Genomic DNA, 1,060,175 nt, shown 5'->3' with positions numbered 1-1,060,175 from the left:
CTTTAAATGTTTTAATTCTCCTGAAAATGCTTATTAAAGCATCTTCAATCATCTGATCTGATATCTCCTTCTGTGGTTAGGTGTCAAAAATACTTTATTGATATTTCTCTTACTAGATGCCTTTAGGCATGTAGCTGCATTAAGTCACTTTAAAATGCACATTTTTGTTGTCCAAGTTCATTATCCTCTTCCCATTTACTGCCGATAAATATAAACAACAAACAATCAACCAGGGTTAAATATTGAACTACAGCTGCCTGAATCATTATCTGTGTGATTCTTTTGTGAACTAGAATCATGGATTTATTAAGGTATACCAGGTAGGAGTACTAGTTTCCCTTTCCCAAAGGCTATTAGTATTATTAATTGTTTTTTTAACAACAAACCAGAAGCATTTGTTATAAACTTATACTGCCAACCTAAACTGACCAGATTTGTGGAAGTCCTCATTATTGCCTAAAATGCTGGAAGGAATCCCATGAAGTCCTATTCCAGATAAGCCATTGTTAATTCAGCATACTTCAGAATAAGTAATGATATTCATAAACTATTATTTTAACTATACTTATTTAATTCCTGATGAGTTGCTTACTGTTGAATCCATATAAATACTGAAATAATCCAAAATAATAAGTCATTCTCATAAAACCACACAGATAGCATTACTAGTTGATTTACAACAATCCACAAGAATAGCTTAAAGTTACAATCATTACAATGGCAGGATCAATGTTTTCTTTCATATTTTTGGAAAGAAATCAGGTTCCATTGTGCCGTGGTTATTCTCATATACTCCGTTACTTTAATGAATAGAGCTCACCTTATCCTTTACCCTATTTTCTGATATGTTCCTCATTTTAAAAGAAAAGTTATCTATAACTAAAAGTTAAAACCAATTGGTGGTTACATTCACATAACCATCAAAAGCAAAATTAATATTCATTTCCTACAAATTCAACTATCATTTGCTATTTATTTTTAGTGCGATAGTAGTATAGTAGGGTGTTACTAAACCTTACAAAGCAGGAGCCTAGAGTAATGATCCATTAGTTCAAATCCCTCTATGACAGCTGGACAATTTTAATTTTGCTAATTAAATAAATCTGGAATAAAATAGCTAGTGTCAGTAAGGTGACCATGAAGCTAACCAGACTGTCATAAAAATCCATCTGGTTCACCAGTGTCCTTTAGTGAAGAAAATTTGTTGGTCTTAATCCAGTATTTTCCTGATTCCAGCCCCATCAGTTGACCTTTAACTACACTCGAAAATGGCCCAGCAAGGCACTGAACCAAATGACTACAAATGAGCGAAGTGGCTCACCACATCCTTCTCAATGGTCGTTTGGGAAGCGCATTGGGTACGGACTTCAGCAGAGATGCCCGTATCTTCATGAATTAATAACAACAGAGTTGGTGAAGCCTGTTCAGAACTTGTAGAATGACAGGAAAATATGTAATGGTAGAACAAATAATAAGTACTGCTCAGTAGAATGAAATTTTGAGTACTGTGCAAAGAATAACTGTGCACCATATGCTCCTTTAATGACATTAGATTAATTAAAGGCGAAGTTGAAAGGCATCTGAGAGTGTTTGGAGGCTCAACAGTGCATGTACAGTCACTATATTGTGGCAATTAATACATTAAATAAAGCATTGAACAACTACAGCAGAAGAGTTCAAATTAGAGGAAGTCAAATTTTGTGCTCCAATCAGCCCATAAGTGTTGAATATTTCTGTTGATCAAGACACAGGAGATATGGTAGAGAAGGTTGTCAAGGCTGATCCCTATTGACTATTACCTAACTCAAGAAGTTATAAGGTAAAATCCATACTCTAAAGAATTAAGCAAATATTCCAGGCTGATATTTACGGCATTCTGAGTGATTGCTACACTGTTAGAAATATTCGTCAAGAAATTATATCACATAGTGCAATATGTATGCACTATACTACTGAATTTTGTCTAGACATTATTTGACATATATGGTAGAATTGCAAATTTCTTCAGGCTTTAAACACTGGAGCAGACTCTTAATGGAGGATGAAGTCCTATTCTAGTTTTACTCAAGACTCATACTGTAAGCCAATTGAGTAGCAATACCTTCTTCCAATACCTTTAATAAAACCAGGTATTTATTAAGACTGCCTTCTCAAAATTTGTTTCAGCAGTCTAGGTCATCATGATCTGTGCCCCAGTTTTAACTTTCAATGCAATGATGTCTTAATTTTGTCAGACATCTGGTAGTCAGCACAACTGCAGAACAAATTTATCTGACGGTGGCACAACAAGTTGAAGCAGCAGTTGTATTTGGAAATGTTGTTTCACAAACTTCAGCAGCAAAATTTACACCTTACATATTTTATTTGTAGTTACTATGAGTGTCTACAATACACAATTATTTTACGAATTACTTTTTCTTTATTTGGCATTTCACTGTGCCCTAACATGACTTAATTTCAGTCCAAGTCTTTGATAATGAGTCAATATTGGATCTGAAGAGGAAGCAGAAGGTACTTAATGAGGTATGTTTGTTTCCTGGGCTTCTATGTGCTTTCAGTGAAGACATTCAAAGTTCTTAGCCCAATTCCAGATGTTTCTTCTCCAGTTTGACCACATGTGGCTGGGGATTGTCAGAAATCAGTAAAGTTGTTACAATTTTTCAAAAACCTTTAAGAAACTTTATGAATGATTTCCTTTGTCCATTTGGTGACCTTTTGTCATTACAAAATTCAGAAAAGAGTGTGTGTTTAGAAGTCTGACATCAGGCACGTGAAAGCTACTGCTTGGCTATTGGTGCTAGTTGAATGTAAGTAGAGATTTGTTGCTGACCTGTTCAGCTTCCTTTGTCATCGAATTTGGAGAATTTTGTATTGACCACAATGACGATACCTCTCCAGTGCTTTGAAGTACCTGCTGTAGGTAATCTGTAGGATTATTACTATCTGGTAGACCAAGAGTTCTGAACTGGGTTTCAGCTCTTGATCTTCAAACATCCTATTCCCCAGAAGGCCTAAGAATGTGCTAGTGCAGAGGAAGTATTGGTGAAATTCATCATTGATGTCTACCAACCCCATACACATGGGGGTCAACCAAAGTCATGGCATTGCTCCAAAACTTTTCATGACCTTTCTTCATCACAATTATTCACCTTATCTCCAATAAGCTTTCTACTGGAGTTGAACCAACAGAACGAGCAAATGAGGAACACTTCAACCTTCAATGGCACCGCTGCAATACCCATGTCATTTTAATGTCAGTTATTGATATGCAATACACAGAGAATGTGTACACATTTGGAGGCTGTGTTCCAAATCATCATTGATTAATCTACTAGAGGAAAAGAAAAACTGAGTCTTACACTGTACGTCTATTTACCAGACTCTCTATGGAACTGCCCCTGCTGCACAACACTGCCCTCTAACAGTAAAGGTCATGACAAAAAGCTGAAAAATATAGACTTTATATTTTTATATATTGGAAATCAATACATAGGGAAGGAAGACTTTGACCAACACCAAGCATTATTCACTTTATGCCCGACTGCAGCCTCAAATGAAACCAGCGCCATTCTCCCACCCAGTGCACACTTTTCTTGGATTTAATCAGCTAAAAGATTTCTGGCCCAGTGTCCTTTGGCTTATTGTGACCTATTGCCCTCTTATTTGCATGTTAAGACAGAAAATGAAATAGGAAGCTTTCCTGGCATATTAGTTCAAATTCTCCCTTATCCAATATTACCAATAAATACTGTCTGGTCATCTCATAGACTCATGGGAAATTTATATTCAGAGAGGAAATATTTGATTATTTATGTCAGCACTGGTCAAAAATGGCCTTACAGACTACGGCCACTTTCCAAAGCAAGGTCCATATCTCTGCAGGTCACTACTATTCAAGTCCTTTTTAAAGGTAACAAAAATTTTTGCCTGTAACACTCTTTCAGACAATGACCTCCAGTATCCTATTGTAATATATATTACAAAAAGCAGTTCACTGAGTAACTGAGCCCTGGAGAACACCATTGATAGTCTTTCAGTTACAAAAATACCCCTTTATTGTCTCATGCCACTGAGGTAATTTTGGATCTATTTCCTGCCATTTGGAAATCTGTCCAGTGTCTTGCTAAAACCCATGAAGTCTATATCAAATGCATTACCCTCATTGATCAGGGATAGTCAGCATGACCTTGTTAAGTGGAGGATCCATATGACTAATTCGATTTAATTTTTTTGATAAGTGACTGGGCGTGGTGATGAGGGTAGTGCAGTTGACTAGAAAGGTCCATATGGGAAATTGGACCAAAAGTAAGAGCTCAGCAGATTCAGGGGAATTTGGAAAGTTAAATTTGAAATTGGCTTGCTTATAGGAAGCAGAGGATGATGGTTGATGATATATGTTGACATTGGAACTATATGACCATGAGATTGACACCAGGACCCTTACTGTTTATTATAAACACTAAAGATCTGAATGTAAATGCAGGAGGTATAATTAGTAAATTCACAGATTAGATGAAGATTGATGCTACTGTGGAAAGTAAGGAGGGTAAGTCTTTAGTATGAAGTAATATTTATCAGTGGAGAAGATGGCCAGATGGAATTTAATTGTGAAAAATCTGAACAACATATTTTTGTGAGGACTAACAAAACTAGGAGTTTCTAGGAATGGTTGGACCCTAGGAATTATTGGAGAACACATGGATCTTGTATATGTCTAAGATCCCTGATGTCAACAGCAAAGTAGGTAAAGTGATAAAGAAAGCACATGGGACACACAATTTCATTAGTTGTGCATAGAATATAAGAGCAAGGAGTTTATGGCAAAAATGTACAAAACATTGGTTAGGCCATATCTGGAGTACAGTATGCAACTCTGGTTGTCACACTCTACTTTAAAGTAACTAGCCTGATATTTCCTCCTATTTTAAATAGTGGTACACGATTATGACACTGTGCAACAAAAGCTGGATATATAGCAGTAGACAATTAGTATTTGGATGTATGGTGGATGGCAAGGATGACAAATAATATAAATGTATGTTCTTCCCTGTTTTTCAGCCTTGATAGATGCTATCTGAAGTGAAATAAAATAAGGGCAAAGGCAAATCTGCAGGGTTACATTATATTTAACCACAAGCAATATTAAAATTCAGATAATAGGCCATATATTCAGACTATTATTGGGGAATTTTAGAATTGATTAAAACATTCTATTTTACAGAAAGATGATCAGTATCTTGAATGGTCTTCAAGAAACTGAAGGGTAAAATCTGGATTTATTTAAGAGCCATATAGATATGGAATGGAAACTTTAGCATCATCCGAATAAATAACTCCAACAGCAATATGGCAAGTATCCTATGTTATTTCACTCAATGTAAAATATACTACAACGGCCAATAGGTATCTGTCACGCATTCTGCATATACACAATTCAACCATACTAATCAAAGCAGCAGGCCAATGCTGCATGCACACACACAAAATGCTGAAGGAACTCAGCAGGTCAGGCAGTATCTATGAAGGAGAATAAGCAGTCAACATTTCAGGCTGAGACCCTTCATCAGTACTGGAAAGGAAGAGGCAGAGGCCAGAATAAGATGGAAGGAAAGAAGGGAACTCCTCCCCCACCTTTTTATTCTGCTCCCTCCCTTTCTTGTCATGATACGGGTGAAACGTCAACTGTTTATTCCTTTCCCTAGATGCTATCTAACTTGATGAGTTCCTCCAGCATTTTTCAGCACCTGCAAAATCTTTTGTGTCTATGGTGGTGCTTAGAGGAACTGAGTTGTACAAAACCCCGTTATCAGTACCTCAGAGCATATTTACTGTAGTTCTATTATCTCCCCACTGTGAAATATAAGGTAAAATATCTGTATGTCTTTTGATATACAAATGAAGTATTTGTATCCCCATTGTGAATTCTGTTTTATATGTAACACAGTACACATATAAATTATTCAATGTTGCATTTTAACTGTTTTGGTTACACTATAAAAAATTCTTTTGTCAGTTTCCAGTGTTTAGCTTTGAGCTTATTTTTCAGGAGAGCTGCTGTCTCTTCAGATGCATATGATGGACATACAGTACTTTTAGTCATACTTCAAAAAAGCAATTCTGTCCATCCTGGCAGGCTGGGAAATTTGGTTGGAAACTAAAATAAAATATTTAGTTAACTTTTTAGTGATGAGCTGAACTTTAAATATAGTTTCTTGACAATAAAAAGTTAATTTTTGAAAATTCTGGTACATCAAAAATAAAAACTGGGCAAAATAATTGTTTTACAATGTCAAATACTAATCAGAGAGAGAGAGAGAGAGAAAAAGACAGGAAAGAATAAAAACTAGGCAAAAATACCAAGAACAATTAAGAAAAGACAATTTAAGAAAAATAGAAACAAGATTTTAAAATATTTTTAATTAGAATTGTCATTAGCCTTTACTTTAATTTTATGCAGTTGATATTATGCAGTTAATTGTGCATGAGCTAAGAATTTGCAAACCATTTGACCCAGGCAGTCTTGTCAGCAGTATTTCATTACCCTTTATATCTGGAGACTCTAAACAGTACTATTTTTTCATGATTAATAAATGAATTTGAAACATTGTTTATGTCACTATAACAGTCTTAAACCCTGCATAGAGAAAGAGATTCAGGTTTATTGAGCTGTATGTGGGAAAGAAAGTAAGATATAACAAGCATGATTAAAGGGGTAGAGATAAAATTGAAAACACAAATCCAGATAGAAAGTATAATAAATATTTTAGTACCGACAGTAAGGAAGAAATCACGAAGAAAATGTAAAGAAGCAAGTTTGTATAGTATATTCTGAATGATTACGTTTCTGGTTATTTGGATATAAAACACACTTAATGACTTTGATATAATTGAGACAGAAGTCCCAGAAAGGTTAGAGATAAGAAACAAAACATACCTAGAAAATTATTGGAGAGACAAGGGGGATTGGTGAAACATTATGAGGATGCCACTGGACAATGACACTAGATGTGGGAGAGATTAATATGTTACCTATATTTAAGAGGTGTGCAAAATCAGCAAGTGATTTATATGAGTTTGAATCCTCTGGAAAATAATGGTTAATAGTTAAATGAAGTTTTGATTATCTGTAAAGCATCTACAGATACGTGCTTCTGTTATTTTACAGAAGCTTAAATGAACCCTGTGCTTCAGAGGATGATGCTAGGACAGATGATGAATCTGGCCTTTCTCAGAAATTTGTAGGGAGATTAGAGAAGGATACGAGATGTTTAGGCATGAAATTCAAGAGAATGGGGCATAGGCACCTATAGGTCACTAAAAGTAGCCTGAAAGCAAGATGTCAAAAGGGAAGTGTGGAGAAATGGAACAGATTACATAGGATAAATTAAAATAGATCATTAAGGTCTTAATAACAATGCAAAGCATGTCTAACTTTTGAAAAATAGCGATTAGCAATATGTATAGAATTCAAAGTGATATAGGCAAAACAGAAGGTAAGCTAATAGAAAGACACAGTCAAACTTCAACTTTGCATGGCATATTGAGACTAAGACTAAAGTCTTTCATGGACAGATGAAAGTTCATGAAAAGTTTCAAAGCATGTCTGAATATTTGACATCAGATTATAAGGGGAAGTAAAAAACCTTGATCTTTATCATCTTAAAAGCAGATAGTAAAAGCTATTCCCATAAAGCTACCTGTATCGAATAGCAACACAGGTAAATCAGGATAATTAAGCACAGCGCCTTAGCATCAAATTAATGAAAAGTGGGTTACAACTGATATAAAGACCTCCTTCACATTAAAAAATGTTCAATGTGCAAATTGACTTTGACATAGAGTGGGTAAATATTTCTGTCATTTGAGAAGTAAACGAATAATACCATGAGGCAATGGTTATTAGACTGAGGGGATTTAACAGTAATTTTGACCTGAAATGGGTAAATGACCTGAAATCCTTGTAATCTTAAAACCGAATAGTACTTTTCACAGGGCAAGCTTACTCAGCCGTCCATAATCTAATATAATTGACGGGAGTCCATTGGAGGCTTTGTCTGAAGTATCCAGTACCCTGTACAACTAGTTCTAATGTTACATAACCACTGCTTTGTACTGTGGGTGTCACTTTAAAAACACCTGAATGAGGCGGGTCTATGACATCAGTATACCAAGCTGCGACAGACCGCTGGGACCTTCAGAAAGAGAGGTAGAGAGAGTGGAAGTTTGGACTGCAAGCTGCTGGCAGTAGTTTTGCTGCAACAATGGGTAAAGTCTGATATTTTCCCATGCCCAAGATTGGGTTGATTGATGGTACACATTGATTGGATGAGTGACTGTCACTTCGGATGATCCGTATGTGGATTTTGTTGGGAGTATCCTGTGGCCACCACTTTCTGGATTTGTGTGTGTTATGTGGAAACCACTTGTGCAAAGGGATATTCCATGACTGTCACCTTGTGATATATCTACATGGATTTCGGAACGACTCGATGGATAAGATCTTCGGCAACTGTTACTTCGTTTACCCAGTGTGGAGTCTATGGAATTCTTCGTAATTGCCTCCTTCTCTACGTTTTAATGCAGATTTACAAATCTCTCCCTTTCATTTATTTTGTGGATTACTGGACCTTTTCTACTTTGCCATCGTAATCTTAAGACTTTAAGAACTGTTCCTAAGCTTGACTGTTTGGGAGCCACACACACACACACACACACACGCGCGCGCGCGCGCCACTATTACCTTCTGTTTATTTCATTTAATTTTCTATATTATGAGTAGATATTAATAAAGATAATGGTTTTAACATTAAAACTTGACTCACATTTTGTGATCTATTGCTGCTGGTACGTAACACTAATAAAACGTCTCAGCATTCTGAATGGTCAATGAATATCTGAGAACATCTAAAAATATAATGGTATGAACACTATTAATACAATTATCATTATTAACATTTAATGTGTTCTGTTTTCAGAGCTCCTGATGAATTACTCAGATCTTAAATATTGGTAAGCAGAGCAGATTATAAGACCATGAAACACAGGAACAGAATTAAGCCATTCAGCCCATTGTATCTGTTCAGCCATCCATCATGGTTGATTTATTATCTCTTTCAACCCATTCTTCTGCCTTCTCATAACCTTTGATGACCTGACTAATCAAGAACTTATCAACTCCACTTTAAATATACTCAATTACTTGCCTTCCTCAGCCATCTGTGGCAATGAATTCCACAGGCTAATTACCCTCTAGCTAAAGAAATTCTTCCTCATCTCTGGTCAAAAGGGATATCCCTCTCTTCTCAGGCTGTGCCCTCTGGTCCTAACTCGCCCATTATTGGAAACATCTTCCCCACATCCATTCTATCTAGGCCTTTCAATATTCGATAGGTTTCATTGAGATCCCTCTCATTCTTCTAAACTCCAGTGAGTTTAGACCCAGAGTCATTGAACAGTCCCTATTCCTTAACCATTTCATTCCTGGAATCATTCTCATGAACCTCCTCTGGATCCTCCCCTGGACCCTGAACCTCCCAGCAGATCTTTTCTCAGATAAGAGGCCCAAAACTGCTCACAGTACTCGAAGTGTGATCTGACCAATGTCTGATAAAGCCTCAGCATTACATTCTTGCTCTTATATTCTAGTCCTCTTGATATGAATGCGAGCATTGCATTTCCCTCCCTTACCATTGAGTCAACCTACAAATTGACCTTTAGGGAATCATCCACAAGGACTCTCAAGTCCCTTTGCACCTTTGTTTTTTTAAATTCTCTCCCCATTTGAAGTACAGTCTACACCTTTATTTGTTCTACAAAAGAGGATGACTGTACACTTTCCTACACTATATTCCACCTGCCACTTCTTTGCCCTTTCTCCCAATCTGTCTAGGTCCTTCTACAGACTCCATGCTTCATCAACACCACCTTACCCCTCCACCTATCTTTGTATCATATGCAAATTTGGCCACAAAGCCATAAATTCTGCTATACAAATTATCGTCATATAACATGAAACGAAGTGGTCTCAACACCAACCCATGAAGCACATCATTATTCATTGCCAGCCAACCTGAAGAGGCCCTCTTTTTTCCCCACTCTTTGCTTCCTGCCAGTCTGCCAATCTTCCATCCATACTAGTATTGTTCCTGTAATACCATAGGCTTTTGTTAAGCAGCCTCATGTGTGGCACCCTGTCAAAGGCCTTCTGAAGATGTAAGTAAACAACATTCACTGACTCTCCTCTGTCTGTCCTGTCTATTTACTCAAAGAATTCCATCAAATTTGTCAGGAAAGATTTTCCCTTAAGGAGACCATGTTGAATTTGGCTTACTTTATCACGTGCCTCCAAGAACCCTAAGATCTCATCTTTAAAAATGGAGTCCAACATCTTCCCAACAGCTGCAGTTAGGCAAACTAATCTATAATTTCACTTCTACCTCCTTCCCTTCTTAAAGAATGGAGTGAAAGCATCTTCTCTTTAGTAATAGTAACTACACTCACTTCTGCCCCTTGACACTCTTGAATTTCTGGCATATTGTTAGTATCTTCCATAGCGAAGGTTACTGGAAAATACTAATTAAGTTTGCCTGCCATTTCTTTGTCCCCCGTTAGTACCTCTCCAGTGTCATTTTCCAGTGGTCTGACATTCACTCTTGCCTTTTTTACTCTTTATACATCTGAAAGAAACTTTTGGTATCCTCTTTGATATTATTAACTAGCTTTCCTTCATATTTCATCTTTTCTCTTCTTACAGATTTTTTTAGCTGCTTTCTGTTGGGTTTAAAAGCTTCCTAATCCTTATCTTCCCACTAATTTTTGCTATATTATATCCCCTCTCTTTTGCTTTTATGGAGTCTTTCACTTCCCTTGTCAGCCACAGTTGTCTCAGCCTCCCATTAGAATACTTCATATTTGGTATATACTGTATCTATCCTGTGCCTTCCAATTAGCCCTCAGTATCTCCAGCCATTGCTATTGACCATAAGATGTAGGAACAGAATTAAGCCATTTGGCACATTGAGTCTGCTCCATCATTCATTCATGACTGATCTTTTTTCCCCCTCCTCAGCCCCACTCCCAGCCTCCTGCCCTTCTCCCTGTAACCTTTGATGCTGCGACTAATCAAGAACCTATCAATCTCTGCCTTAAAGCACCCAGTGCCTGGCCTCCACAGCTACCTATGGTAATAACTTCCACAAATTCACCACCCTCAGGTTAAAGAAATTTCTCTGCATCTCTGTTTTAAATGGACGTCCCTCCACCCTTAGGCTGTGTCCTCTTGTCCTAGACTCCCCCACCATGGGAAACATCCTTTCCGCATTGACTCTGTCTAGGCCTTTCAACATTTGAAAGGTTTCAATTAGATCCCCTCCACATCCTTCTAAATTTTAGCAAGTACAGGCTCAGATCCATCAAATGTTCCTCAGATGATAACCCTTTCATTCCCAGAATCATCCATGTGAACCTCATCTGAACTCCCTCCAATGCCAGCACATCTTTTCTCAGATAAGGAGCCCAAACTGTTTACAATACTCAAGGTGAGGCCTCACCAGTGCCTTATAAAGCCTTAGCATCACATCCCTGCTCTTATATTCTAGACATCTTGAAATGAATGCTAACATTGCATTTGCCTTCCTCACCACCAAATGAACCTGTAAGCTAACTTTTAGGGTACTCTGCACAAGGACTTTCAATTCCCTTTGCATCTCAGATTTTTGGATTTTCTCTCCATTTAGAAAATAATTAGCACATTTGTTTCTTCTACCAAAGTGCATGACCATGCAATTTCCAACATTGTATTTCATTTGCTACTTTCTTGTCCATTCTCCTAATCCGTCTAAATCCTCCTGCAGCCTTCCTGTTTCCTCAACGCTACCTGCCCCTCCCTCAATCTTCATGTCATTTGCAAACTTCGCAACAAAGCCACCTATGCCATCATCTAAATCACCATAAAAAAAGTGGTCCCAACGCTGACCCCTGCGGAACATCACTAGTCACTGGCAGCCAGCTAGAAAAGAATCCTTTTATTCCCACTTGCTGCCTCCTACCAATCAGCCAATGCTCTAACCATGTCAGTGACTTTTCTGTAATTCCATGGGCTCTTATCTTGGTAAGCAGCCTCATGTGTGGCACCTTGTTAAAGGCCTTCTGAAAATCTAATATACAACATCCACTGCATCCCCTTTATCTATCCTACTCGTTATCTCCTCAAAGAATTCCAACAGGTTCATCAGGCAAGATTTTCCCTTAAGGAAACCATTCAAACTTTGTCCTATCTTGTCCTGTGTCACCAAGTACTCCATAGCTTCATCCTTAACAATTGACTCCACCATCTTCCCAACCATTGAGGTCAGACTAACTGGTCTATAATTTCCTTTCTGCTGCCTCCCCTCCTTTCTTAAAGAGTGCAATTTTCCAGTCCTTTGGAACCATGCCAGAGTCCAATGATTCTTGAAAGATCATTACTGTTGCCTCCAGAATCTCTACTGCTACCTCTTTCAGAACCCCAGGGTGCAGTTCATCTGCTCTGAGTGACTTATGCACCTTTAGGCCTTTCAGCCTTTTGAGCACCTTCTCCCTTGTGATAGTAACTGCACTCCCTTCTATTTCCTCACACCCTTCAACTCCTGGCATACTGTTAATGTCTTCGACAGTGAAGACTGATGCAAAATACTCATTTAATTCATCTGCTATCTCCTTATCCCCGACTATTATTTCTCTGGCCTCATTTTCTAGTGGACCTGTATCCATTCTCATCTCTCTTTTATTTTTTGTATACTCCAAAAAGCTTTTTCTATCCACCTTGATATTGTTTGTTAGCTTGCTTTCATGATTCACCTGTTCACTCCTAATTCTTTTTGTTGCTTTCTGTAGGTTTTTAAAAACTTCCCAATCCTCTATCTTCCAGCTAATTTTTGCTTTATTATATGCCCTCTCTTTTGCTTTTACATTAGCTTTGACTTCTCGTCAGTCATGGTTGTACTATTTTGCTATTTGAATATTTCTTTGCTTTTCACATACATGTAGCCTGCACCTTCATGTTCCCAGAAAAATCAAAGTCATCCCTGCTAGCATTTCCTTCCAATTTACTTTGACCAGCTCCTCTCTCATGCCACTGTAATTTCCTTTGCTCCACTGAAATACTGCTACAAGAGACTTTATTTTCCCCCTATCAAACTTCAAGTTGAACTCAATCATATTGTGATCACTTTCTCCTAAAGGTTCTTTTACCTTAATCTCCCTAATCATCTCTGGTTGATTAAATAACACCCAATCCGGTATAGCTGATCTCCTAGTAGGCTCAACAACAACTGCTCTGAAAGGGCAACTCCTAGGGATTCAACAAATTCACTCTCAAGATCCATTACCAGCCCTGATTTTCCCAATCTACCTGCATGTTAAAATCTCCCATGACTATCATAATTTTGCTCTTTTGATGCTCCTTTTCCATTTCACATTGTAATCTGTAGTACACATCCCAGCTACGGTTTGGAGGCCTGTATACAACTGCCAAGAAGTTCCTTGTACCATGGCAGTTTCTTCAATCAACCCACAAGGTTTCAACATCTTCTGATCCTATGTCATATCTTTCTAATGATTTACTAGTGAGAACCATGCCACCCCCTCTGCTTACCTTCCTATCCCTCTGATACAATGTGTAACCTATTCTACCATCTTCCATGATAGTGTCACTTTCCAATCAACTTTGGTCACTCTTCTCTCGTGCCTCTGTAATTCCCTTTACTCCAATGACAAATTAAGAAGTTAAAGTCTGTCCCAAGCCTTATAGGCTCATCAGGCCGGTGCTTATACCAGTTTCCGTGGCGTGAAGTGACTGAGAGTGCAAGACTCCCACTGATACATCAGAATCAGATTTAATATCATTGGCATCTGTCATGAAATTTGTTAACACAGCAATACAATGCAATACACGATAAATATAGAAAAAAAATAAACGAATTACAGTAAGTATATAATATAGATGCATTCTAAATAGGTCAATTAAAAATAGTAGTGCAAAAAACAGAAATAATTAAAAAGAGAGGCAGTGTTCATGGTTTCAATATCCATTTAGAAATTGGATGGCAGAGAAGAAGCTGTTTCTGAATCGCTGAGTGTGTGCCTTCAGGCTTTTGTACCTCCTTCCTGATGATAACAATGAGAAGAGGGCTTGTCCTGGGTGAGGATGGTCCCTAATAATGGACCTCGCCTTTATGAAGCATTACTCCTTGAAGATATCTTGTATACTACAGTGGCTTGTACCTGTGATGGAGCTGACTAATTTTACAACTTTCTGTAGCTTCTTTCGGTTCTGTGCAGTAGCGCCCCCCCCCCCCTTTACCAGTTGGTGATGCAGCCTATCAAAATGTTCTCCATAGTAGAAATATAGAAGTTTTCAAGTGTTTTAGGTGACAAACCAAATCCCCTCAAACTCCTAATGAAATATAGCTGCTGTCTTGCCTTCTGTATAGCTGCATCAATATGTTGGGGCCAAGTTAGAGCCTTAGAGATATTGAAACGCAGGAACTTGAAATTGCTCACTCTCTCCATTTTTGATCCCTCTATGAGGATTGGTTCATGGTCCCTCCTCTTACCCTTTCTGAAATCCAACCATCTCTTTGGTCTTTCTGAAGTTGAGTGCAAGATTGTTGCTGTGACACCGCTCAACTAGCTGGTATACCTCGCTCCTGTGTACCCTCTCATCTTCATCTGAGATTCTGCCAAAAATAGTTGAATCATCAGCAAATTTATAACTGATGTTTGAGTTATGTCTAGCCACAGTCATGAGTACAGAGAGAGTAGAACTGTGGACTAAACACACATCCCAGAGTTGTGCTAGTGTTGTTCATCACCGAGGAGGAGATGTTATTACCAGTCCACACAGATTGTGGTCTTCCAGTTAGGAAGCTGTAGATCCATTGGCAGAGGGAGATACAGAGGCCCAGGTTCTGGAGCTTTTCGATCAGGACTGAAGGTATGATGGTGTTAAATGCTGAGCTATAATCAATGAACATTATCCTGACTTGGGTGTTTGTATTGACATCTGTCTTTATCTTTTCCCTGTCAAAATGCACAGGGAATCCTATCAAATTATGATAATTATCTCCTAAGGTTTCCTTTACTTTAAGCTCTCTAATCAAATCTAGATCATTACAGAACACCCAATCTAGAACTGCCTTTCCCCTAATGGGTTCAACCACAAGCTGCTCTAAAAAGCCATATCATAGGCATTCTACAAATTTCCTCTCCTGGGATCCAGCACCAATCTGATTTTCCCCAATCTACCTGCATGTTGAAATTGCGCTTTTGACATAAATATAAGAAGTATACATAAAATGCTGGGGAATCTCAGCAGGTCAGTCAGCATCCATAACATTTTAATTCTGATTCCCATTCCCATTCCAACATGTTGGTCCATGGCCTCCTCTTGTGCCATGATGAGGCCACCCTCAGAATGAAGGAGCAACACCTTGTATTCCATGTTGGTAGTCTCCAACCTGATGGCATGAGTATTGATTGCTCCTTCCAGTAAAAAAAATTCCTTCCCTCTCCCCTGTTTTTCTAGTTCCACTGGCCTGTTAACTCTTCTCACCTGCCTGTCACTTCCCCTGGTGCCCCTCCTCCTTCCCTTTCTCCTATGGTCCACTCTCCTCTATCAGATTCCTTCCTCTCCAGCCCTACACCTTCCCACCCACCTGGCTTCACCTATTACCTTCTAACCTTCTAGCTAACTCTTTCCCCTCTCCCCACCTTTTTATTCTGGCATACTCCCCCTTTCCAATCCTGAAGCAGGGTCTCAGCCCGAAATATCAACTGTTCATTTCCATGGATGCTGCCTGAGTTCCTCTAGCATTTTGTGTATGTTGCCCTTTTTACATGTCTTTTCTACCTCCCATTGTAATTTGTACTCCACATCCTGGCTACTGTTTGGAGACTTGTATATAACTCCCATCAAGGTCTTTTTATTCTTGCAGTTTCTTAGAATCCACAAGGATTCTACATCTTCCAATCCTTTGTTATCTCTTTCTAAGCATTGATTTCATTTTTTAACCAACAGAGCCACACCATCTCCTCTGCCTACCTGTCTGTCCTTTTGAGACAATGTGCATTCTTGGATGTTAAGCTTCCAACTATGATCTTCTTTCAGTCACAACTCAGTGATGCCCACAACATCATACCTGTCGATCTCTAACCACACTACAAGATCACCTATGTTTTTCCATATGCTGTGTACATTCTAAATAATACCTTTTCTTCTGTATTCATTGCCTTTTTCAATTTTGCCCTCATGTTACACTTCAGCTCATCCTACTGAATGCAATTTTGCCGTATCATCTGTTGCTCCTCACAGTTTCACTGCATCTTCTTGTATACCAACTGCACCATCCTTAGCCCTATGACACTGATTCACACCCCTCTGCCAAATTAGTTTAAACCATCCCTAACAGCTCTAGCAAACCTGCCCACAAACGTGTAACCCGTCCTTCTTGAATTATAATGAATTGCAAAAGACAGCATGAATATAATAAGGAAATAGACACCATAGAAAAGCGTATTACTTGTATGGAAGCGATGTCAACTAATGATACAAATTAGTGGGGAACTTTATTCTAGTTAAATAATAAAAAGAATAACTTACTATAAAGAACCAAGTTCCAATATCATGTCAAAGGATATGAGCAAGAAGTTATCTTAACAGTCCTGTAAGCCAGGCAATCAAGGAAGTATAAACTTGGGAGGAGATTAAAGAAAATGAAATTGATTTTATCATACATTTTCAGAATCCAAATAAGGTTTATTATCACCCATACGTGTCATGAAATTTGTCAACTTAGCAGCAGCAGTGCAATGCAATACATGATAATATAGAAACAAATAAATAGGTAATTCAATTACAGTAAGTATATGTATATTAAATAGTTAGATTAAAAATAGAGCAAAACAAATAATATTATTTAAATAATATATTTTCACCAGGGTTTCTGAAACTAATATTTGAAAATTATTCTTGATACAGATTTGATGTACAAGTTGATATCTAATTCATGGATCAATTTTTACTACATAATAAGAATGTTTTCTTATATGGATTAACCAGACATGTTTCATTGGAAATTATTAAATATCTTACTGATCTAAGATACTACTATAATACAAGGAAAATATTTACTGTCAATGGGTATCTTAGCCTTGCCAAATCAGTTTCTTTGATATCAGAGCATAAGAGCAAACTGGAGTAGGCCATACAATCCCTTAAGGCTTTTCTGCCATTCAACATGGTCAATCTTACTCCTAAAATCTACTTTCCTATCTGATGAAACAGATTATAAATATCAGTCATCCAATGTAGTCCAATGCATTGTGATTTGAGGATGTCCAACAGAGCAACAGAACTTTAATAAAGTATTTTTACTGTGAAGTATTGGTTTGGGACCAATAACACCATATTAAATGAAAATGTATAAAAGAGGAAAAACATATCAAGACTTTATGTTCAGATGACAGTTAACAAGAGTTTCGAAAGGTTAAGCTTTTCTGCTCTCATCTATTTCTGTGTGTCTTATCAATATTAGTAATTGTGATGTTTGCTTTTAGTTACCATCATTAATATATGGTGATGATCAAGCAATAATTAGGAGTGAACTGTTTTTCCAAGTCTCAAATTAAAATGAGAATAGACCTCTGATTCCCTCTCCTGAAATTAAAATCCCTTTCATATTTTACACACATTTACAATCACCAGCTAAACACATATTATGTATAATCAGTTCAGGTCAGTATATATGCTTTTCTCCCACATCCACAGAACCTTTCTATGTTTCAAATCTACTTGATTAAAACATTTTTAAAATTCCATAGAGTTCTACAGCATAACATGGGGCATTTCAGAATACCACATCAATGCTGATCTTCAAGCACCCTAAAGCTGTTTTCCCTGTCACATCCCCATCACCTCCCCTTGTTTCTCCTACCAATAATCTTCACTTGGGATTATTAACAGTGATGAATTAACCTACAAGCCAGCGTGTTTTTGGCATTAGGGAGGAAATCATGGCCCCTGGGAGTCATGCAGTTGCTGGGAGAACATGCAAGCTCTTCATAGACAACACCCAAAGTCAGGGTGGAGTCCAGACCTCTGGTGCTGCAAGGTGTCAGCATTATTGTCAATCTTAATGCTAGAATTTAGTGGGATTTTTCTATCGATATCTCAGTTGCCAATATAGTTGTGGGCCAAATGTGACATCAGCACCTTCATAGATTCTGCCTCAGCTGCCAGTAGTCCTTATGAAGTCCAGCAGGTCAGTATGAGCTTCCATTGGCTTCCCAGCTCTCAGGCTGTGAAATCTATTTGCTGAGTCTATGGTATAGGAACAATATATATATATTCAAATGACCGGGGAAAAAAGATAAATGGAGCTTTCTTCTATAAATATCTTTGAATGTGTGCATTGCAGGTGTGTGTTAGCATATTAACTTAAATTTTAAATAGTTTTTGACAGTTCCAAGATATCTTTGAATGTGTATGAATACCCTTGTTAGTCTGGGGCTGGGCTTCACCAACTATCACAGCCAATCTGCATGTGCATCAAATTTTCTGCACTGATATAGCTCCAATGATGAATTGTTGAAAGAAATAGCATACCCTAAGAGCAGGCATAAAGCAATTTTGGGCAAAGGTGTTCATGGCTGTAGCTTAGACTGAATAGCCTGTCTTCTAATGCCAGAAAATCATATTTAATTAGGCCACTTTAAAGTTTACATTTTCTTTAAAAATGTTGAACAGCTTATTATAGGCAATGCAGTACTAAAATATATCGCATGCTGGCTCATTAATTTATAGCAAATGATAAAATACTTATGTATAGTGGTATTTTCCCCATTGCAAAGTACTTAAACTCAGAATAAGGATAACTATGATAACATTAAGCAGGCAGTCTTATTAGTGTCTAGAAAAGTGTACCCAATACAAATTTTCTAATAGTATCTAGATTATGTGTAGTATACCCAACAATTTCTCAAACAGATGTCTGTGCTATCTTGAAGATTCTTTAAGAAAGGCGAAATGGAAAGAATGGAGAGATTCTGAAAAATAAATCTTCTTTCAAGAGAGAGAAAGTTTGACTATAGTTTCTATTCAAAGTGGGGAAAAAGTCTGTTGGGCCATATTTGGTACTGTGGTTTCATTCAGCCATTAAAATGAAAGTATATCCCAACTTATGCACACATGCCATGTGTCAACAACTTATTGAGTAACAAATGGTCACATATCTAGCACTACAAGGAATCCAATGCTGGGGCTCATTCTTGGTGATATTCTCAGTGTTACACTAAAAATCACCTCACCATTCAATGCCAAAATCTGACCCCTTATTTCATCTAGCAGAGTTTCTAGTGCTAAACTTGATGAGTCAATGAAGGAGGAAAAGTTTTAAAAATTATTTTGCTCCTGATTAATATGCTTAATTATGTTTAAATATTTCACGATTTTCAATTTAATTTTTAAAATATATTTATTTCAATTGTTTTAAGATTTGGCATTCCAAAGCTATTTAAATCACTCACAACTTTGATAGAAGATTTAAAATAGAAAGGATTGATTTCTAATTGCCTTTTGTAAGGTTTGGTACATATTTTGACCATGAAGTAGTAATAAGATTGTATCAAAATCTTGTTTAATTCCACTTGGAGTACAGAATAATACTGTAATCTCTGCACTTCCATTTCTAGAGAGGGTACACTTTGGGGCCTGGATTTAATTCTATAAACTATGAAGGGAGCCTACAGATATTATATTTACATGAACAATGGGAGGATCATGCTGAACTAATCAAGATAATATGAGAAATATAATCATTTTTATCCAGAAAAGGACAAACTTTGCTGCTCTTGAGAATACATTGTTTTGGGCCTCATTTAAATCAATTTAATCAAGGATATAAAATTTCACTCAAATTCAACCTCAATACAAAGAAAGCTATACTAATCTAAACAGAAGATTAAAGAGAAATAGATAATTTAACAATTTTACAGAAAGGATGGGGAGAATAGATATAACCTTCCAGAAAAGCAAATGAGTTTGAGTAATTCATGGAAAGACAATAGGCATTTGGCAGAGAATGATAGAAGAGTTAGGAGACAAGTATATGGTAACTTTTAAACTTTGGAATTAATTGGGTAGGAACTGATTGTCCCATCCAATTAGTTCCACTTACAGAAATAATTTTTGATTGTTATGAAGTCTGGGGGCAGTTAAAGGTTCTACATATAGCAAAGTTCTTACAGAAACTAACATAGTGCTCTTAAAATAAAATAGAAAAGGCAGGGAATGCCCAGATAGTTCCGATGAAGCATCAAGTTGAATGTTAACCTTTTTGCTCTCTATCCAGTGCTGCTGCCTTAAGTACTGAGTATTTTCTGAATTTGTGTGTTTTCATAAGATTTTCAGCAACTGCAGTTTTCCTTTTTGTTTTAAGTCCTCAAAGTGCTTTAATAATAACAATTTTCTAGCCCAGCCTTTAACTGTGTTCAAAATTAGTTTAAATCTGTGGCTAATTTTGTACAGGTGTGACCTGTACAAAAAGGATGAGTTGCACCTGAATCCCAGGGGGACCAATATCCTGGCGAGGAGGTTTGCTAAGGCTATTGGGGAGAGTTTAAACTAGAACTGTTGGGTGGTGGGAACAGAACTGAAGAGACTGGAGAAGAGGTGGTTGGCTCACAAATAGAGAAAGTGTGTGAGGGAGGATAGGCGAGTGATAGAGAAGGGATGTGCTCAGATGGCCGGTTTGAGATGTGTCTATTTTAACGCAAGGAGTATTGTGAACAAAGCGGATGAGCTTAGAGTTGGATCAGTACTTGGAGATATGATGTGGTGGTCATTACAGAGACTTGGATGGCTCAGGGACAGGAATGGTTACTTCAAGAGCCGGGTTTTAGATGTTTCAGAAAGGACAGGGAGGGAGGCAAAAGAGGTGGGGGTGTGGCATTGTTGATCAGAGATAGTGTCACGGCTGCAGAAAAGGTGGACGTCATGGAGGGATCATCTATGGAGTCTCTGTGGGTGAAGATTAGGAACAGGAAGGGGTCAATAACTCTACTGGGTGTTTTTTATAGGCTGCCCAATAGTAACAGGGATATCGAGGAGCAAATAGTGAAACAGATCCTGGAAAGGTGTAATAATAACAGAGTTGTCATGATGGGAGATTTTAATTTCCCAAATATCGATTGGCATCTCCCTAGAGCGAGGGGTTTAGATGGGGTGGAGTTTGTTAGGTGTGTTCAGGAAGGTTTCTTGACACAATATGTGGATAAGCCTACAAGAGGAGAGATTGTACTTGATTTGGTATTGGGAAATGAAACTGGTCAGGTGTCAGATCTCTCAGTGGGAGAGCATTTTGGAGATAGTGATCATAATTCTATTTCCTTTACAATAGCATTGGAGAAAAATAGGGACAGACAAGTTAGAAAACCGCTTAATTGGAGTAAGGGGAATTATGAGGCTATCAGGCAGGAAATTGGAAGCTTAAATTGGGAATAGATGTTCTCAGGGAAAAGTACAGAAGAAATGTGGTGAACGTTCAGGGAATATTTGTGTGGAGTTCTGCACAGGTACATTCCAATGAGATGGGAAAGTTATGGTAGGGTACAGGAACCGTGGTGTACAAAGGCTGTAATAAATCTAGTTAAGATGAAGAGAGAAGCTTACAAAAGGTTCAGAGAATTAGGTAATGTTAGGGATCTAGAAGATTATAAGGCTAACAGGAAGGAGCTTAAAAAGGAAATTAGGAGAGCCAGAAGGGGCCATGAGAAGGCCTTGACAGGCTGGATTAAGGAAAACCCCAAAGCAATCTACAAGTATGTGAAGAACAAGAAGATAAGATGTGAAAGAATAGGACCTATCAAGTGTGACAGTGGGAAAGTGTGCATGGAACTGGAGGAAATGGCAGGGGTACTCAATGAATACTTTACTTCAGTATTCACAATGGAAAAGGATCTTGGTGATTGTAGTGCTGACTTGCAGCAGACTGAAAAGCTTGAGCTTTCAGGGGTTACAGCGGAGCATCGATTGGACACAAAATTGGGCTGAGAAGAGGCAGATGGAGTTCAGCCCAGATAAGTGTGAAGTGGTTCATTTTGGTAGGTAATATATGATAGCAGAATATCATATTAATGGTAAGACTCTTGGCAATGTGGAGTATTAGAAGGATCTTGGGGTCTGAATCCACAGGACGCTCAAGGCAATTGCACAGGTTGACGCTGTGGTTAAGAAGGCATATAGTGTATTGGCCTTCATTAATCGTGGAATTGAATTTAGGAGCCAAGAGGTAATGTTATAGCGATATAGGACACTGGTCAGACTCCACTTGGAATACTGTGCTCAGTTCTGGTCGCCTCACTACAGGAAGGATGTAGAAGCCATAGAAAGGGTGCAGAGGAGATTTACAAGGATGTTGCCTGGATTGGGGAGCATGCTTTATGAAAACAGGTTGAGTGAACTCGGCCTTTTCTTCTTGGAACAACAGAGGATGAGAGGTGACCTGATAGAGGTGTATAAGATGATGAGAGGCATTGATTGTGTGAATAGTCAGAGGCTTTTTCCCAGGGCTGAAATAGTTGCCACAAGAGGACACAGGTTTAAGGTACAGAGGAGATGTCAGGGCTAAGTTTTTTACTCAGAGAGTGGTGAGTGCATGGAATGGGCTGCCGGCAATGGTGGTGGAGGCGGATATGATAGGGTCATTAAAGAGACTTTTAGATAGGTACATGGAGTTTAGAAATATAGAGGGCTATAGGTAAGCCTAGTAATTTCTAAGGTAGGAGCATGTTCAGCACAACTTTGTGGGCCGAAGGGACAGTATTGTGCTGTAGGTTTTCTATGTAATTGTGTCAATTTAAACAATGGTAAAACAAATTCAAACACATGATTATACAAACTGAAAATGTAATATCAATCACTCAATGACCGAGAAAAGACAATGTATGATATTTCAGATGCATAGAATCTATAGGAATTGATAAATTTTACATAGAACAATTCAGCACTGGGCAGGTCATTTGGCCTGCAGTGTTTTACTGATGTTGGCAACAATTTATACCAAATAACCTCCTCCTCTATATCATCCATATCCCTCGATTCTGTTCATATTTGTATATCCAAATGCCTCTTAATTTCCACTAAGCTGCCTGCTTCCACTACTATCCCAGTAACCCATTCCAGCCACCTACTACTGTCTGCATAAAATGTACTCCTCACGTGGCCCTTAACCTCCAACTTAAAAGCAGGTTCTTTGGTCTTAAATATTTCTAACCTGTGGAAAAGATTCTGACTATTTATCCAATCTATTCATCTCATAATTTAAAAAACCTTCAACAGGCATGCTCTCAGCCTCCAACACAACTCAAGTTTGTTCAGCTTTTCCTTACATCTCATACCCTCTAATCTAGGCAGCATTTCAGTGAACCTCTTCTACACCCTTTCCATAGTCTTCACATTCTTTCTATAATGGGCAACTAGAAATGCACCAGAACTGTGGTCTGACTAAAGTTTTATACATATAGCTGAATGATGACTTTCTTGCACTTACACTGAATATCCCTACCAATTACAGCAAACTAAGGACTTGGATCCTAAGATTCAATGCTATTTATGGGCCTATCATTGACTGTATACTTTCTCCTTTTATTTGACTTCCCGAAGTACAACATCTCACACTTGCCCAGATTAAACTCCATCTACCACTTCTCTGCCCATATCTGTAAATGATCTATATTGTACTGTACTCTTTGATAATTCTTTATTTTGTCCACAAATCCCCTGATTTTGGTGTTATCTGCAAACTTGCTAATCCAGCCACCTACATTTTCATCCAAATCATGGCATAAACAAGAGAGGTCCCAGCACCAATAATTGTGGAACACCTCTGGTCACAGACCTCCAGCCAGAAAAACACCCTTACACCCAGCCAGTTCCAAATCCAAACCTGCAATTCAATTCATTTTGGATCCCATGTATCTTTAACTTCTAAATCAAGGGACTTTATCCATTGCCATGTAGGCCATGATGTCCATTGCCTTACCCTCACCAAGCACTTTATAATTTCCTCAATAAAATCAGTCAAATTTGTAAGGCATGACCTGATCTACACAAAGCCATGCTGACCGTACCTATGCAATTATAATTGCTAATAGATGCTGGAAATCCAGAGCAACAAACACAAAAAACAGGAGGGACTCAGTAGGTCAGGTAGCATCTTTGGAAATAAATAAACTATTCATTTTTTGATGCTACCTGATCCCCTGAGTTCCCCCAACATATTGTGTATGTACCTTCGCAAGCCATGCCTTGCCAAATGCACAAAAATAATAACACTAAGAATCCTTTTTAATAGCTTCCATACCACTGACCTGGATTATCACTAGTTTTCCTCTTGAACAAAGGCACAATATTTGCTACTCTCCAGTGCTCCAGAACTTGTCTATTACTAGTGAGGACACAAAGGTTAATTTTAAAGATCCAGCAATCTCCAGTCTCTTTCAATATTCTGGGATGTATGCCACTAGACCCTTGGAACTTATCTACCTCAATGTTTTTCAGAAGACCTGGCAATACCTCTTCCTTAATCACAAAATATCCCAGCACATTTAGCATGTGCCACTCTTTTTTTTTTCTATCCTCCCAATCCTTCTTCTTGATAAATACCAATGTAAAGTACTAATTTGGTACCTCAGTTACCTGCTCTGAGTCTAAGCTCAAATCCCCTCCTTTACCCTTGATTGGACCTATCCTCTCTTTAATTATTCTCTTTTTTCTTAATATGAGTATAAAATGCCTTGAGATTCTCCTATATTTTGCTCACCAAGAACATTTCATGGCCCATTTCGGCCTTGTTAAACACCTGTTTGAGTACTTTTTCGCTACCTTTATATTCCACAAGGGAACAGTCTGATTTTCACTTCCTAAATCTTATAATATGCTTCCTTTTCCTTCCTGACTATATTCTGGACCTCTTAGGTCATCAAAGGTTACTGTATCATACCATCCTTGACCCGACTCCTTACTAGAATGTGCCAATCCTGAACTCTGATCAGCTGGTCTCCAAATAATTTTCACATGTCAGGCATGGACTTGTCTGACAGCAGCTGCTCCCAATCAATGCCACTTAGTTCCTTTTAACCTTTCAACCTTTTGAAGCTATTCAACCTTTTTCTTATTTTATCCTGTAAATTTATGTTAGTTATATTAATTTTACAAAGAAAAACAAATGATTACTTCCATATATGCAAAACTTCCTGTAGGAAGGATTCAAACTTGAATTCCTGAATCGCTTGTTCTTAATGGCTATTCCTAGAGCAGCTGTTTGAAATGTTACTATCTCTGCTCTCAGAAAGCAACTCTTATAGCCCTTTTTGAGTTCTTCATTAATATTCATGAAATATATCACTGAGGTGTTTCTAATATATTTTCTTGTCATAGAAAACCAATGAAATGCTGAAACTATTCTCTCATGCATAAGTATAATAAATGTTTCAACTTGTTACACTTTACATCCATTGAATATACCATCAACTTTAAAGATCATCATTACCATTACATAAACTACAGACTCAAGAATCTAGGGTAGAGTTACATAAAAACTGTATGATTTATAAATAACATTTAATAACTCTTATTGTATTTACTATTTTAATAAGTTGTGTGTTATAACAAGTTTAATAACTTGTGAACTTATGAAAACTAATATTTTCCAGTAATCCCGATAAGTAGACCAATAAATATATATAACTTCGTTTTGAAACCTTGAGATCATTTTCTGTGTGTTAAATGATTTGCTTAATCTGCTTCACTGATAATGGGTCTGTTCCAGAATCAAACCTGCTGTAGATATCTTCCTGGATTTAGTGACATCAGTCACACACTTGAGCAGGCAAAGCAATTTTTATCTATAAGAGCTAATTCATACTGTGTTAGATCTATATTTATAGAAAAAGGACCCAGGACAGTAACAAATCTAGGAATCATCTGGACATTCCAGTACATCCTTATTACAACTTCTTCAAAGGCAAATATAACTGCTGAGATATCTAGTAAGCAACTTTACAGGGAAGAGAAAGGCCTGACCAGAGTTCACTTGGTATAAATCACGTTTGGATAACATACAAAATAAGGAACATGTGATGCCATTCCTTTCAGTTGCTTTTTATAGTGAGTTTAAGAAATCCACAATCTGGCCCATTACCTGCTCTCCATAAATACAAGAGTTTCTGCAGCTGCTGGAAATTTTGAACAAACAAACAAAATACCTGACTTGCTGAGTTCCTCCAGCATCTTGTGAGTCTTACATTACCTGGTCTCTGTGTTTCTTTTTTCTATAGATTATTAGATATTAAACCATCAAAGGATTAAAAGGGCTAGAGTATGAGAGTAATGCTGAGTTAAACGATCAGCCATGATCCTAATGATTGGCCGAACAAGTACAAATGACCAAAGGACCTATCTCTGCTCATATTTTCTATGATTTTATGTTCCTATGCCTGCTCTTTAAAATTGTACAAACTGAACATCTACAGTGTATTGTACATATAACCAAAGCACTGTGATCCATGTGGCAACAGGTCCTCAGGTGGTAGATGCAGAGGACTGAGCCCTAGGAGCCTAGAGCAGCTTTTGCTGCCAGATTTGTTGTCTCAGTTAATAATCTGCCTTCCCAGATGTTTCACTTCATTTCTTCCTTGTAAAATTTACAGTTAAAGACACTATCCTATCACTGAATGTGAGTTTTTATTTATTTTTATCCCTCTCAACCCCATTTTCCTCCCTTTGATAACCCATAACCTTTGATGCCCTAACTAATCAAGAACCTATCAACTTTGCTTTAAATATACCCAATGCCTCCATAGGCATCTATAGCAATGAATTCCACAGATTCACTACCCCCGGTTAAAGAAGTTCTTCCTAATCTCTGTTCTAAATTCACATCCCTCTATTCTGACACTATGCCCTCTGGTCCTAAATTCACCTGCTATAGAAAACAAGTATTCCAGTGTACATTTGAAAAAACATCATACAATGAATCTCTTGTAAGTGAAGTGAAATTATTGACACAGTTAAATGATATAGTATCATGAGAAAGAAAGAGTGAAGTTAACATGAAGCTGCTCAGATTGAAGGATGTGAATAGTGATCTGCTGCCAAAATATGTGGTAGGCCCTCAAATTTCCACAATGGTTTTAGCCACCTGGATGATAGGATAGAAAACCACATATCCAAATTTACCAATGACACAAAGATAGACGGCATTGTCTACAGTGTAGATAGAACCATTAAATTACAAATCAATATCAATAGATTAAAGCAAATGGATAAAACAGTGGCAAATGGATTTCAATGAAATCGTCCACTTTAGACCTAAGAAGGATAGAATGGAATACTTTCCAGATGTTGAAAAGCTGAAAACAATGAAGGTCCAAAAATACTATATTTTAGGAATAATGTAAAGAGAGAGAAAATGACAATCTCCTTATTATAACCTACCTTCATCAAATTCACTGGCAAACAATTAAGATGTCACATGTTTATGCTACTAAGCCATAGGATGAATATCTGGGCTTGGCATACAAGAGTACTTGAAAATGTTATAGACAAGTTAAAGAAATTTATCATGTTAATGAATGATGGTTTTTATATATGAACTGGAATGGAAGGGTAGAATTTTGCTATATTGGTTGTTAATTTAAGATATATTAGTGGCAGAATAAATGCAAAATAGATTTAACTGACTGCAAATGTTGAATAACAAGGAGAAAACTGGCAAAACTAAAGTTGTAGTCATTGAAATTTAGTAGATTAAGGAGTTGAAGTTCAAGATATTATAGGGAATAGGATAGATCGAAGCATCATTTAAAAACTGGAGTCGTCTTTCGAGAGTCAAATTAGGAAACATCTTGAAAAAATTATTTTTAAACTTTTCAAACAGTATATAATACCAATTCAATTGTTAAGTTTAAATCAAATTGACAGATTTTTGTTACCAAGCCAATTAAGGGAAGAAACGGAAAGAAATGCATTATAGTATTAATTCACAGATCAGCCAACAATAAGTTGAATGGCAGAGCAAACTCCAGACCCATACTTGTCCAGTAATAATAGTCCTCTCCTTGTTTAATTGTAAGGTTGGTGATGTTGATTACTTTAATTAATGCATAATAATACATAAAATATACTTGAGGAAATTGTTTCTGTTTGGGGGCAGAGAGTGGTGAGGGTGTGTGTCTTAATTTTGGGCACACCTGATAACAGTAACATCTCCTCAGGAAACTTCTGATAGTTAATAAATTCACTGAAATTTGGGTTATGGTGAAGAGGAAGAAGGTTTCAGCTGAAGCTTCAAAAGTTATTCATTCTGCTATCTTATTAGGTTATAAATATTGGAGAAGATAAGCTTGCAAAAGAACAAGGAGCCGGTGAATCCCAGCAAAATGTAATTACTTAAGCATCATCTCGCAAAAACGTAAGTTTCATATAAGGTGAAACAACAATATGATGGTAAAGTAAAAGGCGCTGACCCTCCAATCTCACATTCACAAATGTTAAATTCTACTTTATTCTTTGTTGGGTCCTTTTGGGAAAAGGTCATAATTTAGATTTTTTGCAGTTGATAAATGATCTTTGTGTTTGTGTTCACACGCACCGATTGATTTGTTATAGTGAAAATGTTGTTTCCATAATAACACGTAGTGCCGTTAGTTATTAGGTAAACAGAAGACTAGCTGTTATCCAGCTGGGAAGCAAACTGAAACAGATAGCACCTCTTTATGGGCAATAAAATGTCAAAGAGATGCCTTATGTTGGGAGGTAATCAATTTCACCCGGTCTTGACACATCAGCTGTTCATATTTTTTCCTTTCACCCAACCTTTTGCAGCGGCCTGAACTCACTTCAACAGCGAAGGAGGCTATCGGTGTATCTGACCTGTGCTGAAACTACTGTTTAGCTCCCTGATAAATCTGCAGTGGTAGAGGGTTGTCAGGGCAATTTTCCCGCCATTCCCAGCCTGGCTAAGACTGTTGTTTCCGGGCATTGCCTATGCATTATGCAGCAGGGTTGCTTTAAACTGACAGCCCCTCAGCCAACATCCACTTGAAAAGCAATGGCGCTAATCAAAGTAGACATATTTGAATGTCCAGACACACACACAGAGAAATTTACTAATCAAAAAGTGTATTTCCTAGGGCTGTCTCCAGAGAAATCCGCGGGAAGAAATTGGAATAATTTATTAGCTTACAAGTTTTCGTTGACAGTTAGCCCAAGGCTATTTATCTCTGTAATAGAGAACGTCTCCAATGTGGCAAAATTGACCAAATCAAACAGCTTTGATCAGAAAATGAATCTGGCAAGCCTGTCTGTCTCTGTGTCCCTGGAGGATGGCGGGAAACAAACAAAAAGATTTAACAAGTGGTCAATATGAGAGAACGAATTTGCAGTTCTGGAAGCCAAGCAACTGTGGAACATTCTCACAAATAGGAATGATCTTTGAAAGCCAAAAGATGAATTCACTCTCCGATTATTCCCATTGGCATTCAGTTTCTCAGTACTGGTCAACGTTGGAAGGTCTTCCAAAATACTTAATGCTGTCTAAACATCTATGTTTTGGGCTAATGTGTAATTTTAAACAACTAAGCAGTGCGGTCCTTATTAATTTATCGTCCTCTGATTAAAAAAATACTCCCTCCTCTGGCTTCTTATGGGCTCACCTCACGTAACCTGTTTTAAACTCCATTTGGAACTGTGCCTACAATCACCTTTGCAAAATCTCTCAAGTAACCGCGCAGAGTCTAATTAGTATGCATTATCAATTAACAAGCTTAATAGCCGGCAGATTGATTAGATCCTCTGTTGTAGGGACAGAACTCATGCGAGACAAAGAATGAAAAATCGTCACATGCTCATGCTGCGAGGTTTTGCTGTTTTGTAAGCGGCCCCCTATCCAGCGCCAAATTCCTCTATTCCGGTAATTAATGGTTATACAGACTGTGAATGGAGAACAAACGAGTTCGCTTTTAATTCTTAAATAAAACTCTGCCAAGTAATGAGACGGACCGCTATGGCTAGTTTGTCTCTAATTGTGGTTTCCATTATTACAACAATGCCTTGAGTTGCCTCCGCTTAAAGGCACGACAGAGCAGTCAGTCAATCAGTGGGAAGCAGTTAACAATGTTCTGAATATGTAATACATATCAACAAGAGAAAGAATGTAAAGGAGTCAATAGGAGTGGTGAGGTAGACAGATATGACAACAAAACCGGAAGGTCAGCAACATCTGCTCAACAGAAATCGGACAAAAAAAAGGTACGAAAGTTGGCAGGTGGATACGAAAACCTTGCAAAACTGCGTACCCGAAATGTTTCAGAAAAAATGCTGGAGTTTTAAAACCAATTCAATTATATGTATAACAGTAAATGTGCAAGATCCACCATTTCTTCCAAGGACATTGACTAAGAGTGTTGAGATCAAATCCAGCATTGGCAAAGTGCGATTATAACAGCTGGACAGATCAGTAAACTCTTCCTAAATCAAGGATGGCTGCAGATATGGGATCATCCCAGGCGAGGTTACCTATCCACACTTATTTCGGGACATGCTAACATGAGTATTCGTGGTGTTCGAGAGAGTACTTTTACCGTGAACAAAAATAATCTTCCTTGTTAGTTGAAATATGCATTTCCATAAGAGATAGGAGCTTAAGCAATTCGGCCCATCGATTCTGCTCCGCCATTTCATTTTCCTTCTCAACCACCTTCTTCCGCTTTCTCCCTGTAACCTTTCATGCTCTGCCTTAAATACACCCAATCTCATTGTGATTAACCACATTATAACAACAGCAAATAAACACAAGTAAATTAAAAACCGTGTATGGAGCCAATTTTAAGTGTGTATATCATTGTCCTGATATTGATTCATATTGAACAATAAAGACATTAATTCAAAATAGCGCTGATCAATTTGATTTTTTTCTTGACGATCCAGGGCACTGTTAAAATATAAACATTTCCAAGTCGCTTATTGAAATCATGCAAAAAACTCATTATGCTCCACACAGTTCTAATCGAAAATTGTAATAATACACTTGTTCCATACACTGTTCATAAAAAATACTGGAGGCTCTATTTAGGATTCATTTAATGTAATATTCTCCTCTGTGCTGCTCTGTGGCCTAGTTTGCAGTCAGTTCATTCAGCACTGATGTATATTTCATTGTCCAAGACTTAATTTTGATTTATTGTCCATCCATAAATTAGAAAAATATGCTTTGGAATTCCATACCGCGGAAAAGCTGTGCCTGTTGTCAAGGGAATGGGTGATATTTAAGATGTCAGAAATACATATTGGATTAGTGTGCTTTGTTTCCCCACAACAGCAGGTGTTTAATCATATCTGATGGCTGAAGTTAAATGCATTAGGACAGCACCAGCTAAAGAGCAGAGATTTTTTTTGTAAATCTTTCACAAGGCAGAATAATAATTACAAAAACCCAGTAATTTACTCAGAAGGAAATGTTTATAAAATCTATTTATATTGTTTAAAATATTATGCAAATTATCATTACTCTGAATTTTTTTTTATCAGCCTCCTGCATTTTGCTGTTTCTTTAAGTCCTGGAATTTCCAGATGGGGGCCGAAGAGAAGATGTTCAAGAGCGCAAACATTTCAAGGTCAACTGGTGAACTGTAACAAGCCAGTGAGATTCATGGCGAAAATTGTGCATTTTGACACAACAACGCTTTGATTAAAAAGGAAACTAATAGTTTTAAACAGGCGCTATGAGGATGTAGCCAGACTTTGTTAGCTTTCCGCAAATTACTTAACAGACCGCCGTTAGAACAGAAATTGTGTTATACCTGATAAAGAAAACATACTGTATGCTGATGCACAACATCTCCTATAAAATGCATGACCTCTTATGGTGCAGTCATTTATATAAAGCAGTAGGATTATCAAAACAATCAGAAGTTAGGATTCACTCCAGTTTATTAATTTATAAATACCATATTTGCTGAGTATATGTAAATAGGAAGGGAGCACGATTACTGTCTTCAGAACAGATGTCTGGTATTCACAACACAGTAAACACATTACTCAAATGTTATTTGAACTGATGTTCTATTTAAACACTGATTTCAGAAGTCATATATTGCTGTTAAATATTGTAAGGCATTATGGAATAATAATAAGGGAGTACATTATTGGTAAGTAACGCCTTTCAGAGATAGATTTAGGAGTCCATCATTCTGGAATAGTGCATACATTTTCATTCATTGAAGACCAATGACTATGGTAACTTTTTAAACGTCCATGCAATTAATTTAAGATGGATGTGCCTATTCATAACTCCTACAGTTATCATTTTGATTATCTATATTACAGATCTTGAAACGTGCACATTGTTTATTTGATACTGAATTTATTTTATGGGTTTGCGTTTTGAAAATTAAACGCAATAAACCAGGAACCTGTCACCTTTCAAAATATTTATAATCAGAGACGAACAGCAAAAGAAAGTCTACCGATGTAATAGGGAGGGGTCGGGTGGTGTGGGATGTGAAATATTTGCATATATTATCTGTAGCTACTGTAATCAAGTAAACTAGTTTAGATGTTTATATAGTTCAGAATATCAATGTTTCATGTTTCACTAAAATTTAATTGAACATCCATTTGTAAATAAAGTAATAGCAAAAAATCTTTAAAAACGAAAAAAATTGAACTTCTAGCAACTCATCAATCTTAAAAGGAGCGTGTCCAAATGTTTTCGAATAATTCTTTCAAGCCGAATTGCTATGTTGGGAAATTTATCCTACACAATTGTTAACAATTAGGAAAAGAATATACCACATTATTGTTGATGGTCGAATCTCCCTGCGTCTTCACGTGTTTCTATTTGTCTTTGGGCATGACTGCATATTGTTCAAATATTTACCTTTGTATGTTAACATATTACATCTGTATAAATTGGCGTATAGTATTTGCAGTCTTTCTTCCACTCACCCCCCCCCCCCCAATCTTCCCCATTATATGTCTGTCCAGTTTTTAGTCGCCTCTGGTTTGTTTCCAACACAAGAGGGCTGCTATTTCTTTCTCTTCAGCATTACTCAGCTCAATGACACAAAGCAAATTGCATTTAATAAATTAGCTTAATGGATTCCGCAATTGGCTTGTGAGCGCAGTGCTTCCTCTGGTTAAGCAAAACATTTATATTCTATTCCATCCCTTTGCTTATAGGGTTTAAATCCCTGCCATGTGGCTGGAAAGCAGTTAGTCTGGGTATTTTATTTGGCCGCCCGGGGCTGTTTTGGCTGCTAATCGCCGCTAATCCTTCAGCCGCTTGTTTATCCGATGCCCGAGGCCAGAAACCGCGGGGGTTTGATAAATTGTTGTACGACATGTTTAATTTCCCTTTCTCACAAGATTTGCTAAAAACACTAATGAAATATTAATTCCTTAAGTAAGTGGAAAAGGGAATTGAATGCGTTGATCGGATTAAAGTGGCAGCCTGTGGTGATTTAAGAGCACTGATAATTGGTTAATAGGAACTGGGTGAGGAAAGAGGGTGAACGGTTATTTGTTAACCCATAGCCGCGAGCGAGAGCAATGAACTCGGATCCATAGACACTGCCACCAGTAACGCTCTGGCCTAAGGGAAAATAGTCAAACACTTGCTGGATGTTCGGTGTTGCTTGCTTCCAAAACATGAATCTGATCATAAACACAAGGGATTCTGCAGATGCTGGACAATTTGAGCAACATACACAATTTACTGGAGGAACTCAGCAAGTCAGGAGGATCTATAGACGGCAATATGATGGTTTGTTTATAATGCTTACACTTTGATACTTTGCTTAAAAAAAGTCGCCCTGCACCAATAATAAAGAAGAACCCTAACTTGTTCATAGTATTGTCCCAGTTCGAAGTGCCAAATCAACTATAATGGGAAGAACACGAATATATTCGTATTTGCACATCTGTTGGAAGAGAAAACGTTGAGCAACTCGTCGGAATCTTATCAAGGAAGATGAAGCTGCTTCCATTCCACTGTGCTAGGAATAAAACTAGAAAGAGAATGTAGATGCCAAATAAAACTTGAAGTGCCTTTGAACGCCGAATGAAAAGCTTCAACATTTTTTCTGTGCGATCCTCGCAGAAACCCGAGAGGACTGGATGCAGCATATTTAGTTTCGGGCTTTTCAGCCAATATAATACTCAGTTTTAATCATGGCTCGTCTTTAGTTACGAACTTATAAAGTCCGTTACTCCAAAACAACATGCGCTTGCTTTCTTTGATTTCCATTTCAAGTCTTTAAGAAGTGAAGTCATAAAATAAGAAGCCAACTTGAAACAATAACTTTCAAATATGTTTTATTTGAGGTGGAGTATATCTTACATTTTGTAGGAGTACAACACAAATAATGTATTATCTATTTACAGATGTTTCTTCAAACTGCCCACTAGCACCAGTAACAAAGTTCAAAGTCGATTTATTATCAAAGTACAGTACATATCACTTACATAAAACCCCGAGATTCATTTTCTTGCGGGCCTATATATACTATGATAATCAATAAAAGACTTGGACTAACTTGGACGTTCAACCAGTGTGCAAAAGACACCAAACTGTGCAAATACAAAAATAAAGAAATAATAAAGATAAATCAGCAATAAATATCGAGAACACGAGGTGAGTCCTTAAACGTGAGTCCATAGGTTGTGTGAACATTTCAATTGTGGGATGTGAAGTTAAGTGATACCCCCTTTGGTTTAAGAGTCTGTTAGCTGCGGGGCAATACTGTTCCTGAACCTGGTGGTGGGAGTCCCGAGGATCCTTACCTTCTTCCTAATGGCAGCAGCGAGACTAGAGCACGTCTTGGGTGCTGGGGGTCCCTGATGATGGATGCTGCTTTCCTGCGACAACGTTTCATGTAGATATGCTCAATGGTGGGGAGGGCTTTCCCCGTGATGGACTGGGTCGTATCTACTACTTTTTGTTAGATTTTCCATATAAGAGTATTGTGTTTCCATACCAAGCTGTGATGCAGCCAGTCAATATACTCTCCACTACACATCGATAGTTTATCAAAGTTCTAAATGTCATGCTGAATCTTCTCAAACTCTTAAGGAATAAAGCCGTGCTTTATTCGTAATTGCACCTGCGTGCTGGGCCCAGAACAAGTCCTCTGAAATAATAACACCGAGGACTTTAAGGTTGCTGTCTTCCCCCCCCCACCCCCTAATCTTACTATGACTGGCTCATGAACCTATGGTTTCCTTCTCGTGAAGTTAATAACCAGCTCCTTGGTCTTGCTGACATTGAGTAAGAGGTTGTTATGGCTGTATATTTGAAATTAATTACTAAATCGGATTCAGCGGGACCTCGTTAGGGCATCACTATAAACCGTTTTTATCCTTTTTAACAGTCACACAGTTCATAAGCTGGAAATAGATTAATGATTTTCAACTCCATGAAATTTCAGAAAGACTTAAAAGTACTTCGATATATGATCTGCACTTACAAACTGCTTTTTGTTGTTTTAACGGAATGAATTTCCCTATTGATCCCCTTTAAATTCTAACACCAGTGCAATATTGTGTGAAGGAATATCAAAACATTTACATTGTCGACTCAACTTCTGCCGACTCCGCCCCTTTCCATCTCGTTGCCTTTTCTTTTTACTATCAATTTAACACAGTTGGCAACGTTCTACTTGAGAAGGATTAAATCCACACCAGGGCTCCAGACAATAATCTAAAGTGATACTTCAGTGCTGTGGTGGTGGAGTATTATATTGACAGGAGATCCTATCCCTCAGATGAGTGTTTGAAATAAGGTCCACTGTTGAATATAAATCATGAGGGGGTTGTGCTGAGAATCTTGGAACCCCATTGTTAATCAGTTTTGGTCAGCAAGCCTTTAAGACCATAAGATATTGGAGCAGAATTAGGCTATTTGGCCCATTGAGTCTGCTCTGTCATTTCATTGTGGCTGATCTATTTTCACTCAGCCCTAATTTCCTGCCTCCTTTCTGATCCCCTCTACCCCAACTAATCAAGAATATGTCAATATCTACCTTAAATATAGCTAATGTCTTGGCCTCCAAAGCTGGCCATGGCAATGAATTCCACATATTTTTCATTCTTTGGCTAAAGAAATTCCTCCTCATTTCTGTTCTAAAAGGACATCCTTCTATTCGAAGGCTGTGTCCTATGATCTTTGACTCCCCCACCATAGGAATCATCCTCTCCACACCCACTCTGATGAGGGTTTTCAACATTCAATAGGTTTTAATGAGGTCAAACTTCATTCTTCTGAATTTCAGTAAGTAGAGACCCAGAGCCATCAAACAATCTTCACATGATAAGCCTTTCAATCCTGGAATAATTTTCCTGAACCACCTTTGAACCGTCTCCAATGTCAGCACATCCATTCCAAGATAAGGGGCCCAAAGCTGCTCACAATACTCCAAGTGAGGCCTCAACAGTGCCTTATAAAGCTTCAACATTAAACCCTTGCTTTTATTTTCTAGCCTTCTTGAAATGATGCTAACATTGCACTTGCCTTCCTCATCACTATTTCAAGCAAGGTGGCATGCCTGAATGACTATCGACCTGTGGCTCTGACTTCAATTGCTATGAAATGCTTCGAGCGATTGGTTATGGCACACATCAATCATAGCCTATCGGTCAACCTTGATGCTTTGCAATTTGCCTACTGGAGCAACAGGTCAATGGCAGATGCCATCTCTCTGGCACTACATTCCTCCTTAGAATACCTGGAGAATAAAGACCCATATGTAAGGTTCCTTTTCATTGACTACAGCTCTGCCTTTAATACCATCATTCCAAATAAACTGATTCCTAGGCTCCAGAACCTGCGTCTTAGCACTCAGATCTGCAGCTGGATCTTTAACTTCCTTACAGACAGAACCCAGGCTGTAAAAATAAGGGACAAGCTCTCCTGTACAATCACTCTGAGCACCGGTGCCCCACAAGGCTGTGTACTCAGCCCCCTGCTGTACTCACTATACTCCCATGATTGTGTAGCCAAGTTTCTATCAAACTCAATATATAAGTTTGCTGATGACACCATAGTTGTAGGCCGCATCTTGGGTAATGATGACTCTGAGTACAGAGAGGAAATTAAGAACCTGGTGGCATGGTGCAAAAACAATAACCTATCCCTCAATGCCAGCAAGACGAAGGAACTGGTTGTTGACTTCAGAAGGAGTAGCAGACCGCATGACCCCATCTACATCGGTGGTGCACAGGTGGAACAGTTAGAAAGGTTTAAGTTCCTCGGGGTGAATATCACAAATGACCTGACTTGGTCTAACCAAGCAGAGTCCACTGCCAAGAAGGCCCACCAGTGCCTTTACTTCCTGAGAAAGCTGAAGAAATTTGGCCTGTCCCCTAAAACTCTCACTAATTTTTATAGATGCACCATAAAAAGCATTCTTCTCGGGTGCATCACAACCTGGTATGGAAGTTGTCCTGTCCAAGACCAGAAGAAGCTGCAGAAGATTGTGAACATAGCCCAGAACATCACACAAACCAATCTTCCATCCTTGGACTCACTTTACACCGCACGCTGTCAGAGCAGTGCTGCCAGGATAATCAAGGACACGATCCACCCAGCCAACACACCTTTTGTCCCTCTTCCCTCCAGGAGAAGGTTCAGGAGCTTGAACATTCTTATGGCCAGATTTGGGAACAGCTTCTTTCCAACTGTGATAAGACTGCTGATCGGTTCCTGACCTGGGTCTGGGCCGTACTTTCCAAATATCTGGACTTGACTTGCATTACCTTACTTTCCCTTTTCTATTTTCAAATTATGATTTAAATTTTTATTATATTTACTTCGATCTGTACTTCAGGGAGTGCGAAGCGCAGAATCAAATATTGCTGTGATGATTTTATGCTCTGGTATCAATTGTTTGGTGACAATAAAGTAAAGTAACCTGCAAATTAACCTTCGGGGAATCCTAGATGAGGAGTCCCAAATCCATTTGCACCTCAGATATTTGAATTTTCTCTCCATTTAGAAAATAATCCACTCTTTTATTTCTTCGACAAAGTGCATGACCATACACTTCCTGACATACACTCCTCTGACTTCTCATCTTGTTTTTCTTCAGTCCTGATGAACAGTCTTGGCCCAAAGCATTGACTGTACTCTTTTCCATGGATGCTGCCTGGTCTGCTAAGTTCCTCCAGCATTTTGTGTGTGTTGCTTGAAATTTGAACATCTGCAGATTTCCTCTTGTTTGAGCATTGTTATGATAGTTAATTCTTTCCCTCTATTTCTCTCGCCTTCTGTGCATGGTTTGATAATGAAAGTTAGAGTTAAGGGAGAATAAAGAGGAAAAAAAGTTTAAAACAAAATTAAGTTTTCATTTTTTTCTGAATCTTAAATATTTAAAATCTTACAAAATGAGAGTCCATATTTGTAAAATATAATTTTCCAAACTGAGCAATGATCTAGTAATACTTAGGACATTAAAATATACAGAACAGAAGTGGACAGCTTTGTACTTTCTCTGACATATTTGTTGAGTATTTCTTGTGTAGTTGTGGATACCACTTTGTTTCAAGTCTCTCAGTGTGAATATCAAAGTTAAATACTGTCAGAGAAAAGCTTGTCAAGGAGCAGGGTAACCAGGACAACAATTTTCTGGTCACTAGAAGTTGCTGGCCAATTTGGACTTAATAAAGTTGAACATCTCTCGCCTCAACACTATTTCTACAGTCTTTGTTGGTTTATGAAATTGTAGCCTTTAGATTAAGCATTGCACACAAAAGCATATCTGGAATTCAAGTGAGTAGTAATCTATATTTCATCTTCATAAAAGTGCATATTCAAAAGTTACATTCAAGTTACTTGTGCATTTTCTGGTAGGTGAGATGCACACTGATATATTTTAGTTCCACGATAAGACAGGAGCAGAATTGGGTCATTCACCCCATTGAATTTGCTCTGCCATTTCATCATGGCTGATCCATTTTCCCTCTCAACCCCATTCTCCTGCCTTTTCTCCATAACCTTTCACATCTTGACTAATAAGACCATAACACATAAAAGAAGAATTTGGCCATTTGGCCCATCAGTTCTGCTCTGCTATTTTAATGATGTAACCAATTAAATCTCTGCTGCTAGAAAAAAGCCAAATTCTTCTAAATATTAGTGTCCAGCTTATTGACACCAGACAAGAACCAAAATAGTGCTAGCATAGAAAAGCATAATAGATGATTCTTTGAAAGGGGCATTGTAGGTAGAAAGGGTTATGATGAAGGCTTCTTCATCAGTCAGGATGTTAAGTACATTCTATGTTGCAGTTATATAAGATGTTGGTGAGGCCACATTTGGAATATTGTCATAAAATCCTAAAACACTATAGCACCAAAACAGGCTCTTTGATCCATCTAGTCCATGCCAACCTGCACTCCCATCCATGTTCAAATTTCTCTTAAATATTAAAATTCAACCCACGTCTACACTCTCAGCACCTTCTGAGTGAAGAAGTTTTCCCTCATGTTCCTATTAAACATTTCACCTTTCATCCTTAATCCATGACCTCTAGTTCTAGTCTCACCCAATCTCAGTGGAATAGGCCTGCTTGCATTTAATTTATCTATACCCCACATAATTTTGTATACCTCTATCAAATCTCCCATCAATCTTCTATGGTCTATAGCATAAGATTCTAACCTGTTCAACCTTTCACTATAATTCAGCTCCTCATATCCCGGCAACATCCTTGTAGATTTTCTCTGCATTCTTTCAATTATATTGATATTTTTCCTGTAGGTAGGTGACCAAAACTGCATACAATACTCCAAATTAGGCCTCACTAACATCTTATACAACTTCAACATAGCATCCCAACCCCTGTACTCAATACTCTGATTTATGAAGCCAAATGTGCCAAAAGGTTTCTTAATGACCCTCCCTACCTATGACGTCACTTTCAAAGAATCATGGATCTGTACTCCCAGATCTGTCTGTTCTGCTGTACTCTTCAGTGTCTTACAGCTCATCATAGAAGTCCTACCCTGGTTTGTCTTCACAAAGTGCAACACCTCGTACATGTCTACGTTAAATTCCATCTGCCATTTTCAACCCATTTTTCCAACTGGTCCAGATTCTACTGCAAACTTTGATAGCCTTCCTAGCTGTCACTACACCTCCAATCTTGGTGTCATTCGATTGGTGTTTACTACATTATCATCCAGATCATTCATATAGGTGACAAACAACAATGGACTGAGTACCAATCCCTGTAGCACTCCACTAGTCACGGCCTCCAGTCTGAGAGGTAACCATCAACTACTGCTCTCTGACTTCTCCCACAAAGTCAATTCCTAATCCAATTTTTCTACATCATTTTGAATACCAAGGGACTGAACCTTCTTGACCAACTTTCCATTGTGAGGGACCTTGCTAAAAAGGCCTGGCTAAAGTCCACGTAGACAACATCCACTGCCTTGTCTTCCTAGTGAAAAACCTTGTAAGATTAATCAGAAATGACCCACTATGTACAAAGCCATGTCAACTATCCAGCAATGTGGAAATTTGCCCAGGTATGTCCTGTACACAAGAAACAGGAAAGTCAAACCTCACAATTACTACCCTATCAGCCTACTCTCAATCATCAGTAAAGTAAAGGAAGGGGTCATCATGTAGCACTTACTTAGCAAACAACCTGCTTACAGATGCCCAGTTTGGGTTCCATCAAGACAACTCAGCTCCTAACCTCATCACACTCCTTGGTCCAAAAAAAGAGCTAAATACCAGAGGTGAAGTGAGATTAATAAACCTTGACATCAAGGCAGCATTTGACTGAGTATGGCATCAAGGTGCTCTAGCTAAAATGGAGTCAATGGGAATTAGGGGGAAAACTCTCCACTGGTTGGAATCATACCTGACACAAAGAAAGATGGTTGTAGTGGTTGGAGGTCAATCATCTCATCCTCAGAACATCACTGCAGAAGTTCCTTAGGGAAGTGTCCACTTTCAGCTGCTTCATCAATGACCTTCTTTCTGTCATAAGATTCGAAGGGAGGATTTTCGCAGATGACTGCACAATGTTCTGCACCATTTGTGACTCCTCAAATAGTGAAGCAGTTCATATACAAACCAACAGGACCTGGACAATATTCAGGCTTGGGCTGACAAGTAGCAAGTAACATTTGAGCCATGTAAGTGCAATGACCATCTCCAACAAGAGAGACTCTAACCATCATCCCTTGACATTCAATGGCATCACCATCACTGAATCCCCTACTATTAACATCCTGGGGGGTTACCATTGACAGGAAACTGAACTGGTCTAGCCATATACACACCATGGCTATCAGAGTAGGTCAAAGGCTAGGAATTCTGTGGTGTAACTCACCTCCTGTCCACCGTCTACAAGTTTCAGGTCAGGAGTGTAATAGAATACTCGCCACTCGCCTGGATGAGTGTAGCTCCATCAACACTCAAGAAGCTTGACACCATCCAGTACAAGGCAGCCCACTTGATTTGTACCCCTCCCACAAGTATCCAATCCCTCCACCATCAATGAACAATTGCAGCAGTGTGTACGATCTACAAGATGCACGCAACAACACACTGAAGTTCCTATGGCAGCACCTTCCAGACCCATGACAGCTACCGTCTAGAATGACGAGAACAGCAGATACCTGGGAACATCACTTGGAAATCCTCCTCCAAGCCACTCACCATCCTGACTTGGAAACATATCACTGTTCCTTCATTGTCACTGGGCCAAAATTATTGGAATTCCCTCCCTAACAGCACTGTGGGTATACCTACACCTCAGGGACTGCAGCAGTTTAAGTAGGCTACCTTTCTCAAGGGCAACTAGGGATGGGCAATAAATGCTGGCTTAGCTGGCAATGCCCACTTACTGTAAAGGAATAAAATAAAATCAGTCCCTGTCTCTCCAAATATTTATATATCCAGTTCCTTAGAAAACCTTCCAATAACTTACTCAATGCTGATGGCCTATATTTTCCTGGCTTATTCTTCAAGTCTTTCTTAAACAATGGTACAACTTTAGTTATCTTCCAATCCTCCAGCAGCTCACCTGTGGCTAAGGATGTTTTAAATATCTCTGCTAGGGCCCCTGAAATTTCTGTACTAGGGTCCATGGAAACACCTTGTCAGGTCCTGAGGATTTGTCTACCCCAATTTGCCTCTTTTCTTTTTCTTTTTTTCCAATCTTTTTATTAATATCAAAATAATGGATATAGATAGTTTTGTTACACTATTGTTGGGATTACATTGTTAATTGATAACATATATAGTTAATATTTGCCTTAAGACAGCAAATGCCTCCTCTTCTATAATCTGCATTAGGGACCATGACTTTGGCTCACTTCTACAGTCCCTAATGTGTGCAGTTTGCAAAGCCAGCTATAGGAAAGATGTCATTTATAGGTGGCATGGTAGCATAGCCGTTGCTGTTGTTGTTGTTCCTTTCTGCCTTGCAGTGCATCGGGCAGCAATCTTGCTGTTTCTTTAGCATTTTGCCTGTCTTTTACGAGGCTGAGTTGCTAGATCGACGTTCAACCCAGGACGGAGGGACGAATGGAAAGCACACAAAGGGTTGGCTGGATTTGAACCTTGGACCATTCGCTTCAAAGTCCTGTGCAGATGCCACTGCACTACCGGCTGGCTATAGTACAACGGTTAGTGTAATGGATTCCAGCACCAACGACTGGGGTTCAATTCTGCCACTGTCTGTAAGGAGTTTGTATGTTCTCCCCGTGGCCTCATGGGTTCCTCCAGGTGATCTGGTTTCCTTTCACGTTCTGAAGACATATGGGTTAGTAGGTTAATTGCTCACTTGGGTGTAATTGTGTGCAGCTGGCTCATTAAGCTAGAAGTGCCTGTTACTGAGCTGCAGCTCCAAAATAAAATAAAAAATAAAAGCTGGAAAGAGTGAAGACAAGATTTACAAGGACATTTCTGGGACTCAAGAAATGGAGTTATGGAGAGACATTTGGTAGGTTTAGTCATTTTTACTGGAACATGGGGTAATGAGGGGTAATGTCCCCCAAATCAAGGGGCATAGATAGGATGAATGTGCATTTCCCCCCCCCCAGGATTGGGGAATCAGGAACTTGAGTATATGGCTTAAGGTGAGAAGGGAGAAATAAGGGGCAACTTTTCAACCTCAGTTGCAACCTGAGGGGCAACTTTTTCATCCAGAGAGTGGTCAGTATACGGAATGATCTACTGCAGGAATTAGTTGAGGCATGTACATTAACAACATTTAAACGGTACTTAGACAGGTACATGAATAGGAAATGTTTAGAGGGTTATGGGCCAAATGGGAATCTTTCACATCATGAGCCATTGGTCCAAAGGGCCTGCTTCAATGCAGTATGGCTCTGTGTTTCTACAGTGTGCCGAGGGAGCGTAGAATTAGCCTTTCAGATAAAGAAGCTGGTCATCTGCATTGATTTTGCTTTGTCTAGACAGCAGGACTATAATTGGTCTCAGCCCCTCTAGATCAGAGATGGGAATAATCACCTACAGCCCCTGCCCTGGTTGTTGTCTGGTGATTTTAATAGATATCTGTGTGTGTGAACTTCAGTGAGGTACAAGTTTAGCATCAGGCCCGATGCTGAATTGCCTTCAGGAGAGAAAATGATCAGGAAGAGTGAATACATCATTCCACATCAAGCTAGGAAGGGCAGTTTTATTACTTGTAAGAATTTTGAATGATTAGGAATAAAATAGCTTTATCTGAAAGTATATCCATACAGAGACATCTAGAGAATAAATCTAAGAGCTTCCTGTGGATCCATACAGCAAGACGTATTAACGTAGCAAATTTAACTGTAGGAATTGGCAAGTTTCTTCAATCACAGTTTCAAAACATGCAATGTTCACCATGACCATCATTAACTTTAATCCCAATATGTTTGCCCATGTTTCAATGTGCCTATATTCTCCTGTAGTCCATTACCATCCTCTTCACTGTTTACTGCACTTTAACGTTTTGTGTTATCTGCAAATTTCAAAATAATTTCCACCACAACCAGCTCATTAAAGACCATCAAAAAGAACTGTGATCCTAATAGCAATCTTCAGAGGATATGACAGCACACTTCCCTCCTGTTTGACAAAGTATCTGTTCACCACCGTTCTTTGCTAAACCAAATGTGTAACAAAATAGACCCTTCCCTTTTAATCCCTTGGCCCTCATTTTTATAATTTAAAATGGTTAACATGGCCTTACAAAGGAAAACAGGAGATAGGGTGGAAATTGAGATTGGAAAGGGATTTCCAAGATAGAATCATCAGGAAATAGCCAGCACATGGGTGATCATGTCTCACAAATCTGACTGAGTTTTAGAAGAATCAACCAAGAAAGTCAAATAGGGCAAGGCAGTAGATATAATCCATACAGATGTTAGTAAAGCTGTTGATAAGGTCTGGCACGGCAGGCTGCTATGGAAAGCTACATTGCATGGGAGCCAGGGAATGCAAACTAATTTGATAAACAACTGGTTTGTTGGTAGGAAGCAGAGGGTGATGGACTGGAGGCCGAAGACTAAATGATGCTCTGGAAGGGTCACTGCTAAGTCCATTGCTATCTGTTGTCAGTAACAATGACTTGGATGAGAATGTTCAAGGCATGATTAGTAAGTTTGCAGGTGACTTTTAAAAAGGTGGTGTTGTTCACAATGAAGATGTTTGTGAGGGTTTACAGAGGGATCTTGATCAGCTGGGTTAATGGGTCTAGGAATGGCAAATGGAGTTTAATTTGGATAGATGCAAGGTGTTGCATTTTGGGAGGAACATACAAGCTGGGATGTTACGTTGTAACTGTACAATACATCGGTGAGGTGGCATTGGGAATATTAGGTTCAGTTTTGGTCAACTTGCAGGATGCAACAAAGCAGGAATGAACACAAAGGAAATTTACAAGAATATTGATGTGATGAAGAACTAAGTTATGGAAGTTGAGTCTCCTCCATTAGAGTGTCGGAGTGAGGAGTGATCTTATGGAGGTGAGCAAAATGATGAGGGCACACACTGGCTGAATGTTCACACTGGCTGAATGAAGAACTAGAGGGCATAGGTTTAAGGTGAGAGGAAAGAGATTTAATGGAAGCTGAGGAGAAACATTTTTACTCAGACAATTGCTAGTATATATAATGAGCTGCCAGAGGCAGTGGTCAGTGATCCAATGATACACTGTTCTCATATTCAAGGTAACTAGCATACAATTGGGAATTTTCCCAAGTATTGCTTTGGAATTTCCTGGGAACCATGAACCACCTGTGTTCATCAGCCTCCTAAACCAGCTCTTACCTTAGTAGATTCTTCAGTGTTCAGTTGGCCCTGACCAAATCAATAAAATAAGAAGGACCAAAGGTTCCTCCAATAATAAATCCCCTTGAAATGCTTTAACAGCTGTCCTCAGGTGTACTCTCTCTCTGGTATTCACAAGTATTTGTTTTAAGAGTCACAAATCATTAAAAATAAATTATGAAAATTTACTCCTTAGAAATATTAGGTAAATAAGTAAACTTAACCATTAATGAGGAGAAATTTAAATAAACTGTATAGATCTGAAACTTACTGTTCCCCACTGTAGACGTTCCTCTACCTTGATGTGAATGGAGTATCTGAACCTCCACAAGTCTAATCTGGCACAAATAAAGCAGGCTGATTTCTCAGTGTATTTCCAGAATGATGCCAGTCAACACCTGGACTCCATGAAAAATTGTAATGAAATTTGTGATTTCTGTGCTTGTGCAAGTTAATGCAGAAGTTCAGGCATTTACAGATATAAAGACTTCTAGGAATCTTTGGACCATTAACTTTTAATGCAATATTTTCTGTGCAAGCTAAATTTTGTTCACTGATGTGTAACTAAGTTTTTAATGACATATCAAGTTATAATTACTTTTAAACAAAAGACTTTTTATTTAAACAAAATACGTGTTTTTACAATTTCCTCAAGATATTACACCTTCTTCCTCAATCTATGTCTATACTGTAAGCTATACTTTGTACTCTGCAATGTTTAAAATATCTTTTAAAGCTTTGAGACTTTCTTTTAAACCGTGCCATGGACTGCTCTTTATCAAATTACGGTATTGCTTTGCACTGTTGAAACTATGTGTTATAATTATGTGGTCTCTGTCAGTTAGTCTTTTATCAATTATGGTTTTGTCTGCACTGTTGAAGCTATATGTTAACTATAACTATATATATATTGTGTAGGTCTTGTAGCTTTAGGTTTGTCTGATGGGTTTGTAGTTCCTTTCCGGGGAACGTGCTAAGACAGTAGCGCGATATCAATATGCAGCAGCCTCTCCGGACTGGATTGGGGATTACCAAACATTATGTGGTTTTTCTTGTGTGGTCTGTTTTGTGCTTTTTTGTGATATCATTCTGGAGAACGTTGTCTCATTTTTTAACTGCATTGTATATTGTGGTTTATAAATTACAATAAACTGAATCTGAAAGCATTTTACTTCCTGACTTGCACTTCATCTGAAAATTTCAATCTGATTGGCTACTCAGGAAATATACTTCAATATTAACTCAGTGTTACTAACACCAAAGAGGCATCTGACAGCAACTGATAAGAGAAATGGAAAATCCTATTCAAAGCTGGTTGAATCCCTGAAGTCATAGACTGCAACAAGGTGGAATCCTTTCTCGCTGACTGAAAAATGTAAATCCACTTCAATTTCACAATGAGATTATCTATATCTTAAATCCCAACACCTTTCTTTAATGTTGATTTTATTGCTTTAAAGAAATATCTCGTTAGTCCTTCGAAGAGTCTCTGCTCCTTTATTTTCTATTTCCTTCCATAAATCATCTTGGAGTTTATGGAAGGACTCTTTTCCCCCAATGCTCACTCTCCTATGAGTAGAAGACCCAAAGGAGCAGACTGCCCAACACAATCACAAGAAATTTTGCAGATGCTGGAAATCTTGAACAACAGACACAAAATGCTGGATAAACTCTGCAGGTCAGGCAGCATCTATGGAGGGGGAATAAAAGTCAAAGTTTGAGGCCAAACGCCTTTATCAGGACTGGAAAGGTCTTCTTCCATTCCCTGTTCTTGTTTCCTTCTCACCCCTTCTCTTCTCCTCACTGCCTGTCACCTCCCTCTGGTTCCCCTCCACCTTTTCTTTCTCCCGTGGACCATTGACCTCTCCAATCAGATTTCACATTCAGCCCTATACCTCTTCCACCTTTACCCTCTCAGCTTCTTACTTCATTTCCCCTCCTCCATCCACCCACCCACCCACCTCCTCACCTGGTTTCACCAATTACCTGCTGGCTTGTAGTCCTTCTACTCACCCAACCTTCTTATTCTAGCTTCAGCCCCCTCCAGGGGCGTATCTACGGAAATTGTGCCTATGGCAAGCACTGAAATTATGCCCCCTGTCCAAGTATCTGACACCCATCTTTTTGATAACTTTACCATAATATCAGCTCAAAAATACGACAAGCTCGATAATCTTTTAATTTATAAATTATGGCACTACATGAAAATTATAACTGCTTTCACTGATGCAAATTGATCTATGATGTGATCAAAGTCAGTTTTTTCAATTTCTTCTCTTTCTACACTCAGCAGAGCAAGATCACAGAGTCTGCCTTGACCCATGGAGGCTCTCAAATATGAAAGTATTAGTTTTAACTTGCTGAATGATCTTTCACAGCTGGCGATGGAAACTGCAATGGTTAGTGTTATCTGAATAGCAATGTGAAGATTGGGGAAGATGCTCTCATCTCCATACTGAGCAATAAATTCAAGAAGCTCTTCAGGTTTTGATATTTTCATGTTGACCCACCTTGATGGCAACATTCTGCAATCCAAAATTTCTTCATAAAGCTGCTGTCCATCATCATCAGAGCTGCACAATTTTCACACTTCTTCTTTAGGTCGTTACTGTCGGCACTGTAACACTGTCCCTCGACATCGAGAAGGAACCCAAACTTGGCGTCAGTGTCATGCAAACGAGTGAACCTTTCGTCCATTTCTCTGTGAAGATGGTTGAGTATTCCCTTCATGACTCTTTCCATTTCCTCCTTAGCTGTTAACCCCGCGTCTCTCGAGTTCTCATCAGCCATTCGTTTCTTTCATCTCTGACGTCTTTCAACTTCAATATTTCATTCTTGATGGAGACCCACTCCTTCTTCGAGTGACTCGCTGAACAACACTTCTCTTTCATCATAAAAATGATCTCGGAGGGCTTTCAAATCCAGGGCAGCATCGTGGAAGTTCATGCTAGGATCCTGCAGCCTCTTTTGAATATGGTCAATACGAATGAGTACTTTGTTCCAAAATCCTAGCAAAATCAGAAAATCATAACTCAACATGCAGTTGCACAGCTGCCTTGTGTCCCTTCTTGTTTCATTGGTCTTATTTTCATTGTCTATCATGTCCTGGAGAACTTGAAGTATCTCCTCAAGGTACTTGTTGACAGGCTTCACTGCTTCTGTCCTTGCACTCCACCTGGTTTCGGACTCTGACTTAACAACCACAGGCATGGCATTTTTGAGTTTTTCCCAGCGCTGTGTTTAATGAGAGAAAAACATGTAGAGAGCTTCGATGGTTCCAAAAAACCTGACCGTCATTGTATCCTGCTTGGCTGCATGTACACCCATCAAGTTGAGTGAGTGATTGTCGCAATTCACAAACACTGCCAGGCTGTTTTTCTCACTTATTCTTTGATGAACACTATTTCTGTGTCCAGCCATCACAGCAACGTTGTCATAGCACTGTGACCGACAATCTTGTAGCTCTATTTCATTCTTCTCTAGCTGTTTCAAGATGTCTCAGCATCCTCCTGGCTTATCTGGATAAAACCAAGGAAGGACTCTCTAACACGGACTGTTTTCATCTCAAAATCAACTTCCACATATCTCACTACTTCTGACATCTGCTCACGGTGTGCCTGATCAGGAGTCAAGTCGAACATGAGACCATAGTACTTGGCTTTATGAATGCTTCTCAGTAAACTCTGGCAAACAGTGGGTGCCATCATGTGGATTAATTTATTCTGGAATCCCACTGAAAGATAAGACGTGGATCCCGGATGACTTTCCAAATGAGTGAGGTGCTCTTTTATGACAGGGTCAAAGATGGCCAATAGTTTCAGTAAGCCAAGAAAATTTCCTACGTTGCAGTCATCGTCTAGCTGAAGTGACTCCTTATGTCCTCACAAAGCCAGGTTCTGAGTCACAAGGAATTTTATGCGGTGAAGGATGATTCTTGTCAAGATATCACGCCGCTTCTGCTTTTCCTTCTCAATCTGTGACTGAAATATTGCGTCAATTACTCCTCTGTTTCCAGCTAAATTTCTTTCCATTTCTTTCCACTGTGTGAAGCATTCCCGATAATTCTTGGCATTTTCATGAATACTAATCCTTTCAGGTGCTTTCCACTGGTTGAATCCACTTTCTTGCTCCAATGAGGATTGATGGTCTGACCGGGAATAGAGAAGACAACAGGTACAAAATGCAGACTTTTTAGAAGGGGAATAGACCAGCCATGAGCGAGTCTCTTCCTCACCACAACTATTTTCCAATTTCCTCTTGAACCAAGTTTTGTTCATTGAGCGGTTATTTGTGGGTAAGAGAGGCCCCTCGCTGTTCTGGAAATACTTTGAACCCAGTTTTATTATCTCTATTCTCAATGCATCAGGCAGAATTGCTTTTCCAGTATCCTTGTTGAACTTCAGAAGTCCAATGTCATGCTGTTCAATTACTTCTGGTATGACAGTTCGAGGCTCTTTGACACCATCCAGTTCACTAGGTTCAGTGTCGTCGGGTTCAATCTCGTCAATAAACTCAACGTCACCACCACCACCATCGTCTTCCCCTCCTGTCACGTCCACATTCTCTGCTGTAGCCTCACTCTTAATCTCATCATACTCAGGTTTATCTGATTTGACTTCCTCCTCAGGTTGTGATGCATTTGTAATTGTTCCACCTTCGGATTCTAACAAACTTGTAGCGGGTGCAGGCGACTCCATGGAATGTGTCGAACTACTTGTTCCGGGCTTTTCAAAGAAGGGCATGAAGAACTTGCTCGACTTCTTGGCTTCCTCTGCCTCCAAATTTCGTCTCTTCCGACCTTCAGCTCCACTTTCCTTCTTCTTTGTGAAGAAATGTTTCATGGTCTTCTTACACAATGCTCTAAAATAAGGCCATCCTAGTGCTTCTCACCCATGATAATCAAAGACAGATCATACATCTGAAGAAAATTCTTTTTTCACTATCTGAGGATGGCTTGTCTGACTTTAATAGAAACTGCTCAGTGGCGCCCCCTTCAAGTGGCATCCAGGGCACGTGCCATACCTGCCAAACATTAGATACACCACTGGCCCCCTCCCTTTCCAGTCCTGATGAAGGGTCACGGCCCAAAACATTGACTGCTTTTTCCTCTTTATAGATGCTGCCTGACCTGCTGAGTTCCTCCAGCATTTTGTGTCTGTTGCCCCAGAGGTTCTGCTACTGTTGGAGCCTGTTATCTACATTCTGGCGGTGTGTCTTTGGGTCAGTCAGGCGATCTGGCGCTTTGCTGTCTCTGAGAGTGTTCCATGAGGCTGCAAGCGAAGTGCTCAGCACAGGGGACGGGAAGCCTGGAGACGGGGCGGGGACCCATGATCGCTTTCATTTCTTGCCGATTAAAGTGACGAGGAAGATTGAAATCATGGAGGTGTGTGCAGACGGTAAGCGAGTGTTCAGTGCCGCCTACCAGCCTCTCGTTCGCTGCTGATGGAGGAAGGTGATGGTCTCTTTCTCTCCCTCTCCTTTGCTGCTTCCGAGGGAAGCACCTTGCGATCGAACGGTCTCTCGATGTTGTCGGAAGATGCTGCCTGAGCAAGGTAAATCCACGGGATTTGTGGAGTGGACATCGCATTTCACTTTATGACATGTTCTAGTTCTGGTTAATACTTTAGTTTGTTGTGATTTTTTGAATTGGCCTGTAAATAATGAACACTGAGCTGAACTGAAATATGCCTTTTGATCTTGTGTTTTTATATTCTGTGGTTTCGTTCATATTTTTGTTGCCATTTGCACAATTTTTTTTGGTGTGTTGATGTTTTTTCTTTGAATGAGTTCCTTGGTTCTTCTTTGTTCCGTGGCTGTCTGTGGGGAAGACAAATCTCAGGGTTGTATACATATTTTGATAATAAATGTATTTTGAATCCTTTTACCTTGGGATTCAGCTGCAGAGATCCATTTCTAGCACTGGAGTCAATCTGAGTCAGAAAGTCATCAGTGGAAGTCCATGAGACCATAAGACATAGGAGCAGAATGAGGCCATTCAGACCATCGAGTCTGCTCTGCTCATGTCTAATCCTGGATCCCACACAACTGCCTTCTTGCCATATTGTTTCATGCCCTGACAAATCAGGAAACGATCAACTTGCACCTTAAATATACCCACGGACTTGGCCTCCACCGCAGTCTATGGCACAGCATTCCACAGATTTACTACTCTCTGGCAAAAAAAATTCCTCCTTACCTCTGTTCTAAAAGGTCACCCCTCAATTTTGAGGCTATGCCCTCTAGTTCTAGATACCCCCACCAGAGGAAGCATCTTCTCCACATCCACCTTATCTAGTCCTTTCAACATTCAATAGGTTTCAATGAGATCCCCCAGCGTTCTTCTAAATTCCAGTGAGTACAGGCCCAAATCTGCTCCTCATATGTTAACCCCTTCATTCCTAGAATCCTCTTTGTGAACCTCCTCTGGACTCTCTCCAATGACAACACATCCTTTCTGAGATATGGGGCCTAAAGCTGTTGACAATATTCTAACTGCAGCCTGACCAGTGTCATATAAAGGCTCAGCATTATCTTCTTGCTTTTATATTCTATTCCCTCTGAAATAAACGCCAACATTGCACTTGGAGTAGGTATAACGATATAACAATCACAGCACGGAAACAGGCCATCTCGGCCCTTCTAGTCCATGCCGACGCTTACTCTCACCTAGTCCCACTGGCCCACACTCAGCTCATAACCCTCCATTCCTTTCCTGTCCATATACCTATCCAATTTTACTTTAAATGATAATACTGAACCTGCCTCTACCACCTCTACTGGAAGCTCATTCCACGTAGCTACCACTCTCTGAGTAAAGAAATTCCCCCTCGTGTTACCCTTAAACTTTTGCCCCCTAACTCTCAACTCATGTCCTCTTGTTTGAATCTCCTTTTGAATCTCCAATATAGATGAGATGTCAGGGGTAAGTTTTTCATGCAGGAAATGGTGAGGGTGTGAAATAGGCTACCAGCGACAGTGGTGGAGGTGGATACGATAGGGTCTTTTAAGAGACTCCTGGACAGGTACATGAAGCTTAGAAAAATAGAGGGCTATGGATAACCCTAGGTAATTTCTGCAGTAAGTACATGTTTGGCACTGCACTGTGGGCCAAAGGGCCTGTATTGTGCTGTAGGTTTTCTATGTTTCCATGTTTGCCTTCTTTACAACAGATTCAACCAGTAAATTAACCTTCTGGGAGACTTGCATGAGGACTCTTCAGTCCTCTGCATCTCTGATATTTGAACCTCCTCCTCCTTTAGATAATAGTCCACACTATTGTTCCTTTTACCAAAATGCATTATCATACATTTCTCAACCCTGTATTCCATCTGCCACTCTTTTGCTCGTTCTTCTAATTTGTCTTTGTACGGCTGCAATTGTATTGCTTCCTCAGCACCACCTACCTCTCCACCTATTTTCACATCATCCGCAAACTTTACCACAAACCTATCAATTCCATTACCCAAATCACTGACAAACAATGTGAGAATTAGCAGTTCCAATACTGACCCCTGAGGAACACCGCTAGTCACTGGCAGCCAACCAGAAAAGGCCCTTTTAGTCATTGTGCTATCTGAGCTGATATCTTTCCTGTAACGCCATAGGATTTTATCTTGTTAAGCAGCCTCATCTGTGGCACCTTATCAAACACTTTCTGAAAATCCGAGTAAATGACTTTTACTGCCTTTCCTTTGTCCACCCTGCTTGGTGTCAGCAAGATTTCCCTTTACAGAAACAATGCTGAGTTTGACTTATTTTATCATTAGTGTCATAAGTACCTTGAAACCTCATCCTTAATAATAGACTCCAACACCTTTCCACCCACTGGCCTATAACTTCCTTTCATTTGTCTTCCTCCCTTCTTAGAGTGGAGTGGCATTTGCAATCTTCTAGTTCTCTGGGACAGTGCCAGAGTCAAATGATTCTTGAAAGATCATGACCAATGCATCTGTTATCTCTTCAGCAACCTCTCCCAGAACCCTAGGATGTAGTCCATCTGGTCCAGGTGACTTATCCACCTTAATATCTTTGAGTTTGCCTGGAACTTTTTCCTTTGTAATAACAATGGCACTCTCCTGCTCTCTGACACTCAAGATAGATGCAAGGTACCCATTAAGTTCTTCTGCCATTTCTTTGTCCCCCATTACTACCTCACCAGCATTATCTTCCAGTGAAAGCTCCTCTTCCACCACCTCTCACCCTCATAGACCCTACTAGCTGCCAGAATGAATCCCATATAGAGTTATATGGGGGAAAGCATGACAGAACATAGAACAGTACAGCGAAGGAACAGGCCCTTCTGTCCATTAATTAAAAAGATGTCTAGTTGAACTAATCGCTTCTGCCGGCATAAAGTCCATGTCCTTCCATTCTCCGCACATTCAAGTGCCTATCTAACAGCCATCACAGGACTTCATGCAGAGAAATCTGCACCTGAGCCGGAGTCTGTTACACCAGGCAGAAGCATGGCAGACCCCAGTCAAACGAAGAGGAAATATCCACTCTGCGGAGAAAGGTAAGTAGGTAGGAAGTGGGTTTTTCAGTGTATCACTGGCACATCCCTCTCCACCACCAGCAGGAGGTGCTGCCTAAAGAAGGCAACATCCATCATCAGAGATCCTTACCATCTGGGTCATGCTATCTTCTCAAAACTACCATTGGGCAGGAGATACAGAATCCTGAAATGCCACATCACCAGGTTCAAGACCAGCTACTTCCCTTCAGTCATTAAGTTTTTGAACCAAACATTTGACAAAACCCTAGTCATCAGTACAATTAAGCAGTTCCAAGACCATTCTGATCAATTGGCATTTAACTCAAGTTTGTTTATTTTTGCTCTAATTGTGCATTTTTCTTGTAAAATTGTGTATCATTTATGTTTTTCTTGTGTATGCTGCTTATATGATGCTATGTGCTTGCGATGCTGCCACAAGTAAGCTTTTGAGAGCATGTATGCATACTTGTATAGTACTTGTGTATATGACAATAAACTTGACTTTTCCTAAGCACTTCAAAAAGCTATGGGCAGTAATGGCTTTTCTTATTTACCATTGGTCAAAACAGTCTTCCTATGGATTCCAAGGTTCACTACTTTCCAAAGTACACCTGGAGATAGACATTGAATGGTCATAATGTCAACAAGGTCTATATTCCAAAAAAGATCAGAGTGTTATCTCCAGAGGAAACAAGAATGATTTCAAAAAGAGGTAATCGTGCTACTTTGTGCAGCACAATTGCACAGCAGCTGGTGCATCGCTTTACAGCGCCAGCGATTATTGATTGGGGTTCCGTTCCCGCTGCTGTCTGTAAGAAGTTTGTGCGTGAGGTTCCTTCAGGTGTGCCAGTTTCCTCGCACTTTCCAAATACGTACGGGTTGGGGTTGGTAAGTGGTTAATATGTTGGCACCTGAAGCATGGCAGCCCTTGCAGGCTGCCTCCAGCACATCCTTGGACTGAGTTGGTCGTTGACGCAAAAGATGCATTTCACTCTATGTTTCGATGTGCAAGTGACAAATAAAGCTAATCTTTAAAATCTTTGTAAGAGATGCTGAAATCTAGTATTGTTACTGTTAAAGGATTACAATGATTTAAGTAACTGGGGCTTTATAATAACACTCATTGCTTACAATTTACAGCATGTCAAACCCATCAGAAACAAATTAAAATTAAATATTATGACATATTGGCATATAAAAAAATATATTACACCATTTGAAAACTTTAAAGATTTAAGTTACGTTTTACCACTGATGGAGATGATGTGTTTGTGTATGATATGGGGTGGAAGTGTATTGATGACTATAGATAGGGAAAAACTATTTTGCTTTGATTAGGAGAAAGAATAAGGGGATGTTCTGTCTTCCTGCCTGGGATCATTTGCTGAAAATCTCAAAGAACTTTATAAACCAGGGAGTTTCCAGAATGCTGATGGAAAGGATGAGATTCAGCAGATGACGACCATTGACTAGTCTGCCATGCTGAGTTTATTTTGGGTGACTGACTGACTGGCTGCTGTCACATTTGTCATTTTGTCCTTTTAGGTGAGCTTCAGTTCCATTTGGTTCTGAACTGCTTGACTGTTTATCACACTGCTGCCACTTACAAATGGCTGAAGGACAGGCAACACAATGGAACTAGTGTGATTTTTTCCGTACATAGAACAATTACAGCACAGTACGAGCCTTTTGGCCTTTGAACTTATTATCTTGTAGAGATCTATCAAATCACCTCTCAACCTCCATCATCATCGTCATCACTGCGTGCTGTGTCATATGACACAGGCGATCGTGATCTTGGCAATTTGTTCACCATTGCCTTCTTCTGGGCATTGTCTTTGAAAAATGGGTAGCCCCAACCATACTCTTCAGAGACTGTCTGCCTGACATCAGCAGATGCAAAACCAGAACTTGTGATATGCACCAACTGCCCATACGACCGTCTGCTACATGCTCCCATGTTTTCACACCATCCTGATCGGGGGAGGGGTGGTGCTGAGTAGGTGCCCAAGAGTGACCTGCTGGTTAGCGGAGGGAAGGACCGCCTCACACCTCCTTTGGTAGAAACTTACCTCCACCTCACCACCCACACCCACATCTTCCTTCACTCCAAAGAAAAAAGCCCCAGCTCACTTAACCATCTGTCAATGACTCATGGATGCGCAATGTACAGTAGAATACAGAGGGGCCGCATGTCTTTTGTGAGGCAGCAAGAGAGTACATGAACAACTGTTTACAAATGTCCAAAGTGTTTCAATTACTGGCCACTAAGTTGAGAAATATACTTACTTTCAAATTTACGCTTGGTTTTCAGTTGAATTTTAATTGCATGTTCATGTTGTGAGATGGGCAAGGGATTAACTTTCTGGCTGAAAGGATTGTGAGTGGGTTTTGAAACACCCTGGTCTCCTTGGCTGCATAAGTCCAGGGAAGACAACTTCAGTCCCCGTCAAATTGTGAGACCAGAGGTGCGGTCGATCACACCCCAAACCCTAGTTTGTGTGGATGCTGTGTCCTTTGCTACCCTGTTACAAATTAATGCCACAAAATAACAGACAGTAAGCTGCATATTATTAAAGGAATTATATTTATGAATCTTAACTAAACGGTTAGTAAAGAATAACTAAAAGAAAAGGGCTGATACTAATTAAACAGTCAAATGTGCACAAGTTGGAGCCCGTCTTGAGCTTCTCTGTCACTCACGCGCTGGGCCCTCGGTCAATGTGAAAGCACACACCACCTTCCGAACATCGCTCGCAAACCATCTCGAACAAACAGGTCTCATACCGATCATATGCTACGACTGGTTCTCCCCTGCATCTTCTCTCTTCACTTCCTCTCGAACAAAAGCTCCAAGCCCAACCTTAGAGTCCCCCACCAGAGAAACCTCCCCTTAATTTGACCATTCTAACTGGATGGCACACATTTCTCCTCTCTCTTATCTTCAACAGTAACCCAAACAAGCATGAAAACAGAACAGACTGCTCTTACAGAGCTGACAAAATGAAATACAAATACAGTAAAAATATGAACTGGGCATTACAGTTTAAAATTCGCAAAGTATTTAAATGTATGCTCAATGTCAATAGTCGAGTTTATTGTCAAATGCACAAGTACATATATGTACAAATGCAATGAAAAACTTGCAGCAACATCAAATGCACAGGGCATTATATATGAAACATTCTCAAGAAAAGCATAAATTATGTGCAATTTTTACAAGAAAAATGCAGTTAGAGAAAAAAATAGTGAAGTGGTCAAAGTGTTGTTAAACAGTAATAATTAGGGTTTTGCTGGTTGGTTCAAGAACCAGATGGTTAAAGGGAAGTAGTCAAGTGGAACTTCTATAGCTCCTGCCCAATCGGAAGTTATAAGAAGATGGTATAGCACAGATGGTGAGAATCTTTGATAACAGATGCCACCACCTTGTGGCAGTGCCTTCTTAGATAATGACCAATGTTTGGGCAAAGGGGATGGTATGTGACCTCAATGTATTGGGCAGAGTCCACTTCTCATCAGCTTCTCACATTCCTGTGCATTTGAATTGCTGTGCCAGACCATGATGCAATCAGTCAGGATACTTCGCAGAAATTTGTTCGACTGCTTGGTGACAAACTGAACCTCCTTAACTTTCTAAGAAAGTAAAGAAAGTTTATGTAGTAACAACAGAAGCTACTGTTTCACCTTTACAGAGATGAGGTACAATTCCTGCACTGCTGCCTAGTAAGTAGGAATGATTCCCTACAAATGAATCTAATCCAAATGCAATTCCTTCTCAGAGAAGATGGCAAATCTTTGGAATTCTCTGCTCCTGCAGTGGTGGAAGGTGGATCATCGGGGGTAGTTAAAGTGGAGGTGGATAAATGTTTGACAGATTGAGGAATAGAGAAACAGCAACACATGTTCATCAATCAGGAGCATTTGATGGTAATCACTAGAGTTTAAATGAATGGGGGGGGGGATCTTATTGTGAACTACCAAATATTGAAAGTGCTGTATAGAATATATGTGGAAAGGATGTTTCCATTAGTGGAAGAGTTTTGTACTAGAATGCACTACTCAAAATGCAAGGATGTCCCTTTAGGAGAGTTGAGGAGGAACTTCTATAGTTAGAGGGTAGTGAATCTGTGGATTCACTGACAGTTGTGGAGACATATTGAGTATAGTTAAAATTGGAGGATGCTAGGTCCGTAATTAGTAAAGGCATTAAAGGTTCCTGGCAAAAGGTGATTGAGAGTGAAAATAAATCAGCCAAGATCAAATAGCAGAGCAGACTCGATGGGTCTACTTGAACGGCTTAATTCTGCTCCTATGTCTAATGGCCTAATGGTATAAAGGAAGAGTACAGGCCTACATAGATCAGCCAGGATCAGGTCAGTTTGTGGAGAAGGCTTGAAGGCCCAAATGGCTAACACCTGCTCCTATTTGCTTGTGTTCTTGTGTGTGACCTGAAACACAGTTCTAAAGTTTACTAGGACCTCATTTGAACCTCTTCAGGTCACTTTGAAACATGGAGACTAGTTTTAAAGTATTAGAGAAAGCAGCCTCAGCTGCACGCATTCTTCAGACAGCTATATTTTAACCAAGAGAAGATTAGCCATGTATGTGTTTTAAGCACAGAAACATAAAGCTGACTTCTGTGCAGCCTAATTACATTTGGAGACAAACTGTACAAATTAGTTACTGTCTGGCTGGAAAATGTGCGTCATTTACCGGTTTTGCTGGAGAAATGAACAAAGGCAGGTTTTGTTCTTGATATGCTAAGAAATTTCAGTTCAAATGTTATGGATAAATCCAAAGTTCATCCTTGCTCTGGACATTTTTATTTTGTCTCTCGGGTATATATACCACCAAATTTCAAAATACTTTTCCTATTTTGTTTTCTCCACTTTAAATTCTTCCACTCAAATCTCCAAGGGAACCTGCTGATATAGACTTGCTCAGCTGCAGTAATGTAGCATCAAAAATAGATTCAGAGCAGGAAATGTGGTCCTTTGTATTCATCATTAATATCATGGCTGATTATAGGACCATAAGACATAGGAGCAGAATAAGGCTATTCAGCCCATCAGGTCTGTTTCAGTATTTGATCAAAGCTGTTTTATTTTCTCTCTCAGTCCAGTTCCCCTGCCTTCTCCCTGTAATCTTTGACATCCCTGCTAATCAAGAACCTATCAACTTCTGCTTCAATGACTTGACCTCCACAACCATCTGTGGCATAATTATCTATCTATTCCATAGAACTCATCACTGGGTAAATGCGATCCATACCCAGACAGCATTTTGAGACATTTGATCACTTGGCTGCCCTCCTCCTACCTGCATACAGGCAGACATTAAAGAGCAAGGCTCCAGATATAAGGAAAACAAAGCGGTGGTCGCAGAGATCAGAGAAAAGGTTATGGGATTGCTTCACGTCGATGGGCTGGGCCATGTTCAGGGACTCATCTGAATGAATATACCATCGTTGGCACAAACTTTATTACAGCAGTCATGAATGTGTGTATCTCCACAAAATCATTCAGTCTTCCTCAATCAGAAGCCCTGGATGAACCATGAGAACCACAATCTGCTGAGGACCAGATCAGTGGCATCCAGCTCTGGCAACCAAGTAAAATACAAGGTCCAGTTACAATCTCTGGAAAGCATCTCATGTGTGAAGTGGCAATTCTGAACCAAACTTGAGTCACTGGGATATGCTCAACAGCTGTGGCAGGGCTTGAATGCTATTACCTCTTACAAAGGGAAACCAAGTGACATAGGTGACAACAAAGCTTCACTCCAAGATGAGCTCAATACCTTCTATACTCACTTTGACCATCAAAACATGGAGGAACCATTGCAAACTCCCATGCCCCCGATGACTTCAGTGACTTCAATCCTTGAGGCTGACGTGAGAGTATCCTTCAGGAGAGTGAACCCGTGGAAAACATCTGGCCCAGATGGGGCACCTGAGAGTACTAAAGACCTGTGCTGATCAACTGGCTGGAATATTCACCGATACCTTTAACTTCTTGCTCTGGCAGTTTGTTATATCTACCTGCTTCAAGCAGGCTTCAATTCTACCAGTACCTAAGAAGAACGTGACAACTTGTCGCAGTTACTATCATCCAGTAGCACTTACATCCACTATGAAGTGATTTGGGAGGTTGGTGATGAAATATATCAACTCCTGCCTGAGAAGCAATTTGGATCCCTGAAAACTAAGCTACAAGCTTCAGACTTTGACCTCAACACCTCCCTGTGCAATTGGATCCCCAATTTCCTCACTTACAGACCCTAGTCAGTTTGGATTGGCAATAGCATCTCCTCCACAATCTGCATCAGTACAGGTGTACCACAAGGCTGTGTGCTTAGCCCCTTGCCCTACTCACTTTACACTTATGACTGTGAGGCTAAGCACAGCCCCAATGCCACATTTAAGTTTGCTGATGACAGCACTGTCTTCAAAGCTGAATCAAAGGTGGTGATGAATTAGCATTCAGGAGTGAGATTGAAAATCTAGCTGAGTGGTGTCACAACAACAACCCCTCACTCAACATCGGCAAGCTCAAGGAGCTGATTATTGACTACAGGAGGAGGAAACCAGAGGTCCATGAGTCTATCCTCATAAGGGGGATCGGAGGTGGAGAGGGTCAGCAACTTTAAAATCCTCAGTGTTATCATTTCTGAGGATCTGTCCTGGGCCCAGCATGTAAGTGCAATTATGAAGAAAGCATGGCAGAGCCTCTACCTCCTTAGAAGTTCGTGAAGATTCAGCATGGCATCTAAAACTTTGACAAACTTCTAAAAGTGTGGGGTAGAGAGAATATTGATTCATTGTATCATAGCCTGATATGGAAACAGCAATACCCTTGAATGGAAAATCCTACAAAAAATAGGGGATTTGGCCCAGTCCATCACAGGTAAAGCCCTTCCCACCACTGAACACATCTACACGGAGTACTGTTGCAGGAAAGCAACATCCATCTTCAAGGACCCCCACAACCAGGCCATGTTCACTTCTTACTCCTGCCATCAGGAAGAAGATACAGGAGCCTCAGGACCCATACCACTAGGTTCAGGAATATTTATTACCCCTCAACCATCAGACTCTTGAACCAGTGGGACAACTTCACTCAATTTTACATGCCCCATCACAGAACTGTTCTCACAACCTATGGACTCACTTTCAATGACTCTTCTTCTCATGTTGTCTATATTTATTTATTTATTTATTTATTTATTTTCTCTGTCATATTTGCATAGCTTGTTATCCTTTGAACGTTGGTTGTTCGTGCATTCTGTTGGGTGTGGCCTTTCATTGATTTTATGGTGTTTCTTGGATTCACTATGTATGCCCACAAGAAAACTAAATGAACCTGAGGTTGAATATAGGCATATCCTGTATATGTATTTTGATAATAAATATACTTTGAATTTTGACTTTAAAGAAATTCCTCCTTGTCTCAATAGACAGGTCTTTCTATTCTGAATCTGTGCCCTCTGGTCCATTACTGGAGACATCCTCTCCACATCCACTCTGTTGTGGTCTCACTCAATCTATCACACCTTAAGACCTGCCTAATGTTCATATCACTAGATTCCCACCTCAGTCTGGGGTGTACAATATGTAACTGAACATGTGTGACTCCCTGGTTTGAAGAACCCAAAACATTCGTAACTTTCTGCTGCCTACCTCCAACTCCTGAGCAACTTTGCTCTACATACAAGATGATCAGCCCCTGTTTCTAGATTTTCTAACCAAAGAAAACAGCCTCTCATTGTTCTTACTGTCAATCTACCTTGATGTCATTTCTTATTCTCCCATACTCTTGTGATGCATTGCCCTGGACAGAAAGACAACACTTGACTTAGAATGGCATTGGGGGTCTCAGAAGAATCCAGGTCAGTGGGATTCAGAGGGAAAACTAATCACTGGCTTCATCATACACAGTTGTGGAGGCTAGCACTTGATCATCTCAGACCCAGCAGTTTCTTAGGGAACTGCTCAGGCACTGCTTCATTGATGATCAGAAGTGGGCATATTTACTGATGATTGCACAGCACTGAGCTCCACTGGAGCTCTTCAGATAATGAGGAGTTTAGCACCCATGTAGAGAGCCTGGACAACATTCAGGATTGGGCTGATAAAGGGGAAGGAAATAATCATGCCACAGACCCCCTCAGATAATGGCCATCTTCAAAGAAGGAAGTTCAATGTTCAAAATAAATTCATTATCAAGGTATGTATATGCCACCATATAGTACCCTGAGATTCATTTTCTTGCAAACATTGTTACATTCTCATAGTTTGAAACAGGACAGTGGGATGATGTAATTGTCTCATGACAGTGGGATGATGTAATTGTCTTGTGAGTGGGATGTTGTAATTGTCTCATGACCGTGGGGTGTTGTTATGTCACGTGATGGCATGATCCAAATGGTATTTAAGCCAAGCCCACGGTTTGTGACGCAGTTCTCATTTTAATTTTTGTGCAACGTTGTTGTTGCAGGTCGGAGTTGTGGAGACCCCACTGGTTTTGTTTGTTACACGTTTATTTTTCCCTTACAGTCCAGTATCAGAGAGTGAAAGCATTACCAGAGTTAATCGAGTTCAAAGGATTGAATAAGGTTAATGTTGTTCAGCGTTTTGGGAATGATAGACCTTTGTGACTTTGTTCAGGAATTGTGGCATGCTCGTTTGAGTTGAACCCCTGCAAGGCTGGGAAGGTTTGTGCAGTGACCACCCTCCAGTCAAAAGGTCAGTTTCTTTTATTTCCTCGTGATTTCTTCGAACAAGGCATCTTTCGGTTGTGGGATCGGCAGATTCGTCGTTACTTCGAAGGAGTTGTTGTTTCAGGGAAGTCTCTCCTTAATGACTGTATAAATCACATGGACTTTTAAATTTACCACTTTAAGTCTGTGCTTGGATGAAAACTCGTTAAGAACAGTTTCTATGTTTGACTGTTTGTTAGATCTTGCCACCTATTAACTTTTGGTTCAGTTAGTCGTCTATTAACTTTCCCAAGTTTTGAGCAGAGGTTAATAAATCTCAGGTACAAACTAGCTGGATGAACTCAGCAGTTCGGGCAGCATCTGTTGAAATGAGCAGTCAACGTTTTGGGCCAGGAGCCTTCGTCCTGAAGGGTTCAAGGGCCTGATGGTTGAACAGTACTACTGTAATCATTCCTGAATCTGGTGGAGGAGCACCTAAGATACCTGTACCTGCTTCCTGATGGCAGCAGCAAGAAGAGAGCATGATCTGGATGGTGGGGTTCCTTGATGATGGATGCTGCTTTCTTGGGATAGCGCTCCTTGTAATGTGCATGAAATTCAACTGCTGCATTTTTTCAGCCTCCCCACTCTCCAAACATTTTGTGGCTCAGCACACCAGAATCAACCACATGAACACTGTGGCTACAACAGCAGGGCACCTGCCAATGCTCTAATCTCTTTGTTAGCATCTGCCAGGTGTAAGCCAGGTGTGCAATGCAGTAGTCTCCATTTGTCTCATTAATAGCAATCTCAAAAATAACCATGAATGCTAATATCATCCAGAAGGAAGTAACCACTTACCATGAAGCATCCATGCCAGCCAAAGTTGATGTATGCAGAGTGTGCCAGGTGCAAAATGATCTTGGTACAATTCATCATTTGGGAAATACAAGTCGTAGCAGTGCAGCAAGACTTCAAGTATGCAAACCAAAGCAACGATATCTCCCATCTAGAAGAATAAGCAGCAAGTCTATATAAGAAGACAACCACCTTCAAGTTCCTCTTCAAGTTGACATGGAAATCTGTAGCCAATTCGGTATATGTGCTGGATCAAAACTCTGCAGGGAACACCTTCTACACATGGACTAGAGAGGATCAAGAAGGAAGGAATTAAATTTAATTCAATCGCTTCACATAGGACTTCTCCCTCATCCCAGTAATCTGACTCGAAAATCGATGTTGCATAACTTCAAGGAAAGTACATGTAAGTACATAAATCAAAGCATCACACAACACTTACAAGTTACTGTAAAATTATTCCAACTCATGCCACTTATCATCTGAATTCCACTTTCAATTCTCTGACATGAGTTAATATTTAACAGTTCTTGATTATTAATACACTAGATTATAAAAGTTGAATCCCTTGTATTAATCTCATCATGTCCCTTTAAAGCAACACAACAACCTGAAAGCAACCCATGTATTTCTATTCTGTTTAGTGGGATTTAATAAACCCTTTTCCATAGTGTTAATCAGAAGGAAATCAGGCCACTCAGCTCAGTATCTTCATGTGGACCAATGAGCACACATGCATCCCACCTTCCAATATTTGGTCTTTGATCTTCTATGCCTAGGTGATTCAAGCACTTGTCTGGACACTTCATAGATGTTGTCAGTGACTCTGTTTTTACCACTCTTTAAGCATTGCATATGAAATACACCACTCAATGGGTAAAAAAGCTTCCCTTCAGATTCCCTCTAAATCTCTGTCCCTGAGTTTTATCATCTGCTGTTATGGGAGAAAGGTTCCTGTAGTCCATGTCATTACACCCTGTATATACTGTACATACCTCAGTCACATCCCCTTTTAATGTTTTCTTCAGATCGCCTCATAACTAAAACACTCCACCATAGGCAAAATCCTGGTGAGTCTCCTCTACACCCTCTACAGAGCTAGCACATCTTTCCTTTATTATGGTAAACACAACTACATGCAGTACTCCAGCTGAGGTCTTACCAATGTTAAATAATATTGGATCATATGCTTGTTGCTCTTATATTCAGTGCCCCAACTTGTGAAAGCCAATATCTCATTAGCTTTCTGCACCATATTACCTCCTTGCATTGCCATGTTCAGGGATATTTGGACTTGTACACCATGTCCCCCTATTCCTCAATACTCTCTAGAACCCTATCATTCATGTGCATGTCTTGGCCTCATTAGTGTTCTCAGATGCTAAATATTACTGTTAATTCTATGTTCATATTTTACAGTATGTACAACTTTTTGAGATACATTATCAAATGCTTTTTGAAATTTTAGATTTATTAGATCTATTGTATTCTCTTTCTTTACCCTGCCAATTACATCCCTAAAATTAAAAACAAATTTCTTCTTCAAGAGGACATACAAAGTTCCAGGTCACTTTTTCAAGGAAGACCAAAATCTGGTATCCTGACCAATATTTATATCCCACTGAACTGTGGTGTTTAAGGAACATCATCTAAGTTGCCCACCATATTTCCTGCATTAGAAGAATGACTACTCTTCAGAAATACTTAGTTGGCTGTAAAGCAATTGAAATGTTAGAAAAACAGAATGAATGAAACTATACCACAGCCAGTCTTTTTGATTAGATTTATCAAGCATAATTCCCTTTTGTGAAAACATGAGGATTCTGCCTAATCATGTGATTTTCCAAGATCCTCACAACATTTCATTTGCAAATTCATATTTTAATTTAACATCTTCCATTCATTGGCAAAAAAATGCAGATAAATTATGCTAGAATCAGCTCCATGTCTCTAACTTTCCATTTTGCTATAACTAAAGAAATGAAGTGCTTGCTTTAAATGACAGTTTTTATAATCTCAAGGTTTTACAAAATTCTCAAAAGGAACAAATTAGTTTTGAAGTTCAAACTTTTGTTGTAGTGTACAGAAATTTGGCCCAGCAAGGTCCTAAATAACACTAAATCTGAATCAGAATCAGATTTAATAATGCTGGCATATATTGTGTAATTTGTCGATTTGTGGCAGTGGACAATATATTCAAACACTATAAATACAGTAAGATATATATGTATATACAAAAAATTAAATAAGCAGTGCAAAAAGAGAGAAAAATAGTGAGGTAGTGTTCATGGGTTGGTTCACTGTCCATTCAGAAATCTGATGGCGGACAATGGGGAAGAAGCTGTTCCTATAATGCTGACTGTGCAGATGACCAGCTCTTCTCTCAGGAAGACCTGGTCTAGACTCAGCACATAAGTACAATTACAAAGAAAGCACAGCAGTGCCTCTGCTTCTTTAGTTTGTGAAGAGTTGGCATGACATCTAAAACTTTGACAAACTTCTATAGATTTGTGATGGAGAGTATATTGACCTGGTACAGAAACACCATTCCCTTGAACAAAAAACCTTACAAAAAGTAGTGGATATGGCCCAGTCCATCACAGGTAAAGAGCATATCTACATGGAATGCTGTCGCAGGAAAGCAGCATCCATCATTAGAGACCCTCACCACCCAGGTCATTCTCTCTTCTCACGGCTGACATCAGGAAGAAGATACAAGAGTCTCAGGACTCAGACCACCAGGTTCAGAACAGTTGTTACCTCTCAGCCACAAAACTCTTGAACCACTACGACAACTTCATTCGACTTTGTATGCCACATCACTGAACTGTTCCCACAACGTATGGACACACTTTCAAGGACTCTTCATCTCATGTTCTTGATATTTAGTGCCTATCTATTTATTTTTTGAACTTGCACAGTCTGCTGTCTTTTGTACATGGGTTGCTTGTTTGTCCTATCGGGTGCAGTCTTTCATGGATTCTATAAAAGTTCTTGTATTTACTGAGAATGCATGCAAGAAAACAAATGTCACGGTTGTAAATGCTGACATAAATGTACATTGATAATAAATTTACTTGGAACTTTTTACAGCAGGAAACATAGGCAGCCTTAGAAAAAAGATGGAAAATTAAGAAGAAAGCGTTAGATGGAAAGTCAACACAAATTAACTTCAACTAGTACACACTGAAGCTAACAAGAAAGTGAAGAGACTTGTTAAAAAGGATAAGAGAGTCTACAGGGAAGACCTTGCAGACAAGGCTGAAGCAGCAGCCAATCAAAGTAATCAGGAAAGTATATATAAGATTTCAAAATTGGTATGTGGAAAGTTCCCGGCCAGACCCAGTGGTCTTGTGAGAGATAAGAATGGTTTGATTTTGACAACTGCGAAAGACCAAGAAGCACGATGGGAATTACTGAAAAGGCCACCACCAAATGAAGAACTTGACTTTAAAGAGGCAGCAGAGGACCTCAACATCAACACAGATCAACCCAAAAAAGAAGAGACTACTGCTGCAATTAAATCATGAAAGAACAGCAAAGCTCCAGGACATGACAATTTGAATGCCGAACTGTTCAAAGCTGAACAAATAGTTGCAACAGCCATCCTGCAATCACTGTTTACTATAATCTGGGAACAGGACAAGTACCCAAGAACTGGAAAAAGGGAGTTATTGTTAGGATCCCCAAGAATTGAGAACTAAGTGATTGCAACAACATGTGTGACATCACACTTCTGTCAGTGCCCAGCAAGATTCTTGCTGAAGTCATTGTCCAGTGGATTACAGATGCTGTCAATGTGTACTTGAGGAAAGAGCAAGCTGGCTCCAGGAGAAATAGAGGCTGTGTTGACCAGATTTTCATGCAGAGTAACATCATAGAACAGTGCACAGAGTGGCAGAGACAACTGCATGTGAATTCTGTGGACTTTGAAAAGGGTTTTGATAGCATCCACAGGGCAAATTCTCGTATCATACAGGATCCTTTCCAAAATTGTCTAGCTTAACTAGAGTTTCCATACTAACTTCACCTGCACTGTTGGAGACTGCAATTAGAGCTTTGAAGTTGAGACAGTAGTTAGGCAAGGCTGTGTGATATCAGCAATATTATTCAGCCTGGTGATTGACTGGGTTATGAAGCAAACAATGAAAGATAAGCAGAGAGGTATTAGGTGGACTATTCTCTACTTTAGAAAACCTTGACTCTGCAGATGACTGCACATTACTATCACATCCACACCAATACATACAAGAGAAAACTCGGCACCTGTGCACCTTTGGTGGACAGCTTGGACTCAGAGTCAGCCAGAGAAAGACTGAAACCATGACTCTCAATGTAGAGTCTCCTCCTCCCATCAAGGCATGTGGTGTCAGCTTACCCAGCACTGTCATATTCATCTCCCTGGCAGTGTTATTTGGCAGGATGGTGAGGGACCAAGGACAACATCCAGTGCAGAATTAGCAAAGCTAGAAATGTCTTCAGATCAATGATCAACATTTGGGATCAGCCAAGTACAACACCCACCCCAAGGCGAAGCTGTACCAGAGCAGTGTTCCGTCCACACTCTCGTATGGATCAGAATGCTGGTGCATGACAGAGAATGACTTCACCAAGGTGTTGTCATTCCACACCACGAACCTCCAGGCAATCCTCCCTATTTTCTGGCCAAGAACGATCGCCAACCACACCCTACTCCATCAGTATCACCAAGAGGACATGGCCACCATTAACATGAGAAAATGTTGGAGATGGATTAGGCACATGATGAGAAGAGAAGCCATCATCAAGATACCACTTCATTGGACCCCTGAAGGGTGGAGGTAACACGGGAGACCAAAGACAACTTAGCACCATACCCTAAAGGCAGAAATGAAGACCCTGAACCACACCTGGGGCATAACAGAGAAGATGACCAAGGACAGACAGAGATGGAGGACCTTCATTGTCAGCCTAAATACCAGTGGGGTAACAGGCAGTAACCAACTATCTATGAAATTTTAAATTATACTATTGATGGAAACAGATTACTCAAGGCATCAAATTTGCAACTGGTAACATGTTAACTAAAGGAGCAAGAAGGAACTTTGGCTAAGTATCTTATCTTCAACACAACAGCATCCTGCTATTAAAATGTTGGTGTGATTTGAGTCTTGAATCCACAATCTCTAGAAATTAAAGCATAAACACTGAACTTCAGCGGTATCAACAGCAAATTAAAATATAAAATCAGAGTAATGTTGAAAAATAAGAATAAAAGGCTTTGACCCTAGAAAGGCAATTAAATTACTTTTCTTCTCACCTGAGGATTATTTGATTTTGAGTTCTCATGTGCATTATTATACACAAATACACATACTGTACTTACAGTAAATAGTAAAGCTCCTGCATTAACTTTTATCAAATTAATCAATAGTGACAAAATGAAATTCTGAAATGTCGTTATATTTCCAATGATTATTTCTATTCACATTTTCCAATTTACTTACTCATGTCTTTTGACATTAGGTTTCTTCTTCTATTTCGCACACACCAGCCTAGAGGGTGTTTAAGTGACAGTTTGCTGAGACTCTATCCACTTGCTGTGTGATAACTCAGGTAATTGAGAGATGACAAAAAATAATTGGAACACAATTTCCATTTTGAATGATGTATAAAGGGTGAAAATGTTTGTAGGGATGGGAGAGGTTGTGCTAGGATCATCTCCTGTTCAGTAAACAGACAGTGGAGAAGTGCCATCAACTTGAGTTTAAACATCTGGGCTGTCAGAGTTGTGCTCAGATTTCCATCTCTCCTTGCACTCCTCTTTGAACTTTTCAGATGTTCTCTCAGCGTAGGGTATATCTATTTTCTCCTTATCTCCTTAGACTTCTATGATTTGTTCCATCCAACTATCTCCTGCTCTGTTAGTAAGTTTAAAACTGATTACTTTTCATTTCTGTGAAATGTGTTTTATTTCTCCTTCCTGCCTTTGCCTTGCTCTGATCCTTATCACAAAACATTTTTCAGTTATACTTCCCTGTTCTGTTACAGAGTTACATCTGACACATTAACCTTTTTACTCTCCCTGCAGACGTTGCCTGACCTGCTGAGTGTTTCAAGCATTTTTTTGCTGTTTTATTTCAAATTTACAGTATCTGCAGTTTTCTTCTTTTGGCCTTGAGATGGGACCTGGGAACTACAAAAGAGAAGCTCAATGCTGGTCCTCCAATTGTCCCTTTCTCCCTGTGGGGAAAGCAGCTGTAAACTCTGTTCAGCTTCCTCCCTGTAGCAGAGCAGAGATTGAAAACTCCTCGCATGGGAAATCACAGGCACAAAGCCTTCATCCTGTCATAATGTGACACAATTTATTGGTGCTCTGATGATCCACTTTCCCATGGCCTGGTCAATGTCACACAGAAAATCACTGAATCACAATTGATTTTGACAAAATTTTGAAAAGGTACAGGTTCTGAGAAAACAAAACCACTAACTATCCCCCAAGTCCAAGTTCTTTCTAAATGTGAGGATAGGGTGTTATGTGCTTTTACTCCAGAAACTAATTAAAAGAAAAAGACAGGAACCCAGAATATTTGTCCACTTACTTTTTCTTTCCTTTTCTTTAGTAAGACACTCACATATGACATGGCGGCATAATGACGTAGACCATTCACATGCTTCTTACATATAATGCATAATGAATTTTGTAAACAAATAATGCTTTAACTAAACTATACACAACTAAAATTGTGTATAATATTACACAAATATTCTAAAATATTAAATACACAACACTCCTCCCTGCTCAGCTATAACCTCCAACTCAGAATGCATCTTAAGTCAAGTAAGTAACATATTGCTCTCTAGTCACTTTGCGTGTGTATACATATTACTGTAATATATATATTACTGAGCAAAAGAAGTCTTAGGCACACTTAGGCACATATAAATAGCTAGGGATTGTAAGACTTTTGCACAATATTGTAGTAGTAATTCTATGTATTGCACTGTACTCTGTTGCAAAAATAATTTTTCATGACACACGTGAGTGATGATAAATCTGATTCTGATATGGCTCTCTATTGTGGACTGAGAATGGGAAGGGGACAGGGAGAGGGGAATCATGGCTGAGAAAAGGGGAAGGGAGAGGGAGAGGGAGTGGGAAGCACCAGAGAGACACTCTTCACTGATCAATAAACCAATTGTTTGGAAATAGATGATCTTGCCTGGTTTCTCAGGGCGGGGTGTGTCTGCAGCTGCGTCACCCCCTGCCCCGGCACTCCTTCTCTGCCATGTGTTCCACACTCCTCCCACGGCACCCTCACTACTCCCAACATCCTTTTTATTCCTGTCAGATTTACAAACTCGTTCTTCACTTTGACAAATACAGTACTGTGCAATGATATTGGCTATAAACTGTATACAGTATGCAGTTAAGACTTTTTCACAGTATTATATATAGACACATACTATACTATACTAATTACTATACTATGTAGACATCCACAGCATAGTAAATTTTAACGTCCCTTTCAGGCCTAAAGATTTAATTTCTGACTCTTGTGGGATAACGTCTTTCCTGACAAGGGGCTTGGCAGTGAAATCTGTGGCTGTGAAACAATCTCAGATTCTAGGGCCTTCCCCGTGGTGGTTGTAGGAGTTGATTCTTGGACTGCAGGAAGTGGTTCTGACAGGTCTGGCCACTTTTCTTTTCTAATAATTCACCCTACTCTCCTTAAAAGATTAATGTGTCGTGTGCAGTTGACATCTCACAGAATCCTCGCTATGCAGGATAGTGCTCTAGTTCTGTCCTTAACCTTTCCAAGTACTCACTTTTGATCACCTCTGTAGTTCCTCACCAGGTCTACTTGTCCAGGAGTGAGACATCACCCTCCTTGTTTGAGGATGTTTGTCTCGTTTGTTTATCCTGCATACTCCTTCTGAGACTGGGTTTGAGGAGATGACTGAAATTGTTCCACATCAAACTTTGGTCCATTGTGACTAAATGTTTTGGAACACCAGTTGAGAAGAAACTTCTCAAAACATCAGCTGTGTGTTAGTCTGTAGTGGAGGCTATTGGGAAAACTTCCGGCCACTTTATATCTGCATCCGCTATTGCCAAGAAATTTCTGCCCATGAATCACATGAATCCACATGGATCATCTGCCGGGGCAATGCAAGCCATTTCCAAGGATGGAGAGGTGCTGCTCTTGGCTTCTTCTGGATGTGCTGGCATCCCAAGCAATGCATGGTGAGCTACTCAATCTGCTGATGTATCCTAGGCCACTGGAGAAAGTTTTGAGCCAACACCTTCATTTTGACCACATTTAGATTACTCCTTCAACACTTTAGCTCTAAGCTTGGATGATGGGACAACTCTCAATCTGGATACAAGGCAATCTCTATCATGGGCAAGTTCATACAGCATAATTCCCAATAAAAATGGGCAAAATGGATTTTCTGCAGAACATTCCAGCTATTGCAAGAGGGAGGATAGGCATGTGATAGAGAAGAGATGTGCTCAGACCAATGGTTCGAGATGTGTCTATTTTAATGCAAGGAGTATTATGAACAAAGTGGATGAGCTTAGAGCATGGATCAGTACTTGGACCTATGATGTTGTGGCCATTATAGAGATTTGGATGGCTCAGGGGCAGGAATGGTTACTTCGAATGCCAGGTTTTAGAAGTTTCAGAAAGGACAGGGAGAGAGGCAAAAGAGGTGGGGGAGTGGCATTGTTGATCAGAGATAGTGTCACGGCTGCAGAAAAAGAGGAAGTCATGGAGGGGTTGTGGAAGTCATGGAGGGAGTCTCTGTGGGTGAAAGTTAGGAACAGGAAGGGGTCTATAACCCTACTGGGTGTTTTTTATAGACTACCCAATAACAACAAGGAGATCGAGGAGCAGATAGAGAGACAGATTCTGGAAAGGTATAATAATAACTGGGTTGTCGTGGTGAGAGATTTTAATTTCCCAAATATCAGTTGGCATGTCCCTAGAGCGAGGGGTTTAGATGGGGTGGCATTTGTTAGGTGTGTTCAAGAAGGTTTCTTGACACATATGTAGATAAGCCTACAAGAGGAGAGGCTGTACTTGATCTGGTATTAGGAAATGAACCTGGTTAGATGTCAGATCTCTCAGTGGGAGAGTATTTTGGAGATAATGATCACAATTATATCTCCTTTAGGAACAGACAAGTTAGGAAAGCGTTTAATTGGAGTAAGGGGAAATATGAGGCTATCAGGCAAGAACTTAGAAGCATAAATTGGGAACAGATGTTCTCAGGGAAATGTACCGCAGAAATGTGGCAAATGTTCAGGGGATATTTGTGTGGCATTTTGCATTGGTATGTTCCATTGAGACAGGGAAGGGATGGTAGGGTACAGGAACCATGGTGTACAAAGACTGTTGTAAATCTAGTCAAGAAGAAAAGAAGAGCTTATGATATGTTCAAAAAAACTAGGTAACAATAGAGATCTAGACTATTATGAGGCTAGCAGGAAGGAGCTTAAGAATGAAATTAGGAGAGCCAGAAGGGGCCATGGGAAGACATAAGCGGACAGGGTTAAGGAAAACCCAAGGCATTCTACAAGTATGTGAAGAGCAAGAGGATAAGACATGAGAGAATAGGACCAATCAAGTGTGACCGTGGAAAATTGTGTATGGAACCAGAAGAGATAGCGGAGGTACTTCATGAATACTTTGCTTCAGTATTCACTATGAAAAAGGATCTTGGCGATTGGAAGGATGACTTACAGTGGACTGAAAAGCTTGAGCATGTAGATATTAAGGAAGAGGATGTGCTGGAGTTTTGGAAAGCATCAAGTTGGATAAATTGCCGAGATCAGATGAGATGTACCCCAGGCTACTGTGGGAGGTGAGGGAGGAGATTGCTGAGCCTCTGGTGATGACCTTTGCATCATCAACAGGGACGAGAGAGGTTTCGGAGGATTGGAGGGCTGCGGATGTTGTTCCCTTATTTAAGAAAGGGAGTAGAGATAGCCCAGGAAATTATAGACCAGTGAGTCTTATTTCAGTTGTTGGTAAGTTGATGGAGAAGATCCTGAGAGGCAGGAGTTACGAACATTTGGAGAGGCATAATATGCCAAGAGGTAATGTTGCAGCCCTATAGGAACCTGGTCAGAGCCCACTTGGAGTACTGTGCTCAGTTCTGGTTGCCTCACTACAGGAAGGATGTAGAAACCATTGAAATGGTGCAGAGGAGATTTACAAGGATGTTGCCTGGATTGGGGAGCACGCCTTATGAGAAAAGGTTGAGTGAACTCGGCCTTTTCTCCTTGGAGCGATGGAGGACGAGAGGGGACCTGATAGAGGTGTATAAGATGATGAGGGGCATTGATCGTGTGTATAGTCAGAAGCTTTTTCCCAGGGCTGAAATGGCTAGCACAAGAAGGCACAGTTTTAAGGTGCTTGGAAATAGGTACAGAGGAGATGTCAGGGGTAAGTTTTTACACAGAGAGTGGTGAGTGTGTGGAATGGGCTGCCGGCAATGGTGGTGGAGGCGAATATGATAGGGTCTTTTAAGAGACTCCTGGATGGATACATGGAGCTTAGAAAAATAGAGGGCTATGGGTAACCCTAGGTAATTTGTAAGGTAAGGACGTGTTTGACATAGCTTTGTGGGCCGAAGGGCCTGTATTGTGCTGTAGGTTTTCTATGTTTCTATGTTTTCTATTTTGATTTGCCAAGAAGACCTGAGGCATTGTTGGATATTTTCTGGTGTCCCTTTGGATCATCTCTGATGTAATAGGAATACTTTTGATATGCATTAAAGAGACTACATCAAGAGGAGCATTAAAGAGAATACATCAAGAGGAGTATCCTCTTTTGTCAATTTTTCAACTACTTCTTTTTCCAAGGGTAGACAAGAGAATCCATTAACATTTTCATGATTAGTTGTCCTCTTGAATTTGATCTTGCAATTGTGTCCTCCAAGAAAGAGTCCATCGCTCCATTCATGCTGCTGCTGTTGGTGGAACACCCTTCTGTGGGTTGAAAATGGACACTAATAGTTAATGATCAGTAATGATGGTAATCTCTCTCCCATATCAGGACTGGTTGAAAAGTTTTACATGCTAATCTGGACTCAAGGCCTCTCTGTCGATCTGAGCATAATTTTTATCTGCAGCGGTAAGGGAACATGATACAAAGTCTATGGGGAATTCACTTCCATCACTCATAACATGTGACATTACAGCATCTTTACCATAAGGTGAAGTGTCACGAGCCTGCTTCACTGGAAGATGTGGATTATAATGTGTGAGTGAGATGTCTGATGTCACCATTTCTTTTGTCTTTTAGAAAGCCACCTCACACCTCTTTGTCCATTTCATTTCTTCTGGTTCTGTAGCAATGAGTTCAAAGGGTGTAGCACAGTAGCCAAGTTTGGCAGGAAGTTGTTTTAGCAATTGACAAATCCTAAAAAAAACTACTTATACCTTATTTATGTTCTACCCTTACTGATTCTTTCCAGGTGGGTAGGTTGCCACAGTCTTTTTATGAAGCTTCCATTTCGCTTATTCTTAAAAAGAATAAAAATCCCACTGAATGCTCTTCATATAGACCAATCTCTTTACTCAATGTTGATGCTAAGATGCTATCTAAAGTTCTGGCCCGTAGACTCGAAAATATAGTACTTTCTATAATATCTGATGATCAGACAGGATTTATTAAAAATTGATATTCCCATTTTAATATAAGGTGACTGTTAAATGTTATGCATTTTCCATCTAAGGATTTCTCTGGATGCGGAGAAGGCCTTTGATCAAGTTAAATGAAATTACCTATTTAAAACCTTAATTTTGGGCCCAATTTTATTCATTGGATTAAATTACTTTCATTTCGGATCTCCCCCTCCCCCTCCCACTTAAAAATCTCTTACTATCTTTTCTTTCAGTTAGTCCTGACGAAGGGTCTCAGCCCAAAATGTCAACTGTTCTTCTTCCTATAGATGCCGTCTGGCCTGCTGCGTTCCACCAGCATTTAAGGATGTCCATTGAGTCCTTTGCTTTTTGATTTGGTATTAGAACTTTTAGCAATTGCCTTTTGAGAGTCTAAAGATATCAGCAGTATCTTAAGGAAAGGTACTATTCATTAAGTTTCGCTTTATGCTGATGACCCATTGCTTTTTATATCTAATGTTACAACTTCTTTACCCTCTATGTTTCTTTTACTGACTAATTTTAGTCAGCTTTCAGGATATAAATTGAATTTGCAGAAGAGTGAATTGTTTCCTTTAAATAATTTGATACCAACCTATATTAACCTTCCTTTTAAAATTGTAAGAAAACAATTTACATATTTGTGTGTAAGATTCACTAAGAATTATAAAGATCTATTCAAAGAAAATTTTCTAACCTTAATGAATTATGTGAAAAAGACAGTTTCTAATTGGTCGCTTCTCTATTTATCATTTTGGTCGAATCAGTTCTATTAAAATGAATATTTTACCTAAATTTATATACCTTTTTCAAGGTGTACCTGTTTTTATTCCAAAGTCTTTTTTTTTATTCTTTAGTTTTGATTCTTTCTTCATATATATGGAAGAACAGAAAACTCCAATTAAATAAAGCCCACCTTCAAAAAACTAAAAAGAATGGAGGTCTTGCTCTATCCAATTTTAGGTTATATTATTGGGCAATTAACATATGAAATCTTGCATTCTGGTTATATTATATTAATCGTGAGGATTGTCCAATATGGGTCTTTTTGGAAGCCAAAACTGTTACGAAATTTTCTATTATTTCTCTTAGAAACATAGAAACATAGAAAATAGGTGCAGAAGTAGGCCATTCGGCCCTTCGAGCCTGCACCACCATTCAGTATGATCATGGCTGATCATCCAACTCAGAACCCTGTACCTGCTTTCTCTCCATACCCTCAATCCCTTTAGCCACAAGGGCCATATCTAACTTCCTCTTAAATATAGCCAATGAACCGGCCTCAACTGTTTCTTGTGGCAGAGAATTCCACAGATTCACCACTCTCTGTGTGAAGAAGTTCTTCCTCATTCTGGTCCTAAAAGGCTTCCCCTTTATCCTTAAACTGTGACCCCTTATTCTGGACTTCACCAACATCGGAAACAATCTTCCTGCATCTAGCCTGTCCAATCCCTTTAGAATTTTATATGTTTCAATAAGATCCCCCCTCAATCTTCTAAATTCCAGTGAGTATAAGCCTAGTCGATCCAGTCTTTCTTCATATGAAAGTCCTGCCATCCCAGGAATCAATCTGGTGAACCTTCTCTGGCAAGAATGTCTTTCCTCAGATTAGGGGACCAAAACTGCACACAATATTCTAGGTATGGTCTCACCAAGGCCTTGTACAACTGCAGTAGAACCTCCCTGCTCCTGTACTCAAATCCTTTTGATATGAATGCCAAATCTTCTTGGATCCTCTCTTCCTTTATCTTTAAATAAATTAACTGACAGTTTGGTGGTTAAACACACTTTTGAGGATTTTGCTACAGTTCAGAAAACATTTTGGCTTATTGAGATTTTCCCTCTCTAGTCCTATTTTTCTAATTTTTTTTAAATCATCTATGACCGATCTGTTTTTTAGAGAATGGGATAGATTAGGCATTAAACAATTTCAGGATCTGTTTGTTGGAGGGACTCTTTCTTCTTCTGAGCTGCTCTCAGTGAAATATAATCTACCAAATACCCACTTTTTTCGATATCTACAGATTAGTGATTTTTTAAGATCTAAGCTACACATATTTCCTACCAGCCCGGATAAGAACATAATAGATGTAATTTTTAATTTGAAACCTTTTGATAATGGCTCAATACCTTATATTTATGGTCTGTTGTTGGATTGAGAATGGCTCCTTTAGACAAAATTTAAAAAGATTGGGAAAAGGGTTTACGGACTTCATTATCTGATGAGACCTGGAGGGTTATTTTCAAAATGGCTAATTCTTCATCATTATGTGCTTGTCATTCCTTCCTACAATTTAAAGTGGTACATAGGGCTCATATGTCTAAAGACAAGCTCTCTCATTTTTTTGCAGATATATCTCCTTATTGTGACAGATGTAATAATGGAGAGGCTTCATTAATTCATATGTTTTGGTCATGTTTGAGCCTTGAAAAATATTGGAAAGATGCATTCCAAACTTTTCCTGTACCTTTTAAAGTTAATTTTAAGCCCAATCCTTTGACTGCCTTATTTGGTATTGTTGAGGAAAGAGATACAATTTTGGAGCCTTCTTATTTATGGGTACTGGCTTTTATTTCTCTTATGGCTAGGAGGGTGATCTTACTTAAATGGAAGGAGGTTGCCCCCCCCCCTTTACACATGCTCAATGGTTATGTGATGTTATGTCATGTTTAAATTTAGAGAAGATTCGTTGTTCGGTTTCTGATTCTAACCAAGAATTTCAAATGCTTTGAGGACCCTTTCTGAACTATTTTAAAAATCTTTGAATTGTTATTGTTATTAAAATATAGATCTGGGCTATTATTATAAAACACTATATGGTAAAGTACACTTTTTTTCTCTTGTTTTTTTTACCTACCAGCTTTGCCTTGGTAGTGGGTATAGATTTTTTTAATAATATAATTAACCATATTATTATTGTATTTCATAATTCAATTTATTTTATTTGAATAATCATGAATATGGAATACCATGATTGTATCAATGTGATTTATATATAGTGCATTTTGTGCTATCTTATTTTGCTTAATAAGTATCCTTATGAATTCTGTATTTGTGTATATGAAATGTAATAAAAATATTGGAAAAAGAAAAGAAAGAAAAAAAAGACTACAACTGTGATATGTCCTTTGGCCTTGAGATATCAAGTATAGAAGAACATTTGTTATGAAAGAATGTATAAATTATATACCTTGAGATTTGTTTGCTCACAGGCAGCCACAAACCAAGAAACCTGAAGAACCCAATTAAAAAAAGAAAGACATAACCACTGTGCAGAGAAAGAGGGAAAAAACATTTATCCTCCCAACAAAAGTCTGCACTCTGAACAGACCGAGTCCTCCCCAGAGCAGCCAAAGTAGTAGACCCAAGCCTCGATCTTAGCTCATCACTTTAATGGGGTAAAAATGCCACAGAACTGGCAGTGAGAGGAATGCACAACGCAGGAGAGCAAGCAAAATCAGCCTGCCTTTCACCTCTGCACTCGGGCTTTCCAGGCTTCCTGGGCTGGCGCTTAAACTGTCTAAGGCCTGGGTGCTGCCTCACTGTAGGACTTGAGGCCCCAGTGCACTGACACATCCAGGCCGCACGGCACAAAGCTGTTCTCGATCTCACCAAATCGTCTCGGTGCTTGGAGCAATCCAAACTCGCAATCAGGTTAGGTGGACAGCACCAAAACTCATTCATATCAACTCCTCTTCGACAGTGACATCAATACCAACTCCTTCTGCGACCGTGCCTTGAAAACATTGCATTTCCGCTTTGCGATACACCAGTACGTCCCATCCTTGAAATCAGCTTCGCCTCTGCTTGCTTCTTCATTGTTTGTGGTGATAGTTGACCACAATTTACTTCAGAGAAAGTGCTTTAGTAATGTTTTTAGTTGTCTATCTTGCCTTCTGAAGCTATTGTACAACTTCAGTAGTGCCATCATAAACCGGCATTCATCACTGCTTGAATTTTCTCAGCATACTTGTATAATGCTTGTGTGCCAATAGTGTGACCACAGTAAGTAACGCTTGGTTTAAACAATTGACGCTTGTTGCAATATGCTCTGAGCCCATAATATTCTTATGTTTTTAACACTGTCTCTGAGATTTTAGAGACGTTCCTTGTCATCCTTATGAGTCACAATGATATCATCCAGGTAACACTGTGCACCTGGGCAGCCTTACGGCTCATGGTCCACAACTTTCTGCAGAGTACAGTTGCAGATGCTACTCCAAAGTAAGTTGATTAATGTGATAAAGCCCTTTGCAGTGTTTATGGTGAGAAACACTTTGGATTCTTCTTCCATTTTCATCTGTAGGTAGGCCCCAGCTAAGTCCACTTTGCTGAAGTGTTTTCCTCCAGAAAGGTTTGCAAAGATATCTCCTATCCTGGACAAAGTGTGTTGGTCTATCTTCAGTTGGACTCCTATTCCTTTTAATTCCGCTTATGAAACCTAAGGCATTCTGCAATCAAAAATGTTTTTGGTGTTAAATGTTCCTGCATTGTTTTCATGATATCAGCAAAGTTCATTTCGGTTGGTTTGGTTGGAGCAGTTGAACCCCTAAGCAAACCATGCCTTTCCACCCAATGCATTCAGCAAAACAAGCACTCACTTTTCATTGCCTATTCCATTTGCTTTAAAATACTGCTCAATTCACTGAGTATACTTTTGTGTAATTGCATGCTTCTATCTTTTCGACGTAGCCAGCCATTTCAGTTTCTTTTATATTTATGATTATTATCACCCAGTACCCACTGTTTATGAATCCATGAATTTTGTCCATTTTCTGCCTTTTTTTTAAACTCGCCTGTCACTGCCCCTTCCTGAAGAAGCACTTGGTGTATTTTTATTTTAACTCAAACATCTCACTACGCTTTGTAAAATTTGAACATCTTGCTGTGTTTCAACAGCTAGATGGTAGTCCTCAGTTTGTTTAAAATGTCCTCATCACCATTTTCATGATTTGTAACTGCAGAATTTGTGTAGGCTTCATTTTTTATTCATATTGAGGCATGCATTTACAGCATGGTGGCATAATAACGTATGCCATTCACATACTTATACATATAACCCGTAAAGAATTATGTAAACAACAAAGAATGCTTAATAAAACAATGTTTACAATATTACTCAAATATTACTGTGATATTAAATGCACAACAGTTGTGTTGTTCAATGAGCCCCTAACCTTCTAATCTTTTTAACACTGCTTTGAGATTCTTGGAGATGTTTCTCATCATCCTGCATGGTAACAATGATGTCATCCTGGCAACACCGAGTGTCTTGGCAGCCTTGCATTACCTGGTCAATAACTTTCTGCCAGAGTGCAGTTTAGTGCAGATCCTACTCCAAACATAAGCCCATCATAGCAATAAAGCCCTTTGAGAGTGTTTATGGTGAGAAACACATTGGACTCTTCTTCCACCTCCATCTATAGATAGTCTCAGCTAAATCCACTTTGCTGAAGGGTTTTCCGCCAAAAAGTTTTGCAAAGATGTCCTCTATCCTGGGCAGAGGGTATTGATCTACTTTCAGTACTGACTTGACAATGACCTTAAAATCACCACAAATCTTGACAGAGCCATCCTTCTTAGCTGCTGGGACCACTGGCATTGCCCATGCGCTCCACTTTAACTTGGAAAGAATTCGTTCACCCTCCATAGGTTGTTAGTTAGATACCTGCAGGCTTCAGTTCAGTACCTTTGAAATGCCATTCAAACTCATTTAGTGGAATGGCAGGGTTCAATTCCAGTTTTATTAATTTGCTGTTCATTTCTGGAGTAAGCCATTTCCTTGCCTTGTTAGTTTACACATTGTAAATCACAAGGCTCCCCAAACCTGTGTTACTCTCATCATTGTCATATTTTTCATCAATAGCATGCAGATTAGTGCTCTTTTTGAAAGTGCAACTTAACTTTTTATCTTTTTCTCTTCCCTGTGCAAGCCGGTTATTTGTGTCTGCCTGACATGCTCTTTGTACTTGTCTTACAGGTTTCTGTTTGGACATGGCAATTCTGTTCATGCTCACTTTCATTCCTGACTGCAACTCATTTGTGCCTCTGGCTGCTTTTCCCACTTATGAAACCTAAAGCATTCAACAATCAACAATGTTTTAATTTCCTAAATGTTCCTGCATTACACTCACAATATCAGTAAAGCTCGTATTGGAGGGTTTGATTGGAATAGTCAAACTTCTATGCAAACTGTTTGTTTTTCCACCTATTGCACTCAGCTACACTGGCACCTGTTTTACATTAGCTATTTCATTTACTTCAAACTACTGCTCAATTTGTTCAGTATACAGCATCTAGTTATCTGTTGTGCAATTCAATGTGTCTATCTTTTGGATAGACAATTCTTCTTTTTTCCCCATTTATTAATATCATCCAGTACTCACTGATTATAAACCCAAGGCATATTCACGTCTTGTCAATTTCATCTATTTTCTGCCTACTTTAAAACATATCTCTCCCATACTGAAAAAATGTGCTGTGCTTGTTTTTAAACTTGAACTCCTCTCTTCCCTTCCAAAGAAAAGCATGTGGCACTTTAAAAAAAACTTGAATGTCTTTCTCCATGTCCAATGAAAACTGTGCTACACTTTAAAAACTTGAAAGTCTCTCTCTCTCTCTCTCTGTCCCTCCCTCCCTCCCCCCCCTTCCCTGCTGCACTTCAACAGATCTGTAGTTGTCTCAGGTTCATTTTAAAACTTCGCCATCACCACTGTTATGTTTTGTAACTCCAGAAACTATTTGAAAGAAAAACAGAAGAGCCAGAATATTTGTCTACCTAGTTTTTCTTTCCTTTTCTTTAGTGAGGTGCTCACATAGTATATGACGTAGTGGCATAATGATGTATGCCATTCACGTACTTCTTAAATGATGTACCCATAATGAATTAAGTAAAGATGCAAAGAATGCTTAATCAAACAATTTATTTATAATATTACTGAAATATTGAATACACTACATTGGGAATTCAGGATTAGTGATGAAGACCATAAATACGTTTAACAAGTAGCTTAAAGGATGGGGGAAAAATAGATATCAATGCACAAGTAAGGATTATAAACCCTAAGGGCACTTTGGGCCAAAGGCTCTGCTTCTGTGTCAGAATTACATGAATCATTAAGGGAAATAGAAATACCCCAAGATGCTTGAATGTGCAGCAAAATACAAACTGTTGGAGGAACATAGCGGGTTATGCAGCATCTGTAGGGGAAAAGTGCAAGTCCATAAGACATAAAATCAGTTAGGCCATTCAGTCCATTGAGACTACTTTGCCATTTATTTGATCATGGCTGATTTATTTTCTCTCTCAACCTCAGTGGTTCTGACTGAGACCCTATATCAGGACAGATTGTAGAGGGAGGATAAAGAGGGGAGGGGTGAGAAGCAGGGACCAGAGGGTGAAAGGTTGACCTAGGTGGAGTGAGGGTGATGGGAGGGGTAGAGTTGGGAGACAGAGGAAGGTGTAGATGGAGCCAGAAGGGTTAGGGTGGGAGAGTGAAGAAACAAGTAGTGCATGTGATGGACTCTGATAAATAAGGGAGGTGATGAGTGGGAAACCAGGTAAGAAAGGATTGATAAACAGCTCTGCTTAGGGATAGGAAACTCTGTGGGAGAAGCGAGTAGGTGATAGGCTGATGGTATTCTGTTGGGGAGGTGGAGATGGTATGGAAAAAATATGGTGGGAGGACCTAAGTGGATCAGAAGGAAAATAGTGGGTAGGAATGAAACAGAGGTAAGGGTTACCTGAAGTTACAAAGTTCAACATGCATGCCACTGGGTGGTATACCATCCAGGCAAACTCTTCCCACTCCTCCCCTGGTTTACGTCCAGTCAGGCCAGCTTTGGGAAGGGCTGAGATTGGTGTGTGAATGGGAAAGGAAGCTGCAGACAGAGTATGGGTGCTCTGCAAACTGGTGGCTATGTTGAGAGCACTGAACACAGATGGTCAGGATAAAGGAGGTGCATGCTTAGGATTAACCCCTTGACTAGTCCGCCTCAACCTTGGACCTGTCAGGCTTCTCCATCCTCTACCCTACCACTACAACCACTAGGAACTCTCTTACTCGCTGTGATGCCAGCTGTCTTTGCCCTCATGGAAGGGCTGTTTTGGTCACTGGATGGTGGTGTAGGAACGTGTTCTATCCCCTCCCCGTCCGATTCCAGCTTCTCACCAGTCCTCTTTCACCTAGCTCTATTACGACCCAAGTCCAGCACAAGTGGTTCCTCTAATCAGCACCCAGCCCTTGCTTCTACCTTCAGAGACTCCCCATCACCATCCCCTGCCATGTTTTCCCCTTCTTATCTACCTCTACTCCCACCTGGCTTAATCACCTTCTCTGCCCTTTAGACTGGCTGTCCGCCCTTTGTGCTCTCCTCCTCGAAACGTCAAACTATTCCTTCCCCTCACCCGATTGTGTCTGGACTTTCCAATCGGCGAAGAACAGTTGCCTGTTCGTGTGCAAATGGCTCTGATCGCATCACCCCTCTAGCGAGCAAATGATCAGCTGGTAAACAGTCGCAGAGCGTCTCCTGATAATGGGGTTAGAATTCCTCATGACTTTATTCCAGGCTTGGAGAAAAGTTAACCTTTTGACCGGTCCGGCCGAACTGTCAGGTCATTCCTTCCTCTGTCCAGCCACCGCGAAGCGGACAGCGGCCACCAGCTGCTCCTGCAGACACGCTGTTCCTTGCCACTGTCGATGCCAGGCCTGTTTGCACATTAATCCAGTAACAATTAGGTGCCAGCAAGCGATGGAGTTTGCTTGATGATAGCCTTGGGCTGTGCGCTTGAAGCCTTAATCAGGAGTGTAAACTCAGCTATATTTCAATTTGGAGAAGCGCTCTTCCGCTTAGAGGCCCGCGGCACTGCGATAAATAAAACGCCTATTTGCTTCATCGTCAACACTTAGACATCTAATGCACTTACCAGCATCTCCCTAATAACAGGCAATGTGCAAACCCGGGCGTAAATCAACCTTATATGCTTAATGATTAGTGAAGCCATTTTCCTAACACCTGACAGAGAGAGGAAAAAAATGCTCACCCACATTTAGAGGATTTGTTTTATATCAATATGATCAGCGTACACCGTTCCCAGAGGTGTTGGGGGAAATGAGGTGTACATAGAAACCTAGCGACGCACATATAATCAACAAATAAGGTCAGAAACACAACAACTTTTGTTGGAAAAGTATACATTTAAAGAGCACATGTAAAAACTCTATAGTTGTAGCCAGCGACCACGCGAAAAAGAATGGGTGCAAAAATGGACGAGAGAGAAAGGTGGGGCGGCAACAAATGAATGAAACGAAAGGGTGGTGGCCGGGGGGGGGGGGGTGATAAACACATAAGAACAAAGCCCTGGTCGTATTTTTGAATTATTTGGGGATTAAATAATTCATACAAAATGTATGGCACTTCCTCAACCTTGCTGAAGCAAGTAAAGTCATCATGTTGCCGGTAGGTCGTTTATAATCGGCAAATCAATAGCGGACCCCACGGATGATAACAATGAGGGTAAACGATTCCATAAACATTCATTAAGTGGCGCAAGTGACAACAATCAGAAGAGTTGTAAAGTGCACCTTTACTTGGAGGTGGGTGATGTAAATCTGCTCAGAATGGTCCGCTGCCAAGAGTGTTACAGTATCGGGCGTTTCTATTGAAGATGTTGCATATTTCAGTTTCGGTGCCTTTAAGCAGGACTACACAGGGTAGTGAGTGGTACACCAAGGTTGGAGGGGTGGGAAGTTCCGTGGACAAAGCGGTTGTGCAGTAGGGTAAAATAAACCCGGATTGTAACCAAGTAAAATGTCTCCATAATAAAAAAAAATTCAAAAGCGATTTTATTGCCTCAATTTAAGGTCATTATCATCGGTAATGCATGTGCTTCGCAGGAAGCTGAGTGAGACCCATTAACGGCGAGGCAGTTTCCTGAAAAATTACCCCAGCGAGATAAATCCAGAAATAATGTCCTCGTCCCTTGTTACTGAAATAAACAATAATTCCGGGAAACAGCATAGCCACTTGCGTCCGGGAGTTAGTACAAGGTAGTTGCTGATCGCTTAATTGTAATTTTTATTTCACCTCCTGGCTGCGAGCGAAAGAAAGCAGTTACTAAACACTCCAATGATATACGACATCATTTATTGAAACACAAAATGTATCCTCGTGTTACAAACAGCAGTAAAATCTACACCCATCTATTTTGTCTGAAAGGCGCATTTTAATGACTTACTTCCAACGCAACAATAAATTACAATTGGCAGCATCACTCGAGTCTAATTTACACGTTATATAATGAATAAAATAGTCAGAGTAGCACGTGGAAGTGTAAAAAGAGGCGCCGCTTTACTACCTCCCCCCCCCCCCCTTACTCGTCCTTTCAGATTGTACAGACAAGTCAATCATCCAACCCTTGGGTTTCTTGACCTGCTTTCAGTAGTTCTAATCTTAAACAGGGTGGATTTAAGTGAAGGACTGCAGATAATCTCTATTGAAACATTACCTTATGACAACTGCCTACCTATTAAAGACGAGTCTGTATCCATTCCCAGAGTACAATCAGATACCACCGGGGGAGAGCATGTCAACAAAGAAATGGTTTAACGTATTTCATTTTCAATAGTGCCAATGGGCCACGATTTCCTTTTAATTTTTGGACAGATCTCAGGTGGAATTACACGGATTAAAGGAGGTAGCAAATGAGGCGAGTGTATAAAATGACTCCGGGAGAGAGAGAACCCGGCATGTTCCGTAAGTGGAAATGAGATGCACATTTAAATCTCATCCATCCACCGCCTGTGGCCACAGCCATGTACCTGCCTGCTTAGCCCAAGGGTTAATTAATTGAGGCTTCAGAGGACTATTGGAAGAGCATTATTGCATTTGATACCCTACATCTGTGATTTAAAGCTCTTTCAGTTCCTGTCCACAAGGGAGGATTCTTAACAAGGAAATTAGCATTCAGCTTAGAGTATGGCACTGATGCGGTAAAGGGGATGGAAATATTAATGATGCCGGTCCGCCAGCCAGTTCCATAAATCCTGACCCCTTCTCAGCACAGCTACACTAACCATGTAGCCCTGGGGAGGTATACACACGGGGCATTTCCTAATAAATGCAATTTTTAAAAAAAGAAACTGAACTGGTAGATAAGCACACATATTGTATTTGTTAAATAATACACAAGACACCAAGTCTTGTACAATGTTACCCCTAAGCTGTAAGAGAAAACCTTCAGGAAGTGAGCCCAGTATTTACACCACACTAGGAACTGATCCAACAATGCTGCTACACGTCCCCCAATGAGTTGTTAATAGTAACTTTTTTTAAATAAAGCACAAAAACACATTTCATTCTCTCTACTGAATTAAATCTGTTCAATATTAATTGACAGCCCACTGGATGGAGAGTGAATCTGACGAACCAGCTGGTAATCAGGCTACTCGCTCATGTCTTGGCACTTCATTTATTGCCACAATGCATGTGCTCAGATTTACCTATTTAATCCTCTAAAATGTTGAATTGAAGGTACATCACACTAATGCTTTCTATCTTCTACAAACTATAGATCCAGCTTCCATAACATTTTGTGGTTGTTTACCTTCTGATATTACAATCCCTCTTATGGGCATTCTTCCTGCAGGTTTCTTTATCTTTGTAACCAATTTGCATTCTCACTTGTGTACTTGTCTGCAGTTTAGAGGCTTCCTGATTATGTCTAGCTCTTCCTTTCTACAGCAGCATTTCATCATTTTGCCCCTGCTTTACTTTTGGTCTGCTTTGACTCATTATTCTGTTTCTCCAAATCCTACATGTAGAAAAACAGCCAAGTAACCGACCAGAGGTCCTCAGCATTTTAACCCATCACTTTATAGCTTTTCAAAGTATTGGCTCCATTTCATGAGGAATAACATTCAATATATATTTTTTTAAAAGTTCAGTGAAGTACACAGGGCTGAAATCAGAATCAATGCACAATCCCAGTTAATAAGATGTAATTTTTATCTACTGATTAAATATCTCTGTGCACAAAGAGTATCAACAGAATTGTTTTATATTTAGGATTAGAGTCAAGAGGTGTGAATCAATCCAGCTGGAAGAAGAAATTAATTATTTCTCATTTCTAATTTTTATGACTTTGAAGGAGCTTATTCAACCCTTCGTGATCTGTTGGCTTTTTGAGCATTCCCATCAATCTCATACCCCCACCCAGCTCCTGTACCTGCAGCCTATTTTATCCTGCATGTATACGAGCTCTACCCTAATACTACTACCACCCACAAGTCTACACTTCTGGTTTATAGTAGTCCATTAACCTCCTCCAACCAGAGGAAACCAGAGGAGCCAGAAGAAATCCATATATTCAGAGGGAACATGTGTAAAGGCATATCATGAAAGGTAAGAGTTACACATAATAAATTTGCTATGAGGAGGTAACAAGCAAGGTTGACAGTGGGGACCCTGCAGGTATAGTGTATGCTACCTTACAGAAGACATTTGACAATACAATCCAACTAAGAGCTCATGATATGAAGGAAAGAGTCTCAGCATGGATTGAAGACTGCTTTCCACTGAGACTAAACAGGTCTTTTTCAAGATGGAGGAATTTAACCAAAGGAATGTCCCAAGGATCAACTCTTGGCCCTCAGTTACGTATCTACCATTTATTTTAATGATTCTGGAAGAGGGGGCATAATATAAGATATACAAGTTCACTACTGACATGAAAATATGTGGAAGGGCATATTGCAATAAGGATATCAAAACTCTGCACTGGATGTGGATAGATTGAATTAATAGGCAAACACTTGGCAAATTAAGTTTAAGGTGGAAATGTTTGAGGTTTAGCACTTTGGTAAGAGGAACCTGAAGACAGATTTATGTAAACAGAGAAACATCACAGATGAACAAATAATACAGAGGGATTCAGGTGTTCTTGTGCATATTGGCCTTTATTGCGAGAGAGCTGCAGCATTATTACGTATGTACAGGGTACTGGCAAGGTCACAACTTGAGTCATGTACAGAGTTTTGGTCCTCTTACTTAAGAAAGGGAATATTAGCATTGGAGGCAGTCCAAAAAGAATTCAGTAGGTTAATTTCTGGGAGGAGGTTGTTATCCTATCATAAGATATTTAGAAGAACGTGGGGTGATCTTATTGAAACATAAAACATAGTGCAGTACAGGCCCTTTGACTCTCAATGTTGTGCTGTCCATTTAACCTAATCCTTTTCTCTCAGGTAGCCCTCCAGCCCTCTGTCTGCTTATCTAAGAGTTTCAGGAATGTCCCTAATGTATCTACCTCTACTACTATCTCTGGCAGAGCATTCCACACACCTTCCACTCTGTGTAAAAGACTTAACTCTGACATAAGATCATAAGATATAGGAGCAGAAGTAGGCCATTCGAACCATCGAGTCTGCTCCACCATTCAATCATAGGCCGATCCAATTCTTCCAGATAGCCCCACTCCCCTGCCTTCTCCCCATACCTTTTGATGTTCTGGCTAATCAAGAACCTATCTACCTCTGCCTTGAATGCACCCAGTGACTTGGCCTCCACAGCTGCTCGTGGCAACAAATTCCATAGATTTACCACCCTCCGACTAAAGTAATTTCTCCGCAACTCAAACATGCCCCCTATAATTTCATCCAGTTGCCTTCAAACTATGCTCCCTTGTATTAGCTATTTCTGGCCTGGGGGAAAAAGTCTCTGAAACATACAGTATCAATAGAGAGAATGACAGGATCAATATTGAGGTTTTTCTGTTAATGGGAGAATCTCAAACAAGGAGGCATTGTTATAATATTAGAGCACAGACATTTAAAACGGAGATGTACAGTAATTTTTTCTCACAGAGGATAGTGGATCACTGGAATTCTCCATCATGGAGGGTCATGGAGAATTGAGGGTTAACCGGAACAGTGGAGGAGATAAGGCAGTTCAACCATGATCTCCGGTTCCTGTTTACTTATGTTCAGGGTAGAGGAGGAAAGGATTGAATCTCAGTTGCTGGAGCACAAGAAACTGCAAAGGATTATGATAAAATGTTAACAGGCCAATGACTATTAGCTGGAATTCAGTTTCTGCACAGAAGTGCAACTTTAAAGTGCAGATTTGAAGAACTCTTATTGCTTTGAAAAATTGGAGGGATTTACGCATTTAGGTTCTCTTGTAATTTATAGTATTTTTAATGTATTGTCCTGTACTGTGGCCGTAAATCAACAGATTTCATGACATATATCAGTGATATTAAACTTGATTATGATTCTGGAGAGATTGGACCCTTAATTGGCTTGGTGTTATTAGTCAGTGAGTAGTGATGGATGGTTATTTACTGACAGGCCGTCTACAGCCAGTGGTGAACCATAGGGATTGGTGCTGGGACCTTCTGCAAATGAGAAAATCTGCAGATGCTGGAAATCCAAGCAACGCACAGCATTCTGGAGGAACTCAGCAGATCAGGCAGTGTCATAGGAAGTCATTCCTACCTGTGGCCATCAAACTTTACAACTCCTCCCTTGGAGTGTCAGACACCCTGAGCCAATAGGCTGGTCCTGGATTTATCTCCACTTGGCATGATTAACTTATTTTTATTTAATTATTTATGGTTTTATATTGCTATATTTCTTCACTATTCTTGGTTGGTGCAGCTGTAATGAGACCCAATTTCCCTCAGGATCAATAAAGTACATCTGTCTGTCAAAAAGTTAACAGTTAACATTTTGAGCCGAGATCCTTCATTCATGAATCTCGATGAAGGGCCTCATCTCGAAATGTGGACTGTTTACTCTTTTCCATAGATTCTGTCTGGCCTTCTGCATTCCTCCAGCATCTTGTGTGTGGTGCTGGGACCTTTGCCATATATCGCATATAAACGACTTAGATGATAATGTCTGTGGCTTAAAGTTTGCTGACACCACAAAGAATGGTGGAGTTGTAGTTAGTTGCATTATAGTACAGAGGAATGTAAATCAACTGGAAGGTTGAGCAAGGAATGGCAGAAGGAATTTAATCCAGTCAAGTGTGAAGTAATGAATATAGTAAACAACAGGAACTTTTAGAAGTGTTAACGTTCGGAGAGATGTGAGTTCATAACTCCCTGAATGTGTTGATGGATGGATAGGGTAGTGAAAAAGACATTTAGCTTGCTTGCCTTCATACGCAGGGAAACTGAGTTAAGAGTTGGGACTCTCTTGTACAACATGTTCATTAGGTCGCACTTGAAATATTATGTGCATTCTGGTCACCAGGATGTGGTGGTTCTGGAAAGAGGGCAGAAGAGATTCGCCAGAGTGTAGCCTGGAGTGGAGGGCTTTAGTTCCAAGATAGGATTGGATACTCTGGGGCTGGTACTGGTAATGGTTTATTGTCATCACATGGACCAAGTGAAAAGCTTGTCTGGCATACTGTTTATTTAGGTCAAATCTTTACACAGTATGTCGAGCCAGAATAAGTTAAACAATAACAATGCAGAATAATGTGTAAAGCAACCAAAAAAGTGCAGTCCATGTAAACAATTAAAAGCAAGATCATAATAAAGTAGATTGTGAGGTCAAGAGTCCATCTTATCATACAAGAGGTTGAGAGGGATAACGAATCGGCCATGATGGAATGGCAGCACAGACTCGATGGGCTGAATTGCCTAATTCTGCTCATATGTCTTATGCTCTAACTCCATCTACAAGTTTGCAGATGGTACAAAATTGTGTACTGGGAATAAAGTAGGGGGCTAAGGATGCAATCAGTGTTTAGAGTATTTGGGGAGGGAGTGTTGCTGCCCATCATTACTGATTGTGATCTGTTTGTCAGGAAGTCAAGAATCTACTTAGAGACAGGGTGTTGACTCTGAGGTTCCAGACTTTAGTGATGAGTAATAGTATTGAAGGAATAGGTGTCTTTACTGTCCAGTTACTCCAAGGATGAGCGTAGGGCCAGGGAGATAGCATTCTCCATTGACCCGCTTTTGTGGTAGGCAAAGTGGAGTGGGTCAAGATTGTTTTCATTGGAATGCAGGAGGCTGAGGAGTGACGTTATAGAGACTCATAAAACTATGGGAGACATCAAAAGGATAGAGATTCACGTTCTTTTTCCAAGGGTAGAGGGGTTTAAAACTAGAGAACATGGGGTTAAGGTAAGAGGGAAACATTTAAAACAAATCCAAGGGGTAGATTCATATGGGGGGTGGGGGTATGTGGAACAAGCTGCCAGAAGAGGTGGCAGAGGCAACTACAATCACAGCATTTACAAAGCAGGTACATGGCCAGGAAAGTAATAGGGGGATATGGGCCAAACGAAGTATATATAGATAGGCATCTCAGATGGCATGCATGAGTTGAGCTGAGGGGCTTGTTTTTATGCTCTATGCTGTACAACGTAATGACTCTGTGACTTTAAATTTAAGGCACAGTTCACTTTTGTTAATTGACTTCCTTCATTCAATGTACTTAAAATATTTAAAACTAGAAATCAAATATAATAAATTTGATATAAAATATATTAAGCCATTGTAAATTTAAAGCTTAAAAAGGAAACATAGATTCGGGTTAAGCCCTTTGTTTTGTAACATCTCACTGATGACTGTAACACCATATAGACGAATGGGATTGTTACCTGTGAGTGAGCCAGGGCTGCAGCAAAGCAAAGAGATCAGAACTGAATTGTATCTGCTCATCTCAGCCCAGTGCAGGAAGAGAGGACCAGCTGTGCCTACATCTCTCCTCCATTATGTTTCCTACTTCTGTCTTGAAATAAGCAGACACAGATGTGGAAGAAAGCCTGAATACTACAGAGCAATAGGTGGCTGTTCCATACAGAACTTCTGCCGATATCCGAGCTTCCTTCACCCCATCAATGCAACCTCAATAAATTGGATTAAAGTTGTTATTTTCATTTGCTTTTAAAACTCTCTTCAGATGAACTGAAGGGTTCATTGGCTCAGTAGCTACTTAATTAAGCAACACATACGTTAATGCAAATATCTAATCAGTCAATCATTTGTCAGCATCACAATGCATAAAAGCATGTGGATATGGTCAATAGCTTAATTTGTTATTCAGACCAAACATCAGAATGGGGAAGAAATGTGGTCTCAGTGACTTTGACTGTGGAATGATTGTTGGTGCCAGACAGGGTGGTTTGAGTATTTCAGAAACTGTGATCTCTAGGATTTTCACACACATCAGCCTCTTGAGTTTACAGAGAATGGTGTGAAAAACAAAAAACATCCAGTGAGCTGTGGTTCTGGGGGTGAAAACGCCTCATGGATGAGCGAGGTCAGAGGAAAATGACCGAACTGGTTCAAGCTGATGGGAAGGCGACAGCAACTCAAGTAGCCTTGAAGTGAATGAGCTACAGAAGCAGCAGACCACACCGGGTTCCACTCCTGTACCTAATAAAGTGGCCACTGACTGTACATTCTCCTATTTCTCTTGACACTATTCCTTTTATCTGCAGAGACTGTCCAGGGACAAGTTACCCTGCGAGGAAGTACCAGCGTCTGACCAGTTCTCTACATGCAGATGGAGCTAAGATGTGCCCATTAATTGATAGCACAACATTACACAAACTGGCTCTAATTGGTGGAACCACCTTCCTATCATCAATTTAAAATACTCTAGAAAGGATTGGTTTCAAACAGTGAGCAGAAAATTAAGTGCACTTGAGCAATTAATTGAGGTATTAATATAATTCCCAGCTCCGCCCCCAGCCCCTCGCCCTGCCAGGTCTGTAGTGTCATAAGGAAACAAAACTCGAGCAGCAGGTTTAACGTACTGTTGGCTGCTCAAAGGGACATGACTCCAGCCTCCCAGAAGCAGATGAAGTATGAAACTACACCCATCAGTTAAGAACCTGCTGAGTACATCCTTTTGATGAATACAGATACACATTATAAAGATAAGCCAGCAAGTTAATTTTACCCACTCTTAATGGTGGAATCACTATTGGGCTCCCATCTTTCAATTTTTAGTAGTCAGTACAGACCAACATTGACAAATGAATTCCTTCCGCTTTTCAGAACGCAAATTGCCAAGTAACTTGGGTGGACGAAAATGAACAAAAAGCATCCAATAATATGATAGGATTCTGTTAAATCACCAAACAATAGCTTGAAATAAATATTGATAATAACTTGTATTCATAGGCAGTAATTGCCTTAAAGTAATGTACTCACAGAGGGGTAAAATCAAACGCATGTCCATGGAAGAGATACAAGGGGAGGTTAGCAAAAGCTCTATTGAGTGGGTTTCAAGGAGGAGAGAGAGGCTAAAAGCTTTGGGAAGAGAGTTTCAGAGGGAAGGACCACATTGGCTGAAGTGAGAGCCACCAGTTTCAGAACAAAGTGATTGAAAGAGGCAGAGTTTTGGCAATGTAGAGATTTTACAGTAGATGGCCACAGAGTTAATGATGAATCCCATGGTACGGAGGAATGGTGTGAAGAAGGAAGAACTTGTGAATCTGAGCTGTTGGGTGCCCTGAACCCATATATGTCAGCAAGGGAAGAATGATGGTGGTCAGATTTGTTGCAGGGGAGGATATTGGAAAGAGAGCTCTTGATTTTTATGGAGTAAGGAATACGTTGTCCGGACGATCCTAGGAAGTAAAAGGATTGTAGTACAGGCCTGGCTAAGATTCTCGGACGAGGAAGGAATAAGGTAGCCGCAGATACAATTAACGGCAGCTAGTGAATCCCTTTTTTGGATTTTGTTTCATCAGTACGAACTCCCTATTTGAGCATTTTCAGTCAGAGAACCTAGTCTGGGTTTGAACAGGCTGCCCAGTTTTCAAAGATTTTGTTTCATCCTGAGGTGTTGTGCAGGGAAGAGTGTGGAGTTAATAGCAAAGGCCCAGGGCCCTTGCTGACGACATTTCCCATGTTAAATTGGAAGTAATTGAACTCACAAAGAGCATCATCGGAAAGGTAGGGGGAGGTAGTGGATGGGGTTTGGCTGGGTATCAAATTGTACTTATGGAGTCTCTTGCCTTCTCTTCAGATGACGTCACTAATGGCAGCCATTTGCGAGGAAAGACAGGGCCTCTCTGAGGAGACGGAGTCATTTACAAAGTGCAATTAATATTCATTAATCAGTTGACAGTGAATAGATTAATAATGTTATGCACTATTACGTGGTGCAGAACAATGGCCAGATCATGTCGCCTTGTGGTCATTGGTCAATGTATATCATTCAGATACAAATACTGACTCCTAGATGGAAGGTCCAAATTTTCCCATGGCCAGGTGGATTAAGCTGTATTGATAGTCATGTAACATATTATGATATCACACAAATAAACTGACCAATTGAAAGATTATTTAAAATTTTGCTCGATGAAGTAATTAGTTTTTAAACTGCTTCAGAATAATATAGTGTTTATTTTGTGCTGCTTGAAGAATTCCAGAATTTCAGTTCACATGCTTTCTTTGCCATAGAACACTACAGCACAGAAACAGGCCTTTTGGTCAATCTGGTCCATGCCAAACCTATGCCTGAAGCATAGACCTCCACACCCCTCCCATCCATGTACTGATTCAGATTTCTCCCAAATGTTGAAATTGAATCCGTATCCACCACTTATGCTGGCAGCTCGTCTACACTCTCTGAGAGCAGAATTTCCACATCATGTTCCCCTTAACATTTCACCTTTCACCCTTAACACATGACCTCAATGGAAAAAGTCTGTTTGCATTTACCCCATCTATACCGCTCATAATTTTGTATACCTCTATCAAATCTCCACTCAGGCTTCTATGTTCTAGGAAATAAAGTCCTAACTTATTCAACCTTTCCCTATAACTCAGGTCTTAAGTCCCAGCAACATCCTTGTAAATTTTCTCTGCATTCTTTCAATCTTAGTTACAGCTTTCCTGTAGGTAGGTGAGCAAACCTGCACACAATTTTCCATATTAGGCTTTACCTACACGGTATACAATTTCAACATGTGATCCCAACTCCTGTACTCAATACATTGATTTATGAAGGCCAATGTGCCAAAAGCTTTCTTCATGATTCTATCTACCTGTGCTGTCACTTTCAAGGAATTATGGATCTGTAATTCAAATCTCTCTGTTCTACCACACTCCAAAGTGCCCAAACGCTTACTGTGTAAGACCTACCCTGGTTGGTCCTCCCAAAGTGCAAAACCTCACATTCATCCACATTAAGTTCCATCTGCTATTTTTCAGCCCATTTATCTTAGTTGGTACAGATTCCACCACAAGTTTTGATAGTCTTCTTCGCTGACCTTGACATCCCCAACCTTGATGTGACCTGCAAATTTGCTAATCCAGATTGTTGATATAGACAAACAACAACAGGTCTAGCACTGATTCCTGCCGCACACCACTAGTCACAGACCTCCAGTCAGAGAAACAACTATATACTACCACTCTTTGGCTTCTCCCACAAAACCAATGTCTAATTCAATTTACTACCTCATTTTGAATGCCGCGTGACTGAACCTTCTTGACCAACCTCCTATGCAGGACCTTGTCAAAGGCCTTGCTAAAGTCCATGTAGACAACATCCTATGACTTGAATTCCTCAACTTTTCTGGTAACTTCCTCAAAAAACTCTACAGGATTGTTTAGACATGATCTACCATGTACAGAGCCAGGGGTTGACTACCCTTAATCAGTCCCTGTTTAAATACTTGTATATCCAGTCCCTTAGAATACCTTCCAATAACTTTCCCACTACTGATAACAGACTCACTATAATTTCCTGGTTTATTCTTAGAGCCTTTCTTACACAAAGGAACATCATTAGCTATCCTCCAAACCTCCGGCATCTCATCTGCGGCTAAGGATATTTCAAATACCCTGACAGGGCCCTGGCAATTTCTGCACTTGCCTCCCACAGGATCTGAGGAAACACCTTATCAGGCCCTGGGGATTTATCCACCCTAATTTGCCTCAAGACAGCAAATACCTCCTCCTGTATAATTTGTATAAGGTCTATAACCTCACTCCTGCTTTGCCTCATTTCTATAGACTTTGTGTCCGTCTTCTGAGTAAATATAGATGCAAAATATCAACTTAAGATCTCCCCCATCTTTTTGGCTCCATGCATATATTACTATTCTGATCTTCCAGAGAACCAATTTTGTCCCTTGCTATCACTTTGATCTTAATATATCTGTTGAAGCCCTTAGCAATCTCCTTCACCCTGTCTGCTAGAGCAACCTCATGTCTTCTTTTAGCCTTCCCGATTTCCTTCTTAAAGTGTTGTCTCACATTTCTTCTACTCCTCAAGTAACTCGTTTGTTCTTACCTGCTTACACTTGCTATGCACCTCCTTCTTTTCCTTAACCAGGGCCTCAATATCTCCCAAAAACCAAGGTTCCCTAAACCGGTTATCCTTGCTTTTTATTCTGATAGGTACATACAAGTTCTGTACTCTCAAAATTTCACTTTTAAAGGCCTCCCACTAACCAAGTACAGCTTTGTCAGAAAACAACTTATCCTTGACAAATCCTTTCTGATGCCATCAAAATTGACCTTTCTCCAACTTAGGATCTCAGTCCGAGGACCAGACCTATTCTTTTTCAAAATTACCTTGAAGCTAATGGCATTATGGTTACTGGATGCAAAGTGTTCCTCTACACAAATTTCTGTCACTTGCCCTGTCTCATTCCCTAAGAGGAGACCTAGTATCACACACTCTGTAGCTGGTACTGATTAAGGAAACTTTCCTGAACACATTTGACAAACTCTTTTCCATCTAGTCCTTTTACAGTATGGGAGTCGCAGTCAATATGCAGTAAGTTAAAATCATCTACTATCACAACATTATGTTTCTTGCAACCGTCTGTGATTCTTTACAAATTTGCTTCTCTAAATCCCGTCAGCTGTTGGGTGATCTGTAATATAACCCCAATAACATGGCCATACCTTTCTTATTCCTCAGTTCTACTCATAAAGCCTCACTAGATGTATGTATGTATCTATCTATCATTACTGTACCTGCACACTGGTCTTCATTTGCTCATTGGTTTTGCCTGTCAGTCTTTTCATTACATTTCTTTGTTCTACTCTGAACTCCTGCAAGAAAATGAATCTCAAGGTAGCGTTTGGTGACGTATACGTACTTTGTGATAAATTTACTTAGAACTTTGAACTGTGTTTTAAACTCTTTGGGATTTCCTAAATTAAACACAGTTGGTCACTCAAAACTTCCTCTTAAAACCACTGAAAGTTATATAACGATGGATGGGTCACTATTACCAGCAGCAAACCACTACCATATATTTAATACTATTACTTTACAGGTTATGGGTATGGTTAGCCTTACCCACTTTTAATTGCCTCTGAGGTGGTGACGAGCCAGCTTCCTAAATTGTTGTAGTCCTTGTGGTGAGGGTCAGTGTCGTTCTGTGGAGAGTTCCAGATACAGAACCAGCAATATGTTTTCAAGGCAGAACGCTGTGTGATTTGGAGGGTAATTTTGTTTATGCCTGCTGTATTTCCCTTGCTAGTAGCCCCAAATCCAAGAGCTTGTGTGGGTGTTCTATGTAGAGCATTTTGTAAATGCTAAACACAACAGCCACAATATGTGATTGGCTATATGAGCAGATACCTCCGAGGGTGCATAGTGTCTGAGTAAGCACATAATCAAACAAAACGTCTATTAAGATTTAAGACTCAAGTTTATTTATCAAGTGTACATCGAAACACACAATGAAATGCGTTGTTTGTGTTAACAACCAACACAGCCAAGGGTGTGCTGGGGCAGCCTGTAAGAGTTGCCGCATATTCCGGCACCAACATAGCCTACCTGCAACGCTCGACAGCAAAACACAGAGCACAACGGGCAACAAAACAAGCCCGGTTCCTCCCTCCCACCCACACGCACACACAGTTCTCCAGCCACAGGACATTTGACAGTGGACTCGGACTCGCAGACATTGAGCCTTTGACTTCCCCAGCGGACTCAGAGATTCGCAGACTCACAGCTTTTATTGAAGGCAATAACCCTCAAGTAAAGCTGGGTTGTCTATACACTTAAAAATATTAAGAGTCATAGCATGTGATACCATTCATACAAGCATCTCCACATACGGCAAAGCACAAAATTTTAAACTATTTATGCATATAAATTTTTATAGTGGATAACTATTGACTTTAATATAGATTTGTAAATTCAAACAATTATGAACTCATTCAATCTTCATTCACTGAACTATTCACAGTACTTCACACCTGTGAAGTGTCCACTCTAAAGCACTAGTAATTCCAGTGGATTGTTCCTCCCGGTTGTACATTCAGTTTCACAGATAGTTCGATCCTTCCTTCATACGGTTTCTCTTCATGACCTGAAGACCTTAATATGTATTATAGAACATGGTACAGTACAACTCTGAACAGGCCATTCGTCCCGTTTGGATCAGCATTGTCTTGGCGTCATTAACTACATTGAGCTGTCCACGTTGACTAATAACTCCTACTAGACACTGTATTTGGTATGTTATTGAGTAATGTCAGGTACTCGGTTGCAACAATCTCTGCTTCAGCTGTTTATTATTAAATAAGCGTTCCCATCATGTGCTTTCAACCACTTTGAATCCATATTCTCAGAATGACCCAGTGTAGATGTGCACCTTTCCTCTTTCAAAAGCAAACTATTGCAGATGTTCTAAACCTGACAGAAATAAAAAAAAACAGCTGGATATTCTCAACAATTCAGAATCTGTGGGGAGAGAAATACATAGACTTAATATTTAATCTTTTATCAAAACCTTTCCTCTTTGCTACTATCTCTTAAAATTTATCTCATCCTGCTTTCCACTTTTGAAATAACTCCAAGGGTTACAACTCTGATATGAATATAATAGTTCTATTATTATTACATGTATTAAGATACAGTGAAAAGCTCTGTCTGTGTGCCATCCAGATTATTCCATGCTGAAGTACACTACATAGAGCTGGTACAAAGGAAAACACTATCAGAATTCAGAATGTAGTGGGCCAGTTACAGAGAAAGTGTGGTGCAGGTAGACAAATAAGGGCCAACATGAGGTAGTTTGAGAGATCAAGAGTCCATCTTTATCGTACAAGAGGTCCATTCACGGGTCTTATAGGATTGAAGCTGTGCTTGAAGTTGTGTGTTTCCAAGCTTTTGCTTTTGCTGGGAAGTTGTTGGAGTAAAGTGTTGGAGGAGCAAAACCTTATATTCTGACTGGGTAGCTTGCAACCTGATGGCATGAACATCAATTTCTGGAACTTCTGGAAATGCCCCTCCCCCTTCACCATTCCCCATCCCTCTTTCCCTCTCTCACCTTATCTCCTTGCCCACCCTTCACCTCCCTCTGGTGCTCCTCCCCCTTTTCTTTCCTCCATGGCCTTCTGTCTTCTATTAGATTCCCCCTTCTCCAGCCCTGTATCTCTTTCACCAATTAACTTCTCAGCTCTTTACTTCACCTGTCATGATTTCACCTGTCACCTTGTATTTCTTCCTTCCTTCTCCCCACCTTCTTTCTCTAATTCTTCATCTTTTCTTTTCCAGTTTTGATGAAGGGCCTCGGCCCAAAACGTCGACTGTACTCTTTCCCATTGATGCTGCATTGAATCCCAATAGCATGAATGGCAATGAACTCAACACCTTCTATGCACGCTTTGAAAGGGAGAACATAACTACAGCTGTGAGGATCCCTGCTGTACCCAGTGACCCTGTGACCTCTGTCTCAGAGGCCGGTGTTAGGCTGTCTTTAAGGAGAGTGAACCCTCGCAAGGTGGAAGGTCCGGATAAAGTAGCTGGTAAGACTCTGAAAACCTGTGCCAACCAACTAGTGGGAGTATTCAAGGACATTTTCAACCTTTCACTGCTACAGGTGGAAGCTCTCACTTGCTTCAAAAAGGCAACTGTTATACCAGTGCTTAAAATGAATAATGTGAGCTGCCTTATTGACTATCGCCTGGTAGCACACACATCGACAGTGATGAAATGCTTTGAAAGGTTGGTCATGACTAGACTGAACTCAAGGCCTCAGCAAGTCCTGGACCCGTTGCAATTTGCCTATCGCCACAGTAGGTCAACAGCAGATGCAATCTCAATGGCTCTTCACATGGCCTTAGACCACCTGGACAATACAAGCACCTACGTCAGGATGCTGTTCATCGACTATAGCTCTGCAGTTAGCACCATCATTCCCACAATCCTGATTGAGAAGTTGCAAAACCTGGGCCTCTGTACCTCCCTCTGCAATTGGATCCTTGACTTCCTAACAGGAAGACCACAATCTGTGCAGATTGGTGATAATATCTCACTGACGATCAACACTGGTGCACCTCAGGGGTGTGTGCTTAGCCCACTGCTCTACTCTCTCTATACCCATGACTGTGTGACTAGGCATAGCTCAAATACCATCTATAAATTTGCTGTAGATACAATCATTGTTGGTAGAATCTCAGATGGTAGAAATGAGAGGGCATATAGGAGCAAGATATGCCAACTGGTGGAGCGGTGTCACAGCAACAACCTTGCACTCAGTGTCAGTAAGACAAAAGAGCTGATTATGGACTTCAGCAAGGGTAAGATGAAGGAAAACATACCAATCCTCATAGAGGGATCAGAAGTGGAGAGAGTGAGCAGTTTCATGTTCCTGGGTGTCAAGATCTTTGAGGATCTAAACTGGTCCCAACATATCAATGTAGTTATAAAGAAGGCAAGACAGTGACTATACTTCATTGGGAGTTTGAAGAGATTTGGTATGTCAACAAATACACTCAAAAACTTCTATAGATTTACCGTGGAGAGCGTTCTGACAGGCTGAATCACTGTCTGGTATGGGGGGGGGGGCTACTCCACGGGGCCAAAAGAAGCTACAGAAGGTTGTAACTTTAGTCGGCTCCATCTTGGGTACTAGCCTACAAAATACTCAGGACATCTTCAAGGAGTGGTGTCTCAGAAAGTCAGCATCCATTATTAAGGACCTCTAGCACCCAGGGCATGACCTTTTCTCACTGTCACCACCAGGTAGGAGGTACAGGAGCCTGAAGGCACACACTCAGCGATTCAGGAACAGCTTCTTCCCCTTTGCCATCCGATTCCTAAATTGATATTGAACCCGTGAACACTATCATACTTTTTAAATATATATTATTTCTTTTTTCTGCACTATTTTTTATCTATTCAATATAGGTATACTGTAATTTATCTATTTATTTTTTCCTTCTTCTTCTAGATTATGTATTGCATCAAACTGCTGCTGCTAAGTGAACACATTTCACATCTCATGCTGGTGATAATAAACCTGATTCTGATTCTGTGCATTAGAGCTCTGAGGAATGTGGTATAACAGGGATCAGGGAATATAGATACATAATTCCCGGAAAGTGGCGATACAGGTAGATGGGGTCATAAAGAGAAATTTTGGCACTTTGGCCTTCATAAGTCAAAATGTTGAGTACAGGGGTTGGGATGTTATGCTGAAGTTGTATAAGATGTTGGCAAGGCCTAATTTGGAGTACTGTTTGCAGTTCTGATCATCTACCTTCAGGGAAAATATCAATAAGATTGAAACAGTGCAGAGAAAATTCACAAGGATGTTGCATGGGCTTGAAGACCTGAAATATAGGGAAATGTTGAACAGGTTAGGACTTTATTCCCTAGAGCATAGGAGAAAGAGGGGGGAATTAGAGAGACATATACAATATTATAAGGGGTTTAGATAGGGTAAATATGACCAGGTTTTTTCCTCTGAGGTTTGGTGAGACTAGAACTAGAGGTCATTGGTTAAGGGTGAAAGGTAAGATGTTTAACGGGAACATGAGGTGAAATTTCTTCACTCAAAGGGTAGCGAAAGTGTGGAACGAGCTGACAGTGTAAGTGGTGGATGCTGGTTGATTTCAATATTTTAGTGAAATCTGGATAGCTATATGGATGAGAAGGGAATGGGGGGGGGTCTCTGGTCCATGTAGAGGTTGATGGGACTAGGCTAATTGATAGTTTGACATGCAGTAGATGGCCAGAATGGCCTGTTTCTGTGCAGTAGTATTCTATGACTCTGTCTCTACCTCAGAACCATTGATACAGACAAGGCTATGTATTTTGCTCTGTTTCCTGAAGTCAATGACTTGTCTTGCTGACATTGAGGAAGTGGTTGTTGTCATGGCCCAATATGATGGTGTCATCTGCAAACTAGTAAATGGGATTAGAGCAAAATTTTCCCACACAGTCATAAGTGTATGGGGAGCTGAGGACGCAGCCTTGAAGGGCACCAGCATTGAAGATCTGTTTTCAGTCTGCCTTATTGCTTTCTGGCACCATTATATTGGACTGATATTAATATGATGTGCTTGATGTAGCTTAATCAGAGACAACTCAGAACTTTGAAAATGCCTCTACTTATTGATGTCATTTTCCCTGAAAGCATAAAACTCAGTCTGCACTTGATTCAGTCCATTCAGCAGTCCTGTAAATAGCACAAGCTTGTCAACGGTCAGACCTTTGCTAAATCCTTTGTCTGCATTGACTTTAATCAATATCATTCACCTCACCGCCGGACTTGTGCTGAGTCTGTTGTTTCTCACATTGTTTGTGGACTCTTCTACAGATGTAGCAGTTGCCTTAAAAAGTCCTTGAACTGTTTCTCTCATACTGCTCAAAGAGATCACAGATCTGTCCTCTCTCATCCTGCTTTGACCCAAGCCATCCTCTACTGGTCCTGGGTTCAGAATGTATTTTGCTCTGGGCACTTCATCTTGATCTACTGTATTTCTCTAACCAGTTATATTACTTGGCTTTGCAGATCTGCTTCTCAACCTCATGGTGGTTCATCAAATACTTTTGTAATCATTATCTTCTGGGTGAAAAGTTTCTTTTTTACATCCCTTCTAAATTCCTTACCCTAACTCTGCACCCTCTGGTTTTAGCTACTCCTGAAACAGGGAAAAGTTCCATGCTCTCATTGCTCCTCATCATTTTGTATACCCCTCTCAGGTACCCAGTCACCACCTCTGCTCCGAGGACACCGGGTCCAGACTCTCCTCATCAATGAAACACCTCATCTGAGACAAGGTGCTAATGAATTTACTCTGCACCATTTGCATCCAATGTGACTGTACTTTTTCCACAGTGTGCCACCCAGAAATGCACACAGGATTCTGGCTCTGAACTATACATCGTACAATAATCTCCCTCCTTTTATACTCTGATGACGAGCTGGCCATTTGGAGTCTGAATTGACTTGCCCATAGAAGACAGAGGTTAGGTCTTTGATCTATTACAAACAGCAAAGGTTCCAGTACAGGTCCTTGTAAAACATCACTAGTCATGGACCTCCAGCCAGAATAAGACCCATTGACTCCCCTCTGTTGTCTATAGGCAAGGCAATTCTGAATCCAATTAGAGCGGCATGTTAGCGTAGCAGCTAGTGCAATTGCTTTACAGTGCCAGCGTTCATTCGATTCCTACAACTGTGTCTGGAAGGAGTTTGTATGTTCTCCCCCTGACCGTGTGGGTTTCCTCTGGGTGCTCTGGTTTCCTCCCACAGTCCAAAGACCTAAGGTTGATCTTGGTAAGTTTTGGATGCGCTACGTTAGCACGGGAAGTGTAACGACACTTGCAGGCTGCCTCCAGCACAATCCTTGCTGATTTGGTTTGACACTAATCATGTTTTGATGCACGTGACAAATAAAGTTAATCTTTAATTTCTTTAATGAGCAATCACAGTAGATACAAGAAACACAATAGAATTAATGAAAGACCACACCCAACAGGACAGACAACAACCAATGTGCAAGTACCAAAAGAGAAGAATAATAATCATAATAATAACTGGTATCATCCCAAAGTCACTACGTAATAGCATAAGCAATTAGGACTACACAACAATATTTATGTAAATCTTCAGAAACCAGAATACTAAACACCAGTAGACTTGTCCAAAGGTTTTTAGCGATTGAGAAATGAGTGTGCTTGGCTATGTCCGTGTCTCAGGTTTTTCTGAGCATGATCATAGAAAAAATAAAAATACAATAATAATAAATAAATATGTAATAAATATTGAGAACATGAGAGGAAGAGTCCTTGAAAATGATTCCAGTTCAGTGATGGGGTGAGTGAAGTTATCCCCACTGGTTCAAAAGCCTGATGGCTGAGGGGCAATAACTGTTCTTGAACCTGGTGGTGTGGGCTCTGAGGCTCCTGTACCTTCTTCCTGATGGCAGCAGCACGAAGAGAGCAAGGCCTGGATGATGGATGCTGCTTTCCTGTGACAGCGCTCCCTGTATACGTGCTCAGTGGTGGGGAAGGCTTAACCATAATGGACTGGGCCATATCTACTACTTTTACTGCCTGTTATTTGTCTGCTTGTGCTAGATTTCAGAGAATTAATAACCAGGTTCCTTTAAAACTAAAAGCAATAGCAAAGGTGAATAAGTCTTTGTCTTTCCTGTCTTACTCAATGTTCTGTGAGGTAAACTTCACTTTAATTAGAAACCTCATAGTTGAGTTGCTTTACATGTGGTAGTTAAAGCTTTTCCCTCCCTACAGTTTTTTCCTACCCTGTCTTTTCAGCTGCTAACTCATTTTCTCCCTTTCCCAGTTCTGAAGAAGGACCCTGGACTCTGAATAGCTAATTGTTTTTCTTTCCTCAGATGCCACCTGACCCGCTGAGTGCTTCCGACGTTTTACATCAGGTGTTCAACATCTGCAGTTCTCCGTTTTTCGAAGGCTATTGCTTGTCCCCATTTGCTAAGCAGCCGGAAGCAGACTGTGCCTGGTTTTACAGGCTTTCATACAGGGCGGAAAGCTACTGAAACCAAAGGAATATGTTAAAGTAGGTCTGAATAAAGCACCAGACATTTTTTTTTGTTCTTTTATTCAGATAGTGTCATTCATTTGCTGCCAGAAATAAGTAATTGGAAATTTGAGACCAGAGGAGGATGATAAAATGATCATAGAACATTGACACTTTCACATTACTAACCACCTGTGTACACTTACCTGTGTGTGACATTAAAAAGATGTGTCACAACGGGCAACAGCCTAAGCGGTTTTAGGCTATTCAAACAGCGACTTGAATTTTCAAGATAGGCTGCAGAATGATAAAGTGCTTTTATTATACATTATAAATTATCATGAAGCAATTGCCCAATGAAATTGCTTCATTTACAGTTATGAAGCACCTTATAATTCTGCACACAGTAGTGTGACACAGACTGCTCTAATGTGGAATGCCATTTAGAGAGAAGCCAAGTACATAGAACATTCTTAATATCCTATTTAAAATAGGTTGGCTCTCATTTGCATTGGGGTGAAAATTGGTTATAACAAATCTTAACCTGAAAGAAAAATTCCCAATTTAATTGATAAAGAACAATTAATTTAAATCTTGACAGTCAAGCTTGGTATTTTCTCAGTAATATAGAATATAGCACATTTATACCAAATGTACTTGCTGATCTCTTGTAACCCAGAGATAATGCTCAGACCTTCTCTTTCACAAATAAAAAGATAATTTAATATATTCTAGCAGGTTTACCACAGCAATGATATGAACTAGTTTCTGGATAAACTGTATTGTCCCTTCTTGAAGGCAAGTAACGCTTGCTATACAACTCATATGAATACACGTTTTGCATGAATACGATAATAAAATGAAAAGTAAATCAAATTCGGGATTTTGCACAGACAGTGCAACAGCAGGAGGTTTAATTGTATATCATCGGCTTTTCTATCCAATGTGCGAATTTGAGAATAGGTAAATTTCAGGTTGAATCTGGCTTTTCTACCATTGTTCTGCTCAGTCAGACTTTTTGGATCAGAACCCGCTGGAAGCACAGATCTATAACATTACGGTGAGGACAAGCACCTGGGTTCTTAGTATTGCTCCTTAACAGATGATATTTAAGAACTGCTATAAACTGAACTGAGAGACAAGGAGGAAGAACAAGAAATGAAATGATTTTGTGAGAATTCAAAACAAAAAGGCAAATAAAAAAGTGGAATTTCACAGTTTTTAAAACCAATAATGAGAATAACCACTTCCACAGACTAGTTATCTGTTAGTTGTAATTATACTGACCAGTGGCAGAGGTAGTTTCTTTTTTTTATTTTTTTTTATTAGTTTTTTTTATACATTTTCTACATAACTACAAATTTAAAAAACCCAGATCAAAATGAGGAACATTGATACAGTGCAAAATTAACTATACAATGACAATATGATACAAAGAAAGAGAATTTTAAAAAAGCACCTAAATTGAAGACAAGTAAACTTAGTATCCTCCCCAAGCCCCACAACACAAAAAAAAACTCCAGACCAACCACAACACAATATAGAGAATATAAATCAGGACAATCAAACTCCCAGACTGTGAATACACTTGGCAACAGAGGATAATAATGCCTACTACCAAAAAGAAAGGGAGCTGAAAGCAAGGGACCGAAAAAAACCCAACAAAAAACCCGAGTCAAGAGGAAGGTTATGAAAGTACTCGATTAAAGGTCCCCAGACCTTATGGAACTTTAAATCCGAATTAAGAGCTGAATAATGAATTTTTTCGAGGTCCAAGCAGGCCATAATGTCGTTAAGCCATTGAGCATGAGTGGGTGGGGCAACATCTCTCCATCTGAGGAGGATCAAGCGTCTAGCCTGGAGAGAGGCAAAGGATAGTATTTGGCATTTGGTCGGACTCAGACGTAAATCTGTCTTGCACCAGAAACCGAACAAAGCAATTAAAGGGTTTGGTTCTAGGTGGTAATTCAGAATATATGATAACGTAGTGAAGACATCTTTCCAAAATTTCTCCAACCTAGGACAGAGCCAGTACATATGAATGAGAGAGGCCTCGCCCCTCTTGCACTTATCACAAAGCGGACTGCAGAGGTGGTTTCTGAATGAATTATTTTTGCATAGGACTAAACATCCAGGGGTGAAGCCAAATACCAAAAAATTGTTTTGTTTCTTCATCAAAGAAATTAATTTACATTTCAATTACAATCACTAAGTTGTTACAGATACCACATAGTTAAATTTTGGGACTATGTTAGTGTGATGTGCGTAATGGGAAATTAATGTACCAATCCAGCACTTATTAAAAATTGAGAAGTTGGACCAGGACTCACTTTGATAATCAAGGTTTATGTGCAATGTCATTTGGCACTGGGAGTAAAATTAATTCTTTCAGAAATTGACTCATCCAATGGTCAATGTGACTACAATTAATAGATAACTAGTCTGTGGAAGTGGTTATGTTACCCACATGCAAAGGCATGGATTAGCAGCTCAGAAACGCAGGTTCAAAGCTCACTACTGCAGCTGGAGAACAAACGTTCTGTTATTGGTGTACTCAGGAATTAAGAGGCTAGTCTCAGTAATGATGAATATCGACCATACTGGATTGTCATTAAAAGCCAATGTAGTTCATTCCTTCAGGAAAGATAATTTACTGAATGATAATCAAAAATGATAAAGGATCCTGAAAATGAGATGCTACATGTTTCTCTTTCCACGGATACCTGTTGAGTGTCTCCAGTACTTTTTTTTTGTTTTAAGCCCATTGCTCAATCTAGACTAAACATGGTTCCAAAGTGACTCATGACTGCAGCTAAATAGTCACACAGTCCTAGGGCAATTAAGGATGGGCAATAAATGCTGGCCTTCCTAACCACCATTATCATAAGCACAAGAGATTCTACAGAAGCTGGAAATCTTGAGCAACACACCTAAAATTCTGGAGGAACTTAGCAGGTCAGGCAGCTTCTATGGAGAAGAATAAAGAGTCGATGTTTCCGACTGAGTCCTGAAGAAGCGTCATTTGGTTACTCCCCTCCATAGAAGCTGCCTGACTTGCTGAGTCCCTCTGGCCTTTTGTGTCTGTCACTCAGCTACCATTATCACTATAATAGATTGAAGATAATTGATTATGTTAAAATGACCAATGTCAAAATATCATGAATATTACAATACTCCAAGAAGTCGAGGATTTGCTCCTAATTCAGTATCCAAGGTGTAAAAATAGAGCTACAATCAGCCAAGATTCAACCTAATGGTGAAAATAAGATCAAGGAACCAAATGCCTCTCTCCTCTTCCTGTCTCCAGGATTAAGAAAGGTTTATAATAATCTGATAGATAGTTTTAGTTGATCAGTGTTATGGCAATAAGAGGTCAGAACTAAGGGGGTTTGAGAAATTTTCTTGACATGGACAGGGATGAGGAAAGACAATTTTCTGTCAGAAGTCATTAGCAAAAATGAATCTATAAATTATTATTTTCGAGATAATCAGCTTCTTTCTTGAGAAAGGACTACTAAAGGGAAAGAGTTTGGGAGTAGATTGCCTGGCCCCCGTGCAGAAAGCAGTGGTGCATAAGCGATAACCAACATACATTGTTTCTATGATGCAGCATTCTAGTTTTAGTTTGCCTTTCCGAAAGGGTGAGGAAGACCTTTCCAGGAAGGACGTGATTGTGCTGGAGAGAGGGCAGAGGAGAATCACCCAGTTGTCATCTGGACTGGAGGATGAATTATGGGGAGAGATAGGATCTGCTGGGCTTCTTCTCCCTGGAGCAGAGAAGGCTGAGGTGTGAACCTAAGAGCAAGTTATGAGATTAAGTGGGCATAGACAGGGGAGATAGTCAACATTGGTTTCAAAACCTGGGGGGGGGGGGGAATCAATTTTAGTGTGAGAAGTAGGAATTTGAAAGGGGATATGAGGAGTGAATGTTTTTTAACATAGAGAGTAGCTGACATCTGGTATTCACTGGGAGAGGTGGTGGAATAATACCATGAATATGTTTAAGAGGTTTTTAGACAGACAGTTAAATAGGCAAGGTATAGAAGGGTATGATGCTAATGAGAGCAAATGACATTAATGTAGGTTGGCAGAAAAGCCCAGCATGGACATGAGGAGCTGAAGTGACCCTTTCTGTGCAGTTTGACTCGAGACCATGACCATGGTCTCATATACCATGGACCAGTACCAATCATTAAACAAGTGGTCCGTGGACCCAGGTGGGGAATCCTGCTCTACAGGAACAACTTCTTTCTTTAAACATGAGAAAGTCTGTAGATGCTGGAAATCCAAAGAAGCACACACAAAATGCTGGAAGAACACATCAGGTAAGTCAGCAACAAAGGAAATGAATAAACAGTCAACATTTACGGTCGGAGACATTTCTTCAGGATGGAAAAGGAAGGGGGAAGATGCCAGAATAAAAAGTGAGGGGAGGGAACATCTTTCTTTCTTAGTTTGTCCTACACTGTGACAGATAAAATATGATTTAACTATCTGGGGAAATGCAAATATTTAAATAGAAGAATAAATGTTTCATGTCATAGACTCAGTGGAATCAGGTGTGGTCTTCTGCTATTGTAGCCAATCCACTTTAAGGTTTTATGACCTGGTTGGTCAGTGGTCTTCTGTACTGATATCCACTGTTGTGATGTGTGGTTGCTTCAGTTAATTTCACCTTCAAGTCTGTTTGAACCAGTCCAGCCATTCTTCTCTGACATCTCTCACTAACAAGGCATTTTCACCCAAAGAACTGCTGCTCACTGGATGTTTTTGTTTTGTTTCCCACACCATTCTTTGTAAACTCTAGACACTTGTGTGTGAAAATTCCAGGAGATCGACAGTTTCTGAGAAACTCAAGCCACCCTGTCTGGCACCAACAAACATTCCACGATAAAAGTCACTTAGGTCACATTTCTTCCTCACTCTGATGTTTGGTCTGAACAACAACTGAACCTCAAGACCATGTCTGCATGCTTTTATGCATTGAGTTGCTGCCACATGATTGAATGATTAGATATTTGCGTTAATGAGCAGGTGTACCTAATAAAGTGGCCACTGAGTGCATAGCAACCTTTGGAGCAGTGGGAATAAAATCTTTTGATCTTTTACTGAAAAGTTCAGGTGACCTTGTCATTTATTAATATTGTCTCTGTATAAAATGTTAATATTACTAGCTTCAAATGAAAGGGAGTACATCTATTGGTCTTTCATTGAGCCAAAGTTGATCAAAGGTGCAACATCAGCACAGTTTTCTGGATCACGGTTCAGAGGAGAAACTATTTCCACTGTGCAGCAGCCTGATAATGACACCTGAGTGGCAATCCAAACCTTATACTTGATCCTGACCTGGTCAATATTGTGCCCGATGGTCCATTTTCCCATTAGGCAATTGAAAAAACACTGGGGGACTCCTATTAATATCGTTTACCTATTCTTGTTATAAAACATTATGATATACTTTGCTGATTGCATTGTGACAAGAACAATGCAGATGACTGATACAGCAGTTAAATTTTGTTCTGTATTTTATATCGAAGGAGCTTCTAAGGTCTTTAAAGTTCAAGCAGTAAAATATTTGGTAATAAAGCATGAATGAGACAGAGAAGGAAAAAGCTTTTAGAATGTATACTGAAATTCCCCTGCTAGATTACGTCCATGATTGATATTCCATCTATTCCATTTCCTAATGCATAGTTTTGGAACAAGTAAGCCTCTTTTCAAAATACAGACGTCTACATATCAACTCAATTTCTTTAAAAAAATACACGTTTTTAATTTCCTTTTCAAGTTACTGTTCTTTTATCTTGCTTTGTATTCAGTGCCACACTCAACATGTTCCTCCATGACTGATTTCTCTGATCCACACACAGTGGCCACTTCATTAGCTACCTCCTGTTCCTAATAAAGTGGCCACTGAGTGTACATTTGTGGTCTTCTGCTGCTGTAGCATCCACTTCCAGGTTCGATGTGTTGTGAGCTCAGAGATGCTTTTCTGCACATCCCTGTTGTAACATGTGGTCATTTGAGTTACTGTCGCCTTTCTGTCAGCTTAAACCAATCTGGCTAGTTTCTTCTGACCTCCCTCATTAACAATGTCTTTTCTCTCACAGAACTGCAGCTCACTAGATGTCTTTTTGTTTTTTGTATCATTCTCTGAAGCAGGGTTCCCAACCATTTTAAAGCCATGGGCTCTGACCATTAACCAAGGGGTCTGAGGACTCCAGGTTGGGAACCCTTGACCTATAGACTGTTGTGGATGAATAACACAGGAGATCTGCAGTTTCTGAGATACTCTAACCACCCGCCTGGTACAGACAACCGTTCCATGTTCAAGTCATTATCAGACTTACCCTTTCTGATATTTGGTCTGCATACCAACTGAACCTCCTGACCATGTCTGAATGCTTTTATGCATTGTGTTGCTGCCACATGATTGGCTGATTAGATATTTACATTAACAAGCAGGTGTACAGGGGTACCTAATAAAGTGGCCACTTAGTGCACGTCCCCTTTATATTTAAAATCCTGTTATTTTTTATATGATTTGATGAAATCAACTTTATCACACGTTTACAGGCAAAAAACTAAACTTTTTAGCTTCCTTCTTTATTCAGACACCTAACTCAAGAGACTTTTGACCATCTTAATGTTCCTACAATTAGCTTTCCGACTTGCTCTTAATATAAACTTGAGTTTATCCCTTCTTATATCCAAACTCAGAATCAAGTTTTTCAAGAAAGAGGCTTTGTCCTGAGCAAGGAGGAGCTTGAGAAACTGTTACAAATGGGACTACTAAAGGGGAAAACTAGCTAAAAGGTACGTACATCCAAGGTTGCTGATGGCAGAGTTTGCAGAGTTGATGGCTTCAAATTATTTCCAATTGTTCAAGGATAGAGGTTTGGTGCCAGAGCTGAGGATTAAACATACTAAGTTCTTGTTCAAAGGATAAAACTGGCAACTACAGGTTGATGGGGAATAATCATTTGGAAAAATTAAGAGCCTCTAGGTGTTGGGTTAAGAAAAGCAAGCCCACACTGATTTCTAATGGAAATACAATTCGACTACATTGATTAAGATTTTTTTGACAAATTAATAAATAGGGTTTATATGACAAAGGGCAGTATAGTGACATAGATTGCATGAATTTTCAAAAACAACTGACAATAAAAATCAGGGATTCTGTAAAAGGCTACTTAGCAGACAAAGGTGAAGTGTACCGTGGAGTTTTGTTTCATATAGTGGATGAGAGGAAATGATATGTACTGTACCACATGCTATCTTATTAAAAGGGTAGAAGGAAAGAGATGTAGAGATGTATGTGCACAAACCTTTGATGCATGACTGGATAGCAAAGTACATGGGTTCCTAGAGTTTAAGCCAAGGCACAGAGATCAAAGATGCATTTTCTTTACTATGGGAAATGTGGGTATTGCAGAATGAACAGTTTTGGGAGGTGCCAGAAGAACTTACAATTCATTGACAATGAGGGAGAAGGCAGAATGGTTGGTAAAATGGCTTGAGCACGACAGCTTGAGAAACAACATGGACAAGACTACAGAGATGATTGTGGACTTTAGGGAGCTGCAGTCTGACTACTCCTCACACAAATAATTGGCTCCTCCATAGAGAGAGTTAGGAGCACCAGGTTTCTGGGAGAGTGTGTAATGAACAACGTCACCTGGTCCATCAACACCAGTCAAGGAAGTGCAGCAGTATCTTCACTTCCTGAGGAGAGTAAGCTGATCGAGGAACTGCTCCACCGCCATTCCAACCAATTTTTGCAGGAACACCATTGAGAGTATCCTGACCAGCTGCTTCATCCTCTGGTACAGGATTACAAGGCACCTGACCTCAAGTCTCTACAAAGGACTGCGAAGCCTGCTGAGAGGTTTCTTTTCCATCCACCAGAGATATTTATCAGGAGCACCGCATATACAGGGCCCTTAGCATTTTCAATGATCCTTCCCATCCATCCAACAATCTCTTTCAGCCCCCACCATCAGGCCGGAGGTACCACAGCATGAGGACAAGGACTGTTAAGATGGGAAGCATCTTCTTCCCCCAGGCTGTGAGACTACTGAACTCCCTGCCACCATCCAGATCTCACCACATATTTCAGCAAGTGTTGTCAATGCACCTTATTATTTGTTAATTTATTTGTGGTAATATTACTTTGTGTGTGAGTTATATGTACAGTGGTGTGCACCTTGGTCCAGAGGAACATTGTTCCTCATGCATGTGGTTAAATGACAATAAACTTGAACTTGAACTTACCAGACTGGTAGCTTGGACAAGAATTGCAGTTGGAGTTGATCTGGAGATGCAGAAACCAAGAGGAAACTTGGTGAACAAGCTTATTTTGTTGTTCAACTTTGGGGGCTCAGCAGCAAGGCAAACATTTATTGACCACCCCTAGCTGTTCTTGAGAAGATGGTGGTGAATCTTTGCAGCCCTTCTGGTAATGCTTCTCCCACAGTATTGCTGGGAGTTCTAAAGATCAGCTTTATTTGTTACATGTACATCGAAACACATGGTGAAATTTGTTGTGCATGGGTCAATTCAACTCATTGAGGATTGTGCAGGGCAACTAAAAAGTGTCGCAATGCTTCTGGCTCCAACATCGCACTCCCGTAACCCACTAACCCTAACTCGTACATCTTTGGAAACCAGAGCGCCCCGAAGAAACCCACTTGGTCATGGGGAGAATGCACAAAAACAGCAGTGGGAATTGAAATTTGATCTTGTAGCTGGCACTGTGATAGTGTTATGTTAACCATTATGTTATCATGCCAATTAGCTCCAGGACTCAGACCCAGTAACCACGAGGAATGGCTACTTCGGAAATCCATTTCCAAGTCAGGATGGTGGTGGTGATGACGATAGTGCACCGTAAGTCCTTGTCCTTCATTTTATTAATTGCAGAGGGCTTGGGAGGTCCTTTCAGGATAGTCAAGGCAGGTAACTGAAATTCATTTGCAGCTACTGTGCACCAGTGGAGGAGGGAGTGAACGGTTTGGGTGATGGATGAATTATTATTCAAGTGATTGCATGTTTCAGATGCTGTTATATTTCAGTGGTGTTGGTGCTACACTGGAGATGGTTCATCACACTCTCTGGACTTGTGTTCCAGGAGTGAAAAGGATTGGGTGTCAGGAGCTGCTCTTTGTGGCTACACTACTTATATGGTTGGTTCCATTCAGTTTCAGGTTAATGATAATGCCCAGGATGTTGATGTTGGGAAAGTCTGCATTGATAATGCTGTCAATTGTTCCTCCTCCCATCTTGTTGAAGGTGGACTTTGCCTGGGATTTTTGTGACACAAATGTTACTTACCATTGATTGAATGTTATTGAGAGCTAGACTGCTATATTTCCTGATGATTTGTAAGTGGAACTGAATTATTGTGCAATTATTTGTGAGTATACCGGAGTCTGATGTACCAATGGAAACAAGGACATGGTTGAAGAGATTTAGGGATAGGACACTGTGCTGAGGAAATTTCTGCGGCGATTGCCCGGCGATTGCCCAGCGATGTGATGGTTGACCTCCAAAAACATCAGTTTTGTACATGATAAAGTTCTGAACATTGAATCCCTTTCTCCTCAATGTCCATTGACTTTAGATTCATCAGGGCCCATGGGTAAAAGGGACTTACGTTTCTTACTATTACAGTTGTATAATTTTCTTTACTTATACTTTCTTATCCCAAATATTTGTTACTTACTTACTGTGCCATTTTAGATTCACCACTGCTAGGGCTTCTTGGTACCACACTCAGTAAAAGGCAGCCTTGATGTAGAGCAGCCACTTCCTCTCTGGAATTTGACTCCTTGACCCATCCCTAGGCCAAGGTGGTGGTAAAGTCTACAGCTTCTGGTCTTGACAAACATCAAGCAGGCATCAATGAACATGTTTTTATTGAGTGTTTCCGGAAATGAGTCAGTGACCCTTCTCTGTTACTTTGTTGATGATTATGAGAAGATGGATTGGGAAGGAATTTGTCTTGCCTTCTGTGAGTAATATACACCTGGACAATGAAAATCAGACATAAGATAACAAGCATTTTGTATGAATTACCCCTGTGACCAAAGGTTGTTATTTTTTCTATCAGAATCAACAATATCTCTTAACCAAACCATGAAGAAGGATCATCAATCTAGAAGCAGATCACTAAGAGTGGTGTGGAGCCAGTGTTACAGTCAGGTGAAGGGCTGAACACTAACCTGACCATAAACCGGATAAAATCCTCAAGTAATAATACATGCAACATAAATAATAAAAGCAAATCTATAAAATAGCAGGCTTCCAGGCATTTTATATGCTGTGGAATGCATGATACTGTGATGATTACTACAGTAAAATACAGAGTGGCTTAGAACTATAAAATCTTATGGGGTATTTAAATACATAGTTTTTATGCTACCAACTGTCTGATAAGTTCAAACACCCATAACTAGAATGGCTTTTAGATCTGAGTTGTGTTAGAAGAGATGAGAACAGAAGAGAAAGACACAGAGTTGTAAAAGGGATCAAGAAAATGATTTGGTCACTGAATTATGTTAAAAACAAGGAGGGTCTTTAAGTTAAAAGCCTGGTTGTTAGATTCTTCACAAATAGTCTTCACAAATGAAGATTCTGGTCATTGGCAAAGTCCAGTCACTTTGGGTCAGGATTCTATAAAGCAAATATGAATCTGTGCAGTGAAATGATTTAAGAAATTAAACATCAATTAGAGATCTGTTAGATGAAAGGGGAAATAGCGAGATTCTGGTTGATGGCTTCAAGGCTCCACAAATACACAAGATATACCTGAGCTCTGACAGCTTGGAATTAACACCTTGACATTCAGAAAGTGGGAGACCACAGTGAGTTGAACATCTGTAGTGTGAAAATGGTTGAGAGCATTATTTGGGAGTTATCAATGCTTATCCGAAGAGCATAAAGACAACAGGGGTAGTCAGCACAGCTTTATTACCTCAGAAACATGCCCAAGTGATTTACTGGAATTTGTTGAGGATTTAACTAAACCAGTTAAATGAGGGGTGCTCAGTGGATATAATGTCCTTGCATTTTTGTATCGTGCTGATAAAGTTTCCACAAGTGAGAAGGAAATTATTGGCTAATTAGCTAGCTGAATTGAAAAATACCCAGCATTAAAAAGCCTAACCAGGTGATGGATGGTAAGTGGAAAAGCTTGGTCAGGAGGCCAGGAACTAATAATGTTCTGCATTAATTTTTCTGGATTTGTCAACTATAACCTGATGAGCAACTAGGTTAACTGCTTAAATAAATTGGTTAAATTAAGAGAAAAATATGGATCTTAATAGTTGAAATACTTATTTTTTTAAAAAATTGGAATTATAGTCATACAGCATGGTGAAGAAAGGGGTTGGCCACAAAGAACCAAGGTGAGGAGAAATTTCTTTACTCAGAGAATGGTAATGATATAGTCTGGAGTGCTTATCACTGAATATATTACAGATTAAGATCAATTCATTTTTGCACATTGAGAGAATCAATGGATATTGGGAACAGGGGGCAAAGTAGACCAAGAGGAGGAGGTGGTCAGCAATGATTTTAATGAATGGTCATGCAACCTTGTTCCTGTTTCTTGGAGACCCATTACTGCTCCACTTCTGTTATCAAATATGTCTGATTGATACAGAGCAGCAATCAGTGCTGAAAGGATAAACTATCTACACGTATTATCAGGTAACAGAACATAGATTAGAGTAGGTAATGTCAAGCTAGTGTGTTTACTATCAGAAAACAGTGGAAAGAACAGCCACCAACCAAAAATAATTGCTGCTGATCAACTCAACTCAAAAGAACTGCAGTAAGTACAGAGACAAGGAAATCTGCAGATGCTGGAGTTCCAAAGCAACACACACAAAATGCTGGAGGAACTCAGCAGGCCAGGCAGCATCTATGGAGTTGCCTATTTACTCTTTTCCATAGATGCTGCCTGGCCTGCTGAGTTCCTCCAGCATCTTGCGTGTGTTGAACTGCAGTAAGTAACTAGTTATCCAAGATCCTGGGATTGCTGCTGTGTTTGGAAGTTGGCAGCCATTGACTGAATGCTGTCAATGACAGGGTAGATGAACATTGTAGAGTCTTACTTGAAAGCCCTACTTGACCAAAGATCAAATTTATTTGGCATATACTGTACATGAATTCAGAATTTGCTGTGTGTGTCGGTATGACATGCAACAAAAAACAACATTCAACAATAATAAAGTATTATATAAAAAATAAAGTTATTGTTTCAAAGTATGAAAATGAAATAACATGCACATAAATACCAGCATGTACAGTATTTCCAATATGAACAGCATTATAAATAGTGATTTACAGTGTCTAGAGTGCAGAGCAGTGACTGGGGTCATAGACAGACGGAGGTGGGTTGGGGGGGGGGGGTTAACTAGAATGGTTGATCGGATTAACTACCTGGGGTAAGAAGCTTTTAATATGGCTTGAAGTTTCTATTTTAATGGCCCAATGGCACTTTCCAGAAGAGAGCTATTGGAGAAGGCAGTTTATAGGGTGGATAGTGTCCGGAACGATATTTCCTGTCCACTCTTTGTCCTGCACACATACAAGTCCTGCAGAGATGGGAAAAGCCAATTACCTTTTCTGCAAACCTGACACTAACATAATGACATAATGATCTGACAGTTCCATAATTACCACATCTTGATATTTAATTTCAACATTATGTAAAAATACTTTTATTATGTTGAAATTAAACTGTCAAGATAGGGTCCTCAATACATGTGGCTAGTTAGAAAGGATTAGACTGGTCAATTTCCACTGCATATGTCGGTACCCTTCCACCCACAACAGATACAACAGTTCCTTCATCATAGTTCACAGTTAGAAAACTACATTAAGCTACAGAATTATAAAGAACCAAAATACCAACTAACGTTAAAGTACTGATTCTATCCCAGATCCAGCTGAATTGTTGATTAAATGACTGAGTTGCATTGTAACACTACAGAACCCATCCATGATTCTATTTGTATAGATATTCCTCTGAATAGCTGCACATTTCACTGCTTTAGAGGCTGACAACTTGGTGACATCAAGGTGATTGTACTTCACTGAAAGTGTTCGTCTTGTCTTGTGAACATGGGGCAAAAGACTGATAAATTTTTTTCATTGTCCCAGCCATCTGAAATGCAATATAGAAATAAAACTCAGATTAAATAAAACCAAAACTGCTGGATCTTTTACATCAGAGTTTAAATCCAAATAAATACCCAAAAGGGAGAAGCATTTCACTTCACAATTCCTATTGTTAGTTTATATATAGAATGTCAACCCTAATTAAAACCCAGAGGCCTTGAAATATCACAACCAAATATTGGCACACTTTATTTTACAAATCATTGCACTTTTCTTTCTAAACACAAGCCTTGATTTTCTCTATTTTATTTATTTTTCTACAATATATTTGGTGCTTGAACAAACTACGCAGCACATTCTGCCTTATTTCCTGACTGCTTTATTAACAAAAGGAACAAATCATGTAGGCTGTCACAATATTGAATTCTTTTTGTAGCTCTTTAAATGATTTCCTCTCAATATTCTTTAATAGAGTAATGAGTTTATTGTGGTTGCCTTAAGTAAACGAAACACAAAATAAGCATGCATACAAATAGGGGGAAAGCTATGGAAAGACACTTCACATTGAATTCTCTTTACAATGACAGGACATTGTCCTTCCAATATATGGAATTCAGATCTCACATTTGCTGGGATTTTTAAAAAGTACAGTTAATTAAGGTAGCATAAGAGAGTTGGTTAGAAAAGCCAGCTTTCTAACCAATGAAGGGTTGGTAGCAGCTGGTTGAATGCTCTTGTTAATGTCTCTCATCTTGTGCCAGTATCAAAAGTGCACACGTGGTGCATGAAGTGGTGAGAAGTGTGCCTCTCCAAAGTGCTTTCACCCCTACCGCACACACCTGTTTTACTTCCAACAGAGCGGTCTATATTCCATCATTTAAATTACCACTGTCATTCTATGGTACACCCCCATAGTTTTATCATCAGCTTTCTATACTTCATATTTCTTGAAAAATTCATGTCCTATTAGACTATAAGACATAAGAGCAGAATTAGGTAAATCCACCTATCGAGTCTACCCTGCCATTCCATCATGGCTGATTTATTATCCCTCAACCCCATTTCTCCTGCCTTCTTCCCCTCCGTAACCTTTGACGCCCTGACTAATCAAGAACCAATCAACCTCCACTCTAAATGTACTCAATGATGTGTCATTAACAGCTGTGAATTCTGTAGATTCACTATCCTCTGGCTAAAGATATTCCTCCTCATTTCTGTTCTAAAGTGAAATCCTTCTATTCTGAGGCTAATATTGAAAATATTATTTGTTAAAAATAACATTGAGAAGTGTTTAATATTTGAATTATGCTGGTTAATATTTCAATATCTTATATCCTCGGCAGGAGTACAGAAACGGACGGAACCCGCACGCCGCCATTCAGCTGTTTATTTATGTAACAGATTTCCCCCAAGCCACTGGACTACAAACCAACTGCCCTCTGCTGTGCCTATTGTCTTGTTTATTATTTATTGTAATGCCTGCACTGTTCTGTGTACTTTATGCAGTCCTGGGTAGGTCTGTAGTCTAGTGTAGTTTTTGTATTTTTCATGTAGCACCATGGTCCTGAAAAACATTGTCTCATTTTTACTGTGTACTGTACCAGCAGATATGGTCGAAATAACAATAAAAAATGACTTGACTTGACTTATCCAGGATAATGCAATTATTAATCACTTTCAGTTATAATATGGATGTGTATGCATATGGTTCAAAAATGGTTCAAAAGATTTGTAGTTACATATATATTAGGTTTATAAGCATAGGAGCAATTAATTAATATTTCTATTGACCATGGACTAACACAATTGCTGCTGAGGTATCAGTCCAGGAGTTGTGCAAATCTGAACAGTTGTTACGGTTTGGTATTCTCAATAAATATCAGGAAGCAGTTTTAGTTACATTAAGGAAATTTACCAAGATGTAATGCCATTAAGGAATCAAAAAAAGACACAAAAGGATAAAAGATATAGAATGATAAGGAGCGATAGACCAATAAAAAAAGATATGGAGTCAGTGTGAGGGGTGGGGGGGGCACATTTTCCTGAAATTGCTTATGGAGGGCTGTCAATGTCTTCACTACCTCAAACCACTGACACAAGTTAACAAAGCATTTACAGCTTGGATGGGGAGAAGGGGAAGCAAAATAGCTGAAGGGATTTGTAGTTAACTAATTCAGTCTATTCTAGTGGGATTTGGAATCCTTTTGTGTTTGTTAATCTATGGAAGTATTCCTTGCAGAGATCACAATGTCTTTCCCAATCTGTTCTGCCATGTTTGAACAATTTGATATTTATTAAAGCCTTGTTGCTCTATACAATAATTGCAACATCTAATCTAATAAACCCCTTAGCAAAGGAAGAAATCACCCACTTTGATGGTGGGTGAGCTGAGTTCTTCCACGCAGCAACAAATGGTGCTGTTATGTACATCCAGTGTGCCTCACGGAAAGAACTGAAACAATTTGGAACCTAAGTTAATTGTCTTATATTTCAACCTCCACAGAAATATAAATTCAAATTTCCTTTGCAATGGTCCACGTTCATTCAGCATCATAACATTTCATGAATTTCTTTGCCAAATGTGCTCAACGTGCAATTCGATTCTATCTGATGTCTGAAGGTTTATTAGTGGTCTCTGGGTGTGAGTATAGATGGCATTCGTACAGGCCATGGTACAAAGTTGACACTTTATTGTTCTTGCTCAACAGAAATCGGGCAGCTGGCAGATAAATTGGCATGTGGGAAGCTGGTTCCAATTGAACCCGGCTTTCCTCGCGGAAGTGACAACATCCGTTTCTATTTGCTGTATCCCCGGTAAAGCCTGCCTACATAGCAGTTCACCACATCATGAGAGGAAAAGCAGCAAAAAATCTACTGCTGCTGGAAAGCCAAAATGCCAGGGATCATCAACAGGTCCGAAGCAGCTCTGAAGACAGTAGCAGAGTTAAGATTTCTAGTTGATGACATTTATGTCGATGAATTCTGGAACTTTTGCTTTGCTCTACACAGATCTGTCTGACTGTAAGTATCCACACACTTTTCCGTTTATATTTTAATGGTCTAATAGTTTTCATTTCATTATTACTTCAGTGAAAGGATTAACTCAAATGTTTTAGCCAGCTAACTTTATGGTCAAGATTTAGTTAATTTAGTTTAACCAAAGTGTATGTTACATTTTTTCTAAGTTTAAATCTTTTTTAGCAAGGACACAAATGAAAGTCAGTAGGCTTTAGTATCTTTAGAGTTGGACTCAAGGGCAGAGAAGTGAAGGACTGAAATGTGAAAAGAGAGTAAGGATTGATCTACATGAGAGGAAAGAGGAAAAGATAAGATTGGTAATGATGCAAGAGATATACAGTACTGTGCAAAAGTCTTAGGCACATATATAAAGCTAAGACTTTTGCATAGTACTGTAGTAATTTTATGCATTGCACTGTACTGCTGCTACACAAAAAAAAACAGATTTCATGAGGTGTGAGTGATGATAAACCTGCTCCTGATGTACTGTAAGTCCCTGTTGTGGATGGAGAATGGGAAGGGGTAGGGAGAGTGGAAGGAGCGGGAAAGCACCAGAGTGATATTCTGTAATGATCCTGTTCAGAATCAAATGATCTTGCCTTGTGTCTCAGGGCTGGGTGTGTCTGCACTTGCGCCACCCCCTCTCCCCGCCCTGGCACTCCTCTGCTACCTGTCTCACACCTCTCCTGTGATGCTCCAAATCCTTTGCCTTCGCCAGATTTACACACTCACTCTCGGCTCCACCTTGACAAATATAGTACTATTCACAATTCTGAGGCGCCTTTTCTGAGACTTCAGCACAGTAGTCTACAAGGCCTGAAGTGAATGAGAGAAAGAATAAAACGGGAGTACTAAAGGAAGGCAGTGGTGGAAAAGAATTTGAGGCAGCTAATTTAGAGTTTTACTGAGATTCACATTGTCAGACAATAACTATCTGTTGTCTGCATGTTTTAATGTTTCTATGTTTTACCCTCTCAATTCCTATGGGAAAAGGTTAATATATTTTTAACGATGATGCTTAACGTTCAGTCCATACATTTTGGTACCAGATTTGACTTTCAGAAGCATAAAAAAGCAAAGTATTTGGTTGATTCTAACCCAGAACCTCATTAAATCCCTGATTTCTTCTGCTTTAAAGATTTGTTTTCTTCTGGAACTTACTGTACTTTCTTCAGCGGCCTCACCTGGAAATTCGTTCAACAAGTTCGAGAAATCAATGTTCATGCCATCAGGTTGGAGGCTACCCAGATGGAATATAAGGTGTTGTTACTCCAACCTGAGTGTGGCCTCATTGTGACAGTAGAGGAGGCCATGGATAGACATATCAGAATGGGAATGGGACATGGAGTTAAAATGTGTGGTCACTTGGAGATCCTGCTTTTTCTGGCAGGTGCTCGGTGAAGTGGTCTCCCAATCTACGTCAGGTCTCACTGTTATACAGGAGGCCACATCAGGAACACTGGACACAGTAGATGATCCCAACAGACTCACGGGTGAAGTGTCACCTCACCTGGAAGTTCTGTTTAGGTCCCTGATTGGTAGTGACAGAGGAGGTGTAGGGGCAGGTGTGGTACTTGTTCCGTTTGCAAGGGTAAGTGCCAGGAGGGAGATCGGTGGGGAGGGATGAATGAACAAGGGAGATATGTAGGGAGCAATTCCTGCGGAAAGTAGAAAGTTGGGGGGGGGGGAGGGAGAGAAAGATGTGATTTGTGGTAGGATTCCATTGGAGCCCTGTTTCTGGTGGGTTGGCGGGAGGATGGGATGAGGGCTGACTTGCAGGAAACGGAAGAGATGTGGTTGAGGGCGGCATTGATGGTGGAGGAAGAGAAGCCCCTTGCTTTGAAGAAGGAGGGCATTTCCTTAGTTCTGGAATAAAAAGCCTCACCCTGAGAGCAGATGTGGCAGAGACAGAGGAATTGAGAGAAGGGGATGGCATTTTTACAAGTAATAGGGTGGGAAGAAGTACAGTCCAGGTAGCTGTGAGAGTCAGTGGGTTTATAGACAATAGACAATAGACAATAGGTGCAGAAGTAGACCATTCGGCCCCTCGAGTCTGCACCGCCATTCTGAGATCATGGCTGATCATTCACTATCAATACCCAGTCCCTGCCTTGTCCCCATATCCCTTGATTCCCCTACCCATCAGACAGCTATCTAGCTCCTTCTTGAAAGCATCCAGAGAATTGGCCTCCACCGTCTTCCGAGGCAGTGCATTCCACACCACCACAACTCTCTGGGAGAAGAAGCTCCTCAACTCTGTTTTAAATAACTGACCTCTTATTCTCAATCCATGCCCTCTGGTACTGGACTCTCCCAACATCTGGAACATATTTCCTGCCTCAATCCTATCAAATCCTTTAATTATCTTAAATGTTTCAATCAGATCCCCTCTCAATCTCCTCAATTCCAGCGTGTACAAGCCCAATCTCTCCAATCTCTCTGCGTAAGACAGCCCTGCCATCCCAGGAATCAACCTAGTGAATCTACGCTGCACTTCCTCAATGGCCAGAATGTCCTTCCTTAAACCTGGAGACCAAAACTGTACACAATATTCCAGGTGTGGTCTCACCAGGGCCCTGTACAAATGCAAAAGGACAGCCTTGCTCTTGTACACAATTCCCCTTGTAACAAAGGCCAACATTCCATTTGCCCTCTTCACTGCCTGTTGCACTTGTTCATTCACCTTCATTGACTGATGAACTAGGACTCCTAGGTCTCTTTGCATTTCTCCCTTACCTAACTCTACACCGTTCAGACAATACTCTGCCCTCTTGTTCCTGCTTCCAAAGTGGATAACTTTACATTTATTCACATTGAATGACATCTGCCAAGTATCTGCCCACTCACACAGCCTATCCAAGTCTCCCTGTATTCTCCTAACGTCCTCTTCGCATGTCACACTGCCACCCAGTTTAGTATCATCAGCAAACTTGCTGATATAGTTTTCAATGCCCTCATCTAAATCGTTGACATAAATCGTAAAGAGCTGTGGTCCCAATACAGAGCCCTGTGGTACCCCACTAGTCACCTCCAGCCAGTCCGAGAAACACCCATTCACTGCTACCCTTTGCTTTCTATCTGCCAACCAGTTTTCTATCCATGTTGAAACTCTGCCCCCAGTGCCATGAGCTCTGATTTTACTCACCAATCTCCTCTGTGGCAACTGATCAAATGCCTTCTGAAAATCTAGGTACACAACATCCACTGGCTTACCCTCGTCTAACATCCTTGTTACACCCTCAAAAAACTCCAACAGATTAGTCAAGCATGATTTGCCCTTGGTAAATCCATGCTGGCTCGGCCTAATCCTATTACTGCCATCAAGATGTGCCACTAGTTCGTCCTTAATAATGGACTCACGACTGACGTTAGGCTAACAGGGCGATAGTTCTTTGTTTTCTCCTTCCCTCCCTTCTTGAAAAGTGGGACAACATTAGCCACTCTCCAATCTTCAGGAACTGATCCTGAATCTAAGGAACATTGGAAAATGATTACCAATGCATCCGCAATTTCCTGAGCCACCTCTTTTAGAACCCTCGGATGCAGACCATCTGGACTCGGGGATTTATTAGCCTTCAGTCCTACCAGTCTACTCATCACAGTTTCTTTCCTAATGTCAATCTGTCTCAATTCCTCTGATATCTTATGACCCTGGCCCATCCATACATCTGGGAGATTGTTTGTGTCCTCCCTGGTGAAGACAGATCTAAAGTACGCATTAAATTCTGTTGCCATTTCCCTGTTTCCCATAACAATTTCTCCCAATTCATTCTTCAAGGGGCCAACATTGTTCTTAACTATCTTCTTTCTCTTCACATAGCTAAAAAAGCTTTTGCTATCGCCTTTTATATTCCTGGCTAGACTGAGCTCATACCTGATTTTTTCTCTCCGTATTGCTTTTTTAGTTAAGATCTGCTGTTCCTTAAAAGTTTCCCAATCATCTGTATTCCCACTCATCTTAGCCCTGTCATACTTCTTTTTCTTTAATGCTATACAATCTCTGACTTCCTTTGTCAACCACTGTGGCCCCTTCCCCCTCTTTGAATCCTTCCTTCTCATTGGAATGAACTGCTTTTGCATCTTTTGTATTATCCCCAAGAATATCTGCCACTGCTGATCCACTGTCTTTCCTGCCAGGGCATCCGCCCATTTAACTTTGGCCAGCTCTTCCCTCATGGCTCCGTAGTCTCCTTTATTTAATTGCAACACTGACACCTCTGATCTGCCCTTATCCCTCTCAAATTGTAGATAAAAACTTATCATGTTATGATCACTACTTCCTAATGGCTCCTTTACTTCAAGATCACTTATCATTTCCTGTGCATTACACATCACCAAGTCCAAAATAGCCTCGTTCCGGGTTATAAAAGACATCAGCAGATAAGCTGTCTCCAGAGACAGAGACAGAAAGATGAAGAAAGTAGGGGGAAGTGTCAGAAATGGAGCAGGTAAATTTGAGGGATGGGTGGAAGTTGGAGGCAAAGTTGATGTAGTTGATGAGCTTCACGTGGGTGCAGGTAGCAACAGCAATGCAGTCATCAATGTAGGGCGGGAAAAACTGGGGAGAGATACCAGTGTAGGCTTGGAACACAGACTGTTCCACGTAGCCAACAAAAAGGCAGACACAGCTGGGACCCATGCGAGTGCCCATGTTTCAATGAAGTTCAACAAACCTTTTGTTTCAATGAAGTGGGAGGAGCTGAAGGAGAAATTATTGTAAGGAACAGTTCCACCAGATGGAGGAGAGTGGTGGTGGGGAACTGGTTGGGTCTGGCACACAGAAAGAAACTGAGAGCTTTGAAGCTTTCCTGGTGGGGAATGGAGGTGTATAGGAACTTGACATCCATAGTGAAAATAAAATGATCGGGGCCAGGGAACTTGAAATCATTGAAAAGATCAAGAGTGTGTGAAGTGTCATGCATGTAGGTAGGAAGGGTCTGAACATGGGATGATAAAACTGAGTCGACGGATGCAGATATAAGTTCAAGATATAAGTGGGGCAGGAACAAGCAGAAACAATGGGTCTTCCTGAACAGGCTGGCTTGTGGATCTCGGGTAGGAGGTAAAAACGGGTTGGAAATCCCCAGAGTTTATAAGGTCATTGATGGTGTGAGAGACAATGGCTCCTCAGTGGGGTCCCGTTCAAGGGGTAAGTGAGAGGACGTGCCTGAGAGTTGTCGCCTGACCTCAGCAAGATAGAAGTCAGTCCGCCAGACTATGTCAGCACCCCTCCTGTCTGTGGGTTTGATGGTGAGGTTAGGATTAGTGCAGAGAGAGTGGAGAGCAGTGCGTTCGGAAGGAGTGAGGTTGGAATTTGAGAGAGGAGTGGTGAAGTTGAGATGGTTGATGTCTCATCAGCTATTAGTAATGAAAAGATCCAGAGCGGGCAGAAGACTAGGAAAGGAGGAGGGTTGAAGATGGGTGAAGGGCTCATGAGTGTGAGCTGGAAAGTCTTAGCCAAAGAGGTAGGCATGGAGATGGAGGCAGCAGAAGAAAAGCTCTGCATCATGGCGGGTGCAGAACTCACTGAGGTGTGGGTGCAGGGGGACAAAGGTAAGGCCCTGATTGAGGATAGAATATTCCGCCTCAGAGAGGGAGTCAGAGGGGATGGTGAAGATCCGGCACAGATGACAGCTGGGATCAGAAGGAGGGGGAGGGGCTGGTAGTGTCTGTGGAGAAGGGGGAGGTTGGGGTGTTCAGGGAAGGTGGGGCAAGAGGAAGATGGAGTCTCCGAGGACCCAAGAGCTGGCGGTGGGACCTCAGAAACTCGGGATTGCAGAGTGGTGGTGAGGGACCTCATCTCTGTACCAACTGGATGTTCCTCTAGTCTGAGGCTGTGCCCTCTGGTCCTAGACTCACACACTACAGAAACATCTTGGCTACATCCACTCTATCCAGATCTTTCCATATTTGTTAGTTTACAATTATATTCCTCTCCCTCCCCAATTCTTCTAATCTCCAGCAAGTACAGTCCTAGAGCCATCAAATGCTCCTCATACATTAACAATTTCATTTCTGGAATCACTCTTGGAACCTCCTCTGGACCCTCCCAATGCCAGCACTTTCTTAAATAAGGGTCCAAAATTGCTCACAATGCTCCAAGTGTGGTCTCACTAATGCCTTAAACGCCTCAACATTACATCCTTGCTCGTATATTCTAGATCTCTCAAAATGAATCATAATGCTGCATTTGCCTTCCTTACCAACGACTCAACCCACAAATTAACCTTTACGGAATCCTGCACAAGTACTCCCAAGTCCCTTAGCACCTCTGATGTTTTAATTTTCTCCCAGTTTAGAAAATAGTCTCCACCTTTATTCCTTCTACCAAAGTGCATGACCATGCACTCCCTACACTACATTCCATTTGCCACTTCTTTGCCTATTCTCCCATTCTGTCTAAATCCTTCTTCATTCTTCGTGCATCAACACTTATTTACCACTACAGCTATCTTCATTTCATCCACAAACTTGGCCACAATGCCACCAGTTCCATCATCTAAATCATTGACATATGTGAAAAGCAGGAGTCCCAACACCAACCCCTGCAGAACACAACTAGTCAACAGCAGCCAAACAGAAAAGCCACATTTTTTTCTCATTCTTTGCCTCCTGTTATTCAGCCAATCTTCTTTCCATGCTAGTATTACATTCCTGTAACACCATGGGCTCTTACCTTGTTAAGCAGTCTCCTCTGCAGCACTTTGTCAAGGGTCTTATGAAAATCCAAGTAAACGACATTCATTGGCTCTCTTTTGTCTATCTTTCATGTTATGTGCTCAAAGAATTCCAACAGGTTTGTCGGGAAAGATGTCCCCTGAAGGAAACCATGCTGACTTTGGTCTATTTTATCATGTGCCCCCAAGTACCCTGAAACCTTATCCTTAAAAATGGATTGCAACATCTTCCCAATCATCCTGAAGTCAGGGTAACAGGCCTATAATTTCCTTTCTTCTGCCTTCCTCCCTTCTTAAAAAGTGGAGAGACGTTTGAAAAATTTCAGTCCTGCGGAACTATTCCAGAATCTATTGATTCTTGAAAGATTATTACTAATGCCTCCATAATCTCTTCAGCTACCTCTTTCAGAACCCTGGGGTGTACACCATCTAGTCCAGGTGATTTACCTCCTTCATCTCCTTTCATCTTCCCAAGCACCTTCTCCTTAGTAACAGCAACAAAACTAACTTCTGCCACCATGACACTTACAAATTCCTACCATGCTGCTATTGTCTTCCATAATGAAGACTGGCCCCAAATAATTATAAATTTCTCCACCATTTCTTTGTCCCCCATTACTACCTACCCAGTGGCATTTTCCAGCTGTCAGATATCCACTCTCGTCTCTCTTTAATCTTTATACAGTATATTTGAAAAATGTTGGTATCCTCTTTGATATTATTGGCTTGCTATCCTTCATATTTCATCTTTTCTCTCCTTATGGTTTTTAGAGTTGCCTGCTGTTGTTTCCTTTAATTTCCCACTAATTTTAGCTATATTGTATGCTCTCTCCTTTGCTTTTATAGTGTATTTAACTTCCCTTGTCAGTCACAGTTACTTCATCCTCCCTTTAGAATACTTAATCTTTGGGATGATCTATCCTGTGCCTTCCAAGTTATCCTTACCCTCAGAAGCTTCAGCCCTTGTTATTCTGCCATCATCCCTGCTAGAGTCCCCTTCCAATTTTGCCAGCTCCTCTCTCACGCCTCTCTACTTCCCTTTACTCCACTGTAATATCGATAGATTTATCTTCTTCCTCTCAAACCGCAGGGTGAATTCGTTCATATAATGATCACTGCTCCCCTAAGGGTTACTTCACCTTAATCTCTCTAATCAAATCTTGTTCATTACGCAACACCTAATCCAGAATTGCCTTTCTTCTAATAGACTCAAACATAGGATGCTCTAAGAAACTATCTCATAGGCATTCTACAAATTCCCTCTCTTGGGGTCTAGCAGCAACCTGATTTTCCCAATCTTCCTGCATGTTGAAATCCCCTAGGACTATCGTAACATTGCCATTTTTACATGCCTTTCCTATTTCCTGTTATAATTGCTATCCCACATCCTGGCTACTATTTGGAGGCCTGTATATAACTCTCATCAAGCTAGTTTTGCCCCTACTTACTTACATACTGCCTGTTTCATTGCAGTTTTTTAGAGCAGCAATGAAGGTACTCCATTTCTGGTGACGTTCATGTCTTTCTTCATCTTGTCAGTAGCTTCTTCTCAATTTTCATTACTATCAGTCGTGCAAGTCCCAGGAATACTGTCACACTCAAATGTAGAAGTATTCTTCATTGTTGTTTCCATAACAATTTTATTTTACCAGTCAGGGTTGCTAGCCCTGAGTTGAACCCCCAAACCTAGAAGACTGGTGGACCACTCTTAGTCTGGCTTCTACACTTTGGCCTGTTTGGCATGGGTGACCCTATCAAGAGCCAAGGCATAAAGCCCTGACTGCTGCCAACATAGCTCTCTGGGTCATTGAGGCACACCAACCTTCAAACCATTGCAATTGTGGTCCTCTTGGAGGTTTTTACCCTTGCAGTTTCTTAATGCCATCCACAAGGATTCTACATCCTCCATTCCCATATCACCTCTTTCTAAGGATTTGATTTCATTGTTTGTTTTTTACTGACAGAGCCACCCCTTCCCTGAGTCTACCTGTTTGCCCTTTCAATATTATGTGTATCTTTAAGCTTTCAACTATGATTCAAGTGACTCCCACTTGAGTCATAAGATCTGCCAATCTCTAATTTTGCTCTGGTATCATCATCCTTATTCTGTATCCTGTGTGCATTCAAATGTAACACCTTCAGTCCTGTATTCATCACCTTTTTTGACTTTTCCCCCGTTATACTTCAACTCATCCCACTGACAGCAACTTTGCCCTACCTATCTGTACAGAATTATAGATAGACTCTAAGGAAGAAGACAACTGTACTTCCAACAAAAGGAGCAGAGGTTCTGGAGGAGCAAGCTTCATGCAACTGTAACAATAGTACAATAGCAGGAAAGATACATAGATGATGATGTCTTGCTCTAACATATAAAAGTCCATTCTTTCCTCCCATTTGCTGATCTCAATTGTTGATAGAGACAGGCGTTCATTAACTCACTCTGTCCTTTAGGATCTTTCTGTACCCCTATTCAGAAAGACATCTGCATTGATTAGAGGTGAAAGCTTTGTATTAATTTGTGGGCAAAGATGAAATAATAGGGAAATGGAGATAAAATTGCGTAGTTCAATTCTTAAAATTTAAAAATGATCATGAGACTAGATGGATCTCTTCATTGCAACGAAACTCTCAAATTGACCATGATTAAGCATCACTTTGAAAGATGGAGAAGGAAAAGGTGAATGATAAATGAATGTTGCAGCAGAATTAATTGAAAAATTAGTTGTTCATGACATAAATACACGTGATTCTTCTATTCAGTCTCATTTTCATGTCCTACATTGCATTCACATTGATGGGGGATAAGAGCTGAAGATCTCTCTTTTGAGTAGAATGTGTGGGCTTTTGTATTGGCTAATTTATTTTGCATTGTCTGCTGCACACTCTGACATTTGGGATTTCTTAAGTATGAAGCTGCTATACCATCCCATTGCACCTCTTCTTCGGAGCTCATGTTCTACTGCCATCCCACTGCTCACCAACATCCTGTCGCTCACTATGGGTCAGATCTTCAATTGCCCCAAGATCATTGGCAGCCTTCCGCTGATCCAATGCTGTTCCTTCTTTGGTGGAGTCCCCTCTTGGATGCCCAGGCTCCAGCACATCACCTGCAGACTCATCGCTGTTGAAGCAACACCCTTTGTTTTATTTTTCAAGGTGCACCTGTTTCTGTCAAGGCCAGTATTTACTGCCCATGCTCAACCACTCTCAAGATGTTGGTGGTCAAGCACCTCTTAAACCACCGCAGTTCTTCTGAACATACGAGGGGTGATTGATAGAAGGCTTAAGGTAGAAGGCGTCAATTTTAGAAAACCTAGCACATTTATTTTTCCACAAAGTCCCTTCCTACATTTACACACTTAGTCCAGCGGTTGTGGAGCATACGGATCTTGGACCTCTAGAAAGTTTCCACAGCAGGGGTGATTGATAAGTTCGTGGCCTAAGGTAGAAGAAGATGAGTTATACAACTCTCATTACATGCACACGCAGTTCAACTCTTTGAGTGATCATGCAGAAAGTTTGAAGTTAATATCTCCTTCTACTGTAGGGCACGAACTTATCAATCACCTGAATGTTATTAATTTCAAACCCTGCATAATCACTCAAAACTGCACGTTCATGTAATGAGAGCTGCATAGCTCATTTCCCTCTAACTTAGGCCACAAACTTATCAATCACCTCGTACTCCTGGAGTGCTTTTGGGAGCTGAGTTTCAGAATTTAGATACTGTAACAATGAAGGCAAAGTAATATATATTTAATAATATATATTATATATAAAGTAATATATCTCACCTTCTCATTATTTAGTGCTATTTATTTATATTTGCATTTGCACAGTTTGTTGTCATCTGCACTCTGTTTGAATGCCTTAGTTGGGCTGTCTTTCATTGATCCTGTTATAGTTACTATTCTATAGATTTGTTGAGTATGCCCACAAGAAAATGAATCTCAGAGTTGTATATGGTGACATGTATGTACTTTGATAATAAAATTTACTTTGAACTTTGACAGGGCATTGTGTGCCTTACATGGGATCACTCAGATGGTGGTGATTTACCTGCTGCACATTTGATTCATGGTACAAAATTTGAGGGATGATATTGGAGTAACCTAGGCAGTCCACTTTGCAGTAAACATAGGCAGGGGAGAAGGCATCAAATCAAGCAAGTGGGCCAAATTTATCGAGTGCAGGCTGGTGGAGATAATTTCATTGCATTCCTGACCTGCGGAAGGGGTTTAGTAGTTCATTTGCCAGAGGATAATCAGACTCTCAACATCAACAGTATTTATACCATGGGCCCAGCTGAACTTCTGCACCTTACACGTAAATATTGTGACTATAGGAGTGGCTCAGAGGCCGGGTATCCATCATGGCAACAAGATGGGCAGCTAGACTCTTTTCTAGAATGGTCATTTGTCTGATAGTTTTGTGATTCAAATGTTACTTGCCACTTTTCAACACAAGTCTGAACATTATCTACAACCAGCTGTGTGCAGGTACAGGCTGGTTCATTAAATTTTAAAAAATAATCTACATGGACTACTCTTGAACTAAACATTTGAGATGTCCTCCCTAAAAATGGCAATTAAACATAGTGGATAGAGGAAAATGATGCTACTAATTTAGATCAAAAATTGTGTAGTCTGAACATACCTAATATAACCAACTTGCCTTCACGAGAATACATGTAATATAACAGAATGGGGCACAGGGCATACAGACCCTGATAACAAAAAGATCATGGCTAATCCTTCACCTTGTCCAATTTGCCACCCATTCCCATATCCCTTGATTGCCCTCAAAATATCTCAGTCTTGACTATACTCAACTTCAGAGACTTCTGGAGTAGAGAATTTCAGAGGTTCCTGATCCTTCAGGAATCAGGAACTGCTGGCTAATATTAAAAAGTTCAAGACCAGAATTTTTGGGAGGGATTGAGAAATGCAATCAAAAATCTTAATGGAGTTATTAGAAACATCACGATAACCTATTAGTCAAAAACATCAGTTTAGTTGTTGGACAGTAAACTGAGAGAAAAAGTTGTAGGCATTTTAACTGTTTTGAAATACACATCACCTTTGGTAGGACAGGCAATTATGTTAGGCCAATGTTGTTAATTAAAATTTCAATTTGGCTACCACATGGTGGTAGCACAGGGAGTATTGTATGACAGGTAATCGCTGGCATTATAATATTAGAAATGCAACTGCAAATGTTTACCTATGGTTCTGCAGGGCAGCATGTTTAAATAGGGAATGGGGTCTGTGTATGGAGATGTACTTAACATTTTACAATACTTGGTTAGATAAATGCTTCAGTATAGTGTGGGCATACATTAAATGCGGGTGGGATTAAACAAAGAATGGGAAGAGGTTAGAACTGGTGTCTTTATGGCATACATTCCAACTTCTAGGAGAGAGCTATCTAAATATCTTAGAGCTCTTCATGATGAATAAATCGGTTCTAGTCTTATTGTGGAGAGGCGCTCTGTGATGTAAAGGTATGATGTTTAAAGGAAAAGCATGATTAGTACTTTGCAGGGTTGCTGAAGAGGTTAACACAGGTCGGTTTAGAAATCTGATCCAAAGGGTTTAACTGTCATTTTGTATATGCTCTGTCCTGTTGACAAATGTCTTCTGCCTATAAAAATATCAATCTGGACGATATCGGTTTGGTACAGCAGCCAGAGGCGGAGGGGGAGGGATGGAAATGACCAGAGATAGCCACCAGAATGGAAGAAAAGAGAGAGGCTATTTGAATACTGATATGTCCCTCAACAGCTTCCATTTCCATTAATGACATGCTCATCAAGGGCAAACAATAGGACCTGCTGCCGTTGATTTCCCTGTGCTTGTCAGTGTGTGTGCTGGTAACGCCATTCTGTCAGTCCCTGGCTGCAGTTAGAGACCTGCACACTAATGAGAAGTGCTCTCTGCCATCAGCACAGACAGGTGCTTCCGTAGCTGGGACATGCTCCATTCCCTTTCCCTAAACCGCTCTTTCTCCTTCTGAACGCCCTGACAGACACCGTGAAATGCAGAAATTAACAGCCCCATCATGTCGTGCTGCTGCTCGCAGAGAAAGCAGAAAATCAAGTTGTCACACTGCGTGCGGTGATAAACCTGCAGATGCACTCTATCGCTGCCCTATAATAGCAGGAGCCAGACAACTCGATGCATCATAGGCTGCGATATTAGCTTCAGCTGCATTTACCATATCATTAACACCTCGTACTTTCACAGCTTCCTCCAGTGCCAGAATTGCCACTAAGATTGAGCTTCCCGTAAACAAGACACATAATTGATATCGCTCACACTGTTAGCGATCTATGGATAGGGTATCTTTATAGCGTCAAATTAATTAAAGGACTGATTGCCCCAAATAACATAACAGCACACGTCGAAAGCGCTGAAAACCTGAACTGATAAATCCGTGCCAATGCTCGGGATTTCTGTGGCAACAGCCACGCGAAGTGAGAAATCGAGGATACTCGGCAGTGTATGAAAACACTCCAGTATTTAGTTTACAGGTTTGAATACCCTAAGTACGAATGAATACAAAAAAAAACAACGAACAGAAGATCAATTAAGTGTGTTGCAATAAAAAAGTTTAGTGTTTAGCATGCACACCTTAGTTAGTCTCACTTTATACGAATTAATCTTCTTCCATTGTACAAAAGGGACTGCATTTCTGCCAACACTACTGCCAGCAGACTATTAGGAGCACAAATCCACTGACGGCTGAATTGCACCCAGATTTACCATTCTAGCTGTAATGCTGAACATTTGCCTCCTCAGATCAGCGAGCCGGGGCATGGAAGAAGGCGACCAACCAACCAACGCATTGGGGGGGGGGGGGGGTGGTACCACCGCAGAACATTTCATTCTTCAGAAGTTTTAGCATGAGCATTGCTTAATATTTTCCAGAAATTGCCTTCTGAAGAGCTATCAAATTCTAACCCGGCATCGGTGGCATTATTATTGCCGATATGGAAGTGTAGAATTCAACGTTAATGTTCATTAGCTTTAAGCAAATGATAAGAGGCGTTAGCACACTAACACAACTTGAACTTCAAGAATTGTGGGTGGCAAAGTAATAAACATATTTGTCCACAACCTTAAAATGACTGGTGTCACAATTGGAAGAAAAATGAAGCTACAAGGGAAGCCAGAGGCTGAAGTTCCAGATTAATAAATTGACTTTCACAAACCAGTTGAAAGTAGTTAATACAATTACAAAATCACGTCTGTCAGTCATAAAATGTACAACACTTTCAATTGGATATTTCAGGAGTATAAAGTTATATTTGCACGATTACATATTAACCTAACATCTAATGAGAAAACTTTATTGTAGAAGAAAACATAATGTAGGTCTTCGTAACTCCGCATATTACCATATTACGTATCTTTTCCTTCAAATCATCACCACCACTACCACTTGTTTAAAGGTGTCAGATCACAATTTTATTTAATGCTAGACAGGTTGGAAAAAATCAATACATCAGAAACACTCATTTTATCACCGAGGTTGAGAGACTATGTCTTTAAAATAAGAGAAGCTCAAGATGGCTGCTCACAAATCAGTTTGTGACCATAAATAGATTCAATGGATTGAAAAGGACCCATGGAAAATATAACAAAGCCTTACTAGAATCAATTTTCAATCAGGTGGCAAAACCAACCCAGACAAGATTAATGAGAATGGGAAAATTATTTTAATTAAAGTTGCTCTTAACACTCAGCACACAGATACAGAAAGAAATTTTGAATTCAGTTTTAGTCTGAATGTGCACTTAAACATTTAGATGACAGATGATCACTTTAGGACGAGGATTTCAGTCTTTTCAGTCGTGAGTGCTAAAAGCCACAAACTTGTCAGTTAGATTGTCTTAGAAATATTACACTATCTGGGCAGCGTAGGCCATCATCATGCATTAAACATCATCTTAATATGTGTGTGTGTGTGTGGGGGGGGTCAGATTAAGATGATTGGAGCTGGTGGTGAAAATGAAAGTCTGATATGATTTCATGAAGCCACAATGCTCAGGGTTCAAATGTATATTTAACATAAATAAAGAAGTCAGACTTCTCAAGCAGAATGCTCATAAAAAAGGACTCACATCATTGATAACTTTGATATTATAAACCAACCATTTCTTTAAAATGCCGGTGACTAGATTGACTTTTTTTGTAGTGCATGTGGTCAATAGACTCAATAACTAACCCCATTGATTTAGCCAAGCAGTCACCTACAACAAGTGAAATGTAAACATACCGTGTTTCATTCAATAATTCTGTTCATGAAATACCTTATGCCTTCCTAAAGTAAATATTCTACAGTTCACTGTCTATATAACTGATATATATGCGCCTCCTGTAACTACAGCAGTTAGACAGACAGCTGTCTGCAGTGAAGTGGAGAATATGTTCTCTAGAAATGCAATATTACTACAATTGTGGAATTGCTAGATGAATCGTGTGTGAATCACCGGTGAAATATAGCACATTCTTGTTGCACCCAGTAAATACTGCCGAGTCTGTTCCCATAAATGTTGCTGCCAAATTGGGTATGACAAAGCATTAAACAAATGAGGGGTAAAAAAAGAACAAAGATGGAAAGGCTATTCAAAAATGAGAACATATAGAAAGATACCACTTGAGAAATGTTACGCTGTTAAGGCTAACTAGATGAGGGAGTGGGAGAAGAAAGCGTATTCATAAATACTATTTAAGTATTTGCAGATTATGTTGAATTAGGGGATCTTTTGGCAAAGTTAGTGTCCAGAATTACCATAGAAATACTGGAAACCATCAAGAATGGGCATTGGATAAACATTAAAAGGAAGCACAGACATTTAGAATTTCCAAGCCAAAATCATAAAATAACTAAATTGATCAGTCTTTAATTTTAAAGATACATATAAAATTGCAAATGACTCCTTTATCTTCCCACTTAATTGGATTCCCCCCCCCCCGTAAAGCCATTTTAGCAGATCTATCCACTCTATTAAATACTGCACAAGAACCCTTGCCATTTCAGAATAAATTTGACTTGTTAACGCAGCAGTCTTTGTTTACCAAGCAAAATCTGCCAATAACAAATATGGTTTAATTATCATGTCAGAACTGGCTCTGAGGTTCACCAGCCTCAATAATCCTCTAGGTTTTTAAATCCAATAAAATCAAATGAGTGAGAAAAGCCATCAGTCCGTTAAAGTCGAAAGACATGCCATCTCATCTATAGAGAAACAGACCATTTCCATGTCTAGGCTGACAGAGCTGTCTGCACTGGGGATAGTACTATTCTATTTGATTTATGGTATAATAGTGTGACAAATGATGACAAAAATAAACTTTTACTGCAGTGAACTGCTCCTTTATTTATGAAATTTTGCCAAGTACTGAAATCTTTTATCTGCAAGTTGTACACGGAGTGGAAACAAGTGATTATGGTGCAGTAATAGTAATGCAGTGATGGAGGCAGACTCTGCTGTAAATGGATTGAGGTAAAATAGCTACCACACCATGATAAATGTGAACAGCGCTTTGCTGACAGATGATCTAACAGGTGTTCATAACAACTATATAAGAGGATTTATTTATGACTGGCCACAGCCACAGTACTGTAAATCAACTGAAGCAGCTGTACACCAGCAAGCACAAGTCCCTAATGTAACAACTACACAGAACAAGGGGAAAAATACTGTTTGGAATCCTAATCATTAAATAATTACTGCACACATATAGACCAAATCTAGCTGCAGCACTCAGAGCCATTTGGAAATTTAATAAGCACACTTTTGCATTTTACTTCCAAAACAAATGATGGAGGAAGAAAATAAACAGCATTACAAGCATCTCCAAGTACTGTTAGTGACTATTCTCAGTAGACTAACAATAGTAATTGGAGAACTGGCACATAATCAAGATTAAGATGCAAGCAAGCTGTTCCATAAACAGCCATTTCCCCCTTTTACTTTGACATGGAAGAAAAAGCTATCAAGATTTATTACATTATTTTCCAATTCGCTCTAAAACAAAATAAATCAAGCACAAACTGTACTTTCTTCCCATTTATGATTAGGAAAAGCTGCGTACTTCAAACTCCAAGAAATTTCATTCTGCAGAAGTCGTTGAGAAAAATCTAAACAGTAAACTCTATAAACTTCAATCATTATTGGTAAAATATCATTGGTAAAGCATTTTAAAGCATGTTTACTGTCAATTACCTCATTGAAGATGGTTTCTACTTAAAACCATATCAGTATTTTTTAAGATCTTTAGGAATGGCATGATTCTGAACCATTACGGAATATCGTTCCTCTTTGCAACACTGCTTGATGGTGACTCCTTTCCATCTTCCAAAGTGTACTTAACGAGCCAACCACCAGGAGGCGCTTTGGAACAATTTGAAGCAGGTTCCCTAATGAAAGAGAAGGAATCTGAAGGGAAGTGTCTGAAGGGAACTCTCTGTCAAAATCTGACACATGGGTCTGTTGGTAACAGGATCTTGTTTAGGACATTTGCATAATGCATTTTACTACTAGATCATAACTGATCAAATTCCAATAATGACTTATAACCAATCAAATCGATATTTCTTGCATTGTACTTTTACGAAGTAATGTTAACCTGAAATCCAGTGTTTTACTTTCTTTCCAACTATCCAAGATGTGAAAGGACTTTATCTGACCATGATCATATAGACACATGAGACAAAGTATTGAGATAAGCTCTGAATTGCTATAAGATTCTTAATACAGCATTAAAACAAACAGTAAAAAGGACTTTTGGGCAAAAGTATAAATTTCTTTAGATAAAGTTTACTTTTGGTTCAGAAGATATAATGGCACATCATCTTTATCTTTAATTCTTCTCAATCAATAGCTCTCAAAAAGAATATACATCTGGGTATGATTTTTTTGGTACCGACTTTAGTTTCAGATGCCTTTCTTGGAATCATAATGTGCTATGATGAGTTGTTACGCACATCTCTGGAGACAGTCACGCTAGAACAATAGATCACAATGTCAACTGCGCTCAACATTTGCCCACACAAAAGAAATACCCTAAACAACGTATGGGAATAATCAATGCATAAACATAACCAATTCCGAAGTTAGTGTCTCAAGAGTTTAGGTAATTATATGGAAATGTGTTGGTTTATCAATAAGAAAAGGTAAAAGTATGAGTTTAGGTAAATATTGGAATTTCAAAGGGACGCAAGACTGCAAGTATTTAATGAAGGGGAAATTATAGATGAAAAAATTATAGCAGTGGCTAGCCAGCACACCCTCTGCCAGACTCTTGCTTGTAGATCTACCCTGTTTACTCTTGAGACAGCACAGTCTTAAGTTCTCGCAGCAGTACAGAACCAATCACAGTCTTTTCCGTGTTTATGCTGAGTTGTACTGTTGAGCCTTCCTTTGCTTGAGTCGTGATTAGCACCAAAGCTCCACTGTTCACAGTTTTAGCTGCAAATCTAAAAACAAGAGTTAATTTAGTAAATTAATACATTTTTTTCATTTTAATTAGAAACACTTGCAGATCTTTCACAGACACGCACATGTAGCAAAGTATATACTGTATGTATGTATGCATTAAGACAACAGTGGGATGTTATATCCACTCACCTATACAACCACTAAAGATAAAAAATCTTGAACTGGAGCCTACTTTAACTAATTGTAGGGAGGTTAACCATTTAACACAAGTGAAAATGTCATCACAATGCATGACCATTCCTAAGTTTTGGAGAGTCTGAACTGCCACCATCTTTGCTGCGTTAAGCTTTTAATAAGGTTTCTGTTGTGGACTTGGTACGTACATCCCTTAAGCACTACAAACAACAATAACCAACCACACTCATTGTGACATTTCAATTTGTTATCTCATCTGTTGTTTGCCTTACATTTGCTTAGGGAGAAACTGCCTGAATGAACACTCAGCCTGGGAAAGCTACTTATTTAAAGCTTTAGCAAAAGCTTTAAGTAAGTTAACAGCATTAACATAATTCAATTTGCTTAGCTTTACTGCTTCACATTTGCTAATAAGGACAGCACTTCAATCTTTTTTAGAATCACTTGTTAAAGTTGCAGTAAAAGATGAATTGGAAGTACAGCTGAATGGCTTGTTCAATCTCAAACTCCAATACCAAGTGATGGTTAATCTGCCTATTGTTGAGACAAGTCTGGAGATTTTTAATATTAATGTTGTGAGGATGCCTTTATAGTTTGAAGAAAAACCAGCACAAAAGGATTGTCAAGGAATGGAATATCACACCTACAGAATAATGACTTGGGACTTCTCAGTTGGTATTTTGGAATCGAGAATGATTCATGGGTTAACAGATCAATGTTCCACAGATAGGGCAGGAGTCCATTGCTACTGTCAGGGGTATAGGAGCCTGAAGACACACACTTAATGTTTTAGTAATATCTTCTTAACATCCACCATCAGTTTTCTGAACAATGAACTAACCCATGAACATGGTCTCATTTTTTTTGCACTATTTATTTTTATACATCTATTCTTATTGTAGCAGTTTTTAATGTATTTTTCTGCTGCTGCTGCAAAGCAACAAATTTCCTGACTTATGTCAGTGATTCTGAGTTTGCAAGTTGATAATCTCCTTTTCCTGCTTCCATGTGTTCTGGACATACAGACTTCAGGATTCGCAGTACCACCCTGAATGCACATTCTCTGCTTTGAGTAGTCATGGGTCAGAACTCCCAGAGACAATTTAGGATGCTGCATTATCTTCAAGGCTGCTTTGAGCACATCCTTGAGTCATTTGCCTGCCTGGTACTTTCCTCTGGAGACAGAGGTCAGAACAGAATGTGTTTTGAGTACTAAGCTGTGAATGGTTTGACCAGACCAACAGAGCTGATTGAGTGTAATTAATGTCTAGGTGCTGGGGATATTAGCCTGGGAGAACACACAGACATTGTCCTTCCAATGGAGAATTTTAAGAGATACCACCAATCCAAAAGTGCCCTAAGGTATTCTGTAGGCTGTGCAGATTTCAGCAACTTAGAGTGAGGCAGGGACCAAGAATTTTGTGCTAGATCTTGATCTTCAAACACCCTCTTCCTAAAGTGGCCAAAGGCCATGGTAATTCATTGCCAATGTCTGCCTTTTACTGAAGAGTGGAAACTAGTCCCTATTTTGCAACACCACACTATGGACCTTTATTGCCACAGGGGAGACTTGTGCAGCAGAGGAAGATGGGGGCTGGTGTTGTAAAGGACCTTCAATCTGGAATGGCTGAACACAAGACCCAACTCTTCTGGGTATTTTGCAAATAAACTTGGCTTCTGAGCACAGGCAATACAAGAATTGTTTTCGTACTGTTGCCTAACTACAGAGGTTGGGACGACCTTGCTTCTGCAGTGTAGTCTCTGTAGGTTGAAACCCTTCCTATAATGATCAGCTCTGTGGCCACACCAGTCTTAATTGAGTTGGCTCTGTTGCACATTTTTTGGTTAAGATCATTGTTTGCATGGCATCATAAAGTGGTGATCTGTGGGTAGCTAAATTAGAGGAGGGTGTTCTAATCTTTCCCAAATGATGGAATTAACACTTCCAGTGAGGTCAAAATTGGTCAGTTATAATGACTAGAGCAGCTTTTGGCATCTGTGTTGAGTATAGCTTTCCCGGAAAACGACCAGCTTTGCACCTCAGATATGTGAAGCACTCACAAATGAAGATATTTTGTAATGCTATAGTGTTCCATTCTTCAAAATAAAGGAACAATGCATTTTATTTCATTTCACATGTAATTTAGAGTAAAGAACACTTAAACAACAGTTTCCAATGTCATATGCAAGCTTGACACTGAGCTTTGCAGTCAATATGTTTTGCTAAAAGATTTTTACAAAACTGTATTGTAGCAAAACCCTTGCTGTTGGAAGGATGCTCATTGCTTGTTAAGGGTGCAGACAGGACACATTGGTCCCCACAGTCTCCACTCTATCAACCTCTACCGTTACCTTACAAAACCGAGAACATGCTCATTATGAAATCATTTCATTGTGACTGCGGTTCCTTCAAGCAACACATGTGGTGTTAACTAGCAGTTTTTCCAATAAGCCTGAAAAAAGTCAATACTTATAAAAATTGCTTTTGTCTCAGTCTGTGCTGAATTAACCGATCTTGACTAGAGTACCAGGCACTGCAGAAGTGTTATCGTGACTTAAGGAGGAAGGAGTTTCAGCCAGGATTCTGGCATTTGGTTGGTAAGCTGCATTAAGAAAAGCAGGTTAGTTGAAGGTAGAATCAGAATCTGGATCTACAGTAAGGTGCAATCACTCACTATTCAGTCCTCAAATTCTGAATAGCGAACTGGGCAACAAACCAGAGACTAAGCTACCTGCAGAACCCCCGCCAACTGGGAGAACCAATAATGAGAGAAGGAAAAGGAAAATTGTGAGATGAGGTGGTGGGGAGGAGTCTTACCTAATGTTAGCCCAGTCCAGTGACCAGGAAATGACTTGGGTTGTCAGTCCAATAGGTAGGAATAAAATCAGGCATTTGTGATCATACCCAGATGAACAAAGGAGAGAGGCACTGGGAAGAGCATGGATAGCATGATCAATTATATCGAAGATGATTACATCTGTGAGCATCATACAGAGTGTCGTTTCTGACTTTAACAAGAACACTCTCAGTGTCGTAGCTGTTTGGATATGCACTGCTAAATCAGCGAGTGCCTCACACACAGCTGAGAGTTGAATGTGCAGGAAATGGGGAGAGGGGTTAAGGGAAGGGGGGGCTTGTTGTAGAAGGAAAAAAAAATCAGGATTAACTTTGTGAGCCACAATGCTTGTAGATTAGTGAGCATACTTGAAGCAGTTCTGTAACTTAACAATAACTGCTATATAGATTAGAAAGGTGATACAGATAGACCTGTCAGGCAAATGGCCAAAAATGTTGTCGACCTTTCCCATTCATATCTGTGCTTCCCGGAGAAAGAGACAGTTTACTACTCAGTCACACAGACATTGGAACACAACCCAGAAGTGTCTTGGTATACACAGCCTCTGAACATGTGCATTTCCTGAAAGGATTACTGAGTTCTGTTAACCAATGAACTAACATGTACAATACAATACAATCTTCAATTCAGAATTTCACTGCTTCAAATCATCTAAACCTTGACAAGCTAACTGAGGTTGAGTCCCTCACCCTTTTCCACCATTCAGTTAGATCATGCCAATCCCTCCCCTTAACTCCACTTTCCTCTACTAGTCCCGCTCCCTTCCTATCCCCAAATCTATGGAACAATCATTTGCACCTCTCTTGGTTAGTGAATCTTCAGAATTCTCTCTCTCACTCTAGGAAGAAGAGTCTTCACTGCATCAGTCTTCACTGTAGTTACTATTACTAGGAAGGTGCTTAGGGAGCCAAAAGGTTTTGAAGGTATTTAAGTCACCTGGACCAAATGTACTACACCCCAGGGTTCTAAAAGAGGCAGCTTAAGAGCTAATGGAGGCATTAGTAGTGGCCTTTCAAGAGTCACTAGATTCTGGGATGATTCCGGAGGACTGGAAAATTGCAAATGTGATGGGGAGAAAGGAGAATGGTGTTGAGAGGGATAATAAATCAGCCACAGCAGAATGACGAATCAAACTCAATAGGCCAAATGGCCCAATTTTGCACATATGTCTTTTGGTCTTGGAAATTTCTTTTCATCTTTGTCTTTAATGGTTAAACCCCGGTTTTCAACATCCTAGCAAGGGAGAAATAATTAATTGTTTGGAAAAAAATCAGTGGCTTAGTCACTATATTTTTGATAGTTATTCAATAGAATTTTCGAAGTCCAATTCTTGGAAGATATTTAACACAGTATCTATGTTTACTTCCACCTTTGAATCAACACATATATATATATATACACAGAAAGGTGACAGCAATACCATGAAGGATCCCACCCACTTTGCTCATGGACTGTTCGTCCCACTCTCATTAGGGAGGAAACTGTGTAGCATCCACACCTGGTCTACCAGTCTCAAAAACAGTTACATGCTATCTTGTTATATGCGTCTTCAGACTATGCATTTCCACAGTTATGTGAGGAATCTATTTCTACCAACGTCTCCTTATATGCATCCATAACTCAAGAGTTATATGATGAGCACTGCTTTCCCGCCAATACAAGTCATGTGCGCACGCCTCACAGTCTCACTCCCGTCAGTCTCACATTGGCTTTGGCAAGGTGTGGATGTGCGATCTTGCGCTCTTAAACTTTTGTTGGTTTTACCTACGGTGCAGTGATTTTGAGCTTGAAATATTTAACTATGCCTCCTAAGCGTCCGATGTCATGTCCTGGGCCATCAGCCGAGTGGCAGAGAACCGCTTTAACACTTGAAAAAAGTTGGAAATTATAAACAGCGTGGTATCAGGTGAAGATAACACAGCTCTGGGACGCTACTGCCAGGAACAGAATCTTGCCTTTAAAGTTCTTTTGTTGCTTGACAATGCGCCAGCCCATCCCAAACATTTGGAACAGCATTCATCCTAACATAACAGTGCATTTCCTGCCGCCTAACACAACATCGCTGATTCAACCACTCCACCAAGGTGTGATCCACATTCAAGGTTTTTTTTAACAGCGAACTATCTCTCAGATGCTGCAAGCAACAGACGATTTTGAAAATCCCGGGAGTTTACCAACGGTGAGGGAATGGTGGAAGTTGGAACACTTGGCACAAATGGCGATGGACATGGACCCAAGTTTAGAATGGAGTCAGCATTTCCGTCGTTCTCTGCCGTCAACCCTTCTTCCCTACAAGCAAATTTATGCTGAAAAACAAACTGCTGCCAAGCAAACAACCCTCACCACTTTCTTCAAACTGGTGTCATCTCCTGCTGCTGTTCTGTGAGTTTTCCTTCACCCCTTGCTGTGCTCGATGTCTATCTTATCCTGCCACTGCTGGTGAGTACTGTACACCCTAGTAAGTTAACTTTCTATGATTTATTACATTGAATATTACCTTAAATTGATGAAATATCAAAGGAATGTTGCCTTGTGGTACTGCTTTTGTGTCGTATTGGTATGAAAATGTGAGTAAATTACAGATAAAACATATTTAGGAAGCCCTCTGGAACACATCCTTATTTTCTCCATTTAAACAATTATTCACATTATGCTATTTCATATTATGCGTCCACTGTGAGGAACATATCCCCCGCATATAACAAGGATAGGGTGTACTTTCCTCAAGCAGTAAGGCTGTTCAACGTCTCCACCCACTAACCTTACTCCTCCAACCAACACTACTTATATCATTTCCTGTCAGTCACCTTATGTACAAACAATCCTGTGTCTAGCGTAACCTTATGGACATACAATCAATGTATACAAGTTATCTTACATATTTATATTTACTCTGTTAAACTATTATTGTGTCCTTTATCTTTGTGTTTTTCTTGTGTTGCGTCAGATCCAGAGTTCATAAATGACATAAAGCAATCTTGAATCTTGAGATGATCCACTGTTATCCAAAGAATCTAGGCCTGCACTTAAATGCACCATTGAAGGACTGCTGCTCCTTCAAAAGTTTACTTTACAAGAAACTTTCAAGTGCATGTTAAAGATCTTATGGCACAATCTGAACAGGAGAGGGATGTGCGCAACTTGTCCCAACATTTCTCCCTAAAGTGAAGCCAACAATCATTCAGTCCTCATAAATCCTTGTGCATAAATTGGCAACACTTAATGCCTTCCTAATAAAAGCGACTACACTTCAAAAGTAATCCTGAAGTATAGTTATCTGAATATTTATAACACAGGTGCAAGCTTTTTACTTTGAAGGCATTCTTAGGTACAATATTAATTATGTACAAATGATTAGCAACTAGAAGACTACATAAGATTTATTGTTGATGCCTTCTAAATACATATTGAACTGAATCATTAAAACAAATTCTCTGGACTTGCTTCATTCCTAGAGAAGGAATAGATGCAGTTGTAAAGCCACAAAAAAAATAACAAACTTTATTTTGGATTTAATCTTACACAATTGAATTCCAAGACACTGGAAACCAGCTAATTACATGGGATTAAAAGCCAAACTGTCTCTTCAGCATTGCAATTGACTGAAAAGCCATTTTAGCCACAATAAACTTCTGTCAATCCTGCTAATTCTTTCTGCATGCAAAGCAAGTCACTAGGGAGACAAGTGAAAGGACAGCACAGTACCAACAACCGCCTATCTTCCACATCCAGACAATCTCCTTTTGTTGTTACTGCAAAACAAAAAGTTGTCGCACATGGGTCTTTTGAAAACACTAACAAATGTAGAGCAGTCCCTGACCTGCAGTGACCCCACTCTACAGGCCGATCTCATTTTCCCCTTTCTGAATGACACGTGTCTGAAGCAGAGCCATCTGCCTCAATTTGCACAACATCTTTAGCCACAATAGGTCCCAGTTAGCCCTGACAACAGCTCACAATACTCCAACATAAAACACTACTGGGCTGACAGCACGCCGTCAGCTATTCAACAGCAAACCAACTGGTCAGTGTCTCACATCTGACAATTAATGCAGGCCCTGCATACTGCCTGTGGGAGTCCACTGGGAGCTGCTTAATTATCATCACCACAAGAGAGGGAGTTTATCAGCAGATAATCAAAAACTTTCACTTCAGATATAATTAGAATATTAGCCACTTAAGCAGGAAACAGATTCTTTTTAAATGAGCTGCAATATTCTATCAGCCATTCTACCATAGCAACAAGATTACCTATCAAAAAAGAAAACTAAAACTGACACTGAAAAAATAAAATTTTACTTTTGTTTAACACATTTGGTAAAAAGCAGAAAAACTGAAGCAGCATTCAATTCAGGATATTGAATACAGCTGAAATGTTGACTGTACTTTTTTCCATAGATGCTGTCTGGCCTGCTGAGTTCCTCCAGCATTTTGTGTGTGCTGCCAGGATATCGAATATTAAAGAGGATTTTCCATAGTTAACTAACTATTCCTCTAATCCTTTGATCTGATTTTAAAATCCGGAGCTAAATCATTCATAATAAACCAGCTTAAAGGCCATCAGTAAATCAGATCTAAATCCTCTCCTAAATAATACCTTTCTTTACCCTGGTTAATAGCCACTGTGAAATTATTTTATCCAAAGGTTAAGCAGCTAAAATCTTACAAAGAAATCACTGCTTAATTTGGAAAACAACTTTCAATAACACTCACCTTTATTCAATTAACAAATTATTTTCATTACAATTAAAAATCATAACTGCAATGTTCTCTCTCATGAACTATGCAATGTGAGTACAAACAGCTTAATGTGTACATGAAAGAGCTCTGACCTGAGGCATTAAATCTCCTTCACCCTCAACAAATGCTGCCAGACCTGCTAAGCATTTCTTTAATTTTCTGTTTTTAATGTCAGATTCTTTATTATTGTTTTTCTTAAATTTATTATTGGTTTAATATATTGTGCTAATGGTGCTTGGCTTGCTGGTAACTATACTGTGGATAGCTCAGGCTCACTGACAAAAAAACATTACAAATCGGTATTACAAATGAATTTAGAGATACACAATTCCAGAAATGATGGAAGATGAGGAGAATTAATTGCAGGACTTCAACAGGAAAAGTGAAGAGTGAATAGGGCTGATGCGATTGGTTTGCTGGGAGTTGACAGGGATCCAATCAGCTGAAAGGGCTTCTTCTGTGCCAAAGAAAGCAACTAATAAGTTCTAAAATAAATTGCATACGCAATGTGCATATGCTGGGTGTGCATATTCAGTACTGAAATACCCTTCAAATGAGTTTCCATTTTTATCAGATCAAAATATTCTTTTTTTAAATTATCTAATTATAATGGGAAATATATTGTTAAGCCGAGGAGGGTGCAGAAAACTGCCACAAGAACATTACCTGGATCAGAGGATATATGTTATTAGGAGATTGGATAAACTAGGAATGTTTTCCCTGGAGCACAAGCAGGCTGGGAAGGGTTATGCTAGGGGTATATAAAATTATGAGAAGCATAGATAGGGTAGGTAGCCACAGTCTGTTTTCCATTGTAGGAATGTACATCTTAGTGTAGGTTTAAGGTGAAGTGAAAAGGAGGTTTAAGGAGGATCTAAAGAGGCAAGTATTTCACGCAGAGAGCAGTTGTTACCTGGAATGAGCTGCCAAAGGAATTAGTGGAAGCAAGAACAGTGACTAAATCATATTTATTACCACTAACATAAGACACAAAAGTTGTTTTGAAACAGCGATAGAGTGCAAATCTATAAATCACATAAATAAATCAAAAAAATAATGAAACGAAAAGCAAAAGGATAATGAAGTGGTGATCATGGACTCTGTAAAATCTGATGGCAGAGGGGAAGAACCTGTTTCTAAGTTATTGAATGTAGATCTCCAGGCTCCTGTCTCTCCTCACTGATGGTAGTAATGAGGGGAGGGTGTGTCCTGAATGGCAAGGACCTCAATGATGGATGAGGCACTGCCTCTTGAAGATGGTCTTGATACTTAATCTGGACAGGTACTTGAATAAGGTAGACAGAGGTATACGAAATTAATGCAAGCAACTGGGATTAGTACAGACTGGCAAGACAGTCGGCATTGACACTTTGGGTCTGTTTCTATTCTGTACAACAGTATCTCTCAGAGAAACATCTGTCCATTCCCTCTCCCCTTGACACATCTTTTGCATCAGTAATTAATAACACTAGTTCCGGAATATCAAACAGGAGTTCTGCGCATCATACAGTTGCAAAATATTCACCTGGCTTTGTCGATGTAGCTTTGAACCTTATGTTTCCACAACTTTTTTCTCTTATATCAAATGAAAAAAGATTATAGGTGCCTTGCAAATTAGTGTACTTATCCATATTTAATAGTTAAACTATATTTGCACAAATATTTCAAATTTAATCCCCAATCTGAACAGTAGAACAGCTTAGAAGGGCTAGAAAGAAGTGGTTCTGTTCCTGTTCTGATATTCCTAATTGGTCTGGCTTCAATGCTAAATGAAGGTTAGGTGCAAATGTGATGGTGACAGATTTTAAGCTTAACATAAAAAGCTAACTGGAAGAAGCTCCACTCTCACTGCCTTTGAAACAGGATGAATGTATCAGGTGAATTTCAAGAGAGTCAAGTCAAACTTCTGTCCTCTTTCTTCTTACATTTTTTTAACGTGACATGAAAAGCCTCCCAGTTGGATGCCCATTCTATCAATCCACTCAATGCCCATGCAGCAGATGCCTATCGGGCAGACTGAAGTAACATGTCCAATGGTTTGGTACGCATGCCCACAGTTCTACTTGGATCAATGCACAACTGGCTACAATGTATGTAGCCAGTGCAGATTACATCAAGAGCTGCCCATAGTCCCCAAAAGTGGTGGAAGCCAAGTAACTTAATTGTAGGCTCACTGATGAGTGGGTTTGCATATATACTGGTTTCTATTTCACAGAACGGCTGGTATGTTTCGAAATGGTTTTGTTCTCATTTTGTCTGTGTAAGTGGGCAAGGCTCCTGTTATGCAAGAAATTTGCTGCCCGGAAGAGGGCAATGAAATTGCTGCAGACAGCAGTTGGGCAGTGTGGGCCAGAACCAGCAGTCGCTTACAGCTGAAGTTCCTGCACCACCCAGGTGACACCACTTTCCTGCACTTCTGCAGAGGTTGCAGGATCACAGAGTGGCTGATATGACACAGCGTGGCATTCACAAACTGCTTTCCTGCCATGTTCTGGCAAGTTTCTGAACCACGTTTACTCCTTTAATTCATTGATTATCTTTGTCACTTGAATCTCTCCTACTTTCCAATCTTACACTTTCCCTTTCTTTCTCTGAGTGGAAATACTAGCTCTGTTTACCCTCCATGGAAATTGCCCAATCTGTATGCATTTCCAAATAGTCTGTTTTCGTTCCGTTTTATTAGTTGCTTTATTTACAAGAGGATACAACTGCACAGTCACACGCACAAGATGCTGGAAGGGTCTCAGCAGATCAGGCAGCATCTATGGAGGGAAATAAACTGTCAATATGTCAGACTGACATCCTTCATCAGGATTTCCAGCATCTGCAGCATCTCTTTTGTCTACAGCTACACAGTTCTGGAGTTAAAATGTGTATTTATTATAAGAATATTTGGGAGTCTTTATTTTACTTAAATCAGATTCCCTGTACTGTTGCCACTATATCATTTATATGACAAGAAGTTAGTTGTTATTTTTCTGCAAAATAGAATAAATATCCTCAAATCTGTCAATTTCTTTTAATCTTTTAATCTTTGGTACCAATTTAAGTGCAGTGTTCCTTGGCATTTTTAACTGTTTCAAAATAATTTTCCTACTTTCAATCTACCTTTGTACAGTTATACAACATAGAACAAATTTTCTATAACGATGTTGTGTTTGTACCGCCAGGATGACTCTTAACTATTTCAATTCTAAATGTATGAAAAAAATCATTTATTCATCATTCTCCTTTGCTCCCAATACAGATATTATTGTCCCCAAACACTTTCAGCTTTTAAATCCCAATGCCTTTCTATTTGGTTTTCAGGATATTCTGTGAAACCTGTCATCCAAAACATCAGCCAAGAACTCACTAAACACACTCCATGGAAGACCTTATAACCTGCAGTCCTAACCTTCTGCTTCTTCCCTTTGCAAAAAGTACTTTGACGAAAATTCTTTTTAAAGAAGAATTCTCATTCTATACCTAGAAAAGTTAAAGGATGTCATATATACTGGTCTGCTGCACAAGATATAAAGGATCCATCAACCGAACCAGATGCAGTCACAAACATTGCATTTATAAAACCTGACAAAACACTTCATCCTATTACAAGGTGGACAGTTCATTTTGAAACTGTTGATCTCATATTCAACCTTGGTAAATCTGTGCCAAGTGTTGAGAGAAGAAAAAAAAATAAAGTTCCCTCCTTTTTGAGCTATAGTTATGCTCAACAATTTTACTGCCAATTGAATTAATTTCTGTGGAAGCACTTAGAATTTAAATTAGTGATTTGATGATTCACCAAACCACTTAGATTTGGAGGAGTTACAATAAACAGTGTAGAGAATTTTGCTCAGGCTTTTGCGTGTGCAGTTTCCCTTCAGCTTCTTCTGTCTGTCAATCTGTTTTTAGTTGAATAGCTCAGTTTTATATTTGTTGGTTACCAACAGCTGTGACAATGGCCCTTGGAGGGTAACAATTTTTTTGACATGAATCCTTCAATTACTGATTGCTGAAGCAGACACAATCCTATTAGCAAGAAAGATGATCACAGGACGCATTGCCTTGCCCTGGGCTGTACTAAAAATAATTAGCCCAAAGTTGGCAAATGTTGAACAAAACCACAGAAAGACAATGCAAGAACAGCTTTACAAAAAAGGAATATTGAAATTTTCAGAAACTGATGACCAGGCTGTCTATCACACCTGAAAACAAGCTTGTACCAATTATTGATGTAAAACATTAGATATTTAAAGCAGTACAAATGTTTATTACAGGATTGAATTCAATAGTACAAGAAGCAAAATGTCCCACTTTATCAAGCTAAACCCATTAAAATACTTAATCAAACTGCTTTGAGTTGAAAATTTCAAAACTGATTTTTTAAAAAACATGTAATGTTAAGATAGGGAGAGGGAGGACATGTTCTCATTTAGGTAACTGCTTCATTTTATTGAGGAAAATGAAAATTTGACAGAAGTTAAAAATATGATATAGCATCAAAAAATGTAAAAAGAAAAATCACACAATACTTGGAAAAACTATATGCTTCTGATTCCAATGTAACCAAATTCTGCAATGGATTCTAAAGCTTACTGATCCCAAGCAGACTCTTCAAATAGAAGCAGTGTTGCCCCCTAATGGTTCAGATACAGTATGTGCTTTCAATGCTTTAGTAATGGGATTTCTTTATTGTTGCAAGTTTACACCTGCTGGCAGGCAGGGTAGTCAGTCATGGTATTATCAATCAACATTTAAAAAAAACACAACAGCACCACACATTGGCCAATTAATCTAAACTCACACATAACTTCAACTACTTTACCTTTTTATTACATTCCCACATTTTATATAGAAGCAATTACCCTGATTTCTCAATTAGAAGGCACTTCTTTGATACCACTGAATTAAAAAAAAATCAGCCAGATAAACTATTAGTACTTAAAAGACTGGTGTCTTCTTTGTCACGAATAAGGAATAAAATTGATAAACAGTACCTCTGGGCTATTGTCTTTCAAAGAATGGTGAAGAAATTAAAAGTCAAGTTCAAGTTCAAATTTAATTGCCATTCACCATACACAAACACCCATGAATACAGCCAAATGAAACAGTGTTACTCTGAGGCCGAGGTGCAAAACACAGTATCAACAGATACACAGCACAAGGCACACATAGGATAGCAGTAAAATACAGTCTTGCAAAAAATATATAGTCGAAGTCCCTGAGTCCATGAACGCTGCTGCAATCTGCAGTCAGACACAATACATTTTGGCTTCTGCTGAACAAAAACTGGGGAGCAGCACCGACTCCAACATGTAGATGCTGTGTCACCCTGCCTCCGGTGGAGGGCACCGACTCTGATCCCCTCCCCCCTCGCAGTTGCAGAAAGGAGACACCACAGCATGAGGCCTAGTCCTCGCCACGACCGTGGCCACAAAACCATCCTCTCCCGTTATTTGCCAACAGATCAGTGAACTGGACATGCACCATCCTGCACTGACTATATCCAACATGGTCTTGCAATCACAAGAAAAGCGACCAAGGCGATGACTCGCTGTTAGACTGCGCACCTCCTTCTTTGTCACAGGCAGCACCACAACCCACACTGTCCAGCTCCTTCACTTTCGCTGCCAATCAGCAACTCACTGATGGAGTAGACCTGCAGTACTTTGAGTTCTTAATGTCCAGCAGGATCTTGCGATTGTGAAAAATACATTAAAAAAAACACCTTTGGTTGGTCCTGTAGAAGCCACTGCATTTGAATGTGCCACCATCTTACCAGAAGACAAAGCTTTCAGACTTAAGTACTTGATGATGAACTGTCTGCCCTTTATATTGTAAAAAACAATATTAAGAATAGACAGTTTTGACTCAAGAAATCCAGCTGGAATTCTAAAACAAGCTCTATCTGACTAGAATTCCTTAATTGTTGCAGTGTTGAACTCATTAGCTACGCTGCAATAAGCTTACACTTTATCAAGCATAATAAAATTAGATGGGAGTTTAAGGAGAAGCACTCATCAGACTTAACCTGCACGATTTGTTTTGTCGTAGTTTAACCTTTCCATTCTTCAGATTTGCAGCAGTTTCCATGTGAACCGACAAGCCAGTTCAAGCTTTCTTAGATTATGGCCTAACAGCTGCTGGGGAATTCCACTCCAAACAGAAGGAATTTAAAGCAGCCATGCAAAAATCCAAATTCAGCACTAAGGCAAATCTTAAAGTAAATTACTTGCATGACAATTTGGCAGCAATTTGAGAAATTACATCAAATTCATTTCTTCATTCAAAAATTTTTTTTGAATGTGCATTTTTCCCCCTCTCTGGTCAGCTGGGATTAACACTTTACAACTATACTGGTTTTGAAAGTGAGGATTTTAGAAATAATTCCCCAGCAATAAAGTTTCTAAAATGTCCTGTGAAACATGGATTTAGGTGATGCTACAGGCTTCAAAATTGTGGTTGCCAATTGAGATCACTGGGCGTCAAAGATAAAATTTTTAAAAAGCCATGTTCAAATTTTAATCATTTACTGAAGGTTCAAATATCATTCACTTCAATTTCATAAAACGTGATAGCTTTCAAATCACTTTCTTAGTTGCTACATCTAAATATGAGATCAGCTTTCAAACACGAAATTAATCCACAATTCTGCACTAACTTTTTTCCCCCGCAAAAGTATTTTCAAAAACGGTGTCAAGAAAGAATTCTAAGAATGAGTTACCTGTGTATGTTATCTTGGCTAGAAGGCACCATTCCAATATTAGCCATGCTTACCACCTTATTCACAGTTGCCTGGCAGGAATTGTTCTGTGGAGCACCTGTTATAGTCGTCGAATTTTCATTCATTCCTGTCAGTTTCCCTGCAAATGTACAATTTGTCTGGTTACGTAAACTGACAGTTAAACATTAGCAATGTATTAACACTCAACTTTGCCAACACTTCCCCACACAAATTTAGAAATCAGTGCTTCAACAATGCTGAATTTCTTAGCATAATTTAAAAATAGGCAGAGTCTTCCTGATAATCAGTATTAGAAATGTTTAGAAAAGTGTAATCAACAGAAAACAGAAGCCAATTCCAAAAGGCAGAAAGATAATTATATCAAACAAAATCCAGATCACTCATGTATATACATCTTCTGATATGTACTTTATTCTGAAACCAAACATACAGGTCACCAGTTATTGAAAGAAGAAGAAGCAGTTACTACTATTTGGCATGGTAATGTCTAAGCAAAACATTTTTCTAACAATGTATATTTTAATGACTGAACTATGGCACTGCAAGTGATTTTGCAGAAGAGATGAAGATGAAAAAATGTATGTGCAATTTTTTTTATTTGACACTTAAATGACACTTTTATGAGGTCCCAGTGCAGATATATGCATTAAATCAACAGCGCAAAAATCAAATGCAACAAAATGACTGACATCAGTATGAAGATTCTTTCCTTCTGCCTTCAAATATCACATATCATAAAGTTAAAGCATCAGTAAACAAAGATAGCCAAGTTTCAACATCAATTTCTCAGCTGCTCCCATCTTAGTATTTTTAAACCAACCATATATTCAGGTTTCCATTCCTGAGTTTCTCCTTCAGAATCAGGAAGTCTGGACAGTAATTATATTTAAACTTGTCATCTTGAGTAGCATGAAGTTAAGGAATGATAGGGAATTAAAATAATAAAATTGAAACAAAAATAAGTTAATCTAAATGCCCTATGAATTTTTAATTAAGTCTTTCCATCAAAGGAGATGTAAACTTCCATACTTCCATATACACAGTCTTCTATAATAAAGAGAAATTCTTAAGCATGTGAACTAATCAGGCTCAATGGGTCATAAATACAGAATGCACTACGTCAGGGAGTGAAATAGGAATTTTATTTCTATGTGAGAGTTATGATGCATCTCATGAATGGAAATAAAAATCCACAATTCACTGCTCTCCATATATTCTGTTTTAAATACTTTGACAAATCTTTTTAATATACATTAGGGTAGCTTTAATGAGGACTATTACAAGCATGGATATAAGCTTCAATTATTCCTATTAAGACAAGATATGACTTTATTCCTTACATCCAATATATCCAACTGCCATCTTGAAAAGCTCCCATGCATGAACTCTGCACTAAGCTAATGAGATATCTGGTCCAAGAACGACAGGTTCTATCAAAATATTAGGAAGGATTTGAACTGAGTCTCGAAATATTTCTTTCCAAATGTGGACAATGCTAGCTAAGGTATAAATCTGATTAAGGGTGCTTTCTGTAGAAAAGCAATTCTGTCAAGTCACAAAACTATATTAGGATTATTTCTCCATTTGTAGGCAATTAATTTTATAAATTTAATAATTTAAATTAAGTGTACGGGAAAATAACTTGGTTATAAATTCCATATATTGCTTGCAAATGTGTCTATAGTATAAAGCAATCCTATTAACCACCTTTCCAAAGGACTGAAATTTCAATAAGCCAAAAGTTTAATTTAAAAGCAAGTTTGTGGCGAAAGAATGTGTACGTGAAGACACTTTTCAAACAATTAGAATGCCCATGAGATAGGGCACAGTGAAGAAAATGTTAACACTTAATATTTCTTTCTAAATGATGTTTCAACTCTTGTTAGATTGCACACAGCAGCCTGCTCCAATTCCACATGTAAAAGACTTTGTTGTATTGCAATTTAAGAACTAGCATAACTGCAATAATATACTGTAGAACAACAAGAGTATGGCAATGGAATTACTAGCTCTGTAATCCAGAGACTTGAGACAAGTTCAAATCTCAACACGACAACTAATTAATTAAATAATCTGGTAAGATATATTAATTCGAGTAATGAGGAACTTAATGTCATTACAAAATGTATTTTTCATAAATGCCCCTTCACAAGTCTGGTACAAATCTACAGCAATACACACAATGCACTGCAGGAGCTCATTAGGTCAACCAGCATCTATGGATGGGAATAAACAGTCAATGTTTCAGGCCGGGACCCTTAATCAGGACTGGTCGGCCCAAAGTGTCAAATGTTTATTCCCATCTATAGATTATACCTGACCTCCAGCGCATTGTGTGTAATGCTCTAGATTTGGGGCATTTGTGTGTACTGCTCTAGATTTCCAGCATCTGCAGAATCTCTTGTGTCTATGGTACAAATATGACTCCAGACACTGGGCTTTAACAGGTTTAGAAATTCATTTGCTACATTTGAATGGTGTTTACAAACTGCATTATGCATTAACCGAATGCTGCTTTTAGATGTTCCTTTAAGAAAGCCTGCTGTGAAGTTCCCAGGACAGAATTATTAAGTTTTTTTGCATAATCCCAAATTGTGAGTTAAAGTGTGTGATGTTGTTTTGAACTATTGTAAGTTCTCACAACTGCTGGTATTTAGCCTGCCTGCTTTCAAAGTACATGACAAAAAATAAGTAGCACTCTTTTAACTTGTGAAGACTATTTAAACAATGAATAATGGGGTTAGTGCACTCAGGGAACCTGAAGAAAATGGACAACAGGTGAAGACATATGCAGGAGGCAAATGCTTTATGAATAACAGCCCATGGGGAATGTCCAGGGCCAAAGAAATGTGTTCCAGGCAGGAAAATGCTAGGGGAAATTTCTGTAGGGAATAATATTAAATTGGTGAAGGCTGAGAATGCATTATTTTGGAAGCCTGCAGAGCAACCAATGCCTGCTTCTGTGGGCTGAGGGAAAGGGATCAGAAGTTTTCTCCTCTGAGTACAGAAGCTCAGGAACATCTCTATTGCAACAAAGAGCAGCAAAGTGAAGTATGAGATTGGCAGCAGCAGTGTGGAATAATCCCGTGGCTACGAAGCTGGAAGCGTTAACAAGTATGACTAGCAACATAATCTAAGTGCACGCTTGCCTGCCAATTTGGTTCACAGGTTACAGTCTTAGGGAGAATAAGGAATACAAATTGAGTACTGGCCCATTAAGTTCCAGTTCCACGGAATGGGAGTTACACTAGATTTCTCAAGGTGCTGGAAAGATGCACCATTTCCTCTGCAAATTCGTCTATATTCAACAGAAGAACAAGTGAACCAACTTCAGTATCTGTTCCCAAGACAATAGCCACAGCATTGAAACCCTAGTTACTCGCAGTCAACTCCCTTGTGCAGTCCGCATCCTTCTCACTTCAGGCTCCCAAAAAAGACATTCCATTCTGAGCTCTGTCATGGGAAAGATTGCCAGGACAACAGAAGAAGAAGAAAGATCAGCTCAAATCATCCTTGAAATGTACATCCACGATCCTAGAGCTCTCAAAGTGGAGGAACAGCATCCAGAACCTCAAGTTCCTGAATCAGCCCTGTGAAAGGAGGAGGAGGAGGAGGAGTATCAGGCACATCTCCCCCATCTATGAAGGAGACTGAGATTCATATACTGCCCCCTCATTACAAATGACAGAACTAGCAAAGCCAGAGTGGAAGGAAGTCACCCTCAATACTTACGACCCAAGTGACAACAACAGGTTAACCACTCGACAAAAATCCAATATGAAATAATGGAAAAGTTCATAGCTGCGAATATGTGCAAGGGCTAGGCACTTAAACAGGTATTTCTCATGTAGAATATGTATATCTACAGGTTTTTGATTAGTAAGGGCGTCAAAGGTTATGGGAAGGAGGTAGGAGAATGGGATTGAAAGGGAAAATAAATCAGCTACAACTGAATGCTGGAGCACAACTGATGGACTGAATGGCTTCTTATGTCTTATAGTCTAATATCATTGCTGAGATTGACTATTTTGTGACATGGATAATCCTTATTATTCAATCCGTGTTAACACAGATCTTACAAGAACTTTAAATTCTGAAGTCACTACTTAGCCTGCCAATTTAAGAATCAGCAGTATGAGATTAAGGAATATATTATCGACGCAAAACATTAACGCACTCAAGAGGGAAAATAAAAGATCTGGACACTGCTCCACTGCAAATTACAATCCTATAATTTAGAGCCTTAAATTTAACTTGTACTGTAATTAATATTACATAAACATAGAAAAATATAATCATTATACATTTCAAGAATGTTGTTTTAAATTATTGTAAATGTCATGCAGTGGCTGAAAAAAGGTTAAGCAGATATTTAACATTTAGTAGATGCAGGCAAGCTTGGTACAAATTTCTGCACTCGCTTATGGTTTAAACCACCAGCATCAAGCTCTATTCAGCAGCAAATGCTGAATAAATTAATGTAACCATGTTTATGCTAAAAGCCTGCTCCCTCAGCATGTAATTAAAGGAAATGTTGCACAAAGCCTGTACTTTTGTCAACCTCCTGTAAATTGAAAGATGGATAGCACTCAGACAAGTGAAGGCAATGCTTCATATTTAACCTTAACGCTCTTGTCATTAATGGTTTGCCTAACTTGTTCTTTAAAAGACAAGGTACTGCTCCATTGAAGTAAAATTAAAAATCAACTATACCATGCTTTTCAGAACAGAAGATTCATTATCTTCAGCTAATGTATTGGCATAAAACACAGTAACATCCTATCAAGTGAGGCGCACATTCAATCTGCCTTTTACTCGTGCTGTTTTATTGTTATAGGCAATTTGTACCACTCAGCATGACAGTGTAAACTGAATCAAGATTAATTTACATGGAGAAGAACACTTAGAGGAGCAGCATGGTAAGCAAATGTATTGTCTTGATTGCTGAGGTGGAAAAGAACCAGGAGAGAAAGAGTGCACTATAATTAAGGAGCATCAAATGTGACTGCTTTAAGGTAGCTTGATGATATAAAAGCAAAGTTTATATTTGCCTATTCCTCCCACTGCTTCCTTACTTGTACAAATATCAGCCTCAATGGTGGAGCTGTCCATATAGATTCACAGATGTTAAATATATCAAAGACATTTGAAAAACTAATCCCAGATCTTGATATACAGATTCCCAAAAATCTTTGACGTTACTGTGGAAGGTGCTGAAGAAAACTTCAATTGTGTTTTGGTATTTAAAAAGGCAGTATTTGAACCTAGTACAGAAAAAAAAGGTAACAGTTTTTATATTAGGAAAATGAATTTCAAGACCAGAAATGCCTGAATTGCACAGCAAGCACAGCAAGATTAAGCCCACTTGTGAACTTGCTCATCATCAATAAAAGCAGTTTTGTAACGTAACACTAGGTATAAAACTGTTGAATAATAAAGCAATTTACTGCAGACATAACTGAATATTTCTTTCTAACTTCCTGGTTGCATTGATTCTACCAAAATGAAATTGCCCTCATGACAGTTAAATAAATTATAAGTCTCTGCTTAAACTGACAACTTCTTAGCACTAATCCTGATCAGAACTGAGTTCTGCTAAGTATGATAGTCTTAAGTGCCTACGAGAGGAACAGTGCTTCTCAGAAATGACTAGCCCAACACTACATCCAATATTTGAGTGGAAAGGCAGTTTTGAAATTCTGCTTAATCATTTGCCTAAATTGTTCTTTAAAAGACAAGGAACTGCTCCATTGAAATATTTGAGAGAGAGGCAGTTTTGACAGGATTTGGACAGATATTTTTAAAATTAAGTACACAAGGTGAAGAAGAATCTGAAGTAAGAACAGAAAATTCTGGAAATATTTAGCAAGTCAAGATGCATCTGCAGTTGTGCAAACCAGTAAAGCAACACACACAAAATACTGGAGGAACTCAGCAGGTCTATGGAAATGAACGTTTTGGGCAGAGACTCTTCTTCAGGACTGAGAAGGAAGGGGGGAAGAAACCATAAAAACTCCAAGTGACCACAAGTTACAAGTGATGGGAAGGATCTTGTTTTTAAGTACATAAGCAAGGAAAAGGAAGCAGGAGAGAATAAGAACACAGTTTGTGATAGGCAGGTGTGTGCGCAGGGCAAGATAGACCTGTAATAGGAAAAGTAAGCGGAACATGGATAGGTTAGAGGAACTGTAAAATGACAATAGAATACTTATCAACTGCTGCTGTCCTCAAAATGAACTCGGGTGGTTATAATCCAGAATCCGAACTTTAGTCTGGAAGGCTGTAAAATACTAAAATGAAAGATGAGGTGCTTATCCTTGAGCTTCTGTTGAACTTCATTGGAAAAGCGAATGAGGCAGAGGTCAGAATGAGTTCGGCTCGGATAATTAAATTTCAAAAAGTTTGCGACCAAACAGATGCCAAACAAAATGACTCCAGATGCATTTATCTCCCCAGTGCAGAGATCACACCTTGGCCAGTAAATTCAAACTACGATTAGAATTTTGCTTTACCAGACAGGACTGTTTGGAACAGTATGAAGAATGGTTGAGGAAGTAAAAGAGCAGCATGGCATGCATCCACAGAAAGGAATCATGGGAAGAGGAATAGATAGCGGGAAGGAAGAGTCTCGTGGAGCAACAACTTCTAAGGGATTCTTGGTTGGGAATGTCGGGACACAGGTGACACAGAAATGATATTGCAGAAAGGATGATGTGTTGAATGTACAGACTATAGGGTGGAAGATAAATACTCTACAATAGCATGAGAAGTGAGGGCAAGGAACAAAGGTAGGAATGACCCCATCTACTGCAGAGGAAGTGAAGGTTTAGTTGAGCCAAGTACAAGAAAAACCAAACATGGTGAAGTGGAGACAGTGAAGCTGGGAGAATAGAATGAAATGCTGAAAAGTAGAGGTGAGAAGTAAAAATGACTTAAAATTAAAGATTGCATATTGCATAATTATTCCTTCCATTAGAATTGAATGAGAGGAAATGCTCAGATTTTTTAATTTTCCATAAAAGGCATACAATATGTAATTGTGCAATAGTCCACTTAATTCAAATGCCAGCTAATTTAAACTGCTGTAGATTACAATTTTTTCCCTTGTGTTACAACTTTCTTCATTTAACTGAAATAAATGGAGAAAATCCACTGAAGCCACAAGTGTAATGCAGTTAAAGCTTGATAAACATAACTAATTTGCCAATAAATGTTATCGTTGGTTCAGGATGTCTAGTTGTGTAATGAAAGGGAATGAGAATAGTAAACTGGAATATCCTGCTTCGACCTACTATTTATTGGAGTACATGGTAACCCTTTGTACTGTGGTATTATTTAGTACATATCTTTATCTGCTGAATGCTGGCAGTGTTCTATAATTAGATTGCATACAAATTGGATCAGGGCTAATACAATGAATGAAACAATTGCTAAAATAATCCCCATAAGCAGCAAAAGATCAATTTATCAGTCGTGTGGCTTGATATTTGAAATCCCAACATAGTCTTCACAGAGAGATTGACTCCCGCTCAGTGGAACTCACTGCATTAGAAATATTGCATAAAAACATAACTTATGAAAAACCTTATTCAGAGTAACCTTTCTGGTCGATTAAACATAGCACATAGCTGCCACATTTACTCACAGAAGGAATCAACAACCATAGAAGGAGAATAGTGAAAGACAAAGGAATTTTGGCAACAACTCCGTCGAGGTTCACTGTAATTCCCTGTGAGCACTTCTGTGAACTGATGGTTCTGTTTGACTAATCAGAAAAGTGGCTCACTTACAACAAAAGCAAACAAAATGTAACCAAAAATCTCAGCGCACGAAAAAAAAAGTACACAGAGATAACAAATCTTCAGCAGGTAAGGGTTTTCCTACATTTGTAAACGTTAAAAAAAGCAACGGGTAGTGGTTCAGAGCAGACTTTGCAGTCGGGCATGCACTCACCTGTTATTGCAGAACGGGGAAGCACAAAGACAAGCTTTTGCCAGCAAAAGAATAAGAAAGGTGATGTTAGTACGATTGTCTTTAGATATTATAGATAATTTTTCTAATGGGTATCATTAATTTCATATTACCGGTGCTGCTTAACAAATGGATGGAGGTGAAAACACTCCTTAAATGGTGGAAAACGTTCATCATTTGCAAATTAATATGAGGAAATAAAGACATTTCTGAACACATTGCTGGGTCTTTCCCTCGCTTCCCCCACCTTTTTTGTATTTGTAAGAGAAATGAATTCTATGTCCAAAATACAGATGCAATTTATTTAACAGCAGCAGAATAGTAGGGTTTCTGTATGAAAAAGAAGAATACACTTTCTATACACTTTCAACAAGTTACCGACTGGTCGGAAAAATACACAGACTTAACATCTGAATTCAAAGCAGCCAAATAAATGCTGTTTTCCTTTCCATTTGATCTTCTAGTAAACATTCATTCAATTTTATTCTCAAGAGAGATCAGAATGCAGATAATTTAGTGATGGCAGGTAATACTACTTCTTTGTTGAAACTAGTCAAGCTAGTCTCCAGGGATAACATACCAAGCCTCCACCATCAGATGGATGAATGGATCTCTCTCAGTTGGGAAAGCCACTTTCTGAAATATTATCTGTCAGGCCGACTCACCCATGTGAGCCATGCAAAACTTCTATGAACCATTCTCGTCAACTCATCAACTGGATCACAAGGAACTAGAATAAACTCATGTAAAAAGGCCATGAAAACCAAAAGACAAGTTCTGGTGTTAGAAAGTTAATGGTTTACAACAACAGACTCAATAAACTATTGTCCTTCAGAAAATAAATAATTTTCTCAGCCACGAAAACCTAAATTCTTGACAAACAAATTCTATTTATCAAATATTCAATAAACTGGACTAAAGAGAGTTTTGGAGAAAATAAATAATTAACATCAGAAAATTATAGATACTTTGGCTTCATGATGAGAAAAGGCAATTAGATCCAAAATGCAAGAGATGCTGGAAATGCTGAGCAACACATACAAAATGGAAGAGAAACTCAGCAAGTCAGGTAGAATCTATGGAAGGGAGTAAAGAGTCATCTCCATAGATGCTGCCCGACTTGCTGAGTTCCTGTAGCATTTTGTGTGTGTTGCATTAGGATATATTAGGATAGTTCCCCACTTCTTTTTATTATACATATCCTTATATCAACCCTTCCTTCAGCCATAGGAAAAAGTAATGGGAGAAATCAGTAGCTAATTCAGGATTTTCCTCTACTCCTTGTAAATACCCAATGAGGCAAACTTCAGAATGCTTCAAAATGTTATTTATCTTAATCTTACCTTTCCTCAACTATAAACTTGCCCTTTTCTAAAAAGTATGACAAACTATTATATAATTGTAAAGAAGCAACACTCACTACAGACTCTTCATTATAGTCTCATTCCACTGGCTAAATCACCATTTAAGAAAATGTACTGCTCCAAACTCCTTCACCTCATATTATCCAGCTGTTGCTTATATATTCCTTCAGTAATTGTAAATACTTTACACAGCCTTTCCAGTGAATCCAAACCCAAGACACAGAATTTATCTGCACATTTCATTACCGCTGTTGTTCACAGTATTTTTTTTCAAGTTTTGAAAAGAAAGACATTTGTCCTGCCTATTAATATAAGCACAAGTATGCCAAGATTGCAATTACAGGGTATAGAATTGTGTCCTATCTGACATTCAAAGGTGATTGTCATTTGAAAATATCCATTATATATAATCCTTGTTCTTTCCACCTTCCTAACCCCTCCCTAGACACCTCTGTAACTTAAACCATGTTCATTAATTCATTATTCCATTTCTGATGAAGACCTTTGACCTTAATTGATAATTCTTCTCTACAGACGCTGCCTGGCTGGCTGGCCATCCCTAGCAGATACAGAATATTGTACTCTGGAGTTCTAGTGTAAGTAGAAATGCCAAGATCCCATCTACTTGGAGAACTTGGGGGGAAAGTACTAGCAATGTCATTGGCTGGGCATTTATCTTTGAGAAACATTTTGATAACAAATTGCAAATGAAAGAAAAAGCAATTTAAAAATAGAATATGTTGCAATTATTCTGCCCACCAGATGCAATCTACAGAAATCAAAAACTACTGAATCAAAAAATGACATAGCAAATTTCTCTCTGGGAGAACTAGTTTACTGTAAACTTGTTCAGTTTAAATATATATACAATTTTCTTTTTCCTGTTACTATTAAACCTACTCTGAAAAAATTTTTAAGGCAGTGTATATATGATTTCAACCTATTGCTAAAAAACTCTTACTCACATTGCCTCTTGCTCTTTTGCCAATCTCCATAAACCTATATGCTATAGTTACTGAACCTTTTGGCACTCAAAACAATTTCATTTATGATTTTAAAACAGCTCTATCTACTCTAAGGATAATAATAATAGCTTCTTCATTCTCACTGCTAAACAAATGCATTACTACTGATTTCATTCTATTTTAGTAAATTTGAACAGCATCTTTACTAATAATTGACATTCTACTTCAACAGAGAACACCTAGAACTGAAAACAAACTACCACCTTAGGCTTATAACTAAGTGCTTGTTAATTAGAATCAGTGCCTGACTTTTGCACCATATTACTATAAATTAAAAATACAACATAGTCTGCTGGTCAGATAGCATACAATAAGATTGAAGACAAATCATGGAACCACCCTCACAAAGAATGACACAAGAAGTCCATTAAAATTTTTTTTAGTAATATCAGAAAATGCTGGATGTACTCAGCAGGACAGTCAGCATCTGTGCAGACAGAGAAGGAGTTAGCATTTCAGGTTGGTGAACTTTCATGAAAGCTAGAAAGCATATGTTTAAAGTTGTAGAGAAGGGTAGGAGTGGAGAAATCAAAGGCAGAATATAGTTAACTTGACGAAAATCCAATCAAGTGATTGAATTATGCTTTGTCATTAACAATCTCAAGCTGACATTCACTTATTTTTTTTATTACTTTCATCCTATCTAATAATGCAACTACTTCCATCTTGTCTACCACACTGTAAACAAGCTCTTCTCTGGTGAAGACAGACAAAGTATTCATTAAATATTTCTGTCTTTCCCTCTATATCCTTTTGGGAACAGCACCTGTAGATTAAACCACTAAATACACCTGAAAGCCTGGTGTATCGATCCAGAGATACAAACACAAGTGTGGAATTTAAACTGAAGTAATTAAATAGATCCAGAATTTAAAACAGAAGAAAACACTAAATAATCATTATTATAAAGGCATCATTTTGCATTTGTCTTAATCCCTGAAGTATCTTGATTGATCTAAAAACATACTGGGGGTCACAAATGTCTCTCAGGGAAATAAACTTGCCACCCTAACTAGTCCAACTTATCTGTGAATCCTGGGTCCATTGCCGTGACTGCACCTGAAACTACTTATTAAGGGGTAACTGGAGATGAACAAGAGCAGAATCGTGCAAAGTACAGGGCTCACTCCTTACCTTGTTCTTTTAGGAAATCCTTTTCAGACATTGCGACTGGCAATAGCAGCTCACCTACTGGAGGCTGGATGCTCACACTGAACTGATCATCGTTTGCGCTGTAAAATATTAAAGACATGAATCAAATGTGATCAAAGTGAACATCCAAGTTCTACTGACACATTAATTTGGGGATTACTCTATTTTTCACCTGAATGAACAGGAATGCATGTTTATTTGAGGATTTTGTGCAAATGAAAAAGGCATCATTCATCACAGGGTCAAACAGGCCCTTTTACACCTCAGGTCTGTGCCAACCATCCAGCACCCATGTTCGTTAATCTTACACCCATGTAATTTTAGTCTCCCCACAGTCCTATCAACTTACTCCCCCCAGATCCACCTGGACACCAGAGGCAATTTACAGTAGCTAATTAAACCCCACACACACATCTTTTGGGAGAATGTGATGGTAGAGAAAGCTGAGATAATCACAGGCAACATGAACAGAGTCACTGAAATCATGAAGCAGCTGCTCTGCTACCTGTACTGTATCATTATGTTGCTAAGATAAATTCATTGAAAAGGTGCATTTTACAAGACTCTATAAAATGTCAGTACACAGACAAAGTTGAAGCAAAAAAAATTAACATTGAGCTCAACCTTATCCTTAAGTAATATACCTATTTGGGCTCAAAAGTTACTCTGCAAAGAGACAGAACTCTCCCTTCTTAAACAACTAAGTCAGAGAGGTCAGGTTTTAATGCTGAAACTATTCTTGCCTGTAGGGTAGAGTCTTGCATTGAATGAACCTATTGCTATACAAGATAATCTGTCCAAGGATAATTTTTAAAGCACCAGTTACAGGTAGCTATTGCAAACTGGACTTTTTCCGCTAATCTATCTCTAATAAATACAAAAATAGGTTCACACTGGATTAACAGTTTCAGTTTATTACCAAACAAAAGCATTGGGATATAAATCACAGAATTTCAGGGAAAGGCACAATTTCTTCCTGGCTCTTCTTGTTGCACAGAAATCTAGAGATCCACTGCAGTCAGGCAAAATGTTTGGCATGCAAAACCATGCACAATGATTGACACCTCGGGCCAATTGATCTCACTATAACCTCCATCTCCCCTGCCCCTGCTAGTATTGCTCTAAAGCTATTGATCGGAACACACAGCCGATCAGTTTCCATTTTCTGATTTCAGGCAGGCCAATTAAGGAGGTGAGTAATTGTGATTACACTGCTAAAAGATCAATCGAATTTGCTGGAAGATTCAATACTTCTTCAGAGGGACCAGAAGGCAAGCATGATGAGCAGTGGTATTCAGAGATACTTTAAAATAAAATGAACTTTTATTTCTACATTCCTAACCATACAAGTGCACTCCAAGTTCAAAATCAATAGAAAAATACAAGAGGTGTCACATATCGCTGCTTTTCGATTAAAACCCATTACATTTTGTATTCATATCTATAACAGTATTCAGCTTAGAATTTATTTTTGTAGTTATGTTACATCAAAAACACACACATTGAAACCTACTCATATTGAATTCAATTTTGAGATGGCAGTTCTTGTGCATTTTGAACAGAATCACATTTTAATCACAGCTCTGCTTGATCATTCAGCTGACAGTTTAAAACATTTTAATAAAGACCTCTTTTTGATGTCTGTGGCAAAGCCATTTATAAACACCTTAACTCAAAGTTCAAAAGTTCAAAGTTCAATGTACATTTATTATCAAAGTACATGTACATCACCACACACAACACTGAGAAATGTTTTCTTGTGGGCATACTCAATAAATCCAACAACCATAATAAAATCAATTAAAGACTGCACCCAACTGGGCAGACAACTAGTGTGCAAAAGTCAACAAACTGTGTAAATATAGGAAAAAAGTAATAATAATAATAATAATAATAATAATAATAATAATAAACAATAAATATCAAGAGCACAAAATGAAGAAACCTCGAAAGTCCATCGGTTGTGGCAACAGTTCAGTGGTGGGGCAAGTGAAGTTGAGTGAAGTTATCCTCTCTGGTTCAAGAGGCCGATGGTTGAGGGGTAATAACTGTTCTTGAACCTGGTGGTGTGAGTCCTGAGGCACCTGTACCTTCTCCCTGATGGCAGCCATGAGAAGAAAGTATGTCCTGGGAGATGAGGTCCACTGATAATGGATGATGCTTTCCTGTGTCAACTCTCCATATAGATGTGCTCAATAGAGGGGAGGGCTTTACCTGTGATGAGCAGGGCCATATCCCCACTACTTTTTGTGGGATTTTCCATTCAAGGGCATTGTGCTTCTGCACCAGTGTGTGGTACAGGCAGTCAACATACTCTCTACTACACATCTAGAGAAATGTGTCAATGTTTTCGATGTCATGCTGAATCTTTGCAGACTTCTAAGGAAGTAGATGCGCTGCTGTACTTTCTTCGTGATTGCACTTACATGTTGGGCCCAGGACAGATCCTCTGAAATGATAACACTGAGGAATTTAAAATTGTTGACCTTCTCTACCTTTGGTCCCCCAATAATGAACGGTTCATCGATCTCTGGTTTCCTCCCCCTTAAGTCAATAATCAGCTCCTTGATCTTGCTGACATTGAGTGAGAGGTTTTTGCCGACACACCACTCAGCCAGATTTTCATTCTCCCTCCTAGATGCTAATGCATTACCGCTTTTCAATTGGCCAAAAACAGCGGCATTGACAGCAAACTTAAATATGGTGTTGGAGCTATGCTTAGCCACACAGTCATTAACTACAAAACAAGTTGAGCAGGGGGCTAAACACACAGCCTTTTGGTGCATCTGTGCTGATGGAGATAGTGGAAGAGATGCTGTTGCCAATCTGAACTAACTGGGGCCTGCAAGTGAGGATATAGAGGATCCAATTGCACAAAGAGATATCAAGGTCAAAGTCCAGAAACTCATTGATTGGTTTTGAGGGGATGATAGTATTGAATGCCAAGATGTCGTTGATGAAGAGCATCCTGATGTATGATTTTTGCTGTCTACCTATTCCAGGGCTGAGTTAAGAGCCAATGAAATGACATCCACTGTGGATTTGTTGTGCCAGTAGGCAAAATGGAGCAGACCCAAGTTGGTTGCCAAGTAGGAGTTGATATGCTTCATCACCAACCTCTCAAAACACTCCATCACTGTGGATTTAAATGCTACGGGACAATAGTCATTGAGGCAGGTTACCACATTCTTCTTAGGCACCGGTATCATTGAAGCCTGCTTGAAGCAGGTAGATACCTCAGAGTGCTAAATGAGTGGTTAAAGGTCTGTGAACACTCCAGCCAGCTGATCAGCACAAGTCTTTAGTACTTGGCCAGGTACTCCCTCTGGGCCGGATGCTTTCCATAGGTCAGCCTCAGAGACTGAAATCACAGGGTCAATTGGGGGGGGAGTGGCTGTGGGAGTTCATGATGGTTCCTCCATGTTCTACCAGTTAAAGCAAGCACAGAATGCATTGAAGCCCTATTGTCACCTATATCGCTTGACTTCTCTTTGTAAGAGGTGACAGCATTCAGGACCAACTAAAGATTAGCATACTCCATCATTGATTTGGAATTTATGTGACAAATAAGGAATAAACAATTACTAACCAACACTTCAGAAACTTAAATGTTTATGCATTCTTAAAATCATTATCCTTACTTGTCAAAGAACACTGATTTACATGAAACTTACAAAAATAAAAAATGCGACAAGATTTTAAGTCCCAGTCTGATTTCAAAACACACACACAAACCTGTGCTATAGCACTTAACACAATGCACATCTTTGCTGATTGCAAGTTTACAAAATTAGTGCAGAACAAATCAGATGCCAATGTCTCAACAAAATAGTAAATTTTAAAATGTCTGTGTCACTGCCAGTAGACTATATCGTTGATAATATGTTGCTGATTGCATTAATTTAAAATTAAAGGATCAGAATTTCAACAAGCACAGTTTGAGCAATTGCAAAATTAATATCCACAATATGAAAGAACTGAAACAGAATTTTGCCTAACATTCAAAATTTGGGAGTTCAAGCTGTTAACATGGCTAATCAAAACAGGGTTGTTACAGAACTTGAAAAATGTATGCATGCCTCATAATGCAGAGTAAATTTATCGCTTGATGGGTTAGTATATATACTACAAAATATTTGTTCTAATTAGTTCTCTGAAGCATGCAGCAGTGTTATTGCACTCCCACTAAATGAGATGAACACTTGATTTTATGTGATAGCTATAATTTTCAAACTGCAGTGCAATGATTTTTATTACTGCACCAGTACAATGTATTCTTTTATTCATATCTGGTCTCACCCACATCCCCAAAGTGGTATCCTTCCAACAAAAAAACTCCAATCTGAAATCTCATCCCATATAAGCATAACATTCGACTCAATTTTTTTTTCCATCAAATCCCAGTTTTTATTTGTGCTGCTTTAAATATTTAGACAGTAATGCACAGTGGAAGCATACGCAAGATTTGAGTCATTTGGCTGACTGAATAAAAACTTGCCCATGATATTGCAATTCTCCATCAAAAGTAAATGTGGACCAATGGTTAATTAGACGCAGTCTGTGATTTATGAAAAGGATATTCATCACAGGAAAATGTTTTGATAAGCAAATTTTGTAAATTGAAATGATTGAACAAAATGCATTGTGGCATTTCAGGATGGTATTTTCTTCCCACCTAAAGTGCTGTACGATTTATTATATTTTAAAAAAGCTGCAAAAATCAAAGAAACATACCCAAAAAAATCAGCGACAGTATAAAACAAATTCTTAAACATAGATTCATAAACTGAGGAATTACTTTATTGACTAAGCGTTTACTAAGTGATCTACATGTATCTAAAAAGTGGCTCCAAATGGCCAATAAATGAAACATAACATAATTAGCCACTAAAATGACTGAATCTTGGAACTGACCGAATAAGACTCCAGGCTACCACTACCAATAAAAATGTAGTAAACCTGAGAATTGGAAACAGATTTAAGATTCCTATAAGCAAGCTCCAATTACAAACATAATTAAAAATTCTTTCCACTTAATGGATGTTAAGAGTGATTACCATTTTTTTTCTGTTTATTAATTCGTGAATTAATGATCATGAGAAAATGAGGACCAGAAATTACATTGGCCAGGGGACAAATAGGCAGATCCAAGATAGATTCAAACTGTATGATTCTATGAACATACTTCTGCAGAAATGATTAAGGTTTAAGTCTACTTTAATTCATATCCAGCTCTGGTTCCCACTATGTCACCAATTTCTGATTGTTAAAAATTGATGCTCAACTCTGGATTGGCTGATTCATGGGTTTAATCCACTATAAATATGCTCAACACTAAAACTAAAAATTAGACTCCTGCTATTTAGATTGATGATGTTGCATATTTCCCTTGTTCTGTCACACAGTCAGTAGAGTGTGAATACAGTTCTGATCCATTGCTTATGCTATTTAAATTCCGCTTTATACATTTTTCAAGTGCAATGTTGGAAATTCTATAAAGGACATGTCCAAAATGAGAATCACTTAGAATCTGTCAGGTTCAGCACTCCATTCAATTCTCCAAATTTTTAAATGTTCCAGGAGTATCAACCATAAGGAATGTTGAGGCATCCTTGTTCACTTAGCAAATCTTCAGGAACGATGGTTATGACGTTCTTCAAATTTTTAATGCAGGTGAATTGGGTCTGTAGTGCAAATGAGATGCATTCAAGAATACATACCTTTGAAAATGAGAGAATAAGGCATCACTGTAGCATAGCGGTTAGTGTGCACTATCGCAGCTCGGGGCGTCAGAGTTTGGAGTTCAATTCTGGCAGAAGTTTGTACGTCCTTCCTGTAAGTCTCCTACCACATTCCAAATTGCACCAGTCATTGTAAAAATTGTCTTGTGTTTAGGCTAAAGGTTAAATTGGTGCTTTGCTGGCCAATGCAGCTTGTTGGGCTGGAAGGGCCTGTTCTAAATAAATGAAATAAATAAAAGTGGTTTTGGACTTGAGGCATTGAAAGACCGCTTAACTCTTTTATTGGATGGCAATGTAAAAGGTATCATTAAGCTGAAACTCTGCTCATGTACCATTAAAAGGCATGGGCAATGAAGAATTAAGTAAAACCACCTCTCTGTCACCAGGAAATTGCACCATAGGCTGTAGATAACAGCGCTTCAGCAGTGATTTATGGACTACATTGTGTGCAAGGTGAAAATATGCAAAATCCAACTGGGCCATAAGGAGTCTCCTTATTTTAGATATACCAAACTATGAGGCCCCCTGTGCAAATATCAAAACTGTGTTCCTGCCACTGCAAGTAACACCGATTATGCAGTAAACCGATGGACAAGTGCATTATAGTCTTCTTTAAAGTCTGAAAGACTTCCTGACTCTCATTCAGGTAAGGGAAAGAGTTCTGGAAGAAATTTCACAAAACGGATGTTGTTGACTTCACAGGTGCTGCATATGAGGAAGCTTTACAAACAGCACATAGAACATGGTGTTCCTCATAGCAGTGTATGAATTAGTTGGCTTCAAACCAAGAACCATTCAGAAAGAGTCAGTGATTTTGGTATGACAGTTGGAATTTGAGGAAAATGAAGACGATGCTGTATAGCGACTCGGGCCTCTCACTAACAAGAACCTGGCAGGGCTTCACAAAGTTTTCGATGAGAATTACCATAACAACCTGCTGCTGAAAATGAAACAAAAGCATTCATAAAGGGTTTTCAGGTGTATTGATGAGGCTACAAGCATTATTAGGTGTTGTGATCATCTAGTAAATAGCTGTAGCAATGTACTACATACAGAGCTAGAAACAACGGCACAGTCGGTAAGTCGTTTCGAGACTAGTTTATTCAAACTTCGCAGTGCTGGCTTTTAATCCCTAGTTCCCGCCCTCTCCGGGCGGAAATGACGTCAGAAGTGCATTACCAAAGTCTCCCCCCGCACGCTGGCTATTTGTGAGCCGGTTCGCCTGTGCAGAAAGTGAGTCGCCACATAACACCCCCCCACCCCAGAACCGGCAATACACCCCCCAATGCCCACAGTCTGGATCAGTCTCTGTTTGGCCATCTGCCTCTGCGCCACGGTGCCTGAACCTCGACTGGCTGCGCCAAGTCCACATGGGTTGGTTTGAGTCGGTTCATTGTGAAAACCTCCTCTTTCCCCCCAATGTCCAGAATGTACATGGACCCGTTGTTGTTGATCACCTTGAACGGCCCCTCGTACGGCCGCTGTAGCAGTGCCCAGTGTCCGCCCCTTTGTACTAACACAAACTTACAGTGCTGCAGGTCTTTGGGTACATGGGTCGGGGTCCGTCCGTGCTGTGAAGTCGGTACGGGGGCCAGGTTGCTGAGCCTTTCGCGTAGTCTGTCCAGGACTGCTGCGGGTTCTTCTTCTTGCCCCCTTGGGGCTGGTATGAACTCTCCTGGGACGACCAGGGGTGGACCATACACCAACTCGGCCGACGAGGTGTGCAGATCCTCTTTTGGTGCTGTGCGAATTCCAAGCAGGACCCAGGGAAGCTCGTCCGCCCAGTTAGGTCCTCTCAGGCGGGCCATGAGAGCCGACTTCAACTGACGGTGGAAGCGCTCCACTAGTCCGTTTGACTGTGGGTGGTAGGCAGTTGTGTGGTGTAGCTGCGTTCCCAACAGGCTGGCCACAGCCGACCACAGGCTGGAGGCAAACTGGTCGCCTCTGTCGGAGGTAATGTGGGCCGGTACCCCGAAGCGTGCTACCCAGGTTGCAATCAGTGCTCGGGCGCAGGAATCGGCAGATGTGTCGGTGAGCGGGACCGCCTCTGGCCAACTCGGGAACCGGTCTACCATATTTAGGAGGCACCGTGCTCCTTGGGACACTGGTAAGGGTCTCACAATATCCACATGATGTGGTCGAACCTCCAGTGGGTGGGTTCAAATTGCTGCGGTGGGGCTTTAGTGTGCCGCTGCACCTTGGCTGTTTGGCACTGTGCGCATGTTCTGGCCCATTTGCTGACCTGTTTGCTAAGTCCGTGCCACGTGAACTTGCTGGAGACCAGCCGGATGGTTGCCCTGATAGATGGGTGCGCCAAGCCGAGCATGGAGTTGAAAACTTGCCGCCGCCAGGCTGCCGGGACGATGGGGCGAGGTTGGCCGGTATCCACGTCACATAGGAGGGTCCTCTCACCTGGGCCTACGAGAAAGTCCTGCAGCTGCAAACCCGATACTGTGGTCCTGTAGCTGGGCATCTCGTCGTCTGCCTGCTGCGCCTCCACCAGTGCTGCACAGTCCACCCCCAGGGACAGGGCCTGGACAGCTGGTCTGGAGAGTGCGTCTGCCACGACATTGTCCTTTCCCGAGAAATGCTGGATGTCTGTCATGTACTCAGAGATGGTAGGACAGATGTCGCTGCTGACCAGGGATCAGACACCTTCGTGAACACGAAGGTCAATGGTTTGTGGTCCGTGAACATAGTGAACGGCCTGCCTTCTAAGAAGTACCTGAAATGCCGGATTGCTAGATACAGTGCCAACAGCTCCCGGTCGAAAGCACTGTACTTGAGTTCGGGTGGTCGTAAGTGCTTGCTGAAGAACGCCAGGGGTTGCCAGCGCCCCTCGATGAGCTGCTCCTGCACCCCACCGACTGCTGTGTCGGATGCGTCCACCGTGAGGGCAGTCGGAACATCCGTTCTGGGGTGCACCAGCATCGCGGCATCTGCCAAGGCTTCCTTGGCTTTAACGAAAGCAGCCGCAGCCTCTTCATCCCAAGTAATGTCCTTGCCTTTACCCGACATCAGGGTGTACAAAGGGCGCATGATATGGGCTGCTGAGGGGAGGAAACGGTGGTAGAAGTTCACCATACCAACGAACTCCTGCAGGCCTTTGACTGTGTTGGGACGGGCAAAGTGGCAGATCGCATCAACTTTGGTGGGCAGAGGTGTTGCCCCATCTTTGGTAATCCTGTGGCCCAGGAAGTCGATGGTATCGAGACTGAACTGGCATTTGGCCGGGTTGATTGTGAGGCCGAAATCACTCAGGTGGGAGTAGAGCTGGCGGAGGTGGGACAGATGCTCCTGGCGACTACTGCTGGCTATAAGGATGTCGTCCAAATAGATGAACACAAAGTCCAGGTCGTGTCCCACCACATCCATTAGCCACTGGAACGTCTGTGCGGCATTCTTCAGGCTGAACAGCATTGGGAGGAACTCGAACAGGCCAAACGGGGTGATGAGTGTCGTTTTAGGGATGTCTTCAGGGTGCACTGGGATTTGATGGTATCCCCGGACGAGGTCTACTTTGGAAAAGATTCTTGCCCCGTGCAGGTTTACTGCAAAGTCCTGTATATGTGGCACAGGGTAGCGGTCTGGAGTTGTAGCCGCGTTCAGTCTGTGGTAGTCGCCACATGGTCTCCAGCCCATGTGCACCATGTGCAGGGGGGAGGCCCATGGGCTGTCGGACCTGCATACGATCCCCAATTCCTCTATCCTCTTGAACTCCTCCTTCGCCAGGCAGAGCTTTTCCAGGGGGAGCCTTCGTGCGCGTGCGTGGAGGGGTGGTCCCTGGGTCGGAATGTGGTGCTGTACCCCATTTCTGGGCATGGCTGCTGTGAACTGCGGTGCCAGAATTGATGGAAAGTCCACCAGGATTCTGGTAAATTCATTGTCTGACAGCGCGATGGAGTCCAGGCGTGGGGCCGGCAACTTGGCTTCACCCAGGGAGAACGTCTGGAAAGTCTCGGCATGTACCAGTCCTTTCCCTTGCAAGTCAACCTGCAGGCTGTGAGCTCGCAAGAAGTCCGCCCCCAGGAGTGGTTGGGCCACCGTGGCCAGTGTGAAGTCCCACGTGAACCGGCTGGCGCTGAACTGCAGCTGCACTGTGCGGGTGCCATAGGTCCGTATCGTGCTGCCATTTGTGGCCCTCAGGGTGGGTCCTGGCTTCCTGTTGCGGGTGTCGTACCCCGTCGGGGGTAAGATGCTGATTTCCACTCCAGCGTCAACGAAGAAGCGGCGTCCCGACTGTTTGTTCCAGATGTACGAGAGGCTGCCCTGGTGGCCAGCCACCATAGTCATTAGTGGCAGCTGACCCTGGCCCTTGCAGGGCGGGCTACAACGGCGGGCTTCTGTACCCCACCGCTGGTGGTAGAAACACCACTGTTCACTGGCCTCCTCACTCCTGCCTCTGTGTTGTGTGCGCCCCCTTGCTGGGCCTGGTCTGGTCTGCTGTAGGACGTGTGGCTTGGTAATCTGACCGACGGACGCCACACTCTCCCTCTTGGCTTTCCACAGCACGTCTGCCTGAGCCGCCACCTTCCGGGGGAGGTCACTGAAATCTGTGTCGGCCAGTAGCAGATGTATGTGCTCCGGCAGTTGCTCTAGGAACGCTTGCTCAAACATGAGGCAGGGCTTGTGTCCGTCAGCCAGGGCCAGCATTTCGTTCATTAATGCTGACGGTGGTTTGTCTCCCAAACTGTCCAGGTGAAGCAGGCGGGCACCCCGCTCACGCCGTGAGAGGCCAAAGGTTCCAATGAGCAGCGCTTTGAATGCTTCATATTTGCCTTCTTCCGGGGGCGACTGTATGAAATCCACAACCTGGGCGGCTGTCTCCTGGTCAAGGGAGCTCACCACGTAATAGTAACACATGGAATGAGAAGATATCTGCTGAATCTGGAACTGAGCTTCTGCTTGGCTAAATCACACGCGTGGTCGCAGCATCCAGAAAGTCGGCAGATTTAGCGAAACTGCACGAACAGATGACGAGTTGGTCATCTTTGGTCCAAATCCCTTTTGGACTGTCGGGGTCATCGATGTAGCGATGTACTACATATGGAACTAGAAACAACGACACGCAGTCGGTAAGTCGTTTCAAGACTAGTTTATTCAAACTTCGCGGATCTGGCTTTTAATCCCTAGTTCCCGCCCTCTCCAGACAGAAATGACGTCAGAGGTGCGTTATCAAAGTCTCTCCCCGCGCGCAGGCTACTTGTGAGCCTATGCAGAAAGTGGGTCGCCACAAGCTCTGCCAAATCAGTCAGGCTTGTCATACTATGGAGAGATTTATGATACCAAGCTACAAGAAAGCAAGCAGTCAATGGTGGATGTTTCCTTTAAATGAGTAAAAACTGCCAAATCAGAATCATTCACAGAAGAACTAGGAACCTCGAACCTCCAAATGAAGACAATAATGAAGACTGAGGAACAGACCAGGCATTCTGAAGACACTATAAAACCTGTTGCACAGAAAGAACAACGTCATCACTGTTGGATGTTGAAATGACAATGGATGGCCCTCCATCTGCACTGCCACCCCACTCCTTTTCCATTAATAACACCTCCTGTACACATTTCCTGTAAACCAGCTGAGTTCCCTTCCATTTAAATAAAATTATGTAGGAAGTCAAATGTTATTACACATGTATGATGGCACAGTATCTAACCAACTCTTACTGCACTATTTCTTCTGGCTTGGTAATCCAGATAATTATCACATAGGCAGAACGTATCTCATGTCATTTCACTAATTCTTAAGGGAAATTATTCAGAGTTATATGTATTTACATTATTCATGAACCTTTCTGGAATGCACTGTTGGAGGATAACAAGAGCTCCCTGTATTATGCTGCATTATCACAAGTGACTTCTCTCAGTTGAAGACAAGCTCCCAAATGCTCTCAGGTCAATGCAAAGGATCTCAGTGTATGCTCTCAAGGAAAACCAGTGCAACCAGTGCCTGTGGCCTGGCCAATAATCAACTCAAGCAACATTACTACATTGGATTTTCCAGTTATATTCATAATCTTCTGAATAGTACTGAGGGAATTGTGGTGAACTACATATACCTGTCTGGATACGCCCCTCTACTGACTGCTCCTGTGGCTCCTCCCACTGACCGTGGCTCCTCCCACAGACCCCGGATTAAAGGCGATTGAGGCCTGAGCCCGGCCCTCAGTCTCCAGGATGTAGTATGGTGGTCAACTACTACTTGTTCTTTCTTCCAGTCAATAAAAGCCGATATCTCGCCTCACGTCTCAGAGAGTTATTGATGGTGCATCAGGAATCTTGCACTACGCACACTGACTGCTTCTTGAACACTGCCAAAGAGACCACATCTCAAAAGTATTTTAGTGGCTACAAGTTGGATTCGGGTGTTCTGAAATTCCAAAAGGTGTAATATAAATGTAAGCATCTTTCTTTCTTGGAATGATAAACGGAACAACTTTGTTTTTGTCTCTGATCTCCAGCAGTTAGAATATTTTGGTTTCATATCAGCTTCTTGCTCCAAAAGCACAAGGACAGGCCAAACTGTCTTATGATTTTCATTAAAACAAGCTTGATAATGTTTTTATTTACTACCAAGGTAGCGATAATTATAGATAAGTAATTTCGCCTGCCAGAATTTTCTAAACAAATATGTTAAGCTTCAGTGCAGGGGAAAAAAAAAACTGGTTGATTTTAATATATAAATTAATTCCATAATATTCAAGGAAGTTTCCACTCAAGCCCCTCAGAACCTCATGAAGTGCACTGAATAGAAATGAATATGAAGTGCTCCAGTATGACCTTTCCATTATCACCCTGATACTTCTATACCCAATCTCTCTATTTATGAAGCCTAAATCCCAAATGCTTTGCTAACTGCTCTCTCAATATGATCTGCCAGCTTCAAAGATTTTTTCGCACAAATCCATATGAATTTCTTTCCTTGCATTTCTTAGCAGCCCATCCATTTCTTTTGCTAAAATATATCATCTAACACTTCTCTGTCCACCATATTAACCTGTCTAAAGTAAGAAGCTGGTGCCTGGGTAGAGAAGATTCGGTGCTCGTTCTACTGGCCTGGGTGTGAGGTTGGATCACTTTGGGTGTTGAGCTGATTTGAAGAGCCTGAGAGCGGCTTCAGGCTGGGCAATGAAATCTGGGCCTGAAGCGATGCAGTCTAGGCCCGGAGCCTTGTACTGCAGTTGGGTCCTAGTGCGAGGTACGCTTTGCCTGTTTGGACAATTTAAATGCCAGCCCAGATCAGAGGTGAGAGCCAATTTCACTCGCTTTCCATGATGTTCACTTCTCTCTGAAGGGCAGAGGAGCCTTTTGCTGACCGCTGTTGGGTCAATTTAAATGCCGGCCCAGATAGACTGAAAAGACAGTGTTTCGGGATCCGAGGTGAGAGCCTTTTTTCACTCATTCTCTGTGATGCAAGGCAATGGCGCTGAGGCAATGAAGACTGCTCCGTGTCCATTAATATGATGAAGTGATAAGCGAGGCTTTGGTCTACTCCGGGGTTTGGATTAGAGGACATTTTATTCTTACTTATTTTAAAAAATTGGGTTCTTTTGGGTTTCTTGCTTCGTGACTACCTGCAACTAAGCAAATCTCACGGCTGTATAATTTATACATTCTAGACAATAAATGAATTGAATTAACCCATTTTATGTACTGCTGCAGTCATTTATACATATCAAAAAACAGACAGTGCTTCCAACACTACTTGATGGAGAACACTGCTGTCCATCATTTTACACTGTGAAAAACAGCCAGTTACCACGATTCACTTTTTTCTGTCCTTGGGCATTTATTTTTTATCCAAGTTGACACAAACCCTCCTATTCCAAAAGCCTCAATTTTCTTTACAAGATTTTTATGTGATAGTTCAGCAAACACTTGTTTGGAAATATAGACAGACATTTCCCATCACATAGCTGAGTTTCTGCTTGAAAAATTCACCTGACAAGCATCTTCTTCATCCATCTTCTGTCAGCTAAAAACAAACTACCTTTTACAAATCTACGCAAGCTGTCCTTAATTAATTCAAAGCTCTACAGGGCCTATTAATTTTTTGCTTGGTAACTGTTTCTAAACTTTACCTACCGCTGATTATCAGCAATGTCCTTGTATCCTTTCCTGAACAATAATGCTGCATCTGCCTCTTTCCAATACTGTGGCACTTGTTCCACATTTAAGGACGGTTACTAGCCCTCTCTTAGTAACCTGTAATGGGCATGTGGTGAGGGGCTGTGTGCACATGCAAAAGTGAACTGCGAATAGTAAAACTGCCAACAGTAAATACCCTAGGATAAATAATAATCAATTGCCTGGAAATCTTATCTTCTGTGTTGCTCTAGTGTACCTAAACCTTTTAAAAATCCGATCCCATCTCTATGTTTCTGCTTTATTTCATTCAATGCATCAAAATTTTGTCTACTCTTTTTGTCAATCAGCACATTCCCCTGGTTTGCTGGCAAGAGTGCCAGGAAACTGTTTTTAAGTGCCATCTGTACGATTGGTGTTTGATTCTTGACACTGTTATAGGGCGCCATAGTAGCATATTGGTTGGTGCGATATGATTACAGATCAGAGCATCAGAGTTCTGAGCATAATTCCAGACATCGTCTATGAGGAGTTTGTGTGTTCTCCCCAGTTTCCTCCAGGTGCTGTGGTTTCCGCACACAGTACAGTTTAGTACATTGATTGGTCATTATAAATTGTTAAGCTAGGGTTAAATAGGTGGGTTACCAGGCAACGTGGCTCATTGGGCCGGAAGCCTGTTCCGTGCTGTATCTCTAAAGAAATAAATTAGCAAACCTCTGGACATTTTGCAGTGTTGGCAACTTGAACAAAATTCTTTTCCAAAATACTTTAGATAAGTAAAATAATGATAATTTTCATTATGAATTTTATAAAATAATGATAATTATTTTTCAAAAAATTCAGCACCAGTCCCTAGCCCTGTGGTTAAAAAGACGTTAAATACCAAACAAATGCAGCCTGTGATTTTGAAATATGTATCATCACACAGAAATAAATAACTTTAAAACAAACCCATCTACTTTTAAAGAAATTTGCATTTGTTTGTTTAATTAACAAATACACACTGATTTAGTTTCATAAAGATTAGCTGCATTTTCAATGATTATTTACTGATACAGATAGGGAACAGGTCCTATGTCTAAAGTATTTCTGCTGCTTTCAGTAACCTACCATAGTTGAAAGTTAGCAGTTTGTGTGGAGTCACAGAAATCAATGCCCATTGAAACTGTCTTTGATGTCCCAGGCTCAAGGCTGTCTGCAAAAAGAAAATATATATATTTTTGTATCTAAGACAATGGAAGACTAGCTCACAACAAGACACATTGTGATCTTTACCTGTGTTGCATCATCCCATGCTACCAAGACAACGTGTAAGACTATGACTTAACTTTTTGAAGTCTACCAAATATTCCTATTCTTCCTAATAACATTCGACCATTTCAAACAAACTTGTATGGTAACTGGTCCAAATGATCATTCTTCTCATCCTAGCTTACATGGTAACCTTATTGAACCAACAGATATACCACAGTCAAGTCCCATTTTGCCCAGAATTGAGATTTACAAACACATTTCTATCAGGATTAGGTATACAATGAGGGATTAGGATGCTAAAGGCAAATACCTTCAACTATTCACCAAAACCATCAGTAAATTCTGTAAATACACAGAGGATATTTATAACTATTAGGTGTGTTGTGACCCAATAACTTAAAGCCTTAGCCAACACAATTTTATGGAAAATGTATCTGAATTTCTTTAAAAATAATCTGATTTTTCATAACAATTTTCCCCTCCACAACTTTGCTCTGTTTTTCATTTACTTTATTACAGTAAATATAGTTTTTTTTTTATAAATGTTGATACTAAACTACTCCAATTAATAAGATTATCATGACCTCAACTGCATCCCAAAGGAAAAGTGCAAATTAGGAGAAATCTCACAGGCAACTGGGAAAAAATTAGCAAAGTTAAGATAGAAATATGCACACATACATATAATACTGCTTCATTCCTCAATTTTAGTAATGAACAAAGGTTAGAAATGTATTTGGCTTTCTTATAGTTAGAAAACATGTCACAAAATGAATCAAGAAATATGCTACCTTATACAACATTGTACAGGATATCACACAAATGCTGTATTTCAGTACCTATTTCATGGAAATCATGCATTTTCATCCCTGACGCAAGCTTCCGCTCCCCGACTTGGATATTCCGTTTTTCTTGGTCAGAGCTGTTGGTGAATGTGATATGAACAGATACCATCTTGGGGTTATAAATACATGGTTGACGTGGAAAGTGATATCGTGCACCAAGACCCTTTCCAGACATTCGATGAAGTAGCTCGTATGATTTTGCTGGAACAAATACAGGAGTTGTAACCTAAACATAAAAACACACACACATTAATTTAAATAGGAAACATATAAACAACAAAAACACTTTTTCAAATAACTTACATTTCTAAGTGGTTAAAAGATACAAAAATATGGGGTGCCTTCTTTGAGCTGATTGTCAAAAGTCAAATTCGGTACAGAAAGTTCAATTTTCTTACTTCATTTGCAGCCCCTTTCCATTTGGAATTAGAATATTATTGTCTCATGCATTGAGATATAATGAAAAACTTGTTTTGCAAGCTATCCAGACAGATCCTGCCGTGTATAATTACAGGTAGTAAAAAGAGACCAAAATACAAAATACAGTGTTGCATTGACAGAGAAATTGCACAGTAGGTAGACAAATAAAATGCAAGGAGCATTAGGACTTAGATTGGGAGATCAAACATTCTTCTTTTACCGCGTGAGAGGTCTGTACGAGTGTCTAATGACAGTGGTATAGAAGCTGTCCTCAAGTTTGGTGATCCATTTTCTCAGGCTTTTGAATCTTCTGCCCGATAGGAGAGGGGAGAAGTTAGAATAACCAAGCTAGAAGAGATCCTTGATGATCTTAGCTGCTTTCTTGAGGCACCCGGAAATGGAGATGGAGTCAACAGGGTGAGTTTGGTTTGTGTTGGACTGGGCTGCATTCACAACTTGCTGCAATTTTTTTATGAAGTGCAGTTGATATTGTGCTTATAATATTTAGCAATACTTTTGCTTAAGTTACATATAATTAATGTTAGTATTATAGAAGCGTGACATTATAGCTAGAAAACACACAGAATAGTGGTAAACAGTTGATTTCCCACTTGGGAGTCACTCAGAAGCTAATATTACGATCAATGGACTTTTGATATAGATTGATTTCATAAACTTGGGAATGGGGCTTTAAGTGACATAAACCTAGATATGAAGCTAATAATTACAGAGATATATTAGCAGAATTTTAGAGGACACAGACAGAATGGTGAAATGTACTGACAACATAACAGATAAGTTTTAACGTAGAGATGTGCAAATTAACAGATTAAGACAAATGAGACTCAATACAAATTAAATGATGCAATTTTAAAAGGAATATGGAAAAAGACAGGATTAGGCTGAACACAAATATTATTTAAGATGACAGAGCACGTCCATGTTTGACTCATAGGAAAAAAGTGACATCACTGCTATTATATCGAAGCTACATAAAACGAAAGCAAAAGGATAAAAATTAGGGTAACCCAGCAAAGACATCTGAAGGTGATAAATATTCAGGAGGAGTAGAATTTGTTTTAAGATACACTGAGTTATAATAATCTGGAAAGTCTTCATGAATAAAGATGCAGCTTTAATGGTAACCATCAAAATAGAACAGTGTTTACACTTGAAGGAGAGAAGTATACAGAATGATAGGGAAACAGGTGATTGAGCCTAATTGGATAGCACTTCCATCTTGTGCTGTAAACGTCAATGTTTTCAGCATGCATTTTATATAACCTAGAAATAAACAATTGAGTTAAGCTGTTGAATTATTGCACTTGTTTTATTTTGTCTTTTTGGACAATTAGATGAGCAACACAATGACCTTTAAAAAGCAATTCAAGAGCAAAGTAAGTATTTCAACAACAGTGCTGCACAAGTTCTACTCTATTGGATATTCCCTAATTATCTTACTAATAAAACTTCTGTCAGAAAAATTTATGGATTATAACAAATATTGTACCGTTTCCCTAACAATGCACAATTAGTAAAAACTGGGTATTTTTGATCCATTGTTATCAATATTTGCAAATTAATTTAAGGAAATTTCAAACGACAATGATTTGTTGTTCTACAGGATGTAATCTGAAATCTTTAAAATTGTTACAACTACAACAGCCTGCTGCTAGGTTTTGTAAATTTTTTTTATTCAGCTGCTGTTCACACTATGATTATTCCTAGAATATTTGTTCTAGGATGCATAAAAGTAGAGATATCTGAACAAAACACTTTGAATGAGAAACATCACAGGAACTAGAAGGCCTAATGCACTGAGAGGATACCACAGACCATTCACATATTTCATCTGTTTATTGCGATAAGCAAATAGCCCGTGGAATGACAGCGCACATAACTGTCAAATGAGTAACACTTAGGTTTAGTGAAACATTTATATGGGCCTTTACCTCTCTTAAAAACAGACAGCATCTCTCAATGTCATCTGAAAGAAAAGTCTTACATTTTTAACACTTCACTAAAAAATAACTGAAGAGTGTAAAATGACAAATACCTTGTGCAGTTAGCTGGTAATGGACCATACTCTCAACTCATTTAGATTTATGCAATATAAACTTGTCACTAATAATTAATTTATGAGACAGCTGTTCCCAGAATCTTCCAAGTCTATCGTTATGGAAGCTCTTAAGCTATACCTTCAAAAACTGGAGGAGGTTTCAAAGCAATCTTTTAAATAAATAGACAGATCTCTAATAATCTAAAAGCAAAGTAAAATCTTAAAAACAACAGGTAGCACAATGAACTAAATTAGGTTAACTGGAAATAATATTACTGAATGCACAACTAAGCACCTCTGAAAATTAAAGGCTCTGAACGTCTCCACATATGCTTTTAGGTAATGGTAACTTACTGTGGCTCTGTTTGTAAAGCACTTAGTGTCACTTATAGTTAGTGCAAGCAATAGTTCAAACAATTTGTCTATTTTGTATGAAATAAAAATCTATTTGCAAGTTTCTGAGTTTTATGAGGTGATGCCATTGCTTCATTAATAATCAACAGTTCACCGTTCCAGTCATTTTTCACAGGAATTACACCCAAAGACAAGTTTTATTTTTGAATTCCTTTTTTAAGAAGCTGTGCACCGTATGTCATATTGTTAACATAACACATTCCACATGTCGTACTGAACCAGTGGTTTGCTTAAGTTAATTTTTAAGCAGCCAGTTCTAAGATAGCCAAGGATGATAGCAAGTGAATGAAGCGCTTGGAATGAGGACCAGTCAGGACACTGACACAGCTTTCATTTCAGTAGCATGCTACCTACCAATATTATGCACATAAACCAATTCCTCACATAAACTTGGTGTAGAAATGTGGATAGAAAACTTAATTCACTAAGGAAAATATAACAGCAAATTGTTGAGGGCTAAATCTCTCTAACAGCTTTTGGAGGGGTATGATTTGAATGGGTAACATTGCATGCAAACTGAAATATGTATGAGGAAGACCCAAAACTTTCATCTCTATTCTACATAATTAAACATACAGCTACATAACTTGCTTTCATTACTTCATAATATTGTCCTGAGCAACTCTATCGATGATGAAAGTAGAGGGAAATCAAGGAAGTGAGAGAAAGCCAACATGAAGCACTGATAAGTGGAGAACTAATCTTCAGTGATTAAGAGCAGAAAAGCTCATTAGATGCATACTAGGACCTTGATAATGAGTCCAGAAAGCTATCCGCCATTATTGGAAGGTAGATAAATAAGAAAGCAAATTTATCTTATTCTCAAATGAAGTAAGAAACATGTAGTCACTTAACTATTCAACTAGAACCAATGAGACAACTCCAACAAAATATAAAACATGATCTGGAGGACTTCCCTTCACACAAAATACTCCAGTGTTAAATTCTCAAGCCAAATGGTAACCAAAGGCAGTAAATGGTCCTTAGTGTAATCACAAGACTAATTAACCAAAGATTTTCCAGATGCTTTTAAAGCAACTGCAATTGCACTATTATACACAAGCTAAAACACAATCTTATATAAATTCAAAAGACAAACATTACTATAAACTTTAGCTTCAAATTTCAGTATACACATTTATAATATACGTGAGCCCATTTGCAGGGTTCTTCAGGAGAAAGGGATTGTATTCATAGAAGGGGGCCTGTATCATGTTTTTTCATGACACAAAGCCTTATTTGTGTCTATTTATTTACTTTTTTTTAAAACACAAATTCAGTAAGAGTGAACTTTATTCTGTATCTTAAATTTTTGGGCAGTGATTTGTGAGAGTGAATTTCTGCAATCCAAATGACCATATTGCAAGGGTCAGGGGTCAGAAAGAGTGCCTCATAAGTTTATGTTGTCAGATTAAATATGCAAATGACCTTATACAAGAAATAATACAAAATAGAAAATGTTTCACTTTAAAACAGGTATTGTCTGATTATTGAATACCAGCACATTTTAATTTTCATCCCACTCTTCAACTGTCACTTCACCCAGAACAATACTTAATCTTTATTTTTTTAAAGGAGAATTACAGCAGGTGAACCATTAGAAGGATAAACAAGCAGAACAAACCAACCTCTGGTTTTGTACATACAAGCCAAAGAGCTTTTGTTCAATATTTTTTATTTGAAGTAAAATTTTTGTCACTTAAAGTAAAATTGAAAAATTGGATAGGTATATGGATAGGAAAGGAATGGAGGGTTATGGGCTGAGTGCGGGCCAGTGGGACTAGGTGAGAGTAAGCGTCGGCACGGTCTAGAAGGGCCGAGATGGCCTGTTTCCATGCTGTAATTGTTATATGGTTAATATCTTTCAAGGAGCACAATGCAAAGTCCCTGCCTCAATAACCCAATCTGTGGAAAAGGATATTTAAATTTGCAGACTGGCATATCTCATGTTTACATTGAGAGCTGCGTAGAAAGTGAAAATATGCATTATAATCCCACGTTCTTCATTGTTTGCTACTTTTATTTTCTTCCTGTGAACTATTAGCTTACTCTGTTCAAACAATACAAATTCTTAAATCACCAATACAATATTCTTAAAAGAAGCAGATGGTTGCCAAAGCCAACTTTGCACACAATGTCATTACTTTTGTTGATTATAGGTATACTGCTAAAGTATTGAACAACGTGCCTTTCACAATATCTTCCACATTTGCAGCTTCTGCCACCTGGAAGCACACAGACAGGAGCTACAGTACATGGAACACTTCTCTCTAACTCACATGATATCCCACAAGCTTTTATTATTCTTTCTCTACCAGAATCAGAATCAGGTTTAATACCACTGGCATATGTCGTGAAATTTGTTAACTTTACAGCAGCAGTACAGTGAAATTCATGATAAATAAATAGAGGTAAAAACCAGAATTCCATATATATACACACTAAGTTAAAATAAGTAGCACAAAAAAAACAGAAATAAAGGAAGTAGTGAGGTAGTTGGGTACTACGGAGTACCCAAGATGGAGCTGAATAATTCTACAAGTTTCTGCAACTTACTTCAATCTTGTGCAGTAGCCACCCCTCCTCCCATACAAGACTGGACTGCCAGTCAGAATGGTTCTCCATGGTACATTTGAAGAAGTTCTGACAAACCACCCCTCCTCAAACTCCAACTGTCTTGCCTTCGTTGGGATTTTCTGTCTTCATTGTGCGGTTGCGTTTTCTAACAATGCTGTTCCAGACAGATAAACTTGCAATAGATAGACTGACAAGAATGATATCATGTGGATTTATGTCTTGTGTTGGTTTCATCACACACAAAAATACTGGAGGAACTCAGCAGACCACGTAGCATCTTTGGAAAAGAGTAAACAGTCAACTTTTTGGGCTGAGATCCTTTGTCAGGTCCTCAGAGGCCATATAAACAAGTTAACACTTCTGAATATATTGACATTAACGTAAAAGGTTTGCACTGTTTCCTTTAAACACAAGACATTCGCCTAATGCTGGGCTTTAACAATACACACACAATATGCTGGAGGAACTCAGCAAGTTAGGCAATATCTATGAAGGAACCCTTCCCGATGAAGGGTTTGGCCAGAAAGACCAACTGTTTATTCCCCTCCATAGATGACAAGATGATCAAACTGCATTCCATGCTATTGCAGGATGACACTCAATTTTTTAAAGATCATGCTCTACTTTTCTTAGTTGTTTGTGAAAACCAGAGGCCAGTGACATGAATCATATTAAATAGTAACATAAAATCTCCGGCTAAGGTGCATTTCATATAAAAGCATCCAAAGAATTAAAACATTTACCAAATAATTTCATTATCCTGGTTGTATCTTTGCAAAAGAAGAGTTTCAGTATTATTTGTAGACTTATACTACAGTAGTTTATATTCTGTATAGGGGCAGAGTTCATCTACAATTTCTAGCATTACCACAGTAGTCAAAGACAAATTGTACAACATGCTAAAAACACCCTCAGAAATTAAACAACAGCTTCTGTATCACATTAAGCAGAATGATTCTTCCATTGTGGAATTATTTCATTAAAGTGTGTCTAGATTATGAAACCATAATGGTAATGACTCATTCACTAACAAAGCAGAGTACAGCCAGAGAGGATGGAGCTAATAGGTAATTATGATAATCTGAAAGGAACTGCCTGAAAGATGAGCGAAAACAAATTAAGCTCTTATTTCAAAGCAAACCTGATTACAAATCTGAAAAACAGAAATAAATACAGCACTACTGGAGGGAAAGGTTCAAGAGAGTGAAGCCCAAAGAGATCCTCTTTTGAAAACCCAATGGCTTATTGGGCAGAAAGGTCAACACCAAGACAATTGGTTCACAGTCTTATGATCTTGGAAAGTACGATTCTGCAAGCGTGTACATACCTTGCTAAATCAGAAAGCCACCTCTCAAATTTAATCAATCCTCAGAAAATAAATCTTAGTTAAAATTGTAAAGCAATCCCAATATTTTAATCATTATATCTGTGCTTTAATAGATATCATATTCAGTGACTAGTACACAGCCAATTGAAAATGCAGGGTTATAAAAATGAAATATTGAAGAAATAAAAGATATAAAAGCTGTCTTAATATAGAGCTCTGTTTACATATGGGCAACATATAGCTTCTTAAAGGTAATGCTATTTAAACTGACCTTGCAAATACAAGGTGGATATTCATCACTGCTGTTTGACTAACTCATTTTGTCTGTCAATAAGTAACATCTTAATCTTTGCTTTAGCTTGTCCAGAATTACAGCTCAACAATGCTGTCATTTTTCAAGGTCTGAACTTAGCTTCAACTGCATATCATCACCAGTTGACAAAATGGACATCCAGCAAGCCCTTATTTTACAAACTCTCTTCGCCCCCTGTAATGTAACTATAATTCAGAACAAATTACTTAGCCTTGACTTAGCAGTCTATCTTTGATTTTTCACCAGTTCTTTATGAACAAGTGATAAAGCATTTGGAAATGTTGATTGAGGGGCTCTATTATGCTTCAACTTAAAGCTAAGGTGATTGATGCAAGAAGTAGTCACCTTCTGAGCATGCTACAAGGCAGATATCCTTTCTGTCAAATGACCTGAAAATCCTGCTGACGTTCTAAAAGAACCTTCAAGGATACCAGGTAAGAGAATCACTTTCATATTATACATAAAATGTCCTGATGCAGGAGTAGTTTTTGTTTCAATAACCTTCCTGTGATGTTCTGTTTGAAACATGTAAAATAAAAATCAAGGAATTAAATTATTTCAATTTCTGTCCTTAGGCACTTCTTCCCACTGCTGTAGCATTCATTTTGTCCTGAACTAAACAATTCATTGATCGATTCTTCCTACAGCAAACCTTAGTTTAATCTGAACAATTAATATCTTCATTCTAAGGTGAAAGGATTTTGAGGAAAGCACTCAGCAAGTTACATCCAAATTACTTCTACAGGCAATACCACATGACCCCTCTCTCTAAATTTTCAGGAGCTATCGACTAGCAAATTACTAATCAGAACACTGTTTAGCAAAATAATTCACCTGAATTATCTCATGAAACCAGTCTGATGATACATAAATGCAAATTATTTTATGCTAATTGCCTTACACCAAGAATTTCTACCAATGTGGTAATTTTGGTCAGTTTTTCCCGTGGAGGTCATTAGCCCTTTCAAAGAACTCTCTGCCTCTCCATTGGTGTCTTCTTCCTTCCAGCCCTACTTGAAATCCATCTCTTCAACAAAGCATTACCTCTGCTCTTTGTTTCAACCAGCTATTTTATGTTTGATTTTGCTTATGGATTTGCTGTTTGACTTTTAAACATTTTGAAAATATTAAGGCTTGCTCCAATTTTCCATTCTCCTGCCTTGATGTGAAATAATTGCAATGGACAATGGGTTCTCCAGATTTTATGAAGACCTCTAACTTTCTCTCAATTGTCAGCACTTCCTACCCTCCTCCCAGTGAGTCTAATCCTTTCTGCCTCTAATGAAATAAGCACAAGTATTTTCAAATGCTTTACTATCTTCAGCCAGGTCCACGTGAAGTCCAAATGTTGTTCTTATTACATGTATGCCTCAAATAGCTCTAGACATCCACTGTTGTGATTAGAGGTATAAATTAGAGTGCCATACTCTTAGCAATAACTTTATTCATCTTTTGGGATTTAAACACTATTAGTCATCTCCACCTTCTTGCATTCTTATACTCAATCCAACATGTGAAGGTACTCCAACAGTGCTATTGGGAAAGAATTTCCAGGATTTAGACCCCATGAAGAAAATTTTATTTTTGTCAATGCTTAAACCCAGAATATTAATGGTGGGACTCAGCAATGGTAAAGCCAAGTGCAGACTCTGTTTTGCTGGAGATGGTCATCTTTGTGGCACAGATATTATTTCCCATCCATTAACCCATGGCTGAATGTTGTTGGGTGTTGGGCTGAAGTTAGAGTAACAGAGGTAGAGAAGGAAAATTTGAAGAGCTTGTCTTGGTTCAAGTACAAAGGTTTGTTGAATTAAATAATGGTCTGTTTTCATCACATCAGTCTGGGCACAGATCCCAGGATGAAAACTCAAATCTAACCCACGGTATCAAACACACAGACTGCAAAACAGATTACAAACATGATTGAATGTGCCATTTATTGCATTGGCAAAGGTGACCTACATAAACAATTAATGTCAGCTTGTCATTTTTCTGTGATCTCAATGATTTGTTTTATTTTTATGTGGGATGACAAGGGATGGGGAAAAAAGTCAAAACAGTTTCTGCAGTATGTTCAGCCAGTTCACAATATAGTAAATTCTGTGCAATTTCTTAGCCTGAAGATTTGGACAAAACAATAGTCTAATGTTTCAGTACAATTCCCAAATTTGTGAGATACTTGAATAACAAATTTGCAAAAATTACTCTAATAAATCCACATGCAAATTCACACAGGTGTGCAAAAGACTGCATCAGCTCAGACTGAATGCAGAGGCAAGAGTTTGAATGGATACTTGGTGGTATCTGTGCAGTAGAGAAGGTGATGTAGATGACCGGCATTTGGCCTCAGTCAGATAGAGAAAATCATAGAACCTGGAAGGCTTTCAGGTGTTTCACCTGCACAAGTAAAACACAGCAGTCTTTATAACACTTATACCTCACTCTCCATTGCTATTATATTGGAGAAAACATTGAGAACCATATAAATGCTGGAAGGACTCTGCAGGGCAGGAAGCATCCATGGAGAAAAATGAACAGTGTTTCAGGTTGAGATCTCAGACCGAATTGTTGACAGTTCATTCCTCTCCTTAGATGTTGCCTGAGCTCCTCCAGCATTTTGTGTGTATTCTTCCAGATTTCCAGCATCTGCAGAAACACGTGTTTAGAACTAGATGCTCGAAACGAAATGTATCAGGTTACCCAGTTATCATCTTGGCAAATAAATCAAATGACAGAATTAAATACTGTAATTGGTAGAAAACAATTAACAAAATTGCACAACCCTCTCCAATATATTACCATTGACATTTTGCAAGAAAGCAACCAATTTTATTTTACATCATCTATAATTTAGAAGCAAACCTGTTTACATTCCTCATGAACAATTTTGGCCATCAGTATTAAGTAACTGAAAAAAATTCATTTTAAATGTTCTTCTTTTAAATAAGAATCTGAAAAGGTATTTTAAACAAAATTGAAATAATGGCTGTGTGGAAAGTAATGCAAATAGCAAAAAATCCAATTACTGAGTTTGTGATTAAGTATGGGAGCCTTTCCAATGATCTGACAAACAATATTAATGAACATTGTGTATTGTGCCCTTTGGTATCGTTAGCAATTCAAAACAATGGAATGTAATTCGCACAGTGAAGCATACTTAAGACAAGCTCAACAAAAACTCCTCTCATTCAAGATGAATTCTCATTGTACTATCAAGTATCAGAATACTTAAATTCTGACAGATACGGTTTTTAGTGATAACATTGTAATGTTCACAATAAGCAAAATGAATAAAATTTTCAGATAGAATGAAACAGTTTTACTAAGGATTTACTAAACAGTTGCATCATCCAGTCAAATGCTTAATAAGAAAGCAAGATTCTGCACTCGTTAAGACTCTGACCACTACACTAAATACGATTCCGTTTAATTAGGCCATCAGTTAATTGGGGCAGCTGCTTCATTGGGACAACTCTTAAGGAACAAAAACGAATCAAGAAAATAGTCGGGATTCCCTCTGTTTATTTGGAACATTATGCCACTTAATTGGGACAGGGGACTGTTGCCCAACGATTTCTAATTAGCATCAGTCACAGGCACTTGTGTGGCCATTAGACACTACAGAGCAAACACTTTTTAAATAGTGTCACTTGTATTTGCTTGTACTATGTTATCCATTTGGGCTGACATTTACAGATTCAAAAAGCAGGGAGTTTTAATAATTTAGTTTTTTATTCTGACTGCGTAAGGCGGCAAGAAGGCAGTCCATTATCTGCACTAGGGGTCTGTGCTGACCTTGTTCATTTACAATCAACCAAAAGAACATGCAGATTACGCTGGATGAATTCCTCTGTTGATAACTATTAGGAACTAATACATAGTTTTATAGTACTGTAACGATATTGATAGTTACTCATTTTATATAGCTATACAATGCGGAGTAGGTCCTTCCAGCACTCTTGAGCAATGTTGCCGCAGCAACCCACGTTCTGGTTGTTGTGTACTTCATCTAAATGCATAATTTGCTACTCAGTTAAACAGTGTGGCCCTCTGTTGGTCAAAGTCAACCATGGCTGTTGTATCCCAGCTATCTACATTGTGGGTGCAGTGCCATCTGTGGCTGACGAGACCAATGCAAAAGTGGCCGTCTCTTTTGCAAAGGTCGCATCTCTTACTAGTCTCAGCTCTGCTGGAGATGCAGCTTTCCTTTCTGTGGGCCCATTTGTCTCCTGCCGCATTAAGGAATTTTTCCTTGCCTGACTTAAGGTGTTGTTTCTGCAAATTTCTCCATCTGGTGCGGTTGGCTGCAAATTCTTCCTAGGACTCAATGTTGCTGTCCAGCGCCTTCATGTCTCGCTTGCAGAGTCCTTGTAGCGCAGATGCGGGTGGCCAGCTTTGTGCTTGTTGACTTTTGCATTGAAGGAGAGGTTGTCACTGATGATGGACCCCATATATATGATCAACCACCAGTGTGTAGTTATCAACGATAATTATCTGGTGGTGTCTCCCACATCTTATCATAAGATGTTTCCCTTTTTCAGTCTGATAGTCAGATCAAATTCCTTGCAGTCCTGGGAGAAGTGCTGCATCAAGATCTGGAGGTTCTGTGGGGTGTGTGGTGACTGCTGCACCATCAGGAAACAGCATATCTTTGATCATGGCCTCACACAATTTGGTTTTCGTTCTTAGGCAGGCGAGACCAAAAAGTCTGCCTACTGATCTGGCAATGTGTTCCTACAAAGCCTACACCATTCTCTGTGGGCCCTTCCCTTGCCAGAAAAAGGTGGACTTTTTCTCCTTCAGTGTTCCTGGAGAGTAGCTATGTCCACACGAAGTCTCTTGAGCTCCTCATTTATTAAAACTGTCTTTCTGACAACATTGATATCTTGGAGGTTATCAGAGAGGAAGGTCATCATTGTTCAAACTTTTCAACATCCCAGATTTACAGCTGGCTTCTTTTGCATGTTGTCTTTTCTGGCTCAGTGTTTTCAAGTCTGCAGTACGGATAATACCTAATTCCCATGTACCCAATAAGGAAAGGAGACTGGGGACTGGGGCCTTTTTGACTGGGGGCTGTCCAGTGAGAACCAAGAATTTCTCCCACTGTCAGAATCAGCCCCTGGCACCGTGTTCTATGTCGAATGTGCGTAGTGACTTATAACCTGTAAATGCTGCTTCCTATGGCTGCATCCACACTAGAATGGATAATTTTGAAATGCCGATTTCGCGTAAAAACGATAGGCATCCACACTATGTGTTTTTGAAAATATCTCTATCCACTTTGAAATGGAGATTTTGTCGAATCTCCTCCTACTGCGCATGTGCAGGACACATCTATAGAAAACAAGCGACGCGTTTGGTGTTGAATCTCGCTGTGAAAGACGGTGCACGTTTGTTCAGTTACAGACTAGAAAAACTTAAACGACAGACAGCTGTTGGCTCTCGCGCAGGAGGACTTAAAAGTAAAAAAAAAACAAATACTGAAGCGTACGGAGGCAACTGACAGGGAGTTCACAGATTGTATGACCTGGCTGACAACGAACATTGAAAAACTGACCAACTCTGTTGCATTAATAAAGCACCTTGTTAAATGTGTAAAACATGTCTGCATCAGTGTTATCTTGTATTTCCATACAATGTTACATTAGGCTGTTACACATCTATTGTTCAGAGAAGTAGATGAATAAATGGAAGCCACCTTCATACAAGCAAGGACAGAAAACAGGGCAAAGTGAGTACAGTATACTTATTTATTCAGTAAGTTATGGGTCAAAGCATTTGGTGAGTGCATTTCTAACTCTTCTGGCTTCAGTCTCGTTGCTGTCTGTTCTGAAATTGTTAGGTTGCGTTGAGGAAAACAATGAAATAGCGTGCTGCCGTCTGACAGCGTTTTCAAATGTCTCCGGTTACCCCGTCCACACTGATCTGCCCGAGCAGCGTTTTTAAAAATACCCACCCTGGAAAGCGTTTCTGAAAAGCTCTGGTTTTGGAGGACAAAAACGCCGTTTTAGTGTGGACGGAGGGTAAAAAAGAAGAGAAAAAGCTTCGGTTACGGATTTATCTGGCGTAGTGTGGACGTAGCCTATGTTGTGGCCTCTCCTGAACAGTGTTTTCATGCTGCCAGGTGAAGCCAAGCCAGAGGAGTACAATACGGAGAGCAAACCATTGCCCATGCAGCTGATGAATCCAAAGGAATGGCAGAGATCAATACAGACTGGAACCAGCGGTACCTCAGAAGTTGCCAGTCAGCGTTCAACTAAATGTAGGACAGCCTTAGAGACTCCACCTCCTGATGTTTCCTTGGGGTTTACTCCTGACACCTCCCCTGTGAGCTGCAAGGCAGCGGAGGTTTGAGATCAGAGTTTCCCTTCTAGATGACCTACCAACCACATTTGAAGAGCCCCATCGGCCTGAAATGACTGGTTTTAGGGCGTCAGCAACCTGCCTTTGCCCCTTCTCCTGACAGTAGCTAAGCCACACGTGGACTTGCTTGTTTGAGGTTATTTGAGACACAAGTCGTTGGGAACATTTAATAGGCAGTGGGAGCTTATCCCCACTAGCCTCTCCAATACCACCCGCCCCCCCCCCCCCCCATGGCTATGACAACCTTAAGGAATGGTAGTTTGTTTCTTTTTTATACCTTTGAACTATTTTCATGAAACTTCAACTAATTGGGGTGGAAGCTTAATTGAGTCAAAATACACTGCTCCCAATGTGTCCCAATTAACCTGAATCCACTGTACATTATTTCTACAGTGAACCAGTGAAGTTCTTATAACACAATGAAGTTTCAGGATCAGGACATTAAAGTTTGACAGCGAGTATTTAGTGTAAACTGCCCAATAGCGTCAATCCACTTGAAGAATTACCCATATGCAGCACAGTTGTGAAGTAATTACATGCCCAACTAATTCCACGTACAAACTCAAAGCAATATTTACATTTATCTTTGATTTGGAAGATTTGGTTTCTTGACAGCTTAAACTATGATACCCCCTGAGAAGGATGTATTAAGAGAATTTAGAAAATCATCTATGGCTCAGGTGATGTACCATTTCAGATTCTTTGGTCTTAGCAGTTCTGAGGCTCAGTTTCTGGGTATGACTGTCTCAGAAAACGCAGCAGTGCAACTCCGTGTGTAGACCTGGGCTATTTCGAGCTGTCACCTTGCCCTAGCCTACTCCTCACTGCACAAACAACAGCTCACACTTACCTGAATTAAACTCTATTTGCTATCCTGCAGCCCACTTAATGACAAAATCCCCTGTAATTTTTGCTAACTTACTTCATTGTGCACTGTACCACCTACTTCAGTGTGATCTGCAAAGTTAAAACCTTGTGCATTCTTACCCAGATCATTGATATTGATGACAAACAACAATGGGCCCAGCACAGAGCCCTGAGGCATACCATTGGTCATGGGTCTCCAATCTAAGAAACCACTGTCCACATCATCCTCTGCTTCCTGCCACCAAACCAATTGGGTATTCAATTTTAAGCCCTCCCTGGACTTGAAGAAATATGCAAGCATTGCTTTATGATTATGCTGTTTATGCCTAATGTGCCACAGCTGTTATTTTCAGTGGAGGTTAGAGCACAATAACCTTATTTAATGTATTTTGGCCTATTAATAAATGAATCTGTTTTTTTTTAAATAGTATTTTAACTTTTGACTGAGGCACTTGACAGTCACTGGATCATCTATTATTTAAATGTTGAAGTCTGAAGTATCTGAGACCATGTCAGAATCTCACAAAACTGAGTATGACATGTTACGCCTGTGCCCAAACTCTGAGGGGCCGAAGGGTACAAAGTAGCCCCCTCCTTTTTGAGAATTGCAAGATTGCTATTAATTCAGGTCAGGAGACCCAGGAAATGAGAGAAAGACACGCAGAATCCACAAAGGGGTTTGGAATGTCCTGGCCCCTCAGCGATACAAAGCTACGGGAAACGGCCATTGTCTCTTGGAGACGGAATTGTGTATTGAGTACTGTACTTCATGGAAGCCCTCAGGGAATGAACCGAGGGGGAGGTTGGTGGAGGGATTGCATCATCCCAATCTGATTGACATCTGAGACCCCGTGAGTCAGGATAAAAGAGGGTCTGGGGAACAGCCCCTTTAGACGCACCCGGAGAAACGCTAGAAATCCTGTGACAGCGTTTAATAGCAACAGCCGGTGGGGCTCGCGTGCGTCCTTTTCCTTGGCCTAGGAATTGGCAGGCTTCCACGGAACGGCTTAGCTAAAAGGACCGACTACAAAAACGGAACTCTCGAAGGATTGACATCGTAAAAAGGAAAAGCTGGCAAGTTTAAAACATCTGTCTCTCTGGACTCCAACCAAAGGCTGCAGCCTGAATGAGCTAATGACTTTTATATTTCCATCGGACAATACATTATCCCCTAGACAACGATAGAGCTTATTTCTTATTGATTATTATCATACCCGCACTGTTAGAGTTAGTATTGATGACGTATATTATCTGTATGTTTGCATTGATATTATTTTTGTGTATTTTTACCAATAAATACTGTTAAAAATAGTATCATCAGACTTCAACGGACCTCTCTATCTTTGCTGGTAAGTGACCCAGTTAAGGGGTACGTAACAGACAAAACTGCAATGTAGAACTCCTGATAGCCTTGGATTCTCATGTAGATAATTCCAAAGATTAACTATTCCCCATGAGAAGGTATTTCTCGTTATCTTACAGACTAAATCTCTTAACTGAAAGAATATGCCCTAGTTTTGGAGATTCCCAGGTTTGCTTCCAGGTTTTGGGACTCTACCACCACAGAAACATCTGTACCAAACATATCAAAACCCCCCTCAGAACCTGTAATGTTTAATTGAGAGCTCTTCTGATCTCCAGGAAGTATATCCAGGTTCTGTCCCATCACCCAAGAATCCATTAAACCACTACCTTTTTCAAATGTATCCTTAAGAGACTAATACTGTACTTGGCACTTTAGGTCTTGGATCAATCAATGCTCTGTATAGTTATAGCAGTAATTCCTAACTCTTTAAATTTGAGAAGGACAGTGGTTTAATGGGTTGATTCTTGGGTGAAGAGATAGGATATGGTTATATTTCCTGGAGATCAGAAGAATGAGAAGAGACATCAATTAAAAATTAAAGGTTCAAATCCCCCTCAGTACTTTTAATGTTTAATTACGATCTCTTTTCATTCTTCTTATATTCAGGAAGTATAATCATGTTCTGTTTCTTCACCCAAGGATCAATCCATTAAACCATTGCCTTTCTCAAATTTATCATTAAATATAGAGACTAAAACTGAACTTGGCACTGCACAGTTAAAGCAAAAATTCTTTTACTCTATTCTGCTCTAAATAAAAAACAAAGTCAAATTTACCTTCAGGACGTGTTTCTGAATTGGTATCTGTTAACTTCCTGGGCTTTTTGTTTAAGAACATACAAAACTTTCTAAATGCCACTGACGTGTCAATACTTTTAAATAACACTCTTCCTAGTGAAGTAAATAACCTCATATTTGGCCACCATATGTTACAAATGTCATCTTTATAACAAATACTTGTCCAATCCTTTGCTGACCTTTTCTCCTGATCACTTAATTTTCACCTATTTTTGTGAAACCAATAGAAAATCTGGCAAATCTGGAACAGAGCCCCTAAGGGGGCTGGACATCACTGAACCTCCTTCCGGCACCCGGAGCCAAGCTGATGCCAAACCTGTTGCTTCATAACCTTTCCTTTGGACTACACTGGTGAGGCTGAGAGGGGGATTTTGACGACTGGGCATCTCAGGATCTCCATACCTTCCACCCAGGCTTGTGATGGTGATCATCACCCATTGTCCTTCAAAACAGATGGACACCAACCATCACGTTTTCTGTCCTTTAACTAATCCTCTATCCATGCGAACTTATTAACTTATAAACACAAAATTTACTCTGCACAGTATTTTGTTTTGATGTGGCATCTTATCAAATGGTTTTCAGAAATCCAAACGTACTCTATCCATTAGCATCCCATTACTTACCTTTCTATTTACATTTGCAAAAAAAATCAGTTAATGATAAATTTCCATGCTGACTATATTAAAATTATTCAAATAGCATTTCCTTAAAAATGAGCTCCAGCACATCCTTGACAATGGATGTTAGTCTAATTGGTCAACCATTTTCCATTTTGTCTCTTTGGCTTTTCTTCAATAGCCATGTTATAGTCATTGTTTGCTAACACGTTGGAATCTCAGCATAATACAAACATTCACAATCAATTCATCCACTCAGCCACCTCTAAGATGGCATATTTCAGAACATCAGTCTCAGGAATTTGTTAACCCATAACCCCATGGCTTTGCTTCTCCAGTGATAGTTACTGTTGCAGGTTCCTTTGTTCCTTTTGATCCTCTGCTACCTACCATTATTGGTACAGATACTTTGTTTCTGTTAGTTCCTGTTATTGATTCCTGGGTCTAAGCTTTCTGGGGGGCCAAAAAATTAAGGAATTACTTTTTAATCATTAATATGTCTTGACACTACGCTCACTTGAACTAGCGAGTGGAGTATGCCACTGGTTAGTAAGATACCACGTGCAAAAATTAACTCTATATCCAAAATAAGGTAACTTAATGTTACAGATGGAGTGAGTCCCAAAGTCTTGTCACTTGTGAGCTAATTGGACCACATGGGTATTTTGCCCTCGTACGCCTCTGCCCTGGAATAATGTGGCATGCACAAGTTAACCATGTAAGTTGGTTAAGATGACTGTATTTGATATCTAAGAAAGTCAAGGAGAGTGAGTTTACACTAAAAGGGGAAAAAAATCAATTTTAAGAAGGCTGAGGAAACACGTCAACAAGAGAGTTTTATTTATCCAGAGAATTAAGCACTGTCAAAGGCTCTCTTGGACAAGTGGCCTGCTACTATGGTGTAACTCAGTTGGATTCCAACAAAAGTTAGAAATAATGAATGAAGAACTTTAATTACATGTAGTTAGCTACCAACCACCATATCTGGCTTCCTCTGTGTTTCTGCATTCAAGTATTTCCTGCTTGTTTTTATTAGCTCCCTTTACCTGAACTGGAATATCACCATCCCAACATGTAGAAAGATATTCATGAACAAATAGTGCTTGCGTTTCATTTAAAGTGCCTTCCACTGTAATTGTTCAGATCAGACCATGTGGAGAAAAATTTTAAAAAAATTAAGCCTCAAAAATAAAAGATTTATTAGTGGAATTTTGAAAATAAATAGAAAAAACAGAAGGTTAGTTAAAGCAAAAGGTGCTAAATGAAAGGAGTTTGGTCGGTCATAATTCAGTTATTAGGCAGAGTGAGCATAAAATTGCTAAAACTTCAGCACTAATTATGCAATTTCAGTCAGACAACCCATAAAAATAGCTGATGTGGAAAATGGAAATGTCATAACACATTCAGTGTGGTGGGGTTAAGGAAGGGTGGTCATTCCTATTTGGGTAAAGGGAGTTAGTAAAAGCAGGCAAGGAACAGCTGACTGCAAAATGAGCACCAAATACGATTTGAGATTTAATGAAGAAATGTGATTACCAGGATATTCACCTATAAATCACAGAAACCATGGTTCACTACATGTAAAAAAAAGATTCTGTTTCAAAAAGGTCTATGCCATTGTCAACATCACATTAGAGGAAGAAAACAGATGTTGTTTATGCTTATGCGTGCAACACACAGCACCATTCCTCAGGGCGTTTATTACCTGTTAAAAAACAATCTTTTGGTGAGTGGCAGTTCAGGGTTTTTGAGAGCAGGCTGCAATATTTCTTCGGGTCTGCTGAGTCATAATTAAAGCTGAACCAAGCGGAATTGGAGAGGGAAGGTCAGCAAGGTGGCGTATGAGAGATGAGGCTGGGCTGATGGGCACCAAATGAACAAATTATGATGGGCCCCACTCAATGTGATGAGGTCAAATGCTTGTTTCTACCCACTGACAGTTCAATTTCCCTGAAATGTCTCTTGATTCACTATGACCTAATTATGAATGAAAAGTTATCAACTGCCCACACTAAGAAGAGCTTAAATACTATTTTGCCAGAGCTCCTAATGTCAAAATGTTATTAGACACAGCATGTTGGCCTCGAGTTTTTCAAACACTGTGTGAGTTAATCTAAAACACAAGTGATTGCCATGTAATAATTTTCTAAAAGGGTGAGCTGTACACTCAGAATCATTAGATTTGATTAAGTAAAAGAAAACATAACATATAATTGGAAAATATTTAAATTTCCTATAAAAGTTGTTTCATCTAATACATTCTTCAAAGTTTCTCCAATGTTTCACTCAATTTAGTTATAAAACTGAACCTTTTCTGGAGCTAATTAAGATTAAATAGTTAAACTTTTTTTTGCTTAATATAAAAGATTCCCCAATGTGCCACACAGTTTAAGTACTATTTCATTCCAGATAAGATTCAACCCTTGAGACCAATTTTTTTCTTATTAATAATAAAATGAAGTTAATCTTAAAAGATCCGTATTGCATTTAATTTATCTGCCATCAATATGATGGATCACAATTAAAAATAAAACTACACAAATCCAATAAAGAAACTATGCCAAACCTAAAACGAGCTTTATTTTAGGAGGAGGTTTTATAATGATTTTTAAAAATCTGCTCTTGCTTTTTCTCATTTTGCGCAGATTCATTATTTGACTATGGTTGCTTAACAAATAACACATTCAATTATTTTCTGCATAAGAAAGAGCACATTATAATTAATCAACCACAAAGCAGAATTAATCATCCAGACCATTGTGACAAAAGTATCCAAGAGATGTACAACCCATTGGTTCAGTAGCCTTTCTGAACTCATTACTTTCACATACTGAAGTGCTTTTCCCCTCCCCATACATGAATCTAAATATGACCTTTAATTTATACAATGAAGCAAGAAAATTGTCTAACATGCAATAATTGAGAATAAGTACATTTTTAATTTCAAATGTAAAGGTTTATACTTGTTTTCCAGTGTATACAGAATGGATGTGATTCTCAAGTCAGGATCATCACAACTCTCCCATATAAAGGCTAAAATGAGTATACGTGCACACTAACATACATGTTTCCTATTCAAGACGTCTGTTCTTAGCCTTTATATTCATCTGCAGGGACAATATAAAACTGGACAGACGCAAGTACAAGTAGCTGGACAGAAAGGTGACATAAAATCGTTAACATCTCAAATCAGGACTTTCCAGGGCACATTGCCGTGATTTGTATATGGTTCACATATACCTACAGGGTTTTACAAGCTCCAAGATCACACTGTTTGCCAGAGACAGTACTACTGGGCAAAGCAATAATTGCGCTTGTACCATGTTTTCAATATATATTTAACCAAGACAAGAACAGAAATTATGTTTAACGTTGATCACAGCCCTTCAGTATGATCTAATGTGGTGTACCCTTAATTCAATTTTCAGAGGCAGTTGTAAGAATTTGGATATATATTTTCTTCCATCATGAACACAAGAGATTCTGTAGATGCTGGAAATCCAGAGTAACACATAGAAAATGCTGGAAAAACTCAGCAAGACAGGAAGCATCCATGGAGAGGAATAAGGAGTTAACGTTTTGGGCCGACACCCTGATGAAGCAACAACTGAACAGCTGTGGTCCTTCCAATGGTGCTATTAGAAAGGGTGCCCTGAGATTCAGACAAAGCAATCATGAAGGGCATTTTCCTACCTCAAGATAGATGCCATGGTTTTGGGAGATGCTGTTAGAGTAGGCTGTGTGGCTTAATTCAGGGCATTTTGCAGAAAGTCACTGTGCACAGGCAATGCAAGGAACAAATGTTTTAGAGTGGTTGATGGGGCATCAATGACACTTCAGATTTGCTTCTTGTTTACACGAAGACTGTACTTAAGCATCAAGAAATAAGAGAATGAAGCCTCTGATCTGCTCCTTTACTTCCTGTAGTTATGTGACTGGTCTAGCCAATTAATGACAGCCCCCAATATGTTCGTGGTGAGTGATTCAATTATGGTCATGTCATTGAATGTCAACAGCAGGTGATTAAACTCTCTCTAGTTGGAGATGGTCACTTATAGGCCTAAACCTTTTCTAGGCCTTACAAAAGGGAGGCATAATTATATGATGGCTAGATTAGCTGCAAAGCAGCAAATGATATCTGGGCCTGAGACACTGTCCTGATGAGCTCCTGCAGTGATATATCAAGGCTGGAAAAATTGACCATTAATAACCACAGGTGATAGCCCTCCAACCACTGGTGCACTTTTCTCTTGATAGCTATTGGCCACAGTTCTGCCAGGGTTCAATGATGCCTTACTTGGTCCAATGTTACTCAGATTATCAGGGAAACCTCTGGAACTTTGGTTTCCTGAAATTACTGGGATAAAGGCTGCAATGAGCTCTAGTGCCAAGTTGTCATGGAGAAAGCCAAAGTGGGCTGTAATCAGCTGCCTATTGGTGAGTACGTGCTGCATGACAGCGTGGTTAATGGCACCTTCTATCACACTGTCAATGACTGACATTAGTCCAATTCAATGGTAATTTGCCGGATTGCATTTTGTCTTCCTTTTTGTGAGCAGAGCATACCTTGCAATCCTCCATATTGCCGAGGAGACAGCACTGCTGTAACGCCTTGCCGAGAAGTCAAGATGGTTCTGAAGCAGAAGCCTTCAACAAAACTACCAGGTCCCATCGCCCTTATCCAGTCCTCCTAACCAATTATTGATGCAACATGCAGTGAAGCAAACAGATTAAAAGCCAGTTTCTGTAATTAATTTTATGTCTGTAGGAACATGAGATGGACCATCTATTTGCACTTCTGTCTGAGTATGAAGCAAAAAAACAAACTGCTAAAGGAAATCAGCAGGTCAAATAGAATCTGTAGAAGGAAAAGGGAAGTTGATGTTTCAGGTTGTGACCCTTCATCTGGATGATCCCAGCATCTGCAGTCTCTTATGCCTCCGGTGAATGTACTTGTTGATGCAGACACAAGAGACTGCAGATGTTGCAGTCTGGAGCAACACAGAAGAAATTCAGCAGGTCAGGCAGCATCTATGGAGGGGAATGGATAGACAATGTTTCAGGCCAAGACCCTTCATTTGGACTGGAAGATAGAAGGGAGATAGCTGGTATAAAAGGCAAAGGGAAGGAATAGAGTAAGAGCTAGCAAGCATTACAGGTGAGGAGAGGTGTAAGGCAAATGAAGCAGAGAAGAATGAAAATATTGACAGAAGCTGGGAGGTGCTGGGTGATTGGTGGAGGTGACAAAGGTGACAAGAGTCAATGCTTCAGCCTTTATCATTTACATGCTAGCCCCTGCCATCACTGATCCGCTTGTTTGATTACAAGTATTTAGCCATGAGATGACAGAACACGACAATAGATAGTTCAGCTTCTGCTGATGACCCAGAACATCTCATGGATACTAAGTTTTGAACTGTCAGATTTACTGCGAATCTATGCTATTCTGCAGGATCATATCATATAATATGTTAAGACGATGGCCTTGGTTTGGAAAAGCTACTTCATCTCAAACAAGAGAAAATCTGCAGATGCTGGAAATCCCAACAACACACACAAAATGTGTGTTTAGTGTGGAATATTACTTTGTCTCAATGAGGATTGTGTGGCCGATCACTTTATTGATGCTATCATGGACACACTGGGACTAGTGAAGATGAAATCAAATAGGTTTATCCCTTGTCCTGGTTCACACAAAATGTCAAACATTCCCCAGTCTAGGAACTACCTCCTTCCAGCTTCAGCCAGCTCTGGTGCAACCAACGACTCCTGACGATGAATACTGAACTACTTCATCCAGTGTATGTTTTGTGCCATTGCTAATTCCAAGTGGAAAAAAAACATTGATTTATCAACTGAAGGAGGATGGTAGGTGAAATCAAGAGATTTCTTGACCATGCTTGTAATGATGCCATGAGATTTCATGGGCTCTTTCTTGCACTAACCCATATCTCTTTATTCTTGTAGTATCTAAAAAATTATCAATCTGTTTAGAGTGTACTCAGCAACATAATCCCCATATCCTTGTTTGGCAGAGAATTCAAAAGATCTATATCCCTTTTAGTGAAGAAATTTCTCATTTTCTGCTCTATGTTGCCAACTCAATTTTGAGACTCCTGCCTCGGACTTAAACATGCCAGATTCAAGTCCACTTGCACAAGGGTTCAGAAACTAGACCAAAATCCTCAATTCATATCCACTTCCAAAGCATATTTCTAAGAATGCAAGTTCCCCGTGTCTCATTGTTAACTCTGGCTAAGAAGTTCATTTTTGCTCTCTTGAACCACATCTATTGTCTTCTTTGATACTTGCATCTTTACATGAGAGGTTGATTTACCTGGCAGGATATTATATTAGCTAGATTCAAGGCCACAGAAGCACTTTCAAAAAACACCATGGTAACAGTAAAAGGAACTGAGAATATAAGAATTAAATTGAGATACAAAACAAGTCATTTTGGGGGAAAACATTAAGTAGCCTTCAACATTTTCATTGTGACCCTGTGGCAAATGTGACAGTTCTTTGAAAGCACAAAGCTTGTTTCAATTTTAGATGATGTAATTGAAGGTTAATTCAATGACTCAGGAATAACAGGAAAAAGAGCTACTGATGGACAAGCAGTTGCCTTTCATTTTGTGGCATTAAAACAATAAAATTACAACAGAAATTATAATCATCAACCTCCAGAAAGGTCCAGCAACTCATAACTGCAATGCGCAGATACTTAGATGCAAAGAAAACATTCAGCTTTTAAGATAGCCAAGTGTAATTCTTGAAAATTTGATCAATTTGCAAAAGCCACCTTTGATATTACACCAATGCATGTTGATTCTCTAGCATATTCTTATTTAATACTGCCTGCAAATATTATATTCTGTCTGAATAGCCTCCAACTTAATGGCATGAATATCAATTTCTACTTCTAGTAAAAAAAATCCCTCCCCCTCCCTTCTTCTATTCTCTGAACACTTCTCACCTGCCTACCACCTTCCACTGGGCCCTCTCCTCCTCCCCTTTCTCCTATGGTCCAGTCCCGTCTTCGATCAGGTTCCTTCCTCTCCAGCCATTTACCTTTCTCTACCCATCTATCACCTTCTAGCTAGTCCTCCTTTCCCTCCAGTACTGGAGAATGGTCTCGGACTGAGGTGTTGACTGTTTGTTCATTTCCATAGATGCTGCCTGACCTGCTCAGTTCTTCCAACATTTTGTGTGTGTTGCTAAGAATCATGTATGACTTATTAGCCACTTTCTCCACCTATCTACAACATTCAACCTATATACCTGGGTTCCTCTGCTCCTGCATCCTTTTTAGAAAGATATCCTTTATTCTACATACTGTAGCTCCTCCTCATTCTTCTCACTAAAATCCTTTACCTCATATCTCTTTGCATTTGTCATGAGTTTGCACAATTTAATCAGCCTGTTTATAACTTGCTGTACTTTATTACTGTCCTCTGTGCAGATCACAATACTTCCAACTTTTGTGTCCCACAATATTAGAAGTTGTGGCTTACACCTGCAAGTCTAGATCTTTTAATGGATAAGACAAAAATGCTCCTAATGTTGATCTCCGGGAAACATGACTATTTCCCTTCCTTCAGTTCTGGAGAATAACCATTCATCATAACACTTATTGCTTATGACTTACCCAACTTTGTATGTACCCTAGTTATCAATGCTCTTTTCATGCCTTTTGCTGCAAATTTACAAAATTATCATACAGCATCTTATCAAAATCTTTCTGTTCCCATTTGGGATATATAAAGTGTACTTTATTATTATTATAACATGCACAACTACTGCATTGAGGTCATCAACTCAATCCATTACTTCACGAAAATTTTTATCTAATTTGTTAAACATAGTTTGCTTTTTTAACAAATCTATGCTGACGGATTATTTAATTCATTTTCCTTCAGTTGACTACTATTTTTGCTGAGACCAACGTTTCCAAAAAGTTTCCCACCATTGTCTTGGAGATGTTGGGGTTATCCTCTCTCCTCTTCTGAACAAAATTCATGCAAAGTGTTCATATGATACATTGATACTTCCACCATTCATGTGCAAGTTCCAATTTTTGTCCTTAAAAGACCACATGCCTCCATGTACTAGCCTTTTATTTCTATATTGATAATGGTATTTTATGTGCACACGAGTTTAACTACCTTGCCTAATGAAAAATAAACAAAATTCACACTCATAAATGCGGACGTTGAAGAAACCCTACAAATTGATCCTTTTTTTTTAAGAAACAAGGTAATCCACCAAAATTACATTAAATATCACTTGCAGCTCCTCAGGAAAAGCAATCCAGTCCTGCATACAGCTAGACATCATTCAGGCACAGGCAAGTAAAATAAGTGATGGTCGTTACAAATAAGAGTTTTAACTACCTTGACATTGCCACTGCTAAATCTCTCAATACCAACATTCTTGGGGCTCACCCATGACAAGGAACTTTTCTGGATACTTAAAGCAGATCAAATGTGGAGTGACTCATTTCCCAAGATTATCAAGGTTATTTTAGTGTAAGGCAGACCATACATCACTGAATGTTAAAAGCAATATGGTGAATTGGAAGAACTGCTGCCTCATTGTTAAGGTCCCTGAATAGTGAAAAGGACAGAGATAAAAGGGCAAGTGTTTTATGGGAAAGTACCGTGAATATGAATGTAAGAATGGACCAAGAGGTCAAAGAGGCAACAGTGGCTCTTGAATGCTGTAAGTGGAGGGAAGCTGCATCTGGTGGTGGAATCCCATGGGGGGGGGGGGGGGGGGGGGGAGAGAGAAGCTGACGGAGAATTAACACGGAATAGGGCACTTTTGGGATTGAAGATGACTCAATCCTTGTTCTAGCTCACAGAAAATAACACCGTCAACACTTATGTCTTCTGAAATGCTGTGGCCTATTTCAGGTGTCATACCAGAAATCTCCCAAATCAGTTTTCAAGGATATAATTTATATTTTAGGTACAAAGTAACTTCTTATTTGAAGAGCAAGTGAACAAATTCTAGCTGCAGAACCAATATCCGTACTCCTTAAGGACACTATCACTCATTTCCAGACTTGACTCATCTTAGAACCTAGAATGGAACAGCAAGAATGCAGGCCATTCAGCCCACTATGTTATACTAAAAAGCAAATCAAAAGACACCCACTCACCCCTCCTACCTACATCATGTCCATATCCCTCCATCATCCTTACATCCAAGTACCTATCCTAACATCTTAAAAGCCTCTTATGTACTTGTCCCCACCACCATACCCGTGTAGCACATTCTAAGCAGCCAACACTCTCTGAGTAAAAAACTTACCCTTCGTATACGATTTGAATCTACCCTCCTTACCTTCCATGCATGCCCTCTGGTATTTGACATTTCAACCCTGGGAAACAGATATTCTATCCATTCTACAGAATTTGTCCATTCTATCTATGCCTCTTATAATCTTGTAAACCTTTATCTGATCTCTCCTCAGCCTCTGGCGCTCCAGAGAAAACAACCCAAGTTCATCTAGCCTCTCATGACAGCACATGCATCCAGACAGCATCCTGGTAAATCTCTTCTGCACCCTCAACATCATTCCTATAATGGGGTAACTAGAACTGTATATAATACTCCAGATGTGCCCTAATCAGAGTTTTATAAAGTTGCAATACAACCTCATGACTTCAGAGCTCAATGTCTCGACTCATAAAAGTAAGCATTCCAAAAGCCTTCTTAACTTCATATCTTAACTTAGATATCTTACTTTAGCTTCAACATCAACAACTGTAGGTAGCAAAATAATGCATCTGAATCAAAAAGTCAAAGTAACAGTTCCAGTGGTCCATTACATACATGCTGACCATCCAGTAGCCATCTATTAATCCTATTTAATAGTACTTGGTCTGTAACCTTCTGTGGCTTGGCAATCAAGTGCTTCTACTTTATAAATGTTGAGAGAGTACATGCCTCCATTTCTACAAGGCAGTACATTCCACATTCCAACCATCTTTTTGTTGAAAAGGTTCTTCATCCAATTCTCTCTAAACCTCCTATTCCCTTCTTTTGACCCGTGCCCTATAACTTTAGATACATCTGCTGTGGGGTAAAGTTTCCTAATACTTACCTTATGTGTCCCTTATTATTTTGACAGGTTCCTTCTTAGCCTCCTCCACTTCAGGGAGAATGTATTTCATAACTGAGACACACCATCCTAGGAAACAAGCTGGTAAATCTTCCCTGCACCCTTCCCATCCATAGCAATCATATCCTTCTCATAGTGTCATGCTGATATTGTACACAATACTAAGTGCTTTATAAAGCCGTATCATGACACTCTTGACTTTGCACTCTGTGCCTAGGCTAATAAAAGCAAATATCTTGAGCACCTTATCTAGCTGTGCTGCCATCTTCAAGGACATGCACTTGGTCAACAATACAGTATTTCATACAGCTCTACCATTCACTGTGTACATCTTACTTTTTTAGTCATTCCAATTGCATAAGCAATCTTCTATCAAAATCATCTTTCCTTTATTGCCAAATCAACTTTAGAGCTAACATTTCAGCTTCCTCTGAAGCACATGCGGTTCAACCATTCTGACCTGCCTCCCACATGGGACTTTTTGAGGTCTTACTAAAGTTAAAATCAAAATTTTTCTCCACAAATTGTAATTGAAATTATAAATAGAATTTGGGGCTTGTTTCTCTAGAGCATAGGAAACTGAGTGATGATATTACAGAGGTTTATAAAAACCATGAGGAACACAGATAGGGCGAACGGTTACAGTCTTTTTCCTAGGGTAGGAGAATCTAAAATGAGATGGCATGAATTTAAAGTGAGGGGGGAAAATGTAAAGAATCAAACTCAGATTTATTATCACTAACATATGTCATAAAATTTGTTGTTTTGCAGCAGGAGTCTCACTCGATACATAAAAGCCGCTGTAAGTTACAGTAATTAATAAATCAGTGCAAAATGAGAGCAAAATAGTGAGGTAGTGTTCAATCACTGTTCAGAAATCTGATAGAAGAAAGGAGGGAACTGATGCCTAAACACTGAGTGTGGGTTTTCAGGCTCCTTTACCTCCTCCCTGATGGTAGCAATGAGAAAAGGATCCTTAATGATGGATGCCACCTTCTGGGGCACACCTTGAGAAAATGTCCTCAATGGTGGGGACATTAGTGCCCATGAAGAGGAAATGAGGCCAACTTTTTGAAACAGAGGGTGGTGGATTATATGTGGAATGATGTGCCAGAGGAAGCAGCAGAGGCAGGTGCAATTGCAATGTTTAAAAGCATTTAGACAGGTACATAGATAGGAAGGTTTAGAGGATGTGGATCAAATACAGACAAATGGGACTAACTCAGGTAGGCAACTTGGTCAGGATGGAAAATTGAGCCAAGGGAACTGTTTCTATGCTGTACAATCCCATTATTCCAAGAACAAATGGTATATAATTCAGAGCTGCAGCATACTAGCAACTGCATTACATGCATATATTTTGGGACAAATTAAAGCAAATGCTTATTGTATATTTCTTCATAGGATGTGTCGCTATTACTGTCAAGGCCAAAATTCATTGCCCCTTCTTAATTAGCCTTGACAAGAGTAATTACTCTTAATTGAACTACTACAGACATATAGCTAAGGCACCATTGAGCAGAAAACATGCAGGTTTTTGAACCAGTGCAAAAAGGATCCATGCCTCACAAGCACATGTCAGGATGATGTGAGACATGGAAAATTTTCAGGTAATGGTAAAACCTATTTGCTGTCCTTGTTCTTTTTAAGTTTTGGGTCTGCTGCCTTTGGCTGTATTTTGAAGCTTTGGAAAGGTTTTGGATGTTAATTTTAAATTCTTAATGATAATAATCCTTAATTCTTGAACGTTGCTGGAGCTACACTCATTAAGTGGAGAGTATCCATCATATCCTAGGTGTTCCTTATAATAATTGAAGGGTTTTCAGGAATAAGAAAGTAACTTGCAGCTAACTTTTCAACCTTTACCTGACACTTTGACATATTGCTTATGTAGTTTAGTTAAGTATCTGGTTAATGCCAATCCCAGCGATAAATATTCTGGGAGGTTTTCAATAGCAATGTCATTAAGTCAAAGGGGTATAATTATTTGTTGGTGATCCTTATTGTACATATGTTACTTATTATTTTTCAGTCCAAACCCAAATGTTGCTGCATAAACGCTTTAACAAACACGACCATTTCAGCTAAAGCAACAAAGTCTGTCCAGGATACTGCTCTTGGGAAGTTTGACTGCACTGTCATAGCATAGCCAAGATGATCATGCTATGATCACCTGATCCACTCCAGGTTGCTTGTTCTGTGCCTCACTGCTTTGTAAGGGTGTGTCATTTCTTGGAACTTGGGTGATGTGGCAGATGGAACATCACCCAAGCTCCAAGAAATGACAACAGAGGAAGCTGGAAGATCGACATGTAAGTCTTACTACAATGCCCATTGTGTGAAAGTTCAGTGAAGCATACGAATGTTAAAAACAAAACACGACTTTGAATATTGTTGGCAGATGAGACACACAGAAAATTCAATATCATCAAATTCAATAATATCGGACATGATATTTGAAGGTCCATTCACTGACCCTGACTAGTCCTTTACGGCAGACAAACTTATTGTGGCACTGCACCAAAGTCCATGGGGTTATATTCCCAGAAACCACCTTTTTTCTTTTTATTCTCAATACCTATTTCAATGGCCTTGTGGCACCTGCAAATCAAGGGTGCATCTCTTATTTTCCAAATTCTTCACCAGGACTACCAGTGAATGTGAAAAGAATGAAGCAATTTTGTTTTCATATTTGTCCCAGTCAGCTTCGCTGGTAGAACACCTGTCAGCATCAGCTTAGTACGGTTCCTGTTTCACAGGTGCAAGCTACCACTAAGCATTGGAGCCACTTAGCTGCTGTATCAGCCCATTACTGGTGCATGAGGCCATCCTTTGTGCAGGACGGATGCTTCAATCACTGCAGCGTGCAAGCAGCATGAAGTTGGCATGAATCCTGCTGTCAATGGACAGGGGCTAATTGTACACTACAATCCTTGGCCCTTTTTTTGGGGCTCTCAAGTTTAGTGTGAAGCTATTAAAAACCCAACAGAGAATTATGAAAGGCTTTCATAACTGAGTAAACTGGCTATCAGGAGAATCAGTAACAAGAGACCATAAATTTAAAAAAAACAATACAAGAATAACCAGGTTAGACATTTTTAAAAATTGTGTTGCATTCAGAAAGAATGGCAGAAATATCACTAAATCTTATTAGATCACAAACAAGAGAAAATCTGCTGAAACGAGGAAATCTACAGATGCTGGAAATTCAAACAACACACACAAAATGCTGGTGGAACACAACAGGCCAGGCAGCATCTATAGGGAGAAACACTGTTGACGTTTCGGGTCTGATGAAGGGTCTCAGTCCAAAACATCTACAGTGCTTCTCCTTATTGAAAATCTGCAGATGCTGGAAATACAAGCAACACACACAAAATGCTGGAGGAATTCAGCAGGCCAGGCAGCATCTATGAAAAAAAAGTATAGTTGATGTTTTGGGCCAAAACCCTTCTTGATTGGTCAGGGCATGAAGAGATATGGGGGGGGGAGGGGTGGCAGAGGCAAGTGAGAGGAAAAACGGATCAGCCATGATGAAATGGTGGAGCAGACTACAAATGGCCTAATTCTGCTCCTATATTTTATGGTCTAATACAATCTACAACAGGTGTTATAAGGGATAAATAATCAGAAGTTAGGAATTTTTAAAGCTATGCACAAACACAGCCTGCAGAGATGTGAAAGGCCCAAGTGGCTCAATGAGTGTTGAAGAAAATGATTCATTGGGTCTGGCTATTTATCAAGTGCAGCAGAGGGAGCATCTGAACTGACCTCATTGTACAGGGCAATGACAACAGCAACAAAACAAAAGGAAACCAGTTTATACAGCGATTGCCATCTGAAGAAAAGTACCCATCGACTTCACCAGAGGGCAAGAAAGGACTTAGTTATAATATCCTCCAGCATTAAATATTCTACTAAATCATTGCTGTGGAATAGAGAGGCAACCAAGGTCATAAAATAAATGCCATTTTCTGGAGCAATGTTTCTGAGAATAGAGATCCATTTTCTCCTCAGCACAACAGAATTTTTAGGCCGTGTATAATTTGTCGTCACTCATAGCAGGCAGAAGGTGATGGTCGAGAGCTATTTGTGCAATTGGAAGACATTGAACAGTGGTGTACCACAGGGCTCAGCACTAAGATCTTTGGTTATCTATTTCCTTATGACATAGATCAACTATTCAGCCCATCAAGTCCATGCCAGCTCTCAGATCACCCACCTACTTATTTTCCTGTAATCTATTCCTTCTTGCATACTCACCAGCTCCCTTCTAATTCCTCTGCCACTCACCTACATTTGGGGCAATTAAACAGCCAATATGCCTTTGGAAATGGGAGGAAGGCAGGACATCCAGAGGAATCCCAGGTGATCAAAGGACACTTAAGCTTTGGATCACAACCTGGGTCAGTGGAGCTGTAACTGCTGCATCAAATGTTATCATTAACAATCTGGGATCTGAATAGAGGAAGTATGTATGTGAAGCTTGTGATGTTGGTAGTGAAGAGGGCAGTCTCCACCCACAGAATGGTAATGATCAGTTGGCAAGGTGGCATTTAGAGAGCCAGGGTGGAAGGCTATCCTGGGCGGCAGAGTAGCGTAGCAGTTAGTCCAATGCTTCACCTTACCAGCTGTAAGGAGTTTGGACATTCTCCCTGTGAACGAGTGGGATGCCTCTGAGTACTCCAGTTTCTTCCCACATTCTAAAGACGTACAATACAGGTTAGGGTTTCATGAGTTGTGGGTATGCTGTTGGTGTCGAAAGTAAGGTGACACTTGCTGGCTGCCCCAACACTATCCTCGGACTGTATTGGTCATTGATGCAAACAAAGCATTTCACAGTATGTTTCGATATTTTGATGCACATGTGGCAAACAGAGCCACTCTTACCTTCTCCAGGAAATATTCATGATGAACAGAAGGAGAAATCTGATATAAAACCAAAATAAAGAGCCCATTCCAATAAAAACAAATTACCACTGCTACATTTTCTTACATTTTCACTGCCACAAAAGAAATTATGCATCTAATTGGAAAAATACTTTTCTAGACATTGGCCAAGTAATTCAAACAACTAATTTATTCTGATTAAGAGATAACAAGTTAACTATAATTGTCTAGAGATTGGACTGCAGTAATTTAGCACTAACAGCCAATCAAATCTCTTTCATGAATACTGGAAAGACATTACCCAATTTTGTGTATCTTCTGTCAATTACCCAAAAAGCAGTCAGAGAATGATGCCAACCGTTAAAGAGCCACCACTCACAACAGCTACACAATTTAACTCCTACAAAAGATTCAAAGAAAATGAAAATTTGAGACAAAGGAGATGCACCTCATTGACTAGGTCTTGCATGACTAATGGAATGCTTTGTCTGCTATCATTCACTTTAAGAGAGGGGCAGAAGGTGACTGTAGACATCTTGTCCAGAAGACACAATCTACTCACTTGGATAGACTGGCAAGAGGCAAATAGTGGGGATAAAAGGGGGACCTTTTCTGGTAGTGACATTCCGCAGTGGTCTGTGTGGGACTGCTTCTTTTCACGTTATTTGTCAATAATTTGGATGATGGACCTTTTGTTGTTGTGGCCAAGTTTGCAGATGCTACAAAGATAAGTGAAGGGGCAGGTGAAGCGGGGAGTCTGCAGAAGGATTTAAACAGATTGGGAAAATGGGCAAAGAAGTGGCAGATGGTATATAGTATTGAGAAGTGTATGGTCATGCAGTCTAATATAATAAATAAAGGCATAGACTGTTTTCTAAACATGGTGAAAATTCCGAAATCTGGTACTGGAGAAGGCCCAGAGGAGGTCAACAAAAATTATTCTGAGAATGATAACATGAGAGGAGTTTGATGGCTCTGGGCCTGTACTCACTGAAGTTCAGAAGAAAGAGGAGTGATCTCATTGAAACGAATCAAATATTGAAAGGCCTAGATAGAGTAGATGTGGAGGAATTTCCTTAGCAAAAGGATAGTGAATCTGTGGAATTCATTGCCATAGACAACTGTGGAGGCCAAGTCATTGAGTCATTCAGTAAGACTGCTGAACAGATCCTGACCCAGATCTGGGTCATACCTTCCAAATATCCGGACCTCACCTGCACTACCTTACTTTCCCTTTTCTAATTTCTAATTATGATTTATAATTTAAAATTTTATTATATTTACTTTGATTTGTACTTCAGGGAGCACGAAGCGCAGAATCAAATATTGCTGTGATGATTGTACGCTCTAGTATCAATTGTTTGGTGACAATAAAGTAATACTTAAAGCAGAGATTGATATATTCCTGATTAGTCAGAGTGCCAAAGTTTATGAGGAGAAGGCAGGAGAATAGGATTGACAGAGATAATAAATCAGCCATGATGGAATGTCGGAGCAGACCGAGGGCCAAATGGCCTAATTCATCTCCCATGTCTTATGGAACAATGCTGAAAGTGATTTCATAACCTCTCAAGATATGACAAGATGTTTGGTGCCTTGTTAACGCTATGTAGAGTGTAGAATATATTTCCTCATGCAAAACATACTGTACGTAGTTATCAGAGTTTCCTAAGGAAGAGTCCACTGAATTGGAGCAGGGACTCATTCATACTCAATGTAGATTGATCCATACTGCCAGAAGCAAAGGGGACTTTATTCATCACTGGGCACACTTGCCTATTAATGCTACACTCTGCTGGTTTTAAGGACTGTAGTGTGGAGATGGTCCTGTTTTGCAATGGGGAATGTTATTTAGCAACAGCGACTCCTTTGCTTGCATCTTTGGAAACAGCTCTACTTCCACCTTTAATATCTGTTTTTCCCTTTCAGGGTTCTTTTGAAGATCCTGGCCTGGAGTTACACACAGGGTTCAGTTCTTTGTGGGAATGGGACCTGTTCTCGGGGTTCCACAACTGGCCGTTATTCGACATGCCAAGGGTTTGACCTGAGAGTCTCAATCACGTTTGGAAGCCTAAGATCTCAGGGCTCTGGAGACAGGTGGAGCGAGGGTCGGTGTCACAGCAGGAGACTCATGTGTCATCAGAGAGGCCAGAAAATCTTTTGCAGTGGGCCCAAAGACCTGAGGTCTTTGTGATCTTTGGACACAGAGCTTGAAAAAACGCTCGCTGTGAAAGTGGGGGGCACCTCCCTCTCTCTTACCAGGGAGAGAAAGAACCTGAGGTTTGTCGAATGTCAGATGAAATGCGAAGCCTTTGGGATCTGTGTCTTTGCTATTGGTTAGCACACGCTTGGGCTCAGTGACAGTACCGATGCACTTTTTTTTGCTGGTGGGGGGAAGGGGGATTGTTGCTTGCTGCCATTTACACACAGGAGGAGAAAACTGGGGGGATGGGTACTTTGGGGTTCTCATATTAACTGTAACTCATTCTTTGGGGCACTTCTCTGGTTTCGTGGATGTTTGCAAAGAGAAAGCATTTCAGGATGTATATTGTATATTTCTCTGTCATTAAATTCGACCTTTGAACCCCCTAATGAAAATCAGCTATCAGGGCCAGAGCTTTATCTCATGAAGACAGTGCCTCATACTTTGGTTCGTTGGTTACTCATCCTGCTCTTGCTGATCTTCCAGATTCCAAATCTCCTTGCTCTTCCTCTTTAATCTTCATCTTCAGGTGGCAATGTGGTACAGCTGGCAGCACACAACAGTCTCCACATCCTGCTTGAAAAGCACCCCACGCTGACGCGAGCAACAAAATCTAGCATGTCTTTTTTACTGCGATCCTTGTCTGGCGGTTGTCATGCCTGCAGCTCAGCTGGTGTGGCTGAGAAGCACATTAGCAAAAGATATAAGAACACTAGATAACCATTTGTTCCCCAGGATCCACTCATTCCAGGCAGTGCCAACAGATGGAAGTGTCCGACGGTGCAGGATCTCTCAGGAATCACATTGGCTTCTGATAGGTGGTGATGAGAGAGACATCCAATAATGCCCACACCCATCAGACCAGTCATGTCTCAACATTAAGTGGCCACACCACTCATCGTAGCCAGCCAAAACATATCAACTATTTGACATGGCTTCTCCAGACTAAGGAGCTGGAGCAATGCCTGTGAAGTGGAGGGGCTCACACAGATATCACAGCACACAGGTGGTAGGTATCTTTTTTAAAAGTATCTACTTCAGAGCATGTGGACTGATCAAGAATGCTAGAGTGAAACAATATTTGGGGGTTATGTGGAGTAACCACTGTATAATCTTTTCATAAACTAAGGCAGCATCTATCTCCAACCCAAATCTCCTACCAATCAGTTTGCAACAAACAGTGTAGAATGCCCAGTGTTTAGAATCATCGCCAACAATCCCTGGACCAAACACTGAGGACATCACTCACTAGGAAACCTGTTTGTTTTGGATGGGAACTAGAGATGGACAGTGGCAAAGCACCAAGGCTCCATGATGAAATTTCCCTGTCAGGCTGTACACCTTGCCAAGTTGGGAAAGGGGCTTTGGCAGCTGTGACGAGTCATTTTACATCTTACAGATTATTGCATTCGGTACACATTCTAGACTTCACTGCCAAGTTACCAGAAAGCAAGTTGATGGGAATGTGAAAAGGTAGTTTTTAGGAATGCGGGAAGAGTAGAAGTTGTCCCATGATCTAATTGTTTATATGGAAAAATTATTGGGAATAAAAGTGTCTGATCAGTGAGCAGGGACAGATGCAAACGGACCAAAATGAGCTCCTTCTTCATCATAAGGAATTGATAAATATAGAAAACATTGTTAATTAAGAAATCCAGTTATTAATGCACAGAAATACAAATGCATATCAGTCCAAATTATCATTTGACTTTAATCACAATTTTATAATATGTTTAAAATTAAAACTGGCACCTTGAATCTGAGAGGTTGTAATTTATGCTGTATAGCCACAGAATAGAAGCACAACAGAGTCAAGCCAAAATGCAGATATTAATATGCACTCTCCTCTAGCTTCTCAAAGAGTCTATTCAAAGTCCAATCATCAATATTTTCAGCTTTGCCTAATCTGGTCAGCTATCAACTTCCACTATCCAAAACGAATACTATTTTGCCCAATAGCACTTCGAACCTCAGTGTTCTTAGCTGCATCAGTGAGGGTTAATCATGTTCTTATTCAAGTTAATTTCAAATTGGAATCAGAGTTTCTATCTTAATTGTCCTTATCAGGCTGTGAGCTCCGGAAGCAAACCATATCACCATGCCTTTCAAAACCAATACAATAACCCTTGCATGAAAAATGGCCTTTACTGAACAACCAGCGACCTCCTCATCCAGTTTGTGCTCACACTGCTTAGGGGAGTAGTGTTTAGGAAGGATCTTTTAAGCATCATTATATTTTATAGGAACTAAGTTTTTTCTTCCAAGAGACTTCCTGCCACAAGCATTCACGCGCATCAATGACAGGTAAAGGCCATTAGAAGTTGTATACAAGAGTAGGGGAAAACTATACATACTGTTTTGTAAAATTATTACAGTCTAAATTTATAAAAGTGAGAGATATTCAAAATTATATATTTTACAAATGTTAATTTTGCACACTTTGAAACTTTGATATGCTATGTTCACAATTTGAGATTTGGCAACAGATAATATTAACTATGCTTACGAGAATCAAATGACTTCCGAGGTATAGTTCCCAAAAATCTCCATCATTGGTGTTTTGCTAAGTGCATGTTAACATCTGTTTTACGTTGGTTAATTTCCGTCCACAATACTCTGCTCCATTATGGAATCACGGTGGACGTAAGTTGACAGGCAGGCACGTAGACAGTGCTGTGATCCAGCAATTGTGATGAACTCAAATCCACTCGCCATTCAAAAATACAGCTTCAAATAACCCCTGAACTTACATTTATGACAGAAGAATCACCGGAAAGTGATAATCCTTCCAAATCAGTGGCCAATCTTGAAGTCATTGCTGTTTTAGGCACAGCTACTGGTGTTGAAACATCAGAAACTAAAATGAGAACAAATCTCAATTAGAAATCAGAAAAGAATTCTAATCTAATAAAGAAAAAGGAAACATTCTTGAACAAATTATTTGTGTTGTCCGCCATTGACACTGTAAAACATAATTAAGAAAATTAAGTCATAATTTTACTGAATCAAAAAAACTATAAAACTAGATGGACCACAAAGCATTTTCTGTGATTGACAAAGAATTGAACGCAATTGATTAGAAGCTGAAAAGTCTACATCCACCAAAGGTTATGATCATTTATATGGGATTCAACTGCTAACTGCCCAGTTCCAACACATTACTTTTCATGTTTTAACATAAATACTTACGGTCAACCAAATCAAGCAGCGAAACTTCCTGCTTGACAGTGCCTTTGACTTGTGGCATCGTTTTACTCTTTTTCTGTTAAGCAAAAAAAAAGTTTTCATCAATGGAAGTTACTATTCGAATAGATGAAGAAAGTAAAATTTAAATTCTTCCTAAAAAGCTTTTGTAGCTAAATGGACTAGAGACAAAACAAACATAAATTTAGGATTTCTTAGTCAACTGCTGGCATTAAAATGGATACTGAAATAGGCAAGATATTGTTATGCAGCTCAAAGCATTTTGATAACACTACATAATTTTTTCCAAAGAGGATTATGAATATTTTTAAATATTCATTTAAATAGGCTGAACTGATTAAACAGAAGACTTATATCACATGCACTAGTAACTTAGTACAATTTCAACATTTTTTCCTTTAAGGCGCTGTCATGTAGTATTTAGTAAAGTAGCATATTGTCACGTGTATATGGTTGACTTAGAATCTGCAGTTTAATCACATCAAGATTTGGTCACAAATCATATATAGTCTGAAGAGATGACAGTCTCTTAGTGATGCCAGAAAGGATCTAAAGAAAAATGAGTTTGGACAGTCTCAATACAGTTTCTCGGAGGGCATAGGTCCACAGCAAAAAGAAACTGCCTGTCACTTAGCAGTCCCAGGTTAGCTGATGTGATAAATTGAAATGTCATACTAGTGAATCAGGGATGTTCTTAAATTCAAGTTAAGACACAATATTGGACTGACTAAAATTATAATTTTCTAATCTCAGCTATAATCTGTAAATCAAAACATAGATGTGTTTTCTATATCATGAGTGCCTTCAACTTAAGCAATCAAAGTCACCATTACTTTCTGCTAAAAAGTGCAAGTAAAGTTCAAAAGGTGAAACAAAAATTTTCAGAATTTAAAACCAATTACTTTACACCAATTATATCTCCAGTTTGAGATGGTGCTGGTGAAGCCCAGCAACTACCTATCGGTTGTAAACAAAACAGAGAAAACAACTGAATAATTTATTAATAGCACTTTTTCTGGTAAACAATCACCACAAGCTGTGGAGAGGCGATCGGAGGCAAGGCAGAGTCGAGGGTTGAGGCAAAGGGTGCAAGGCAGAGTCAGGGTGAATGGAGGTGAGGCAGAGTCGGGATGAAGCCCGTCATCCAAAATAGAAAGCGAGGAAAGGTTTGATCAATCAAGTGCCAGGCCAATTTCCAAAGATCAGGTACAGGCTGAAATGTGGTGGTGGAGACCAGGGCCAGAGCACACTGGAGCAACAGAGCCCAGGACCTATGGCGAGGAATGAGCCAGTGCTGGGACAATTTGAAGACCGGGCCAGATTGAAAATGCAGGGCACCTGGACCAGAGGTGAGGGTTGGGTTGGTTCTGCTTGTTTACTCAGCTCTGTGCTGAACGAAGGCTGTGGCCGTCTTCGCCTCCGGCTGCAATACCTGGCTTTGTGTTTGTGGTCTCAGGCTCATTCTGAAAGCTGTTTGCTTACTTGTATTGTTTGCATGATTGATGTTTCTTTTTCTCTGCACATTTGGAGTTTGACAGTCTTTTTTTTAAACAGGTTCTTTTGTTTTTCTTTTTTTTAGTGGCCGCCTCTAAATCTCAAGGTTGTACAATGTACACATACTTCGACAATAAATGTACTTTGAATTTAATAAAAGCTAAAAATTATTCTGAAACTCAGCACAGCTCCTTCTAACCAATTGTATGAGATGCAGCCATTTCTTAGATACAGTTTTTAGCATGACAAAACAATATACCAATGACAGAAATAAATGAGCCCAACTGTGTACACTTTTATTTCCTTTACTGAAAACTCAGGTCTAATACATACAGACCCACATATTCCAGATCCTTCCCACAGTGAATATTCTGCACATAAGCAAAGGCAGTGAGAGCTGACAAAACATTCAATTTTGCTCAAATCAACACCTTTTGTTTTGCTTTCATTCACATGTACTTCTCTTCAGAGAGGCTGGCTTATTAGCAAAGAATCATAGCTTTGCTTCCTCTCTCCAGCTCAAGGATGCTGAAGCAAAATGCTGCAATGCCCTAGCTATACTAAGCTACATACATTAGATGCATTAAATGTAAAGCATTTTAGATGCATTGCACAACCATTCATAGTCATTTAGGAGGACCTCTCTGGCCTTTTAGAGCCAATAGTGTCCTACCCTTTTGCAATGCCATTTAAATGCTGGAGCAGCTAATCCGTCATTCCAGGAGTCTGGATAGAGGAAAATTCTGGCATCATCTGGGGAATTCTTTTCAGTTCTGGTCACCTCATTGTTATGAAGGGATGGAGGAACTGGAGAAATGCTGCAGGAGAACTACAGTAGGTCCTGGGATAAGGGACCACAACTACTAGAATAGATTGGAGAGGTTGGGAATATTTTCTCTGAAGGTGGCTATAAAATGCAGAGAGCTATACAATAATGATGGATCTGGAAAGAATGGATAGTAACAGGCTATTGCCTTTGGTGAAGCCATCAAGGACTTGAGGTCATAAGTATAAAAGAAAGGGAAGGGAATTACTAATGACAGGAGGTGGGGAGGGGGCTTTGTGGTCCTAATGTTTTCTAGTCATTTATTCTTCAGGGGTTTTCTTCTGTTTTGTGGATATCAGCAGTGAGTATGAATTTCAGGTTGTACATTGTATACATTTTCTGATATCAAATGGAACCATTGAACCATAAAGCCTAAGATGAGACCAATACAGATAATGGGCAGAAAAGAATGGAAACTGGGAGATAGCATGCATGCTTTAGGAAAGAGACAAAGGATAATTGTTTAATTTCTCATTATTTGTTGGAGAAAATGGCAAATCAGTAGTGGAAAGCTCAGCTAAGGAAGTCCAGTGTCAATGTGCATGTGGTATGTGATGTACTATTTTAGGCTAATGTATTGTAGTGAATGTGCATCTACGTACAGCCAACTTTTTATGGAAGGGATAAGGATGAACACTGGTATGCAGAAGTGCTAATTCAAAAATGGAAAGAAATTAATTTCCAATTTGTTCTCTGGCTATAAAATGGTAAACAAGAACAAAATTAGAAGCAAAACATTGTAAATCAGTAAGTAAAAGCAAAATGCTGGAAATATACTGTTACTTAGGTAGCATATGGGCAGAGAACATAGGTAATGCAGGACACAATGTAAAATTATAGGAACAGAGAAGACAATGCACATAAGGCCTACTGAATTGGACCTTCATGGGCTGAATGCAAATGTAAAGGTCACACCCATGAAAAAAATTGAAGCAGAAGGATGAAAATTTAAAATTTGCCTATGTAATTCCATGAAGACATGTAACAGAAAAGGGCAAGGATTTCAAACAAGATGCACATGATGTAATGCAAAGTAGAGGTCATAGCAACAAAATGTGGGATCAGCCATTCTGGGCAGAGATGAGAAGAATCTTTGTCCAGAAAATAGAAAATCTGAATATTCATGTGATTCACATTGAGGTCAGACAATAAAACAACACCCACTATGGTGTGGCGTCCCCTGCAGCAGAGTACAGCTCTCAAGTGTGGTTAAATTAGCCGCTGCCCAGCTGAGATCCTGTATGAGACTTATTATTGACCTGTTCAATTTACTTTCTTAAATCTTCAAATGCATCTTTTTCTTTGACTACCCACACTTGGTTCAAAAAGAAACTAGATTGCCTATTAGAACAGAGGGTAAAATTGTCACTGCAAAGCAGCCTTCGTTTATTTACACAAGAAATTTAGCACTTGTTGGAAATCCAAACCATAGATGCCAGGCAACATCCATGGCAATGAACAAACAGTTGACGTTTTGAGCCGTCACCCTTCTTCAGGGCTGGAAAGGAAGAGCGAAGACGTCAGAATAAAAAGGTGTGGGGAGGAGAAGGAGGTTAGAAGAAGTTAACATGCAAAAAATGCTTGAGGAACTCTGCAGGCCAGGCAGCATTGATGGAAAACAGTGCAGTCAATGGGAGGGACGCTTCAATTACTTATCCAATTTCCTTTTGAGAAAAAGGGCTGTTGGGGAGGGTTTAAACTAAATTCGCAGGGGTATAGGAACCACAGTGATAGGGTTGAGGATGAGGCAGTTGATATGGCAAACCTGCAGTCATGAGTTGAAGTGTAACATGGGGGCAACATTGAAAAGGGTGATGAATACAGGACTGAAAGTGTTATATTTGAATGCACACAGTATATGGAATAAGGTAGATGATCTTGTAGCACAGATGGAGATTGGCAGGAATGATGTTGTGAGCATCACGGAGTCACGACTGAAAGAAGATCAAAGTTGTGAGCCTAACATCCAAGGATATACATTGCACCTAAAGGACAGGCAGAGAGGCAGAAGGGGTGGGGTAGCTCTATTGGTAAAAAAATGAAATCAAATTCTAACAAAGATGTAACACTGGATCGGAAGATGTAGAATCCTTGTGGGTAGAGTTTAGAAAATGCAAGGATGAAAAGACCCTGATGGGAGTTACAGACAGGCCTCTGTACAGTAACCAGGATGTGGTCTACAAATTACAATAGGAAACAGAAAAGCATGCGAAAAAGGCAGTGTTATGACAGTCATGGGGGATTTCAATATACAGATAGATTGGGAAATTCAGCATCCCAAGAGAGGGTATATGTAGAATGCCTTTGAGGGGGCTTTTTAGAGCAGCTTGTGGTTGAGCCCACTAGGGGAAAGACAATTCTGAATTGAGCGTTGTGTAATGAACTGGAATTGACTAGAAAGCTTAAGGTAAGGAAACCCTTAGGAGACAGTGATCATAATATGATAGAATTCATCTTCCAGTTTGAGGGGGAGAAGCTTAAGTTTTATGGTGGAGAAAAGGGAACTGCAAAGGCACAAGAGAAGAGCTGGCCAAAGCGGACTGAAAGGGGACACTGTTAGAGATGATGGCAGAAAAACAATGGCTGGAGTTTCAAGGGGCAACTCAAAAGGTGCAGGACACTAGCAGGCATAATGGTAAAACAGCAATGGAGTTTCTGGGGGGGGGGTGCAATTCAGGAGGCACAGGTTAGATACATCCCAAAGATGAAGATGTTTTCTCATGGGAGCATGAGGCTACTTTGGCTGACAAGAGAAGTTGAAGATGGCATAAAAGCATAAGAGAGGGCATATAATATAGCAAAAATTAGTGAGGTTAGGTTTGGAAAGGTTTTAAAAAGTAACAGAAAATAACTTTTTAAAATCCATAAAAGAGCAAAGATGAAATATAAAGGTAAGCTAGCCAATAATAAAAGTTACCAAAGTTTTAAAAAAAGATGTATGAGAAGTAAAAGAGAAAAGGGTGGATATCAGACCGCTGGAAAATGACACTGGAGTAATGGGGGACAAAGAAATGGCAGATGAACTTTGTGTCAGTCTTTACTGTGGAAGATACTAGCAATATGCCAGGAATTTGAGAGTGTCAGGGGCCAGAACTGAGTGTAGTTGTTATTCATATGGAAAAGATGCTTGGGAAGCTGAAAGGTCTGAAGGAAGATACTGTAAGTCACCCAGACTAGATGAACTACAACCCAGGGTTCTGAAAGAGATGGCTGAAGAGGTTGTGGAGGCATTAGTAATGATCTTTCAGGAATCACTGGATTCTGGAATAGTTTCAGAGGACTAGAACATTGCAAATGTCACTCCATTCCTCAAGAAGGGAGAGAGGCAGAAGAAAGGAAATTATAGGCCAGTTAGCCTGACTTCAGTGGTGGGAAGATGTTGGGAATCCGTTACTAAGGATGAGGTTTTGGAATATTTGGAGGCAAATGATAAAATAGGCCAAAGTCAGTATCATTTACTTAAGGGGATATCATGACTGACAAATCTGTTGGAATTTTTTGAGGAAATAACAAGCAGGAAAAGCAAATGAGAGTCAGCTGATGTTGTTTACTTGAATTTTCATAAGGTCTTTGACAAGGTACACATGAAGCTGTTTAACAAAATAAGAGTCCATGGTATTACATGGAAGATACTAGCAAGGATAGAAGACTGGCTGACTGGTAGGAGTGTGGGAATAAAGGGGCATTTTCTGGTTAGCTGCCAGTGACTAGTGGTGCTCTGCAGGGTTAACGTTAGGACTGCTTCTTTTCATATTATATTTCAAGGATTTTGATGACGGAATTGATGGCTTAGTACAGAAGTTTGCAGATGATACAAAGATAGGTGGAGGGGGAGGTAGTTTGAGGAAGCAGGGAGTCTGCCGAAAGACTTAGATAGATTGGGAGAAAGGGCAAAGATCTACCAGATGGAATACAATGTAAGGAAGTATATGGTCATGAACTTCTGTAGAAGAGGTAGACTATTTTTTAAATGGGGAGAAAGTTCAGAAATCTGAGGTGCAAAGGGACTTGGGTGGTTAGCAGTTTGAGTTGGTGGTAAGGAAGGCAAGTGCAATGTTAACATCCATTTCAAGAAAACTGGTATATAAAAGCAAGAATTTATAAGCCATTGGTCAGACTGCACTTAGGAGAATTGTGAGCAGTTTTGTGCCCCTTATCTAAGGCAAAATATGCTGGCATTGTATAGGGTCCACTGGAGGTTAACAAGAATTATTCTGGGAATAAAAGGGTTAATGTACGAAGAGCATTTGATAGTTCTAGGCCTGTAATTGCTGGAGTATGAAAGAATGTAGGGGGGGGGGGGTAGAAACTCATTGAAACCTTTCGAATATTGAAAGGCCTAGATAGAGTGGATGTTTCCTATACTAGGGAAGTCTAAGACGAGACAGGATAGCCTCAGAACATAGGGGCATCCATTTACAACAGAGATGAGGAATTTCTTTAGTCAGAGGGTAGTGAATCTGTGGCATTCATTGCCAGAGAAGGCTGTGGAGGCCATCTTGAAAGCAGAGGTTGATAGGTTCTTGATTTGTCAGGGCGTATAGCGGCAAGTCTGGGGAATGACGGAGAAGACTCAATGGGCAGAATGGCTTAATTCTGCTCCTATGTTTTATGGTCTGAAAGAAAAATCAAGGATATTGTGAAAGGGTAGGGTAGAACAAAATTACTTGTTAGGCTAAATGGTCTCCTGTGCAGAATCATTACATGATTCTATAACCATGCAGATTAAGAGCTACATTTCCGTTTGTACAACCTTTACGCCATGCACCAATCATATCAAAAATGAAAAGGCAGTAATATATCAATATCGCTGTGAAATGAGTGACAAGCAGATACAACAGATTGATCCTTAAGGTGGTGTCCACTCAGGCCTTTCAGCCAAGGCAACATTGGCACTTCTCAAAAAGTGGCAAAATAAACAACAGCAAGGCTTTTTAATTAGACTTATGTGATAGGGAGAAATCAAGGTTGCAAATTGTCACAGTATTCAAGCTGATCCAGACTGTACAAATTTTACTACTTAGAAAGAAGTGATAAAGTAATCCATTGCTTGCTACCAACTGAGAAAGTTTTAAATTTCAACATTCTTTAAAAAAAACACACCAATTGTTTCAAAGTGATAAATGTTCATGAGGGGAAGAACTTTTAGTTAAATAGAGAAATGTTTAAATAAATTGTGTAATACTTGACGGGAAATCGTACCTGCAAACATCTGAAAGCAGATACCTGATTTAGGATTGTTTAAATTTCTGCATTTCAATGCAAGTGCAGTTGGAAAGTAGCAATGTGGCATACAAACAATTAAATCTTTCAGACAACAAGTTAAATTATGCTTCAAGCATCACTAGAATTCAAACATATGGCATCTGTTGGTTAATAGGACATGATCGGCTGATTTGAGCATTTTTGTATTTTTTTTGTTCAATGTAAACCTCATTACCTTATGGTGTACAATTCAACTGATTTTAATAAATTCTAATTTGATTCACTTGAGGATTGGTCAGAACAAGATTAAAATCAGAATTCAGCAAATTAGCTAGGCATTTTTATACTCAATGTGCTTAATAATCATAACTGGTTTTCAAGCTTTGACAGATAATCCTGGTTCTACCATTTGGTTAATTTAGGCTTATCAGGATCCTCATCCTTTTCCTATATAGTGTATAAAAACTGCTTTATCATTTTTATACTGCTGGTGTGTCACAACCAATCTGACATCTCCATATTCTTTGTTTTCAATTCAAAATAAATTTTTGCTGTAAGTACATTTCAAAGACAAAAATATAAAATTACAGAAGACAATCAGAAAGCTGTAATGCACAACAGAATTCTTGGCTTTTATCTCAAGAGGGGCTAAGTACAAAAATCAGGAAGGATTGCTTCCCGGTTATGTGCTCTGGCAGTAGCAGGAGCACAAGTTCAGGTTTGGGCACCGCATTGTCACAGACAGATAATGGCCCAGTATTTCTCATTAATCACAGGCCATCTATGTCAGTTGTTCACCTATCCACTCATCTCACAAAACTTGGGTAAATTCTCCAGAGGCAACTTCCCTATGGAAGCATGTGGCCTTCCTGACATATATTCCATCAAACCAATGAACACTCACAAAGCTGAAAAAAAGCTTGACAGCTAGCTCACGACAGGGGTGACAACGTTTTCAGGGAGATGGAAAAACTGACCTGGGGGGTATTACATGCTGGAACAGACTTGAGAGGATGAGAAATCCTTTATCCACTTTCCTTGATCTGCTAAGTCATATCCAGTGAGGGAAGAGTTCTAGACGTGTGATTTGCTAATTATATTGCATGGATGAACTTCTAACAATTATTTTCATTTAATGGATCTTAAATCTGCTCTACACACAAAAAATGGATGCATGGTTTAACAAAGCATAGGTCTGAAATACCAAGAGAGTGACACCTTCAGTGGGATGTTAAATACCTCACATGTGTATTTCCCAATGCATTTGTCTAAAGTGTCAGATGCAACTCTTTCCATGCCTTTTGATGATAAAAAATCTATTAAAGAAGAAAAATGCATGACATTCCAGTCACCAGCTATCCAGATTTTCCTGTGACAGGCAGACAAGTAACTGTCATCAAAAAGGCTTAATAACAGAAACAAATAATGAAGTTAAAACCATATCTGATCAAATATTCCTGAATCAGAGATTCATCTTAGTAATAGAGATGGAACCTAGATAAAGGCATTTGTGGCACAAAGCAGGAAACTGAGGATTTCTCTAGCTCAATACATAATTCATAGCCCTTTGCTTGCAAACTGTGTAAAATGAAAATTTCACACCACAGCATGAGCAATGGAGCTGCTGAGAAGGCAAATGAAATCGTATTTTACTGTGCAAATTTTATTTCTTACTCTGCCCACATTTATACACAATCATTGACAAACCAAATGCATTGACAGGTCTCCCACTGATACCACTTTGTTCACACTTATAAACAGATCGGGCAGAAAGATATAGACAATTTGTTTCTTTTTATTTAAAAATATGGATCAGAGGTTTTTTTCAGCACTCAGTACCTACATAGATTCATTCATGAATAGCTTATGCTATTTTCTTTGTATCACCATACAGTTTTCATTGCTACTATCTCTACTGAAATTATGGATTTGATTAGTTTTTGTTTTAAAATTCATTTTTTATACAGTACACCAAATGTGAAACAGGACATCAATACTTTTAGTTTTAAATTTTCAATATGATTTACACATTATTTTAATAATTAGCATAAACAATATTCAATCCACTTAATTCTTTACTTTAATTGAATTTGAAACTTATCAATCTTATTACACAAAAAATTAACCTTCTCTGACTGGTTCTGATATTTTATTGCTATTCTAATATTCAAATTTAAATAATCTTTTCTTTGTGAGATTTCAACTCTTAAACTTATAACATTGGCACAAAAAATATACACAGAAAAAGCAGGAGCTGGAACAACTACTTTGCCCCTTGTCTGTCCTGCCATTCAGTATGATAATGATTTATCAGCCCTAGGCCTCAATACTTCTGTGTCTAGTGCACTGATAATTCAGCAACTTTGTGACTTTGGTGCTGCTGGCCTAGCAGATTTTCCAGACAACTGGATATTAGTCCTAGTAATGTGCCAAAACTCTTTAAAATCATCCATTTTGAATTATAACAAATTCTCCAGATCACCAGATGCATTTAAAGGGAGCACAGAAAGAAGGAGTACCAGCATGTTTAAAGTGAGCGTGAGAATGAGATACCAGAGTATTTGGAGGGAGCATGGGAACCGTGTCTTGTTGAACCAGATGCTGAACCATTCTGAAAATGGGATACAGGATTTTTGCAGTTTTAATGTGGCTATTAATTCCTTGAATGTGTCTACTTCCTCTTCAAATATCTCTTGTGATCTAGCCTCCACAGCCTTCTGCAAAAGAGAACTCAAGAGATCTGCCATCCTTTATGACTCAAAAGAACTTCACACTTCAGCTTTAAATGAATGTGCACTTATGATGTTCTCTCACTTGAGACTTCCATGCTAGAGTAAAGAAATCAACATCTATTTCTGTCATCTTTTCTTAGGAACTAATGTACTTCAACATAATCACCCTTCATTCGTGTAAAGCTCCAAAGTATCAAGTTTTACTTCACTGTTTGTGAAAGGCAAGCCTTTCATCCCAAAAATTAGCCAACTGAATTCTGGACTGACATCAGTGCTGGAGTTTCCAAGTACAATTGGATCAACACTCCACGCAGTATTCGAGGTACAGCTTCAACATGCTGTATATCTCTGATATTTTTGAAGTTGAGTTTAATGGCTGATGTATATGTACATATATGTGCAACTGCTATGAAAAAGTTACTTGCAGAAGCATCAAAGGCACATGGCATCACATTAGCAGCATTCACAAGAAAAACAAATTATACATACGTTTTACAAGAAAGAACATAATTAGGAAAAAAAGTCCATTTTAGTGCAAACTAGTCGAAGTATTGCTAGACCATAATGATTAGGGGTTTGCAGTTGGCTCAAGCACTGATTGTTTGAAGGGAATTAGTTGTTTTGAACTTTTGAACACTAACCCCACAATTGTAAAGGACAACATGCTTTTTTTTAAGCTGTTATTAGCTGCTCTCTTTGGCTGCACTTCATGTTAACTTTGTGTTTCATCCACAATTAAACTGAGATTTTTATGTACTTCACTCATTTTGTAGCCACTTAACATTTGCACAACCATCTGCATTGGATTATCCTACCCAAATGAATAACCTCACACAACTTCAGTGATGATAGGAGATTCCTTAATCAGAGCAAGAGGCAAGGCTCCATGAGCACAAAAGGGACACCTGGATGGCAAGCTGCTTTCCTGGTGACAGCTCCGGGAATGTCTCAGATTGGTCCATGGCATTCTCAAGGGCGAGGGTGAGCAGCCAAAAGTCTTGGTACATATTGGCACCAATGACATAGGTAGGAAAGGTGAGGAGGTCCTGAAGAGAGATTTGAGGTAGGAAGCTGAGAAATAGGATGTCCAGGGTAGTAATCTCTGGATTGCTGCCTGTGACACATGCCAGTGAGAGCAAGAGCAGGATGATATGGCAGGTGAAAGCATCGCTGAGGAACTGGTGCAGGAGGTAAGGGTTCAGGTTTATGGATCATTGGGATCTCTTCTGGGGAAGGCATGACCTGTACAAAAAGGATGGGTTACACTTGAACTCAAGGAGGACAAACATCCTTGTGGCCAGGTTGGCTAGAGCTGTACAGGTGGGTTTAAACTAATTTGGCAGGGGGATGCAAACCACAGTGATAGTTCTGAAGATGAGATAGTTGGTTTACAAACAGAGGCAATATGCAGTGAAACCCCTAGTAAGGAGAGGCTGATGATAGAGCAAAATTGCAGTCAACAGGATGAAGTGCAACGCAAAAGGTGGACAAAATTGAAAAGGGTGAATACAAGACTGCAAGTGTTATATAAAAAACAAACTGAGGGCCTGTCATCACAAACTTGGATACTCTACACTTTGGCTCCAAAAACAGTGGGAAGTTAGAGGATTGGGAAGCTTTTAAAAACCAGCAGAAGACAACCAAACAAAGTCGTTAAAGTAAAGATGGAATACGAAAGTATGCTAGCCAGTATTAAAGAAGATACCATAAGCTTCTTCAGATACACAAAGTGTTAAAGAGAGGCATGAGTGGATATCAGATCACTGGAAAACATTGCTGGAGAGGTAGCAATGGGAGATAATGAAATGGCAGACAAACTGACTAAGTATTTTGCAACAGTCGTCACTATGGAAGACACTAGGAGTCTGGTGCAAGTTCCAGGTGGCAGGGGTCATGAAAAGTGTGAAGTTATCCCTAACAGAAGAGTAGGTTCTTGGGAAACTGAAAGGTCTGAAGGTAATTAAGTCACCTGGTGTACACTTCTGAAAGTTCTGAAAGAACTTTCTGAAAGAGTTCTGAAAGATGCCTGAAGGGGTTGTGCAGGGATTAATAATGATCTTTCAAGAATCACTAGATTCTGGAATGGTTCTGGAAGACTGGAAGATTGCAAATGTCACTCCATTCTTCAGGAAGGGAAAGAGTTAGTCTGACCTCAGTGGCTAGGAAGATGTTGGAGGTGATTATTAAGGATAAGGTCTCAGGATACTTGTAGACATATGATAAAATAGGCTGTAGCCAGCAATAGTCAGCATGGTCTCCTCAAGGGAAAATCTTTCTTGTTAAATCTGTCGGAATTCTTTGAAGAAATAACAAGCAGGATTGGTTGATGTTGTGCAGTTGGATTTTCAGAAGGTCTTTGACAAGGTGCCACATGAGGCTGCTTAAAAAGCTACGAGCCCATGGTATTACAGGAAAGATTCTAGCATGGATAACGCAGTGGCTGATTGGCAGGAGGCAAAGAGTGGGAATAAAGGGAGCCTTTCCTCACTGGCTGTTGGTGAATAGTGGTGTTCCACAGTGGTCGTGTTGGGACTGATTCTTTTAACTTTATATGTCAATGAGTTGGATGATGGAATTGATGGTTTTATTGAAATGTTCCAGACGATATGAAGATAAGTGAGGAGCAGGTAGTTTTGAGGAAGTAGAGGAGCTACAGAAGGACTTAGATTAGGAGAATGGACTTAGAAATGGCAGATGGAACACAGTGTCAGTAAGTGTATAGTCATACACTTTTGAAGAAGAAATGAAAAGGGTTGACTATTTTCTAAACGGAGAGAAAATACAAAAAGCTGAGGCACTAAGGGACTTGGGAGACCTCTTACAGGATTCTCAAAAGGTCAATTTGCAGGTTGAGTCTGTGGATGTGATGTAGGCATACGTTTTGAGAGGACAAGAATATCAAAGCAAGGATGTAATGGTGAGGCTTTTTAAAGCACTGGTAAGGCCTCACAGAGTACTGCAAGCAGTTTGGGGCCCCTTAACTTAGAAAGATGTGCTGAAACTGGAGAGGGTTCAAAGGAGGTTCAAAAAATTATTCCAGGATTGAGTGGGTCATTATATGAAGGGCGTTTGATGGCTCTGGGCCTGTATTCACTGGAATTCAGAAAAATGAGGGGTGACCTCATTGAAACCTATTGAATGGTGAAAGGCCTTGATGGAGTGGATGTGGAAAGGATGTTTCCTATGATTGGAGAGGCTAAGACCAGTCTAAGCCTCACCACAGAGGGGTGTCCTTTTAGAACGGGGATGAGAAGGAATTTCTTCAAGCAGAGAGTGGCAAATCTGTGGAATTCGTTGACGCAAGCAGCTGTGGAGGCCAAGTCTTCATGTATATTTAAGGCAAAAAGGATGTTAGATTCTTGATTGGTCTGGGCATGAAGGGATGTGGGGAAAGAGGGGAGGCAGGAGATAGGGGCAGAGAGGAATAATGAATCAGCCATGATGAAATGGCAGAGCAGACACTAAGCGCCAAATGGCCTAATTCTGCTCCTATATCCTATGGTCTTAAGGTGCTGTGAATCTCTAATTGCCAGACTTGTAGCATCTACATATATTCATCACAGTATACCCTCTCAATTAGTTTCCCATTACAAATTCCCCAGCTTCACTCCCCAAGTGTTGCACTCTTACCTCTGCCTTTTGAAGATCCATAAAATCTCTTGCTGTTTGTTTTGATATTTCTTACTACTTTACATATAATCAATTTTCTCCCTTTTCATAAATTTTTTAATTCTGCTGCTTCTGGTTCCTGAAAAATTGCTAGGCCTCTGGCCCACCACTAGATTTTGGTATTTTGCTTTAACTTTTTCATTTAACATTCTACTGAACCTCCTTGATAAACATAAACACCGAATTTTTCCTTCTGATAGGGGTAAATTTCTGCTGGGTTTTATGAAATAGTTACCACCGTTCATGCACTGACCTTTAGCCTACTCGAGATGATTCTTCCTTCATAGATTTACAATTGCCCTTAAAGTAGGGGACACCACTTTCTACCCAAGGTGTTCTTTAAATTTTACCATGTTGTGATGACTACTCCTTAAAGTATCCTTAACTACAAGATTTTTATTAATCCTAATCCACTGCACATGATTAAATCTAAAACAGTCTAGCCTGAGGTAAGTTCTGTAACATACTGCTCTAAGAAAGGTTCCCTGATGCACTTCACAAGTTGCTTTCCCATGGTAGCCTGGCAGGTAATATGTCCAATCAAGCACAAAATACTGAAGGAACTCAGCCGCTCAGGCAGCATCTACACAGAGGAATGAACAGCTGACATTTCCGCTGAGTTCTTTCATCAAGACTTCATCCCGATGAAGGGTCCCAGCCCAAAACATCAACATTTATTCCTTTCCATCGATGCTGCCCGACTTGCTGAGTTCCTCCTCTGGATCCCCAACATCTGCAGAATCTTTTGTGTTGCTGATAAATCCGATCAGTTGGCAGAACAAAATCACTCATGTTCTGTTTTTACATGCCACTGATATTTCATGGCTTACACATTTGTCCTACTGTGAGGCAACAATTTAAGGGATTTACAGACCCAGCAATATCTCCTTGCCGTACTATTCCAGACTTCTACCCGATTACACTTCATGATCTACTTCTCTCATTTCATTAATCAGCACAGATACCATCCTGAATTAGCAACCCTCTTCCTTTCCCTCTTTGCCTGTTCTTATGGAACAACAAATAACTTGGAATATGGAGTTCCCAATCCTAGTCACCCAGCAACCACATCATTGTAATAGCTATTAAATCAAACTCATTTATTTCGATTTGTGCTGTCAACTCATCTATCTTGTTACAAATGCTGCATGCATTCAGATAAAGAGCCTTAAGCTTTGACTTTTTACAATTGTTACTCCGATTCCAATTGCTGCTGCACACTTCTGCTTATATTTTCTGCCTTTCCTGTCAGTTTTGATTTTCATTCACCCCTTAACTTCTCTGTGCCACTGCCCTCTCATTTCTTTTTGATTTATTAAACTTCCCATCTCTTGAAAAAACACCTCCACCCCCCAAATTAGTTTAAAGCTGTGTCTATAAATCCGAGTGATGCCATTCATCAGAACACTGGTCCCAGCATAGTTCAAATGAAGTCCGTTCCAGTGCCCCAAAAGGCAGAAACCATTACTCCTACACTAATGTTTGAGCCACACATTTAACTTTTCTAATCTTATTTACCCTCTACAAATTTGTAAAAAGTAAAATAATTGCACAAGATTAAAAAAAACAAAAGCACCTTTCAATAATGATTAACCTTACAATAATCAAGGTTAAACTTTGCATTCCATCCTTCAAGTTTTGCAGCAGTGAAGCTTGCAGATCGCTCTGCGCTGACATTCAATGCCAAGTACATAATGGATGTGAAAGCCCAAAATGACTCTGAAATATCTAGACTGAGACTTCCTAAACTAGAGGATAGCTTGGCCACAGCAACAAGTTCAGTCCATGTTTGGTGCGTAAGTTATAAACCAAAACTTATTTGCATTGATGATAAAGATATAATGCAAATATAATTTTAACCTCATATGTGTAAGATACATAGGTGTTCCTACAACACTTCCCTTGGTCTAGAACAATGACCAACAACAAAACTGAGATGCAGAGGAATTGCGTCACTCAGAATGATATAAATTTTAGAAATTTTCTGTCCTTGAGGGCCGAATAATTATACTTAAGGCTGAAAAAAAGAAGAATTTTAAACCGTATGGAGCAGTGATTTATGGGGATTTGGCTGACGAGAGAGCCCAACTCACAGGTTACTTCTGCCATTTTACTGAATGGCATCTTAGGCTCAACAGGTCCACTTCTATTTCTAATGTCATTAGAAAATGCTGGAAACACTCAGCAAGTCAGGCACCATCTGAGAAAAGAAAACCAAAGCTAATATTTCAGATGGGAGATCCATAGTCAGATTCAAAACATTAATTTTGCTTCAACTTTCAACAGATGCTCCCTGACCTGCTGAGTGTGCCCAGACTGAAGAGTTATTGTTAACTGAAAAGATTTCAGAAAATCTTAAGTTTCAAATTTACACTTTAGAAAATTAAAACTTTGCAAACAAAAATTACAAGTGTCATAAAATTCCATGAGCGCTTCCAAGTATAAGCATGTGGACAACATATAAACTAACTAAACTCAGTATTTTTCTACAAATTCATGATGTATTATCACTTCACTAAGTTGTGAAGCATTTTCTGATGTGGATAAAAATACTGTAATGCACTAGAATTTTCATTTCAGCTACTAGCAGTTCATTTTCCATATTTCAAGTCAAAATACACTTCCCACTGCTCGCTTACTGGCAAAGCTGGTCCCTGCAGCACCGCTGATAGTAAAGAATCACTGGCTCCTTTCGTCAATTAGCGCACACCCTGAATAGAGGAAGGGCTGTGGCTTGTGCATTACAAATGCTTAAGGGCTTCCCATGAGGTAAGGGAGATCTGGAAAGCAATGGGCTGTTGAGCTCAATTTGAGGAGACCTTGGAGTGCGTGGGATGCTATAGGAGAAGGTAAAGTGAAAAACCTGTGAGACATGTTTATAATAATTACATGCTTTCATCAATTAGTTCTATTTATTACAATGCTTGTGTAACAAGCATATGAATTATTCAGTCACCCTGCATAGCAAAAAGGTACAAAGTAGAAAAAAGTAAAATTCCACTAAATATGCACTGTGACAGCTTTCAAGAATTGAATTTATATAGCATAACAGAGATGAGAGACATTGTAACAGACAGCTGTGGAGGCCAAGTCATTGGGTATATTTAAAGCAGAGGTTGATAGGTTCCTGATTAGTCAGGGCATCAAAGGTTACGGAGAGAAGGCAGAAGAATGAGGTTGAGAGATGCTGGAATAGGAGAGCAGACTCAATAGGCTGTAAGGCCTGATTCTGCTTATATCCTATTGTAAAGGGGGTTTCTTCTTTTTTCTTTGTTACTGTGATGTAATCAAAATGGCTTCTTTGTTTTGTTAAAAGCAGGAATGCTTCTTTGTTGCGAGAGAGTGCTGGAAGCTTGTTTGGGTTAAAATTTACTGATAACGAGAATTGTATTCCTTTGTAAACCAATTGGGATTAATGTTGTTCTTTCTTCTGAGTCTGTAAGCTATTGTTGGCGGGCTTTTGGGGAGATCAGCGTGAGGGGCTGAGAGAGAGAGGGCGTGATGCTGTAAGCTGGGCGAGGAACGGACCCCAAGCGGGGGTCCGAGGCCAGGAAGTACTCCGAGGAGAGGAGATGAAGCTAGATGTGCTTGGTTGACCACTTCGGATGGTCCTAAGCTGCGAGTCGAGGAGTTCGGAGGGGATCGAATGGTGGCCAGAAGACTTCAGTAATTGAGCTCCAACGGTTGTGCACGAAGTTTGGTGATAAGTTTGGCGCCTTTTCTTTATTTTTTTCTTCATATATACTGTATCGTTATTAATCATTTAGTTATAGTAACCTTTATAAATTGTACTCATTTAATCGCATATGGTGTACTGTCTGTTTTTGGGCGAGGCGGGGACATCACACAGCATCCACACCAGCTGATTACCCAGTTTGGCGGGGCCGAAGGCTGCTCCCCCTAGACGAGAATGAGCTGAGCGAGCCTGAGGCGACCCAGGGGGTTAAACTATGGTTTTATTTAAAATTCTATGAAGGGAAAACTGCATTTCAGGGCTCCCTTGCTGAAGCAGAAATTATTTAGGAGTCGATGTCTGTATGTGATTACTAGAATGCCACATTTAAGCCAGAACTGCCCATTTTGAACAGCAAACACAAATTGAAATAATATTTTCTGCAATATTAACCTCAACTCTGTGTGTTATAACTTAGTTGAGACTACAATTACATTTATAGTGATAGACTTCAATAAAATTATCTTTTTTGTTACTTACACTATACTATAATTTTGTTACACTTGCCCAGCATTAGCTAGCATTCCCTGCTAAATGGATCGCCAGGTAATTCAGTAAAATTATACTGAATTTGGGTTCTAGGAGTAACAGAAGTGATCTAAAAGAATTGATTGCTTTGTTCTCTCATCTGTTTACAGCAATGTTCCTTTCTTCCCTCGATGCCTTCGCACCGCACAAGACTTCACCACAAAAGTAACAGGCAATGAGTATCACCACCAACAGAGAATCCAACCCACTAACTTAGACAATCACTGACAGCCTACCACCAACAACCTGACCATAAACTTAACTGGACCAAGAAAATAAGTAATGGGGCTGAAAGAGCTGATATCCTGCGGTAATGGCCCACCTCCTGACACGTCTGAAGCCTATCCTAGGGACAAGTCTGGAAAATGATGCAATACTCTCCACCTGAGTGGGTGAGTGCAACTCCATCAAGTCAGGAAATTGAACATCATCTAAGAAAATGCAATCTACTTAACTGATCTTCATCTATCACAATGAGTATTTCTTTCTTTCACCACTGGCACTCTACGACTGTAGTCCCTTACTTAAGGCACTTTGCCAGCACCTCTCAAACCCACAACCTGGATCACAAAGGACAAGTATACCAGCTGCAAGGAAACTCCAGTAGCTACAAGCTCTCTACTAAATTACACACATCCTGACATGATAATCTACTGCCATTTTTTCCATTGTTAATCAAATAACAATGACATTGGTAACGATTATATAAAAACCATCCACCCAGAGGGCTTATCCCTGTTTATCCAATTAACAAATGGTTAACATTACCTTTTGGTCTGCGATGTTGTCGACTTCAGAGTCACTCTCAGATTCAGATTCTGAACTATCCTCTGATGAACTCTCCTCTGACTCACTGGTACTTGCAGATTTTATCCTTCTGGATTTAGTTTTGCCATTTTCTGTCATGGAACTTTCACTGAAAACATTGCTGAAGAAAAATCAGGATTAAAATCGATAACATGTTTGTCATTTTCAATTGACGTGCTTCAAAAAAATCTTCAATTCAGTTTCTGCGTATAAAGATTAATACTTGGAATATTATTGAAGTATAATAATATTGAAGCAAAATAATGTTTTTCCTTTAAGTATTCATATGATGAACAACTGTAATGGTAACTTCTTTTAATTTTTATAGAAGTGAAAAGACAGATATAATTTAAACAATTTTGCTGATCAAAATAATATCTATTTATACTTAAGTGCTTTCATAAGTAGGTAGGACTTGCTCAAAAGATTAACCAGTGATCATTTACGGCTTTCAAGATTACAAATGGTCCGGAGAGGGACAAATATGATAAGACTGTTTTCAGTTGTGACAAAATGGTGATATTATGATATTAAATATGAGACAAAAGCAGTATTAAGGAGAAATTAAGAAATACTCCTTAAATGGAGATTGGTGAAGATTTTTTTTTAACAGAACACAATGAAGGAGAATTAAATTCTTGAATATTAAAGGCAGAAGAGATGTGATAGAGAATACTCCACAGCAAAATATGTGTGAACATTATTGCAAAAATTAAATGTATCTTAAAGCTACATTTCTCCACCCTGAAACCACAGGAATGTGTGAATGACTAAGTGCTGACTTTTCTACACTGTCAATTGTATTCAATATCTGCATGACTACACTATTCAGTGCTGAGTTAGAAGGAGTTTTAATGGAAGCAGCAGCCATCATTTTGTGAAGCATTAGAGTGCATGGAAGCACAGCAAGTTAACACTTGACTGATCAATCAGCTATATGAAACACCAGTGTGAAAATACGCCTTGCAAATACATTGAGCGTGTAGAAACGACAGTGAATCCTATTAACATCTTTTGGAGAAAAATATGTAAACCCAAGTTCTTTAACAAAAGATACAGAACTTTTCAAATTCACAAGTCAGCCAAGTGGAAAACTGATGCATTTCCTCTCCCTCCCCTACTGATTAATAGTGTTGATCTTACTACAGATAACTTCTAACAAAAATCTAAAGAATAGACTTTATTGGTACGTGTATTTTGTTTTAAATTTTAGAGAAATGAAAAGACAGACATAATTTAAATTATGGATATCATTTGTTCCATACAAGAAAAACAATATAAATCATTTTTAAAATCATTAAGATCTGACTTAAATTAATAAAGTTATAATTAGGGCATTATGTTGTATTTGTTATGAGGTGGCAGGGCAAGCTGCCTTAATTACTGTCTATAATAGATGGAGCAGAGTACGTGCTATACCCCAATCAGTGCTGTCAGCTACGAAAAAGAGCCAGGCAGTACATCAACAGCATCAGCAGCAATCAATGAACGAAAAGGGCAATGATCTCTGCAATTTCCGACAGGCAAGAATGCAGCCCGTCAAGTAAGGTTCTTAATTTGCAAATTAGTAGTACATACGTACTTCTTAATATCTGAAACTGCTATATTAAATGCTTTCAATCAGAAAAGGACCAAAACCATACGAATCACATAATTAAATCAACAGCATAAATTTCAGTTCCAGAGGCACCCAATTTGCCTTGCCCTTAAAAACACAGTCTTTCGACTAGATGAACCTCGGTTCACATTTTGAGGATCTGATCACTTACTTTAGTTAAGTCACAAGGTAAAGTATTTTGACTAGGGCTGGCAGCACTTAATGAATTTAATGGAGCTACAATACTATGCAATATATGACATATACGAGTAACGATAAGCTTGATTCTGATATGTGTCTCTATTGCAGACTGAGAGTGGGAAGGGGCAGGGAGAGGTGAATCACGTTTGTGAAAAGGAGGAGGGGAGAGGGGAGGGAGCAGGAAGAACCAGAGATATTCTGGAATGATCAATAAACCAATTGTTTGGAATCAGATGACCTTGCCTGGTGTCTCAGGGATTGGTGTGCCTGCACTCCTTCAGTGCCACCTGTCCCACACCTCTCCTGTGAAGCTCCACCCTTGCCATCCCCAACATCCCTTGCTCCCGCCAGATTTACAAACTTTCTCTCTCTGCTCCACATTGACAAATACAGTACTGTTCAAAAGTCTGAGGCACCCTTATTATATATTCAGTGCCTATTAAAAATAATCACTTTGTATCACTGGTTGATACACTGTCTGGTACAGAGAGGCCACTGCACAGGATCAGAAAAAGCTGCAGAACGTTTAAAAATCAGCCAGATCCATCATGGGCACTGGCCTCCCCGGCATCAAGGACACCGTCAAATTGCAATGCCTCGAAAAGGTGGCATCCATCATTCAGGACCCACATCACACCCTCTTCTCATTGCTACCATCAACATTTCAGGAACAGATTGGACCTATGAACACTACCTAACTTTTTACATTCTCCTTTTACACTACTTATTTAATTCATACATACACACACAGGTTTTTAAAATTATGTATAGCATTATGGTCCTGCTGCAAACAACAAATTTCACAACATATGCCAGTGATATTAAACCTGATTTTGATTCCCATTTACCAGTGATAAATTGGAATAACATGCCCTATCTCTAGGGAAGCTATTAGAGTTATCTATTTAATTAGCCTTGCATTCTGACACATATTATCACAAAAACAATACCCTGCCAAGATAGGAGTAAACACCCCCAGATATGGTGAAAAGCTTGAGCATTAATGAAAGCATGATTGCACATTGTAATAACCTGTGTTTGGGATTTCAATTCCCAGATAGCAAATTTCAAAGTACTAGTCATCCAAGTTGATTACAAGTTGGAAAGATAATTTTTCCACTGCAACATCATTTTTTCCCCATTGCCACAGTCTAACATTGAGTCAAGGCTGACTATTGCAACGATTGCCTAAACAGTTTTATAGCAATGTACATTGGGAGCGTTTGACAAAATAAATCACAATTCATCTCATTTGCCAGTGGCCAGCCCAATGGTCACAGAATACAATCAAGGCATGGTTAATAAGTTTTTAAACTAAATATGGTGAACAATCTCTGACAAAAGACTTAAAAGTGAAAATGTGCAAAGTCCCAAGTTGTTAGGTCTCAAATTACTCATGGCCTGTATCCTAAGATATATTTTTCTGAATGTATTTAGGCTGGTTTTGAATCAGTCAATATTACTGCCATTCCTTGCAAGGTAGCTTCATTGATTTGAGACTTGTTCAGTGTGGTATTTTGAACAGATTCCTTCAAAAGCAGGCCTGGTTCTTCAGATATGAACAATACTGCAGTGCTATACTTTACCTGACTTCATTTTTTTTCACTTTTTCTGATTCACTGTCACTTGAATCTTCGCTTGAACTTGCACTACTATCGTCACTCTTGCTGTCAGTTTCACTCTCATTACTTGATGTACTGCCTGGAGAACGAATGGTAAGTGGTTTAAAAAACTTTTATTTCTGTCATTTCAAATTTCAGAACAAATTCACAAATGGTACAGAACCATTTCATAACCGTCAAGGCTTAACTAAAATAAAGGTTTTAAATAAAAATACTTCTATAAATAGCTCAGTTATTTCAAGATGCTCAAACGTAAGTACTAATGAAAATTAGACTGTAAGACGCAGGAGCAGAATTAGACTATTTAGCCTATCGAGTCTGGTCCGCCATTTTGTCATGGCTGATCCATTTCCCGCCATCTCCCCACATCCCTTCATGCCCTGACTAATCAAGAGTCTATGCATTAAATATACCCAATGACTCAGCTACCTGTGGCAACAAATTCCACAGAATCACTACTCTCTGGCTAAAGAAATTCCTCATCTCCATTCTAAATGGACATCCCTCTATTTCGAGGCTCTGTCTTTTGGTCCTAGACTCTCCCATAATCGGAAACATCCTTCCCCATATCCCCATTTGCCTTTCAACATTCAACAGGTTTCAATGAAATCCCCCCCATCATTCTTCTGAATTCCAGTAAGTACAGCCCACAGCCACCAAATGCTCCTTTTATGATAAGCCTTTCAATCCTGGAAACCTCCTTTGAACCTTCTCTGATGCTAGCACATCCTTTCTTAGATAAGGGGCCCAAAACTGCTCACAATACTCCAAATGAATCCTCACCAGTGCCATGTAAAACATCAACATTGCATTCTTGCTTTTACATTTTACTCTTCTGAAAATGAATACCAACATTGTATTTGCCTTCTTCACTGCCAGCTCAACCTGTAAATTAACTTTCAGGGAATCTGTACGAGGACTCCCAAATCCCTTTGTAATTCAGATTTTTGAATTTTCTCTCCACTTAGAAAATACTCTATGCTTTTATTTCTACCAAAGAGCGTGACCATACACTTCCCAGCACCGTGTCAATCTGCCACTTCATTGCCCATTCCCCTAAAGTGTCCAAGTTCTTCTATAGCCTCCCAGCTTTGTCAACATTACCTGCCCCTCCATCTATCTTCATACTGTCCATAAACCTTCCCACAAAGCCATCAATTCCATCATCCAAATCATTGACATACAACATAAAAAGGAACAACACTAGTTACTGGCAGCCAACCAGAAAAGGTTGCCAATCAGTCTATGTGAGTATCTTTCCTGTCATACCATAGGCTCTTAGCTTGTTAAGCAGCCTCATGTGAGGCACCTTGTCAAACACCTTCTGAACATCCAAGTACACAATATCTACCAATTCTCCTTTGAAAATACTGCTTGATATATCTTCAAAGAATTTCAACAGATTTCTCATTCAAGATTTCTGCTCAATGAAACCATGCTGACTTTGTCTATTTTATCATGTGCCTCAATTGTCCCCAATTGCATCCTTAACCATCAACTTTAACTTCTTCCCAACCACTGAGGTCAAACTAACAGGCCTATAATTTCCCTTCTTCTGCCTCTCTCTCTTTATGGAGTGACATTTGCATTTTTCCAGTCCCCCAGAACCATTCCAGGATCAGGTGATTCTTGAAAGATCATCACTAATGTCGCTACAATCTCATCAGCTACCTCTTTCAGAATCCTGGGGTGTACACTATCTAGTCCAAGTGACCCATCTACCTTCAGACCTTTCAGTTTCCCAAGAACCTTCTCCTTAGTAACGGCAACTTCATTCACTTCTATCCTGTGATACTCTCGAACTTCCAGCAAACTGTTAGTGCCTCCCAGTGAAGACTAATGCAAAATACTTATTCAGCTTGTCTGCCATTTCCTTGTCCCCTATTACTAACTCTCTAGCATCATTTTCCAACAGTCCCATATCTATTTTCACCTCTCTTTTACACTTTATAGACCTGAAGAAATTTTTGGTATTCCGATTTCTTATTATTGGCCACCTTTTCCTTCTTTCTGTTAATTTTTTAAAAGCTTCTCAATCCTCTAACTTCCAAGTACTCTATTATATCCCCTCCCTTTGACTTTTACGCTGGCTTTGACTTCTTGTCATCCAGCCTTTAAAATATTTATTCTTCTTTGGGATGTATCTTTCTTGCACCTTCCGAATTACTCCCAGAAACTCCTGCCATTGCTGTTCTGCCATCAGACCTGGTAGTGTTCCCTTCCAATCAATTTTGACTAGCTCCTCTCTAATTCCCTTTTCTCCACTCTGACACTGATACACCCTTCTTAACTTTTCCTCAAATTGCAGGGTGAATTGTATCATATTATGATCATCATCACTTAAGAGTTCCTTTACCGTAACCTCTCTAATCAATTCTGGATCATTGCACAACACCCTATCCGGAACAGCTGGTCCCCTTGTGAGTTCAAACATAAGCTGCTCTAAAAAGTCATTTGCTAGGCATTTTACAAATTCCCCCTGTTGGGATTCAGCACTAGCATGATTTTCCCAATCTATCTGAGTATTGAACCCCCCCCCCCCCCATTACTAACGTAACATTGCACTTTTGACATGCATTTTCTATCTCCCACTGCCATTTGTAGACTTCATCTTTGCCATATTGAGGCTCCCATTGGGATCTTTTTATTCTTGCAGTTTCTTAGCTTTATCCATGAGGATTCTACACCTTCCAATCCTGTATCACCTCTTTCTAAGGATTTGATTTGATATTTTACTAACAAAATCACCCCACTCCCTCTGCCTACTTGCCTGTCCTTTCCATAGGACGTGTATCCTTGGGTGTTAAGTTTCTAGCTATAATCTTCTTTTCACCATGATTCAGTGATGCCCACAACATCATACATGCCAATCTGTAACTGTGCTACAAGTTCATCTACCTTATTTTATTTGCTGCATGCAAATATTATACATTTAGTCCTGTGTTCATTACCCTTCTTGATTTTGTTCCCCTTTTACACTTCAACTCATCCTGTTGATTGCAATTTTGCCCCATCATCAGCGAGCAGTTTCACTACATATTGCCTCTGTTTATAAACCAACTAGCCCACCTCAGCCCTATCTCTCCAGTTCCCATCCCCCACCAGATTCTTTAAACCCTCCTGAACAGCACTAACAAACCTGTCCCAAGGATATTGGACACCCTTGGGTTCAGGTGTTAATGTATCCCTTTTCTATAGGTCATACCTTCCCCAAAAGAGATCCCAATACTCCAGAAATCTGAACCCGTGCCCCCCCCCCCCCGCTCCAGTTCCTCAGCCACGCATTCATCTACCAAATCATCTTATTCTTATCCTCACCGGTGAGTGGCACAGGCAGCAATCCAGAGATAACAACCCTTAAGGTCCTGCTTTTCAGCTTTCTGCCTAGCTCTCTAAAAGCTCTCTTCAGGACCTCCTCACCTTTCCTACCTATGCCATTGGTGCCAAAATATCCCAAAACCTCAGGCTGCTCAACCTCCCCCTTTAGAATGCTATAGACCCGATCGGAGACATCCCTGAACCTGGCACATGGAAGCCAACATATCATCCCTGTCTCTTTATTGCACCATAGAATCTCATCTCTATTCCTCTAACTATGGACTGCTGCAGTCGTCTTCACTTCTTGTCTTCTGAGCAACAGCACCAAATGCAGTGCCAGAGACCCGGTCACTACAGCTCCCCACCGGTAGGTAGTCCCCCTACTATCCAAAGCGATGTACTTATTATGGGGAACCAGTCAAGGGTACTCTGCCTTTGCACCCTGTTGTAACATTGCAACAAATCTGAACAGGATATTTTGTCTACAATTGTTTGCACTTGAACACCTATTATGTGGGATAGCTAAAACAATGAACTAGGTACACAAGATCTATCCTTTCATAAATGCAGTAAGGAATAAATTACAAAATAGATCAATATTCAATTCCTAATATGATGAATAAGTCACTGTTCAAAGATGATTCACCATTTCATTCTCATGATTCTATAAGACATTGGAGCAGAATTATGCCATTCAGCACATTGAGGATGCTTCACCATTCCAGCTTGGCTGATTTATTATCCCTCTCAACCTCATTTTGCTGCCTTCTCTCCGTAACCTTTGACACCCTAACTAATCAAGAACCCATCACCCTCCTCTTTAAATGTACCCAATGACCTGCCCTCCACAGCTGTCTGTGGCAATAAATTCTACAGATTCACTACCCTCTGGCTAAAAAAGTTCTCCTCATCTCTGCTCTAAATGGATGTCTCTCTATTCTGAGGCTGTGTCCTCTAGTTCTGAACTCCCCCACTATGGAAAACATCTTCTGCAAATCCACTCTCTCTCTGGGCTTTTTAATATCTCATAGATTTCAATGAGTTTTTCTGTCATTCTTCTAAGCTCTAGTGATTACAGGCCCAGAGCCATCAAATGCTTCTCAAACCATTTCCTTCACGATATCAATCTCGTGAACCTCCTCCGGACCCTCAGTTTTCTTAGATAAGGAGTCTGAAGCTGCTCGCAATACCTAGTACAGTCTGATCAATGCTTTTTGAAGCCTCAGCCTTACATCCTTGCTCTCATATTCTTGTCCTTCTGAAATAAATGCTAATATTTCTTTACCACCACATAACATGCAATGCAACTTTTAAGGAATCCTGCACAAGTCCCTTTGCACCTCTGATTTTTGAATTTCCTCCCCATTTAGTAAATAATCTTCTACCAATGTGCATGACCTGACACTTCCCTATATTCCATCTACCACTTTGCCCTTTCTTCCAAACCATCTTAGTATTTCTGCAGATTCCCTGCTTCTTCAACACTACCTGCCCCTCCACCTATCTTCATATCGTCTTTAAATAAACTTGGCCACAAAGTGACCAATTCCGTCATCCAAATCATTGACATACATCGTGAAAAGAAGTGGTCCCAACACTGACCCCTGTGCATCACAATTAGTCACTGGCAGCCAAACAGAATAGGTCCCCCTATATTCCTACTCTTTGCCTCCTGCCAGTCAGCTAGTCTTCGATCAATGCTGGTATCTTTCCTGTATGACCTTGACTTGTTAAGCAGCCTCATGAGCAGCACCTTATCAAAGGCCTTCTGACAATACAAGTAAACAACATCCGTTGACTCTCCTTTGTCTATCTTGTTATTTTCTCAAAGAATTCCAACAGATTTGTCAGGCAAGATTTCGCCTTATGGAACCAGGCTGACTTCAGCCTATTTTATCATGTACCTCCAAGCACACTGAAATTTTATCCTTAATAATGGACTGCAACATCTTCCCAACCACTGAAGTCTGGATAACTGGCCTATAATCTCCTTTCTTCTGCCTCCCTCCCTCTTTAAGAGTGGAGTAACATTTGCAATTTTCCAGTCCCCTAGAACCATTCCACAATCTATTGATTACTGAAAGATAATTACTAATACCTCCACAATCTCTTCAGCTATCCCTTTCAGAACCCCAGGGATTTCCTTAATTACATACTGGTTTTTTGATATTTGCTATATGATGTTTGGTAGTCTCTTGAGTAATGTTAGGAAAGCATTATAATAGTTGCCTTGAACACAATGCTTGGACACAGTGATAATAACAGCAAATACATATATGTCTTGATCTCCAAAATAAATTGGAAACTTGAACGGAAACTTTTCCAAAGGGGTTATCTGATCATTGAGATGACAAAATCTATGCCCCTGAAGAAGACATCAAACAGCAGCTAAAATGGATTTGGAGCAGTCCCTCTAAACAATGACTCACCTTCGCTGGATTCCTCCTGCTCCTCTGAGTCAGAGTAAAACTTGTCCTTTGAAGAGTCCTTCTTTGCTTTTGGCTTACCTACAGGCATTACCACTTCCTTAGTCTGCATAGAAACACAAAGATGGTTCAGATTTGCTGCAGCATTAAAGAAAATCTTCAATAAGTAATTAGAATGAATGCGAGCTACAGAAAGCAAAATGGAAAAGAAAAGAGAGAAAACAAGGCAAATGGGTGCAGGATGGAGCAAGGATTAAAAAAAATCTAGTCAATACCAATTCCATGGTTGCTATTTATTTCTAAGAAATGTCTAGAAGAGAAAGTGATACATTAGGGTTATCATTTCTAATTAGTGTCCAGAAATTTCCTGTTGAAATGAACCTGCATGGACAGTCTGTATTGTTCTTTTTATTCAAACACTTCTAAATGTTCATGTTTCCAGAATGACAATTTCAGAATAGTGACACACTGCTTGCTCAAAAATGGAGGGGCGTCAATAAAATTAGCAGGCAAAATAGTGGCCTTAGATCAAACAATCATTGAAACCCAGACAGTTTAGCAAACACAAGGACTTCATACTCCACAACATATGCTAATATTTACATAACTGTGTCGTCACATTAAATAACTATGTAGATAACTATATTGGATGGAGTATTTCAAGAGCATTTCTATAGAGACATCACACATGACATCACTACAGAATCTACCAAGTGTTTTGTCTGATAATCACCAAGCAAATGAGAAATTCAAAAAAAAGCTACATTCTGAATTGTAATGTTGTATCACAATGCTCAAAGGCCTTAGTTTAATCTACAGAGGATATGAAGCATTGGATTTGTAACAGCGCTTGATTTTTTTTCATCTGGTATAAATATTTTGGTAGATTTTAATGTTTTCATGGTGATCTGAGTTACAATTATAAATCACTTGTATTGTAAGGGGTTGCTGTCTGATTCTGTTGTAAGAACATGGAAGTAGAACAAGATTGTTGCAAGGATGCAAACTTGTGCTGCAGTATGAGCTGAAATACAGACAGCTGGTGGTTTACTGGCATCCACACTTGTCTTCGAGGGGAGTGGTCCTGGGTTCAAGTCTGGCCAGCTCCCTGCACACTTTTCATCCGTGCTGGGGTTGAGCGTTGAGCTAGCGACTTGTTAAAAAAAAGGTTCTGCTCGATGCACCACAAGGTGCAGGAAGGAACAACAAGAAGCCTAAAATCAACATGTACAAACAAGCTGGAGGAACTCAGCAGGTTGGGCAGCATCCGTGGAAATGAGCAGTCAACGTTTCAGGCCAAGACCCTTTGTCAGGACTGAAGAAGGAGGGGGCAGTGGCCCTATAAAGAAAGTAGAGGGAGGGGGCAAGGTGGGGGGAGGAAGTCTGAAATATAGGCCACTAAAGGATGTGCTCAGATATGATTAGACATTTGTGTTTTTGAGATTAAGTAGCAATATTTATAATAATCTAACACAAACTAAGAAAAATAAATATTACAATATTAAATATTGGAATATACATACAGAACATTAACCTTGTTGCAGTTACATACGTTATAAATGTTAATGTATAAAGATATAGTAATTTATTACATTATATTTTTATATGGTACTATAGACAAACATTTTAGACAGACTCAGCAACTTTCTACAGCATGTAATTAGAATTGGCTTTATCTTCTGCATCATTGCTTTCTTCTCTGCTACTTATATAATCTAACTAGGTTATCAACAATCAGTAAAATAAGAAAATCATACTGCCTGAATGACTTCCACATTTCGGACAGAAGGGTCGGGGGCTGTCCTCGGCCAGTCTGGAAGCTCTAGATACCCATCTGCTTTAGTATTCAGCGAGTGCGATAACGTACTCAGTTGGAAACGATCTCTATCTGTTGATCAAGGGGAGAAAAAAAAGAGAAAAATAATAATATGGACTTTATGTCAGGGCCTTAATCAGCACTAGTGATAATTGGTGCTGCATTATCTCAAATGTCATAGTATAAATAAAAAGGGGAGATGATTCCTCATAGGTCAGAAAACTGATTTCAGACCATAGATTACAATAATCTCACCTATAATGGTCAATAAAAAAGCTAATCATTCAGTGTGTTTGGAGGTGTTGCTGTGAAATGCAGCTCCTCTAAAAATTACTTTACTGTGAATATTAAGAATGACAGCACAGTTAAACAATCCGCATACATGCCTTGGAACAAAACTCACTCAGAATTTTAATACTATTTTGCTGCCAACAAAACTGCTCCTTGGCTTCCTATTAAAAGTTAACTATAATGTAAACAGATTTATTAATAGCAATATGTGACAATAAACTATGAAAGTATACCTGCAAGATTAAATAATTGAAAGTAAAAACCAAAAACAAAGCTTACAGGGGTACCATTAAAATCTGAATAAAGTGACACAAATAGAGAAAAATTTGCACTATATCATTTTGGGAGACAATTAAATGAAAATGAATTTGAAGAGAAAGGTGACAGACACTCCACAGTTTACTCTTAAATTCAGTTTATATTATAAAATACTTTTGTTCTATTTACAGTTTAGCATAACAAACCAACATTCACAAATAAGCTAATAAAGACTGTAAAAGTATTAAACCATTTTGCAGACGGGTATACCACACTATCCTGTTCCTGAGAAAGCCTTAAATTACCAGTAAACTACATACACATTAACCAGCTGCAGAAAGGAGATAGGAGTCGAATTATGTACTGTCACCGAAAAAAAATGTTGTCACTTGCAGAGATGACCAAAAATAGGAGCCATAAACATAAAAAAAAATCAATTGGGAATTCAGCAGAAAAGTGCTTACTTAGAGAGTGGTTAGGACCTGAAACTTGCTACTGCAAGCATTTGAAACAATCAGACTGGAGCTTTTAAGTAGCTGTGAGATAAACACAAAGTGAGAAAGCAATAGAAAGGTGCATAATGTGGTTAAAAGGGTTGGAGTGGGGTGGAGGGGCTATCATAAAACCCAGCATGCACCTTTGGGCATTTTCAACTCTTTATTGTGTTAGAGTAGCAAGCACCATCAGTGGCCCACCCTCAATCATTTTGTTCTTTTTCTGAATCTACGTATTGCTGGTAAAGCCACAAATTGCTGATCTCTAAATGTTCTCAGGAAGACAGTGTTGATGCATTTTTTTAAACCACTGTGGTCATATTGCAGCGGGTCCATCCTACAGTATGGGTTGGGTAGGAAACCCTAGGATTTGGACCCAGCAGCAATTGAATAGAACTTGCCCTTCCCCATTTTGGTGAAAGAGACCATTGATTTGGGAGGTGCCATTGCCATAAGAACCTGTAGCACGGGTGGCCAAGATGGACATGTGCAAAAATGTTGTTAGCATGCAGTGATAAACCTTATTTCTTTAAACTCCGCACAGAATAAAAAGATACACATTGATTATCTTTACTGACAAATGAAGTAGCAAATGATTGTTTATAACCCGAGAGCAGTGAGATGTTTTCACAGGAAATGCCTTACTCCAGCTTGGTAACAGCTAGACCGTTGCTAGAACATAACGTTGGATGGTAAGTTTTGAAATCCTCACAGATCTGGTGTAAGCAGTTGGGTCAGTTGGCACTGGCTTTAGTCAGGTTCACCTGCATCTCCTCCATTTGTTGAACATCTGCCTCACTTCATCCTCCAGCCGCCATAACTGGGATAGGGGCCCCCTTATCCTTCTCCATGAGCCGCCATATCCAGCACATTATACTCCGTAACTGCCACCATTTATAATGGGATCCTACCACTAAGCATATCTTTCTTTTTCCCCTCTCCCAATCTCTGCTTTCCATAGGAATCGCTTGCTATGTGACTCTCTTCTCAATTCGTCCCTCCCGTGATCTCACACCTATCACTTATCTCCGCGAGCAGGACCAGTGCTACACCTCCTCCCTCACCACCATCGGTGAGACCTGACATAGAGTGGGGCAACACACACAAAAGGCTGAAGAAATTCAGCAGGCCAGGCAACATCTAGGAAAGAGAACAGTCAATGTTTTGGGCCAAAACCCTTTAGCAGGTAGATTGGGAGATGGCTTTGTCGAGTGCCTTCACTCCGTCCACTGCAAAAGGTAGGATCTACCAGTGGGCACATTTTAATTTGAATTCCCATTCCCATTCCAACATGTCTGTCCATGGCCTCCTCTACTACCACAATGAGGCCACACTGAGGTTGGAGGAGCAACACTTCATTTTCCTCCAGCCTGATTGCATGAACATTGATTTCTCTAACTTCCAGTCTACCTTCAGTTTCTTACTTCATTTCCCCGTTCCTTTACCCCCACCCCAACATGGTCTCATCTATCACCTCCCGGCATGTACTCCTACCCCTCCCCCCAATTTGTTATCCTGGCTTCTGCCCACTTCTTTTTCAGTCCTAATGAAGGGTCTAGGCCCAAAACATCAATTGTTTATCCCCCTCCATAAATGCTGCCTAACTTGCTTAGTTACTCTAGTATTTTCTGTGTTCTCCTTATACTTTACTTTCTGTCAGTATAATAACAATACTATTTAGAAACGATGCTATTTTTCAAATGTCCTTTGAAAATTTTTGAACAGGTTTTCGAAAATGCTTCATTTATTTCAATCTGTCTGTTAATAGTAAAACAATGAATATACATAAATAAGGAACAGGACTCATCCTTTTTCCTTAAAGATGTCCATGATTATTGTTACAAATTCATTAATCAATGATAATCTCTGCTTAAAACAAACATGGCACACAAAATAGATTTTTAAAAATTATCATCAATTTGGGCACATGCTCTCAATAAGAGTTTGCCTGAAGTAGGTGATTACCTGCAGTTCATTTTATGGAAAATACACCCTAAAGTCACTGCACACCAATTAAGCATCATATAAGCATCTATGGTAGCCAAAGCACAAATCAAGCTAGCTACCTTGACCTGGATGCTGTTAAGTTTCTTGAGAGTGGTTCCATGGTGCATATCAGGGAAGTAGAATGTTACTGAGTCGTGCCCTGTAGATGGTGGTGTGTCAGGAGGTGCCCAGCGTCTGACCTGCTCTTGCAGCCGTGGTATTTATGAGGCTGGCCCTTTGGAGTTGCTGGAGGGAAACTCCAAAGGATGTTGACACTGGAGGAGGACCTAAATGCTGCTGCATGTCAAGATTAGGTTTTCATTGCTTGTCACTTTTGATGGGCAAATGTTACTTGCTACTTATCAACCTCTGCCTATATACTGTGTACAAATTACAGCACTTACTGTGGGTTTGAGCTGTTTCACTTGCTGACAAGCTGCAACGGGAAACAAAGCATTATTCACTCATCAGCAAATATCTCCACTTCCATCCTTAAGATGGATGAAAGGTCATCAATGAAGCAGCTTAGCTTAGCATATTGCTCTGAGGAACTCATTCAGTGATATCCTGAAACTGGGATAACTGACCTCCAATAACACAAACACCTTTGTGCAACTTTTGATTCCAACTAGTGTTACCCCCATCACTTTGTGTTGAATGAAAGTAGATCATCAGGGCAGTATCATGCTAGACTGCCCAGCTGATGACAGCATTGTAATTACTTTGGAACACTTTGCCTAAAGGTACAACCATCCCTGAAGCACAGGTCGTCAATACACTGGTCTTCAATACACTAGGTGGGATGTTGTCCAGTTGCATAGTCTTTATTCTATCCGGTGCTTTCAGCTGTTTCTTAATAGCAGTGGCAAGCTTATGCAGGACTGGTAACTCTCTCTAAACTAATCTATGGATTTGTTGTTCATTTTTTAATGTCTCGTGCTCCAATCTTCAAACCGACCCAATAAATTGAATGAAGACAAGCTTGTCAACATAATCTACTAAAAGAGTAGATTATACTAATGTACTAATTGAGTAGATGAAACTAAGATAGGTGGCATTGCGGACAATGAAGTAGGTTTTCAAAGCTTGCAGAGAGATTTAGGCCAGTTAGAAGAGTGGGCTTAAAGATGGCAGATGGAGTTTAATGCTGATTAAGTGTGAGGTGCTACCTTTTGGTAGGACTAATCAAAATAGGACATACATGGTAAATGGTAGGGCATTGAGGAATGCAGTAGAACAGAGTGATCTAGGAATAATAGTGCATAGTTCCCTGAAGGTGGAATCTCATGTGGATAGGGTGGTGAAGAAAGCTTTTGGTATGCTGGCCTATATAAATCTGAGTATTGAGTATAGGAGTTGGGATGTAATGTTGAAATTGTACAAGGGATTGGTAAGGCCAAATTTGGAGTATTGTGTACAGTTCTGGTGACCGAATTATAGGAAAGATGTCAACAAAATAGAGGGAGTACAGAGAAGATTTACTAGAACGTTACCTGGGTTTCAGCACCTAAGTTACAGAGAAAGGTTGAACAAGTTAGGTCTTTATTCTTTGGAGTGTAGAAGGTTGAGGGGGAATAGGTATATGGACAAGAAAGGAATGGAGGGTTATGGGCTGAGTGCAGGTCAGTGGGACCAGGTGAGAGTAAGCGTTCGGCATGGACTAGAAGAGCCGAGATGGCCTGTTTCCATGCTGTAATTGTTATGTGGTTATAAGAGTGGGATGGTGCAATAGGAAGACGAACAAGAGGAAGTATTTAAAGGTACGCAATATTTATAAAAAAAAGTGTAGGAAGAAAGGAATGTAAATTTTAGTGAAGACATAGGATGCAAATTGGGTAATAGTAAACCAATGAAGCATTAGTCATTGTCCTGGGTGAAAGCTGTGATAGCAGTGAGAGCACAATACCCAAAAGCATCTCAAATAAGTAAAAACTGTTTGGAGCAGAAGTGTAAAGTCCTTGGAAAAATAATTAAGTGAATAATCTAGAGTCAAAGTCTCTTGTTCTACACTATAATGTGTTTTTTCTATCAAGCAGTTTTTCAGCACTGTGCATAAGTCTTAAGACACCCTAAATTTTGATATGATTTCCGATGGTGTGGCCTCCACAGAGTCCTGATCTCAACACCATTGAGGCTGTCTGGGATTACCTGGAGAGAGAATAGAAAGTAGGAGAACTAAAGTCCGCAAAAGAACATGGCAAATTCTCCAAGATCTTTGGAACAACCTACCAGCTAATTTTCTTATAAAACTGCACAACAGTGTATCGAAAAGAACTGATGCAGTTTTGAAGGCAAAGGGAGGTCACACCAAATATTAATTTAATTTAGTTTTTTTAAACTGTTTACTACTTTTTAATAGTACTTTTTTATTATTTAGAAATTTTTCATTTCATTATTTTTGAAAGCATCTTTGTTTTACAGAATTTTTTTTACATGTGCCTAAGACTTTTGTACAGTACTGTATCCTGGAGGAGAAAACTCGGAAAATATGACAACATATAAATGGTAACATTATGTTTTCTCCAGTTATTGCCAGGTATTTTTTTAGTGGTTCTTACTGAAAATATTTTCAACTATTTACCCTGGTTTCTTACACCTTTCAAAACAACAGCAATATTGTGCGGTAAATTAACACTGCTCACTGCAATGTTATTCCTACCTTAAAACTTAGTTGGAAGTCAATTATAAAAATTTTAGCTGACTAAACAAAAATATCTGTGGTACTCTGGAGGTTTGCTTTAAATAGCGAAGCAGTTCAGAGCACTTTGCTTGGGGAGGTGGTGGGGAAGCAAAATACAAAAGGACAGAAATCCATGGAAACAGGCTTCTCGATCCTAATCTTTGACCACAATCCTAATATTACTTCCTTGTTCTGAATACAAACAATCATAACATAGCAGTAATCTGCTTCATTTACGAAATAATGGATGATTGTGTATACACAAAATATATGTATATACAAGACACGTTAGCTCCTCAGCTATTATTGGGCCTTGTTGCATAATTGAAAACAGTACTTTCAAACCACAGAGGAAAGTTATAAATATATAATTGAGTGACAAAGGGAACAATGAGAATAAGCTATTAATTTTTGCCTTAATAAGGACTTCAATGGAATACAATTTGGCCCAAGTCAAATTGTATTCAATTCACTGAATTCTGGGCAGTATACTAAGATGGCAAAGTTTTGCAGTTGCATACAAGGGATTTATGGTTAACATCAGAAATTTATGTTCCACAATAATCTTTAGTTAAATATACTACCTGCAAAGTTTATTGTAAAGTAGCTTATGGCTTTTTATATACAGTGGATTTGGGTTAATTGAGATACTGTACATTTTGGCCCAATTAAGCAGCTGCCCCAATTAGCTGAAGTTCCATGGAAATAGTTAAAAAGGTATTTTAAAAAAAACAAACCACCATTTAATTGAGTACTAATTATGTATTTAAATGAAATACAGATACTACATTATTACAAAACTGTGTATTCATAATAGTTATCAATGGAGGAATTCATCCAGTGCTCTCTGATGCATTCTTTTGATTGACTTCAAATGAACAAAATCAGTGCAGACACCTAATGCAGATAATGGGCTTGCGTTCATACAATGCTTTCAACTATTGCATCCTCCAAATCTTTATTTTTACTGTAACATTCATGGCGACTGTCAAAACCTTCAAATTCTTTGTAGTCCCTAACTTGTTGAAGTAGTGAAATCATTTCATTTTCACTTCCGGCCATTTCTGGAATCTCCAAGCCTGAATTCTTGAAACCACAGTGAGCAAAATAGTTCTGAATTACATTACTGTTTATTTCTCACCAATGGTCAGTAACAAAAATCACTGCTTTTTGAACATAAGCAAATGTAACTGAGGCTATTTAAAAACTGTCGTGTCTTACAGCCACACAAATGCACATGCCTAATGCTAGTTAGAAACTGTTTGGCACCAAGTCTCTTGTCACAATTAGCAGCAGCATCCCAAATAAATGAGGGGAATCCTAACTATCTTCTCAATTAGTTTTTGTTCATTAAGAGATGTCCTAAATAAGCAGCTGCCCTATTAACCAATGGCCCAATTAACTGGAGTTCACTGAATTTGTTTACATTATAGTTAACTTACAAGTACCCACTTTTAATGGTAAAGTTATGAAAAATATCCTCTTCTGAATATTGGATATTATTTCATTAAGCATCTTCTATCTGTCGCCTGATCTTTTTATCTAATAACTCTAAAATACATGATATTGTAGCTGCTCACGAGTATAAAAATAAGCCATAACTACAATAAAATGCTCTTATGATCATCTACACATTAGAGGAAGTCAAATAGCCTGCCAAGGTGCACTGAAGTGGAAAACATCAACAGTTTTGCACTTTATAGCATTCACAATTAAAATATACAGTAATGGGCGCACTTTCCCTTTATGACAGAAAAAGCAATTCTACTCATCAATTCACACAGATAAAGCCAGAGTTTGAAAAGTATGACTTTCTTTTTTTAAAAAAAGTACCTTTAAATGGAGATTCGAGGACTGGTGCTGGTTTCTGGACAAGGAATATTTTCTTAGCATATTTACTTAAAGCTCCACTCTTCTCATTTGGAACTATCAGCTGCTTGATAAATCTTGTACGATCTCTAATGTCATAGTTCTGATCATACTTGGCTACATTTAATATGTACTGCATAAGCAATTTTGTCTGTTGGCAAAACAAAACAAGAAAATAATATATGTTATTTACGATTATTGATAACACTGAATAAACATATTCAGAGCTGTAATAAGAATGAATGGTCATGGCCGACAAATGTGGCTCCGTTGGGAATACACATTCCAGAGGCAGCAAATGGAATTTTAGCTAAGGCACATGTCCTCATCTGTGCTGAGTAGGTGAATGCTGAATCCTGAGAAGAAGCCAGGCGCTAGATTATTAAACTGCTGAAGTGGAAAGAAAGGCATCATTAAAAAATAATCATATATGGCAAAGCTGGTGAAGAGTCTACATGAGGATAATGAATGTAGAAATATAACTAAAAACACAGCACTCAAAACTTAATCTGAAAAATATGCAGGACATCAACATATCAGATGATATTAGGCTAGGCACATTTCTATGAAAGAGGTAAGGTTTACGAAACAACACTGCCCCAAAGCATGCACAGTGCCTGGAGCCTGAATACACTTAGCTCGTACTCACTGAATTATGAACCATTAACTAAGCCATATGAATCAGTGAACTGTATTATTGCTGATTATTGGCAATGTATTTAGCCATTTCTATCTCAGGGTAACTCACTGATGTCCTTTACAACCAAGCTAAGTGACTCACTGTCATGGGTTCCGTCAATCATTACCAGTATTTCTGAAAGAAAACAGCCCTGCTGTCAATCTATTCGGATTTTATTTCTGAGAATTACCGATCCATCCTGTCTAATCTGAAACAACATGGCAAGCTTGTACTTTTAACATTTTGCTTTAGGAAGCCACATGGCTTTATTTCTATAAAATTTTGTCACTATCACCAGGAATAAACAAAGAATACATTTCCAGATGTTAACAAAAAAATTCCAAAGTTAGAACACTTCTGTGTATTGTTTTTACTGAATTGAATGAGACTTGTAAATATCAAAAACATGGAGCATAATTTCAGTCATTTAATATTTCAAATGATCAATAATTTAGTTTTAGAGTTCATTTTCCTGTTCAAAATAATTACATTCTTCTGCTTCGTATAAATTTAAAAATCTCAAGTAAAGCACAACATCACACTGCTCATAATCAAGCTACTTCCTTTAGTCTAATGCCTCTGAACGTGGGAAAAAAAGAAAATCGCAGGGATTCTGCAGGTGCTGGAAATCCAGAGCATTACAAAAATTTCTGGAGGAACTCAGCAGGTCAGGCAGCATCTACAGAGAGGAATAAACATTCAACATTTCAGGCCATGACCCTTCATCAGGACTCAACATTTGATTGTTTATTCTCTGCACCAATCTTATACTCTAAGGTCATGTTGTGTATCTAGATGGTAAATTGAATATTTTCCAAACTTTAAGCTTCCACAAGAAGCTGTAGGCCATCAGTAACATCTAGTTGCCCAATAATCTAGAATCACCCGGGCTTGGATAGTCCTCAGTCACTATCAAGCAAAAGACTACCCATACAAGTACACCCAACATGCTTCACTGTAACTCAGCAAAGCTATAGGAAAGCACTTTATGCACGCTGGACAACAGAAGCGGCTTGCTTAAAGAACGGTGTTGCTATTTTACAACTAATGGATCTGATGAAAGCTCTCCTGACCTGTCACATCCAGTCATGAATAATAATGAACAATTAAACAACTAACTGCAGAGTTCAGAAGCAGGAGAGGCCCACAGTGAGGTGACGACAAGAGCTTAAATCTTAGCAGGCTGGAAATTAAAGATAAATTACAAATAAAAAGAAAACAGTATTAACTATCAAGAATGCTCGGATTTTAAGACAAATGGTTTATAGGCGACAATTCATAACTGACAATAAATACCAGGGAAGATTGTATTGAATTGACTTTTTTTTTTACATCCTTCACGTACATGAGGAGTAAAAATCTTTAAGTTACATCTCCATCTAAATGTGCCATGTGCAATCACAGTAATTTATAATAATTTATAATAAATAGAACAGTCAGTGTAATATAGAGTACACTCAAATCAGTGTGAGTTCATCAGTCTGATGGCCTGGTGGAAGAAGCTGTCCCGGAGCCTGTTGGTCCTGGCGTTTATGATGTGGTACCGCTTCTCAGATGGTAGCAGCTGCAAAAGATTGTGGTTGGGATGGCTTGAGTCCCCAGTGATCCTACAGGCCCTCTTTACATATCTGTCCTTGTAAATGACCTGAATCATGGGAAGTTCACAACTTTTGATGCACTGGGCTGTCCGCACCACTCTCTGTAGAGTCCTGTGATTAAGGGAATTACAGTTCTCATACCAGGCAGTGATGCAGCCAGTCAGGGTGCTCTCAATTGTGCCCCAGTACAAAGTTCTTAGGATTTGGGGGCCCATACCCAACATCCTCAAACGTCTGAGGTGAAAGAGACGCTGTCGTGCCTTTTTCACCACACAGCTGGTGTGTACAGACCGGTGATGTGAACTTGAAGCTATTCACCCTCTCAACCCCATATCCATTGATGCCAATAGGAGTTAGCCCGTCTCCATTCCTCCTGTAATCCACAACCAGCTCCTTTGTTTTTGCGACATTGGGGGAGAGGTTGTTTTCTTGACACCACTGGGTCAGAGAGATGACCTCTTCCCTGTAGGCCACCTTGTTATTGTTTGAGATAAGGTCAAACAATGTAGTGTCATTGACAAATTAATTATCAGATTAGAGCTGTGGGTGGCGATACAGTCATGGGTATATAGGGAACAAAGGAGGGGACTCAGTACGCAGACCTGAGGGGCTTCTGTATTGAGTCAGAGGGTTGGAGGTGAGGGAGCCCACTCTTACAACCTGCTGGTGATCTGACAGGAAGTCCAGGATCCAGCTGCACAAGGCAGAGTTCTCTGAGCTTCTTCTCGAGCCTGGATGGAACTACAGTGTTGAATGTTGAACTGTAGTCCAAGAACAGGATTCTCACATAAGCATGCTTCTTCTCCAGATGTGTAAAGATGGTATGTAGAGCAGTGGCTATTGCGATGTCTGTCGATCGGTTGTGTCGGTAGGTGAATTGTAGGGGGTCCAGTTTGGGTGGTAGCAAGCTGCTGATGTAATCCTTGAACAGCCTCTCAAAGCATTTGCTTACTATTGAGGTGTTCCTTATTATTAACGACAGGACACCAGTCGTTCAGGCATGTTACCTTGATCTTTTTTGGCACAGGGGCAATGGTAGATAATTTGAAGCAGGAGGGTACTCTACACTGGGAGAGGGAGAGATTAAAAATATAACCATATAACAATCACAGCACGGAAACAGGCCATCTCGGCCCTCCTAGTCCGTGCCGAGCTCTTAATCTCACCTAGTCCCACCTACCCGCACTCAGCCCATAACCCTCCACTCCTTTCCTGTCCATATACCTATCCAATTTTACCTTAAATGACACAACTGAACTGGCCTCTACTACTTCTACAGGAAGCTCATTCCACACAGCTATCACTCTCTGAGTAAAGAAATACCACCTCATCTTTCCCTTAAACTTCTGCCCCCTAACTCTCAAATCATGTCCTCTCGTTTGAATCTCCCCTACTCTCAATGGAAACAGCCTATTCACGTCAACTCTATCTATCCCTCTCAAAATTTTAAATACCTTGATCAAATCCCCCCTCAACCTTCTACGCTCCAATGAATAGAGACCTAACTTGCTCAACCTTTCTCTGTAACTTAAGTGCTGAAACCCAGGTAACATCCTAGTAAATCGTCTCTGCACTCACTCTAATTTATTGATATCTTTCCTATAATTCGGTGACCAGAACTGCACACAATATTCTAAATTTGGCCTTACCAATGCCTTGTACAATTTTAACATTACATTCCAACTTCTGTACTCAATGCTTTGATTTATAAAGCCAGCGTTCCAAAAGCCTTCTTCACCACCCTATCTACATGAGACTCCACCTTCAGGGAACTAGGCACTGTTATTCCTAGATCTCTCTGTTCCTCTGCATTCCTCAATGCCCTACCATTTACCCTGTATGTTCTATTTGGATTATTCTTGCCAAAATGTAGAACCTCACACTTGTCAGCATTAAACTCCATCTGCCAACGTTCAGCCCATTCTTCGAACCGGCATAAATCTCCCTGCAAGCTTTGAAAACCCACCTCATTATCCACAACACCTCCTACCTTAGTATCATCGGCATACTTACTAATCCAATTTACCACCCATCATCCAGATCATTTATGTATATTACAAACAACATTGGGCCCAAAACAGATCCCTGAGGCACCCCGCTAGTCACCGGCCTCCATCCCGATAAACAATTATCCACCACTACTCTCTGGCATCTCCCATCTAGCCGCTGTTGAATCCATTTTATTACTCCAGCATTAATACCTAACGACTGAACCTTCTTAACTAACCTTCCATGTGGAACTTCGTCAAAGGCTTTGCTGAAGTCCATATAGACTACATCCACTGCCTTACCCTCGTCAACATTCCTCGTAACTTCTTCAAAAAATTCAATAAGGTTTGTCAAACATGAGCTTCCATGCACAAATCCATGCTGGCTACTTCTAATCAGATCCCGTCTATCCAGATAATTATAAATACTATCTCTAAGAATGCTTTCCATTAATTTACCCACCACTGATGTCAAACTGACAGGTCTATAATTGCTAGGCTTCCTTCTAGAACCCTTTTTAAACAATGGAACCACTTGAGCAATACGCCAATCCTCCGGCACAATCCCTGTTTCTAATGACATCTTAAAGATCTCCGTCAGAGCTCCTGCTATTTCTACATAAACTTCCCTCAAGGTCCTGGGGAATATCCTGTCAGGACCCGGAGATTTATCCACTTTTAAATTTCTTAAAAGTGCCAGTACTTCCACCTCTTTAATTGTCATAGGTTCCATAACTTCCTTACTTGTTTCCCACACCTTACACAATTCAATATCCTTCTCCTTAGTGAATACCGAAGAGAAGAAATCTGTAAACACATCTGCTAGTTGTGCTGCGCACATCCTAAGATCACATCCAATCAATAAAAATTCTACTTCAATGCACATCTCAATTGAAAATGGTGGCTCAAACAGGATATATTTATACATACACACAGAGTGCCACCTTCCATTGCTGCCACGGACAATCTTCAGCATCACCCAAACCCGCAAGCTTCACTTCTATCAATGGCTGTGACGGAGAGACACATAAATTCACCAACATGTCTCACAAGAAGTCACATAGTAAACTCAACTGGCAATATATAGGCATGAGTGAATCTAAATCCTGGAACACACTACCCAATAACACTGCACATCTTCATCACAACACTGTCCATGGCAGCAATGTAAACTGGCTCTCTGAGTGTATATGTATATATATCCTGTTATCTCCACTAATCTGAGAGAAATCAAAGAAATACAATAAATGCAGGCTTTGTCCACAATGCCCAAGATCTAGAAAAATAAAAGGTCAAATTAAAATATGCCAACATCTTCAATACCCCTCAGAAATTATGAATGACACCAATAAACTTCGTGGCATCTGTCTGATTGTGATCCAGGCAGTAGGCCATACCTAGGACCAGCAGCTTCAAAAGATTACCATCAAATTGACAAAAAAAGCAGCTGAAAGTTGTTTTTAACTAATATGATTCAATGTTAATTCCACTGTTTGGAAGGATATGGGCACTTTGTACAAGAAACACACGGTTAACCAATAATAAATAAGGTAACTGGAATGTTGGCCTTAACCGCAAGGGAAAGGGAATACAAAAGTAGTGAGGTGTTAATACAACAGTAAAGGGCTTCGAGGAGACTGGACTTGCAGTAGCGAAGGGCAAAACTGCACATAGATTTGAAAACAAGGATGAATATTTTAACAAACTTCTGCTTAATCTGGAAACAAATGTAAATCATCAGAGAGCGAATGGGAGGGAAAAAAGGAACAAGGTAAGACAAGAAAAAATGAAAAGCGGTTTGGACAATCTATAGTGTATAAAAGGCAAATCAAAATAGAATGCCTAAGAGTGCAGAAGATTTGTTAAGTTTTGTGATGAATGTATGAACAAGGCTTTCAGCAGCATGTCCGATGATGTTCCGAAGAGAACTCTTAATAACGCCACAGATATCTGGTCCAAGACCTAGGCTTTTGCCTGGGTAACACTTATAGACAGGAGGCTGATTGCTATCAATGATGATTTCTGGTGGGGGTTGGGGGGGGCGGCAAGTGTACTGAAGACATTGGCACTTAATAAGACAGTGAATTCCAGTTATTTGGGCCATTGGTTAAATGGGGCAGCCGCTTATTTGGAACAACTCATGAAAAACAAAAACTAATCAAGAAAATAATTGGATTCCCTTCATTTATTTGGGACACTATGCCACTTAATTGGGTCCGGAGACAGCTGCTGAACGATTTTTAACTAGCATCAGTTGCGTGCACTTGTACGGCTGTTAGAAGCTACACCATACTGAGAGTGAACAGTTTTTAAATAGCGCCAATTGCATGAGTTTTTGTTCAAAAAGCAGTGAATTTTGTCACTGATAATTGGTGAGAAATAAGCAGTAAGACAGACCAGAATTGTTTTGCTCACCACAGTTTCAATACTGAACAAGTTAGGACCTACAAAGAATTTGAAGTAGCTTGAATGTTACAATGAAAAAGAAGACAATCCGTTTTCTGCACTAGGTGCCTGTGCTGATTTCGTTCATTCACAGCCAATCAAAAGAACGTGGCAGCATACTCTGGATAAACTTATCCGTCGAATACTATTAGGAACTAATATACAGTTTTATAGTTCTGTAGTAGCATTGGTAGTGTTCCAGATAGTTCTGAATTTCATTTAAATACATAATTTGTTACTCAGTTAAATGGGAGCTTGTCTTTATAAACCTTTTAAAATATTTCCATGAAACTTCAACTAACTGGGGCAGCTCATTAACTGGGCCAAAATGTACCCAGTCCCAATGTGTTCCAAATAACCAGAATCCACTGTATTTAGTTGAAGCAATTTTGTGCTCATCTTGTACTGCTGGTTAAAAAAGTCATCTAGTTTAGAGGCTTGACTAGAGTCCTAACTGGATGAGGTGAGCTTAAGATGGGGATCGCTAACCTACATACAAAACTGATGCTTTCTTTTCAAATGTTACAACCAATGAGAATGCTGAAGACAGGAAATAGGATTAGAACCAAAAATTGACCTTTGGTGGGTACCAGATCTATAAGCCCTCATTGCAGCTAATTCGCTAGCTACAGTTGGATTACTAAGATTGAAACCAGACAAATACAGCCCCATGAAGTTGGACAATTATGGAGGAGCATCAAACATCTTGAGCAACAAATATCAAAGGCAACAGATAGGTCAAGGAAAATGCAGAACTGTAGATTAAAATTTGCAACAATCATGAAAATACAAACATACCATTTATACCAGTTATTTATCAGAATAAATTGTTCATATTTTGTATCATATTGTCACGGCTGCAATGAAGGTAAAAATATGAAATCTTTTCACAGATCAAAACAGAGATTCATAATTATTTCAAATATTTAACAATTTTTGTGTTTTAGTAAGTTATCAATCACAATGAAATTATGCAACTAACATATTCCACATCCAAAAACAAAGGGGAAATGAATTGTCAAGACAACCTGATTTAGTAAATCAATAAATGATAAGGCAAATCAATTCAGAAACCTAAATGCCAAAACTTAACTTTCTGTGTTTGGTGCCTGTTTCTTCCACAATTATATATAAACCTGCCAGCCAATTCCTAAGTAATAAATGAGATGTAACAGTTTAAGATCATTCATCAAGATTGTAAAGGCCAACTTGCAACTCTGAATGGCTCTGAAAGAGGAATATTATGCACTCATTCAGTTCTTACCTGCTTGGGGTTTGTGAGATACAGCTTAGCTCCCAGATTTAGAATTTGCAGTTTCACTATCTCCTCTTCATTTATAAAGCCTTTTGCCATTTTCCTCAGGACATCCGGTGCAATCTTTGGTACGTGCTCACAGTATTCACCTATCAGCCACAGGATGCTAGCACGAGCCATGGACACCTTGTGAGAATGACAGAGACATGGAAAATGTTGGAAGAGGAAGCCACAGAGAAAGCAAGAGAAATATAAAACCTGAGAGCAGGATGTGATTGGGAATCTCAAATGTAATAGAACTACAAATCAACATTCTAGTAATGAAGGACTGATCTATTAAAATCTGTAATGCAAAAACTAATTTGGAAAAGGCCAATCATAAAAATTCTTTAACATGACTTCATAATAAATAAATAACTTGAAATGAAAACATATAAAAGATTAATACCCTAAAACTCTCCAGCACTAATTAATTTTATCAACACAAGCATGAGAAAATAAATAGAATAAAAAATAAATCTAGTCCCCACATACAAGCATAAAATGCTAAACAGATATCCAGAAGAGTTTCCCTGAACCTTGAAACAAAAGAAGAAATAATGGCAACACCCTATGTAACCATGAAGTCAACAGTGCACAGGAACTTGTCAGAGGATTCATTGCCAAAGGAGCAACAGAGAATTGTCTTTTCAAGTTGAGGGTGACGCAAAGCCAAAAGGAACATTAAATTGCGTGAATGGAAGAACGTTGTTGCAAAGAGACACGTAGATTAAAATAATGAGTAAGATTATTTCAGATGCAGTTCAATATGGAGAACTTTATGGTTTTAAAATAAACAGACTTCTTAACGTAAAGTCTTGGAACTATGGGAGAGTTATAGAATGTAAGTGTCTATAATTCAGGGCAAAAGGCAAGAAAGTAATGAAATTATGTAAATGTATTGGTACTCACTTTAAATAAACATAAGCTGTCTGGAGATATTGGGGAAAAATTATCCAATTTACAAAATCGGGCAATGTTGATCTCAAATATAAAGTTTCTGCCTCGAATTTGCGACGAGATAAGTGGAAGGGAATAATTGCTCTTCCTATTATAATGGAGAAATTTGATAGCCACCACCAGAGCTAGCATATGTGTAGAAGTCCAGAGAGTACTGTCAACAATTTACTGTATCTCCATCAGGCACACTATTGTGTAATATTCTTCAGTTTACATAGTGAAATGGCAAGAATATCAAGTATTCACAAATGATTCTCACCTTAAAATGTCACGTTTTGTGCAATTCCTCAAAGATTCACAAATTCCAAAGACATTAATAGTTGATTTCAGTTAACCTACCTTTATTTCATATTTTATTTTGTTATTTTGTAATATTTTCTACTTTCTGGTTTGCAGTCAGCAAAATATTCAATGTCCAACTTGTATGACGATATTACTTGTGCTATTGTTCAATTTTAACAAACAACACGAGATGGGGAGGAGTAAAATCTGCCACTGAAACTGATACACCCAAATGAACTGTAGTCTTACGGGTCACAAAAAATTTAATTTCTTAAAGAGGTAACTTTAAAAAATTATTAGAAGGGTAACTTTTTAAAATACTGCTTCAGACAAGGGACTGAAAAAAAGAAATCTGCCATGTGGGGCAATAAACACATTTCAAAATACTGGATATTATAATTATAAAGTTAAGATCCAGAGGAGTAAGCTTGGATGATTTAAATGATCTACAATTATATCACAAACATCTTTAATCATGGCATGGTACATGTTAGATCATTCACAGAGTGTTGGGAGATAGGGAGAAAGGATTTAATGGCACCAAATGCATTGCTTTATTTTATCAACTTGCACAGGAAGTATTGATTCTGCGCTTCAGTCTGGCATATATCAATTTTTGATATTAGAACACTCTAAATAGCGAAAAAAAACTCAAGCCTGGCAAAACTATAGTTTTTTTTGTAATTTATTGATTTTGTTCTACTATGTTGAAGTTACGTGAATGACTGAGATGAGAGGAAATAGCAATAAGGAAATTCTCTGCAAGCTACCTCTGTGTATTAATACAAAAATCAATAAGTCATGAATAAAATCACAAGAACTGGAACAGCAGGATATCACATATCCAAATTAACAGCAGATATTGTGATAAATTGAAATCAGTTGAGTTTACGATCAGGGAAGCATTTCAGATGATGCGTCACTCAACCAAACATCCACTAGCGAGCATATGGGCTAATACACTATAACTGTGGATGAGTAATAAAACACAAATTAATGCAACTCCTGGTACTGTCAGCAAATAAACATGAAAACCCATTGTCCTTTAACAGTTAGAGTTGAATATACACTTACTGTAATTTTATCTAGAAGCTTGGCCATATGTTTGATGATTTCACTGTGTTGTGATGGCTGAGTCTGAAGCAGCTTCTTAATGACCACTACACTTTCTGCAACAACGTTTTCTGTAGAAAAAAATAAAATCTTTTAGGGAAAAAGAGGAAGCTCATAGGAATCTACAAGTCAGTTATCCTTACGTAAAGTTTGTAAACATTTTGAATGAGTTCACCTTATCCCAGAAGTAGCTGAAAATTAGAAACTGGAAAGAGTGTAGAAACTCAGGAAAATTACAAATACCAAGGACCTTGTACTGAGCAGATTGTTGGAGCTGTACGATAACAAATCCCCAAGTTCAGATGGATTTCATCTCAGGGCCTTAAACGAGGTTGCTGATACTGTTGATACATTGGTTTTAATTTTTCATCAGATTGGAAAATAACAAATAACTATCCTGTAATTTCCTGCCCTTCTTCCCTTATATATTCAAAAAAGAGGAAGAGGGCAAGGAAGTACAGCCAGTTATCTTTAACACATATCTTTTGGGAAATTTTAGAAGCAATTAAATGGGATGTTGCAGCAGAGAATAAAATTCAAGAAAACCAGACAAAGTCAATACAGTGACATAAAAGCAAATTTAAAAAGTGTATTTGAATTTTTTTTTTGGAATTCTTTGAAAATGTAATATGCGTTAAGAATAAATGGGAACCAAAGGAAGAGTTTCAGAAAGAATGAGAAGATACTGCATCAAATACTGTTGCAGAAAACAAAATTCATGTCCGAATAGGAGCACAATTTGGAGTGGATAGAAAATCGGCTAGTTAACAGAAAAGAGAGAGTGGCGATAACTAGGTGTTTTTCTGATTGACATGAAATAATGAGTTCAGTTTCAAAGTGCAAAGTAATCAAAGGATCAGTGCTAGATCCTTAACTTGACTCATTGTGCCCACTCTCAACCTCACTGTAACTCACTAAGGTACAGTGGAAAACTTGCCTTAAATTGAACAGTATGCAAGTTTTTCCACAGTACCTCTCTACATGTGATAATAATAAACCAAAAGGAAATGATTGTTGAGTATACTGATTACTCCAAGATAGATAGGAAAGTAAGTTGTGGAGAGCTGGAGGAGAAGGCTACAAAGAAACGTAGACAGGTTCATAGTGGCCACAATTTGGCAAATGGGTTATTATTGCAAGAATTTGGTAAATTGGTTTATCATTGTCACATATACCCCGATATAGTGAAAAACTTGATTTGCTTACCATCATTTCATTACAGTATGCATTGAAGTAGTACAAGGGAAACAACAACAGAATGTAGAACAGTTATAGAAAAAGTACAGTGCAGGCAGACAATAAGGTACAAGACCATAGCATTTTGAAACAGTTAATTAAAAACATTTTCTGAACATTTTTGGCACAGACTAGATGGGCCAAAGAGCCTGTTTCTGCGCTGTAGTGTTCTATGGCTCTATGAATATGAGAGGTATTGCAGAGCTTAGAAATGCAAGGGATTCTGGATTTCCGATGTACAAGCCACAAAAGGCCATTATGCCGGTACAGCTGGTAATTAGAAAAATTTACAGGTGCTTTGAGGGTCCTGTGTGAGCCTTGCATATTGATTAATGAAAGTGAACATGCAAATTATCAGGAAGGCAGGTAGTACATTAGCTTTTTTGCAAGAGGATGAGAGTACAAGAGTAAAAGCATCTCGTTTTAATCATAGACTCCGGGTGAGACCATGCCTGGAAAATTTGTCTCACTATATAAAGAACAATAAACTTATTATAGAGATGTGTAGCTGAAGTTATCAGATTCATCCTTGGCATGGTGTTTTTGACAAATTAGGACCAACTAGCAGACAGGGCCTAGAAAATGAAGTTCAGATGAGTATGTGATTTTATTGAAAGGTACAAAATTCAAATAGAGTTGTACAGGAATGCATCAGCGTTGCAAATTCACACTGAGGTTGGCCTTTCAGGACAGAAATGAGGACAAAAAAAATTCTTCACCCAAAGGCCAGACAAGGCTGGATAGATTTTTGCATTGTAGGGAAATTAAAGGTTATGGGGGAAAGGTAGATAGGTGGAGGTGAGTCCACGGCCAGATCAGACATACTCTTACTGAATAGCAGAGCAGGCCTGACGGGCCAGATGGCCGACTCCTGCTCCAATTTCATATGTTCTTTTGTTTACGATAGCAAATCTCTGGAATACCATACCCAAAAGGATTGTGGAAAATCAGTCATTCAGTACTTTCAAGGACAGAGATCAAAAACGTTTTTTGAATGTTATGGAAATAAGGGGAAATAGTGCTGAAAGATGGAGCAGGAATAAGGGGCCATATAGCATAATCCTGCATCTATAATCTGATGATGAAAGGAATGTCTCCGATGATCAGCTGAAAATGATTAGATACAAGCCTCCGGAGGAGTTTGAGCAATGAAGTTTCAGGGTTGGGATTACTAATATTTTACAACTATTAGCATCTTCCTCTGAGAGAGACATGACTAAAACTGCTATAGTGTATTACCCTCGATTGCCTTTGACAATTATACCAGGACTCCTTGATGCCACACTGGTCAAATGCTGCTTTAATGACAAACAGATCTTTGGAATTCAACTCATTGGGCCACGTTTGGACCAATACTGCAAAGTAATCTGGAACCAAGTGGCACTGATAAAACTTGAAATGGGCAACATTGAAAGGAAATCAAAACAACTACACATATTGGAAATTTGAAATGAAACAAAAATGCCGGAAACAGTCAGAATCTGTGGAAAGAAACAACAGAATGAGTCGGTGTCGTGGCAGGCACAGAACCCGCTGACGGATGGGCAAAGGTAAGACCCTTGCTGGGGTCAGAACAACAGAGAGGGGAAGTTTGAAGGGAATAATGAAAGCAGCAGGGATTAGAGCTGGGATCAGAAGGGGGAGGTGAGTAAGTGGTGTCAGAAGAAGGTAAGGTGGGGAAGGATGGAGGTCTGAGGACCAAGAGGTGCCGGTGAAGCCTGAGAGACCCAGGGTAGGGGAGTAGTGATGGGGAGAAGGGGAGCCCGGCTACAGTGAGGATGGTCTTGGCCTCCAGCTGAGGTCGATATGGTGCTGGGGATTGACACTGCTCAATTCGCAGTCTGAAGCTGCCCGGGGTGTCGGAGCTGGAATTAACAAAGGTGGTATCTGCGGTCTGGAAGCATACAGGGCCGTTGGATATGGAGTTGGAGTCAGCGGGATCCACGGTCTGGAGTAATCTGATCAAGTTGATGTGTGAGTGGGAGGCAGCAGGGGATGCAGTCTGAAGGCAGGCAATCCTCCTTTCCTTCCTGGATGTGAGGGAACCGGTAGATGAAAGCATAGATCTGGTGGAGGATGAAATATTGGAGGGGTTCAAGGCAGATGGAGAAGAGTGAGGCCCTGAGCTGTGGCAGAGACTGAGACAGAGAAGGTGGTGCATAGGATTTGGAAGGAGAAGCAGTGGTTGAACAGTCAATTGAACGCAGGCATCCATGTGGTGGCCAAATTGGAAGACAAGAAAATGCAGCTGGAAGCCACGTGGAACAAAATGGTGGCAAAGCTAAGTTCCCAGGAAGAATACGTGGTTTCTGTAGCCAGTCTGGGAGAGTGCTTGGCTGAAGAGTTAGAAGGCAGCAGAGATCACAGAGGGAGAGCAGTGAGAGGGGTCTCACTGAACTCTTGTTGAAGAGAGAATTTAAATACAAGAGATTCTGCAGATGCTGGAAATACATAGCAATGTACACAAAATACTGGAGGAACTCAGCAGGTCAGGCAGCATCTATGGAAATTAATAAAAAGTCAACATTCTGGGCTGAAACCCTTCATCAGGACTGGAAAGAAACAGGTAAGGTGCCAGAATAAAAAGGTAGGGGGAGAGGAAGGAGGACAAATCAGGTGGTGATAAGTGAAGGTCGGCGGTAAAGGGAGAGGGAATGAAGAAGTTTCATTCAATGTGGGAGATGAGAAGTGGAAAAAGCCAAGGCTGAAGAAGGGAAAAAATTACCAAAAGTTGGAGAAATCAATCTTCTTGCCATCAGATTGGAGGCCTCAACATGAATTCTGTCTAGGTAGCCTCCAATCTGATGGCAAGAGGATTTCCTCCACCCTGAAAGTGGCCTCAACATGGCAGAAGAGTAGGCCATGGACCAACATGTCAAAACAGGAACTGGGATAGGAATGAAAAAAACACAAAATGTTGAATAAATGCAAATGCTTATGTCAGGAATGAGGAAGAAAAGGAACAGTGAATAAAGTCTATTGAGCGAAACGTTCATACTAAGGTTAAGTAGCCAGGACCCTGTGAACAACTGAAGACAAGCTACCAACAGTCTAAATGAGATTCAGTGAATGGTGTCAAATAACATCATGGACTGAAGGGAGACTGAGAAGATACTGCATCGAAAATCCATTTTGAGATTTGAATTTAGGCTGTTTCATATGGGCTAAGTGCAGGCAAAAGGGGCTATCTCAAAAAAACACCTTGGTCGGGCTGAAGAACCTGTTTCCATTCTACGATTCCAATTAATATCGTCTCACTTCAACAGACAGAAAGACACACCTGGACAATGAGAAAAAGTACAAGCTCACCAGAGAGAAGGAACTCAACAGTATGCTTAATACTGGGGAGATTATAATCACATCTTTGACAGAAACAATAGACTAGAGGTTGATTCACAGATTAAGACAGAAACGATGAACATTCTGCACCACACAGTACTCTAAGGTAGACTCATCTTGAGAAAACGATCACAAGGAAACAAAGGCCGAGGTATATTTGCATACTGTGGTTAAATAATCCTGGTATTCTTTTTACTTGCTGCCATAGTTTGACTTTATTCTATCAGGCCTTCAAATAATTTCACTTGAAGTATTCTCCGCGACATGACCTTTCAAAGGAATGTGAAATTTGATAAAGCACCGTCTAATTTCCTGAAAATTATCAATGTACTTCCCATTGTACAAATGATAGAAATTTCTTATGTACAGATGCACTTCAATTTATGAATAATAAAAAAAACCTCGTTGTTTATGGTAGAAATAACCAAGTAGCAGCCTTTAACCCATTTTTATTGTTCCCCATATTGACACCAGGACCTTCCACTATACCATTAATGATATAAGTTATAATTGACAAATGAAATCATAGATGCAGCTGTGTCATCCAGATCCTATCTGTTAGCTTGACAGCTGTGCTGTGTTGACAAAGAAACCATGAACAGACTGTAGCCACTTGACATAATGGGTTCCACTTGACATAATTGGTCCTTGAAAGCAACCACAATATTTACACAGACCAGACAATGGAAGGCACTCTCTGAAGGAAAGAGTAAATGGAGACAGAGAAAGGGATGCCTGATAGAAACATGCCCTTTGGTGCACCAAGTCTGTGATGGCCATCAAAATCCCATTTTTGTACTAATCTTACCCTAATCCATTTTATTCTTTCCACGTTCCCATTAACTCTCAAGAATGTATTACTCGCTTACACAATAGGGGCAATTTATAATGGTCAATTAACCCACACATTTTTGGAAGCTGGGAGGGAACTGTAGCACCTGGAAGAAACTCACAAGATCAGACAGAAAAGTTGCTAACTCCACACACAGGTCAGCAGAGGTCAGGATTGAACAAAAGTCATTGGAACTCTTGAGACGTGTCATGATGTGGTATGGGATATCTTCATTCATTTAGTACAGACTTTGAAGTCAACTTTTATTGGTCGTCGTAGGCTGCAGAGGATTTGTAGCCACAAGGCTACTCCAGGAGTTGGGAGTGCGAGGGAAGACCTCTCCAGAGCTGCTGAAAAGGGTAGTCAGTGGCTCTGGATGAAGAAAAAGAATTCCATCTGGGCCCCCAAGTGAGTGAACGGCATCTAGGGGGTGAGCCCGGGACGCCAGGATTCACTGCTGAACCCTCCGGAGGTGTCGTGGGCCTATCAACTGAGGAAAGAAGGCGCCCACTTGATACCCCAGAAGATGCCACCACTCACTTGGCTACCCCACAGAGTCTATGAGGCATGTCTCCGGAGTGCAAATAAGGGATATTAACATCTAGTCCTACATAACATACCTGCAAAGATAATAATAGCAAAATAATTTTTAAAAGATTAATCATATAGTTAGTGATCAAAAAGAATGACATGTGCCCCAAAGTTTGTTAATGATCATGGAAGAAGCAAAACTATTAGACCAAGACTTGCAAATACAAGGGATTCTGGTTAATTAGGACACATTGGGCACACTTTGGCCCAGTTAAATGGCTGCCCTAATTCTGCAGAAGTTTCATGGAAACATTTAAAAAGGTATTAAAAAAAGACAAAGCACCGTTTAGCTGAGTAATGAATTATGTATTTAAATAAAATACAGAACTAGAACACTACCAATACTACTACACAGTACTATAAAACTATATACAGTATCAGCTTCTAACAGAAATCAATAGAAGAATTCACCCACTGAAACACTGCTGTGTTCTTTTGATTGACTACAAATGAAGAAAATCAGTGCAGACACCTACTGCAGATAATGGACTGTCTTCATGCAATGCAATGAATGATTACATCTCCAAATCTTCATAGTTCCAAACTTGCTGAAATAGTAAAATCGTTTTATTTTCACTCCTGACCTTTTCTGGCATCTCCAAGCCTGAATACTTGAAACTGCAGTGAGCAAATAGTTCTGAATTGTCTTACTGCTTATTTATCGCCAATGGTCAGTGACAAAAATCACTGCTTTTTGAACACAAACACACACAACTGATGCTAGTTAGAAACTGTTCGGCAACTGTCCCAATTAAGCAGTGTAGTGTTCCAAATAAGGGATGGGAATCCTGGCTATTTCTGTGAATAGTTTTTGTTCTTTTAAGAGTTGTCCCAAATTAGCAACTGCCCCAATTAACCGATGGCCCACTTAACCAGAAAGTACATGAAGTAAATGGGTACAATTTTATTGACAATATGGAAATGTCGTTGCACTGTGATCAAATATACAAGGTATTTGACATTTAGAAAAAACAGACAAAAAATAAAAAGGTGTGTTTATAGTACCAATTATAAAGGAAATCAGTGCAATGGTGAGAAATGATCTTGGATTGACAGATCATGATGTATAATTAGTAGCAACAAAGGACAGAAAACATTCATAGAAATATTAAGCTTCACAAGAGTTATTAAAAGTTCATAGAATGAGATGCTTTTCTAGATTAAGAATTACCTTGGAAAAAGGCTATTTTGGACCCAGTTTTATGTAATGTAAAAGGTTAATTGGTAATCTATGGCAAACAGCCTTTGCAGAGGAATGCTCAAAAACTATAATGGAACCTAAAGATGGAGTTAAATTCAAGAAAGGGAATTAAAAAGTTAACAGAAACACTACTTTCTGGGGATTGGGAACAGAATCCACAGAATCGACAAAAGCAAAATAGAATAAGAGAACAGATGGGCAACAAACAAAATTACAAGAGTTTTTATAGGTCTCTACCAATGAAAAGAGCTGTGAGGGTATGTATGAGACCCTTACAGAAACCGAGGAATTTATAGTGGGGAGTAAGGGAATGAAGGAAACTATTTTGACTGCCTTCAAAGAAGACAAACAGATACTCCATGAATTACAGAATGAAGGAACTAAACTATGAAGTGTTAAATATTAATCAAAAAAGAACTGGAGAATTTGGTGTTCTTGGAATCTAATAAATCCAAAACATTCAATGATTTACGTTCCTTTCGCTCTGATTATCATATCTTTCTTCCAGAATTGATACTGAAATTGATGTTGTGGAAGGAAGGACAGCAAATGTGATCTTACTATGAGAGGTGATTGATAAGTTTGTGGCCTAAGGTGGAAGGAGTCAATTTTAGAAAACCTAGCACATTTATTTTTCAACATAGTCCCCTCCTACATTTACACACTTAGTCCAGCGGTCGTGGAGCATACGGATCTTGGACCTCTAGAAAGTGTCCACAGCATGGGTGATTGATAAGTTCGTGGCTGATGGTAGAAGGAGGTGAGTTATACAGCTCTCGTTACATGCACATGCAGTTCAACTCTTTGAGTGATTATGCAGAAAGTTTGAAGTTAATAACTGATCTCCTTCTACCTTAGGCCATGAACTTATCAATCACCCCGATGTGTTATTGATTAGTGTATTATTTTTGTTTTGTACAACTTTAGAGTGAAAAAAAATGAGCACCATGCAAAAGTTTGGGCACCCCAAGAGATTTGAGCTCTAAGATAACTTTTACCAAGGTCTCAGACCTTAATTAGCTTCTTAGGGCTATGGCTTGTTCACAGTCATCATTAGGAAAGGCCAGGTGATGCAAATTTCAAAGCTTTATAAATACCCTGACTCCTCAAACCTTGTCCCAACAATCAGCAGCCATGGGCTCCTCTAAGCAGCTGCCTAGCACTCTGAAAATTAAAATAAATGATGCCCACAAAGCAGGAGAAGTCTATAAGAAGATAGCAAAGCATTTTCAGGTAGCCGTTCCCTTAGTTCGTAATGTAATTAAGAAATGGCAGTTAACACGAACAGTGGAGCTCAAGTTGAGGTCTGGAAGACCAAGAGAACCTTCCCAGAGAACTGCTTGTAGGATTGCTAGAAAGGCAAATCAAAACCCCTGTTTGACTGCAAAAGCCATTCAGGAAGATTTAGCAGACTCTGGAGTGGTGGTACACTGTTCTACTGTGCAGCGACACCTGCACAAATATGACCTTCATGGAAGAGTCGTCAGAAGAAAACCTTTCTTGTGTCTTCACCACAAAATTCAGTGTAAGAAATTTGCAAAGGAACATCTAAACAAGCCTGATGCATTTTGGAATCAAGTCCTGTGAACTGATGAAGTTAAAATAGAACTTTTGGCCGCAATGAGCAAAGGTATGTTTGGACAAAAAAGGGTGCAAAATTTCATAAAAAGAACAGCTCTCCAACTGTTAAGCATGGGGGTGGATCAATCATGCTTTGGGCTTGTGTTGCAGCCGGTGGCACGGGGAACATTTCACTGGCAGAGGGAAGAATGAAATCAAATAAATATCAGCAAATTCTGGAAGCAAACATCACACTGTCTGTAAAAAAGATGAAGTTGAAAAGAGGATGGCTTCTACAACAGAATAATGATCCTAAACACACCTCAAAATCCACAATGGACTACCTCAAAAGGCACAAGCTGAAGGCTTTGCCATGGCCTTCATAGTCACATGACCTAAACATCATCAAAAATCTGTGGATAGGCCTCAAAAGAGCAGTGCATGAAAAACAGCCCAAGAATCTCACAGAAATAGAAGCCATTTGCAAGGACGAAAGGGCAAAAATCCCTCAAACAAGGACTGACTCTTAGCTGGCTACAGAAAGCGTTTACAAGCTATGATACTTGCCAAAGGAGGTGTTACTAAGTACTGACCATGCAGGGTGCCAAAACCTTTGCTTCGGGCCCTTTTCCTTTTTTGTTATTTTGAAACTGTAAAAGATGGAAATAAAAAAGTAATCTTGCTTAAAATATGAAAGAAATGTGTCATCTTTTACTCGCTTAGCTATTCACAGTAATAGTAATTTTGATCAGGGGTGCCCAAACTTTTGCATGCCACTGTATAGATGGTTGGGCTGTCCACACCACTCTCTGTAAAGTCCTGCGATTGAGGGAAGTACAGTTCCCAAAGCAGGCAGTGATGCAGCCAGTCAGGATGCTCTCAATTGTGCCCCTATAGAAAGTTCACAAAGTAACAAGATCACAAGACAAAGGAGCAGAAGAAGACCATTTGGCCCATTGTGTCTGCTCTGCCACTCCACCATGAGCTAAACTATTCTCCCATCTAGTTCCAATTTCCAGCTTTTTCCCCACATCCCTTGATACCCTGACTAATTAGATAACTCCTTAAACACCCTCAATGATCGGGCCTCCACAGCTGTATGTGGCAACGAATTCCATAAATCCATGACCCTCTGGCTAAAAAAATTTCTCCTCATCTCAATTTTAAATGGGTACCCTCTAATTCTAAGACTGTGGCCCCTTGTCCTGGACTCACCCACCAAGGGAAACAGCCTTTCCACATCTACTCTGTCCAACCCTTTCAACATTCAAAATGTTTCCATGAGATCCCCTTTCATTTTTCTATACTCTAATGAATACAGTCCAAGAGCCAACAAACGCTCCTTGTATGTTAGTCCCTGCATTCCAGGAATCATCCTTGTAAGGATGCTTCTGTTGGATCTGGGGGGCCCACACCAAACATCTGCAACCATCTGAGGTAAACGAGGCATTGTTTTCACCACACAGCTGGTATGTCCAGACCACGTGAGATCCTCAGTGATATTTATGCCAAGGAACTTAAAGCTGTTCACCCTCTCAGCCCCAGATCGTTTGGTGTCAATAGGGGCTAGCCGGTCTCCATTCCTCCTGTAATCCACAACCAGCTCCTTTGTTTTTGCGACATTGAGGAAGAGGTTGTTTTCTTGACAAGCAATTAACAGAGAAACACTGTATGTCAGGCTTTCTTTGAGAACATGTGAAAACAGAAGCAAAAATGTCTTACTGTAATTGGGCTTTTGGGAGACTGTATTTGGAGTACTGTATTGCTGCAAGATTGAAATCACCGGAGAAAAGCACTGGCAGATACAAAGCAGCTTCTTTATTTAACAAAACAAGGTACAACAGGCAACATATGGAGATGCTTTCAGTCAAAAGGATTCACTGGCCCAAAGTGGGGCTTGGTATTTTATCTGCTAAACATCAAAGGGCAATTCCATATGTACAACATATGGACAATGCTTCCTATGAAACTGCAGAGAACCTTCACACCTCCCCATTCACATGCACACCACTGCAATCCAAATGAATTGTCTGGACTGGGATTCACAGCTTTTAGGAACCCAAAACTGCATTCCAAATTAAGTCCACAATACATTTTCAGATGTGAAGACTGGTAGCCAAAGTCACTTGCTAAATGTACATGTCCTAAATCCAAAAATCGCTCTAACATACTGCATATACTTTTGACCTCATCTAAGAAAGGATACAACTTGCCACATAGAAAGTACTGGTCTTAGGGATGGTGAATTTGAACTCTGAGCAGTGTATGAGTTCAGTGAAGACTTCTGCATTCTCTATAGATCAGAAGAACAAGATGAGATTTCATCAAAACTTACAAAACTCTTTGAGGCTTGACAGGTTAGGTGCAGAGATATATTCCATGGCTGCTGAGTTTAAGACCGAGGCCAAATTTTTGAATAAGGACTAGGCCATACAGGACTGGGATAAGAAGAAATTACTCAGTGTGGTGAAGATTTGGAATTCTCCAACTTGGTGAGTTTTAGAGACTCAATAATTATTTCATTCAAAGTGCACATTGCTACATTTCTGTTAATTAAGGGGAAAATACACAAAAAATGGCACTGAAGTAGAATGTCAGCCATGATCTTAATTAATGGTGGAAGACACTTGATAGGCCAATGGCCTACACCTTGCTCCTATTCTTATGATCTATTAACTGTAAGTTTAAACCTTTTCTGATCTTTCCCTCAAAGGGTTCTAAAAGAACATTCAACAGTTAATCATCCCATAGTATTCCCAATAAAAAAGCCAGGATTACAAAATATATCACATTTTTTTCCTCTCCTTCATGAAACAATATTGTGCAACGACTAATCGGGACAATTCAACCTATCTTCATGAAGAATGCCTTTGTACATTTAATATGAAGGACTTGGCCAACAACATCCAGGTACATTTGTTGCCAACGTCACTTCATGGGCCAGAGTGCTATCTCCACAATTAGGGCTTAATAACTGCAATACAAATTGAGGTTTGTCTTTTCAGAGTCTGGCAGCAAGAAACTGAGAAGCATGGTGGTGTATCGCTATTATATCTCCAGTGACCCAGGTTCAATTCCACTGTCGTCTGCAAAGAGTTTTCAGTCTCCCTGTGTGGGTTTCCTCTGGGCCCTCCGATTTTCTCTGTCACATCAAAGATGTATGGGTTATGAGGTTAGTTGGTCACATGGGTGTAATTTAGTGGTCTTTGGCCCAGAAGGGCCTGTTACCATGCTGCATCTCTAAAATATAAAGAAGTTCCCTTTTAGGAACACTGTAGATCATATCAGTGCCTGTTAGATGACATAGCCCTTACAAACAATGCACAAGCAAAATTCTGGCCAGAGTGAAATCCACTGAGTAGGATTGTAAAAAACATAATGTTGACTTACAGGAACGAAGTGACAAAGAACTGGAATCTTCAGCAGAGCTCACAAGAAGCAGCTGATATGATCAAAACAGTTCACTACAAGAGGATTTTGAGCCATTCAGCCACATCAATAAAGCAAAAACCTTTTTTGAAGCTTACAAGCTCAGCCTGAAGCACAGCTTTAGAAGTGACAGCAATACGGAAGATGTGATTTTGCAATGAGCATGACAAAGATGAGAAGAGAACTATCCTGATCTCCACTGTCTATTTTTAAAACTCCAACCAAAGAAAATTAACTCCAAAATCCATTAAGATCTGATTTGCTAGTACCTCTATAACCTAAGCACCAATGACATCTCGTGTTTCTCACCTCCTCTGTTGCCACTTCCACAATGCAAAACCACTAACAATTATGTATTACGACTTGAATTAGGAGCCAGAGCATACCACTAGGCCTCTTGAACCTACTTCACTGTCCAAAGCAATTATGGCTGATTTGACAAGTTCAACTCTGCATTCCTATCTATAAGACCATAAGATATATTGTAAGAGTATAATGAAGCCATTTGGCCCTTCAGGTCTGCTCCGCCATTTTATCATGGATGATCTATTTTCCATCTTAGCCTCAATCTCCTGCCTTCTACCTGTATCGCTTTATGCCCCGACTAATCAAGAATCTGTTAACCTTTGCCTTAAATATACCCAATGTCTTAGCCTCCACAGCTGCCAGTGGCAACAAATTCACAGATTCACCACACTTTGGCTAAAGAACCCTCCACTTCTCCATTTTAAATGTACATCCCTATATTCCGTGTGTTCTAACCTTAGACTCCCCCACTACAGGAAACATCCTCCCCACATCCACTCTATCAAGGCCTTTCAACATTCGATAGATTTCAGTGAGATCCTCCCTCATACTTCAGAATTCCAGTGAGTACAGGCCCAGAGCCATCAAGAGCTCCTCATATGATAAACCTTTCAATCCCAGAATAATTTTTGTGAACTTCCTTTCAACCCTCTCCAATGTCAGCACACCCTTTCTTAGATAAGGGTTCCAAAGCTGCTCACAATACTCAAAGAGATGCCTTATAAAGCATCAATATTACATCCTTGTTTTTATATTCTAGTCTTCTCGAAATAAATGCTAACATTGCATTGGCCTTCTTGAAGGGTGAAGTGACAATTGCAATTCTCCAGTCCTCCAGAACCATGCCAGAATACAATGATTCTTGAAAGATCATTATTAATGCCTCCACAATCTCTTCAGCCACCCCTTTCACAAACCTGGATGTACACCATCTAGTCCAGGTGACTTATCTACCTTCAGATCTTTCAGTTTCCCAAGCACCTTCTCTCTAGTAATGGCAACTTCACATGCTTCTGACCCCTGACACTCTCAAACTTCCAGCATATATTCCACTGTGAAGATTGAAGAAAAATATTTATTCAGTTTGTCTGCTTTTTCCTTGTCCATCACTTTCCAGCAGTCCAATAACCATCTCACCTCTCTCTTACACATTATATATCTGAAGAAACTTTTTGTGTCCTCTTTAATATTAATGGCTGGCTTACCTTCGTATTTCATCTTTTGCTTCTTTATGATTTTTTTAGTTACCTTCTGTTGCTTTTTAAAAGCTTCCCAATCCTCTCGGTTCCCACTAATTTTTGCTCTATTATATGTTTTGCTTTGACTTCTCGTTGGCCATGGTTGCGTCATCCTGCCTTAAGAATACTACTTCTTTGGGATGTGTCTCCCGAATTACTTCTAGAAAACCAGCCATTGCTGCTCTAGTCAGGAAATCTTTTTATTTACTTGCTTACTAAGAATCTACCTCAAAGTCTCAGCTTGGAAATATTTCTTCTTTTTTCAAAGACACATGACCCTTTGAGAGGTTAAAATTACTTTGGCTGTCTTATTACACTGCATAGTGACTGCTAATTCTATATTCTACCCCAAGAGGATCTGTCCAATCTATCATGACCTCCAAGGTTTCTGTACGTTTCAACGCCTCTATAGAATATATGATACATGCTTTTATTATCTTCAATACTATGATGTCATATACAGTACCTCTGTGGCAGAATTTTTAAGCACTTGGGTTTCTTTGCCTGAAATTCTTGAGCTGTGGAATATAACCAGTTTTTACATTGAAAATAATAGGAAACTATTTATTTTACAAACTCTCACTTGATATATTGTTTTACTGTAACATAAACTTTGAAAATTGAGAAATTACTGAAAGGCATCTGAAAAGTAACATGTATACCTCAAATACCAACACAATGCTTCAATTTTCACAGTATACATCTAATTCCTCCCTAAATATAATGGCTGAAATGTAGCAGTGCTTAGCCATAACCTTCAACAAAAAAACTAACCACTTTGATTGCAGTGGAATATTGTCAATTCAAACCATTAGATTTTCTTAGTGACCTTGATAAACTAAAACATCACTACAACCAGGGACTGGTATGAAGCATAAAAAAAGCTGAAGTATTAAAGAATATCTAATGGTTTAATTAAGATTTAGATTAATCCCCAGGACTTTCTCCTGTGATGCAGTCCAAGGAGCAAATGACAAAACCATCCGAGTTTTGTTATTTTGCTGCAGGATTGAAAGCTCTGTAATTTTCTGCTCCATCAGACCTGCATTTAAAACAATACATGTGCTATAAATAAAGAAAAAGTAATTCTTGGGGGTCAGATATTGTACAATCTGTGCATATAGATTTGTTCTAAGAAATTACGTGGCTTTCCATGGTGCTTTAAAATTTTCCACTCATTATATATCGTCTTCCAATTTTTCATGAAATGAAGCTAACCAGCAGCTTGGTTTAAGTTGCTTGATTTCCACCATAAGGAAACAAGTGCGATTTTTAAAGACTGCCCTCCTTCAAGAAAGCTTCTTGAAATCTGCTTCAATTACAGAACACACAGTGAATATACAGGCAGTCCCTGGGTTACGAATGAGCTCCGTTCCTGAGTATGTCTTTAAGTCGGATTTGTACATAAGTCGGAACAAGTACATCTGGTATTATTTAGCGTCAGTTAGTCAAACACTTGTCTTAGTATATAGTGTATATATTTTACCTTTCTATGCATATAAAGCACTTAAGAAACGTATGTATTCCTATAATTAAACCACTGAGTTGCTTAGTAAAAATTGTAGCTCTCATCGGGGCAGGGGCTTTCACATGATCCATTATTCTCACTTTATCCTTTAAAATTGTTCCGACTGTTGACCGACTGTAGCCTAACACTTTTCCACTGACTGATGGCGATTCACCTTTTTCCGATCGCTTTATTATTTCCACTTTATTTTCAATCGTGATCGCTTCCCGTCAACGGAACAGAAACACTGCAGGCTGTGGGTCCCGAGCTCTGCCAGGTCCTAAGGACCACTGCACCAAATGCCCCGGGTCCTAAAGTCCACCGCACTGCAACAGGTGAAATGGAACAAGTGGGGGCTGTGCTGGGCTTGGGTATTTGATCCTCCACAATATTCCGCGTGGGATTTTAAACTGGAGGTGGCAATGTTTTTTATTTTACGAGGTCGAGTTATGAGCTCAACATCAACCTGGCACGGATGGAGAGCGCGCTCGCGTGCGGTGTGTCACTGGATCAAAAGTGGGAACCTCCGTTCTCGAGCCCGGTGCTGATCTCACTGCGTCATCAGCTGACCGGAAAAGAGGCGGTGGGGTCAGCGTGAATCTTTAAGATTCATCTTTAAGAAAAATTTAAGCCAAATACAAAGTTACACACTCAACACAGTGTCAACGGCAATGACTTAAAATGGCGAACGGCGTTCTCCTTCCTCAGTTCATAAGTACAAGCTATTTGTAAGTCGAACATTCATAACTCGGGGACCACCTGCACATCATATGGAAATCCTACAAGTTCTTCTCATGCAACCTTAATTTCATTAAATGCAGAGCCTGCTGAGTTGGTTGGCTCTGCATATCAAAGTATGGATATATACTCATGTCCCAATCAACAAGGATCAAAGGAGAATGAAGTTTACTTGAAAAGTAACATCCAGATGATTTTGGATCAAATAGATACATCAAAAATTACCACGGGGTAATATTTTCATCATATACAGAGATTATTTCAATTAAGTACTGCATTGATATGTATGTGCAGGGTGTTCCCAATAATCCAACAGTACAATTAATTTTGCAATGAATCTCTAATTTGTGAAGATTTGTTGGGTACTTTCAAGGAATCAGTCTCATTTCTGGTTGATACAGCAAAGATTATACAGAAGAGTTATTCTGTGGACGTGAACAGGACACTTGGATGGTATGTTGCCTCTCAGGTGCCAGGGTCAGGGATGTCTCAGATCGCGCCTACAACATTTTGGCAGGTATCGTTGAGGAAACAGGTAGAATACAGGACTTAGACAGATTAGGAGAATGGGCAAGAAACTGGCAAATGAAATACAATGTTGGAAGAAGCACTGTCATGCACTTTGGTAGAAGAAATAAATGTGCAGACTATTTTCTAAACGGGGAGAAAATCCAGGAATCTGAGATGCAAAGGGACTTGGGAATCCTTCTGCAGAACATCCTAAAGGTTAACTTGCAGGTTGAGTCGGTGGTGAGGAAGGCAAATGTCATGTTAGCATCCATTTCAAGAGGTCTAGAATACAAGAGCAGGGATGTGATGCTGAGGAACTTGTTTTCAGAATGGTCTATTTTTCTGCAATTCAAGTTCAGGTTTCACAGGCAATCATTCAAGTCCCAATCTTGCAAGCCATATTTTGCTGTTCATTTTCAAAACTACGTTCTGATGTTAGATACCTAGTGGAGATCCTCAATGCTGCAGCAATTCCCAACAGTTCGACAGTTCAAACCTACCCCAAGAATGGCGACTCATTCATGTGAATACAGAACAATGGCTGTGATAAAGGTAATCTGAAAATAAATTTCATTTGAGGAAAATTGTTCTGAAGTGTTCTTAAAATAAACTTCATTTACATTTTAATTTGCTAAAAATTGTTAACATCTGCTTGATTTTTAATAGCTTTCAAACACTTTTAATAACATTAGAAACTAGCAATATCATCCAATATATTTTTGAAAGGGGCATGGCTTAACTAACTATCCAAAGTTTTTTAGCTAATGCCTGGGTAATACTTGCTAACTCTTCAAGTAACAGCATTTACATATGCAAAGGCCTTTACTTGGCAGGGTCTTTCTACTGAAGGTTGGGCTGGAACCGAGCAGCAATTTGAAATCAGAAAAAGAAGATAAACTTGACGATTTTTGCTCAGCTGGCTCGATGTTCGAAGTTCAGAGTAAATTTATTATCAAAGTACATACACACAACCCTGACATTAATTGGTATAAAATTTTGACCCATAAGACTAAGTTATAAGAGCAGAATTAGGTTATTCGGCCCATCGAGTCTGTTCCACCATATCATCATGGCTGATCCATTTTCTTTCTCAACCCAAAATTCCTGCCTTTTCCCCACATTCCTCCTTGCCCTGACCAATCAACCTCTGCCTTAAATATACCTAATGATTTAGCTTCCTTAGCCACCTGTGGTAACGAATTCCACAGATTCACAGCTCTCTGGCTAAAGAAATTCTTCCTCATCTCCACTCTAAAAGGATGCCACTCCATTCTGAGGCTGTGTCCTGGTCTTAAACCATTGTACTCGACGTTCTGAATGGTAGAAAGAAGAAATGGTCGAAGTCCAAAGAAAATTAAAGTCTAAGCAAAATAACATGGAGGAAGATTGATAAAATGTTCTGTGCAACAGCCAGAAAAGTAAAATTGACTACTAGTTCCAGCCTTTTCCCCACTCCCTGTCTGATAAGTAAGCATTATGATTCCTGTGTACAAAATCCAGGGACAACCACACCCACAGCGCAATAAGCAGTTTTGCGCATTGTCAACTTTGACATAAATGATATAGGATTCCAAGGGGAAATAAAATAACATACCCAAGTTTGCCTTTCCTGATGAATGTTATAGTATTTTAGCAATGGCATTAAATTAAGAACTGGGAAAATAAAAATAAAACAATTAAACTGAAAATACCTCAATAAATTAAACAAATATTGCTGACAAGGTAGAGGCAGGTACTTACACAACATTTAAAAAGTATCTGAGCAAGCACTAATATCACCAAGGCAAAGGTTACAGATGAAATACTGATGGTCAGCATGGGTATAGTGAGCTGAGGGTATAGGGTAATGTAATGAGTGTTAGATGACACATTGTTCATAACAGAAACTGTTCTACATAACTCTCAAACACTGTCATTGAGTAGTATTCACTTTAACAGACTGGGCCTGACTTAACGACTGCAATGTAAGGGGATTGCTTTTATTTTGTTTGTAATTGAAGTAATGGGTTACAGCTTTTGCTAAGAACATAAAACGACTCTCACATGTCTTATTCACAAAATCCTACAAGGAGCCTGCTTCTGTGTACCATGATTCTAAAACCCAGCCCGAAGAGTCCAAAACTAATAGAACTGACATCTGGTGTTCCAAGAAGTAGAGTTATAGAAGAACACCATAATTTCACTGATTACACTTCCTTTGTCAAGTGGGAACTCAGGAGGTCTCTCATAATTGGAATCATGGGTAACGATGAGGCCATTTCAGACAACTGATTGTGTAGACTATATAATTTAGAGTTCATCCCATAGATTATGTATGTGTAAATAGAGAATGAGTGTTCCTCAAAGAGCGTAATTGGAATTATCAGCATAGGTCTTGGAAGAGTTTCTCAGCTTTCTTGGGAAAGTGACAAAAGATCAGGAAACCAATATAGAGATTCATAGAACTGAGGGCTGTGTATACGTCTATGTGCACAAACAGCAAGCAAATTTTTCCATGATACTTTGCTGCCTTGTCTGTGCAGGAGTCAGGAATAGCATTTAGCAGCACTGTATATTCTAGGAAGTTGGGGATAAAAGATAAATTTGGTCACAGTCCAAATTTACACTACTATGGATAGACACAGACACGCGTCTGCATAGGAAGAATGAAGGCCATAGATTTTGTCATCTTATTTTGGGAAATAAATTTATAAACATGATCTCAAAAAGTGGTAGGCACAACATTATTACACTTGCCAATGAGTACAGAATTGGCAAGGTGTTAGAGACAAACGTGCAGCTGTAAGAGGGAAATCTTTAGATTCTGGGTTTGGGAAACATTTCTGGAGAATAAGAAACCTGGATCAGCCAGAATGTATTTCTAGAGGATTAGGACAAATACTCTTGTAGGATAGTTAGCTCAAGCTGTTACAATTAGTAAGTAGAAAAATAACTTTAGAAATAGCAAATAAATTTAGGTGGAAAGGGAAAGTAAAATTGAGGAAAGAAAAAGAATCTGGCAGTGCAAATATCAATTCAAAACATCTAGTTATAAACAATGACAATTGTCTTTTAAATGTTGCCTTGATGTTTTTAATACATTGCAATTGAGAGTGATGAATGACTTTACCCCCACCCCCAACACTGTTGCCTGCAATGTCCACTTCATTCAGATCATGTAGCTGCTCAATGTTGGTCTATTTTTGGCTTTCTCCATTTATTTCCAGTCCAAATGAGAGAGATTAACTTTGGATAATCCCTATTGCAAGCAGCAGCAGCTCAAGCAATTCAACAAGCAGGACAACATTAGATGTGGTCCAATCACCCTGTTACCTCTTATCACACCCAGCAGGCTTAGGTGCCCTTGTGATGCAGATTTGGTCCATTAGATTCAAGAGAATGATGCGGCAAGGGACTGGATGAGTCATGATCTTACTAACAGCAGGTTTAAGTGACAACTGCCTTGCTCCCACTTCTTAGGTGAACATTGAAGTTAGTTGCCAATGTGCCAGCTGAAGCGAATTCATGCACAGATACTGGTTTCCTGCTCTTGGTGCTGAACTAAAGACTCTCCAGTTCATAGATAGTGATCAGTTAAACCAGTTAAAATCACGTGAGGAAGGCCTTCAACTAGACCAATTCTAGATGACACAAGTATACAGTAGAATTATTTATTTAGATCTTAGAAAGTTGTAAGGGAAGCTTAATGTTAGCAATTGTAAGTAGAAACATTTAGTAAAGAAAATAACAGCTATAGTGATATACAAACAGCAACTGAGTGAGTGACAAGATTATCAGCCACATTCATGGAATGAAACTCTGGCCAGAACATGAAGGTTTATGACTCCAAGCACTACCATGAGATGTTTGACACCCACCCTGAAGGACTAATTGAGCCTTAGCATGATATCTCATCTGAATGATGGCACCTCTAACAGCCTCTTTTCTCAACAGAGCAACTTAAACCCAGCAGTTTCTGTGAGAGAGCACATATGAAAGCACAAGAGATAGAGAGAGAAGGACAGAAGTACCATTCAGTCAGGATAGAGCTTTGCCAACATTAAAATTGAACACAAAGTTGAAGGGCCTTAGACCAAAACATTGCCTGTTTATTCACCCTCCATAGATGCTACCTTACCTGCCGAGTTCCTTCAGCATTTTGTGTGCGTTGAATGGAAATTTTGACCATTTGGGCCTAGTTAATCTTTCAACATTTGTAATCTTTCTGCATTTTAGTTATACCACAATGTAAAGCCATGGTTAAGACTTCTACTGCTATGCTGTAGGTATTTCATTTTAGCATCATTCTGCAAAAACAGTGTGTCCTGCTGGTGGAATGCTTTTGCTAAAGATAAGACAACCTGCTGTCCAACTTTGGAAAGTTGTGTCAACCAATCAGGATGGTGGGATCTGGAGAACGTTCTAGAGAGCATGGGGTGGAGAGAGTTTTGTGATGGACAGTTATCCGCTTTGGAGTTTTTTGCAGGGGCTATGGAGCGGAGCAGATGGAAAGATAACGTAGAATGCCTTTGAAAGGAGAGGCCCCATTGCATGTAGTGCTTTGTGCAGATTAATGACTCCAAGGAGGAAGGGCCAATACTCCTGAGAGAAAGCCAGTTTGTTCGAGTTGGACATCAAGGAAAGTTCGGACTGTGGTGGGTGTTGTTTCACAGACTGGGTTTGGCGCTGTGAGTAATGGTTATACCCGGCTTTGGTAGAGATGAGCTCCAACGGTCATGTGCACATTTAGACTGGTCTAATTGCAATGGGTCCTTTTATTTTTTTCTTCTTTCTTTTAATAACTGTTTAATAAAGCTGAAATCAGTAAATATATTTTCTTTATAATTTTATACAGTGCACGATCTGTTATTTCTTCTCGACAGATAATTATGTATGGGCAGTACTAACATAGCATTCGCTCAGATCGAGGTTTCTTTAAACAGAACATCGTACCATTCCTGTTTGGTTGATCCCCAAATAGTACTGACACTAGATAAATCTTGTTCATGAAAGGTGGCCTTCTCACCATTGAGTCACGTGGCAGATAGCAGAGGTAGCTAATGAGCCAAATTTGTATATGAGCCCGGTGAGAGGTATAACAAGGTCATATTTAAACACATCTACAGAAACAGTCCAACTCATTCATGTAAGGAAATCCTTCTCCAAGTGTCTAATTAAAAAAGATGAAGTTTTGACTCTAAGTATGCAGATAATAATAGTAATGTTTTACCATCTCTGTTGGACAGCAGATAGACCAACCCAGTAAGACAGGTATCGGTAACTTCAGAAATATTTGTAGCACATCTTCCAATTGCCTGAACTGCAGCTGCAGCAAATTGTTTGTCCTGACTTTTCACATAGGTCTGAGCGTGAAAAGAAATAAAGTGACTATTAACCACTTTAACTTTATTGTTACAAGCACAGCATTACCGAAATCCCATAACAAAATAAGTGACATTTGTAAAATACGACTTTTAAAATTCTCGTCAATTATTGATATCTAGATATTAATTTTATTATATTTTGACAAGACTGTATGAAAAATAGCCAATAAGTACATGATTGAGCAAGAGCAGAATACACTGACATACTGTGCCACCAAGTGGCAAAATACAGTCTCTCACCAACAATTCCTTGTTCTTAGGTCATCTAAGACTATGATCATTGGTCAACTTATTTTTAACTCACCTTGCCAAAATTTTATGCTACAGATCAATTCTATTTTTAGGCACCATTTTCTAGCTCTTCAACAGTAGTGTGTGCAATACCCTGAGAACAGATTACTATTCTTCACTCTCCATTAGGGAATTAAACCTGGGTGTATGGGAGATATGACATACATCTCCCATACACCCTCATCTATGACACAAATCTCTTTAAAATATTTTGTGCACTACATAGCTATTGAAGTTTCCCTGATAAACCAGACAATAAGAATTCAAGAAAGTTACATAAATAATGTTCATATTTATCATCTCTATGCCTGACAAAAGATTACTAAGCAGAATTACAAAAGCTATGAGGGCATCAGTCACATCAGGCATTAACCACTACTGTTCTCACCTGAAACTCTCGTAAGACTGCAGAGATGTTGGCTTCATTGGCCAAGTTTGTCAGAATCTCGAGCTGTACACAACAATAAAACATCTTAAGAGAGTAACAAAATGCTCCACAAAGCATACCACAGTTTTAACACAGAATAAAAAAAATCACAGGCACATTTATTGTACAGATATTACTTCCATCCCAATTGCATATTTTGATCAAGATGGCAGACTTACTATTATACTACTAATTAATGAAATACAATTTGATACCTTCAGAACTTTTATCTGGGTTGGATCGGTTGACCGAACGTAAAAGCTTTTCAAGTATGGCTCAAACATTCCCTGAGAAGAAAATTAGTTTCTTTAAGATCTTGTTAAGGCTAAAAAGAAAAAATTAGATGTGCCTTTCTTTACAGCTATATAAAAACTAACAAAATCTTACCTTTTTTTTTATAGACATCGTAGCAATGTTCTGTAAGACAATGTACTGCACTTCTCTGCATGTTAAAGAGAAAAATTAGTGTTAGCAAACAGCAAATTTCTATCAGTCAGTAAAACCTTTTAGGTAGTAGGAAGTATAGTTTGAGAAAACCCGTCAAGTGAAGAATATACATTTTTGTAGGAAGAAAATACTCTCCCAGCTCTTCTAACTTTAACCAGAACAATAACTAGCATTATCAAAAAAAGATTTACACCTTTATTTCTTTTCACAGCTGCTCAAGTGACAGATTACAGCTGGGTATTATCATACTTTAGCAGCCCCATTCATTTTAATGGAGTGTGCCACTTCAGATTGGCCTAGAATCAACATTGAGCCCCTTAACACCATAAGAACCAGTAACAGTTTAGAATCCAAGGTAAACTACTGGAACACAGCTTCACAAGTTCCATCTCAATTTGGAATGAGTCCAAGCTGCAAGCCACAATTAAAATTAATGAAATTGCTCAGGAGCAAATATTCTTATAAGGAAAAAAGTAGTCAACTTTGGTGCACTTCATCCTGAAAAGTTCTCAGCCAACAAGGGATATCTTGTAAACCACCTTAACCTTATTTATCCAATATTTACTAGTGAAGATTTTTAGAAGTTTATGAGTGGTAATTCTTTGATAACCCACACTAATCAAGTCATCTTCCTTCACCAATTGAGATTTGTTAACAAAGTACAGAACAGGCTTTGAAACTCGGAACTTTCCGAGCCGAATGGCTCAACAATACACTCCTAACAAGACGGGGCAGTGTTAAATCACCTCAACAGAGCTGCAGAAAACGCAAAACAAAACATAGATTTCTAAAGCTGCAGATATTTACTGAAGCCAACAACCTATTTTCACAATTTAAGTTTGTCATCAATCTTTATTTGATAACTTCAAATGAATGAAACCTTCAACACAGAGACTGGAGAAGTGCCACATTCTTGCAAATAGATTTAAGCAAGTAACTCACCTATGGTTTCGAAGCAATCGAACCAAAGACTTTGCAACAATGTTGACCTCTGACTTCGGTGCAAGATACCAGTAAAGCTGAGCAACCCCCATTACAACCTAAAGATAAAAAAGCAGACCTCAGCAGGGAACTTTTAAAGCCCAATTATTAAACATCACCAGCAATTTATTGTGAGCATGTGAGGTCATTGGGTGAGGAAAGGAATTGTCTCAAATATTTTATGAAATAAGTGTCCTACAGCACTCAAAAAAAAAACTAACGCTCATCACAACCAAAGTCATGGTTGAAGAAATACATCTGAACTTGATTTTAAAGATGGAAAAAGGAGTTGAAGGACCATTTAAGCTAAAGGCTGATGTATCTACCATTGAAGGTACAGGAAGCCAAGTTTCAGTATATCTGAAAGCCTGAACTGATTTGCAGACCAGGGAAAACTGCCACACACCCAGCCTTCCATGGATTTGTAGCCAAGACAAAATTCTTTCAAATTCATTGAAAAAGTGAGGGATTAAGGAACAAAAGGAAAGAGAGATATGAATGAGCTTAAGAGAAAGGTACCAATGCTCTTACTTTGGATGAGACCATGACCGATGGGTGAAGAAACATTAAAAGTATAGGACCTATCAAGTGTGACAGTGAGAAAGTGTGTATGGAACCGGAGGAAATAGTAAAGGTACTTAATGAATACTTTACTTCAGTATTCACTATGGAAAAGGATCTTGGTCATTGTAGTGATGATTTGCAGCAGACTGAAAAGCTTGAGCATGTAGATATTAAGAAAGAGGTTGTGCTGGAGCTTTTTGAAAGCATCAAGTTGGATAAGTCGTCAGGACCAGACAAAATGTACCCTAGGCTACTGTGAGGGGCGAGGGAGGAGATTGCTGAGCCTCTGGTGATATTCTTTGAATCATCAATGGGGACGGGAGAGGTTCCTGAGGATTGGAGGGTTGTGGATGTTTTCCTTTATTCAATAAAAGGGCGTAGAGATAGCCCAAGAAATTATAGACCAGTGAGTATTACTTCAGTGGTTGGTAAGTTGATGGAGAAGATCCTGAGAGGCAGGATTTATGAACATTTGGAGAGATATAATACAATTAGGTATAGTGAGTATGGCTTTGTCAAGGTCAGTTCGTGCCTTACGAGCCTGATTGAATTTTTTGAGGATGTGACTAAACACATTGATGAAGGAAGAGCAGTAGATGTGTGTGTGTGTGTGTGTGTGTGTGTGTGTGTGTGTGTGTGTGTGTGTGTGTGTGTGTGTGTGTGTGTGTGTGTGTGTGTGTGTGTGTGTGTGTGTGTGTGTGTGTGTGTGTGTGTGTGTGTGTGTGTGTGTGTGTGTGTGTGTGTGTGTGTGTGTGTGTGTGTGTGTGTGTGTGTGTGTGTGTGTGTGTGTGTGTGTGTGTGTGTGTGTGTGTATGTATGTATATGGATTTCAGCAAGGCATTTGATAAGGTACTCCATGCAAATCTTATTGAGAAAGTAAGGAGGCATGGGATCCAAGGTGGACATTGCTTTTTCTATCCAAAAATGGCTTGTCCACAGAAGGCAAAGAGTGGTTGTAGAGGGGTCATATTCTGCATGGAGGTCGGTGACAAGTGGGGTGCCTCAGGGATCTGTTCTGGGATCCTTTACTCTTCGTGATTTTTATAAATTACCTGGATGAGGAAGTGGAGGGATGGGTTAGTAAGTTTGCTGATGACACAAGGGTTGGGGGTTTTGTGGATAGTGTGGAGGGCTATCAGAGGTTACAGCAGGACATTGATAGGATGCAAAACTGGGCTGAGAAGTGGCAGATGGAGTTCAACCCAGATAAGTGTGAGGTGGTTCATTTTGGCAGGTCAAATATGATGGCAGAATATAGTATTAAGGTAAGACTCTTGGCAGTGTGGAGGATCAGAGGGATCTTGAGGTCCAAGTCCATAGGATGCTCAAAGCTGCTGCACAGGTTGACTCTGTGGTTAAGAAGGCCTATCGTGTATTGGCCTTCATTAATCATGGAATTGAATTTAGGAGCCGAGAGGTAATGTTGCAGCTATATAGGACCCTGGTCAGACCCCTCTTGGAGTACTGTGTTCAGTTCTGGTCGCCTCACTACAGGAAAGATGTGGAAGCCACAGAAAGGGAGCAGAGGAGATTTATAAGGATATTGCCTGGATTGGGGAGCATGTCTTAGGAGAATAGGTTGAATGAACTCAGCCGTTTCTCCTTGGAGTGACGGAGGATGAGAGGTGACCTGATAGAGGTGTATAAGATGATGAGAGGCATTGATCGTGTGGATAATCAGAGGCTTTTTCCCAGGGCTGAAATGGTTGCCACGAGAGAACACAGGTTTTAGGTGCTGGGGAGTAGGTCCAGAGGAGATGTCAGGGGTATGTTTTTTTACTCAGAGAGTGGTTAGTGTGTGGAATGGGCTGCTGACAACGGTGGTGGAGGTGGATACAATAGGGTCTTTTGGATAGGTAAATGGAGCTTAGAAAAATAGAAGGCTATGGGTAAGCCTAGTAATTTCTAAGGTAGGGACATGTTCAGCACAACTTTGTGGGCCGAAGGGCCTGTATTGTGCTATAGGTTTTCTATGTTTCTAAAAACTTGTGAACAGTTTACTATAGCATTCTGAAGATAGCAGGGTGCAGACAAGATATTGAGTGTCTTTGGTAAGAATATCAAGATGAAAGACAAAGGTGAGTTTATTATCACATGTACAAGTATACATACGCACAGGTGCAGTGAAAAACTTACTTCCAGCAGCATCACAGGCACAGAGCATCACATAAGCAGCAGTAATAAGAAAAACAAATTAAACAAATTATACACAATTTTTACAAGAACACAACTTGAACAAAATAAAGTCAATTTTAGTGCAAGGTGATCAAAGTAGTCACAGCATTGCTGTACTCTGATTTTGATCAATTGGTTCAAGAACTGAGGGTCTGACGGGAAGCAATTCTTCTTAAACCTGATAATTTGGGACTTCAGGCTTTTACACATACTGCCTGATAACTGCTGTGAGAAGATGGCGGGTAATGGTACAGATGCAACAATTTAAAAAAAAAGGATTTTAAGCTTTAGTCAAAATCAGCTGAAGGCACAGGATTGGGGTTAAGAATTGTGAATTATGTCAAGAGCATAAGAAACGATCTTCAGCTTGCTTATGCTTCATCAACAACTGTACTATTGCAGAATCAGACAATGCAGTGTTCAAGATGCAGGTCTCGGCCTGAAACGTTAACCGTTTACTCTTTTCCATAGATACTGCCTGGCCTGTTGAGTTCCTCCAGCACTTAGTGTGTTACTGTGGATTTCCAGCATCTGCAGACTTTCTCCTGTTTGTCATGCACCACTTCCTGTCCTATTACAATTATTTATAATACTTATAAATCCAAATGGATCCAAAGCTCTCCAAACCTTCATTCCCCTCTTCCAAGGCCACAAATCTCTTGCTTTAATCCACATCTTTCATCATGCTCCTCCTCCTGAATGTCTTACTTTCCTTCCATCTCTCTTTCTTTTTCTTTCATACTACCCTCAAAACTTGTTCCTGATTCCCCTCAGTCTTCGTCTTCCACACAGCTTATACTCGAAAGATGGTTGGGAAAGCTACCTATATTAAAACCTGACATAAAGTCAAGCTTCCTCATGTGGACTGGAAATGGGGGGTTTCAATGTTAAGTGGTAGAAAGAACAATGATTTGATTTGAAGTAGTAATATGAATAGTGTTCTAAGATGGTGGAAGAATTAGCACCTTCTTTTCAAAAATACTACACTCAATTATTTTTAGATTGCAAACAAAATTAGTTCAATTAACCATACTGATAATTTTGTTTTAAAAGCCAAACAATGAATTTTGTTCCACCCAACCAAATCGGGAGTTTTCTTTACCATATTCATGCTCACAGTTTAATTACTTACTTACATTATAAGAGGAATCCCATCAGCCCCAAGCCTCCTCTCCTTGCTTTTTCTATGGTCTGCAACATAATCTCTCACATACGCTATCAAATCCTCCAGTTCTTTTTTTCTACCCATTAAGCAGCACAATCTTGAGGCCCACAGTAATGTAGCAGGCGGTGTGCAGCAGTCTCACAGCTATTGCAATCCACGTTAATCCTGGCCCCCACAGCAGTGTGTGTGAAATTTATACGTTCTCTCTTTGACCACTTGGCCTGAAACATCAACTGCTTATTTCCCTCTACTGCCTGCGTTCCTCCAGCATTTTGTGTATGTTATGCTGGATTTCCAGCATCTGCAGAATCTCTTGTGTCAATGGATTCAATGTAGCCTTTTTCATCATATAGTGGTATCCATGAAACGTGCAAACACATACTCTATCTCTTAAGAAAATACACAATAAGGGGAAACCAATTAACCTTCAAGCATTTCTTTTTCAGGGTTTGGGAGGAATCCCACAGCACTCTGAAAATCCATGCAGTCATGGGTAAAACATGCAAATTCTATGCAGTTATTTCCCAAGGTTACTGCACAACCATGCAACATTTTGGTATTTGTGTAAAAGTAAGATTTTGGTCACCAGGCTAATTATCTCACATTGTAAGTGTTTAAACCTTATTCTTCCAAAGGCCCTTGCTTTAAGTATAATAGTAATGACAATTTTGCTGAAATCTAATAATCCCCTTATTTTCAAATGACCTAAATAAGTGCCAGTACAAAGCTGATAAAACATTTCTTTTCCTATAAATGACATGTAGTTTTTTTCCCTCATGTCCACACAACGTGCAAACAAGTCTAAAGTGAAAACTGGCAGGCCAGATGCTCCAGTGTCACATCAGAGCCGTCTTCCCCTGTAAAGTTACGTGCTTCTGCATACACGAAGTGGCAATATACATATTGCAGCTAATGGGCATATTTTATTATTTAAATGTCACAATTCTACTGCACTATTTAACTTCAATTATGGTTGAAATCACTTGAATACTGCAAATGGTTAATCAGAGTTGGAGGTAGATCATAACTAAAAGTAGTTTGTATGTGTGTGGCCCTATCTTAACCTGATAGACAGCAATGCCAGTCAAACAGCGTAACTGTTCTTCCTCAACTTTCACTTTACCATTGAACCTAATCTAGAGATAATCTGTTTAGAGGAATGTTACATTACTGTCTGTGACATTCTCCTTTCCTGTTATTTTTACACACCAAAACTGACACAAATTTACCAATTTTATAATATTTTAAAATATAAGGTATTATGATACATACTGCAGCATTTCTGCTTTGTAATAAAGGCCTGGTGTTACGGAGGAGCAGGCGGTGATCTGGGTCCATCACATATGGTACCGGTATATCAATGCCATCATTATCATCCTTTTCTTCATCAGAATCATAGAATTTTTTTTCACGGTTTGCTTCATGCAACTCTTCCTGAGAGGCAAGAGATCATTAATTGCAACAAACCAAACAATATTTCAGTAAGACTTACAAATTCTTTCAGTATTTAAAACATACATAACAACCAAAGCCAGGAGTGTTTAATCACAATGCTGAGGAGAAGTCAATGGAAAATATTAAGGTTTTTTTTTATTCTGTCTGCTTGCAATATCCATAATTTCTCTAAACCAGACCACATTTGCCTCTGGTAAAGTGCCAATAGACATTGGTTAAAGAGTTTCATTTCTTGCTGTAAACTCCTATAGTATTATTTCCATATCCAGTATACAACTTGACATATTGGGTATACTGCTAAACAAAATTCAAATAAAATGTTCACTGCAACCAGCATTATTCCATAAAAGGACAGATTACAATCCATAGTCATGGACAATCTATTATATAGTCATTAAAAGCTTTAGGTAACACCGGTCACAACGCATCATTAAATATTTTTTCATAAATGTGAAGCATTCTGCACTATTAATGGGGTTATTTCAAGATTATTCATTAACTCACCACATAAACTTTGTCCAAAAAGACACGTTTTCTTACATTTATTTTTCTGTCTAGAACTGCTTGTTGCCAACACTGCAGGTACATGACTACTTTTAACATACAATTAAATTACTTCTTGAAAAATACAATAAAATGCTTAGGCAAATAGTAAAACCAACGCACTCATTTGAAACGTTACTACAGATGCTCTTTAAAAAACACTCCCGTCATGGGACCAATTGCCTTTACTGTCAAAAACCACAATAAATGAATTGAGTGCTGTTAGTGAAGTAAAAGCAAACCTAAGTCAGTCCCTTTGAGAACCCAAACAGTGCACAACCTGAAAGTACGCCATTTTCACAGTAACTGGCTGCAGCATGGCTGTTCAGTGCTTTAGATGACAGCAAGCCATCAACTCCACTTAGTAACAGTAAACTGTACTCTGTTGTTGTACATAAACGTCAATAATCTTCAATTAGGAGTCAGATCCAAACTGGTAGAAATATTAACTTAACGAGAGCAGAAATTCTCCAGCATGGTTGTCAACTATTTTTTTCAAAAAAGACTATTCCAATGCTGAGAAAATGCAAGTTTTCTCCCAATTTATCCTTATCATGATCTAACCTTCTGCTTAATATTTCAATACATTAATTCTGCATCTATACAATCCTTTTGATTACAGAAGTAAAACCAAGCAGCAGTGCCAACACACTGACAATATTTTATGAAAACTATGAAAAAACAGGGTTCTGGAAATTACGGTTCTATTAAGTCTACCTAGCCTGATCCGCAAATTGATAATACATTTGCAAGATCCTTTCCATGAGTAACGTTACAGTGCTTACTGAGTTAACTGTGGTGTGAAAATCATGCTGAGATCAAGAACACTCTACAATTTTAAAAATAATTATACAATATGATATACAAATTTCACAAATGTCTGCAAATAAAAATCTTTTAGCTTAATCTCACAGAACACTAGCACACTGTGCCACAATAACCACAGTATTTGTGAGCAGAGTTTTTAAAAAGCAATGTAAAATCTTCAGTGAGGAAGTGCAATAAAAGCTCTGTCAAAGGAACAACAGTGAAGATCCAATTGGCAAATGAAAAAAGTAGAGCAACAAAGCTCAACACAAAACAGTAGTAATAGAGATTTTATTCAGATGGCAAGACTTTGTTTGCTGGCAAGATTTAATTGAAGATCTACATCATATCAAGGAATAATATACCTACAGCAATAGGTTCCCACAGAGACGTAACTGCTTAGACCATTTCAATTCAACTTCACATTCCCATTCTGGCATCTCTTAGCCACCTCTACTGTCATAATAAGGCCAAACTCAGGTCGGAGGAACAACACCTCATATTCTGTCTGAGCAGCCTCCAACCTGATGGCATGAACTTCTGATTTTCAATTTCTAATAATTTCTACTGCTTGCTACTTCTTTTTCCGTTCCCCACTCTGGTTACCCTCTCACCCCTTCTTTACTCCTCACCTGCCCCCTGTCCATCACCTCCCTTAGAGGCTCCTCTCCTTCATTCCTTTCTTTCATGTTCCACTCCGATTCCTTCTTTTTCAGCCCTTCCACCTATCCTCTCCCACCTTTTTTATTTCACTCACCTTCCCCCTGTTCCCACTTATCCCCTCCTCTACCCACTGCCTGGTCTCACCTATTAGTACTCCTTCCACTCCCCCCATCTTATTCTTGGTTCTGTCCACTACCTTTCTAGTATGATGAAATGTTTTGTCCCGAAACATCATCTGTTTATTCCCCTCCGTAGATGCTGCCTGACTTGCTGAGTTCCTCCAGCATTTTGTGTGTGTTGTCAGATGATTTTAAAGTCTGTTAGACAAACAGAATATGGAATATGACATATGACTCTATACTTACATGTCTTGCGATTTACTATCTGGAACTGAATCCATACCCAGTTAAACTCACAATGACACACTCCTCTCTGCTTCTACTAGCACTTCTGGATAAGATTAATTTGGAATTACACCACCGTTTTTTCAATAAAAGGTGGCAGTAGGTGAAAGGTTCAAAGAAAGATGTACTCCACTGTTAAAAGATAAGGCCCATTGACGTGATCACCATCTTTTCTTCAAGAAATTTTCTCAAAATTAATTTTATGCAAAATGCAAATGTAAACCATTAAGAAAATTTAACCATATTATATTCATTGACTGAAACTGCATAGATTCTGATTAGCAGAAAGAACTTTTACAACTGATCATTCTTAATTTCACTATCAAGCTAAGAAAGAGGCGAACTTAAAAGCTGTAAAATTGTTAACAAGTTTTTGGAAAAATTATTTCTCAAGAATAAAACCAGCAGGGAATACTTAAGCAACACACACAAAATACTGGTAGAACGCAGCAGGCCAGGCAGCATCTATAGGAAGAAGTACAGTCATTGTTTCGGGCCAAGACCCTTCGTCAGGGTCTTCTAACGAAGGGTCTCAGCCCAAAACATCGAATGTACTTCTCCCTATAGATGCTGCCTGGCCTGTTGCAATCCACCAGCATTTTGTGTGTGTTGCTTGAATTTCCAGCATCTGCAGATTTCCTCGTGTTTGAGGGAATACTTAAAGATACTAAGGGAAATGTTTTGAGACTTGGGGAGTTTGTGGAAGTTGGAACACAACAGGAATTACTTGGGTATATCTGATGTTATAATGGGGGGGGGGGGGGTGGAGTAGAAAAGAGTCAACATCCTTACATCAGAACTGAGAAATATGTAAAATAAATACTGAGAATGCAGCGAAAAAGAGGAGCAGTTGAGACAACACAAAAGTCTGCAATAGGGAGGGCAACAGACAGGAAACAATAAAAAGGGGTGACAGCTGAAGAAGAGATCAGTGAAGACATTAGTTAATGAAGTTAAAGGATTCAATACAGTCTTTCATTGATTCCATTGTTGTTTCTATACTATTATGGATTTATTGAGTATGCCCACAAGAAAATAAATCTCAGGGTTGCATATGGTGACATATATGTGGCTTGATAATAAATTTACTTTGAACTTGGAAAATGAAGAGCTGGTGGAGATTAAAAAATAGGAGACAATGGAGAGAGTATAGGAATATGGTGCTGAGACAATCACTGAATTGAACTGAATTTATTTAAATCCTACATCCATTTCACAATGTGAAGGAGTAAAAATCTTTGCGTTATGGCTCTGTCACAATGTGCAGATATGTCAATTTATAAGTTAAATGGCTTGTAGAAAGAAGCTGTCCCATAGCCAGTTGGTCCAGACGGAAGCAGCTGAAACAGTTTGTGGTTGGGGGTGACTGGAGTCCCCGATAATCTTCCAGGCCTTCTTTAAGCACCTGCTGCTGTAAATGTCCTCAATGGAGGGAAGTTCACATCCACAGATGCGCTGGGCTGTCCGTACCACTCTCTGCAGTGCCCAGCGATCAAGGTTGGTGCAGTTCCTGTACCAGGCTGTGATGCAGCCAGTCAGGATGCAGTCATCAATGCTGAGAATGGAGCAGCACACTCAAAAGGCCAAATGGCCTGCTCCTTCTCCTGTTTTCTATGTTTTATGTTAACAATTGATATAGAAAGAGAAGAAAACCAATGTGATTCTTTCAAATGAAGAACAAAGATTTCAATGGTTGATGATCTGAAACAGCAGTACCAGAGAAACTTTAGGCTATAATGTGTCCTTGTGCCCATAAGCCAGCCAGCCCTGAAACAGGTTAAAAAAAACCTCAGTCGTGGTATGTACAACGGCAATGTGAAACAAAAAGTTAACTTCACAATTAAGCAAAGAATATACATTTTTTCAAGCATCTATACTGGGAGGGGGAAAACACGATTTAATTATTAGACTATCTTAGAGGCAGTCTAAGATACCTGTTACCCATATAGATACAAATCTAGATTATAAATTGGAAGACGATCATTACTTACAAATGCTCAATCCACATTATTTGTGATTTATTACAGTTGATTGTTACAGATAAATGGTTTGACTCTACTTTTTAAACATGTGTGTCATTAGAATACAAAGATGCGTGGGAACACCACCAAAGTAATTTTTTTCTCCAAGTCACCTATCATCTTGATTTGGAATCTCAGAACTTCGCAACACAAACTGCAGCAGTGTAGGGTGGTGGCCAATTTGAGGACCAACAATAAAACATGGCTCAAGCCCATCTTCCTGAAATTCAGGTAATAACTACAAGTAAAAAAATTTAAGCAGAATCAGGTTTATTATCACTGACATGTCATGAAATTTGTTACACAGCAGTAGAGTGCTACACATAAAAGGTTACCATACATTAGAAATGTAAAGGAACAGTGCAAAAGACAAGTAACAAAGTAGTTTTCAGTGACTATTCAGAAATCTGATTGCTGAGGGGAAAAAGTTGTTCCTAAAATGCTGCATGTGCATCTTCAGTTTCCGCCATCTTCTTTCAAATCTCTCCTCCATCTAATCAGGATACTTTAGCCAAAATCCTAAAGCGTCCAGTGATCTGTTACTATTAAATGTGAACTTCACTTTTGTCATGTTGAATAATGTATTATCACATTCTGCAACTACATGCATACCCCAATACACACACACACACACACACACACACACACACAAATTTTTTGCATCACGATCCTCAAACAATACAAATTACTTTTCTTGGTTCACAACATGGGAGATAGCTTCATCAGTGGAATACAAATGCAAAATGTAGTTTGTGGAAAAACTGTATAGAGAATCCCATTTCCAGCATTAACCATGCATGATTGGATCAATGACAATGTGATCTCTTGGGGTAGTTATCAGACTGTTTCCCTGGGCTACCTTAATGCAGTAGGAGGTATTGAATTATTTACCTATGTGACGGTATCGATTATCAATTGGATATTTTGTATTAGGACATTAATGCTACCCCAAAGCAATATTCACAGCTACAACCTGCTCCAATATTTTCTTCTTCAAAACATTCATTTGGAAAAAGTTGCTTTAATCCTTTAGGAAATATTTGTATGATAATGTCCAAAAATAGCTAATAAGGCAATATTAAAATTAACACAGGGGCTCAAAGGTATGAACAAAAAGTGTAATAACTTTGCTTTAATAAATTACAAAAAGCAAACAAAAAGACCATTCATCCCATCATAACACTCTCTTCCCATCCATTTCATCACTCACAAATAGAATTCAATTAACCCTATACATTAATATGCTTTTCAAGTGACCTGCAAATCAATCCTAAATTTACTTTTCAGCAATTCCAATTCCAAATTCAGCTTTTCGATACAATTTAATTTTGAGGCCTAGGAGTCCAAGTTTTGGTTTATCTACACACTAGTACACATCTTCCCTGGTTTACAAAGGCCCGACCTACAGAATGCACAAGAATGAACATTTGGGAGACCAGCGGTATGGATTTGCCAGTGCTGTGTGGGAACTTGATTAATGGCCACATTTCTGACTTGCAAACTTCAGGTTACCAACAGTTTATAGGAACAGATCCCTGCTGTAACCTGAGGTAGACCTGTAATCATCCATGTGGCTTTTCTTTCAACTCCAAGGACTCAATATCTACTTTTTGCTTCAGTGACTAAAAGCAAACAGCACTCAGACTGCACTATGACCAAAGGAGCGCACAGTTTCAGCACAATACTCTGACTTTCTTTCTGCTGCTCCATCTGTATAATTCATCATCCTATTTCCTTCATTGATTGTTGCGCCACAATAACTGGACATCTTAAGTGCCAAGTGTATTACCATCCCTAAATCTTTTTCAGCTTCACCCTTGGCTAATTCAGCAAACATGCTATTTTTTTTCCACTCTGCAACATACCTAAAAAACAGTGTGAATTTAATCTACCAAGAACTATTCAGCCATCCATGTCTACCTCATGAATTTACATTGCTGAAGCCAGCAGCTTCTTTACCCTGAACAACTAATGCTTATATTGAGGATTTAATGTAGAGGAAAAATATGCAATGGCCTTTCACAGAAGGATAATCAGACAAAAGTGAATGCCTGGCCACAGCAGATATTGCCAGAGGTTATGTGATGCTTTTGGATTTTAAGAGTTACAAGAAGAACAAACATGATGAAGAACACAAAAAATGTTCCGCGGTGAGCAGGAGGTGAAAGATTGAGAATTAAGAGGTTAATGAAAGATTTAGAGTACGACAAGCCAATAGATGTCAAACGTATGACAGCATAAAGGCACCAGAGTTTTCCAAGTTCAAAGTAAATTTTATTATCAGAGGACATACATGTCACTACACATAACCCTGAAATTCTTTTTCAGCAAATCTACAGAATAGTAATTATAACAGGGTCAATGAAAGATCAAGAAGAGTATAGAAGATAAAAAATTGTGCAAATGCAAATATAAATAAATAGCAATAAATAACAAGAACATGAAATAACAAGATAAGGAAACCTTAAAGTGAGATCATTGGTTGTGGGAACATCTGAATAGAATGAGTGTAGTTATCCTCTTTTATTCAAGAGCCTGATGGTTGAGGGGTAGCAACTGTTGCTGAACCTGTTTGTGTGAGTCCTGAGGCACCTGTACCTTCTACCTGATGGCAGCAGCGAGAAAAGAGCATGGCCTGGGTGGTGAGGATCTTTGATGATGGACGCTGCTTTCCTACGACAGCATTTCATGTAGATGTGTTCAATGATTTTGGATAAACTTTTTATGAAGTTCAGATAACAAGAAGTTGTTGTGTCTTACAGCACAGAGATAGGCCCTTGGTGTGCTGTAGATACTTGACGGTCAGCATGGGCAGAAGTCTAGAGAATATTCCAATAATAACGTTTGCAGGTAACACAGACAATAATGAGTGACTTCTCAACATTAAACTGGACTATATTGATTATATTCATGCAGCATAATATACAGAAAAATAATATTTTGATCAGGGATGTAAATAATCATTCAGTAATAAGGAGTATAAAAGTCGCAGTGGTTGCTCATCCCGGTATTCAGGATTCAAAGACCAATACTGTTATTAGAAACGGCTCCCTGTCAAAGCCTGCTGGTATTTTATTACACAAGTCTAATTTGGGTTTGGTTAATTATCAAAAAAAGGTTTAAGTAGAGGTAACATTACAAATTTGATCCCTTATCCAAATAAACCTTTAGTAAACGAAGTAAATCAATTGCAATTGCAAAAATGCAGGGGAACAGCAACTTTCATCAGTAACCTGCTAAGAGTACAGTAACAAAGCTATCAACTATTGATTTAGAGACATCAATTTGAATCCCTCAAGAGCAGTTGGGGAACTTAAGATCAATAAATCAATAAATGAAAAACTGGTAACATTAAGGGTGGTCACGAAACTTCTAGATCAGCTGCATTTACATCACCTAACTTTACTGCACCCGCTCCCCTCAGCAGTTGTGAGGCGCTGCCTCAGAAAGACAATATCTATCCCACCACCTGAGCCACGCCAACCATCGGGCAGGAGGCACAGGAGCCTGACAACCCATGCCACCAGCTTCAGGAACAACTACTTACCAACCAGCACAACCCTCATCACTATTTCAGCACAGCAGGACTACGACCATTTAGCTCTATGATGGACTCCAGTTTATTGTTTCTCTCTTATATAATTGTGTGTAATTTGCTGTTAATTTGTTTTTCTTATGAATGTCGCTCTTTCCGAGCAATACCTATCAAACTACTAACTGCAAAGGGAAATTAGGGACTTGTAGCGGTGTGCTACAAGCAGCGCTAAAATTACGACACGGAGTCGGTAACTGCAGTCGAAGGAAAAACTTTATTCGAAAACTTCAGCCTCACTTTTAAGCCTCTGTCAACCGGCCCCCCATGGCGAAGAGGCTCCAAAGCTCTGTGCTCCCAAACCCCCGTAGGCTATCTAATTGTGAGTCGGTTCGGATACGCTAGGAAATGAGGCGCTACATAACCCCCCCCCAGAACCGGCGATACACCCCCCAATGTCCACAGCCTGGGCCAGAACCTGCTTGGGAGGTCGGCCTCTGCGCCGAGGCGCCGGAAACTCGGCCGGTTGCGCCAGGTCCACATGGGCCGGCTTGAGGCGGTCCACCGTGAAAACCTCCTCCTTCCCCCCAACGTCCAGCACGAACGTGGACCCGTTGTTCCGGAGCACCGTAAACGGCCCCTCGTATGGCCACTGCAGCGGTGGCCGATGCCCGCCCCTTCGTACAAACACAAACTTACAGTTCCGTAGGTCTTTGGGTACGCAGGTCGGGTGCCGCCCATGCTGTGAAGTGGGTATGGGGGCCAGGTTACCGAGCTTCTCGCGAAGTCTGCCCAGGACTGCAGCGGGTTCTTCCTCTTGCCCCCTCGGGGCTGGTAGGAACTCCCCGGGGACGGCCAGGGGCGCGCCGTATACCAATTCGGCCGACGAGGCGTGCAGGTCGTCCTTGGGCGCTGTGCGGATGCCGAGAAGGACCCAGGGAAGCTCGTCCACCCAGTTGGCTCCTCGCAGGCGGGCCATGAGGGCCGACTTCAGGTGACGGTGGAAACGCTCCACTAGCCCGTTCGACTGTGGGTGGTAGGCAGTGGTGTGGTGCAGCTGAGTCCCCAAAAGGCTGGCCATAGCTGACCACAGGCTGGAGGTGAACTGGGCGCCTCTGTCGGAGGTAATGTGGGCTGGTACACCAAAGCGGGATATCCAGGTGGCGAGCAGGGTTCGGGCGCAAGATTCGGAGGTGGTGTCGGTGAGCGGGACCGCCTCTGGCCATCTTGTGAACCGGTCCACGATAGTCAGGAGGTAACGCGCTCCGCGCGACACTGGCAGGGGGCCCACGATATCCACATGAATGTGGTCGAAACGCCGGTGGGCGGGATGGAACTGCTGCGGTGGGGCTTTGGTGTGCCGCTGAACCTTGGCCGTCTGGCAGTGCATGCACGTTCTGGCCCATTCACTGACCTGTTTGCGGAGACCGTGCCAAACGAACCTGCTGGAAACCAGCCGGACAGTTGTCTGGATGGAGGGATGCGCCAAGTTATGAATGGAGTCGAAAACACGTCGCCGCCAGGCTGCGGGGACGACTGGACGGGGCTGGTCGGTGGCGACGTCACAGAGTAGAGTCCTCTCACCTGGGCCCACGGGGAGGTCCTGGAGCTGCAAACCAGAGACTGCAGTCCTGTAACTCGGAATCTCCTCATCTACCTGCTGTGCCTCTGCCAGTGCCTCAAAGTCTACCCCTTGGGAAAGGGCATGAACGGTAGGGCGAGAAAGCGCATCCGCCACGACATTGTCCTTACCCGAGACGTGCCGGACATCCGTTGTGTATTCAGAGATGTAGGACAGGTGGCGTTGCTGGCGGGATGACCAGGGGTCGGATGCTTTCGTAAACGCAAAGGTAAGCGGTTTGTGGTCCGTGAACGCGGTGAAGGGCCGACCTTCTAGGAAGTACCTGAAATGCCGGATTGCCAGGTAGAGCGCCAACAGTTCCCGGTCAAAAGCACTGTACTTGAGCTCGGGTGGCCGCAGGTGTTTGCTGAAAAACGCCAGGGGTTGCCAGCGACCTGCGATGAGCTGCTCCAGCACCCCACCGACTGCCGTGTTTGATGCGTCCACTGTGAGGGCGGTAGGGGTGTCCATTCTGGGATGTACTAGCATTGCGGCGTCAGCCAAAGCTTCCTTCGTTTGAACGAAAGCGGCGGCGGACTCCTCGTCCCAGGTAATGTCCTTGCTCGGACCCGACATCAGGGCGAACAGGGGGCGCATGATCCGGGCAGCTGAAGGGAGGAAGCGGCGGTAGAAATTGACCATACCTACGAATTCCTGAAGGCCTTTGATCGTGGTGGGTCGGGGGAAGTGGCGGACCGCATCTACCTTAGCGGGCAGAGGGGCTGCCCCGTCTTTAGTAATCCTGTGGCCCAGGAAGTCAATGGTATCAAGTCCGAACTGGCATTTGGCAGGGTTGATTGTAAGACCGTACTCACTCAGTCGGGCGCAGAGTTGACGGAGGTGGGACAGATGCTCCTGACGACTGCCGCTGGCTATGAGGATGTCATCCAAATAGATGAACGCGAAGTCCAGGTCCCATCCCACCGCGTCCATTAACCGCTGGAACGTCTGTGCGGCATTCTTCAGGCCGAACGGCATGCGGAGGAACTCGAAGAGGCCAAACGGGGTGATGAGAGCCGTTTTGGGGACGTCGTCAGGATGCAACGGGATTTGATGGTACCCTCGGACAAGGTCGACCTTGGAGAAGATCCGGGCGCCGTGCAGGTTTGCCGCAAAGTCCTGAATGTGCGGCACAGGGTAGCGGTCCGGTGTGGTAGCCTCGTTCAGCCTGCGGTAGTCGCCGCACGGTCTCCAGCCCCCCGTCGCTTTGGGCACCATGTGCAGGGGGGAAGCCCAGGGGCTGTCGGACCGCCGGATGATCCCCAATTCCTCCATTCTCTGGAACTCCTCCTTCGCCAGTCGGAGCTTGTCCGGGGGAAGCCGCCGAGCACGGGCATGGAGGGGTGGTCCCTGTGTCGGGATGTGGTGCTGTACGCCGTGCCTGGGCATGGCTGCTGCGAACTGCGGTGCCAGAACCGATGGGAACTCCGCCAGGACCCTGGTGAAGTCGTTGTCGGACAGCGTGATGGAGCCGAGGTGAGGGGCTGGCAACTGGGCCGCGCCCAGGGAGAACGTCTGAAAGGTCTCGGCGTGTACCAGTCTCTTCCTGGGCAGGTCAACCAGCAGGCTGTGAGCTCGCAAAAAATCCGCACCCAGAAGCGGTTGGGCTACGGCGGCCAGTGTGAAGTCCCACGTGAACTGGCTGGGGCCGAACAGTAGCTGCACCTGACGGGTGCCATAGGTCCTTACTGTGCTGCCATTCGCGGCCCTCAGGGGGGGACCCGGTGCCCTGCTGCGGGTGTCGTAACTCGTCGGAGGTAAAACGCTGATCTCAGCCCCAGTATCGACCAAAAACCGGCGTCCCGACCCTCTATCCCACACATACAGGAGGCTATCCCGATGGCCAGCCGCCGTAGCCATCAGCGGCGGCTGGCCCTGGCGTTTCCCGGGAACTTGCAGGGCGGGCGGCAACGGCGGGCTTCTGCGCCCCACCGCTGGTGGTAGAAGCACCAGTGGTCATTGGGCCGGGGGTTAGTGGGCTCTGCGGCCGGGCCTGGACTGGTTTGCTGCCGGGAGCGTGGCTGGGAGATCTGTGCGATGGACGCCCCGCTCACCTTTTTGGCGTTCCACAGCAAGTCCGCCCGGGCTGCCACCTTCCGGGGGTCACTGAAATCCGCGTCGGACAGCAGCAGGCGTATGTCCTCGGGCAGCTGCTCCAGGAATGCCTGCTCAAACATGAGGCCTGTGTGTCCCTCGGCCAGAGACAACATCTCATTCATTAAAGCCGATGGAGGTCTGTCGCCCAAGCCATCCAGGTGCAGTAAACGGGCAGCCCGCTCGCGCCGTGAGAGTCCGAAAGTCCTGAGGAGCAGGGCTTTGAATTCTGTGTACTTGCCGTCTGCCGGGGGCGACTGTATGAACTCCGCGACCTGGGCAGCTGTGTCCTGGTCGAGGGAGCCCACCACGTAGTAGTAGCGGGTGTCTTCTGAGGTGATCCGGCGAACGTGGAATTGGGCTTCGGCTTGCTGGAACCATAGGTCCGGGCGCTGTGTCCAGAAACCCGGCAGTTTCAACGAAACCGCATGAACAGAGGCGGCGTCGGTCATTTCTGGTCCAAAAATCGTTTGGACCGTCGGGGTCACCAATTGTAGCGGTGTGCTACAAGCAGCGCTAAAATTACGACACGGAGTCGGTAACTGCAGTCGAAGGAAAAACTTTATTCGAAAACTTCAGCCTCACTTTTAAGCCTCTGTCAACCGGCCCCCCATGGCGAAGAGGCTCCAAAGCTCTGTGCTCGCAAACCCCCGTAGGCTATCTAATTGTGAGTCGGTTCGGATACGCTAGGAAATGAGGCGCTACAGACTGATGTTTTTCTTATTTATCCAGTCAACAAATAAGAAAAATAACATTTAAAAAATAATTTTGTGATTCCCATAACCAATGAGATCTTGGGCAAAAGATCAGGCATTTCTTTAAATGGCAGATTATTAATGATGGAGCAATAACAATTAAAACTTTGCTTAGACTTAATTCAACAAAATAATCTCAACAAAAGAACTTGGAAACTCTCAATCTGTATATGTATTTTTTTTCAGGAACAAGGGTCCCCACAATTTAAAAAAAATTATTTCTAACATTCTTCTGTTCCAAGTGTTAAACCAGTTCCCAGATCTATATACAATAAAGTGGTAAAGAACAACGAACACCTTACATTATTCTGTCCTCTTATTTTGTCTCCAATACAGGCAACCTAAAAGCTAGTGCTTGTAATAAATGCCCAATCCTAAATTTAAAAAAATCAAGATATCAAAGTGTTCCCTTTAAAACCCATAGAATGAGAAATAAGCCAAAGACCAATGCAAGGAAGGAATAGACATAGGATTGAATCATACCAAAAGCCTCAAATGAAATATTCAAGCAGTTTATCTTCATTCAAAAGTTCAAAGATCCAATTTAATGTCAGAGAAATGTATACAATATACACCCTGAAATGCTTTAATTTAGCAATGTATTTCAAAACTCTCTTTTAACAATTATTATACCGGTCAGTGCTTGGGAACTTAAACCATAAACCAGTTGTCGTTCCGTATTTGGCACAGAAAACTCCATGGCCGTAACAGATAACATTTTTCTTACTCTTATCATAAAATTTTAATGCTAGCCTAAGATAATAAACAGTACTTACAATTATGTTGCTCATATTCAAGATATTTTTAACTAGTAAAAATTATTAAACAAACTCTATTCAACATTTGAAATTTATGTACTTTTCAATCATAAGCACATGATTTTAACAATAACATTTTTAAACATTTAAAATTTGGAAACCCAAAGATTTACTTTATCAGACTTGCAAATTTATTAGCTTAAAAAGATTTAATCTCAGTTTTCCTACATTAGCTCCATTTATAATTGTCAAATTCGATAAATATGTTTTTATTTTCTTAGAGTCAAGGACCCATTAACAAACCTCCTCATTAATATGTAAATCTAAAGTCAATCAGTCTTCTCTTTGACAGCACTATGAATTCTGAGTAGTGCACTGTGTAATCGGCCTTACTTAAGCTGGAATATTCATCATAAAAGTTGTCATTTAAGAAAAATTGCTCAAAATATACCATAATTGACTGCTATCTAGTTAATAGCCCTTTAATTGTGGCAAAAAAAGCACATACTGCTGCATTTGATGTTGGCAAGTCAAATCTATAGTTTATGTAAAAATAGCTAAATAAGAAAAATGCAACTGAAGTTTGTACAAATTTTAATGTAATCCCCCCCCCCCCATTTATTATTTGTCTCAGCAATTTACTGAAAACCCAAAGAGCCCATGAACAGATTTAATGGGATAGTTTCAGGATACAAAGACTTCCATTAGTGGCAAAGTTTGCACAATTTGGGGGATAAACAAGGAAGCAGACTCAACAGCAAGCTTTAAAATTAGAGTTTGTTTGATGGAGTCAATATGGAGGGAATATTTGTACAGGTAGTCCCCCGAGTTACGAACGTCTGACTTACGGACAACTTGTACTTACGAGCCGAGGAAGGAGAACGCCGTCCACCATTTTTAGTCGGATCCCAAAGCCGTCTGCCATTTTGTATTTAACTTTGTGTTTGGTTTAAAATTTTCTGAGTAAGATTCACCCTTACCCCGCCACCCCCCATTCCGGTCGGCTGGTGGAACAGTGAGATCAGCGCTGGGCTGGAGAATGGAGGTTTCCGTGTCGGGTTGATGTCGATCCAGTGTCTCCCGTACCGTCTGTGCTGGTTTGATATCGAGCTCGCAACTCAACCTCGTAAAAAACAACACTGCAACCTCCAGTTTAAATTCCCACATGGAATATTGTGGATGATCAAATACGCAAACCCAGCACAGCCCCCGTTTGTCCCATTCAGCCTGTCTCAGTGCGGTGGTCGGAACCCGCCGCCCGCAGTGTTTCTGTTCTGTTGACGGTGTGTGGTGGTCCTTAAGATCCAGCGGACCTCAGGAGCTGGCGGAGGTTGGGACCCACCGCCCGCAGTGTTTCTGTTCCATTGATGGGAAGCAATCGTGATTGAAAATAAAGTGGAAATAATAAAGCGTTTGAAAAAAGGTGAAACGCCAACGGTCATTAGAAAAGCGTTAGACTACAGTCAGTCAACGATTGGAAGAAATTTAAAGGATAAAGTGAGAATAATGGGGCATGTGAAAGTCCCTGCCCCGATGAAAGCTACAATTATTACTAAGCAACGCAGTGGTTTACTTATTGGAATACATACGTTTCTTAAGTGTTTCATATGCACAGAAAGGTAAAATATATACGATATACTAAGACAAATGTTTGACTGACACTAAATAATACCGGATGTACTTGTTCCGACGTACGTACAAATCTGACTTAAATACAGACTCAGGAACGGAACTCATTTGTAACCTGGGGTTAAGTATGATTCACTCCTTCCTAATTAAGTGTATCCAAGTCCTGACGAAGGGTCTCGGCCTGAAACATCGACTGTACTTCTTCCTATAGATGCTGCCTGGCTTGCTGTGTTCCACCAGCATTTTGTGTTTGTTGCTCCAAGTCCAACAATGGATTGTCTATCCGTTCTTGCACCAATACTTTAAGGCCTTAAGGATCCAGGTTACTTTTCATACCATATAACCCTAATGTCCACAAACTGTCCCAATTATCTTCAGATAAAAGACAAGATTTCTCATAAAACCCAGCCTACTGTTGAGGCCACTCTTAAGAGGCAGTGCCTCAGGAAGGCAGCATCCACCATTCAGGATGCTCAGCACCTGGGAGTACCCTCTTCTCGTTACTCCCATCGGGGAAGAGGATCAAGAGCCTGAGACCCAGACTTAACAAATCAGGAACAGTTTCTTCCACTCCACCATCAGGTTTCTGAAAGGTTCATGAACCTCAACCCATACAAAATGATGGACAGGAATTGGACAGAACAGATAAACTTGAAACAAAGGATCCAAGTAAACTGGAATGATGTGTTAAGCTGCGGGAGCATAAACAGATTGTACAATTGCATTTATTAGGTAGTTTTTTCAATAACAGTGGCTCAACCATTTCATAAGACCATAAGATTTAGGAGCATAATTAGGTCATTCAGCCCATCGTGTCTTCTCCAGCATTACACCATGGCTGATTTCTTATTCCTTTTAATCCCATTCTCCTGCCTTCTCTCCATAACTTTTAACACCACCCAGAACCTATCAATCTCCACTTTAAATATACTCAATGATTTGGCATCCACAGCCATCGTGTCAAGGCAATAAATTCCACAGATATAGTAGCTGCTGGCTAAAGAAATTCCTCCTCATCTCTATTCTAAATGGATGATCCTCTAAGCTGAGACTGTGTCCTAGACTCATCCTTTGTAGGAAACATCCTCAATACATCCATTCTATCTAGGTCTTCCAATATTCGATAGATTTCAATGAGATCATCCTTATTTTTCGAAACTCTAGTGCAGGGCTTCTCAACTGGGGTTCCGTGAGAAGTCACTAGGGGGTCTGTGAGAGGTTGTAATTGGAAAAAAACTAAACATCTTTTTTGAACTTAGCACAACATGTGATGCTAGCGCTCGCAGTGGTGGGCAATGACCAAGCAGCCCCATTAGCAATCTAGTTAGAGGTCCCTTAGACCAGGATGGCAGTGTGCAGTAGGACCAGACCATGTTTATTTGGTTGACTCGAGATAGGGGAGGCCGTTGATAATAGCTGAGCACTCTATTGCACAGAGGGGAGGATGGGAGGCTGACGAGGAATATGAAGTGTGCTTCCGAACATTGAATGGACTCACTGCAGTTTTCAACTTCTTACATGTGTGAGCAAGGTTTTTGTGTTTAACAAGCATTAAGGGCAATGAAAATCGTCTCATTTCAGTTAAAGGTGAAATCCGTGTGTGCTTATCTCAAGTTCAACACAGAATTGAGTATTTGTGCAGCAAACAACAAGCATAAGTTTCACATGCTAGGCCTATATTTGAGCCTGATCATGAAGTAAGAAAATACTTCTTCAATCTCTTGTAAAATTGTGTCTTCAGCTATATTTTTATTCATATTACTTCGGCTTATGGTTTTTATTAACTTTACTATTCAAAATTGTCAATAAATTTCATGTTGTAAATTCATTAATTAAAATCAATTTAAACTATTATTTAAATTAAACCCAGTGAGCCTACCTTCAGAAAAATTAAATCCAATTTTGGCTTAAGCCTGTTATTTAACAGAAATTTATTATGTTTGCCTTACGAGTTTTTAAAAATTATGAAATGGAAAGAAAGGGCTAATTTCAAGAAAGGTAAGCAAAGCTTAAATATCTGTTTTTTTCAAGGAAGGTTGGTTAAAAGTTCAATCTCTTCTCAACAGTACTGACAATTATTTTTGGATTATTATATCTACAATTTACTGATCATGCTAATGTTACATGAGCTGATACAATAATTCTTAGATAAGGGGCCCAAAAACTGCTCTCAATACTCCAAGCGTTATCCAACCAATGACTTATAAAGCCTCAGCATTATATCCTTGTTTTTATATTCTAATCCTCTTGAAATGAATGCTATCATTTGCCCACCACGCAGATTGGAGCTCTTTTTGAAACTGCAACTTGACTTCTGACCTTTTTCTTTCCTGTCAGCCCAACATGCTCTTTGTATGTGTCCTACTTTGTTGTATTTTATGCAAGTTTTCATCTTTAAATCTATATTGGTCTGGTGTATGTGAACCACTACCACAGTAATACAATTTGTTCAGCCAGGCTGGTCTCTGCTTAGACTTCGCAATTTTGTACACACTCACTTTCATTCCTGATTGCAACTCAATTGCATCTCTGTCTACTGTTCCCACTTGTACAGAGATTTCAACTGCTCTTTTAAATGTGAATTCTGCTTCAGTTAGGAGCCATTTTTGAATGCTTCTTTGTGAGATTCCACTAACTAAATGATCTCTCAGTGCAACATTAAGCCTATCACGGAACTGATAATGCCACAGACTCTCTTCAATTCAGCTACACAAGCAGAAATGGACTCCCCTTCCTTTCAATTCTGCTTATGAAACCTAAAGTGTTCTGCAATCAACAAAGGTTTCAGGTCTAAATGTTCCTGCATTATTTTCATGATATCAGCAAAGCTCATTTCACCTGGTTTGGTTGGAGCAGTCAAACTGTTAAGCAAACTGTAAACCTTTCCACTTAATGGACTCAGTAAAACTGGCACTTGTTTCTCATCGGCTATTCCATTAGCTTTAAAATAATGCACAATTTCCTCAGTATACATCAGCCAGACATCTTTTGTGCCATTAAATGTATCTATCTTTCCAATATAGCCAGCCACTTCTGCTTTTTTTAATATTTGTAACCATTATCACCCAATACTCACTGTTTATGAATGCATGAATTCACCCATTTTCTGCCTTTTTAAAAATTCAATCATCTCAGTCCCTTCCCAAAGAAGCCCATGTGCATTTTTTTTTATTTCTCACAGTGCTTCAACAGGTAGGTAGTCATCTAGGTTTTGCTTAAAACTTACTTGTCACCACTATTACATTTTGTCACTCCAAAACATAAAACTAATCAAAGGAAAAACATAAGTTGGAAGATGTGAGTACACTTTGTTTTTCCTTGTGGTGAAGCATGAAAATATGACGTGGTGGTGTGATGACATAGGCCATTCACCTACATTTACATATGAATTATTTGAACAAATGAAGAATGCTTAATCTAACAATATACTTACAATATTACTCAAATATTACTGAAATATTAAATACAAAAAAGAAACCATGCTGAATTTGCCCTATTTTATCATGTGCCTCCAAGTACCTCAAAACCTCTTTTTAATAATGGACTCCAAAATCTTTGAAACACTGAAGTTAGGCTAACTGGCCATTAATTTTCCTTCTTTTGCCTCCCTCTCTTATTAAAGAGTGAAATGATATTTGCAATTTTCCACAACTCTGGAACCAGTGATTATTGAAAGATCATTACTAATGCATCCACAAACCCTTAAGCTGCTTCTTTCAGAACCCATCCAGTCCAGATGACTTATCTACCTCCAGATAAGGTTCCCAAAACCCTTCTCTTTAGTATTAACAACTACACTCACTTCTGCCCCCGACACTCTTGAACTTCTGGCATATCGCTAGTGTCTTCCTCAGTGAAGAATGATACAATATACTTATTAGGTTTATCTACCACTTTTTTGGCCCTCATTACTACCTCCCCAGCATCATTTTCTAGTGTTCCAATATCCACTCATCTCTCTTTTACTCTTTATAGAGCTGGAAAAAAATTCAGTATCCTGTTATGTTATTGGCTAGCTTACCTTCATATTTCATTACTTCTCATTATGGCTTTTTTAGTTGCCTAACATCGGTTTTTAAAAGCTTCCCATTCCTCTAACATCTCACTAGTTTTTACTATATTATATGCCTTCTCTTTTGCTCTTTATGTTGTCTTTGATTTCCCATCCCAGTAATGGTTGCCTCATCTTCCTTTTAAGATACTTCTTCATCTTTGGGATGTGTCTATCCTGTGCCTCCAGAATTGCCCCCAGAAACTCCAGCCATTGCTGTTCTGCAATCATGACTGCTGGTGTTCTCTTCCAATCAAAGTTGGCCAGCTCCTCTCTCATACCTTGGTAAGCCCCATTACTCCTCTGTAATTAATTTAACTTAGTTATCTAACATTATATCTAAAGTTATCTAACTTTATCTTCCTCCTTTCAAACTGCAGGGTAAATTCTATCATATTATGATCACTGCCTCCCGCTTTACTTTTTATCAAATCTGGTTCATTACACAACACCCAATCCAGAACTGTCTTTCCTCTAGTGGGCTCTCTACAAGCTACTCTAAAAAGCCATCTTGTGGGCATTCTATAAATTCCATCTCTTGGGATCTTGCACCAACCTGATTTTCCCAATCTACCTGGTACTGAAATCCCCCATGACTATCATTACATTGCCCTTTTTATATGCCTTTTCTATCACCTGATATAATTTGTATCCCACAACCTGGCAACTGTTTTGAGGCCTGTCTATAGCTCCCATCAGGGTCTTTTTACCCTTGCAGTTCCTTAACTCTATCCACAAGGATTCTACATCTTTTGATCCTATGTCACCTTTTTCTAAGGATTTGATTTTATTTTTTAACAACAGAGCCACCCCACCCCCTCTACCTACCCTACTGTCCTTTCAGTAAAATGTGTATCCTCGTATGTTAAGCTCTCAACTATGATCTTCTTTCAGCCACATCTCAGTGATGCCCACGTCATACTTGCCAATCTCTAAACGCCGTACAAGATTATCTACTTTCCATATACCACGTGCATTCAAATATCATGCCTTCAAGTCCTGTGTTCATCACCCTTTTCTATTTTGCTCCTTAGTAGCACTTAAGCTCATTCCACTGACTGCTATTTTGCCCTATCATCTGTCTGTCCTTCCTTAGTCACACTACACAATGCATCAACATGTCTACCAACTGTTCCATCTTCAGCCCCATCACTCCATTTCCCATCCCCCTACCAAATTAGTTTAAACCCTCCCCATCAGCTCTAGTAAATGGCCCGCAAGGATAATGGCCCCCCTAGGGTTCAGGTGTAACCCAATCTTTTTGTATATGTCATATCTTCTCTAGAAAAGATCCCAATGATCTAATCTGAAACCCTGCCCCTGCACCACTTCCTCAGCCAGTCATTCACCTGTAATATCCTATCCCTACACTGAATAGCACTACCTTAAAGTCCTACTCCTTAGCCTCTCCCCTAACTCCCTATACTCACTACACAAGACTTAATACCCCTTTCTGCCTTTGTTATTGGTGCCACAATGTGCATCAAGATCTATGGTTGCCCACACTCCTTCTTGAGAATATTCAGCAGCCACTCTGAGACATCCACACAGCTTTGCCAATATTTAATCAAACTGTACTTCAATGCTTCAGACTCAACTGATGACAATATTGGATAATTCAGTTTCGTTTAGAAATCATCCACAGAAATGGATATTGAGAACACCATATTTTGTAGAGTCAAGTAATGAGAATGTAATTTTAACTACGGTATTCTTTTCATTATGTAACTTACTAGTAACCAGTGGTGACTGAAATTTAAACTAATCATTTTCATAATCACAAACAACTCGATACTCAATTTATCACTTCATGCCCTCTAACATTCACAAAGCAGTCAACCAACTTGCAAACAAACATGTATGAGGCAATTAAAAAGACAGTTCTTTTCTCAACACTTTACTCACCTCTTTCCATGGGCTTAGAAACTGGGTTCGGGCATAACGAGTGAGCATGTTGATTATCACGACCTGTCCCCACTCCTCCACATCTACCAATAAGTTACATAGCTTGCGGTAATTCTTGTGAATCAGGTCAATTCGCTCTGGGCAGACTTCCTCAAATGACATTACAACACTTCCAGCTACTAGCTGTGAACAAACAACACAAAACAACATGAGTGAAGGGAAATCTGAATAGATTTTTGAAAATATATCACTGTCCAGAGCATCATCATAGGCATGAAAATGTTTCATAGAACATAGAAAACCTACAACACAATACAGGCCCTTCAGCCCACAAGGTTGTGCCGAACATGTCCTTACCTTAGAACTACCTAGGGTTACCCATTGCCCTCTATTTTTCTAAGCTCCATGACTATCCAGAAGCCTCTTAAAAGACCCTATAATTTCCACCTCCACCACCGCCGCTGGCAGCCCATCCCACACACTCACCACTCTCTGTGTAAAAAACTTACCCCTGACATTTCCTTTGTACCCACTTCCAAGCACCTTAAAGCTATGCCCTCTTGTGCTAGCCATTTCAATCCTGGGAAGAAGCCTCTGACTATCCACACGATCGATGCCTCTCATTACCCTGTACACCTCTATCAGGTCACCTCTCATCCTCCGTCACTCTAAGCAGAAAAGGCTGAGTTCACTCAACCTATTTTCATAAGGCATACTCTCCAATCCAGGCAACATCCTTGTAAATCTCCTCTGCATCCTTTCTATGGTTTCCACATCCTTCCTGCAGAGAGGCGACCAGAGTTCAGCACAGTACTTCAAGTGGGATCTGACCAAGCTCCTATATAGCTGTAACATTACCTCTCGGCTCTTAAACTCAATCCCACAGTTGATGAAGGCCAATGCACCGTATGCCTTCTTAACCACAGAGTCAACATGCATAGCTTTTCTCCAAGTTTTTATTAAACAAATTTTACAAACAGCATAAGTTAAGTTAAATCAAACAGAAACATAAATTAAGTTGCAAAGAAAAAAAATCTTTAAAATCTAACTGTGAATTAAAAAAGCTCCAGATACACAGATTTGGGAAGCATGTCGATATGAACATTTTTAAGTGTTCAAAGCCATTCAGAACTTAATGAAATATCTAAATACTTGTGGAAGACATCCAAAAATAATAAGATATCTAGAAAAGAACAGGACTTTAAAAATATTCAGCAACAGCAAAATGCAAACTCAATTCATAAGAACTTGTGCAAAAACAGAAATCTATGAAGGAACATATAGCAGATTTTTAAAGCCAAGAGTCCAGATAAAAACGATACAAAGCAAATAGCATTCAATTTTAGTAAATGTTAGAGTTGTAGTTAAAAAAATGCAGATAAAGTGATTTAAAATAAATATAATCAGAATGGAACGACTAAACGGGAAGTAGCTATATGCTATAGAAGAGAGTGTATGTACATAAAACAGAGCATCTCTCAGAGATAATCAGCAGGCACAGGATAGATACATCCCAAAGCTGAAAAAGTACCGTAAATTCCGGACTATAAGCCGCTACTTTTTTCCCACGCTTTGAACACTGCGGCCTATACTACGGTGCAGCTAATGCATGTTTTTTTTTCATGCCGCCAAAAACATTTTGCCTCGTAACAGTAGACCAATAAAATTGATGAGTTCACAGAGGTCCAATGAAATTGTACGATAAATCAAGCGCACTTTCACAATTAGATTATTGTAAATCAGTCATTTGTACTCACCCTCATCAACATGGAAAACACTCGAAGAAAAGCATATGATGCAGTTTTTAAGTTAAAGGCGATCAATCTGGCGGTTGAAGAAGGAAATCGAGCTGCTGCACATAATCTTGGCATAAATGAATCGATGGTGAGACGGTGGAGACACCAGCGTGAAGAACTGAGTCAATGCAAAAAGACGACAAAAGCTTTCAGAGGTAATCATAGCAGATGGCCCGAACTTGAAAACTTTCTTGAAGACTGGGTTAACACACAGAGAGCAGGCGGCCGCGGTGTTTCCACCGTGCAGATCAGACTGAAGGCTAAAGCAATCGCCACCAGAATGAAAATCGAAGATTTTAGAGGTGGGCCATCGTGGTGTTTTAGATTTATGAGACGAAAAGGCCTGTCCGTCAGGGTACGCACGACTCTGTGTCAGCAGCTCCCTCCCAACACCACGAGGAAAAACTTGCTAACTTCCGCACATTCACTCAAACAAAGATAGCGGAGAATTCCATCGGGCCAGATGATATCATAAGTATGGATGAAGTACCTTTGACGTTTGACCTGCCTCTCACTCGGACTGTTAATAAAAAAGGTGACTCGTCCATCACACTGAAAACAAGTGGCCATGAGAGAACGCATTTTGCTTGTGTTCTGAGCTGCACAGCATCCGGACTAAAGCTTCCACCAATGGTGATTTTTTAAGCGGCTGACAATGAAAGTTCAGTGAAAGCTGCCATCAAGAGTACAAACTCAGTTCCAGCTGTGATTCCTGGGGGCACCACGAAGTATTTGCAGCCAGTGGACATCAGCGTGAACCGGGCATTTAAAGTGGCGCTGCCCGTTGAGTGGGAGGCTTGGATGACGAGCGGCGAGAAATCCTTTACCAAAACAGGACGCGTGTGAAGAGCATCTTTAACTCAAGTCTGCCAGTGGATCCTAAATGCGTGGAGCCGTGTCACAACATCCACCATCACCAGCGGGTTTCGAAAGGCTGGACTGCTGCGTGATGAAGAGGACCGCGTGCGCTCAAGTGAGAGCGACAACGAAGAGACTGAAGTGAGTGACGAGATCCTGAGGTTGTTCAATTCGGACACTGAAGGACTTTGATGGTTTTAGTGCGCAGGAGGAAGATGAAGAAGGCGATCAATAACTTTTCCTGGTAGGCTGCAGTATATATATTTTTTTTACCAGTCGTCAGGAGATATTGGAATGTTGTTTGTGCACTGTTCAGTAAAAAAGTATACGCAACGTAATTTGTGTGTTACCGATACGTATGTATATTTAAAAGTAGCTGTGTTACAGGCACTGTTCGAAAAAAAGCATTTGCAATATGTATTTGTTTATTTTACCATTCGGATTTAATTAAAAATTAAAAAATCCTCACGTGTAATATCTTTCTGTGTAAATATCTCATATTACAACGTGGGACACCTGCGGCTTAAAATCCGGTGCGGCTTGTACAAGTACAAAATTGATTTTCTTTCTAAAATTAGAGCGTGCGGCTTTTAATCAGGTGCGCTCTGTAGTCCGGAATCTACGGTATTCTGAAAGGAAAATGAAACAACCATGGGTGACAAGGGAAGTCAAAGACAACATAAAAGCAAAATTGAGGGCATAAATATAGCAAAAATTAGTGGGGAGTTAGAAGATTGGGATGCTTTCAAAAACCAACAGAAGGCAACTAAAAAAGCCATAAGAGTAAAGATGAAATATGAAGGGTAGCAAGCCAATAATATAAAAGAGGATACCAAAAGATCCTTCAGATACCTGAAGAGTGAAAGAGAGGCGAGGGTGGAAATCGGACCACTGCCAGATGATGATAGAGAGGTAGTAATGGGGACCGAGAAATAGCAAACAAACTTAATAAGTATTTTGGTGTAGACCTTCACTGTGGAAGACACTAAGTATGCCAGAAATTTAACAATGTCAGGGGGCAGAAGTCAGTGTAGTTGCTATTACTCGGGAGAAGGTGCTTGGGAAGCTGAAAGGTCTTAAGATAGATATGTCACTTGGACCAATTGGACGTCTCAGGGTTCTGAAAGAGGTACAAACAAGCTGGATGAACTCAGCAGGTCGGGCAGCATCCGTTGAAATGAGCAGTCAACGTTTCCGGCTGAAACCCTTTGTCAGGACTCTGAAAGAGGTAACTGAAGAGACTGTGGAGGCATTAGTAATGATCTTACAAGAATCACTATATTCCGGAATGGTTTCAGAAGACTGGATAACTGCATATGTCACTTCACTTTTTAAGAAAGGAGGATGGCAGAAGAAGGGTAATTATAAGTTAGTTAGCCTGACTTCAGTGGTTGGGATGATGCTGGAGTCCATCTTTGAGGATGAGGTTTCAGGGTACTTGGAAGCACATGATAAAATAGGCCTAGGTCAGCAAGATTTAAATCTTCCCTGAGAAATCTGCAGGAAATCTTTGAGGAAATAACAGGCAGGATAGACAAAGAAGAGTCAGTGGACGTTGCTTATTTGGATTTTCAGAAGGCCTTTGACAATGTGCTGAACATGAGGCTGCTTACAAGGTAAGAGCACATGGCATTATAGGAAAGATACTAATGTGGATAGAAGATTGCCTGACTGGCAGAAGGATAAAAAGTGGGAATAAAGTGGGCGTTTTCTGGTTGGCTGCCAGTGAGTATTGGTGTTCTGCAAAGGTCGGTGTTGGGAACACTTCTTTTCACATTATATATCAATGATTTGGATGGCAGAACTGATGGTTTTGTGGTCATGTTTGCAGAAGATAAAATGATAGGCAGAGGGCAGGTAATGTTGAGGAAGCAGGAAGTCTGCAGAAGGACTTATACAGAGAAATGTATGACCATGCACTTTGTTTGCTAGGAGGAATAAAGGAATCGACCATTTTCTAAATAGGGAGCAAATTCAGAGATCGGAGGTGCAGAAAGACCTGGGAGCTCTTGTATAGGATTCTTTACAGGTTGAGTCAGTGGCAAAGAAGGCAAATGTAATGTTAGCATTCATTTCAGGGGTCTACAATACAAGAACAAGGATGTAATGCTGACACTTTTGAGGCATTGCTGAGACCACACGGAGTTTTGAGAGCAGCTTCGGGGCCTTTATCTTAGAAAAGCTGTGCTGGCATCAGAGAGGGTCCAGGGAGGTTCACGAGAATAATTCCAGGAATAAAAGATTAATGTATGAGGAGTGTTTGATGGCTCTGTTCTCATTCCACTCACTGGAGCTTAGCAGAATGTGTTGGGGCGAGGGGTATCTCATTTAAACATACAAAATATCAAAAAGCCTAAATACAGTAAATGTGGTGAGGATATTTTCTATTGTGTGCGAGTCTAGGACCAGAGGGCACAGCCTCAAAATAGAAAGGCATCCATTCAGCAAAGAGACAAGGGGCAATTTCCTTAGCTAGGATCTATGCAATTCACTGCCACAGATGGCTGTGGAGGTCAAGTCATTGTGCATATTTAAAGTAGAGGTTGATAGGTTCTTGATCAGTCAGGGCATCAATGGTTATGGAGAGAAGGCAGGATAATGGGGTTGGGAGGGATAATAAAACAGCCATGGTGAAAAGACACGATGGGCTGAATGGACTAACTCTGCTCCCATGTCTTATGGCCTTATGTTCTTGTGGATTTCTCTATTCAAAAAAAGAATAGTTTTAATTGTCATGGAAACATCAAAACATACAGTGAAATGCATCAATGACCAACACAATCCGAGCATGTGTTAGGGGCAGTCTACAAGTGTCGCCATGCTTCCAGTGCCAACTTAGCAAGCCCACAACTTACTAAACCATTACATCTTTGGAATGTAGGGGGAAACTGGAGGACCTGGAGGAAGCCCACATGGTCACAGGGAGAAATATACAAACTCCTCACACAGAGCGATAATTGAACCCCTGTCGCTGGTGCTGCGAAGTCTTATGCTAGCCCTTAACACTACCATTTTGTCCAAATTAAAGAGTGATAAGAGAGATAAAATGATCTTATGTAAATGGTGCTCATGATTCCTTTCAATGTCCTCAATGACTTCATATGGTAGAAGAGAACTAAGCTAGCTAAAGAGTAGGGACAAAATAGTTATCAGGATGTTGCCTTCAATAAGGAAATACGAAAATGGTTTGAGTAATTGCATCTTTTGCCCCTGCCCACCCCAAACCCCTTTTAGAACAATGCAGATTACAGGATGATAATTTTTAACATTATGAAAAGATGATACATGCTTCTAGTTGACATTTCCAATGGCTTCTAATAGCTTCTCAATTTTCTGTTTTAATTACAACTAGATGAGAAATGACCTTAAATAACTCCAATTCCTACTGACTCAATTAATTCCCACTTTGACATAATTTTACAAGGTGCCACTTAAATACAGACAAGAATTATGAACAGCCTTTAACTAGTTTAACAAGTAGCATACACATCAATTAGTTCCCACCTAGGCCTCCTCTGTGCTAAAGAAAATAGCCCAAACCTTTTCATTAGCTAAGATTTTCCAGTTCTGGCAATGTTCATGTAAATTCATTTATCCATAATAAAATAGAAAATTCCAAAAATGCTCAGGTCATCCCACATCTTCATCAGACACTTTCTGACGAAAGTCCTTTGATCTGAAAAGTTAACTGTTCATCTTCCCACAGATGCAGCTTGCCCTGCTGAGCATTTCCACTTTAGATTTCTAGTATCTGCAGTTTTAATATTTTTTTACTTCTGTTTACCCATGCCATTGCAATACTGTTTTTTGAAAATGTAGTGACCAGGATTGTACACAGCATGCTAGCCTTAGTCACGCTAAACAGCTCTTGTTCTTAAATTACATGTCTCCATTGGAAGTAGCCTGCATCTCTCTTGAATTGGCTCATCTTCCTGTATTACTTACTCCCCTCAGAGATCTCGAGACAGGCAGTTCATGGCCCCTCTGGACTTCTAGTTAATTTTGTATCCTCACACTTCGTTTGCTTCCCGAGATGCAAAAAAAAACTTGATACTATCCTTAGTAAGGATATTCCAAGGTAAAGCAAGCAATTCACCTTGGTTCAAAGCCAGTGGCTGAAAAACTTATTCATAGAGGTTACACATATAAAGTGACCATCGGAAAGCATGCCAAATTATTACTTGGGCTGTGTAATTCCACTAAGAATCACTTGAAATGGTTTCAAGACATACAATTTTAGCTGAATCTGAGATGACTAGGTGACTAGAGCGCACATCAAGGCAGAATGTGAAAATCAAAACAAGCTGCAGATTCTGAAAGTCTGGAATAAAAACAGGAATTACTGAATAGACTTAACAGATCAGGCAGCACCCTGCAAGGTCTTAAACATTAATTGTTTCTCTTTCCACAGATGCTGTCTGAAATATTTCCAGCATTTTTCATTTTTATTTTCAGGATAAAGTGTGTTCGGAAATTTTCACTCAGTAAATCCGAGAATCAAAACTCTCTTGGCAATAGACTGTATGACAAAGAATTATTACAATCTATATCAGTTGCCATATATTCTGTAAACTTGATTTTCTGACAATCAGATTACTTTCAGAACTGTATGCACATCAACAATGGCGGCTTCTCCAGTCTGGAGACTGGAATGAACTGCAGGCCGCTCAGAATAAGGCACTAAGCCAGAGTCAAATTATTTAATATATTTAAATTAAAGTGCTTACTTTAGTGATATAAGCAAACTCTCTAGCCCCACTTTAAGAAGTTTGTACAGATTCAGCATGTAATCTAAAACTCTGACAAACTTCTACTGATGCAAAGTGGTGAGTATCCTGACCAGCTTCATCACAGCCTGGTAAGAAAACACCAATGCCCAAGAATGGAAAAGCCTACAAACAGTGGTGGATACAGCCCAGTTCATCACAGGAAAAGCTCTCCGCACCATTAAGCACATCTACAAAGAGCACTGCCACAAGAATGCAGTGTTCATCGTCAAGGACCCCCATCATCTGTGCTCTCTTCTCGCTGCTACCATCAGGAGGGAGTTACAGAAGCCTTAGGTCCAATACCTCAAGGTTCCAGAACAGTTAAGAAACATAGAAAACCTACAGCACAATACAGACCCTTCGGCCCACAAAGTTGTGCCGAACATGTCCCTACCTTAAAAATACTAGGCTTAACCATAGCCCTCTATTTTTCTAAGCTCCATGTACCTATCCAAAAGCCTCTTAAAAGACCCTATCATATCCGCCTCCACCACCGTTGCCGACAGCCTATTCCACGCACTCACTACTCTCTGAGTAAAAAACTTACCCCATCTCCTCTGTACCTACTCCCCAGCACCTTAAACCTATGTCCTCTTGTGGCAACCATTTCAGCCCTGGGTAAAGGCCTCTGACTATCCGCACGATCAATGCCTCTCATCATCTTATACACCTCTATCAGGTCACCTCTCATCTTCCGTCGCTCCAAGAAGAAAAGGCACGTTCACTCAACCTATTCTCGTAAGGCATGCTCCCCAATCCAGGCAACATCCTTGTAAATCTCCTCTGCTCCCTTTCTGTGGCTTCCACATCTTTCCTGTAGTGAGGCAACCAGAACTGAGCACAGTACTCCAAGTAGGGTCTGACCAGGGTCCTATATAGCTGCAACATTACCTCTCAGCTCCTAAATTCAATTCCACGATTGATGAAGGCCAATACACCGTACGCCTTCTTAACCACAGAGTCAACCTGCACAGCTGCTTTGAGCGTCCTATGGACTCAGACCCCAAGATCCCTCTGATCCTCCACACTGCCAAGAGTCTTACCATTAATACTATATTCTGCCATCATTATTTGACCTACCAAAATGAACCACCTCACACTTAGCTGAGTTGAACTCCATCTGCCACTTCTCAGCCCAGTTTTGCATCCTATCAATGTCCCGCTGTAACCTCTGATAGCCCTCCACAACACCTACCTTTGTGTCATCAGCAAACTTACTAACCCATCCCTTCACTTCCTCATCCAGGTCATTTATAAAAATCACAAAGAAAAAGGGTCCCAGAACAGATTCCCGAGGCACCCCACTGGCGACCAACCTGCATGCAGAAAATGACCCGTCTACCACCGCGCTTTGCCTTCTGTGGGCAAACCAGTTCTGAATCCACAAAGTTATTATCCTTCAACCATTCGGCTCCTGAACCAGCATGAGCAGCTTCCCTCACAACACTCACTGATCACTGAACACAACTTACGGACTCAGTTTCGAGGACTCTACAACTCGTGTTCTCAGTATTATTTACTTATTATTACTCCGTCTTGTATCTGGGCAATTTTTCAGTCTTTGTGTATAGTTTTTCATGGATTCTATTGTACTTTTGCTTTGCTGTGAATGCCTACAAGAAAGTGTATCTCAGGGTAGTATTTGGTGACATGTACAGCAGATACTTTGATAGTAAATTTACTTTGAACTTGGATGAGGCAGCATGCCAGCAGACTTTGGGTTCTCAAGCTGGGGTCCACAGACCCCTTGGTTAATGGTGGGGATCTACGGCACAAAACAGGTTGGGAATCTGTGCTTTAGATTGTATTTGCAGCAACAGGACTGTAGTGATATTGGTGCTTTATAAGCTTCATGGAATTGGTGTTTCAGAGATTTCTGCTACATATTCTGACTATTTATCAAAATACTATTAAGCATTCAGATCTCACTTTTTAATTTCATGACAACGAATCATACTTGCACCAAGTTTGTACAGTTAATTACACCTATTAAACACTTCAGTTTCTAGCTGGGCACCATACAAGCAAATGAAAACCCTGAATAATACCTTGAGTAGATACATGCACTTAGATGATATTCCAGAAGCTTCAGTAAGACTAATAGCATTAATAATTTTAAATGTTTTCAATTTTGACTCTGTACTTAAAAGGTCATTATCTTTAATGTTATTCACAACAGTGGACATTATCAGAAGGAAAACATCTCTGAATACAGCTTTAGTCATTATTCTAGACGTTGTTTTGATCATGCTGGGATTTTATGCATTGCCTGTTGAGAATAAACGTGGAGCTGCATTTATTGACTATAGTGATCTTTCACTCTCAAAATTCTAGTTTAAATTCCTCCCAAACACATTTTCTCATCAAATCAAAAGCCAAGAAGCTTTCATTTCTCCCACAAAGGCTGTTCAATTATTAGCTTGGTTTTCATATTCTTTAAAAGCTTGCGTACAGGAATGCTAACTACACATACACACACAGATATTTCATATGTACACATACACACACACAGATATTTTATATGTACACATACACACAGATATTTCATATGTACACATATACACACAAACATTTTTTCTTATTGACATGCTTTCATTGATAGTGTCAAACAAATGTACCAACAAAAAGAACTCCAATTTTAAACTGAACTCCAATTATTTTATTCTATGGTTCCTCATTCTCTGGATCAGCTGGGACATTTACTACCTTGCAAGGTTATTAAACCAGAAACCAGAGAGAACAAATACAGGTGGTTCATCCAGAATGATAAATAACCTGTTTTTAAACTTAAATGCTCAAAAGCTGTTCTAACAACAACATGCTTTAATATCATGTCTGTCTTTAATATTTTCTAACAAGGTGATTGGAGGAGACACAACTGACAAAAAGATTCAAAGAGATCGAGAAGAAAAAGCTTTCATGCTCTGTGGAGGTAAGAATTTTTACTCTCTTCTACATACAGTGGAGTCAAACTGATTGCTGCTAGAAAAAAAATCTTGAAACAATATATGAACTAACAAGTGGGAAGATTAGCCCAAATAGCTCTTTTGGGCAACAAGGATTTGTTGACTTCCTTCAATGTCATAATATTTACGGCTCCAGAATGTTAACAGAATGTGTCAGGCACGAGAAACAGCTTACAGAGCTTTGCGAAGTGAATTAACTAACTCATCTAATTCATCAGAGCACACACTAATTCTAATTAATTTTATTTAGTTTTCTGCTAACAGACACCCAAAAAGTAGAAACACTGAACATAACAAACCCCCTTCATATTATAATTTCCCATTTAGACCTATTTAATTACTCCATGCTCTCAGGCATCACTTTCCACTTAAAAGTAGGTAGGATATTGCTGGTTTGATGTCAAACAAGTTGAACTCCAACCATGCTTAACTCACAAGTTTAGTTGGCTGTGCCAACACACATATGTGCTCAAAGCAGGAGGAAAAAAAAAATCAATAAAAATGAATCTTCACAAGGTTATTTACCTAATTCTCCCAATAGTCTAAGTAGTCAGTCAGATTTAAATATAGGTACAAATTGACAGAGAGAACCATTCATCCACGTGGGACAAGGGCAAAAAAAGTAATGAAAGTGAGTACTTCATATCAGTCTTCAAGAAGGACGATGATACTGTTCGTACTGTAAATCAGCTAAAAACCAATGTAGGTACTAGAAGGGCCAACTACACCTAAAGTGGATAAATCATTTCAACCTGACAAATGCGCCTCAGTTTGCTGAGAGGAGGGAGAAACTGCAGAGGCTTTCATCATAATCTTCTTAACATAAATAAATTTACATTGTGCTCATGGACTGGCAAATTATAAATGTTAACCTGATACAAGGTTAAACCCAACAATCACAAACCAGTCTCTGTAACCATGGTGGAGGCGAAGTTCTAGAAACTAATAATCGCTTCGCAAGGCACAGACCGAGAGAAAGCCAGCATGGATTTGTCAAAAAGCAAATCATATTTAACTAACTTTAGAAGGTTTGCAATCAATAAGAAAGGGTCAATCAGAGAAATCCAATTGATATATTGTGTACTGAGTCCTAAAGTGTGTTTCACAAGCTGCCATTTTAGAGGCTCCTCATTAAGACTGAAAGCCATGGAACAAAAATGAGCTGCAGCAATACAACCATAAAACTTGGGCAAGGAACAGGAAATGGGGAGTAGTGAATAGTTTGTTTATCAAATTGCAGTATACAGCACAGTTCAGTACTAGGACCACTGTTTTTCTTTAATGAATTATATAGAATTGGAAATTCCCAGATTAACAGGTAACCCAAAACTAGACAGCTTAGGAGACTTGCCATGGACCTTAAAGCCCATAAGACACAGGAACAGAAACAGGCTATTCAGCACATCTAGTCTAGTCTGCTATTCCATCATGGCTGATTTATTCTGCCTCTAAAGCCCATCCCTGCCTTCTTTCTTTAAGGAGATACTGACAAGCTGGTGGAATAGGTAGATAAGTAGAAAATGAAACTTATGGTTGAGAAATGTGCATATTTTGTGGGAACAATGAAAGAAGACAATCAAACTAGAGGGAAAATTGTGGTGCTTATAAGAGGAGACTGATATTTACATAGTCCACTGAAAATGAGAGGCCAAATTAGAGATACAAAAGCACGTGATATTGGGCTTTACAAACCAAAGCACAAAGTGTAAAGGCAAGGAAGCCATTCAAGATTGTTTAATGTAATTTTCAGTAGACAAGTGTAAAGGAGAATAAAATAATTGTTACTCAAGATCCAATGCAGCACAAAAAAAACAATAAATATAATTACATAGATAGCTTATATACATTGATTGTGTGTACATAAAGTGATGCTAAACACAGGAGTGCTTGTACATAAGGTGACTCTCGTAAGAAATGATAAAGTGGTGGTGGTGGTGGTGGGGGGGGGGGGTGCTGGGGTAGGTTAGTAGGTGGAGGTGCTGATCAGCCTTACTGGTGGTCCTGGTGTGGATGCTACGTAGTCTCCTCCCCAATGGGAGTGGGACAAAACAGTGCATGAGCAGGGTAGTTAGAATCCTTCATGATAATACTGGTCTTTTTCCGGCACCTTTTTGAAAATATGTAGGTAGGCCCTAATGACAGTGTTGCATTGTGAAGCCTTCCTGCCCACTGCAGTACGGTTTCCATCCAGGCAGTGATGCAGCATGTTAGAATGCTCTCTACTGTGCATTCGTTGAAGGCTGTGAGTATTGATGTGCATAATTCAGCTCCCTTTAGCAACCTCTGAAAGTAGAGGCATTGTGAGCTTTCTTTACTGTGTATGATGTGTTTTGGGACCAGCAGAGGTTGAGCGAGATGTGCTCTCCCAGGAATTTGAAGTGCTTGCGGTTTCCACTGCTGTGCTACCAAACTAAAGAGGAGTGTGAGTGGTGCTAGTTCTCCTGAAGTCAGTAACCATCTCCATTCTCTTGTTGACATTGAGAAGGAGGTTTTTTGCCTCTTCCAGCTCCTATCTGTGGGCTATCTTACCATTGCTGGTGACAAATCACTACGAACATCAGACAGTGATTTCTCCACAAATGGGGCATTCAGACCAATTCTGAGTACTGCACCGTAGAAAAGAGACAAGAGTTCTGAAGATGGTGCAGCAGATAATCAAAATGATTCCATTAATGATGTACTTTTATTAAATGGACAGAATGGAGAAGCGGACGTTACTCTCCTTCAAAGAGATTACAGGGTACTCTAAAAAGATATAAATTAATGAAAGGTCCAGACAGGAATGTTTCCATTGATAAAGGGGGTCAAGAATTGGGGATATAAAATGAAATGAATGAAAATAGATTTCCAGCAGCTGAAGAAACTCTTGTGTTTTCAATAATGATACAGAGTAAATAAACTCTAAGTGATTAGGGTTGGAATATCTGTCATATTAAGTAAAGGCAAGATCAATTGTACTTTATCAAAAGGAAGCTTAATAAACCTCAGAAAGGAAAGCATTTGTAGGGCCTTAAGAGAAAAGGGAAAAATACTAGGTCAAGTTGAATTACGTATTTTTGTGTTGAGTCAGTATGGATTAACAAGTCAAATGACACCCTCCTGCTCTGTAACCACACAATGACTTTGTGAGTGGAAAAAAGTTCTTAGAACTCAAATGGCATAAATAGGTAATCAGGCAGCAACTTACAAACTTATTCAGTGCACACTTAAGTTTATAATCTAAAGTGCATCTTAACTGTCAAACACAATTTCTCAGTCTGATTTTTAACCATTATGTTCAGCAAATGTTTAATTAGAGTTTTGCTATATATCTGTTTTAAAATTTGTCTTCAAATATCTTTTTAACAAGAAATACATACTATATTTTCTCTTGGTTAATATGACAATGATTTACATGGATGAAAAGTTTTACTTGTATCAAGTAATGCATTTTTTTTTTACAGCAAATTGTGGCTACCGGATTTCCATTTGAGCGAAGAGTTCAGCTAATATTAACAGACAGTTAAACATCTTGTAGTTTTCAAGTACATTTTTAACCAATTCAGAAATTTAGGAAATAAATCTGTTTACACTTGCTGCTCCCTTAATGCATGTAAACACACTTGGTTTTGCAAAAGCAGTACTTCCACTGTAAAGAAACACATGTTGAATGGCTGGGTTTGAAGCGAAACAAAATCAGCATATTACACTTATCCAAATGGAGATTACAATATCCCTGATAAACTGGAACTTTAAATCTGCATCTACATTAAGGTTCTTCAACATTACATCACACTGAGATATTAAGAGCAGTTAATTGTTGGTAGATTTGAAAGCCAGCCAATCTTGGCCAAGGAAGTGGCTTTTTCTTTAAAAAGAATCTGATATGGTGCAATTTCAACCTGTCAGCTTTTCCTCAGGCAGCAATCATTCATACTGTGGAAACTACAAGCATCACATGGATGCACAGATAAAAAGAATTTTAATTTCTCTCTCACTGGGAACACAATGGATTTTAGAAGGAATAAAACTCACTCCCAACAAAATCAGCAGTAAGCTTATCAAATTGAAATTGCAATTTTTCATTTATAGCTTTTTTGCATTAACCCAATAAACATGGTTCATTTTTCTTCTAGCAGAGACTGCTGATTTTCTGTGCTGTTGCTAAGAACTTCAGCCATTAGCTGGGCTCCTAGGTAAACTACATGCACCATCAACAAAAGTGACACCCAATCTATGGAGTTCATATTTTCTCCAGATTATCTATGCTAGTTGACAAGCTGGTAATGGAAAAATCACACGAAGCAAATGGTTCCTCTAATAACAATAAATTTCCTATAAAATTATGAAGGGTACAAAACGTTTCCTTGCATCTATTTTGTCATGAATTCTAATTAGCGCTTCACAAACCTGAGAGTGCTAGGTCATCACGAGAAGAGTGGTGTGATGTGATTGATAATAGAGTACAAGTCAGCCCTTTCTGCCAACGTTCCCTTCTCCTAAATTAATGGCCATCCCACCTGCCCTAATCATACAGCCCAAATGATATTCCCTCCGTATTTCAATTTTCTGCAGGCATGGAAAACTGGAAAGATCAGTCATTTATCTTGTAATAGCTGGATAATAGATCTATCACAATGAAACATCTGCACAAACTCACTGTATTTTTTTCACAACAGTGAACAGTTACAATCAAATCAATGTATATGAACAGTGAATTAACATATATCTGACTGAATAAGCAAAAGTTAAACTAACATATTACATACAAACATGCATGTGTACACTTCAAAGGCAGTACTTCAATCTGTTTTGTAAAACTTCCTTTTGCTTAACATGTTTGCAATTGTCACTTTCAGTTTATTTTGTATTATTTCAAGATGATATTTTTTTTAATCTGCAGCAGGCTTTTAATCAATAACTAGATTAATGCAAGATTAATTTTCAATTGAAACAAAATATAAATCAATTTACTTTGGTCCCCTATTTAAACAGATTGAACAAAAAAGGTTTAAAATATAATCTAGATGTATCTTCTGTCTTTAATATAAATACAACTGAGATTACTGCAAACTAAAGTGACAATGCATTTATAAATGTTTTGTATCAAGTGACTGTATGATGCTCCACAATGCAGCTTTCAAACATTTTCCATTTTAATTGTACTGATTGACATAGTGTCATGTTTAATGGTATAAAGATCAGCCACGGGTTCACATAATGGAAATTTATTCGTATTCAGGTGGAATCACAATCTCTGCTGTGCAATATTTCACCTGGGAGGGGCTGAGGGGGTGGAGGTTCTTCTGTTGGATTGGCAAGGGTACAAAGTATTGTACACTTGGACTGAGGTCTACATTGAAGAAAGTAATCTTGGCAGCTGAGACCATTCACAAGTCAAATGACACAGCCACAAACAACATACCTAGCAGAACAAAACTTGCCTACTAAATTCCTGTTAAAATTAAGGGGCATGGACCTCAACATATTAAAATTGAAATGATAAAAAAACATTACTTTCATTCCTTACAGCAATAAAATCCCCATGGAAATGAAGGAGCTAGGAGAACAGAATGTCCATTGTGAAGACTAAAATACCAGCAAGCTTCTGCTCTGCTGTTGGACTCTACCTTGACATTCAATGACTGGAGATGATCAAAGCCCAATTATGTAAAGTGAGAGCACCTGCACTCACTTCCTATGCAAATTTCACAGGCAATGCTGCCAAAACTTTACAATAAAACTGAAACACAATTCATATCTACCCTGAACTCCTGTTGGAAAATGAACATACTTGAGAAATAAACGTATACAGCAAGAACTCAATTGAGATGCATTCCATGTTCAACAGCTGAACAGCTAGGCCATTTCCTGAATGCTAGGGTACTCCATCTTAAACAGAGAATATCAACTTGTTTAAGCACCAGAAATGCACTAGTGGCTACTGAAGCATAACGCCAGCAACTTCAGAAAAGCAGAAGGGATATCAAAAAGATCTGACAAGAATTATTAGATAAATCAAACCATGAATCAAGATAACTTCAAATGTTCAACGTTACCATTGCTAATAAATGTTAGTTTGCTGAGAAAGATTCCACACCCCAGGCTAAAAGCTGAAATTAATTCAGTTTAAGGTAAATTATAAGAGGATGTACTTAAAATGTATAATTTTTATAGTTGTAATTTCTTAAATATTTTATAACATGTACTCATTTCATTAATTTACCAAACTTGCTTTTAACTCCTCTTACATTAGATATTTAACAGATACAAGTAAACTAATTGAATTTGTCACCAGGTAACATGCAATGTGTAAGTGCATAAGGAGGGGTCAACAAAGGCTCAATTTACAACTAAAAAAATGAACAAATTAGGGCAGAATTAGTTCACATAATCAGCACCCTTCTTAAATTGTAATGTTGATGAAGCCAGAAGAATTATTCTAGCTCAACATTAGTTTGTATTTAAACAAAAAAGCTATTTGGACATCACAAAAGCTGTATGATTTCTCTCCTGATCTATCTAAATTCTCTCAGCAACCAACTACACCCCCCCCCCCATTACTTTACCTTCCCTTACAAAGTTCCATCTGCTCATCTCCCACACATTTAACCAGCGAGTCTCCTATCCTCCTCAAGTTCCATCCCCCTCATCTGCTTTCACTTTAGATTCCAGAATCTGCAGCCCTCTGTTGTTTCCATGTGTTTCCTTCTAGCCACTGACTCTACCACCACTCTCCTCTCCTCCAGCCTAGCTCATCTACCCATCATGCCCCTCCACACTCGTTTCCACCTATCACCTGCAGGTCCTGCTTCACTCCTGTGACCTCATTTCTTCATACTGGCTACCTCCCCTCTATACTCTCCCAGCCCTGATGGAAGTTTCTGGTCTGAAAGATCGACTATCCCCATTGCCTCAGATGCTGCTTGAGCCAGGAGTTCCTCCAGCAGTTAGTTTATTGCTCCAGATTTTAGAATCTGCGATATTTGTCTCTCTCTCAAATTGAACCACTGCTCGACCAGCATGCAAGTAGGCTCGGGAGCGCAAGGTCATTGGGTAACAAGGATTTGAAAGTCGGTATGAAAGCAGATGTCCTCAGGTTTACCAGGGGTTGTATCAAAGAGAGTAAGAAAGAGTCTGTTTGAATAGTCATAACTCAAGGTAATTAAGGCAGGGATGAACATTTCAGTAGCTGAACTGAAATAGGAATGGAAAAAGATATATCGATAATGTATCTCAAACAGTGTCCAGTTTCAAACAAAGGCAAGGGGAAAGGAAGGAGTAAATCATTAGAACATGGAAACACTGATCCTTATTTCCTAACATGAATACTAAGTGTCAAAATTTGAATTACACAGTTCCTATTCAGCAATATTACTTAGTATTATTTCCATTAGAGAAGCGTGTCAATGGCAAGGCTTGTGTACTATCAGTCCATGGTGTACGGTGATTGGATAGAGGTTTATGTCATGCCATCGGGAACAGAAGAGAATTACTGCATATGTTCTCATTCAAGAAATGACATTAGTGGAAGGAAAAACAAAACCAAACTAAAATTGGAAAAAATAATTGCAATAACCACTCCACTTGTCTTTGAACTGATTTATTTTGGGCACAACAGATGCAATGACTGATGTTATTTCCCCAAACTAAAATAAACCTGTACACTTCAGCAGCCTGTTGATTTGCATAGTAACTGATATGTTGTTTAACAGGCACACGTTTAGTGTTGAAACAACAGTTTACAAAGACAGATGAAAATTACACTGTCAGGCAGCTCAAACTAAAGAAAATAGGTTACATTAAACTACTTTAAAATGTCAGGTTAGTTTGGACTTTCACTGTCAAAGCCCATTAATACAGGAATAACACCAGCTCTGTTAAATGGCTTTGTCTGGTCTGCCAGGGTTGAAAAAAAAAATCAACCTCCTAATAATTAAGGATTTAAGTTTATTTCATTGGTTTAGCTTCAGAACTTCTTCAACCAATGGATAATCATCAGTAACTGAGTGACACAGATAGATCAAATTATGATCATTTGAAATGCAAGTCAAATACCTGCCAATGTAATGAAAACTATATTACTATTTGCAGAAACCTTCAAATAAAACAATATTCACTGATTCAAACTGAAAATAAAGCTTACAAAATAAAAACTATGTGTAACTGTACCTGGACCGAAGTTCTAGTCCCTTCCCCCAACTGCTAACCAATCCCTTCCCAATATCAAATGATGCTAGCTATAATTCAATTATTAATATAATTTTCCCCACAGACTACTTTAATTTGTGCAAGAGGTGTTTCTGTGTAGTTTAAAAAAAAACATATATCCAAAGATTTCGTCACAACATACTAGTGATATTTATTTTGCAAGTACGCCATTTCCTAGAGACCAGTTACTCCATCTGGGTGGCAGGATCCAAAAAGACAATAACTTTGCATGTCATCAATATGGAATCACAAAAAAAAAACAATAAAACGATTCAAAGGGCAATCAAGAAGCCAAAGAAACAATAATTGTTCGATGTGGTGGAGTGTCAAAAATAATCAACTTACATCCATGTGTAAATGAGTACAAAACAGAAGGGAAGATTTTTGTAAATCTTTTGTAAAGATTTTCAGAAGGGATGGCATGAGAAAGCTGCATCTTGGTATATCGAACAATAACATACCAGTTACCAAAAGTCTACAAAAAAAAATAGCAGCTTGGGTGATCTCCCGTCACACACAAGCAATAAAAAAAGGACATCCCTTCAAAGCAGTAAAATGTACATTTAAAACTGATTTTTTGAGGGAAAAAATCCTGACTAAAGAGGTGACAAACATTTCCAATGATTTACCAGGCTAGACATTGATGTAAAAAGGAGCTTCAAGTTGCAGTTGAACGCTAGGCTGAGCAAGTCGAATTTCTTGAGGGACAAATCCAGTGGACCTAACATCTTTTGTCACCTTCCAGTTTCTCTTACTATTATATTAATAGCATCTGTCTGCTAGTTGGAAGGGCAGAAACTTCTTGTTGCTTTCTCTAGTAACTATCTGAAGATAGATGTAATTGATATCAGCCTTCAGCAGATGATACAAACGCTTTGACAATGATATATATTTATTAAACAACACGAGTGAGACTCTTGCGGCAATAGCCATAAAAAAACAGGGCAAACCAAGTATTCTCCAGAATAGAGGCAAGAGCAGGAGAGACAAATAGCAAGGAGCTTAAACTGAGCTGGAGGATTAGTGGAATAAATTGAAACCTATTCTGATTTTGAAGATGAAGGGTCTTTTTCTATTGCATTACTCCAGAGCACAGGTCAAATTTCTTGTTATTTACTGTAACTTAAGAAAGCTAGGAAACAAAACAAATTATAAAGAAAACGCAAGTTGTTCCTCCATACTTAGGGAATGAGTAGAAGTGAGGGCAGGGTCCACCTGGCCATTAACTGCACATTGGGCTCTTTCAAGTTCAGAAATAGAGCATCAAAAAACAGAAAGGTTAAATATACCATTGTGCGTGATTTTAAGTTTTGAATCATTTTACTAAACTACAAAGACACTTAATACTGCACCGTAGATCTAAAGTCTGGCTTTGTTATTCATTTTTTCTCAATGCAGTTGCCAACAATCAGCTCTGAAATAAACTGAGAAATGAAAACAGATTTTTAACAAAAATTGGAATTTACAGCCTGGATCTTAATTAAGTACTTACAAAGAAATTGGTAAATTGCATTTTTAAATCATTTGATTGAATTATATCCAAAAAGGTAGAAAACAGAAGTATTTCTTCGGACTACCACATAGTCAATAAACCTTTAGTTACTTCTAAGTAAAGAGAAAATTCACAGCTTGTCAATATTACCACTACAGTAACAGAGTGCCTGTATGACATAAACCATAGGTATTATGACGAAAATCTGTTCCACTAAAACCCACACATTTTAGAAATCTAATGATGACCTGCTGGAAAATCAAGCTCATGTAGGAGCCTAAAGCAAATAATGTAAAAACCAGCTGAAGCATTATACTTGTTTTTGGCCCCCCCTACAGATATGGAGGGCTTTAGAGGGAGGAAGGAGGAAATAAACACACACAAAATGTTGGAGGAACTCAGCAAAGCAACATCTATGGAAACGAATAAACAGTGAACGTTTTGAGCCTAGATCCTTCTTCAGGACTGGAAAGAAAGAAGAACAAAAGGATGTCAGAACAAGAAGGTAGGGGAAGCAGAAAGAGGATAGCTAGAAGGTAATAGGTGAAGCTAGGTGGGTAGGAATGGCAAAGGGCTGGAGAGGAAGGAATCTGATAGGAGAGGAGCGTGGGCCATAGGAAAAAGGGAAGGAGGCAACAACCCAGGGGAGGTGAAAGGCAAGTAAAAAGAGGCCAGTGTGGGGAAATAGAAGAAGGGAGGAGGAGGTAATTCTTTTTTAAACCAGAAGGAGAAACTAATATTCATGCCATTAGGTTGGAGGCGACCCAAACGGAATACAAGACTCTTCCACCCAGAGGGTGATCTCATCATGGCACAAGAGGAGGCCATGGACTGACATGTTGAAGCAGGAATCAGAATTAAAATGTTTGACTTTATTGAAAGGAAAAAGTCAGAGTTGGGCAAGAGACCAAAACACTACCAGGACTCATGCCATAACTGTCAACTAGATTCTTGCCCATAAGGAGACAGGGAAAATGAAAAAGTGACAAAACAAATTACCTTCTTGCAACAATACCAGTTTCACCATGGAAATGAAAGTAAATCATCCATGTCCTTCAAACAGACACTGAGCATGGAAACTAAATGTACAGTGGCTTGGTGACATAAAAGACTGTAAAACCAACAACTGAGAATTTCAGATATCTCCAGCTTCCTATAAAGTACTTTACTTCCAGAGCACGAAAGCAAAAATAAAAAGTACAATTGTAGAATAATGTCTCCTCCTACAGGTATGCTCAGGGTACTACTGGGAAATAACTATTAAAAACTAATACCTTCCATCCCTTTTTTATTTGACAATGAAATAACTGGTATTTTATAGTACAGATTACAACATATCTGCTCAATTTTATTAATTATGACAGACATGCATCAAGAAGTATTAAATTAAAATCAGAAGAAAAAACTTTAATAAAAATGTGCGTGCAATAGTGCATCTGTATTTTTAAATACAGCAAAACTAGCATCATTATTTTCAAACTGAACTTTGGAAGACTGGTTATAAAATACAGTTTTATTGTTTAATATTGCCTCAATTATATCAATAACAAATAATTCTACTTAAGTTTTACAGGTCTATAACCTGTAAGAAGTTGCCGACCTTTAACTTTGTTATTGATGTCCAGTTATCAGTACACCTGAGCGTATATACCCAGGATAACTATGATCACTGCACTGTGATCAAATGGGTACAGCTGCAAACCTTGAACCCTGAAGGGCAGTACTGTAGTATACTGGTTAGTGTAACCTTATTACAACACCAGCAAGCCGGGTTCAATTCCGCTGCTCTCTGTAAGACCATTAGATATAGAAGCAGAAGTAGGCCATTCAGCCCATTGAGTCTGCTCCATCATTGAATCATGAACTGATCCAATTCTTCCAGTCATCCTCACTCCCCTGCCTTCACCCCGCACCCTTTGATGTTCTGGCTAATCAAGAACATATCTATCTCTGCCTTAAATACACCCAATGACTTGGCCTCCACAGCTGCTCATGGCAACAAATTCCACAGATTTACCACCCCCTGACTAAAGTAATTTCTCTGCATCTCTGTTCTAAATGGACGTCCTTCAGTGCTGAAATAGTGCCCTCTTATCCTGGACTGCCCTACCATGGGAAATAACTTTGCCATATCTAACCTGTTCAGGCTTTTTAAGATTCAGAATGTTTCTATGAGATCCCCCCTCGCCCTCCTGAACTCCAGGGGAAACAGCCCAAGAGCTAACAGGAGCTTGTAGTTTCTCTCTGTGACCATTCTGGGTACTCCAAATTCCTTCCACACTCCAAAGCCGTACGGTTAGGGTCACTGAGTTGAGGGCATGCCATGTTGGTGCCAGAATCAATGTGACATTTGTGGGCTGCCCAGCGTATCCTCACCAATTAGATTTGACATAAACAATGCAAATCTATGCTTTGATATTTCAATGCAAATATGACACATAAAGCTAATCTAAAGATTTTAAGAATATTGACAGTGAAATAGTTTGTAACCTCCATCTAAATTGGACATAAATATTCCACAACTCTCAACCCTGAAATAACTGGGCAATGTAGGTGGCCATCACTCACCGTACTTTTGTCTTTCAGTAGCTGTTCAATGACCTCCACTAAAGGCTCCTTCTGCTCTGGATCTAGACTGTGGGTAAGAACAAAAATAATTAGTTATAGAAAATGTCCAGATTTTAACTTTGACTAGTGTAGTGAACTTTAACACAACTGGCGAAATATTCTTGGCCGCAGCTGATCTTTCTGAAGGGATCAATTAGTATTGCAGACTTATTCGTGTTCAGACCCAAAACTCACTGTCCAACATCTGCTGCTCCATCTCTCATGGCACCCTGGTTTTGGACTCCACAAAGTACCTGACCTTGTTGAGAATACCTAGTATAATTTTGGGGCGGGGGTGAAATTGTGTACACACCATTTCATACATTAAAATCATAAAGTACATAAACATTAACATTCCTATGAATAGGAATTGATAGCCTGGCAATTTACATAGGCAAGTGAGTTTTCAAAAGCAAGTATTTTAATTTAATTATTTTTGTGGTTAATTAAATATTTCCCTACAGTTACATGAATGTTAATAGATTTGAAATGTTTATTAATGTTAAAGATTAATAAGTTCCATCTCAATTTGGGGAGGGCACATGCTGATCTTTGCCTTCTTTCAAAGGCTTGTCTAAAGCATTCTGGCCGCTCAGGGATTATTACATCTCACTGGAGTCTTCCAACATTCCCACAATGAATCTGTACTAGATCACTTAGGGCACAAAAAGTAAGCCAGGCAAGATTTCCCTAATTGATTAGATTATTTAGTTTTTAAAATGTGAACTTAATCAAAGGTTTTGTTTTATTCAGCAACTACAGGATATTGGATGCAACACGTTTCAGTAACAAGTAGGAAAAGTAACTGTGTATACAGAACAGCAAGAGTTAACACTGGTGAACTGCAAATGGAATACTGAAAGGGAAGACCAGATTCTCCATAATAATTTCTTAATAGCCTTCTAGGAAACTACCATTATAAACAGAAGCCTAACCAAAACTTTACTAATAATTGATAAATGGAGATTGAAAACTAACATAATCAGAAATGCTTTTTCTGGATAAATACATTACCAAATTCTATTACACTGCTCCAGAACTTGTCTGGAAATATAAAGAATCTTCAAAGTAAATAAACTACCGATTTTTGTAATCTGAGGAACATTACGATAACCCTAACTCTGCAGTTGACAGTTCACACAAATTCCTGCACACAGGTCCAAAGATTTAGCTACAAAAAACACTAGCACAAAATTTGCACAAATGTTTTATAGGTAAGCCAATGGCAACCAAGTAGTGAGACATTAGAATGTGTTATCAATTCTACTGACCACAACAACTATACAGTGTGATGTATTCTGTAAAATTACTCCAGCAATGCAAAATTAGCACATAAAATTTAAAGTGTATCAAAATTGAAAAGGATATCAATTGGAACTTTTCACCTGCTCATATTCGGTATTGAATTCAAACTACAGACATATTAGATACTGGTTGACCTACAAAGTAGTTCACGTATATTAATTCCCAGCTCTTTATTTCAACTCCTCTTCCGGATTTATCTATCACCTTGTACTTTGTCCTCCCTTCCCCTCACATTCTTATTCTGACTTCTGCTCCCTTCCTTTCCAATCCTGATGAAAGGTCTCAGCCCGAAACAGCAACTGTTTATTCCCATCCATAGATGCTGCCCGACCTGCTGAGCTCCTCCAGCACATGGTGTGTGTACTGCTCCAGATTTCCAGCATCTGCAGTACCTCTTGTGTCACTTATTTTATTTTATTTTATTAACCAAAAACAAAGATTGGCATGTGTCCTCACCCTAACTCAAGGAACATTATGCCACCCGATGTCTCATGGAGGATTATAGTTTGGACTTTCATAAAACAATTCACTACTTTCTTTGTTTCAGATAACTATTTTTGTCCACTTTCTGACAAGTATCAGAATATTCCACCACCCCTGAATCTTGAAATTACCAATCATCATCTGACCATAAGACATACAGTGGCCTGCAAATGTTTGGGCACCCTGGTCAAAATTTTTCACTGTGAATAGTTAAGTGAGTAGAAAATGAACTGATCTCCAAAAGTCATAAAGTTAAAGATGAAACAGTATTTTCAACATTTTAAGCAAGATTCGTGTATTAATTTTGTTTTGTACGATTTTACAGTGAAAAAAGGAAAGGAGCACCATGCAAAAGTTTGGGCACCCCAAGAGATTTGAGCTCTCAGATAACTTTTACCAAGGTCTCAGACCTTAATTAGCTTGTTAAGGCTATGGCTTGTTCACAGTCATCATTAGGAAAGGCCAGATGATGCAAATTTCAAAGCTTTATAAATACCCTGACTCCTCAAACCTTGTCCCAACAATCAGCAGCCATAGGCTCCTCTAAGCAGCTGCCTAGCACTCTGAAAATTCAAATAAATGATGCCCACAAAGCAGCAGAAGGCTATAAGAAGATAGCAAAGCGTTTTAGGGTAGCCGTTTCCTCAGTTCGTAATGTAATTTAAAAATGGCATTTAACAGGAACAGTGGAGGTCAAGTTGAGGTCTGGAAGACCAAGAAAACTTTCCAAGAGAACTGCTCGTAGGATTGCTAATAAGGCAAATCAAAACCCCTGTCTGACTGCAGAAGACCTTCAGGAAGATTTAGCAGACTCTGGAGTGGTGGTGCACTGTTCGACTGTGCAGCGACACCTGCACAAATATGACCTTCATGGAAGAGTCATCAGAAGAAAACCTTTCCTGCGTCCTCATCACAAAATTCAGCATCAGAAGTTTGCAAAGGAACATCTAAACAAGCCTGGTGCATTTTGGAAACAAGTCCTGTAGACTGATGAAATTAAACTAGAAATTTTTGGCCACAATGAGCAAAGGTATTGTGCTTTGGAGAAAAAAGGGTGCAGAATTTCATGAAAAGTACACCCCTCCAACTGTTAAGTACGGGGGTGAATCGATCATGCTTTGGGCTTGTGTAGCAGCTAGTGGCACGGGGAACATTTCACTGGTAGAGGGAAGAATGAATTCAATTAAATACCAGAAAATTCTGGAAGCAAACTTCACACTGTCTGTAAAAAAAAAGCTGAAGATGAAAAGAGGATGGCTTTTACAACAGGATAATGATCCTAAACCCACAGTGGTCTATCTTAAGAGGCGCAAGCTGAAGTTTTTGCCATGGTCCTTACAGTCCCCCAACCTAAACATCATCGAAAATATGTAGATAGACCTCAAAAGAGCAGTGCACGCAAGACTGCCCAAGAATCTCACAGAACTAGAAGCCTTCTGCTAGGAAGAATGGGCAAAACTGAAAGACTCAGCTGGCTACAGAAAGCGTTTACAAGCTGTGATACTTGCCAAAGGGGGTGTTACTAAGTACTGACCATGCAGGGTGCCCAAACTTTTACTTCGGACCTTTTTCCTTTTTTGTTATTCTGAAACTGTAAAAGATGGACATAAAAAAGTAATCTTGCTTAAAATATTAAAGAAATGTGTCATCTTTAACTTTATGCCTTTTGGAAATTAGGTCATCTTTTACTCGCTTTGCTATTCACAATAACAGAAATTTTGACTGGGGTGCCCAAACTTTTGCATGCCACTGTAGGAGCAGAATTAGGCCATTTGGCCTATCAAGTTGCTCTACCATCCAATCATGCTGATCCTTTTTCCCCCTCCTCAGCCCTGCTCCCCGGCCTTCTCCCCATAACCTTTGATGCCCTGTCCAATCAAGAACCCATCAAGCTGTCTTAAATACACAGCCTCCACAGCTGCTTACGGTAACAAATTCCAGATTCACCACCCTCAGGCTAAAGACATTTCTCAGCATCTGTTTAAAATGGACACCCATCTATCTTGAGGCTGTGTCCTTGACTCCCCATTCACAGGAAACATCCTTTCCAAATCTACTCTATCTAAGCCTTTCAACATTTGTTAGGTTTCAATGAGATTCACCACCCCCCCCCCCCCCAAACCAATTCTTGTAAATTCCAGTGAGTACAGACCCATAGCTATCAACCACTCCTTGTACGATAACCCTTTCATTCCTGGAATCATTCTTGCAAACCTCATCTGAACCCTCTCCAATGCTAGCAAATCTTTTCTCAGATAAGGAGCCCAAAAAACTGTTTACAATACTCAAGATGAGGCCTCACCAATGCCTTATAAAGTCTCAGCATCACATCCTTGCTCTTGTATTCTAGACCTCTTGAAATAAATGCTAACATTACATTTACCTTCCACACCACCAACCCAACCTGCAAGATGACCTTCAGTGTGTTCTGCACAAAGACTCCCAAGTCCCTTTGCATCTCAGATTTCCGGATTTTCTCACTGTTTAGAAAATAGTCTGCACATTTATTTCTTTTACCAAAGTGTATGACCATGCATTTTACAACATTCGAATGTTAGAAACTAGAATTCAATTACAATTTAAAAACTTAACACTTACCTGTAAAGTTTCTGAATAGCATGGGCAGCAGTTTTCCGGACATATGGAGACAGGTCACTGGCAGCTTCCTTAATAGACAGCATCATTATTGGAACAATGATTGATACTCTGATACTGGACAGGACTCGCAAAGCACTTGCCCGAATCAACTGATTAGGGTCCTAGGATAAATTAGAACAAACAATAAACTAACTTAGTGGAACAATGGAACTCCTGTCCCTATCTAAATTGCTTCTTTTAAAGTTTCACTGATGACAACAATTTTTTTGGCATCTACCTTGATGAATTACTTTCTACTTTCATCTCAGAAGCAACAGTGAGACTTTTCACAATGGCCTGGATCCAGCACTTACACCCACTCAGGCTACAACTATGTGATGAATCCTGTTCTCCAAGACAATCCTAGAGCCAAGTAGCAAGTCCATGTTTAGCACAAAATCCCCAAATGGCACTTTGCACTAAAAAGGACTTGTTTTTTGTTTCAGTTGTGTTTTCTTGTAAATTGTGATAATTTATGTTTTTCTTGTGAATGCTGCTTATCTTCTATGTGCCTGTGAGGCTGCCACAATTAAGTTTTTCTTTGCACCTGTGCATATGACAATGAAGTTGATTTTGAAATAGACCAGGGCCAAGTCCCTCATAAAAAAATTCGCCGAAACCCTTTGTCAAGACAAAAGCCATATACAGTATCAAAGCTACTAAAAACTCTCAATGTTTCTTACTATCAGGATTAAAGAGCCATAAAAAGAAAATTCCCTGAAAAAATTAAGAATGAAACAACCATTTAAACTTACAATTCACCTCATTCTTAACTTGCTCACAGCTGAAGAAATGCCATTCAAATGATGAAATTACCTAATCTCACACAGGTCAAACCAGTTCCCAAAAGCAGATTCTGCCCTTGGATTCCATGCGGAGCCCAATACTTCCACTGGAATTCCATATGTTTGAGACAGTAACTTGGGTCAAAACATCCTATCCCATCAGTTTAGCATAGTTAAGCTCAATCATGCTTACAAAAGGGTATATTAAATGGCAACATTCATGAAGTTGATGACACCATATTTAACCAAGGAAATTGGACAGCAATTGCAGAATCTCAATTAAAAACTGACTGGGATGTCAGAGCATGAACACTTTAAACTTCAAAGCCATTTTAAATACAGTTATAAGGGAAATTCAAAGTGCTCCTTTCAAATTTAAAACTTCAGATTCCAAAATCATGCATGTTCCCATTATGTACTATGTACAATGTCTTCCAAATAAAGGCATTCAACATTAAAAATTAAGGGAAGCCCCAGGAATGCATGTGGAATATGACTTGGATCCACAAGTAGAATTCTTTGCAAAATGTGGTGAGTAGTATTTGAATGGAAGGAGAAAGATTTTGTAATATTTTGAACAAAAGTAATAAATAACTGAATTCAGAAAAGGTACACAAAAATGAACTAATGACACCATAAACCTAATTAGCAAAGAAGCATTGCATCCAAAATCCAAATTACTTGGTTAAGTTTAATTTGAATCAATTTTCCACAAACACTGTGCCAACCCTTTGGCAACACTAACCTTCAACGCACGCTGAAATGTACTTATTGATAACAAGGCCAAATCTTGTTGCTCCTCCGCATAACGCACAAGGTAAACATATACCAATTTCTTCAACTGTAAAAGGAGAAAAGAAACTAAATATGTTTTGACATATACCATATGAAGGGCATTTCAGGAAAGATCAAATTTGTGACAATCATCATAATGACATTAAGAGCAAATATTATACAATAGTTACAAATCAAAAGCTTAAGGTGCTAGAAATCCAAAATAAAAACAGAAAATGCAGCATCTCCAAAAAGGGAAACAAAATGAATGTCTTTTGTCAAAGATCAGAACTAACCAGAGGGCACATATGTTAGATGAAAGGGGATAAGTTCAAAGAAGAAGTGTGGGGCAAGGTTTAAACACTGAGTGATGGGTGCGTGCAATGTGCTGCTGGTGATGGATGCAAATATGATAGACAATCAGGAGGTTTGTAGACAGGCACAGGAATGTGTAGGAAATGGAAGGATATGGGCATTGTGTAGACAGAGGAATTAGTACAGTTGGGCCTTTGATTACTAATTGAATTAGTGCAGCTGAAGGGCTTGTTCCTGTGGTGGACAGTTCCATGTTCTACCCAAAATTTTACTGAAGGACAGCTTGACCCAATGAAAGCTCGTCAACCTGAAATATTGATTTTGGTTCTCTTTATTTGGATGCTTACTGACCTGCTGGGAGTTTTCAGAAATTTCTGTTTCTATTAGTTATACAACTTCTTCTGGTGCAGATCAGTGAAATTAAGTACTCATTAACTGAATGTGAATGGTATTATTCACTTTAAAATCCATTTGAGAAATATACATGTGCTTTAAAATGGCCTACCCTCTTCAAGCAGAAGCTTAAACCAGAATGGAGAAATGGACTTTGACCTAGAACTCTCACTGTTGTCACAGCAACTGGGTGGAGAAAGATTACAAGCTGAAGTGGGAAGACTTTGAAGGGGGAAGGTAGCATTGTTGGAGGAAAATCGTGACTTTCTCAACATTGATACTGCCACGACCGTACCACCCTTCCTCAATAGCTTTTCTCCAATGACAGCTTAATATGGCTGCTGTAAAATGGTTTCAGCCCCACGGTGGGCTTGATCCTGAACCCAGATCCTTTCTAATTCCATCCTTTCCATCTACATGTCAATTACTCCCAAATTCATGAGGTTCAGCTCAATTCTCCATCATTCAGACTGCACTTCCAGCAATCAAGCTGCACTGGCAGCTAGCTGTTCCAGTCAAACTTTGGGAATGCTGAAGACCCCGATTTTGCAGCCTGCTTGTCACCACTTCCTACCCAGGAGAACTCACAGTCACCACAAGCGAATTCCTGGAGATGGCACAGGGGCACACTGGATACTGCTTTACACCAGGAAAAGCTTTCAGGTAAAAATCTTAACAATTCATGCTAATCAGAACACTTGAACGAGGTTTATTGATATGGTAAATTCAAGCAAGTACCTTAGCATTCAAACAGCCTAAATGGTTCTGATTGTTAGAAATATTTGAACACAGTGCCTGGTGATAGAAGAAGCAGAACTGACTCACTCATCAGAGCCCACTCCACCTTGCCAAATGCCTGTCTAGTGTGAAGAACGCAGCTCTCCAGTGGGCCATATCTAGACACGTGGATGGCAAGTCCAGGCAGCAGGCCTGGTACAGGACAATCTGGCCCAACAGTTACAAAAATCCAAAGTGGAAGAGACTAAAGCTACAGTTCAGATCCTGAAAGTGAAGGGTCTTCTTGCTATCTGGAGTAACAGCACCAAGCTGAAGAAGTCAGTGGTAGCACAGAGGTTTGCACGACGCTTTACAGTGTCTATCTGCAGGAGCTTGTCAGTTCTCCCGGTGACCTCGTGGGTTTCCTCCAGGTGTTCCGGATTCCTCCCACAGTCCAAAGACCTACCTAAGACCTAGGTTAATTGGTCATTGTAAATTGTCCCGTGATTAGGCTAGAGTTAAATCAGGAATAGGAGGGCACCGTGCTTAATCCATTATGTACCTCAATAAAATATTTAAAAATTAGTCAAATCATATAAACTCTGATAACTTCCACTCATTATCTCTGAAGCCAGTGGTTGGCAGAAGTTAAGACATCAATGGTTTTTTTAAAAAAAAAACAAAGAATAGAACAAATTTTAAAAATGATATGAAAAATTTTGTAAAATGCAGTTGAAATAAAATTGATTTCACTAGTAAGCGAACTAAATTGATCTAATGGAAGCTACAAGTTTTTGTTACATTGCTTCCATTTAATAATTTGATATTTGCTTCCAGCCCACAGTGACAGCATCAAGTTGTTTAGTAATTAAAATACTAATTTTAATTTCTAAAATTTATGATTTTTGAAGGAAAGATTTTCAAAATTCTTCACCATGTTTTTTTTTTGCACAGCTACCAATATTAAATCACTGAAGGTTGCAAAACAGTCAATTTGCTCTTGCCCAGGTTTAGATTAGATAAAATCAATGTTAGCCATGAGAGACCCATATAATCTAACTGCAAATCTGCAGCAATAGCTGCCTTTCTCAAAAAAACAATGTGTGACCAGAAACAGGAACATGCAGGATGACGTGACTATGCTCCTAGACTAAGTGTTATTTCACTCCATGCTGTTATGCTTCCTGATGTGATGTTAATCATAATACTACTGTGTTCAGCTTTAAGAACTCGGGCAGACCGTACTAAGCAAGCAATTTAATTAATCCATCAATTCTAGTGCAGCAAACTCCGTGACATTCTGCTCAAATCTTCGATTTTTAAAAAACTGTATACTGGTGATTCATTAATGTGTTATTTTTGCATCATCTTCTATTCTATGAAAACCCTAATCTTATGACTGAATATCACATACTCAAACAAGAATCTACATAATTTCAACTACAATCACACTTTGCAGAAGATAAAAATTGATTCAACAAAATGAGATTTCTATTACTAACCAAAGAGAGGATGAAAAGATTGAACCCACAATGTTTATTTAAATAGAAATAAAGCATAAGGTGTGACTTTTGATGGAACAAATTTTAATAAAGGATATTTTCTTTGCATTGAAAGTTCACGATAAGGCATTGACATTACACCCATTTACATGTGTTGAGTTATTCAGTCTATTCACAAAAATCACTGGAAAAGAAAACAAAAAGCATTTATACAGTAAATGGAACATACCTCAATGTTTTTACTGGCCACATTCTTCACCACAGCAGGAAATAACTCCGAAGCATTTTTTCCTTTGGCAATCATCTGTAACATGAATTATAGTCTCCATTACAAAGCCAGATTTATTTTTCTACATTAATTACATTGTGTCGAAAAGGCATGATAATCCACTTAAATTTGAGGATGGCTTTTGTTTAAGTTAACACAAAGACACAGAAGCTTTGAACAACTTTTCGGGCACAGCTGATTCCTATGGACAGATAGTAATAGGATACTATATGGTTAAATAAAAGGTAATTCCAGATTTAATGTCTCATTCCATTTTACATTAAATGGTAGGCTATGGTTCTTGGCGCCACAGTTGCTTCTATAATCCAACAAACCAGTGGTGTAAAAACCAAAATTTAACTAGAATTACAGATCCCAGATGCCATTTCAATTATGTAAACAAGAAGCCAGAAAACCACATTGAAAATGACAAGAGAAAACCTAAACAATGTGATGCTTTTTGAACACAGATTCACAGCAAGGTCATTATAGCTTTACATCCCCATTGATTTTTTTTTGTTTGTTTAACAGAACAACAGAGCATCTCAGTTACATCACACTAAGAAGCTCACAGATTTCTTCAAATCTTTTCCCCCTCCCCAATTTGGTAGCTAAGTCCAAAACCACTGCAGACCCATGTGCATGTTGGCCTCCCAAATGCCTCATTTTCATCACCATCAATTTTTTTCTGCACAACATTGTCCTCATTTTATATCTTCACAGCTTCACTCACTTAACTCCACTCCTAATTTAAATATGAGCTGCTTAGTTTTTTCAAATTTCACTGTTTTGTTGTCATATTGCTTTCAACTGCCCAAAATGCTAAAATGTTTACATTCTGACCAACAGAAAAATGTGGCTTATAATCAGTAAAGGTAGGCAGCCATACTTCTGCCATGGTTATTCTAAATACTGGTGCTCCACAAGGTTGAGTTCTCAGCCCCTTACTCCACACCCCGTGCACACGACTACATGGCAAAGTTCTGCTGCAACTCCAGCGACAGGTTTGCAGGTGATACCACTGTGATGGGTTGCATCTCAAATAACAATGAGTCATAGTAAAGGAAGGAGGCAGAGAGATTTGTGACATGGTGCATGACAACAGCCTTTTGGTCAACGTCAACAAAAGAACTAGTCACTGATTTGAGAAAGGAGGGCAGTGCACTTGCATCTAAAGCATCAAGTGTTGAGGTTGAGAGCTTCGATCCCCTATGAGTGAACGTCATCGACAACCTGTCCAGCTCCAAATCACGTTAATGTCATGGCTAAAAAAGTTCATCAACACCACCACTTCCTCAAGAAGCTAAAAAAAATTCATCAGGCCACCCACTATTGACTCTTACCAACTTATATCTTAATCGATGCACTATAGAAAGCATTCTGACTGGATGCATAACGGCTTGGTACAGCTACTGCTCTACACTTGACCACAAGGAACCTACAGTGTTGTAGACACAGCTTAACACAATATAGGAAACAGCCTCCCCTATGGACTTGGTCTATACCTCTTGCTGCCTCAGTAAAGCACTCAGCATTATCTTGAACATTCTCCCTTCTCTCCTCACTCATAAGGCAGAAGATACAAACAGCTGTAATCATGCAGTACCATGTTCAAGGACAGCTTCTATCTCACTATTATCAGACTCTCAAATAGAACTCTTGTACAACAGTAAGATGTACCCATGTACATGATCATGCACCTTATCATATACCTGCACTGCTTTTTTTGGTTGCTTTTACTCTTTATTCTACATTGTTAATATCTCATCTTTTCTAGCTCAATGCACTGCGTAATGATTCAATGTCTTATAAACAGTAACCAAGAATCAGAATTTAGAATCAGATTTATTATCATCGGCATGTGCCATGAAATTTATTAACTTAGCAGCAGCAGTACAATGCAATACATAATATAGGAAAAAAAGTAAAAATAAATGAATCAATTACTGTATATATATATATATTGAATAAATTAAAAATCATGCAGAAACAGAAATAATACACATTAAAAAAGTGAGGTAGTGTTCACTGTCCATTTAGGAATCTGATGGCAGAGGGAAAGAAGCTGTTCCTGAATCACTGAGCATGTCCCCACAGGCTTCTGTACCCCCTACCTAGTGGTGACAATGAGAAAAGTGGCATGTTCTAGGTGCTGGGCATCCTTAATAATGAACGCTGCCTTTCTGATACACCACCCTTTGAAGGTGTCATGGGTACTTTGTAGGCTAGTACCCAAGATGAAGTCGACTAAATTTACGACCCTCTGCAGCTTCTTTCGGTCCTGTGCAGTAACCCACCGCCCCCCCCCCCCCCCCCCGCATACCAGACAGTGTTGCAGTCCATCAGCATGCTCTCAATAGTACATCTATATAAGTTTTGAGTGTTTTTGTTGACATACCAAATCTCTTCAAATTCCTAATTAAGTATAGTCGCTGCCTTGCCTTCTTTATAGCTGTATCGATATGTCGGGACCAGGTTAAGTCCTCAGAGATCTTGACACCCACATACTTGAAACTGCTCATTATCTCCACTTCTGATCCCTCTAGGAGGATTGGCATGTATTCCTTCATCTTACCCTTCCTGAAGTTCACAATCAGTTCTTTCGTCTTACTGACGTTGAGTGCCAGGTTGTTGCTCCCACACCACTCCACTACTTGGTACATAAAAGTCATGGTTTGACAGACTGTCTAAACATGCAGATCACATTCAGACAGGCATTGCAAACCCAGCAGAAATAGTGGAGACGACTTACAGATGAATGGTCAACATGTGTTGCTTCCTCAGAATCTTTGTTTATGATAGACCACTTGTAAGCTGAACACAACAGACTACTTGTATCACGTAGAAATTTGGAGAAACAAGAAATTAACTTTTATTGAATAAAACGTGTTTAATTACATAATGGTGCTGACACTTTGCAATTGTTCAACCAAACTAAAAATGTTTTATCATTGATTTTCATTTCTACTCAGCATCTAATGCTTCTTGCTTAAGTGTCCAACACTAATCGGCACTGGTGGATTCCAGTTGCCCTGATACTGTTTCTCCATGACCGCAATGTCCTGGTGAAACATTTCACCATGCTTGTCATTAACAGCGCCATGATTTGCAAGTAAGAAGTCTAAACAGGCAAGCAGAAAATGGATCTTTAGTGACATGTTTGTGTATGCTTGAAGCATGTTATCAGCCAGATGCACGTGTTTTGGTGCTCCAAGGAAGTTTTCAACAACATCCTTGAATGTCTTCCATGCAATTTTCTCTGGTACCACAAGAAGTTCTTCAGATTGGAGTAATGAATAGTAAACACAAAGTGCACTGCAGATGCTGTGGTCAAATCAAGACGTACAAACAAGCTGGATGAACTCAGCAGGTCGGGCAGCATCCGTTGAAGGAAGCAGTCAACGTTTCGGGTCGACCCTTCGTCAGGACTAAAGAAGGAGGGGGCAGGGGCCCTATAAAGAAGGTGGGGAGGGGGTGGAAAACCAATCAGAGGAAAGATCAAAGGGTGGGGGAGGGGAAGCAGGGAGGGGATAGGCAGGAGAGGTGAAGAAGGAATCTAAGGGAAAAGCATTATGGGTAGTAGAAGAAGGCAGAGTCATGAGAGGTGATAGGCAGCTAGAAGAGGAGACAGAGTGAAGGTGGGATGCGGGAAGGGAGAGGGAGGGAATTACTGGAAGTTGGAGAATTCGATGTTCATACCAAGGGGCTGGAGACTACCCAGACGGTATATGAGATGTCGCTCCTCCAACTGGAGTTTGGCCTCATCATGGCAGTAGAGGAGGCCATGTATGGACATAACTAAATGGGAATGTGAAGGAGAGTTGAAGTGAGTGGCAACCGGGAGATCCTGTCTGTTGTGGCGGACGGAGTGTAGTGCTCTACGAAGCAGTCCCCTAACCTGCATCGGGTCTCGCCAATGTAGAGGAGGCCACACCGGGAGCACCGGATGAAATAGATTACCCCAACAGACTCACAAGAGAAGTGTTGCCTTACCTGGAAGGACTGTTTGGGGCCCTGAATGGTGGTAAGAGTTGAGGTGTAGGGACAGGTGTAGCACTTACGCTTGCAGGGATAAGTGCCAGGTGGGAGATCTGTGGAGAAGGACGTATGGACCAGGCAGTCGCGGAGGGAATGATCTCTGCGAAAAGCAGAGGGGGATAGAGAGGGAAAGATGTCCTTAGTGGTGGGGTCCTGTTGAAGGTGGCGGAAGTTCAGAAGATAATATGCTGGATCCGGAGGCTGGTGGGGTGATAGGTGAGGACAATTCCCTGTTGTGGTGACGAGAGGATGCCTGTCATTGATGACCTGTTTTGATTTATGGACCAACAAAAAAATGCCTTCCTTAATTTTGGACAAGAGAAATATGCAGATGCTGGAAATCAAAGTATATTCAGCAGGCCAGGCAGCATCTGTGGAAAATAGTGAACAGTTGATGTTTAGGGCTGAAGCTCTTCAGCAGTCCTAACGTCGACTGTTTACTCTTTTGCCTAGATCAGGGGTCGGCAACCCGCGGCTCCGGAGCCGCATGCGTATCTTTCATCTCTGTGCTGCGGCTCCCCGTGGTTTGTTAGTTTTTGAAATGTAATTCGAAATTTGAAGATTATGGTGATCTTGTACAATCTAAATAAAACGTTGTGGCGACCCCATTTCCTGGCACATCCGAACCGGCTCACAATTAGCCACCATTCCGGCTAAAGGAGATAGCCTACGGGGGTTTGTGAGTACGTGTCTTTTGGAGCATCCGCGCCCACGGGGGGCGGGTTGAGGGAGGCTTTAAAGCAAGGCTGTTTAGTTCGAATAAAGTTATCTTTGACTGCAGTGTCGTTATTTTAGCGCTGCCTGTAGCACACCACTACAAAGTGTTTTTTATCGCTATTAATATACGTCACCACTGCCAACGCCTGACACCCGCCAGTGCGCAATTTCTTTTAATTTTTCGATCCAAGGTAGGCTAACTATGGAGTAACCTTCAACCCAATGTCTTTTTTTCGGAGTTCAAAATGTTTTTGTTGCATGCAGAAATGTAATTTCGTTTTCTCTGCAGGAGTTCATCAATTTCATAAATGCAACACATTATAGTTTGTTTATACGTAGCATAAAGGCAAAAAAAACCGTTGTATGCAGTGTTATTTCATTTTAAATGTCAAACGGGTTTTGTGGCTCCCAGTGTTTTCTTTTCTGTGGGAAATGGGTCCATATGGCTCTTTCAATGGTAAAGGTTGCCGACCCCTGGTAGATGCTGCCTGGCCTGCTGACCCTCCTCCAGCATTTTCTGTCTATTCCTTAATCTTGGCATCAGTTATTCTGACTTGAATTATGAATTGAAATAACAAATATAGGCAATTTCAGAAAAATGGTGTGTGATACAGAAATTTATTGGTGATTTTCATGATCAGCAGCCCAAAATCCGTAGGATACACCCAAACATATTCAGGAAGCAAAATCTTTGTAGTCCAGTGTATTTAATCCTAGCTACAAACCTCTCTTCAGAATTCCACAAACTTCTCAGTGAGTTAATGAACTTTCCTTTACCAATTAACTGATTTGGACAAACCCCAGTTAGCAGCAATGAAAATTACAAATTGAAAAGACATCAATTGGTTTATGGTTAATTGACAAAAATTATTTACCGAATCACGTCAGAGTAATTCAGCATTAACTGCTTACTGATTGCAAATTTACAGTTGAGATTGATATAAATTGATGAGCTTAATTTGGAATTAATTTCATCAAATAGTTGACAAATTAACAGCACTCAAATGCTTGTCCACTGATCATTCTGGTTCTATGTTCATAGCTAGGTTGTTTACCATATCTATACACCCATGCGCACACAGTCCTTGGAGTGATGGAGGATGAGAGGTGACCTGATAGAGGTGTATAAGATGATGAGAGGCATTGATCGTGTGGATAGTCAGAGGCTTTTTCCCAGGGCTGAAATGGTTGCCACAAGTTTAAGGTGCTGGGGAGTTGGTACAGAGGAGATGTCAGGGGTAAGTTTTTTTACTCAGAGAGTGGTGAGTGCGTGGAATGGGCTGCAGGCGACAGTGGTGGAGGCGGATATGATAAAGTCTTTGAAGAGACTTTTAGATAGGTACATGGAGCTTAGAAAAATAGAGGTCTATGGGTAAGCCTAGTAATTTCTAAGGTGGGGACATGTTTGGCACAGCTTTGTGGGCCGAAGGGCCTGTATTGTGCTGTGTTTCTATGTTTCTATGAACCAACATGAAATGGGGGTGGGGTAAATTATTTGAGGGCAAGTAATGAACCTCCATCTGCAGCTGGAATCTATATACTTTGGTAAATATATGCCCCGTGCTAAATCTCACCTTCCTTTACTTCACAATTTCCGTACCCAAGCGATACATTCCCCACAGCTTGGATGAAAAGCTTTAATAATCTACTACCCATGATCATTCTCTGCAAAACATACTTTCAATTTATTTGAAAACAAAAGAAAACTATTAAACACATACAGTGGATTCCGATTAACTGGTACACATCACGAACAGTATATTTTGGCCCAATTAAGCAGCTGACCCAATTAGCCTCAATTGCATGGAAATAATTAAAAAGTATAAAAAAGACAAACTATTATTTAACTTAGTAACAATTTATGTACTTAAATTAAATAACAAATTAGAACACTACCAATACCTTCACAGTACTGTAAGGGGATTGCTTCTTTTGTGGGGGGGGGGTTTGTGTAAGGGGGTTCTTTTGTTACTGCGTATGTTAATCAAAATGGCTTCTTTGTTTTGTTAAAAGTAGGAATGTTTCTTTGTTATGATAAGTACTTTTCTCGCAGTTTTGTTTGGGTTAAAATTACTGATAACCAGAATTGTATTCATTTGTTAACCAATTGGGATTAATGTTATTCTTTCTCTTCTGAGTCTGTAAACTATTGTTGGCAGGCTTTTGGGGGGTCCACACAAGGGGGTGAGAGAGAGAGGACGCAATGCTGTAAGCTGTGTGATGGAACAGACCCCGAGTGGGGATCCGGGGCCAGGATTGTCAGTGAGGAGAGGAGACAAAGACAGACAAAAAAAGGGGGTGCTTGGCTGATCACTTTGGGTGGTCCTGAGCCACGAGTCGAGGAGGTCTGAGGGGATCGAATGGTGGCCAGAAGACTTCATTAATTGAGCTCCGATGGTTGTGCATGAAGTGGTTTGGACTTTGATAGGTTTTGGCTCCTTTTCTTTATTTTCTTTTCCTTCATATATACTGTATTGTTATTAATCACTTAGTTCTAGTAAGATCTACAAAGTGTAATCATTTAATCGCATATGGTGTGCTGTCTGTTATTTGGCGTGTTGGGGACATCACACAGCATCTACACCAGCTGATTACCCAGTTTGGCGGGGCTCCCCCTAGACGGAAACGAGCTGAGCGAGTCTGAGGCGAGCCAGAGGGCTACACTACAAATAAACTGTATTAGTTTTTTACTAGTCATCAATGGAAGAATTCATCCAATTTATGCTGCTGTTTCTTTTGATTGACTTTAATAAATGAAAAAAAGCAGCTCAGATTATTAGTACAGATAATGGACTGCTTTCATACAATACTTCCGATGATTACATGCTCCAAATCTTTGTTTTCATTTTAACATTCAAGATGATTGTCGATACCTTCAAATTATTTGTAGTTCCTAACTTAAAGTGAAATCGTTTCATTCTCACTACTAGCTGTTCCACTTGAAACTGTGGTGAGCAAAATAGCTCTGAAATGTCTTACTGCTTATTTCTCACCAACTATCAGTAACAAGATCAATAACTTTTGAACACAAACACACATAACCGATGCTATTTAAAAACTATTCACTTTAAGCATGGTGTAATTTATAATGGTTACTCGAGTGCTCACGAGTGACATGAGTTAGAAACCATTCGGCAACAGTCTCATGTCTGAATTAAGCGGCACAGTGTCCCAAATAAACAAAGGGAATCCTGGCTATTTTCTCAATCGGTTTTTTTTCTTTAAAAGTTGTCCTAATTAAGTGGTTGCCTCATTTAACCGATGGCCCAATTAACCATTATCCATTGTATATGGAACAAAAATCTCAATGAGAACTATTGCAACTGATTTGAGTACTTAGAAATCTCACTGCAAGAATTAATGAATAACACTTCAGTGTTTTGCTGGGTTTGCAATGCCCATCTGAATGTTTGGATTAATTTGCGTCATCTGAATTTAAATGTTATATTAGTGGTCATATGGATATTTGTTTTGGGCTCTGGAGCCCTAGAACAGATAGTTATCGCAGTTATATTTGTATTTTCATCCATTTTTTTTATTTTACTCAGGCATACAGCGTGGAACTGCTCCTTCCGGCCCAACAAGCTTGCTACCCAGCAATAGACCTATTTAACACTAAACTAATCACAGGACAATTTACAATCATCAGTTAACCTACTAAGCAGAACATCTTTGGACTGAGGGAGAAGAATGGAGTCTCCAGAGGAAACCATGGTCATAGGGAGAACGTACTAACTCCCTACAGGCAGTGCAAGAATAGAACTCCAAACTCCAACGCTCCAAGCTGCAACAGATTCTAACTGTGCTTAGAAGTATCATATCCAACGTATTATCCTCCGCAACTTCCGCCACCTCCTACATGATCCCACCACCTGCCACATCTTCCCCTTCCCCCCCCCCACTCTCAGCTTTCCACAGGGATCACTCTCTATACGGCTCCCTTGTCCATTCATCCCCCCATCCCTCCCCATCGACCTCCCTCCAGGCACTCATCCCTGCAAACAGAAGAAATGCTACACCTTCCCCTACACTTCTTCCCTCACCACCATCCTAGGCTCCAGACAGTCCTTTCAGGTGAGTCAACTGGGGTGATATACTGTATCCGGTGCTCCCGATGTGGCTGTTTATACATTGGGGAGACCCGCTGCAGGCAGACTGGGAGACAGTTTCGCCGAACACCGGCGCTCAGTCCTCCAGCAGTGGTGGGATCTCCCTGTGGCCACACACTTCAATTCCACAGACCACTCCCACTCCGACATGTCTGTCCATGGCCTCCTCTACCGTCAAGATGAGGCCACACGCAGGTCAATGGAGCAACACCTTATCTCCCGCCTAGGTAGCCTCCTACCTGCTGGCATGAACATTCAACTCACAGACCTCCGTTGATACCCTTGCCCCCCCACTATTTTAGTCTGGTTCTCTTTCTCTCTCTTTTCCCCCCTCACTATAATCTCCCCCCAGCCCTACCTTTCTTTCTCTTTTATTTCCCATAATTCTCCACCTTCCCCCAGCCCATTTCCCTCCAGCCTATCACTTCCCAGCTCTCTACTTCATCCCTCCCCCCACTTCTTATCCCCCCTCGACCATCCCATGTTACTTTACTCCTGATGAAGGGTTTCGGCCCAAAACGTCGTCACTACCTCCTCCCACAGATGCTGTCTGGCCTGCTGAGTTCTGCCAGCATTTTGTGTTTTTTATTTATTTCCAGCATCTGCAGATTCACTCATGTTGCCTTAGAAGCATCAGGAGTTCGTTTGGAAAGGGAAGAAGTCATAATATATTGTTCCTATATTGTAAGAGGTAAAGGAAGCAGCTTTAAATCAATTGCTTACCCCTTTCCTTCCACAATCTTGAATATACTATTAATTATTGTACAAAAAGCTGAATAAAAGATGGCAAGTTTGATACACAAGGAAGTCTACAGATGATGGAAACTTGCAGCAACACACAAAATGCCAGAGGAATTCAGCAGGTAAGGCAGTGTCTATGGAGGGAAATGGACAGTCAACATTATAGGAAGAAACCTTTCATCATGTGTTTGTTTTGCTGCATATTTGAAATAAAACAAAATATAAAAGTCACAACTTCAATTTTTCAGTCTCCCTTGCTAGCACCATCCAATTCAATCATACGGATAGTAATTTCCAATTTGTGCTGCACATTTCACGTCAAGGTTTGGGACTGCTGTAACCACACTATGAAAGAATTTTCTTCGTAATCTAAAGCACTAAAATTAATTACCAATATAAGATTCATCATTTCATTCAACCTGCTTTTATCAAACAGGCAAACACGAGGAAATCTGCAGATGCTGGAAATTCAAGCAACACACACAAAGTGTTGGTAGAACACAGCAGGCTAGGCAGCATCTATAGGGAGAAGTGCTGTCGAAGTTTCGGGCCGAGACCCTTCGTCAGGACTGACTGAAAGGAAAGATAGTAAGAGATTTGGAAGTGGGAGGGGGAGGGGAAAATGCAAAATGATAGGAGAAGTCCGGAAGGGGTGGGGTGAAGCTGAGAGCCAGGAAGGTGATTGGCAAAAGGGAGACAGAGCTAGAGAAGGGAAAGGATCATGGGACGGGAGGCCTAGGGAGAAAGAAAGGGGGAGGGGAGCACCAGAGGGAGATGAAGAACAGGCAGAGTGATGGCAGAAAGAGAGGGAAAAAAAAAGGAGGGGGGGAAGCTAAATATATTAGGGATGGGGTAAGAAGGGGAGGAGGGGCATTAATGGAAGTTAGAGAAGTCAATGTTCATGCCATCAGGTTAGAGGCTACCCAGCCAGTATATAAGGTGTTGTTCCTCCAACCTGAGTGTGGCTTCATCTTGACAGTAGAGGAGGCCATGGATAGACATATCAGAATGGGAATGGGACGTGGAATTAAAATGTGTGGCCACTAGGAGATCCTGCTTTCTCTGGCAGACCGAGCGTAGGTGTTCAGCGAAACAGTCTCCCAGTCTGCGTCGGGTCTCACCAATATATAAAAGGCCACACCAGGAGCACCGGACGCAGTATACCACACCAGCCGACTCACAGGTGAAGTGTTGTCTCACCTGGAAGGACTGTCTGGGGCCCTGAATGGTGGTGAGGGAGGAAGTGTAAGGGCAGGTGTAGCACTTGTTCCACTTGCAAGGATAAGTGCCTGGAGGGAGATCGGTGGGAAGGGATGCGGGGGAAGAATGGACAAGGGAGTCGCGTAGGGAGCGATCCCTGTGGAGGGCAGAAAGGGGGTGGAGAGAAAGATGTGCTTGGTAGTGGGATCCCGTTGGAGGTGGCGGAAGTTACGGAGAATTATACGTTGGACCCAGAGGCTGGTGGGGTGGTAGGTGAGGAGAAGGGGAACCCTATCCCGCGTGGGGTGGTGGACGGATGGGGTGAGGGCAGGAAATGGAAGAGATGCGTTTGAGAGCAGAGTTGATGGCGAAGAAGGGAAGCCCCTTTGTTTAAAAAAGGACGACATCTTCATAACAGGAGGTGCTTCATGCAAATTCAAACTGCCTTTTGATTTACAAACCACGTACAGCCTTGTTTCCACACCCTCTCCCCAAGACCCAGTGTACATTTATTATTGCAAAGCCATCAGGACTATTTGACATTATTCTGAGAAGGTGACAGAAATCTACACATCCTCACTGCCATATGTGATTAGAAATGCAAAGAAGGTTGCCATCATTGATAACCCTGTCCCATCCCATCACAACACAAAGATTGCATTTATACACTAATGTAATCTTTACAAATGTAATCAATAGAGAATTATGAATGTCAACATTTTACGCACTATTAGCACTGTTAAACATAGAAATTAAGTTTTGCTGAATGAAGTGTAGCTGCTGCTTATCAACCTCTTTGCACATGAGAAACTAGTTGTACACGTATCATTCCCCACACGTTTCCAAATTCTCTAGGTCTTAATAATAATGTTTGAATAATTAAATAATTTGTTTTCCCATGTGCATCATTTTACCCGAAGGGAGCAGGTCTATTAGCATACCTTAGGTAGCAATTCCCATACTTTTTCTTTGCAGCAATGCACATAACTTTATATATGGTATACTTACCCCTTAAACACAAACTGTCTGCCCAGTATCTTATTGCCATTCCCCTTCATAGAATTCTCTTCACAACCACCTCTCAAAAATAGCCACAACTTTAAGAATCCACCGTCGCACATTCCAACCATTTCTCCCCCACCCTTCACCTGGGAAGTCATGCCTAGTTTGGAGCCCTTTAAGTACAGCAACATAAAACAGACCAACTTCTGCAGATAAACTGAGGAACAGACTTAATAGGTCTATTCTTTCAGTATGCCGCTCTCAATTACATTCAAGTTTTGATCCTGGCATAACTTCAAGTAACATGTTTACTAACTTAATATTTAAATAAAAAGTCCATTTATCTCTACCCTGCTAGAAGTGGTGTCCTGTTATCAATGTTAAATTATCACTCACTGCAACAATTCGCTTCATGGCTTCCAGTTTAAGTGAATCCTTGTTGCTCTCCAGCATCTGATGCAGATCTTCATTCCTGAGGAAGTAAAGAAAATGATCAGGAGAAAAAGCAAATCCAGTACTTTTCCACAGTTTGTTATGTTTTCATCCTAAAATATTCAAACGCATCGGTGGTGGTGGGGGGGGGGGGGGGGCAGTGATAAAAATGGAACAGAGAAAATTCACATTCATGAAACTTGGCAATCAGTTAATAGTTATGACTTAAGATCGTAACAGGACAAAGAAACATGTAAATTTGGCAGCTGGCCTTCAAAATTCGGCATCTTGAAATTGCTACCATCTACTCTTGTACCTGTCTTCTGCCATCTGCCACTTAATATAATAAAATCAATTAAGGAGAGAGTGGATATGAAACATGAATGGAGTATGTTACATACTCGTGACACATGGCAGTGGTGCCCTTGTCATGTGACTGGGGTTGAAGATGTACTGGTCTTGAGGTGATGGTCTTGTGATGATGGAATGACGTCATTTTCCCGCCAGTACAGATCATGTGACAGGTTTTTTTTTACAGGTTATAAAAGGTAGACCCCACCCTGTGAGGATGGGCAGTTCGTGGCTGGATTTGCCAGGTTGACTTCATGCTACTGCGTGTTTTAAGTGATGACGCAGTTTAGTTGAAGGATGAAGTTTTTATTTAATGCCTAAAGTTTAAAAGGTCATTGCCAGCAGGTTCTTTATGATTCTGCTAGTTCGAGAAATTAGTGGAGAGTGAAGACTGGAAGTTCGGAAGTTAAAGATCGAAGAGAATCGCTTTCTACGGTGAAACGGGGCCGACCTTTGTTTGATCCTTATTTGGAAGGATTTCGTTGACTATCTTCGTGTTAATCCCTAGGTTTAACTAGAAAGGATTGAAGGTAGTGGAGAAGGAAAGGTCAGTGCCTTTAAGCCGTTCTGTTTCGTAAATTCTTCGTGGGAAGTTCGACGTCGGGGATCGAAGCAAGCGACGTGAAAGAGAACCTAAATCGTCCTATAAAGTCTCTCCTTTTAAATGGACTGTGAGCATATCGAACTTTTGGCAATACCACTTTTAAGAACTATTTTTGGAATATCACTTTAAGAACTGTTTTTGGAATATCACTTTAAGAACTGTTTGGGCTGCCACTCAGCAGCTGTTTCCAGTTACGGTAGTGTTTGTTTACTTTTGGGGGGTTTGTTTTCAGTGTTCAATAAACGTGTTGTTTGTTATAAGAAACCCTTGCCGAACTCATATATTTATTGTTGCCTGAATACGTAACAAGTAAGATGTTCAAAAATCATCTGTGCTTTTTAGAATCTGGACTATTTTAGAAGCTGGTTTATTGTCACTGACATAAGTTATGAAATTCGTTGTTTTGCAGCAGCAGGTCAATGCAGGCATTTTTTATTGCAACTTATAGTAATTTATTAAGTATTACCAAAGAGGACTAGCAAGGTTGTGTTCGTAAGTTGATGGACTGTTCAGAAATCTGATGGCAGAGGGGAAGAAACTGTTTCTAAAATGGTGAGTGGAGGTCTTCAGGCTCACGTACCTCCTCGCTGATTGTAGTAATGAGAAGAGGACATGTCTCAGATGGTGAAGGTCCTTCATGATTGATGCAGCCTTGTTGAGGATTTGTCTTTTGACAATGTCCTTGATTGTGCCTGTAATGGAGCTGGTTGAGCCTGTAAGCCTCTGATACATCTCACAATCCTGAGCTTTGACACCTCCCTACCAGATGGCATTGCAACCAGTCAGGAAGCTCACTGCAGAAATTTGCCAGAGTCTTTGCTGACATACCAAACCTCCTCAAACTCCTAATGAAGTAGGAACGCTAGCATGCCTTCTTCATGACTCCATCAGTCATTGGGCTCAGGATAGATCGTCTGAGATGCTGATGCCCAGGAATTCAAAGGTACTCACATTGTCCACAACTGACCGCTCAATGTGTCCTCCCAAGTTCCCCTTCCTGAAGTCCACAAACAAGTCTTGCTAAAGTTGTTTGCAAGATTGTTGTTGCAACACCATGCAACCAGTTGATCTATCTAACTCCTGTACACACCTCACTGCCATCTGTGATTACTCCAATGATCTACTCAGTAAATTTAGATGGCACTTGAGCTGTTCCTAGACACAGAGAGACCAGAGCAGTGGCACAAGCACACATTCTGATACAAGCAGTCCACATTTAAATATGTAATGTAAATGCTTTAAAATTGTTAACTTGGTAAAATGATACTTATAACCAATAGAAGTATTCATAATCAGGTTAATCAAACACCTGCAAGTAACCAAGATTTTGAGTTATTGAAAATTACTTTAAAAACTCAATAATATTGGGTACATAGAGAAGTTTTAGCAAGATTCTTTAAAAATCACAACACTCAAAAATATTTTTAAATATTTCCACTGGTTTCCTTTTACCCAGGTGACCTTTGAGCTCTCTCACAAATCTGCCACAAGCACAAGTGGTGAAATCACTATCGGAAGTTTAACTCAATTGATATAGCAGAGGTGTAGCCAACTATGTGGGTAGGGCTGGCATCTAGAACAATGGTCTTCAAGTTGACATAAAATATTAAATAAAAACCGATTTCACATTGATCATAATTTGTGCTCAAAGCTCCTTGAAATATTGTGCTAATTCTGAACGCATTTCACAAAAAAAATTAGTAAGTGGAAACCCAGGTCATTAGTAACGTAATCACAACTGTAGTGACAGTGATCTGTCGAAACATACCCAATCAACTGAAGTTCACTTCCACTGGTACTACCTCTTAGTCCCTTTTCTTCTGCAGTCTGCTGTGTCTTCAGTGTTAGCTGAAGACTGTCTGCGGCTGCCAGTACATTTTTCACTGTAGCCATTAAAACAGTTCTCAATTAACCTCCAGACTCTTAGTCAAACACAGCTTCTGTTTGGCTTTTGACAGGTTTGTGCAATGATATGGATCCTTAAAAGTCACATGACTGACAAGTCAGTAACAACGAACATTCCAGTTGGATGACTTCACTTTGCTTTCGTTACACCGTTCACCCACATCTCAGCACCATTTCCATTCCATTCACAGGCATTCTCTACCTGTCAATAATATGCAGAGGTTCTCGACACTCAAGTTAGTGACTCCAGCCACATGCTCACTTGTACGACTTTGGAAACTTCATTGTTTTAAATATATTTAAGAAAATATAAAATGCTATTCTTTCAAAGTACATTAAAAACATAAAAATGTCAATAGAGTTTTGGTTATCATTGATACACAATTTAAAAACACATGCACTTTAACAAGCTGACAGGAAAAAAACATATCCAACACATGCTTAACTGCAAACACTGATAAAGTGGTTCCTTACAAATAACTAATGAACAGGGACATTTTAAAACTTAGATACATGGGGTGGACACCAGCAATCACTCAACTCTCTTATTAAGCTACAGAGTTACAAACCCGAATTTCAAATATTTTCAAAACACGCAGTTATGCTAACATAATTCCCAAACATCCAGTGTTTTCCTCTCCTTATCATTTGAAACAATTCCTGACAAAACAATAACCATTGTCTTGCTTATCCGTTAACTCCCCACCCCCCCCCCCCCCCGCCGTGCATTCTCAGAGGGTTATATTAGAAAATCAGGGGGCATAATGCCCTGAGCTGCACTTGGAAAATTATGACAAGACTAACACACTTTTCAACTGTATACTTGCTGAATAAACAGAATGAGATTTATTCTGACTGTCTTATATATGACGTGAGATCCTGTGTCTTGTGGCAACTTAGAACAGTACAGCATAGGAACAAGCCCCTTGCCACACAATGCTGTGCCAAGCCAATTAAATTAGTAATCAAACAGCTAATTTCCAGCATCTGCAGATTTCCTCATGTCTGCGAGTTAACTAAACTAATCCCTTTTGCCTAAACAATATCCATATCCTTCCATTTTCCTCACATTCATGTGCCTATCTAAACAGCTCTTAAAAATCTCCAATGCATCTGTTTCTACCAGTGCCCAAGGTTTTTAAAATCAGAGAGTGCTGTATGCTGTGAATTCCAGGCACCCACCACTCTGTGTCAAAAGCTTACCTCTCACATCTCCTTTGAACTTACCCCCTCTCACCTTCAACGCATACCCTCAGGTATTAGACATTTCAACCCTGGGGAAAGGATGCTGTCCATCTACTCTATCGATGTCTCTCATAAACCTTAAAAACCTTTATCAGATCTCCCCTCAGCCTCTGCCACATCAGATAAAACAACCCAAGTTTCTCCAACCTCTCATTCAATACATGTCCTCTAATCCAGGCGGCATCCTGGTAAAGCTCGTCTGCACTGTCTCTAAACCCTCGACCGGAATGTATGCAATACTCCAGATGTGGCCTAACTCGGGTTCTATGAAGCTGACTTTCGAACTCAGTGCCTCAACTAATAAAGGCAAGCACGCCACAGGCCTTCTGAACCATCCTGTCAGTGGATCCACTTTCAGGGAGCTGTGAACTTGGACACCAAGATCTCTGCTCACCAACACTGTCTTGCCCTTAACAGTGTACTGTCTCTTCTCATTTGACCTACAGCAGTGCAAAGCACATAAACATAGAATTACTATAATGTACAAAATCTACAGTGCAAAAGCAAAGAATGAAGTAGAGTTCATTGATCATTCAAAAATCTGGTGGTAGATGGGGAAAAGCTCTTTCTGAATCTCAGGAGAAAAGTCACACTACTGTACTTCATCTAATACCTGGTTTTATAGGCAGTTGTCCTGCTTGCCAGTTAATAAGAACAGCTTAAGTGCTTATAATATAACCATATAACAATCACAGCATGGAAACAGGCCATCTCGGCCCTCCTAGTCCGTGCCGAACTCTTAATCTCACCTAGTCCCACCTACCCGCACTCAGCCCATAACCCTCCACTCCTTTCCGGTCCATATACCGATCCAATTTTACCTTAAATGACACAACTGAACTGGCCTCTACTACTTCTACTGGAAGCTCATTCCACACAGCTATCACTCTCTGAGTAAAGAAATACCACCTCGTGTTTCCCTTAAACTTCTGCCCCCTAACTCTCAAATCATGTCCTCTCGTTTGAATCTCCCCTACTCTCAATGGAAACAGCCTGTTCACGTCAACTCTATCTATCCCTCTCAAAATTTTAAATACCTCGATCAAATCCCCCCTCAACCTTCTACGCTCCAATGAATAGAGACCTAACTTGTTCAACCTTTCTCTGTAACTTAAGTGCTGAAACCCAGGTAACATCCTAGTAAATCGTCTCTGCACTCTCTCTAATTTATTGAAATCTTTCCTATAATTCGGTGACCAGAACTGTACACAATATTCCAAATTTGGCCTTAACAATGCCTTGTACAATTTTAACATTACATCCCAACTTCTGTACTCAATGCTCTGATTTATAAAGGCCAGCGTTCCAAAAGCCTTCTTCACCACCCTATCTACATGAGACTTCACCTTCAGGGAAATATGCACTGTTATTCCTAGATCTCTCTGTTTCACTGCATTCCTCAATGCCCTACCATTTACCCTGTATGTTCTATTTGGATTATTCCTGCCAAAATGTAGAACCTCACACTTCTCAGCATTAAACTCCATCTGCCAACGTTCAGCCCATTCTTCTAACTGGCATAAATCTCCCTGCAAGCTTTGAAAACCCCCCTCATTATCCACAACACCTCCTACCTTAGTATCATCTGCATACTTACTAATCCAATTTACCACCCCATCATCCAGATCATTTATGTATATTACAAACAACATTGGGCCTAAAACAGATGCCTGAGGCACCCCGCTAGTCACCGGCCTCCATCCCGATAAACAATTATCCACCACTATTCTCTGGCATCTCCCATCTAGCCACTGTTGAATCCATTTTAATACTCCAGCATTAATACCTAACGACTGAACCTTCTTAACTAACCTTCCATGTGGAACTTTGTCAAAGGCCTTGCTGAAGTCCATATAGACTACATCCACTGCCTTACCCTCGTCAACATTCCTTGTAATTTCTTCAAAAAATTCAATAAGGTTTGTTAAACATAATCATTAGGAGGCTGTAGGAGTTGACTTGGCACATAACAAAAGAATGAATTAAAGGAATCAAAAGGAATCAAACGAATGTTTCCGTGGTGTAATTGTTATATGAATTATACTTCGGTTGCCATTCACAAAGAGACAATCCAACAACAGTGTGGATGTGCTGATGATGGACAATTATTTATACAGTGAGAAAGCACCTTACATACACACACACAGCTGGAACAACTCAGCAGGCCAAGCAGCTTCGAAGGAAAAGAGTAAACAGTCGACGTTTCGGAATGAGATCCTTCATCAGGACTTAGTCAGAAACACTGATGGTTTACTCTTTTCCATAGATGTTGCCTGACCTACTAAATCCCTCCAGCATGTTGTGTGTGTTGCTTTGGATTTCCAGCATCTTCAGATATTCTCGTGTCAGTAATCTTAATTCACTGTTTACTTCCATTAAATAATATTCTATTAACTAATAAGATGGTGCTAATGAATGTGTGCAAAACTTTCTGGTGGTCAAAAAGCTAAGAAATCCAACTAAAAACATTACTAAAAATACCTTTCCTGAGGCAAATTGTGTTAAATTATTGCACAAACAGTGAAAGGGAAAGTGATAGCAAGGTCAGTTCAGGGGATGAGCTGAGATAGTGTGTTACAGGATTGTTCCAGATGGCCTGAGAGCGAGGATGGATCACTCTGGACACTGAAAGGAGGAGATGGGGCTCAGGCAGAGAAGTTCGATGCTCATTCAACTAGCCCAGGTGCAAGGTTGGATTGCTCTGGACACAGAGCTGATTTGAAAAGCTTGAGTGCAGTTTCGGGCTGGGCGATGAAATCTGGGCCCGGACAAGTCACTGGGCAGTGAAACCTGGGCCTATGGTTTTTTTGCAGCAGTGGTGCTGGGTCCTAGTGCAAGATAATTGTGGTAACTTCTACTTTACAAAAAGACCACTTGACAACTTGATGGCCAAAAGAGCATCTTATCTGGGACGGCAAATGAAATTTACAACATAGAGGCTTCCAGGTACCTCGTGCGGCCTGGGTGGAGGAACTATATACAATGTATACTGGGAGTAAAAAGAGCGGAAGTAAAGACCCCGCCAACCCCCGATCCCACCTCTTGCTACCAACAGCTCCCCGATTAGTATTAACTTACTTTTAATAATACTCACATTTCAACAATAATGATACGCTGTTTAGATCATTTAAACACTGGCCTAGATCAGAAGTGAGAGCCAATTTCACTCACTCTCCACGACCTTCACTCTCCAGGATGCCAGAGCCTTTTGCTGTTCTGTTGTTTGGTCAATTTAAATGCCAGCCCAGACAGACTGAAAAGACAGGGTGTTGGGATCCACAGAAATGGTCCATGGTGCTGAGGCTGTGAAGACTGGCCCGGCTGTGTGTTACCTGCCTGCTAATATAATGAACTGATAAGTGAGGCTTTGGGCCTACTCCTGGGTTCAAACCAATGGACTCAATTTTGGTTCCAAATGCTATTGCTCACTTCAATTGTTTGCACAAGTTTTTTTCTTTTGTCTTGCTGGTTTGTTGGTTTTCTATTTTTATTTTTTTATTCTTTTTTTCTTTAAATGGGTTATTTCAGGTTCCTTGCTTCATGGCTACCTGTGAGCAAGCAAATCTCAAGGTTGTATAATTTATACGGTCTTTGATAATAAATATACTTGAATCTAACTTAATCTCAAAAGAAATTTTCATCATTAATAATAAATTCTTGGAAGGTATCTGAACAGTATTTTCATCAGTGCGACAGATTACTCAACACACTCAGCAAAGATATTCCAGAAGGAGCAGCTTTGATCGCAATCCAATTAGAGGAGAACTTGACTTTGGGTGAGCAGTTGTATTAGAATGCCTATTTCACAATGCAACAACCAAAACGTGTTTATACGGGGTTTAATCAACAAAAGTAACAGAGTATCGATAACTTCAATACATATAATGCTGAATGAGCCAAAACAATGAAGAAGCCTTCAACAATAAGGCTGCACATACAATCTAAGCGTAAGCAGATGCTGGAAGGGCAGGACTTGAGACAATTAGATCACATTTTTCCACCTGGGGAAAAAAAAATGGAGTATGTGTAGGTGTTAACCACAAAATTTACAGATTGCTTGATTATAGCCAGCAGCATCAACATCTTGAAAAAAATTTGCATACAGCACTGGCTTCTGTGGAATAACTCAAATAGGAAATGTGGCAGATATTTACTAAGTTTATCCTGCAAGGGACCGGAGATCAATCATAAATGAATTTTTATTTAAATTGTGGATACTAGAAATCTAACATAAAACCTAAAATGCTGGAAATATTCAATAGGTTAAGAGAAAGAAAAATATTAGAGGTTGAACACTCTATGTCAGTCAGATCAAATTTTTAGTTCCATTCAAACAACAGGTGGATGTGGGGAGGGGAAGTAAAGTGTAGTGTAGTGAAATAATGCTAACTTCCCAAAGAGCAATGAGTTGCAGCACAGTAAACCTAATTACTCAGCAAGTTAACTTACAACGTCAAGGTTTAAAGCACCCCAAGCACTTATAGAATTAAAATATTAACCCTTTTATTCACTGAGGTATGAGATCACTCCAGGGTGATTAGAAATCAGATGGGTGCTGCTATGATGAATGCGGCAATCTTTCTGGCAAAGATCTCCATCAGTGCCATCCCATTTCCCCTTCCCTTGTCGACATCAAGGGGCAAGTTATGGTAATCCTTTAGCCATTTGCAAGCCCTTTGGGCAGGGATATAATCAGGATCACCGGCAAAAACCATGCTACTTATTACAGAAAGCAAAGAGAGCAGTAAGTAATTTCCACAACGTAATGTCCACTGCACTCAAAATAACCGAGCAGTGTAATACCAATCATACTTCCTTTAACAGTTTCCAAAATACAGGAATAATTCATAGTAATCAATAATACATGGTTTTGGGCTATTGGAAGAAATAGGAGCACCAGCTTGAAATCCACACAGCCAGAGGGTTAACACACAATATATAGGAACAGAATTAGGCCATTTGGCCTATCATTAAGCGTTACTGCTTGTGGGAACTTGCAATGTGCAAATTGGGAAGTTACATTCCTTGTATAATACCAATATTTTATTGAGTTCTGGGAAGTTGGGATAGAATTCCAACACTTAAATGTACATTGTTATGTTTTCAGAAGTAATTTGAGTTTATGAATCATAACAAATAGATCCACCTTTAAATATGCTGAGTGTGTTTTGGGAATGCACGGGTATAAAAGATTGTTCAAAATCTTACTATATTGTTTTTTTAATTTTAAGCAATTTATGCTTGAAATTATCTTTATCTTTTCGAAAACTGACAAGAATTACTCATATTCTGGTGCCCTGGGAGAGGCAGATCTTAATTTTTGATGCACATTTATTTTATTTATTGAGATACAGTGTGGAGTAGGCCCTTTCAGCCACATCACCCAGCAAGCCCCCAATTTTACCCTAGCCTAACCACGGGACAATTTACAATGACCAATTAACCTACCAAATGGTATGTCTTTGGAGTGCAGGAGGAAATCGGAGCACCTAGATGAAATCCATAGTCAATGCTTTTATCTCAATTGGTGACTTTATTAAGCTTGTGCTATATATGGACAGAAACACTGAGCATTCACACACAAGATTTGTGATGCTATTTAAAGCTAGCAACTAAAAGCTCAATTAATCTAGTTTCTATATGGGGCTTTCACAGGTTAGCAAGATCTTTGGTATGACCCATAATAATGAGGAGAAGAAAACTCTTAACTTGGAAGATTGACAAAAGCAGCAGTGATCTCTTTGGTCCCTAATGCCTGCTCCACCAATCTGGACAATTTTGGCTGACATTTTACCTCAGCGCCACTTTTGTACCCTAACCCCTTGATTGCTTTAACAGGGTCAATGGATTTTTAAATGTTTAAAAGAGCTTTGGTTCGATTGACATAAGTTTCTATCCACTATAGTGAGATGTACTTGCCATTGTAAAACATTAATAAAAGCTTTGCTAGAATTTTTCATTGCTACATCTAATTTTTAACTCTTTTTGCCATTTTGGAAGGCAGTATTTTTATTTATTCATTTAATAGCAGAATCAGGGCCAAGCCGTTCTGTCTCTATTTATCAAACATGGTTTGTGACCAAGTTGTCCTACTTTATATTAAGTTTGCCTGAGATTGCATTGAAGTTTAACAGTTAATAAAAGATGATCATGTGCTACACATAATAGACATTCCAGAACAGTCCTATACTTATTCAAAATCTTAGATGTTTCGTATTATTTAACTTTTGGAAGACAAATAAAGGAAAATTTGTTCTGCTCTAAAATATAATTGGAATTAATGTGCATTTGTGTATGCTACCACAGTTCAAATTTAATCAACACCTTTACCACAAAATGCCCCAACATTGGAGAGAGCTGTGCAAACAGATATTAGGGCAATTGACCAAATACTCAGCTAAAGGGTTCTGAAAATAATCTAAAAATAGAGGTGAAAAAATACAGTGAGGGACTTGCAGAGCATTGGCATACATGTACTTGTGCATTTTACGATAAACTTGACTTTGACTTCTTGATCATTGCTGGCAATGTTGCTTTATTGGCAAAATGGCAGAGAGAAACTTTTTCCAGTCTTATCATAACACCAGACTAAGTTTTGTTCTATCTAGTTTGAACATCTACAGATAAACCAAAACTTTTGGTCATGAAAACCAACCCAAGAAAGACTCAACAGAAACCCAACAGACACTCATCTGGCTGTTTGTACAACTATATATGATCTGTAACATAAAAAAAACATTAAATGGTTCAAATGAGCTGCTGCCAAGAGAACAGATTCATCCGTAAGAAGTTTAATTATGTTAAATCTCAGCTCTCTCAATAACCAAAGTCACACATTTTAGGTGCTCTGCAGTCGTCTCAAATTCAGCTCCGTTATTAAAAGTGTTAAGTGTCAATGCACTGCCAATAAATATTAGCTTGATTCAAGGCACTGGTTAGTTAGTATCTTTAAAATTTTTGTACTTTCCAGACTGATTCCTGCAAATTGTAGGATAGTACCTTTGGAGCCCCACTATTGCCGACATGATGGAAAGAGAAAATGGGAATCAGCAAGAGGAAAATGACTGGAATCTATAATGAAGGAAGTTGTAACAGAACAGAACAATAGAATTCAGATAAGTCGGCATGAATTTATGATGGGAAAATCATATTGGAGTTCTTTGAGAACATAACAAGTAGAAAAGAAGGAATCAGTAGATGTGCTGTTTATTTAGATTTTCACAAAACTTTCAATAAAGTCCCACACAGGTTGGTCAACAAGTTTACAGAACATGAAACAGGTATAAATTGAGAATCGATTAACAGACAGAAAGCAAACAGTGGAAGTAAATGGGCCTTACTCAGGTTGGGCATGCTGTGACTAGTGGGAAATCAGAGGAATTGGCTGTTCACAATCTATTTCAAAAATTTCACTGTGAGCAATCAAATGTTATGTTCTTAAGCCTGCTGCTGATACTAAACAAGGTGGAATTGTAAGTAGGAAAACTGCTTCAATGGGATATAGAAAAGCTACATGAAAGGGCGAGACCAGAGCAAACAGACTATAACATGGGTTTGGGGAAAAACTGAGATCAGTCTCAAACAGATTCAGAATCAGGTTTAATATCACTGTCATAGAATACCGTAGCATAAAGGAGCAGAAGTAGGTCATTTGGTCCACCGAGTTTGCTCCACCATTTCACTACGGCTGATCTATTTTTGTTTTGCAGCAGCAATACATTGCAATACACTTTTTAAAATTACAATAATAGGGCTGTGTGCTTAGCCTCCTGCTCTACCCAATATACACCTATGAATGTGTGTCCAACACCATACTCAAGTTTGCTGATGACACCACTATAGTGGGCTGTATCAATGGTGGCGATGACAGGAGTAAGACTGAAACGGGCTGAGTGGTGCCACAACAACAACCCCTCAGCAAGATGAACGAACTGACTGCAGTCTTCAGGAGAGAGAAACCATCACCGGAGGATCAGAGATGGGGAGGGTTAACAACTTTCTGGGTGTTACTATTTCTGAGAAGCTATCCTGGACCCAACAGGTAAATGCAATTGCGAAGAAAGCACAGAAGCACCTCAACTTCCTTGGCACGACATCTAAAACCTTGACAAACTTCTATAGATGTGTAGCAGAGTGTATCGGCCGGCTGCGTAACAGCCTGGCATGGGAACACCAGTGCCTTTGACGAAAAATACCACAAACAGTAGTATATTTAGCCCAGTCCATCAGAATCAGAATCAGGCTTATTATCACCAGGATGTGATGTGAAATTTGTTAACTTACCAGCAGCAGTTCAATGCAGTACACAATACAGCAGAGAGAGAGGAAAAAAAACATAATAACGAATAAACAAAACAATTACATATATTGAATAGAATACAAAAAAATTAGCAAAAACAGAAACACTGTATATTAAAACAAATGAGGTGGTGTCCAAAGCTTCAAGTACCTCCTATTTGATGGTGACAGTGGGAAAAGGGCATGCTCTGGGTGCTACAGGTCCTTAATAATGGACGCTGCCTTTCTGAGACACCACTCCCTGAAGAAGTTCTGGATTCTTTGTAGGCTAGTACCCAAGATGGAGCTGATTAGATTTACAACCTTCTGGGGCTTCTTTTGGTCCTGTGCAGTAGCCCCTCCATACCAGACAGTAATGCAGCCTGTCAGAATGCTCTCCACAGTACAACTATAGAAGTTTTTGAGTGTATTTGTTAACATGCCAAATCTCTTCAAACTCCTAATAAAGTATAGCCACCGTCTCGCCTTCTTTATTACTACATCAATATGTTGGGACCAGGTTAGATCCTCAGAGATCTTGACACTCAGGAAATTGAAACTGCTCACTCTCTCCACTTCTAATCCCTCTATGAGGATTGGTATGTGTTCCTTCGTCTTTCCCTTCCTGAAAGTCCACAATCAGCTCTTTCGTCTTACTGACGCCGAGTGCCAGGTTGTTGCTGCGTAAAGCCCTCCCAACCATTGAGCACATCTACATGAAACGTTGCCATAGGAAAGCAGCATCCATCAAAGATGCTCACCACCCAGACCATGCTCTTCTCACACTGCTGCCATCAGGGTAGAAGGTACAAGGGCCTGAGAACTAGCACCACCAGGTTCAAGAAAAGTTATTACTCACAATCATCAGGCTCTTGAACAAATGGGGATAACTACCGTCACTTGCCCATCCAATGATCTCACTTCGAAGACTCCTTATCTTGTTATTTCATGTTCTCGTGATTTATTTATATTTGCATTTGCACAGCTTGTTGTCTTCTGCACTTGGCTGATCTTTCCCTGATCCTACTATAGTTACCATTCTACAGATTTGCCTGGTATGCCTGCAGAAAAATGAATCTCAGGGTTGTATGTAGTGACATATATGCACTTTGGTAATATAATTTAATTTGAACTTTGAAATACATATTAAAAAATTAAATCAGTAATGCAAAAAGAGAGCAACAAAAACAGTGAAGTAGAGTACATGGGTTCAAACCTGATGGTGATGCTACCAGCCTACTGAATGACCACAGTACTTCACAATACAAGAGGAGAGGCTGTACTTGATCTGATTTTGGGAAATGAACCTAGTCAGGTGTCAGGTCTCTTAGTGGGAGAGCATTTTGGAGATAGTGATCACAATTCTATCTCCTTTCCCATAGCATTGGAGATAGATAGGAACAGACAGGTTAGGAAAGCGTTTAATTGGAGTAAGGGAAAATATGAAGCAATCAGGCAGGAACTTGGAAGCATAAATTAGGAACAAATGTTCTCAGGGAAACGTACGGAAAAAAAGTAGCAAATGTTCAGGGGATATTTGTGTGGCGTTCTGCATAGATACGTTCCAATGAGACAGGGAAAGGATGGTAGGGTACAGGAACCGTGGTGTACAAAGTCTGTTGTAAATCTAGTCAAGAAAAAGAGCTTATGAAAGGTTCAAGAAAACTAGGTATTGATAGAGATTTGGAAGATTATAAGGCCAGCAGGAAGGAGCTTAAGAAGGAAATTAGGAGAGCTAGAAGGGGCCATGAGAAGGCCTTGGTGGGCAGGATTAAGGAAAACCCCAAGGCATTCTACAAGTATGTGAAGAGCGAGAGGATATGATGTGAGAGAATAGGACCAATCAAGTGTGACAGTGGGAAAAAGTATGTATGGAACCGGAGGAGATGGCAGAAGTACTTAATGAATATGTTGCTTCAGTATTCACTACAGAAAAGGATCTTGGCGATTATGGGGATGACTTGCACAAGACTGAAAAGCTTGAGCATGTAGATATTAAGGAACAGGATATGCTGGAGCCTTTAGAAAGCTTCCAATTGGATAAGTCACTGGGACCGGATGGGATGTACCCCAGGCTCCTGTGAGAAGCATGGGAGAAGATTGCTGAGCCTCCGGCAGTGATCTTTGCATCATCAATGAGGATGGGAGAGGTTCTGGAGGGTTGCAGATGTTGTTCCCTTATTCAAGAAAGGGAGTAGGGATAGCCCAGGAAATTATAGACCAGTGAGTCTTACCTCAGTGATTGGTAAGTTGATGGAGAAGATCCTGAGAGGCAGGATTTATGAACATTTGGAATAGTCAGTACGGCTTTGTCAAAGGCAGGTCGTGCCTTACGAGCCTGATTGAATTTTTTGAGGATGTGACTAAACACTTTGATGAAGGTAGAGCTGTAGATGTAGTGTATATGAATTTTAGCAAGGCATTTGATAAGGTACCCCGTGCAAAACTTATTGAGAAAGTAAAGGCTAATTTATACTTGTGCGTATGGTCTACACCATAGCCCTGATTTTCACCTCTGCATCACTCTACGCCATAGCGAGCTTGCGTTGGTGTGTGCCAAAACGCTAGTTGGCGGTGGGGTTTCTATGCCACTGTGTTGAATTTCTTCATGAGAAACATGGATGAGGAAACGCATTTCAAATATTTTTGTATGTCAGCAGGTAGATTTGACGATTTAGTTCATCTATTTCGTATCAGTGTACGCACAGCCTACAGACATGGTGGAGAAGAAGCAACCGGAAATGCGATGCTACCAAGCGGACCAATCACAGTTGTTGCGGTCTGCGTCGCCACGACGTGAGTAACTTTTCTGGAGAGGTGCACGTCACCCCATGGTGTCGGGTACAGCATAGATACTGCGTAGGGTATGCGTTACCTACGGCGTTGATACGACGCACAAGTTTGCTGATTACACAAAGGTTGGTTGTGTTGTGGATAGCGTGGAGGGCAGTCAGAGGTTACAGCGGGACATTGATAGGATGCAAAACTGGGCTGAGAAGTGGCAGACGGAGTTCAACTCAGATAAGTGTGAAGTGGTTCATTTTGGTAGGTCAAATATGATGACAGAATATAGTATTAATGGTAAGACTCTTGGCAGTATAGAGGGTCAGAGGGATCTTGGGGTCTGAGTCCATAGGACACTCAAAGCTGCTGCACAGGTTGACTCCGTGGTTAAGAAGGCATACGGTGCACTGGCCTTCATCGATCGTGGGATTGAGTTTAAGAGCCGAGAGGTAATGTTGCAGCTATATAGAACACTGGTCAGACCCCACTTGGAGTACTGTGCTCAGTTCTGGTTGCCTCACTACAGGAAGGATGTGGAAACCATAGAAAGGGTGCAGAGGAGATTTACAAGGATGCTGCCTGGATTGGAGAGCATGCCTTATGAGAATAAGTTGAGTGAGCTCAGCCTTTTCTCCTTGGAGCGACAGAGGATAAGAGGTGACCTGATAGAGGTGTACAAGATAATGAGAGGCATTGATTGTGGAGATTAGTGGTGAGTGCATGGAATGGGCTGCTGGTGGCAGTGGTGGAGACGGAAACGATAGGATCTTTTAAGAGACTCCTGGATGGATACACGGAGCTCAGAAAAATAAAGGGCTATGGGTAAGCCTAGGTAGTTCTAAGGTAAGGACATGTTCAGCACAGCTTTGTGGGCCGAAGGGCCTGTATTGTGCTGTTGATTTTCTATGTTTCTATACAGACAGGCAGAATATTTTTGAATATTTGAAGATCGGGAAATGCTAAGGTAACTTAGCACGTAAGTCACCGTATGTGAATACAAAGGTGCTATACACAAATCAGGAAAGCAAATGATACGTTGGCCTTTATTATGGGTGGATTAGAATACAAGAGTCCAGATGTTATTACTGTAATCTTGGGAGAGACTACATCTGGTCTATTGAGCAGCTTAGGTCTCCTTATGTCAGCTTCATTATGCGCCCTGTTGTATGACATATGTTGTATATGTTGTATGGTCTGTGACCATAATTGTTCTTAGCAAACTTTTCTACAAAACTGGTTAGCCATTGCCTTCCTCTGGGCAGATGGGTGACCCCAGCCTTTATCAATACTTTTCAGAGATGTCTACCTGGGGTCAGTGATCGCATAACCAGGGCTTGTGATATGTACCACTTGCTCAAACGACCATCCAACTGCTCCATGGCTTTGCGTGACCCTGATGGGGGGGACGGGGTGCTCAGATGCTACACCTTGCCCAAGAGTGACCTGCAGGCTAACAGCTAAAAAAGGTATATGTGCCATAAAGGACTGCAGTTAAGACTCGCCAGACTGGTTCCAGGATTGTTAGATTAGCTGTACAAGGAGAGATCAGAAATCCCAGGCCTGCATTCTCAAGAGTTTAAAAGGAGGAAAGAAAACAGCAGTAATCTGTTGAAACTTACAGCTTGGATGGATGGATGCAGGTTAGAAGTTTTTCCTTATGGGTATTCTATAGAGTTTGACCCAAGCAAGAGTATCACAATTAATTAGTGCCAATAGACAGAAAAAATAGATATTTCTCAAAAGTCCGCCTTAAAAATGTACTTATATGAACTACTATCCAAGGATGGAGTTAAAGAAATGCCACATGTTATTACATCATTTACCAAAAAATAAAAGATTTCAGACTATCTACCTATATTACTCATTTAAATAAACTGCATGCAGGATAAAAGGAAAGAAACCAAATAGATTAGAGATGTACAGAGAGTGGCTGGCTTCCTGAATAAGGAAATTTCCAAAGATACTGATTTAAATAAATTTATTATCAAAGTACATATATGTCATCATATACTCCTGAGATTCATTTTCTTGCAGGCATTCACAGTAAATATAAACATAATAGAATCAATAAAAATAAATGCACACAACAAAGACAAACAACCAATGTGTAAAAGACAAACTGTAAATACAAAAAATAATAAGTAAATAAGCAATAAATATCCAGAACAAGAGATGAAAATTCTTTGAAATTAAGCACATAGGTTGTGAGATCAGTTTAGTGTTGGGATGAGTGAAGTTATCCTCTCTGGTTCAGGAGCCTGATGGGCAAGTGGTAATAACTGTTCCTGAACCTGGTGGTGAGAGTCCTGAGGCTCCTGTAGCTCCTTCCTGATGGCAGCAGCAAGAGAATGTGCCCTGGATGGTGCCTAATCTCAGCTGCTGTCTATAATTCGAATGCCAACATCTACATATTGAACTTTGTTTAGTAGAACTTTACCTGCTTGAAGGAAACATCTGTTGACTATTATTTTGAAACAGTCCCTTTCTTCAATTCACAATGAAGTGGCACCACCTGGTGGCTCTAATTATATTTACAGTTTTAAGCAATGCCTAAACCTAGTTCTGCAGGTAATTGCAGGGCAGATAAAAATTACCATTTCACCATAGGTTATGGAAGAGCTACTTGATGTCAATAAATTTGATTGCCTTTCATCAGACCTGATGAGGTAAAGTTCTCAAGGGGTGGGGTAGTGCAAATGTTCAAATTGAAACTGTAGGAGACCAACACAAAACAGTCAGGATAAGTTAAAAACACAAAATGCTGGCAGAACTCAGCAGGCCAAACAGCATCTATGGGAGGAGGTAGTGACCACGTTTCGGGCCGAAACCCTTCTGCCAGCATTTTGTGTTTTTATTTATTTCCAGCATCTGCAGATTCACTCATGCAGTCAGGATAAGTTTTTCATTTTGATATAGGAAGTTTAATAACTAGTGGGGTGCTACACCGATTAGTCTGTCTCAAAAATTTACTACTTTGCTACATATTACTAATAATATATTAACATCTTAGATAAAGGGACTGAGAGTATTGTACCTAAATTTGCTGATAATAGATTGATAGGCGGATTGGCAAGATATAAAATTGTCAGAAAAGATCCAAAAAGTGATAGACAGACAAGTGGGTAAGAAGTTGGCAAATGTAAAGTTATCCCCTTTCAAAAGGATGAAAATGCAAATTGTTGTACAATGGATTGCAAAATACAGTAGTACAAAGAGATTAGGAGATCCCAGTACATGAAATACAATGAATGATATGCAGGGTCTAACAATTAGGATGGTGAATTAAAATGTTAGGCTTGATTGCAAGGAACATGAAACATAAAATTAGGTTGGTTCAATTACAATTTTAACAGGGCACTCAAGAGTCCGGAGTACCATGGACAGTTTTGGATTTTTGGTAAAGGAAGGATTGTAAATTGACCCTATCATCCCAATACTGAAGAAAAATAATGCATTTTAATTGCCCTGGTGGCTCTAACATCTACCATCATGAAGTACTTTAAGAGGCTGGTTATGGTACACATTAACTCCAGCCTCCCAGGCTGCACTACAGAACAAGTCCACAGCAAAAGCCATCTCCCTGGCCCTATGTTCATCCCTGGAGCATCTGGATCGTAAAAGACAACTACAGCAGACTATTAGTTATTGACCACAGCTCTACCGTTCATATCATAATTCCAAGCAAACTCATCTCCAAGTTCCTAGACCAAGGGTTCAACACATCCCGATCAAACGGATGCTTGATTTCCTGACAAACAGACTACAATCATTAAGCCAACAATTATCCTCAACACTGGTACTCCTCAAGGCTGTGTCATAGCCCCCTACTTTAATCCCTATACACTATCGACTGTGTAACCAGATTTTTCTCCAATTCCATCAACAGGTTTGCAGGTGACACGACTGTACCTGGCCAAATTTCAACCATCATTAGGATAGTCAAGGCCTGATCAGAAATACAAACACGAGGAAATCTGCAGATGCTGGAAATTCAAACAACACACACAAAATGCTGGTGAAACGCAGCAGGCCAGGCAGCATCTATAGGAAGAAGCACTGTCGACATTTCGGGCCGAGACCCTTCGTCAGGACTAACTGAAAGGAAAAATAGTAAGAGATTTGAAAGTGGGAGGGGAGGGCGAGATCTGAAATGATAGGAGAAGACAGGAGGGGGAGGGATGAAGCCAACAGCTGGGAAGTTGATTGGCAAAAGGGATACAGAGAAGGGAGAGGATCATGGGACAGGAGGCCCAGGGAGAAAGAAAGGGGGAGGGGAGCACCAGAGGAAGATGGAGAACAGGCAAGGAGTGATTGTGAGAGGGGCAGAGAAAGAAAAGAAGGTTGCCTGATCAGAAATAGTCAGCATGGCTTTGTGGTTTGGAGGTCAGATATGACAAATCATTTGGAGATTTTCAAAGAGGTAATGAAGAGAATAAATGAAGACCTTTGATACGGTTCCACATGGCAGGCTGATCTGTAAAGGGTAGGTCACATGCAATTCAGGGAGAGCTAGCAAGGTAGATTCAGAATTGGATCAATGATAGGAAGCAAAGGACTATAGGTGATTCTTGAACTATGTCTCCAGGGTCAGTGTTGGGAACTGTTATTTATTATTTATGGATTTGAATGTATATGGCATCATCAGCAAGTTTGCTGATGATACTGAATTAGGGGGTTTTGTTGATAGTGGAGCAGGTTATAAGAACTATAGAGATCTTGAACAGTTAGGAAGATGGGCCAAGGAATGGCAAATGGATTTCAATTTAGACGTATCAGGTGATGCATTTTGAACATGTAAATCCAGGTAGGACCTATATAATGAACGGCAGGGCAATGACAAGTATTGTGCAACAGAGGGACCTGGAAGTACAAGTGCATGGTTCAGTGAAAGCAGCCACGCAAATACACGGGGTGGGCTTCATCTGCCTAAGGTCTGCAGCTGCTGCAAACCACGTACTACACTCATCTCAAAATCTGACTCGGCCACATTGCATGCTGTTGCATATACCACATTATTTAATCATTCAGCCACTGTCTAAACCCTCAATCACTATCGTCTGTTGCATAACAATGAATGCTATCACTGCTAATTGAGGACAAGGCAGAACCCTGTGACTGCAAGCCAGTAATCCAGGAGCAGAAATAGACCAGTCTGCCCATCGAGTTTGCTCTGCCATTCCATCATGGCTGATTTATTATCCTTTTCAACCCTATTCTCCTGCCTTTCCCCCATAACCTTTGGGTGTCAAGAACTTATCAACCTCTGCTTTAAATATACTCAATGACCTGGCCATCACAGCTATCTATGGCAATGATTTCCAAGGATTCACCAACCTCTGACTAAAGGGATGTCCTTGTATTCTGAGGCTGTGCCCTCAGATCCTCCCTATATAGGAAACATTTCACTTCACATCCACTGTATCTAGACTTTGATAGGTTTCAATGCAATCCCCCCCTTCTTCTGAACTCCATCAAGTACAGGGTCAGAGACATCAACCGTTCCTCATATGTTGCAAGTACATTATCAAAGTACGTATACATTATACAACCTTGAGATTCGTCTCCTTAAAGGCAGCTGCAACACAAGAAACCCAAAAGAACCCATTTAAAAAAAAACAAACACCCAATGTGCAGAGAGAAAATAAAAGCAAATCATACAAACAACAAACAGCATTCAGAATGAAAGTCAGTCCATGGACACCAAGCCCGGAGCAGGCCCACAGCCTCAGCGCAGCCAAGAACAGAGCAAATGTTATGGATCAGCAAGCAGAACTGGCCTAGCCCTCTCCTCCATTCCTGACACCCTGCATTTTCAATCCACCTGGCCCAGTGCAGACATCCCACCCTTCAAAAACTCATTTCAGGGAGGTAGCGCCATCAATTTGCAGGAGACTCCCGGAAGAGGTGAGATGTCTGCAATACAGTAGCTCCTTAGCAACTAGCCAGCTAGCTTAAATAACGTTAGCTATGCTAGTGAACGAATGACACCTGTTAAACTCACCTCAAGATGTCTTTTACATTTTAACCCACCATGGATAATAGAAAAGTCACTGCTGCAAACAGTGCAGTGAGCAACATTGTCATTACTTTTGACCCCTATTGGGCAGGAGTACACTTTAGTGAAGTACGTTTTATATTTTCTTTTTTTTGGAATACTCTGCCATGGTGCACTCTCTCGCTCTCCCTCTGCCTCTCCCTGAAAAAAAAATCGATTTTCGGGATATTGTATATAATTTGGCGGGCGTCGGGGAGCTGCTATCAATATGTGGGAAACTCCCAGAGCTTCCGGGAGAGGTGGGATATCTGCCAGTGCTTAAGTCATCCAAACGCTGGGTCGTTCCTCGCTCTAAGACCCCGAGCCCCCTAGCATCAATACAGTTTGGACATGGACCCTGGCGCCACCTTTCAGCCTATACCTTTCCAAATCAGCCCAGGGCTTAAGATCAGTCAGACCTCGCTCCTAGTTTAGGTGGACGGACTCTGAAACTCCTCCGCTCCGCTTTTTCTACACTTCCCATGTCCCAACTCCATCCCAAGTGTGTCTTGACCTTTCTCCCACCACTTCTTCTCAGAGGTGCCTCACTTGGACTTTGTATTGCACCCGAGTGCCTCGACCCTCTAGTCAGCCTAGTCTTCACTTGCCTCTTCATTGTTTGCAGTGATCATTTACAACAACTTTTTTTTTACAGAAGAAATATTATTAATGTATTTAATTGCATTTCTTGCATTGGGAACCACCAGTAAGTTGTCACCCACCCTCAGTAGTACCACCTTCAACCAGAAGGTAAGAGATACTAAAGAAGGATTGAGATGCACACACTAACTATTGGACAACTCTTCACTAAAACTGAGGTGTAATTGGCTGTTGTCATCAGATTAAATGCAATTTACAGACTTTTATTGGTTATTAATGCTTGTAAGAGTGTCTTGTGATTGCTTGCTTGCATACATAGGATAAAATTCACCAATTAGAAAGTGTGAAAGATTTCAATTGGTCAATAACTGTATAAAAGTGACAATTCTGAATGCAAGTTTTCGAGCATTTCAGTGACTAGCCTGGACTATTCTCCTTGAGCAAAAGTAAATAAAGTGTGACTGGGAAGTGAACACTATCAGTCTAGTTGATTGGCAAAAACAGCTGAACATTGTGGGAATAATTCAGGAAGTCAAGAAAACCTTTTTTGCTTTCTGTTCTTGCTTTACTCTAACTTCAATCTGCAAGAGTGAAACCACAATCAATGTCACCATAAAAGCAGTAAACGTTAAAGGAAGCCAGCAGGCCAGGCAGCTTCTATGGAAAAAAGTACAGTCCACGTTTCGGGCCAAAACCCTTCTGCAGGACTGGAGAAAGAAGCTAAGGAGTAGATTTAAAAGGTGGGGGGGAGGTGAAATCCCTCCCCTTCAGATTTCACCCATCACTTGGTGTTTCTCTCTCCCCTCCCCCCACCTTTTAAATCTACTCCTTAGCTTTTCTCTTCAGTCCTGCAGAAGGGTCTTGGCCCGAAGCGTCGACGGTACTTTTTTCCACAGATGCTGCCTGGCCTGCTGCCTTCTTTCAGCATTTTGTGTGTGTTGCTTGGATTTCCAGCATCTGCAGATGTTCTCATTTATGAAACGTTAGAGGAAGACTACCTCACAGGATACGTAAACCAGAAAAAAATACTATTCATTCTCCCCCCCCGCCCCGCCCCAGAGATTTCACACAACTATTGAAATCAAAACTTAGATGTATGAGGGACGGGAGCTACCGCACACTGCAGAGTTGTAAAATTAGTCATCACCATCATGGGCACCTGACTTTGTAGTATCTAGGGCATCGTCAAGGAGGAGTGCCTTAGAAAGGCAGCATCCATCATTAAGGATCCCCACCACCCAGGACATGCCCTTTTCTCATTGCTACCATTAGGGGAGGTACAGAAGCCTGAAGGCACACACTCAGCGATTCAGGAACAGCTTCTCCCCTCTGCCATCTGATTCCTAAATGGACATTGAACCCATGAACACTACCTTACCACATTTATATATATATATATATATACTTGCCATATATACACTTGCTGTAATTCAGTTTTTTTCTATTATCCTGTATTTCACTCTACTGCTGCAGCAATGCTATAATAATTCACCATAGCCGGTGATATTAAACCTGATTCTGATAATAGCAACTCCTTTGCAGGTAATCCAGTTGTGTCCAGTTGGCTTTGAATGTCAGTCTTATATCTGATTAAAATTAATGCAAAAAAAATGTGTAGACTGGCCAGAACACAATGCTTTGACACAACTTTGTTCATTTTGCCTTTAGGTCCTGTATAGCAAGTAGATACTTTGAACGTTGTTTAAAAAAATTGTTGTCTATGCAAAATAACCTTCCAATGTTTTGGCAATATTCAAAAATTGATGTATGTGTAAAGCAAGCATTTATTATCTGCTTCAAAGTGTTCCATCATTTTCCATCAAGTCGGAGGTTCCAAACTCTCCTTATGTCATTAAGCCTTACCATTAAACAATGGGTCCATGGACCCCAGGTTGGGAATGCCCGTTTTAAGTGTTCCAAGATTTACGAGGTGCCTAACAGAAAATTATTTCAATACTGCTGCATTTGTAATAAATGCAAGCAACTAAAATCTTTTTTTTTTCAAAATTATAATAAATTTAGCATAACTTGCTTATTTTGGAAGATAGATAGATCCCAAAGGAAATTACAGTGTCACAGTAATGAGAAGGCCTTGGCATGTAGGATGAAGGAGAGCCCCAAGGCGTTCTATGCGTATGTGAAGAACAGGAGGATGACAAGAATGAAAGTGGGGCCACTAAAGGACAAAAGGCAACATGTGCCTGGAGGCGGAGGAGGTTGGGGAGGTCCTAAATGAGTACTTTGCTTCAGTATTCACAAGTGAAAAGGACCTTGATGAGGGTGAGGTTGAAATAGAACAGGCCTGTATACTGGACAATGTGGAGATTAAGGAAGAAGTGTTGGATCTTCTGAAAAACATCAAGATTGATAAGTCCCCAGGTCTGGACATGATATACCCCAGGTTGCTGTGGGAAGTGAGAGAAGAGATCGCTGGAGCAGTAGCTATGATCTTTGAATCCTCTTTGGCTGCAGGGGAGGTGCCGGAGGATTGGAGAATGGCAAATGTAGTTCCCTTGTTTAAAAAAGGTAATAGGGAGAATCCTGGGAACTACAGACCGGTGAGTCTTACATCAGTGGTCTGCAAACTGTTGGAAAGGATTCTTAAGGATAGGATCTATGTGCATTTGGAGAAATACAGTCTACTCAAGGATAGTCAACGTGCCTTTGTGAAGAGAAGGTCGTGCCTCACTGGCCTAATTGAGTTTTTGAAGAGGTAACAAAAGAAATTGATGAGGGTAGCGCGGTAGATGTGGCCTACATGGATTTTAGCGAGGCATTTGACAAGGTCCCCCACGAGAGACTCATCCAGAAAGTCATGAGGCATGGGATCAGTGGAACCCTTGGCTATTTGGATAAAAAATTGGCTTACAGGAAGAAAGCAGAGGGTAGTAGTGGAAGGGAAGTATTCTGCCTGCAGGTCAGTGACTAGTGGAGTGCCACAAGGATCTCTCCTGGGACCCCTGCTCTTTGTGAATTTTATAAATGACCTGGATGAAGAAGCAGAGTGATGGGTGAGTAAGTTTGCGGATGACACAAAGATTGGAGGAGTTGTGGATGGAGCTGCAGGTTATTGAAGTTTACAAGAGGACATAGACAGGATGCAGAGTTGGGCAGAAAAGTGGCAGATGGAGTTCAATCCGGACAAGTGTGAGGTGATGCATTTTGGAAGGACAAACCAGAGGCTGAGTAAAGGGTTAATGGTCAGTTACTTAACAGTGTGGATGAACAGAGGGACCTTGGGGTTCAAATCCATACATCCCTCAAGGTCACTGCACAGGTTGAAAGGGTAGTTAAGCAGGCCTATAGGATGCTATGCTTCATTAAAAGAGGGATTGAGTTCAAGAGTAGAGAGGTCATGTTGCAACTCTACAAATCTCTGGTGAGACCACACTTGGAGTATTGTGTTCAGTTCTGGTCACCTCATTATAGGAAGGATGTGGAAACTATGGAGAGGGTGCAGAGGAGATTTACCAGGGTGTTGCCTGGATTGGAAAACAAGTCTTATGAGGCAAGGTTAGCAGAGATGGAACTTGATGGAGGTTTACAAGATTATGAGAGGCATAGATAGGGTGGATAGCCTGTACCTGTCTCCCAGGGCATGGACAGCAAACACCAGAGGGTATATGTACAAAATTAAGGGAAGGAAGTTTGGGGGAGACATTAGGGGTAAGTTGTTGTTGTTGTTGTTCTTTTTTACACACAGAGGATTGTGGGTGCCTGGAATGACTTCCCAGGGCTGGTGGTGAAGGCTAAAACATTAGGGGTATTTAAGAGCCTCTTGGACAGGAACATGGATGAAAGAGGGTTACAGGGTAGTGTGAGTTTAGGGCTTTTTTAAAAAAAGTAATATATGGGTCAGCACAACATCAAGGGCCAAAGGGCCTGTATTGTGCTGTAGTATTCAAGTGTCTAGTAGCAGTACTAGTGCACAGATATACAAATATTAGAAAAGAAGCAAGAAAGAATAAAAAATAAGTTACCTCAGTCCAACAGGAGGGTTCCTCACTTCCCCAGCTCATTATAGACTCATTATAGAGCCTAACAGCCGAGGGTAAGAATGACCGCGTGTAGCGCTCTTTGGAGCAGCGCAGTCGTCTTAGTCTTTCACTAAAAATGTTCAGCCGAAGTGGCATGCAGGGGGTAAGACACGTTGTCCAGAATTGCCAGGATTTTCGGTAGGGTCCTTTGTTCTAACACAAATATATTGTACACTATTACAATAAAAGATGACGCCTTTCACTCCTCATTACTGCGATACTGTCCTAAAGCAAATCAAGAGCAATGCACACAAAGTGCTGGAGGAACTCAGCTGCTCAGGCAGCATACGTGGCAGGGAATAAACAGTTAATGTTTCATCAGAGCCCGAAAGGAAGAGGGATGAAGCCAGAGTAAGAAGGTGAGGGAAGGGGTGCTGTGCAAGGTGAAAGGAGAAACCAGGTGATGAAGGTGAGAACTAAGTAAGAAGCGGGAGGGGGGGGGTGATAGGTGGAAGAGATAATGGGTTAAGGCAGCAGCAAGCTGAAACGACAGGATAGTGGACCATGGAAAAAAGGAATGTGTGGGGGGGGGGGGCACCAGAGAGAGGTGATGGGAAGGTGAGGAGAACAAAAAGGGTGAGAGGAACCAGAATGGGGAATTGAAAAAAAGAGAAGTGGGAGACAGAATAATTTAACATAAGCTAGAGAAATTGATGTTTGTGCCATCCGGTTGGAGGCGACCCAGACAGAATATGAAGTGTTGCTCCTCCAGCCTCATCGTGGCAGTAAAGGCCGAGGACATGTCGGAATGGGAAGACAAATTGAAATAGGGGCCACTGGGAAATCCCATCTGTTATGGTAGGCGGAAGGAAAGTGCTTGATGAAGCCGTCTTCCAATCTACGTCATGTCTGACCGACGTAGAGGCCATAACGGGAGCACCAGATACATACAGTAGATAATTCCAACAGACTCGCAGGTGAAGTGTCTCACCTGGAAGGACTATTTGGGGGGCCTAAATTCTGGTGAGGAAAGAGGTGTAAGGGTAGACATTCCCACTAGCAATGATACATGCCAGCAAGGAGATCAGAGGGGAGAGACGGTAGTTCAGGTGATTTTTAATCAGAGCAGCCTGCAGATTAGAAACACTGAGCTGGACAGAATTATGCCTTTTGATTTTGTGTTTTATATTCTGTGCTCCTCACTCGATTTTGTTGCCACTTGCACGATTTGATTTTTTTGCGGGGGGGTGGGGTTGATGGTTTTATTCCTTTGAACGGGTTCCATGGTTCTTCTTTGTCTTGTGACTGTCCGTGGGGAAGACAAATCACAGGGCTCTATGCTGCATGCATATTCAAATCCTCGAGTTGACAAGGTAGTCATATGGAGGGCAATCCCTATGGGGTTGGGGAGGGAAAGATGTGGTTAGTAGTTGGATCCCATTGTAGATGGCAAAAGGCTATGGAGAATGATGTGTCTTTCCCCCACCCATCCACCTTACCATTCACCTAGTTTCACCTATTACCTGCCAGCTGGTACTCCTCCCCCCCCCCCTCCCCCAACCTTCCTAGCCTGGATTCTTCCACTTTCTTTCCAGTCCTGATGAAGGGTCTCAGGTCGAAACGTCGACAGTTTATTCCTCTCTATAAATACTGCCTGATCTGCTGAGTTAGTCCTGCATTTTGTGTGTTGCTCTGGAATTCCAGCATCTCTAGAGTTTATGATCTGAAATAAATTATTGTTTTTTTTTCCCCAAAAGACTTATCAGAGATGTATCCAAAGATATTAGATTGATTATACTTCCTGTGGCAAAGAATGTAAATGGCAAGACTGAAAACTTGCAACATACTAAAAGGGATCAGAATCTCCACATGTTGAATTTCACAATAGCGCATTATTAATGCGCTTGATTGAAATCATAATCTAAAATCCACTGGACACATTATTTATTTCTCTAAAATCCTGCGTTACAATCAACTGACAACACACGCATTTAAACTAATTAACACGAACAAAGTTTTCCAAGAAATCCATGTACCTTCAATAATAAAACGACAATCAGGTTTTTGAATGCCATAAAGAGGAGGGTCATACTGGCTGACTTACTTCTTGTAGTCTGCGCTGAAGAGCCGAAAAGCCGCGCCGGTCACTGTTCCTGAAGTCATCGCCGTTGCTTCTTGGCCCAATTCGGTCGATTCCCCTCCCAGGCCCCGGTCCCCCTGATCGTTATATGACACGTTGTTGCTGGCCATAGTTCAGCTGGTCCGATCCTTCCGCGTCGTTGGCACTTCGCTATGAGACCGGCAGCAAATATTTAACTTGAAGCTTTTTTTTTAAGATTTACTTAGAATTTTTTTCTTCTTTCCTTGCTAACCCCTCTCAAAAAAAACCGGAAACCCAAGAGTAGGGTGAAAGATCACGTGATTGCTGGATCATATGACGCGGTAGCTGCCTTGGAAATAGTCTTTAGCTGAGAACCGAGGGAGTTCTAAAGTTACCGTAACTCAATGGGCATCGGTAAAGTGCGAGTAAAAGGTAGATTCCTGAGGGAAAACAGTCAAATTTAAGGGGAGTTTTTAACAGTTCTTCTCAATTGATACACCCAAAGGTGCTGGTGAAGTTGAAAAATAGTTATGCATATTGATTGTTATTGCTCCTTGCAATTCTCCCGGAGTTGTCTCCCATTGAAGGTCAAATCCCCAGTGGCTCTAGATCGGGGTACCCAACCTAGGGACAATGGACCCCTCGGTTAATGTTGGGGTTTCCCTGCCATTGACAGAATTCACACTGTGATTCAGGGTGCAGCTCTTTGTCCACTGGTCATAATGACACGCAAACCTAACTGAAGGGTCTATAACAGAATCAGTCTCAGTGCAGACTTGTGCAAGATTATGTTACTGCCCGAGTTTTTAAACCTGTTGTTCCTTATACTACAGTTCCACCTGTAAAAGAGTAGTGAATGAGAACACAAAAATACAACTGCAGATGCTGTGGATCAAAGAATACCTACACAACGCTGGAAGAACTCAGCAGGTCAGGCAGGATCCGTGAGAAAAGAGTAGCCGACGTTTCGGGCCGAGACCCTTCATCAGGAATGCAGTGTGAATGAGTGTGAATCAATAGTGAATGAGAAACTGTTCAGCTTACTTAACCTTTACCCCTAAACCAAGGCCAGTACTCAGAGCTGCAATGTGTATTTAGAGGCTGAGCTCCAAACCCTCACTGACTCATACACTGAAGCATTGTCAACATCCACACAATAACATTCAAGAGAGTTTCCAAAATTTCCTTGAAATGATAGAAGGTCGCCCATTGACTCCAGGAATCAAGCGAATAGGGAACAGCAGGGCTTCGCTTCCAGATGAGTTTAATGGCTTCAATGCTCACTTTGATATTCAAAGCACAGAGGAACCATCATGAACTCCCACATCCCTCAATAATCCTAAGATTTCAGTCTCTCAGGCGAGAGCAGCCTTCAGGAGGGTGAACCCACGGTAACCATCCAGCCCAGATGGGGTATCTGGCCAAGTACTAAAGACTGGACTGATCAACTGGCTGGAGTGCTCACTGAGATCTTTAACCTCACGCTTCAGTTGTCTGAAGTACCCACTTGCTTCGAGCAGGTTTCAATTATACCGGTGTAAGAAGTGTCCTCAATGACATCACCCAGTAGCACTTACATCCACAGTGATGAAGTGTTTTGAGAGGTTGGTGATGAAACATATCAACTCTTTCCTGAGAAGTGACTTATATCTGCTCCAATTTGCCCAGAGGAGCAACAGATCCACAGCAGATGCTATTTAATTTGCTCTTCACTCAATCTTGAAACATCTGGACAGCAAAGATCAGGATGCTCTTTATCAAGTACAGCTAGGCATTCAATATCATTATGCCCTCAAAACTAATCAATAGATTTTAAGCCTCAATACCTTCTTGCGCAATTGGATCCTTGATTTCCTTACTTGCAGGTCCCAGTCAGTTTGGATTGGCAACAGCATCTCCCCCACAATCTCCATCAGCACAGGTGCACCACAAGGTTGTGTGCTTAGCCCACTGCTCTACTCATTCTACACTTATGGCTGTGTGGCTAAGCACAGCTTCAATGCCATTTTCAAATTTGCTGACGACACTACTGTTGTAGGCTGAATAAAAATTGGTGATGAATCTGCTTATGGGAGGGAGATTGAAAATCTAGCTGAGTGGTGCCACAGCAACCACCTCTTGCTCAATGTCGGAAAGACCAAGAAACTGATTATTCACTTCAGGAGAAGGACACCAGAGGTCCATGAGCCAGTCCTCATTTGAGGGTCAGCAACTTTAAATTCCTCAGTGTTTTATTTTGGAGAAGCTAACCTGGGCCCAGCAGATAAGTACAATTCCTAAGAAAGCATGGCAGCACTTCTACTTCCTTAGGAGTTTGCAGAGATTTGGCATAACATTTACAACTTTGACAAACTTCAATGGGTGCATAGTGAAGAGTATGTTAACTGGCTGATTGCAGCCTGATATGGAAACACCAAAGCCTTTGAACTTGTCGTGGATATGGCACATTCCATCATGGGTAAAGCCCTTCCCACTGAGAACATCTACATGAAATGCAGTCGCAGGAAAGCAGCAACCATCATCAGGGACCCCCACCACCTAAGGCATGCTCTCTTCTCTCTCTTGCCAACAGGAAGAAGGTACAGGAGCCTCATGATCCACACCATCAGCTTCAGGAACAGTTATTACCCCTCAACCATCAGGCTCTTGAACCAAAGAGGATAACTTCACTTAAGTTTGCTTGTGCCATCATTGAAATGATCCCACAACCAATTGACTTACTTTCAACGTCTCTTCATTTCATGTGTTCCATATTTATTGTTTGTTTATTTATTATTATTATTATTTCTTTATTTTTGTATTTGCACATTTGTTGTCTTCTGCACTCAGGTTGAATGCCCAAGTTCAGCGGTCTTGCATTGATCCTGCTATGGTTATTACTCTATAGATACAATGAGTATGCCCACAAGATTGTATACGGTGACATAAGTGTACTTCAATAATAAATTTACTTTGAACTTGGGAATTCCCAACGCATGACTGCTCAAAGTATAGAAAGAGCATTCAGATGGGTTTGGAGAACATTTTCCATGTGCTTGAAGTACAAAATCCCAGTATAAATGACAACAGGAGCATACCACATCAGAAACTACTCACTGGCTAATCCCTGAAGACTCCTCCATCCCTTCCCTGCTGATACCTGTGGGTCACATTTTGGTCTCATCTCTCACCTTAGACTTAACATCCTTAATCACAGGAGACCACTTAAGAAAACAATGAATAAAAGACTCATAAAAACACAAGAGATTTTGGAAATCCAGAGACACACGAAATGCTGACAGAATTCAGCAGGTCAGGTAGCGTCTATGGAAGTGAATGAACAGTTGATATTTCAGGCTGAGACCCTTCTTCAGGACTGGAAAGGAAAGGGGAAGATGCCAGAGTGAAAAAGTGGGGAGAGAGGTAGGAGGGCACGTTAGAAGATGATGGGTAAAGACAGGTTGGTGGGGGAGGGAAGAGGAAGTAAAAAAAAAACTGGGAGGGGTCTGGTGGAAAAGGCAAAGGGCTGGAGAAGAAGGAATCTGATCGGAGAGGAGAGGACTATGGGAAAAAGGAAAGAAAGAAGGGCACCAGGGGAAGGTGAGGAGAAGAGGTAAGAGGCGAGACTGGGGAACAGGAGAAGAGAGAAGGGGGAGGAGGACATTCCTGGAAGGAGAAATTGATATTTGTGCATCAGGTTAGATGGAATATGGAGTTTTGCTCCTCTACTCTGAGTGGTCTCATCATAGCAAAAGAGGAGGCCATGGACTGATATGTTAGAACAGGAATGGGGATAGGGAGTAAAGTGGTTGGTCACTGGTAAATGTTGCTTTTTGAGGATGAAGCCAAGGTACTTGGCAAAGTCTCCCAATTTACATTGAGTCTCATCAATGTAGAGGAGGCCGTGTCAGAAGCACTGGATTAAATTGTCAACCCCAACAGATTTGCAGGTGAAGTGTTGCCTTACTTTTTTGAAGGACTCTTTGGGGCTTGAATGGAGGTGAGGAAGGAGGTGAATAGGCAGGAGTAGCATTTCTGTCTCTTGCAGGGATACGTGCTAGGAGGGAGATTAATGGGGAACGATGAATGGGCAAGAAAATCAAAGTGGGAGTGATCCCTGCAGGAAGCTGTGAAGATGTGATTAGTGGTAGGATCCTGTTGAAGGTGGCAGAAGTTGTGGAGAATGGTAAGTTGGATGTAGAGGTACATAGGTGGTAGTTCAGGTAAGAAGAACTCTATCCCTGTTAAGGCATTGGGAAGATTGGGTGAGTGTGGATAATCGGGAAATGAAGAAGATGCAGGTGAGGCAGCATTAATGTTGAAGGAGCAGGACATCTTTGATATCCAAGAAAAAAGAGCCTCATCAGTGGAACGAAAGTAACTGAGAAAAGGGGTTAACATTTTTACAGGAGACAGGATGGGAAAAGGTAGACCCAAGATAGCAGTGAAAATTGGTAAATTTATAAAACGTATCAGTAGACTGTTTGTCTAGAAAGAATTGGGGAGCATTACTGGGGAAGGCTTGGAACATGGAATGTTCCATGTAGCCAATGAAAAGGCAGGCATAGCTGGGGCCCATGCAGGTGCCCATGGCTTCTCCTTGAATTTGAAGAAAGTGAGAGGAGCCGAAGAGAAATTGTTGAAGGTGAGGATCAGTTCTGCCAGACGGAGGAGGGGAACTTGTTGGCTTTTTTGAAACCTTCTTATAGAAGTGCAGAGGGACTGGACATTCATGGTAAAAATTAGGCAGTCAGGACCAAGGAATTGAAAAGTGTTGAGATCGAAAGCATGTGGTTTCCCAGATACAGGTGAGAAGGACTGAACCAGCATCAGTGCCTCTTTTGAAGGGTGGGAAACACTATTTAGGGGTGTTGTAAAACTTGAAAAAAGGTATTTAAAACCAAAAAAATGTTAACTATAAAGCTGCAGGCATTTAGAACAAAATTAAGATACATTTTTTGCAAAAACTTCGGTAGTTTAGACAAATCTCTTGTTAAATTCTTCAGAGCACATTTAAAATGAAACACAAGATGGCGCTGTATTCCCAGCTCCTGTAATCAAGTTTTTGCTGTTGGTAAATACAGGTAAATTGCTAAACGTACTCGAGCAGCAATTCTGACAGTGATGCAGGGACCATTCCCAGTGGAACCATCCAGCATTGATTATGCAAAGTTCTATCATTTAATTACCTCAGTAAAAAGACAGACTTCAGTCCATTTAATCCCTCAGAAGCATCCACAACAGAAATCTGTGCAATTAACATGCCCTGGATTTTGGAAAGTGTCTCAAAGCATTTAATAAGTGTATCACAAACAAAATTTGATTCCAAATCAATGAAAAGATTTAGGGAAAGATACCCTAAAGCTTTGACAAAGATGTAGCTTTTAAAGAATCAATTACAGACCAAAAGATATAAATTGGATTCTTGTTAATTGTGACTAGTACATTTTGGCCCAGTTAAGCAGCTGTCCCAATTAGCTGAAGTTTCATGAAAATAGTTATAAAGGTATATAAAAAAAGACAAACTATCATTTAATTGAGTAACAAATTATGTTTTTAAGTTGAATACAGAACAAATTGGAACACTACCAATGCTACTGTGGAATTATAAAATTCTGTTTTAGTACCTAATAACTATTGCAGAGGTATTCGTCCAGTGTAGGTTGCCATGCTCTTTGATTGACTGTCAATTGACAAGATCAGCACAGACATCTCATGCAGATAATGGACTGCCTTCATGCAATGCTTTTGACAATTGCATCCTCCAAATCTTCATTGTTTCATCGTAACATTCAAATTCTTCATAGTCCCTAACTTGTTGAAGTAGTGAAATTGTTTCATTTTCACTCCCAAACATTTATGGCATCTCCAAGCCTGAAAGCTTAAAACTGTGGTGAGCAAAACAATTCTTGTCTTACAACTTATTTCTTGCCAACTATCAGTGACTAAAGGCACTGCTTTTTGAACAGAAACACACAATTGATGCTATTTAAAAACTGTTTGCTCTAAGAATGGTGTAGTGTCCAACAGCTACACCGATATACATGACTGATGCTAGTTAGATACTGTAGGGTATGTCCCAATTAAACAGCATAATGTTGTAGTAAATGATGGAAACTCTAGCTAATTTCTTGATTAGCTTTTGTTCTTTAAGAGTTGTCCCAAATAAATGGCTGCACCAATTAAGCAATGGCCTAATTAACTGGAATCTACTGTATATGTTTGTAGAATGAATTTAGGCCTTAACAGCTGAAGGCATGTTATCCATGGCAGGCAATTAAAATCCTGGATGATCAGCAAGCCATATCAGGAGTAGCACAGATATGTCAGGGAATTATAACTGTTAAGAGATTATAGTGGCGAGGAAGAGCAAGAGGAAGAAAGAAAATAGGCCAGATCAGTTATTATTTCTTTATTCAGCGATACAGTGCAGAGTTGGCCCTTCCAGCCCTTCATCACGGCATCCCAATAATGTCATTTTAACCCCAACCTAATTTTGGGACAATTTACCAATTAACCTACCTGGGCAGCTTTGGATCGTGGGAGGAAACCAGAGCACCCAGGGAAATGCCACACATTCCACGGGGAGGATGTACAGACTCCTTACAGAGCTGTAATAGTGTCGCACTAACCTTTATGCCACCTTGGCATCCTTTGTTAATAATCCTAGCCTGTATGTCCTTGGAACGAAGGAGGAACCAGAGCACCCAGAGAAGCCCACGTGCTCACAAGGAGGATGTACAGACAGCAGCAAGAACTGAACCCCAATCGGTGATTGCTGGAGCTGTAAAGGGATTGTGCTAACCACAACACCACCGTTCCACCTCAGTAAAAGTGACATCACCAGCAGGAAAAATGCTAGAATCTAATGTAAAGGAAGAAATAACAAGGGACTTAGAAAGTAATGACAGAGTCAACATGGTTCTATTATCTGTAAGATACAACAAATTTTGATGAAGTTATGAAGGGTCTCAACCTGAAACATTGACTGTTATTTTTTTCCATAGATGCTGCCCAGCCTGCAGAGTTCCTCCAGCATTTTGTGTGTTGCTTGGATTTCCAGCATCTGCAGATTTTCTCTTGTTTGTGATTAGACAAATCTGTTTATTTTCATCTTCTTTCATGAGAAAAATGGAAAAACAGACTTTTTAAAAATAATGAGATATTGAAAGATGGAGACACAAGAGACTGCAAATTCTGGAATTTGAAGCAACAAACAAGACGCTGGACAAATTGAACGGGCCAAGCATTGGGGGTGGGGGGGTGGGGGGAGAACATTCAAATGTTACGTACTCGTGACACATGACAGTGGAGCCCTTGTCATGTGACTGGGGTTGAAGCTGTACTGGACTTGAGGTAATGGTCTTCTGATGGTGGAATGACGTCATTTTCCCGCCAGTAGAGATCATGTGATGGGTTTTTTTTACAGGTTATAAAAGGTAGACCCCACCCTGTGAGGAGGGGCAGTTCGTGGCTGGATTTGCCAAGTTGACTTCATGCCACTGCGTGTTTGAAGTGATGACGCAGTTTAGTTAAAGGATGAAGTTTTTATTTAATGCCTAAAGTTTAAAAGGTTAATGCCAACAGGTTCTTTATGATTCTGTTAGTTTGAGAATTAAAGGAGAGTGAAGATTCAAGGTTGGAAGTTAAAGATCGAGGAGAATCGCTTTCTACGGTGAAACGGGGGTGACCTTTGTTTGATCCTTATTTGGAAGGATTTCGTTGACTATCTTCGTGTTAATCCCTAGGTTTACCTAGAAAGGATTGAAGGTAGTGGAGAAGGAAAGGTCAGTGCCTTTAAGCCGTTCTGTTTCGTAAATTCTTCGTGGGAATTTCGACGTCGGGAATCGAAGCAAGCGACGTGAAAGAGAACTTAAATCGTCCTGTAAAGTCTCTCCTTTTAAATGGACTGTGAGCATATCGAACTTTTGGCAATATCACTTTAAGAACTGTTTTGGAATATCACTTTAAGAACTGTTTTGGAATATCACTTTACGAACTGTTTGAACAGCCGCTCAGCAGCTGTTTCCGGTTACGGTAGTGTTTGTTTACTTTTGGGGGGTTTGTTTTCTGTGTTTAATAAACGTGTTGTTTGTTATAAGAAACCCTTGTCGAACTCATATATTTATTGTTGCCTGAATACGTAACACAAACAATAAAAGTAAGCAAATAGCAATCAGAACTGAAGTTCACAAAAGTGAGTTCACACTATGATAGTTGCAGAACACAGCCACAGTTCAGTGCAGAGATGAGTAAACCTCGTGGAGTAACGAGTTGAAGTTCAGCGCAGAGCCACACATCTGTGACAATAGAGGGGACAGCATTTTTTTCTTCAAAGCACAAAGTTGATATGACTAGATTGTATAGCCTGCAAGAGTTAGGGATTCTTAAGCATGGTACCAATCTGGCATCTCATTCACAGCTGTTCAACATGGGAATCCTTGAAGCACGCAAGTCTCCAGACAACTTCAATGTGTTGATCCAGATCATGGAGGTATTGTTAGTACAAGGAAGGTAGAACCATTTTTTTTTTAACATGCTCTCCCTACGATTCTGCCAAACCCTAGTCCTCAAGCTTAACCCTTTCCTCCATACATGTACTAGGCCTGTCTCCAGGGAATGAATTCTACTGTCAAGAACCTGGTGGTATTGGTGAAGGGACACCACAGCATGGTTCTCAGTCACCTTTGTTTCCTGTCTCTAGACTTCTGAGATAAGTGTTCCTCATCCAACAGAGCAGGAGTGAGTTGGGCAATGCTCCTGTAGTTATTCTCAATCTTTTTGAGCCAAATTGCATTTGTGTGTGACAGATGTATTGCATCTTGTTTCTCAAAACTATGTTGTACTAGCTTCCTTCCTTCAGTTGCTGGTTCTTTACTTCTCCATTGCCATTCCTTTCTTTTTGACGCATATTTTTCACTCAACTTGCCCATGAACGTTCATCTGTTTGTAGCTTTATTTTTTTTATTAATTATCACAACACTTTGCTTTTCATAGACATTTTAATGTCATTTCTTAAAAGTCAACCAGTACCAATGCATTTGCTACAAGATGAAGAAACAACTGACGACAATAAACAGACCACAGTTGATCCAGTCCTGACGCAGGATTTCAAACAAAAATGTCGGCATTCCCTTTTTCTCCCACAGATGCTGTTCAGATTCCTCCAGCGGGTCGTTTGCTGCAGCCGCTGAGTAACTGGAACGCGAGTAGAAAAGGCTGGTGATGCTCAGCACGTCGGGCAGCGACTGTGGAGGGATGTTTTCCGTGGAAAGACGAGGAGATCTCAGAGGTCCGCCTCCGCCGAGCTCCCCTCGCCGCTATATAGGTGAAGTGACAGTCGGACTGCAGCTCCACGGGCCACGTCCGCGCACGGCGGACTCGCCACGGATGTGCCGGTCCCGCGGCCCCAGCGACCGGCCTCGCCGCCATCGGCCTCCGCCCCGCCTGAGCCGACTGGCGCACGGGAAGAATGACGTAATGTAACCCACCCGACCCTCCCGCGCTCACTTCCGGCGCCGCCATTTTCTCATTCTCTAATGTGAGCCGAGTGCGGGGTAAAGCGGGGGTGAGGAGAAGCCCGTTAATCGGCGCTGCTGGAATTGACGCGGAGCGGAGGGAGCCATTAGGTAGCGCGGAACATGTCAGACTTCGACAGCAATCCCTTCGCGGATCCAGAATTCAACAATCCTTTCAAGGTAAGCGACGCCGCATTTTGCCGCTGTCATGTGAAAATGTTGTTTGTCGGCGGCCAGCGCAGGGGTGCTGAGGTGACAGCGGGACCGAGCGGGTCTCCGGGGAGGAGGGAACCGAAGAGGGCAGGAAGATCGTGGGCGAGAGGATGCGCCAGTGGCCTGAGGGTGGTGGAGAGGGAAGAATGTTCATTGGGGGGTGAGAGATGGATCGAGTGAGGAATGGGGGGGGGGTAAGAGTTCCACCATTGGGGGGGAGGGAGCGCCATGTAGAATGGGGGGCGTGGTGTCTGCGAATGAATTATGACATACCTGTCTCCGCCACTGACATCTCCTTGCAGTATCCGAGTTGTCTGTTGGGGTTTTTAAATATGTCAGCCCCGGTGGGGGTGTCCGCCGTGTCGAGCTCGACCGTCACGCACGGAAGACGAAGTGATCGTCGCAGCCGCCTCGCTCCAAGGGTTCCCCATTTGTTCTTTGCAGGCACTCCTGCTCCCAGAGGTGCAGAATGCTGAGAAACAGGCCATGAATAACAACGTGTGTTTATAATGCTCTTTTAGCGTACTTAGACGTCACAAGGCTCCAAAGAAGAGCGGTGTCAAAGAAAATTTGACACCAAGTCATTTGGCAACAGTGGTGGACATTATAAGCCAGTACGGTGCACCACTTCTGAAAGTTGCTGACGCTATAGTTGCATTGCGACCAAACTGGACAAGAAAATAACGTTCTTTTCTCTGCTAAGCAAGGGAAAAACTAGGTTTTAATTTTTAAAGAAGTGTGTATGCACTGATTTTAATGCAATTCCTTTGAATAGTGCAAATGATTTTACAGTCACTGCAAAACTTTTGAATATAGCTTATAATTTTAGACGAGTTGTAGACAGGTGGAGTACAAGGTTGAAAACGTGACGTTATCTGCTTCAGTAAAACAAAGGAGCAGATATTGAGAATTTTCAAAGGTGAGAAATTTTGGAGAAACATTGTCCAAAGTTACCTGGAAGTTATTGCTGCTTCAAGCTATCATGTAGGTGCAAAAGTCAAAGAGAATATTGGCCTTTTGTGGCAAATAAGATTTAAATGTAAGAATAAAGATGGCCATAAAATATGAAAACATGCCCTGTAGCACACCTTGTCCATGCCAGTTATCAGTTATCAAGTACAAATTTACACTAGTTCCTTGTTAATTTCCCTGCAATTTTATAAACATTTTGCCACTTGCCAGCTTACTAGGAGCAATTTACAGTGGCAAGTTAACTTGCCAGCAATCTGAGGAATGTGGAGAAAACCAAAGGCATTACAAAGCAATGTGAAACTTCACTCAGCACCAGAGGTCAGACATGAATCTTGGTCACTAAGGCAGCAGCTCAACTAGCTACACTAATGTGCTGCTCAATATTACAATATGCATTTGGCCTCTTCAAGCTGCAGTCTGGAATGTGCTCTGCTTGTTTATAAAAATAATTTATGTACAATGATTGCAGCAAAGATCCACATAATGTTCCCGCAATTATAGATATGAAGAGAGATTTTGTAGGCCAGACTTGGGTTGTCTTTTGTTTAGAAGAGATGAACTCACTTAAGACAAAATGCTTAGAGGGTTCGACAGGATAGAAATGGTGACAGAATAGATGGGTATCGACTCCATCTCAAAATAAGAGCTTGGGCTGATAGTGAGTTCAGAGTTTATTTTTAATAATTCATGAAGTGATGTATCTTTGGAATTCTTTACCCAAGTGGGTTGTTTAGGGCTCAGTCATTGATTGCATTGGTAACAAACAGGCTGCCAGGTTTTTGGGTATTATGAATATAAGGGCAGGAAACCAGCCACGATCTTGATGATTTAGAAGGTCAGCCATGATCTTGATGAATGGTGTAACTGACCTGAAGGGCCAAATATCCTATTTTGCTCTTAGTGGTCAGTTTGTCCACAACAAGTCATGTACACAAAGTAGTTCTGTAATGTCAAGATAATCAGTTTTGGAGTCATTTATTAAAAGTAGCATGATGAGAACAGACAGAATCTCATTTTAAAGTCTTGTACAAATCCCTGGAATAGTGGTTTTCAGGAGGCACCAAATATTCTAAGAGCTTTATGGAGCTGTAACAATGTATTTTTGTTGAAAAGTACACCGAAGTGGAAAATAAACAAGTATTCTTGACATATTGGCTGCCTGGCCTTGAGGCTGCCAGCTGTCCCCAGGAATCTACAGAGTAGTCCAAGCTCCTTAAGTGTTTCTTGACATTATCAGTTTATCTTTGCCAGAGACACTTTATGGGGTGGGAACAAATAAATGACTTTCATTCAGAAATGTTGGGCTCTCTGTTTTGGTGACCACTTCTGATAAGAACCTACCAAGAAAGACCAATTTGATGATTGTGCCTTGTTCTCCTTTCACTAAGATGCTCTGTCTTCACAGTGTTTAGCTTAAAAAATTTTCAGGATGTCAGTGAAACGCTGGAGAGGGAAAAAAACAAGGCATCAGTCAACATTAGCTGTTTATTTCCTTCCATAGATTCTGCCTGATCTGCTGAGTTCCTCCAGCATTTTGTGTATTGCTCAAGATTTCCAGCATTTGCAGAATCTCTTGTTTGTGAAAAATCAGAAAATGCATGGGTGAATTGTGTTGAACAGCTTGGTGGGTATTGTTAGTGTGTATTTGAAAACTGATAGAGTTTTCTTGGTATATACTTTTCCCTTGAATGGACATTAGGTAAATGAGAAATAGGCTAAGAAAAGATCTGTTTGGGAGATTAGAGAAAGGTTGTGTGACTTGGTGGCTTATTGAAATGTATAACATTTTACCTTCATATCCCCAGCAGCCAGAAAGTTGGCTGAATGTTTTGGGAGTGATATTGATGCTGATTATTGATTTATTGTTTTGAATATTCCACTTTCTTTCCCCTCCCCCACTACTTATATTCTTGTAGAGAGTCAGATCATTAAAAAAATCTTGCACACTGAAGAGGGCCATTCAGCCCATTGTCTCAGCATCAGCTGAGACATTTCCAATGTATTCCTGCTTTCAATAACTGATTTATCTTTCCATAGTTCTTTGCTTCTTAATCATACATCCACACACCTGTATAGATTTAAGACCATAAGATACAGGAGCAGAGTTAGGCCATTTGGCCCATTGAGTCTGCTCTACCATTTCATCATGGCTGATCCATTTATCCCTCAGTCCCAGTCTCCTGCCCCCTGTATCCCTTCATGCCCTGCCTAATCAAGAATTTGTCAACTTCTGCCTTAAATATACCCAATGACTTGCAACAAATTACACAGATTCCCCACTCTCTGGCTAAAGAAATTTCTCATCTCTGTTCTAAATGCACAGCCCTCTGATCTTGGGCATTCCCACCTTAGAAAACATCCTCTGCACGTCCACGCTATCAAGGTCTTTCAACATTTGATAGGTTCAATGATTTTCCCCTTCCCCCCCAATCCTTCTTAATTCCAGTGAGTACAAGCCCAGTGCCATCAAATACTCCTAATATGATAAGCCTTTCAAACCCAGAATAATTTTGAACCTTTGAATCTTCTCCAGGTCAGCATATCCTTTCTTAGATAAGGGTGTCTAACTAAAATAGATTACAACAGTAAATTCTGGACTCCTTTTATCTTTAGTCTGAAATTTTTTCTGGAAGAACACTGATGTATTTACACATCTTTGAGAAGTAACTATAGGTGGTAGTGCTCCTGTGTCTGCTACTGCCATGCCATTTGATGGTAGAGGTTGTGGATTTGAGAGTGCTGTTGGAATAGTGCAGATGCATTTTGTTACTGTTACTGTGCATTACTGGTGGAGGGAATGGCCCATCAAGTGAGTTGATTTTTTTTGAGTGGTACAAACATTAAGTTCTTAGAAGAGCACTCGTTTAGCCAATGTAATCTATTCTTGACCTGTGTTTTGAGATAGTAAAGGAACTTTGGGTAGCCTTGTCTCTTGACACCCACTCTTGTCGCCAGTGTATTTTTGTGGATGGTCCACTGAGCTAATCGATGGTGACTTGTGCTACTGATGAAGGAATATTTTATAACACTGGCATTTTCATCACCATGGTTGGATGGATATATTCTTCAAAATAATCATTGACTGGCACTTAGGCACAGATGTCATTTGCCACTTTGAGCTTTGCTTCAGTGTTGCCTAGGCTTTAACGTGTAACAATATACATTGATTCCTATGCTGAGCAATTGCCAATGGAATTGAACATTGTGTAGTTATCAGCAAATACTCTTCTGTATGGCATGCATGAATTGTGGTGACTTTTTGGATTATATCATTGTCTGAGTGAGCAACTGCCAGTGTGTCTGCATGATCAACATTTTTTCACCAATTAGAGCGCTGAGGAAGAGTGAAACATCAAGGTGAGTGCAGAAGGTGAGCAAGTGTTCAGCATCATCTCCAGTCTTTTACTCACTGTTGCTGGAGGAAGGTATTGGAGTGTGATGGTCTCTCTCTCCCTTGATGCTTTTGGGGATGGTCCCAAAGTTCTGGGTCTGCAGTTTATGGATTGGACTAGAACACTGAGCAAGAAGGGAGGAAGGCAGAAGAAAGAAAATTATGGGCTGGTTAGCCTGACCTCAGTGGTTGGGAAGACATTGGAGTCGATTGTTAAGGGCGGTTTTCAGGGTATTTGGAGGCACGATAAAATAGACCAAAGTCTGCATGGTTTCCTTAAGGGAAAATGTTGCCTGAAATCTGTTGGAATTGTTCCAGGAAGTAACAAACAGGATTGACAGAGTCAGTGGATGTTGTTTACTTAGAGTTACAGAAGGCCTTTGACAACTTCCTGCACATGAGGGTACTTAACAAGGTAAGAGCCCATATTACAGGAAAGATACTAGCATGAAGATTGGTTGATTGGCAAGAGGCAATGAGTGGGAATAAAGGGAGCCTTTTCTGGTTGGCTGTTGATGATTAGTGGTGTTATGCAGGGGTTGGTGTTAGGACTGTTTCTTTTTACATGATATATTAATGATTTGACAAAATTGATGGACATGTGGAAAGATAGATGGAGGGGCAGGTACTGTTGAGGAAGGAAGGAGGCTGCAGAAAGATTCAGCCATATTAGGAGAGTGGGCAAAGAAGTGGCAGATGGAATAGTATCAGGAAGTGTATGGTCATGTGTTTTTCTAAAGGGAATAAAAGTAATTAGTATTTTCAAAACAGGGAGGAAATTTTACAAATTTATGGTGTAATTGGACTTGGGAGTCCTCATGCAGTATTCCCTAAAGGTTAACTTGCAGGTTGAGTTGGAGTTGAGGAAGGCAAATGCAATGTTAGCATTCATTTTGAGAAGACTAGAATATAAAAGCAAGGATCTAATGCTGAGGCTTTATAAGGCACTGGTGAGGTTTCACTGGATGGTGACCAGTGGTGTTCCACAGGGATTTTTTCTGGGACCCCCTCCTCTTTATGATTTTTATAAATGACCTGGATGAGGAAGTAGAGGGGTGGGTTAGTAAGTTTGCTGATGGCACAGAAGTTGGGGGTGTTGTGGATAGTCTGGAGGATTGTCAGATGGTACAGAGAGACATCGATAGGATGTGGAACTGGGCTGAGAAGTGGCAGATGGAGTTCAACCCAGATAAGTGTGAAGTGGTTCATTTCAGAAGGTTAAATTTGAAGACAGAATATAATATTAATGGTAGGACGCTTTGGCAGTGTGGAGGATCAGCAAGATCTTGGGGTTCGTGTCCATGGGACACTCAAACCCCTCTTGGAGTACTGGCTTCAGTTCTGGGTCACCTCATTACAGGAAGGATGTAGATACTATAGAGAGAATGCAGAGGTGATTTACAAAGATGTTGCCTGGATTGGGGAGCATGCCTTATGAGAATAGGTTGAGTGAACTTGGGCTTTTCTCCTTGGAGCGATGGAGGATGAGAGGTGACTTGATAGAGGTACATAAGATGATGAGAGGCATTGGTCGTGTGGATAGCCAGAGGCTTTTTCCAGGGCTGAAATGGCTAACACAAGGGGGTATAGTTTTAAGGTGCTTTATAGTAGGTACAAGGGGAATGTCAGAGGGAAGTTTTTCCACACAGAGGGTGGTGGGTGCATGGAATGCACTGCCAATGACAGTGGTAAAGGTAGATACAGTAGGGTCTTTTAAGAGACTCAGAGAGAAATACACGGAGCTTAGGAAAATAAGAGGGCTATGCGATAGGGAAATTCTAGGCAGTTTCTAGAGTAGGTTACATTGTCAGCATGACATTATGGGCCGAAGGACCTGTAATGTGCTGTAGATTTCTATGGCCTATAAATACTGTGAGCAGTTTTGGGCCTCTTATCTAAAAAAGGATGTGCTGACATTGAAGGGGGTTCAGAGGAGGTTCATGAAAATAATTCCAGGAATGAAAAGGTTATCACACAAAGAGTGTTTGATGGCTCTGGTTCTCCTCACTGGAATTTAGAAGAATTGGGGAGAGAAATTTCACTGAAACCTAACAAATGTCAAAAAGTGTAGATAGATGTGAAGAGGGTTTCTCCTATAGTGGGGGAGTCTAAAAGCAGAGGGCACAGCCTCAGAATAGAGGGATAATCATTTAGAGTAGAGTTGAGAATGAATTTGTTTACTCAAGAGTGGTGAATCTGTGGAATTCGTTGCCACAAGCAGTTGTAGATGCCAGGTGATTGGTTGATGCTAGGTTCTTGATTAATCAAAGCTTGAAAGGTTACAGGTAGAAAGCAGGAGAATGGTGTTGATGCAGAAAATGGATCAGCCATGATGAAATCTTGGAGTAGACTCGATCAGCCAAATGACCTAATTCTGCTCCTACGTCTTATGGTTTTACGGTTATCTAACCTAACCACAAATTTGCTAGTATTTATTCTCATTTACACCCCTTGGCTAGTCCCCATTGTGTGGCTTTGTTACTCCTATTTGCATCAGAAAAATCTCAGATCATTATTACATTGTTCTTCAGCCAGTTATCCCTTATGCTGCTAAACACTAGCTTCTGAGCCTTTCCATGTAAAAGTTTCTGCCCATTATTACCTAGACCAGAGGTCGGCAACCTGCGGCTCCAGAGCCACATGCGGCTCTTTGATCTCTGTGATGTGGCTCCCCGTGGTTTGTTAGCTTTTGAAATGTAATTCGAAATTTGAAGATTATGGTGATCTTGTACAATCTGAAAACTTTGCGGAGACACCGTTTCCTGGCACATCCGAACCGGCTCACAATTAGCCACCGTTCAGGCTAAGGGAGATAGCCTACGGAGGTTTGTGAGTACGTGTCTTTTGGAGCATCCGCGCACACGGGGGGTGGGTTGAGGGAGGCTTTAAAGCAAGGCTGTTTAGTTCGAATAAAGTTACCTTTGACTGCAGTCTTTATTTTAGCGCTGCGTGTAGCACACCGCTACAACGTGTTTTTTTATCGCTATTAATATACGTCACCACTGCCAATGCCTGACACCCGCCAGTGCGCGCATTCTTTTAATTCTTCGATCCAAGGTAGGCTAACTATGGAGTAACCTTCAACCCAACGTCTTTTTTTTCGGAGTTCAAAATGTGTTTGTTGCATGCAGAAATGTAATTTCGTTTTCTCTGCAGGAGTTCATCAATTTCATAAATGCAACACATTATAGTTTGTTTATACATAGCATAAAGGCAAAAAAAAACCCGTTGTATGCAGTGTTATTTCATTTTGTGGCTCCCAGTGTTTTCTTTTCTGTGGGAAATGGGTCCATATTGGCTCTTTCAGTGGTAAACGTTGCCGACCCCTGACCTAGACACTGGCAAATGGGCTTTAAATTGATAGCAAGATTACCAAAAGCAGAATGAGGAAGTAATTGGGAGGGGTCGGGTTCTGAAATAATAAAAAGACTACATGGTTTTCAGTAGCAAAGTTCAAAATAAATTTATTATCAAAGTACATGTATGTCGCTATATACAACCCTGAGATTCATTTTCTTGCAGGGGATCACAGTAAATACAAGAAATGCAATAATTTTCAATGAAGGACACAAATGAGCTGAAGCAAAAATGAAGTGATGGTTCACATGATGTCTAAAATTAAGTCTATTGTGACACCAGCTTCTGCTAATGTCTGGTTTTGTTTCAAGTAGTTGCTGAGAAGACAGCTGGTTTCAATTGACTAAATGGCTGGAAACTTGTGATGGGGACTGATGCCAATAGCTGCAATGCTTTAGTTGATGGAAATTTTCTATTCATTCAGTGTTGCAAGTCTGACAAGTATTTAGTAATTAATATGGCAGATGCTTCCAAATGGAAGTAGCTGCAGTAAAAGTGAGTCTCATCACTTACTATCAATTAATGCCCAATATTAGCCATTCCTTACTTGCTGTTTACTTTTTAAAAATATAGCTACTTATTAAACAATAGCCATCCCATAACTCATACTTCAATGATTTCTTTATTTTGATTTAAGATGGTTTTGCATTAAAACAAATCACCTTCAATTGATTATTACCATCATTTCCCTCAAGGCTTTTAACTACCTGTTCATCAATTATCTTTAGGCACACAGTGATCACAGTACTAGATCCAACTGGCCTGTTCCCTCATTGGTTCCTCCCACATGCTAATCTTAAAAAATATATATATTGTACATTTCATGAATTCTCCACATCATTATTGTTTACTTAATTTGCCTGGCCTGTATGTAGATTGTCAAAATTATCAATTGACACAGCTGTTTCAATTTTGTTAATTCATACAATGGCTTGCATTACTATTAGTGGTTGTAACTCCATTTATTATTTTCCTTCCCTATTTTGTTTTGGTTCCACCCAAAGCTGATTCTAGTGCTAAAATCTTTGCTTCTGCCATACCCCCAATCTTCAACATTAGGACTACCCTGCCTCCTTTACCATTTTGCCTATTTTCTGGAAATAAGGTATCCTGGAAGATTTAATTTCCAGGCTTGGTAAATTACAAACTCATTTCTACAATGGCTATTAGATCACACAGGCATGGATAGCCGAATGGCTGACAGGCAGGAGGCAGCGAGTGGGAATAAAAGGGGCCTTTTCTGGTTGGCTACAGTGGTGTTCCTCAGGGGTCGGTATTGGGACTGCAGCTTTCCACATTGTTTGTCAATGATTTAGATAATGGAATTGATGGCTTTGTGGCAGAGTTTGCAGATGATAGATAGGTAGAGGGGTAGGTAGTGCTGAGGAAGCAATGCGATTACAGCAGGACTTGGGACAAATTGGAAGAATGGGGAAAAATGGCAGATGGAATACAGTGTTGGGAAATGTATGATGATGCATTTTGGTAGAAGTAACAATAGTGTGGACTATTATCCAAGTGGGGAGAAAGTTCAAACATCAGAGGGACTTGGGAGTCCCCGCACAAGACTCCCAGAAGGTTAATTTAGGTGTTGAGTCTGTGGTAAAGAAGGATAATGCAATGTTGGCATTTATTTCAAGGAGAATAGAAGATAAAAGCAAGGAGATGATACTTAGCAATTATAAGATATCAGTCAGGCTGCATGGAGTATTGCCAATGGTTTTGGGGGCCCATATCTCAGAAAGGATGTGTTGTCGTTGGAGAGAGTCAAGAGGAGGTTCACAAGGATGATTCCAGGAGTGAAGGGGTTAACGTATGAGAAGTGTATGACAGCTTTGGGCCTGTACTCACTGGAATATGGAAGAATGTGGGGGATCTTGTTGAAACTTACCAAATGTTGAAAGGACTAGATAGGGCGGATGTGGTGAGGGCATCCAGAGTTAGAGGGCAGAGCCTCAAAATTGAGGGGTGACACCTTAGACAGATATAAGGAGGTTTTTTAGCCAGAGAATAGCACATCTGTGGAATGCTCTGCCACAGACTGCGGTGGAGGCCAGATCTGTGCGTATATTTAAGGCAGAAGTTGATCATTTCCTGATCGGTCAAGGAATCAAAGGATATGGTGAGAAGGCTGGTACATGGAGTTGAGTGGGATCCGGCATTAGCCACAATGGAATGGTGGATTGACTTGGGCTGAACAGCCTAATTCAGCTCCTATGTCATATGGTCTTATTTGGTGATTAATTTGCTCCATGTCATATGGCGATTAATTTGATTCTTTAATTTGTAATAACTTGGTTAATGGCTGAATGAGAACTGGCATCTTTTCCCTTTCACATGGATATGAGACAAAATTAAATCAGAATTTTAACAGTAATGAATGTATTACAAGGTTTGTATTTGTGTTCCTTGGAGCTGAGGAGGATAAAGAAATGCTTGAAAGGGGTATATAGAATTATAAGAGTAGAAAGAAACTTCTCCCTTCCCCCCCAATCAGAAGTCCGAAGTGAGTAGAAATAGGTTTAGTGTAAGATGTAGTAGGTTTGGAAAGGACTTGGGGAAAGTTTTCAGAGGGTGCTTAGAATCTGGAACCTATTGAGGAGGTGGTAAAGCCAGGTAGTCTCACACTATTGAAGAAATATCTAGAGGAGGATGTGAGTTACCTAATGCACGAAGGCTTTAAGACCAAGTAGTGCTGAATGGGATTTATATAGAAGAGCGTTTGCTGGTTGGCATTGACATTGTGAGCCAAAAATCCTGCTTTTGTGTGGTATGACTCTTGACTTGGGCACTTGTTAAGAGAGGAACAGCATTAATATTTCAGGTCAATGACTTTTTTTTTAGAACCAACATGTTGAGTATTTCCAACACTTTGTTTTTAATTTTGAATTTCCAGTATCTCACATTTTAATGCCAGTGATTTACACTTTTCTAAATGTCTTGTTTGTTTCTGACAAGAAAGCTATGCTGTGTACAATTAACTTACTAGAATCCATCCAGGTATTTCAGCCAGTCTTGTCGTGCAGTTGTTTAATGTAGTGTCAGGCACTGAGAAACATTAAACAAGTTGGCTTTCTCTAGTGATAAGTCTCATTTAGAAATTAATTTGAAGAATTTGCAAGATATTCAGTATCTCCTTTAACTACACGGCCTTTAAGTTGAAACATTTTTATTTCTTTAACAGCTAGTGACCAAATTACAAGTGTTTATGAATGAAGTTTATCATTTCAACCAGAAGAAGGGGAAAATAGTTAATGCATCTTTCTATTAAAGGTTTCAAATTTACTTGCAGAACTACATAGCATGTACCATTATATAATCACTGAATTATATTCGACTTTCTCTTGTGTATTTCTGTGTGGCAGTTCTGGAAACTGGAGAAGTGGCGGTGAGAATGTTGCACATTATTTTTATTTGAACAGATAATGGTTGTTTTTAAGCACTATTGTCCTTTCAGTTTGCATCAACCTAAAAAGCTATCTTTCCTGTTTTGTCTGTTACTTAACTGTTAATTTTTGAGGAGAGATTGCCAGATTGCTGTATGCTTCTAAAGATTTAATGTCCTGAAACACAAAATGATTACAGCATGGAATGAGGCCAGTTAATCTCCATAAATTCTTTTGTAAGAGTAATCCACCCATTCTCATGTTCATGCTCCTGGTTCTCACACCCCCTCCCCCCACCCAGATTTATCTAGCTCGTTTGAATGCCACAATTGAATCTGCGACTGGCAGTGCATTCTTGACCCTAATCACTTGCCACTTTTTTTGGTAAATGTTTTGTCTTGATGACAGGCCTGTAAGATGGCGATGATAATATCCTTTGGAATTCCACAAATAACAAAACCAAATTTCTCTCTTCGACCTTGTGTAATTTAAATTCTCTCAAGTTAGTTAACTCATTCTGTCTTTAACTAATCCTCTCTGGCTTTCTCTCACAAACGAGAAAATCTGCAGATGCTGAAAATCTGAGCAACACGCAAAATGCTGGAGGGGCTCAGTAGGCCAGACAGCATCTAGAAAAAGAATAGATGTTTCAGGCTGAAACCTGCCAAAGGGTTTCAGCCCAAAATGTCAACTGTACTCTTTTTCTGGATGATGCCTACCTTGCTGAGTTCCTCCAGCATTTTGTGTGTGTTGCTCTGGCTTTTTCTAATCAATTCACTTTGTCCTAATGACTGTCTATTCTGTCCACAGAATTTAAGCTGATTGTCCTTTTAAAATGCAATTTTGGATTCCTTGGGGAGCACTACTGCTACTACTGGACTTGAAAATATCGGGCAATAATGGCAAGGGTCTCCACAGTTTTTCCCTAATTCTTTCAGTAGCACATTTAAGAATTACCTACCCAAGCGTTCCTCACCACTACCACCACCCATCCTTAACACCATTCACTAGAATTTCCAATGTGGATGAAGGAAATGCAGCATTTATCCTTTTAGTTTCTTGTTGCATACTGTTGAGATTGTCAAGTATGCTACATAGTGCCCACATAAAATAGTGGTTTTATTTTACTTTTTTTCCTATTTGGAGTACTGCTTTGAATTGGAGCTACCAAATGTATTTGGATGAGTGTTTTCTAGAACACTTCAAATGCATTTACAAAGTTCACTTTAATATTTTTCCCAAGTACATTCTAAACTTCCTGATGGACAATTTATAGGCAGGACTTCTTAATTCACAGATGGTATATTACAGCCATCTGTACTCATGAGTTCAACGATGTATTGGATACAGCTGTACCTTATGTAGCAATACCTAAGTATAGTGATTCATTATAGCTCACTTGGTCCACTAGTTCAAACATGCACAAGTATTTACCATCAGTCTCAAGTAACCAGTAACAAAAACTTTAGAGCCATTTCCTAAGGTTGTTCAATATTATTAAAAGGACCTTTTACAAAACCATACCCTCAGCTGTGCAGTGCTATTCTAGGAACCTTGAGCAAACCTCTGTTCTTACACTCGCAGCAAGAATTTCACCTACAGTTTAATGTGGTTTAGCTGCCTATGAGGGCCATTATTGGGCTGACTGGGATAATTGGCATAGCTGCAGTGTATTATTCAAGGTTTCACACCTCAGTGGTAAGGTAGATGCAGAGCAGTATTTGAAATTGTTAGTGTGCTTTCATACCTCCCCAACTCCTACAGTCCACCCATTTTCTCATGTTGAATGTGAAGGAAGCTCTGTGTTCTTTTCTTTTGCTCTTCCCAGCCCTGATATTTCCCTACAAGCTCAATAGTGGCCCTGGCTCTTCCATTCTTAATTGTAGGGGCTGTATTCTGTGAGATTGCCAGCAGAGGGCAGGGGTTTGCATACTTTTTGGCCATCATTAAGGCGTTTTCCCCCTTTTATTGCTGTTTCCTTTCCTAGGAACACATTCTGAAAGCTAAGCATGGCACCAGTGTAATAATTCTGCTATTTTCTTTTAAACTCTAGTAGATCCGTATCTATATTTCAACACTTAATTCATTACCATGCTAATGGTTGCTATTATGATCTTCTGAGTTCCTCCACCATTTTGTGTGTGTTACCCATTACTATCATCATTTCTTTTTGCATGTAATCACAATTGTCTTGCACCCTATCATGGGCCTTTTATATTTCCTTTTGTTTATTTTTCTTTGTACCCATCACCAACATGGAACCCTTCCTTGCTCTTTAAGCACTTAGGATTTTTCTTGTTCTGATAAAATATTGTTGTCAGAAACACACTGAGTCTCAGCAATTTGCAGAACGGTAAACTTTATTTTTCGAGTCTGCAGAGTCGGACCCAACCAGCTCCTGCTAGATTGAGTGCCGAATTACACTTTGCACAGTTTTTTATACCCTACTTGTTTACGACTTTGTGAGTTGCACCCATGTGAGGTGCAGACATTCTTCCTTAATCTCATTACAAAATTACAAATGTGATAACCCTTTGGCCCACTTATCAGCCTCAGCGCATTAACACCGTTATTGTTCAACCATTAAGCATGTCTTCCCGTTACCCGTATCGCTTCTTTCATCAGCAAGCTATTGTTTCATCCTGATTTTGCAAATTGGTTTATACGTTGCCCTGCAAGTTGCTTTGCACGTTCTTTCTGTGTCAGCACATTCTAAATGGACTCCTTAAGAATCATTTCTCTCAATTGTTAACTGGATCAGTTAACTGTTTCCCTCATTGCAAATTGATATTTGGAGCTGTTTATAGTAGTTCCATATTGACAACATCCACTCTACCCTTGTTAATCATCTGGAACACTGAACGGTACAGCACAGGAACAGGCTTTTCAGCCCATCACGTCAGTGTAAACCATAATGCTAATCTAAGCTCATCCTATCTACCTGCACAAGGACTGTATCCCTTTATTCTCTGCCTCTTTGTATATCTATTTAAATGCCTCAAACAGTGCGATCATATCCACTGCTAGAACCTTCCCTGGCAGTACATTCCAGACACCTGCCACCTGCTGAGTATGTATATTTTAAATAAACTTGCTTTATAAATCTCCTTTAAACTTTAACTGCTTTCTTAAGTTTGTCCAGGTAATTACAGTTAATTCTCTCCAATACAGGCAGTGACATTTTTGGCTTGTAACATCTGTTCTTCTAAAGTAGATCTTGATTTGAAGATGCCTGTTAGACTGTATTGTTGTGCTTCAGAAAGTCAAAGTTTGGCTAAATCTTAAATAACGTTACATTAAAGCATATCACAGCTTGATATAAGTAATCCAGTTGATAGCAAAAACACCAGTGATGTCCCAATTAACCAATTTTTATTTTATACCAATTTGTAAAGTTATCTTTATCTATCCTGCTGCATTGACAAAAGTACAAACCTGGAGAAGGTGGAACACTTCTAGTATCTGAGGAGTCACCTCTCAGCAAAGATAAGATTTTGAAGTATGTGGTGAATTTCATAATCAATACATCAGTGCAGCCGTATCAGAATCAGGTTTAAAATCTCCGACATTTATCGTGAAATCTGTTGCTTTGCGGTGGCGGTACATTGCAATACGTAATTAAAATTATAAATTACTTTAAAAAGTACTAAATTAAATGAGTAGTTCAAAAATAGAGGTGAAAAGTACTGAGGTAGTATTCTTGGGTTCATTGTCCATTTAGAAATATGATGGCAGAGGGTAGGAAGCTGTTCTTGAAATATTGAGTGTGTGTTTTCAGGCTCTTGTATCACTTCCCTGATGGTACCAGTGAGAAGAAGGCATGTCCTGGGTGATGGAGGTCCTTGATGATGGATGTTGCCTTTTTGAGGCATCGCCTTTTGAAGGTGTTCTGGATGCTGGGGAGACTGATGGAGTCAGCTGACTTTACAACTTCATGCAGCTTTTTCCGATCCTGTGCAGTGGCCACTCTGTACCAGGCAGTCATGCAGCCATGTCTGAGATTCCTTTGTACATTTCAGAGAAAACATGCTTGAAGATCTCAGACCTGGCATAAAACTTGTAGCTTACTGGGCAGCAATGATTTCCCCATTCTCCTTTCTTTATGCTACTAGGATTAATGCACAAATATAGATTGTATTTAAATCTCTGGAGTTTATCTCGACTATATAGCCTCTGTATCTTTACTTTTAGATTGTCTTGCAGCATAGGTGCCCTTTTGGATTTCTTTATAAACTGATCATCTGTAATAGTCAAACTAAATGGAAGTTTGCTGAATTCTCTCCTTTTTTTTATTTTGCCCCCAAAACAACAGCTTAATTTTGTTTCTCTTTCTTTCCTGCCCTTCCACTGTCCACCAAATCTGGTTTGCTCTTGTTCCTATTCTTGTTCACCTTCATCTATTCCAGTTCCAGCAAACTGATCTGTTATTTTACTCTATTTATTCTTGCTCATACCATCATAGTTTATTTTAGTATATGGAGTTATTCGAATTCCATTGTATTTGTCAGAACAAGACTTGCTTAGCAGCCTATTGAGAAAGATTAGATGGCACCTGAGGTGAAGTCAGCATAATTTTAGGCAGAGGAACAAATTATGATTTTTGTAATTAAATATTTAGAATACAGAACTTGTGCAATTATTGGGAAAGTGCTGTCGACGTTTCGGGCTGAGACCCTTCATCAGGTCAGTCCTGAAGAAGAGTCTCGGCCTGAAACGTCGACAGCGCTTCTCCCTAAAGATGCTGCCTGGCCTGCTGTGTTCGACCAGCATTTTGTGTGTGTTGTTGTTTGAATTTCCAGCATCTACAGATTTCCTTGTGTTGCGCAATTATTGATTTTTTTTCTTCTTTTTATCTTAGGATCCATCAGTTACGCAAGTGACAAGAAATCCTCCTCCAGCATTAGAGGAATACAATCCATTCACAGATGGGCGCAAAGTATGAAAGCTTCAGATTTTTATGTACTTCTGTGCAAGTTTGAGAGCACATGTCTACTAAGTGTGACTATTAAACATTCCACATCAGAGGAAGAAAGATTATGTTACAGAGAACACATGTAGCCAACACAGAACTATCAGAGCATTTAAGAGCTAGTTACCCGGGATTGCATTCCATAGGGGTCATTGACTCAAAAGTGATAATGTAAAATGGCTAGTAATAATGGCATATAGGTTTTAGGACTACAGAAATTATTAGATCAGAGCACTTGAAGATACACTGTGCATTTATCTGGTTTGGTTAGCTTTTTCTGTGAAAGTCCCAACTTCCTCCCAAAATAGTGATTGCCTAGTTAATCCTTAAAATACACATAATTACTATCTAGGTGCATTAGAATTAGAGCTGAGGTAAGTAAAATATGTTCATATGCCTTCTTTATACTAGTCCATGTTCACGAGTTCAATCTCATTCAGTAGGTAAATAATTTATGATTGATTTGTTTTGCTAAAACAATAAGACAGCAGAAAGAAGGTCTTTCAGCCCTATGGCCTTTTACGAACTTTAAAGATCTCCAATTATTTGCCTTAGTAAGCAGCAACACTCAAGGTTTCAATGTAATGTTCACTTTTATTGAAGAATACAGTATTTTAACTTACATTTTCTGGTACAAGGGTATGTCAAAAATCTTTGCATCTGAAACACCTTTTTTTTAAAAATTGCACTGACACCTGTAGATGGCACTTGAGGAGAAGTCAATATAATTTTAGACAGAAGTATAAGTTGTGATTTGTAGCTAAATCCCTTTTGAAATGAACTTGCAGTATTTTTGTTTTATAGCTATTTTTCAGCTAATACTCTTTAATGTAGTTCATCCCAGATTGCAGCAACTTGGTTTTGCCAGTTACTAGAAATTTGTACACCATCCCTGCCATTTAATCTTTTCTCAGCTTAGCTTCTGAAAATGAAGCATGGATTTGAACTGTCGCACTAACTCTTCCCATAACATTAACCAACATAAGGAGAATACCCTGTTTCTATTAAATCCTGTATTTCTCAATCCATACTGGGATATTTGATTATAGCCACAATTATATTCTCCAGAGTTAGTTAGACATAGTACTCTACCTGAGGCTTAACTTTTTCTATATGGAGTGCCTATAAAAAGTATTCACCTCTTTGGAAGTTTTTATGTTTTATTGTTTTACAACGTTGAATCACAGTGGATTTAGTTTGTCTACTTTTTTGACACTGATAACAGAAAAAAGACTTTGTGTCAAAGTGATAACAGATCTGTACAAAGCAATCTAAATTAATTACAAATATAAAACACAAAGTAATTGCAGAAGTATTCACTCCCTTTAATATGACACACCAAATCATCACTGGTGCAGACAATTGGTGTTAGAAGTCACGTAATTAGTTAAATGGAGATCACTGTGTACAGTCAAGGTGTTTCAATTGATTGTAGTAAAAATACACCTGTATCTGGAAGGTCCATCTGCTGGTGAGTCAATATCCTGGCCAAAACTACACCATGAAGACAAAAGAACACTAAGCAACTGTGAAAAGCACAAGCCAGGGGATGGATACAAGAAAATTTCCAAGTCACTGAATATCCCTTGGGAGTACACGTAAGTCAATCATCAAGAAATGGAAAGATGTAAATCTGCCTAGAGTAGGCCATCCTCAAAAAACTAAGTGACCATGCAAGGAGAGGACTAGTGAAGAGAGGCCACCAAGAGTCCTATGACAACTGGAGGAGTTGCAAGCTTCAGTGGCTGAGATGGAAGAGATTTTCTTGCAACAGCTGTTGCCCCAGTGCTTCACCAGTAGCAGCTTTATGGAGAGTGGCAAAGAGAAAGCCACTGTTGGGGGAAAAAAAACACAAATGAAATCTCAGCTGGAGTTTGCCAGAAGATACGTGGGAGACACTGAAGTCAGCCGGAAGAAGGTTCTATGATCTGATGAAACCAATATTGAGCCTTTTGGCCATCAGGCTAAAACGCTATGTTTGGCGTAAACCAAACCACACCACACATAATCAAAAACACACCATCTCTATTGTGAAGCATGGTGGTGGCTGCATCATGCTGTGGGGATGCTTCACTGCAGCAGGCCCTGGAAGGCTTATCAAGGTAAAGGGTAAAATGAACGCAGCAAAATACAGGGAAACCCTGGAGAAAAACCTGATGCAATCTGCAAGAGTACTGCAACTTGGGATTTGTTTTCCAGCAAGATAATGACACCAAACCTAAGTTACACAGTAGTAGCTTAAAAACCACAAAGTAAATGTCCTGAAGAGGCCAAGACTGAGTACAGACCTCAATCCAATTGAGAATTTGTGGCTGGACTTGAAGCGTTTGTCAGTCACGATCCCCACACAATCTGACAAGAATGGGGTAAAATTGAAGTGTCCAAATATGCAAAGCTGCTAGAGACCTATCCATACAGACTCAAGACTATAATTGCTGCCAAAGGTGCATCTACTAAGTACTGACTTGAAGCGGGTGAGTACTTGAGCAATCAATTATTGTGTTTTGTATTTGTAATTAGATCACTTTATAGAGATCTGTTTTCATTTTGCCACTAAGAAGTCTTTTTCTGTTGATCAGTGTCAAAAAAGCCAAATTAAATCCACTAATTCAATGCTGTAACACAATAAAACAAGAAAACTTCCAAGAGGGGTAAATACTTTTTATAGGAACTGTACTTGACTCAGTAAAATTTTACAACCCTATGGCTTCTTCATTATCTGTTCATAAATATTCATTCATAAATCCTTGGATCTAGTTTTTTGACAACTTTCAAAATGATTCGTTTTCAAATGCAAGTATAGTTGTATCAACAAGTGTCTGTTCCTTCTGTATTTGACTTAATTAATTGTTTTTAGAATATAGAGCTGTGCTACTCACCCAGTCTGGTAGTTTTAATTCCATTTCTATCGGAATGTGTTTGCTCTGTGAAATGGCAAAACCAGCCTGTTAAATGTATAAACTGCTGCAACAGGAACATAGCATGAGTTTCAATTGCAAAAGACAAAACACAATAAAAGCACTTTCAATTTTCAATTGATCTTGCGGTCCTTCTTATTAATTTGCTTATGATTGTCTCACAAATTGGCAGAGATCACCTCAGTTGATTCAAGTAGCTTATAAACTGATCATACTCATAGAACTGTTACTTTCAAGCAATGTTTTTGATTTCATCAACTTTGAGGATATTATTTTAGATTTTGTTCTTAAACACCGAGAAAAAGGAATTTCAAACATGTAGATGACTACTCTTGATATGAAGCAGCATTTGGTCCAAGGACTGATCAAGGAGGTCATTAATATTTGAAAATGTTAGGGACAACTCGCAAGAAGTGTATTTTGAACAAAGGGTCACACTTGGGTTGGAGGAGCAACTCCTTGTATTCAACTGGGTAGCCTCCAACTTGATAGCATGAACATTGATTTTTTTTTGAACTTCCAGTAATTGCTCCTTCTTCCCCCCCCCCCCCCCAATCCCCATTTGTGTTTCCCTCGCTCTCCTGTCTCCTTAATTGGCCATCACCTTCCTCTAGTGCTCCTCCTCCTTTCCTTTCTTCCATGATCTTCTACCCACTTCTATCAGATTCCCTCTTCTTCCGCCCATTATCTCTTTCAGCAATCAACTTCCCAACTCTTTACTTCACTCCTCCCCCCTCCCGGTTTTATCTGTCACCTACTACTTCGTACTTCCTTCCCTCCCCCACTACTGTACTCTGACTTCTCATCGTTTTCCAGTCCTGATGAAGGGTCTCGGACCAAAACCTTGAATGTTTGTTAATTTCCATAAATGCTGCCTAAGGCTACATCTACACTAGACCGGATAATTTTGAAAAAGCGAGTTTCACGTAAAAACGATAGGTGTCCACACTATGCGTTTTTAAAAGTATCTCTATCTACGTTGAAACAGAGATTTCGGCAAATCTCCTCCTATTGCGCATGTGCAGGATACATCTTCCAAAAACAAGCAACCTGTTTGGTGTGGAATCTCGGTGTGAAAGTGCGCATTTGTGTAGTTACAGACTAGAAAAACTTAGACGACAGCTGGTGACTCTCACGCAGGAGAACTTAAAAGTTTAAAAAAAACAAATACTGCAGCGTACGGAGGAAACCGACGGAGTTCACAGACTGTATGACCTGGCTGACGATAGAAAAACTGACTAAGTCTGTTGTATTAATAAAGCCCCTTGTTAAATGTATAAAACATGTCTGCATCAGTGTTATCTTATAATGTTACATTAGGCTGTTACATGTCTATTGTCAGAGAAGTACTTGCATAAATAGGTAAACTACCTTCATACTAGCAAGGACAGAAAATATGGCAAAGTGAGTATACTTATCCCTTTCTCTTCACCATCTACACCTCGGACTTCAACTACAACATAGAGACTTGCCATCTTCAGAAGTTTTCTGATGGCTCTGCCATAGTTGGATGCATCAGCAAGGGAGATGAGGCTGAGTACAAGGCTATGGTGGGAAACTTTGTCACATGGTGCGAGCAGAATCATCTGCAGCTTAATGTGGAAAAAGACTAAGGAGCTGGTGGTGGACCTGAGGAGGGCTAAGGCACTGGTGACCCCTGTTTCCATCCAAGGGGTCATTGTGGACATAGTGGAGGATTACAAATACCTGGGGATACGAATGGACAATAAACTGGACCGGTCAAAGAACACTGTGGCTGTCTACAAGAAAGGTCAGAACCGTCTCTATTTCCTGAGGAGACTGAGGTCTTTTAACATCTGCCGGACAATGCTGAGGATGTTCTACGAGGCTGTGGTGGCCAGTACTATCATGTTTGCTGTTGTGTGCTGGGGCAGCAGGCTGAGGGTAGCAGACACCAACAGAATCAGCAAGCTCATTCGTAAGGCCAGTGGCGTTGTGGGGGTGGAACTGGACTCTGACGGTGGTGTCTGAAAAGAGGATGCTGTCCAAGTTGCATGCCATCTTGGACAATGACTCCCATCCACTCCATAATGTACTGGTTAGGCACTGAAGTACATTCACCCAGAGACTCATTCCACCGAGATGTAACACTGAGCGTCATAGGAAGCCATTCCTACCTGTGGCCATCAAACTTTACAACTCTTCCCTCAGATTGTCAGACACCCTGAGCCAATAGGCTGGTCCTGAACTTATTTCCACTTGGCATGATTAACGTTATTATTTAATTATTTATGGTTTATATTGCTATATTTCTTCACTATTCTTGGTTTATGCGGCTGTGAAGTAACCCAATTTCTCTCGGGTTCAATAAAGTATGTCTGTCTATTTATTCAGTAAGTTGTGAGTCAAAGTATTTGGTGAGTACGTTTCTAGCTCTTCTGGTGTCAGTCTCTTTGCTGTCCGTTCTGAAATTGTTAGGTTGCGTTCAAGAAAACAATGAAATAGCGTGCTGCCGTCTGACAGCGTTTTCAAATGTCTCCGGTTACCCCATCCACACTGATCTGCCCGAGCAGCGTTTTTAAAAATACCCACCCTGGAAAGCGTTTCTGAAAAGCTCTGGTTTTGGAGGACAAAAACGCCGTTTTAGTGTGGAGGGAGGGTAAAAATGAAGAGATAAAGCTTCGGTTACAAATTTATCCAGTGTAGTGTGGATGTAGTCTTGGTTCCTTCAGCATTGTGTGTTTGTTGCCTTTGAACAAAGGAAGAAAACTTGCCATTGTTAAGGAACAACCCCCTTGGCCCCAGGGTGACATTGTAGGAGTTCTTTGGAGCAGTGTCCTAGGCCCATAACTGCTTTATCAGTCAAGTTTCTTCCATCAAGAAGTCAACAGTAAGGATGATTGAAGTGAAAGGTGCTATAAAGAAGAAGGTGAAATAAAAGAAAACAAGTGAGAAAAATCAACACTTCAGTTACTTACCGTTAATCAGAATTATTAAACTAACTACATGCGGACGTTTGCAAATTCAACTGCATCCTGCGTTTATTTACTACTTGGTCAATTCATACTTGGATTTAGAAAAACCTGGATGATAGCAACACACACAGCTTGATGGAGGAACTCAGCATCTATAAAGGATCTCAGCCCAAAACAGCGACAGTTTACTCTTTTCCATAGATACTGTCTGTCATTTTGTCTATGTTAACATAGAAATGTAAAAGCATAGAAAGCCTACAGCACAGTACAGGCCCACAAGGCTGCGCCGAACGTGTCCTTGCCCGAGAAATTACCTAGGGTTATCCATAGCCCTCCATTTTCTGAGCTTCATATATCTGTCCAAGAGTCTCTTAAAAGACCCTAACTTACCTGCCTCCACCACCGTTGCCGGCAGCCCATTCTATGCACTCACCATTCTCTGTGTAAAAAAAAAACAAACAAGCCAACAAACTTACCCCTCATATCTCATCTGTACCTACTTCCAAGCACCTTAAAACTGTGCCCTGTCATGCAAGCCATCTCAGCCCTGTGAAAAAGCTTCTGACATGATCAATGCCTCTCATCATCTTATACATCTCTATCAGGTCATCTCTCATCCTCCGTCACTCCAAGGGGAAAAGGCTGAGTTCACCCAACCTATTCTCTTAAGGCATGCTCTCCAGTCCAGGCAACATTCTTGTAAATCTCCTCTGCACCCTTTCTATGGTGGTTTTGGATCTCCAGCATTTTGTATATGTTGTTTTGGATCTCCACCATCTGAAGATTTTCTTGTGTTTGTGAAAATCTGCATGATGTTTGGGTCTGGGCTGATGGTTTCCAATAATGCCTTGAGAAGCATCTTAATTGCCATTCATATATAACTCCACACCCCCCACCGCCACCATCATACCACTGACATGCTGTGGTATTGACCATCTTGCTGAATGCCCTGATCTGTTCCAGCAGGGAACTGTAGGTTAGCCTTGATGAAGGATCTCAGCCCAAAACTTTAACTGTTTACTCTTTTCCATGAATGCTGCCTCACCTGCGGAGTTCCTCCGGCATTTTGCGTGTGCTGATCCTTATTTCATCAATCAATTACTACATAGAAATGCCCCTTTTACCAAAATGCTTATATCTTGTTTCAATCCTGAAGCATCAAAAAAATCTTATCTTGCAGCCATTGAAAAAGAAACTGTGTATGAGATATGTATTTCACAATTCTTTAACCATTATCTAATTAGCATATACTCCAGAAGAAGCATATACTACAGCAGAGCAATCTAATTAGTTCTATTCCCTCTCTGATTTGCAACAAATTCTTCCCCTCATTCCCATCAACCTTCCTTTGTTTCTTTTTTTTACTACTTATGAATACTAAAGGCTGATTTACGGTTGCCAGGTAAACACTCAAATCGTTTTTGGTGTTTGGGGCCTGGGAGGAAATCAATGCATCAGAAGAAAACCATGTGTTTACTGGAGAATATGTTGACTCCATACAGATATCAACCTGGTCAGGATTCCATCTGTAACTGTAAGCTAATAGCACTACTTGCATGAGACCCCTGCTGTGTTCTTGCTGCACCTAATTACAATGAAAGGCAAAGAATAGTTTGTTTGGTACCACCCAGCCTTGATTTTCTCTCTTCAATATTGCTTCATTCCCTTAATTTCTTGGTAGCCAAACTCCAGTAATGAGATTTCCTGTTCCCAGAACTCCTTGTACTCCAAGATTTAAATGAGGCCTTCTGTTGGTTTGGGTTATCTGTGGATATTGCATCCCACCTATCTACATGATATGCAAACTGGTATGCAATCATGGCTGTACAATATGGAGAGCAAGCTTTTCAGATTTCCAAGTCTTCAAGTGGCAAAATTAAATTCTTGTTTCATGATGTTATAACAAGGTTTAGCTGCTCATTCTATCAAGTTGCATTGTTGTCTGATAAACTCTTTACTTTTACAGCCACCGCCAGGAAATATTGAAAAGCCCCCAATGCCCAGTACACAGCCAGCTATCATGAAACCTACAGAGGAGCCTCCCACATATGCTTCACGGACACAGGCAAGTTTGAAGTCACTAGTATTTGTAACTTCTCATAGAAATTTGTAGCAGAGTAGTTTAATATTGGGAAGAAAAGTGGCCTTTTCTGGTTGCTGCTGGTGACTAGTATTCTGCAGGGGTCGGTGTTGGGACCACTTTTTTTCATGTTATATGTCAGTGATCTGGGTAACAGAACTGATGACTTTGTGGCAAAGTTTGTGGATGTTACAAAGATGGAGGGTTAGGAAGTGTTGAGGAAGAATGGAGTCTCCAAACGGACTTGGACAGATTAAAAGAATGGGCAAAGAAGTGGCAGATAGAATACAGTGTACGGAAGTGTATGGTCATGTACTTTGGTAGACAGAATAAAGGTGTGGACTGTTTTCTAAATGGAGAGCAAATTCAGAAATCAGAGGTGCAAAGGATTCCCTCAAGGTTACCTTGCAGGTTGACCAGATGGTAAGGAAGGCAAATGCAATGTTAATATTCATTTTGAGATGACTAGAATATAAAAGCAAGGATGTAATGCTGAGGCTTTGTAAGGCATTGATCAGAGCGCACTTGAAATATGGTGAGCAGGTTTGGGCACCTTGTCTAAGAAAGGATATGCTGACATTGGAGAGAGTTCTTAAATTGACCCTGAGAATGAAAGGGTTAACTTATGAAGAGTGGTTGAGGGCTCTAGAACTGTACTCATTGGAGTTAAGAAGAATGGGGCGGGGGGGGGGAATCTCATTGAAACCTATTGAATATTGAAAGGCCTAGATAGAGTGGATATGGGGAGGAGTTTCCTATAGTGGGGACTCTAGACCCAGAGGCCTCAACCTCAGAATACAAGGACATCAGTTTAAAAGCAGATGATTTCTTTAGCTGGAGGATGGTTAATCCATGGAATTCGTTGGCACAGGTGGCTACGGAGGACAGATCATTGGATGTATTTAAGGCAGAGGTTGATAGATTCTTGAATAGTCAGGGAGTGAAAGGTTACAGGGAGAAGGCGGAAGAATGAGGTTGAAGGGTATAATAAATCAGCCATGATAGTGATGGGGCAGACTCAATTCTACTCCTGTTTCTTACAGTCTGTACTTAGTCAAGAAAGAATCCTGTATGTTTTCTTTTGAGGTTTTGACATTATGATAATTCCTTTTGTTTTCGTGGTATTCCATCTTTTTGCCTAGTGTGCAAAATATTTAAAATTGAATTTTAAAGAAATCACACAAATTCTTAGTAATTTCACATCAATGACTATCCATTCAAAAGCAGGCACAACACCTTTAGCCAAGATCTTTTGGTGTTGATGGTGGACAGTTCATTTGTTAGAAGCTTGTTTCTTTCTGTCATCCTAGATCAGTTTCTTAACCTTTTTTTCAATTCCTTTGGCAGTCCAGTGAAGCTTACTGGATCCCTTTACAGAATAATGTATTTAAAAATATAAAATAAACTACATAAGATTACAAAAGCAATTATATTGAAATAGTTATCAAAATATTTTTAAAATAAATTAGTGATATAGCAATATGTGCTTTATTAATGCATTAAATAACGGCTATACATTTAAACTATAGGCGAGTTAAAATTAAATTTTCTTTGTTAAAGACATCATTGAGAAGGCTGTTATTGCTCAACTTGAATAAAAACATTAAACTGTGTGGTGGCCTTTGAAAAAGCAACACACACGTCATATTAGACATCCAACTGATTTTAATTTTTTGTTTTAATGTTTAGAAGTATTGAACCTGTATTTTGTATGGTTTTTATATAATTTATTTCATAAATCTGCAAAGAAATGAGTAATACATATGTTAGTTAAGTGAAGCGCAAGATATTCAAGAAACTTATATGCCAAGTAAAATAAATATGATTTTACAATTTATCTTAAGTTTCATCGCTTTTAATGGCTTTTAGATACTCAGATGGACACAATAGACAACAGACAGTAGGTGCAGGAGTAGGCCATTCGGCCCTTCTAGCCAGCACCACCATTCACTGATCATGGCTGATCATACACAATCAGTACCCTGTTCCTGCCCTCTCCCCAGATCCCTTGACCCCACTATCTATAAGAGCTCTATCTAACTCTCTCTTGAATGCATCCAGAGACTTGGCCTCCACTGCCTTCTGGGGCAGAGCATTCCACATATCCACCACTCTCTGGGTGAAAAAGTTTTTCCGCATCTCTGTTTTAAATGGCATACCCCTTATTCTTAAACTGTGGCCTCTAGTTCTGGACTCACCCATCAGCGGGAACATGCTTCCTGCCTCCAGCGTGTCCAATCCCTTAATAATCTTATATGTTTCAATCAGATCCCCTCTCATCCTTCTAAATTCCAGTGTATACAAGCCCAGTCGCTTCAATCTTTCAACATATGACAGTCCCGCCATTCCGGGAATTAACCTTGTGAACCTACGCTGCACTCCCTCAATAGCAAGAATGTCCTTCCTCAAATTTGGAGACCAAAACTGCACACAATACTCCAGGTGGGGTCTCACCAGGGCCCTGTACAGCTGCAGAAGGACCTCTTTACTCCTATACTCAATTCCTCTTGTTATAAAGGCCAGCATGCCATTAGCTTTCTTCACTGCCTGCTGTACCTGCATGCTTGCTTTCATTGACTGATGTACAAGGACACCTAGATCTCATTGTACTTCCCCTTTTCCTAACTTGACTCCATTTAGATAGTAATCTGCCTTCCTGTTCTTGCCACCAAAGTGGATAGTCTCACATTTATCCACATTAAACTGCATCTGCCATACATTTGCCCACTCACCCAACCTGTCCAAGTCACCCTGCATTCTCATAACATCCTCCTGACATTTCACACTGCCACCCAGCTTTGTGTCATCAGCAAATTTGCTAATGTTACTTTTAATCCCTTCATCTAAATCATTAATGTATATTGTAAACAGCTGTGGTCCCAGCACCGAACCTTGCGGTACCCCACTGGTCACAGCCTGCCATTCCGAAAGGGACCTATTAATCGCTACTCTTTGTTTCCTGTCAGCCAGCCAATTTTCAATCCATGTCAGTACTTTGCCCCCAATACCATGTGCCCTAATTTTGCCCACTAATCTCCTATGTGGGACTTTATCAAAAGCTTTCTGGAAGTCCAGGTTGTGGTGAACTACATTTACCTGTTTGGACACGCTCCCCCCCCCCCCCCCCCCCGCTGACTGCTCCTGTGGCTCCTCCCACAGACCCCTGTATAAAGGCAATTGGAGGCACTGCTCCTCCCTCAGTCTCCAGGATGTTGTGTGGTGGGCTCTGGCTGCTTTCGCTGCTTTCTTCCAGCTAATAAAAGCCTATCTCGACTCACGTCTCCAAGAGTTATTGATGGTGCATCACAGGTATACTACATCCACAGGCTCTCCCTTGTCCATTTTCATAGTTACATCCTCAAAAAAGCTCCAGAAGATTAGTCAAGCATGATTACATCAGGCGTTGTGTTCTTGGAATTCGACTATCATTCCGCATGGAGTCGCGTGGTATTAGAAAAGGACATGCAACCTTACAGAGTTAGGAATTCTCATTTGAACTGTCCAGTTTTGCAAAACTTTAACGACCAGTAAAACCAACTCACCTCCTTCTATGGATTGATCAACAAGCAATTGTCGATAATGAATAATGGAAAGCAATGTTGATGTCTGGGTCACAAATATGAGAACACACAGCTTTTTGAATGGGTTTAGCTACTATAAACTCTGATCATTATCTTGGACTTCCCTTTTTCAGGCTTCCTTTTAGTTTTTTGAGGCAAAATTTTATAATCTGTGTCCTAAATTTGTACTGTATCTTTAAAACTTCCTTCTTGTAGAGGAATTTGGGACTATTGTTGCTGTATTGTAGTAGATTTCTCTATTTTATCACTCTTCCATCTGCACAATTGTATTTTCAATATCCTTTCATAAAATTCATCTACAAAATAGACATCGCATTAAGATGGCCATTAAATTGTTGAATTAATCTTGGCATAGCTTTCACTTTCTAAAATTGGATAAAATGAACTTGCATATTCTTTGTTTTAGGAAACTGCTGCAGCCCAGGCTGAGTTGTTGAGACGTCAGGAAGAGCTAGAGCAAAAAGCAGCTGAACTTGATCGGCGGGAGCGTGAAATGAAAAATCTCACCTATGATCGTACGTTGTCAAATTTTCCATTGCATTTTGACATGAAATTTCTTACGTTTCTAGATTTATCTTTTCAGTTCATAGATGTGTCTGCAACATAGTTAACAAATTGGTTAATTGTTATCATGTGGCGACCCACTTCCCAGCGCACTCGAACCGGCTCACAAAGCAGCGCGCGCTGGCACTGAGGCAGGTCCCAAAGAGGGCGCCAAGCCTGCTTCACCAGCAAGGGGAAAAGCCTGCGTGTGGTACGGGACTGTGAATACGCGGCCCCTACAGCATTCCCGCCAGGGGAGGGCGGGATCAGGAAGGCTTTAAAGTGAGGCCACGAAGTTTGAATAAACCTCTTTTATAACTGCAGCTCACCGACTCCGCGTAGTTATTGCAGCGCTGCGTGCAGCACACCGCTACAATTGGTGACCCTGACGGCCCAAACGATATTTGGACCGGAGATGACGCCGCATCTGTTCATGCAGTTTCGTTAAAACTGCCAAGCTTCTGGACGCTGCGACCTCACCTATGGTTCCAGCAAGCAGAAGCCCAATTCCACATTCGGCAGATAACCTTGGATGCCACACGTTACTACTACGTGGTGAGCTCCCTCAACCTGGACACAGCCGCCCAGGTTGAGGAGTTCGTACAATCGCCCCCAGCGGACGGCAAATACACAGAATTCAAAGCCTTGCTCATAAGGACTTTCGGACTCTCTCGGCGCGTGCGAGCTGCCCGCTTACTGCACCTGGATGGTTTGGGGGGACAGGCCACCGTCGGCTTTGATGAATGAGATCCCTGGCTAGAGGTCACAAGCCCTGCCTCATGTTTGAGCAGGCATTCCTGGAGCAGCTGCCCGAGGACATACACCTGCTGCTGTCCTACGCAGATTTCAGTGACCCTCGGAAGGTGGCGGCCCGGGCAGACGTGCTGTGGAAAGCCAAGAAGGAGAGTGGGGCATCTGTCACACAGATCACCAGGCCACACTCCCAGCAGCAGACCAGACCAGGCCCGGCAGCAGAGCCCACTAACCCCAGAGGCAGGACTGAGGAGACCAACGAACAGTGGTGCTTCTACCACCAGCGGTGGGGTGCAGAAGCCTGCCCTGCAAGTTCCCAGGAAACGCCAGGGCCAGCCGCCGCTGATGGCTACGGCGGCTGGCCATCGGGATAGCCTCCTGTATGTCTGGGACAAGCAGTCGGGATGCCGCTTTTTGGTCGACACCGGAGCCGAGATCGGCGTCTTACCTCTGACGAGTTACGACACCCACAACAGAAAACCGGGTCCCACCCTGAGGGCCGCGAACAGCAGCACAGTAAGGACCTACGGCACCCGTACGGTGCGGCTACAGTTCAGCTCCAGCCAGTTCACGCGGGACTTCACACTGGCCGCCGTAGCCCAACTGCTCCTGGGAGCGGAATTTTTGCGAGCTCACAGCCTACTGGTCGACCTGCCCAGGAAGAGACTGGTCCATGCCGAGACCTTTCAAACGTTCTCCCTGGGTGAAGCCCAGTTGCCGGCCCCTCACCGAGACTCCATCATGCTGTCCGACAACGACTTCACCAGAGTCCTGGCGGATTTCCCATCGGTTTTGGCACCGCAGTTCACGGCAGCCATGCCCAGACACAGCGTACAGCACCACATCCCAACACAAGGACCACCCCTCCACGCCAATGCTCGAAGGCTTCCCCCGGGCAAGCATACCCAAAGACCTGCAAAACTGTAAGTTCGTTTTTGTACGACGGGGCGGACATCGGGCACCGCTACAGCGGCTCTACGGGGGGCAGTTTACGGTGATCAGAAACAACAGGTCCACATTCGTGCTGGACGTTGGGGGGGAAAGAGGAGGATTTCACGGTGGAGCGACTCAAACCGGCCCATGTGGACGGCGCAGCCGATCGAGATTCCAGCACCGCGGTACAGAGGCAGTCCTCCCAAACAGAGTCCGACACAGACTGAGGACATTGGGGGGTGTATTACCGGTTCTGGGGGGGTGGGGTTATGTGGCGACCCACTTCCCAGAGCACTCGAACCAGCTCACAAAGCAGCGTGCGCTGGCTTTGAGGCAGGTCCCAAAGAGGGCGCCAAGCCTGCTTCACCAGCAAGGGGAAAAGCCCGCACGCCGGACGGGACTGTGAATACGTGCCCCCGACAGTATTCCTGCCCTGGGAGGGCGGGATCAGGAAGGCTTTAAAGTGAGGCCGCGAAGTTTGAATAAACTTCTTTTGCAACTGCAGCTCACCGACTCCGTGTCGTTATTGCAGCGCTGCGTGTAGCACACCGCTACAATCAAATATTATAATATTTATTTTCAGATTATTAATTATGAGCCTGCTTAAACTAGCTTTGGTGTGTTTCATTCTCTTTTGTGCTGAAAGCAAAATCATTTTTTTTTCTATGTCAAAAGAGTTTGGAAAAAGCACAAGCAAATAGTGGTAATTAAGTTCAGTTTTGGTGGTTTAACATTGTCCAATTATGAATCTAATATAACATCCAGAGAATTGTAGGTGTTCATGCACAGAATCACTAATGTTCAACTAATCTCAATCATGGAGTTGGTTAGGATAGTGATTACAGAAGTAAAATAACAGCTTGTAGGGTATTACCAATTTTAGTAACTCTTGAATAACTTGTAGATGAATGGAATGATCCCCACTGGACAAATGGAGTACTTTTACTTTCTATGCCTTCATTATAGTTGGCTGAAGTATTTTCCCACCCATTGTGAAAAATACTCATTGCTGACAAAGATGGAAATGGTTGAGTTTTAATATTTCTGATTTTAGTTGGTCTGCAGAAGTGGTCATAATAAGTAATTACTTTCTCTTCAGCTCGGAAGAACAATTGGCCTCCACTTCCTGAAAAATGTCCTGTGGGACCATGTTTCTATCAAGATCTCTCTGTAGATATCCCTGTTGAATTTCAAAAGACAGTCAAGATGCTCTACTACCTATGGATGTGTATGTAAATTTTGCAGTTTACTTCATTAGTGTTTTATATTTGTAAAATATTAGTATGTAGCATGCAAATTTTTAAAACATTTTCATGGTGTGCCAGGTTAACTGATTCATTGTAATTAGTGTTGCATGTTCTTATTAAATTTACTGTAATTGCAATTTTGTGAGTATTCACACATGGCATTATCAATTATAAATTGAATTTCTCAAAATATCACATATAACAAATAAAGAAACCCTACTGTTTTGTTAAATAGTATTTAAATAATCAAGAGAAAAAATATGTTTTGATGTTTCTCTTTTTTCTACCATTTTCCCCCATCCCATTCCATTTCAGAGTCTGCAAGGTTCAGTGGCATTTTAGTAAAAAAATTTTCAATTATGCTTTCTAACTTAAGTTCATTAGTTTTAGAACTTCAAGTTAACTAGGCAGAATGGGAATACTAAATAGATTCTGTTCTACACGTTAAGAACCTCTTAGTGAACTGGCACGTTAGGTGCACGTGGAGGCCATTTGACTTCACAAACCTCCTCCATCATTAAATAAAATCATGGCTGCCCTGATTTTTAACCTCTGCACTTCCCTGATTACTCTCAATCATTTCTCACTCCTTGGCTTATCAAGTATCCATTTTTGCTGAAAATGTATTAAGTCTCTGCTATCTCTCAATATCTTAAAGAGATGAGCCTTATTTTAAATGGTGATCCCTTAGTTTTAGATTCTCCCTCAAGATGAAGCATCCAACCTGTTATACACCTTAGGAGACTTGTATAATCTCTCCAACCTTTCTTCAGAGGACAAACCATTACACATACTAGCCTAGTAAATCACCTTTGAACTGCCTCCAGTGCAGTAGTATTCACCCTTAAATAAGGAGATCAGTGCTCCAAACAGTTCTACGGATGTTGTCTCTCTAGGACAGTATGTTTTCAAAAAAAAAGCATAACTTCCCTTCTATATTCAGTTCCCCTAGTGATAAGGAAGAACATTTTTGTTAGCCTTGCTGGTTACTTCTTGTATTTGCATACCAGCCTTTTGTATACCAAGTGCCAGAACTCACTGATCCCTCAGTTTCTCTATTCTAATCTTCTGTCATTTAGATAATATGCCTGTTCATCCTTTTTCTTGCCAAAATTTACAATATTTAGTTTTCCTACAACTCCATTTTTCCAATGCATATTGAATAATTTTCATAACTTCATGTTGAATATAGTGGTATTTTGTATAAGTAGCATACAGAAATGCATGTAATTTTGATTTGTTTATAGCATATGGTGAATATGAAGTTCTGTTGTTGCATAATTTAAACAATTTAATTTCTGCTACAGTAATAAGTTTTTACGTACTTATAAACAGTTCTGATTTAAGATTTATTTTTTCTTTTCACCCTACAGTTCATGCAGTAACACTACTGGTAAATATTTTTGGTTGCCTTGCCTGGTTCTGTGTTGATAGCTATCGAGGCGTGGACTTTGGTCTGTCCATTCTCTGGTTCTTACTTTTTACCCCCTGTTCGTTTGTTTGCTGGTACAGGCCACTTTACAAAGCTTTCAGGTTAGTAAATTGACCTTTTCATATGCTGTATTTATAAAGTAAAACTGGTAAAGGTATAACCATCATAATTTTAAAAGAACCTGAAGTTGAACTTTTATGTTTTGCAAGAGTAGCCTGCACACCACAAATAATTTTTTTTTGAGAAGAACTTTAACTCTGGAAATTGTAATCTTATTCCTGCAATTTTTCTGACTTAATGCTAATGTTTATTTCATTAGTATATCATTATCCAAGTACTGATTGAAGCATACTGACATACCAAGACTTGCTTTATGATTTAATTTAATCATACATTTACTTGCACTATTCATTTTTTAATATATAGATATCCATTGTTCTTTCTATCTCAACCTCAAATTTGGTTCCCAGCTTTGACCTCCAAATAACTGAATCTCACTTGATACCTGTTTATTCCAATTTTGTTTGATACTTCATTGATTTTGAATAGATACTTTTATAAAATATAAGAACTCTATGTCAAAATATCTTTGTGCCACCTTTCTTAATATAAACGACAGTTCTTAAGTTATTAGTATCATGGTCTCAGCTTTTATTAATTATAGACTGAAAGAATCGAATTGTGTGCATTGTTGGAGATTATCAATTATGCAAATGGAAGCAGTAAATTATAATTGAATGTGGAGAAATTAGAAAATGAATTAGAAAACGCTCTGAAAGATGGAGCTTTATGGCTGAGCAATGAGGTATTCTATTCAGGATGTTAGAAAAATAAATCAAATAATTCCTAAATAGCATAAAACTAGGAGCTGTATCGGTACAAATAAATTTTGGTGTCTATGCGTACAGATTGATGAAAACTTTGCACATGTATAAAAGTAATCAAAAAAGTCTTTTGACAAATAATACTTTATTTTAAGATGACTTGAATCCATAAACAGGATTTTGTGCTTCATTTGTTCAGAGCTATGTTTAGACTTCTGAGGTATTTTTAGCAATTCTTGGAAAGCTTGGTTTGCCTTGTACAGGATACTGCACTTCCACCAGATAAAGCTATAAAAAATTAATTGAGAGCAAGGTTACCTTGTATTTCCTTAATTTAAAATTTCATTTAAGATTTAAATTCAATAAAAATTATTGAGATTCAGCATGGTAGAGGGGTTTAAAAATATACTTTCCTGTTGAAGGAATTGTGTTCAAGAGGAAATAGCATTCAGAACTGTCAACTAAGAATGAAGAAAGGAACTACTTTTTCTGCTAAGGCAGTAGGAAATTAATATTTTTAAGATTATGATTGGATATTTGTTATTTACTGGCGACAAGGGGGAACACAGGAAATGCTGGTATGGCTAGCCATTTTTTAAAATGGTTTGAATCTTAGTATGCTGACAGTTTTGCTCAGCACATCTGTTATCTATGCTGAAGTTGAGAATTTCAATGCAAAAATAGAAATCAAGGCAGCTGATCATCAGGGATTTTTGAACTGTGCTCCAAGGTTGTACTTCTTGTGAAGTCCAGAACCAGAGCTTAAATTTCCTAAAATAATCTTGCATCTGCACAGGTACTGTACTTCAGCTCACAGTTCCTGTGCCAAATTTAACCTGGTGCAAGGACAGCAAAGTCATTCATTTGATGGAAAAGAATGACTATAAAGGTGATGAGTTGATTCACATTTTATAAGTTAAATTTGACTAAAATAATTTTGCCTCATTTTTTAATATACATTTCAACTTGTTACAGCTAATAAATCAGTGCTGTGGCTGAAAAAGCTCTGAAAGCAATTCTGTGAATGTAGGGCCTTGTTGTCCATCTCAGAATCTTAGAAGGAGTTTGCATCAGGAGTCTACTGTACAATAGTTATGGATGATGAACAGCTCGTTGGATAGTCTGAACTATAGACAAGTTCAAAGAGCCTTTGTCTCTTTTCTGATTTCTCAGTCTCCCTTTTTATATCCTCCTGTTTTGGATTTAGATTCCTCGTCTTGGGAATCAATTATGATCCACTGACTTTCCTGTCAGAATTTTTAATTACATTCTAAACTTTAATCTAATAAATTCTGACCCAGTTTATTATTTTTTATGTGTTCTTATACAGGGGCTCCCTGGGCTCTGGAAGACTGGACTTGTAGATATCTAACACAACACAAATTCTTAAATGTTTAAAGGCTCTTTTTCAAGATTGGGCAGTTAAATACAGAAATACAAGTTATGGAAGTGTGGGTAGCAGCTAAAAACAAAAAATAATATTTACTTGTAACCTCTTGCAGTAATCAGACACAATTGTCTTTTAAGAATGAGATCGTAGTTAGTTCATAGTAGGAAACCACTTAAAGGGATTTGTTTTAGAAACTGATAAGGCATCCTCTTCCATGGATACTTGTAAAGTACTTTATCAAACATTGTAATATCCACTGATAATTTTAAGACTTTCAAAGCTAGCTATTAGCAGTAGGCAGTCTAAATCTGTACCATTTTAACTTCACAAGAAGGTAATAAATAGAAGTTTGTGTTAATCAATCCTCATTAAAATTGTTTCAAGCTTACAAAAAATCAGCTTAGAGTTTTCAGGAAACTGTCAGTACTCTTACATAACTTGAGGACTGCTATACATGATTTCAACCTTATGAAATAATTAGCATTATACAGACACAATGTGTTAACTTAATGCTACAGATTTTTTTATATTTGATACTATTTTAAGTAGCTTGCTCTTTTATATTTGTTTTCCTCTTTAATATTAAAATCATTTCTAAAAGGGGTTCTGCCATTTAGTCCATAGAATATCATTTTGAACTTTTTTCATGATTTTATTTTGACATGTGAAATAGACTTTTATGATGCTGTGCCCCAGTTCAGTTTCCCCTTCACTCTCCTTCAAGAATGTAGAAATCTAAGGTTTTGCAGAGATCATGGAGGGTAAATATCTTAAATAAAACTGACAAAGGTGCATTATTATTTCAGGAGTGACAGTTCCTTCAGCTTCTTTTTATTCTTCTTCGTATTTATCTGTCAGTTTGCTGTCCATGTTCTACAGTCAGTAGGAATTCCACAGTGGGGGAACTGGTAAGTATTACTTATAGATTTCAGTAGAATTGCCATCTGATAGATGTCAGTAGTCAGTATGACATTATTTTCTTGGCTGGATGATTTGTTGTTTTAATTAAATTAATTCTTAAGGGACATTAATTGAGTCTGGAGGAAACCTGCATGCATTCATTTGATTATGTGGTGTCGCTGATTGGCTCATCTCATGCTTTTAACCATTTCCTTGCAGAGCCACTTACAGCCAAGGCTAATTTGCCCTTTTTAAACCAGTGTTTGCATGTTTAGTTTTGGAGCAATGGTCACCAGACTGGGCTCAAGATTGAAAAATTGGGATTTTCTAACACCTTACGGCTGCCAAGACTTAATGTGTTCCTAAATAGTATATTTTATACCAAATTTACCTATCATGGGCCAGAGATCAAAACTTGAGACTTTTTTGGTCTGGATTTATCAGTGGTACAGTATATTTCAGCTTTTGGGACGTCCACAAGTGTTTTGTAGCTTCAGGAAAGAATGTGAAACATTTTATGTATTCTATAATGAGGGGAAATGTTTTGTGCTTTAATTTGTAAATTATTTTTGAAGTATTTAGAAAACCTTGATTTTGTAGATCTCTGTAGAAGTATTGTTACATAGTTTGCATTTTAAAAGATTACATTAAAGTTGTGTTTTTCAGTGGTTGGATTTCAGCACTAACAGCTCTAAATAGAAGTATTCCTGTCGGTGTTCTGATGATGATTATTGCAGCAGCTTTTACTGGTTCGTCTGTTGTCTCATTAATTATGTTTAAAAAGGTAAGCAATTGCTATGTATCAATTGTACAGTAGCACTTCATTTCATCCTGCTATTAATAAATTAATTATTAATATTGAAAACGTTATCACAGGAAATATTTATATCACTTTTTATTACCTTGCTTGCAAATTGAAAAAAATGAATGTGGAAATTTTCCAAAATTCTTGAGTTATTATAAAACTGATATCAAAATAATAAATGTGAGTCTTATGAATTGTGCAAAATCTCAGTAAGTATTCAGGGAAAACTTGCTGTTTTACTTTTCTATTTTACAGATTCCTATTTTGAACTAATGCCTTTTTTGATTAATCTATAATATAAACCTATTGATTAAATAACTGCCATAAAATTACATTATGTTTCTGTAATAAAATTTGCATAATGTGATACAAAAACAATAGTTAATTTTTTGTCCTAAGTGGTTTCCTTTATACTTGAGTTTTTTTTTCTTTTTAGGATAAAGACTGAGCAATCTTCTGTTACTCAAACCACAGCATTTGTCCTCCAAATTAAGACTATTACATCTTCCTTTGGTAGTTCATTGAAGCTGAATAATCCTTGTGGATTTTGATAATCCCTAAATCAATTTGAAACGATTGAATGCTTAAAGCCTGTACTTCCAGAGCTATTAAGTCTTTTAAAATCGAGCAGTATTTGTTTTTTTGCTGAAATCACAGCTACTATACATTTTTTTATTACTGATTTCATTCTGCCCATCATGGGTTGAGGCAGGTTTTTGCAATCTTAGGCATTTAATCATAACTGAATATTGACCCCATATAGTTCCCTGTTATAAATGCACCCCACTTGCAATTCAAGAATTAATCTCTTCCATTCACCTGAACCAAACATATATAATTATTGCACTGGCTTTGTTGCTAGCCTCTTATGCCATATCTTCTGTAACTTCCAACTCCTCAAACTTCGCTGATTTTATCTAACACTAAGTTCTGCTCCTTTGTTATTTTGCCAACCAACTCATAGTCACTTGTTTCTCCAAAATCTCAATGCAAATTTTTCACATTTACATTTAAGTCACATAAAAACCCATTGCTGTCCATCTTTTTGACTTTTGAAGATCTTCATGGAGTTGTCTTTCATTTCTACCTAAGATTGATTTTAAAAACACAGCTTCCTGCAGTGGATGCTAACTTGCAAATTTCTGAGATTTTAATTAATAGAGATTATGGGCACCCCTGGCAAGGCCAACATATATTACCATTAAATGGGGTAACAATATACCTTCATTTAATGGCACTCCCACGTCACTGTTGGGTAGGAGATTCAAAGATTTAGATCAGCTGTGAAAGGAATGGCACAGTATTTCACATGAAGGGCGTGAGTGACTTAGTGGAAGTCTCTCAATTTGACCTCTTGCTCTATCTCCCAGCTTTCCTTCTCACTCAGACGTCTGTCTTTTCTTAGGTGCCATTGAACATTATGGGTGGGATCTTTAAACATTATTTTGTTGCGAATACTTGCTCACTCATGTATGTTACTTGTCACAGCACTCTATGTCTGATGTTTATCTAGTTCTTGTTATGTGTATGCATTTAAGTATTGCATTTCTTGAGGGGCTGCAAATGAAATTGAATATTTTGCATTCATCTGTGAATATTCACAGTTAACTTGATTGAAAGGAAGCAGCTATCTTTCTTTGACTTGCATTTTAGCAGGGTTCCTTTATGTATTATTCTTTTGTCATGTTTGTATTAAGGCTGTAATGAGAACTTGATATATTTAGTCAAGTATGGTGGTGAACACTTAAGTTTCTAATAGGAAGAAGCGTCTGTAAGATTGTTCCCATCCTCAACAGTGGTTGAGTCCTTCTTGTGAGGATAAAAAATGAGGCTGATGGAATATATTGATCGGCTGCATTGCAGCCTGATATGGAAACACCAATGCCCTTGAACAGGAAATCCTACAAAAAGTAATGGATACGGCCCAGTCCATCACGGGTGAAGTCCTTCCCACGGAGCACATCTACATGAAGTGCTTTCGCAGCAAAGCAGCATCCATCTTCAGGGACCCCCACCAGCAAGGAGGTGCTCTCTTTTCATTGCTGCTATCAGGAAGAAGGTACAGGAGCCTCAGGACTCAGCATCAGGTTCAAGAAGAGTTATACAGTTAGCCCTCCTTATCCACGAGTTCTGCATGTGCAAAGTCAACCAACCGCGAAGGGAGAAAACCCAGAAGTGCTCTTCCAGCACTTGTTGTTCAAGCATGTACAGACTTTTTTTCCTTGTCATTATTCCCTAAACAATGCAGTATAACAACTATTTTACATAGCATTTACATTTTATTAGGTATCATAAGTGATCTAGAGATGATTTAAAGTATATGGGAGGATGTATGTAGGTTATCGTGGATCGGGATCAAGAAAAAAAATTGGAAGTTCTCTTACTAAGTAAGTCGGAACAGGTACATCCGGTATTATTTAGCGTCAGTCAAACGTTTGTCTTAGTATGTAGTGTATATATTTTACCTTTCTATGCATATAAAACACTTAAGAACATATGTTTCGGTGCTGGACTCGGGGAGTTTGATCCAGTGACAGATTGCTCCCTAGTGCGCACTCCATCCGTGCCTGTTTGCTGTGGAGGATCAAAAACCCAAAGCCCAATAATCAAACCACTGCGTTCCTTAGTAATAATTGTAGCTTTCATCGGGACAGGGTCTTTCTCCCTTTATCCTTTAAAATTGTTCCGATCATTGACTGACTGTCGCCTAACGCTTCTCCAATGACCGATGTTGCTTCATTTCTTTCCGATCGCTTTATTATTTCCACTTTATTTTTGAACGTGATCGTGATTATTTTCGTGAACAGAAACACTGTGGATTCAGAGCTCTGCTGCCAGGTACTACTGTCCACCTTGCTGAGAAGGTTAAATAAGGTCTGGGGTTCTGCTGTGTTCTAAGATTCCACCTTATTGTGACAGGTTGAATAAGGGACTTGAGCATCTGTGTTTTTTGGTATCCGCGAGGGATCCCGGAACCAATCCCTCGCAGATAAGGACTGTACCCCTCAACCATCAGGCTCTTGCATCAAAGGTGATAACTTCACGTAACTTCACTTGCCCTATCATCGAAATGTTCCCACAACCAATGGACTCACTTTTAACAACTTTTCATCTTAATGTTCTTGATATTTATTGTTTGTTTATTCATTATTATTATTTCATTTTGTATTTGCAGTTTGTTGTCTTTTGCGCACAGCTTGAACGGCCAAGTTGTGTGCTCTTTCATTGATTCTGATATGGTTATTATTCTGTTATGGATTTGTTGAGTACGCCTGCAAGAAAATGAATCTCAGGGTTGTGTATGGTGACATTTATGTACTTTGATAATAAATTTACCTTAAACTTTAGACATGCCAAGTTTCTTTAGCTTTCTGAAGAAGTAGAGGCACTTGGTGAGCTTTCCTGGATGTAAGTCTGTGGTTGGACAGGGTCAGGTTACTTATTAGTGATGTTCTGTCCTGGCAACTTGAAGCTCTCAGCACTCTCAACCTCAGCATCTTTGATGGAGATAGCATGTGCACCACTCCTCTTCCTGAAGTCAATGAACAGCTTTTTTGCTGACATTGAGGGAAAGATTGTTGTCTTAACACCATGCAATTAAGCTCTCTATCCTTTTTTTAAGATAAGACTCACCATTATTTAAGATATGGCCCTCTACAATGGTACAATCTACGTCGTTATAGATGGAGTTAGAGCAGAATTTGACCATGTGGTCTTGAGTGTACATGAAGGAGAAAAGGAAATTGAGGATGCAACCCTGTGGAGTACCAAGTCTTCAGAATAATTGTGGCAGGGACGTTGCTTCCTATCCTTACTGATTGCATACTATTGATCCAGTAGCAGGGGGAGGCACTGACTCCCAGCGTCGAGTTTCATGATGATTTTTTACTCGGAGTAATTGTATTGATGGCAGAACTGTAGACAATAAACAATACAGTAGTCTGTATGTGTCTTCATTCTCCAGATGCCCCAGAGATGAGTGTAGGGAGATGGCATCTTCTGTTGACCTGTTTCAGTAGTAGGAAGACTGTGGATTTGATGCATGTCATGACCAGCCTCTTGAAGCACTCCATAATGGTAGATGTCAAAGCAACTGAGCAGTAGTTGTTTAAATGTAGCGGTAGTTGTTTAAATCTTATTTTTCTTGGGTACCAGGATAATAGCAGTCTTAAAGCTGGTGGGAAACACAGATTTAACCAAAAGGGTCAAACATTTCTGCAAATGCACCCACCAGCTGGCTGGTATTCTTCTGCCGTTAATCAGCAGGTGGTGGTTTTGGACTCATTTGACCAATGAATACTGACACTGAGCCATCACTGAACTAATTGTGTTTCCAGAACCATATCCATAATCAGTCCTTCTAAAAGCGATAAATTGCCCCATGTTTCTAGTTTTTAGTTACTATCCAGAGATCACAGTTAGTGCATGTTACAGCTTTTAGATAAACATTTTCAACCTCATGGTTGGATAATCTATGAATATTGAATATCTGTTGAATCTCACATCACAACAGAAGTTAAAGCAGGCATTAATTTTTTTTAAATCCAAAACCTGTTAATGAGCAAAATGGGAGAAATTTCCTGATAATAAGATATTTTTGTTTTGACAATATTACTCTAATGCTGGGAATGTGTGCATAAATTGCTTTTAAAAATAGTCTTTTAACTTGGAGAAGAAAGATTATGTCCTCATTTCAAATATAGTGATTGGTTGGAATTGCAATCTTTTAAGAGTGTATTAATTTGTGATTACAGTTTGTAATTACAAACTAGATCTGTAGGTGGCATCCTGGTCACCAATATAGGTACTGTGGCCTAAGTTTCACTTGAAAATAGCCTGTGTAACATTTTTGATGTTGAAATAAATGTTATATTCTGTGAACTTTCCATTTATTATTGGTTTGAATTCCTGATCATATTTGTCTGCACTATTTTGCTTTTGAATTATTAATTAAAAAATTTTCCTCCTTAGGTGCATGGAATGTATCGTACTACAGGAGCTAGCTTTGAAAAAGCTCAGCAAGAGTTTGCAACTGGAGTAATGTCTAACAAAACTGTACAAACTGCTGCAGCAAATGCAGCCTCTTCTGCTGCTCGTGGTGCTTTCAAAGGCAACCAAATTTAGAAGAGGAAGGGAAGCACACCATCTCTTCAAACACATTTCACCTAATCCATGTACCACTCCAGTCATTACAGCCACACTGATATCTATGAACATGATCTCGTCATAACTTCAGCATGAACCTTTATATGGGGAAAAAGTTAAAAAAAAACAACTTCACATAGCCCTTGAATTAGGTTTCGCATGGGCTAAAAGATGAGAAACTGTACTCTTATACTTGCTTGACAGAAACATTCTTTTTTAATTGCTTTTTATTTTCCATAGATATTTTGGATCGTTCATACTGATCTGTTTCAATCCTTTGTTGGCTAAGCTGTAAATAGCATGTTTCACTGTCTCCTTAATATTGTATTTCTGAATTACTGGAGAATCTTGCGTCTTCTGTGTTACACTGGATTGCTGTCTAATTTGCACGCAACTTTGTGATTTGAAGAATTGTTTGTACTACCAGTGTACATTTGGATTGGGTTTTTTGTGTGAAGCATCATCTGTAGCTACCCTAAAAAAAACACTTCCAAGTTGATGCTCAACTACTTTTAACCATGTTTAATTGTTTGCAATTTTTCTCTTTACTCTCCTACATTGTCTATTAACTAAAAATGCCATTCATCATTCTTATACATTTTGGTGGTGTAATCACATGGTTGATTTACTATTTCTATTGTAATTGAATACAAAACTGTAACTATAGATCCTAAATTGTTGGAGTACGAGCTTTGTAGCAAAGTGTAATTTGATATTGTCAAATACAAGTGGAGTGAATTTATGAAATGTCTTCTGGAAATTGAACTGCAATAATTAAGTATGTTGTGCCTTCAACTAATACAAATTAACAGTGCAAAACCAATTCCTGCCATAAAATTTTTTGAGAAATTCCAATTCTACTTGTGAAAATGGTTGTACTTGCCCATTTTAATCGGATCTATAATTTCAACTATTGGCATGTTGAGTAGTGTTTTGGGCTCCTGCTGGGCATTTTGTTTCATTGGATCATTTGTTGGGAAAAGTATATTTTTCCACTTAAAATAATTGCTTTAATTAGATTTCTGAAGGCGGTGTGAATTGAAGAGAAATAAAATGGTTGAATTGACAGCTTTTTAAAATGACAGAGTAAAGCAACAGATTGTACTACTGTTAAATGTTACAGTCTTGTTGATCAATGAGATTATTTCTTGCCTTCATGATGGATGTTATGATTGGCTCTTGATTATGTGTCTTACCCTTTTGCAGGACTAATTTTGAAGTGGTGATGTATATTCTTGTTACTAGTGGGGTTTTTTTTTACCACTGTGCTGTTTCCTTAAATCAGCAATACCACTGAAGAAATTCCTGCTTCTATGAAGGGCCTGAAGAAAAAAGTACTTTTAATTTTGAAGAATGGATACTGTATTATATGGCTGAGTTTGGTAAAGTAAATGCAGTTTCTGAAAGTGAAATTGTACAAAGTTATTTTGTGTGTACAGAATTCTTTAAGTTAATTTAAATTTCAATCTGAAGGGCTCATCAGATTTGAAAAACTAGATTTAGTCAGCTAATCTAATTGTAGAAGTGTTTGTAAATTGCAGACACTTCTGTACTGTATTTGCAATCCTATTTATTACAGCATAATGTTACAGATATTCATGAAATATGGATTCCTCTTTGTTTTCCAGTTTGACTCTGAAGAGCTATTGAAGTGTGCAGTTTAGGTTTTTTCTCGTGTGTATGTTAGCTTGACTTTTAGTTAAAATTAATGTTAAGTCATTTATTTTATTTCACATACATCAACATTTTTTAATTTGTTGTATAAATTGAATTTTGAGGGATAATGCATACAATTGATTTTGAAGGCAGTTAAAACAATTTCTTCCAGAATCTCTAGGCATAATGTACATTGTTTATAGTATTATGACTTAATGTTGAAATAGGTTGTTTCAATTGTGTGTACAAGTACCATAAAATTACCGCTATTTCATTGCCTGTGACTATTAATTAATACTTTTGAACCAGTCAAGAGAAAGCAGGTTTTGTTTATTCCACAGATGGAGCTTGACATTTGACGCAACCAAGCACATTCTGCAGCTCTTGGCCACTGCATCATCCATTCACTAGAGGGCACAGTTAGAATTTATTGAGAAGTCGTGCTTACCTGTGAATGAGTTGAAATGAATATAGGATGTTAATCGCAAATTTTAATAACCCTCTCCCAAGTTTAGGAAAAAATACATTTGTAATAAGCATTTCTTCACAAAATCTTTAACCAAATGGCAATTGAAAATAATTCTAAAAATGTGAATGAAATATTGATTTATACAATAGTTAAGGCTGACTATGAATGTGGGAATGGAATGCTTTTTAAGTTATCATTATGACCAAATATCTTTGGATAGAATCAATGCATACAAATGGTAAGTAACAAATTGTTCTGTTACTTACACTTCTGTTAAGTGTTACAAGAGGCACTGAAGGAAATATCATCCTTTGTTTTTAACGTAATTAGTGATATTGCTATATTTTCTACCTGTGCAGTACTGTGATAGACCTTATCTAATTAGTAAAATTGTGCAAAATACAATATTTGCTTATAAACTTTTGGGTATGCAAGACTCAAATGTCAATGAAATTTCTTGCATAGAGAGAGTAAAGAGCAGAGAGAGTAATTCGAGGAAGCCTTATCATCCCACACTGTTGCATATGATTGTGGAAGGTTGACTCAGTGTAGATTTGGACTCTAAAGTATTTTGGTGGTGAAAATTTGAGTGTATGCATCCTTCTGGGTAGCTAGTGTCTTAAATTAATTGGCTTTGTTAATGAATGAAGTTACTGATATGACAAATTTGGAAATCTATTTCTCAGTGTTAATTGCGACATGTTGATTTGTATACTTTTAGGAATTTTGGTGGCTTATATTTGTAGCCTTGTCTGGGAAAATATGCAGGATCTGAAAGAAGAAACAAATGATGACGGAGCATTCCTATTTTTCTGTTTAAAAGGTGATTTATTTGACTACAGTGTAAACGAACTATATTTCGCTTAATAAATGGAGAAGTGTTCAAGATCTGTATATCCTTTTTACTAAAAAAAATGTCAATCAGGAGAGAGGCTTAATTTGATTTATAGACCTTGTGGTAATATATGTGAGCCCTAGCTGTCTGTCAGCAGCTCATAGTTGTAGTTGAATCATCTGATGTGACATGGAGCTGTACCAAGTAACTTGTAATTGGGAGCACATGGATCAAAAATTGATAATGCTGAGAAACTGCAGCAACTGTTATTAATCTAGATTTCAGACGTGTTTCCTTTTGCTTGTTAGGGTAGAAAGAGAATAACTGTGCACTTAGACACTATGAAAGAAATATGCGTGTTTCTGTTTGCTCCCTTCGGGCTTCAAAGCTGCACAGACATGGAACATTCCCAAGAGTTTGTCAAGAAATAAGGAGCTGACACTAAAAGGATGAGGAAGCCACTGAATAAAGCGGATATAAATGAACAGGCTAACATGGTTTACAGTTAAACACGAAAGAATTATCTATTGGAAAAATTGTGATCAAAGCAGAAGGCTGAAAGGCAAATAGAAGTTGAGAAGTATGTTAAGGAACAGCGTTTGAAGGTTGTCCTCCATAGATTTGGAGGACAACTTTAACAGGATACAAAATGTATGGATTCAACATAAAAAAAATTGTACCATCCGATGTGCTGTGAAACCATGCACAAGGACAAGAAGTCAATCCTTAATCTTGGTTTGCTGAAGTCAGCACGATAACAAAATTGAAAATTTAAGAAACAGCTGATGCTGAAAATCTGAAGCAAAACTGGCAAATGTTGGAAACACTTAGCAACTCAGGCAGCACCTGTAGAAAGAGGTAGTGCTTCACACTGGAAACCCGTTGTCCAACTGAAAATTTAATTCTTTGATGAAAGTGCCTGTTATGTGGAAATGAGGAAAGATATTTAAGTTTGCTTTGTGCCTTTGGATGCATTCCAAACTGATGTGGAAAAGAATTATTTGGGCAAATCAGCTGAAAAACTTGATTCCCAGAAATTTGTATGTGTCTAGAGAGGAAACTTTAAAAAGCTTTGTGTAGCAAAAATACCTAAAGAGAAAAACAAAAGCTGGATGACAACCCTTCCACTTGAAGTGCTACAATGACAGTTTTATGTGATTAAAAATAGAATTGCAGGTTAGGAAATTTGTTGACATTGTTACATGTGTCTTTCTTTGGGCTTTGAGGAATAGCGTGTAACAAAATATCAAAGAACAGTTGCGTTTGGATCACTCAACTATAAGATTTTCTTCAGAGTTTCTAAATTATCATGTTATAATGGGATCTATTTTGATTTATCCAAAAAATAATGGGAGCTTATTAAGTCCTCTGAAAACTTGTACAGTAAAAATGGAGGAAGACTTTGAACAGACCTGAATTTCGGAATTAAGCGTTTAAAAATGTTGGGCATTTGTCACACCCCACTTTCATTATAACAAACTGATGCATAATGTTTTTTCTTGCTCCATCTAGTTGACAGTATGAATCAGCAAATTTATCTTGCCTTGAAACTTTTTAACCTCACTTCAAGCAGATTGACCTTTCTACAAATGGAAGTGGTACAGAATATGTCATATTTACTTAATTAGACATGCTATCTTGATTAAATACTTTGAGTCCAATGAATCTACAGTTCTCAGGCTTGTGAAAAGCTGCAAAATTAATTTTTGCAACAAAACATTAAAATATTGGGTTTTTTTCTTGTTACCATGCTTCAGTTGCTATTTTTCCCCCCCTGGATCCTGCATTGCCATTTTGTTTTTTTTATTTTATACTTTCAGAAGTTCCATACAGTGTGTGAAGAAAAAAGATTTCAGGATGTATATTGTATACATTTCTCACACTAAATGTACCTATTGAGCAGCAACTAGACAACCAGATTGGAGAGGGCCATGTTCAATTTTAAAATCTGATAAGAATGCTGGCCATTTTTATTTTGATTGAAAATCTCTGGCTTAGTTGAATGCTGGGATTTGACAGTTAAAGGCTGATTGTAAATTTACAAACTGATACATACGCAGCCAAAGTTTTGCAATTCTGATGAAATATTCTTTTCCAGAATGTAGGACTTTTAGAAAAAAAACTGGATGAAGTAATGAGAAGTAGTTTTTCTTAAAGAGTGAAAACAAATCGACCAAGCAGATGTTTTCATTCAAGCCAATCTTGTGAAATTTTTCCAAATTCCATTACCATGGCACTAATAACATTTTTTGAAGTCTGTAGACTCGAGTGCAATGAAATAAAGCAATATTTGACCAAGAAATTTTGCAAAATGATGTATTTCTGGTCTAATTTGGCAGAATGTATAAATTTTTGCACAGTTGCTAACGTTTTCAAAATGCATTGTTTTACCTTCTTTATATCAACTGATCATATTATGATTTCTAAAGTTATGCATCAATAGCATTTTTTTCCAAAATAATGTAATGTTCATACTTCTATAGTAGCCTGTTAAGCCTGGGTTTCTTTAATGGACTTGAAATGCTGACATTAATATTTTAAGTATTAAGTCCATAATCATTTTGCATTGATTTGGATTTTTTAAAATCACAGGTATTTATTTGTATATTTTGTAAATTGCATTCTGCCATTGTTTGGAGTTGCAGTACACTGTATAAATGCGCTTTCCACCCTATAATAAAAACAAACCTCTGAAGAATGGTTCTAAGTTTTTTTATTGGTGGTGTTTACTTTTCAGGATGTGGCAACTAAGAAAGAAAAAGTATTTAGCATAATTAAGCAATTTTGTATTTTCATACAATTAATACAAATTCAAGACTTTCACGTTAAAGGACAGAAATACTTCTAAATTGCAGGATTGCACATTGAACCTTTTGCATCTCTTCGAAAGAACAAGAAAGGAATGTGAAATATGGTAAAATGTAGAGCTCTTGGAAATGCCTAGCAGTTCTGACTAGAACTAGAGAGAGTGAAATCAGCCAGCATGACAGATGGATGACTCACTGTAGAAATGACCAGTTGTAATAGAAGTAGAGAAAGCAAGCACCTGAAGTTGAATTTGACAATATAGCCTGGGATGTTGTAACAAAACAGAAGAGGAAGTGCTATTCCTCGAGCTTGTATTATAGAGAGAAATCTGGATACGGAGAAGGTACAATTGCTGGTGAATAAACCGATGTCCTGGAGGTGCAGTCGTATCAAAGTGCTCGGTAGGGGGGAAAGGAAGGGAAGAATTGATCGACAGTGGATGTTCTCTACATGGATTTTAGTGAGGCATTTGACAAAGTCTGTTGTCTGAGGCTAACCCATGGGTACATGGCGAATTGGTTGTTAGGCTTCAGAATTGGCCTGCACGTACAAAACAAAGCGTAGTGGTTGAATAGGAGTTATTCGAGCTGGAGGTCTATAAATCAGTGGTGCTCCACAGGTAACTGCTGGGACCTCTGCTGTTTGTGATGTATATAAATGACCTGGGTGAAAACATAGATGGGTGGTTAGTTGGTTTACAGATGATATCAAGGTTGGTGGGCTTGTGGATAGTGTGGAAGACTGGCAACAAATACAGCACAATATAGATAAATTGCAAATTATGTGCAGAAAAATGGCAGATGGAGTTTAACCCCAATTGCCCTCAGTAGGGCAAACGTGCGGAGACAGTACACCCTTAAGGGCAAGAGTGTTGTTGAGCAGGGAGATCTTGGGAGCTCTTTGCAAGTGGCTACATAGGTTGATAAGTGGTTAAGAAGGTTTATGGTCAAGGTATTGAGTTCAAAAGTGAAGAGGCTATGTTGCAGCTTTCTCTGGTTAGGCCATATCTGGGCTATCGCATTCAGGTTGATGCTTTCAAAAGGGTGCAGAAGAGGTTTACCAGGATGCTGCCTGGTTTAGAAGACAGGTGCTATCATGGAGCAATGCTTTCTCTGGAGCAATGGAGGCCGAGGGGCTCTCTTGTTAGAAGTTTATGAGATTGAGAGGCATAGATAGATTAGACAGGGAGTATTTGTTTCCCAGGGTTGAAATGTCTTAATACCAGAGGGCATGCATTAAGGAGATAGGGTAGGTTCAAGAGGGATGTGTGAGGGTCAAAGTTTTTTTTACTCAGTCATAGATGCCTTGAATGTGCTGCCTGGTGTAGTGGTAGAGGCAAATACATTAAAGCAACACACAAAATGCTGGAGAAACTCAGCAGGCCAAGTTAGCAGATATGGAAAAAAGTAGTCACCATTTTGAGCCGAAACCCTTCAGGACTGGAGAAAAAGTGCTGAGGAGTAGATTTGAAAGATGGGGAGGAGGGGGGAGAGAAATGCCAGGCAATCGGTTAAACTTGGAGGGGGAGGGATGAAGCAAAGAGCCAGAATGTCGATTGGTGAAAGAGACAGAAGGCCATGGAAGAAAGAAAAAAAGGGGGGGGGGGGAGAGAAGAGCACCAGAGGGATGCAATGGGCAGGCGAGGAGATAACATGAGAGAGGGACAAGGGGGTGGGAAATGGTGAGGAGGGGGGAGGCATTACTGGAATTTTAAAAAATCAAGTGTTCATGTCATCAGATTGGAGGCTACCGAAACAATATAAGGTGCTGTTTCCCTGACCTAAGTGTGTCCTTATCCCAACAGTGGAGGAGGCCATGAAATGGGAAGTGGAACTAAAAGTTCCTCCAGCATTTTGTGTTTTGCTCAGATTTCCAGCATCTGCAGATTTTCTCGTTTGCAAATACATTAGAGACTTTTAAGAGACCATTAGATCAGCACCTGGATGTAAGGAAAATGGAGGGATATTGACATTGTTGTAGGTATGAGGGATTAGTGTTTGTCTGTTTTTGATTTGCTTTTTAGCTGGTTGGCACAATGTTGTGGCCCATATCGCCTGTTCCTGTGTTGTACTCATCTATAATCAATCACAGACAGCTCGACTTTGAGTGTTTTTTTAATTTTAAAAAGATGTCCTCACAACAGATTGTGTTGCACTAGATATCTGCATCAGCTTCAGTGAGGCTGGTGGGAAACTGTTCAGAAAGGTTAGAGCCCATGGTATCTATCCAAAGCACATTGATAAATTAGCTCGGTAATTAGAGGCAAAGGGTGATGGTGGAGGTTTTGTTTTTGACAAAGCCTGTGGGTCACTATAGAATTCCATTAGTTGATGCATTAAATCATTTGGATATGTAATGGAAGGTAGGATTAGTAACTTAGCAGATGGCATGAAAATTGGTAGCATTTTTAATGAAGGGACAGTCCATCTTAGGCTACAGAATGAACACAATCAGTTGGTTAAGATGAGTACAGCAACAGCATATGGAATCCAATCCTATTTAAATGCAGAGTTGTACACTTTGGGATGACTGACAAATAGTGCACATATAGTGAATGATGGGGCCCAAGGCAGTATTAAAGGGCAGAGTGATCTTGGAATAAAAAGACCAAGGATTCCTGAATTTAGCAGCATTGCTGTTCTTTAGTCAAAGTCCATCATCAACTCTTCTGTGATCTTCCTGGCCTTTTAACCCTACAGTACAGCCTCTTGACCCTCTCAAAACAATATTGTATTTACCAGGTTTCACCTGAGTGTTGCATCTCTTCACTGCTCTTCATTTCCTTAATCACCTTAATAGCTTCTTATTGAGTGTAAATGCAAGAAGTGTGATGAAGAATACATCTTTTACAGGATTAGCTGTGTTCCCAATATTACTTCCTTTTATAGTTGTTACCACTCCAGTTAGTTTCGGGCTGCTGTTGTGAAAAAGAAAAGTTGCACAACTGAAAACCCCATTGCAATTATGAAATGCAGAGCTTTAATAATCCAGATTTGCATTCAAATTTCAGCATTTTAGAAACATAAAAAGAAATACATACAGCACTGCTGAATTTTCTCATTAAGTAAGCGATACGATAAATGGCCAGCTTGGACAGTTTCTGGGTTACTTTGGCTCAACCACTAAACTAGGTTTTCAGAAATGAAATCTTCATATGTAGTTACATACACAGTTGCAGTGTGGTAAGTGGTTTCTCTAATATTTGTATTGGAGAGCTGAGATTAATATTTACTTTGGAGTTTGCGTTTAGTAAGTCTCATCAGCAAACTACCGAAGAATAGTAAGAAACTCTGACTGAGACCGTACTATATAACATTATATCCAGCTGACCATTTAACAATAAACTATCACAGTATTTCATCATGATGGCAGAACTCTTATCATTACAGTGTAAGTAGCGTGCAAAGTAACCTTGAAAGAGAGCTGAATAAAACCATTATTCATTGAAATTTATTACACCAATTTCCCAATTCGTACCTCAGCATCTAACAAAGGTTAATATAGCAGAAATGTTGTTTTATAACAATATTGATTGTTCATGATTAGTGGTTGAATGTCACACCCTTTTCTCAATCATTCTTATATACATATTAAATTTGGTATAATAAAACAAAAAAAAGAGAAGTTGAGGAAAACCACTGATTTATCAAAGAGCATGATGGCAGTTTAAAAAAAAGCACCAGCACCTGAAAGGTTCTTAAAGCATTTTTGCTCTTTTTTGATTCCTACAAATTCTACACCACACCATAATAGATGCTCCTTACCCTAGGAAGGTGGGTATATGGAACAAACTGCCAGAGGAAGTGGTAAAGGCAAGTACAATTACAATGTTTAAAAGACATTTGGACAGGTTCATGGTTAGGAAAGCTGGAGTGATTATAGGCCAAATACAGTCAATTAGGACTACTTCAGGGAGACATGGGATTTGGCAAAGATGAGTTGAGCCAAAGGACCTGGTTCCATGCTGGATTAATCTAACTCTCCAAAGGAAGGTCCTGAATCTGCACCTTAGGTTAGTAAGGGATAACTCAATTAAGGGTTACATCTACCTCCCTTTACTCAGCAGCAACTGTTGTTTGGTAGCTTTGCTCAATCCAGCAAGTGCTTTTGGAAAACCAAAGCACAAAGCTCAGGCGGAGGTGTTGACTGGAGTTTGGAATTCTGGATATTCCACTTTGACATGACAAAGTGAACACCTGAGGTCACTAGTTTAATAATACTGTTAAGGAATTGCTGGATAAAGGGATATATATAGTGGCTCCCACAACAAAAATGAGTAAGTTCCTTTGCATCAGCCTGAATCAAAGTCTGTTCTCTTTTTACCATGCACAAATGCTCTATAAACAATTTCAATTTCTTTATTAATTATTGCACATATTTCACACATGGTGTAAATTTTAAATAATGGCTAAAATCTTAAAAGACTATGGCACGTAACATTAAACATTTTGAGCTATGTAATGAATACCAGCCAGAATTCTTTTTTATTTAAATGTGATCAATATAGAATCACAGAACAAATAAACACAGGTTTATTGGCACAGATAATATTTGGCGAGCCAGTTTCTGCAGCCCATTCGTTTTTCTTACAATCAGGCAGTAAGTCTTAGGAAAGAAAGACTTCCTTATTTCCTTCCAATTTTCTTCCAAAATAGTTTAATTCTGTGGTTACACCACCTAGTCTTTGATGCATGTTGCCGCCAGTATTTTATTATCACATAACAAAGCCAGTTAGTCATTAAGAATACACTATGGTTGCTTTGGCTTCCCAATCTCCATTCTCCCCATTGCAACACTTTCACAAAATCAATTATGTTGGTAATCTTGAAAAATATCAGTTCTTGAATGTCCATGAAATGATTATAGGGGTGAATTTTTAAAATCAAAATCAACTGAAATTCTTACACCTCACAGTATTATATGTAATTAGCAGTGGATCATAACAAAGTCAATCCAAAGAGTAATTTTGATGGAAATGGCAATGAATATACCCAGTGGCCGTTTGCATTGAAAGTTGCTCATGTAAATATCATTTGAAGTGACCAAATACAGGCAATATTAAAAGGTGTAATGGTTCTCAGACATTCACACTGGTATTAAGCCTTAAATGAGGAAATACTAAAGAGCATCAAAATTGAAGCAATGAAAACTTCTGGCGCTGAGTAATTGGTACTGATGGTAAATACCAACTTCTAAACTTCAAGTTGCTTACTAAACAGGTTGAGGTTTTCTCCAAATAGGGCAGATTCACAGTTCATTTAACGTTAGCTTCATGCTGACCTTGGACTGCTGTTGAGCTACAAGGTTAAATCTATTATGACCATCTCAAAAGTATTACATAAAGGTGGAGTGCATTAAAACAAGTTTTTTTCTAGCTAATATTCCGTTGTCCTAATATTTAAAACAAAATGTCCCACTGAAGAGATTTGTATCTAGGTCATATGTGAATTGCCTCCTTATTTTGAACGTTTGTCTTACTTATGCTCCTGGGCACATAATTACGCCATAAAAACTTTTCAGTCAGTCCACTTGTACTTACCAAGAAGGGTAATGTGTAACAATTTCATGCATTGTACCTAAATAGTTTGGGTGACTTTCTTACTAAGGTGCAAGCCACCCATTTAATTAAAATATGATATTTTTGCCATGGTGTTAGTAAAATTGGAGATAAGATCAATGCTGCACATGTTGTTACAGAAAGACTCATGGTTGTAATATTTAATGGTGCAGGCTGCATTCAACAGTGAATGAAATTTTAGACTGAAAATTTGTATCCTTTGACAATTTAAAATATTTTCTTAATTATCCATCAGTGTTTGATTGCACATGAAAGAATTTTGATCACCTCTAATGTGAGTTGGCTTTGACTTTTAACTCTTTACATATCCAATACTGTGATGCAGACAGGCTTTTAAAAATGAAAGAGCAAGATAATCATTTTCATCATGAAAGCTTTGGTTTGGTATGTGACACTTCTCGTATTATATCGATCTTGGATTGGAAGTAAGGTCCAAATCGTTGCCACTTATGCACACACATACACATGAATTATAAATTCAATGTGGAGATAGTAAGTCACCAACATTTCTGGTCCCCCATTTTTAAAAACAAAAAGAAAAGCTACCCCAAAAGCTGAAATAGAAGGCGTTTTCTCACAGCAAACAGATGAGATTCTTCCCTTCTTCAATTTCTTCCTGTACTTTATCACTTGACGTTGCAATCTCTGCTTGTGCAGATAACACTGCACAAAGGAATGTGAGGACTGTGCCACCAACTGCTGTGTAAAAGGCCCAGCCCAGCGAACAGGCACCTAATTGATAAGGTGAAACATCTGGTCCACAATAGCCCATGACCTTCTGAGAACCCCATCCAGCAGGATACAGGATCAGGCCGAGAATTAGGAAGAGGCCTGAAAGAAATAACAAATGAAATACTTAAATACACAATCCAAAGAATTGCTGTTCAGACATTGTGCTCACATCAAGCTGAATGATATATTTTTCTAAGATTCGTTCACTTCGTTCACTTTCCCTCGCTAGGCAGAAACAATTGGTAACCATTAGTTATAGAGGCAAAATTACTATTTTGTTATGCATAAAGCCATATCAGTATTTTCTTATTGACTGTGTGATCACTAAAATTTAACACAATCCTGAGCTTGTCAGATGTCCACCATTAATTTCTGCAGAGGCTTCAATGGATAGAGCAGGTCCATAGGCTGAACCGTCCAACAGAGACTGCAATGCAGTATCTCTAGCCCGAAAGTCCAGCTACTGCCCTTATTCATCTCTGATGCTGGTCACCACAAAACAGCTCCAAATTACCAGAGTTACCTTGCCAAAGGTGCAGAAAAAAAAACTTTTCGTACTGTTAGATTCAACAGACACAGATGCACAAAATAAAAGCTAAAAATTGTGGCCAGAAGCCATAATTAAAATGCTATACAACTTGATAAATATTTGAGGACCACCTGAAGACTAATTGATTTACTTTGATTTAAAACATTCCTTGAATGTATTTGATAGAATCTCCTTCATTCATTACATACAACCTACAACAACGAAGTATTTACATTTCTCAAGCAAATTATTTCAGCAATATTTCTCCTGTATTTTTCTTGCCTGCTACAGAAAATAAACATGAGAAATATTCTACTTTAAGGGAAATTTATATATAATATTTTACTCCATTTTAAACAAAAATGTTAAATTAAAATAATATGCACCATAATGCTGTATGCACTCAGAGGCTACTTTATTAGGTATATCTATATAAGTGTATACACCCAGATAAATGTGAGGTGGTTCATCAAATATGATGGCAGAATATAGTATTAATGGTAAGACTCTTGGCAGTGTGGAGGATCGGAGGGATCTTGGGGTCTGAGTCCATAGGACACTCAAAGCTGCTGTGCAAGTTGACTCTGTGGGTAAGAAGGCATACGGTGCATTGGCCTTCATCAACCGTGGGATTGAGCTCAAGAGCTGAGAGGTAAAGTTACCGCTGTATAGGACCCTGGAAAGACCACACTTGGAGTACTGTACTCAGTTCTGGTCACCTCACTATAGGAAGGATGTGGAAACCATAGAAAGGGTGCAGAGGAAATTTACAAGGATGTTGCCTGGTCTGGGGAGCATGTCATATGAGAATAGGCTGAGTGAACTCCGCCTTTTTTCCTTGGAACAACAGAGGATAGGAGGTGACCTGATAGAGGTGTACAAGATAATGAGAGGCATTGATCACGTGGATAGTCAGAGGCTTTTTCCCAGGCCTGAAATGCCTAACATGAGAGAGCACAGTTTTAAGGTGCTTAGAGGTAGGTTCAGAGGAGATGTCAGGGGTAAGTTTTTTCTTACACAGAGTGTAGTGAGTACGTGGAATGGGCTGCTGGCGACTGTGGTGGAGGCGGTAGGGTGTGGTAGACTGTGGTAGGGTCTTTTAAGAGACTCCTGGATAGGTACATGGAGCTTAGAAAAATAGAGGGCTGTGGGTAACCCTAGGTAATTTCCAAAGTAAGTACATGTTCAGCATTGTGGGCTGAAGAGCCTGTACTGTGCTGCAGGTTTTCTATGTATATACCTGTTCGTTAATACAAGTATCTAAGCAACCAATCACGTGGCAGCAAATCAATGCATTAAAACATGCAAACATGGTCAAGAGGTTCAGTTGTTCAGACCAAACATCAGAATAGGGAAGAAATGTGACTTTGACCATTGTTGTTGGTGACAGACAGGACAGGACAGCTGGAATTTCTCCGAAACTGTTGATTTCCTGGGGTTTTTCATGCACATCAGACTCTAGACTTTACAGAGAATGGTGCAAGAAACAAAAAACACCCAGTGAGTGGCAGTTCTGTGGGCGAAAATTATCTCTTAATGAGAGAGGTCGGAGGAGAATTGTCAGACTGATTCCAGCTGACAGGAAGGTGACAGTGACTCAAATAAGCACGCATTACAAGAGTTGTGGTGAACACAACACACCAAATTTTGAACTGGGTGGGCTACTGTGGTGAACTACATATACCTGTCTGGACACGCCCTTCTGCTGACTGCTCCTGTGGCTCCTCCCACAGGCCCCTGTATAAAGGTGGTTGGAGGCACTGCTCCCTCCTCAGTCTCCAGGATGTTGTCTGGTCGTTTCTTGCAGCTCATAAAAGCCTATCTTTTGCCTCCCGTCTCAAGAGTTATTGATGGTGCATCAGCTACACCATAACGGAACGTTACTATGAATGGCAATTTTGGAATCTTGTTTGCTTTGTTTGTTGTCTTTTCTCTAAATTCATTTCAGAATTTGAACAGAATACTACCTACAACAAATTTGCAGACATGCATGAAAATAATTGTGGCATAACTGCAATCTGGTAATTATATCTGAAATTCTTGTTAAAAGTTTGTAAGATTTTGTATTGAAGTGTTACATTACAGGATGGAGGGGGGAGAAACATTATCCTTCACATAATGTATTATATTGAAATGCTAAGAGATTATGAGATCTAGACGAGTACTGGAATCGTCAAGGTGTAGAAGGCTATGGATCAAGGGCTGTTGAATGCAATTAGTAAATATAGGCACTATATGCTCAGCATGTATACGGTGGCCTAAAGGGCCCATTTCATGCAATAAAACAATCAATAGACAGGTGTATGACACAAAATAAAAATTTACTTTAATCTGGTTCTATAAGAAACAGGGAGGAGCTAGTGTTTCTTAAATTGGAATTAAGTACAGATATGAGGTCCTTAGTAAAAGAATAGTGAGCTCCAGATTGAGGTGGTTTAGGGGATGGGGGTGGGATGGGGTAATTGTATGTTCTTTATAATAATTTCTTACATATATTCATGGGTACAGAGCCTGAATCCCAAAAACATTCTTATTGCAGACTGTGTGTTTTTTTTAAATCAAGGCTCAGGAGGGATGAAATAACAGTAAAAATTTTACTATTCATCAAAACTGACAACTCGTAATCTAATGAATTCAGTATGGAACTACGCAATTTTCAGTGCTACTTTAAGAAAGTCGTGGAGATTGCCCACATCCATTTCATGTAAAACACACACCACTAGCAGACAAAAGATATTGTTATGTTTTCTTTGGAATCTAAATTTCAGGGGAGAGTACAACACCCAGAAAGAATATGTCTGCTCCATTCTCCATAATCTAAGACTGATTCTTCACTTTGAGGTGGTTCAGTATCTCATTGTATCACCTTAGTATCTTTTGGTATAATTCAAACATTACAAAACATTGCCACAAGCAGCTTCTTCAACATCTTGACTCAACAAAATCAGGAACATTTATTTCCAAGCAGAGCCTCTGCATTAAGAAATGTACTTAAGAGATTTTGTATTTTATCAAATTAAACACTTCAGAACATTAGGACTTGGATGCAAATTTAAGAAAAATTCATAAATGTAATCTTGAAGCAATGTGACAGCCAAGAAGATGGGATTAAAAACTGGTACCACTAAAGTGCCCATAAGGCTATCTGATCAGTATCACCAAGCAAGTTCACCAGTTCTCTTTTCCTGACAGTATCTATCCATTTACGACTCCAGGCTAATGCTGCTACTGCGTTCTGAAATTTTTTAAATTTAGCAATACAGCGTGGAATAGGCCTTTCCAGACCAGACTATCTCAGCAACCCCACAACCCTGATTAACTCCAATCACAGGACAATGTACAATGACCAATTATCCTACCCAGTAGGTCTTTGGACTGTGGGAGGAAACCGGACCACCCAGGGAAAGCCCACACACTCTAAGGGGAGGACGTACAGAGTGGCACTGGATTTAAACTCCAGACTCTGGAATATCTCGAGCTGCAATAACATCTCAGCTACCATGAGGTACACGTTCTTGCAACCTAACTTAAATTCTGCTCTAATAACACTGGTCTTGCTGGTTATGGCATGCACAGAAATGAAGAAGAATACACCAATTCTTAATTGCTGTAATTATGATGTAGTTCCCTTCATAACAGAGTTATAATTAAATGGAAAATGGACACATCTTGTAGACCCATTAACAGCAAATATCCTCGTACATATACTTACCACAAAGATCAGTCAATTGTTTACTTCTACTAAAAACAAACATTTGCTAAACAGGTCCCACAGCTAGTAATTTATTAGCTACAATGATCAATAATTAAGCACTAGCATGCATCTTCATGTTCCTATTACATTAAAGATTCAATAAATAATGTTTAGTTTCCAAGCATGCCTTTCTCCTTTAATTCTTTGTCAGAAGACAGACTTAATCACTCATTGGTCTTAATGCACTGACGCAGTGGTTAAGATTCTGACAGAGTAACAAAGACAATACACAAGGTTCATAAAATTAGAGAAATGTGCACCAACAGCATATGACATTGAAAAAATATTTAAATAACAGGGCTCTTTGTCCTGTATTTTCCCCCTATTTTGGATGAGAATTTAACCTGATTCAGCTAGTATAGCCGAAGATCAAAGTGACAATGATAATTGATGGGGATATTGTTCATTCAGAAATGGAGGAAATAGTTTGATAAACTATGAACAAATACTGAACAATTAACAGATAGGAAATAGTGATAACGCAATTGTTTAAGATAATTTTTCAAAAGCTGCTTTTAACAATAAAAGTTAAACATTTCAGAGGTATAAAACACAATTAAATTCATTAAGATATATTTCAAGTTCCTGCGAAAAGAAACAGATGATGACTTGATATTTATCAACCGTGTAGTTTATCGAAATACTATGCCATGAATGTGTTACACTGTGCAGACAGTTGGGCAGTCAGATGTAACCACTGAATATCGTAAATCTGCCTAGGTTAAACAGAAAACATTATAGCATTGTACAGGCTCTTGGGCCCCTGATGTTGTGCGGGCCATTTCATCTAACCTCCTCTACAATCAGTCCAACACTTCCCTCCTACATAGTGTCCAGTTTTGTAACAACCATGAGCTTCATGTTGCATGTGTATGAGTCTGTACATTCTGCAGAGATACAAACTCACTGAGTACACACACATATTACAGTGACAATGAAGGTGGGATAGCAAAGAACCACAGTCTTCAAAGTGACATCAGAGCAATTTGAATGACTGCATGATTACGTTGGTGGGACAAGACTGAAGTACATACTCTTTCATGGAAGAAAGGTAGCAATGCCAACCTTTGTTCTGGACAAGCTTTGTAGCTAGTGCAGCGAAAGACAGGAAAAAAAAGCCAGTTCAGCCCAGATAACTTGTATTCAAAATCTTGGAGGTTATGGCATGCATAGAAACATAGAAAACCTATGGCACAATGCAGGCCCTTTGGCCCACAAAGCTGTGCTCAACATGTCCTTACCTAAGAAATTACCTAGGGTTACCCACAGCCCTCTATTTTTCTGAGCTCCATGTACCTGTCCAAGAGTCTCTTAAAAGAGCCTATTGTATCCGCCTCCACCACCGTTGCCTGCAGCCCATTACACGCACTCAGCACTCTCTGCGTAAAAAACTTACCCCTGACGTCTCCTCTGTACCCACTTCCAAGTACCTTAAAACTATGCCCTCTCATGCTAGTCATTTCAGCCCTGGGAAAAAGCCTCTGTCTATCCACATGATCAATGTCTCTCATCATCTTACACACCTCTATCAGGTCACCTCTCATCCTCCGTTGCTCCAAGGAGAAAAAGCTGAGTTCACTCAACCTATTCTCATAAGGCATGTTCCCCAATCCAAGCAACATCCTTGTAAATCTCCTCTGTACCCTTTCTATGATTTCCACATCCTTCCTATAGTGAGATGACCGGAACTGAGCACAGTACTCCAAGTGGGGTCTAACCAGGGTCCTATACAGCTGCAACATTACCCCCGGCTCGACTGATGAAGGCCAATACACCGTATGCCTTCTTAACCACAGAGCCAACCTGAGCAGCTGCTTTGAGCGTTCTATGGACTTGGACCCCAAGATCCCTCTGATCCTCCACACTGCCAAGAGTCTTACCATTAATACTATATTCTGCCATCATATTTGACCTACCAAAATGAACCACTTCACACTTACCTGGGTTGAACTCCAACTGCCACTTCTCAGCCCATTTTTGCATCTTATCGATGTCCCGCTGTAACCTCTGACAGCCCTCCACAATTTCCACAACCCCTCCAACCTTTGTGTCAACAGCAAATTTACTAACCCATCCCTCCACTTCTTCATCCAGGTTATTTATAAAAATCACCAAGAATAGGGGTCCCAAAACAAATCCCTAAGGCACACCTGTGGTGACCAACCACCATGCAGACATGACCCATCTACAACCATTCTTTGCCTTATGTCTTCTGTGGGCAAGTTCTGGATCCACAAAACAATTTCCCTTTGGCTCCCATGCCTCCTTACTTTCTCAATAAGTCTTGCATAGGGTACCCTGTCAAATGCCTTGCTGAAATCCATATACACTCCATCTACGGTTCTACCTTCATCAACGTGTTTAGGACCTCTTCACTCATCTATCCATTTCAGAGAATGTTGTTAGTTCTAGGGTTAGGGCAAAAATGCTCAGAGTGACACCACATACAAACAACAAAAGGTAACTTTTAGTGGAATGGATTAATTTTATTGATGCAAAATTATATGATTGATATCCCTTTTTAGTAATGCAATAGATGACAATTTCAACCCAAATGCATCAGAAACTGCAAAAAGTTAAAAATGCGGATTCCACTGCTTGACGTAGCGACAGTCTTCCAGCAACTCTCCATTTTTTCCAAAAAAGATCTGCTGGAGCATATGGTTTTCGACATGGCATTGTGGGGTTTCTTGTGTTCAGACTAAATTTTGTGCACATCTAGTCCAAATTAGTATACATGGAATATCTAATGCTCAAACAGGCATGGAAGATAGATACCTCCATAGTAATGGCTCCTAAATAAACTAAGGAATTTTAACAGGCAAACAACTTTTAGTGTAAATGTGGTTTACAGACCCTCAGCAGGGAACTAATAGCAAGACTCAAACTTCTGTGTCTTGTCATGGCCATGAGCAGCATGAAAAGTAGATGTGTGGCACCCGTCAAGGATGCCCTTTAAGTCCCTTTCTCTTTGATTTGGCTATCGAACCTCTGGCGATAGCATTCCGAAGCTGTCCTGAACTGACCAGGATTTGGAAGGGGGGTGTTGAGCATAAAGTTTCTCTTTATGCTGATGATTTATTACTTTTTCTTTCAAATCCGTCCACATCCTTACCTCCAATGTTTTCATTTCTTGATCAGTTTAGCCAGTTTTCTGGCTATAAACTTAATTTACGTAAGAATGAACTTTTCCCAATTAATAAAGAAGCACAAGAATTAGCATTTCGTGACCTCGCTTTTAAAGTATTTCATAATCTATTTACTTACCTTGGGATTACAGTTACAAGGAAGTTTAAAGATCTTTTTCGTGAAAATTTTGCCAGTCTTTCATATACTACAGTCTGTCACAATGGTCACCTCTATCTATGTACTTGGTAGGTCGTATTAATGTAGTTAAAATGTATGTTCTCCCTAAATTTTTATATTTATTTCAATCTATCCCAATTTTTATTCCTAAAACCTTTTTTGATTACTTATATCCTATTATTTTGCCATATAAGCGTTCTATTATTAATAAAGTTTATCTTCAAAAATCTAAAAAAGAGGGTGGCATGGCCTTACCTAACTTTCGTTTATATTATTGGGCAGTTAACATACGTTGTACCACTTTTTGGTCTTTTTTTCATAGCCAACCCAAGTGCCCTAATTGGGTGGCAATGAAGTTGAATTCCACTAAAGATTTATCTATTTCTGCACTTCTTGGCTCTGCACTCCCTAGTAGTTTGTCTAGACTAATTGTTAATCCTCTTGTCAAACACACTTTGTGAATATGGGCTCAGTTTAGGAAATTTTATGGTTTTTCCCTTTCTAGTCCTATCTTACATGATCCCCTTTTTTTTTTACCTACTATGTATGATTCAACATTCTATGATTGGTATAGGAAGGGCATTAGAGACATTTTGAAGATCTTTTTATCGATAATCGCTTCGCATCTTTTCAACAGCTCTCTGCTAAATTCAATCTGCCTAATGCCCATTTTTTCAGATATCTCCAAATTAGACACTTTATTAATCCTTTAATTCCTAACTTCCCTGAAATGCCCGAGAAAAATGTTAGGGATTTATTTCTTTCTATTAATCCACTGGGTAAAGGTTTAATATCATTTATTCGTGATAAATTAGCATTCTTATGGCGTGCCCCTGTGGATAAAATTAGAATGGCTTGGGAGCATGATTTAAATATCTCTTTATCTTATGAGATTTGGGAGTCGATTAGCAAATCGGTTAATTCAACCTCTCTTTGTGCTCACCATTGCCTTTTACAGTTTAAGATTGTTCACAGAGCCCACATGTCTAAATCTAAATTATCTCGATTTTACCCTAATATTAGTCTTTGTGATAAATGCAAAAGGGGCGAGGCTTCTCTTATTCATATGTACTGGTCCTGGCCTAGCTTAGAGAAATTTTGGAAAGATATTTTTATAACTTTATCCAGTATTCTGAATCACCACTTAGAACCTAACCCTTTAATTGCTCTGTTTGGTTTTTTGGGTGAGACAGATATACATTTGAGTTCGACTAAGTGTCAAATATAATCTTTTGCTTCTCTCCTGGCTAGACGTCTAATCCTCCTTAGATGGAGAGATGTTACCCCGTCCACGCATGCTCAATGGCTTAATGATATTATGTTCTGTATAGACCTTGAAAAAATTCATTATTCAATTCTTAATTCGGATATAAAGTTTCATAAGGTCTGGGGACCTTTTATTGAGTACTTTCATAACCTTCCTCTTAATTAAGGTTTTTTTCCAGTCCCTTACTTTCAGCTCTTTTTTTTTTGGTAGTAGGCATTATTATCTTCTGTTTTCAAGTGTATTTACAGTTTTGGGGGTCTGAATGTCCTGATTTATATTCTCTATATAGTGTCGTGGTTGGTCTGGAGTTTTTTTTGTTGTGTTGTGGGGCTGGGGGAGGATACTAACTTTACATGACTTCAATTTGGGTGCTTTCTCAATTATCTTTTTTGTATTATATTTTTATTGTATGTTTATTTTTGCACTATTAATTTTTTTATTTTGGTTTGGGTTTTTTTTTATTTGTAGGGAAGGAAGGAGGGAGGGAGGGAAGGAAGGGAGGAAGGGAGGAAGGGAGGAAGGGAGGAAGGGAGGAAGGGAGGAAGGGAGGAAGGGAGGAAGGGAGGAAGGGAGGAAGGGAGGAAGGGAGGAAGGGAGGAAGGGAGGAAGGGAGGAAGGAAGGAAGGAAGGAAAGAAGGAAGGAAGGCTTTCAGAGTGAAGGTTCCCGAGTTCGAATCCAGCCGACTCCCTTGCACACTTTCCATCCGTGCTGGGTTGAGCGTCTAGCTAGCAACTCGGCCTTGTAAAAACAAGAAAGCCTGCTAAAAAACCGCTGTCATGATGGTGTCCCAATGACTCCACTCGGAGTTAAGGGCTTTCTTCTTCTTTCTATTGTTATGTAGCCCTCGGGTTCATATTTTCTGTGGACAATCACTGTAAAATGTCAGGAAAATGAGACTGACTTTTGGACACTGTTTGAGCTATTACAAAGAGAGGGAGGGAAGTGTCCAATGCAATGAGAGAGAGAGACAGAAACTGCTTGAAAGATTGATGTTATGGTTTCTCTACAAGTTGTTTACCTTTCCACAAGGACACTTGCCTGCTTGTAAAGTTCTTACAGAGAGCGGAGGGCGGAGCAGGTTGATGGACAGCTGGGTCCAACATGTAGAGATAAATACCAGGTCCAATGACACACACAGACAGACACATGGTTTCGGACACTGAACGAGCTTTGTTGCATCCACAGGAAGGTGGGATTTGGAGGATTGATTCAGGGAAATCGATCGGTGGCTCTCGCAGTGTAAAAAAGTGTGACCGGTAGGGAATTATTTCTGTGTCCACCCTTGCCTGAGTGCTAATTCCATCACTGAAGAATAGTTGCACATGTTATGGTCATAGTTGTGACTACAACAGGATTTCGGAAGACAACAGGAAGATCAATGGCATCAGCTCACCTCTCACCCCTCTCTCTCTCCAATGTTATTAAAATAACTACCTCGAACTGAACCCAACTCTCTTCATCATCGTAAGACTATATCCATCCACCCCTAGGTTTGAAAGAGCCTAGTTACTAATAAACACTATTAGTTAATAGCAATACCAGACTCCAATGTGTTTTCCATTTCTGCTGGTTCTTTAACCCGTCACGGGGTATGTGACACTACTCATTTTAATTCCACTTCCCATTCCCAACATGACATGCCAGTCCATGGCCTCCTCTACCACCATGATGAAACCACTCTCAGAATGGAGGAGCAGCACCTCATATTCTGTTTGGGTAGCCACCAACTTGACAGAGTGAACATCCATTTCTCTAACTCCAGTAATTTCTCCACACTCTCCCTTCTCTCTTGTTCCATTCTGGCTCCCCTGTTACCCCTTCTCTTCTCCTCATCTGCCTACCAACTCCCTCTGGTGACACTCCTCCTCCTCTTTCTCCCATGGTCCACTCTCCTCTCCTCTCAGATTCCTTTTTCTTTAGCCCTTTACCTTTTCGACTTACCACTTTCCAGCTTCTCACTTCACCACCCCTTCACTCACCCACCCACCCACCTTCCCCCTCGCCTGGCCTCAATTAACACATTCCTCCCCTTCTCCACTTTCTTATTCCGGCTTCTTCCTCCTTCCTTTCCAGTCTCAATGAGGGGTCTCGGCCCAAAACAGCACTGGTTTATTTCTCGCCATTGATGCTGCCTGACCTGCTGAGTTTCTGCGAGTGTTCAATAAATTAAAGCAGTATCAATGAAGCAGTGTCTCAAAAGAAAGGAAACATTTGTACAACAGAAAACAGTCTGTGTAAAGAGGCTAATGTAGGTACTGCATTTTTAGACAACAAACATAATACCATTGACAATACTAAAAAATAAAGTTAAAGATTAATAGTCAAGATATCCATTTGAGTATGGCACTGTCATTGAATTCTTCACCATGGAGTGACACCTGTAGAATCACAACAAAAAGCACATTAAGGCTGAGGACATATTTAGATGAGACATGGAGAACATTAGGACAAATATAACATGTTGCCTTTTATCAATGTAGAAAGGGAAGCTCCCACTAAAGCAGCTAATGATCTGAGCAGACCAACTCGGCTACAGAGAGACCCTCAAAGTGTGAAGTTGGGATTGCATTTAATATGAATAGTCCATTACCAGGTGTAAAGACAATGTGAAGAAATTCAAGGATATTAACACAGACATGTTAAAAAAAAATCAATTTGTTATAAACCAAAATAAATGCACTGCAAGCTCTGGTGTGTTACAGGTTATTGGTGGAAGTGTCACAAAGAGATTGAGCGATATTTATTGTGGTGCTATTGAAGGCAATTGGGCTTCGTAAAATCTATAAAGTGATTCTTAATAAAATAGGTAGATAATGAACAATGCTCTCTTCCCAAGTCTCCAGATAGTCACTGCAGATTCAGTGGGCTGTAGAATACATTTCTAAGTAGCATCTCTGTGATTTTTGCTGAATCCGGAAATGTTTCGTACTCTAACAACACTTGGATACGTGGTTATTCTTCCAGTTCAACACAATATCTTCACTCCACATACCAGCATCAGTAAACGTGAGCATCTGCTCAATTCGTAAATACATTGCATCAGTTTATTTTTCATTTAAGAAAGGGAAACAATGCAATATACAGTGCCTATAAAAAGTATTCACCATCCTGGGGAGTTTTCATGTTTTATTGTTTTACAACATTGAATCACGGTGGATTTAATTGTTTATTTTTGACACTGATCAATAGTTAAAGTGAAAACAGATCTCTGCAAAGTGATCTAAATTAATTACAAATATAAAACACAAAATATCTGTTTGCATAAGTATTCACCCCCTTTAAGATGGCACACCAATCCATCATCGGTTTTAGAAGTCTCATAATTTAGTTAAATGGAGATCTGGTTTCAGAGACTGTGTGCAGTCAAAGTGTTTCAATTGATTGTGGTAAAACTACACCTTGGAAGGCCCAACTGCTGGTGAGTCAGTACGCTGGCGAAAACTACACCATGAAGACAAAAGAACACTCCAAGCAATTCTGTGAAAAGGATATTAAAAAGCACAAGTCTGGAGATGGATATTAAAAAAATCCAAGTCACTGAATATCCCTGGGAGTACAGTTAAGTCAATCAAAGAATGTGGCAGAGCTGTAAATCTGCCGAGAGCAGGCCATCCTGAAAAACTGACTGACCATGCAAGGGCACTAGTGAGGGAGGCCACCAAGAGGCCTATAATAACTCTGGAGATGTTACAAGCTTCAGTGGTTGAGATGGGAGAGTCACCAGCCGCAGCTTTACGGGAGAGTGGCAAAGAGAAAACCTCTGTTGAAAAATCACACATGAAATCTCCACTAGTTTGCCAGAAGGCATGTTGGAGACCCTAAAATCAGCTGGAAGAAGGTTCTATGGTCCAGTGAAACTAAAATTGAGCTTTTTGGCCATCAGACTAAATGCTATGTTTGGCTACATCATGCTGTGGGGATGCTTCACTGCAGCAAGTCCTGGAAGGCTTGTAAAGGTAGATGGTAAAATAAATGCAGCAAAATACAGGGAAATCCTAGAGGAAAACCTATGCATTCTGCAAGAGAACTGTGACTTGGGAGAAGATTTGTTTTCCAGCAAGACAATGCCCCCAAGCATAAAGCCAAAATTACACAGGAATGGCTTAAAAACAACTAAGTTAATGTCCTGGATTGGCCAAATCAGAGTCACGACCTCAATCCAATTGAGAATTCATGGCCGGACTTGAAAGGGCTGTTCGTGCACGATCCCCATGCAATCTGACAGAGCTTGAGCAGTTTTGTAAAGAAGAATGGGGTAAAGTTGCAGTGTCCAGATGTGCAAAGCTGATAGAGACCTATCCACACAGACTCAAGGCTGTAATTCCTTTCATAGGTGCATCTACTAAATACTGACTTGAAGTGGGGGTGAATACTTATGCAATCAATTATTTTGTGTTTTATATTTGTAATTAATTTAGATCACTTTGTGGAGATCTGTTTTCACTTTGACACAAGTCTATTTCTGATGATCAGTGTAAAAAAAAATCAAATTAAATTTAAATCCACTGTGATTCAATGCTGTAAAACAATAAACCATGAAAACTTCTGGGGGGGGGATAGGGAGGGGACGAGTATTTTTGTAAACACAGTATGTAAATGCATGACATCACTTATGCAGGTTGTCATGAGTGTATTGCTGAGTGCAGGTCCAGAGTATAACCTTTTGTTTCTCACATGTATTAAATTGATATGTGCAGCAATATACTTGTTAGAGATTAGGAACTCGCTGCATATGCACCTTTCATATCCTTTCTTTAATGATAGAATGATAGAATCTCACTTCTGTTCAACTTCACACTGTTAGCTGGTTTGATAAAAGTACTTTTGTATCGACGGACTGACTTCGTGAAATTGAATAAGATGTTGACGTGAAGTAACTGATTAAATTTTAACTGAGTGCACACTAATACACTTCATTAGTTTGTTTCTAGCAGGCAGCTGATCCAAGCCAGAAATCACGATGTGAGTGTTACAACGATTAGTCCTAAGCACATAATTAAACTGAATGTACATCCACAATGATTACTTAACCAGTTAAAATAACCTGAGAACCAAATCAGTGACAGCCTGAGGTTTCTCTTCTAGATCCTCTTGGACTTGTACCAAGATTTGCTGTTGAGTTCTGTGTGGTGTTAATTCCAGCACGAATTTACAAGCTAGAGGTAAGACCACCACCTCATCAGCTGATGAATGGTGTTATTTCCTTCATTCTGCCAGGTCATTTCTGAGCAGAAGGGTAGGAGTGAGTACAGACCAAGTGGTTCATTAGCTCTAGCCAACAAACAGGAACTCACCACAGTGGAAAGAATGGAACTACATCAATATGCTAATCCAGCTAAGAATCAAAAGTTTATTTTGTAGAATACTGTATTTAACAGAGGCCAAAGTAAACGTTGCACCATACTGGGATATAATGCTTGCTGCCCTATAACCGCAACTCACCTTCAATTTCCCAAAGATAGTGATTAATCCCGGAATAGCACCAACAATAAGCTGTTGTCCTTGTGTGAACTTCTGTTGAATGCCAAGAAATCTTAGCCAAAAAAAGTTCTGTTGCATAGTTGAAATTTTTACACTTAAACATAAGAATTTTATCAAATAGTCTTCAGATACACGGACTTCCAGATGCATTGCATTCAACTCCTTTAGCTATCTGGAGTGCATCTAGAGTTCAACTGAGAGCTGTGAAAACTGTGGACTTCAAATGGTGAAACAGAAAAGGTGCATAACAGTGAAAAGATTGTCAGCCCCTCAATTGCTGAATATCTAAAGCAGAAAGATTTCCTATTTGGAAATAAAACAATTAAGAGTCTTCAGGCTTAGCTGGAAGCACCTGGTTCTTTCACGGGAAAAAAAAACACAGCTGCTGTACGCTGAATCAAAAATGTGTAGCAATACAGAAATTATTAAATGAGCACCCAGAAATAGTTCAATGAATATTCACCATAGTGTCGTCAAGAACAACCTACTCATGCTTACATCATGATTTTTCTGATGGAAAAAGCCTTTCCATAGCATCACAACTATCCCAAAAGATCAAGTGTTTAATCGACATGTTTATGAAAGGATGCTTAGCTGCAGTGCAAACTATTTGTCAAGCAAATGTGTTGAGATTAATAAAAAGTTCAGTAGCAGTTCAAAGTACCATGGAAGGAAGAATATTACTCACCCAGAAAACTCAAACAGAAACTGTTGTTTGAGACCAGAGAGCTCTCTTTATTAATGTTTACTTCCCCAATTAAAACCATTGAAGAAATATTTTCAGACCTTTTCATCTCAGTGAAAGAAATACCTGTGGTATTTACACCACAAGAAGGGTTGCTGTTCAGAAGCCATATGAACATAGAACACAACAGCACAGTACAGGTCCTTCCGTCCTTGCCATTGTGTCGAATTTTTAACCTACGGTAAGATTAATTTAACCATTCCCTCCTATATAACATCCCAATTTTTCCGATCATCCACGTACCTATCTAAGAGTTTCTTAATTGCCCTTGTTGTATCTGCCTCTACCTGGCAGGGTGTTCCACACACCCATGACTCTCTGTGCAAAGGACTTACCTCTGCAATCCCCTCCCCTATGCTTTCCTCCGGTCACCTGAACATTTGGCACTCTTGTATTGGCCATTTCTGCCCTGGTGAACAAGGGGTTATTTTGTGACTTTGCAAGACGAGCAGGTGTTCTTGTGTTTAATATGTTGGATGAATTGTTGGGACAGACAAAGAGGATTTGTTCCCCCCACTGGGAGAATAAAGAACAAGGAGCATGATATTAAAATTACAACGAGCCTGTTCAAGAATGAAATTGGGAAATTGATAGGGGAGAGATTCATTGGCACCCACCAGCATTAGATGCATAAGAGAATATAAGCCAATGGCTTCACACACAGAAGGCACTGACTTTAATTAGGTTAAGATAGTCTCATGATACATTATGAGAAAATTGTTGAGAAATGAACATGCACAGGTCATTAAACTAAAAAGCTTGAAGCATGTTTTTTTCTGTTTTTATCAACTATTGAGACGAGACTGCAAGTTTTTTTTAAAACCACTTTTGAAACTCGAAATCACTGACCTGTCACCAAGGAAGAGGACAGAAGGACCTAAGGAACATTGCCACCTGCCCATTCTCTCCAAGTTAAATTATGACTTGGAAATAAGATTGCTTGCCCTTCATTACCACTTCCAGTAAATGCTGGGTTTATCCTTATTCTCATATTTGAATTCGGAGTTAACTCTTTATACCCAAGATGTATCTCAGTAAAGCAGTGTAATTTATCCACTTTAAGAGGAAATCTGATTCAGAACCTCATTCTTATTCATTTTTAGTGCCCTAAACAAGCCCAGGTCTCAAAGCAGCTCAGAACACATAATCTGACTGCTGATGCAGTAGCTCTATTGATTCTGCTTCGATTTCAATGTCTCCTATCTACCTGGTCTTCAATCCACACTCATGATCCATTCAATATCATCCCTTGTGTCTGAAACTTTTTCCACAGTGTATTCCAGAGATGCACTTGGATAGTCCTTATTCTTCATGGCTGGCCCTGAGTGGGAGTGCGATACTCCTCCAAGTGACAGCATGCCAGTAATGCACTCATGTGGAATCCATCAATGAAGAGTGGGGACAGATGATCCATCAGCAAACCTTGGACTTCTGCCATCACCAACAAACCTGTGGTTGTCAGAGATTTCCACGGTTGCAGTGACTGAGAGCAGCGGATCAGAACTTCTTGATTTGAGCACTAAGATCTGACTCACAAGGCAATTTTGCTTAATACACTTCACTCTGGAATTTAGTTCAAATTCAGCACATTAATACCAATACTTACAGCTCGTCAATAAATTAGAAGCACTATCACCCTTTCATGGCACTGCTCAGGGCCTATACTAATGTGGACATTTAGGACACATTAGCTGGACAACACACACAAAATGCTGGAGGAACTCAGCAGGCCAGGCAGCATCTAAGGAAAAAAGTACAGTCGACATTTCGGGTCAAAACCCTGCCCAAGCCCTGCCGAAGGGTTTCAGCCCAAAAAGCCGACTGTACATTTTTCTATAAATGCTGCCCAGCCTGCTGAGTTCCTCCAGCATTGTGTGTGTGTGTTGCTCGGATTTCCAGCATCTGCAGATTTTTTTCTTGTTTGTTAGCTGGAGTGCTGGCTGGGTTATTGACCAAAACACTGCACTGCTCACTTACACCAAGGTCCTTCGTGGGCAAAAGGAACAGAAAGTCCTCCCAAGTTCTGGTTGCAAGCCTGATAAAATCTGGAGAAAACTGAACATCTTCCAATGAGCTAATTACTAATGCTCACTCATTTCATATATCTTATTTTTATTACTAAATGAAATAAGTGATCCGCTCGGGTGATTTACCCCAGTATGTCTTTAACCAACAATTCCAGCACTCCCTCATTGAGCGTTGGAAACAAGGGACCTAAGTTGGTATGCAGTTTGAGCAATATCAACATGCCAAGCAAGAAGTCCAAAACCTCCAAATACGGAGGTGCCAACAGGCAAAACAGTAACACCTAGCAAGCAATGTGCAGCAAACTTCATTATTACTTTTCTAAATAATTACTAATGTCACGGACAGGAACTGATCTTATTTGGGTTTTCTTCATGACATAATTCCACAGCATTAAAAAACTCATGATTAGAAAAATGGAGGGTATATGGGAGAGAAGGATCAACCTCGGAGTAGTTTGAAAGGTCAGCACCACATCCTGGGCCGAAGGGCCTGTACTGAGCTGCACTATTTTATATTCCATGATCCACTCCTCTCCACTTCATCTTGTACAATTCCATTGCTGATTAAAGGGAGGGGGGGAACCTACGGGAACAAGAGTTAAAACTGGCCTGCTTCTGCTACCGAACACCATTAATAATGAGCAGCTGAAGAGTTTATCAGGCTGATACTTGGAGTTAAATGCCGTTCTGTTATTCACTTGGTAAGCTGAGGCCACTTTAATGGCCAACTATGGGCACTTCGTCTCATAAATCCAACCGGACATACAGCAGAGACCGCAACAGTAAGCATAAGGAATTAAAATTATTATGGGCGGAGGCGCAGAAACGAGAGAGAAGAGTTGTGTTACTCTAGATTACATATGGATGGTTGATATGTAAAATAAAACTAATCTCTCAGAATACATCTTCCTGCCAACTATAATAAAAAGAAAACTGGCTAAAAATCCCTTCAGATATTACAGTCATTTTCAGCATCATGGGAACAAAGAAGAAATGAATTAGATAAACACAATTTCCAGTCATGCTGTGTCATTCCAGAAACTTAATCAGACATGAGTCACCTTTGTGCTCCTGACAAGATTGCTACATCAGACACAAAGGATGACCTTGGAGTGTTGTGGGGAAACTTGAATCACTATCTTCTGGGAACAAATCGTTGGGTACTCACAGGAAAACATGGGAGTCAAAACTGGCCGCCAACTTAGCTTCATTTTTTTCAAGGCCCTTCTCAAAATGACAGTTGATTCTCTTACCAAATATTGATCCACCACCTCACATGCTTCTCCTGTTTGTACAGCACTGACCACAAAATGGCATTGCACCACACTGCCCAATATCCTTCCCCCATCCATTCATTATTAATAATATAGTGAACTCACTCAGCATCACCTTGCAAATCCAAATATCACTGCCCTTCCAAATACCACTGTTCCAATCCTCATCTGTTCTATCTAACCATTGCTGCCTCTACTGTCTTTGTTCATCAATGTGATGTCAAGAATGTGCAGTACTGTACTCAAATGGTTTTGGTGCATGTTGCAGATGCAAACGGGGAATGGGAGCTGGAGGGGTCAATGATTACAGTCATTGCTTTCTACTGCTACAGTCACTAGAGTGCACTGCTTTCTCTGCAACTTTTGCTACCTTCAATGGAACCCTATCACCAAAAGCATCTTTACTGCCCCCCCCCCCAACTCTCCGCTTTCCACAGAGATCTCACCTTCTATGATTCCCTTGTTCATTTGTCCCTCCACTAAATCTCCCTCCTGGCACTTATCCCCGTAAGTAGAAGAAGTGCTACACCTGCCCATTCACTTACACCCTCACCTCCATTCAAGGCCCCAAACAGTCCTTCCGGGTGAGGTAACACTTCACCAGTGAATCTATTGGGGTTGACTACTGCATCCAATGCTCCCGATGTGGCCTCCTCTACACTGGTGAGATCTGACATAGAATGGAGGACCGTTTTGTCAATCAACTTTGCTCATCTGCAAAAGGCAGGATTTCCTGGCAGCCAACTATTTCAATCCTAACCCCAATTCCCATTCCATTTTGTCAGTCCATGACCTCCTCTTCTGCCATGATGAGGCCACTTTCCAGTTGGAAGAGTAACACCTTATATTCCATCCAGGTAGTCTCCAATCTGACGGCATGAACAATGATTTCCCCAACCTCTGGTATATTTCCCCCCTCCTCCACACCTCTTCTTCATTTCCCACTCAATCTTCAGTTTTTCCTCACACTTCCCCCTGGTGCCCCTCCTTCTCTTTCTCTCATAATCCACTCTCCTCTCCTATCAGGTCCCTTCTTACACAGACCTTTACCCTTTCCACCTGTCACTTCTCAACTCTTCATTTCATCCTCTCCCACCCCCCCACTTTGCTTCACCTATCACTTTCTAGCTTGCATTCCTACCCTGCCCCACCCCCCACAACTTCTTATTGTGGTATCTTCCCCATTCCTTTCCAGTTCTGACGAAGGGTCTCGGCCCGAAACCTCAAGTGTTTACTCCTCTCCATAGATGCTGCCTGACCTGCTGAGTTCTTACAACATTTTATGAGTGCTGTGTCAGAGTACACTGAGATTTCTAAGCTTGTTTACCCCAATTTGAAGTATGCAATTCCACAAAAGATTAACTATGAATACAGAATCTGTTGCATGCTTTATTAGCCTGTGTACTTCGCACGTTACTGTGTATAAATTCCTATACATTTATAATATTAGTGGTCCACACACACTGTGCTCAGGCTCTGACGATTTCTGTTATTATGTGACAACTTTAGTAAGCCATTTCCAATATAAAATTTGAGATAAGAATTGACATTGTTTGCCACACATGTGCACAGGTGCATATTTTAATTAGTTTCCTGGCAACCTGGGCCAGTGGTTCGAGCCTTCACCTGAACGGTGGTCCTTAGCTTGAGGGATGTAGCAGGTAATTGCTGGATCATGCAACTGGACAACAAAAGCAATCTTCACCAGTCATCATAAACTACCTGCCAATCAGAGCATTCCAATGCCAGTTTAATTGGCCTGTTTTAAGAATAACTCAACCATTTACCTCAAAGTAAATCTATTATCAAAGTACATATACAGTACGTCACCATACACAAGCCCGAGATTCTTGCTCCTGCGGGCCTAGTCAGTAAATCTATAGATAGAAACTATAACAGAATCAATGAAAGATCAACTAGAGTGCAGAAGACAACAAACTGTGCAAATGCAAATATAAATAAATAGCAATAAATAAATAAATAATGTTGTCTCCCCTGTCAATGTGAAAACAGGGACACCTCGGTTTCTACTATTAGGGAGAGAGAGCCTGTGGTATGTTGAATTACTGGGTGTGTGAGTAGTCTTTGGGGCACTGCAAGCCTGTGTCTTTACTGAAGCTTTGCTGCACGCTTGAGTGCAAGGTGGGGGTGCCGATGCTCTTTTGCTGGTGGGGATCGTCATTTTACAGCTGTTTAACATGTGGAAGAGGGGAGCTGGGGGGGTTTGGGGTTCTAACATTTAACTGTCATTCATTCTTTGGGGCACTCCTCTGACTGCATGGATGGTGTGAAGAAAAAGGAATTTCACGATGTACATTGTATACATTTCTCTGACATTAAACGTACATTTGAAACCTTTGAGAACATGAAATAACAGTCCTACATCTCCGTGAAAGGGCAAGTGAGCGTACAGCCTGATGGTTGAGGGCAGTAACTGTTCTTGTACCTGCTGGTGCAAATTCTGAGGCTCTTTTACCTTCTATCAGAAGGCAACAGCAAGAAAAGTGCTTTCCTACAAGAGTGTTTCATGTAGATGTGCTCGGTGTTTGGGAGGGCTTTACCTGTCACGTACTGAGCTAAATCCACTACCTTTTGTAAGATTTTCCATTAGAAGGCATTGGTGTCGAGGCATACCAGGCTGTGATGCAGCCAGTCAATACACTCTCCACCACACATCTGTAGAAGTTTGTCAAAGTTTTAGATGTCATGCCGAATCTCCGCAGACTCCTATGAACGTCTATGTAGAATTTAAGGCTCATGTCTTTCGGGAAATAAGGAGGCTGATTGTTTTCCACATTTTAACCTCACCTACATAAAATAGGTTAATGATTACTGCAGTTATAAAAATTTAAGTAGAAAATGCATTGCAGAATTCCCCTTTGCAAATGCAGCACTGACCTTTGTAACTTCAGAATGACAGTAATAGCTGTGGAACACATTTCACAACCACTCCAGAGCACACCCAATGCTCAGAAGCAACATGGTTTGCATATGCTGGGCATATTGGAACACGAATTAACACACCACACTGCATTGTAACAGAGTCAGGAATAAGAGTCAATATTATGTGGTGGATTCCTGCATTCTCCAATCCATCCCTGCAGGCACTGGGAAAGTGGTAAACCGCAGGTTTCTAAGTGGACAGCGCAGATTCAGTGGAAATCCCTTCTCTCTGCTTTAAATAGAGATCCCATCCAAATCGAGTGCTGGAGTGGTACAAACTATAGGAAAGATGTGTCCTGGTTCTTGTTGCGTTACGCAGGAGGCAGCATTCCAAAACCTCAGCCAGAGATTAGGCTGCATATGTGAACTAGTATAATGCTGATTTATTCAGGGCATTATGGTGAAAAACAATTCTGTTCATCAGTGCCTCAGTAGGGGTCTTTTCCTAATGAACACTCACTGTTATTACTCTTTGGGAAGTCATTAGTGCTGATGTTAATTGCAACACCCATGTCTTCACTATGGCTTAGGTTAGCTAACTCAACATAAATTAGAAATCAAAACAAAGAAATGTCTAGTTCTGTAAACTATTAAGCAACTGAGCTACCAAATCAGAAAGTAACACAGAATTATTTTTTCACCACTGTACACAGAGCCACTGCAGAATATCTGATTCCTGGCTCCTGAACCAGCATAGATACAATAACCTCAGTCACCTTAACACAGAACTGGTTTCACAGCCCATGGACTCACTTCATAGTCACAGAATTAATTAATTAATCTGTTTATTTATTATCTGGGTTTTCTTTTTGTATTTTCAGAGTTTGTCTTGCATGCACACTGGTTGTTTGTCAGTCTTGGTGTGTAGTTTTTGGTTGGTTACATTGAACAATACAGCTCAGGCCCGACGACTCACAATGTTGTGCCGAATGAATTAAATTAGTAATCAAATGGCCAACTCATTGACTTCCGTTTTGTCTAGACCACGCCCTTGCATTTTTTTGTTTAATGATGTACAGCTGCAAGAAACTGGATCTTGGGGATTATATGGTGACATATAATCCATGTAAATTGATAATACATTTACTTTGAACTTTGATGTGAACCTCACTAAAGCAAAAGAGAGATAAGCGGTATTCACGTCCCCCAGGTTAAGGGTAGCTTAAAAAAAACCCTGAATATTGGGCTCCCTAACTTTCCAAATGCATTTTCACCTCCCTCTGATCAGCATTGGAAAAGTGATAGGAAGTTCAACAAATTGATCTCTTTGGAAATACAACATTAGGCAATAAGCCACACCACAGTTGTGAAGAATAGATTAAAGCTAATTGCTCAGATTAATGGATCAGGGTATTCAAGTAGATGAATTGGATTGGTTTCAGCCACCATGCCTGAAACAAAGCAGTGGCTTGTCTACATTTACTTCCTTGGTTTCTATGTGAAGGCCAGCCCTTGACTACAGCAGTGAATGGTCTTGCTGTGACCTTCCTTTTCTACATGATGTCTGGTCATTAGACCTTCGCTGGTCACTGTCACTTCTCCACTTCCTGAGTCATGTTGTTGTCATAGGTTAGGCTAACAATTTAGAAACACAATCTGGGAAATATTCTGAAACCACACAAGATTCATACTAATCCTACTGTTCCCATATAATTTTATATCTTCACAAGAAAGTTGTCCTTCTTTGTTATGTTAGCCCACTGATCTGAGCTTTGTTCTATTCACTGTAAGCATATTCAGCCACAGAACCCCTTTACCCATTGGGATTAGTGCTTTACCTTGCTGAGTATTCCTGACACAAACACTCTCCGGTTATATATGCTGCATTCACTTTCATTCTCTGGGGACAGATCCATTTCAGGTATCTCTGCTCCATTGCAATTCCCAAGAATTCATGTACATTACCTCTATACAATGATATTTGTCTCATTTCTAGCCCCTGGTGACATTATCTTTCTGAATCAGGGTCAGTTGATCCCTCCTTCTTGGCCTGCAATTCAGTCTAGTGTAAGATCAAATTTCCACCTCACTCCCTACCGTCCCATCTTTTTCGTGGCCTCGAGGTTTTTTCTAATTGTTCGCACTTTGTGTAGATTTAGCTCATCTCTCTCGTGCCTATTGGTCCTGAATGTACTCTTTATTTATGACAGGATTATTACTGTTTTCACATCAGAATGCCATTCTCAAGTTTCCTTGATGAACTCCTTCCTTCCCAAATATCTGAAGACAAGATAAATGTATTTTTAAGCTTTATTATTACCATTTGCTTTCATTTCTCAAGGTAAATTGCTCCAGCCCCAGTGACAATTTACGACCTCATTGTCCTTTCAGCATGCAAGCCTATCATCCTATGTGCAATCACTATCAGTGTTAAAAATCACTGCCTTTTGAACACAATGCAGGCAAATCAACACTGCTTGCTCTAAGCATGGTGTAGTATCTAATGACACAGAGGGAGATCCATCTATGAGGGCTGCCACACAATACCTGAAAAGGCTTCTTGAAAGTCACCCTTTTTTTTCCCACACAGAGCTCTCTGCTTCAAGCACTAAAACAATTCTAATGAAAAGGTACTATTCAATCTAAAATGAAGGATTTGCATTTTTAAAGCTTTCACAACTTCAGGATGGCCCAGTAACTTCAGAATTTTTTTTTGGGAAAAAACATTGTTTTCATAGATGATCTGATTTCTCAAAGCAAATTTTAATTGGAGTCCTTTTTCAACTGGGCCACATATCCTAGGTTCAATGTAATGCCCTCACCTCTGCATTGAGAGTTATGAGCTCAAGTTCCGCTCCAGAGCCTTTTCGCAAACTGAACATCAGTCCAGTAATGAGGGAAGCTGCACTGTCAAAGTTCTGCAGAATAAGATATTAAAATCCAAGTCCTGTCTTTCATTAAGGTGGCAGTAAAAGATCAAGGGCACTTGAGTATACCAACATAATAAAAAAATATTTTTAAAAGCTTGTTTGTATGAGGATTTGTTTGGAACAGACAGGACTAAATGCTCAATTTGAATTCCAGAGTGAGGCTCCCTCACCTCTGCCCCTCAATGCAGGAGCCCCTCAGGGCTGTGTCCTAAGCCCCCTCCCTTACCCATGATTACATCACCACCCACAACTCCAATGTGCTAATTAAATTTGCTGATACTACATTGATTGTTCTTATCTGAAATGATAACGAGGCAGCCTACAGAGAGGAAGTCATCACCCTGACACAGTGGTGTCAAGAAAACAACCTCTCCCAAAGTGTCACAAAAACAAAGCAGCTGGGTGTGTACTACAGGAAAAATGGAGACAGGCTAACCCCTATTGACATCACTGGATCTGGGGTTGAGAGGGTGAACAGCCTCAAGTTCCTTGGCATACACATCACTGAGGATCTCACGTGGTCTGTACATACCGGCTATGTGGTGAAAAATGCACAACAGTGCCTCTTTCACCTCAGACGGTTGAAGAAGTTTGGCATGAGTCCCCAAATCCTAAGGACTTCCTACAGGGGCACAATTGAGAGCATCCTGACTGGCTGTATCACTGCCTGGTATGGGAACAGTATTCCCCTCAAGCGTAGGAATCTGCAGAGAGTGGTGCAGACGGCTCAGCGCATCTGTAGGTGTGAACGTCCCACTATTCAGGACATTTACAGAGATAGGTGTGAAAAAAGGATCATTGGGGACCTGAGTCACCCCAACCACAAACTTTTCCAGCTGCTACCATCTGGGAAACAGTACCGTAGCATTAAAGCCAGGACCAACAGGCTCTGGGACAGCTTCTTCAGACTGATTAATTCATGCTGATACAATTGTATTTCTATGCTATAAATGACTGTCCTGTTGTGCATACTGTTTATTACAAAGTACTATAAATTGCACATTGCACATTTAGACAGAGACATAATGTACAGATTACTCAAGTACGTGAATGATGTTAGAAATAAAGTCAATCCAATTCAATGTGAAACACTGAGAAATGATCAGATCCTACCTACAGCGCAAGATTCATCTTTCAAATGTTTGAGGAGCAGTATTTGACATTTTACAAACTATAGCTCCACTATTCCTAAAATATCGGAGTTAAAATACTGTAGAAATTTTAAACGTATAACTCAAACTTTCTAAAAGTATAAATGCACTGACCACTAGGTGAATGACCGACTCCAGATGTTTGAAACACAGTTGGCAAAATGAAAGACAAAATATCTTTAAACTCCTGGGAGTTAGAAGTTTGGACACGATGACAGCAGCAATAGGCAGAACTGCCACTCAGCAGTCACATGACACAAAATACAAGTGATGTGATTCATGTGTTCTCAATCACCAACTTGCTGGAATTCTAGGCAATACTGCAAAGAGTTAAAGAAATACAGCCTCATTGCTACACCACCAGGCATTATCTCGACAACTGGTCACTGTTGTTTTCATAACACTCATAAACATAAAAATGCTAAGAGCTTATCTTTTACTTTTCCGGTGGTTTTATCTTTCCTGAACTTCAGACTCCTGATTTAACCAATTGGTGTCTGAATTTTTTCCACCATATTTTTATAAAATGAACAATATTATCAGATGTGAAAATTCAGAAAACTCAAAACAACAACAGCTCATATTATGAATGGCTTGCATTCATGCTGGTTTAGTCTTTATATGTAGTTATTTTATTGTATTTTGGTATACAGTGGATTCCAGTTATTTGGGCTAACAGTTAATCAAAGCAGCTGCTTATTTGGGACAACTCTTAAAGAACAAAGACGAATTGATAAAATAGCTGGGTTTCTCTTCGTTTATTTGAGAGACTATGCTGATTAACTAGGACAGGAGACTACTGGCGAACTGTTTCTAATTAGCGTCAGTCACATGCCATTGTACGGCCATTAGACACTACACTGAGCTTAGAGCATACACTTTGTAAATAGTGTTGGCTGCACATGTTTCTGTTCAGAAAGCAGTGATTTTTGACACTGATAGTTGGTAAGAAATAAGCAATAAGACAATTCAGAACTGTTTTGCTCACCGCTGTTTCAAGCATTCAGGTTTGGAGATACCAGAAATGGCAGGGAGTGAAAACGAAACTATTTCTCTACTTCAACAAGTTAGATTTAGATGATGCAATCGTCGAAAGCCTTGTACGGAGGTAGTCCATTATCTCCACGAGGTGTAGGCACTGACTTTTTTAATTCACAGTCAATCAAAAGAACACACCAGCATACTCTGGATTAATTCCTCCGTCAGCAACTATTAGGAACATAGCACTGTAGTAGTATTAGTACTGTTCTAATTTGTTCTGTGTTTCATAACTAATATATAATTTGTTTCTCAGTTAAATGGTAGATTGTCTTTTTTATATCTTTTAACTATTTCCATGAAGCTTTGACTAATTGGAACAGAATGTACAGGCCCTGATGTGTCCTGATTAACCAGAATCCACTGTAGTAGTATTTGCAGAAGGAAAGCAGTTTCATATAGCGAATGTGTATAAAGCTTTAAGAACTATGTTTTCTGTGTGGTACGCCTTTAACACATTGTTCTAACTGCCAATGCAGTCAGTTAGTTGAGTGTTTGCTGTTAATGAAGGACTTTGAATATTAGCTCACTCCTCGTTACTTCTCGTGCTAACCACCCAGAGCTCTAAACACGCCTCAATAGACAAAACAGATAGAAAAAGCAATGGGAAAGTATGTTGCTTCCAGCCTGCCAGGCACTAAGATCATAGCTGATCCTCAATATCAAGAGGAGTTTCCCTTACATACATATCCCACCCACTGTGTGGACTACTTGCCCCACTCCATTCAGGGAAGAGGCTACACAGCATCCACACCAAGACCACTAGATTCAAAAACAGTTACCTCCCTCAAGCTGTCAGGCTGATTACACCTCCACCCATAAGTCCACCCCATCAACCCCACCACCAGCACATACACATCACCTAGTGTCACTTTATGTATACACAAACTGTATGTAAGTTATTTTGCATTTTGTTTTATAGGATTGCTTTTATATTTATTTTGGTTTGTATTGGATCCAGCATAATAGTCATTTTGATCTCCTTTACACTCGTGTACCGAAGACTGGCAATAAGGAATTTTGAATTGTCACAAACATCTGAGCCACTGGATTCTTCTAAAGAGTGACAACCTCAAGAATGAAGGCTTTTTCCACATTGTAAAGAGCTGTGTTGCTGTCAGGAAACAATGACCCTCATTACCCTGCTAACCACCTCATTGGTCCCTCATACCCCAGCTGGTAGGACAATGGAAACCTCTCATTGTGAAGAAAGTTCCATTTTAGCTTGAACTAATAACTTCAAATTCATTATGAAAGCAACACACAAAATGCTGAAGGGTCTCGGCCCAAAGCATCGACTATACTCTTTTCCATAGATGCTGCCAGGCCTGCTGAGTTCCTCCAGCATTTTGTGTGGAACATCAAAACGTCAAGCAATATCTATGGAAAGGAATTAACAGTTGATGATGCTGGGCTGAGACCCTTCTTCAGAACTGACTTATAAATGACTTGCTAGCTAAAGTCCTTTGGCAATTGGAGTGAGATTCCCTTGATTATATTTTTCTCAGGCACTCTAATACAAGAGAAACTGATACCACCATGCTTCCCTCTTCACTGTGATGATTGCTAAAACAGGTAGAAAATGCGAAGACTCTGAAGAGATTACAAAGAAGCAAAACAGCAAATGTAGTGGGAACTATGAAAGCAATAATATGCAAATTTAAAAAAATGTAAACCAAGTTTTGCAATTTCACTGTTAACACTTTAACGGATTAAAATTCTTAGGGATAATTATAATCGCTCTTCTTGATTGTGGTTCAGTGGTAAAGAATAGGGTGATTTAGGGTCTTTTCACGATTGCAAGGCACTGCTGGTTATCCAGAACATCAAGTATAGCAGGTCTGCCCCACTAGTAAGCTGCCCGATGGTGGCGGAGCAGGACTTGCTGCAAACCGTGTCACAGCCCGGTTCAGCCGCCCAGGGAAGATGATGTCAGGTCGGTGCACGATCCACAAAACAGTGGGAATGATTGGCTTGGATGTTCTTATTGTGTTCGTAAATCCCCGTTGGACATCAGTAATACAGAACACTGCGAGTTTGATTCACTGGGTCAATTGTGAAACCGACGGCAGGGGAGCTGCATGGCCTTGGTTGTGGTATGGACTAGGCCCGCATGCCTCAGGGTTGCCCCCTGCAGCTACTGGTGCTGGCTGTGCGCTACTGGATTCCATACTGGGTTGGGGGCCGGCCCCGCCCATCAGGGCTACCTTCCAATGTCCGCTTGGTAAAAGACAACCTGGAGTACGTTCGTCTGCAGCTGCACCTATATGAGATGAGGAACTGCTGCAGGCCTGTTCTTGCCAAAACGTGGCTCCACAACACCATCCATGCACCATCAGTCTGCAGGCCATGACACTCAAGGCCTGAGCTACACAATTATTTTTTAATTTGTGTTTTCGTAACCTGGGTTTTCTGCAAGCATAATTATATGTGCCACACGTGTTGTGTGACTGTTGATTCTGTGTTTTGCACCCTGGCCCCAGAGGAATGCTGTTTCGTTTGGGGCTGTATTCATGTGTGGTTGAACAAGAATTAACTTGAATTTGAACTTGATATTGCCATTGAACGACTAACTGCTACAACATTACTATTCCAAAGTTATCTGACTGTAACTTGGCAGAGGCTTGCTCTGATAGTGAAGCAATGGGATCCCACACACAGACAAATACTCAATAGTATTTAAGCTCTCTGCTCCTATATCTTGCATAGTTATAAAAGTACTCCACATGCTCTCTGCCTGAACCACTGCAGTAGCTTCACAGTCAGGCTGGGAATGACACTATTGCAGATAAATGACTGGACTTCCATCCAGAATCCTGACTACCAATCTGAGACACGGGTTTGAATTCCTTCATGCCAACTGGGAGTCATCACAATAAATTTACAATAAACAAACCGGCATCTGAAATGGTGACTCTGTCGAATCATTGACTGAAACTTCTGGCTCACTGAGGTCAGTGAGGGAAATCACCCCTCCTTACCATAATGGTCCATGTACAATTTGCAAATCAGCAGTGTGGGTGACTTTTAACTGCACTCTGAAATGGTTTAGTAAACCATTCACTCTAGTAGCCAGTCACAGATGAACAATAAATGCTGCCCTGACCAGCAGCATATAAGCCCCACAGATGAATAAAAAAAGCTCCTGAGGGAACAGTAAGGATTTGAAAGAACTCAAAAAGCACAAAAATATAGAAACAGGAAATAGGAACTATTCCCTTTAAAGCCCGTTCTGTCAATCAGTACAATCATAGCTCATTCCTTATCAGATTCTCCCATTATCTCAGCAATCTCTGCATCCACATGTTTAGAATTCCAAAGATTTACAATCCTCAGGAACAAAGACGTGATTCCACATTGCAACAAAACCAGGATCCCTTTATTTCACACTCTCGACATCTACCCTGGCAATCCATCAGAATCTTGTGTCCATCCTGGATAACATCTTGGGGTTCACCACAGGGCTGGATGTGACACTTACACAAGCTGTTAATCTACAGACCCTACAGAGTCACAGCGGAAACATTCTAAAAGACCAGCATTTTACTAGAATCCACAAGAAAATGTTTTAAAATTACATTAAGGAAAAAAATTAAACGAACATGTGGACTTAGTGAATATTTATACAATGAGTCATCAAATCGTACGTGGGATGATTATTATCATGGAGATGGTTCATAAGTGGAAAACTGGAGGATCTGACGAAATGTGCGTCTTGAGCTTTAACCTGTGCTTAGTCATTCCCTTCGCACAGTTGATTATGTGGCATTGCATGGTTGCAATCTGAGGAAAAAATGTTCTTTAAAGCAAACAGTTCATGTAGAAAATAGAACATAGAAGTCTACAGCACATTACAGGCCCTTCGGCCCACAAGTGTTGTGCTGACCATGTAACTGATTTTAGAAACTGCTGGGAATTTCCCTGCTGTAGAGCCCTCTATTTTTCTAAGTGCAATTAGAATAACAGAAGGAAAGCTTGGAGAAGCACATATTTTTCATTAATTGTTCAGTTATTAGAAATTAGTCCTCTATAATTTGACATGGAAAACTTATTGTGCTCTAAAGACTGAAATAAACATGGAAATGTTCTTTCACACATTCATATATTTGTATTATAAAAAGGCAGTTGTTAAGACCAATTATGAAACTGCCAGAGACCAATAAGAAACAAAATAGATTTATACTGACATTGTCACAATCAATTCCACCACCCCAGACATTCTGCTTTCTCCCCCCTTACACAGGGCAGAAGATACAAAGAGCCTGACAGCATGCACTAGCAGGCTCAAGAACAACTTCTAACCAGTTATCTTAAGCTATTAAATGGCCCCTTAGGATGATAAAGTGGACTTTTGACCTCACAATCTGCATCCTTTTGGCCTTGCATACTTCCTCTGATACTATAATAATCTATTCTGCATTCTGTTATTGTTTTATCTCCGGCTATCATTGCTATAATGAGTATGACAGCTGAACTACCCACAGTACCTCAGTATAAGTGACAAAAATAAACCCAGTTACCAATATTCAAGATGCAATATGCTGAAAAAATCTGTCAATTTCAGCGCATTGCTTATCAATACTGCATGGCATTTTCACACAATTTTACAGCATTTGGATCCAACCAGTCCATGTCAGCCATCTATTCTAACTTTCACACTGAAAGTAGTTGCAATTTAACAGCCTCCCATCTCCTCTAAAAAGGTGGTAGTTCTGCAAGGAAATGTTAGTTTGGAAAGTTAACAATGGGATGGGTGTGTAGGTTGTCATATTAGGTTGTTGTGGTCTGCAATATGGACAAGTCAGGACGGCATGCTGGAGATTAGGATGGTGTAGATTAGGATACTTTTGGATGGCAGACATCCCGTCCTGTGTTTCTGGGGAAACCAGGATGCTCCAGGAGTTACTGATTGCTAATCTTGGGAAAACATGGCTTACGTCATCCTGAAGAACTCCAAACAGAGCTTTGAACAGAGAAATATGCCCTGAGTGGAGATTGTGTCAGCTGTATAGCACTGAGTCCAGCCTCAAAGTATAATTTCTGAAATGGAAATTGTTAATGCATTTTGCATCAAAAATGTGTTTTATTTCTTAATTATATAATATTGAGAAACAAACAATATGCTAACTACTAGTCACACATTTTAAAACAACTACTTATAGTAACATACCACATTTGGTACCCTGTTCTAGGAACCTACCATCATCTGTGTAATAAAACTCGCCCCCCTGTATAATCAATTATTATGGACATGTCTCTGTTCTGGCAGTGAAAGTGTTGATCCACCAGGTTTATGAAGTGCATTATTTGTGTTCTGGACAAAATCATTCGGCACCCTCAAATACCGCTGCCAGATAACTTGCTGGAACATTACCTCTTTGTGGCACTTCTCTCCGTGCTGGAGTACTCGACCAACAGCTTTGCACCCACCTCACCCACGGGAGACAAACTGAGGCAGAGTCCGTGTTCTCATTCAGGAGTGTGCTGCACATGTTCTCAGCTGGAATGTGGAGGGATTGACCCAGGGCGGCAAAGGAGGGGAATGTGCCGCAACTGACCCAGGGAAGGGGCTGGGGGGTGGTCTAGACATTGCTCATATTGCCTGCTGCAAACTCAGGTGTTGAATACATCCAGTTCAAATTTACTGAGGCCACAAACAATTGGCACAACTCAGTTCTATACCTGGCTCTGAATTCACCTGGGACGCTGAACTCTGAACAGTTAATAATTAACAGTTAGTACCTTTTATTAGAAAAAAAGGCTCCTGATAAAACAAGTGTAATTTTTATATGCAGCACACGCACACAAAATACTGAGAGGAACTCAGTAAGTAGGGCAGCATCTATGACTCTCAGACTCTAGACTCTCAGTGTGAAACGTCAGCTGTTTATTCCCCTCCATAGATACTGCTGGACTTGCTGAGTTTCTCCTGCAACTTGTGCATGTGGCTCATGGTTCCTAGCACCTGCAGAATTTATTCTCTTTGCAATGTTCTTGGTATGAATATAAATAGAGTGTGGGAAGCACACTCTGTACTGATGGAGGAAGGTTGTAAATGCTGTACTAATGGAGCAGGACAAGTGTCAGCTGGAGCAGAGCAGCTGCAGTGCCATGCCGACGACACCACTGTCACAGGCCGAATCAAAGATGGCGATGAATCAGCATGCATGAGGGAGATGGAAAATCTGGCTGAGTGGTGGAATAAAAGCAACATTTCACTCAGTATCAGCAAGTCCAAAGAGCTGATTGTTGACTTCAGGAGGAGGAAACCAAAAGTCCATGAGGCAGTCCTCATCGAGGGACTGGAGGTGGAGAGGGTCAGCAACTTTAAATTCTTTTGTGTTATCATTTCAGAGGACCTGTCCTGGGCCTGGCATGCAAGTGAAGAAAGCATGGCAGTGCCTCATCTTCCTTAGAAGCTTGTGAAGGTTCAGCACGACATTTAAAACTCTGACCAACTTCTATAATTGTGGGGTGGAGAGAGTATATTGACAGGCTGAATCACAGCCTGATATGGAAACACCGATGCCCTTGAACAGAAAATCCTATAAAAAGTAGTGGATAGGGTCTAGTCCATCACGTGTAAAATCCTCCCCACCATTGAGCACATCCACATGGAGCCCTGTCGCAGGAAAACAAGACTCCCACCACCCAGGACATAGTCTCTCCTCATTTCTGCCATCAGGAAGGTACATGGGCCTCAGGATTTATACCACCATGTTCAGGAGCAGTTATTACCCCTCAAACATCAGGCTCTTGAACCAGAGGGGATAACTTCACTCAACTTCATTTGCCCCATCACTTTAAAAAAAACTGTATCAGGCACTGCCATCTATGGAATCAATAGGGCGAGGCACGACATATTGGAAATACATAAGAGGCTTTATGTCTTAAGGTCATTTTATCTTTCAAGGAAGGAACCACGAACAATGAACATTGTATACAAGGTCAGGTATGCAGTGGAGTGCTGCTCTTGAAAAAAAAACACGCGTTTTGGAAATCTTGACAGACTGTGTAATAATGAGAGCAAACTTCAACAAACCCCACAAATCACCTGAGGGTAGTCCTAGATACAAGACAATCGGGTAGTAATTCGCTGCTGAGTTGGGTTAAACAGATGTATATATGATACCACCTTACAACAATTGTTCTGATTGAACAATTACTATCAACATGGACAACAGCAGAATTTAAAATTACACTAACAAATTTATCTTTCCTAAAAAATAAAGAATTCCTAAGTGGTCTATGGAGGTACAGTGACTAATCCCCATGAAGTAAAACTTACCTGCAATTCCTTGTAGTAATCCACAAATGTTAAAAATACTTTTCTTCAGGAAACTCTGTACGCACATGGTAAAGACGGACACAAAAGCCACAGTGCATAGAATGAGAATCCCTGTCGCCAGGAAAATAGCAGTGGCTCGCCAGAATCCACTGGCAATTTCATTAAAGCTTTCGGCGTACGGACCGCACAGACTCCCTCGCTTTGAGTTGACCTGGTGGGTCACCTTGATGCAGCGGCTGTATATGCCCAGAGTGGGGCGGTAAGGATCGTTGGAAGTGCTGGAGCGGTTTACCGGAGCAGGCGTGCCGTTGGCCTTTGGTCTGCCCACCAGCCAGTCTGCACTCATGAATGCAATCAGTTCAGCAAAGGCCACCACTATACTCAGCAGGGTCCATAGCATTGAGCGGCAGGTAACAATCACATGACACATGATTTAATCCCAACAGGTGCTAGGCCCTTCTGCACGCAAAAAAATATCTAGGAAAGTATTTTTCAGCTAATGAAAAAAGAACCAGAATTGAATGTCCTCCAATAGTTAAGATGTCAGTGACAAAGTAAATCCTTACTTCAACGGAATTAAATCAAATGCCACAAATCTCTTCAGCTATGTTCATTGACCAACTGGATCGTCTTTCAACTTGGTGCTCAGTGGTTGCTTCTTCCTCTGATCCTTAGCTTCCAGAGGTCTGCCTCTTTATCAGCGTGCAGGCTGGTACATGACGTGATATTCCACGAGAGAATGTTTCAAGGTCTGCCCACAATTCCGTTCATTATTCGTAATAAACACACCTACAAGGAAATAGAGAGAGAGATTACATGTTACATTGGTATAAACCCCGCCCAGAGAGGGAAATTGACCCAACTTTCTGTTAAATTCTAAAGTATACCCCATGAGCTTTAACAAGAGGTCAACGAGAAAAACTGACTAGAAACCTGCAACACTAAATTGTTTGTATTCTATGCTTGCTTGTTGCTTGGAAACAAGTCTCTGCTGCTTTAGGGATTAGTACACTTCAGAATCATAATTCATTGGACAGATTTTTCCTTATAGTTTTCAGCACAGTATTTTTAAGGTAAATTGCTGTACATAATCAGAGAATGAATGAGTGAACGTTTCTCTTCTATGTGACTCGGGCTTGGGGACTGCCTGCCTTCTTAGAGATCAGATTTGGTGGAAAGGACTAGACTTAATGAATGGAAAGTCCCACCAGGCTTCATCTCATTCATACTTAGAGGAAGGCAAAATACAGGGAAGTATTCTGTATTTAAAGCCCTTACATTTTTAAAAGATTAACCTCAACCATTTGTTTGCAGGGATTTTTCATCCAGCCAGTAGTCTTATTTTACAAGCTTCTTCCAGATCCAGGGTTTGTAACTTGACAGTGCCTTCCGGGTGGAACAGCACTAGATTTTGAGGTTCGTACTGTTGAATCCATTGGATTGAAATCAAGGTGAAAGACTCAAATTAGCATGCAAAATACAAGTTAGAAATCAGACATTCCAGTTTGAATATTATTTCATAATATGAAATGAGTCCTGTTAAATAAGGTGTGTTGTTGTTCAGATGTTGAGTCCGACTCTTTGTGACCTCATGGACCATAGGTTTTTCATGGCAAGATTGGCAGGCCTTTCCTCTGCACAGATACTGCTGCTGCCCAGGTTGGGACCCAGCTAGGTTTGAACTCAGGTCCAGCTGCCTTGAAGTCCAGTACTGCTGCCACTGCACCACCAGCCATATAGTTTTGCTAAATATACCCATTGAAGTTAATTCTTTGAATGTCTATTTGGATTGTACCTTCCTTTCCACCCAAGGAGGCACTGAATGAGACTGGGTTACATCATCCTTGGTGCAGGCTCATCTTGTATTTCACCTAAATGTGTCTCAGACAATCCGGATTTAAAAGGGTCATTCAACTGCGAAGGCGATCACGGCTGAATCCATTTGCTAATGCAGGTCATTGGACAATATTCAGGAGCATGCCTTTCTGACTTTCTCCCAACAACCAATACCACTTCCAGCTCAGTTCAGATGAGCTAACTGCATACAGAGCAGATTAGTCCTGAGGCCTTGAGTAATGAAGAGACCTAGATTCAGAAATAAGGTTTATTATACAGACATATGCTCAGTGGCCGCTTTATTAGTACACCTGCTCATTAATGCGACTATCTAATCAGCTAATCATGTGGCAGCAACTTAACAATAGACAATAGGTGCAGAAGTAGACCATTTGGCCCTTCGAGCCTGCACCGCCATTTTGAGATCATGGCTGATCAACTACTATCAATACCCGGTTCCTGCCTTGTCCCCATATCCCTTGATTCCCCTATCCATAAGATACCTATCTAGCTCCTTCTTGAAAGCATCCAGAGAATTGGCCTCCACTATCTTCCGAGGCAGTGCATTCCAGACCCCCACAACTCTCTGGGAGAAGAAGTTTTTCCTTAACTCTCTCCTAAATGACCTACCCCTTATTCTCAAACCATGCCCTCTGGTACTGGACTCTCCCAGCATCTGGAACATATTTCCTGCCTCTATCTTGTCCAATCCCTTAATAATCTTATATGTTTCAATCAGATCCCCTCTCAATCTCCTTAATTCCAGCGTGTACAAGCCCAGTCTCTCTAACCTCTCTGCGTAAAACAGTCCAGACATCCCAGGAATTAACCTTGTGAATCTACGCTGCACTTCCTCTACAGCCAGGATGTCCTTCCTTAACCCTGGAGACCAAAACTGTACACAATACTTCAGGTGTGGTCTCACCAGGGCTCTGTACATATGCAAGAGGATTTCCTTGCTCTTGTACTCAATTCCCTTTGTAATAAAGGCCAACATTCCATTAGCCTTCTTCACTGCCTGCTGCACTTGCTCATTTACCTTCAGTGACTGATGAACAAGGACTCCTAGATCTCTTTGTATTTCTCCCTTACCTAACTCTACACCATTCAGATAATAATCTGCCTTCCTGTTCTTACTCCCAAAGTGGATAACCTCACACTTATTCACATTAAACATCATCTGCCAAGTATCTGCCCACTCACCCAGTCTATCCAAGTCACCCTGAATTCTCCTAACATCCTCATCACATGTCACACTGCCACCCAGCTTAGAATCATCAGCAAATTTGCTGATGTTATTCTCAATGCCTTCATCTAAATTGTTGACATAAATTGTAAACAGCTGTGGTCCCAATACCGAGCCCGGTGGCACCCCACTAGTCACCACCTGCCATTCCAAGAAACACCCATTCGCCGCTACCCTGTGCTTTTTATCTGCCATCCAGTTTTCTACCCATGTCAATGTCTTCCCCCCGATGCCCTGAGCTTTGATTTTACCCACCAATCTCCTATGTGGGACCTTATCAAATGCCTTCTGAAAATCTAGGTACACTACATCCACTGGATCTCCCTTGTCTAACTTCCTGGTTACATCCTCGAAAAACTCCAAAAGATTAGTCAAGCATGATTTACCCTTGGTAAATCCATGCTGGTTCGGCCCAATCTTATCACTGCTATCTAGATATGCCACTATTTCATCTTTAATAATGGGCTCTAGCATCTTCCCCACCACCGATGTCAGGCTGACAGGTTGATAGTTCTCTGTTTTCTCCCTCTCTCCTTTCTTAAAAAGTGGGATAACATTAGCCATTCTCCAATCCTCAGGAACTGATCCTGAATCTAAGGAACATTGGAAAATGATTACCAATGCATCCACAATTTCCAGGACCACCTCCTTTAGTAGCCTAGGATGCAGACCATCTGGACCTGGGGATTTGTCAGCCTTCAGTCCCATCAGTCTACTCATCACCGTTTCCTTCCTAATGTCAATCTGTTTCATTTCCTCTGTTACCCTATGTCCTTGGCCCATCCATACATCTGGGAGATTGCTTGTGTCTTCCTTAGTGAAAACAGATCTAAAGTACTTCTGCCATTTCTCTGTTTCCCATAACAATTTCACCCAATTCATTCTTCAAGGGCCCAACATTGTTCTTAACTATCTTCTTTCTCTTCACGTGCCTAAAAAAAGCTTTTGCTATCTTCCTTTATATTCCTGGCTAGCTTGCGTTCGTACCTCATTTTTTCTCCCCGTATTGCCTTTTTAGTTAAGTTCTGTTGTTCCTTAAAAACTTCCCAATCATCTGTCCTCCCAGTCACCTTAGCTCTGTCATACTTCCTTTTTTTTAAATGCTATGCAATCTCTGACTTTCTTTGTCAACCACTGTGGCCCCTTTCCCCCCTTTGAATCCTTCCTACTCTGGGGGATGAACTGATTTTGCAGCTTGTGCATTATTCCCAAGAATACCTGTCATTGCTGTTCCACTGTCTTGTCTGCTAGGATATCCGTCCAGTTAACTTTGGCCAGCTCCTCCCTCATGGCTCCATAGTTTCCCTTGTTCATCTGCAACACTGACACCTCCGAGCTGCCCTTATCCTTCTCAAATTGCAGATAAAAACTTATCATATTATGATCACTACCTCCTAATGGCTCCTTTATTGCAAGATCGCTTATCAAATCCTGTTCATTACATAACACTAAATCCAGAATAGTCTTGTCCCTGGTTGGCTCACGTACAAGCTGTTCCAAGAATGCATCCCGTAGGCACTCTACAAACTCCCTATCCTGGGGTCCAGCACCAACCTGATTCTCCCAGTTCACCTGCATGTTGAAATCCCCCATAACTACTGCAACATTACCTTTGCCACATGCCAATGTTAACTCCCTATTCAACTTGCACCCAATATCCATGCTACTGTTTGGTGGCCTGTAGACAACACCCATTAGGGTCTTTTTGCCCTTACTGTTCCTCAGTTCTATCCACACAGACTCTACTTCCCCTGACCCTATGTCCCCCCCTTGCAAAGGACTGAATCTCATTCCTCACCAACAGGGCCACCCCACTGCCCTCATTTCTGTCCCTACGATAGCATGTATACCCTTGTACATTCATTTCCCAGGTCTGATCTCCCTGCAGCCATGTCTCCGTTATCCCAACAACAACATAGTTACCCATTCGCACCTGAGCTTCAAGCTCATCCGCCTTATTTCTGACACTCCGTGCATTCAGATATAGAATTTTTAGCCCATTTCTCCTCTCTCTGTTTGAATCGCTACCTATTGTGCTTAACCCAGCTCCCCGAACTCCCATCGGGCTATACGCTCCTAGAATTTTGTTGTCCTTCCTAAATTTACTTATTCTTTTAACACATTTAACTTTATGTTCCGTCAGACCATCCCTCTGTACATGTCCTCCTTATCACTTGTTCCACCTCACCTTTCTCTACTACACACTTAATATTCCGGAACCGTGTAGTCCCCACCTGTCCTTTATTCTTCATCTCGCTATCCTCTCTCGCATCCTGGATCCCTGCCCCCTGCAAATTTAGTTTAAACCCCCCCCCCCCCCAAGAAGCACTAGCAAACTTCCCTGCAAGAATGTTAGTACCCTTCGGAACAGATCCCCCCTTCCCTGGAACAAAGCCCAATTATCTACAAACCTGAAGCCCTCCCTCCTGCACCATCCTCTCAGCCACGTATTAATCTTTCTGTTCCTTCCCTCACTCGCACGTGGCAATCCTGAGATTGTTACCCTGGAGGTCCTGCTCTTCAGCTTCGCACCTAACTCCCTGAACTCCCTACACAGGACCCCCTCACTCATCCTACCCACGTCATTGGTCCCTACATGGACCACAACATCTGGATTCTTGTCCTCCCTCTCGAGAATAACCTGCACCCGATCGGAGATGTCTCGGACCCCGGCACCAAGGAAGCAACATACCATCTGAGACTCCCGATCTCCCCCACAAAATCTCCTATCCGCCCCCTTGACTATAGAATCCCCTATCAATACCGCTCTCTTCTCTTCCCTCCTCCCCTTCCTAGTCGAGGGTCCAACCTCAGTGCCAGAGACAGGACCACTGCAGCTTGTTCCTGGTAGGTCATCCCCACCAACAGCATCCAAAACGGTATACTTATTTTTGATGGGAATGGCCACAGGGGTGCTCTTCTCTCTCTGTCTGCTCCCCCTGCCTCTCTTGACTGTCACCCATTTGCCTACCTCCTGTCTTTTCGGTGTGACTACCTCCGCATAAACGCATAAATGAACGCAGACATGATCACAAGGTTCAATTGTTGTTCAGACCAAACATCAGAATAGGAGTGAAATGTGATCTAAGTGATGTTGACTGTCGAATGGTTGTTGGTGCCAGATGGGGAGGTTTGAGTATCTCAGAAACTGATCTCCTGAGATTTTCATGCTCCACAGTCTCTAGAGTTTAGAGAGAAAGGTACGAAAAATAACATCCAGTGAGCAGCAGTTCTGTGGGCAAAAACATTCTGATAATGGAGAGATCAGAGGAGAAAGGCCTGACTAGTTCAAGCTGACAGGAACTAAAATAACCACACGTTACAACAGTGGTGTGCAGAAGGGCATCTCGGAATGCACAACACATTGAACCTTGAAGTGGATTGGATACAGCAGCAGAAAAGTGCGAACATACACACAGTGGCCACTTCATTAGGCACTCCTGTATATCCCGAAATTTGTTTTGTATAGACATAAAAAAAAAACTATAATCTACAATAAATAGCACAAAAGAGGCCTTGTTCTGAGATCTTGGGCTCGGATTTAGAAGCCTAAGATCTTGGGGCTCTGAAGACAGGCGGATCAAGGGTCAATGACACAGCAGAAGACCCATGTGTCCTCGGGGGAGTCAGAAAATCTACTGCTGTATGTCCAAAGACCCAGGATCTTTGAGATCTTTGGGAACAGAGCTCAGAAGAAGCGACGTAACAGACTTTTAACATCGGAAACCAGCGAGTTGTATGCCATGTCTCCCCATGCTCTGCGGAAAACAGCGACACCTCCTTTACCCTTATTAGGGAGAGAGTGAGCCTGTGGTATGTTGAATGCCGGGTGAAACGTGGAGTCTTTGGGATAACTGCAAATCTGTGTGCTTGGTGATGGCTGCCGATGCTTTTTTTTTGCTGGTGGGGGGAGGGGGATCGTTGCTTGCTGCTGTTTACGCGCAGGAGTGAGGGGAACTGGAGGTATTTTGGGATCCTTACATTTAACTGTTGTTCATTCTTTGGGGTACTCCTCTGTTTTTGTGGATGTTTGCAAAGGAAAAGTATTTCGGGACATATATTGCATACATTTGTCTGACATCAAATTGGACCTTTGAACCTTTATACCCTGGAGTGAAGGAGAAGCTGAAGAATGATGCTGTGGAGGTACAGTACATAAAATCACGAAGAGCACAGGCAAAGTGAACATTACAGTACGGTAGTGGTGCTGCAGCTTGATGACCTTTGGCTCATGAGGAAGAGTGAGGAGGCAACGAGACAAGAGCTACAGGGAAAAGTTACCCCGAGGTTGCAGGGGACAGGTAACTGTAAGGAAGAGGAGGGAAAATGTACACCTGTGGCCATTCCCCTCAACAATAATTATAGATACTATTGAGGGGACAAACTACCGGGGAGAGCCACAGTGACCAGGTGTCTGGCACCGAGTCTGGTGCTGTAGGAGATTCTTTAGTCAGAGGAACAGAGACGAGGTTCTATGGGCACGATGGAGATATCTAGACAGAATATTGCCTCACCAGAAACTTACTTGGACCTGCAGCCACAAGAGCAAGTCAGAGCCTGGGAATTCTACTGCAATGATTCAATTTTGACTCATTAAAACCCAACAAAATTCAACATGACCCAGATTTCACCTCAACAGGTCATGTGACCTCTAACTGGCAAATGACAATCAAAAGCTTCAGTTGCTGGAAACCTGGACCAAAAATCAAAAAAATGCTGGAAGCTCTCAGGCAGACAAGCATTCTCAGTGGAAAACCCCTAATCAGAATACAGAAGGACAGAAGGACAGTTATCCTTAAATTGTGGAGGATAAAGGGATAACTGAAAACGTGAGGTCATAGATTGCCATGGGGATAAAATTATCCGTGAAGTCACCTAGTTATTAGATTAATGAAAAGAGGGTTAGTATTAGTGAGTGTAAAGTGTCACAACCACAGATTTGGCAGCGCAATAGATATGGCAATTGCGCTTGTGAATTTGCAAATGGAAGGTAATAATTATTTAATCGCGATAGTGTCCATTCTTGTCATCTTAGTGCTTGTCGAGACTTGGACAGAGCATAGCAATGCTTCGCTGCTGCTTTGCATTCAGCCTTCCCTGAGATATTGGACTTTCAAATCAACTGACTCTGAAGACTAGTGATATTTTTTTAACGTTTAGATGTTCTTTTCAACTGCAGTGTAGGCTTCATTTTCCTTTTGAGAGTTTTAGTTAACAGCCCTCTTTGGCCTAGCGTTTATCGCTTTATTTCCCCTTTAACACCGTTCGCATTAAAGTCTGTGAACTATCGACCTACTTCAGTGTCTCTCACTCCGCACTTGGGCCATATCCGAACACGGTAACAGAAAGTGGTCAGCTCAGGTTGATCAGGTTCCTCGGTACAGGGATGGATGTGAAACTTACGTGGAAGCATTGTGTCAATAAAATACTGGGAGATGGAAGGCTGTCCTTAATGTGCTTTGGAGTTTGATGGGGAGGGGGGTTAATAGGGCACCTATGATTACTTTGTATTATGAATTGATTAGAGCAGTGTTCGATTATGGCTGTGTTGCACATTGGTCTGTTGCTCCCTCACTGCTGGATGTTATTCAAACCCAGGTTTTATGTCTGTGTTGTGTTGCTGTTAGGTCTTCTGTCTCTGTTCTGCAGGACGAAATGTCAGATGCCATTGTATTGGCAAAGATTGCAGAGGGCTATGAATTATTGGGTACACCTCAGTGGTCACGAGGATGATCATCCAACTATGAAAATATTGAAAGATTATCGAGAACATTAAGACTGCAAGATTTGCAGCTTTGGGTGGGAAGGAAATGATTAGGTAGAGAACGTGGTTCAGTCTAATACTGCCTATGTTCCTCATGTGGCTTTATCCATTATTTCTCCCTGGCTATTTCCTTTACTCAGGGTAGACTTGACTCTTCAGGAGAGACTGTCACAACATTTACCTAAGGTAGATTTGACCCGCTAAGAGAGGCTGTCAGAACATTTATCTAGGGTAGATTTGACCCTCTGGGAAAGACTGTCAGAACATTTATCTAGAATAGATTTGACTCCTCATGACAGACTGTCAAAACATCTACCTAGGATAGATTTGACCCTCTGGGAAAGATTGTCAGAACAAGCCCAGAGTGTATCTTAATAAGTAGTGGTGAACATACGTGCACCATCAATATTATGGAATGGTTCCAGTGTTTGCAGATGGCTCTAAAGACCAGTGTCACATAACACCAGGATGTCAATTAGAAACATGTCATCTAATATACTTAGAGCATTGAAATGGTCTCAATCCTTCTTGCATTGCAGTGGATAGATGATGTACAGCCTAACTATGTTGTCCTGATTTCATTTCTGTATTGTGTAGTCTTAAGGTTGCTGAGTCCAATAGCTGTCCAGATGTTTTGTTGTAAGTTAGTCAAACATTATATAGGAGTGAAGGAGGCCCGGGAAGGAGGGAAGATATATAAAGGAGATACTGAGTGAGGTAGTTCTCTTTTGGAAGAGGACAGCGAGGCTTGAGAGGAAGTGCGGCGGCGGCCATTTTCAAATTGTCCAATTGCTTCTCAGATCGGAGTTCTGAGAGGCGGGACTGCGCAGGCGCGTGAAGGAGGCCCGGGAAGGAGGGAAGATATATAAAGAACGCCGCCTTAAGAAGCGGGCAGCTTCGTTTGCGGGCAGTGGAGTGAGCCGGGCGCAGAGTGTAGGGCTTGGGCTCAGAGGGCTTAGGCAGAAGAGGGCACAGTAGGCTTATCTTTTTAGTTCTTGTATTTTCAGTTATTTGGGAGGTATGAGTGTGAGGGCAGCTTGTTGTTCTCGGTGTCGGATGTGGGAGATCCTGGAGTCTCCGAGCCTCCCGGACGTCCACATCTGCGCCAGGTGCACCGAACTGCAGCTCCTGAGGGACCGAGTTAGGGAACTGGAGCTGCAGCTCGATGACCTTCGCCTGGTCAGGGAGAGTGAGGAGGTGATAGAGAGGTCCTGCAGGTGGTCACTCCAGGACCACGGGAGGCAGATAGGTGGGTTACAGTCAGGAAGGGGAAGAGGCAGGTACTAGAGAGTACCCCAGTGGCTGTACCCCTTGACAATAAATATGTTTGAGTACTGTTGGGGGGGACAGCCTACCTGGTGGGAGTGACAGTGGCCGGGCCTCCGGCACAGAGGACGGCCCTGTAGCTCAGAAGGGTAGGGTTAGAAGAAAGAGGTCCATAGTAATAGGGGACTCAATAGTCAGGGGCTCAGACAGGCATTTCTGTGGAGGTGACCAGGAGTCCCGGATGGTAATTTGCCTCCCTGGTGCCAGGGTTCGGGACGTTTCTGATCGCGTCCAAGATATCCTGAAGTGGGAGGGTGAAGAGCCAGAGGTCGTGGTACATGTAGGTACCAATGACATAGGAAGGAAAGCGGAAGAGGTCCTGAAACGAGAGTATAGGGAGTTAGGAAGGCAGTTAAGAAGAAGGACCGCAAAGGTAGTAATCTCGGGATTACTGCCTGTGCCACGCGACAGTGAGAGTAGGAATAGAATTAGATGGAGGATGAATGCGTGGCTATGGGATTGGTGCAGGGGGCAGGGATTCAAGTTTCTGGATCATTGGGACCTCTTCTGGGGCAGGAGTGACCTGTTCAAGAAGGACGGGTTACACTTGAATCGTGGGGGGACCAATATCCTAGCGGGGAGGTTTGCTAGGGCTACAGGGCGGACTTTAAACTAGTAAGATGGGGGGGCGGGAGACTATTTGAGGAGACTATGGGAAAGGAGGTTAGTTCACCAGTGGAGCAAGTAAATAGACAGTGTGTGAGGGAGGAAAGGCAGGTGATGGAGAAGGGATGCGCTCAACCCGAAGATGTAGGGGAGAAGAAAGAAAAGGATAATAAATTTGAATACATTGTTAGGGATGGAAAGAGAGGAGGAGATGGAGAGTATCTTAAATGTATCTATTTTAATGCTAGGAGCATTGTAAGAAAGGTGGATGAGCTTAAAGCGTGGATTGATACCTGGAATTACGATGTTGTAGCTATTAGTGAAATATGGTTGCAGGAAGGGTGTGATTGGCAACTAAATATTCCTGGATTTAGTTGCTTCAGGTGTGATAGAGTAGGAGGGGCCAGAGGAGGAGGTGTTGCATTGCTTGTCCGAGAAAAATCTTATGGCGGTGCTTAGGAAGGATAGATTAGAGAGCTCCTCTAGGGAGGCCATTTGGGTGGAATTGAAGAATGGGAAAGGTGCAGTAACACTAATAGGAGTGTATTATAGGCCACCTAATGGGGCGCGTGAGTTGGAAGAGCAAATGTGTAAGGAGATAGCAGATATTTGTAGTAAACACAAGGTGGTGATTGTGGGAGATTTTAATTTTCCACACGTAGACTGGGAAGCTCATTCTGTAAAAGGGCTGGATGGTTTAGAGTTTGTGAAATGTGTGCAGGATAGTTTTTTGCAACAATACATAGAAGTACCGACTAGAGATGGGGCAGTGTTGGATCTCCTGTTAGGGAATGCAATAGGTCAGCTGACAGATGTATGTGTTGGGGAGCACTTCGGGTCCAGTGATCACAATAGCATTAGCTTCAATATAATTATGGAGAAGGACTGGACTGGACCTAGAGTTGAGATTTTTGATTGGAGAAAGGCTAACTTTGAGGGGATGCGAAGGGATTTAGAAAGAGTGGATTGGGTCAAGTTGTTTTATGGGAAGGATGTAATAGAGAAATGGAGGTCATTTAAGGGTGAAATTATGAGGGTACAGAATCTTTATGTTCCTGTTAGGGTGAAAGGAAAGGTTAAAGGTTTGAGAGCACCATGGTTTTCAAGGGATATTAGAAATTTGGTTCAGAAAAAGAGGGATGTCTACAATAGATATAGGCAGCATGGAGTAAAGGAATTGCTCGAGGAATATAAAGAATGTAAAAGGAATCTTAAGAAAGAGATTAGAAAAGCTAAAAGAAGATACGAGGTTGGTTTGGCAAATAAGGTGAAAGTAAATCCGAAAGGTTTCTACAGTTATATTAAAAGCAAGAGGATAGTGAGGGATAAAATTGGCCCCTTAGAGAATCAGAGTGGTCAGCTATGTGTGGAACCGAAGGAGATGGGAGAGATTTTGAATGATTTCTTCTCTTCGGTATTCACTAAGGAGAAGGATATTGAATTGTCTAAGGTGTGGGAAACAAGTAAGGAAGTTATGGAACCTATGACAATTAAAGAGGTGGAGGTACTGGCGCTTTTAAGAAATTTAAAAGTGGATAAATCTCCGGGTCCTGACAGGATATTCCCCAGGAGCTTGAGGGAAGTTTGTGTAGAAATAGCAGGAGCTCTGACAGAGATCTTTAATATGCCATTAGAAACGGGGATTGTGCCGGAGGATTGGCGTATTGCTCATGTGGTTCCATTGTTTAAAAAGGGTTCTAGAAGGAAGCCTAGCAATTATAGACCTGTCAGTTTGACTTCAGTGGTGGGTAAATTAATGGAAAGCATTCTTAGAGATAGTATTTATAATTATCTGGATAGACAGGATCTGATTAGAAGTAGCCAGCATGGATTTGTGCATGGAAGGTCATGTTTGACAAACCTTATTGAATTTTTTGAAGAAGTTACGAGGAATGTTGACGAGTGTAAGGCAGTGAATGTAGTCTATATGGACTTCAGCAAAGCCTTTGACAAAGTTCCACATGGAAGGTTAGTTAAGAAGGTTCAGTCTTTAGGTATTAATGCTGGAGTAATAAAATGGATTCAACAGTGGCTAGATGGGAGATGCCAGAGAGTAGTGGTGGATAATTGTTTATCGGGATGGAGGCCGGTGACTAGCGGGGTGCCTCAGGGATCTGTTTTGGGCCCAATGTTGTTTGTAATATACATAAATGATCTGGATGATGGGGTGGTAAATTGGATTAGTAAGTATGCCGATGATACTAAGGTAGGAGGTGTTGTGGATAATGAGGTGGATTTTCAAAGCTTGCAGGGAGATTTATGCCGGTTAGAAGAATGGGCTGAATGTTGGCAGATGGAGTTTAATGCTGAGAAGTGTGAGGTTCTACATTTTGGCAGGAATAATCCAAATAGAACATACAGAGTAAATGGTAGGGCATTGAGGAATGCAGAGGAACAGAGGGATCTGGGAGTAACTGTGCATAGTTCCCTGAAAGTGGAGTCTCATGTAGATAGGGTGGTGAAGAGGGCTTTTGGAACGCTGGCCTTTATAAATCAAAGCATTGAGTACAGAAGTTGGGATGTAATGCTAAAGTTGTACAAGGCATTGGTAAGGCCAAATTTGGAATATTGTGTGCAGTTCTGGTCACCGAATTATAGGAAAGATATCAATAAATTAGAGAGAGTGCAGAAACGATTTACTAGGATGTTACCTGGGTTTCAGCAATTAAGTTACAGAGAAAGGTTGAACAAGTTAGGTCTCTATTCATTGGAGCGTAGAAGGTTGAGGGGGGATTTGATCGAGGTATTTAAAATTTTGAGAGGGATAGATAGAGTTGACGTGAACAGGCTGTTTCCATTGAGAGTAGGGGAGATTCAAACTAGAGGACATGATTTGAGAGTTAGGGGGCAGAAGTTTAAGGGAAACACGAGGGGGTATTTCTTTACTCAAAGAGTGATAGCTGTGTGGAATGAGCTTCCTGTAGAAGTAGTAGAGGCCAGTTCAGTTGTGTCATTTAAGGTAAAATTGGATAGGTATATGGACAGGAATGGAGTGGAGGGTTATGGGCTGAGTGCGGGTAGGTGGGACTAGGTGAGATTAAGGGTTCGGCACGGACTAGGAGGGCCAAGATGGCCTGTTTCCATGCTGTGATTGTTATATGGTTATATGGTTAATGTATGTCTGCTTTTTGTGGATCTCAACTCATGTAGGGGTAGAAGAAAGTGAAGTAGTCAATAGGCTGGCAAAACAATCTATGAAAGTCAGTGCTATTCATAATGATATTCCACTAAGAAAGTGGGAGGCAAAAGTTTTAATTAAGAACCATGTTCTCTCGATCTGGCAGGGACTGTAGGACAAACAATTGAAGGAGAAACATTTATATGAAATTTAAAATAAGGTTACTTCACATTGGAGGAGAGAAGGGCCAGAAGGAAATTATAATTTCTCAGCTTAGACTTGGCCATAGTGGTTTAAATGCCACATTGGTAAACATTCTTCAGGTGAATGCAGTCAGTCTCATCTTCTAAAGGCAGTCTCACAAAAGTGTTATTAAAAACAATGGAAAATCTGCAGATGCTGGAAATCCAAGCAACACACACAAAATGCTGGAGGAGCTCAGCAGGCCAGGCAGCATCTATGGCAAAAAGTACAGAAGCCATTTCAGGCCAAGACCCTTCAACAGGACAGAAGAAAAAAAGACGAGGAGTTAAAAGGTGGGGGAGGGGAGGGAGAAAACAAGGTGATAGGTGAAACCAGAAAGGGAAGGGATAAAGTAAAGAGCTGGGAAGTTGATTGGTGAAGGAGGTACAGGACTGGAGAAGGGGGAATCCGATAGGAGAAGAAAGGGCAGAAGGCCATGCAAAAAGGAAAATTGGGGAAAAACACCCGGAGGCAATGAACAGGTAAGGAGTGGGGAGGGGGGGGGGGGGAAAGGCAGACCCTGGTAAGTAATATTGTTACTTTTTAAAAGTTTAGTAGGGCAAGGACAAAAAGCACAAGAGAGGCATAAACAAGTATTTAAATTCTTGGATTGATTAATACAATTTAAGTCAATAGCACTGGGGGTTTATATATTGGTTATTATTATCCTCATTATATGTAGTATTTCTTCTTGGTGAGCGTTGGTGTTAGAATCACTCCGCTGAACCCTCCTCCCGGGGTCAGTAGGTGGCAGTAATGCACCTTTTCAGTTGGTCTGACAACCGCAAGTAAAGGCAGTTGGAGGAGGTCAGGTCCGGTCATTTGGGGGAGAGACAAAGTCCATATTATAATAGATGACTTGCAGTGGAACTAGTTAGTTCTGATTCTACAGAGAAAACAAGTTACCCAAGTTCAGAAGGCTGCATTATTTGCAGATGGGAGAAGAAAATCTGATCTTCATGCTTGTATTATAGGCCTTGTTACAGTACAAAAGATCACAGATGGGAAGTTCAGAGAGGGAGCTGGATGGAGAACTAATTGTGAATAAAAGCCTAGAGAAGTGTAAAAAAGCCTTTAATGTGCTTAGATGGGTGTGATTGAGGTGCAAGAAGAAGATCACTTTAACAAATTGCTTTAACCAAATCTATCTTTAATTGTGGATGTATTACTTATGGGTCAGCCTCAGCAGTGGTCTTAAAGACCCCAGTTAAAGTTCAAGCTCAGGCATTGAGATTATGTTGTGGTGCTACTAAAGTTCAGCATTACTGGTAGAAATGAGTTAAGAACCTTTATATGTAAGCAACACGCACAAAATGCTGGAGGAACTTAGCAGGCCAGGCAGTATCTATGGAAAAGAGTACAGTCGACATTTTGGGCTAAGACCCTTTGGCAGGACAGCTGAGTTCCTCCAGCATTTTGTATGTATTACTTGGATTTCCAGCATCTGCAGATCTTCTCGTTTGTGATTGGATTACCTTTATATTTACGCAGATATGGTTAGTAATGGTTTATTGGGTTAACATAAGAGGACATAAAATTGATAATCTAATACTGGCAATCTTAGTAAGGTGCTGGGAGTACTGTAATTAAAAGGTCATCAGTTTTGCGTGGATGGGAAATGAATGGGCACAAAATCTTGGGTTGTTTAATGTGAAATATGGTCCCAGTGTACTCCTTCATGGTTTTCCCCTTTGCCTGTGGTTGGTTTAAGCTTTCAAGAAAAGATAACAATGAGGAACGATTGTATATCAGTGGCACAGGAAGTTCAGCAATGTATGCAAGGCTGATATAATGGCTTCTTACATATCTGCACAGATTATTCAAAAGATCCAGTGACAGGTTTTACAGAAGTTTCTGTTAATGTTGCAAAATTTCAGGTGTGTATTCAGAAAAGATTATCAGACAAAGTATCAGTATTCACGTCAGAGATGGTTGATATCATTTTAGCCTTGGAATGGGTTGAAGAAGTACATCCTGATTATGTAAAGTACTTCCATGGTCTGATTCATCAGTTTTTGACATCTATTAAAACATATTTCAAACTGTAGGCCAGTTATTCTTCTGGAGATTGAGCCTGCAGGGTCTGGTCTTGTGTATCCAGTTCTTACGGGTTCCTGCCCGTATCAAGGCAGAGGGAAACCAGATGGGAGACACTCTAGTCAAGCAATCACTTAAAATTAATGATATAAATATAGTGGTGCCTTTGCATAAGGGTGTGGAGGAGAAAGCTATAATTAAAAATTCTATTCAATCACAGTGGCAACAAAGTTAGGATCAGGAAAAGAAAGAATGGCATTTACATAAACTTCAGAGGATGGTAGGAACTCAACTGGAAGCTGGGTATAAAAAGAGGGACGAAGTTATACATTTACATATTGGACATACTAGGTTGAATAATTTCTTGTTCAGAGTTAATAAGTATGATACGGCATTAATAGGAAGTTCACTTGTCAAGAAATGTTACAGCATAAGTTGTTTGAATACCATTCATAAGATGTGCGAGGGAAACATCGAACTGTTGAATTAAGATTTTTGGGGCAGACACAGATTAAATGGAAAATTTGTTAGAATATCATCACCATCATATTGTAAATAGTGTGCATTTGTCTTTCTGAAAAGCATTAGACTTTTTGATGTTATTTTAATTGTTTTGGGGGGGGGGAATTTAGTGGGTATACATCCCATCTTTCTGCTCCACACTTCAACTCAGTGGGTGGTGGTAATGCACCCTATGTTGGTCTGCCAACCACCATTAAACTTCACAAGAACTAACGTGGCAAACAACAGCAAGCTCAGTGTGCCCTGTGTAGGTGCTCCAACCAATATTTGCTCGTGTTTTTCTCTCTCCACTCACACTGTCAAACCTGGGCACTTCCTACAGCTCAGTATTTTTCTGCTGTCACATTCCATTGTGTTTGCTCTCTGTAGCCCTCATTCATCTAATGACCTTTGTAAACCTGCTCTCCGATTATAAAGATACTCATTTTGCCCTAGCCATTCAGTGATCAATAACCAATTTGTTTCCCCACCCCCCACACTTCCGAGTACCTTCATTGTGAAAATTTAACTGTTTCTTTTCCCACAGAAACCACCCAACTTGCTCAGTATCTTCTGTTCTTATTAAAAACAACAAAGACTGCTTTTACTTTGAAAAAGGTCCCGTGTTAGATTTTACTATCCTATGTGATGTCGTCATATGCATGTTCAGGGTCCTCATGCTCCTCATCGGAGAATCCTGCTGCTGATGCTGAAGACTGAAGCCCAAGGTTCAACTTGAAGCCCAGCGGCCAGAACCCTGGGGAAGTCGAAGGCCCAATGACTGAGTCCACGAATTGAATGGAGGTGGTAGACCAGAGATCGTGGGCTCGGAAGGCTGTCTGTACGGGTGGATGGGAGGAAGAAACGGGACTTGTGTTGCTGTTGCTCGTGTTGCTCTGTGGGCATGCTTTGTTGGCACTGGAATGTGTGCTGACACTTGGCCCCAGCACATCCTTAGGTTGTGTTGGTTGTTAATTCACTATATGAACACACAGTGCATGCTCACAGCATGTTTTGCTCTACATGTGGTAAATAAATAAATCGGAATCTGTTGAACTTCTTGACCTGGTTGAGTGATAGGCGGCTGCTGATTCATTATGCACTGGGACAAAGCCACCCTGCCTGCTGGACATCCATTGCTTGTTCATTTTGATATTTGGCAGAAGTTACTGTGGTACAAACAACAGAAAATGAAAGACTGCTTCATACTGTTACCGTTGAAAGGCAAATCTGCAGACGGTTGCAGTAAATACAACAAGAACCTCCACTTCCTGATATGATCAATACTAATAGGTCTAACAAGTCAACAATCCCCATAAATATATATAATCTCTTGAATTCCCATCTTCATATTTAAGCTCAAAGTTCAAAGTACATTTATTATCAAAGAATGTATAAATTATACAAACTTGAAATTTGTTTGTTTACATGCTGCTGCAAAGCAAGAAACCCAAAAATCCAGTTTTTAAAAAAAGAGACCAAACCCAGCCTTCTCTGTGCAGAGAAATAGAAAAAAAACAAATCATGGAAACAATGGAATCGAGCAACAGCAGCAGCATTTCAAACCAAATGGAGTCCTTAGATCCGATTCCCCGGAGCAACCCAGAGTAGACCCAAAGCCTTGGTTCCTCACATCACATTGGTGGCAAATTTCCACATACAGAAGCTCATTCAGGAGTTCTAAGCAGCTATCTGCTCATAGGCAAACTATCAAAAGTGAGCCAAATCTACTTTTATTTAAAACACATTCACTCACTCCAGAGCGAGGATTGCCAATGTCAATTGAACCTAAATTGATCACTGCCTTTAAGACTAGCTATAAGCAGGCAGGAAATACTTTCCCCTTCTTTCTTAATGGCAGAATGCTTTTCCTTCAAGCTGGCCACTGCCTGATTGAATGTGATGGATAGCTTGCTACTCCGATCATGTGACCTCTATATTGACATTGAGATGAAGGACTAGAGTTGAGAGGGTGAACATCTTTACATTCCTCGGCATACACATCACCGCGAATCTCCTGTGGTCTGTACGTACTGTCTGTGTGGTGAAAAAGACCCAACAGCACCTCTTCCATCTCAGATGATTGAAGAAGTTTGGTATAGCCCCCCAAATTCTATGAACTTTCTATAGGGGCATGATTGAGAGCATCTTGACTGGCTGCATCACTGTCTACTTTGGGAACTGTACTTTCCTCAATCGTAGGACTCTGCAGGGAGTGGTATGGACAGCCCAGCAGATCTGTAGATGTGAACTTCCCACTATTCAGGACATTCATAAAGACAGGTGGGTAAAAAGGGCCCGAAGGATCATTGGAGACCTAAGTTACCCCAACCACAAACTGTTCCAGCTGCTACCATCTGGGAAACGGTGCCACAGCATAAAAGCCAGGACCAACAGGCTCTGGGACAACTTCTTCCACCAGGCCATCAGACTGATTAATTCAGGCTGATGTTACTGTGTTTCTGTTATATTGACTATCCTGTTTGTACATAATATTTATTATAAATTACTATAATTGCACAGTTGAACAAAGATGTAACATAAAGATTTTTACTCCTCATGTATTTGAAGCACGTAAGTAATAAAGTCAATTCAATTCAACATGTGCATAGTGTTCTCTGATTGTGGGTGAGCTTGGAGAAGATACTCGTTGAGTATTAAATCCAGCACCCACTCACCTTGTCCACTGCACTGGTCTTAGTGTAAGTGAAACATCGCTTCACTGAAGAGACAGGCATCAGGGCATCAATAATCTCCTATATTGTGAAGGATCTTCTGAAGTCAGTGAAGGTAGATGATGCAGCATGGAAACAGGCATCTCTGGCCACAAAGTCCACATCGACCAGCAGAGAGGCTCAAGGTTTTGTTGGGAGGTGAACCCGGATGACCTGAATCTAGACATCTTTCTGTCAGCTGCTGTCAAAGATTCTAACTACCAAAGTGCATTTATTATCAACAAATGTATAAATTATACAACCTTGAGATTTGTTAGCTTAACAGGCGGTCGAAGAGCAAGGAACCCAAAAGAATCCAATTAAGAAACTATAAGACCAACCCCACGTGCCCAAAAAGAAAACACAAAACAGATCACGCAAACAAAAGAAGCAAGCAACAGTCGATGGATGGACCTGTGGAGTCTCGCGAAGGCATCAACTCTTTGAGAGGACTAGCTACTGAAGCAACATAGAAACATAGAAACATAGAAAACCTACAGCACAATGCAGGCCCTTCGGCCCACAAAGTTATGCTGAATATGTCCCTACCTTAGAAATTACTAGAGTCACCCATAGCCCTCTATTTTTCTAAGCTCCATGTACCTATCCAAAAGTCTCTTAAAAGACCCTATCGTATCCACCTCCACCACCGTTGCCGGCAGCCCATTCCACGCACTCACCACTTTTCAAGGTCTGCACTTGGTAGACTTGTGTCATGCTTCTGGTCCTGTGGTTTGCATGGTTTGTCTGATTATAGGACTTAGTCCTTTTCGGACAGGAAAGAGTGGGTCTTCAGCAAGTGATTGCTCTTCAGAGTGCAGAGGGATGAACTTAATGATGATATCTGTAGCAGTTGAATCCGGTTCATTCAATTGTGACTCAAAGCATTCCTTCCGTCTGGTTCTGGAATCTTCCCTGAAGGAGCATCAACCTATCATTAGCTTGGGGTGCTGTGGATCCTAAATGGTGGTCTGAGGAAAGCACCTCACATCACACTTACCTATTCAAAGCTTTAGCTGCCACCACTTACCTTTGATGAAAAGGACTCTCTTTGCGCTTCAACCTATATTAGACAAGGAGCCCAGGTACTTGCATTCTGAAAGGCACAGAGTTCCGACTTAACTGACGGGTCTACAACGATTTTGTTAATGGTTCCTTGTTCACAGCCGATGGAAAAAAAATCATTTAATCTGAACTTGTCCCCTATGCATTGCTACTAGATGAGAAACTCCTGCAGCTCACACACACTCACAAAGAAAGGAACCATTGTCTTGCTATTCCACAGACACGGAAACAAAGGCAAAGGCATTTGCTAATAGTTGCTGTATAAACGTTGAAAATTACCACCCAGTACTGTATCCAGCCTAAACTATTTTCCCTTAAATTCAGAAATATTAATCCTCAATTCATTAAGCTGTCCATTCTTTGGCCAAGGTCAAAGTGAATGACTTGCCAGCTGTAACAATGAGTGCTATTTTGCAGCTCTAGTGTATTCGAGGGTACAGAGTTGTGTTCTGCCAATTTTGAGACTCCAGACAAAGAACAGCATATGGCCATCAATGCTACTCTGTCAGCTGACTTACAGTAAATCACAATCCAATTGGTGGTATGGCAGGTTGTCAGTCTTAACCTCACTGAACACTCTTTCAGTTCAAAGCACCCGGTCAAGTTGCCCTAGTCACAAAGAATCTCACTCAGCAAGAACCAGAACATGGGACTTAATATTCAGTGCTTTCTGGTTGCAGATAAAATGCACAGCGTCATAAAATCAATGAAAAGAGAGCTCACAGAGTCAATAAATCAACCTGGCAGCAACACCAACATCAGCTGCAAACCCAGCAAATAGAAGAGAAAGGGAGGGTGTATTCCCTGTGCATTTCCTCAAAAGATGTATTATCAAGAACTGCGGAACTGATTTAGAATTAGGATCCCAGAAATTCAAATGCACACAATATAGAAATGAAAAACAAAATAATGACCATTATTTCATAGGGGTTGGAATTCCTGTCTTTAAACCACTTATCTTTGTGCAAGACAGTGGCACCTTGCTAAAAAGGAAGAGAATGAATCTGGACATTCTCTCAAACCCGTAGCTCAGGTAGCCCAAAGCTGGACATCCATGAGGTGTAGCAACCCATCAACAGCAGTAAAAGATATACCATACCACAACCTGTAACCTTATGATAGATATGGTAGAGCATATCCCCTGCTCTACCATTGCCACCAACCTCAGAAATCCTTCTGATTCACTGAGGGCAGAATGGGAAGCCAGAAGCAGCATCTGATGTACCCAAGATTGAGGTGCCATCCGGTAGAATAGCAGGTATTATACAACATTTACTAAAAGGAGGTGGTGGCTCCAAAGACATCCCCATCCTCGATGGTGTCAAAGCTCAGAATTCCTGTGCAAAAGCTGCTGAGAGATTTACACAGCCAGGTTCAGCTAAAAGTGCCGGGTGGATGATCCATCTTGGACTCTTCCTATCATCACCACCATTTCAGGGGCCACTCTCCAGCCAAATCAAGTGACATCAAAAGATGGTTGAAAACACCAGATACAGCAAGGGCTAAGGGGGCATGCTGACTGTGGTATATTGAGGAAGTGCTCCTGAACTCTCAAGCTTCTAGCCAATTCAACCAGCCAATTATTATCCTGGAATTACCAAAAAAATGTGCAAAAGTGTAGTTACTTCAATACTCAACCTTATTGATTGGCAACCTCTTCACTCCTTGATATGCAGTAGCTGTAGTGTGCATAACATTTACAAAATGCACCGTATTTATTCACCAAGCTTCTCTGACAGTACTTCCCAAATCAGACATGGGCTTTATGAGTGAAGCCAGAGAGTATTAGTAGATGGTTGCCTCTCTGACTGGAGGCCTGTGACCAGTGGAGTGCTGCAGGGTTCGGTGCTGGGCCTATTGTTGTTTGCAATCTATATCAATGATCTGGTTGATGGTAGTTAACTGGATCAGCAAGTTTGCCAATGACACCAAGATTTGTGGGGGGTGGAAGGCTATCATGGCTTACAGCAGGATCTGGTCCAGCTGGAAAAATGGGCTGTAAAATGGCAGATAGACAAGTGTGAGGTGTTGCAGTTCAGTGGGACCAACCAGGGTAGGTCTGACACAGTGAACGTTAGGGCACAGAGGAGTGCAGTAGAACAAAGTGATCTGGGAATAGAGGTCCATAATTCATTGAAAGCTATGTCACAGGTAGATAGGGTCGTAACGAAAGCTTTTGGCACATTGGCCTTCATAATTCAAAATACTGAGTACAGAAGATGGGATGTTATGTTGAAGTTGTACAAGACATTGGTGAGGCCTAATTTGGTGTATTGTGTCCAGTTTGGGTCACCTACCTACAGGGAAGATATAAATAAGGTTGAAAGAGTACAAAGAAAATTTACAAGAATTTGGCTGGGTCTGGAGGACCTGAGTTATAAGGAAAGATTGAATAGGTTAGAACTTTATTCCTTGGAATGTAGAAGACTGAGGGGAGATTTGATAGAGGTATACAATATTATGAGGGGTATAGATAGGGTAAATGCAAGCAGGCTTTTTCCCACTGAGGTTGGGTGGGACTACACCAGAGATCATGGATTAAGGATTAACGGTGAAAAGTTTAAGGGGAACTTGAAAGGGGAAACTGTTTCACTCAGAGGGTCGTGAAAGTGTGGAATAAACTTCCAACATAAGTTTAGATGGATACATGGATGGAAAGGGTATGGAGGGCTATGGTCCCAGTGCAGGTTGATGAGAGTAGACAATTTAAATGGTTTGGCATGGACTGGATGGGCTGTTTCTGTGCTGTACTTTTCTGTGACTCGATCAGCTACCTCTACCACCAATGCTAAGGGTTTCAGATACACGGGAACACCATGATGAGAGGATTCCCCTGCAAGTCACAAACTGTCCCAAATCAGAAATACATCACTGGGTTCAATCCTTGGAACCCAAAACTAACAGCACCATGGGAGTACTTCACCAGAAGTTGAAGATGGCAGCTCACCAGTACTGGGAGGAGCTCAGAATGCTGGCATAAAGGCAGTAGCCACATTTCGAAAAATAATATTTTTAGAAACTATTATTTTATGGTGGAGAGCCTTTCATTTGTTTTTTGACACCAAACCTCAGAAACAATGTATGGGCTTGTGCTCATTCAGAAGTATAATATGAGCGCTTAAAGTGTTAAGTTATGAAGGTATTGTACAAAAATGCTGGCTTTCTCTTCAGTTTGCAAGGTCAAGGGGTGGTCTTAAGACATTTTAAATAGTGAAGTTTTTATTAAAGTTCTTTGTAGTTCTCTATTTTCCATGGCAAAGGGATCCTGAACATGACAGCATAGCATTAAGCACAGACTATTCATAACCAAATCTCTGTTTTCACATGAAGGCAATTAAAATCTGGCACACACATATTCCTAAAATACCACTGTTACTGAGTTAACTACAGCTTTCAAAGGCCACATCAATGGTGATGTGTAACAAAGGCAAGAAACTGCTATTGAGAGACACAGTAGACAAGATCTCACGAAAGGGCAGAATAGGGCAAGGGGGCTGGAAAGCCCATTTCTGCACACACAGTGGAGAGGTTAATTCAATCACATTCAACGTCAAGGTGCAACTTCTGACCAACATTACACAGGTCAGCGAGAGCCAAGTCATTCCAAAACGAAAGCCATTCCAATGTTCAGAGAGCAGTGCTCCCTCGGCTGTACGACTCCGCCAGGCAGCAGCCTGCCTTTGAATGATAGTCCTCTCTCACTGCAGCAAATCAAAGTTTGTTAACTGTTCACTCCAGCAGCCATATTCTCGCAACATGTCTTATGCCCCGTAACTGCACATACATTTCACGGAGTGCTGACTTGCAGGAAAATAAAATTCTAAACATGACTGCGTTGCTTGCCAGTGTGGTTTTATCAGCATGAAAAAGCTATTTATTTTCCATCCGCATGTAATCCATTTATGGGATACATATGGCTCGCACTTACATAATTGACAGCAGAACTAGAGCTTGGCCATTCGGAATGCCAAGTGATACGTGTTCAAGATTAGACAATACAGCTTCACGACAGCACCGAGTCAGAGCTCAAGGGCAAAGGTGCAACTTACCGAGATTCGGTCAGCTGGAGACGGTGCATGAGCCATTGCGCTCAAATCTGAAGCAGGACGAGTTTATGATGCTGTCTGGTTTCATTACACATCATCAGATAACTCAACTCAGAGATGGTTCACCAAAGCAGCATGAATATTTAAGGGGAAACCCACGAACCCAGATGCCACATGCATTACATGCATTAAAGCACCACTCCAGTTTACACTGTTCATTGATGTAAATTTGAAACAACTTCAAATACCAACAAGGACAGAAGCTCTTTAATCAATTATATACTGTGCAGTGGAAAAAAAAACTGCCTAGGAGTAGCAATAGACCATTATTCACTATGGTTCGTTGGTTGGTGGGGGAGGGGTGCAGATAAATCAGAAATGGCAATTTTGAATTCACACTGCAAGTTCAGTATATTGATTTACAGTTTAGCAGTTTCTCTGGCAATAAGGAACAGATCAAGGAGTAGATCCAAAACATCTGCACTTTTCCCAGCATAGCGAGAGAGAGTGAAACCGGCTTAAAGATGGGCAATCTTCCCCCATGTTCCTGTGCTCCCTTCAACCCCATGTAGTAACAAGTTGTCTGTAGGTGCCAAAGACATGAACATGTCTTTATTTCTGTAGCTCAAGTTAGGAGAACAGCTTGTGAAAATCAGGACAGGACAGGAGGGAACAGACAAGCCAAGCAAGTACCAAAAAAAGGGATGGATAAATAAATAAATAACTAATGTTGAGGGCATTAGCTGTAGAGTCCTTGAAAATAGTTCTATAGGTTGTGGAATCAGTTCAGTGTTAAAGTCAGTCCAGTTACCCACACTAGTTCAGGAGCCTGATGGTTGAAGAGTAATAACTGTTCCTGAACCTGGAGGTCTGGGATCCAAAGCTCCTGTACCTCCTTCCCAAAGGCAGCAGCGAGATGAGAGCATGGGTGGATGATGGGGATCCTTGGTGACGGATGCTCCTTGTAAATGTGCTCAAGGGTGCCAAGTCCTGAACTGGGGAAGGGCCACTCATAGGGCCTGGAATCCCACAAATGCCACACAAGCATTATATGTTAGCAACATGAAGTACCTCGGACTGGAATGTCAACTGTGTACGTTATGCTTTGTAACTCCAAAACTGATGGAAAGAAAAACACAAGAGCAGCAAGAGGTCCCGGCAGCACTTCCACGGTGATTGTAGGAGCTGATGCAGGAAGTGGTTCTGACAGTGCTGACCACCTTTCTTTTCTTACAATTTACTCTGCCCTCCTCAACTGATCGATGCATCATCTCCAGATGACATCATATACAATCTCCACGGTGTAGGAGAGTGGTCCAGTTCTGTCCTTAACCTTTCCAAGTGCCTACTTCTGATCACCTCTGTAGTTCCTCACCAGGACTGCTTGTCCAGAAGTAAAACATCAAACCTCCTTGTTTGAGGAGCCCTCACTTTGCTCTGCCATTTGACTGGCATAGTCCTTCTGAGATTGTGTTTGAGGAGATCCAAGCATGAACACAAAGGATGACCCAGGAACAACACAGCTGATGAGTTACTGGTTGTGGGATGTACTGCATTGTGAGATGCAAAGAGGAAATTGGGGAGGGAGATTCTGATTCAGTGTCACTGTAGTGTGCTCTTTAGACTCTGGACAAGCCTCTTTGTCAAGTCATTTGTAGCTGGCCGGTACAGTGCAGATGTAATATGTCTTATTCCACTCACTTTCAGGAATGACTGAAACTGTTCCGTAACAAAAACTGTGGTCCATTGGCACTGGCTAAGAGTTCTGGAACACCAGTCCTTGAGACGAGGCTTCTCAACACATCAGCAGCGTGTAGAGGCTGTAGTGGAGGCCATTGGGAACACTTCTGGCCACTTTGTAGCTGCATCACTACTACCAAGGAATTTGTGACCATGAGTGGTCCGGTAAAATCCACATGAATCCTCTGCCAGGGCAATGCAGGGTATTTTCAGTGATGGAGAGGCATTGCTCTTGACTTCTTCTGGATGTGTTGGCATTCCAAACGGCACAAGGCAAGCTGCTTAGTCTGCTGACCAAGCCTAGATGACCGGCGTGTAGCTCCTCCAACACTTCAGCTCTCTACTTGGGTAGTACAACTCTCAATCCTTTCATAAGGCAGCCCCCCCTTCCCCCCCAACCCACCCCAAAGAGCAAGTTCACCTCGGTGCTGGTAAGAATGGGGCTGCACTTTCCAACCATCTTTGGTGACCATGTAGACCCGAGACAGTGTGGAGTCTTTCCCGGTTTCCCTTTGGATCATCCAAAGGTGTGTGTCTAGAATGGGCTGCCGGCGGCAGTGGTGGAGGCAGAAATGATAGGGTCTTTTAAGAGATTCCTAGATAGATAAATGGAGCTTAGAAAAATAGAGGGCTATGGGTAAGCATAGGTAGTTCTAAGGTAAGGACATGTCCGGCACAGCTTTGTGGGCTGAAGGGCCTGTATTGTGCTGTAGGTTTTCTATATTTCTCTGTTTCTATGTTTCTATCCCTGCCCATAATGAAGAGACTGCATTTGGAACAATGGGCACAATAGATGATCCCAGCAGATCCACAGGTGAAGTGTTGCCTCACTGGGAAGGACTGTTTGGAGCCCTGAATGGAGGTGTACGGGCAGGCATACAACTTGGGCTGTTTGCAGGGATAAATGACTGCATGATTAGTCATCCTTTTGAATTCAATCCTGCTAATTGTGTCATCCAGGAAACAGAGCACATCTCTGCATTTATGCTTCTGCTGTTGGTGGAAGACCCTTCTGTGGATTGAAAATGGACACTAGTAGTTGATGATCAGTAATGAGGGTAAACTCACTCACATACAAGTGCTGGTTGAAACGTTTTATACCCCAAACCAGACTCAATGTCTCACTATCAATCTGTGTGTGAGTTTTCTCTGCAGCAATAAGGGAACATGATGAAAAGCTATGGAGCATTTACTTCCGTCACCCATAACATGTGAGTAGTGTCTGATGGCACTACTTCCTTTACAGTTTGGAAAGCCACCTCACATTGCTTTGTCCATTGCCATTTCTTTCCGATGTACAGTAACAGGTCCAAGGGCTGGAAGAGTAGCCAGGTTTGGCACAGACGTGTTATAGTAATTGACAAATCATAAAAAGGACAACAACTAAGACACATCCTTTAGCCTTGGGACATCCTCCACTGCTTGAATTCTCTCAGCTCACTTGTGTAATCCTTGTGCTTCGATGGTGTGACCACAATAAGTGAAGCTTGATTTAAAGAATTCACACTTGTTATGTCATGCTTGGAGCCCATAATCTTCTAATAGTTTTAAAGCTGTCTTGAGATTTTGGAGATGTCCCTTGTCACCCACACCACTATCAATGATGTCATCCATGTAGCACTGAGAGCCAGGACAGCCTTGAGGCACTTGGTTTTTAGCTTTCTGCTGGAGTGCAGGTGCAGAAGTTACTCCAAATATAAGTCTATTATAGTGATAAACCCCTTTGTGTCTGTTTATGGTGAGAAACACTTTGGACTCTTCTTCCACCTCCATCTGTAGGTAGTGAGCTTTGCTGAAGTGTTTCACTCCAGAAAGTTTTGTAAAGATAACTTGGGAGTTGCAGTTTCCAACTTGGTTTCAATAGTCACTTCAAAACCCCAGAAAACCAGAGTGGAAGCAATTCCAAAGAAAAATTTCCATGAGAAAGACCAAGAACCTCCTGATGACCTTCAGCTCACTACTGATAAGTCACTGTGGGCAGATGAGGCTTGTCAGCCATGGTTGGCAGCTCAGCTAGGAGAAGGAAAACCCTGATCTCAAAGCTCTGGGGAAGGTTTCAGGAGTAAATCACAGGGAAAAGTCAGAAGCTGGAGTCCCTAAGGCAGATCAACGCTTACTGGCAACTCCTGCGATGTCTCTGTCGTTCCTCGTGATTCATCAGCTGCACGGAGACAACAGCTTCTCTCCACATTGTACTGCTCTGCCTTGCGTATCATATAGGCAGCCAATCCACGGTCGACCACGAGCAATGGAAAGTCTCAAAAACACATATATAAAGATTTGTGAATGAAACACATGAACATTTAAGCTGGCTCTACCCACACAAAAAGATAGAGATCTCATGATAATATCTTCATAACAGGATTCAATACCTCTGTGACTTAATTAGGAATTGAGACATCATGGAAAGCAATGGGATTATGTCATTACTAAAAAGTTTCTAAATTATGTTAATTGTAGCACCTGGAACCTTCCCAACTTGTACTCTATGAGCATGTGATATAAAGTAATACTCCCACAGTTAATCTTCCATTGGTTTAAAAACAAAGTACGAAGAGTGAAGCCGTAAATTGTTTCAATTGCCAAGTGTTTTTCTACAAGAGTATGACAAAGGAAAATTCTCTTCTCATGAGCACAGTAGATTGTCAGTGAGAGCCACTGTAAAAAAAAATCATTCTTGGCATTCGGAAGCTAGTGGAAACATATTTGAATGGTCAGCACTTGAAAAGTACAGGATATGCTATTAAACATGGCAAGAGGAAATGGGTTCTAAAAGTTTCCATAATATCCTGCAGCACCTACAGCATTTATTTCCTGATCACTGAACCTATTCTGTAGATAACAATTAGGTTTTCTTTATCAAAGCAATCTAATTGGAAAAGATGACCAGCTGACAGAAAGGAAGATTAGCTTCTCAAATCCTGTAGTAGGAGCAAGTTTTATTTCCAGTGACACGAGTCTAGGATGTTTCCCAGAGACAACTGCTCTCCACTATTCCGTATGGCACTTGGCCGAAGGTTCTGCCTCCCATCAGCTCTTCCACAGCCATTAACTAGGCCGAGTGATCTCATCGTCATATGGCTCACTGTGGAAGTTACGAAGGCAACATAGAATGGTAGTTGGTGCAAATGAGTGTGTTATCATAGAGGAACCACCTCCAACAAGAGGTGACGGAGGAGCCTAGAGGATATCAGCTGTCTGTCAGTACAAGAAGCAGGTTGCGTCAGTGCCCAGGAATTGACACCCTAGTTAGGAAGCAGCTCACTGCCTGGTGGCCACATGCCTCACCACTCAGCCGACACCAGCTGCTTCACAATGTCCAGTTTGAGTTTTCAGACAAGATGAGTGGAGGAGGTGAAGAGGTGGGAACAACAATGTGAAAGAAAAAATATTGCAGCTGTGAGATGGGATGAGATTTTAGTGGAACGAGATGTTATGGGGTGAATTAATAATGTGAAGTTATCCTCTTCGAGAGAAAACAGAGAAGCAGATTATTTTTGCTGTGAGAGATAGACAGTGTTGCATTCAGTAGGACCAGGGTGTCCTTGTACACAACTCACCAAAAGCTAACGTGCAGGTGTAGCAAGCATTGAAGACAGACAGTAAGTTTGCCTTTATTATAAGGACATTTGCATAAATGAGTGGAGATATCTTGCTCCTGTTATTAATGGCTCCAATGGTGGCATCACGTCTAGAATACCGTGTAGAGATTTGGTGTCCCCACCTTAGGATGAATAAACTTGCAAAAGAGGGAATTCAGTAATGGTTCAACAGGTTGATTGCTGGCAGGAGTGTGTGCTCCTGGAAGACAGACTAAGTAGACTGGGCGTCCACCATCCGGAGTTTAGGTGAATGAGAGATGATCTCATTGAAGCACAACTATTTTAAAAGTGTAACAGGTTAGATGCAGGGATAATGCTTTCCTGACTGATTTGTTTTACGTTGCAGTATTAAAGGGTCAACTGTTCAAATCTGAGATGAGGAGAACTTTCAGAGTTACTTAAAGTTTGAAGTTTGGTCACTGAGTAGATTCAAAAGGAGATCACTAAGATTTTCCAAATGAAGGAAATCAAAGAAAATCGAATCAGTAGAGGGAAATGTCATCAAGGAAGATCAGCCACTCTCCTCTCTTACCAGATTTCTTTTTCTTCAGCCCTTTACCCTTTCGATCTATCGCCTTCTAGCTTCTCACTTCATCCCCTCCCCCACCCACCTACCTTCTCCCTCTCCTGGTCCCACCTACCATCTTCCAGTCTTCTGCTGCCCCCTTACTTTTCACTCCTGATGAAGGGTCTCAGCCCAAAATATTGACCATTTATTCCTCTCCACAGATGCTGCCCAACCTGCTGGATTCCTCCAGCACTTTGCGCATGTTGCTCTGCAAAAGATCAGCCAGGACTTTACAGAATGGTGATTCAGTCACAAGGCCTATTCTGCATCTGTTTTTTATGCTTGCACACCAGCTTTGTCCTCATGACCAGGGTTGAGCAAACTTCTTTCTTAGAGGCAAGAAAAATAGTTGATATTTCATGTCAATGAGCAATCATCATGCTTTTGGACTTTCAAACCTGGACCTCTGCCAAGACAGGCTAGTGAAGACAGATCAGATCAGCATAATTCTTTAAATTGTCCTCTGAGACTTCCTCCACAAAGCCACATTGCCGAGTCAAATCTTATAGAAATGAGCAGAATTCTGTTTACCTTGGGACTCATATTTGTCAAACTAAAGTGTCAACTGCCAGTAAATTTCATAGAATTAACCAATACCTCAGCCAAAATGCTTTATGCTGATGTTTAGATTCCTCCAAAGCCTCATCCCTAGTTACTTCATTTTACCCTTCTATCGTGTTCCTCTTAAGTACACTCCAGTAACCAGCTTCATTACTCCACCTGGCGGCAAGTTACTAACTAACATCCTCACCAGGTAAATCAGTTTACCCTCTGGATTCTATTGCATGGTTTCACAAGTAAAATGGTGGAGAGCATTTATTGAAGAGCAAATACTGAAACAAAGCACATCAAAAATCCTTTACCTTTGCATCAGACCAGCCTTTTAAAGTGAACCCCAACCTAATGTTAGTGGTTGTGAATTCTGTACGTTTCCACCAATTACATTACCCAACACTATAATCACTTACCTGAATGGAAACTTATTTGCAGTTTATGAGTTTATTACTCTGCTGCGCAAATATTGAAATTATACCTCTAACTCTTGGTGCCTCGATTACACAATATATCCTTGTAGGCACAACTCTCAGTCCTGGTAAGTCTATTCCCCCCACCCCCCAACTTCATCAATGTCTCTGCATAAAATGGAGACTCTGCTTAATAGTACTTGTCCCAGCAGAGGTCCCCTTTGAACACCCCACTTCCCATCTTCTCCAGTGTATGCAATGACTTTTGACCCAAAGCGGAAAATGCTAGAAACATTCAGTAGGTCTGTCAGCATCTGTGGAAGGAGAAACAGTTAATGTTTCAAATCTGGATCATCAGAATTGGTTCTATCCATCTACTCACCAGCTTCTCTCTAATGAAAACTAATTCAATTTTCTCTTTCCCAGTTGTGATCAAGGGTCTCAGACCTGAAGCATTCACTGTTTGCTTTTTCAAAATGCTGCCTAACTCGCTGAATGTTTCCAGCATTTTCTATTATTTACTTTTGACCCCTAGAGCCCACTTTGTTGGTAGCTAGCAATTCATTCCATGACTTGCTCTCTAATCCACTTGCTAATGACTTTAGCTACATGTGCCTTACAGACCTTTGAAAGATCCAGTTATGCACCACGTTCACTTCACCACCTTATCTGTAATTTCTGTTGCAAATAATAAAGAAAGGCAAGTATAGGATTCCTTCTTTCCCATTGATAATGACCTATAAAGAATTATATCCAAAATTATATCAGGTTAATTTAACATCTTATGAGTAACCGATAAGAGTTTGGTCAGAGTTATCCTACAGGACCTGGAACCTAGCCAGATATTTTTGCCTTGTTTAAGATTAAGTGAGTGGATTTCAAATACCTTGTAGTTAGTATGTTTCATTTGAAATAATTTTGATTTAAGCATTTAAATGATGAGCATACAGCCATACCTCACGGGGTACATACAGTACAGACCACTGCAGTGCACAGTTCCTCAGGGCAACCAGTTGCCATTAGAGTCTACAGGTCCACAGGCCTCAACTGATACGATGCTCAATCTGTTAGAAGCATAAACAGAAGCACATCATATCAGATCTTTATTCGGAGGGAAGGCTACCAAGTTGAAATATTAACAGTTAATCTGCATGGGAATGCCACATAATTGCATTAATTTTAAAATTAAAACAAAGATGCCTTGGAATATTACTTTCTTCTGCCTGGACTGGTTCAGAGTTTACTCCCTTAATATCCCTTAGACAAAATGATATTGATCAAATGATTTTGCAAATTAAACCCATGCTCATATTCCTTAACTGTGCACTAAAAGCTTCCTGCTTGCTCAAAAATGTAACATCTACTTTGTATGTTGACTATATTCCCAATTCATGAAGTTTTTATAAATCTTGTCAAGCTGTTTGCCTTAACCTTGTGCAACACACTTATGCCAGCTTTACTCTTCACAGTAAGCCGTCCTGAGCCATATCAATGGGAGCTGAGCATTGACATATGAGTTTGTTTTTAAAAAGCATTTGATTTGAATTGCACTTTAATCATCAGTTTTCTTTCTTCATTGACGAGGTAATGAGAGAGACAGGGAGGTAACGAGAGAGAGAGAGAACGAGAACAACACTAAACATTAAAAACTTGAATGGAAAAGAATATGTGGTTTAATACTGTGGAATTCTGTGATATTAAACGAGTTGGGACATGGGGGAATGATGATAGATAGCAATGTATTAAAGCAATTCACTGCATTAACCACCTGCACAACACAGCATTCTACGTACAACTTCAAAAGATATTCAATGTTTTATTTTAAATATGTTGCATGACTTCTGTTTGGGTATATTTTTCTAGAATGATTCAGAATCTTTGCCACAATTATTCGTGGAACTACTCAGTGTTCACGATCTACACAATTTTGACAACATTCATATTTGAATGATATAGGAGTTAATGCTCCCGCAACCCAAATGATCAACCCAAACAAGAGACCCTCTAATTATCTGCAGAAGATTTTAGATAAGGACACACATAAGAGATTGTGGGATAAGGGTTAAACACTTGAGATTGAAGGCAATTTATTAAAACTAAATACAACTTACTGATCTGGATAGGAAATCAATGATGGAAGACCACCGTATGGCATGGCCAGATATTCAAGTATTGACCAGTGGATTTGTGGTGTTCAACTATGCACTGCATCTACAAATGGCCTTGAAAGCCAAGAATACAAGCTTGACAGTGAAACAAAGTAAGCTGGAAACAGAAAACTAAAACAGTAAGAAAATGTGCAAAATAGCAACAGATGAAATTTAATGCTGCAAATGCAAGCTAAAGCCATAAGACATACAGTAGGAGCAGAACTAGGCTATTCTGCCCATCGAATCTGCTTCTCCATTACAACATGGCTGATTTACTATCTCTCTCAACTCCATTCTCCCACCTTCTCCCCATAACTTTTGATGCCTTGACTAAACAAAAACCCATCAATCTCCACCTTAAATGTACCCAGTGACATGGGCTCCACAGCTGTCAGTGGCAATGATTCCACAGATTCACCACCCTCCGGCTAAATAAATTCCTTTTCATCTGTTCTAAATGGATGTCCCTCTATTCCAAGGCTGTGCCATCTTGTTCTAGATTCCCCCACTATTGGAAACATCATCTCCACATCCACTCTATCTAGGCCATTCAATATTTGATAGGGTTCAATGAGCCCTCCCCCACACCCCCATTCCTCAGTGAGCACAGGACCTGAGCCATCAAATACTTCTCATACATTAAGGCTTTCATTCCCAGAATCATTCTTGTGAACCTCCTCTGGACCATCTCCAAATTTCAGCGCTCCTTTTCTTAGATAAGGAGACGTAAACCTCTCACAATACTCCAGGTGCGGACCGACCAATGCCTGATAAAGCCTCAGGTCTGGTTTTATATTCTAGTCCTCTTGAAATGAAGGTTAACATTGCACTTGCCATCCTACCACTGCCCGTCTTTTATCTACCTTTCCTGTAATTCCGTGGGCTCTATCTTGTTAAGCAGCTTCATGCGAGGAACCTTGTCAAAGGCCTTCTGAAAATCCAAGTTAACATCTGCTGATCCTCCTTTGTCTATCGTGCTTGCGATTTCCTCAAAGAATTCTAGCACTTTGTGTGTCAAAATAGCATAGATCTTAAAGAGAATGGTAATTTCCAAATAGTGAAAAGCTATTTTTTTTATTCTTTCTGCTTCTCTTCTAATAGTTATATCTATGGATTTCAAATGCTACTGTGAAACTGTAATTTTATTTGGGATCAATAAAGTAGCCCTACAAGAAGAGCGCTCATAGAGACAAGTGACATCGAAAAACAACCAGAAATCTGGCAGATCACAAGGAAAATGAATGGGAAGCCCAGTGGAGATAAAAGAGTCTCTGCTTGCTGGAATCTGGAGTAAAATGATGGAAGAACTCAGTGGGTCATGCAGTGTCAGTGGAGGATAGTGGAGAGCCAATGTTTCAGCTCAAAACTTTTCATCTCAATGAACGGAAAATACTGCCTGGATAATGAGCCAGCAGTTTAGGTCCTGACAGAAAAACACTTAAGAAAGCTCAGTGTAGGAAAAGTACTGGAGTTACTTGACAAGAATACTTCACAGCACCACCTAGACCCCTGATCATTAAGGATAACAAAGACAGCACATCACACGAAGACACTACTGCTAACATTACATCAACCCTCACACCAGCCTAACTAAGAAAATCTATTGTTAATGGGTTCAAGCGCAGCAACTCCTTACCAGACAGCACTGCAGGAATAGCTCCACTACCAAATGCAGAAGCTCAAGGCATGAGAATAGTCGGATGGACAGCATATGCTGGCCTTGACTGTGAAAGCCAGGCCCAATGAATAACTAATACAAATGAAACGTGTTTCTGAAAATGTGCTGAAATAGTACAAAGCTTCCTCAATGACCCCTGTGATGAATGCAGCAGAAATCAGGAAAGTCCTGGCCCCAAGCTATGGGGTTTGTTTTTTGTCAATTTCGCTAATCTTATTCAACTCTTCCCAGTGGGCGAGATACTGAGCTGTTGAATAGAACAGACCACACAGTTCAAGGTTAAATCTTTTGCCTGTGTTCAGTTAGCTAACGTTGGCTGGAGAAAAAAGGAGACCGTGGGGTGGCTATAATTAGCCATAGTAACGCTGTCTTATGGAATGAGGAAAAAGGAGTTCCTGACTGACTGCTATTTAACAATTCTTGTTGCAGAGGGTAAACTGAATGAGAATAGAATTTGGCATCCTGCCAGACCACCATCAATTCTCGTCTTAGCTGGTTACCAGGGCAGAATTTACAATTGCCATAGATTTTCTCTCCTGGCTCATTGAGGAGACCCTTACACATTCCCAACAGAAGAGCTGGTACAGGAAAACCCAGCCAAGTCATAATGTCAACTGTGCATTCAAGGTTAAGGCATTGGTGATTATGTTGGGAGGCACAGTACAGAGACATGGATTGCTAGTGTGAACCAGGACCAGGGTGGGTTGGCCCTTGTCAGCTAAGCTCCACAACTTGCTGTACGTTCCACTTCAGATTCAGTTTCAGTTTATTTGTTATTTAGAAACCACTAATGCAATGCAGTTAAAAAATGAGACAACGTTCCCCCAGAATGATATCACAAAAGCACATGACAAAACAGACTACAACAGAAAATCCACATAACGTTTGGCAATCCCCAATCCAGAGTCCGGAGAGGCTGCTGCATATTAATATCGCGCTACCGTCTCAGCGCGTTCCCTGGAACAGAGCTCCAAATCCACCAGACAAAACAAGACCAAAAACTAAAGCTACAAGACCTGCACAAAACCACATAGTTACAACATATAGTTACAACAGTTCAATAGCATAATTGATTAAAAAAAACCAGACCATGGGCACAGTAAAAATGGTCCAAAGATGTTCAAAAGAAATCACCACATAGTTTCCACAAGTCCCCGGGGTCCCGACAGACTCGCCATCCCACGCCGGTGGCAGCAGGGAATACCCCCGCTATGGACTTCCACGGTGCTGCCCGACTCAGCCTCACAGACGCAGCACACAGTGAAAGTGAACTGACCAGAGCAGATTCCAAGTCCATCAAACCTCCAAGCCGACGACCATCCCCTCCGGTGCAGCTTCTCCGAGTACCATCCTCTGCCGAGTGTATTAAGACGGCCCCGCCAACGCGACCCCGAGGACTGGGGGCCTGTTCTTCACAGCAGAGTCCCGGACATCACAGCAGCAGCAGCAATGAAGAAGGTCTTCCTGGAGATATCCCGATGTTCCTCCGTGCTCCCACGTCTGCTTTCAATCGATTATGATTGCACAAGGCACCCCACTTCACAAATAACAGATAATCAGCTCCGGAGTGGCCGCTGCAAGCTGCGTTGCGCCGCCATCTTGGATTAGGATCACTAGCACTTCATTTACCTTCTCATTCAGAATTGTTCTATCAATCACTTTATTTTAATGTACATGATTATTGTGGGAAAAATGCTCAGTTATAATAACAGCATTTGCATTTGCTGATTGACAGAGAACGGGATATATACCAAGTCAGTCACAATGAGAAATCATCCCAATGAGAAAGTGTAGGCAATGTGCGCTGACTGCCTCCCCTTCACCATTTGGTTCTCTGCTCACTTCCTGAACCATAAGCACCTGAGACACCAATCGCACCTTACTGCAGATGGGATGAAAAAACACAGAAATTTTCTCTTAAAGTTCTGCAGATTTCTTGCTGTAGCTTCAAAGGATGTGCTAGTTTTTTTTCTGGACTTTTCACACATCTTGGAAAATCCCACCTAAACTGTAAAGTCTTAATATCAGCATTCCTTGTTATCAGCTCTACCAAATGAAACTCGATTGTAAAGAGATATTGTTGCTCTAGTTTGCTTATTAGTCATCCATTGCACAATTCCATGTTGCCCAACAGATGAATGCTTCCTAGCCACAGTTTAACTCATGATAAAGTGTTACATGTCTGCTTCACATATACACGTACAAATTTATTCCCCTGCTTGTGTACACTTTGATATATTAAACATAAAGGACGAAATTCAGCTCACAGAGGGTATAGGTGCTTTTGACAAGACTAGTTTATATTGCCTACTCAGTTGAGTGGTAAGATGAGCCATTTCTGAGGGAAGTGAAAATTCTGCTGTACTTCTGTGGATTTGGAAGCCAGATTGAGCAAGGGCATGAATTTTCACTTCCACAACACCATCTGTGAACCAAATCAAGAATCTGCTAATTTTCTACTCACTATTAGTGACAAATAAAAACATAATTGGATGGCCGGGTTGTGGATGCCTATGGTCACAGTGCAGGTCAATGGGAGTAGGCAGTTAAAACGGTTTAGCATGGACTAGATGGGCCAAAGGGCCTGTTTCTGTGCCGTACTTTACTTTGTCTGTATAATTACTCAAATTCCGGTAGTCACAATGTTGTATTAAAATCAGAGAAGCAGAGCAGCACAATAATTGAGTGGCGGCTATAACTCCAGCAACCCAGGCTCAATTCTGACCCCACGGTTGTCTCTGTGGAGTTTGCATGGTCACATGGGATTCTTTCAGGAATTTTGGTTTCAACCCACATCCCAAAGGTTGGTGGATAATTGGGCTCTGTAAATTCCCCCTAGTGCACAGGCAACTGGTAGAATCTGTCAAAATCAAATCTGTAATCCTTGACATATGTTGTGAAATTTGTTGTCCTGTGGCAGCGTTATAGTGCAAGACAAAAACAACAATAAACAGACCATCTAAAGGAGTCAATATTTTCAGATGGGATCAACAGTGAATGGTGGTGAGAGGAGCAGTGTGGGGGCGGGGGAAAGAAAGACCAAGATACATGGTGGTGAGGGGACCAGGACTTGTGAAGGCAGGTGGGGGGGGGGGGGGGGTTAGGAGATGACAACCAGGATTCATGACAGTGAGGGAGGATGAACATCTAAAGATTCAAGTATTTTCCTTCTCAATTATCACCTTTCTTCATTTCCCCCAACTTCTGCACTTGCTGCCGAATTTTAAAAATTAGCATCTTTATTTATCCTTTTTTTAAAAAAAAGTTCAGTTCATTTTGAAATTCTTTGAATAGGCATTTACCATTCTATCCAGGATTTCTAATTCTGGGTCTAGCCTCCAAACTGCTGGCTTTAATTCTGCTTTCACATTTCACACTATGTGTACCCAAAGGTCAATTTACCAACACAGAGCCCTTTTTGTAGCATCTCAACAACAGCTGTGGCCCTCACCACTACTGAAGAATAATTCTCCTTAGATTTTACCCTCCACAGTAACTTCATTACAAAGGACACCTGCCAGATTAAGATCAGCAGCTTTTCTTTACACTGAAGTTAACATACAATAGGGTAAAAAGGAGAAATCAAATGATTTATAAGTGCTAGAAGACTGGAACATTTAGGTAATAAATCCTTTCAGACTTGGTTAAAAGGAAAGCTGTAAATATGAATGTTCTGCACACACTGCCTGGACTTCTCAATCAATCTCAAACAAAAATCAAAACATAAAATTTGTTGCACTGTGCAACACTTGTATGTGTTTATACATTGAGCATTTGCTTATTGTCAGGTCAGACTTCAGGCGTGCTTGTGAATGAGCTAATATTCTCCAAATGTCAAAGTAAATTTATTCTTCAAGTACGTATATGTCACCATATACTATCCTGCGATGGACAGGCAACCAATATCCAAACTGTGTAAATACAAAAAAGGAAAAATAATAAATAAATAATAATGAGAATAGTCCTTGAAATTGAGTCCATAACTTGTGGAATCAGTTCAGTGTTGAGGTGAGTGAAGTTATCTACGCTGGTTCAGGAGTCCGATGATTGAAGGGTAATAAGTGTTCCTGAACCTGGTGGTTAGGACCCAGGCTCCTGTACCTTTCTTTCCAATGGCAGCGGTGAGGAGAGAACATGGCCAGATTGGTAGTAGCCCTTGATGATGGAGCCGCTTTCTTGTGGCAGCACTCCTTGCAAATGTGCTCAACGGTGGGGAGAGCTTTTCCAGTGGTGAATTTTGCCGTATGCACTACTGGTAACAACTGGTTCCAAGCAAAACATTACAGACCTGAACTTAAAATACTAAAACAGATTTTTAAAAAAATATTAAAAAGTCTTGATGTTCAATCCAAACAAAAAATTCTCCACATCACATTTGTGGAGGCTGATTAATTTTAATAATTTTCCTCATTCACTTGCTTGGATAAAATGAATATTTGAAAGGGAGGGGGCCATGTTCCAGGTGTGGGTCAATAGGACTAGGCAAAAAACAGTTGGGCATGGACTAGATGGGCCAAGGGGTCTGTGCTGTAGTGCTCTATATTCTCACTCTCAGTAAGCTTTTTAAATAACACAACACCTGGTGGAACTCAAGCCAGTGAAATGAAAGTGTGTCACGCTGCTGTAGAGTGAAAGGTCAGGGTAAAACCACTGAAATTATCTGTCCCAATACTGCCACTTAGGAGTGTCCGGTGATTGAGTTGCCTAAAAGCTGAAGGAAGACACTGAGACAAGGTAACTGAAGTCAACCAACCAATTTGTACAAACTTATTCTGTTGTTCTTGTGCTATTGGCTGAGTTATTAAATAGCCTACTAATATGAAGATCAAGAAACTGCTCAGCTGCCTTGGCAGATACAATGGTGAATTTAACTATGAGCAACAACACTCTTTCATGTTAAGTCAAGCAAAGACAACTTTGTGAAGAGGAAAAGTCACGAGAGCTGACAAAGAGTGTAGATAAAACCCCATCGTTCAAAAGCAATACACTTGCCAGGGATTCTTTATTCAGAGCAAAATCAGATGGGTTTAAACACAGCATATAGCAAACTTTCTGACTCAGGATGTAAAACACACAGAGTAATTCTTCATGTATATAAACACATGGCTATCTTTCTTATACGTAGCATGCTTTGCTGCAACTCTCCAAAACGCATGCACGCACAGTTCTTTCAAGCTGCACACCTTCATATATAAAATGTGATCAATGTGCAAAATAAAGCTGATTCCTCATATACTCATGTGCGATGACCCACCATGTAGGACCACTGTGTATACACATTTGCAAGTTATATAATGATGCATCATACACACATCCATGCAGAAATCCATTACAAACACAGCACTCTGAGATTCTTCATGTATTTATTTACTCATTTAGAGATGAGCACTGCGAGATGGCCTACTGGTTCAATAAGTCCACACCACCCAATTACACCGATTAGCCCCCATGTCTTTGCAATGTGGGAGGAAACCAGAGTACCTGGAGGAAACAAGAAGAACACACAAACTGCTCACAGGTAGCAATGGAATCAACTTGGGATGCCGGTGTTGCAATAGCATTATACTATTCCCTATGTTGCCCTTCACTAATGTTCTTTCAAAAGCAAGAACTTATGTAAAAATTCACAGATTATTTCCTGAACTCTATTCAAAACAATTTCTATGCATTTTGGAAATAAGCTTAGAAACTGCAACAATGTTTTCAACATTTTATCCGTATACCAATGAGTTGGTAATACATGTTTCTGTTCACAAGAAGCTCCATGCATAGCTGAAATATAGCTATTCATCACCCACTGTGCTGGTGAGCCACATTAACTGACAGACTATGCATTGTTTGACATAGCAAGCCGGCAGGCACAATATAGTCAGTATTCACTAATTAACCATTAATGTTAGTGCATTAAGAACTATTGATAAATAACAGTTTTACCCAATAAGTGAAGGAGTAATTGAGGATATAGATGTGACCAATTGTATTTTTGATTCTTAAGCAAAAGCTGATTCATTGTGCCAATGGTTGGAGTTGTGCTGTGGTAATACACTAAACACTGTGTGCATTCACTTTTTTTGATGGTTCAATAATTACAGAATTAGCAGAGGAATACTTTCAACAAGTCTTAGAAAGCAAGAGTAATACAGCATGGAAAAGGCCCTTCAGCCCATCTTGTCAATGCCAACCAGAGTACCTACCAAGCTAGTCCCATATACCTCTAAACCCCTCCTAAATACTTACCCAAATGTCATTGTATCTGCCTCAACCACTTCTTCGGGCTTCTTGTTCCAGGCTTTCTCTCCTATAAAGTGTGTTTGTTCTCGTTAGATTTAGCCAGCTTATTGCCTTTAAATCCGAATCTACTTTTGCAACAATTTGCATGGTTGTCTGTTATAACTCCAGATGTCCTTTATAATCAATGGACTGCACTGATAAACTTCACAAAACTATAAAATACTTCAGGGCCAAGTGTGCTAAAGGTGCAGGAGCAGAATTTTGAATGGCATTTGTGAGCTTTAATAATACTTACAAACAATTCAGGAAATTTGAAGTGGACCGGCTTGTATTCAAAGAGCAAATCGCCGTTTCCCTCCATTCGAGACAAGATTTACAACATGCACTCAGGGGAGTTGTTTACCTGTGGGTCAAACTCTACATTTACCCTTCCTTTTGCAAATCCACTGGGCATTCTAGAATCTAGAATAGTCTCCGTTATTTCCCCAACAGTACTAGCTCCTTCTGCTGGCCATTCACCTTGTGGTCTTGGATATCCCCACTTCTCCCCATGGGCTACAAGTTGCAACCATCTCTTTTATTGTCATTTGTGTCAAATTTGTTTTCCCAATTTCTTTTATTATGGTTACCCCCTTCACCAAAAAATCATGGGTGATCTTAGAGAATTTTACATGTGCCCCAGTAGTATATGTATATCAAGGAAGTTACCCGAGAGAGCCTACACAACTTCACCTCTATTGAAGAACAGATGAAAAAGCTGCAAGACGAAGAAAAGCAGCAGTGGTGTAGCTAATACAGCTTCTGCCTCAGACTTCCAACAACCTAGGTCAATCCTGACCTCTAGTGCTGTCTCCGCGGAGTTTGCAAGCCCTCTCTGTGTTCACACATTTCCTCCAGGTGCTACAATTTCTCCCCCAACTGACAGCCCATTATAAATTGCATCTAGTGTGCAGGTAAGGAATAAAGTCTGGGGAGGACTGATGGTTAGGATGGTATTCATATAAAAACATGTATTGTCTGGTCAGAGGCTCAGTGGGACAAAGGGCTTGCTCCCAAGCTGCATTTCTCTAGGGTTCTATGAAAAGTGACTCATGGCCAAGCTCGAAACAGTCTCATACACACAAAAAGCAGGAGGAACTCAGTAGGCCAGGCAGCATCTATGGAAGAGAGTAAACAGTCAATGTTTTGGGCAGAGACCCTTCATCAAGACTCAGCAAACCTCAAAACAATACGTACTCTTAATCTGAAGGAAGAGCTAACACGCTGACTGCTTATAAATGGAGCAAAAAACATGGCATTACACTGCAAACCTTTTCACAAAGTCACCAGTGTTTCTGAATTCATAGCAGTTCTATATATGAAACATCAAAAGGGAAAATGTATAAATTATCCTAATTATATTTGATATATTACAGTACTGTCAATTTGCAGAATATAAGAATTTACATTTTGCTACGTCTGACCAAAGCTAAATTTCAAAATATAATGCTGTGCCCTACATTTTATTCCATTTTATTTCTGACAAATAATCTTGAAAGCATCTAGAATGATGTTCTGTATCCTTCCTTGCTCCAGCCCCAAAGTAGTAAGTGGTGCTTTGATAATCTTTCTTTTCAAATCCTTCCCTGGCCTTAGTCTCTTCCAGATATACAACCTTCAGATCTTCACACTTCCTATGGCCCTGACCTCTTGATCATCACCAGTTAATAGAATCAACATTCTTCAGGAGGCAACCATCTACATAGAGATTTTGCACTAAGTGCAGGATAGATGGGTGGTGGAAGGTTTTGTAAACTCTTGTGACCTGGACAGATATACTGTAGTCCCTCAAACCATGAGAACTTTGGACCAAGCCAACTAAGCTGCAAATCATTAAATACAATAGATTGTACAGATACTGGAAACCTTGAGCAACACAAATAAAATCCTGGAGGACCTCAACAAGTCAGGCAGCATCTATGGAGGGGAATAAATAGTCGACATTTTGGGCCAAGACCCTTCATGAGGACATGGACAAGCCTCAATTTATACCTAAATATGCATCTTAGATCATTCAGCATGCTTCCTATGGCAACTTCTCCCCCATTTATGAAGGAAACTGTAGATAGAAACTTGTCACACTGTAATTACACCTCCCCAGCAGCAGCAAGGTATGATCTCTGCTGCAAGTTCATCCACTCCCAGTTTGCAACGTAGAAAATCCAGCCTCGGTAGCTCATGTCTCCCCAAAGTATTAGAAACGTTGAATAAGCTTTCTGTAAAACTGTACACAAAATGCATGGTTTAAAATGGGCTACAAATTGTGCTTGCAGACTCTGTCCAACTCTGCTACATTTTAATCTCACTTGTCTGAAGATTACAAATATTGAAAGATTTATAATTTGAGTAAACTGGTGCACAGATCCCAGAAAGAATAAACAAAACCATTGAAAAAAGGAAAATATGAGAATTAGGACTTTGCAAAGAGCGAAGTTATATAATATTTATCAGATATCTACTCATGGAAATAATCATCCTGCAAACTAAGTTGACTTGACTAAGTCAGAACTATCTGCATATTAATCAATCTTAAGAGACCACCACCCACTTAGAGGAAATATCTCATCTAAAACCTGCTTAATGTTAAGCTTCACCAGATGTATCTGAAGGACCACCAAAGCTTGACAAGTGTGGTCTGTTTATACCCTGAGGTTTAAATGTCTTTCTATCCGATGATGTAACTAACACCCACTTGACATGTGAGCAACCAGAACACAGTTGTTGAACTTTCCATTGCTTTTCATACACCAATACAGAAGGCATTTTAAAAAGGCAAAATATCATCTTAATATCAAAATTAATACCAGAAAGCTTGTATTAAAAATATATGAGCTTAATGATCCTGAACATCTGACCTACTTTTCAAGGGAGAATATGATGGAATCACTAACTAGCTGCATACCAGTGAAGCCAATTTTTCTGTACAACTGTGGGAAGAGGAATCTCCCAGCTTTTTTGCCAAATGATATCTGCTGGCAACAATTCAGGCTCCATCGGTGCCCTTAGCCACTAAATAGTTGGAAGCTTCTGGCAGAGCGAGATCCTGGCAAGGATCAGAGAATCCAGCTCCATCTGGGATATTGGGGGGGGGGGGGGGCGGTGGAATGGGGCAGGGTGGAAAAGGTATTGTCCTTAAAGACTGAAGTATGCTGTGGCAGCAAAGAGGTTGGGCTTCAGTCAGCACAGGTTCAACACCTCTGCATGAAGATCAATTCGGTCAGAGTCCCTGATCTTCCTCCTAACTTCGAGTTCAAGATTTACCCATGAGCTGTCACAATTGCCCTGCGCATTCAGAACAGTATAATGCAAAGACAAAAATCTATAACTTACAACAATAAATGAAGAATACAAAGAAAAGGAATAATAAAATAGTGTTGATGGGTTCATGGTCAGTTCAGAAATCTGATGGCAGAGAGGAAGAAACTGTTCCTTTGAGTGTGGGCCTCCAGGCTCCTGAATCTCATCCCTGATGGCAGTAATGCAAAGGGGGCACGTGTTGGATGGTGAGCATCTTTAATGATGGATACTGCCTTCTTGAGGCACCACTTCTTGAAGATGTCCTCCCTCTATGGCAGAAAGAATGGAATGGGCTCAATATATCACCCTCAGCAGTCTCATGAAATTCCATGTATTGGAGCCTCCATAACAAGCTGTGATGCAACCAGTCAGAATGCTTCTCACCATACATCCATAGGAATTTGCAGGAGTCTTTGGTGCCATACCAGATCTCCTCAAACTCCTAACCATGTAGAGCCCCTGGTGTGCCTTCTTTGTGACCTCAATCAATGTGTTGGGCCCAGGAACTTGAAAGTACACACCCTTTCCTCCACTGACCCTTCATTGAGGACTAGCGAGCATTCTCCTGACTTACCATTCCTGATTTCTACAATCAATTCTTTCACCTTGTTGATGTTGAGCGCGGGGTTGTTGTAGTGACACAACTCGAGCAGCCAATTTATCTTACTCCTGTAAGCCTCATCATAGCCATCTGAGATTCTACCAACAATAGTGGGGTCATCAGCAAATTTGTAAATGGCACTTGAACTATGCTTTGCCACACATGAACGAACACAGAAAGAATTCAGCAGTGAGCCAAGCCCATCAGGTGCACCTGTGTTGATAGTTGCCTCCTGAATAACATTGCAACTTGCATTGAACTATCCATTTAGGATTACTTAGCACCAAGTCAGAACTTGATTTGAAAAACCTGTTGACTGATGGGATACTGGGTGCAAGAGGGGAGCAGGGAAGGGGGAAAGCTACCTTTGGGATTGTTTGCACCGATGCTACCAATCTTGCATCCCCTGAGACAAGAACAGTGCAGGATTTAATGCAAGTAAATTCCATCAAAAGCCACCAGGAGTTGGTCAGTCTTTGCAAGGCTTTGTTGAGTGATGAGCAATGTGCCCATTACCCTTGGACAAGAATCCAGCAAGAGGGGTTGGGCCGGGGGGGGGGGCATGAATTCTTCAATCACAGATTTAAATCAGACACATTTCTCTATGCATCTGATGTAGTCAACTCTTTGGAACCAAGATCCAGGGCAAATTGTCAGCAAGAACTCATGGGAAACTGAATATAATTCAAAGCACATTTTCACACAAACTACATCATTGCTCATGAAAGCCTCATGACAGATTATTGTACAGTACTTCCCAACACTGAATTAGTGTGTTTATTTACTCAAATGGACTATAGGATACAAGGCTGCAATTATTTACTGGGCAGAAAAACAACAGTAAGCCTGCTCTAAGACAAATGTCAAGTGTAATGTTAGGAAGTATTTAAAGATGATTCTTCATTTTTAATGAAACCTTTCACAACTTAAGAACATCTAAAAATTCATACAGTCCTGATGGAAGTTCAAGACACAAAACATCAACTGTTTATTCTGCTCCACAGATGCTGCCTGTGTGGGCCTAGTTTGAAGTAGTTCCAAATCCTTCAAGGTTTGTACATACTAGCAAAAGTCAAGGGCCTAAAGATTCACTTTCTTGCAGGCAGCCACAGAACAAAGAAATGCCCAATAGGCAGTTTAAATGGTTCCGCACTGACTAGATGGCTGCAGGCCAGTCATGGAATCAGTTCAGTGCTGTGCCGATAGTTACAGGCCACATCCACAGTCATTTCAGTGCTGAAGAACCTTGACCAAATCACCCAAATAGTAAAAAGTGAAGTGAAGCAAGCAAAAACACAAGGAACATGAACTGCGGCGACCCCAGCTATGGAGCACCTTCAGCACTGGGGCGTGTGAAGCCCATCCAGGAGTCCAATGGCTGCAGGGCATCAGCTACTCCCGAACCCAGCAACACAGGACCCAAGACTCCTGCACCTTCCGCCCACCAGCAGTAGCAAAAGACCGATCAAATCCATGCAGATGGAGTCTGTTGGGGTCGTCTACTGCATCCGGGGCTCCTGGTGAGCCCCGATGCAGATTGGGAGACTGCTTTGCCTGGCACCTATGCTCCATGTGCCATGAAGTGGGATTTCCCAGCAGCCACCCATTTTAATTCCAATTCCAATTCCTGTTCTGACATGTCAGTTCATGTCACAATGAGGCTACAGTTCAGAATAAGTGTACTTAGGAGAGTATCTAGTAGTTTTGTGAGCAGTCTGCAGGACTGCAGTCACTGGCACCATTTTGCCAGGGGAAAAAAAGAAATCAAAAAGCAAAAAATAAAGTCTATTTCATTTATCACAGCAAGCTCATAGAAGCGAAGAGAGCTTTTTGTAGTTGAAGGAAAAGGAAAAAGGGCCTTCGTTGGGGTGTTTGCTGAAGTACTCAGTGGAATTGGCAACACTGCAAAAAAAACCCACATGGCTTATACTTTCAAAGTCGGATTCTGTCAGGGTTCCACAATATCTTTATGTATAAGCTGCCGACTGGTAACTGTCAGTGATAGTGTGTCCACATTACCCTTGATCTGGTGCCTGTAAATGTCATCATGCCGGTGAAACTAGTGTGGTTACCCACTGCCAGAAACTTATCCGGTGCCCATCAATCAGCCTTCAGCCAACAAACAACACAAGCTCTCTGGCTCTCGGATTACCACTTCACGTCAATCCTCCCAGCAGAGTTTCTTTTCCACATCTGTTAATCAGATTGCTTTTAAACCCACTGGAAAATTAAACCTATTTAGGTGCAGTGTCAAACTCTTAAGGTTAAACTGACCCATTTATGGTCAGCTTTGCTGTGCAGCACACCTCAAACCCTCATCTTTCTCCTTTGACCTAGCCTTATGTGGGATTACACACACACACACACAAAATCACCAATTGCTGCAGTTGTGCAGAATCAGGTTTATGGTCACTGACATATGCTGTGAAAACTTATTCTTTTGAGGCAGGAGAACAGAGTAAGACAAAAATATACTAAAAGTTAAAAGTTAGTGCAAAGAGAGAGCAAAAATAGTGTTCATGGACTATTCAGAAATCTGATGGTAGAGGAGAAGAAGCAGTTCCTAAAACAATGAGAAATAAGCACGTTTGTGGCTGCGTGAACTACATCCACTGGAAGAAACAATAGAAGAATGGGACTCAGAGGAAGACTCCACACACCGCAGTGTGCATTTATTTTTAAAATACTATGGAATTGGCCCGATTTTCTCTATTCAGCATAAACACCGGGCTCTAGGGGTTTAAAATAGACTATTGTAGAATGTTTTAATACATAAAAGCACATACAATTAGCATTAATACATCCTTCTAATTGCAGCGTAATTGTAGAATTATAGAGAGAGCAAGGAAAGGGTAAAACAGTTATTAGCCAGGAAAAAAATACTCCAGTGGGTGGAGTCCTACCTCACACAAAGGAAAATGATTGTGGTTGTTGAAAGTTAATCATCGCAGTGCCGGGACATCCTGTAGGAGTTCCTCAAGGATTTAGCATGGGTCTAAACATCTTCAAATGCTTCATCAATGACCTTTCGATCATCAGGTCAGAAACAAGAATGTTAAATTCAATTCCATTCACAACTCCTCAGGAAATTACAATATCCTTGCCAACACACAGTGAGACCAGAACAACTTTCAGGCATAGGCTGAGAAGTAACACCGGCAAAACTCAAGTGCCAAACTCCGACCACTTCCAGCTAAGGAGATCCTAGCCATAGACTCAGTAGCCACTTTATTAGTTATCTCCTGCACCTAGTAAAGTGACTACTGAATGCATGTTCGCGAACTTCTGCTGTTGTAGCCCATTCTATAGGGTTCACTGTGTTGTATGTTCAGAGATGTGTTTCTGTTTGCCACTGTTGAAATGCTTGATTATTTGAATTACTGTCACCTTCCTGTCAGTTTGAACCAGCCTGGCCATTCTCCACTGGCACCTCTCACTTACAAGGTGTTTACCCCCCCCCCCCCCCCCCCGCCCACACAAAACTGTCACTCATCAGACATTTTTTAAAATTTTCCACGCCATTGTCTGCAACTCTAAAGACTGCTGTGTGTGAAAATCCCAGGATATCAGCAGTTTGAGATACTCAAACTACTCAAACTACCTTGTCTGGCACCAACAAACATTCCACAGTCAAAGTCTCTTAGATCACATTTCTTCCCCATTCTGATGTTTGGTCTGAACAACAACTGAACCTCTTGACCATGTCAGCATGCTCTTGTGCAGTGAGTTGCTGCTATGTTTGGCTGATTAGATATTTGCATTAACAAGTAGGTGTACCTAAAAAGCAGCCACTGAGAGAGTTTTAGATTTGCATTACCAATCTCATCAACTGTGCAAGTCCCCTACAATCAATAAACTCAACTGCACCAAGCACAGCTATAGTGCAACCACAAGAGCATGTCTGAAAGTGGTTATTTGTAGTGAGTCACTCACATCACAACAGCTCAAAACATTTTGCCCATTTACAATCATGAGTCTAGACTTGCTGGAATACTGTCCATTACCCGGTTCAGTACAGCAACTTTACATCTGAGGTGGACAAGAACAGCAGGTGCACAAGATTATCACTACCAGTGTGGGCTCCACTAAGTAACTTGGAAAGATATTCTTCACTGAAATGGGCTTAAACCTTAGAATCAAGCCAATGGATGGGATGCCATCAAAGCAGGATTGCAGTGGTCCAAGATGTCTCATCCCATCTCCTAAAGGGAAATTAATGATGACCAGTAATGCTCAGATACTGGAAAGCAGTCATGAAGATCAATGCTCAGGACAACAAAGCCCACCTGAGTGGCACCCCATCAACCACCTTAAATATTAATTCTCTCTCTCATTAGCACAGTGGTTGCAATGTGTACCATCTACAAATAACACCACAATTACTTCCTGAGCATTCTAATAACACCCCTCAAATCGGTGGCCTCTATCCCCAAGGTCAAGAGCAGTCATGCTCCAAGTCAGGTGCCTTCTGAACTTGGAAATAAATCACCATGCTTTCATAGTCACTGTTTACAAATCCTAGACATCCCTACTCTAAAGCACCAGAAGATCTGCAAGTACTCAAAAAGATGTCTTGCACCATCTTTTCCAAAGGCAATTAGTGACAGGCAATGCAAACAATGCCCAGGTCCTTAACAATGAGGAAATAAATAAACTGACACCAGAAAACATCTGAAAAGTTGTCAAAATGAATCCTTCTGATAATAATTGCCAGTGCAAGTTATAGTTGTGACTGGCTAATTCTCTATTACTTCAGAATTCCTAAGAAATTTCAATTTTAATAGCCTGTCTGCCTGACAATCAGGTAAAGTTAACTCAAAGTTTGAGAAAAATGTTCAGGACAAATATTTATCTTTGCTTATTTGAATTTACACATGTTGTAAGTAGATCTTCCGCATAAAGAAATTGTGACTAAGCATTTGCTTTAGAAGGCGCTTGAAAATAATTAAATAATTCATGTTAAACCTATTGATAATTTCAAATGATGTCAGTGAGATAAAAACATTCCACCTTGTTGTAAGGAATTTCATTACATCTTAAATTGAACAGGTACAGACCATGCCCAGGTTTAAAAAAGCAAATTCAATTTTGTCCACAAGTCAGAAAACACACAAAACATTTTCAATATAGTAACCTTAACTCCACAGTTTTGCAATGGTATCAAAAACATAACAAGACCGGTTTTGAAGTAAAGAATTGATAAACGAAAACTAGTTTCTTGATTGGCAAGAATGTCAAACGTTATGGGCAGAAGGCACGAGAACGGGTTGAAAGGGATAAAAAATCAACCATTATTAAATGGTGCAGCAGATTCAATGGGCTGAATGGCCTATTTCTGCTCTCATGTTTGATGGTCTAAAAGACCCTGCAATTCCTACTGAAGGAAGGCTCAAGACAGTGTTCCAAGATTTAGTGCCTGAATGTCAGGAATCATCAGGGAACAGTTAAACTTCTCAGGTTGGCAGGAATCTATGCTTAACCTCCAAATATTCACAAGCTTATATCAACGATTTGGCCGAGGGGACCAAATGTAACGTTTCCAAGTTTGCTGATGACGCCAAACGAAATAGGAATGCAAGTGGTGATGAGAACATAAAGATGCTTCAAGGCGTCGAAGACAAGCCAAGTAAGTGGTCCAAATAGATGAGATGGAGCATCATGTAGAGAAATGCAAGCACATCTACTTGGTAGAAATAAAGTACATAAATACTGATAAGAATTTAAGATAGAGGAGCAAAATTAGTTCATTCAGCCTATTGAGACTAACAGCAGCACTCCATCGTGGCTGAGCTTTTCCCCAAACCTGCAATGTTGCCTTCTTTCTGTAACCCTAACTGGTGAGAGACAGGAAAATGTTAACGTTCAAAGGGACGAGGGCACCCTTGGGGAGGAGAAATTACTTCAAATAGGACAGTGAACCTTAGGAATCACAGAGAGATGTGGTGGTTCAGACAATGAATGCATTGAGAACAGAGGGAGATATATTTCCAGATCTAAAAGAATCAAAGGATAGGGCAGGAAAATGGTGTAGGGGTCAAAGAAAGGTTGAATGACAGAACAGGTAAACAGAGGTGAATTAATTACTCATGTTCCTATTTGTTATGGAATGTATTTCAAATCAGTGCTGAACAGCAAAAACATACTTGCATTGGCTCAGCAGGTCCATGACAACTCCTATCAGAACAGAACAACTGGATGTTCCAAACCCTGCCTTCTTAATTTCCTATACCCTTTCAACTTATTTCTCTCACACACCCTTCATCTCCTTTGGTTCTTTTACCACTTAGCTAAACTGAAGAACAAGCTACAGTCTCCATTTAACCTTCCAGCTCATCTTTAAGTTGAAAGACACCAGAGTCCCCACAGAAAGCAAGAAAAGATGTATAAGAGGAAATCAGCGAGTCAGGAGGTATCAGTGCGAGGAAATAAGCTGTCGACATTTCGGGTCAAACCCCTGCTTCAGTCCTGACCCAATTTTTCTAAATGAAACTTATTAAGCCAATTTTCCAAGCCCAAAGTGATGGCAGCCTTGGCGGTCAACCACAACAACCTCACACCCATAAATTTTGCCTTGCTCGACCAAGTCCAACCTCAAACTCCAGGGGTAAAATGAACAGAATTAAAGCAGCCAGTGCCACTCAGCACATCTCACCTAGAAGAGCAGCAGATACTTGCTATCATCTGACAAAACTTCAAATTCCCTTGCACTGACCAGCACTTTTCAAGCAAGACGACAGCAAAGAAATCACTGTCTAAATCGTGCAGGGTCAAATAGCAGGACGATGATTCGGAAGCCAGTAGCCAAAGCCAGGGCCTTAAAATTCTATAGTAACTTAACTAACATAGTTTATTCTTCAAATAATAACATCTTTGCATTTTACGGAGCATGTTCCAAATATTTTCCTTAAAATAACACTAATAAGATGACTTGCCAAGAATTATTCATCAATTTTGGAATGATAAATCACAATTTAAAATTGTGGTCCATCCTAGCAGAGAGGGGGAAAATCTGTCACATTCCACATGCAAGCACAATAACAGAATGAACAGTTACAACTAGATATGTTTGCTTTATTGCTGAAAACATTGATACTGTTTTGAACCCCAAGTCTGTACTGTTCTTAAAGATCATTAAAGATAGTAGTCCTATCATTAAAGATAGGACTACTGGACTGGACATGCCTTCGGTTAGTAGAAATCAAAGGAGACAATATTGGAAACAACTAGGTCAGACAGTACCCTGTGAGAAGATAAACAGTTCTCATCTCTATCCTGAAGCATCATCTCCATTCCTCTCTTGCCATAGATGCTGCCTAAACTGCTGAGCATTTCCTGCATTTTGTTTTTATTTCTGATTTATCGCACCTATATGTTTTTGGCTTCCATTAATAGAGGTAGACTATAAGCTAAAAACTAACAGAACAATAAATTATTGAGGCTTATATACTTTTTTCTTGGAGTTCAAACTGAAGCAAGTAAAGTGATTCATTTGGGAAAGTTGAATTTGAAAGCAGAAGGTTGAGGGGGGACTTGATAGAGGTATTTAAAATTATGAGGGGGATAGATAGAGTTGACGTGGACAGGCTTTTTCCATTGAGAGTAGGGAAGATTCAAACAAGAGGACATGAGTTGAGAGTTAAGGGGCAAAAGTTTAGGGGTAACACGAGGGGGAACTTCTTTACTCAGAGAGTGGTAGCTGTGTGGAACGAACTTCCGGTAGAAGTGGTAGAGGCAGGTTCAATTTTGTCATTTAAAAAAAAAATTGGATAGGTATATGGACAGGAGAGGAATGGAGGATTGTGGGCTAAGTGCAAATAGGTGGGACTAGGTGAGAGTAAGCGTTCGGCACAGATTAGAAGGGCCGAGATGGCCTGTTTCTGTGCTGTAATTGTTATATGGTTATAGAATACAGGGTTAATGGCAGGATTTTTAAAAGTGTGAGGAATAGGGAGAGCTTGAGGTCTACACCGATAGATTGCGCAAAGATGCTGCTCAAGTTGATTAAGAGGGTTTATGGTGAATTGGTCTTCATTAGCTGGCAGATTGAGTTCAAAACCCACGAGGTACTGTTGCAGCTCTATATAACCCCGGTTAGACCACCTAGAATTATTGCATTCAGTTCTAGTCCCTACACTGTGGGAAGTTTTAGAGAGAGTGCAGAGATTTACCAGGATGCATGTCTTATGCAGATAGGTTAAGCAGCCAGGGGTTTTCTCTTTAGATTGAAGGAGGATGAGAGGTGACTTGATAGAGATGTACAAGATGATAAAAGGCATAGGTTCAGTGCATAGGCAGACTCTTTCCCAAGGTAGAAATGGCTAATACAGCAGGGCATAATTTTAAGATGACCTGGAGTAAAGTATGGAAATATTTAAAAAGTATATACTTACCATCAGGGAAGTGTAACAATAATTTAACAGATTGAGTCCAGAATTGGTGGACTTGCTCTATAAATATAGATTGAGCAGACCATGCCTGTATTTTCTAAAGCTTAAGAATAATATCGGAGATCTCAATAAAAGTTACAATTTTTACAAAGTCCAACAGGCTGGATGCAAGGGAGGATATCTCCCTCATTGAGCACAATACCCCAAATACAAAGCATTTAGGAAAGTTGTCTGAGAGAATTTTTTCACCAAGACCTTTAGGACTTTCTACAGAGGATTGTGCAGAATCCGTTATTCAGTTTATTCCAGACGTGGATAGATTCCTAATTATTAACAGCATCAAGATTGGAAGGCTTGAGCACACGAGTATGGGGATAGTGCAGGAAAATAGCACTGAGGTAAAAGATCAACCATGATCTTGGAATGGTGCAGCTGGCACATGGTCTACTTCTGATCCAGGAAGCCCACTGGATTGCTCCTTTCTTTTCAGTCACTGGCTCCCTCTGAGCAGAATGGTCTTGCAAACAGAATGTTCTTCATGTACATCACTGGATGGACTGACCAGTGTTGGCGATGTTTGATGGTAAAGTGATACTCAAGGTGCAGTGATAGTGACAGCTTAATGGAGATTCTACAATCTTAACCTCCTGCTGCAGCAACTCTGGAAACATATTGAAAAAGCAACATTGAATCTTTTTGTTAATTATAAACTATTAGAAGATAGAGAAAGCCTCGCTGATAGTGAAGGTCCATCTGAGTGGGTAACAAAGACCACCTGCGTTTCAAAGGGCATAGGTATATATCAAGTAGGCAATAGCAGGATTTTGGAGATGGGGATATCCGAAGGCAGGATTCCAAACATCCTATTCCAGAATAAATAGGATATTTCTTAGGATACATCCAGGAAGATGTGCAGTGCTGACTGTACTGGAGCTGGATGATATCAGTCTCATTCATTTGGAGTTTTTGTTTCAATAGTTACAGCTTGCCAACAACGAGTGTATTGTGTATGTGTGTGTGTGCGCGCCCCAGGCAGAGTAGACTCCAAACTCATCACATCCGGAGCTCACTGCCACACAAAACAAAATACATTGGCTGCTTCATAGAATAACAGGGAGAGAACCCAAAAAAATCATGCTGTACATTTTCTGATGAATGCAACAGGACCCTGAAAAGAGCACAAATCATTTCATGCTGCTGATAACAAAATGGAACAATGAGATTTCATAAGGTATTTTCTATTCTGGTGAAAATAAGTAGATCATTTGGTCCCGTCTCCCTTCAATTATTTCAAAGGACTCCAACTCGAGTCTCTTAGACTTCAATAATACTGCTGCTCCCACATATCCTACCTGACTGATATTTGCAAACACCATCATCCTTTTTGATACTTAACACCACTCACATTCAACCCTTTGTCTCCTTGCCCCAACCCCTAATGTTTTACTTTCGTCTGCACCCTGGAAGTGTTTATTTCTGAACTTCCCAGTTCTGATGAAAGGACACCAACTTGAAACATTAACTTTGTTGAATCCTGATGCTTTTATGACCTAAAGGTTCTTCAGAAGTCAAGAATGAGGCATAAAACTTATTGCGTATGGCCATTCTATTAAGCGTTAAAAGAGTAGAAAACAAACAAAAAACACAGGCGGAGAGAACAAAGGAAAAGAAAGAGGGAAAAAATAGTCATGGTTGTCACATGCTCAGACCAGAGGTAACACAGTTCTAGTGATAACAATTAGCCTATAAAATGGCCAGGTTTGAGTGGTGTAACACCTGCTGCTGAAATCTAAGGTTTCTAGAGAAAAAAGCAACTGTACTATAATTGCTAGCAACACACTGAGCAACTACATGTATATACAAGCAAGCACAGGAAAGTTAAATTACAAGAAAAATATAAGAAAAATACCAAATTTACATCCTAATCCAAGAACTTGCAGCCTCTTGAGTCTCCTATTTGAGATTTATTGCAGATTCCCAGAATCTGCATTATTTTACTTTTTTTAGACCAGGGACTAAATTATTATGACTGCCTGTTTAGGTTACAGAAGTGATATATTTATCTTGTATTTAAGCCAATTTGTCTTGGCATTAATACTATACAATTCAATTTTACTTTTAAGACCCCTAAAGTCTAGAAAAATATGAATTTCAAAATTCTCACTATTCCTTCCAGTTCCCTCTTAGACACCAGCCACTCCATCTCTATAATTGCCACCAGATCAAGAGCGAGCCACGATTTCTGCAGTATCCCAGTTCGAGCCTTCGGTGCCTCTGACAAGTGGACCTCCAGCTGCCAAGGAACTAACCTATGGAACCTCCCCAAATCTCTTTACCTTTCACATTCTCTGCATATTTAAATGCATCAAAGACCAACTTATTTTGATGCACTTGGGATAACTTACAATATTCCAATAGCCACAAGGATACAAACTAGGGCTGTTCCTGGATATTTAGTGATGGGATTTTGAAGTATCAGCAACAATACCAATAGTTGCTCTCCACGTGAATTGGTCATTCATCCATATTGGTCACTTCACACACATGCGCCTAGTAAAGACATCAAAAGGTGGTGTCTAGAGCAATGAACAAGAAGCTGGAGGAACTCAGCGAGTCGGCCAGCATTTGTAGAGGGAAATGAATGTTTAATGCACCGAATCCATAATCTTCATCAGAACCAAAAAGGTAAAGGGGAGGGGCCAGTATAAAATGGTGACAGGCAGGGCTAGCAAACAATAGATGGATCCAAGTGAGGAAGAATGACTGGCAGATGGAGGAGGGAAGAGTGGATCTGCCTAATGAGGCTGGGAGGAGACAGGTGGAAGCAAAGGGCTGGAGATGAAGGAATCCGACACGTATGATATGTGGAGCGTGGTACCAAGGAGGGTGGGGAACTGAGATAAGTGACATTAGAGAGGGATACTGTGGGAGGAGTGCGTGTGTGAATAGGTAGAGGAGGGGAAAGGAACAGTGTCGGAGGAACTGGACAGACCTAGTGAAGAAGAAAATAAAATGACATGGAGGGAACAATTCACCTAAAATTGGAGGATTCAACATTCACGTCGCCGGGCAGAACTTTAGGTGTTTTTCCTCTAGTTTGCACTTGGACTCACCCTGGCAATAGAGAAGATGGAGGACAGACAGGTTGGTGTAGAAATTGGGAGGGAATTAAAATGGCTAGAAGGCAGGAGTTCCAGAACATAACGGTGGACAGTGCTCGGTAAAGCAGGCACTTAGTCTGGTCTCACCAGTGTGGTCTCCTCTACATCGAGGACGCCAAGATGCAATAAAGAGTTGGAGGAGATGGCTGGAAGAGCTGGTCAGGGTCTTGGAGAGTGGGGAGGGAGGTGATGTAGGAGCAGGTTGTAGGGGTTAGTGTCTAGGGAAGAGTAGGGATGAGTAGACCAGGGAATCTCAAGGTACAGCGAATCAGTCAGCTGGTCATTTCACAGCCCATGCTTCCACAGGCAGGAGGCTCATTTGCAGTGCCCCTTCACATATCACTACAATACAGTGTAAAATGCTGACACAGTCCTGATGAAACATCGACTGTTTATTCCTCCCCCCACCCCCCCCCCCCCCATAGATGTTGCTTGAGCTGCTGATTCCCTCAGCATTTTGTGCGTGTTGTTCAGGGAAGGGCAGAACTGGGGCTGGACGGGCACCTGGGTAATATTTAGTCTGAGACCAGACTGCAGGCACTGAACAGTCCCAGAAAAAATTAGCAGGAAATATTTCAGAGTCTAACTGCATTCTGAGCATGTAGTTTAAAATCATGCCAGGCAGAGAACGAGCCTTCATTAGAATTAAAATGGTTAAATGTTCTGAAGAGAAATATGAGCACATTGCAGAAAGGCAAGGAAGGCATTTCCAAAGTAAATTAATTTGTGCATCCAATGAACCATTCTCTGTCCCCAGCAGGAATCCTTCTATTTATCCTGAACTAACCACTGATTTTATTAATTAAATCGGCAGCTCAGACCCAAGTCCTGAGATTTCCACACTTGCATTAACTTGCCTACTGAGACTGCCGTGGAACTGTGAAGGGTGAGAGACACAGATAAAAATCTGTTCCATTAAGAATCTTTTCATTAGCGTTTGTGAAATATGAATGATAAAAGCTTTTATCATACTCAGATGTCCCAGGGCTTCATAAAGGCATAAGTAAAGACCAGCAGTGAGGCAAGGAAATGTCAATGGAAACAGTTTGACAAGAACAGCTGGCATTGAAAGGCTCCAAGGGGCAGAAAAATACTGGAAAAATTTAGGAAGGAAATTCCAGCAAGTGGTACTTACACAGAAACAGAGGAGGGGAAATACTGAATGAGGGAAAATATGTTGGATGAAAATTACAGAGACAATAGTGCATGTAAAGACTTGCATAATAGGAATCAGATTTAATGTCACTGATACATGTGGTGAAATTTGTTGATTTGTGGCAGCATTACAGCGCAATACAAAAAAAATCTAAAAATTACAATAAGAAACATTAAAATTAAATTAAGTTAGTGCAGAAAAACAGGAAAAACGGTGAGGTAGTGTTCATGGGTTGGATCACAGTCCATTGACAGTGGAGGGGTAGAAACTATTCCTAAAACATTGAGTATGTGCCTTCAAACTCCTGTACCTCCGACCTGATGGTGGTAATAAGAAGAGAGCATGTCCTGGGTGAAGGGATCTTTAATGATGACCCATGGGCACCTTTTTGAGGCATTCTCTTTTGAAGGGCTCCTCAATGCTGGAGAGGGTAGTGCCCATGATGGAGCTGGTTGAGTTTGCAACCCTCTGTAGCCTTTTCCAGTGCTGTGCAGTGGCCCCTCCACAGCAGATGGTGATGCAAACAGTATAGTTGCATCACTATCCTAAGGGACTGAGCAACGTAACTGAACATGAAGGCATACAATGCTAGAAGACCCACATTAATTATGTGAGGCCAGAATTACATCTTTTAAAATAAAATTCAAAATGGACTTCTAGGTCTGAGAATCTGATATATTTGCTGCACTATCTTTGAGATTTCATTTCCTCAGTTTCAGCATTATTTCAATCTTATAAGAGATAACTAAATCCACAGCCATTGTAACAAATATATGGCTCTGGTTAAGCAGATTCATAGGTGTTCTGGGTTCATCATTCGCTTCTCTTAACCTTCCAATGTATCAATCACAGATAATGCGGTTCAAATACTGGGGTCCTGCTTGGTGTCATGGAAAATATTTAATCCTCAGGCATCCAAGTAGTTTATATAATCATTATCAAATTATTTTTTCTAGTGAACTCAATAGGAGGGGGAAAAAGGCCACCTCAGCCCCTCAAGCCTGCCATACCATTCAATATGTTTATGATTGCTCAGCCCCTGGGCTTCAACTCCTGTATGTTCCCGGTTTTCCAAACCTTTCAGGCAATTAATTCCCAGTGAGCTCACACAACAGAGATTCACCACCATCTGCAAAAAGTCCCTACATAACTCAAGTCCCTTGATCTTGTAATACACGCAAAATACTAGAGGAATTCAGCAAGTCAGGCAGTATCTATGGAGAGGAATGGAGGGGAACAGTCAACGTTTACGCTGAGACCCTTCAACACCTTGTAACTATGTTCCCTTGTTCAAGATTCTTCCCTCAGTCTTCTGAGCACTGAAGCATATAGATCCAGCTGTGCTAGAATGGACAGTCCTCTCACCTCAAGAATTAAACTGAGGCTCTCTTGGATGCTTATGATGACAGTATAATCCTCTCTTAAATAAGGGGACCAAGACTCCACACAGCAGATAGAGCCCCAGATGTACAAAGCCATCCTATATTTTCTACGTTGCAAATGATTACTCATAAAAGTACTTTCAGTGTTGTGAAGTGCTTTGGGACATTCTGACAGCGTGAAAGCTGCCACACAAATTAAAATCTTCAATTTTCTGAGTTCAAAAGGGCTGGGCCACACAAGGCAAGACAGAGGAATGACCAAATGCCTATATTCAAAAATAAAAACTGATTGGTAGCGTTTTATTTGAAATGTTAATGCTCAAAAGTTAACAAACTGCTTCTAAATTGTAGCTATACTGTATGTCAAGGAACATTATAGTTAGGAAAATTTGCATGAAACTTGTTTCTTAAAAACATTAACTCTGCCATAAGCATGTTAAGGTCAAATCTTCAAATTTAGAAAATACCTATCTTCACCTTAAGAAATAACAGCATCCACTAATGGCAACAAACAATCTGCTGGAGGAACTCAGCAGGTCAAGCAGAATTAGTGGAAGGAAAAAAATTGTCACTGTTCTGGGCCAAACCCTCACATCCAGGTTGCATCCATCGTACTCCATCACTGTCTTTTGTTAATACAACACACACAAAATGCTGGAGGAACGCCAGGCAGCGTCCATGGAAAAGACGTTTTGGGCTGAGACCCTTCATCAGGACTGGAAAAAAGTTGAGACGTTAGAGCAAGAAGGTAGAGGGAGGGGAGGAAGAAAAAGGTGGTAGGTGTTAGGTGAAGCCAAGAGAGGGCAAGAGGTGAAGAAAAGAGCTAGGTAGTAGATTGGGCTGGAGAAGGAAGAATCCGGTAAGAGAGGGTAGAAGACATGGGAGAAAGGGAAAAGGGAGGATCACCAAAGGGAGGTGCAATGGGGGAGGGGGCAATAACCAGAAGTTTGAGTAAGGAGATAATGCTGAAGCTTTATAAGACACTAGTCTGGCCACACTTAGAGCACTGTCAACAGTTTTGGGCCCCATATCTCAGAAAGGATGTGTTCTCATTGGAAAGAGTCCAGAGAAGGTTCACAAGGATGATTCTGGGAATTAAGGGGTTAACATGAGCAGTGTTTGGCATCTTTGGGCCTGTATTCAATGGAATTTAGAAGATTGTGTGGGGACCTCATTGAAACCTACTGAATGTTGAAAGGACTAGATAGGGTGGATTTGCAGAGGATGTTTCCTACAGTGGGGGCATCCAGAACTAGATGGCACAGCCTCAAAATTGAGGGGTGACCTTTTAGAACAGAGGTAAGGAGGAATTTTTTGTAGCCAAAGGGTAGTGAATCTGTGGAATGATCTGCCACAGACTGTGGTGGAGGTCAAGTTGGTGGCTATATTTAAGGCAGAAGTTGATCGTTTCCTGATTGGTCAGGGCATCAAAGGATATGGCTAGAAGGCAGGCATATGGGGTTGAGTGGGAGCTGGGATCAGCCCTAATGGAATGGCAGAGCTGACTCAATGGGTTGAATGGCTTAATTCTGCTCCCATGTCTCATAATCTAAATCAATGTTCATGCCATCTGGTTCGAGGCTACAGAGATGGAATTCAAGCTCCTCCAACCCAGGTGTGGCTCCATCGCGGTAGTAGGGGAGGCCTTAGACTGACATGTTGGAATGGGAATGAGAAATAGAACGGAAATGGGTGGCCACCAGGGGATCCCGCTTTTTTTGGCAAAGATACTCGGTGAAGCGGTCTACCAATCTCTTGTCTTTCATGAATGGCTTGTCACCCAACACTACATATAATTAAGCATGTAACAAAGAAAACAGCCTCACATATGCCACAGAGACTGCACATAACTGGACATTTGTGAACAGCATCTTTGTCTGAAAAATTCACATATTTATTGAGGGTTAATTCTGCTTCTCATTTAGCTAGTCTGTTTTATATATTAATGTGTACTAATTCTTAGCATATTCATGTTTTAACATGCAAGATTAATCCCAACACCTCCTTTGATGGGGATGGGAGGGTATGATAGACATTTCACATAATAAAACCCCAAATTATTGCAAGTGCAGGCAAAAAGGTAGAAATTAAAGAGCATCCTCAACATACTTGATTCTGATGAGCAACCAATCTAAAATGTAGAATGTAATCTTATCTAATGTAACACAATCTGATCGTCTCGAAGATAATCTTTAATAAAATTCTTGGCACACCACACCACCTCGCCAACAACCACGTAGAGATGAGCAAAATCTTGGGGTTTCTGTTTGAGAGTTTGCTTATAAAAACTGTTGCTTCACCAAAAAAGCTCAAGTGTTTACAAAAAAAATGTAATAAATGGCTTATTATAGAAAAACTCAAATACTTTATCCTTCTGTAATTACTGTAATTCCCCCTCAAATGAGGAGAAATCCAAATTTCAACGTTATGTCAATAGCGCAACCACTAATGGCCTATTTAAAAATGTATGTTTCTTTACATCTCCCTGTTAGTTACAGATCACAAGCAAACATCATTAGGAGTCATTTGAAAGGGGAAGTCAGTTAATAATCAGCAATATTATTTCTTTTTCAAAACCGTAATCAAGAAAATAACATTTCTGACCCAAGTTGAAGAGCTTCACACCCTCCAGCTACAGTGAAAGAGTGTATGACAGATGCATGGAGACTCTTGACGGGTATTCTAAATGGGGCAAACACTTTAAAAGCCCATTACCCCCCACCTTGGGCAAGGGAGAACTGGGCAGCTTTTTGAAGGCAAAATGCAGGACTAACTAGGTTTCTTTTTGGGAATTCCAAGTGTCTTGCTTCTAGTGATGTTCCTAAACATCAATGGAAGGACATAAGAGATTCTACAGATGCTGGAAATCCAGAGTAATACACATAAAATGCTGTAGGAACTCAGCAGATCAGGCAGAATCTACGGAAAGGAAAAACAGAGTCAATGTTTTGGGCCGCAACTCTTCATCAGGACAAAGGCCTTGGAGAGGGTATGGATCAGATTCACCAGGACACTGCCTGGATTAGAGAACTAATAGCTACAAGGAGAGGAAGGACAACATTTTCTCTGGAGACTTAGCGCAACCTGCTAGAAATATATAGATTATGAGAGGTTTAGGTAGGGTAGGTAGGCATTTACAACCCCAACCCCCAGGTGCAAATGTCAAACACTGGAGGTTGTGGCTATAAGGTAAGGGGAAGGGAGAAATTTAGCTTAGGAGGCAAATTACCTCAGATATTTGGAACATGCTGCCAGGGGAAGCAGAAATGATAACAATGTTTAAGAGGCACTTGGAGACAGGTACATAAATAGGCGATGGATATAGGCCAAGCATAGGCAATTAGGATTAGGTTCGATGGGCATCAGCACAAACATTATGAGCGAAAGGACCTGTTCCATGTGTTTATGTTTTAACACTACAATAATAAAAGGATTTGGCACCATGGGTCAGCTCAACCAATTAGAAAAATATTGCTCAAGACCAACAAGAGACTAATTAGTAATAAACCGCTCTGACAAAACAAGCTATAGGAATGGGTAAGCAGTATCCAATTAGGGTTCTAGATAAGCAGAGTGAATCATCTTAAGCTCATTAAACAATCAACATTCTCAGCAGTCAACAAGATTCATGCTTTAACACACCTAAGCAGTGAATCAGGGACTGCATGGAATGATATCAAGGTGAACTCACTGTTATTTCCCTGCTCCACTGGCCATATCATTACAGTTGCAGGGTCAATAATATCCTCTGCTTTATCTTTTAACAGCTAACAACGCAAAGCAGCTGTTCATGGTTTTTGGAACCATACACCTTTAACAAGAGAAACGTTGTGTGATAGACCATCTCCTGTGGTGCTCATGATTCTTGCAATGTTCTGGAGTGGAGGCAATTCTTGTGCTATTATGGGAAGTAAAAGCTAAAATTCTGGTCCATTGGAATGAAGCAGTTACCAGTTCCCCATTCAATAGTTCCACTTATGCAACGGGTAAAGCCTCTTCATGGATCTGGTCCATCTCCATTTACATTTCAAGACTTTGTTGAATTAACAAGAGTTGAAAGTCAATTTTTCAGAATGACAAATCATTCTGCCAATGCCTTTGCCATACAATGTGGATGGATTTACCAACAGAAGCCTACCATTTTAAACACTTGTTTAGCATTGTAAAGCATAGCAAACAGTCATGCCATTGGTCATCACTGATGAAGGAAAGGATAAAATATTCTGTTGCCTTTAGTGAACAATGGGGAAAACCTTAGGAGGTTTAGGAAATATCCAATTAGAACAGGGATGAGGAAGAATTTCTTTAGCCAGATGGCGGTGAATCTGTGGAATTCAGTTGCTATAGTCATTGGGTATATTTAAACCGGAGGTTGATAGGTTCTTGATTAGCAAGGGCACCAAAGTTTACAGCGAGAAGGCGGGAGAATGGGATTGAGAGGGATGATACATCAACCATAGTGGAATGGCAGAGCGGACTCAATGGCTTAATTCTGCACCTCCCTCTTATGGTCTAAATCTTCCTTTTCCTTGCATTCTGCTGTCTGTTTCCAGAATTTTCCAATTCACAAAGGCTTTCTTTCTTTTTGTCAGCTGCCATGTTCCTTTACCAGTTTTTGCTCTGACTCTCAGTGGCCACTTTATTAGGGACACTTGTACGCAAGCTTGTTAATGCAAATATCTAATCAACCAATTATGTAGCCACAATTTAATGCACAAAAGCATGCAGACATAGTCAAGAGATTCAGTTGTTCAGACCAAACATTAGAACAGGGAAGTAATGTAATGCAAATTACTTTGACCATGAAATGGTTGTTGGTGCCAGAGAAGATGGTGTGAGCATGTCAAGAACTGTTGATCTTGTGGGATTTCCACGCACAATCATCCCTAGAATTTACAGAGAACGGTGCAAGAAACCTAAACACTTCCAGTGAGCTGTAATTTTGTGGGTGAAAGGCCTTGTTAATGAGACAAGTCAGAGGAGAATGGCCAGACTGGTTCAAGCTGACAGAAAGACAACAGTAACTCAAATAACCACACGTTACAACAGTGGTGTGCAGAAGAGCATCTCTGAACGCACAACACATTGAACCTTGAAGTGAATGGGCTACTGCAACCGAAGATCATGCACATACACTAGATGGCCAATTTGGTAGGTACAGGAGGTACCTAATAAAATGGTCACTGAGCATACATGCTATGTGAGGCCTCAATCAATTCTCACTGATTTACTCTTTGTAAATAAATTGCCATTTTCCACTGTATGTTCAATGTTGAGCAGCAGAACACAGTCCTGCGAGAAACACACTCTGGGGAGTGCAATCTACCAACTGTCACACTGAATAATCAGAGAATTATAGGGCAGGAAGTATAGAATTACCAGCAATACTGTGATCATCACTGGCTTCACATCGATATGCTGCATAAGCAGTTCTTGTCATAAAACAGAACTTTTTTATTATACAGTTGAAACCACATCACATGGGACTACATCTCAGGAAAGACTGCATTATGGTTGCAATTACAGTTGATTCTGGAGCTTTCAATAGCAATGATAAAACGTGGCTGGATACTCGTAGGGAGCATTTGCCTCTCATGGAAAATTCAGCAATGTGCTTACTTAATACACTGCATTGTGGAAGATTATAAATAGGTAATGCTCTGAAGTTACACATGTACTAGAAAGTAACATGTCTGTATGAAATTCCTTTGTATACAATGTTAACAGTGGTCAATAGTCCATTTATAGATAAACAAGTAGTAGAGCTGCCCATGTCGTAGAATGCTCATCTTGGAGTCAGAAGGTTAAATGTTGAAAGTCTGCCAGGACTGGGGCATACTACCTAGAGTAACCTTTCAACACAGTTACAAAAGAACTGTATTGCTGAAGGCCACAATGTTTGGATGATATGCTGCATAAAGATTTGCTAAACAGTTGGGTGTTAAAAAGTTCCATGCCACTATTTGAAGAGAGCAGGGAAAAGGAAGAGAACACTCCATTTGCCAGATGGAGTGAATTTGCCTTCATTGTTAGCCACAACAACTCTATAACTTGCTTCTCCCCAAGTCTTCTGACATCCCTTCTTCCCACATAAGTTTCAAAATCCGCTTTTAAGAGAGTTGTCTCCGTGCTTTGGCCAATATTCTTACCTCAGCTAAAAATAGCTTAGCTCCTCGTGATCTTTATTGCAAGATATAAGTGACTTTGCTGCACTGAATGGCTGCCTCACACATGTCCATGGAGACCATTATACAAAATAGAAACAGGTCCTTTAGTCCAACTTGTCCATGCTAACCAAGGTCAACTACCTGAGCTCGTCCCATTTGCCACTATCATTCTAAACCTTCCTTACCCATGAACCTACTAAATGTGTTTTAAACATAATTGTACCCGCATCTACTACTTTGTCTGGTATACACATATACACACACATACACATACACACACACACACACACACACACACACACACACACAGACTATGTGAAAAAACATGTCTCTTGTGTCCCATTTAAATCTGTCCCCTATCACATTAAAACTATTTCCTTTACCTTGGTATGTCCTTGCTTCCCAACATGTTTCCCTGTACCAGTCGCTTTTAGGATGTATAAAGAACCGAAAGAAAGCATTACATAAATGCAAGTTCACTCTCTTCCTCCCAGTGGGCCTTATCATTTCAAGGGCCAAGGTTCATAGATACATTTTACCTTCTGTGGGTGGCACTTCACATAGGCCAGATGAAAACTAACCAGGTCCAGACAAAACCAAACCTTTTCAGAGTGTTTCAAAAATTCTTTAAGGAAAGAGTGGCCAGTTGTCTCGGACTGGTGCAGTTTGCACAAGCTGCCAGTGCTGTATGATTTTACACAAAAGTTATGCACCCAACCACAATTGGAAGCAAGGGTCAGAGGTCAAACCATAAAAATATTCTGAACTTGTACTTTAATTCAGCTCAATTTTTGCAAATAAAAGTCCTTCTCAACCCCAGGACTGTACTCCCCTCTCATTTCCAAACAGTTGCCAATCTGGTGATGGGATACCCAGAGCAGCCACAGAGTTGGGTTTCTGTGTCCTACTCAGTGGAATGCACCATATCACATTTCGACTTTGGCAACAACTAAAGCACTTGGAAATGGTGACTGAGAAATTCATTAGCACAACTCCAAAACAGAAGTATTTAGATGCTTAAAATTGACTAAACCCAGAGTAGAGTAATTTTATGTACATTTCTGTCTGTCTTAGCATTTTTGCCTTTTGAGATCTTCCTTTGGCTTAGAACACCCCTAACAACATCAATCATGGTTCAACACATTAAATTCATTAGCAGTGAAATCTTTAACCTCTCTGGTATGAGAAAACAAAAGTCCTTATTTACTCAGAATAACTAGGTTTTATAAACATTGTATTTTTTGAAGCCATGCTACTTGAAAGGCCCTTTACAATACACAGAGATTTGTGCTCCCAAACACATCATGTATCCGTACATTGACTGGTCACAGTGGTTCATTCTCAATTTCCTAGCTCAGTCTGCTGCTGATCTCGGTCACATTCAACATTAAAGCAGAGAAATTTAATATCAGGAAGTTCTTATTCACTCAATGTCATGATGGACTTCCGTAGAGAACTGGAAATACTGGAATTATTTATTCACAGCTGGCTGCCAGAATGAAGGCAACTGTAATGACATGAAGAGTGCTGGAAATGGACGAACTAGATATAGGACAAACTAGACACTAAAACAGGCTATATGAATCTATAGGCCAGCTGATAATGCAAAGAAACTCAAGTTTCAGAGGAACACTATAGAAAGATGCAATCAAGAATTTCAGATATTCTAATCTAGACTGGGATAGTTACACCAAGTGAACTTTGTTTATCATTATATTTCCAGTCCAGTGAGAAAGGAAGTTGTATTAGATCCAAGTCAAATAGGTAGAGAATATTCCATTGGGAACAGTGTTCATAATGCTAGTGCATTTAAACCAGCATTTCCCAATCTTTTTTAGTCTAACTTCCCTCCCCCCACCCCAACTCCCAAACACTTTCATACTGAGGCACAATATAAATTCCAGCATCCTCATAGTGTATAAACATGTCTAGCAGATGCCAACGTGAGTACCTGTGCGCTGTACAGCAGCTTCAATATCAATGTGATCCTTGAGCTTGATGGATTTTAGTAAGAATTGAAATATCTGGTTCAAGTTGTGACAGCAAAAGCTTCAAGTCCTCATGCATAACAGTGCCCAAGTTGTTTCTGTTTTTGAGCATGTGGTTCACTGTACCGAAGTCTCTTTCAACAAGGTAGGATGGAAATGCAAAGAACAGCAGTTTGGTTCTTCTCTAAAGACATGGAAACTTTGTGTGACAGTGTAGCCACATGCCACAAAAGCTGACATTTTTGAAAAGCATTTTTGCTGCTTCATCATTCTGAATTTCAATAATTTCCTCTTGCAAGTTCTCTGCCTGTTCGTCCATCTTGCAAAGAAATGGGTTAATTACTCAGTCCAAAATTTCCTGATCAGTCAAATCCTTGAATCAATTCTGAAAATCCTTCTACAGAGACTACAGGTGTAAGCAATATTCTTGAAAATCACCATCTGTGAAAGAGTGCCATACTTTTCATGCAGGGAGACTGTGAGGACATTCTTCTCACAATGCTTATAAGTTTCAAATTTTCCAATAAAAGTGGACAGTGCACTTATTTGCCTGGATTAACTTGAAATTCTCACTATGCAGTTTCATATTTAGAATGTTCATTTTGTTAAACAGATTGGTTAGGTATGCCACATCTCCACATAGAAGTTCAATCTTGTTTCCCAAGCTCTCGAGGACTTTGAACAAAAATTCAACTAAGTTAAAAAGATCAAAGAAACATTTTAAACTTTCACTTCAGTGTGAAAAAGCAAGTGTTCAAACTCTTCATCGCATAGCTGGTGAAATATTCTGCTATTTAATGGATGAGCTTCAATTTTGTAGATAGCAGATATTACAAGAGTCATGCTTGAAAAAAGTTGTTGGCTGAGGCTTTCGGCTGCGAGCTGTTGATGATGAATGGAACAAAGGATTACCAACGGAATTCCTTTTCTCATAAATACCCCAAACCAGCATGGCGACCTGTCATATATTAAGCTTCATCTATCTCCTCAACATCCACCTTTACCTTCAATATTCATTTTGATACTTGTTTTTTCAAAAAACTTTTGGACAAGATAAACTCTTCATAAACTTTTCCATTTTTGACAAACTGTACATTTACCATTAGTATTGCTTCATTATCTCACATAGTAAATTCATCCAGTTGTATCCCAAATGCAGTCGGCCCTACTTATCCGTGGGGGGTTGGTTCCAGGACCCCCTGCGGATACCAAAATTCGCAGATGCTCAAGTCCCTTATTTAACATTTATCAGTGCGGTGGTCTTTAGGACCCAGCGGAACCCCGGACTTTATTTAACATGTCTCCATGTGGTGGACATTAGGACCTGACGGCACAGTTCTGAATCTGCAGTGTTTCTGTTCACGAAAATAATCACGATCGCAATTGAAAATAAGATTGAAGTGATAAAGCGATCCGAAAGAGGTGAAACGCCGTCAGTCATTGGAAAAGCATTAGGCTACAGTCGGTCAACGATCGGCACAATTTTAATGGAGCATGTGAAAGGCCCTGCCCCGATGAAAGCTACAATTATTACTAAGCAACGCAGTGGTTTTAATTATTGAAATACATATTTCTTAAGTGTTTATATGCATAGAAAGGTAAAATATGTACTATATACTAAGAAAAACATTTGACTAACTGACACTAAGTAATACCAAATGTACCTGTTCCAGACATCAAATCCGACCTAAAGATGGACTCAGGAATGGAACTCATTCATAAGGCGGGGACTGCCTGTACTTTCAAGTCATTTCTAGATTACTTCCAATACTTAATACTATGTAAATAGTTGTTATACTGTATTGTTTAGGGAATAATGTCCAAGAAAAAATAGTCTGTACATACTCAAACAACGAGTTCTGGGGAGAGAACTTCCGGGTTTTCCCGATCCACGGTTGGTTGAATCCACGCATACGGAATTCGCGGATAAGGAGGGCCGACTGTACTGTTTTTGTAGCTCTGTGCAGAATTGATACTCAATGTCTTCACTCATTTCATCAATATGATGAGCTACAGTGTTACTACTCAGAGGAATCGATTTTAAAATATTGGTATCCATTTTGAGAAAAGTAGCGATCACTTCTGATACAGCAGGCACTATTAATCTTTCACCAATTGTATGAGATTTTGCACACTTTGCTTCTGATAACATTTCCAAAATGAGGACTGAGATCACTATCAAGGTCATTTTTAGCTCTCTTGGCAAATGACTCAAGTATGCAACGCTTTTCAAACGTTTCTTTCATTTTCTGCCTTTTCAGGGTGTCTTTTATGGAAGTGTTCCTGCAAGCTTGATGGGTTTCCTGGCTTCATTAGACAGTACAGTATTACAAATAGGACACATGGGGCATTGCTGACCTGATAGGAACGGAATAAAACCATACTCCAGGTATGTAACATTGTACTGACACACTTTCTGTACTTTCTTTCTTAGCACAATTAGAATCCAAGGCTTCGCTGCCTTCAGACTCAGATCATACCATACGTACTTACCCATCATTAATGGGGCTAAATTAAAATTTAAAAATTAACACAAACTGGGAATGCCTATCAGATGTTGAAGACAAGTTGACATGGGCAGTTAGGTCTCATCCCAAGATAGGGTGCCACTTACCACACTCCCCCCTATAGAACCTTGAAAGCCCCCCCAGTGACTTCTATTTCCCCTAACGCCCCCTTAGGACACACAACTGCCCTCACTGGGAGTCAATAATTTAGACTAATGCTTAAGGATAAGGAACAATTAAGTGCAAAAATACTTAACTGGATGAAAGTAATCTTAAAATAACAATTTGTCCCGGGTGGATTGAAATCAAAAGCTGGTGGGTAAACAGTAAATAAGTGACATGAGAAGTTTTTCCAAGGAGGAGATGGTCAAGTACTAGGTCATTCCTGATACAGGAAATAGCCACTCAAATTGGAGTTCTCCAGATGACTAAACATAAAGGACAAGATGCAAAAAAAATACAGAATACAAATACTGGAATTGAGACCCATGCTGAGCACTGGAAAGATGCTGGAGATTCAGCAAGGTAAAATTGGGAATAGTGACTGTCTGGGAAAAGATGAACATTTAAAAATAATGAAACAACAGAATTGGGAGCAACAACTGATCATATACAGGCCCTCAGGATTTCTCGACTGCTCATCTGACCTTGGCTCTAGCAAGTTCACTGTTGATCTGACCCTGGCCCCTGCTTCTTCCACACACTCACCCCCCTGCAACACCAAAAGTCCAATCATCTGTCATTTCACCACAGCTCTCTGAAGCAAAAAAAGTCCTAAATTTATAACTGCCAGGTGAGACTTTCCTCATCTCCATCAATCCCATATGCTAGAAGTATTTTGTTTTTGCCAATGGAAATCCCCATTCTAAATTATCCTGTGAAGAGAAATAGCCTCTCAGCATCTTTCTAGTCAAGCCCACAAAGAATCTGATATGCTTCAACAAAACCTTTTTCTGAACTCTAAAATTACAGAAAAGATGTCAACAAAAGAGAGAGAGTATAGAGAAGATTTACTAGAATATTACCTGGGTTTCAGCACCGAAGTTACAGGGAAAGATTGAACAAGTTAGGTTTTTATTCTTTGGAGTGTAGAAGGTTGAGGGGGGACTTGATAGAGGTATTTAAAATTATGAGGGGGATAGATATAGTTGACGTGGATAGGCTTTTCCCATTGAGGATAGGGGAGATTCAAACAAGAGGACATGAGTTGGGAGTTAGGGGGCAAAAGTTTAAGGGTAACACGAAGGGGAATTTCTTTACTCAGAGAGTGGTAGCTGTGTGGAACAAGCTTCCAGTAGAAGTGGTAGAGGCAGGTTCGGTATTGTCATTTAAAGTAAAATTGGATAGGTATATGGACAAGAAAGCAATGGAGGGTTATGGGCTGAGTGCAGGTCAGTAGGACTAGGTGAGAGTAAGCATTCGGCACGGACTAGAAGGGCCGAGATGGCCTGTTTCTGTGCTGTAATTGTTATATGGTTATATACTCCAATGAGCAAAGGTTCCACAGAAGACGAACACCTACACTGATGCGTTTAGCCTGGTGAATTCTCTCAGAACTGCTTCTGAATTGTATCCATTCTTCAATAGAGTCCTATAGGTGCAGACTCATCAACAGCTGCAGCACATCGTCCCAACTTCTAAACTCCAACAGTTGTGCAGTGGTCCAAAATTCCACTAGACTTCATTGCTTGCTGAACCTGAGTGCCAGCTTTGAGTTCCATGTATAAAGATCCCCAAATCCCTGTGCATCCTGCAGTCTATTTCCATTTAAACAAAATTCAGCTTTATTATTATTCTTAGCCATTTCTCCACTGTATAATTAACCTTTCACATTTTTGCCTATGACTTAAACAACGTGGATCCCTTTGCAGACATTTTATGTCCTGCTCACAACTTGCTTTCTTACCAGTCTGCACATCAAGAGCCAAAGCACTTGGATCCTTCATCCTAATCATTAAAATAAACGCAACCCTCAGCCTGTAAGCGCCTTGAGTTATGGCTGGATAAACTAAAAAAATACATTTATCCTGTCCTCTGTTAGTTAACCAATCCTCTCACAATTTCTGCCTTACAATTAAATGAAATTCTATTTTTCTATTTTACCTTGTTGCATTTTTGGTATTGGAACATGACAACAGTGACTCAATTTGTTGATTTATTCAAATGCTTGATTTGCTTGCTTTCTGTTTTTGAGAACTCTGATGGCGTTTCCTGCTAAATGCAGATGAATATACTTTATGTCAGAATCAGATTTATTATCACTGACATACATCATGAAATGTGTTGTCTTCCTGCAGCAGTACAGTATAATACCTAAAAATTACTATAAATTACGGTAAGAGTATCGATGGAGAGAAAAGAGAGCAAAATAGGTAGCGTTCACGGAACATTCAGAAATATGCTGGTGTAAAGGAAGCAGCTGTTGCAAAAACATTTGAGTGGATGGCGTCAGACTCCTATACATCCCCCTGTTGCGAGTAATAAGAGGGTGACCATTCCTAATGATGGAGCCACCTTCTTGAGACACCATCTTTTAAAGATTTCCTCAATGTTGGAGAAGCTAGTGCCCATGATGGAGCTGCAATTCTTAGCAGCTTTTGCCAATCATATGCATTGACGCCTCTACGCCAAATGATGATGCAACCAGTCAAGATACTTTCTGTGATATGTCTGTAGAAATATGTTAAGAGTCTTTGATGACATACTAAAGGACGTAGACAGATTAGGAGAATGGGTAAGAGAGTGGCAAATGAAATACTGTGGTGACCCACTTTCCAGCACACTCAAACCAGCTCACAAAATGGCGCGCACCAGCAGAGAGGCCGGCCCCAAATAGGGCACCAGGCCTTCTTCACCAGCAAGGGGAAAAGCCCACGCGCGGGAAGGGACTGTGAATATGTGCCCCCTGCGGCATTCCTGCCCGGGAAGGGCGGAAATGGGAAGGCTTAAAAGTGAGGCCGCGAAGTTTGAATAAATCTTTTACGCAACTGCAACTCACCGTCTGCTTGTTGTTATTCCAGCGCTGTGTGTAGCACACCGCTACAATTGGAGATTCCAACGGCCCAAACGATACTTGGACCGAAGATGAATGACGCCGCATCTGTTCATGCAGTTTTGTTGAAACTGCCAAGCTTCTGGACGCTGCGACCTCACCTATGGTTCCAGCAAGCAGAAGCCCAATTCCACATTCGGCAGATAACCACAGATTCCACACGTTACTACTACGTGGTGAGCTCCCTTGAACAGGAAACAGCGGCCCAGGTTGAGGAGTTCATATAAATGCCCCCAGAGGACGGCAAATACACAAGCATTCAAAGCCCTGCTCATAAGGACTTTTGGACTCTGAGCCAGCTGCCCACTTACTGCACCTGGATGGTTTGGGAGACAGGCTGCCGTAGGCATTAATGAACGAGATGCCGGCCCTGGCTGAAGGACACAAGCCCTGCCTCATGTTTGAGCAGGCATTCCTAGAGCAGCTGCCTGAGGACATACACCTGCTGCTGTCCAACACAGATTTTAGAGACCCCCGGAAGATGTGCTGTGGAAAGCCAAGAAGGAGAGTGGGGCGTCTGTCGCACAGATCACCAGGCCACGCTCCCAACAGCAGACCAGACCAGGCCCGGCAGCAGAGCCCACAAAACCCAGAGGCAGGAGTGCAGAGGCCAATGAACAATGGTGCTTCTACCACAAGCGGTGGGGCACAGAAGCCTGCAGCTGTAGCCTGCCCTGCAAATTCCCAGGAAGTGCCAGGGCCAGCCGCTGCTGATGGCTACGGCGGCTGGCCATCGGGATAGCCTCCTGTATGTCTGGGACAAACAGTCGGGACGCCACTTTTTGGTCGACACCGAAGCTGAGATCAGTGTCTTACCTCCGACGAGTTACGATACCCGCAACAGAGAACAGGGACCCACCCTGAGGGTCGCAAATGACAGGACAATACGGACCTACGGCACCCGTATGGTGTGGCTACAGTTCGGCTCCAGCTGGTTCACGTGGAATTTCACACTGGCTGCCATGGCCCAACCACTCCTGGGAGCGGATTTTTTGCAAGCTCACAGCCTGCTGGTCGACCTGCAAGGGAAGAGACTAGTCCATGCCAAGACTTTTCAAAGGTTCTCCCTGGGTGAAGCCAAGTTGCCAGCCCCATATCTGGACTCCATCACACTGTCCGACAACAAATTCACCAGAGTCCTGGCCGACTTCCCATCAGTTCTGGCACTGCAGTTCACGGCAGCCATGCCCAGACACGGAGTACAGCACCACATCCCGACCCAGGGACCACCCCTCCACGCCCATGCTCGAAGGCTTCCCCTGGACAAGCTCTGACTGGCAAAAGAGGGGTTCAAGAGGATGGAGGAATTGGGGATCATACGGCGGTCTGACAGCCCATGGGCCTCCTCCCTGCACATGGTCCCCAAAGCAACACGGGGCTGGAGACCATGCGGCGACTACCGCAGACTGAACTAGGCTACAACACCAGACCGTTACCCTGTGCCACACATTCAGGACTTTGCAGCAAACCTGCACAGCGCAAGGATCTTTTCCAAGGTAGACCTCATCCGGGGATACCATCAAATCCTGATGCATCCGGACGACATCCCCAAAACAGCACTCATCAATCCGTTCGGCCTTTACGAATTCCTCCGAATGCCGTTCGGCCTAAAGAATGCTGCACAGACGTTCCAGCAGTTAATGGACGCGGTGGGACGCGACCTGGACTTCGCTTTCATGGAACACAAACTGCTTACCTTTGCGCTCACCAAGGCGTCCGATCCCTGGTTGTCCCGCCAGCAGCGACATCTGCCCTACACCTCCGAGTACACGATGGACACCCAGCATGTCTCGGGAATGGACAACGTCGTGGCAGACGCACTATCCAGACCTACCATCCAGGCCCTGTCCCAGGGGCTGGACTCTGCAGCGCTGGCGGAGGCGCAGTAGGCAGATGATGAGATCCCTCATTATAGAACTGCAGTCTCCGGTTTGCAGCTCCAAGACTTCCCCGTAGGCCCAGGTGAGAGGACCCTCCTGTGTGACGTAGCTACCGGCCAACCTCGCCCCATCATCCTGGCAGCGGCGAGTTTTCGACTCCATTCACAACTTAGCGCACCCCTCCATCAGGACAACAGTCCGGATGGTCTCCAACAGGTTCGTTTGGCACGGACTCTGCAAGCAGGTCAGTGAATAGGCCAAAACGTGCATGCAGTGCCAAATAGCCAAGGTGCAGCGGCACACCAAAGCCCTGCCGCAGCTACAATACAATGTTGGAAAATACATGGTCATGCACTTTGGTACAGAAATAAATGTACAAGCTATTTTCTAAATGGAGAGAAAAACCAAAAATCTGAGATGCAAAGGGGCTTGGGAGCCCTTGTGCAGAACACCCTAAAGGTTAACTTGCAGGTAGAGTCAGTGGTGATGAAGGCAATGCAATGTTAGCATTCATTTCAAGGGGTCTGGAATACAAAGGCAGGGATGTGCTGGCATTGGAGAAGGTCCAGAGGAAGTTCACAAGGATGATTCTGGGAATGAAAGGGTTATCATATGAGGAACATTTGATGGCTCTGGGTCTGTACTCACTGGAATTTAGAAGGAAGGGGGGGGGATCTCATTGAAACCTTTCAAATGTTGAAAGGCCTAAACAGAGTAAATAAGGAAAAGATGTTTCCCATGGTGGGAGAGTCCAGAACAAGAGGGCATACCCTCAGGATAGAGGGGTGTCCATTCAAAACCGATGCGGAGAAATTTCTTTAGCCAGAGGGTGGTGAATTTGTGGAACTTATTACCACAGGTAGTTGTGGCCAGGTCATTGGATGTACTTAAGGCAGGTTCTTGATTGGACATGGCATCAAGGTTACAGGGAGAAGGCCAGGGAGTGGGGCTGAGGAGGGGGAGAAAGGACCAGCCGCGATTAAACGGCAGAGCAGACTTGATGGGCCAAATGGCCCAATTCTGCTCCTATGTCTTATGGTCTACATTTGCTAAAACATTGCCTCCAATGCAATGAAACCTTTATGGAGTAAACTTTTACTTTGCACCTTACTGAATATCTTTTGGAAATCCAATCATACTATGTTTATTGGGTCCCCTTTGTCCACTGAAATCAGAACACCTGCAAAGAACTCTAATCAATTTGTCAAACACAATCTCCCTTTCATAAAAGCTTTTAACTCTGTATAATTGTAGTACAATTTTCCAAATGTCCTGCTACAACTTCCGTAATAATGGGTCCTTGCATTTTCCCAATGACAGATGTTAGGTTAACTTGCCTATTGTTTCCTGTGAACATAAAAGAGAACCCAAAAAGTCCAATATAAATAGTAAAAGGCTATTCAAAGGAAGAGTGCAGACAATTAGGAATCAAAAAGGATATTTTTTTGCGACGACAGAGATAGTAGATGAGTACCAGGCATCCACATTCACTAAAATTAAGGATACAGCCTGCCAATGCAATGGTAAAGTAGGTGGCAATGCAATTAAATATGAAAAACAATGAAGAGGCTATTTAAAGGCTGGCTGCCATCAAAGAAATCAGGCCACCAAGATGCAATAATTATAGATGATCTAATCACAATGTTCCAATGCTCATTAGATACAAAGGTTATGTCAAAATAACTAAAATTATTAAATATAACAGAGGTAGTGCTGGAAACATTCAGAAGATCAGGCAGCATCTGTGGAAAGAAGCAGTTAACTTTTCGGCTCGCAGAACTTTCAAATGTGAGAAAGAGAAACAAGTTGGTTTTGGTAAGAGAAGGTCAGGGAGGGTGCCGGGTGGAACACAGGGGATTTCTCTGATAGGGGAGACTGGATGACCCAATTTGGCAGTTATGATTAGATTAAACTCCCCTGTCTTTCCAATACCTGCTGCTTTTTTTGAATTTGAACACATTATACAATATTCCCACTAAGCCCGAGTGATGTTACCCAATTTCCCTTGGGATCAATAAAGTATGTCTGTCCATCTGTCTTCACCGGCTGACAACCACTAAATTATATTCCTTTTCAAGATTAGAGAAATATTTCAACACTGACAAGAGTTACTGTGATACAGCACAGAAACAGGCCCTTCAGCCCAACTCATCCATACCAGCCATGGTGTCACCAAGCTAGCCCCATTTTCCTGCATTTGGTCCATATCCTTCTAAACCAGAGGTTTGCCACCTGGGGTCCCTTGCTTAATGGTATTGGTGCATGACATAAAAATGTTTGGACACCCCTGATCTAAACCCATCCTTTTCCAGCTCCTGCTCAAATGTCTTTTCAATGTTGTTATTGTCCCTGCCTAACAGTCTCTGGCAGCTCATTCCATGTACCCATCAACCTCTGTGCGAAGGTATTGCCCTTCAGATCCCACTTAACTCTTTCAGCTTTCACCTTAAACCTCTGTCCTTTCGCTCCCCTTTCTTCACAGGAAAAAAAAATGTGTGCTCACTCCATCTCTACCCCTCATGATTTTGTAGACCTCCATAAGGTCACCCCTCAATTTCCAATATTCAAGGAATGAAGTCCAAGCCTGCCCCTCTCCATATAACACAGGCCCTCAAGTCCTGTCAGTATCCTCGCAAATCTTCCTTACACGTAGTCTTAGTCTAACATGGGTCCAAAATTGTACACAATGCAGTAGTGATGTAGGTCAACAATCTGGAAAGAAATTAATTGTGCGATGGAAAAATGCAAGATGTACTGATGTAGACACAGGAAAAGAAAATCACACATTGCAAAGTAATTTCCAGGCCCAGAACCCCTTGGAAAGCCCCCTTTGGCAACATCTGGGGACTGGCGTTTTATTTGGGGAAACCCTCGTGCAGACTAGTCAAGGAACAACAAAATCATAACTTACTGTAAATGTGCTAGACTCATTCATCAGAATATAAATAGAAATCTCTAAATACTCAGCAGGTCAAGCCACATCTGTTAGAAGAGAAACACAGTTGTGGCCTGATCTGCTAAGTACTTACAGGATTGTCTGTTTTTAATTTTAAGATTTTTGCTGCACCTGCAGTTTAATCTTATTTTCCTCCATCACAAGCCCTGGGTGTAGCCTAGTACCACAGGGAGTGGCAGACCAAGTAAGTAGGGCAGCACAGTGGCATAAAGCAAGAAGGTAGTGAGTGGCCTCTGGGGGGTCTCAGCACTGACACCAGAGCTCATGAAGTCTCATATCAGAGAGAAATGTGGGTGTAGACCAATTCCCGTTACCACCAACCACACCTCACCCCATCTCCCGCAGCTGACGAATCACTCCTCCTCCACGATTACAAACAATCAGAGGAAACACCAAAAGCAACTGTGGGTAGTTTGGGAGGGATTTTTTTTCTTTTTTTTCCCCCATTATGGAATCCCGAAGCATATGCCAATTATTTTTATTGTTGTTCATCTCCGCCATTTTCGACTACCCTATCCTGACATGCATCTAACTATTATTTTTAGATACGAAGTTCCATGATGATATCTAAACAGCTAAATGTTTTAACTTGAAATGTTCGCGGTTGGAATCATCCTATTTAGCGTAAGAAAACATTTAAAGTTATTAACCGATTCCAGTCTGATATAATCTTTGCTCAAGAGACGCACATCAGGTTATGTGATAAAAATCGATTTTTTAAATGATGGAAGGGTCCTCAGTTTCACGCAAATTCCCAGAGTAAAACTAGAGGTGTTTCTATTTTTATTGATTCCAATATTCCTTTTAATCAGAAGGATATTATAGCTGATATTAATGGTAGATTTTTGATGGTTAAAGGAATCATTTGTAATAGGAAAATGGTTTTAGTTAATATTTATGGACCAAATGTTGATATCCTTCATTTTTTAAAACTGTTTTTGCTCTATTACCCAACTTAAATGAATATATGTTATTAATGGGTGGTGATCTTAATACTTGTCTAAATCCTTTAATGGATAAGTCATCATCCAAATATCAACTTCCTAATCGTTCTGCATCACTTACTAATTCCTTTTTAATTGATTGCGGTTTAATTGAGATCTGGAAGCATATGCACCCTAGTGATAGAGAATACTCCTTTTTCTCACATGTTCATAAAAAATATTCGAGAATCCACTATTTTATAGTTGACCCTTGACTTTTATTCAATGTTCAGAAATGTGAGTATGATGCGATTGCTATTTCTGATCACTCTCCTTTAAACTTAATACTTGAATTGAAAGATGTTGTTTCTACCAGACCATTTTGGCGTTTTCCAGAACATTTATTACAAGGTTCAGAATTTGTTGAGTTTATCGAAGCTCAGATAAAAATTGGTCTAAATTTATTACAATTATTAAAACACAAAAATAATTGATTTGCATAATTACTCACCCCCTTCAAGCCAGTATTTAGTAGTTGCACCTTTAGCATCTAGAGTCCGTGTGGATAGGACTCTATCAGCTTTGAAAATTCAGATGCTGCAATTTTTCTCCATTCTTCTTTACTAAGTTGCTGAAGCTCTGTCGGATTGCATGGGAATCATGAGTAAACAGCCCTTTTCAAGTCCAGCCACAAATTCTCAATTGGATTGAGGTCTGGACTCTGACTTGGCCACTCCAGGACATTGCCTTTGTTGTTTTTAAGCCATTCCTGTGCAACTTTGGCTTTATGCTTGGGGTCATTGTCTTGCTAGAAGACTACAGCAAAATACAGGGAAATCCTGGTGGAAAACCTGATGCATTCATTTTACCATCTACCTGTACAAGCCTTCCAGGGCATGCTGAAGCCACTACCATGCTTCGCAGTAGGGATGATGTGTTTTTGATGATGTACAATGTTCAGCTTATGCCAAACATAGCATTTAATATGATGGCCAAATAGCTCAATTTTGGTTTCAGACCATAGAATCTTCTCCCAGCTGACTTTAGTCTCCCACATGCTTTCTGGCAAATGCTAGCCGAGATTTCATGCGAGATTTTTTTCAACTGTGGCTTTCTCTTTGCCTCTCTCCCATAAAGCTGCAACTAATGAAGCATCCAGGCAACAGTTGTATGCGCAGTCTCTCCCATCTCAGCCACTGAAGCTGGTAACTCCTCCAGAGTTGTCACAGGTCTCTTGGTGGCCTCTCTCACTAGTCCCCCTTCTTGCAAGGTAACTCAGTTTTTGAGGACGGCCTGCTCTAGGCAGATGTACAACTGTGCCATATTTTTTACATTTCTTGATGATTGACTTAACTGTACTGCAAGGGATATTCAGTGACTTGGAAATTTTCTTGTATCCATCTCTTGACTTCTGCTTTTCAATAACCTTATCACAGAGTTGCTTGGAGTGTTCTTTTGTCTTCACGGTGTAGTTTTTGCCTGGATACTGACTCACCAGCAGATGGACCTTCCAGATACAGGTGTATTTTACTATAATCAATTGAAACACCTTGACTGCACACAGTGATCTCCATTTAATTAATTATGTGACCTCTAAAACCAATTGGCTGCACCAGTGATGATTTGGTTATATTAAAGGGGCTGAATACTTAAGCGATCAATTATTTTGTGTTTTATATTTGTAATTAATTTAGATCACTTTGTAGAGATCTGTTTTCACTTTGAAATGAATAAGTCTTTTTCTGCTGATCAGTGTTAAAACAAAGCCAAATTAAATCGACTTGATTCAATGTTGTAAAACAACAAAACATGAAAACTTCTGGGGTGGGTGAATACATTTTTGGCACTGTATTCTGTGTTTTTGCCAATCTTTCTCATTTCTGTATGCAAGGGAGGGGGATTTGGGGTCAATGTGCCTGTTCAATTTTTGGTTAGTGTTTTTGTTCAGGGAGGGGGTTTTAGTGGTTGCTGATCGTGCCGTCATTCTTTTCTTTCTTGGGTTCATGACTATCAGGAGAAGAATAATTTCAGAGATATATACCTGGAGAATAAATGAATCTAGTTGACCTCATCCTCACCAATCCACCTGTAGCTACTAAATAGTTCTTTTGCAGACAAAGTCTGATTCACACACCAAGGTTGGCTTTTGTGTTGTGCAGCAGCTGAGACGTACTGAATGGGGGCAACCTCAGCTCAGATCTGGTAGTCCAAAATAGCACATTCCTAATTACCTCTTGAGAACGACCTCTGGCCAAGCTGCTTGTGCTTGGTGATAACACTGGCATTTGGCCAGCTACCTGATAGAAACCATTTCTCAAAAAAATAATAGGAGAAATCCAATCTAGCTAATTGGCATCAAATCAGAATACTCTCAATCAAACTAAAGGCAGCCTTGTCCATAGTCTTATCAAAGGGCTGCTGGTGAGTAACTCACCCAGTCTGACAAAGGGTCACAGACCTGAAACATTCACTCTTTCTCCTTCTACAGGTGACGCCTGATCTGTGGAACATTCCCATAACTTCCTGATTTCCTGCGTCTGCAGGTTGTTTTGTTTTCATCATTAACTCAGCAGCCACTCAGCGACACACCCCATCAGTGCTCAGACCAAACATGAACCAGAACATTGAACTCACGTGGTGAGGTGACAGTGACTTTTCTTCTCATCAAGGGAGTACTTAACCAAACGTGGAATCAAGGTAAAACTGGTCAATGGGCATCATGGGGGGAGGGGCAAAGGAAGTCCAGTATCCGGTCATTGTACGCATACCTAGCACAAAGGATGACCGCTGTGGTGGTGGGACAGCAATCATCCCAGCCCCAGGAGTTCCCTGAGGTAATATCCAAGGGCCCAAGCATTTTTCATTTGTTTCATGAACGCTCTTCCTTAAGATCAGAAGCAGCAACTTCACGAGAAATGAAACAACTCCTGCCAACATGTAGCAAGGCCTAGACAACACCGTCTGATAAAAGACAAGTTTTGCACCACATAAGTGCTAGTCAGTGACCATCTCCAACATGAGAATCAAGACACATACCACTGATACCCAATACATTATTACCCTCAAATTGTCCACCATCAATAGGTTGCCACTGACCAGAAATTCAACTGGACCAGCCACATAAACATTGACTGCAAAAGCAGGCCAGCAGCTAGAAACCGTGTGGTGAGTTAATCACTTCCTGACATCGCAAGGCCTCCCTGGCATCTATGTTATAAGTCAATCTACGCTTGCCTAGCAAGTCAAAGTAAACTTGCTATCAAAGTACATACTGTATATGTCACCATATACTACCTTGAGATTCACTGAGGGATTTACAGGAAAAAAAAGAAAAATTATGCATTCAAGACTGACAAACAGCCAACGTGCAAAAGAAATGAATTGTGCAAATTAAAAAATATTGAGAATATAAACTGTACAGCCCTTGAAAGTGGGTCTGTAGGTTGTGGAATAGTAAGTGCTAATTCTCAGAAAGCTTGGCTCCACCCAGATGGACAAAGCAGCCCATCTGATTGGCTCCTCAACCTACACTCATTACCTACAGAATATCACTGGTGCATAGGGTCATTGACACACGGACAAAAGACATTACAATTACTGTTAACACTTTCCAAACCTACGGCCGCAATGAATGAGAGCAGCTGGCTTATGGAGACCAGCATCTGACTACAAAATGTATTGCTGGCCCTTTCTTGTTACTGGGTCTAAATCACGGACCTGCCTCCCCAACAGCGCTGTGGGAATTACCTGCCCCAAGATAACTGCAGTGGTTTCACTGGAGAGGGTGCAAAGTTGATTCACCAGGTTATTGACTAGGATGGAGGCCAGATACAAAATGACAGGGAACTGCGCAGGTGCAAGTGACGTCAGTGTCGAGCGCGCACTTTAAAAGGCAGGACTTCTTTTCAGAGTGGTCATTTGAATCGGGAGCAAGTTACAGCTTGTGATTCAGCTGGGAGCTCAGAGAATTCGACCGTGTAGGTAGGATTTAAGCCTACCTGGTCAATACCTGTGGAGGAGGGGGAACTGCGCAGGCGCGAGTGACGTCAGCATCGAGCGCGCACTTTAAAAGGCAGGACTTCTTTTCAGAGTGGTCATTTGAATCGGGAGCAAGTTACAGCTTGTGATTCAGCTGGGAGCTCAGAGAATTCGACCGTGTAGGTAGGATTTAAGCCTACCTGGTCAATACCTGTGGAGGAGGGGGAACTGCGCAGGCGCGAGTGACGTCAGCGTTGAGCGCGCACTTTAAAAGGCAGGACTTCTTTTCAGAGCGGGCAGCGGAGTCCGTGGAAGCAGAGTCCTGGGCTTCGGCGTAAGGGGACTTCGGTAAGCTTGTGTGATTGCTCGCTGAGGGGAAGAAGGTAAGGTCGCTAGGTGCTTTTTAGACTAATTCTATTAATCCAGTTCAGGTATGGGGGAGACAGTCAGAGCAGTGGTGTGCTCCGTATGCAGTATGTGGGAAGTCAGGGTCAACACAGTTGTCCCTGATGACCACACCTGCAAAAGGTGCGTCCAGCTGCAGCTCCTATCAGCCCGAGTTAGGGAGTTGGAGCGGGAGCTGGATGAACTACGGATCATTCGGGAGGTGGAGGCAGAGATAGATAGGAGTTATCAGGAGGTAGTCACACCAAAAAACCAAGAAGTAGGCAGATGGGTGACGGTCCAGAGAGGCAGGGGGAGCAGGCAGAGAGAGCAGAGCACCCCTGCGGCCATTCCCATTAACAATAAGTATACCGTACTGGATACTGTTGATGGGGATGACCTACCAGGAATGAGTTGTAGTGGTCCTGCCTCTGGCACAGAGGTTGAACCCTCAACTAGAAAGGGGAGGAGGGAAGAGAAGAGAGCGATAGTTTTAGGGGACTCTATAGTTAGGGGGGCAGATAGGAGATTTTGTGGGGCAGATCGGGAGTCTCGGATGATATGTTGCCTCCCTGGTGCCAGGGTCCGGGACATCTCAGATCGGGTGCAGGCTATTCTTGAGAGTGAGGGCATGAACCCAGATGTAGTGGTCCATGTAGGGACCAATGATGTAGGTAAGGTGAGTGAGGGGGTCCTGCTTAGAGAGTTCAGGGAGTTAGGAGTGAAGCTGAAAGGCAGGACCTCTAGGGTGACAATCTCGGGATTGCTACCTGTGCCACGTGCGAGTGAGGCGAAGAATAGAATGATTATGCACATTAATACGAGGCTGAGAGCATGGTGCAGGAAGGAAGGGTTCAGGTTTTTGGATAATTGGTCTTTGTTCCAGGGACATTGGGATCTGTTTCGAAGGGATGGTCTACATCTGAACCGGAGGGGTACTAACATTCTTGCAGGAGTATTTGCCAGTGCTGCTCGGGGGGGTTTAAACTAGATGTGCAGGGGGCAGGGATCCAGATCCAGAGGGTTGGTCAGAAGGTGCATGGGGTTAAATATGTACAAGGTTTGGGTGATCTTGAGAAGGTCATCAAAATTCAGGGTGCAATTAGCCCGATGGAAGTTCAAGGAGCTGGGTTAGGTACAGTAGACAGTGTTTTAAGCAAAGAGAGGAGGAATGGGCTAAGAATTCTATACTTGAATGCGCGTAGTGTCAGAAATAAGACAGATGAGCTTGAAGCTCAGATGAAAATGGGGAACTACGATATTGTTGGGATAACGGAGACATGGCTGCAAGGGGATCAGGCCTGGGAATTGAGTGTACCAGGGTATACGTGCTATCGTAGAGACAGAAATATGGGAAGAGGGGGTGGGGTGGCCCTGTTGGTGAGGAATGAGATTCAGTCCTTAGCAAGAGGTGACTTGGGAACAGGGGAAGTAGAGTCTGTGTGGATTGAGCTGAGGAACAGTAAGGGTAAAAAGACCCTAATGGGTGTTGTGTACAGGCCCCCAAACAGTAGCGTGGATATTGGGTACAAGTTGATTAGGGAGTTAACATTGGCATGTGCTAAAGGTAATGCAGTCGTTATGGGAGATTTCAACATGCAGGTGGACTGGGAGAATCAGGTAGGTGCTGGACCCCAGGATAGGGAGTTTGTGGAGTGTCTAAGGGATGTATTTTTGGAACAGCTTGTGCTTGAGCCAACCAGGAACGAGGCTATTTTGGACTTGGTGATCTGTAATGAACAGGAATTGATAAGTGATCTTGAAGTAAAGGAGCCATTAGGAAGTAGTGATCATAACATGATAAGTTTTTATCTACAATTTGAGAGGGATAAGGGCAGATCAGAGGTGTCAGTGTTGCAATTAAATAAAGGAGACTACGGAGCCATGAGGGATGAGCTGGCCAAAGTTAAATGGGCGGATGCCCTGACAGGTAAGACAGTGGATCAGCAGTGGCAGATATTCTTGGGCATAATACAAAAGATGCAAATGCAGTTCATTCCAATGAGAAGGAAGGATTCAAAGAGGGGGAAGGGGCCACAGTGGTTGACAAAGGAAGTCAGAGATTGTATAGCATTAAAGAAAAAGAAGTATGACAGGGCTAAGATGAGTGGGAATACAGATGATTGGGAATGTTTTAAGGAACAGCAGATCTTAACTAAAAAAGCAATACGGAGAGAAAAAATCAGGTATGAGCTCAGTCTAGCCAGGAATATAAAAGGGGATAGCAAAAGCTTTTTTAGCTATGTGAAGAGAAAGAAGATAGTTAAGAACAATGTTGGCCCCTTGAAGAATGAATTGGGAGAAATTGTTATGGGAAACAGGGAAATGGCAACAGAATTTAATGCATACTTTAGATCTGTCTTCACCAGGGAGGACACAAGCAATCTCCCAGATGTATGGATGGGCCAGGGTCATAAGATATCAGAGGAATTGAGACAGATTGACATTAGGAAAGAAACTGTGATGAGTAGACTGGTAGAACTGAAGGCTAATAAATCCCCGGGTCCAGATGGTCTGCATCCGAGGGTTCTAAAAGAGGTGGCTCAGGAAATTGCGGATGCATTGGTAATCATTTTCCAATGTTCCTTAGATTCAGGATCAGTTCCTGAAGATTGGAGAGTGGCTAATGTTGTCCCACTTTTCAAGAAGGGAGGGAAGGAGAAAACGGAGAACTATCGCCCTGTTAGCCTAACGTCAGTCGTGGGGAAGATGCTTGAGTCCATTATTAAGGACGAAATAGTGGCACATCTAGATGGCAGAAATAGGATTAGGCCGAGCCAGCATGGATTTACCAAGGGCAAATCATGCTTGACTAATCTGTTGGAGTTTTTTGAGGGTGTAACAAGGATGTTAGACGAGGGTAAGCCAGTAGATGTTGTGTACCTAGATTTTCAGAAGGCATTCGATAAGGTGCCACATAGGAGATTGGTGAGTAAAATCAGAGCTCATGGCATTGGGGGCAGGGTTTCAACATGGATAGAAAACTGGTTGGCAGATAGAAAGCAAAGGGTAGCAGTGAATGGGTGTTTCTCAGACTGGCTGGAGGTGACTAGTGGGGTACCACAGGGCTCTGTATTGGGACCACAGCTCTACGATTTATGTCAATGATTTAGATGAGGGCATTGAAAACTATATCAGCAAGTTTGCTGACGATACTAAACTGGGTGGCAGTGTGACATGCGAAGAGGACGTTAGGAGAATACAGGGAGACTTGGATAGGCTGAGTGAGTGGGCAGATACTTGGCAGATGTCATTCAATGTGAATAAATGTGAAGTTATCCACTTTGGAAGCTGGAACAAGAGGGCAGAGTATTGTCTGAACGGTGTCGAGTTATGTAAGGGAGAAATGCAAAGAGACCTAGGAGTCCTAGTTCACCAGTCAATGAAGGTGAATGAGCAAGTGCAACAGGCAGTGAAGAGGGCAAATGGAATGTTGGCCTTTGTTACAAGGGGAATTGAATACAAGAGCAAGGATGTTCTTTTGCATTTGTACAGGGCCCTGGTGAGACCACACCTGGAATATTGTGTACAGTTTTGGTCTCCAGGTTTAAGGAAGGACATTCTGGCAATTGAGGAAGTGCAGCGTAGATTCACTAGGTTGATTCCTGGGATGGCAGGGTTGTCTTACGCAGAGAGATTGGAGAGATTGGGCTTGTACACGCTGGAATTGAGGAGATTGAGAGGGGATCTGATTGAAACGTTTAAGATAATTAAAGGATTTGATAGGATTGAGGCAGGAAATATGTTCCAGATGTTGGGAGAGTCCAGTACCAGAGGGCATGGATTGAGAATAAGAGGTCAGTTATTTAAAACAGAGTTGAGGAAGAGCTTCTTCTCCCAGAGAGTTGTGGAGGTGTGGAATGCACTGCCTCGGAAGACGGTGGAGGCCAATTCTCTGGATGCTTTCAAGAAGGAGCTGGATAGATATCTGATGGATAGGGGAATCAAGGGATATGGGGACAAGGCAGGGACTGGGTATTGATAGTGAATGATCAGCCATGATCTCAGAATGGCGGTGCAGACTCGAGGGGCCGAATGGGCTACTTCTGCACCTATTGTCTATTGTCTAAATAGTAGGAAGCTATCCCAACAGTAAAGGTATACCAAACTAAAGGGCATGTATTTACAGTAAGTGGTAAGAGGTTTGGAGAAGATATGAAGCAGAACCTTTTCACCACGAGGGTAATTTGAATCTGGAACACACACACAACATGAATGGGCAAAACAAGCAGGTACTTCACAACATTAAAGCACCTAGATGAACAACTGAGTCACCAAGGCATGGAAGACTACAAGCCAAGTGCTAGCAAATGGGATTATAATAGACAGGCAGTTAATGGACACAGTGGGTCATCATTTTCATGACCATAAGTTTCCTCCAGGTCTTCTGGTTTCTGCCCGTATTCCAAAAAAAGTGATGGGCAATTGACTATTGCCAATACTCCTAATGCAGGTTAATGACAAAATAAATCAAAGTTAATGGTTATGTGTGGGAGTTGATAAATTGCAGGAGTGGAGATAAATAAGTATAACGAATAGGACTAATAAGGTTGCTCCCGAGGGAGACGGCATGGACACCAAGAGCCAAGTGGCCTCTTTCTGTGCTATCATACATGACAAAGATATTGACAAGTGGATTAGCTTGAACCTTTACGTTTGTAACAATCCTGCGAACATAGGTAATCAGGAAATCTTTATCCTGTGGTTCAATCTCAGAACACTTCCTTGGAATCTCAACCACTTGTGATCATAGACCACAATTATTCCCATCAAACAGGAATCAAGGGTAGTTAGTTAGAGGATGTACTTAGCAGTTAATTAAGTAACTGTTCCCAGTAGTTTGCGGGCTTAATAATGCAGTATACTCAGTCACACACATTATACATAAATACAGGCATGCCCATAGCTTGACCTCCTGAATCACAACAATCTTGTGATGAAAATATAAAGTTTGGGACCCCAGTGACAATGAAGGAATGGTGATGGTTGAGACTTGTTGGGAAGTTGGAGATTGTGTTTCCACGCCATCGCCTTTATAAACATTAGCTATCATGGGTTTTGGAGATGCTGAGGAGTCTTTGACAAGTTTTCGCAGTGCAGTATGTAGATAGTACACACTCCAGTCTGTGTTTGTGACCCTTTATTATTGTCAGAGTGTTTTGGAGGTTTGCACGTATCGCAAATAACTTCAGCCACCTACCTTCGAATCTAAATACAGACTATAAATTAAATTATAAATGCAACTTTGAACAATGGGTTTCTAAAAGCCATGAATCACAGTTATTGGGAAGAACAGATAATGCAAATTAAAATTCTTTTAGCTGCTGTGGTGTGGGTCTGAAGTGGTAGGCGTGAAGTTTGTGTGTAGTCCCAAGGCAGCATTGTAAATATGGAATTGTCCTATGGTCTTTGGCATGTAAAATGTCATGTAGTGATGGGTTGAACAGGCCTCTTCCTCCAAAAGGGTCTCTGCATGATGCCCGCTGTACCTCATTTTGTCTAATAAGGACACTATTTCACATCCACCAGCTAAGTCTCTCTGGTGACTGTTCACGGGACAACAGGGATTATCAACTTCTGCAATAATGGGGTCTTTCCTGTGATTCATGAGATTGAACATCTGGACACTTGATTTTTTTTTGTTAATACTAGAGTTTCCAATACACGTGCACCAGTTAATGAGAAAACCTTATGCAAGATTATATTGAATGAACAAACAGACTCTGCTTTTTCCTGTTGAAACCAAAATACATATCACTTAACACCTGGTTACCTTTTAGCAAACTGTTTAAAACAAGAGCTCAAATCAGCCAACTGTTCTCAGAATTATCAACATCTCTTTCTCTCTCTCACTCATTAAATGCTATGTTCCAAATGATTCAAGTGCACAGTCTTTCCATTACTGAATAGAACACAGTCACCATTATGTTTTGATAATGCAAGTCATTTTTTAATGCAAGTAATCACAACTGTTAACAGCTCTGTCCAGGTTACCACTACCAAACTCAGCAGGTCGGGCAGCATCTATGGAGGGGAATAAATGGTCGACGATTCGGGCTGAGACTTCATCAGAACTGAAAAGGAAGGGGGAGATTATATTCTGTCCCCTCCCCCCACCTTCTTATTGTGGCATCTTCCCCCCTTCCTTTTTAGTCCTGATGAAGGATGTTGGCCTGAAACATTGACTGTTTAATTCCCCTCCAAAGATGCCGCCTGAACTGCTGAGTTCTCCCCAGCATTTTGTGTTTGTTGCTCTGGATTTTCAGCATCCTAAGAATGCCTTGTGTTTATGATCCACTGTGCTCCAATATTCATCTTTTATCAAGGCCAGAAACAAGGCACAACTTCCCAGCAGCTGCATGAGGTAATCAGCTGCCAAAACATACAGGGACACTTATTACAATAGAGAGGAATGGCTGCAAGAGAAAGCCAATTTCAGTCAACTTGCAGCTAAATTATCATTCAGTTAAAACATTTCATTAGCCGAAATGACCATAAACTGATTCATTGTTTGTTCTGTTTTTATTAACTTTCATAATTTTAGAGTTTAAAGTGTAATTTTTAATACCTAGGGAATCATAATGAATGCCTGGTATGACCTGTTTTAGAGCAGGAAATGAGCAAGAGAGAAAAAGTTGTCACAGTCATCCACTCAAGCACTATTCCCTGGAATAACTTCTGTAACAGAGATTTGAATTCTGAATAAATACTTTCATAACAAATTAGCAATATGTGGATCTGGTTCAACTTAACTTAGTGCCAGTGCTTTCACCTTTAAATCTCAAATAGGTTCGAAATGAGGCAACTAAAGGAACAGTCTTTGAAAGAGGTTTTAGTTCAAAAGGAAGTGTTCAGTATAACCCTGCCAGCTTCAAACTAAAGTTTGCAGGTCATGTTGGCGAGCAGTTTACACATGTAATTTGCACACTGTATAATGTTTCAGCACTTGAAGGGATTTGTTGAATCTGTCTGGAAAGCCTCCTTTTGGGGAGATAAAAGTAAATGGATGACTGTCAGAAGTGGCTGCCCAAGTGTTCACATCACTTGTGCTAAAAACTGCAGAAACCGTGGATGTGGCAGAAAAAGGAGTTGGAAGATAGCATAAGAGCTGCTGGCATGTTTACTGATAACAGGAAGACGAGGAGAAGAGGAAAAACAAAAATAATCACACTATTTTGGATAAAATCCAATTGTGTATTTGTTGCAACACAAATAGGTGTGGATTACACCCATGGACAAAAGGACGGAAGTCAAGGGCTAAATGTGGTTGATGTGACTGACCTTTCATATAAAATAACATTCTCAGCAATTATCACCATGGCTTTCTGCACAAAATGTCCTATCATGTACAGATTTGTTGCAACACATACACACAAAGCAGTTGGAGTGAATAAGGTACAAGACAGCAGAGAAAGTAATACGAATCTAACTTACCACTCGTAATGTTTAACTCCACCATCTAATGCAAACTGAAGCAGTGAAAGTGGAAATGAGTTCAGATAGGAAAACATTCTACTGCCACCTGAAATACTAACTGCTTTTCCCCCCCACAGTTACTGGCTGACCTAGTATCACCTATATACTTGGAAAGATTTTAATGCTTTGTCACATATACATTGAAATGTACAGTGGACTGTGTCTTTTGCATCAAATCAAATCAGCAAGGATTCTGCTGAGCAGCCCACAAGTGTCACCATGCGTCTGGCACCAACTCAGCATGCCCACAGCTCACTATCCCCAACCGTGTGCGTTTGGAATGTGGTCAGGAGAACATACAAACCCCTTACAGAAGGTGGTGGGAATTGGCCCCCGATCAGTGGTACTGTAATAGTGTTTACACTAACTACACTACTGTACTGCTTTTATTTCAGCATTTTTGACATCTACAACATTTTGCTTTTTGATTACATACTACACCACCTACCTAGCATTACAATGGAGTGGATTTTTGTTTTTTTTTCAAAAATATGAACCAATAGTTAATATGCAGTGTATTATCAGAAAAGACCATGAATTAACTATTTTAAGTCAGGTTCAAAGATGGTTTCTCACTCAGTGCTTCAATTCCTCTAAATTCAGAAAATCTTTCTACTTCACAAGTCATCCACTGCTCATGCAGACTGGCACTCCTGTGCAGAACTGAGCAAGTGCTACAATTGTGAATCAGAGGCATGGTCATTCCACTCAAAAGGTGATCAAAGATTATGTATTTCAAAATATGGGCAGGGTACTTTTGTCCCAATATTCAACCCTTAACCCACGTGCAGGACAGGGTGGTTCACTATCACATAACCATTTGTGTGAAAGATTGCTTTCCTCGCCTACTATATAATAAAAAGTCATTGTACTTCAATGATATTTCTTTGCTCGTACAACAAATTAGGTCCTCCTGAGATCGTAAGTGTCTCAATCGTTGTCTGTTTGCTGTTATTTTCGGTCTGGGCTGAGGTACATAGAACATGGAGCAGTGCACCTCAGGAACAGCCCACCATGGATGCCAATCAAAACTCATCCCCACCTGCCTGGACATGGTTCCTGGTCACTTTATTCCCTGCCTAATCAATATCTGTCCAAATGCAATTTAAATCTTCCACCACCTTCCCCTGGCAGGATGTTCCATGCACCTATCACTCTAAAAGCTTGTGTCACACTTCCTCCCTTTTACCTGAAACCACTGCCCTCAAGTATTTGACATTTCCACCCTGGTGGGGGAATCTAATAATCTTCTCTTAGTGATATAGACTTCTGCCAAGTTACCCCTCAGCCTCCAACTCCAGAGTAAACAATCCTGGGTTGTCTGATCGTTCCTGATAGCTAATACTCAGCAATCACTTCCTCAGGAAAAAAAATCCCATCAAATTTGAGAGATAGGACTTCTCTGGCACATTGGTGTCTGTTTATGTGCAGTGTTTCAAAAAATTCTATTGTATTTTTTTCCTGCAAATGCCTCCAAGAAAATGAATCTTAAGGTAACATACAACTTATGGTAATACACACAACACTTTGATAGCAAATTTCCTTTGAACCATCAGGCAGAAGGTACGGAAGCCTGAAGTCCCAGGTTCAAGAACAGCTATTTTCCTTCAACCATTCAGTTTGTGAACCCTGAATCACTGCAATTTAGCAACACTTTGTCTTTGATCACCTTGCACTAAAATTGATGTATTCTTGTTCAAATTGCATTTTAAAAGTTATTTATGATTTATGGTTAATGTACATTTTGCTTGTGAATGCTACTTCTGTGATGCTATGTGCCTTTGATGCATACATGTACTTGTGCATATTACAATAAACTCACTTCCTCTGAAGATTCTCCAGCTTAAAGCTTAATTGGCTGCCCTTCAGGGAAACAACCATGACCATTCTCTAATGAACTGCACTTGTGGCTAAAGAAATATAGAGATCTCCATCAAAGACCCAGTAGTCTCCTCCTTTGCTCCCCTTGTGTTATCACATTATTGTGGACTCGGGCTATTTTAAAGGTTTTGTTGAAAGGTCTTTGGCCCAAAATGTAAAATGTATCGCTCTCTCTACTGATGCTGCCTGATCTGCTGAGTACTTCCATAATTTGTTAATATTTCATAATTACAATAACAGAAGTTCTACCGTTAGAGTAAATTTTAACTTTGTCTACTTTGTTGGCAATGCCCAACTTTAAGCCATAGGCAAGCATGACAGATTTACTTCTCTGAAGGATATTAGCCACATATAGGGACAACTTTTCCCATCTACTGCATTAGTGAAGGAGATTCAGGAAAAACTTGAGGAACATGGGAGGGTTTAGCCTTAAAGAAAAATTATGTATCCTGGGCTGTCTTTCCAGGATACACAAAAATGCAAGCTAAGCAATTCAGGAACAACTCTGAGCACAGAGGTAGTATTTACAAAGCGTGCGATGAATTTTCAGATAAAATAATAAATGGAAAAAACCATGCATAGATTTGAAATCAATTTGATAGTCTGCACGAGATAACTCTTTCGGGGCAAATGACCACAGATGGGTTGAATTCTTCATCCATAGTCATATGCAAACATGGAAAACAATGGATTATTTTTCCCAAAGAAATCAGAACTGCTCCAAACTAGAGGATTGTTAAGATGGTCATGCTTATAACTCGTCATTCCATTTCCATTTAAATGGCACACAGAAAAATGTATGAAGTATTTTACAATGTGTATGTATGATATCAGAAAAGTCATTTTCTTTAAATACAGCATTTGCTGAAGCTAGAAGCTACATTGAGGACATACTACAGTTAATATTTCCTCGCCCTAATCAGCAGTTTGAGTGCAATTTTACAGTAACATTGTTCTAAGATTATCATAATTGAAGATGTGTTTATAGCAGAACTTCAACTTTATGCAAGCACTCATTTAGAAGTAGAAATAAAGTCTTGCTTTAAACTCAGGCTTTGAAAGTTGCCCAATTTTGAAGATGCCCTAAGCTGGAGTTGCTCTCACATCACTGTCCACTCCCGAGGCCCTACAGTTTTAACTACAAGCCCAAATTTGCCTTCACTGGGTTCATTTCTCAGCTTTCGTGTTCAATGTGAATGCTGCGTTTTAGTAGGTGGGAGAGGATCTCTGATGGTTAGTCAAAAGAGAGCAAGAAAGAGTAGAAGTACGGCACATCGTTCTTGATTCCCTATTGAAAAGATCTTGGATCATCTGGTTCAGCTTCAAAGCCACTTTTCTGAAAGATTCTTAAAGTCCTCAAATCCTTTACACTCCAAAAATCAATTTCATTCTTAAATACTTTAAATAATACCATCTCCTCAGCTGTCTGGGGTAGGTAATTCCAACATATTCAGAGAGTTGTGGAGGTGTGGAATGCACTGCCTCGGAAGACGGTGGAGGCCAATTCTCTGGATGCTTTCAAGAAGGAGCTAGATAGATATCTGATGGATAGGGGAATCAAGGGATACTAGGACAAGGCAGGGACTGGGTATTGATAGTGAATGATCAGCCATGATCTCAGAATGGCGGTGCAGACTCAAGGGGCCGAATGGTCTACTTCTGCACCTATTGTCTATTGTCTATCATAGCTCCTTATTAAATGGGTGATTACTTAATCTGAAATTACGTGACCTAGTCCTACATTCTGTTTTAGTGGAAGCACCCTCTCAGCAAGTGTTGTCACACACTCTCAGAATCCTGCTCACTTCAACAAACTCATCTATCATTCCTCTAAACCCCAGTAAAGATCCAAGCCACTCAACTGTTCAAGGCAACTCCTCATCTCAGAAATCAACTCAATGAACTTTCTCTGTACCACTTCCAATCAACTTATCCCTCCTTAAATTCAACAACCAGAAGGTACACAGTATTCCAGACATGATCCTGCCAATGCTCTATATAGTTGAGACAAAACTCCCCTACTTTTGTACTCGATTCCCCTAGCAATAAAGGCCAACATTCCACTTGCCTTCTTTCTTACTTGCTGTACAAGTTTGCCAACTTTGTTTCAAGTACAATTAAACTCTGATCTTGGTATAGCAACATTCCACCTGTAGACAACATTTGAATAACGTACTGATTTTCTATTCTTCCTACTAAAAAAGTGGATAATCTAATTTCCCACAGGTATATTCAATCAAACAAATCACGTAATCATTCTAGGTCCGCTCACCAACACTGTGTCCTGTCACAATTAGCTTTCTCATCTATCAATAAGAGGGAGATTGAAAATCTGGCAAAGTGATACCTCATACTCGATGTCGAAGTGCTGATTATTGACTAGAGGATCATGAGCCAATCAGTTCAGTTTCAGTTTATTGTCATTTAGAAACCACAAATGCAATTCAGCTAAAAACTGAGACAACGTTCCTCCAGAATGATATCACAAAAGCACATGACTAAACAGACTACACCAGAAAATCCACATAACATTTGGCAATCCCCAATCCAGAGTCTGGAGAGGCTGCTGCATACTAATATCGCGCTACCATCTTAGTGCGTTCCCAGGAAAGGAGCTCCAAACCCACCAGACAAAACAAGACCAAAAACTAAAGCTACATGACCTGCACAAAACCACATAGTTACAACATATAGTTACAACAGTGCAAACAATAGCATAATTGATAAAAAAAAACAGACCATGATAAAAAACAGTAAAAATAGTCCAAAGATGTTAAAAGACTATAAGTTCGAAAGAAACCATCGCACAGTTTCCACAAGTCCTCAGGGTCCCAATAGACTCGTCATCTCACATAGGCAGCAGAAGGGAATACCCCCACTAAGGACTTCCACGGCGCCGCTGGACTCAGCCTCGCAGACACAGCACACAGTGACCGCAGCGGACTCTGAGTCAGTCGAACCTCCGAGCCTTCGACTATCCCCTCCGGCACAGCTTCTCCCAGCACCATCCTCTGCCGAGCGTATTAAGATGCCCCAGCCAACGGCCACTGGCAAGGCGACCCCGAGGACTGGGGGCCTGTTCTTCTCAGCAGAGACCCGGACCTCACAGCAGCAGCAGCAATGAAGAAAGCCTTCCAGGAGATTTCCAGATGTTCCTCTGTGCTCCCACGTCCATTTTTCATCAGATGAGGATTGCGCACGGCACCCCGCTTAACAAATAACGGATATCAGCTCCGGAGTGGCTGCTGTAAGTTGTGTCGCACCGCCATCTTGGCTAGGATGATGATCCTCAAAGGATCAGAGGTGGAGAGGGTCAGCGAGTGTAAATTCCTAGGTGTCATTATTTCAGAGGGCTTGCAGTGAGCCCAGCATACAAGTACCATTATGAAAAAAGAATGGCAGCACCTCTACTTCCAAAGATTTGGCATGACATCTAAACCTTCAAAGTACTTCTATAGATATGTAGTAGAGAGTACATTGACTGGCTGAATCACAGCCTGGTATGGAAACACCAATGCCCTTAAACAGAAAATCCTACAAAAAGTAGTGGATATAGCCCAGTCCATCAATAGCCCTGCCCTCCATTGAGCACATCGAAATGAAGTGTTGTTGCAGGAAAGAAACATCCATCATCAGGGAACCCCAGGACACACTTTCTTCACACAGCTGCCATGTGAGGTACAGGGGCACCCAGACTTACTATAGGTTCAGGTACTTACTATAGGTTCCCTCAACCAGTGGGAATAACTTCACTCGCTCCATCACTGAAATGTTCCTACAACCTATGGACTCACTTTCAGAGACTCTCATCTCATGTTCTCGCTATTTATTGCTTATTTATTTATTATTATTATTTCTTTCTTTTTGTATTAGCCGGGTTTGTCATCTTTTGTGCACTGGTTGAACACCAAAGGTGGTGCAATTTTTCATCAATTCTATTATGGTTATTATTCTATTATGGATTTATTGAATATATCTGCAAGAAAGTGAATATCATGGTTGTATATGCTGACATGTGTACTTTGATAATGAATTTACTTTGAACCTTGCACCAGTGGTAAGTTTGGCCCAAAAAAACTTGGACCATTCAGCAGCATCATTATAATTTGTTTTTAAACACATAAGCCCCAGTTGAATCCTATGGCTCACTGATTACTGCATGCCCTCTTATTCCATTAAAGAAGTTAATAAAAATATAAAGCAACACATTATACCTAACACAAGGTAGTGTCCTATAGGAGAAATTACAAAGTGGCAGCTTGTTTCGGAAATCCAGATACACTACATTTACAGATTCCACTTTACTCACATTATTCATTACATTCTTAAAAGACTGACATTATAAAAAGAACCAATGCAATTTAGTGAAGCCAACATAGTCTTATGAATAGGGAATAAGGGAGTATGATTTTCTAAATGTCCTCATACATTTAGCAATTTCACAGTGACATGTGTTAGACTAACTGGTTTATAATTTCCTGCATTCTCGCTCCCTCCGTCCTTCAGAAATTTACACTTGCAGCTTGCCAATTTGTTAGGACATGCCACAATTTAAACAATATTGGAAGATAAGACCCTAGGTGGCACATTATCAGTTTCAGGGGCACTGCTAGCCTTTAGAGCCATGTGTATATTTTCTTCCCCACTAATCATGATCAGCTTAAGTTCTTCCCATATTTGAACTTTTAGTTTCTTTTGTATTAACTTCATTCATCGGTAATAATTCTCCAGTCATGTCTACCATAATGCTTAATTCAGCTACTCTGGTCCATTCCACATAATCTTAGAAATACCTACTGTCAGTTTTGTTATTTTACTTTAAGTATCCACTTTGTGTATTCTTCTCTCCCCCATCATCTTTTGCTGGTTTCTAAAACATTTCTAAACTCCTGATCTATCATTGATCTTTGCATGTTTTTTCTTCACCTTGATACCAAACTTAAACAGTTTAAGGCCCAGGATTGAGGAGTAGAATACATCTTTCACTAGAATCATGAGATATTTTCTTAAAACATCTGCTGCTGTTCACCTTCCAGCAAACTGATTTCCAGGTCCCTTTTAACCAGTCCCGCTTCCATATCTTTGTAATTGCCTTTAAGTTTAAGATACCAATTTCGGATCCAAGCCTCCCACTCTCAAATGGAATAAGAATTCTATCATATTATGATCACAACTCTCAGCTGAGTCTTTCTAATGAGATCATAATCTATCCTGCATTTGTTGCACATGAGAAGCCAAATGCAACTGTCTACATTACTTACATCTTTTAATTTCCACCCAGCCTAATTCTATATCTCTATCACCTTATTCAATATACCATCTTTTCCTTCTGCTTATCATTCTGAAACACTGAACAGAACCTAAATACTCCAAAACTTTCGGCATCCAGCGCTGGCTACCTGCCATTGACTTCTCTGAAATGTCTGTTCGATCGTAGCTATTTATTTCTGTTTCTATCAGCAGCTCATCCTGTTGCAAATCTAATGTGCATTCAGAGCCTTTAATTATACTCTTACCATCTGGCCCAAGTCTGACCTGATGTTCTTGCACTGTCACACTTCCTGTTAATGATAATCATACCTCTATACCTCATCTCTTTAACTTCCCAAATCTCCCCTCACTTGCATCCTTCTTTCTCAATTATACCCTTTATTACCCAAAATTGGTGCTGGTAAGCCATAAAGTAATTGTCATGTGGCAGCCAGCTTACTTTTGAAAACTTGCAAAGGGCAGTCACAGAGAGATGAGCTGCGATCACCACTGGCTCACTCTTAGGAGGACTGTTTCTATCTCAGAAGCTTCAGCTTGTACTTGTTGCAGTGAACACCCACAGAGCAGGAAAACTAAAACCCAGCTCTCCTGTAATTCCCTGCTCCTATTCGAAGTGAAAGGAGGACAATAAATGAAATAGCTGTTTTAATATTCATAACCTCTGCTAACAGTTTTCTGTCTTTCTTAACAATCAAATTGGACAATGCATTGAAACTAAAGCTTAAATTGATACGAAGCCTTTTTCAGGTAGCTCCCAACTACATCCTTTCTCCAGAGAAGCTGTTTTAAAAAGCAGAAGCTCTCCCAAACAAACTCCTCTCTTCCACAATCCCTCTAGTTCTATCCAACAATCTCTCAGAAATGTCCACTGTGCCAATCCACATGGTAGTGGTTCTAGCTGCTAAACAGTGACCACTTCCTTCTCTTTATTTCCCACCGGGGTGCCCATGACAGAAGGTTTTGCCCATAGGCTGGGACAGCAGTCTCAATGGGAGGATTCTGGGGACTCGGTGATCCCAAGCAACAAGCCCACTCTGCTCTCCGGAGCAAGCACATTTCTCTGCAGCTAAATGCAATGCCAGAGGCAACAATTCAAAAAGGGTCTGCCTTTCAGTTTTTGATAACATTTCCCACTCTGAAGGTCATGTGACTAAAGAGAAACAACCAAATGAAATGATTGCCCAAGGCTCTGCTGCCAGCATATGCTACTGTGCAGATGTCCGGCAGCAAAGGATTACTTTGCAGGTTCAATCCTGACTGCCTGCCTGCCTATAGCTTGACAACTCACTTGAATAATAATGCTGCACATGACCCCCACACTGCTCCTTTGAAGCTTCATGACTAATGAGTACCGATCAACAACATGTCATAGATGCAACTACCTAAATTGCAACTTTAAAAATTTGAATGAGCCATCTGTTTTGTGTTATTAGTGGTGCCATTCTCTAGGGGGTGGGGATTGGTGCCTATAGATTTCCAAGTACCACTGGCTTCCATCAAAACCAGTCAATCAACCCAAACAAAGCAGACCACTTTCCTAAATAAAGAAACCCTATACATGTTCACATGACATAATTCTGTAAGAAAAATGTGGTTCAGATTATATATTTTTTCATCTCATAAGTAAGAGTGTTATACTTAACATCCTTTGTATATACAGTACAAGTAGTCTTCATAAATACTATTAGGCAGTGATATCTAACCATTTTATTTATGAACTGTAGAACCCCAGATGGAGCTACATGTATCATAAATTTTAAACCTATTGTCATTCATTTGTAGACATTCAAAGTCTCTGCTACTAATATTGGTGTTCCACCAACGGAACAACTACCATAAAAACATCCTCAGCACTGCTGGAAAAAGAATTAACCTGATTCTTGTCCAGTGAGTACTATTCGACCCAGCCAATTGGCTCCTTTGAAATTAAATTATTAAAACAGTTTCTTGTAAGTGCATTTTTTTTTAAATATGTCCTTATATTTCCATTGGAAAGCAGAGGCAAATGTTTGTCGTGACATCTCCTGGAGTTGTTAATCCACCCTTGTGTTGGGAATTCATTAGCCAAGCAATCTTTGACATTGGTACTTGAAGAGCAGAATACCCATCAGCACAATACCTGGCACAATTTAGTGCAACGTTGTAGCTTTGTGTTACCCCTTCTCATAATTAAAGATCTCAACTACAACACATTTTGTACAATGGTTTCCACTTTCCAAACGGGAAGGTGCACACTTATTCAAAAACACTACTGCTCCCATTTACTTTGCTGTGAACTTGCTCTTTAAAGCAGGATTCATATTTTCCCAGATCCAGTCCAACCTGGCACAGTTCACGGTTTCCTCACAGCATGCTCAGACTGCAAGCAGAACTTTCCAACTCTGTGGCTTCTCCTTTCTTCAGAATTGGGAAAATGCTTCTCCTACTCATATTCTAACTTGTCCTATCCAAAGCCATCACAAATAATAATTACAGAATCAATTGCCATTTCACACCCCCAATGCTCACTGGAGCAGACTTTGTACACATCCTCAAATTTTTTTTTCCCTTTTACATTCTTTTGTGCCTTTCATCATTTCAGGCATACAAGAATAATCTGCCATCATCAACGTCATGATAACTGGCAATAAATGAGTGATTGATGCAGAACATGCCAGTATAGCGGGAAATGTCCAAACTGAGATTGAGGGAAAATGACCATGGTAAATCACTTTAAACTGCACAAACTAAAATTAATTATGTTATGCAATGTAAATTTCCACATAGGTATTCTTTTCTCAGCTTCCAAAAAGCTTACATCTTATAAATATGTGGCCAACATACCCTCAGTATTTGGGATCTTAATGTCACAGCCAAAGTTTCCTCAATTTATCTATTAGTTTATTTTATAGCTGTGTGGACCAACCATTGCTCTGAGCAGGAAATTTCTCCATGGCCTGAAAACTGCGTGGCACTTTAATAAAACTTTATATAAAAAGTTCCAGCTGTGCAGCCATGAAGGCTATGTGCACAGGAACATTTCAGTTACTGCGTGGCCATGCACCCGTGCAGCAGTGGTCTCAGCTATGGTCTACTGACCGCTTGCCCAGACGTGGGCTGTCAACTGTTCTATGATGACTGAAACCACACTTTGACAGTCTTTCTGAAAACCTCAGGCTTTACACACCATTAAAGATTAAAATAACTGCCAGGCAGGAAATATTCAAGAACCGTGGAAAAAGCCAATTTTTACACCCTACCTAATTGTACATTTAGTCACTGCTGAAGACTGTTTAGACTAACACTTGTATCTAATCCCATTGGTGACTGAGGAAGAGTTTAATTAAAACCCTCTTCTCGGAGATGGGTGATAATGAGTTGACGTTCTTACCTTCCATGCTGCTCTATTTCCAGGATAAACATACACATGCCCAGCTTTCCTTCCAGCTCGTGCTTTATTGACTTTCCCAGTACAGTAACCAGGAAAGAAACCACCCCGTGCTGATCCTCTTTCCACTCACCTCCTTGGATTCAATTCAGCTGCTGAAATGGGGCACTCAGTAGAGCACACAAGTCGTAAAACATGCAGGCTGCTCCACTATCATACTCTAGGCAAAGCTCCAGAATACCGATCCCCTTACCTTCCCGCACAGCATAGAACAAGCTACGTGTGTTGCTAATTGCATGGAATAGGGGAGTCACTGCCTGAACTAAAGCGCAACCTGTTTCGTTTTTTTTTAAATGATCTCTGACCTTGCTTTCAATGCAACACTTTTTTAAAAAATGCTGCACTGTTGGGATCCTCATGTCCTGATTATTTATTTAAAATTTGCAGCAGGTGAAGTATTATTCATTCCAATAATTTTTTAGCCTAATGGGAGCCAGGCTACCCAAATTCGAAAATCTAGAAGAAGGGAATTCAGCAAAGCATCAATCTGAGGACTGTGCGTTACAATCTGATTTTATTCATTTATATTCAAATCTATACTTAAACACTAGAACATAGAACAATACAGCACAGTACAGGGTCTTTGGCTCATTGTGCTGACCTTTGAACCTGCTCTTACTCTTCCCTTCTACATGGCCCTCCATTATTGTTACTGAAGCTTCATCAAGCCTCCCTCATGTCCTCACCATGCAACAGGAGACCATCATCACATGTCTGACACTTTTATAGAGAAAAAAATTATGCACAAAACATATCCTAGCCGTAAGAAGATGCCCAGGAGTTTCTGCAACACTTTCCGTTACTTCCCAGCCATTCTTAGCTTCATGAGCTAAGAAGTGGTCAGCTTGGTCTCCAAACTAACTCAACTTTTAAACAAAGTTTGCCAGTTTCCTATCAGACCTTTCATAGACAAGGAAATCCTTTCCAAAGATACTTCCACTCCAACCCCACCCATCACCCTCCCAACTCCCAAACCAGCTGAGCTCCTGCAAACTCATCACGGTTCAGGGGAAACCCGAATGCATACTTGTTTACCTGACAAAAGGCAGGAAAAGGGCAACGTGGAGTTAGTGAGGTCCAACAGGGGAAATTACAACAAAAGGTAGCTTCGCCTTTTGTCTTGAACATTTGAAAATAAGGAAAGGTTGTGTTCATTTTACTTGTATTAAAGGAAACAAACTTAGTATAAACAGGAGACAGCGCATTTAATCCTTTGCTGCTGTCTTCTTATAGATAAGTGACGAAGCTATGCTTGCTTTCTTTGCAGGAATATCAAGGACTATGACAAAGAGGCTCTGAAAACACCAGCATAACTGATTTAGTTGCTGCTCAGTTCCCCCAAGTCCGCTTTGTAAGGAGAACAAAACTTCGTATTATTAGAGAGGAGAGAATCCAGTGGTGTGAATCAAAGCTGGAGTGGTGAAACCAAATATCTGAACATTCCTCTGTGGCCTCGAGTTCAATCAGTCCTTGAAAGGCCCCATTGAGGTGCTAAGTACGTGCCCAAACTAACTACACCTACAGACTCCTCGGAGCTGCATTTTGAGCTTCAGCGTGGGAGTTGCCATTCTTCCCAGCTGCTCCTCGTACTTTGCCAGTACAACTTCCAAACAGAAAGTAACCGTTTCTTTGCTGCATTACCAGCAAGGCTTAGACTTAACATGGTTCATCTCTTTAACAATTTAAGAGCATAAGAAATAGGAAGAGGATCAAGTCATGCTCGATCGTAGAGCTCATTCTATCATTGAGAAGGATCAGTACTGCTGCTGCACTCCTTCTTCAGCAGGGGGTTCCCAACCTGGGGTCCGTCCACAGATCCCTCGATGGTATAAAAAAAGATTGAGAAACCTTGCTCTATAGCATGTATATCCTTTCTTTCAGCAAGGAGTCCAAAATTGTACACAGTATTCCTGGTGCAATCCCTGCATGGTCCCAAGCAATTGCAGCGGGACTTCATTAGTCCTGTATTGAAACTTTCAAATAATAGAGGCTATTCCTTTGTTGCTCTTGAACATAAGCACAGCATGCTAACAGTAATCACAGCATCCCAATGACTTCGTTCAGCAGTAGCACTCTCATCTGAAATCCTTGAGTTCCAGTTCATTGTAATTCAACCATATTCCAAACAGAAACAGAAAATATAACTCCCACACACTATATAATATATTGGCATCCATTAGTCGCGAGAGACCATGGACCTTGGAAAGTTTCCAGGGGGCAGGCCTGGGCAGGGTTGTATGGTAGACCGGCAGTTGCCCATGCTGCAAGTCTCCCCTCTCTATGCCACTGATGTTGTCCAAGGGAAGGGCAAGGGCACCTGTGTCATCGCAGAGCAATGTGTGGTTAAGTACCTTGCTCAAGGCCACAACACGCTGCCTTAGCTGAGGCTCAAACTAGCGACCTTCAGATCACTAGACCAATGCCTTAATCACTTGGCCATGTGTCAACACTATATATTACCATAAATAACTTAATAATAGAATATTCCAGAAGATTGACATTCAACCATTACTTAGAACATAATTGAACAGAAGGCCCATTGGCCCATCTAGTCCAAGCTAAACTGTTAACATCCTTAATTATTAAAAAATATCTCTACCTGATATCTCTGACAAATGACACGACATTGATCAGTCTTATTTCTAGCGGTGACAAGACAGCCTACAGAGGAGAGGTCAACATCCTGACACAGTGGTGCCAAGATAACAACCTCTCCCTCAATGTCCAAAAAACAAAAGAGCAGATTGTGGATTACAGGAGGAACAGAGACAGGCTCGTCCTAATCAACATCAGTGGGACTGAGGTTGAGAGGGTGAGTAGTTTCAAGCTCTTCGGTATACACATCACTGTAGATCTCACCTGGACTGTACACACTGGCTGGGTGACAAAAAATAAAAAGCACAACAGCATCTCTTCCGCCTCAAGCCCCCAAATCCTCAAGACCTTCTACAGGGGTACAATTGAGAGCATCCTGACTGTCTGTATCACCGCCTGGTATGGAAACGGCACCAACCTTGATCACTAGGCACTGCACAATGTGGTACAGACAGCCCAGCGCATCTGTGGATGTGAACTTCCCTCCATTGAGGACATTTACAGCAGCAGGTGTGTAAAGAAGGCCTGGAAGATCATCGGGGACACCAGTCACCCCAACCACAAACTGTTTCAGCTGTTTCCGTCTGATGAATGATACCGCAGCATTAAAGCCAGGATCAACAGGCTACAGGACAGCTTCTTTCAACAAGCGATCAGACTTATAAATTCACACATCTGTACATTGCAATGGAGTCAAAATGCAAAGGTTTTTACTCCCACATGTTGTGAGATGGTTGTAAGATTTAAATTCAAATTTCACATCATACAAGCCAAATTGATTCCCATTTATAGCCACTTTTACCAAGATGAATTTGTAATAGCAGGTGCTCCCATTTAATATAAACCAGTTTTAAGTTCTTCGAACTACTTCCTTGGAATTAGTCCAGTATACAGTCTCTGCACCCCCATACCCTGAGAAGGCATCATCTGAGCTGTACGGTGTTTGCAGGCCGCACGCCAACTACGCCCGAGACAATCAGAACAAACCACATCACTAACAGCGCAGCTGTAACAGAAAAACTGTTTTGGGCACAGATCATACTGCCATATTCAGAAAACATTACACAGTGATGAGCACAAGTTCTTGGATCAAATCAAGAACTGTTGCCCTCTTACCTACCTGAGGAAGTTCCCAATTTTTGAAGAACTGAATGGGGCACTTTCCTGGTATCCTGTCACGTCCCTTCGCCAATGCTGAAAATAGACTGCCAATTTTTTTTTTGAGAGACTTCACTTCACTCCTTTCAAGTATAAACACTTCACAAATTCACTTACTCTATTATTTTTACTGAGAACACTCTAGACTCCTTCAAATGTTTCAATGGGATGTTTGAAATTAACTGAAATGAAGACATGGACAACTACTTGGTCTAAACAAGTCATCTAAAAGATAATAGTTCTAACTATGCAGTAGTGCTACAATACTCCAGAGCTGTGTCTGTTCTCCAGTTACTGACCCATTTGACACTGGAAACACTTGTTCTTTATTTACTTAATCAAGTAGAACATGCAAATAGAAGTGAGCAGCAGCAACAGCATTCTGAACTAAATTGAGTCCTAAGATCCAAATCCCCAGATCCCCAAAGCCTTGGTTTCAGTCCATCAGTTTAGCTGGGTAAATCGCCGTGAAGCTTGCAAGCACGAAGCACAGCAGCCAGGGCAATCTCGCAGCCTCAGCGTGAAATTGGCCCAACCCTCACCTCCAGACCCTGCTTTTCCAGTCTAAATTGTCCAAACAGTGAACCGTGCCTCGCATTAGGGCCTGGGCCCTGCCACAGCAAAACACTCTGGGCCTAGACCACGCTGCCCAGCAATTTGCTCCGGGCCAATACTTTGCTGTCCAGCCCGAAGCCATTCTCAACCTCTCCAAATTGGCTCATTGCTTAGAGCGATTCAACCTCACACCCAGGTTAGTAGGACAGGCATCAAAACTCCTCTGGCCTCGGTGACTCCTGTCCAAGTCACTCACTCCAACTCCACCAGCGTCAATTTTGCAATGCACCAGCACAGACTGTCGCTCGGATTCTCTTTGCCTTCGCTTGCCTCTATTATTTACAGTGATAGTTTATCACAATTTACTTCAGAAAAGGTGTTATTAGCAATGTTTTTTAGTCAAATTTCTTGCCTTTCAGACTACTAGTGAGTTGTCACACGCCTTCAGTAGCAACATTGTAAACCAGAAGTGAAATGTCTCCCAGTTGCCTGACTTGCTGAGTTCCTCCAGCATTCTCTTTTGTCTGTGTGTTGTTCCAGTCTCTTAATACAGACACACATCGCTGTTCACATTCTGCTCATAAGTTAGGTCCTTAAATCCCAACATTTGGTTCTTAACCTGGCACCTTCCATCTCAGTCAAACAAAATAATCAGCAATTCACTGCGAATTCACCTTAAATATTCTTTACAAAAAGTGAGTTTACATTTCCAGGAAACACACTAGATAAATCATCAACGAATACTGACTGAGTTACGGGGTGGATGATGGACCTTTGATACTGTGCCCAGCAGAAGGAATGGAGTCTACAAGTCTGTAACAAGGAATACCTTTGTGGTTTTGTTAAATAACCCCAATCTTACACATGATTACAAAACCAGCTTGCGTCTGGAGAAGAGCCACTAAAGCTCAAAAAATTGTCAAACAACAATCTGCCTGCACGTTAGGCATTAGCATACATGCTTCCAGTCGTCAGCACACACAAACATAATTGCACTAAAATTCATAATGCAGAAACGAGTTAGTTGGCCCAGCCAGTCGGTACTGTCAATCCTCTTCACAAGCAGTGAGCCAAGTCCTGCGCCTGCCTCTTTCTGCATATCTTTATTTCCTCTACCTGCAACCAATCTGAACTATCACTGACCAACTCCAGTCATCCACGTCAGAATGACTTGTAGAGATGTTTCTTTTGCTCATTCTTCTAAGCCTGTGCCCGCTGGCTTAAATACTTCACCTTTTGGTAATGGATTTCTTCCTCTTAATTTTGAACCATTTTCAAATAAAACAATGTGATAAATGGGAGCAGCATAGGAAAAAGCAGGTAAGATTACATGGTGTACAAGATCACGACCTGTTAAAATAGAGGGAACCTCGTTAGCAAATGACATGAACGCAATTACTTATTAATACACTCATTATTTATTCATTTTTTTCATATTTGCAAACCGTCTTCTTTTGCACATTGCTAGATCGTCAGATTGTGTAGTTTTGCTTTGATTCTTTTGTATTTCTTTTTTCTACTGTGAATGCCTGCAAGGAAATGAATCACAGAATAGCAAGGGGTGACATACATCACAGGTCCTTTGATAATGAACTCACTTTGAACTTTGAAGAGAAAAATTCCAGGGCCATGGAGAAAGAACTGGGAAATGGAACTAATAGATTATCATACATATTACAAACTGGCAATTCTATGGTTCTATGGTTCTGTCTTTTAAATTGCCACGATATACCATTTGTGTTCCTAATTTTATTTGCCCTTACTTTACGTTCACTCTCTTTGAGGGCATGCTATGTTAGCCCCTAGAATGTCTGGTGACTCTTGCAGGCTGCACCCAGCACATTCTCAGATTGTTTGTTAATGCAAATGACGCATTTTACTGCATGTTTTGATGTACATCTGATTAATAAATTAATCTAATCTAATAAATAAACCTAATCTAGTAGCATTGTCCGATTTCTCTATACAACACATTAATTGTAGATCAATTAACATATATCCCGCTTTTCTGTTCTTCCTTCCTAAGTGAATTTTGTTTTCTCCCTAGCTCTTTATAGTTCATCTACAACCTTTATAGCCTCTCCCTTAATCTATCTGCTTTGCTCTGTATCACCCTCACAGATCACTTCCCCATCTAGCTTTGTTTTGCAAGCAAACTAGAATAGATGAATATTTCCTTTTCCATTTTTGGCATGGTCTGAGATTTAGACAGCAGGTCATTCGCACAAAAGGTAAAACAGAGCTTGCCACGAACTCTGAAGTATAAAAGGAGTGTTTAGAAGCTTCACTGGATCTGAAAATATTACTCAGAGCTGTCCGTGAAACTATGCACTATGTTAGAGGGAATTAGGAACATCTGAACACAGACCATCGCGATTTCACAAATACTTGAAGTCATCAGGACAAGCTGATAAAAGCTGATGAAGGAAAAACACCCAGGATTATTTGGCTTCCTGAGTAAAAAGCAACAAAACGAATAAAATTGAATTTAAATTATTCATTAAATTCAGCCCAAGTTTTCTGCGCTGTTTTGAGCACCAAGCATTAAGTAGCATCTTTAGGGTTTGAAGAGCCTACAGGGAGAAAGACCAGAGTTATGAACAGTTATGCTTGCTTGTATTAAGAGACTGATACTGCTATTCCTTAGTGTAAAATGAGTTAAGGGGAGTACAGATGGTGGTATCCAGAAGGATCAATGATCTTGATTAGAATAAATAAAGAGCAGGCTTTTCCAGTGGTTTACGGGTCAGAACACAGACAAATGAACTGACCGTAATGCTCCAACCATAATGCTGACCATAGCCTCCAACCTGATGGCATGAACATTGATTTCTTGAACTTCTGGTATTTCCACCTCCCCCCTTCACCATTCCCTCTCTCTCCTCATCTCCTTACCTGCCTATCATTTCCTAGTGCTCCTCCTCCTTTTCTTTCTTCCATGGCCTTCTGTCCTCTCCTATCATATTCCCCGTTCTCCAGCCCTGTATCTCCTTCACCAGTCAACTTCCCAGCTCTTTACTTCACCCCTCCCGATTTCACCTATCACCTTGTGTTTCTTCCTTACCCTTCCCCACCTTCTAACTCATCTTTTTTTCTCCAGTCCTGATGAAGGGTCTCAGCCCGAAATGTTGACTCTACTCTTTATTGTAGATGCTGCCTGGGCTGCAGAGTTCCTCCAGCATTTTGTGTGCGTTGACCATAATGCTAGGTGAGAGGTGAGAATGTCTCCCTCTCAAAACACAGTTGGCATGATCAGGAATGTTTTGGCTGAATAGATGGTGGAATGTTATATGTTACAAATTTGGAAACATAATTAATGAGAAACTTGTGCTTGAAAATCCCAAGAGGTCAGCAGTTCTTGAGAAACTAAAACCACCCCGCCTTGACACCAACAATCAAAGTCACTTAGATCACATTTCTGCCCCATTCTGATGTTTAGTCTGAACAACTGAACCTCTTGGCTATGTCTACATGCGATTATGCATTGAGTTGCTGTCATGTGATTGGCTGGTTAGATATTTGTATTAACCACCAGGTGTTTAGGTATACCGAAAAAGGTGGCCAGAGTGGAAATCTCAATGAACTCATGAATTATTATCAATTTCTAGTCTGAAATCATGCCCATTCTGAGCACTCTAATTTGCCAGATCATATATTCCCCAGAATCTTACACATTTATACAACTTCTAGCCAACTGATCTCTATGCTTTGGGTGAAATCCATTTCACTGATGAATAAGTTCCACTACAGCTCAACATTACACAAAGTACAGATGATCAGTGAAATCTGGAGCTTTCAATCTGCTTTTCATTTCAATGCATCATCAGGACTGTTTTTCCAATTGTAATTGCATTAGCACAGCATATTAATCCTGGGAGTATTGAAAATAGTTTGTTTGGTACTGAAGCAACCTACAGCTAACCATTAACTTGATGATACACTACAGGACACTGAACACATTTTTAAAATAGAACTTGGTAAGTGTATCCAACAGTTTTTTTTGAGGCAATATGTAGTGCTAGAGACAATGTACTTTATGTCATTTTCTTAGGAATTGAAACTGGGCAAATACGATGGAGAACATTTTGTGAATAGTGACCATAATTCTGCACGTTTCAAGGTAGTAATGAAAAGATGTAAGATTGGTGTTCTGGTTGCTACACAATGAAATTGCCATAAAACAGGAATGCAGTTCCTTGCTCCAACACAAAGAGCACCACCCCTTCCTAAATCATCAACCTCTACCATCGAGGAGCATAACAGCAACAGGCACATTGGAACAGTGTCATTGGCAGGTTCCCTCCCAGATCAACACCAGCTCAGTCCTTCAGTGTCACAGAGTCCAAGTCGTTATACATCCCACCAAAAGAGAAAAAGCATTTCAAGACGGTGCCTCATCACCATCATTTAGGTATGGCAATAAATGTAAAACTTGCCAACAATGCCTAAATTCTGAAAAATTAATATAAATATTTTACTTAATACATAATTTTTGGTTGTACTTTTGACCTGTCAGCGAAAGATGCTGCTAAAAGTTCTAGATTTGTTTTGATCCATAACACCCTCGCACAGAAATATACAAGCTACTTTAGTAATCATGGCCACACTTCTTTGCATTTTGCAAGCTCCTGAAAATTTGTTCCCCATTTTTGGACTTTTTCTTTAAATAATTTACAAGTCCTTGACTACGGAAAAGAAAAGCTAATTGATTTGTGTCTGAAAACCAAATCAAAGTTTACTTAAGATACAAGTAACTGAAATGAGCAATGCAAAATAATAGAACAAATCAGAGCAAATGTCTTTAATTTGCATTGCTGTTGAAATCAAAACATTTCAAACCTTGCTACAGATAAAATGGAACTGTACTTGCTTAAGAACATAAAACTGCACTGAACCTTACCCCCTTTTTAACTGTTCAATCATTGTGAAAACACTTAGCTGCTAAGCCACTGAATTTGCTGCTCTTGGGGTCAGATTGCCGAGTGGCTGGAGAATCTCAAGAATGAGCTCAGCCTTTGGAATTCAAACCTACTGGGGTCAACAGAACTGACCAACGAAATCCAGGCCAAATGATCAATATCTCAAATCCACTCTCCCTCATTCGCGTAGCAAGTGCTTCGTCTGACAATCTCAGCTCTCAAACTATTTCAGTAGACCTGCCTTCCCTGGCCTTTCGATGGGGTGACTGCACATCTCCCCTTCCCCAAAGATGCATTTTTACTTCAACATTTAATTCATTCCTCACTCACAATTTCATGTCCAGTCACTCACTTACGCTCTGCTTTTTGGCTTCTGAGGTGAGTCACAAGGCCACTGTGGTAATTGTAGACTTTCACCAACAGGGCAGTGATGGCTGACAGAGAAGGCGAGTCAATAGTTTGTAAGCTGGTTCACACCTTCAACCACTTACGTAAGACCTTGGTGTGTTCTCAGTGTTATCCTGAGTGCCCACCGAGTGACCGTGCACCATTCTGTTTGCCCCTCTCCCATCAGGTAGAAGATACACAAGCCTGAAAGCACGTACCACCAGGCTCAAGGACAGCTTCCATCCCACTGTTATCAGACTCTTGAATGGACCTCTGGTAAGAAGGACTCCTGGCCTCTCAATCCACCTCATTATCTCGTACTTCATAGTTTACCTGCAATGCGCTTTTGCGGCAGCCTTTACACTTTAAATCTGCATTGTTTTTGTTTTACCTCAATGCACTGTTGACATGATCTGTATAAACAGCAAGCAAGACAACCTTTTCACCATAATCTTGGTACATATTACAAATATAAACTAACACCAAATCTTTTATACCGTGAGAACCCCAAATAGGGTGCCCGTATCAGGAGACTAGTTTTGGGCATGGCCTCTCAATTGAGTCATCCGAGTGTAACTACAGTCTTAGTGTCTGGGAGAAGTCACTTACTCACTGAAACTTCTGGTGAACTTTGAGAAGTTAGTTGTCCCACATGAAGTCTGCCATTATCACAGCAGAAATTCACACCATGATTATGGACTAAATTATTTATTAATTACACACCAGAAATGCTTCAATTAAACCTTCATAATTTGAGATTATGCAGCCTACCGGATACAAAAAAATCCCCATCAAACACCTCCGGAGATGAGATTAAGTTTCTGACACAGATGCAAGATAGCACATGGGATGCCTGGAAGCTATCGGCAAAGGGCACGGCTGGAAGCCATCAGACTAAAGATAACATGCCAGCTGCTTAAAGAAAGAATGCAATTTGTCACAACAACCTGGCTCTGCAAACTCTCAAGGCAGTTCAAAAAATGCCTAAAAAAATGATAACTATAAGTACAATTTCCCACCAACTCAATAAAGTCGTAGAAAGGGCACTAGATTCTAAACTTTGCACCTCCCATTGCCACTGGAAGCTACAGATATAGCCAGCCTATAACAGAACAGCCAGCAATGGCCCTTACCTTTTCTTTCTTTTACTGGTCTCCCAGTACCAGACGGGGGAAGACGCCAGAATAAAAAGCCAGGGAGGGTGGGGGGAAAGGGAAGGAGGATAGCTAGATGGTGATAGATGAAGCCAGGCAGGTGGGAAAGGTAAAGGGCTGGAGAGGAAGGAATCTGATAGGAGAGTCGACCATAGGAGAAAGGGAAGGAAGAGGGACGGGGGGGGGGGGCGGTGGTGGTAGGCAGGTGTGAGAAGAAGCAAGAATTCAGAATGGGAAGAGAAGAGGGGAGGGGAAAGGAATTTTTTTTTAAACCAGAAGGAGAAATCTATATTCATGCCTTCAGCTTGGAGGCTACCCAGACTGAATACAAGATGTTTCTCCTCTGCCCCCCAAGGGTTCCCTCATCACAGCACAAGAGGAAGTCGTGGTCCAAAACTTCGGAATAGGAATCAATTAAAATGTTTGGCCACCAGAAGTTCTGCTTTCGGTGGATGAAGCAGAGGTGTTTAACGAAGTGGTCCCCCAATTCACAACAGATCTCACCAATACAGGAGGCTGCCTCAGAAGCATCAGATACAACAGACAACCCTAGCAGATTTGCAGGTGAAGTGTTGCCTCACTCAGAAGGACCGTTTGGGGCCCTGAATGGTGGTGAGGGAGGAGGTGAATGGGCAGGGGCAGCACTTTGACTGCTCGCAAGGGTAAGTGCCAGAAGGGAGATTAGTTTCCTTGCTACCTTTTTATAGGTATATATGAACTGCAGTAGGCCACTTAGTCCTAAAAACAAGTATGACAGTAGTCAGATTGTGGTTGAACTTTATGTCAATCCCACCCATCCAGCTTTGCTTTCATAAGCCAGACTGTCGTTGCCCAATGAAAACCCATGTATCTCTTTGAATCTGATAGTTTCAGCTAACGAAGCCTCAGAAGCTTCAGAGGCAAGAATTCCGGAATCCCATTCCCTTTGTGTGATTGAGTAGTTCTCAACATCACCCCCTGAATAGAAACAGGAGAAAATCTGCAGATGATGGAAATCCAAGCAACACATACACACACAGAATGCTGGAGGAACTCAACAGGCCAGGCAGCATCTATGGAAAAGAGTACAGTCAACATTTTGGGCCAAGACCCTTCAGCACGGTCCATATATCCTGCTGGCCTGCTGAGTTCCTCCAGCATTGTGTGTGTGTTTCCCCTGAATAGACCCAGCTTGCAACCTACTCTTCAGTACAATACCAATTTCAAATAAACAGTCAGTCTGAGTGTGGTTTCACATAGCACCCAAGTAATTTCGTTAAACTTTTGTCAAAAGGCTCAATCAAGAGACACATCTTCAACGATGGAATGTAAATGGACAGCACTTACAATCTTGGAGAAAAATCTGCAATGTGGATATGTCCCAATCTACATTTGATACCTTAAATACAAAGTCTTTCTAAATATTTATGTTTTGTGGCTCCTCCAAAGAAAAGCAGATCATGGCAGCAAGGAACCAAAAAACAGTTTGCAATTAGAGAATTGTTGGTATCAAATGTCAAATACTCATGGCAAATTTACGTGTACATAATATTGGAGGCAATCTTTTGGAGTAGTAAGAAATCAGAAATCCTACCCACAATGATTTGCTCCAAGTTTTGAATTTGCACTATGGTTTTGCCAGAATTAAAATACAGTTCAATTTGAGTTTTAAATCATTATAGCATTTTAAATTCAGGCTTGATCCTTTCCGGGAGTCTCAGAGCCTCAATCACTCCATTGGAATAATTTGAAGTGCATGGACACATAAATAAAACCAAAACAAATTGTATTCAACATTTTGATAAATGAAACTCTATAAATGACGGAAACCTGAAATGAGAACAGATAATGCTGCTGATGCTCAGCAAATCTGACAGGAGCCAACAGAAGAGAAACCAAACAAACATTTCAAGTTGATGACTATGATGAAAGGTCATTGACCTGAAATATTCTTATTTTTCTCCCGCAAAAAAAACTCTTGACCAGATTATCTCCGGAATTTATATTCAATTGTACTGTTTGATAGTACTGATAAATACTGAAATTACCATATACATTTCAAAGTTCTAACCACTGATAGCAAAAAGTCTTATTACCCATTAACATATCACTAAAAATATTAAGGTTAACTCAAATTTTTTAACTACTAGGGGACTTGACTGCACAAGACATCAGTGTCTGACAGATTGTTTACTAAGGCGTTCAAAGGGTTGCCTGTGAACTAAATTGTCATGCCTGTGACAAGTTATGCTGGGGGTTATAAAGTGCATTCAGGAAAGGGAAAAGGAGAGTTTAGATATAACAATACTCTGCTTTCACAAATAATGCATTGTGTTAATCTGTGAATGTGAAAGCCAGAAACAATACCAAAATGTTTACAGTGACAAACAAGCTTTTGTACTTTTCTTGTAAAAATATTCACTATTGTTTTACATGTATCAGTGGGAAGTTCTGCTGGCAGATAACTGAAAACATCCTAGGCCTTGATCAGTCTTTGTTAATAACAAAGTTGTTAGCACACTAATTATAACATCACCTGAAAGCCATTGGCTGCTGTTGTAGGGAGTAATAGTAGCACTTTCCTGCCACAACCAGTATGGAGATAAACTCCAGTGGAACAACTGCATGTTGTTGCCCTTTCTGAACTATTGTTAGATGTTATGCCACGTAGAATGACTTTCAGCACAGGTTGGAAGCTGCAGTCATCTTAAAGAAAGTGCAAGGTTTTCCTCCCACACATCAGAACATCAACTTCTCTCTTCCTAGCTTCTAGAGAAGCTCCAAAGACAAACTGCATTCAATGAACAAACACACACACACACACACACCCCACCCCCCACCCTTAAATGTACTGAGCTGCACAGACATAAAATCCAGTTCTTAGTGGTCACTGCCAAAAAAATTAGTAGCCGATTAGACAATATGTAAAAAGCAAAACATTCCAAGCATAAAAAACTAACTAAATGGCATCCAAATGCAGAGATACCAATACCTCAACATCTACGTTCAAAGGACAAAGGAGAATTTAATTCCACACTATAATTAAAATCTAACAAGTCTAATGTGAACTTCTGCCTCAGATTGACTTAATGGGGAATATTTCCAAGCTTTCAGTTCATAAAATTGAAACTGGAATTACACTGCTCACAACTATTTGAGTCACTAATATCCTTTAGGAAAAGATGTCCTTGCCCATTCTGGCCCCCATGTGACTCCAGACACAACAATGAGGCTGATTCTCAACTTCTTTCTCAGTTTGGCATAAGATGGGCAAAAAAGTGACAGCATTGCCAACAATAACCCATGAACAAATAATAAGATCACTTCAAGTATCAGGATTATAAGCATACCATTTCTATTTTAAAAGTGAATGCAATTTGAGAATTATTTTACTCTTTCAAAGGACATGGATTTCACAGGCTGAGCAAGCATTCTTTTCCCATTCCTAATTGCCCTTGAAAGGTGACAGTAAGCTACGAGAACCACTGCTGTCCATGACACGTGGGTATACACACAATGCTGTTAGAGTGGGAGCCTCAGGATTTTGACCCAGCAATACTGAGGGAACTGGAATATTTCCCCGCCAGGATGGCGTGTGGCTTTTTGGAAGATTATAAGATTAGCTTTTTGTCACATGTACATAGAATTATACAGTGAAATGCATTGTTTACATCAACCACCACATAGTCTGAGGATGTGCTGGGTGCAGCCTGCAAGTGTGACCATGCTTCCGATGCCAACATAGCATACCCATACTTACTAACCTTTACACGGACATCTTTGGAAAGAGGGTGGAAACACAAGCCCATGGAGGAAACCAAAGCACACAAGGAGAAACAAGAAATTGAACACCCATCACCAGCAATGTTTCCATGTGTTTGCTGTCCTTGTCCTTCTAGCCGGTAGAGGCCATGCTGTTAAACCCAGTCTCAGGGAGATGCTACAGTGCATCGAGAAGTTACACAGGCTACCTCCACACTGGACCGGATAATTTTGAAAATGTCGGTTTTGCGTAAAAACGATAGGCATCCACACTATGCATTTTTAAAAATATCTCTGTCCACATTAAAACGGATATTTCAGCGAATCTCCTCCTACTGCGCAGGACACATCTCCCGAAAACAAGCAACCTGCTCGGTGTCTAATCACGCTGTGAAAGACGGCGCGTGTTTGTGTAGTTACAGACTAGAAAAACTTAAATGATGGACAGCTGTTGGGTCTCGCGCAGAACTTAAAAGTAAAAAAAAAACAAATACTGGAGCGTACAGAGGCAACCGACAGGGAGTTCATAGACAGCATGATCCGGCTGATGACGAACATTGAAAAACTGACTAATTCTGCTTGATTAATAAAGCACCTTGTTAAATGTATAAAACATGTCTGCATCAGCATTATATTGTATTTCCATACAATGTTAAATTAGGCTGTTACACATCTGTTGTCAGAGAAGTACTTGCATAAATAGGGAAACCACCTTCATACGAGCAAGGACAGAAAACAGGGCAAAGTGAGTATACTTATTTATTCAGTAAGTTATGGGTCAAAGTATTTGGTGAGTACATTTCTAATTCTTCTGGCTTCAGTCTTGTTGCTGTCTGTTCTGAAATTGTTAGATTGCATTCAAGAAAACAATGAAATGGCGCGCTGCCATCTGACAGCGTTTTCAGATTTCTCTGGTTACCCCATCCACACTGATCTGCCCCAGTGGCATTTTCAAAATTACACACTTTGGAGAGCGTTTCTGAAAAGCTCCAGTTTTGGGGGACGAAAACGGCATTTTAGTGTGGACGGAGGGTAAAAATGAAGAGAAAAAGCTTCAGTTACGGATTTATCCAGCGTAGTGTGGACGTAGCCACGGACTGCTGCCACTGTGCACTGGTGATGGACCGTGAATGGTTGTGGACGGACAGCCTATCAATCTGGCTGTGAATGTCTCAAATAATGATGAGCTTCCTGAATGTTGTTGAACACTCATTCAGACAAGCAGAGAGCAGCCCATCACATTCCTCACGAGCCTTGTGGATAGTGATCAGGCTTTAGGGAGTTAGGAGGCAAGTTACTTGCTGCAGGATTCTATTCTCTTCATGCCTCTGTAGACCTTATTGTACATAAGGAGTAAGAGTTATGCAGCACAGAATCATGTCCTTGCTGACCAACGTGCTTCCCAAGTTAGTCCAATTAGATCAAAATTGGCTCATCCCTCAAACCTCTCTTAGCCACGAGCCTGTTCAAATGCTGTATTTGTGCCACTTCCTCTGCAGCTCATTATATTTACCTCAACACTCTCTACATGGAAAAAAAACACCACTCAGATTCCCTTTAAATCTTTCTTCTCTCACCTCAAACCTCTGCCCTCTAGTTTTAAACTCCCCTGCCCTGAAGTGAACATAGTAAACAAAAATCTACAGATAATGTACAGATTTCCATAGACTGATTATATGCACTGCACATAAAGTGACATTAGGTGATCAGTATAGAGTCATAGAACACTACAGCTCAGAAAAAGGGCCCTTGGCCCATCTAGTCTATGCAGAACCATTAATCTGCCTTGCCGCATTGACCTGAACTCATACCATAGCCCTCCATAGCCACCCCATGCAAATACCTTTCCAAGTTACTCTTACATGTTGAAATCAAACCCCAATCCACAATTGCGCTGGCAAGCCTGTTTCACGTCCTGAGCGAAATTGTTCTCCCTCATGCTCCCCTTAAATACTTCACCTTTCACCCTTAACCTATGACCTCTAATTGTTGTCTCATCTGACTTCAGTGGAAAAAGCCTACTTTCATTGACCCTGTATCTCTCATAATTTTGTATACCTCTATCAGTCATCTCCAGGGAAAAAAGTTCCTAACCTATTCAACATTTTCTTGTAACCCAGTTCCTCAACATCCTTGTAAATTTTCATTGTACTCTTTCAATCTTATTTACATCTTTCCTTCAGGAGGGTTACCAAAACTACACACAATACTCCAAATTAGGCCTCAAATATCTTGCACAATTTAAACACAAGATCCCAACTCCTGTGCTCAATGCATTGATTTATGAAGGCCAATGTGCCAAAAGCTTTCTTTAAGACCTTATCTACCTGTGATGCCACTTACAATGAATTATGGATCTGTATTCCCAGATTCCTCTGTTCTACCACACTCCTCAGTGTCCTACTGTTCAACCGTGTAAGACCTACCCTAATTGATCCTCCCAAAATGCAACACCTCACACTTGTCGGCATTCAATTCTATCTGCCATTTTTAAGCCCATTTTTCCAAATCATACTGCAAACTTTGATTGACTTCCTTGCTGTCCACTACACACTCAATTTTGGTGTAATCTACAGATCTACTAATCCAGTTTGCCACATCATCCAGACTGTTGATACAGATGACAGAACAACAGACCCAGCACCAATACTATTGCACACATTAATCACAGGCCTCCAGTCAGAGAGGCAAGCATCTACAACCATTCCCTGGCTTCTTCATGCAAACTCTGTTTAATCCAACTTACTACCTCATCTTGAATGCCAAACAACAGAATCTTCTTGACCAACCTCCCATCGGGACTTTATCAAAGGTCTTGCTAAAGTTCCTGAAGACAACATCTACTGCCTTGCCTTCAACTTTCCTGGTAACTTACTCAAAAAAACTCCACAAGATTGGTTAGATGCAACATGCTATGCACAAACCTATGCTGACTATGTCTAATTGATCCATGTCTATCCAAATACTTATACCTGATACCTTATCAGAATCAGATTTATTATTATTGGAATGTGACGTGAAATTTCTTAGCTTAGCAGCAGCAGTACAATGCAATAGATAATCTAGCAGAGAAAAAAAAAGATAAAAGATAATAACAAGTAAATCAATTATGTATTTTGAATAGATTAAAAAACAGAAATACTGCAGTTTTTTTTAAAAAGTGAGGTAGTGTCCAAGGGTTCAAAATCCATTTAGGAATCCGATGGCAGAAGGGAAGAAGCTGTTCCTGAATCACTGAGTGTGTGCCTTCAGGCTTCTGTACCTCCTACCTGATGGTAACAGTGAGAAAAGGGCATGCTCTGGGTGCTAGAGGTGCTTAATAATGGCTGCTAACTTTCTGAGACACCGCTCCTTAAAGATGTCTTGGGTACCTTGTAGGCTAGTACCCAAGATAGAACTGACTAGATTTACGACCTTCTGCAGCTTCATTCAGTCCTGTGCAGTAGCCCCTCCATACCAGGCAGTGATGCAGCCTGTCAAAATGCTCCCCACTGTTCAACTATAGAAGTTTTTGAGTGTATTTGTTGACACGCCAAATCTCTTCAAACTCCTAATAAAGTATAGCCGCTGCCTTAGAATATCTTCCAATAACTTTCACCCTAGTGATGTCAGGCTCACCAGCCTAAAATTTCTCAGTTTATTCTTAGAGCCTTTCTTAAACACCACCTTCTCTGTAATCTCTATAGGGTCCATGACCTCGCTGCTTCACATCTATGGATTGTGTCCATCTCCCGAGTAAATACAGACGCAAAAAAAAAATCTATAAGATCTTCGCCCACCTCTTTTGGCTTCACACATGGATTACAATTCAGATCTTCCAGAGGACCACTTTTGTCCCTTGCAAGTGTTTTGCTGTTAACATATCTGTAGAAGTCCTTAGGATTTTCCTTCACCTTGTCTACCAAAGCAATCTTATGCCTTCTTTTAACCCTTCTAACTTCCTTCTTAACTGTACCTTGCATTTCTTATACTCAAGTACTTCATTTTTTCCTGTCTGCCTAAACCTGCCACATGTTTTTTCTTAACCGGGACATCATCTCTTGAAAACCAAAGTTCCCTATACCTGCTATCTTAGGCTTTTATTCTAACAGGAGCATTTTACCTTGTACTGTCAACATGTCACTTTTCAGTACCTCCTGCTCACCAACTACACCTTTGCCAGAAAACAAACTGTCTCAATCCACACTTGCCAGATCATTTCTGATACCATCTGTTACGTATCCCGTAACTGGATAACTTACTAGCAAAGATAGGGAGGTCTGTTGAAGTCTGTTGTCACTATTTTCAAACGTTTTTATTTATAAAGGGACACAAAAGTAGGGTTAATACATACATTCAGATAGTGCACATCGTCAACATTCAATCTAAAGCGCGGGTATAGTAATAATCATCATTAAGAAGGGAGCTCTGCTGGTGTCTAGGGGTTAATAGATTGTCCGTTGGAAATATAAAAGTCACTCTGAAAGTCTGCAGGCCTCAGCCCTTTGAAAATAGCTGGGTTTTGCGTGGGGTGACCGAGGGAGAGAGATTGGGGGGAGAAGAGAAAGAACTTGCCGAGTCTTGATGAATCTTCTGTGAAATCAGGGAGAGTTGGTTTCCTCTCCCCGATGTTAGTTAAAAGCAGTTTTCTGTGATTCCAGCCACAAATTCCAATCCCGGAATCTAACGCACGTGGCTTCCTTCAGAATGGCTTCCTGCTGCTGCGGGATCACTCTCTCGTGTCTTCTGGGTGCGTCTGAGGGGCTGTCCCCGAGACTCTCCTTTATACTTCCTCACGGGGTCGCAGGTGTCAATCAGGTTGGGATGATGCAATCTCTCTCTCAACCAGCCCACCTTGCCCGAGGGCTTTTCACGTGGTCTCCATGAGACAATAGTTGCTGGCATCTTATTCTGTATCCCTGGTGGGACGTGCAATTTTTCACGTTTCTCTCTCTCTCACTTCCTGGGTCTACTGACCCCCCCCCCCCTCAACGGGTGCTCTTGCGATTCTCACAAAGGAGGGGGCTGGGATCATAACACATCAAATTCTAAATTTCTCCAATTTAGAATCTCAACCCTTTTCCATAATTACATTGAAACTAGTGGCATTATGATCACTAGATACAAGTGTTCTGTCACCTGCCCTATCTCATTCCCTAAAATGAGATCTAGTATGGTCATATCCTCCTTATTCCTCAGATCTACTCTTAATACCTCCTGACTAAGCACTGCCGTGACATTTGCCCTGACTAGTAACTTCACCTCCCCCGTGTTCCCTCTCTCTCTATCACAACTAAAACAATGGAACTGTAAACCACTGGCAGTCCTTCTGCATCCAAGTCTCACTAATGGCTACAACGTCATAATTCTATGTGCTGATCCATGCCCTAAGCTCATACGTCTTTCCTAAAATACACCTTATACTGAAATATGCACAGCTCAAAACATTAGTCCCACGATGCTCAACTTTTCAATTCCTGAAATTGTATGTAGGCTGAACAACATCTTCCTCCATTAACTGCTCTGGTTCCCCTCCCCTTGCAACTTTAATTTCCCCCACCCCCGTGCAGCACTAGCAAGCCTTCTTGCTAGGATAATAGTCCCCCTCCAGCCCTCCAGTTCAGGAGCAAACTGTCCTTTCTATACAAGTCCCACCTCCCCTTGTAGAGAACCCAATGTTCCAAAAATCTGAAGCCCTGCCTCCTACACCAACTCCTTAGCCATGTGTTAAGCTGTATGATCTTCCCATTTCTGGCTTCACTAGCATGAAACATGGGTAGCAGTCCTGAGATCACAACTCTGGAGGTCCTGTCCATTAACTTCACACCTCTCTTCCTGAACTCTCTTTGCAGGACCTCTCACCCATCCTAGTCATGTCACAGCTACCAACATGGACAACCACCTCTAGCTGCTGAACCTCCAACGAAAGAATACTGTTGACGCGATCCGAGATGTTCCTGACCCTGGCACCCAAGGTACAACAAACCATCCAGGAATCTCGTTCCCATCAACAGAACCGACTTTCTGTTCCACCGGCTAACGAATCCCCTATCACTACAGCTCACCTCTTCTCCCCCCACCTTTCCTTCCTGAGGAACAGAGCCAGACTCAGTGCCTTTTCTCTGTTAGATCAACACCCCCCCCAAAAAAAAAAACAATATCTAAAAGCAGTATACCTGTAGTTGAAGGAAATGGCCCCTGGGGTACTCTGCACTGACTGCCTATCCCCTTTCCCCCTCCTGGTGGTCACCCAGTTTCCTGTGTCCTGCACCTAGGGTGTAATTACCTCACTGTATGTCCAGTCTATCAACCACTCAGCCTCCCAAATAATCTGGAGTTCATCTTTTTCCAGCTCCAACTCCTAAAGGTAAAATAACCAATAATATCACCAATACCAAACATTTTTCTCAGATATATAAAGAGGAAAAGAGGGGCCAGAGTAGTTATCAAATTGCTGGAGAACGAGGCTGGAGAAGTAGCAATTGGGGCAAGGAAGTCGCGGATGAACTACAGAGATATTTCATTCATTTTCACCGTGGAAGACACTAGCAGTTTGCCAGAAGTTTAAAGAGTGTCAGGGGGCAGAATTAAGCACAATTGCTATTACTAGGATGGTTTTTGGAAGTTAAAAGGTCTGAAGGTAAAAAAGTCACCTGGACCAGATGGACTACACCCCAAGATTCCGAAAAAACCCCACTATAGTCTGGCAAGGTTCCAGAGGTCTGAAAATTGCAAATGTCACTCTGCTTTTCAAGAAAGAAGAGGCACAGAAGCAGGGAAATTATAGGTCTGTTAGCCTGACCTCAGTGGTTGGGAAGATGTTAGGATCTATTACTAAGTATGAGGTTTCAGGGTGCATGGGGACACATAATAAAATAGGCCAAAGTCAGCATTGTTTCATTAAGATGTCTGACAAAGATATTAGAATTCTATGAGGAAATAACAAGCATGTCAGATAAAGGAGAATTGATGGATGTTGTGCATTTGGATTTTCAGAAGGCCTTTGGCAAGTTGCTGCACACAAGGCTGCTTAACAAGAGCCAATGGTACTACAGGAGAGGTTCAAGCATTGGCTGATTGTCAGGAGACATAGAGTGGGAATAAAAGGGAGCCTTTTCTGCTTGGCTGCCAGTGGCAAGTGGTGTTTCAAAGGGATCTGTGTTGGGAGCTATTCTTTTTCCATTGTATGTCAATGATTTGGATTACATAATTAATGGTTTTGTGGATGATATAAAGATAAGTGAAGGGGCAGGTGGCGTTGAGGAAGCAGAGAGGCTGCAGAAGGACTTAGACAGATTAGGAGAATGGGCAAAGAAGTAGCAGATGGAATACAGTGTCGAAGTGTATGGTCAAGCACTTTGGTACATAGAACATAGAAATCTACAGAACATTACAGGCTCTTCGGCCCACAATGTTGTGCCAACTATGTAACCTACTCTAAAGACTACCTAGAAGGACTGGAAGAAGGAACTAAAGTGTAGACTAGGTTCTAAGCAGGCAGAAAATTCAAAACTCTGAGGTGCAAAGGGATTTGCAGGCTAAGGAAGTTCAATGCATTGTTAACATTCATTTCAGGACTAGAATATAAAAACAAGGATGTAATGTTGAAGCTTTATAAAGCACCGGTGAGGCTTCACTTGGAGTATGTGAGCGGTTTCAGAAAGGATGTGCTTATTTAAGAAAGGATGTGCTGACGTCGGAGACGGTTCAGAGGAGATTCACGAGAGTGATTCTGGGAATGAAAAGGTTATTGAACGAGGAACATTTGTAGGCTCTCGGCCTGTATTCACTGCAATTTAGAAGAACAGGGAGGGGGAGATCTCATTGAAACCCACCAAATATTAAAAGGCCTAGATAGAGTGGAAATGGAGAGAATGCTTTCTATAGTGGGTGAGTCTAGGACTAGAGGGCACAGGCTCAGAATAGAAAGATGTCCATTTATAATGAAGATGAGGAAGAATTTATTTAGCTAGAGGGAGGTGAATCTGTGGAATTTGCTGGCACAGGCAGCTGCGGAGGCCAAGTCATTGTGTGTAATTAAGGCAGAGTTGATAGGTTCTTGATTAGTCAGGGCGTGAAATGTTACGGGGAGAAGGCAGAAGAATGAGGTTGAGAGTGAAAATGGATCAGCAATGATGGTGTTACAGTCTTAACACGGTCTGTTGGAAGATCAGCGGGATGCACTTCTTGCAGGTGTAGTTGTCAAAGACACTGGAGGTGTCCCTGCCTTCTCACATCCTGCAAGAGGAGCATTTCACTATCCTGCCTGGCATTCCCACTGCTCAAAATGTGCAATAGGAAAGAAAGAAAAATTAATTGAAGAAAAGAAAATTAAGGGGAAAACAGCCTCCACCTGTCCTTGCCAGAGCCTTGAGCCAAAGCATCAACTCCCCGCTCCAACTGCTGCTCTGCTTAAACCTAATCTCTGCTTGTCCTTGCCAGTTGCCAAATCGTGCACAATTCTGTGTCTCCTTGGGAACTGTGGTGCGCAAAAAGTGCTGACCGTGCCCACTCATTTCTTCTAAACTCTCTCTCCCTCTACACAGTCTGGTTAGTCCTCAAGAGTGCAGTGCATGCATAGCCCCCCTTATTTTGTAAACCCCTACTGGGCAACAACTCAGCCTTCCTCATTCTAGGAAAAGCAGTCCCTGCCTAACCAGCCCTCTCCTTATAACTTATGCCTCTAGTCCCAACAACACTTCGGGCAATGTGGCATGATAAGACTTGCTGATTTGATACAAAGAACGCATTTCACTGTATGTCTTGGTGTGTATGTGATAAGTAAAGCCCATCATTTATCTTTCCATTGATCTATCCCACTAAATGACCACTAAATATCTGCTGCCACTGTTCTAAACTTTTTAAAAGAATTACATTTTATCGAGTGCAAAAGGCTGAGCTCTGAGTTTCATTCATTATGCTCCATATACATTTCACTTAATGAAGTATTTTTGTCCTGAGAGAACACCAAGTGTTGGGTTCAACTGATGGTGCTTTGTTCATGATGCAACCCTGGTAGGTTAATGGCTCCTGCCAGATCAAAGAGCAATGGGAAGAAACAGTGGTGACTTACTCACAGTCATGTAGCTGGGCCCACAGATCTGTGAAAGGGCATCGAGCTGGATGGAATAATATGCAGATACAGAACAACAATCACCACAACAACTGTATGATGACACTTACCTTCCAGATGGATCTTCCCCCATTTTAACTCAGACATGGCAGAATATTGATTGTTCCTCCCACAAATACATCAACTCTGTTCACTACGGTTAATCCCTCCAGATGTAAGCTCCACACTCCAATCACTGAGTGAAAGTTTCTTTCATATTCCTCAGCTGGTTTGTTACCAAGAGATCTCTGCCAATTAAACTTCTGATTCCAATATTCACTTTTTACATTAAGTACCAAGTCTAACTCTTCCAGAAGTAAACTTATTGAGATCCATGGACACAAGATCCAGCTCTTCTAATAATTACCACCAAAAAAAAATTAGCAACTGATTGGAGAATTTGAATAAAAGTCAGTCATTCCAAGGACAAAGATCTAATAATCACATGGGAAACCAAAAGGTAAAAAGGCACCAAGATTTAAAAACTTACAGAAGGCACTGAGGAGAATTTAATTTCAAACTGATTAAAATCCAGTTAGAGTTGTATACCAATTCATGGTTGCTTCCTTATGACTTAATCACTTTTTTGTTACACCGACCCAGTAAAATTTCTTCATTAATTTTAAAGAGTTTCTTTCAGGAGATGATTAAACATTCAAACTGAGGAAGTTCTCACCCTCAATAAATAATGGTTAGCCTGTCCTCCATCAACACGAAGACAGTTTATTGATGTATCCAGCCAACAATAAACTGTGTCCCTCCCAAACAGCAGACACCTGCAAGGGGATCAGCTGGCTTCACTCTCCTCTCCACCACATCAGCAAGGGTAGAAGGGGAGATAAGCTGATAGGTGGCTAGGTAGAAGTTTTATATTGACCTACAGATAAGGTATAGTGCACACACTAAACATTGCACCAGCCTCTACAAAACAATGAGAGGAGGGGATATAAACAATGAGATGTGATTCCAACTTTTAATTGCCCCACTCAATTGGACTCTAAGTACTGAAGCAACAGTCAAATAAACTTATTGATGGCACTCCCCCACTGGAGCCTTACCTTGCACTGGTCACGCAAGAGAGCCAAGGTAGGAAAACATTAACTATGTTGTCAGTGATGTGCAAGGTCAGAATCTGAATACCTGCGGGAAGTATAGATCAAGCCAATTCTTCCACTCACCTCCTTCCTCTCCTTAGTAGAAAATGGAGTTTGCTTGCAAGTCACTGAGAATGTCTTTGAAAACATTAGTGAGCCAACGGCCTGGGTGGAACAGACAAAAGGTTTAACAAGTCAGACATACATTACATTTAAATTAAGAAAGAAGAATGAGAAATCTTAAAGTGACATTTCAGATCAACTGGCTTGCAATTAAAATTCACACACTTATGCCGTCCAATAAATCAAAGCAATGCATTCATTTTTAGACAGATACAAAGCACAAATATCCACTTGTTATCCAACTGGCCGACGCGTGCCAGTTAAGTAGATTTCAGACAGAGGCCAGTTTCCAATACCAGCAAAACTTCATTGCCATGACAACAGGGGTTAAATATACAATAAATGCTTTCCTTTCTATGGCATCAGCCATGGAGCTTAATCTCCCAAACAGCCAACAAATTACTGGTCAATTAAATATTTATTAATGAATGCATTTGCCTACATCTGGAGACTGGAAAATTCCACATTGGTGAATGAATGACTGAAGCATCAGCTAACATTACAATGGTCTGCATTACTGACCAAATCATTGACTGATAAAAGTAACAGGCTGAACTTTATAGACACCAGTGTCAGTTCTTTCTCAGAATTAATTGCTCGGGCGTGTATTGTAAATAAATTGTCAATTTTTAAAAGTTATACAAGAGTAAAGTTTGACAAAGGATCAAGTTTAATTAACAAACATGTTGGGTTTTAAAATAACTCTTAACTGAGTCTTTGTAAATGTGTCAATCAAAAGACGGCTAGGTTTGTACGGGGAAAACAAGGGGCATCAGCCCACTACACAAAACTGCTGTGTCATAAGAGACAGTGGATGAACAGATTCTAATCTTGTTATCACGCGTGAATGGCCAAAACAATAAAAGGAACAAGAGTTTCAGATTGAATCATTGACTTTTTTTGGGTGTCAATCCCCCATCTCTCCCTGCAAGACACACTCAGCATGGAGCCTCTGCTTGTAGCTGACAGCTCTCAGAGAACTAATCACAGTGGGGGAGGGGAAGTGCAAGGGTACAGAGAGCAGAAGATGACACTAGCCTGTGTAATCTAACCATTACAGCCTCTTCCCACCAGGCTGCTTCCAACCAGATAAAAGCAAGCCTATACTTCAAATTAAGTGGTGGTTTGGAATTCTTGCGAACTCATTTTCCAATCTGCAAAACGATGAAACCCAAGTCTGCTCCACTGTGAGCTGGCTTTTGTTTTTAACACTCAGCCAACTATGAAGTAATGCTCAGGTTTTCAGCAAGTGTAACTGCTGCAAAATTATTGGGAAGTCAAAAACATCGTTCATGCATAATCCTGTAATAAATGCATAGGGATTTTAAAAATCCAGGAGTCATTAAAATGTGGAACTTGTTTCTGCAGGGAAAGATAAAGATGAGCTTTGTGTGTCACATATACAACATAGAGATATCAAATCAAGTTTACTTATCATTCAAACCATACGTAGATACAGCTGAACGAGACAGTGTTCCTCTGGGCTCACAGTGCAAATCATTCAAAATAGCAAGCAAACATTTTAAAAAAGCGAGTAACATAATCAAATTAGTGAGCAAAGAAGCATATTTACTCAAAAGAAAACATGTATAATCCGAGACCTTGAGCAACAATCTATCACAATCAAGTTTATTGACACTGGCATGTGTTGTGAAATCTATTAACTTAGCAGCAGCAGTTCAATGCAACACATGATAATATAGAAAGGAAATAAAGAAGTATATATGTATATTAAATAGTTAAGATTAAAAATAGTGCAGAACAGAAAAAAATATATTTTAAAAAGTGAGGTAGTGTTCATGGGTTCAATGTCCATTTAGGAATCACATGGTAGAGAGGAAGAAGTTGTCCCTGAATCATTGAATGTGTGCCTTCAGGCATATGTACCTCCTTCCTGATGGTGACAATGAGAAGAGGGCATGTCCTAGGTGATGGGGGTCCTTAATAATAGACACCACCTTTCAGAGGCACCACTCCTTGAAGATGTCTTGGATGCCTCGGAAGCAAATACCCAAGTTGGCGCTGCTAATTTTACAACTTCCTGTAGCTTCTTTCAGTCCTGTACAGAAGCCAAGCCCCCCAATACCAGACAGTGATGCAAGCTGTCAGAATGCTCTCCACACTACGTCTATAGAAGTTTGATTGTTTTGGGTGACAAACCAAATCTCCTCAAACTCCTAATGAAGTATAGCCACTGACTTACCATCTTTATAGCTACATTGATATGTTGGGGCCAGGTTAGATCCTCAGAGATCTTGACACCCAGGAATTTGAAATTGCTCACTCTCTCCACTTCTGATCCCTCTATGAGAAATGTTCGTGTTTCTTCATCTTACCCTTCCTAAAGTCCACAAACAGCTCTTTCAGTCCGACTGACGTTGAGTGCAAGGTTGTTGCTGCGACACCACTCAACTGGCTGGTATATCTTGCTCCTATAGGCCCCCTCATCTCCATCTGAGATTCTACCAATAGTTGTATCATCAGCAAATTTATAGATGGCATTCGAGCTACACCTAGTCACACAGTCACGGGTATAGAGAGAGTAGAGCAGTCAGTTAAGCACACACCCGAGGTGTGCCAGTGTTGATCATCAGCAAGAAAGAGATATTATCACCAATCTGCATAGATTGTGGTCTTCTGGTTAGGAACTAGAGGATCCAAATGCGGAGGGAGGTACAGAGGCCCAAATTCTCTAGCTTAACAATCAGGACTGTGTTAAACACTGAACTACTGTCAACAAACAGCATCCTGACACATTGATGGAACAGTCTCCCAGTAGTGAAAAGATGCACGTAATCCAGCCTGTCATTCCATCGCTCGAACCCGGGAGGGCAACACCAACGACAGAAGGCAGGCTCCAGCAGAGCTCAACCATGCCGTCGTGCTTCCACGTCTCTCACTAGGTCTGTGGCATCAAGCACGACTGAGGCCTGAGGCCAGTTCCTCACTACAACTGAGGCTGCACAGTTCCCATGTCAACTCTCCCTCCACCAGACAAGTGTAACAGGCCTGCAGCAGGTAACATTATCATTGTCCAACAGAGTCTGGCAATCGCGAGTCAAGTGTGCAAGGCAACCTCCCATGGTCATACTTCACCGACTCCGATGCTTCCGAGTAGCATGCGGCAACAGAATCTGCAGCCCCCAGATGGAGCAGCACTGCTGTACCTGATGTTCTTAGAATAGAATTGTCTTCAGATTGTATAAAATCAAAACTTACAAGAAAAATTTTTGCCACATACATCAATCAAATCAGCAAGGATTGCACTGAGCACCCAGCAAGAGTTGCTGCACTTCTAGAAACAACATAGCATGCCCACAATTCACTACCCCAACCATACATTTTTGGAACTGGAACACCGAAAGGAAACCCATGGAGTTACAGGAAGAACGTACAAACTCCTTACAGACTACGGTGGTAATCAAACCGTGATCTTACAGCAGGTGCTGTAAAGAACATGGCTAACCACCACGCTACCATGTTGCCCCAGAATTGTTGAGGCAGCAATACAGATGCATTCAAAGTTAAATGGGTAAGGAACTTCCAAGAGCCAGAGAGATGCTGCCCTTTTCCCTCCGGAGGCCTTAAACATCCTCGAAGGTTTTCCCTCTGTTGCTAAGCTAATCTATTCCCATATCAGAGTACAGACAGGAGTGTTTCAAGAGTCTGATCACACTACAAAGCAAACACAGCTGGGAATTGCCAAAGAAAGAGAGATTTCAACCAATGGAGAATAACAAGCTCAATATTAGGATGTAGATTCAATGACATTTCAATATAATCTCTTTAAAATTCATTTGTCAAGGATAGTTTTCTCTAGTTCTGTAAAAATAAGAGTTGAATAGCTAGTGCATTCTACTCAACTTTAGTTACAGAAGCAATTGGAAGTATGGTTTCTTTACATGCACTCTTTCCATGGAATCTCAGGAAGCAGGTCACTGAAATGCTGTATAATTAATTTTCCAGGAATCTGCAGACAGCTTGGTTGCCTTGGGCCAGACACACAGATTCTCACCACACACCATATGCTGTAAGGGTACTGTTCCAAAGCAACATACTCGGAAGCGTGTAAGCCGCAGCTTTAAAAATGCTGTGGAGCACAGCATTTAAAAAGTGTTGTCTGTGGCACTCTGAAGCAAAACTGCAGCACAAACTGGACCTTCTCAAATCTTTCTTGGTGTGGCCTCATGAAAAATACTCTCAACTTTTCATAGCCAGAAATTATGGTTGCAAGTACATGTAAAATTATTTTTACACCAAACACAAGGTACGTTTTATGGTTTGAACTGATTGAAACATTGCTTGGTTCAGTATTGGTAAAGTTGGTGGTTGTATATTCAAATCCCACTGCTGTTCATAAGGAGTTGGTATAATTTCCCTCATGAGCATATGGGTTTTCTCTCTGTTCTCCAGTTTCCTCCCACATTCAAAACATGTGGGGTGTTAAGGTTAGTAAATCATGGGCATGCTATGTTGGTGTCAGAAGCATGGCCACACATTTGCAGGCTTCCTCCAGCACCTCCTTGGACTGTGTTGGTTGTTGATGCAAAGCATTTCACTAAGTTTTGATGTTTCCATAAATATATGGAAATAAAGCTAAGTTTTAAATCTTCAGTACTTGGGAACTAAGGCACTGTTGTTTTGTCCAGAGGTGCATGTTCTCAGGTACATCAAGCCCTGTCACTACAGTAGGGAAACAAAATCCAAGACCATCCTTCAACACAAGAAATTCTGCAAATTCTGAAAATCCAGAGCAACACACACAAAATGCTGGAGGAACTCAGTGGGCCAGGCAGCATCCATGGCATGGAATACATGGTCAATGTTTCAGGCACAGACCCTTCATCAGGACAATTCCTCAAGTTCCTCTCCACAGATTCACATACAAAATTCATACACTACTGAGTGACTGCTTCACTGTCAGAGGTACTATTTAAAGATTCAATAGGTCATTCCACTCCTCAAAGGCATCTGGGTGAAGAAGTTTTCTCCTCATCTCAGTTCTAGATGGCCAACCACTTCGGTGAAAACTGACTCCTTGTTTTAGACACTGTAGGCAGTGAAATATCAATTCCACAGAGTTTATAGACCAAAGAAAAGGCCAATTCAGGCTGACCAAGACGCTCAGTAAACTACCTCTGGTCGTCCATTTTTGATCCACATCATTCTAAACCATTCTTGCCCAAATATCTTTTAAACATTGTAAATGTATTCGTCTGGTACCACTTCCTCTGGCATCTTCTGCCTTTCACTCACCACCTTTGTTTGAAAAACTTGCCCCTCACATCCATGTTAAATCTCACCCCTCTCAACTTCAACTTTAATTTTGGACTTCCCTATCCTGTGGGGGAAAAGTCTGTGCTCATCTACCTCATGATTTTATAAACCTCGTCTAACTCAGCATTTAGCCTCCTTCACTCCAAAGAAAAACAGTTCTAACCTATTTAACTTTCCTTTATAACTTCAACCCTCCAGTCTCAGAAACATCCTCATGAATCTATTCTGCACTTTTGCCAGCTCAATTACATCTACCGATAATGTGGCAACCAGAATTGCACACACTAGTCTAAGTGCAGTCTAACCAACACTTTGCACAATGCTGCATGATGTCCCAAACTTGTAGTTAATACCACAGCTTTAAACAAGGCAAGATCACTGCTCTGTCTACCTCTATTCCCATTCACAGGGAACTACTTATTTGTATCCCAAAACCTTTCAGTTCAACAAAACTCCTTGGGGCTCTAGGTTTAACTTCACAATAGGGTTAAACTCAATCTGCCACTCCTCCACTCACTTTCACAGTTGATCAGTAACTTTAGACAACCTTCTTCACTCTCCACTAAACCACCAGTCTTTCCTGCCAAACACTAGATGAATTCTATTTCAAATACTGTTCTGAAGCGCAAGGTTCCAACCCAGTCACTTTTCTCTCCCCAGACAGTGCACCATCATTCTGGCTCGCTCCCTATATTACAAGGATATACAACACTTCCTTTGGTATGGAGATCAGACCTGTACACCAAATTCCAAATGCTCTTTCACCAGGATGCAATACAATTAAAGCACGACACTGTGACTCTTGGTCTGTATGTAAATGATACCATGTGTGTATTTTAACGTCATTCCCAGCATCCTGATATTTGAATTTTATCCCTAATTAACAAGCATCAAAATAAAATACAAGAAACTCGAAATCCAATGCAATACACAAAAAATGCAGAAAGAACTCAGGTCAGGCAGCTTCTATGGAAAAGACTGAACAGTTGACATTTCAGTCCAAAACCCTTCTTTAGAACTGAGAAGGAATGGGGGGTGGGGGGGCAGAAGAGAGAAGATGCCAGGATCAAAATAGATCTGCTCATTACCATTTTTTCTGCGTTATGTTCCCTACATTACTTGATTCTGATTATTGGCTGTGAATTCTCTTAGTCCCTTAATTAATGCAATTCCTTCCTTCAGTATCTTAAAGAATCACTCACTGTGACCAGCAAGCTATCAAATCATGTAAAATACATATTATGATAAAATTACAAAAATAGACCACCAAGAACTGCACTCAATGGGAGCACATAAAAATTAGCACTTATGCTCTGCATTAAAATCCTCCACTGGTCACTCTTTGTCAACATGCAACAAGGTATGAAGGTAAAACTTCAGCCTTCCCTTATGATAAGGACAGTTACAACTATATCCATAGCAGCAAAAATAATCATTATGATGGCCTGCAAGCACGATTTATTGGACTAATATAGACATTCCCACCAACTTAACAAAATGCGCCGTGGGCTAATAGCATACCAGAGCCTCAATTTTCACCAACAGTGGTCCCCCAGTTTTAAGCTTGTTTCACAGCCTGACCTACCCCTCACACCACAGATGTGGGGCTCGGAGTTAGATCTCTTTAAATTATTCAAACACAGGGTTCCAAACAATGGCCGGGATTTACATAGGAGGCAGATGGTGGCTAATTATAAACCAAAGGCCCGCTTGATATTATTATTGTTGCCATGTCAGTTTTAACAATGAAGGAGAGACAAGCCTCTGCTGTGAGGTTCCCAATAACTGCAGTCAGGAGTAGCTGATTTCACTGGTGGGTATTAAAGGGATAATTGCCCTGGACCCTCACCATGGTAACTGGTCCTGTTTCTCACCACATACCCCCAAACACGTTTTTCCTGCTATGGTCCAAACCCAGAGCTCCTTCCCAGCATCAGAATAGCCCCAATAGACTCCATGTGGTAGTCTGACAATATGCTCTTAAATCAACTACATCCTCAAAATGCTGCATATTTCAACCAAGTTCAAGTTTTCAGGCACTATTTCATGACAGCCCAATGTAAGGTGTGCAGAAAGAAAACTTGTACTGGATCTTAGTTAAGCAACTCAAATACTAAAGTTTTTCACTCTTGTTTCCAAATCCTTTGACAACTTCTCTGTAACTCTGAACTTTTCTGAGCCTTACAACTCTCAAAGATAAGTGTATTCATTCACTTCTAGGCTTAGACATCCTGAAATGTTAATTTCTTTTTTAAAAATAAGCTATAGGCACTGGAATTTCCTTCCTAAATCTCCAATTCTATTTTTTAAATGCTCCTAGAACTTCAGGTATTGACCAAGCATTTAGTAATCTGACCCTCAATCTTTAGCGATGCACCATAGAAAGCATCCCATCCAGATGCATCAAAGCTTAGTGCGGCAATTGCTCTGCCTGAGATCACAGGAAGCTAGAGTTGTGGACACAGCTCAGCACATCAGCTAAATCGGCCCCTCCCCTTCCGTGGACTCCGCTTACACTTCTCACTGCCTTGGTAAAGCAGACAACATAATCAGGGACCCCACTCACCCTAAACATTCTCTCTTCTGCCCCCGATTGGGAAAATGGTACAAAAGCAGGTATAACCGGGCTCAAGGACGACTTCTACCCTGCTGAAATAAGTGCTTTGAAATGTCCATTAATACAAGATGGATTCCTGACCTCACAATCTACTTCATTATGGCTTTGCATCTTGTTGTCTACCTGCACTGCACTTCCCTTGTACCTAACATTTGTGATACGTCATTCTGCATTCCCTTATTGTCTCCCCCTGTATCACCTCAATGTGCACCGTTATGATGAAATTATCTACATGGATACTAGAAATGCCAGAAATAATAAGCAGGCCATTCACATGAACTATTAAAAGATTATTGACCTGAAATATTTACTTTCTTTTTCCACTGATGTCGCCTGACATGCTAAATGATTCTAGCATTTTCTGTTCTTGTTTTATATTTCCAGCATCAGATTTCTGCTTCCAGATAAAAAAAAAAGATGTATTTTGTTCCATATTTTTTGGATAGCTCCCAAAACAGCATGGCTAACTTCAGGCTTCAAGTGAAGGACTTTGGAAATTTGGATCTCCAACAGGTTTTGGAGGAGACAAAGCAAAAAAGATGGATTTTAATATTGTTGGATCTAGTGAAATGATCCAGAGGGTCTTTGGAAGTCAAGAATGAGGCATTTCCCAAGTAGTATCCCAGTTACTGCCATCTCCCTGGATGTCAAAAAGGCCTTTGATAGGGTTGAGCGGAGATTTTTAACCACAGCCTTGTCATTCTTTGGGTTTGGCTCCATCTTTAAATCATAGATTAGAATTTTGTAAAAAAAAACCCTAAGGCTGCAATTATTAAAAATGGTATCATATCCCTATTTTTCAACATTTCACGGGGTACATGCCAAGGCTGCCCCCTCTCCCCACTGTTATTTACAATTTTTTTTTGGAACCGTTGGCAATCATGATTAGAGCAGATCCAAATATTAGGGGGGTGAAGGGAAGCGGAAAGGAGCATAAGTTGATGCTATATGCTGATGATACTTTATTACTGATTAGTGACCTAATTCCTTAACCACACTAATGAAAACAATGCAATTATATTCTGAAGTGTCTGGTTATAAAATCAACTGCAGTAAATCTGAGGCTATGCCAATGTCAAAATTGTACTATTCAAATTCAATATCTGTTTAATTTCAGATGGGTGCCAGTTGGAATGAAGTATCTAGGGGTCAAACTCAGTCAGAATTTGGATGTAATAATTACTTTAAATTATGATCCATTATTGAGTAGGATAAGAAATAATCTGGATAAGTGGGGGGCACTGAGACTGTCACTCTGGGGTAAAGTCAATGTAGTTAAAATGGTCTTAGCACCTCAATTTAACTATCTTTCTATGATGCTTCCTTTAAATATTTCAGATTTGAGCTACAAGCAATACAACAAAACTATTAGTGATTTTCTATGGGATAAAAAGAAGCCCAGAATTAAAGTGAGTAAAATGTGTATGTTCAGGGACATGGGTGGGCTTAGTCTGCCAGAGGTCAGGACATACAAATTATCCTTTGAACTGACCGTTAGCTAAACATTGGGACAGGGCTGATGTTGATTTAGACTGGGTAGTTATAGAACGGAGCTTGGCTGCACCACATTCTCTCCTTAACATACTCTCACAACATGTGGGAAACAAGACTAATCTAAATCCTATATTATTTCACTCAAGGAGTGTGTGGAGTACAATTCATACAGCTTGTAGAATGTCACATTTAAATCAGTTACACTCCTCGTTCTGGAATAACCCTGAGATATGCATTGGGAAAGGAATGGTGTACTGGAAAGAATGGAAGACTAAAGGTGTAAATACAGTAGGTGATCTCTATGAGAATGGGATTTTTATGTCATATGTGGATTTGCAGAGGAAATATAACTTTGTAGATAAAAGGAATAGCTGGAAGTATTTATAAATAAGACATTGCATTAGTAGCATATTCAAGAATGGTGGCCCACAAAGTAACCCTTTAACTGAATACTTTACCACAGGAAGTTCATAAAGCATCAGTGTTTTATAAAATGTTCAAGCACCCAGTGGATGAACTGTGTAACAGTCTCAAAGCAGTATGGCAGAAGGATCTTGGAAGCGATATTGAGGATAATGAGCGGTCAAATATTTTAGCAAATGTGGGTAGACATACTGGGGAAGCGAGAGGGAAACTTATTCAGTATAAGATAGTACACAAATATTATTGCACACCAACCAGACTCTACAAAATGGAGATTGTTGATAATCATTTATGCTGGAAATATAAAAATGAGGTGGGCACATATTTTCACATGATTTGGGAGAGTTCCATGGTTCGTCCATTTTGGTGGAAAGTTCTTGATTTATTGGGGAATTGGTCGGGTCCTACACTGCCCTTGTGCCCATGGCTTTGTCTCCTGGGTGATAGGACAATGATACCCAATGTAAACAATGACAAATTTACTATTTTAAAGGTGGGTCTCATCACAGCTGCAAGAATTACATTGCAAAACTGGAAAAAACCCCGATGTCCCACTGTGAGGGAATGGACTGAGGAAATGGTTAAGATTTCATCATATGAACACATGTTGGGAAGAATTAACAGTGAGGGAAAAGTACAAGACGCGTAGGATCAATTTTGGTTGATGTTACTTTAAATTAGAAGTTTTTTTGTTTCTTAGTTTTATATGTTTTCCTGTCATGGGATGGCTGTGTAAATATCTGCTCTATGATATGCTGTGCTGCTTTGTAAAATAAGAATAAATAATAATAAAAATCTGAATTACCAAAAAAAAAGATTGAGGCATAAACTTGGTGGTCAAAGCCATTTTATTAAGCGTTACAAGAACAAACAAAGAAAAATCAATCATTGTCTCCTCATACTCAAGACTAGAGAGAACAACATTCCACTGATGACAATTAACCAATGAAATAGCCAGGTCCAAGTGGTGTGACACCTGCTACAGAAAAAAACGGAATCATCTACACTACAGTTACTAGAAATTAACTGAACAATAGCTGAGAATTATACATATAGGAAAGTTAAACTACAAGAAAAATATTCTGCACCCTAATCCAACAGCATGCAACACTACAACATCTCTTAAGACTTTGTTTTCATCATTCTAGCTACTACTCTGACTCCCCTCCCCACCCCAGGCAGTGTTGACTTCAAATGCTTAGGTCAATCCAGTTAGTCCCATTACCTCATCAGCACCAAGGGAAAAAAAAGCTAACAGATGGTCATATTGTTTGAAATGGTCACATTTGGCCTTTGTAACAGCAATGACCTACACTTTATAAAATAATCGCTAGTAAAGCAGATGCCCAGAGGATGTCATGTACATTACTGAGATGATTCTCCTTTACTGCTAGAGACTTTAGATGCTCACCTTCAAAAGGACATGAGTATGGCAACAAAAGAGCATGAATGATCCCTGAACTAATGCTCCAAGTTATGAAGGATGACTCACAGAGAAATATTTGTTTTCAATGGACAATGGACAATTGAAGGGGGCATGATCTGGGATTTTTAAAATGCCTCAAAGATTAAGTCGAAATAAGGGGCTATTTAACCAGAGCAGTGAGCAAATAACTAAAAGGGCAGGAGTGCACAATTAGCAAGATTCAATAAGACTGAGAATCTGAAGACATTTCTTTGCCCAGTTTTTAAACAAGCACTGATATATGCTGAGGTCACTCAGCTTACTTTAAAAAGCCAATCTGATTAGAAGTTGGATTGAAATGAAATGGAAAAAATAGATAAATGAGAAGAGATAATTTATCAATCTTTGGAAAACAATGGCCTCAGGGATAGAGATAGATGCCTGTGAAATATTAAGTATACTAATAGCTTGGTGGGACATGTTGCCTGCTATTTGAATGGGAAACAGTTTACTTTTAAAGCTAAGGATTCTCTCCCTGAACAAGGTGAAGCAATCACTATTCCACTTTAAATGCTAACCTTATCACCAAGAAATAACATTATCATTTAAGACTACCATCAATGACGAATGCCAGTTTGTGTAGACATTGGTGTTAGTTCAAGATTCATCTCCGCTTCTTTACAGTACTATCTCCACCACCTCAAAATTTCCATGATTGTCTTTAAGGGGTTAAGGGAACATTATATCTGCTTGAGAATTTTAATTATATGCATTTTGTGGTTGGAAAAAGATTCAGCCAAATTATAATAGCCACAAATATTTTCAGAGCTATTTTGAGGCATTTATAATTGATGCAACACAACATAATTATAAGCCAACAAGCTATAAAGATCAAAAGCAACAGTAAAATATATTACAGTTTTAACTATGAACATCAAGTAGAAGCTATATTTTGCCTGAATGATGTTCAGACACCGTCTAATATTAGCCTATGTTTCTTACAATATTCAGTGAATTCTGGTTAATCGAGAAAATAACTAGGATTTGAGGCACTATGCTGCTTAACTGGGACAGGAGACTTGCCAAACAGCTTTTAAACCAGCGTAGTCGCATGGACTTGCGTGGATGTTAGTCTCTGCACTATGCTTAGTGCACGCAGTTTTTAAATAGCGTCAGTTGTGTGTGTTTCAAAAAGCAGAGATTTTTGTCACTAATAGTGGGTAAGAAATAAGCAGCAAGACAATTCAGAAGCGTTTTGCTCACTGTGGTTTCAAGTATTCAGGCTTGCAAATGCCAAAACAATGGCTGGAAGTGAAAATGAAACGATTTCACTGCTTCAACATGTTAGAAACTACTAAGAATTTGAACATATTGATGGTCATCTTGAATGTTACAATGAAAGTTAAGATTGAGGATGCAACCATTGAAAGCATTGTATGAAAACAGCCTATTATCTGAATTAGGTATCTGTGCTGATTTACTTCACTTGCAGTCAAAAGAATGTGACACAGATTAATTCCTCTGTCAATAAACATTAGGAACTAACAGTTTTATAGTGCTGTAGTAGTATTTGTAATTTTCTAATTTGTTCTGCATCTCATTTAAACACAATTTGTTACTCAGTTCATCTTTTTGATACCCTTTTAACTATTTCCATGAAACTTTGATTAATTGGGGCAGCCATTTAATTTGGCCAAAATGTATTAGTCATGACTGAGCACCAATTAACCAGAATCAACTGCATGTTCATCAGGGGAAAAAAAACACAAGACTTCAAACTCAGGAAACTGGATCTTGTTGGGTAAAACCAGTGTATCCACAGTCAGGAGGAACAGCAGGCGATCTTAACACCTGGGCCTCATCAACAATTTGGACAAGCAGCAGTAACTAGCAATGGACACAAGATTGTCCAGTAGCAAAGGCAGATTGGCTGGGAAGAAAACAACTTGCTTCTATAGCTGAATTGGCTGCCACTGTTCATCAAAATTGCATCAGTGTAAATCCCAATGCTGCCTCGCTCTAAATCAGGGTATTATTGGGCTAGAATCAGAGAAAACAATTCTCACTATTTTCTCTTTAAATGATATTACAAACACAGGTACTTGTTGGAGTTTAGAAAAATGAGGTGGGAGTTGAGATTTCATTGAAACTTTGAGATTTCCTGTTGAAAAATAGGAAGACCTAGTTGGAGTGGATGTGATGAATTTGTTTTGTATAAAGGAGTCTAGGACTTGAGTGCACAGCCTCAGAATAGAAGGGTGTCCCTTCAGCACAGATGAGGAGAAATTTCTTTAGCTAGCAAGTGAAGGTTCTGTGGAATTCATTGCCATGAATGGCTGCGAAGGTCATCATTGCAGAAGATCATAGGTTCTTCATCAGTTAGGGTGTCAACAGTTATGGGGGAGAAGACAGGAGAATGGGGATGAGAGGAATAATAAATCAGCCATGATGGAATGGCGGAGCAGACTCAATAGGTTGAATGGCCTAATCCTGCTCCTATGTCTTATGGTCTTATAGACACCCTTGCTCCACCCTGACTGAGCTTCCTTAATTCAGTACAGACCAGGCATTAAACATGTTTGATTCATTTAGAGTTTCAAAAAAAAAAAATTCTTCTGGCATCTATGATCAATGATTTCATATGACTGAATCTCAGAGGAAGAAATTCCTGATCCATGAGATAATCCAATATATTTAGAGTCGGGGTCTCAAATGGTAGAGATAGCTAAGTCAGTGCCAAGTATTCCGGCAGGATAGGTGGGGACTTGTCTGCTTCTGTGTCATGGATATAGGTTTGTGGTTAGGAGACTATGCACGTGCTGGTCAAATGTGCATGTGTTATAGGATGGCATGGCATGTGATGTGGTGGCTAATAAGTTGTGCTGGTGGTGGGTGGATATGGCTACATCCTATGCTCTAGCAAGGGTGTGTCAGATTATGCAATGATTTAACTTGTATGTTGAAAAACACTTTTGGAGTCTATTAAAATCAGTTCTAAAGTGGGATTACATCACATAGTAAAAGAAAAATTATAAATTGTATTCAATTTTTGACAGATCCTGTGCCTAATCTTAGTTTTGCTTAAACAGCTAAATGGGAGAAAGAGCAGAAACTGGCAAGCTTTCCTAAGTGTCCTATATTTAAACATGTAATTACCAGTGTTGTATATATTCATAGAATCCTAGAGTTTACAGCCTAGTCAAAGATGATATTCAGTCAATCACACCCGATCCTATGCTGGTCTTCCATTGAACATATGAAACAGAAGCAGGAAGCCACGAAGGCTGCTTGGCTGTTCAGTGTAATCTTGGCGAATTAGCCCCCTCATCTCCTCTTCTGTGCTAGTTCCCCAATTTTTCAAAGTACTCACAATGATCCAACCTCCACAATGATCCAGAGAAGCAAATTTCAAAGATCCGCCACCCTCTGCAAGAAATTCTCAAATTTTCAAAATTCTCAAAAAAAAATTCTCAGCTTTAAAAATAGAACATAAATGTAGTATAGTAACAGACTTTTGGCCCACAATACTGTCATCAAATGCCCAGCTAATCCCTTCTTCCTACATTGTGTCAAGATTCTTCCATTTTCTATACATTTATATGCCTAAGAGTATCTAGAACGCCTCTATTGCATTTGCCTTTGTCCCCACCCTAAGCAATGCATTCCGGACACCCACCACTCTAAACAAACTTGCCCCACACATCTCCTTTGATCTTAACCTCTCACCTTAAATGTGCGTCCTCTGAAACTTCCCTCTAAACTTGTAACTTAGTCCCTTGTCACCATCTAGCCTGGAATCCCCCAAAAAGACCTTGTAGTACATTTCAGTAAGATCACCCCTCAATCTTCTAAATGACAAAGAATGTAGATTCAATTCGTTAGCTGCTTGTGACAGGACAAACCTCTCATCCCAGAAATTAACCCAGTAAATTTATTTCAGACTGCCTCGAATATAATCTCTTTCTTAAACAAAGCAACAAAATCATGCACAGAAATCCAGGTGTGGCCTCACATGAACACTGTAGAAGGGTAACAATACTTCAAACCTGCTTACAATGAAAAACTTCCCTGTTTCTGAACTCCAACCTTCCTGCAATAAAACATCCTGGAGTTCTCTACTCCAATCATCCCCCATCACAATTTTCAACATTCCTCTTTTCCAACAGATAATGCTTACTTTATTAAATGATAACAACTACTGTCCAAATATCCTCTTGGGATAGAACACTTCATTCTTTTAACTTCACTACATTTAGTAGAAGGTTTGAATCTATTCTTCCCTCCTTTGCGTGCTTGGATGATGTAATGAATAGTGTTCCTCACAGTTCAGTTCTCAGCCCCCTACTGTTTACTATTTACATTAATAACCTAAAGGAGGGAAAGAAAATTCTATGTTCAAAGTACATTTATTATCAATGTATATTATATACAACCTTGAGATTCATCTCCGTACAGGCAGCCACAAACCAAGAAGCCCAACAGAACACATTAAAAAAAGACCAAACACTCAATGTGCCGATAATGCAAACATAAAACTAAGAAAATAACTCAGAACAGAAGCTCACAGCCACAAAGCCAGTCATCATTGTAGGCCACAACTTTAGTTCTGTACAGAAACGTGTAAATCTTGCAGAGCAGCAAGCTGAACACCGACCCCAATACCCTGCCCCAGCATTTAAATCCACAATCTCTCTGTTGGACCCAGCCCTTCACCTTGGTTCTGCCACATCAAGTCACCTCCAAGTCCACTCCAGCAGCAGCCAAACGTTGGTTCATCCTCCGCTCTCGGGCCCAGCCCTGCCACCCCCAATCAGCCTGTACCCACCAAGCTGCAACCACCCCACACCTTCCAGTCTCCAGTCCACTACACACAGTAAAAACAGATTGTGTAGGCGGTTCAAAAGCTCAACTCCAAAAAGTAAGTTACAGGCTACTGATGGCAGTGATTGTATCCAAGAAAAAAGTGTGATTAATACAGCAATTTATAGTTTTGTTTTGTTTCTTACCAGCAAGTTGCCACTATGCTTCACCAGTGCCATCTTAAAACAGAAAGGCAAGCTGGAAATGCCAGGTTTCCGAGATCCTCAGTGGGACAAAAATAAATGCAAGGACACGCACACACTATGGCAAGATTCAGAATCAGAATTATTATCACTGGCACGTGTCATGAAATTTGTTAACTTAGCAGCAGCAGTTCAATGCAATACATAATATAGAAGAAAAAAATAAGAATAAAATACAAATAATAATAAGTAAATCAATTACAGTATACATATATTGAACAGATTTTAAAAACACAAAAAACAGAAACACCGTATATTTAAAAAGTAAGGTAGAGTCCAAGGGTTCAATGTCCATTTAGGAATCGAATGGCAGAGGGGAAAAGCTGTTCCTGAATCGCTGAGTGTGTGCCTTCAGGCTTCTGTACCTCCTACCTGATGGTAACAGTGAGAAAAGGGCATGCCCTGGGTGCTGGGGGTCCTTAATTATGGACACTGCCTTTCTGAGACACTGCTCCGTGAAGATATCCTGGGTACTTTGTAGGCCCAAGATGGAGCCGACTAAATTTACAACCTTCCTGCAGCTTCTTTTGGTCCTGTGTAGTAGCCCCTCCAAACCAGACAGTGATGCAACCTGTCAGAATGCTCTCCATGGTACATCTATAGAAGTTTTTGAGTATACTTGTTATGTACCAAATCTCTTCAAACTCCAAATGAAGTATAGTCGCTGTCTTGCCTTCTTTATAACTGCATCGATATGTTGGGAGCAGGTTAGATCCTCAGAGATCTTGACATCCAGGAACTTGAAACCGCACTCTCTCCACTTCTGTTCCCTCAATGAGACTATGAGGTATGTGTTCCTTAGTCTTACCCTTTCTGAAGTGCACAATCAGCTCTTTTGTCTTAACTGACATTGAGTGCCAGGTAGTTGCTGCGACACCACTCCACCAGTTGGCATAACTCGCTCCTGTATGCCGAGAATGGATATCGACAGGTGGCGTAATTGGGCAAAAGCCCGGCAAGTGAGTTTTAATGTGGAGGAGTGAGAGGTCATGTATTTCAGCAAGGAATATCAGAAGACAGATTGTTTAAATGAAGAGACTGCAAAAGAGTCAAGTTCAGAATGATTTAGGTCTTTTAGTGCATCAATCACAAAAAGTTAGCAAGCACTAGCAGTTAACGGGGTAAATATGTTATTGACCTGTATTACCATGGGTTGAAGTTGAAGAATATGAGGCTTTGTTACAGTTGTACAGGATGTTATTGAGGCCACATCTGTGCATATTTTTGATCCCTTTATGCAGAAGGACACAGTAGCATTAGATTAGATTAGCTTCACTGGCTACACGTATATTAAGACATCCAGTGTAATGTGTAGCTTGCATTCACAACCAACACGGCGTGAGGATGTGCTGGGAGCAGCTTGCAAGTACAGCCATGCCTCTGGTACCAGCATAGCAGGCCCACAATTTACTAACCCTAACTCGCGCGCCTTTGGAACGTAGGAGGAAATGCAGATGGTCAGAGAGAGAATGTCACACTCCTCACAGGGAGCAGCGGAATTGAACCCAGGTCACTGGCACTCTAATAGTGTTTCGCCAACTAGTAAAGTAGTTTCAAGAAGGGGTACGTGGATAATCTGTCGCGGGTGGAAGAAGTGCAAGATGTCATGGATAAATTGACAAATCCACAGGGTCAGGTGAGATCTATCCCAGGTTACAATAAGAAGCAAAATCACCAGGCTTAATTCCTGGGATGTGAGAGTTATCCAGTCTAGTAAGGTTAGACAGCAAGGAGCTATATTCCTTAGAGTTTAAGAGAATGAGGGGTAACCTAATCAGAGTTACACAGTACGAAAATAGGCCCAACTAGTCCATTCCAACTAAGATCTGCCACGCAGGCATTTATCTGCATTTAACTCAAATATATGAGGTCCTAAGGGGCTTGAAAAGGTAGATGTTGAAACGTTTCCATTAGTCAGAGTCCTGAACAAGGGATACAACCGGAAAATAAGAGGGTATTCATTTAAAATAGAGTTAAAAGAAATTTCCTCTTTGAGGGTCGAGATTCATGAGAATTCTTTGCCCCCCCCACCCCGTGTGTGTAGGGGTGGCCAGATTACTAGATTTAAAATGAAGACAGGTCTTGTATCTTTCAAATATTTATCCAAGTCCTATAGGAAATTGGCACAGAAGAAAAAAAAACTGAGGCCAGCATAGATCAAGCATGACCTGGAGTATTATGTACAATTCTTGTCTCCCCACGATAGGAAGGATGCTGAGGCTTTGAAGAGGGTGCAGAAGAGGTTTACCAGGATGCTACCTGGTTTAGAGGGCATGTGCTGTCACAAGGCTTTATAAAGTTAGGTTGTTTTCTCTGCAGTTGCGGAGGCTGAGGGGAGATCTGATAGAAGTTCATAAGATTATGATAGACATCGATAGACTAGACAGGGAGTATCTGTTTCCCAGGATTGAAATGTCTAATACCTGAGGGCATGCATTGAAGGAGAGAGGGGTAAGTTCAAGGGGGATGCAAGTTTTTTTTTTAACTCAGTGGAGGATGCCTGGAATGCACCGCCTGGTAGGGTGGTAGAAGCAAATATATTAGGCTATTATGAAATGTTTGGATAGGCACATGGCTGCAAGGAGAATTAAGGAATATGGATGTTGTGTGGGTGGAGCGATTAGTATTTGGGTGTTTTTGATTTGCTTTTGAGCTCTTTTGGCACAACATTGTGGGCTGAGTGGTCTGTTCCTGGGCTGTACACCGGGCAGGCACAAGGGTTTAGTGGCTGACTCCTGCTCCAATTTTGAGTTCTTCCAACAGGTACATTTATTAAAAAGGATGATGTTTTACTCTAACCTAGCTATTTATTCTCAACTTGCCTGTCTACTGACTTATTTCAAGCATACAAGAGATGCATTAGGTTAAGCTGCTGGCCGTATGAAGCAAGGAAACTTTTCAATCAACTGATGCAATAATCAGTATTCTGTCTGATCACACTGCCATTACTGGAAAGCTTTCTGACTACTTCACCTATGCACAATTAATATCCTTTCACTTTCAGGTCATCCAGGCACAGAGTAAAGAACCATTACATGAAATGCATTACTAAAGTACCCATGAGACTGGAAAATGTACCAGACAGGAACTTATTAATTGCCTATTAACCCAGGAAATCTGCCACACAGTCACTGTCTACAGACTCAGTGGATTACAGCTCTTTTTTTAAAAAAAAGAGTACTGCTTCACTGAGATAATCCAATCAACTTTAAGCAATGCGGAATATTATGTCCAAAGTGACACTTCGCTGAAGTTCTGAAGTTTTTGCACAGCACGTCAGCCTCCTTAACTACACACACAATTGCAAGATATGATTGCAATACAGTTTAAATTGAATTTATTTAAATCCTACAACATGAGGAAGTAAATGTCCTTGCTTTATGACTTTGTCGCAATGTACAGACATATGAATTTACAAGTCCAATGGCTTGTAGAAAGAAGCTGTCCCGTAGTCTGTTGGTCCTGGCTTTAATGCTGCGATACTGTTTGCCAGACAGAAGCAGCTGAAACAGTTAATGGTTTGATGACGAGTGTCCCCAATGATTTTCCAGGCCTTCTTTCTGCACCTGCTGCTGTAAATGTCCTCAATGGAGGGAAGTTCACATCCACAGATGTGCTGGACTGTCCGTACCACTCTCTGCAGTGCCCAGCAATCAAGGTTCAGAATCAGATTTATTCTCACCCGCATGTGACATGAAATTTGTTAACTTAGCAGCAGCAGGTTCTAAATTATAAATACAGAAGAAAAAATAATAAGTAAATCAATTACAGTATATGTATGAATAGCTTTTAATGTGCGAAAAACAAATACTGTATATTAAAAAAAGTGAGGCAGTGTCCAAGGGTTCAATGTCCATTTAGGAATTGGATAGCAGCGGGGAAAAAGCTGTTCCTGAATCGCTGAGTGTGTGCCTTCAGGCTTCTGTACCTCCTTCCTGATGGTAACAGTGAGAAAAGGGCATGCTCTGGGTGCTGGAGGTCCTTAATAATGGACGCTGCCTTTCTCAGACACTGCTCCTTGAAGATGTCCTGGGTACTTTGTAGGCTAGTACCCAAGATGGAGCTGACTTGGTTTACAACCATCTGCAGCTTTTTGTCCTGTGCAGCAGTCTCCCAATCCCTGTCCATACCAGACTGCGATGCAGCCTGTCAGAATGCTCTCCACAGTACATCTATAGAAGTTTGAGTGCATTTGCTGACATGCCAAATCTCTTCAAACTCCTAATAAAGTATAGTTGCTGTCTTGCCTTCCTTATAACTACATTGATATGTTGGGACCAGGTTAGATCCTCAGAGATTTTGACACCCAGGAACTTGAAGCTGCTCACTCTCTCCACTTCTGATCCCTCTGAGGATTGGTATGTGTTCCATTGTCTTACCCTTTGTGAAGTGCACAATCAGTTCTTTCATCTTACTGACATTGAGTGCCAAGTTGTTGCTGCGACCCCACTCCACTAGTTGGCATATCTTGCTCCTGTACGCCCTCTCATCTCCATCTGAGATTCTACCAACAATGATTGTATCGCCAACAAATTTATAGATGGTATTTGAGCTATGCCTAGCCACACAGTCAAGGGTGTACAGAGAGTAGAGTGGTGGGCTAAACACACACCTCTGAGGTGTGCCAGTGTTGATCGTCAGGAAGGAGATGTTATAATCAATCCACAGATTGTGGTCTTCCAGTTAAGAAGACTAGGATCCAATTGTAGAGGGAGGTACAGAGGCCCAGGTTCTGCAAAAATTCTTAATCAGGATCGTTGGAACAATGGTATTAAATACTGAGCTATAGTCGATGAACAGTATCCTGACATTGGTGTTTGTGTTGTCCAGGTTGTCTAAAGCCTTGCGGAGAGCCATTGAGATTGCGTCTGCCGTTCCCGAACCAGGCAGTGATGCAGCCAGTCAGGACTCTTAGAGAGGTACATGGACCTTAGAATAATAGAGGGATATGCAGTATGGAAATTCTAGGCAGTTTCTAGAGTAGGTTACATGGTCAGCACAACATTGTGGGCCGAAAGATTTCTATGTTTCAATGTTTACCATACGCTGCCTGTGTCATTGTTGCAGAGCTGTGACTGAATTTTGTCACTGTGTTGCCGTTTGCCACCTTGATGGCCCTACGTAAATTATAGTGGCATCTCGAACTCCTTTTGGTCTCCGGAGGTCAAGCCTTTATCCCTTGCACTGACAGAAACAAGCACTGAACTATTTATCCAAGGCTTCGGGTTTGGGTAGACCCAGACCGACTTTGGGGAACAATGTCTTCAATGCCGTTCCGAATGAAGCTGTGACCACCTCTGTGTATTCAGAGATGTTCTCTACTCGAAATACCTCCCAGGTGACGCTATCAAAGCAGTCTTGTAACATTGAGTCTGATTAGTTGGACCAGCAGTAGATTGTTTTCAATATGGCTGCTTCCCTGTTTCAGCTTCTGCCTGTAGGTAGGCAGGAGCAAGATGGAGGAACGGTCACACTTTCCAAACAGAGAGGCGGAGAAGTGCTTCTAACACTCTCCTGATTCTATTCATCTGGCAATGGAATCCAATAGGAAGAGAGATGAAACACTTCTACCTTTCAATCTGATCTATACTTCAAATCCATTTCACTTTCCTTTGATCCACATCCCATGCGATTCATTTCCTTTACATTTATTAAATTCAGCCTTGACAATTTCAATGGACTCAGAATCTAAAGACATTCGGGAAATGAAATTCCTGCATCATTTGTTAAAGTGTTTCCAGATTTCATCTTAAGTGACTTTACTCTAAGCTTATGATTCTGGTCCAATTTTTTTTTCTAACTTTTTGTAAAATTTGTTAAACTGCCGTTGTTCTTCACCACTTCCTTATTGTTTGTTTGATAGAATAACTCGCCGATGCCTTTTACTTATCTTAATTACTTAGACAATTCAGCTATGGAAAGAATTATTACATCACATTAACTCTAAGGACTTAAATTCATTCCAAATTTTTTTTTTGTTTAATAAAGGAGATAGTTATCAGTTTCAAGAAAACCTTCACCACTCACCCTTTCTTCATACTGGGAAGACAACCGTGGAAAATACGAGCAGTTTCAAACTTACGGGAAAGCACATTTCACACAACCTCTCATTGTCCCAGAACACAACCTCCACAGTCAAGAAAGTTTACCAATGCCTTTAATTTCTGAGAAGGGTGAAGAGAGCTGGTCTATGCACACCAATATGACCAGTGGAGTGCATCTGAACATGCTGCATCATTGTGTGGTACAGAAACTGAACTGTAGCACACAGGAAGGCTCTACACAGAAAGTCAAAATCACCCAACACCAGTCTACCCGAACAACAAGGCAATAAAGGGTAAAAGAGAGTCAAGGGTAGACATAGGACCAATAAAGTGATGCTGGAGATATTGTAATCAGAGATGGCACAGGAACTGAAAGCGTATTTTGCATCAGTCTTCACAGTGGAAGATGTCTGCAGTATAACGGACATTCAAGAGTGTCAGGGAAGTGAAGTTTGTGCAGTGAAAATTACAACTGAGAAGTTGCTCAGGAAGCTTAATGGTCTGAGGGTGGATAAATCTCCTGGGCCTGATGGAATGCATCCTCAGGTTCTGAAGGAAGTAGCTGGAGAGATTACGGAGGCGTTAACAATGATCTTTCAAGCGTCAATAGATTCTGGAATTGTTCCGGATTACTGGAAAATTGCAAATGTTACTCCGCTATTTAAGAAGGGTGGGAGGCAGCAGAAAGGAAACTATAGACCTGTCAGCCTGACGTCAGTGGTTGGGAAGTTATTGGAATCAATTGTTAGGGATGATATTACAGAGTGAGGCACATGACAAGATAGGTCAAAGCCAGCATGGTTTCCTGAAAGGAAAATCCTGCCTGACGAACCTACTGCAATTCTCTGAGGAAATTACAAGCAGGGTAGCCAAAGGAGGTGCAGTAGATGTGGTGTACTTAGATTTTCAGAAGGTCTCTAACAAGGTGCCACACATGAGGCTACTTAGCAAGATAATAGCCCTTGAAATTACAGGGAAGTTAGTAGAGTGGGCAGAACATTGGCTGGGCAGCAGAAAACAGAGAGTGGGAATAAAGGGATCCTATTCTGGCTGGATGCCGGTTACCAGTGGAGTTCCACAGGGATCAGTGCTGGGACCACTGCTTATTATGGTGTATGTCAATGATTTGGACTATGGTATTAATGGATTTGTGGCTAAATTTGCCGATGATACAAACATAGGTGGAGGAGTGGGTAGTGTTGAGGAAACAGAGAGCCTACAGAGAGACTTAGATAGTTTAGGCAAATAGGCAAAGAAGTGGCAAATGAAATACAATGTTGAAAAGTGTATGGTCATGCACCTTGGTGGAAGAAATAAACGGGCAGACTATTATTTAGATGGGGAGAGAATTCAAAATGCAGAGATGCAAAGAGACTTGGGAGTCCTTGTGCAAGATACCCTGAAGGTTAAACTCCAGGCTAAGTCGGTGACGAAGAAGGTGAATGGAATGTTGGCATTCATTTCTAGAATATAAGAGCAGGGATGTGATATTGAGGCTCTACAAGGCACTCGTGAGACCACACTTGGAGTATTGTGTGCAGTTTTGGGCTCCTTATTTTAGAAAGGATATATTGACATTGGAGGGAGTTCAGATAAGATTCATGAGAATGATTCCAGGAATGAAAGGGTTACTGTATGAAGAACGTCTGGCAGCTATTGGGCTGTATTCCCTGGAGTTCAGGAGAATGATGGGGGATCTCATAGAAACATTCTGAATGTTAAAAGGCATTAAAAGAACAGATTAGATATGACAAAGTTATTTTCCATGGTAGGGGATTCTGGGTCAAGAGGGCACAACTTCAGGATTGAAGAATGTCCACTTAGAACTGAGATGCGGAGAAATTACTTTAGGAATAGGGTGGTAAATCGATGGAATTCATTGCCACAAGTTAGAGGCCAAGTCATTCGGCGCATTTAAGGCAGAGATAGATAGGTTCTTGATTAGCCAGGGCATCAAGTGGCCTACTTCTGCTCCTATATCTTATAGTCTTATGGTCTAACATCCTCAGAGTGCAGGGCATGAGTGCAAAAGACAGGGCTGAAATATTTGCAGACACTCTGACAATCTCATGGAAAGTAGCCTCTGGCCTGACTGAATATGTGGCAAACCCATAGCCAAAGCACTCATAGATATCCCATCAGCAGCATGGATTTGAATCCTTAGGCATCTTAACACATACACAGGTAGACAAGATTTCCACTTCTCTCTGTTACTGCCTTCATGCTAATTTGAGGTGAAGAATAATGAGTGTTGGACACATCTTTGTAGGACATAATCACTGTGCAGAACTAGTACCTTTTGATACCAGTCCCTTACGTACACAAATGCAAACAATTCACTATTCATCCTATAGTCAGCCCACCGATACCTATGTGATACAGCACTTTATCAAAGAGTTGCTGAAATTCACATTTTTTTTTTAAGAGAATAACTTTAGTGATGATAAAGCTACATTTTACAGAACCCTTGCTCTTCTCTAGCAACCATGCAATGCAACTGTAAACATACAGTTTAACATCTTGCCTAAACTGGCCCAAGCTTTGGACCTGTTTCAAAATTACTGAGCCTTTTAAACAGAAGCACTGATTGGAGGTCTCTCTGGTCTGCATAAGCAATCACAGCCCTTAATAACTGTTAAATATGAGGCATTGTTTTGCATAATAGTCCTTTTCCTCTACTGGGGGGCGGGGGTGATTCCATCAGGGCCAGCTGGCCAACCTGCTTTCAGACCTTATTCTATTGAGGGCTATTTCTGCATCCACTTCAATATATTCAGGTGTTCTCCTCAGGGCATTGTGCATGTGAGAGTATTTGCTGACAATGGTATCAATGGAGGGAAATAAACAGGTGATGTTTCGGACTAAGTCGCCATCAAATGTTTATTCCTCTGATACTGCCTGACCTGCTGGGTTCCTCCAGCATTGAGCATCGGTTGCATCTCGTCTCTATTTTTGACTTTGTTGCTTTGTAGGATTGTATTCCAGCACACGGAGTAGCTTAGAGTGTGAACACTTACCTCTTCTATTTACTACTGTGTACTGTATCTCAAAATAAAGTCTGCTCGTCAATAGATTAAAGATGTATTGCACAAAAGAAGAGTGTTTCCAAGCAATTTGCGGTCTGACTTGAATTGGCAGATGGAAATGAACTGAACGTGCACAGACTGTATTTGTTTCTCCTGTTGTCCTGATTCTTATCTGAAGCAGCATTGAAGTGCCAGGTTAGGACATGCTCTTTCTTTTAGATTTCCATTTGAGCTTTTCCCAACAGCCTGGGGCTAAATCTGCTGACACATCACATTTGTATATGGTGTGGGCAACTCCTCATTTAGATCTGATTGCTCAATACAATTACTTAACACTGAGGTTATAGTTTGTAATGATACATGTTTCAATTGGTGTTACAATGATTAGTTGTATGATCCCTGTGTTCTTCCAAACTGTGCTAACCACATTCATTTTCTGTTAGATTTCCTCCACTTATTTCGGAGACATTAAATTTGAGCAAAATGAGGCAAAGGTGTGACAAGCACTTTCAGTGCTTAATGGACGACTGACAGAAAGGGTAGGAATTTATTGCTTTATGAATTGTATAATCACCACAGTGTTAGGTAACTTCTTCCGTAACTAAACAGGCAAGGGGAAGGAAGAGAGAAAAATACAAGGTTCAAAATTGTTTAATGCCACTCTTCAGTACAAGTGTAAAGGAGACTAAATTGATTGTAGTTCCAGATCCAATGCAGCATTAAAAAGCACAATAAGCGTAACGAGTACATATATAAAAACAATGTACAACTAACTTATATACCTATACTGATTGTATGTACGTAAAGTAAAGCTAGGTGATGTGTATGTCATGGTAGTGGGTGCTATAATGGGTGGAAGTATTGATCAACTTCAGTGCTTTTGAGTCTAGTGGTCCTGGTGTGGATGCTGTACAGCCTCTTCCCTGATGGGAGTGGGACAGTCAGTAAGCAGGGTCTGCAAGGCCCTTCATGCCGTCGCTAACTTTTTTCCGGCACCTTTCTGTACATTAGACCATAGGATACAGGAACAGAGGTAGGCCATTAGGCCCATCGTCTGCTCCGCCATTCAATCAAGGGCTGATCCAATTCTTAGTCATCCCCACTCCCCTGCTTTCACCTCATACCCTTTGATGCTCTGGCTACTCAAGAGCCTATCTATCTCTGCCTTAAATACACTCAGTGCCTTGGCCTCCACAGCCACTTGTGGCAACGAATTCCATAGATCATTCCTCTGTTATTGAACCAGCATTGACTTGCTTGCCATGGTCAACGGCAAAGAGATATGCTGAACGAAGAAGTTACTCCGAGCTGCGATACAATCCAATCACTAGCTCATGGCATCTCACATTCTAAGCTGCTTGGTGTGTTCTGAAGCCAGTCTGTTGAAAACCCCACACCAACAAGTTGGAAAATATCCGCTGTGTATAGAGAAGCCTTCATCTTCATAAGGATTTTGCTATTGCCACTCCTAGTAATACCGTTGCAGTTAGTGCATTTTCAACAGACATCTGGTGAAGTAGTTTTATATCCCACATTGGCTCAATCGTTTGTGTTACAAATGGCTGAAACAGTTCAACTTGTTGCTGACCATTTGTGTCACCAACAGATAACATGACTCTGCCAGTCCCATTAGTGGCAGTAGCATCAAGCCAGTTTTTTTTCTTGGATATAAATTCTGCCACCCAGAATAATCTATATCCTTGTCTCTCCATTGCCCTTCAACATGTAGAGTACCAGTTCATAAAGGACAGTCAGCTACTTGCCATCAGAATCTTTCTCAGAGGCTTAAAAAAAATCCGTCCCCCTCCACACCTCTGGTGGATGCATCTTGCCTGAGAAATAGAATACATGATAAAATAACAATGGATGAATCAGTACTAAAAACAGGATTCTGCAACAGTGTCAGGTTGATGCTGGACACATCAGTGAGACAACACTTGCATTTTAGGCATGTCTTTGTAGTTTATGAGATTGTCAAATCAGAAACTAAGGGGTAAGTTATTAAACTAATGATCTGGACCTACAAGTACAAAATTTAAATTATGGTAATCAATCAATCCAGAATAAATTGCTATCATCGGTAATGGTTACCATGGAACTACTAAATCATTAAAAATACATCTAGTTTCTAATAACATGTAGGAGAGAAAATCTGCTATTCCTACTTGTTCTGGAGCCTTGTGACTTTACACCCTGTAACTTACAGCACTGGAGTTAACAGCAATTAGGAATATAAAATGGTCTTGATTCTTATACTAAACACTTCACGAATGAACTCGGAGTAGATTAGGATATGCAAGGACAATAGGTTTCAATTCAACAATACAGTATTCCACTGTCATTGTTACAGAATATTTCATTTGATTCTACTATGGCTAATATTCTATTACGGATTTAGTGAGTATGCCACAAGAAAATAAATCTCAGTGTTGTACATGGTGACATACATGTACTTCGATACTTTATTGATCCCAAAGGAAATCACAGTGTCACAGTAGCATTACAAGTGCACAATATTAGAAGAGAAGTAAGAAAGAATAAAAATGTTACCTCAAGGAGTTGAGCAGGTCACAACTTCCCCAGCTCTAGGTTGACTCTTAATAGAGCCTAATGGCAGAGGGCAAGAATGACCTCACAGCGCTCCTTAGAGTAATAAATTTACTTTGACTTTTCATTCGTTTTCTTTTCAATAAATAGCTATATCACTGCGAGATTCATATCTCTAGAATTCTAATCACTCTGTTAGTGCCCCCAACTAAACATAGATATTGCATCAGTAAACTTGAAAAGGAACGATGGGCAAAATGAAGCTGTAACACAAGTATTGTAGTTTTATTCTCCACCAGACTCAATTCCCAGTTACAGCGATACCAAGAAGCCCTGCTCTGAATGAAGTCATTGAGAATCATGTGGAGAGCTCTCTACTGACCAGACTAACCTGACTACAACACCCTAGAACTGAAAAAAAGCTTAATGCAATGGCTACACTGGGACATCACGGGAGCATAGTGGTTAGCACAACACCTTAAAGCAACAGTGACATGGGTTCAATTCCCGTTGCTGTCTGTAAGGAGTTTGTATGCTCTCCCTGTGACCATGTGGATTTTCTCTGAGTGCTACGGTTTCCTCCCACAGTCCAAAGACCAAATTGGTCATTGTAAATTGCCCCATAATTAGGCTTTACTTAAATTAGGGGTTGCTGGGCAGTTCAAATCAATGGGCCGCAAGGGTCTACTTGATGCTGTACCTTAAAGTGTGCAAGTTAGATACCCTGTGGGACGACTGCAACCTACTTGTTCTCTCATATGCCAACTCAGGTTGAAAACACATCTTCTTTTCTTTACTCCCACTGGATTTAAATCCTGGAACTCATTCACTATCAGGACTGCATCAATCCTTCTGGTGGTTCAACCACATTTTTTCCAAGGACACAAAATCTATGCCATCATTAATAATAAAGGATACATTTTGATACTTTTCCTGAACTTAAGCAATTAAGTTTTACTCATTACCAAACTCATGATGTACTGACCCAAAAAAATCCCTCAGTGTTCTGATTGAAGAATGCACTGATTAAAAATTGCTTAATTCTGTAAAGTTGTCAACCAGTCAATTCTGTAGAGTTTTATCATTTGGCAGCTGGAAGTAAAAGGTCAAGGAGAAACAGATAGGAGGACATTCTCCACCCCCCATAGCTGATTCTACCATTCTCCTCTCTCACATACAAAGCCTTACAAAAACGTTGGACAATGTTTCAAACACAAGACCTAAGAGATTAAATGTATAACAGGTTTTTAAATGCACAATGCATAACTAAATAAACATTCACAAAAACTCTAGAAGGATATCTGTTCTTGATTTTGTACAGGTTCCCTCAGTAATCGCCTCAATACAGTTGCGTTCAATGGTTGGCAACTTTTCAATAATACATTGATACACATATCAAAATATGGAAGCAATAAGAGATCACAAACCCTGAATCATCAAAGATTTCATATTGCTGGTTGTTCCTGTTGGTACTTAGCTTCATTTTGTTCCAATCAGCAGAGGCCCAATTACATGAATGACTTGGTAAATGGCTCAATTTCAAACACAAGCCAACAAATTGACAGAGCAAGCAGAATAATGTATCAGCTGGACACCTTACCAACCTTCCATCAGTCATGTGAGAAAGGTCTTCATAATTTTCTTCGGTCTGTGTCATTCCAGAGCTGTGAAACATCAAATAAACATCACTGTATATGTTGCACTATCTAACTTAACACAATACACACCACTATGGTATTGCTATACACACACCTGACTGTATCGCCAGACACTAAAGCTATCACATCAAGTTCACTGATAACACAACAGTGTAAGGCTCGTCACCAACACCCATGAATCAGCCAGCCTACAGAAAGATGGTGGAAGAGCTCAAGGCCTGGTACCAGGCAAAAAACTTGATCCTTAATGTCAGTAAGACTAAGGAGATGGTTATTGACTTCAGGAGAACTCAGACCCCTTGCACCTCTTTCCATTGGCAGCACCCCAGTGGAAACTACAAGCAGTTTCAAGCTCCTGCAAGTGAACATCACAGATAACCTCTCGTGAGTCCCAGAACAAAGCTCACCAACACCTCTACTTTCTGAGGAGGGTGAAGAGAGCTAGACTTTGCACATCCATTCTCAGGGTGTTTGACAGACGCGCTGCAAAGAGCATTCCGGCAAACTGCATTAATGCTTGGTGCAGGAACTAAGGCTGGACAAGAGGTAGTCAAATGCCCATCACATTACTGGCACTCGTCTACCCACCATCAAGGACACATATACAGAAAGGCCCCAAAACAGAAAAAAAGAGACAGTAAGATCACGAAGGATCAGATACACCCTGCTCATGGACTGTTTGTCCCACTTCCATCAGGGAAGAGGCTAGGCCGCGTCCACTCCAGGATCATCAGATTCAAAACCAGTTACTTTCCCCAATCAGTAAGACTGATCAACAGCTCCGCCCACCAACTTCACCACAACTTTATTATTTCCTGTCAGTCATCTTAAGTACATCCCAGCATCACTTTATGGACATACAATGTATATAAGCTATCTTATTTATTTATACAATAACACACACAAATATATATTTATATTTGTGTATTATTTATTCTTTATCTTTTGGGTTTGTTTTGTGCTGCATCAGATCCAGAGTAACCAGTATTTCATTTTCCTGTCACTGGTGTACAGGAAATGTCATTAAACTACTTGAATCTTGACGTTGCTAATCAAATGCAAACAGCTTATCACTCTGTCAATGTCCTTAAAATAGATCATCTGATTATTATCACATCCCTATGCAAGCTTGAGGAAATCTGCAGATGCTGAAAATTCAAGCAACACACACAAAATGCTGGTGGAACACAGCAGGCCAGGCGGCATCTATAGGGAGAAGCGCAGTTGATGTTTCGGGCCGAGAGCCTTCGTCAGGACTAACTGGAAGGAAAGATAGTAAGAGATTTGAAAGTAGGAGGGGGAGGGGTAACTGCGAAATGGTAGGAGAAGACCGGAAGGGGTGGGATGAAGCTGAGAGCTAGAAAGGTGATTGGCAAAAGGGATACAGAGCTAGAGAAAGGAAAGGATCATGGGACGGGAGGGCTAGGGAGAAAGAAAGGGGAATGGGAGCACCAGACGGAGATGGAGAACAGTCAGAGTGATGGGCAGAGAGAGAGAAAAAAGGAGGGGGAAAATAAATATATCAGGGATGGGGTAAGAAGGGGAGGAGGGAAATTAACAGAGAAGTGAATGTTCATGCCATCAGCTTGGAGGCTACCCAGCCGGTATATAAGGTGTTGTTCCTCCAACCTGAGTGTGGCTTCTTCTTGAGTCCTGCTTTCTCTGGCAGACTGAGCACAGGTGTTCAGCAAAATGGTCTCCCAGTCTGCGTCGGGTTTCACCAATATATAAAAGGCCACACCGGGAGCACCGGACACAGTATACCACACCAGCCGACTCACAGGGATTGGTCCCTACGCGACTCCCTTGTCCATTCGTCCCTTGTCTATTATAGACACAGTGACCTGGGCTCAATTCCCACCACTGTATGTAAGTAGTTTGTCCATTCTCCTTGTGACCGTGTAAGATTCCTCCGGGTGCTCCGGTTTTCTCCCACGTTGCAAAGATGTACAGGTTACTGGGTTAATTGGTCACATGGCTGTAACTGGCCAGCCTGTTGCTATGCAGTGTTTCTAAATCTCTAATTGTCTATCTTCACTGTACTTTCTCTGTAATGCAAAACTTTATTCTTCACTTCTTTATTGTTTTTCCCCCTTGTCCCTCCTCAATGTGTTGACATGATAAGTAAATTACCAATATGGATGGTATAAAGTACAGATTATTACTGTACCTCAGTACAAGTGACAATAAGCCAATGTACCAAAAGGATATAAAAGTGCTTTTATAATTGCTTTAATTGGTCATTTATCATTCTTTTAATTTATCTTCCAGATTGTTTCCCTTAAATAAGGTAAGTGAAATATACTCAAGGACCAACATGATCTTCCTGTAACACCTCAAATAATTTGCTAGGTTGAGAGAATCTGCCTTTTTCTTTATTCATGTGGACAGCCAGAGGCTCCCCCCCCCCCCCAGGGCTGAGATGGCCAACACAAGGGGGCAGTTTTAAGGTGCTTGGAAGTAATTACATAAGGGATGTCACACAGAGAGTGATGGGTACATGGAATGTACTGCCCGCGATGGTAATGGAGGTGGATACAATAGGGTCTTTTAATAGTCTCTTTGATTGTACATGGACCTTAGAAAAATAGAGGGCTATGTGGTAGGGAATTCTAGGCAGTTTTTAAGAGTAGGTTACATGGTTGGCACAACATTGTGGGCTGAAGGGCCTGTAATGTGATGCAGATTTCTGTGTTCTATCATAGCAATTGTCCAATGATCACATTCAAAAACTGAATGCTTATTTTAAAACTATATTTTGTGACTTGAAGTTGTCTAATTTCTTGCTCCAGATCCCATCATTAGGGCTGTACACACAAATACGGAAATGACAGTCAAAATGAACAAATCAATATTTGTCATTTTCTTATTTGTGTGTGTACATCTAGCTACTCCCCCAACGAGGGTGAAGGAAAGGAGACAAGCAGCATGAATTCCAGTGAGCCTCATTCCCACTGCCCTCAGCTGGGTCCAATGAAAACAGCAGCAAGCCCGCATCTTTCCCAGCGAGGGGAGCGCCAGGTAACGTTCCCCTTATTAGAAAATAAGTCTTTGCATTAAACCTCGATTTATTGAATCTCTAATCCTTTGGAAGCTGCGCATCTTGTTCGGGAAAGGGGAAAAGGCCTCAGGTCCATGCAAGTTACCTTTCTAAAATTGAAGTTAAATGCGGGAACTGCCCTCCTGTGTCATTCTGAAACGGTCTTTTTCCAAACATGGTTGAGTTTTAGTTTGGCAATCCGTCGTTGATCCGCGGTGACTTTCGTGCCACATAATTAATTACTATCAATAGATCAAAGATTAATCTGCAGGAGAGTCCAGGTCCAACGTAACAGATGGGAGATCTTTGATCTACTGCTTCCTTATCTCGAGCTGGATTCTTCGCCATCTATTCCACCCCCCCCCCCCCCTCCACCACCACCACCGCCACACACACAAAGCCCCTTTGATGTTGCCAGGCAAGTTTGTAATCAAATCAACCCTTTAAGTGGCCCTGCGGTCTTCAGATTCCGAAGTATCGATGCACCACATCAAACGACCCGGTGACCAGACTCAGCGTGGGCACAGCTCCCTAGCCTCTGCCTGCACATTAAACCTGCTTAGACTGCAAACAGTCTGCTGGAAGAACTCAGCGGGTCGCGCAGCATCTGAGGGGGAGGGAACTGTCGGCGTTTCGGGTCGAAGCCCTTCATTAGAGCCGATGCAGTCGCTGCCTGCCCCCGAGTTGCTCCTCCAGCAGTTCTGTCCGTTACTCCAGCATCTATCGGTCTTTTTACGTACACGTACCAGTCCCCCTTCGTGAAACTGCCCCAGGGACTAGACGGGCCTCGGTTACCCCCGAAATGTCCCGCTTAACTACAGCAGCCTTTCCCTTCTCCCGGCAAGACGCACTGGTCACCTACTCCGATCTAATGCAAGCAGATGTCAGAAACTCCATCTCCCTGGATCGGAAACAGTCTCTGCTCTGATTTGCTCCGCAGCGAACCGTGGCAAGAAAAGAGCAGATTGCGACGATATTTTCTCTTCTCTATGAGCGTACCCGCCTGTGCGAATTTCCAGATGAAAGGAACCCCTCTCTTCCTCTATTGTTCGTCCCCGGGAGCGCTCGGACCTCGGTTCCGCACCGTTGCTGCCGGGACGGGAACCCAGCCCTGAAACGCTCCAGGTAGATGGAGCGGAGACTGCGAGCGCGGTTCCATTCATTCACCCGGCGCATCCTAACCCCGGGACAAGGTCGCTCCCCAGCTCACAGATACAGGCTGCAAACCTTCACCCCGGCTTCTTCGCGCCTTTCACTTCATTATGGTGGATTTTCAGCCTCCGGTCCTCTAGTTCCTTCATCGCTCCGGGACTTGAACAAAAAAACAAAAAACTTGCTCCAGTCCCTCCGCACTTTCTGACAGTACTAACTTCCCAGCCTACCGGGCGGGCAAAGCGCTCCTGACACGGTCCCAGTCTCGGCGCTCGCGCCTTTCACACTCCGAGTTCACTACTACCGCAATACATCTCCCTGCCTCGGAGTTCAGTTCCAAGACTCAGTCCAGCCTCACTTACCTTTTGCCCCGGGGTAATAGAGGGCTCTTCTCGCTTACTCCACTTCGATGCCCTCTCTCCGCCGCTCTAAGCGGCTTCAATGAGTGGTTTTCGCCGAGCAGACCGCCCTCTTCCCCACCTCCTTTCTTCACTCTCCCAAAACACACATGCAGGCTGGGGTGGAATCCAATGAAGTCATTGCTCCGCCTCCCCCTCCCCTCCCCCTCCCTCCGGACACGAGGGGAGTTCCCCGGGAGACTGGCTCGCAAGCTGCTCAGCTGGGAAACGCTCTGTATCCGTGTAGTCGGGGGAAATCAATAAGGCAAAAAGCCCTGCTTCCAGTTACTTGAATGTATGTGACATATGTGGAATATAATTTAGGAATATTGCGGGTAAAGTGGTCTATTCCAATATTTTGATCACTGATTATTGATTACAGCTGCAGGGAAGGCCGAAATACCGTTACACTTTGACAATTAAGTTATTTCCAGATGATGCTTTTCAAGTTCTGCTTAAAATGACAACTTTCCTTCAGCAGAGAATATGCTGCAAGAAACTACGTTTCCTTGCCAGGAAATGAAAGGAACAGTGAGGGTTCTGGTGTGGCATGGGTTGTGATTAAGTAAATTTACTGAAGAGCAGCCTATTTGACCAAACACTTAGAGCTGTGTCAAAGCAATCCAAAAGTAACTTCCTTACCTGTATAAAGAAATTATATAAAATCACACCTTGACTATTCTAATCATTCCCTATAAATTTTTAACCACAAGTCATCCCAAATTTCTTCTTCAACCTGAAACATTAACTGTTTCTTTTTCCACAGATGCTGCCTGACCTGCTGTGTGTTTCCAGCATTTCCTGTTTTGTTTCATACTTCCAGTACCAGATGTTTTTGACTTTCCATGCCAAATCCCATTACTCTTTCAAGCACCCAATATATTCCCAATTATATTCTTCAAAGTTGACATGGTTCCTGTTCCAATCATTCATCCTAGACGTGCATTCCAGCATTTCACAGTTCTCAGTGTGAAGTGAAATTATCCACGCTCTTTCAGATCTCCTACATTACAGCAAGTTTGTTCTTAACTCTGTAGTCCACAATCTGCCGTCCTTCCTACTTTGTAAGGTTTGTTTGTCTTATTACGTCTTAATGTGTGTAAAGATCATCAGCTAAAGCACAGAAGGGGGAAGCAGAACAGTCTAGTCCTGATGTATTCATAGGAAGAGGGTGAAATATATTTAGGACTTTGCGAGCACAATGTTTTGAACCAGCTAGATGCAGCACAATGTAATGTCTGACATTTCTAAAATTAATTTAAAATATTAAAACACATTAAACATAACCAGGATAATTGAGTCTTCCAAGTTAATGACAAAGGAAAGACAACTGAGAAAAGCTAATATCTATGATGTGTCCTGAACTGAAACATCTGCTTGTTTTTTTTCATATATATATGTACTTCTGAAGTTTCATAATTCAGAAGTTTTTGCTTTTGTTTTCAGTTTCCAGTGTTTTGATTTTGTTTATTTTGTTTCTACGAGTTACATGTTTCAATTTTATAAGCACCATGTTCCTTTCTTTCATACAGGAAAACAAGGTTTCCCTATATGAAAGAAGAATGCTACTGTCACTTCCCTGCAGTGTCAAAAATAGCTCAATGCATGTAGTTCTGAAACTTCTTTTGACCAAGTTCTTCCTGTTTTGTGACATATATGGTGTAATCTTTGCAACTTTACCCCTGCAATGGTCAGGTGATGTGATGATGCTGACATTTAGTGCTGTTGCCATGAAAACTATGAGTCAGATGGCTAGCTAATCTTGTGGTCTGCTAAAACTTGCTAGAATCATGTTTGTGGTTAAGTTGTTCATTAACCCCCCCCCCCCCACCTTCAACAGTGACCGGGGTCTACATGTCAAGAAAAAGGGAGTTGAGTGAGATAATAGAGTGAGTCCATGAGCAATGTAACAGCCTGTGAGAAAAGGATTACACAAAGCTCTGCTGTCTGCAGAGGCAGGAGTACATCATTGGTCACACTCATTTAGTCTGCTATGTTTGGTTGACTGTTAGCTTAGCTAATTTGTCATTTAGCTTGTAACTTATCCCACAGTCTGGAAAGTGGTCACCCAAGGGAGAAATAGAGCAGCAGAATTTTAGTCATATATCCTATTTATTTAGGGTTCATTTCAACTGCTCAAATACAATTGCCAATTATAAAAGAATAAAGTGAATACATCCAGCAGGCATGCGCTTGATAAACAGTATCTGCCTCTGAATCATGTTTAATAGCACTGGCATTTATCATAAAATTTTGTTGTTTTGCATTAATAAAAACTATAAATTACAATAAGAATTATACATAAAACAGAAAATTAAATTAAACAATGATCGCAAAAAGAGAGGACACATTAACATACATTCGGAATTTGTTGCCATGGGTTGGCATGAAAAGCAACAAAAGTAACATTAAACAATAATAAAGAATTACAAAAAATAAAGTTAGAGAACAGATTACAGAGATTGGATAAAAAGGGCCTAAATGTACAAATACCAACATGCACTTACAATGTAAACAACATTATAAAAAGTGGATTGAAGTGTTTACAGTGCAGTGCATTAACAGGGGTAATAGGGGACAAACTATAATGGTAGATCAGATTAACTGCCTGGTTTTGTTAGAGTTTGGTATGGTAGATTACCCATTTGGGATTATATTATACAACACCCAATGGTCTGTGAGATTTAGAGGAGCAAATTTGTAGAGAGATCGCAGACTGTCGTAAGAAACATAAGATTACAATGAAAGTAGGTGATTTTAACTTTCCACATATTAATTTAGACTCCCATAGTATAAAAGGGCTGGATAGGAAAGAGTTTGTCAAATCTGTTCAAGAAAGTTTCTTTATTCAATACATAGAAGTCCCAGTTAGATAGAACACAATACTAGATTTCCTCTTAGGGAATGAGACAGGGTAGTTGACAAAAGGCTGTGCAGGAGAACACTTTGCATTCAGGAATCATAATCCAATTAGTTTCAAAGCATTTATGGAAAAGGACAGGTCTGCTTCTTGGTTTGGTATTCTAAATGGGAGAAAGGCCAATTTTGATTGTTTCAGTAAGAATCTGGCAAGGATAAGGTTTAGTGAAGCTTGGTTTTCAAAAGATATTGAGGCCCTGGCTAAGCAAAAGAAGGAGGTGAGCAGCAGGTATAGGCAGGTAGGAACAAATGAAGTATTTGAGGAGTATAAGAAATGCAAGGAACACTTAGGAAGAAAATCAGGGGGGCTAAAAGTTGGCACAAGGTGGCTCTGGTAGACAATTTTAAGGAGAATCCTAAGGGCTTCCACAGATATATTAAAAGCAAAAGAATACCAAAGGATAAAGATGATCCTCTGGAAGATCAGAGAGGTATTGATGGCTGGAGCCAAAAAGAGAATGGGGAAATCTTAAATGGATTTTTTGCATCTGTATTTACTCAGGACACGGACACAGAGTCTATAAAAGTGAGTCAAAGCAGCAGTGAGGCCATGGACCCTGGGCAGATTACAGAGCATAAGGTGTTTGCTGTTTTGAGGCAAATTAGGGTGGATAAATCCCCAGGGTCTGACAATGCACTCCCTTGGATCCTGTGGGAGGCAAATTTAGAAATTGCGGGGACCCTAGTAGAGATCTTTAAAACATCCTTGGCCATGGGTGAGGTGCTGGCAGCAATTATTATTCCATTGTTTTAGAAAGGCTCTAAGCATAAACCAGGAGATTATAGGATGGTGAGTCTGACATCAGTAGTGGGAAAGTTATTGGGAGGTTTTCTAAGGGACCGGATATACATGTATTTGGATAGACAGGGACTGATTAAGTATTGTCAACATGGCTTTATGCATTCTAGGTCACATCTAGCCAATCTTACGAAGTTTTTCGAGGATGTTATCAGGAAAGTTGATGACGGCAAGGCAGTGGATGCTGTCCACATGGGCTTTAGCAAGGCCTTTGACAAGGTCCCTCATGGGAGGTTGGACAAGAAGGTTCAATCACTTGAAATTTAAGATGAGAGCATAAGTTGGATTAGGCATTGGCGTTACAGGAGAAGCCAGGAAGTGGGAGTAGATGGCTGCCTCTCTGACTGGAGGCCAGTGACCAGGAGTGCTGCAGGGATCAGTGCTGTGTCCATTATTGTTTGTCATTAATGATATGGATGATAATATGGTTTACCAGATCAGCAAAGTTGCAGATGATACCAAGACTGGTGATGTAGTGGACAGTGAAGAAGACTGTCAAAGCTTGCGGCAGGCTCTGGACCAGCTGGAAAAATGGCAGATGGAACTTAATGAAGACAACTGTGAGGTTGGATGAGACTACAACTAGAGGTCGTGGATTAAGGGTGAAAGGTGAAATGTTTAAGGGGAACATGATGGGGTACTTCTTCACTCAAAGAGTGTAGAACGAGCTGCTAGTGCAATTGGGGGATGTGGGTTCAATTTCAACATTTAAGAGAAATTTGGATAGGTACATGGATGGGAGGGGTATGGAGGGCTAAGGTCTGTGTGGAGGTCAATGGGACTAGTCAAGTTTAATGGTTCATTACAGACTACATGGGCCGAAAGGCCTCTTTCTGTGTTGTAATGCTCTGTGACTCTGAGATTGTAGATTCTTCACACGTAGCAGGATGACAAACAACACTGTGCCATTAGGTCATGGGTTATCATAGCAAATATTTTCATGGATGGTCTTGCTGGTACATCTTCTTCTGCCTCTGTTCTCAGGTCCTACATTTGTCATGTGCTTTGTCCCCACTTCCCATCAGGCATTGTGCACTGCCACCTAGTGGTAAGAATGCAAGTAGCAGCATGTCCTCTGAAGACAGCAGTGTCCTGAATCTTCCCCATGGCTCTACTTCCTGCATCATGCTTGTCCGCCTTTCTCGCTTGCCTAAAATTCTTTTCATTCACCAGGCTTTGAACATCATGAACGAGTTTCTAAAAATAACTGCAAAAATGTAACCTTTTTTTTTGCAAACTTCGAAGTTTAAAGTAAATTTGTAATCGAAGTACATATACGTCACCATTTACAATCCTCAGATTTGCTTTCTTATGGGCATACTTAGTAAATCCAAGAATTATAATAGAATCAGTGAAAGAACACACCCTACAATGAAGACAAGCAAACAAAGTGAAAAAGACAACCAACTGTGCAAATAAAAATACTAATAATAATAAATAAAGGAATAAAAGCTTCCTATAAATCTTAAGATGAGCTTCCAACCATCCTGCTGTCATCTGGCATCTTCTCCATCAAAGACTGTTGTAGGCCGAATCAAAGATGGCGATGAATCAGCATGTAGGAGGAAGATTGAAAATCTAGCTGAATGGTGTCATGGTAACAACTTATTACTCAATGTCAGCAATACCAAAGAGCTATTTAGGAGGAGGAAACCAAAGGTCCATGAGCCAATCTTCACTGGTGGATCAGAGGTGGAGGTCCTTGGTGTTATTATTTTGGAGGACCTGTCCTGGGCCCAGCACGTCAATGCAATGACAAAGAAAGCATAGCAGAGGCTCTACTTCTGAGGATTTGGCATGACACCTAAAACTTTGACATGTAGTTGAGAGTGTATTGACTGGTTGCATCACAGCCTGGTATGGAAACACCAATGCCCTCAAATAGAAAATCCAAAAATATGTATTGGGTACGGCCTAGTTCATCACAGGTAAAGCCTTTCCCACCTTTGAGCACATCTACACAATGGTTTCTAACAAGAAAGCAGCATCCGTCATCAAGGCCCCACCACCCAGTACATGTTCTATTCTCGCTGCTGCCATTAGGAAGAAGGTATTGGAGCCTCAGGATTCTGACCACCAGTTCCAGGAACAGTTCCTAACCTTAACCATCAGGCTCTTGAACCAAAGGGGATAACTTTACTCAACTTCACTTGTCCCATCGTTAAGATGTTCCCACAACCTTTCAGGGACTTTTTATTTCATGTTCTTGATATTTATTACTTGTTTATTTTTATTATTATTTCTTCCTTTTTGTAGCTGCACAGTAGTTGAACACCCAGTTGGTCTATGATTAGATTCATAATAATCATAATAATATGGTTATTATTCTATTTTGGATTTATTGAGTATGCTTGCAAGGAAATGAATCTCAGGTTAGTATATGGTGACATAAATGTAATTTGATAATAAAGTTACTTTGAACTTTGACTACCTCCACTCCACCTCAGCCCTCAAACATATTTCTGTGCCCTTTGAAGATCTTGCTGTTGTGGACTCTAGTGTATTCCCTGTTATTACAGAGCCAACTATAGTAGCCAACTTGAGCGTGGCTGTCTGACTGGACAATCACTTTTAATGCTGTTTCATCTAAACAAGATAACATCAAATAGCCAAATGTTCCTCAGCTGATTAACTGAAAGTGTGACTTGCAGACCGCCCCCCCCACCCCACTACCACCCTTTCCATCTAATGGACCTGTTATTTCTCATTTGCAGCCTAATGTACATACCTGAAATCCAGGTATGACCTACAGAAGGTCATCATGTGAGTGAAAAGGCAATTCTGTGAGAAATTAGAGACACAAATGGATAGATGATAGAGCGAGCATGCCATTACTTATTATTAGGTGAAACCTTACAACATAATTGGCAGTGATGCTTTACCCCCAGTCAGATCAATGCCTTTTATATACTGTACATTTTGAAAAGGAGAATAATACTACACCTGTGCAAATCCCCAGAGTATCTGGCGACCCTATGATCTCTGTCTCAGAGGCCGATGTTAGAAGATCTTTCAAGAGGGGGATCCCTCTTTTCAACCTCTAACTCCTATAGGCGGAAGTTTCCACTTGCTTCAAAAAGGCAACAATTATACCAGTGCCTAAAAATAATGTCAGCTGCCTTAAAGACTATCGCCCGGTAACACTCACATCGACTGTGATGAAATGCTTTGAGAGGTTGGTCATAACTAGACTGAACTCCTGCCTCAGCAAGGACCTGGACCCATTGCAATTTGCCTGTCACCACAATTGGTCAACGGCAGGTGCATCTCAATGGTTCTTCACACAGCCTTGGACCACCTGGACAACACAGACACCCATGTTGGGATGCTGTTCATTGACTATAGCTCAGCATTTAATACCATCATTCCTACAATCCTATTTGATAAGGTGCAGAGGCCCAGATCCTAACCTCTGCAACTGGATCCTCGACTTCCTAACTGGAAGACCACAGTCTGTGAGGATTGGTGATAATGTCTCATCCTATACTGATGATCAACACAGGTGCACCTCAGGATGTGTGCATAGCCCACTGCTCTACTCACTCTATACCTATGACTGTGTGGCTAGGCATAACTCAAACACCATCTATAAATTCGCTGATGATAAAACCATTGTTAGTAGAATCTCTGATGGTGACAAGAGGGCATACAGGAGTGAGATATAACAACTAGTGGAGTGGAGCCACAGCAACAACCTGGCACTCAATGTCAGTAAGACAAAAGAGTTGATTGTGGACTTCACAAAGGGTAAGATGACGGAACACCTACCAATCCTCACAGAGGGATCAGAAGTGGAGAGAGTGAGCAGCTTTAAGTTCCTAAGTGTCAAGATTTCTGAGAACCCAACCTGGTCCCAACATATCGATGCAGTTATAAAGAATGCAAGGCAGCGACTATACTTCATTAGGAGTTTGAAGAGATTTGGTATGTCAACAAATACACTCAAAAACTTCTATAGGTGTACTGTGGAGAGCATTGTGACGGACGGACTGCATCACAGTCTGGTATGGAGGGGCTGCTGAACAGGACCGAAAGAAGCTGCAGAAGGTCGTAAGTTTAGTCGGTTCCATCTTGGGTACTCACCTACAAAGTACCCAGGACATCTTCAAGGAGCGGTGTCTCAGAAAGGCAGCTTCCATTATGAAGGACCTCCAGCACCCAGGGCATGCCCTTTCTCACTGTTACCATCAGGCACACAATTAGCGATTCAGGAACAGCTTCCACCCCTCGGCCATCTGATTCCTAAATGGACATCAAACACATGAACACTAGCTCACTTTTTTAATATATGTTATTTCTGTTTTTGCATGATTTTCAATCTATTTAATATACATACACTGTAATTGATTTACTTATTTATTATTTTTCTTCTATATTATGTTTTGCATTGAACTGCTGCTAATTTCAAGACACATGCAGGTGATAATAAACTTGATTCTGATTCCTCATAAGGCATCAGGCCCTAATGGAGTATCTGGCCAGGTACTGAAAACCTGTGCCAATCACTGGTTGAAGTGTTTAAGAAAACCTTCACCCTCTCACTGCTACAGGAGGAAGTTCCCACCCGCTTCAAACAGGCAACCATCATACCAGTGCCCAAGGAGAGCAGGATGAGTTGCTTCAACTATGAGTTGCTGGTAGCACTCACACCTACTGTGATGAAATGCTTTGAGAGGCTAGTTATCGCGATAATGAAACCCTTCCTGAGCAAGGACCTGGACACTTACAATTCATTTACAGCAGCAAAACAGCAAAGGGTAGTGAATCTCTGGAATTCTCCACCCAGGGTTGACCAGAAAGAGAGCAGCATTGTTACATTTAAGGTGTTGGTGAGGCTGCCAAAGACGGGCTTACGAATGCACATACTGGCACTGAACGTAGTCCAGACAGCCAATTCCTGGGACGTCCAATTGTGAATGGTTAAATGAATCAGATCTGTACTCTTTAAAGCTAGGAAGAATGAGGGCAGATCTTATTGAAATGTATAAGTGGCATGAGAGGGTAGAAGTGGAGATGTTTCCATTAACGGACAGTCTCAATCAAGGCCATATAGTTACAAGTAGTTGATGGTCATTTAAAATTGAAGCGTGTAGGATATTTCTCTCACAGAGGGTGAGGTAACTGTTTGGAATTCTCTACCTCGGAGCATGGCGGGAGCTAGAACACTGGAGAAGTTTAAAGAAGAGGTAGATAAATTTTTGAAAGATCAGGGAATTGAGGAGCATGTGGATCTGGTACTGAGGGAGGGGAAGGCAGATCAGCTAAGATCTCACAGGCTGCAGACCACAAAGACTATTCTTGTTTTTATTCTCTTGTAATTCTAAGTTCATTTGATGTCTATATTTTCTCCTCTTCATTTTACTTCAAATGTACATAGAGGACCCTGCTTCTTCTGCACCGCTCCCCTCACCCTTTCTACTGCCTCTGATTGTCAGGCATAATTTCTGGAAATAGCACAGTTACAATGAGAAATCCAAAGTCAATGTTGTCGTCCCTCAATATAAACTCCACCACCATTACCGTTCACCTACCTGGCAAAAATCACCAGCTGAATGCAAAATGTTTACAATCTTGGTGTCTCCCATGATGATGGGTTGTGCTTTGATCCCTGAAACCTCTCCACTGAAAGGATTTCCAACTTTTCACATTGCAACATGTCTTGAATCTAGATTAAGCTGATCTTTTGTTAACCTGAAATATCAAATGTTTATTCCTCTCTACAGATGCTGCCTGGCTTGCTGAGTTCCTCCAGCATTTTGTATGTGTGTTGCCTTAACTGATATCCTCCTTTCAAGACCTCCACACAACTGGTCTATAACACTATGGAAGTTTAAAATCATCTAAAATTTTCTCTTCATATTTTATGTTGGACTAAATCTGATTATAATTGCACATTGTACATTTAGAACATAACATAAAAAATTTTACTCCTCGTGTATATGAAGCATATAAGTAATAAAATCAATTTAATTCAATTTTGAATTCTGTCCCCCAAATCTCCCATTGTACATTCTCATTTTCAATGCCTTCTCCTTGATTTGTCTATGTATGTAACAGTCTTAAGATGGTTAAAATATCCCAAGTTTCTTCTCAGGAGTGATATCATACAGAGGTACAAAACCACAGAAGGAGAGATTTGGAAGATGAACAAATTCTTATTCCTGGAAGTAGCAACATATTGGAGGATAGAGAGGCAGTAAGGGCTATTACGTTGATGATAATAGATTCTAGCAGTTATCCCAGCTAGAAACCCTTATAATCAATGAGGTAAATCATGAAAATCTTTGGTTCTTGTACTACTGAAGCAGTTTCCCTCCATGTACCTGTGGTCAAATCCTGTCGAGCCCTATAGCTGATTCTCCCATTGCTGAAACGACTCTGGTGCTTTGTCACCTTCACCCTTTTCCCCTTTTGAAAATATCTTAGATGATTTGAAAGGAAAAAGAACCAAGGGTTGGCAGAGTTCAGGCGCAGGAGAAAGAGTGTGCAAATATCACCCAAAGGAGTCAAAAGTAACTACTGGATAAGATTATTGAGAGAGGAGCACTCAGTTTCAATTACTTCAGATCTACCAGAGGCATAGCCGCTATGATTGATTCTCCTTTGCATCAAAGCCAAGCTTTTTCTCCTCCATGTGTTTTAAAAAGTACAGGCATTGTTTGTGGTGTCCAGGTTTTATTGTTGTGTTATACTATTCTGGCCTCTCGTGTTTACCAATTTCCCTCCATACGTTATTGGTGTCTGACTCTCCACTATCAGTGTCTGGGCATGCAGTCAATGAATCTTTACTGTTGTGTCCATTTGTTGTTATGAATAGCTTCTGGTGTGTGTGAGACCATTGATCTGTAACACCAGGAGAAACAGATCTGAAACTTCATTGATTTTGATGCAAAGGACAAAGCAAGTTTTTCATTAGTTATTTTCATTTTTTTTTATTATCTTTAGTGGTTTCAATGGTTCCACTTAATATCAGAGAATGCATATACAACTGAAAATCTTACTCTCTACTGACATCCTCGAAAACATAGAAAAACCCTAATAATGAATGACAGAAAAATGTAGCGCCCCAAAGCCCCTGCCCTCCCTTCCCTGCACAAGCAGCAGCAAATAGCATCAACCCTCTCCCCACTTATTTAGCATAAAGCATCAGCATTCTCACCACCCACCATGCCAGCAACAGCAAAGCCTCCAAAGAGAGACCATGGTCTACAGTCCATCAAAAACTAACTGTTCACTCCAACATTTCGACATCCCACAGTCTCCCTCTCTCACTAACAAGGGAGAGTCAGATATCACTCATTCCACAGCTAGAGGGGGGACAACTTTATTTTTTATTTAAAAGTTTAACAATTATTTATAATGTGTTACTTTAATTTTATTTATTAACTATTCCTGAGCATTTAATAACTTTCACTGTTCTTGACAGCATTGACCGAAGGCAGAGTTCCAACCCCAGTTTTGCAGTACAGGGGCAGGGCCTCAGCCTGAGGCCCAATCGCCACCTGCAAGTTGCTGCCTGCCTGGGCCTCTGCCTGAGGCCTAATCTCCACCTGTAAATTGCTACCCAACCTATACGTGGAAGGTCACTGTGATTGACTCTCTGTGTCCAGTCTGGGTAACTGAATTTATGGTGCATCACAGCAGATGACTCCAGGCACAATCAACAGCCATGAGTTTGTTGCATAAGAAAGAAATAGAAGCAGGAGCAGGCCCGAGCCTGAAACGTTCCAACTAAATGCGATTCTTTTTAAAAGTAACAGCTATTCTTTCCCAGTGCAGTTTAGACTTTCAGAACTTCTCTGAAACAGTTACTTTGGAATCATCTTGAACACTGGAGTTATAAATCTCATTAAGTTGTCACATTAATTTCGCATCATTGGTAATATCCACTCTTGGCCACAATGTTGTAGTCTCTTGATTTTCATCAGTGAACCTGCGCCAAAACTAATTTATCACCTGAATAGCTGGAAAAAGATTGAATGACTTCAGAGAAAGGTTTTAATAATTCTCCTCCTAAACAGCTCCTATCAATATTCCCTCCAGCTCCATCCCTACCCTTAGCTGACATTTCTTTGAGCAGCCATGTCCCCTCACATAAATTACATCATATTTCAACTGCAATGCTTGGCATACCTTTTCATGCCACATACTGGGATATCATTAGTGCTGGCACTGTGATTTATTTATTTTCTTGCCTTACTGTTTGAACAATTATTAATGAATTGATGTGATGCTTTTTTCTTTGTCCATTCTTTGAAACAGGATCATAGATACAGAGCATCGAAGGAGGCCATTTGGCCAATCATATTTGTGCTGCCCTTAGTCCTGCACCCAACTTTTTTCCCATAACCCTATCATCCATTCATCTTTAGGCAGTCAGATGATTTACTTTTAGAAGTTATTTATGGAGACAACACTTTTCAGGTGGAGACAAACACCGAGTGGAAACGCCCCTTACCGTTGTTTTTTTTTTGCCAGAGTTTTAAGTCTATGATATTTGGCTACTGACCTTACTAGAGTGCATACTTTTTCTCAATTCAAAATCATCTTTCATCCTGAAAACCACCATTAATTTACTACTTAGCCTTTCCTGTTCCAAGAAGAACAGGCCTAACTTTAACAATCTTTCCTTATAAATCAAAGTAAAATATTGCTGACGATGGAAATCCAAAATTAAAATAGAAAAGGCTGTAAATACAGCATCAGTTGATAAGAGAAACTAGGTTAACATTTCAGGTTGATAACTTTCATCTGAACTTTAAAACTAGAGAGAGTTAAGAGCAGTTTTAAGTTGCAAAAAAGGAAGGGAAGGATTGTAAAAGGGTGGAGAGAACCAAAGAGTTTGAATGGTTCAACAGGTGGCCATGGCAACTAAAACAGGGTATAACAATTAGTGAATCTTTATTGCCTTTATCTTTATTTAAATATGTTTCTGAAACAGGTATAGAAAATGCTGAAATATAAAATTAATAGCAGAGGAGAGAGAAAAATGTGAGATAAAGGATTGTAATGACTGATGATCAGGAACTGGCTCAGAATTGAGTCCAGAAATCAGTAATGTATCAAGTCAGAAGAGGAGATGCTGTTCCTCAGACTTGTATCAAGTATCATTGGAACAACATAAGAGTTTAGAGACAGCATTTGAAGAGTGGAATGGGCAACTAATAGGTAACCAGAAATTCAGGATCATTTCCACAGACTGAACCATCTACTCAGTCTGCAATTTGCTTTGCAATTATGATGTGATTTCACCAAATCCAGCACTCTAAGTTGGAAAAAGTTCAAATAAGTCATTGCTTCACCTGGAGAGAGTGGTTGGGACCCTGTGGTGAAGTGCAAGCATTGGGCAAGAATTATATTTCCTGCAGTTGTATGGAAAAGTGCTTTGAGGGGTTGAGTGGATTTTGGTGGAGATGGCAGCGCGAACAGAGTCTCAAAGAGAACAGTCCAGTTGTAGTCTTAAAAGGAAGATCTGCCTGATGGTACCTTCATGTTGGCTGCAACAAAAATTATGGAAGTTAGTAGACTGAAAGGTTAGGAGGAAGGAGCACTATCTTGGGTCAAGAGGTCTGTCAACTACAAAAGAAGGGTAACAACGGTTGAGGAGTGAAGGAACTATCTGAGAAGCACAGGTGTGACATCTGGTTGCTGCACAAGAGAGGTGGTGCAGAGAGATAAACTGGGAGAATGGAATGGAGAATGTACCCATTTGAAGCCCATGGACTCTTACAGCTGTCTTGATGAGTCTCCTTCTCACCTTACTTTCAGCAAGGACTTTATTTCATTTCCTTCTACTGGACCCCCAGCAAGTGCAGTACCTGCCCATTAACCACCTTCCTTCTCATTGTTTAGGGGGACAAGCTCTTTATAGGTGAATCATCAACTCACCTGAAGTTCTTCCAAAAGTATATACCCTTCAGTGCTCAGTGTCCCCTCTTGTGCATTAGGGAACTGTAGGCAGAAATGCTCACCCATCTCCCTATCAATTTCACTGTAAAATTTGTAATAAATGATTCTAGGAGAATTTGGGGAACTAAGAAGCAATATTATTTATCCTCAAGGCTTTCTTCGCCTTTCTTCAGCTGATGGGGGGGGGGGGGAGAAATACAAGCTGGCAGGTGATAGGTGAAACCAGGTGAGGGGGAGGTGGGATGAAGTGAGAAGCTGAGAGGTAATAGGTAGGAAAGGTAAGTCACAGAAAAAAGGAATTAATCTGATAGGAGTGCAGAACATGGGAGAAAGGGAAGGAGGGGAACCAGAGGGAGGTGATAGGTAGGTGGGGAAAGGAGAACTGTTAAGAGGGGAGCCAGATTAAGGCATGGAAAAGACAGAAAGGGATGGGGGGAGTCATTACTAGAAATTAGAGAAATCAATGTTCATACCATCAGGTTGGAAGTTACCCAGATGAAATATGAGGTTTTTTTCCTCCAACCTGAGGGTGGCCTTGTTGTGGTAGTGGAGGAAAAATCAAGTCAGTCAAGGTAAATCAAATGCCAGTTGCTTCCTAGGAGCGGGTTTGCAGCTAACTCTTTGTCCTTCCCAAGTAAAACCATGTAGCAAGCCGCTGGATTAGAACCGGCTTTTCCACACTCATAATTTTATGCGCTAATAACTGAGAAGCAGTTCCCACTTTGTCATCGTTTATCATTGTGATGATCATTGGGGACATTTCACAAATGATCACGGCAAGTGAACATGTCCAACTATGTGATACAGTCTGCCTGGACCCTATTGCACAAAATCACCTGCATTATAATTCTCAGCATTTGGAGCTTTGGTCTAATTCTTCATCAAAAGTACCCAGTTTCATTTCCTCATTGCTTAGTTCTACAGAAATCTGTATGCTCTGGGCATGTGCCTTATCTGGATTCTTCATTAGCATTGCAAGCGTTTTTCTAATCTGACACAGATTTTGACTTCTGACTCATATACTTTCACATCTCATTCTATCTGAGTTCACACTAGACTTCGTGCCAACAGCTGCCAAGCCTGATTCACGCCAATCTGTGCATTGTACTTTCTCCAAGAGATGGCTTCTCACCAGGTTCAAACCCACATTCTTCTCTGTGTGAAGTGGTTTTATTTTGGCACAGGAAGCTTGTAAATATCCAGTACATCTGAAAAAATAGTGGAAATAAGATATAACTGAACCATATCCTTACCTCATGTCATGTACTGCCATTTCTTCTTTATCTTTACTGTTACCCATGTGATTTCTAGAACATCTGTGAGGCCATATTTGGTCTACTGTACGGGTTGAATTGGAAGCAATTCAGGGAACATTTATTAGACTAATACATGGTATGTTGTCTTATAAGGGAAGGTTGAAGAAACTATTGTACGGAATGGAGGCTAGAAAAGACACTTGTTTGAAACACAAGATCCTGAAATATTTTCTCCTGTGGGTGGATTTAGAACTTAGAATCACTGATTGAAAGTATAGATTTGGCAATTTAAAACTGATATTTTATTCTGAGGGGGTCTGAGTTTTTGTAATGCTTTTCCTTCCATGGCATTGGAAGGCAGAGGCAGATATTTGACAATCTAAGGGTTGAGAGATGTCATTTAACTTCTCCTGCAATCCAGAAAGCTCCCCTTTTGTTCTTTTCTTCTTTCACCACTTTCACCTGCCTTTTTTTTCCCCAGCTCTGGTGCAAGTCATTCATATGAAATATTATCTCTTCTCTCCCCCATCTTGTGTCGCTGCCATCTCTCTCTCCATTGCTTCCCCGCCTCCTCCTCTTCCCTCTCTCTCCAGATGGGAAGTATTTCTGACAGTTCCTGTTTCTATTTCTTTTCTATTTTCAGCAAATGCAGTATTTTGCTTTTGCATTTCCAAGGATGAATTGGAAAAAAAATACTTACAGTGTGGCAAGGTTTTTTATCTGACAGTTCTTTGTTGAAGATTGTTTAATAATCTTCAGGCCAATCTTGATGTTACTTCTATAATATTAAGGAAAACTTGCAAGTCTGATAGATACAAGCATTTGAATCAATTAGAGACTGCATTTACTTGCACATTTAGAAAAGCTTTCATGTAATCCAGCAAAATGGTCTGTTTGTATTTTCCGTACTGCATACTTCATTCAACTTTTGCTCTTCTATCTATTCCTTACAAAGGGCTGCCCTTGCTCTTTCTTGCTAACTCCTAAATGATACCATGCTGTGGTCTTATCAAAATCTTAAAGATGGAAAATATTCCAAAGTAAAATTGTTTTAGAATAGTAACCAAACAAAAAACAAACTTAAGACTATAAAAACTTCTATAAATATGTGAAAAAGAAAGGTTTAGCTAAAGGTAACATGGGTCTTTTGCAGATTGAGACAGGATAAACTTGGACAGGAAAATTTTATGGAATTCAACTCAACTGCCTGGAAATCATGAGCAACACATACAAAATGCTGGAGGAACTCAGCAGGTCAGGCAGGATCTATGGAAATAAATAAATTCTGAGACCATACTTCAAAACTGAAAACGAGGAGGATGCCAGTATAAGGTGTTGGGGGGTGGGGGGAAGGAGGGCAAGTCAGAAGGTTATAGGTGAAGCCAGGTAGTGGGGGAGGGGTGACATAAGCAGCTGGGAGGTGATAGGTTAAAAAGAGAAAAGTTTGAAGGAGGAGGAGTCTGATAGGAGAGGAGATTGGATGATGAGAGGATGGGAAGAAGGGACACCTGAGGAAGCTGATAAGTGGGTGAGGGGAAGAGGCAAGGGGGCAGAATGGGGAATTGAAGAAGAGCTAAGGGGAAAGGAAGCTACCTGGTCAGAATAGGAGGTGTTGCTCCCGTCGTGGCAGAAGAGGAGTCCATGGACTGACGTGTCAGATCGAGAACGGTGACAGGAATTTAAATGGTTGGCCACCAGGAAATTCCACTTTTTGCAGATGGTGCAGTGGTGTTGAACAGTTTTCCTCTAATCTACACTGGGATCAGCAGATAGAGTAGATGATCCCAACAGATTTGCAGGTGAAGCCTTCCTTGCCTTGTCTGGAAGGTCTGTTTGGGGCCCGGAATGGAGGTTAAGGAGGTGGTGAGTGGGCAGGCATCGCATTTCTGTTGCTTGCAGTGTTAAGTGCCAGGAGGGAGATTAGTGGGGATGGATGACTGGACAAGGGAATCATGAAGGGAGCGATCCCTGTGTAAAACAGAGAGTGGGGTTTGGGGAGGTAAGGAGGTGTTTGGTGGTAGTACTTCAAGGTTTATAGGAAACTGGCAGGGAGGTTAAAGTTCAGTCATGATCTTACTGGTGGTGGAGCAGGGACCAAATCACCTAATCCTGCTTCGGTTTCTTGATTGGAAGGCTGTGAAATTTCTCACTGATCCTGAAGACCTTGAAATGGAAGTCCCTGGCTGTCACTTATAATCTGTGTAAGATCGAAATTCGAAGGCTGATCAGAAATCTGGACGTCGTGGCCTGATGACTGAAGCCCGTCCTGGAGTTGGTGGGCCATTTGTGCTTCTGAGTGTGAGGGAGGGTGGGAGAGAGGAAAGGGGCTTGTTTTGTTACGTGTTATTCTGCTGAGCAACGTGCTCTTTTGGCGCCAGACTGTGTGGTAACACTTGTTGGCCACCCCCAACACATCCAAAGGTGAAAATGTATGCATTTCACTGTATGTTTTCATGTAAGTGTGATAAATAAATCTGAATCGGAAGTGTGAGTCAAATCAAGAACTAAAATCAAACACATTAAGTAACGCAAAGACATCTCAGAGGGACAGAGACATAATAGAATACACAAGTAATTAAGAGGCACATCTAGAAACAAGGATATGGAATTATCAAGTTGCTCTCCTGGTTTAACCAACAGCTAATCCAGAAGATCAAGGGCAGGCATGCTCCAGGAAGAGGAGTGAATAGAAGTAGGGTCATGTCTAACATTTTCTATAACGAGTTTACAAATGAGAGTAAGGAAGGAGACCCAGGAGTGCATTAGATGGGCATGTTTAGCGGTAACGAGGGGGAATGGACGAGACTTCAGCAGCAGATGAACCAGGGTGGTGGAACAGAAATGGGTAATCTTAGAGAGCAGATAAAAGGTCTAAAACATCCAATGAGCAGAAGTTCTGTGGGCAAAATTGCCTCGATAATTAATGAGAGAATGTCAAGCTGACAGGAGGGCGACAGTAACCCTAATAAAGGGTAATGCTGTACCTAACAAAGTGGTAACCGAGTGTATTACTGCAACAGGCAATTCAAGCCAAGTGATTGCTTCAAACATTAAGTGTACATGTTGAACAAAAGGCAAAGCTGGACTGAGTTCCCTCTGATAGAATTTCCTACTTGAACTCATTGGCTGGTTTTAAACTTGAAGACAGCTGAGAGCGAACACGGGAAAATTGGCAGATTCTCTAGTCTACGATCCAGGTTAAACAACTCTGAGGTCATGAAAGAGAAAAGGGATGACAAAATAATTGAAAGCAAATATGAAAACAGAGAAAATACACAAATGAATAATTACATAAGTTAACCTTTAGTAATTATTCATCACGAACATGGCAGAAAACCACTGTTTTATTGCAACTTCATCACTCAACACTGTAGTTGTGCAAATAAAGCATTTCAGAATTTAGGTTAGCCACTTAACACTGATGGGCTTACCAAATATTTGTATAGCTGTCTGTTGCTTGTTCATCATTATAGTTCATTGAGTTACATGTATATCCTCACACTGGATTGGCCAGACTCTGTGTCACAGAGGTGTCAAGCTTCTGGGTGTCTGTACCTTAACATTTCTAAAATAACGGAGTGAAATGGACAGATGACATTCCCTGTTCAGTAAACCCCAAGCCCAATTTCCCTTGCTGCTGCCCACATCATTCTGTGATGCAAATTGAAAATTTGAAGAAAGATTGCAAATAAATATCTTATTATGAAAGGCATGGATTTTCTACGTTAGAGGCAAATAACAATTTTTTTTTAAATTGGAGCACAAACAGCTGGCAATAGCTTTGTGGTGGATGCCAATATTGAAATTTATTACATTGCACCTGAACAGAGATTCACGTGTGTCATGTGGCCTGTTCATTCAAGCTCCAAGGTCTCACTGCTGCAACAGCCTGGAGTAAATTGGAAACATCCTTGAAATCAGCACAGTCAAAATATATTTCAGTTACTCGGATTGTTTCAGTGAACTGAAAGAAGTGAAAATAATGCAACATGAGGTTTGTATATGTAGCATCTCAAAGCTTGGATTTTGTGGAGCTGACGAGAGTTGTCCATATGATTCTAGTGATCTGTGAAGTGAACTTACCCACCTCCCCGCCTCATACTGAAGTCATGTGCCATTGATTATCATTTGTTATCTCTGGCACCTGTGACGGTGATCTCATCAAGCTGGCCTTGCAATCAATTACGTTAAAGAATTCCCCAAAGTAGTTTAAAATAAAATTCACATTCAGGTTTTATAGTGTAGAACAATGGTTGGAACATACACAAGATTGAGGTAGATGCTGAAATATGAAAATTATATTTCACATCCATTATATTTTCTTTTTAAGTAAATTCCACTCTATACAATCTTGTTAAGTAGCAATAATGGGGTAAAGCCCAACTCACTTGTACTCCATGCAAAATGTGATGTGACAAGAAAGTATGTTTTATAGCTCTGTAATTTTGGTCCCTTTTCTCTCTCCTCCTGATCTACTCAACCCCACTCCACATACCCCAGCACCCTTTCACCCTGTTTCTCAGCCCCCTTCACCCACCCCACCTGCCCATCACCACTTCCCTTACATGATTCCTTGTTGCACCTTCCTTTCCCATCAGATTCAATCACCTTTCTTCCCAACCGCCTATCACCTCCCAGCCTCAGCTATTATTTCCACTTTCCCCTCCTCCATCTGCCCATCTTCCTGCCATCTCTTACTTCACTCCACTCCCTCACCTCTTTATACAAACCAGATCTTCACCAGCCTTCCATCCAGATGAAGAGCATCAACCCGAGACATCAACAGTCCATTTCCCTCCACAGTTGTTGCCCAGCCTGTTGAATTCCTCAAACACCTTGTTTGGTTTTTGCTCCAGATTTCAGCCTCTTAAGTCTTTTGTACCTTTACTTTATAAAGTTCTTTATTTATCAACACTGAGTTCTGAAGACTAAACTGCAAATGGTGGAGCAGTGACTCTCTGACAATTTCTCCATTTTGACTTTCAGTTGCATGCTTATATCCTTGCAGTATCAGTGCAAGGACAGTGAAACCCGAGACACTGTTATTACAGCCACACAACCACCAAGCCGAACCTTAGAAAAATAAGCAACCTCAACAATTGTATCACTGAGCATCCAGGGGTTACTAAGTGGATGAAAAGTGGAGGAGGAAACATTTTAAAGTTTAACAAACTTGCTGATTCAGTTGAGATTTCTGGTCAAGGCAGAGCTTAAAAACAAATCTCCATTTAAATCCACGGCGTGCAGCAGCACTTGGGGTTTGTCACAGCTATTTCCCTAGATATTGCAAATCTTGCAGGCCCCTGCCACAAAATAAATTAGGCTGAAACAGGACTACAGACACAGAACCCTTGAAGGGTGAACTCACTCACCTTCCCTGAACAGAATGTTGAAAAATTCGTTAAGGGTTCAGAAGACTGGTCAGTCAAAGGATGCAAGCTGACTTACCACTTTACCACTTTAAATAGGATTTAATGGGGAATAATCAACACCTGGTCTTGCCCAGATTCCTTGGCTTTGCAGCAGCAGTTCTGTGAGATGCTGCATCACCGCTGGTTTCGAACATTATTGGCGAAGCGCACCAATAAAAAATCAGGACTACAGTCAGGCTTGGTCATCTTGGGAAACAAAGCCAGAATAAGGCTTTATAGCATTTAAATTCCTTTCCGAAGAACCATCTGCAGGTAATTTTGCTCTTCCTTTCATAAACAGGCATTTATGGCTGCTTTTTAAAAAGAACGAGTGTGCCTCTTTCGTTCACTTCAATTTGTTTCCTAATATTCCTTTCATGCATCAATTATGAGTGGACCTTGGAATGTTGTTTAATTCAACACCATCTTGTTGGTCCTGTGTGTCTGCGTATCGCTTGTACATGAGTAACACCAATAGCGAACAATTATTCTCCAGCCTCTGTTCTTTTTCCACCAGCATTCAGTCTTCTCAAATACTACCATTATCTAAAGATCAGTAATTTCTTTAATCTATGATTTAAGCTTCCAAGAAATGTTTCTATGTTCTTAAGATCTTTTTCTCACTCTGAACTTTTCACCTACATGCAGCCTGTACTCTCAGGCCTTTGAAGCTGGCCATTCTCACTTTGGAGTTTTATAATTTTCTCCTGCACGAGGTTGGACAGTCTTCATTCAATGGAACTTTGTTTCAACTTGTGATTTTTAACCTGTTTTAGACCCTCCCTGATGAAGTAAATAATGCCCTTTTAAGTGTTGTCACTTTCTCCAAATGGCCTTTAGTTTCCAGGCTGAAGTGACAATCTCAACTTCAGCGACTTTCTTTTATCCTGGAAGAAAGAAGCTTGAAATTTCATAAGCAGCCCCCCCCCCCCCCACAAACTCCATAAATGGCTATTGTGCAAGTCAACTGACAGAGTGCAAAACTGACATTTCATTCAGTTGTGAGTACCAGCTCAACTGCCACTGCCCAGATAGAGGGCAAATGAAGGAGAGCCTCAAGGGTGACATGGTGTGGAAAAAACATTCACAGAAGTAACCAGAGCTTTTAAAAAGTACCACACACACACACACACACACACACACACACACACACACACACACACACCTTCTTTGTTGGGAGCTTGCACAAGTTTCACAGTTGTGTGAAAAAACTGTAGGACTGTTGAACTGATGAGACAGACAGGCGATTGCAATAGTTAGCCCCATTGTTCTCTGGATCCACGAGCTGGCTGCAGTTCTTTCCACAATGAGACTCAGCTGTTCAAATCCAACTGCAGTAACCAATCTCACAGCTGAGTGCTCAGCTGCATCCCTTCTCCCAGAGAATTCAATCTGCCCCGTGTGCTGAAAAAGAACACAAAGGCAGTTTTCCACTGGAGGTGAAGGGCACATTTCCACAGCAAACAGAACCAGACTCTAGCGGGAGAAATTACACAACCGACATTGAAAATAAAATAATGCTATATGCACTCATATCGGGCAGCATCAAGGTAGGTAAAAACCATTGACATTTCAAATTTAATTGACCTTCCTGATAGGAAGTCAACCAAAAACATGAAGTCAGTTTGTCTCCACAGAAGCTACCTATCCTGCTGAGTATCTCTAGCAGAACAGTCCTTGCAGATTCCCAAAATCACAAGCAAATCCAGATGCTGGAAATGTAAAATAAAAAGCACTGCAAATACTGAGTGGGTCAAGCAGTTTCTGTGGAGAGAAAAAAGCGATGTTTCCTGTAGTGGGGGAGTCTAGGGCCAGAGGGCATCCCTTTAGCATAAGGGATGAGGAGGAATTTCTTTAGTCAGAGGGTGGAGCATCTATAGAATTCATGACCACATCTGGCTGTGAAGGCCAAGCCACTTGGTATATTTAAAGCAGAGGTTGATAGGTTCTTGATTAGTAAGGGTGTCAAAGGTTACAGGGTGAAGGCAGGACAATGGTACTGAGAGCATGATAGAATGGCAGAGCAGAGACAATGGGCCGAATGGCCCAGTTCTGTTCCTATGTCTTATGTTCTTAATGTCTCTGGTTAGAACTGATGAAGGGTCATTGATCTGAAATGTTAACTCTACTGCTCTCTCCACAGACACATTCTGAGCATTTTAGTTTTTCCAGCACTTTGTCTTTATATCGTCAACATTAGTCACAGTTCTGATTATAAAAACAGCTATAATACCATTGCAATACTTGATAACTCTAAACAATATATACACAAAGAGACTGTGCACAGATCTGGAGTTTCAAGGCCTGCTTTGGACAAGCACAGTTTCAGAAAGTATCAAAGGACACTCTCAGATTTGGAAATCAAAAGTAGCACTTCAGCACAAATGCCATTGTGTGGCTTATGACAATGTTTGAATAAACATGAGCTGTAAACAAGTTTGGCTCTCAGGCCCAGGGTCCCCAGGCCCCACCTTTGCCAGGATCACACTTTGGGTCATCATCGGGGTAAAAAATTGGCACAGCACCGTCCTGGTAGTATTGAAGTCTTGACAGCAGCTTCTCAACAACTTCAGGGAAGTGGTCAGAAAGGTCAACCCTCTCCTCCGGATCAGCCGTAATATTAAAAAGCCAAAGATTTTTCTTTGGCAAATCGGATGGTGCTGATTGCAATTGCTTGAATAATGGAGGAGGGAACCAGTAACTGCAGCCTGAAGTAAAATAGAATATTTCCTATTAGTACAATAGAAACTTCTGCACAGTCAGAAACAATCCTTCAATAACTTAGGTCAGTGACAAAAACAATTCAAAGCATCACTGGTATGCATTATGCAAACAAGGATAACAGACTTAAGAATAACAATTACTCAAGTGCTAAGGACTGCATCAATTAATTTGAGGCAGCACACACTGAACAAAACTTTCACTAATGAACTACAGATTTTTGTCCCAACTCCTCAGAACCTCAAGGCAAAATATAGACATGCATTTACATAACTGTTCACAGACTCAAGGAGCTAATGATTAATGTGAATAATAATATCAATCGATGCTTGTAGGAAGATCTGAATCTAAGGATATATTGATTCACGTCAATATGGACCTTATTTTAACAGGTTAAAGTCACCGAGTACTACAGCACAAATACAAGCCCTTTAGGCCCATTTAGTCCATGCCAGACTATTAATCTGCCTCATCCCATTGACGTGAACCCAGTCCATGGCCCAACATACCCCTCCCATCCATGTACTTATCCAAACTGCTCTTCAATGTTGAAACCAAACCCACATCCATCACTTTACATTGGAGGCTCATTCCACATTCTCATCACCCTTTAAGTGGAGCTCCCCTTAAACATTTTACCTTTCACTCTTAACCTATGCCCTCTAGTTCTAGTCTCACCCACCCTCAGTGGAAAAAGCCTGCTTGCATTAATCCTGTCATACTTTAATATACCACTATCAAATCACTTATTTTCCTTCACTCTGGGGAATAAATTCCAAACCTATTCAACCTTTCCCTATAACTCAAGTTCTTAAGTCCTGGCAACATCCTTGTAAATTTTCTCTGTACTTTTTCAATCTAATTGATATCTTGACATATCAAGTCACTTCACAATAAATCCAGTCCAGTTGGCATATACTTATTTGAAAGCAAAATTAATACGTACCATTCATCTAAACAGTAACAGCTAACTAGAGAACCAATCTGGATTATGTTTACTGCCTGTTAACTTCCTAAAAGGCCTTTTTTTAAAAAAATGTAATTTGCCCAATTTTGCATCAGATGATTTTCAAATAGACAATGGATTGTAGGTTTCACACCTTCCTGTAATCATAATTAGTTATATCATAGAATAGTAGAAAAGTTACTACATTATACTGTGCATATAATTTTCATACGTACCAGGATATCCAGTTAATAATTTCCAGTCCCCAGAACGGATTGCTGAATGAATTGACACATTAAAGACAGAATTCTGCCATTTTGTCTGTTGTACCCTGGGTGTTGCAATTTTATTGGGTGAAACAGGACCTACAAGACCAACAGAAAAGCTTAACAACAAGGTGACGCAGAACAGATAGAATCAGAACCCAAATCTCTGTTACCAATATTTAGACTGACGGTTTAATGGTCTATGAGAATAAAATTCGCAATTAAGTTGTTGATCAAATAAAGATAAGCAGTAGACAACATAATTCAGGAATGCCAAAGGCAAAAATAAGTTATGCTGACTGAATCATAAATATGACTTCATATTACTTTTCCACACTGCGGCATACTTTTCCATTTTTATTTAATTCCTTGTGAGTATATCAATTTCCAGAGTTTAGAGATAATTAATAGTTAAAAGCATCCCTGCTGTGAGTCATTCTATTACATGAAAATAACGAGAAAGACAGCACCTCTGGAGCCATGAGTAAGAGTTCCAACTGGTGTGTGGCCCACCAGGTGTTAGACATCTTGAAGTAGTTGGTGAGGAATGAGAGACAGTTGTTGTGGTCCATGCTGGAACAAATGATCGATAGGAACAGGAAAGGAAGTTCAACTGAGGTAATATCAAGAATTGGGAGCGAAATGAAAAAGAATTTCAAGAGGTTTAACCCTCTGGAAGCTGGCACAGACTGACTAATCGGCAGAGCCAAACTCTCTAAGGAGCTGTTGTGAGAGAGGCTATCACAAGCTAAGAACAAATGAAACTAGTAAGACTAGAGTAACTATGTATTTAAAGTAATTTCATGAGTGATTAATAACAGCTCCAAAAGATGATGTAATAGAGTTCATATTTTTATGATATAGAAGCTTTCCACTTGGTCCATCGAGTGTATACTGGCTGGCAGGGAGTGATCCCATTCAATTCCCTGGAATTTATCTCCCTCACTTGCCTATGAACTCTCCCTTGATTCATCTACCATCCACCTACACTCGGAACAATTTCCGATGATAGCTATCCTTCTTGTTCCTTTGCTCGCCTTGTGGCACAGTTTGCTGTTTCCTGTGCATTTGACTGGTTTTTTTTAAAAAGGAAGTTGGGTTGCTAGCTCAATGCTCAACCAAGCACAGATGGAAAGTGTGTAAGGAGCCGGCCGGATTCAAATGTGGGACCATTCACCTCGAAGTCCGGTGCTGATGCCACTATACCACTGGCTGGCTATTCCTACGCAGTATATGGTTAGATTTACTACTAAACACAGGAAAACATTAGAAACTTGGAAAAGAGGAAAAAGGAGTTTGGAGTCAGTTTATTCAGTTAGACAAATATCACAAGGCAGGCCAAAAATAACAATCCCTTAGAAAACACTAGCATTGTGAAAGTAGTTTCAAGGGAAGAGCAGACAGAAAGGCAAGAGGCAAACTATTTGAAAAGCAGAAATGATGTAGAAAAAAAAGTTATAAGAAGGATAGCTTGTAATGCTGTGGGGGTGGGGGAGTGGTGAATGAGGAAACCAGGAAAAAAATGACAGAGTTGTTAGAAAATGTGGAAAGTTTTACTGTTCGAAACAAACATACACACACAACTGCACCAGGTCTTGGGGAAAAAAATTGCTGACCTTGTCTACATTTTATTGTTTCTACACATTTCAGACAGCCCAGGATTTTTCTTCACCAGTAATGCTCCCCAAGGTATTTTTAAACCGATCTGTTTAAGATATTAGTTGTTGAAAGCTGTGAGGTCACTACCTTGGGAAAAGGGAAGTTACATTATGGAACATTTTATCCAGTGTGTGTGACTGCTGTAAGAGTCATCTTACAATAAGTGTTTTGGCAGCTTGCATAAAAGGAGCATGAAGATTTCAATCATACAGTACATCACTAAATGGGAATTTGCCTTATTAATACAAGGAAGATTAATGAGAATAAAAAGCAGAACATTTCTTTCTGGTGTTCACTATGTAAACAGATAATACATTCTGAACAATGCTACATGTCAGTCTTAAATATGCGTTGCAAGTTATTTCGCACTCCACATCCATAAAATTCACGTGAACTCTACAAATCTGTTTAAAATTAAATTCTCTGCAACATGAAATACTGGCAGCTACAGGCTAAATTTGAGCCCTGCTCAAGTTAACTGATCTTACAACTTAGGAGCAGCAGGCTAGGAAGGGGGCAATATCTGCCTGTGGTTTTCCATTGATCCTAGCTGTAAAGTGCATGTATGAATATCAGAATAATACAAGGTGAAGTTTAACTGTGAAGCTGCCAAAACCAATTGACCTGCCCACTTTAAATGAACCTCCCTTCAAGAATTACAGTACGTCTGTATCTCAGGATGTCCCAAATCATCCTGCAAACAATGGAATACATTTGAACCAAAGCAAAAAATGGGAAAGTAGCAAACAATTTGGGGCACATTACACCTACATAGAAACAATATGGCAGTTACTAACCTGTTTTACTAATGTTGGTTAAGGGCTAAATATTGGCCAGAGTATCAGAGAAAAGTAGAATTTAGATGGATATCAGTCAATTACAGGCAAACAGGACTAGCTTAGCTAGGCACTTTTTAGATGGTACAGATGAGTTAAACAAAACAGTCTGTTTCAATGCTGTGTAACTCCCCACACAACAATCAGATTAGGTTTTGCTGTTCAGATCACTGGAGTGGGACCTCCGTCTGCAATTATTGCCGCCACTTCACAGAAGATCAACTCCTGAGTCATGATCAACACTAATTATTTAGGGTGGTCTACAAGGACAAGCCAAGGAATACGAGACCAACGACCACATCATCAATGGTGGGAAAGGTACTGTGAGCTACTCTCAGGTCTATCTGCATTTGGAAAGGCAAGACCTGATTAGGCATAGTTTACATTTCTTCTGTGAAATTGTCTTACGAATTTGATTGAGTTTTTTTTTGAAGAGGTAACCAAGAAGATTTGACGAAGGTAGATATGATGACTTCATGGCTTTTGGCAAGGTCCCACATGGTAGGCTGATCTGGGTTGGATCACATAGGATCCACAGTGAGCTAGCCATTTGGATGCAAAATTGGGTTGGAGGAAGGAAACAGAGGATAGATTTTCCAGACTGAAGGCCTGTGACCAGTAGAATGGTGCTGTGTCCACTAATGTTTGACACAATGTATTAACAATTTGGATAAGAACTTTATAGTATTATTAGCACGTTTGCAGGTGACACTAAACTTGGTGGAATGGTAGACAGTGAAAGCAGCTATAACAGGATCTAGACCAACCAGAAAAATGGGCAAAATAATGGCAGATGGAATTGAATTCAAGCAAGTATGAAGTAGTGTATTTTGGGAATTTAAACGAGGGCAGAACACAGCAAGTAAACAATAGGGCCCTAGAGGGCTTGAGTTATAAAGATGGACTGGACAAATTAGGACCATCTTCCCTCAAGTGAAGAAGGTCATAGGTGACCTTAGAGGTTTGTAAAATTCTGAATGGCATTGTTAAGATGAATTTTCAGTCTTTTGTTTTCTACACTAGGAGAGTCTGTAGTTAGTGGACATAGGTTTAAAGGTGAGAGGGTGAAGACTTAAAGTAGACACAAAGGCAAGATTTTTCACCCAGAAAGATGAAATGTGGTGTTTGAGGCAGGTACATTTAAATGTCGTTTGGACAGGGTAATGGATAGGAAAGTTTGGGAGGGAGATGGACCAATTGCAGGAAAATGAAACCAGCTTAAGACGACATCTTGGCCAGTATGGACAAATTGGATTTAAGGCCCTGCTGTCATGCTGCAGAAATCCATGTCTATAACAAATTCAAATTTCACAATTTTACTTCAGGCCATTGTTTAGATTGGTGAAGGAAATAGGAATTTGGGGCTAAATACAAAATGCCCATGATATGGTCTTCATGGAAGCAATAGAAATTTCACCTTTGAAGCTTCATATCCACACGGTTGTCAACTTGGTCACATCAGGACATCAACTTGGTCACATCAGGACATCAACTTGGTTCAATCCATTGACATCATGTGGAGCTTGTGTGCTTCAAGGACTCCATCAGGAGATGCCAACTCAGGGCCACCCATATTGGAATGGCTGTGGACGAGATGCCACCGAGCACCCGAATGGACAGACTCGTGTCTGCCCCTCCTGGGCCATGCCATACGAAGCAACAACATCAGGATATAGGAGAACTACCTATTTGCAATTACAGAACTCCTTCAGCAGAGTAAAATATACAACTTTGCAATGGAAGGTCATAACTTTCTATAGCAGCTAAAATCTTTCCCTTTTCCTTCTAATCCATTTAATAATTGTCCCTATTTGATGCTGATCCCAAGAACAATGAAACTCTAGCTTCTACCATGCACAGCTACATCAGGACATTCACTAGTCCTTACTTCATAATGCCACTTGGGTTTCTAGTCATCACATTTCCATCTGTCGTTCAGATTGCTTCTTCACTAGATCTCACCATGTGCAGTTTACATGACGCTTGCTCTATCCTTTTTATTGGGCATTCGCTTACTCTTCAAGGTTAATAAAGATAGTGAGCAGAAGGCTGAAGGAGAAGTAAGTGCCATTCCAACTCTTGTTCCTATTTGTATCGATCCAGGTCCTACACAGCAAAGGCATCCTTTTGAAGTCACCGTTTCCAAGGACAAGGCTGAACTGTCATATGCTCCAATCCTCCAAAGCATCAACATATTAATCTCCAACATCCAGACTCAGCAACTTATTTAAAACACAAAAGGTGTTCACAGCTGGGATCCAAGTCAAATACAGTCTTCAAAAAAAAATGGAGAAGAGGATGGGCCTTATATTGAGCATCCAGAAGCCCAAGTTCCCCTATAATCCTACCCTGACAGCACAACAAGATGCAGATACTGTCTGATGCAGGCCACTTTCCACACATTGAGAGCCATTTCTCAGTGAAGGCAGACATTGATCTCAAATACATCACTGCCCTCGGTGTCTTAGCTAACTAAGAAAAAGACATTTTTCAGACCAATAACTCCAATAACGTAGCCAGAGTCAGAGTTCACTGACCAGCAGTAATACCTACCTTCCTGTATTTGAGGCAGGAACAACCTACAGTAAGAACTTCTAAGTACTGGACAGTCTCCATGAAATATTCTAAACCCATCAGTAGAATAAGCGATCTAAAGATCGTATCTTCTTCCCAGGTATTGACACTATCAACCAATTCTGGTGGAGATGCCATATTGTCCACATGCCCAACAAAAACCCAAGTTTTCTTCTCCAAACTCTTTCATGGCAAGAGATTTCCAGGACAAAGAGAATGCTTCACAAACATTTTCAAAGTATCTGTGAGGGGAAAAAAAATAACATCCTCACCAATAGCAGGAAGCCCTGGCCCAGGATATCTCAACACAAAGGAAAAAAACAACACATGGGTTGGCACTGAACACCCAAGTGTTTATGACAGGAGCAACACAGAGCTAAAGTGAAAACAGGTATACACAATATCCCAAAGAATCCATCCACCCAGCACATCAAATCCCTTTCTGACAAGAGTGGAAGACATATTGTGCTCCAGGGACCCAGGCTTGATCCTGACCTAAGCCAGACCTAAGCAAACTTAGCATGTTCCCTTTTTAATTGTGTGTGTTGCTTCTTGGGACTCTGGGTTCTTCCCATATTCTAACGGTGTGGTGGTAGAATTGAAGGTGAACAGGACAAAGGGTCAATGGGGAGCTGACGGACATGTGTGACAGAGAATATGTTTGTAGGAGCGGATAGAAATAAGGAGATGGTGACTGGGGATCCTTCCATGGGAATAACGGAAGAAATTATCCCTGTGGCAGATCATTTTCTATACATTGAACAGTGCAGCAAGCTTGAAGGGCTGAGTGACCTACTCTTAATCTATTATGTTGGGAGCTGATAGGAACCTGATGGACTGAATGGCTTTCTTCAGGGTTGTGACATTCACAGCCCTGAAAGATGCAAGAGGCTGTACACATTGAAACTCTTAGCACATGGTCAGAAGATACCAATGGCCACACGTTAATGATGGAAGGGTGTGCTCAAAAGATATCCACACGAGTTATAACCATAAGATAATGGATGATACAAATTCAGTGCAGCAGCTCACAAGAGCTGCCATAATCTTCTCAAGTATTGGCACGTGGCCAAGTGATTAAGGCATTCGTCTAGTGATCAGAAGGCCGCTAGTTCGAGCCTTGGCTGAGGCTGCGAGTGTGTCCTTGAGCAAGGCACTTAACCACACATTGCTCTGTGACGACACCGGTGCCAAGCTGTATGGGTCCTAATGTCCTTCCGCTGGACAACATTGGTGGTGCGGAGAGGGGAGACTTGCAGCTTGGGCAACTGCCGGTCTTCCATTAAAAAAAAACCTTGCCCAGGCTTGCGCCCTGGAAACCTTCCAAGGTGCAAATCCATGGTCTATCGAGACTAACGGACGCCTACCTAATCTTCTCAAAGAAAATGCAAAACCATGCTGGTTTCAGAAATATTGGCAGTGCAGGATTGTTCAGCACAGTAGCATTCCTACAATCTAAAGTTCAATGCTCTAAAGAGCCTGGCCACAAATTTAATAAATAAATACACACACACTAACATACATATATACACACACAAGAAGATTAGAGAGCAAAGCTTTTTTCATATTATGTATTTTGTCAGTTTAACATTATTATAAGGAATGTGCAAATTATGCTTTTTAAACTGCAATGATTTTGTCAGATGCCCATTCATCAGTTCCTTCTCTGGATGCAGAATTCAGCAATTCTACCCAAAGATCTTCACTTGCTTCTACACTCCGTGTGCAGTAGTCCCGAACTACATAGAACTTAGTAGCTCAATCACCATTGACACGAACAGGACATCCCTTTTAGGTTATATTTTAAATCACTGGTTTATTCTATAAAGCCACAAACTCAGAGGTCACACTTTAAAAGCAATTCATTGAATGGAAGGTCTTATTTATCTGAGAGGCAACAGGCCTTTCCAGCCCAACCAGCCCGCGCAACACAATTACACCCACGTGACCAATTAACCTGCTAACCTGTAGGTCTTTGGGAGGAAACCCGAGCCCCAGGACAAAACCCGTACAGTGACAGGGAGAATGTACAGTCAGTGACGGGAATTGATTCCGGGTCACTGGCACTGTCATAGCAATATGCCAACCACTACGCTATCATGCTGGCCATCCCAAAGGATTTGCAGAGCTATGGCACCCTTTTTTCATCTTTCCAGTATCTATCTGCTTCTCGGCAAAAGACTGGATTTTGATTTTTTTGCATTTTACAAGGTTTTCAGTAGCATCTGGAAAGATGTAATGCCAATCTGGTGTGCTGGATTCACTGCTACAGAAATAAATGGAAATATTTCTACAACCACAGACATTTTGAACTAAACCGACTCAACCTAAAAAAAAAGGTATGGAAATATTTCAAACAGCTTAAAGTAATCCATTAACATAGAGAATAAAATGGTTAGTTTTATTTAGTTTAAATGGGTAGTGTTCCATTCCTCTACCAGAAGATTTTGAGACACTGGAGTGGTGTACAGAGCCATTTCTGGCATTCATTAACAAATTCCATATTAAGCCTACCATTTCTACTATTTTAAAACTATAACTTTGGTGACAGCATTTACGTTATATATTACATTCAGTTCAGAGTGTATGACAGCTCTCTGATCAATCCCATTCTTTCACAATTTATTCACTTTTACACAACAGCACTCTTGATTCTCCAAACACCGACCAACATGGGAGTAATTTACAGTCGCCAATTAACTTCACAAACAGCACGACTTTTAGATGTGGGAAGTAACCAAAGCACTAGGAGGAAATCCATGTGCTCACAAGTTCTTTACACAGGCAGGATCAGAAATTAGGATTGAACCTGGATCATCTGAATACAGATAACTATGTTATCCACAGTGCAACTATATACTATAAAAACAGCAAGCTTATATCTTGAGGCACACTTTCCCCCAAACCACAGAGGTTGGAGGTTTTATAAAGTTTTAGATCTCCACTAAAGTACTGGGTCTGCCCTAATCATCATATGGAAGTTTTTGATGTGTTCTGTGTTGATCTGCCAAATATTTTGCGTATGCTATGTTGGCACTGGAGTGTGTGGTGACACTCGCAGGCTGTGCCCAGCACACCCATAGGTGTGTTTGTTGCCAAAGCAAATAATTTTATTATATATGCATTTCACTGTATGTTTCAGTGCATATATAATAAAATAAATCTGGATCTGAACACCCCCAGCCCCAGTTATAAGTGCAACTAAGACACTTGATAACTACAACAATTTTGCTTGACTTTTCGGAGATTAATAAATTGTATTCAGTAAAATGTGGCTGACAGAAACTGTGGCAAAAAGGTACATTTTATAATGTTTTACTTGCACTCATACCCGAGGCATTCTCCATGAATTATACACTCCAGGTGACCCTAGAGCTTACTTCTGAATTGTGATTTGCATTCATGTCATGAAATAGCTACTTATATTCTTATTTTGCGCCATAGTTTTGGACCTTAGAAAAGTCTTTGAAGTCACTTAGTTTTGCAGATTATTATTCATCTGCTCCATTTCACTGTGAGAAAATTTCGATTCTTGTCTGGTCTGGGTCTCACAAGTTTATTTTTGTGATGTCGGACTCTAAGCTGTTGAAGTCGACACACAAGCCAGTACACAAGTCGGGGTGTTATGATATCCAGCAAGCTGTTACCCATGCAGCACCTGATGAATTCAAAGGAACAACAAAAACTGAGCACCAGCAGCATCGCAGGACTCAGCTCTGGATTTTCCCTCAGAGTTTACTCCTGAGGCCTTCCCCATGAGTGGGTATAGCAGAGGTTTGAGATCAGAGTTTTGCTTCTCCTAGATGAGCTGCCAACCATGGCTGATGAGCCCCAACTGCCCAAAACATCTGGTTTTGCCCACCTTTGCTCCTTCTCCTGTCGGGAGAAATAGTTCTGCAGAGTTCACATGAAGGCCAAGAGCTAGACTTGGTTGTCAGACAGATGCACACCATTGGAAGCATTTAATAGGTAGTGGGAGCTTACCCACCTACACGGCCCCCCACCTCGTTATGACAACCTTAAGGAACCTATTTTATCTACATTTTCAAAATTCCCACTTAAGAGTATTTTTTCCAATGGGGTGATTCCCTTCTAACTAACCCTAGAAAACAGATCCTGCTGTAAACAGCATCCACTGACATCATTGTCCAAACAACAGGTATGATCGCGTGGCATTTGATAGCGTAATATTTATCAGCAAAGTGCATTTACTCAGCAATCAAATACTATACTACAGCAAACCATGTAAAGAGACAGTTCTACTGACTGCAACAAAGAAAGCTCATCCCTGAACCAGAATGGTTACATTTCTTGAAAGAAGTCAGGCACTCACTCAAGTCAGCACAGGAGGATTATACACAAACCAACGTGTAAAATTAATCCTTCCTATAGGAGTCAGTGCAGCCTCTTGGTCTAGTTTTCAGAAGGTAACCAAACCATCTCCCATTGTGTAGAAATTGTGATGCAACTATAACGGAACAGAAATTGCTCAAGAAACCTTTTCAACCATGCTGTAAAAGACACGTTCACACAGAATGCGAAGAAACTTTCAGTTAGAAAGTCCACTGTTTTGTACCCAGGCAGAAAGGTTCTATTTTAAAGAAATACCCTGCGCCATGTTCAGTAAAGCTAAATAAAATTTAATCAATATCGTTTATACTAGATATAAACAAGAGAAAATCTACAGATGCTGGAAATCCAAGCAACACACACACAATGCTGGAGAAACCCAGCATTTTGTGTGTGTCACTTACACTGGATCTAGTTTTCTGCATTAATGTTAACCTCGTCTAAAGTATGAATGAAGCACTCAGCATTTCAATGGGTACCTTGTGTCTTTAAGATGAATTTGTTGGCACTTTTAAATAAAAAGTGTTACAATCCTGTTTGAACCCTCCCTCGCTTTGTGACCTTCAAAGATGGAAATACGACAAGGAATCACAAATCAGCGAGTATGCTACGGGAACCAGCAACAGGAAGAAATGTTTGTAGATGACTTTAGTTTTAAAATTTGCCAAAAGCTTTACTTGTCTTCCTTATTGGAGATATGGAAATCTCAGGGCTGCCCTGGGAACTGATGAACTACCGTTTCCTATGGCAGCTGTAAGCTGTCTAGACAGCCAGCAGGTGCTTCTATTTTCCTCCCAGAAGACAAGTTCTCCCAGCATAATGCACTGTTTTTGTTCAATCCATAATCTGGGTCAATTCACCTCTGTCATTATAAGATCAGCCTTCATTCTTCTAATGAAAGGATATAGATCAATTTTATTTGATTGCTCATAAGCATGTTTTTCCCAAAGAGTAATGAATTTTATTACACTTCCTTTGAGGCAAGTATACTTTACCTGGACAAGGAAACCATAAATGCCTGTGGCATTCTAGATGCACTTTCAGTGAAGTTCAATTGCAGTACGACTTCCCACACCCTTACAAAAAAGTCTAATATTCCTCATAAAGGGTCTTGGCCCAAAATGTTGACTCTATTCCTTTCCATGATGCTGTCTGAGTTGCTGGGGTGGGGATGGTGTGTGTGTGTGTGTGTGTGTGTGTGTGTGTGTGCGTGCGTGTGCGTGTGCGCGCGCGCGCAAAACACAAACAAGTTCCTCAATTTCAAACAAAACGAGGATTAAAGCCACAGTGCCCATTTAAAGAAATGCATTGAATCACTCACCCCAAAAAACTCAGTCTAGGGTTCTTAGTACTATTACTTGTAATGTTAACGGCTGAGGTAATGGGTTTTCTGTAGCAGCATGTTTGGGTTATGATTAGTGATAGTGGGACTTTTATCCAATGGGAGAGATGTTATTCTTTCTTGTCTGTCTAAAGCTGTTAGTTTGCACAGGTTTTGGGATCTTCAGAGTGGAGAGGTGAAGAGGAAGGACGTGCGGGAAGCGCTCTGGTCGACCACCGTGGTTGGTCCCAGGCTGAGGGTCGAGGAGTTCGGAGGAGATCGAATGATGGAGAGATTACCCTGCTTCTTCAGCTCCAACTATTTTTGTGCACAAACTGATAAACTCTGATAAGTGTGGCGCCTTAATTTTTTCCACTTTTCTATTTGCGTTTGTTTCTCTATTAACCTCCTAGTTCCAGTAAAATTATAAAGTGTAATCATTTACTTTCACACTGTCTATTGTCTGCTATTTTATGTACTGGATGTGTACTGGAGTGCATCACACTATGTCCACACCGTGATTACAGAGCAAACATGAGGAAATCTGCAGATGCTGGAAATTCAAACAACAACACACACAAAATGCTGGTGGAACGCAGCAGGCCAGGTAGCATCTATAGGAAGAAGTACTGTCGATGTTTCGGGCCGAGACCCTTCGTCAGGACTAACCGAAAGGAAAGATTCCAAGAGATTTGAAAGTAGGAGGAGGAGGTGGAATGCGAAATGATAGGAGAAGACCGGAGGGGGTGGGATAAAGCTAAGAGCTGGAAAGGTGATTGGCAAAAGTGATACAGAGCTGGAGAAGGGAAAGGATCATGGGACGGGAGGCCTCGGGAGAAAGAAAGGGGGAGGGGAGCACCAGAGGGAGATGGAGAACAGGCAGAGAGAGAGAAAAAAAAACAACTAAGTATGTCAGGTATGGGGTAAGAAGGGGAGGAGGGGCATTAATGGAAGTTAGAGAAGTCAGTGTTCATGCCATCAGGTTCGAGGCTACCCAGACGGGATATAAGGTGTTGTTCCTCCAACCGGAGCATAGCTTCATCTTGACAGTAGAGGAGGCCATGGATAGACATATCAGAATGGAAATGAGACGTGGAATTAAAATGTGTGGCCACTGGGAGATCCTGCTTTCTCTGGCAGACAGAGTGTAGATGTTAAGCAAAACGGTCTCCCAATCTGCGTCGGGTCTCACCAATATATAAAAGGCCACACCGGGAGCACCGGATGCAGTATACCACACCAGCCGACTCACAGGTGAAGTGTCGCCTCACCTGGAAGGACTGTCTGGGGCCCTGAATGGTGGTGACGGAGGAAGTGTAAGGGCAGGTGTAGCACTTGTTCCATTTACAAGGATAAGTGCCAGGAGGGAGATCGGTGGGAAGGGATTGGGGGGGGGGGGGGGAATGAGTGGACAAGGGAGTCGCGTAGGGAGCGATCCCTGCAGAAAGCAGAAGGGGGGGGGTAGGGAAAGATGTGCTTGGTAGTGGGATCCCGTTGGAGGTGGCGGAAGTTAAGGAGAATTATACGTTGGACCTGGAGGCTGGTGGGGTGGTAGGTGAGGACAAGGGGAACCTTATCCTGAGTGGGGTGGTGGGCGGATGGGGTGAGGGCAGATGTGCGGGAAATGGGAGAGATGCATTTGAGAGCAGAGTTGATGGTGGAAGAAGGGAAGCCCCTTTGTTTAAAAAAAGACATCTCCTTCGTCCTGGAATGAAAATCCTCATCCTGAGAGCAGATGCGGCGGAGGCGGAGGAATTGAGAGAAAGGGATAGCATTTTTTCAAGAGACAGGGTGGGAAGAGGAGTAGTCCAGGTAGCTATGAGAGTCTGTAGGCTTATAGTAGATATCAGTAGATAGGCCGTCTCCAGAGATGGAGACAGAAAGATCAAGAAAGGGGAGGGAGGTGTTGGAAATGGACCAGGTAAATTTGAGGGCAGGGTGAAAGTTGGAGGCAAAGTTAATGAAGTCGACGAGCTCAGCATGCAGGAGGCAGCGCCAATGCAGTCGTCGATGTAACAAAGGAAAAGAGGGGGACGGATACCCATATAGACTTGGAACATGGACTGTTCCACAAAGCCAACAAACAGGCAGGCATAACTGGGACCCATGTGGGTGCCCATGGCTACACCCTTGGTTTGGAGGAAGTGGGAGGAGCCAAAGGAGAAATCATTGAGAGTAAGAACTAATTCTGCTAGATGGAGGAGAGTGGTGGTAGAGGGGAATTGGTTAGGTCTGGAATCCAAAAAGAAGCGAAGAGCTTTGAGACCTTCCTGGTGGGGGATGGAGGTATACAGGGACTGGACGTCCATGGTGAAAATAAGGCAGTAGGGGCCAGGGAACTTAAAATCACAGAAAAAATTCAAAGTGTGAGAAGTGTCACTAACATAGGTGGGAAGAGATTGAACAAGGGGGGATAAGACAGTGTCAGGGATTACAGAGTTGGCGGGGTCAGTGTCAAGTTCACCCTAGATGAACGGGAGTCAATTGAGGCAGAGTCACTAGTTAAGTATGCCTCTATTGCACACTACTCAGTAGCTGGACTTTAATTGTACTGTATTTTCCTTTAATAAAGGTCCTGATGTAGCATTACATCCACTGCACACTATTACTTCCCTTTGCTACTGTGAGCACACTGTAGTTCCTGAGACTTACTCACACACCTTCCTGCAGCCGCCCTAATGTAGTAAACGTTTGGTAGTGGATCATCATAATAAGTGTTGGTTTGCCAAGACAATCCCCCGTGGAGTTTCATTCTAAAATATCGAGCTTAGAGGTTTCAGTACTGTCGAAATTCAACCATCTCCCTCCTAGCTTAGTTAAGATAAACTGTTGTATTAAGGTGTATCAATTTTGAAGGGACAAACTGAAAGATATTAAAATATGGTAAAAATAATTTACCATTTACAGGCTAATTGTAATAAGGAGCCATAGTTCACAGTAATTGAATTTCGAATTATTAAATTCTTCTTTACATATAAAGAGCAGTAAGTGAAATAATTTCACGGTTATTATGTCTCGGATTTGGACGTGTGCTTTCATGCTTTAGGGGTGAACTGCTACTCAGTGCCTAGGAATAGCTCAGGTGCATCAATCAAATCAAGTTTAATTGTTATTCAAACCATACATTCCTCTGGGGCCAAGGTGCAAAAAGCATACATGTGTATTCAAAAATCATAGAAAGGAGAGAGAAAAAAAGAAAGAACACAGTCATGTAAGAAAACAAATTCTTAGTCCAAGTCCCTGAGCAACAAGTCCCGCAAACTGACAGTTCTTGGCAGTCCGCCTGTAATTCCACTGATCCACCACTGGAGGCAGCACCGAAAGGAGAGGCCACCCCAGACAAGACTGGACACCATGCCACAACGCTTAGGCCTAGTCCTAGCTACGACTGAGGCGACTCCGCTGCCTCATCACCTGTCTCTCCACCAGACAAAGGAAGCAGACCTGTGGGTCTTGTCACAAAAGAAACGTCCAAGACAGTTGTTGTAATGTGAGTAATATTAAAAGTAAATTAATACTAATCAGGAAGCTGTTGGTAGAAAGAGGCAGGATCCGGGGTTGGTGGGGTTTTTACTTCCACTCTTTTTACTCCCAGTATGCATTGTATATAGTTCCTCCACCCAGGCCGCACGAGGGACCTGGAAGCCTCTGTATTGTAAATATCATTTGCTGTCCCAGATAAAGATGTTCTTTTGGACTTCAAGTTGTCGAGTGGTCTTTTTGTAAAGTAGAAGTTACCACATATTTTTGGCAACGAGGTAAACTGGTTTTGTGGATGGGTCGGCCCGTTTCGATCAGGAGCTGTGAGCGGGCGAGGAGCCTCGCGTTCGGATGGCTACGTTTGGGACTATCGGTGAGTTCAAGGAGTGGACCGAGGACTGGCCAGAGTATGAGGAAAGGTTGGGACACTTTTTCTGTGCTAATGGAATTACTGAGGAGGCTAAGAAGCGCTCTATTCTCCTGAGTGTGCGTGGGGCAAAGACGTACAAGCTGATAAGGAACTTAGCTACACTGCAGAAACCTGGAGAAATTCCATACGACGAACTGGTCAAGCTCGTGGGGAACCACCACGATCCGAAGCCTTCGGTGATAGTTAAACGGTTCAAGTTTCACAGTCATGTCCGGAAGCCAGGTCAGTCTGTGGGTGATTTTGTGGCCGAGCTTCAGCGGCTGTCGGAGCATTGCGATTTCGGAGCCGTGTTGGATGACATGCTCTATGACAGATTAGTATGTGGCAATAATAATGACGCCGTACAATGCCGCTTGTTGGGGGAAACCCCACTGTTGACTTTCAAGAAAGCCCTAGAGATTGTCCAAGGCATGGAGATGGCTGCTGATAATGCCAAGGGTATACGGAAAGGATATGAGGGGGGGTTGCAGTCAGCGGCAGTGCACCAAGTCAGGAGGGAGACCGGTAAACAGGCAAAGCAGGTGGAATGTTTTTGGTGTGGAGGAACGCACTATGCAAATGTTTGTAAATTCAAGGATACTATCTGCCATGCTTGTAGCAAAAAGAGACATTCTGTTAAAAAGTGCAGGAGCATAAAGGTTGAGGTTAAGCCTGGGCAGGGGAAAGCTCAACAGGCTCAGGCAGCCACACACCACCGAGGAGAAGCAGACAAGGAGGCAGCGTGTGCCTACAACATGTATGGAGTGGAAATGGATGAGGGACCACCTGAATCATATTATGCCAGTCACTGTCGAGGGAAAGGACATTAAGTTCGAGATTGACTGAGGGGCTACTGCATCGATCATTAGTGAAGAGACCTATAGGAGGACACGGGGGTCCAACCTGCCTCCCATCAGACCGTCTAAGCTCAAACTCAGGACCAATATGGGGCAGCCCATACCTCATTTAGGGGTGTTATATGTGGATATTTCGGCGGGGGCCAGAAGGCTGAAACCAGGCTGGTGATAGCTAAGGGCAGTGGGCCTAGTCTTTTGGGCCACGATTGGCTTCACAAAATCCGGCTCAGCTGGCATGAATTTAAGTATGCACACATGAGGGAAGAACAAGAGGTGCAGTGTGCAGATGAAGTTGCCGATGGCAATGTGAGTGACAGACATAGTCCGGACACATTTGAGAGTGAACTCGCAGCGCAGCTTGTGGCTTTTCAGTCTATTACAGGAGAAATTAATTACCCCCTTGGCACTGAAAGCCAGCAGGCCACTTCTAGTATGGTGAAGCAGTGACCCAGCTCTTGTACCACCTGCCCAGTTACAGCAAGGTGCATCTCAGCCTGATGATCCCGGTAACAGGAACCTGCATGTGAAGCCAATCGTAACAGTAGCAAACGGGGCACCCCCAGACGATGTAAGAACAGAGCCTCCAGGACCATCAGACAAGCATTCAGAAAGCACTCTAAGTGATTTGACAAAGAAAGTAGAATTTTATGGAGACGGTGGCCCCCTGGGAATCCATGTGGTGCCTTTTAACTCTATGCTGAGTGGAAGATTACTTGGCCTGAGTATTCGTGGTATTGAAGAGAACGGCCGTTCAAGAAAAGAGAACCTGCTCCAGGAGAATAAATGGATCATCAAAATCAATGACTGTGATTTAACAGACAAGACCTTTGTTCAAGCACAAGAGGTTTTCTGAAACACATTGCAATTTCCTGCTGTTGAACTCCAGATAGTTCCAAGTTATAACAAGGAACTCTATGAAAAATTTGCAATTGGGTCTATTCTGAGCCATGGTTGTGATGATGATTCAAAAACCAAAGTTCCTTCTTCAGTGCATTCCAACCCAGGTCGCAAACCTGCAGATGCCGTTTATCCCAATAATGCTGAGAATAGCTTGTCACCGATTTCAAAGAAGCTCAGTAGTCCAAAACAGTTAAGGAGCCATGACCACTTAATGCATACCAGGAAAGCATGTCCACCAGTGACTTTGTGAGAGGGAGAGACACTGGCAGAGGGGGCAGAGTCTCCTGAAGAGGATGGACATTCTCACGTAGACACACAGACCCCCCTCATGTCCCCAACACCAGATCCACCCAAAACATCCTCACCAGCAGTGCCTGCTGGGTCACCGGGGGTAGTGTGTAGATCGCAGTGCCCTCGCAAACCTCCTGACAGACCGAATCTTTGATTGGATAGTTTTTTTTGTTGCTAGATTGAATGTTGAATTTGCCACTTTTTTTGTAGGTGCTTTTGTATTGGTAACCTGTTGCTAACAATACCACTGTTTTTATTTTCCAGTTTTTCTATATTTGGGGAATGTAAGATTTTAAAGGGGGAGAAGTGTTGTAATGTGAGTATTATTAAAAGTAAGTTAATACTAATCGGGAAGCTGTTGGTAACGAGAGGCGGGATCCGGGGTTGGCGGGGTCTTTACTTCCGCTCTTTTACTCCCAGTATGCATTGTATATAGTTCCTCCACCCACGCCGCACGAGGTACCTGGAAGCTTCTGTAAATATCATTTGCCGTCCCCGATAAAGATGTTCTTTTGGCCATCAAATTGTGGAGTGGTCTTTTTGTAAAGTAGAAGTTACCACAACAGTCACTCACAGAATTAAAATCTTTGCTGTAGATATAACCGCATTATAATGCTAGAATTTCAAATGACATTCACATGAAGTGGAAAGCAGTTTCCTTTGAGCACCATGGTGAAGCCATAATGTACAGTACGTTCAAGAGTAAGCAATAGATAAGGTATGGATGAATGAAGAGTCTATCAGGAGATGGAAACCTGTGAAAACTTTCTGCCCACTAGTGAGAAGCCATGCTCTGAATTTGCACATGTGTCAGGAGTTACACTTAGAATATAATTGTAATTCAAATACAAGATTATAGAAATTATATTTCTATATACCTGTATTTGAATTACAATTATTTCCTGCAATCCTTCAAATACTTAAGGGAGCTGGGGTTGGGTGTGAAACTGAGAAAAGAATTTTATTAATCCAGATTGAAATACCCAAAGGCCCCCAATGCAAGCAGGCAAAAATGTCAGTGTTTCAGGCACCGGTATTCATTGAAGGGTTCCTCATATCAAGATTAGGTGCTGATTGTTCAGGCATCCCTGTGATGAAAGATATTGCCTACTCAATACCAACATGTAAAACAAATAATGTGATAGAGTCCTCTACCAAACAGGGGCTTTGCAAACTTTTGCTGGTGCTCCCCAGGGACTGCTTCTTTTCACATTATACTTCAATGGTTTGGATGGCAGAATTGATGGCTTTGTGGCCAAGTTCGCAGATGATACAAAGAGAGGTGGATGGGCAGGTAGTTTTGAGGAAGCAGGGAGTCTGCAGAGGACTTGGACAGTTTGGAAGAATGGCCAAATAAGTGGCAGATGCAATATAGTGTATGGAAGTGTATGGTCATGCACTTTGTTTGAAAGAATAAAGGCATGGACTGTTTTCTAAACAGGGAGAAAAATCAGAAATCAAAGATGCAAATTGACTTGGAAGACCTTGTGCAGGATTCCCCAAAGTCAATGTGGAGGAAAGTAAATGCAATGTTAGCATTCATTCTAAGTGGACAGGAGCAAGGATGTAATGCTGAGGCTTTATAAGGCACTGGTCAGACTGCACCTGGAGTATTGTGAGCAGTTTTAAGCCCCTTATCCAAGAAAAGATTGGAGAGGATCCGGAGGAGTTTCAGTAGAATGATTTTGGGAATGATAGGGTTAACGTATGAAGAGCATTTGATGGCTATGAGTCTGTATTTGGTGGAATTTAGAAGAATGAGGAGGGAATCTCATTGAAACCTATAAAACTGTTGAAAGGCCTAGTGGATATGGAGAGGATGTTTCCTACAGAGGACGAGTCTAGGGCCAGAGGACACAACCTCAGAATAGAGGGTTGTTCATTTAGAACAGAGGTGAGGAGGAATATATTCAGCGAGAGTGTGGTGAATCTGTGGAATTCATTGCTACTATTGGCAGTGGAGGCCAATTCACTGAGTAGATATCTACAGTGGGGGTTGCTAGGTTCGTCATTTGTCAGGACATCGAAGATTATGGAGAGAAGGCAGAGGAATGGAGTTGAGAGGGATAACAAATCAGCCATGATGGAATGGCAGAGCAGACTTGATGAGCTGAATAGTCTAATACTGCTCCTATGTCTTATGTATTTACTTTTATTGTGTTTTTATTAGTATTATTGTATACTTTATCTCATTGTGTTTTCTTATGCTGCATCAGATCCAGAATAATTATTATTTTGTTCTCCTTTACACTTGTGTACTGGAAATTATATTAAACAATTTTGAAAACTATAGACATAGATCAAAGGATTGGTAGGGTTGTCATGCAAAAAGAGATTAATGAGACCAGACTATCAAGTTTAAAAGAATGAGAAATTATCTCAGTGAAACATAAGAGCCTTGACAATAGATGCAAAGATATTCATTCTGCTGAAAGAGGTGTTCAAAACTAGGAGTCAGTAGCTAGTAACTAATTTGCTAAACACAAAGTCAATCTTTGGGATTGAATAGCAGATAAGGCTAAAGAGATTGAACTACAAAGTACATCAAGTCAGAAATCAGTGACCTCTGGATATTAAAGGAGCTAAAGGATGTAGGATTCAGGTAGGAAAGCTGTGTAGTGATAAGAGACCTGATGTGATCATACTGAATGACAGAGCAGGAACATGAGGCTGAATGGCCTGCCCTTTGTTTCTGGTTCTCATGTCCTTAACTTCTGTACCGGCTGCCCCATGCCCCATTACCTGCAGTTGGATGGACGCAGAGTGAATAGCAGGAAGGGATATTCCACTGTTGGTCTTACTACCAAGGATGCTGGTGACTGACTGGTGTACACTCATTAAATCACCCAGTAAGAGCCTTCTTTTAAAAAAAAGTAATACTTACATGGAGAATTATCAACAAAGAGCTGGTCGATGTTATGAAGGAGTTCATTTCTGGGTGAGGTGTGTCCTTCACTGAGGGGAGAGAATTGAAATTTACTTTTAAAGCCTACTGTACGCCTTAACATCACAAAGCCAAGTAGTTCAAAATCCAATAGATCTTCAAGCTATTTATTCACTATTTAAAGGAAGTATAGTGGTTGTATCAGGATGGGAGGTGGAATATTTGTCTGAATAAGTATCTCCATTAATGGTGAATTGCAATTTAAATAAATTTCACTGACATCTGACTAGACTTTTACAAAGATGTCAATTCCTCAGAAAACATTAACATCCAGTACTCTAACACTGTTTAAGTTATGCGCTGTTTTTCCTTTTTACCTCAATTCTCTGGAAAAAGACACTCCTAGTTCTACTTTATCTTAGATTGTCATTGCTGTCTTAGTGATCAAGTTGCCTGGGTACAACTGGTTCACTTCTGCTATGAAACAATTACTTTTCTTAGTATATTTTATACTATGTAACACAACTATTCCTTTGTTTCTCCCTTGCTTCATTCTTTAGAAAGAAAATGGAATTTCTTATGAGAAAAGAGAAATTGGTCCATCAATTCTGGCTATCAGAGTAAATTCGTTTATTTCACTATAACCCATTTTCTCTCACATCCTCCATCAATTCTCCCTGATTCTCCCCCCACCCATCCACACCAGGACTATTTCCCAAGCAGAAACGATTAGATTTACTACCGACACAATGAAATATTGGTAACTTTTGATAAAGTGGAAAAAAAGCTTGGAATCAATTGATTCAGTTAGATAGATATTAAAAGGTCAAACTGAAGCTGTAGAAGAAGTTTCTGGCAAAGAGGAGGAGAAAAGGTAAATTACTGGAAAACGACAAATATGTACTCGCATATACAGTAAAACTGGTTCAAATTAGTAATGATTATTGTGTGTTTGGTCCAGACATCAGGTGGTTCAGTGTACTTTTCAAGCCTCAAGTTAGTCCTCAGTGGAGTGTCAGATTTTATAGGTTGGCTTGGTAGCTGAAGCAGTGCCGGGCTGTTACTGCCTGTTTACCACACACAGTTGATATTGTATTACACTGCTTGGGGAGCAGAGAGAAAGTTATACTCCATCTCAGCTGTGCTGAGACAGAAAGAGAATTAAAAGAGAGACAAAATAGAAAACACTCAGCAGACTAGAGGAGAGTAAAGCTTCAGGTCAATCAGCTTTCATCAGGTTATCAACCAACATGTTAACCATTTCTCTTGACACAAATGTTTCCTACATTTTTGTGTTAATTCAGGCTGTAAGCAGGGTTAGATTGATCTAGAGAGGTTGGTACAACTTCATGGGCCAAAGGCCCTGTGCTGTAGTTCTATGTTCCACCCAATGCAATTTAATTATGAAATAACAGAATAAAAAGAGGGCTTTAGCTCACGGTGGGATTACAATTTTTCCCAAAAAAAAATTATTTCAGCTAACATCCAGGGCTCTATTTATCACTTAACCATATAACTATATATAACCATATATAACTGGTTCCAGGATTTGCTGTACAAGGAGAGATCAAGTAAACTGGACCTATATTCTGTAGAGTTAAAAATCAGTTCTCATTCAAACTTTCAAAACTCTTACTAGGGTTGACAAGCTGAATGCAGGAAAGATGTCATCGCAATTGAGAAGTCTAGAACCAGGGGTCAGTGTCAATTAGTAAACCATTATGGTCCAAGATGAGGAGAGATATCATCACTCAAGGTGTTAGTGAACCTTTACAGTTTTCTACCCTGGAGACTTCATTCAAAATAGAAATGGACACTTTTCTGGATACCAGAGGGAAATAGAGGATAGACGGATTGTGCAGGAAGAGGTAAGAGATCAGCCTTACAATGGAGCAGGCTGAAAACATTACTCCTCATTACATTTTATTATATTGCAATCTTTTATTATCCCAAAACAGGTCGGAACTTTAGTATCACTTTACACTGGAACCTTAAAGCAACGTCCCAGATAAAGATACGGAAGACCTTTTTTTCTGTGCAATAAGGACTCTCCAAATGTGTTAGAACTGAAATTATGGATGCAGTGAAATCTTGAGAGGGTAGTTGCAAATCTGCCCCATTGTGAGTAGCAAGGCCAGCAAAGAAAATATTAAAGAGACCTAGGAGACATAACAGTCAAATAGCTCAAAAACCATTTTAATTAACATCTTTTTGTCTTTTATTTTAAAAATCTGATTGTATCGTCATGTTTGCACTTTATCCATTGCGCAGCACTTCGAACTACATTGCCTGCATGAAAAGTGAAATAATGTTATTATTATGTACAGTTATTATGTAGAGTAAGATCTGAGAAACACTGAAATTATAACGGACAAGATATTAGCAGCAGTGTTGTTCAAGGGATGATGCAGAGTTAGAGCTAAGGCCTTGAATTAGGGGGCAAACAGGGCCTCAGTTTAATAAAGGTGTTCCCTCCAAAGAGTCCCACATTGAAGTACCTCAATAACAATTAACAAAACAACATTATTGCCAATGATCTACACAAATTTTAAAGGAAGGAAAGCAGAATTTAAATTTTACCAGAAAGTCATTAATCTCTTTATTTTAAATGGTCAGCATTTTGTTTTTTAATTCTACACTTCAAATCCATAACTAATATGAGAATTCATTAACTAATTCAGTAGCCAAGAAGAAAACAACCTTCAATACAAATTAATAGATGGCAAGAACTAAACAAGCAATATAACACTAATCACATCAAGAAACAAATACTGCATTGTCATAAAACAACAAATTCCACAACTTATGCCAGCGATAAGAAACCCGATTCTGATTCTGTTCACTGAGCAATTCATTTGCAGCGCAAAAGTCAAAGCTCCCAGTAACAAGGCTAATTCACACATCCTCAACACACTGCAAAACTCAGCTGTTCAGATCACAAGAAGGGAAGCCTTATTTGCTTACTTATCCTGTGTGTATTAAAATAAGCTAGAGGATGGAATAATTATCTGGCCCTTTGAGAAAAAGGCAGAACAGGTCAGAACAATAGTTGTGGTTGTTTTCCTATTCTCCAGCTTTGATTTTATCTTTTAAAATAAAATATTATTTAGAGATACGGCACAGTAAGAGGCCCTTCTGGCCAATAAACTCATGTCGCCCAATTACACCCTGTGACCAATTAATCTACAAATCTTTGGAACGTGGGCTGAAACTGGAGCACCCGGAGGAAACCCATGCGTTCACAGGGAGAACGTACAAACTCTTCACAAATAGCTCTGGTAATTACACATTATGCTAACCACTACCCTACTGTGCCAATGCTGATCATTTCTGATTACACTTCCTTTTCAAACAGCTGTTTTCAGGGTTTCAGTAAAATAATTCTCAAGTTAAATACATGAAGGATACAAATTAAAAAAAAAGATTGTAGCGATGTGCTACACACAGCGCTGAAATAACGACACATAGTCAGTAAATCGTTTCGAGACTAGTTTATTCAAACTTCGCGATGCTGGCATTTAAATCCCTAGCACCCGCCCTCTCCGGGTGGAAATGACGTCAGAGGTGCATTACCAAAGTCTCCCCCCGCGCGCTGGCTATTTGTGAGCCGGTTCGCCTGCGCAGAAAGTGGGTCGCCACATAACTCCCCCCACCCCCCAGAACCGGCGATACACCCCCCAATGTCCACAGTCTGGATCAGCCTCTGTTTGGGAGGTCTGCCTCTGCGCCGTGGTGCCTGAACCTCAACTGACTGCGCCAAGTCCACATGGGCTGGTTTGAGTCGGTCCACCGTGAAAATCTCCTCTTCCCCCCCCAATGCCCAGAACGTACGTGGACCTGTCATTGTTGATTACCTTGAACGGCCCCTCGTATGGCCGCTGTTGCGGTGCTCGGTGTCAGTCCATGCCATGAAGACGGTACGGGGGCCAGGTTGCCGAGCCTTTCGCATAGCCTGTCCAGGACAGCTGCAGGTTCTTCCTCTTGCCCCCTTGGGGCTGGTATGAACTCTCCCGGGATGGCCAGGGGCACACCGTACGCCAACTCGGCCGACGACGCGTGCAAATCCTCTTTGGGCGCTATACGAATTCCAAGCAGGACCCAGGGAAGCTCGTCCGCCCAGTTAGGTCCCAGTTAGGGCCATGAGAGCCGACTTCAAGTGACGGTGGAAGCGTTCCACCAGTCCGTTCGACTGTGGGTGGTAGGCAGTGGTGTGGTGCAGCTGCGTTCCCAACAGGCTGGAGGTGAACTGGGCACCTCTGTCGGAGGTAATGTGGGCCGGTACCCCGAAGCGTGCTACCCAGGTTGCAATCAGTGCTCAGGCACAGAAATCGGCAGATGTGTCGGTGAGCGGGACCGCCTCTGGCCACCTCGTGAACTGGTCTACCATTGTTAGGAGGTACCATGCTCCTCGAGACACTGGTAGGGGGCCCACTGTATCCACATGAATATGGTCGAACCTCCAGTGGGTGGGTTCAAACTGCTGCAGTGGGGCTTTAGTGTGCCACTGTACCTTGGCTGTTTGGCACTGCGAGCACGTTCTGGCCCATTCACTGACCTGCTTGCGAAGTCCATGCCACGCGAACTTGCTGGAGACAAGCCAGACGGTTGTCCTGATAGATGGGTGCGCCAAACCGTGTATGCTGCCGGGACGATGGGGCGAGGTTGGTCGGTAGCCATGTTGCACAGGAGGGTCCTCTCACCTGGGCCTACGAGAAAGTCCTGCAGCTGCAAACCCGAGACTGCTGTCCTGTAGCTGGGCATCTCGTCGTCTGCCTGCTGCGCCTCCACCAGTGCTGCATAGTCCACCCCCCAGGGACAGGGCCTGGACAGCTGGTCTGGAGAGTGCATCCGCCACGACGTTGTCCTTTCCCGAGACAGGCTGGATGTCCGTCGTGTACTCGGAGGTGTAGGACAGATGTCGCTGCAGGCGAGCTGACCAGGGATCAGACACCTTCGTGAACACGAAGGTCAATGGTTTGTGGTCCGTGAACATAGTGAACGGCCTGCCTTCTAAGAAGTACCTGAAATGCCGGATTGCCAGATACAGTGCCAACAGCTCCCCGTCAAAAGCACTATACTTGAGTTCGGTTGGTCGTAGGTGCTTGCTGAAGAACGCCTGGGGTTGCCAGCGCCCCTCCATGAGCTGCTCCAGCACCCCACTGACTGCTGTGTCGGATGCGTCCACCGTGAGTGCGGTCGGAACGTCCGTTCTGGGGTGCACCAGCATCGCGGCATCTGCCAAGGCTTCCTTGGCTTTAACGAAAGCGGCCTAGGCCTCCTCGTCCCAAGTAACGTCCTCGCCTTTACCCGACATCAGGGTGTACAAAGGGTGCATGATACGGGCTGCTGAGGGGAGGAAACGGTGGTAAAAGTTCACCATACTAACGAACTCCTGCAGGCCTTTGACTGTGTTGGGCTGGGCAAAGTGGTGGATCGCACCTACCTTCGCGGGCAGAGGTGTTGCCCCGTCTTTGGTAATCCTGTGGCCCAGGAAGTCGATGGTATCGAGACCAAACTGGCATTTGGCCGGGTTGATCGTGAGGCCGAAATCACTCAGGCGGGAGTAGAGCTGGCGGATGTGGGACAGATGCTCCTGACGACAACTGCTGGCTATAAGGATGTTGCCCAAATAGATGAACGCAAAGTTCAGGTCGCGTCCCACCGTATCCATTAGCCGCTGGGATGTCTGTGCGGCATTCTTCAGGCCGAACAGCATTTGGAGGAAATCGAACAGGCCGAACAGGGTGATGAGTGCTGTTTTGGGGATGTCTTCAGGGTGCACCAGGATTTGATGGTATCCCCGGATGAGGTCTACTTTGGAAAAGATTCTTGCCCCGTGCAGGTTTGCTGCAAAGTCCTGTATGTGCGGCACGGGGTAGCGGTCTGGAGTGGTAGCCTCTTTCAGTCTGCAGTAGTCACCGCATGGTCTCCAACCCCCAGCTGCTTTGGGCACCATGTGCAGGGGGGAGGCCCATAGGCTGTCGGACCTCCATATGATCCCCAATTCCTCCATCCTCTTGAACTCCTCCTTCGCCAGGTGGAGCTTTTCTGTGGGGGTGCCTTTATGCGTGGGCGTGGAGGGGTGGTCCCTGGGTTGGGATGTGGTGCTGTACCTCGTGTCTGGGCATGGCTGCCATGAACTGCAGTGCCAGAATTGATGGAAAGTCCACCAGGATTCTGGTGAATTCGTTGTCCGACGGCGTGATGGAGTCCAGGTGTGGGGCGGGCAACTTGGCTTCACCCAGGGAGAACGTCTGGAAAGTCTCGGCTTGTACCAGTCTTTTCCCTTGCAAGTCGACCAGCAGGCTGTGAGCTCGCAAGAAGTCCACCCCCAGGAGTGGTTGGGCCACCATGGCCAGTGTGAAGTCCCACGTGAACCGGCTGGCGCCGAACTGCAGCTGCACTGTGCAGGTGCTGTAGGTCTGTATCGTGCTGCCATTTGTGGCCCTCAGGGTGGGTCCTGGCTTCCTGTTGCGGGTGTCATACCCCGTCGGGGGCAAGATGCTGATTTCCACTCCGGTGTCAACCAAGAAGCGGCGTCCCGACTGTTTGTCCCAGACGTACAAGAGGCTGTCCTGGTGGCCAGCCACCATAGTCATTAGCGGCAGCTGGCCTTGGCCCTGGCCCTTGCAGGGCGGGCGACAATGGCGGGCTTTTGTGCCCCACCGCTGGTGGTAGAAACACCACTGTTCACTGGCCTCCTCACTCCTGCCTCTGTGTTGTGTGTGCCCCCCTGCCAGGCCTGGTCTGCTCTGCTGTTGGGCGTGTGGCCTGGTAATCTGACCGACGGACGCCACGTTCTTCCTCATGGCTTTCCACAGCACGTCTGCTCGGGCCGCCACCATCCGGGGGGTCGCTGAAATCTGCATCGGCCAGCAGCAGATGTATGTCCTCGGGCAGTCACTCCAGGAATGCTTGCTCGAACATGAGGCAGGGTTTGTGTCCGTCAGCCAGGGCCAGCAGCATCTCGTTCATCAATGCTGACGGCAGTGTGCCTCCCAAACCATCCAGGTGAAGCAGGCGGGCACCCCACTCACGCCGCGAGAGGCCAAAGGTCCCAATGAGCAGCGCTTTGAATGCTTCATATTTGCCTTCTTCCGGGGGTGACTGTATGAAATCCGCAACCTGGGCGGCCGTCTCCTGGTCAAGGGCGCTCACCACGTGATAGTAACGCGTGGAATCAGAAGATATCTGCCGAATCTGGAACTGGGCTTCTGCTTGGTCAAACCACACGCGTGGTCGCAGCATCCAGAAAGTCGGAAGTTTTAGCGAAACTGCGTGAACAGATGAAGAGTCGGTCATCTTTGGTCCAAATCCCGTTTGGACTGTCAGGGTCATCAATGTAGCGATGTGCTACACACAGCCGGTAAGTTGTTTCGAGACTAGTTTATTCAAACTTTGCGGTGCTGACATTTAAATCCCTAGCGCCTGCCAAACACTATCTCCCTTTCATAAAGTTCTTCTGTCATTGTGCAAATAATTATTTTCCCAAGTGTATGCTGCATCCTTAATAATAGATTCTATAATTTCCTTACTACTGATGTTAGGCCAAATGTGCTTTGTCTCTCTAACTCTCTTTTGATGAGCAGCTGTTTACAATTACTATCTTCCAATTAATTGAGTTTATTCAGAAAACAGCTTGTAACTTTAGCTGTTTTAATTTCCACAGATGATTTCTGATCTTCTGAGTGTATCCAATAATAGCCATCTTAATTTCAGATTTCTAACATTTAGTTATTTTGTTTTTCCAAGTGCATCAACTGATCTTTATTAATTATTGGTTGTAGGATGGGTAAATTTCTCCTTCCGGCATATAGGCAGAGCCTGAGGGTCAGAGTACCAGTGGTGAGGACCTTAAAGGTGGTCAGGGGAGGTGGATGAGCGCTTACAGGAAGGCTTTGAATCAGTGGGCTGGACAGCCTATGGATCGGAATGAATATGCCACAGTTGTCACCAACTCCTGCATAGATAAATGTGTACTTTCAGGATCATACCCAGACCAGAATTCTGTAACTAAATCTGTTACATTCAAAATCTGCAATCCAGAGCCCCACAAGAAGTCCAGGTACAACCTGTTAAAGGCTATTGTGAGAGCGAAGACAATTTCACATGAAATTAGAGATGGAATTGGATGCAAGGCAACTCTGACAAGGTTTTCAGGCCATTACTTCCTACAAGGTGAAACCTTACATTATATATGGCGCCTTTTTTGTAAAAGCAAAAATCCTCTTCAGATTTCTTTCAGTTAGCAAAAACAGGTACTAATGTAGGTCTTTTGTAAAAGTAAAGTGGCGTAAAGTGAACCTTCATAAACTGGGGGGACACCTGTAATGCTAACAAACCTGATTCTGACTACAGATAATGCTGAATATAAAACAATCCGAACCATAGTGCCCAATATGCGGAGGCTACCAGATCAAATTCTACCTTAAATGATGCAGATCTTATAGTCCATTCTGTAGTGATCCTACTATCAGTAGAATTGTTTTCAAGATGAAATGCAATGCAACATACAACAAGTGTGTACAGCACAGGAACAAATCCATCACTCTCTTCAATCTTTGCACTTGACCCCTTGATCCCTCTGCACATCAGCACTGTTGAGGGTCTTGCCATTAACTGTATTGTCCCTTTACATTCAATCTCCCAAATTGCAATACTTCATACTTAGCCAGATTAAAATCCATCTGTCATTTCTCCACCAATGTGCAACTGGATCTATATCCCACTGTTTCCTCTGGCAATCTTCAACACTACTGCTAATGCAACAAGTCTACATTGTTGGCAAATTTACTAACCTATCCATGCACATTTTTGTCCAGGTCTTTTATATATCACAAACTGCAGAGGTTCTAGTACAGAACACCGCTAGGAACAGATATCCAACCAGCACAAGTCCCAATGACCACTGCCTTCTGGCCAAACCAATTCTGAACCCAAATGGTCAAGTCACCATGGATCCCTTGAACCTTAATCTTCTGGATGAGCCTCTAATGAGGAACCTTATCAACTGACTTACTAAAGTCTACATATACCACTTCCACAGCTCTGCCTTATTCAACACATTTAACCACCTCTTCAAAAAAAAAGCTAGTAAGACATCACTTGTCTCACAGAAAGCAGTCCCTCATCAGGTCATGGTTTTCCAAAAACTTGCAAATCCTCTCCCCCAGGATCCTCTCCAATAGCTTCCCTATCACTGACATGAGACTCACTGGCCTATGATTAGTGGGCCATTTCCCTTCTTAAATGCTAGAACATTAGCTGCTCACTTTATTTTACATTGTTAAGAGTTTTATCTTGTTCTACCTCAGTGCTCTGTGTAATGAATTGATCTGTATGAACAGTAAGACAGACCATATCACCATATCTTGGTACACGTTACAATAATAAACCAATACTAAATACTCAACAGTCCTCGGGAGCTCACCTATAGCAAGAGAGGACGCAACTATCTGGACCAAAGCCCTAACAATCTCATCTAATGTTTCTTAATGTGATAAATAGCAGATCTCAGCCATTGCTAAATATGGAACAGTTAATAGTTTTCCTTTCAGTATTAAAATTAGATAGTTCTACCATTCTCTCCTTTTCAAGGAAATAATTAACTTCCCAAAGGTTCAAAGAGTACACAATGAATGTAGCACCTGTAGAATTTTAGTTGCTCTGATAACAAAGGTAAATCCACAACTAATGTGTGCAAATTACTGAAGAGGGAATAAAACAGAATGTAGTTGAGGATAAATGAAAGCAAGCTCAAGTGGACCAGTTGGAGAAAATTAGTATGTAGCCTTGATAATGAAAAACGAAACTCACAAAGAGTGACTATGAGAGTCTCTGCAAAGTTGAGGAACAAATGAAGGACCCCAGAATTTCTCACTTAAAAAAAAATCTGCCAAAGAACCTTTTAAATCTGCTTGAAGGGGCAGATATTTTCATATTTAATGACACATTGTATGCATTACTGGCATTCCCAGCATTTAGTGGCCATCTGCAAGGCTCCTCGGGGAGGTGGCAGTGAGACATTTCCTTAGTGGAAGGCTGAGCTAGTGGTATTGATAATCCCACTGTGATATTGTGCTGAGAATTCCAAAATTTTAACCCCTAGACAATGAACGTCAAATATTTTTGAATTAGAACAGTATGCAACATAGGCAATATTTTTTTTTGAGTAACACCCTTAATTATTTTGGTGATGGAAGCCCTAGGTCTGGGAAATGCTGACAGAGAAGCCTTAGTGAGTTGCTACCCTGTAGGTACTCCACATCTGAAAGATGCACCTCAATATAGAAGCATTACCATGTCATTCTGAAGCATCTAAAATGGGGCTTGAAGTCTCATTTACGGGTAAAATATTACCAAAGATCCCAGGCCACCATTGTTTTTGAATAACATTAGGCCAGAAGAGCTTTTATAGTACTCATCTGGAAAGCTCAGAATAGAATTATATTGCCAACAATCTTGCAACCTTTCCTTAAGGATAGCTACTGTCAAGGTCAGAAAGTGCTTCTACAAATCTTACTTCTTCAAACTAGTGAGAAAGATTTGTACTGAACATACACATTGCTGTAATTCTAGACATACCATACCTGATACTCTTCCACACATCAAAGCCATCCAGTGGTTTGGTGCCTTTAGTGGTTCCTCCAGCCAAAGACACTAAAGTAGGAAGCCAGTCAGAGATATGAATGAATTCCCGACTAACTCTGCCCTTCTTCTTTAGCAAGGGGCTGGTGACGAAGCCCACACCACGGACTCCACCTTCCCACAGCGTCCACTTCCTTCCTCGCAAGGGCCAGTTGTTTCCACCTGCTAGGGTCTGTCCTCCATTGTCTAAAAATTGAATCGGAAAATATGACAAGCACTTTGGTTATCCTGGGTGCCGAAAGAAACATGCAGGTACAAATAGGAAGACGTATGGTACTAGACTTCGTTATGAGGGACTTTCTACAAATGATAAGAACATAAGAAATAGGAGCAGGAGTAGGCCATCCAGCCCATTGAGGCTGCCCCGCCATTCAGTAAGATCATGCCTGATCTGTCTGTAAACTATCTGCCTTTTCCCCATAACCTTATTTCCTTTACTATGTAAAAACCCATCTGTTTCTTAAATATATTTAGTGAGGAAGCCTTAACTGCTTCCCTGGACAAAGAATTCCACAGATTCACCACTCTCTGGGAAAAAGTTTCTCTTCATCTCCATCACTCCCCTGTATCTTAAGGCAATGTCCCCTAGTTCTAGTAATTCTAAGGTACAATTCTAAAAATCTGCAGTTACTGGAAATTCAAAGCAACACACACACAAAATGCTGGAGGAATTCAGCAGGCCAGGCAGCATCTATGGAAAACAGCACTGTCGACATTTTGGGCCGAGACCCTTCGGTAAGGCAGGAGAAAAAATGATGAGGTCTAGAGCTATTCAGACAAGAGTCCAGAGAACAGAAATTCCTTCTCAGACATGTGCACAGACCAGGAATCAAACGTGGTAGATAGAGGAAATGGGGTAACCAGGAGGCATGCAAAGGGAGGGGAGAAAGCAAATGAGTGGGCAGATGGAGGGAAGCAGTTGGAGAAAGGGGTCAGAGATGAGGAAGCAGAGAAGACAAGAGTATATATCCACATCCCTACAAGTGCACGTCCATTCAACTGACTTGGACCTCCTTGCCACTGGATTAGTTCCTCATTCCATCAAACCAGCGTAATAACATCAACACCTTCCACTCCTCAGTGAAAAGTAGTCACCCTCAATTCCAAACGCAGATCATCAGGACAACTTAAATCACTAAGCTATATGTCCCTAAAGGCCCTGGTCAACAGCAAGCTGCTCAAGACAAGCAAAGCACACTGAGGATGCAGGGCTTGCTTCTTTTCCACAAAGAAATATGATAATTATATTATTTCGAGATTCTCTAGCTTTCCTGTGCTGTGCCCCTTCTCCAGTTTCAAAACCACTCCGAATCATAAGCTTGCTGTACAAGAGTAACTGCAGGCCTGATCTTATTAATCTGTTACAATAGATTGAGCTACAATAAGCACAATGTGAATGGCATAAAATCAGAAGGAGCTTTGCCATAAAAAGATTAGCTTCTTGCCTGTCACAGTTCATGGGTTTGGGCGAAGTACATTTCTAAACAGCGAGCTGATTCATCAAGCAGCTGTGAGTATAATTACGGTCTGATATGGCAAATGCATTAATGTGACTGAACTTGGTTCCCCTTGATGACAAAAGAAAGGGATTTAGCATGCAAATATCTGTTAAGTGCAGGGCCTTGACTCTGTTCTGTGCTAAGTGACAGTCTCATATAGCTAACTAGAGAGGTGAATGGCCCTGTAATCACAGACTTGAGAACATTGCGAAGGATTAATAAGTCTAGGCATTCCACTCAATTCATAATCTTCCATGATTGACATCCCTGGGGATCTTTTCAAAGCAGTTTGTTTAGATTGGCGACCAAGTTGGACAAATATATGGTTTTAATATCCTTTGTTCCAGGATTTCTCTTCAGGAATTTCAGGACATTTATGCAGGCAGTGCAGGCAGAGAGCAATTGTGGAGCCTAGAGACACAAGACTCTGAGACCTTAATGCAGTATTTTGTTGTGCAAGTGTGTGACCGCTTAAAGATAAATTTGTTTTTCGTGTGGGGGAAGGGTGATGGTAAAGACAGCAAGAGTGTTATTGCTATTCGTGAAAGGGAGAAAGGTCCAGATTGTGTGGATGGAGATTCCCATAGTGGGAGAGTCTAGGATGTGGATATAGGACATATCTCAGAATGCAAGGTGGGGGGGGGGGGGGCATTTCTTTAGCCAGAGGGATTCATTGCCACAGACAGCTGCAGGAGCCAAGTCATTGGGTATATTTAAATTGAAGGCTGATAGGTTCTTGTTTAGTCAGGGTGCCAAATGTTAAAGCAAGAAGGCAGGAGAATGGGATTGGGAAGGAAAATAAATCAACTACGATCGAATGGCATAGCAGACTCAATGAATTGAATGGCCGCATTCTACTTGTATCTTTTATGGTACTAAAACAGTGAAATATTGAAATTTATTTATATATCTTTGGTTTAGTATGTTTGTGTTTCACGGTTCTACGTTCATAGGCAGGCAACACTACACTTCAATTACTGCAAGACACACTTCAGCAGGGTATTGAGTTGATAAAAATAAAACTATGAATTGACCACTAAAACAGAAAAAAGTAGGCTAGTTGGCCCCAGGCAGTTTATCCAACATTCAGTAAGATTGTGGCTGATCTTTATCCAAACTCCCTTCCCTTTCATAGCCACTTTCCTCCATTAACGCCCTATCCATCATTATCTAAAAATCTGACAGCAACTGCTTTAAATATTCTCGAAGTCAGAGTAAATTTATTATCAAAGCTCACATTTATCACCATATTCTACCTTGAGCTTCATTTTCTTGCAGGCTTTTACAGGTAAACAAATAGAGTGACTGAAGCTACACAGCCTGTGGGGAGAGTTCCAAAGATTCAATACCCATTGGGGGGGGGGGGGGGGAAATTCCCCATGAGGGTCCTGAATGGTCAACAGCACAGCCAACATCTCTGTATCTCCCCCTTAAGAGTTTTGTAATTAAAACAGAAAATGATGGAAACACTCAGGATGTTATGCAGGATCCAGAGAGGACCAGTATCAGATTTAAAGTCACTGGCAAAGTGAAATTTGTTGTTTTGTGGCAGGAGCACATTGCACTACATACTAATAACTATAAATTACAGTAAGTATATATGAAAAAGAAAGTTAAACTAAATAAGTAGTGCAAAAAGAGAATGAAAACTACTGAGGTGGTGTACATAGGTTCATTGTCCATTTAGAAATCTGACAGCAGAAGGGAAAAAGCTGATCCTGAAAATTTGAGTGTGGGCATGCAGGCTCCTGTACCTCCTCCTTGATGGTAACAATGAGAACAGGACATGCCCTGTGTGATGGGGGTCCTTAATGATGGATGCTATCTTTTTGAGTCATCACCTTTCGAAGGTGTTCTGGATTCTGGGGAGGCTAGTGCCCATGATGGAGCTGGCTAAGTTTACAACTTTCTGCAGTTTTTTGAGATCCTGTGCAGTGAGCCCTTCCATATCAGACAGCGATGCAACCAGTTAGAATGCTCTCCACGGTACATCTGAAAAATTTGTGAGCGCCTTTGGTGACATACCAAATCTCCTCAAATTCCTAATGAAATATAGCCGCTGTCATGTCTTCGTTGTAATTTCTTCAATATGTTGGGCTCAGGATAGATCCTTAGAGATGTTTGCGCCCAGGAACTTGAAACTGTTCACTTTTTCTACTTCTGATCCCTCGGTGAAGATTGGTGTGTGTCCCCTTAATTTTCCCTCTTTCTGAAATCCACAATCAACTCCTTGGACTTTCTGGTGCTGAGTGCAAGATTGCTACTACAACACCACTCAACTAGCTGATCTATCTCACTCTTGCATGTCTCCTCATCACCATGTGAAATTTTGTCAACAATAGCTACATCATCAGCAAATTTGTAGATGCTGTTTGAACTGCATCTAGCTCAGGGGTGGGCAAACTTTTTGACTTGTGGGCCACAAAGGGTTCTAAAATTTGACAGGGAGGCCGGACCAGGAGCAGATGGACGGAGTGTTTTGGTAATACACCTCATAAGAGAAAATAAAATATCTTGGGATATGTAGAAAACATGTGCTTTAATTTCAATTGAAAATGAACAAATGCTTTACAACAAAATATCTGTCTTTGAAGTCCCATGGTATTTAGCTATTTATTGAAATGACTTTTAAAATACTGAAAATTAAATGAATAAAATACAGCTATTTTAATAGTAACAGTTATTTTAAAGCACTGAAAATTCTGTTATCCTTCAAGATATTATCATCATCACTCTCCTCCTGACTGTCTTTATTTCAAAAACAGTAGGAGATGCAGGTCTACTTGTCCTGCTCCTTCTTATTCAATTGTCCCCTGTGCCAAAACTCAACAACAACCAGCACAAGGACAGAACAGTGACAGCGAGCCAGTATGCGGAGCGTGTTATTTGATCTGGAGCGCATTTTTTATTTTGAGAACGTACGTGCACATGCGCACTACTCATGTCCATCACTTAACAGAAATGACATGTAACATGTAAGGCTTATTGAAAAAAATATTTTCAAATGCATTTTTTACATAACACAACGAAGAAACTTATTTTTAATTTCAGTGGGAACAGTGTTGTTGGTCTCCCTTTTTAGCCAGCGCATCAAAGTCTGGATTTAGTTTTGTTGTGGCGATTCTCAGGATGGATCTGAGGTGTTGGTCAGTTAACTTGGATCTGTGGCTGGCTTTGTTGATGTTCATGACGCTGAACGCCTGTTCACACAAATAGGTCGAGCCGAACAAAGAGTAAAGCACAAATGTGGAGTAATACGCTGCACCTCAACAAAGGTCAATGTATATAGAGTGCGTCATCTATTGGGAAAACGCCAGAATTGCGGGGAAAAAACGTTAACAAGGTTTATTAATATAACTTCATCAAGTTCTGCGGGCTGGATTAAAAAGCTTAACGGGCCGCATATGGCCCCCGGGCCGTAGTTTGCCCATGCCTGGTCTAGCTCCACATTTGTGGGTGTAGACAGGGTATTGCAGTGGGCTAAGCACACATCCCTGAAGTGTGCCAGTGAGGAAGAGATGTTACTTCTGATCCACAGATCTCCACAGTGAGATCCACAGATCTCGCTGGTCTTCCAGTGAGGAAGTCAAGGATCCAATTGAAGAGGGACGTGCAGACACTCAGATTTTGAAGCTTGTTGATGAGAACTGAGGGCATGATTGTGTTGAACTAGGGCTGAACTATAGTCAATAAACAGCAGCATGACATAGGTAATGCTATTGTCCAGGTGATCCAAGGCCAAGTGAAGAGTCAGTGAGATTGCATCTGCTGTAGACCTATTGTGGCGATAGGCAATTGGAGTGGGACAAGGTCCTTGCTTAGGCAGGAGTTGATTCTAGACATGACCAACATCTCAAAGCAGTTCATCACAGTAGATGTGAGTGCCACTGGGCCACGGCCGTTCAATCAGCTCACCCTGCTCTTCTTGGGCACCGGTATGATTGCCACTCTTATGAAACAGGTGGGAACCTCCTACTTGCAGCAATAGGATTGAAGATGATTTTGAATACTCCTGCCAGTTGGTTTGCACATAACAACAAAAAGTTGGAGGGACTTAGCAGATCAGGCAGCTTCCATGGAGAGGAATAAAGAGTGAACATTTCAGATTGAAACCCTTCATCAAGACTGGAAAGGAAGGGGGAAGAAGCCAGAATAAGGTGGTGAGGGGAAAAGAGAGGTCTCAGCCCAAAACATCGACTGTTTAGTCCCCTGACCTGTTGAGTTCCTTCAGCGTTGTGTTGCTCTGAATTTCCAACATCTGCAGAGTTGCTTGTGTTTTTGATTGCCTCAAAATAAAGACCACACCATGAGCATCAAGTGCAAAATACTATATTGATAGAAAGGCAAATAATTTGCTGCTTCATCTGAAAGGACTGTTGTTATCGCCAAATGGTGGGGACGAACGACTGAGGCGCGTGGGTTACATGGCCTGTGGGTGTATGGGAAAAAAAAAATCAGTGCAAGGGAAAGTGATTGATGGAGATGGAAGAGCAGATTAGGGGAGTCACAAAGGGCATGGTCATTCCATGACTTTGAGAGGGCAGGGGATGGGAAGATGTGCAAGTTTTCACTGCCCATACAGAAGTTGATCCATTGGATGTGGAAGCCAGTGAGCTGGAAAATTAAGACCAGGGATGGACTGGAGAGAGGACTTGACAGCAGAGTTACAGGAAATAAATGAAGTCAGTGAGTTTTGTCAAGAGGGGAAAACTGTAGCTTGGAGAAATAAAACAAGGAAGACACCATCATGTGTATTCTTACCAGGAACTTGTATCATTGCAGAATGCTGCTATCGCTCATACTCAAGTTTGCTTGCTATAATTAAAAGCTCACCCTTTGCCCTTCTATGTGCTTGCCATACTTTCACACACACACTTTTTTATTGTATTAAGGACATCCAGATCCTCATGAACACCAATACTTTCAGTCTCTCACCATTTAAAGATTCAGCTTTTCTATTTCCTCTACTTCTGTATGAAATTGGTCATTCAACCACACCTGTCCATTTCTCCTCAAGGCTTCTACATACCTTCCTCCTCAAAACCCACACTATGTTGTGTCAGCAGTAAATCTGGACACATCACACTTGGTCCCCTCATTCAAAGCATTAATATAGATTAAGAATAGCTGGAGCCCCAGCACCAATCCCAGTAATGGTCTGTTAGTCACAGCCTCTCAACCCAAAAATGACTGGTTTATTCCTAATCAGTATTCTTTTGGCCATTAATCCCAAAATCTTAATTCACAACAGTAGCTTACACACAGGCAATTCATACCACTTGTTCTAATGTTGTTTCATCATCTCTTGCCAAAGCCATTCCCAATGTTCAAATACAAGTTTCATCAGTTCCTTTTCCACTAGTTACATGTCCAAAAATCTATAAACAGCTTTGCCAGGAATGATTTTCCAATATAAAATCCATACTGTCTCTGCCAAATCCTATCAGTTAAGTGCTTTGCTACCACTTTTTCACTGATATGTAGCTCACTATTCTGTTTCTTCTGAAATAGTAGAATGACAAATTGAGGAACCATTCTTGAACATATGGAAGTTTGGACAATCACTCATCTACCATTTGTAAGCACAGCTGTTAAAACCTAGGGACACAAGTCATCAGGTTCTTGAGATTTAGTCCATTACTATTTCCAGTAGTTATAAGTAATGCTAACTTCTTTCAACTCCTCATTTCTATTCTTCTTCACTATCTTCAGGAAGATTTCTTTTTACATCAAGTTATTTCTGTAACTTCACTGCATTTTCCTTATTTGCTTACTCTGCAAGGACTCACCTTCATAATTGTTAATCTTTTCCTTTGTACAAATCTAGAGAAGCTTTTACAATATGTTTTTATATTTCTCTCCAGAATACTTCGGTCTTGCTTTGTGGAAATTTGAAATTTTCCATAGTCTCAGTCTTACTGCTCTTGTGGGAAACATTTGATCTAAATCTACATTCAGCTTCTCTTCAGTTCCTGTTGGACAGCTAGTTCAGTTGGATTGTTGTATCTTAAAAATATATACATTTGCCTTAAATTTTTATATTATTTCTAACTGCTTATTTTCCTACCATACCACTGATAACTTGCACCTTCATGATTTTCATTGAATGTTAAGTAGTTCAGTCAAAACAGTCTTTAAACAAAATTTTACTATATTCTTCCTTAAAGTCCACTTGATTGAAAGATTATAAATTAACACTGTTATTGCCCCTGGTGAGGAGAGGAGAAAGAGTTTTTTTTACAAGGAGGAAAGTCCAATGAGTCAGTTCAAGAGAAAACCCATTTTAATATACATTTAGAAAAATAACTAAATACTGCAATTTTCTTACTTACCATCTCTTAGTAAAGTGTCCCAACACTTAACAAAAAATTTGACATGTAGTTATTATAACAAATGAATAAAGAGGCAAACTTAGAATAGTGTTGTAAGTGAGCAGAAAACATTGGGAGAGCTTTCGGGAGGCATTCACGATCTTGCACCCTAGGCTACTCAAGGCCCAGTTGTCAGTTACAATTCTATTAAGAGCCCTGTGCTATAAACTAAATCTGGAGGAACACAGAGCCAAAATTTGTTCAAGAATGTGCGATCTTTAAAATATAAAATTGACTTCCAAACTAAAACCACAAACAAAAGAGATTCTGCAGGTGCTGGAAATACTGACACACACACACACACACACGCGCACACGCGCACACACACACACACACACAGTGCTGGAGGAACTAAGCAAGTCAGGCATCATCTACTGAGGGGAATAAACAGCCAACATTTCTGGCCAAGACCTTTCATCAGGCACTTTGGGCAGAGATCCTTTATCAGGACCTGATGAAGGGTCTCAGCCAGAAATGTTGACTGTCAGTCCCCTCCATAGAAGCTGCCTGACTTGCTGAGTTCCTCCAGCAATGTGTGTATGCGTGTGTAGCTGAAACTAAAACCATACCATTTGTCAAAAAATAAGAGGAAACACTTCATATCATGCTTTCATAGCAGGGGAAAGTGTTATAATTGGATCAGTACAAGTATTTGACTGTCTTGTGATATTTGATTTTTGTTGTAGAAACTTTGAAGATGTTGCCATCCTCGCACAACACAAGTATATTTATGTTGAGCCACCAACTCACTGGCAACAGATGCAGACAGTCTTGTGCAAAAGAGTTACAACCAGAACAGTGCAGCTTTTGTGGAAGCAGCATTACAATGCACAATTATACTGAAACCACAAAGAAATCCCCAGGCCCCCTTTTACCATGATGTGCCAGTTAGTAAAATGAAGCAGCTATAATTATTGTGTCATATGGCTTAGCAATGGGCCAGTAACCATAAAATCATTAGTGTGCTGGCCAAAAATAAGTCTCGTGCACACTTTGCAACCCATGCAAAAGTCCTTGGTGAACAAAAATGGTAACATTGACCTGAACAGAGATGAATGGATAACTAGCAGCATAAAGAGCAACACTTCTACCACTAGATGTCATAAGTTTGTACAGCCAAGTTGATATTTGTACTGTACACCACCTTCATAGCATGATCAGGACATTTAGTGGTACTTAGTAGGTATTGCATCAGGAATGTTTCATAAAGGTAGGTATACCGGTAGTTACATTGGAGACAAAAAGTAATATACTAACAAAGCCACATCAATACCTCTCCCTATTTATGATTAAAAAAAAATAAAACTTCATTCCAAGTTCTCAAGGGCACCAGTTTACAGTGGGAAGGAAAAGATTTAAAAAGGACCCAAAGGACAACTTTTTCCACACAGGGAGTGGTGGGTACATGGAATGAGCTGCCAGAGGAAGTGGTGGAGGCACATAAGATTATGACTTCAACATCTGGATAGGTAACAAGGATGGAAGATTTAGAGAGTTGTGGGCCAGACACAGGCAAATGGAACTAGCTCAGGCTGCTAACTTGGTCGGTATGGGGAGTTTGGCTACAGGGTCTGTTTAACCCTGACTCTGTCGCTAAATGCATTAAAGGCAATGGCTAAACATTAAACAGAATTCTTGAAACCAAAATGTATAAGGCTCCCATTTTTCAGTTTAGCTTTACAGCAGGCAAATCTAGTTCACATATAAATGTGTATGGTGTGCCATTTTACAAGAAGTGATTCATCAGAAGGCGGTTTAGGTATATTGTTTGAACTAATTCTACAGAACAAAGTTCAAAACAAAAAAATGAGAATTATTTTGATTCATTTCTGCAGAGCTGAAGGACTTCTTTTAGATTTTGTGGCACAAGTCTAGACAGTGCTTCACAACTCAGGTGTGCTAATTACTAAACACTCCTTTTACTACCGTCTAGAAACCCCAAGTCCATCACCATCCATGCTTCAGGTCTGTTATTAATCATCAGCAAATTCCTTTATAATGATTAACACAAGCAGGAGATCCATTTTATAAATTAAATTCACTACAGAGGAATAGTGCATATAAGGCCTCAAGATGTAAATTACCTTCATTGAAGTGTAACCAGGGCCCGTTATACACTGAATGATGAACACCTCTGGGCTTTGGTATGGTGATATTTTCCATCGATACCTTACACCTTGAATGTATCTGTAGTAAGTTCAAGCATTTCTGATGTTGTACTGTTTTAGTTCACTAACCGATAGAAACAATAAAGAGAATGAATGGTGTTCTAAGCTGCTGGTTGTTAAAACTGGCAGTTGTTCATTTTAATTTGAAATTGCACATTTGCAACAACTTCACGACCTACAGATCGTAATACGCAAAGGTAGTGCTGCCTGGAGGTGGGGGGGGGGGGGAGGGGTAAGAGAGCTGCTCATTTAAGACAACCCCAGACTATGATATTCTACCAAGCTTAAAGTGCAAATTGTCCTGTATTGTACAATGGGCCTTCCACAGGAAAACAGAAACATGCTAATAAGGAGGAGTAGACCACTCAGCCCCTTTAGTTCACAGCTGATTGACTATAACCTTAATTTAGCATTCCCATTTATCTGCAGTAAAGTTCCAAGCCCTTGTGTAATCAAGAATCAATTTATCACTGTCTTAAAGACTCCACTGCCAATGCCCTTTGAGAAAGAGCTCCAAAGACTTTAATCACCTCAGACAGAGAAAAATATAAAAATCACCTCATCTCAGTCTTAAATGTGGCCCTTTTATTTTTAAACAGTTCCCCACCCCCCACCCTGTTTCTAGATTCTCCCAAAACCAGAAACTCTTCTCCGATCCACCTTGTCCATACTTTCAGGACCTTATGTTTCAACACCACGTCAATCTTCTAAATTTCAGCAGATACTAGGCTAGACATAATACAATCCACCCATGTTAGGCATTGGTCTAGTAAAGTGTATAAGAATGACTTCCAAAAGTATTAGTCTTGTATCTTAAGTAAGGAAATCTCTGTACACAGTACTCTAGATATGGCCCCATGAGGGCAGTACAGTAGTGTAGCAGCTAGCATAACACTTTACAATGCCAGCTGTAATATTGGGGTACAGTTCCCGCTGCTTTCTGTAAGGATTTTGCACAATCTCCCAGTGATCGCTTGGGTTTCCTCCACATGCTCTGGTTTCCTCCCACAATCCAGAGATATATCTCAGGGTTAGTAAATTATAAACACGAGAAAACCTACAGGTGCTGGAAATCCGAAGCAACACACGCAAAATGCTGGAGGAATTCAGCAGGTCAGGCAGCATCTATGGAAAGGAATAAACAGACATTTTGGGCCGAAACCCTTCTTCAGGACTGAGAAGATGGGGGGGGGGGAATGCCTGAATAAAAAGGTGGGTAGAGGGGAAGGAAGCTAGTTGGAAGGTGATAGGTGAGGCCAGGTATGTGGGAAAGGTCAAGGGTTGGAGAAGGATACTACTGCTAGAAGAGGTGGACCATAGGAGAAAGGGGAGGACAGGACCCAGGGGGATGCAACAGGCAGGTGAGAGGAGGTAAACAGTCAGAGTGGCGAACAAAGGAAGGGGAAGGCGTAAAATTTGTGCACCAGAAGGGGAAATCAATATTCATACCATCAGGTTGGAGGCTACCAATATGGAATACAAGGTGTTGCGCCTCCACCCTGAGCATGGAAGTAGAAGACAAAGTATATCGGATGTACTGACGGTGCAGCAGTAAACTGTCGGTATGCCATGTCGGAGCATGGCAACACTCGTGGCCTACCTCAGCGCATTCTCGAACTGCGTCGCTGATGCTAATGATGCATTTCACTGTGTGGTTTGATGTTTCGAAGCACATGTGACAAATAAAGCTGATCTTTAAAATCTCTTTATCAATGTCCTTACTTCTGCCATGACTCAGTGTTCCACTGGAGGCCAGAAAGGTATTAAAAGAGGTGACAAGGGAGAGCTGGTCAGAGGGGTTGGGATGCTGCAGATGTCAACAGGAAAGGAGGGCTGTTCCTAACAAATGCTTAAGCAGCTCCTTGGAGACAGAGACGAAGATAGCACCAAATCTTAATTAACAGGAGATTCCCGGTCTTGTCGTGCACACCCGCCCAAGTGCTGACACCCCATTCATGGATGATGTGAAAAACATGGAAATAGATGTTGGGTGCACTGATGGTGCAGGAGTTCAGTTATCTGCACCAACAACATGGAGAGTTCAAAACCTGCCTTGACAATGTAGGGTTTAAAATCAGACTCAGTTTATAGTTAGTAATGACGACAACAAACTCAATGGACTGCCATAAACCCCCCCCCCCCCAATTCTGATGCGCTCAGGAGAGGAAATTTACCAACCTTGACTCTACAAACACAGTAACGTGGCCGACTCTGAAGTGACCCGGTGGAAGTGCTATGCCCACTACATTAAAACAGAAAAGGAATAAGGCATGACATTGCTATATCTGAATTCAGTGCCCAAATATTTCCAGCCTTGGCAAAGACCTCAGAACAATTGTACTAGTGCTTAATTGGGAGATTTTCCATAGATCCTTCGAGCAATAGCCCAATGCCGTCACAGAGAATAACGATAGACAACGTGTGGTACATCCCCATGACAAATCCCGAGGAATCCCTTCATCATGGAGTATGTACTATAATAAAATACATAGAATCAAAAGAGATCTGACACTGAGAAATGTACATCCATGAGACTGTGTCCCTCTAGCACCAGCAATGTATGTCACCACCATCAATAACCTCATGGCAAGTTATGTCCCTCATTATACTAAAGGTTTTACTATCAAACTAAGAGATCAGTGAGTTCTATCATCAAACCATACAGTGAAATGCATCGTCTTGCTGGGAACATCAACTGCCATACCTAAAAGGAAGCCACCAACCCAGGTAAGCAGCATACAGGACTACATGTGTTAACCAGCAACAGACAGAGCTAAGTGATCTAATCACCAAAGGACTGGATCAAACCCTCACAGCAATCATGAATGCTGCTGTACAATTCAAGAGCTGCCAAGATGAAGTTGCTGGAACAATGATAGACAGGCCTAGAGCTGAAAGATGAGATTGAAACACACAACTGCACTCATACAGAAGTATCCTATGGGTGATCCATCTAGGCTTCTTTCAATGATCCATGTCGCAAAGGCCAATCTTTCGCCAATTTTGTTCACTGCATCAAGAAGCAGTTGAGAGAACTGGACAAAACCATGGGAAGAGGCAATATCCCAATTGTAATGCTCTAGACATTAGCCTCAGAACTAGCGGCACCTCCAGCCAAGACTAAACACTAAAACTTTACAACACTAAAGTTTCTAAAATGGAAAATTGCCCAGTTATGTCCTGTTGCCAAAAGGCAGGATAAAGCCAAACAAGCTAATTACCATTCCGTTAGTCCTTACAATCATTAAATGTGATGGAAGCTGGAATGAGCTGTTGCTTCAAGTGCCACATACTCGCCAGTGCCCAGTCTGGGTTTCGCCAGAACACTGGCTTAGCCCTTAATATCGATCAACGAGCCAGATTTAAGATGGAAGTGAGAATAGCTGCCCTAGAGAACAAAGCAACATCTAACCAAGTGTGGAACGTGAAGCTCTGGTAGAATGGAGGTGATTGATGTCAAGGGGGAAACCTCTATCAGTTGCAATTGTATCTCACATAAATAGGCCTGTGCTCGCTATAGGTCAATCATGCCAGTCCCAAGGTTTCACTGCTAGAGTTCCTCAGCGCAATGTCCATGGTCTCAGTCCTCTTATCAATCATCTTTCTTCTCCGACGTTGTTGATGAATACACAACGTTCAATGTCAGTTGCAGTCCATCTGGAGGAGTGTGTTTGCCTGCAGCATTCAGGCAGGGGCTCATGTAGAACAGAAATATTCATACCACAGATAATAATCAGCATAAGGAAATGTAACGCTTACGCGACCTGCTGGTGTATGTCTAGGGGAAAATTCGTCCACCCGCCTCCTGTATACGTGGATGCTGTGAAATACACGCTAATACAAACTCACACGCACAATATCAAGCTCACACCAGGTACGTTACAGAATACATTTTATAAACCTTACTAGAACTAAGTGATTAATACCAATACAGTATACATGAAGGGAAAGAAAATAAAGAAAAGGCGCCAAAAGCTTATCAGAGTTCAGTCAATTAGTGCACATCGTTGGAGCTCAATCATCGAACTCTTCACTCTTCTCCGACCTCCACGACCCGTGCACCTGGGACCACCCTCGGTGATCAACCAGCAGTGCCGCACCCGTCCGCCTTCCACGCGGTCTTCTTCTCGACTCCCAAAAAGACTGCGCAATCCCAACTCCCAGACCCACAAGAGAACATCCAACCCAATTGGTTAACAAATGAATACAATACCGTTATCAGCAACTTAAACCCAAACAAGCTTCCAGAGTGCTCTGCAAGAAAAGCACTCTTTCAACAGTTAACATAACAAAGAAGCAGTTTTACTTTTAACAAAGAAGCCATTTTGATTAACATACACAGTACAGAAAGATAATTCACCCAGTTTTCACATGCAGCAGCATTACTACTTCGGAGTAAACATCAACACACTGGGGTCACCATTGACCAGAAGCACAATTAGACAACCACTTAACAAGAAGATCAAGTCACAGATTGGATATGCTGCAAATTGAGTACAATTTGCCTCCTACCATACAGAAGTCTTTCTAAAATTTAAGGGGCAAGACACAAACATCCTGGGATACTCTGTACTAAGTGTGTTGTGCTGTGCTCATCCAGGCAAAAACCTGAACAATCAGACTGTTTGACTCCCAGTTCATTTGCCACCCTGAATGCTCATTCCACAGCTGGCATATTATGACTGTCTATAAAATGCAATGCAATTACTCATCACAGTCACAGCCCCACCCAAATCCACCAGACAGACAAGCAGAGAAGGCAGGTGGAAAGACTGTTAGCTGCGCCCCAAACTTGGAATTGTATTTGCCAACTGGAAGAATATCATCACTCCATCACTGCTGTCTAAATTCTGGAATTACCTGCCCAGTTGGAGAGTATGGAGGTCAAAGGCCCAGAGGCAGCCTACCCTGGGGTTGGAGACCCCTCTGTGTGTGAGAGTGGAAGGGTGAGAAAGGGGTTTGTATTTTTGTTGATGGCTATATTTTGGCTGCATGTTGTTTTCTTCTGGCAAGATGGCAGCACTACTACTCACAGGGAGCAAACGAAGGTGCTTTGCTCTTTTGCTTTGTAAAATTGGTGCTTTTTAAAAAAAATAATCCAAAGATAATTCTACTCCAAGAATATTGTGTACTGCAGGGCTACTCCATCAGAGAGCTGCCATTGATTGGAGTGTCGGCGGTGGAGTTGGCCCAGGTTTCAAAAGGGCTGGCCCTGATGTTGGAGTGAGCCGGCCGAGGTGTCAGAGGGGCCAGTTTGGGTATGGAAGAGCCGAATATTGCTGCCTGCTGGGAAACAATGGAGCTGGTGCAGTATAACCATGGGAGATTGTCTCAAACCTGTCACTGTGATCGCAAGACTCTACTGGAGAGCCACGGACTACACGGGAGCTGTGTAGCCTCGATTGTAGCAAGGACTAGGTCTTAAGGCTCGGACTTGCCTGCTGCTGCAGACCAGATGAGGGATGTGGAAGCGTTTTACAGTGTGGCGCCTGGCCTCCCAGTGCTGCCCTCCCATGTTCGAGTGGTGGAATGACAGTCCAGATGGCGTGTGTCCACGCACTGTCAAGGGACTGTACCATTGATTGTCGTACATTGTCGCTCAGGGCCTTGAACTATATATGTTTTATTTTGAGTAACTATACTTTTTTTGCTTACTATTTTATGTTACTCACTATTTTTGAACGTTTGCTTGCTATTTTGAAGGTTTTGCACCTTGACCCCAAAGGAACATTCAGCTGTATCTACGTATAGTTTAAATGATAATTAAACTTGATTTGTTCCCTGCTGAACATTGTGAGGTTATTATGTTGGTGTCAGAATGTATGGGGACGCTTGCAGGCTGACCCCAGACTGTGTTGGTTATTAATGTAAATGGTGCATTACACTGTATGTTTCTACGTACATGAGACTAAGAAATAAATCTAAATCTGGAGCGTGGACTACAGCGACTCAAGTTGTCTCCATCAAGGGAAACGAAAGAGAAGCAACTCATTGTGCCAGCCACACCTGCATTTCAAAAAGTGAATAAATCAAAAACAAATCTTGTATAGTGTCTGACTTTATTGATTTACTTTGAGATTAGGCATTATCAAATGTACGGTGGACCCAGATCAAAATATATAAATGCTCTGCCACCACATGATCTTTTCTTATACTAGAAAAAAATCTATATAGTATACAAAGTTGTTATTTTACCCAGAAGAGTTTTAAAACCTGTGTTTCTGCAGAACAATGAGGTGCATCACAGTACAGATCAATGAATTTCCTACATTGTTCTGTGTGTTGTGGATACAATCATTCTTAGTAAAGAACAAAAATACAGATTACACAGATACTTGCTTCTCTTTATTTACTCACTCTTTCTTACTTTATGTCCAGATCCACAACAAACTTTGGATCTGTGACACATTATGAGATCAGTGTAACAAAATAGATTTTAAACGTTCCCGGTGACCACAGGCTATTTTCGAACGGCTTTAAAAGAAATCATCCCTGGATCACACTTCTTGTACGCAAGAATATAGCAGGAGCATTTATTTTCTGCTGCTCATGCGCCACTAATGCAGCTTCAGCCGCCGCCTTTACTTTGGCAGACTGATGATCTAATGTGCTAACAAGGAAACTGGAAGATCACCAATCCCCTAGGTCTACAGGTAATCCTTTTTTCAAAAAAGTAACATGTATCCATTTCATTTGCGGTATCAAAGGCATCACAGTCTAAAACACCTTAGTTTTTTTAAAATTGCAAGATACTATGATCCAGACTCGGCTGATAAATGCATGCATGCAAAGTTAAATATGGAAGCCCCCGAAATAACTGGTAGTAGAGGACCCTGCAAATATCAAGATGCTCTGTCACTGGACTCCCCATGTCACCTATCCACAGAACTCAAAGATTGAGATTCTCAACAGGCTGGAGAAAAACTTTACAATGTTGTACCAGGTTAGATCTATTGCAGGACCAACAATTCCTTTGATTTCAATGGGGATTGCAGATCTGCATAGAAGGAAGTAATGAGACAGTTTGGTCCTTTATTAAACAAAATAGGTGTTTTGTTTTAATGTTTTTAATGTGTTGCATGTATTTACAGCAAATCAAGTTTTTAAAAAAATATTAAGTGTTTTAATGATCAAAATCATGGAAATCTCTCCCTAACACAATTGTGGATACATCCACACTTCAAGAACTTGATCATCACCTCAAAGGCAAATGAATGCTTGCTTAGCCCACATCCCTCAAATGAATAAAAAATGGTTGTCATTAAAAATAACAAATGATAGGGATGGTGCTAGAGGCCGATATAAAAGAGACTCTGAGGCACACGGATGCATTGAATCATGAAGTGTTACTGACTGTGTAGGAAGGAAGGGTTAGATTGATCTTGGAACAGGTTTCTATAGGTCTGCACTCTATCATGGGCTGAAGGGACCGTACTGTGCCGTACCATTTTATGTTCTATGTTAAAAGCTATAATTTTGACAGCTAGCAATCTCGGAGAGAAGGCTTTCAATGTTAGGCATTAACCTTCTCCTGTGTGCTGGAGATAGTGCTGTTGCCCAGACCACAACACTAGAATCCCATTCAGACTGCCCTTCTGCCTCTGGGTTGGTCAGTGCAGGCATGAGGCACACACAGGCAATGAACGGGGGCTGTGTGTCCATCCAACAAAATGCACGGTCCAAGATCTTAACAAATCTGTTAGGTAGCAATTAATATTTGAAAGCGATCTATTTTGGTCCAAAGTGCTGAGGAAATTTAAATATATCAAACAGAATATTAATTGTATTAGAGTTATGAAGAGGTTTATAGTTAACTTAAAAGATTAACTATAGATTAACTTGAAGTTTAAACTCAAGAATGTACAATTCAAGATTCTCAAAAATTAATGAGAACTAAATTCTAATAAAACATTTACTATAGCCCCACAAACAAGTGACAGCAAAGAGGTGGTGTTGAATTACAACTTTGAAAAGAGAAAATGGACAGGGGAAAATCAGTTGCCGTGGTTTGGAATGGACTGCCCAATTGAAACTAAATATTATTAGCTTTCTGGTGTTTTGAACTACACAATCTGATCTCGAATGTTGGGGTTTTCCCCCCTTTCAACATTCCTGTAAGTCTTTTATCACACTATTTTCTTTGCCATAACACAATGAAACTCAACATATTACGGTTTTTCAGAATGTGGTCCAAGATGAACAGAAATTTCTAAGGTTTTGTACTGGTGGTGGGGTGGGGAGTGTAGTGTGGAGGAAACAGACCTAGAGAAAGTAAGAGTGATCAACTGATTAACCAAAGAGAACAGAATAAATCAGAGCTGAAGGTTGAATAAAGTGATAGTGCATTTTAAAAAGTGTTTTACATGTACATTGACACAACTTGACACATTATCTACAGATGTCAAGCATTTGCAGAATTTTTCTCCTAAGATTTCAAAACAGTATTTTGAAGATATATCAAATAGACCATTTTTATTAAGAATATACATTGATATTGCACCGTTAATGCAGTAAATACCCCCAAAACAATTCCAAAGCAAAGTTCAATGCAGCTCCAAACCACAAAGAAAAAAATCTGTAACAAGGGATAATCTGGTAAAAGGAAGGGCGAAAAAAAACAAAAGATATGGAGCAAATTTTAGAAGTTGGAGATGTGAGGGTGCTAGAGACAGTGCAGAGGAAATTCACCAGCGTGTGGCCTGGAATAGTTTATCTATAAATTTTTAAAGACAGTATAAAAGAAATCTTCTTCAAAATATATTTTTCATTATGTTGGAGGCCCATCAGCCCAGTGAGTCTGTGCTTGATCTCAGCAATCTCATTAGTTCCATCCCTACATTGTTCCCATTCTTTCTGATATATTCATTGGATAATATATCTTCCCTTTCTCACCATCACTTCAAAGTACAGTAGGAAGTGGAAACTATTCATTTGTTGACAGTAAATACAATGTTGATTGGAAAAATGGTGTTAAGGAGATGTTTGTTAAGACAAAGACAAGCTAGAAATCAGATACTTGCTTGGAAAACAGTGTGCAGTATATTTGTATTCATTTTATTAATTTATAAATAAATTTTAATTTTAAACTAATACATATTGGGAAGGGAGGCAATCACCTGTGCCAGCTATATGACTGTGCGCACAAGTGTTTGACTATAGTAGGGCAAATTTAGAAAGTGAGTTTTAAAAAAAAGAAATCTCTGATATTATTATGGAGGAAGTGCATAAAAAAAGCAAGGAAATTGCATTTAACTAAGTTTGGTCAAGCTTCAGCCGGTGTATTGTTTTCACTGTTATGCACCACAACTCAGGAAAGCTGGCAAGGCCTTGGAGAAAGTGCAATAAAACAAACTATTCTGGCCGCTTTTATCTTCTCTGTTCTTGGTGAACCGCTGCTCTGTGGCGTGCAAACCACCACTTAACACATTTGTGTCACTTCTTGTTGGCAAGTGTTGTCCAATTGGCCTCAAACACAATTTCCAGCAAGTGTACATCCAGTAGCTGGACAGTGAAAAGAGGGGCAACTCAAATGTTGCACATTATGAATACTCTAGTGAACAGTACAAATCAAAAAGCTAATAAGCAAGTTTCAGATCAGGATACAGATAGGAAAGATTTTAAGAAAGGAGATGAAAACAATAGCTCGTGCAGCACATAGCACAGAGTACAGGAAGAATGTACAGACAGAATGGCAGACAGTTCCTGGTTTTTAAAATAACAATGTGTTTATCCAACAAAATCCCAGTGCTGTCTAGGACTCCTGCCAACATGGCAATGTTAATTATATAAACAGGGGAGTAAAAGTTCAGAATTCCTAAAACAGGAAGATAATTAGAAAAAATATTCCCCAATTTAAAAAAAATCCTATTGATGCGATCAGTGAATTAAAAGTTGCTGTTTTTATCTCCTACACATAATCCTAGAAGATTGATATGGAGACAAACTAGTAAATATTGTTGTCAAATGTATCAGAAATGATCAAGTGTCATTGAGAACGGCATCTATCCCATGTCAGATATATAATCCTAGAGAATAAAAATAAATCATTGATTTAGAAAAAAAAGGTACAATACATGATAAGACTCCATAAGAAAGATATACCAGCAAGCAAAATGCTAACAAAATAATATTGGTAACAACAATCTAAGCAAAGAAAGAGCAAGGAAACAGGATAATTGACACTACATGTAACCCAAAGGAGATTGTCATGCTCTTGTGCAGTTTAAAGGGTTTTTTCTTAGATCACCAATCATAGGTACATCTATATCTATGTGGTATGTCACACAGAGGTATTCAGATGGAAATGTCATTGAGTTTTTTAATTTCATCAAGGCATTAGATTTGTGAATAAAAACACCGCCGAACAACTTCTACATCAACACTACATAGGCTGTGATTAATTTAACATGTTTAGGTCTATTCTTTTCTTTGTAAGCTTCTTTAAACAGAAACATTGTGGGGAATGAATCAGCTTCAGCAGAGGTAGAAGCCATTACCCCAGGGCAATTCAGCTGTTCCCATTACCTCAGTTCACTCACTAACTTCAATACATTCCTTAACCCTTTGGTTACTGTTTTCACTTCTACCAGAGAGACACAAGAAAAATGTCAAGCAGGTATATCGGGAACACACAAAATGCTGGTGGAACGCAGCAGGCCAGGCAGCATCTATAGGAAGTAGAGTCGATTTTTCGGGCTGAGACCCTTCATCAGGACTAATTGAAAGAAAAGATAGTTAGAGATTTGAAAGTAGGAAGGGGAGGGGGAAATCCGAAATGATAGGAGAAGACAGGAGGAGGAGGAGCTGGAAAGTTGATTGGCCAAAAGGATACAGAGCTGGAGAAGGTAGAAGATCATGGGATGGGAGGCCTAAGGGAAAAAGAAAGGTGGAGGGGAGCACCAGAGGGAGATGGAGAACAGGCAAGGAGTGATTGTGGGAGGGGCAGAGAAAAAGGGGGGGAATAAATAAATTAGGGATGGGGTAAGAAGGTGAGGAGGGGGCATGAATGGAAGTTAGAGAAATCAATCCTCATGCCATCAGGTTGGAGGCTACCCAGACAGAATATTCCAACTGGGGTAGTCTCCAACCTGATGGCATGAACATTGATATCTATAACTTCCGTAATGCCCGTCCTTCCCTTCTTACCCCATCCCTTATTTATTATTCTCCCCCCTTTTTTTCCTCTCTCTGCCCCTCTCACAATCACTCCTTGCCTGTTCTCCATCTCCCTCTGGTGCACCCCCCCTCCCCCTTTCTTTCTCCCTCGGCCTCCTGTTCCATGATCCTTTCCCTTCTCCAGCTCTGTATCCGTTTTGCCAATCACCTTTCCAGCTCAGCTTTATCCCTCCCCCTCCTGTCATTTCAGATTTCCCCCTCCCACTTTCATATGTCTTACTATCTTTTCTTACATTTAGTTCTGACAAAGGGTTTCGGCCCGGGACATCGAATGTACTTCTCCCTATAGATGCTGCCTGGCCTGCCGCATTCCACCAGCATTTTGTGCCTGTTGCTTGAATTTCTAGCATCTGCAGATGTCCTCATGTTTGACGTATATTGGGAAATCAGTTAGCGTTGAGAAAAGCTTAGAAGCTATGTCAATTCCAGTCATCAAGTACTAATCCTATTTCCACACTTGACCCATAGACTTCCAAGCCTTGGCAAGTTAAAGACTTGCTTAGATACTTCTAGAATGTTCCAAGAGTCTCTGCTTCCATCACCCCCTCACCCAGCATATTACAGTTGCCTTGTGTCAGAAAGTTCTTCCTCATATCCTCTCTAAACCTCCGTATCCTTAATCTCAACCCTATGCTCATCTATGAGGATAAGTTTCTCTCCTTTATCTATACCCCTCATAATTTCATTCCTTTTAATCAGGAGTGCCCTCAGCCTCCTCTGCTCAAAGGAAAACAGACCCTGACCGCCCCATCTCTCCTCATAACTGAAATACAATGACTTGTTGAATCTCTTCTTACGAAGTGACCTCTATCTTATTCAATGCAATCCCATCCCCACTGTGGTAACCAGAACTGCACATGGTATTTTCTGACAGAATTACGTTTTGGCTCAAAAGGCTCTTCTGGACCCCTTATCATTATTCCAAGCCTATCTAAGCCTTTCACACCAATATAATCCCAGATGCCCTTGGAAAAGTTGAAATACCCCATTCTCATTAACATACTGTATACAGCAAGATACCCCCGCTTTTACATCCCCCCCCACCCTAGTCACATATTCTGAAGTTAAACACAGATTCACACAAAACAGAAGGCAGCCATTTAGATCACCGTGCCAGCATTAGCTCTTTCAAATTCCCAGTACTCCCCCCCACCACCATTTTCCCTTTTCAATTGCATGTGCAATTCCCTTTTTAAAATTACAAGATCGGCTTCCTTTCAGATGGGCCGTTGCATTCCAGATCATAACAGCTCACTGCATGAAAATAATTTGCCATCCCTTGTTCCTTTTCCAATTAACTTTCAACTATGCGCTTATTGTGCAGTCAGAATAAAAGCAAATGTTTGAATGGTTTTTGAGCCAATTAAGAGCACCATACGCCATTCTTGTGATAATGAACTGCAGCTGGGATTACATAATGAATTAAAGACTGCGGAGACTGTCCATCACGCTGCAGTTATGTGCACCAGAAACTATGAGCTTTCTTCATCCCCATAAAAACCACAGGACTCAACGACCGGTCACTGCAATTTCAAAATCACTGAAAGATAACAAACGGTTTAAAGCACAGACGGCAAATCTAACACTGAATTTATTCTCCACAGATTGAGTCGCCATCCTTTTACTCACATTGTTTCATTAACTCTGTTAACAGACCCACTGCTGGAGGCAAGAACCAGTAATCGCTTCACTACCTCTGGGTGCCATGGTAGCGCAATGGTTAGCGTGCTGCCTCCACAGATCAGGGCGTTCCAGAGTTCAGAGTTCAATTCCGGTGCCTTTCTGTAAGCAGTCTCTCCCGGTGGAATACGTGGCTTTTCCCTGGATGCTCCAGTTTCCTCCCACAGTCCAAGGACCCTACCGGGTAGGACCCACGACTGTGCTGCAACACACAGCTTGAACCACATCATCAAGTTCGCCAATGACACAACCGTGGTGGGTCTCATCGGCAAGAACGACGAGTCAGTTTACAGAGAGGAGGTGCAGCGGCTAACGGATTGGTGCAGAGCCAACAACCTGTCTCTGAATTTGAACAAAAGAGATGGTTGTTGACTTCAGGAGACCACTCCCCACTGAACATCGACGGCTCCTCGGTAGAGATCGTTGAGAGCACCAAATTTCTTGGTGTTCACCTGGTGAAGAATCTCACCTGGTCTCTCAACACCAGCTCCATAGCAAAGAAAGCCCAGCAGCATCTCTACTTTCTGTGAAGGCTGAGGAAAGTCCATCTCCCCCCCCCCCCCCCCCCATCCTCATCACATTCTACCGGGGTTGTATTGAGAGTATCCTGAGCAGCTGCGTCACTACCTGGTTCGGGAATTGCACCATCTTGGATCGCAAGACCCTGCAGCGGATATTGAGGTCAGCTGAGAAGATCATCGGGGTCTCTCTTCCCACCATCACGGACATTTACACTACACACTGCATCCGCAAAGGAAACAGTATTATAAAGGACACCATGCACCCCTCATACAATCTCTTCTCCCTCCTACTGTCTGGGAAAAGGCACCAAAGCATTTGGGCTCTCACGACCAGACTATGTAACAGTTTCTTCCCCCAAGCAATCAGACTCCTGAATACCCAGCGCCTGGCCTGACACATTACTGCCCTATTGTCCTGTTTATTATTTATTGTAATACCTGCACTGTTTTGTGCACTTTATGCAATCCTGGGTAGGTCTGTAGTCTAGTGTAGTTGTTGTGTGTTTTTTTTCTTTTTTTTTACATAGTTCAGTCTAGTTTTTGTACTGTGTCATCTAACACCATGGTCCTGAAAAACGTTGTCTCATTTTTACTATGTACTGTACGAGCAGTAATGGTCGAGATGACAATAAAAGTGACTTGACTTGAATTGGTCTTTGCAAGTTGTCCTGTGATTAGGTTCGGGTTTGTCGAGGGTTGCGTGGCTCGAAGGGACTACTCAGCACTGCATCACAAAAATAAACCAATCAACCAACCTAGAACTCTGCTAGCACTCCAGACTAACTGGAAACTTTTCTCATCTGTAGCGCATCCCACAAGCTGTGCACACGGCGGATAATACAACACTGTTTTTCCAGTTCAACTCAGAAATTCATCGCGCAATACAAGGTTGCATGACCTTGCAGTAACTGGATATTAGTACTTCAAGCTGATACACTTGAGCAATGTTGTAGAATAGGAAAACTAAACCTACCAAGTTCCCACAGTCACACAGATCCCTGTGTAGGAATATCAAATCTTCACACAGCTACATCTACAGCAGACATACAGTAGTCAGCAGTCACTTTTGCCTGAAAAGGCAGACCCATAGAAAGCTGGCATTGCCAAGTTATTAAACATATTCAAGGCTGGGATGGATTTTTCTTTGACCGTAGGAATTCAAGGGTTATAAAAAAATAGGCAGGAAAGTGGTAATATGAATAACAACTAGACTATCAATAATCTCAGTGAATGGCAGAGCAGCCAAGGGGAACTGCATACTAAAGTTCCTTTTTGTTTACAAAAATTTATTTATTATTTATTCTTCACCCCACTCGAGTAACATTACACTATAGAAAAATAGTTTTAAATACAAGAATCATTAGCCAGGAAAAGAAAACTCAGCTACAGCTGAGAAAGATTTTCTAATTCAGATTTATCACATACAGGCAATCGGAGAAAGGGTAGGAGGAGGAGACACAGGGGAAGAAATAGGCAACTGAGAAGGTCCGAGTGCGGAGGAATGGAAGGGAGAGGGGTGCATTTTATTTACTGGCAGAAATAGATATTCATACTCAGATGTATCGAAACGTACAGTGAAATGCATTGTTTGTGTTAACAACCAACATACCTGAGGATGTGCTGGGGTCCGCCCACAAGTGTTACCTCCCATTCCAGCGTCAAAAACAGCATGTCCGCAATTCTTAGCAGAGCAACACAAGCAGCAACAAACAAAACAGGTCCTCTCCCACCCTCCCACCCACTCAAACTAAACTTATCAAGTATGTACAGTGCATGTCACCATTTACTACCCTGAGACTAGAGAAACCCAAGTTACTGAGACTCCCAAACCCTCACATAAACAGACATCGTCTGCGTCCGACCCCAGCACAGGCCGCCTCCAGTCCTTGGCCCCACTCTCAGGCTGATCAACACTTTGCCCCAGCACTCACTGGTCACAGCCTTTTCACTATTGTTAAATAAGATTTCCAGCCTCCAAGCGTCATCAGAAATTGCCTCCCTTCAATATAGAAGTGTCACAAACAAGCTCAGATAGACTGATGGAACTGGGCTCGGAGCAGGTCTCAAACCGAAATGTCAACCGTCCCTTTACCGCTGTGTTCCACTAACAACAGCTTGTCTTTTTAAGCTCCAGATTTCAGCATCTGCAGGCTCCTGTGTCTCCACACTAAAATAAAGCTTTCAGTTTGTGAAACTATAACTGTATGATATGCTGCATACACACCTGTTTACATACTGTATGCTTGCGTAGCTTTACATTGATTCTATTGCATTTCTTGGTCTACTGTTGATGATTTCAAGAAAATGAACCACAGGGTAGCATATGGTGACGTAAATTCAATAAATAAATTTGATTCCAATTGCAATTCCCGTACCAACATGTTGGTCCTTGGCCTCCTCTTGTCCCTAGGCGAGGGCGGAGCAACACGTTATATTCCATCTGGGTGGCCTCCAACGTAATGGTAAAAATACCTATTTCTCCTTTCAGTGATCAAAATTCACCCTCTATTCTCCACTTGGATCTTCTCATCTGCCTATAACGTCCCCCTGGGTCTCCTCTGCCTTCCCTTTCTCCTAGTGTCCACTCTCTTACCCTTCTCCACTCCTTGACCTTTCCCACCCACCTGGCTTCACCCCTCACTTTCCAGCCAGCTCCTTTCCCCTCCTCCACCATTTAATTCAGCCATTCCCCCCCCTCACCCTCTCAGTCCTGAAGAAGGGTCTCAGCCCAAAACTTCAACTGTTTACCCTTTTCCATAGATGCTGCCTGACCTGCCGAGTTCCTCCAGCATTTTGTGTGTGAATTTGATAATACATTTCAATTTAGAATTTTACAGTTATTGGCTTGGCTTGGGCCCTGGCAGCAAGCTGCCCACCGGAACTCTATAGAACGTTGAATGACAAAGGAACCTCGTTGGGCCACAACTGTAGCTAATACAATCCATCAGAGGGTCCTGTATTATTCAAGTCCTTTGACCTACCTGTGGAGAAGATCAAGACAGTGTTGTTCCAGAATCCGTAACGGTGCAAAGCGTCAGTGACGTTTCCCACAGCTTCATCCATCGCCGACACCATTCCTGCATAGTGGCGTCGTTGCTCATCGTGGATAAAACTGTACGGCTTCATGTAGTCCTCTGGCACCTGAAGAGGCTCGTGAACTGACTGGAGAGCTAAGTACAGGAACAGAGGCTAAAAAGAGAGTGCACACAAGAAAAACTCTGTTTTATATTCAGCTGTCTGGTGTAAGGTGACTCAAACTCCCCCGTATAACATCAGGCTGGTTACCTTTTCATTCAGGGCTGCTCTTGACATTTTTCTGAAGTGCAGTTTGCTAGGTCCATATCAAGAACAAGCAGACTTCTGCCCGAGGTTCTACCGTTTACTTTGTTATTGACACCACCAGCTGACTCATTCATAACTATTTCTTCCACAGAATTTCCCAGCATAGGAGAACCATTTGGCCCTGCAAGTTGACCTTTTTTCCTTTTTAGGACATTGGGTCTTCTTCCACTACACTTACAGCTGTTTTTACAGCTGTAACAGGAACAAGCCACTTTTAAAAAAAGTTTTTTTGTTCTTGCCATTGTATTCTTTGTTTACTAATAATTCTGCCAAACAGACTTTCCAAAAATACCAGGCTTTTTAATGCCTTGGCAAGCTTTCCCTTCTTAACCTTTTCCAGTCCAAGAAAAGCAATCCCGCTTTCATTGGTGTCTCTACATAACCGGAGTTTCCCATCCTTGCCGTCAATCTCCACAAGATCTGGTGGTCTCTCTGAGGCCTTGATGAAGTTTGGTGCCCAAAATGGACACCACTCTCAAGCTATAACCAGTCAGTCATCTGTAAAGCATTAGCACAATTTCAATATTCAGGTACTTCATGCCTTATTTATTAAGCACAGGATCCTGTTTACATCCTTCTTGACTTGCCATCTGAGAACACTTGAATATGTGATATCCAGGCTTGTCTAAAGCTGTCCCATTGAGGACACGGAAAGGTACAGCACAGGAATAGGTCCTTATGTCTTTGCTGACTATGACGGTAATTTAAAACGGGTGCCATCCACCTGCACCAGGTCTATATCCTCCCATTCCCACTTGTTCATGTGCATGTCTAAATGCTTCTTAAACTTTGCTATCTTGGTTGTGAAGCAAACTGGATGGGCCGAATGTCCTAATTCTGCTCCTATATCTTATCTGTTTCCATTGCTTCCCCTGACAGCACATCCCAGGTACCTACCATTCCCCGTGTAAAGAAAAATGCCTCTCAAGTCCTTTAAACTTTCCCCTTCTTACCCTGAAACTAGTATTTGACATTTCCACCCTGGAGGAAAAAAAGGACTGACTTTCTACCCTATCTATGTCTGTTAAGTTTATGAACTACTATCAGGTTGCCTCTGGGGCAAAGAAGTGGTTTTATCTTTACCCAGCCTCTTCTTAAGTCATTTAATTTAGATTGGTTTCTCAATAATGGTATATTAACAAACAAGATTAGAGGTAGAAATGAACTTCTGTATTAAAGAATGATAAACTTAACCGCTAGTTTATATCTTACAAGTTTCTTGTTCGTCTAGTCTACAAGTAGATTGTTCGGTACAATAAAGAGCAGGGGAATTACTACTTAGGAGAGCAACAGAAAGACTGTCATTCTTCAGGGAAAATAGGTCAAGGGATTTTTTAAAAAATGGCATTGAGTTTAATGACTTTAAATGTTAACTTTCTCATTACTGATGTCTATGACTAGAAAAGCTCCAACATTTCCTGCTTTTTTTAAACAATACCTTAGAATCCTCAATAGTTATGGTTGGGAGTAAATAGTTTTATTTAAATAAAACTATTTTAATTTATTTAAAATCTAATTTATTTTAAGAAACATTGACAAATTTTAAAATTCAAGTACTGTTTGCTAGTATATGTACATATTTCAAATACGTCGGAAACAAATGAAGCGGAGAACAAGTAATCTCTACTTGTTAGAGAAACTGTATTTAATTTAGCACAGGTCTTCATTTCTCAAGTTTTAAAGAAAAGGTATGAGGGAACAATTTAAAGCCCCAACAACTTTTCATCATATATTAATGCTGCTTAATGAAATGCAAATTACTATAGAAGTATTTAGATAATTAGATTCTTCTCTGGGCTATTAATCAGGTTACCTCTGCTCCCAGGGAGTAAAAGTTAGCCCTTCTATTCGCAATACTTTGCTCACACCACTATGGGCAGAAAATATTTAGATCCATACCAAATGTACAATGTACAGCTTTAAAAACCTGGCCACTGTGATCCCATTAAGATTAAAAGCTTAGCGGGATTGCACTTAAGGCTGTAAGATATAGGTGAAGAATTAGGCCATCGAGTCTGCACTGCCACTTCATCATGGCCGATCCAAGTCCCACTCAGCCTCCCCTTCAATCTCCTGCCTTCTCCCAATATCCATCCATGCCCTGACTAATCAAGAATCTATCAATCTCTTTTATAGATACTTCTTTGTAAAAAGTACTTAAGAACAAAAAGAAAATTGTACTTGCTTTTGAAGTTATTTGTTCTCTTGTTTGACAGCATCCCTGACTTCCACGCTTACTGATACACTCAGCTCCAGTGGGGAGGGGGGGTCACTTATTTCTGCACCAAATCACTTTATCTCATATCTACCCTAGAACACTTGCTTCTCTATTTTGGCAGTAAAGATTCCTCCTGTCACATTGGTTGATGACATTGGGCACATCATTCAATTTAGTTTTCAGTGCAGATCAATCTCCCGCACCCCCCCCCCCCCCAGTGCCCTTGGCAAAAATTAGATTAGCTACACTTGAAAATTGGGCTCCGTTTGTGACTACCATAAAAACAGCAGCTGCATTGGCAAAACAAGCTTTGTAAATGTTCCCTGACGAGTACCCACCTGAGCAGGGTTGTGCTTTGACAGAATGTCAATGGTTCTCTGTGTAAACAAGTGACTTGAATACACACCCGTAAACCCGGTCGCAACATCCTCCCCGTCTCGCAAGTCCAGTGCGCAGCGACTGAGGTTTAATGGGGCAATGAAGTAACAGCGCTCGTGAGTATAATAATTCTCACTGCCCAACAGGTAACCTAAAATGTTAAAGCAACAACATTATTTAAAATTACTGTAGACCAAGTGAGGACTTGAAAACAGACGATTATCATTACTATGATCATTAAGATATGCCATCAAAAGTTCCAAGATAACACAGCATATTGGATGGATCTTTCAAACATAACTTTATATGAATGGCATAAAAAATGGTAAGCTACGGTCTTTCTGACTGAACTAGAAGCAAGGGTTAATTGTAAAAATCTGCAAAAAACTTCATAAGGTTGGTGGAATCTGATTTCATCAAACAACCAGAAAAAGCTTGTACACAGAAGAAAGTTACACTAAAATGAACAACTCTTTTCACGGCTCATCACGAAGAAAGGCCTCATTCTACGCTGTACAGCTCACTAAATACAGTAACAAGTAACATGGTGTTCAATATGTACATGAGAAATGCTACAATGTCTGAATGAAAAGCAGAAATAGAAAGATAACATTTAAAATTCCCTACCGGCTACTGAAGAGTTCATGCACGTGGGGAACTGATGCTAACAGGACCGAGTGCAACCAAACTGTTGCCATGGTTACTCTAATGGCAGGCCTATGAGTAGATTATCCAATTGCACGAAAGCACTTGGAAAACATTATGTTAAAAACTCACTCTGCTATCCAAAGTCTGTTAGCCAAGTCAGAAGTCATTGCTTCTTTGAGGGCAATTGAAATTCGATTCTCAATAGTTTTCAAAAGCAAGATCTGGAATATGAGGGGGTCTGTCATGCACAGACCATAGCCCATGTTCAATATGCAAAAAAAATTTAGGATGTGTTATCTCAGTATAACATTTATATTGCAATTGTCAGCTGTTGACATCTACAGTGGTCATCAGAAAGGCTATTCTTGCAATGTTACAAAACTGAACCAACTTTATCCCATTTCAGAAGAATTACCATTCCAAATTATAACTGTAATGAACTGAGAGCGTGTAGTTACCGAAGTAGGAATCAAATCCTCTCCTCGTCGGGAGGCACTCTTTCTTGTACATGCCTAAGTGCCATTTCCCCACCATGTGAGTGCTATAGCCCGCCTCCTTGAGCAGCTGAGGGAGAAGCTTTTCATCTAACGGGAGGCAGTGTGGTTGACAAGGCCAGATGATTTCGTGCTGGAAACCTGTGTGAATCTGAAGAGAAACCATGAATAATTGAGCGCTCAGTGGCTTTATGTGAGAACAGTTGCCACGCAACAAACGACAGCACAGAGCCATTACTAACACTTTGAAAGTATCTACTGGCATGGACTACATCTATCGGCCCGGTCCACTGCTCCATGCTCCACAGAAATTTATGCTGAAATACAGAACATTACAGAGCTGCTAATATTAATGACAATTTTAGATGAAGTTACAAAGATAAGAAAGGGAATTTAATTTAGATACAAGTAACGATGGTCAAAATCTAGGGAGTAGAAAATGATCTCATGTGGCGACCCACTTCCTAGCGCACTTGAACCAGCTCACAAATAGCCAGTGTGCTGGCACAAAGGCCAGGTCCGCAGGAAATGGAAAAAAGCCTGCGGGGGTTTGTGAGTACATGTCCCTTGCAGCATCCGTGCCTGGGGAGGGCGGGATGAGGGAGGCTTTAAAGCAAGGCTGTGAAGCTCGAATAAAATCATCTTTAATTGCAGTTTACCGACTCCGTGTCATTATTTTAGCGCTGCGTGTAGCACACTATTTGGACAATAAAGAGTAAGATTAATTTATTTTAGTTTCCTCCAAACTTTTGTTTACTTATTCCAACTCTTATGCAAAAACTAGACCCTAGTTCTAAATGCAAGGGATTCTGCAGATACAGGAAATTGAGAGCAAAGCTTACAAAATGCCAGAGGAACTCAGCAGATCAGGCAGCAATTACAGAGAGGAATAAACAGTGGAGGTTTTGGGTCAAGACCCTTCATCAAGATTGGAAAGGGAGGAGGAGGAGGAAGAAGCCAGATGGGCAGTAGGCGGCAGGAGCACCACAAAGAGTGAGCTGTGAGCGAGGGTCTAACCGAACTCCCATTGAAAAGAAGATTTAAGCTTCTTCAGGGTAGGCATACCTCAAAGGGACTTCACAGTGGAGTACACTGTGTTTCTATTTGAGGCCAGAATAAACCTCCAACCCCACAGTCCACTCATTACTCAGGGCCACCCCTGGGTTCTGGTGGAGATAAGGCGCTCCTTCCCTCTGTGAGCCAAAGGTCACCCCTGGGCAAGTTGTTTCAACCCCTCCCCTCCCCCAGTCAAGATCACATGAAGCCATGGGAGCAGGTGGAGGACGGCCGAATGAGCAGCTGGTACCTATTCACAAGTCCTGGTTATGCCACCACTGAACGCCAGGAAGACAATCTCTGAAGAGTATTGATAATGGTTGGGATCACCCATCACCCAGAAGCCAATGGCAAACCATTTCTGTATAAGAATTTGCCAAGAATACTCATGGTCATGGACCGTGATCGCCCATGTCATATGACATGGTACATGATGATGATGACGACGACGACCCCTGGCCTTATTATGCACACAGTACTCCAGATGCTCATCATGCTTTGCCTACCTAGACCTCAAGCATGGATACCTCATCTTATTACCCTATAAAACTCTGAACTGTTCTGAACTCCACCATCTATAATTTTTGCTCATTACTCCTACAGTATCGATGTCCATTGACTCTGCGCTTCCACCTCAAAATAAATCGAGAGACTCGTTTGTGCACTGCCTTCAGAAACTTTGTTAGACTTCCATTATCCCTCAGTTTGAGTGATTATCCCTTACTCTCCTCCGCTAGCATTGAGAGAATTTCCCACTGGAAGCTCAGTTCACAAGCACATGAAAGGCAGAATCCATAGATCTTTGGACGAGGTAATCGAAGCATATGCAGATGATAAAGGAAAACACTGAGCCAGGAGACTAGCTATTGTCTTATTGAATGGTTGAGCAGATCTGAGAGGCTGATTGGCCATTTTTTTTTGGTAAAAATATTCTTATATTTAAAAACACTGGCTGTACTCATTAACTCTCAGCAAACCTCCTCCACTGTGTAAGCCTAGGGCACAGAGACACTATTCAGCACACAGCTCCAGATTGTTGAAAAAGCTGTCCAGTTTGGTACCACACTCCAATCTGTTCACCCCATTCCTACAAATAAAACTTCAGTAGGTTTATTATTAATTCTCTCTAATTACGCTATTGTTGTCATACTCACTGGGATATCTACTCGAAGAATCCTGTACTGCATGTTGAGACACTATAATTGCCTCTGAAGTTGGCTACTCAGAAGTTACAGCACCCATAGAAAACGTTTAAAAAATGACACTTATTTTCATAATCACTTTCAATTAATGCCATTTAATATATTTTGTCTGCCTGACTGTCTGGTCTTCTCTCATTTGATTCTATTTGGATGTTCAAGATAAGGATGCAGTACCCTGAAAATTTGCCTCCACCACCCCCTCCCCATTGTGCTTAGTTAGGTAATGTGTCTAACTCTTCAAAGCCATGATCCGGAAACACTTGAGTACTCATGGAAATAAACTTTGCACATTGTACTTTCTGCAACATGTCAAGCGATCCACTGGAGCTCTACGTTAGCCGGCAGGGATGAAGGAAGGAGAAAAACGTGCTACTGCCAAAGGTGCGTTTTCAGGCAGGTTGGAATTGACTGTTCTGTGCTTTGAAGATCTCTTCAGAGTTGAGAAGAGGTTGCAATTGAAAGCCATCTACAGAGCAAACTGGTTTCTGTTCTATGAAGTTATGGTAGATGCTTCAGTAAGGTCTACTTATTTGGAAGCAGTACACAGCAAGCCATGGTCTTGTCACTTTTCAACACAGCTGAACATAATGTCATATTCCCATCGAGCTCCACTCATTCAATGTTCAAAGCTAATTTATTATCTATGTACATACAGCTGCAAGAAAAAGTTTGTGAACCCTTTGCAATTATCTGGATTTCTGTACAATTTACTCATAAAGGGAGGTCTGATCTTCATACAAGTCACAACGATAGACAAACACAACCTGCCTAAACTAATAACACACAAACAATTGTACTTCTTCTTGTCTGTACTGAGTACACCAATTAAACAACCGTAGTCTAGGTTCAAAAAAAGTATGTGAACCTCAAAAAAGTGCGCTGTTCTAATCAATGAGGTGGGATTGGAGGTGTGGGTTGTAGAGGTTTCCTGCCCAATAAAAAAGACAAAGTCAGGTTACTGACAGAGCTTGCTTTTCTCAAGAAAGATCTGTTTATGTGTGTTGCGTGAATGAATTTGCAGGAGAGAATTACTGGTAGCTACAAAACAAAGTACAGCAGGCATCATATGGAGATGCTTTCGGTGGAAAAGTCTGCTGGCCCAGCGTGGGGCTCCATATTTATTTGCTAAACACAAAGGACAATCCCATATTTACAAGGTATAGACAATGCATTCTTCTGAAACTATATACGAACTTCACACGTTTTGATTTGTATCCATCCCACAGATGCCACCATCAGCTATTGACTGGGATTTGCAGTTCTTAGGAATGCATTGTCCCATACTGAATCCACAACACCTTATCAAGGAACAGAAGACTGGTAGCCAAAGCCATTTACTAAATGTAAATGACCTAAACCCAAAAATCACTCTTATCAGTGTGCACCATGCCTCGATCAAAACAGCTTTCCGAGGATCTTCAAAGAAGACTTGTAGAGATGCCTGACACTGGAAGAGGCTACAAAAGTTTTCTTCAAGACCGGAGTGATCATCAGTCCACAGAAAGGGAAATTCAGTACTGTTGCTACTCTCCCTAGGAGTAGGTGTCCTGCAAAAATCACTCCAAGAATACAAGGAATAATGCTGAAGACCTGCAGAAATCTCTAGAACGCTTAAGTCTCTGTTCCTGTGTCCCCTAGAAGAAAACCGTTGAACAAGAATGGTGTTTATGGAAGGACACCATAGTGGAAACGACTGCTCGCCAAAAAAAAATTAAAACATTGCTGTACGTCTCAAGTTTACACAAGATCACCTGGATGCACCATTGTCCACTACATTACCGGGACAATGCTCTGTGGACAGATGAGGCAAAAGTTGAACTTTTTGGCAAAACGCTTCAGATTGACTGGAACATCAAAATAACAACTGCTGTCTCCCCATCACCGTGGAAGCAGCCATATCTGTCTCTTCATTGCTACTGAGGGAGTCTGTAGAATGTCAAAATGTTGGTTCAGTTTTTGACCATGGGTTCTCTTTGGGGGCTTTGCTGTTGCTGGCACGGAGGGTGGTGAGAACGCTGATGAGTGGGGGGGGGGAAGCCAATGCTGCTTGCTGCTGTTTGCACATGGGAGGGGTCAGGGGTTGGGGTTCTAGCCTTTTTTCTGTCATTCATTCTTTGTTTTTTTTAAAAACTCTGTTTCATGGATGTCTGTGGAGAGTAAGAATTTCAGGTTGTATATTACATACATTCTCTGATATTAAGTGGAACCATTGATATGCACACCACTATATTTGGAGGAAAGAGGGTACTACACACTAACAGCAAAACCACACCCCAACTGTGGGACGCGGTGGAAGGAACATCATGGCAGGCAGCTGCTTTGCTGCCTCAGGGCCTGGACAGCTGACAATGGTTGAGATGACAATGAACTCAAAACTGTATCAAGACATTTTGCAGGAGAATGCCAGGGTAGCGGTATGTCACCTGAAGCTTAACAGAAGTTGGATGACGCAACAAGACACAAATCTGAAATGTAAGAATAAGTCAACAACACATTGGTTTAAAAAGAGATGAAAATTTGTGCTTTGAAATGGCCAAGTCAGAGTCCACACCTTAACCCAATTGAGATGCTACTGCGTGAGCTGGAAGGGGCTGTTCCTGCAAGGTATACCAGAAATACTGATGAACTGAAAAAGTTTTGTATGGAAAAATGATCTAAAATTCTTCCTTGCCATTGTGCATGGCTGATCAGCAGCTACAGGAAACGTTTGGTGGAGGTTATTGCTGCTAAAGGAGAGTCTACCAGTTATTAAATAAAGGGTTCACATATTTTTTCCAGCCTGGACTGTGAATGATTAAACAATGTGTTCGATAAAGTCATGAAAAGTACAATTGTTTGTGTGTTATTAGTTTCAGCAGATTGAGTTTGTCTATTATTGTGACTTAGATGGAGATCAGACCACATTTTAGGAGAGACTAATGTAGAAAGCTAGGTAATTGCAAAGAGTTCACTAACTTCTTTTCTTGCAACTGTACATGTCACCACGTACTACCCTAAGAAGAAAGCAATCCATGCAAATAAAAAGTAAATAATAAAAAATACTGAGAACTACATTGACCAGACTTCTCACGCTTCCCTTAAGTTATTAAAAACCTGAATAAAGTATAAAGCTATGAGACATAACCCAGAACATTCACTCTGCTGACCCATGACTGTGCTGCAACACACAGCTCGAACCACATCATCAAGTTCGCTGATGACACGACCGTGGTGGGTCTCATCAGCAAGAACGATGAGTCAGCTTACAGAGAGGAGGTGCAGTGGCTAACGGACTGGTGCAGAGCCAACAACCTGTCTCTGAATGTGAACAAAACAAAAGAGATGGTGTTGACTTCAGGAGGGCACGGAGCGACCACTTCCCGCTGAACATCAACGGCTCCTCGGTAGAGATCATTAAGAGAACCAAATTTCTTGGTGTTCACCTGGCGGAGAATCTCACCTGGTCCCTCAACACCAGCTCCATAGCAAAGAAAGTCCAGCAGCGTCTCTACTTTCTGCGAAGGCTAAGGAAAGTCCATCTCCCACTCCCATCCTCATCACATTCTACAGGGGCTGTATTGAGAGCATCCTGAGCAGCTGCATCACTGCCTGGTTCGGAAATTGCACCATCTTGGAACACAAGACCCTGCAGCGGATAGTGAGGTCAGCTGAGAATGTCATCAGGGTCTTTCTTCCCACCATCACGGACATTTACGCTACACACTGCATCCACAAAGCAAACAGCATTATGAAGGACCCCATGCACCTCTCATACAATCTCTTCTCCTTTCTGCCTTCTGGGAAAAGGCTCTGAAGCATTCGGGCTCTCACGACCAGACTATGTAACAGTTTCTTCCCCCAAGCTATCAGACTCCTCAATACCCGAAGCCTGGACTGACAGCTTGCCCTACTGTCCTGTTTATTATTTATTGTAATGCCTGCACTGTCTTGTGCATTTTATGCAGTCCTGGGTAGGAGTCTAGTGTAGTTGTTGTGTGTGTTTTTTTTTCTCTGTTTTGTTTATTATGTAGTTCTGTCTAGTTTTTGTACTGTGTCATGTAACACCATGGTCCTGAAAATTGTTGTCTCGTTTTTACTGTGTACTGTACTAGCAGTTATGGTCGAAATAACAATAAAAGTAACTTGACTTGACTTGAGAACAGGCTATCACTACACAAAGGAATTGTAAACACAAGAGGTCCCTTTAAATGGATAACTGCACACAGACATTGCTGCTGAGATAAACTCAAAGTAACAGACAGTGGATTACTTCCCAGCAATATCATTCCTGTAAACACCTTTTCTCAATTTTAATGACAAACTATTTAGTAAGCCAACTACCTTGCTAAACTACACTCAGAAAGTACTGTAGAATAATCTGCTGGATTTTTGATAAGATTGGTGACTTAACCTGACCCAAATACAAAAACAAGTAGTTGAGTCTATTTATCCAAACGGTTAATACTCACAATTAAAATGATCACCTACATCACCAAAACAGATACTAGACTATATTACCCGGCACTGCAGTGGGCAGAGAGTATTCACACCAGCAACGTTTCCCAGGTTTGAGCCTGGTGTGCATTCCGACTGATGCCAGCCAGCACTCCTGATTCTGTGGAAAACAGACTTCAGATCTTGCTTTCTCGAACGTTCAAGGTTGATTTTGTTCTCAACCATCAAAAAGAAAGGATATTGTTTTTGTTAACCTGAATTTGGATTTAAAGAAGTAACACTCACCTGCATGGAATATTCAGATAAGACCGCAGTGGCCTTTTCTTCTGATAATTTTTAAGCTGTGTTGTACAGCTGGCACCTTCAGTCTAAGAACATGCCTTATGTTTGACTTGATGGGAGCCCTTTATCCTCTCAGTCTACAGTTCAGATTCCTTTTATATATGTTTTTTGTCTCCCCAAAGGAAACCACTATGGTAGAGTTCAAATTAGCTGAGATTTATAATAGCAATGACCATAACATCATACAAATAGGCACAAAGTTACTGTTAATTCAAGATGTTAATTAAAAGGAATAGATTGAGATACAAACACAAAATCGTGGAAGTCAGGTCAGGCAGCACCCATGGAATGGAATGAAGAGTCGATGTTTCAGGCCAAGATCCTTCATCGGGACTGGAAAGGAAGGGGGAGGAAGCCAGAGAAAGGTGGGGGAGGGGAAGAGTACAAGGTGGAAAGTGATAGGTGTAGCAATAGCCTTCCCCCACTGAGTCAGTTATTTATTATGTCACAGAAGAATGTCGGGTTGCAAGCTGTCTCAATCCCAACATTTCAAATCTCCCTCTCTCTCCCCCTCACATATCCAGGAATTCTCTGACTCTTATCACACACCTTCACTACTGGCCAATTAATCTACAAGTCACCTTTGGGACGAGGGAGTATGCCAGGGCACCTAGTGGAATCCCAGGAAGTCACAAGGAGGATGTGACTAGACAGTCAACGATGAGATCGATATTGAACTCTGATACCAGGAGTTGTGAAGGAACAGTAATTACCACCATGCTACCATCGTTTTTTACCATTTGTTCTCTCAACTTTAACGTCAAAAATGTATGCACCCATTTGGTTCCTCTTTGTGGTATCTGAGCTCCTGGAACTGCAACTGTAACTTGAGACATAAAGTAAAAATAATAACCTTATTCAAATTCCACTTCTCCCGCGGTCCCGCTAACCCCCAGAACAATATTCGAAGCGACGTGACAAGAAGTTGAAGTGTGGAGCAGCAGCGCCACCTAGTGGCGTGTATTTGTTACTGGCTGACACCCAGTGGCCACTACATTAGGTACACCTGCTCATCAATGCAAATATTATCAGCCAATAATGTGGCAGCAACTCAATACATAAAAGCATGCAAGCATGGTCAAAGGGTACAGTTGTTCAGATCAAACATCAGTGGGGAAGAAATATGATCTAAGTGACTAAGTGGAATGATTGTTGGTGCTAGATAGAGTGGTTTGTGTATCTCAGAAACTGATCTGGGATTTGATTTTCATGCACAACAGTCTCTAGAGTTTACAAGATAATGGTGTGAAAAAACAAAAAACATCAAGTGAGCAGCAGTTTTGTGCACAAAAAAGCCCTTTTATTAAGAGCACAATGGCCAGACTGGTTCAAGCTGACAGGAAGGCGACAATAACTCAAATAAACAATGTGTTACAACAGTGGTGTGCAGAAGAGCATCTCTGAATGCGCATATCGAACCTTGAAGTGGATGGGATCCAGCAACAGAAGATCATGAACATCAGCACTCAGCGGCCACTTTATTAGGTGTGGGAGATACCTAATAAAGTGGCCACAGAGTGCACGCCATGATACGCTGCTGTTGAAGCACAGGGATTTTCTCAGTCACAATGCTCATCTCACTCCTTACGACTGAGGTAGCAGAAACAATTACAGTAGGATAGCAGACTGGGGAGAGAAGCACGGCAAAGAGGAACAGGGCTCTTTGGCGCCGAAGTTCAGTAGAGAATGATGGGAAGCTGCCTGAACGGCTAGCCTCCATGTCTACCAAGATCCTATCCAACTTAGGACCGTCACTCCAATCAACCACACCACTTCCTTGTTGTTAAAGGCTTCCGGTATTTATTGATCCTAACACATTAAATAGCTTTGATATTAAACTCAACATCTTACCTTAGAATTTCTAATATTAATTACTCCCTCACGGGTCATCTGTAAGTTCTTTGTTAATTTTCTAGATTATTCTTCATATTTTATTTTGCAAGCCAACATGCTAATAAAGTATACCAGTATACTCTGTGCTTGGTTTTCTCCATTACATCAGGCTTCCTTTTCTCTAGGCTCCCTACTGAACTCAAAGTCTTCCATTAGTCTCCAGTTCCAAGGCTGCCCTCAACAGCACCTCTCTCAAACTCACATGGACCATTTCCGAAAGCACACAAGTGCAATTACAAGAAATGTGCAATCACAAAGAAGACACAATCACACCTCTACTGTTGTTGGTGCTTCTACTTTTTGTTAAGTTTGCATAGACTCAATACGTCACCAAAAGCTTTAGAAACATAGAAAACCTACAGCAAAATACAGGCCCTTCGGCCCACAAAGCTGTGCCAAACGATGTCCTTACCTTAGAACTAATTAGGCAACATTATCCCTAGGCTCTTAAACTCAATCCCATGACTGACGAAGGCCAATGCCTACTTAACCAGAGTCAACCTGCGTAGCAGTTTTGAGTGTCCTATGGACTCAGACCCCAAGATTCCTCTGATCCTTCACACTGCCAAGAGTCTTACCAGTAAGGCTATATTCTGCCATCATATTTGACCTATCAAAATGAACCATCTCACACTTATCTGGGTTGAACTCCATCTGCCACTTTTCAGCCAAGTTTTGCATCCAATCAATGTCCCACTATAACCTCTGACAGCCCTCTACGGTATCCACAACCCCCCCCCCCCCAACCTTTGTGTCATCAGCAAATTTACTAACCCATCCATCCACTTCCTCATCCAGGTCATTTATAAAAATCAAAGCGTAGGGGTCCCAGAACAGATCCCTGAGGCACACCACTGGTCAACAGCCTTCATGCAGAATATGACCCATCTATAACCTCTCTTTGCCTTCTGTGGGCAAGCCAGTTCTGGATCCACAAAGCAATGTCCCCTTGGATCCCATGCCTCCTTACTTTCTCAATAAGCCTTGCATTGAGTACCTTAACAAATGCCTTGCTAAAATCTATATACACTACATCTATGGCTCTACCTTCATCAACATGTTTAGTCACATCCTCAAAAAATTCAATCAGGCTCACAAGGCGTAATCTGCCTTTGACAAAGCCATGCTGAATATTCCTAATTATATTATGCCTCTTCAAATGTTCATAAATCCTGCCTCTCAGGATCTTCTCCATCAACTTACCAACCACTGAAGTAAGACTCACTGGTCTATAATTTCCTGGGCTATCTCCACTCCCTTTCTTGAATAAGGAAACAACATGTGCAACCCTCCAATCATTTGGAACCTCTCCCATCTTCATGGATGATGCAAAGATCATCGTCAGAGGCTCAGCAATCTCCTCCCTCACCTCCCACAGTAACCTGAGGTACATCCCATCCAGTCCCAGTGACTTATCCAACTTGATGCTTTCTAAAAGCTCCAGCTCTTCCTCTTTCTTAATATCTACATTCTCAAACTTTTCAGTCCAATACCTACATTCTCAAACTTTTCAGTCACAGCATGGCAGCAGTGCACAAACAGCTCCACGTCCCGCCTGTAACCAGGCCAGTAGAAGCGTTTATGCAGCCTGCCACCAGCCCATGCACCAACCACAGCACCGTGGCACAGGACCTTCGGGGGACCACCAGGTGTAAGAGATGTCTGTCACCTTTGGACAACTGCCCCCACCTGAACAGCAACCCGTCGCACACCTCCAGCATTCCCCACTGACAGTATAGGCCTTTGGTCTTTGACGAACTTATATAGATGCACCATGCAGAGCATCCTGACCGGTTGCATCACAGCCTGGTTTGGAAACAACAATGACCAGGAACAGAAAAGGCTACTGAAAGTAGTGGACACAGCCCAGCCCATCAGAGCCAAATGCCTCCCCACCACTGAATACATTCACACGGGGCACTGCCACAGAAAGCAGCACCCTTCAAAGGTTCTCTACTATTCAGCCCATGCCCTCTACCACTGGGCAGGAGGTACTGAAGTCTTAGACAGTAGGTGCAGGAGTAGGCCATTCTGCCCTTCGAGCCAGCACCCCCATTCACTGTGATCACAGCTGATCATCCACAATCAGTACCCCGTTCCTGCCTTCTCCCCATATCCATTGACTCCGCTATCTTTAAGAGCTCTATCTAACTCTTCCTTGAAAGCATCCAGAGAATTGGCCTCCACTGCCTTCTGAGGCAGAGCATTCCATAGATCCACAGCTCTCTGCGTGAAAAGGTTTTTCCTGAACTCTATTCTAAATGGCCTACTCCTTATTCTTAAACTGTGGCCTCTGGTTCTGGACTCCCCCAACATCGGAAACTTTATTCCTGCTTCTAGCATGTCCAATCCCTTAATAATCTTATATGTTTCAATCAGATCCCCTCTCATCCTTCTAAATTCCAGTGTATACAAGCCCAGTTGATCCAATCTTTCAACATATGACACTCCTGCCATTCCAGGAATTAACCTCGTGAACCTACGCTGCACTCCCTCAATAGCAAGAATGTCCTTCTTCAAATTTGGAGACCAAAACTGCACACAATACTCCAGGTGGGGTCTTACCAGGGCCCTGTACAGCTGCAGAAGGACCTCTTTGCTCCTATACTCAACTTCTCTTGTCATGAAGGCCAGTATGCCATTAGCTTTCTTCACTGCCTGCTGTATCTGCATGCTTACTTTCAGTGACTGATGAACAAGAACAACTAGATCTTGTTGTACTTCCTCTTTTCCTAACTTGACACAATTCAGATAGTAATCTGCCTTCCTGTTCTTGCCACCAAATTGGATAACCTCACATTTATCCACATTAAACTGCATCTGCCCACTCACCCAACCTGTCCAAGTCACCCTGCATTCTCCTAACATCCTCCTGACATTTCACACTGCCACCCAGCTTTGTGTCATCTGCAAATTTGCTAATGTTACTTTTAATCTCTTCATCTAAATCATTAAGTCTTCGTCTTAATAATCAGTCTTAGGTCCCACACCACCAGGTTCTGAAACAGTTATTACCCTACAACCATCAGGCTCTTGAACCGGTGTGGATAACTTCATTCATCACTAAGAACTGATTCTAGGATCTACAAACACTCTTTCAGGACTCTTCACAACTCAGCTTCTCAGTATTAATTTTATTTGCACTGTTTGTCTTCTCTTACACAATGGTTGACTGTGAGTCTTTGTCTAATTTTGTGAAGTTTTTTGTCGTAAATTTCTATTTTATTTCTTTATTTCCTGTAACTGGCTGCAAGAAAATGAATCTCTGGGTAGTAAGTAGTTTGATAATAAATGTAGTCTGAACTTTCTAGAATTCTGTCTCCAGCTCAGGAGATAAGTCATCCGTTGATATCTACTGTGAAACCACCGACTCCTGCAGCCACCCAGACAAAGCCTCTTTCCACCCTGTCTCTTGTATGAGTGCCACCCCTTTCTCCCAATTTCTAGGTGTCTGCTGCATCTCCTCTCTGCATGAGGCCTTCCAGCTGAAGTATCCCCCTTTTCCAGGAAATTTGGCTTCTCTTTTACTGTGGCTGATGGAGCCTGCTCTACTTGTAGCTTTTCTACCACCTCCTCTCTAGACGTCATCTTTCCCCCTGGAATCGTCCATGTCCTATACATTATCTTTTGTAATTTCCGCCCTCTGCAATGAGATTCCACCACCAGTGTCATCTCCTCCTCCTTCCCAACCACCATTCCTTGGCCCCTGACAATTGTGTGACGTGCAACACTTGCACTTGCGCCTCCTCTTTCTCCAACAACCAGAGATCTAAACAACATCTCCAACAAGGCGAAGATACTTGCGATTCTCCTTCGACCTCATCTTCTGCACTCAGTGCTCTTAATATGTCCTCCTCCACAATTGCATCGCCTCCATGCAATCTGTGATGTCCACCCTCAGCTCTAGTTAAATTCCGTTCCACTTCCACATTGAGCTGCCCATAACTTCACCAGAGTAGTGCACAGAATTAATAGTTCATAAACAGACCATTCAGTCTATAACAGGATTTATACACCACTCAACCCCCACCTGTCATTTCCTTTATTAAAGATATTAGCAGTAACTTTATTCCCAAATTCATTATACTCCTTAAATACATCTGTACCTAGATTTAACAATTCCTGCAGTAGCAGGTTCCAGATTCTCAGCATCTGCTATATAAAGAGGTTTATCCCAAACTCTCTTGGTGACTATCTTGTACTAAATTCTTGTAGCCGTGGATGAACCAGGAGGTATGTCATCTGCTGAAGGTTAGATCTGTAGCATTAAAGTCTAACGACCCGGGCCTGTACCAGAAAACCAGGTATGATTTGCAGAGGGCTATTTCAAGGTCAAAGAGACAATTTCAAATGAGGTTGGAGGTGACATCAGGTGCACGGCAACTCTGGTAGGGACTGCAACACATTGTTTCCTACAAAGTGAAACCCAATAGTATGAATGGCAGCAATGCTTCACTACCAGATGAACTCAACGCCTTCTATGCCCGCTTTGAAAGGGAGAACACAACTACAGCTGTGAAGATCCCTGCTGCACCTGATGACCCTGTGACCTCTGTCTCAGAGGCCAATGTTAGACTGTCTTTAAAGAGAGTGAACCCTCGCAAGGCAGAAGGTCCCGATGGAGTACCTGGTAAGGCTCTGAAAACCTGTGCCAACCAATTGGCGGGAGTACACAAGGACATTTTCAACCTCTCACTGCTATGGGCGGAAGCTCCCACTTGCTTCAAAAAGGGAACAATTATACCAGTGCCTAAGAAGAATAATGTGGGCTGCATTAATGACTATCGCCTAGTAGCATTCACATCTACAGTGATGAAACACTTTGAGATGTTGATCATGACTAGACTGAACTCCTGGCTCAGCAACAACCTGGACTCAATGCAATTTGCCTATCACCACAATAGGTCAATGGCAGACACAATCTCAACAGCTCTTCACATGGCTTTAGACCATCTGGACAACACAAACAGCCACGTCAGGATGCTGTTCATCGACTATTGCTTAGCATTTCACACCATCATTCCCAGAATCCTGATTGAGAAATTGCAGAACCTGGGCCTCTGTACCTCCCTCTGCAACTGGATCCTCAACTTCCTAACCGAAAGACCACAGTCTGTGTGGATTGGTGATAATATCTCCTCCTCGCTGACGATCAACACTAGCGCACCTCAGGGGTGTGTGTTTAGCCCACTGCTCTACTCTTGCTATACCCATGACTGTGTGGCTAGGCATAGCTCAAATACCATCTATAAATCTGCTGATGATAGTAGAATTTGGAGATTGTTGGTCGAATCTCAGGTGGTGATGAGAGGGCGTGCAGGAGTGAGATATGCCAACTAGTGGAGTGGTGCCACAACAACAACCTGGTACTTTATGTCAGTAAGACAAAAGAGCTGATTGTGGACTTCAGCAAAGGTAAGACGAAGGAACACACACCAATCCTCATAGAGAGATCAGAAGTGGAGAGAGCGAGCAGCTTCAAGTTCCTGGGTGTCAAGATCTCTGAGGATCTAACCTGGTCCCAACATGTCGATGTAGTTATAAAGAAGGCAAGACAGCAACTACGAGGAAATCTGCAGATGCTGGAAATTCAAACAACAACACACACAAAATGCTGGTGGAACACAGCAGGTCAGGCAGCATCTATAGGGAGAAGCACTGTCAAGACAGCAACTATACTTCATTAGGAGTTTGAAGAGATTTGGCATGTCAACAACTACACTCAACAACTTCTACAGTTGTACCGTGGAGAGCATTCTGACAGGCTGCATCACTGTCTGGTATGGAGAGGCTACTGCACAGGACTGAAAGAAGCTGCAGAAGGTTGTAAATCTAGTCAGCTCCATCTTGGGTACCAGCCTACAAAGTATCCAGAACATCTTAATGGAGAGTTGACTCAGAAAGGCAGCTTCCATTATTAAGGACCTCCAGCACCCAGGGCATGCCCTTTTCTCACTGTTACAATCAGGTAGGAGGTACAGGATCCTGAAGGCACACACTCAGCGATTCAGGAACAGCTTCTTCCCCTCTGCCATCCGATTCCTAAATGGACATTGACTCTCTGGACTCTACCTCACTTTTTAAAAAAATATACAGTATTTCTGTTTTTGCACTTTTTAATATGTACGATTTACTCGTTTATTTATTACTATTTATTTTATATTTTTTCTCTGCTAGATTATATATTGCATTGAACTACCATATAACTACAGTTGCTAAGTCAACAAATTTCACGTCGCATGCCAGTGATAATAAAACTGATTCTGATTTTAAGTCTCCAACGATACTCTTCTCCAAAAGCAGAAATATTTTCTCCAACTCTACTCTACCAAACTCTTCACAGTTTGATGTCCTTATGAGGTCGCCCCTCAGTCTTCTCAAGGCGAAAGAGACCCGCATCCGTTTTAAGCCAACATCACCGCATTTCAAGTATAATCCCCAGCTCCCTTCGCACACACGTACCTGACCCAGCAGGACGATTTGCTTAAAGCTTCTCTAAATGCGAGGACACTGAACCCAGCATCTTTTACCTGGTACCGGCCGGTCAGGAGCTGACTACGCGACGGCGTGCACAGGGGCTGCACGTAGTAATTCTCCAGTCGGACCCCCTGGTTGGACAGCTTATCCAAGACAGGGGTTCGAATCTCAGAGCCGTGATACCCGATGTCGTTCCAACCAAAATCATCGGCCAAGATGAACACGATGTGCGGCCGGGAGGCAGCAGCAGTGGAAAGCAGAAGATGAAGGCGAAGTAAAACTAACGGCAACCGCAGCCGCGCCATCCTCCGTGAAGCCCGGAAGATCGCCGAGTAGCCGGAAGACAACAAACACACGGGGAGATGTCATGTGGTTGATCACGTGGTCCGGTCATTCATTCACAAGATCCAGCCTTACTGCCGCGGATCACCGGGTCCCGTGATCCCATCTCTGGCAGGTGATTGGTCCAGAGGTCACTTTCGGCTCCTTTCCGCTGCTGCGCAGGCGCCCTTCGTGGAGGAACTCCTGCCGGTCCTCGTTATTCGCTGACTTCGTATTCGCGAAATAAGCCACTGGTTCCCATTTTAACAGAAGCACCTGAAGAACGGGAGTTTCTGTGCACTGTTGTCTCGTCCAGTTCCACGTCTGGACTTCCGATAATGCGAAACGTTAACTGATTATCTCCCCGCAGACGTTGTCTGCTCTGAGTTTCCAGCATAATTATTTTAATTCCACGCGAATTCTTCCTGTTGTAGTTTAAGTCGTGCTGTTTACAGTGTTAATATGTCAAAACGTAAATCAACAAGTGAGATACGAAGGAAACCAAAGAAAGTGATGACGTTGGCACAAAAATTGGAAGTCCTGGATAAGCTGGACAGCGGCTTAAGTGGTGCTGCGGTTGGGCGGTTTTACGGTGTCAATGAATCAACCATTCGTTCAATCAAGTCCAAAGCAAAAGAAATCCGGGCAAGTGTAGCCTTTAGTGATCCCAAAAGTGCAAAATCGGCTCATGTGTTGCGAGATGAAGTTATGGTGAAAATGGAAAAGGCTCTAAGTATGTGGATAGAGGGCATGAATCAGAAAAACACAGCAGTTGATCTTGCATCAATCCAAGCTAAAGCTCTGGAACTGTACCATGTGCTCAAAGAAAAGGCCACTGATGAGGGTGTGACAACCACTAAGGGAACATTTACTGCCAGCAGAGGATGGTTTGATAATTTCCGGAAGCGGTTTTTGTTGCAAAATGTAAGTTTGCGAGGGGACACGGCGCCAGCAGATCACGAGGATGCCGAGGGCCATCCAGAGGAGTTGCAGAAGCGTGCTGAAGGGAAAGGATATGGACCTGAACTCGTCTTTAATTCAGACAAAATGGCGCCATGGTGGAAGCATGTGCCAATGCGGACGTACATTTCACATGGGGAGAAAGGGGCTTCTGGCTTCAAGGCCGTGAAGGATCGTGTGACCCTCCTGATGTGCGGCAGCACCGCTGGCAACGTGGCCAAGTCGGTGCTGCTCTACCGCATCGTTAAAGTGCCTCGCGAAACCGGAGGAGAAGGATTCTCCGACATGGCGGAGGAAGAGGTTGCCGACTTACTGGAAAGAAAAGAGATAACAATGGAGCGTTTGGAAGATTTAGTACAGAGTGAGTCCGAGGAATCAGCTGAAGAGAAGGAAGATACGGAATCCCCCATCTGGACACTTGAGAAGATGGCAGAAGTCATGGGGGCATCAAAAGCATTGATGGATTTACTGTTTAAATATGACCCGTCTTGTGAGCGTAGCAATCAAGTCAAAAGGGATATAGAGCGTGCTTTGACTCCTTATGCAGAGATCTATAGGGAATTAAAGAAGGCGGCAGTACAGGTTTCCACACCAATGCTCAGTGCACAAGACAAGCCAGCAGAAAGACTGCAAGCATGCACCTCTTCCCCACCACCACCTTGCTCCCAGACTCCCTCTTCCTCCCAGCCTTCATCTAGTAGCACAACGGTTATCAGCCCGAAGGAAGAACGAACCACGTCAACACCTCTGAACAGGAGTCTGAGCACCACAACCATTCCCCCTGACCTGGAGGACCCATCATTTCTGGAACAAACCCCTCAAAATTAGTATCTCTATTTTCATCCTCATCACCGTTGGATTTGCTTGTCATGCCACCATCCACCTAATAATGTCATCATCATCATTGATATACTGTACTGTGGGCACGGCAGGGTTGCTTCACGGCTGGTCTTGTACATTTCAAATATTAATTTTTTGATATTTTTCATATTGCCATATGAAATAATATTTCCTTTATTTATAGTATTTGAAAGGGAGTAGAAGCCTATAATCAGAAGTTATATAGTTGACAGAGAAACCCATCACGTAAGCAAGAAACAGCTTTTGGGTGTGGCAGTTCGATTCCTGCTGCTGCTTATAAGGAGCTTGGCCGTTTTCCCTGTGTCCACATGGGTTTCCTTGGGTGTTCCTGTGTCCTCCCACATTCCAAAGATGTACAGTTAGGGTCCGTGCGCTGTGGGCATCGGAAACGATCCTCAGACTGTGGTTGTTGATGCTGAGCAGTGCATTTATTTCACTGTACGTTTCAGTGTACATGCGTCAAATAAAGCTAATTTAATCCCGAATATATTGATGTAAGTGTTGTCCGGTTCTGAAATTAAAAATGCAGATATACAGATAAATTATTAAAATAGCAGCTGCCGTGTTGCCCAGCAGGAATCCTCTTGAATCTTGGCTGGAAACATCCTTTTTTATAGAAAGTGTCCTACAGAGAAGCTCCTTCAATCACAACAGTATTTAGGTATTTAAATGTTCTTATTAATGCACTTCAACGTTTTCAAAACATTATAGGCATATTTGTTTATTTGAGGTTATCAGATGCATTGATGGAGGACTTGGTGGCATCACTTTCTTTTTATCCTTGGGAATTCTGTATCCCTAACTCTTTACGGATTGATAATGAGAACTAATGTATTTCAAGTATAGCTTACTTAACAGAACATTACACTTTTGGACTTTCCACACTGCAGGGAAAGTATTTATGGTGACCTTTTCCATTTATTTATCTATCTATCTATCTATTTATTTATTTCTAAATAAATAAACAAATAAATAAATAAATAGATAAATGGCTTTATTATGTTATTCCCATGTGGACATAATATAGCCAATCCTTTGCTTAATATAAATTTGAGTTTGGATGCAAGGTCGCTGACCTGAAATGTAATTGTCTTTCTTTCACAGGTACTACTTGATCTGAGTATTTCTAATGATTGCCGGAAGTTTCCCTTGGGCCAAAGATGACTCGCTCCCCCTCTTGATTTTGTGGGCTCTGAAATAGCCAATGAGGCCATTGTAGGAAGTGAGACCGTTCCGCAGCGGGGCAGTGGTGTTCGATGGGCCAGTTGGGTAGGTAGTTTATGATGTGGTCAGTTTCTTTCGCCAATACAGCTGGGTTCACTGAATACTTGACTTTGAGTTTGCACTGGATTAAACCTGGTGCAACTACAGTGCTAATGAACAAGAATAAAAGACACTTTGACTGCCAGGACAAAGTTAGGTGGAGTTACTTATGCAGTTTTAATATTTTTAAGAAAGTTTACTGTATCTAAAAACGTGTTTTGCATTATTAACAAGATTTTTATTTTTAATGAGTTCCAGGTGTCACTGAATATTGAAGATTTTCCCAAAAGTTCAGATCTTTAACTAACTTCCATTGAATGTATCGATGTAAGCGTTGTCCAGTTCTGAAATTAAAAATGCAGATAAACAGTTCCCTGTTAAAATAGCAGCTGCCGCGTTGCCCAGCAGGTATCCACTTGAAACTTGGCTGGAAACTGATCCTTATATATAGAAAGTGTCCTACAGCGAGGCTCCTTCAATCACAGCAGTATTTAGGCATTTAAATGTGCTTACAAGTAAGTGAACATTTTGTTCTTACATGGAAGCTTTGAGCTCAGCCTTGCATCACGATAGAGACTGGTGTAGAATGTCTGTTTCAGTGTTCTGGTGTTGGGTGTATAAGTGATATGCCCCCCCCCCCCCCAATATTGCATGCTGTGTGTAACTAGACCTCCGTACTGGGGATGCTGGCTCGGGAGAGCACACTGACATGGGTTGGTATATTCTTACAGTGAATTTGCAAAGCTGCTGATAGGTAGTCAGTTGTCTCTAATTCTCAAGCATAGATGAACGCAGGGAGCATTACCGAGTTTAGTGCCAGATCTGTGGACATAGCCTCCAGCTCTAGGTGATGGTGGTCCAAAAATCCGTACAGCTATATCAGAGTATCTGTAAAGCAATTGCACAAATCACATATCTGCAATTAGTTCGATTAGAATCAGTTCGAGTAGATGACTAGGAGTTGTGGCTCCTACCTTCACCTTCGCTCGGTCACAGCACCCAGAGATACAAAAAATAAGCTATTAATGCTCTGGGACAACCTGAGGAATATTACAGGTCACTTGGTCCAAGTGGGATATGTGCCCTTTTAAAGCAAAAACAACACCAAGGCTTTGACAATCTTTTTTGTTGGTGGACCAGCAAAGTGGATCAGAGCTATGCAATGGTTTTATAGCAGGGAAGGCTCTTACGACGCAGATTAATCTGACTCTGGATGATAAATCCGAGTTCAAGGAAGTGCGAATTATATTTTAAATAGCCTTTTGTTACAAATTCTGTGGTAAATGCCATAACAGCTGGCAGAATTCATGCTGATGTACAGATGCTGGGACTGAGCAGGTTCCAGTAATAGGCTTGCCAATGGTCTCATACTGCTAGGGACAACGGTAAACAGCTGGCTGAACTGCAACTCACTTTTCCCGTTGCTCAAATGTTATTCCAAGTTATCTAAAACAAAATCAGAAAATACTGGAAATAAGCAGGTCAGACCTGAAGCGAGTAATAAAATTCCAGCATTTTTATTTTTTAGTTCTACGGTGCCAGCATTTTCATTATTATTTTCCTTATCCTATGCTGGTCTGGAGCTGGTGTGGGATAATATTTGTCTTGAAAACCACAGTGACCAGGATTTAAGTGGGCCATTTGCTCCCCACTTCCTGTCAGAATTAATTCAAGCTTGCTTCACAAAAATCCCGCTGAGTGGGAACAGCTGGAAGCCGCCTCGTGCTCCACCTCGAAAGGGCTTCGGAGTCCGACTAGATAGCTCTTAAAGTAAAAGAATACACCTGACAGGAACTGCGGAACTCAAAGTGACATGGAAGTCCCATAAGAAGTGCTTGCTAATAGATCAGTTCTTGGTCTCCTTCTGCAGGAAGACTCCTTTTTAAACTGTGACCATGATTTAAGCTGTCCTATCTGTCTTCTCAGAGAGACAGAGATTTCATGTCACATTTTTGGATAGAGCATAGAACAGTACAATACACTATGGCCCTTTGGCACACAGTGTTTTGTAACCTAGTCCACAATCAATCTAACCCTTCCCTCCCACAACATTCCGTTTTTCTTTCTTTTGTATTCCTACCTAAGAGAGTCTTTAATATCCCTAATACATCAGCCTCTATTGCCACCCTAGCAGTGCATTCCTGCTCTCTTGAGTATACATAAAAAAAGCTTGCTTCTTCCATTTTTCCTCCTCTCTCATTAAAGTCTGGTGTTAGCCATTGCCGCCCTGGGAAAGCTGTCCAAGCTATCTCTGCCAATCTTATACACCTCTATTGTGCCGCCTCTCACCCTCCCTCACTCCAAAGAGAAAAACCCTAGCTTGCTCAACCTTTTGTCCTGAGACGTGCTCTCTAATCCAGGTAAACAGGTTAGTGTTTCATTCCAGAGCAGACCCAGGAGAGGGTAAAGCAGTGGCATAATCAACAACTTGACAAATAAGTTGAAGGCTGAATGGCAAGAGGCACAACGTGGAAAATCAGCGTCTAGGGAAGTTGTATCTTCATAGCTTAAAGAGAGTGGGTGAGGGGCACAGACAAGCTCAAGAAAATAGAGGCTCGGAAATTGGAAAAGGTCACATGGCCAATGTTGTACTTAGATAGGGTTAATGGACAGAAATGGGAAGACAACTGATTTGACTGATAAGATCCACATAATTTTGTTGCAATTGAAGTGCGGGAAGTGCAGCCAACTCCAGCTCATGAAGGACCGCATTAAGGAGCTGGAGTTGGATGAACTGCGGATCATCCGGGAGGGAGAGCATTTGATAAATACACTTTTGAGCAGGCTATTACACCCTGAGTGCAGAATTTGGGGTGTAGATGGGTGAACACCAAGAGAGGTAAGGGGAGGAATAAGTAAGTGAGGGTCCCCCTGTGGTCATTCCCCTCAGTAACAGGTATACACCTTTCGATACTGCTGTGGGGGATGACTTATCTGGGCAAGGCAGCAGCAGCAGCCAGACCAATAGCACTGTGGTTGGTCTGAGGCTCCAAAGCTTAAGGTGAAGTCAGATGGAGCAATAGTCAGAGGGGACTTGATAGTTAGGGGGACAGATAGAAGATTCTAGGGCAGCAAAAGAGATGCTAGGATAGTGTGTTGGCTCCCGGGTGCTAGGGTCCAGGATATCTGAGCGGTTGCAGAATATTCTTGAAGGGGAGGGTGAGCAGTTGGAGGTCATGGTAAATGATGGTACCAATAACGTGGGCAGGAGAGAGGTAGAGGGCCTGTGCAATATATTAAAGGAATTAGGAAGGAGGCTGAAGAGCAGGCCTTCCAAGGTGGTGATCTCCAGATTACTCCCAGAGCAATGAGGCAGAGAAGGCCAGAACAGGAAGATAGCGCAGATGAATGAGGAGATGATGCAGGGGACAGAGTTTCGAGTTCTTGGATCATTGGAACCTTTTCTGGGGAAGGAGGGACCTGTACAATTGGAACAGGTCGTACCTGAACTGGATGGGAACCAATATCCTGGTAGGGAGGTTTGCTAATGCTGTTGGTGAGGGTTTAAATGAGATTTGCAGGGGGGTGGGAACCAAAGTGAAGTGGCAGAGATGGGGCGGTTAGTGCACAAGTAGAGACAGCTTGTAAGAGAGTTTGTGAGGAAGGAGAGGTAGACGATAGAACAAAGATGCACTCAGCCTCATGGTTTGAGATGTGTCTAATGCAAAGAGAATCATGAGCAAGGCGGATGAACTTAGAGCATGGATCAATACGTGGAACTGTGATGTTTTGGCATTACAGAGACTTGGATGTCTCGGGCAGGAATGGCTGCTGAATGTGCCATTCAGCACATTCAGATGTTGCAAAAGGGACAGGGAGGGAGGCAAGAGAGGAGGGGAAGTGCCATTGCTAATCAGGGATAGTATCATGGCTGTAGAAAAGGAGGAAGTCATGGAGGGATCATTGTGGGTGGAAGTCAGAAACAGGAAGGGGGCAGTAACTCTACTGAGTGTTTTCTACAGACCCTCCCCCAATAGTAACAGAGACATTGAGGAGGAGATAGAGAGGCAGATCCTGGAATGGTGCAATAATAATATGGTTGTTGTGACAGGTGATTTTAACTTTCTTAATATTGACTGGCATCTACTTGGAGCGAGGGGTTTAGATGGGGTGGAGATGGATAGGTGTGTTCAGGAAGGTTTCCTGACACAATATTTAGATGAGCCAACTAGAGGGGAGGCTGTACTTGATCTGGTATTGGTCAGGTGTCAGATCTCTTGGTGGGAGAGCATTTTGGAGGTCGTGACCACAACTCTGTCTCCTTCGCCATAGCGCTGGAGAGGGATAGGAGCAGACGATTTGGGAAAATGCTTAATTGGGGTAGGGGGAAATATGATGCTATTAGGCAGGAGCTTTGGAATTAGGCATAAATTGGAAGCGGGTTCTCAAGTAAATGCATGGCAGGAATGTGGTAAATGTTCAGGGAATATTTGCATAGCATTCTGCATAGGTATATTCCATTGCGCCAGAGAAAGGATTGTAGGGTAAAAGAACCATGGTGTGCAAAGTATATAGAAAATCCAGTTAAGAAGTAAAGAAAAGCTTACAAAGGGTTCAAGGTACTGTTAGAGCTCTAGAAAATTACAAGGGTGTCAGGAAGGAGCTTAAGAATGGAATCCAGAGAGCCAGAAGGGGCCATGAGAAGGCCTTGGTGAGCAGGATTAGGGAAAACCCCAAAGCATTCTACAAGAATGTGAAGAGCAAGAGGATGAGCCGTGTGAGAATAGGACCAATCGGGTGTGATAGGGGAAACGTGTGCATTGTGTCGGAGGAGATAACAGAGGTACTTAACGAATACTTTGCTTCAGTATTCACCAGGGAAAAGGACGTTGGCAATTGTGGGGATGCTTGAGCATATAGACATTAAGAAGGAGGATGTGCTGGAGCCATTGAAAGGTATTAAATTAGACAAATCGCCAGACCGGTTGAGATGTACCCCAGGCTGCTGTGGGAAGCAAGGGAGGAGATTGCTGAGCCTCTGGCAATGATCTTTGCATCATCAATAGGGATGGGAGAAGTACCAGAGGATTGGAAGGTTGCAAATGTTGTTCTCTTGTTCATAAAAGGAAGTATAGATAACCCAGGTAGTTATAGATCAATGAGTTTTACTTCAGTGGTGGGCAAGTTGTTGGAGAAGATCCTGAGACGCAGGATTTCTGAGCATTTGGAGAGACTTAATCTGATTAGGGATAGTCAGCATGGCTTTGTCAGGGGCTGGTCATGCCGTATGAGCCTGATTGGATACTTTGAGGATGTAACAAAACACTTAGATGAAGGTAGAGCAGTGGATGTAGTGTATATGGATTTCAGTAAGGCAGTTGATAAGGTTCCCCATGCAAGGCTCATTCAGAAAGTAATAAGGCATGGGATCCAAGGAGATCTTGCTTTGTGGATCCAGAATTAGCTTGCCCACAGAACGCAAAGTGTAGTTGTAGATGGGTTGCATTCTGCATGGAGGTTGGTGACCAGTGGTGTTCCGCAGGGTTCTGTTCTGGGATCCCTCCTCTTTGTGATTTTTATAATTGACCTGTATGAGGAAATATAAGGGCAGGTCAGTAAGTTTGCTGATGACACAAAAGTTGGAGGTGTTGTGGATAGTCTGGAGGATTGAAACTGCTAACACGAGGGGACATAGTTTTAAGGTGCTTGAAAGCAGATACAAGGGGGATGTCCTTTACATAGAGAATGGTGGGTGTGTGCCAGTGACAGTGGTAGAGGAGGATACAAAAGTGTCTTTTAAGAGAGAGAGGTACACGGGGCTTAGAAAAATAGAGGGCTATGCAGTAGGGAAATTCTAGGCAGTTTCTCGAGTCGATTACATGGTTGGCTCATTGTGGACCGAAGGGCTTGTAATGTGCTGTAGGTTTCTATGATTCTATGAAGATTGGTTTATTTAAACTTTGTGAATAATACAGACAAATAAGCAATGTCATGCCTAATATTCTTGAGTTGATTATCGAGTGAAGCACCTGAATTTTCAAAGAATTTTATCACAGTTTCAAAAAGTGCAAGTAAGTATCTCAGGCAGTTTGAGAGTGAGATGATAAAGTCAATTGTATCAGTATGACAGTGGTGTAAAGGGAATTACAGGGGCATGAGGGAGGAGCTGCCAAAGGTGATTGGAAGGCGATAGAAGCAGGGACGGTGGCAGAACAGCAATGGCTGGAGTTTCTGAGGTCAATTTGGAAGGTTGAGGATAAATACATGTTAAAGATGAAGGGGTATTCTAAAGGGAGGAAGATCCAACCATGGCTGACAAGGGAAGTCAAAGACCCAGCATAAAAGCAAAAGAGAGGGCATAAAATATAGCAGAAATTAATGGGAAGTAAGAGGTTTGGGAAACTTAAAAACCTACAGAAGGCAAATGAAAAAGCAATAAAGAGAGGAAATTCTTGTTAGAAATAACAGACAGGATAGACAAAGAAGAGCCAGAGAATGTTGTTTACTTGGATTTTCAGAAAGCCTTGAACAAGGTGCCACACATGATGTTACTCAACAAAAGCCCTTGGTGTTACTGGGCAGATATTAGCATGGGTAGATTGGCTGACTGTCAGGCTGTAAAGGGTGAGAATAAAGGGGGCCTTTTTTGATTGGCTGCTGGTGACTATTAATATTCCACTGTCATCAGTATTGACTGTGCTTCTTTTCATGATATACGTCAGTGATTTGGATGACGGAATTGATGGCTTTGTGGCCGAGCTTGCAGGTGATATGAGGATGGGAAGAGGGCCAAGTAGTGTTGAGGAAGCAGGGAGTCTGCTGAAGGACTTGGACAGATTGAGAGAATGGCCAAAGAAGTAGCGGATAAAATATATGCAGGGAAGTGTAGGGTCATTTACTGTTCTAGAAAGAATAAAGCTGGAGACTATTTTCTAAATGGGGAGAAATGTGTGCAGGATTCCTTTCAAATTAACTTGTAGGTTGAGTCGGTGGTAAGGAAGGCAAATACAATGGTAGCAATCATTTCAAGAAGATTAGAATATAAGAGCAAAGATGTAATGCTGAAGGTTTATAAAGAATTGGTGAGGCCTCACTTGGAATATTGTGAGCAGTTTTGGGGCCCCTTATAAGATATGCTGGCATTGAAGAGGATCCAGAGAAGGTTCAAGAATGATTCCAGATATGAAAGGGTTAACATATGAGGCGTGTGATTGCTCTGGGCCTGTACTCACTGAAGCTTATAAGAATAAGGAAGGATTTCATTGAAACCAATGAATATTGAAAGTCCTAGATAGAGTGGATGTGGAGAGGATGTTTCATACAGTGGGTGAGACTTGGACCAGAGGGCACAGCCTCAGAACAGAGAATGCCCGGTTAGAACAGAGATGAGGAGGAATTTCTTTAGCCAGAGTGTAGTGAATCTGTGGAATTTGTTGCCACAGACGACCGTGGAGGCCGAGTCATTGATAGCACCAGTAACCAATGGCAGACAGCTCACAAGACTTTTAGATATTCTGTCACATGTACTTCTTCTGAACTTTGATTGCTGCAGTCGGCAGCCTGTAATTTCCCTTCTAAAGATGCTCTTTCAAACCAGCTAAGCTACCTTCTGGGTGATTTGGTGAGCTAGACTCTCGAGAGTGTAGGTGGGGCTGGGAGGGCCATCGCTGAGTGTGAACGCAGGTCGGTTTCGTTATTCTGTGCTGATTAAAGTATCGAGGAAGATTAAAATTGTCAAGGATGAGAGGGGAAAATGACCAGGTGTTCAGCACTCTCTGCCCGAGTTTGACTGGTCTCCCTCTCTTCTTGCTTCCAACGTTGGGCAGAAGGTACAGGAGACTTGGGTCCCACATCACCAAGTTTGGGAGCAGCTGTTGTCCTGGAACCATTGGGTGCCTGAATGGGTTCTGCAGCTGTGGACTCCCTTTCAGGGACTCTGCAGTTTGTGTTCCATGTGGTTTAGTTTACTTTTTGTGTGGTTTGATCAAGGGCAAAGGATGAACCGGTGTTCAGCTCACCAGTCTGCACTGACCTGTCTCTGCAGTTGTGACCTGCTGCCATCTGCACTCACCTCACTGCTGACCTGGCTCCACTCTTGGGGGCTCTGCAGTTAATGTTCTGGCTGCTACTGTTTGCACGATTTATCTTTTTTTTGCACATTGCGTGTTGGACAGTCTTTGTCCTGTGGGTTTTTTAATAGGTTCTATTGTGTTTCTTTGTTTTGTAGCTGCCTGCATACAGTATACTTTAATACATGTACTTGGAGCTATATTTAAAGCGGAGGTTGATAGGTTCTTGATTAATCAGCGTGGCAAAGACTACAGGGAAAAGGCATGAGAATGGGGTTGAGATAGCCATGATCGAATGGCAAAGCAGACTTGATGGGCCAAAAGACCTAATTTTGCTCCGATGTCCTTAAATTTCCTTTGCACCTTCTCTAAAGTCAATTGTGGTCTAGCCAGAGTTTTGTAGATCTGCAGCATTACCTCAAGGCTCTAGAACTCAATCCCCCAGCTAATGAAGGCCAACACAGCAGACGCCTTCTTAACGAGGTAAGCTCCCCTGCTACAATTACACCTGCATTGTAAAAGGAAATTTTCCACATCCGCTTCCCATTCAGATCCTATTAACATTATAGCAGGAAATTTGCATAAATTTATGAGGCACATAATTCCTCAGCAAGACAGCTCATGAATGGGAGCATTAAAACATATCGATAAAAAGGTTAGAGGGATTGATTATGTTATTCATTGATGTAACCATCAATGCAACACTTGTTCATCTCTGATTGAGGAGGGCATTAAAAATCAACGACATAAGTGTATCTGGAGTTGCATAAAGGCTGTACCAGTTTAGAGAGCTGCTGGAAGTGAACTGGCTAGTCCTTCTGTGTAAAACGATCTGGCAGATAAAAGCTGACCACTTTCTCAGAATTTAATGCCGCCACTAAAAATAGTTTTATCAGTTTATAAGTAAACATAGGCTGTGTGGGAGGTGGTGATGGCACCAGCTGGACTAAAGGAACCAGCCTGGGAGTGGACAGCAATAAAGAAGGCTCACAAAGTTCAAACAAAAACAAGCACCAGAGGGAAAGGAGTTTAGAAAATAGTTGCAGAAAATATTTGCAGAGAATATTTGCAATCATGTGGTTTGAACAGCTTATCCGTTTGTGTTACAAAACACTACTGTGGATTAACGATGCTTCTAGTGGTAAGGAAGTCCTGCTGTTGGGTAAATCACAAATCTAGAAGGTCAAAATTAAAAACGGTTTTACACCATCTTGGCTCATAAAATGGGAGTTAGTCTCTATCTTGATGCTGGGGCCTCTTGTCAGTCAGGGTCGACCATGGATATTGCAACCGAGCTGTCTAGATATGCAAGCCAGGACAGTACGATATGGAGAGCAAGCTGTTGCCCATGTAGCAGGCTCCACCTCTCCAAGCACCTGATGAACACTAAGCAGCAGCAGAGAGCATTACTGTTTGGCACCAGCAGCATCATAGGAGTTGCCAGTCTGCATTGAACTCAAGGGGACTGCCTTAGGGACTCCAGCTCCAGATATTTTCTTGCTGGGTTTACTCCCAAAGCCTTCCCCATGAGTGGCTATAGCTGTAAGACAGTGAGGTTTGAGATCAGAGTTTTCCATCTCCCGCCAACCACAGCTGCTGAGGCCCAACTGCCCTAAGCGACTGGTTTTAAGGCATCAGTAACCTGCCTTCACCCTTTCTCCTGTCAGTAGAAACGGTTCTGCCAGGCTTAGTAACTAAGCCACATGTGAAGGCCAGACTTGGTTGTCAGAGGCTATTTGAGCTGCACGCCATTGGGGGCATATATTAAGTAGTGGGAGTTTGTCCCCACCACCACCCCTGGCTATGGCAACCTAAAGGTGATTTCAAATTCAGAGATAAGGATTTCTAGAAAGTTCTGGAATGTAAACTATTAACTTGTTGACATTTTCAGTAGGGCATCTCACTTTGGATAGAATGGCCATAGCTGCTGAATCAGATCTCCATTAACTTCAGGCCCTGCTCCCAGAAGATCCAATTCGTGAGGAAAGTTGGACTATGGTTGAAATGAAGAGGAAAAAATTCACCATAAGCACAAGAGATATTGCAAATGTAAGTAACACGCAAAATGCTGGAGCAACTCAGCAGGTCAGGCAGCATCTATGGAAAGGAATAAACAGTCGACATTTTGGGCCAAAACCTTTCCACCTCGTTGCTTATGCACTGTGAGAGAAACATAGTGTGTAAGTTGTGACAAGGGTGAAGATAAGGTCCAGGGAAGAATAGAATACAGTTACCCAGGCAAGAAGGGTCTTTGAAGAGCATTGCTTCCCTTTGCACAGCAGGGGATCAGAGCCATCTGATGGAAGGAAATAGGATAAGGATATTTATGAAGGTGACACTTATTAAAGGTCAGTTACTTTACTAATTATTTAATACTATTGCCCTTTAACATGGACAAACTACTGGCTATTAATATCTGTATTACCGTAGTGTGATTGGTGCTTGATCATACAAAGAAGGGACTTAGGTATACATAAGGTTACCAATTGGTCAGTATCTATTTTCAACGAATCAATTCAGTATTAAAATGGCATTTCTTTGTTTAGACCTCAGAACAGTGGGGTGGCAGGCGCTAGGCTGCTCCCTTTGTGCACAACTAAATAAAGTGTGATTGAGGAATGAGTCTGTGTTTTCAGAGCCCAGTTAATCAGCAACAATAACAAATCTCATTGGAGAGATTCAATCACCAAATTGCAAGAAAAATGGTGGGTAAAATCACATGTAATGACAGTAGAGGAAAGTGAGTTTGAAAGATGGGAGAGAGTTACAAAGGATGGATGCTAGTGTAGAATAACAACTGCATTTTCCATAAGTAGGGAAAGCATCAGAAGAATTCACTTACACCAGGATGGAGGCTGAGGAGATGAAGAGTGTTCTGAACAAGTTTGGAGGTATGGAGTCGAAGAACCAGGACAGAATCCCATATGAGATATGCTTGATAGGTCCGTAAGGAGAGAGAACATCTAAAGATAGTCCCAGATCAGGGTTAGGGCTCAGATAGCATTTGGGTAGATTCTTGCTGCAGGAAAATGGAAGACATATTGTTTCCTTCAGAGCAGGAACATGTGTGAAATTAAACTGGGAAATCTATGAAATTTAACTGGGAATTTTGAAAAAGTCTTGATTTAGAATTGTTTAATATTCTACCATGGAAACTTTTGAGTAGTTTTCTTCAACAATCAAGGTACTGGAAAAAAATTCAGTACTATAAATTGCAACCATGCTTCAATGTCAGTCACAAACCGCATTAAAATGTCAGATGATCCCATAATCACAACCTAGAGCTAGGCTGGAAAGAAGAGTGAGCTTTAGTATTGGAGCTACAGTGCTGTTCCCTTTACTGGGAAAGCATAAATGAGCTTAAGTTGTATGGAATATAGACCGGTTTAGGTTATTATAAGATTGTATTTAATTAGAAAGATTAAGCAACCTGTGAAGTTCCATGCCTCCTCTAAAGTTACAGGTTAACTGCAAAGAAGAGCAGGCATGAGTGGAGAAGAAATTAAATCAGAGGTACAATAACTTGGTAACTTCTCAATTAAGCTTTATTTTTGGGTGTGAAGGAACAGGGACAAGCAAGGACAGATCAGCTATCGAAGAAACATTTCATCTCATCCAACTACCTGTTGTCTAAATATTTTCTGCACGCAAATTCTGGAAACAAAAGACAAGTATAAATTCAATGCAACAAGAATCCTATTTATTATAACGAAACAGAAAACCATCAAAGGGGTTTCCTGAAATTTATTTGCAGAGTAGATAGTGATTTTCATAATCAAACTGAATACATACAGCAGTTTACAGCCAGTAACATTCCATTTAACGATACATAGTTCACATTTCATACTATGAATTACAAATAAAGATTTCTTACCTCCATTATTTTCCATACTATTTTTTGTAATCATATCATTCACAGTAGTATGGCCAGTTTCAAAAAAAGTGTTACAACTTGTTAACAATTCTCAAGTGAGAAAATTATATATAGTACTAAAGTTACAAGTTGATTAAGAGAACACATATAAGTTGTCCCTATCATTCTTCAAGTTCTCTAACTTTTATGTTTTGCTGTTGAGAAGCATACCCGTAGTTAACCCTGTAAGTCATTTACCACAGTCCCCTTTAACTTTCTATCAGAAAAGCAGGCTTTCAAATGACTTGTTTTCATTGTCATTTATTGACAAATTACTTAAAAATATATTGTTGTTATTTATTGCAGAATGGATTTAGAAAGCACAATAATTTATTTTGCATTAATACATTTCAGTTCAACAATGCCATTAGTGGAATTTAAATTAATTTCAATTTAATGTATCCATCCTTGGCACTTCCTTGGCTCTCGCTCATCCAATAACTGCAGAAATTGCAACACAGAAGACCACTGAATAAGAGTATTATTTGAAGTTTATTCCAGACAGCTGCTGAAATAAGTTAATGTTGTGAATATTTGATCTTATATGAACTTGAACTTTGAAATACTGTAAACTCTTTCACTTAAAAGAGTCTGTGGTTGTGGTTATAGAAATGAACGTTTCCATAGGCATCAGATTCATGTTCTGAAATGTGACCCCCACCAGCATCTACAAAGTTAAAGCCAAATTCAGCATCAGCTGTTTATTTCTTTGTGCATTAATTATTTAATTATTCAGTCTTTATTAGTTATTAATAATCAGTAATGATTAATTACAGGCTTTTCCTACTGAGAATGGGTGAGACTGAAACTAGAGGTCATAGGTTAGGGGTGAAAGGTGAAATATTTAAGGGGAACTTCTTCACTCGGTGCTGAGAACGTGGAACAAGCTGCGAGCAAAAGTGATGGAGCTGGATTTGATTTCAACACTTTGGATGACAATAAGACTAGGGCTGAAGAGTGTTTTGTTGACACTGAGGGAATATTTTCCTATTGTGCATATAATGGGAAAGATTAACACTCTGTTATAGAACATCAGTGAGAGTACATGATGTTTTCTGCAAGGCATTTTGCTGAAGTTAGCATCTTTGCATGCGCACACACGGGATCCATGGTGATTGGAAGTCCAAGTTTAAGCACGGCTCAATAAATATGGTTCCTACCATATACTGTTTGTTAAAATATAACCCAATACTTCCACTGTATTTGTAAAATAGATGTCCCTATTAGTTAAACAGAGGGAGATTGCAAAAGTAACTGATTAAAATTACTTACAAATTCCCAACTCTCTACTTACATTTCACATTTAAAGAGCTTAAGAGTTACGTTGTTTCAATGTTATCTTACAGCATTGACATAATTCTTTGATCCAGTTTTCAGGATTACTTTCATTTTACTAAGAATACTTTCCATCAAACATTTGAAGATTCACTCTTCTTCTTCTTCATTCGAGCCCGAGATGGGTCCGTCAATACCAAAGGTTCTTGGACGACTGCTGCACTGTACTTTTTATCGAGCAGCTCCACCTCCAGGTGCTGCCCTATTTTGCTGAGTTCCACAGGCACATATGCGAAGGCCACACTCTGTTGTGTGTTGTAACTGTATGCTCCAGATGTAGTGTTACCTACAACCTTAATACACAAGAATAATGCTTCATAAGCTCAATTATCTCGTTAGAGAAATGGCACCTAGTTTTGATCCTTTGGTGAAATTTGTGCTTTCCAACAGGACTCTCAATAACAGTGGAAGTGAAAGGGACAGCAAACACTAAGTGCTCACATTTGTACGTTAGGTAAAACACCAATACTGTATCGTAAGACTGTTGCTGCACCATTGGGGGGTATTATTCCACTGACAACAGCAGCCATTCATATTACATACTAATGATGATTCTATTTAGTTTTTAACTCAATGATTTTATACCAGGTTCAGTCATGACAATTTCACATATTTATACTTTTGCTTGTTTTATTATAATAGAGCCAGTAACCCCTTACATAAACATACACCATACACTTTACATTGACCTGTCAATCTGTAGGCCATGCCACTCAGGGACATGTGCTAACATTACTTTGTGACTGTATGTGCTGGATTGTAACAATACGCGCTGCGTGTGACTATATGTACTGTGTTTTGCAACATTATAACAGATTACTGAGCATGAATCTATTGTTAAATAATTTAGCTGTCTGCAAGTTGGTCCCCATGTTTCCTACAGGAAATACAAGAAAGCATTTACTTTGTCAAAGCCATTTCTTTGTCCCTGGTGACACATTTTCCAGTGGTCCCATACCCACTCTCTCCTCCCTTTTATTCTTTATATCTGAAAAAAAACTCTTGTCAGCTCCTTTGATATTTTTGGCTAGCTTACCTTCGTATTTCAACTTTTCCCTCTTTATAGTTTTTTTTAAAATTGCAATCTGTTGGTTTTTAAAAATTTTCCAATCTTCTAACTTCCCACTAACTTTGGCCAGCTCCTCTGTCATGCCTCTGTAATTCCCTTTACTCCACTGTAATACTGACATAACTGACTTTATCTTCTCCTTCTCAAACTGCAGGATGAATTCTATCATATTATGATCCCACAGTCTCCCAAGTGTTCCTTTGCCTTAAGCTCCCTAATCAAATAATCAAATCTGGTTCATTACAGAATACCCAATCCAGAATTCTCTTCCCACTAGTTGGCTCAACCACAAGCTGCTCTAAAAAGCCACCTAGTAGGCATTCTGCAAATTCCCTCTCTTGGGATCCAGCACCAACCTGATTTTCCCAATCTACCTGCATCTTGAAATCCCCCATGACATCTTCCATTTCCATTTCCTGCATGGAATCTATTCCATTCTCACAGTTTTTTCTACCTTCATTACATATCTTCTGACAATGCTGCCTTATAAGCTTAGTTTATAATATTCAAATGGCATGGCTAATGTACAAGCAGGGTGGCATGGTAGCTAGTGGTTAATGCGACACTTTACAGCACAGGCTGTAAGGTTGCGATGTGATTCCTACCACAGTCTGTATGAAGTTTGTACAATCTCCCCCTGACAGTGGGAGTTTCCTCCAGGTGCTCCAGTTGCCTCCAAAGATTAGGGTAAGTGAATTGTGTGCATGCTAAGTTGGTGCCAGAAATGTGGCGACACTTGCTCAGCACAATCCTAGTTGATTTGATCTAATGCAAACAACGCAATTCGCTGTATGGTTAGATGGATACAGTATGTGACAAGTAAAGCTAATCTTTATAAAGCTCATCCCTTTTTTTAAACTTTTTCTTTCCTGAATAGAACAGTCCCTTCCTTTGATTATGATGGCATCCCACTTGTCCTCATCATCAACCCCCATACCCATTACATGACATGTTGGGATTTAAACCACCCTTCGACACAATGCCATCAACAAACACACTTTGCACCCGTTATTTTACAACGTTATCTGCACTGCACACTGGATTCTTTTTATTCAGACCAAACGCTGCTCCTCTTCCTACTTGACCAAATACAGGATATACAACACCCGTTCTTTAATTTCACCCTACCATCCAAGACTCCAAACACTCCTTTCAGATGAAAAAGAGTATTATTTTCATTTCTTTCATTCTAGTACTCTGTTATCTCTGCCGCTGATGCAGATTAAGTGATCACTTAGCTGAATGGCTCTATTCTGTAAGCACTATGCTAGGTTTCAGACTACTTACCATTTTAATTCTGAATCACACTACTGATCTCTGTGTCCTTGGTCTCCTATTCTATTTCACTGAAACTCATGCGGGTGCTACTCATTTTTCAGTTGTGTACTTTACAGTCACCCGCACTCGACACAGGATCAATGATCTCACTTAACTGGTTGTTCCCATTCTGTTTTCGACAGCAGACTAAGTTATGATACTGCTAAATTTCTTCCAGACTATCTTTAGCCTCTTTACTTGTTCTAATATCACACACATTTGCTGACAAGGTCATTCCTTCTTTATCGTAACCAACAACCCTTCCGCTAGCTCACGATTTTCCCTTTTGCTCTTTCCTACTTCCCCTTTCTTGGTATTTGTAACGTCTCACATATCTGTCAGGTTGGCTATAAGGCCATCAAGTTGCAACATTAATCCTGCTTCTCTCTTCACAGATTTGGAGTGTTTTCAGTATTGTTAAAAAGTTTTGCGTTTCTTATATAGTACTCTTGTATATTGTTTTTCATGGTTATACAATCTCTTTTAATTGAGGAAGACATTTCATTTATCCTGCAGTGGATTATTTCATGCACTACCACTATAATTTGTGCATCCATTAAACGTTTTGTCAGTAGTCAGCGGAGTGGATATTGCTCCATAATTTCATTATTTCCTCTCTATCATAAAGAACACTTTGTTCCACCTTTCCATTAATGACAACAATCTTTCCTCAACACAGTAAATGTTCCAAATTGCTTTCTAAATGCATTTCCAAGCCATGTTTAGGGATTGTCCAGCAGAGAGCCAATACATCGATCAGCAGTAGGTGTTAAAGAGTTGAAAAGCAATACACCCAAGGTGCCGGAAGAGCTCAGCAGGTCAGGCAGCATCTATGGATGGGAATAAACAGTTGACACCTAGGGCTGAGATCCTTCATCAGGACTAGTCTCAGAAAGAGATTATGTTTGGAACCTTGGTAATCAAAAATATGAGGGGTTAGCATACCTCACCACCCTCTCTAGCTGTGATGTCAATTTCAGTGAACCATGCACTTGTAGTCCTTATTCACTGTTCTAAAAATAATCCTTAGGACCCTAAAATTCACTGTGAATGTTCTACCCTCATTTATCTTTCCAATATGCAAACCCTGCACTTACCTGAGCTGAACTCCATTCAACATTCCTTGGCCCACTTACCCAGCTGGCCCAGATCTCTCTCTAGTTCCTGATAACCATCTTCACTGTGTATGACACCACCTACTTTAGTCATCTGCAAACTTACTAAGAATGCCTTGTACATTCTCATCAAAATCATAAATGCAGATGACAAATAGCAATGGGTCTAGCCCTGAACCCTGAGGAACACCACTAGTCATGGGCCTCTAGTTGAAAAACAATCTTCTACTATCACCCTCGACTTCCTACCATCAAGCCGATTGTTTATCCAACTAGGCAGCACTCATTGGATCACATATGAACTAATGTTTCAGGGCAGCTTCCCACGCAGAACCCTACCGAAGGATATATGAAGACTACATCTACCACCCTGTCTTCACTGACCTTTTTGGACTCCTCTTCAGAAAACCAAGTCAAATTCCTGAGACCTGATCTCCCACACAGCAAGTCACGCCAACTATCTCTAATCAACCCCGTCTTTCCAAGTGCATGTATAACCTTATCCTTCAGAATCGCCTCCAGTAAACGTCCATCACTGATGCTAAGCTTACTGGTCTATAGTTTCCAGGGTTATCTTTGCAGCCCTTAAATAAAAAGGCAAAACGTTATCCACCTTTCAGTTTTCCAGCACATAACCTCTCGCTGACAATGATCCAAGTCTTTACCCATTGCTGATGATTCTTTTTAAATTGCACTTAAGTTTTGTTTGGACTCACCTTGCCTTCATACCAAATGGACTCATTTCCTTCAGGATCCACATTGTCGGTTTGCATGGTGAGGTACACTAGCTTGCGTTTTACCCCCTCTTTCTTGATGTTTTGTAACGCCTGTTTTCCGATGAATTCTGTTGGCTGAGGGGGGAAAGACAAACAGCACAGTCTAGCTGTTTACACACTATATGAATAAAATTCTGAATACATTCTCCTTTGTCAAGTTACTCATGCATATGAAAAAAGAACATTTATATTTGGCACAGCAATACCCTGCACATTTCATCCTCATGATCCTCTTATTAAAATATGTATTTCATATTCAGTATGACTTTGCACTAAAAAGTATCACTTTTGTGTGTTAAAAATGGAAAGGGGAAATTATAATGTTGAAATGTGACTGTTTGTAATCAGCCCCTGCTAATTACTACTTTCTGATCTTGTTAAGATTTGTTTAACTCCTGATAGAATAGAAATGAAAGGGAGTGTAAGAGGATGGGAAAAGAAGATCCGAACAAAATGGTCAGCATTAAATGGATTAACAGTATAGGCATTAAAGCGTAAATGTGGTGGCCCGTTTCTGAGTGCAAAATGACTTGATTGGAATGGAGTGAAATAACCCATTGGATGCAAATGGCCGGGGCAATGAATTTAATCAATGCAACTGGTGATAATATTTGACATTTATTAATCACCCTTACCTTATTTAACTTGATGAAGTAGTCCAATCCTGCTTCAAAGGCGTTTGTGTCGCAGTTCATCTGGATGATAAAAAAGATGCATACATGTTTTTTTTTAAATTAAACCCTCAGCAAATCAGGTACTTTACAAATCATACCACAATGCTGAAGATGTATCTATACAAACTGTGAGATGAGGGTTACAAAATAACTTGTATTAGATAATAGCTGCCAAGAAGATCCACTTACTCAGCGCCTAAGCAGGGAATCATTTAGAAAATAAATTTGAAGTCGTTTGAAAAATGCGGTGTTGAATGAATTCAATGTTGTGTCACTGAACCCCATAGACAGGCGTAGTTAATTCCCAGTTCATGCTGAGGTAGCTGGTCTCAGTGTAAGTTAGAGATAAACATGCAAACACGTGGATATAGGAGCAGGAATAGGGCCACCAAATCCCTAAAGGCTGCTCAGCCACTCAACATGGTCATGGCTGATCTATGGTGGCCTTGACTCCTCCTATGTGCCACTTTCCTAATAATCCACAAGAAAAGCAGCCACTCCTTCAGTCAAATGATTTGCAGGTCTTCCTCTAATTTTGTGATCAGATTTGGCTCTGATGACCTTGATTATTGATCCTAAATGTACAAGTTAAGAATGGTTAATTAGGCAAAGTGGGAGATGACTCCTAATGTCTGCATATCATCTCTACTTCTTAGGCAGATTCTTTGGACCAAGGATAGCTTTCACTTTTTGTTTGTGCTTTCTGAGGTGGCTAATGAAGTCTACTGCAAACTCCTCCACACATTGGTGATTGGTGAGCTGAGCCACCGGTAGTCTGTGAGGTGATTCATTCCTTGTACTGCTTACACAAGGCTTCTGTGAGCTAAACCAAGGAGCTGATTATTGATTACAGGAGGAGGAAACTGGAGTTCCTCCAGTCATTATCAGGGGATCAGAGGCAGAGAAGGTCAGCTACTTTAAATTGCCCAGGATTATCATTTCAGAGGATCTGTTCTGGGTCCAGCATATATGTGCCATTACAAAGAAAACATGGCAGTGCCCTTACTTTCTTAGAGGTTTGTGAAACTTCAGCATGACAGCTAAAATTTCTATAAATGTATAGTGGAGAGTATAGTGACTGGTTGCATCACAGCCTGGTATGGAAACGCCAATGACCTTGAACAGAAAATCCTGCAAAAATAATGGATTCAGCCCAGTCCATCAGTGTAAAACCCTCCCCACAACTGAGCTGTCGCAGGAAAGCAGTGCCCATCATCAAGGACCCCCTCCACCCAGCCCATGCTGTCTTCTCACTGCTGCCATCAGGAAGGTGGTACAGGAGTCATCAGGACCCACACCATCAGGTTCAGGAACAGTTATTACCCCTGAGCCATCAGGCCCTTGATCCAAAGGGGATAATTTCACTCACCCCAGCATCAAACTGTTCCCACAAGCTATGGACTTACTTTATTTATTATTATTAATATCTCTTATTTATGAATTATTATTACTTTCTTTTTGAAGCATGTTGCCTTTTGCACATTATTTCTTTGTCCATCTTGTTGTGTGCAGCTTTTAACATTCATTTTATTGTTTCTTTGCATTTACACTGAGTACCTGCAAGAAAATGAACCTCAGGGTTGTATATGGTGGCATAAATGTACTTTGATAATAAATGTACTTTGAGATGCTTTGACCTCAGTGGGGATATTGCATTTTTTTCGAGGAGTTTTGAGCACATCCCTCAGTCTGTCTGTCAATTTCTTTCCATGATACAGCCCAGAATAGTGTCTATAGAGTATATGAGTACAGCTTGGAAGTTTAGAGCTGGAAGGAAGAGGAGAGGTGTATGGTGTGTGCAATTGGCAGTGTTGGCCAGTAGGCAATTGTTTTGCGTAGTGAGGGAGTAGGTGGAATAATGGAGAAGACATGAGAAATTGACTTGGCTTTCCAGCTCTTTGAATGTTGCATCAGTCCAAATAAAATTCAATCTTAAGTGTGAATCACACTAATAAAGGAAGCCCAGACCTATCTTGTTCCCATGTCTAAACATCCCGAGTCATAGAGTAACAAAGTATAGAAACAGGCCCTTCAGACCAACTCGTCTGTGCTGACCAACTAGTCCCACTTGCCTATATTTGGGCCATTTCCCTCTAAACTCCCTTTATCCATGTACTTATCCAAGGTTGACGATGATGTTGAGAACTCACCAGGAAACACCCCAAGCAAAACTTATCCATGAAATGGGCAGTATTAAAGTGTGGGATTTAATCAAATCATCAGAATTAATAATGTTTCTCATGACTTTAGCCACATACATTCCAGCACGTGAACAATACTCAGATTGACCATTGTGGGGCAGAACAGGTTTAATTCTGCACCAGAATCTTTAGAGTACAAAAAGAGATCAGTTCATGTTCTTGGCTGTGTTAACTCCATTGAACACAAAGATATTATGAAGAGGTTGATTAAGAAGAGGTTTCAGAGGGAGTTGTACACCTCTGTTTATTTCCAGCACTGCAAAACTTTATTGTCCATATCAAAATCCAAGGGAGTAATTTTGATTTAAATCCAGCCCATCTATGGGTCATTCAAAGGGTCGTACCAAGGCCTCAGTCTAAACTAACAGCCAAATATAAAAGAGATTATCAGTAAGTGGAACAGATAAATAAGAAGAAATTCCTTACTCAGAAAGCAATTAGAAAACGGAATACCCTAATGCGTGGTTTAAAGCAGAAAATGCTGGTGATACTCAACAGGTCGGGCAACGAAGTTAAGAGACAAAGAAAGTTAACACTTTTGGTCAATAGTCCTCAATCAGTTCATTAACATGAAATTTTAGCTACCTGCTGAGTATTTCCAACATTTTCTGGTTTTAATTCACCGGCAGTTTTTCCTTTGCTTTTATTGATCCCTGGCATGTGAAGAGCATGAGACAAATATCTTAGATTCTCCCCAAGTGAGATGAGACCAGGAAACACAGGAGACTACATAGTTGAAATTTTGGAACAAGAAACAAGCTGCTGGAGGATCTCAGCAGGTCAGGCATCTGTGGAGGCAGATAGATGTTTCCTGGTATCCTATAACAGAATCAGCATATGAAAGAACAGAGAAAAGGAAATGGAAAGGAAAGAGTGGAGAGGGCAACTATGTCTTTCTCCCCCACAAAATACTTTTGAATCTTTCCTCTGAAATTTACAGCAGTGACTATGGGCAGACATACTCCTGACTCCAAATTTTACCTGCCCAAACCAAATCCTGTCAAATAGGATTTGACCAAAACAAGAGTTAAAATAATTTGCTCTCCAAAATAATGACATCTAGTAGGTTACATGTTTTTTTTTGCTTTACATGCTTCTACTTAAAATGCATTCCACTTGTTTTATCTTTTTAACGTAGGACAGTTTTGAGACTCTCCTTATGTGTAGATGCTTTTCTCAATCCCCAGAAGGTGAGAAAGTAACATATTCCATACTGACCTCTGCTCCCCAACCTCGAAATGCTTTCTCAAGCCGCAAAGAGTTCATGGCATATGCTCCAAAGTTGTCGATTCCAAATTCCTGGCCTGCTTCCATGATGGCATGATAGAGGGCAGCAGTGTCCTCTCGCTTGTGATACAGTTCCCAGCCGAGCTCACCTAGAGTGACAGTTGAGAATGCAGTCAACCCTAAAACCATGTCTAGTGAATTAATACAATTGAGCTTCACATAATAAGAACAAAAGCAAAGATATCACCTTTACCCCTCTTTGACACAATTGGGGAATCCAGACATTACTAACTGTCCAATACATTGTAATTCTGCTGTGGGAGATTAGACTGGAAATGAAGGTGGCCAAAACTGCACTGCAAGGTATAACGAAACCTCAAGTATTTACCTTGCTTTAACTTTTGCTATTAATTTAACAACATTTATATTATTACTTACTAATGTGCAATGATCATTATATTGGAAAGGAGTTAGAACATAGGACATAGAACCTAGATCATTACATCATAATGTTGTGCTGAACCTATTAAACTAATAATCAAATGGCTAACTTAATCTCTTTTGCCTACACCATATTTATATCTTTCCATTTTCCTCATTCATGTGCACATATAAATGTCTCTTAGAAGTTTCTAATGTTTCCGCCTCTATCACCCCAGGCATCGCATTCCAAGCACCCACCACTCTCTGTGTAAGAGGCTTGACCCTCACATCTCCTTTGAAATTACCCCCTCTCACCTTAGAATGCCCTATGATATTAGAGTTGCAACCTTTGGAAAAGTATGTTGTCTGTCTATTATATCTATGTTTCTCATAATCTTGAAAACCTCTATCAGGTCTCCCCTCAGCCTCCACCACTCCAGTGAAAACAGCTCAAGTGTGTCCAATCCCTCACTATAGCACAGACCCTACATTCGAGGCAACACCATGGTCAACCTCTTTCTGCACCCTCTCCAAAGCCTCAACATCCTTCCTATAATGGGGGGGGGGGAGAACCAGAGTTTTATAAAGCTGCAGCAGACAGTAGCCTTCTCACTTTAGAACTCAATGCCTTGACTAACAAAGGCAAACATGCCATATGCCTTCTTAACCACTCTATCAATTTGTGTAGCCTCTTTCAGAAAGCTACTAACTTGGACCACAAGATCCCTCTATTCATCTTGCCTTAACAGTGTACTGTCTTTTTGCATTTGACCTATCAAGGTGCCGCACTTCATATTTGGGTGTGTTAAACTCCATCTGCTATTTCTCCACCCGTATCCACAACTGATGTATATCCTGTAGTATTCCTTGCCAGTCATCTTTGCTATCCACAACACCACCAGGTTTCATATCATCTGCAAAGTTACTAATACACTCATCAATATTTTCATCCATTTCGTGTACGTACATGACAGACAACTGAGGTCTTAGTGTAGATCCCTGTGGTAAACTACTATTTACAGGCCCCCAGCTAGAATAAATCCCTTTGACCATTACACTATGTCTTCTATTGGCAAGCCAGTTCTGAATTGAAACGGCCAATTCACCATGGATCCCATGTATCTTAATCTTTGTGTGCGAGATTCTTCTGAGGTACCTAGCCAAATGCCTTACCAAAATCCATATAAGTAACAACCACAGCTCTGTCTTTATCAACCACCCTTGAGTGGTCCTACCCTCTTTCTAGTTATTCTCTTGCTCCTGATGTATGTATAGAATGCCTTGGGATCCTACTTGCCAAGGATTTGTAATGGCCTCTCCTGGCTTTCCCAATTCGCTTCTTGAGTTCGTTTCTGGTTTCTTTATAATCCTCAGGGGTTCTGTTAGATTCTAGCTTCCAAAGTTTTACATTATTTTCCTTTTTCTTCTTGTCTAAATTAATCACCTCTCTCATCATCCAAGGTTCTCTTGCCTTGCCATTCTTGTCCCTTCTCCTTACTTGAGCATACCTGTCCTGTAAGCTATGCCATTGGTCTTTAAATACCCATATCATGACAGATATGGACTCACCCAAAAACATCTTTTCTGAATTAACTGTCCATAGTTCAGGGATTCCCAAACAGGGGTCCTCGGATCCCTCAGTTAATGGTCCATGGAACCCCCTGCCCTAGTTCCTGCCTAATACTTTTGTAATTTGCTCTTCTCCAATATAGTACTCTCCTGCAAGGTCCATACCTATCTATAGCCATTTTAAAACTTAAGGAATTGTGGTCACTTTTCCCAAACTGTTCAACCACTGAAAAATCAGTCACCTGACCAGGCTCATTGCCCAACACCAGGAGCAGTACAGCCCACCCTCTTGTTGGACCTATTAGGGAAGTTGAAACCCATTTTTGCACCCTTCTTTAATCTGCTTGCATATCTGTTCCTCAATATCCCGGTGGCTATTAGGGGGTCAGTAGTACAATCCCATCAGAGTGACTGCACTCTTCTTATTTTTGAGTTCTATCCATATAGACTCAGTGGATCAGCCCTCCATTATGTTCCCTCTGAGTGCAGCTCTAACATTTTACATCATTCTCTATCTTTTTTAAAACATCAAAACCCTGGCACATTAAGCACCCAATTCCTGTCACTTTCTCAACCAAGTCTCTGTAATGGGCACAACATCATAGTTCTATGTACTGTTCCATGCTTGAAGTTCATTACCTTTACCCCTCCTAGCATTAAAATGCACACACTTCAAATTATTTCTTACTTTGCTTCTGCCTGTTTTTACTGGCACTGACATCTACCTTCCTCCCCATCCCTCTGGTTCCCAACTCCTGCCGAACTAGATTAAACCCTTCCAAGTAGCATTAGCAAATCTCCTGGACAGGATATTGGCTCCTTCAGCTATGTAATTATCAGAGAAACCATTAGGTACCCTGCAATCCCACATCTTATAGGAGGAGCCATTCCACTGCGCTAACCAATCATCAAGACTACACTTGTTATACCTTTGGCTCTAATTTCTTAAGATTAAGTTCTACAGTCAAATAAATGATTCCAAAAGACTCAGCACCCTTAGCCTCTTGCTTGTTCTCGCCAAAGTTTGTTGAGCCAAAGCCTCCTACTCTAGCCCATTCACACAATGGCCGCTCCGCTTACTCCTTGCTTCTTTTTATTGGCCCTTGCTAAGTTACTAATAACTCCAGCAATTTCCCGCTCCACAGGCAAGTCATGACAAGCCCTGCTCACCTTTTAAAGCTGGCGCGTAAAGTCTTCAAGGAACTGTCTCCAACTCAATTTGTGATCTCCCACTCCACAGATTTATTTTCTATTCCATCTATCCAATCATGAGGAGCATCACCCTCAGAATAATCCTCTAGTTGTGAGCTAACAGTGTAGGTACAGTTCAATAAATGAAGTAAATGACTCATCATGACTCCTGCAAACTGTGCAGAAGACAACATCTTTAATATTTCTCCTTTGGACATGGTGAATATAAACATGAAATATCAGCAGGAGAAAACCTTTTGGTCTTTTCAGGGTGAACTTCTTTTCAACTCCTCTGCATTTTATTTAGACCTCTTTAAACCCTTAATACCCAATAATCTTTGGAACTCAGACTAGAATATACTCAATGATTGAGCATAGATGGATGACTATACTTCATTAGGAGTTGAGGAGATTTGGCATGTCACTAAAGATTCTAGCAATTTTTTACAGATGTACCTTGAGAGCATTTGATTGGATGCATCACTGTATTGGTACAGATGCACCAATGTACAGGATTGGGAAAAAGGTTGGGCATTAGCCTCCCCACCGCTGGGAACATATTCAAAAGCTGATGCCTCAAGAAGGTAGCATCCATTATGTAGGACCCTCGCTATCCAAGGCGTGCACTCATTTTGACACTCTCATCAGGAGAAGTACAGGAAGTTGAAAATATACACTCAGTGTTTTAGGAACAGCACCTTCCCTTCTGCCATCAGATTTATATAAGAAATAGGAGCAGGAGTAGGCCATCTGGCCCATCGAGCTTGCTCCACCATTCGATAAGATCATGGCTGATCTGGCCATGAACCTACTTGCCCACAACTCTTAATTCCCCTACTGTGCAAAAACTGTATCCAACCTTGTCTTAAGTATACTTACTGAAGTAGCCTCCAACTGCTTCATTGAGCAGAGAATTCCACAGACTCACCACCCTCTGGGAAAAGCAGTTCCTCCTCATCTCCGTCCTAAATCTACTCCCCTGAATCTTGAGGCTATTTCTGAACAGCACATGAATTAACGAATGCTACCTCACTATTTTGCTCTCTTCTTGCATGATTTATTTATTTTTTCATACTGGACTGTATTTTTTTCTATTTTTTAGTGATTTTTATGTATTGCACTGCATTGCTGCCGCACTGTGTTGCTGCCACAATGCAACAAATTTCTCAACAGTATGTCAGTGGTAATAAATCTGATTCTGCTGGGAGAGATGAACAAAATTCTCTCCATTGCATTAACAAAAGACAATGTTATTTTGAGATGGCAACTTCTGGTTCTATACACCCCAGTCAGAAAATAATATCCTCATCGACAAAACTTGTTAAACTCCATAAAAATTCTGTGTTTCAATGTGATTTCTTCTCATTCCTGTGCATGTGAGGCCAGCTAATTGTACAACTTTTAGTAAGTGCAGATACTCATTTGTTCTGGATAGTACAATGTGCTGCACCTTTTAATCCATCCATAAATTGTGGTTATTTAAAGAATTAATTGCTGGTGAAATCCTCCAGTTGAACTCACAAAGGATGTAGTTGGGAAATGTAAAGTAACAACCTAAGTTAGAGTAGCTGCGCCCTTTTCTCAGAGCATCGAGAAAAATGTGAGGCCAACATGCTCCGAATCACCACTGAGGTAATTGACCTGCATGATCTTCTCTGAAATGACCAAGATGGGATGTTTAGCTTCTGGATACTTCTGCCAGAGTCCAGGGAGGACTGAGGCCTTTGGATAGCAACAGCTGCAGCCATCAACATCAAACTACCCTGTGACTGCAGTCTGCCAGGTCATATGTCCCTCTCCAATGATACATCACTCACTCCCAGTGGCACAGCAATGCTCTTCATTTTGTGGGTGATTTCAAATACCATCACACTACGGAGAAACAGCTAGGAATCCGACTGGATAAGGATCATAGAGAACTGCAGACACCAGACAAAGGGGGTGAGCAATGGAAACCGTCAAGGATCCTGAATGCAGGTTGGGAAGAGCATGTGATGATGGAAACTGGTGGTCAGGACACTGAACTTGAATGATGGGAGAAAAGTCTGACTGCAGAATGGGAATCCTGAAACAGAAAGAGTTGGACTGGAGTGAATGGCACAGGCACAAAATGGAAAGGACTATTAGATGGAGGCTAGACAGAATGGGACCGAACAGGAACATTATCAATAGGTTCACTCTTTCCTCTAGTGGTACAGGAACACCAAAAACAGAGTAACCAGTAAAGGAGGTGAGAAAAACTTAGGGATCCTTCTGTTGGTAGCCAGTGAAGCCAATGGGTGAATGCGAAGATTGAACTCTGGAAAAACAAATGGGGATGTCAGATTTAAGATCTGTGTCTAAGGGTCTACTGTGCCAGAGGTGATTCCTCATTTCTATGTGGTTAAGAAACCAGTCTATGCAAAAATTCACATCATTACATTTAGTTCTCAGGCCTCTCTTCTTTGTGTGGGGCTAAGAGAAAGAAATGGCATTGCTCTCCATGCTAACTCCCAGCCATCACTCTCTGTGACGCCCCAACCCTTCCATGTCAATGAAGTCCAGGCCATTGAATCTGTAGTGTGCGTCACTGCTTAGAAGAACTGGACTTTGTTTATAGGATAAGTGGTTGACCAAGGCCATGGATTGATCAAACCAAGTTTGCTTATGCTGGAACATTTGGGTAGTTGACATTGGGTAGCTGAGTCAGAATAAATTATAACACATGCTCATAGAAAAAAAGCTGCATTTTTGCAAGATACAATGACCAGATAATTTGCGTGTATGTGAGTGTCAATGTTTGGGTTGGAGGTACTGGTGGAGTATATGATGCATTAATCACACAGCTTCTCAGTAAAGTTAGCTGTAAAAATACTTGACTGTGAATATAGGTTGGGTTGAAGAGTGCAAAGCAATATAAGTTTAATGACTCCAAGATTTATCACAAAATGTTGAGGGTATAAATTGAAAAGACCCTGAAACCAAGTGTAGAAATGTGTCCTTGGCTGCTTGTGCCAAATATTCAATTCAGTTGTAGCTGTATTTTGTCCTTCACTTTAGAAAGTTGATTTCACTTACTTTTGAAGTCAGATTTTGGTAAAACTTCAAGACTAATTATTTTAAACTAGTAACTGAATCACAGAAAAATGATGTCAAACGTCATTGAGACCATTGCCGCTGTAACAATTAAAACCTGCTAACCCTACTTTACCTTCAAGGCTAACAAGTAATCTCTACAGCTATTTACCTCAAAATAAATGCTATAAATGCCACAGGACAATTTATATTGTGTGTTTGAAATGTCAAATCTGACCTATTTTGGTTAAAAAATGGTTACAAATAACCATCTAGATTATGTATTTACATTTACTTTACAATGTACATACTGTGTATCCCATTTCACAGGCAAGATCCTTTTTGTCAGATTTTCAATCAAGTGTTATAAGGTAAAAAGGTAGATTTAAAATGGAAATGCTAAAATATGTAACACAAAATGGAAGTTTGTAAGACAAAATGGTGTTAGTCTGCGATATGAGAATGTTTTGAGAAAGTACAAGGGAACCAGTCCAGAACCACATTTTGAGAACTTAGTGTGAGTACCAGTCTACAGCCTTGAGGGTAGATAATGGTGAAGAACTTATTTGTTTGGAAAAGTACTGGAGTTAAATGTTAGATTTTTGAGGGATCTTGGAGCATCTAAAAAGGGGCAACTCCTTTGTGCAAGGGGGAATCTTCTCTTAGTCTGGGTTTGCAACTAGTACTAAGATTTGGAGATAAGAGAAAAGAGCATTGAAAAGGGGTGGGGGAGAGAGAGACTGGAAAAGCTGTTGGGCATCTGTGGTTCCCCCCAGCTGTATATTGTATGGAGTGGTTTTGTGATTTGTTGCTAAGTATTATTTTGACTCTTCTATAGTTTCATTAATCATTTTACCTTCTTTCTATATTTTATTCTTTATATATCTCTAATAAAGTAATTAATTATAACCTTTAACAAGTATCTAGTGCCTTTTGTTTATGAATACATCTTGCTGCTGAATCAAAAAGAACAAGGGATTAATTTTAAAATATTTTTGGTGCAAGTGTCATTCAGATTTAATTCACCTACCACATAGTAAAGTGACATGTCCTTGCATTTATTTCATTTAAAATAAAAAGTTATTTTCTCAAGAATGTGTCAAAATTCATCTTATAATAAAATCACGATCATTCGAAGGAATCTTAAAATAATGACGGGATTTAAATAGCTAAAGATCAAATTGAAAATGGTTAATGATGGTAAGTGTTAGTGTGAACTCATTCCACCTTGCTTACAAAACTTTAATAATCGAATAACGGGATACATATTTAAGACAAATAAATTAAACAACTAAACATAAGTAAATTGCCTTTAAATTAGCTACATTAGCGTTAAAGCAAAGCAGTTAATAAATATGCTCTCCTCATGAAAAAACTTTTAGGATATCGTTGTGAAAAATCAAAAAGGTAAGAAAAGTCATTAATTACTAATATGTCATTATAAAATTAAAAAAAACAGAAGTTTCTGCAATATAAGCATAAGAGATTCTACAGTTGCTGGAAATCCAGAATAACAAACACAGAATGCTGAAGGAGCGCAGCATGATGAAGGGTCTTGACCTGTAGCATCAACTTTTTATTCCACAATAGAGCTGCCTGACCTGCTGAGTTCCTCCAACACTTTGTGTGTGTTACTAAAGGTTTCTGCAGGAACATTTACTATAATTTGCAGCCTGGCTCCACATTTCTCAAATCTGTTTAATGATTTCAATGTAGAAAATTTTTAGTCTGATCTGATTACAAGACACTTTCCTAGAGTGTTTGCACTTATTAAGATAGCACTATTGCAATGATATGATAATTGGAATTTTGCGATTGTTTCCTCTGCTTCTTTAACGACAAACTGGACCAGATGAGTTGCCAGTCTCCTGGAATAATCTTATTATTATTTATTTGGGGAAGCTGCCAGAAATAGCTCTCATTTACCATCAAGGTTAATAAAGTATGAACTGTAGTGCAGGAGCATTTGCTTAAATTTTAAACTGCTTAGTGCCTAGAGATTCAATGGCACCTTGCACTCTGCCTTTGAAATTTATTTTATTGCAATCACAGAATAGTGACAACTCAGGAGGAGACCATGCTGGCTCTCGTCATCCCATTCACCCACTTTCTCTGCATGGTTCTACAAATATTAATGTTCCTGTCCCAGCTCCTTTCCTAAATGCTACAACTGAATCTGCATCCATTACTACCCCTGGCAATCATTCCATATCTTAACCATTCACAGCATAAAATCTTTCCTCATCTCAACCCCTCTTTTCATTCTTCACCCCACCTGCCCATATCGTGTCTGTTTATGCCTTTTGTGGCACATTGAAGTTCAAAGTAAATTTTATTATCAAGGTATATGTATACCACCATATACAACCCTGAGGTTCATTTTCCTCTGGGATCAGACTGCACTTAAAATACTGTGAGCAGTTCTGGACCCCTTATCTAAGTAAAAATGTGCTGTCATTGGAGAGGGTCCAGAGGAGGTTCACGAGAATGGAAGTGTTAACTTATGAGAAATGTTAGGATAGCTCTGGGCCTTTACTCACTGAAATTTAGAAGAATGAGGGCAGATCTTATTGGAGCCTATCAAATATTGAAAATCCTAGGTAGAGTAGATGGGATGTTTCTTATAGTAGTGAGTCTACAACCAGAGAGCACAGCCTCGGAACAGTGGGACGTCTATTTAGAACAGAGATGAGTAGGAATTTCTTTAACCAGAGTGGTGAATCTGTGGAATTCATTGTCACAGACGGCTGTGGAGACCAAGACATATTTAAGGTGAATGTTGATAGGTTCTTAATAGTAAAAGGTTACGGGGAGAAGGCAGAAGAATGTGTTTGAGAAGGATAATAAATTAGCCATGATGGGAATGGCGCAGTAGACTTGAATGACTGAATGGCCTAATTCTGCTGCTATGTCTTATGGTCTTATGATCTAAATACATTTTGCAGGTCTTTTCTGAAACACCTTTCTTCCTTAAGGAGAGAAACTTCTATTTTATCTAACTTAACCACATAAATAAAATCCCTAAATGGAAATGAAAATAAACAGATTCTGTTTCTACTTACATAGGCTTGCTGAGTGTTTCCAGCATTTTCTATTTTTAATCAACTCCTTTTATCCCTGAAATAATTTTTGTAAATCCTCCTGACCCTATTCTTGAACTCCTTCTAGAATTACACATCTAGTTCATATTACATCTTCGCTGTCTTCTTTCCAAGCATCATATTTCACCTGCCAGCTATCAGCTAATTTCGCCTGGCTGCAAATGTCCGTTTGAAGTCAATCACTATCCTCTTTACATTCTTCACGGTAGAACATAAAGCAGTGCAAGACCCTTCAACCCACGATGTTGTGCCTAACCAATTGAACTAGTAATTAGTGCCCTAATGAAAATAATCCCTTCTGCCTCTGCAATATCCATATCCCTCTATTCTCTGCTTCCACATTTTTGTGTTATCTAGGAATTTGGAAATTTCTTGTTTATTAGCAAATATTACAAATAGTAGAGTCTTAATATGGACCCTAGGGACATCCTATTCTACATTCCCTGCTCCCTGCCAAGTTTCTACCAATGCTACTATGGCCTCTCTTATTCCATTTCTTTCCATCTTAAATGTTAACACATAGATTATTACGCATTTTTTTCGAATGGCTTTGAGAATTCCACATACACCAAGCATATTTCATTCAAGGTTAATAAAGTATGAACTGTAGTACATATTTCATTTCTGTTAGTTCCTCACAAATATCAGCAAGTTAGAATGTTTTGCCATTAATAATACTGGCTTTCTCTATGAATTACCCATGACCACTAATACTGTTGCTTATGATTTTTTTCTAGCATTTGTTACTCATGAATAGATTTCCTTTTTAATCTCTGATTTGTCACATCTCTCCTCTTCTAAACCTTCTCTATGTCCTAAAGAATATTTTTGGAATTCTTTTTACTTGGCACTTATCATTTCTTATGCCCTTTTCATTTTCTCCTTTTCCTTTTAGTTTTTTCTTCACTTTCCTCTGAAATCTACTTGCTTCTCACTAAAGTGATCAATCTGACACTAGCTCATTTTTCTACTGTACTTTCTGTATTTTTAGTCACCGAGGGAGCTCAGTCTTTAACCTCCCTGCCCTCCTCCTTCCGGGAGCATAAATAAACTGTAGCCGAAACATCCTATTATTCAATTACAATCTTGTCTGCCAGGCTTTGATCCCAAATTGGCTGGGCCAGACTTATTACTATTACATTGGAAATGGCCCTTCTTGAAATATTCACCTTGGCACAGTCCACATCCCTTTCTGTAGCTATTCTAATCCTTGTTGATCACTGTTTCCCACACTAAGACCTCCTCCTAGGCCTGACTCATGTTTGGCAATGCCGCCCTCCTAATTAGGCCAGGAAGTAATAAACTGGATGAACTTCCAAGGCACAGTAAAATGCATCAATGCGGCTAGTGTGCTTTACCACAGCTGACCGGGGATGAATTTCTAACATGGGAGTCTTCAGTGTGTAGAACAAGAGAAAGAAGGGAAGGGTGTATTGGATAAGTCAAGCCTTAGAGTTGTAATGGCATGGATGGAGAGTGGCAGAAGAATTCAACAGAAAGACATCAGGTTGACCCATAGAAGTGAAAATAACTTTAAATAATGTCTCAGAGAAGTGATCCACATCTCATTTTTGGAACATATATGACACAAACATTTCAACAGCCTGCCTTATTTTCAGTTCCAAGACAGAGGGATAGAGTCAATAGCTAGAAATGGAGTTTGTTTCAGGGATTGAAGACAAATGTTTTGGTGTTCTATGTATTTATTTAAATTAATTATTACCATATATGGCACTGCAAAATTAATGCAAATTTAAGGTGATATAGAACACAAAACAAGAAAGCAAAACCTACCCAATTAGAATTGCTTCAAAAACAAACTACTTTCAAAAATGAATTAAAATTAGCTTATTTACAAGAACACATTATAATCACAAAATACAAACTGTAGTTGTGTAGTTGGGCACAGGATTGTGATTTGTCTTCTGACTCCATGGAGCTCTTTTTTTCCCTTAGACCAAATTTTAGTTTCAACAGTGAGAAATCTGACAAATACCAGGAATAATTTTACAAACTTTTGTGTATGATTTTGAGTCTGAAAATGAATTTTACATGATTTCCATCTCATTAATTACATCAAATAAGAAAATTCACAGATACAGGGGGTTGAGAGGGATAATAAATTAGTCATGATGGGCCAAATGGCCTAATTTTCCTCCTATGTCTTATGGTCTTATGTATTAAAATTCCTAATAAAAATTTCTAATTGGTTCAGGTAAGTACATTTGTAAAGTTACTCACATTAGAACTTTTTTAGCTGCAGCAATTTATTTAATTACAAACTTTTTACAATGGAAACATCTGAGGCAATGTTACGAGCCAAACCATTGGTAATTAGACACCAACCTGTGTAGGAGATCCTCATTGCAGTGAGGGGAATGTCAGCCATTGTAACAGGCTTACACTGCAAGAACTTAAATGCTGTTCCACTCAAGTCTACTTTTGTGAGTTTTTGGAGAACCTTCCGTGAAAATGGACCTGCAACACCCAACACCCCGATTTCATCAGTAACATTACGAATATCAACCTCATAGCCACCTTTAGTTGCCTCTTCTTCTATATATCTACAAACATGAAAATAATAGATGAAGTGAATGGTAAATCTCTACCTTTGAAAGAAGAAAAAAAACAAGTAAATGTTTAAATGCCTGCAAGTGGTGGGGCAGTGGAAAGGCTTTTACCAATATGCCAGGCTTTGGAGTTCAGTTTCATTATGAGCTGCTTTTCTCCTGCCCACAGTAGAGAGTCCATTACATACTTGAACAAAGAAACATTTAAATTTCTTGCCTAGTGTGCTCATGCCCTCAAGGGGCATCTTTTTTTTCAATCTAAACATTGTAAACATCCCCAATTGTTCTTGAGAACATAGTGAGACAACTTCCTTAATATCAATTTATGATAATCTAATCTAGAGAAAGGTCCTACTGTTGAGCAAAATTATTATCAAAGTACAATATTACCAAAATTCATATATGCCACAAATCTAACAATCTTATAAATTCCTACAGGGAGTAATTCTGACTTTTGGCAATAAAGAATTGGAGGCAAAATTGGATCAGCTCTCCAATCTGGATATATTCTGATGTCTATTCCATTGATTTCAATGGATAGTATGTTCTTTACAGTACTGCCAAATTACTGTATAATTTCCCCTGCTCTAGGAGAGGGTGCCTTCTGTCTTTGCCCAGGATAACAAATTGGTGACGAGAATCTTATCCTTAAATGATTGGCTGTTCAGCATGACATGGTAAACCAATCTTTGAGTAAATGCCAGTCTGTGCAGTGATGCCCACATTCTGTCAATGAATAAGTAAAACAGATGCCCCTGTGGACAAGTAAAACGATAACGATCTCGTCCCAATCAGAAAACAATTCAACCAATGTGCTCTGCGAGACAGAAATCTGCAGTCACTCTGCTCTGCTTTCTTATTTGGAAAGTAATGATGCAGACAAAGAAGCTGAAGTATGGAAGGTAATAAAGGTTTAAATCATTTTCTTTTTAACATACAATATAATCTATTATTCTTTTTTCAAAGGAGGCATCTGCTCCAATTAACTCAACCAAACAAGATGGAGAAAATGAATGAAGTTATAGTTTGTTTTAATCAGAGCTCACCTTAAGTCATGGAGCTCTGACCCTGACCCCGTCACCAGCAGGAACTCCTCTTCTGATAAATGGCTGATTGTGACCTCTGCATAAACCCGACCTTTCGGGGTAATCATATGACTGATATTTATATAACCCAGCTGTGAGAGAGGAGAGAGAATGAAAATGGGTAACTTCTGTCAACTTTAGAACTTTACCATTACAATCGTCATTCTCTATCCTTTTATAGCTATCCTGCTGCTGCTAATGCCTATGGCTGTCCTTTGGACTCCAGTTCTATTGTAAGATCTTACCAGGGGCATGGATCTAATTCATAAAGATCATTCTTGGAAGCACTGGATAGGGCACACTAGGTTTGTATTCGCTAAGAAGAATTTCACAGGGCTGGCAAATCTATGGTGTGCCAAGATGGCATGCACATAAATATTGTTGGCACACGTTCATTTAAACCCCACCTATAATAAAGTACATAATAATTATCTTTACTGCCAAATGGAGTAGTGAACAATTGTTTACAACCCGGTAGCAGCGAGATGTTTTCATGGTAAACATCTCATGCTGGCTTGGTACCACCTAGACATTTGTGAGAAGACGTGATATTGGATGATGTGTTTTGAAATCATTGCAGATCTGATGTACACATCAGTATTTGGAGAGCAAACTGTTGGGCCAGTTATTGACTTTGCTCTGTTTATATTTTTCCTTCGGTCCTTCATTAACGAAGCAACCAAAGTCTCATTAAGAGTAAACCTTAAGAACATAAGAAATAGGAGCAGGAGTAGGCCATCCGCCCCATCGAGCCTGACCCGCCATTCAATAAGATCATGGCTGATCTGTCCGTAAACTCAGCTCCATCTACCTGCTTTTTCCCCATAGCCCTTAATTCCCTTACTATGTAAAACCTATCTAACTGTATCTTAAATATATTTAGTGAAGAAGCCTCAACTGCTGTAACTATCACTATAACCGGTACGCTTGATGGTGACCTTCCTCTTATTGTACTTTGGTCAGTTCAGTCGAGGGCTTCGCAGATGAAAAAAACCCAAAAGTATTACCCCATACCCTTCTCTTCCCATACTAATGGCCTGCTTATTTTCATTCTATATCTATATGACTATGCATCAAAGCTTATAATTTCATGTTCACTTTTCTTATGTTAAATATGAGGTACAATAACAATACTATTTAGCAATGTTATTTTTCAATTGCTTTTTAAAATTATTAATATTACTAATATTTTAACAAATCATATTTGAACAGGTTTTCTACAATGGTTCTTTTATTTCTGTTATATTTTTAATAGTAAAATACTGAACATACATAAGTAATCAACAGGACTCATCATTTTCCCTTAAAAAGTCCATAATTATTGTTATTAAATTCATTTATCGATCATAATCTCTGCTTTAATTTACCATGGCATGAAAATCTTTTATAAGATTATTGTCAATTTGGGCACATGCTCTCAAAGATGTTCATTACCCTGGTCCCTAAGAAGGGGTCACACTGTTAGATTTAAGACCAAGAAAGAGAGACTTCTTCACTCAGTTAATGTTGAATTAGTGGAAATGGTATCACAGAAACCAAAGTAGTTGAATATTTTTAAGAAGTTTAAATAAATTTTTAATTGAAAATGCATAAAGGGGTAAAGGAAGAGAGTGGGATCATGAGAAGGAACTGTAATCACATTGATTGGTGAGCAGGCCTGAAGGGGCAAGTTGTTGATTTCTGCTCCTATTTTATATGCTTTCTGTATTTTTGGAGCTTATGAGCAAATACTCTCCAAACCAGAAAAGGATGAATATTTAACCATATAACCATATAACATTTACAGCACTGAAACAGGCCATCTTGGCCCTTCTAGTCCGTGCCAAATGCTTACTCTCACCTAGTCCCACCAACCTGCACTCAGCCCATAACCCTTCATTCCTTTCCTGTCCATATACCTATCCAATTTTACTTTAAATGACAATACTGAACCTGCCTCTACCACTTCTACTGGAAGCTCGTTCCACACAGCTCCCACTCTCTGAATAAAGAAATTCCCCCTCGTGTTACTCTTAAACTTTTGCCCCCTAACTCACAACTCACGTCCTCCTGTTTGAATCTCCCCTACTCTCAATGGAAAAAGCCTATCCACGTCAACTCTATCTATCCCCCTCATAATTTTAAATACCTCTATCAAGTCCCCCCTCAACCTTCTATGCTCCAAAGAATAAAGACCTAACTTGTTCAACCTTTCCCTGTAACTTAGGTGCTGAAACCCAGGTAACATTATAGTAAATCTTCTCTGTACTCTCTCTATTTTGTTGACATCTTTCCTATAATATGGTGACCAGAACTGTACTCAATACTCCAAATTCGGCCTTACCAATGCCTTGTAAAAATTTTAATTACATCCTAACTCCTATACTCAATGCTTTGATTTATAAAGGCCAGCATACCAAAAGCTTTCTTCACCATCCTATCCACATGAGATTCCACCTTCAGGGAATTATGCACCATTATTCCTAGGTCACTCTGTTCTACTGCATTCTTCAATGCCCTACCGTTTACTATTTATGTCCTATTTGGATCATTCCTACCAAAATGTATCACCTCACACTTATCTGCATTAAACTCCATCTGCCATCATTTAGCCCACTCTTCTAACTGGCCTAAATCTCTCTGCAAACTTTGAAAACCTACTTCATTATCCACAATGCCACCTACCTTAGTATCATCTGCATACTTACTAATCCAATTTACCACTCCATCATCCAGATCAATAATGTATATGACAAACAACATCGGACCCAGTACAGATCCCTGAGGCACACCACTAGTCACCGACCTCCAACCTGACAAACTGTTATCCACCACTACTCTCTGGAATCTCCCATCCAGTCACTGTTGAATCCATTTTACTACTTCAATAGTAATACCTAACAATTGAACCTTCCTAACTAACCTTCCATGCAGATCCTTGTCAAAGGCCTTACTGAAGTCCATATAGACAGCATCCACTGCTTTACCCTCATCAACGTTCCTCATAACCTCTTCAAAAAATTCAATAAAATTTGTCAAACATGACCTTTCACGCACAAATCCATGCTGACTGTTCCTAATCAGACTCTGTCTATCCAGATAATTATATATACCATCTCTAAGAATACTTTCCATTAATTTACCCACCACTGATGTCAAACTGACAGGCCTATAATTGCTAGGTTTACTCTTAGAACCCTTTTTAAACAATGGAACTACATGAGCAATACTCCAGCACCATCCCCATTTCTAATGACATTTGAAATATTTCTGTCAGAGCCCCTGCTATTTCTACACTAACTTCCCTCAAGGTCCTAGGGAATATCCTGTAAGGTCCCAGAGATTTATCCACTTTTATATTCCTTAAAAGCACCAGTACTTCCTGCTCTTTAATCATCATTGTTTCCATAACTTTCCTACCTGTTTCCCTTACCTTACACAATTCAATACCCTTCTCCTTAGTGAATATCTAAGAAAAGAAATTGTTCAAAATCTCCCCCATCTCTTTCGGCTCCACACATAGCTGTCCACTCTGATTCTCTAAGGGACCAATTTTATCCCTCACTATCCTTTTGCTATTAATATAACTGTAGAAACCCTTCGGATTTATTTTCACCTTAATTGCCAAAGCAACCTCATATCTTCTTTTAGCTTTTCTAATTTCTTTCTTAAGATTCTTCTTACATTCTTTATATTCCTCGAGCATCTCATTTACTCCATGCTGCCTATATTTATTGTAGATATCTCTCTTTTTCCTAACCAAGTTTCCAATATCCCTTGAAAACCATGGCTCTCTCAAACTTTTAACCTTTCCTTTCAACCTAATAGGAACATAAAGATTCTGTACTCTCAAAATTTCACCTTTAAATGACCTCCATTTCTCTATTACATCCTTCCCATAAAACAAATTGTCCTAATCCACTCCTAAATCCTTTTGCATCTCCTCAAAGTTAACTTTTCTCCAATCAAAAATCTCAACCCTGGCTCCAGTCCTATCCTTCTCCATCATTATATTGAAACTAATGGCATTGTGGTCACTGGACCCAAAATGCTCCCCAACACATACCTCCATCATCTGACCTATTTTATTCCCTAACAGAAGATCCAACACTGCCTCTTCTCTAGCTGGTACCTCTATGTATTGCTGCAAAAAAGTATCCTGCACACATTTTACAAACTCCAAACCATCCATCCCTTTTACAGTATGGGCTTCCCAGTCTATGTGTGGAAAATTAAAATCTCCCACAATCACAACCCTGTGCTTACTACAAATATCTGCTATCTCCTTGCAAATTTGCTTCTCCAATTCTCACTCCCCATTAGGTGGTCTATAATCCACCCCTATAAGTGTTACTACACTTTTCCCATTCCTCAATTCCACCCTAGACGAGCCCTCTATTCTATCCTACCAGAGCACCGCTGTAATATTTTCTCTGACAAGCAACGCAACACCTCCCCCTCTTGTCCTTCCGATTCTATCACACCTGAAGCAATGAAATCCAGGAATATTTAGTTGCCAATCACACCCCTCCTGCAACCGTGTTTCACTAATAGCTACAAAACATCATATTTCCAGGCATCAATCCATGCTCTAAGCTCAGCCAGCTTTCTTACAATGCTCCTAGCATTAAAATAAATGCATTTAAGAAATTCTCCACCTCTTCCTCTCTGTTTATCTCTAACAGTACAAAGAACTTTACTGTCTTCTTTTTCTTCCTTTTCCCATACATCTGTTCCTACATTCTGGTTCCCCTCCCCCCTCGTATCTAGTTTAAATCCACTGGAGCCTCTCTAGCAAACCTACCTGCAAGAATATTTGTCCCCCTCCAGTTCAGATGTAAACTGCCCCGCCGGAACAAGTCCCACCTTCCCTGGAAAACTGCCCAATTATCTATAAATCTGAAGCCCTCCCTCCTGCACCATGTCTTCAGCCACGTGTTGACCTGCACTATCTTACTATTTCTAAACCCACCTGCACGTGGCACTGGTAGCAATCCTGAGATTGCTATCCTGGAGGTCCTGTCCTTTAACTTGGCACCTAGCTCCCTAAACTCACCTTTCAGGACCTCCTCACTCTTCCTACCCATGTCATTGGTCCCTACATGGACCACGACATCTAGCTGCTCACCCTCCCTCTTCAGAATACTGAGAACTCAATCTGAAATATCGTGGACCCTGGTACCAGGGAGGCAACAGACCATTCGGGATTCTCAATCTCTTCCACAGAACCTCCTATCTGTCCCCCTAACTATCGAATCCCCCATTACTACTGTTCTCCTCTTTTCCCTTCTTCCCTTCTGAGCTGAGAGTCCAGTCTTGGTGCCAGAGACGCAACCACTGCAACTTGTCCCTGGTAGGTCGTCCCCACCAACAGTATCCAAAACGGTATACTTATTATTGATTGGAATGGCCACAGGGGTGCTCTGCTCTTCCTGTCTATTCCCCTTCCCTCTCCTGACAGTCACCCAACTACCTGTCTCCTGACTCCTAGAGGTGACTATCTCCCTGAAACTCCTGTCTATTTCTGCCTCTGCCTCCCGAATGATCTGAAGTTCATCCAGTTCCAGTCCCCTAACATGGTTTGTCAGGAGCTGCAGCTGGATGCACCTTTTGCAGGTGTAGTCATCAGGGACAACAGTGCTCACCCCGACTTCCCACATACTGCAAACGGAGCACTCAACTGCCCTAACTGCTGCCTACATTACCTACTCCTAAGCTAATTAGATTAATTAAAGGAGTTTACCCGGCCTTACTTCACCTGGAGTTAAGCTCGAGCTCAGCCTCTGCTCGCTTTTTAAATTTCCCTGCTGATCTCAGAGGCCGACTTTCACATGCTTGCACAGTCAGTCCCATTCAACCTCGCCTCTGCCTATTCTTGCTGTAGCTTGATTGAGCCAAAGCCGTCCCACTCTGCCTCAGTCTACTCCAACAATGGCTGCTACGAGGATGGCCGCTGTATATGACAGTCTTTCTTTTAAACCTTTAGCGTGCTACGTCTCACGCCTGCGCAATCTAGCCTCTTTGCCCCGATCAGTTAAAAACAGCTTCTCTCCGAGCTTCTTTTACCTCTTCCCTCACCACCTCTTGCTTCGATTTAAATGACCGTTGAAAACTTCCTCTCCTTTTTAAACCTTTGGCGCACTACGTCACGCACCTGCGCAGTCTAGCCTCTTTGCCCCAATCAGTAAAAAAAAACAGCTTCTCTCCGAGCTTCTTTTACCTCTTCCCTCTCCACCTCTTGCTTCGATTTACAAGGTGGAGCCATAAAGTGATGCCATAAGGAAGAGCTGGACAACATGATAATTATGAAATTAACAACAGTGTTGGAGACATTAGCTGGACATTTTAGCTTTGGAATAATAGTACTGCACTGGAATAATAGCTCTGGGTTAAGAAAAGAAGTGTTGCAGAATTGAACCTTGATGTGCATGTAGGTGAACGTATAGGTAATGGAGGAGAAATTGTTTTAAGAGACACCTGCTGTCATGTGATAAACAGGATGTATTCAAAAACACCATTGGTATAGAGGTGGAAATGGAAAACATTTGGACTGTCATACTTCTGACAACCATTTAAAAGAAGAAAGACAACATGTTTGACTACACTGCTCATGGAGGAGAAATTATAGAGAATGAGAAAGGGTACCATGGTTTAATTGCCACAATGAAGCGGTATTGAGCAGCTTTGTAATGGCCAGCTTCATGATTCCAACAAATTGAGGATAAGTGATAATGGAGATATACTTGCAGGTAGTCTTTTATTAGGGGGAAGGGAAGAAATCAAAAGCTATGAATCAAGAACCATGACAAGATTCAAATTGGAAATCCTGTTTTTTTTAATTTTGAGGGGATTTGGGGGAGAAATTAACATCATAGAACGCATGACATGTTACAACATGAACCTGATAATTTTTCTTTACCGTTAACGTCCTATAAAAATTATTTTTATTTGGAAATAATATCAAGAAAGGTGTACCATTGTAAAAATGAATATATATATATATTGTCAGATGTCAAATCCTATATGATTGCAAATATCTACTAACCTTGGGAATGACATTTGCAATCAAGCGGTCCAATAGCTTGGAGGAGTCTTTTCCTTTCATTGAAAATTTGCCAAAAGGTGTAAGGTCAAAAACGCCAACATTTTCCATGACCAGTTTACATTCTCGACGGACTGGTTCAAACCAGTTTGTTCGGCGAAAACTAGGTCTAGGAATGGATTAAACAAAGCCACGTTAGAAAACGTTTGTAAGTCACATTTACATTGAACAACTATGGTATTCTCTTCAAAATATTTAACAAAAATAACTTCTAATTATATTGTGCCCTTTATGAGCTTAGAACATCCAAAACATTTTACAATCCTTTCCATGCTTTTGGAGTGTAGTCACTGCTTTAATGGAGGAAAAGGCACAGCCTATTTACAGGAAACACTCACAAGCATTTTTAGAAGTGCTAAATGCTAAATGCTCAATGCCGGTCTAAAAGATTATCCTAGATTTTTTGGAGCGGACTTGAACATTTTAAATAGCTGTCGGAAGTATAACAGTCCAGATGTTTTCCATTTCCATTTTGTAACTTGATGCTTAAGAATCATTAGGAAAAAGGTCACACTAAAAGAAAGACTTGCATTTTTTTCACAACCTCTGAACGTCGCAGAGCTTTACAGCCAATTAGTTTCCTTTGAAGTGTACTCATTAATGGAGGAAATAAGGTAGCCAAATTGAATATAGCAAAATCCTACATTGAAATTTCTGGATAATCGGTCTTAGTAGGTAGAAATAATTAAGTTCCCTTCTTCTTCAGCGTGGTGCCTATGGATTTTATATTGCATGTCTGACTGAGACTGCAGACTCAGTGGCCACTTTGTTAGGTATACCTGTGGACTGGCTCATTAATACATACATCAAATCAGCCAATCATGTGGCAGCAACTCAATGCATAAAAGCATGCAGACATGGTCAAGAGATTCAGATGTTGTTCAGACCAAATATCAGAATGGGGAAGAAATGTGATCTAAGTGACTTTGACCATGGAGTGATTGTTGGTGCCAGACGGGGTGGCTGGAGTATCTCAGAAGTTGCTGTTCTCCTGGGATTTTCACGCACTACCATCTCTAGATTTAAAAGAGAATGGTGAGAAGAACAATAAGTATCCAGTAAACGGCAAAAACACCTTGTTAATGAGAGGGATCAGAGGAGAATGGCCAGACTGGTTCAAGATGACAGCAAGGCGACAGTAACCTAAATAACTACGTGCAACAACAGTGGTGTGCAGAAAAGCATCTCTGAATCACATTGATCCTAGAAGTGGTTGGGCTCCAGCAGCAGAAGACCTCGAACATACTCTCAGTGGCCACTTCACTAGATACAGAAGGTACCTAATAAAAATGGCCACTGAGTATAGCATTAACATGGCCTTCAAACTCCCACAGCCATTTCAAATATAATTAGTCCCAGCCTGTCTCTTATATGGACTCGATTCCATTCTCACCAGTGTTCTCCATGTTGTATTTGCCCCAATGATAAGGCTTTCCACATTCATGCCTCTGTAACATCTTGCTTTTTCCTGAACCAAACCTGGAGCCCCTGAGCACCTCAAATACTCTCACACATCTGTTTTCACTCGCTCTCCTGCTGGACAAAGGACAGAGTTTGTGTGGTCTATATCTTCTGCCCACCAACTACAATACTCACTGGATCACCCTTCACAATTTCCACCAGCTTTAACAAGATTTCACCATTATCCTTCCACCCTTTTACAGATCCATGATCTGTACATCTAACCGCTCACCCTCTTCCCCAGGCGACTTCAGGGACTGCAACCTGCCAAGTGAAGTAGCAATCCCAAGTGCTTCTTTCATTCTTGGTTTACTATATTTTCCATTTACAAATCTAGGTCTCCTCTACACTAGAAAAAAAAAGAAATGCAGTTTGTGTGTCTGCTTTCAAGAGCATTGGAGTTCAGTCTACAGGGGTGACTCAGAGCACTCTAACACCTGCAACTTCGTCCGGGTCCAACTCCCACACTGGAGTCTTGCGTTGTTATAATAAGGTACATATATGTACATATCTTTCACCTGGGCATAGAACAACATAGGAACAGGCCTGTCAGCCCACAAAGTTATGCCAAACTAATTAAGGCAATGACATGTGATTCTTTCTTTCTGCATATGGTCCATTTCCCTCCAATCTCTGCATATTCAATAGACAGTAGGTGCAGGAGTAGGCCATACTGCTCTTCTAGCCAGCACCACCAATTCATGTGTCTATCCAGGAGCCTCTAAAGTGCCTGCATCAGCCCTGACAGTGCATGATGTAAACTTCTAGAATCAATAACAGATACTCCAATTTCACGTAACCTCTTTCACAATCTGGCCATTTCTTCTACCAGGCATCACACCTCAATAAACGTTCCAAGCTGTCCTCAGCAACAAGTTCCACGTGCTGCAAGAACTGCACGAGGAAGAGGACCTACACAATGAATGGCAGAAAGTAATGGAGACCGTAGTCTCAGCATTTCAAGAGGTACAAGGTGCCAAAAAGAACCAGCAGGAAGAATAGATCTCACCTGAAATGTTACACTAGATAAAGACAGAAGACAGAAGAAAGCAGTCATGAACAACAGCAGGAGTAGAGTGGGAAAGGCCAAAGCACAGGAGTGGTATGCTCATATGGTAGTGAAGAAGAATGTTAAAGCAGAGAAGCACAATTATATACACAACTTGGCTGAAGAAGCAAAACAAGCAGTGGGACGTGGCAATGAGGAAGTTGTACGGCAGCACCAGGAAACTGTCCGGCAAGTACAGCAAGCCTGAGAGGCCAGTCAAGGACAGGAATGGAAAGGCCATAGTGGGAACAGAGCAGCAGCTGAACACTTGAAGATCTGCTGAAAAGACCCACACCTCTAAACCCACCTGACAGGAAAGGGGGGGGGGGCTTCCTTTTCAAGAGCCGATCATGTACTGACCAAATAGCCACAATACACATCATAGTTGAGCAGTCATTTGAGTGGAATTCATCTCTGTACATCATGTTTGTTGATGATGAAAAAGCCTTCAACCACCTGGACAGAGAGAACCTGTAGAGAATCCTGCAGCACTGTGGAGTACTAGGCAAGATGGTCGGACTGACCAGGAATTCATACAAGGGAATGTCCTGCAGAGTCAACCAAGGTGGACAGCTCACCAGCAGCTTTCAGGCGAAGAGAGGAGTCAGACAAGAGTGCCTGATGTCCCCTTTCCTGTTCCTTCTCATCATAGACTGGATTATGAAGACATCTACAGCACTGGAAAGGAATGGGATCCAGTGGACTCTTTGGAAACAACTGGATGAGCTGGACTTCGCTGATCATACAGTCGCCCTGTTCCATACCCACAAGCCAATGCAGGAAAAAAGAACAGGCCTGGCAACCACATCAGCACGTTGGCTTAACATCCACAAAGAGAAAGCTAAAGCCTTCAAGATCAACTCAGTTTACATCAGCCCAGTCACTCTCGAAGGAAGTCCACTTAAGGAGGTAGAAGTCTTCGCCTACCTGGGCACTGTCATTGGCAGAAGGGCGGCACCGATGCAGATGTCAAGGCAAACACTGGCATAGCGAAGGCAGCTTTCATCCAGCTCAAGGACATCTGGCCCTAAAAGGAGCTATCACAGCCCACTAAGATCAGGTTATTCAACTCCAGTGTTTGGTCAGTTCTTCCGTACAGGGTGGGGACTTGGAGGACAACAAGGACTCTCATTAGTAAAGTGCAGATCTTTATTAATAGCTGTCTGAAGAAAATCCTCTGGATCTGCTGACCTTGAAGCTGACACCAAGTAGATGAGCTACACCTGAGGACAACTTGAAAGTCTGGCCCAGGACAGAGGACTCTGGTGAGCTGTTGTTAGCGGCCCAGTAGGGGTGATGGGCTTAACTAACCGTTCCACCTTCTCAGCAACTCAAAACTGACTTGTTTCTCTCTTTCCCAGTTCTGACAATAGGTTTTTAACCTGGAATCTTACATATACTTCTCTTTCCATGTTTTCTGCCCGACCTGCTGAATTTTTCCAACATGCTCTATTATTTCAGATTTCCAGCATCAGCTGCTTTCTTTTACTTTCAAGGGCACTGTCAGTACTTCCTTCATAAATGGACACCAGTCTAGACAGCTCATCTGAATTTTGCACTCTTGTCTCAACCTATAGTTCTGTACTGGCATTTCTAGACATGGACCTGAAACCACAAGCGTCTGGCGTCAACTAGAATGTTCTGAATTAAAGCAAACACTCAGTGGCACTTTATTAGGTATACCTTTATACCTGCTTGTTAATGCAAATATTTAATCAATCATGTGGCAGCAATTCAATGCATAAGAGTATGAAAACATGGTCAAGAGGTTCAGTTCTTGTTCAGACCAAACATCAGAATGAGGAAGAAATGTGATTTAGGTGATTTTGACCGTGCAATGACTGCTGGTGCCAGATGGAGCGGTTGAGTATCTCAGAAACTGCTGATCTCTTGGGACTTTCATGTACTACACTGTCTAAACTTTACAGTAAATGGTGAGAAAGACAATAAACATCCTGCAAGCAGCAGTTCTGTGGGCAAAAATGCCTTGTTAATGAGAGAGGTCAGAGGAGAATGGCCAGACAGGAATGCGACAGTAGCTCAAATAACCACATGCACGTTACAGCAGTGGTGTGCAGAAAAGCACAATACGTCGAACCTTGATGTGGATCAACTGCAGCAGTAGAAGACCCCAAACATAAACTCAGTGGCCACTTTACTAGGTACAGGAGGCACATGATAAAGTGCATCTAACAATGATGAAAAATAATTACTAATGTGGACTCATTATCTTTCTTTTGTACTGCAAAGGATTTTCTGTTTTCAGACGTAACAAGGACAGACCAAAAACTCTACTGATTTCCCAAGCACTCATATTTAACTCGGATGCAAAAATCATCCTTCCAGTTCTACCCGAAGAACCAGTTCTCCAAATGGAAGGACATTCAGCCTACATTTCTTTTGAGATGGTCAGACTGTCTGTGTGTGTATCTGCATCTGAAGCAACTGCTGAATTGGATTCACCCTGAGATTCTGAGCCCAGACTTCAGTAAATTCTCTGATGCTGCACTCGAGATCAGGAGACATGTCTGAGATTGAATGAACTACTCAACCCAAACTCCTCTGCAAATTGAGAAGCAACAGTGGAAACACGCTCAGATGTGCAGAGAATTAACAAAAGTATCATAGAAAGCAAGATTTGACTGCCTAGAAGGTGGGATAGAGAATAAAATGATCCTAAGGTCCTGCTGTTAAATTCAATAAGATCTATGTTTCCCTGGGGATAACCAGCATCCAACTTGTACTCCGCCCAATGTTTGTGGTCTTCGTTCTTCCTTATTATCTTGGGACTATTACAATACTTACTTAGTATAATTTATTGACAGATTTTTCATTGTGGAAAATATTGTAATTGTTTCTAATGCAAGCAATTCAGTCTTAGATTCCAATCAATTACTTGTTGATTCCAAATAATTCAGCCATTCATTGCATTTTTTTTGCATTAGAACAGTGAATAGTTCAATAAATTTAATAAGCAGTAAAATAAAAGTATTAAAAGGAAATCAAGAAGGAAGTTATGCATTAGTGGATTGAGATTTTTCTTGGAATAATTACCTTGGTTCTCTCAATAATCAATCAATTGTGTGGTACAATTTCCAGGCTTTATAAAGTAATTTGATCCAAGATTTATGCAGAATAAGATGAGCTTTGCTTAGACAATAATAGGAGACATTATCAATTGACTTGCTGAATTCCTCCAGCATTTTGTGCATGTTTCTTTCAATCACAGAAATGTTGGTTTAAGGAAAGGGAGATTAGATAACATCCTGTTCTTCACTTTAATCCGCAGCAAATGTACCTCTTTGGACAACTGTTGAGGTCAGGGTCATTGCATATGGTAATGTTGAAATCCTGTTGCTACTTCCTGCCAAAGTTCATATTAAATATGATGGCCACTCAGACAATTCTATTTTCTGGCAAGAAAATCTATGGCCTTTGGGTAGAAGAGAACATGGCAAAAAGAAAAATTCTCTTTCTTGAAATAGCATATTCTAAAGAGAATACATCCATATGGATCCCAAAAAAAAACTTCAGAGCCATTTTAATTTTTATCAAATCTAATCAAGCCCTGAGCGACATGTCCCACTAATTAATGTTCCCAACACTTCCCGGCACTGCACAGATATGCGCGAACTAGCTGTCATTCCACCGATGGAACACTGGAGGGCAGCAACAATGGGAGAGGCCAGTCCCCAACTGTGCATGGACGCCACACTGCACTGCCTCCAGCATCTCCACTCCTGGACTGCAGCAGCAGGCAAACCTGTGGCTTGAGGCCTAGTCCTTGTTACAACAGAGACAATGCAGCTTCCCTGCCACCTGCCTCCCCACCACACAGTGAAACAGTCCTAGGACATCTTGTATCATCACTGTCCAACAGAGTCTTGCGAGAAACATCCAAGGCAATCACCCATGGTTACACTACATCCTGCCTTTGTGCACCAACTTCACTGCCTTTGAGTAGCAGGCAGCTCCTCCAGCCCCAATCTGGCTCCCCTGACATGCCAGCCAGCTCCTTTAATACCCTGGCTGGCTACTCTGATCAATGAGTGATGGGGTAATAAAGGTTAATCTGCGATTTGTTTTCCTAAACATGTTAAATCTCTACGATTCATGTTCAAAGGCACTTGAATATCACTGAGTACCATTACTTATAGGGTTCTCATACTTAAAAGAAATATTCTGTTTTTCCATTCTACCTTACGAGGTGGATAATGTCACACTTCCCTATCTTGTACTCCATTTGTCACTTTGCAGTTCATCTATCTATACGTATCTTCACCGAGCTTCTCTGTATGTTTCTTGCACATTTTATTCTAGTCTACCTTTGTATCAAGAGCAAATATTAGTATTCCATTCCCCTGTCATTGGCATTAATTACTAATTGCCGAGGCCAGTGCATTGATCTTTGTGGCACTCCACTAGTTACAGTACATCCTGCCAACTCAATAGCGATCAATTTATTTATATTGTGTTTTCTGTCTGTAATGCAATTCTGAATCCAGGATAATAGATTTACTCAATCCTACAGGAGCTTATTTGAAATCCAAATACACTACATCCACTTGTTCCTCCTAATTTACACTAGTAGAAACTTCTAATGGATTTGTCAAACATAACTTCCCTTTGATATATGTGTAATCTGTGCCTAATCATATTATGATTTTATAAATATCCTGTACTGTTTAACTTATCACAGACTCTGGCAGTTTGCCCACTACTGATGATAAACTAACTGCGTCACAATTCACTGTTTTCTCTCTTTTTTCTTCAGTTGTTGGGAGGCATTCATTCCCTTCCAATCCATGAAAAACATTTTAGAAAGTATGAAGTCCATGAAGAATAATAGGAAGTAAGCTACCTAGCCCAGGGATTGTATCTGCTGCTCTCGTCTCACCTTCAGGAAGTCTTCTTTGTCTCCTCATCCATTCAAAAATAGCCCCCACTCACTCACCATTATGTCAAGAGTGAAATATGGCCAAACTTCGCAGAAGGAAAAAATGTGAGGTGACAGAGGGGGATTTTGAGACTCTACCAAATGGATTTCACCTTCGTATCTTTTTTCTTCTAAAGATCATCCTAATTTTCATTCAAATTCCAATCATACAAATAGATAAAGCATGGATTTCTTTTAAGAAAGACTTCTGTACATTCAATATGTTGACTGTCATGGACATGGAGTTCTAAGGCCAGATTCCTACAGTTTACATTTTATTGGGCAAACCCCCACTATAGTCTATCAGCATCCCCTTCTAACTATAGAAGCTTTTACACATAAAGCTGCAAGGAAAAGGTCTCTCTCTCTCTCGCTTCTCCTCTTCTTCTTTTTGTCTCTCTGTCCTCCATAGAACCACAGAGCGTATATTCCTGTCTTGGGACATAGTTAACTCATCTGTAAACATACAAATGCAGAAATAATCAATTTATAACTAATAGATTAAGTTTTAAAGAAAAAAAACTTATTAAAACTTTTTAAAAATTCATGTTCATGGACTGGAGGTGCAAAAGCAATATACAATTAAACCTGAAAAAATTCCGGATGATGTGAAAATCAGACTGACTGGAATTCTAATGAATGGTCTCAGTCCTGAAATGGTAACTCTGCCTTTGCTTCTAAAAATAGAGGCAGATTTGCCAAGTGTTTCTAAAATTTTCTGTTTTAACAGCTTATGAGTTGATATTTCTAAACTACATTTGGGAGTAAGGTTTCAATTTTTTACTTTGTTGACTCACTGATGATACCAAGTCCCACAGGCTGAAGATCCCTAACACATGAGGCCATTATATATAGTTTGTCAAGTGGAAATATCAGCATTCTTTTGCCCTCAACCAATATTTATAGAGATTTTGGTTCAGCCATGCATGATATAGTGTGCAGTCCTGATTGCCACATTGCAGGGACAATGTGGGGGCTTTGGAGAAGATGCAAAAGAGGTTCTCCAAGAAGTTGCCTGGAATAGAGAGTATTAGCTACAAGGAGAGGTTGGACAAATTTGGATTGGAATTTTTTTTTTGGAGCTGAAGAGGTGACCTGACAGAAGAGTATAAAATTACGAGAGGCACATATAGGGTAGAAGGTCAGAATCTTTCTCCCAGTATGTACATCCAAGGTAAGAGGGGGAAAAGTTTAAAGAAGATCTGCAAGGCAAGATTTTTTTTAAAACACAGAAGGTGCTTGGAGTGTGCTGCATTGGGGTTGGTGAAAGCAAATATGACATCAACATTAACGAGGCATTTACATAGGCATATGACAAGGCAGGGAATGGAGGGATATAGATCACGTGTAAGCATATGGGACTAGTTTAAATCAGCGTCATTGTAGACGCAATCATTGTGGGCAAAAGGGCCTATTCCTGTGATATATTATTCTATGTTCTACATACTGCAGCTGCAAGATCACGAATTTCACTGGATAGACAGGGTTTAACAACCCCCATCAAACCTTCCCTTTGCAATTTATAGAAACTGAGGCCAGCTAGAGGGTACATACTGTTATTTGGAGGACACCACCTACTTTAACACAGGTTAAGAACTAAATCACTTTCTGATTCCTGTGGCTAACCACACATCAAATAAACTATCAGAGTCAATGGAGAGCCCTTTCACTGGTTTTCAGTAACTGATATACTACAAGGACAGTGACAGGAACTGCACAAGTTTGTGAGTTTGGTTCAAGCCCCTCCTCCCCTATAATGAAAGGGTGGAATGACCAAAGTTCCACTTTTCCTCTCACGTCCTGTTTTAAAACATTTCTGTTTCCATAACCTAAATCTCAGAGTAATTCTCTTACAATTGATTCCTTCAAGAGGGCCACAATCTTGCTGTTGGGTTTGGAGGCTTGTGTGTCTCAATGACCCGGAGAGCTATGGTGGCTGCAGTCAAGGCTTTATCCTTTGGGTAGGGTCACCCATGCCAATCAGGCCAAAGGGTAGAGGCCAGACTAAAAGTGGTCCACTGGTCCTCCAGGTTCAGAGGTTCAGCTCAGGGCTCGCAACCCTGACTGGTAAAACAGAATTGTTCTGGAGACAGCAATGAAGTATCCATGTACAGCTAGCTGAGTGCTATGGTAACCATAAGTCTCTACCCAGAACTTGCATGACTGACAGTAGTGAAGCTACTGACACGATGAAGGAAGCTCTGAACAGCACGAGAACTGGAGGATCTTCAATGCTGCCCTATGGGCAACAACGTGAATACTCCTTGCAAGTTTCAAATGCACTCTTTTAGTAACATTCCAGATAAGGTTATTCTTTGTACTTCAATATGCACTGAGAAGGAGCTGAGATGATTGGCTTTATGATCTCCTACATGTAATTTGATTGGATATGTTTTCCGTCAGAAATGATAAAGCACAGCAGAAGAACACATTCCATATTAAGTAAAAGGTACAATAATTTTTAAAAAGTACTACAGTTGCTGAAAATACGACTGGGGACACTCAGCATCTGTAGACAAACAGAATTTGTATTTCAGAATGACACACACAAAATGGAGGAACTCAGCAGGTTAGGGAGCATCTACAGAAATGAACAAAAAGGTGGGGGGGGCTAGAGGAAGAAGGACAAGCTAGAGGTAGATAGCTGAAGCCAGGTGGGTGGGGGAAGGGGTATGAATTGAGAAGCTGAGAGGTGCTAGGTTGAAAAGGTGAAGGGCTGGAGAAGGAATCTGATAGGAGAGAGTGGACCGTGGGAGAAAGGGAAGGAGGAGGGGCACCGGGGCAGGTGAGGAGAAGAGGTAAGAGCCTTGAGTGGGGAACAAAAGAAGAGGGAAGTGGGGGAAATTACTGGAGCAATCGATGTTCATGCCGTCAGGTTAGAGGCTACCTGGATGAAATTAGAGGTTTTGCGTCTCCACAATGAGAGTGGCTTCTTCGTGGCAGAACAGGAGACCACAGATTGACATGTTGGAACAGGAATGGGGATAGCAATTAAAATGGTTGGTCACCGGGAATTTTGCTTTTTGCAGAAGGAGAGGAGGTGCTCGAAAAAGTTACATCTGGTGTTTACATCCGGTCTCAGCAGTGAAGAGGAGGCCGCAACGGGAGCATTGGATACAGTAGAGAGCCCCAATAGCTTCACAGGTGAAATGTTGCCTCACCTGGAAGGAGTGTTTGTGGCCCTGAACAGAGGAGAGGGAGGAGGTGAATGGGCAGGTGTACCATCCCTGTCACTTGCAGGGATATGTGCCGGGAGGGAGATTGGTGGTGAGGGAAAAATGAACAAGGGGATCACAGAGGGTGAAAACCCTGCAGAAAGCAGAGTGTTTGGGGAGGGGGGAGGTAAAGGTGGTAGGGACCTGCTGAAGATGGCAGAGGTTGCCGAGAATGAAGTGTTCGATGCAGAGTCTTGTGATGCAATAGGTGAAGGCAAGAGGAACTCCATCCCTGTTAAGGCAGTGGGAAGATGGGCTGACCACAAATGGAGGAAATGCAGGTGAGGCCAGCATCAATGATAAAGGAAGGGAAACCCTGTTCTTCAAAGAAGGACACCTCTGACGTCCTGGAATGGAAAGCCTCATCCTAGAAACAGATACGGCAGAGACAAAGTAACTGAGTAAAGGGAGTAGCATTCTTACAGGAGACAGGGTGGGAAGAGATGTAGTCAAGATAGCTGTGGGAATCAGTAGCTTTATAAAATAAATCAGTAGATAGCTTGTCTCCAGAGATGGAGACAGAGATCGAGAAAAGGGAGAGAGGTATCAGAAAATGACCAAGTGAATTTAAGGGCAGGGTGGAAATTGGTGGCAAAGATGATGTTTTCTTCATTGGAACTGGAAAAGTGTAGAAATAAAGTAATTTTCAAAGGGGGAGAAACTAGAGAGTAAAAGGGAAAGTATGTAAGATGCTGGAGGCCAGGTCAGATTGAATGAAGAATACCGGCTGAGTGATAGAGGCCAGCAAGGAACAACAGGTACTGTTTGCCTGGGCTGGTTTGATACAAGATAATAACAGTTGAAATTAAGTGGCAAAGAGATATAAAATAAAATTGAATGTTGGAATTATGAGACACAAAGCCAGAATATTTGATTATCTAGAGTGGTGAAATTTAGTGCCAAGCCCAGAAAGTTGTAATGTGGAGAGTCAGATCATGTCATATATCTGACGGACCAAATGGCCTCCTTATATGCCACAAGCAGATATGGGAAATATGAGATGCATGTTTTCCGAGTTCATGAAGAGCTATGCTGGGACAATGCAGGAGAGAGGTCAGATTCCGACTGGGACAGAGGATTAAAGTGATCGGCAACTGTAAGCTGAGGGACGCTTCTTCATGCTGAAGGTAGATGTTCTGAGTGGGCATCCAATCTGGTTCAGGTCTATGCTCAAATGAAAGGGCATCAGCCTGTAATGCCAACTCCATCTCTCTGTCTCCACGGATTACCTGTCCTGCTGAATATTTCCAGCTTTTTCTGTTTTATTAGAGGAGACCACATTACAAACATGGGATGCAATATACTACATTTGATGAAATAAATGTAGTACTACATACAGTTCTGGTCTATATTCGTTATAGGAAGAATGAGGGTGCAGAAGAGGTTTTCCAGAATGCCTGCTATCATGAGAAGCTGGACAAAATTGGATTGTTTTCTCTGGAGCAGCGGCAGGTGAGGGGAGATCTGACTGAGGTTTATAAGATTATGAGAGGCATAAGGGAGTATCTGTTTCCCAGGGTAGAAATGTCTAATACTAGGGGGCATGCATTGAAGGTGAGAGGAGGTAGGTTCAAAGGGGATGTGAGGGGTAAGTTTTTTTACTCAGAGAGTGGTGGATACACAGAATACGCTGCCTGGTATGGTGATAAAGGCAAATACATCAGAGGCTTTTAAGAGAATTGAGATAGGCAATGAATGTGAGGAAGATGGAAAGGTATGGACATTATGTAGGCAGGAAGGATTAGTTTTTGGGTGTTTTTGATTTACTTTTTAGCTGGTTCAGCACAACATTGTGGGCCGAAAGGCCTTTTGCTGTGCGGTACTGTTCCATGTTCTCAATTACTACTTCCACTGGAAGCAGCATTTAGATGGAAAGGAGGGAGTTAAAAAGACAGTCGTTTCATTTCCTGTTGTTGTGTGGGAAGTTGCCTCGAGAAGGGAGGATCTGAGAATGATGGAGTGGCATCACAGGTGCCATTTACCATCAGCAGTGCTATCGACATCATCACCAATTTTCTGCACAAGATTTCCTACCTTCTTCCATCCCGCGGAGAGCTCCCAAGTGGACTTCCAGGAGCAGGCTTATAAACATTTAAATAAAGGTGATCTTGTTAATTCACCTATGTAGCTGGCATTATTGCCCTATCACAAATATAGCAGCACTGATATCATGATAGAAAATACACCCAATCTATCTTTCCAGAAAATAGATTTTTCCTTATTTAGCTAACAGAGTTGCAAAATTGATGTCTTTTTTCAGCTGACTGTATTTTCAAAAATTAATTAATATAATTTTATATTTGGACCGGTTTGTTGTTTAAACAATCCTTTGGTTTCCAGAGCATACACTTCTTTTAAGATAAAACTGTTACTTCTACCATGCATCTGGCTTTTAAACAATAACCTGAATTGAGTCAGTGGCTTATAAAAGTTCTGGCTATGTACCGTGTCTATACACTGCTTTATTAAATCACTTTTTATCTTGCCAGCAATACTCAATACTGAGATGTTCATTAAGGACTGAAAGCTTGATAGTTTCTGCCCGATTTGTTTCTACTTGAATACACATGGGTTTAAACTGCCTCTAACACTCATTCACAATTGAGCTGCTTACCTGTATCCAGCATCATCTCCAGGTTTGTAGAACCAATGTGGCTGCTCCCAGCCTGCATGGAAACCCATGGATGCCTTGTCTTTCAACGTTTCATAAATTCCACTTACTCTTTCTGTTGGCCGTCCTTCAAATCTCTCTTCTTTGGGATATCCAACTAAATAATAAATAAGAAAATCTGTCACACAATTTGCTAATACGTTGTTGATGATCCTAATATTGATTATATCATTCATTTTAAACATGAAACACACAAACATGCCAGTGTCAGTGCCACAGATGTGCTTGACTGACTTAATGTTTCAAATACAAGTAGTTCTGCTGCAACATGACAGTTGCATTCCTAAGAAACCCTGTGTTACAGAAAACTGCATTACAAAAACTATTGTGTACCAATGGGAAAAATAACGCTGGGGCTAGAGAGTTTCAGGTTCGTAATAACAAACCTTCTTTTTCCTGCAGGGTTTTCAATAATAAAGGTGTTTTTAATATGTGCAAGCTTATTTTGTTACTACAAGCTAAAAATACTTATGTCTGTATGTTATACTGTTTAATAGACTATCACTGCACAAGCACTGATGGAAGATATTGTTTGCCAATATCCAAAGGTAATTTTCATAAATTGCCTTCTGTGGTCAAACTGGCAACCTGTGCACTTTAGAGACAATGATTATTCAGAGGTTGGTTCCTATTCAAACTCGTGTTATAACCAATTTGGCCTGTTTAATACAAATAGTGTTCCCTAGTTCATCAATCACAATCACCAATTCACCAGTTCACTTCTGAATACACACATTTTAGCAGAAATACCTATAAGTTCTATTTTAATTTCAGATTGCCAGCAACTGCAGTATTCCTCTCTTCTAAATGTTACTGTCTTTCTGTTTTCTTAACTGTGTAAATCTCTCTCCTTGATCATCATTCAGTTTATCTTCCTGTCATATCCTTCCTTGATCTCTGCTACTCAGGGTGTAACAATTTCACTTTAACTTTACTTCATACATACTTGAAAGGCAGGACTATATGTTTTGTCATAAAAATAACAGTTATGGATTTATGCTGACCTACATTAAAAAGAAACTTATTTCAAAATGGATTCACAGAATCACAGAAATACCACAGCACAGAAATTCCTATCTACTCTCTGTGAAATCAGTCCACTAGACTCATTCCCTTATCCTCACCAATGAGCCTACAAGGTATATCTTTCCTTCCAAATGGAGGGCTATGTGGGAGGGAAGGGTTAGGTTGATCTTGGAGAACGTTAAAGGGTTTGCACAATATCAGGGGCTGAGGACCTTTTCTGAGGTGTACTGTACTAAATAGTGAGTTCCCTCTGAATGTCTGTACTACCCAGAGAGCCTGGGCATTCCAGATCCATACTCTCATTAAAAAGGTCTTCAAATGTCACTTTCTGCTCTCTTACCAATCTCCTTCATCCTAGTTCCTCTAATTCCTGGCCTATCTGTGAAAGGGGCCGGTTTGTCTATACCTATTCTGTCAAAATCCTTTTGCATTTTATTATTAAAATACCCACAACTCCTTCTTATTCAAAGAACAACAAATAAAGGTACAACTGGCAGCAGGATATGAAAGCAATATAGTTGAAATAGCAGGAGATTTTCACTTCCCCATTACTGACTCATATAGCCTTAGTGTAGCGGACATGGATAGGATGGAATTTGTTAAATGCATCCAGGAAGGGTTTGTAAAGCAACATGTAGTGAACCCTTCAAGAGGGGGTGTGGTGCTTGTCTTTATTTTAGGGAATGAGGATGAGCAAAGGGGTAGAAGTGTCTGTGGAGGAGGCATGGTAAGTCAGTTTGTACATAGATGGATCCTACAAATATTAATATAATTATTGACCAAACCATGTGCGTGAATGCTAATTAGTGTTAGAAACATTGTCTTACTAAACATATGGTTTTAAGTGGAGAATTTTAATAAATAGATCCAAACAGTGTCAAAAACATAACATCAGGTACAATAGTGCAAGTAAATTGGAAAGTAGATTGTAGACAGAAATAAATATGAATGGAAGCGAGCAAAGATACATGATTGACATTCTAAGAAGAATAAAGTGAAGATAATTCAATTGTAAAAATGTTTTAGAGTAGCATTTACAATAGTTTTAAACAATGTAAAGCCAAATGAAGTTGCACTACAAAGAGAGGAAAATTAGAAGGTAAAGGTGAGTACATTAACAAGCTTTTACTTATGTATAAGAGGGTAGCTAGATGAAGCGTGCTTAGTATGCAAACAGTATTTTTGGATAAACTTGATCTTCACAACAAATTAAAATTCATTGAGAGGAATAATATAAAACAAAATAGTAAATTAGTTTTATAAATGGGATTGATGTAGCATTCTATTTGAGATCAAGGATATTTGACCAAGGATATCAGAGACATGAAAAAATAGGACTCTACCCTCAAGATAAAATTGAACACTTCAAGCCTAATTAATCAGCCAAGCTGTCAATGAAGTGGGTACTGACTCATTGCAAACTTAACAAATGAGCTAACTCTAACTCAATAATGCTTTGACATTGCGACTTAAGTTCTTTATACTAAAAGATCTCAAAAGTCCAATTAAGAGCTTCAGTGCATGAATGCATGTCAGCATGAAGATCCTTATATTTTTATTGTAATTATGAAACACAATCAAAAGTAGACATAAACCAAATAATCATATTTATTCCAATCTAATATTAAAAATACTAATTAAAATGATCAAAGATAACCTTATTCCATAGATATATCCAGTCCCAGCAATACCTCTTACCAATGTTGTTGAATCCATAGGATTCTCTTGCTTTATCAACTGCATATCTGATTGTTGTCCATTTTCCAAAGCGATTGGGATCAATTTCTATCAAGTCATAATCAGGTTCTCCACCCATGATCCAATCAGTAAGATACTTTCCAATCCCACCTGCATGAATGATTCCATACCTGGAAATACAAACAGTTTTTCTTTGAATCAATTATACATTCTGTTCAATAGTTTAGCAGCATTTTTAATACAGGCCCCACTACCTTAAAACCTATCAGTTCTGGAGTCTTCTGATACATATCCAATTTCAATGGCAGATAGACTTGAGACAGTTAAAATATTTCATTTGTGATGGTACTGTTCAAGTGTGTCTGGGTAACCAGTGAGAGAATGGCCCACTGTTGTGACATCTTCCCTTGGGGAATAATGGGTGAAAATCTCTGGCATAGCCAGTAGATGTTCATATGAAATCTATTTAGCTCAGAAAATAGTAGCAAATGAAGGGGACCATCAAGACTGACACACGCAGAGTAGTCAGGAATAACACACCTCAGATGAATGTTTCCAACAGGAACATTATTGTTCTTTGACAATAATGCACATTGGAGGTTCCATTACCTTCTGCTAGATGGCAATAGATTTCTTTCCCCATCCAGTTGCTTCCTTACATAGTTGACCCACAGAGTATGGTAGAAGAAAGTCTTAGAAAACTTACAATACTTCCCTAGTCTGCATAACAAAGTTAGTCCACCTATTGCAACACTTCACCTAGTAGTCCACATCCATATTTACAGCTTTTACATTTTATTCTGCTCCTTGCTCTGCTGATCCAAAGATCTTAGTACTCGTTACCTAATGAGGAGTCAAAAGTATAATCAACAGAAGTCTAACAGCTAAGTTGTTTCTTTTGTCTTTGGGGAGAAGATAAGCATGATATCTTTGAGATCTCAAGGTCCATCAGGTAATGGTGGATTTGTTTAGAATTGGTTTTAGTTTTTGTTGTCCAATATTTGAACTAGCTGGGTCAATATTCTAGAGAACTATTAATGATTAACTGGTCAATCTGTGTATTATGTGAAGCTGGATGGGTTAGATCTGGCAACAGAAATTTGTGGTTCCTCATGCACATCAACAAAATTGCAAGTCAATGCCAAACATTAGTCCTAGCTTAACAAATAACAGGAAGTCATTGGGATCCATGTGCCAGTAAAATCATGCCAGCTCAGTTGATTAATCTTAAGCAACAACTACTTCCTTGGGAGGCTAATGAAATTTGGCATGTACTCATTGACCATTACTGATTTTTACCTGTGCACTGTAGAATGCATTCTATCTGAATGCATTATGACCTAGAATAACAACTGCCCTGCATGTGACAAGAAGCTGCAGAGAGTTGTGGACACAGCTAGTACATCATGTAAATCAGCCTCTGCTCTATGGACCCTGTCTATTTCTCATTGCCTCAGGTAAGCAGCCAGCATAATCAAAGATCCCATCCACCCCAGGCATTCACTCTTCTCCCCTCTCTCATCAGGCAGAAGGTACAAATGTATGAAAGAATATACCACCTGCCTGTGCAAAATTGTTCACTCGAGCTTCTACAATCCAGCACTGAAATTCATGGATTAAGTCTCAACAATTTTTAAGTATCATATGAATGTTTGACAAATGGACTTCCAGAAGACATCTCATAAAGACCGACTGATCCATTACTGGATACAGCTAAGAAATAATCTTGTGTCTTTGATTAAAAAGACATTAATGCAGGCATCTGTTTTAAGCTTTACCAATTATGCACAGATAACTCTCAAATATCCATACATGGGGGTCAATAATCAATAAAAATGGTCCAGTTTGCATGGAGGCCTGAACCCAGCAACATACTCAAAGCTACTTTGTGGGCTTTGAGTAAAAATAGCCCTCAAAAGGCTGCCAGGTAATATTACATTAAGGATTCAATGTAACTGCACTCCAGCTTCTGGGACTGATGAAGAAAGTGACTATTCACCTGAAAGAGAAAACTTCCGCATGCTTACCCAGCTTCACTCTTCACCTTCTGCTTTTACTTCCTGCCTCTCACACTGATGCCAGAAAATCACCCGATGAAGGATAAGCAACCAGAAACCCTTCACTGATTTTCACCACAACAACTTGCTGGCCCTCTCACAGGACTTCAGAGATCAATCATCTTTTTTGATGTGTATTTTCAATCAGAATAACATAAACAAGATATGACATACATTCATTTCGAACTTTTTGGAAGAGTGAAGGGACTCTGCCATAAATCAGGATAAATAAAGATGAGCTTGACATTATGATAAATATCTTGCTGTTCAATCTTCAAACTGCAAGCTTCCAGGCTGCTTTATTCGACAAGGAGAGATAAATCCCTTTGCATTCTCTAGAATATCAAGCATGTTAAGATTATTGTATCATTTTCAATTATTTAACATGTCAACCTGCACTTCCGGGGTTTCTCATATATATGTATAAGAGTGAACACATCTATGACTTTAACCATCTGGGTTTCCAAATCTTCCATTTCAGTTGCTCTACTTCTGTCACCTTATCCACTTTCACATAAAATTCTGACAATGACAATGTCAGGTTCCTTTGAGAGTTCAAAATTTCAGTATAGTGTATGAAGCCTATTGAAGAATGTAGTTTATTTTAAATACCTTGTGGTTAATTTGTACGCATACTAAAACTGATTGTGATATGCTGTGAATTTATGTTAAGATGAGAAACATCAGGCCCATGCAGACTGAAGTCATGTATTAGAATCACACATGCATCACACCTAAGGCTCAAGAGTGGCTTGCCAATCACCCAGTGTGGTGATCTACATATAACTGTCTGGACACACCCCCTGCTGACTACTCCTGTGGTTCTTCCGACAGACCCCGGTATAAAGGCGATTGAGGCCTGAGCACGGCCTCTCAGTCTCCAGGATGTAGTATGGTGGTCAACTACTGCTTGTTCTTTCTTCCAGTCAATAAAAGCCGATATCTCGCCTTCACGTCTCAGAGAGAGTTATTGATGGTGCATCACCCAGTCACACCCAAGTTGAAGTCTCTGGAAATTTATTGCACAGGAGCATTGGCTGAACTGAACACTGTGTTTGTGCTTGTCTGCCAGCTATTTAGTCTCACACTTCTGCTCTTTCTCCACCCATTTACATTTTGATTTAAAAAAAAATTTATTCAGCAATACAAAATCCACTTTACCAGGCAGTGCATTTCATTGGAAGAAGGCTTGTGAATCACGTCCTTGATGCTACAATGAAGATTTGTTACTGATTTGTTGCTTATTGCTCGTATTTGACATTGGATCCTTGAGTCAAATCCATAATGCCATTTACTAAAGGGACTTAAAATAGAAAAGTGTAACATACTTTATGATTTTTAAAGGCGGTGATGAATTGTACTCCATCATTCAATGGAGTGCGAGCCCACAACCTTCAGACTTAACAGCACAACACAAGTCAGTGCTGACATCAGTACATTCTTTATTCACATTTAACACCCCAGCATGATCTGTGTATGGGATCAGAATAAAACAATAGTTTCAAGTACTTACTAAGTGGATTTGACATTAAATATGGTGAATCATATCTGATCAGAACTGTTGCATTTCAATTCCACATCAGGATGACATTCAGTCATTAGATACTGATGGATAGAGGAGGTTAATGGGGACTGGTTTTGAAGTGCCATGATTTCTTCGAAGCAGATATTTTCTGCTGTGTCTAAAATCAAAGTTCAAAGTTCATAGATAATCACCATATACAGACCTGAGATTTATTTCCTTGCAGGCAATTGCTGTAAATACAAAGAAAAACAATAGAACCGATGAAAACTATACACAAGGAGTCAGATAAACCACCAATGTGCAAAAGACAACAAACTGTGTACAAATATGAAAAAGAAAGAAAAAATAATAATAAATAAGCAATAAATATCAAGAATATGAGATGAAGAATCTTTGAAAGTGAGGTCCAATTGTGGGAACAGTTCAGTGTTGGGATGAGTAAAGTTGAGTGAAGTTGTCCCCTCTGGTTCAAGAGCCTGATGGTTGAGAGGTAATCATGATTGAATAAAAATTTAATGATGATGATTGAATAGAAATAGAATGAGGTACCTACCCAAATCCAATGGCCACCCAATAGTTCCGTACACCTTGGTGTGGTCCAGCCATAGGAAGTATATCTGGTGTGTATGTGATAGGTCCTGATATTATGTTAATTATGTCTGCTTTTTTCAAAACTGGGACCATATCCATAGCACATTCAACATTATCCATGATTCTATCCAAATCTGATTCAAAAAGTTCCTTTCCAAACCCTGGAATAGATCATCATACAGGAACATTTGAGTATTTATAGATTATGACACATCTGCTATGTGAATTACAAAAATTTTAATTCTGATGTGGTTGATATGCAACGTGGTAAAAAAAACTCAGTGCTTTCATACAGATTATAGAGTCTCATATTGATGGGACCCTGTAGTGCTCAATCTCCAAAGTTGTTTATCAATGCTTGCTTACATTTGGACACTATCGAGGGCAGAAATCAGTTTAGAGCTCACAAAATTACTGCTTTGAATTAAGGCTGCTAGCAACAATCAGGTCATGTTAGAGTGACAGTGGGAGCTGAGTTAGATCAAAGTTGTCTGAGAGTGCCAGTTCTAGTCAAGGCTTTTATTGGTAGGATAGGACAGTTGTTGGATTCAGGCCAGAAAAAAGGAACTATGTCTGCTTATTCCAGCCTCATCCCAAATCACACAATGATTATGTCTAAACAGTAAACATCAGCTGTGTATTGTACTTCACTTAACTCTATTCAAGTAAATACTGATGAACTGATGGAGAGATTATTTCACTGGCTACTATTCACCTTTAATGCTCTCCTTAAAATTACCCACTGGCCAGGCTTTCAGTTATCTATCATATTATTTCCTGCTTTGGCTTGGTATTATTGAAGTATAAAAGTTGCAACTTGCTATTTGCTAGAGAATGAAATCTTAGGAATGTAGAAGACAATGGTGTGTTAATGAGAGGTAGCTAAGAGATGTAGATTAGAACATGATTAAGTCACGAAATCCTAAGAATGTAGAAGACAATGGTGTGTTAATAAGAGGAAGCTAAGGGATGTAAACTATGTAGTCTGAGTTTGCTATTTGCTATGCATGTACCCAATTTAGTAGGAGAATGAAATATTAAGAATGTAGAAGACAATGGTGGGTTAATGAGAGGTAGCTAAGAGATGTAGATTAGAACATGATTAAGTCAATGGGTAGAAACAGTAGTGGCGGATGTACGTGTGGTACGCACCTATAGACCGATTGGATATGCTAATGCAACTAAACCAGGAGATTACTATAAAACATGCTATGTCCACGGATCGGTGGGCAATCAGCGACTAGCTCAATGACTGTCTCAGCTTTGATTTGCAAATTAAAGTTTAACCCTTCTTGAAGAATCTTCTGTGTCTCCTGGTCATTTGTGGGGCACGAGAAACCACGACAGTATCAAACTATGAGGATGTTCCACTTAAGTGATTTGAGTCATCTTACCACCTTAAAGGAAAGGAAATTAAACTAACTATTATAAAAAACAAAGTTTTGGAAATACCCAGCAGGTTAGGTGGCATTCAGGTATCAGCAGGGTGAACAAGATAATTTGTTGGGGTTCCCAGAAGAGTTGAGAACAGGGAGTTGATCAAAATGAGCTAAATTAATAAGACTGGGGTGGGCAAGGTAGGGTTTGACAATCAGTGCTGGGTGTATGTCAGTTATTGGGGGCTGAACAGAGGTAGACTATCTTGAGGGGTATGGTGCATGAAGGGGGTAACTGAGGTAGTAGTTAGAATGGTTCCTAATCAAGGCTGTGGGAGGTTGAAAACTTCCTTGAAGGACCAGGGAAATACTTGTGTTCCTCCTGGATCACAAAGAGTTTTGCCAATATTCTGACCCCTTTACCATTGCAAGCGGTTCTGACAACCTAACATCATTTTTCAATTTTTAACCCAACCCAACATCAAACCCATGGGGGGGGGGGGGTGGTGAATGAGAAGATCTACTTTGTAGGTTAACAGCAGCAAAATCATTAAATAGTATTATTTAATAAATATGTTCACCTTATCCAGTGAAAATAAACTGTTCCCACATTATTACCTTAATTTAATGCATATTTCAATGTTCACATATAATGTATATAAACATCAAGGTATTATTTACTCCTTCAATGTTTGTATACACTACAGCATGTCACTGATATATTACATCAGTTTATAACATCTTCCTTTACCTGGTGGGACACCATCTGTTAACCAAGAGTCCTGTATCACCATCTTCTCCTTATCTTCATAAGGACCAAATAGTAGACCATCACGTTCTTGGCGAAGATAGTATGAGCCTTCCAGGTCACGGAGAACAGGAAGCTCATGTTTCAGTGATTTCACCTCTGGAATTGTTGACGTGATGACATACTGATGGTGGACAGGGACAAGAGGGTGATCCAACCCAATCATCTTTCCAACTTCATGGGCCCAAAATCCTACACCAAAAGCAGCGAGAAACATTAGCTCTAACTTTTCCTTAATCACAACCAACGTGACAGAAGTGCTGAGTTACCCAAAAAAAAATATCTACAGATTAGCACAGCCTGGAGTGAATACTTAACAGTTACTTGATTGATAAGCAAACTTCAAAGTATATTAAAAATTGTTAAATAAGATTATAGTTTTAAATTACTGTACTATCTGAGAGCTTTAAATTTCTCAGAGATTAATTGAATGGAAAAAGAGTAGCATTTACCTAAACAAATTAAACACAGGAAGTTGCTTGAGAAGAGCTCACAGTGCTTTAACCAGCGGTAGTTGTTAAAAAACAACATGCCTTTATAATCTAACATTTCAATTCTGCCATTCCAATAATCCAGAACTTAATTTTATGAACCTGGCATCAAACTGATGTATATATAGAACTCTAAATCTCTTCCGCTCTCCATTCTTCCTGGATGTTCATCATATAAACCTGATTGGTTTGTATCCTCTCTTACTGAAGTTGTAATAGTACATTTAATGAATCCGGCTGCTCCCCTTTCCCTGGCTTTTCAAAGGTCTGATGAGATGGATGATTTAACTCTCAATTATGATTAGCTTGCAACCATTTCTCAGAATGCTGTACTCTCAGGAAGCAAATCAGAAGCCTTAAGATTACTTAAGGAAACACTTGAATTTAAAAAAATGTGGTTTCCCTGTCATAGATATTTCATCTGGACATGTTAAATACTGCAAAGGCTGTCAAATTTCTTTTCTCTTCTTCCCCATATTTAAATCAACAGTGCTGACAAGTGGTAAAATTAAAATAGCAGGGGTGGCACGAACAAGAAGGAAGTGCCAGCTGATGATCTGCCCAGCTAAATTGCATTCAAAGCTGAATTATGCAGGCAGCTATTTTCACATTTCCAGAACAAGGAGAGAAGAAGACCACATTGTTCTAACATTTATTGCTACTAACTACCAACTACAGGAGATGTTAACTTTAGGGTGTAGATTTTCAAAGGTGCATGCAGCTCACCTCAAGCTAGCAGAGGTGGAAAACCTACGGCACACATGCCCAAGATGGCACATGCAAAAATTTTGTTGGCACGTGTCATGTAGTGTGGCCCCTCAATTCTTTAAAATCGCCCTTAATAAAAAGAGTCACAATGATCATCCTTACTGCCAAATGAAGCAGCGAATGATATTTTGCAGCCCAAGAGATGTTTTCACAGGAAAAGATTTGCGCTAGCTTGCTGCCAGCTAGATGGTTGCAAGAACACATGGCGTTGGATGATAGATATTGTTTTGAAATCCTTGCAGACCTGGAGTACACATCAGTATCTGAACAGTAAACAAATGAGCCATTTGGCATTGATTTTGGTCTGCTTATATTTTTTCTTCTGTCGTTTCTGATTAACACTGGGTATTCAGTGATAATAAAGGCAAATACATACTGCATGTAGTTTAGTACCACCATGGATATTCATGTGAGTAATTGTTTGCAGTGTTGAACTTAATCAAATCTAATTACAGAGGCAAACTTACTGAGGAAACTGGCGTTATTTGTTTAGCTTTCAAAACAACGTAAGCTGGATATAAAATGTCATTGCAGCAACGAAAGGTTCACTGAATGTTAGGTGTATTTGTTTTTCTTTCCTTTATGTTTAATGAATATGCCCCAAAACTTAAAATTTCACATTCACAATTCTTATGCTATATATGAGGTGCTATTTAAAAATTACATTATTTTCAATAGTATTTATAAAGATAAACGTTAATTTTTGAACAGCAACACACATAAAATGCTGGAGGAACTCAGCAGGTCAGGCAGCATCTATAGAAAAGAATGAACAGTCCACATTTCAGGCCGAGACCCTTCTTCAGGACTGAGAGGAGAGGGGAGATGCCAGAATAAAAAGGTGGGTGCAGGGGAAAGAGGTTAGCTGGAAGGTGATAGGTGAAGCCAGGTGGGTGGGAAATGTCAAGGGTCAGAGAGGAAAGAATCTGATAAGAATGGAGAGTTGACAGTAGAAGAAAGGGAAGGAGGAGGGGACCCGGGGGAAGTAATAGGCAAGTGAGAATAACAGGTTATCTAACATGCTTCATATATTTTAATCTGTCTCTGTTACACTTTTATTAACAGCACAACAATGAATACACATAAATAAGCAATAGGATTCATCCTTTCTCCTTAAAACTGTCCATAATTTTTGTTCCTAATTCACTGATCAATGATAATCTCTGTTCAAAATAACCAAAGCACATGACATGTTTTTTTAGAAGATTAACACCAATTTAGGCACACAGTCTCTAAAAAGTTCACCAACACTGACTAGGAGCATATTAAGATTACTCATCATGCTTTAGTAATTTTACAATCTGTGGTGAACTACATATACCTGTCTGGACACGACCCTCCTGCTGACTGCTCCTGTGGCTCCTCCCACGGACCGCGGTATAAAGGCGATTGGAGGCACAGCCCCTTCCTCAGTCTCCAGGATGTTGTGTGATGGTCACTTGCTGCTTGTTCTTTCTTCCAGCCAATAAAAGCCTATATCTTGCCTCACATCTCCGAGAGTTATTGATGGTGCATCACAATCTTAATTATCAAGAGTGTTTGTTCAGATAGCTCAGTGGAAAAGTACACAGAGTGTCCACTTTATTGGAAACCTCCTGTAGCTAATAAAGTGGCTACTGCATGTATGTCCTTTGTCTTCTGCTGTTGGATCTCATTCATTTCAAGGTTTTAATGTGTTGTGCATTCAGAGATGCTCTTCTGCACACCACTGTTGTACCATGAGGTTATTTGAGTTACTGCTGCCTTCTTGTCAGCTTGAACCAGTCTGGCCACTCTCCTCTGACTTCTCTTGTTAATAAGGCATTTTCACCCACAGAACTGCCCCTCATTGGGTGTTTTTTTTTTGTTTTCCGCACCATCCTCTGTAAACTCTAGAGACTGTTGTGCGTAAAAATCCCAGGAGATCAGCAGTTTCTGAGATGCTCAAACAATCTGGCACCAACAGTCATTCCACAAAGTCACTTACATCACACACCGTCCCCATTCTGATGTTTGGTCTTAACAACAACCGAACCTCTTGACCATGTCTGCATGCTTTTATGTACTGAGCTGCTGCCACATGATTGGCTGACCAGATATTTGCATTAGTGAGCAAGTGTACAGGTGTACCTAATAAAGTGGCCACTGAGTGTACTTTCACCTGTGTTTGTTTGAATTTCAATAGAAATATGTAAGTTTGCTGGAAATGAGCAATGTTTTCAAAGCTGTTTTCAGGAAGGATTATCAGCTAATGTCCCTCAATTATCACTTACGAAAGCAGACAAAGGCACCTTCCCTTCTAAGGCAAATGTGGGAAATGTAACATGCTACAATCATTTTGGATACCGTCTGAGACAAGGTAATAACACCCCACCAGAGCTACCAAGGACAGCAAACTTTACTTCAGTATGCCTCAGCGCATGATATTTATATACTCAGTGCCTCAGAATATTTTCTACCAGCTGTGTAAATATATTTTTGACTGGTGTATAAGCTAATCAAGTAGCCCATTAACCCCTCTGAATATTCTGTAAAATAATACTATAGAAAACTACCACTGAATAAGTGTGTTATAGCTGCTTTCAGGGTCCTGGGCAATAATGGACAAGATGTGATACATGCTCAGTGTGCATTTTCTCTGGCTGCTCCGGTTTCCTGCCACATTCCAAGGACCTAATGGCTGGTGTTGTTAAGTTGTGGGCCTGTTATGTTGGCTCTGGAAGCATGGTGACACTTGCTGGCTGCCCCCCAACATATCCACAGACTGTTGGTCGTTGGTGCAAATGACCCTTTCACTGTATGTTTCGATGTTTTGATGACTATGTCACAAATATAGTTAATCTTTAAAAATGTTTATCTTTGAGTCACCAAGGTATAGCAGGCTATGCAGGCAAGGTGGACTGGTATGGATTATTACCGTGGTTAGCATGGACATGATGGGACAAAGTGCTTGTTTCTGTGCTGCAGGTGACCTCAAAAATAAAATACAAAATGAAGAGCTCTTCCCTGCTGCTGGATTTCTTCCTTTGTGAAAATCCTTTGCCCTGGCAAACAAAACATCAGTGAACTGAAGTATGCTGCACTTTGTAAACATGTTGATATTGACAGGTCACAAACACGAGAACATCTGCAAATCCAGGAAATCCAAGGCAACGCACACAAAATGCTGGAGGAACTCAGCAGAACAGGTACCATCTATGGACATTGACACTGAGACCCTGATGAGGTCTCAGATGAAACAGCGACTGTTTACTCTTTTCCATAGATGCTGCCTGTCCTGCTGAGTTCCTTCAGCATTTTGTGTTGTTCTTTTTGACATTGACAGGTCAGCACTGAGAAAGACTGAGGGGAGCTGTTCTGAAACAGGTTCAAATATGACTTTTAGTGCCATGTTGAAGTCCACTTAATTCATTCTGTACTTGAAGGACAGACTATGAGATGTGATCTGATGTCCTTGGACATCCATTCTGACTGAAGGTCTGTTTATGTATACATTGCAGTAGAGTTGGGTTGAGTGAATCCATGTCTAGTTAAGTGATCATGTGTTTACCCAACTAACTAGATCTTCCCTTTAACCCTGAGTTCACCTCCTTATTTTTTTCAAAGTACTGAAATTTCATATTTCTAAGTTCAAATTTCAAAGTGAACTCATTATCAAACTACATACTATATATTACCGTATATAGTACGATCCTTAAGATTCATTTTCTTGCAGGCATTCACAAGAAAATACAGTAAAATTTAATGAAATAACTATATATAAACAGTTGAACACTGACAAACAACCAGGACAGAAGACAGCAAACCATGCAAATAAAAAAAATACTGGGAACAAGAGTAGTAAAGAGCCCTTGAAAGTGAGTCTGTAGGTCATAGATTCAGTTCATGAAGTTAGCTGGTTCAGAAGCCTGGTGGCTTCCTGAACCTGGAGTTGTGAGACCTACAGTTTCTGTACATCTTGTCAGATGGTAGTAGTGCAAAGGGAGCCTGAACTAAATGGTGGCCAACACCCATGCGGGGGAGTTGATCATTGATTTGGATCAATACCCTTCACCTGTGCTGAAAGAGGGGAGATTCCAGCATAAAAAGCTGGAAGGAAGGGATGAATATTATCCTCCTGCTCATCCAACACTTCGCGTATCATTCCAGATTCTGGCACTTGTGGTCCCTTATGTTTCCTACTTTCTTAACCGTGTCTGTATCAAGCAGTTGACCATCCAATTTCCCCTGTGCCACATGTCATTGATAAATGCTCTCTCTTGCTTTCTTCTCTGGTACTGTAATATCTTCAGATCTGCTGATTTCATACCTCTCCAGAAAAGAAACCTTCAGTCCACACAAACCACAAGTCAGGTCTATCCATTCTGTCTGAGTACTGAAAGTTCTCTCTTACTACAGTCAGTAATGGCATTCTGTGTGTATGGGACAAAGATAACTCCTCCTCATTCATCCTGGCCCTTCACAAACCTCGATTCAAGATTGATTCCTGCAATGAAGATTTTTTTAATATAAGAAAAGACTAAGTTAATTAAGCAACACACACAAAATGCTAGTGGAACACAGCAGGCCAGGCAGCATCTATAGGGAGAAGCACTGTCGACATTTCGGACCGAGTCAGGGCCTGCTGTGTTAAACCAGCATTTTGTGTGTGTTGCTTGAATTTCCAGCATCTGCAGATTTCCTCGTGTTTGTAAGTTAATTAAGACTGTAGTCTCTGGAATGTAGAACAATGAGAGATGAAGTATTTGAGACAGAAATGATTCAGGGGGAGAGGGGCTTAATAGAGTAGATGTCAAGAGAATGCTCTTCCCACCTCAGTTTCAACAAACTTGGTGATCCTGCACACATCTCATTATGTTCCTATATATCCATCTTGTCCATACTGCATCAACTGTCGCCACTGGGCTATAAATGTGCAGGAGCAGTGTGTGGTTAAGTGCCTTGGTCAAGGACACCCACGTTACCGCAGTTGAGGCTCGAACTAACAACCTTCAGATCATTAGCCCAAAGCCTTAACCATGTGCCAACAGTTATAACCAGAGAATCAAATCTAATTGCTTCTCTTCCTGAGCCCATATTACTACTTCTTGTATCCAGTGTGGATATGTCTTGGTCTTCTTGTCCTATCTCTCGCTTAAATATTACATCTTAACAATGTTATCTGAAAACACAGTGACCTGGAATTTCTGTGTAAGTTAAAGCTGAGATGCACAGAATATTCTTAGCAGTCTTATTCTGTTATCCTGAAATCCAGTCCAGTCTTAAACACAACATTCATTGTTCACACGGATCGGATGATCACTTCGCAGTCAGCCCATAATAGTGAGCCTGAGCTTCTGGTTGTCTGCCATTTTAATTAATCATCCCTCTCCCACTCTGACCTGCCTGTCCGTGGCTTCCTGCACTGTTACAATGAGGCCCAACTTAACAACACTTCAATTTTAATCGGGCACATTGCAGCCTGCAGCACTCAGTGCTGAATTCTCCAACTTCAGATAACTTGCTCTTTCTTTGTCTTTGTATAAGCACCTGTCGTTTGTACATTCCGTTCTTCTTCCTCTTTTTTCCTTTCATTTGTATATTCCGGCAGCTCAGCACATCCTAGAAGGTCATCGATATGATGTAAACCAGTCTTCACAAAATTAGCAACACATCACACAGATAAGGAGTCCATTCACCCTATTTTTGACATTCCCTTTATTCCACCATTGCCTTCAACCACCTTCTCTGCTATCCCGACCTGTTTGCTTTCTCTCTTTCTCAGTTGTGATTGGTCTTCAATCTGAAGTTTCATACATCTGTAACATGATTTCCCAACTTTTATACACAATGCCATGACCTATACAGGCAAGGATTCGCTACACTTTCTTTACCATCCTATCAACTTGTATTGCACTTGGGAGTTATAGACTTGACCCCCACTACCCTGCCCTATTTCAATGCTTCTAAAAGCATCCTGCCATTTACTGTGTCTTACCCCTTACTTTTGACATTACTAAGTACAACAACTCACACTTGTTTACATTAAATTCCTTCTGCATTTTTTCTGCCCAAATTTCCAATTGATCTGGATCCTGCAGTATCCTTTGACAAACTTACTCACTATCTGCAATTCTACTATTTTTGTATCATCTGGTATCTCGTTAATCAGACCAACCATGTTTTTGACAAAATCATTTATATGTATTATAAACAATAAACGTTCAGAGAAATCTAGTCAAAATAACATCTCTCCACCTCTATCCTCTGCCTTGTATGACCAAACCATCTGTGAATCAACATATCAGCTCACTTGGATCCTATAATGCTTTACTAAAATCCACGACAACTTCCTCCCCTACTCACCAATCATCTTTGTATCTTCTCAAAAAATTAATCAAATTTTAAAGCCATGACTTCCTCTGCATAGATCTACGCTGATTTCCCCTAATAAGTCCACATCTTTCAAATTGCAAGAAAATTCTATCCTTCAATTTTCCAATTATTCCTCTTCTATTGTTTAAGGGTCACTGGCCTATAATTTTCTGAATTATCCCAATTGCCCTTCTTGAACAAAGGAAAAGACATTGGCTATCCCCCAGACTGCTGGGACCTTGCCTGTGCTTAAAGAGGATACAAAGATATCTGTCAATGTTCAGCAACGTCCTCCTTGCTTACTTCAGTAACCTAAGATCTCATCAGGGTCAGGAGACTTATCTCCCTTCATGTCCATCAAGAGAGACAACGTCTCCTCTTTCTTCATGTAAACATGCCCTGGAATATACACAGAGGTCTTCTTGATCTCACTTCAACCATGCCCTTCTCCTTGGTGGATATAGCCATTCGAGTGTGAGTGTAACTGTGCGTGTGCGAGCGGGGGGGGGGGGGGGGGGGAGGGTGGTTAATGTTTCTCTCTGAATGACTTTCATGTTCTTTCTTTGTTTTGTGTCTATCTGGAGAAGACAAATACCTCACCCAGTTCCTTTTGATCCAGGCATAAATTCCATCCTTTGTCCTTGAATGGAAATACCCTTTCCCTAGCTTCTCTCTTAGTTTGTAATATATGCATAAGACGCATTGTCAAGGATACGTCCTGGTCCCTCTCAGTCCCCTTGATTCTTACTTTAAGTTCCTTCCTGCTTTCTTTATATTCTTACAGCATTGTCCGATTTTAACTTTCTAAACCTTACACATAAATCCTTTTATCTTTCTGACTAAACTTAAAATTTCCTGTCATCCAAATTTCCAGAGCCTTGCCACCCTTTTTTTCATCTTCACATGAACATGCTTGCCTTGATTCTAACCAGCTAACTGTTAAAGAGCTCCCACAAGTTATTTAAACAATAACAGGGGTCCCCAACCTATTCTCCGCACTGCCCATCTTATATTGTTATAATTCCAATTTGGCACTTTACCTGATGTCCAGTCTTATTCTTATCCAATCTGTCATTAAATTTACAATATTAAGATCACTGTTGTCAAAATGCTCTCTCATTGAAAGTTTTCTCACCTGGCCAAGTTCATTTCCCATTGTATGTTCTGGCATGGTCCCCTCCCTGAATGGACTACCTAATTCCTATGCACTTTATTCTTTCCAAATGTAAGCACTTGCTGAGGATTACCTTTTGAAATGCCAAGGCTATTACCTCTAGAATTTTGTCTCTTCCCTTTGAAAACTTGTATCTGAAGTCTAATTTTTCACCGTGTGCCCAAACATATTTTTATGAAGCTTTGTGTCAAAATTAGAAATTTAATGAAGTACCTTGGGACATTATGTTATGCTAAATGAAGTTAAGTAGTAGTTGTCTTTCTGTTACACATTTTTAATCTATTTTGGAGCATAAGGAAAGCAGCCACAAAATGGGTTTGAATCAGTGGAGAGCTGTGTGGAAGATCACATTAATATTGCCACAAGCCATCACCTTTGCTTATGAAAGTATTCACCCAAGAAATAGAACTGAAAATCATTTAGGATTCCTAAGCCAGAAATTCTTACTAAAAGTTCAAACAAATGGCTTTGTTGTATTGATAACATTGTTGTCAAATGAACTATCAATACTAAACACAAGAGATCCTGCAGATGCTGGAAATCCAGAGGAACACGCACAAAATGCTGGCAGAACTCAGCAGGTCAGGTAGCATCTATAATAATGAATAAACAGTCAACGTTTCAGACCTGGACCCTTCATCAAGGCTGGAAAGGAAAGGAGAAAAAGTCAGGATAAGAAGGTGAGAAGAGGAAGACAACCTAGAAGGTGATAGGTGAAGCCAGGTAGTGGAGGGGGGGGGGGGGGATGAAACAAGAAGCTGAATGGGTATAGGTGGAAAAGGCAAAGGGCTGGAGGAAAAGGAATCTGACAGGAAAGCAGAATGTACCGTGGGAGAAGGGGAAGAAGGAGGGCCACCAGGGGAGGTAATAGGCAGGTGAGGAGAAAAGCTAAGAGGCCAAAGTGCGGAATGGAAGAAGAAGGAAGGGGAAGGGGAAAACATTACCAGAAGTTGGAGAAATCAATGTTCATGATATCAGGTTGGGAGCTACCTATGTGGAATATGATATGTTTCTCCTCCAGCCTGAGAGTGGCCTTTTCATGGCAGAAAAGGAGGCCATGGACTGACATATCAGAACAGGAAAGGGGATAGGAATTAAAATGGTTGGCCACCAGGAAATTGCACTTCTTGCAGATGGAGCTGAGGTGTTTGGGAAAGCAGTGCCCCAATCTACGACCGGTCTCACCAGTGCAAGGGAGGCTGCACTGGGAGTGGCAGATACAAGTAGATGACCTCAGCAGATTCAGATTTGAAGTGTTGCCTCGTCTGGAGGGACTTTTTGCTGCCAGAATGTAGCTGAGAGAGGAGGTGAATAGGTAGGTATAGCACTTCGTCCACTTGCAGAAGTGCCAGGAGGGACATTAATGAGATGGGATGAATGGACAAGGGAAGCATAGAGGGAATGATCACTGTGCAAGGCAGAGAGTAGGTGGAAGTTAAAATGTGTTTGGTGGCAGAGTCCCATTGAAGATGGTGGAAGTTGCTGAGAATGATGTGTTGGATGTGGAAGTTCATGGGATGGTAGATGAGGACAAGAGGAACTCTATCCTTGTTAAAGTGGCAGGAAGATGAGGTGACCTGGAGTGTCCATGAAATGGAGGAGATGTGGGTGAGGGCAATATCACTGGTGGAAGGGAAACCCTGTTCTTTGAAGAAGGACATCTATGTCTCCTGGGGAAAGCCTCATCCTAGGAACAGATATGGTGGAAACAAATGAACCAAGAAAAGGGAACGGTATTTTTACAGGATAGAGGGTGGGTGGAGGTATAGTCAGGATGGCTGTGTGAATCGGTAGGTTTATGAATGATATTGGTAGACAGTCTCCTATGAGGTCAATGATGGTGTCCAGTGATAGAGACAAACAGATTGAGAAAGAGGAGAGCCGTATCAGAAATGAACCAAGTGAATTTAAGAATAAGGTGGAAGTTGGAGGCAAAGTTGATGAAATTAATGAGCCTAGTACAAGTGTATGAAGCAGCGTCAATGCAGTCATCAATGCAGCGTAGAAAATTGGGGAGCATTACCAGGGAGTGCTTGGAACATGGACACTTCCACATAGCCAACAAAAAGGCAGGCATAGCTAGTGCCCATGGCTACACCTTGAGTTTGGAGAAAGTGGGAGAAGCTGAAAGCGAAATTGTTGAGGGTAAGGACCAGTTCTGCCAAATGGAGGAGGGTGGTGGTGGAGGGGAACTAATTTGTTCTGTTGGCAGGAAAGAATCGGAAAGCTATAAGTCCTTCCAGATGGGAAATAGAAATGTATAGGAACTGGACATCCATGGTGAAAAAGAGGTGATAAGGACCAGGGAATTGAAAGTTGTTAAAGAGATAGCGAGCACATGAAGTGTAGTGATGTAGGTAGGAAGGAACTGGATCAAGGGGGATAAGACAGAGTCAAGCTAGGCAAATACGAGTTCAGTGAGTCAGATGCAATGGGCCTACTCAGATAGTTAGGTTTGTGGATCTTGGATAGGTGGTAGAAACAAACAGAGCCAGGTCAAAGAACTATGAAGTTAGTGGCTGTGGATATGAGATCTCCAGAGTTGATGAAGCTGGTGATGGTGTTGGAGACAATTTTCCAATAGTATTCTTCATTTCTCCACTCTGGCCTCTTACTTCCCCTGGTGTCCCTCCTCCTTTCCTCTCTCCCATGATCCACTCTCTCTCCTATCAGATTCCTTCTCCTCCTTTTCACCTAACACCTCACAGCTTCTCATTTCCCCTATCACCTTCTAGCTTGTCCTCCTCCCCCACTCCCCATCTTTTTAATTTGGCTTTCCCCCCCATTCCTTTTCAGTCCTAATGAAGGGTCTCCACCTGACTGTTTATTCACTTCCATAGATACTGACTGACTTGCTGAGTTCCGCCAATATTTTGTATGTGTTGAACTATCTATACTTGTTGTCAAATGTTACAGATGAACAACAAATACAGGAGTAAGGTACTAGATTTGACTGATTGTCTTGTTGTCTTGGAACCATCTAAAGTTAAGAGAAAAGGGGTGAATGTTGAAGTGTGGGGGTGGGGAGGGAAATGCTAGTTGTTTGCATTGGTCAAAAAAGCTTTACTTTCAGGGGTGTAGATAGGAGAGAATAAAAGAGGAGAAATGTAAAGGCTCAGTAACGACAGGTCCTTATCTGTACATAGCATTTTATTTCACTAAATACTGGCTCACATGGATGGTTTAAAAAAGGAAGAAGCTCATTCAGCAACTTCAAGATAGCCAACACCAGCACATAAGATAAACAACAGCTGGTATTTTCCTTTAGCAGGACTAATGAAGAGTGCAAATATGTTCAAGTACTTGAATGGAACAAATAACTAACCGATAAATTGGATTTTCCAGCAATTTTATTGAGTGGTTTGCATCGATAATATTTTAGCTTATGAAAGGGATGTGATTCACTCTGTCCTGTATTGTAGAAAAGAGAGACTCGTATTCCTATAATACCTTTCCCGATTCTGGCTCATCACCAAGCTGCCTGGAAGAAGTTTGTACCTTCTCTCTGTGACCGCATAGGTTTCTTCAGGGTGCTCTGGTTTTCACCCAAGTTCAAAAACCCACCAGTTCGTATGTTAATTGGTCATTGTAAGTTGGTCTGTGATTAGGTTAGAGTTAAATACAGTGGTGCTATAAAGTCTGTGAACCCTGTAGTACTTTGTCTATTTCTGCATAAATATGACCTAAAATATGATCAGATCTTCATGCAAGTCCTAAAACTAGATAAAAAGAACCTAATTAAATAAATAACAAAAACATTATACTTGTTCACTTATCTATTGAGAAAAATAATCCAATATTATATGTATTTGTTGGAAAAAATGTGAACCTTTGCTTTCAGTAACTGGTGTGACCCCCTTGTACAGCAATAACTTCCACCAAACATTTCCGGTAACTGTTAATCAGTACTGCACATCGACTTAGAGGAATTTTAGGCAATTCCTCCTTACAAAACTGTTTCAACTCTGGGGTGTTGGTGGGCTTCCACAACATTTCTATAAGATTAAGGTCAGGACTTTGACTCGGCCATTCCAAAACATAAATTTTCTTCTTTTAAAACCATTCTGTTGATTTATTCATTTTTCAGATCATTGTCTTGTTGCATTATCTAAATTCTAATAAGCTTCAGGTGACGGACTGCTACCATGACATTCTCCTGTAAAATGTCTTGATACAGTTTTGAATTCATTGTTCCCTCAACGATTGCAAGCTGTCCAGGCCCTGAGGCAGCAAAGCAGCCCCAAAGCATGATGCTCCTTCCACCATGCTTCACAGTTGGGACGAGGTTTGGTGTTGGTGTGCAGTGCCCTTTTTCCTCCAAAAAATAGCAATGTGCATTTCTGCCAAAAAGTTCAACTCTTGTCTCACCTGTCCACAGAACATTGGCCCAGAAGCATTGTGGAACATCCAGGTGGTCCTTCGCAAATTTGAGATGAGCAGCTTTTTTTTTGGAGAGCGGTGCGTTCCTCTATGGTGTCATTCCATGAACACCATTCTGTTCAGTGTTTTTTTTAATATCGTGGACACATGAATAGAGACTTCCACAAGTTCTAGTGATTTCTGCAGGTCCTTTACTGTTACCCTTGGATTCCTTTTAAAACTCCTTGAGCATTGCACATTGTGCTCTTGGTGTGATCTTTACAGGATGCCCACTCCAGGGAGAGTAGCAACAATATTGAATTTTTTCCATTAGGAGACAATTTCTCAGACTGTGGACTGATGAACACTCAGGTCTTTAGAAATGCTCTTGTAGCCTTTTCCAGCTTCATGCATCTCTTCAATTCTTTTTCTAAGGTCCTCTGAAAGTTGTTTTGATTGAAACACATAAACAGATCTCTCTTGAGAACAGTGGGCTCTGTCAGTAAACTGACTTTGTGTGTCCTTTTTTATAGGACAGGGCACCTCTCCAACCCATACTTCCAATTCCATCTCATTGACTGGAACTCCAAATAGCTATTGTAGAAGGCATTACACTAGAGGTTCACATACCTTCCCTGACAAATACATGTAATATTGGATCATTTTTGACAATAAATAAATAAATGAACAACTGTAATATTTTTGTGTTATTTATTTAAATTATGTTCTCTTTATCCAGTTTTAGGACTTACATGAAGATCTGATCACATTTTAGGTCATATTTGTGCAGAAATAGAGAAAATTCTACAGGGTTCACTAGTGTTCTATCACCATTGTAGATGGGTCGCTGGGTGGCACAGCTTGAAGGATCAAAAGGCATGTTCCATAATGTATCTCAATACATAAAAATGGTGGCCACAAATTCTAGCAGTTATGTGAGAATAACAAGTATTTGGTAGATTGAGTCACTGAATTACGAACAATAGAGTCCTTGAGAAAAGGATGGCCACAACCTATTAGACTTGCTTCATATGCAACAGAGTGAGCTCATCTGAAGACATCAAGTGAGCTCACAAAATTTTATCATGACTGGATCCTAGAAGACACCACCTGGATGAATGAAGAATGTCTTGTATATGCCTGCATCTGCCAGTTGACTGACTTCATGAGATCTGTATATGTAGAACTTGGCAAAGGAGAACACAGCACAATTTAACTTATCTGGCTTGGTAAACCTAATCAACAATTCTCTCTACAAAACACATCACTTATAGTAAGTTCATTGCTGCAAACATTGTTTATCCACAATTCATGGTGGCCATTGTAATATTAATTAAACTAAAAATAATTCTTCTGTTGCTTTTTGTATCTGCTGTCGAGTAGAATTTGTCTCGAAATATTAATGCTATGATTGAGACAAGGTAACTTGGAAGTAAGAAAAACATTGCAAGTTAATTTTAGGTCTACAAAAATCACTAGGCAATGTGCACTATTATGTATTTAGCACACAGTCCATGGTTATAGGCTGTAAAAATAGAATTCACACCAAATTTCAAATAGATCTTGTTAGAGTAATTTTTGAGTTTAGGTCATTTACACTTAGCAAATGGCTTCAGCCACCAGCCTTCTGTTCTTTGACAATGCATTTCCTAAAAGCAGTGAATACCAGAATACTAGTCCAGACACTGCTGGTGCCTGTGGGATGGATGTAGACCAGAAGGTGTAGACAGCATTATCTATACTTTGTAAATATGGATTGTCGTTCACGTTAAGCATGTGAAATACCAAATAAATGTGTTGTGGATTCAGTTTGGAACAATGGATTCCTGAATACCAGTCCAGATGCTGTTGGCACCGGTGGGATGAGTGTAATCAGAAGGTGTGAAAAGTTTGTATGTAGCTTCAAAAGAAAGCATTGTATACACTTTGTAAATAGGGATTGCCCTTTGTGTTTAGCAAATAAATATTGAGCCCCACACTGGGCCAACAGATCTTTCTACTGAAAGCCTGCTGCTGTACCTTGTTTTGTCAAATAAAGAAGCTGCTTTGTACCTACCAGTAACTCTCTCTCTGGTGATTTCATTCACGCAACACCAGAGCCTTCCACTCAGTACCTCAGCCATTGTGTCAACTAATTGCTACACTTATTAAACTTCCAAAGTGCAACATTGATTATGAGGCAAACATTGGTCAAGGCAACATTCTACTCTTCTCTAAAATAGTACTGCGGAATCCACTCGAGTTTGCAGACAGGACCTTACAAAATCTCCAGTTTGAAATGGGGCATCTCTAATTTCTGTTATCAGGTATCTGTAATGGGATTTGAAACCCACAAAATTTCTAATTTAGAAGTGAAAGTATTAGCAACTGAGCTTTGGCTTATTCTGAGATCAGGCCCTCAAGGTCTGAGCTCTTCCATGAAAGGAAGTAATCATCTAGACTCAGAAATGGGTCCTTTGTCCATCATTTCCATTATCCATCAACACTAATATCATTTGCCTATATTAGGACCCTATGCCTTGTCTATTTAAGTGTCTACCCAAATGCTTTTTAAATATAGTAACTATATCTGCTATTTCCTCTGGCAGTACATTCCAGAAATCAGCCATTGTCTGCAAAGAACCTTACCCATATGATTCTTCTTAAATCTCCTGCTTCCCACCTTTATTCTAGGCTCTCTTGTTTTCTATTTTATCCAGACCTCCAAGAATAATATACATTTCAGTAAGATCACCTCTCCAGGTTCTAAACTCCAACATAAGTTTACAGATGATACTGCCATAGTGAACAAAATCTAAAATAACAATGAATCAAAGGATAGGAAGGAGATTGAGAGCCGAGTGATATAGTGTTATGACAACAAAACAAAAGAACTGATCATTGACTTTATGGGGTGGTGCACATGCTATTGTTTACATCAGCAGCATTGAGGTCGAGGGGGCTCCTAGAGGTGAATCAATAACTAATTCTGCTCCAATTAAATAGATGAGGCAGGGTTTGAGGGTCAGCACAACATTGTGGGCCGAAGGGCCTGTACTGTGCTGTATTATTCTATGTTCCATGATGTGGCCAGGAAAGTACACTTACACCTAGAGACTTAAGAAATTTGGCACATCCCCTTTAATCCTTATCAATTTTTATAGATGCTCCATAGAAAACACACTAGCAAAGGCATCACAACTTGATATGGCAACTGTTCTGCCTGAGACCACAAGAAAGTGCAGAGAGTCGTGGACACATCTCAGCACCTCCCAGAATCCAGCCTCCTCTCCATGGTCTCTGTCTACACTTACTGCTATCTCAGTAAAGCAGCCAGAGTAATCAAAGACCACGTCCATTTCGGACATCCTCATTTTGCTCTCTTCCCATCGGGCAGAAGATCCAAAGGTCTGAAAGCAAGTCCCATAAGGCTCAAGGACAGCTTCAACGCCACTGTTATAAGACTATCGAACTGTTCCTTAGTATGGTAATATAGACTCATGACCTCACAATCTACCTTGTTATGGCCTTACATCTAATGGTTTTCCTTCACTGCACTTTCTCTGTAACACTTTATTCTGCATTTTGTTATTGTTTTCCCTTGCACTACTTCAATGTACTGGTGTGATGAAATTGTGTGTAGGGACACATGCAAAACAAAGTTTTCATTGTACATACAACAATAATAAACCAATTTACTAATGAGTATCAGCCTGTTAAACCTTTCCTCATAGGGCAATCCTTCCACTTCTGGGATCATCCAAGTAAACATTCTTTGAATCTCCTCTAATGAAGGAACATCCTTTCTTAAACATGGGGACCAAAACTACTCACAGTGCTCTAGATGAGGTGTATCTACTGCCTTGTACAATTGCAATATATCTTTGACTTTTATTATCTAAACCCTTTGAAATTGGAGCCAACATTCCACTGTAGAAGGCAAAAGTCAGCACAGAGGTGGGACAACAACTCTACAACTAACTTGTGCTGTACAATTCTATGATTCTATTTCCTGCTCCACTTATGTGTTAACTATCTTTGTTTCAAAGTTCTGAGTAAATTTATTATCAAAGTACAAATACATCACCATATAAAACTCTGTGATTCATTTCCTTGCGGACATACTCAATCAATCCAACTACCATAATAGAATCAATGAAAGATCACACTCAAAAGGATGGATAGACAACCATTGTGCAAAAGACAACAAGCTGTGCAAATACGAAAGAAAATACTAACAATAAATACATAAGTAATACCCATCAAGAGCATGAGATGAAGAGTCCTTGAAAGTGAGTCTATAGTTTGTGGGAACAGTTAAGTGATGGGAAAGCGAAGTTGAGTGAAGTTATCCCCTCTGGTTCAAGAGCCTGATGGTTGAGGGGTAATAACTGTTCCTGAACCTGGTGGTGTAAGTCCTGAGGCTCCTGTACCTTCTTCCTGATGGCAGCAGAAAGAAGAGAGCATGTCGTGGGTGGTGGGCATCCCTGGTGATAGATGCAGCTTTCCTGAGAAAATGTTCCGTGTAGACATGTTCTATAGTGGGGAGGGCTTTATCCGTGATGGACTGGGTCATATCCACTACATTTTGGAGGATTTTCTGTTCATGGGTTCATATTTTTTAGCAAGTTATGATTCAGCCAGTCAATATACTCTCTACCACACATCTATATAAGTTCGTAGGAGTTTTAGACATCGTGCCAAATCTTTGCAAACTTCTAACGAAGCAGAGGTACATTCTTCCACACTTTTTCACTAGTTAAAAAACAACGTTCTATTGCAACACACAGAAAGTGCTGGAGGAACTCAGCAGGCCAGACAGCATCTATGGAAAGGAATAAACAGTTGACATAAAGAGTCTCGGATTGAAATGTTCCATATTAATTTCTTCCCATAGTTGCTGCCCAAACTGCTGAATTCCTCCAGCATTGTGTGTGTGTGGTGCCCTGGATTTCCAGCATCTGTAGAATCTCTTGTGTTTATAATGTTCTTCTGCCCTTTCTTTTAAAATCAGCAATTTCTCATTTTCTCCCATGATAACCCATTTGCTGCTCACCTAACCTTACAACAGCTCACCATGAAGTGTGTGCATTCCTTCTCATCCTGCCTTTCCACCTGCATCATCCTGAAATTTGTGAGGATCAGTTAATCATTTAGATATTTTACAATGTATGCTGTAGGAACAAAAGGCATTTGAAATTGGGAAGATGCAGCACGTTGTTTTGTTGCTGAAAGTTAAAATTAACTTAAATTGTAGTCATTTAAAGATAAGCTACATTTAGGTAGAGACACTGAAATGACTTTAAGGCTCCAAAATGATGGCAACACGTTCTAGCTGTTATCTGAGATGAATAAATATCTGGTGGGTTGAGTCACTGAATTATGAGCCCATGAGCAAAGGATGGACACAGTCTATCAGACCTGTTTCATTTGCAACACGTGAAGACATCAAGTGAGTTCACAAAGTCTCACCATGACTGTACCCTAGAAGACACTGCCTGTAAGAATGAAGAATGTCTTGTCTATGTCTGTGTCTGCTAGATGGCTGACTTTAATGAGAATTGGGTATGTAGAAATTTGTAAAGGAGAACACAACACAATTTAACTTACAACACACACAAAATGCTGGTAGAACACAACAGGCATCTATAGGGAGAAGCGCTGTCGACATCCTGACGAAGGGTCTCAGCCTGAAACGTCGACAGCGCTTCTCCCTATAGATGCTGCCTAGCCTGCTGTGTTCCACCAGCATTTTCTGTGTGTTGTTTGACTTTCCAGCATCTGCAGATTTCCTTGTGTTTACAAATTAACTTATCTGGCTTGGTAAAACTAACCAACAATTCTCTCTACAAAACACATCACTTATAGTGAATTCATTGCTGCAAATGTTTTTTTATCCACAACTCAAGATGGCCATTGTAATGTTAATTAAACTAAATGTGATTACTTTGTTGCCCTTTAATTCTGCTATTGAGTAGAATTTGTCCCAAGGTATTAATGTTATGATTGAGACAAGGTAACTTGGAAGTAAGAAAAACACTAAATTAATTTTAGTCTGCAAAAGTCACTATGTGGTGGGCACTATTCTGTATTTAGCACACAGCCCGTGGTTATAGTCCATAAAGACAGAATTCACACTAAAAATTCAAAAACAGCCTTCTACTTGTGACCTCAGCAGTTGTGTCAACTAATTGCCTCACATTAAAATTGTGAAGTATATCAAATTAGTGGCAAGTTATCAGAATTTTTGGCTTGAACAAAATGAATCAACCACCCTAAAAATACATTTCTTTAAACTACCTATGGAGATGGTTAATGACTCTGCTATCAGTTTTTTTCATGACACACTACAGGTGTAATACAAAGGAGCTATAATGGTATCTGATCAGTGCATCTCAATTCATGCACAACCTGATGCATTAGACTTTCTTAGCAAACATATTATTTAAAAACTGACCATTTACCTTTGGTCGTAGTCACATTTAGGTCAGGTTTTTAAAGTAAATATAGTTCAGCTGATCATCCAGCAAACTTTGTTTTTGTTTTCAGGCTCAGAAAATGACTCCTTTCCCGTCGGGAATCTGTGCAAGTGAGTTATTTCAAGTGCTTGTAAATTGATTTTGCATTTTGTTCCATTACATAATTAACTTGCAATATGCTCACCCTGTTCTACCAAATGCAGCCTATTATGGATACTGGCTCACATTCTATTTTCAGCTTAAGAACCTGCTGCAGTCAGGAAAAGACTTCAGCACTGTTTCAGCCTTTCATTTTTAGAGCCAAAACATTTTTTATCATTTCAGGCATTCTGTAGCAAACAGCTCCTGTACCTTTACTTTCAATGTTGCAATCATTAAATATTAGATTAAGGACTGACACGCACTCATAGAAATTTTCTTTTGAAGCTACTTGGACCACCAAGTTATCATCTTACTTTCTGACTATCAATATTGGATGGTACAGTACTGTAGTGCTTAGTGTAATCACTTTACAGCTGTAAGATTGAGGCTTGATCCCTGCTGCTGCCTGTAAGGGGTTTGTATGTCTCCCTGTGACCATGTGGGTTTCCTCCAGGTGATCCAGTTTCCTCCCACAGTCCAAAGATGTATAGTTAAGGTTAGTGAGTTGTAAGCGTTCTATGTTGCCACCAGAAGTGTGGTGACAATTGTGGGCTGCCCAGCACAATCCTCGTTGACTTGATTTGATGCAAACACAGCATTTCACTGTATGGTTCGACGTCCATGTGACAAGTAAAGCTTATTTATATATCTACAGTACATGTTTGTACTGCACAGTACACATGCTGGAGATTACAGGCTCCCTTCGTCGGTTAGCTTTGTTCTGCTCTCAGGAACTTGCACAGAACAGCCATATAATCAAAGTCTTTAGAAAAGTTCCTTATGGAGCAAACCACTAAGGTTCTGCCTCCCATGCTAATCATAATTATCAATGACAGCATAAGCAATGGATAGCAACATTGCATATTGTTTTGAGATATATGGAGCTCGGCTGTCAAGCATACTGACTACCTGGGGAAAAACAAGAATGGCAGAGCAGCTGCATCAGAAATGTGGAAATCTAAAAAATAATTCGTATTTATTGCTGCATTATAAATTGTTCTGTACAGTTAACAGTGTTTACCTTTCCATGCTAGTAGAGGTCCTAATTAAAAGATGTTCTCACTCAGTGTATTTCTGTGGAGCTGAGTAAAGAAAGTCTCCTATAACCATATACAACTGTATAACAATTACAGCATGGAAACAGGCCATCTCGGCCCTTCTAGTCCGTGCCGAATGCTTACTCTCACCTAGTCCCACTGGCCCACACTCAGCCAATAACCCCCCATTCCTTTCTTGTCCGTACACCTATCCAATTTTACTTTAAATGACAATACCGAACCTGACTCTACCACTTCTACTGGAAGTTCGTTCTATACAGCTACCTCACTCAGAGTAAAGAAATTCCCCCTCGTGTTACCCTTAAGCTTTTGCTCCTTAACTCTCAACTCGTATCCTCTTGTTAAAATCTCCCCTACTATCAATGGAAAAAGCCTATCCATGTCAACTGTATCTATCCCCCTCATAATTTTAAATACCTCTATCAAGTCCACCCTCAACCTTCTACACTCCAAAGAATAAAGACCTAACTTGTTCAACCTTTCTCTGTAACTTAGGTGCTGAAATCCAGGTAACATTCTAATAAATCTTCTCTGTACTCTCTCTATTTTGTTGACATCTTCCCTATAATTCGGTGACCAGAACTGTACATAATACTCCAAATTTGGCCTTACCAATGCCTTGTACAATTTTAACATTACATCCCAACTCCTATACTCAATGCTCTGATTTATAAAGGCCAGCATACCAAAAGCTTTCATCACCACCTTATCCACATGAGATTCCACCTTCAGGGAACTATTATTGCACCATTATTCCTAGAGCACTCTGTCCTATTGCATTCTTCAATGCCCTACCATTTACCATGCATGTCCTATTTGGATTATCCCTACCAAAATGTAGCACCTCACACTTATCAGCATTAAACTCCATCTGCCATCTTTCACCCACTCTTCTAACTGGCCTAAATCTCTCTGCAAGCTTTGAAAACCTACTTCATTACCCACAACGCCACCTACCTTAGTATCATCTGCATACTTACTGATCCAATTTACCAACCCATCATCCAGATCATTAATGCATATGACAAACAACATTGGACCCAGTACAGATCCCTGAGGCACACCACTAGCCACCAGCTCCAACCTGACAACCTGATTAAAGAATTTTAAAAAGGAAGTTTAGTTGAGAACAGAACTGCATTAATGCAGCTGCAGTACTATTTCTCTGACATCCCATTAGAATAATGATTTTACAAAGTCAGAAAAACCCAGCATTCACATCACAACAAGTTCAGTAATTTCTGATAACAGTGGAGTAGAAGACTAGGATGCTTGAGATACTTCTTTGATTTTTTAGTCAGTTCATCATTAATAAGTCAGCTGTATGTTATTCCAAAATGCACCTCTTATTCAGAGCAAAGCATATGTGAAATCTCAAGATTCACAGAATACGGAGTGAAAAAGAATGTATTGGAATAATTTCAATGAGATACTATTTGGTTATTGCACTTACCTTGACTGCTTTAGATATCAATTTCCACCCCCCAAAAAAAACAACAGAATTCTGCCATTTGGAATTAAATAAGTTCTACATATGTGTGTTAAAGTTTGTGGGCCAGATATTTGATCACAGATTCAGAGGTCTAGATGTTTCACTACGCCCCATTGCTAGCTTCCCCTAACAAGTCAAATGCTGGCATGTTTGTTTTGGGGAGCAAGTTTTGCACTGCACCACCATCACCTGCGTGGGACTGGTCACCTGACTTAAGATTTTGGCAGGAGAGACAAATTGTCCCCCTGTCTTCAGTCAAGAGAGATGCTGGCTACGAAGACGATGGGTGGTGATTTTAGGAGCAGACCAGCAGGATTAGACCCTAAGTCACAAAAGTATCAAATCTGGATGAACATATAATCACCAGGGCATAATACATTACGGACCAAGTATTGGTAAATGGGATTAATATGGATAGGTATTTGATAGCATTAACATGGTGGGCTGAAGGGCCTGTTTCTCTGCCATATGACTGTTTTGCACAGCTGTGTTGCAGCTTATTTTCTAATAATAAATATTATTATTTATAGTTTAATAGTTTTCAGTTCATTTGGAACACAGGTCAACTTTCAATTTATGAAATAGTCCCTAAACAAACCTATGTGGCAAAATTTGCCACACATTTCCTGTGTGGCAAAATTTTTCAGCTCCTTTTGCAATTACTGAAATCCCTGAGGAGTGCAATTTTTACTGGTTTCAGCTTTCTCTGGTGTCATGACAAACAAAAAGCACACCTTTGCAAGCAATTATCATCAGCCCTGAGTGGGATTAACATTGTCCATCTGCTGTTTATCATGCAATGGACCTTATCATATACCTGTTTGTGGTGAAGGATGGGTTTTCTTTTATCATTCCTGTTGATGGCTGTGGCCCATATTTTGATGCATTTAATTTTACAGTGTTGTTCAGTTCTATTAAAATAATGGAATGTTTATTGATGCAAAACATTCCAAGTTTAAGTAATGCATTCAGACCATTATCCAGTTTGATTCTCTGTGAGTATTAATTTCTGGTGTTAACATGAGTAAGAACATGCAGGATGAAGAAATAATTTTAGATTGGTTGAAATTAGTACTAAAAGGTCAGGAAAATGTCTTTCATGATTCGTGGTAAAGAAACAATGGTACAGTGACCCTGACCCCTATTGGAGCATTGCCATCGTTCAAGCAGAGTTTGGGAAATCTGTCTTCTCTCCCTTATTTGTGAACACTTTTCACAGAGTTGCAAACTGCACAGAACAAATATGTGCTGCAGCATCAGACAAACATTGTTTCTTCACAGAGTTCAGAGTAAATTTATTAGCAAAGTAGTGTACATACATCTGTCACCATATATTACCCTGAGATTCATTTTCTTGCGGGCACTCTCAATAAATCAATGAAAAAGATGAACAAACAACCAATGTGAGAAAGAAAACAAATTGTCCAAATACAAAAAAGAAAAACAAAATATAATAATAATAAATGAATAATAAATATTGAAAACACAAGTCGTGGAGTCCTTGAAAGTGAATCCATAGGAATCAGTTCAGCGTTGGTGTGAGTGAAGTTATCCACTCTGCTTCAAGGGTCTGCTGGTTGAGGGGTAATAACTTTTCCTGAACCTGTGATATGGGACCTGAGGCTCCTGTACCTCTTTCCTGCTGGCAGCAGCGAGAAAAGAGCATGGCCTCTTGTTCTGGATGTCAACAGTAGTAAAATTACAAAGCTCTTGTCAGTGCTAAGTCAGTTTACATTTCTGCTTCAAAGAATATTCTGGCCATTTATAATTACTGACACTAACATAGAACATACAGTACATACAGAGGCCCTTTGGGTCATAATATTGTGCCAAACTAATTAAGATAATGTACTAAACATTTATTGTCTGGATTTAAAAACAGAGTTCACCAAAACAAGACACCAATGAACTTCAAAATAACTGTATTGTCCACCTGTGCGGGACTCATCAGTTTTATCAACTTTGCTACTAACTTTCACCTTGCCCTCAAATTCACTTCCACCATTTCCAATATCTCTCTCCAATTTCTTGATCTCTCTTTCTCATTCTTCAGAGACAGTCCATCCATTGACATTTATTACAAAGCCACTGACTCCCACAGCTATGAGAAAATCTGCAGATGCTAGAAATCCAAAGCGCGCGCACACACACACACACACACACACACACACACACACACACACACACACACACACACACACACACACACACACACACACACACACACACACACACACACACACACACACACACACACAATACTGGAGGAACTCAGCAGGCCAGGTAGCACCTATGGAAATGAATAAGCAGTCAAGGTTTTGGGCCGTGAACCCAACAGCTATACAGATTACACATTCTCCCACCTTGTCTCTTGTAAGGACGCTATTCCCTTCTCTCAGTTTCCCTGCCTCCACTGTCTCTGTTGTTGAGATAAGACCTTACACTCCAGGGCATCAGAAATGCTTTCCTTTTTCTGGAAATGGGGCTTCTTCCTCCTCCACTGTGGTTGATGGAGCCCTCACCTGCATCTCCTTCATTTCCCGTATTTCTGCCTTCCCCCCTCCCCCCTCCCCCAAGACACGAGGGTAGAGTTACCTTGGTCCTTATCTTTCACCCGATCTGCCTAATTCAGGAGCTTTCTGGAGTACAGTTCTAAAGATTCATCACTCTTTGCGAGAAAATATGGACACAAATTATCCACCGTTATTGTAGAGTGTTACCCCATTGTCCTGGACTCTTTAGCCAGAGGAAATAGCTCACCATATTCATTCTGTTGAGAACTGTAAGAGGTCACCATTCATTCATTTTTAACTCTAAAGAACCTATCTTTATTCAATCGCCCCTCTTTTGACAGATACTACTGTTATGAATGTACCACAGCTCTGAGGGGCTGAAGGGTGCAGGGTAGCCCCCTCCTTTATGAGAATCGCAAGATTGTAGCGGTGTGCTACACACAGCGCTAAAATAATGACACGGAGTCGGTAAACTGCAATCAAAGATAATTTTATTCGAACTTCACAGCCTTGCTTTTAAAGCCTCTTTCATCCCGCCCGCCCCGGGTGCGGACGCTCCAAGAGACACGTACTCACAAACCCCCCAGGCTTTTCACCCTTTGTTGTGGACCTGGCCTTTGCCCGCACGCTGGCTATTTGTGAGCCGGTTCGCGTGTGCTAGGAAATGGGTCACCACAAGATCAGTCCAGGAGACCCAGGAAATGAGAGAAAGACATGCAGAATTCACAAAGATTGGAATGTGACCTGGCTCCGAGAGGCCGACCCATTGATACCGGCTATTGTCTCTTGGAGACGGACGTGTGTATTGCATCCTGTGCGATGCATCGAAGCCCCAGGCAATGAACCAAGGGGGAGGTTGGTGGAGAGATTGCATCATCTCAACCTGATTGACATCTGAGACCCTGTGAGTCAGGACAAAAGAGGGTCTGGGGAACAGCCCCTTCAGATGCACCAGAAGAAATGCTAGCGATCCCGTAATAGCAAAAGCCGATGGGAAGGCCACGTGCGTCCGGTTCCATTTGCCCCGGAATCGGTGTGCCTTTACCACGGAAGAACGGTTTTTAGCTAACAACGGGGAAATCAACTCCCAATGACTCTCGAAGGATTGACATCATAAAAGGACTGGGCAAGTTTTAACCCGTCTTTCTCTCAAACCAAAACGCTGCAGCTTGAATGAACTAACAGTGACTTTTATATTTCCATCGGACAATACATTATCCCCTAGACAAATATAGAGCTATTTCTTAGTGATTATTCTTATACCCGCACTTTTAGATTTGGTATTGATGACGTATATTATCTGTAAGTTTGCATTGATATTATTTTGTGTATTTTTATCAATAAATACTGTTAAAAATGGTACCATCAGACTTCAATGGACCTCTCTATCTTTGCTGGTAAGTGACCCAGTTACAGGGTTTGTAACACTACTCAGAGACTGCCAAGTTGTAATTTTTTTTCTCCCTCTCCTTTCCTAAGTAGTGAGATCACATTTGGTCTGTACTATTCTACAGGAACAATTCCAGAATATACAGAACTTTTGAAGAGGATGAACAAAACATCCATTAATTCCATAGTCCTCTCTTTCAAACCTCAAGGACATAGATCAAATCCTTCGGATTTATCAGTTTTCATAATTATTGATTTGTCTAGTAGTATTCTATGCTTTTTTTTAAACCTTGTTTGTATTGATTCCTTGGTTCTTCAGTATTTCTTATATGTTTCATGTGTCTTCTTCTATGTAAATGTAAAACTTTGTTTAATTCACTTGCCATTTCATTATACCCTAAAATATGATTCCTTGGTTCTTCAGTATTTCTTATATGTTTCTTGTGTCTTCTTCTATGCAAATGCAAAACTTTGTTTAATTCACTTGCCATTTCATTATACCCTAAAATATAATTCCTGACCTATCTGTAAGGGATGCACATTTGCCTTGTTAGTCTTTTCCTATTTAATTTTCTATTGAAGTTATTATATATCTGTATATCCCCCCTTTAATTTACTCTAATATTCTGTTTTCCTGCACTTTAACAATTTCATGATCTCCTTTTCCAAAACATTCCCAAATCATGGGTTTATTGTGTTTCTCTCTGATAGTTTTATAAGGCTTTTCCTTTGATTTATTCAGACTTTAATTTCTCCTGTAATCCATGGTTGGAGAGCTTTGCCTGTTGTGTGCCAGAGGATTTGATCTTTGCTGCAATTCTGGGGACAGTAGAAGTGTGGGATATTCATATCTAGTCAGAAGTTGTGTCAATTATTGTGCAGGAGCTACCCAGGCAGAGCAAGGATATTGCTTTTGTCCTATCCATTCCTCACCACCTCCCGGCATCTTAAAATTAACGCTTTTTTTTCATTTTCACTGATCTAATGGAGAGCTTTGATCTGAAAAAATAACTTTGGTTCTCTTTCAAAAGATGCTGCCTGACCAGTGGAATGTTTCCAGAATTTTCATTTATTATTGCAACAATTTGATACCAACAGCAACATTTACAATCATCTTCCAAGAGGACCACAACCTTGTTGTTGGGTTTGTAAACTTGCATGCCTCGAGACCCAGAGTGCCAAGTTGGCTGGAGTCAGGGCCTTGTGCTTTGGCTCTTGGTAGGATCACCCATGCCAAACAGGTGTAACACTTACCCAACAGGCTGGTATATGTCTAGGGGAAAAAGGAGATCCAGCCACTCACCAACCCACCTCCCGTACACGCGGGTGCTGTGAGAATCGAGTTTTATGCCTCGCGCCCGCCAACAGTATCAAACCCACAACAAATACCGTTATGAAATACACTTTAAAGAGTTTACTAAAATTAAAAGAGTAGTAGGCAATACTATATATATATATACAAGGAAAAAAACTAAAGGCGCCAACTTATCAAAGTTCAGTCTGTTTAGTGCACTCGTTGGAGCTCAATCAACGAACCAATCGACCCATCCAGCCATCGCACCTGGGACCACCCCGGTGGTCTTACGAGCAGTCCAGCACACGTCCACCTTCCTCGGCGTCTTCCTCGGCCTCCTCCTCCCACCAAAAACCCGCAAAAAACCCCTCCCCCAAGTTCCCAGCATCACAAGATACAATAACATTCCCCATTGATTAACAAATGAATACAATTACCATATCAGCCATTCTAAAGCGAAACAACAGCAAGAGAAACACTTATCCGACAAAGAAGCATTCCTACTTGTAACAAACCAAAGAGGCCATTTTGAGTAACATACACAGGACATTGTACACAGGTCAAAGAGTAGAGGTCAGACTGGTCCTCCAGATTCAGGGATTCAACTCAGGGCTAACGATCTTGAGCAAACAAAACTGTTACGGAAGCAACAACAAAGACTCTTTCTACATCTGAGAGCACTTGTATTCCTGAGTTCCCACCCAACACTTGTGCGACTGACAGTAGTGAAAACTGAGGGGAAGCTACTGAGATGATGCAGGATGCCCTGAACACCACCAGAGATGGGGGTCCTTTGTTGCTGCCCTAAACACCAGTGGCATAACAGGCAGTAACATTTATAATCATACCGATAGCATTATCTCTTGATTTACCACAGCTGAGTATGGTGTTTAGCAAAAGGAAGAGTAATGAGAGGTAATGTTGATTATCCTTTATAGGTTGACTTCTTATAAACACAGTAATGACTATTCAAGACTTTGATACTAACCACAATTATTTCAAGTAGCAACCAAAGGTGACGTGGCAGCGCTGAAAGCCTTTTCATGGATTGCAAGGGTTCTGCACAAACCAATTGTTCCAAGGTATTAGAAGGCATTTCACTTGACACCCAACATGGGTGCAAGAATGAATAAATGGAAAAGAAAGTGGGTGAAACTGCTCAATGAGAAGGAAGATGGGAAAGAGATCTGAGCAGGATTCCACATCCACCCATGGAGATTACCAAGCAATCCTCCTTCCTCAGCATCAGCAAAAAACAATCTGCAAAATTTCAGGGCTTTAATAATATTTTCCCTTTCCATTTTGTCACCTGCTGTGGTCATAATTGTACCCTCGGAGCAGGGTAACAACTGCATTAATGATGGCTGTTTAAAAGTAATCACATCAATGGACCTCCATGGTTCTTGTTCCTTGTAGGCTGACATTTGTGATAATCACTACAATTCACAGATTGGCTTCCACTCTTTTTAAGGGAGGTCACTGAGGTTATCTATTCAACAAAAGTTATTTGCACTCCTTTTATGCTTCCTGTTAACCTGCTGAGATAACAAGCAATTTTATAAGGATAAAAGATACTGCATGCACACAAGAGATTCATCACACAGTCATCACATTCCAATTCTGTCCTGTAACAAAACCAAATGCATTTCCACTGTCTCAGTCCCCACATGCTGTGATCACAGGCAGAGCATCGTTTAAGTCAGTAACTAGCAACACAACAGCTGTCATGATGTTTTCATCCGTTATCAGTCCATTCACCTGTTGCACTTGCCTACCATAGCAAACTAAAGCATTTTCAAGCCTGACATCTTTGATGTGAAACTCCTGCATGTTTGCACAGTGCACATATGATGAAAGCAACAGTGCCACACAAAACCAGACGTGACAGATCAATGGTGTACTGAAATAACACTTCCATTGTTACAGAGATATTCAAGTGGACCCCAGCAGTACTTGGCAGAGCTGTTGTCCAGGATCATGAAGGGCCAGAGATTCTATGTCAGTGCCAAATGGACCACTTAACCATAGAAATCACAGCACAGAAACAGGCCTTCTGCCCTTCTTGGCTGTGCCGAATCATTTTTCTGCTTAGTCCCACTGACCTGCACCTGAACCATATCCCTCCATACACCTCTCATCCATGTGCCTGTCCAAGTTTTTCTTAAATGTTAAAAGTGAGCCTGCATTTACCATCTCATCTGGCAGCTCATTCCACACTCCCACCACACTCTGTGTTAAGAAGCCCCCCCTATTGTTCCCTTTAAGCTTTTCCCCCTTCACCCTCAACCCATGTCCTCTGGTTTTTTTTCTCCCCTAGCCTCAGTGGAAAAAGCCTGCTTACATTCACTATTTATACCCATCATAATTTTATACACCTCTATCAAGTCTCCCCTCATTCTTCTATGCTCCAGGGAATAAAGTCCTAACCTATTCAACCTTTCTTGGTAACTCAGTTTCTCAAGTCCTGGCAACATCCTTGTAAACCTTCCCTGCACTCTTTTGACCTTGTTAATATCCTTCCTGTAATTCGGTGACCAAAACTGGAAACAATACTCCAAATTTGGTCTCACCAATGCCTTATACAACCTCACCATAACATTCCAACTCTTATACTCAATGCTTTGATATATAAAGGCCAATGTACCAAAAGCTCTCTTTACTACCCTATCTACCTGTGATGCCACTTTTAGGGAATTTTGTATCTGTATTCCTAGATCCCTCTGTTCTACTGCACTCCTCAGTGCCCTACCATTTACCTTGTATGTTCTACTTTGGTTTTTCCTTCCAAAGTGCAATAGATAACTCTGAGTTTACTTGATAAACTCTGAAAACTTAAATACAAAAGATTCTGCAGATGCTGGAAATCCAGAGCAACACATACAAAATGCTGAAGGAACTCAGCAAGTCAGGCAGTGTCTATGGAGAGAAATAAACATATGACCTTTCATCAGGAAGGTCTCAACCTGAAACGTCAACTGTTTATCCCTCTCCGTAGATGCTGACTGACCAGCTGAGTTCCTCCACCATTTTATGTGTGAAACTCCAAAAACGACTTGCTAGGTCAGAGTCAAACAATCGCACAACCCATGTAACTATGCTGATACATTCAGCTATTTATAGCAATGGGCAACTGGATGACTAACAAGAGGAAGCTACAAAGCCATTTTCAAATTTGATGATGGTGAGCCCATCGTATGATCATCAAAGAAATGAATAACAATTTTTCATCCACCTTCGATCAGCCTCAGCCAGACATTCTTACCATCACAAAAAATAAACCTTCATTAACTTAATTCATTATTCATAATATATAGAAACAGCCGACCATCTTTGCTTCATTCTGAAGATATATACTTAAGAACTAAATGAGTCTTCAGTCAAAGTGTCGCAATATTTCTCCAATGCCCTCATCTAACTAGTAATATAGAATACTGTCCAAGTAAGTCTCACAAAAATTAGGATAAATCTAATGCAGTTAATTACTCTCCCATCAGTCAGCAAAGTCAACAAGTGGTAGATCTGCTCAATGAAGCTCACCAGGGCCACGTGGCTCCAGAACTCATTACATTCTTGGTCCAAACATGACAAGGAGAATTGAATTGCAGAGGAACTCATGATCTCAGGGCAAATGATCAGTGTGGCATCAAGAAGCTCCAATAATTTTGAAGTCAATGGAGTTCAAGGGAAAAAGGAAGTTCTCCATAGTTGACACAAAGGGAAATGTTTGCAGTTGGATATAAATCATCTTAGCTCCAGGACATGTTCCAAGAACTTCCTAAAATAATGCCTAGGTCCGACCTCCTTCAGATGTTGTTTCAATGGCTTCCCCACAGCAAGAGACAGAAGCAGGGATATTCACTCTACAATGTTGAACTCCATTCACAACTCCACAGAAACAGTCCATGCCTTCATATTATAAGACTTAGCCAGTATCCAGAACTGGGATTGGAAAGAAGCAAACAACATTTGCACCTCACAACTACCAAAGAGTGATCTTCAATCTACCTTTGAAATTGAACAGTATTAAAGTGCATAATGTCATGCCATCCACATCATAGGGGTTGCAATTTATTAGAAACGCAGGTGGACCAACCAAATAAATACCCATTTATTCTATGAGTGCTCATGCAGAGTATCAAACCAAAAGGTCAGCAATTTCTTCCCTCCCCAAAAATATTGATCGACCAGCTAAGTTCTTCCAGCAGTCTGTTTATCACTTCAGATTCCTGTAGCTGTAGTCTTTTGTGACTCCAAGTAAGCACTATTATGACATGAGGGTCAGAGGTCACTCAACATGTAGAGCCTTATAGGCTTTACCTGACCGTCAGCAGTGCAATGGATCTCTCCACCTGGCTGGATGTATGCAGATCCAATGACTTTCAAATAAACAGCTAATTTTCAGGAGGTTAAAGAAAGTCTGCCTGTCTCTGTTGACCCTCCCCTATTTGTTATAGATGCATCAGACAAAGCAGCCTATTTGCTTGCAGTATGCACAAAATGCTGGAAGAGCTCAGCAGGTCAGGTAACATCTACAGAAATGAATGAACAGTCGACGTTTTGGGTTGAGACCCTTTTTCAGAACTGGAAAGGAAGGGGAAGATGCCAGAATAAAAAGATTAGGGGAGGGGAAGGAGGACTATCTAGCTAAAAGGTGATAGGTGAAGCCAGGTGGGTGGGAAAGGTAAAGGGCCAGAGAAGAAGGAATATAATAGAAGAGGAGAGTGAACCATGGAAGAAAAGGAAGAAAGAGTGGCACCAGGGTGGAGGTGATAGGCATGTGAGGAGGAGAAAGGAGAGCCAGAATAGGGAATGGAAGAAGGAAGAGGACGGGAAGAATTACTGGAAGTTGGAGAATTCAATGTTCATGCCATCAGGTTGGAGGCTACCTTGACGGAATATGAGGTTTTGCTCCTCCACCTTGATAATGGCCTCAATTGTGGCAAAGGAGGTGGTCATGGACCAACACATTGAAATGGGAATGAGGATAGGAAATAAAATAGTTGGCCACAGGGAGGTTCCACTTTAGACAGACCGAGCGAAAGTGCTCAACAAAGCGGTTCTCATCTTACATCAGGTCTCACCAATGTCCAATGGGATGAATTGGGAACACTGGGTACAATAGATGACCCCAGCAGATTTGCATATGAAGTATTGCCTCATCTGGAAGAACTGCTTGAGACCTTGAATGGTGGTAAGGGAGAAGCTGAATAGGCAGGTGTAGCTTTTCTGTTGCTTGCAGGGATATGTGCCAGGAGGGAGAATAATGGGGAGGGATGAATGGACAAGGGAATTACAGAGGGAGTGACCCTTGTGGAAAGTTGGGGGGGAGGTGAGGGAAAGATTTGATGAAGGTAGGATCCCATTGAAGATGACAGAAGTTGCGAAGAATGATGTTTTGGATGCGGAGACTTATGGGGTGGTAGGTGAGAACAAGAGCAACTCTAACCCTGTAAAGGTGGTAGGAAGATAAGGTGAGTACAAATGTCTGGAAAATGGAGGAAATGCAGGTGAGGGCAGCATCAATGGTGAAGTAAGGGAAACTCCATTCTTTGAAGAAGGAGGACATCTCTGATGTCCTGGAAAGGAATGCCTCATCCCAGGAACAGATGAGGCAGAAAAAAGGAACTGAGAAGAGTTCCATGTTAACAGGAGACAAGGTGGGAAAAGGTATAGTCAAGATAGCTATGGGAACTGATAGGTTTAAAAAAGATGTTGATGGACCATTTGTCTTCAGAGAAGGAGACAGAGCGATAAAGAAGGGGGAGCGAGATGTCAGAAATGGACCAAGTGAATTTGAGGCCAGGATAGAAGTTGGAGGCAAGGCTGATGAAACCGATGATCTCAGTATGGGTGCATGAAGCCATATTTGAATGAACGTGGCCTGGTATGGCAACAGTTCTACCTGGCACCACGGGTCAGCACATCAAAAAAAGAAGCCTCCCCTCCAAGGACTCTGTTTGCTTTGGCAAAGAGCAAATGTAATCATAGAGCCAATCCACCTGGATGCTCTTTCTTTTTCTCCTCTCCTATTAGGCAGAAAATACAAAAGCCTAAAAGCATGTAGCCTGATCTCAAGAGCAGCTACTATCCTGATGTTATAAGACAACTGACCAACCCCCTTGTACAGTAAGGTGTACTCCTGACCTCACAACCTAAATCACTATGCCCTTGCATCTTAATATTTGCCCACACTACACTTTATCTTTAACTGTAACACTTTTTTTGCATCCCCCCCCCCAATCGCAGGACTCTGCAGACGGTGATGCAGACAGCCCAGCACATCTGTAGATGTTTAAACATCCCATTATTCAGGATATTTACAGAAACAGGTGTGTAAAGCAGACCCGAAGGATCATTGGGGACCCAAGTCACCCCAACCACAAACTGTTCCAGCTGCTACCATCTGGGAGACAGTACTGCAGTTAAATACCAGGACCAACAGGCTCCAGGACAGCTTCTTCCACCAGGCCATCAGACTGATTAATTCATGCTGATACAACTATATTTCTATGTTATATTAACTGTCCTGTTGTACATACTATTTATTATAAATTACTGTAAATATCAACATTGCACATATAGTCGGAGACATAACATAAAGATTTTTATTCCTCATGTATATGAAGGATGTAAGAAATAAAGTCAATTCAATTCTACACAACTATATTGTGGAAGAATGCTTATCACATTTAATGAAGACAAGTACAACAAAACTAGTTAACACTATCTTCCCAAGAACAAAGACTATCATTGCCACTGGGAAAAAACCAGGTTAAGAATTTTAAAATGAAGGTATCGAAGAATAGGGCAAGTAAGTGAATACAAGGGAGATGGGTAAACATAGTTTACTAATTCAATTCTAAAGGGACAGTACACAGAAAACGGCAGTACCCTCAGCATTAATATACAGAGAGATCTTGGAGTCCAAGTCTATAGCACCCTGAAAATAGCTGCATAGGGTGGTAAAGAAGGCTTATAAAATGTCCCTCTTTATTAGTTGGGGCATTGAGTTCAAGTGTTAGCAAATTATGTTGTGTTAGCAACTCTAGTTGGGGCATGTCTGAAATGTTGCATTCAATTCTGGTTGTCCCATTATAGGAAGAATGTGGAGGCTGTGAAGAGGTTGCAAAAGAGATTGACTAAAAAAGTAAAGTCAAAGTGCCTGGATTGGAGGGCATCTGACATTAGGAAAGGTCAGACAAACTTGGCTTCTGTTCTCTAGAGTGGTGGGGACCTGACAGAAGTTTAAAAACTTATGAGATGTACAATTAGACAGCATAATCCTTTCTCAAAATTGAACTGTTTAATACTGCATGATATGACTTTAAGGTGAAAGGGAGAAAGTTGAAAGGACATGTGTAGGACAATTATTTATAACAGAGTGGCAGGTGCCTGAAATGCACTTCCATGGTAGTGGAGGCAAATACAATAGAGGCTCTTAGACAGGCATCTGAACGTGCATAGAATCACAGGGTATGTCCATTGTTAGGCAAAAATGATTAGTTTAGTTAGGTATTTAATTATGTTTTTTTTAGTAAGGGCCTATTCTTGTGCTGTACTGTCTATAATCTATGTTCTTTTAGAGTTAAGAAAATGGTCAAAATACTTCTGAATCAGCACACAGTTATGAAGAGTTTATGACGAGACTGAAAATTTTACCAGTGAAGGCTTACCAATCAGGGTTTCAAAAATGTAAGCCATGTGACAATTTGAATTAATTACACTTGCTGTTCGCTGTCTCCACACTGCCTGTGAATGTGCAAAGCATACACTGTCATCCAGTACACAGGCAGTCATTGAAAACCTAAATTTTTCATAAGTATTATCAACTCAAGAGTAATATTTTTCTTACTCAGTAAAATATTGCAGGATATAGCCAACCAAAAACAAGAGACCATAAGATATAGGAGCAGAAGTAGGCCATTTGGCCCATCGAGTCTGCTCCACCATTCAGTCATGCGCTGATCCAATTCTTCCAGTCATCCCCACTCCCCTGCCTTCTCCCCATACCCTCTGATGCCCTGGCTAATCAAGAACCTATCTATCTCTGCCTTAAATACAACCAAATGACTTGGCCTCCACAGCCGCTCGTGGCAACAAATTCCACAGATTTACCATCCTCTAACTAAAGTAATTTCTCCACATCTCTGTTCTAAATGACGACCTTTAATCCTGAAGTCATGCCCTCTTGTCCTAGACTCCCCTTCCATAGGAAATAACTTTGCCATATCTAAACTTCCAGGCATTTTAACATTGGGAATGTTTCCCTGAGATCCCCCCCTCATTCTCCTGGGAATACAGCCCAAGAGCTGCCAGACGTTTCTCATGCAGTAACCCTTTCATTCCTGGAATCATTCTTGTGAATCTTCTCTGAACCCTCTCCAATGTCAGTATATCCTTTCTAAAATAAGGACCCCAAAATTGCACACAATACTCCAAGTGTGGTCTAATGAGTGCCTTATAGAGCCTCAACATCACATCCCTACTCTTATATCCTACACCTCTAGAAATAAATGCCAATATTGCATTCCCCTTCTTCACAACCGTCTCACCCTGGTTAACCTTTATGGTATCCTGCACAAGGTCTCCCAAGTCCCTTTGCATCTCTGCATCTTGAATTCTCTTCCCATCTAAATAATAGTCTGCCCAATTATTTCTTCCACCAAAGTGCATGTCAATACACTTTTCAACATTGTATTTCATTTGCCACTTATTTGCCCATTCCCTTAAACTATTAAGGTCTCTTTGCAGGCTCTCTGTTTCTTCAACATTACCCGCTCCTCTACTTATCTTTTTTAGTTAACATACATCAACATACTGTACATCGTAAAAAGCAGCGGTCCCAACACCGATCTCTGTGAAACTCCACTGGTATTTGGCAGCCAGCCAGAATAGGATCCCTTTATTCTCACTCTCTGTTATCTGTCTATCAGCCAATGCTCCACCCATGCTAGTAACTTCCCTGTATTTCCATGGGCTCTTATCTTGCTAAGCAGCCTCATGTGCAGCACCTTGTCAAAGGCCTTCTGAAAATCCAAGTACACCATATCTACAGCATCTCCTTTGTTGACCCTGCTTGTAATTTCCTCAAAAAATTGCAGTAGGATAGTCAGGCAAGATTTTCCTTTCAGGAAACCATGTTGGCTTTGGCCTATCTTGACATGTGCTATTCCGTAATCTCATCCCTAACAATCGATTCCATCAACTTCCCAACCACTGATGTCAGGCTAATAGGTCTATAGTTTCCTTTCTGTTGCCTCCCACCCTTCTTAAATGGTGGAGTAACATTTGCGATTTTCCAGTCATCCGGTACAATTCCAGAATCTATCGATTCTTGAAAGATCATTATTAATGCCTCTACAATCTCTCCAGCTACTTCCTTCAGAACCTGATGGTGCATTCCATCAGGACCAGGAGATTTATCCACCCTCAAACCATTAAGCTTCCTGAACACCTTCTCAGTTGAAATTTTCACTGCACAAACTTCACTTCCCTGACTCTCTTGAACGCCCGGTATGGAGGAGATGGGGGAGAACAAGATGTACTCATTCACTCATTTCATTTATCTATCATACGTAAATTGAAAGATACAGTAAAATGCATTGCTTGCGCTAACCTAAGGATGTGCTGGGGGCAGCCTGCAAAAGTTGCCACACATAGCATGCCCACTATGACATGTATGAAAGGACCAAGAACGTCTCAACTGTCCTACTTCAGATGTTAGGTCTAAATTTCAACTGGTTCAAGTTGTAGCAGAGATCTCATGGAGTTAGTTAAATCAAAGAATAGCTTCTAATGTCTAACCAAGTAACTTTTCTGATTCAGATCATCTGGTCATTTGTGGAAACTTGCTGTGTAAAAATGCCCACAAAATGCTGGAGGAACTCAGCAGGCCAGGCAGCATCTATGGATCGAAGTATAGTCGACGTTTTGGACCAAAACACTTTGGCAGGACTGGAGAAAAAATGCTGAGGAGCAGATTTGGTGGGGGGAGGGGAGAGAGAAATGTCAGGTGATAGGTGAAACTTGGAGTAGGGATGAAGCAAAGAGCTAGGAACTTGATTAGTAAAAGATAGAGAGGGCCATGGAAGAAAGAAGAAGTGGGGGGGGGGGAGGAGCACCAAAGGGTGGTGATGGGCAGGCAAGGAGATAACATAAAAGAGGGACAAGGGGATGGGAAATGGTGAAGAGGGTTGGAGACATTACTGGAAGTTTGAGAAATCAATGTTCATGCCATCAGGTTGGAGGATAGCCGAACAGAATATAGGGTGTAGTTCCTCCAACCTAAGTGAGACCTTATTCCAGCATCTACATATTTTCTCTTGTTTGTGTAAAGATACCTTACATTTAAACACTGTCTCTACTTCAACAATAACTTGGAAAGTTTATCCTCTCCTGAAAAATTAAAGGCAAATACAACATGTCCATTTTGTGGCATTTTTCTTATTCTTAGCCAACTGCAGTTCAGCTAACTTACAAAGAATCTGTTTTTTCTTCTTTTCTCCCTGCCCAATAACTAATCGATCCATGTCAGTACATTACTTGCAGTTCTAAGTGCTTAACCCTTACCAACCAACTTCTTTGTAGGGCTTTAAGGAAAGCTTTTGTGAAGTCTAAATCTACCACAGCCACTCATTCCCCTTATGTACTCTGCTTGCTGTATTGATAAAGAACTCCAAAAAATTTTTCAGCAAGATTTCCCCTTCAGAAATCCATGTTGACTCTGCTTAATCCTATTATTTTCACGATAGTTTGTCACTACATCCTTCATTATAGGTAGGTTGCCCAGTTCACAGACCTCAGTACAAAAATCTAAGGTGACATTCCCGAGCAAGTGATGAAGGTGTATTGCTTTGGCAGAAATAAAGCCATTCAGATGATACATTGAACTAGTCAAAAAAAGAACAAGGCATGACCTGAACTGAGCTGTCATTCAAAATGTCTAATATACTGTAGCCCTCCCCACCCCACCCCAGTCATTACCACAACGCCCTACCTAAATGAATTTCGGGAGAAATCTTCACCACAGTGAAGGTGATGAGAGGCATTGATCGTGTGAATAGCCAGAGCCTTTTTCTCCGGGGCTAAAATGGCTAACACGAGGGGGCACAAATTTAAGGTGCTCGGAAGTAGGTACAAGGGAGATGTCAGACAGAGGTAAGTTTCCACACAGAGAGCGGTGGGTGTGTGGAATGCAATGCCAGCAAGTGGTAGAGGTAGATACAGTAGGGTCTTTTAAGTGACTCTTAGATAGGCACATAGAGAAAAATAGAGGGCTATGCAGTAGGGTAATTCTAGGCAGTTTCTAGAGTAAGTTTCATGGTCGGCACAACATTGTGGACTGAAGGGCCTTTAATATAACCATATAACCATATAACAATCACAGCACGGAAACAGGCCATCTTGGCCCTCCTAGTCTGTGCCGAACCCTTAATCTCATCTAGTCCCACCTACCCACACTCAGCCCATAACCCTCCACTCCTTTCCTGTCCATATACCTATCCAATTTTACCTTAAATGACACAACTGAACTGGCCTCTACTACTTCTACAGGAAGCTCATTCCACACAGCTATCACTCTTTGAGTAAAGAAATACCCCCTCATGTTTCCCTTAAACTTCTGCCCCCTAACTCTCAAATCATGTCCTCTAGTTTGAATCTCCCCTACTCTCAATGGAAACAGCCTGTTCACGTCAACTCTATCTATCCCTCTCAAAATTTTAAATACCTGGATCAAATCCCCCCTCAACCTTCTACGCTCCAATGAATAGAGACCTAACTTGTTCAACCTTTCTCTGTAACTTAATTGCTGAAACCCAGGTAACATCCTAGTAAATCGTCTCTGCACTCTCTCTAATTTATTGATATCTTTCCTATAATTCGGTGACCAGAACTGCACACAATATTCCAAATTTGGCCTTACCAATGCCTTGTACAACTTTAGCATTACATCCCAACTTCTGTACTCAATGCTTTGATTTATAAAGGCCAGCGTTCCAAAAGCCCTCTTCACCACCCTATCTACATGAGACTCCACTTTCAGGGAACTATGCACAATTACTCCCAGATCCCTCTGTTCCTCTGCATTCCTCAATGCCCTACCATTTACTCTGTATGTTCTATTTGGATTATTCCTGCCAAAATGTAGAACCTCACACTTCTCAGCATTAAACTCCATCTGCTAACGTTCAGCCCATTCTTCTAAACGGCATAAATCTCCCTGCAAGCTTTGAAAATCCACCTCATTATCCACAACACCTCCTACCTTAGTATCATCGGCATACTTACTAATCCAATTTACCACCCCATCATCCAGATCATTTATGTATATTACAAACAACATTGGGCCCAAAACAGATCCCTGAGGCACCCCGCTAGTCACCGGCCTCCATCCCGATAAACAATTATCCACCACTACTCTCTGGCATCTCCCATCTAGCCACTGTTGAATCCATTTTATTACTCTAGCATTAATACCTAATGACTGAACCTTCTTAACTAACCTTCCATGTGGAACTTTGTCAAAGGCTTTGCTGAAGTCCATATAGACTACATCCACTGCCTTACCCTTGTCAACTTCTTCAAAAAATTCAATAAGCTGTAATATGCTGTAGATTTCTAAGATTCTATGATTCTGTCTCAAGGACAATTATTGATGGCCTTCCAGGGACATAGATGTTCACAGATAAATACTTTTTAAAAGAATCCATTTTTTTGCATCCTATGATGTGTTCTCCTGTGAATTTCTTCTTACAACAATGTATTTGCCAGTTCAATTTAAAAAATTCAACAAGAAGATTGTACTTTGATGTTATGTTGCCATTGATATTAACTCAATAAATTAGCCCTGTCCTCACACATCTATTTCACACATCAAATGGCCAATTTCTGATCCTAAAAATCTGGACTCTGTTGTGATTAAATGAAAATTAAATATAAAATGTTCCATGAGTAATTTTAAGAATAATCATTTTAAATACACACTAACTCTTTTGAGACATATTTTGCCAAGCTTGACAATAAACTGCTATCAATGACCCAAAAGCAATGCTTCTTCCAACCAACCATTTTTGATATGTGAATCTAAACAGTTGTACTTCCAACTTAAAGTCAAGCCAAAATATCTGTATTTACCATTCATATCAAGGTTGACGGAGGACCTACTTGGCTATACCAACAGATACCAACGTATTAAAATGTTCTTCCAAAACACTCTAGTTTCAAGATATGCAATTGTAAGTTCAGAATCAGAATCAAGTTTATTATCATCAGCATGTGTTGTGAAATCTGTTAACTTAGCAGCAGCAGTTCAATGCAATACATAATGTAGAAGAGGAAGAAAAAATAATAAAATAATAATAATAATAAATTAATAAGTAAATCAATTACAGTATACACATATTGAATTCCTGGCTTTTCTAACATATTCTTATCATTAACTCCAGCAACAGTGTCTTAAAGGAGTCAAAGATTGGTTTTCAGCATTCTTCCATGTTCAAAAAGGGAGATGTTTGCCTAGGAACTCTCTGCACCAATCTAAAAGGCTGTATCAGGATAACTGACTTCATCCACAGCATAGTAGGTCAGCTGGACTACAATTGTGAGACATACCTTAAAAGTCTAGACTAGGATCATGCACTGAACCTCCAAAGGCTGAGGTAGGGATTTATTTTTGTATTGCCACACTTAAGGGGGATAAATCAGGATTACTGACTTAGGCAGGCAAGATGTATGCCACCTTAATACATAACAAAATAAATTGTCCATGGTTCTGAGGAATCTATAGTTTGAGAACAGTGTACGCAATCATATCTAATATGTAATTGTAAAAGAATGAAAGACAACAATCAAGAAATACTGCAGTCTGTATGATTCTAGATTGAATTTACTCTTCAATATGGAGATACCACCATACCTGCACAGTTCACAATTCGTTTAGCGTGGATTGCTCCCTTTACTGTTTCCACATCCCATGTCCCATCAGATCTTTGTGAAAGACCGGTTACTGCAGCAGGATAGTATAACTCAGCCCCATAGAGACGTGCTCCAACTGCCAAAGCCATGGTGAGAGAATAAGGATCAATGTGGCCATCTCCAGGGTTATATAATCCAGCCAGGACCTAGAGGATAGCATGTAACATCCATCTGAGAAACGTATGTAAAACTCTGAGTAAGACTAACATCTTCTTTAAAAATTTAATTTCTTAAGGGTAATAGGAGTACTTGGTTCTTTCGTATCTTACACTATACTCAAAACTTCTCATCTTAATCTAGCTGCCAGACTTGTATCAGAACAGTGCTGACATTTACCACTAGGAAAGTCCATCCCATCTCATCATTGCTTTAACTTGCAGTACTTCAATGCTCTGTGTAATGATTTGCTCTGTATGAAAGAGGAAGTTGAATAGGCTAGGATTTTATTCTCCAGAGCATGGAAGACTGAGGGGAGATTTAATAAAGGTGTACAAATTATGAGAGGATAAAGATACTGTGGGGTAAATGTAAACAGGCTTTTTCCACTGAGGTTGGATGAGACTAGAACTAATGGGTCAAAGGTGAAAGGTGAAATATTTGGGGAGTAATTGACAGGAAATCCTTCACTTAGAGGATGGTGTGAGTGTGGAATGAGCTGCCAGCAGATCAGTGGAAGCAGGTTAGAATGCAACGTTTAAGAGCAGCTTGGATAAGTAGATGGATGGGAGGTGGGAGGTGTATGGAGCGTTATGGTCCGGGTACAAGCCAAAAGGATTAGGCAGGATAATTGTTGGCCAAAGAATCTGCTCCTGTGCTCAGAGACTCTACGACTCTACAACAGCATGCAAGACAAGCTTTTCACTGTATCTGACAATTGTTTGTTCGTTATATCCCATGCTGTTATGACATGGGCGATCATGGCATTTCCATGACCATGGTAATCTTCCTACTGAAGTGATTTGCCATTGCCTTCTTCTGGGCAGTGTCTTTACAAGATCGTTGACCCCAACCATTATCAATACTCTTCAGAGACTGTCTACTTGGCATCAGTGGTCGCTTAACTAGGACTTGTGATGTGCACCAGCTGCTCATACGACCACCCACCACCTGCTCCTATGGCTAGCGGAGGGAAAAAGCACCTTACACCTCCTTTGGTAGAGGCGTATCTCCACTCCGCTATTGCTTTATTATTATGTGACAATAATAAACCAATAACACCAATACCAAAATACAGTGAAAGGATCCTTTGTTGACATGATTACATCTTTCCACATGGTATCACTGGAAGGTACAAGGTATATCCACACCTCCACATACAACTCCCTGACATTCCAATAGAGAAAGAAGTGTGGTTTGAATGTGTAGAAGATGGATTCAACCAGCAGTCATCACTGTTGTACGTATAGTATTGGTAGCCAAAGGTAGCTTTATCCTCTGATTATTTTTATATTCATAGCACTTTAAAACAGATAATTTCACAGGAAGAAACCTTAACAATTTCCTTGAAATGAATACTATCACTTTGTTTCCTCCTGTGGAAGAACACTTTTGGACTGTCTAGACTTTAAAAGTAAAAACCTTTCATTGTCATTTGACAAATTCCTGAAACTGCCCACCAGTTCCTCTAGAAAAACCTTCACCATATGGACTACAACAGTTTAAGATGGCAGCTCACCACCACTTTCCCCAAGGCAACTGAAGTGGAATAAGAAATGCTGATCTTGTCAGCAGCATTAATTTCCCACAAATCAATTTTAAAAATGAAGGGGAAAAAAGTACAATTTATGATGCAGTAGTGAGAAATGATAATTTATTTCATATTACAATCAATGTCATAGAAATACAGTAAATGTAAAAGTATTTTCTGACATAATTCAGAAGGTAAGACAATGATGAAGATACATTTTAGCAAACTGCAGACTCAACTAACTTCCCAAATATGCTGAAAGTAGATTCCAACCTATGTACCCTGTTCCTTATCACATTTCATGCAGAAAACATCTGTATTAAATATTTACATAACATGTTTTTAATTATTTGATGCAAAAGGTCACTTTGGAAAGGGAGGGTAAAATTATTTTGCAAAGCAGTGCAATGACACTTCCAAGTAAAGTTTTCCAACCTGTTGACAATAATTTTCAAAATCAGTTACAAAAGTTAAATAATTCAAGGTCAAGAGACTGCAGAAGACAAATGGTATGTCAGCAAAATAATTGATTAATATGAAGTCAACAAAGTGCCAGTTTACCTTGTCAATATTTATCAAAGGGAAGAGTTCCAGCACCTTTTCAGGGCCAATCATGAATTGTGGTGTCACATTCCACCGTGTCCGGTTCATCTGGTAATGAAATTCATCCACTCTGGTCGGGGTAGTAGCAATTCGGAGACTGCCGGGCTGATGGAAGCCAACTGCCTATGGAAATCATACCAAGGCATGATTAATTTGGGGACCCTTTTATTTATTTTCATGCAACTTAAAAAAATACAAACAAGAAATTATATGTTGTAAGTAAAGGCTTGCTGTGCTATCAGTTCTACGACAGTCTGAGCAACCCTTCCCCGAAAAGCTTGGGGCCGGGAGTGTTTCGGACTTTTTCAGATTTTGGAATATTTGCATTTATCTAATGAGATACCTTGAGGATGTGACTCAGGTCTAAACATGAAATCCATTTACATTGAATATACAGCTTATACATATACCGGGAAGGCAGTTCTATATCTATATCATATTGTAATCAGTTTGTGCATAAAACAATAACATACATGTTGAACCATCAGGAAGGTAAGCTATCACTACCTCGGCTGCCCAGCTGGACAGTCAGTAGCTGCTTGACATCGCCTTTACTCCCGATTCTGTGTGTTACAGTCTTTGTCTTACGTGTATTCATCACACATATGTACCGATGCGGCAGTTCAGCATGTTAGATTCTCGTCAGCGACAATCAATAAATTTCCCTCTGCTTCATGATCAGCAGACACTTTATCAACACAAATCTTTAAAAATGTAATGCCTTTTCTTAGATTTCTGCAACCAGCCTGCTGAATGTTCACAATTACCTTCAATTTTCAGCTTGCCGTGATAGATTTTTGCTTGTTTCAGGATCATCATACCGTTAAGCAGCATATGCTCACTCCGACATCAATGTCACACTTTCAATACAAGTGTGAGATCTGCATTTTTCGCTTAATGCAGTCTTTTTTCTATTTTTCATGAACTTCTGTTCAGTACATATGTAAGGTCACTTATCAGAACTGACTGTGGTGTGGGGAAACCAGGGCATCTCTTGAGGGTCTCCCAGCGCCTTGAGGAATTTTTCATTTGTGATGTCATGTTAACGCTCAAAAAAATTTCAGATTTTGGAGGATTTTGGATTTTGGAATTTTGGATCGGGGTGCTCAACCTGCATTAGCTGCCTTGCACTGTCAGAGCCAGCCACAAACTTTTAAAATGCTTCCTGTCAATGTCCTACACACCCACCATAATGGCAGTATGGCAACAGTTACATTACTTGTAAAATGACCAGCAACAGAAAGACATCAGCAAAATATCTTAATTAGCTGAAAATCTTCTTCCCAAACAACATAACAGCAAATGTCCAGACATTAACTAGCAACCTAACTGAGAAAGCAGCTAATAATCTGTAAAAACTACTTGACATAACGGACTGTGACGGTGGTGTGTCCTTGCTACCCTGCGGGCTAGAATCCACTCAAAAGGCTGAAAGGGATTCATCAAAATCCAAAAGGGTTTCTCCATGAACTGCAGGATCCTGTTTCAAATAAAGTATTTAACATCTTCCACTGTTCTGGCACAGGACGTGGATATCTAAGGGGAAGTGTGATTCTTTATGGAAGCTGATGCACTCCCAATGCGCTCTCCCCACTGCAGCTCATCCATGACTGATGGGGAGCTTTGTAGGCTGTGATTTTCCATATATTCCTCATTCTAAGTAGTGGTGTTAATTATTTTCTAATTTGTGAATACAATTGTCTCTGATTGTAGAGGTAAAGGCGTGATTAAATTTGATTACAGCATTTTAAAATATTTGTGCACAGTCCATTATTACTGGTACAATGACCTTTAATCTATTTCCTTTAATATTTCAGACTTTCTGTACCATCACCCTGCACCAGCAGCCATACATCGGAAATTTAACTATAAAGCTGAAGAGAAATCTATAGTTTCCTCTATGACCATGAAGCACATGAAGGTTCAGTTTTATTTATTTGTTAACCTTCAGCTACTTGAATATGTCTCCTTTTGCCACTTGCTTGCACCAAATATTCTTATAAATTAGCCTGATGTTTCTTCCAGTCCTTCCTCTCTTCAGCCTTATTTCCTTTATTACATAGAACACAGAACATAGAACAGTAAAGCACAGGTATGAACCATTTAGCACACAGTGTTGTATGGAACCAGCTAAAAAGCAATCATAATCACCCAAACAGTATTCCTTTCTACCTACACCACATCCATATCCCTCCATCGTCTTCACATCCATGTGCCTATCCAGATGTCTCTTAAAATCCTCTAATGTATTTGCCTCTACCACTACACCAGGCAGGACATTCCAAGCATCCACAACTCTGAATGAAGAACTTATACCTCACACCCTTCTTAAACCTGCCTCCTCTCACCTTCAATGCATGCCCTCTGGTATTAGACATTTCAACCCTGGGAAACAGATACTCCCTGTCTACTCTATCTATGCCTCTCATAATCTTGGAAACCTTGATCAGATCTCCTCTCAGCCTCTGATGCTCCAGAGAAAACAACCCAGGTTGTTTTTATGATAGCACATGCCCTCTAACTCGGCATCATCATGGTAAACCTCTTCTGCACCTTCTCCAAAGCCTCAACATGCTTCCTATAAAGGGGCGACTAGAAATGTACACAATACTCCAGGTGTGGCCTAACAACAGTTTTATTAAATTATAAAATAACCTGCTGACGTTTGAACTCAGTGCCTCGACTAATAAGAGAAAGCATTCCATAAGCCGCCTTAACCACTTTATTGACCTGCGTAGCCACTTTCAAGGAGCCATGAACTTGGATCTCAAGATCTCTCTGCTCAGCAATGCTGTTAAGGATCTTACCCGTAATTGTGTACTGTCTCATTCAATTTGCCCTACTGAGATGCAACATCTCACACTTATCTGGGTTAAACTCCATCTGCCATTTCTCCGCCCATATCTGCAACTGTTATGTATCATACCATATTCTTTGCCAGTCTTCTATGTTATCCACAGCTCCACCAGTCTTGACATCATCTGCAAATTTACTAACCCACCCATCGACATTTTCATCCAGGTCACTTATATACATTACAAACAACAGAGATCCCATCACAGATCCACTAATTACAGATCTTCAGCTCGAATAAGTCCCTTCAACCACTACCCTCTGCCATCTATGCAGAACCCAGCCAATTTGTCACGGACTCCATGCATCTTAATCTTCTTGATTAGCCTTCCATGAAGGACTTTGTCAAACATTTCACTAAAGTCCATGTAGGCAACATTCACTGCCCTACCCTCATCAATCTCTCTCATCACCTTGTCAAAAACTCAGTCAGGTCGGTAAGGTACAACCTTCCAGGCACAAAGCCATGCTGGCTCTCCCTAATTATACCACGGGCTTCCAAATACTCATATATCCTATCCCTTAAGAATTTTCTCCAGCAATTTTCCTACAATTGATGTGAGACTATAGTTCTATAGCTCCAAGGATTTTCCCTTGTTCCCTTCTTAAATAAATGAAACATCCTTTTTCTGGACATCTTTGGAAAACAAGCTTGTTTGCCCCTTGTTAACAGCCACTAGATTTTGCAGTGATAAACCCACCTTTCTCCAGCTTCGTATGTCTAGGATGTATACAACTTTGGTTCTGCCAAATCCATGAGGTTGGGATGTCTCGCCCACCCAAACGCCAGTTTGTGTGATTGCTGTATGACTGACTGCCCCCCAGCAAGAAATAACACATTGCACACAATTTATAAAGAAGTATATTTAAGAATGTTAATTTAAACAAACAGTTATTGTGAAAGAAAGAAACAAAAAACAAAAAGGGCCCATTACTCTTAAACAGTCAAATGTGTACTTAAGTTGGAGCTCAAATCCTGAGCTTGTCTGTCACTCACACGCTGGGCCCTTGGTCCAGCTTCTGAAAGTCGCTCGAAATCCATCTCGAACAAGTGGGTCTCCTACGGGAGTATTGGTTCTTCCTTCTTGGAGCTATTCATCTGCACAAAGTACCTTGTGCCACAGGGACAGCATCCTCAGCCATCCTTTCCACTGCCTTCTTCCAGCTCACGGCAACAAAGACCCTCAACCCAGCACTCTCCAGAACCTCCTCCCAATTCCACTGTCCTGATTGGCTGACAGCACATTCCAAAGTTGGATAACAAGCCTTTTATCTCAGCTCAAACTCAAATAAGCTGAAAGCTGAACAGATTGCTCTTGCAGAGCTGCTAAAATGAAATACCTATAGCATAAGAGAAAAAATTTTAACCCTGGGGTTACATAGAGGTACAACACTCGCCAGTCCTCCAGGATCTTGCATGTAGCCATGGAGGACACAAAGATACTGGTCAAGGGCCCAGCAATCTCGACTCTTGTCTCCTTCAGTAACCTGGGGTAAATCCCATTAGGCCATGGGGACTTATTCACCTGAATGCTCATTAGAAGGCCCAGCACTTCCTTAACTTCTAAACACCCTTACATATTTATACATTCAGCACAGATCTCCTGGTCCTCCATGTCCTTTTCCTTGGTAAGTACTGAAGCAAAGTACTTACTCATATTCTCTGCATCCAAGCAAATATTCCCCCCCACCTTTCTCCTTGAGTAGTCCCACCCTCTCCCTAGTTATCCTCTTACTCTTGATGTGTGTATAGAATGCCTTGGGATTCACCTTAATCCTACTTGACAAGGCCCCTCCTGACTTTCCTAATTCCCTTCATTAGTCCTCTTCTGGCTTCTTTATATTCATCAAGTGCTTTGTTTGATCCTAACTTCTGAACCTTTACATACTTTCCATTTTTCTCCTTGACTAAATTCATCATCTCTCTAGACATCCATGCTTCTGTGATCTTTCCATCCCCATTCTTCCTTCTAACAGGAACACAATTTTCTTGAACTCTGTGCAATTAATCTTTCAACATATCTATGGTGGACTTGTCAGAGAAAAGGTGTTCCCAATTAACACTTCTTAATTCCTACCTAATGCCCTCATAACTTGCCCTATTCCAATTTAAAACTCTCCGACAAGAACCATACCTATCCTTATCTATAGCTATTGTGAAAGTTAAGTAGTTGTGTTCATCTCCTTACCAGTCACCTGTCCAGGCTTATTACCCAACACCAGGTCCAGTATGGCCCTTCCTCTTGTTGGACCATCCACATATTCATTTAAGAAACCTGCCTGGATATACTTAACAAAATCAGCCCCATCTAAACACCTCATATTAAGAAGGTCACAGTTTATATTAGGGAAGTTGAAATCCTACATAACAACCCTATTATTTTTACACATTTCCTTAATCTGATTACATGTCTGTCCCTCAATATCCCGGTGGCTATTAGGGGGTCTGTAATACAATCCCATCAGAGTGATTGCACCCTTCCTATTCCTGTGTTCCACCCAAATGGACTCAGTGTCTGCCCCTCCATTATGTCTCCTCTGAGTGCAGCTGTGATATTGTCCCTGATTAGTGGTGCAACTCCCCTCTTCCTCTTTTACATCCTCCTCTATCTTTGCTAAAACTTTGAAAACCTGATACACTATCACCCATTCCTGTCCCTCTCTCAACCAAGTTTCAGTAATGGTTACAACATCACGGTTCCACATACTTTCAATGCTCGAAGTTCATCACCCTTACCTATAATACTCCTAACATTAAAATATACACACCTCAAACTATCCGACCCATCATACCTGTTATTTCGATTTTGTATTTCAACACCTTCCCTGACCGATCCTTCCCTTACTGACTGGGGCTCCGGTTCTTGGCAGAATCCTCATAAATCTCTTCTGCATTTAATCCAGTTTAATGATGTCTTTTCTATAACAGGGTGATGAAAACTGTACACAATATTGCAAGTGGAGTCTCAATAATAAAATCCCAACCTCTAAAGCCACTGCCCTAACTGATGAAGGCCAGCATGCCAAATGTCTTATTTACCATCCTGTCTACCTGCAATGTTGCTTTTAGCATACTATGTACTCATGATTCTTAATCCCTCTGTTCCACAATGCTCCCCAGGTTTTGACCATTCACTGAGAAGTCCTACATTGGTTTGATTTCTCATGTTGCAACATTTATCAGAATTGAAAACCCTTTGCTAATCCTCAACCCACTTACCCAGTACATCTCGATCCCCCAGTAATTTTTGATAGCCTGCTTTACAGACTCCAACACCACCTATTTCAGAATGAACTTTGATAGGTCACAGGCTTTTCTGAGTGGTCAAGAATATGGTATCAACTGTACAATTACACAATAGATGGAGAAGAACCGTACAGGTTAATGAAGACACTTACCTGTCCTGTCTCTTCCTCCAAACTTTCATACAATTTGATGCTATAATGATGAATTTTCTTTAAATTGATTCCAGGATGAAAATATGTTGTTAAACCAGCCTGAAAGAAGATAAAATGTTTGAGTTTAAGGCCTAAACTTGTAGAAGCAAATTTGAACAAAATAAGTCTGTTGGTGGTTTGTCATTAGGGGATATAAATATGCATTTAATTTATAAAGAATTAACATTCAAAGTAATATTCATTTCATAGTATCACTGTAAATCTTTGAATGCCTCTCTTTAATTTTGAATGCCAAATTATTAAAGGAACATTCATATCAGCCTCTTCATCCCTGAAGCCAAGCAATATGCATATCGTATTCTTCATTGTTCATTATTGTAATGCAGTCAATGTGTTAAAGCAGGTAATTCTATACAAAAACATTCAATGGGATTCTCCTGAAGATATAGCAGTGGTGTTGTGAAATCCAATGAGAATTGTTCTGCTATTATTTCCATTTCAATAACCTATAATTTTGATTTTCAAACGTGTACTGTAACCAATAACAGTGGTAGCTTCAAGGTCAACCAGGGACAGTAACAATGTCAGTCTGGCTTAATGATAGCATGCTCCCCTGTAAGTCTAACAAGTCTAACTCAATGTAATCTAGAATAATGCTTCTGGGATTTCTACTGGGTCAAAATCCTGATGCTGGGTTTTGACCCAAAAGTTGGCAATTCCTCTCCTCCTACACTCCTGCAACAGATTGCTTGTAACTCCTGATTCCAGTATCGGCAGCCTCTTGTATCTCAACTTCTGATGATTATCACCTTGTCAGGAAGTTAAACCATTAAAAGTGTTAGGTCCCCTACATTTTATGTGAAAGGAAAAATGCTTGAAAGAGCAGGAGATTTCTACTTTTGTCCATTAATCCAAGAGCACCCTCCAGGACCAATGATCCATTTGTTCATTTCACTGGTTTTTGTGGAAGATATTGTGTGGAAACTGACTTCTACACTGGCTGATTAAATTATTACCACATCTCAAAAGCAATTTAGTGACTTTTAAGGAACTTTTGTATAACCTGTGCAAGTGAAAGGTGCTAAATAATGAAAATTATTTTGTTATTTTGATATGCACATAGAACAGAATCTGTATTCCTGTAGACACAAGAGACAGCAGATGTTGGAATACGGAGCAATAATCTGCTTTTTAGAACTCAGCAAGTCAAGCAGTGTCTGTATGAGGATTTCAATCCAAAAAGTTGTCAATTCTCTTTCTCCCATAGATGCTGCTCAAGCAGCTGAGTTCCTCCAGCAGATTGTTTGTTACTGTATCAGAATCTGCTCTTCCAATTCACTGTACTGAATGCTTTAGATAGGATTTCATAAACTAACTCTCTTGAAATAATTTGCAAGTCCCAATCTAATTTAGCTCATCCCAGGAGCTTTGGACTCAATGCAGTAGCTCAAATAATTCAAACGATGTTCCAATTAATATAAGATCTTGCAACACAGCTGGAATCAAGTGAAACAGAATGTAGATTCAAGAGATTAAATTACAAAAACAGAAGTTTCTTTTGCATTGTTATTTCGTACAATTATATACAGCGGAAGAAAGAGCAGATAAACCATTTAGTTCAATTGGTCCGTATCACTTTTGTGCTCCATTCAATCCACCTCACAATCGTCTTTACTTAATCATATCAGAGAAAATATTTTTTCTTATTTATATATTAGCTTTTCTTCAAACAAATCTCTTATTTATTGCAACAAATTCTCCTGGATTCAAACTGCATATTTTTTATAAATTCCCAGTTCAATGAATTTATCCTGAGTGATTAGCGGCTCTCACATTTAGCCTTCCAAATTTGAAATCTCTTTAGACTTATCATTTTGAAGCCTTCCATAATTTTAAAGGCCTTTGACTGGTCACCCATACAGAGGCTACATCTGTTCAGCCTTTAATAGTATGTACTGTAATATAGGCTGGATATCATCCTTTCAAATGTTTTATTCTCACATCTTCTAGTGTCTTTCTGTCCTTTTTTAATAAGATGGCTTTGAATGTTGTATAACCATTGATATGTTTATCTTAGCGGGTAGCAGTGCCAGTGACCTGGGTTTGATTCTCCACGACTGGGTGCTCTGGTTTCCTCTCACATCCCAGCAACGAGGGGTTAGGGTTAGTAAGTTGTGGGCATGTTATGTTGGCAAAGGAAGCCTGGTGACACTTGCAGGATGCCCCCAGCACATCCTCGTTGGTCACTGAAGCAAACAACGCATTTCACCATCTTTAAAACAACTCCTCTGCTTCTAGATGTATCCTTCAAGAAATAAGCCCCAAAGTCATATTTGATTTTTAATTACCTTATTGTTTGTATTGTTTTGTCACTGGATGATATTAATATGCTTAGCAAACATTTTGTTATCATATTTACTTTTGCTGATGATGCTTAAGCATAATTCACCCTGGTGGCGTAGCAGTTAAAACAGCACCATTAAAGCTCGGGGCATGAGAGTTGACAGTTCAATCCCAGTATTTTCTCCAAGGAATCTCTACATCCTCCCCGTGGGATGTGTGGGTTTTCTCTGGATCCTCCAGTTTCCTCTCACAGTCCACAGACATACTAGGTAGGTTAATTGGTCATTGCAAATTGTCCTGTGATTAGGTTAGGGTTAAATCAGGGTTGTCAGGGGTTGCTGGGCAGCATGGCTTGAAGGGCTGGAAAGGCCTGCACTGTATTTCAATTAATTTATTATTCCCTCCCCCAAATTCCTTGAATTTCAAAACGATTCCAGAAAATGACCAGAAATGCAATTAAAATTTTAAATCTAAGTCTCATAATGATGAGTCATGGAAACATACACCACAGAAAGAGGCCCTTCAGATTACCACCACTATGTCAACAACGTACTAACATTTCCTAAACCCATTTATCAGTACTTGGTCTATAACCTAGAACACCTTGGCAATTGCAGCCATAGTTTGTGAAAAAATATTCAGATTTCCTCTAAATCTCTTATTACTCACCTTGAACTTATCCCTCTGGTCTCAGATACCTGTCACATGAGGAACAGCATCATACCATCCGCTTTATCTGCTTCTCGTAATCTTGAGTACCCGTCAGGTCCCTCCTTAGCCTCCTCTACTCCAAGGAAAACAAGCCTAGCCTGTTCAGCCCCTCTTCATAATTAAACTTCCATCCCGGCCAACATCCTAGTGGATTACTTTTGCACTGTCTCCACAGCAATCACTTCCTTCATATAGTGTGGTGACCAAAATGTATACAATGCACCAGCTGTGATTTACATAGCGTTCACAAATCCTCCCTGCATGTATGCAATGAAGACTTGCAAACCCATCTACATATGCAAATACATTTCAGTCATCTTTGGAATTGTGCACAAAGGTCCTTTTGTTCCTCAATATTCACATTTGTGGTACATGTCCTACCCTTATTTGAACTCTAAGGTGCATTAGCACAAATGTCTTAGGATTAAATTCTACCTGTCACTGGCCTGGCCAACTTACAGCTGATCACCATCACTCTGTAGCCTCTTCAACACCAATTTTTGTAATATAAGTGGTAAAAGTAAAACATTAATTAACTCTTTAGAACGATTAACTCATATCATTTTGAAGTATTTGTTGATAATTTTCTCCCATTCAACTCCTCTGTTTATCATATATTTACCAAATGGAGGTACTGATCACCTTCCCTCATGAATCTTCCATTTCCACATTAGCAATGGTGGAAAGTGATAATATCATTTTGCACTCTAGTGTTTCTTCCCACCTTATTGGGAAGTCTGTGTCACATTCATTCATCTGTCACCATTTGTGCAAAAGAAAACAGTAAAAGCTATCTGAGCTTATAATTACTTGGCAAAATGTGTCCATTTACAACTTTGCCACACTTTCTGCATAACTGGACTGTAAAATTTTCCAAGAAATAACCAAACACTTTCAAGATTGTTTAATGTAATTTCCAGTACACAAGTGTAAAGGAGAACAAAATAATTGTTATTCTGGATCCGATGCAGCATTAAAAAAAACACAGTAAGATAAGGAACCCAGTAATAAATTTAAAAAATATAAACACTAATACATAAGGTATCTTATATACATAGATTGATTATATGCCCATAAGAGACGATAGGTACAGGACTGTCTATGCATAAGGTACCTGACAGGAAATGATAAAGTAATGATGGTTGGGGATATGGAGGGGTGGGTTGGTGGGCGGAGGTGTTGATCAGCCTTGCTGCTTGGGGACCCTAAATATATACTCATGTAACTGGATTCTTAATTTCCTCACTTGGAGACCCCCAGTCAGTTTGGATTGGCAAAAACATCTCTTCCATGATCTCCATCTGCATAACAATTCTGTGTGCTTGGTCTCCTGCTCTACTTGCTTTACACTTATGACTGTGAGGCTTATGACAGTTATGAGGCATTATGAGGCAGCTCCACTGCCATAGCTTGCTGATGACTACACTGTCATTAGCCAAAGCAAAGGTGGTGTCAAACAAGTATATGGGAGGGAGATTGTAAATTTGACTGAGTGGTGCCACAACAACAACCTCTCACTCAATGTCAGCAAGACCAAGGAGCAGATTATTGACTTCAGGAGGAGAAAAACGGAAGTCCATGAGCCAGTCCTCATCAGGGGATCAGAATTGGAGAAGGTCAATTTAAAGGAACTTTAAATTCCTCGGTGTTACCATTTCAGTGGATTTGTTCAGGGTCCAGCATATAAGTGCCATTACAAAGAAAGCACAACAGTGCCTCTTCTTTCTTAGAAGTCTGTGACGATTCAACATGTCATCTAGAAGTTGGAAAACTTCTAGAGATGTGCAGTGGAAAGTATATTGACTGGATGCATCACAGCCTGGTATGGAAAAGCCTACAGAAAGTAGTGGATACAGCCCAGCCCATCATGGATAAAGCCCTCCCCACCACTGAGCACACCTACATGGAGCACTGTTGCAGGAAAGCAGAATCCATCATCAAGAACCCCCACTATCTAGGCTATGCTCTTTTATCACTGCTGCCATCAAGAAGGAGGTGCAAGAGCAGAACTCACACCATCAGGTTCAGGAACAGTTATTACCCCTCAATGATCAGGCTCTTGAACCATAGGGGATAAATTCATTCAACTTCACTTGCCTCATCACCGAACTGTTCTCAAAACCAATAGACATACTTTCAAGGATCCTTCATCTCATGTATTCAGTATTTTGAGAATCTCTATCAGTCAGAGTTGACCATGGCCATTGCGTCCTAGCTGTCTAGATATGCAAGCCTGGCAGTACGAGAGCAAGTTGTTCCCATGTAGCAAGCATCTGATGAACCCAAAGGAATGGCAGAGACCAGCAGTGTCACAGGAATTGCCAGTCAGCATGGAACTCTATGTATGACTGCCCTAGGGGCTCCAGTTCCAGATTTTTCCCTCGGTGTATACCCATGAGTGGGTATAGCCACAAGGCAGCGAAGGTTTCCTTGTCCTAGATGAGCTCCCAACCATGGCTAACAAGCCCCATCTGCCCGAAGCAACTGGTTTTAATTTGCCAGTAACCCATCTTTGCCCCTTCTGTCAGTAGAAACTGTTCTGCTGGGCTTAGTAGCTAAGCCACATGTGAAGACCAGGAGCTGAATTTGGTTGGCAGAGGCTATTTGAGGTGCATGCCATTGGGAACATTTAATAAGTAGAGGGGAGTCCCCATTACCACCCCCAGTATAACAACCTTTGTTATATTTGTTTGTACTTACTGTGAATTCCCACAAGAAAATGAATCTTAGGGTTGTATATGGTAACAGATATGGACTTTGATAATAAATTTACTTTGAAATTTAGTCCTAGTATGAATGCTACTTAGCCTCTTCCCTGATGGGAGTGGGACAAACAGTCCATGAGCAGGGTCGGTGGGATCCTTCACGACATTACTGGCCCCTTTCCAGCATCTTTCTGTATATATTTCCTTGATGGTAGGTAGGCTGGTACTAGTGAAGTGAATATCACTGTTTGCAACAGTTTTATTAACTTTTATTTAACCGCCATTGAATCATAGAAAACTACAGTATAAGAGGCCTTTTAGCCTTATGTCTGAGCCCAAGAAATTTTAGGATGCAGCAGAATATAGATTTAATTGTATAAAGAATAGGAAAGAATCATTTAGCAGGTTATACATCAGTAGATACATTATATATACTACACTGAGAACAGTTAGGCACATGTGGAGTAACTTATCCTGAATATAAAAAATACACAGGCTGTGGTAGAAAAACATTATTTAAAAAAGTTTACAATAATACAATTTAACTGACATGTTTTATTAATTAATGATTTCATTAATAAAGTTAAAGGAGAAATGGGGACATTTAACATGCACATTCTGCACTAGAACACATTCTGCAAAACCGAAAAAGTAAAAATATCACATTACAATTTTCATTTGACATCAAAATAAATAGAAAATTTAAACTGTATATTTACAATGGATCCACACATGCAATACAAAGTGCAATAAGTACAAAAGAATAAATTTATTTGAGGCATTATGGAATATCATAGTTTTTATATACATCAGTAAATAAAATTTCTGGACACAATTCCTTACAAAATCCCATAATATTTATGATCATCAAATCACGTGATTCCATCGCGGAAGCCAGTTGTCTGCCGTTGCCCCATGATACCCCCTCCAAAAAAAAAATGAGAAGTAGTTAACAGAAAACAATTACGATATCACTGGTTCCAGTTATCATATAGAATACTACAACTCCAGAATGTGGTTGAAAGCCTATCTCAAAAAATACAACGGCAAAAAAGTACAATTCAAATATCCCTCCTATCTCTCGCTCTTTCTTTCTGAGATGACTGTGCATCTTCTATACACTAACTCAGTAATACTTAATCCCCAAGTACAAAGCTCTGTCCCAGAGAGAAGATAAATACTAACTCTAACAGTAGGTCAGATGGAAGATATGAATTGCTGAACAACTCATCCTTACCCTCATGTTTCTTACTTGAACCCCATACTGATTGGCAACATATTTCAAGCATTATGCAAGACTTAAGCTTTTCCAGAATTCATTCTCACTTGAACCTGGCACACTGCAATGAAATAATTAGTGTGCACAATCTTTGGGTATTAAACTGGCATTTTGTATTTTACAGACAGAATCAAGCACTCCATATCTATTGAAGTACTTTTTAATAATAGTCATGTGGTCGCAAGAAATGTAGTCATAAGAAAAGCAGCAGGTAGGTTGAAAACAGAAATGTTGCAATGACCAGATAAGCTAATTTTAGGTTTCTCTTCTTGAAAATGTCACCAGTGCAATCTTCACTTCAATTTTAGAATAGATTTGTTTAATCCAAGAGGACACTCCTGGAAGTGAAGCACTCTTAAGACTTGTGCATGAAGCGTATTTGTGTGCTCATCATCTCTAAAGTAGGACTTGACTCATAGCGCAACCCTTCAGCTATCAGCTTGAATAAAGGATGTACTAGCTGGTTCACCCTGAGTTCTTGTGAACATTCACCCTTCAGCTATCATGACCAATGTAAAAGGATCAATTCCCTCTTGGTTGCTTGACTATACTTGCTGTAAAAACAAAATATCTGCTAATTTACTTAGACTGGACTCCTGTAAATGTATTTCATTACATATAATGGTGGGAAGATATTTGGGATGTGCTACAAACGTTAAAAGCACTGTGCGAAGTCAAAACCTTCTTCCCTGCAGTCCATCACTGCAATTCTGTTGGCCATGGAGTTATGGTTGATTATTTTTCTTCAACAGGCAGAAAATATAACAAATTCTCTAAAGGCAAAATACTGCAGATGCTGTAAATATGACATATAAAACAGAAAATGCTGTAAATACTCAGCAAGTTGGAGAGCTTCTGGGTTGAATGGACACTTTTTATTCTCACACTTTCTGTATGATCCGCTGAGTATTTCCCATACTTTCTGCTTTATATTAGGTAATATTGATTTGAGACCTGCTAAAGATGCTAGAAAGAAAATCCTGAATAGATTGAAAATTAATTGGCAATTTCCTTACCGCATGCCAAGTAGAACCAGCTGTTAGCTCAGACTTCTCCAGCAAAACAACATCTTTCATCCCAGCTTTGGCAAGATGATAAGCCAAGCTAACACCGACACAACCACCTCCAATTATAACCGTTTCAGCTTTACCTTTCCACTTTTTCAAGGAGGATGAAGGTGGCTCATTTTCTTTCCTAGTTTACAAAGGGACAAAAGAATTAGTCTTATATATTCAGTGTGGCAACTGTTCCAATTAATATGCTCCCAATTACACTTTGCTAGTAATTATTCTATTATAATAAATGTATATAAGTGTATACCCTCAACTTGCTTTAAAAACTGTTGCTGCATGTTTACGCATAGAGAACTATAGAACATAAATGCCCTCCAACTCATCCCGTTTGTGCTGACTACATGTACAGTAGATATGCAGAAATGAACCTGGCACGTCGGTGCAAAAAGATGAGCAAGTCCAAGGAAGTGGGGACTGTTGACAGAAGTTCATACCTGATCAATTCACAGTCTTGGATTATCTCTACATACTTCACTGAAACATCCAATGGTTACATCACAGACAGAGGCTACTTGCTCCATAATTCTTTTAGGAAATCCCTTTCGCAAAAAGCAATCTTGTCAGCCCCACTCCTCAAACCTGTTCTCCATAGCCCTGTACTTTCCTTTCAGAAACTTATCCAGCTCCCTGCTGAACACTACAATTGCACCTACCTCCATATTAGCCCTGAAAAGGCAGGCTTTATTACTTTCCCTCATATCATTTTTGCACCTTTGGCCAATTATCTTCTTTGTATGTCTCCTTGATCTGGAATTACTATTAACGGAAAGCGATTTTCTGTCTCACTTTCGTTATCCATTCTGTCGTTATCTTTCATGATTATAGGTGGCTGCCACAGGACTCTAACCCTATCATCCTGGAATAATTTTGTTAAATATCTTTGGCACTCACTCCGTATCTTTTACTGTTTTCCAACGGGAGGCAATACTTCAGTGGTGTACCTCATACCTACATTCATAAAAACAAGGATCCCGTGTGCGAACAAGAGAAAATCTGCAGATGCTGGAAATCCAAGCACCACACTCAAAATGCTGGAGGAACTCAGCAGACCAGGCAGCATCTATGGAAAAAAGTACAGTCGACGTTTCGGGCCGAGACCCTTCGTTTACATTTTAACTACATCCTCAATCTAGCCTGCCACTTTCAACTATGAACACATGACTCCGTTTCAAATCAGAATCAGATTCATTATCACTGATTTACCTGAAGTACAATTTGGTTTGCGGCAGCAACACTTTTAGAATTGTACTTTATAGTTTATTCTGCCTTTTCTGATTCTTCGTTCCAGAACACTTCAGCATTTAATTTAACCCGCTCCCATCACCCTTTTTAAACTCAGCAGGCTGCCCCGTTTAACTTTTCCGCACTTGACGTCAAGAGGTTAAATCCAAGAAACTCAATACCTAAACGATCTAACATGCGCGCAGGTGAAAGAAAAACTGGCTTCAACATGGGCAGAATACTTTTGAAACCGATATGATCACGTCCACAAGATTACATACTGAGCTGTCAGAAACGGAACAGTTTCAGGCAGGGTTTCAGAAAGCACTCACCCTTCCTCGGATGGTTTGGTGGGTGCTGTGCTGCCCACACAACGGGCAGGAATCCACTGGCAGCGTCCTGCCAAAGCTGTCTGTAATGGCAGTTTTCGATGAAGAACTTGGACTTGAAAAGCTTTGAGTAACCGCAACATTCTCAAATACCGCCCGAAGCAGAAAATAAATAATTAAATCTAGTTGCCTCTCAGCACCTCTAAAGCCTTCTGTCAAGCCTAAACTCTTCGTAACCTTGTCCCGTCGAAAACTGGGAATGCGCAAGAGGCATCCACCAATCAGAGAACAGGAGACTGCTATCTCCCGCCAATGAAAGAGCGGAAGTTTGCTAATGAGGTTCGGGATCGTAACTGACCAATGATAGAAAAGCAAGGAGCACCAATGAGAGGGAAGCATGCCGTCTCCAGGATGCCGCAAGCCACCAATGAGAGGTGAGGGGTGGATCGCTGGCGTCCGCGATCCGCTTGGCGGTCTGTATAAAAATGCTTAAGGACCGAGGTTGTGCAGCGGAGATCGGTGAAAGTTCAAGTGGAATAAGGAGTGACACAATCGCGACTGACGAGATGCCACCTGTGGGACACGACAGAAACACAGCATATAGAGTATGTCGTTTTAAGATTGCTTTCTTTGCCTAAGTTGTCACCTTGTTAACGTTGTCAATGATGGATCTGTTGCTTTTTTATAGGAAGAAATGCCGTTGCTTTGATGGACGAGTATCACTGCCGTGGTGTCGCGATTCCCTAACTCCAGCGTTTCCTTGACGCGTCGCGATTCCCTAACTCCAGCGTTTCCTTGACGCGTCGCGACACCCCTGGGCCGGGCGCGGTGCTTGCACCCTCCCGTCCTCAGCCACACCTTCACTTGGCGCAGATAATTGCGCGCCGAATAAAGGCTGGCGTCAAGTCGCCCCAAGTGCGCATACTGAACAGAAAGTTGTCTACTTTAGCAGGCTTTCTTGGGCAATTTATTTTGTTTTTAGCTAACTTCATCTAACGGCCAGGATGATATTTTCTCTTTCACACTTACCGCAATGTAGCTTCGATACAATTACGGGCGGGTTTGCTAGTCCTGATCATTAAAGGTTATTCGCGTTCCTGTTTACTATTTATTTATAAATTTCAATACTTTGAACACTTTCTTTACTATAACTAAATGACTGCCTAATGGGTGAATTCAGAGAAATTAGGTAACATCAATGGTGAGCCCAGCCCAGGATCTAGTAGATTACACAGACAACGTGCCTTTCTAAATTATGTTTAAACTCTAATATGTAAACTGTATATTGAATCATTATGGTTAAGATGCGACATTTTATTGTAGGGACTTCTGGAGCGTTTAGCAGCTGGGGAGATCATTATTGGAGATGGGGGATTTGTCTTTGCTCTTGAGAAGAGAGGATATGTCAAAGCTGGTCCCTGGACTCCAGAAGCAACAGTTGAGCATCCAGAGGCAGGTAAGGCCACAAAAGCAAAAGCTGACTTTAATACCAACTTAAAATACTTTCTGTACACTTTATCACACACGCTTCCTGTCATTTGGCAGGTCTAAAATCTTCAAAGCTGAAATCCAACAATATACTGGATAATACCACTGCAATTAGAGCACCAAATTATCATTGTCAGAATAAAATAGTTCATTTTAAATGAACCCATTGGTTTGCTCTCCACTCCATCTTATTAAGTTGGTTGCTAACTTGCCAGAAGAACATTAGGGTTTAGTCTTCTACAGAATATTATTGGCTACATATCAGTGTTGAAGATTTCAAAAAGCTGACTATTTGCATCTCAAATTGAAAAATCCAGTTCCATGAATTTTTCAGTAGATTATTTGTTTAAAATTTATACCTGATGTACGTATTAGTTGACTTGCACACAACTATTTGAATTTCAGGAACTACAATTAACTTAATTGTTTAAAACACAAACTAACAGTTGTTTGTGACAAGTAAATGTGACAGGAATCATAAAAGCAAAAAAGCTTTTAATGAAAAAAATTGAAATTTGCACATCAATTAAACCTATTTCAGAAGAGATTTTTGAAGCATAAACAAAATTATAAACACACATAATTAATCCAGATTCAAATAGATTCTATCTACTCAACAAGGTAATTGGTGATCTTATTTATACTGGCAAAGAATTCTTTTATACATTACTTGATTAACACGCAATAAAATATCATACCAGGATGTATTCTAATTTTTTTTTGCATAGTTGAAAGTAGCATTAACCAATAAATAATTTTATCTAAATTACTTAATGCTATAAAACTGAATAGTCAGTTAATCTTTTTAATGTGGTAGTAATTAAAGTAATTTAATGTTATTTTTAACTTTTACAGTGAAGCAGCTGCACCGTGAGTTCCTCAGAGCTGGCTCCACAGTCTTACAGACGTTCACTTTTTATGCAAGTGAAGACAAGTTGATGAACAGGGGAAATTACGTGGAGAAAAAAATTACCGTAATATGAATTTGTTTAATTTATTATTTATCTACAAGTTTCTGGCCACTATGTAGATATTAAATAATGTAATTGTAGACCGTTTAGGATATTTATCATAAAATATTTTCCTTTCAAGAATTTGTATTTAAATGCCAATGTTAACATAGAAAATGTACCACTGTAGCGAGCCACTTGAAGTGCGCTAGGAAGTGGGTCGCCACACCACTGTGTTTTGCACATGTAATTCAGTAGAGTCAAAGAATATGTTTGGAGGGGTGAATTAAATCTTGATAGTGAAATTAGGTGGTAATTAGGTGAGAGCAAGTTAGAGGTATTTCAGAACCTGGAAGCAATGTGGCTAGAAGTGCAGGCATAAACAATGGAAAGAAGGGCAGGGAATATTCAAGAGGAGCAGCATCTGGGACCAAGAGTTAGATGACTGGAAGATGTAATATAACAGTGTAAAATGGAAATGCTTACTGAACTATTTCTCAGATTTTTGTGCATAAGGCTTTATATTGACTTAATATACAGTACAATGTTATTGTCATAACATCTATAATTCTGTACTGTCTGGCTTTTTAAAGCAAATTAATTTATTTTCTTCATTCAGGGCTCTAAAGTGAATGAAGCTGCGTGTGATATTGCTAGGGAGGTAGCTAATGAAGGAGATGCCCTGGTTGCTGGTGGTGTCAGCCAAACTCCATCTTACCTCAGCAACAAAAGTGAGACTGATGTAAAGGCAATCTTCAGAAAACAACTGGATGTTTTTGTCAAGAAGAATGTGGACTTCCTTATTGCTGAGGTATGCAGTCTTTCCACTTAACTAGTTTCTGAATGTTTACCTTCTTTAACAATAAAATGCCAATATGTTGATACTGCATATTGCAACAATGCAAGTTACTTGGATGACTTTTAACATACTCATTTTATCAACTTTTTTGTTGGAAAGTGCCCAACAAATCCTAATTACTTGACCATGTGAATCGTGCTTGGTTGAATAATTGCAGACTGCTGCAATTATTCCTGCATGAGGATTGCATTTTCTTCCTAAGCAAGCAAGTGATAAAGTATCTTTCAATAATAACTAAAGCTCTTATTCCCATTCTTGGTAAGTACACATCAATTTCTTGAGCCAGAGTCCGGGTATTTCTACTTAGTAGTGGTCATTATGGTTTTATAAACAGCGGCTAATATTTTCCTCTTAATTCAAAATTCAAAGTGCTGCTTCTACTGTTTATTTGTAGTTCACTAACAATCGTGGCTTAGAATGCGGTTTCATTTTATATTTTAACTAAAAATTGCAGCCAGTCACCAAACACCTTAACACTTCCTAAAAGAAGTTAACAAGCTACTTAACCAGTATATAAATATTAAAGTTTCAGCTGTGAAGTGCACAATATTTGTGTAAAATGGCTTAACGAAGATTGAGAAAAGCACAATTTAGTGGCCAAGCACTGCAGGTACTGATTACCTTGGATTGAAGCACCAATCAGATTGTTGGTGAGGGATGATCATCCCAAATATTCTAAGAAGTAAACAAGTGTGACAGTAACCTACTGATGAAGAGCTCTATCGACTATTTGAGGACCCAACAGGAGGTCCCGGAAATTAAAGAAGAGTGCAAAGGTAAGGTGAAAATATTGCTATAAAATAGAACAGGCCATAGATGGACATGAAGAAAATTAATTATTAAAATAAATGCTGGAACTGCTTCATTAATGCAGAAAAATGTCAGAAATGAAGCAGCAATCTTTGCTTAATTGCACTGGCTGAGGTATGAAAATAATTATTTAAAAAATTCCTTTTTTTATGTGCCCACATTACCATCTCATGCTCTCCTGTTTAAAGGCAATCCCCTACTTTATAGAAGGGCATAACACGGAGCACTATGATCAGACACCACTCGCTACACACAAGCAAGGTAATAGCTGATTTAATTGGGAAGGTGAGTCTGCAGTGTGTTGGAGTTTGGAGGGTATGTACTAGATTACCATGGTCATGATGTAGATGTTGGCTGTGTAGACATAGAAGGGCTGTTAATGCACTTCTTTGTTTGCCCTGACTAATTCCTGTGAAAGGTGATCTGCAGCAATCAAAAAAATTAGTTGCCCTTAGAGCAATAATTTTGTCATGAATTGCACTACTTCATGATGGAGATATTGTCTCAGCTGGATTTAAACAAGTCCAGGCATTTTGGTTTTGTATAGCCAGGATCATTCCAATCATGGAAATGTATATAGAGATGGAACTATACTCAAATGGACAATTGTACTTAAGTACTGAATGTCCCATTTTCAAGAACTCACTGGTTCAGTAGATGCAACTGAAGAGCATCACTTGACCTGTCTCCCATTGGATCAAGCTGATGCTGAGGAAGAAGGGCAGAATGGCTTGCGTGTCAGTTAATCAGCCAGTGGATGCATGAAAGGCGGCCCCATCTGCTCATTATTAGTATCCTGAATGCTGAAGATTTGTTTGCCTTGATGCACAATGCCAGAAGGTCATATTGTGTGTAACATCTGGCAGGATTGGTTCTGTGTCAAGCATGCATAACAATGCCAACAGTAGAAAAAGTAGGAGCTCCTTTTGAACATTCCCATTGCTATTATGGGAGGTGAGCTCCAATATATATTCACAGTTGGATTCAGCAAGCACAGAGAACTTTTGCAGTTAGCTATAAAAGGCATTCAGAAAGTCAGGTGCACCAAATGAGCGCAATGCAAGCAAATTCTCTAAACTCTCCTTTCAAAAAGAAAAGAATGAGACATTATTTTTCATCTTTTCTATTTATCCATTAAAATTACTGTGACTGAAAGGTGAATTTACCACCTCCCTGTCTAGGGAAGTTCTTGGGCTCTCCAAGAATTAGGAATTCACTGGGTCTCATGTTAATTTTAAAGGGCTGAGGACTGATTAGTCAGCCAAACATTTGAAGGCAAAGGTAATTGATCCTGAAGAAGATTGTCTGTCTTTGCTTTAAAGTCTTAAAAAATCCCCTTCAAACTTCTTTGAAGAGCTTTTTCTCTTGAAGTAGGAGAATGGAAGCCCCCTTGCAAACCAACCAATTTCAATGTAGGATCAAGGCAGCTTTTGCCCTTATCCTTCAGAAGAAGGGGTCACTCACCTTCCCTTGCAAGTTGAGTCCAATGTTTGACTTGCATGGTTTAGTTTACTTAATGCGCACACTATGATGTATCTGGTCATAGTGTGGCTCAGCTGGAATTCTTGTTTATGTTGTAAGCAAACATAAACTAGTTATTATCGTGAAGAGCTGCACTCCAGGAATGAAGCTTAAGGAATAGTATAGGGGCAATCAGTTGGCACAGAACTAATGAATGTGGAGCTATCAATCGTTGTATAAGAAAGAATATCTGTGACAATGATGTAGGCAGTGATTTGTCTATATTCACTGCACTGGTGGACAGAATAAATTAGTCTGCCTCAAATGGGGAGCAAGGACAAGCATTTGTTTGCAACATAAGGAACCCTGCACCTCAAGCACCAAACAATTAAATAAAATGTATTTGTTTTTACCATCATATAACCTGCTGTGTTCATTGTGCAAGAAAAATAAATTTCGTTTTTACTGTGAGTGGCTCCTGTTAGTTGATTCATGTGTCCTTTTTGGTATGTATGAAAAATCAGATCTTTGCTCATTTGGTGATAATTGCCAGTTGTTGGGCATTCCTTAAGACACTTAGCAGACAGCTGGCATCATCCTAATGCATTTATGTTACATTGGAGCTACTACATGATATCTCAATCCATTAGTACCACAGCTACCTTTCTTTCACCTTTATCCTACTACAGTCACTTTACCAAAGCAGTTTGCCATAGTTGTTAAAAAGTCACCCCTTTTAGGAATGTAGTAAATGTCCATTCTTTTCAAACTTTTTAAAAATCCAGTTAATTATTTGCTATTAATTTAATTGCACTTTCATCGAATACTTTGGCTTGTGTTCTTTCTAATGTAAATACAGTATTCCAAGTAGATCCACAAACAAACTGTATTTCTTCTGAATCAAAATATGATTTTATTCAATAAGATGGTCTGGAAGAACAAGCTAATAATGATAACCTTTTAAAATAATCACAAGAAACAAAGAGTACATGTTGGACCATAATACAAAATACATTTTTTGCAAGTTCTGTAAAATATGGAAATGGAAATTGAAGATTTTTTAAGCAAAACATTTCAAATTGTAAGTAGACAGATGTTACAGTATACAACACCCTGTGGCCTTTTCCCACCACCCTTCCATGTTATCTATCCTTCCGCTGAAACAGCAATGTACTTTTGCTCCTTTCACTGGATTCTGGTCACAATGTGGACTCTTCTAGATATGGGAAAACCAGAGAGTGGGTGACAGCTTACAGTATGTCTCTGTCCAGCCTGTCAGAACATTGAGCTCATACGAAACACAGACTGCTCAGTGGATCTTGCATCTCCAAATTTGCCTGCCATTTCAATTTTCCATCTGACTTCAATTCAACTTTAAACTTTAATTTCTGCCACTCTAGCTGCACTATTTATGATAGTCAATTGACCTATTGAACAGCATACCCTTGGGAGGTGGGAGGAAACCAAAGCACCAGGGGAAATCCATATAATCATGAGGAGAATTTGCAAACTCCACACAAATGATGCCCAAGGTCAGTATCACAAATGCCGCCTGGAGCAATGCGACAACAGCTGTTTACTGTGTGATTCAATCTCCCTCAGTCCCCTCCATATTCCAGTGCTTTTTCTTTCTTCTCCCAGCTTTCACTTGAAATTTGTTTCATTCTAATTTTTTTTGACAGATGGTATTTTTGCCAAATATTTTGCTCTTCATAAATACTGCATATTTTCTGTATTTAACACAATGTAAATTACTATTAAGTGGTATTTACATACCACAGAGATGATAAGCGAGGTTAAGCAAGCCTGGGAAAATAATTTTTATGTATATAAATTAGAGGAGATTAAAATTAATTCCAAGTAGAATATTAGTATTTCTAAGGTTCTTTGTCCTGGTACAAAGAGCTGAGAAGTAAAACCTTTTACATTTACTCAACTATACTTTTAGCCACTTGAGTGTTTTCTACCTTGGATCATAGAAAAAGTTCCAGATAAATAATTTGACCTATCTGTTTCAATGCATTTTTGCATTTGAACAATAGAAACGTTTAAACTAAGTGCGGATGAATCATGTAATGCTCTCCTTAACATTCTGCTTGCAACTAACCTTTCACTAACATCAGCTGGGAGGAAAGTACGAGCCGTAGGTTTTTGTGGAACTATTTTGTAATTGGAAGCTTGATCCTGGGCAAGTCAGATTTGTATATTATGCCCTGTTGCTCTTCCTTGCAGTATTTTGAACATGTGGAGGAAGCAGAATGGGCAGTCCATGTTATGAAGGAATCTGGCAAACCAGTTGCTGCCACCATGTGCATAGGTCCAGAGGGTGACCTGAATGGAGTATCAGCTGGGGAATGTGCTGTCAGACTTGTGAAGGCAGGTAAGACAATTCCCCGAACTTTCCTTTTGGATAAAGTAGCTATTCCCGATATTGTCCTTGTATATTTTTCTGTTTTTATATAGTTTATTAAATACTTTCATTTTAATTTTCTGGAAATTTATGACGATGCACAGGCTTTGTCACCAGTGCTTATACTAAAGCACAAAATTGCATCCTTATAATATCTTATTTGTGAAGAATTTGGCTTAACAATGTATAAATTACTATCTAGGGCAAAGCTTGAAATTCTCAAATCAATTAGGTAATACTGGCCGGGTCATTACATTAAATTGTATTCAAATGGGATCATCCGTCTAGAAAATTGCAAGGTTCCAGATCAACAGCAATTCACTTTTCCTTTCTGGCTGGAATCCACCAAAACAGCAGAAAGTGCCACTGTGGCACAACCAGACTAGCCCTTCCTAACCACAATACCCTTGCATCCTTCTCTGGTTAATTTTAATTGACTGCATTTGGCTGGTGCAGTTGTACGGAGTCAACAATCATTCTTTAGCCAGATAATGCTTCTGATTGGACAAGTCAGAGAGTGATGAAGTCTGTATTCAGGTAAATTTTAATACACAAAATTCAGTCCCTACGCTGGAAATTCCTGCACTGGCACCTCAGAGTTACAGTTTCCCATGTGGTTTAATACCAGAGGGAGTGCTTGAAAGTAAAATGGGGTAAGTTCAAGGGGGATATGAGGGGTGTTTTTTAACTCCAGAGTTGTGGATACTTGGAATGTACTGCCTGCTATGGTGGTAGAGGCTAATATAATGGAGGCTTTTAAGAGATGTTTGGATAGTCACATAAATGAATATGGACGTGGTGTAGGCAGGAAGGATTAGTGTTCGGTGTTTTTGATTTGCTTTTTAGCTGGTTCAGCACAACATTGTGGGCCGAATGGCTGTTCCCACGCTGTACTGTTCTGTGTTCTATGTTTAAACTTTCTTTCTGTTGTGAAGAGTTCCTGCTTTGAATTCCAAGTTGCCCAGCTAAGATTCAGTAAATCTACTGAATAGATTTTTGATATAAAATTCCTGTTGCATAACAGACATCATGGGGCTACACAATTTGAATTTCACTGGCAACATTTCTACCAAAGTATCCCAGAGGCTAAGTTTTCTGCCCAAATCCTTTATGTATCTGATCTGCTTTATTGAAGATTCACTTGAATAAAGAAATCATAACACTTCCCATGGTACCTACAGCACTCTTTCCACAATGACCAGACCTTGAAGTCCTCTACTGCCACTACTACAACCGCAATACAACTTTCTACAATATCTACTTTCGCGATACAACTGTCTGCCTTCTAAGAATAAATATTTCTTTGGCCTGTACCATGATCCAGACACTTAGCAGAATCAGCTTCTTAATCAGTACATTATTCTAGCTAGATGGTTCATTGACTACTCTACCTATGCACTTCCAAGTTCTCACCTCATTTGGCACTTCAGTTATATACAAGAGAAAATCTGCAGATGCTGGAAATCCAAGCAATGCATACAAAATGCTGGAGGAACTCAGCAGGCCAGGCAGCCTCTTTGGAAAAGAGTACAGTTGACGTTTTGGGCCAAGACCCTCCAGCAGTTCTCAGTTACATACACAATTTGTTTGCTGGCAGGAGGGGAGTTTCACGGCTCACTGATACGCTACTGGGGAAAAGAATGCTGATTAGGATCAGCATGCTGTACATATTTTCAAATTTCTCCAACTCTTTAGATTAACTTTATTTGTCATGCATACATACAACATTGAAACACGCTGTGAGATGCATTGTTTGCATCATCATTTGTGTTGGGGGCATCCCGCAAGTGTCGCCACGCTTCCGGTGCCAACGTAGCATACTCGGAACTTACTAACCCTAACTGGTATATCTTTGGAATATGGGAGGAGACTGGAGCACCTGAAGAAAACCCACATGGTCTCTGAGAGAATGTAGAAACTCCTTACAGACTGTGGCAGGAATTGATCCCTAAGCCACTGTAAAATGTTGCGCTACACTACCATGCCATTATTATCAAGACATTACTGCATTTCTTTGTGCAATTTGAACAGTTTGGATAGTGACTAGAGAATGAAGTAGGTTGAGTTGTAGCACCAAAATATAACAAAATCATGATGACAAATTAGCGCCAATCATTTATATTGCAGTCACTAGCAAAAGTGGTATTTCCATTTCCAGGTCATGAAGGTACTTGAATGTTTTAGTTTAGATAATAGTTTGTATATATGATTTAAGAAATTTTGGTTAAGACTGCTAAATTTGGTTTCTGCTGCTAAATATCCAAATTCTTACTTTTTAGGTGCTGACCTCGTTGGAGTGAACTGCCATTTTGATCCGACCACTTGCCTTAAAACTATAAAGCTTATGAAAGAAGGATTAGAAGCTGCAAATCTGAAGGCTTACTTAATGTTGCAGCCTCTTGCCCTCCATACACCCGACTGTAACAAGCAGGGATTCATTGATCTACCAGAATTCCCATTTGGTAAAGTTTAAATTTCTTTCTTCAAATTCCTTCTGACACGGTTGCAGATAAGACTGAAATGAGAACTGGGCCTTTTCCAATTGTCACTGCATCTCTATGTAGTTGAGGTGGGACAACAATCTGGAGAAAAGCGAAACAAGAAAATGTCAAGATCTTTGTTAGCAAAGCTCCCCTCATGAGAAGCTCATCCAGAAGATAAAAATGCATCCATGATAACCTGGCCATTTTGATTCATGATTGGCTTTCCCATAGAAGACAGAGTAGTCATTGGATCTTATTCTAGCTGGAGGTCTATGCAAAAATGTAGATTGCAGCATTAGTAAGTTCGCAGATAATTCTTAGATTGATGATGCTGTGGCAACACACAAAATGCTGGAGGAACTCAGCAGGCCAGACAGCATCTATGGAAAAGAGTACAGTCGACGTTAAGGCTGAGGCCCTTCAGCAGGACTGGAGGAAAAAAGATAGGAGTCAGAGATAGAAAGTGGTGGGAGGGGAGGAAGAAACACAAGGTGGTCGGTGATACCGGGAGGGGGAGGGTGATGTAAAGAGCTGGGAAGTTGATTGGTGAAAGGGATACAGAGCTGGAGAAAGGGGAATCTGATAGAGGACAGAAGGCCATGGAATAAAGTAAAATGGGGAGGACAGGCAAGGTGAGAGAGGGAAAGGGGATGGGGAATAGAGGGGAGGGGCAGTACTGGAAGTTCAAGATAGTGTGTAGGTAGTGTAGAACACTGTTAAAGGATACAGTGGGATAGTAGTAAGCTGCACTTGTAAGCAGATGACATTTAATTTGGGCATGTAATGTGTAGCACTTCAGGAGATCGAATGTAAAAAGAATTAATAGCAGAATCCTTAACAATGTTTCTATACAGAGAGATCTTAGTTTCCAAGTCAATAGCTCCCTGAAAGTGGCCACACAAGTTGTTGGGGTGGTAAAGAAGGCCTATGGCAGAGTGGCCAACCTTTTACATTCTATGTGTCAATTTTTTCACGCCTGAGTTCAGATGCGCCATACAACTCTTGTACCCCCATTCAATTCTCGTAAAAACATGTTAACATAGACATATTTAGCATTTTTACAAAATATATTGATTTAATATAAAAACAAGATAAACATTACTTACCTTAATGAGACTTAACAAATACATTTTGTCTTCTTTTGATTTCTTCCTTTTTCTTAATCCCATATTCTTTCCATAACTCAGACCCAAGCACTAGCTTCAGTTTTCCTTCTATTTCAGTCTGATGTTGTGTTTTATAGTGTCTATTAAGATCATGTCTTCTATTATGTGACAAAGTGTTTTCACAAACAATGCACAACGGTTTTCCTGCCAGACCCGCTATAAATAAGAACTCATTTTCCCACTGTTCATTAAATTCACGCTTACAATCACTTTCTGCTTTTCTTTTGCACTGTGATGGGTAACCGAATGTAAAAACAAGGCTTAATTTTCGAAAAAATGCAAAACTGCAAATGTTCACAAATGATGAACAAAGCATAACTCCGTAGCACACGAGTGTCAATTGTAAACTGACTGGTAAAAACTGCAACGCACCACTGGTGCAGATGCCTGGCGCCTCAGTATCAAGTTTCAAACGTGTATTGAACAGTTATGGAACGACTGCAGAACTAAACTTCTTTCCTATTTTGACTCCTTGAACATTTTTTAAAATTGAAAACAAATTAATGTGAAAGAAGATAACATTCACCAAAAGATTTGCACAAGATAGTAAAATCGCTAAAATAATTACTAAGTTTTAGATTTATTCTCAGTAAAACCTATTTCTAGCTCTAAGCTGCTTGAATTTCTGTTTTGGATTTTTTTTCTACAAATTGGTTTTTGGTTAATACTTTTTGCATGAGTAGGCTTACTTTTTTATTATTATCTCTGGGTGCAATGTGCCACTTCTAATCATCCAATGTGCCACTTTTGGCGTATGCGACATAGGTTGGCCATCCCTGGCCTATGGCACACTTGCCTTTATTAGTTGATTTAGCTTTAAGAGTCAGAAAGTTATATTGAAGGCTTATAAAACTATGGTTGGTCTACATCTGGAGTACTGCATTCCCTTCTGGTAGCTCCATTAAAGCAATGATTGAAGGTTTTGGAGAGGGTGCAGAAGAGGTTTACCAAACTGCTGCTTGGATTAGAGAGCATGTGCTCTAAGACGAAGGAAAAAAAAGCTAGAGCTGTTTTCTCTGAGAGGCAGAGGCTGAGGGTGGACTGGTAGAAGTTTATTAGCTTGAGAGGTAGAGAGAGACAGTCAATAAAACTATTGCTAGCGGACATGAACTAAAATAAGAGGGGGTAGCTTTAAAAGAGCTATGCAGTAGAGGAATTATTTACAGAGTTGTAGGTACTTCAAGTGCACTGCCAGAGGTCGTTGGAAGCAGATACAAGAGAAGTGTTTAAGAGGCTCTTAGATAGGCATATGATGGAGGGATATGGATAACTTTTGGCACAAAGAATTAGTTTAATTAGGTGTCATTAGCTTAATTACTTCTGCACAACATCATGGGCCAAAAGTCCTCCCCTGTGCTTTACCATTCTGTTACACAGAATGTGTTCTGTCAGTGAGCAAACTAATTATTTTGTCAATGGCTAAAACTCACAGAGTTCTAATTATCTAAGTTGATATCCAGTAAGTATCAGTAAGTTTGAGAGCATGAAATTTGGAAATGTTAACTGAATTTGGGAATGTCCTTGTATTTATTTTAGTCTTTACCCAATGCTACCCAGTTGTACAGTGATAATGTGTTATTTATACCTTGTCCTTTCTACCTAACTTTGGATTGCTCACTGTACTCTAAAAATACCTGATGATCTGGTTCTGAGACTTACTGCTGGTCCTTGGATTCTAAATCTACCAATGATCTACCGGCACTTGTAGCACAAATTATGTACAGAAGGTCACTAGGTTTATCATGCTCAGTTGGATCAAAACCAATGATCTCTCATTACCACAAATGTTTTTAGTGCTATCATTTTCTTCTCGTTATATGGTAGACTCTGTCTATATTAATCTTGTTAGTTCAAGCAAAATGTCTCCCTACATTGCTTACATATTTAGATGTGGATCATTCAGTAAAAAGTTGAGAATTTGACATTCCAGTCCCAGTGGGTTTCTTGGAAGAAAGGCATTAAAATGTAGCTGATTAGTAATGATTTTTGTACCATTTACACATGTCAATGACAAAAAGCAAAGGTATTCATCTGTTTTTTTTTGAAGGTGAATGTGGAAGGCTTTGCAAATTTTGTATTCTAACACATGACTAGACAAAAATGTAGAAAAGAAGTACCTAAATTTCTTTGAAACATAGCCAGGATTGTACCATCTGGTATTGACCCATTGGCATTTTCAAGATTAATGCTAAAGGTGAATGTAAACATCAGTCAGGTTTCCATTTCTAGTGTCCACATGCTATTAAAAGGATGAAGCTGATATATCTCTTGTTCTGGATCTCTTCTTTGGTGTATGCATTCTCATAGGTACCACCACTATGGTGTACTGTCCAGCGGAATTGGATGAATGGAAAGAATTTTGCCACACTGCAATCAGAAACTTAAAAGCTAGATATTAGTTGCCAGCAGAAGCCATCCTTCTTAGTTGCTCCAACATCGTGTGTGTGTGTGTGTGTGTGTGCCCATGTCATTAATAACCATGTCTGAGTTTCCTTAGTGTTAAGGATCAGATATTTTAGCGCCAATGGACACAGTATATGGCATAAAATTTGTAGAAAAATGACATAAATTTCTTTTTCTTTCTTTTAAAAGCACTGGAGCCACGAATTCTCACCAGATGGGACATTCATAAATATGCCAGGAGTGCATACAACCTGGGAGTCAGATACATTGGAGGCTGCTGTGGCTTTGAACCTTATCATATTAGGGCCATAGCTGAAGAATTGGCAGCTGAGAGGGGCTTCCTTCCTGTAGCTTCAGAGAAACATGAAGCCTGGGGAGGTGGTCTTGCCATGCATACAAAGCCTTGGGTGCGAGCAAGGTACGAGAAATTCCCTGTGTATATATATCTCACACAATCTATTGGAAATAATTTCATACAAAATATCAGACACCAACTTTCTTTTATTTTATTTCATACCTTTAATCAAATTTTGGCAAAGTTGAGGAAACCTATTCAACATTCTCATTACTTGGATACAAATTCTGAGGCAAAAATTACAACAGCAGGGCTCAAAAGTAAATTTTCAATTCTCAATGATTCAGTCAATAACTTTGCAGCATTTTGTCTTTTTCAAATACTTTTACTGAAATACTGTATGGTAACAACATTTTTAAGGTACCTGTTATGTTTTGTAACTTCAAACCATTAAATTAATTCAAAAGAAGACATGGGCATTTGAAACGTGAGTCTAACTTTGTGTTTTACTTTAAGCAAGGCATGCATGTATCATGTGGTAACATGATGATACATGCAATTGATGTTTTTTTTTGGCATATAATAAATTGTATAAACAACAAGACAGTGTCTATACTTCATTAGGAGTTTGAAGAGATTTGCTAGGTCAACAAATCAATACACTCAAAAACTTGTATAGATGTACCGTGGAGAGCATTCTGACAGGCTGCATCACTGTCTGGTATTGGGGGTGGGGGTCTACTGCACAGGACCAAAAAAGAAGCTGCAGAGGGTTTGTAAATTTGGTCAGCTCCATCTTGGGTACTGCCCTACAAAGTACCCAGGACATCTTCAGGGAGCGATGTCTCAGAAAGTCAGCATCCATTATTAAGGACCTCCAGCCCCAGGGCCTGCCCTTTTCCTACTGTTATCATCATGTATGAGATACAGAAGCCTGAAGGCACACACTCAGCGATTCAGGAACAGCTTCTTCCCCTCTGCTATCTGATTCCTAAATGGACATTGGACACTACCTCACTTTTTTTTAATATTTAGTATTTGTTTTTTGCATGATTTTTAATCTATTCAATATATGTATTCTATATAAAGTATACTAAGATTTATTTATTTATTTATTTATCTATCTATCTTCTATATAATGTTTTGCATTGAACTGCTGCTACTAAGTTGACAAATTTCACGTCACATGCCAGTGATAGTAAACTTGATTCTGATTCTGAAATTGTGCCTGGTTCCTCACCTATATTAAAGCATTTTCCATGAACTGCTTTACAGAGCTCAGCGGACATATTGGGAGAATCTAAAGCCTGCATCTGGCCAACCATATTCAGCTTCCCTTTCAAAGCCAGACAGCTGGGGTATGACCAAAGGACACACTGACCTAGTTCAACAAGTGGAAGCAACATCTGACAAGCAGTTGAAAGACGCGTTTGAGAAGCAGAAGAATCTTTCTGGAGTGGTAGCTTAATGTTCTGTGCAGACAGAAATACTAAATATGTGAATAAAACTTTGAGCCATTGAATATTATTTTGTATTTTATTGAGCTTATGTATATAGTGAGTTTTTTTTTGCCTTCCTGATTCCAGTATAAAACGCTGGTTGTGTTCCTGTTGTAGAGGTCTGAGAAACACCACTGTCTCAAATCTGCGTTTGCTTAACCACATAGTAAGCTTTAATGAAGGATTGTGTGGGCAAAAGGACAAGTCACATTACAAGGACTTGAGCACTTCAGCGAGTCTTCAATAAATCCTCCACTACTTGGCTCCTTCTGTCCACCATCCTTTACCCCTTCTCAGTCAACCTACTGATTCGTCTCATCCCCTTATCCTCTGCTCTGCATACTGGCTATATTTCCACTCCACTCTCAGTTCTGATGCAGGGGCTTGTTCTGTGAGAGGCGTGTGACCTCCCTCATCCTTCCCTCCACCACATATTCTGCTTGACCCACCAATTTCCTCCAGCAGTTTGTCTTTTGCTCATTTCAATAAAGTTTTGTTGAGCTTTCTTCGAAAATAGGGTTAGAATGTACTTCCAGCAAGGGTTAAGAGCATTTATTTTTAAATATGAGAGATGTCATTTTTGAGATCTGCCCTTGGCATCTGTCACTCAGTTCTAGGCTGCTATCTGTAATCCCTGGCCACCCCAGGGCAAAATGTATAGGTATGAAATTCTATTAGCTAGTACTGGCAGAGGGGAAGGTGCTTTTAAACCTTGTTTTCTGATCTTACATGATGAAGTTTACTGGGGGAAGTAATAGGCAGTTTTATGGCTGATGATTTTGCAGTTTAAAAGATTACTGAGAACTGAAAAGTAAATGCTCCGTGTATTTAGCCTATTCTGGAAAAAATGCAAAACTTCCGCTTAATCAATAAATTCTAAGGTCATAAGACATAGGAGCAATCTATTCTGCCCAATTCTCCTCTTCTTCCCCCCACCCCCATTGCATTTGAGCCCTGACTAATCAACCCTCTCACTGTGGTACTATTCTAGTGGGTGAGTTTCTATAAAATGTACCACCATGCTACTTTGAACATATTTTCTACTAATTTTGGGTAGTGGAAGTGGACACATGTTGCACAGGTTTAGTGAAAAGGACTCCTAAGCACATGTTAACTGCGTATAGAGTGCTTTCGAGGAAAATTTACTTTAAAGTGAAAAGATATACATACATGAGGGGATTCTGCAATTAAATTAATATAGGGACAATATTACTGTACAAAATTTTAAATTGCATCTACATTGCCAAGAAGGATGGCATTCTTAAAGGGTTTTTATGTTGTATACAGTTTCTCCTTGGTGACTGGAAGGCCTATTCCAGAGCACTAAAAACATCATTCCATGTTTTCACTGGTAACTTAGCAACCAGCTTACCATATTCATCTTTCTTTTCATGATTCTTTTCTCCTGAACTCAGTCATAATTGGAAGTATTTTGTATATATAGTTTCCTAATTAAAGCTTCCTCTTATCTGGTTCATGACTAGCACAGAGTGCTTTACCCAAAATGGGAGAAACAAAGTGAATGACTGCTACTTTAGTTGCCTTAAAAGGAAATTCAGAACTTAGGGGAAAGTATCACTTCAGCTTGTTAGGACTTGGATTCAAATAGCATTCACTCAGTTTGAAGTAGCCTGTACACAGAATCCTGAAATGATGTTGTGAATTAGAGGCCCTACGTATATGTTTGGCCCTCACTTCAATTTACACAGCATTTACATCTCACTTGATGAAAGGAAAATCTTTGATCAAATTAGAGTAAATGAATCCCGAGAAGGTGGAGATGTGCAGCCCAAATATAGCACTTACACTGAGAGATCTGATGCACCATCAATAACTCACTCTAAGACGTGAAGGCGAGATATCGGCTTTTATTGACTGGAAGAAGGAACAAGCAGTGAGTGACCACCATACTACATCCTGGAGACTGAGAGGCTGGGCTCAGGCCTTGATCGCCTTTATACAGGGGTCTGTGGGAGGAGCCACAGGAGCAGTCAGCAGGGGGCGTGTCCAGACAGGTATATGTAGTTCACCACAAGATCTCTGCAAAATACTTGAGTCAGCAGTGCTGAGAAGTAGTGAAGAGCAAACAACTACATTTGATAAGTGCAGTTGTGCTTAGCTTTGAGTAGAATGTTCAGCTAGTTTTCCAAAGTGCACTCTTATGACTCGATACAAAGGTTTGCCTAGCTTTTAAGTGGTATTCAATATTCCTGAGGATCTTGTAGTTAGTGAGTACATGGAAGGACAAATTAGATTCCCTCATGAAACTGCACCTCTGAGTTCTGTAGTGACATTTACTTAATGTGACTGGGAGATAGTGATGCACCATCAATAACTCTCGGAGACGGGAGGTGAACGATAGGCTTTTATTAGCAGCAAAAAGGGAGCATGACATCTCAGAGACTGAGGGAGAAGCAGTGCCTCCAATCGCCTTTATACAGGGGTCTGTGGGAGGAACCACAGGAGCACTCAGCAGAGGGGCGTGTCCAGACAGGTATACATAGTTTACCACAGATAGTTCACTGGATGCTTACAAAATGACCTAATATTTGGTATTAATCTACTTCTATAAATGAATGCAAAGCTGCAGCAAATTTCAAGAAGGACAAACAGTTAGAGTGCAGATAAGTTTTATTAAAGGTTCTAACATAATGGGTCTTTTAAATATGCCTAAGCGCCAGAATGGTATCAATACCATGTGTGTGTGCACGTGGCACGAATGCTGTGAGTCAGAGTCTGGTTTAATATCACCGACATACACATGCCATGAAATTTGTTGTGTGGCAGCAATACATTGCAATATATCATAATAAAAATTACAGTAATTATATACCGTGTATATAAAAAAAGTTAAATAGAAGGTGCAAAAAGAGAGAAGTAGTGTAGTGGTCATGGGTTTAATGTCCATTCAGAAATCTGATGGCAGAGGGGAAGAAGCTATTCCTGAATTATTGAGTATGTGCCTTCAGGCTCCTGTACCTCCACCCTGATAGCAGCAATGGGAAGAAGCTGTGTCCTGGGTAAAAGGGGTCCTTAATGTCAGGGGTTGGCTTTCTGAGGTATTGCCTGTTGAAGATGTCCTGGATGCTGGGGAGGTAGTGCCCGTGACCGAGCTGGTTGAGTTCACAAATTTCTGCAGTTCATTTAGATCCTGCGCAGAGCCCCCTCCCCCCCACCCCCACCGCCACCATTCCAGACGGTGATGCAGTCAGTTAGAATCTTCTCCACGGTATATCTGTAGAAATTTCTGAGTATCTTTGGTGCCAAATCTCCTCAAACTCCAAATGAAATATACCCACTGTCATGCCTTCTTTGTAACTGCATCGATATGCTGGGCCCAGGATAGATCCTCAGAGATGTTGACACCCAGGATCTTGAAATAGCTCACATTTTCCACTTCTGGTCCTGAGATAAGGACTGGTATGTGTGCCCTTGTCTTACCCTTTGTAAAGTCCACAATCAATTCTTTGGTCTTACTGATGTTGAGTGCAAGGTTGTCGCTTCTTGGACCTTTGACCAACAAGTGACTGGGAGATCAGAAGCTTGAAAGGAATGAATCAGGATTTAACTCAGGTCCGCTGACCGAGTAGAAAAAGGCAGCAACTTGTGGCAGCTTTTACTCTTGGAGCTTTGATCAGTCACTGATCGGGAGATCAGAACCTTGAGAGGGGGGAATGTCACTCTGGCAGCAACTCATGGTTGCTTTTTTGGAGCTCTGACCAACAACCATTCGCCATTTGGGATTGATCAGCAGGAACAAATTAAAGGAAGGCAGGGGCAAGCACAGCAGCCATTGTTGGAGTGGTCAGAGTTAGAGTGGTGATTTTGAGGCCTTGGTTATTGAGGCTTCAGTGAAGAGATGCTTAAGTCAGTGAAGGCAATAAAGAAAAGCTGTAGGAGAGTTTTTCCCCTCCCTTCTTTACATTTATTGCTCAGCTAGGACAGCAGGGATGCCAGGAAGGATAGTGCAATACTCCTGTTGTGGTGTGTGTGAAGGCAGAGAGACCTTCAGTGTCCCTGACGACTACACCTGTGAGAAGTGCATCCAGCTGCAGCTTCTAACAATCCGCCGGAACTGGATGAACTCCAGATCATTCCGGAGGCTGAAGGAGTGATAGATAGGATGTATAGAGAGGTAGTTACATCCAAAGTGCAGGACGCAGGAAAGTGAGTGACAAGTTAGGAAGAGGAAAAGGGTGAAGGAGCCAGTGCTGAGTACCCCTGTGGCCATCCCCCTCAACAACAGGTACATCCCTTAGGATACTGTTGGGGGATGACCTAACAGAGAAGAGTCACAGCCATCAGATCTTTGGCATTGAGTCCATCTCTGTGACTCAGAAAGGGAGCAGGAAGAAGAGGCATGCTGTGGTGATAAGGGAATCATTTGTTAGAGGAATGGACAGGAGGTACTGTGGGCAAGAACAAGATTCCCGGATGGTATGTTGCCTCCCGAGTGCCAAGGTCTGGGATATCTCAGATCGCGTGTTCGGCATACCTATGTGGGAGATTGAACAGCCAGAGCTCGTGGTCCATGTATATACGAGTGACATAGATAGGATGAGTGACCGGGTTCTGCATAGGGAGTTCAGGGAGATATGTGCCAAGTTAAAGGGCAGGACCTTCATGGTTGGGATCTCGGTTGCTACCCATTCCAAGTACTAGTGAGGCCAGAACAAGGAAGATTATACAATATAACACGTGGCTAGGGAGTTGGTGTGAGATGGAGGGCATAAGATTTTTGGATCATTCGGCTGTCTTCCAGAGAAGATGGGACCTGTACAGAAGAGACCGGTTGCACCTGAATTGGAGAGGTACTAATATCCTAGAGGGAAGGTTTGTTAATGCTGCGTGATGGGGTTTATCTAGAGTTGCAAGAACCAGAGTGCCAGAACAATTAGTGGAGACACTGTGGAAACAGATTTTGTTAAGACTTTAGACAAAGTCAGGAATCAAAAAGTTGAGCATGGTGCAACTAGTGTCCTGAGCTGCTTATACTTAAATGCAAGAAGAATCGTAGAACAGAAAGATGAGTGCAGGGCATGGATCAACACCTGAAATTGTAGCCATTAGTGAGACTTGGTTGCAGGAGGGACAGGACTGGCAGCTCAGCATTCCAGGGTTCTGTTGTTTTAGACATGACTGAGAGGGAGGGATTAAAGGAGGAGGGATGGCATTACCTGTCAGGGAAAATGTCCTGGCAGTGTTCCATCAGGACAGATTGGAGAACTTGTCTAGTGAGGCATTATGGGCGGAACTGAAAAATAAGATATGTATGACCACGTTAATCAGGCTAAATTACAGACCATTCAACAATCCTAGGGAATTAGAGGAATATATTTATAAAAAGGTCACAGACTGTTGCAAGAAACATAAGGTTGTTATCGTAGGTGATTTTAACGTTCCAGATATTGACTGAAAATTCCTTACTGTAAAGGAACACTTTGCTTCTAGTGACCACAATGCCATTAGTTTCAACGTCAATATGCAACAAGATACTGTAGATCTGGTTCATGGGTTGAGATTCTAAATTGGATTAAGGCCAATTTTAATGGTATCAGAAATGATCTGGTAAGTGTGGATTGGAACAGGCTGTTCTCTGGCAAAGTGGGAGGCCTTCAAAAGTGAAATTTTGGGAGTACAAAGCTTCTATGTGCCTGTCAGCATAAAAGGTAAAAGATAACATGTAGGGAACCTTGGTTTTCAAGACATATTGAGGTCTTGGTTAAGAAAAAGAGGAGTAGCATAGCAGGTATAGGCAGGTAGGAACAAATGAGGTACTTATGGAGTATAAGAAATGCAAGAGAACATTTAAGAAAGGAATCAGGAGGGCAAAAAGAAGGCATAAAATTGCTCAGGCAGACAAGGTGAAGGAGAATCTGTAGATATATAGAGAAGGATTCTATAGATATATTAAGAGCAACAGAATTGCAAGGGCCAAAATTGGTCCTCTGGATGACCAGAATGGTAATCCATTTGTGGAATCAATACAGATGAGGGAGATCTTAAGTTATTTTTTACATCTGTATTTACTCAGGAGATGGACACAGAGTCTGTAGCAGTGAGGCAAAGTGGCAACAACTTTATGGCCCCTGTACAGTTTACAGAGAAGGAACTGTTTGCTATTCTGAGGCAAATCAGGATGGATAAATCCCCAGGGCCTGACAAGGTGTTCCCTCAGTCCCTATGGGATGCAAATGCAGAAAATACCAAAGCCCTTGCAGAGATATTTAAATCATCCTTAGCAACAGGAGAGGTACCAGAGGATTGGAGGATAGCCAATGTTGTTCCACTGTTTAAAAGTCTCTAAGCATAGACCAGGAAGTTACAGGCCAGTGAGTCTGACATCAGCTGTGGGAAGGTTATTGGAAGGTATTCTAAAGGACCAGATACATCAGCATCTGGATAGACATGGACTGATTGAGGATAGCCAGCATGGTTAATGCATGGTAGGTTTAACCAATCTTATAGAGATTTTCAAGGAAGGTACCAGGAAAGTGGATGAAGCAAGGCAGTGGATGGTGTCTACATGGACTTGAGCAAGGCATTTGACAAGGTCCCGCATGGGAGGCTAGTCAAAAAGTTTTAGATGCCCAGCATTCAAGATGAGGTAGTAAATTGAATTAGACATTGGCTTTGTGGGAAAAGCCAGCGAGTGGTAGTAGATGGTTGCCCTTCTCACTATGTCTAGTGGTGTGTCGCTGGGATTGGTGTTGGGTCCTTTGTTGTTTGTCATCTATATCGATGATCTGGATGATTATGTGGTCAGCTGATCAGCAGATTTGCGGATGACAACAAGAGTGGGGATGTAGTGGAGGCGAATCATGGCTTGAAGAGGGATCTGCATCAAATGGAACAACGGTCCTAAAAATGATGCCAGATGAAATTTACAAGTGTAATGTTTTTCACTCCAGTAGAACCAATCAGAGTAGGCCTTGCACAGTGAACAGTAGGGCATTGAGGAATGTGGTAGAACAAAGGAATCTGGGAATACAGGTCTATAATTCGGTGAAAGTGGCATCACAGGTAGACTTGGTTTAAAGAAAGCTTTTGGCATATTGGCCTTTCTAAATCAATGTATTCAGTTCTGGAGATGGGATATTATGTTGAAGTTGTATAAGAAGTTGGTGAGGCCTAAGTTGGAGTATTGTGTGCAGTTTTGGTCACCTACATACAGGACAGATGTAAACAGGTTGAAAGAGTATAGAGAAAATTCACAAGGATGTTGTTGGGTTTGGAAGACATGAGTTATAAGGAAATATTGAATAGGTTAGGTGTGTACTCCTTAGAACATAAAAGATTGAGAAGGGATTTGATAGAGATATACAAAATTATGAATGGTATAGATAGGGATAATGCAAGCAGGCTCTTTCTGCTGAAGCTGGGTGGGTCTGCAACAAGAGGTGTTGGGTTAAAAGTAAAAGTGAAAAGTTAAAGGGGATTGTGAGAGTGTGGAATGAGCTACCAGTACAACTGGTGCATGCAAGCTCAACCTCAATGTTTAAGAGAAGTTTGGATAGGTACATGGATGGCAAGGGTATGGAGGGCAGATTGATGACAGTAGGCAGTTCATATGGCTCAACACTGACCAGATGGGCCGAAGGGCCTGTTTCTGAGCTGCACTTTTTTGTGACTCTATGAAACCACTCAACCAGTTGATGTATTTTGCTCCTGTATGCCTTATTTTCATCATCAGAAATTCTGCCAACAATAGTTAGGTGCTCAAGATAACATTTGTAAAAGATAGCAGCTAATATAGAATGATTTTGGAGCTGAATGATTCAGCTAATACCCTTTTAAATCATGCACAGCTAAAGACCACATGAAGTAGAACAAAGGGATCATTATTTATAGTTCTGTTCCATCAGCAGTCTGTTTTCCTCTCCCCAATTTCTATCATATATTCCTTCTTAATTTTAGAAGTATAACTTATTATCTGACCTCTCAAATATGCTTTCATTGCTTCCCACAATATAAATTTATCATCAACTGAATGTAAATTTGTATCTAAAAAGAACTGAATCTGTTTTTTCATAAAATCACAAAAATCTTGACGTTTTAGTAAAATTGAATTAAATCTCCATCTATAAATTGATTCCTCTTTATCTGTCATTATCATTGTCATTATTAAAGGAGAGTGATCAGACAATATTCTTGCTTTATATTCCATGTTTTTCACTCTATCTTGAATATTTGTTGATAACAGGAAAAAATCTATCCTTGAATATGTTTTATGTCTATTTGAATAAAATGAATAATCCCTTTCTTTTGGATTGATTCTTCTCCATATATCAATCAAATTTAGATCTTTCATCAATGATAGAGTTAATTTTGCTACTTTTGATTTTGTAATAGCCTTTGTTGATCTATCTAAAACTGGATCTAAACAAAAATTAAAATCTCCACCTATTAATATTTTATCATGTGCATTAGCCAAATTCAAAAAAACCTCCTGTATAAATTTTACATCCTTTTCATTTGGTGCATAAATATTCATAAGAGTCCATAGTTCTGAAAAAATTTGACAATGTATAATTAAATATCTTCCTGCCGAATCAATTAATACATTTTGTATTTTAATTGGTAAATTTTTATTAACCAAAATTGCAACTCCTCTTGCCTTTGAGTTAAATGAAGCTGCAATAACATTTCCAACCCAGTCTCTTTTTAATTTCTGATGTTCTATATCCGTTAAATGAGTTTCTTGTAAGAAAGCTATATCTATTTTCATTTTTTTAATGTATGTTAAAATTCTTTTTCTTTTTATTGGTCCATTAAGCCCATTAACATTAAAACTTAAAAAATTCAATAAATTAGTCATTATTTTTATTTATGTTACTCCAATCTATAATAATACCTAATCTTTCAACTCTCATTATATCCTGGGAAATCTTTTTAGAAGTCTCCATGTTGCTATGTGTGTCCCCACCAATCATCCAGGCAAAAGAATAGAAGAAAAATAGAAAATAAAGAAAAAAACAAAATACCCCCCTACTAATGTTGTGAAAAAAAAGAAACACAACATTACCCCCCTCTATTGTACGGGTCATGGCAATCGCCATGATTACACACGTGAATCCCGTAGTAACCGATTCAAAGCTCCCCAGCCCCCCCGCAACATGAAAGATATATATATATAAAAAAAACATACCATTCTCAATTAATATTTCTAAAATATTACTTTTCTCCCTTATATCGTCCTTAAATGTCCATCAGTTCCATTTACTTTCTCTGTCTTCGTCTTTAACCATTACATTTAGAAATCTCCGCTTTTAATCAACGAATAGATGGAAGTCTTTGTGCAAACACCTCCGCATCTTGATAGTCAGAAAAAAATCTTTTTCCTTCCTCCAAAAAAATTATCAGTGTTGCTGGGTGACGCATTGAAAACTTATAACCTTTTTCCCACAAAACCTTTTTAGCTGGGTTAAATTCTTTCTTTCTCTTCAAAAGGTTATAACTTATATCAGGATAAAAAAGAACTGGTTTCTCAGCTATCATCAACGGACCTTTTCTTCTTTTAGCACCCTGGGCAGCCGCCCTCAAAATCTTTTCTTTATCCTGGTATCTTAAACATCTTATCAAAATTGATCGCGGATTTTGATCATCTTGAGATCTTGGTCTTAAAACTCTGTGCACCCTTTCAATCTCAATTAAAGGTTCTTCTCCCATTTCCAATTTTTCAGGAATCCATTTTTGAAAAAAATTTATTGGGTCTTCTCCTTCGGTACCTTCTTTAAGTCCAACAATTTTAATATTGTTGCGTCTACTAAAATTTTCAAGTTTATCAATTTTTCCCACGAGTTGTTTTCTTTCTGATGTCCAGGCGTCATTATCATCTTCCATCTTCTTCATTCTTCCCTCCATATCTTCCATTCTGACGTCCAAATCTATAATTTTCTTTTCCATTTTTTCCTGTTTCTTTGTCATTTTATCAAACATAGCCTCCATGTTTGTTATTTTTTGTGTCATTACTTTTTGGTTACTTTTAATTACTTTTAATGCATTTAATTTATGCATTATTTGCCTCAAAGTCTTTTTTGTACTTTCAGAGGAACTTTCGTCTTCTCCATCTTCATCTGATTTTTCCAGAGAGTCCGTCTCTCTCTCAGACTCACTTTCACTGTCGGTTTCAGTCGTTGCTGGGATTTGTAGTTCTGGTTGTTCTCTTTTGCGCATGCTCGTTCCTTTACGCTTGCGCAGTTCTCGTTGATCTTTCCCTTTAGAAATGGCCGATGCTGCCGCAGTCTCCTTTTCTGTTTCACCGGTGGTGTGTTGTACCTGAGTCCGCGGTTCTTCGGTAGAAGTAGGCCTTGATTCTGTTCCAACTTGAGCGGTCTTCGCGGTAGCAGTTTTCTTCGTCCTCTGTTTATGAGGCATAGCTTAAAACAATCCGGACTAGTTTATAAGTAACCTTAAAAAAGTATTAATTAACTTTTCTTCACTTAGACATTGATTTATTAACTTTTTTACGGGAGGGCTGGATTCCAGCGTCTCGATCCTACGTCATCACGTGACGTCCCCCTGTTTTCCTCTCCCCAGAGATGCTGGCTGGTCTGCGGGGTATTTCCAGCATTCTGTTTTCATTCTTGCTACGTTTGGCCTCTCAGAATTTCAACACACACTTTGCTCTCATTTCAATTGCTCTTATTTATCTATCACCGGCACTGTTCCAGAACATTATATCAGTTGATCAACCTTGGATTCCACCCATCCACGTCCCTGTCCCTCTCTGCTACATAAAGCACAACTCATTTCTGAACTCACATTCTGGTGAAGGACAATTAATCTGAAACTTTATCTCCTTCTCCCTTCACAGAAGCTGCTTGACCTGCTGAGTATTTATAGCCCTGTATGTTTTTACTTCAGATCTCCAGAAGCTACAATTTTTAAAAGTATTTTTGTCATAAAAAGATCAATTTACATTTTTCTACTCTAATGGTAATTTTATTTTGTGTTTTCCATGGTTATTTCAAGTTTAAGAGACTTGGTATGGCAGCAAAGAGTGACATTAATTTATACGCCCTCATGTCCTTGAGCCTCGTGGAGAATTTTCTAACCTGCCGAGGCTCAGTGGGTTAATCTGATGAAGCAGGTCACTCCTACCCATGCCTTGTCGCCAGGGCACCATCCTTTCCTTGGGTCGATGATAAGTGATAAGTGCGGAAGTACTTCAGGTGGCTTCCAATGGAATCAATTGCTCTCTGAGTTGGACACACTAATATACACTCAGTGGTCACTTTATTAGGTACACCTTTACATCAGCTTGTTCATGCAAATTTCTAATTTGCTAATCATGTGGCAGCAAATCAATGCATAAAAGCATGCAGACATGGTCAAGAGGTTCAGTTGTAGCTCAGACCAAATTTCAGAATATGATCTAAATGAGTCTGTCCATGGAATGATTGTTGGTGCCGGATGGGGTGGTTTGAGTATCTCAGAAACTACTGATCACCTGGGATTTTCATGATCAATGGTCTCTAGTGTTTACAGAAAAAACACTAAACAAAAACAAAAAAAAAAATCTAGTGAGTGGCGATTCTGCGGGCGAAAAATGCCTTACCTAAGAGAGAGGTCAGAGAGAATGGCCAGGACGGCTCAGGCTGATAAGAAGGCAACAGTAACTCAGATAACCACGTGTTACAACAGTGATTTGCAGAAGAGCATCTCTGAAAGCACAGCACATCGGATCTTGAAGTGGATGGGCTACAGCTGCAGAAGAACATGGACATACACTCAGCAGTTTGTTAGAGCACTTTGTTATGTACAGGAGAGAACTAATAAAGTGGCCTTTGGACTGGTACTCGACATCAATTAGCAAGGATGGTGATCAGTAGGGGATTAGGAGGAAAGGCAGTATGGAGAAAGAAGAAGAGAACTGTGCAACAAGAACTAAATCAAGCATGGCCAGTGGACATCAGACAGTGCAGAAGAGCATGCTGGGAGTAGCACCATGTGAATTTTATGATCTGGAACTAACTTGAAGTAAAAAGGCACAGCAGGCGTTTTATTTATTTATAGATTGTGGACTTTGCTTAATGTATAATCCTTCTCTGAGGTATTTCAAGACAGGTAAGAGAAGGGAACTGGTAAAGTTCATTTGACTGGAATTAAAATGTATGTGAGATGAAGTAAAGTATTGAAGTATTCATGATAATATACTTTGTGATAGGCTTCTGACATGTCACATGAAACCAATATATGCACGCCACATATTTGTAGAAATTTCATGACTTGAAAAGATTAAAGTTCAAAGTAAATTTATTATCAAACTACATGTATGCCACCATATGCAACGCTGAGATTCATTTTCTTGCAGGTATACTCAGTAAGGCCAATAACCATGACAGAATCAAGGGGAGACCCCACCCAAAAGGGTGGATAACTGGTGTGCAAAATGAAACAAACTTTGCAAATGCAAAAAATAAAAATAATAATAATAAGCAATAAATAACAAGAAAATGAGAAGAAGAGTCCTTGAAAGAGAGTCCATAGTTTGTGGGGAACAGTTCAGTGATGGGGCAAGTGAGGCTGAATGCAGTTATCTCCTCTGGTTCAAGAGCCTGATGATTGAGGGGTAATAACTCTTCCTGAACCCAGTGGCATGAGTCCTGAGGCTCCAGTACCTTCTTCCTGATGGCAGCAGCAAGAAGAGAGCAGGACCTCCGTAGCAGGGGTTCTGATGATGGACTTTGCTTTCCTGTGATAACGCTCCGTTTTTTTTTGTGCTCAATGGTGGGAAGAGTTCTACCCGTGATGGACTGGGCTGTATCCATTGCTTTCTGTAGGATTTTCCATTTAAGGGCATTGAAGTTTTCATGCCAGGCAGTGATGCAGCCAGTCAATATACCCATCACCAAATGTCTTTAGAAGTTTGCCAAAGTTTTAGATGTCATGCCAAGTCTTCGCAAACTTCTAAGGAAGTCGAGGCACTGCTGTGCTTTTTCATATTTGCACTAACTTGCTGAGCCCAGGACAGGAACTCTGAAATGATAGCACAGAGGAATTTAAAGTTGCTGACCCTCTCCACCTCTGATCCCCCGATGAGGACCTTCGGTTTCCTCCTCCTGAAGTCAATAATCAGCTTCTTAGTCTTGCTGACACTAAGTGAGAAGTTGTTGTTGTGACACTACTCAGCCAGATTTTCATTCTTCCTCCTACATGCTGATTCATCACCACATTTGATTCGGCCAACGACAATGGTGTCATCAGCAAACTTAAATATGGCATTGGAGCTGTGTTTAACTATACAGTCTGAAGTGTAAAGCAAGTAGAGCAGGGGGCTAAGCACACAGCCTTCTGGTGCACCTGTGCTGATGGTGATTGTGAAGGAGATGTTGTTGCCAATCCAAAATAAGTGAGATCCACAACTGAGGAAATTGAGGATCCACCCGGACAAGGAAGTATTGAGGCCAAAGTCTTGAAGCTTATTGATTCGTTTTGAGGGGATGAGTGTATTGAATGCCAAGCTGTAATCAATAAAAAGCATCTTGATGCATGCATCTTTGCTGGCAATGTGTTCCAGGGTTGAGTGAAAAGCCAAAGAAATGGCATCTGCTGTGGACCTGTTGTGCCAGTAGGCAAATTGGAACAGACGAAAGTTGCTGTGTCGATCTGTTCAATCACTAACTTCTCAAAGCACTTCATCACAGTGGAAATAAGTGTGTCTGGACAACAGTCATAGAGGCAGTTTGCCACATTCTTCTTAGACAGCTGTATAATTGAAGCCTGCTTGAAGCAGGTGGGTACCTCAGAATACTGAAGCAAGAGGTTAAAGATATTGTTGAACACTTCAGCCAGTTGATCAGCACAGGTCTTTCGTACTCAGCCAGGTACCCCATTCCGACGTTCATCCTCTCACAGCAGCCCAGATTAACAGCCAACAAATGCATAAGCAATTTTGAATAAGAACTTTAACCTTGTATGTGTAATTTTCTAAAACACTGTATATTTAGAGTTGTATAAGATGCTGGATAATGTACTTACTAATTAATGTAGTTGCAGACCAGTGCCCTCTATAATCCAGGCTGTTGCTTTTGTGCTCATATTTGCCAATAAAATGATATGGTATATTCTTAGTTCTAAAGTAGTTCACTCTATTTCAACACCTAAACCTCTCTTTAAAAGATTAATATTTTACTTAGAAAACAATAAACTGCCATGTTTCATTTGCCCTGCATGCCAGAGTGGTGTGTACAAGTTCAAGTTTATTGTCATTGGCATTTATACACTAAGAATAAACATTGTGAATTTATACCTTGTGTATAAAGGCCTGTGAAAATTAGCTGCACAATACATTACAATGAGGGCAAACAAATTAGCACAAACTGAAATTAACGTTAACTACAGAACTATGGAAAAGTCTTAGGCACATATATATATAGCTAGGGTGCCATTAGGCTTTTGCATGGTACTGAAGTAGTTTTACATATTGCACGATGCTGCTACCACAAAAAAAATGAAATACTTGAGTGATGATTAACCTGATTCTGATATGGGTCCCCATTGAGCACTGAGAGAGGGAAAGGGTCATGGGGAGGGAGCAGGAAGCACCAGAGAGACATTCTGTAATGATCAATAAACCAATTGTTAGGAATCAAACTACCTTGCCTGGTGTCTCAGGCTGGGTGTGTCTGTGCCCATGACAACCCGCACTTAGGAACTCCTCCTCTGCCTCCCGTCCCACACCCCTCCTGCAGCACTCCACCCTCACCATTGCCAACATCCTTAGTTTCCGCCAGATTTATAAACTCTCTCTCCGCTCCGCATTGGCAAATATTTTTTAATTCATTTACGGGAAGTGGGCCTCACCAGCTAAGCCAGCATTTATTGCCTGTCCCTAGCTGCCCTTGAGAAGGTGGTGATGAGCGGCCTTCTTGAACCTCAGCAGTCCCTGAGGCGTAGGTACACTGTTGGGGAGGGAATGCCATGATTTTGACCCAGCAACAGTGAAGGTATGGCGATATGTTTCCGGGTCTAGATGGTGAGTGACTTGGAGGGGGTATCCAAGTGGCGGTGTTTCCAGGTATCTGCTGTTCTCATCCTTCTAGATGGTGGAGGCTATGGATCTGGAAGGTGCAATCTGTTAATATAGTACTGTTCAAAAGTCTTAGGCACTCTAGCTCTATAGATGTTTGCAATAGTACTGTATATACAAGTTATACATACAGTGCCTATAAAAAAGTATTCACCTCCTCCCCTTGGAATTTATTTTGTTTTATTGTTTTACAACATTGAATCACAGTGAAATTAATTTGGCTTTTTTGACACTGATCAACAGAAAAGACCCTTCTGTGTCAAAGTGAAAACAAATTTCTACAAATTAGTCTAAATTTATTACAATTATTAAACACAATATAATTGATTGCATAATTATTCACCCCCTTCAAGCCAGTATTTAGCAGATGTACCTTTGGCTGCGAATACAGCCTTAAGTCTGTGTGGTTAGGTCTCTGTCAGCTTTGCACATCTAGACACTACAATTCCCTCCCATTCCTCTTTACAAAGCTGTTCAAGCTCTGTCAGATTGCATGGGGGTCATGAATAAACAGTCCTTCTCAAGTCCAGCCACAAATTCTCAATTGGATCGAGGTTTGGACTTGATGTGGCTACTCCAGGACATTAACATTGCTGTTTTTAAGCCATTCCTGTGTAACTTCAGCTTTATGCTTGGAGTCATATTTTGCCGCATTCATTTTACCCTCTACCTTCACAAGCCTTCCAGGGCCTGCTGCAGTGAAGCATCCCCACAGCATGATGCAGTTACCACCATGCTCCACAGTAAGGATGGTGTGTTTTTAATAATGCACGGTATTTGGCTTACATCAAACACAGCATTTAATCTGGTGATCAAAAAGCTCAATTTGGTTTCATCAGACCATAGAACCTCCTTCCAGCTGACTTCAGAGTCTCCCACCTGCCTTCTGGGAAACTCTGGCTGAGATTTCATGTGAGTTTTTTTCCCCAACAGTGGCTTTCTCTTTGCCACTCTCAAGCTGCAGTTGCAGTGCTGCACAAGTTGCAGTTGTTGTATGCACAGTCTCTTCCATCTCAGCCACTGAAGCTTGTAACTCCTCCAGAGCAGTCTTAGGTCACTTGGCAGCCTCCTTCACTAGTCCCCTTCTTACACAGTCACTCAGCTTTTGAGGACGGCCTGCTCTAGGTAGATTTACAGCTGTGCCATATTCTTTCCATTTCTTGATGATTGACTTGACTGTACTCCAAGGGATATTCAGTGACTTGGAAATTTTGTTGTAACCATCTCCTGACTTGGGGTTTTCAATAACCTTTTTGCAGAGTTGCTTGGAGTGTTCTTTTGTCTTCGTGGTGTAGTTTTTGCCAGGATACTGACTCACCAGCAGATGGACCTTTGTCTTCTTCTTCTGATTTTTAATGGCAGTCGGCAGTCCAATGTAAGGGTGCAGTACAGCCACCAACTGGACAGGAGTGCAGTGTAGAGTTGGGAAATAAAACCCTTACTAGTTCTTTATCAAATGAAAACTAAATTACCACAAAAATCCCTATAGATGATAAAAAATGGAAGACAATGTTGTGAATTAAAGTCTCTTCCATAACTTAGTAGTTTTTAAATGAAAACTATCAACCCCCAAAGATGGTAGTGCAGCCTGCTTTTGCTTTCTTTCAACCTTATATGCTTCACATTGTAAAAGAAGGTATTCAACTATTCCATAATGATAAAATCTACACACCCAGAGTAATGTTTCCAGCAATATATAAGCAATAATTATACCCAATTCTAAGTCAAATCAATATAATTCCTTCCATTCTAGTTTTACCCCCTTCTCCCATCAATCCAACAGTTTTACATATTCTGTAAAGCTGTCTCCCCTTGTGTCTATTGTCCCACAAATTTTGCCAAAATCCCTTAACTTTTTAGCCCCACCAACCCCTTAGCTTCGGATTTGCTAAGTGGAGGGTCAGTTGAATTTTCAACAGCTTTTTTGGCTAAACCATCAGCCCACTCATTCCCCTCAACACCTCCAAGTGCAGGGGCCCAAAAGAAGAGACATGTAAACCAATACTTCGAACATGAAATAAAGTTTGAAGAGCTTCCAGCAGTAAATCTGACCTACTGCTGGAATGACCTGTTTTAAGACTAGTAAAAACCAAAAAAAATCTGAACAAATTACAATTTTGCAAGAACAGATTTCCTCCAAGTGATGGCAACCAATTCTGCTATATCTACTGATAGATGGTTAATAAGAGTATTTTCTTAAACAGCTGTGATGTTTCTGCTGTTGGACCGTCGAGTCTTCAGTCGGGTCCATCCGTCTCCAGACGTTTCAGCCCCTAACCCGGAACATCCTCGGGATGGTGGGACAACAGAAGGTGATCAATCTTCTACCCCCGACAGTCAGACTTCCAGCTACTATCGTCCCTTCGAAGCCAAAGCCAACTGGACGCTCTCTCTGCTGCTTGAGCCATGGTGTTAATGGCTCTCTTCCTGGTTCTCCCTTAGCTGCCGTCATCTTCCAGCATGACACTTCGACAGGGAAGTTCCACGTCTGCCAGCCTTGCCGTCTGCAGTCCACCACCAGGTCTTCATACCTCGCCAGCCTCCTCTCGTGGCCTCTTGGCACTGGGTCTCCAATGGTACTGTTAGCTCTATCACCATGAGCTTCTTTGCACTTTCTGACAATAATAGAATGTCTGGTTGAAGTGTGGTCTCTACTATTGGTGGGAGCACCAGCTTCTTTTCAAGATCGACCTTCATCTCCCAGTCCTTTGCCGTGCTCAGGATACCGTCTCTGCGCCTGTTTGTTGCTGCAGCATGTTCGCCGTCCTGATGAAGTTTGGTCGACTGTCCTTTTTGTGGTCCTTTTTCCTCTCTGTCTCCGAAGTGTGGGCAAGTGTTCTCAAAACCTGGTCGTGTCTCCATCTGTACCGTCCCTGGGAAAGGGCAACCTGGCATGATGAAAGAATACGCTCTAGGTTGGCTGGTTTCTGGCACAGTTGGCACATTGGGTCTTCCATTATTCCCCAGTTCCACAGGTTTATTGGAGTTGGTAGTGTCGTACACAGCCCTCAGTAAGAACTGGTGTTGGAAGGATGTATATATCCAAATGTCATCCCATGTCAACACTCTCTGTTCTGTTTCCCACTTTGTCCAGGTCCCCATCTCCACTGCTCGCACATATCTAGCCTCCTCCTCTTTCTTCCTTCTCTCCTGCTGGACCAAGTGCCGTCTGTCCTTAGGGTTGGCCTCCCTCCAGCTGGTTGATGTCTCACATCCCAGGCCTTGTCTGCGCTTACACACTCGTCCGACAACGTCTCTGTGGCGAAGTCGGGTCTCTGCTTCTTCTACTGTCTCTGCCTCCTTCCATTTGCTCCCTGTCTGTATCTGGACTCCTCCTGCTTCACTGACCTTGTCGTCCTTGGAGTCTTTGAGGATCATGATGAGGCATGCTTTCCCTGCCTTAAATACCCCTACAACCGAGGAGAGGGGCAACCGGAGCTTGGCTGACTTGCTGTGTAGCCCTGTTTAAGAGAAGCACTGCAGTACTCCTAAACATCTGCTCAGATACCAGTTAATCTTCCACTCCATCCCCTCGATCGTTAACCAGGCGATGTCATACAGCATCATTGGCCACATTAGTCTGGGTAGGAGCCCATGTTGGAAGATCCATGCCCTAAACTTTCCTGGTAAACCTGATCAGTCGATCTTTACCAGCCTTTCTGCTGTTTGTTGCTCCAGGCGTCTGCTGTTGTTGACATCCTTCAGGCTGTCATCATACCATTTCCCTGGGCACTTGATGGGGTTTCCTATGTTAGACGGGATTTCTTCATCCTGGATCTTCAAGGTGAACTTCTGGGTAAGTTGGCCTTTCTTCATCACCAAACACCTTGATTCGGCAGGTTTAAATTTCATTCGCACCCATGTGGCTGTCTCGTCCATTTCCTGGAGTACCCATCCGGCCTGGATATGTGTTGTGGTTGTAGTTGTAAGATCATCCATAAATCTTCTGCTTGGCAGCTGCCTGATATTGTGGTGAACTACATATACCTGTCTGGACACGCCCCTCTGCTGACTGCTCCTGTGGCTCCTCCCACAGACCCCTGTATAAAGGTGATTGGAGGCACTGCTCCCCCCTCAGTCTCCAGGATGTTGTGTGGTGGTCTCTTGCTGCTAATCGTGGTCTCTTGCAGCTAATAAAAGCCTATCGTTCGCCTCCCATCTCTGAGAGTTATTGATGGTGCATCAGATATTAATGCTTGTCTTTGGCCCTCTGGTCTCTCTTTTCCCAGCCTCTATAAGTAGATTCGTGGCCACGACGAAGAGGGCTATGGATATAGTGCAGCGAGTCCCAATGTCCTTCTCTACTCACTGCCATGATGTTACATAGTCCTGCACACTGAACCTTAGGTGAATTCCCTTGAAACAGCTTGCCAGGATTTTGGTGACCTTCTCCAGGATATGGCAGCATTTCAGTGCTGTCTCAATGAGCTTGTGCGGCACTGTACCATAGGCATTGGTTAAATCCAACCACACAACCATCAGGTTGCCTTGGCCTCCTTTAACAGCTGGGATATTACACTTGTTGTACTGTCTAGATTCAGGTGTATTTTTGTACAATCAGTTGAAACACCTTGATTGCACACAGGTGGTAGCCATCTAATTATATGACTTCTAAAACCAATTGGCTGCACCAGTGATGATTCTGCATGTCATATTAAAGGGAGTGATTGCTTTTGCCATTAATTATTTTGTGTTTTATATTTGTAATGAATTTAGATCACTTTATAGATATCTGTTTTCACTTTGACAAGAAGCAGTCTTTTTCTGTTGGTCAGTGTAAAAAAAAGCCAAATTTAATCCACTGTGGTTCAATGCCGTAAATCAATAGAACATGAAAGCTTCTGGGGAGGGGGATGTGAATATTTTTTATAAGCACTGTAACTTGCATGTGTGAAATAAAGAATACAATAAGAGGAAAAATATAGTCCAAGGTGGTGTTAAACGAGTTTTCAGGTCCTTTCAAGAAGCTGATTGCAATGGGGAAATTAAGTTGCTGTTAGTGTAAATTCTAGAGCTTTTTTTTGCTCAAATCAGTTTTAAAACTCATCCTGAAAATGAACACACATTCATCCAGTTAATCTTTCACTTTAGCTTTTAAATGATGTTGAAAGATTATTTTTGTAATCCCTTCATTGTTTTTATGTTTACACCAATTAATGTTTCTTTAGAGCTGGAGATACAAAGATAAATAAGTTAATTTATCTTATGAAAGTGGTTAAAACTGAATCTTGTGATGAACTGCATTGGTAACGATACCTTGTATTTATGTAGCATATTTAGCATGATAATGATGAATAAGGGACTTCACTAGAAACATCTTCAAGGGAGAGATTTTAAAAAATGTTTATAATGCAGGAAGGCAGATGATTGATGGCTTAGCCAAAAGAAGTAGCTTTAAGGAAGTTGCTTAAAAGAGAAAAGGGTGATAATCAGATTTATGGAGAGCGCTCCTGAGCTTAGGTCATTGTTGGTTGGGTGCTTAAATATGAAGACTAACTTAGAGCCACAGTTTAGAGCCAAAGTTAATGTGGAACATAATTAAAACTAGATCTGCCAACTAGTCTTTCTGAAATATAAGTAGAAAATTACAGCTCATTGCTGAGCTCCAAATGAATTATTAAATGAAGTACCTTGTCAGGATTATTGCTTAACAATTTTAAGAAAATAAAATTAATTTTATGAGTTAATATTTATTCTCTCAAATAAAAATTTCAAAATGAAATTGATGTTTTTCTTCAGACATTTACTTAAGATATTTCACTTTAATCATACATGTGTGATTCTGAACAAATACACCTTTGTTGTCCTGGACTTTATAAGAACAGCTGTAGATGAGAGTCTCCCCAACCAGAAGCCCTGGATGAACCATGAGATCCACAATCTGCTGAGGACCAGATCAGCGGAATTCAGGTCTGGTGGTCCAGTAAAATACAACAGGTGCAGGTACGATCTCTGGAAAGCCATCCCATATGCGAAGTGGCAATTCTGGGCCAAACTTAAATCACTGAAGGATGCTTACCAGTTGTGGCTTGAATGCTATTTTCCTACAAAGTGTAACCAAGCAACATAGGTGACAACAAGATTTTGCTCCCAGATGAACTGAATGCTTTCTTATGCTTGATAAAACATCCACAAACTCCCACACACTGTAATTTTGGTCTCTGAAACCGACGTGAAAGCATCCATCAGGAGGGAGAACTTGCTGGAAGCATCCAGTTCAGACAGGGTATCTGGCCAAGTACAGAAGACCTGTGCTGATTAACAGCCTGGTGTGTTTACTGATATCTTTATCCTCTCGTTTCAGCAGTTGAGGTACCCACCTGCCTCAAGAAGGCTTCAATTATAGTGGTGACAGTATAATGTGGTAAACTGCCTCAATGACTATCATCCATTAGCACTCACATTCACTGTGATGAAGTGCTTTGAGAGGCTGGTGATGAAAAGTGTCAAATCCTACTTGAGAAGTAACTTGGATCTGCTCCAGTTTGGCTTTCATCACAATGGGTCCACAGCAGATGCCATTTCATTGGCTCTTCACTCAGCCCTGAAACATCTGGATAGTGAAGATGCACACATCGGGGTGCTCGGCAATCAATACTAGATTACCACAAAACTAATCAATAAACGCTGAGACCTGGGCCTCAATACCTGCTTGTGCAATTGGGCCCTCAATTTCCTTATTTGAAGATCCCAGTCAGTTTGGATTGGCAACAACATCTCCTCCACAATCACCATCAGCACGGGTGCACCACAAGGCTGTGTGCTTCGCCCCAGCTCTACTTGCTTTATACTTATGACTGTGAGGCTAAGCACAGTTCTAATGCCTTACTAAAGTTTGCTGATGACATCACTGTTGTTGGCTGAATCAAGGAAGCCACAAATAAGGGAGGTAGAAATTCTGGCTGAGTGGTGCCACAACAACAACCTCTCTCTCAATGTCAGCAACCAAAGAGCTGACTTCAGGAAGAGGAAACTGAAGGTCCACGAGCCAGTCCTCTTCCGAAGATCAGAGGAAGTGAGGGTCAGCAACTTTAAATTCTTCAGTTTTATTATTTTAGAGGATCTATCCTGGGTCCAGCATGTAAGTGCTATTACGAAGAAAGCACAGCGGCACCTCTACTTACTTAGAAGTTTGTGAAGATTTTGGCATCTAAAACTCTGACAGATTTCTAAAGACGTGTGCTGGCGAGCATATTGTCTGATTTCATCATGGCTTGCTATGGAAGCACCAATGCCTTGAAGAGAAAGGCTTACAGAAGTACTGGATACAGTACAGCCCATCATGGATAAAGCCCCTAGCCCCACCATCTACATGGAATGCTGTTGCAAGACAGCATGTCCATCATCAAGGAACCCCACCTTCCAGGCCATACAGGAGCCTGGAGACACAGGGCCAACATTTTAGGAACAGCCACTTCTCCTCCTCCATCGGATTTCTGAATGGACAATGAACCCATGAACACTACTTCACTTTCATTTTGCTACCATGAGTAATATATATATTATTGTAATTGATAGTTTTAAAAATTATGTTTTGCAATGTACTACTGCTGCAAAACATGAATTTCCAACTTGTGCCAGTGATATTAAACCTGATTCCAATTCTGTATCCATAAAGTCTCTGCGACAGCACCTCTAAAATCCACAATGACGGCAGGCAAATGAGAACATCATCACAAGCTCCCCTCCAAGCTATATATGAAGTGCACAGTAACAAGCCTTGGAAATATTTTACTCATCCTTCATTAGCACAGGGTCAAATTCTTTGAGCACTTTCTCAAAGAGGTCCATGGAAGTTCCTTCAACACATGGACCACAAGTGTGATGATGGCAGTTATGGTCGCAGGATTCAGCAGAGAATAGTGCAGGCAGCCCAGCACATCTATAGAACCATAGAACATTACAGCACAGAAACAGGCCTTTTGGCCCTTCTTGGCTAGGCCGAAACACTTTTCTGCCTAGTCCCACTGACCTGCACCTGGACCATTTCCCTCCATACACCTCTCATCCATGTACCTGTCCAAGTTTTTCTTAAATGTTAAAAGTGAGCCTGCATTTACCATCTCATCTGGCAGCTCATTCCACACTCCCACCACACTCTGTGTTAAGAAGCCCCCCAATGTTCCCTTTAAACTTTTCCCCCTTCACCCTTAACCCATGACCTCTGGTTTTTTTCTCCCCTAGCCTCAGTGGAAAAAGCCTGCTTGCATTCACTCTATCTATACCCATCATAATTTTATATACATCTATCAAATCTCCCCTCATCCTTCTACAATCCAGGGAATAAAGTCCTAACCTATTCAACCTTTCTCTGTAACTCAGTTTCTCAAGTCCCAGCAACATCCTTGTAAACCTTCTCTGCACTCTTTCAACCTTATTAATATGCTTCCTGTAATTTGGTGACCAAAACTGCATACAATACTCCAAATCTGGCCTCGCCAATGCCTTATACAGCCTCACCATAACATTCCAACTCTTATACTCAATACTTTGATTTATAAAGGCCAATGTACCAAAAGCTCTCTTTACTACTCTATCTACCTGTGATGCCACTTTCAGGAAATTTTGTATCTGTATTCCCAGATCCCTCTGTTCTACTGCACTCCTAAGTGCCCTACCATTTACCTTGTATGTTCTACCTTGGTTTTTCCTTCCAAAGTGCAATACCTCACACTTGTCTGCATTAAACTCCATCTGCCATTTTTCAGCCCATTTTTCCAGCTGGTCCAAATCCTTCTGCAAGCTTTGAAAACCTTCCTCACTGTCCACTACACCTCCAATCTTTGTATCATCAGCAAATTTGTCGATCCAATTTACCACATTATCATCCAGATCATTGATATAGATGACAAATAACAATGGACCCAGCACTGATCCCTGTGGCACACCACTAGTCACAGGCCTCCACCCAGATTAGCAATCCTCCACTACCACTCTCTGACTTCTCCCATTGAGCCAATGTCTAATCCAATTTACTACCTCACCATGTATACCTAGCAACTGAATCTTCCTAACTAACCTCTCATGTGGGATCTTGCCAAAGGCCTTACTGAAGTCCATGTAGACAACATCCACTGCCTTCCCTTCATCCACTTTCCTTGTAACCTCCTCGAAAAACTCTAATAGATTTGTTAAACATGGCCTACCATGCACAAAGCCGTGTTGACTCTCCCTAATAAGTCCCTGTCTATCTAAATACTTGTAGATCCTATCTCTTAGTACTCCTTCCAATAATTTACCTACCACTGACGTCAAACTTACCAGCCTATAATTTCCCAGATTACTTTTAGAGCCTTTTTTAAACAACAGAACAACATGAGCTATACTCCAATCCTCCGGCACCTCACCAGAGGATGTCATGAACATCCCATAATTCAGGACATTTACAAGTACAAGTGTGTAAAAAGGGCCTGTAGGATCACTGGGGACCCAGGCCATCCCAAACACAATCCATTGCAGCTGCTACCATCCAGGAAGCAGTACCGCATCATAAACGCCAGGACCAACAGGCTCCTGGACAGCTTCTTCCACCAGGCCATCAGACTGATGAACTCACACTGATTTGAGTGTACTCTATATTACATTGACCGTTCTATTTATTATAAATTATTATAAATTACTATAATTGCACATTGTGCATGTAGATGGAAAAGTAACGTAAAGATTTTTAATCCGCATGTATGTGAAGGATGTACAAAATAAAGTCAATTCAGTTCAATTCTTTACTACCTTCCCCACCTTCTCAAAGGCAATAAATACTGATTTTTGCCAGTAATGTTCCCATCCCTTGCAAGAAATAAATGTGATGTAGCTTATGCAACAGTGTTTGTATTAACATAAAAAAAAGTGGTTTATGTCTATTAAGCCGATTGAAAGCCACCTACTCTATCTGAATCAGAATCGGGTTTATTATCACCAGCACGTGTCGTGGAATGTGTTAATTTAGCATCAGCAGTACAATGGATATGTGATGATATAGAAAGAAAAAAAAAGGAAATCAATTACAGTAGGTAGATATATGTATATTAAATAGATTTTCAAAAGTGCAAAACTGGAAGTAATATAAAGAAGTGAGATAGTGTTCATGGGTTCAATGTCCATTCAGGAATTGGATGGCAGAAAGGAAGAAGCTGTTCCTGAATCACTGAGTGTGTGCCTTCAGGCTTCTGTACCTCCTCCCTGATGGTAACAATGGGTGATGGGTGTCCTTAATAATGGATGCTACCTTTCTCCTTGAAGGTGCCTTGGACACTACAAAGACTAGTTGCCATGATGGAGCTGACTAGTTTTACAAATTTATAAAGCTTCTTTCAGCCCTGTGTAGTAGCTCCCCACCCACATACCTGACAGTGATACAGCTGGTCAGAATGCTTACTATGAAAGGTTTTGAGTGTTTTAGGTGACAAACTGAATCTCTTCTAATGAAGTATAGCCGCCGTCTTGCCTTCTTTACAGTTGCATCGATACGTTGGGACCAGGTTAGATTTTCAGAGATCTTGACACCCAAGAACCTGAAGCTGCTCACTCTCCCCGCCTCTAATCCCTCTATGAGGATTGGTTCATGTTCCTCGTCTTACCCTTCCTGAAGTCCACAATCATCACTTTAGTCTTACTGACATTGAGTGCAAGGCTGTTGCTGCAACACCACTCTACTAGCTGGTAAATCTTGATTCTGCACCCACTCTCATCTCCATGTGAGATTCTACCAACAATGGTTTTATCATCAGCGAATTTATAGATGGTATTTGAGCTATACAAAGCAACATGGTTATGGGTATAGAGGGAGTAGAGCAGTGGGCTAAGCACACATCCCTGGGGTGCGCCTGTGTCAGCAAGGAAGAGTTATTATCACTAATCTGCACAGATTGTGGTCTTCTGGTTAGGAAGTTGAGGATCCAATTGCAGAGGGAGGTACAGAGGCCCAGGGTCTGTAGCTCATTGATCAGGAATGTGAGAATGAAGGCTTGGCAAAGTTACTCATTGAAGATCTGGCTTAGCTCTTCCAGATTTTATTTGGAAGTTTAAAAAAACTGAAGATTCTGGAAAATCTGAAATAAAAAACAGAAAATCCTGCAAACATTCATCAGATTGGGCAATAACTGTATAAAGAGAAACAGAGTTTCAAAAGCCAAACGCTGTGGATGAACCAGAAGGTACACCGTCTACTGAAGGCTAGATCCGTGACATTCAAGTCTGGCAACCCAGGCCTGTACCAGAAAACCAGGTATGATTTGCAGAGGGCTATTTCAAGGGTGAAGAGACAATTTCGAATGAGGTTGGAGGCAACATTGGATGCATGGCAACTCTGGCGGGCTTGTAAGACATTACTTCCTACAAAGCGAAAGCCAATAGTATGAATGGCAACGATGCTTCAATACCAAATGAACTCAGCGCCTTCTATGCCCGCTTTGAAAGGGATAATACAACTACAGCTGTGAAGATCCCTACTGCACCTGTAATTTCTGTCTCAGAGGCTGATGCTAGGCTCTCTTTAAAGAGGGTGAACTCTTGCAAGGCAGAAGGTCCTGATGGAGTAACTGGTAAGGCTCTGAAAGCTTGTGCCAACCAAATAGTGGGAGTATTGAAGGACATTTTTGACCTCTCACTGCTACGGGCGGTAGTTCCTACTTGCTTCAAAAAGGCAAAAATTATACCAGTGCCTAAGAAGAATAATGTGAGCTGCCTTAATGACTATCGCCCAGTAAACACTCACATCTACAGTGATAAAATGCTTTGAGAGGTTGGTCAGGACTAGACTGAACTCCTGCCTCAGCAAGGACCTGGACCACTTGCAATTTGCCTATTGGCACAATAGGTCAACAGCAGATGCAATCTCAATGGCTCTCCACATGGCTTTAGACCACTTGGACAGCACAAACACATATATCAGGATGCTGTTCGACTATTGCTCAGCATTTAATACCATCATTCCCACAATCCTGATTGAGAAATTACAGAACCTGGGCCTCTCTCTATACCTCTCTCTGCAACTGGATCCTTGACTTCCTAACCGGAAGACCACAATCTGTGTGGATTGGTGATAACATCTCCTCCTCGCTGATGATCGACACTGGCGCACCTCAGGGGTGTGTGCTTAACCCACTACTCTACTCTCTGTATACACACGACTGTGTGGCTAGGCATAATTCAGTTACCATCTATAAACTTGCTAATGATACAACCATTGTTGGTAGAATCTCAGATGGTGACAAGAGGGCATAGAGGAGTGAGATATGCCGACTAGTGGAGTGGTGCCACAGCAACAACCTGGCACTCAACGTCAGTAAGATGAAAGAGCTGATTGTGAACTTCAAGAAGGATAAAACAAGAGATCACGTACTAATCATCATAGAGAGATCAGAAGTGGAGAGAGTGAGCAGTTTCAAGTTCCTGGGTGTCAAGATCTCTGAAGATCTAGCCTGGTCCCAACATATCAATGCAGTTATAAAGAAGGCAAGACAGCGGCTATACGTCATTAGGAGTTTGAAGAGATTTGGTATGTCAACAAATACACTTTAAAACTTCTATACATGTACCATGGAGAGCATTGTGACAGGCTGCATCACTATCTGTTATGGATGGGGCGGGGGGGGGGGGGGGGCTGCTACTGCACAGGACCGAAAGAAGCTGCAGTAGGTTGTAAATTTAGTGAGCTCCATCTTGGGTACTAGCCTAAAAGTGCCCAGGACATCTTCAAGGAGCGGTGTCTCAGAAAGGCAGTGTCCATTATTAAGGATCTCCAGCACGCAGGGCATCCTCACCTTTACCATCAGGTAGGAGGTACAGAAGCCTGAAGACACACACTCAGTGATTCAGGAACAGCTTCTACCCCTCTGCCATCCAATTCCTAAATGGGCATTGAACCCTTGGACACTACCTCACTTTTTAAAATATTGAAAAGTTTTCATTTTTTTGAAAAAAAATCTGTTTTTTTTGCACGATTTTTAATCTATTCAATGTATGTATATTGTATAAAGCATAGCGAGTAAGATTTATTTATTTATTTATTTTCTAAATTATGTATTACATTGAACTGCTGCTGCTAAGCTAACAAATTTCACGTCACATGCCGGTGATAATAAACCTGATTCTGATTCTGAGTTAACATTTCAGGTTGAAGATCCTCTGTAAAAGGACATGCTTTTGTCAGAACTTCCACAATCTTGTTTGGTAGAGATGATTGGACAACTTACAGGTAGTAGGAAAAGATGAAATGTAATCGATCTAGCTGGTAAGAGAGGTCAGCTTATGAATGTTTTCTGACATGACGGAACTCTGCTCAATCAATGCATCCGCTGCCACTTAGTAATCCAGCCACCGCCATCTAGTGGCAATAATAAAGTACTACAAAAATAAATAACCTTGAAAGGAGAACTGTCGAGCTTTTTTGCCTTAAATTATGTACAAATGTGTGGTTGACTCCTAAATTCAGAACTGGCTTTGTATGGTACTCAAATGTATCAAGCATTTTATGTTTAAACATAGGAGGAATAAAACAGAATTAACCTCAGCATCAAATTTGTATGTCGTAAAGCTGCTCTCAGCCCAACTGACCTTTCAAAGTTTTCCTCAGAAACATCTGGAACTGACATCCAAATTTCAAGAGCTGTCCCAGAGGTTAGTCAAGCAATGCTGGACATAGATATATTCACCAAATTATGCTTACGATCTAGCAAATACTTCCTTTGCAATCACTGGGTATACATTGTACCACCTGCAGATCACACCCGCCAGATGTGGTGGCAGTCGGGGGTAATAATTGAAGTGATTGATACCGACTTCAGATGGAATGAAATCTTATAGTATCAGGTCAAACATGGGCAAGGAAACCTCTTGCTGATTACCGTCTGTCAGTCTCCCTCAGCTCCTCCACTTGATAGAAGCACTCAAAGCAGCAGCTGGGGTACGGAACGTCTTCTGGGTGAGGGACTTCAACATCCAACCATCAGCAAGAACACTTGCTAACACCAACAGTGGTTCAGCTGACTGAATCATGAAGGATGCAACTAGTAGAGTGGATCTGTGACACAGTGAATACACTAACACTTACTTGGAAAAACCTACTTGATCTTCATTACAGATGGACAATAAACACTGCCATGGCAGTGGTGGCCAGATGCAGAAAGTAAACGATGAGAACAATTATACAGATCCACCGCCAAAACTCCTTCAAGAGTTCCACAACCTTGTCATTGGGTTTGGGGGCTTGTGTGCCTCAATGACTCAGAGAGCTTTATTGGCTAGAGTCAGGGTTTTATGCTTTGGCCCTTAGTAGGGTCATCCATGCCCTACAAAGGGTAGAGGCCAGACTAAGAGTGGTGTTCTGCCCTGATTGGTCAAAAACCAATCGTTATGGAAACAGCAATGATGAATCCCTCTACACAGACGGTCCTTCATTGTTGCCCTAAACACCAGTAGTGTAACGGGTAGTAAGTCAGCTGCTTCACAAAGTTATAAAGAATAAATGGGCACTGCCACCAAATAAAACACTACATTGACCAATCAGAAATTGGGTTCAAGAGTAAAGTTTTGAAGGAAAGATTTATAAAAGTTGGGGAGGGGGGTTGTGAAAATAATTTTATCATCAAAATGCTTATTTACACATATAGTTTCTGCAAATAAAAAAAACTGATTTAAGATCTTACCATATGAGGAGTATTTGATGGCTCTGTGCCTGCACTTGCTGGAGTTTAGAAGAACGAAGGGGGATCTCATTGAAACCTAATGAATACTGAAAGGCCTAGATGCGGAGAGGATGTTTCCTATAGTGGAAGAGTATAGAACCAGAGAGCATAGTTTCAGAATACAAGGATGTGCCTTTTGAACAGAGATGAGAGGGAATTTCTTTAGCCAGAGGGTGGTGAATCTGTGGAATTCATTGTCACAGATAGCTGCAGGGGCCAAGGCATTAGGTGTACATAATGTGGAGGTTGATAGATTCTTGTTTAGTAAGGGTATCAAAGGTTACAGGAGAAGGCAGGAGAATAGGGTTGAGAAGGATGATAGATCAGCCATGATGGAATAGCAGAGCAGAGTTGATGGGCCAAATTGCCTATTTCTGCTCCTGTGTTTTATAGTCTTATGGGGAGTCGGAAGTTGTAATTACACCCTTAAAATAATGTTAATATGCCTTGTGTCAGGAATCAGGTTACAAGTATATACTGTACACTACTTCAAGTTAAAATAAAATTGTCATTCTGAATGGGCCATTGGCAAAAATAGCACAAACTGTTTCTGTAAACCACTGTATATTTGTTTTTATAATCTTTCAGATTGTTACTCCTGTTCGACAGTTTTCACATGCCGTCATTGCTGTCTGTGATGCCATGATTCTCTCCGACCCTCTCTAGTATCACTTCATTCCCTCTCTTTCATGTTTCATGTACTTCCTCCATGTGTTCCTGGTGCTGATCTGCTCAGCTGGGTCTTTTAGCTTCTATGAGAATATAGGGACTAGAATAAATTAATGTCTCGGTACTAAAGGTGAGAAATGAGGCCTGGACAGGTGAGATTGGCGACTGACGTTATGGACAATGTCACTGACCACAAGTAGCTGTGAAATAAACACTGGACACTATAGCTGCCTAAGATGAAGCACAAAGAAAGGCTTGAAATAGAGTAGGGAACTTTGGGAATGATCTGATCTTTTTATTGCTACTCTACGGCGTTAACAGAATGCAGTTTAAATCAGATAGACCTTGGTGTAAAGTTGCACCTGTTGAGTCTGAACTAGGCTGAGTTGCCCTGGGTGGAAATGGAAGAGGCTGCATAGATATTTAATTAAAAAGAGAATACTGAAAAGTTTAAAGAATGTAGAAAAGGGGGATGCTGCTTGATTGGGGAAGTCTTCTTTCCCCTATACACTCATTTGGGATCGAGGATAACTAATTTCCAGCCGGGTTCTGGGGATTACTTGGGAGGCTGATGAGGTCAATGTGGGGAAACTCTTCTGCAGATTTTGGCCAAAAGAGTGGGCAGGTCAGTTGCTTGTGTGGTGATGTGCACCTGCTGCTACTTGTGCAGGGCTCTGAGTGTTCCTAGTGCACAGCCTCCAGGTTCTCAATGTCACATATACACAATTAATCCAAAGTTTCATGGAAATAGTTAAAAAGGTATAAAACAAACTAACTACAGTTTAACTGAGTAATCAATACAGACAAATTAGAACATGACCAATATTACCACAGTGCTGTAAAACTCTGTGTTCGTTTGTAATGTGTATCAATGGAGGAACTTATTGAGTGGATGCTGGCATAGTGATCAATTGGTAAACCATTATTCATAGCCCTTTAAAGCATCGAGGTTTAATGCTTTTCCCAATAACCAACAAATAATTTTTATCAGTTACTTGCACAACACAACACAGTTATGTGATCCATAGCTTTCTTTGAACCTGATAGCATTGTGTGTTTGTAGCCAAAGGAACCATCCAATGTGGCACAATAAAATAGCCCTGTTTTATCAGCATTATAGATTTCACCTAAACAAAATCTCTGAAGCAAGTCGGGGAGTTTTGCAGATCTCTATGTTTCCACACTTAGAGCATCAGCACCACTTTTCTCATCATGTGCTTTCTTGAATTTAATATGGTACCTACATTTCCATTGAGACAACCCACCATGCTTTAAAAGCTTTGTGACCCAGCTTCTTAGCAAGCTCCCTTGACTTGTTTCTTTAACATTGGTCCACTGACATGCATGCCACATTCAATTACAATGGAAATGGAGGGCCCCTTCAACATCTGGATCCTTACCTTCATGCTTTCGTCTTTGAACTGTTCCCTGTTGTCCCTCGTATAATACCCTTTCTTCTTGCAGTTTATCTTGCTGATGTACCAAGTGTGCAATTGTAGATTTCGGCACTCCAGTTATCTCTGCCAGCTGACGAAGGCAGACAACTTAGGTGGATAGCTTTGCTTCAGGGGAATGATTTTTTTGGCTAGTGCAGGGGTGGGCAAACTTTTTGACTTGTGGGCCACAAAGGGTTCTAAAATTTGACAGGGGGGCCGGACCAGGAGCAGATGGACGGAGTGTTTTGGTAATACACCTCATAAGAGAAAATAAAATATCATGGGATATGTAGAAAACATGTGCTTTAATTTCAATTGAAAATGAACAAATGCATTACAACAAAATATCTGTCTTTGAAGTCCCATGGTATTTAGCTATTTATTGAAATGACTTTTAAAACACTGAAAATTAAATGAATAAAATACAGCTTTTTTTAATAGTAACAGTTATTATTTTAAAGCACTGAAAATTCTGTTATCCTTCAAGATATTATCATCATCACTCTCCTCCTGACTGTCTTTATTTCAAAAACGGTAGGAGATGCAGGTCTACTTGTCCTGCTCCTTCTTATTCAATTGTCCCCTGTGCCAAAACTCAACAACGACCAGCACAAAGACAGAACAATGACAGCGCGCCAGTATGCGGAGCGCGTTATTTGATCTGGAGCGCATTTTTTATTTTGAGAACATACGTGCACCTGCGCACTACTCATGTCCATCACTTAACAGAAATGACATGTAACATGTAAGGCTTATTGAAAAAAATATTTTCAAATGCATTTTTTACATAACACAACGAAGAAACTTATTTTTAATTTCAGTGGGAACAGTGTTGTTGGTCTCCCTTTTTAGCCAGCGCATCAAAGTCTGGATTTAGTTTTGTTGTGGTGATTCTCAGGATGGATCTGAGGTGTTGGTCAGTTAACTTGGATCTGTGGCTGGCTTTGTTGATGTTCATGACGCTGAACGCCTGTTCACACAAATAGGTCGAGCCGAACAAAGAGTAAAGCGCAAATGTGGAGTAATACGCTGCACCTCAACAAAGGTCAATGTACATAGAGTGCGTCATCTATTGGGAAAATGCCAGAATTGCGGGGAAAAAACGTTAACAAGGTTTATTAATATAATTTCATCAAGTTCTGCGGGCCGGATTAAAAAGCTTAACGGGCCGCATATGGCCCGTGGGCCGTAGTTTGCCCATGCCTGGTCTAGTGTCATATCATTTCATGGTAGGAATCAAAATTTTAAAATAACAAAATGATCAAAAATCACTGCTTTTCGAATCAGCATTTGTCTACCCAAATGGATAACAAAACACAAGCATATGCAACTGATGTAACTGCTTGTCCTAAGCACAGTGTAGTGTCTAACAGCCACATAAGTGCACGTGCCTGAACTTCTATTGTCCCAGTTAAGTGGCAAAGTGTCTCAAATAAATGAAGGGAATCCTGGCTATTTCTTGTTCTGTTTCTGTTCTTTCAGAGTTGTCTCATATGAGTGATGCCCCAATTATCTGAAATTTCATGAAAATTGTTAAAAAGGTATAAAAAGACAAACTACTGACTGAGTAACTAATTATTAAATGAAATACAAATTAGAAAACTATCAATATTACTCTATATACAATTTAATAAGTGCAAAAAAAAAAGCCAAAAATAGTGAGGAAGTGTTCATGGGTTCATTGTCTATTCAACAATCTGATAGTGGAGAGGAAGAAGCTGTTCCTAAAAAGTTGCATGTGTTTCTTCAGACTCTGGTACCTCCCCCCTAATGATAGCAATGAGAAGAAGGCATCTCCCAGATTATGGGGGTCCTTAATGATGGCTGCTGCCTTTTTGAAAGTAAAGCTGACTCTGATTTGCTTGTCCTTCTGATGAATTTGAGGAACTTTGTGGAGGCAGTGATGTTTATATTTTTCCAGAGGCTTCATGTGTCTGTGTAGGTAGTCTAATTCTTGGAATCATGTAGACGGTGTGGGATCCTGCAGTCTGGTGGACAATAAGTGTTGTGTTTTGTAACTCAAGTATTACTGAAATATTAATACACAGCACTCCTCCCTACTTAGTTATAAACTCCAACTCAATAATAATGCATCCCAAGTCACGTACATAGCATTTATAGATTTAATCACTACGGAGCATTTCTTGCTCTTGTGGGATGATGTTTTTTCTGACCAGGAGGGGTAGTGTGCGGTCAGTCTGCCTGGCAGCAGAGACCCGCAGCTGTGAAACAATCTCAGGTTCTGGTGTCTCCTCCATGGTGTTTGTAGGAGTTGACTCTGGAACTACAGGAAGTAGTTCTGACAGCTCTGGACACCTTTCTTCTCTAACAATTGACTTTGCTCTCCACTAACTGGTGTGGCATCTCCAGGTAACATCAGACACAATCTTCACTGTGTAGGAGAGTGGTCCAGTTTGGTCCTGTTGATTGGTGCATAATTTTTCTCTGCAGCGGTAAGGGAATGTGGTGCAAAGGCTATGGGGTGTTTATTTCCATCACCAATAACATGTGACATGACAGCACCGATACCATAATGCAAGGTGCCACAGACAAGCTTCACTGGACAATGTGAATCATAATGTGTGAGTACAGTATATGATGTCACCATTTCCTTAACCTTTTCAAAAGCCACCTCACACAGCTTTGTCCATTGCCATGTCTTACCATTCTGTAGTAATGAGCTCAAAGGGTAGAGTACAATAGCCAGGTTTGGCAGCAACCTGACAAATCTACTATCTACAAATCTACAACCTACTGTCAGTAGCTGATAAATCCTAAAAACAACCGCAGCTGTTTCATGTCCTTTGGCCTTGGGGCATCCACCGCTGCTTGAATTTACTTGTGTAATGCTTGAGCATCAATTGTTGACCACAGCAAGTGATAACGGTTGAAGTAATTCACACTTGTTACATGTGCTCTGAGGCCATAACCTTCTAACCTTTTTAATACTCCTTTGAGATTTTGGGGATGTTCCTTGTCATCCTCACCATTATCAATGGGTCATCCAAGTAACACTGAGTGCCCGGGCAGCTTTGCATTACCTGGTCCATGGTTTTTCTGCCAGAGTGCAGGTGCAGATGCTACTCCAAAAATGCCTATTATAGTGATAAAACCCTTTGTGAGTGTTTATGGTGATGAGCAATTTGAACTCTTCTTCCATCTCTATCTGTAGGTAGGCCTCAGCTAAGTCTATTTTGCTGACACATTCCCCTCCAGAAATGTTTGCAAAGATATCCTCGATCTTGGGCAGAGTGTATTGACCTACTCTTAGTACTGGGATGAAGGTGACCTTAAAATCACCCCAGATCCTTCTTGGCTACTGGGATCTCTGGTGTTGCCCATGGGCTCCACTCAACTTTGGAAAGAATTCCTTCAGCCTCCATGCAATCTGGCTCACTGGCTACCTTATCACAGATGGTAACCAAAATGGTTTTATAAAACTTGTGGGGTTGTATTTCATTTAACATAATTTTTACGCTTGATATTTTTGGGTTTTCCAATACCATCCTTGAACACAGCTGTGGCATCATCCAGTACCTTTCCTAATTCACTTTCAGTTGACCCTAATGCAGGGGATATGGCAGACAAATGGTAGATAGGTCTTGAATCGAGTTGTAGTTGTCTCAGCCACTCAGATCGCCGCAATGTTGGCCCTCTTGTTTTTACCACATGCAAGTCCAATGTGGCTTATTGTTTGTTGTATCTCATTGTTAACTCTCACAGGAGTTAACTTTTCTCCAGTAAAAGCTCTTACTTGGATATTTGCAGGCTTCAGTTCAGTATCTTTGAAGTTCCATTCAAATTAATTTTGTAGAATTATTGAAACAGTCAAACCAGTGTCCAGCTCCATCTTAATTAATTTGTAGTTTCTTCTGGTGTAAACCATACTGCTTGTCTCTTTTTTAGTTTTCACATGGTAAATCTTAAGGCTACTCAGACCTGCACCACTCTCATTATTTTCAGATTTTTCATCAACGGTATGCAGAATAGCATTCCTTTTGGAACTGCAACTTGACTTTTCACTTTTATCTCTTGCCTGCACAGTTCATTTATTTTTGTCTGCCTGACATACTCTTTGTGTGTATCCAACTTTTTCGCATTTTCTGCAAGTTGTGCCCCCGCTACAACAGTAAAACAATTTGTTCAGCAAGGATGATTTCTGCAATTTTGTGCATGCTCATTTACTTTCCTGATGGCAAGACAAACTGGTTGTTGTTTACATTGATACAGCGATTTCAATGTCTTTTTTAATTATGAGTTGTGTTTATTAGGAGCTATTTTTGAATGCTTTCTGGTAAAATTCCACAAACCAAATGATATCTCTTTGCTTCATCAAACTGACAATGCTTGGGCAATCTCTTCAATTCAGCCATGTAAGCTGAAATGGACTTCCCTTCCTTTTGATTCAGTTTATGAAACCGAAAGCGTTCTACAATCAACAATGGCTTTGATTCTAAATGTTCCTGCATTATGTTCATGACATCAGCAAAGCTCATTTCGGCCAGTTTGGTCTGAGCAGTCAAACTTCTAAGCAAAATGTACGTCTGTCTACCTATAGCACTCAGCAATGCTGGGACCCAATTTTCATTGCCTATTTCATTTGCTTCAAAATACTGCTCAATACTGCATCATCCAGTCATCTGTTATACAAACACATCTATCTTTCCAACATAGCTGGTCATTTCTGCTTTTGTTTCTTTATTATCATCACCCGGTACTCACTGTGTATGTACTAATGGTCATACCCATTGCTTGTTAACTTTGTCCACTTTCTCCTTTTTTAAAAAAAAACATGATAATAGACTATAGACAGTAGGTGCAGGAGTAGGCAATTCGGCCCTTCTAGCCAGCACTGCCATTCACTGTGATCATGGCTGATCATACACAATCAGTACCCCGTTCCTGCCCTCTCCCCATATCCCTTGACCCCACTATCTTTAAGAGCTCTATCTCTCTCTTGAATGCATCCAGTGACTTGGCCTCCACTGCCTTCTGGGGCAGAGCATTCCACATATCCACCACTCTCTGGGTGAAAAAGTTTTTCCGCATCTCTGTTCTAAATGGCCTACCCCTTAATCTTAAACTGTGGCCTCTAGTTCTGGACTCACCCATCAGCAGGAACATGCTTCCTGCCTCCAGTGTGTCCAATCCCTTAATAATCTTATATGTTTCAATCAGATCCCCTCTCATCCTTCTAAATTCCAGTGTATACGAGCCCAGTCGCTCCAATCTTTCAACATATGACAGTCCCACCATTCCGGGAATTAACCTTGTGAACCTATGCTGCACTCCCTCAATAGCAAGAATGTCCTTCCTCAAACTTGGAGACCAAAACTGCACACAATACTCCAGGTGGGGTCTCACCAGGGCGCTGTACAGCTGCAGATGGACCTCTTTACTCCTATACTCAATTCCTCTTGTTATAAAAGCCAGTATGCCATTAGCTTTCTTCACTGCCTGCTGTACCTGCATGCTTGCTTTCATTGACTGATGTACAAGAACACCTAGATCTCATTGTACTTCCCCTTTTCCTAACTTGACTCCATTTAGATAGTAATCTGTCTTCCTGTTCTTGCCACCAAAGTGGATAACCTCACATTTATCCACATTAAACTGCATCTGCCATACAGTTGCCCACTCACCCAACCTGTCACCCTGCATTCTCATAACATCCTCCTGACATTTCACACTGCCACCCAGCTTTGTGTCATCAGCAAATTTTCTAATGTTACTTTTAATCCCTTCATCTAAATCATTAATGTATATCATAAACAGCTGCGGTCCCAGCACTGAACCTTGCGGTACCCCACTGGTCACAGCCTGCCATTCCGAAAGGGACCTGTTAATCACTACTCTTTGTTTCCTGTCAGCTAGCCAATTTTCAATCCATGTCAGTACTCTGCCCCCAATACCATGTGCCCTAATTTTGCCCACTAATCTCTTATGTGGGACTTTATCAAAAGCTTTCTGGAAGTCCAGGTACACTACATCCACTGGCTCTCCCTTGTCCATTTTCATAGTTATATCCTCAAAAAACTCCAGAAGATTAGTCAAGCATGATTTTCCCTTCATAAATCTATGCTGTCTTGGACTGATCCTTCTACAGCTATCCAAATGTGTCGTAATTTCCTCTTTTATAATTGATTCCAGCATCTTTCCCACCACTGACGTCAGGGTAACCGGTCTACAATTCCGTTTTCTCTCTCCCTCCTTTCTTGAAAAGTGGGAAAACATTAGCCACCCTCCAATCAGCAGGAACTGTTCCTGAATCTATAGAACATTGGAAAGTGATTACCAATGCGTCCACGATTTCTAGAGCCACCTCTTTAAGTACCCTGGGATGCAGACCATCAGGTCCCGGGGACTTATCAGCCTTCAGACTCAACAGTCTATCCAACACTGTTGCTTGCCTAATATAAATTTCCTTCAGTTCATCCTTTACCCTAGTTCCTTTGGCCACTATTACATCTGGGAGATTGTTTATGTCAGGGGTCGGCAACGTTTACCACTAAAAGAGCCAATATGGACCCATTTCCCACAGAAAAGAAAACACTGGGAGCCACAAAACGAAATAACACTGCATACAACGGGTTTTTTTTGCCTTTATGCTATGTATAAACAAACTATAATGTGTTGCATTTTTGAAATTGATGAACTCCTGCAGAGAAAACGAAATTACATTTCTGCATGCAACAAAAACATTTTGAACTCCGAAAAAAAGACGTTGGGTTGAAGGTTACTACATAGGTAGCCTACCTTGGATCGAAGAATTAAAAGAAAGCGCGCACTGGCGGGTGTCAGGCATTGGCAGTTGTGATGTATATTAATAGCGATAAAAAACACGTTGTAGCGATGTAGCGCTACACGCAGCGCTAAAATAAAGACTGCAGTCAAAGGTAACTTTATTCGAACAGCCTTGCTTTAAAGCCTCCCTCAACCCGTCCCCATGGGCGCGGATGCTCCAAAAGACACGTACTCACAAACCCCCGTAGGCTATCTCCCTTAGTCGGAACGGTGGCTAATTGTTCGGATGTGCCAGGAAACGGTGTCTCCGCAAAGTACAAGATCACCATAATCTTCAAATTTCGAATTACATTTCAAAAGCTAACAAACCACGGGGAGCCGCATCACAGAGATCAAAGAGCCGCATGTGGCTCTGGAGCCACAGGTTGCCGACCTCTGGTTTATGTCTTCCCTAGTGAAGACAGATCCAAAGTACCTGTTCAACTCATCTGCCATTTCCTTGTTCCCATAATAAATTCACCCGTTTCTGTCTTCAATGGCCCAATTTTGGTCTTAACTATTTTTTTGCTACTCACATACCTAAAGAAGCTTTTACTATCCTCCTTTATATTCTTGGCTAGTTTATCTTTGTACCTCATTTTTTCTTGACGTATTGCCTTTTTTGTTATCTTCTGTTGCTCTTTAAAAGCTTCCCAGTCCTCCGGTTTCCCACTCATCTTTGCTATGTTATACTTCTTCTCTTTTATTTTTATACTGCCCTTTACTTCCCTCATCAGCCACAGCCGCCCCTTGCTCCCCTTAGGATCTTTCTTCCTCTTTGGAATGAACCGATCCTGCACCTTCTGCATTATTCCCAGAAATACCTGCCGTTTTTGTTCCACTGTCTTCCCTGCTGGGATATTGTTCCATTGAACTTTGTCCAGCTCCTCCCTCATAGCTCCATAGCTCCCTTTGTTCAACTGTAATACTGACACATCCGATTTTCCCTTCTCCTTCTCAAATTGTAGGTTAAATCATATCATATTATGGTCGCTACCTCCTAATGGTTCCTTTACCTCGAGGTCCCTGATCAAATCCGGTTCATTGCACAACACTAAATCTAGAATTGCCTTCTCCCTGGTAGGGTCCAGTACAAGCTGTTCTAAGAATCCATCTTGGAGGGACTCCACAAACTCCCGTTCTTGGGGTCCAGTACCATTCTGATTCTCCCAGTCTACCTGCATGTTGAAATCCCCCATGACAACTGTATCATTACCTTGGCAACATGCCAATTTTAACTCTTCATTCAACTTACACGCTACATCCAGACTACTGTTTGGGGGCCTGTAGATAACTCCCATTAGGGTCTTTCTACCCTTAGAATCTTTCTCTCTCTTATCTGTAGCAGATGTCCCTGCCTCTGTGCTTCATCTCTCTCTCTCATTAGCAGCATAGCAATAGTAATAGTTCATAGTTCTCAAGGGGGGGGGAAATAGTTAACTCTGCACCCCATTTCCATCAGGTCTGTTCAGCACTCATAACAATATAAAATATGTGAGATTTAAAACAGAGGGTAGCAGAATTCATTTCCAGGGCTAAATTAGTTTAATGTATGGGAGGGGGGTAATATAGATTTGTGGAAGAGCTAAGTAAACGTAAGTCAAGCCATTTTGTCATACAAAGAGTAGTAATTGATCAAGTGTCTCAGTAAGGCTTAAAGCTGTTGGGGAAAGAAGCCAGCGTAAAGAGACAGGAAGATTAAAAGGTAAGATAGTGACAGTTAAAGACCACCATACGAAAAGTGGATATTGCCTAGTTTTAGTACAGATGAGGGATCTCTCTTGTTTAGCCTTGCAAGTGCTAAACAACGCTTAGAAGTGTATGTTATAAATGAGCCCGACGCTGAACAATTTTAGCCTGATGGATTTAGACTGCTGATCTGGCCTCTAATCATGAAATTCTTTCAATTAGATCCATTAAGAATGGATTACAACTATTGAACTTGCTAATGGCTTACACACTAGAAGTGAAATTGCAGTTTGGTAGCAATATAATCAATAGATATAAAATTTATTCTCATTACTTAGACAGCAAAGTGAGCTCCCAGAAAGAAGATGGCAATTTATTGATAGTGAAGTTTTTAACAGTGCTCCTCACATATAATGAAGGCTTGGGAATTGTGCACAGGAATACAATGTATGCTAATGGAATCTGACTAAGAGGACAGAAGTAAATACGGAGAGATTTGGAGGTGAAAGTGTAAATAATAAATGATTATCTGTAGCAAAGAAGAATTTTTTAATATGGCCTCTTGTATAATGAAGATGAAAGGACGAGATTAGACCTTAAAAATTAACTGAACAGGACTCTGAGAATGTGAATATTTTGAAACAATAGCTATAAAAAGAAATAGAATCAGTGACAAAGCTTGGAACAAGGGCAAAAATCTCTGATTACGTGTAAATGCCCTATTGTAAGTGTTTTCTTTTTTAACATAAATTAGGAAACATTGGTCAAAATCAGATTTAATATCACTGACATATGATGTGAAATTTGTTGTTTTGAAGCCTCTGTATGGTACAAAGACATAAAAATCTATAAATTGCAAAAACAAATAACTAATATGAGCTAAAAAGGAATAATGTGGGAGTGTTTGTGGTTCATAAGCTGTTCAGAAATGTGATGGCAAAGGGGAAAAAGCTGTTCCTAAATCATTGAGTGTGGATTTTTTGGGCTCCTGTACCTTCACCCTTATGGTAGTAATGAGAAGAGGATAAGTCCCGGTTGGCGAGGTCTTCAATGATTAATGAAGAATCCTTGATGGTGAGGAAGGTTGTGCCCATCATGGAGCTGGCTGGGTCTACAAACTTCTGCAGCCCCTTACAGCCCTACGCATTGGAGGCTGCATACAAGGCTGCGAAAATCGGTTGGAATGCTCTCCACGGTACAACTATAGAAATTTGTAAGAGACTTTGATGACATCTGTACAAAATCTCCACAAACTCCAAATCAGGTCTCACAAGTGTCTTATCCAACTTCATACCATTCCATTTCCTGTACACAGTACTTAGATTTATGAAGGCCAATATCCTTCTTTACAACCCTATCTACCTATGACACCACGGATTTTCACTGAATTATGGACCTGTATTCCCAGATCTCTCTGTTCTACCACATTCCTCAGTGCCCTACCTTTCACTGTGTAAGACCTACTCTAGTTGGTCCTACTGAAGTGCAACACCTCACCCCTGTCTGCATTAAATTCTATCTGCCATTTTCGGCCTATTTTTCCAGCTGGCTAGACTCATCAGCTTATAATTCTCTGATTTATTTTTAGAGCCTTTCTTAAACAGTGGAACAACATTGGCTATTGTCCAATCCTCTGATGCCTCTTCTGTCGCTAAGGATGATTTAAATATCTCTGCTAGGGCCCCGACAATTTGTACACTTGCCTTGCACAGGTTTTGAGAGAACAGCTTGTCAGGCCCTGAGGAATTATCAACCCTGCTTTGTCTCTCTCTTCTGTAATCTTTACACAGCCCATGAAGTCAGTGCTACTTTGCCTCATTCTATAGACTTTGTGCCTGTCTCCTGAGTAAATATGGACCAATTTTGTTCTTTGCAATCCTTTTGTTCCTAACATATCTGTAAAATTCCTGAGGATTCTCCTTCATCTTGTCTGCTAGGACAACTTCTTGCCTTCTTTTAGCCCTCCTGAATTCGTTCTTAAGTGTTCACTTGCATTTTTTATACTCCATAAATACCTCATTTGTTCCTACCTGCCTATACCTGCTATGCACCTCTTTTTTCTTAACTAGGGCCTTAATATCTCTTGAAAACCAAGGTTCCCTACACATGTTATTTTTACCTTTTTTCTAACAAGAACATAAAAGCTTTGTACTCTCAAAATTTCAGTTTTGAAGGCTTCTCACTTACCAAACACACCTTTGCCAGAAAACAGCCTGTCCCAATCCACACTTGCCAGATCCTTTCTGATACCATCAAAATCTGCCTTTCTCCAATTTAGAATCTCAACCCGCACACCAGACCTATTTTTTTGCACATTTACTCGAAACTAATGGCACTGTGATCACTCAATGAAAAGTGTTCCCTACACAAATTTCTGTCACCTGCCATGTCTGATTCCCTAATATCAGATCAAGTATCGCACTCTCTTATTGGGACACCTACTCATTAATTAACGAAACTTCCCTGAACATATTTGACAAACACTTTCCCATCTAGTCCTTTTACAGTATGGGAGTCCCAGTCAATATGTGTGAAAGTTAAAATTACTACTATAACAACATTATTTTTCTTGCAACAATCTGCAGTCTCTCTTACAAATCAGTTCCTCTAAATCCCTCAGAATGTTGGCTGGTCTGTAATATAGCCCCATTAATGTGGCCATACCTTTCTTATTTCTCAGTTCTACCCATAACAGCTCACTAGATGAGTTCTCCAGCCTGTCTTGACTGTGCACTGCCATGATATTTTCTCTGACTAGTTGACTGGTAACAACAACCCTCCTTCTTTAATCCCTCCTGCTTTGTCACGTCTGAAACAACGGAACCCCAGAACATTGAGCTGCCAGTCCTGCCCCTCCTGTAAGCAAGTCTCGCTAATGGCTACAATGTCATAATACCAGGTGTTGATTTATGCCCTGAGCTCATCTGCCTTTCCTATGAGTCTTCTTGCATTGAACTATGGAGAAATAAAGTGTAAAACTACCTAAATGGTGCTGTGTTAGGTGAACGATAAAGAGCAAGATTGGCAGATCTGCAGGAAGATTTAAAATAAAATTAGCAAAGCGTGGACAGAAATCACTATTCCACAAGATCCAATGTACAGAATTGGGATTGGTATTAATTTAGCATAGTCACATGTACCAAGATACACAGAAAAACTTCTCTTGCATACTGTTCATACACATATCAAATCATTAAGCAGTGCATTAAGTAAACTAAAATACAACTATAGCAATGCAGAATAAAGTATAAAACTACCTAAAATGTGCAGTGTTAGGTAAATGATGAAGTGTTTTGGAGTATAAAGTTGCCTTGTTTGCTGTGTAACCAAAACTATGTAGTCAGCTTTGTGTTTGCTATTTGCTATGTATGTATCCAATTCAGTAGGAGAATGAAATCTCTGTATTGTTTCTGTACCATTGAACACATCAGTGACTTAAGAATGTAGCCAAATAAGAAGATAATGGTATGTTAATGAGAGGCTAGCTAAGAGATGTAGATTAGAACATGATTAAATTAATGAGTAGAAAACAATCGTGGCAAGTCGGGAGCTGATGTACTGGTGATACGCAACTGTAGACCGATTGGATATGCTAATACAACTAAACCAGGAGATTGCTATAAAAAATACTATGTCCAAGGATCGGTGGGCAATCAGCAACTAGCTCAATGACTGTCTCAGCTTTGATTTGCAAATTTGAAGTTTAACACTTCTTGAAGAATCTTCAGCGTCTCCTGGTCGTTTGTGGGGCACAAGAAACCATGACAATGCAAGGTCACTAGACCTGTAGGAAGATTAAAAAAACATCATTAGTAATACTTCGAGGCAAAGAATTTAGATTTAAGAGTAAACAATTACTGTATAATAGAATTAATGAGTGGATCTGTAGGGAGCAACTTGCAATGAGTTGCAACACTCTACATAAACTGAGAATGAGAGAAAAAACAGGCTTATCTTTGTTCATTTGGGCTAAAACATTGTTGTAAATGTATATCTACAAAGTATCATATTTTAAAGAGGAATTTATTGAAATCTATTTTCTTTTAGCGGTCTATTTTCCATCGAAGCTTTGAACATTCCTCACATAGTTCTGTTTGGCATTTGCTTACTAGTAGCAAAAGAATACCACGTTGCCAGGAAAGATAATAGTCCATAATTATCATAATGTATGCAATGATTTGCGACTAAAATGTGACCATCACTATAGCAACAGTCTTGCTGACATCAGTAAGTTAACTAAATTATAACCTCGGTCTGGGTGTAAAGACACATGTGAATAAAATTGTAAACAAGGACAGGCTGGCAAAGATTTATTTGTTGTGCAAGCTGTCAGACTGTATTTGTAGTTCTTCAGGCTTTTTGAAGGCAAACTGACACATCAGGTACATATGTAGTTGAAAGGTGGGTCGGAGAGAATGGAACCCAGGTACATTAAAGGACATAACATTTCTAACTTCCACTAATCCATGCATTCATGTTGTTCTTATTCTAATTAAATGTCACAATCAAGCAGGGAACAATATCTTTCACTATCAAAAGGAGATATTTATTACTAGGAAGTGAGAGAAGAGTTACTTTTTGTTTTAGGAAATCTGGCTCTAATCTCTGTAAGCCCTTCATACTTGAGAAAATGGGGCTGCCCACAGAAGGCAAAGGGTGGTTGTGGAGGTTCGGATTCTGCATGGAGGTCAGTGACCAGTGGTGTTCCTCAGGGATCTGTTCTGGGAGCCACCCACTCCACTTTATGATTTTTATAAATGACCTGAATGAACAAGTAGAAAGGTGGGTTAGTAAGTTTGCTGATGACACGAAGGTTGGGGGTGTTGTGGATAGTGTGGAGGACTGTCAGTTGTTAAAGCGGGACATCAATAGGATGCAGAACTGGGCTGAGAAATGGCAGATGGAGTTCAACTCTGATGAGTGTGAAGTGGTTCATTTCAGTAGGTCAAACTTGAAGACAAAATATAATATTAATGGCAAGACTCCTGGCAGTGTGGAGGATCAGCAAGATCTTGGGAAACATGTCCAAAGGATACTCAAAGCTGCTGCACAGGTTGACAGTGTTGTTAAGGTGTATGTTATGTTAGCCTTCCTCAACCATGGGATTGAGTTCAGGAGCCGTGAGGTAATGTTATGTCTATATAAGACCTTAGTTCGACCCCACTTGGAGTACTGTGTTCAGTTCTGGTCACCTCACCACAGGAGGATGTGAATACTATAGCGAGAGTGCAGAGGAGATTTATGAGGATGTTGCTTGGATTGGAGACCGTGCCTTATGAAAATAGGTTGAGTGAATGTGGCCTTTTTTCCTTGGAGTGATGGAGGATGAGACCTGATAGAGGTGCACGAGATAATGAGAGGAATTGATCGTGTGGATAGCCAGAGGCTTTTTTCCCAGAACTGAAGTGGCTTACACAAAGGGGCTTAGTTTTAAGGTGCTTCAAAATAGGTACCGAGTGGATGTTAGGGGTAAGTTTTTCATACGGAGAGTCGTGGGTGTGTGGAATGCACTGCTGGTGACTATCATAGAGGTGAATACAATAGGGTTTTTTAAGAGACTTTTAGATAGGTACATGGAGCGTAGAAAAATAGAGGGCTATATGGTAGGGTGACTCTAGGCAAGTTATAGAATAGGTTATATGGTCACACAACATTGTGGGCCAAAGGGCCCGTAATATCCTGTAGGTTTCTAATTTCAATAGAATATCACTGTGCAACATTAAAGTCATTACCTCCTATAATGCACGTCTTTTGACATTATATCACATTGTTATATATTGTATTATTAAATTCCCAGTAAAAACCTATTTACAATCTTCCTACTTGAGTGCCAATACAGCACAAACTTATTCCATATTGCCTTACTAATGAGTAGCTTTGATTGGTTTAGTAAGGTCTATATTTAAGATGGAATTCTTGTTTATAAATAGATTTTTCACAATTTCAGAATTAATGAAGTTTTGTAGAAAGGACATTATTTTTGTAAAGTTGGAAATGTGGCAGTCAAATTGGTAATAGCAAGAAATCTATACAAATAGTATGACAATGACTAGTTTTAGGTTTTCTACTTCAGAGAATGATTTCTTTGAAATAATTCATTAGGTTTTTTTTATATCTGACTAAGAGGCAGAAACATAGTCAGTTTAATATCTTTTCCAGAAGTCAGCGCCTCTAATAGTACTATGTTCTTACAAAATGACATTGGAGCATTAGACTAGATTTTGTTTCAAAGATTTCAAAGGTACACTTAATGTCAGAGAAATGTATACAACATACATCCTGAAATTCTTTTTCTTTGCAACCATCCACAAAAACAGAGGAGTGCCCCAAAGAATGAATAACAGTTAAAAGTTAGAACCCCAAAGCCCCCCCAGCTCCCCCATCCTGCGCATAAGTAGCAGCAAAGCAAAAAACCCCCTTCAACAACAGAGTACTCAAGTGTGGAGCAAAGCATCAATAAAGACACAGGCTTGCAGTACCCGAAAGGCTACTCGTTCACCCAGTAATTCGACATACCACAGGCTCTCTCTCTCTCTCTCTCTCTCTCTCTCTCTCTCTCTCTCCCTAATAAGCCAAAAAGAGGTTTCACAGTGAGAGGGGAGAGATAACAAACAACTCACTGACTTATGATGTTAAAAATCTGTTGCGTCACTTTCTCCAAGCTCTATGCCCAAAGAGCTCGGGTCTCTGGGCACACAGCCAACAGCCAGCTCACTGCTTTCGTCCTTCTGCGTACTCCCACGGCACACACTGGCCTTGAATCCGCCCACCCCCAGAGCCACGAAATCCCAAAACTCTGAAGTTGCACTAGTCTTCTAGGTCACGTCCTTGGTATATCAAGGAGGACTGTGTTTTTCTGTTAATGACCCTGGATTGGCCTTCAAATGTCAGCCCATAGGAGCATTGTGGCTTGGTAGTTCTATTTGTCTGAGTGTCTGCCATTACAACTGGGCATCTGTTCTACGTTGCTGTGGGTCAGCACGTGAGACAAACATTGCATCAATATGGCAATGAAATAGTAGGGCATGAGGTCTTCTATACAGAAGATATTAACACGTCTGCAAGTATAAGTAAATGGTAGATGAAAAACAGACCAAGATGAAGTGTGCCAAAAGGAAAAATGAGTACTGAAGACCTGTGCTAATCAACTGGCTGGGGAGTTTACTGATATCTTTGATCTCTCAACACAGCAGTCTGAGGCACCCACCAGTTTCAAGCAGGCTTCAATCATAATGGTGCCTAAGAAGAATGTGGCAACCTGCCTCAATGACTATTGTCCAGTAGCACTTACATCCACTGTGATGAAGTGCTTTGAGAAGCTGGTCATGAAGGATATCAGTTCCAGCCTGAGGAGGAGTTTAGGGGAGTAATCTCAAATTCTGAATCTCAATGAGACCATAAGACATTTTAAGCCTGCTCTACCATTCCATCAAGGGTAATTACCTCACAGCCACATTCTCTCATTTGCCTTTACTAATCAAGAACCACTTCAAATATACCCAATGATTTGTCCTCCACAGCCGTCCATAGCAATGAACTCCCCAGATTCACCACCCACTGACTGAAGAAATTCCTCCTCATCTCTGTTCTGAAGGGACATCCTGAGGCTGCACTCTCTGGTACTAGACTCATCCAGTACAGGAAACATTGAATCCACATCCACTCTATCTAGGACTTCCAATATTCAATAGGTTTCAATGAGAACCCCAACTTATCCTTATAAACTCCAGTGAGTACAGGCCTGGAGCCATCAAATGCCCTTTAAGCGTTAACCCTTTCATTCCCAACATCATTCTCATGAACCTCCTCTTGACTGTCTCCATTGCCAGCACATCCTTTCTTAGATAAGGGGACCAAAACTGTTTACAATCAATACTCCAAGTGCATTGTGACCAATACAGTATAGAACCACAGCATCACATCCTTGATTTTTTATATTCTGGGTGGCCAATGAAACAAATTTGGGATTTCACAATCTTCCATAGAAGTTGGCCGATGACACAGTAGGTGAGTAGTTTGAGTAGTATCACTTATGCAGGCCTTCTATGTGCTCCCATTGCTTGAACTCTGGGTTATTAACATAATCACCAATGCTCCTTCTGCCCTGTGCTCATCTGCCAGAGGCACCCAGGAGTCAGTGGGAATGTTACACTTCTTCATGAAAGTTTTAAGAACATCCTTGAAATTTTATTTCCTCTCTGTCAGCTTCCCAGACAGGTAGAATAGACTGTTTGTTTCAGGAGTCTGGTGCCACACATGCAAATGACCTGGCTTGCCTAATGGATCAGACCAAGACTGACTAGGACCGCAATACTGGACTAGCACGGTTTAGGAGACGTGGATTAGCTTATCCTTCCTGCGAAGTTGGGGGATTTGTGGAATTAGTATTGGTGGTATTTTTCCAGTGCTTTGAAGTGCCCGGTAAAGGTCAGGGTTACTAGCACCCAGTGGACCAGTTACATGGGGCTGAAGGATCATGAAGGGACTAGCTGTCTCTTGTCTCACAGTGCTGCAACGCCAATGTCAAAACATCTGAGAGCCTGAACTGTGAACGCAGAGCATATACAGCTCTATCGCTTGTTGGATTATTCGCGAGGATCTTTAACTGAAGAGTTGAAGCTGCCTGTCTGTATACCGTTGAACACTAGCTATCAAACGAACTTCAGTTGTGAAGTTGATCAAGATGACCAGACGCTCTGCTTGGGTTCATACATAAAGGCTGGCATCCACCCAACCGGTAGACCCTCGATTGATCGCTCGCTCTCACACATACACAAAGCACATGGGGTCAGGCACGTGAGTCCAAGCCCACTGCTTCCCTTCCAGCTTCTCGTAGGGTCACTGGTTGCATACCGAGTCCACGTACCTAACCCCAGCTGCAGCTCCTGCCCAATGTCCTTGGTTAAGGACGCCCAAGTTACCACACCAGTTGCATACCTAGCAAACCTTCCCGACGTCCATCCCCGCCCCCAGACCCACATTTCACCAACCCCTCTCCCACACACCGAGCCCATATTTCTGAGACCCCTGTCTGGTCACGTTCAGGGACTCTCTTCCACCCATCAGAGATTTATTTATTAGTGCTACGTTTGCTGGGCCCTTGGCATTGTGAATGATCCCTTCCATCTGTCCAGCAATCTCCTTGGTCCACTACCATTAGATAGGAGGTACCGCTACATTAGGACAAGAACTGTTAGAATGGGAAACAGCTTCTTTCCCCAAAATCGTTTGACCACCCAACTCTCATTACACATGAAGCGCCTGTAGAGTTATACTGTTTACTTCTTAGCATGTGTCGTAAATACATCTTATTGTTTGTTAACTTACTTGCGGTAATATTACTTTGTGTTTGAGCCATATGCACCGTGTTGTGCACCTTCGTCCGAAGGAACGTTTTTGGCTACATATATGTGTGTGATTGAATGGCAATAAACTGAACTTGAACTTGACTGGCTCACTGCGATCAGATGATTAGGATAAAAATACATTAAACGCCCGGAAACTAAATCTGTTCCGTGTAAAATACCACTGCAAATTACAAGGCTCTGAAGGATATATATAACTTCCTCAAGTTCAATAGTGAAGGCTTCGGGTGCATTTTGATTTCACAACCTGGCCTTCTCTCATTGGATTGGCATCCACTTCTGAGCTTATTCATATTGCACAGACCCTGCTGCCTGCGAATCCCTTCTGCTCGCAACGGCGCTGCGCATTGTCAGCCGGCGTTGCTCCGCCTCCGCTTGTGCCACAACAGCCCCGACGGTCACAAAGAGCCTCATTGGAGCGGCCGCGGGCCACGTCACCGCTGCGCGCTGACGTCAGTGAGCATTTCAGGAGAACAACATTGAGGCTGGCGGCGAGGACGCGGAGCGGGGTGGCGTGAATGTCGGGCATCGCGGCGGCGCCTGCGGGCTGGGGTCGGCGGGTGCCGATCCGCTGAGCGACGAGGGCCGGCAGCGTCGGGGTGGGCTACGAGACGCGGAGCCGAGCGCCGGCGCGTCGGCTTGTAAACAGATGCTGACACGTGATGTGAAGAGTCCGCATTGTTTCGGAGATCTTTCTGGAGAAAGACAACAGCCGGGCAAGGGATTCCGTCGTGTTCGATCCGCGGCGCCGGCGGCCCACCGACAGGGCCGCCGCCGATCTGAATGGTGGGGCACTTTCGGCTGCAGGGAGAAGGAGGAGGAGGTGGAAGCGTTCCGATCAAGATGGCTGGTCCAGCTCTAAACTTTTAACGGATGTGGATCTTATTGCCTTTATTTTCAAGCCTCCGAGGGGATAAACGATGTCGTTCGCCGTGGAAGACAACCTGGAGTCCGACTGGGTAGCTGTTCGACCCAACGCCTTCGACGAAAAGGAAAAACACAAGTTTGTTTTCATTGTTGCTTGGAATGAAGTGGAAGGAAAGTTTGCCATAACGTGTCATAACAGGACGATTCAGAGGAAGAAAATTGGGGCCAGGGACCATTGCTCAAGAGGGGAAGAGGAGACCCAAATGCCACAAGAAGTTTCGGTGCGGAGCCCAGTTCGAGGGCCTGCGGGAATAAAGAGTCCAGCTCGAAAGGGGGTTGGGGTCAGAAGACCAACTCGAGGAAGGACCAGTAGCAAGAGTTCATCTCCTGGAGAAATTGGGGCCAAGAGTCTAGGGGCTGCTGAGATTAATGTGGAGGAGGGCAAAGTGGTAGATTCTGCTCTTAATCAAGTTACTGAAAAAGTGGACAACAGGGTCCAGGATCAAGATAAAGATAATGTAGTCCCAGATGACAGCAGTTGGGCTGGACTGTTCTCCTTTCAGGATTTGAGGTCTATCGACCAACAACTTTGTGCTGTAAATTCAGAGTTGGAGCCTTATTTACCAGTATTTCCTGAGGAGCCTTCAGGGATGTGGTCAGTGCTGTTTGGAGCCTCCGAAGTGATTGATGAAGATATGGATGTGCTTTGCTTACAGCTTCAAGTTTATCTTGGCCATGCTCTGGATATTTGTGGATGGAAAATTCTCTCTCATCTCTTGTTCACTGAAAATGATAACCCCGATGAATATTATGAAAGTCTGAGTGAGCTGAGACAAAAAGGATATGAAGAGGTACTACAGAGAGCAAAGAAACGATTACAGGAGGTGAGCCAACTTGAAACTTTGATAAGCTTTCTTGTAATAACATGAGTTATCTTAACAGTTTCATCAAGCCCACTTAAATTGTTGGATTAATAATGATACTGAAATAGGATAGCATTGACACCCTTCCCCTACCCCTTTTTGTACAAGGTCGATTTTTAATCTGGTCAGAAACAACCTGCTATTTTTCAAGATGAGTTTGGACCTTTTTAAAGTTGTCTATGCTAGTCAGTGAAAACTGATCTGAGAGAAACTAATAAAGTGGCAGTGGACTTTGTATTTGACAAATTGGTTTACTTGACAATGGCTAACAATGCACAATAAATCCTATTCATAGAGGCTAAAATTAATTCCTTATTAAACCAAAGTTTTGGACAATCAAGTACAACATGGACACCTGAACTTTTAGAATTCTTTTGTTTTAGACTTTTTCCTCCCCTCCATCTGTTGACTTCTGAAGAAGGAATTGTGATCTTGAAGTTCAGCACTTGTGCAGACACCTGCTATGTCATCATAATAGCCTGAGGCTGATATTGACAAGTAAAACCAGCTGGTTCTTTCCATCTGTGAAATTTGGGTTAATATTTTTTTTAACTGGAAAATCAAAAATCACGTCATACAAAAATGAAATGATATACTGCAAACACTCAACAAGATGCATGACATCTGTTTGAGTTGATGTTTTAGAAAACCTTCAAAAATCAAGGATTCTCACATCCTGAAATTTGCAACTTAATTCTTTACAAACTAAATCATTTCACTGTCCCATAGTGTTTTATTATCTTGTTCTGTTTGGATTAAACTCAAAGATTATATTTGTGAATACTATATGATTTGTGGCAATTTTTTAAAAAAGTCTTGTACTAATTGCCATGCAGTCTTAGTCATTTTTGAACCAAGGCTATTTTTAATCTTAACCATTAACGTTTTAATAAATGTGGGTTGGTACATCCATTTATTTGCTTTTTTATATTTGCTATATTTGTAGAACTGGATCATGTTCATCTTCAATTTCCTCCTGTCTACCAACTGGGGAAGAAAAATACTGTTGAAAATTTTTACAATTAATTAGATTTTGCTCCTAGTTGGAACACTTAGATTGTGAATCTTTGAAATTATCTACTTAGAGGCTGAGTAGATATCAAACTGATAGATTTCTGAATGTTTTTGAAACAAGGAATATAGGGATGGTGCAGGAAAATCGTGCCATGGTTGAAGCCCAGTCATGGTTTACCTTGATGTGGACTGAGCAGGCTTGGAGGTTTGAATGACTTAGATTTACAAAGATGTTGCCTCGATTGGATAGCATGCCTTATGAGAATAGGTTGAGTGAACTTGGCCTTTTTTCCTTGGGGTGACAGAGGATGAGAGGTGACCTGAAAGAGCTGTATAAGATGATGAGAGACATTGATTGTGTGGAGAATCAGAGGCTTTTTCTCAGGGCTGAAATGGCTAACACAAGAGGGCACAGTTTTAAGGGGCACAGTTTTAAGGTGCTTGGAAGTAAGTACAGAGCGGATGTCAGGGGTAAGTTTTTTAAGCAGGGAGTGGTGAGTGTGTGGAATGGGCTGCTGGCGATAGTGGTGGAGGTGGGTACAATAGGGTCTTTTAAGAGGCTCCTGGACAGGTACATGGAGATCAGAAAAATAGAGGGCTCCGGGTAACCCTAGATAATTTCTCAGGAAGGGACATGTTTCGGCACAGTTTTGTGGGTCGAAGGGCCTGTATTGTGTCATAGGTTTTCTGTGTTTCGACAACTAGCTGCAGCCCCTAAATAGGTTGCTATGTTCATCTAAAGATGGTGTCTGATAGTGTGGGTTATAGTATTATATTAGCGTTCATTTGTTACATAAGGGAACAATAAGTTTCTGAATGTGAGTCTAGGATTCTGTGCTCAAGGCTCTGAAGTTCAGTTTAGACAATAGACAATAGGTGCAGAAGTAGACCATTCAGCCCCTCGAGTCTGCACCGCCATTCTGAGATCATGGCTGATCATTCACTATTAATACCCAGTCCCTGCCTTGTCCGCATATCCCTTGATTCCCCTATCCATCAGATATCTATCCAGCTCCTTCTTGAAAGCATCCAGAGAATTGGCCTCCACCGTCTTCTGAGGCAGTGCATTCCACACCTCCACAACTCTCTGGGAGAAGAAGCTCTTCCTCAACTCTGTTTTAAATAACTGACCTCTTATTCTCAATCCATGCCCTCTGGTACTGGACTCTCCCAACATCTGGAACATATTACCTGCCTCAATCCTATCAAATCCTTTAATTATCTTAAACGTTTCAATCAGATCCCCTCTCAATCTCCTCAATTCCAGCGTGTACAAGCCCAATCTCTCCAATCTCTCTGCGTACGACAGCCCTGCCATCCCAGGAATCAACCTAGTGAATCTACGCTGCACTTCCTCAATTGCCAGAATGTCCTTCCTTAAACCTGGAGACCAAAACTGTACACAATATTCCAGGTGTGGTCTCACCAGTGCCCTGTACAAATGCAAAAGAACATCTTTGCTCTTGTATTCAATTCCCCTTGTAACAAAGGCCAACATTCCATTTGCCCTCTTCACTGCCTGTTGCACTTGCTCATTCACCTTCATTGACTGGTGAACTAGGACTCCTAGGTCTCTTTGCATTTCTCCCTTACCTAACTCTACACCGTTCAGACAATACTCTGCCCTCTTGTTCCAGCTTCCAAAGTGGATAACTTCACATTTATTCACATTGAATGACATCTGCCAAGTATCTGCCCACTCACTCAGCCTATCCAAGTCTCCCTGTATTCTCCTAACGTCCTCTTCGCATGTCACACTGCCACCCAGTTTAGTATCGTCAGCAAACTTGCTGATATAGTTTTCAATGCCCTCATCTAAATCATTGACATAAATCGTAAAGAGCTGTGGTCCCAATACAGAGCCCTGTGGTACCCCACTAGTCACCTCCAGCCAGTCTGAGAAACACCCATTCACTGCTACCCTTTGCTTTCTATCTGCCAACCAGTTTTCTATCCATGTTGAAACCCTGCCCCCAATGCCATGAGCTCTGATTTTACTCACCAATCTCCTATGTGGCACCTTATCGAATGCCTTCTGAAAATCTAGGTACACAACATCTACTGGCTTACCCTCGTCTAACATCCTTGTTACACCCTCAAAAAACTCCAACAGATTAGTCAAGCAGTTTGTAATGATATAATTCGTATTTCCATAAGTACTGCTAACTGAGCTTGGCTGTCTCATGGGCTGTTTATGAGACTGAATTTAGTCTCATTAGCTAACTAAATTATTTTTTAAAAAATGTCTGAGTAAAACAATCTGGAAATTTGAAAAAAATTTGGTTTTTAAAAAAGTGAATTTAGGATTAAGCACTACTCAGCTGTATAAAGAATGGCAATTATACGGCAGTATTCCTCTACTTGGTTGAGTACCCCAACTGCTTTACAGTAGATGCAAACGGAGCTACAGGTGGGAATTACGGTACACGGACTGGTCCTAAAAGGAACCTTGTGAGATTAATCAGATTTTTTTCTTGCAACGTTGACTGAGGGACAAATATTAGCTAGGGTAGTTATAGTACTCATAGCATCCATAAAATACAATTAATTTTAATTAAAATCAGCTTCAAAATGGGAATAACATTATGAGAAAAAAGTTGTGCTGCTTATCAATAGTTTATTTATTAAATTATACAAGGCAACAATGATTTTTAGGTTCATGGTAATGATCATGGGTATGAGGAGCGTTTGATGGCACTGGGCCTGTACTCGCTGGGGTTTAGAAAAATGAAGGGGATCTCACTGAAATCTGTCAAATACTGGAAGGCTTAAATAGAGTGGATGTGGAGCGGATGTTTCCTATAATTGAGGAGTCTAGGTCCAGAGGGCACAGCCTCAGAATAGAACAGAGATGAATAATTTCTTTAACCAGAGGGTGGTGAATCTGTGGAATTCATTGCCATAGATAACTGTTGAAGCTAAGTCATTGGGTATATTTAGGTGGCAGTTTGATAGGTTCTTCATTAGTAACGGTGCCAAAGATAATGTGGATAATGCAGGAGAGTGGCATTGAAAAGGGAAATAAATCAGCCATGATGGAATAGCAGCGCCAGACTCAATGGGCTGAATGGTCTAATTATGCTCCAGTGTCTTACGGTCTCATGAATGTCGGCATAATATCAACGTGCTTTATATAATGAATAAACACTGATGTAGTCCACATCATCAAAGATGTCTATTTTAGATGAACATAGCAACATAATTATGGGCAGCAGTAAGTCATCCAGCCCTCTAAGGCTGCTGAGACGTGAATGTAATCTGAGCCTCGGCACTTGTTTTCTTTAGCATCCAGAAATCTATCCATCTCTGTTTGAAATGAATCTGATGAATTCTACTCAGGCCTTTTATTTTCGCCATTTTATTTATTCATGCATTTCCTTTTCCTATTTGTTCTTGGAATTGATGAAATATGTAGCTTAAAGAACAGCCTTAACTTCAGCACTTAAAAATAAATTAATGGATATGAAAATGGTACCAACACTTCTAGGTTAATGGCTTTCCATCAGAATTGGAGGAAAAATAATTAAGTAACAGCGAGCTGTCTATTGGTGTTCTGTATTGTAATTTCAGTGGTTCTGAAGTTCTTTTGATTTTCTAAAGTTAAGTATATAGGTCTTTTGCTATAGTTAATGTAGCCAAATACTATCAAGCAGCCTTTTTTTATTTTTTAGATTTTAAGTATTTGCAGTTCCTTAAAAATGTGGACATCACTTTTCTAGCAATAACAGGATTTAGTTGTAGATTTTTTTGTTCTTTTACATAGAGTTCATTTTTTTTAAAAAAAGCTCAGCTAGAGACACTGTATTTCATTATTGTGAGGCAAGTGTTCTGAGGCTTTTAAGTACTGCTACTTTTAACTTCAGATAACTGACTCATGCCAGTACAGTGCCTGGCTTTTGTCATTAAACGTTAAAAAAATGGGACTGTAAAAGCTACCTTTTAGAACAATTTGTTGTGTGCTGTTGTGAAGACTGGCAAGAATGTAAGTTCAACATAACTATAGTATGACCAGTGTTAAATTATATTAATCTAAATTCCAGTATGTTACACAGTTGATTAGGAGCAGGCCAGGTTAATTAATGTGTTTGTAAATTCCTAAATGGATGTAAAAACATTTAGAATGTATTATTTGTGTAGGACAAAACAACTAATCTGTCTCCTTAATTACTGCGTAATCTTTAAAAAATTTATCTTTAATTTTTAACTTGCCAATATCCTAGGGTATATCTTTCAGTTTTTCCTGTAAGTGTTTCAGAATTAGTAGATATGTTAGCTTGCACAATTAGCTCAAATATTACAATGAAGATGTAGAGATAGTAACTGTTATTATACATTTGTACATTGTAAAATAATGTTATCAGAAGTTATTCGGGATGCCTTGGCCCAAGGAAAAAATAACATCCCAAGGTTGAATTCAAAGAAAAAATGTTGATGATGCCCAGTCACAACTTGTTGGGGATGCCCATCTAATTTATTTATAATTGCGCATCTATTATTAGGCTGGAATTGGGCACACAGTGTTACTGCGGGGACTCAACTTGCTACCTTTGCAAAAATTAAGTATCGCCTTTTGCCAGCCTTTAACAGTATCTGCATGACATTGATTAATAATGGCAGATAGCAGTGGCAACTGAGGAAAACCAGATACCTTCATTTTGACTAACCCATTTTAATAGTATCCTGTGAGTCCAATCAGCAGAGGGTGAACTGAACTCTTAATACATTGGCTATGAGAACAAGACAGAATTGTGTATGCAGTGATCTGTGAATGCTTCCTAATTCTTTTAAGCTTTTGGCTGTCTGTGTGTTGTTGAACAGTGAAGATGTAGGTTGACAATGTTCAGTAAGTTATTCGCTATTGTGTCATTGGATTCTGTACCACTGATCAGTATTCCCCCATTCTGCCACTCCACTGACACAGAATGCAGGATTCAAATGACTATAGCAACATCTTATTAATGCTACTCAGGGAACACCATCAAATTTATGTTAATACCCAGGTGACGCACCAAACCTAACTTATGCCAGAGTCTGAAAAATCCCTTCCCGATGCCATAGTGTGAGAAGAAGGATAAGTAGCTTTCCAAAGTTTTATATAGAGATGGGAATATGACTGAATATTTGTACAAATACTTACTTACTTTATTGCCACCAAACAATTGATAATAGAGCGTACAATCATCACAGTGATATTTGTTTCTGCACTTCGTGCTCCCTGAAGTGCAAATAAATGCATAGTATGACACACTTTTTATGTTATTTTGTGGTATTTACAATATGAGTGGTGATTGATAAGTTTGTGGCCTAAGGTAGAAGTTTGCGGCCTAAGGTAGAAGGAGTCAATTTTAGAAAACCTAGCACATTTATTTTTCAACATTGTCCCCTCCTACATTTACATATTTAGTCCAAAGGTCGTGGAGCATACAGATCTTGGACCTCCAGAAAGTGTCCACAGATGGGTGATTGATAAGTTTGTGGCCTACAGTAGAAGGAGATGAGTTGTACAGCTCTCGTTATATGCACATGCAGGTCAACTCTTTGATTATGCAGAAAGTTTGAAGTTAATAACTCACCCCTTTCTACTGTTATTTAACTTTTTTCAGCTATCTAATAGGATAGAACAAACATTTCATAGTAATCTTATTGTCCTTTCCCATTACAATTATTTTAATCTTTCATCAATATCATCATTGTTATCATATGTTATTATTTAAGCTGCTTTCAAATTTCAAAATTCATCTTCCTTCCTACCTGCCATGTTGAAGTCCAAATCAAATATTCAACTGTATTTTCTTATGCCTGGATCACATTGCAAATTTCTTCCTTATTCAGACTTGTTATATTTAATAAGCAGATTGATGGTTGTTATTATTCCCCATTTATTGTACCCATCAATCATTTGCTATCATAATCCTTTAAATGCAACATACAGTAAATAATTACAACTTGAATAGTAAAAGTTCCAGTGAATTCTAAACGATGCCTAAATGTGTGCAAAGCAGAGTTGCAATAAATACTTTAGTTCATGGAGTCATCCAGCATGAAAACAGACTCTTTGACCCACAATTCTGTACTGACTGCCAAGCAGCTATTTTGCTAATCCTATTTTATTCTCCCATATTACCAAATGCTCCCAAATTATGCTATTCAAACTACAAGCAAGAAAAAATCACAATTTGAATAACTTGAAGGGCTAGTTGACAACCATGCATGCTAGACCAAACATTTGACATCAGGTTAGGACAAGATAGCTTTGATCTGAAAACTCTTGGCACTAAAGCAGTAATCATACATTAGTGATGACCAGTGTGACAAATATCTGATCTTTCATCTTTGAATAAACACTAGTCAGATCACAGAGTGCTTACAGTTCTTGTTATTTGTCATACTCTACAGGACATCACACTACTGGAAAGAGTACAGAGATTTATTAGGAGATAGCCAGGGCTAGTGAACTATCATTATGAAGGAAACTGTTTAAGCTGAAGCTTTGTTTTACTTCAGATCAAAAAGAGATTGAGGGGATATATAGTGGAGGTTTGTAAAATTCTGGGAGGGTAAGCTGGGGAACCAGAGGGGTCATCAGTATTAGGGCCACAGATTAAAATTAAACACTGGAAGGATTACAGGAAATTCGGAAGAAAAAAAAATCCATCAAACATGAGAAAATCTGCATTTGCTGGAATTCCAAAGCAATACACACACAATGCTGGAGAAACTCAGTGGGTCAGGCAGTATATATGGAAAAGAGTAAATAGTTAATGTTTCTGGCTGAAACCCTTCATCAGGATGGGAAAGGAAGAGGGAATAAGTCAGAGTAAGAAGGTGGGGAGAGGGGAAGAAGAAGTAGAAGGTGGGAGGTGATGGGTGAAACCAGGAGATGGGGATAAGGTGAAGTAAAGAGATGGGAAGCTGGTGGAAGATATAACTGCTAATGAAGGGGGAATCTGATAGGAGATGACAAAAGACCATGGAAGAAAAAGAAAGGGGAGGACCACCAGAGGAAGGTGATGGACAGACAAGAAGAGAACGCATGAGAGGGAAACACAAATGGGGAATGGTGAAGGATAAGTTGGGGGGGGTAATTACCAGAAGTTTGAGAAATCAATGATAATGCTAATGCATTGGCAGCTACCCAGATGGAATACAAAGTGTTGCTCTGCCACTCTGAGTGGCCTTATCATGGCAGTAAAAACTTCATTTATCAAGCAGTGTTGTCAGGGGTTTGCATGAAGTAGCAGTCTAAGACACATTTAAACAGATGTGGACAAAGGACCTTCACTCCATCCACAACAAACAGAAGCAGGTTTATTATCACCAGCATGTGATGTGAAATTTGTGAACTTAGCAGCAGTTCAATGCAATGTATAATATAGAAGAAAAAAAATAAATAAAATTTTTAAAAATATGTAAGGAAATTTATTAGAATATACGTGTATTGAATAGATTTTTATAAAGGGCAATAAAAAACAAATCCTGTATATTAAAGAAGTGAGGTAGTGTCCCTCCCACCTGGCACGTATCCCTGCAAGCGTAAGTGCTACACCAGTCCCTACCACCATTCAGGGCCAAAACAGTCCTTCCAGGTGAGGCAACACTTCACTTATGAGTCTGTTGGGGTAATCTATTGCATCCGGTACTCCTGGTGTGGCCTCCTCTACATCGGTGAGAGCCGATGCAGATTAGGGGACTGCTTCGTTGAGCACCTCCGCTCTGTCCGTCACAACAGACAGGATCTCCTGGTTGCCACCCACTTCAACTCTGCTTCACATTCCCAATCGGATATGTCCATACATGGTCTCCTGTACTATCATGATGAGGCCAAACTCAGGTTGGAGGAGCAGCACCTCCTATATTATCTGGGTAGTCTTCAGCCCCTTGGCATGAACATTGAATTCTCCAACTTCCAGTAATTCCCTTCCCCTCCCTTCCTCCATCCCAGTTTCCCTCTGCTGCCTCCTCCAGCTGCCTATCACCTCCCTCATGGTTCCACCTCCTTCTACTTCACACAGTGCTTTCCCCTTACATTCCTTCTTCACCTTTCCTGCCTATCCCCTCCCTCACCCCTTGACCTTTCCCCTTACTGGTTTTTCACCTGGCACCTACCAGCCTTCTCCTTCCCACCCTCTCCTCACCTTCTTTATAGAGCCCCTGCCCCCTCCCCCTTCAGTCCTGACGAAGGGTCTCAGCCCGAAACGCTGTGTTTGTTTCCATGGATGCTGCCCGACCTGCTGAGTTCATTCAGCGTGTTGTGTGTGTTTCAATGTCTATTTAGGAATCAGATGGCAGAGGGAAAGAAGCTGTTGCTGAATCGCTGAGTGTGTGCCTTCAGGCTTCTGTACCTCTACCTGATGGTAGCAATGAGAAAAGGGCATGCCCTGGGTGCTGGAGGTCCTTAATAACGGACGCTGCTTTTCTGAGAAACCGCTCCTTAAAGATGTCTTGGGTACTTTGTAAGCTAGTACCCAAGATGGAGCTGACTAGATTTACAACCCTCTGCAGCTTCTTTCGGTCTTGTGAAGTAGCTGCCCCCATACCAGACAGTGATGCAGCCTGTCAGAATGCTATCTACGGCAAGTTTTTGAGTGTATTTGTTGACATGCCTAATCTCCAAACTTCTAATAAAGTATAGTCGGCCCTCCTTATCCATGAGGGATTGGTTCCGGGACCCCTCGCGGATACCAAAATTCGCGGATGCTCAAGTCCCTTATTCAACCTGTATCAATGCGCTGGATCTTGGGACCCAGCGGAACCCAAGACCTTATTTAACTTGGCTCAGTGCAGTGGACATTAGGACCCAGCGGCAGAGATCTGAATCCGCAGTGTTTCTGTTCATGAAAATAACATTGACAACAATTGAAAATAAAGTGGAAATAATAAAACGATTGGAAAGAGGTGAAACGCCATTGGTCATTGGAAAAACGTTGGGCTACAGTCGGTCAATGATCGGAACAATTTTAAAGGATAAAGTGAGAAAGTCTGAACCCCAATGAAAGCTACAATTATTACTAAGCAACGCAATAGTTTAATTATTGGGTTTTGGGTTTTTGATCCTCCACATCAACCCGGTATGGTGGAGAGCGCACTGCATAGTGATCTGTCACTAGGTCGAACTTGGGAACTTCCCGGGCCAGGCGCTGAAACATAACGTTCTTAAGTGTTTTCTAAGCATAGAAAGGTAAAACATATACTATATATGAATGCAAACGTTTGACTAACTGATGTTAAATAATACTGGATGTACCTGTTCCGACTTACTTAGTAAGAGAACTTCTGATTTTTTTCAATCCCAATCCACGATAACCCACGCACATCCTCCCGCATACTTTAAATCATCTCTAGATTACTTATAATACCCAATACAATGTAAATGCTATGTAAGATAGTTGTTATACTGCATTGTTTAAGGAATACAAGAAAAAAAGTCTGTACGTGCTCGAACAACAAGTGCTGGAAGAGCACTTCCAGGTTTTTGTGATTTGCAGATAAGGAGAGCCAACTGTATAGCCAATGTTTTACCTTCTTTATAACTACATCGATATGTTGGGACCAGCTTAGATCCTCAGAGATCTTGACACCTCACTCCACTTCTGATCCCTCCGAGGATTGGTATGTGTTCCTTTGTCTTACTCTTCCTGAAGTCTGCAGTCAGCTCTTTCGTCTTAGTGACGTTGAGTGCCAGGTTGTTGCTGTGGCACAACTCCACTAGTTGGCATATCTCACTCCTCTGTGCCCTGTTGTCACCACCTGAGATTCTACCAACAATGGTTGTATCATAAGCAAATTTATAGATGGTATTTGAGCTATGATCAGCCACACAGTCATATGTATGTAGAGAGTAGAGTAGTGGTTAAGCACACACCCCTGAGGTGCGCCAATGTTGATCATTAGCGAGGAGGAGATGTTATCACCAGTCAGTACAGATTGTGGTATTCTGGTTAGGAAGTTGAGAATCCAATTGCAGAGAGAGGTACAGAGCAGTATTTCCTGGTGGTCAACTATTTTAAATCCACTGCCCATTCCCATTTTGACTGATTTCTGAATGGACACTGAAACCATGAACACTACCTCACTACCATTTTTATATACACCCACACCCACCTTTATTTTTCTTTATTATTATGTATTGCATTGTACTACTGCTGCAAAAACAACAAATTTCATGACGTGCTGATAATATTAAAACTATGATACATTTTCCTCTTTTAGTAGTCACCTGCTTGGTTCCTTATTTTGTGTTTGTTTCAGTCTTGTAAACCATGGTAATCAGTGTCAGTAGCATCTGAGGCTTCCATTGCCTCGAGAGAAATCACCTCTTGATGTGATTTTAGTTTGCTTGCCTGTATATTTTGTTCATAATGCGATGCCGAATGATGATATATGATGTATCTGCTGCAGTTTAGCATTTTTATTACACTAAATAATGGCATTACACTTTTTCTAATTACAGTGCCTATAAAAAGTATTCCCCCCCCCCACCTCCCCCGGAAGTTATCATATTTTATTGTTTTACAGTGTTGATTAACAGTGATCTAATTTGGCTTTTTTAACACTGATCAACAGAAAAAGACTCCTTTGTGTCAAAGTGAAAGCAGATCTGTACAAAGTAATCTAGATTATTTGCTAAATATAAACACAAAATAATTGAATGCATAAGTATTCACCCCCTTTAATCCAACACACCAAATCATCACTGGTGCATCCAGTTGGTTTGAGAAGTCACGGAATTAGTTAAATGGAGATCACCTGTGTGCGGTCAAGGTGCTTCAATTGATGTAGTAAAAATACATATGTATTTGGAAGATCCAACAACTGTGGCTGGCTGAGGTGTGGTGGTTGGTGCCAATGGCTGTGAATGGTGTGGGGATATTGGGAAATAGTGTAGGTTCAGTTAGGGGGGAGGATCCAGAAAAGGAACTGCAAATGGAGGGTTCAGGTGAGTGTGGGTTGGCGGGAAGTGGTTGGAATCAAGTTGAATCTAGATCTTGAAAACTGAAAAAGAAACATAATATCGGAATAATTTCAAGTGATAGAGAGGAAGGACGTGATATATTGGGGAAAAGAGGACAGAAGACTTTAAGGTATTGTTTAAATTTGACCCAGAATACCTTTATTTTACCAAACTCATTAAATTAACAGAGTTAAAATTGGCTATAGGGAATATAGATTGTCATTTGTGAAGATAAGAAACAGTATGAGAAGGCATTACATTTGACGACTTTATTTGGCAAAAACAAATTTATTTATTTATTTGGCAAAAATGTAGTATCTATGTCCCCTAATGAAAGTAGATGTATTAAGGGTGTTACAACGGGTGTTCCAGTGGAGATTTTAATAGAAGAGGTTAAATCTCATTTATTGTGAGGCAAGGTTAAGGAGGTAAAGAGATTGCAAGCAGTCAGAAATGAGGAAAGGATGGATAGTTTATCTGTATTGATGTATTTTGATGAGATGAAGCTTCCTGATAAAGTTAGTTTGGGGTATGTTAGCTACAGTGTACAATCCAACCCCGGTTAGATGTTATAAATGTCAGCGGTTTGGGAATATTGCGGCTGTATGTTGTGTGAATCTATGATGATGTAAGTGTGGTGGGGAACATAAGTATGAAACTTGTTAAGGCGTAAAGTTTAATTGTTTTAATTGCAGAGGAGAACATGTTGCAGCCAACAGAGGATGTGAAGTGCTTAAGAACACAGCTGAATTGTAGAGATTGGGGTGAGAGGAAGGTTATATAATTTTTTTTGAGTTTTTTATTTGGACCATCTCTGCAGGTAAAGGTAGGTAAGGTGTATTTGGAGTTCTAGGGCATTAAAAAATGGGACATCACAAGTCTGTTTCTAGCCCTTTATTGTTTCATAATATGATTAGTAATATTTTCTGTGAGGTAGGTAGTGGGGTGGGTAAATCACTTTTTGCAAATGATGGAGCTTTACAGATCAGAGGTAGAAATTTCAATTTAACTGTATATAAGGTGCAATTAGCAATTAATAAGGTCGAACAGTGGGCAAATAGATGGCGTTTTAAGCATTCAGTAGCTAAAGCACGTTGTGTGTTCTGTTAAGATCAATAGACCTGTGCTTTGATTTGAAATTATATGGTCAACTCTTGAAGTGTCAACGGTAAGATTTCTCGGCATGAGGCTGGATAATAAGCTGACCTGGAAGTACCATATCAGTAAAATAATTAATAAATGTATAGGGGCATTAAATATCCTTTGGTATCTATGTGAGTATTCCTGCGGTACTACATGAAAATCTCTGACCACTTATTTGTTTAATTAGATCTGTACTTTATTATGCCTGTGTGGCTTATGGATCAACTTCATCTTCAAATTGAAAATATTTGAATGTGATACAAGCATAGACTTTAAGACTATGTTGTGGTTCAGTAAGGTCATCTTCTGTTTCGGCTTTACTGGTTGAAATGGGACAATTACCCATACAGTTGCGGAGATTGAAGTTGATGTTAACATACAGGATTAATTTGAGGTGGCAAAGAAATGATCACTCTGTTAAGTGTGTTGATAGACTGTTTAGTTTTGGGTAGCTGGGTTCTTATCACACTAGGAATATTGGTTTGCTGAATTATGCAATATGTCCCCTATAGTGTTTTTGGTAACTCCACCTTGGTTTTTTCCCCCAGTGACTTTATTTGATTTTAGGTTGCATGATTTAATGAAGTCCAAGGATCCAGATATGCCTGGTTGGTTCTTCAGTATGTTAAGGAAATTTCTTGTGCTATGTAAGCCATTTTTATTGATGGATTGATAGATAATTTAACTGGGATTGTTGGTGTGGCTGATTTTGTGCCTGAGGTACAGATAACAATAAAGAAATGTCTTACTAACTATCAGTAGATACGGAAGAATTAGTTGCCATCATTTTGGGCTTGCAGTTGGTGGAGGGAATTTGTCCTTGCAAAGTTGTAATTTGTTCAGATTCTTTTTCGGTTTTGATTACTCTTAAATCAGGTCATTCTAGCAGTAGGTCCGATTTGAAGAGCTTCCAGCAGTAAACTTTATTTCATGTTCAAAGTATTGGTTTACATGTCCTCCTCTTTTGGGTCCCTGCACTTGGAGGTGTTGAGGGGAATGAGCAGGTTGATTGGCCAAAAAAAGCTGTTAGAAGTTCAACTGTGGATATAGACCATCCACTTAGCAAATCAGAAGCTAAGGAGTTTGTAGGACTAAGAATTAGGGGATTATGGCTAGACTTGTGGGATAATAGGCACAAGGGGAGACATCTTTACAGAATACATAACACTGTTGGATTGTGGGAGAGGGGTAAAACAAGAAGGGAAGGAATTATATTGTCCTAACTTAGAATGGATATACTATACTTAATTATTGCTTATATGTTGTTGGAAATATCACTCTGGGGTATGTAGGTTTTGTCGTCATTATGAAAAAGTTGAACACATTCTTTTACAACATGTAGCATATAAGGTTGAAAGAAAGCAAATGCAGGCTGCATTACTATTTTGGGGGGGGGTTGATGGTTTCATTTTAAAAACTTTATGGAAGTGACTTTAGTTTAATTCACAATATAGTCTTTCATTTTTTACAATCTATAGGGCTTCTTGGAGTAATTTAGTTTTCATTTGATGAAGAAATAGTAGGGGTTTTGTTTTCCAATTCTCCACCACACTCCAGTCAAGTAATGCATCTTTTAAGTTGGACTGCCAATCGCCCCGTTAAAAGAAGAAAAAAAAGGTGGCCCACCTGCTGGTGAGTCAATATCCTGGCAAAAACTACAACATGAAGACAAAGGAATACTCCAAGCAACTCTGTGAAAAGGTTAGTGAAAAGCACCTGTCAGAGGATGGATACAAGAAAAGTTCCAACTCACTAAATATCCCTTGCTGTACAGTTAAGTTAATCATCAAGAAATGTAAAGAGTATGATACAGCTGGAGCAGGCTTTCCTCAAAAACAATTACCTTGCCAGAAGGGGAATAGTGAGGGAGCACACCAAGATACTTATGACAACTCTGGAGAAGTTATATGCTTTAGTGGCTGAGATGGGAGAGACTGCGCATATAGCAACTGTTGCCCAGGTTCTTCATTAGTCACAGCTTTATATGAGAGTGGCAAAGAGAAAGCCACTATTGGGGGAAAAAAATGCAATGAAATCTTGGCTAGAGATTTCCAGAAGGCATGTAGGAGATTCTGAAGTCAGCTGGAAGAAGATTCTATGGTCTGATGAAACCAAAATTGAGCTTTTTGACCATCAGACTAAAGGCAATGTCTGGCATAAGCCAAACACCACACATCGTTAAATAACACCATCCCTACTGTGAAGCATGGTGGTAGCTGCATCGTTCTGTGAGGATGCTTCACTGCAGCAGGCTCTGGAAGGCTTGAGAAGGTAAAGGGTAAAATGAATGCAACAAAATGCAGGGAAATCCTGGAGGAAAACCTGATGGATTCTGCAAGAGAACTGTGACATGGGAGAAGATTTGTTTTCCAGCAAGGCAATGACTCCAAGCATAAAGCCAAAGCTGCATAGGAATGACTTATAAACAACAAAGTTAATGTCCTGGAGTGGCGAAGTCAGAGTCCAGACCTCAATCCAATAGAGAATGTGTGGCTAGACTTAAAAAGGGCTGTTCACTATTATCCCCATGTAACCTGACAGAGCTTGAGCAGTTTTGAAAAGAAGAATGGGGAAAATTTGCAGTATCCAGATGTGCAAAGCTGATAGACACCAATCCACACAGATTTAAGGCTGTAATTGCTGCCAAAGCTGCATCTACTAAGGACTGACTTGAAGGAAGTGAGTACTTTTGTGTTTAATAATGTAAAATTTACACCAATTTGTAGTAATTTGTTTTCACTATGACATGAAAGAGTATTTTCTGTTGATCAGTGTCAAAAAGCCAAATTAAATCCACTGTGATTCATACTTTTTACATGTACTGTATTATGTATGGGGTTTTTGATACTACTATCAATATACATCTGAAACAGAACCACAGAATACTTACTGAACTGAAAGTATATGCTGATTGTTATTCCAAATGAGCCTACAATGGCTTTTGTCGACTATATACAATGCATTAATGATCTAAGTGAGCAACTGAGGGAAATGTTTGCTGATTTCAAATTGGGGTTCATAGAGATTATGAAAAGGTGTAATGATCATTCAAATTGCTTGGTTGATCAGAGGTAGGAATGTGCTAAAGAAATTACCTTTTGAAGTCATGAAGCTAACAGAAAATGAACCTTAAATAACCAGTTCAGCAAATTGATTTGATATGGGTCTTCAAGAATTATTTGCTGCTTGCCTCTGATCCAGTTAAGTGTCATTAAAGAAACTGATATGATAGCTGGTTTGAAATATTTTGTGCTTGCACATATTCTTGAAGTTTAAATGGCCCTTTGTTGTCTGTCTGTGTTCTTGGTTATCCTACGCTTGAATACATGGTTCTAATCAAAATTACTCTCCCTGTGCTCCTTCACTGAATGTCCAAATTGAATCTTGAACTTCATAACATTTTTGTCTCAATTTCTAAATCTGAAACAAAACCTAGACTTGATTTTTTATTTGAGACAAAATTCTTCTGCCCTCTGCTGTTAATTTGAAACATTTCATCTCATATTTGTTACCCTTAATTTTTATTTCTGGCATGATCTATTCCTTTACATTAAATGTTGTAGTAAATCTTGACTCATCATTGTCTGTTGTTTTACCCAAACATACTGTTTGACAAAGCTGACACCTGATATGTTTGCATCATCTTGAGCAAAGTCGGCTGCAAGTGAAGCAATTGACATTGGTGTACAAAATACAAGTTCATAATGAAATACGGTGTTGTGGCATAATAGCCATCTGTTCTTTTAAGATTTATTAAGGTATTAAGTTGAAGGCATCTGCTTTACATATTTTGGCCTTTAGCTGTCTTGTAGCTAGGAAGATGCTTTTGTTTAAATGGAAAGATGTTTTCCTCCTACTCATGCTCAATGGTTATGCGACGTTATGTCATGTTTAGATTTAGAGAAGACTCATTGTTCAGTTTATGAATCTCGTCAGGGCTTTCAAACATTGGGGGGACCTTTTCTGAATTATTTTCAAAACCTTCAATTTGTTATTTAAACAGATGTTGATTATTATTAATTTTTATTATTTAAGAAGGTATATACCTTCTTTTCTCCTTAATGAACAGCTTCGGTTTTGGTAGGGGTTAGACTTTTCTTTTGTAATAAATTAGTATAGTTCAATATAACTATTGATTAACTTGTATGAATATGGGATAATGTAATTGTTATTATGAACAGATATAATGTAACTGGTAGTTCTTTTTATCTTTTCTACTCTGTGTTCTTCTATGTAGAAACTAATAAAAATATTGGAAAAGATTTATTTTTAAAGGTTTTGTATTAACCCTGGAGTTTGCAGAGGCAAACAACAAACTAAAAGTTATATTTGAGAATTGAATTGGACTGCAAAATTCAAATTGTAACCAAATTCTGATTTGCATGTAGCTGCTGGAGAAACACAAGGTTACAGATGTCATGGTGGAATTGCTAGAACTATACCAAGAAGAAGACGATGCTTATGCTGCTTTATCAGAAGCAACCACAGAACTCTATCAATATCTTCTGCAGCCTTTCAGAGATATGAGAGAACTGGCAATGCTGAGATGTCAACAGATAAAGGTAAGAGTCAAAATTTTAACTCAACTTTGTCTGGATAGTTAGAAATGGGCAGAAGAATGATAATGCTGTCTTCCAAGCTGCATTCAACTTCGGGAGCATGCAGTGAACTCCCAGAAGTACAACGATGCATAAGGAGAGTAATCAAGAGAAAAACCAGATTGTAAAGTGAGTGTAAAATCTCCAATCACAAGTTATAGGATGAAGATCACAAATGAATGCTTTCAGTGAAGAATGAAAGGAAGAGTGAAAGATATAAACAGTGTAAATGAAAGTGAACATTTAACTAGTATCACCAAACAAAACAAAATCATATGTGTTAAATGAGCAAACCTAAAAAGGTTGGAACATAAAGGGTAAAATTGTCATTTACCAAGACACTGTAATACCTATTATATATTCCTTTAAGCATGGATGTACAGAGAATAAACTGAACTAAGCTTCAGAATATTTTTGTTCTGCTTTGAATTCTTGTCTATCCATAGCAGCCCCAGAAAAGTGTCAGCCAATGGCCTTCTTGAATTAATGTAAAGTAAATATGTTGGGAATTCCAAACACAGGATGTCAGAATTCTTAGGACGAACAGAGGGAAGTTGGGGTCCTTGGCCATGGATTCCTCAAAGGTGCAATGCAGCTTTATAGGGTGGTTAAGAAAATATGTATAGTGTTTATCTTCACTAGTTGATGAATTGAGTTCAGGAGCCGGGAGGTAATATTACAGCTCTTTAAAACTCAGGTTAGACTGTTCTTGGAGTATTTTATTCAGTTCTGCCTGCCTAATTATAGAAATGGTGTGGAAGCTTTAGAGAGGGTGCAGAGGAGATTGACCAGGATGCTGCCTGCATTAGGAAGCATGATTAATGAGGATAGATTGAGGGAGGCAGGCCTTTTCACTTTGGAATATAAGAGAATGAAATGTGACTTTATATGTGTATAAGATAAGAGGCATGGATAGAGTGGATAATCAGCACCATCTTCCCAGGGTGAAATGGTTAATATTGAAGGCATCATTTTAAGGTAATTGGAGGAAATTATAAGGGGAATGTCAGAGATAGGCTTTATTACACAGACAGTGGTAAGTAAATGGAACATACTGCTAAGAATGATGGCAGAGGCTAATACATAGGAATGTTTGTCTCAGGTACATGGATGTTAGTCCACTATTGTTCTAACATCCATGTACCTAAGACACTTAGTCCACTATTGTTCTAAGTTAGATAGATCTTAAAATAGATTAAAAGATCAGTCCAACATTGTGTACTGAAATGTACTGTACTGTTCTGTTTTATACTTTGCCTATTCAAGTGCATGTCTAAATATCTCATTGATAATATCTGATTCCACCTCCTTCTCTGGGGGCATGATCCCGATATCAGTCATTCTGTCTAGAAAGAACTTACCCCTGAAATTCCTCTTAAAATTCCTTTCTCTCACCTTAAATCTCTGCCTTCTTGTTTTTGATTTCCCCTTAGCGTGTAAAAAAATTTTTGGCTCTACCCTATCTATGTATCTTATCAATTTATATACTTTTTCAAATAATTTCAGTTTCCTTTACTGCAGGGAAAACAAGCCCATTTTACTATTTGCATCTGTAACTGTGAGGTTTGGCCAGCGTGTGTTTTTCTAGGGGAAGACGGCCTCTGGTCCAGCCAAACTGAGAAATCTCATTTGTGTGGGAGCTGCGTGATGTGTTGCCTGGTTACAAATCTGTACCACAAAATATCAGACAGTACACCATATGCAATTAATCGATTGAACTTTATAAATCTTAATCTGATTATAAGGTTAGTAAAGAAAATAAAAATAAAAAGGGCCCATTTCAATGAAACACTCTAATGAGCACGTTGGAGCTGACAGTTCCGTCCATTCGTTCCCCGTTGACTTCCCTCGTACCCTCACTCCAAGTTCACTCTGTCCAGCAGTCTGCCATCTCTCTCCACTCACATCGTCTCTCTTTATCTCTTGCCGACAAACGACTGCAAATACCTTCTCTCAGACCCACAAGAAAGAAACAACATGCCTCTCATTGGATGGCACACATTCCAAAGCCCCTGTTACTGTAGTCATAACCCAAACATTGCTGCTGCAGAGAAACCATTACATTAGCAGTGAAACCTTACAGCGTGTTACATGTCATTTGTAAAATACAGCATTTGATCTTTTCAGTGTATTATGTTTTCTAACGGCTTTAGTCTGTTCTGTTTTGCATTAAAAGTTCAGGTGGCATTTGTTTTAGGACTGATATTTTGTTTGCATTTGATAGTTTTTCTGTTTGCCAATGTTGAGTAATTGACTTATTTTTCTTTAATTAGAGCAATGATTGACTGTTATAGTTTGATTCTTGTAGACTTAACTAACCATCTGATAATTGTACAGTGGCATGCAAAAGTTTTGGCGCCCCAAGAGATTTGAGCTCTCATAACTTTTACCAAGGTCTCCAAACTTAATTAGTTTGTAAGGGCTATGGCTTTTTCACGTCATCATTAGGAAAGGACAGCTGATGTAAATTTCAAAGCTTTATGAATACCCTGACTCCTCAAACCTTGTCCCAACAATCAGCAGCCGTGGGCTCCTCTAAGCAGCTGCCTAGCACTCTGAAACTTAAAATAAATGATGCCCACAAAGCAGGAGAAGGCAATCAGAAGATAACTAAGCATTTTCCTCAGTTTGTTATGTAATTAAGAAAGGGCAGTTAATAGGAACAGTCGAGGTCAAGTTGAGGTCTGGAAGACCAAGAAAACTTTCTGAGAGAACTACTCATAGGATTGCTAGAAAGGCAAATCAAAACCCCCATTTGGCTGCAAAAGACCTTCAGGAAGATTTAGCAAACTCTGGAGTGGTGGTGCACTGTTCAACTGTGTAGTGACACCTGCACGAATATGACCTTCATGGAAGATTCATCAGAAGAAAACCTTTCCTGCATCCTCACCACAAAATTCAGCATCAGAAGTTTGCAAAGGAACATCTAAACAAGCCTGATGCATTTTTAAAACAAATCCTGTGGACTGATGAAGTTAAAATAGAACTTTTTGGCTGCAGTGAGCAAAGGTACGTTTGGGAAAAGGGTGCAGGATTTCACAAAAAGAACACCTCCAACTGTTAAGCACAGGGATGGATCAATCATGCTTTGGGCTTGCATTGCAGCCGGTGGCACAGGGAACATTTCACTGGTAGAGGAAAGAATGAATTCAATTAAATACCAGCAAATTCTGGAAGCAAACATCACACAGTTTGTTAAAAAAAAGCTGACGATGAAAAGAGGATGGCTTTTACAACAGGATAATGATCCTAAGCACACCTCAAAATCCACAATGGAGTACCTCAGGAGGCACAAGGTGAAGGCTTTGCCATGGCCCTCACAGTCCTCCGACCTAAACATCATTGAAAATCTGTGGATAGACCTCGAGAGTAGTGCATCCAAGGCGGCCGAAGAATCTCACAGAACTAGAAGCCTTTTGCAAGGAAGAATGGGCAAAAATCCCTCAAACAAGAATTGAAAGACTCTTAGCTGGTTACAGAAAGCGTTTACAAACTGTGGTACTTGTCAAAGGGGGTATTACTAAGTACTGACCAGGCAGGGTGCCCAAACTTGCTTCGGACTCTTCCTTTTTTGTTATTTTGAAACTGTAAAAGATGGAAATAAAAAAAGTAATCTTGCTTAAAATATTAAAGAAATGTGTCATCTTTAACTTTATGCCTTTTGGAAATCAGGTCATCACACACACACACACAAAATATATATAAAATATGTGTATATCCCTCATAATTCTGTATACCTGTCAAATCTCCCCTCAAATCTTCTACACTCCATGGAATAAAGTCTTAAACTACTCAACTTTTCCTTTTAACTCAGGCCCTCAAGTTAGAAACATAGAAAAATTACAGCACAATACAGGCCCTTCAGCCCACAATGCTGTGCCGAGCATGTACTTACTTTAGAAATTGCTAGGATTACCTATAGCCTTCTATTTTTCTAAGCAATCCAGGAGGATTTTAAAACACCCTATTGCATCCACCTCCACACATTCACCCCTCTGTGTTTTAAAAAAAAAACAAAAAAACAAACAAACAAAAAAAAACACAGCAACACTTAACCCTGACATCTCCTCTGTACCTACTATCAAGTGCCTTAAAACTGTGCCCTTTTATGCTAGCCATTTCAGCCCTGGGGAAAAGCCTCTGACTATCCATACGGTCAATGCCTCTCATCATCGTATACACTTCTATCAGGTCACCTCTCATCCTGCGCCGCTCTAAGAAGAAAAGGCCAAGTTCTCTCAACCTATTCTCATAAGGCATGCTCCCCAATCCAGGCAACGTCCTTGTAAATCTCCTCTGCACCCTTTCTATGGTTTCCATGTCCTTTCTGTAGTGAGGTGACCAAAACTGAGCACAGTACTCCCAACTGGGTCTGACCAGGGTCCTATATTGATGCAACATTACCTCTCGGCTCCTAAACTCAATCCCATGATTGATTAAGGCCAATGCACTGTAAGCCTTCGTAACCACAGAGTCAACCTGAGCGGCAGCTTTGAGAGTCCTATGGACTCAGACCCCAAGATCCCTCTGATCCTCCACACTGCCAAGAGTCTTACCATTAATACTACATTCTGCCATCATATTTGACCTGCCAAAATGAACCTCCTCACACTGATCTGGGTTGAACTCCATCTGCCACTTCTCAGCCAAGTTTTACATCCTATCAATGTCCCACTGTAACCTCTGACAGCCCTCCACACTATCCACAACCCCCCCAACCTTTGTGTCATCGGCAATTTTACTAACCCATCCCTCCACTTCCTCATACAGGTCATTTATAAATATCATGAAGAGAAGAGGTCCCAGAACAGATCCCTGAGGCACACCACTGGTCACCGACCTCCATGCAGATCATGGCCTGTCACACTCTGCCTTCAGTGGGCAAGCCATTCCTGAATCCACAAAGTAATGTCCCCTTGGATCCCATGCCTCCTTACTTTCTCAATAAGCTTTGCAATGGGGTACCTTACCAAATGCCTTGCTAAAATCCATATACACTACATCTGCTCTATCTTCATCAGTGTGTTTAGGCACATCCTCAAAAATTCAATCAGTATGACCTGCCTTTGACAAAGCTATGCTGACTATTCCTAATCATATTATGTCTCTCGAAATGTTCATAAATCTTGCCTCTCAGAATCTTCTCCATCAATTTACCAACCACTGAAGTGAGACTCACTGCTCTATAATTTCCTGGGCTACCCCTACGCCCCTTCTTGAATAAAAAACTACAGCTGCAACCCTCCAAACCTCTGGAACCTCTTCCATCTCTATTGATGATGCAAAGATCATTGCCAGAGGCTTAGCAATCTTCTCCCTCGCATCCCATAGTAGCCTGGGGTTTATCTCTTCTGGTCCTGGAGACTTGTCCAACTTGATGCTTTCCAAAAGCTCCAGCACATCCTCTTTCTTAATGTCTATATGCTCAATCAGCTGTAACTCAACTCTACAATCACCAAGATTCTTTTCTGTAAATACTGAAGCAAAGTATTCAATAAGTATCTCTGCTATCTCTTCTGGTTCCATACACACTTGATGAGGATGTGAAGGTGATGAGCTTAGTGCAGTCATGAATTCTGAAAGGCTTTTGATAAGGTGCTTGGCCCATAACATGCTTGTTAAAAAAGTTGAAGTATGTGATGTGCAGCATGAAGACAAAGCTTCATTCAAATGGACCAGGTTTCCTAGGCCTCAGAAAACAAACAGCCATTCAAAGGAGACAGGGTAAATATGAAGCATGTTTTATTACAGCATTTCCTATTGGGCAAGAGGACCTTTTCTTCTCTTAGGGCAATAAGCCACAGTCTATACTCCCGAAGGGCTTAACATCTTATCCTCACTCCCCAAAACTAATCTTTATTCCTACCAAAACTCTACTGTGAGTTTTAGCCTTCTGTTGTAGGCTTTGTGCTCTGCAGGCCTCTAGTTACCAGTCAGGATCTTTGAGAATTCAAACCCCATAACTGAATGTTGCAATTAATCCGGTAGCACAGGTTTCTTGGTTTCACATTAGCTACACCACACCCACGTCTTCTTTGCTTCCCAAACTTCTTCACAAAACAAGCCAGCAGAATAAAGTCTAGTCCTATGTCCTCTTCACAGCTTACTTCCTAGCTAGTTCTACACTGTCCACAGAACTCTACCCTTTCACCCAGTCGTTAATATAATTTGTGAGTAGGAGGGTCCCAAATACTGATCCTTGCAATATCCTATTAATAGCATTTTGACTACTTGAAAGTCATCACTTATTCCCACTCTATTTTGTCCATTAAATAGTTCATGATATAGACTAGTGGTTGCCAGCCTGTCGATCATGATTGACTGGTCGATCTTTGAGACTTTCCCAGTAGATCCCAAAAAAAAAGAAAAATAAATACACAAATACTGTTGAGAGATTGTTTCGGGGTTTTAGTTCCGTTCTTTCTGCCCAGTGCGCATGTGTGTAGCTCCCCCGCCACGCACTACACAGTGTAATTCAGTGGTCCCCAACCACTGGGCCATGAGGAATCGATATGATTTGGCAGTCTGAAACAAGCTGCACCTTTCCTCATTCCCTGTCACTTCCACTGTTGAACTTGAACATATGTGAGGTTATCAGTCGCCTATACACAGTGGTAACCTTGCGCCAGGGATCACTGGTTGGCCTCATGCGGCCGGCGAGAAGTGCTGTTGCTGCTGGCCTGGAGCGTGGACAGATGGGCGCTGTCTCTAAACCTGTTTAGCACACCGAATGTTCGTGGGGAACCCGGTGCTAAAATGTTTGCAGATGACCTAATTCAGGCTCAGGGTTTCATAAGTAGCAGACCAGCTACCTCGCTGCGATCTACTGAAAGTCAACCCTCGAGACAAATTTTTGTCGGTCGATAGATCCTACAAGTGGGATGGGCGCACACCTTGTCGCACTCCTCGCTTGGTCAGTTGCTCTCTCCAGACTGCGACTTCTACGGCCCCGGCACGGGGACCTCTGCCCTTACTTTGTCCTCTCACCCCACCCACAGCGAGCCGCACGTGGCCAAGGCGTCTAGCAGCGGGCGGGTGGGAGGCTGGAGTTCGGGCCCGGAGACTGTCTAATGAGGCTATGAAGCACTCAAAACTGCTTTGGTACCCTGAGTCCAAGCACCCTGCACTTAAAGACAAATGCACTGAATTTTTTCAGCAGAAAAAACGTAAGTAAGCGGGACAGAAGCTAACAGCTGAGAGACCTGTAAGCTAAATTGCGGAATAGGCTGGACATAAGAAACCTGCTTCAAGTATCTCTGTATTCCGGTCGTGTTTAACACCCCCCTCCCCCCCCCCCCCCCCCCAGTTGGCTGATCCGCAAGAATATTGTCAATATTAAAATGGTCCACGGTGCAAAAAAGGGTGGTGACCCCTGGTGTACATACATTATTTCTACTTCTGGGTTGCGGGGTTTTACTTCTGGTCTTTCCTGCCCAGTACGCATGCGTGTGACTAATCGATTTAGTAGGTCGATCTTGCCTTTTACTAAGGCTGAGGTAGGGGATCTTGGGCTTAAGAAGGTTGGTGACCACTAATATATACTAATATTTTATTCCCATCTAATTAGTCCTTTTCTTATGGAACAACTTTACTGAATGCCTTCTGAAAATCCAATTATACTACTTTCACTTGTTCACCTTTATCATCCTAGGTATTGTATTCTCAAGAACTTAATGAATTTGTAAAACAAAATTTCCTTTCCAAAAATCATTTGATTCTTTATTTGCTGTGGCCTATTATCACTTCATTAATAATAGATTCCAGCATTTTATCTGTGTTTGATATTAGGTAATCTCTATTCTCTCTCTCTTTTCTAAATGGTTGTGGACCCTCCCCTTCTCGAACATACCAGGAAACCTGGCTTGTTAGCCCTTCGCTAACAACCAGTTGATCTCGCGGTGGTAAACCAACCTTTCTCCAGCTTTGTATGTCTAGGATGTATACAACTTTGGTCCCGTCAAATCCATGAGGTCTCACTCACCCAAACGCCAGTTTATGTGATTGCTGTATGATTTACTGCTCCCTGGCAAGAAATAACAGATCATATATTGCATAGAATTTATAAAGTATATTTAAGAATGTTAATTTAAACAAACAGTTATTAAATGAAAGAAAGGGGGGAGAAAAGTGAAAAGAGCCCATTACTCTTAAATAGTCAAATGTGCACTTACGTTGGAGCTCATTCTGAGCTTGCCTGTCTCTCACACGCTGGGCCCTTGGTCTGCGTGAAAGCACACACCACCTTCTGAATGTCGCTCAAAATCCATCTTGAGCAAGTGGGTCTCCTACGGGAGTATTGGTTCTTCCTTCTTGAAGCTATTCAGCTGCACAAAGTACCTTGTGCAGCAGGAACGGTATCCTCAGCCATCTCCTTCCAGCTCCTGCCAACAAAGACAAAGACCCAGCATTCTCCTGAACCTTCTCCCAATTCCACCATCCCAATTGGTTGAAAGCACATTCCTAAGTTGAATAACAAGCCTCTTATCTTGGTTCAAACCCAAACAAGCTGAAGGCAGAACAGACTGCTCATATAGAACTGCTAAAATGAAATGTCTACTGCACAGCAATGTAAATCTTAACCAGGGCATTACAGTTGTATTTGCCAGATTTCAATCTACCCGGAACAGGATCTTGGAAATTTGGGATTGCTATGATCGGTTCATGTATTCTGAGAGTACATAGCCACGATAGTGTAGTGGATAGTCCAACACTACTAACAGCTTGGGGAGCTGGAGTTCAGAGTTCAGTTCCCAGTGTCTTCCTGTAAGGTGTCTCTGTACGTCCTCCCCATGGAAGGTGTGGGTTTCCTCCGGGTGCTCTGGTTTCATCACAGTCCAGAGGCTGGATAAGTTAATTGGTCATTGTAAATTGTCCCGTCATTATATTGAGGTTGCTGGGTGGCATAGCTTGAAAAGCTGGAAGGGCCTATTCCATGCTGTATCTAAATAAATAAAATAAAATGGTCTTGCTATTAATATTATGTTAGGCTACTTCTTTATAATATTTGCTGAGGCATATTTGCCAGCCATGTTTTTTTTCTTGTAAAGAGTGATCTTCATTTAGTTGTAGAGAAAATTAATTCATTTGGGCCCTAATAGATAATGTTACCTCATTCACAATACAGCTTTTTAAGTAAAGTAGTAGCAATAGATCTCCATTTGTGTGCTCAACCTAAGAACATAACAAATAGGAGCAGGAGTAGGCCATCTGGCCCATCGAGCCTGCTCTGCCATTCAATAAGATCATGGCTGATCTGGCCATGGACTCATCTCCACCTACCCACCTTTTCCCATAACCGTTAATTCCCCTACTATGCAAAAACCTATCCAACATTAGACAATAGACAATAGGTGCAGAAGTAGACCATTCGGCCCCTCGAGTCTGCACCGCCACTCTGAGATCATGGCTGATCATTCACTATCAATACCCAGTCCCTGCCTTGTCCCCATATCCCTTGACTCCCCTATCCATCAGATACCTATCCAGCTCCTTCTTGAAAGCATCCAGAGAATTGGCCTCCACCGTCTTCCGAGGCAGTGCATTCCACACCTCCACAACTCTCTGGGAGAAGAAGCTCTTCCTCAACTCTGTTTTAAATAACTGACCTCTTATTCTCAATCCATGCCCTCTGGTACTGGACTCTCCCAACATCTGGAACATATTTCCTGCCTCAATCCTATCAAATCCTTTAATTATCTTAAATGTTTCAATCAGATCCCCTCTCAATCTCTTCAATTCCAGCGTGTACAAGCCCAATCTCTCCAATCTCTCTGCGTACGACAGCCCTGCCATCCCAGGAATCAACCTAGTGAATCTACGCTGCACTTCCTCAATTGCCAGAATGTCCTTCCTTAAACCTGGAGACCAAAACTGTACACAATATTCCAGGTATGGTCTCACCAGGGCCCTGTACAAATGCAAAAGAACATCCTTGCTCTTGTACTCAATTCCCCTTGTAACAAAGGCCAACATTCCATTTGCCCTCTTCACTGCCTGTTGCACTTGCTCATTCACCTTCATTGACTGGTGAACTAGGACTCCTAGGTCTCTTTGCATTCCTCCCTTACCTAACTCTACACCGTTCAGACAATACTCTGCCCTCTTGTTCCTGCTTCCAAAGTGGATAACTTCGCATTTATTCACATTGAATGACATCTGCCAAGTATCTGCCCACTCACCCAGCCTATCCAAGTCTCCCTGTATTCTCCTAACGTCCTCTTCGCATGTCACACTGCCACCCAGTTTAGTATCGTCAGCAAACTTGCTGATATAGTTTTCAATGCCCTCATCTAAATCGTTGACATAAATCGTAAAGAGCTGTGGTCCCAATACAGAGCCCTGTGGTACCCCACTAGTCACTTCCAGCCAGTCCGAGAAACACCCATTCACTGCTACCCTTTGCTTTCTATCTGCCAACCAGTTTTCTATCCATGTTGAAACCCTGCCCCCAATGCCATGAGCTCTGATTTTACTCACCAATCTCCTATGTGGCACCTTATCGAATGCCTTCTGAAAATATAGGTACACAACATCCACTGGCTTACCCTCGTCTGACATCCTTGTTACACGCTCAAAAAACTCCAACAGATTAGTCAAGCATGATTTGCCCTTGGTAAATCCATGCTGGCTCGGCCTAATCCTATTTCTGCCATCAAGATGTGCCACTATTTCGTCCTTAATAATGGACTCAAGCATCTTCCCCACGACTGACGTTAGGCTAACAGGGCGATAGTTCTCCGTTTTCTCCTTCCCTCCCTTCTTGAAAAGTGGGATAACATTAGCCACTCTCCAATCTTCAGGAACTGATCCTGAATCTAAGGAACATTGGAAAATGATTACCAATGCATCCGCAATTTCCTGAGCCATCTCTTTTAGAACCCTCGGATGCAGACCATCTGGACCCGGGGATTTATTAGTCTTCAGTCCTACCAGTCTACTCTTCACAGTTTCTTTCCTAATGTCAATCTGTCTCAATTCCTCTGATATCTTATGACCCTGGCCCATCCATACTTCTGGGAGATTGCTTGTGTCCTCCCTGGTGAAGACAGATCTAAAGTACGCATTAAATTCTGTTGCCATTTCCCTGTTTCCCATAACAATTTCTCCCAATTCATTCTTCAAGGGGCCAACATTGTTCTTAACTATCTTCTTTCTCTTCACATAGCTAAAAAAGCTTTTGCTATCCCCTTTTATATTCCTGGCTAGACTGAGCTCATACCTGATTTTTTCTCTCCGTATTGCTCTTTTAGTTAAGATCTGCTGTTCCTTAAAACTTCCCCAATCATCTGTATTCCCACTCATCTTAGCCCTGTCATACTTTTTTTTCTTTAATGCTATACAATCTCTGACTTCCTTTGTCAACCACTGTGGCCCCTTCCCCCTCTTTGAATCCTTCCTTCTCATTGGAATGAACTGCTTTTGCATCTTTTGTATTATCCCTAAGAATATCTGCCACTGCTGATCCACTGTCTTTCCTGCCAGGGCATCCGCCCATTTAACTTTGGCCAGCTCTTCCCTCATGGCTCCGTAGTCTCCTTTATTTAATTGCAACACTGACACCTCTGATCTGCCCTTATCCCTCTCAAATTGTAGATAAAAACTTATCATGTTATGATCACTACTTCCTAATGGCTCCTTTACTTCAAGATCACTTATCAATTCCTGTTCATTACAGATCACCAAGTCCAAAATAGCCTCGTTCCTGGTTGGCTCAAGCACAAGCTGTTCCAAAAATACATCCCTTAGACACTCCACAAACTCCCTATCCTGGGGTCCAGCACCTACCTGATTCTCCCAGTTCACCTGCATGTTGAAATCTCCCATAACGACTGCATTACCTTTAGCACATGCCAATGTTAACTCCCTAATCAACTTGTACCCAATATCCATGCTACTGTTTGGGGGCCTGTAGACAACACCCATTAGGGTCTTTTTACCCTTACTGTTCCTCAGCTCAATCCACACAGACTCTACTTCCCCTGTTCCCAAGTCACCTCTTGCTAAGGACTGAATCTCATTCCTCACCAACAGGGCCACCCCACCCACTCTTCCCATATTTCTGTCTCTACGATAGCACGTATACCTTGGTACACTCAATTCCCAGGCCTGATCCCCTTGCAGCCATGTCTCCGTTATCCCAACAATATCGTAGTTCCCCATTTTCATCTGAGCTTCAAGCTCATCTGTCTTATTTCTGACACTACGCGCATTCAAGTATAGAATTCTTAGCCCATTCCTCCTCTCTTTGCTTAAAACACTGTCTACTGTACCTAACCCAGCTCCTTGAACTTCCATCAGGCTAATTGCACCCTGAATTTTGATGACCTTCTCAAGATCACCCAAACCTTCTACACATTTAACCCCATGCTCCTTCTGACCAACCTTCTGGATCTGGATCCCTGCCCCCTGCACATCTAGTTTAAACCCCCCACCCCCCGAGCAGCACTGGCAAACACTCCTGCAAGAATGTTAGTACCTCTCCGGTTCAGATGTAGACCGTCCCTTCGAAACCGATCCCAATGTCCCTGGAACAAAGACCAATTATCCAAAAACCTGAACCCTTCCTTCCTGCACCATGCTCTCAGCCTCGTATTAATGTGCATAATCATTCTATTCTTCGCCTCACTCGCACGTGGCACAGGTAGCAATCCCGAGATTGTCACCCTGGAGTTCCTGCCTTTCAGCTTCACTCCTAATTCCCTGAACTCTCTAAGCAGGACCCCCTCACTCACCCTACCTACATTATCTTAAATATGTTCACTGAGGTAGCCTCCACTGCTTCATTGGGTTGAGAAAAACCCTGGGAGAAAAAGACAACTTGCCTTATCTATGCCCCTTCTGATTTTATATGCAGTGGATTCTGGTTAATATGGCCATCGGTTAATCAGGGCTGCTGCTTTTATTTATATTTATTTTTTTTTGCTTAGCATAACAAAAGTTTCAATTTCTAGATACAGTTACATTTACATTTCTGCCCCTCACAGATATCAGGTATCAGAACACTTCCATCAAAATACAGACATTACCATAACATCCAAAATGAAAGCCCTTATTAGTATAGCAGACAGGTTTACATCTATATACTGCAGAAAAAGTTGCCATGTTTTATGAAAACTATTTGTTTTTGAGTGTACCATACATGTCAAAAAGTCCAAAGGAATGTATTCCATGATTAATTTATGACAACCAAAAAGTCCAGAGGCCTTATTGGATATCCAACAAAGTAAGATGTTCATCCTTGCACAAAAAAATCAGATGCTAAAAAGTTTTTTCTGATGTGCATTAATAATATGACTGCTGGGTAAGCCTAAGAGAAAAGACACTGGGTCCAGTTCAAGATCCATCTTATCTTTTCCATTTCACCCAAAATTTCACTCCGTTATGCCTGAAGTTTGGGACATGCCCAAAAATAGTGGGTGGAAGTTACAGTATTTACTTTACATTTAGAACATATTGTAGAAACCCCTATCTTAAATTTCAAGAGATGCTCTGGAGTCAGATGGGCTCTATACAGAATTTTGAGTTGCAGTGCTTTAGTTCTATAACAAACTGAAATCTTCTTTGCATTATCACAGATGTCTTCCCATGTTTCAGTTGTAGTTTCTACTCCCAGCTCTTTCTCCCAGAGCCTTCCCAGCTGCTCAGCCTCTCCACAAGGACATTCCCTTAGGATGCTGTAAAAAGTACTAATGGAGACTTCACCCTTAGAACGAAACTCCCTCTTTTCTATGTCAGAACTAAATCAGTTAACAATGATGTTTTTCTTTTCTATAATCTCTTATCTAAAAGAAACGAAAAAGATCCTTGTTGGGTATGTTAAAGTTCTGTACTATTTGACTAAAAGACATCATCGGTCCTTCATCAAACAAATCTGTTAGATGGAAAATACCATTAGAAATCCAAAGTTTAAATCCAGAATCTATTATGCCAGGCTGAAAATCTGGACTGCCGGTTATTGGAGTGAAGTGATATTTTAGCCGCGTTGCCCTCAACTTCTTACACCACCCTCCAAGCCCTGACTGTATTAATAGTTATTAGATTGCGACAATATTCCTTAACTAGTTTCATCTATAATAAGAGGGCATTTTGCTTGTGAAGCTTCAATGTCTAGCCAAATTGAGGAGGGGTCCCTGAAAACACAGTCAACCACATAAGATAAAAAGGAACTTAATTGATATTTTTTGACGTCTGGAAAATCCAGACCTAGACTACTGGAAAACCCTAGACTACTGGGAAGCTGTAACTTAGACATTTTAATACAGGGTCTTTTTTTGTTCCAGATGAAAGAAACAAACCAGCAATTTGAGAATTGCTGCAATTGAGCAAATGAGCAAATGCCTAAGTAAACAAAACCTGTCTGCGACCATTTAAAGGGGAAAACACCGAATGTCAGGTACTTGCTCCAGATTCCCCAGAGGTGTAGCCTCTGAATTAGTAAAGTTAATTTTATAACCTGAAAAGGCGCTAAATGAATTGATGCATTGTACAAGGTGGTGCACTGATATAGCAAGGTTTGATAAGAAAATTAGAACATTATCCACATACAATGTAATTTTATGTGACTTTAGTCATATGTCTGGAGCAGAGATTTTGGGGTCTCGCCGAATAGCCTCAGCCAATGGCTCGATCACTAGTGTTAAAAGTAGTGGTGATAAAGGGCAGCCCTGCCAGCTGCCTCTCAGAATACTAAAATTATCCGACCTAATACCATTAGTGAGAATCGCAGCCAAAGGGTCGTTATAAAGAACCTTCACCCACTTAATAAAATTATTGCCCAAACCAAATTGTTCTAAAGTGAAAAAAAGATACGGCTGTTCAATACGATCAAAGGCCTTTTCTGCATCTAAGGAAACCACCAATTATCTGTACCAGTTTGCTTTATACTTTTCTCTCTTTGGACTCCTCTTGAAAACTGATTGGTATCTTGGCAAGGTGCAGCAATGTTTTTTGAGTGTTATTCGTCAGCCACTTTCTGTGTGTTTCTTTCAACAATAGGTTGGTGGATTGTAACGGATCAAGGCTTATGGCTGATGTTATTTTTTTCCCCCATCCTTCTCTTATTTATTTCAATGTCTCCATTTGTCTTTGATATGAGATTGGGTAATGCAATACAGGGGAGAAATGAGCCTGTACTTTTATGGAGCAATTTTATTGCAACTTCTATTGTCTCTGTCTCTTTCGTTTGCTTCCTTATTTTTCAGAAAGCTTTGACTTTCCATGGAGTATATTTCCATAACCAATGAGCATTCTATTAATGTACGAGACTAACACTGAATGTTAGTGGAATGATTGATTGAAGATGATACGACGTCAGACTTGGGCTTCATTAAGCTTGTTTTTTCTAGCTGTGGACCAGCATAATGGTTAATTGCATGAATTCAGGCCAATTACCCTTCCTCTCCTGCAGAAATTTCCTGATCTAGGTGAATTAGAAATAAGACCTCTTCAAAGCCTAATGTATGTTGAGGGCCAGTGACTAGTGGTGTGCCTCAGGGATCTGTACTGGGTCCAGTGTTGTTTGTCATATACATTAATGATCTGGATGATGGGGTGGTAAATTGGATTAGTAAGTATGCAGGTGATACTAAGATAGGTAGTGGTATGGATAATGACGTAGGTTTTCAAAGCTTTCAGAGAGATTTAGACCAGTTAGAAGTATGGGCTGAAAGATGTCAGATGGAGTTTAATGCTGATAAGTGTAAGGTGCTACATTTAGGTAGGTCTAATCAAAATAGGACATTTTATAATAAATAGTAGGGCATTGAAGAATGCAGTAGAACAGAGTGATCTAGGAATAATGGTGCATAATTTCCTGAAAGTGGAATCTCATGTGGATAGGATGGTGAAGAAAGCTTTTGGTATGCTGGCCTTTATAAATCAGAGCATTGAGTATAGGAGTTGGGATGTAATGTTAAAATTGTACTAGGCATTGGTAAGGCCGAATTTGGAGTATTGTGTACAGTTCCGGTGACCGAATTATAGGAAAGATGTCAACAAAATAGAGAGAGTGCAGAGGAGATTTACTAGAATGTTACCTGGGTTTCAGCACCTAAGTTACAGAGAAAGGTTGAACAAGTTAGGTTTTTATTCTTTGGAGTGTAGAAGGTTGAGGGGGGACTTGATAGAGGTATTTAAAATTATGAGGGGGATAGATAGAGTTGACATGGATAGGCTTTTTCCATTGAGAGTAGGGGAGATTCAAACAAGACATGAGTTGAGAGTTAGGGGGCAAAAGTTTAGGGGTAACACAAGGGGGAACTTCTTTACTCAGAGAGTGGTAGCTGTGTGGAACGAGCTTCCAGTAGAAGTGGTAGAGGCAGATTTGATATTGTCATTTAAAAAAAAATTGGATAGGTATATGGACAGGAAAGGAATGAAGGGTTATGGGCTGAGTGCAGGTCGGTGGGACTAGGTGAGAGTAAGCGTAAACGGACTAGAAGGGCCGAGATGGCCTGTTTCCGTGCTGTAATTGTTATATGGTTTTATGTAGCTCTTTTACTATCTTACTATTTGATTTGTTTAATAAATGATTATTAATTGCAGTATGCAGTAATTCCTGCAATTTCAGGTGCCTGAAGACACACATTTGATGTTTTTGGAACAGTTGCTTCCCCTCCATATTCAGAATATTGAACAGACAATGTACACATTGACGCTACCTCACTATTTTTGCTCTCTTTTTGCACTACTTATTTATAGACAGAATAATAGTTAATAGTGTAGGTGTGTACCACTGCAAAACAACATTTCACGATGTGTCATTGATAATAAACCTGATTCTGATTCCATTCACCAATGTTCATTTATGTTTTTTCACTGTAGCACCATTGACTCTTTGGGGTATGCGTCTGATTTACAAATCTAGTTTGCACTGTAGCATGTACACCACTTTGTGCATGAAAATACATTGTACTAAATACCCTTTGTGCATTTTTCTGTCTTTTCAATTATCAAAACAGTTTCTAGAAATGTACTTTGTTCATAAATTAAGGACAGCTATGAATGTCACATTTTAGCATGTGAAAGAATTTATTTCAGTAATGATCTATAATCTTGAGCCTACTGAATATGAAGGATCTGCCTGAATTAGTGCAGCTTCCAACAATTTTCAGGATGAAGCAGCTTGCTTGATTGGTATGTACCAACTACCTTCATCATTCATTTTCACCACTAACATGCAGTATCTACAGTGTACTGCATTTACCAGCCTTGACTTCTTGAACAGCGTTGTGTAAACCCACAATTTTTAACAAGTGCACTTGGGGACATTACCACATACAGGTTTTCTTTATGTGAGTCAGCTTATAGTTTGAAATAATATCACTTCCTTCATTGTCAATGGGGCAAAATTCAGAACCCTGTGGAAGTACCAATAATAGTTCAAGATGTTGATCCATCACTGCAGTATTTCTTTTCAAAATAACTCATTAAATGCAATATTACTGGAAACTAAACTAAAAGAATGTTTAAACACATTCAGAGCAAACAAACCCTTTGACCGATGTAGTCCATGTTGGTTCTCAAGCATTTAATATTTTTATTCATTTTACATTTTCATGTTTAAATTGAAATGTTTGTGGATGTGATAAATTCATGATTCTTGAGGATTGAAAGTAACTGGTACAATTACAGTAATTAAAATAACCCAGAGAAAAGACTGGAAAATAATAAACTGTTGTGTTAGCTTTAGGGAAAAGCTTAAAAAATATCCTGAGTAAAGCCTCTCTTATAAACGTGCATCATCTGCCTAATTTAATTTTGGGAGACTATTTCTTACCTTACAGCAATATGAAAAATGGGATGCAATGGGAAATGGGAATCTTTAAAAAAATTCATTAAGTGTACCATGTAGCTTGTTAACCGTTAAGCCATGATTGAAGATAATTGACAGAAAATTTGTTAAAGCTCGACATGGAATACAGCTATAACTGCAGTGGAAAAGGAGTGACAAATCAGTTTGAGTTCATTCATCCAGAAGGATCTTAATTTTTAACTACTTAAAATTCTGTCAAAAGCATATTTAGTGTTTTCACAAATGAGTCCAGGCAAGGACCTTTAAAGTAGGCAGTCCTTTATGTATTTGCTCTCTGTTGGAATTAATTTTAAATATTTTTATTTGCCTACTAAATATATTCTATCAGATGCATATTTTCAGTACGTCAATTATTCCTTAAAGAACTTTCAAATATCCAGTAGTGCTTCGCTGAATTAAAAATGATCAATATTATGTAAGGCAGCATTATAGGGACTATGAGAAAAGAAATGTTGATTGAGCAGTATGTGTAGTAATCCTGTAGGTTTTGCTGTAAATATCTAGCTCTCCTTTTACGTTGCATATCACTTAATTACTACATCTGCAGCATGTTACCACCCACATGGGACCACCTACAATTCACCTGCCGACACAACCAATTGACAGATGACGCAGCAGCCACAGCTCTGCACACCGTCCTTGCACACCTGGAAAAGAGGGATGCTTTTGGGAGAATGCTGTTTTTGGACTACAATTCAGCATAATTCCCTCCAGACTTAACAGGAGAGTCAGAAACCTTGGCCTTCATCCTGCCTTGTGCAGCTGGATCCTGGACTTCCTGTCAGATTGTCGGCAGGTGGTAAGAATGGGCTCCTTCACCTCTGCCCCTCTGACCTTCAACATAGGAGTCCCCCAGGGCTGTGTCCTAATCACCCTCCTTTACTCTCTGTACACCCATGATTTTGTCGCCACACACTGCTCCAATCTGCTAATTAAATTTACAGATGATACTACATTGATTGGCTTTATCTCAGATAATAACGAGGCCTCTCAAGATCTGGGAATGAGAGGGTGAACAGCTTCAACATCCTCAGTAAGCATATCACTGAGGACCTGACTTGGTCTGTACATACCAGCCGTGTGACTCTTTTACCTCAAATGGTTGAAGAAATTCGGCAAAAGTCCCTAATTCCTAAGAAATTAGGAAACAGTACCACAGCATTAAAGCCAGGGCCAACAGGCTTCTTCCACAAGGCCATAAGGCCATTTCTATTTCTAAGCTATATTGACTGTTCTGTTGTATGTCTTACTGTACACACTATTGATTATAAGTTACTATAATTTGCACATTGCACACTCAAGATGGAGCCATAACAAAGGTTTTTACTCCTCATATATGTGAAGGATGTAAGAAATTCAATTCAGTTAGGTTTAGTAGGTATTCAGAAAATAACATATATCCAGAAATAACTTTAAATTTCGCTATTTCCCGATTTGCACCTTGCTTATTTATTCCTACATTTACCATCGGCTCTCCTTATCCACAAGTTTCACAAGCACAAATTCAACCAACCGCGAATCAAGAAAATCCGGAAGTGTTCTTCCAGCTCTTGTTCTTCAAGCATGTACAGACTTTTTTTCTTGTCATTATTCCCTAAACAATGCAGTATAACAACTATGTACATAGCATTTACATTGTATTAGGTATTATAAGAAATGTAGAAATGATTTAAAGTATACAGGAGGATGTGTGTAGGTTATCGTGGATCGGGATTGAAAAAATCAGAAGTTCTCTTACTAAGTCAGAACAGCTACATCCAGTATTATTTAGCGTCAGTTAGTCAAACGTTTGTCTTAGAAAATAGTATATATTTTACCTTTCTATGCATATAAAACACTTAAGAAACTTATGTATTTCAATAATTAAACCACTGCATTGCTTAGTAATAATTGTAGCTTTCATCGGGGCTGGGCCTTTATCCTTTAAAATTGTTCTGATCGTTGACCGACTGTAGCCTAACATTTTTCCAATGACCGATGATGTTTCACCTCTTTCCGATTGCTTTATTTCCACTTTATTTTAAATTGTGATTCGTGATCATTTTCGTGAACAGAAACTGCGGATTCAGAGTGCCGCTGGGTCCTAAAGACCACCGTTCTGAGAACGGCTAAATAAGGTCTGGGGTGGTCCTAAAGTCCATCACACTGACAGGTTAAATAAGGGACTTGAGCATCCATGTTTTTTGGTATCCACAAGGGGTCAAGGAACCAATCCCTCGCGGATAAGGAGGGCTGACTGTACATTTACTTTGGTTTGGCATAAATTATTGAATGTTCTTTTTAACGCTTCAGTATTGAGACAATGTTTTGATTTTTCTTTCCTTTTTATAAAGTTTTTTTTCTGTAGCTTTTGTAATACTTCAATTTTGTAGGATCATTTTGCTGTGCTGCACTTCGCTCTGCCTATTTATTTTTTGCACATACAATGTGCATAGATTTTAACATGTACTATGACCCAAGTAGTAAATACAGTAGATTCTAGTTAATTGAACACATCTGGGCCAGTACATTTTCTTGATTTGCTTTTGCTTTTTAAAATTTGTCCCAAATAAGTGGCTGTCCCTATTAACCAATGGCCCAATTAACCTGAATCCACTGTATAACAGCAATTATTGTAAATGGGAAGTGATGTGGTTATTGAGGAAGAACACCAGATTCTGAATGTTCGGAAGTCAAAAACTTGTGTAGGTTGGAGAGGTAACTGTTTTTAGAACATGGTGCACATACAGGACAACGGATGATAATGTCAGGAAAGAGGTCAAAGAGTGTTGACTGACATCTATGAAAACATTTGGTAGTGCTTTGTTGCAATAAAAATGCCCAGTGTTATGCAAGGCAGCATTACCAGAACTAAAACCAAAGAGATGTTTATTGAGCTTTATGTGTAATAATCCTGTAGATTGTGTATGAAAGATCTTGCTCTCTTACATTGCATTTCACTTGATTCGGCTTCGGTGGGTAATCAGAAGATGACAGAATGGTGTTGGTGAAAGATAATAGCTGGACATTTTAATTTTTTCCATGGAGATTCTGTCATAATCTCAAGCATTTTTGTCAGTTTTTAAATGGCTCTGACATACAATCTAAATAATTAAATTAGAAATCATTAAAAAGTTAGAATACTCTCAAATTTTAAAATATTGAAACTAAAGTAAAACAAACAAGGCAGCAGGGAACACAGCAGTTAGTGCAATCATTTTCTTGCACCAGCAATCATAGGGTGGAGTTTAATTTCTGTTGCTATCTATAAGGAGTTTGTATGCTTACCCCCCCCCCCCCCCCACCACCACCAAAGGTAACCTCAGGGTGCTCCAGTTTCCTTACAAATTCCAAAGATGAATAGTTAGAATTAATCAGTAGTAGGCATGCTGTGTTGGTGCTGGAAACATGGTTGTGCTTACAAGCTGCCCCCAGCACAATCCTTGGACTGTGTTGGTCATTGATGCAGAACAAATTTCACTGTATGTTTTGATGTTTCGATGTACATATGACAAATAAAGCTAATCTTCAGAAAAATCATTAACCACCTTCGAATGAATTTTGAACTTGTGTAGGATGGAGAGGTGATTGGTATTTCTACTCCCCGTTTTAAAATCCGGTAACCCTAGGAAGGTGGAACAATGTATATCTCTACACTTGGAGTCCAACCATGGATTGAAGTGATACATGCTATGCTGTACTGGCTTTGAGCGATTCCAGGATGTGTGGGAATGGCTGAACAACACTACTCTGTGGTTCTGTAACAAACCAGCATGACTTGATGCAATATGATTTTTCACCTGACATCTCAATAATATTTTCTCATTAACTGAAATCTTGCTGATTTATCTGTAGTTCACTTCCTTCTCTGTTTCACTTCTGAATGGTGATGTTGCCTTCAAATCCACAGGCTGATTTAGAACATGTGGAATTATGTAATTTTTAGTAATTTCAATGTTTGTGGAAGAGGACCATGTATTTTGTACTTAGTTATTCTATTCATATTTTGGTAGTTATAATCAAATGGGAAATGCTGATATTTTTACAAAGCACCCTGTTTGTAAAATACAAGAGATTTTGCAGATGCTGGAAATCCGGATCAGTATGCACAAAATGCTGGAGAAACTCAGCAGGTCAGGCAGCATCTATGGAAATGAATAAATATGGTATATGGAATTGAGTCCTGATGAAGTGTCAAGCCCAAGACATCGACTGTTTATTCATTTCCATAGATGCTGCCTGACCTGCTGAGTTCCTCCATTTTGTGTGTGTTTGACCCTGTTTGTTAATACAGGTCAACCGCCTCTCATCCAGCAATCAGTAATCCTCTCTCAGGATGCCTAATAATATTTATATATTTTGAAAAATGTGTTAAGAACACAACAAAAACAGGTGCTCTATTTTAAGATAAAATAGAATGCACCCAGTATTTAAACTCTGAACCTAGATGCTACCTGCAGAGAAACTTGGTCTTAATTTTTTGAGGGCAGAAGAGAAAGGACACTTGGTATTGGATAAAGACTTGCCGTTATTCATTTTATAATTTCTGATAATTACAAGATTTAAGCTTAATTCAAGATCCGATTAATGAAACCTTTTGGATTGAGTCTTCCTTGAACTTTTGAACTTCCTTGAGTCAGAAGTGCATTAGGCATGCAGTTGTGGCATATGCATTACAGTAGGTTATATACCTTTGGTAGAAACTGATACATTACTTGAAGACTTCAGCCTGCTTTGATTATGTCTCAGGTATTCAGTACATCCTTCATTCCTTTTCCTCACCAGATCATCTTCCCTTTCCCGTTTTCTTAAGCAGAGACTCTTGAGAATCAAAGATTAACTTCCACAATTTTTCTTGGTCTAGGAAATGTTTATGTCAATTGGAAAATTAATTATATCCTATTACAGGGAGACATGTACTTGAGGTCCTTCTGTTTCAGCTCCTACATTTTTAAAATGTACCGTAGCTCTTCCCTTATCTCCTGCATATATACATTTACAAACAATTGAATGAACAAGACAAACATGAGGCCTTCTCCCAAATCCTCAGGTACAATTATATAGCTAGATGGTCATACAACTCCGCTTTCAAGGCCAGCTAGATATGGTGCCCTTGACAATTAAAAATCGATATAGGAGACCTTCTGTTGTAAAGTATCAATTCTTCCTGCTTTCACATTTTAATGTGTTAAACTGACCTTGTTGTGATCTTTGTAAAAGTAAACAAGCTTTCAAGGTTCTATAGCTATCTAATATGTTTTAATTATTTTAATCAGCATAACTAGATTAATAAATAGCCTTAAAACTAAAAAATGCTTCGGAGTCAAATTACCATCAGCAGTATTATCTACGTACTCTATTGTAATTGATTCAGACATTGAGGGTAAGTAATTTACCAATACATGCTGCAATATAATCTTGGGCTGAGATACCACTCAACAATCACTTTTGCTTAGCTTGTAATTTAATTCCTTTAATTAGTCTTATAATTCTTGTGCAAGGATCAGTTTCCAATTTAAAAAAAAGAATATCAATATGGGTAGTATTGTAGACAGTTTTTTGCTGTACAGAAGACTGATGGCCTTCTATACAATTAATCTTTTTAAAAATTATTTTGATCATCTGATTAATTTGACTATTTAATAGTAGTTTACTTATTATATAAAACATGATTTTTCTTTGCTTATCTGCTGCATAAGTCAGGTGTTGGGGTATGACTTTAATCCTAGAATGAATGGACTGAGTTTCTCGAGAAGTAAAGTTCTACATTGCTGTGATGTTTACAGTGCTTGAAGTGAAAATCCACAAATAGTACTGTAAGACTTGTTTTGGAATATGTGTAGTGTATTTCTTGACTTTTTTTTTCTTTGTGAGACCATGCAGCAATCCATCTATCTACATGGCAGGACAAAAACAGGACTCTGTGCATCAAGCAGCATCTTTGGAGGCAAATCTGTATGTCAACATTTCAGGTCCAGTCCCTGCATCAGAATTAAGTGTGAACAGGAAACATAGAACATAGAAATTTACTGCACATTACAGGCCCTTCGGCCCACAATGTTGTGCCAACCATGTAACCTACTCTAGAGACTGCCTAGAATTTCCCTAGCACAGAATCCTCTATTTTACTAAGCTCCATGTATCTATCTAAGAAGCTCTTAAAGGACCCTATTGTATCCATTTCCACCACCACTGCCGGCAGTGCATTCCACACACCCACCACTCTCTGTGGAAAAGCTTACCCTAGACATCCCCTCAGTACCTATTTCCAAGCACCTTAAAACTATGCCCCCTCGAGTTAGACACTTCAGCCCTGGGACAAAGCCTCTGGCTATTCATATGATCAGTGCCCCTCATTATCTTGTACACCTCTATCAGGTCACCTCTCATCCTCCATTGCTGCAAGGAGAAAAGGCCAAATACACTCAACCTTTAATCCAGGCAACATCCTTGTAAATCTCCTCTGCACTCTCTCTATAGTATCCACATTATTTCCTGTAGTGAGATGACCAGAACTGAACGCAGTACACCAAGTGGGGTCTGACCAAGTTCTTGTATAGCTGTAACATTTCCTCATGGCTCTTGAACTCAATTCCATGATGAATGCCAACACAGCATATGCCTTCTTAACAACACTGTCAACCTGTGCAGCAGCTTTGAGTGTCCTATGGACACAGACTCCAAGTTCTCTCAGATCCTCCACACTGCCAAGAGTCTTTATATTATATTCTGTCTTCAAAATTGGACCTACCAAAACGAACCACTTCACACTTATCTTGGTTGAACTCCTTCTGCCACTTCTCAACCCAGTTCTGCATCCTATCAATGTCTCTCTGTAACCTCTGACGACCCTCCAGACTATCCACAACACCCCCAACCTTTGTGAAATCAGTAAACTTACTAACCCACCCTTCTATTCCTTCATCTAGGTCATTTATAAAAATCACAGAGCAGGGGTCCGAGAACAGAGATCCCTGTGGAACACCACTGGTCACTGACCTCCATGCAGAATACAAACTATCTGCAATCACCCTTTGTCTTCTTGGGCAAGCCAATTCTGGATCCACAAAGCAAGGTCTCCTTGGATCCCATGCCTCCTTACTTTCTGAAGGAGCCTTATCAAATGCCTTGCTGAAATCCATATACACTACATCCACTGCCTACCTTCATCAATGTGTTGAAAATTCACTATCTATCTAACAGTGCATGAAAGACATGGAGAAAGTGCTGGTAGGGTGATAGATGAAGCCAGATGGGGAGCGGATGATGGAAGGTAAGAGAAGGGATGAACTAGAAGTGGAGAAAACCATGTGGGGAAGTCTGTATGGGTGGAGACCACTGAGTGTGTGGGTTACTTGAAATTGAAAATTTCAGTGTTTACATCATTGGGCTGTGAATTGGAATATGAGATTTGTAATCTGAATATTCAGTTTTCTGATTGCAAGTAAACCAGTTTCTGTGCACTTTTCTCACCTGTCGACCTAGTGTTTATCTTTGTTCTTCCCTATCTGGGTATCATCTTCCCACCTGGTATCTTCTTTCATCTACCAGCCTTTGTCCTGCTGCCTGCTACTCCCCCAATGTAATGCTATTCACTGACAATCTTTCCTATTCCCGCTCAATTCTGATGCAACCCAAAACATCAACTTGAATCTTTTGGTGTAAAAGAAAGAAATGAGATTTGGTGGAAAAAATAGAAAATGAAGAAAGAATGATTCCAAGAAAGTCTTAACTTCCATTGGTACAATTGTGTGAAAAGTTTCTTCAGTAAATGATGTAACATCAGCTTCCTGAGAGATATAATATAACCATATGGGGGAATCATTGGTAGATTCTGGTTAATTGGGGCACAATGGGGACCAATACATTTTGGCCTAATTAATTGGCTACACCAATAACTTTCATGGAAACAGTTAAAAAGGTATAAAAATACAAACTACCATTTAACTGAGGGACATATTTTGTATTGAAATGAAATACAGAACAATTTAGATCATTACTAGTACTACTACAGCACTATAAAACTAATAGTTATGGACGGAACATTCATCCTGTGTTGCGTTCTTTTGATTGACTGTAAATGGGAAAAAACAGCTTAGATACCTAGTGCAGATAATGAAGTGCCTTCATACAATGCTTTCAATGACTGCATCCTCCAAATCTTCATTTTCATTGTAACATTCAAGATTATTGATTTCTTCAAATTCCTTCTGTTCCCAACTTAAAGTAATAAAATTTGTTTCATTTTTGCTCCTGGCCATTTCTGGCATCTCCAACATATCGCACATAAAATGCTGGAGGAACTGAGTAGGCCAGTCAGCAACCAGGTCCTGATGAAGGGTCTTGGCCCGAAATGTTGACTGTTTACTCTTTAGCATAGCTGCTGCCTTATACTGCTTAGTTTCTCCAGTATTTAGTGTGTGTTGCTTTGGATTTCCAGCATCTGCAAATTTTCTCGTGTTTGGCAACTCCAAGCCTGATTGCTTGAAACTGCAGTGAACAAAACAGCTTTGAATTTCACCAACCATCAGTGACAAAAATCACTGCTTTTTTGAACACAAGCACACACAACCTGATGTTATTTACAGACTGTTTGCTCTAAGCACTGTTTAGTGTCTAACACAAAAGATCAGTGTTCAAGAAAGTGTTTTTACTTTTCTGTATGGTGATTATCATTACAAGAAAAATATTTAACTGATTTCCTTCTGCTCACATGAGAATACATGAGGACTCCTCTTTGATGTCTTCAAATTTGTATTTCAAAGTTTCCCATATGCCTTTGCAGATAAATGTCTGGTTTGTAATAGGCTAAAGTACCAAGATGAATATAGAAAGTACAGAGTTTTTTTAAAGGGGGCTAATAGTGTGTTTGAGAATAGATTAATAACATAAGACAGAGTCCAGAAAAGTTCTAAATGGTTAAACAATAAAAGCAGAGTCACAGGCTAATTATCAACCCAAAAAATCAGTCAGAGTTCAAAGATGTAACTGAGATGCCAATAAACAGCATTGCATTTGTTTTCACAAAACAAAAGGTACTCCCTCTTTCACTTTGATTTTGGAGGTAATAGAAAATTTAGCTAGGGAAAAAAAACGAGGTGCCCTAAACGTTAGCATCTACTTGGGTAGGAAAGGCACCCACTTTTTTTTTTGGATGCATCAAGGATATTGAGGGAAACAAGGGTAGAAATTGCAGAAGTTCCAAACACAGCCTTATTAGTATCTTTGGATGTTGTTGTTGTTCCGAAGACTGAAGGTTTGTAAATGTTACACCCATTTACAAACATGGGAGAATAATGACATACAAAAAAGCTGGATGAACTCAGCAGTGCCCGACCTGAGTTGTACCTTTTTTGTACGTCTTGATTTGACCACAGCATCAGCAGTGTAGTTTGTGTTTACATGGGAGAAGTAAGACAAGTTGCATTTGTAGGCCTGCTGGAAAATGGTACAGGTGAGGTAGTAATGGGGTACAAGGAAATGGTGGATGAACTAAGTATTTTGCATCAGTCTTCACTGTGAAAGACACCAGCAGGAAGTTTGAGAGTGTCAGGGGGCAGAAGTGTGTGGAGTTGCCATTATTAGGGAGAAGGTTCTTGTGGAAACTGAAAGCGCTGAAGATAGTTAAGTCAGATGGTAGTTAAGTCACCTGGACCAGAATGCCAGGGTTCTGAAATAGCATTAGTAATGATCTTTTGAGAATCAATTGATTCTGACATGGTTCTGGAGAAATAGAAGATTGCACGTGTCACTCCCCTCTTCAAGAATGTAGAGAGGCCAAAGACTGGAAATTATAGGTCTGATTTCAGTGGTTGTGAAGCTGTTGGAGCTAATTGCTAAGGATGTGGTTTTGAAGTGCTTGGAGGCCCATGATAAAATAAGCTGTAATCAGTGTGTTTCCTAAAAGGAAAATCTTGCCTGACAAATCTGTTGGAATTCTTTGAAGAAATAACAAGCAGGATGGACAACGGAGAATTGGTGGACATTGTGTATGTACTTAGATTTTCAGAAGACCTTTGACAAGGTGCCACACGTGAGGCTGCTTAACATGTCAAGAGCCCATGATATTATAGGAGAGATACTAGCATGGATAGAGCAGAAGCTGCTTTGCAGCAGGCAAAAAATAGAAATAAAGGGAGCCTTTTCTAGATGGCTGCTGATGATAGTGGTGTTCCACATGGGAACTGTTTCTTTTTACGTAATATGTAATGATTCGGATGAAGGATTTGATGACTTTGTGACCAAGTTTGCGGACAACATGAAGATAGGTGGAGGGGCAGGTAGTCTCGAGGAATCAGAAGTTGCAGAAGGATATAGACAGATTAGGAGAATGGGCAAAGAAATGGCAGACAGAATACAGCGTTGGGAAGTGTATGATCATGTACTTTGGTAGAAGACAAAAGTGTAGACTATTTTCTAAATGGAGAGAAAATTCAAAAATCAGAGGTGTAAAGAAACTTGGGAGTCCTCATGCAGGATTCCCTAAAGGTTAATTTGCACGTCGAGTCGGTGGTGAGTAAGGCAAATGTGATGTTAGCATTTACTTTGAGGGGTCTAGAATATAAAAAACAAGGATGTAATGTTGAGTCTTTATAAAGCACAGGTGAAGCCTCACTTGGAGTATTTTGAGTAGTTTTGGGCCCCTATCTAAGAAAGGATGTGCTGACGTTGGAGAGGGTTCAGAGGAGGTTCACAAAAATGATTTGGAGACTGAAAGGCTTTTCATATGAGGAGCATTTTATTGCTTTGAGCCTCTACTCACTGGAATACAGAAGAATGCAGGGTGACCTCATTGAAACCTGTCAAATTTTGATGTGGAGAGGATGTTTTCTGTGGTGAAGGAGTTTAAGACCAGAAGAGAGTCTGAGAATAGAGGGATGTTGTTTTAGAACTGTGATGGGGAGGTATTTCTTTAGCTAGAGTGCCGTAAATCTGTGGAATCCGTTGCCACATGCAGCTATGGAGGCTAAGTCATTCAGAATGTTTAAGGCAGAGGTTAATACCTTCTTGATTAGTCAGGCCATGAAGGGATATGAGGGGAAGGCAGGATATTGGTGCTGAGAGGGAAAATGGTTAGCCTTGACGAAATGGTGGGGCAGACTCGATGGGCCAAATGGCCTAATTCTGCTCCTATATCTTATGGTCTATCATTCTAATAAAAGTGGCAACAAAACGTTTTAGAGATGTTCACTGAGAACAAAATTTACCACTTGGAAGATGTGGCAATGAATAGCTGCTTGGAGTAGTTAAGGGCAAATTCTGTTTGATTTTATTCTTTATAGAATTAACAAAGAGATTGAACATACCAGCTGCTTTTTCGTGTCTTTCAAAAATGTATCATGTTGAAAAAAATTGAAACCTATAACATTGAATGCATCTGTATTGAGACGTGACCAGTAGCATGGGCGGACAAAAGCCCTGCTGGGATATATATTTTATATATGAAACTTGAATAGTTTCAAACAATGATTAATGCAAATTATATTTACAATCAATGTCTTATAACTTAAATACTCAGGAATGGATTTAACAGTAATTAATTGTATTATACATGCTTTGCTGCAAGCTCTGTTCATTTTTTGAGTTGTAATCGCTGTGCTAGCATGAATTTTTTTCTTTACAAATGTCGACTCTTCAACATTGAACTCTCAACCTTGAACAAGTAATTGACTGCTCAGGCAAGAAACTGTTTTAGTTATCCTTTTGTCAGTGTTACTGCTTGGCAAGTCAGATTAAGTGGAAAAAGAACATAAGTGGTCAGACCACATTTGGAGTATTGTGAGCAGCCTCTATGTAAGAAGGGATATGTTGGCATTAGAGATGGTCTAGAGGAGGATTTCGAGATCCTGGAAATAGAGGGTTAATATGTGTTGTATTTCAATGCTCTGGGTCCGTATTTGCTGGAGTTCAGAGAATGACAGAGCACATTGAAACCAACCAAATATTGAATGGTCTCAATAGAGTGGACGTGAAAAGAATGTTTCAAATAGTGAGATAGTCTAGGGCCATTGTGAACAGCATCAGAACAACCTGTCTCTTAATGTGAACAAAACAAAAGAGATGGTTGTTGACTTCAGGAGGGCACAGAGCAACCACTCCCCGCTGAACATCGACGGCTGCTCGGTAGAGATCATTAAGAGCACCAAATTTCTTGGTGTTCACTTGTCGGAGAATCTCACCTGGTCCCTCAATACCAGCTCCATAGCAAAGAAAGCCCAGCAGTGTCTCTACTTTCTGCGAAGGCTGAGGAAAGTCCATCTCCCACCCCTCATCCTCAACGTATTCTACAGGGGTTGTATTGAGAGCATCCTGAGCAGCTGCATCACCACCTGGTTCGGAAATTGCACCATCTTGGATCGCAAGACCCTGCAGCGGATAGTGAGGTCAGCTGAGAAGATCATTGAGGTCTCCCCGCCATCATGGACATTTACACTACACACTGCATCCGCAAAGGAAACAGCATTATGAAGGACCCCATGCACCCCTCATACAATCTCTTCTCCCTCCTGCTGTCTGGGAAAAGGCTCCGAAGCATTCGGGCTCTCATGACCAGACTATGTAAATTTCTTCCATCAAGCTATCAGACTCCTCAGTACCCAGTGCCTGAACTGACACCTTGCCCTATTGTCCTGTTTATTTATTGTAATGCCTGCACTGTTTTTGTGCACTTTACGCAGTCCTGTGTAGGCCTGTAGTCTAGCTTTCTCTGTTATTTTTTACGTAGTTCGGTCTAGTTTTTGTACTGTGTCATGTAACACCATGGTCCTGAAAAACACCTATCATTTTTACTGTGTACTGTACCAGCAGTTATGGTCGAAATGACAATAAAAGTGACTTGACTTGGATGTCCATTTAGAACAGAGATGAGGAATTTCTTTAAATAGAGTAGAATCTTTGGAATTCATTGTCACAGGTGGCTGTGGAGGCAAAGTCATTGTGTAAATTTAAAGTAGAGGTTGATACATTCGTGATTAGTAAGGAAGTCAAAGGTGAGAACAAGACAGAAGAATGCGGTTGGCAGGGAAAGTAAATCAACCCTGATCGAATGGTGGAGCAGACTTAATGGGATGAATAGCCTAATTCTGCTGCTGCTTATGGTCTTATAAGAATTTAAAGTAGGAGTAGATCAATGCTTGATTTGCTGATTCAGTAAGATCCTGACTGATCAGGTGCCTTCGCATAACTTTCCTTCATTTAATGTCAAGTCCTTAGATTCCAAATATCCATTGATTTCTCTCTTAAATAAATCTTGGGCAGAATATTTCAAAAGCTCATTAGCCATGGATAGAGAAATTTCTAATTATCCCAGCCCCAAATAACCAATATCTAGTTTGAAACTGACTGCTGAATCTAGACACATCAGCTTGAATCATTATTCCTGCATCTATCCTGTTAAGCCTTGAAAGAATTTTGTATGTTTTAATGAGACCATGTCTCATTTCTTCTAAATTGAAGAAAGCATAGATCTACACTCCCATCACTTTATTAGGTACAGGAGTGGATCTGCAGCTGTAGCCCATCCACTTCAAGATTCAATGTGTTGTGCATTCAGAGATGCTTTTCTGCACACCCCTCTTGTAAAACATGGTAATTGAGCTATTCTCGCCTTTCTGTCAGCTTAAACCAGTCTGATCTCCCTCGTGCTTTCCCTCTCTCTTGCTCTGTTGGGTGTGCACCCTCCTGCTCTCGCGCACCCCCTTGCCCTCTCTTCCCCCCCCCCCATGCGCTCTCGCTCTGTCTCAATTCTAAAATTAGATAAACGTGGTTAAACAAGTGGGTAAATATCTGGCAATAATGAATATGATAGAAAATGAAATTGTCCATTTTAAGAGAAAGTGTTAAAAGAAGTGTATCATCTAGTTAATTGCAGAGCTGAGATGCAAATTGACCTTTATGATTCTTAAAAGTTTTTTATGTAGGTACTGTGAGTAATTCTGTCTGTCTGTATAGAACCACTTGTGGTCTTTATCATGCTGTAATTTCAAGTAAAAATTATAGATAGTTGCATTATCTGTTATATATTGCTTTTTCTCTACCATCTGAGGTTTTTGACTATTATTTGGAAGAGACTATGAGGCATGTGGCTGTCTGCAGAAACTACATGAGGAAATCTTAGTGAACGTTGACGTTGGGCATAATTGTGTCATTGCTCAGTCTTCTCTATGACTTTCTCATTTTGTCTCCATTTCTCTCTGGATTAGAGGTAAATCTATTAGAACTACACTCCAAAACCATGTTGTTAATGATGCTTGTATTTGTGTGGTCTCAGTAAGCAATATCAAATTTATCTATGATTCATATTGATAATCGAAGATAGGTTTTACACTTATACTTAACCCTAATGTGTTATATCTCTGTAGCCTTCTGTTATTGAAGGCAGACATCTATAATGAAATTTTCTATTTCCTTCACTGTGCTAGCTAAGACTTTGGCTAACTAAGGGAAAGTGTATTTGAAGGTCAAGATCTCAACCCTGGCAAAAAACACTCAGTGAAGGCAGCAGTAAGCCCCGCCCTACTAAATGCTTTTTTAACTCACCAGATGTGTCAAAGTATTAATTTATCTATAGTGTCACAGCAAAATTGTCCAAATCCGTGGGCAGGATAAATGAACCTGCTGAGAATGAGATTGGAGGCATTCAAGTCTGGAGATCAAGAATGCTGCAAGAGGTGCAGGTTTGATCTGTGGAAAACCATCTTTCGGGCAAAGAGGAGAAGACTGGAATCATCAAAGGATGCTCAACCGCTGTGGCAGGGTTTAATTGCCATAACCTCCTAAAAAGTTAAAGTTTGCTTTGCTTCCATATGACCTCAAAGCCTTCTGTGCTTGCTTTGACCACTAGAACAGGGAGGAACCATCACACATCCCCATGTCTCCTGATGATCCTTTGGACTCAATATCTGAAGATGATGTGCAGGCTGCCTTCAAGAAAATGAATCCAAGGAAAACATCCAGTCCGGACAAAATACCTGGCAAGTACTGAATACCTGTGCTGACCAACTGGCTGGTGTATTTATGGATATCTTCAACTTCCAGTTCCAGCAGTGTGTGGTGCTCACCTGCTTAAAGCAGGCTTCAATCATACTGCTGCCCACGGTAACCTGCCTAAATGACTATCTCCCTGTGGCATTTACATAGAGACTGATGTTGAGACATAGTAGCTCCTGTCTGAATGGTGACTTGTATCTGCTCCAATTTGCCTACAGAAGCAACAGGTCTACAACAAATGCTATCTTGTTGGCTCTTCACAGAGCCGTGGAACATTTGGACAGCAAAGATGCATACATCTGGATGCTCTTTGTTGATTACAGCTCAGCATTTAATAGCATCTTCCCCTCAAAACTAATAAGTAAACTCCTTGACCTGTTCCTCAATACCCCTTGTGCAATTGGATCCTGGATTTCCTCACTTGTAGACCACAGTCAGTTCAGATCGGCAAAAAACATCTCCTTCACAATCTCCATCAGCACAGGAGCACCACGGGTGTGTGTGTACCTGGCCTCCTGCTCTAATCGCTTTACACCTATGACTATTGTTACGTACCCCGTAACTGGGTGTCAGACCAGCAAAGAAAGAAGAATCTGTTGGAGTCTGGTGGTACCAAAACTAAAGGTGTTTATTAGTAAACTACACAATACAATATCAAAAATGCAAATATACATATAAAACAAGTTAGCACTAATAAACCTAAAATTGTAGGAATAATAATAAGCAATGATAAACAAGCTCTATCGATGTCTAGGGGTAAATGAATTGTCATAGAAAAGTATAAAGTTCAGTTCAGTTCATACGTGCTGAGGTAGTTATAGTTGTTGTGTTATCGTTGGCGAGAGAGAGAGAGCGAGAGATTAGGCAGCTGCAGCAGGCAAATGTATTGCTTTCTGATTCCGTCGTATCATTGTGGTCATTCAGTTATGACCCCTCTGTCCTTCAGCTAGACCGTTCTTCTGTGGTGGACTCGTCACTCTGGCATGAGTGGACACACACACAAGTCCCCACCGGCCCTGCCGTAACACTGTGAGCTTTACTGACTGATCTCCTGGTTCGGTCTCCAAAGTCCCCACCTTTCTGTGGGTTCACAACACTCAGTCAGTGTCCACTGGTGTGTCTCAAGGGTGTCTCCCCAGACCTGTCTTTTATCCCTACTAATGGGGTCTCAGCTATCCATCAAATCAGGCCACTCCTGCTGTCTCCTGAGGAATGCTAACAAGCAAAGTCCTTGTAGTGAAAGATAAATAATCCAGGAAGAGTCAAAATACAGTAAATCAACAGTCTCTCTCTCCCTCTTTTCTGCAGCAGATGTTCTTCCCTGGGCTTCATCTCTCTCTCAATAGCAGCATAACAACAGCAGTAGTTCTCGGGGGGGGGGGGGGGGGGAGATGGTTAACTCTGCACCCCATTTTCCATCAGGTCTGTTCATCACTCATAACACTATGCAGCTCAAGTACAGCTCCAACACCATATACAAGTTTGCTGATGACACCGCTTTTGTGGGCTTTATCAAAGGTGGTGATGAATCAGCATACAGGAGTGAGATTGAAAACTTGGCTGAGTGGTGTAATAATAACAACAACCTCACTCAATGTCAATAAGACCAAGGAACTGATTGTAGACTTCAGGAGAGGAAAACCAGATGTTGATGAGCCAGTAATTATCGGAGGACCGGAGGTGGAAGGGGTCAGTAAGTTTAAATTCCTGGGTGTTACTATCTCAGAGGACCTGTTCTAGGCCCATCATATAAATATTTTCACAAAGAAAGTACAATAGTGCCTCTACTTCCTCAGGAGTCTGCAGAATTTGTCATGCCATTGAAAACTTTGGCAAACTTCTATAGATATGTGGTGGAAGGTGTGCAAACTGGCGGCATTATGTCCTGGTGTAGGAACACCAGTGCCTTTTGGGTGGAGAATACTACAAAAACATAGTGAATTTGGCCCAGCATATCATGGGAAAACCCTCCCAACCATTGAGCACATCTACGTGAAATGTTGCTGTAGAAAAGCAGCATCCATCATCAAAGATCAATACCCAGGCCATGTTCTTTTCTCGCTGCTGCCATCAGGTAGAAGGTACAGGTGCCTCAGGACTCACACATCCAGGTTCAAGTACAGTTACTACCTTTCAATCATCAGGCCCATGAACAAAGGGGTAGCTACACTCATTTAAGGACTTCGTTTTTGTTACCTATTACTATTGATTTATATTTGCGTTTGCACAGTTTGTTTACAGTTAACAGTTCCTGATGTTTACAATTACTGTTCAGTAGATTTGCTAAGTACAGTCAACCCTCCTTATCCATGGGGGATTGTTTCTGGGATCCCCCGCGGGTGCTCAAGTCCCTTGTTTAACCTGTCTCAGTGCGGTGGTCTTTAGGACCCAGCGGGACTCCAGACCTTATTTAACTTGTCTCAGTGCAGTGGACTTTAGGACCCGGCGCAGTTCTGAATCCACAGTGTTTCTGTTCATGAAAATAATCACAATCACGATTGAAAATAAAATAGCAGTAATAAAGCAATCGGAAAGAGGTGAAGCGTCATCGGTCATTGGAAAAGCGTTAGGCTACAATCGATTAATGATCGGAACAATTTTAATTATTGGTTTAATTATTGAAATACATACGTTTCTTAAATGTTTTATATGCATAGAAAGGTAAAATATATACTATATACCAAGACAAACGTTTGACTAACTGACGCTAAATAGTACTGGACGTACTTGTTCCAACTTCAAATCTGACTTAAAGATGGATGCAGGAATGGAACTCGTTTATAACCTGGGAACTGCCTGTACTTTTAAATCATCTCTAGATTACTTATAATACAGGCAGTCCCCGGTTTACGTACGAGTTCCGTTCCTGAGTCTGTATTTAAGTGGGATTTGTACATACGTCGGAACAAGTACATCCGGTATTATTTAGCGTCAGTCAAACGTTTGTCTTAGTATATAGTATATATTTTACCTTTCTGTGCATATGAAACACTTAAGAAATGTGTGTATTCCAATAATTAAACCACTGCATTGCTTAGTAATAATTGTAGTTTTCATCGGAGCAGGGCCTTTCAAATGCTCCATTATTCTCACTTTATCTGTTATCCTTTAAAATTGTTCCGATCGTTGACCAATGGTGTTTCACCTCTTTCCAAACGCTTTATTATTTCCACTTTATTTCCAATTGCGATTGCTTCCCGTCAACGGAACAGAAACACTGCAGGCAGCGGGTCCCAAGGTCCGCTGGGTCCTAACGACCACCGCACTGAGACAGGCTGAATGGGACAAATGGGGGCTGTGCTGGGTTTGCGTATTTGATCATCCACAATATTCCGTGTGGGAATTTAAACTGGAGATGGCAGTGTTGTTTTTTACGAGGTCGAGTTGCGAGCTCGATATCAAACCGGCACAGATGGGAAGGGAGTCACTGGATCGACATCAACCCGGCACGGAAACCTCCGTTCTCCAGCCCAGCGCTGATCTCACTGTGCCACCAGCCGACTGGGGTGGGGGTGCGCGGGGTCAGGGTGAATCTTACTAAGAAAATTTTAAACCAAATACAAAGTTAAACACTGAACACAGTGTTAACGGCAATGACTTAAAATGGCAGATGGCATCGGGATCGGACTTAAAATGGTGGACAGCGTTCTCCTTCCTTGGTTCGTAAGTACAAGTTGTCCGTAAGTCGGACATTTGTAACGCGGGGAGTACCTGTACCTGTACCTGTATAATGTAAATGCTATGTAAATAGTCGTTATACTATATTGTTGAGGGAATAATGACAAGAAAAAATAGTCTGTACATGCTTAAACAACGAGTGCTGGAGAGAGAACTTCCGGGTTTTCCTGATCCGCGGTTGGTTGAATCTGTGCATGCGGAACCCGCAGACAAGGAGGGCCGACTGTATGCCCACAGAAAAAGAACCTCATGGTTGTATATGGTGATGTATATTTACTCCGATAATACATTTTACTTTGAATGTAAGTTGATGCTTTCCATAGCCAGTATTGTAGCATTAAGAATCTAATAGCACTGTTACTCTTAAACAGACCACATCATTCACTTGCTCATTGGCATACTCTTGAAACAAATACTATTCCGAATGCTGTCATTGGGATTAAGTACCTGGTGGACAGAAGAATGTTTCATTGATGTTCTCAATACGTCCTTGGAAAGCATACACATTCCCATGGATGTCTGGCCAAGGCCACTCATGGGGTAGAAAATAAGCATTTAGGATGGTGCAGGGAAGCTGCAATCTTTGAATCATGAGTATGTTGAAGCTTAGTTTAAGCATTCGAAGCAGGGCACAGCCTCCTAAACTACCCACTTACCTGCCCCAAACAGAGAAAATCTGCAGATGCTGGAAGTCAAAGTAATACATACAAAAATGCTGGAAGAGCTCAGCCAGCCAGCAGCACCTATGGAAAAAAGTAAGCAGTCGACTTCTTGAGCTGAGACCATTCATCAGGATATGTGAAAGATCTTGGCCTGAAACATCAACTGTTTAAATTTTTCCATAGCTGCTACCTGGCCTGCTGAGTTCCTCCAGCATTTTGTGTATATAACACCTATCTGCCCCATTCGGCCACTTCTGTGGAAAACTATGTGGTTTCCATGTTAGCCTCATCACTCAGAACCAGTGAGAACAAATTATCTTCAATGCCAAGGGACTACCTAAAAAGAATAAGACTATAATGCTGCTGTTTCAAAAAAAGAACTCGTTTAACAGGCAAGATCTACTCCTTTTCTTGCACTTTCTGATCAGTTGAAAATTTTCAATGTGTTGAAGAAATTCCTGCTACCCCAAGATGAGGCTACCCTAAGGGTGGAGGAGCAATATCCATCTGGGTAGCCTCCAACCTGATGGCATGAAGATTGATTTCTCCTTTGGTGAGAAATATTATTCTGTCCCCTTCCCCTCTTCTATTCCCCACTCTGGTCTCTTACCTCTTCTCACCTACCTATCACCTCCCTCTGGGTCCCCTCCTCCTTCCATTTCTCCTATGGTCCATTTTCCTCTTCTATCAGATTCTTTCTTCTCCAGCTCTTGATCTTTCCAACCCACCTGGCTTCCTCTATCACCTTCAAGCTATCTTACCCCCACCTTTTTATTCTGGCATCTTTCCCCTTTTTCAGTCCTAAAGAAGGGTCTCGTTCCAGAACGTCAACTGTTTATTCACTTCCATATTTGCTGCCTAACCTGCTAATTTCCTCCAGCATTTTATGTGTTGCTTTGAATTTCCAGCAGACTTTCTCATGTCTATAGACCTTGGCAATTTTCTAACATTGGATAATAATTGTTCACTGGGCTTGGTTCTGGTTGGTATAATGTAATGCCCTGGTCTCTCTCTCTTACCTTGCCTAACTCTAGGAATGACATACCCAGTTTTCTGATCTAAAGGAAGCATTTCAAAAATCAATAGAACCTAAGAACTTTCTCACCAGTTTCCATTGAAGTTGTGTCACAAGCTTATGATCTACTTCCAATTTATCATTCCAAATCTTGGGACTGCTTCTTGTAATTTTTCATTTACTAATTTTGATAGGTCATTGCTCCTGATTCAGTAATCATGCTTTCAGGTATTTGCATTGTTATTCTCTGTGCTGTCAATACTGTTAATGAGGAGAAGTCACTCATTGTATCTGCCATTCTTTATGTAGATGCAGTATCACCATGGTTAGTTTTCAAGAACACTTTCCTAATAAAGTTGCAAAAGAACCTTGGTAGTAATTTTTCATGTTTTCTTTTTATAGTCCATGAATGTTTTGTTACTGTGAAGTCTCTGTATCACTCCCTCTCGGCCAGATTTGCTCTAGTTTTGTTTAAGCTTATACTTAGTTCATACTTTTTTGTTTGGTTGCCTGTGGTTCTTTTTGGAATTGTAGAAGTTTTCACCTAGGAGCATCCCTCACTGGTCTTCTGTCACTTTATTCCTCATCATCTTTTTCTTTACAGTTTATTGTCACATTACGTTGATATCAGACTTACCGAAGTCAAATATTTTAATGACAGTTCTTCTTTTGTCCCTATCAAAAACTGCTTTAACTTCTACATAAACATTTGTATATCTTTGGACTGTTAACTAAATCTGACAGATTCTTAACAGCCTTGGGGATCATCAGTCATTACTTCAGGCCTCTAGAATACATGTTCAGAACTTAGTTGTGATAATTTTTTTTAAATTTCTCCAGTTATGAATTGCATTTCCCGTGTGCCAGCTCGAACAACAGAATGTACCATTTGTAACAATGTGACCATGTAGTCATATAAAAAAAAATTGCTGAGGAGTAAAAGAAGCAATTGTCTCTGTGTTACTTAGTGTGATTTCTTAAAAAGTGCATATCCATGCACAAAAGTATCCCACTTGTAGTTCACAAATTGCAGAAAGGGGAAACTAAGTTGAGAATGGATTCCTAATGGACATTGAATCTTTGGACACTACCTCACTTTTTTTTAAATATACAGTAATTCTGTTTTTGCATATTTAAAAAATCTATTCAATATATGTAATTGAGTTACTTGTGATTTTTAGTTTATTATTATTATTTTTCTCTCTGCTACATTATGTATTGCATTGAACTGCTGCTGCTAAGTTAACAAATTTCATGTCACATGCCGGTGATAATAATCCTGATTCTGATTCTGTATTGTGCAGGAGAAGCTGAAAAAAATCTGTCGTGTTGTGTATGTACCTACTTGTACAATGCAAAATACTATTTTAAAAAAAAATAGTGCTGAGCTGTATTACAAGTGTGTAAATGAAGTCCCCACTACCTAAAACAGATGTGTTTAATTGGCCAAATAAAACCAACCATTACAATACTGTCATTGCAAATTCACTGATTACTTCAAGTCAATCTTAATGGCTAATTTAGAGATGAGAGGGTTTCAAATAAGTTGTTTTAACCTTGATAAGCAACTGTATTTAATAAACTCTATACAAGTGCAGCTACTAATGAAGCAATTTGAAGAAATTGTGAACAAATACTGTACCTCTTGCCCAATGTCAGTAGTATGTCCTTCATGGTGAGGACCCTTAATGATGAGTGCAGAAGACTTTAACTTAACATTCAAGTTTCTTAGAATTAAAACAAAAGTGATGAACTTCAGTAGATATACAGGATTATTAAAAACTACATTGATTTCATGAACTATTATATAAATAGGTAATATATGCAAATCATGTTAATGTTGTTGTGTTCACCTTGGGTAACAAGGACTATAAAAAGGATTAGATTAGCTTGAATGTCTGTAGTAACTCTATTAAACAAATAGATATTTACTACTATTTGCTACTAAGCAAATATTTTAGCACTAATCTATTCAAGATTGAAGAAAATGACCAAAAGCTGGAATGTAATCAGATCATGAAGAAGGGATGCCAGGGGCTCTTAGAACTTCATTAGAGGTTTGAAGCAATTTGGTATGTCAACAAAGCTACTTGAATATTTCTGTAAATATTCAGTGGAGAGCATTCACAATTAGGTATGGAGACTCCGATGAACAGGATTGCAAGAGGCTGCAGAAGTTTGTAGTCTTGGCCTCTATCACATCTCTCCACCATCATGGATATCTCACAATGTAGTGCCTCAAGAAGGCAGCACTCATCATTAAAGGCCCTCACCATCCAGGGTGTGCTACTGACATGGGGCAGGAGGTACAAGAGCTTGAAGATCCACATTCAACAAACCTGGAACAGCTTCTTGAACACTACCTCAATATTTCTGTATTTGCACTATTTATTTATTTTGAAATTTATAGTAATTTATTGTCTTTGCAGCTGCAAAACAACAAGTTTCATGTCCTATAGGACAGTGATGATAAATCTGATTCTGTTTGATGGTAATTGAGCCACTTTCCTACTGGCATAACAGGTCCACAGCAGATGCCTCCTCATTAGCTCTTCACTCAGCCTTGGGACATCTGGAGAGCAAAGATGCATACATTAGGATGTTCTTTATCAACTATAACTCAGCATTCAATACCATCATCCTCTCAAAACCAATCAGTAAGCTCCTAGACCTTAGCCTCAATATCTCCTTGTGCAATTGGATCCTCCATTTCCTCGTGTACAGATCAGTCAGTTCTTGTCCATGATCTCCATTAGCACTGGTACACCACAAGGTTGTGTGCTTACTTGCTTTATACATGTGACTATATGGCTAAGTACAGCTCCAATGCCATATTCAAGTTCACTGAGACACCACTGTCAAAGGTAGAATCAAAAGCAGTAATAAATCGGCATATAGGAGAGAGATTGAAAATCTGGCTGAGTGGTGCCTTAAGAACAACAAGACCAAGACCATTGTCAGCAAGACAAAGGACATTGACTTTGGGAGAAGGAAACCAGAGGTCCATGAGCCAGTGCTCATTGGAGGATCAGAGGTGGAGAGTCTCAGTAACTTTAAATTTCTTGGTGTTATTATTTTGGAGGACCTCTCTTGAGCCTAGTATGCAAGTGCAATTGTGTGACAGCACCTCTACTTGATAGTGTGCAAAGATTCAGCATGATATCTAAAACTTTGACAAACTTCTATATATGTAGTGGAGAGTATATTGACTGGTTGCATCAAAGCCTAGTATGAACACCAATGTACTTCACGGAAAATCCTATAAAAAGTAGTGAATACAGTGTAGTCCAGCATGGGTAAAGCCCTTCCTACCATTGTGCACATCTGCACAACACTTTGTTGTAGGAAAGCAGCATCCATCATCAGGCATTACGACCACCCAGGGCATATTCTCTTGTCGCTGCTGCCATCAGGAAGGAGGTACAGGAGCCTTGGGACTCACACCAGCATTTTTAGGAGCAGTTGTTGTTCCACAGCCATCAGGCTCTTGAACCAGAGGGGATAAACTCACTCAACTTCACTGGCACCATCATTGAAATGTTCCCACAGCCAATGGACTCACTTTCAAAGACTCTTATTCTCACATTCTCAATACTTATTGTTTGTTTGTTTATTTATTTATTATTATTTTTATTCTTTTGTTGTCTTTTGCATATTGGTTAATAGCCGTTGGTGTGGTTTTTCATTGGTTTTATTATGATTAATATTCTGTTATGGATTTATTGAGTATGCCTGCAAGAAAATTAACCTTAGGGTTGTATATGGTGATGTTTATGTACTTTAATAATAAATTTACTTTCAAGTTTAAACTTTGAAGTTGTGAAGAGGCTAATTTATTTTTAGATGTATACTAGGGAGTGGATAGAAATCAGTGGCCAGAGAACAGAAAATGTACTGGGGACTGAAAGCAAGGGCACTTCTGTTAGAATACTGTTTCTGGATTTCACTTTGCCATTCAGCACTATTGCCCACAGACAGTGAACAAACTCCTACTTCTGTGTCTAGATACACTACTGTTGGACTTCCTAACAAACAGTCCTCACATAGTCAGGATGCTGCTGCTCTCTCGCCATCGTCCTCAACATGGGTGCCACCACAAGACTGGATGCTGAGCCCATTGCTATATGCTCTGCTCACACATAACTGCATGACCAAACACCCAAGCAATTACATCATCAAGTTTACCGGTGACATGACTGTGGTGGGGTTCATCACCAACAATAATGAGACAGCCTACAGAGAGGAGGTTGAAGAGCTCAGGGCCTGGTGCCAGGCAAAAAACCTCTTCTTTAATATCAACAAGACAAAGGAGATGGTTATCAACTAAAGGGGAACTCGTACCAGTCACACCCCTCTTTACATCAATGGCACAGCAGTGGAAACAGCAAGTAGTTTCAAACTCCTCAGAGTTCACAACATCTCCTGCTTTCAGAACACTTCCTACACAGTCAAGAAAGCTCACCAATGCCTCTGCTTTCTAAGGAGAAAGAACTGGACTTTGCAATCCATTCTCATATCATTCTACAGATGTGCAGTAGGGAGCATCCTAACAAACTGCATCACTGCGTGATATGGAAACTGCACTGTAGCAGACAGGAAGGCTCTACAACAGATAGTCAAAGCTGCCCAAAGCATCACTGGCACCAGCCTACCCATAATCATGTAGATGCTGGAAAAGGGCCAGTAACATCATGAAGGGTCCCAGACACCCTGCTGAGGGACTGTTTGTCCCAGTTCCATAGGGAAGAGGCTACATAGCATCCATACCAGAACCACCAGAAACAAAAACAGTTACTTTGCCCAAACAATAAAACAGATTAACAACTACATAATCACCTTATGTACAGTGTAGTGTCACTTTATGGAGATGCAATAAATCTATGTATATATGCTATCTTTTGTGTATGTATATATTTATTTTGTTTTATTATTGTATTCTTTATCTTTTGTGTTTTTTGTGCTGTATCAGATCTGGAGTAACAATTATTTTATTCTCCATACACTTGTGTACAGGGAATGATAATAAACAGTCTTGATTATTTCTAGCATTTATATAACCATATAACAATTACAGCACGGAAACAGGCCATCTCGGTCCTTCTAGTCGGTGCCGAACGCTTACTCTCACCTAGTCCCACTGACCCGCACTCAGCCCATAACCGTCCATTCCTTTCCTGTCCATATACCTATCCAATTTTACTTTAAATGACAATACCGAACCTGCCTCTACCACCTCTACTGGAAGCTCATTCCACGTAGCTACCACGCTCTGAGTAAAGAAATTCCCCGTCGTGTTACCCTTAAACTTTTGCCCCCTAACTCTCAAATCATATCCTCTTGTTTGAATCTCCCGTACTCTCAATGGAAAAAGCTTTTACTACTTTTATTTCAGATTTTCAACATCTGCAGCATTTTGCTTTTCAGCTGCATAATTTGCCTTAGGCCCGGTGCACTGAACTTTCAAACTCGCTATTAAACAAGATGATTGACCTTTGTAAGTGCCATTCAGTATCTAAGCAGTAATCATTCATTAGCGACTAAACGTAAAGCGTCGATTAACTGAAATACTAAGACATTTATCATTTTCTCCTTTTTTTTCCCCAATAAAAAAGGCTTAGTTGTGGTAAGTATTTCTAAGCACACGGTGATTAATGATTGCGGTGCACTTCCCATTAAGAGCCAAAAACTTGATTGTTCAGGAAGTAAATTGATGCTGTGATTAGATTGCAGTGGTAGATGTAGGTCCTTCCTATAACATGATAAAGTACTTTGATCATATTTCTTCCTTAATCTATTTTTATATTTGGTGTCTTGGTTTGGCAACATCACAGTAGTGTAGCAGTTAGTGCAACACTATTACAACTCAGGGCGTTCTGGAGTTCAGTTCCAACACCATCTGTCAGAAGTTTGTATGTTCTCCCTGTGACTGTGTGGGATTCCTCCAATGCTCTGGTTTCCACCCATGATCCAAAGACATGCCAGTTAGTAGGTTATTTGATTATTGTACAGTGGCATGCAGAAGCTTGGGCACCCCGGTCAAAATTTCTATTATTATGAATAGCTAAGCAAGTAAAAGATGACCTGATTTCCAAAAGGCATAAAGTTAAAGATTTCTATCTTTTACGGTTTCAAAATAACAAAAAAAGAATAAGGCCCGAAGCAAAACTTGGGCACCCTACATGGTCAGTACTTTGTAACACCCCCTTTGGCAAGTATCACAGCTTGTAAACACTTTCTGTAGCCAGCTAAGTCTTTCAATTCTTGTTTGGGGGATTTTCGCCTATTCTTCCTTGCAAAAGGCTTCTAGTTCTGTGAGATTCTTTGGCCGTCATGCATGCACTACTCTCTTGAGGTCTATCCACAGATTTTTGATGATGTTTAGGTCGTGAGACTGTGAGGGCCATGGCAAAACCTTCAGCTTGCACGTCTTGAGGTAGTCCATTGTGGATTTTGAGGTGTGTTTATGATCATTATCCTGATGTAGAAGCCATCCTCTTTTCATCTTCAGCGCTTTTTTTTTTACAGATAGTGTGATGTTTGTTTCCAGAATTTGCTGGAATTTAATTGAATTCATTCTTCCCTCTACCAGTGAAATGTTCCCCGTGCCACTAGCTGCAACACAAGCCCAAAGCATGATCGATCCACCCCCGTGCTTAACAGTTGGATAGGTGTTCTTTTCATGAAATTCTGCACCTTTTTTTCTCCAAACATACCTTTGCTCATTGCAGCCAAAAAGTTTTATTTTAACTTCATCAGTCCACAGGACTTGTTTCCAAAATACTTCAGGCTTGTTTAGATGTTCCTTTGCAAACTTCTGCCGCTGAATTTTGTGGTGAGGACACAGGAAAGGTTTTTTTCTGATGACTCTTCCCTGTAGGTCACATTTGTGCAGATGTGGCTACACAGTAGAACAGTGCACCACCACTCCAAAGTTTGCTAAATCTTCCTGAAGGTCTTTTGCAGTCAAATGGGGGTTTTTATTTGCCTTTCTAGCAATCCTGCAAGCAGTTCTCTCAGAAAGTTTTCTTGGTCTTCCAGACCTCAACTTGACCTCCACTGTTCCTGTTAACTGCCATTTCTTAATTACATTATGAACTTTGGAAACGGCTACCTGAAAACATTTTGATAGCTTCTTATAGCCTTCTCCTGCTTTGTGGGCATCATTTATTTTAATTTTTAGAGTGCTAAGCCCATGGCTGTTAATTGTTAGGACAAGGTTTAAGGAGTCAGGGTATTTATAAAGCTTTGCCATTTGCATCACCTGGCCTTTCCTAATGATGACTGTGAACAAGCCATAATTCTAACAAGCTAATTAAGATCTGAGACCTTGATAAAAGTTATCTGAAAGCTCAAATCTCTTAGGGTGTCCAAACTTTTGCATGGTGCTCCTTTCCTTTTTTTCCCCCACTCTAAAATTGTACAAAAGAAAAATAATACAGTAATCTTGCTTAAAATGTTGAAAAGAACATTTCATCTTTAACTTCATGACTTTTGGAGATCAGTTCATCTTCTACTCACTTAACTTATTCACAGTAACAGAAATTTTGACCATGGGTGCCCAAACTTTAGCATGCCACTATATATTGTCATGCTGTTAAGCTAGGGTTGAAAAATGAGATGCTGGGCAGCACGACTGGTTGGGCCAGAAGGATTTGTTCCGCTCCATATCTATAAATAAAATCACTTGAGCTTAATTCTTTAGGAATGTGTGTTCTGTTTCACTATTATGTATATTATAGCATTGTAATTCATTCCATCGTATCCAGTTTGTATCTCTCTCACTCCCTATATTCCTAGCACTGATTATCCCTTTCTTTCTTTGGCATTTTACTTCATAGCCCCTCTAAATGACTGGAAGGCAAAATAATTTAAAGCTAGTGGGCTTCTCTTTAAATTTTATCAAACTGAAGAAATCTACTTCTTCCCTTCTTCATCCCCAGGTTTGAATAAGAGCTGCTTTATTTAGATCAATTAAATCAGACATGAGCTCTACTTAGAATTTGAATGCTTTTCCATGAGACTTACTGGTCTTGTGTAAATATTGTATGAATCTTATAATATTAAATATTTTCTATTTTATTTATAGATGGATATGCATTATGTGAAATATTCTTACACTGTCTACTTGAATTTTGTAAAAATATTCACCATTATAGTTATAGATTGTGTCCATGTACATATATTTTGTACGTGAGCATGCTTACACATTTTAACTGGTAATAGTTTGTGAAATCGATTTGAGATATTATTTGTATTTACCAATTTTGGTTTTCATCTTTTTATTGTGTGCAATTCTGGCCATTATGGGGTGGGATTCTGATCAGCTCATTGTTGGAAGGATGTGAATGCATTGGAAAGGATGTAGAAGAGGTTTACGGACGGGTTGGACAAACTAGAGTTGTTTTCTCTTGAGCATTATAGAGGCTGAGGAGAGACTAGATGAAAGGTTTTAAATATTATCACAGGCATTGATAGGGTGGACACTTGGAATCTTTTTCCCACAGTGGAATTATCTGTTAAGAGATGACATACATTTAAGGTAAGGGGGGAAGTGTTTTTTTTTTGCACAACAACTGGTCAGTGCTTGGAATAAGCTACTGAGGGGTGAGGAGGTGGTGGAAGCAGATAGATAGATATATGAAAATGCAGGATATAGAGGGATAAGGAGAGTTTTAGTTCAATTCAGTGTTGTGCTCTGAGGACATTATGGGCTTACTGCTTTACTGGTCTATGTTCTAACTGTGGGGTTGCAAATGTAAAAGCTCAAGTTAGCAGTTCAGCGTTTTATAGCAATGCTAAATACATCTTGAAGCTACTTGTCCTGTTTAATATTGTAATTGTGCTGAAATCTGTTCCAGGTATAAATATTTCATTTGTTTTTTTTTAAATATATTTGCTTCCTTGTACAGATCTCATTGGAGAATGATTATCTTGGACCACGCAGAATCGAAAGTTTGAAGAAGGAAGATTCTGATTGGCAAAGAAAAGCCCAGAGAGCTGTACTGTCTATACAGGATTTGACAGTGAAGTACTTTGAGATTACAGCCAAAGCTCAGAAAGGTGGTTAAGCTGAATTCTCCATTAACCAATCATAGGTGTTATCCAGTATTACACATAGATGTAGATGGAAATTTAAAATTGAACAAAAAAACCATAGATAATTATAGATGTTTAATTTTGTGCACTCAAGGAATTTTAAATATAATTTTTGGTATCATATAGCTCATAAGTTTTCAATGGGATTCTCAATATTCCTAAGGGGAGAAAGGTGAAAAAACATCTTTGCCATTTTAAATCTTGTGCTAATCAAGATGAAGATGCAAATTTATAATTAGTCCGTAAGTTCTTTCAGCCAGTAAAGGATGTACGTGCTCAAGGCAGGTATATTGAAATTAAGATTTAATCTACAGTTATGCTTCTGAAGTATCAGCCATGTGACACTATCTATTTTCTTTCACATCATATTATTTTCTGCAATTAAGGCTGCTGCATAGAGCTGTTTTCTTCAGCTCAAGCCACATTTGAACTTAATGTATTTTTGCGTGCACATAGTTGTCTTACTAACATTAATATAAACCAGGTTCTTTATTTTATTGGGGCAGATCTTTTGTCCCTCCAACCAGATTTAATACAGGAACCTAGCTACACATTCTTAAAGAAGTCCCATTTTGAAGCACTACTTTCAGACTAAGTTGGCATTGGTATTTCCCACTGTGCTGCTTACTGCCCTTGTGCTACTGCTGTCTACATGATCTTCTTGGACTGGGAAATCTGTGTCTTTTGCCTGCATTGATCTAAAACTAGTGCAAGCACAGCAATTCCCATTCACATCCTCGAGGGAAAAGGGAAGCAGTTGCTTTTCTGTTCTATTAGTTTTATTGATCTTATGGAAAGGTGTGTAGGTACACTTTTCATTATTTTATTGAAAAATAGTAAAAGTTCTTAATTATTAAGCAGTATGTTTTTTTTTACCTTTTTATAAGTACAACCACTTAGACAGCTTGGACATTTATGAAGTAGATGTCAGTGTCTCCCTGGTTTCCAACTGGCTGCTCGTACTGAGGTGGCCACACTGAAATGCAGGGACGTGGTTCCCAGTAGAAGTCTATTCTGAAGGCGAAGCTGGAGCTAATTTTAGCTTGTGGACATGTAACAAGCAATTTCAGGGCTGTGGTAAAATTAACTCTAGCTAATTTACATTATTTTCATTTCTCAGACATGATCAAAGGAGTAGCCTTGCTCTGTATTTGAGTTTTATCCTTAGAATCCTGAGAAATCATTGTAGCTTTTGAACTGCCAGTTTTTATACTAGAGCATTCCATGAGATTCCATTGGTGGGGAGATAGGTTCATGGGGCTGAATCAGTGATAGGCCCCAGGTTCTAATCACATATGTGAAAGTTGAGCTGTTTCTTGAGTTTGAATGGCAGTGTTTATAAAGAGCAAAGTAAAATTCATTGAATTTCATCAAAATAGCCATTCTGAGATAAATCATTGACCTAAAGCATGAAGTGTGCAGTATTCTAAACCGAGACTTTTCTAATTTGTGTTTAAGTAAAGTTATTAGTTATAATTTATCATAGGTTTAAACTCCTAGATTTGTTCAAAAGTTTGGACAGTCTTAATTGTTCTGTTCCATTTCATTTTCCATTTCAGTTGTAGGAAAGTTATTGGAAAAGATTCTGATGGCATAATCTGCATTTGGAAAGGAAAAGATTAATCATATAGCATGATTTTGTTTGGAAGTGGTTCTGTTTGAGCAATTTGAATGAATTCTTCAAAGATTTAAACAAAATTATGAGTATAATGTGGATAGATAGTAGAAAACTTCTGAACTTTTCCTCTTAGCAGAGGTATCTAGAACTACAAGACATAGACTTAGGATATGGGTAAGAGAGGAGATCTGAGGAAGACGTTTTTTTTAACTAGGGACTAGTTAGAAACTGGTACAGTGCTCATGTGAATAAGTAGTTAATGAACTGATGACTTTGAAGGCTCCTACAGCTCATGTTCTCAATTATCCATCCATCCATAAGTTTGTCTTTTGCACATTGGTTATGTGTAGTTTTTCATTGATTCTATTGTACTACTTTATTCTTCTGTGCATGTCTGCAAGAAATGAATCTCAGGGTAGTATTTGGTGACATATACAGTTGAAGTTAGAAGTTTACATACACTTAGGTTGGTCATTAAAACTCATTGTTTAACCACTCCACAGATTTCATATTAATACACTGTAGGTTTGCCAAGACATTGAGGACATTTACTTTGTGCATGACACAAGTAATTTTTCCAACAATTGATTACAGACAGATTATTTCACTTTTAATTGACTATATCACAATTCCAGTGGGTCAGAAGTTTACATACAAAATCAAAAGAAATCAGCCAAGACCTCAGGAAAAAGAAGTTGTGGACCTCCACAACTCTGGTTCATCCTTGGGAGCAATTTCCAAATGCCTGAAGGTACCACGTTCATCTGTACAAACAATAGTACGCAAGTATAAACACCATGGGACCACGCAGCTGTCATACTGCTCAGGAAGGAGATGCATTCTGTCTCCTGGAGATGAACGTACTTTGGCGTGAAAAGTGCAAATCAATCCCAGAACAACAGCAAAGGACCTTGTGAAAATGCTGGAGGAAACAGATAGATAAGTATCTGTACACCCAATAACACGAGTCCTGTATCGACATAACCTGAAAGGCTGCTCAGCAAGGAAGAAGCCACTGCTCCAAAACCACCATTTAAAAAATAAGTCAGACTACAGTTTGCAAGCGCACATGGGGACTAAGATCTTACTTTTTGGAGAAATGTCCTCTGGTCTGATGAAACAAAAATTGAACTCTTTGGCCATAATGACCATTGTTACATTTGGAGGGAAAAGGGTGAGGCTTGCAAGCCAAAGTACACCATCCCAACCATGAAGCATGGGGGTGGCAGCATTATGTTGTGGAGGTGCTTTGCTGCAGGAGGGACTGGTGCACTTCACAAAATAGATGGCATCATGAGGAAGGAAAATTATGTGGATATATTGAAGCAACATCTCAAGACATCAGCCAGGAAGTTAAAGCTCAGTCACAAATGAGTCTTCCAAATGGACAGTGACCCCAAGCATACCTCCAAAGTTGTGACAAAATTGCTTAAGGACATTGTTACGTATCCTGTAACTGGATAACTTACCAGCAAAGATAGAGATGTCCGTTGAAGTCTGATGTCACTATTTTCTAACGTTTTTATTTATAAAGGGGCACAAAAGTAAGGTTAATACAAACATTCAGATAATGCTCGTCATCAATGCTCAATCTAAAGCGCGGGTATAGTAATAATCATCATTAAGAAGTGAACTCTACTGTTGTCTAGGGGTTAATGGATTGTCCGTTGGAAATATAAAAGTCACTCAGAAGTCTGCAGGCTTCAGCCTTTTGGGAATCGCTGGGTTTCACGTGGGGCGACTGAGAGAGAGAGATTGGGGAGAAGAGGAAAAAAACTTGCCGGGTCTTTATGGAGCTTCCGTGAAATCGGGGGAGCGTTGGTTCCCTCTCCCCGATGTTAGTTAAAAGCAGTTTTCCGTGATTCCAGCCACAAATTCCAATCCCGGAATCTAACGCACGTGGCTTCCTTCAGAATGGCTTCCCGCTGCTGCGGGATCACACTCGTGTTGTCTTGGTGCGTCTGAAGGGGCTGTCCCCCTTAGACCCTCCTTTATACTTCCTCACGGGGTCGCAGGTGTCAATCAGGTTGGGATGATGCAATCTTTCAACCTGCCCACCTTGCCCGAGGGCTTTTCACGTGGTCTCCATGAGACAATAGTCACTGTCGCCTTATTTTGCATCCCGGGTGGAACGTGCTCTTCGGCACATTTCTCTCTCTCCCACTTCTGAGTCTATTCAGCACGTCTCTCTCTCTCTCCCACTTCCTGGGTCTACTGACCCCCCCCCCCCCCCTCAATGGGTGCTCTTGCGATTCTCACAAAGGAGGGGGCTGGGATCATAACAACACAAAGTCATGGTTTTGGAGTGACATCACAAAGCCCTGACCTCAATCCAATAGAAAATCTGTGGGCAGACCTGAAAAAGCTTGTGCGATCAAGGAGGACTACAAACCTGACTCAGTTACACCAGTTCTGTCTGGAGGAATGGAACAAAATTCCAGCAACTTACTGTGAGAAGCTTGTAGAAGGCTACCCAAAATGTTTTGAACCAAGTTAAACAATTTAAAAGCAATGCTACCAAATACTAACAAAGTGTATGTAAATTTCTGACCTCCTGGGGAAGTGATGAAAGAAATAAAAGCTGAAATAAATCATTCTCTCTACTATTATTCTGACATTTCACATTCTTAAAATAAAGTAGTGATCCGAACTGATCTAAGATAGGGAATGTTTTCTAGGATTAAATGTCAGGTTGAAAAAACTGAGTTTAAATGTATTTGGCTAAGGTGTATGTAAACTTCTGACTTCAACTATATGTACTTTGATAATAAGTTTACTTTGAACTTTGAAAGGCCATTTATTCTATGATTCTAACTTGCAGGCAATCTTTCTTCTAGAATATTGCATCTAAAGGATAATATGTCAGAAGGTTCTACTTTAGTAGGAACTTTGTCATGAACAGGATTATTTTCAGCCTAATGCAATGTCATATTATTATCTTGGCAATAATTCTGTAAGTGTGTGATCTTTAAATTGTATACACTTCAGAGGTATACATGTTCTAATAGACTTTTTTTTACATTAATTTAAAATGTGCATGCCTAAATCAACATGTGACAAATCCGTAAGTTTGGATCATGTCATCCAAATTTAATTTTTTTGAACAAGAAATTGGATGAAAGAAGCTCAGTAGTCATTATCTTTTCAGACTTCAAATAAATTGGTACTTACTGCCTGTGGGAATTACTGGCAAAGCCAGCATTTATCAGAATCAGAATCAGGTTTATTGTCAACGGCATGTGATGTGAAATTTGTTAACTTAGCAGCAGCAATTCAAAGTAATACATAATCTAGAAGAGAGAAAGAATGAATAAAATAATAATAGATAAACAAGTAAATCAATTACAGTGTATATTGAATAGGTATTTTAAAACAGAAATACTGTATATTTTTTAAAAAAGGTAGTGTCCAAGGCTCAATGTCCATTTAGGAATTGGATGGCAGAGGGGAAGAAGCTATTCCTGAATTGCTGAGTGTGTGCCTTCAGGCTTCTGTACCTCCTTCCTGATGGTAACAGTGAGAAAATGGCATGTTCTGCTGGAGGTCCTTAATAAAGGACACTGCCTTTCTGAAACACCACTCCCTGAATATGTCCTGGGTTCTTTGTAGGCTAGTACCCAAGATGGAGCTGACTATGTTTAAAATCCTCTGCAGCTTCTTTAGGACCTGTGCAGTAGCTGCCCCCATACCAGAAAGTGATGCAGCCTGTTAGAATGCTCTCCATGGTACATCTATAGAAGTTTTTGAGTGTATTTGTTAACATGCCAAATCTCTTCAAACTCATGATGTATAGCTGCTGTCTTGCCATCTTTATAACCACATTGATATGTTGGGATCCGGTTAGATCCTCAGAAATCTTGAGACCCAGGAACTTGAAACTGCTCACTCTCTCCACTTCTGATCCATCTGAGGATTGGTATGTGTTCCTTCATCTTGCCCTTCCTGAAGTCCACAATCAGCTTTTTTGTCTTACTGACATTAAGTGCCAGGTTGTTGCTACGGCCCACTCCACTAGTTGGCATATCTCACTCGTGTACACCCTCTCGTCACCACCTGAGATTCTACCAACAATGGTTGTATCGTCAGCAAATTTAAAGATGGTATTTGAGCTATGCTTAGCCACACAGTCATGTGTAAATAGAGAGTAGAGCAGTGGGCTAAGCAGACACCCCTGAGATGCGCCAGTGTTGATAGCGAGGAGGATATGTTATCAACAATCCAAGTAGATTATGGTCTTTCGGTTAGGAAGTCGAGGATCCAATTGCAGAGGGGACACAGAGGCCCAGGTTCTGCAACTTCTCAATCAGGATTGTGGGAATGATGGTATTAAATGCTGAGCTATAGTTGATGAACAGCATCCTGACATAGGTGTTTGTGTTGTCCAAGTGGTCTAAAGCCATGTGGAGAGCCATTGAGATTGCATCTGCCATCAACCTATTGTGGTGATAGGCAAGTTGCAATGGGTCCAGGACTTGCTGAGGCAGGAGTTCTGTCAAGTCATGACTAACCTCTCAAAGCATTTCATCACTGTCGATGTGAGTGTTACCAGGCGATAGTCATAAGCCCACATTATTCTTCTTAGGCACTGGTATAATTGTTGCCTTTTTAAAGCAAGTGGGAACTTCCACCCATAGCAGTGAAAGGTTGAAAATGTTCTTGAATACTCCCGCTAGTTGGTTGGCATAAGTTTTCAGAGCCTTACCAAGTATTCCATCAGGACCTTCCACCTTTCTGAATTGCCCATTCAGAACTACCCTTGAAAAGTTCATGCTTTCTACAGTTTCAGTTGTCCGTGTAGTTAAAATGCTACCTCTGTGCTAGTGCCAAGAATAAAGGAATAGTGATATGTTTCCAAACTGGGGTGCTGAATATGAAAAGAACTTTCTTGGTGGCAACATTCACTGCTCTTCGAAGGTGTTTTGAGGAAAAAAGTCAGTGCATTTCTGAATATAGTAACAAGACAGCAAAATCTGCATTTTCAGTGCCGGCGAGTGCGGATGTGATCCATGCGGACTGTTTTGTCCCGAAGAGCTGTTTTATTTTCTAATCGTTTGCTAACTTTGTACGTTATGGTGAAGAGAATGTAATTGGTTAAGTAGTGACAATGCCTGGTTTCAAATATTTCCCTGTGGAACTCCTGAAGCAAATAAGTCTGAGATAACTAACCTCTAATAAACTCAACCACATTCTTTCATCCCTAGGTATGATACCAGTTAGTGTAGAGTTTTTCCTTCAATACCCATTAACTTAAGCTTTTTCAGAGTTTCTTGATGCCCAGCTTCATGAGTACTGCCTGGTAACTTCATGACTTTCCGGTAAGAAACTTCATGACTTTCCGGTAAGAAGAGCGAATGTGGCTTTGGTTAGGTACAGGCAGCTGGGATTAAGTGAATCCCTAGAGGAATTTAGGGGATTCAGGAATATATTGAAGAAGGAAATCAGAAGGGCAAAAAAGGGGCTTTGGCAGAGAAGATTAAGAAAACTCCAAAGAGATTTTTATCTCAAAGAGATAAGTACATTAAGAGAAAAAGAGTAACCAGGCTTTGCCAGTAATTCCCACAGGCAGTAAGTACCAATTTATTTGAAGTCTGAAAAGATGATGACTACTGAGCTTCTTTCATCCAATTTCTTGTTCAAAAAAATTAAATTTGGATGACATGATCCAAACTTACTGATTTGTCACATGTTGATTTAGGCATGCACATTTTAAATTAATGTAAAAAAAAGTCCACAGACATAAAGTCATCTAGGTATGGAGCCATGAGAGCTGGACAAGGTCCTCAGTGGATATTTCTTCTCAATTTTTACTGTGGAGAAAGACATGAAGACGATGGAACCTGGGACAGCTGCTGGAAATGCCTTGAGAATAGTCTACATTACAGCAGAGGAAGTACCAGATGTCTTGGGTAGGTAAAGCATTGGGGCCTGATCAGGTGTATTCAAGAAAACTGAGAAGCTAGAGGAGAAGTTATGGAAGCCCTGGAGGAGATATATGTATCATCGTTAGTGACAGGTTAAGTACCAGAAACTACAGTCGGCCCTCCTTATCCGCAGATTCTGCATGCGTGAATTCAACCAATCGCGAAAACCCGGAAGTGCTCTTTCAGCACTTGTTGTTCAAGCATATACAGACTTTTTTTTCTTGTCATTATTCCCTAAATAATGCAGTGTAGCAACCATTTTACATAGCATTTACATTGTATTGGGTATTATAAGTAATCTAGAGATGATTTAAAGTATATGGGAGGATGCGCGTGGGTTATCGTGCATCGGGATCGAAAAAAAATCGGAAGTTCTCTTACTAAGTAAGTCAGAACAGGTACATCTGGTATTATTTAGTGTTGGTTAGTCAAATGTTTGTCTTAGTACATAGTATATATTTTACCTTTCTATGCATATAAAACACTTAAGAACGTATGTTTCAATGCCGGACTTGGGAATGGAAGTTCTCAGGACTCCGGACAGATCACTCCCGAGTGCAGTCTCCACCGTGTCGGGTTAATGTGGAGGATCAAAAACCCAAAACCCCAAACCCCAATAATTAAACCACTGCTTTCCTTAGTAGTAATTGTAGCTTTCATTGGAGCAGAACCTTTCTCACTTTATCCTTTAAAATTGTTACAATCGTTGACCGACGTAGCCTTATGCTTTCCCAATAACCGATGGTGTTTCACCTCTTTCTGATTGCTTTATTATTTCCACTTTATTTTCAATCATGATCGTGATTATTTTTGTGAACAGAAACACTGCGCATTCAGAGCTCTGGCGCTAGGTCCTAATGTCCACTGCACTGAGACAGGTTAAATAAGGTCTGGGGTTCTGCTGGGTCCTAAGGTCCACCGGATTGAGACAGGTTGAATAAGGGACTTGAGCATCCATGAATTTTGGTATCTGCGAAGGGTCCCGGAGCCAATCCACTGTGGATTAGGAGGGCCGACTGTATATAGTAACTCATAAGGCTATAAGAGATGGGAACAAAATTAGGCTGTTTTGTCCATGGACTCTGCTCTTCCATTCAATCGTTGCTGATTTTTTAACCCAATTCTCCCACCTTTTCCATGTAACTTATCAGTCTCTGCCTGAAGTATATCCAATTGCATAACCTCCACAGCCCTCCTGATTCACATCTCTGGCTGAAGACATTCCTTCTCTTTTTTAAAATTTTTTTTATTGAAGTTCATCATCAAACAAACATTTCCATAAGATGTATTTCAGGCATTGTACATATATATCATATCATATATATCACAAATCTCCACAAAGTATTTATCTGATGTATACACGTATAGAAAAGAGTGGAAAGAAAAAACGAGCAAAAGGAAAGAACTATGTACAAGTAGGGAGTGATTTTTTTTTACAATATATTCATTGATTTGTGAGAATAAAGACAGGCCTATGAGGCATTACGTAGTTAAACCATTTTTCCCAGTATGAATCAAATTGTTCCAGCTTATGATTAACAGATGCTGTTATCTTCTCCATTTAGTAAATGTCCATTGTAATTTCCATCCATGTATTTAAAGTTGGGCTCTCCTGTGATAACCATTTCCTAGTAAGAGTCTTTTTACCAGCCACCAACAGTATATTCATTAAATATTTATCTCTTTTCAACCATTCTTGAGTAATATACCCAAAATACATGGACTTACTCTCTAAGGGTATTTCACATTTAAAGGTGTCTTGTAGGGCATTGTGTATACCCCTCCAATAGTCTTTGATAACAGGGCAGTCCCAAATAATATGATAATGATCTGCATTTTGATTTCCACAATTTCTCCAGCAAACAGGGAGGTTACTATCATAATGGGATTTCTGAGGTGGTGTAATAAAATATCTTATTTTCTTATATCTTAGTAAGTTTTTCCATCCAAACTCCCTCCATTTCTGTGAACTAGTACACTTCCATTGATACCTCCATATTGTTGACCATTCTTCCTCAGATATAATTATCTCCCATTTTGTTGTAATGTATGAAGTCAAATGTGTTTTAAGATTTGACAAACTCTTATACATGCTTGAAATGATTCTACTACTGTAACCTGAATTATATGCTTTTCTAAATAGCTCTATCAAGCATGTACTTGCCTTGGTTACATTTTTAAGCGTCTTGTTAACATATTGTCGCATCTGTAAATACTGATTAAAAATCTAGTTTTTCTAATAAGTGTTTCTCTTTAAGCATTTCAAAACTGAACAATGTTCCTTCTTTCATTATGTTGCAAAGAACTTTTATTCCTTTAGCTGTCGAGTCCTTAAATCTAGCATCCAATTTATTTGGTGTAAAATCAGAGTCGTGTGCACACCATTTAAGAATATCTCCTTCGAGATTATATTCTTTTATAGTAGTTTTCCATATTTTAAGAGTCAATTTCACCCATGGGTTATCAATATTATTTATGTACCTTTGCAGGTTGTTATCAGCCAAAATTGCTTGTATGGGAAGTACCCGCTCCTCATTGTTTTTCCATTGAGCGTCATATGATGGGTTGCACCAACGTATCACAGCTCTCAACTGTGCTGCAAAATAATAATCTCTAAGAGAAGGTAGATCCCATCCCCCCTTTTCCTTTGCTAATTGCAAAGTTTTGAGACGAAATCTAGGCCTTCTACCCTGCCAAATATACCTTAATAACATCTTGTTCCATTCATTGAATTGATTTTGATTAATCTTTATTGGTAGGGTCTGAAAGAGATATAACAGTCTGGGCAGTATATTCATTTTAATAGACTCAATCCTTGAACTGAGACTGAAAAAAGGAATCAGGTTCCATCTTGCCACATCTTCCTTAATTTTTTCATATAAAGGCTGGTAATTACATTCTGATAACTTTGCCAAATCTTTTGGCATAATGATGCCCAAATATTTGAAAGACTCTGTGTGCCATGCCCAGGGGTATCTACTTTCAATTTCTCTTGGTTGGCTATAGTAATATGAAAGTAATTGGGTTTTATCTATGTTGATCTTGTATCCTGATAATTGACCATATTGTTCAAAGGATTGCATCAATTTAGGTAAAGAGTATGTTGGTTGCCCTAGATAGATCAAAATGCCATCCGCATTACAAGCCAATTTATGCTCTGTCCCTTTAATAGTAATTCCCCTGGTATCTTCATTTTTTCTGGTGTATTGAGCTAATGGTTCCAGATATAACGCGAAGAGTAGCGGTGATCATACACAACCCTGTCTTGTGCCCCTTTCTAGGATAAGACTATTTAATAAATGTCCATTGATTTTAATCCTAGCAGTAGGATTGTCATATAGTGTCTGTATAGTGTTAATAATTGTCTTAGAAACCAAATCTATTTAAAACTCTGTAAAGAAAATTCCAATTAACCAAATCAAATGCTTTTTCAGTGTCCACGCTCATCACTACGACTTCGATTTTATTATTTTGTATATGATCCATAATGTGAAGTGTCCTTCGTATATTGTCTTGTGTCTGGCATTGTCATATAAAACCTGTCTGATCGTTACGTATCAATATGGGTAGAAACTCCTCTAATTGTTTGGCCATGATGGAGGTAAATAATCTACAATCTACATTAAGAATGGATATTGGTCTAAGTGACCCGCATTCCATTTATCCTTGCCTTCTTTCGGTATAGCTGAGATTGTCGCTTCCTTCCAACTGTGTGGCATTTGTGCCTTTTTTAGAGCCCAGTTCAGTGTGGGGAGTAAAACAGGAATTAATTCATTTTTTAATTCTTTGTACCACTCTGCCAAATACCCATCTGATCCTGGTGACTTGCTTAATTTAAGCCTACTAATTGCAGCTTTTAATTCAACTTTAGTTATGTCAGCAGTCATCGTTCTATTTTGTTCTTTACTTAAAGTGAGTAACTCTAGAGAATTCAAGAAGGTGTCAATTTGGGTTATGCTTCCCTCGGAACTTTGGAATGGAATATAGAGTTTTGTAAAACACTTCAAAAGCTTCCTGAATTTCACTTAGCTTATTTTTTTTTATCATTTTCGTTCTTGGGTCCCTAATTCTATGAATTGTATTTTCTGCTATCTTTTTTTTCAGTTTCCACGTCAGTATCTTCATAGGTTTTGATCCACTTTCATAATGTCTCTGTTTCAGAAACATTGTATTTTTCCTGATGTCTTGCGTAGCCAAACTATTAATTTCATTCCTAATTCTTTTAATTTCCCCTAATGTATCCTGTGCCAAATTCAGTTTGTGTTTTATCTCTAGTTCCTTCAGCCTATTATGTAATTCCTCTAATGTTTTCTTCCTTATTTTTTTCTTAAATGAATATATTGCTATAATTTTCCCTCTTAAGACCGCCTTCAGAGTATCCCATAAAATGGGATGTGAAACCTCTCCATTATCATTGAGTTCTAAGTAGAGACCAATTTCTTTTTTAATTTGTTCCTTAAAGTACGGATCATTGAGTAGACTTGATTTTAGTTTCCAAATAGTATTCTTTGGTTGTAGGTCAAAATCAACAGATAAATATATAGGTGCATGGTCACTATTGTCCCATTTCCACAGGTGTTTATTTTGTCTTTGTCTTTTCCAAATGTTAAGAAATAGTCTGTTCTTGTATATACAGAATGTGGAGCAGAATAATGAGTGTAATCCCTTCTGTCGGGGAAAAGGTCCCTCCATATATCAATTAAACCAACATCCTCAAAAAGTGTATTAACTTTCTTATGTAAAGATTTTGTTTCATAGGTTTTTCTATTGGAAGAGTCTAAGTTTGGTTGTAATTGTAAATTTAAATCTCCCCTACATATCAGGAGACCTTCTGTTTCTGTTACCATAATATCAGTAATTTTCTGAAAGAAACCAATATCACTTCCCGGGGGTGCTTATCTATTCAATAGAGTAACTGAATTTCTGTCTATATTCCCCCCTTACCAGAATATATCTGCCCTCTTTATCTCCCATTTCAAATACTGCTTCAAAATTTAGCTTACTTGAGATAAGAATAGCAACTCCTCTCCTATGTCCTGATTTATATGAGGAGAAAAACAAATTAGTGAAGCCCATTCTCTTTAGTTTTTTTATGCCCATTATCACTTAAATGAGTTTCCTGTAAATATACTACGTGGGCTTGTTCTTTTTTCATTTTGGATAAAATTCTCTGATGTTTGATTGGATTTAATAACCCATTGACATTAAAAGAAATTAATTTTACCTTGTCCTTAGCCATCTGTATTTATCTGTCAGTGTATCATTGAAATTAGAATAAAACTTAATCAATCTACTCCCTGAACAAATAAGAACCAAGAAACTCAAATAATAACACAAATGGCAACGAACGTGTGATTCCAAGGCTGAGGTCTCTAGTAGATGACCCTGGGTTGAGCTAGAGGAAATGTCTAGCTGTGGGGGATAACCCCTCCTACTTGTGAGTTGAGGGCCCCCCTTACAGTATTCATAAAAGTCCGTGAACAAATCCATTACACAGAAAAGATTTCCCTGTGTACATATATATATATATATATACACACACACACACACACACACAACATATATGCACACATATATACTCATTTTGGTGGGGGAAAAGGAGTGAGCAAAGAAAGAATAACAACTAAGTAATATAAAATCCACATTATAATAAGTATTTCTCAAGATAGGTATATCACTGTCTACTTTTGCTTCCATTTAGCTTCTCAACATTTTTAAAGTCAACCAAACCTTATGGCTCTTCTGAAGGGGGCGAGGGCTGCCTTTGGGAAACTCCTGGACTCCCGGTCTCTTCCTGATATACTTCTCCTGGCCTCCTCCTGTCTTCTGCCTTCTCGATTCTCGCACTGTTTCCCAAGTGGAGCGGGATAATTCCTCTGCCAGGCTTTTTCTCGGTTTGGTCACACTGATGGGCAACCCTCTGGCCTTCATGTCTGTAGTCGCCTCTTCCATTGTTTCGTACAACCGTGTCCCGTCGTCATAAAACACTCGAAGTTTAGCAGGGTACGGAGTTTGAAATCTAATCTTTTTTTGCTTTAATACTCGCTTTACTTCAGGGTATTCTTTATGTTTCTGCAGGACCGTGGGGGGTAATCTTAGTCGAAATATATTAATTTATCATCTAAAAACACCCTCTTATTACTCGAGGCCCTTTGTAGAATCTCTGCCTTGGTGCTGTACGGAAGGAATTTAATTATTATTGAACGTGGCTTATCTTGGGTAGACTTCAGGACTAATGCACGATGCATCCTCTCAACTTCCAGCTCCATAGTTGAAGGAAGCTCCAGCGCGTCCCACAGCAACTTTCCGACAAACTCCGTCATAAACGAGCCCTCCGCTCCTTCGGGAACGTTGTAGATTCAGATATTTTTCCACCATGATCTTCCCTCCAGGTCAAGCAGTTTACCTACATGACGCTACCTTCTTGGCGATTTAATATTTTTATCGTCTTACTCAGTATTCGTTCAACGTTTTGAATGCGATCTTCCACCTTCTCAATTCGAGTCTCTGCCACCGCTATTTTTTGATTGGCGTTGGCTTAATATCATGTAGTTGCTGCTTTACTTCTTTCCGGAATTCCCTTATCTCTTTCAGAATTTCGATTATATTTGCCACTTCGCCTGAACGAGGCCCAGCGTCTGCCTTGCTAGCACGCGGTCGGGTAGGAGAGCCACTCGCTGCACTCCTCTCGGCCGCAGGCTCCGCAGTGTCGCTTTTTTTATTTCCATCCTTTTTCCCTATTCTTGCCCCACTTTTCAGTTCAAATATTTTTTGAAAAATACTATATTTGATGGGTTAACGGGGCTTAATCATGCGTTTTTCCAGAGGAGCTAGTGACTTAAGCTGCCATTCTTGACGATGACGTCACCGGAAACCCAGACATACCTTCTCAGTTTCAAAGGAATATCTCTTTATTCTAAGGCTATGCCCTCAAATCCTAGACTGTCCAGTTATTGCAAATGTCCTCTCCATATCCACTCACTCCAGACTTCTCAGTTTTCATTGTGCCTTTACTTAAGATAGGTTATGTAGGCAAATGTAGAAAAACTTGGGAACTGTTGAGCAGTTGGAGTGATTGCACATGTGGTTAATGACTCTATGCCTCTACATTGTTACAGTTTCTTTGAAATTACACATGTGGATCCTGTCAAAAGCCGAAGTGATCATTGATTAGTATGGCATTAATCAGTAACTACTGCTTGACATGACTGCTGATGACATTTTCCATCACTTTGCTGATGTTTATGAGTAAATTGAGTGATTCAAATGAGCTAGATTCAATTTTCTGTACTTTTGTGAATAAGATTGAACTAAATAACTCTACATTGTAGGATAGATGATATTGTCATAATTGTGTAGCTAAACAAGTAAAAGGCTTGCGGATATAATAGGGTCTTTTAAGAGACTTTTGGGTAGCTACATGGAGCTTAGAAAAATAGAGGGGTATAGGTAAGCCTAGTAATTTCTAAGGTAGGGACATGTTTGGCACAACTTTGTGGGCCGAAGGGCCTGTATTGTGCTGTATGTTTTTCTATGTTTTCTGGGGTACAGGCTGATATATTTCTGTAGGATAATTTCTGCTGTGCCTTATAGCTGGCGCATCTCAGAAAATTTTTGAAATCCGTGGAATAATCTAAATATTACCTTGTGTGATCCCAAAGGCTTATGAGAGTTATCAGCTGTTCATCTGCTCAATAGCTTCAGCCTCATCTTTAGCAATCACTTGTCATGCTCTACCAATATGGATAATTCTTGTGGAATTTTTCCTCCATTAGCAATTTAATTGTCCACTATTATGCACAACTGATGTGATCTTTAGTTGTCAGTCATATAAACCCTTTTATTGCATGCTCTTTTTGCTATTTAATGCACACAATCATCCTGACTATGGACGGCTTAATGGATATCTTTACAATATTGAAGTCTTTGATGTTAATGGTAATAAGTTGAATTTAGAATTATTTGAATTGCCAAAGGCAGACGATAATTATAAGTGGCTTTGTTTTTGTTTGAAGACCTGTCGGTAGTAATACCTCAAAGTGTTGCTTGATATTATTTTAATAACTGATCTCACAATTTGTAGTTGCTGTGAATTTTGACAAAAGATTAGCTCACAGCTTCGAATGCACTTGAAGTATTGGAGGATTGGCCCTGTTATTGGCAAATGATGCTTAAAATATTTAATAATCCCTCAGAGAAAAGTTAAAAATACTGCTGAAAATTATAAGAAAACTGTATTCTAGTTCACAAAGGCACACAGTATAGTATTGAGAGCAAATAAGATTTGAAGTGCATTTGTAACACTTGCTCTTGAGATAACTCTGCTTTGTATTTGTACAAATACTGGGTGACCTTCAATTAGCATACTGTGTCCAGTTCATTTTATTTGTGGATATTAGTGGCTTTGAAAAGGATGCATTCAGTTTGAATCATCTTAGATATAAAAATAGGCTGAGGCACTTGGGAACTCTGCACTTCACAGAAATGTAGATTGGGGGCGGGGTTGATGTATTTGAGGTTTGAAAGATACTAGAGAGAATTGATTGTGTTTCAGTGAAGTTAGTTTCAAATCTTTAAGCTTTGTAGGGCCTTAGCTGGTATAGCTTTCAGGAGATGCTTTTTCAATGTTAATTCCTTTGTTTGATTCCTTAAGGTTTGTTATAGCCCGGGGTATTAGTGAGGTTTAACTCCCACTAACTATTAAACGTTCCCAATTGTGTATGTCTCAAATAGCCTCTGACAACCAAGTCCAGCTCCTGGCCTTCACGTGTGGCTTAGCTGCTAAGCCCCACATAACTATTTCTACTGACAGGAGAAGGAGCAAAAGGCGGGTTACTAGCTCCTTAAAACCTGTCAATTCGGGCAGATGGGGCTCATCAGCCACGGTTGGCAGCTCATCTAGGAGAAGGAAAACTCTGATCTCAAACCTTTGCTGCTTTGTGGTTTTCTTTGGGAGTAAACCCCGAGGTAAAATCCAGAGCTGGAGTCCATAAGGCAGTCTTGAATTGAGTACATCGCTGACTCCTGTGACATGGCTGGTGCCAGACTGTATTGGTCTCTTCCATTCTTTTGGATTCATTAGCTGCATGCAGAGGGGAAGTTTGCTCTCCATATCATAATGCCTTGGCTTGCGTATCATGTAGAAAGCTGGAAGGCATCATCCATGGTTGACTCCGACCCAACAGAGGCACCTTGTGTAAGTTGAGAGGTTTAACTACTACACTACCATTTGTCTGTGAAATATCATTATGGATTTAGATAGAATAGTTGATATCCAGATCATGACAAACTAAATTGTACACAGCAAAGCATTAGGGATGTCTTCCTAATATTTCCTACTTTAAACATTCAAGGGTTCATTTATTATCAAAGTATATAACTCTGAAATTCTTCAATTCTCTGGGTAGCCATGAAATCAAGAAAGAAAAGAAGGGCAGTACGATCATCAACTCCCAAATCCCTCCTCTCACGCAAAAAAAGAGAGCAAAACAAATCAGGCACATCAACCCCCAAATCCCTCCTCCCTCAAATACAAACCGAACAAAATGGACCAGGCACATCAACGCCCAGATTCCTCTTCCTGCTCAAAAAATATGAGAAGATCGGGTGAACGTAAAAACCATAAGACTGAAAGAAAGAGTCTATAGTCCAAAGTCCAAATCCAAAATACAGAAAAACCTGGGGAACACTTTGTGAGCCCAGCAGCAGACTTTTCCCTCTCTGGTACAGAGAGATCAAAAGACAGGCAGCTGGTGCTCACCCCTCCACACCTGCTTCAGTGCTTCAATCTTCCTCATCACTTTAATCGGTGAAATGGAGTCAAACATCAGCTTGCGCCCCATCCTGCAGCTTGCCCACCACAAAGTTTCTGCATGTTGGCTCTGCCTCTGAGACTGCAGAGCACTGAAGCACCCAAACGATCTCCAAACATCTGCACTCATCTTGATGTTTCAAACTCCCATGTTGCTTTAATCTGCGAACAATGGAAACTATAATCAGTGAAATGGGCTCGAACATCAGTTTGTGCACCATCCTACACACTTCCTGCCACGAGGTTTGCTCATGCTGCCTCTGCCTCCCGGAATCCTGTCAGAGACTGCAGAGCGTTGAAGCACCTATTCGATTTCCAGACTGCAAAACACAGGCTCCCACTATTCCATAATCACATTTAAGATGAGAACCAAGCAAAAAAACAAGTGAAAAAGATGGTTTCATGATCTGTTCAGAAGATGCTGGCCAAAGGAGTGTTGTTTGCAGGTGCCATCTTGACCAGAAGATCAACAAATCAAATATATTGTTCTGTGCTCTAATGGAAAACCAAATAAAATAAAATCACAAGAATTAGGCTTACAGCTAAGATAGTAGAGACAAACAAAGCATAATTTAAGAAGTAGTTGGATACCAAGGTAGCTGAATACAAAGTTTTTTGGATAGGTTATTTAAGATGAGCTGAAGTACCATGTGGGAAGTCCAGTGCTGATGCCAGAGCAGGACTTTGAGGTGGATGGTCCTGAGTTCAAATCCGGCTAGGTACCAACCTGGGCAGCAGCAGTATCTGTGCGGAAGAAAGGACTGACAATCTAATTCCCTATCTCGCCTCAGAAACTCTATGGATACTATCGATAGGGTCACCATGAGTTGATGATAACTTGAAAGCACTCAACAACAACAACAAAGTTCCTTGTATGTATAAATCTAACTTGCAACAGAAATAACTTAGAGCTAGGAATTCACCATTCAGTCTGTCATTCCCATTTCATTATTCAGTTAGACCCTGGCTGATCTATATCTTATTTCCATCTATCTGCAGGTATCTTTACAATACCTAAACTTTAAAAGTAAATGTATACCTAACAGAGCTAGTAAAACAGATTGTGAAAACTAGTTCATGCTTTACAGTCCAGTTTTAAGACAATGTAAGCCAAATTAGTTATTGATAGTGGGGCAGTTTAAAAAATCTACAGGGAAGTTTGCAAAAGCTGTATCAAGAGTAGTCTTTCAAACACGAAAATGACCAGTGCTTCTTTTTAATGTTACAGCACAATAAAGACACAGTGGCGTTACTTATCATTATTTATTACTTTACTTTAGCTGTATATGATCGAATGCGGGCTGACCAGAAGAAATGTGGGAAAGCAGCCTGGGCTATGGCAGTAGAAAGGATGGAAAAGCTTCAGTATGCGGTTGCAAAGGAAACTCTGCAGCTCATGCGAGCAAAGGAGATCTGTTTGGAGCAGAAGAAGCGAACGCTTAAGGATGAAGTATGTTTGTAATATTTCAACAATCAAGAAGATTAAAATAAATAATGCAGATGATATAAAATCAATGGGAGAGTTTTATATTCTCTTAGTATCTTTAAAAAGGAATTCTGTAATCATATAATGTAGAAGCATTCTTTTATCATCCAAAATTAGAATCCTCTTATTCTTAATATACCAAAAATAGTGAAGTGAGTCATGTGAGGAGGTAGTATTGTTTGATAATCAGTTAAAAGCAAAAGTGTAATCCTAGTGAATGATATTAATATGACTAATGGTTAAAATCAACTTTGTGTGATCAGTGAGGAAACACCGATTTCTGATTACATCAAGGAACCTACTGCAGATATCTATCTTAAAACTGTCATTTTAAAATTTGAAGTTAAAGTAATTTTACTGAAATGCACGTTGTTCAGCTGATTATTAACTGACATGATAACGAATACAAATAGTATGTTAATCTGTTAGGCATTCTTAAAATATTATTAATGATTTAAATTCAAGTTTTTAGACCTAAGAAGTTCCATTTGTTTTTAATTGATGACTATAGATAGGATACAGCAGAGGGTAATAATTGTTGTACTAACATTATTTGTGCTTCTCTCTGCACTACAGGTTTTCAGTGAGTTAAAAAATCTATAGTTTATAGTTATTGCCTGATTACTATTTATCTTTTAATGTAGATGCAAAGTCTTCAGAATAGCACAGATGCCATTGCACGGCTGGACTGGCTAGAAGCTGACTATTATGATGTGCAGCTTCAGTTGTATGAGGTGCAGTTTGAGATTCTAAAATGTGAGGAACTACTATTAACAGCACAACTTGAAAGTATTAAGAGACTTATTACAGGTGCGTTCACAGGTCAATTTAATCTTAATTTTCGTCAGTGGAAGTAAAGTACAAGTTCAGATCCATTAAGCTCTATATCCTGTTCATACTCTCCTTTTGCTGATAATGTTAACTTTGGAAAAAAGCTTTCATTAAACATATTTATTTACCATTGTAGTTAATTGATGAAAATCAAAATGCTGCAGATTCTGGAAATCAAGAGAAGGGTCTTCAGTTAGTTCTGATGATTTGCCTTTGGCATGAAATGTTAACTTTGCTTCTGTTTCTGCAGATGCTGTCTAATCTGCAACATATTCTGCATTTTCTGATTTTATTTCAGATTTCCAGAATTTACAACTTTTTGATTAACATTTACTCACCATATCACAGTTGATTTGCTGCAAGGGAAATTTACTTCCTCCCAGTACAACATTTTTTAAAATTCAATCATTTGGAAAAATTATTTAGATTTGGCAAGTAACAATGCATGTAAGGATGTAAGTTAGTGAGAAGAATTTTTGGAGCACCAGTAATTCTGAAAGGGACAGAAATAGTGCCTGTTAATTTTCCTTCATAGTTCAGGTTGAAAAGCAAACTATATTAATGGTTTCAACAGTGGAACTTTAATACTTTATATACTTTAATAGAGAAACGAGAAGAAGTTGTTTACTATGACACCTATGAAAGCATGGAAGCCATGGAAGCAACAGAAGATATGGCATCATCAGTGCTCCCACAGAAAATGGAACTGGTGAAACTGCAGCAAAAAGTGCGTCAGCTTGAGGCTCGACGAAGTCGCATTTCAGCCAAGAAAGCCTACCTCAGAAACAAGAAGGTGAGCATTGGCTTCTTTCATTACCTTTATGTATTATCTTTGTGTTTATTATTCATTAAAGTAGTCGTTAAACTTCAAAAATGAGTGGGCATTTATGATCTTAACTGATTTTAAATTGTCTTGATCACTGATGTAAGTCACTGGTTTGAGACTGTTACAAACAGAATAGAATCACCTTGAAACTAAGTATAAGATTAAGATCACAAACTCTGTCAAAGAGACACTTAATCTCAAGATATTAAGTTTGGAAGTATAGTCATGAGAAGCAATTGATGAACTTAATGTTTTTAGAATAACTATAATTATTTTTTCCAGAAAAACTGCAGAACAAATTATTAATTCAGTTGACTTAGAGTTAAGCTAATACTTTTAACACTTTTTGTATTGGGTGATTAATTTTATATTAATAAAAATTAGTATGCTTTGTTTATTGAAAACTTATGCTGGGATATAGCATGTTAGAATCACTGGCTTTAACCTCACTGGCCTGATTTGAATGTTAATTAAATTGATGGATAAAAAGTGGATATGTATAGCATAATTTGGAGGAAAAATTCTTATTTTATTTTGTTACTTTGTAAATTAAGCTAGAAAGATTTTTCTGAGCTGGAATTAGATGACATAGTGTCCCATTTCAATAACTTAAATTGATTTGATTTCAGATTTTAAATGTAAGGATAGAAATTTGCTGAAAATGCACTATTGGAATTTTAAATAGTAAGTTGTTCATAAATGTAATTGTGTAATGATTAGGTTTCTGTCTCGACACGTAATAGAAAACATTAGCAAATTGTTAAACGCATTTAGTTACAATTATCGGTATTAATATAAAAGTCTTCTTAGAAAAACATCAGTAAATATCCATTTGTTATGTGGAGCAGTTGATCTATGGCTCTTCTAGACTACATTTTAAAAGAACAAAAACAGAAAATCAATATGACTTTAGAAGTTTATATAAAAAGGTATCTTTTAAACCTATTTCTTCTTGTGCTTACATTCTGTTGCACTTGTGTGCCGCTTTCCCAACCACCCACCCACCCAACCCTCAGACATCTCTGTCCAGTAAGTCTTAGTGAGCAGTGTACTGCTGTCGTATTTACTATTACTATACCACCTTTACCAAATGAGACAAGTTGCTGGAAATTGGAAGCACTGGACAGATGAAGGGTTTTGACCTGTGTTACGTACCCTGTAACTGGGTGTCTGACCAGCAGAGAAAGAAGAATCCATTGGAGTCTGGTGGTACCAAACTAAAGGTGTTTATTAGTAAACTACACAATACAATATCAAAAATGCAAATATACATATAAAACAAGTTAACAGTAATAAACCTAAAAGTGTAGGAATAATAATAATCAATGATAAACAAGCTGTATCGATGTCTTGGGGTAAATGAATTGTCATAGGAAAATATAAAGTTCAGTTCATAAATGCTGAGGTGGTTATGGTTGTTGTATTGAAATCATTGGGGGGAGAGAGAGAGAGAGCGAGCGAGATGTAACAGCAACAACAGACAAACCTTCCGTTGCTTTCTTAATCCGTCGTATCGTTGTGGCCATTCAGTTATGACCCCTCCGTCCGCTAGACCGTTCTTCCGTGGTGGACTCGTCACTCTGGCATGAGTGGACACACACACAAGTCCCCACCGGCCCTGCTGTAACACTGTGAGCTTTACTGACCGATTTCCTGGTTCGGTCTTCGAAGCCCCCACCTTTCTGTGGGTTCCCAACACTCAGTCAGTGTCCACTGGTGTGTCTGAAGGTTGTCTCTCCAGACCTGTCTTTTATCCCCACTCATGGGGTTTCAGCTATCCATCAACTCTGAATGACTGTGTCCATCAAATCAGGCCACTCCTGCCATCTCCTGAGGAATGTTAATGAGCAAAGTAAAGTAGTGGAGGGTAAATAACCCAGGAAGAGACAAAATACAGTAAATCAACAGTCTCTCTCTCAATAGCAGCATAACAACAGCAATGGTTCCTAGTTCTCAGAAGGGGGGTTGAGAATGGTTAACTCTGCACCCCATTGTCCATCAGGTTTGTTCATTACTCATAACACCTCAAATGACTGTTTCCCTCCGCAGATGCTGCCTGACCCACTTAGTGTTTAACTCCAGATTCCAGTATCTGTAATCTCTTATGTATTCCAGTGGGTTTCCAGTATAGGTGACATTAATCTGCTTCCATCAATTAAAGCTTCACTACCTTTCCTTGGGTGCTCACCCACCCAGAGCCATTGACACTTACCAGGAGTGATAAATTAGTTGACCAGTGCCCAGTACTAAAAATAAATTGCTGCTGCTTTATGAAGAAGCTTAGGTTGCCTCTTGCTCCGATTTCTCTAGAGGACATAATTTGCAACAGCTACATCCGTAGATATATTTGTGACAGATAAAGAGCAATTCTAATGGACCATACAAGTCTCCAGAGCTAGCTCTTGATTGGCTTCCTGCTGAAAATAACAAGTATTGCCTCAAACTGAGAAAAACTGTAGATGCTGGAAATCCAAGCAACACACACAAAATGCTGGAGGAACTCAGAAGGTCAGGCAGCATCGATAGGAAAAAGTACTGTCAATATTTCGGGTGAAGATCTTTTGGCAGTCCTCCAGAAGTGTCTCGGCCCAGAACATTGACTGTACTTGGAAAAAGTACTGGGAGGCTGAGTTTTCTCTGGAATCTCGGAGGCCGAGGATAGACCTGCTAGAAACATTATAGTCGGAATTATTTTCCCTGCATGGAAATGAAAAATATTAAAGGCTTTAAGAGGGGGGAATGTTTAAAGGATATTTACAAGCCAAGTACTTTTTAATACTTCCTGGAACACGCTGCCTGGGGAACTGGTGGAAGCAAATGCACTGGGAATTTTTAAGAGGCATTTAGGCAGACACATGAATGGGGGAGGAAAGGAGGGATGTATGTGTGGTTTAAATTGGCATCATGGTTGACCATTGTGGGCCAAAAGGTCTGTTCCTGTGCTGATGAAAAGAATCTTTTATCCATGTGAATGGACAAGTTATGGCTGCAAAGCTGAAGAAAGTTGCTGAGAATTTAAAGTGCATCCAGCTCATCATTGACTTTGGCATCTAATGCACAAGTAAAGGAGTTGGAGAAGAGCAGATGCTCTAACAGGCAAATTAAGAGCTGAGTAGACAACTTGACACTTCAGTCCGGATGCATTATTTTAATAACATGACTGATTCAGTTGTAACCACTGCTTTGCATTCCTGTCTACCTGCTGTAACCTTTCACCTTTTTGCATATCAAAAATGAATCTGCTTCTGCAAGGAGAATAATGACTATATGGAACCGGAAGCCAGAGGTTGAGTAGTATGTTACGTGAGGTCAGAAAAAGAAATCTCTTTATTGAGCGGTGCAGCAAAAATGCTGTCAATCCCCTGATAAATAAGTACACATTCATTATTTATGGATTTATTGCACAAAGTATTGCTTATTTTGAAACTGCCAAGTCTCTCATTCTTTCCATTAAAAGAGATTTTCATGAATAAAATAGATTTAAAATAAAATACCTTTATTACTGGACAGTAAGCTTACTGCTAATTTTTCAGTTCCCTCTTGCTGATTGTTTTCTATATAGAAAGGGTTATTGAAGACATTGGTTCAGCCTAATTTAACACACCTGAATTTAAAATCCATATTACTTTTCCTGCTAATGTTTACATTTGTAGGAAATCTGTATTGAAAGCCACAATGACAAGATGAAGCAGCACAAGCATAGTGAAGAATACAGATCCCAACGTGCGGTGCAGCTGGTGCGTGAAATTTCAATTTATAGTTTTTGTTCATTATGTTCTTTATGATTTTCTGACAATTGAGTGCATCATTGTCATAGCTATCCCCTTGTTGAATTTTTTTATAAAATCATTGATTAAGAATGATTTTGATCAAGTAAAAGAATGTGATTTTCAAGTCTCACATCGCACCTGCTTGCTGTTTGTGTGTGCAGTTGTTAATATACACGGTTGAAAACCACATACAAAATTGATATCTTCTTTATTAAATTTAGTTTCACATAAATGTAATTACCATTCTTCACAAGCAGGAAGCTAGATCTGTATAGCTGAGATAATTAAAAACACAAAATGCTGGCAGAACTCAGCAGGCCAGGCAGCATTTTGTGTTCTAATTTATTTCCAGCATCTGCAGATTCACTCGTGAGCTGAGATAATGTTACTTTCTGAAGGGATAACTAATTATTTGCAGAGTTTCTGGGATGACCAAAGTCCATTGAGTAAAGCTGACGAGAGACTATGAGGCTGTAGCATCCCTGGGAAATGGAAATGGCTTTAGAGGTGCATCCTTATTCCAAGTGCCTCTCTCTATAGGTACATACACTATTGGTCCTCAAGATTATTATTAAGATGTTAACCAGAGCACCCAGAGGAAACACACATGGTCACAGAAAGAATGCACACATTTTGATCTAAATGATGTATTTGAACTTTTGAGAAAAGTATGATTATTTAGATGGAAAGGGTATTCTTTTGTAGTCTGTACTAATTTGTTGATTTTGTTTTGATATGCAGGATCGACAACAGGAAGAAGACAAAAGTAGTAAATGGGTTAGTCAAGAGCGACAGAGAACATTGGATAGATTGCGAAACTTTAAACAGGTAATGATAGTCTGAATTCAGACATACATTATACCCATTCAGTAACATGATAAATAAATCTCTTTGCAGTTATACAATTCATAAGAACTTTCTTTTCACTCTGAAGATCTTTATTGATTGTGCATTCTACATTTCACACAATATTGCAGTGGAATAACAACTTAGATTAGAGCATAGAAAGTTTTTGACAAGAACAAACCATTCAGCCCAACAATGTTCGCCAAATTTCTTTTCACATACAGTGGTGTTAGAAAGTTTGTGAATCCTTTAGAATTTGCTCATTATCTGCATAAATAGGACCTAAAATGCTATCAAATCTTCATGCAAGTCCTAAAACAAGATAAGGAGAACTCAATTAAATAAATAACACAAAAAACATTATACTTGTTCATTTATTTATTGAGAAAAATGATCCAATATTACATGTATTTGTTGGAAATAGTATGTGACTCCCACCCCCCCCACCTCCAACTGTACAACAATAACTTCAACGAAACATTTTCAGTAACTGTTGATCAGTGTTGCACACCAGGTTGGAGGAACTTTAGACCATTCCTCTATACAAAACTGTTTCAGTTCATCAATATTTCTGCGATACCTTGCATGAACAGCCCTCTTCAGGTCACGCTACAGCATCTAAATTAGGTTAAGATCTGGACTATGATTTGTCCATTTCAAAACACAAATTTTCTTCTTTTTAAACCATTATGTTGTTGATTTACTCTCGTGTTTCGGATCAATGTCTTGTTGCGTCATCCATCTTCTATTAAGCTTCTGGTGATGGACCGTTACCCGAACATTCTTCTGCAAAATGTCTTGATACAATTGTCCTTCAACTATTACATACTGTCCAGGCCATGAGGCAGCAAAGCAGCTCTAAACCATGATGTTCCCCCCACCATTGCTTCACAGTTGTTAAGAGGTTTTGGTGTTGGTGTGCAGTGGTCCTTTTCCTCCAAACATAACAGCGTGCATTTCTGCCAAAAGTTCAACTTCTGTCTCATCTAGTCACATAATATTGCCCCAAAGGTGTTGTGGAACACCCAGTGGCCTTTTGCAAACTTGTGATGTGCAGCAATGATTTTTTTGGAGAGCAGTGGTTTCCTCCATGGTGTCCTTCCATGAACACCATTCTTGTTCAGTGGTTTCTAGAGATTTCTGCAGGTCTTTTGCACTTCAGCATTGCACATTGTGCTCGTTTTGTAATCTTTACAGGTTGCCCAGTCCTAGGGAGAGTAGTAACAGTACTGAATTTCCTCCATTTGGAGACAATTTCTCTTATTGTGGACTGATGAACACTCAGTCCTTTAGTAATGCTTTTGTAACCTTTTCCAGCTTCATGCATCTCTACAATTCTTCTTCTAAGGTCCTCTGAAAGTTGTTTTGATTGAGGCATGGTGCACATAAACAGATCTTTCTTGAGGAGACCAGGCTCTGTCAGTAACCTGAATTTGTGTGTGTTTTTTAAAGGGCAGGGAACCTCTACAACCAACATCTCCAATCTCAACTCATTGATTGAAGCACCTGTCTCCAAATAGCTTTTGTAAAAGGCATTACCCCAGAGGTTCAAACACTTATTTGAACCTAGACTGTAATTATTTAAATAATGACGAAGTACAATTGTTTGTGTGTTATTAGTTTAGGCAGATTGTGTTTGTCCATAATTGTGACTTAGATGAAGATCAGATCACATTTTATGAGTGAGTAATGCAAAAAAAATCTAATTGCAAAGGGTTCACAAACTTCTTGCAACTGTAGTGTGTTGGAATATCTGTCGAATTTAGATTTAAGGTACTACTCTTGACTAACAACTTGGTATTTTGTTCCATGTCCTCAATTTCTCCACCTTTGGCCTTGTAACGTTGATGATGGATTAATTTTGAAGTTGGCATTCACTTTACTTATACCCTTAATGATTTTGAACTCTTCTATCATGTCTCCTCTTATTCTACATCTAATTAGTCTAAAAAGCTTTAATTTCAATCTTTCTCATAGCTCATACTCTGCAGACTAGTCTCCCTTCTCTGGGCTCTCCAGTGCCTTCACATCCCTCACAAAATGTGGAGGCCAAAATTGTACACAGTATTCAAGGTGTGGCCTCACAAGTGCATTATGCAGCTTAAGGAGAATGTCTCTAGACTTGAACTTCATTGAGCGCATTTATATAACCCAACATTCTATTAGCCTTCCTAATCACTTCTGTGCATTGTCTGGATGTTGGTAGTGATGAGTCTACCAGGATGCCCACATCCTTCTCATACAGTGCACTTTCTAACTTAAGACCATTGTATATTTATATCTAGTATTTCTACTTACTATATGTAACACTCTACATTTACTTACATTAAATTTCATCTGTCATTTACAGGCCCATGTCTGGACTTTGTTTAGATCTAGTGTATTGATTCTGCTGCCTGAATGTTATCAGCTCATCCCCTAATTCTATGTCATCAGCAAACTTTACTAGTTTATTTGTTATGTGCCTATCCAAATCATTAATGAAAATTAAAGCCAGCAGCGGCCTCAAAACCAATCCCTGCAGAACTCCACTTTTAACATTTAGGTCTGAAGATGATCCTCTCATCATAACTCATAAATTCTGCACCCATTTGCACACCTTACCCTGAACCCCTACCTCCTGTAATTTATTTAATCTCTCGTGGGTTACCTTGTCAAAAGTCCAAGTAAATGATAACCACTTTATTGTTGTCATAAATTTTAGTTACCCCTTCATAGAGCTCCAGCATATTAGTAAAACATGATTTCCCCTTTTTGAACCCCACGCTGGCTTTCTGCTAAAATGCCATGTTCTTATCAGCTGCTTTTCCACCCCCTTCTTTATTATTGCTTCCATTACCTTGCCTGTGATGCACATTGAGCTTATTGGTCTGTAGTTACCAGGATCAGTGTGGTCACCCTTCTTGTATACTGGGACAAAGTTAGCCCATTTTAGTTCTTTGGGATTTCACCAGTGTTCAAAGACTTTTGAAAATTGGGGTGTGATAGAGGTTTGTATATATAATCACATACCTCTTTAAGTACTCTTGGATATATGTTGGCTGACCCTGGAGGTTTCTTAACTTTCAGTCGTTTCAGCTGAAGCAAGTGTCGCCTCACCTGGAAGGACTGTCTGGGGCCCTGAATGGTGGTGAGGGAGGAAGTGTAAGGGCAGGTGTAGCACTTGTTCCGCTTACAAGGCCCCAGACAGTCCTTCCAGGTGAGGTGACACTTCACCTGTGAGTCGGTTGGTGTGATATACTGCGTCCGGTGCTCCCGGTGTGGCCTTTTATATATTGGTGAGACCTGATGCAGACTGGGAGACCATTTCACTGAACACCTACGCTCTGTCCACCAGAGAAAGCAGGATCTCTCAGTGGCCACACATTTTAATTCCACGTCCCATTCCCATTCTGATATGTCTATCCATGGCCTCCTGTACTGTCAAGATGAAGCCACACTCAGGTTGGAGGAACAACACCTTATATACTGGCTGGGTAGCCACCAACCTGATGGCATGAGCGTTGACTTCTCTAACTTCCATTAATGCCCCTCTTCCCCTTCTTACCCCATCTCTGATATATTTAATTTTTTTTCTCTCTGCCCATCACTCTGTCTGTTCTCCATCTCCCTCTGGTGCTCCCCTCCCCCTTTCTTTCTCCCTAGGCCTCCTGTCCCATGATCTTTTCCCTTCTCCAGCTCTGTATCTCTTTTGCCAATTACCTTTCCAGCTCTCAGCTTCACCCCCCCCCCCCCAGTCTTCTCCTATCATTTCACATTTTCCCCTCCCCCTCCTACTTTCAAATCTCTTACTATCCTTCCTTCCAGTTAGGCCTGACGAAGGATCTCGGCCCGAAACGTCGACAGTGCTTCTTGCTCTTGATGTTCCACCAGCAATTTGTGTGTGTTGCATAAAGATTTAAAGGAAGTTACTCCCTGGAGAACAAGAAATGCATTGAATTCAACATTTTAGGCAATAATTGGTAATTAATTTCCATGAGACCATAAGACATAGGAGCAGAAATAGGCCATTTGGCCTATCGACCCTGCTCCGCCATTTGATCATGGCTAATTTACTTTTCAACCCCATTCTAAATTAATTAATTATTGTTACACGTACCTGTGATGCAGCGGGAAACTGTGTTTTACATGCCATCCATACAGATAATTTCACAACTTAAGTACTTTGAGGTAGTACATGAGAAAGACAAAGAACACAGAATGTAGTGTTAGTTACAGACAATGTGCATTACAGGTAGGCAATGAAGTACAAGGGCCAGGACTAGGTAGATTGTGAGGTTAAGAGTTCACCTTTATTGTACAAGAGGTCCACTCATGCATCTTGCTGTGGAATAGAGGCTGTCCTTTAGACTGGTTGTGCATGTTTTCAAGCATTTGTATCTTCTGCTTGATGGAAGAAAGGAAAAGAGAAAAGTTGGAGCGCTCTTGGCAACTGGTTTATAATTGTCATGTGTACCAATGTACAGTGAAAAGTTTGTTTTGCATACTGTTCATAACAATCAAATCATTACAAAGTACATTGTGGTAGTAAAAAGTTAAAACAATTACAGAATAAAGTGCAATAGCTACAGAGAAAATGTAATGCAAGTATACAATAAGGTTAGTTAGTTCCTTTCCGTGCCTTGTGGCCCACCAGGCAGCAACCTTGCCATTTCTTTAGCATTTATGTGTGTTCTTGACGAGGCAGAGTTGCTAGCTCGACGCTCAACTCAGCACAGATGCAAAGTGTGCAATCAGCCGGCCAGGTTCAAACCCGCGACCACTCACCTTGAAGTTCACTGCTGATGCCAATAAACCATCAGCTGGCTTATACAATAAGGTCAAGGTTGTAACGAGATAGATTGGTAGGTTAAGAGTCCACTTATCATACTAGGGACAGCATATTTATAGCAGCAGGGTAGAAGCTATCCTTGAGCCTGCTGCATGTGCTTTCAGGCTTTTGTATCCTTTGTCCAGTGAGAGAGGGGAGAGGAGAGAATATCTGGGGTGATGAGGTCTTTGACTATTCTGGCTGCTTTACTGAGGTAGCAAGTTTAGACAGAGTGAGTCTAATAGATGTTGCAGGAGACGGCGGATAATAGACTTTTTATCTAGTTTAGAAGTAAGATAGCATAAATAAATTCAGATAGCTAGCAAAGACATGGAGTACTTAAATGGCTATTAAGTGTTACCCTCCTGTTTGTAGAAAAAAGATGTAAGAGATTGAGTCTTGAAGATCACTCTTAAATGGGATATTCTATCGTCTGAATGGTGGGGCCCATTTGCCTTGGACAGCAGCCCACCTCGGAGAAGGAAAACTCTTGATTTCAGAATCAGAATCAGGTTTATTATCACCGGCATGTATCATGAAATTTGTTAACTTAGCAGTAGCAGTTCAATACAATACATAATATAGAAGAAAAATATATAATAATAATAAATAGTAAATCAATTACAGTGTAGTGCAGGCCTACATTAGTCTTGATAGACCATGGATTTTTCCCTTGGAAAGTTTCCAGGGCGCAAACCTAGGCAAGGTTTTCTTTATGGAAGACTGGCAGTTGCCCAAGTTGCAAGTCTCCTCTCTCCACGCCACCGTTTTTGTCCAAGGGAAGGGCATTATTGAATATATTGAATAGATTAAAATCATGCAAAAACAGAAATAATATAAAAAAAAGTGAGGTGGTGTTCAAGGGTTCAATGTCCATTTAGGAATTGGATGGCAGAGGGGAAGAAGCTGTTCCTGAATTGCTGAGAGTGTGCCTTCAGGCTTCTGTACCTCCTACCTAATGGTAACAGTTAGTAAAGGGCATGCCCTGGATGCTGGAGGTCGTTGGTAATGGACACTGCCTTTCTGAGACACTGCTTCTTGAGGATGTCCTGGGTACTTTGTAGGCGAGTACCCAAGACCGCCTGACTGAATTTACAACCCTCTGCAGCTTCTTTTGGTCCTGTGCAGTAGCCCCTCCATACCGGACAGTGATGCAGCCTGTCAGAATGCTCTCCGTGGTACATTTTAAACCTTCACTTCCTTGTGGCTATACCCACCCATGGGAAAGGTTTCAGGAGTAAACCTGGAGGAAGAAATCCAGAGCCGGGGTCCCTAAGACAGTGTGATGTTGTTTACAAATTTGCTCTGGCAACCTCTGCAATGACAGTGGTGCCAAACTGTATCGGCACTTGGCCTTCCCTTGGACCATATCAGTGACGTGGAGAGGGGGAGCCCACTGCATGGACAACAGCCAATTCTTCAAATCTTCCCACCCAGGCCTGCGCCCTGGAGATGACACAGTCCATTAGTGGCGCAAACCCATGATCCTCTGGGATCGAAGGCTGCCTTCTACTACTGTCTGAATGCGCAACCTTTTGTAAATTGTTTACTGATTGGTGTATTTTTCCCTCCTCCAGTCTGCTTTCAATTTTAAAAGAATCCATGGCAACATAGAAAGCAAAGTTTGGAATTTTACTGTTTCCTGCTTTTTAAGAAAAAAGGCTGGACTTTAAATTTATGAGTGCAAAATAGTGACAATATTTACTTGTATAGTACCAGTGATTCCTTTGCTTGTGAAGCACTTTTGAATATCTAGAAACATTATAGTCAGAATCATACAGCAGGGAAACATGTACTGCAGCCCACTATATTCATGCCAAGCATCAAGAACCCATCCATTCTAAACCCCTCTTACAAGCACTTGGTCCATCTGCTCCAGAATATTATTTTTGCTCTAATTTTGTTTGGTTACCCACACCAAATGGAAAGCATTGAATTATGCAAAAGGTTTGGATAAATAAAAATTTTATATACTTGGTGGCTACTTTATTAGGTACACTTGTATTCCTGCTCATTAATGCAAATATCTAATCAGTCAATCATGTTGCAGTAATTCAGTGCATAAAAGCATGCAAGCATGGTCAAGAGGGTTCAGTAATTGTTCAGACCAGACTTCAAAATGGTGAAGAAATGTGATCTGAGTGACTTTAACCATGGAATGATTGTTGGTGCCTGACGGGATGGTTCAAGTATCTCAGAGACTGCTGATCTCCTGGGATTTTTATGCACAACAGTCCGTAGAGTTTACAGAGAATGGTATGCCTGTGGGCAAAAATGCCATGTTAATGAGAGAGGTGTGAGGAGAATGGCCAGACAGGTTCAAGCTGACAGGAAGGCGACAGTAACTCAAATAACCATGCATTACAACTGTGGTTTGGCAAAGAAACATCTCTAAACGTACAACATGTCGAACCTTGAAGTGAGTGGGCCACAGCAACAGAAGAACATGCACTCAGTGGCCACTTTATTAAATACAGGATTTTCCAATAAAGTGGCCACTGAGTGTCTGTAATGGAATAGCTTGACCAAGAAGTCTTTTTGACAGTAAGTTTGAATGCTTCACTGGCCACAAAATGTCAAATATTCATTGAGCAGAAAGTAGAACATATAAGATGCTTTTTACTTAATTGGCTTAAATGACGGAGTCAGGTGTTTTGGTTTCTTCTTAAATTTACCAAGTGATTGGTTGAGATATACTGCTCTGGACATGTGTTTATGATTAATATTACAACATATAAATAATATGAAACATTAGACATTATTGGCTATAGTTTTTAGTTTCTTGATACCTATATTTGTACTACAAAAACATTTTTCATCTCATTCATCTTCCTTTCAGAGATATTCTGGGCAAGTTGTGCTGAAATCCACGAGGTTGCGTTATACAAATATCAGAAAGAAGGATGCTGGTTTGGTCAGCAAAGACCAAACACTGTCTCTTCCAGTAACCGTAGATGTACAAGAAAGAGCTGAGGAACCCCCTTTTACCATGAAGGAAACAAAATCTACTGCAGCAACAGAATTGAGAAATATAACAAAAGAACAGGAATGTGCTTCTTTCCAGACAGAAGAGGATTTGTTGCAACCTGTTTCCATTTCAAGCCCATGTAGCATTGATGTACCTCCACCACCTCCACCTCCTCTACCACCACCTCCACCACCAATGCCAGTTTGTGAAGACTCACCTGATGCTCAGCATCAAGTAGAGAAATCTGCTCAGCCAAGTGACTGCAAAGAAATATCACAGTGTGTGAGTTCACCTACACCTCAGTTATTTGACAGCAAGCAGCTACTAAATGCCAGAAAAAAATTAAAGAAAACTGCATCAAGTGATGAACTCAGAAAACAAAGAGGTATATGATTCATTTTAATACTTTTAAGATTTGAAGATCTTTTGAACTATTCTTGGATTGCTTCTAGAATGAGTAGTACCTTACTTAGTTCATTGTATAATACTTGGTCTGATGCCATTCATGTGTATCACAGGATTGCGATCATGCCACTTGATTGGATAGAGTCAAGGAACTAGGGTACTTGAAATGAAATGCACTTTGACCAAGCCAAAGTTTGAAAGGGTAAAGAGTTGCTAAAGTCAGTCTTTCCATTGAGATGACAAAGGCTGTCATTGTGCAGTGTAATTTCAGAATATTGTTTGCAGAATTGGATGGAACAATGCCAAGTCCTCTACGTGCTTCCCAAGGTAAATCTGCAGTTTTGAGCACAATCAACCCCTGCATCATAAGCATGTGTTAGGATACACGTTAAAAAAACTTTATTTCTTAATTTTCAACTGTGTACTCTGCTGTTAGAGGCCATAGTACAGGTTGCCTCTGTCAGCAAAGTACACATTTGATTACCTTATATCAGTTATGCCACAAAAAGAATTGTATTTTGTAAACAAAGCAATTCACAGCACAGAAGGAGTCCATTTCACCTTTTGTTTAAAACTGTGTGAGAGGCTGAATGTTAAAATGCATTTGCATAACTTTAAAGCTGTTCTGTTGTTGTACTAATTTACTTTTCCCTGTTGCAGTGAGCTCACCGATGGATGAAGTTCTAGCTTCTTTGAAGCGGGGTAGCTTCCATTTGCGAAAAGTTGACCTGCGTTCTTTGCCTCCATTTCCGGATGAAGATGACAGCAATAATATACTTGCACAAATTAGAAAAGGAGTGAAGTTAAAGAAGGTTCAGACAGAGGCCCTGAGAGAGGCTTCAATAGATTTGCATGATGCTGATCCTCTAACACGCAGCATTCACGAAGCTTTGAGGAGAATTAAAGAGGCATCCCCTGAATCAGAGGATGATGAGGATGAAGGCCTACCATATGCTGAATGGGACAACTAACTCATTGGCTAAGGCTATACAGCACATAATTTTAAACATAGCCTTCTGGTTCCTCCCAATGACCTGTTGATTTTTGTTGGTTCTATAGAGGAGTGGGTGGCCCCTGATTAATAGAGCAATGTACCCCTTGAACTTGTGCCTAATATGAAGTCACTTAATGTCTAAACTAATGGGCAGCATATAACATAGCATTTAAAATTTCCACAAACTGATGGGAAGTTTTGTGGCATTAGTACGGTCAAAGGTTAATATTTTTAGTGTTTGTGATTATGTTGTTCTCACATCCCATATGATTAATATGCACTCCCCCCCCCCCAACCCCAGTGCTAAATGGAGAGGATAAAGAAAATACCCTTGGTTTAAAACAAAACTCCAGAATTCCTGCGCTGTAAAAGTTTGAGCTAGCTCAATTCTAATTTGATACTCAAGTTACCAAAGTTTTTAAATCAAAAATTAAAAGCATATTTCTGTACATTCAACAAAAATGGAAGACAGAGTTCAATAGCATCAGTAAAATCATATGAAATATAAATTTTGGTTAGCTACAGCTATTCTGTGAATTATCATATGTATAGTAAAAATTAAATTTTACTGCAGTAATGCAATGATTTGTATCCCAAGCCAACCTATGGATTGCCAATTGTTTGATCTAGATAATTGCAATAATCGGTATTGCAAAATTTTAGTAATAAAAGGGTCCAGCAAGGTTAAGATGTAAAATAATTAACTACAAAGTAATAATTTTACATTATTTAATTATGTAGCACAAATTTAAAGACTTATTTTTGATCAGTCGATTAATTAAGTTGTAGGTTGAGTGATTTATGTTCAAATTATCTATATGTGCAAAACATTTCAGAACTTAGTATTTCTGAAAGATTTCATTAAGAACTTTCAAGAGAAGACTTAACCATGTATCACACATTTTGACTTACAAAAATTGGATATATCCAGAGTATTTTAATACTTAAGCTCAATGTTATTTAATCTGTACATTTTGATTTATTGTATCTTCTTTCCAACATTTTAAAATTTGGCTGAAGTTGTATTGGTTTTGACTACTTACCGAGTTGTATGTGGAAAAGTACATGGTTCTAAAACCTCCAGTGACATGGCTGGAGACAAAAGGAGCTTTCGGCAGGAATATTTTAAATAACGTGTCGTACTACTAAATTTGTGGATCATGTAAACTAAGATATCCATTTTCTCGGCATATATATAATTATTTCTGATATCTGTTCAGGGGGATATTTTGTAATGACGTATTTGGGGGCTGAAACCACAAATTAGTGATTTACTCTGCAGTTGGGGAAGGCAGCAACATAGACTTGACCAGAGATATGAGGATATTTAACTCCTTATGCGATAAAGCTGTCAGTTTGATCTATGAATTTCTTTCAGATTTTTGCTAATACAGTAAGAAAACAGTGGAGTAGCAAAACTTTGTCGCAATCCTAATTCAAGTAGCATAGTATTAAATAGTTTCAGAAAACTTCTTTATGTGAGCAAAGGGTACATTTAAATCTAAATCTAAATTTTAAAGTTGAACTGATAGATTTGTATTTATTTTATTTATTACATGTATATTGTAAACTTCTAGAAAGGAAAATTGGGACAAGTATTGGATTGATGGACTCCCTCCCAGCTTCCCCCATTCCCACCCCACCCTGATAAAATTTAGTTGCCTTTTCCCTTGGACCAAGGTTATTTAAGCATTTGGGAGATTTATGAACCTGGCTTATATCTTGATGTGACCAATGTCGAATATCAAGAATTTTTGATCATCTTGCAAATTTACTGCTTCATGAGTGATTTAGTATATATTAACTGTAGAGAACAAAGAGCATAATTTCAGGAAAATCTGTTGGTTGTACCAGTAGAAATGTATTATAGAAAATAATGTATTTATAAATAAATACTATCCATTAGATCAACGACCCAAAGGGATGAAAGTTGTCAAGTAAAACTTTGCCTGGGAGTTGCTATGAATTCTAATTTGGGTATCAAAACTGTTTTGCCACATTCTTCCTTTTTTAATGCACTGATCAAATATGCCCTAAACTGAAATGAAGAAATTGTAACAACTTCTGAAACAATAGGTGAAGATGGAAGTATCATGTGTGGCTATGAGTTTAATCTTTTGTAGCTTTACACATGCTTGTAATTTATATTTCTTTGACCCAGGCAGTACTATGAGGGTGTATTTTTGTTTTATATTCTTGATCAATGTGTGCATTATTATGAATCTTTTGATCATTGAATTGCATAAAGCTTATAAAAGAATAATTATTTATTTTCATAAGCATTCTGTAAGTATTAGCAAAATAATTTGCTCGTTAATCAGGTTTTCTTATAACAAAGCCTGATGAAAATTTGTTTATAATGAATTCTTAAATATAAGATACTGTTAAATCATCCCTGGCACTGTGGTAAGAATCTAACCTTCCAGGGGACTTAGTGGGTTTTCTGCATAATTCCTGAATAATCCTAAGAAAAAAGTAAACTTATTCATTTCTGACATTGAGTATCTTGCATAGGATTTATTCCCAAAGGACGAGTTTATTTAAATCAGTAAAATATGGTTTGAAAATACCCAAATGACCACAAGTTGGCAGATAAAGCACAGTTGTTACAATATTGTATTAAAAAAGGCACGTTATTTTACTCAATTTAACAAATTGAGATATTGTACAAAATTTTTGTATGTTCTTTTAAAGACTATACTCACATCAGTAAAAGAGTTTGTGCAATTAGCTAGGGTTAAAAAAACAAAAACTGATAATATTGGAGATGTCATCCAGATTTGAAAATGAGAATATTACAATAGTATACATTAGCATGTGTGGCCTTTGACAGACAGGGTAGGGAAATGAAAGAAAATTAGCCAATTCCATAATTACATCTTGATTATCCATAAGGCAGTTTGGAATGATGTTTCGAATCTCTAAAATTAAGACTTAATTGTAATGACTACATAATGTAACTGCAGGCAGCACATAACGTAGAACTTACAATTGTTAAGCTGCTGTTACAGATGCTTGGGAAATGTTTATAAACATTTGAAATAGTGCAGTGCTATGGTTTACCTGCATGTTATTTTTTGGCACAGTGTTCACTTTGATGTAAATTCTAACCAAATTGAAGAGCTTTTAGCCTGTGGCCATCATATCAGCTAACTTTTGTAACATCAGCATTTTAAGTAGGAATCATTTCTTTAGCCCTCATGTGATTGCAGATACAAAACTTAAATGTGGGCCCTGATAATCCAAAATAATGCTTGTTACCGAATGGAGTATACAAACTGCCATTTGTATGAGAGCAGCAAATTGCAAAGGAGGAAACTGCTTAAGTAAATAAGTCTGTGCAATTATTAATTTCATGCAAGTGCATTGGTGATTTGAATATTATTTATAGGTTAGATCTGTGTTTCATGTTGATATCCATCTTTGAAATATGATAAATATCATTCACTTGGTCCTTAACAGACTCGTATGATGTAAGGAAAAATTAGCGAATGAGTTTTAAGCACCTTTAGTTGAAAGTTACCTGTTGCTTACAAGCATGCTGCACTAATGAGTGTTAGGCTTAGAATTACTCATTAGCTGCATTTCATATGTTTAGTAAAAGTTATGCATTGTAATAAACTATGCCTCTGACATTCCCTTTTAAAAACAATCTCTTCCATACATTGCATATAGCTATTTGAAATGGTGTTTTCATAGACTTGTTTTAAATTTGTAGTCTTTAAGTTCAGGTCATCTTCTAGATAAAATTGAATAGATGTAAACCTTATCAATGAAGATTATCTTAACTTCATTTCCAAAACCATAATTCTTAATTATAGACCAGAATTAGTAAACCTGCTATTTGTTGTGTTAACTGTACATAACATTACTGAAGGGCAACTTGTGATATTTGTTATGATAGTCCTGATTTTGTTAAAAATTTTCTATAGAAGCAGTACAGATTCTCCCCAGGTTATGAACAGCTGACTTTGGGCACACCATGCATACAAATGAGCATTTGGGATGGATAGATTTGGATTTCCCAGCTACAATGGGGTTGCAGACATGGGCATTTCCCCACGCCTCTGCCTGCAGCAGTTGATGGAGGGATGGCTGCTGGAGCGAACTGCACCCTGCTGGCACCCGTTCTTCCTGCACTTGCTTGACGTCCTGTCACAGCTGTTTCTGTTATCCTCTCTCACACAAGGGTAGAATGGACTCTTCTACTCCTTTTGGAATTAATGACAAGAATTGATTATGATTCATTGTTTACAAAGCTTGAAGAGTAATTCAGCAACCATTTCTGATAGCATCAATAATACTAATGGAAATTAGTATGAATAGAATAAATTTACCAAATCCATGTTGCAAAGGTGCACCACCCTCGCTCAATCTATTGTGTTGAGCGCGATCACAATTAACTATTTTCAAATGATGAATAATATTTTCAGATGAGGCAGGGCACAGAGAACAATTATACACTTTCTCTTTTTATATTCTCATAAAGGTACTTATAAGATTCCCCTTTTAAGCAAAGAATTGTGAACTCTTAATACATATAATAAATGCAAGTTTAATGTTTGTCATGATGTTTACAGAAGATTTATAATGTGTACCCTTGAGTTAACCCATATATTGCTGATCTGGTACCTCTGAGTGCCAGAGACACAACTACATCAAATATTGGGTCATAGGTAGGATCCATTTATTATAACTTATAAATAGTTTATATCACTTTTGTTAGTACATTCTAGAAGAGCTTGGTTGCAGATGTCTGCTGGATGAGTGTGTTGGTAAATGAGGTTTGTTTAGTGTGTTCCAGGTTTTTGCTTTAGAATGAGTAATGCGTCCTGCATGTATTTTCTAATGGCAGAGCTATTAAGAGTTATGATGTTTCTCCGTTGCAGTGAAGGTCTGAGTTTTGAGAATCTGGGCACAGTGGCTTTTAAAAGGTGCACTTGAAGTATTGTATATTTTTGACTTACTAGAAAAAGAAGCATGGTTCAAAATGGCAAAGGACAAATTTTGGATTGGTGTCAGGAAATTGTTGAAACAAAGCTTAATAAACATATGAAATGTTCTTCAGGATTGTTATATGGGTACATAATTTTTGAATTAATCCATGGAAGTTTTTGATGTGGTGAAAGCTCTGTGTTCTTTATGAAATTGGATGCAGCAGATTATTCATGGTTATCTAAAGTGATGAAATATCATTTTCGTACAGAGAACCAATGAACCTGGAATATTTATAAGAAAGTAGATTAAGTATCCTCTTTTGAGTTACCATGCATTGGATGTTCAGCACAAGAATCTGTTTATATGTAGGTCTCCTTCTCAAAAAGTTGAATAAATTGCTTTAGTTAAGACATGCATGGGATTATTTGCATCCTGCAGTATTCATGTTGATTTTAATGGTATCGTGTATTTACCTGGAGATCATCAGTATTCTGACACAAAACAATATTTCTGTCACCAGGTCAGTGCTTACTCAGCAGGTACGAGTTAATAACCATTCTGCTGTAAGAATCTTGTGATACTGAGATAAGGGGATCTAACTTGAATTATCAAGTTCACGTTTTTGTGGATTACATACGAAGAGTGCAGGCCCGGTCTCTTCTCCACGAACAGATTGTCATTATGGTCTTAAGGCAGCAGATTAGATAAGTTTAGGAAATTTTCCACTTTGATGCTGCTTAGTATTTATGAGAATAACTTGGATGAATTACTTGCATTTTAGTGTTCATCTGGTTTGAATTTTTAATTGTACATCTGGTTTTAAATGTTAACTAAGATGTGTTGCTTAACTTCAAAAGTACTGAGTCCACAGAGTATTTCATTGGGAGCAAAAGGAAAGGAAATGTAAACTCAGTTACGTATTTGAAATCACACTAATGCAGTGTTGAGTTTGACACTGCTTCTGATTTCATTCTGACATTTGACATTCTGCATTTATTATCACCTTTATCAGAGAGCAAACAAAAAGACTTAACTGTTTGTGGATTTAAGCTTATGGCAGTAACTACTTTTTGGCTAATAATTAAAGTTTTAAGACATTAATTAGGATTATACCTATTTAATCAGTGTCCTGATATATTGAAACTGTCATTAATCAAATGATCAAACCATGGAGCACATAGGTGGGGTTTTGGACAAAACTACATGGATGCAAACAATGAAGTCTTACACTACATTGACAATTGTAGAACTAAACCGTTGGAAAAAGGTATATTGACCATGGGTTTTCTTTTCCTCTGAAATTCAATGTAATTTATTTCTGCTGTGCAAACTGACATTTAATAAAACAATCTCATGTAATAAATGGAAAGCCGAGACCAGAGTGAGACGTGATTGTAGCTGGCAATAAAATTAATCCATCCAAAATAGAGGATCATACAGACATCTTGAGCTTTTGATGGTCAAAATGTTTCCTCTAAGCACCTATTAATTTGATGATAGGAATGTTTTGGTGATTTGTTTTTTAAAAAATGTTAGATATTTTAGAAACAAAATAGTGAAAAGATTATCAATGTGAATTTAAATATTTTGCATCAAGATGAGTTATTTTTGCAGCATTGCAACTAATATTGCATTTGCATGAAATTGATCTTCAGAGATGAGAGATCTGTAGTTTGAACTGATATGCTTCATTATTTAAACTTCATACAGTCTACAAGATTCAGTTTGGAAGAAAGGCTGATACCAATTTTTGTTATAATGAGTAAAGAATATGTATGATACTTAGAAAACTGCAGTAGATATGCAGTTGGTGAGTTGTCTTTTTTAATCTTCACATTCTCCCAGGCAAATGATGGTTTGGTGTTGAAAATGAAGAGCTAGTTGTACTGGTAAAACAAAATGCAACTACAAATTTTGACTTTTCTCTTACACATAGTCATAGTATTTAAGTTGCTATTCCAACTTCAGCATCCATGTAAATATAATTTTAACGTTTTCTTTTAAATTGCATGCTTGAAGTGTTACTGAATGATTTATTTTCCTTAATGGTAGAATAGTTTTCAGAGCCCATGTGACTTCTAACAGCTCTATAGTTACTGCTAATTAGTTATGATTAGCAGTTGTGAGGAGTCCCGTAATTGAGCTTGCATGGAAGGGATAATTCATTGACTCTCCCCTAGAGTGTCAGAAGGGAAGGAATCTGGGAGTACAATTTATAATTCTGAGCATAATTTTGGAGCTCTTTTTCTCTGGTCTGTGTTCCTAGTAAGAAATCAGTTTATTGCAATTGCATGATCATAGCATTACCTCTGAAGAAAGATAATTCTCTTGGCAGTTGCTGCAGTGATTGCTGCTTAAACCAGTCAAGAGCTCTCTGGTTCATATCATGCTTTGTAGAGTTTGTTGAGTCACAAAGTAACACAAAAGTGTCTTCCCTTGACTGGTAGTTAAAATATTTTTTATATAAATGACCTAAAATTGTACATCCAAATCACCAGTAATGCAATAATTCAACTGAAATAGTGATGTGTGTTTATTTTACAGCATAATTGAAAAATGGTCATTTGATACAAACTACTTTTTTTAAGTTTGCTTTTAAAGGTAGATGAAGTTTTTAAAAAATGGTGTGCATTCTTTGTCTCCTTCATGTGTTTTTTTTTTGGTGTATTCACTGAACGTATACTGTGTTTCATGTTGTCTCATCCCAAAAGTAAGCTGCAACTCAGCTCTATGGTTTAACATAGCTTTATTTTGCACTTACTACATAATATATACTCTATGGTTAAGAAAAGTCGTACTGTGTGATGTGGTTCTACACCATGCTTGTAATGCCTAGGTTATGGCATTTACAAATCTAACCGCTAAGAAGCTGCAGTACTGCAGTTTTCTGAAGGAAATGGGTGAAGGAAAAGACTGACAAGAGACTGGCCTTGTGCAATATTTGAATTCACTCGAAGAAACACTAGCACAATGTTTTAACTTTATGGCATTTAACATATTTTTAAAAAACAAATTGTATTCTAAACGGTTATAATTAAACCTTAGTGCGTAAAAAAAAAAATAACAAATAATATTTATTGAGCAACATAAATATAAAAGAAATCTTGAGACTTAAGGATCACGCAGCAATATAATGAAATGTAAAATACCTGCTCTAGTTGTCTTCATTTTACTTTTATCTATTCTATAAGACCTTACTTCTGTATTTTAATCTTGGTATTATGTTCTAGTTTATTTTTACTGATGTGTTTAAGGCTAAAGTCCTCACGCACTGTAATCACCCTTTTAACATTGCATTCACTGTTTTGGTGCTGAAATCTTATTTCATTCAATAAAGTATGATATTTAATTTATTTTCTGCTTTTGAGTATATCTGTATAGCATTTCCTTTCCCACGTTGGCAATGATTCTTTTTTTCTACTGATTAGATGATACTGATAAGTTCTTGCCAGAATTTTAAGGTCCTGAGTTGAGTTCTCTGCATATGAAGCATTGAAATCCTCTTAATTGGATAGATTAATTAAAGATGCACTAAAAAGACATCGTTTCGGTGTCTTGGTTCTCTAGAACCATTTTATTGCCTGGTATCAGCAATTTTTGTCCTTGTTTTCAAATCCTAAAAAAATCCTAGGCCAATTACGTCCAGCACTCAAAGACATTCCAAAGCTAATTCCAAAAGATAAATGGTAATAGACGATACAACATTTCTCAATGTCCCTCCAGACTGTGCCCAGTCTCTTTTTAACTATCCAAATCCATGATAACTGACCTGTTCCAACTTGTGTGTATGATTTCCAAGCTCCAGTGCAACAAATACAAATAATTTACCTGGATGGCAACAATCTTTGAAATTCCCAAAAGTTTCTACATGTTTGAGAGCAGGAGTTGGACAGTGAAGTGAGTGATGGATTTGAGAGGAGTAATTAATGCAAGGACATGAGTGAAATAATGAGCTGTGACAATGAGCAGAATGACATAAGTGTAATTGTAGAAGCTAAAGTAAGAAATAGCGTGAGGGAGGGAGGCACCAAGGCATAACATCCTGGGAAGGAGAAGAGAAAGAGATTGAACAAGCAATGGAAATGGCATGAGTGAGAAAGATGACCATTTCATCTGGAAGGATCTTGACCCAAAATGTCAACTGTCTGTCACATTTTACTCCATAAATGCTGCCTGACCTGTTGAGTTCCTCTAGCACTTTGCATTACTCCAGTTTCCAATACATGCAAGTCTTGTGTATCTCTAGACTATAAGCAAGAGTAGCTGGAGACAAGCAATATCTGTACTACAACTGTGCTAAATAATGATTGTCTCCAACAAGAGAGAACCAAATAGCTTACACTTTAAGTGGTATTACTATTAACAAATACCTCATCAGCAACAGCCTGGAACAGTCACCATTGACCAAAAAGACAAACACAGTAATCATTGCATCTATGAAGGTGACTCTGAAATGCTGAAGAGAGTCGGGGGGCAGAAGTGAGTTTAGTATTTATTACTAAGGAATTGGAAAGGTCTGAAGGTAGGTAAGTCACGTGGCCCAGATCGACTGCACACCAGTGTTCTGAAAGAGATTATGGAGGCATTAATAGGATCTTTTGAGAATCATTTGCTTCTGGAGAACTGGAAAATCATAAATGTCATTCCACTCATTAAGAAGGAATGGAGGTAAAAGACAGGAAATTATTGGCCAGTTAGTCTGACTTCAGTGGTTGGTAAGATAATAGAGTCCATTATTAAGAATAACATTTTGGTGTACTTGGAGATGCATGACAAAGCAGGTCAAAGTCAGCATGCTTTCCTTAGGGAGAAATCTTACCTGACAAATCTGTTGGAATTCTTTGAGGAAGTAACAGGCAGGATAGAAAAAAAGTGGATGTAGTTTACTTGAATTTCCAGAAGGCCTTTGACTAGGTGCTACATGTGAAGCTGCTAAACAAAGTAAGATAGATACTAACATGGACAGAAGATTAGTTAACTGGCAGAAGGCAAAGAGTGGAAATAAAAGGCATATTTTCTGGTTGGCTGCCAGAAACAAGTGCCAAAAACCAGTAACAAGTAGGTGTTCCACAGGGGTAGGTGTTGGGTTTGCTACTTTTCACATTATATAGTAATGAACTAGATATCAAAATTGATGGCCTTGTGATTAAGTCTGCAGATGATACAAAGATAGGTGAAGAGACAGGTAGTGTGGATGAAGAAGGGTGTCTGAAAAGGATGTGGGCAGATTAGGAGAATGGGCAAAGATGTGAGATGAAATACAGCAAATGGAAGTGTATGGCCATGCACTTTAGTTGAAGGAATAGAGGCATAAACTATTTTCTAAATGGGGGGCAAATTCAGAAATTGGAGGTGCAGAGGGACCTCGAGAGAACTAGAATTTAAAAGCAAGGATGTAATATTTGGGTTTTATAAAGCATTGGTCAGACAGCACTTGGAATATTGTCAGTTTTGGACCCCTTATCTAAGAATATAGGGTCTGAATACTTAACTGAAGGTGTTATATGTTAATGCATGTACTACACAGAATAGGGTAGATAATCTTGTAGTGCAGTCAGAGATTGCTAGGTTTGATGATGAGGACATCACTGAGTTGTGGCTGGAAGAAGATCATTGTTGGAGGCGTCTAAGGATACACATTGTATTAAAAGGACCGGCAGGTAGACAGAATGGGTGTTCTGTTGGTAAAAAAAAATGAAATCATATCCTTAGAGGTGACATGGGATTGGACAATGTAGAATCCTTGTGGGAAAAGTTAAGAAACTGCAAGTGGGGGGAAATCCTGAATGGTAGTAAAATACAGGTTTCCCAGCAGTAGCCAGGGTGTGGGCTACAAAATTTACAACCAGAGATAGAAAGCACATGATGTTACGTACTCGTGACACATGACAGTGGAGCCCTTGTCACGTGACTGGGGTTGAAGCTGTACTGGACTTGAGGTGATGGTGGTGACGTCATTTTCCCGCCAGTAGAGATCATGTGACGGGTTTTTTTTTACAGGTTATAAAAGGTAGACCCCACCCTGTGAGGAGGGGCAGTTCGTGGCTGGATTTGCCAGGTTGACTTCATGCCACTGCGTGTTTTAAGTGATGACGCAGTTTAGTTGAAGGATGAAGTTTTTATTTAATGCTGAAGTTTAAAAGGTCATTGCCAGCAGGTTCTTTATGATTCTGTTAGTTCGAAATTAGTGGAGAGTGAAGATTGGAAGTTGGAAGTTAAAGATCGAAGAGAATCGCTTTCTACGGGGAAACGGAGGCGACCTTTGTTTGATCCTTATTTGGAAGGATTTCGTTGACTTTCTTCATGTTAATCCCTAGGTTTAACTAGAAAGGATTGAAGGTAGTGGAGAAGGAAAGGTCAGAGCCTTTAAGCCATTCTGTTTCATGAGTTCTTCGTGGGAAGTTTTTCGTCGGGGATCGGAGCAAGCGACGTGAAAGAGAATTTAAATCGTCCTATGAAGTCTCTCCTTTTAAATGGACTGTGAGCATATCGAACCTTTGGCAATACCACTTTAAAGAACTGCTTTTGGAATATCACTTTAAGAACTGTTTGGGCTGCTGCTTAGCAGCTGTTTCCGGTTATGGTAGTGTTTGTTTACTTTTGGGGGGTTTGTTTTCGGTGTTTAATAAACGTGTTGTTTGTTATAAGAAACCCTTGCCGAACTCATATATTTATTGTTGCCTGAATACGTAACAATGATGAAATAGAAATGTTACAACAGTCATGGAGGATTTCAATATGCAGGTTGATTGGAAATGTCAAGTTGGTGCTGTACCCAATGGAATGTATCTGTAGAATACCTACAAGATGGCTTTTTTTGAGCAACTTGTAGCCCAGTAGGGGAAAGGCTATTTTAAATTGGGCGTTGTGTGATGAACCAAATTTGATTAGGGAGCTTAAAGTAAAGAAACCCTTAGGAGGCAGTGGCCAAAATAGATTCCACCCTGCAATTTGAAAGGGAGAAGCTAAAGTTGGATGTATCAGTGTTAGTGGAGTAAAGGGAATTATAGAGGAATGAGAGAGGAGCTGGCTGAAGCTGATTGAAAGAGGACATGAGCAGGGGTAACGGCAGAACTGCAAAGGCCGGAGATTCTGGGAGAAATTTGGAAGGCATGTTATAGACACATTCCAAAGAAGTATTCTAAAGGCAGACAAGGGAAGTCAAAACAACAAAAGCAAAAGAAGGCATATAACAAAGCAAAAATTAGTGGGAAGATAGAGGACTAGAAAGCTTTTCAAAAACCAACAGAAAGCAACTAAAAAGCTGTTAGTAGAGAATAATTAAATATGAAGCCAATAATGTCAAAGAGGATACCAAAAGTTTTTTTTTCAGATATATATAGGGAGTAAAAAAAGAGGGAAGAGTAGATATCAAAACACTGGAGAGTAGTAATAAACAAAGAACTGGCAGATGAGTTAAGTATTTTACATCTGTCTTCACTGTGGAAGACACTAGCAGTATGCTGAAGGTTTAAGTGTCAGGGGTGTGATGAGTAAACCAAGCTGAGATGGGGTCCACAGTTGACTCCCCTGTGAAATATGCTGCTGATGAGAGACCGAGAGGGAGAGAGAAGAAGAAGAGGGGGGTCGGCATCCTGCTGCAGATGAGAGAGAGATGATTTAATATTATGGATTCTTAGCTAATTGTTTACCTTTGTTCCAAGGACACTCTCTTTTCCCGCTTGTAAGATTCTTGCTGAAATAGCAAGGCGGGACCAGGTGATGGATGGCCGGTACACTGCCAGGGGAGATAAAGAGCAGGTCTGCGAAGATACCAGCAGATTCACCACGGGACACTGAAAGAGCATTGTGCACCCACATGAAGGTGGGGGTTTGGAGGATCGATTTGGGGGAATCGATCAGAGGTTCACAGTGTGTGAAGGCAGACCGGTGGGGGCTTGTGTGTGTGTCCACCCTTGCCTGGGTGACAGGCTTACCACTGAAGAACAGTCGGTGACCATAACAGGACAGGAAGACAATGGAAGGTTTGACAGCAACTGCATCACCTCTCGCTCTCTCTCTCTCCATTACACCAGAACTACCTCTACCTAAACTGAACTGAACTCTTCACCATCGTAAGACTATCCATTTACCCCTAGACTTTGAAAGAGCTTGGTTTTGATTCCTTTTTCCACACTTCTGTATTTATCATTGATAACCTGTTTTATATATATTTGCATTTTATAGTACTGTATGAGTTAGTTTACTAATAAACACTATTAGTTACAGTAATACCAGACTCCAACATATTATTCCATTTCTGCTGGTTCGGTAACCTGGTCACGGGGTACATGACGGGGCAGAACTGAGTGCACTCGCTATTACTAGGAAGGAGGGTCATCGGAAGGTAAAATGGCTGAATGTGGATAAGTCACCTGGACCAGATAGACTACACCCCAGCGTTCTGAAAGGTGGCTGGAGAGATTGCAGAGCCATTGGTAATGATTTCTCAAGCTTCACTATAATCTGGAATGGTTCTAGAGGACTGGAAAATTGTAAATATCATTCCAGTCTTTAAGAACGGAGGGAAGCAGAGCAAAGATGTAATTAATGGCAATTAGCCTGACAGAGGTTGGGAAGCTGGAGCTGAATCCAGGAATTGAAGGGTTAATGTATGAGGAGTGTTTGATGACTCTGGAACTGTACTTGCTGGAATTTAGAAGAATGGGAGAGGGGTGTAATCTCATACAAAATTAGCACATGTTGAAAAGCCTAGAGAGAGTGGATGTGGACAGGATATTTCATATAGTGGGGGAGTCTAGGACAAGAAGGCACAGCCTCAGGATAGAGGAACATGCATTTTGAACAGCGATGAGGAGGAATTTCTTTAACCAGAGCATGGTGAATCTGTGGAATTCTTTGCCACAGGCAGCTATGGAGCCAGGTCACACAGTGTACTTAAGGCAACTTTTGTGCAACTTTCATTCTGCAATCAAGGGTGATATGAAAGTGTATGAAAGGTTTCAGGGAGGAGGTAGGAAAATAAGTTTGAGAGGGAAAATAGATCAGCCGCAATGAAATGACAGACCAGATGAGTCAAATAGCAGAGTACTTCTATTTCTTATGGTCTTATGCTGGCATTGGAAAGGGTGCAGAGCAGGGGCTCTCAACCACTTGGTTAATAGAGTCCACAGCATAACAAAGGCTGGGCTCCCCTGATCCAGAGGACGGTTACAAGAATGATTCTGTGAATGAAAGGCAAGGGTCCAGGGCCGGAGGGCACAGCCTCAGAATATGAGGACATTCCTTTAGATTGGAGGTGAAGAGCCGGAGGGTGGTGTACCTGTGGAATTCATTGCTAGAGATGGCCGTGGAGGCCAAGTCATTGTTCCTGATGTCAACACTTAAGGGAAGAAGACAGGAGAATGGAATTAAGAAGGAAAATACATCAGCCATGACCTAATGGCAGAGCAAACTTGATGGCTCGATTGGCCTAATTCTACTCCCATGTCTTATGTTACCTCGCAGGCAAAAGCTGCAAAGAAGATGGCATGTAAAATACACATGGCATAAATGCGAGAGACTGGGAGTGCTGAAATGCGGCGACGAGGACACAATTCGGTGGAAGAGCTGATAAGGTGAGAAGATGCAAAGGTGAGATGTACTCATCACTAAGTTAGCTGTGACTAGAAATTCAACTGCAACAACCACATCTAAAGACAGGGGCTATTTGGAGGCCGGGACGTCTGCCATGCATGGCTGACCGAGGAGAGCAAAGATGTAGGCCCAAACCATGAGGTGGCGAACACGTCCAAAAGATTTTGTCTACTTTGTAATGCCCGAGAGGCAGAGTGCACAGAAGATAGGAACTAAGAAAGTGGGGGCAGAGGCCGCACAGTGCACGAGTGTGGGGTCGCGGGAGTGCGCACGCTGTACCAGGGAACAAGAAGCCAGGAGTGATTGCGGAATGAAAGTTGCACGAAATGTAAGGGAGTGTAGTTGCGGGCAGGGGAGTGGTGATGGGAGTTTGGGAAGATGAGTGAATGGGGTGCAAGTGCCAGTAAGAGGGGCGAGATGTAGGGAGCAGAAAAGGAAACGGGTCGAGAAGAATGTGGGGGTGGTTGAGTTTGAGAGTGTGATGCTATATGGGTCTGTCACTGTAGCCATAGAGATTTTCTTTTCGTTGTTTGTGACCGCCGCAAAAGGTCCCAGTGGCTGCCTAGTTTCAAAGTTCAACTTTCCATTTCCATTGTGTATGACCCGCTACCAGGATAGACCAGTCTCAGGCTGGATGAACAACACGGAGCACCAGCTCATGAAAGAGGCATCTTTCATCAAGGGATGCTCTCCTCTCCCCGATGCCATCAGGAATAAGGTACACCACCAGGTCCAGGAACAGCTTTTGCCCCTCAACTATCAGCCTCATAAACCAAAGAAAATACCTTCACAAATCCCAACACTGAACTGTTCTCACAACCTACGGACTTACTTGCAAGAACTCTTCATTTCACATTCTTATTTATTAATTTGTTGTATTTTTTTGTGTTTGCAGACAGGTTGTTCATCCATCGTTTTAGTCACAGCCTTTCATTGACTCTCGTGTTTCTTATATTTACTGTATATGCTCTCAGAAAAAAAACGCTGATAATACATATACTTTGAACCTCATAGTCCTTCAAGGTAGCTTCCAAACTAATTGTATTAACTTTTATTTCTCAACTGAGTAATTACACCCTCTTCCCTCCTTTCTTCATTCACTTCCATCCCTACTTCCCCTTTCTATTATGGCTCGCTATCCTCTCCAATCAGATTCCTCCTTCTGCAGCTCTTTACCTCTTCCACCTATCTTATCCCTCCCCCACCAATCACCTTCTTGCTTGTATCGCTTCCCCTTCCACCTCCTTATTCTCTGGCTTCTTCCCCATTTCTTTCCAGTGTGATTGGGCTGAGACCCTTCAAAACATACCATTGTCCTTTCCATAGATGTTGCCTGACTCGCTGAGTTTGTGGGTGTTGCTCTTGATGTCATGACATTCACATTTGTTTTGCAACCACTTTCACAGCTCCAATTTATTCCTTGTAAGACAATGTTTAGAAGACAGATATTTTTTTTTAAACTAAAGCATGCTTCTAAAATGCATGAGGGGAAGTGAAAGGGTTTTAAGCTTTTATCCAATACTTTATGATCTAGCAGATGAATAATGATTGCAAATCATGAAGGAATTATGATGTGAGGAAAGACTTAATAACACAATCAACCAAATGCAAGTGGAAGTGGTATATAAGTTAAAAAAAGGGGGCTTCCATAGTGAGGAGCATTCCGAAGGTTTGTTTTGGACATTAGAACAAGTATTTGCAGTAAAAATGTCACTGTATTTCTGAAGCAAGAACATGGAATGTCCACAACAAAAAGAAAACCTGGTTATATACAGAAAGTGATCTGTGGGGTCACCAAGTATTCATTCTCAGCAATGGAGAAGCTAAAAGCTCTGAAGATGTTCATGCAAAAAGAGTTATACATTGACACTGGTCAAAAATAACTTTCAAAACAAGCAACAGAGAAGTTGAAAGGGTGGGGTTATACCCCAGCTTTATAGTTCTTAGAACTAGCCAATGGACAACGTGTTAAGCTTAGAGGTTAAGTTATTAAGATCCAATATTTAAGGTGAGAAGGAAGAGATTTAAAAGGGAATCGGGGGACATTCCCCACCCCCATAGAGGATGGTGGGGATATGGAACTAGCTGCCAGAGAAAGTGGTTGAAGTAGATAAGGTAACATTTAAAAGACATTTGGATGGTTAACATAGATAGAAGAATGGTTTAGAGGAAATGGACCTTATATATTGTACAGCAGCTCAGATAGATGACTTGGCCGGCAAGGAAGAGTGGAGCCAAAGTGCCTGTTTCCCTATTGCCTAACTCCATTACCAAAAGCAAAAGGCTAGTCAGGCAGAGATGAAAATTTAATTCACAACCAGATGGGAAAATTTAAATGAATTCACGATTTATTTGAATGCTTTTATTCCAGAATAGAAACAAGTATTAATAATCACAGTCGTTAAAACTTCTGGATTATTCTAAAAACTTTACCTGGTTCATTAACAATCTTCAAGAAACTATGCACCTTCATTACTCAGCCCGGGTATTCTTTACTGCACTTTCAAATGGCCCAACAGCCTCCAAATTTATGCAAGTAGGAATTGACAATTAAGGCTGGTTTAATGAGACACATCCACAACCTTTGAACAAAAGAGAACAAACCAGCTCTAATTGTGCTGTTGCTTTACTTTTTGTGGATTATAATTGCGAGATAAAACATCTTTGGAAATAATTTTATCATTTTCTGTTATCTTTGGAAATAAATTTACCATTTAAATGATGTCCTAATGAAGTATATTTAGCTTGGGACAGCAAGTTATTTTTGCAAGCAGAGCAAACTAGAGAAGGCTATCAATATCTTAAATGAGTGAAATAACAGCATTTTACAACTTCATTTTCAATAAATACCTCATTTCATGCAAGAGAAAACAAAACAATTCTGGCGTTCCATTTCATATATCAGAGATTGAATTCAGGGAAAATGCCAATTAGGCTGCACACTAAAACCATTTAACGTGTGCACTAAGGTACCACTTATTTCTACAACTCTATGGTTGAAGTAACCCAATCAACTGCAAAATTAAAAATAGTTTTTGTATCCTAAAACTTTTTTGTCAAGCTATTAACATGCACCATTTCTCTAGATTACCTAATATAGAGGTTTAAACTATGCCCAAGTTACCAGCGAGGATAGCCTGAAACTAAGACTTTGGTCGATATATGGCAATTAACCTTAAGGCCTTCAAACACTCTTTGTAGCATTAATCAGGAAACCACAGGAGTGCACCACCTCACAAATGACACACTCATGCACCATCAGGTACCTCCTGGCCCATCTCTGGAAGAGTCTGCAATTCCCACATCAGCATCATATTGGAACCTGCAGTCGTTATCTTTAACCCCAAAGGGTTGCTAAGAAAATCAATCAGATAAGATTGGTTTGTTTGTTCACCGTGTAACTGCTTAAGAGAGTCACAGTTTTAGCAGCACCAGAATGAAACCTTGAACGCTCCAAGGCATGGGAGGTTACAGACTACCTGTGATAATTTGAGAGTTGTGGGGTCTGGGAAAGATTAGGAAAGTAGTGAATTGCCAATTCTAATTGTCACTCCTTTAATAACCTGGAAGAATGATTGATAGGTATGAGGTGGTGAAAAATTATTCCCACAGCCTCCTGAATAAGGTTTTACTTTAGATTTTTCCCACTTTTCTAAGACTGCACTTTAGATTGCATAGAGTGTCCTGGTTTTGGCTTCACTACAAGGTAGATTTGTGCAGTGCAAACCGGATTTATAAAGATCAGTTTTCATTCAGTTTCATTTTCAGTTAGGGACCCAGCTGTATAATTTACACCAAAAACTTAAAAACTTTTCTTCCAACATTGTGGTTATAAACCTTGAAATCCTCTGTAAGTTCTTTAGTTCTCTCACAGCAGGGACACTTAATAGTCTAAACTATCCTATTTGAATAAGGAGATTAGACATTTCCATTTTTGGTCTTCATTGACACTCAAACAGTGCTTTTGCAATAGAAGTTAAAGGCCTGTCTAGTTTCTGATCTCCTTCATTAGACCATCAGTTGTAGTTCATCTGTTGTCCTAATATTTCCCTCAAATTCTGGATAAGCTCTGGGTGGTGATCACAAGTACTTTCACATTTTAGCATCAGAATGAACATGTGAATTACTGGGGCATGGGAGGTTACAGACCAAGTGCTGGTAACTAGGATTAGTACAGAGTAGTACTTGATGGTCAGAATGGATATGACGAGCCAATTTCTGTACCTCTGACTATATGACTAATTGCAGAGGATGCTTTTTCCTAGAAATCTGTTTTATTTCATTATAAAATATTTTCAAAATAACATGAAATTTCCAGTTATCAATTCAATTTTTGCTTGAAAAACAATTTAAAGTACTGTAAATACTTTCAATTATTTAGTTTCCAGAATCTTTAACCATCTCAAAAGGATTTCATCACTCAATACAGAAACTGAGTGATCTCCAACTAGCACAGGCAAAAAAATGGCAGCTCATTTGCACATGACAGACTTTAGAATGAGTGGATAATTTATTTCCAGAGTTTAAAGGAAATATATTGGTCAAGCCAGCAAGAGAAGCCTAACCCATCTGTAAATAATATTGCCATGGATAGTGTAGGGACAGAGTGGGTGGGAATTAAAGTTTATTAAGAAATAGGTTTAATTATTACCTCAATTTCCATTAAGATAAAAATGAGCACAATTTCTGGACTAAATTTAAGATCAACAATCTTTAAAATGGAATTTTATGTTTATATTCACAATGATATTTGGCTCTGCAGAGGCCGTTACTTTGTATAACTCCAATTAAAAGAACCAAAAATTCTTAACCTGCCTTATCTTTTCCATATTTGAGGCAATAGCTATCTTTATCAGGAGCTGAGCAATAAGAAAAGCTTCACGGCTGACAAATCTACCTCAACTCTTATTCAATGTTAGCTATGCAGTTTGTTCTCTATTTTCAAAAGGTGTTCCCATTTAGGAGAAGTCAAACAGATCATGAAGAAAATGGCCAGTGAAACACAATATGTTGAAACATCTATTAGAAAACAATTACTACATTACTCAGATATCCTACACCATTCATTTGTGTGAACTTTTCATTCACTATACAATCCTTAATAGTCTTTCAGATAAACCATTTTACATTTTTATCTGCTTCACAACAGCAAACATCCTCTATAATGGAGAAACAAGAGACTACAGAACCAAAAAACAAATAGCTGGAGGAACTCAGCGGGTTGGACATTGAATCATTCTAGATTTCAAGTAGTAGAGGGGGGATAGCCAGTATAAGGAGGTGAGTGCAAAATTCAGGTGAGAAGGGCTAAGGAAACAGCAATAGGGGCTGGGAGGTGACAAAGGGATGCAGATAATGGAATGCAATATGTTAGAGCTTGGAACCAAATAAGGGAAGTGAGGGCAGATGGGAAATACTCTAAATTTTACCAGAACACCAAAGTATATAGTGGAAAAGTTGCATTAAAAGTGATAACTTATGTTACCAGATGTTGTAAAACATAAAACCATCTACAGTTCTCAGGCCTAAGATTTTAAATAAAGTGGTTTTAATAAGCTTAATTAAACAGTGAATTCCAAGTCTGGCTGTGAAAAGAGGAGGGTTGGGTATAGTGCGAGAAACCCTATCCCATAATAACAGTGGTACAGAAACGTCAAAAGAAGCCACGGAG

The 1,060,175-nt window shown here is 40.4% G+C and overlaps 7 protein-coding genes across 24 annotated transcripts; 3 read left to right on the top strand and 4 right to left on the bottom strand.

Annotated features, from left to right (window-relative positions):
* Positions 1–137,423: 137,423 nt before the first annotated feature.
* ap3b1a (adaptor related protein complex 3 subunit beta 1a) lies at positions 137,424–388,942 on the bottom strand. 2 transcript variants are annotated; one of them, XM_059974482.1, is made up of 27 exons: positions 388,636–388,942; positions 360,719–360,794; positions 348,477–348,551; positions 345,292–345,387; positions 343,723–343,883; positions 339,298–339,364; positions 316,659–316,841; positions 295,693–295,854; positions 290,478–290,575; positions 289,476–289,530; positions 289,304–289,375; positions 289,050–289,112; positions 288,217–288,349; positions 266,482–266,591; positions 264,136–264,312; positions 256,126–256,312; positions 248,525–248,655; positions 246,771–246,873; positions 240,988–241,102; positions 237,565–237,724; positions 218,595–218,667; positions 218,156–218,262; positions 181,055–181,286; positions 180,072–180,156; positions 165,118–165,215; positions 153,603–153,741; positions 137,424–139,138 (listed from the first exon to the last, which is right to left on the bottom strand). In XM_059974482.1, the coding sequence occupies exons 1-27, from the start codon at positions 388,779–388,781 to the stop codon at positions 138,985–138,987; spliced, it is 3,258 nt and encodes a 1,085-aa protein (XP_059830465.1). In that variant the 5' UTR covers positions 388,782–388,942; the 3' UTR covers positions 137,424–138,984. The 2 variants fall into 2 exon arrangements, with proteins under 2 accessions (XP_059830465.1, XP_059830466.1); XM_059974483.1 differs by lacking the exon at positions 388,636–388,942 and adding an exon at positions 386,535–386,552.
* Positions 388,943–398,170: 9,228 nt separating this feature from the next.
* scamp1 (secretory carrier membrane protein 1) lies at positions 398,171–441,837 on the top strand. The gene is made up of 9 exons (XM_059974481.1): positions 398,171–398,309; positions 414,307–414,384; positions 422,238–422,336; positions 426,339–426,447; positions 429,261–429,389; positions 430,782–430,941; positions 433,861–433,962; positions 434,621–434,738; positions 439,731–441,837. Exons 1-9 carry the CDS (start codon positions 398,253–398,255, stop codon positions 439,881–439,883), a joined length of 1,005 nt encoding a protein of 334 aa, XP_059830464.1. The 5' UTR covers positions 398,171–398,252; the 3' UTR covers positions 439,884–441,837.
* A 6,791-nt stretch (positions 441,838–448,628) lies between these two features.
* On the bottom strand, positions 448,629–646,083 carry lhfpl2b (LHFPL tetraspan subfamily member 2b). Of its 16 annotated transcripts, none has more exons than XM_059974468.1 (6): positions 645,931–646,083; positions 641,319–641,382; positions 611,784–611,864; positions 517,990–518,097; positions 485,657–486,445; positions 448,629–452,081 (listed from the first exon to the last, which is right to left on the bottom strand). In XM_059974468.1, the coding sequence occupies exons 5-6, from the start codon at positions 486,084–486,086 to the stop codon at positions 451,825–451,827; spliced, it is 687 nt and encodes a 228-aa protein (XP_059830451.1). In that variant the 5' UTR covers positions 486,087–486,445; positions 517,990–518,097; positions 611,784–611,864; positions 641,319–641,382; positions 645,931–646,083; the 3' UTR covers positions 448,629–451,824. The 16 variants fall into 16 exon arrangements, 14 of the variants coding, with proteins under 14 accessions (XP_059830451.1, XP_059830450.1, XP_059830452.1 ...); XM_059974467.1 differs by having other exon boundaries at positions 641,323–641,382; XM_059974469.1 differs by lacking the exon at positions 645,931–646,083 and adding an exon at positions 645,416–645,434 and having other exon boundaries at positions 641,323–641,382.
* A 21,124-nt stretch (positions 646,084–667,207) lies between these two features.
* arsb (arylsulfatase B) lies at positions 667,208–746,675 on the bottom strand. The gene is made up of 8 exons (XM_059974466.1): positions 746,353–746,675; positions 730,860–731,046; positions 729,714–729,904; positions 726,797–727,004; positions 700,344–700,587; positions 689,755–689,825; positions 670,164–670,292; positions 667,208–668,968 (listed from the first exon to the last, which is right to left on the bottom strand). The coding sequence occupies exons 1-8, from the start codon at positions 746,602–746,604 to the stop codon at positions 668,706–668,708; spliced, it is 1,545 nt and encodes a 514-aa protein (XP_059830449.1). The 5' UTR covers positions 746,605–746,675; the 3' UTR covers positions 667,208–668,705.
* A 14,849-nt stretch (positions 746,676–761,524) lies between these two features.
* On the bottom strand, positions 761,525–873,742 carry dmgdh (dimethylglycine dehydrogenase). 2 transcript variants are annotated; one of them, XM_059974464.1, is made up of 16 exons: positions 873,477–873,742; positions 871,867–872,044; positions 863,813–863,911; positions 857,519–857,683; positions 855,212–855,416; positions 813,770–814,018; positions 811,605–811,803; positions 807,470–807,639; positions 804,689–804,842; positions 791,358–791,523; positions 784,295–784,425; positions 783,025–783,242; positions 771,332–771,489; positions 767,874–767,933; positions 767,179–767,313; positions 761,525–763,254 (listed from the first exon to the last, which is right to left on the bottom strand). In XM_059974464.1, exons 1-16 carry the CDS (start codon positions 873,614–873,616, stop codon positions 763,036–763,038), a joined length of 2,646 nt encoding a protein of 881 aa, XP_059830447.1. In that variant the 5' UTR covers positions 873,617–873,742; the 3' UTR covers positions 761,525–763,035. The 2 variants fall into 2 exon arrangements, 1 of the variants encoding a protein (XP_059830447.1); XR_009513072.1 differs by lacking the exons at positions 761,525–763,254; positions 767,179–767,313; positions 767,874–767,933 and adding an exon at positions 774,503–774,699 and having other exon boundaries at positions 771,366–771,489.
* A 178-nt stretch (positions 873,743–873,920) lies between these two features.
* bhmt (betaine-homocysteine methyltransferase) lies at positions 873,921–889,340 on the top strand. The gene is made up of 8 exons (XM_059974465.1): positions 873,921–874,078; positions 874,797–874,929; positions 875,817–875,935; positions 876,531–876,722; positions 881,274–881,421; positions 883,731–883,913; positions 887,693–887,921; positions 889,074–889,340. Exons 1-8 carry the CDS (start codon positions 873,959–873,961, stop codon positions 889,264–889,266), a joined length of 1,317 nt encoding a protein of 438 aa, XP_059830448.1. The 5' UTR covers positions 873,921–873,958; the 3' UTR covers positions 889,267–889,340.
* Positions 889,341–939,426: 50,086 nt separating this feature from the next.
* jmy (junction mediating and regulatory protein, p53 cofactor) lies at positions 939,427–1,048,260 on the top strand. Its single transcript, XM_059974462.1, has 10 exons — positions 939,427–940,708; positions 958,244–958,417; positions 1,005,497–1,005,647; positions 1,024,314–1,024,483; positions 1,025,164–1,025,329; positions 1,025,956–1,026,143; positions 1,029,830–1,029,913; positions 1,030,688–1,030,774; positions 1,038,442–1,038,955; positions 1,039,636–1,048,260. Exons 1-10 carry the CDS (start codon positions 939,878–939,880, stop codon positions 1,039,944–1,039,946), a joined length of 2,676 nt encoding a protein of 891 aa, XP_059830445.1. The 5' UTR covers positions 939,427–939,877; the 3' UTR covers positions 1,039,947–1,048,260.
* The last annotated feature ends 11,915 nt before the right edge of the window (positions 1,048,261–1,060,175 follow it).

This window comes from Hypanus sabinus, chromosome 7 (assembly GCF_030144855.1).
Source record: "Hypanus sabinus isolate sHypSab1 chromosome 7, sHypSab1.hap1, whole genome shotgun sequence".
Lineage (NCBI taxonomy): Eukaryota > Metazoa > Chordata > Chondrichthyes > Myliobatiformes > Dasyatidae > Hypanus > Hypanus sabinus.
Note: the sequence above shows the minus strand (reverse complement) of the source record. Positions and strands in the feature narration are given on the sequence as shown.

Coding starts and splice junctions, on each gene's coding strand:
- ap3b1a (XM_059974482.1), bottom strand. CDS start 388,781: ATGGCCAGCAACAACGTGTCATATAACGATCAGGGGGACCGGGGCCTG. Junction 360,795..388,635: donor TTCAGCGCAGACTACAAGAA/GTAAGTCAGCCA, acceptor TTACTTCCTCAG/GAATGAAGATCTGCATCAGA. Junction 153,742..165,117: donor GGATTTCCTAAAAGAACAAG/GTAAGGAGTGAG, acceptor GTACATTTGCAG/GGAAACTGACAGGAATGAAT.
- scamp1 (XM_059974481.1), top strand. CDS start 398,253: ATGTCAGACTTCGACAGCAATCCCTTCGCGGATCCAGAATTCAACAAT. Junction 426,448..429,260: donor GAAAAATCTCACCTATGATC/GTACGTTGTCAA, acceptor CTTTCTCTTCAG/CTCGGAAGAACAATTGGCCT. Junction 433,963..434,620: donor ATTCCACAGTGGGGGAACTG/GTAAGTATTACT, acceptor TGTGTTTTTCAG/TGGTTGGATTTCAGCACTAA.
- lhfpl2b (XM_059974468.1), bottom strand. CDS start 486,086: ATGTGTCATGTGATTGTTACCTGCCGCTCAATGCTATGGACCCTGCTG. Junction 452,082..485,656: donor ATTACTACAAGGAATTGCAG/GTAAGTTTTACT, acceptor TATTTCTTTCAG/GCCTCTTCCTAATTCTCGGC.
- arsb (XM_059974466.1), bottom strand. CDS start 746,604: ATGGCGCGGCTGCGGTTGCCGTTAGTTTTACTTCGCCTTCATCTTCTG. Junction 729,905..730,859: donor AGGATTTGATTCCTACTTCG/GTAACTACACGC, acceptor TTAACATTTTAG/GTTACCTGTTGGGCAGTGAG. Junction 689,826..700,343: donor GATGTGTGGAAGAGTATCAG/GTATGGTATGTC, acceptor CTCTCCCCTCAG/TGAAGGACACACCTCACCCA.
- dmgdh (XM_059974464.1), bottom strand. CDS start 873,616: ATGTTGCGGTTACTCAAAGCTTTTCAAGTCCAAGTTCTTCATCGAAAA. Junction 857,684..863,812: donor TGGAGGAAGAGACAGGACAG/GTAAGTGTCTTC, acceptor TGATTTCCATAG/GCAGTTGGCTTCCATCAGCC. Junction 767,314..767,873: donor ACTTCATCAAGTTAAATAAG/GTAAGGGTGATT, acceptor TTCCCCCCTCAG/CCAACAGAATTCATCGGAAA.
- bhmt (XM_059974465.1), top strand. CDS start 873,959: ATGCTTAAGGACCGAGGTTGTGCAGCGGAGATCGGTGAAAGTTCAAGT. Junction 874,079..874,796: donor ACAGAAACACAGCATATAGA/GTATGTCGTTTT, acceptor ATTTTATTGTAG/GGACTTCTGGAGCGTTTAGC. Junction 881,422..883,730: donor TGTCAGACTTGTGAAGGCAG/GTAAGACAATTC, acceptor CTTACTTTTTAG/GTGCTGACCTCGTTGGAGTG.
- jmy (XM_059974462.1), top strand. CDS start 939,878: ATGTCGTTCGCCGTGGAAGACAACCTGGAGTCCGACTGGGTAGCTGTT. Junction 1,025,330..1,025,955: donor TATTAAGAGACTTATTACAG/GTGCGTTCACAG, acceptor ATACTTTAATAG/AGAAACGAGAAGAAGTTGTT. Junction 1,030,775..1,038,441: donor GATTGCGAAACTTTAAACAG/GTAATGATAGTC, acceptor TCTTCCTTTCAG/AGATATTCTGGGCAAGTTGT.